The following is a 1,140,417-nucleotide window of genomic DNA, read 5'->3' on the forward strand; positions in this document are numbered from 1 at the left end:
ACTCATTTAGTTTGGATACATGACATAGCAATCCAGCACAGAACACTCCTGTAAAGGCTCCCCCCACCCCCGCCAGGGTTAGGCAGAGCAGCAGCAACAGCCAATCAGGGGTGGAGCAGGGTAGGGGCGGACCACACCTGGTGTCATCATAGAGGGGGTGACATTCAGTGCGCCACCTGCCCATGACTCCCACCTACCCTGAGCCGTCAGGGGAAGGGGGTGAGTTGTGCTGCTCTGTTGGCGGCCCTTCCCCTTCGTTTTGACAGTACCCCACTCTCCCGGGCTGCTGCGGTGGGCATGCAGGCAGACAGGGAGATGACGGGAAGGAGGCTGGCTAGCAAACAAGCAGAGAGTGGAGGGGAAGGGAGAAGCAGAAGCTCCCTCAAGTCAGGACCCAAACCCTGTCACCCCCCCAAAAAAGCTCAACATCTTTGGCCAACCCTCCTCCCCTAAAAATAGCTCAACAACGTTCGCCAACATTTTCTATTACTGGGGAATGATCAGGAGCTCACCAAGTTAGTGGCTAAATATCTCTATTTGGTTTTTTGTCATCAAAATACACTGCAGACGTCTGATCTCCCTGGAGACCAAGAGATATGACGATAGACTGCTCTGCCTCCTTTCTTTTAGCAAATGTTTTGTGCCACTGGGGAAGTGGTAATTCTGTATTGCTTTGTTTTGGGTGTTGTATGTGATGCCAAAAAAGGTTTTACGATACGATACAAACTTTGGCCAACCCTCCCCTAAAAAAAGCTCAAGAACTTTGGTCAATCCTTCCCTAAAAGAAGTTCAACAACTCCTGGCAATGACAATGGGGAGATCACAGCCAGTATTTTTATACTGTAAGTGGATCGCAGTCTCTTGGGAGTCCAACTAGATTTTAATGGGGGGGGGGGACAAGAAATTTTCCGCACCGGGTACCACCTGACCTTGCTACGCCACTGCAGCCAAGCTGCCAAATGGAGATTTGATCTGGCATAAATTTACCATGGCTTAAGTTGATCTGGCTTGCTTTACACTTGTGCCTAGGGTTGCTCTTTAAGCAGCATCAGACAAAAAAGAAAATGGAAGAGGGGAGAGAAATATAAAGCAACTCCGATAATCCTGAATATCCTTTAATTCTGTTCAATATCGATGGTATGCAACCACCAGGATGTAAGGGTGTTCTGAGAGGGGTAAAGCCAAAACAGTACTTGGTTCCAGCTACGATTCTATGCGCGCTTCCAAAATTAATGTGACAATAAATTAACAGGTCTCCATCTGGGAACCACTGCTGAAACAGATGAGAAGGGGGGAATGGAAGTGAAGAGAGCAGAGTTCAAATCTTTTGTTTAGCCATGAAGCCCACTGGGTGGCTTTGGGCCAGTTAATTCTCTCTCAGCCTGCGCTACCTCACAGGGTCGTTGTGAAGATAAAAGAAAGCAGGAGGGGATATCTTTGTAGGCCATGCCAAGCTGCTTGATGGGTTAAAATAGGATTATTTCACACTCTTCTGGTTCTTTTAGACAGCTACGTTTCTTGGAGCAGGCGCGGAGATATGAGAGGATATGTGCCTTTTGAAACCATATGGCAGAACAGCAGGAGGCCTTCTGGGCTGCTAAATGCTTCTCCAGCTCCTTCGAGCTCATTAAGCAGACCTTCATTTTCAACTGGTGATGTTTTATTTAACAGTGAGCGGGTCTTGTTTTTTCCGCTTCCCCATCAGCTGCTGCCATATTGCTGGGTGATGTCAGCCTGTCACCAACCAGAGAGGCTCAGATTGGGAAGTCAGGTCGCAATCTGCCTTATCTGGTGCTGTGCTGGGGGATTTGTCACCTGCAAGGCGAGCTGCGACAGTTTGCTTCCAGCTGAATAGGCTCCCTGGTATTGACAAGCTGACAGGAGTTTAGCCTAGTGTTAAAAATAATAGGTACAAAAATAAGAAAATGAGACTCGCCAGGGATGGGATTGAAATCTGATTTTGTTTGCAACTGATACTTGACTGAAGCGCAGTTGTGCTTCAAAATTTGCACTTCTCAGAATGTTGCGGTGCAGTTCTCCAGCCAAATAACGCGTGCAAAAATGGATGTATTAGGGGAAAGCGTGCCTAAAAATGCATATATTAGTGAAACAAACACACAAAAAGGCATTATATTAGGGGAAAATGCTAACCAAAAATTGTGTATATTTGTCAAAATGCGTGCCAAAAGTGGGAGAAATTTGCACTAAGATGCTGGTAAATTTTACAGTGATGTAAAATTTTATTTTCTCCTTGCTACAGAAATGAGGAGCCATGAATTTAAGATGGGGGAAAATGAGATGCTGAACTGACAGATTTGTTCATCCCTATACTGACCTTAAAACTCTGGCAATACTCATATATACACAATCTTCACCCCCTAAATATGTAAAAGTCCCAAAGCTGCAGTCACGTCAACCTTTTGTATTAGGTTCCACTTGAAAAGTCACCATAAAGCCAGCAAACCAAAGCTCTGACCAGGTTGCACAATGAGCAAATGCCAGACCAGCTCCAGGTTTGAAGAGGCCTCAGCACATATTTCATGGGCCACGTTGGGTTGCCTTCTGTTGGGTTACACAGCTGCCTAGCGAGAGAAGGTAAGGTAAACTGTACAAGAAATCCACACAACTGAAAACCATCAGAAATAGCAGGGTCCCAAATGGTCATAGGATGGATGAATCCCTTTCGATCATGGTCAACTGCCCTGCCCATGGAAAGAAAAAGAGAAAGTCTGCAACACTGCCTTGTGTTGCTGGAGGGGAAAAATATACAGAAATGAGAACATTAAAGGTTGAAATGTGAGTGAGCAAGGTTGAGCAAGTGAAGGTTGGAATGTGAAGGTTGTCACTGCAAGAGAAGGATGGAAAAACAGGTATGCAGGAGCTATTGCTAGAACTGTTAAGGACAAAGGAAGGAAGGAAAGATAAGAAAGCTGCTACACCTCACGGTTATAGTGGAAGGAAGCACAGCCATAAAAAGCCTAACTGCCCCTTTGCTTCCCTTTCCTTGGAAGTGTATAAAAGCGTGTGCTGTTCTCATATTTGCTGTGCTACCCTTCAACTACTTGCTGGATACAATGTTGTGTTTAAGAAAACAGACCTTCCAAGTGTCCCTATTTTCCAGGGACAGTCCAGGATTTACAGAAGCCGTCAGGTATCTGAATCCAGAAGGTCCAAATTCCTTAAAGGTAAAGGTAAAGGGACCCCCGACCATTAGGTCCTGTTGTGACCGACTCTGGGGTTATGGCACTCATCTCGCTTTATTGGCCGAGGGAGCCGGCGTACAGCTTCCGGGTCATGTGGCCAGCATGACTAAGCTGCTTCTGGTGAACCAGAGCAGCACACGGAAACGCCGTTTACCTTCCCGCCAGAGCGGTACCTATTTATCTACTTGCACTTTGAGGTACTTTCAAACTGCTAGGCTGGCAGGAGCAGGGACCGAGCAACGGGAGCTCTCCCCGTTGCAGGGATTCGAACCGCCGACCTTCTGATCGGCAAGTCCTAGGCTCTGTGGTTTAGCCCACAGCACCACCCGCATCCTTAGTATGTCCCTATTTACACACACACACACACACACACACACACACACACACACACTTTCATTTATGCATTTTACATATCTTAGTATATCAATTATACAATTGTCATTGTTTATCTTACACTCTTTGGCTCCCCCACACATCCCTCTGTGGGGGTCTTATTTAGTCCTTGTTGAGCTGCATCACCTCAATTACCACCCCTCTTCTGCTTATTTTTAACTGCTGCTCATATATCTAACCCCACTTGGAAGCTTATCTGATTGTTATGTTTCTTTTAATATTCGCCAAAGTATTCCCACTCTTCTTTTATATCCAACTCATTTCCATTTCTTATCTTTGCAGTCAGCATTGCTAGCTCAGCGCATTCTATTAACTTATTCTGCCAGTCTCCTTTTGTGGGACTATTTTTGTCCTTCCACCTTTGGGCATAAATTATTCTGGCCGCTGTTACTGCGTAGAGGAAAAGAATAAGCACTTTCATGGGTATTTCACCCTCTATTATACGTCCCTATTTTCATCAGAGAAATGTTGGAGCATATGGAGTTATGTGAACCCCAAACCAAGACGTAACTATAAAAGACATCCGAAGGCAGCCCTGTATTGGGAAGTTTTTTAAAAATGTTTTATTATGTTTTTATATATGTTTGTTGTTCAGAGTCCCTGGGGCAACCCAGTCAGATGGGTGGGGTATTTTTATTTTTATTATTATTATTATTATTATTATTATTATTATTATTATTTAGAATGTCCCTATTTTTATTGGAAAAATGTTGGAGGGTATGCAAAAATGTCCTGTTTGACTGACAACTGGTTCTCATGGGCCGTCCAGGCGGAACCCACAGGTTATTGAGTCCTGAACCCCAATACTCTAACAGCATCAATCGTCTGTTCAATTCACTCACGGATAGCCAGAGAAGCCATGGGGGTCACCAGGGGAAAGTTGCTGCCCTTTCCCATGGAAGCGATGATTCCCGCTGCTTAGATATATTGTCCACTTGCCAGCGATGCCATTGAAAGACAACAAAGGGGCCTGAAAGAAACAAGGACTGTGCGTGAGACAGAGCAGGGATAAAGGAGACTCAAAACAAAGCAAGCAAGCAAGAATGAAGACACTGCAAGTCTGCTTGCAGCAGCAATATTACGCAAGTGCAAAAGAACTGTGCTATGCATAAAATATCAGCCTTGGGAAGAAGACACATGCGCTGCATCTGACACATAGCACCACCTGTCTTAGAATATTTGCACCATAGGCTTTGCATCACTTTTGCGGGTGTGCAAAAATATTATGTGCAGCTACAAGTATATTCAGTGGGTTTGGGTGAACCAGGTTTATCTTGTCCATTTGTCTGTTGCTTGCTGTCCATCAACATGTGAAGTTGCATGCCAAAAGCTGAATCTTGCACACATACACACATGTGGTTTCTGATAACAATCACTAATTTTGCACTGCAATTTCTGCTCAGAATTAAGCTCCACTGAGTTCAATGGGAGTTACTTCCAGGTAAATAAGTGTGTAAGGCTGGGTTTCACGAAGGAAGGGGTAGCATTTTCCCAGCAACTTGTTTGAGTCTTGGGGGGAAATGTGACTTCTCTCTATCAGATTAAACAAACTGGGTAAAATATATTTGGACTCACAGTACAAAGTTCACCTCCAGCTGTGATTACTTCGCTTCCTAAACTTTGCAGTCTGCAGAGTGAAACTGTCCTCACACACAAAAAAGTTATTTGTGCCTGTGAAAATGTGATGTTGCAAATGTTATTTTTGGGTTGCTTGCTTCTAATTCTCCCCAATTCTTGCTTGCTCCCCCCCCCCAGGTGAGAAGAAGACTGCCAGTCAGTTGGGGGAGGGGATCCCCTCTTAATAATGCATGATGGAAAGGGACCAGGACAGTGGAAGGACAGCTGAAAAATTCAGAGCTATGACAAAGGGAACATGACTCTGGTTATTTGATCTCTGCTTTTCTGCTGGCTCCACCAAATCATGTGCTTGTGTAAAGTATCGGAGTTGCAGGAAAGGCTATGAAGTTGTGTCAATATGTCTAGACAGCAGATCTTTTTTTGTAAACTACCTTAAAACTCAAATTTGCACGTCCTTACGGATAAAAGATTTAGCACTGCAGTCCCATTTCAGAAAATGCACGGATCCCAGTGAACAGCTTCATGCTTACAGGATGGCAGTTCCTTGCATGCATTCCTACATTGTTTTATTGCACTCAGAATAATGGACCAGTTAAAAAAAGAGAGAGCATCTCACATGCATAAACCAGTGCAGAATGTCACATCAAAGAGGCACACCAGGAGCCCAGTGTGGATCAGGTGCACAACTGCTACCTACTCTGGCTCTCAACAAGAGGAATAATAGAATCACAGAATTGTAGAGTTGAAATGGAAGCTGAGGGTCATCTAGTCCAACGCTCTGCAATGCAGGAATCTCACCTAGGTCTTATATGATCTAACTCCTGTCTTCCACTGCCTCCCGCAGTTTGGTCTGACCAAACTGCGGGAGGCAGTGGAAGACAGGAGTGCCTGGCGTGCTCTGGTGCATGGGGTCACAAAGAGTCGGACATGACTAAACGACTAAACAACAACTGCTTAGAAACCTCCAAGGAAGGAGAGTCCACCAGCTCTTGTCACAACAGCTGTCACTGTCAGAAAAGTTCTTCCCAATGTTTAGTCAGAATCTCCTCTCTAGTAACTTGGTATGAGTCCTACCCTCCAGAGCAGGAGAAAACAAGCTTGCTCCATCTTCCAAAGTGACAGCCTTTTAGATACCGTATTTTTCGCCCTATAGGACGCACTTTTTCCCTCCAAAAATGAAGGGGAAATGTGTGTGTCCTATGGGGCGAATGCAGGCTTTCGCTGAAGCCTGGAGAGCGAGAGGGGTCGGTGCGCACCGACCCCTCTCACTCTCCAGGCTTCAGGAGAGCCCCAGCGCCACAAGGTCGGGGGACAGAGGGAGGCGGAACGCCGCCATCCCGCTGTCTCCCGAAGTGGTTTGGAGGCTGACGGCGGGGAGACCCCGCCGCCAGCCCCGCAAGCTCCGGGGACAGCGGGGAGGCGCAGCGCGTCTTCCTGCTGTTCCCGGACCTGATCTGAAGGCGGGCGGCAGGGAGAAGAGCGCTTCTCCCCGCTGCCTGCCCCACAAGCTCCGGGGACAGCTGGGAGATGCAGCGCGTCTTCCTGCTGTCCCCGGACCTGATCTGAAGGCGGGCCTGCTGGCGGCCCCACAAGCACCTGGGGGGGGGGAAATAATTTTTTTTTTCTTTATTTCCCCCCAAAAAAACTTGGTGCGTCCTATGGGCCGGTGCGTCCTATGGGGCGAAAAATACGGTATTTGAAGATGGCTTTGTGAACGAGCAGAGTCTTGTGATGCAGTTCCTCTGAAACTCCACCAGTGTGCTGGAGCCTCTCACGGACTGGCTACAGAGTCACTTTGTGGGGGAAGAATAAAAGGAGCAGTTTCTGAGGGAGAAGTTTAGACAGGGGTTTAGTTTTGAGAAGGGGCAAAGGTTCAGGTTAAGAAATATGGTTTGATTGGAGTTGGGAATTAGGGAATGAGATAAGGAGAACTGGTTTTGAGTGAAGTTCAACTTACACACTGAGGAGACTATCCATAGTGAGAGGACAGTCTTGCAGCTTGGATAGGGAGACCTGGTTGAGGGTCTGGGAATGGTATAGAGACAGGAGTGTCTGGGGAAGGCTGTGAGTGAACTGGGAAAGGTAGATCTTGTGGGAATGCAGGCTACCTGGGTGTCAGCGTAGCCAGGACGGGAGAGTTGTTCTAGGTATTGAAGACTCCTAGCCCAAGGGGTGAGGTGATCCCTGGGTCTGAGAATACCTCAGGTGTAGGATTGTTAAAAGAGTGGGTAACTGAGGAGAAGTGAATCAAAGTATTAAGCTATAAAGGAAGCAGGATAGTGTCAAAAGTATTTAATTGTAATATCTAAGTGACAGAAACAGAGTCAAGCATTTTACCAACTATTCTAGAAACCTGGTTATTTACCACCTGAAGTGTTAACACCTGTTTTTTTGTAACTGAAGTTTACGAAGAGTTGTTCCTATAGTATTGTGTTTAAGACTGAGTCATCTCATAGTTGCTTAAGGTAAATAAGTTAACTTCTACCTGAAAGAACGCATTTCTTGACTCACTTCATTTCATAAACTTCTTTTTGTTTAATAAAGCTTTTCTTTAGAGTCTAAATCACTAAGTTTTCCCTCACACAAGTCCCCACTAGATCATCTGTGGTAAATTGTAGAAATGTGTTTAGTTGGTGTACCGTAAGGTGTGTGCACTATATTTAATTGGGGGAAGTTAGTGGGAGTGGATCTGCCACATTAATTGGTGGTAATAAGTGGTGGGTCCACTGCGGCTACCATATCTCCCTTCAGTCTCTTCTTTTCCAAACTAAACACACCCAGCTCCTTCAACTGTTCCTCATCAGGCTTGGTTTCCAGACCCTTGATCATCTTGGTTGCCCTGCTCTGCACACACTCCAGCTTGTCAACATCCTTCTTAAATTGTCATACTCATAACTGGAAACAGTATTCCAGATGTGGTCTGACCAAGGCAGAATAGAGTGGTACTATGACTTCCCTTGATCTGGACACTATACTTTTGTTGATGCAGCCTAGAATTGCATTAGCTTTTTCTTCCTTTTTTTGCTGCTGCTGCATCACACTGTTGAATCATGTGAAGCTTGACCCCTAGATCCTTTTCACATGTACAGTGGTACCTTGGGTTACATACGCTTCAGGTTACAGACTCCACTAACCCAGAAATAGTACCTTGGGTTAAGCTTCAGGATGAGAACACAAATTGTGCCCTGGCAGCGTGGCAGCAGTGGGAGGCCCCATTAGCTAAAGTGGTGCTTAGGTTAAGAACAGTTTCAGGTTAAAAACAGTCCTCCGGAACGAATTAAGTATGTAACCAGAGGTACCACTGTACTATATTAGTAAGCCAGGTGTCCCTGGCTTTTGTCCTTTCACCCACATACATGTTTCATCCATAATGCTCTGGTTATCTCCCGCTTGGACTACTGCAATGCACTCTACGTGGGGCTACCTTTGAAGGTGACTCGGAAACTACAACTAATCCAGAATGCGGCAGCTAGACTGGTGACTGGGGGCGGCCGCCGAGACCATATAACACCGGTCATGAAAGACCTACATTGGCTCCCAGTACGTTTCCGAGCACAATTCAAAGTGTTGGTGCTGACCTTTAAAGCCCTAAACGGCCTCGGTCCAGTATACCTGAAGGAGCGTCTCCACCCCCATCATTCTGCCCGGACGCTGAGGTCCAGCGCCGAGGGCCTTCTGGCGGTTCCCTCATTGCGAGAAGCAAAACTACAGGGAACCAGGCAGAGGGCCTTCTCGGTAGTGGCGCCCGCCCTGTGGAACGCCCTTCCAGCAGATGTCAAAGCGATAAACAACTACCTGACATTCAGAAGACATCTTAAGGCAGCCCTGTTCAGGGAAGTTTTTAACGTGTGATATTTTACTGTATTTTTGGTTTTTATGGAAGCCGCCCAGAGTGGCTGGGGAGGCCCAGCCAGATGGGCGGGGTATAAATAATAAATTATTATTATTATTATTATTATTATTATTATTATTATTATGCTTCTCAAACCAGTTCAAATATGTTCTATCCTTTGCAGCTGGGCAGCCTATTTGCATCTTTCTACCTACTGCATTTTCCCTCCTTTTGACTTTGCTGCATGAAATGTGACTTGCGCATGACGTAGCATCTGTGCCAGCTTGCTCTTTAAACTGTGGACTTGCCACTCCAAATATTGACACAGGCCTTTATCTTTTCACCCTAGCTAGCTGGGCGATTCACTGAAATAAAACGCCTCAAGTGTGCAGACACTCATGACCGTTCATGTTATATTGACCAACTGCATAATGGAGTACAGAGTTCATAAAGGTTGTCAAATACATGGCAGAATTGGAACTCTGGGAGTTGGTTAATACAGAGACTGAAAGTCCAGTAGTAATCATTTTGGCCATATGCATAATATACATTTATAGCACTATGACACCAAACAGTTATGGCTTCCCTCAAAGAATTCTGGGAGCTGAACTTTGTTAAGGGTGCTGTCGTAGCTAAGATAGCCCGAGACAGGTTGTTACAAAGATTGAAATCCTAAACACCATTCCTGGAGTGTAGACTGCATTGAGCACAGTGGGACTTACTTCTGAGTAAACACACATATTTTCCCTACATTTATAAGCTACCTGATTGTAATCAAACTTCTAAGTCTAAGAGGTTTACCACCCCCACCCCAAAAAACCCATAGCATTGCACCCTAACCAAAATTTTATTTTGATGATGTCGATGCTGTCTTCAGTCTCAGGGTGGCGAGGAACCTGGCATAGAAAAAAAATAAGAACAGTTTCAAAATACAATGATTCAACCTCCAACATACTTTAAACAATGGTCCAGATAACTATTGGAATGCACCTATTCCTTCGGAAAGAACATAGAGACCCATACGATTTCCTGAAGGCTGATTGATTGATTAGATTGCACACAACCAAAGGTGATTGCTGGTAGGCGACTGATTGGAGTAGCCAACCTGGTGCCCTCCAGATGTTATTGGATTCCACTTCCCATCCTCACTGACTATTGGACCTGGAGCCCACCACCACCTGGAGGGCGCCACGTTGGCTACCCACCGTGGTGGATCACTGGAAACCCACGAACCCGCAGAAAATGGCACAAAGCTCTTTTTGACGCCGGTGCTCTTAGCTGCTCCCTCCTCTCCTGGAGCAACCAGAAATGGGCGTGCGCCTGTTTGGCTTTCGGGGCGCCTCCGGCTCTCCCATTTCCTCGCGCGCAGCCACGATCGAGGCGCCCCTCCCTTCCCGGATCTCGGCCCCCGCCGGGTCAGCGGGCCGGGCGCCTATTTGCATATTTTTACCTTTGTCTCCTCCGGCCAGCCAATGGGCGCGCGCGGCTGCTGCTCCTGGCCCGGCCCCCTCGAGCTTCGCATAGCTGGTGCAGCCGCCGCTTCTTCCAGCTCGCTGGGAAACAGGGGCTTCTCCGCCACCCTCGCCGTGTCTGATCCTTTCTTCCAGGAGCGTGCGATCCTCCGGCAGCTGAGGACCGCTCCTCAGATAGCCAAAGAGGGGGGTGGGGTAGAGTAGATCCACACCTCACACCCCCAGCTATTGAAATCTACTCGATCGGCAGGCGATCGCCGCAGTAGCGGCGGCCACAAGCGCAGAGGCGCGATGGTTTGCGGCGGCTTCTCCTGCTCCAAGAACTGCCTGTGCGCCCTCAACCTGCTCTATACGGTGAGTGGAGGCGCACGTCGGGGGGAGCCGGGCGGGGCGCGCCTCCCTGGCCCACGCGGGGAGCCTGGCGCGCCTCTTTTCCCTCGCCGCCCGGAGGCAATCGGCCCCACCTCTCCCTTTCTCCGGTGGGTCGGGCAAGGGCCACCTTTGAGGCCTGGGCGGTCGCCAAGCGGAGCCTCCCGAGTTGGCCTGGGAAACCCGGTAGCCAACGGCCCCTGAAAAGCCGCCCGGCCCCTTAGGCGCGCCGGCTGCACCTGTTGGGGTGAGGCGGAGGAAGGGGGCAGCTTGCAATCCGCTCCGGGAAGCGCCTCCCTTTCTCCGCCTTGACGCCGGTGTAAAGGGCTGCGTGGCCACAAGCTGGGTTTTTTTTCCCGGGGGGGGTATCCCCTTTTCCGGAAGCGAACTCCTCGCTTGTTGTTGTTTTTTTTGGGGTGGTGCTGAAATTTCCCCCATCGAGGTTGCCCACCTTGCCCCTATGCCTTTAACACGACTGCAGAGCAGGCAGTAATAATTCAGCGTGGTCTCTCCCCCTCCCAAGAGTGGGGGAAGCTTCACTTGTTGAGCTTCTGCCTGCTAGGCATCTGTTTCCAGGGACAAGCAGACACCTGCCAGGAGAAAATGGCAAAAGGGGTGCGGTGGGTCATATTGAGCTGGAAAATCTTCCATGACGTAGCCTTATATTAAAAAAAAGAACTGGGCCAGGCAGCAGGTAAACTCTAAATCTACCTTTCCCCCTTAGATCTTATCCTTTACATGCCATGTTTACTACACCTGCCAGGTGAGGAAGTCAATTCTGCCCGTGAAGCTTATAAACTCCCTAGTTTCCAAGGTGCTGCAGGATGTTAGCTGCAATCCTTTCTAGCACTTACCTGGGAGTAAATTTCACTGAACTGGATGGAACTGAGTAGACATTGTGCTGCCTGCCTTGCTTTTCCCCTTTTGTTTTGTTGTTGCAAAATAGTAACGTATCAATACTATGGAAAATGGTCTCTTACGTTTCTGATTACGTTGATATATTTTTTTGAATGCCACAGGCTTTATTAATCTCTTGAACCTATTTTTCGTATTCAATCCCTTTCACTTTAAAACACATAAAGAGAAGTAATTTCCTCCTCAGTTTAGGTGTTGTGCTTTTGTTTAGGAAGCTTGCTTATAAGCCATGTGATCACAGCTTTTATTCTTTGTTTCCCTGATGTGGCAGCAGTGAACTCTTTAATCTGTTTAAGATGCCCTGTATCTCTGTGTTTTGACTGGGACTGTAGGTTGGACAAAACTTTTGTTTGTTTTTTTAAAAACAAAACTGCTGGTATGTATCCCTAAGCACAGTTATTTGAAAGTGAGCTCCACTGAAACCAGTGGAAGCTACATCTGGCTAACTGAGCCAGAAGTAGGAACCTACGGCACTTAAGTGGGCCAGAATTACTTTAGTTTACAAAATGCTTTACAGTCTTTGCTGTTACTTCATATAGTGCCGGGGTCTCCAAGACAGTGCCCATGGGCACAACCGCCACCTCAGACACTGTTTCTTCTGTGAAATGGATATTTTGAGCTGCCAGTGGAAGTTCCTTAAGCTTCCAACTATGTCTCCAACCCCCAAAACATTGAGGACTTCTATAGTACAATGGTAATTTAGGATTGAACAGAATTAATCAGTCATAATTATTTTCTAGGAAAAAATGGTGCTGGTACTTACCACAAAGTTGTTACAGCAAGTTCCATACTTTTAACATTTGAAGAAAAAGGTGCTGGTACTACTTACCTCTGAGTATGCCCCCCCACTCCCACCCAAAAGCACTGGAATTAGGGCACAGACCATATCAAAATAGAACAGGATAAAATACTGTACAACGTGATATCCACCTGGAAGTGAAACATGTTTAAACAGTTAACCTACAGAAATTGCTGTTGCAAAATGTGACACTGGATCATACGTAGCTTAAATGACTTTAAAATGGCGTTGGACAAATTCTCTCCATAGGCGGTCAGTGGCCACAAGTCAGGATCAATATATATATCCCATTTCCAGGTTCAGAGATTAGATTGATTCTGCATACTGGTTGCTAGGGAGTGGGCAGTTGCCCTCATGACCTGCTTGTGGACTTAGAGAAGACCATCGGTTGACTACTGTGGAAGACATTCTCCTGGAGTAGATAGACTTCATATGAGCTACCTTAGAGTAATCTCACATTCCACAGACGCTTCCACAAACAGAATGGGTGGATCCCTGTGCCCACTTCTTACAGCAGTTGCTTCCCTCCCCCCAAAAAATAATCAGGGCCATCTTTAGCATATGCGCCACCGGGGCACAAAGATCCGCCCAGCACCCCCAAATTTAGTTTTGCCGCCCCAAAATTTTATTGAGCTTTTTGGAAGGAGCCAAATTTTTATTGAGCTTTTTGGAAGGAGCCAAGGTTGTTGACCTTTTTTAGGGGGGGGGCCGAACTCAAAGTTGTTGAGCTTTTTTGGGGGGGGGATCGCTCACTTGTAACAACAACAAATTGGGAAAAAATGCTTTTGTTACCTGACTCGTCGGGAATATTGGACTCTATGGAATAACAGAGCAGGGGGGAGGGGACTTTGGTTCCATTGCTTTTCACTGCCGCCAATCGAGAGGTAGGTACACATTTGGCGCCCCCCAGAATTCGGCGCCTGGGTGCCCCGCACCCTTTACACCCCTGAGTAAAGACGGCCCTGTAAATAATGATGGCTATTATAACGATATTAGTCCTGCAATGCAGTAACTTCACTTTCTGAATTGCATCCTAAAAAACCAAGCTCAAGCAATGTTACCCTAGAGAATAATACTGCTTCAAGTCTTCCCATGTGTACACTTACCAGCATCAGTCATGGTCAAGAGAGAGGTACCCCTAGACATGGAGTAATGCCAATGTTTGTAGCTTTAAAAAGAAAAAAAGAAAAACTTTAAAGGAAAAGAACTAAAAGGAAAATCCAAAAGGAACCAAACTAAAAAGGGAAAGCTGAAAGGAATCAGAAAAGTTAAGGCAGTGCATAATCCTGAGAGTCTGAGAGGAAGTATACTGACAACTGAGTTGGAGGGGGAATAGAATGAAGTGGCGGGAAAGAAAGGAGGCAAAAAAGATATGTAGAAAGAATATTTGCATAGGTCTTTCCTTGGTCCACACTGAAAAATGTCCCCAGGGACAGAACAGAGAGTTCTCCATAGACATTGACAGACATATCCAAGATTTTAATGTAACTGTGGACTTTTTTCCCCTCAGGGTAGGGGGAAGCCAAAATGGAAGACGGAGGAGACAGTCAACTAAAAATATGCCAGTGAGACTTTAGAGCAGTCTTTCTCAACCTTGAGTCCCCAGATGTCCCCTAGCTAGTAAGACCCAGTGGTCAGGAATGATGGCCGACAACATCTGGGGACCCAAGGTTGAGAAAGGCTGCCTTAGAGTGTTAAGTGGTATGAGATGCTGACTGACTGACTGACTGACTGACTGGAGGAGTAGAGGAAAGCCTGGGGCGGATACAATGGAGCAGGATCTCACCTGTGCTATTAGAAAAAGAAAAAGCTGACCATGCTGTGTCAGCCAGGGGTGTATCCCTTTCAAAGACGTTCTTCGTAATATGTCAAAAGCCACACCGTACACTACATCCTGACACAAACATGTGAAAACATCACGGATACATGTGTGTGATTTGGACACTGTGGGCAAGGATGTAACCATGGCAAAGGTGCATCTCTTGCCCCGTAATGTGTGGAACATCTCTGGGTCTGGCCATTTGTCATCTGCTAGGCATTTAATTACGGGACGTGTAAGTTACACCTGTCAGCTCAGTTTGATTACCTGCCTTTATGTACTTGGAGCAGGGAACTGGAGTAGGCGGGGGAACAAGATCAAGGAGACTGGTAAACAAGGTGTTTGAATAATGCTGGACTCTGGAGAGCTATTTAGGGATTTCCAAGGGATTACTGCAGCCATTTGAAGTTAAAATTTGATACTGGTTAAAAATCCGGATGCTTGAGTAGTTTTTGAAATTAATTAACTAGAAGAATTGCGGCATTCTTTATAGCACTCAGGGTGGGCTGCAATAATGTAAATAATAATATCAGGTTGTGCTGGAGCAGCTCTGTTGGTTAGAGCGTGGTCCTGGTAACGCCAAGGTTGCAGGTTTGAGCCCTGTGTGGGACAGCTGCATATTCCTGCATTGCAGGGGGTTGGACGATGATCGTCAGGGTCCCCTCCAACTCTAGGATTCTGTGATGAAATGCTGGGAGGAAAATAAAACAACACTACAGTTAAACAACGGAAGAGCAATAACTTTGTTATCTGCTGTACCTGTCTGCCTAGAAACAGGATGGGGTGGGTGGGTGGTATCCATCCCTTGAAAAGATCTTAACAGGGCATGTTAAATGTCTGCAGGAATACACTCCTGAGGGATTCCTGCTATCTTGGAGGGGGCACAGAGAAAGCCCTCTGCTGTGTCCAGTTGTGCAGGGGTGGGGAATCTTTGACCAAAGGACCCCTCCAGGCCTTTGAAACTGGCCCTTGGGACTCTCTGGGCCTTGCCTCCTCCCAGACCACGCTCCTCATAAACCCTCAAGTGCTTTTGCCTGGCTGGAATGTGTCCTTGAACTGCGAAGCGTATCTAGAAGCTCCTGACTTTTGCATGGGCGGAATGTAGCTTTCCGTCCAAGGGTGAGTCACATCCTTTGCTCTGCCCCTGTTTACTTTTCACCCAGCCTACTTTTGCTTCTGGCCCTGCCTGCCACACTGGCATGTCCCCCACCTCCCACTCCAACTCCCCCAGAAGGTTTTCATGGGGGATTGTGGCCCTCTGACCTAAAAATGTCAGTCCCCTCCCTGCAGTTGTGCTTCAAAAAAACAAAAAAAACCCCCACACTAGTCTGCTCAACAGCTCTTACGGAGTAAACAGGCTTGTATGGCAGAACAATCATATATAAGTAGTGTTTTACCTTCACAACACCAGGTTAGGCTCATATATACGGACTGTATGTGAGGAGCCATTGTTCAATGGGTAGAGGACCATGCTTTGCATGCTGAGAGTGGCTGGAGTGGGATGGGGGAATCAGCTAATAGGTGATGGGAAGGAATCACTAGCACAAGCATCCCCAAACTTGGCCTTCCAGATGTTATGGTACTACAGTCCCCATCATCCTTGACCACCGGTCCTGTTATGATGGGAGTTGTAGTCCCAAAACATCTGGAGGGCTGAGTTTAGGGGTGCCTGCACTAGCAGATGTTCTCCAGGGTCTCGGACTCTGTAATACTAGGCTACACGGATAACGCGCCTGACCTGAAATAGGGACCTCTCTAATTTCTGTGGTAATCTTGTGAGCTTTGTATCTGAATTGGCTGAGTATGAGTTGTATCCTTTTCAAGGCACCCCAGAATGCACCTCATGGAGAACTCCCTGCTTCATTGGTGCCCTTTGGAACATGGATGCTCTGGACAGCTGCTTTGGGTGCTTGTACCTAATTTCTAGTTCTGGTTACTTAACACCCGACTTGGGTTGGCTTTACTGCTGAGAGTCAAGCCCTTTAAAAAAGAAAGAACTGTTTATTATGACTTTACATATCAAAGAAAAACAAACGAAGAAACAAAACTCAGAGTTTATATACACCTATTTGGTTACAGCAAATGTAAGAGAAAAACAAGTAGCTGACAGAAAATGTTTCACAAATGTACAGGCCACAACACATACAAAAATAGACACTAACTGAAACAATTGGGGAACCCTCATAGAAGTACTCAACCAGCCAAACGTAAAAAGAAGAAAATTAACTCAGTCCTCCTATAATGTCAGTGCATAAAGCCCCACATAAGTTGATGAAGGAAGTCCTAAACATGCCCTTTCCCCAAAACATAATAAATTAAACTAACCATTGTACATGAACACACACAAACATTTTTTCCTCTCCTTGGATTCTTCCCCTCAGCTGGCAAGTAAGTTTTTCCATAAGGGTCAGGGTCAAGCTATTCTGATGTAGTTGCTGCACCCGCAGCCTCAGTTTGAGTGGAACATGGCATAGACCTGCTAGTTTCCTTGAGGAAGCTTCTGTTGTGCTGTAACATAATAGCCGCTCCTGCCCATGGACAGGTGGAACATTTGGCATCAATAATGGATTGAGCTAAACCAGACATGTCCAAAGTCTGTTTTGGGGCCCTAATCCTGCCCCCACGGCCCTGCACTTCATCAAATCTGGCCCTCTTTGAAAAAAGTTTGGACACTACTGAGCTAAACCATTCCTTCCTTTAGGCAAAGCGGGTAGGGGCACATTCGTGACTGGCTTGCACAACTGGATAAGTGGTTTAGGCAAATTTGTAGAGCGGGGACTGAGAATGGTTTTCAGCCAGAAGGCCACATTTCCTTCTTGGCAACCTTTCAAGGACCACATGTCAGTGAATGCCAGAGGCAAAAATGTGCTGAGAAACCAATGTAAATGTTACCTTTATACGGTAGACTAGTTTCTATCCACATTCTCACATCCCTCTCTGTCCAGGAAAGCAAGAAATCATTAGTGTTTTGGTACACATTCCAGTCACACAGGGTGTGAAGCAGAGCAGGGGGGATTTGTGGCCTGAGGAGACTTCTGAGGGTCCCATTTAGCCTCCAGCTCTGCAGTTCCCTGCTACTGCTTCAGACGGTTGCAGATTTCAGATTATGCTAGTTTATATTGCAAGAAAGATGTTTCCAATAAGTGTTTGTTGCTTATTTAGGCTGTGGTCCTATGCTTGGGAGTGTGTTGTTGAAGACAGTACCCATTTACTTGAGAGTAAGCCACCCTTGAATTCGGTGGGGTTTTCTGCATCATCAAATATGCATAGTATTGCCCTGTAAGAATCACCAAATCTCCAATTTTGTTATCAAGCGGTGAGCATTTTACTCAAGAGACTGAACGGTTCTTCTTGACTTTTATTTTGGAAGCTTGGGGACCATTTTACCAATTTTGCTTTAAAAGAATTAATTCTTGCACAGAAATCACTGGGAGCTTTCAAAGGCGATGTGACAGGCGAATGTAAAAAAATGTGACTGCTGTTCACGTGTGTATATTTAGGCTCCTAATGGAGTATAGAGCAAGAAGCCCTCATTCCTTTCTTTGGTAACACCATGATAAATGTAGGCCCCTCCCTTCATAAAAGATTTTTGACTTCATGGGATGTTTTGATATGCCAAACAATAAGTAGTTAGCAATACTTGTGCAGTCAACCAACATCTCAACCTGCTTGGCATATCTCGTAGAAGATGTGTGAGCTACACCAAAGGCCCTTATAATAACTCCTATAACTTAGAAGGTGCGTGGATGACTCAAGCCTGCTTCACAAGATGGCCCTGATGACCAATGGAAAATTACAATGGGAACAATTGGATTCTGGCTTCTTTCGAAAGTTGATGGTTCCTGTTTTTGTGAATTGCATTAGCAGACTTCCTTGTTTAGAGTACTGGAGGAAATCATTACTGGTTTGGGAAGAACCTTCTTTGAAAATCGAAACCTTGCAACTTATGTTGCAGTCCAGTCTGTTCATTTGCTAGGTGAACCTTCAAATTTCAGATACTTCTGCAAGATAAATTCTTGGCCTTCTCAGTTCACTGCTATCTAACGTTGCCTTCACTTCTCCCACATTATAGCAGAGACTTAGGTGGCTCAAACTTTACAGGTGGTACATGACACCAGTCAAGCTTGCAAAAATTTATAATTTACCTGACAATAAATGTTGGAAATGTAATGAGACTGAAGGTACATTCTTTCACCTTTGGTGGACATGCCCAAGGATTAAGACATTCTGGGAGATGATTTATAATGAAATGAAAAAGGTACTTAAATATACTTTCCTGAAGAAACCAGAGGCCTTTCTCCTGGGCATGGTCGGCCAGTTGGTGCCAAAGAAGGACAGAACTTTTTTTATGTATGCAACAACAGCAGCAAGAATACTTATTGCAAAGTATTGGAAAACACAAGATTTACCCACCCAGGAAGAATGGCAGATGAAGTTGATGGACTATATGGAACTGGTGGAAATGACTGGCAGAATCCAAGACCAGGGAGAAGAGTCGGTGGAAGAAGACTGGAAAAAAATTAAAGATTATTTACAGAAATACTGTAAAATTAATGAATGCTAGAAAAATGTTGGAATAAAGTTATATGGCTTTAGCAGAAAGGTTATAAGGAATTAAGTATAAATAGATTTTTAATGTATTAAAGGGAAAAAAATAAGGTTAAAATAAGTTAAGATAAAATACAGGACAGAAAACTGAGGAAGATGGAAAGGATTTGCTGAAACAATTAATTGAAGTGGAATACAAAAAGGGAGGTGTGAGGAAGTCGTGGAAATAAGTGAATGAAAGATAAGATACTGAAATTATGGATGTGTTTTAAATTGTGTTTGTTGTATTTTGTTAATTTAATGTTTTTATTGACATTGTTATGTAGTGTTTTTATTTTTGTATTGTATTGTATCGTATTGTTTTGTTGAATTATTTTTCTTTCTTTTATACTCCTTAAACTGTTAATAAATATTATTTTTTAAAAAAACCACTGTACTGTGGTTTACGGAAACACAGGAAAGGCAGGAGCTTCCTGCATATAAAACATGACCTTGCAAGCTGACCTAACTGAACCTAATCTTCCACTTCAAAATGTCATCCAGAACAGGAAAAACAGCTGTATCCCCAAGGTTTTCAAACTTGCTTTGATCAAATTCAGACAAGAAGGGCTTGGTGAGAGTAAAAAGCTGTCTTCCTATTAACAATATTGGATGCACTCTTCCCAGCAAATGACGTCTCTTAGGTCAAGTCTTCATCTCGCTGCCTCCTGTGTCAGCAATATAGAGAATGCTGAAGATAACACGTTGGCAGCTCAGCCTGCAGTTACGCTTCTATAGTGTGAGATTTCTCAAGCTGTTTGAACAGCCGAGGTTCACAATTAATTTCCTGTGCGACTTAATTGTTGTGAATTTAAAGCACTTCTTTTCACTTGCTCATGGGTGTCGAAACAATGCACCTAACAAATCAACAACATATTATTCATCCTTCTGGGTCATTACACAACGGCCTGATCTGACCTCCTAGTAGAATATTTCCAAGAATGTTATAGGACGGATACCTGCCCATGAGAAAAAACTCCCTACCCCTCTCCCTCGGCTATTTGTAGACACTGGTGACTTGAAAGAACTCATCCCAGTTGGCAAAAAGTCTGTTTTGGTTGGAGTAACAATCTTTTCCTGGTTGTTTTGGGACAAGTAGATGGCAGTTCATAATGGAAGCTCCATGGAAGCAAAACTTGTATAAAAGGAAAATGGGCATGAAGGCTATTTTCCTTCCATCCACCGCTCCTCCATGTGCCCCCCCCCCATTCTTCCTCTCTTTTTTAAAACACACACACCAAAACTTTCACTTAAAGTTTTCAACATGAGCTATGCAACCCAATCCTTGGCTTGATAATTTTATTCTATTTATTTATTTCATAAAAATTATATACCAATTGATTGTTAAACAACAACATCAGAGCAGGACAAAACAATGACATTATCAGTAAATTTAAAAAAAAAACAGTTAAAAGCTGCTATTTAAAACACTTTAAAAACAAGCAAACTCCACATTAAGCTAAAATCCACATTAAAGCACCTGTTATCATTCTACGTATCTGGATAGGCTTGCAAAAAAAAAAGAGGTTTTTTGCAGGCACCACAAAGAAGTGCTGTGAAGGCGCCTGCCTGCTGTCAATAGGCAGGGAGTTCCAGAGGTCAATTTTGTACAGATGCGGAGTGAGTATTACATGCCACTGTTCTGCAGTGTGGAGCAGTCGAGTGGGTATATATGGGGTGATGTGATCTTGCAGGGAAACTGGTCCCAAAATATTAAGGTCCCAAATTATATTAAAGGTAAGACCTTGAACTTAGTAGTAAGTTTCAGCGAGCTCCATGGGACTAATTGCAATGTGCATGGATTTCAGCTTTATATCTTTCTCTTTTTTGCTTTTTAGGAAATCCCAGTAATCCTTTTTTTCTCTCTCACTTTCCTTCCAGTTGGTGAGCCTGCTGCTGATTGGAATCGCAGCATGGGGCATTGGTTTTGGCCTCATCTCCAGCTTTCGGGTGGTTGGAGTAGTCATTGCTGTGGGGATATTTCTCTTCCTGATTGCTCTGGTGGGGTTGATCGGCGCCATCAAACACCACCAGGTGTTGCTCTTCTTCGTATCCTTCGACCTGGGCAGTTTTTCTAACACACAACCCATTTTCCACGGAGCTATTTGTAACCCTATTTCCCCCCTTCATCTGCCTCGACAACTCCTTGCATTGCAGTTCAGTCTAAATGCGCAGTCACCTAAAGCACAAGGAACATTGATCACATGGTTGGCCCTTGACCCAGTTATGACATTTTTATTTTTTCCCAAAAAAAAGCTGTTTCGTAAAGCAAACAGTTCTCCATCTACAAATGGGTCACAAGACGGTGGTGGTACAACTGGTTTCCTTGAAATAGTTACAGATCACCGATAAGGAATGCCAGCTTGTTTTCTGGGCTTTCTGAAGCAATTATATACCTTATGCTTCCTGCAGCAATCCTGTTTTCTTCTAGAAGGCAGCGCTGCTTATGTCATGCACAAGATTGTAGGGTGCACACTTAGAAGCCCAGCGAGAGAAGAATTCTTGTACATGGGAGACCTGCTTGCCCTTTCCCAGCTGCCTAAAAGCCCTGCTTGAATTACTTACCTAGCTGCTTCCCAGCTGGAATAGATTTATCATGTACATATACTGGCTATGGCATGATCTGTCCACTGTTAGACTTTTCAACCATGCATTTCCTCCCTACAGAAAGTGGATTTAGACTTGCAAGTGTCCAGTGTATGCCTAAAATTAACATTTAAAGCCGCCTCTGAGATAGTTTCGGAGTTAGTGACAAGGGACAGGGACTTTTTGGTTGTGACCTTCTACTTAGGGAATAATTTTTCCAGTGAAACCCACCTGGTGCCAACATTCCTATCTTTTCAGCACCAAATTAAGACACTCCTCTGCTTAGATGTGATGGGCTGTTCATTATTAACTATCAGCTTCTAATGGACTTTGGTTATTAATTATGTATTGTGCTGATATTGATTGTGCCAACCTTTATGGGGCAAAGTGTGTTTGTAGTTTGTGTCTGCATAATATGAATTAATTATTTTTGTTTTTATTGCCTTGCTCTAAATTTTGGATGTTTTATACTTTTGTAAGTTGCGATGTCTGGGGTTTTTTTTAAATCACATGAGAAATATGATGATAAATGTTAATATTAATTATATATTTTTTATTAATAACTCGCATCAGCCCCAGCCAGTATGACCAATGGTCAGGGATGATGAGCATGGTTATCCAGCAACATCTGGCAAGCTACAAATTCTCCACCCCAATGTAGGAAAAATGATTATTTATTTTTTAATTGTAAAAATATTTATATTCCACTATTGCATTAATAAAAAGGAAAGTGGTTTACAACAATAATACATAAAACCATGCAAATAAAATAAGAAATAAAAAAATCAGCTAGCTGTTATGGAAAGATATGTTCTTAATTGCCTGCATAGGCCTGGTGGAATAGAAGAGTTTTCAGCAAATGTTTAAAAGTTGAAACAGAAGGCACCTGATGAATCTCTGTTAGCACAGTATTCCCCAATATCAGGTCTAGGACATGAAGGACTCTCTTTCTTTGTCATCGTGAAATGAGCTTCCACCAATTTGGGTAACAGCCAGTGATCCTCCTTCAGATGATTCTGTAGTTGGGAAGAAAAGTGGTTACTCACTAAAATACTTCAGGTTACAATCCCAGATTCACTTACTTGGAAGTAAGTCCCATTGAACTTGCACTCAGTGGGGCTTACTTCTGAGTAGACATGCATAGAATGGCTCATCTGACTGCTGCCAGCATTTTGAGAGAATGGTGTCAGTAGAGAGTTTCCCCCATACACCATCCCACCCTTTCTTTGATAAGAAACAAAAGACCTTTTTTCTGCTTAAAAATGATTGATGGGTAATAAACCCCACCCTCCATTGCATTTGTGTCATGTGGGGGCTTAGCAAAGGCACTTCCAGTAATGAGGCTTAGGAATGCCACTTGTCAGTAGAGGTAATATGAAGAAATGATTGAACCAAGATTGATTAAAGAGCAACTTGATCCAAGGCAGGCAGACTGGCAGGCTGGTCAATCAGCCAAAACAGAGAATAGTCTAGAGTAGTTTGTTTCTGATTCTCACCCTTAATGGCACCAGAAAAAAATCCTCTTGTCTGTGCTTATTACCTTACTTTGCCTCTTGATTGGACTCCATCTCTTCCAAGCCAAGAGAGCCTAGTTTCTTGGCTAAAGAACCCCATTTTGTGCATACAGTTAACTTTGCGTTTTCATGAATGATACACATGATTTTGTTGACCTTAACTACGTAACTTCAGTATATGATTATTCTCTTGCTAGTGTTTATTATACAGTTTTCGGTCTCCTGTGCTTGTTTAACATTGAACAAGGAACAGCAGGTAAGAGATGGCTTGTGACTTCTTTGCCTAAAACCGCTCATAGCCGTGGCTAAATCTGTGTGCTGCTTTTCCGTAGAGAAGCGCCTAGAGTGTCTTGCAACAGGGCAAGAGCAGGAATATGCGTCATTGCTAGAAATAATCTTGCAACTATTCAATTCAAAACATACAGAACAATCAAAATATTTTCCTCTAGTAGCATTTAAAATTTGTTACAGAGTAGGCAAGTGCAGTCATTAAAACTCATTGTCCACCGATAAGATCAAGCTTCAATTATATAAGCCCGAGATACTGGGCAGTGGGTGGCACTGTGGTCTAAACCACTGAGCCTCTTGGGCTTGCTGATTAGAAGGTCGGCGGTTTGAATCCCTGCGACAGGTTGAGCTCCCATTGCTCTGTCCCAGCTCCTGCCAACCTAGCAGTTCGAAAGCACACCAGTGCAAGTAGATAAATAGGTACTGCTGTCGCAGGAAGGTAAACAGCTTTACTATGTGCTCTGGCTTCTGTCATGGTGTTCCGTTGTGCCAGAAGTGGCTTAGTCATGCTGGCCACATGACCTGGAAAGCTGTCTGTGGACAAATGCCGGCTTCCTCGGCCTGAAAGTGAGATGAGTGCCGCAACCCCTAGTCACCTTTGACTGAACTTAACCATCCAGGGGTCCTTTACCAATGCCCTTTATACTATACAGTGGTACCTCGGGTTACATACGCTTCAGGTTACATACGCTTCAGGTTACAGACGCCGCTAACCCAGAAATAATACCTTGGGTTAAGAACTTTGCTTCAGGATGAGAACAGAAATCATGCAGCGGTGGTGCAGCAGCAGGAGGAGGCCCCATTAGCTAAAGTGGTGCTTCAGGTTAAGAACAGTTTCAGGTTAAGAATAGACCTCTGGAACTAATTAAGTACTTAACCCAAGGTACCACCGTACTATAGTTTAGTATAGTATAAATAGGTAAAGGACCCCTGACAGTTAAGTCCAGTCATGAACAGTCATGGGGTTGTGGTGTTCATCTTGCTTTACTGGCCGAGGGAGCCAGTGTTTGTCCGCAGACAGTTTTTCTGGGTCATGTGGCTAGCATGACTGCTGCTTCTGGCAAAACCAGAGCAGCACACAGAAACGGCGTTTACTTTCCTGCCACAGTGGTATTCATCTACTTGCACTTTGACATGCTTTCGAATTGCGAGGTTGGCAGGAGCTGGGATCGAGCAACGGGAGCTCCACCCTTCGTGGGCATTCGAACCGCCAACCTACTGATCAGCAAGCCCAGGGCTCAGTGGTTTAGACCACAGCACCACCCATGCCCCTTTAGTATAGTATAGTACAGTATTATAGTCAGATTAACCAACAGTATAACCAGTTACCAGCCCCATGCAAGAGCCAAGACAGGAGCTAGTAGTTGGGTTTCTTACAGCTGTTATGGGATGATGGTTGGTCAGCTAACTACTTTGCTCTCTTGCTCTGTATGTCTTTCCTTCCTCCTGTGCTTGTGTTGTGGACATCAGGAGGCCAGCCTTAAAGCTTGCCCATTAACCCTCCTCCATTTTCCCGAGAGGGGGCATCTGCATCTGTCACTGAAGAAAAGAATGGTCCCCTTTCTCAGCAGACAGATACATAGCGTTATAGAGCTCCACAGCCACTGTCTCTCACACACATATCAACCGTCACAGCTGACACTTACTGTATTTTTCGCTCCATTGGACGCACCAGACCATAGGACGCACCGGACCATAGGAGGGGGAGAACAGGAAAAAAAATTTTTTTCTTGTTCTCCCGCTCTAAAACAAGGTACGTTCAAGGTACCTTCACCAGAGCTTGTGGGGCTGGCGGTGGGGGGAAGCGCTGCTTTCCCCCACCGCCAGCCTCAAAGATCCCTGAAGCCTTTGGAGCGCAGCACCCCGCTGCCCTGCAGAAGCTTTGCGTGCAGCCGTCCCCAAGCTAGAGCAGCAAGACGAGGCCCTCCGTCTCGCTGTTCTGGCTTGGGAACAGCCTTGCTAGCCTCTGCAGGACAGCAGGGTGAAGGCACCCCGCTGCCCTGGAGAGGCTGTGCGCGCAACCATCCCCAAACTAGAGCAGTGAGACGGAGCCCTCCATCTCGCTGTTCTGGCTTGGGAACAGCCTTGCTAGCTTCTGCAGGACAGCGGGGTGAAGACACCCCGCTGCCCTGGGGAGGCTGTGCGTGCAGCCATCCCCAAGCTAGAACAGCGAGACGGAGCGCTCCGCAGTGCTCCGTCTTCCTGTTCTGGCTTTGGGCTTAGCGGCGCAGCCTGCATTCGCTCTATAGAACGCACACACATTTCCCCTTAATTTTTGGAGGGGAAAATGTGCGTCCTATAGAACGAAAAATACGGTATTCCTCCACCCATTACCACTGACAGCTGAATGCTCTGCATGCCACTTGGAAGCTACAGAGGGTCCAGGAATTTTCAAAAGCTGCCACACACTTAGGTATGGCCCAAGCCTCACACCCATCATACCAGCCATCAAGTTAACCAATCTGACTCTTCTGTGTCAATCTGACCCTCCTTCCAGAGGAAGGATATGATTTTTGTCTTCCCTGTACGTCTCAATTTTGGGTTCCTCCACTTGCAAATTAACTGCCCCAAACAGAGATTGGGATGTGTACAACTTGGGAGAACTAAATATCTTCTGTGAAGACATGAAACTCTGTTAACCTAATATCTTTAAGGGTTTTTGCATAGAGAGCTGGAAGTGGCTTCTGCACATAGCGCTGATTATTCTTCTGGTTTTTGCCACAATGACTCAGGAAAGTGATTTTGCATTGTCATAGAAAGCTCATTGAAAAGACCAGCATGAGTGTGCTGTAGGCCAGGAAAGTAGTAATGCAAAGAATTGCCAGATAATCGTCCAAAAAGAAAATAGCCCATTTACTAGCACATGGCAGAAGTCTAAAGGTTGTTCAACAAAGGAATCCCAGTGCAACAGTTGCACTAGTGGAAGCTTGTTGCACAACAGCTCTTTTGTGCAATCTGTTGTGTGACAACCTTTGGTAGTGTGCTTGCAATTTGCTTTGCACAACAGTGTTCCACCAGTGCAACTTGTACACCATGAAGGGATTTTAACTTAGCACTACGTTGCATACAACGTAAGTCCTAGATGGTCAAAGGCATATAAAGATATGAGTGAAGGAAGATAAATAGCTGTGTCCTTCATAAAGCTACAGGGAAACATGAATTTCTTCTGTGTGGTTAGTTCACATAAAATGTCCGATCTGGAACAATGGTGATAGTGCCAACACATCTCACTATACAACCATGCTGGGGAATAAGAACTGTCATGTCAAATGGTTGACAAAGAAAGGGTACCCACCTGCTAAATAACTTCTTTATGTATTCTAGAGCAAGCTTCTAGAAGTTGGGTGGAACAACACAAACAACGCCAAGCAGGATATCGAGAGGAATCTAAACTGTTGCGGATTCAATAATGTCAGTGAAGCGGACACATGCTTGGCCGTGAGTAAACAACTCTGTTCCTGTTTTTGTTTCTTTGTTTAAAAAATTGGAAAATCTAATAAATATTCTTTTAAAAAAAAAAACAACTCTGTTCCATTTTCCACTCCAAAGCCTGTTTTTAGAAGTACTGGGCAGCTAACTCTTATCAAGTATCCACAGTTGCCTGTCTTTGAAAGAAATAATTTGTTTACCTTGCATGTGAGGTACCTGCATTTTATTGGAGTTTAATCACACCTAGAGGGTTTTTATAACTTTCATAACCTTTGGACACTAGTTGTGAATTTTGGCCATTAAATTAACAGCACCGCACGGCATTTTTTTTGAGGGGAAGGACATAAATTAGAAGTATTCTTTGTATACGGAAAACGATCTGGATGCGTAGGGATATATGACACCTTAAGTGTATTTAATCTTTGCTTCATTACAGAGCTGTGTTAAGCTACAGTCATGTCACCCATGTGCACCAATAATCAAAGAATACTCTGGGATGGTGTTAAGATTTGTAGGAGGCATTGGACTCTTCTTTAGTTTCACGGAGGTAAGAAAAACACGGCTTTTGCTTTGTAAAAAGCAACAAGGTTTTTGGGGAGAAGCCTTCAGTGCTAAATGTCTGACGTAAAATAATTGCAAGCTCTCCTCTTGAATCATAGGGCGCACCTAGTTTTTAGGGGGGGGGAAATCAAGAAAAAAATCTTATTCCCCCCCCCAGCCCCAAAGAGCAGCGTACAGGCTAAAGCAGCCATAGCCCCGTGCAGCTTCTCCCTGCCGGAGGGGTTGCGCGCGGCTATGTCACAAGCCAAGGCAGCCAGCGGGATGGATCCCGCTGGCTGTTTCGGCTTCCTCTTTAGCCCCACGCAACCTCTCCCTGCCGGGAGAGGCTGCACGGGGCTAAAGAAGCCATAGCGCCGTTCAGCCTCTCCCTGCTGGAGGAGCTGCGCAGGGCTATCCCTGAAGCCTGAAGAGTGAGAGGGGTCGGTGTGCACCAACGCCTCTCGCTCTCCAGGCTTCAGCGAAAGCAACACGAAGCCTTTGGAGCTTTTGGGAGGCTTAGCGTTGGTATCGCTGAAGCCAAGGAGCCTGCATTCGCTCCATAGGACGCACACACATTTCCCCTCAATTTTTGGAGGGGAAAAAGTGTGTCCTGTAGAGCAAAAAGTACGGTAGTTGACCATTCAACTGATTATTGGTTTCTCAAGTAAGTTACCACTTGGGAAATAATAAGGGTATGCATTTTTTTAAAAATCTGAACTGTTTCTGAGGCATTGTTCATTCGCTGCTTCCATCTGCAATTTGACTCCTGAACCATTCTGTGGAAACAAAATACAAACCACCACAACAAAACAAAGTAGGTCCATCAAGCTTGACATCTACCATTATCTGCTCTATGTGAATACTTATACCGTAGATGTGCATAGAGCTCTTTCATGCAAGAGGAGTGTGGCCCAGTCAAATGGAGCTCCCTTCACACACCAGCCAAGTACGCAGACAGGCCAACCTCAGGGATTTGCCTTCCTTGCTCACTGTTTCAACACAACCAGATGGCAGTCTGGCCCCCACCTGGCCTCCCGGGACAGCTATGTTTACTATGTTTTGGCTACTTAGGTAAAATGTGGTGGTGGTAGGATATGGAACTTGAGAACTTTATGATCCCCAACAAATGTTTTATTTCCTCTCTTCTCTTCTTTTCTCTCCCTCCCCTCCCTTTCTTCAGATCTTGGGTGTGTGGCTCACCTACAGATACAGGAACCAGAAGGATCCTCGGGCAAATCCTAGTGCATTTCTTTGACCTGGAAACTTTCTCGGGGGACTGAATATTTCTTTTCCTGTGTTTTTAACCATGAATTCTCTACCAATTGGCTGCTTTCCACATCAGCCTCGGCCTTGTGCACTTGAGATAAGATGGCCTGCCTACAGCTGCTTCTCGTCTTGGTTTTTCTTGTATTGCCCTTGGATTAGCTGGCTTGGAATGTCACCTGTGCCCCTAATCAGAATCTGGATACTTTAGGAATGTGGGGGGAGTTTTGTAGGAGCTCTTCTAATGTTACACTGTCCAACCCTGCATTCTGGTCTTTGACAATTGCTTGCTATTGCCTTCGGTGGGCAAAGAGGAGAAAAGAGATTTCTGATCTGATTCGTCTGCCAGAAATTCTTTCTGAAAGATCAGTTTTGAATGCCCAAAGCTGTGTTATGAAACCTGATGTAAATTATGATGCTGTTGTTTCCAACTTTGGTATTATGGGGTGTTTAAAAAACCCCACCACCACCACCCAATAACGTAGACGTCATGGGATGTAGAAAATCATCTCCCACCCTGTGGTCTGCTTCTCCCCTTGTTTCCATAGGCAATGTGAAAACCTGTGTACATTAGTTAGTGTTGTCCGTCTATTTCAGAATTGCCATGGAAACGTAGTGATTCCATTCCAGAGCCCTGTTTTGTCATTTCACCGCATTAATGGATTGTATGTGAGCGTCTTAATTCACTGCAACTCTGTATACATACACATGAACACACTGGATTGCAATGGCTCCTTGCCATTCAGAATGGTTAAAATTCATATTAGATTCTGCATTGACTTTAGAGTGTGGCACAAGGGTAGCCAATGTAGTGCACTTCAGATGTACTGGATTACATCTCTCACCCCTGACCAATGGCCCTGCCAACTGGGCTGGTAGAAGGTGGAATCTGACAACATCCGAAGGGCACCAGCTTGTTTACCCTTGATATAGAGTTTATCTTCAACATGCAACAAGTGATGATGAACAGGGATATGAAACTTCATTGTATTACCCAATAACTTGCATTTGAATGACCTGTGTGTAGTTTAAAGTGGCTAAAAGAGAGAATAATGTTTAGTTAGCTTGTCACACTAAGAAAAACTAGTCTTGATGCCTAGAGTTCTCATATAAATTTAATCGGTGTAGTAAGTTAATTGTGATACTGCTGTTGGTCTTGAACTAATTATGCTCAGTCATTGCTATTTAAAATACTTTTTCCGCACTCGGTATTTAAAATATTTGATCGTAAATGTGAACTAGAACATTACAGTTATGTATCTTTGTAGCACATGGATAAAAAAATAAAACTTTTTTTGGAAGTATGTTAAAAAAAACAAACAGGTAGAGTCAAGTGTCATGCACTGTAGTTGAGAGCTCCCAGTGAAGGACTGGACTGGAAAGCACTGTGCTTCCTCGTCAAAGCTGTCGTTCTAAAATGACGTGCGTGGATCGCTTAAAAAAACACACACAAAAAAACACCTTGAAGTTAGGCATTTTGCTTTTTTTTAATAGTAAAAGATCTGAGTGAATTATTTCAGGAGTAGGGAGCCTTACAAAATCCCAGAACGAAAACGAGATGTAAGGAAATAACAAAATGCAAAGCAGGAGCAGCTGGGTAAACTCATTGCAAGGAACAGACTGTGGAAAGCCTTAATGGAAGCATGCGCTTAAAACTCTGGCACAAGCTAGCATAAGATAGCATGATGGCCGCCAACGTGAGCAGCTTTAAAAGGAGCTTAGGCCAATCCTCTGAGGGAGGGGGCATGCAGCTTGGGGGCTACTTCTGGACCCATTGCTGATGCTTGAGGCTCAGGTGGCCTTGGTGGTGTGGAGTGCCTTCCATCAGCTTTAGCTGGTGGAACATCTGGACAGAGATAGCCTAACATCAGTTGTCTAGGTACTGGTAACCTCTAGGGTAGATTACTGCAGTACATTATACGTGGGGCTGCCTCTGAAGATGGTCCAGAAACTTCAGCGGGTGCAGAATTCAGTGGCCAGGTTGCTCACTTGGGGCAGGAAAGGTTGAGCATATTATGCCAATCCTGGCCCTACCACAGTGGCTGCCCATTAGTTTCCAGCCCCAATTCAAAGTGCTGCTTTTGACCTTTAAAGCCTTACATGGGCTCAGAACTACAATGCCTCAAGGACCGGCTCTGGACCCTGCCATCACCATCTGACACCCTTCTTCCTGTGCCCCTTACACAAGGAGGGTGGCAACATGTAAGCAGGAGACTCTTTCAGGTGGTTCGTAATTTAACGGAACCACCTGCGCCATCGGGGCCTGACAAGGCCCCCAAGATCTCCTGCAATGATTTTGCAAAGTCGCTCAGATTTGGAAAGAGGTGGACTCCACTGTGGGAGCAGGGCTGGGGTGGGAGAGTTCTAAAGTCCTGTCTAGTCAAGTTGCATGGGATCAATTCCAATCGGTTACCTCCAAGGATGTGGACAGGCTGCTTGGACAAGTGAAACCAACCACCTGTCTCCTTAATCCTTGCTCATCCTGGCTGATAAAAGCGAGCCGGGAAGGGCTGGGTGATGGGCTCTGCAGGGTGGTGAATGCTTCACTCTGTGAGGGAGTCTTCCCAGCCCCACTGAAAGAGGCGGTCATTAAACTGCTTCTTAAAAAAACATCTTTGGACCCAGCCTCGGCCCAGTATACCTGAAGGAGTGTCTCCACCCCCATCGTTCAGCAGCCAAGGGCCTTCTGGCGGTTCCCTCACTGCGAGAAATGAGGTTACAGGGAACCAGGCAGAGGGCCTTCTTGGTAGTGGTGCCCACCCTGTGGAAGGCCCTCCCATCAGATGTCAGGGAAATAAACAACTATCTGACTTTTAGAAGACATCTGAAAACAGCCCTGTTTAGGGAAGTTTTTAATGTTTGAAGTTTTATTCTGTTTTTAATGTTCTGTTGAAAGCCACCCAGAGTGGCTGGGGAAACCCAGCCAAATGGGTGGGGTAGAAATAACAAATTATTATTAATAATACATTTTCTGCAGTGGCTCCCATTTGTGGAATGCTCTCCCCAGGGAGGCTCAGCTGGCACCTTCGTTACATATTTGTAGTCACCAGGCAAAGTCATTCATATTTGCCCAGGCCTTTGGTTAATTAAACAACTTTGTGTATGAGGGGAGAGGTGTATTTTTTTGTTTTTTCTATGTTATGTATTTGTGTGCTTTTATGCTGTAAACTGCCCAGTGCTCCTCAGGTGAAGGGTGGTATAAACATTTTAATAATGATGATGTGTTCTTTTTCCAGAAAAAGAGGTGCCAGAACTCACCTTGAACACCCCCTCATTCTCTTAGAATGGCAGTGGTGCCCACCTGAGAGGTGCCGGAATTCAGTTCCGGCAAGTTCCAGCTGAAAGGAAGTGCTGATGATAATGCTAGCCTGTTAGACTGAGGTACAGTGAAGGATGCTGTCCCTTTGCTGGTGTGTTGAAGTAAGATTCAGGCATTTGTGTGTGTTTTGGAATGGGCAGGAGCAAGCAGAGTATGAAGATTCAGCTGTGGAATGGATGGTGGTGTTTGGTTGCCCTGTCTGCCTTTTGTGATCCTGGTCAGGCAATGTACAGCATGAATATTTAAATGCTGGTATTTATTAGGTGACCAGACTTTGGTTACAAGTTATTTATTTACACGCTCCGATGTAGAATGTGTGACATAACGAGCCAGCTAATCAAACATTAACTATTCAGCACTTTTATGTAAATTAAGACTGCCTGTGAGGTAATGGAGACTTTCCTGGCACACTGACTTGTGGGAAGCCCTCTTTCAACTCACTTAGTTATTTGACTGGTTTTCCTCCATTCAGCAGGAGTAGTTCATATGTTCCTGATGGAATGGAAACATATTTGGCAGGAATGGTTTGAGCCAGAATGAAACCATTCATTCTGGTTTGAGCCAGAATGGGCTCAGTCTGAGGACTCTTGGTCTTTATTGGTCCAATAGACAACCACAGTTGCCTTCAGTTGATAGGCCTCTGTTATTCAAGGACCCATATTTACTTTAGTGCAGGGATGGGGAAATTGTGATCCTCCAAATGCAGTTGGACACTAGTTCCCATCAGCCCCAGCTGGCATGGCCAATAGTCAGGAGTGATGGGAGTAGTAGTCCAATAACATGCAGAGGACTGTAGGTTCCCTGGCCCTGCTTTAACGTGCCAGAAGGAATCACTGAAGAATGGAGTGTGGCTGTTTTTGTGTCCCATCTGAGCCCTTGACTCATTGCAAAAACCCTTTAGCAAATCATCAGCGTTTTGGGAAAAGGGAATCTTCGTTTTCAATATTTGCATCTTGAGGCCGGCATTTTTATGTGGTGGGCAAGGGTCTTGTTGATTCTATTTTAAAATAAATAAATAAACCCAAATATTGGCTTGGTAAAGCATTAGAAAAAGAAAACACACAGGGAGAGAAATTTCACAAATGACAGAAAATAGTGAGACGCCACTGAAAGTTTCTCCATCAGGTTTCCTTAAATATAATTCATTTCTCAGGTATTGCAAAAGCTGTATAATTTTCCACTGAATTAATGCTAGGAAAGATTTTACACATTTACTCATTTCCAAACGGAATCGATTAACAGTTTCTCCATATCTTTAACCCTTGCTGAGGAGGGGATATAAGTTTGGCACACTGCAAATCTAACATTTAGCTTCCCTTTGCATGTTTCAACAATAATTTTCTCAGGTAGGGCCAGAAAAGACCCCTGTCTTAAACCTTGGTATAGATGATAGTTGAACAAGGCGAACCAGTGAGCTGACTTAGTAAAAGGCAACTACCTATGTTCCTGTGTATAGAGTTCCACCTGGCAAGAGAGGTGTGGGCCTGGAAAACACAGCTGGAGAGCCACTCTCCATTGGAGTTGAGGGATGCTAACTGTGATCTCCAGAGCCTGGTATTGCTTCAAAACTGAGCCAAACCTTTGTGCCATTTTTTTTTTTTTTTGCACCAGCTATGCTGGGACTTATAAGGATGTAACTGACACACCCAGCTAGGATCCTCACTAACACACCAAATCAAATATTGACCTTCAAAGTTTTCTGCTGTTTGCTTCACAAACCCCATGATTTCTCTTTCTCCACCAGCAGCATAGAGAGGAACAGCAATGGTGGCAGCGCCCTCACCTGTCCACCAGAGGGCACCACCACCACTGACTAGTATTTTTTTAAAAAAATATTTTATTAAGGGTTTTCTTGTTTTACAGTGTAAGTGTAATGCCTCGTATTTTTTTTCTTCCATGTAACATTTTTACAAATCGGTTTCATTTGATGAGGCATTAGGGAGAGAAGAAAAAAGAAAGAAAAAAAGAAAGGGGGGTGGAGGGAGGGGAGATGGATGGGGGTGGGGTCGGGTAGCGGTGTTTCTATTATGCTTAATGTATGTAGAGTTTGGTGTCAGCGTGCTTGTGTTGTTCACTTGTGTTCCTTTGGTGGTGAGAGAGGTTGGGGTTGGCCTAGGGTGTGATTGTTTGTTTGTGATTGTGATTGGCTGTGGTGATCACCACTGACTAGTATTAAGAGACAGAAAACCACATGAATTCACGATCACCAGCTGAGGTGTATGGCAGACAAAGCTCGGTTTATTATGTTTGTCCCCCTCTCCCTGCAGTAAAGCCTGGAAGAGCTGCTCTTCACTCATGGCTTATGGATGGTGATGGTAATAGAGAAGGTCCAGGTTCATACCTGTAAGCTATGGCTAACATTAACTGAAGTTCATAAACAAATAAGGCATCCCCACGTAGGTAGGGATGTCAGAGAATTCTGACCAAAAATGAAAATAAGCAGACCAGGCAGTTTGCTTGTTCTTCTGCAGTCATGAATGGACACCAGTCACACAAATACAACTGGCAATCACTCACATTGCTGTTGGGCAGTTTGAAGTCTGCCGTCCATTTGCTGACATTGGAAGCTGCCTTGCATTGAATCAAAACATTGGTGCATCTATCTCAGTGGCCCATGATATGTCGCTGGACTCCAGTAGCCCCAGCAAGTGTGGCCAATGCTCAGGGATGATGGGTGTTGGAATGAAACAACATCTGGGGGGGGGGGTGCAGAGTTTCCTCAGCCCTGGTCTGCACTGACTGACAGCAACTTCCCAGGAATGGAGAGGAGACTTTTCCAGCCCTGTCTGCAGATATCGGGGACTGATGGTCTGCATGGAATTAGGTTCTTGAAAATTTGTTTGCTGTGTTATTTGTGTCATTGAAGAAGAAGAAGAGTTTGGATTTGATATCCCGCTTTATCACTACCCTAAGGAGTCTCAAAGCAGCTAACATTCTCCTTTCCCTTCCTCCCCCACAACAAACACTCTGTGAGGTGAGTGGGGCTGAGAGACTTCAGAGAAGTGTGACTGGCCCAAGGTCACCCAGCAGCTGCATGTGGAGGAGCAGGGAAGCGAACCCGGTTCACCAGATTACGAGTCTACCGCTCTTAACCACTACACCACACTGTCTCTCTCATTGGAAATATTATAGATGCTTCTGTACAAGATTGCAAAATAAGACAGATTACAAAAGTGCAAACTCCATAAAGTGTTTTTCTTTTTAATCTTGATTTATAGAAAAGAGCATACAGTGTTTTTAGTCTTATTTTATAAAAGCAATCAATACATAATACCACACAGTTACAAATGAGTATTTATAACACAGTTATCCTCCTGGAAGTTATGCATACGGTGAGTTGTTGATATGCATATCCTAGGGCAGTCTACGTATTCTCTTCGGTGAGAACTATTTTTTCATACGCTGCGATAGAGGTGGAAGACCTGAGAGTGTGTCTGTTTTCTTTTTTTACAATTCAGTCTTCAACAACTTCAGAGCTTTCTGCATATTTGCATACACTAGAAAAACAAACAGATCATAAATCAGGGAGGCGGGGGGAGTTCTACAAAAAGTAATCTAGCATGTAATGCACATCAGTTTGAACTTTCTAAATTATGCAAATTGCAATAAACCAAATCTCACTTTAATTTCCCAGCATTTACAATAGCAGAAGCAGTGCATACTGTTAATGGTCCACACATCATTGACACCTCAGTTAAATTGGATACCATGGATTTAAATGGATTTACTGATGCTTTTCATGCTGAGGTTTCCATGCGGTGAGCCATTATTGTACATAGAACCCCACCATGTGGGTCATCTCGGGTCCAGAACTTGCTCTGGGAATATTTTGGCAGTGGCATGAAAACAAATTGCACCATATTGGACCATTCATGTGGATGGATTACTGGTTTCAGGTGACATTCACATGGAATCCATATTGAAAATGGCAGACTCTAAACCATTTACATAAATGGCATCAGTCATTTTCTATGTGTTGCTATGCATATTTATTCAGACTTTAGGAGGGTGAAATCTATCCATTTAGTTTTCTCTCATTTCCACATTTTCCCAGTCTTAAATTCAGTTGTCTACATTTCCACATCAGTTTGTGATTTTTTTAAAAAAAGTCATCATGAAAATTCACCAGCATTTATTACTATTTCATGCACATTTTGCAATGCTATTGTGCAACTGGAGGGAGCTCCAAAGCAGAATTTCAGACCTTCCTTTGTTCCAAATCTATGCAAAAAGCTCTGCTAGGAAATACTTACGTAATGCAATGTCTGAAGGCTCGTAAGCATAGAGGCGGTTGGAATATCTTCCAGTAATATCTGCTCTAACTGTCAGTGACGGATCTGGAGAAACAATGATCACATTAACTTTCCATCTGCAGCCGTCAAAAAACCCTCAATGAAAATGGCTTCTACTGTCCCCATGCAAAAGATGCTTAACCACATGAATGTTGTCTATAATTCTCCAGTATGGAATTATGCATAGTCACTTTTTTGCATATCTGCAGGGGAAACACTGAGGAATGTTTCCCTGCTTCTGTAGGAAGGAGCTGTCATTGCGTGCTGTTACAGTCCACTCGAATCTCCACAATTAGCGTGAGATTCCTGGGGTATATGGCATGCTTACCAAAGTCTGTGTTCCCTTTTGGGACAACAAGACACAGCTGAAACTATGATGTCCTTATGACATATGGTTTTATTTACACATATAAACATCCTGCCCCTAGATGGAGGGATTGTAGGGCATTCACATCCTATGAAGGTCTGGCTCCCCTCTTGAGCGCAGCATTGGATTCAAAGGACAGCAAAAAGCCATCCTTGGTGTCCCTTCGTTCCAGTCTGTCTTCTCCAGCTCTACTCCTCCTCCTCCATGCTGCTAACCGAGTCCAAGGACTTCCCCCAGCCTACATCATTCAGTGACATCGATGTCAACTCCACAGGGCTGAGATGTCTTCAGCCCCTTCCCCACCGCCCAAAGTTTGTTGGGACGGGGCTGAATCCCTCCTCCATCTTGAGGAGCCTGGCCTTGCAGTGGCAGCAGGCCTTGCAGGGCCTTGTGGCAGCTGTGGTGGCCCTAATAGGGCCCTGTGCCACAATGCACGTGATGTCACTCACACATGTGCACAATGGGGCCCCACAATGTTGGGCAGAACTCAGTGCCTCTGTTCCGAGTTGAAACCCAAAACCTGGCCTTTGCCCACTAGCACCCAGCCGAGAAGGGGCTCCACTCCCCCTTGCCTGGCATTCTTGCCCTTTGATGGTTTCCTTGATGGGCCATCCCTAGTCTTTCTCCTCCACTAATGGCCCATTCAGCTCGCTCTGCCAAGCTGGCTTGGCTTGTTAGCATAACTAAATCCAGGGGGTTCCCGTGTCTGGCAAAGTTTAATTCTACATCCAGGAATTATGGAGAGAATCTGGCACCCAGGCATTTAGGGAAATCTAAATTCCCCACAAGTCCATAGCAAGGCTTTATACACCAACAAAGCTTTCCTTCTCAGCTGCTTCCACTGAACAGCTGGTGGGCAGAAATGGGACTTGGTGATTTCTCCACCCCCATCCTAAATAATAACCAAGTAAAATGTAAGCTGTGGATGTTAAAGCAATGAGCAGCATCAGCCTGAGGGGGAATCTTCTTAAGATCAGTGTCATTCATTAACTCCTTGGAGCCTGTGTAAAAAATCCACCCCTTAGCCAATTTAATAAAAAGAGTGGAGCATATACTCCATTGTTTGCAGATAAGCAAGTATATTGGAAAGAAATTTTGGGCAGGTTATTGTTGCAGATGCAAATGTGAAACGTTTCATTTTACACAACTACTTTTTTTTGGCCCTTTATCAATCCCCTCTTTAAAAACAGGAGAGGGGAAAGCTACTTTAAATTACAAAAACTGGGTGGACATGTGGCAAGTGTATTGCATGTTAAGAGTGGTTTTATGGGACCCATCCTATAGGTCTTTGAGCAAAAACACCAATAACGCCAGTGGTACAGGAGATTCAGGTTTCGCTAGCAACAGCCACATTCTCCAGTTGGAATGCTTGCAAAACCCTGTTTCCCCCATATTGGAGATGCAACCTGGAGATAAATCAAACTTTCGTTCCACAGTAAATATTAACTCATCTCAGCTACAGTGGTACCTCTGGTTACAAACATAATTCATTCCGGAGGTCCGTTCTTAAGCTGAAACCGTTTTTATTCTGAGGCATGCTTTCGCTAATGACACTTCCCACTGCATCTTGGGGCAAAGTTCACAACCAGGAGCAACTACTTCTGGGTTAGCGGAGCTTGTAACCAGAAGCGTGTGTAACCAGAGGTGCCACTGTATTCAGCCTGCCATGGTCCCCCACCCTCAAAGAAAAGAACTCTTTGACCCCTTAACTACTCACCTACAAACAGGATTCTGGGAACATACTGGCCATCTGGTGAAAGATGTTTGTCTGTGGTTTCATACTTAAAGAAAAGAAAAAGAAAATACAAATACCTGTGATGCAAGCCATTTAGATCACACAGAGAAGAGTCAAAATATCTATTAAACATTGCCAGTTACGTCAATGTAATGAAAGGTTAGGTGGAATAGATGATGATGTGACAGCCATCCCATAATGTATAATATAACAGAATTGGACCACAATGAGGATTTGATGAGCATTATCATTATTTTAGCAAGCACATCCACCCACTGCATTTCACACACAGTATTTTTCCCAAAAGGAGATAATATCCACATACGAAAAATGTATATTAAAGAGTTATGTGCACAGGTATCCATTTTGTTGGGAAGCTGCTCTATACTAGGGTTGCCATGTGTCCAGTTTCCCCATGACATGTCCAGGATTCCAATGGCGAAATTTCCACCCAAGGGGGATTTTTAAAAATTGACAAAGCTTCCAGGTTTTTGCAAACAGAACCAGGAAGTGTCTGCCCCAAAGTAGGCCAACAACTTTTTGGGCGATCCCCCTCTCCCCCCAAAAAGCTCAACAACTGTTTGTCTCTGGATTTTTACTTCACGAAATATGGCAACCCTGTCTATATATTACTTTCCCAATAATCATGGCAATCTAAACACTTGCCTATTTTTCTCAAAACAGCAACCACCCTTATACAGAGTGCTTCCATTTTGGAAAGATGCCCTGTGTGAACCAGCTCTAGGTAGAATTAAATACCGGTAGATCAACTTGAAACCTGGCCGAGAGAATAATTGCTTTCTTACAAAACAGAGCACTTGGTCAAGTGTCAAAGAAAACTTACAACAAGATTGAGGAGAACAAACTTCTCAGCCAATTTCTGTATCTCTTTGTGTTCAGCAAATACCTTCTTCAGTGCTAGAATGGGAGAAGAAATTAGACTCACTATTAGAAAAAAAGAAAGAATCTGAAACATAGAAAGAACATTACGTATCTATTGTCTGTACAGATCAAATAAAAATTCATGAACGCTTAAGGCCTGAAGGCCTAATACAGATCACTGTAAAATGAAAGAGATAAGCTAAAGGCTCAAAAGTTTAGAAACAGGTCTGGGAACGAAAGGAGGTCAAGGTTATCGCAATCAATGTTTTGGGTTTTTGAAACCTGGATTCTTTTGCTTAGCAAAGGAATTCACAAGAAGCCTGAGGCTGAAATCCAAACTCCACTTACCAGGGAGTCAGCCTCACTGAATTCAGGGGGTCTTACTTCTGAGTAGACACAGGATTGCAGCTTAAGACAGGAAACTGCACTTATTGACTTACTCATGCTATGCCACTCTAGTTTGAATTATACAGTGGTACTTCTGGTTAAGAACTTAATTCGTTCTGGAGGTCCATTCTTAACCTGAAATTGTTCTTAACTTGAAGCACCACTTTAGCTAATGGGGCCTCCTGCTGCCACCATGCCGCCGGCACACAATTTCTGTTCTCATCCTGAAGCAAAGTTCTTAACCCGAGGTACTATTTCTGGGTTAGCGGAGTCTGTAACCTGAAGCGTCTGTAACCCAAGGTACCACTGTACAATTTCTAAGGAGAGAAGTGCTGGATCTAAGGCCTGCCTGAAAGCCAGTCTCTTAAGTGAACAGAAAACATATTCACAACTGTCAATGAATGCATGGAGTTTGGGCATTCACACGATGTGTGGACAGGCTATCATTATGAATAAATTTGTGAATCTCTGTTTCTGACTGTGATCATTTCTGAGAGGGGGGGGGGGAAATGTAAACAGAAATTTCTGCCTTCCATACATCTAAACCTCCCCAGTTATTAAGTACAGGATAAAAATATAGATTGCACTTTCAGTGTAAAAAGAGCCAGTTTGTTGTTGTTGTTGTTATCGGTAGCAATTGTATTTGCTTGGATGTAGACCAAAAAATTACGTGTCTTTTGGAAAGAATGGTACCTTGACTGTGAGGGCAGTCTTCTAAGTGGTGGATGATCATTATAGGTTTGTTGCTGAAAAGAAGAAAAGGTCCATTTTAGAATCTCACGGTAGCAGGCGATAAAAAGAGCAAAACTCACAATAGACAAAAATCTCAATGACTTAAGATTTAAGGTCCTGGAAAAAGTTATTGAAACATTTCTCATTTCTTAGAGTGGAAGGAGGAGACCTTCACACACCGTAGTGAAAACCATGTGGAGATAGGGGAACTTACTTTGTCCTGGCTTTATGGAGAGCTTCTTCATAAGTCTGAGTCCAGATAAGCTGATCTCCCCAGCCTGAAAGGAAATGATGAATAGAATTTAGTTTTAAAGCATATTATGATTGAGGAGGCATTAATCCCATAACCAGTTATAGGGTTGCCATATTTTGAAGAGCAAGGAAGAGGGCCCATTTGCCGACTTCTACTTTTAACTATGGATTGCTATGACAGCACACATTTTACATACGTGTCCTGGAAAAAGAGGACATATGGCAAATGAACTGAGTCCTGAACAAAGGCAACTCTAAGTGAGGCTTAGTGCTGGTCATCAGGCAATGGCTTTTCCCACCTGCCTTGCCCTACCCTCCAGCCCTAGAAGCCCTGATAAGGGAGCTATTTCCAGGGGAAGAATTGTGAGGGGAGAGAGACTTTCTGTTTGCCACCAGGGGTTGGTTGGTTTAATCTGTGCTGCCTCAATTCCAGTCCGAGGAACCTTCAGAAGGGAGTTGCAGCCATGCGCATCGTGTGTATTTGTATTTTAATGAGCTGAACAGAGTGAAAGATTATGAGTCTTCGATGCTATTTTGTTAATGTTGATATTATTTTATAGATTATAAATGCTGTAGTTGTTAATCATATAATATGACTTTTGCTTACATTGTGATGTTTGGCTTGTTTTTTAGTTGTTGTTTTGTTAGCAGTGTTTTATAGATTGCAATTGTTTCCCTGATGATTTGTGAATTATCCTATATGATTTATGCTGTGTTTGTGATGTTCTTTCATGTTTATTGTGTTCTGTCATGTTGTTATTATTTATTGTTTGTAAGATGCTTTGGGATACATTCGAATGAAAAGTGGCATAGAAATATAATAAAGCAAATAAAATAAAACAAATCACAAATTTCCAGCTATATAACCTTATGCCAGTTAGCCCAAATACCTCCTGCCAACACCATATTTTTAGGTGTTACTGTATTTACACAAATGTAATATGCACTTTTTTTGGCCAAATTATGTTGCGAAAATTAGGGTGCACCCTAGTTTTGATGGCACATTTACATGCGCCAGTGAATACTTTTTTGGTTTCAAGGTTTTGAAAATTGAGGTGCGCATTAGATTCGATGGTGCATTAGATTTGCGTAAATACGCTATCCCCCCCCCAAACCCATTGATTAATTGCAATGATTTCTTCAAATGCTGGCATTAATCTGAACTAGCACTCACTTCAAGTTCAATGTGAAATTTAGATAATTACCTGCTACGAATTACCGACTGTTGGAGAAATGTCCCCTGAGGCTTCCTTATTTAAATAATGTGCACCCCTCCTTATTGAGAAAAGACCCTCTTACACTACAATCTTATAACAACGTATAAGGGGTAAGCCTCACTGAACTCAGTGACACTCACTTCCAAGTAGATATATGTAGTGCAGTTTTGTAAGTTCTCAAAGGGCAGGATCCATCAGAACAACCCTGTGAGATAGGTTAGGTTAAGAGAGGTCACCCAGTCAGCTTCATGAGTGAATTGGAATTGGAATCCTGGTTTCCCATGTCCTAGTCCAACACTCTAATTACTACAAACCTGCTTGGGTCTGTTCTGAATCTCCCATCATTTTGCTTCATTGGATGGTCTTGGGTTCTAGTATTTTGAGAAAGGGTTAAAAAAGCAACACCACCCTGTCTTCCCACTGCACTCAGCTAGTGTTCCTTTACCTCGGGAGAGAGTCTGGGGCAGTTTGGGACGGGTTTCTTTTACATCCTTCTTTTCACTTTTCACAGTAGTGTCTTTCGCTGAAATGTACGAGACGGCGACGAGCAAAAGCAATACCGATACAAGGCTCTTCTCCATGGTTGAAGCTAGGGGGAGAAAAAAAGCATTAAGGATTTATTCAGCTGCATTACAGAACAGGAGACTATTAGGTATGGAACAATAGAGGCATGCAATCAATCTTGCTGGCTAAGTTACAAGCAATGGAATGGAATTACTCTAGTTCCAGCTTGGTCACAGTAAAAAAAAAGGAGCAACCGAATGTTAAGTGCTACATACAACATGCATGAGAAACTCGGCTTGGGACTCAGTGTATAGTATGCATAGAAGGAAGTCCTTCTGTGCTCAAGCAGGGATGGGAAACTATATGCAGTTTTATGCACCATTTACCTTGGTATATGCATATTTGTGCACATTACTTGGCTGGCGAATTGCACTGCAACATTCAGAGAAGTGTGAATTTTGAAGGATGGCTGTGTTTCATTTTGCTTACTGTTTTAGAAAGTGTGAATTAGGTAGATTTGCTTAAAAAGCAAACTGAATCCAATTTCTTCCCCATCCTATAACGAAACCTTCCATTGATGGATACATTGTGAAGACAAACAGAGCTAAATGTAACTCTACTGTGATATTCAAAGCTGATACTTTGAATTAAAAACTAACCTTTATTTCCCAGGCACTAATTTGGTGTTTACAGTGGACTTGAAGAAAATGGAGCCATGCAAAGCAAAGCAAAGTATTTTCGAGGCCCTTGCCTTGGGTTGTGAGGAGTGAAACACTTCTCTCAATGTGGTGACAACAGGGAAATATTTAGGAGACAATGAAATCAAAGTAGTTTCAAATCCCTAGGCTTGCCAAGTTGGCTATGCTCTGACAGCCAGTGTCCACTTAATGCACCCCAAAGCTGCAGTATTATGCACAGTTACCCTTGTGTAAGACCCACTGGGCACAGGGGTACTTAATTCAGAGTAAGCATTGCAGGGATTTGGACTAGATGACCCTCAGGATCCCTCCCATCTCTACAATTCTATGAGTCTACGTGTTAAGATTGTGCTGTGTGTCTTCACATATGATGCATTCCCCACCCCCCAAATGTACAGCCTGATCTTATCCATGTTTATTCAGAAGTAAGCCCCACGGTGTTCAGTTGGACTTGCTCTCTTGTAAGTGTATATATTGAGCACTGCAGCCTTGAAGTTTTCTAAGCCAATTAAAAGTCACGCAGTAAGTTTTCGAATGAAGGCATCTCAAGATGCTAATTCTGCTAGCATTTCCAATGCTCCCTGTCTTGACGGTGAACACAATTCTGAATGAATCTGATTAACCTCATTTTAGTCCAATTATAGATCTGCTGGTTTCAAAATCCTAACTTTTAAAAATAGCATCCATCGCTACGGGGGACAGACAGTTGATGCTAAGACCTGACGATTCTCATTCAATGTGGCAGACTGCAAATTTGAGAGAAGCAAAGGGTTTTCTGCAGGTCTCAGGACCAATTCAACAATGGTGGCATATTGAAGCATGGGCTGTTGCTGTTTAATCTTACGCAAAGACTGGTTAGTTTAGCTGCATGATGCACAGAGCTGGGCCCTCCATTCCAACTGAGGATTCCACCTCACTCTGCCCAATGGCAGGGCCGGCCCTGGAGTTTTGATCAGTATCTCAGTTTAGACCCCAACTGCAGGGAACAGCAGAAGTTCTATTTAAAGGCATGACTTTCCAAACACACACACACACATGAGAGAGAGAGAGAGAGAGAGAGAGAGCAGATGTCCAACTTAAGAAGAAGTAGTGATGGTGCTGAACCCTCCTCTCCACCAATATGCAGCATGTCCCTCCACATGCTCTCCACCCAGGTGAGCTTTGATGCTGGAGATGCACACAGGGCTGGGAGAAAAAGTTCTGGGATGAGGGACTGTGGGTAAGTAGCAGAGAAGGGTCTCAGCTGCACACCCCATTTGGCTCTCTAGATTGGCCCCAGGTTTCTGGGACAGCCTTGCAGAGAGTAGGTCTGCCTCCATCAAATTTGGCTGAGGAGGAATAATAACGGTACCATTTGAGATAATCAAGACCTTGCTCTGAAGATCAAGCGGGGCTGATATGGTCAGGATTAAGTCTACTATGCTCAAAAATCAGGAAATACAATTTTCAAGCATGTTACTCATCTTCCATATTTTCTTCTCAGATTTTCTACAACAATCAGGAAACAATGGTGGCCAAAATGGGCATTCTGAAGCTTCAATCCTAAGCTTCAATCCTAAACATATTAACTTGGAAGGAAGTTTGGATGATATCAAATGGGGCTGATTTTCAGGTTTTGGATCTGTGGTTTTTTTTTTTAAAAAGGACTGCAATCCTGTACACACTTACATGACAGTAAATGCCATGCAACATGTTAGGACTTACTTTGTGGAATAAATATGCACCGGATTGTTTTATTAAAGTGACAGACGTCCTTATGTCTTCATGGGAGAAATTAAAATAGGCAAGTTTTTGGAGGAGTATTTGGCTTTTTAAGAAAACAGGCAGCAAGGACATCTTGTCATCCTTTGAAACCACAGGGGCATTTAAGTAGGCCAATATGCATCTAGTGGAGTCCCTTTTTATGGCACAGCTGATGTCAATGGGGACTGTGTCAGCATCAGGGAAGCGGGAAGAAACACAACTGGGCAGGAAATAGAAGAAGTAGATGGGTGTGGGGCACGATCCTTCCAAGCAGCAGAAGATAGACAGCTGAGAAGATTCAAGACTGGTAAATGTAGTACACAGAAACCATAGCACCATAGAAGAAAACAGAGCTTTGACAAAGGCATTAGAACAGGGGTCAGCAAACTTTTTCAGCAGGGGGCCGGTCCACTGTCCCTCAGACCTTGTGGGGGGCCAGACTTTTTTTGGGGGGGAATGAACAAATTCCTATGCCCCACAAATCACCCAGAGATACATTATAAATAAAAGCACACATTGTACTCATGTAAAAACACCAGGCAGGCCCCACAAATAACCCAGAGATGCATTTTAAATAAAAGGACACTTTCTACTCATGTAAAAGCACGCTGATTCCTGGACCGTCCACGGACCGAATTTAGAAGGCGATTGGGCCAGATCAGGCCCCCGGGTCTTAGTTTGCCTACCCATGCATTAGAAAGTGCTTGCACCTGCCAAGCAGGAAATCAAACAAAGGGGTGGGGATCAGAGCTGTTAGCAGATCCAGTAGGAAAGCAATGACTGACAAAAGTTGCTTCTTCAAAAAGCAAAATAAAATCACAAAGGTTTGTGAAGCTACACACACACACACACACACACACACACACACACACACACTTGTGGTCATCAGATTGTTAGTGGAAGAAACAGCAAAACACTCTAACTGCTATTCTTAGTTAGAACTGCTGCACAGCCCTTTCACTGCCCTTTCACTGCTCCAGTCTTCCCAGCCTGTTCTTTGTTACTTGCCCATCAATAAGTAACCTGACTCACAAGCTCAGAGGACTCTGAACAGGTGCTTTGCTAAGCCCAGAGCTGATCATCTTACCTGCTCTGCCCTCCTCCTCCTTTGAGAAACTGCTAAAGTGTTCCAAGTTTCAGTGTGAACAAGGAAGGTATGGTATGCCTATTTATGCACCTGGGCACACCTCATCCCCACCCACCAAGCTGTGGCATTTGAATACTTCTGATGCAGGGGGAAACCTCTATTTTATTTTACTTTTTTAAAGAAAATAAATAAAAGACAAGACGTTTGCAAGTAATTTCTGGAACAAATAAATGCCATCAGCGTACAGTGTATCATTAGTTTTAGAAAAGTAAAATTTATAGGTGTATATGAGAGTTTGGGAAAATATATTTTCTGATGTGGGCAATAAGCCAAATCCAGGTAAGCATAAATCAAGGCTTCTGATTTGCCTGAAGGCTGATCTGGCTTTTTGTGATTGGACAGAAGCTTCGTTCTAAAGCACAGGTCTGCAATTCCTTTGAGAAGATGAAATTGGATATGAATGTAAGTGTGAATTAGATGGTCATTTTACTGAGTACAGGGCACTGATCCAGATCAAAGAACCCAAGGGAAATGCCAAATGAAAATGGAACCTGACAGTTCATCTTCCAAAGCAGGGCGCGGTGTTGGCCCACAATTCCCATCGCCTATAGGACTTGTAGCCTAACAGCAAGGTCACTGGTTCCCCACCATTGCTTTAAAGTGCCTTTTACATCACTCCAGTGTTGGAAACCATACTGAAAATATGAATCTCATCATTTAAGGAGGGAGCTGCCCAGACCCTCTGCCTTCAGTGTGAAAGGATTTTATTGGGCTGGATTCAACTAAGCCAGTATACACTAGTGGAAGCCGGTGCTGAGACTCCTGCTAGCTCAATGGGCTTGCCTCCCTCTCCTCTCTCCTGGGCGCCCCATCTCCCCCAAATCTACTCTGGAGAGTCAGGAGAACCCCCAGGACAGCAGGCAGAGGAAGGAAAGGGGAGGTCATCCCATCTGCCACTGCTTGCATTGATGGAGCACTCAAATTAGTGCACTGTTGAATCCCACCTTGTGTTCTTCTTGGAATAGTAGCTGTTTCCTAGCAACGAAAGGAATAGATGCTGAACTGAACAGATTGCTAAGTGAATTTCTATATAAGGGAGGCTTATCAATACTACCATGCATGCAATTTGATGTGGTGAACGTTGTATTTCACAAGTGCATACCCTTAATTTTGCAAGCGTTCTAGGAGTCTGTGTGTGAGTACTGAAGTGTGCACATGCCAGGGACTGCATTGAGTAGGAAGGTCTGAAGGGAGATTCTTTTATATATATATATATATACATATATATATATATATATATATATATATATATATATATATATATATATAAAGTTTTACTGAATTTAGTAGATAACAAAACATTCTTATGAATTGTATAACAAAAAATACAAGTAAAAATCACTTCATTCCTAAACAATTCATTTCACCAAACATTCTTACTCAGTTACATAAGACTTCCTATCACCACCACCCCCAATGTGTGTGCTGATTCTATTTTCCAGTTGTAGTAATAAATATTACATTATACTGTTATTATAATGTACGGGGTGAGCTCCCGTTGTTCGGTCCCTGCTCCTGCCAACCTAGCAGTTGGAAAGCATGCAGTGCAAGTAGATAAATAAGTACCGCTCTGGCAGGAATGTAAACAAGGTTTCCATGTGCTGCTTTGGTTTCACCAGAAGCAGCTCAGTCATGCTGGCCACGACCCAGAAAAACTGTCTGTGGAAGTGGACAAACTCTGGCTCCCTCAACCTTTAAAGTGAGATGAGCGCCGCAATCCCAGAGTCGTTCGCGACTGGACTTAATTGTCAGGGATCCCTTTACCTTTACCTTTAGTATTGTCTTATAATTTCCAACATCTTTTTGTATCCTTCTTATGATATTTTTGGTTACTAATTTATACAGAAATCATTCGAATTCTCCCATAGAAGGGAGATTCTTAGCAAGGTGGGCTCAAATAAAAAATGACAGAGTTTTATGACACCTTAAAGATGTATGAATATATAATGGCATAAGATGTTGTGGATTAGAGGCCACTTCACTAGATGCAAGAAGTGTTATCATCAGCAGATGCAGCTGTAGGGAAAAACATTATAAACTGTGGGGTAAAATCAGTGGTGGAGCTTCATGCTCCAGCACCGGGGGGCGGAGAGCAGGAGGGGGGGCTGGCGCATGTCCCAGAGTGGGATGCGATGGCACCCTGGGGATCACGCTGCCGGGGGCGGTGCACTCCCCCCACACTTGTCTTCCTCCGCCAGTGGGTAAAATGCCTGTGAAATGCAAAAGGCATAGTCTGTGAAAATCCAGCCAAAATTTAATTGTTGTAGAACTGTGCTCTATACATTTCACAGGCATTTGACTCCATAGTTTATGGTCCCTCCCCCGATCCACATATAACTACCATGTTTAATTGATGTTTGAAATAATCTTTGTGAAATACCTGTACAAAAATGGAACAAAAAACAAAATCTGTACAGGTTTTGATATCACAGTAATAAAAGCCTGATAGTGCAGGTAAACCCTCTGTAACACACACACACACACACACACACACACACACACACACACTTTGTGGGCCCTTCAAGATCAACATAATAATTGTAGCGTATGTTTCCATGGACTAAAGTGAGCCATACTGCCTGCTACAAGCACGCAGTCATTGGTTTGTTGTTGTTGTTTAGTCGTTTAGTCATGTCCAACTCTTCGTGACCCCATGGACCAGAGCACGCCAGGCACTCCTTTCTTCCACTGCCTCCTGCAGTTTGGTCAAACTCATGCTGGTAGCTTTGAGAACACTGTCCAACCATCTCGTCCTCTGTCGTCCCCTTCTCCTTGTGCCCTCAATCTTTCCCAGCATCAGGGTCTTTTCCAGGGAGTCTTCTCTTCTCATGAGTTTTGCTAACTATGGGGAAGGGGCATTTACACAGCTATAGAGCACCTGTTTCTAATGCAAATGCTTCCTGATTGAATTCTTGGCATTGCCAAACAGGACTGGGAATAGCCCCTCTGCAAAGCCCTGGAGAGGCACTGCCAGCCAGTGTAGACATTACTGTGCTAAATGGACCAATGGTCTGACTCAGTGGGAGGCAGTGCCCAGTGTTCCCACTTTGTGAAATGAATGAAGCATTTATCCTTGGTGGATGTATACAGAAGGCTACAGAAGTGTATGGGTGGGGAAGCAAATTTTGTAAACAGTGGGGTCCAGAGTCTGCAAAATGGAAAGGGTAGTCACAGTAGGCCTGCGGCAACCACCACCACCATTTCTTGGCTGTTTCATGCTATCTCTGCTATAATTGACATACTTTTTTTGCTGCCTTTTATTGTTTTGTTGTTGATGATTTTATTCATCCTATACAGTTGTACCTTGGTTTCTGAACAGAATGCGTTCTGGAAGTCTGTTCAACTTTTGAAACGTTCGGAAGCTGCGGAAGCCATGCCGGACATTTGGCTTCTGGGCAAAGTTCGCAGATCGGAACAGCTACTTCTGGGTTTGCGACATTCAAGTTCCAAGTTGTTCATGAACTAAGCTGTTTGAAAACCAAGGTACGACTGCATTGTATTTTACCCTTTGTTTGTAAGCCTTCCAGGGAATATTGATTAATACTAAAAATGCACATACCGTACTTAGGGCAGTATGTCAGCTCTTGTTCACAAAAGCTTATGCCATAACCAGTCTTTAACCATCGCATAAGACTCTTTGTAGTTACAATTGCCTTACAGGCATTGATTGATTAGAATCAGTAATGTCCACCTAATCTTTTCCTGGTTGGTGTGCTGTACCAAAAAATTGTAAAGACACGTGGACTTAAGGCCCAGCTGCAGATCTCACCGTCTCTCATGCCATAGCAAACATGTTTCCTAAGGTGGAGACTGTAACAGGCTACAAAGTCCAGTCATCATTATCCAGGTAAAAAAGGGTGTTCACCTTGCTTCGCTGGATGCATTCTTCTTTCCTTGCTTCTTCCTTGGCTCATAAATGCAACAGCTGCTCATTCTTTAAGAACTGGCACCCGCTAGCTTAAGAAAGGGTGGGGTGATGGAAAAAGATAAGTAGGATGGCACTACATGCAGAAAAAGACGGATCCTCCAAGTTGCCCAGATACATGTTTAGTGAAGCGAACACATTTAAATATAAATCCTCCTTTAGGGGCACTATGTACTTAAACTCGCTCCCCGCAATAATTCTTAAGCACAATCAGCTTGAGTCTTTGGTTTGAGTTGAGCAGTGTCAATGAGTGTGATCCTGACCTCTCCCTTCCATGCATTCAGTGAATGTGAAAATGGCTTCTGTGCTGTAGTGTGGAAGAAACTGAGGTATTCCTTGGGTCCGTGCAACATTTTTGTGTTGTTCTTTACTCCTTATGTTCAGAATCAGAGGTCATCTAAGGACTGCATCAACTTCTTCCTTCCTTTCAATGCAACATTCACCATTGCAAATGCAAATACTGGCCTGTGCCACAACAGCAAAAGCTCTAGGGAGCGCTTGGACTTCGCTGCAGGTTTCTAGAAACATGCAAGAATGTGTCAAGTCTGCTTCACCCAGACCGGAAATGTCATGGGATGATGTGTACCTAACTTCTAGGGCAAATCCTGCTGGGCTGAGCTATGACGCTGCACTAGCCTTGCTGAGTGTCCCATCCCTGAAAACAAACAACCACAGTGCTTTGTTAAGGTATTAAGGCCTAGTCATCACTCCAAGGCTTGACAGAATGTTATTTCTACCTGAGGATTTTTGAGGCTTGGGCCTCATCTGCACCATACATTTAAAGCACTGTTCTACCTTAGTGTCCCCTCCCTGAATAATAGGAACTGTAGTTTAAGGGTCCTGAGAGTTGTTAAAAGACCCCTATTCCCTTCACAGGGAATAGGGTGAAGAGTGGTTGCTGACTCTTAGAGAGGCATAAGTGTTTTTTTAATGCATGGTCTATATGTTAGCCTGTGCTTCTTTTCAGGATTAGTGATCTTTGAAAGTGGCCCTGAGCCCCAGGTCTGTTGTGTCAGGCCACTGACCTCTAGGCCAGCTGGCACTGCTGCTGGCTGCCTTTTCCCATTCTTCTCAGCCTGGGAATCTGCTGCTTCTGCTGGCATTGATTAGGATGAAGAGTGGGCCTGGCAGGGAGAACAGCGCATACCCTCCAACAATTCTCCAATGAAAATAGGGGCATCCCATTCCATATTAATAATTTCACTATTTGTACCCCACACATCTTACTGGGTTGCCCCAGCCACTCTGGGCAGCTTCCAGTATATATAAAAACATAACAAAACATTAAACTTTTTTTTTAAAAAAACCCCTTCCCTATACAGGATTGCCTTCAGATGGCTTGGGTGGGGGGTCTCATAATACCACATCCTCCAACATTTCTCCAATGTAAATAGGGACATCCTACGGAAAAGTGGGGCATTCTGGGATCAGATCAGAAACCGGGATGGCTTCTCTAAATAACGGATGTCCCTGGAAAACAGGGACACTTGGAGGGTCTGACAGCTCAGGAAGAAGGAAGGCAGCTTAAAGTGGTGTCTATTCAGCCTGGTTATCCACTGCCGTCGCCGACACCTCTCGGGATAGTCAGCCTGGATAAGATGGCAGCAGACCCAAGGTCTTCTCTGGCCTTCTTCCTGTGGAACTCCTTCTGCCAGGTTGACTCTTCATCTTGCTTGGCTGCAGTGGTGGCATGGGGTAGAAAGAGAAGGTCTAAGGGGTTTGTGGAGTATAGTGTGTGTTTGTTTGTTTGTTTGTTTGTCTGTCTGTTTGTGTGTGTGTCTGTTTTACAAGATCTAGGGTGGGGGGTTTTGCAAGCTGTGAGGGGGTTGGTGAAGTCTGAGGGTGGATGGGGGGTAACCAAGGTGTAGCTGGGATTTTGGTGAGGGTTTTTTGGTGAGTGAGTAGGCAGAGCTGGTGAGCAAAGGGATTGGGATGGGGATGACCATGTTGGCAAGGGTTAGCACTCCCAGAGTTCCCTGTAAAGAGGGATGGAGTGTGAAACCACCCTGGGAACTGTAGCTCTGTGAGGGGAATAAGGGTCTCCTAAAAACTCTCAGCGCTCTTAACAGACTACATTTCCCAGGATTTTCAGGGGAAAGCCATGATTGTTTCAAGTGGTATCATTGTGCTTTAAATGTATGGTGTGCTTATAAAGATAGACACCATCATTTCATTGGGCAACATCATTTCGTTAGGTATCCTGATCTCTGAGAACAACTTTGACTTCCTTTTCCACATCCACAAGGCAGAAAAACTTATTAAATTAGTGGAAAAAATATATAACCCTGAAAAATGTCTGTACAATGGTGCGGGCATATGAACAAGATCCTGGTGCAAGTTTCCAGGAACTTTGTCGCACTCAGTTCCTGCTTATTGCTTGCTTACAAAACTGATTGGCAGAATTGTACTTATTTCACGTCTGATGTTTCAACTATGGTGAAATCAATGTTGTATCTTTGCCATCTTTAGTGTGTAGTATTGGAAGCTGGACAAGGGGAGTCAGATAACAACAAGTGCTAAGCATGCTTAGTTCAGCTTGCAAATATTTCATTAAGCGATAGCAAACCAGTTCGCTACTGTTTCAAAGCCCTCTCAGAGCAGGGTGGTTACTGATTAGTCTGCATATAAGAACTTGGAATAGAAATACTTTGCTGCTCTATTTACCCAGAAACCGCTTTTTTAATATGAAATCAGCAAGGACCAGGGATGCCCCTGAACAAAAATAACAGAATGCTTCCGCCATGTTGCAGATCACATGAGATTATTCCTCAAGAGTTGCTCTGTGTTCTGCTGCTCTGGGATTTGCGAGTTATGGCTGTTTATTGTTGGTTTTACAGTTTTATGCATTTTATTTTATTATTGTAAACCATCCTGGGATCAAGTGATGAAGAGAAGTCCATAAATCTCTCACATGGATGCATACATGTACAGGTAAAGGCAAAGGACCCCTGGATGGTTAAGTCCAGTCAAAGGCAACTATGGGGTTGTGGCACTTATCTCACTTTCAGGCCGAGGGAGCCGGTGTTTCCCCACAGACAGTTTTCCGGGTCATGTTGCCAGCATGAATAAACCACTTCTGATGCAACAGGACACCGTGATGGAAACCAGAGTGCCCGGAAAAGCCATTTACCTTCCCATAGCAGCGGTACCTATTTATCCACTTGCACTGGTGTGCTTTCGGACTGCTAGGTTGGCAGGTGCTGGGACAGAGCAACAGGATCTCACATCATCATGGGGATTCGAACTGCCAACCTTCTGATTGGCAAGCCCAATAGGCTCAGTGGTTTAGACCATAGCGCTACCCGCGTCCTTTAAAACCTGCATAAGATGCACATTTAACATACGTTATTTCAAATATATGCAGCTGAAGACTAGCAAAGGGAATAACTGAAGGCGGAAGAAAGCTGGAAGCCCCAAACAAGCCTAGTGCAAAAAGAGCTTTTAAGCTGCAATCCTTTCCTTCTGGGCAAGTCATGCTTGGTGCACCCTGAAGAAGAGAAGAAGAGAAGTGTTTGGATTTGATATCCCGCTTTATCACTACCCGAAGGAGTCTCAAAGCGGCTAACATTCTCCTTTCCCTTCCTCCCCCACAACAAACACTCTGTGAGGTGAGTGGGGCTGAGAGACTTCAAGGAAGTGTGACTGGCCCAAGGTCACCCAGCAGTTGCATGTGGAGGAGCGGAGACATGAACCCGGTTCACCAGATTACGAGTCTACCACTCTTAACCACTACACCGCACTGGTCAGTGGAGCGGTGGGGGTGCTCTCGTGGGACAATCTGACTTCCAGTTATTTTCTTCCAGTAAGAAGAGCCATAACAAAAATCTGTTTTTTGTTTATTTCTTTATACCATCTAGGTTATTCACATGAAATTATGGGGAAATCACCCATGGTGATCAATTGGGCAGCTGGGATAGTTTAGCTGGTAGAGAGCATAAGACTCTTAATCTCTGGGTTGTGAGTTCTAGCCCCACCTTGAGTGAAAGATTCCCACATTGCAGGGGTTGGAGTTGATGATCCTTGTGGTCCCTCCCAACTCTACAATTCTGTATTGAGATTGAATCCTCACTTGAGCCACTTGTTGTTACGCAACAACATCATGGCCTTCCTGCTAAACTGAATGAGATTTAGAACTGTGCTGCATATTGGCCTGATCCAGATTTGGAGGCCACAAATAGTGTTTTAGAAGACTTGAATTACGTCCCTTGAAGTTGTCTATATTTGCCGTCCTCTAAATGGCAGTATTGAAGGGTGGGGTTCAACATTTGCAAATAAATGAATATTTGTCTGAAAATATTCATCATTTTCACTCTTGGGCACCATCATCTCATTTGGCATGGTATCTGCACTCAATTTTCATAGGCGAAGGAACCGAGAGCATTTCCTCCTGTGCAGGGTGGCTCTGAATACTCATACATTTGGAATCTCTGTTGACTGCAGACAATGACCTCGGTTAGGCTGCCGTGTGATAAACAGCAAGGGGCTGAGGTTTCTAAAAGCACCTGTTCCGACTCCATGGATACGCTGCAGCGCGAGAATGCAGCGTTATGTGCTGCAGCCTGCTGTAATTCCCTCCTGCAAAAAAGCTGAGAGTCTGGATGTGACCTGGACTGACAGCTGACTTTTAAACACAGTAGATGAGACGGTGTCCCCAGCTGAACCTGCAGGAAGACACCTGCCTGCCCTTTGAGGTACAGAACAGAAGGGAATGGCTGTGGGGCTCAGCTAGAAGGCTGCTGCTGCTCCTGACCTGAGTCGCTAGGAGGCGCTGTGGAGGACATAGTCAGAGGAGGAATGGGAGAAGCTTAGAGGGTCCCACCGGGTTGCAGGTCATTAATTCTGGGACACAAGAGGTTTTCTGAACCTGGGAAAGGACCCTATCACTTTCTTTTGTTATGTGGTCATAGACATGAACAAAAGGGCCCAGTGGCTTGAGCGATAGAGACCTGGACCCCGGTGATGATCCAAGTGGGTTAACAGAGGATTCTTTTATCCTTCTCCCTCCCCATCACCACCAGGAGGTGGCTAGCAGAAAGTGAGATGCTGATCCAGCTATTATCTCTCACCATGGAGATGCCCGCACCAGCACAAGTCCAGTCCACCCAGTGGCGTAGCGTGGGTTGTCAGCACCCGGGGCAAGGCAAGTAATTTGCGCCCCCTAACCCGTGGATTTTAGCACTCGAGTGCGAGCGCGCCCCCCCCCAGATGTTGCGGCCGGTGCGGCCGGCCCCCCTGCACCCCCCCACGCTACGCCACTGGGGCTGGGGGCGAGCGAAGGAGCCAAGGACCCCCCCCAAAGGCTCAGCAGGAATTTATTAAATTTATTATTTGCGGAGCCCCCACGGGCCGAGGCAGCTGAAGCCCCTTCCCCTCGGGCGCCTCCCCGCCCCCTCCTCTCCTTAGGCTGTAGGTGGAGCCCGCGCTCCGAGGCGCTTCAGATCCGAGCTTGGCGAGCGCCTCTCCTCCTCCCAGCCAGGTCCGGGGGCTTCCAGCCGCGCTCCGTCCTCCCCCCCCCCCCCCGCGGCTGAGACTTGCGCTGAGAGCCGGAGCCAGCAGCGCCCCCTTCTGCTGGGAGACCCTCGTCCGCCCGCCGGCTTCCTCTCGGAGGGTTTTGGGGAGGGCAGGGCGCGTCGAGGCCCCTCGGAGCTCTCCTCCCTTCCAGTCGGCAGAAGCAGCTGTGGCTGGGCCGAGGGGATGGCGGCGGCGGGGGTGTATGGAGGCTGCCCGTGCCCAGCCAGGCGTCGGTGGCGGCGGCGGCGCTGCTGCAGCGGCTGCTCCTCCTGCGAGCAGTGAGTGGAGCGCGGCCGCAGCGGCCGCAGGGGGCGCGCGCGCGCTAGGGCGCAAGGCTGGTGGTGGCGGCGGGGAGCCCGGCGGAGGAAGGAACTTGTCCCTTCCCTCTGGACTCGCGCCCCCCCCAGATGTTGCGCCCGGTGCGGCCGGCACCCCTGGCACCCCCCACGCTACGCCACTGAGTCCACCTGAAGATTTGCTCAATGGCTCACCCAATCTCAGGACTCCAGCCGCTTGTCATGCTAAAGGTGTGCCTGCCCACTCTTTGAAAGGAAGGTGCAGCGAGTGTGTGTTGCTTGCTGGATCAACATCTTAGCTTATGCTTATCCATGCATTTAACATCTCACGTAGCTGTGCATTCTTGTAACCTGGGATATGCTTTATGTACTGATCTAATCTGAAAATTAAAGACATGGGCAGAACTGGTGCTGTAAGCTCAAGTTCTTCATCCATCAAAGAGAGCCAGGACTATTCCCCCCCCCACCCCCACACCCAGCATCCACCACCTATAGGAACTGTCCAATGGTAGGGCCAGCCTTATGCATTAGTGGGTTAAATTGTGGATCTGCAAGTTGAACAAGTGACCATATTCTTCCTCAGAGTCTCCATATGCTTCATCTGTTGCCCACAGAGATTTAGAAAGCATTTATTGTGCACCCTGATGGTGCCTCGCTCTTTTCCAAGCAGTACCAGAAGAGATAAAAAAACTTTTAAAAAGGCAACATCAAGAATGGTTTGGCAATGTAGGTTAAAACTGCAGTAAGACTGGTTTGACAAATGAGCTCAAGATCTCAGAGGGTGCGGTGTTGTACATTCTTAAGCACAATCAATTTATAATTGAATTCTAAAAATGAAAGTTGACAGGACTAAGCTAATCGAATCTAACCATTTTCACAGGTCATTTGCCCCCCTCAGGGCATGACAAGCCACTGACTTAAATTCAGCTTGAAATTCAACAGTTTGAAACCACAACAATTAGATAAACAGATTTTAGGAAAGGGCTATAGCTCCATGTGGAGCATCTGCTGTGCTTGCAGAAGGTTCTGGGTTTAATCCCCGGCATCTCCAGGTATTCCTGGGAGTCCTGTCTGAAACCTTGGAGAGCTGCTGCCAGTCAGTGTAGGCAGTATTGAGCTCAATGGTCAGATGGTTTGAGGGCATGGTTTAAGGCATATGCCCATGTTCCTCCAAATGTGCTACTGCTCTTTACTGTCAATATAGAAATGCAAAATTTATGTGGGAAATTGCCATAGTGTATGTTTGCAGCCAGTCTGGGCATCTAGGATGTTATCAAGGGTGCCACCGCTCCATACCCTTCCTCAAATGACCGCCAGAGGGAGGAAGGAAAACCGCTTGGACCTCTGCTTAGAAAGCACAGTGTCAGGCACTGGGCAGAGGAGCAATGGTGGAGACCCGCATCCCCAGCCTGACCCTTCCAGAGAAGAGGAAGACAGTTCAGAATTACAACAGGGGTTTGAGGGAGGTCACAGCTCAGAGGAAGATGAGGGGGAAAGCTGGGAAATAATGGGAGAGGAAGAGGAGGAAGAAGAAGCAACAGGAGGGCAATAGCTGGCAGAGACAGTGTCATTAGAAAGCCTTCCAGATTCCCCCCTCTCCCAGAACCCGGCGAGCGTTGAAAGTAGGAGAGCAAAGTGCTCAGAAGCAAAGGGCCCTCAGTGCCACCCATATGGGAGAAGGTGATGAATGAAGAAGTGGGAGAAAAGGGGGTGAAGCGCCACTTGGGGCAACACCATTATTCCAAGAGGCTGCATTCCCAAGCCTCTCTCTGTAAACGTTGAATAAAAAGCAGATGGTAAGAACTTTTCCTTGTCTCATCCTCCCGTGGGGGTTGGTTCCTGTGCTGCCTGACACACACAAAAAGTAGAAAACTTATTGCACCAGTGCTTTATAGGCACAGGAAAAGCGAAGTGTGGTTCACATTCCCCCAGCACAACCCTGCAAACCATGGATTGTACTTAAGTGGCATCTTGCATAAACAGGATGGCTTCCTTTATGCAATGAGACTCCCCCCCCCTCTCGTCCCCATGTGTGCTTCCTAAATCTGTTCTGGGCCCCCCCCCATCCTTTGGAGCAGGCTTGGCTTCTTCATTGAGTTATAAGGGGACCGTTACTTGTCTCATAACACTCTTTCAAGGACTTTTGTAGCAAGCAATTGCCCCCAGTTTGCACCTATGTGAATTCTTTATTTTGCAATGGTGTTGATAATGCCTTTGTATTTTCATGCTTTGGTAGAGCATGCTGTGAGGTCATTTATGCACTCAGCCCGCTTGCTGATTCATTCTTAGAGGAGCACACATCCTGGAGATTTCCTTTTGTTGAATTAGCTTTATGCACACTAGTCCCCGGATTTTCACCTCCAAAATGAAATTGACTAGGGGTGATGCATTTATAAATAAATAATAATAAAAAAGCACCAGTAAAACAATAAACATCCTCCACAAAAAAACCACAGCCCACATATCAATAAAATACTAAAAAAAGGGGGCCACAACACAAACTACACCTTAAGAAAAGAAAAGCAGCCTTGAGTGGGGGAAAGGAAACACAAACAGCAGTTACAGTCAAGCCTTGCTGGAAAAAAAAGGAGTTTAATTAACCATTATATTGGATTTACCTAGAAGAGGCGTGAGAAATGAAGCCCCTAGAACATACCATTCTCAGACCAAGAGAAGATTGGTTCTCATTCTTCATTCTAAGGCTGCCATTTACTCCACTTCCCTGGTGTTTCCAGTTAATTTCCGCCTTATATTTGAGCATTCACACACTGTAAAAGTCTCTTCTGGAAATCTAATCTATATTTTGATTTTGTTCTGTGAACCACCCTGAGACCTCCGGGTATAGGGTGGTAAAGGTAAAGGGACTCCTGACCATTAGGTCCAGTCGTGGCCGACTCTGGGGTTGTGGCGCTCATCTCGCTTTATTGGCCAAGGGAGCCGGCATGCAGCTTCCGGGTCATGTGGCCAGCATGACTAAGCCGCTTCTGGCAAACCAGAGCAGCACATGGAAACGCCGTTTACCTTCCCGCCAGAGCAGTACCTATTTATCTACTTGCACTTTGAGGTGCTTTCGAACTGCTAGGTTGGCAGGAGCAGGGACCAAACAACGGGAGCTCACCCCGCCGCGGGGATTCGAACCGCCGACCTTCTGATCAGCAAGTCCTAGGCTCTGTGGTTTAACCCACAGCACCACCCGCATCCCTGTATAGGGCGGTACATAAATAATAATAATAACCACCATCACCAAATAAATCACAAGTTAGAGCTCACTCTGGAGTTATCTTCTTGAGAGAAAAAATCTGCTTCCAAGTCTGGAATACGTTTGCAAGCCTGGACATTTTGCACAAGGTCCAGGAGATTCAGAGTCCCTTTACTGCCTTATATTGCTGTCAAGCGGAGCAGTAGAACCTGGTTGGAGCTTCTCACCAGTCTACTGACCCTGCCGGCCTCTCTTTGTGTCCCCATCTTCCCTTCCTTGCTTGCCTTGCTGCTGAGGATGGACAAAGAGAAGCAGCTTTTCCAGTCCATCCATGCTTCTCACCAACACCGGAAGCAAGGGCATCATTCACCAGGCTTCCTGTCTGTTCTCACCTGCAAGGTCTGGGTGAGGCTCCACTTGTAGTTTTCCTAAAAGAAAGCCACTTGTTTTAAGCTGGTAGTGTACTGGGCCTCAAAGTTTTAAAATGCAGTAAAATACATAGACGCAGGTGGCGCTGTGGGTAAAACCTCAGTGCCTAGGACTTGCTGATCATAAGGTCGGTGGTTCGAATCCCCGCGGCGGGGTGAGCTCCCGTCGTTCGGTCCCTGCTCCTGCCCACCTAGCAGTTCGAAAGCACGTCAAAGTGCAAGTAGATAAATAGGTACCGCTTACTAGCGGGAAGGTAAACGGCGTTTCCGTGTGCGGCACTGGTGCTGGCTTGCCAGTTGCAGCTTCGTCATGCTGGCCACGTGACCCGGAAGTGTCTTTGGACGGCGCCGGCTCCCGGCCTCTAGAGCGAGATGAGCGCGCAACCCTAGAGTCGGTAACAACTGGCCCATACGGGCAGGGGTACCTTTACCTTTAAAATACATAGATTTTCCCATTCCTAAACAGGCTTATGAACCTACTGCTGTAATACTTAGGAAGGCCAGTTATGTCTCTCCAAAAAAAAGAGAAAAGGATTTACATAAATCTGGTATGTGAAAATTTGGAAATAATTACTGTGATTTAAATAGAGATGCAATGCATCTCATCATATTAGGGACCAAGGGACTTGTGTGCTTACTGGGTGGTAAGGGTTGACGGACAGCTTCAAGGCCTCTGCTCTCCTTTCTTTCAACCAATCACGGGCAGCTCTCTCAAACAGAGGACTGTCCTCTATAATGTAGGACATATGCCCCCTTGCAAATAATCCTATGGCAGGATTCAAACAGCTGTACAACTGGCTGGGCTAGCTCAAAGGGAATGTGGGCTTGTGTTTCTTGAAAATGAACTCTCCATGCTGTTGGCAAACCTCATTTGAAGGAATTTTATGGAAGCAGTTTGCAATATGTTACTCTGTGGGTGTGCATGTGTCTCTGATCTGCAAAACAACAACAACAACAACAACAACAACAACAACAACAACAACAACAACAACAACAACAACAACAACAGATCCCGTTGGGCATTTCCAAATGCTCAGGGGCAAACTTAACATAACTCTTTGAGCCTTGGCCTATAAATAGCATGATGTCTAAAGTGGAATTACTTGGGAATTAGAGATATTTATGTAATCATGTGGGATAGAAGTTTCATCTCCCCCTGAACCTCCTTGGAGAAAAGCAACATTCAGAATCCCTAAGTCACCTGCTGTAAGTCTTCTGTTATGATGATTGTCTCAGGCTAAAGTCCTATTTACACGGGGGTGGGGGGCAACCCAACTACCCCCCACCAAGTAAACAGAGCTAGGATTGGGCTTGAAGGATTTTAAATAGAGACGGCGTACACACCATGCAGTTAAAGCCCTCATCTCAAGAATCCTGGGAACTTAAGAGTGCTAGGAATTGTAGCTCTCTGAGGAGTAAACTAGATTCCTCAGGATTCTTGGGGAGAAGGGAGAAATGTGCTTTAATTGTATTGTACGTAGGCAGTCAGACTTAGCGTTCAGGATTTATGTCTGAAGGAACACAGCGACTTGCTACAACCAATTAAAGGAGAGCTGTGTTTCTGGATCTGACTGGTCCTCAGGTTAAGACACATCAGCATTTGGAATTTTCCTCTTCACAGGCCCTTTTTAGCAGCTTACAAGGAGGTGTAACACATAAAACAATGAAACGTAAATCAGCCCCAGAGCTCATTCATCCAGTTCATGCTTTTTCTGTCACCTAAACGCTGAGGTGTTCCAAAGCCTTTGGTCTCCATGGCAAACATTTTCTCCCTCTTTTGTTATAGCTCACAGCAAATATTTGTACAGAGTGAAATGTTCAGCCCCATATATTTATGGACCTGCCATCTGCTGAGGGGAGCCACCACCCTCCTGGTAGGAGACGGATACAGGCTAAGGACCTGTTCCGTCAGTTTTCTGCATCCCCGTCCGTGTGCAGTTCTGAAGCTGGAGGAGTTTGTTTGCTTCCTGTTCAGATTACTGGCTGCCGATAAGAGGAGGAAAGAATGCGGAGCGCGCAAATTTGCTTGGGAATCGTATCAAGGCTTATCCCACACCCCGTTCTGCACACATCATTTTCAGTCTGAAACAAGTTCTTAGCTGTGTCGTGGAAGGAAAACTGGGCACAGTGGAGGGGGCATGTCCTTTTGTAGGCATTTACAACAGCCCTCTGCAGGAGTTACAGAGAAAGTGTAAAGGAAACATGCGGTGGGTGGAACAGGGACTAGCGTGCGAACTCTGCCCTCCCTCCCATTGCCATTCCTACTACCTTACAACTCCTGGAAGGAACCTGTCTGAAGCAGGCAGCCTATTGTACTGCTGGAGACTCCACGTGCATTTTTAGAATGCACAGAAAAAAGAGTCTTTATGACTATGAGCCAGTGTGGTGTAGTGGTTAAGAGCGGTAGTCTCGTAATCTGGGGAACCGGGTTCGCGTCTCCGCTCCTCCACATGCAGCTGCTGGGTGACCTTGGGCCAGTCACACTTCTGTGAAGTCTCTCAGCCCCACTCACCTCACAGAGTGTTTGTTGTGGGGGAGGAGGGGAAAGGAGAACGTTAGCCGCTTTGAGACTCCATAGGATAGTGATAAAGTGGGATATCAAATCCAAACTCTTCTTCTTATGTGTTTCCTTTAGGTCACAACTGCACTGCACATTAACAGCACTCTTATACCATTTTAACAGTCATGGAGAATCTTGGGAACTGTAGTTTGTTGAGGGCGCTATGCATGCTGTAAGCATGCCCAGCTGATTGTTGGGTGGGCGAATGGGAAACCAGGAGGAAGGGGGAATGAAAGAGAGGCTCTTGAAAGAGAACATGGGTGATTGGCTGGGACTCTGAATAGGGCAGCTGAATTGGTAGAGCAGGAGATTCTTAATCTCGGGGTTGTGGGTTTGAGCCCCACATCGGGCAAAAAATTTCTGCATTGGAATAGATGATCATCGTGGTCCCTTCCAACGCTACAGTTCTGTGGTTCTAGGATTAGGAATGGTCCACACTGCTGCATTTTGTTGCAACAAGTCCCTCTTGTTACCTCCATTCCTGATATTCAGGGCATGAGCCGAAACAGCACCATCAAGAAAACACTGGCAGTATGAAGGTAAATTCAGCAATGTAAACAAGTTTTGATGGATGCAATAATGGAATACTGAATGGTACAGTTTTTGTAAAATATGCAGGGATTTATGATATGTAAAATGAACCATGGAAAGAGAAGAAGGGAAGTCATGGATATCTTAAGGATGTAAAATGAGTATTTTAAATGGTAAAACAGAAAACTTAATAAAATTATACACAAAATAGTACCATCAATGTTTAATAGGCATGGAAGAAGTTTCGCAAAAGTACAAAAACGCTTTAGAAAAAATATATAAATGGAAGAGATGCATGCCCCCCCCCTCAATAAAACAGGCCAGTGAGTGGCTGTGGGATCCTGACTAATGGTTATGGGGCAGGGCAGAACGGAGGCATGGAAAAGAACAGGAAGATGCCATAGTCAACCCACCTTTTGTTCCAAGCTTCAGTTGATAATTCTAATTCTTATTCTGCAGAAAGTCCGCAAGAGGGTAGAAGTGCCATCAAGTCAGTCTACAAGGGACAAACTTTAAATGTGATCAAAGAACAATAGGAACTCTCTTCCCACATCGCAGGGCAAAGGGGCAGTGGGTGCAATGAGCCAGAGTGATGAGTGATTGAGACGGCCTCTCTGTGTGGATGCAGTTTGAAAAAGAAGAAAAACATTGCTCTTGATTTGTCGCATCTATTCTAGGAAGATGAGAATCTCCAAAGAAACACACCGCTGCTTAAGCACCCTCTGAGTAGGTCCCCTGCCTGTCTTGTTTACGTCTCAAGAGATGTTGTCTTTCCCCATTATATTCACAATGACCTGTGCTGTTGACATGTCTGCTTCTTTCCTTACTCTTGTTTCTCTGGCTCCCACTGTGTGCTTCAGAATGCAGAATTGAGAAGCTTCCTTCATAAGAGCCCCATCGTCAGTTTTAGATGGATGCAGTCACTGTTGGTGCTTGAGGCTGAACGGAGAGGTTTAGAATGGCCACTTGGTCACAGAACGACTAGGTGGTGATGCGGAAGCGGAGGAAAGGATTTAGATGTTACTGAATAAGAGTAGATGGAAGGGCTTCAGAGTGGGAATGTGGTTTAACAAGTAGAATAGTTGCGCTTAAAAGGTCTGGAGCAGAGAGGTTGTTTCTTTCCGACAGTGGCTCAGTGATTTCTGCTTGGAGAAACCTCCATGTGAGTACGGTGCCCACCTGTGGCACTGATGGGGACTGCACATCCTCTGTGCCAGTGTTTCTCAAACAGCCTTGGCTCACTTTCAGGTGGGTCACAGCCTGCCCAGTGCCCCCTCCCTTGCCTGCCACACCCCAGGCTTTGCAGTTTCAGATTTGATGAAAGGTGCTTTGAACTATAGTTGGAAACGAGAGGCAGAAATCATAAAACAAACTGACAACACCAAAGAGAGGTCTGAAGGATTCGTCAGCAGTTTATTATTTTATTTTGGGGGGGGTTTCCCCATACAAAATTCAAATAATTTGAGTAATTTGTGCAGATAACACAACCAATTCCTTTGCAGAACAACTAAGGCTGTGCTCTTAAACCACCTATTAAGAAGTCAATCCCACTGAAATCAGTGGAAATGATTTTTGAATAAACTTTCCTAGGACTGTATTGTAAGAAATTGATCTTTCGCTCATTCACACTATCTTAGCAAATGCAGATTGCAATGAAATCTTCAAGATAACTCTGCACAAAAGCCTATTTCTACACAGCATTATAAAGACTGGGAGCTAACTACTGTAAATTAATGGACATAAGAAATGCAGCAGGAGATTCTCATCTAGGTAACCAGGAATACAAGAAGCATCACTGGAAAAGAGAAATACCTTTTCATCTCCAGCATGCCTATGCTAGAAGCAGCTCCTAGCTATTTAGATTGCAGAGCCTGCACTGGTTTGCACTAGTTTCTATTAATCCAGCATGGACTGATGCTTTTCTGTGCATCTTGTATGGTTGGGATGTACTGAAACAGAGCATTTTACACCCTAGGTTGAAAACTATGGGAGCTTCCAGTGTATAGCCATACATTTATGTTAATATGTTTGCATGGGCATTATATGAAATTGCCAGCTAGTGGCTTTCAGGATGGGTGAATCTGTCAATTTCCATTTCTCAGATCTTCTGTAATCTTAAATTCAGTTCTCCACATTTCCACGTATATAAAATTCACCAGCATTTTCATGCTAATTGATCCTAACAGATGCATGCTTGTGCATAATTTCCCCTACTATACACATTTCTGCAAAGCAGTTTCCCCCATCCTAGCATACTTTGTATCTTATTTTCACAAATATAAGTATTGCTATGTATGCTTTCCTCCAACTGCAGATTCTCAAGCTGTGGAATGAGACTCTGTGGGGGGGGGGGGGGTATTGTGAGATGAAGTTCCAGGAAGGGAAGGATCCTGAGGTAAAACTGTGCCTTCATTCTCACTAACTGAGGTTTGATACTGCATCCATGGCCACAACTGCTCCATACTTTGAAAGCATCATCATGCCCCTTTGAACAGTCATGGCTTCCCCCAAAGAATCCTGGGAACTGTAGTTGATTAAATTTGCTGGGAGTTGTTAGGGGGCCACCTATCCCCCTCAGAGAGCTAGGATTCCTAGAATTCTGTGGAAAGGGGGATAGACTGTTAAGCCACTCTATAGCTCTGTAGGGGGAATAGCAACTCTCAGCATCCTTAACAGACTACATTTCCCAGGATCCTTTGGGGGAAGCCATGACTATTTAAAGTGGCATGATACTGAAGATGGGGCCTACTACTACTACAGCTACCACCCTTGGAAGAGGCAAGATAGGCCTGGAATGGGATAACGGCAGGTTGGGAATAAAATTCCAGAGAGGGAAAAGAGAGATGGTCCAGATAGACAGTTCTTGATTCACATTGCTTCCCTGGGGTGTGATGATCTCACCGCTGCACTTATAGCTCAGTCTGAACAAGACGCAATGCTTTCTTCATGTTCTCTATTACTGAAAAAAAAGGAGAGAAAAAGATAGTGATGTGAATGATGATCACGGTTAAAAATAGAGAAAAGAAACTACCAAAAATCCTGCTGTTTTCCCCACCCCCCTGACCTTTGGAAGCAACAGCTGGGATCTTCTTGCACATGGAGAGCAAAACAAAAGAACCCAGAAATGCTTTGAGCTCCATCCAGTTAAGTGCAGGTGCAATACAGCCACATACCAATTAATCTCCGCCTGGGCCCAACAGACCTCTGTTTGTTCTCCCTGTCCCCAGCTCTATATAAGTATGAAGGCAGCAGAAGGGGCCAGTGCGGGGAAGGGGAGATATGTGCTTGGCTCCCCATATCTGGATCTTGGCTGACACACAATAGTAAAATGGTGGTGCGACCTTTTCATAATTGTCAGGAGCTTTCCTTGGAAGGCTCTTCAGCAACTGTGTGGCTCCGAGAGGCCATGCCTGTAGCAGTGGGAAGTGGCGGCGGCAAAGGTGCAGGGGGAGGGATTGAGTGGGTGGAGGGGACAAGCAATGGAGGCAGAGGGGAAGGTGGAGGCATGGTGCATACTGGTGCCTATTTTTCTTGGGGGAAAAACCCTCTCTCAGATCGGAAGGTCAGCGGTTGGAATCTACTTGACGGGGTGAGCTCCCGTTGCTCTGTCCCAGCTTCTGCCAACCTAGCAGTTCGAATATATATACAGTGGAACCTCTACTTACGGACGTAATTAGTTCCGGAGGTCCATCCGTATATATATATATATATATATATATATATATATATATATATATATATATATATTCGGCCCATCCGAATATATATACAATGGAACCTCTACTTACGGACGTAATCAGTTCCGGAGGTCCATCCGTAAGTTGATCTGGGTCGCTGGTAGAAGCGCCATTGTGCGCAGGTGCATTCGGTGGCAGCACGCTTCTGCGCATGTGCAGACGGCGGCAGCCACTTCTACGCGTGTGCAAATGGCTGCTTCTGCACGTGCGCGAATCGCGGCAAAACCAGCATTTACTTCTGGGTTTGCCGCAGTCACAACTTGGATTGGACCCAAGTAGAGGCGGTCGTAAGTAGAGGTTCTACTGTATATATATGCCACCAGCACAAGGATAGCAGTGCACTGCGCCCCCCCCCCGGCCAATGTCCATATGCTCAGCACATCTGAAACGGCAACCTGTGCGTGTAAGTATATAAAAGCTCCCCTTTTGGATGCTGCACTAAACATTCAGACATCAGGGCACGGGGCCAGTAAAGCATACAGACATTAGTGCTGTGCTGTCAGCTGTCCTCAAAATTCTAGAATTTCTTGCTTTAATGGAAATGCACATGTTCAGGAAGACTGCAGAGTGCAGACCACTGCTGGGATGATATGTAAGGTGAAAAAAGGAACCTCATAAACACCCCTTGGTTTCTTCAAAAGTAAGATGAGCAAGACAAAAAACCCGCACCCAACCTGTGAGAGTTTCTGTAACATTTTCTCCCCACTTTGATAATTTTTGAAAGCCATTTCTTTTCTCATTAATTAATAGAGATTTTTTTTAAAAAAAAGCACAGGAGGTAAATTTTTGGCACAGCAGGAGGTAAATTTTTGGACCTGCTTCTCACTTTGGGTATTTTGTAATCTCCTGGAGGGGTTCACCTGAGCACTCCCTGTATGGGCAGCTCAAACATAAGCTTGTTTTGAGCGATCAACTCACAGACTGGCAGGTCTTGAGGCTCATAAGTATAGAGTCGATTAGAGTATCTTCCAGTGATATCAGCCCTTACCGTAAGTGAAGGATCTGGAAAAGCAAACAAAATATCGTAGTCATCCCTGATACAACAGCATCTTACTCTTATTTCATGCCAAGAGGTAGGAATTAAGATTTTTGAGGGATGTTACTCAGTTGTCTGTAATGAAATTAATTTTAATATGGCTCAGTCTAGAGTCTGATTCCGGTTATGGTTCTCAGGGCAAGGACAAACCATAGTTTGCTGGTTTGGATGTGATGGCAAACTATGGCTTTTTGAACACCTGGACATTACTAATTAATTAGTACAGCACTCGAAGGAGATGGAAGCAGAGGAATGAGAGAGCATGTGTGTAAAATCTTGTTCCTATAGCACCGAACAATAGTTTAGCATTAAGTGTGAACCAACCCATTGCACAACAGTGATGGACGGTTGGGATGTGGGTAGGAATCTATCTTGGCTGTCTCTTAGTTGAAGACCCAGGTCATTGAGCCTGAGCTTCCACCACCGCCACCTGCCACAAACCATCAGGAGGTTTAACAAATTGAAGGACAGCGTCCTCTTTCTATGCTCCTCCCAATGGCAACATGCAGATGGAGACAGATTTACCTGCTTTAAGTCATTTACATACTGTCTTCTTTTGTATATTATTTACTACAAAGCTCGACGACTAAGCTCTTTAGCGACGAAACATCGGATTACCGGAACGTCTGAGCACTGAACCACTGGTATATCACAAGTGGACTCTTTATTTACTGTGTTTGGTATTGTTTAAGATAAAACTTGTTTGGGAAAGAAACTACCTTTGCCATTTTTATGAATGTTTAGTGTTTGTTTACAGATAGTTGTCTTGGTGATATTATCTTGTGTTGATTGCAGTAGTCATTGTATCACTACCCTGTTCATTGCAGTGGGCCTTCTCGGTAGTGGCGCCTGCCCTGTGGAACGCCCTCCCATGAGATGTCAAAGAAATAAATAGCTATCTGACTTTTAGAAGACTTCTGAAGGCAGCCCTGTTTAGGGAAGTTTTTTATGTTTGATGCTTTATCACTTTTTAAATTATTATTATTAATATTCTGTTAGGAGCCACCCAGAGTGGCTGGGGAAACCCAGTCAGATGGGCGGGGTATAAATAAAATAATTGTTGTTGTTGTTAAACAAACCACCATTGGCAAGATTGGCAGCAGCAACAGCAGATATGTACTATGCTTATGATACTACTGTATTCTCTTGTTAATTATGCTCTTTTAGATGAGTATTTTGTATCCCTTTGATTATGTTTTCTTTTGAAATCTTTCAGATAATCTTTTTTTTGTTAACTTTGTTGTGTTAAATGTGCATTCTGTAGTTGACCACCTTAGCAATGTATTGTAGAGATCTGCTGCTGCAATGTTAGGCATGTAATTATTTTAAGTTTACATTACTGCTAGGAGCAGGCGACTTTCACTTTCCCTTCACCACCCATGGACTCTCCTGCAGTGTCAACCAGCTGCTGGAAAGCCTCATGCTTCATTGAGATGAGGTTCCATTTTAGGGTCATAGTCACATCCAACACATACCTACAAACATGATTCGAGGCACATATTGTCCATCAGGTGACATGTTCTTGTCTGTTGTTTCATGCTGGCAGGGAAAAAAAAGTAAAGAATGCACACCATCTTAACCTTTAGCACTAAATCAAGCATTGTAACTACAAACAATAAGTTTAATCTGTGCATTACATGTGCGCACCATCAGATTGAGCATGATGAAGTTGTTCTGGCACATCTCTTGAATTTCTTGGTTGTCCACGAAAACCTTCTTCAGTGCTGGAGAGAGCAAAGGAAGTTCGTCATTCCAAGTGCAAAATACAACAAATGCAAAGAGAGAAGGCAAGCATTCCTCTTTATTAGAGTGTTGTGGGCCAGGAGTCAGTTGTGCCTGCTGAACAGCAGCCTGAAAGGGGAGAAGGCAGAGTCACTCCACCTGCAGCTGATCAGCCTTCAAGGACACAGAGAAGAAGAAGGCACTGATGAGAACCAGCTGGCTTCAGCCTTCTCAAGCAGAGATTACAGCAGCAGTCAGATGCTGGCAACAACTCTTGTAGCTCCTGGTCCTACCTTGATGCTTCCTGCTCGCCTTGACCCCATGATCATCAGATTCCCTGACCCCTGGACCATCTGACCACATAGATTGCTGTTTGCCCAATCCTAGGACTGGACCTGATTTTGGATGCTGACTTGCCTGACCTCCAGGCAAGTACACCTCAGAGACTCTTCTGGTTGGCTGGCTTCCCAGCTCCACTGAACTCTGCATGTTGTTGCTCTACAACGAGACTACGACATAGAACAATACAAAATAGAACCATCCATTGTGGTCATATCTTCCATGACCCCATCTTCCTCTTCACAACAGAAGACAGAACTGGCACCTCAGTCAAAGTCTTTTCCACCAAGGTAAGGGACATTGTATTTCTATTTGAATTAGAGTACGGTTACCAGATGTCCCCGTTTCCTGGGGACAGTCCTCTGATTTACAAATCAGTCCCAATACAAAATCCTATCATTCCTAGTGAAGTTGAAAAATGTCCCAGGATTCATTGAAAAAAATCTGGTAACCTTAAATTAGAGTCAAATGTGTATCCTGTTTCCTTTTTGCAGGGAATATGCAAGCAGCCACCTGAAGTGCAACACACAGTAGAATCATTTATGTTTGCAGAGAGATACAAGAAATTGTCGCTTCAAATCAAACATGCGTGATTTACCTTGACAATACGGACAATCTTCCAAATGGTGAATGACCATCAGTGGCTTATTACTTTTCCAAGGGGAGAAAATAACATATTAGGTTAAATGCAGATACATTTTTCTATCATAAATGGGATGATGGGTAAATGTTGTGGCAATGAATTAAGTAACAATCACAAAGTAAATTCAACAGGCTCAGAGAAATCCTCTGCAAAGGGACAAGAAAAGTATCATATTTTTCGCTCTATAGGACATACCCGACCATAGGATGCACCTTGTTTTAGAGGGGGAGAACAAGAAAAAAAATCTCCCCCTCTCTGCTCAGCCCCCCTTCAGCGAAGCGGCAGGAGAAACAGAGCCCCTTCCATTTCTCCTGCCGCTTCGCTGAAGGGGCGCTGCGCAGCTCTCCCTCTCTGCATAAGCCAGGAGAGTCTTGCTCTCCCGGCTTCAGCAAAAGGAACCCGAAGCCTTTGGAGCGCAGCGCGAAGTCCCGCTGTGCTCCAAAGGCTTCAGGGATAGCCACCTCCGGAGCGTGGAGGGACCGCTCCCTTTGCGCTTCGGAGGCTTCGCATTGCTATCGCTGAAGCCAAGGAGCCTGCATTCACTCCATAGGATGCACACACATTTCCCCTTAATTTTTGGAGGGGAAAAAATGCATCTTATAGAGCAAAAAATACAGTAAGCAGTGCAGGTTTGTTTACCCCGTCCCCTGTAGGATTCCCCTTCCTGACAGGCGCGGGTGAAACATGAAACCTGCAGAGCAACTATAAGAACCATATTTGAATGTCTGATACCTTCTTCCATATTTCATCTCAAGATTCCTACCTCATACATAAAGCCCATAACAATTTGGAAATGAATTATGTGAAAGATTACTTACTCCTCTATCAACCTGTAAGATCCATTAGATAACTGGGGAAAATTTTATGGCACCACACCTAACAAGCAAGGGTAGGGAGCCTTTTTGACTGTGACCCCACCCCATGGGCCAACTTTGAAACATGGGCGGGGCAACCCACCTGTCATTCACACGATGTCATCATGATGCCGCACTGTTGACAGGTGGATTATCCTGCCCACCTGCCAAAATCCCTTGTGCTGGGTTCCCAAGCTTGGGAAGCACAGCTCGAAGGGTGTTGCCAGCCCTAAGCTTTGCAAGTCTCCCCACGTTGCTCCTTTCCACCCCGGATGGAAATGGAAAGGAGCCACACGGAGCAAGTTTTCCCTTTCTGCTGCTTTTGGAAATTGAAAGGAGCAGCATGCGGCTGCTTCAGAGTGCAGCACTGGGAGGGAGAATCAGCTTCCATAGAATGGAAACTGCTTCCCCATCCTTGAGTTGTCGGAGATACAGTGGTACATCGGGTTACAGACACTTCAGGTTACAGACTCTGCTAACCAAGAAATAGTACCTCGGGTTAAGAACTTTGCTTCAGGATGAGAACAGAAATCGTGCTCTGGTGGCGCAGTGGCAGCGGGAGGCCCCATTAGCTAAAGTGGTGCTTCAGGTTAAGAACAGTTTCAGGTTAAGAACAGACCTCCAGAACAAATTAAGTACTTAACCCAAGATACTACTGTATATGCATAGTTCTTACACTGTCAGCCTGGAAGGGATGTTTTGTTAGAGCAAAATTCCTTCTCCTAAACAGCTTTAGGGATGGAATCTTACCTTTGTTTTGCCTGGTAGAGCCCTTCTTCATAAGTCTGTACCCAAGTTATATCATCTCCCCATCCTGGAACAACAGATTCAAGGTAGATCACTGTCCATTCAGTCATCCAATATATTTTTCAAAGTAATCTAAGCCAACAATGAAAATTGCAAATGTCCACCCTTTCCGTCTTTTTATAGTGGCTGATCAGTAGTTTGTACGTTATCCTCTCTGTTATTAGGCACCACTTTTCTCATGACAATTTTGGCACATACCAGGCACACATACATTTAGGTGAGAGCTTGTGGGACAGTGTTTTCACACCATTTGAAAAACCAGCCCACCACCATATTCAAGGAGAAGCCACATTCTTCTAGGGCCTTCTCGGTGGTGGTGCCCACCCTGTGGAACGCCCTCCCACCAGATGTCAAGGAAATAAACAACTACCTGACTTTTAGAAAACATCTGAAGGGAGCCCTGTTTCGGGAAGTTTTTAATGTTTGATGTTTTATCATGTTTTTAATATTCTGTTGGGAGCTGCCCAGAGTGGCTGGGGAAACCCAGCCAGATGGGTGGGGTATAAGTAATACATTATTATTATTATTATTATTATTATTATTATTATTATTATTATTAGGTTAGAGTCTGGATGATGTGATACTTTCAGGCTAGAACTAGCAAGCAATGATGTTCATCTTTCAAACCACCTTCCTGATCCAGTGGTTATTTAAATAATAATAATTTCCTTGTCTTTAAAAATTTCCATACCTCGTTAAACACCTACTTGTTTTGAATGAACTTTAAAAAGTAATCAAGATCGTGCAGGAATCCAAAGAACAGAGTGACACTACAGTACCTCTGGAGAGTGTCTGGGGAACTCTTTTTTCCTTTTTGATTGCCATTGCAAAATTGGAGGAAACAGCAATTAGCATGAAAGATAAGCCCAGCGCTGAGTGCATCTTTGTCTTCTTTCAACCCTCTTCAAGATAGACCTTGATAAATGGAAGAGAAAGTCAATGTTTTAACCTGGTATCTTCCTGAGAAGCTGTGCTTGTATGTGTTCTGATAAGATACTTTTTTTATTCTAAGAAAGAGATACGAATTTCCTTTAACAAACTACTGAAACCAAACCCACGTATTAATGAAAAAAGACAGGCAGATTACGCTGAATGATTAATAGTGATTTCAGGCTCATTTTATTTTTTGCCCATTAACACAATATCACTAAGAACAGTCCCTCTGTCTCTTATGAGCAGATGGTGACCAGGAAATGTATACTTGTCTGATATTCAAAAATCTCATTTTGTAGGGAAACGTTTGAATTTTTGAAGGGTAATTTTGCATTTTTTAAAAAAGTAGTAATTTAGTGCAACCCCCTCACTCTTGTTTTATGGAACATGAAATGTTTAACAGAACTGAAATGGCTCAGTTTGGCTCAGTCAGTAGAATGTGAGACTCTTAATCTCGGGGTTGTGGGTTTGAGCCCCATGTTGGGGCAAAAGATTCTTTCATTATAGAGGGTTGGACTAGATGATCCTCGTGGTCCCCTCAACTCCACAATTCTATGATGCTAGGCACCAAAAATGCCACAAAGCTTCTGACGATAGCTGTGATTTGAATTCAATTTTCTCCCACATCTAACCAGAAATTCAAATGCTAGGCTTGCCCAATACTAGGCAGTGTTAATAATAATAATAATAATAATAATAATAATAATAATAATAATAATAAATTAATAAACCCATAGGAACTTGGTTGACCTTCTTGCTGAATATTCAAGGGAATGTTTCCTTTCATTGCACCAGCCCATTTCATGTTAAATTATGTGGTTCCATATATGGTTCCATAAAGAAACAATTGCAAATTTCATTGAGCAACTAATCTCCGCTGTTCTTTCTTTTCTTTTTTAACAAGACCTGGACAAAATGGGCCATTTGTAAACATGGCTGGTCGCGGCACAATCTTGTAATCTCAGAAGTTGGTCTCCCTTGAGTTCAGTGGGGCTTACCCAAGGAAAGGTGGCCCTAAAATTGCAACCTGAATTCTGCTAATATTGGCAAATTCTCTCAAATGCACTTTGAAAGGGTCACAACAGATCGTAGTCGTAAATGTCTACTGAGAAGTTGTCACAAGATTGTGCTGTGGCTGCTTCATTCTCCAGAAATTCTGAAATTGTAAAAGTAATTGCTTTTGTAGACAAATTAGGATTTCATGGTATAAGTATTTTACCTTCACAGCAAAAGACTTCATTTAAGAGAACCGATGCAATTTATACATATTTACTCCGAAGTAAGTCTCCAAAGCATTTATTCCCAGACAAATTGGTATAGGATTGCAGCATTAAGCTGTAATCCTATACACTCTTAACTGGGAGTAAGTTCTATTGAGCTTAATTGGACATACTTCTGAGTAGACATGCATAGGATTGCGCCATTGACATCAGTTGTATGGAATGGCTTTTCTTCCATTTGTTCTCAGCCAAGAAATCTCTCCTGGGGACAAAAAGGTTAGCTCCAAATTCTCTACATAGTAAATTATTACGGATAAAAGGAGACCTTAAACAATCAATATTATCGCTGTCAGATGCAGAGGTTAGTAACAGCAAGCACTAAGCACACCTGTTTAAATAAGAAATTAAAGAAATTTCTTATCTATTAATTAAAGAAATTAATAAGATATTGTTGAGAAACCATTTCCAATTTGCAAAGACAAAGCTCGCGCCAACCATGGCAGACAAGATTCCTCAAAGACACACAAATCACTAGCCGCTAAACTTTATTAAAATATAATTTTCTTTTAAAAATGAAACATTTTTCTCATTGGGAAAATCTCCCGCCTTCTTCCTTAATATAAGTCATAACTGCTGCTATTGGAAACCTTTGACCCCACCCTGGATAAACACAATCCCATTGTCAGCAAGTTTTTACAACACTGTGAAATCTACTTCAAATACAGGTATTGCAGCCAAGAGATGCCCCTTAGTGAATATTTCACAGAAAATGGGTAGACCGTGTGTAACTTCTTCCTGCCCCAGTTTATTTGCTTCTTTTGTTTAAGGTAAATTTGCAATTAAAAGATGTTAAAAACTCTGGATTTTTGCTCACCGGAGCTGATCAGTTGCGCCAGCGAAAGTTCCTTGCCAAGGAAGCAAATGTTTTAAAGTGGGTGTGATTTATAGATCTGAGAACAGCTGACCTGCCTGGTCCCTTCATCCAGATTTTACAGCAGTATAGTTCCTTGAAAAAGGGATAGCAATGCCTGGCCCTGTCCCATCCCTCCCTTCCTCCTCCCTCCCTCCTTTCCCTAAACTTCTCTGCAAGTTCTCATCCTGGCATATTGAATGCTCAGATTTCTCTCCCCATCTTTGCTTGTATCAGGTGTCATTGCATTGGAACGGAGGAAAAGTAGCGTTTTTGTGTGCATCTGTGGCTTTTCCTCCCAAATGGCTACAGCCTGGCTCCAGTTCAGTGAAATAAGAAACCAGCAATGAAAGTTGGAACTGGAGGTGCTATTGTTTCCAATGAATGGCTGAGTTCACTAGGACTCTGAGATTAGGGATGAAACTAATAGGAAGATACAACAGTTAGCCTTTGTGCAGAAAAAATGTAATTAAGAAATCAAGGTAAAAAAAAAAAAGTTTAACCGAGAAGGGGAGGGGGGGAAAACCCAAAGTCCTCACCTTTCACAGAATAATGATTGAGCTATGGATGAGTAAGGAGGACGAGAGTTTTAAATGTGTTTTCCAATGCAGTTCTGCTGACTTCATTGTGCTTTCAACAGAGGGTTGTTTACTTTGGTTACACACCTATGTTATCTTTGCCCCTTTTTGTTGCTTGGAATCCACTGACAATTGGGTCACCGATCAGGTGTCAGGAAATCCTGGATATGTGGGCAGCTCTCCCAGGTGGTGAACTTTTGAATTACAGGTGCCAGCTTTGCCACAGAAGTAGACTGACTCCGCCTACCTAGGCTGCCTATTGGCTCTTCCTGGACAGGAAGGAGTATAAGAAGCCTTCCTGTTCCAGCTGACCATTGTGAATTCTTCTGTTCCTGAGCACTGATGTGTAGTTAGTTATTGCTGCTAACCGAGCCTTCTGAGGAGCAGTTGAAAGAGCTAGGTATGTTTAGCCTGGAAAGAGGAGACTGAAAGGAAATATGATAGCCATCTTCCATTACAGTGGTACCTCTGGGTGCGAACAGGATCCGTTCCAGAGCCCTATTTGCATCCTGAAGCAACCCGCGTCTGCACGTGTGCGGGTCACGATTTGCCGCTTCCGCACATGCGCGTGATGTCATCTTGAGCGTCTGCGCATGCGCGAGCAGCGAAACCCAGAAGTATCATGTTCCGTTACTTCTGGGTCGCCGCAGAGCATAACCTGTAAACGCTCAACCTGAAGCACATTTAACCCGAGGTATGACTGTATTTTTATTTTGTTTTGTTTTATTATTTAAATTTATATACCGCCCTATACCCGGGGTCTCAGGGCGGTTCACAGAATAAAATCAAGATATAAAACCACAAAATACCTAATAAAAATAAAAACAGCAAACCAATAACACCCCACTCCACAAAAAAACACATTTGAAAAGGGCATCGGATGTAAATTGGATCAACCAAAGGCCTGGTTAAAAAGGAACCTTTTTGCCTGGTGCCTAAAGGTGTGTAATGAAGGTGCCAGGCAAACTTCCCTGGGGAGAGCATTCCACAGACAGGGAGCCACTGCAGAGAAGGCTTGTCACATGGGCTGTAGCCCTGTAGCCTAGGGCTGTCACATGGAAGGGGAACCAGCTTGTTTTTTTCCTGCTACAGAGGGTAGAATTCAAACCAATGGCTTCAAGTTACAAGAAAGGAGATCCCGACTAAACATCAGGAAAAGCTTTCGGACAGTAAGAGCTGTTTGACAATGGAATGGCCTCCTTCTAGGAGGCTGTGGACTCTCCTTCCTTGGAGGTTTTTGTGCAGAGGTTGGATGGCCATCTGTCCTGGATGAATTAGTTGAGATTCCTGCATTGCAGGGGGTTGGTCTAGATGTCCCTTGGGGTCCCTTCCACCTCTACAGTTCTGATTCTACGGTCCTGACTTCTGGCTTACGCCTCCCTCCTGATTCGTCATCTATTTTATTTATTTATGAAATATTTATATACTGCTGTATCATTTTTTTAAAAAAAAATATATCAGAGTGGTTTCCAAAATTATATATACTAAAAGCACACAAAAATTTAAAATGATAGACCATCAACTAATCATTATTTCTTAATCGCCTGCATAAACCTGGTGGCATAAGAAAGTTTTCAGCAGGTATTTAAAGGTTGAAACAGAAGGCACTCACTGAATCTGTATTAGCAGAGCATTCCACAGGACTGGACCAATGCGGCTAAGAGGAAGGTTTCTTGTTGACAGATGAGACTTGCCAACACTGGAGACAACAACTGATGCTGCTCCAGATTATCTTAGTGGCTGATCTTAGATCTAAGGGCTTAGGCGATCCTAAGGTACCCTGGACCCACATTGTTCAGGGCTTTGAAAATGAGTAAGACGACCTTGAACTTCGCTTAGCAGTGGATGGGCAGCTGGTTCAGATCTTTTAACAAAAGCTGGCCAGTAATCTGGCTGCCACATTCTGCATCAGCTGGCGCTTGTGAATCTGACTTGCTTCTCTATCCTGACCCCTGGCTTGCCCTCTTTATGCATTCTTCTGTCCAGTATTTGCTGGCCTCGGAGCTCCTGATGCTTTGCTCCTGGCTCCCTTCAGACAGCTCACAGCTCAGTCTTGACATCAGGATCAGAAGAGCTCATTAAAAGGGTTCTTTCAGGCAGATAAAGATGAATAATAGAATCTTAACACTGCATGAACTCCTGAATAATAATAATAATAATAATAATAATAATAATAATAATAATTTATTATTTATACCCCGCCCATCTGGCTGGGCCTCCCCAGCCACTCTTGGCGGCTTCCATAGAAACCAAAAATACACTAAAATATCACACGTTAAAAACTTCCCTGAACAGGGCTGCCTTAAGATGTCTTCTGAATGTCAGGTAGTTGTTTATCGCTTTGACATCTGCTGGAAGGGAGTTCCACAGGGCGGGCGCCACTACCGAGAAGGCCCTCTGCCTGGTTCCCTGTAGCTTTGCTTCCCGCAATGAGGGAACCACCAGAAGGCTCTCGGCGCTGGACCTCAGCGTCCGGGCAGAACGATGGGGGTGGAGACGCTCCTTCAGGTATACTGGACCGAGGCCATTTAGGGCTTTAAAGGTCAGCACCAACACTTTGAATTGTGCTCGGAAACGTACTGGGAGCCAATGTAGGTCTTTCAAGACCGGTGTTATATGGTCTCAGCAGCCGCCCCCAGTCACCAGTCTAGCTGCCGCATTCTGGATTAGTTGTAGTTTCTGAGTCACCTTCAAAGGTAGCCCCACGTAGAGCGCATTGCAGTAGTCCAAGTGGGAGATAACCAGAGCATGCACCACTCTGGCGAGACAGTCCTCAGGCAGATAGGGTCTCAGCCTACGTACCAGATGGAGCTGGTAAACAGCTGCCCTGGACACAGATTTGACCTGTGCCTCCATGGACAGCTATGAGTCCAAAATGACTCCCAGGCTGTGCACCTGGTCCTTTAGGGGCACAGTTACCCCATTCAGGACCAGGGAATCCTCCACACCTGCCCGCCTCCTGTCCCCCCAAAACAGTACTTCTATCTTGTCAGGATTCAACCTCAATCTGTTAGCCACCATCCATCCTCCAACCGCCTCCAGACACTCATACAGGACCTTCACTGCCTTCACTGGTTCTGATTTAAAAGAGAGGTAGAGCTGGGTATCATCTGCATACTGATGAACACCCAGCCCAAACCCCCTGATGATCTCTCCCAGTGGCTGCATGTAAATGTTGAAAACCATGGGGGAGAGGACAGAACCCTGAGGCACCCCACAAGTGAGAGCCCAGGGGTCTGAACACTCATCCCCCACCACCACCTTCTGAACACGGCCCAGGAGGAAGGAGCGGAACCACTGTATGACAGTGCCCCCAGCTCCCAGCCCCTCAAGACGGTCCAGAAGGATGTTATGGTCGATGGTATCAAACGCCGCTGAGAGATCCAGCAGAACTAGGAAACAGCTCTAACCTTTGTCCCTAGCCCGCCGGAGATCATCAACCAGTGCGACCAAGGCAGTTTCAGTCCCATGATGAGGCCTGAATCCCGACTGGAAGGGATCCAAATGGTCTTCCAGGCGTGCCTGGAGTTGTTCAGCAACCACTCGCTCAATCACCTTGCCCAAGAATGGAAGATTTGAGACTGGGCGATAGTTGGCCATCGTGGCCGCATCTAAAGATGGTTTTTTAAGAAGCGGTTTAATAACCGCCTTTCAGTGGGTCTGGGAAGGCTCCCTCAAGGAGGGAAGCAATATTTCCTCTTGCAGTTCTTAGAGCAAAACCCATAGAATTTAAGACTGAATAGCTAATTGTCCATATTTGAGAGATGATACCATGGACTGTGAGAAGGTGATTGCGTATGGGAGGCAGTTTCCTGCAGCACTGGCCCCAGACAACCCCACGCATGAGGGCCCCATCTTGCCACCGCTTTCCCAGTCTGAAGCAGCTGAAATGCATTTTATCTATGTTAACCACAGCAGAGATCCCAATATTTTGCTATGAGTCCCTTTAACGAAGAAGAAGCCTTTTTAGAGCCAATGTTGTTGTGCTAGTCTTTCCATCTCTGATTGCAACTGTTGGGAGTATTTAGAATGAAGCGTCTCTTCCACACTGCTAAACTAGATAACTTTCCTGAACAACTATGGCAAGATTAAATTATTTTATTGTTTAGCTTCAATGCGGGGCAGTGAAAGTAGATGAATTCATTATTTATGCTGCAAGCGCCATCTGCTGGAACAAAAGCACCATGCAAATATTGAAATAATTCCAACAGTGTTTTTGGAGAGCTGCAAAAAAATATGATTGCAAATATTCTTATTGTGCATTTTTTAAAATGGCACTGTTTGATTCATTGTTTTAATAATCATTTAAATGCAGCTTGGAGGAAATGGACTTGTTGGGTACTCAGAAGAGTTTGAGAGTTCTGGACTGCAAGGAAGTATTTTCTGATTATTATTATTTTAACCATCTAGCATGAACACAGGAAAGGAAGCCCACTGTTGTTTCCTGTATTTGCTCATATCATTAACATCAGAAACCAGTCCAAGAAAGATTCTGGTATTTATGCTCTGGTTGAACCATAAGGCTGATCATACATGTTGCTTTAAAAGTTGGATTCGAGCAAAGCATTTGACGAAGTTCCCCATTACATTTTGGTAAGCAGAACGGATTCAGTGTGGGCTAGATGAGCATCACATGGATTCATAGCTTGTTGGAAAATACTCAAGAGTGCTTATCAGTGGTTCCCTATCAGACTAAAGGGAGGTTTCAAATGTAATGCTGCAGTTTCCAGTCCTCTTTAATACCTTTTAAAAATTGGTGCTAGATCAAGGAGTGGAGGAAATCCTTACTAAATTGGCAGCAGCATTTGAAACTCCCATTGTTGTTGGTGCATTTTGCAACAAGGAAGTCCATTAGCGTGAGCAGTTTCTGAGCTCTGGTTTTCAGATTAAAACTGCACAGCGAAAGGAAACGAGGACCTTTTTCTGCCTCCCCACTTCCTGCTACTCTCTGAAGACTGGAGAAGAGACCCTCTTAAGAATATTAGATGGGTGGGCAGGGGAAGCATGGCTTTGTTTTTTGCAGTCTTCAGATGAGGACTAGACCATGGGGAAAATGAACATAAGATTTTAGCCTGCAGTTCATTCATTTTCAGCTTTGTATTCTTGTTATTAAAAAGGACGTCTAGACATTCCGCTGTTGTGCCCATAACCTAGGATTAAGGTGCCATTTAGCTCCTAGCTTTCATATCTCAGTATCTAACACTGATTTGCAGATGACACAAAGAGGGAAGATCAGGAATAGCTACCATCACAGAATGCTAACACAACATGAAATCCAACATGTGGTGAATGGATGGCAGAACTACAGATTGCAGTTGCGAGTATCTCCAAGTTCAGGAGTGGCCCAGCTCCTCCAGGCTGGCCATGAATGGGAGCCTCCTGGAAAGCTAAGCCTTACTTCAGTTACAAGCCCTTCTTGAGCGCAGATGATTTTCTGGACATCTTTGGGTGTTGCCTGTGGCTTCATCCCACCAAGTCTCGTTTCTAGTTCCCACTTGTTCCTGGGACACTTCATTTGGTTTATTGCTCTGAGGTTGCTTCTAGATGACCTGTTAATTGAGCATTCAGGTTTGTTTGCAGGGAAGTTAGATGACCGTCTTTGGGGAAGCGGGATTGTTGCGCAAGACCTTCCAATCCAGTGTAATGGCGCCGGTATGTGATTGCCTCCCACGTCAAAGAAGCAACAATCTAGAAGCACCTTGGCTCTCATGCATGAATCCTGGCTTCCATGTGCATGGCTCTTCTCAACCTGAGCCCTAACAGTGCACCATTCTCTCAGGTCATAGAATCATAGAGTTGGAAGAGATCATCTAGTACAACTGCCTGCAATGCAGGAATATGCTTCTGCCCCATAGGGGGATTGAACTTGCAACCTTGGTGCTATCAGCACCGGGCTCTAACCAACGGAGCTATCCAGGTCCATTCCTGTCTGCAAGGTGTCCTGTGATGTAGGGGTTAGAGGAACTGGAGATGGAGATAGTGAAGAAGCTTGGAAAGTGTAATGGGAAGATTGGTTGTGTGTTGTTTAGTCATCTTAGTCATGTTCGACTCTCCGTGACCCCATGAACCACAGCATGCCTTGGAAATGCTCACTTTCTTCTCAAAGCTTCTCCTTTTTTATGTCCATGGAGTTTTCTTGGCAAAATACTGGAGTGGTTTGCCATTTCCTTCTCCACATTTAGTCTAAACTCTCGGCTATGACCTGTCCATCTTGGGTGGCCCTGCATGGCATAACTCAAAGCTTCTTGGAGTCATTCAAGCCCCTTCACTACGACAAGGCAGTGATCCATGAAGGGGGAAGATTAGATACACAGTTAAAAATACCAGCCCCAAGCTGCAACTATGATAATTTGTGAATTAATATAAGCCAGAATACAAATCCTTTCGCCCTCCAGTTGTTGGACTACAACTCCTATCTTCCCTAACCATTGGCCTTGCTAGCTGGGGTTAATAGGATTTGGGGAGTCCAACATTTGGAAGACCAGGGGGTCCCCATCCATGATATACAAATGACACAAAGAGACGATGACTCTGTCCGATAGGGTGAATCATTGCCTAGAATTTGCACACACAGATGCATCTTCGACTCATTATTATAATTTTAGAATCCTTTACTGGGTTGCAAACCACAAACAATTTTGTGTTTGGTTTTCTTGTAATTTTCCAGGAAGTAAAAAAAAACAAAATTAGTCAGGGACTCGGATCTATTTCTGGAGCAGTAGACGTGTTCAGAATAAATGCAATCAAATGTCTGTTTTTGCAGCAGATTGATCTTCATGATATCAGTATGATCCATGCATTCCATAGCTTTCCTCCTCAAGGCTTCTTGTAGTTGAAGGAGTGGCACTAATTTGACTCAAATAACTTAAGGAAAAAAGCCTTGTAAAAAAACCTGAGGCTCGTTCAAATATGGAAATGTAGTTTTTATGGGTGGGTTTTTTATGATATTTATGTATAAAATAATTTGCAGGTGATGGAGGAAAAGCCAAACCAGATTTTTAAGGTCAAGAGCCAGGAAATTAGGCTGTGCTATGAAGCCGCTGAATGTTCACAAATGAAATATTCAGAATGCCACGAGAAATGAAAAGTCACTTAATTTCCCCTGCATTTAAAGGTCCCAGTAAAGACTTCAGAAATGAGAATGCTTTCCAGAAACAGATTGGAGAACTTTGGGGCAGCTGCTAAATGAGTCAGCCAGGCATCTGCTGGAAGATTTGCTTTCGTTGCCTTTTTAAATCGACGTTTTCCTGTATTGATAACACTGTACCTCAAGCTTTTAAATGATTATACAATGGAAGCTGAGAACCAGACAGAAAAGTTGTAGAGAGCCAGGATCTGTAAGGCGGATTTCTCTCCTCTGGATATTTTTGACCTCTTTCTTAAAAGTTTGCCTATTTTATTTTATATCTCTAGTGTTGTTGTTTGAACTGATAGGGAAAGGGGAATATGGTGCTGGCAGTGTTCTATATTAAAGTACTCAGCAACAGTGTTTAAAGCCCTCGGGCTCCAAATGTCTGAAAGATTGAATTCTTCCCCACAGAGCCTCTCATGTATTAAGGTAAGCACAAGAAGGCCTCTTGGTAGCCCCACCACCCTCAGATGTTAAGAGGGTGGTGGCCCAGGAGAGGGCCTTCTCTGGGGCAGCCCCTAAGTTGTAGTATTCGCTCCCACAGAGGTGGGTCTGGTACCTTCACTTCAGGGATGGGGAACCTGCAGTGCTCCAGATGTTTTGGATTCCCAACTTCCATCACTCTGAGATAGCACAGCCAATGGTCAAAGATGAGGGCAACTGTAGTCTAACATAATGTAGAGGTTCTCATCCCTGAAGTGGGATGCATGTCCTCACAAACAGCAGAAATACTTTTCAGTGAGCTCCAATTCTGTTGCCATTTGCCATTGCTTTTAAGTCATGGTAATTTGTGAGGTTGGCTGAGAACTTTCACCTCATGAGTCCCTCCTTTCTGTCGCTGGCCATTCTTTCTGATTCAATAAGCAATGAGGTCGCTATCATCTTCCTGGGTCTACATAAGGCATGCAGAGGTCACAAGAAATTTCACAGTGGGCTGTAGGCAACAGCTTCCTAAACGAAACATTTCATCTGAACTAACCATGATATTGTTTAGAAAGACAATTCAGAGCCAAATTTCAAGGCATGCTTGCTGCAATATAAAGGTCATGTTGTTGTGTATTTTTAGCAGCGGCAGGAACAACATAATAACAAAATACTCAAAATATATTTTCAAGAGACATTCATGGCACAATGCTCTTTAAAAATGCTATTTCATATCTTGCAAGGAAGAAGAATAACTATCTCTCAGAATGTAATAGCTTTGTGAACAAGAAGCGGCAGTTGTTTGAATTAATTGATGATGGCTGACACGTAGACAAGCACATTTTTTTTTAGTACTCTGACCTTTTTGAAGGCTTCTCAAGCCGGAAGGACAGAGTATTGATAGAAACATCACATGTGCTGTGAATATCTATTCCTACCTTGGACTTGAAATAACCATTTCCTGTTTTGTTATATTTCCAGTCAAAGTTTTCCCCCACCCTTCTTGCCATTGGCCATATTCACCATTAAAAAATGGGGATAGCAAAAATAATGAAGTCAAATTCAGCCTCGTAACAGTTAGAAGTTCTACCATTCCTTATCCTTTATACAGTGTGATGGAACCACAAGCATCTCTCAATTTCATGGTATCGTTCAGTAAAATGCACATGCGTTCGAAATGAAATGAAGCTTCCCAATCCAGATTCTTTACTCATTTAACTATCTTTGGGAACGTGCTAAGAGGAAGTAGTTCATGTGACATAATAGTCTACTTCAGGTGTTTGCCGGAACATGTGAGGAATAAAAGTATGTAGAGGGGCAGGGTTGCATATGCAACTCCGCACCATCAAGGTCCCTGTGCAGGGTCCTCTTAAACCATCACACACTGAGCACAAAGATTTGAAAGCACCTTCTGCATGTGTTCAGCTGACTGTAGGTAGAAACACCTGTGAGATCAGGAATCGTGCATTTCACAGACCCTCCAAGTGTCCCTACTTTCCAGGGACAGTCTCAGATTTACAGAAGCTGTCCCGGTTTCTGATTTGATCCTAGAATGTCCCACTTTTCCTTAGGACATCCCTATTTTCGCCAGAGGAATGTTGAAGGGTATGGAGTTATGCAATCCTTGAGCCAAGGAGATTAGTAACTGAACAACCTTTAGAAGGCATCTGAAGGCAGCCCTATATAGGGAAGCTTTTGAAATGTTTAATGTTATATAAAAACATAATAAATGTTGGAAACCACCCAGAGTGGCTGGGGCAGCCCAGTTACATGGGCAGGGTATAAACAATAAAATTATTATTATTATGGAATAGGGTGTCCCTATTTTCATTGGAGAAATGTTGGAGGGTGTATTATCAGGATTCCCAACTGTGACGAGGCTCTTAACCAGGGGTCAGCAAACTTTTTCAGCAGGGGGCTGGTCCACTGTCCCTCAGATCTTGTGGGGGGGTGGACTATATTTGGGGGGGGGAATGAACGAATTCCTATGCCCCACAAATAACCCAGAGATGCATTTTAAAGACAGGGTGAGTCTTTTAAAAGAGGCCCCTTGGAACATGTGTGCTCTGTATCCATGGGCCCTCTTTTAAAGGACTCACTCTGTAAAAGCACACATTCTACTCATGTAAAAACACCAGGCAGGCCCCACAAATAACCCAGAGATGCATTTTAAAGAAAAGGACACATTCTACTCATGTAAAAACACCAGACAGGCCCCACAAATAACCCAGAGATGCATTTTAAAGAAAAGGACACATTCTACTCATGTAAAAACACGCTGATTCCCGGACCGTCCACGGGCTGGATTGAGAAGGCAATTGGGCCGGATCCGGGACCCGGGCCTTAGTTTGCCTACCCATGCTCTTAACAGTGTTCTGTTGGGCTCTCTTAGAAACCTGCTTCAGATCTTCATACTCAATGTGTGAACATCTGAGGTGAGCCTTTCATGCACACATACTGGGGGTGGGAATTAAGTGCATGCTCCTCCCCCTCTGTGCACTTCAACCCTGATGTTAATGCGATTAAGTTTAAATCTCCTTTTTATCTAGTTTGTGAATGCAGTAGACCATGATAACATACTATGGGGTTGCTCAACCATACACAAAACAAATAATAGACACAAGGTCTTTAAATAAATAGAAGGCGTTCAGTCTTTGCTTCATACCTTCCACATCTAATTAGCTGAGGCAACCCATTTCATCAGTTCCACCAAACATGTTAGGTTATTCCACCACTGTCAGATGATCTCTTTCGTCTTAATCTTGGCAGCACAACATACAGAAAGATTCTTCCGGTTAATTGCCATCTTTCTGTTCCATAGAATATCTGCACGTTAATAAGGCAACTGGTTTCAACCACACGATTACAGGAAATATACCACAGATGTTTCTGTTGGGGAAGTCAGATCTGTGTATGCATTTTGGGAAGTGTATGATAGCAAAGAGAGAGAAAGAAGAAGAGTTGATTGCAAACAATCCTCTTTCATTACTGCTGATCGCAAAAGGCTTAGATGTCAAAGCATCAAGGAGGGAACCGAGATTTAGCAGGAGATACTTAGGAAGTGCTAAAACAATAGGTTGACAAGGGACGCAGAGCAGTCAAATAAAACCAGATCCCTCTTGAAATGGTTTCGGAAGAATGGGAAATGTTTTTCACGTGTGTCGACTGGGCTAGCCAATGCTGCGGATATTTTTGAATTAATCCCCATTATTGAAAACAAATTAATTTCATTGAACCTCTATACCTATGACACTACTTAGAATCAAAGCAGGAGGATACACCTGCTCGGCTGCAGTTCAAATAACCAGCATTATTTCATAGCCTGAAACTAATGGTTTCCATCTGCTAAACCAAACATTTCTACCAGCTCTTAAGAAAAAACACTCTGCAGAACAAAGGATGGGCTTGAGATATATATATACTAGGAAAGTTGCTTTTAGGGATTCTGGCACTCTGTTGCTGTCCTGATGGGGAAATGTTTTTACAGTACAGTTGCCTATAGATTTTATTCTCCATAGGATACTAACATATCTAGGAAGCTGTCTTTCATTTCTTCTCTTTGTTTCCTATCCTAGCTAGTGTCTGAATAGAGATTTCAGTTTCAGCTTTTGCAGCACTAGCAAACTGCTGCCTCAGACATTACCATCTAAAGAACCTTCTGGCATCTTCCCTTGAATGGGAGGTATACTAGTGGCCAAAACTGTGAAAACCTTTTTGGAAAAAGTGTATTTCTGAGGTTTGATGGCTTATAACACCACTTTTTGGGGAGTAATGCCATAATTGATATATAATGATATATCAATGGAAAGATACTTTAATGAAGAATGTAATGCAACAAAGTTTGTTCAATTATTTGTATTGTATCAAAAGTTATAGCCAAATAACCAGAAAAAGGAAGCACAACTTGCTTAGGTTGATATGCAGTAGTTTTCCTTCTTTTGGATCTAGCCAATGAGCACGAGTGTTTAGAGAACCAATCAGGTGTTATGAGCCATCAGACCTCAGAAATACACTTTCCCCAAAAGCTTACCACAATTTTGGCCACTAGTGTATATTACTTGGGAGTGAGCTCCATTGAACCCAGTGGTCTTACTTCTCAGTAGACATGAGTAGATTGCACTGCAAACCTCAAATAAGGGGTCTCCAGTCTGGCAGGTGCCCTTATTTGCTGTCTCCCCCACCTTACCTGGTCTGTTATAGTCAGCAGCTGCTTCCAGCTTCTCCAAGCTTCAGGAAACCACTTCAGAGACCCAAGAACTCTTGACTGAGCCAGCTGCACCCTACTAAGGAGCAAACCTCCCTGAGCCAATCACAGCCGAGCTATTTGAGTGATGCTCTTGAAGTTTCTAATAAAGTTTCTAATAAATTTTCTTCTGTAACTGCTTGCTATCTGGTCTGTCATTACAGACTGCCCATCGTGGTCTGGGTGGTTTATTCTATCAAGCCTCCTGAAGTTAATAAGGCCCTAGTTCCCATTTACCCCTGTTGCTCTGTAATCAGAATGGAGTAAATGACAAACACTGGTTCTGATCAGTGTTTCTAAGAATGGTATTGATGATAACATGGTAGCAGCTTATTAAAGGACAAAGATGCTATTTTAAAAAAGTAAAACACCAAGCTGACCTAAAGAGAACAATGGTTGTATTGTCAGATTCTTAATGTCTGGAACCCATAGTCACAAATCTTCCAAGTGTCCCTATTTTCCAGGGACAATCCTGGATTTACAGAAGCCATTCCAGGTTCTGATTTGATCCTGGAATGTTTCACTTTTCCCATTTTCACTGGAGAAATGTTGGAGGGTGTGGAGTTATGTGACCCCTGTGCCGAGGAGATAAGTAACTATACTGTACAACCTTTAGAAGACATCTGAAGGCAGCCCTGTATGGGGACGTTTTTTAAAAATGTTTGTATTATTATGTTTTTATATATGTTGGAAGCCACTCAGAGTGACTGGGGCAACCCAGTCAGATGGACAGGGTATAAATAATAAAATTATTATTATTATGGAATAGGACAAGCCATCAGAGAATTGTTGGACGGTATGTAGACATGTTCATGGGATAGTTTAATGACCGATGTTTCTGCATGTATTTCTGCATGTATACTTCTAGACAAATGTATGACAATGCAAGAAGATTTAAAATAAAAAGGCTATAAGCCATGAACACAATGTTTATTCTTGCACAAGCCAAATATTCAACTAAAATATTTGGATATGAGAGAATGACTGATTCAGACAAAGCAATGTATTTTATATCCAAAACACACAAGAGGATTCCTGTCTGTAATTATTTTCATATTTTACTTTGTGGATTAAGCCTGCAACAGGTTACTGTGGGGAAGAACCTGGATAATACAACGCTCACTTAGCCACCTTGTGTATAAGGCAGAAATGACAGCTAATATCAGTTTTTTAACCCTTTTTCCACCTTGGTGCTCCCCTGATGTTGTTGGACTACCACTCCCATTGACCAACAACCAACTTGGCTGAGGCTGATGGGAGTTGAAGTTCAACAGCATCTGAAAGGCTCTATGTTGGGGAAGGATGCTTCTATAATACAGTATCTAAGTCAAAATTCTTTTGGTGTGAGGGAAGGATCACCGATTAACCTCACGAATTCTTTGACAACTGAAGCCCATATTATAAAATAAGCAAATCTAATATGTAATAGACAGGCTGGTTTCTATACCCATTGACATGAACGTTTATTTTTCATGCAAGAGTTGCAGTAGGAATAGGCAGAACACAGTTAATCTGGTTCATGTGACTTTTGCTGTAGACTTAATTGTAGAGTGCTCCCTGGTTGGCTTATTCCATTCCTTTGCAAACTTCAGAGATGTGTGAATGTTGAATAAGAACTGTGGTTTTGGTATAGTTTCAGAAAGTACAGGTCAGGTAGGTTCACCTTTAAATGTGAACTGAATCAAAATTCTCCCCCCCCCCATCCCTGGACAAAACCCAGTCCTTTAGCTGTAACTGCAAATTAGGCAATCTGAAGGTTATTTTCAGGCTTTTGCGCTGACATGGTCTTTGAACATGTTGCTTGGGGCATTAAAGTGAATGCTTTATGTCATGAGATGGCACATAAACATTGCCAGTTAATTAAGTATATAAATGCATTTCAGAGTGGTTTCAGCTTTCAGAGGACCTCTCTCCTTTTGAAGTCTTTTCAGATTCAGTTCTTCTTTTGTTAAGAGGTGTTTTCCAATGATCAGCCCAGTGACGGTAGTTGATGGTTCAGAAAGGAGGAAGAGAACTTAAATTTACTGTTAGATACTGTATTTTTGTAGTGAGCTTCTTTAAACATGTTCCAGATAAGGGTTAGAATAATCAGCATAATGAAAAGATTTCTAACAAGAGCTGCTATTAGATTTTTATTTTTGTTTAATGCTGTATAATAGTTTTAAGAGAACATAGAACTCAACTGTGGGACCATTTTAAATATTTTCCCCTCCTGGGGAACCTTTGTGATGGTACAGCATCTGCCAAAATTAAAATGTTCTGGCTTTTCTTCTGGAGAATATGAGCACATCTCCGCAGCTGGCTCCATAAAATGGGTGGGGCTAACGGTAATTAGTCACAAATGACATATCCAGAGATGCTTATGCAGCAGGTTTACATTAATGGTTAACACAAATGATACAATCTTTTCATGTGTTTTTAAGAAGCATCAAAAGTTTGGTTGCAAGCATTCTGGTCTTGTGCAGTCCTCTTTTTTTTGCCATAAATTTCCAGCTGGGGTGTGGGACTATATGTGAAATGTAATATTTAAGTGTCTATCGTATGTTTTTAGTGGCTGTTGATTACTCCTCTGCAGGATTATTAGGCTCCTATAAACCCAATTGCCATGTGGGGAGGGCAGGTTTGGGTGGGGGGATTGCAGCTGTGGAGGAGAGTGAATAACCCTTATTTTGCACTGCAGTTGTGTGTCCCCCCCCCATCTCCTATGTCAATAAGGCTTCAGGGAGAAAAGTTCTATCCATGCCTCATTGCCACGTGGAAAGGTTTGTAGCAGAAAGCATGAGGAAACAGAGGGAGGGAGGGAAACATACAGAGTCCCCAAGATATTTCCTCTGGGGTATGTGACCCTAGGAATAGACAAATATGTCAATTTCTGTTTTTCTCTCCATTTCTCATTTTTCCACTTTTAAGTTCAGTTCTCCACATTTCTGCATCAGTTTGCGTATTATTTTTTCAAAAGGCCCTTGTGAAAAATAATCAACATTTTATGACAATTTTTTTCTAATAGGTTTTTTTTTGGGGGGGAGGTTAACATTTGCCAGATATATACATTTGGCAATAATAGAATACATTTTAATAATGCAGCAATATGTGCATTTTTATGATCCTTTCCCCAACATACAATTTTTGTACATATTATTTGATTGAAGAACTGCACCACAATATTCAGAGAAGTGCAAATTTCATAGGATTGCTATGTTTCGTTGCAGTTTCAGAAAATGCAAATTAGATAGGTTTGCATTGAAATCCAGAATGAATTTCTACCCCGTCTTATGTGACCCTTAACATAAAAAAAGGTTCCCACTCCTGCTTTAAGTTACATGTAGCTATTATGAAAGGGTCTGTATACTGATAGCAATTGCTGATCTGCATATGGAGACCTGGATTGGACAAGATAGCTGAATATTTATGCCATTGATGGAGAGTGTGTTGGTTTGCCACCAGCTTTCGAAATGCTCCAAAACAAAGCACACGTGCATATTTCAGCATCTGAGACTCTCCTACCAGTTGAGGCTAGTTTTTTATGCCCTGCATATTAGCATGGAAGGTCAGGCAGATGGTCAGGAAAATGGTATATCCATCAGCGACTTGACTGTTAGCTGCTGGAGAGGAGCAGCCCATTGCATGCAAAGGTTTCTCCATATAAGCCCTTTCCACTAGAAGGATGGAAAAAGTAAGTGGTCAAGTTGCACACATGAAATGGTCCTTACATATAAGAGAGAACGGCTCCACACGAGTGTCACTGGTGTTTGTGCAGTATTTGTTGTGGTGTTTATCCAGTATTTGACGTGCTTATCTCCATACAGTGATGGATATAAAGGCTCTGGAAACCAAGCCTTATGAGGAACAGTTGAGGGAGTTGGGTTTGTTTAGCTTGGAGAAGACTGAGAGGTGATGTGATAGCCATCTGCAAGATATCTTGAAGGGCTGTCACATAGATGATGGAGCAAGCCTATTTTCTGTGTCTCTAGATGGTAGGACCTGAACCAGTGGATTCAGATGTCGACTAAATGACTTTCTTACGCTAAAAGCTGTTTGACAGTGGAACGGAATCCCTCGGAGGGTGGTGGACTCTCCATCCCTGGCGGTTTTTAAACAGAATTTGGATGACCATCTGGCAAGGATTCTTTAGTTGTGATTCCTGTGTTGCAGGGACTAGATGACATTTCCAACTCTACAATTCTACGGTTATATATCTGTGATGCCTGCATGCCAGAGAACTGCAATAAGCAGTAGCTTCCTTGTGCTTTTCCACTGCGTATTTCAAGATGTACTTCTTCTCCCCCTCGCTTTTTACATGTACATTCAGCAGCATGGGGTGAGCACTAGTGAAACTGCAGTAGCTTGTAAGGTGTGAGGCATCTTGTCAGTACGATGTCTATGCCACCATGCATCCAAAATGCCCTATTTAATTGTACTTCATTGCTGTGGGATCTAAGTCATGACTAACTTTCCCCATTGATTTCAGTGGGTCTATTCTTACCATGACCACATCTGAATCCAAACCCTTAATTTGCACATATTGGGTTGGATCCAGACTAAGTTAGCTGAACTTAAAAAGGTAAAGAACCCCAACAGTTAAGTCCAGTCACAGATGACTCTGGGGTTGCGACACTCATCTCGCTTTACAGGCCAAGGGAGCCGGCATTTGTCTGCAGACAGTTTTTCCAGGTCATGTGGCCAGCATGACTAAGCCGCTTCTGGCAAAACCAGAGCAGTGCACGGAAACACCGTTTACCTTCCCACCGGAGTGGTACCTATTTATCTACTTGCACTTTTTGGCGTGCTTTTGAACTGCTAGGTTGGCAGGAGCAGGGACCGAGCAACGGGAGCTCACCCCGTCGCGAGGATTCGAACCACCGACCTTCTGATCAGCAAGCCCACGAAGCTCAGTGGTTTAGACCACAGCACCACCCGCATTCCAGTAGCCACCCGCGTCCCAGTAGTTGAACTTGATTCCCAGCAAATCCAGTGGGAGAAGATAATCATTGCTTGTGTTGCATTAATTTGTGGAGATCTAATCACAATTCACTTAGTCTGGATTCCAAATCGTTATCCTTTAGGTTTGCTAGTAATTGTTCTAGTATCTTATACCTCTAGGAAAAGCGTATGCAAATCTAGTATTCTCTAGCTACCACCATTCTGGAATATTCATGAATTTCAATATTCCACAACAGTATTCGTGAATATTTATGTCCACCATAAATAAAAGATCCAAGCTTCATCCCCAAAGCATTGCTTTCTTCATATCTAATTGGTATTTCCTTTGCCATGGTGACAGCAGACCTGTTGGCTCCCTCAGGGGTTCAAGTTCTGTCTTGCTTTGACACTCCCATTTGGCACTTTCCTTCCTGTAAGCAACACCGGTCTCTCACAAAATCAAGCTTTCAAAGTGAAGTAATGGCTGAAAGGAATGACCTGGTTGGCAACAGCATCCCTTGACAAACGGACGGCCCCTAGATGTATTGGACTACAACTCCCATCAGCCCCCGCTAGTGAATAAGGAATAATAGCATTGCCCTAGAACAAAACTAGTTTTAACATAACATATGGCTAGCAGCTGTCAGGGCACATGGATTTGATCTCATGGGAGTGGTTTGTTGTGTATGGTGAATGTGCTTTCCACAGAAGGAAGGAAGTTAATTCAGTGACTATACAGCAATCCATAGCAGTTTAACACTCGTTCATAGCTTTCAGCCTGCTTAATGTAAAATGAAACTTAAATGCATCTAAAGTTCTGCAGGATAATTGGACTGTATGTTGGACTGGTTAACTTCCCTCTACAAATTTGTAATTGAAAGCAAACACTTCTAGAAATGTGGTATCATAAGGTGCCCTAAAATGGATTGCCAAGTGATTGTTTTTTGGGAACTCATTCACAAGAAACTTTATTTATCTTTGTCGTTGCTGTTCATTTGCCATGGGACTCATTACTAGGTAAGCATTGTCTGGAGGTTATAGACATTCTGAATCTAAATCCAGTTGGGACTAGCAGATTAGAGATGAGCATCTCTGTATGGGAGATCATTTTAAATGCCCATCTGCTGCAGTGTGCATCAATGAATAGATTGGCTGGCTTAGTTGTAGTTTTTGGATTCAGGTGAACCGACTTCAGATCTTCCCCATGATCAGAAACCCTGTTTTATCAGGGTTCTGGGTCGCAAGGAGTTCTTGGTCAGACCTTCCTTCTCCATGCAGACAGGTTTGGCAGAGACGATAACTTTTGAGGGGAGCCTGCATGTGCTGACTCCATTCTTTAAGCTAACATACATTTTCCCTAAACATCTGCAAAATGCTTATGATTCTTCAGGAGCTAAAAGGACAAAGTTTGGGAGCAGAGTATAATTTCTTAAGAATGCCACCTTCCCAAGAATTATAATGCCTGTGGTTTCTTGCAGGACAGGGACAAAGCTAAAACATTTAGACCAGTTTCAGTATGTATGTTGACATTTGCTCAGTGTACAGCTTTCTTCATGAATTTTGGAGACTTGCTAGGACCCTTTATATGCTGCAGACCTCAGTTTTTGCATTTTTCCATTATATTAGTGGCGCTCACTCACTCTGAATCAGCTTTTTCCTTCCCTGATAGAAATGCAAGAAGGCAGTTATGTACCTGAAAATAATATAATCATGCCTTTTAGTTTGGGACAGATAGTGCTGTTCATGATTTGATCAATAGAGGGCACCAAATGAGAATTTTGCTCGTTGAGTTTCTTCTCTTTTCTTTACTCTCTCTTTTTGGTTAAAAGCAAGATTGGGGGGGGGGGAGGAATAAAGCTCAAATTTATGCAGGCGAGGGAGTGGGAATGTTCCCATAAAGTGCAACCATTATACTAATTACTAAGAAATCTAAATGAGTCCTTTATGAGCATGTGATCTGCTTAATAACTCTTAAACAACATTAAACAATGCAATTCGTTATTTATGTCTGTGTAATTGCCAGTGGATTTCAGTGCAAACACACAGATATGCACACACCTCAATAAAAAGGATGCTCTCCTAGAGAAGGGCAAACAATTTAATAGGCAATAAAATGCTAGTTCCCCCTATAAAAACTTTTATTTGTCTGTTCTGCAGACACATGATTAATTGCATAAACTTTCCAGGGTAATTAGCTGATTAGAAGGGGTAAAAATAATAATCTGTAGAATATTTTTCAAAGCTTGTTCTCCAAAGAGGTTGCTGATACAGATGTTTGCATGCCACATTGGTTGAATCAGATGTCTCAGTCGGTAGAGCATGAGACCGTTAATCTCAAGGTTGTAGGTTCAAGGTCCACATTGGGCAAAAGATTCCGGCATTCCAGGCAGTAGGACTAGATGGCCCTCGTTGTCCCTTCCAACTCTATGATCCTTATCTCACAGTCTTCCAACAGTGTACAGGGAGCACATGGGTTATCATGCTCACATGTCTACATGGGAGACCTTAAGCCCAGTATTCAAATATGGCCCTCCAGGCCCTTGGGGCAGGGGCGTATGAAGTGGGGGGGCAGAGGGGGCAGTCCGCCCCGGGTGCCACTCTGGTGTGTGTGTGTGACAAGATGGCCTTTGCCTCCCCCCAGCTGTAGAGCGGGTGAGGGCACACACAGTCCATATGGGCACTGCTCGCGTGACGTATGTACAGGCTGCCACTCTTGCACACTTGTCCGTATGGGCTGCCTCTTGCACGGCAACCGTACCGGCTGCCGCTCTTGTGCACCGTCCATATGGGTGTCCATACGGGCTGCCTCTCGCATGGCGACCGTATGGGATGCCGCACATGTGCACTCCGTATGGGCTGCCCTGCCCGGGTGCCGGAGAGGGTTCCTCCACCACTGCCTTGGGGACTCAACCCAGACCACGCACCCTCTCCAACCATGCCCCTCTCTAACCCTGCTTTGCAGCCTTCTTGAGCACTTCTCCCAAGCAGAAATTTGTCCTTGAAACCTGAGAATGCCCCTTGCTTCCCTGACTGGAGCATAGCTAGAAGGCTGCTTGAGACTCTGCATAAGTAACAACCCTACTGCACAAAGATAAATTTTATTTTTGTTGCTCTGCCCGGTTTTGCCCAGCTCACACTGCCATGTGCCCCACCCCTGGTCTGTAGCTTGTTCTCCATGCACTGAATGCTCTTAAGTGCCCCAAATGCAAAAGCAGCACAACACGCAAACTCTGTTCACTGCATGCACTACGCTGCTGCATACACAAGTTATATTGTGTGCACAGAACAGTCAATATATGCAAATCAGAGGTAGAAACAGTGGGTGCCAGGGACGATTCTTGTCCCTATCCATGCATTCCATTTTCAAAGTTCTCCAGTTCTGTACAAATCAGTGGTGCATTAGTATAGGTTTTAGTCTTTCACTCTTATCAACTCTATGGGCACCTTAGATCTAGCATTTTGATCTAGCCAGCTCAGATCTAGAAGTCGGGCTCTATTTTCATGATGCTGGTAAAGATGAGATATGGCCTAAGGGAAGTTTTTGGGGTATCTCCACAAGCAGGTGTGAGGCATCCGTGAGAAATGTAACTACATGCAGTTCACAGCATCTGCATTTGTGATTTTGTCTAGTGCCAGCAGAGGAAGGGGGTTGTAGTGCTGTAAGTTTTGATTTCTGGCAACGCAGGCATAACAAATTGGCATTTGGTGGTTCAGGGTCCACCAGGACATGGTTGAAAAAAAAGGTGGATTGCTCCAACCAATGTTTCTGTGACAGTAGCAGCACCCCAAATGCTGTCACAATCACAGAATACAGAAATGTGTTTCTGCTGTTAAGAGTGGAAAGAGTGCTTAACACATTTCCATTGGTTCTCTTTCTTTCTCTCTCTCTCCCTCCCTCTCATGTGTGTCAAAATTGTCTGCTCTCAACTGCTTGCCCTCCTGCAGGGGGAAAAGAGATGAGTTGCACTCCTCCAAATTTGGATCACACTCTCCCTCCAGTTGCAATTCTGTAAAAGAAAGCTTTCAGGACATTGACAACTGTCTTGCCTAGCCTTGCTTTTAGATGGGTGCAGCTTTCTTGGGAATATGGTACATGCAGAACAAGTTGCTTATGTGAGCTACACTCAGTGGTTGGGTGGCCCTTTCATGGCCCGGAAATGAATCTGCAATATCATCCACAGATAGTTGTCCACCCTAGTATGTGTGTATAATAATAATAATATATTATTATTATTTATACCTCGCCCATCTGGCTGCGTTTCCCCAGCCACTCTGGGCGGCTCCCAACTGAATATTAAAAACACAATGCAGCATTAAACATTTAAAACTTTTCTAAACAGGGCTGCCTTCAGATGTCTTTTAAAAGTAATAGTTGCCTTGACATCTGCTGGGAGGGCATTCGACATGTCAGGGGCCACTACTAAGAAGGCCACCTGCCTGGTTCCCTGTAACCTCATTTCTTGCAGGGAGGGAACCACCAGAAGGCCCTTGACACTGGACCTCAGTGTCTGGGCTGAATGGTGGGGGTGGAGATGCTCCTTCAGGTATACAGGACCGAGGCCGTTTATGTGTATGTGTGTGTCGCTTCTGCCAACCTAGCAGTTAATATTCTGCTGGAAGTCGTCCAGAGTGGCTGGGGAAACCCAGCCAGATGGGCAGGGTATAAATAATAAATTATTATTATTATTATTATTATTATTATTATTATTGTCAAAAACACACTAGTGCTAGTAGATAAATAGGTACAGCTGTGGCAGGAAGGTAAACGGCATTTCTGTGCATGCTGGCTTCCATCACGGTGTTTCGTTGCACTAGAAGGGGTTTAGTCATGGTGGCCATATGACCCGGAAAGCTGTCTGTGGACAAATGCCAGCTCCCTCAGCCTGAAAGCGAGATGAGCACTACAACCCATAATCGCCTTTGACTGGACTCAACCATCCAGGGGTCATTTTCCATTACCTTTTACATATCCCACATAGCTAGAATTTCTTGCATGTTGAGATCATTAGGTGCATTCCTTTTGGTTTTGCCACAGTCCGTTGTGTGTCAGCTTTGGAGAGGGCCTTTTCTTTTGCGGTGCTGTTTATGGAATCACTTTCCTTCTGAAATCAGGCAAGCACAGACTTTGATAAGCTTTCACTGTCTGCTATAGTCTTGTTTGTTTGTCCAGGCATTTGCTGTTAGCTTTTAGTAGAAATTGGCCTGTTTGTTGCTGGCTGCTGTTTTGAGGTAATTTGTGCATATTTTAATATGTTGCCTTTTTTTTATTAGAAATGCCCATGTACTGTGCTGTGAAGCACCTTGGAATCAGTGGTGAAGAGTGCTATAGAAATGTTTTAAACAAATAAAGCTGATCTGCCTTTTACTTGTTTGCATGCTGTGGTCTGAGTTATATATACGTGTGGCATCTCTTAAGTTGGGGGTTCATCAGTGGCTTCCATTGATGATCGTGGACTCCCATTTTGTTCTTCAAAATTGGAGTGACTGACTTTTTAAGTTAGGGCATGTGTTTGGCTCTCATCCAGATGTTCTGAGACCACCCATATGTCTGTGTAGTTATCCAGTCTTCATGGTTCCAAACAGAAAGTTGACCAGACACAAAATGCTGCCTGATTGAATGGCAGAGCTTCAAAGAGGTCTTTTGTCGGTGCAGATAAAAGTCTCTTTGTCCAGTTTTGGGACAGATATCAGTCTTTTCCAAGTGGTGGACTACAGTATGAATTCTCCCTCGCTTCAATCACTGAAGTAGCATCTGGATATTGCAGGGAATTCTGTATGTTCTCCCCCCCCCCCAAGGCTGAACTCAGAGCAGATCTGCAGTTCAGCAAAACACATCTCCTGTTGAGATCACGTCGAAGCCACTATCTCTCACGCAAACATAGCAAACTCTCTGCACTCTAGTTAATTTTGCTAATAAGCTTCTGGTTTCTTGGGCCATTAGACATTAAGACCAGTTTTTGTGTGTACAAATAAGCCATTAGGAAAAGGGCATGTTGATTAGCGGATGTTCTGGTAGCCCTAGATGGAATTCGTTCACATGCATAGGCTAGTGGCCAGATGCTCTATTTAACATTTTCTAGAAATTTATTACAACTGAGCAAGCTGAGTTTAAAGATTACTGCAGGCCAACATGACTACTTAAAAGATACTTTGAATGTGGACCACTTGTATGAGTCCATTGGCAGATTGGCAACTGGAGTACATGCAAGAGACATTTTGTTAGATTTCTGATATGCTATTGCAACTAAAGAAGGTGGTAACTTACCAACTTCTTTAGTTAGGGATGAGAAAGAAATCTGATTCATTTAGCATTTAAAGGCAGATTTATCTGATTTGCAATTTTCAAAACAAGATGTGAACCGAAACACAACCACCCTTTAAAATTCACACTGCTCTGAATTTTGCAATGCAGTTCTCCAGTGAAGCAATGTGCATGAAAATGCATGTGCTAGTGTAGTGTGCAGAAAAATGCATATATTTGTGGAAATGACTTTAAAAATGCATTATAGGGAAATTGCTTTGCAAAAATGTGCACATCAAAAAATAGCATGCAAAAATGTGTGTGTTACGAGAAATTCACACTTAAATGCTAATTAATTTGCATGAAGACATTTAAGATTGGGAAAATGATAGAGAGAAACTGATATTGACACATTCTGTAGTGAATCTATCTCCTTGTGAATGACATTAATGCCTCAGATCTGCAATTCTTCCACAAAATGAGCTTCAAGTGAATATTATTTATAAATCCTTCTTTTTATCCAATTTGGCATCACATTGTTTCTTCTGAATTTAAAATACCCAAATTAACAATGTTTCCCCACAAATGTGGTTGGCAAGAGAGAAATTTGCTGCTTCTTGTTTATTTAATATATTCTTTTTATGCTTTTCAGTCCAAATGTTTCCCAGTGTGGCTAACCACTCATAATGCACTGAAGCAACCAAGTGCAATCAGAATTGACAATGTTAACTTTAAAATAGCAAAATTAGATGTTGAAAAAACAGATAAACCAGAGTTATCAAGAATAAACAGCATTTTAAAAGCTGTGGTGGACTCTTCTCCTAGCATCAAAATGATAAAGGAGATCCTCCTCTCTTAGGAGAATATTCAAAATATAGAGTCTTTTCGGTGGTGACACCCTATTTCTGGTCACTATCCATGGTAGAGGACCCTGAAAAGGACCTCAACATCCAAGCAAGTTCATTGGAGCAAGTACTGGTATATTCTTAATAAAAGCAATTGATATCTCACAATCCATCTACTTCTCTCATGTGGCCAATTGGGGTTGACTTTATAGCCCACTGTCATGAGGTTATGCCCATGTTTACATGTTAGCCATTCCTCTGAGCCACTTAGCAGGAAATAAATCCTGTAGAGTTGAGGCAGGAATGGGGAATTTATACTTCCCCTGATGATGTTGGACTCCAAATCCCATCTGCATGTGCAATGGTCAAGGATGATGGGAGCTGTAGTCCAACAACATCAATAGAATTCCTATCGGTGATAAAAGGGAACGCTATAAATTAGATTATCAGAGCTAATCTTAACTGCCCATTTGATATTTAGTCCCAGGGTTAATCTAGTCCAGGGGTCAGCAAACATTTTCAGCAGGGGGCCAGTTCACTGTCCCTCAGACCTTGTGGGGGGGCTTGACTATATTTTTTGGGGGGGAATGAATGAATTCCTATGCTTCGTAAATAACCCAGAGATGCATTTTAAATAAAAGCACACATTCTACTCATGTAAAAACACGCTGATTCCCGGACCGCCCCCAGACCAGATTTAGAAGGCAATTGGGCCAGATCTGGCCTCCGGGCCTTAGTTTGCCTACCCATGATCTAGTCCACCCATCTTTCTTCAGCTGAGGCCAGTTAGATGTACTGACAAGTCCACAGGCAGGCCATCCTTTTCAGTTGTCTGCGACTGATGGGATACGGAGTCCTTCAACATCTGAGGGGAACCAGATTGGAGAAAGCTGGTGCAAAAGGCCTAAAAGAATGGAAGCAGTTTGAGTAATATTGGAAAAGAGAGGAAGAGGGATATGACTTTGGTCAACATTTTGGATGCCTTTCTGGAGTTTTGATCCGGGACAGCAGATGCGCTGCTTGGTAGGGAGTACTAGGCTGTTCCCACCTTGTAAATAAACTCAAATATTACAGAAATGGCTAATGATCTCTCTGTTCCAGAGGAAGCCAAGCCCAAGTAAGCACTATTCCTAGGATGTATCACCACGTTGGGAAGGGCAACATGCACCATTTTATATTGTGGCTGAGCACACTGAAGCTCTTGGGAGGGACAATTTGAAGAGGAGACAAGAGGAGGGAGTGCTTAGCCCTTTCTCTACAGAATGTTTCCCCCCTATAACTTTCTCCTTTCACAATTCGTATTCGAAATGAATGTTTCCCACATTGCAAACCCTGCCGACCACATTTTAACAAGTTAAAAAGGGCTACTGCTCTTTTTGTTTTGTGGCCTGAGGCCACTCATAGCATGCTTGTTGATCAAGCAGCACTGAAAGAATTCATCGGTGATCTAAGGATTTCAAAGTATCTCCTTGTGACCTGCAGATCAGAACCTGTCTCTCTAGACCCGGCACTTTTATTGCTTACTGTTAGCTTATCTCCTTTCACATCCTCATTTCTTTTTTAACCTGAGGAAACTTAGGACAAACAGCTTTAGCAGGGATTGTAAGTAGAAGTTCAAATTCCTATCCTGTCGCCCTTCAGTTTGTACTGCAGCATACATTTACCCATGGACTTTACTGTCCTTTCCTGTCCAAAATGGGTGTGCACCAAAGATGATTCAGTTTGAGACCCCATTTTGAAAGCAGATCAGTTTGTCAGAATGTTTCAGGCACAACTTGTTTTGTTGTAGGGCTGAATCAGAACCTTGTTTTGGAAAACCAGAGGTTTCCAAAATCTCCCCATTGACTTACATGGAGAAATGGCCAGGGGTGGAGGGAGTGTATAACCATTTTGGCATAATTAGATAAAATTTGCAGCCATTGTTGCTCCTTCTATAGGGATGGTGCCTATTGAATTTCAGAAAGATAGGGGCAAGGGTAGTCTTTAAATTTCTGGGGATTAAGAAATGCATAGACACTTACCCCTCTGTGATTTCTATTTAAAATGTTGTAAATTGTTGGGGTGCAGAATTTAGGAAGTTATGAAGATTGAAAACATTCTGAGGCCTTGTTTTTTACTTAATTGACAAAACCACTGCATTAATTTATATTTAGAATAATGCCTTTATGGACCATGTCAGGTTTGCTTTTGAGTTTCTGACGTACCTGCAGGGAAGCCCCTTTACTAAAAAAATAGTTGATAAGAATAAATAAGTTTTAAAAACTTTTTATCTGGTTGTATGACTTGGGGGAAAGAATTTCACCCATCTATACCCAACTGTGTGAAAATATAAGATGTTGCCATGTGTATGTATCTAACACAATGAAGTTAGAGAGGAATTACTTTCACTTGCTTTCCTGACCAGGATCTGTATTGGTCTGTTGGACTAAAAAATAAAATTAAACTCCCCTGCCTACTTATTGGAGAGTAACACCATCAAACCCAGTGGGAGATACTTCTGAGTAGACCTGTATTGAACTGTGAATCTGAGATTCCCATGATGAAAATTGAAGAAGGGTGGTCTTTAATCAGACTAATTAATTGAGAACATCTTTGTATGCTGCAAACAAGTGACAGATAAATTTTATGAAACAAAGAAACAAATATTTGGCTCTACTCACCATTGCCTGCTGGCATGTGGCCCCTGACAGATGACTTCTGAGGGAATGTGGCCCCCGACAAAAAATTTCTCCACCCTTGCTCTATAGGAAAGCAGTAGCTTCATGCCGCAGGCCAGTTACCATGCTTAAACATATAATGTCTCCTTTGTAAAAAAAAATCTCCACGGTATATTTACAGCTTCTTTCTCCAGGGACAGGAAATAGCATTAGAATTTTGCCTCTCTGTTTAGCCCACACAGAGATTTAGGCAGAGATAATAAGAAAATGCTCTGCAATTATGCTCGCTCACACAGTATTAGCCTTTCAGATATGAAGCTGAAGCCAAAAGGAATAGCTCAGCCATTTAGGGTATATATTTCCCTGGCACACTGTTAATATTACCAAAGTCATTAGCTGGAAGTCATTTGCGCTCAGTCATTTTGCCTGTTAATGAGGCACTACTGAATCCTCCAGACATTAATTCCATTTAGGGAAACACAAAGGCAATCTGTACCTTACATCAAACGATTATGACTGCAGTGAGCGTGAGGAATTCGGCCGTTTGTAGGGGGTTGTTTTCCCCACAACAGACCCTCTGAAGGGAATTATGCTATCTTTCAGATGTTAATTTGTTAAGGAAAACTTAATAGCTAATAAAGACAATTGCCTCTGTATTGTAAATATTAGGAGCACTGTGAAACCACCACCCTGTTCTTTTTTGTTTGTTTTTGTTTTAATAACAAAAAGGAGTGAAATAACGGGTTGACAGAGACCATTTTCACAAATGACACCCACATTTGGGTTGAGCATTTTCTCATAGCTGGTAACTGAAGTGTGAGGCCTACATTTGGGCTAGAAAGTAGATTTAATTGTTAAATTGCTGTATGGTTTCATTTAGTATCTCTTTATTGCATTTATATCCCACCTTTCCTTCAAGGAGCTCAAGGCGGTGTGTGTGGTTCTATTCCTCCCCATTTTCCTCTCGCAGCAACCCTGTGAGGTAAGTAAAGCTTGTAACTTACCCAAGGTCACCTAGTGAGTTTCATGGCTGAGCAGGGATTTGAAACCTGGTGTCCCATGTCCCAACCCAACACGACACCACATTAGATTTTCCTTATTTTCTCTTCAGTCCTGCCAAGATCTGCACTGCACAACTTTGGGAAAACAAGGACAAAACCATAATGCGAAATCTAACAAACTGGTTGAAGGAGGTCCTGGACATTACAGGGGAAGAACAAAACACTATTGCATTAAGTGAAGAAAGGTCTACCTCACATTCTTTTAAGGTCTAATGGTTTTTTTCAGCAGCTTGATCCTATATGTGTCCAGTTGGGATTCCTGAAGGCTTCAACCACGCCTCCTTTCAAACAAATAGCTATAGGAGTTATAGCATGGTAGTGCACTCCTATACACGCTTACTTTCGAGTTCCATAGGGTTTACTCCCAAATAAATGGATGTAGATTTGCAACCTAAAGCTGAAATTCTATGCATATTTCCTTGAGAGCAGACCTGAATGAATTCAGTGGGACTTAGTAGAAACTGACTTCATTATGGAAGGATCAGATTCAAAATGTGTAGTTTTCTTAATGTCCAACTAGGGGGGAAATTGTGTTTTTTTGTGTTTTTTTAATGTTCTATAAGTAGCATTGGAAATGTATCAGCCAGGAATGCTCTACCAACACAACTGCTGGCCAAGAGGTTTGGTAAGTTGTTTATCTGTATGGTAAGGAAAAATCCTGCCACAGAGAACAAGGGAATATTCTCCACATCACTTGGCAAGACAATTCAGATGACCAGCTTACTGAGTGACTATGCAGGAATGGTCTCCTGTTAACCGATTCAAACAAAAAGGATGCAGGTGATTCTTACAGCTCATGGTCTTGAGGAACATGATTCTTTGAAAAATTGTGCACTGTCTATGTGTCTGCATTTGAGTATTGGGATCATTCTTGGCAATCCTGCTCAGAACCATATCCCTGTAGATACCATTTTCTCGTTTGTTGGTATTGTTTCAACTATTCAAAGAACGTAAACCTTGCCCCACAAGCACAGTTGCTTCCCTCCAATCTCCTTCAAACAAAAATAAAGGCATTTATAGTGTGTTTTCATTCCCCAGACATCACTCTCAGATTCAGCCATCGGTCATGATGCTCAGAAAGGCAGCATCTATGCTTTATCACATCCAGTGGAAACAACAGATCTGTTCACTTTTGGGAGCCACTAGGATTTGGCTTGCAGAATGATGGATGATGCTTAGATTTCATTTACTGTTGATGCGCGTGTCCATGTTTTCCTTGGCAGTAGTTCTACTTACAAACTATTTGGCAATTCAAGCAGACAGAAGATGCCAAACCAGAGATATGCCTAATTCCATTTCATTTTATTGTTGTGTAGCTCTGGGGATTCTTTGCTGACTTTAGTGGAATAGGGTTCCATGTGCACGACTGAAATTAGAATCTGAAAAGAGAGTCTAACATTCTTTATGGCTGCTGTTAGTGAATGGGCTATACCAGGTCAGCCAGAAGTTGTTGGGTTACAGCCATTTTCTGAGTTACCTAAGACATCTCGAGCTGTTAAACCACCATTACTGTTAAAACGGCCATTGCAATTCCCTCCTGTAAAATCTGCCCTTTGGCCTGTTCCTGTCAGGAATTCTCTGTTCGTTTTGCATGAGCTCCATGTTCTCTGAATTTGTTGGCATTCATGAGTCGCTGTGAAAAAGCTATGGATTGCTGAATGAAAACAGATACTTATTTGAAGGAACATAAACATTTTCCTCCATCACCCCTTCTCACAAATGCTAATTGTGGAGAGCTTTTCCTGGTATAGGTTCTGGAGTTCCAAAAACATTGTCTTTCTGTTCAAAAACTCTTTTAATGTATTTCTGTTGTCTTACTTGCTTATGTTAACAAACAGCAGAAAAGTCTCTGTAAGAATTCACATTTCAATGCAAATCTGAGGCACACCTCTATCTATTCATCTATTGAGAGGTTTAAGCCTATAAGACAATAGGCTTTTAAACCAGCACTAAGGATGTGATGTAACTTTGAGTCAACTGCCCCTGTTACACAGTGCAATAAACTTTGCAAAATATTTACATTGCCCAGATGGGTTACCTTGCTAGATCCTGTTTTGAACAAGGAATGGAATCCATGGAAGTTAACAAACTGGCACTGCTAAAACTATGTAGCACTGATATTCAGAGCCCTGCAATAAAAGTGTTAAGACCAGTTCTCCATTGCAAATATTAAAAAATCACACTACTGATTTCAGCTTGCACATAGGTAAAGGCACGGCTGTAGAAAGATAGATTGAACTGCCTGTTCCTTCCTCAATCTATCTTTCTACAGCCATGCCTTTACCTCCCCTTTATGTGATGTCACACAGGACTAGGAATGGATGGACCTGTCAGTTTTGGTTCTCTCAGCTTCGTATTTTTCAAATCTTAATTCTAGTTCTCCATAATTCCACATCAGTTCGTGTGGATCATGTCTTTCAGCCCAGACACTGAGGTCTAGCTCCGAGGGCCTTCTGGTGGTTCCCTCACTGCAAGAAGAGTTACAAGGAACCAGGCAGGCGGCCTTCTCGGTAGTGGTGCCCACCCTGTGGAACGCCCTCCCATCAGATGTCAAGGAAATAAACAACTATCTGACTTTTAGAAGACATCTGAAGGCAGGCCTGTTTAGGGAAGTTTTTAATGTCTGATGTTTTATTGTATTTTTAATATTTTGTTGGGAGCCGCCAAACCCAGTCAGATGGATGGGGTATAAATAACAAGTTGTTGTTGTTGTTGTTATTTATTAATTCCAGGGTTTCTGTTGGCAAGTTGGCTCTTGCTTTTTCTAAATGACACCCACTTTTGCAGCATCACAAAACACAATCAGATTAACAGCAGTGGTAGAGACGCCCATAGAGACTCATTTGCATGTAAGGCAAAATTATGGCGTTTTAAGCAAGTCTGGTATTTACTGCCTTTCTGAACATAACTGGGGCTTTTAGCATCTCCCAGCCTGTGCAATGTGGTTTTTCTACTGAGTCATTGTAATGCTGTGCAAAATGTCCACTTTTGACAACAGGCAGGGAAAGGGTTACTCTTCTGTCCCTGAGCAATGGAAGGACCACAGCTGCATATCCTCAGTGGACGGCCTGCCAGAGAACTGCCTAAGAGAGAAACTACACTGGACTCAGCTGCAGCGAATTCTTATTTGATCATTTCAGTCACTATATTAAAGTAATGTGCTTTGTCACTTTGCCCTTGTGCTACTTATAATATATCACCATCAATATGCACATTGTTTACAGAGCAATGTTAGCAAAACTATATACACACACAAATTAAATTTCCATAAAGGAAAGGAATGAGAATAAGATGTACAAGTTATGCTATACAGGTAGTGAGGGGCAAACAAAACATCAGGTCATTTGCCCTTTAGATCAAAAATTTGCTTTATGCTAATTTCTTCAATTAGCACTAAGCAAATTTCCCCTATTGGACAGAAAACAATTACATAGTACAGGAATACATTTTTAGAAGTCAGTATGATAAATCCTAGCCAGACATGCTCAAAAATGTTTTACATTCTTCACTAAATTAGAATAAAAGGGTGCATATGCATTTGGAACTACAAAATACACATAACAAAGCATATTAAACTGCTTTTAATTTACATTTAAATGAAGACCTCTTTAATAAATTAGGCTATCATTTTCTATGCAAGCTTGATAATATCATCATAACCCATTGCTGAATTATGATGATTCAGCTGTTAAATTTCCAAACTAAGCCAAAAATACTTGGCATTTACTCACACACAAAAATCAAGTCTTTCCTAAGGCTTCTCGGATTTGGCTTCAGAACCTAAGAACAACCTAAAACCTATGTATCTTATTTTATAAAAAGTGTGCTCACTATGCTTATTAAAGGAAGATGTGGTTTCAGCACTGAAGACTTGCCTTGTTAATTAGCTAGAAAATGCACTGCAGATTTTTATATAATATATGGGATGATCTGATGATGGTCTAATCTCCCAAGTGGTTCAGAGTTATATATCAAATGCTTTTTTGTGGCAGATTAACATGAATAGGTTTCTGCAGAAAAGCATGTTTTATGAAGCATTTTCTGTAAACTAAGCTGTTGTTTATTACAAAGAGTCGGTGACAGAGATATGAACAAGAACCATAACTCTGAAAAGGAATACTGAGAACATGGAGCACATTCAAGTCCAGCACATAGTCCAAACTGGCATTCCTATCAAAGGTGTTGCCATCAGGAATGCATAGGCACTCTGGCAGATGCTTGATCAATTCTTTTCTTGAAACCATCCAAGATGGCATGTTCCAACAGCTACCATCCAAAGATGGTATTTAGGTCTGAGAATCAGGGCAGGAAAAGTTCTATTTCAGTTCTACTTGTTATTTATATATTTTTATTTTTAATGCAGGTAATCTAAGTGAAACAGTAGATTAGACGTGGTTAATACAAAACTGTGGACATTTGCCCAGCTCTCCAGATCACGAAGACAATTTATAGGCTATATCCTCAAAAATGTTGGAAATCTCTCCCAGTTTTGTATTATCCACAAAACCGATAACTTTGCTTCTTCATCAGAGTCACTGATTAAGATAATCACCACACAAATCAACATATAATATGAATGTTTAATAATATCATCTGCAACACTCTCTACATGGGTTACCTATAGTCCATTGATGATTTGTTTCCAGAACTAATTCCAATGACTGATTATGACTTTTAAAGTCTACCTGGTTGGAACCAGGTTATCTTGAGGTATGTGGGTGGTGCTGTGGGTCTAAACCACTGAACCTCTTGGGCTTGCCAATCAGAAGGTTGGTGGCTCAAATCCCCATGATGCAGTGAGCTCCCATTGCTCTGTCCCAGCTCCTGCCTACGCCAGTGCAAGTAGATAAATAGTTACCACTGTGGAGGGAAGGTAAACAGCATTTCCATGTGCTCTGGTTTCTGTCACGGTGTTCCATTACCCCAGAAGCAGTTTAGTCATGCTGGCCACGTGACCCGGAAAGCTGCCTGGGGACAAACACTGACTCCCTTGGCCTGAAGGTGAGATGAGCACCACAACCCCATAGTCGCCTTCCACTGGGCTTAACCGTCCAGGGGTCCTTTACCTTTGCCTTTTTTTAATCTTGAGGATAACCTTTCCCAGGAGAAACCTATCTACTTGCTAGGTCATTTGTGGAGGCAGTCTTACATGTTCCAGCCATCCTGTTTGTCTGTCACAACTACGGACAGAGCCTTTGCGGCAGTTGTACCTGGTCCCTGGAACTACCAAATGAGAGAGGCTTATGTCCCTTTCACTGAATGCTGAAGATCATTCTTTGAGTAAGCTGCATGACTGAGCCTGACTGTAATGCTGAGTGCTACCTATTTATTTAAAAGCATTTATAAGCCACATAATATTTAAAAAGTCTCCAAGTGGTGTACAACATAAAAAGAAACATTATTAGAAAAATACAACATAAAACCAGTAAAATGGTTATATAAAAGCATATTAAAAACAGGAACTCAGGGAATTTATACAAATAAAAACAGAATCTGATCTCATGAGTCAGGGAAAGCCTTGAGAAGAAGATAGGTCTTTTAAAAAGACATCTAGATCAACTGTTGCTTGCTGCTCTGTGTATGTTGTTGCTGGTTGTTTTGTTTACTTATTGCTGCTCTGATGGACTCTTCCAAAAATTATTTTTTATTAGGCTTTCAAATATGTAAGAACATACAAACAAAAAAGAACAGCATATACAAAAACAAAACCCAAACAAACCTCAAGACCTTCCCAACACAGTGGTCCCTAAAAATTGTATTGGAGAGTTGGTGGATCTTTAGGAACCAGGTGGAAGTTGCCATGGTCAGATCACAACATAGACATTTCAGGGAAAAGAAGAAAAGAGGAGAAGTAAGAAGGACAAGGTCCACGTATAGGGTAGGAGAGAAAACTTAATGCAATCCCAAGTCTCTTGCCCATAACTGACATGCATTTCTGCACATCTGATGTATTGGCACATTAAATAAAGTTCCACCATATGGCACTGAATGTTTGTGGTTTCTTCTTCCCTTGCAATAGGCGTATACTGTGGGTATTTTCCTCCAATATTGCAATAGTCCAAATATTGCTGTACAAGGCTTGAAGAGACAAATGGTCCAGATTTTTTAGTTTTTATTTGACAGTTGAGTCTGGCAGTTCTTGCTAGGTTATTATTTGAAGGTCCACAAATCCAAAGAAACAAAGTGAGTGATTTGGACTAAACATTCTTGTCTGGACTTTCAAACAGCAACTATGAAAATAACTCAGTCACTTAAACTGAGATTTCCTTGTGGACCATAGTCTAGGCATTACCTCACCATTCACATTTTGCTGTTCTAATTGATTTTGTTAAAGCGTTAATTGAACTTGTACTGTTGAGTGCAATCCAGTTGGTGCTTAGAGAAGGTTTGTGGTTTTTTGATCCACAAGTTCCCTCAATTAATGGAAGATTAGGGCGATTTTTGTCTACCACATGCAGCCCCCAGTAGTCTTTGAAACTGGCCCAGAGAATTGATGGACCTCTAGAACCAGGTGGAAGTCGCCATGAAGGGGGGTTGCAGTGGGGAGGACAAAACACCAAGAATCACCCCCCACACACTCTTCCATGGGTGGAAGTGTCCACTGGATCAAAATCCTCCTGTGAATGCAATTATATTCTAATTAGACTTCACCCATTGCTTTTCCTAAATGTTGTGAGCCACCTTAGACTGTTTTTTAAAAGAAAGGTGGGATGCACTTAAAATATATATATTTATAAATAAATAACTATAATTCCGTTGATTAAACTTACTAGAAACTAATTATTTACAAATAGTTTTCATTATTTGCTTTGCTTCATTGTGCAACGTTTAGCAGTCTGTTAGAAGGTTGCAGTTTCCTGGGAGCATGTAAAACATCACTATGACTGCCAAACCTTTGAAGCTTCTAGACTGGTTCTTGCGAAACACTTCCTTTTCAACCGTTTTTTGTTTTTGAGGTTGCCAACCTGGCTGAGGAATACCGTGGACCACCTGCACTGCATCTCTGCCTCCGAGTACTTTCATTTCCCAAGAAATGTGCTCATGCCTTTAGCAACATAAAATAATCGTACATTGTGTTTAAGTGAACACCCGTATTCTGCTCCCAAAAGTAATGTGATTTAGGGCTATGGTCTTCCAATAGTCTTTTTTTTTTTTTACTTTAGTCTTTGGCAGAGAGGAGAAGGAATAAGCAGAACAGCAGACCAGTAGCAGAGCCATAGCTAAGAGCCATAGCTAAGCAAGAACCTCCCTCTCGTTGAAGTATCTGTCAATGTCTGGTTGTCGTCCCCCTCTGTTTTACCTTTTATTTTTGGATACAGGAAGGCTTTTGGAAGGATCTAAATTCCCCTTCTTTTCTGGATATTTTTATAAAAAATAATTTTTGTGGTCCTCAATAATCAGTTCATTCCTTTTTTCTTTTCTTTTTCTTTTTGGCAGAACCACAAATTTTGGTCTGAGGATTTGTGTTTTCCCCTCTGGGATTCCTTTTTTAAAATTTTTTAAAAGTCACCTTTTGGAACAAGTCTTCTCTGTCCTGTCCATTTTTTATTGTATTTGTTTTTCCCAATTTAAACTATAAAATGGTGATTTTCTTAAGTCAATATGAGAGTACCCCTAAACATTTTTTTAAAAGCAAAAAACACTGTACCTTGCTACTCCCCCTCTAGGTAAGCAGCAGCAGCAGCAATGCCACTGCCAGGAAGCTAGTGGGAGCTGGTCTGTTAGGGTAAATGGGTCACTGCCCCACCAACCTCAATCTGTCCACAGTCAGCCCGCATCTACGATGACTCTGCCTGTTATTGGCTCTGGCTCCACCTACTTTTGGTCTCTATGACTTCCACCCTACCAGCCACTATTGCAGGGGGCTACTGCTGTGACTCCACCCTGCTGGGCAAGCTGCTCCTTCTGCAAACAGATTAGCCCGGATGTTCTACAGGTGTCGATTATTACAACCCGCTGCAGCTCCTGGGTCATTCATCCACTTCACATAAATGAAGGATTTATCCATTGTTGCCTTCATGCAGTTCTACTAAATGCCTCTTGTTTCCTGGGTGTCTATGGAATCAACCAAACATCCATGACCTCCTTTATCAATTGTAGCACAAGCCCTAGAATCACCCGCAAAGTCTTCAAGCAACCCGGGTTTTCTTTTGTTTTTCCTTCTCACAAATTCATTTGGGCCTGGGCTCCAGACTGTCTGGAGTCTATGCTAGGCCAAAATAAAGCTGGATTGGTCCTTGGGTAGCTCTAGTCTTGCTAAGAGACCTCTAAATTCTTGCAAGGCATGAACTGATAGCATCACCTCAACCCACATTGTGTTCCCAACCAGTTGCTCTGTCAAAGGAAACTGAATTGTTCTAGCATGATTTGATCTTTATATAACGACAATAGTAGCTAGTAAATGCTCCATTTCCCATTAGGGTAACTTAAAAAGTCGTTTTATTCTTATTTGCTGGAATGCCATCCAACAAGGGGGGGGGGAGTGTGGAGAGGGAGAAGGCCTGCAATTCCCTAAATTACTTTTCTTCTTATAGATAGGCCTCTGTTCATCTGCCAGGGCAGTATACGACCGTTAGACGGGCAATTCTTTGATGCACTAACTTCTTCAAGATGCCTCGGGTTTATTTCCTCAGACCCCAGTGCTCATTCAGGCAGGGGGGAAAAACATTATTTGATATGCTCCATTATCCTCAGCTGCGACTTTTCCTCTTCCTTTTTTCTCGACTGCTGTTAATCCCCTCGTCATCACAAGGGCCTCCTTTTCTGAAGGCAGAAACTTAACGTTGCTGAAAACTTAACACGCAATCTTAAAACACACTATAGGGAGCAGGAGTGCCAACTTGGCCCCACAACCATGGGTACCCAGGGCTGTGGGTGCCATGCAGCGTGCATGGCCCTGGCACTGAAATTTGTGGGTGCCCGGCCCCTTCATGGGGAATTTTGTGGGTGATCAGGCACCCAAGGGCCCAGGGAGCAAGCCCTCAATGAATACAACAGGACTTCTATTGAGTGAAAATGCTTAGGATTGCAATCTCAATCCCTTTTTTATTCATCATTAGCATCTTAAGCAATGGGCCCAGTTACTCCCCCTTTGCTTCTAAGGCAGCGGTGAGGAACCTGTGGCTGTCCAGATGTGCTGGATTACTGTTCCCTTCATCCCAGACCACTGGGGCCATGCTGGAGTCCAGCATCAGGAAGTCCACCGGGTCCCAATGCCTCCTCTAAGGGTCGGTACCTCCTTTCAAACTTTTGCTGCCTTGATCTTATTCACCACACTGGTTGTACTCACCTGACAAGGCAAAATACGCATGCTTATTCAGAAGGAAGCCCTAACTGGGCTGCCTCACAAGTGCGTGTTCATGGTTGCAAGACGGATCACCTGGGTTTCCTTTCACTTCAGGGTTTCCAGACCACTAAAAAGATCTTTGGGCAGCTGTATCCATTTTGGGGGCTACTCCCTACCACCACCACCTCCACGTTCTTTTTAATCATGAGTGCCTTTCTGTCTGCACTGAGTCAGTTCAGAACTAAAGTTCTACTTTATAGAGGACAGTCTTCTATTTGCAGGTGCCCTCTATTTTGGGGCTGACTGCTCCAAGTCTAGTTTACAAATAAAGAATCCTATAAAGGAGAGCAAACTGTGATTGTGAACAGATTAGCACCTGGACAGCAGACTAAGCAAGCATTCATGCTCTTGTTCCCCATGATGGTGAGTTTGATTATATTTCTGTTTAAACTGCAGTATTCCCCCCCCCAAAAAATTGGCAGCGATGCATATATACTAACATATGGAAATCAGTATTATTCTTTTCATGGTATCATCTTTGTTCGGCAGTGCATAATTGTCCGCCTTAGCTTCCACCCACTTTTAAACCCCCTTGGAGATTTAGCTCTCTTTTCCATGGGACTCAGCTTACTAGCTTTATACAAAATAAATTACATTGCTCCTCTAAACTCCTCCTTCCTTTGTGCAGCATCTCAGGTAGCATCCTCTCTTTGGACTGCCTAGCATCCTCTTTTTGCTTCATTCTTTAATCACGGACTCTCCCTCTCTAGCTGTCCCCTGCCCCCACTGTGCAATCCTGTTTGGTTCTAATCAGAAGTAAATCCTACTGAGTCCAGTAGGGCTTACTCCCAGGTAAGAGGGTATAGGATTACAGCCTAAAGCAGTTTCTGGCTTTCCTGCTTTATTGTGGCCTTGCTCCTGTGACCCTGTCACACTGACTCACGGGCCTAAGAGATATTTCCCATGCTGACATTTTTCCTCTGGGATCCATTTTGCCCTTTTGCTGTAGGGATTTGTCAAGATGAGCTTGCCAGTATTACTCACTGTGCTGAATTAAAAGCCAGGCATTCCTGATCCATAATATAATGCTGGTGCTGGTCAACAGTGGGGAAGAGGAAATGAAGAAGTAGGCAGAGCTCTAAAAGCCACCCATTTCATTAATTAGCATAACTATTGCTTGCTTATGTTTATTACCTATCCTTTTAACCGTATAGCTGGCTGCTCCTAATAGAGAGTCTGAAGTTTTCAGAATCTTGCATATTAGGCAATCAAATCCTCCTTTAGCTGTCTATGTTAGAAAAATATGCAGCCAACTCGGTATCTGACAGGGAAATATGTAATTGGAATTAGCATTTCCATCTGGTTTATTTACTGCACGCAAATTACCCTCTGATGTATCACGAGAGCAGAAGACCTTAAACGTAAGTGGTGTTAGTTGCTTTGCTGTAAGAAAGGATTAAAGCAATTTAATGATAGGCTGTAGTATGCGCTAATGAGAGCATTTCATTGCAGTCTGGCTACTGAGGTTTATAGACATTTGTTCTAATGAAGGTGCATCACCGTCAAACATGTCTCCTTTTCTTTTAGTAAATGTCACTGTCTGGCATGGACTGAAACACAGACCTTGCTTTACACTTTCAAACTATCCCATTTCTAAGGGAAAGCCCAGACACTGGCGTCTCCTTAGAAATGTCAGCATCTAGGTAGAATCCATTTCAGTATCAGGCCATGTCTGCTCTATGCATTTAAAGCAGTATTATACCACTTTAGCAGCCGTAGCTTCCCCCAAAGAATCATGGGAGCTGTAGTTTCTTAAGGTTTTTTTTAAAAAGGTAGAGGGACCCCTGACTGTTAGGTCCAGTCGTGGACAACTCTGAGGTTGCGGCGCTCATCTCGCTTTATTGGCCGAGGGAGCCGGTGTACAGCTTCCGGGTCATGTGGCCAGCATGATAAAGCCACTTCTGGCAAACCAGAGCTGCGCACGGAAATGTTGTTTACCTTCCTGCTGGAGCGGTACCTATTTATCTACTTGCACTTTGACATGCTTTTGAACTGCTAGGTTGGCAGGAGCAGGGACCAAGCAACGGGAGCTCACCCCGTCGCAGGGATTCGAACCTCCAACCTTCTGATTAGCAAGCCTAGGCTCTGTGGTTTAGACCACAGCGCCACCTCACAGAGTTACCATTCTCAGAGTTCCCTGGGGAGAAGGATTGACTATTAAATCTCCCTGGGTATTGTAGCTCTATAGGGGAATAGGGGGGTCTCCTAACAATTCTCAGCATCCATAAAACGACAGTTCCCAGGATTTTTCTGAGGGAAGCCATGACAGTTAAAATGGTAAAAGAGTATTCTAAATGTACAACACAGAAGTGGCCTGAGTTGGTGCCATTAAATAATTTTAGTCTCTGGATTTAGTGGCCCCACAGGGCCCCCTTCAGGGCTGGCCCAAGACATTTTGGTGCCTGAAATGGAAAGAAATTAGCAACCCCTTCCCCACCCCAACCCCACATGCAAGTCAAGGCCAACCAGAGGTAGTAGATCCCACAAACATATCTTCCTGCCCCCTGACAGTAAAAATACAACAATCAATTGTCTAAAACACCCACCTCAATGTGCCTAATGACAGGGCTGGCCCTGCTTTATTTACTTTTTCAACCTCACTTGCTTGAAATTTTTTGATGCCCTGGCAATTGGAGGCCCCTCTGCTGAGTGAGGACCTGAACCTTTGCTGCAACATCATGGCTGATGGAAACACACGTCAGCACTGAGAATCCTTTAAACTCTTGATCTGGAAAAAAAGGAAGTGCATTAATGAGACTGGGACTTTCCTGAATTAAAAATCTTGTCTGCCTTTCTGCAGCCTACAAAGAAAGTTTCATGCATAGTTACTTAGGAGTAGAATCTCAAGTATCGTTTAGTTATTGTATGTACAACTGCATTCTTGGATGAAATTCTACCATCTGAATCCTATTGTTTTGTTGTGGACTGCTTTGTTTCATGTTATAGGCCATATCAAAAGTGTTGCTAAAACTGAGATATTTAGTTGTGCTGGCTAAAACGGCAACATTTTATTTGTTTAGCATTTTATCATATTACATTTTCCAAGGGAAACGAGCATTCCTTAAGGGTCATTGTTTCTACTGTGAAATAGAACATGACACATTCCCACAGGAATCAGATATAACTATAGAGCAAAGCCTTTTCATATAGGAAGCTTCCATACTGTCGCAGAGGAAAATTGGGACACTCTTCTTTTGGAGTTGTGCTCTTGCAGGAGCTGGGTGACTCTTGTGAGATCACGTCCTCCCCAAAATGGGTGTCTTTGGGGGCTACACTCTCGCAGGAACCAAAATGGGACATCCCAGGATCCAATCAGAAACTGGGATGGCTTCTGTCATTCCTGAATGTCCCGCTCAAATTGGAACAGTTGAGGGGTATGAGCTTCCTCATAGCACAACAGGCAAAATACAGTGGTCCAATATGCAGTCCAAAAGTGAAAGCAGAGAATGGAGTATGGAAGAAGTCAGATCTCAGCACACCCACAAAAACTCCATGTTGACAATGGGGATAAGTGTTCAATGACAAATGCCCTGAACCTTTATGTATACCAGGTGTGGGGAACCTTCGCCCCCCCAGATGTTGCTGAACTACAGTCCTATTATCCCTGGCCACTGCACGTGTTTGCGGGGGCTAACGGGAGTTGTTATTACCAGTGCTATTTTTCTAGAAAAAGTGGTGCCGGAACTCACCATGAACACCTCCTTCGTTCTCTTAGAATGAAAATGGCGTCCACCCGAGAGGTGCCGGAACTGAGTTCTGGCGAGTTCCCACTGATATAAATCCCTGACTATTACTTTTTTATTATTATTAAACACTTTCTAAACCAGTCTCAAGGAGATTTACATATAAGAGGAGATTTTTTCCAGGTAAGTTCAGCAACCTCTGAGCCAAAGTTTCCTCACACCTGGTATGTACCCATATTCCCTCCATCTGGTGAAAACTGGAACCACAGGTGATTCTGGAAACAGATCAAAGGCACTGAGTGAAACATCTATATCACTCCTTTATGAGTGTGTATGAAACAAATTGCCTGGAGATACTGGAGCTATCCAAGGAAGTCAAGCCTGGTACCATTACTAGGAACTTAAAAGGAATCTGGTCTTTGATGGCCTCCTGTGCTAGTTGATCTTTCTCTGCCTTAACTTTGACCTGCATAATCTGGCAAGGTCTGAGACGCCACTCTTCCTGGCCCTACTTAGGTTTGCTCTGACCTTCAGTGTCTCTACATTGGTTTAGATTATGAAAATAGCATTTTGTAAAATGTTGTGTTCTGATTAGTAAAATTATGTACGGTCACATCCATTCCATATACTTAACACATATAGCTTCCCACAAAACATCCTTAGAACTGTATTTTGTTAAGGGTGCTGGGAATTGTAGCTCTGTGAGGGGGTAATCTACAGTTCCCAATATTCTTGGGGGGAAGCCGTGTGTTTTAAATGTGTGGTGTAGATTTGACTAGTGACTTGCCCTTGCTTGTTGCTGTTTTCATTAACGAGTAAGATTACATTTACATATAAGTACTTAATGGAAGGTAAAAGTGGGATGTTTAAAAAGTAGTATTTTAGGAACTTATGTATGTTGCTGTCTAAGTTTGCTGTCTAAGTTTAGACAGCATCTTAAAAAGTAGAGACATCACCTTGCCAACAAAGGTCCGTATAGTAAAAGCTATGGTTTTCCCAGTAGTGATGTATGGAAGTGAAAGCTGGACCATAAAGAAGGCTGATCGCCGAAGAATTGATGCTTTTGAATTATGGTGCTGGAGGAGACTCTTGAGAGTCCCATGGACTGCAAGAAGATCAAACCTCTCCATTCTTAAGGAAATCAGTCCTGAGTGCTCACTGGAAGGACTGATCGTGAAGCTGAGGCTCCAATACTTTGGCCACCTCATGAGAAGAGAAGACTCCCTGGAAAAGACCCTGATGTTGGGAAAGATGGAGGGCACAAGGAGAAGGGGACGACCGAGGACGAGATGGTTGGATAGTGTTCTTGAGGCTACCAGCATGAGTTTGAGCAGACTGCGGGAGGCAGTGGAAGACAGGAGTGCCTGGCGTGCTCTGGTCCATGGGGTCACGAAGAGTCGGACACGACTAAACGACTAAACAACAACAACAACAACATGTATGTTGGAGCTCAACAAGGCCAATAACACTGCCTGCAAATAAACAGCAAATATTTCTTTTAGCTAAATTAACCTATTGGAACATATTTCCTTGTAGATACTTAGCTTTCTCCTTCTTTGCAAAATAATGGAAAAGGGCACCAACTCCTACACATTTTCTTTTAAAAGTACAAATAAAAATCATTAAATCATCTTAGCATTTCTAATTGTTTTTGTAAAAGCTCCTGGCTTTCACAAATGCAATAGAAAAGGTCAGTTTACATTCTTTTCTTTTTTTTTTACAAAGAGGATGGCAAAAGTTTGCAGTCTGGTCTTTGTAACATGAACACATCAAACACATTTCACAATTTTTCTTTTTAAGAAAAAAAGAGGAATAATTGCAAAACGTTCGCTTTGCAGATGTGTTTGTTTAGGTTGTTTAGACCATTGTCCATTCGGTTTCTACATAAAGAGCTTGCAAACCTACCGACATCCCTGTGGTGTCAAAAGAAATTAGGTGAATCTGTTGGCTGAAATTTACACTCATGCAAACAGCCATTGGAAGTTTGAACCGCAAAGTGAGAACACCAAACATTAACAAAGTTAAAATGTTGGCCACTTTAAAAAAGAAAAGAAAGAAAAAAGCTTGAGTCTGTAGCTTCTATTTGAGAATTGAGTCACCCAGGGTCATGTGGATTGAATTCAAATGGAGACAAATGCAAAGAAGATCAAGGGCCATAGCAACTGAACGGGCCAGGGAGAGCACAACACAATATTTATGAGGTCTCTCTAGAAAAGGTGCATGACTTGGATCACTTGCTACTCCGAATCTTTCAATTTCAGTTTCTATCAATTTCTCAGACTTCCAGTCTTCAGTGCAGTTCTCCACATTTCTGCAGCAATTTGAATCTTAAAATAAAAACATTCCTCCTGAAAATTCGTAAGCATTTTAATAAGCCTTTCTACTAACAGAAGTATTTTTGGACGCAGCTTTGACTTCTTTTGCAAGCAATTTCACCCTCATATTTAATGCCTTTTTGCACATTACTTTCATTAATACATTCATGGGAGGACTGCATGGCAACATCTGGAGGAGAGCGAATTTGGTGGCTGTTTGCTTATCCTTTCAAATAATGCAAATTCAGCAGGTTCTCAATTAAATGTGAACTGAATCAAATTGCCCCCTGCCCCCTCCTCCAGTCTCTAGTTGCTACTGCCAGCTCTTGGCAGCACACAACAAATATAAATTGTACATGCTAATCTGTGGAGGGATTGCAGTGGATGTGGATAGTCTTACAATGAAAGCAAGGAGTGAAGAACATCCAACCCTGCCGAACTCGGTCCCATAGTGGCAGATAAGGATATTGCTTGTCAAACAGATTCAGCTTCCTACCCTGACCTAGACCCAGCTTATTACAGGATAAGGGGATCCTATGCATCCCTCCCTTTGAACTGGAACTGGTGCCCTTAATATGTTCTGATGAGGGTGGCGCTGTGGCCTAAACCACTGCGCCTCTTGGGCTTGACAATCAGAAGGTCGGCGGTTCAAATCCCCACAACGGGGTGAGCTCCCATTGCTCTGTCCCAGCTCCTGCCAACCTCGCAGTTTGAAAACATGCCAGTGCAAATAAATAAAAAGATACTGGTGCGACGGGAAGGTAAACAGCATTTCCATGCGCTCTGGTTTCCATCAGGGTGTCCCATTGCGCCAGAAGCGGTTTAGTCATGCTGGCCACATGACCCGGAAATCTGTCTGTGGACAAACAGGTCCTTTGCCTTTACCTCTGATGGGCATGATGTGTGATGACTTTCAGATTGCTTCGGCAGCTGCTCTTAGACTACTTTGTAACCTTGCTTTAATAATTTTTTATTTCTTTTAAATGATTAATTTGATATATTTGATGTAAAAATTTTATTTTTCTTAGCCACCTTGGATGTATATTTTTTTATAGGAAGGCGAGATATAAATGTTAAATAAATGAATGAAATGGTCATCGCTACTAGAAGTGGCTCCAAGTGTTCTGTGGCTTGAACTATAGATGCCCTTTAACATTCTTTCATCTCTAATAAGTTTGTGAGGAAAAAGAACTTGGTGGTGAGGCTTTTTCATGACAATATGTTCTTTTGTTCAAGCCACTGGCCCTTACTTAGCTTTGGGAGAGAGTTTGAAATGCATTCTTCTTGATTTATTCAGCTGTAACTATTTTTTTAAAAAAAAGATTTAAGGCATAATTTTTGGGGAGGCTGATACTTTGCTTATGTTCTCCACTTCAAACTGGCATTTATTTTTGTCTCTGTGGGAAGAAACTATAAAACACAGATTTTTGACTTCTGGTGAAGGAAGGATTAGGAGCGAGATGGTTCCATTCAGCTTTTTTGTGTTCAACCCCTTCCCCCATTTGGAATAGAACATATTGCCTTCGGGGCAACTAATTTAATCTTCCCAGCTGAAATACAAGACAAGGAACTATTATTCACCCTAATTAGACCCTTTAAAAGGGGGAGAATGAGAGAAAGCAAAAGGAGGAAGTTTCATGAAGCCTTCCAAATTGTTTTTCTGGTAAATGTGATTTTGCTCTTCCCTTTTTACTGATAAATCTGAAGCTGAATTGTACGTATCCCTTACCAAGGATTGCCGTCATAGATCTATTGCAATGCAACCACAAAGGAAGTGAAATAAGACCACGTAAGGACAGAAATAAGAATGACAAAAAGAGAGAGAGAGAAATACTTTTAGTTCCTCCTGAGGCAAAAGAGAACTTGCCCTTTGTTGTCTGCTCCTATTATATCACCTTCTTTTGAACCAAACATGTGGAACATTTAACAGTGGGTTAGGATAATGAGGCTAATGATAACTGCATTTAATTGAGTTAGGAGCCAGATTCTGGCAGCAATGTTAACATGAGAGAACTGATTACATTCTGAGTTGCTTGGGGCCTTCTCAGATTTTGTCATTAGCGTCACATCTATGCCATGCATTTAGAGGACTTTCCTGACACTTTAACAGTAATGGCTGTCCCCAAAGAATCCTGGGTGCTGTAGTTTGTTAAAGGTTCTGTGAGCTTTTTAGGAGATCCCTATTCACTCACAGAGTAGCAGTTTCCAGAGTTCCCCAAGAAGAGGAATTGACTATTAAACCACCCTGAAAGCTGTAGCTCTGTGAGAGATTTTTTGCACATGTTGACTTTGTGCCTATGCAAAATACCAGCCCTTTATGTGCCTACCCTTGGAACACATGTAAGGAATCTACACCATTTAGGGGTGAAGAGAGGCAAAGAGGACCAACAACAGATATCCTCTCTCCCACTGAGGAACTGTGGATTGCCCTGATTGCAGCCTCTTTCTGCTTATGTTTGCAAGGGATGATGGGAATTTGAGGCCAATGACAATGCAAGCATAACTGAAGCTTCTAATGGAGCACAGAATAGTTCAGGCATAGGCAAACTAGGCCCTCCAGATGTTTTGGGACTACAGCTCCCATCATCCCTGACCACCGGTCCTGTTAGCTAGGGAGTTGTATTCCCAAAACATCTGGAGGGCCGAGTTTGGGGATGCCTAGGATAGTTCATCATAAGTCAGCCCTAATAATAACAAACATTTCCCACCAAAATTGATCAGCGTTGGGTTTGTTATACAGTCATAACTTGGAAGTTGAACAGAATCCATTCCGGGAGTCTGTTCGACTTCCAAAACATTCGATTTCCAAAGCACAGCATCTGATTGGCTGCAGGAAGCTCCTGTAGCCAATCGGAAGTCATGGAAGCCCTGTCAGACGTTCAGCTTCCAAAATAATGTTCAAAAACCGGAATACACACTCCCGGTTTTCGATCGTTTGGGAGCCGGAACGTTCGACTCTCAAGGCATTTGGGAGCTGAGGTACAATTGTACAATGTTATCTCAGTCCGGATGTAGAACTAGACTTTATCTTGCCAAATGCATGATCCCAGCCCCACGTTAGTTTGTTTATGGGGAGGAAGGGTTATGGAAGAGAATAGTACTTAGTCCCATCTGCAGCGGCTGTTTGATCTGCTTCACCAACCCCAGCTGATTTTTACTTCTAATTTAAGAATCTGGATGGGGAGAAATACAACAACAAAAAAACGTTTTAAATGACCAGGAGGTAGTTTCAGGGACAAATCATTGGGAAGGAGAACAGTTCAGTATCCCTTTCTACCTACTCACATATTCTACCAAGCCGATTTACCATCTACTCTTCATTTCCCTTAAGATGGGATATCTAGATCCAATCCAGAGCTCAGCTGCCATAGTGGATTGATCTTGAGCGGTTCCTCCAAAGTGTTGATGCGCAAAAATATCATTTAAGTTCTTAGCTCCTATTTGCAGCCCAGCGCTAATTTTGTTTCCCCACTTACGTTTGCAGAGGGGTTAAATCAAAACAGGAGAGCAGTATTCAGCGATTACTCACACTAATCATTCTGATATAATAGGTCAAGATGTCTGACTGGAGACAAGCTAATGGAGAAAAGGATGTCATATGTTTACAAACATTTCCGTTAACATGCTGGAATGGCAAGCTTATTCATCGCAGGCCAGAGCTCCCAGAGGTCAATTGGAGGAGAAAAAGAAAGAGGGGTGATATTAATCATACCGACGCCTGATTGTCTGATACTTTTTGACATATTGTGGAAAAACTAGCTGCAGTGAATTTTGGCAGGGATATCGGGTTTTTTTAAAATGAAATAATGTTTTTGTAAGGCATTACCTTTTATCTAGTCATTTATCTCTGGCCCATTAAAAGTTTCACATATTACAATGTCAGATTTAAAATTGTGCTTTTGAAAGAAAACTGCACCCCATAGTTCATCTCCCTGCCTCTCTCTCTCCTCTCTCTCTCTCTGTCTCTCTCCCTCCCTCTCCCTTTGACAGTTTTAGTGCATGCCTTGGCGATTCAGAATGGTGCAGGGTAAAAATTAGCACTTCAGAGGCCACAAGCTGTGAGTCATCTGGCAATGAATGGCTGGCCTGCTGTGATGTCACCGCTGATCTGTTTGGTGCAGAAGGTATGGTTCATCTAGCTCATGGCCACTGGCGGTGCCAATGCTCAGAGTGCTAAAGGAACTTGGGATGCAAATCTGTTGGTTAAACCACACAAGTCTCACCTAGGCCCTGTAGACTTTCAAGTAGCACTTTCTAGGTGCGAGTCAGTTGACTGGTTTTGAAACTTCTTAATGTTCCAGACAGGAAAGACTTTGCTGCTGTCAAGATGGTGGCACCTTGTTCCTGTCACCCCAAAACTGCTGCTAAAATCAAAACAGGAAAATATCAAGGAGAATAAATTCTTCCCATAGTAGAATAAAAGATAAGTCAAAGAGCAAGATGACTAATTCAGCAGGCCTATATTTAGACAACCCAAGATAGATCCAAAAACTCGTTTGATGAGAACCATCTCTGATGTCTGCCTTTCCTTTCACTGTCATCTGCTGACATTAAGCTCTGAAGCTGCCTCTGATGTCAGTTTTGAATTATTTGTTTCATGATTGCTGAGTGCTGATTCAAAAGTTGCCTGGAGAGGGAAGTTGTGTGTGTGTGTTTTATATATAAAAAAGGAATCATTCATATCTCTTCCTTGCCAGAAATGCTTTAGAAACAATGGAACTGTTCTAAATATTTCGTGACCTTGCCTAGCACAAGCTTTTCTGCTCCCTTCATGAATGCTCATAGTAACTACTTAAACATTCTTTGATTTCCCTCCCACCCACCCATGAAGAAATATCAGTGATCTCTTGCAGCTATAAATGTGAATAGTTGTTGCTTAGATTCAGACAATGTCTTTATACATATCAGAGGTAGTGATGGACCAATACTCTCAGGTGTGTGAGAGTTGGAATTATGAGTAACATTGGAATATTTCCTCCCTTGAGAGTAAGTCTTGCTGAACTCAGTGGGGCTTACTTCTGAGTAGATGCTTATATCATTTTGCACAGGAAATAAGGGATATACCACTTGTCTTATCTACAAGTTGTGGCTCCAAAATGGGCTTATTTTCTATGTGCTATGTATTATTAGTAAAGATGGTTTCCTCAACACTTTACATTTCATGTGAGAGAGACTGCAACAAGAACTAAAGATGATTGCTAATGAATGAACTCAAACTACCAACTGGCTTCCATGGAGCTGAAACAGATCTCCTAAATCCCTGTCCCAAGGATAGCCAAGTCTGCAAGTTACCATTTAATGGGGATAATTGTTAAACTGGCTGCAGTCAACAACTTACCTTACTTGCGTTTAGGACTTTAAAAATAAACAGATCTGGTCCAGAGTAAGTTGCCTGAATATTTGAGCTTTAATTTTCTGGTAACCTAGTACCTATTCAGTTCTTTTTGTGTGTGGCTCTGAAAAGTGAAGAAGGACAATGTTAAGCCTCTCATCTTAAGATGCATGTATCAAACACTTCCAGAAAGTCACAAATGTATCTATTTTATTACAAAGGCACACACTTGGCAAGACAGCATGTGGAGTCTTGCCGAAAATTGCATTGCAATACAATAGCCTTGTGTAATCCTTTGTAAGTGATGCTGGAACTTTATATTTGCTAGCAAACATTGTGAATCCAACAAACAGAAAGAGCAGAAATGTAAACTAATGGGAAATTCCATCTCCATATAAATTAGCAATTACGTAATGCATCATATTAAAAACAGAATAACTCAAAAGTGATTGCAAGCATAAGAATGTCACGGCATGAAAAGACATACATTTTAAAAAATAAATGAGGTGGGGTAAAACAACAAAACCAAACCTCAATGAAATGTAGAGAGATGGGTTTTTTGATCTACTAAAAAAGAAACCTGAATGGATGCTGTGATTTATTACCAGTGCTTTTTTTCCTGGGGGTACGCAGGGGTACGCATACCCCTAAACATTTTGTGAATCTAAGTTTGGCCTCATTGAGGGGCAGTATTTCAATATGAGTAGGAAAATGAGAGCACCCCTAAACATGTTTTTAGAAAAAGAAGAACTGTATATTACCAACAAATTAAGGCTGAAATCTACCTACCCCTAGAAACACCTTTGCTTGACAGGATGAACAGAGGTGACAGGATAGAAAGACCCAGGGCATCAAAGCATGCAGCAAAATTAACCTAAATCTGACCTTAATTAGTGACAGAACAGCCAAAAATATGGGGAAACGGACAATGACCGCAATTATATCGTGCTTCATAAAGTCAGACAGATTGTTTGGCAAATCCCTTCGTCAAGTCTGATTGTCTTTTTGGTTCTAGTTGTGTGATCAGGACAGGACAGGACACTGGAGCACAAATTCAGCAGAATTGGGGCGGGGGTGCAAAGCAGCAAAGGCAAATTACTAAATGTTGAAATAAGTGAACTAACACACATTGCTGCATACTATACCACTGTGTGTCCCTTGTATACTAGGGCTGTGCATCGGATCAAGCTGAATCCTGGATCCCAAAGCGAATCAGGCTGATTCAGGTCAATCTGGCTGGATCTAATTCTGCCAGATCAGACAGAGGCAACCCCAGTTATCCCCAGGTTGGATTGGGTCAACTCAGAGTGATCAGGAGAGGTCAAGAAGGTTGGTGGCCTGGTGGCCAGGAGCAGAGAAGAAGGAGACGCATTGGTATGTGCATCTCCTTTTGTCCCCACCAGCCACATGTTTAATTAGGTTAAACCCTGATTAAACATGCTGGGGGCGAGAAGGAGGCATGTGTCTCCTTTCGCCCCCGCCCTTGACCTTATGTTTAATTAGGGTTTTGATGCAAATAGTAGGAAAAGCTTTTTCTGTTGGAATCATGGCAAAGAGAGAAAGATTTAAGCTTTGCCACTCAACTTTGCCACCTCCACCTTCCTACTTCTGCTGCTCTGGTTGTCCCCAGGTTGTTCTCTGGATCTTCCTTCATCTGCTATTTGCATTTTTTAAAAATGCTATTAAATTGTGTTCATGTCTTGTATGGCCCTTACTTGCCTTTCACATTTTAAAATTCACCACTCTTGCAATTTCCTCTTTTCATTAAGCTATTCCCTTGTTTACTAGTTGAATGGTATTGTCAAATTATATCCATGTGATCATTTTCTTTTAAATCCACTTTTCTCTCCTAATTGTTCTTAATTGTGTTGGCTTCAATTCCAATAGCTACTCTGGTTTCAATCTGATTCTGTCATCTCCCCCACCCCAGGCCCTGAACAGAATAGTACCGTTCCTGTTCCTTTCTTCTTAAGACAAGGCCACGTCACTTTTGTATTTTGTTCAGAAAAGTCATGTGACGCTATCCTTGGGATTTGCTGCATTTAGTGCTGCAAGGCTTCTGAAGCCTGTTCTGAGCAGACTTTATAGAAACAGGCTCATTTTGCAAGTTTCAAGTAGGGCATCTGAATGCCCTGTGGAAGGGGGGAAAGTAGCACAGAGTTGACTGAAAAAAGATTTTCACTTATAGGTTTTGAAGAACACAATAGAAGACAGCAGATGCTTGCCACATAGAAGAGGGTAAAAATTTGTTCACTGTTCCCCTAGATCAGGGATTGCAAATTTTGTTAGGCCCTTGAGTTCATGTACACACACACACACACACACACACACACACACACACACACACACAACCACAACAACCAAGCCCATATTGCAACCTAGTCTGCTTGCTACAATAGCATGCTTCTTTTGACCCTAATTTCAGTGGGTAGATGGTGGGGAGGAGAAGATTCTTTGGGTGCCAAGAAAGGCATCTGTGGGCACATGTGTTACAACCTCTGAACTATACCTGATGGGGTTAACTTACAGGATTGTATTACTATTATTTATTAAATTTCTTCACCACCCTTCTTTATCAGCAGAGTTGCTGGGACTTTGGATCCACTCCATGATATCTTAGCTGGGAGCTTACTGCTGGCTACCAGCAATGGGAGAAGGTGATGCATTTATTTTAATTTACTTAATTAATAAAATTTATGCACCACTTGATTGTAATAATAAAAAAGCACATTGAAAGCAGTTAACAAAGAGATGAAACAAGAAAATCAAGAAAAATTACAGCCATACTTTAAAACATGCCAAAGTTAAAACACTAAAACAAATTAAAATTACCTTCATAGTCAAATCAGTTTTGAATGTTCTACCGTGGGGTTCTGCATTGAAACGAAAAGCTGGCAGGATGGCATGCAGGACGTGAGTGGGTGGACTGTGAAATCTACCCCATTCAAGTCCAAAACAAACACAACCTGCCTTGCCTGCATTTTGCCATCGTGCCAGATGTTTCTAAGTGTTTGTTGAACACACACGGCATGAGTCAGCAGGAGCAGGGGGGCAGTGCCATGACAGACAGCAGCTAAACACCAGGGCCAGAGATTTCTGTTCTTCCTCGAGTCATGGTTACCTAAGCAAACTGGGCCCAGGATTCAAGCTTAACTGTTCAAACATGAAATGGGTGGCATAACAATGCAGCCTTTACCCACAGATGACTTAATGCATCCCGAACGAAATGTTTGCTTACTAGAAGCCAACAAAAGCCTGTCATTGTAAGCTGGAGAAGAAAAAGCTCTCTCAAACACACTCCTAGAACGGGTCACAACTGATTTGCTGTTACCTTTGCGCATTTGCATTAGAATTCCCCCCCACCCCATCCTCTAAGATTACTTGTGCAATCTTGCTGAATTACCCTGGCATGTGGATGAAATGTTTATAGGCCAGTCCCATGCACATGTTTACTTGGAAGGATGTATCACTGTCTTAAAGCTATCAATGGCTACTTGCTAAGATGGGTATGTTCTGCCTCCATAATCAGAGGCAATGGTGCTTTTGAATACCAGTTGCTGGAAACGCAGGAGGGCAGAGTGGTCTTCTGTTCAGGTCCTGCTTTCTTGGCCACTGTGAGAACAGGATGCTGTACTAGATGGACCTGATCCAGCAGATTATCCTTACTCCTAAGTACAGAGGCACTGGGTTGCCCCGAAGATTGGAGGGCCCGTGGCTCGTCATGCATGTGTAATGTTGCACACACAACCTGCACATGATGCAGGAGGCCAAGAGCTCTGGAGGAGCTGGCCACTGGACCTGCATCATGCGTTGTGCACATGACATCTCGTGCGCACAACATGTGCAGGGTCGTCTGAAGATTCAGGGGACCTGGCCCCTTTAAAACAAATTCTGAGGGGGGGGGTAAAGTCCCTTTGGTCCCCTAGAGTTGGCACCACTGCCTAGGTATTTGTATCAGGAGCAAATCCCACACTCGAGTAGGACCCTGGTAGAGACACATGCCCGACTGGCATGTTCCCTCCCTCCTGGTCAATCATTCGGGAGCTTCAAAAGCTTTCTTCAGCCCGAACATCACAGCGACTGATGCCAACCGACACCAGCACACTTAGGGATCCACAGAGTTTGCGCATCAAGCGTAACAGACCTCAGCAACTCAGCATTTTGGCTAATATACTTTATTTACATATAAACACACAGAGAGCCCTGCAACATGGCTCCCTCTCTCTCTAGCATCAGAGAGCAAAGTGAAAAAGAACAAAGGACAACAGTTCCACTTCACGGAACACAGTAACACAAATATCCTGTCTTCGTCACTTCCCACTCTGTGGAGTCAAAACATATACCGTCATGTGATAGACAAAAATCCCATTACTGCAATCATGGAGCAGGAATTCTAACAATTTGTGCAAAAGACCACAGCCATGGTCGTATTCTTAACCATGGAAAATGACTGCTATTGGTAACAATGAAACCATAAAATCCAGCATTGAAACCACAAACATTCTAGCCAAAACATAAATCAAACATTGGCAAAACTACCCCAAAACTATTGGGATGGGGCAACCATGGAAGGTCTGTTTAAAAAGAAACCGCATTTTCATAATGTCAGCCATGTCAGGCTCACTTTTGTCAACGGCGACATACAAGGGTTTGTCTTTTCCATGACACAAATCTAGAATATGAAGCTGAAGCCATTGTCTGATCTGCGTAGTATTCTTGGGCATAAATCCTGCTCTAGAATCTGGACCAGTCTTACTGGAGCTATTTTTTCAGTGGTAGAGGTAACACACCAAAGATCATAATCATTCCTAAAACATTAGGTACCATGCACAAATTAAAACTAATCCATTTTAAAGCCCCAAACAGCCTGGGATCAGTTTACTTGTGGGATCACTTCCCCTCAAATATACCCACTTAACCACTATGAGCTACACTGTTAAAGGTGCCACAAAGTACTTTTAATAAATCTTTTTTTTAGTGTGGCAGCACCTACATTTTGGAACTTCCTGCCTAGTGACATCATATAGGTGTGTTCACACCTAGCAGCTCCTGCTTAAAACAGTTTTGTTTATGCAAGCCTATCCAGACAGGTAGAAGCTGCATGTGTGTGTTTTTTATCTGTTCAGTTTTATCATCTTTTGAATGCTTTTAAGTATCTGTTTTTAACTGTTTCTTCATTGAGAATTTTAACATTGCATCTTAGATTCTTGTAAACAGCTTTGAGGTTTTCCTACTCTCAAGTGAAATATAAATTTTGCTAAATAATTAAATAAATTTCAGACAGCATCAAGAGGGAATGTAAAATGAAGCTAATGTAGGGAGTGTCCCTTAGATCAGGGATGGGCAACTTGCACTCCTCCAGACATTGTACAGCTGTTCCTATCAGTCCCAGCCAGTCTAGCTATAAGTGAGGGATGGTAGAATTTGCAGATAAAGTCTGCTCACGCATAATTCTACTTTTCTGTGCCGATGAATTCTGTTCTGTTTGAAATCCAATCATTCTCATGTGCTTTACAACATTTTTGGCATCTATTTTTTGTAAATATATTTTTGCACAATTATTTATTCATTTATTGATCACTTCTGATGAGGTATCTGAAAGAGATTTACAATGCAATAAAGGCATTTACACCCCCCTTGTCTATCTAAAAGTTTATCAAAGGTGTCTAACCATCTTCCTTATAATGATGCCAAACCTTCAAAGATAGTCATAACTAGTTTGACTGTCATTGATTCCAAATGTGTCTGCTCTAGGTATGACTATGTATGGATCCCATGAAATGACTACAGTTGTCTGTTAATAAAGTCCACCAGATTTAAGCTGCAGTCCTATCAATACTTACCTGGGTGAAAGTCCCACGGACGTCATCTGTTGTATGTACCTGCCCTGGGATCTTAATTAATGAAGGGTGACTTAGAAGTTGAATAAATAAATACATAAGTGAAACATTTATCATTAGATAGGTACATGATTGCATATAAAGCATTACTTTTTATTTTTTATTGTTGATTCAATTTATATCTCTGCCTTCCTGCCAAAGAAGCCCAGGGTGGGGTGGGGGACCCAATAATAGCTTCCTTAAAATAAATAAAAAAGCATTCAAAAACAGGTAAAAACATAATTTCAACCAGTGTCTTCAGGGCTGCCAGCCTAACAGCAGGATGAAAACAGAAATATTTTTAATTCGACACATTTTTTGCAGCAGGAATAAAAGGGACATTCGTTCTTAGATATCGTAATTTTGATTGTATGTTTGGTTGTTTCTTTGTCATTAGGAATTGTTTCCTGCAGCAAGTGTTCTCATTCTAGTTTTAAATGATGAAAATGAGACTGCAATAACGTGCCCCAAAATAACATATATATTTTTCAGTCAAAGTATTTTATCTGGGAGTGAAAGCACCTAAATTGTTCTCTGTTTCCATTAACATTTAATTACCCTCCTTTGTATCATCTTGGACAAGTCTTCTCCTGTTTCTGTCTTTAAAAGTAATCGCAACCATACCCAACTTTATCATCACAGCATTTGGCTTGGATTTACAATTACGTGGCATATTTGTTATGTGTTTGGCCATTGGTTTTTGCCACATCTGTAGTCACCGTGAAGCCTCCAGCCTCCATTAACAGGAGCAAAAAAAGTCCCATTAATCAGTTATGTTTATGGGCATTGATCTTCTAGTTGGGGTGCTTATCTGACTGAGATTTCTCAAGTTTGGAAATATATGTGTAAGGATATTTGTATTTCTATTTTGTAGGTGTATGCTGGAGCTGGAGCTATTTTCCTGGCACATGCCCTGATCCACATATTTGAGGCATCGTGCATAATGAAGCCTTTCGATACCTGTAGTGGTTGTCAGTCTTCAAAGCAACTACAGGCAACTCTGCCTTGAAATCATTCCTCCTATCGCTTTCCTCATCCTGCCATTCAGGTAAAGTGCTGCTGGTGCTCACAGCCGTGCTACATCTTGTCATTTTATGCCAGAAGAAGGAAAGCATAATGGGGACAACAGCTTTATCGGTGCCTAAAGAGGAGGTAAGGACAAAGATGGATGGGAGAGCTAGTGGCTCCCTGTGGCTGCTTTGCTAAGAGGCAAGTGCATGAATCAAGGCACACATACCTGCTTATCACAGTTTGCAGCCTATGAGCAATTTCCATAGGTTTCCCCATACAGAAAGGCCTTCCATGCAAGCATGCGAAACAAAAAGTCTAACTTGCGATTCAACCTTGAACTGAAGCCTTTGTGTTTGTTCATAAACGGCTTCTCTGTACGTGTTTTATATGGGCTCGCGTATTTCCTCTCTCCAAAATAGAACATGATCCACTGGGAGTTGTGAAATACAAGACATTCTTGGTTGGATTTTACCTGCAGCATTCAACCTGCTATATCCAATGTTTGCATTAAGAGTGGGCTCCAAAGCTGGGTTTCAGCTATTGAATGCATTAATTCTGAATTCTCAAAGATCCAATAACATGGAAAGAATAGATAAATTGGAGATAACCTCCCAAAAGAGGCAATTCAACAGCTTTTAGAGCTTGTAGTCTTTGGCACAGACCTCAAAAGATCAAACAATAAAGCCTAACATCTTTTGATCTTTGTTTTACGACCCCTGCATGGTTTTCCCACCCCTCCGTCCCCACCGCCACCTAGTGAACCAGCACAGCTATTGTGCAGTTTGTCTTCTTTGGAGAATACTATATGTAGGCGTCCAGGAAAGGAATTCTATAACTGGAAGAGGAGAACAGACAAGAATCTGCTGTTTAGATCTTCTACCATAATATAAAACAGAGGTGGGGAAATGGATCTGACCCACATCCATGAGCCAAGGGGGTGTGGCTGTCCACCTGCCAATTGCCCGACATGACAATGAAATAAAAAAAAATGTGTGCAGCATTTCACAAGAGCTGACAAGAGCATCTCGCAAGAGCTGACAAACAGCTGATAGTCGGCCCTCGAGAAGCACTTCCAAGGGGCTTTGCAGAAATCACCAGTGCCTGCAAAACTCCTTTCAGCCAAGCCCAGCCTTTGCCTGTCTCACACCTGACATCATTTTCTCCCGGAAAAAAGGGAATGTGACCTAGCCGAGTCTAGGAACAGAACTCTCTGGTTTTAACTCCTTCATGCACCAACTAGCTTTCATGTATTGTTACGTTTGTCTGCAATTTCCCACACAAAGCAGTGGAGTTCAACAGGAAATTGTGGACTGTGCAAAAGTCTTCTTACATCCCTAAAAGTTACTGAGGGGTGTGGAGGGAATGATCCAAGCAGCCAACAAGGGACAGTTTGCTGATGTGTATGTTTAGATTTGAGACATGAAGTTGCTCTTGGGGAATGTAAGGTCCATCCAAGCAGGGGGACAATGAGTGAACAGAGAGCTCATGGACAGGACATGGGAACCTGGTGCCCTCCAAGAGTTATTGGACTCCATCTCCCATTATCCCTGACCACTGGCTATACTTGCTGGGGCTGATGGTTGCTGGAGTTCAACAACAGGTGGAGGGTCACAGATATCCCATTCTTGCTCCAGGGCAACAATATGCCAGACACTGTCTCTGGAACAAAGCAGTGCTGAAAAAGAGATGTATGAGCAGGTGTAACATCTATAAAAGAAGTAAACCAACATAAACAAAGCTGTAGTCAAGGATATGGCACAGGAGCTAAGACAGGAACTATCGCAAGCAGGAAAGTGAGAACAAGCTGTAACTCCTTGTGTGAAATCTTTGTCAAATGGCTTGGAACTTAGAGTCTTTAGCTTCTTTCTTTTTAAAAGGGACCAAATAATGAATATCAAATGATTTCCACCCCCCACCCCACCCCATGGTCTGTCATATGATCCAAGTTGACAGGAGGTCTAAGGAGAATAATTAGTAAATATCCCAATGGTATTGATCCATATCTGATTACTTAAGAGCGAAATACACATTTTAGCAAAGCAGTCATAAGTGTCAAGGTATCACAGTTTCACATAGTTTGGTGGATAGAAAAAGAAAGAAAGAAAAATACAAGTATTGCGATAGAAGTATTTATTAGAAAAAGTATCCTCTTGTTTGTTTGTTTTTAAAATCATAACCTTGAGGACTAGCAGCTTTTAAGCCATGCTGGCTTAATAATAATAATAATAATAATAATAATAATAATAATAATAATAATAATAATAATAATAATAATTAATTTAATTTAATTTAATTTAATTTAATTTAATTTAATTTAATTTAATTTATATCCCACCCATCTGGCTGGGTTTCCCCAGCAACTCTGGGTAGCTTACAACATATATAAAAACACAACAAAACATCAAACATTAAAAAACAAAATACCCTATATAAGCAACAAACAGTCAATAACAATAACAGTTTCCAGTTATACCCAAATTAAAATAACCGCCAACCCCAACTAAACATTTAACCAACACCAACCTGACAAAAAGGAAACAGAGGAACCAAAATTAGAACCGTTTAAAACATTTTAGCCAGTTGCCCCAACCCAAGAGTTGTTCCAGCAATGTTCCTCCGGCCTCCCAGAAGGCTTTTAGCTGCTCAAGGTGAGTCTGGGCCCCGCCCCCTAGGCCAGGTGCAAATGGGCCTTGCAGCAGAGAGCGGTTTTCCTTCCAGCACTCAGAGGGGAGACAGGCAACAGGAGTGGGATTCCACCCCTATAATACACAGGGGCTGCCTTCCTCTGGGGAAATCAAATGCTCAACTGAGGCTGGATCGTCCCCAGACTGAGTGATGTCTTCTGCTTCCATCATAGGGCAGCTTTATGATTCAGGTGATGCTGAATTATTCTGACTAGAAAGTATCCAGGTACCAGTACCTGTGCATCAAATGCCAGCTGTTGTAGCAGGTTACCAGATCTGTCAGCCCCCAGGAGAAGAGGTGACAGCGTGACTCCAATTAGGGCATCTAGACTTCTGTAGGTGGCTCATTCAAATTAGCTCAGATTCTATGCATGTACCATGCACGCTGTCCTCTGGAAAATATGCATCACCATTCTTTTCTGGTTGCATTTTTAAGAGGCAGCACAAATATTTTTTCTAAAAAGTCCACAGTAGCACATGTTATGCTGGCTCCTGGATGTCATAAAATGTGAATCATCTGTGCTTAAAATGGCATGTGCATGTAAATATAGGAGGTATTTATAATATGATCCTTCTTAATGAGGAAGGGACTGGACCGTTGATAAAAATCTCCCTGGCTGAAAGTCACATCTTAGCTGCCAGCTCATACTGATTCGTGGTGTGCTTGCAATCCTGCTCCAGCTGTGTTAGAAATCCCTGTATTAAACATAATTAAAATATTATAAATCACCATGGAAAATGGTTTACAGCAGCGATAATCCTCTGAGTCAACTGCTACTGAAGTTGGCCAGTTTGCTAAAAACCACAGGAGACTAAATATGAAAAAAAAGCAAACACTTTGCAAAAGTGTTGGTTTCGCTAGGATTATTCCTAATGTATCAGCAGCAGGACTTGTTCAGTCAAACAGAGGGCAAACTAGGTACAGTATATGGAGCAACTAAAGGGCCTAAGTTTAAGGAAGTCACGATTGATTGTTTGTTTGTTTATACATGTGTCCATTCTGTTCACGCATAAAGCAAGCCAGGAATTCTGACTTTTACATCAAATAGGGCACATGAGTGGTGAATAGCAATGGGCAAATTTAGTTTCTCTCAGTTTCAGTTTCCTAAATTTCTGCTCTCCAGATTTCCACATCACCTGTGCATTTGTGCTAAGCCATAGTTTGACTTAATGTCACATGTGAACCAGGTCACAGTGACATTAAGGTCATGGTTTGTTGTTAGCTTATGAACCTTGGGTTTATTTTAACTATGGCTTAACATTGCAGGTGCACCCAGCACCCTTTCTTAACAATGGTTTCTTTGATTATTTCCCTTCTTTTTGCCTAGTTGTGGGGCTCGTGGAAAATATGCTCCTCTGCAGTCTAAGAACAAACTGGTAGCTTCTTCCAGGGGTATAGGTGTGCATATTTTTGTGTGTGCACGCGCATGTCCCACATAAGTAAAAAAAGGAATTGCTGTCACTTGCTTTCCAGACTAGTACCTGTATTCATCAGTTGCAACTAGAAAAATATAATCTGTATACTTATTTTATAGTAACCCCATCAAATACAATGGGACTTATGTCTGAGAAGACCTGCATAGGATTCAGAATCTGAGAGTGGTATCCAGCTAAAAAGATCCAATAGGGCAAGACTGTTGGGCTGTACAAAGGAACTGCCCCTCCTCCTCTCCCCTTGCACCTTCCATGCTCTCCTAAATTTGTTCTGGAGTTTCCTCCCAACTCTCTGGAGCAGCTTTGGCGAGGGCATAGGAAGTGCACAGGGAGAAGAGAGTGAAGGGAATTTGCATGGCACACATGGAAATCCTGGTGCTAACAGATCTGTTTAGCTGGATACTGCTGCTAATCTGTGGCCATGGTGAAAACTGAAGCAGGGCAGTTAATTCAGAACACTATGGGCTCTGTCAGGGATGCAGGTGGTGCTGTGGGTTAAACCACAGAGCCTAGAACTTGCCGATCAGAAGGTTGGCGGTTCGAATCCCCTCGACGGGGTGAGCTCCCGTTGCTTGGTCCCTGCTCTTGCCAACCTAGCAGTTCGAAAGCACATCAAAGTGCAAGTAGATAAATGGGTACCGCTCCGGCGGAAAGATAAACGACTTTTCCGTGCGGTGCTCTGGTTCACCAGAAGTGGCTTAGTCATGCTGGCCACATGACCTGGAAGCTGTACGCCAGCTCCCTCGGTCAATAAACCGAGATGAGCGCCGCAATCCCAGAGTCGTCTGCGACTGAACCTAATGGTCAGGGGTTCCTTTACCTTTATGGGCTCTGTCGCCACCCAGTACTGGCTTCCAACCTCTGACAGATTACCTCCATAGGAAGGTTCGGGGCGGGATGTTGCCTACCGCTGCTGTTGCATACCCTCCAACATTTCTCTGATGAAAATAGGGATGTCAATATTCTTATTCTTATTAATAATCTGCCCATCTGACAGGGTTGTCCTAACCACTCTGTGTGTCTTCCAACATATTAAAAAAAAATCAAACATTAAAAAACTTTGCTATCCAGGGCTGCCTTCAGATGTCTTCTAAAGGTTATAGAGTTACTTATCTACTTGGCTCGGGCGTTGCATAACTCCTTACACTCCAGCATTTCTCTGAAGAAAATAGGGACGTCCTAAGGAAAAGTGGGACATTCTGGGATCAAATCAGAAACCTGAACAGCTTCTGTAAATTCAGGAATGTTTCTGGAAAACAGAGGCACTTAGAGGGTCTGGGGTCCTTGCACCATTTTGGATCCACACCTGCAAAGCACTTTCAACTTCCACTGTTTATTGTATGAATGGAGTCTCATTGCTGCATTCTGCATTGCAGATCCTGCCTTGAGGAAGGGATTGGTCTGCACGGCTTCGTCTCTCTCAGAGAACTCTACTGGGTTTAGTTTCTTCTAGGTGAGGCAGCTGTGAGCGCATATGCGCTGTTGCCTGCAACCAGATTCATTTCTCGGAAACAGCTCCTTGTCTCTCAAAAGTCATGATATGAAAACTCAGGGCCCCACACGCTGGAATCAAACAGAAACAATCAGTTTGATGACAACAGCTGCCTCTGAATCGGAGGACGTTTGACAGTGCTCCCCTCTTGAGCCATAACTTTGTCAACTTTCATGTGACGTTCAACATATTTAAACCATAAACACATGACACATCTCGAAAAAATCATTGTCGGCACGACAGATTATTTCCACTCATGTAATTGACAACAAGAATAAATAAAGCCGAGTTTGAAATGACACTTTGCGAGTCATTATCCTTTTTGTCTCCAAGGAATGAATCTATGGAATGCTTTTGCAAGAAGGGGCTCCATAAGCTATGAAACTCCCTGTGAAAACTGCTAACGGCTGGTGGGCAAGTCATACAGTTTCAGACACTGACGGATGATGGGTTTCTTTATTAGGGATGTCATAATTTAGGGTGTCATTTTATATATTGTGGTAATAATTTGCTACAGCTGAGGTGTTCAAAGAAACCTTCCATGCAAGAAGCCAATGTGTGGACGTGGTAATGGGACCAGCCCAGGCAACAACGCCCCTGTTCCTCCCAGCCCCCCAGCCTCAACTCACATGTCTGTGCATTTAGCACAACTTCTGAAAGTGCTTCTTAAATGATACTGGAAATTGCACAGGTTTAGGTTTTCCTCCTCCTGGGCCACCCTGCACAACTGGGATTCCCAGCTGGATGGAGAGATGTAAACATGTAGGCATCCTTGCACCAAACACACAGATATCAGAGGTGGGGTGGACAACTGGCCGTGGGCAAAGTCAACAGATGTGGTTCTGCTTTCAAGTGCAAATATGGAGGCAGGGTGTTTGAAGAGGGCTATAATATCAGAGTGGCAAGTGACTCGACAGCAAGGGTAACCAATATGGTGCCATCCATATGTTGTTGAACTACAGCTTCCATCACCCTAATTATTAACCATGCTGGCTGATGGGTGTTCCCATCCGATGACATCTGGAGGGACTTATATCAGCTACCCTTGCTCTAAAAGGGCTTTTTTGTATATGCATTTGCTCAACTTGAAAGGCACAAGTCAGTGTGAACTTTGCAATATTTGCTGGATTGTAGCTCAGTAGGGTTACATTAGCCCTAGAAATTTATTTCCTTTCCTTTTTTAAGTCACCAGGCTTAAGCTAAGCAAAATATAAATAGACTGGCCTTCAATGAAACATTTCTTTGCATTTTTAAAAATTCTATTTTTTGTATACTTCATCTCTGCAGATAAAAGTGAGTGTCCCCACCGGCGGGGGGGGGGGGGGGCAGCTTAATAAGAGAATGTAGTGTGAGCTTGTATTCATCAGACACTTAATATTATATGAAGGTTTTCTTATATGTTCTTTGGAATGCTTCGGACACTCATCACTTACCGCCGTCCAATTAGTCAGACATGCTGTCACATCCATGTTTATTGTTTTGAAGGAACCTTATCTTGCTATATTTAGTGAAGCTGTAGATGAAGGGCTAGTATCTGCGGTTCTGCCTATGGCCAACATCCTAATACTTGTGTCTGAATAGTTCGTGGTCAGTGTCACTTTCTGGACCCATTCCTGGACACAGATATGAACGGCTGCTGTGTCTTCTGCTGGCTTATACCTCATAGTGTTGTCACAGCCATGCCTGTATGGCACTCTAAGAAATTCCCTTGATGCAAGATTAAGCTAGAAGCATTTCTTTCTACATGGAAATATTACAAAGTTGGTAAACGTGCACTTCAGCAATGAGCTGTCAGTGCTTCTCAATGGTGCTATCAGAGCAGAAGTTTGGGGGTGAAGCCCAGGGCCGCAGAATGAGCAAGATGACCCCCAAACGCAACAGGTCTGGCTCATTGCATTTGGAAATTAGTAGATCAACCCACAGCACCATTTTGTTTTATCTTGTGCATGCTAAAAGCCAGTCCGACTCCTAGTAATGGCCTGCGTTACGAGAGTCTGCTCTCCTTAACTTAAAAACGTTGCCTCTTTTACTGGTTTCTTATCTTTGCTAGCATCACCATCAGCCTGAACAATTTTACAGGGTTCCTGTTTTGACCACATCAAGCACTTTGTCTGCATACCCTCGGCTTAGCTTTTTCTTTCTCCTTTGCTCTTTTATAATAATCCCAAACATCAGCCAGTGTAAACAAAAGACGCCTAAGATCCAGTGTGCCCCTGAAATCAGCAAAACAGATCTTTTCCCAGATGCAACAAAAAATTCTGGCAATTGCTCGATTGCCTACAGTAGTTTATTTAAGATTTACAATTAAATTTAAAATTATTTAGCACTGAGACTAAGCAAAAGAGAGAATATTTGTAAGAAAACAAATGAACCAAAAAAGAACCAGAAGGTGAGTATTTACTACATTTGTATACAACTTTGCCTCCTTCTCCTCCCATGTTATCCTCATAACAACCCTGTAAGGTGTAGCAGGTCGAGAGGCAGTGACTTTGGCGGTTTCAGGCCTTGGGCGGAATCCTTTAGTCTATCTTCCCTAAATGGGGGGGTGGGCGTGAAGCGGTGACCCCCCCCCCCCGCGGCAGCGATCCCAGGGTTCCCCGTTAAAGGGGTTGTTTTGAGGGGAGTCATTGGCCATACGCCAATAGGGTGTCAGTGGTCTCCCCTGCGTTGCAGCAAAATGGGGGCGGGGCGGGCTCTCTGCTTAAACACACGTTTTCCAGAGTCAGCCCAATCCCCACACATTTTGGATAACCCTGATGTTCCCCAGATCCCCGGCTGGGGACTGGAGAGATAAACGCCCAATGCCTAAGCCAAGGTCTCCCTACATCTGAATCTTTAATAAAGTTGTGGCCAATTTTAATCCCATAACACGTTGTCATGAGTTCCACTAGGGAGTTGCCTGGGCTTGGGGGGGTCTCTGCCTGTCCACGCAAACATTACCCAGTGAGTTTCATGGCTGAGTGGAGTTTTGCATCCTGGTCTCCCAGATCCTCGTCCACTAGGCAAAGTGGTCTTCCTGATTTGCATGCTGGAATTCTTTAGGCTCAGTTTCCCCAAACATTTTTATACAAAAAAATTGAAATGTATTCTTAAAGTAATAGTTTGATATGTAGAGAGTGCAAGAAGGTGTTGAATGCATAGATCAGAAGGTTCTATAAAAACTGGCAAAACTGAGGAAAAAAATCTTTGCCAGGTCACATTAGGACAAGTGATGGACTGCTGGGGGGTCTGCTCTCAGTGATGGAAATGGAATTTGCCTTGCCTGTAGCAAGTCTGAATTTGGTACCCTTTGCTTTAAATGTAAATATGTATCACATGGTTATAGCTAGCATGTCAGCGGCAGCTGCAATCTCTTATGTAATGACTTATCTATAGCACGTATACACTCAGAAATAGTTAGGAGCAGATCAAAGTGCATATCTGCATGTCTCCTTATCACAGATGAAACCCTTAACTCACATGCTAGACAACATAATACAAAAAGCTGTTAAAGTGCCTGTTTGACACGCATGAGTTGTTGTTGTTTGTTGCAAGGGAGATTATTAGATCTAATTCAATAAGTGGTCTGCTGTATCCTCAGTTGTTAGGAGCAGTGGAGTCTAGTTCATTATGGCAAATGGGGCACTGCCCCACCAACTTCAGTCTATCCTTAACCAACCCCCATCTGCCTGCCTTTACCCAGTCAGCAGGGTGGCACTGCCTCTCAGCTTCTTCCTCCTTAGTCTCAGCAGGGAAGACAATGGAGAATTAATTGGCTCTGCCTGTCACTGGCTCTGGCGCCACCTACTGCTAGGCTCCCTGCCTTCCGCCCAATGGGCGCCAGCCACCACTGGTTAGAATTTCCCAGACATAGCCAGTATTAGGCCCATCTTAGAAAGCAGAGACATCACCTTGCCAGCAAAGGTCCATATAGTTAAAGCTATGGTTTTCCCAGTAGTATGGAAGTGAGAGCTGGACCATAAAAAACGCTGAGCGCCAAAGAATTGATGCTTTTGAATTATGGTGCTGAAGGAGACTCTTGCGAGTCCCATGGACTGCAAGAAGATCAAACCTATCCATTCTGAAGGAAATCAGCCCTGAGTATTCAATGGAAGGACAGATCCTGAAGCTGAGGCTCCAATACTCTGGCCACCTCATGAGAAGAGAAGACTCCCTGGAAAAGACCCTGATGTTGGGAAAGATTGAGGGCACAAGGAGAAGGGGCTGACAGAGGACAAGATGGTTGGACAGTGTTCTCGAAGCTACCAGCACGAGTTTGAGCAAACTGCGGGAGGCAGTGGAAGACGGGAGTGCCTGGCATGCTCTGGTCCATGGGGTCATGAAGAGTCGGATACGACTAAACGACTAAACAACACCAAAAAGCAGCATTGTGGCAGAAATCGCTGAAATGTCCAGGAAAAGCGTGACATGTGGCAGTCCATGTCAGAAGTGTAGATTTTAGGAAATTTCATTAAAATGGCTTTTTAAAAATCCATTTTATTTCTTGAGATTTTGCAAAAAAAAGTTTATAACTTTGTCCAAATAAGCTCAACAACTTTTGTGTCTGGATTTTCACTTTTTGAAATATGGCAACCCTAGGTGAGAAGGGAGTTACAGAAACCAACCAGCTTTGATTATTGTCACATTTAGTATAATCAATCTCATCTGCTTTCTGACAAGGAATCACGGTGGCCACGATGACGTTGAATGAGACCTGTGGGACAGAAACAAGGAGAGGAAAGTGGCTTCAGTGTCACTGTCTTGGACATATAATATCTTCCTCCCACCATCTGTTTGTATCTTCTATCCTCTGTGTGGAAGATGGCGATGGATTTTATCCAACTAATTCATACTCAGAGTAGAGCCATTGAAATCACCAGGCTTAAATTAGGCTGCAGTCCTACCTACACTTACCTGCTCAACTCCCTCTCTTTTAAAGAACCTCAGCTATTCTTTAAGCTTTTTAAAACCTTGCCCTTATCTTGCATTGAATGCCCACATTAGATAGATAGATAATACTTTATTCAGCTATAAGCCCACAAGGAATGCCCACATTGAAATCAATGGGACTTACTCCCAGGTACATGTGTATAGGATCACAGCCTACCAGCACCTGGATTTTACCTGGAAACTTCTGTATGCAAAGCAGATGCTCTACTGATGAGCTTCTGCCCTTCCCCACATGTCAAACTATTAACAATTTATGCCCACACTTTCTTTTCCGCACACAGAACAGGAAAAGAACTTTAGCAGAATTACAATGGGGGGGGGGAGACACACAAATTAGCAGTGCAACAGGAAACACAAGGGAACTCAAAACAGAACATGTTCTGCTTCCAAAAAAAGTTTGAAAACTGGAACACCTACTTCCGGTTTTGCAGTGTTTGGGTTCCAAGTTGTTTGTAAACTAAGTTATTCAAAAAACGATGTACCACTGTATAGGGTGAAACAAATATTTCCAACATCTTTCGAAGCCAAAACCGAAATGTAAAGGTTCACATTTAAAACACTGGGTAGCCTGAGACTCTGTAAGCCAATATGGAGTTAAGCCAAACCACCTGATGACATTTGGAAAGATGTTGTACTATGTTCATTTGGCTCCTATTTAAGCATGGCATTGCATTTCTCTCATCACTCTGCATTGCTTCTTTCACTTGGATCTTATCCAGTTCCCTTATACATTTTGTGAATCGTGCACAAGCCTTTTGGAAGTCTATTCCTTCCTGCAGCTCAGCTGCACCATTTATGGAGGCCACCAACTCTTCCTAAAATGGGAATATCGTGGGGCGGGGGGAATGAGAACATCACACAGAAGGCCTGAAAGAGAGCAGGTGGCCCAGTAGTAAAGATCCCACACCAGTGACAGGTTAGAAAATGACAGGCATGTTATATCAAATTCCATTCTTTTGGTAACAGGGTAAGAGGACAGCTGTATGTACAGGGTGGGAACATCTCTTATGCCAGCTGGGGCTAATGGTTTTGTGTTTCAGATTTGATACTGAGAATATTGCATTAGCTGGGGTTTGAATGCTTGGCTGAATGGTCTTCTAATTCCTAAAGTAAAAATACTTGTCTTGCCTTTTGCTGAAAGGGGCTCAAGAAAAGAAGTCGAGTTTATTTACTGCTCTTGGTTGTCATCCTAAAGGCATCATCTTAATATATTTATATCTATATTATCAAGAATCTCTTGAGAGCCAATATTTCAGAGATAGTTAACTCAATGCAAAAATTCCTCACACAGTTGATTAAATGAAAGGCAGCACTAAATAACACTCTATCTATAGTACATACTTCATTCATTGCACAGACCTGGCCTGAGGCTTGTTTTAAAAAGCACCAGATGTTTCTTTGAGAAATGTATTTGTCTTTGTGTGATGACAGATGCTTTCTGAAATCACAAAGTATGTAATAGCAGAGTTTGCCATTTGCAATCAGGAAATTCAATTTGTATCCTCAAAGGCACAACTTGAAGGGCAAAACCCACGTTTTATATGTCTATGTGTGTTTAAAAATGCTATATAGATGAATGCTGTTTAACATTATGTACATTCACTGCTACAACAAAGTTAATTTCTACCGTTGTGGGGTTTTGGGGGGTTTTTCAAAGGGAAAACCAGTTTCAAAGCCACTGGTGGTGTAAAACATTCTGCATACTTTATATACTGCAAATGAATTTTTTTTATATATAAAAACCCAGCAACTATAAGTTCCATATGCTTCACCTCAGGTGACCTTATCAAGATACATTTTTCAGAAGTATCATTATTATCAATTTACGATGGGATGGAAGGTTCACAGGCTATGAAGGACTTGCTCACAAATTCATTGACAGCTGCACGCAATATTATAACCAGGAAGTGGAAGGGGCAAGCAGAATATAAAATGGAAGAATGGTATAAAGAGGTGTGGGATATAGCTATTAATGATAAATTAATATGTGCCATTAAGGTAAGATGGGGAATATGCAGGAGAAATGATTTTGAGGAGATGTGGAGAGTGTTTGTAGAATTCATACTGTTAAAATGGAAAGGGGTCAAACCATCACAAGAGGTGTTGAAATTTTGAGGTTGGGTAGTTACAATGGAATGGTTTTGGTGGTGGGGTGCACATTTTTTATTCTGATTTATTTATGATTATTACTTTGTCAAAATACAATTTTTTTAAAAAGCATTTTTAGTGGGCAAATAATGTTGCTGCTACTTAGGTCTAGCTAACTTGAGGGACCAACTTCTTCCTTCCCACTTCTCCAGTCACTGTGGTCTTCAAGAGTTGCATTTTTTACTACAGCATGTGTTCCCAAGGTCTCCTCTGTAATCACTGGGCCTTCAGCGTGCTGTACCAACTCTATGGAAATCTCTGCCTTTGGACATTTGGGAAATGCCTACCATATTATGTTTTAGGTGCTTGATCAAGACTTATCTCGCTACATAGCCTAGTTAGTCCCTCAGCATGTGTCTGCACAGCTGACAACCGTTCATTGTATATCTTGCATTTTATTTTGTATGTGCTATACTGGGTTTTAGGTTTTCAAATTGTGCACCATTTTGGTATTTATATGTTGAGTGCTATGAAATTTTGGGGAAATAAAATAAAGCAGGGGTTCCCAACCTTTCTATCTAAGAAACTGTTGTGAGTATTACAAAAGAACCCTTTCACAGAAGAAAAACTGGCGAAGCTCAGAACATCCCCAAGACTGGCAAAGCGGCTGCAGACCCCCCAAAATACAAATAAAACACAGACAAAAAGAAGAAGACAATCTGCCTCAGAATCAATGGAAAATATATAATTTAAAAGAAATCTAGGGAGAGGCAATTATCAAAGAGCTGCAGCATGGTGACCTCAGGTGCCATGTTAGAGACCCTTGAAATGTAGGGTGGGATCCAACAAAGGCATTGCAACAGGAATTTGCAATTTCTACTCCCTGCCCCCATCTGCTCTGAAGGGTTGATGGAGGCAAAGGAGGACATCATCCATCTTCTTGCCTTGGAGCAAACAGCTGGCAGAGGGGGGCAAAATTATGATGGAACAAAGGAATGTAGCTGCCTTATACCATGTCAGACCACTGGTTCATCTAACTCCATATTGTCTGCAATGACTGGCAGCGGTGGCTATCTAGGACAGGGGTAGGCAACCTAAGGCCCGGGGGCCGGATACGGCCCAATCGCCTTCTCAGTCCAGCCCACAGATAGTTCAGGAATCAGCATGCTTTACATGAGTAGAATGTGTCCTTTTATTTAAAATGCATCTCTTGGTGATTTGTGGGGCATAGGAATTCGTTCATTCCCCCCCCCCCCATATTATAGTCTGGCCCACCACATTGTCTGAGGGACAGTGGACCGGCCCATGGCTGAAAAGGGTTGCTGACCCAGGGAAATCTAGGATTTCCAGCAGGGAACATTTTCAGCCCTCTCCGGTGAGTGATGCTGAAGATTGAACCTGGTGCCTTCTGTGTGCAGAGCAAATTCTGTGTTTCTGATCAATGACCTTGACTAACCTGCAGTTCTCTAACTCTGAGGTCAGAGGGGAAAACCCCACCCTGTCCACGAGAGCTTCCTAGAGACACTTGTTGTTCAAGCTGTAGTTATGCAATCAAGAAGTCCTACCTCTGAAAGACCCTTTCTAGCTATGCTTTGCTCTGTGTTGAAGGCGAATTCCACTCTTTTCCACTAGCCAACGAGGAGCAGAGAGTTGTGTATCAGAATTAAACAGATACACATGACATTGCAGCCAGATGTCTTTGGGTATGACTTTTTTATTTTATTTTACAAGAGATAAAAACCATGCCTAGTATGGTTTCTCAGCATGACTGTTTCAATTACGTATTTTAAACAACCTTCAAATGCAGTGCAGCAAATGGATTCAGCCACAATTTGAGTTGCTTTCAATGCCAGGTATACATAACAGAGAGATGCTGAGGCTGTGTGTGGTCTGAAGCAATTGTCTTTTTTTTCTACTGCACATTTTCTCGAAAAGCAAATAGACCTTTGCTTATGCTCTGAGTCACTGCAACTGTAATGTTACCCAGTTATCTTTAAGACACAATTGGGAGTTGTGGAAAGGAAAAGAGCCACTTCAGTCAATCATGTACAGAAAGCCCCACGCCAACCGACAACAAGCACAAGATATGCAGAGTTCACAGCCTCAGCGCATGAGAAAAAGTTTTATTTACTTCTAATGGATGGATCATTTACAAAAGCAGACCTGTCTTGATCATCAGCATCTCTAAATGTGCACTGGGAACAACTTAAAAGGCTTGGGGGACACAGATTTTCATACAATATGCCAATGCTAATTTATATATAGATATGCAGCTTTTGACGGACTTCCAGAAGTCCAGACTTTGGCTCTTGGGCGGGATCTACACTGACCGGTCTAACGTTATTTCCCCCTATTAGAACAATATTAGGTATCCGTTCTAAAATGTTACAGGGCATACTTGCAAATAAACACCATTTTTGCCTTGCTTTTTTTTTTGTGTGTCAAATGTACGTAATGTCCAGCCACACCATTTTCCAAAATGCTGTTTTTTCCCCTGCTGCTGGTGGCTGGTTGCTTTGCTCCGCCCTCTGATGTCACATTTTAATTCTTCCTCCCTCCCTGAACACTGCCCCTCAAATACCATTGGAGGGGAGGTAGAGTTTGAAGGCAGAGGGAAAAGGTAGAATGTTACATAGGGACAAATGAGCAGTGTTTCACCGATATAATGGCATAAAATGATTAAACATTAAGTGATAAAAAAGACAAGGTAATAACTCATTATGAGCATAAAAGGTGGGACGTCATGTGTCCATCTACGTTATCAAAAGCATTCCTTAACCCTTCCTTAATTTGTCTCAGGGAGGGGGTGGAGATTAAGATGGTGGGGAAGTGGACCTCATTGGTATTGCTCATTGCAGCGGGTATATATATATATATATATATATATATATATATATATATATACCAGGGTTTGTCCTCATCCCCATATCACCACTCATCTAAACTGGGGGTGGGCATAACTGACCATTTCTGTTTCCCACAGTTTCTCATTTTTCCAATCTTAACTTCTGTTCTCCACATCAATTCCACACTGGTGGATCTTTGAAGGAAAAAAAAATCATGGAAATACATCAGCATGTTAAAGTGAATTTCTCCCAATAATGGCATTTTTGGGTGAAACTTTGCCTAATGTGCACTTTTTTGGCAAAGCAAGTCCCCCCTTACATAATGCATTCTTATAGGTTACTTGCACTAACGTATTCATTTTATTTACACACTGTACCTCAGTATATGCATGAGATCTAAAGTAAAGATTCAAAAAATTAATATTGATAGCAGCAACAACCCCACCACCAACAGAAAACCATAATCCTCAGCTTTTGTAGCTGGGGTCAGTCAAGGTCAGGTGGGAAAAGGTCTGCAAGGCAGGGAGCAGGTCTTCCAGGACTCACATAGGAAATAAGGCCTCTTCTCTTGCATTAGGTATCATTCCTTTCAATATTAACAAGAATACTCTAAATTCTAACCACTGTCTTTCTTTGAAGATATTGTTGTTGTTGTTATTATAATATTTTATACATGACTTTTACTGTTTACCTCTAGGAATTTCTAACATAATCATCAATAGTGGATAAAATCTCTCTTCTTCTTCTTTTTAATCACGCCTTCTGATCACTTGAGAAGGGGAAGATTCCTGGACAGACAACATTGCTGCTCTGCTGTCTAGTATGTCCACTTCCTCTATTCTTCCCATTATATATTGTGAAATGGAGATGAACTTGCCTTTTTGAAAGAAAAAAAAATGGAAGTAGTGTTCTTACTCTGAGCCACTCTGGTGTCTTTAAAAAGAAAAGAAAAGTGGGGTATAGACGATAGATAGATAGATAGATGATAGATGATAGATGATAGATAGATATATGATGATAGATAGATAGATAGATAGATAGATAGATGATAGATAGATAGATGATAGATAGATAGGTAGATGATAGATAGATAGATGATAGATAGATAGATAGATAGATAGATAGATAGATAGATAGATAGATAGATGATAGATAGATGATAGACGATAGATAGATAGATAGATGATAGATAGATAGATAGATAGATAGATAGATAGATAGATAGATAGATAGATAGATACATGATAGATTGATAGATGATAGATGATAGATGATAGATAGATAGATGATAGATAGATATAGTATATTCTCTTCATTAGCAAGAGCCATTCCTCCACTAGTGTCATGGCCCAAGATTCAGACCTCCTGCTTTTAGAGGACGGGTCTCTGGTGACCTGGAGAAGGGAACCTATGGGTTCAAGATCTAACTCAGGCAGAAGCAGATTTAACCGCCAATCCCTCTTACCAGGGAACTCTGAAGAGAATAGGGGTGTCCTAACAACTCTCAGAAAATTTAATAATCTAAAGTTCCCAGGATTCTTTGGGGAAAACCATGACAGTTTAAGGTGGTATGATTCTAATTTAAATATAGCGAGAAGATGGGGCCTTGGTCTAAAATGGTACAATTCACACACAGCATTAACACCTCATCTGTGGTTTGTGAGAACTAGGCTAACACTAGCACAATGCTCAAGGTCCTGAGCATAAATGAAGTGTATATCATGGAGGTTCTGCTCTATTTATCTGCTAGTTGAATGGTAGTAACCCAAGGAAGTCTGCCATTTTGATGTGAACTGAAGATCTTCGGTTTGCCAAAAGTCAATTTGAGGATCTTCAGTTTGCCAACCAGCCTTCCACTTTGGGAACCACAAATAAATCCTATACAGAGCTTTCTTATTCTATTAAAGTATGAAAAAATTAAGCTATGTGACCAGTTGTTAGTGCAAGCCAAAAGTGAATGAGTTTTTATTGTCTAAAAAATAAAGGAGGAAAAAACAACACACAAGTCGATCTAGGGTTCCTGTTATTTTCATTAATCAGAGTGTAAGTTGTTCCATTTTTCCACAGGAGAAGTGCACAGTGAAATCCACAGCATATCAACTTTAATCTCTTAAACCAGAAAGCCGAAGAGAAGCTAATTTGAGAAGCACAGGCGGAAACAGCCTCAAAATGCAATCCCAAGCTGGTGCTTAGATCACACTGGATGTTAAAAAGTCTGGAAAGATAAATAAATCAGCTCTGGATTTAGGGTCACGAGCAGCGGTTCCACCACACAGGGTGCCAAAAAATTGAGAAGATACATATCTGAGAAGATCCATTGGGAGAGGGGTGCCAAATTTTGGCCTTGCACAGGGTGCCATGTTACAAAAGATTAAGTCTATGCCTGGTGCAGAAAAGACAAACATCTGAGGAAAGAGAGTTCCATAGATGTCGGGTGCCTACCACAGAGATAGATAGATAGATAGATGATAGATAGATAGATAGATAGATAGATAGATAGATAGATAGATAGATAGATATAGATAGATAGATAGATGATAGATAGATAGATGATAGATAGATAGATAGATAGATAGATAATAGATAGATAAACTTTATTCGCATTAGCCAACGGCCATAGCAACACATCAGCTTCTCACGATGGGCTTTATTAAAGCAAAAAGGCTAACTGGACAGCGTCTGAAGGACTTAGAGCAACAGAACAATCTGGCCATTATAAAGAAACTCTGTCCTTGGTATGCCTACCACAGAGAATAGCTGGTCTCTCTTTATCAAGGTCCTATATTATTCTGTAGGGTCACTGTAAAGAATGCCTCCAGAGCATAGCACAACATAAGATCCTGCTGGTACGTTGCTGGTGGGACCTGGTTTCAAGTCATGCTTTAAAACTTCAATGGTAAGCTTGGGGCACTTTGAATTGTGCTTGAACCTGAACCAGCAACAGTGCAATTCTTTCAGCACTGGAGTAATATGTGCTGTTCACCCATTGGCCAGTTACAAACCTAGCAGCTGCATTTTGGATTAACTATCTTTTCTGAACAGTCATCAAAGGCAGCCCTATGTACAATGCACTGCAGTAGTCTAGCAGGAGGCTTACCAGAGCAAGGCTACCCATGGCCAGACTCTTTCTGTTTTTGATGACTGTGAATGGAAATAGAATGTGGTCAAATAGGCACCCAACTCTCATCCTGATCAAAACTAGCACGTAATTTCCCATTGGCTCAGTTGTGGTTACTTTTTCATTTACATACATTACAATACGCACACAAAAAGAAGCATGAGATGAAAAGCTGGCTAATTAAATAATGTAAAGTGCTTTCAAAAAGGAAGGAATAGAAATGGCCTTTGTTCAAGAAACCGATTCTGCGAACTTCTTCATCTCAAGTCATGTGGTAAGGCACATGGCCACATTAAAAAAAATCTTTTTTCTCTTTCACACACTTGCACTTCTGTTTCGTCTTACGGCATTGATTCAGTCATTCTCTAAAGTTCAGCTCGGTCCCAGACCCGTTGGGGGCACGACCTCTCAGTTCCTTCGTTGTGCTGAGGTTGTCATATTGACAAGCAAGTGTTAGATGTCATCTTTCTGCACCAAAAGCTGGCAAGCTCAGCTTGGAACAGCAACGCTCACATCAAAGAGACATCTTGCTGGAGACATCGCTTTCCTCTTCAGGGGGCAAACATTAGCAACATACTGTATAACCCCAAGTAACGTACATAATTTTGGCAAAGGCTCTCCCTTCAGAAGATCCTAAAGTGACTTTCCAAAGGTCGCTGAGGCTTAGGCAGAACAGCGATGCGAATGTGTACATTTGTATGACATTCCCTTGGAAAATGCTTTTATGTTTTCTCGCTAAATGCCTGCTCAATTTTGTTATTGTTTTTGGCACTTCCCCTTGGCATGAGATGATGGTTTATGTCAGGGAGATCAATGAAGCTTTTTCTTTTTCTTTTTTTTTAAACAAAAGAGTCAGTGACTCTGAATCACTCATCTCTTGTGTTATTTGTTTGTTTCCTATTTCCTATAGCTGGCTCGCCCTAGAGATGTGCTCTGTTCTATGTTCTCTGAAATTAGATGTTTTCCATGCAGCCATATGGATCTCTCTCTTTTTTCCAGGGGAGAAAGCATCATTTCAATGATACCTCTTGAAGACTGGATTTTTGACATCTTGAAATTCTACATAAATCCATGCAGATCAGCTTAGGTCATGGTGGGTGAGGGCCAGGCCAAGCTGATTGCAATTAGTTCCCATTGAAAATTAATGGCACTTAGGTCATGACTGACTTTTAACACTGATTTAAATGGGATATGCAGGTGTTTGCTTGAATGCATTGAGCCCAATGTTGCTTTGCAAGACTTGCAGGGGAACCCTGAGGAGCCCCACACTGACGACTTCTGGCAGTGGCGTGTAAATAGAGATAGGGGAAAGGAGGAGGAGTGGTGGAATTGCTAGCTTTTTGCTTCTGAGTAGGGGATAATATAAAAAGAAAAGGGGGTTCCCTGGACAGAGGGATTGACTGTTCAGCCACTCTGAGAACTGTAGCTCCATGTGGGGAATACAGGTCTCTTAACAACTGTCTCCTTAATAAATTACACTACAGTGGTACCTCTGGTTACGAACTTAATTAGTTCCGGAGGTCCTTTCTTAACCTGAAACCGTTCTTAACCTGAGGTACCGCTTTAGTTAATGGGGCCTCCCGCTGCCACAACGTGATTTCTGTTCTCATCCTGAGGTAAAGTTCTTAACCCGAGGTACTACTTCCGGGTTAGCGGAGTCTGTAACCCAAGGTGTTTGTAACCCGAGGTACCACTGTATCTGGGAGTCTTCAGGAGAAGCCAGGGCTGTTAAAAGTAGTGTGATTCAGGTTTAAATGAATAGTGCAGATGGAGCCATAATCAGTGCTTTTTTCTGGGGGTATGCAGGGGTACGCATACCCCTAAAGATTTTGTGAATCTTTGTACTTTTGTCCATTTACTGTATTTATTTTCCCCGATTTGAACTATAAAATGGTGATTTTCTTGAGTCAAAATGAGAGTACCGCTAAATATTTTTTTAGGAAAAAAAGCACTGGCCATAAGGATATCAGAACTTTGCTCTCCAGGAAACATTTACCTGAGAGAAAGCCCATTGGAAACAATGGGACTTCTAGTAGGACGAAACTTTGTAAGAATAAATAATAAATTATTAGCAATAGCAAGAATGAGTTCCTTGCCCTGTTCCTTCCCACTATAAATGTAAGTATTTAACATTTACCATAAACTAAAGGGCATTTAAATTTAGAAAATGGGGCTATGAGCTTGGAAGCCAAGATTCTTTCTTCTGTTGAACGAAATGAAGTTGCTTATAATTTTCACTCCAAACCACACCATACTCTGTAGTCTTTCTTGTTTCATAGAGTTTGATGTGTTTTACCCTCCCAGTATACTTGTGAAATGTAGAAATACCACCACCATGTTTTCTTAATAAGATGTTTTCCCCTTTTATAAGCTCTCCAACACAAAATGACACCCAACCAAAAGCATTTCAGTTAACATCTGTGTTCATCTTTATCAGAACTGATAATCAAAGAAATGGCTGCAATGTGGCTGACAAAGGGAGTTTCCGTCAGGATGAAAGTCAAATCAGGAAATAAATTGTGTGGGGGTGGGTTTTTTTAATATAAGTAAGCCACCCTGAAAATGAATATTATTATGGCACTGACTTCTGAGACATTCATTTCAGAAAAGTCTCAGAAAGCAAGCCTCTTATTTCCATTTCTGTGTGCTTTTACATGTGCTGCAATTTCCTGAGCACTGAGAATTTTCAAGGGCAGTGCTTACCTGAGCTGGCTTTTGGCTGATGGAATGGCACTTTGGAGGGTAAGGCTATCAATAGCTACTTGCATGGCAGGATAAATAAATTCACACAGATACAGATATTTTGTTTAAGGTTTTTGGGCAAAAATTTGGCCACAACTTTATTGATTACAGGAATGAGAGAGGTATTGGCTTAGGCATTGGCAAGACTATATCTGACTCCTGCCCCCTTTGCAGGAAGTCTGTAAGGGTAAACCACCCAAAGGGAAATGGCTTCGGGGGAACCCGCCTGCATCTTCCCTGGTGTACCCAGAGGCCTGGCATGGCCCTCACCCTTCAAGCGGATTTCGGACAGGAACCAGGCCCCTGCTTCCTTTAACGGAATACCCTTGAAAATGGAGGGGCAGGTGATGGCCGACCTCCCCTCCCCCATTCACCATAAGCCAATGCCTAACCGCCAAACTGCTCACTGGAAGGACAGATCCTGAAGCTGAGGCTCCAATACTTTAGCCACCTCATGAGAAGAGAAGACTCCCTGGAAAAGACCCTGATGTTGGGAAAGATGGAGGGCACAAGGAGAAGGGGACGACAGAGGACGAGATGGTTGGACTGTGTTCTCGAAGCTACCAGCATGAGTTTGACCAAACTGCAGGAGGTAGTGGAAGACAGGAGTGCCTGGCGTGCTCTGGTCCATGGGGTCACGAAGAGTCAGACACGACTAAATGACTAAACAACAACAACCACCAACCTTACAAAGTTGTGACGATTGCTAAGAGGTAGGCAAAAACCAAGTGGCCCGTGCCAATTTGCCAAATGGAAACAATTCCTACCCGGCCCCCGACTCAAGCCGGGCAACCAACCAAAGTCCAAAGCAAGGCCAAAGGATCTAAATTAAAGGGAGGGTGGGCGGGTGTTTGGAAGCACGAAGCAGGAGCCTGGCACAAGTCGCGCTGCCGCTTTTATACTTCCCCCCACTATCACCCTTGACTTGATTGGGCAATAGTTCTGGGTGATTGTGGTGCCACCCCGGCATGAGGGCGATAGCTTCACCCACACCAGGGTGGGGGGAACCAGGTTGAGAGCCTGCCCGCAACCAGGACCATCTATTAAGATGATCCCATTAACCACACTATGTTCTCCTTCCACACCCTCCAGCCCTCACAGTCAGGTCCTGTTTGTAGGCACCCCACAGGCATGAGGTTGGCCACTGTAAGAGCAGGATGCTGGACTGGATGAGCCATTAGTCTGGAGCTCTTTTTGTATTCTTACGTAATATTGGGAACAAGTTGAGCATTAGTGGAAACAGACAGCACACAAGTGGTCCTACAAAGGAAGAAATCCACTGACCCAAATCACACCAGTACCTCCAGATATTTTTAGCTAGCAGATCCTGGCTCAACTCTCACTTCTCTCAAACTTTATCCCCTTTGTCTCTATTCTTTTCACACAGAGCTCTAGCTCACTTCTTTCTAGGAAGTGTGCAAAAACTTGTGTCACCCCAGAGAAATCCCAATATCTCACCCAAAAGTGGACATTCGTGGACAATTACGGAACGTCCTGCCCCAGAACATTCTTCTGTACAACCCACATATTGTGATATAGCATAAAATCTGCCTTACTCACACTAGCAATCATATAACAGTCATAGAATCATAGTTAGTACAGTTAGAAGGGACCCCGAGGATCAACTTGTTGAATCCCCTGCAATGCATCATTAAGGTATTACAACAGCCCATAGCTGACTGCTCAGTAACTCCACTCCAGCCTCAAAAACTGAGCAAAAAATTTACTGTATTTTCTGGTGTGTAAGACTACTTTTTAACCCAGGAAAATCTTCTCAAACATTGGGGGTCGTCTTATACGCCGGCTACAGCAGCAGCTCCTGCAGCAACTCCCCACCAAAGGATAAAAAGACAGCAAATTAAATCAGAGGACACCAAGCTCTCTAGATGAAGCAGAAATATGCTTGAAAATTGGCCCCAGAAGCCCCCGGCCACTGGGAAGTGGAGCGGATTTCTGAGCCAGACTGGAGACCGTTTTTTTTAATTTTTATTTGGTGTGCGTTGAAAGAGGGGTAGTCTTACACGGCGAGTACCGGTATATCCCAAACTCTCTATTTTAACTGGAAAAGTTGGGAGGTCGTCTTATACGCCCAGTCGTCTTATACACTGGAAAATATGGTACATGGAAAATGAGTCTGAAGTAGCAGACAGGAACAATCTCTTGTTGTCTTGCATAGATCATTTTATTTGCATGCCGCCTTTCCATAGTTAAAACCATGCTCAATGCAGCTTACAACACGAAAAACAATTGCATAATTACAAACAACACAAGTAGTCATAATAAACGATAAATGAAACGTCAAAAAGCGCACAACCAAATTAATCACGTTCTGCGTAAATCTTAGTAACATCTAAAATAAATATGCACAAAACTAATATCGGTAACAGCAACAACCCCCTTCCCCACAAAAAGCCTCTAGACGTACCCCAGTGTTGCCCAGATACCATGACTGTCAAAACTATGATACTTTCTTTAGCGTCTGCTCTCCGTTTATACATATGTAATGGAACTGGAAGTCAATGGAATACATGTGTGTAAATGATAGCAGAACCAGGCCTCAAGTGTTTTCCTACAGTGTTGATGCCTTTCCAGATATTTTCATTTGCTTCCACAAATTATATAAATGTGTAGAGCTGAGATGCTCTGTCTCAATGGGCATCTGCATCTTGAAATGTGTTGTGGATCAATCAGTTCGGTGTAAGAATTTAAACAGATCTCTGAAAAAATATGGATTAAAAAAACAAAACCACACCCATCATAGATGCAGTACTGGTCATCTTCAAATTGCCTTGAGGTTTTCATGTTTAAATGTCTGATTCCCTCTTCTGTTTTGCAGACTCAAACTTTATTCATAGCTCCTTATTAAATATTATTTCCAAATCCTGTTATTGAGTTTGCTAAATTCTTTTGCCCCTTCTACACACACACACACAAACACACACACACTTATTTCTTATTCATCTGACATTCAAAGGATTGCTTTTTTCTAACCACAGCAAACATTTAAAATCCAACCTTCTAAGCTCTTAACTGGACTGCACTTCAGTTTAATGGGGAAGCACCCTTGCCGATTTGACCTCTGGTTGGATTCTGGTTGAGCGAAATAGGAAAGAGTTTCAAAGTAGACTTTCATACACAACCAGCTGCCAGTCTTTTTTCTAACTCACTGTGACTCATCCAGTCATCTATTCCCCCCACCCCCCAATATTATTATTTTTTCACAGTTATGCTTATTTGGCTGGTTCCTAATTGGAACCCTTTAGCAGAGTCCTGTCCTTAACCACTTTGAGGATGTTGAATAAATATGTCATTTATATTTTTAAAGGGTAAATTATGCATTTTAAAGGCAGAATCAGCAGGTTCTAGTCGGGGGGGTATGGTATTTCCTTGACTGTTAGCAGCAATCCTTGTGAAATATGTTAAGTCATAATACATAATACTGGTTTTCCAAAACATTGCAAATTCGAGTGAAAATTAAGTTCTCATCAATGTGCTATTTGTCATTTCAGATGTAAACCATGTGCAGCCAACATGGTGGCCTCCAGATGTTGCTGAACTACAACTCCCATCATCCCTGACCATTGCCCATGCTGACTGAGGCTCATGGGGGTTGGAGGGCTGCAGGCTCCCCACCCCTGTCACAGATTCTGTTACTTTTTGTGTGTTATGTTTTAAAGTTATTTAATTGAGTTTTGCATTTTGTAAGTCATCCTGCCAGTCTGATTGAAGGGTAAGGTGTAAATCCCTACAATCAGGCAATTTATTAAATCTGCATGTGAATAAAATGATAGTTCTGAAACAATAGGAACACCCTTCCTTTGTGCTTAGATGATGCATGTGTGCGTATTGGGAGACATCATTTTAGGAGAAGTGTTCCATCCCTTGTGAGAACAGGGAATGCCCCTTTTAGGATGGTGTTCTCCCAGTGCTATTCTTCTAGAAAAAGAGGTGCTGTTCTCCACGAACTTCACCCTTGTTCTCTTAGAATGGCAATGGTGCCCACCTGAGAGGTGCTGGAGCTAAGCTCCGGCTGGAAAAAAAATCCCTGGTGTTCTCCATTTTCACATTAGCTCATGGCAGTATATACCAGGACAGCATACCCCACAACTGCCCCATTTTAAGTGGAAAATCCCAGAATCACAGAAGCCATTCCTGGCTTCTGTTTACATCCTGGAACATCCAATTTTCTGGACCAGTGCTCTGGCACAAATCCTCGCGCCAGATCACCTAAACAAAAGACACTCACTCTGGCAATAATCATTAGGTTTGTGCCAAAACACCTTCTGGATTCTTCTGACATGTCCCAGAGTGCCAATTGGGGGGATGAAAATATTGGAGAGCATGGGACAGTGCTCTTGTAGAGCTTCCATTCAGTTCAATGGAGAATGTGCAGGGTAGATTGTTCTTTAAATATACCATAACTGCTTTCCTCCAACAGTTCTTGTTCTTAGTAAACTGATTGTGTTTGTTTTTCACAGTGATGGCTACCCAAATGAGTGTGCTTGACACATACTATCATTTTCTGAGAAATGAATTGCATCCAGAATTTATATACATTTCTTTACATCAGATACAGTGGTACCTCGGTTTTCGAACATCTTCATTGACAAACATTTTGGAACTCAATGCTGTAAACCCAGAAGTAAATGCTTCCATTTTTGAACATGCCTCGGAAGTCGAACTTCCAAGGAGGCTTTCTGTTTGAGTTTTCCATACGTTTTGAGGCTTCCGTATTGAGTTTTCGGTTTTCGAATGTTTTGGAACTCAAACGATCTTCCGGAACGGATTATGTTCGAAAACCAAGGTACCATGGTATAGGGAACTTCCAGAGGTCTCCATGTATTCCAAAGGGCCTTCTCTGGCCCACATATTTTCCTCCTAGTCTTCCCTTGTCTGATACCCGCCCCTTCAGCTGTTAGGTTTGGGGGAAAATCTTTACATTTACACCAGTGGGATGGGTGGATACGTATGAATGGATATGTGCATGTGAGAGTGGGTGTATGGAGTGCCCTTCCTATTTCTGTTTAGGTCCCACCTACTTTTTGGCTTTAGCCCCACCCATAACCTGTAAGTAGCCCCCAGAAGGTTAGACATGAATGAATATGAACCTGGGGCTGAAGAAGGTTCTCCAGTCTTGCTTTTCATTGATGCTTTCTCTACTTGTTCCTCCAGAATAAGTCATTGGCAGACCGTCACTAGTCAACCACCAGCCCTCCATTTTATTCAACACTGAGTTGCTTTAGAGACGGTGTATGTACTTTTGCAACCCCAGAAAATCTTTAATAAAAAACAATTTTAAAAAAATCCCCACTGAAGAGGACATTCTTGTTTTTCAGCTAACCACTACTATTATGTCACTGACCACATGCCATTCAGCATTATCCATTTCCTTCTGTGAAGAAGCTCTTTTGCTAATTCCCTCCCCAAGGACCAGTCTCCTCTCTGAAATACATTGCAGAAAGCGGTAACCCACAAGAAACCTCAGTGAAGTCGCAGGTATTTGGAAGTCTTCCCATCGGAAAACCATTTGAATATTGGAGTTGGCAGATTTGCACTTGTTTGGGTTATTTTTATTGCTTTGCTGTGAGTTGCTTTGAACATTTGGTTGGAAAGGTGGGATATACAATAACCTCAATTACTGGGGAATCTTAATTACTGGGGAACAGATACAGCAGTTGAGCATACGCTTTGTATGCAAATGAGCCCATCGCATCCTCCATTACGGTTGAAAATGAGCCCCATCTGAAAACAGAGATCTACCATTAGCCAGTAAAGACAATATTGAACTAAATGGACTTAAGATCTAACTTGGTATAGTGCAGCTCCCTTAGCCTTGGGACATACGAAGTAACAACAAAGGGAAGCATGGAAGCCCTCCAACCATATGCAGAAGTTTATCTCACCACTGAATAACCATAGCCAATTCCTTACATCTGACATTAGGAAAGAAGACTTCCATGTTGGAAAGCATAAGTTCCAGGCAGGTATAAACTTTGGCATTTCTCTTTAAAAAGAAAGGGGGGGATCATTTCTGGGAGCTGGGTTGCAAAACCCAGGTCATAGAATGATCAAGAGAAATAGGATCCCAAACCTGCCATGATCTGAGAGGTGGCAACTGGGGATTTAACATTTGTCCCACCACCTTACTCTGGTCAAAGTAGAGCTGCAAGGAGGTAACCCATATCAGTTGGTCATCTAATAGCATTTGAGCCTTATAAAAGCTTCTGCGTCAAAATTCTTCACTGATCTGAGCAATCAAGAGACCTGATCTCCAGACTCGTCTTTGCCCTTCTGCGCCACGCAGGAGCCAGGTTTGGTGCTCAGTGAAGGACTACGGTATATTTTGGCAATTCATCAAATGCCTGCAAACGAGGGTCATATAAACAGCCAAGCATTACAGCTGCATTTGTGATGTCATTTTGGTACCAAGCATCCTTATCAGAAGCGGTGGCATGCGGTGGAATTTTTCACAGGGGAACATATAAAATGGCTTCTGATAAAATAGCTGATGCCACACAAGTAAGGAAATGTGATTTTCTGCTGCTGCTGTCTGTTTAAAATCCGGTTACAGTTAGCTTCATGGGAGTCAAAATACTACAACTCTCATCATCCCTGGCCATTAGCTAAGCTGGCTGGAGTTTATGGAAGGCACCACAATGGCTGCCTTCAGAATAACAGAACCATTCTGCCCTGCGCTCCTGGAACAATCCAGTCACATATATCCATTAAGCATGATATTCATTCTTATAAAACCATGATGCATGGCAGCTGTGAGGCTACTGGCGAAACTAAAGCAACGCTGATGCAACTGGCTAGCTGGCACTCCCAGTGCGATGCCTCAAGAGTGTTTGCAGGCAGGTCCTATATAGACTTACTGGCTTTTGCAGCCTTTTATAGCACTGGGTCATAAGATAACACTATTGTTTTGAGCTCAGCTGTCTGAGCATTTAAAAAGCAACGACACAACAGGACGTAACCTCAGAATGAGCCCAATAGACATGTCTGCACAATTTGCTCTGAGCAGCATCTGGAGTGACAGAACACACTTTGTGAGCAGAACTGAAAAGGGAAAAGCTAACACTCCTCCACCATCTGACCTTGCCCTGGAGCGAAAATAAAAATCTCCTTAGGTTCTACTCAATGTCACCCACAAGGTTTAGACAAACAATTCCCAAGTAATTCTAGGGGAAAGGCAAATTAATACTGAGAAAAATGGTTTTCCTTTCCTTTCCTCTCTCTCTCTCTCTCTCTCTCTCTGGATCAGCAACCATTATTGTGATTTTAGTGCTGTCGCCATCTCCAGCCGTTGGGATAAACTTTGCATCTCTACTGATTCTCAAGATGTTTTGAAATGTGTGGCAGAATTGCTTTCAGTTCTGCTGTTCATCTAGCTACCTGCAAGCATTGAGAGAAAGCAAGAACTGGGAACTAGATAAATTAAAACCCTTCCTCTAGTTCTGTATAGATTAGAAAGTTCTGGCTTTCTCAAAACCACTCATCAAGCTTCCTCTAGGCTATTTGCTACCAATTCCATTCGCAGATGGGGTGATGAACTGGATAAGCCAGTTGCATGTTACAAAATGGCAAGCTTCATCTTCCTAGATGCTTGTCTGCAAGAATTCTTAGGAAGGCGACTTAAGCACAAATGCTTGAGCACAATTTTGCAGTATTGTGTGTGCTGTGTGCTGGCATCTATCATTCTCAAAAGACAATGGAGTGCGCCTGTGGGGGCGAAGTCAAACTGTGTTGTTTTGCTCCATTAGCAGCACCGAAATGACCTCTCTGGGGTACAAGACTGGGCAGTGTATATAGAGGTCTTGGGTGGACAACAAGACCCTCCCTCTCAGCCTCCCTGATGTGGTCCAAAGGAAATCAGAGCAATACATTTGGGACCAGCTTGGCTGCAGGAGTTGCCGGAAGGAGGCATACAAGATGCTAGCCAACTATAATAGGGACTCTACTCCATAGGTATGTCAGGTTTGCTTCTTAGCCTTTTCTTCTCCTGAGGAGCAGCTGATTTGCATACAGAAGGTCCCAGGTTCACAGGAATCTCCAGTTAAAAGCATCTCAGGTACCAGAGCTGTGAAAGAGCACCTCACCTGAGACGATGGAGACCCATTGGCAGTAAGAGTAGGAAGTTCTGGGCTAGATGCATCCATGATCTGATTCATTATAAAGCAGCTTGATGTGTGTTTATGAAAGCTGAAACCCAACTTATCCATGCAGGAAGGAAGCAAAGATATTTGCTGAGGTTAGAACCTTTTGGCAACAGAGCTACTACATTTGCTGTGGTGTGTGTGTGTGTGTGTGTGTGTGTGTGTGTGTACTATAACAATCCCAACCCTTTTAGAATCACATCCTGGATGATGTCCACTCTGCAGTAGCTCAGCATGTTCTATTAACACTTCAGAAAAGATAATGTTTCTTAAGAGATAATGTTGCTTAGGAGAGCCTCTTGAAAGCCGAGTCTTGTGAAAGCTTATTCTGTTTGACACTGGTAAAAGGCAAAAGCCCCAGTTAAAGTGAAGTGACAGCTGTTTACATAAGCAGACCCTGGTTACTTTAATTATTCCTTTTTGGCAGGCTAGTAAAAGTTTAATCTTCCCTAAATCCTACAGTAATGTCTGCTTGCTGGAGGGTTTCATTGCCCTGGGAAAATGAAAGAAGACTTCCTCAAGTACCTATCTTGAAATCAACTAAGTTCTGCGGGAAAACGAAAAGGAACTAATGTGAAATGACCGAAGGCCATGTGAAGTGAACATGGGTGAAATGGGCCAAAGCACAGGAGGCGAGTGGTTACTGAGGGAGGGGCTTAACCATGTGTATGCAGTAGGAAAAACATGACACCCAACTTGGGATAGAAATGGCCACAACTCTATTGATTACAGATGTAAGTCAGATTTGGCATAGGCCTTGGGTATGTAGCCTGAATCAGCCGACACATTTGCTGGCTGATAACTCCATTAGGATTGATCCTGGTGACAGGATACCCCACCACCACTATTGATGAACGTTCACAGGGTTCCTAGGTAGTTACCTATTCAGGCACTGATTAGATCCAGATCTACTTAGCTTCAGCAAGGTAGGGGATTTATGTGCCTTCGAGCCATACTCTTGGGACACCACAACGAGGTGCCATTCTGTTGATTTCAATTGGCACTGAGTGCAACTGGCTTTGTCGACATCCAACCCAATACAGTGGTACCTCAGGTTACATACGCTTCAGGTTACAGACTCCGCTAACCCAGAAATAGTGCTTCAGGTTAAGAACTTTGCTTCAGGATGAGAACAAAAATCATGCTATGGCGGCGCGGCGGCAGCAGGAGGCCCCATTAGCTAAAGTGGTGCTTCAGGTTAAGAACAGATTCAGGTTAAGTACGGACCTCCGGAATGAATTAAGTACTTAACCTGAGGTACCACTGTATACTTAACTTTGACCAGTTATTCTGAAAAGGTTCCCTATAGGAATCATAGTTAATATTGGGGAGATAATGCTGTGTGAATGAACGACACTAACCTCAGTTGCTTTATTTTGTGTAAAGGCTGAAAGTGGTGCAGCAATGTAAAACCTATGCAAGATATTTATGCAGTATGTCACCTTTTTAAAAAGTGGCTTCCCACTCCCTACTCCCTCTCCTAGTGGAAAGTCTACCCGAGCTATTCAGAATGGCAGTTAGCATTAATGCATATTTCAGAGAGTGATAGTAATAGAATCTCTCACAGCTGAATGGTACTACTGATTGATATTCAGTGTTGCATGATAAATGTGCATGGAGGCTTATGTGTTGATGTGAAACCCTGGCAAATCATGTGGGAAGTGGAGACACTGAATGTCAAGATACAAGGCAACATAGCAGCCAGCAACAGCTGTTGAGAAGAAAATACTCTTTGGCCTGTATCTGGACTGTGATAATGCAGGCTACGTAGAAAGAAAATAGTTTTGCTGATGGGTTAGCCTTTAAAAATAAGCAGGTCCACTTTTAATTTTGGGTTGTGATTTGTTTAGGAATCAAGGGCAGACTTTTGTAAAAGGTCGAAATCAAGATATTTTTAATTTGCTATGTTTTCAAGTTTTGGGGTACACAAACCAGCTGGGGATGGCGGTGTGTGAGATCATGGTTTGCCAATCCCAAATAAATCATGGTTAGAGAACTAGGTTGGATTTGGTAAACATATGAAGATGCCATCTATACATCAAACACAGAGAGAGAGGGAGAGAGAGAGGGAGAGAGAGAGAACGCAGAGAGAAAATGCATTACTAAAAAAGGTGGACCTAAAAGGGCTCCAACCTACCTAAAAATGCATGTGCATGTGAATGAGGGCATAATGGCACTTTTTGTGGTCCCCTCTGTTTTCCTGCTCATAAATGTGGCTGCCATTTTGTGCTATGTCACCCTCAAAGCAGCCATTTTGTGACTGATACTCAAACTTCCAAATGTACCTACTGTCCCCTAAAGATTGGCGACCCCTGGTCTATCTGACAATTTAGGAAGCATTTGGTGCTGAGTAAAAACTTAATTTGCTTATGAGTCAAGGGCTTTTTTAAAAGGAAAAGAATTACTTTATTCAGGCTTACAAAGTTTTTAAAAAATGAATTACCGGTATATTTCCTAAATAACTAGGGGGTTCAAGGATATAGAACTGCAGATATAGACGCTGGAATATGAAAAATATATACAATTTCTCTCATTAGACTTCAAGGCCTGAGCTTTTCCTAAAATAAGGAAACATCCTTCCGAACCTTTTACATAGCTCTGATTTTGATGCATGCTAATGTACATAGTTTCTTCCAGGGGTGGTGAAACTGTGGCCTGGCATATGTTGTTGGACCAGAACTCCCCTCATGCCTGACAATCAGCCATGAAGGCTACATCTGACAGGAGCAGGAGTCCAACAATCCCTGGAGAGCCACCGGTTCCCTATCTCTTAGTTTGCATCATGGATGTAACAACTTTACTAATACAAGGTAATATCTGTCCGTCTGCCTTTCTACCCAGTTACACAAATATCAAAAATACTCTGTGCTCTAATCCATGGAATGGAGACAGCAAACATTCCAAAGTTAAGCCCCATCTGATGAAGAGAGTCATTGGTCACAGTCCAGATGAAGCTGAGCACTTTGAAGTCCAGCTGATTTCAAAGAGAGAAGTCTAAGCATCTGCTTAACTCGCTCTCTTAGAAGTGCGCAACACAGCAAGCCTATCCTGATTAGCTGGCTTCTCAGTCTTCCTTGGTTAGAACTGCATGGAGCCATACAATCAGAAAAAAATATCTATGCCAGCATAGCAAAAGCCTTTACCGGTGGGAAGTTGTGGCTGGGGAAATCCCACCAGTGCGAGGAGAAAAAACTCAGTGAACCGAAGATGTGGCAAGGAAAAAGCAGAATTCACAAGACCCCCTTTCTCCCAGCCCAGATGATGGCATTGTCATGGCTGCAAAGAGATGTCCAAACTTAAAACATGGGATGAAGGCCATTGTTCATAGCTCAGTGGTAGAGCATGTGCTCTGCATGTTCCTCAGAATCTCCAGGGAGGATGAGGAAAGGCCCCTGTTTGAAACCCTGGAAAGTCACTGCCAGCCCATGTAGACAAAGTTGGGCTAGATAGATCAATGATCTGGCTCAGTATAAAGCAGCTTCTGACATCCACATTTTCCTAAACAAATGTGTAGTGCTATCTGACTTTGTTTTTTTTCTCCTACTTTGGTCTCTCCAGCTGGAATGGAGTTATGAAATCAATAACAGGGTGGCCATATAATAGTAAAGATGCGGTAGGAAACATTCTTTTGGCAACAAGCTAAGGGGAAGTGACACACTGTATGAATCAGTCATGAGTCATTAAGAGAGTTCTACTCTGAGTTCTCCAGGTTTGTTTGTAGTCATTTGCGTTTTTAAGGCTTTAAGCTAAACAACTGTTGGGGGCCCAGGAGCATATTTGGAAATTTAAGAAACTTTTTTTTTGTGTGGGGGTACAAAATAATACAGATTTCACAGGAAAATAGTGGTTGCCCTCAGACCACCACTGCCACAAACAACAGTGAAAACGCAGAAACTCCAAGCCGAATGAAACACAGAACAAAAGAAAAAAGAGAAGAAGAAGCAGGTAGCACAAAACCAAAAATACCTGGTAAAAAATGGGAGCGGTCGGAGCCTTAGTGTGTGCCAAGAGTTTTGTTTAGAGCATCATGTGGTGCATGTTGCAAACTTTAGCTCTGAATCATCAACAGAGACAGTGTTTTGCTATTTCATCTCCAAACCAATTTTTGCCTCCCCACATCAATTACTGCTTTCATATAGCAGTTAGAAGTAGTGTGAAATCTGAGTGTACTTAGCAGGTGAAGCCCACAGGTTCTCTGAGACCTTTGTTTTAATATAACACAATTACGGTCACAGTTTTTTTCCCCCCTGGGATGAAACCTCCTTCTTTGTTTTTTCAAGAAACGGCTGGATCTTGTCACAATGGTTTAGGTACGAGATATTGTGTCAGACATTACCTAGTTAGTAGAGTCTGCTTACTCATGAGAAGCAATTGCTTGAGGGGTCTGTGACTAATTTCTGACGTTATATGGTGTGCTGAAGCACCAAACCGAAAGGCTGGATATGGAGGGGAATAATAGGAAGAAACAAAATGACAAAAAGTCAAGTGGCACATTCCTCACAGCAACCCTCGGAGGTACAGTGGTACTTAATTCATTCCGGAGGTCCGTTCTTAACCTGAAACTGTACTTAACCTGAAGCACCACTTTAGCTAATGGGGCCTCCCGCTGCCGCCGCGCCGCCATGCAATATCTGTTCTCATCCTGAAGCAAAGTTCTTAACCCGAGGTACTATTTCTGGGTTAGCGGAGTCTGTAACCTGAAGCATCTGTAACCTGAAGCGTATGTAACCCGAGGTACCACTGTACTTTGGACTGATACATAATGATTGTCCAAGATCAGCCAGTGAGCTTTTTGGCCCAATGGTGATTTAAATCTGATTTTTCTACAGAGAAATTCTTCACTTGGCCACCACACTCGCCTAGCTCCCTATAGCAGAATGATCTAATGTACAGTGGTACCTTGGGTTACAGACCCTTCGGGTTACAAACTCCACTAACCAGGAAGTGGTTGCTCCAGGTTAAGAACTTTGCCCCAGGATAAGAACGGAAATCGCGTGCCAGTGGCACAGCAGCAGCAGAAGCCCCCATTAGCGAAAGCACGCCTCAGGTTAAGAACCATTTCAGGTTAAGAATGGACCTCTGGAATGAATTAAGCTCTTAACCCGAGGAACCACTGCATTTTAATTTAACCAATACCAAGTTCCCCTTTTGATGTTTCCATCAACTTGTGAAACACTATCTCATACAAGTTCCTTCCTGGTATTTCACAACATATTTCAGTGCTTCTGCTTATTTTGCTATGGAGCAAGAAGAATAACAATACTATCTTTTTTTTTAAAGGACTGGGGATTTGGAATTATATAGGGAAAGGAAACTTCTTCAAGAACAGGCACTTCTTCTTTCTCACAGATGTCAGCAGCAGATGGAAGACATCATGCTTTTATTTAGCCATCTGCATCATTGTGCACCATTGGAAGCAGTCAGGGCCAGCCCAAGACATTTTTCTGCCTGAGGTGAAGGACAAGATGGCGCCTTCCCTCATTCCATGTATAAAGCCAACCGGACTGGTAGTTGACATTTACTCTATCACCAGTGTCAAAATAAAACTCAACTACTAATCTAGTCAGCTTCTATATGGGGATACCATCTTGCCCTTGCCTCAGGCAGCAAAATTGCTTGGACTGGTCCTGCCTAATAGTGGCATCAATCCCGTCAACAGTTGTTTAGTGGGAAGCTTTTTGTTGCTTGTAAAAAGTTGAAGGATTTCCTTTTGTACATTGTCATGTAGGTTAAGAAATGCAGTCCTAAGCAGTTTGACTTGGAAGTAAGTTCCACTAAAAGCACGAGGCGGGGGGCAAAAACTAGATGTGGTCCTAGCACAAGTGACAACCCACCATCCAGTTCCCTCTCTTCCTGTAAAAGTTAGCTCCTGGGATGCACAATGTTGGCCTTTGCTTCCCTCATCCCGCTAGACATTATGGGCTGTTCTAGGAAGATAAGGAGAAACATCACAACATGATTTTCAGGAACTAAATGTTGTGGGAAGGAGAGGGGGAACCTGGATGAAAGACTGCAGTTTTTGGCAAACTCACATTTGGCATCACCTCCACTTCTGTTCTTCCTTCCAAATAAAAATGTTTAGGCCTGCAGAACTCTTCTTATTCTGGAAACATTTTTGCTTTTCAGCCAGCAGCTTTACCCTGGCCTTCACTTTTTTTCTTGGCACACTCTTGCCTTCAGTTATCATTGGTTGTTACGGATGGTGATCATGTGCTGTGATTTCAGGAAAAAAGTTAACTTTGTTTGCAAATGAGAGATAACAGAAAAGCCAATATTTTCTGTGCAGACGGAAGTTGTGATTCACTAGCAATGAAACAGCAGTTCTGTTACGATGAGAGCCATGTTGAAATGCATGCTCTGTTATTTACATATATTCAGGTTCTAAACCAGTAAATGCTATGGACTCAGTTTTATTAAGTTTAGGTGGGAATTACTGTAGATTACCTATCTACACCCTCAAAACCTAGAAATTACCTATCCATGTGTAACTTGTATGTAGAGCATATCCATTTTGGCAGCTAAGTGGGGCTCCATATCCATTGCACAAACCTCTGTTTACATGTAGGAGCTCTGCACAATTGGGACACATGCACTGTTTTATGTGCTGTTAATTATCATTAAGGATCAGACAGAAATACTACAAAACAAGCAACTTCCTTTAAGCAACCTTTTTTTAGCTTCTAACTCTGACTCTCCTGTGATCTCTTTATACCCGGGGTGCCAACATGAATAAAATATTGGGGGGAGGTAAGGCCCGCCATGCAAGATTGATCACATGACACAGTGTGTGTGCACACGCACGCACACACACACCATTTGAATGGCAATGCCCATTAACTCTGGGGTGGTCCAGCCCCCTCAAATATTTTTTTGGGGGGGCCAAGGGACTTGGGCCCCTAGGAGTTGGCTCCTATGCTCTAAACTTTCGGTGCTGAATTACTTCCTGGTAGCTGTTCCCTTAACCGGTGCTAACTCTCCATCTCACTAAGTTTTTATCCCTGACTGTTGTCCTAATCCTCTCTTATAAATTTGGGTGGGGGTGGTACACCCTCAAAACCTAGAAATTAATAAACCCTAGAAATAAATCTCCCTTCCCTGAGCAAGGTTCTGGAGCGAGCGGTCGCAGACCAGATCCAGACTGTTTTGGAAAAAAATGATTTTCTGGATCCATTTCAGTCAGGATTTAGGCCCAGTTTTGGCACAGAAACTGCTATGGTCACCCTGTATGATTACCTCTGTCGAGAGAAAGACAAGGGAAACATGTCCCTGTTAATTTTCCTCAACCTCTTAGTGGCTTTTGATACCATCAACCATGGTATCCTTCTGTGGCGAATGTCCGAACTAGGGGAGGGTGGCACCGCTTTGGGGTATTTCCAGTCCTACTTGGATGGTCGTTTCCAGATGGTGTTGCTTGGGGAATGATTTTCAGCCCCATGGAACCTTCAATGTGGGTTTTGCAGGGCTCAATACTATCCCCTCCGTTGTTTAACATCTACATGAAACCGCTGGGTGGCGTTATCCAGAGGTTTGGAGTACATTGTCAGCGGTATGCTGATGACACTCAGCTCTGTTTCTCCTTTACATTTGCAGATGAGGCAGTGGAAGTGCTGGACCAGTGTCTTGCCTTGGTAATGGACTGGATGACAGCCAACAAACTGAAACGCAATCCAGATTAAGACTGAGGCTCTGTTAGTGGGTGGTTCCCTGGACCGGATGGGTGGGAGATCACCTGCTCTTTATGGGGTTACACTTCTTCTGAAGGAACAGGTTCATAGCTTTGGGGTACTCCTGGATCCTTTGCTGTTGCTCGAGGCTTAGGTGGCCTCAGCGGCCCAGAGTGCCTTCCATCGGCTTCGGCTGGTGGCCCAGCTACACCCCTATCTGGACAGGGATAGCCTAACTACTGTTATCTTTGCTCTGGTAAACTCAAGGTTCAAGTACTGCAATGCATTATACAAAGGGCTACCTCTGAAGATGGTTCGGAAACTTTAGCAAGTGCAGAATTCAGCAGCCAGTCCTAGTCCGACTGAACTGGCTACCAATTAGCTTCTGGACCCAATTCAAAGTGCTGCTTTTAACCTATAAAGGCTTAAATGACTCGGGACCAGAATACCCCAAGGACCGCCTCTTTCCATATGAACCTACCTGGACCCTGAGATCATCTTCTGAGGCCCTTCTTCATTTGCCTCCTCCTTGAGAAGTCCGGAGGGTGGCAACATGAGAATGGGCCTTCTCTGCAGTGGCTCCCTGTGTGTAGACTGCTCTCCCCAGGGAAGTTCACCTGGCCCCTTCATTATACACTTTTAGGCACTAGGCAAAAATGTTCCTCTTTAACCAGGCCTTTGGTTGACATCCTATGCCCTTTTTAAATGTGGTGTGTGTGTTTTTTTTGGGGGGGGGGGTTATTGGGTTGTTGTTTATATTTTGATTATGTATTTTGTGGTTTGTTTGTTTTTTGTGAACTGCTCTGAGACCTCCGGGTATAGGGCAGTATATAAATTCAATAAATAATTATTTATTATTGTTGTTATTTGGGGTGTGAAGCAAGAAACACAAGCTGCAGGGGAATTCCTCTGCACTTTGCACGCCCAAATGAATCAAAGGAGCGATCTTGCTGCCGTTATTTTTGCATGAATGCCAAGTGGCTGTTAGGATAGCATGATAAATGGTAAAGGTAAAGGTACCCCTGCCCGTACGGGCCAGTCTTGACAGACTCTGTCTTGTCAATGGGTTGTGCGCCCATTTCACTTAAGAGGCCGAGGGCCAGCGCTGTCCGGAGACACTTCCGGGTCACGTGGCCAGCGTGACATCGCTGCTCTGGCGAGCCAGAGCCGCACACGGAAACGCCGTTTACCTTCCCGCTAGTAAGCGGTCCCTATTTATCTACTTGCACCCGGGGGTGCTTTCGAACTGCTAGGTTGGCAGGCGCTGGGACCGAACAACGGGAGCGCACCCCGCCATGGGGATTCGAACCGCCGACCTTTCGATCGGCAAGCCCTAGGCGCTGAGGCTTTTACCCACAGCGCCACCCGCGTCCCTAATAGGATAGCATGATATCTGATGCTAAAGCAGAATTGTATTCCAAAGCAACATTCTAGAATGACACCAGTCTTAGATGTAATGACATCTAAAAATAGGGTGTTTGGGAGGAGCTATTATTTATAGAATGTGTGCTCCTGTAGTCACCAGCTTAATGTTATTATTAAACACGTATCATCCAAACTGGAAGATAGGATAATGCAGAAGAAGATTTTTTACAATTATTTGATCAAACAAGTATTTGAGCTTGACCTGGGGGTGGGGGCAGGAAGGAATGTTGACAGTTATTCCCTGTTTGTCTAGGAGGACAAATCAGGACCTGACAGTTCCATTTTCTTCTTTTTTTACTTCCGCAGCTGTATTTAGAATGTGGTGGGCTCATACGATCCTTCTTCAAGGTGCAGAAGGTCAGGAATCTGGCAAGGCACTCTGCACATAGTCGACAAGTGCATTTCCTAGACACACCTGTTAAGCGGTTCAGAGGTGAAAGAGTTAACAGAATGGCAGCATTTCTGTGGTTAAAAATAGATCCAGAAGCTTCCTTTATGTCACCAGTGCTATCACAACTCATATTTTTACAGGGTTTTTTTAAAAAATATTTTATTTCCATTTATAAAATAATCTACAATGAACAATGTCAAGTAATAACAACAAAAAAATCGGCAAAACGTTCAAAAGTAGCTCATTCCAATTTATTACTTTAAGATGAATGGTGTATAACTCTAGCACCATGTCTCTGTGCTACCAATTTGGGATCTACATTGATGTTTAAAGTACTTTTATGGCAAATTAAAAATGAGGATTCAGTATATAAATATAGAACACTGGAGTTTATTATGATTATTTGGGGTAAGCTAGAAGAAGATTCTGTATTAGAAGGAAACCTTCTGTTTTAGCAAGGTTCTCTGTTGATGAAATAGACCTGGGAGACTTTTGTCCCTTCTGGGGACAACTCAGGGCTTATCTACACCTATCTTTCCTCTTCTCTTTCCAGGCACACACCACACTTTAAAGCTCAGTATCCAAGCACCGTTTCTTTCACCCTGGAGCTTTCCCTGCAAAACTCGTTCTTCAGTGCTCCATCAGAGCAAACGTCAATCTGCGGAAACCCAAATAGACATTTGCTCTGATTTTCGAGGGGGTTTTCGAGGGGGAAACTCTGGGGCAAAACAAACAAACAAACAAACATGCTCTCACTTTAAAGTGGCTTTCGAGTGACTGGGGAAACCCAGCCAGATGGGTGGGGTATAAATAATAAAATTATTAATTATTATTATTATTATTATTAAAGTGCACTGCAGACCTGTGCATGGACAGAGCAGGGGGAAAGATAAGTGTGGATAAGCCTGCTGTTGCCTTGCTGTTCTTTTTTAGGTCAATTTGCAGTTGGGTCCAAGGACATCCAAAGCAGTGGGAGATCTTTCAAGTGACTAGTTCTAGCCATGTATGACACCTGATCTCCTTTTGTTGTTAACCTGGTGATCCAATCAAGTTTCATATCATTCATAATTCCATTCTATATCATTTAATAATACTATTAAGCTTTGTATATTATTAAACAGAGCCATTTGTTTCAATTAAAGCCAGGATTCTATGGTTTTTCTCGTGTACTCCTCTGGGTTGCTACTGAGGAAAATGGAACCTCGACTGAAATCCAGTGGATTTTAGTGCCAGGATTGGCCATGGTGCACTGGTGTTGATTGGATCACCAGATTAACACATGTCTGGCACCCTTGCACATCTGTGCCATAGAACTGTGGACTTCAGGGCTTTGGGGCAGACATCCAAGGCTCTGTGCAGCAGAACAATCAGGAGGACACCAAAATGAAGCAGGGTTGGGTTCTTGTGTGTCGAAGTAAGTGTCATCTTAAAAACAGGGTTCATTTGCTCAGAATAGCTTGCTCGTGTTTTCTGTTTTATCAATAATATAGAGACTGTTTCCCTTTTTCTGCTAAATCAAATGAAGTTAATATGTAATTGGTTTATTTAAAAAGATAAAGAGAGCCCTCAACCTCTTATCCAAAGTAGATTAATACGATTCCATTTCCTGAAGATAAACTCACACAAAGTCTGATGTATTCCTGGAACTGCACATTGTATTGTGAGCCTTCTTGATCTCGCTATCTTTTGTTTCACATACTGATAGAATCATGCATAAAATAATCCTGTTTTCTCCAGCGCACACTGCATAAGACAATGCAAACCGAGAAACTTTTGTCTGTTGAAATAGTATGTACTGGATAAACGTATGTGCTCGTTGGCCATGTCTACGTGTCGTTACCCCTATGTGGTGTACAAATTCTGCTAAATAAAGTTAACAAATATATTGGCCGTTCTAAACAGAAATCTTCATGATGGGAAGTGTGAATGATTGAAACAAAAGGCCAAGTTGGCATGGGGAATCCTCCTTGCACATTTTTGCATAACGGTGATGATGTAGTAAAATCCTCCCATTTGTATGATATGTTGATATTCAGATGTAGTGAAATCAACTCTGTCCGTGATTAAGAACATGCTCACGTTCACTAGGCAGTAAAACTGTATGTTATGTACTGAGTTGAATAGGATCCAAAAGGCAGCAGTCTGATTGGTCCTAGAACAACAGGATTCAGAATGCAGCAGTCTGATTGGTCCTAGAACAATATGGTCCAGAATGCAGCAGTCTGATTGGTCCTAGAAGAAAGCAGCAGTATGATTCGACTGCAGGGGCCACCCAATCCAGCTCCAGGTGGAAGTGAATCCACAACCTGATTGGCCTACAGGAGAATCCCAGAATTAGCCAATCATGCATGGCCCATTGTGTAAATAATGTATATAAAGCAGATATTTTGGGGGAACATTCATTCCTCACTAGTATGAGCTGAATAAAGAGCATGAAATCCACACTTGACTCCGAGTATATTTCACTGTACAATGACATGTTCTGCAGAAAGCTTAGATTCTTCCAAGTATCAACATGGCCCCACTCCCTACATGATGGAGTCTGAGCAATTGCACTTCAGGCACACATCTGAAAGTTGCCTTCGTCTGATGATTTACCCTTCCCAAGGCTTCATCCTTAGTGTATCTGTTTGTATTCTTCCTCAGCACCTCTAAAGACAACATTTTATAGAACATTTGCACTGCTCTGGGCAGCAGAACATATTTTAACATTTTGTTGATTATTTTAAGCTGTGAGTTCATTCCTAAAACAATTTCTAAAATAGTTTGCTGGCTTCCCGAAGGCATCTGATTATCTATTGTGAGAAACAGGTTCCTGAAGAAGATGGACTGAACCATCAGGTATCTGCTTGTGTTTTTACCATGGGCAATAGTCAGAAGGGAAGGCTGTGTGATGGTGGCTTGTCCTCTCTCGATACTGGGATGACGCAGCAAAGGAATGACCAGCAATTTTGGTGGGCTGATGCCACTCTATATCTTAGCTAACATTATAATAAGTAGGAGCAGGAGAGTAGAAGTAACTGGTCGTTCAAGATGTGCAATCCCTCTGTGTCTCATGAAGGGTACATCAAAACAAAGGTATTTTGTCTTGATAGTGAGGGCAAGTGAGGGCAGTTCATCCTCTCAGTCACGTTGTACCCTCTGGCAAGCCCACCGGCAGAATGCTGCTCTTGTTTCGTGAGGAGAGCCCTCCCTGTGTTCCAGAGTGAAGATAGATTCCCTCTTGTTTTCAGCCATAACCTAAAGGGAGCTTTCAAAATATGGAAATAAAGCAGGAGAAGCTGATGCGAAATCACAACAGTATTTGACCTGTCTGCATGCATCAACAATCCTGATTTTAGCTACTAGCAAAAGTCGGCTGTAATCATTCTTATTTGTTTGCTTTGGTTTCTGCCCTGCAGTATGTAAAAGCAATGAAGGGGATAAATATCAGATAAGGAGGGGGGAAATGAAGGCAATGCTTTTTACTATGGAAATCCTTGCCTGTGCATTCTCCTTTTCTTTCCCCGTTTCCTGCATATAGGATGAAAAGAGACTGGCATTCTACAGTGAGGTGAAAGTCATTTGAACACACATCTTTAGCCCTAAGAAGGAATGTCTTAGAATGCAGCAAATTTTTATACCACTTCCACCACACTTGGACCACTTGTTTATGCCCATGTCTTTGTCTGTAAGGCAGGCGTGGGCAGAATCCTGATCCTCCACCCCCAGGGGCTGAGTTTGACAGTCGGGTGGTAACACCCACTTGTCAATCACCTGACATCACAATGAGATGAAGGGACCTGAGTTTTGTCCACACCTTTGATCCGCTGATCAGTGGGGCTTGCAAAACATCACACACAGAGCTTTGTGAGCCCCAACGGTCAGCAGTCAGGGCTTGCGCACTTTGTTCATTGAAGCTATGAAAGCCCCATATGCCCATTATGGCATGTTGTTTAGTCGTTTCTGACTCTTCGTGACCCCATGGACCAGAGCACGTCAGGTACTCCTGTCTTCCACTGCCTCCCGCAGTTTGGTCAAACTCATGCTGGTAGCTTCGAGAACACTGTCCAACCATCTCGTCCTCTGTCATCCCCTTCTCCTTGTGCCCTCCATCTTTCCCAACATCAGGGTCTTTTCCAGGGAGTCTTCTCTTCTCATGAGGTGGCCAAAGTATTGGAGCCTCAGCTTCACAATCTGTCCTTCCAGTGAGCTGATTTCCTTCAGAATGGAGAGGTTTGATCTCCTTTCAGTCCATGGGACTCTCAAGACTCCTCCAGCACCATAATTCAAAAACATCAATTCTTCAGCGATCAGCCTTCTTGATGGTCCAGCTCTCACTTCCATACATCACTACTGGGAAAACCATAGCTTTAACTATACGGACCTTTGTTGGTAAGGTGATGTCTCTGCTTTTTAAGATGCTGTCTAGGTTTGTCATTGCATAAAGGGCATAGCATAAAGGGCATGGCATAAAGGGGATCAATTTAACAAAAGAATTTAAGAAAACATAATTTTGGAGCCATTCGGTCCCTTGGCTTGATTACGAAATCAATACATCCTGCAGCTAAATGATCACTGCATACCAGACATTTGAACAAAGTATTCTCTCTTCTCCAGTCTATAGCACAGTGCGAAAACACTTGGTTTGCATGCAAAATGGTCCCAGGCTCATTCCCTGACATCTCCAGGTGGGTCCAAAAAGGCCCTGGTCTGAGATGTCAGAGAGGTACGGTTGGTTAAAACAGACAATGCTGAGCTACATAACTTGATCTGGCAGCTTCCTGTCCTCATTTTCTACCAGATTGCTAGATTTTTGTGTGAGAAATAAGCTGAGTGAGAAGCAGAGGACTTGGACGGTAGTTTTAATGAAAGGACTGGGCTCCTTCAGAAGGCAGGGCAGCATATAAATTGAGTAAGTAAATAAATAATGGGGGGAAAGTTGGCGATGGGGGACCTACTGCCAGCTTGTTTGAACATTATACTTTGTTGTTCTTTGTGTGCTATGCAGCAATGGACAAATCTGTCGATCTCAGTTTCTCATTTTTTCCATTCTGAAATTTTGCTTGCCACACGTTCTCTAAAAGATGCGATATTGTGCACACTTTCCTTTAATATGCATGTTGGCAAACATATATTTCGATTAAGAACTGCATCATATTCAGGAGAAGTGTGATGTTTGAAGCGTAGCTGCTTTTCAGTTCATCTATTGTTTCCAGAAGCGCAAATTTGCAGGCAACGTGAACTAAACCTAATTTCTCCCAGATCCTTAATTCTGTGCTCATGCAAGCGGTGCAAAAAGGGAAATAAATCCCAACAAACTAGAGGTGTGATAAAAAAGAGATCAAGCACAGCTGCAAACTAATGCAAAGACATATGATACATAGGAAATAATTTAGTCAGTTCTGATATGGGCCAGATAGGAATCCAAGACCACACAGTTTGAAGGTTCACTAGCCGGATTCTTTTAAGATATTTTCTCTTTTTTTCTCTAGGGGATGTGGGGAGATAGACCTGTAAATCTGAAAATAAACCACTGTATATGACATAAAAGCCCACCATTCTGAACAAAAATGTCCCTTAGAGATCTGTAACTTATGTGTTATTTTTCTCTGCAATTCCAGATTTTTTTTAATACCATAAGGATATAGGCAGATTTTTAAAAACCTTTTCCACTGTTGTGCTTTATAGAGATCCTGACAGCTGGCAACATCCATGTAATTTCTTTTTTTAATCCTTTTGGTGTCTTTTTGGTGTCTTTCTGTCCTCATATTTTGTAGGGCTAACTCAGGAGAAATTAGAATATGTTTTAATCATCTTCGCTAACTCCTGATAATTTTCATTCTATAATAAAACCATCTGTTGGCATCACCACCAAAAGTCCCTTCCTTCCCACAATCTCTCCAACAGTTTGGTGATGTATTGGAAGTAATATGAGAAAGATGATGTCATCAGTGTCAATTTTTTTAGGAACATTCCCTCACATGTGCAGGTGCTGATTTGTACCACTTTGAGTTCCAAAGTGCTTTCCAGTCCATGCCCTCTATACCTTTGTCTCCTCAATCCTGCCCACTCTTTAAGTGCCTTTTCGTCTTCACTGGGTCCAGACTGCCATGCTCTAGAACAGGGGTGTCCAACTTCCAAGAGACTGTGATCTACTCCCACTATATAAAAAAAAGTAGTTTTTTGGGGAAGCTCTTTCCTTTCCTTTTCGCTAAATCTATCAGGATCACAAGAGCGACCAGGATTGACCAGGGACACCCTGCAATCGACCAGTAGATCGCGATCGACCTGTTAGACAGGCCTGCTCTAGAACAATGTATTCCATTATTAGAAGATGTCCATGCCCTCTATACAAATATTTAGAACCTTTTCCCAAGAGGAATTTATATTATTCTAATTCTATAAATTTGGGACTTGGGTGGCGCTGTGGGTTAAACCACAGAGTCTAGGACTTGCCGATCAGAAGGTCGGCAGTTTGAATCCCCGTGACGGGGTGAGCTCCCGTTGCTCGGTCCCTGCTCCTGCCAACCTAGCAGTTCAAAAGCACCTCAAAGTGCAAGTAGATAAATAGGTACCACTCCAGCGGGAAGGTAAACGGTGTTTCCATGCGCTGCTCTCGTTCGCCAGAAGCGGCTTAGTCATGCTGGCCACCTGACCCGGAAGCTGTACGCCGGCTCCCTCGGCCAATAAAGCGAGATGAGAGCCACAACCCCAGAGTCGGTCACGATTGGACCTAATGGTCAGGGGCCCCTTTACCTTTAATTCTATAAATTAGAAGATGTCAGGTTTCAGGGAATCAGCTTCCTCCCCCTGTGGTAGTAGATAAGCAGAACAAAGGAAAAGGGGTCTTCTTACCAGTTTGAAACTTTAATAATCACAGTGAGAGAACAAAGAACACATCTCCTAGAAATGGCGGTGCTCCCAATTAAGAATCCCACCCCCTTACGTCCCTATTAATCCACATCACTGCTCCGTCTTGTAATATGAGCTTGTCGCCTTTGTGCTTTGTGTGCTTTCTGTTCTGCCACTTTCTCAGCTCTTCTTGACCTTGGGAAGAGTAGACGAATGCTTTCCAGAGACAGTGAATCTGTTAACCTTCTGTCTCCCAGTGTTTCTTCTCCTAGCTGTTCCCCATCCAGTACCGTATTTCCCAGCTTCTGTCTTCTGAACTATGTCCCACTGCAAACCACTGTTCCAAATCGATACTACTTCTCTGCTTCTGGGAAGATTCAGGATCTGAATCAGGAGCAGGCGGAGGGGGAGGGGTGGCTCCCACCATTCCTCCTCAGTACAGCCCTCCTCAGCACGGTCCCTGACAGAAGACAACCACTTCCTCACTGCATTCACTTATTCCTCTTTAAAAGATTTATATGGATTATAACAGGCATGCAAGAATTGATCTTAGATATTTTAGACATATAAACTTAAACAAATACATTTTACACACTTATGTACATGTATGTGTGTGTTTACATATATGCACATATATATGAGAAAGAATAAAATACATCCGTATTTCATTTGAGTGAGCAGAAGTGAGGCTAAGCCATTACTATATTGTTTCCAACAGGCTGTGCAGTTGAACATCATCCCACATCTCATTGCGCCAGGGCATGATGAAATTGCTCCATTGTTCGATGAATAAGTTTTCTGGTTGCTTGCACTCTCTCACACACTTACAATATTCGTCAACCTAACCACGCAGGCTGGCTCTTATCTCCATTCATCAATCTCCTGTCTATTCCAGTGTATGATTGTCTCATTCTATGTGCTTCATAATTATGACATAAGCACGCCTACACCCCAGTCTGCTTTACATTCGGCTGCAACACCATCTTCTTGAGAAAACTGGTTTTAGATTGCTGATTTTAGAATGCTTAATAATACCAGGAAATGCAAAATTCTGGCAAATGTTAGTAGTCCACCATGTCCCGTTATGAAAAATCATGACCATTTTATTGGCTTGACCACTCGGCTGCATAAACCCAGCTCAGGCGCTCTCATAATGTGTGATGGGAGGAGTGGGTAGCCCTACCTCCAATATGCCCCGTCCTGCTGCCTCTACCCTGACCTTTGTACATGCCTGAAGGAGTAATCTTTGTGTATTTGGATGACTGTGTCTTCCCATCACCAGGAACCATGAGTGATCATAGAACATTCTAACTGCATTTAGCTAGCTCCATTCAATGTCCAAAGGATTAGGGGCACAGCTAAAGGAGATGAGGATGTTGGCATGGGGTTAGTGTGTGCTATTCCACTTCTGCCCCCAATGTGTTTACCATGAGATCGTCCAGAGGACCACTGTTAGTTATCCTCTGTGTTACAGAGACCCAAGTAGCTTCCATTAGATGCCGTGCATTTAGGGTCACTAGTTCCATGCTGTGCAGTACTCTTCCAGCAGAGATTTGGCAGGCATCATCAGTACTGACTTTCAGGCATCCCTTGAAGACCATTCTGTGGCTTTGAAACTGCCAAGGAGTCCAGTTCACTTTGTTGTGCCTTTACAAAGTATCTGAAGATGCAACAAAGCGAACTGGACTCCTTGGCAGGTTTTGAATAAACATTCACAAACTTTTTATGGATAATAATCAGCTAAATAGTTTGAGGATCTATACAACTTTGTAACTTGCAGAAAACAGCAGTCTCAGAGAAACCAAAGACTGGAACTGAGGGTGGGGTGGGGGTGGGTGGGTTTTGTGTGGGAGGGGGGAGGGAGGAAAAATGGGGGGGAACAAGGATGATATGTTTTTGGATAATATGTCTTGTTATAATTTTGAATAAAATAAAAAAAGAAACTGTTTATTATCCAGACACTTTCATGATTATTTGTACTTTTTTATGGTGCTTTATGTTGTATTGCTGTGCCTAAACAAAGTTGTATACATGAAAACATTAAGGATCCTCATCAACATCAAATACTGTGGGTCAATCTACACTTAACAGTCAGTGTGTAACCTTCACCAATAGCAGCTTCCCTACACTTGCAAATGGAAACAGGGTGGGGGAGAAATTTTGTTGGGACCAAAGTGCGGGAGGGAAGAGTTAACCCACTGACTGCATGCTGCAGTTCTGATCCCCACTCCCAGCTACTAGTTTCAAAAGGGGGGGTGGAATGGGTCCACAAGTTTTAAAATGATGTGTAGTTTGGCCACATGGCATACTAAACCATTTATAAAATTGAAAAAATAGTGTTGTTTTATTTCTTAAACATTAACTAGAAATTAAACAAATGATGCAATCTTGAGCGTTTAGCTTGAAAAGAGATTTGAAAATAATAGCACATTTCACTCAGTTCCTAATAATGATTAATGGATAGCACAGACTCAGTGCCTGCCCAGCTGTGGCTGGCAACAAGACCAGAACTTCCTCCTACACCCACACACTCCCTCCCCTTGCTGGCTGGTAGTGCATTCATGGTAGTTTTCTTGCGAGGCAAATGGCTTAGGAAGTTCATCCCTTTCCAGGAGATGCAGCTGGGGATCCATGTCACCTTTGATTTGTCCTCAGCTAAGTTGGCTAAGGATGGAGGAAGAATTTGCAGTATTGCCTGAGGGCTGCAGTACTGCCTCTTGTCCTTTCGTAAAAGGTCAGCTACCGAGCTTCATAGCTGAGTGGAGGCTTGAACCTGGTTCTCCCCACTTCTCCCTAACTTGACACACTAACCACTATGCCATGCTAAATACTTGGGGTGATGGTTCTACTTCTGCCTGGAGTTCCACATTGCCACATGTGCATGTATCATATTCCCTGAATCACTGTTTAGAAACTGCTGATGCGCACAGGTACTGTCGCTTTTGGTCCAGTCTTAGGGTCAAAATTGATGAGACACCATTTATACAATGAGTGGTGGCTATTTCAAGTGCATTGTAGGTGTGGGTACAAAACTGGATCAGGACCCCAGACCCCCTAAGTGTCCAGGGACAGCCCTCCAGATTTGCAGAAGCTGTCCCAGTTTCTGATTTGATCCCAGAATGTCCCACTTTTCCTTAGGACGTCCCTGTTCTCTTTGGACAAAATGTTGGATGGTATGGACTTATGCTACCCCCAAGGCAAGAAGATAAATAACTCTACAACCTTTAGAAGAAGTCTGAAGGGAGCCATGCACAGGGAAGTTTTTTTTAATGTTTAATGTTTTATTATGTTTTATACAGTATATGTTGGAAGCTGCCCAGAGTGGCTGGGGCAACCCAGTCAGATTTGTGGGGTATAAATAATTTATTATTATGGAATAGGACATCCTTATTTTCATCAGAGAAATGTTGGAGGGTTTGGGACCCTGGGTTTAACCTTTTACCCCAATCCACATCAAGTACCTGCTATTTGCACTGGAGAGCCAAGGCTTAAGGCTGCATACTTTGCACCAGGGTGCCAATCCAGACTGCATCCCTCCACTGGCCATTGAGCTTTTAGAAGTCATTCACAGAGTTGCTAATTGCACAAATGGCATTTTGCCTAGTTTGACCCTTAGACTAGCAGCCAGCAGCCAGCCCGAGCCCCACAAAAACTGTTGAGCATGGGGGCTGAGGAAATGTTAAAAATGAAGGTTACGGCCTTCCAGAGCAAACCCAATAGCAAGCAAGGTAGGGGAGCTTCGGGGGTTAAAAGGTGCAGATATTCATAGGCCACAGTAACACAGGAAAATGAACTTCGCTTCTCAGCCTTTTGGCTAAGATCAAGTGATGTGTAGGAAAATGAACTTCAAGCAGATTTTGCCATCTTGAAAGGCAGCAGGCCCTTCTGCCATGCACCTGACAGCCATATTGAAGAGACATACAAAGAGAGGGAAGTGTTTCTTTTCTTGGTATATTCCTATCACTTTCCTAATCAGATTGACAAATATAGCAACTTCTTGTCTGGAGAGTGGTACAGTGGAACCTCGGGTTGCGAACGTGATCCATGCGGGAGGCACGTTTGCAACCTGCAGCGTTCGCAACCCACAGCGCCGTGTCTGCGCATGTGCGGGTCATGATTCGGCACTTCTGCACATGCGCAAAGTGTGATTTAGCGCTTCTGTGCATGTCCAAGCTCCAAAACCCAGAAGTAACCTGTTCTGGTACTTCCGGGTTCAGCGTGGTGCGAACCCGAAAACATGTAACCTGAAGTGTCTGTAACCCGAGGCACCACTGTATATATGTCAAATAATGATAACGTCCACATTTTGAAAGGTGGGCCTTTAGTAAAATGTCCGTATGTGCTGTTTTGATGAAAATAACTGTGCTATGTGAATTCATATTTGACTGTTATAATGATATATTAAGCCTTTGCACTCTTTGTGTGCAAAATAAGTAGTTCCAATTCATGAAGTATTCCAGTGCCTATAATACACATTCAAAACCTACCGTATCTTTTCGTGTATAAGACTATGTTTCTTGCCAACAATTTTTAGGCAGAAATTGGGGGTCATGTTTATGAATGCAGAGGGGGGAGTGATTGGCAGTGGTGGTGACTGGCTGGGTGAGAGCGATGGTGATGGTAACCTCCCCAAAAAGCTCAACAACTTGATTTCTTAATTTTGGGTTCAAAAAAATAGGGGTCGTCTTATACATGGGGGTGTTTTATATATGGAAAAATACAGCATGTGTTCTGTACAATAAACACACAGATTACTCTGTCTTCCAATATTGTGTACTGCCTGAATCTCTTGCTTGAGATCAAGGGCAGGGAAAGATTCAGCGTATACTGTGCCCTCCATATGTTGTTGGATTACAACTCCCATCATCCCTGATGATTGGATATGCATCTGGGCCCCACATTGGCTAACTCTGAGTTGGAAGACCAGCTGTGGTGCAGGGTCAGTGTCCCATGTGCTGTGCAAAATGCCTCCATCCACAAAATAAAATGAGACCTGTCTGTGTTTAAGCCCATTCTTTGTCCTCGCAGCTGTGTTGATTTTGCAGAGTTGTCTTTGGGCATTTTAAATGGCCCTGCTAACTGTCATTCCTGGTTTCTTTTCTTCAGCCGCCTTTGTGGGACATACCATGATCCACTAGGCTACATCAGCCTAGCCTTGACTATCACATGTTATACATTTTCCATAGATCCATTTCTGTTACCCGCTGCATGATCATGCTCTGCCCTGAAAACATTTAATTTAGAAGTTTCTAATGCAGTTTGTTTCATCTCTTTGCCAAAGGTATCATTCCTCCCCACACATAGGGGCTATTCATCAGCTGCCAGGTCTACAGAGCAGTTCCCAGTTGGCCTTTTCCCTTAAAATGACTAACTTCTGTGCCAGATTCATTCCTAATTTCGTGGGCTTCATAGTCACCATTTGTACTATTTCTTCAGGCTGTAGTTTCCTGGAAATGGTCCCAGAAGTCAAGCAACCAGAGTCACAATGTTATGAAGAATGTTTAGTGGAGTCTTCTGTTCTTTCGCACATTCCTCCTGTTATTACAGCCACTTCCTGCAATATCGATGGAGGAACAGGCTTGACAGGTTGGGGCACATGATGATGATGATGACGATGATGATGATGATGATGATTGTGATGCCTCTTGCAGGTACCGAATGCTAATAATGACATTTGCATGAATGCAGATCAGTAAAGTGCAACCTTTTGCCATTGCATCTTGGCTCCCAGCAACTGGATGGTTGAGGGCAAAAGGATGTCGATGCGCTGGCAAATGGCCATGCAAAAGACCCCTGTCTTCTGTTTGGCTTATTCAATAGACTTTATGTTTTATCTCCAAGAAGTTAGGGAAATGAACTGACATTCTGATCCAGCTGTTCTTAGCCTGATTTCACCCCCTAGGGTCCTTTACAGCTGCTGTGGCAATTCAAATGCATAATCAGTGGGAAGCAAAATTAAAAGTGTGGTTCTGCACAGCAATTTATATAACACGGTATTATCCACTAATGCCCGTCTCCAGATAGAGCCTTCCATAGGGTTTGCTTAGAGCCCAACTAGATGTGACATTCATTGTGTGATTGCAGTCAATGTGCCTAATTCTTTAATTTAAATAGCAAGCATGGAGGAGTGGGAAGGCAATTATGTCTTGGTGCACTGCAGTGGTGGTGATAGACTCCTGCCTTTGCCCTCTCCATGGGTCCCGTGAAAACTGTACCAGAAGCTTCTGTTCACAGTGGGAGAGAATTTTCCATTGGCACCAGAAGCTGCAGGGAGACAATTTTCATTAAGACCTCAGCATTTGGCAGGCTGGGGATTAATTTTGGGGATGGGCCTGGCAGAATGTAGTCCTACCTCCTTCGGTGCATGGCATATGCATGAAAGTGGCTATCATTCTGCATGTTTCTTTGTCCCTGCTGGTGACAGCTAATGAAGTAGAACTGAGAAACACCCAATGTGATGATGCGTAGCATGGAGAAAGCCAACCGTCACCAACTTAGTGCCCTCTGGGTATTTTGGACTACAACTCTCATGCACCCTAGCTAGAAACCAGGTTGATAGAAGCCGGAGTTAGTGGTGCTACAAGCATTAGAGAAGAAAGAAAGAATTTGACATAGTAATGCCAGTTTTAGTGGTTCTGCCTGGACTGAGTAGGCAGAGGGTTGTTCTATTGATTGCTAATTACATTACAAACGATAGAGGACCAAACAAGAAATGGTGTGAGACATCCATGATCAGATCTGCTGGTCTTGTTTTCTTCGCTTAGAAGCTGTTGAACTTCCAGCATCTAGCGGCCCTTTTATTTCAGCAGGCATAAGCCATTTCTACTTTTATAGTTAGTATTTAATTGATTATATCTCTATGCTGCTTGCTAAGCTTATTGCACACCCTTTAGAGATGATGGTAATTAAGCCAATTACATATCAATTGATGAAATAAATAAAGCATCTGTTTGCCCTCCAAAAGACTTAATGCACACTGCAATGACATTAGCAATTCATGTGCCATCTGGGGGGCGGGGAGACAGCGTTTTACACACACACACACACACACACACACAGGCACAAAACCAAACCCCTTTGCTCAGAAAACAGAGTGTCTCTGAAACAGCGGCTTGCAGTGAGAAAAGTAAAAAGTGCTCTGGAAATAAAACAATAATGTGCAAAAAAAACAACCACCACAACAACAACCACAACCCAATAACCTGACTGCATGAAAGTGAAAGAAAAGAATAAGAGACAAAGGATATGAAACTCTGTCTGTTGTGCGGACCACAGTTTTGCGGGGATGTTGCCTCTGCTTTTTTGGACTTGAGAGGGAGGGAAGAGGAAGAGGACTCACATGAAACGCTACTTTCCAAGAGCACATTACTGTACTGCCGCTTTTGAAACGTTAATCTAAACTTTTCCTCCAGAGGACTTGAGTTTGTTTGATGAGGTGTCATGGGAATGTTGCTAATACTGTGCCCACATGGAAGGCCTGCTTCTGATTTGCAGCGAGGGCCTTTTCTGAAGCCCATATGCTTTGAGCAAATCAAGTGCTGATTATAAAGGCTGGAAAGATAGATGCCTTGTCCCTATGTGAACTTGGAGGAGTGGGAGGGACCGGAGGAAGGAAGAAATCCCCCTTTCCAGTAACCCAGAATGGAGAAGGGAAAAGAGGATCTCATTATGCTGCTGGCAGCAGTGCGCACAGAGCCTCCCCGCCCCCCAAATATCAGATGCTTATTTACACAAATGCACACATCCCATCTTGTTAAAAACTGTAGGGATTGTGCTTGCGTTGTCAGTAATGAGAGGAACAGCACAGACGGCTATTAAACGTAACTATAGTCCTGTTTTCAATTTCTGTATTCTTTCTCCACCAGGGCTGTTTAGAATTTTTCCAAAATAAAGGATTCCAAAAAAGAATCTCTTTAACATTCCAACATGGTTTAAATTTGCCTTTTTTAAAAAAGAGGGGGGGAAGTATGCTAGGGTCTGAATGTCATCTGATGTATTACAGTCAGTTACACAGTTTCTTCACCACAAACATTTTGCATCAAACGTGGTCCATTTACACTGCAGTCCTAGGCACAACACTTGGGAAGTAAATGCTATAGGCGTTAATGGAATTTCCTCCCAAGTAACGGTCACGATCCAGCCAGGGTTTTCCTCTCTGCTGGCTACGGAGCAGCTTTTGCTTGCAGTGTTTTGCTCTCTTCCATAAATGACAATAGGACTTGGCTGGATCACAATCCATGTATTTAAGATTGGTGTGCTTGAACACATGCTTTAAAGGAAGTGATCAGACTGAAATGTATGAATATGATTTGTGCATTCTTGGGTATACCATGAAAACTCATGCTTCAGTTTTATTCTAAACCCATTGTTTTAATGCTCACGGTGTTATGCTTTTCTTCCTCTGGAATGCTACCTTTTGCAACCTGAGCATTTTCCTCACTTTGTCTGTGCATCTGCCCTGCCTCCTTTGCTTACTGCTCTGGACTTGGCCTCGCCTGAGCTATGTCACTGCTTCTGGTACTTTCAACGGACTGTTTGCAAGCCTGACACTGCAGGACCCTGACTAGCGACTACTGAAAATATAAGCGGACTCCAAGACTGTCTTTAGGTAAGAGACAGGTATTTCTTTTAACCATAGCGAAATCTTTCATCACTTTCTGAGGGGTGTTGATAAAAGGGCAATTTAACCTTCGCCCTACAAAGTATAACTAGCCCATGACCAATACAAGGAGGATCTCAAGCCAACATTTTCACAGAAGCTCAAGAAATCTCAATGATTTTGTGCTACAAATGTATGTATTAGAATATCAGGAAAGCTTAAAAGAGACATTTGCAATGCTTTTTGTCTAACCTTGATTGCACAGTCTTCATTGCAGCAGAAAATTTGCTTTCATATTCCACATTTTGTCTTGAAGACCACAGACCACCACAGCCAGCATGGCCCAGCTATTCCAGTACACCTTCCCTACTCAGCTGTGGGACATTCCTGAGCAAACTGGCTCCACCCCATTTCTGGCTCATCCATCCAGTTGGACTCATGTAAAATTGTGAATTTATATTACCTGCATTCCATTTTAGAAAACAATTACTCCCAGTTTTCTTGCCTTGAAAGGCTCCTCAAGAATCTTCCAGGTGATTAAAAACACAGAGTTTCCCCTCCACAAAAGGGCAACATTCACACTAACCATGACCCAGATTAGCCGTGAGCAAACTCCTGTCATTCTGCTAATATAATTTGCATGCTTATGACGCAAGCGGCCTGCAAGGTTGCTTATATAATTCAAACACCGAAATATACAATCCAAAATTTTCTCTAGTAAATGATCATGGAAAACCTTCAAAGAAACCAACAAGCAATAAAAGAGACAGTAGGCAGTAAAAGCATAGCATCAGTCAAATGCTTGGGCAAATAAAACTGTTTCCATTTTGCACCAAAATGGTAAAAATATGGGATATATGAATCTGGGAGGGTATTTAGGGTGAGAACTTAGGCATTCGTTGCCAAAAGCAGAGGGAAGGTGTCGTGGAAGGGATTATATACCTGTGTGGCAATGTGTGTATGTGAGCATGGCACTGAGATGTGTACAGATAAGAATTCTGGAAAATAGGTCTAGGATTAGACAAAATATTGTGGATGCACTCCTGATGCAAAACTACATTGAATATGGCCATACAATTTCTATTTTAATATTCATATGTAGACTTCCCCCTTAGAAATTTTTGAGTCCTTGAAGAGGGGCTCGAAGGCTGTGAGGCATACAGAGACTAACAGCAGTTTTGAAAAGGAGGTGTTCCCCATCTCCCCCACCTACAAAAGAAGACAAAATAGGGGCAACGTTTTACTAGCAACACACAGCAGGAGAAGTGCAGATCGTGCTTGGTAAATAGGGCCAAATTAGGACATACGGGGTCTTTGCAACAACTGTCTGATTTCATAATTTTATTAGAAATGGATCATATCGAAATGCATATCAAAATATATTTCAGTGAAGTAATTCAAAGTATTGCAAGACACATCTTGCTCCATCCTGTAATACGCCAGTTTTATTTAAAACAAACAAACAAACAAATTTCTTTCCAGTAGCACCTTAAAGACCAACTAAGTTAGTTCTTGGTATGAGCTTTCGTGTGCATGCACACTTCTTCAGATACACTTGAAACAGAAGTTGCCAGATCCCTCTATATAGTGAGAGGGTGGGGAGGGGTATTACTCAGAAGGGTGGTGGGAATGGGTGATAGGCAGATAGCTGTGATGAGCCTGTTGACGACTCTTAACGACTGCAATAGGTCTTACAGGAAAAAGCAAGGGGTGAGGTGAGAAGGTGAAAAATAGCTTTGTCATTTATAATGAGATAAGAATCCAATGTCTTTGTTCAGACCAGGTCTCTCCATGGTTTTAAGTTTGGTAATGAGTTGCAATTCAGCAGCTTCTCTTTCCAGTCTATTTCTGAAATTCCTTTGTAGTAAAACAGCTACTTTGAGAATTTCAGAAATAGACTGGAAAGAGAAGCTGCTGAATTGCAACTCATTACCAAACTTAAAACCATGGAGAGACCTGGTCTGAACAAAGACATTGGATTCTTATCTCATTATAAATGACAAAGCTATTTTTCACCTTCTCACCTCACCCCTTGCTTTTTCCTGTAAGACCTATTGCAGTCGTTAAGAGTCGTCAACAGGCTCATCACAGCTATCTGCCTATCACCCATTCCCACCACCCTTCTGAGTAATACCCCTCCCCACCCTCTCACTATATAGAGGGATCTGGCAACTTCTGTTTCAAGTGTATCTGAAGAAGTGTGCATGCACACGAAAGCTCATACCAAGAACTAACTTAGTTGGTCTTTAAGGTGCTACTGGAAAGAAATTTGTTTGTTTGTTTGTTTTGAGTATGGCAGACCAACACGGCTACCTTTCTGTAGCCAGTTTTATTTGTTTTAAATAAAGTCTTAATGGATATTAGCTACACCCATCATCCATGCATATTTACATATCTCATCTTGTACAAAGAATCATTCATCTTCACATCCATAGGACTATGTATAGCAGTTACATTTGTTAGTGCTATATTAAGCAGTAAGCTCATTATGCCCAGAGGAATTACATCCCATGCCAAGGCAATTTGAGTAGATGGAACAAACCCCTAATAAAAAATCTAGTCTAAAAGGAATGTTTTTAGCTGCAGCACACTTAAAAGAAAATATTGACTTAAGTAACATTCCACTTTTCTTCCTCTCCAGACTTTGTCACCTTTTGATGATCCTTGGACGAAACCTGCACTTTATTAATCCGTTAAACGTGAGTGACAAGACTGATACAACGCAAATGTTTCCTGTATTGTATTGCAATTTGCATTCCATGGAATTAAAATTATAATGCAATGAAATGACGTGAAAGAAGCAATAAAAATATAGTTTTAAATTGATGTGAATATTTAATGCAAACATGCCAGGGACCACTTGAATGAAGCTTGTGGACCAAAGGTGGTCTATGGACCCCTGTATGGGAGCTCCTGGCTTATTTCATTAAGTCATGTCATTGACTAGTTTGAAACATGAAGGCATTATAGTTGTATCTCTTTCTAAAGCTGCTTCAGGTAACATAATTCCCGGCATGACAAAGAGATTGAACATGATATTGCTGAAGTGCTATCCTTAACTGATTGTCCTTCAGGTTAAAATCCCTGCGTAATATTGTTTTGATGGATCTTAAATTCAAAGATAAAATGAATTGCTGTCTTTTACTGAGTCATCTTGCTCATTCACTTGCTGCCTACACAGACAGGCTCTCTGGGATTGCAGGTGGATAGATATCTTACCCAGTCCTTCCTAGAACAAAACAATACACTAGCCTTGAGATACTTCAAGGGTAGAGATGACCAAATTATTTGAAGAACATTCTAACATACTAAATATCTCTTAGTCTTAAAGTGATGTTGATTACATTTTTATGAAAAATTAAACAGATACCTTTGGTTGTTGTTGTTTAGTTGTTTAGTCGTGTCCGACTCTTCGTGACCCCATGGACCAAAGCACGCCAGGCACTTCTGTCTTCCACTGCCTCCCGCAGTTTGGTCAGACTCATGTTTGTAGCTTCGAAGACACTATCCAACCATCTCGTCCTCTGTCGTCCCCTTCTCCTTGTGCCCTCCATCTTTCCCAACATCAGGGTCATTTCCAGGGAGTCTTCTCTTCTCATGAGGTGGCCAAAGTATTGGAGCCTCAGCTTCAGGATCTGTCCTTCCAGTGAGCACTCAGGGCTGATTTCCTTCAGAATGGATAGGTTGGATCTTCTTGCAGTCCATGGGACTCTCAAGAGTCTCCTCCAGCACCATAATTCAAAAGCATCAATTCTTCGGCGATCAGCCTTCTTTATGGTCCAGCTCTCACTTCCATATGTCACTACTGGGAAAACCATAGCTTTTACTATACGGACCTTTGTTGGCAAGGTGATGTCTCTACTTTGGTAGACATGAATTTTTCACATGACTGAATTTTTGTGTTAATTATTCTCATAATAGCAAGTCACTTCCCTCTCACCTGTTCTTCCATGTATTTATTGTTACTTATTACTAAAGATTATTTCCCCCCTAAGAAGTAGAATCCAAACAATTTTTCGGCGGGGGGGTTGATCTCCACTTGAGGTATATCTTGTTCTTTGGATAAGATAGAGCCTTTGATCCCTCTGCAGGCAACACATGGAGAGGAAGGCGTGTGAGCTGCCTGCTATACATTGCAAGTATCAATCATTTTTGAAAGAGTGACAGCTTTCTGGCAAAGAACGTTTGGGAATAGAGTGGCATCAAAAAGATAGTTGCATGCAGCAATGAAAGAATGTAAATGCAAACTTGAGCACCAAAGAAGACTCTGTTGCAAGCTAAATCTTGTATTCCCCAGCCCTTGGACAGATTTCCTCAGAACAATTAAGGGTTTGTCTGCACACATGATTTGTTACCAGCTAACGGTTTCAAATGCCCTTGTAGTCTCAGTCAAGCATGTTTCATTGCATGTTTATGAATGAAGTAGGAATTCTAATCTGTGTGACTATAAATGTTTACTGTATGTATATATGTACCTTTCTATGATTGTTTCCCAGCAGGATAAATGAGTGTCCACTTATCAAGGCTTTTGTGTTTTAATTGTTTAATGTGTAGATCACCTTGAGATGGTGGTTTGGAAGGCAATTAATAACTGTCATAATAATACCTTTCTGTCTACTTATCTGGACCTAGGAGTATCAGACCCCACAAAGTGGTCAGGTTTCAGGGTCTGCAGGAATATTGGCTGTCAGTCTTAACAGAATATTTGTTTCTATTAATAATAATAATAATAATAATAATAATAATAACAATAATAATAATAATAATAATAAAACCTCCCTTTAAACATTTCTACATCCACAAAATAGAGGCTAACACTGAAAAGAGGTCAGATCATTTTTCTTTTCCATAGGTATATCAGCAAAAATTAATCAGCAAAATATGGTTAATGTTGCTTGTAGGCAGAAGTTGAAATAAGCTTGGAAATGCCATAGAGGTGAAAAACTGACTCTCGGGCTCACACAGCCGGTGTATAACAACAACTACTAAGACAGGCTTATCATGTTCCAGCTTATGTGTTACATATTTAGATTTCTTTCTAACTTTTCCCAAGGGCTCAGAGTGATTTGTAATATATCCCTATCTCATATTAAAGCCTCCTATACCTTTACTAGGAAGATAAGCTAAGAAATATGGCAGGTCTGGGTCTTTTGCTGAGGCATAACTAAACAGATGACACGCTTTAACAAAGCGGCAATTGCTGTAAAAATGCTGGGGGGAGTGGGTTGTCACCTTGTGGATCTAACGGTTGGGCTGAGATATTTTTTAAAAAAATAATATTTATTTAAAAAAATTAAATTATAAAAAAGAAAAAACAAAAAAAGACAAAACAGAAAAATAGAAAAAAAATACATCCATCATTCTCAAATTTTCAACTTTCATTACCTTCTTTCTTTGACCTCCTCCTCCTCCCCTTTCTTGTATCCTGGTTAATAATTATCACAGCAAATCCTTTCCATAGTTCATAATATTTTGTCCTTACATTACCTTAATCTATATTCATCTTGTCTTATAGCAAACCTTAAAACTTAAAACTTATTTTTACCAACTTCTCATAACCATATCATTAACCTAATTCTTTAAACATTTTTACTAGAACCAAGTAGTTCCATTTCCACATTTTTCTAACATTCATCAATTATTTTAAATCAGTCCTAATGATAAAAGAAAAAAAAAGACAATCCAATCTTCATCCAGCGTCCCTTCCTCCTGGTCCCGGATTTTGTCAGTCCTTTTTGTCCCATTACTCTGGCGCATTAACCTGGTATCCTTATATCCGAGGCCCTCAAGTCTCTTCCATGTCCCTTCTGCGACTCTTCTTCATATTTTCCTTTCACTCATGGGAACTCCATCTTAGTGATGTTTTTGCCCCTTTTCAGCAGATCAGCCCCATTTCCATAGTCCAGACTAAACTCCATGTAATATTTAAACACCTTTTTCAGATTCCCTCCAAAATTAAGAGCCCCCACAGCTCCAAACATCTGACGGCCCATTGCCAGACTCAGAAAGTCCAAACATCCCTGCATGGGAGGGTCAATCCAACCCCCCATTTCCAAACGAAACCAAACTTTATCTTTCCAAATCTGTTTTTTTCCAAATTCATTTATCAAGTCCGAAAGCTCATATTCCTGCAGGGCCACAACTCCCTCAATTTCTGGCACCCAGGATTCAGCAGCATCCTCTTCTCTCATCTGTGCTGTCATAGCACACTCCTGTTTTAGTTCCTGGGTAGGCTCCAAGTAGTTTCCTACTGCTTGTTCAAAAATTCTGGGGCTGAGATTTAAAAATGGACCTTCATTGTCCAAATGCTCTACCTATCATATGGCAGGAATTCTATGTTACTATGCAATTATCTATGGCAGCAGTGTCACATGTTCAAGCAATAGCTGAAGTTCTCACGTGACAGACATTAATGTGTGAACCTAGTCTTGGGCATCAACAATCCGCTTTTTGCAATCAACAGCAGCATTTCCTATACTTGAGTTACTCCTCCTTGGCAATGGAGTCAGTGAAGTCAACCAAGAGAACATAAATGCTCCTTTCACCCCAACACACACACACACACAGAGAGAGAGAGAGAGTGTCACAACAGACAAGATTCTGATTAACTCCGAAACCAACCACTGCACTGTCCCAGGAATATGATCCAAACAGGAAACACACCAATTACATCAAGACAGGTGGCATATAGCCACATCATTCTGGCCCCATATAGAAAATCAGAAGCATATCCTTAGGCAATTTGTGGTAGGAATTTTTCACAAATAACACTCAGAAGTCTTCTCAGAACATGGGTGTTATCTCTGCATTTGGGCTCAGACCTAGACACCCACAATCACTGATTTCATCTTCACGGCCTTGAGATTTGGATTTTTTCCCCAGACCTGCATACAAGCACAATGACATGTACACAATCCTTCTCCCAGAGCTAGCTTGCCTTGGGCCCCCCAAATGAAGCTGTTAATATGGGGCTTCATATGCTTTGTGATTATTTATGGAGGCTTAAATAATAACTATGATAAGAATTTAGGAATCCTAATAATGTCATATTATAGTATAATCGAAAAACACAGGCGCTCTTGTTTTTGCAAGCTTGTATCAAGCTGGGTTGTTGCAACAGACTCCTGTCTGAAATGATTCTGGTGAGCTGGAAAACTCAACTGGTTCAAGCCACAGCTTTTTGATGGCTATATAAGGCAACTAGTCCGCACTGTTCTATGTTGCCCAACCTTTTCGATACCATGTCCTTTTAAAGATCTTTATCATTATTGTCAAAGCGGGAAATGAGCAAGAGATGACCTCGTGTATCTGAAAGACTATCTTACTTCATCCCTTTGTACAGAAGCTGCGCTGGGATGCAGAAGAAGATGGAACCCAGATTCCAGCTTGTCAAGACTAGTGCCAGAGTATTCTTAGAAGTAGATTTTTGGCTGCGAAATGGAAGAATCTTTCCACTTTAAGAGGATGTTGCTAAACCAAGCCATTTTGGCACGCTTCTTCTAGGGAATTGAATTTTTAAAAATAACACTATTGGTGTTCTCTCAATGTATTTCCACACATTAGGCTTAAGTGTAAAACCTACATTAACCAGACTACTCATTCATATTATAAATACCTCTAGGCTGCATTAACAATGATCAGACATAACATAAATATGAGAGAGGCAAAGACTATTTCAGTCTTACATGAAAACACTCTGAGATATAAAGTCTATAATCTTGAAGCCATTTACTCTGCAATAGTAGTATTGAAATTTACTGGACCATTTCCATCCAAATTGGCTTGACAATCAAATATTTCAACGACTGGCTTGCAACCAGAGATATATCAGTTGACTAGCTACCTTTGAACTAAGAACGGCATAATGCTCCTTCACATCTTCTTAAAGGAATGAATTCCAGCTCTCAAAATGTATCATCACCTTGCAAGTGATCTCAGAATTGTGCGCGCTCTCTCTCTCTCTCTCTCCTTTAAGAAGTTTGCCATTTGTTTCAATGGAAGATAGTCCACATCCTTAGACCACTTACTGTGCTTCACAGAGTGATCTGAAGCACATTGATTCATAAGTAAGTCCCACTAAGTTCAATGGGATTTACTCCCAAGTAAATTTGTGTAGGATTGCAACCTTGGCCTATTTCCCCCCGCTGATAAATTGGTCTCCATCACACATTAGACTTGTTCACAAATCACAATGACCACAGGCACAAGCTGTCTCCACACATGTACAAATGTTTGTGTGAAAGGATGTACACATGTTGATTTCTACAGTCCCACTATTTGTATATGCAGATTGCTTATATGTTAAAGTGAACAACTGTTACATTCCATAGCGACTCATTCAATGTAATGCATGAGAACCCTCTTAACTGCATAAGGAGTGCTTCACTCCAATTAGTAGCAGTAATTCCACACAGCTAGAATTCTGTGCATTGGTGTGAATGTCTGCACTGATGAAGCATATAGATGGGAGTTGTTTGTGTGTATACTTCTATTAGATCATGACTTCTAATCCCATTTGGGTGCAGACCTAAACATAAACACTGTTTCCTATTAATTATATGAAGTACCCATTCAATGATAAATGGATGAAAGGAGCTACTGTACTACTGTGTTTCTATAGAGTTTGTCCAAGGAAGTTAGAGAGGGCTGTTGTGCTCAGGTTCTACTTTTGTTTGGGCTTCCCATAGGCATCTAGTTGGTCATTGTGAAAACAGTACCCTTGACTAGCTGCACCACAGGCCTGATCCAATAGGTTCAAATTATGTTCTTAGTTTTTCCAACACAGACACAAAGCTAACTGGCCTGTAATAGTGTAGTTGCTCTCTGTCCTGTTTCCACTTCCTGCCTGGTGGTCTGGTTTTCTATCCCTATCCTGGTTTCGCTTACTACCAGTCCGCAGCCCTTATTTTATCAGTATTACCTACAATGTAGGATTACCCACATCTTGGTCCTGATTTTTAACAGGTAGTTTATAAGGCACATGCAGACTCCAATGCACTTCTCAATATGGACTCTTACAAACCTAAACCCTTCCGATTTTGTTTCCTTTCACAAAGGTGTGTCTTGTATAATCTTCTGTTATTTGTCAGGAACTCTGAAGTATGTGACTAGCTATATTTGTTTTTATGATACCATACTATTGTTTTTATATTGTATTTTTGTGTACCACTTGGAGATTTTAAAATATTAAGCAGTTTAGAAATCTTTTTTTAAAATGCTTTTCTTCTGCTCTGGAGGGTAGGATTCGAACCAATGGCTTCAAGTTGCAAGAAAAGAGATTTCAACTAAACATTCGGAAAACCTTTCTGACAGTAAGAGCTGTTCGGCAGTGGAACAGGCTCCCACGAGAGGTGGTGGCCTCTCCTTCCTTGGAGGTTTTTAAAGAGAGGTTGGATGGCCATCTGTCATGGATGCTTTAGCTGAGATTGCTGCATTTCATGGGGTTGGACTAGATGACCCTTGGGTCCCCTCCAACTCTCTGATTCTATGAAATAAATTAATAAATTTATTTGTAATTATTATACTGAAAGAATCCACTTAGCTACTATATTGTGGAGTGCTGTAACCACAGAGGTTATATAACCCTATAGGTCACGAACTGTTTTGCAGTTCCTTAGATTGTGGTCTAAGCAGCTCTGGGGAATTTCTCTTTTTAAAAGGCAGGGAGTGAGAGAGAGAGAGAGCTGAGCAAATCCATTTCTAATACTGCCTGCCAGTGCAGGTGAGCCATGTGGGCGGGGAGCCACTTTCCTGCAGCAACTTCTTTCCAGCGCTCACACAACACTTCAGGCCAACCATTTCCCAGTCTGATTCGCACGTGCGCGTTCGGCAAACTGCGTGAAGAGAAAAAAAGAATCTCTCCCTCTCTCCACCCTCAATCTGATCGCGATGCTTGTTTGTTATGGTGGGGGTCTATTGTCCTCCCCGCAAGCGCGGCAAAGTTGTCCTGATGAGTGGCCACCCTTTCCTCCTGGGGCCCAGAACCCCGTGGCATCGGGGAAACCGCCGGAGGAGGAGGAGGCGGCCCTGCCGCTGCTTCGGCTTCTCCCCCATCCACCCGCCGTGCCTGCTCGCTTCCCTCGCTTGACCTTCCCAACATGGCGCCGCGCCGCCCCCTTGACGCCGACGACGCCCACAAGGGCCTCCTCTGTGGGCGGCGGCGGCGGGGCGGGCCCCGGGGGAGAGAGCGCAGGCTTGGCTGGCTGGCTGGCGGGGTGGCTTTTGAGACGGAAAGAGCCGTTGCTATAGCCCAGAGAGAGAGAGAGAGAGGGTGCGTGGAGGGAGGGGAAAACAGTAGCGAGGCCTTCTGGCCGACACTGAGGGAGGACGACGACGACGTTCGCTGAGGTGAAGCGAGGCTTCGCTTCCCGCCTCGCTCCTGAGGAGAAGGAGGAGGAGAGACGGCGACTGAGGGCAGCTGCCCGGGAAGCCGCAGCCGCCGCCTCCGCACCTGTCTCGCACTCCCGCCGGCCAGACGGAGAGAGAAAGAGGGAGGGAAGGAGGAGGAGGAGGAGGGCGGCCGTAGTGGGTGTAGCCGGCGCCGAGCACCTGGCCCCGTCCCCCGCCGCCGCCGCAGCAGCAGCCGCTCCTCCTCCTCCTGCCGCCGCCGCCTCGCCCGCCCGCCCGCCTTCCTCTCTCCCTCCGTCGGCCGCCTCTCAGGGGAGTCCGCGCCGCGGCGGCAGGAGTGGCATCAGGGCGAGCAGCAGCAGCAGCAGCACGACGAACAACAACGGTGTCAAGGCAGGCCGGGAAGCTGCGGGCGGAGCCGTTTCGCCCCGAGAGGAATATTCTCTCTCTCTCGCACACACAGACACACACAAGGTCCCTTCTTAAGCCGCCGCTGACATAGTTGCGGAGAGGTTTCTGCTTCTCAAGCCGAGGGGTGGCGGTTGTTGTTTCGGGCGGCGGTGCAGAAGTAACGAGGGGCTGCCGCTCTCTGCCGCAGGAGCCAGAGGAGAGGAGAGGCGCTGGAGCCTCGGCCAGCGGGGGCAGGATGAACCCCAGTGTCACCTACGCCAGCCGCAAGCGGCGGAAACCCGTGCAGAAAATGTAAGTGGGTCGGGTGGGTGGGGTGGGGTCGGGTGGGGTGGATGTTCCTGGAGAGCAAAAACGGGTGCCTTTTTTTCTCCATGCTGAGGTCTGGATTTCCCCTCCCCGCTCCCCTTTGCAAAGCTGTCGCCTCTTTTCTACACACACACACACACACACACACACACACACACACACACTGCACGGCTCTCCTCCTCCTCCAATTAACCCTGATGCCCTTTTCCCTGTAACCTTGTGCGTTGCTTTGCTGCGAGCGCATCGCCTCCAAACCCTCGTAGTGCCCGCACTGCAACTTTTTGTATTTTTGTTTCTCTCTCCCTCCCCCTTGTAAGGTTATGCTTTGCTATTGTGTTCCGGCAGTTTCTTCAGCTTGTCGATTAGCCTTCAGTTGTGGATCACGCCCCCCCCCCATTGTATCTATCTATCTATCCTATTATTATTATTATTCGTTCTAAACAAGGTGCCCTGGGATAACTCTTAAACATGTGCAAAGGGATTTGGTGGCCCGAGTTAACCGTTTGCGCAATCTGTGTCATCCCTCCTTACGTTGCTCTGGTAGAAACGCATTTGGTGACTCCCCTGGATGTTTGTAAATAATTTGTAAAGGTCTAAAGGAGCCTCTTGTTCTCCGCTTGAAAGGTTTAAGTCTTAAGTTTAAGGCAGTGCTCACTGTTTTATTTTGTTCATCTTGGGAAAAACTGGGCTGGGATTCGGAATGGCCTGCCATGGGGACCGTTCTGAACCTTGTTCTAAATTTGTGGTGACAGGTTGTGATTTAGGGAGGAAAAGGCACTCTGCACATGCACAGGGGCAGCTTAGGAGCTACATATATTTCAGCAGTTAGTTGTGCTATTGGAAATGGATTCCTGGGCTGAGTTGCAGTAAAATTAAGCCTTGATTCGGGGCCCTATTTTTGTCAGGCTCTGATGACCCAGTTAAATTCAAACAGCTGATTAAAATCAGAACAAGGACTGGGAGGTGGGAGGGGATGAAGGAATGATTTGAGTGTAAGGCTGCATCCCTGTGCACATTTACCTGTGAGTAAGCCCCACTGAATATAATGAGACTTGGTTCTGGGTAAACCTGCATTGGGTTGCGTTGTTGGCCAGTGTGGCTGGGCTCCCTGACCAAGGATGTCAGCAGGCATTTAAGGTGATGGTCTGGCAGTCTGTTCAATGTAAGTTTAAGATAATTATCGAAAGCTTGCGGCAATGGATGTAGCTTTTGGCTTATTTTGGCTGTGGGCTGTGACTTGTGCTGTCTTAACAGGGATTGCTGGTTAATGTATGGTGTGTGTGCAGAAAGCCACGTTGTGCTGACTGTGCTTCTGCCACTGCAGTGGGCTCGTCTGTGATTCGAAGACGATCATTTACTCATTTGCTCAGCTTGGTTTTATGATGATTATATTGTACAGTATTGTGATTTGCCGCTCTCTACCTCACCACCGTAGGCCACAATGTTGTGCAGTGTCAGTCTCCGGAGCGGCATCTTGTTGTTGTGGAGGCCAGGAGTATTGTGATACAGATGGAATAATTTAAGTGTGTCAGTAATCTGTGCACTTTTTCGTATTTATTGTAATGGTTGTAATTCTTCAAACGAGGCTTTACAAATGTAAAACTGTACAATGTACATGTTTAACAAGCTGTCAAAGCTATGTACTTTCAGATAGATTGGTTTCATCTTTAAGAGAACGATAAGCAATCGTAGAAAAAAAATGGATTTATATTTTTAATGGGTGTGTAAATTCTTATCCTAGGAATATATGAAATCAATAGTTAATTTAAAAAAAAGTTAATCATAGGTATGAAGGTTTAGCCTTAGGTGTTTGATTTAAAATTAATATTTAGTTTAAAAAAATCCTTTTTCTGTAGTGTTTATGAGTACTACTTTTCACTAATCTGTGTTTACTGGTTAAGTAGCACTGCTGATGAAATATTTATTCCCCAACACAAAGTAACCATACTGAGCTTGGTGGGATTTCCCAAAGGACTTCAAGAAAGATTAAATGGAATGGTATGGGAGCGGTCTGTGCTGTGTTAGCAATTTTAAAGTTTACTAAAGTGCATACCAATGTTTAATGTAGATTGTGGAGTCTAACTGGTTAGCCTTTTAAAATTGTTAATAGGAACAAATGCAGGAGGAAATCCTTTGGAATAATGTATACAAATTGAATTCTATAACTTTGGCAAAGCTAGTATTGTCCTCAAGGTGCTAGTGTTAACCTTGAGATGCAGGATTTTTTTAAAAAATAAAATAATCCTAGTTTATTTTTCTAATCCAGCATGAAAATGCTGGGGCAGGAGGTTGGCAGGTGTTACTGCCATGCAGTATAAATAAGGGGGGGGGTTTGCCAGTGTACTTTATGTATCTGACTTCACATTACAGTACTTGAAAGTTATCTGTGCTTATTAAGCAGCCTTAGGTACATTATGTAGTAGTTTCTGGATTCTAGAAAAGCAGCACTCTCATAAAAAGGATCGCCATTATGTCTCCAAAGTTTACTTTAGAGGTGACGGTTATGCAACACTTACTGTTAAGTAACATTGTAGTTTGTCTTGTAAACAGAAACAGGCTTCTGATGTGCAAATGCAGTAAGTTTTTAACACTGTATCCTATAGAAATATTTTTTAGCATGTATGGAATAGTCTTAAGCTGGTTGTTGCTGAAGACATCCCCTTGCTTCTAGGAAAAACACTCACTCACTTGTACTATTGTGAGATACAACTACCAGCATATCATGTGAGCAATGTGAAATCTTTGGAAGCTTGTATTTGAGCTTCCTTGTTCTCCACAGTTTCATGTCAAACAGGGTTTGTTAGCTATGTGATTGTTGACTTATGAAACAAATCAGGCTCACGACAAAGTTAATTTAGCAGGCATTCTACTTAATAGAGCACTCCTCTTGATTTACGAAGCCAATTCATGTAGGAGGGCAACACTTACACTTAATCTTTGTATAGGATTAAAGTTAAGAGAATTCCTTCCTTCCTGTGTCTACATTATGGTACACATACACTAATACTGTATATACAAGAGATACAAACTCCAAAGGAAATGTGCTGTAGTCGGTTGCAACGTAGAAATATTCTTCAGGGCTACTTTGTGGAAGTAAAAACATTCCAAACCAATGTTGTTGAAGAGTAGACAAAACACTTCCTTAGAAAACCATTTTTTTAATTCTTACACCTGTGAATAAATCTCACTGAATTCAGAGGAACTTGTTTCTGTGCTTAAGATTTCACTGCTCCCCTTTCAGAGGTCTGTGGAGCTCTTAATATTTATTTATTTTATTGCATTTATATTCTGGCTTTCTTTGAGCTTGCTTAATGGCAGGCTTTATCAGTATGGCAGGCTTTATCAGTATATTTAAGTGCTCTATTGATGTGTGGCCTACCCCCCACTGTAGTATAACATGACATGTATGTGGTGCTTTGCTCCTTCATGAATACTGATTCATTATACAAGGAGCCAATTGAAGAAAGCCCTGGCTTGATGTGGTTCATGCCTCTCCCCCCCCCCCCCGCGCCTTTTTGTTGTTGTTGTCCCATTAGGAATATGAAATAGAAAGAATATAGGTTCACATATGGCTTTCTTTCTGTATATTTTCTTTGGGCCCATTATGATACTGGGTGCAACTTTGTATTGGAAGAGCAGAACGTTCAGGATATAAGTGCTGGCTTTTATCCCTGCAACTGTTATAACATTCTGTATCTAAAAAGGGCAACTAGACTTCCCAGCCTCCTAGGCCTAGCATACAATGAAGAATGTCCTCACATTCTGATGGAGCTGATATCATTCAGGGGACAAAATGAATTGGCAGCCCACCCACACCTACCCCCCAAGTCTTGCTCTCATACTGGGACCGTGGGGCTATAGCTCGCTTGAAACTGCCATTTGTAGACTTGCTGGTTACAAGATTCTGGCATAAAAGCTGACAAGTTATTGTGTGTAGATTCAGTGGGTCATACGATTGGGTTATTTATTGGAATCTGCCAGGGGACAGTCAGATAATTCCCCCCTGTTGTTTTGCCTTCCCTTCTGTGGCTTGATGAACCTCCCTGCAGCATGGTTCTGGGAATTCCTGTCCTAACATGTTTTTGTTTTTTCCCAGGCTGTCGTTCTTGGCACCTTTCCTTGGCTAAGAACTGAAAGTGTTATGTGGCTCCTTTTCATTTCAGTACTAGTGTTTATGAATGTATTTAGGATCAGAATTAATTTTAGATGTCATTCTATGGTAACATAATATATATACTTAAAGGTTTTTTTAAAAATGAAACATTAATTAAAGAGACAGATTCAACCATTGTTACTTTTATGGACTTGGGCTAAAATGTTTCAAAAGATTTGCATTTAATTTGACTTTTCAGTGGTAAGTTGTTTTTGTTTAAGAACCATGTCATATCTTGATGTGGGAAATAGTGGAATAGTTTCATCATCATATGCTGCCTATATTCATCCAGAGGTGCACAGGGGAAAGTATTAAATTGTGAAACATATCCACCAACACTGTCAAATGCACATAAAATATTATTCCTCTACCTAAAAACATGTAATAATAATAATAATAATAATAATAATAATTTATTATTTATACCCCGCCCATCTGGCTGAGTTTCCCCAGCCACTCTGGGCGGCTCCCAATCAGTGTTAAAAACAGTACAGCGTTACATATTAAAAACTTCCCTGAACAGGGCTGCCTTAAGATGTCTTCTGAATGTCAGGTAATTATTTATCTCTTTGACATCTGATGGGAGGGCGTTCCACAGGGCGGGCGCCACTACCGAGAAGGCCCTCTGTCTGGTTCCCTGTAACCTCACTTCTCGCAATGAGGGAACCGCCAGAAGGCCCTCGGCGCTGGATCTCAGTGTCCGGGCTGAACGATGGGGGTGGAGACGCTCCTTCAGGTATACAGGACCGAGGCCGTTTAGGGCTTTAAAGGTCAACACCAACACTTTGAATCGTGCTCGGAAACGTACTGGGAGCCAATGCAGATCTCTCAGAACCGGTGTTATGTGGTCCCGGCGGCCACTCCCAGTCACCAGTCTAGCTGCCGCATTCTGGATTAATTGCAGTTTCCGGGTCACCTTCAAAGGTAGCCCCACGTAGAGCGCGTTGCAGTAGTCCAAGCGTGAGATAACTAGAGCATGCACCACTCTGGCGAGACAGTTTGCGGGCAGGTAGGGTCTTAGCCTGCGTACCAGGTGGAGCTGGTAGACAGCTGCCCTGGACACAGAGTTAACCTGCGCCTCCATGGACAGCTGTGAGTCCAAAATGACTCCCAGGCTGCGCACCTGGTCCTTCAGGGGCACAGTTACCCCATTCAAGACCAGGGAATCCCCCACACCAACCCGCTCCCTGTCCCCCAAAAACAGTACTTCTGTCTTGTCAGGATTCAACCTCAATCTGTTAGCCGCCATCCATCCTCCAACCGCCTCCAGACACTCACACAGGACCTTCACTGCCTTCACTGGTTCTGATTTAAAGGAGAGGTAGAGCTGGGTGTCATCTGCATACTGATGAACACCCAGTCCAAACCCCCTAATGATCTCTCCCAGCGGCTTCATATAGATATTAAAAAGCATGGGGGAGAGGACAGAACCCTGAGGCACCCCACAAGTGAGAGCCCAGGGGTCTGAACACTCATCCCCCACCACCACTTTCTGGACACGGCCCAGGAGGAAGGAGCGGAACCACTGTATGACAGTGCCCCCAGCTCCCAGCCCCTCTAGACGGTCCAGAAGGATGTTATGGTTGATGGTGTCAAAGGCCGCTGAGAGATCCAGCAGAACTAGGAAACAGCTCTCACCTTTGTCCCTAGCCCGCCGGAGATCATCAACCAGCGCGACCAAGGCAGTTTCAGTCCCATGGTGAGGCCTGAATCCTGATTGGAAGGGATCCAAATGGTCCGTCTCCTCCAGGCGTGCTTGGAGTTGTTCAGCAACCACCCGCTCAATCACCTTGCCCAAGAATGGCAGATTTGAGACTGGGCGATAGTTGGCCAAATTGGCCGGGTCTAAAGATGTTTTTTTAAGAAGCGGTTTAATGACCGCCTCTTTCAGCGTGTCTGGGAAGGCTCCCTCACAGAGGGAAGCATTCACCACCCCGCAGAGCCCATCGCCCAGCCCTTCCCGGCTTGCTTTTATCAGCCAGGATGGGCAAGGATCAAGGAGACAGGTGGTCGGTTTCACTTGTCCAAGCAGCCTGTCCACATCCTCGGAGGTAACAGATTGGAATTGATCCCATGTAACAGGACCAGACAGAACTCTAGCACTCTCCCGCCCTGGCCCTGCTCCCACGGTGGAGTCTATCTCCTTCTGAATCTGAGCGATTTTATCTGCAAAGAACTTGGCAAAAGCATTGCAGGAGATCTTGGGGTCCCTACCAGGCCCCGGTGGTACAGGTGGTTCCGATAGATTGCGAACCACCTGAAAAAGTCTCCTGCTGCTGTTTTCTGCAGATGCAATGGAGGCGGCGAAGAAGGCCCTCTTCGCCGTCGCCATTGCCACTTGGTAGGCTCGACGTTGAGCTCTAACCCGTGTCCGGTCTGATTCAGAATGAGTTTTCCGCCACCGGCGCTCTAGCCGTCTCAACAATTGTTTCATCACCCTCAGCTCCGGGGAAAACCACGGGGCTGTCCGGGCTCCATGCAATCGGAGAGGGCGCTTCGGAGCCAGACAGTCAATAGCCCTGGTTAACTCCGCATTCCAGCGTGCCACCAGGGAATCAGCTGAAAGGCCATCAACTTGGGATAAAGCATCCCCTACCACTCTCTGGAAGCCAATTGGATCCATTAAGTGGCGGGGGCGGACCATCCGAATCGGTCCCACCTCCCTGCAGAGGGGAAGGGTTGCGGAGAAGTCCAGTTGCACCAGGAAGTGATCTGACCATGGCACTTCTTTCGTTTCGCTTTTAGTTAGTGTCAGATCACCAACATCCATAGAGGTGAACACCAAGTCTAAGGCATGTCCACGGCTATGAGTTGGGCCAAACTTATTCAGGGACAGCCCCATGGAGGCCATGCTTTCCACGAAGTCCCGAGCGGCCCCTTGTAAGGTCGTGTCGGCATGGATGTTAAAATCCCCCAGGACAACCAAGCTAGGTGTCTCCAGGAGCATATCCGCCACGACCTGAAGCAGCTCGGGCAGGGAATCCTTGGTGCAGCGGGGAGGTCGGTACACCAGTAGGAATCCTGTACTGCCCAACAGACAACTTTATTTGCTGCTTTGTCCTTTGCTCAACTTTATTTGTGTTATTTTTAATCTAGCCTTTAGGATTGCTTTTAATTGTATTGCTTTACTGCAGGGGTCAGCAACGTGCGGCCCATGGGCTGGATGCGGCCCATGAAGACCGTTTTACCAGCCCACAAGCTGCCCCTGAACTGAGCCACCCACTTGGTGAGTCCCCGCGCCATGCTGAGCCAGTTTAGCGCATGGGGGACTCGCTGAACGGCGTCAGAGTTTGTGCTTCTGTGCAGGTGTGATTTTTGGCGTCTGGGCATGTGCAGACGCAATTTCCGGTGCCACAGACATGCACAGATGCAATTTCTGGCGTCATGCTGCGCCATTCTGGCCCACAGACAATCTCTGAGGGAGTGATCCAGCCCATGGCGGGTAACCCTTGCCAACCCCTGCTTTATTGTGAACTACTTAAGAGATTCTCAACATAGAGTAAATAAGTGGACACCTTTCACTTGCTGATCACCATAACACTGTCATGGAGTTCTATTCAATATTGAGCCAGAGCAGAACTCCAATGTATAGTTAGCAGAGTAAAAACTCATTGCAGGATTCCCAAAAAATAGACTAGAGGCAATTAATATTTCATCCAGCAGAGCGTTACTGCTATGGAAGGGAAATGAGCATAATGGTCACAAATCCAATCCATTCAGGATTGGCACTGTACATAAGAAATCGAGTTGCAGCAGATTTAACATAAACTTACAAGAACTTCTAAGAAGTCTAAAACCTTAACACAGGTTAAAAGGTATGAAGAACCTCCTAATTATTCTGGGTGCATGACCTGATGTGCAATTCTAGTCAGTACTGTATTGACCACAGCAGATCTCCAATAATAGAGAAAGAGAAGGTGAAACCCAGGCTCCTTCTGGCCTTACTTTTATAGGCACATAACATTAAAATTATTAAGCCATTTTCTTTTTGCCTTTCATCTGTTGGAGTATTTGAAAGCAGGTGATTGAGGCCTCAAACAATAGTGATAGAATGTTTAAGGATAATTTTCTTAACATTTTTGGAAATCACTTGAGTCAGTAAGAATAGAATAGGATTCTGTCCATGCATACATTAAAATGCAGGTTCCTTTAATATAACTGCTGTGTTTTACATGTGCACAGCATCTTCTGCATATCTGAACTGAATATGTATAACCTCTTCCACCCCCTCAAGTGTTGAAATACAATATTACAGAGTGGAATAAAATATTACATAAATACCAGAAAGTCTATAACAATACTTGTTTAAGCTGTGAGAATTATATGCACTTGCCTTAGAGTAAGTCTCACTACATTCAGTAGGGTTAACTTCTACATAGCATTGGACTACCTGTCTACTAGCTAAAGGAAAGCTGTAAACCTTTTACAACTGAGAAATATATTTAATTGGCTTATTTTTTTTCTGCTCTTCTGAAAATTGTCTGGTACCTATCTAAGAGTGATTTACTTAAGCAAAACACTTCTATTATAAACTGCCTATAGAACTTAAAACAGTTCAGATTTGGGGAGCTTTAAACAGTGTGCAACTGGGAATATTCCTGGAACTCTGTGTAATCTGAGAAGTGTTCTTCTGTTAAATGTCACAGTGGAATGATAAATTTTAAGTATTATTTTGGCTAAAAAAGAGAGTATATATTCTTAAAACATTTATTTTAATATTGTGTTATAGTGAAATAGGTTTAACATAATTGCTTACTCCAGAGAAGAGATGTATTCCAGTGATTAGTCCTGTGGGAAACATGGCCTTGGTTCATTTTATACTTAGATATTTAAATTTTATTTATTAAATTTGTATACCCCCCTATATCTGTAGATCTCAGGGTGGTTCACATCATAAAATTAGAATATAAAATACATAATGAAAATATAAACAATGACAACCCAATAATCCCCCCATTCTACAACACATTTTAATAGGACATTGGATGTCAATCAGCCAAAGGCTTGGTTAAAGAGGAATGTTTTCACCTGACATCTAAAAGTGTATAGTGAAGGTGTCTACCAAACGTCCCTGAGGAGAGCATTCCCCAAATGGGGAGCCACTGCAGAATAGGCCCATTCTTGGGTTGCCACCTTCCGGACCTCTCATGGGGACTCAGAGGAAGATCTCAAGGTCTGGGTAGGTGTATATGGAGAGGGGCGTCCCTTGAGGTATTGCGGTCAACCTCAAATGACTGATAAGCCAACTGTAAACCTTCTGGCCATTAACAGCCAGTCACCATCATTGGCCAACTCTTGAACCTTTATTTTCCTGTTGAGGAAAGCTGGTTTTAAATCTTGAAAGCCCCCCAAAAATATAAAGGTGACACTCCTTACTCTACACTTTGTACCATGGTATTCTGTTGGAATGCAAATTCTGGATCTCGAAAGGAGAGGGGAAATAACAGTGTTTGCATAATCTTTGCAGTAGAATATCCTTCTATTTGTTAGCAAAGAGAGTGAAAAGAACCTATTTTAATTCATTAACAAGGGATGTGTAAATTTAAAATTCAAGCACTTAACCAGAGTGGCAAACCTATTGAATTGAACAAGAAGCAAAATATTTCCATTCGTTGTTAAGGATAAGACTTCTGAAATTAGGATGAATTTCCTCTGGCCAGTTCCTACTATGATTTCTGCTTGATGATCAGTTTTCTCCCTATAGTTTTTGTCTTCTCCCTATTGTGTAGACGCTAAGAGACCCTGTTTTACGTTTTCATAATCCAACTTTGAGCAGCTTGCTTTGTATTAGGCTACTGACAGTTTTGAGTTGCACAATGTTTTAGTCATGTAATTTGGTCTGATCCAAAACTGGAAAAAGAGTAACTTTGTCAACTTTCACCGAAATTAGTACCCTCTGTGTTTAAAGTAAAGGGGGTGGGGCTGAGAGGAAAGGCAGGCAGCCACACCAGTAAACCAAGGAGGGTAAGGGGCTATGCTATTGGTGTGGTGGAAGCCAAAGCATTTCAGTAAATCTAAAGCATTTCAAGACGGCAAGGAGATGCTAAATTTGCACAGAGACTAATTTAAAAAATAGTTTTTCTTAACTAGCACTAGACACATTGATAATTATTCTTGTAACATTTCTTTGTCACAAGCAACTCCAACTATTACATGAAAATCCACGTGTTTTTCAATCTGGAACAAGGCCAAAGTATGGTTTTAAGGGTAATAATGAATAAACCAAATGCATTATTCGATAATGTAGACAAATTGTTGTAACCAGTTTTTAAACCAAGCTGAAACTGCTTGGTTGAAACTGCTGCAACTCTACTGCCTTAAATCAGAGTACTTAAGTTACATTATGTGTCTGCCCAAAGCAGATAAGTTGAGAACTAATAATTCAGGTATCAAACTATATACAAAATAGCTAACTCTTTTTTGGATATTGTTAATAATTAATCCATGTCTGGGAACAACTGTGGATTTATTTTTTGCATTGCTTCTTGATAAATGCACATAAGATCTGGTCTATATTTGCATTTTTTGCTGCATTTCCTTGTCTAAGCTGCCTAGAGTCCCATTAGGAAGATGGGAGAGTATAAATAAATAAATATAATAATTTCTTTGTCTAAAATGTTGTGTAGAATTGAATTAATGGTAATGGCAACTGGATGGAACCTTTTGCTATGTTTTGTAAAAGAGACAGTATTGAAATTATGTTATGCCATTATTTCAGGAAGGGTACCTAGAGTGACATAGTTATCAAGCTTTAATTTTAGCTTTGTCACCTGTCTTGCAACTAATCCTGGTGCATTTCTGGTGGCATATTTGCTTTCTAAACTTGTGGGATTTCTTGGCAGGCTGTTTTCAAATACTCTTTTGCTGCATAGTGATGCTTGTATGTATCTTCAAACTTGCTGCAGTTGTTTTTATTTTGTTTTGTTGTTTGTGAGGAGGTGTTGCCACACTTGTTCTGGACATTAATCTTTCTACACATCAGAAACATACTTACTAATATTCAGCCCTTCTGGAACTTGAATCAGTAGGGGGAATTTAACTCTAGTTCCATTGGAAACTTTTCTGTCTATGGACCTGGCTCTTTTCTGCTGGAGGACAGGTTTCTGTTGGTCCAGTAAAGCTAACTCAGGAATTAGCATTTCAACCACAGAAGTTTTGCAGCAGTCAAGGTAGAGCATTTCTCTCATAAGATACTTAGCAACAGAGATGAGATCAGAGGTTCCCCCTAACCAAAAATGGGTTTCTAATGAGAAAGTAAGACAAGATAATTTTGGAGACTGCCATAGAGAAAGTGAGGTGCAAGTGGGACTAAGTGCTGCTTCAGTGCTTGAGGGAGCAGGATGGAGCGAGGCTTGAAGCGAGCGGAGATTGGGAAGCTGGGGGCAGGGCAGGGCGAGGCGGGAGAGACAGTTATGCTTTTCCTTCCTTGTGATGTGCAAGAAAACATGTCAACATTAGCAGATGTCCTTAGCATCAGGGCAAATCCAAAAAGAAAAAGGCTTTCTTTAGCTGTGATAAGGCTTTAACAGTCGATGGTCATTGGATGAAGAGTGCAGAGACAGATACAGAAAACCAAGAGCTCTAGGAGACAGTTGGGATGAATTTATTTTAACAAGACAGCTCTCCTGAAATCATACTGCTTCTGAGATCTTGTCAGGTCTCCCTAAGTGCAGAAGTCTATAACCAGTTATAGGCTTAGGAAAAACAAAAGGTTAAGGCATTTACTGGAAGTAAGATTTTCTGGTGAACAAAAGAAGGATGAATGACTATCCCCATTTACAAAAGGAGTGTTTACTAAGGTAACCAAAGAGCTCTGTTCCCAGTAGCCAGTTGAATGGTGATACAGTGTTATCTTGGAGGAACACAGAAAAGGGGAGCATAGAAAAATTAGCCTTTAGCAAATCTGAGAGTTCCCAGGCGAGTGCATACATGTTGGCTTCCTTCCTTTTCCATTTCAGCAGTGTATGACAGCAGGAACAGCAAATTCATTTTGTGCTACTTATTGACCTTGTCAGCTCACCTTTACAAACAAAATGGAGATTTTTGAGCGTAGATGATAGCATAGAGACCCAAATAAGAAATAGAATGGTGCTGTTGGGCAGCAAGGGAGCTGGCATGTGAAGTAAATAGATCTAACATGTAAGAAAAAGCTAATAAAATTTTAAATGTGAAAAATTGTATGTTTACAATTAGCAAATTTTAGCATTTTTAAAGAAAAAGGGTTGCTGAACAAGCAGGGTGGAACAGTCACCAAGAAGGAAACAGTGTGATCCTTCTATTCATTTAAATCATAAAAGTATTGTTCCTTTTTTGGAATAAAAAGGAAATCCTGAAAGATTGTAGGACAGGATGTGGATTGATCTTTAAATAATCTAGGACTCACATACCTGATCCTTCTCTATGGTATTACCCACTTGACGGAAGACCCTGATAACTGAGGTTTGCTTGGCTCAGACTTTATTGAGTTAGATATGTTAAAACATGTTTACTTCAGGGGGCAGTCCTAAAATAGTGTCTGATCTAGAACTCATTAGGTAGGTTAACTGGACTTTCTGCATTGAATACATAAAATCTATGTATGGTTACATAATGTGCTCGACATTCAACAAAGCAAGTTCTTAACTAACTGGGAACAATTCAGACTACTGGTCCTGTGACCCAATTCACACATGAACCTTGCTGTGTGGGTGGCTCTTTAAAATGCAACTATTTACAGACTACCCTATTTTATAAGCTGTTTGTGTAAGTGACTTTCAGTGTAATTCTGCAGATTTCAACCTTGCAATTTCAAATGACCACAGAGCAGTATATATAAAATACTTGGAAGTTGTTAAATCCCCAAACCTTGGGGGAGTGGGTCAGAATAACATTTTCTAGCTCCCCAGTCCTTTTTCACAGCTTCCATTTGAATGGAGAGAATTTCTTTAAAAGGAAGAATGTGCTGGGGATGCATCACCTGAATGGAAGTGACAGAACTATCCAGGAAATGTGTGAATTAAAATATTGTGTGAGCCCCAATAAAAGCTTTATTAATGAGAATGTATTTAAATGTATAGTTATTTTAAAATGTGACTTTATACTATGTTCTGTTACTATGGCAGAGTGAAACCTTCACCTCCTGAAGGAGCCAAGTCTAATCCATCGAAGAGGCATAGAGATCGATTGAATGCAGAGTTGGATCGCCTGGCTAGTCTCCTGCCATTCCCTCAGGATGTTATTGCCAAGCTGGATAAACTGTCTGTGCTTAGGCTCAGCGTTAGCTACCTAAGAGCCAAAAGTTTCTTTGATGGTAAGAAATTTGAGTTTATTTTCACAACTGACTATGAAATGTGTGTACTGTAACTTTAGTCTTATGCTGCTGCTGCTTTTTTTAAAAAAAAAACTGAACTAAAGTACTGAAGGACCAAGTATGCTGGTAAGAATAATAAAAAAAGAGTTGCACTCCTTTTGAAAGACCTATTCTTAACTAAAAATTTAAAATAGTCTTAATCAGCCTGCAGAATTTTCCTCACCCCACATTTTTTCCTCATGCAAATATTTTCTGAGGCATGGTGTGTTGATCATAATTTCACTGTTACTGAATGTGACCCATGGAGCATTGTCAAATACTACATATTTGGCTGTTCATTATACATGTCCTTATTAACAAAGAAGTGAACTATCTCTCGACCCCCCCCCCCGAGGAAAAAATGGGCTGGTTGCTATTAATCCAACCATCCTATGGCTGGTAGTGTTTTCTGTTAGCTTTGTCTAGTTTAGCAGCTGTAACCATTGCTGGTTAGGAATAGTCTGGCTATGTGCTTCATGGACTGGTCATCTTTTGATTGGATTACTGTAATGTGTTGTATATGGGGCTGGCCCTGAAGGGAACTGGAAAAGTGCATATAATGCAGAATGCAGCCACTATAATTTTAACAAATAGGAATCCATGACATCAAATTCCAAGGGAGTTGGACTGGCTGTCTAGTTCCTTCTAGACTCAAGGAAATATGCAGGTTATAACACTCAAAACCTAAACTGCTTAGTACCCATTAGAGCACACATGTTAACCTCTAGAATGTAAAAGTGTTTCAGCAGCCAAACTCTGTTATAGTTATGCTGATGGGCCAATGCAAGGGTATCTGGGACCAAAGTGGATATTTTTCTCCCTTACAATTTCTCTGTGCTTTACAGTGCTCCATTAAGTATACTTAATTTAGTCATATGATAGCATAATGGATCTTGTGTTCACCACATTGCATGGTAATTAAAGAATTGAACAGTATAGGGATTGCTGCTTTGTGAAACACTTTGTGAAACATGCGAAACAGTGTTTGGACTGCCTTGGCTTTAAAATATAGGGTGAGGGATTTTTGATATTGGAGCATTTCCGCTGCAGTCCTACAAATCTTCTCCAGAGGATCTCCAACCCTAAAGGATCTTCTTCCCTGCTCTTTCTAATCATGATGTTGCCTATGTGTCAGTGGGGCTATAAGGGAAAGGAGAGGAAGGGAAGAGGAAGTCCTGGTGCCTGTTCTGTTAGCTGACAGACAGAAGTGGATATTTGTCTTTGTGCAAGTTCTCCAATCTTAGGTAGTTACCGTAATTAACTAATAAATGATAGTATACCATAATCATATCAGGGCAAAATTACAGAAAGTTAGAAATGTCATTTAACAGATAAACTTTCAAATCAGTTACTTTCCCCGCAGCTAGCAGTTTTCATCACAAGCAAGGGTCTGGAACCTGAGCGGGGAGAAAAACAATTGGTGGGCAAGAGTTGCAGGAGGAAAGAGAACAGAAATCCGGTTGCACCACAAATTACAAATTGCCAGACAAGGAAGCAGTGGCTGGGCTTTGAAAACACCAGGAATGTACAGATCCACCCATAGCACCCAAACGATATAGCAGTTTGGGGACGTAACTCTAATCTATCAATAGACACTAAGCAACTAGTAGAAAAATCCTAAACTTTTCACTGTAAACCAGAACCTGATTGTTTTCCCCTGGGGTGGCGGACATCCTCTATCTCTGGAGACATTGATCTATTAAATTATTACTTCCCTTAATTTCTCACGCACCATGCGCAGAAGTCTCTACATGTAGTTTGCATGCCTGCAGTATAAAGTCTGCTGTGCTTAAACAAGCAAACCGCTTTAGAAATGCTTATCATTTGACTTCCCACACTTTGGATATCAGAACAAAGCCATGTCTGTGTTGTGCACTTCTGGCTTCTCGTCTTTCTTCTGCACCCATCCCCACCCCATGCAGTTGTAATGCCAACTGCTTCCAGTATGTCCTGCTTCTTTAGACTACAGTGTAGTGGCAGCTTTTTTCAGAGGCAACCCGTGAGGTTAAGAAAGTGTGCACTTGCTTCCTTTGTTTGTTCTCCTCCCCTGCTCTTGCTAATCATGATGTTGCCTAAGAGAGTAAACATAGAAGAACAAGTGAAAGGAAGAGAAGTTTGTCAAAAGGATCAGGTTCTTCTAGATACAGCATGAAGTAAAAGCACTTGTTTCTTAACATATCTGCTAAATGTAGAAATGCATATTGTGATGTGGAGTTGCATCTCCTAGGCTCATGTTAACAGTTAACTGATGTGAAGGGAAATGCTAAGTGAATAACAGGATACAAATGAGGGGTGTGTGAATTCCTGAGGAAAGTAAAATATAAACGTGCAATCATATAATCGCATTTGAAAGGAAACCCAAGAATTTGCTATAACAATAGTCTCCCCCTCCAAAAGAAACACTTGCATTTTTCTGTGTTTAAATAATCCATTTTGGAAGTCGATTAGTTAGACATAACCAAAGAATTAGTCTAATGATCTTATTAAAAATGTGTAAACTCTGAAGGTATCTATTTTATATACAGTTCACATGTGGCTTGGAATATGTCACCTACTTACTGTTCATGTAAGATGTACAGTTTAAGCAGTTGTTTTTCAGGACTGAAACACTCACAATCATTGAGTCACCACTGAGGAACAGTTAAATTAAGCAGATTTGCATAAATGTCTACATTGCAGATTATTTATATTTTGTGGGGCAGAACTTCTTTTTAGTATATACATGTTAATTTTTCCTAAAATTTAGGTTTTTTTAAACCTCCAGTATACAGTATAAAGATTTAACATTCTTGTGTTGCAAGAGTGATTGCAAACTGGAGCTTGTGGCTTTACCTTAGCTTAATATATTATCTGAACTATGGCATTTAGTTATGCATAAAGTCCTACTTATACATTTCTCGCATGTAGGGCATTGCTGGGTTTAATCCGGAGCAGGGGCATGCTTTTAGCTCTGCCCCTTTCATTGTAAAGAACCCCAATGAGCAATTGGTTGCTCGTGCATTGGCTGAACACAACACAGAGTTGTTGGAAGAAGGTGATACATCGTCAGGGGTGGAGCTAAAAGCATTCTCTGGATTCAACACAATTGCCTTTACAAGTGTTAAGAATGCTGAAAAATTCCAATTCAATTTGAAATTTAAAATAAGACATTTGTCTTGCATTTCTTTTGGTTAGATCCAAAGGCTATATTCTGGTCAATGTTTCAAAATTTTCTCCAGGGCTAGAGGCACAGCATTTGCATGTGATGAATGCAAACAAAATTTTAGGAGGGATTATCATGCTTTTCAGTAAGTGAACTGTTGAGTTAAATCGTGCTTTATTTAAAAGGGTTGTGCTGCGCTTTTGGAAAATAGGCTGTATTTAAGGATACTAGGTAATCGGATATGTACTTTCTGTGAGTATGTGCTGACATTTTGTGGGAGTTCTTTTTACCTGTGCTTAGCTTTTAACTTCATGTTTAATTATCTCAGATTTCCTAAAGCTAGGGCTAGGCACATAAAACTTGTTAAAAATAGATGTTAAACCTGTCCTGTCGTGTTAGTTCAGTTGATATGTAAAATCAGTGCTAAAGATGGGGGAAAACATCATTCTTCAGTAGTCTTTGTATTGACTACTCCAAAATGAATAGCATTTCTCTGTCAGCTTTTAGATTTTTATTAGCAATTAGTTCTTCTTTAAATGATGAGCAGCCAAAAGCCTGAATTCTAGGTTTAAAGATTTTGTAAACCATTAAATGAGAGTTGGAAATCACATATTGTGTTTTAATACAAAACTTAAACTGAAAATTACAAAACAATTTATTGTAAGCTTTTAAAACTTCAAATGGCTTGTTCTCCCAAGAGAGAACTGTTTATTTGCTTTTTTGTCTATATGACATCAACATAGCTTGTAACACAATTCAAAAAGCCACAGTACCTATTCATACAGAAAACCCATCTAAAAATCTGAATAATATTATCTCTGTAATCTTATGCTTGTGTACTTTGAAGTGAGTGGCCTTGAGTTCAGTGGTGCTTCCTCTCAGATTTGGTATAGGATTGTAGTCTTAAGTATACAAGTAGAGACTGAGCAGCCTTCATTTTAAAATCTAGAGACCAATAAAGAAAATTTTAGTTTTCCTTTTCCTAAAATGCTGCTATTCTGAAAATGTGACGAATCTTTAAGATGTCACAGCACTCTGTTTTTGCTGCAAACACAGGAGGTAACAAGGCTACCCGTATTGAAATAATTTCTTAATGTCTCAGGGCTGTACATGTTTGGTAACTGTGCTTTCAACCTATACTTTGGGCAATGTATTTTCCCTTTATGATCACTGCTTCAAATGTGTGCTATATTTTTATATAGCATGAAACTCTAGTATTGCAGTGTCTTTCCAGGGGGTCTTGGTTTCAAACAATGTGTGCTTTTAGATGGCCTTGAGCAATTCAGTCTCTCAGTCTGTTCCCAACTAGAAAAGAATTCTCCTAAAGACTGAAAGAATATATTTGCGCACTTTCTGGTAACACAGGGCTGAGGTGACACCTTTGTGTTCTTTCCAATGCACTGAGAAAGCAGTTCCTAGAAATAACAGGGAGTGGATGTCATGTGCTCACTGAGGCTGCAGTTTTTCAGTTCCCTGTTTACTCAAGTGTCCAGTACAATAATTGCAAGCTTGGGATTTTCACTAGCAAAGAGTTAATGAATGCCTGTTGTCCATTTCCTTTGTAGTTAGCAGGTTGAATTCTTCTCTCCAAGAAGATAGCAGGTCAGCGGCTGTAGACTTCATATGTGGTTATTGTTACGTAGCTAAGTGCCTTTATATATATGAGGGATCTGTTCACATTTTTCCACTGGTACCTGAGTCTTGGGCTTACTTTATTCCCATCCATCCCCTTTTATGGTGAGAAAGAGGAGAATGGAGGCATTCACTCCTTTTAAATTATCCATAGTTCCCAGTTATGCCCAAATTCAGACAGCTGTAGTTTCAGAATAAGCCATATTTTGAAACCAAGACTTGGTGCCAGTATGTTATAAGTCATCTGGCCTCGCATCAAGACTTGCTTAAAGAAGGGAGATAGTTGGGCTTCAGATTGCAAAAACACAGCATCAAAATGTCTTTTTTCAAACTTAACACATCCTAGATATGTGGTATGCTAACAAGAATGGCCCAAACTTGCATTTATACAAGCTCAGTCACCTGCATGCAATTTTTTGTCACCTATGGCTTCCATGTGAGTGCTTAAATCCAAGGCTGGTGTAACATTTAATGAGCTTAATCTGTTTTTAAGAAGTGTGTTTGTATTGCTCAAAAGTACATGGGACATGAGTTTAAAGAACTAGTCTGTAGCCAATATGTCTCTGCCAAATTCTAATACAAATGAAAACATGGTTTTAGTAATTGCTGCAAGAAACATTATTTTACTGATATTCCAAATACTCTGCCTTAGTTTAAGACACCACACATCCATCAGGTAGACATTCTTTGATAAACATGAAAGACTTGTAAAGAATTTGAGTTTAATGATACTGTTAGAACACCCTTTGTGTAGCTTAAGTGAGAATTCAAGCCAAAGCATATTTTTAAGATCAGATTCTTCTGCATGACTCAGCAACTACACTTTGTTTCTCACAGTAATTCCTGTTTTCTTGTTTTGATTTCATCAGAATTCCGATAAGGAAGTAAGGCTTTCTTACATACTGGAGCTTTGTAGATGTTTACAGTTAAAGCCATTTATAACATAATATGTTTCCCCTATATAAACAAATGCTCCATTTTTGCAAAAACAAACACTGCTTTGTGAATTCTCTCATGAAGCACAAGCTGAAGAATAGTTGCTTGGTAAATAATCTTAGATGTTAAAGTAGGCATATACTGGCATTCATTCATTCAAATAAGTCATTCAGCCTCCAAAGGTGATTTGTTTGGATATGAAACAGGGTTACCCAAAAATAAGACAGTGCATTCCTCATGCTTGGACTCCCTAAGTATGCAGAACTTTATGTGTTCATAGATAAAATGAGAATCCTAGAAAGCTCAAAACAAATGGCCAGACAAAAATACCTGAATGTATTGTGTATAACCTGGATTTTTCATAAAATTATACAAGGTATATTATATATTAAGGTATTGTTATTCAGACAATTACAAATTTATGTTTAAATGTTTCAAATTCATTTATAACATAAAATAAAAAGAATTCCAGTGGCAGGACTTGTCCATGGTTCACACCAAGTCCTGAATGTCTGGGCCAAAGTTATTCTAACCCAGTGCACACTTGCTGAAGAGAGTAGTAGCCTAGATCATCTTATTCTACAGTTAGTGAAGAATAAAACTCATTGACATCAATCACTTAGGATTTCATAATGACCTTGTGGCTGCCTGAGGATTAGAGGTTACTAGCTGGTGGAAATTCTCTTGAACAAAAGAGCACTAATGTTTCCTGAGTCCCTAGCGTCTGATAGAAATGCCTTAAACAATTATGTTCTAAATCAGAGAGGGACAATAGGAGAATCAACAACATTCATAATGATGTACACTTATTTACTGAATTTTGCATGCTAATTTAATATTTGCATAAACACTTTGATCTCTAGTGAGAGCACTGTGGTGTATATTTCCCACTTTTATGCAAATCTCAAGTTCTGTAAGCATCTGGAATGAATAAAATGCATAATTATGAAACAGCTCAGTCTTTGCCACTGTGAATGTTATTTCTTCTGGCAAATTGTAAGGATCCTACTGTGTGCAACTTTTGTTTAACCTCATCTTAAAGGGGTGAGATGCATGACACTGCAGGCTTGTAGGTTCAAATTGATTTCCTTTCCAAAAATTAATAAAAGGCGCACACGTTGCATTTTGATGAAAATTTTAATCAATCTGAAAGACTCATAGTATATACATACTTCATAATCTAATGAGGTAAGTGTTGGTTATCTAAAGTACCTAAAGCTTTAAGGCTTTTTGCCAAGTAACTATTTTTTTCTGAGCTAGAAATTCACATGGATGTTGTCGATTGAATTGAACTTCACAACTGTTTTTCTTGTTCGTTTTAGCATGTTGTTTGAATTTGCCCTAATTCTCAAAATTCATAATGTCATTTTGGCACAACAAAAATTGAGCACGCTTGGACGGTAGTACATTACAAAAATGCACACATGTTATACTAGAAAAGAGACAGCTTCCTATATGACTTGCTAAAAATATGTAGAAAAAAGACAGAATGGAAAGGTTTTTATTTTTGAGCTTTTTAACGAGATGGGTAGAGTTTTATTTGCAATGCAAGTCAAATAAATCTAAGTATAATTGCTGAGTTCTTACTGTCTTAAGGATAAGGGCCAAGCAGTGCTGACTTCTGCCTAATGTATGTGAAAACTATGTTAATTCTCCCCCCCCCCAATTTGTGTGCTTTTCTAATTATGCTGTAGAGAAAAGTTAATTTTCGTTTGAGTTAAAGTACTGCAAAAGTTGCCATCAGAGGAAACTCACACATCAAAATGCAACATGTTTTTCTGAAGATCCTATTTAGATCTGAACATAATCGTGGAGAAACTTTTTACATTTACAGATGGTGTTAAATAGTGAATATTTCTAGTAGCCAGAGCCCATTTCCTGAACAGTTATCATTTTGTGGTAGATTCTGAAGGCAATTTTAAAACCTTTGATCTGCTTGCATGTATGGAAATGGTACTACTTAGTGTGTGGTTACATTTCTAGAGCAGAATTTCCAAAGCGGATGGATCTAGAAATTAAAGCCTTTAGTCACCAATATGAAATTCTTCAAAAACTCCAGTGCATAGCTTAAGAGTCCGCAATGACTTATTTCATCTTTGGAAACAACTCAGCATACTCATATTTACACTGAGCCATTATTTTTCAATTCTAATTAGTAAAATGTCCAGATCCTGGTGACTAAAGTGTGGAAAAGCAAGCCAAGTTCTCCAACAGTGTTCCTTATTTGTAGTCTGTTTTCTCTTGAACACCTTAATGGCAGGCACTGAACATCAAGTCTCTTCCTGTCTGCAGATCCTGGATTGTTCTTCTTTATCTGTTGCTAGACTGTGACAAAAGCCAGCCATCACAATATCTGCTCAGATACTGTGTCCTCCTCATTAGGAAGAGAGTAGCAGGCATTAGTCCTCCTTCAGGTCCCCATACCACGTGTGAACAACCAAACCTGAGATGCCATAGATATTTGGGCCTTTGGGCAATGCAGTCCTGTTTTCCTTGCGTGTGTGTGGAGGGTGCCTATGTGACGGAGAGACATGGAGAATTCATGGTGCAGCAACTGCCTCATTCAAAGTCCTGCTGGCTACCTGTGGCCACAGTAGGATGTGAGGATGATCTCTCCCCTGCCCTATCCCATTTGGAAGAGAATTGCATAGTTTGGGGGCATGTGGTGAGAATACAGGGGGCCTTCACCCTCTCTTGGCAGGTTCAGTGAGAAATGTGACTTCATGGTTTTTAAAAAATGTCAGCTTCCTGCATCTTTTCCCTCCACCTATCCATTAAGTAGTGAGATTGATTTTCTTTGGATGCCACTTCATGATTTAAACAGCTTTTACTTCTTCAAGCTTTCAGAGACACTGCAGTTGTGCTGTAAGATAATATAACTTTCCTGTCATGCTGGGGTGAGGCTTGAGAAACAACGACCTTCTTAACAGTGACAAAGCCTTTCCCCCTAACATGCAACTATGGATTAATAATTTATTGTCTTGTACTAAAGGAACACCTGCTAACTTGGACTACGCTATATAATTATAGCGTAGTCGAAAGGCATCTGCGTCCACACAAAAATGCTCAAAAGTGTCTGTTTAACCAATGCCCTGGAAACTAGTTTTTCCTTTCCAAACAGCAGCTATTACAGATTAAAACATTTGTACAGAATATCTGATGCACTGCACCGTAGGTGTAATCAAAAATTAAAGATCTCCTTTTTCCTTTTTTGAAATGAAATGATGGACTAAAGCCTTTTCTTGTATATTAGGTGCTGAATGTCTGTTAAATGACATTGAATCACTCATTGGAAATGCCCCTAGAAACAGATAATATTTTGGATTCTATTGTGAGCATACGTCTTATAAAGATCTTTATGAGGATTTGCTTTATTTAGGAGACTTGAAATTTGGAAGTTGCTATAATTTGCAAATGAATCATTGTTTTGCATTGTGTGAAACCTTTTCTAAGTGCCTTGTTTCCCCAAAGCCTGCTATAGTCAAGATGTTTTTCTTGTGGTGGTATTAAATGGGGGAGGGGTCCAGAATTAACTCTAGCTGTTTTCCCAAAGCATCTTTTGTATGGTGTGGCTGCCCTTCAGCCTGCCCTTCAGGTTGCCAGTTGCTAAGGTTATGAGCTTTCTTGATGAGTCTCGTACAGTCTCATTCATATTGTTGGTGGATTATTAAATATTTAGATGGTGAGTCTTAAACTCTGTTCCCAGGGTGCTTTCTCAGCCAGTATATCCTCCGCCTATTTTAAACTGAGCATATATTTGAACATTCTTATATCTTCTGTAGTGGGGGGCAGGTTCTTAATTTGAAGCTGGTTTAATTATTTTGTTTAGAAAATTGAAGTATTTCAAGACAGAATTTGTATTTTAACTTTTTTTTAATCTGTTGAAATTCTAACCATTTTTTTGAAATGATTAGATTTAAAGAGCCACATAAATACTACTCTGTCTGGATGAGGTGTGCAGGCATTGCCTGCTTGTCACATCTTGTTAAATGCCTTCTTGGTGTGGAATATATACAGTGTGTTCACCCTTAAATGCTTTCAAAAACTATTCCTTGAAGAGCAGCAAGTAGAAAACTTTGATCTTTTCTATTCTTCCTATTGTTTCTTCAGCCTGTTGTGTGTGTCCCCCACTTCATATAGAGTTCTCTTCCATAAAACAAAAATTAGTGTTGTTTAATTAGCTATGGAAAAGATCAGATTTTCAGATTAGTCTGGAAGCCAGGCCTTATGAGAAATGGTTGAGATAATTGGGTATGTTTAGCCTGGGAAAGAGGAGATTGAGAGCCGATATGGTAGCGATCTTTAAATATCTAAAGGGCTGTCACATGGAAGATAGAGCAAGTTTGTTTTCTCCTGCTCCAGAGACTAGAACCTGAATCAGGGGGTTCAAGTTATAAGAAAAAAGATTCTGAATAAACAATAACTTTATCACGATAAGAGCTGTTTGACTCCCAGAAAAGGTTATGGACTCTTCTTCCATGGAGGTTTTTCATCAGAGGTTGGATGGCCACCTGTCATGTATGATCTAATTGTGACTCCTGCATTGCAGGGGGCTGGACTAGATGACCCTTGGGACTCTTTCCAACACTACAATTCTGTGCTTATATCATATATGTGTTTTCACTGAAAGTATAATTTTAAAGCTCTTCTTTATCATGGCATGTAGTAGTTCTGACATTTCAGTGTTGTTTTGTCAGCTACCTAATCTGAAAGAGAAGTCAGTCTCCTGAAATAAACGTAAGCTGGTAAACAACCATCAACAACTTAATATTTGGTATTCTAAAATGTTTCCCACCCCTCCTTTTTACTTAACTTTTGGAAGTTCATTGCAATTTGATTATCTTCATTGTCATTTTTTGGAACAGCCATGTTATTATCGTGATTTATTTTTAAAAATATAAAAGAAGACATTTATTACTACAATTGAGAATAAGTTTCACTGAACATTGTGGGATTCACTTCTGATAATAATAATTTATTATTTATATGTCACCTATCTCACTTGGTTGCCCCAGGCACTCTAGGCTGCTTCCAACAAATTATGAAGCCAAAGTAAAACATAAAACATTAAAAACTTCCCTATACAGGGCTGCCTTCAGATATCTTCTAAACGTCAGATAGTTGTTTATTTCCTTGGCCTCTGAAGGGAGGGTGTTCCACAGGGCAGGCATGACTACTGAGAAGGCCCTCTGCCTGGTTTCCTGCAGCTTCACTTCTCGCATTAAGAGAACTGCAGAAGACCCTTGGAACTGGACCTCAGTGTCTGGGCTGAACGATGGGTGTCGAGATGCTCCTTCAGGTATACTGGGCCGAAGCTGTTTAGGGCTTTAAAGGTCAGCACCAACACTTTGAATTGTGCTTGGAAACGTACTGGGAGCCAATGTAAATATTTTTGGATTGGTGTTATACGGTCACAGCGGCTGCTCCCATCCTGGCAGCAGCTTCTAAGAAAACTGTAGCACAATTAAGGACTGTAGTTCAGTGGTAGAAGCTCAGTGTAGTTTTGGCCTCTGTGTATAACCCAACCAGACAAACCCACTCAAAGAGTCATGAATGGTGGTCCTTCAAGAGTTTGATAAACATTCTGTTGTTCCTGCCTGAGTACTACAATAAGCAGAGTGCTGTAAAGCACAGTTTGCCCCAATATATGGTTGGTGGACTGCCTTCAGCATTGTGGAACCATAAGTTGTGCAGTACTAGTTGTTATAGTGAGCAGAGTTCCACACAGTTAAAGGACCAGTCAGTTTCTGATGTTCACATATTAGGTGTGGAGGTCTGGTGGGGGATACGTACATACATAAAACAATTGTGTACCATATACAGTTTTGTATCACCAGTATTTGGAGATGAACGTATGATGAATGCCATCTGACAATGGGGAAGTTGCAAAAATGAAGTTGTGGAAACCATAGCAGCCATGAATATCAATGACAGGTTTTACCCTAAGATCTTCATCTGGATTCTCAGCAACGGCAAGAATAAGTGATCATACAATAGGGCATAGTTCAATGGTAGAACATCTGCTTTGAATGTAGAAGGACCCAGGTTCAATCCCCAGTATTTCCAAGTAGGGAAACACAGGAGACCTGCTACCAGACAGTGTAGAGAAGACTGAAGCTCTGTGTAAGACAGTTCCTGTCTTCCTTAATGTCAGACACTAGGCAACATTTCACATCCTTGGGGTTTTTTTTGTTCTATCCTAAAGCAACATGCTTGTAAGTGGCACCTCTGAAGTACAGTATGTTTGACTGGGATGGCCACTGGTCTTCGTATTGTGAACAATATTTCTACAGCTTTTGATGTATCTAATCTTCATCTGTTCTCTGTTCTTTCAGCCAGTGCTTCTTTGTACTTAATCTTGTTACTGTTCTTAAGCTTATCTCCATCAAAAGAAGTCAGCTTCAGAATGGCAAATAATATAAGGAAGGTTTAGTTTCAGTCACCAACGTGAAATATTTTATGCCAGTGTTTCCCAGAACTTCTCTTTCATTTTCTAGGACCACATTCCACCCCCCCTTAGCCCAAGTACTTTCTTTGTCAAGGAAAAAGACGGAGTGTAAAGAAATATAAAATAATAAAATAATAATAAAACATACCATTGCATTCTAAATGCTAAATAAGCACCATATATTAGAATTCACTAAAGCTGCATACTATGTACAGTTTTTGTAATTTTCATTATGAACTTTAACTTTTTTTTTTACTTCCTCCGTAAGTTTTCTGGAGTTGCATCATTCAGTCACAGTACAATATCACAGTATAATACAAGTACTTTAGTTTTCTTTAATACAGACCAAGATTAAATCATTTTCTTTCAGTCTTCAAAGCTAGAAGCTACAAAAGGAATTAGGTATGCACTCAGGTGCCCTTAACACTGAAAGCATGTCACGTTGCTTTTCAAATTTCCCTGAGTTTAAAAATCAAAGTTTGAAAAGGTATCCCACAGATGATAAAAACCATCACCTGCATGCCCAAGAGGTTTGATAAGAATCAAGTGACAAAATCTCCTGAAACCTTCAAGTATGTGTGCAGATGAGACCTTACGAAGGTGCCAAAATAGAGAAACACATGCACACTGACCACTGACACAGACCACAGTGAAGAGGAATAATTATTTGTTTTCATTTGCTTTGTGTTTACATTAAGTCCATCCTTCATTACCATACCAAGTTAATGAATGACTAGGGCATGATGGATGGTTTGAGACTACAGTATGATTGGGATTACAGTATGATTGCTGGTAGCCTTAGCCTCAGTGGTAATCAATCAGATACTTTAAATGTGAAAAAGTTATTTTGCTTGGGGTCAGTGAAGATCACTGGTGTTCTTAAACGTTTTTCAGGTACCATTTCTCAGCCTACTTAGATATCCTGCCTCCTGTATCTGCCCCTCTCGACCATGGATATTTGTATGCAGAGAAACAGATTTGAATTTAAAGTGACACAAAATGTCATTCACAGAATGTCTAAACAATTTATGACTGTTGAGGGCACATCTTTTTCCTGTGATAGAATGCTTTAAGAAAATTGCAGTTGAAAAATTCAGTGCAACTCTGTTCAGTAGATTATAATATGCCTTTGTTTGCAGTAGACTGCTATTGTTTCTTACTAACAGTGGTGGTATTCTATTAGTGTGTAGTAGAATTTAGTAAGCCTGTAAGCTATCTAAAATATTTGTGCTTGAACTGGCAGATTGGATTTAATGCGCTTGAGTTTTAATTTTTGAGAAAACCAGGCTATGTGCAGAAAATTCTTTGCCTTTTTCAATCCACTAGTGGGAGTGTGAAATGGGCTTATGATTTTTTATGTATTTTAGTTATAATTGGGTTCAAAGCCAAATATTTATCTGTAAAGCCAAGGGTGAGACCCAGAAAAACCTTTGAATGGTTGAAAGGCAAGAGTGGTATCTCCAATTTCGGCTTGTTTCCCCCATGAGAATGGGTTTTGTGGGCACATACAGCTTCAGTGGGAAGGAGGAGGCGGGGAAGTCCTGTTGCAGAAGCAGACCTCTTTTCACAGTTCTCTGAAACCTGCCCATATCATTCAGTGATACAGATATTCCAAGATGATGTGTGATCATTTTTATTTTATCCCAGCCCTCAGTTTGCATGAAACTCATGTGAATTTTGTACAATCAGGCTATGACTTTTTCTGTAAGTTGCATCTTGTAAATTTGCTGCTTTGTGAGTTGAGAAATAAACCAAATATTTGAACTGCAGCGTTGGAACACAAAATGACTTCATTTATCAACATTAAGGAACGTGGTGTATTTGGAGACTGTTTGATTAGGGGAGAGCAGGTTGCCTGATTTCTCATTTTAGTTGGGGGGGGAGAGAATTGTAGAGGGTGCTTCATTCAAAAAACTGTGTGTCCAGCAGCATATCACCAGTGACATGCTTATTCTCACTTTCAGATATGTTTTGTCTAATGGAGGTGAGAGAAGGGCAGTGGCCTGCTCATAGAGGGGTATCTACTTCATTCACAATATCTGGCTTTATTTTAGGACTGCATAGTAGGAAGCAAAGCTAGGGAAGCTGCATTCCCAAACCTGGCATTTTGGTCTCTAGGAAGCCGGAGCCTGAGCCGACTCAGACTACACACTAAGTGGAGTCCCATGACTTCGAAATTTTGCATAGTGTATTGTTTGGGGCCTTCCACCAGGAAGTTGATATGTCTTGTTTTATTTTCTTTCTGATCTTCCTCTCCACCCCACACCTCCATGTCACCTTCCTTCTATGGAGCTTGGCTTGAACAGAATAGATTTATTGTTCTGCAAACCTGCATTTGATGCTTCATTCTGGGCGGAGAACAAGAGAACACACTGCACCAAAACAACATGACCTAGTGACAAAAGCTAGAGAACTGACCCTTCTATATAAAAAAAGCATGTGCTTAAACGAAGACTGGAGCTGCCTACGGATTTCTTTTTAAGATGGTCTTAATTTATGTATTGCAAAAAATGCACATTGGAGTCAAATAAAAATCAAATATACATAATTCTTGAAAATTGTAGCTTCCTAGGCAGGAAAAATCAGGTCACAGAGCAGAAAACCACAATACTAGTTCCAGGCAGCCAGAATGAGTGTGTGAGTGTTTCTATCAGCAAATTCATGTGTTTCATGGCAGTTTGCCCTCAAAATGCAGTGAACATATCTGTAGCATGCATGCTTCCTTGACTCCCCACCCCCAGTCCCAGCCGTTCAGTGAAATTCTGCTATGTAGTCACAGCTTCTTGAGCTTTTGATCAATATTCTCCAATCAGTGTTCTTACTAGCTTCACTCTTCCTTTCATTTATATCTTAATTATTGCCAAAGCGGTTTCATATATCTTCAAAATTATAAAACCCTAAAATGAAAAACAGTTCACTTCATTTTCCCTGTTAAATATGAAATTAATAATGCAAAATGTTGAACTAGCTTCTTCAAATAATTGCAAAGTTTTTTATTTTATTTTTAAATATATATATAAGACATGCTGTGTTATCCTATTTTACAAAGACAAACTACATGAGAATTTGTAGCAATAACAACTGGAGCCAAATACAAGAATCAATTCCTTTGTGAGAAAGCTTAATCCTATCAATGTTGGAGCATTGGATAATAGCTCTTAGAATTATACTTACTCTGTTATTTTTGGAGTTTTCCATCTTAAATAAGCATTTCCAGAATATGTAGTTTTAGAAATAGTACTTTTTTGATATTTCATGTTAATCAACTCAAGTGATAATTTGTTCACAGAAATGTTACATTTTTATTTTTCTGCAGTTGCACTAAAATCATCCAGTTCTGCAAAGTCTGACAGAAATGGCATTCAAGAAAGCGGCAGAACTATTAAACCTAGAGAGACCATGCTGGAAGGAGAACTTTTACTACAGGTACTTGTGGTCATGTTGAAAGAATATTTGTGTTGGAAATAATCTTGGAACATGGGTTTAATTTGCTTCATTCATCAATAGAAGCATAAGCAAAAACTTTGCATCTATTCCAGTTACCACTTCAGGCTTTTCTTTAATCTTTTTCTAAGATCTAGAACATAATGCCTTACTATGTATAATGGGTTGAGCCAGAAAATCATTGTTTACTAGCTAAGCCTTGTAAGTAAGCCTACAAAAGTTACTAGGCTACTAAAAAAATGCACTAGTCAGCTAATGGCCTGCATTTCAGTTTTGGCTACAGAACAGGGAGAACCTTCTTCATGGAAATACAGGCTAATAAAATTATTGGCTTTAACTGGCAAAGGAGGGATGGAATGGCCCACCCCTCTTCCACTAGTCTAGTGCATTTATGTCCTGGTCACAGAGGAAAAGACTTTCCTTCCTCAACCTTTAGCACAAATACTAAGCTGACAGGCTAGGAGAAATTTGTCCATCTTCTGCCAGCCCACTCACTGGCCTGTACGGATTTCCTTGTCACCTATGACAACCAAGCAAGTTGTTAAATGCACACTATGTTGCTCATTTTGCTTATTTGCATAATTTAATTTCCTAGCTTCTTTAAAACACTGTCCAGAGTGAATGTTAGTATTTTGGGCTTAAATCAAACTAGTAAGTTGGGATCTGAATTACAGGTTTTTAGATCCTCAGCTCTGGACCGCATATGTATTTTCAAAATCCCATAATTAAAGCATTAAGCATATAACATCATAGGTGTATCTTAATCTGTAAATGTGTGCAGAATCCTTTGATGCTTTATAGTAACACTACCTGAAAGTGCCCAGTGTTGCCTGGGAATCTAAGAAACTAAAACAGATTGAGATTTTTAAGTGAATAGTATAAGTTGTTAGTTTTGAGGGCTGTACTCAGCCCCCACCCCGTGACACAGAGCCCTGATCTGACCTGGGGAACACCTGACCAGATTTGGTCCTGAATCCATTTTAGGGTGGGGCTAATGTTTAATTAGCAGGCCAGGGGAAGGAGGGACTGCATCTCCTTTCCGCCTTCTCCTGAATGCACTGCAGAGATCAGGAGAGTTGTCTCCTGCTGGTTGTTGCTTTGACAATGCATTCCGTGCAAGAAATAAACTAATGAAGCAGACCCAGTAGCTAGCAGGGCTACAGCCTTGGTGCATGATTCCTTCAGTGTTGCTGGCAGCTGGCACCCAAACGTAGACAAAAACCGACTCCTTTTTCATGGGACAGTCGTGACAAATTGGGTGACGGTATCTAGAGCTGCCCAAACCCAGGCAAAACAGCCAGCCAGATGGGTCTAATCCTCTTATCAAGAGACATAGTAGATGTTAGATTAGATGATGGACCACATTTTCCTAGATGCAATTTCTAAGGTAACATTCCTATGAAATGATCATCGAACATTAACATTATTACACAAGTGTCTTCGATTTAACTTTGGATTTAATTTTCACATCATAAAACCCTTGGACATTAGTATTGCATGCCTAATGTACTAGCAATCTCACTCTTGGGGGTTATTGTAGATTTTATGTAAATGCTTTGAAAATCAAAAACTTAGTCTTTAACATGGTTTTCTGCTGCTGATTTGCTGTTTGGTATTGGCCAGAATAATAATTGTGGCTATATTAACATTTTTCCTGTGCTTCTTGTAATATATATTAAATTACATTTTTAAATCCTCTTTTTCAACATGCAGTATCAATGTATTTTTCAAATTAAACTTGTTGCTGTTCTATCTTCAGGCATTAAACGGCTTTGTGCTGGTGGTCACGTCAGATGCACTCATATTTTATGTTTCTTCTACAATCCAGGATTACTTGGGTTTTCAGCAGGTAAGCACTTTTTCCTCTTTCAGAAAGAGTACTTTCAAAGTTTTGGGTCTGCTTCGAAAGGCAAATTTATTTGTCATGATGGCTTCTAGAGAAATCCCAGAAATGGTAGATGCAAGCAGCTCTTAAGGAAGCTGTAGAGAAACCTCTTATAAAGAAACTATGACCTATTTTAAAAACTACCTCTGTTTGAAACTTCCAGCCTTCTGTCTCATATAATTTAACTGGGGGAGATTATATGGAGAGTTGGGCTCTGTCACTTGTTGCTATCAGTAGCTCTCTTGAGGTTTCCATGTGAATGTATGTAGGTAGCACAAGGGTGTTTTGCACCAGCCCTCCACCTTCTCACTTTCGGTGCAAAGGCCTCAAGAACAATTCCAAGCACATGTGTGAAACACAGGAAGGTCAGAAGGAGAGGGGTCACCAAGTGTTGCACAAAATATGAAAATAAGTAAATAATTTTTGTAGCTCCTGTGAAAGGATTAAGAACTCCAATCATCAGCACCCTCAAAAAATAATGTTCTTACTATGAGATTTAAAGTTGATTTTAAGTCCACAGCATAAATGTGACTTTGATTAGTAGACTAGTCCCCCTTTTTTAAAAAAAGGTAATATATTTTATTATCTTGATTCCAAATTAAGCAATAGAAATGCATTACCTAACTTACATCCAGTTGTTGGAACTTTGGCTGGCACTGCATCAGTTGAATGCATACTCTAGTTAGATTTGAAATAAGCACACCAGTTTCAACCCTGTTCAAGATACACTTATATGCTTAGCACCTTTTGGATGTATTGCAAGGATATTGTGGTCTTTGTTTTGCTCCCAGTTGTACAAACAGTTTTAATAAACAATTATGAAGGATTAAAAAAAACCTGGTTTTTGCTAGATTAACTTTCCTTCTTTCATAATTCTATAGGAGTCCATTAATTGTAGTGGACTGTCTTACTTAAAAGGTGATGAATTGTAATCTTCTTTGTAGCAATCAAGCACAGGAATGTTACTTAGCATTTTCTTTGCTATCATTGTCTCTTGAATATAGTCTGATATTATACACCAGAGTGTATTTGAACTAATTCACACGGAAGACAGACCAGAATTCCAGCGCCAGCTTCACTGGGCTCTGAACCCCGTACATTCTACAGATTCTGGACAGATAATGCAAGGTTAGTATATGGTAGTAGCACTAGCAAATAATTTGTGTCTGTCTTTATGAGACATATCTATGAAGAAATGTTTATGTTTATAGGTATTGGGGAGAAAACTTCACACTGCATTCTCCCCTACTACCTGCAAAGGTGCTTATCTGTAACGGGGACTGATACTAATGGGACATGCATCACACATCTAGAGGTTTTCCAAATGGCAGATATTTATAAAGTGTGTTATGCCTTAGCGATACCTCCCACTGTCATTCTTGTTTAGAATAGTATTTGAAACCTTGGTTACAAAGGGAGTTGCCATTATCATATGAACAAATGTTTGTCTAAAAGGAAGTCTTAAATGATCTTTTCATATAGGTGATAATGGCTTTTCACAGTCAGCAACATATTATAACCCAGAGCAGCTACCTCCAGAGAATTCCTCTTTTATGGAACGAAACTTCATCTGTAGATTACGCTGTCTCTTGGATAATTCATCTGGGTTCTTGGTGAGTACAGAGTTGCATTAATGTCTGGTTCACACCTAACAGGATACTATGATTTCAGATTTTTCACTCGATTTTTAAAAGAAACAAAAAGCTATCATAGCTATTCCACTTCTGAATCCTGTATGCGTGAGTAGGACTATATTGACCTTGAATCGGAGCTAGCAAGTGCATAGCCTTAAGCCAGGCATAGACAAACTTCGCCCTCCAGCTGTTTTGGGACTACAACTCCCATCATCCCTAGCTAACAGTACCAGTGAAGTCGGTTTGTGTTCCTGCGCATGCGCAAGTGCCGAAACCCGAAAGTAACCCGTTCCGGTACTTCCAGGTTCGGCACGGTCCACAACCCAAAAACGCGCAACCCACCTCATTCGTATCCCAAGGTATGACTGTACTTTCAAAAAAATTGTTTAAACAATATAAAAAAGTAATCTGCATATTTGCATAAAAGTAACTACTTGTGAAATAACAGTAAAGGGATTCACTCTCAGTAGTGCATCATGCAATGGCTGTGCATCAAATCTCTTAATTTAAGATTCACTATCCTTTCACATGATTGGTCGTCCCATAGTAAAATTGGGTAAACTTGCTCTTTTGGATGATGTTTAAAATATACAGTGGCATAGCTTATCACAGCTATATCTAACAAAAATGAAATTGTATCTAAAAATGTGGCATGAGTTTATAACCCGTTTTCTTCTTTTAAAGGCCATGAATTTTCAAGGGAGACTAAAGTTTCTCCACGGACAGAACAAGAAAGGAAAGGATGGCGCTTCTATATCCCCCCAGTTGGCTTTGTTTGCAGTGGCTACTCCACTTCAGCCTCCATCCATTCTTGAAATACGTACCAAAAACTTCATCTTCAGAACTAAGCATAAGCTAGACTTCACACCTATAGGATGTGATGCAAAGTAAGTGCAAGGTTATCTGAGAATAATTATACACTATAGCTGAAATTCAGAAGTACAGGTTAAAGTTGTAATATATAAGTCTATGTAGCCCCGGTGGCAATTGTTCTGCATCCTTAGTCCTTACCCTTTCCATTGAAGTTCAATTAACTACCCCCTCTAAATAAGTACAGCTTCATTCATGATCTTCTTGCATCTTTAATGACCAAAATGTACATATTTCAGAGAATTACTGGTCAATAATGAATTTAAGCCACATTTTCAGGAAGCAAGATATGGGACACTTTTCTTCTATCAACATCAACATCATCATCGTTTTTTATTTGTATGCCGCCTTTCCATAGTTAAAACAGTGCTCAAGGCGGCTTACAGCATGACAAGATTTACATAATTACCAACATAACAAAAGTCATAAACAATAAACAGAGCACATCAGAAGGTACACAACAAAACGGAAAACAATTTCCACATAAATCATAAAATCTAAAACTAAAAAAATCAATAACAATTTAAAATGACATGGATAAAAAATAAAAACCATTTTAAATTTTTAAAAAACAATTTTAAAAAAGGATCCACTGATCAGTGATACTGGCCTACTGTACTTATTGTTGTTATTATTATTATTATTTTGGGCAACATTTAGCTGTTGCGAATTGCCGAGTAGTTGTTGTTTTCTGCTTGTTCAGATTTTCAGTGGGAAATTCTGATTTTATTTTGGGTTTTGTTTTATTTATTTTTCTTCAAGCTCTTGAGCTGTGAAAGGATTGCATAATATGTTTAAAATGTTTTAAATATCTTTTGCAGAGGCCGAATTGTGCTGGGTTATACTGAAGCAGAACTCTGCATGAGAGGAACAGGATACCAGTTTATCCACGCAGCTGATATGCTTTATTGTGCTGAGAATCATGTCCGAAGTAAGTGCCCTCTTCTCCTGAGCCATGTAGCAGAACAAAGTGTGCCAAAATAAATTCAGAAATGTATCCAAAATTAACCTTATTGTTTTTCTAATAAGGGCTTTTTTCTAGGCATGTCCTTCGACCAAACATGTGAGCTTATGTTGGAAGAAGCAGTGTTTAATTTTCCCATGTGGATTCCTTTAGCTTCATTCTCCATGTTCCTGTCACATCCTGCTCTTTGCACTTCCTCTTCTCTGCCTCTCTTGCTGCCAGTTCAGCAGTTTTCTCAGGCAGATGGAAAAAATCTCTTCAAAGTAGCCAAAGTCTAAATTTAGAATGTTTTCTGACCTTGATGTATTTGAATCCCTTTGTCACAAATTTTGACCATAGCTTCTGATGAAGGGGTGTACTCTTTCTTTGTCCTATATAGCATTTTATTTGAGATGCCTTCCATTCTCCTTTCCTCGCTGAAAGCTTTTTTTAAACTACAGTTTCCATTAATATGGGAAATAACTTTGTTTTCTAAAACCAGTTAAAATATTCTATATTTTTATCCTGTTTAGAGACACCCCTTCCCCCCAAAATACTGAAAAGTTTTAAATAAGTTGCAGTTGAAATCTCTTGGGTTCCATAGCTGTTATTTCTGTTTAGCTATGAAATATTGGCCATATTTGTACATAATACCGACCCATGGTTTAGCATGTTATGCACAATTTGCAATGAACTTGGGCTTGCATACTTTCTTTTACTTCTCCTATACAGCTCGGAAGATAATTTTGGAAGCTTTTATTGACAGATTTAGTTAACCGGAATTTAACACTGACTATGGTCAGTTTAAATCAAGCCAAATTCAAAACATGGTTTTCTGAAGCCAAATTGTTTAAACTAACCACAGTTTGTATTTACCACAATTTCATGGCTGTACAGTGCAGGGAAATGTGATTTGCTAGAAGCAGAACGAAAAGTTTCAAAAGTTATTCCAGCTATACAAGAGAAGTTCTATGTCCAGCACACAATCCTGAGACTTAATTATGCTTGTGCATTCTCAGCAAACCATGTTTTAGCCTGTGATGCAAATGCAGCCATTGTGTTGTTGAGAATAGAATACAGAACAGTAGGTTGGATTCAAACTTCGTCATATCTAGAGTATACCACTGAAATCAATGGGACATGAGTCAGTCATAACCAAAGGCCCATTTAAATGGATATGCATTTGATCCTGAAAATTAGCTGGACTTAACCTTTTAAGTAGTTTTGATTTGATTAGTTTGTAAGTTCTATGTAAATAGGAATGCCAAACTTTTTATTGGGCATCATTAAAGATACTTCTCTCTTTTTTCCTGCTCAATTTTTTTAGTGATGAAGACAGGAGAGAGTGGTATGACTGTGTTTCGACTTCTTACCAAAGAGAATCGATGGGCCTGGGTTCAAGCAAACGCACGCCTGGTTTACAAAAATGGGAGACCAGATTATATTATCGCTACACAGAGACCTCTTACGTAAGTAGCCACTGACTTATAGAGACTGCAGTTGGGATGATCTAAGGATATCTTATTCAAAACAGAGATATATAACAAAAAAAAGTTTGTCCTATGGGGAGAATTCTAGCCCTGTACTTCCTATCCTCCCACTAAAAGCATTATCTCCCTATGGAGCAAGTGCAGGCAGAATGCTGGTTCTGTGTTTAGTTATGAGAATCTTGACAATGCCTGCTTCCCCCTTAACCACAGTTAATCAGCGCTTCCTTTACCTGGGATCTGAAACAATGCCTTGCTTGGTTTAGGGACTTGCTTAATGTTGTTTTGTTCTTCTTTTCTCTGTGGGTAGTTTGGCCCTTTTTACAGGGCAATATGTATTTAAAACAATTATATTAAACTTTTTTAATTGTTGTGGTGTTGCTGTATGAGTTACAGTGGTACCTCGCAAGACGAAATTAATTCGTTCTGTGAGTTTTTTCGTCTTGCGAATTTTTCGTCTTGCAAAGCAAGCCCATAGGGAAATTTGTCTTGCGAAGCAACTCAAAAAATGAAAAACTCTTTCGTCTTGCGAGTTTTTCGTCTTACGAGGCATTCGTCTTGCAAGGTACCACTGTACTAGTAACCTTCAAAATGGGATACAGTGGGTTAATAATCTTATAGACTGAAACCCAAAACAAGTACATGCTAGAAGCTTGCATTAGCCCAGTGTGAAATTATTTGCTTTTATTGTCTCCGAAGAATAACTACAGTATCACAAGCTGCTTTTAACTCTACTCAGTTTGAAAAAGCTATTTCCCATACAGCAAGGGGAACTGTTATTAATCAGAAAGGTTTGATGCCCCCTGAGGTGCATAGAACTATCTTCAGTTTTTTGGATCTTCGCCTAAATACAGAAAAGTAAATCTTCTGTAACATGTTTCTGTGAATGACAAAATCATTTAAAATACTTGTGTGTCCTTTTAGTCGTTGTTCTTGATTATTAACGCTATGGAGAATATTCATCATATTATTGAGTGTTGTTTATAGATACAGGATTGATAGAATTTCTAGTCTCCATTAGCAAATAGTTTCGATGTAAAAATTGAACTTAATGACTAGGATGCAGAGTGTCCAGTCATCTCTCCCCACCCTTCCCTGTGCTTTCAAAAACATTTTGCCATGTGGAATTGGCAGAAGCTAGGGGTGTCTTTCAAAAACATGTTCAAACTTCCTGTAGGCGTAAGGAAGCTGTCATGTGGTCCTTTGGATCTAGGTCAATATGTAAATTATGTTTCTTGTCTCCCAGCCTACCATTAGTGTCTGCTTCTTATATAGGTGCACAGTTTTAGTGCTGTGCCTTTCCCCCAGTTATCATTGCTTTCTGTATCTGTTCAGGTACTGGGAGAGTCTGTTGTAGCACTAAAGTAAAATACAGTGGATGCTTGGGTTGCGAACGTGATCCATGCACGTTCACAACCCACAGCATTCAGAACCTGCGCACACGCGGGTTGCAATTCGGCGCTTCTGCGCATGTGCAAGGCGCGATTTAGCATTTCTGCACGTGCGCAACTGCCGAAACCCGGAAGTAACCTGTTCCGGTACTTCCGGGTTTCAGCGGTCCATAACCCAAAAAAGGTAACTTGACGTGTCTGTAACCCATATGACTGTATGGTTTTCCTTTCTTTCTTACAGTTCCTGCTATTAACTTGCTATTCTTGTTCTTTTGCAATTCAGAGATGAAGAAGGGGCAGAGCATTTACGGAAGCGGAACATGAAGCTGCCCTTCGTGTTCGCGACAGGTGAGGCTGTGCTCTATGAAGTGATGTTTCAGCCGCCTGGCTTAATGGATTCTTCTCAGGCAAAGGTTAAAAGCAGCATTGGGAAAGGAGCTTCTTCTAAGGCTACACTGCGCAAAGAATCTGTTGATCCCAATTCACTTCTGGGTGCAATGTTGCAGCAAGATGAATCTGTGTATCTCTGCCCACCTGCTCCAAATAAAATTTCCTTTGAGAGGAACCTTTTTGCGGACACCTGGGATGAACTGGGTAGCATGGTGGCCTGTGATTGGCAGGATAATGTTTTACCAGTGAGGAATAACAGCATTCTGAAACAGGAGCAGACTGAGTGCCCCCAGGAAAGCAACTTGATGCTTCCTGAAGACAGTGTGGGACTTTTTCAGGATAACAAAAACAGTGAACTGTACAACATCATGAAAACTCTGGGTGTTGACTTTGAAGATATAAAATGTTTTCAGCAGGATGAAGAGTTTTTTAAAAACGAACTTTCTGGGGCAGATGATATTAGAGACATAGATATAACTGATGAAATCTTGACCTATGTTCAGGAGTCTTTAAACAAGTCTGACCTCTTGTATTCGGGTTGCCAGCAGCAACAGCAGCCCATGGTTCAGAACTCTACTTGTTTAATGCAGCAGCAACTGGAGCAGCAGCAGAAACAACCAGGGGTGGAGCAGCAGCAGCAGCAGCAGCAGCTGTGTCAGAAGATGAAGCACATGCAGGTCAATGGGATGCTCGCAAACTGGAACTCTGTCAGCAGCACGCCCCTTAACCCTTCACAGCAACAGACACAGCCGTATGTCTTTTCTGGCATGCAGGAAGTAACTCAGGAGTTCCCTTACAAATCTGAAGTCAACACAGCAACATACGCATGTAGGCAGGAGTTCATTCCCTACAAGCAGCCAACCAGCATGGTGTCACAGCTTTCAGATTTTACACAGATAGACTTCCCAGTAGGAAGCTTCGACAGATCATCCTATTCAGGGTCTTCTGGTCTGGAGGATTTTCTCAGTTGTTTACAGCAAGTTCCCGAAAGCCAGCCTTGTGGAGTAAACTCTCAGCAAGTTATAGTAACTCCACAGACGTGCTATGCAGGTGCTGTGTCAATGTATCAGTGTGTATCTGAAACTCAACCAAACAGCACAGAACAAATGCAGTATAATCCTGTGGTATCTGGACAGCAAGCATTGCTAAGCAAGGTATGGCATTTCTGAAATTATTTGTTTGGCTTTTTTTAACTTGGAAATGTGCTGTGTCAGTGTTCTCAGAGTTGCTCTCTAGCTAACAATTTTAAATATGCAAATTCATTGTACAAATGAACTGTTACCATCTGATTGGTTTGCATCTTAATTTGTGCATGGAGTTTTATTCAGTGGGCCACCCTAAAGAGACCTAAGGACTTAGCTGCGTAGCATAAATTTTCTGGTACCGCTCCAATAGAATCCTTTTCTCCTGCTGCCTCATTATTGCTTAGCAATTATTTTAACTGTAACTATGAAGAAAAAAGGATCAGTCATGTCAAATGGTGAATTATTTGCTTCATTAGGGTCAGAAAACTTAATTTTGCTACATTACTGTAGGTAATTTAAGATATTTAAAGTAGTGATTAATGCACTTTTGCACGGGAAAGAAATAGATTTAAACAATATCTACATAATTTGAGTGTGTTCACATGGTCAGCATCAAATGCTCTCAGATTATTTTTGGAGTCATAAGGAACAATTATTTAAGAACCAAAATAAGTGTAGAAGGACAATATTATCTTTAATGGCTTCACATTATTGGTGAATAAATTTTGTCTGGCATTCAGAAGTTTGTGGGATAGAACACATTTATAATATCTCCTTAGGACAGCATTAGGAGAAGAAAATTGATGTGGCTGGTGATGGTTATTTGGTGTAGGTCAGGTTTAGTGATGACTCTTCCAACCCCAGCTGGCAGCTTCTCTTGGCAAACTCTCATATGGGCTGATCTGTAAGAGGATCTTGCCTTGGGACTAAAATTGGACTTTCTGATCTTTAAACCATTTTAGCCTCAGTTCTGTTAAATTTGTATACAACACACAGGAAACGAAACCCCGTTGATATATCTTAACGATTACTTTCTACTGCAGACCAGGATTTCTCGAACTTTCTACTCCCAGATTTCACTTGAGAGGGCTGAAAATTCACGAGAGCCAGAAAATGACAGAGCCAAAGGCAGAATCAGTCACAAAATGAGGCAGAGCTTGGCATAACCAGCTGGGAGTTACTGGCATTTTCTATTGACACCTACTTTCTCTTTGAAAATTGCTAATTTTTTTGCCACATAAATTTCCTTGTGGCAAGGAGGTCCATCCTTCAGCTTTTCTCAACCTAAATAGAGGCATTGGCTCTGGAGGTGTGACTCAGCATCCCCATTTTAGGTAGAATTTGCTAAACCAGGGGCTCCTTGTGGAGAAAGTGTTTTGTTTTATATTTTCTCTCCCACTCTATGTGTCTCAAGAGTCATTCCTGTCATTTATTCTTGCCTTCTCCTTTTGCACTGAATCTGTCACCTCACACCGTGAAATAACCTTATCCCTACCCCAAAAAACCAACCTGCTGACTTCCTTCACATCTCTTCTCTTTTTATATTTCCTGCTCTTATAACAACTTCCCCTCCCTTCTCTGTTCCCTGATGTTGTTGATTTTATTTATATATACATTGGTACCTCTGGTTGTGAACGGGACCCATTCTGGAGGCCCGTTCGCAACATGAAAAGAGTGCAACGCACAGCGGTGCATCTGCACACCCGCGGGTTGTGATTTGCCGCTTCTGTGCATGCGTGTGATGTCATTTTGCACTTCTGCGCATGCGTGAGCAGCGAAACCCGGAAGTAACCCTTTCTGGTACTTCCGGGTTGCCGCGGGACGTAACCTGAAAGAACGTAACATGAAGCAAACGTAACATGAGGTATGACTGCATATTGCAGTTGTAGGCACTTCTCCTTTTCGTCTCCCTCAGACTCTCTTCTTTCTCTAAACTGCTACTCAGTCTGTCCATCATCTGTTTTCCATCGCTCTATCTTTCTTTCTTTCCTCCCCTCCGACTTTGCATGCTACAACCTTGCTCTCAGAATCACCACCACATGTTCCTATGTGCCATGCTTGCAAGATGCTGCTGCGCTTGCATTGGTCAGTCCAATAGGCTACAGTATGCCCAAGCACTGGATGCCCATCTAGTCGTAGACATGGGCCCACTGATGGCCCCAGACCCTCCGCTGGCGAAGTACTGCTGTAGATGAATGGGGGGAAAAATCAAAACACTACAAGATATTAGAAGCTGGCCACTGCTTAAAGCTATGTTTTCAACTTTTAGTACAGTGTTGCGTGGCTAGAACTGTAATCCTTCCATAGCTGTAATAGTTGACATTTTTCCATCATTGTTTGAAGTGCAGCTGGGTCTGCCTTCAAGCTATTATATTTGACTCATTCAGTAGCTCTCTGACTCACCCAGCTTGAAGCTTTACTTTAGTATGCATTGAAACTTTTTTTTTTTTACTCCAGTAAGTTTGAATTCTGAGTCTGAGACCCTATAACAAAGCCCACAGCTAAATATTCATCCACAGTAGTTTTCATTAGTTGGCAATTGTCCCCAACAAGTGTTATAGAAGTATAATGTTCAAAACCAAAATAGACTTTTATGTGCCATATAGTATGTGTCAGGCAACAAATGTAAAGAAACTTTCACACAAGCCCATTGTTTGGTTTGCCATTCTCTTTGCTTAGCTTGGAGCATATATCCAGATTCCAAACTAGAGGTTTTCTAGAAGGACTCACATTCATCCTGTTAGGATTTTTTGAAAAACAGTTTATGTCTTCTTCAACTGCAGCTTTGGGATCTAGATTGATTTCTAAAATGTAGCATCCTTTGGTGTATAAAGTCCCTTGTGACAGTTCCCCCAAGATCACTTCACTGACCATACTCTCCATGTCTTGCAGCAAAAAAATTCATCTTTAAAAATCACATTGAAAACATGTGCTGTTCGGAAGCCACAGTGAATTATTCTTGTTTACACAAACTTGGCATGTAATAAACATTATGGACTGCAAGTGTAATGGCCATGGATGTGAAATTCCCATAAGCTATAACAACAACAGCAATTTGTACCTAGGCAAGAGGAAGTGTTGGATAGTTGGAAAAACTGCATGATAAGGAATGGCATGAGGCTACAGGGACCATCCCTGGCCATTAAACTAGATTATGCCAAATTTGCACATTGTCTTAATAAATATAACAGCAATCATGCTGCTCTTATTCATTTCAGTAAACATGAATTGAACAAACTATATATTTTTTAACAGCTCCATGTCTCAATAGATGCTTACAGATAATGACATATGAAATCTTATCAAATTTAAGCTTTTTTATTTGTGTAAAAAGGTAAAGGGACCCCTGACCATTAGGTCCAGTCGTTAGGTCCATCTCGCTTTATTGGCCGAGGGAGCCTGCGTACAGCTTCCGGGTCATGTGGCCAGCATGACTAAGCCGCTTCTGGCGAACCAGAGCAGTGCACGGAAACGCTCTTTACTTCCCACCAGAGCGGTACCTATTTATCTACTTGCACTTTGACATGCTTTCGAACTGCTAGGTTGGCAGGAGCAGGGACCGAGCAACGGGAGCTCACCCCGTTGGGGGATTCGAACCGCCGACCTTCTGATCGGCAAGTCCTAGCCTCTGTGGTTTAACCCACAGCACCACCCGCGTCCCTAATATCATCTCTCTTTTGATCCATTGAAATCAAAGAGGCTGACTTCCTCATACCTGGTGAAATTCAGTATAGTGTAAGTGGACTTTCTCTTTCCCAACCCAACTTTCACTTTACTCTCCTTCCCACCCCCAGAGTTCCCTGAACCTCCCTCACCTGCCTCTGAATGTCTCTTATCCCTCTGGAGCAGATTTGGGAGGGGGCTACAAATGGGAGGAGAGGCAGAAGAAGTCTTGCTGCACAAGCAAAAGGCCATTCCGCTCATGCACAGACACCAGTGAACAATCACCCATCATGTTGATGAAAAAATGTGGGGGGGGGGGTTAGAACTGTCAGGATTAAATAACATATTTGTCAGGTGTTTGCTGCTCAAAGTCAAGACCTTCAACGTGGGTTTCAAATAAAATTTTGATATTAAAGGGGAGAAAGGCACTGAAACAATAGTTTTATAATGCTTGTGTGCATCAGAATATGTGCTTTTCTAAGAGCAGTCACCTGGAAAAAAATTGTTGATAACATTGCTTTTAGATTTGACTTGTATCAATTCAATATGTTACCAGTTAATTTTATGAAACACTGCATTTCTGAAAAAGAAAACAACCCCAGCACGCAAGAGGAGGAAGGAAGCACATAAGGCTAAAGCTTGGTTTTCCTCTACTCTTGCATATAATGCCAAACCATGACATGATAAGTTGTGCATTCTACGAAACTCTTCATTAAAGCTTTGTGCTTGTAGGATTTAGATCTCTTGCTATAAAGGTCAATGACTTGGGGTAGAACATGCTCTGGCAGTTTGGAGTGTATGCTTGCACAGCCCTTGGCTGCACTTTCGTTGGCCTTAGTTGGTGCTATTGATCTTTTAGAAAACCTCCTCTGGGGCCATCCAAGTCCACTTTTTAAGAGAACATCACTAGCCTTTGCATACGCATCCACCGTGCATCCCACAAAGAGACTTTTTATTAATGCCTGTATTTATCATTATACATCCTCTCGGTGTAATTATTTGGATCATGTGATTATTCATGTCTCAACAAAAATTGCATTGTAGAACGTTGCATTTAATAGAGCTGGATTGTCTTTATGATTTATAGCCATTTCTGAGGGTGCTGATGTGTAATTTTTTGATGCACTTTATACTCATTTTAAGAAGAATTCTCTTCAGGCTTTTTGGAGCATCTCCTTTTGGCCTGAAATGAACTTGAAAACACTCTTAAGAGGAAGAGTTCAGTGAATGGAATGATTCAGACAAGAGCTAGTGGAACTTCCGTTATATAAACTAGAAAGATCTAAAGTTAGGGGTAGCCGGAAAACAGGCTCCAAAATATTCTAACTGACAGAAATATAAATTAAATTTTTGACCTGTTAAGGTGCCGAGATTTACCTGTGGTCAGATCAAGTGATACAAAATATGCTTTATCTTCCAAGTCATTGGATTTTGTTATAATTTTTCTCTACAACTGACAAAAAGATTTCAGAGCTGTCAAATGGCTCAGTATCCAAAAGTCTAAATAGGTTTCAGGAGGTTGCAGCAGTTCATAGTGGTATATATTTTAGGCTGCAGACGTGTACACATTTATGTAGGAATAAGTCCATTGAACTCATTGGGGATTATTTCTGAATAGCCATGTCTAGGATTGTACACGGCATATATAAGTTATAGTGTTAGAAATGCAGTTATTTGTATTTGATACTTGTGTATAATCTATTTGATAGAACACTTCTTCAATCAGAAGATGTTGCATATTCGGAAACCAGGCTAGATGTTTTACTTCTGCTTTTGTTGATGTTGCCTGTGTTAGAGCTTGAAACTAAAGCATTTGAAACAAAATGAAATTTAGATCTTTGTTTCAAAGACTGAAATGTGATCTTTGCTGCCTGTGAAATAATGTTTTCATGGGTAGGTGGGCGAGTGAAATTAGAGCAAAATCCAGAGGGCACTAAATAGCAGTGAATATCTGCTGCTGCCAAATGCAAAATACTCTGAGGCTGTTTAGCTAAACATGTATCAAAAGATTCAGAATTCATAAATTTTCTGAAAATTTTAAGAGCAAATTCATCACCATAATAACTTCTAATAATTTGGCATTGGAATGGAATACCCTAAAATTAGGTGGTATGTTCCACATACTTGGTAGACTGCCAAAGTATGCAGAATTATATTAGTTTGTACTTTTAAAAAGCAAATTATAAAACCTCCAATGAGCTTGCCCATGCTGCCAGCATCCAGCACCTATGGACTGTTGAGGGTATCCTCTTGAGGTGAGGTGGATGAAACAGGCCTGCTTGAGCAGATATTAGGTAGATACTGTGCTAGGAAGATGAAAACCATAAGTTGTTTTTTAAACACACACACACACCACACCACACACACCTGTATTATATGGAGAGACTTAGAAGAAGAAATGGGGGAAATGAAATCTTTTCTCTTCATTCAGCAGAAACCAATCTTTCCTGCTAGGCAAGAATCATTTCAGGTAGCTGGGAAAGAAAACAGTTGTCCTTTCCACTACCTGTTAAATGTGTCCCGTTAAGATTCTGTGTTACATATTTTACAGGTGTTGGGATAAGTTGCATTTAGTTTTCATTGAAATAACTTTTCACATTGGCTCCCAAAGGACCCGAGTGCAACTAGCTTAGCTGGGATCAAATAGTTTCTGCTTAAGCAGTGAAATTAGGATACTGCATGCAAGATCATTTATTCTGTACATGGATATAAATTAGCAGTGTTAAGAAGAAAGCAATTTATCTTTAATAAGACTTTGCCTTTTTTTTCTAGTTCCAGAATAGTTTTAATGGAGGAAATATGAATGATGCATATCCACCGCAATTAGATGTTGTCAACACCCAGCCTGGAACACATCTTCAGCCTCTTCATCATCCAGCAGAATCCAGATCTTTCTCTGATTTGGCATCCAGTGGTTTTATGTAGTTCAAGAACAAAGTCATATAGAGAAAGAGATCAGGACTGGATTATTGAATAGAAATTGAAAATCATGTGTGGTTGCACTTAAAACGCATGCATATAGGATTTGTCATCCCAAACCTAATATTCATAGGTGGAAGTTGGAGCTGTAATCGTGGCCTAAAAGTGTGCACATGTAATTTTCAGTGAGTGTGAAAACATGCACTATTGCAATATTACTGCATCACATTGTAGAACATAAGATAAGGCAAATGGTTTTATGTTTAGCAGATAAAATGGGCACTTTCGACAATCTTATTTGGAATGGTATAAGATAGTTAATCTTAGGTTATTTTAGGCCTTTTAAAAAGCCATGTTCTAAATAGAGGAGCAAGTGAAGCACTCAATTTTTTATGTCTTTTCTTCAGTTAACTTTATTTAGTAGTTTTTCAGCTTATCCTTTTACTTTACATGTCAGGTTCTAGCACTTTAGTAGACGGTTTAATACAAGGGTTTGATACACAGTTTTAGGTTTTGTACAACCAAATCCGTTGCATTCCTCCTTTACAGTTAGCCTTAAGTGCCTCACAACTTTGCTACCTTATTTCAGAAAGGAGCTTGTTAGGAAAAAGGAGATTCACTGTAAGAACAAATCATATTTACTTTGTGACTATTTAGTGATTACTTTGGTTTGTTTTTAAAAAGCTAGAGACCTATAAGCAGTGTATTCCTTCTCTATTAAATGTATATTGTTTTTCTTTAGAATTTGATATTATTCTATATGTGCAGAGTTTTTACTTTGTTAAAAGACTGGGATTTTTGATTTTGTGTTTTGTTGCTTTTCTGCATTCTTCAGGTAGAACAGGGTAAAAACAGAAACCTTTTAGGAGAAAATTGTCTCCTTGGAATTAGCTCTGAATTTCAAATACTGAAAACATGTGCCTTATCTTGTGTTACAACACTTGTCAAATGGTCTCTTAAAAAAAAAAAGTACAAGGCTGCTCTATGCAAATACTTCCATTTAAAGTGGTTATTGAGATAGGTTAATTTTAAAAAACCAGTGGAAAGCAATGTCTCAGTAGCAAATAGTACTAAAGTTTACTTTTGTAAAATAAAATTTCTACACTGAGGGTCAAATTTTGATTGGCTGCTGTTTTTCAACCGTTCCAGTGGGGAGAGGGTCTGTTCATGTTAAATATCCCTGATGATTGCACTCTAAAAAGAAAAAGCTATCTTTCTATGTGTATGTGAATTCACTTTAAATGTCTTTGTTCAAGAGATGAAAAAACTGAAAATTTATTTTAGTTCAAAATTAGAGAGAGATGATCCTTGTAACAAAAAAAAGGATATTTTAAGCTTTGTTTTTAAAAATGGAAAACATTGTATTGGATTTTTATCTGAGGATTTTTAGAACCGCATACACCAATGTTTGGTGTTTCATAGTAGTTTAAATGGGGGAGGGAGGGAGGGATGGATGTGTACATGTTCAAACAAGTGAATATCCTTACATGCTGTTAATATGTAATAAGCACCATTTAATGATGTCTTTGTAAAATATTTTACAAACAGTTAATTTTAAAGTGTTATTCCATATTATTAAAATGTCTATTGCATACATATGTATAATGTAAATGACAGTGTAGACTCTTCAAAAAAGAAAAAAATAATAAACCAACTCCCTCCAGGGTGGTGTTTAAATTTTTGATGAGAAAAGAGTTTCAGTTAAGTTTTTATATATATATATACGTATATATAACAAGAAGGAATGTTTTTAAGGGTAAGGTTGTATGGATAGCGGGAGGTGGCTACTCATTTTAATCACTTGAAAGCGGTGTTGTTGTTTTCATCTTAAATTGAGTCATGGTAAAATTTTGCTTACACAAATCATGTAAATTTGTCCTTCTAGAAAAGATAGCCAGGCAGTTTGTAGACCTTCAAATTTAGGATCTAGCGCTGCTTTTAAAAAGGAAATATTGTTTGATACTATGTTTCAATAATAGCTATGAAGCTTGGGCTATAATGCCCTTTAAGCATTGAACTTTGCTTTGGCCATCACTAAATGCATTAGATTAGTAGCCATTGATTGCTTCTTATTATCTTCTTTCCAAACAATTGCTGTAATATTTTTTGTAACAGTATCTTCTTCTTATTATTATTACAAGAGTAATGTTGACAATCAGTAGCTGTACTGTAAAATGTGAAAGGTTCAAAGGGATAATGTAGGGTTGTTTTTTTAAAGAAAAAGACCAAAACAAAAACAAAACATTAAACTCCACAACAAATTGAGACCTGCATATCATATCACTTCTGCTAAACCAAATATGATCCCGCCACTAAGTGCCAAGGCTGCAGTACAAACTGGTGTACTGCTTTATTGTAGCCTAGTTTAATTCTGTTATGTGTAATATCAACTTGTTTCTCTGCATTAGCTGCATCTATATGTAACAAACCTGTGTATTGGTGGTGCACTGTTGATCTACACCAAACTGTTCTCAAAAGTGATGAATTGCTGACTTATCACCCCACCAACCCCACACTTACCCTCCCACCTCCAAGCAAATTATTTCCTAGTTTTAATCAGTATTAGACTACCCATTTTTGTAGATTCTGTCTTGGCTTTTCCCCTTTCCGTCTGTCTCCCATCACCCTTTGTTATCTATGCTTTATGTCATGCAGTTAATTTCTTACGTGTTGGGGTATAATTTTATAGTGCTTTTAATGAGCTTCAGTCAAACTTGTAAAGCATAATATACGACAATAAAATATCACCTGACTAGAGCTAATACGTAATTTTTTCCACAGCACACCATACTTTATTCCTAGTTCTAGAAGATAATACAGACACTTGAAAGTATATTGTATAACTTGGTTTCCAGGACTGCTTGGGATGGACAACCCTCTTTCATACACAAGATCCAACATTGCTGGACCTCCCTCTCTCTAACCATCTGTTGCATACTCCCTCAGGTGTCTGTCTCTGGCAAAGGTACCAGCTGAGTTCATGTTACTCCCCAGTAACAGAAAGAATTTCAAAATGCTTTTGGTGCCTTTAAACCCCTCCTTCAAGTGCCAAACAGAACAGAGTGGAAAGGATGATAGAATTCAAAATGAGGCTTCACCTAGTTCTTGCTGCTACTTTTAAAACAATTGAGGTGGATCTAGACCAGAGCTTTCCAAACTGTGTTGCATCATGTTAGTGTGTCGGCTGCAGTGTGTAGGTGTGTTGCGTGAGTGCGCTCAGTGCTCCTCCCAGGGCTGGAAAGGCATTAGTTTAACCTCCAGTTTGCTAGTAAAACTGAATTACTGTGTCGCGAAATGATGCATGTCTAAAAAGTGTGTCACCAACATGAAAAGTTTGGAAAGCTCTGATCTAGACTTTGTTATGCTTAGGAGAAACCCATTAAAGCTAGTGGGACTTCAGTGGTAACTATATTTTAAGTTCCATTGTTGTATTGGGTCTCCTCTAAGCATAATTAAGGTCCAGATCTAAGGCCTGCGTGTGACGAGGGAGGAAGTAAAGGGGGGCGTTTTTTTGACCATAGGATTTGTTCTGACACTGACCCCCCAGTGAGAATTTCCAAATGCTAGACCTGACCTTGGATAATATTAGACAATATTTTTATTCAAACAAGATGGGTCCCACGCACAGAAGCATGTTTTTGTACAAGGCTGGTACTCTCTTCCTTTGGCTACATCTCAGCAGATAGATCTCCTCTTCAGCACTATGACAGTGGTATGTAATTCTGCTCACATTATTAGGACCGCACAGAAGAGCGGACTGGCACAAGGTTGATGCTACACAACTCCGCATGGGAACCTTTCGACTGCAACCATAATATTTCGTTTTTTTGGTTGTGGGATTTCAGAGAAATTGTCTTCGAAACACTGACAACTCCATAAAGGATAACTTTTAGCTGGGTTGAGAGCTGACATCAGAGTCCAACATACTGCTTTCTTCTCAAACTCTACCCTTATGTACCGTATTTTTCGCACCATAGGACGCACTTTTTCCCCTCCAAAAATGAAGGGGAAATGTGTGTGCGTCCTATGGTGCGAATGCAGGCTTTCGCTGAAGCCTGGAGAGCGAGAGGCATCGGTGCGCACCGACCCCTCTCGCTCTCCAGGCTTCAGGAAGCTATCCGCAAGCCTTGCAAGCCCGGCGGGAGTTCCCGCAGGCTCACAAGGCTTGCGGGCAGCAGCCTGCAGCCCCGGCAAGTGTCCGCAAGCCTTGCGTGCCGGCGGGAGGTCCCGCCAAGCGCGTGAGGCTTGGGGCGGCAGCCTGTCGCCCGGAGCACGGGGAGGCCTCCGGAGGGCTCTCCGTGCTTCGGGCGAGTGTCTGCAAGCCTTGCGCGCCCGGCGGGAGGTCCCGACGGGCGCGCGAGGCTTGGGGCGGCAGCCTGTCGCCCGAAGCACGGGGAGGCCTCCGGAGGGCTCTCCGTGCTTCGGGCGAGTGTCTGCAAGCCTTGCGCGCCCAGCGGGAGGTCCCGACGGGCGCGCGAGGCTTGGGGCGGCAGCCTGTCGCCCGAAGCACGGGGAGGCCTCCGGAGGGCTCTCCGTGCTTGGGGCGACAGGCTGCAAGCCTTGCGCGCCCGGCGGGAGGTCCCGACGGGCGCGGGAGGCTTGGGGCGGCAGCCTGTCGCCCGGAGCACGGGGAGGCCTCCGGAGGGCTCTCCGTGCTTGGGGCGACAGGCTGCAAGCCTTGCGCGCCCGGCGGGAGGTCCCGACGGGCGCGCGAGGCTTGGGGCGGCAGCCTGTCACCCGAAGCACGGGGAGCCCCCCGAGGGCTCTCCGTGCTTCAGGCGAGTGTCTGCAAGCCTTGCGCGCCCGGCGGGAGGTCCCGACGGGCGCGCGAGGCTTGGGGCGGCAGCCTGTCGCCCGAAGCACGGGGAGCCCCCCGAGGGCTCTCCGTGCTTCAGGCGAGTGTCTGCAAGCCTTGCGCGCCCGGCGGGAGGTCCCGACGGGCGCGCGAGGCTTGGGGCGGCAGCCTGTCGCCCGAAGCACGGGGAGCCCCCCGAGGGCTCTCCGTGCTTCAGGCGAGTGTCTGCAAGCCTTGCGCGCCCGGCGGGAGGTCCCGACGGGCGCGCGAGGCTTGGGGCGGCAGCCTGTCACCCGAAGCTTCGAGCGAGTGTCTGCAAGCCTTGCGCGCCCGACGGGAGCTCCCGCCGGGCGCGCAAGACTTGGGGCGGCAGCCTGCACCCCGAAGCATGCGGAGCCCTCCGGAGGGCGCCCCGTGCTTCGGGCAGGTGTGCGCAAGGCTTGGGGCGGCAGCCGCGGCTGGGGGGGGGAATAAATTTTTTTTATTCATTTCCCCCCCCAAAAAACGAGGTGCGTCCTATGGGCCGGTGCGCCCTATAGAACGAAAAATACGGTACTTTAATGTAGAATTGTTCACCTCTGTTGAATGCTTTGTGAATGTGTGACACAGATTGGGATGCTGCTGTTCCAGCTGTTTTGGTACCCTTCACATTGAAGCCTCTAGATACAGCGGTTCTCAACCTGTGGGTCCCCAGATGTTGTTGGACTACAACTCCCATCATCCCTGAGCTCTGGCCTTGCTAGCTAGGGGTGATGGGAGTTGTAGTTCAACAACATCTGGGGACCCACAGGTTGAGAAAGGCTGCTCTAGAACAAAAGCATTTTGTTTTACAGGCATACTGAGGTGAGCTTCAACTTCCCTTTCGTATATAAGACAGGAAAAATGAAAAGGTCACTTGTAGCTCTCGGCCACAAAATTTAACTCTACCCCTTAGACTTAAAAATCAGTTACCTTTAGCTGCCAGGATGAAATGCAGCATTTAACATTCTACTGGTACAAGTGGAAGACCTGCAGTGCTCCAGATGTGGCAGAACACCCATCCCAGCCAACATGGCCAGTGGTCAGGGATGGTGGGAGTCGTTATTTCCATTTAAGTACCACGTATTATCTTCAGCAACATCTGGAAGGCTGTAGGTTTTCCCCCTCTGTTGCTATGGAGTATGGCGGAAAACTAAATTTGGTTTCTATTCTTCAGTCTTGCATAAAATATCCTTGCAGACCCATTCCAGTAGACAGCCTCGTTGGAATTAGCAACCCGAAAACATGGTTTGTGTGCAAATACACATTGATCTGTTGCTGTTTGTTGTTTCAAGGGATATGTGAATACATGGTGCATTCAGTGGAGTGTCCCAGTTCCATGAGCTGTTTTTGCAGGCAGTCATCTGCATGCGCAAGGCAGCCATGCAGTATTTATGAAAGGCAGTTGCTTTCAGGTGTTAAAAGAAATCTGTCCAAGGAGTGTGCATACCAGAAAGGTTTTGTGTTCCATGGGAAAATAGCCCCTGAATTTGCAATTAGCTGTATGAAAAGAGGTGTAAAAAAAAGGGGTGTGAACTGTCACTCAGCTGCAAAATCTTTGGAATGTGGTGATGTGTGCATTTTTGTGCAGCTCGTTCACGTGTGCGTTTCTAGAATGTGTGTTCATTGTAAGCACATAGCAATTATTGCTCCCAGCTTTTTGTATTATAGCAAGAATGGAGAAGCCGTAGCCCTCTAGATGTGCTCCCAAGTCTCTTCAGCCGCAGTCAGCATGGCTTAACAGTAAGATAAGTTGTAACCCAACAAACATCTGGAAGGCCACAGATTCCCCTTCCCTGTGTGTATTTCAGAATAAATTCTCTTCTCTTCTGACATTGTGTGCTTTGTTTTCTTTGTGCTTTAATGGCCCAGTGCTTGCTCACGCTCAAAGCTAGACATATTCCTTACAACTGTGTGCTGTGTAGGTTGAGCACTGTGGAATCGAAGTTCCTCCAGTCACCTCATTTCAGAGTGTTGCAGGTGAACAGTATTTTCAGTCACTTTGAAGTGATGGCACTCACAGTTTCATTTATTTGTACTTGTGCTCCCGTTTACTGACCGTGCTTCTTGTGCTACCTCAGGGGGCAAGTCCAGTGCTATGATTCAGAACCACACCCCTTGAATGCTCAAAAGCATTTGGGGCAAGTACCAATTGAACGCAGCGACTGGGTGAAATCCCCTTATCTCAGATGCAATTTAAAAGTGTCAGGCAGCAGAGCATGAACAATACAGAATGTTAGCTACAAAAATATAAGTTCCTTGTCTCTGCCTTTTCCCTTGTGGCCATTTTTTAGGAAAAGCTCTGGAATTCTTTCTAAAGTGGTGTGTGTGTGTGTGGATATAGTTTATTTTCCCTCTGGCTTTCTGTCCTTTCATCTAGTTGTACTTTCATTACTTTGGTTCCTTGCCCTAGAGGCCCAATCACAATGCATTTAGCTCAATCTTCAGTTTTTTAAAAAATAAAAGAGCAAGCAAAACAAAACCTGGCTGTCAAAAGGTGGCAGGTGAGTTTAGAAATGGCCTACCTAGAGACATTCTTTAAAGAAAACATACTTTCCCCTTCACTGTGGGCAGCTTCTCTCCCCCTCCTCCACCTCTTGTTTTAGTACTAGGCCAAGCCCTTTTTCTGGTACCCCGGGGGGGGGGGAATCTGTCTATAGCACTCTATTTCACCCTTCTTTCCTACTGACTCATGTCCATGGTGAAGTACTTAAGATGCTTTGAAGCTGAAGGCAATTGACATCCTCCTAAGATGCTATTAAGCAAAAGAGATGGGCTGCGTAAAAACTTATTTGGTCCATTTTTAAAACAACCTACATCTTGTCTAGGTCTTTAAGCTCTTTCATTTTGACTGTACCTTTAAAGCAGCCCCACTTTCTGCAATGGAGAACCACAGGGTGTTTCCTTACATCTATTTCTGATTATGTAAAATAAGCCTGTATATTCAACACTGTGGCAAAGAAAGCAGGTTGTGGGGGAGAGAACTCTGTTTGGCTCTTCCGAAAAGTTCTCATAATAAAGTTCTATAAATACCCTTTGTGATTGCTGACTAATAAAAGAATGGAAAGAATACAAGAACGAAACCCACAGGGCATCGAAGAAAACTTGGAAGCGGCCCCACCCACCACTAAAGAGATGGAAAGCTCCTCTGTACATTTTGTGGCCCGGTGTTCCATCATCGTTCCTTGTACACAATACCTAATCAGAAGTGAGACATAAAAAGAGAGAGAACTGGAAAGCGAGTGATAAAATTGCTATCAACTGCCACATAGATCAAGGTGAATTTAACATTAATTGAATTCATTTCCTTTGTTTGCTGAACACTTCACAATGGACAAGCAAACACAAGCACACTTGTACACAACATTTGCTCTTATCTGCCTCTTTTAGATATATTTCATTGCCTCACCTGCCTGAGGGCCCTTTAATGCAGACTGCAGTTCCATATCTATTTCCACTTACCTGTGGGTAAGGTGCACTGGAAATAGTTCTAAGCAGGCATGCATAAGATTGCATCAAGAAAGCAGTTTGCATTTATTGTCTTTTATTCCTGAGACCTGATCCCTTAAGGCAGAAAGAGGGAAGCAGTGGTTCTCCAGGTATTGTTACACTCCAGTTCCCATCAGTTGGTGCCAGCACAGCCAATGGTCACAGATGATGGGAGTTGTAGTCTTGCACCTTTCTCATCCCTTCTGTAGGGATAGATTGCAAATCTCAAATAATGACGTGAAAAATAGTAGCTACTTTAAACGGATGCAGGCCATGGCAAAAGGACCTGCTCCTGTTTATTTTAGTGCTCCTGCAGTCTTTGGATGTAATAATAATTTAAAAAGAGGACCAGTTCACACCTGTGTCCCTTGATCACTGTTGCAGCTGGTTTGTGGATTTTATGTTTGAATGAGCCCTCTCCAATCTAACATCACAAGATTTCCATGTTGCAGGATGTCATTTCAAATGCAATCATTGTCAGTGCCATCTGTTGGCACATTCAACAGCAAGTCATTTAAATTATGGGAGCTTGAGTGATGTACACGTTCTGTATTGCTTGAGCACAGTAGAGTCACCCTACTTCTATCAGAGTTTTTTTCTTCTAAAAGAGGTCCCTTCCTGCTACAAATGCCTCCATTGGAGACAAAGTGGGCATCTGTTAGGTTTTACATGGCTATGATGCATCTCTTTCAGCAGGTGAGAAAAGTAAAAAGATATCTTCATGCTAGTGCACTTTTTTCCTCATCAGTTATGCTCCAAAAATGTGGCTTCTTGCTATCTGTAGTTACAGTTGGATTGCCCTGTGCCTTCCATTCTCAGAAATTTTATTTCACAGGAACAGCTCTCATCAAACTTCTTGGGTTGGTTTACTGGAAACCGGGCTTCAGAACTAAATCAACGGCAATGGATAATGTGAACTTTCCCCAAAACAAACAATTCCATGAGGCTCCACTTTACACTGAAGCTGCAAACCCTATATATATAGGGTACACTGTAAAAACAAAAGCCCTCAGTTGTTCTTGGAACATGTACTGTGAGATAATATGAAGCAGCTGTCCCCAACCCCACCCCAAAGTCTTTAAAGGTGTATCCTTAATACAGCATCAAACAAATGTTTTGGCAACATCCCACTTAAATAATTTCCCATACAAATTTAAGCTTTAACATACATGAAGCCATTTATGACTATTCCAGAATGCATGCATAGCCACAGTAATGCATAGCTTTTCAGTATCATATTTCCCATAGAGAAATTCCTACTCCAGGAATAGCCAACACAGTATTTGTCATGCATTCTAACTCCAACAGCCCCAACTGTAAAGGATGGTGGGCATTTCCATCCAAAAATATCATCCCCTCCCTCTGCCCCTTATGAAATGCTCTCCCTTAAGAAGCTCACCAGATGTCTGCATAAACATCAGTTTTCAGGCCAGCTGAAGACCTTCCTTTTATTTCAGGACTGCAAATGGTTTTAGCACTTTTGTTGCTGTTCCCAATGGGTATTTTTTAGTCTGATCCATTTTAATGCTTATGCTGGTGGTTCTCATTATTGTGACAATTATTTTTCTAGTGGTTTAGCAGACACTGCAGTGGTGTTTTTCCCCCCTATTCCTTATATTTAATTGATTGCGATTGAAATGTACTGTTGTCAGAGGCTGGACTGAGGAGGAATAGTGGGGGCCTTCTCCCAAACCTTCCCAAAAACAGGAGGACAGTATAGATATAGATTCAGCGGTTTGCAGAAGGGCATAGTTCAGAGGCTGCAGAGGGCAGAAGCTGGGAAATATTGGAAGAGGAACAGCAGGAAGAAGTAGAAACACCATGGGAGAGACAGCTGACAGACTCAGTGTCCTTGGAAAGCATTCCTGGACACACACCCCTTCTCCCAGGACCAGCATTGAGGGTAGTAAAACAGAGAGCTCAGAGGCAAAGGCTCAGATTAGCAGATGCAGGACTGACATAGAATAGGGGAGACGAAGGTTGGGGTGGGACTTTACTTGGAGCAACACCATTTCTAGAGTGGGACTGCATTTCTTTGTCTCTGGCAAGAGAAGACAGGAGTGCCTGGTGTGCTCTGGTCCACGGGGTCACGAAGAGTCGGACACGACTGAACAACAAAATTGGTAAGAACTATTCTGGACCATAAAGAAGGCTGATCGCCAAAGAATTGATGCTTTTGAATTATGATGCTGGAGGAGACTCTTGAGAGTCCCATGGACTACAAGAAGATCAAACCTATCCATTCTGAAGGAAATCGGCCCTGAGTGCTCACTGGAAGGACAGATCCTGAAGCTGATACTTTGGCCACCTCATGAGAAGAGAAGACTCCCTGGAAAAGACCCTGATGTTGGGAAAGATGGAGGGCACAAGGAGAAGGGGACCACAGAGGACGAGATGGTTGGACAGTGTTCTCGAAGCTACCAGCATGAGTTTGCCCAAACTGCGGGAGGCAGTAGAAGACAGAAGTGCCTGACGTGCTCTGGTCCATGGGGTCACAAAGAGTCGGACACGACTAAATGACTAAACAACAACAACATTCTTTCTTTCTTTTTTATCTGCTTCTTTGCTGCCACCAGGGGAGGGATCTTATTCCCCGAAGCCTGACAACTGGATTTTTTTTTAGTTAAACCAATTTGAAACTCACTGTAAGGCAGGGTGGGGGATGGGGAACGGAATTTCAAGGACTTCCTCTCTCCATATGAACTGGCCTGGAACCTGCAATCATCATCTGAGGCCCTTCTTCATGTGCCTCCTCCATGAGAGGTCTGGAGAGTGGCAACACAAGAACGGGCGTTTCTGTGGTAAATTCAATGGGGCCTACTCCCAGAGATAGGATTACAGCCTTGGTGATCTTATGGCTGAGTGATAATTCAAACTTAAATCTTCCTAGTCCTAACCCAATGCCTCTAACCACTACACCACATTAATTCTTATCCTTCCTTTGTATGACAGGCTATGCTGAAGCAAAACAGATCACATTTAATGAAAAGATTTACATACTTAATTTATTTATTTTTACTTGGGGGAGGGGATTGTTCAGAAGTGTTTAAGTACTAAGCATATGTGCTTCCATGTCCAAAGGATGTTGTTTCAGTGAACTATATGTGAATAAAGAGAGCTCTAATTGGAACCATTTTCGAAACCGAGCGATAGAAACTGTCATCATATTCAAACTGTAATAAAGTGACCCTAATGGGTATGTGGTTCACTAGTTATAAGATTGTTTGCTATAGTTATTCGTAATGTATAGAATCAAAGGATCATTATTTTCAACTGTCTCTCTCCATTAAAATTCCAGCAAGTTATGTTTATCCATGCAACACAGGCTGTTTCTTATTTCTTTTAAAGACCTTGTTGCGAGAGCACTTGAGAAAGAGAGAAGTGAGACTAGGAATTCTAGGATGAATTTTTGATTTGCCCCAAATAAATCAGTTTAACCCTCCCCCAAAAAAATACTTCTCCAAAAAATACTTTGGAGACGTGTGAATTTTAAAGGAGAGTTGTGTTTTGGTTTGTGCATTGTTTCATGAAATAGTAATTTGCGAAACCACAAAAATTGCATTTCTTGAACCAATGGTGAACCTCAACATCACGACATTTGCATTTTCCTGAATTTTGCAGTGCACTGCTTCAACCAAAGAATGGCCACAAAAATGTATATATTAGGGGAAAGTGCTCACACAAATGCATGCATTAGTGGCAATAACATACATAAATGCATTCTGTCCAAGGGGAAATTGTTTGGGAAAAAGGCATACATGCTGTGCAAAATTGCGTTTAAAATATGCAATACATGTGCCTAAGAACACATATCAATTTTCATACAGACTTTAAAACAGTTTTTCAAGAAACAAATGCAGAAATGGGGAGGACCAAGCTTAAAAATGAGAAACAGAGAGAAACAACTATGTGGATCCATTCATCCCTACTTACAAGCTTAACACATCATACTATTTTCTCCACTAACACAAAAGTATACTTACATGATAAGAAATGCCCATCTGCCCATGAAATACCTGAGAGGAAATGTAGGATTTCTGCTTTGATTGTGCTGTGCTTTTAACAGAGATGCATGGACCCAGTAGGTTCAACTCGTTTCCCCTAACCCCCTGAAGATCTGTTTTAGATTCTGGAAGCTCCTATTCTGGTGGCAAACATGTAGGAATCTAGTGGATTCCATAAGCCTCCAAGTCTTCAGCAATGCAATCTGTGCATGCCCAGAGGCATTTGGTGCCATGGTGGTACTGCTGTGTTACTGGAGCCTTCCCAATGCATTGTGGAATTCACCAGTTTCCAAGGAGTTCGAGCTTTGCTCCCTATGTTATATTTAGGCTCTCAAACTAGCAGCTCAAGAATAATTGCTGATGTGCTCTTATCAGAAGTTATTTTGAGAGAGGCCCAGAAACCATTTATTGGTTTTCTGTGCCTACAGTGTGGTTGAAATCAACTTAACTCTTCTCTGCAGGCCTAATGTAAAGCAGATGTGTGGGGGTTTTTTTTTCCTCGCAAGGAATGAACACATTAAAATCCTCACTATAATGCAACATATATAGCACTGCTAGATTAATACTCTTGCCTGCCAGATTTGTAGCTTTGATTCTTCCTGATTTTGAGTGCTTAGTGGGATTTATTTCAGTGATTCTGCCCTTGGGCCAAAATGAATCAGCTTTTATCTGAGATGATCACATTTTGGCTAAGCCCTATAGCTTTTCTTTTAATAAACATGTAACCTTAGACTACCATTACACACACAGACAATGCAAACATAAGAAATCCAATGAATTCTCCCAAAACGCTGCAGCCAAAACAGAGCCCACGAAGCTCCTGATTGAATTTGTGCCCAGGGAGATGCAAATAAGCCTCTTCATTACTGTGCCATCTTGGTTTTCCCTGCTTCACTCGAAAGCTTGCTCTTCTTTGCATTTGTAGAACATCCATTAGTCACAGACAGCAAAAGAGCATACACTGAGACTGGGCATATATTACAGACTTGGAATTTCATTCAGAGTAGGCATTTTTAATATAACATTTTGGCATCAAAAAGCATTAGATTGTAAATCAATCATAGAGCTGGAGGGAGGGGGATGTGTAGGCAATCCGGCCCAAGCCCCCATTCAATTGAGGAATTCCAGAGCTTGAGCAGTCCTAAAAGATGAATAGCCAGTTCTTGAGAGAGAGCATCCACCATCCCTCTGGGTAATTGCTTCCATTGTCAAACTGCTCTTCCCATTAATACGTTTCTCCTCATGATAGCTCAGTAGAGCAGGAGACTCTTAAGTTGTGGGGTTGAGCCTCACATTGGGCAAAAGATTCCTGCATTGCAGGGAGTAGGATTAGAGGACCCTCGTGGTCTCTTCCAACTCTGCAATTCTATGTTCACCTGAAATCTGTCCTCCTGTAACTTTGTGCCCATCGGATCTAGGCCTGGCTTTTAGCCACGAAGGTCTTAATTTACAGAAGCTAAAGCAATGGCAAAATGTTGTCCGTTCTTGTCTTGCTCATCTCCACAGGAAACTCAAGAAGAAAGTTCAGAAAGCTGAAGTCACCTATTGATTTTTGATAGCTGTGTATGGATTTGAGCACAAGTCTCCCTGAAGAAAGTCAAATGTCTTATTGACCATCGTCTCTCTCAAAGAATTACTAAGGAGAGCCATTTTTAAACGTTGTTGTTGTTATTATTTATTGAATTTATTATTCTGGTACAACTCAACAAAGCATTATATTATAGCAGACTAAGAGATCTACGCAAATAGTTTGGATTAGGTATCAGATTCTTAACAGGCCCAGCAAGAAGAACAAGTCTGGTTGAAGAATCAGCGTGGTTTCTGCAAAGGTAAGTCTGGTCTCGCTAAATTTCAAGAATTCTTTGAGAGCGTTAGTAAGCATGTGATCCAGTGCTTGGAATTTTGGAAACACTTTGGATAACGTTTATCCCCAAAGACTCTCAATCAAACTTAAAAGTCACGGAACAAGATCTGCTCAAGATATTTTGCTGCCTGAGGCAAAGGGACACCATGCTGCCTTTCCTGTTCTGTGTATAAACAGTGGCCAGTTTGGCAGCGGATTTTTCTTTAACACTAGCAGTGAGACTGAATCCATAACCACTGCGCTCAAGGGCAGCTTAGGGCACTTAGGCAGGCCATGTGGCTCATGCAGCCCTGCTCCATCTCCACATGTCAGCATTTGCCACCTCACTCAGCCTAATGATAGGGCAGGTGCCCTGCCCAATGACAGTCAAGGCCTATCCACATTGATGACTTTGGTAAGGGTGGCAATAGAGGGACTGCTGGTGGCAATCAGAATTTACTGCATGCCATGAACTGGGCATGCTGTTTTCACTTAGCTGACATTAAAAGGATTTTCTTTCTTTTTTAATCCAATGGATTTTTTGATTTTTTACTCTTTTACAAACTTCTGGTAACCACTATCCTTGGCAGAGTCAAGCCAAAGCTGTGCAGATGAAAAGAGGCATATCCCATTACCCAGCCAACAAATCCTCCAATCGTCCTCAAGAAATTCGAGTCGAAAGCTCTTCGTTTCCAATCGGGCTGCTGTTACAACTTGCTTGCTTACCCGGAGCCATGCCAGAAGTAGTGTCAGCGGGACAGAAAGCCGTTTGATCATCATGTCACTTGTAACTGGTGCATATTAAACCGCTGCACTGCAGGGAGACTCCCTTGCTTGTCGTGAATAAACCTATTGTTTTCTGTTAGGTTCGCTGAGTCTTGAGTGTTCCCTGTCATCGGCGGTTTCTCCGTGTACTAGTCAAGGATGGCTGTGACTGACAGTCAGTTTAATCCTCTGCCTAACTCAATTCCCACTCCTACCAAACAGACTGAATGAGTGGCATCTGTCTGTATTAGTAAATGTCGTGCCAGTAGAAATGCTTTTATAACTTTTGTGGCAACCTCCTGCTGCTTGAGTTTCACTTCATTATATAAAGCGGAGGCGGGGGAAGTAGGATTCCTTCAGGGATTGGTTTGGAAAGGGAGTGAATAAACACTATGGACTCTCATCTGTCAAGCCTTCCCCCCACCCCCCAAACTTTCCTGGCATGGATTCAAGACCTTTTGCTGAGGAAAGAGTTGAAGACAATATTCTGCTGTTGTCACTGGGATGGGGGGTGGGGACTGTGCTACTGAGGAATTCAAAGGCTGTACATTTCATAAAAGAGGTGATCAACATTGCTTAAAAACCAGATTGTATTATTGGAAAACAAAGCCTTGACATTATGCCCTAATTTACCATTTTTAATAATAATAATTGTAATTGTAGTAGTAGTAGTGAGCAAGTGATCAATGAGTAAATGGCCAGCAAGCACATAGACTCAAGGGCATCCTTGAGAACTTCTCCTGGCATCCACAAACCTCTGAGCACCCCCTTTCTCTCCTCACTGTTTCTTCTGTTATGAGGTGGGCAGGGACCATTTTGTTACCCTTGAAAAGTACATAGAGTTGAACTGTGTAGAGTGACACACTTTCCCACTTCCTGTTTCCATTCCATGTGGTATTCTTAGCTCAGACCAACTCCTGAGCAGTTGCATAGAATGTGGAGCCAACTGAGAGGGTAGAAGGGAAAGAACAGCAAGCTGGGAGACCGATCAGAGGGGAATGGAGGTGCTGGGGTGGGGAAAGGGAAGAGGTGGTGCCACGGGTCCAGAGGGAGATAAGATGCATACACAGAACTTACCTTTTTAGATTTAGGAAAACATATTTGAAATCGCATCCCTCCCCATGGGTTCTCACCCCAGCTACCATCAAATCACAGAACACATCTGACTCCATTGACAGAATCATAACAAATCACATAACCAGTTGGAGGCACTAATGCTTCTGAATACCAATTGCTGGAAACTATGGGGAAAACTCTTGTAATATTGGGACTCTTTCTGCATATCATTACATGTATATGTAACAGTGTTCCGTTGCACCAGAAGCGGTTTAGTCATGCTGGCCACAAGATCTGGAAAGCTGTCTGTGGACAAATGCCATCTCCCTCGGCCTGAAAGCGAGATGAGCACCGCACCCCGTAGTCGCCTTTGACTGGACTTAACCATCCAGGGGTCCTTTACCTATCTAACATATATAAGATATATACTTACTGAATTATGTAAAAGCATTCTTATGGAATTACTATACACAGACTGTAGCCAGTTTGGAAAGCCCAAATACCCTCACAGCTTATATTTTCCAAGATAGTAAAGCATTAAACAATGTGCATAGTTATCTTGCCAAAACATTTTGGCCGATTGTTTTTTTCCTTGGGTTCTCAAAAGTTTGGAAAGTATGCAAAATGAATAAACATGCAAACTTTTTATTCAGAAATGTATACAGTGTCCTGGAGATAGATAGATAGATAGATAGACAGATAAAACCACCCCCTTTTTATCCTGCAGTGAGAGAACATTCTGAGTTTATAATATGCTAAAGTAATGTTTTATAATGTAAGTGAAGCCATTGTTTTGTAAGATTTTCTTATAGCCATTTTCTTTTGAAGCTGAAATACTTTTTAAAATTTTGTATACTCAGTATGATATAATTCTTAAATAAAAAGGTGTGTGATGCATTATCTTGTTTTATTCTTCAAAGGATAATACAGTGTAAAGCGGGTCATGCTTATCAGATCATTAGGGATCCACAGCATTTTCATCACATTCTGCCCAATTGTTTGCACCACCTTCTTGGCAAAGACCCAATTCCCTTACAGCACAATCCTATACAAGTCCCATGGAGTTCAGCACGGTTTGTTTCTAGGAAAAGGTGCATGATTGCTGCCAGAATAGCATTTATATGAGTAGCACTTTCTAAAAGAAAGTTTTGAGGGTTGGCGCCATAAAAATCCAGACACAAAAGTTATTGAGCTCTTTTTTTGGAAATCAATCAATCTTTATTACGATGAAAGACCAGACAGCAGAGTTAGCAACAGCAACCTATGCCACATCTGCATCAAGAAGCGAACATAATTACAAACTCTCTATAAACTTATTTACATTAAAAATAGCACTCCTTCAGCTAACATATGTATTCCAGAGAATAAAATCAGTACTCATTCACCGGCCATCACTCTCACCACAGCCTGTCTTGTCCTCGATGCCATAAAGCAGAATTTCACAACAGGTCTGATGATATCAAGAAATCACCCAAATAGTTGTTGAGGATTTTTTGGGGGTGAGGGTGAACCTCAGAGTTGTTGAGCTTTTTAATTTGCCTCCCAAAAGGCAAAGAGTGATACTCAAACACACACTTCCTTGTTTCCTTGTTGTACACCGCTTTGAGCATTGATATATTTTTTGGGTGGGGGGCGGCAAAGCAGCATGCAAATAAACTGACTGATTGAATGGTGGTTTGTTCCATAACTGGTTGAATGAATATCACCTTCCTGAGCAGACGAGCTGAAGTTTCGATTTATTGGGAATAATTTATTCGGAGGCAACAAATCAATTAACACTGGTTATTGTTTCCTGAACTACCAATAGCAATGCATGCAGTGTGCCCTTTGATGAAGTCTTTCAGATTTTTATTTTTTATTTTTAAAGGGACATGAAGTCATCTAGCCAAGCTGCTGGTGGGCAGCCTTGCATTGAGAGATATCAGGAGAGCAGAGCTATTCCAACAACAATGCAGGATGCACAAATGGATATAGACAGTGCACTTGAATTCTTTAGCTAACCCCTCGGGCTTGAGGTGACAACCCCAGAGAAACAGATTTCCCAAAAGGGGGTCTGCACAATGTTTCCCCTCTCTGAAAGAGAAGCAAAAGTCAGGGGGAGGTCACAGTCAATGCTTGTTTATTATTTCTCCCTCTCTCTTTAGCAAGAGGGACATTAATAAGGTTGTGGAAATATCCGTCGACTCTAGTGGAAGGATGTAAACAGAGAGAAGAAATATTTAATCAGAAGACTGAAATGGATCTTGCCTGCGGTTTGAGAGAGACTGAAAATCTACAAAGAAGGATGTCATGCTGAGCCAGAAAGCATTTTCTTCTTTCCTCTCCCCACCCCCAAACTAATGTTTCCTATATTGTAAACATGCTATTAGTTCTAACTAGGGTTTCGGAAAGGTAAGCATCGAAGGCTTAGCTTTCCTTTGGCCTTTCTCTTGCTGAAATAACTTGCACAAGTCACTTATGCAGTCATATATCTTTTTTTCCTCCCTGCAAAAGGAGAGTTATTGATTTTTCATCTTCTGAAAGCAATTTGGATTCCCAGGAGGTACGCAACCTACCAAAAAGGCTGTTTTCCCTTTTAAGTAGTCTAAGTGAGATAGAGTTGCCTAATCAATGTTAAGGGGAGGGTATGGAACAGCAGAGGGTTGTGATACAAGAGGCAGCTATTATATTCTGGAAAGACTTAAAGGGCAGGACAAAATCTAACTCTCAAATAATAACAAAAAGAGATGGAGCCAGAGAGCTAGACTGCCTGGTACATGAACAGCAATGGATGACAATCGTTGCCTTAATTCATTTTATTCCTCTGGACTCATTTTTTTATATATACAGCAAAAACTTCCACCTCTGAGACTTTTTTCAAAAAGGCACAATGAAGTCAGATCAATGCTGACATTTTGATGCAGACTGATTCCTAGAATGTCGTCGTGTAAAGGAATGGCCTTGTTCTGTAGTGAAGTCCGTACTCTTCTTTAGTATGGTTTGCGATGAAGCTTTGGAATTTGTATATGTTAACGTAATCTCAAATTACAATTTCATATTGTGTCTTCTGATGGAAGGTGAATCTTAACTGAACACTGAGAGCTATTATGGTGGGGGAACATCCAAGTGAGTGGACTTGGGGGACTAGGCGAGTTTCCTAAATGTTCCCAGTACATTAAAATATTAACCTGGCACCTCCTTCCCAAAGCCCAGAAAGCTTTAGGGAGGGAGGCAGGATGCTCCCACAAGCAACGTCAAGATGTTACGATGTCACACATGCAATGTTGCCCCCCCCCCACACAATCGCCCTTGCAAGCTAGGGCCTCCAGTCCTAACTGTTCCCCTATGAACTGTTCCCACATGCCACCGATCCAGGTATTTCAACACTGTAAGGCAAAAGCAACCCCCTCTGTTGCCCGGTGAGCAAGGGACTTGGCAACCCTTGTCCCTCAGGGTGCACACTGCTTATCATAGACAACAATGATTCAGACCTTATGAGGATATTTGGACAACCTATAATTACTAGGGTTGCCATAAGTTGTTGAGCTTTTTTGGCGGGGGGCAACACACCACCATCACTTCCTTTCCTCCCCCTCTCCGCTCACCCTCCCCCCAAAAAACAGTGTCTCCAAGTTGTTTATATTGCTTGTATGACAACAAGGAGAAAGCAACAAAAATAATGTACTGTATTAGTGTAGCACCCTGCTTGTGGTTAACGCTTAGCTGGAATGAAATATTCAACGCAGCAATAGAGAAATTAAAATAATAATTTATTTGTCGGACAAATAAATAAGAGGCACAGTGGTATATGGTTACCAAGCTCTGGCCTGCCCTCCTGCCATTATGGCCAGCACTTATATTTCCTCAATCCAGCCCCCTTTCTCCTCCCTTTGGCTGCCTCTGTCCAATCAGCCTGGTTGAAATTCCTATTGGCTGTTTGCTAGAACCAATCATAAAAGATACACCCATTTCCTATTACCTTTTATGGGAGACAGAGAGCTATATTTTCTTCTATTTATAATTGGCAAATAAGTAGTCATATATCTTACATTTACCTCGACCAGGCACCTTAATTACCAGATAACCTTTGGCCCCTCTTGCCCTATTCCCTGCAAAACAGATGGCTAATGGTTCTAATTTTTATCTTAAACAGATATTTTGGGTTCACCTCCTCACACACCATCTATGAAAGATCTCCTTCTTTGGAGGTCTTTAAGCAAAGGCTCGACAACCATATGTCAGGAGTGTTCTGATGGTGTTTCCTGCTCGGCAGGGGTTTGGACTCGATGGCCCTTGTGGTCTCTTCCAACTTTATGATTCTATGATTCTATGAAATAAGAATCTAACATTTCTTACTTTCTAAATCCTTTGCATAATTACATTTAAGCCAATATATTTCATAACGTATATAGTTTTTTAGAAGAAAGGGAACTTAGTAAAAGCTAAGCTAAATTCTAAATTCTAAAGATTCAAAGCAGTTTCAGAGAGCTGCTTTGCCTAGTCTAGCTGCTGTTTATTTGCCCTTTTAACCTTATGAAAATGTGGCTCAAGTCTCTAATGGGAGGCACAATAATTATTACTATTTACCAACTCTTAATTGTGTTTTGCAACTTGATTATTCTGTAATTTGTATGGTCAGTGTGACCTTTTGCTCCTAGCCTGTAATTTCCTTTTACAACCCTGAAACACTGCTATAGATCAGGGGGGCACTTGATCAAGAAGATAAACAGCTGCCAGAGTATGGTTTCTGCCTGGCATGAGAGATACAAACATTTACAAATATATATTTTTTTAAGCTCATTTTAAAATACAATTCTTGATCAGATGCATCATTAGTAGTTAAGAAGCAGGAGTGGCAAAGTATGATGATTTGTGGTCAGTGCTATTTTTTTAGAAGCTCTGGCACCTCTTTTTCTAAAAAAAATGGCAATGGCACTCACTTGAGAGGGGCCAGAACTGAGTTCCAGAGAGTTTTGGCTGAAAAACAATGCCCTGATTGTGGTGCCCGTGTAGTTCAGGAAAATTTGAAATAGCCCGGACAGGAAACCCTCAGTGAACTGATCCAGCATGAGGAATGGGAGGCAGTTGCAATGGAAGCATGTGTATTGTTAATATTATGTTATTTTATAATATTATATGTTATATATCTTGCCCACCCCTCTACCCAAAGTTAGTATAACTGGAATATAGGATTGTTCTACCAATTTCCTAGGTTTCCTCTGTGCAAATTAACCTCCTGTCAATTTTAGCCTCTGTTCCCCCCTGGGGTTTAGATTAGCAAACGTTTTAATTGTCCCCAAGGCCACATGGATAAAATAGATTCCATATTGCATTTCAAGATTTATTTATTTTTTTAAAGAGATGACTTAACCACCCTTCGCTACAAGGTCCCAGAGCAGGCTACAGCCATATAATCATACACTATTAACACCCAAAAGAACAATTTAAAACACACCAAAGAATGCAGATTGGCAAGGGGGGGTGTCACAAAAAACACATAATCATAAACTAGCAAAAGGCCAGGATAAAGAGGTGTGTCCTCAGGCAATTATGAATTCATCATCAATAAGAGGGATGAATTATGTGAAGCTGCAACAAACTAGGTGGCCTAGATGCACTTATTTATTATTTAAAATCATCACACGCCCCCCCCCCCACTTTTGTAAGCTGGTGTGTGCCTCAGTAGACCATGATGCTGGAGCAATAGCCCACCCTTAACTAAGCAGGTACTGTGAGCCAGTTCTGTTTTGTTTGGCCTCCCCTTCCTCTTCTCCTCTCTGTGACACAGAGTGGAAACTAAGGCTGTAATGTGAAAGAGTCTTGTAGAAAGCATCACGGCCTCCTCTGAAAAGAGGATTAAAATAAAAACATGTTTGGGCTGAAGCAAAATTAAAAATAGCCTCTAAAATGAATGTGCTTTTAAAAGTTGTCTTTAGGAGGTTTCATGAAGCTTTTGCTTCTTAGAGCGTTATCTGTAATCTGCCCTGGATATAACCCAAGTTTTCTGAGCTTACTGTGGAAACAGACCATTGCTGTCGGGGGGTGGGGGTGGGGAGGAAGCTGAGAAGACATTCCCTCTTCATTCTGTTTTGCGGTCCAGTGATGGAGCCAGGCCTCATCCAAACATACACTTGATTCTTATGCTTACTTACCTAGGAGTGAACCCCATGGGAATTATTGATACTTACTCTTAAATAGATAAGAACAGGCTTGCACTGTCAGGTTTCATTCAGTTCTACTTTATTTACTGTCATTATTTTAGAGCTGCTATTTGATTGATTTCAATCAAATTACATTTTAAAATAATTAAGAATACATGTTTCACTTGGAAGGCAGAAGAAATACCAACGAAAGAACAATAGCAAGGGAAACTTATGGAATATGCAGAACTGGCAAAAACTAACAGAAAGACTACATGAAAAGGACAACAAAGACTTTAAAAGAGAATGGGAACTATTTACAACATATATGAAGAGGCAACATAAAGAAATTGACTCATTGGCAGGGTTTGAGTAAATAATCACAACTGCATACAACAAAAAATAAGACTATATGTATTGGGGAAATTTTGGGGAAAAAATACGCAGCGTGAACAATATAGAAATAAAAAAAAAGGGAGTATGAGGGAAGTCCAGGGGAGGAAGGTGGAAATATGAAAAATTATTAAGGATATATTGTTAGAAGTATACATGGAAAAATCAATAAAAAATATTTTTAAAAAGAATACATGTTTCACACATGAAACTAAGATGCCACCCTATGTCTGTCTAGTTTTACATGTATATCCCATTCTTTTATCACCAGATTAACAGCAACATATATAGGATTCTGAGGTGGTCCTTCTGTAGTTTAATAGCACACAACAACTGAAAAGTAAATCTAGGAGGCTCACACTTCCAAATAAATGTGGATTTCAGCATGAAACACCCATATTATCTTTCTTTTTTGGCTTGACTAGCTTATATGGTACCATAAGAATGGTTTGCTTCCATTAATAATATGCTTTCTTAACTAATTTTGCTGACTTCTATTGTAGCATCGCCCTCATAGGATCACAGCAACATCCATGTCACTTCATTGTTACTGGTCTGGCCATTCATGAGAATTTATTTGCTAGGCTATTAATCAAAAACTGATGCCAAAATAGGAAATCATAGCTTATTTATCTGGATTGTATCAACAAGAGACATTGCTGTCTCACAGAATATCTACACTAGCAGGAAAGCTAATCCTTATTAATGCTGGCTCTTTCTTTTGATAGTAAATAGGATCTGAGTCTGTTTATATAACCAGGGTCATCATGTTCTGTTGGGTAGATAGACATATATTGGTCTTTCTCTTTTTCTTGCATCATCCTCATGATTGCTTCTCCCAAAAGTCCTGTGACTCCACCCACCCTGTCAAGCCACTCCCACCACCAGAATCGGACAAGTCAAGAGACAGAACCTGGTGGGTTAAGGGTGGAGTTTAGTGTGCTTAGGAGGTGCAAAGCTCTGGTTATCTAAGATTGCATATAGCTTACAAGTCTTCCACCTTCAAGCAATGCCATCCACACACTGCTAGCAGGTTATCACTGATCAATCTAATCTTTAGTGCGCTTCAGACCACAACTTTGCCAACAGGAAGAAACCACAAAATAGACTGCAGGTGGAGCAGGCAACGTAAGAAAATTAGCAAATTTGCAGGCAATAGATCCCACGTTATATTCATTATATGACCAAGAAAGTAATAATTTAGACATTTGCCCATTATAGAGATGGGGAAGATAGAATCATAGAATTGTAGAGTTGGAAAGGGCCCCAAGAGTCATGTAGTACAAACCCCTGCAATGCAGGAATCTCAGCTAAAGCATCCATGACAGATGGCCACCCAACCTCTGCTTAAAAACCTTCAATGAAGTAGAGTCTGCCACCTTCTGAGGGAGTCTGTTCCACTGTAAAACAGCTCTTACCATCAGAAAGTTCTTCCTGATGTTTAGTTGGAATCTCCTGTAACCTGAATCCATTGGTCTGGGTCCTACCCTCTGGAGCAGGAGAAAACAAGCTTGCTCCATCTTCCATGGGACAGTCTTTTTTATATTTGAAGGTGACTATCATATCACCTCTCAGTCTTCTCTTCTCCAGGCTAAACATGCCCAACTCCCTCAACTGCTCCTCATAAGACTTGACTTCCAGACCCTCTAAACATTATTTAAACAGAATCCTACTGTAGATGACAAAAAGTGGAATCTTCTTTCTCTGACTTATACACAGATAGGGCTTACATAACCACATCAAACTCATGCACCTTAGGAGCTTCCATCAATGAAGTTGTGGCCTAATTCAACCCAATACCAGTCTCCCGTGTATGTTGCTTCAGTCCTCTCTACACTAGCTGTGGACATCATGTGCCCATGGCGGCAACTGCTGACACCTGGTGTGGGGGTGGGGGTGTGGGTGTTCGTTCCAGACTACAGGACCCCAGAGAGGTTACTTGTAGAACAAAAGCACACTAACAAAAACCCATTGGCCCCTTTGAAAGTAAGGTGAGCACCACTAAAACCCATAGGACTTCTCCATAATTTCCACTGGAGAGCAGTTTAAAAAGTAAGATAACTTTTCAGCACAGCACTGGAAACAAACATCCTTATGAACTACTGCTGCCATGAGTGCATTTTGACATTCTTCAACCCAAGCTAAATAAGAACATAGGTGGCCACAGATATCTGATTATCTTTTTCCTGTGTGTGTGTGTTTTTAATGCCAGCAGGGCATTCCACAGGAGAGTGTTCGGAAAACCAAACAAAAGCAGACTGCAGGGTTTGTAGGTAATTAAGTTACAGAGCTCTGAATATCATGTAAGCACTCGCTGATTACACAATGCATGCACTGTGTTCATTAGGTAATGTGATGTGTCTGCAGTAATTGCATGTTCTTGTAGATAGCTTAGAAATCCAAGGGAAGGAGGGGGCGGAATCTCTAGTTATTTGACATTGCGAGAGGCCGACAGTTCGCACTGGACTTCTTCACAATGTAAAAATGAATCTCTGTACAGCAAGTGTGAGCGCCAGTGTTCCGTACAGTAATTGTTCTAATCAGCGCAAAGGTTACCTGAAAGAGGAGAGAAATCAAGTAAGGTTATTTTTTAAAAAAATTAAAAAATGTGCACACCCACCGAGCCTCTTTCCAGTCAGAGAAAACCTCAGGCACTCTTGCCTGGAAGAAAGCTCTGAGTCACAGAACAAGCTCTGGCAGGTTCAAATGATAATAGAACAAGTTCGTTGCAGTTCAAGTGTTACGGCTGAGCGGTTTATACTGATCAGAGAAAATACATTGCGGCTGGGAGACAATAAATCATTTTAAGAAGATTTTTTCCCCTGTAGCTGAAACATGATTTTCGCCCAGTTGTCTTTTGGGGTAAACATTAATTCACTTTTCCTTTTTCTAGTGGTACCCAAGAAAAAAACTATGGTATTTAGTGCTTGCTGCATATATTGGCACCTAGTTTTTCTGTGTGTCGTGCCTAGTTTTTCTGTCTGTGTAGCTGAATCTGGCGACTTTTGAAGTCCTCAGGCAGGGAGGATTAAAATAACAACCCAAATCTTTTTAATAACTCAGTGCACAGTCCGGTAATGAGGGTGGACCCAGAAAAAATAAATTATGAAATTGCTTTGGAGTAGCTAAATTAATTAGCCATATGTCGCGTAAATGTCCAAAGAAATTGGATCCAGACTCTGGATTGTATCTGAACTAGGACCCTATCATCACCATGTGTATGGACCTAGAAGTCACAGCCCATCTCTCAGTATTCATGTTACACAGCACTCCAGTCCAGCTGCCCTCTTTTGATATTACTTCTAGAAACACCAGAAATTTCTGGTTGTTTATAGCAGCATCCCTAGTAGGATAGCTATCATCAATCAATCAATTTATTTATACCCTACTTTTTTTCCTGACAGTTCTTCAAGTGTCCTACATTGCAGAGGCAGGCCCTCTATTTTTGAAGGGCTAGCTGGCTTGAGTCTGGTTTAAAGATACAGAGTGTTAAGAAGGGCCTTGAAATTCCCTATCAACACCTGAGGAACAAATTATGCTGGCACCCATGTCACCTGGTCACACTCTTCCCTACTGTGGTCAGTTGAATTGTATTTTTCTTTAAGTAATAGCCATCATTTAACAACAACAACAACAACAACAACAACAACTTTATTATTTGTACTTTGACTGGGTTGCTCCAGCCAGTCTGGGCAGCTTCAAGCATATACAAAAACTTAATAAAACATTACACATTAACAACTTCCCTATATGTGCGCTCATAGATATAAATTTGTGTTTGCAAATGTTATGCAAATCTCTCCTCTGTGTATGTTCTAACTTATTCTCAGGCATCTTCTATATTCTTCAATGGCTGGAAATGTGTTGTGTTTGGCAAGAATCTAATCTCGTTACTGGTTTTCAGGATCAATAGTAACATTCTCTCCGTTACGTGACACAGCCTCCCCCAATTTGGTGCCCTCCAGATGTTTGGGATGACAATTCCCATCAACCTCAGCCAAGGCTGGAAGTAAGTAAGTTGGGAAAGCTGATGTAATGTATGAGTTTATGGGTGGAGCACTTAACACAAAGCCCCCAAAGAACAGGGAACATTAAAGTGTGTGCTCCGTCTACCTGTCACAAATTTTGACAATGAAATTATTTTCCTTATGAATAGGAATGCAAACCTGTTTTGTTTTTTAAACCAACCCTTGATGCAATTTGAGAGGGTCACTGAGGATGGATGAGCACATGACATTGTTGTGCTGTGCGGTTCAGATCCTGGCCTTGTCTGAACTACAATTTACACCTCAGTTACAACTGTATGCCTTAAAAGTGCTCCCTCGACGGTGCTGACTGAGAGCTTTGCACATCCTTTTTTTTTCTGAAGGAAAAAGTTTCAGCTGCCTCCAAATGCACCTGCAGCCATAGGCTATAATTATCTGCACTTCTCAAAAATGCTTTATGGGAAACACGTAGAGGGCTTTGCTGCCTTTTCCTGTCTGTTTTATGATTATAGCAAAAATATAAAGCTGTTAGACTTCCTCTAACAGATGGGTCAGCAAAGCATTTGATGACACTTTCAGATGTATCTGGGATGCAATTGGCTCTGGGCAATAGGTTTTCATGCAGTATGAGTTACCCATTTCAGGATAAAGAAAAAGATTCATCAGTAGGAAAATAAGTGTATTCCTTTTGTAATAACTGGTTAAACACTGTCTCCAATTATTGTGGGTTGGAGCAAAGACTGAACCCTTTAGCTTGTTCTTGTGGATACTTTCATTTTTCCTATCCATTGGGCATAGGAAGTGAATAACCTTGCCTTATAGTAACAGTGGTGTTAGGAAAAATCAGATGTCAGATTAATTTAATCCAGAAATAGAAGTATGGCAGGAAAAACAGAGACACTATTTCCTTGCTGATGAAATTGCTGAGGGTGACAAAAAATGCAACCTTTCTGGGTGTTTATGGCAGTAAAACCAATTCCCTTTAAAGAAGCCGAGCGCAACCACAAAACCCAGGGCATAAAAATGAGGCAGTGTTGCCAAGATCTAGTTGGACACCTATAGGCCAAGGCCAGGCATAACTGTGGTATATTTCAAATTCCACAATAGGAGGACCAATCAGGGTGCAATCTTGTGAGGTGTATAAACACATTTGGGGGCACCACACGAGATCGCAGCCCTGAAAAAGTGCTTTGGGGGGGCATGAGATCACAGCACCCAAAATGATCGCCAAGATCTCACACACAAAAAGGGTTGTCCCATTTTTTTCCAGGAACTTGGAGGATATGCATATGGCATCTTCGGTTTTCCATGGATTTTGGATTCCGCAGTAAAGAGCGGGTTTTTGCGGGGAAAGCAGAAGGGCAAAAACAAAAACCCGTCAGACACCAACCAGGAAAGCACAGACCTGTGCCCAGAAATGTGGAGCAATGGCAAGTGTGGATGAGCCCTAACTGTACAGTTCAATAATTATCCAGTAGGCATGAAAATAGATACAGGGCTTCTATTACCAAAGTCAGAGACAAGACTTACCAACAGTGTAAAGGAGGGCTGAATGAAATTACACTGGGGAAAATATCCCGGTCCTATGATCAGTAAGCATTTCAGCCATATATTAGGTGAAATGCATACAAAATGATGTTTGAGTGGAAATAACGCACAAGGATTCATATGAATATTCATACATTTTTTTAAAAAATAAAAGCTGCAGAATGATGTGGAAAAGAACTTAAATTTGGAAGAATGAGAAATCAAAATGGACAGTTTCGCCCATTCTAGTTCCTAAAGATTTGTTTGTTTTTGTTTTTCATTTTAAGACTAAATTGCTTCCATTAAACTCTTTTCCAAAATAGAGCCTGTAGGATTTCAGCCTTTCCATTGTCTGGAGCATGTTTAATTCTGAGACTGTTTCCAGAGCTTTCAATGAAGAGCCAGACAAAAAAAAAAAACGGGATGAACATGACCAAGGGAAACAAAGCTGGTTTTCCCCATGGCCATCCTGTAGGTTTGCCTCTGACAAGCTATGCTAGTTCTTCTGGTTCAACAACCTCACTGAGGTTTAAGGGGTCATACTGTCACTTTTCAGCCCTGGCAGTTGAATGCCATCTAAGAAAATAATGCACACAGCAGAGCTAGATCAAAGGCTTAAAAAAAAAATCAGTAGCAATCAGTAAAAATAAAATATGAAAATGACTCTTTGGTTACATGTAGATATATGTAACCTGTAGCATCTTCTGTTTGCTGAACAAATATTTATGTGGTTTCTCTCTCTGTGTGCGTGAATAAACTATGGAAGCAGCTCTGGGGTTTTGAAGAATATTCACCCAGTTTAAATGCACATTTCAAATATATTTAAACACACTGCCTGATTGGCTCCATTCAACTGGACAGAGACACATTTCTCATGAAGTTCCAAAACTAATTTAATTAATTAAAGCAACAAACCAGAGGGGATTCCATTGTATGCAAAACCCAGGGGTTCAGCTAACTATTTTTGCTCCAAAAACTTAGACATATAGGAAGCAGTCTTCTGCCAAGTCAGATTACTGGTCCATCTTGCCCAGGATTATCTACATGGATTAGCAGCAGCTTTCTACAGTTTACGACAGGGGTCTCTCTCAGTCATATCTAGAGATTCTGGAGTTTGAACCTGACACCTTCTACATTCAAAGCAGCTGCTCCACCACTGAACTGTATCCCTTCCTATGGATGGTTACTCTTGTCACTGCTGAGAATCCAGATGACCTTAAGGTAATATTGTCATGATCTTTGTGGCTGCTGCAATTTGTGATTTGAGGACCCAATCCCCGCTTGGGGAATGAAAACACGTGGACACAGTATATTAGGTTAATGGGCAAGAAAAAGGCCACAACTTTATTGATTACAGCATGTGAGAAGGTATTGGCTTAGGCATTGGACCACAGGAAATTTGACTCCACCCACTCGGAGAGGGGTGAGTCTGATGATGGTTAACCAGCAGTAGGGAGAGCCTGTTGATGCTAATACAACTATAAGCTCTCCCCTGATGTCACCGAGTGTTCTGCCATGGCCCCCCACCACACAGGACAATCAGGAGCGCAATGGTAGGGAGAACTGGCATGGCCGCATTTGAGCAGCTAAACCACGCCCCCCACCAGTGGGAGGCGTGGCACGCCAGCGATGACGAGGGGCACACAATCCCGCTCACAATCCCTCCCCTCCGGAAGGAGGAGAGGCTTTCCACAACTTCATTTTTACAGCTTGCCCATTGTTAGGTGGAGCTCTCAGAATCATAGAATTGTAGCGTTAGAAAGGTTACCGATGGTCATCTAGTCCAACCCCCTGCAATGCAGGAATCTTTTGCCCAACGTGGGGCTCGAACCACGTTGAGTCTCATGCTCTACCAACTGAGATATCATAAGGCATTCACCCCCCAAAACTGATGAAATACACTTGTATACCAGATACAATGTTATATGTGCCTAGGTGTCCCATGCTGGATGTCAACACATATCATAGACAGACCATCATAGACAGACTAGCCCTTTAATTGTGTGAAAACCTCTTCATTATTATAGCCGCTACATAACTTACGATCCCATTATGCTGAAGGCAATCCATATATTGTGGCAAGCTGCGCTTGACAGCCTTTTTTTTTTTTTTTTTTTTGCAGCACTCTGGCAGCAGCAACAGAATATTTATCAAACTCTTGATGGGCCGGGTGGGTTACACACAAAATCCTAAATCACTCTGAGCTTACTTAATCATTTATGTGAGACCAGCATCTAGAATAGTTTTCTAGCACAGAAAGTACTTGTTTTGCTAAGGGGAGAATGCAGGCATTTTGAATGAGCAGCTTCTTGAGAAAGTTCCTATAAATATGTTTTCCTTCTCCTAATTTGTAGTGTAAACAAGAATTCCCTGTTTCTCCTCATACGATAAGCAAACTAAATCACAAGGAGTTCAGTCATTCAAATTCCACCGTAATCTTAAATGGAACTAGAGAGAATGTTGGAAGAGTGTATCTTTTATCAAGTTTGAAAAGTTGGTTTTCATCTGGAATTTCCCCCTCTGGCAATCTTGATCTTTTTCGCTTAGCGGGTTCTGTGACCTTTCCTGGGGTAATATTTGTGTTGCTATGGCAAGGTTTGCAATATTATTAAAAGGTGCTGTCAAAGCACATGCTTCTGCAGCGAGAAACACTTCAAGGGAGAAAAACTGGCAAAATATTATACACAATGGAAGGAAAGGAATTTAGAGTTTTACCAGAATGGTAAGAAAGTAAACCAGAAGATACCCATATGCATTTTTAAAAAACCTCAAATGGTATTTTGCACCAATAAAAATAATCAAGTGCCAAACTTGGGTTAAAATTGATGACAAATCTAGCAAAATATTTGAAAAGTGAAGTCACTCATACATAATTGTTCAGCTTTATAGTTTCCTGCAATGGCTCTCAGAATAAAAAGACACGACTGAGGGCAGATGAACTGAATATTGATTTCATTTCCACTCTTGGCATCTCACTGGCTTTGTGGAAGTTGCGCAGGTAATTTCTTTTTCTAAATTTTTTTTGTTTCTTTATTGCATTTATATATTTCCTTTCCTCTAAGGAGCTCAAAATGCTGCATGTATTCCTGCTACCCATTTATCTCCACAACAACCTTGTGAGGTAGGTTAAGAGGCAGTGACTGTCCCAAAGTCGTCCAGTGAGTGGCATGTAAGGATTTGAACCGGGTGTTCCCAGGTCCTAGTCAGACACTCTGTTTGCTCCTTCTGGCACCGGAATGGTTCAGCATAAATTGTTCTATAGTTTAGCCTGAAGTCTGGTAAGATACCCATAAGAAAGGGAGATGCTCTCTTATTTTTTAACAGACAGGATCACAGCCTTGATACTGGATAATTTCTCCATTCAACCCTTAAATCAGCGAGTCCTTTATTTTGCAAATTCTGATCCCCAAATTATATGCTGTGCTCACAGTGCAACCAAGATGCAGGAGTCTGTAGACCAGCCCCCCACTCTCATTTCCCGGAAAATGCCTGGTCCCAGATAATCCACCCCAATGAGGCCTAATTAAGAGGATGCTCCATTAGAGTCCTAATAACAAAATGGTCAATTGTAAATGACTAACTGGGACCATTCTTTTCGATCACGGTCTTTAGTAACAAACCAACAAAACGATTCTTAGCACAGGATAGAGCCGTTCCTCATAGCCTAGACGTCTTCCACCTCATTCGTTTTCTGAACAGCTTAAGGGAGCTCGTATGACTAATGCAATCCTGCTATTTCCATCATTCATCAGTTTATTTCATACCTATCCTAATGGAAACAACAATTTAACTCTGATTTATGGCATAGTAAGCAGCAACGAGAGCCTTTACACTTCCTATTGTTGCAAAATCAGATTTCCTGTCCTTATCATACTAAAGAATTTACTGCCCCAAACTAGGCTAGATTCCAGATTATTTAGCACCAGTAGTAATTAGCTACATTCATTTATTAGCTAAACAACTCCTCATTTCTGTTGACAACGGTGCTTCGCCAAGGAACTACCAAGATTTGTTGGCCGTTGCTACACGGAAGCTAATAAATGTGAATAGGATCAGGCTGTATGCATACATGGGATTGTTGCCATGATCAGCTATAAAGGCTGCGATCCTGGATCCACTTATTATGCCACACAATACAGATGGAACTCCATGGGACTTAACTTCTGCATGTACATGTATAAGATTGCGCTTTTAGAGTGGTACCTCGGGTTAAGAACTTAATTCTTAATTCGTTCTGGAGGTCCGTTCTTAACCTGAAACTGTTCTTAACCTGAGGTACCACTTTAGCTAATGGGGCCTCCCACTGCCGCTGCACAATTTCTGTTCTCATCCTGAAGCAAAGTTCTTAATCCGAGGTACTATTTCTGGGTTAGCGGAGCCTGTAACCTGAAGCGTCTGTAACCTGAGGTAAAGGTAAAGGTAAAGGTACCCCTGCCCGTACGGGCCAGTCTTGACAGACTCTAGGGTTGTGCGCCCATCTCACTCAAGAGGCCGGGGGCCAGCGCTGTCCGGAGACACTTCCGGGTCACGTGGCCAGCGTGACATCGCTGCTCTGGCGAACCAGAGCCGCACACGGAAACGCTGTTTACCTTCCCGCTAGTAAGCGGTCCCTATTTATCTACTTGCACCTGGGAGTGCTTTCGAACTGCTAGGTTGGCAGGCGCTGGGACCGAACAACGGGAGCGCACCCCGCCGTGGGGATTCGAACCGCCGACCTTTCGATCGGCAAGCCCTAGGCGCTGAGGCTTTTACCCACAGCGCCACCCGCGTCCCTGTAACCTGAGGTACCACTGTACTAAAGTCTTCAGCAGTCTATGCAACTCAGATGTAGAGCGACACTGAGTAGTCACTCCTGCTGATGTCTATGTGTAAAACAGGGTGCAGCTGAGGATTTAGCTAGACCACAGCTTCCAAAAGGAAGCTCTCTCGGCTTTGGGACTGTGTACATTAATACCTGAATGCCTTAGTGAGGAGACTAGTGGTCCTCCATGTTGTAAGTAATCCTTACTAATTAGAATCAGGCGTTCTTTACACTAAGAGGAATAGAAGGTATTATATTTATATGCTAACATTTCAGCTTCACTTCACTCTAAGCTCTGTGAGAAGGTGCTCTTTTAGATGGAAGGGTGAGTTTCTCCCCACCCTTCACCCCCCCCCGAGTGCCTGTCTTTTTTAAGCAGCAATAAGAGTAGCAGTTTTAAAGTGGTCCTTGGCCCTGTTCAGGCAATTACCATTCCATAACAGCAGGGATATGCAATCCCCAGTCATCAACCTATAACTGCCTAGAATTACGGCTCCTTTTCTGGCCCAGCATACCACGCCAGCCTGCAATCACCGCTTACCTTCATCTCATTTTATATAATTACTTAAATGTTTATCATAAAACAACCATAAGTGTAGACTAGCAATATGCTGAGCGTATATCAAGTATATATGAAAACTACCTCTTTTGACAGTGAAATAGGTTTCTGAACAATATCTACGGCAGGCAGCTCCTGAAAAGGCAGGAGAAGTGCCACAGAACTGTCTTTATTGGCCTAATTAATGAGACAAAAAGCCATTCATGCAAGCTGAGTTGTGTGGTCAACAAGAAAAGGCTTTCTACAGAGCCAGAGTTCAAGTTGCTAATAGATTTGGAATGAGAAACACTTTCGTGGTCAGCAGCAGGCTCAATGGGGCAATTTTGGAAGAGTAGGCTGTGGCAGGGACTGGCCTTGACTCCTGTGTAGGGGTCATTACTCTCTGGCGGATAGTGAATACATGAAGGGACAATGCAAAGCTTGAAGAGTGACTTCTGGGTTACGTCACGAAACCAACAAACAAATTCCAAGCAAAGACAGAAATCCTGTTCAGGATTGTGTTATCAACAACAAAACAGAACACCACTTCTTCTTGGGTGTCACTGAAACACAGGAATTGGGAAGAGGTTCCAGAATAGCTTCATGAGGCTGAAGGAATATGCTTGCTGTAAACAAGGCTTCCATATAGACAGGCTTTCTCTGGAATTCAGGCATGGCTGGGGTAAAAGCTGAAGGGAGTTATGCCTTCCAGCAAGGATGAGGTGCAGTAACTGTGGCCCTCCAGATGGTGTGGGGATACAGTTCTCATCAGCTAGAACGGTCAATGGTCAACGGTCAACGGTGATAGGAGTCATAGTCCAGCAACATCTCGAGGCCATAGGTTCACCATTCACCTGTGACACAGGATCAGCTGGGTCCAAGCTTTCAAGATGCAATGAAGGATTTCCACATTCACTTCAGCTTAGGAGCCATTTTCTCCTGTACAATGGAGATACACGCATGGAGCCATTGTGGACACTCCTTGTCACACACAGAAAGTATCTGTGTGTCTTAATGTGCACTATGGGCAGCATAAAAGCACACTGGATAAAATAGCCTTCATTGTCTGCCAAAAGCCAGTGGAGATTGTTGCACAGTTTGGACACCACGGCAGAGAAGACCTGCCACCATTATGCCTACCTGCCATACCTCAGACAGCAAATGAATAGAGAGGAGAGCATCTGCACAGGAGAACCCTTTGTAATAGTCGGCACACATGTATTCAATATGTTTGCTGGTTCCCATCCACAACCATATACTGTAGTCACCTGGTTCTTGATACCCCCTTACGCTCCTCTGGTTTCCATGGCGATTTCCAAGGAGCTGCTGGAAGAAGTGGCAGTTTAATAGACTGTGTTTGCATTTGAGCAAATCTGTCTTGGCAGAAAGCCAGGAGAATGGAATGGCAACAAGTTCATGCTCCCAGGCTGGATCTAGACACATAAAAAAAAGCATTTCAGTTTAAAGTATTGTAAATTTAAACAGGGAAATCAGGTAAAGAAAAAAGGAACTCCACGTCGCCTTCTGGTGGCACAATGTTATATCATACATACAACACATATAAATTGCTGAGTCCCCAGACAGCATTCTGGGAGGTTGGAGAGGGGAGTAGTGGATAGCTGCAATAGCTGAAATCCCCAGTTATGGAGATTTGTATCCAATTTGTACTGTGAGCAGTGCAGGATTTATGTATAGGCTAAGTAGGCTGAAGCCTAGGGCCTCTAAAAATAGGGGGCTTCGCCAGCCTGCCCTCTCCCCAGTGCTGCTGTCTCCCCTCTCCCAAAATTGTAAACCCAATACTTCATGCGAGGGCAGGACAACTTGGGCCTCTAAATCTAGGGGGCCTCACCAGCCTGCCCGCTCCCCAGTGCAAGGAATCATACAAAACGAAGTGGCACTAATAGAAGAGAAGAAGAGTTTGGATTTGATATCCCGCTTTATCACTACCCGAAGGAGTCTCAAAGCAGCTAACATTCTCAATTCCCTTCCTCCCTCACAACAAACACTCTGTGAGGTGAGTGAGGCTGAGAGACTTCAGAGAAGTGTGACTAGCCCAAGGTCACCCAGCAGCTGCATGTGGAGGAGCGGAGACACGAACCCGGTTCACCAGATTACGAGTCTATCGCTCTTAACCACTACACCACACTGGCTCTCAGAAAAGTTCCAGTGTGACAACAGAAAGCAAACTAAAAATGCTTTTGCAGTTCATCAAAACTATCCAGCAATATCAAGTTATAGGAAAACTGGTGCTATTAACAGTAATCCTTCTAATTGGTTAATTGGTTCGGCAAATTCCATGCACATGACGTGTGATGCTAATTATTTCCCCCAAGAGATAAATGATGACTAATCAGAGGCAGCTACAGTTGCAAATGGCAACAAAATATCTGTGAAAGGAAGAGGAGCAGGTTTCCTGAAGTGTGTTGCAGGTAGAAATACTGTTTGTAATGAAGTAAGAGCAGAAGTTTACTTGCTTGAATTAACAAATAAGAAAGTTTTGAGAATTTAAAATCTAGATTAAAATTGATTACTTAATTGAAAAGGGGGTTGTAACAAAAACACTGGGGCCTAATTTGAATAGTAGAGTGCCTGGTATCTGGTGGGTAGACCAAAGCACTCGTCAGGAGAGCTATGAGATTCAGGGGAGGGTCAGATGCCTTGTCAATCCCAGCAGGTATATAACAGCAAGACCTGGCCTGCCCAGGCTTACAAAGTTCAGTTATCACAAAAGTTTTTCAGTGTTAATTTTATGCATTTTTTGAAATCAGCATGGTATACAATAATATCTTATGTTCTTTAAAGGAGAAATTGCAGAATTTTAAATACCCGTCATCATCCTTGGCTTCACTTAAGAGTGTTTATAACACTCTTCCATTTACTTCTAGTTGTGAGGGTGAGGGTTGGGGAGGGGCCTAGGGCCTCTCTTCATCTAAATCCGGCCCTGACTGTGAGGAAACATCTTAATTACACAACTATATGTTGATAGGCTGTGATCCCTGCTATCTTCCTCCTAATTGCCATACCTAATTGCTAGCTAGGAGAAAGGATATCCTTTCCGAGACACTCTACATAGTAACTAGGAAAGTGAGCTCATGGTTTGAAGGCACATGAGGTCATCACCTTGCTGAAGCCAAGCAGGTCTGGGTCTGATCAGCGATGGCTTGTTGCTTTGAGTTTCACAATGGGGGGAAAGCAAGATATAAATGCAAATGATTAAATAAGCGCAGTTGCAGGCTTCTTAACTAATGAAGAGTGACGTTAAAAAATTATGTGTATTTTTCAACCTGATTTTAAGTTTCATGAGCCATAGTGGTTCCACCTTAAAAGGGAGCAGGATGTTTGTATAACAGCCTGCGCATTTCCTGTCTCACAGGATGTTTCTGTTGTCTGTTCCTTTCGTTTTCTTGCTGTTTGCCTGAGCAGTCGGAGCAGACAGTCATGTCTTCTTTTGTTCTGACCTACGCTGAATAAACTGTAAATATGCTGTCCTGCTGTGCAACTTTTGCTGTGTGAATTCTGCTGAAAGAGTGTGCACAAGCCTGAGGCTTCGTGCCACTAAATTGTGATACTGCGTGACTATGGGAGGTCGATGGATCGTCTGGCGCCGAGCTTGGGGGCTCAGATGGACTTTATCTCCCTGGCAGTATCCCAACAGGGTACCTATCCTTCCAGACTGTGAAGCACTCTAGTTCCCTTCATCCCCAGCCAGCAAGGCCCATTGTCAGGAGTGATGGGCATTCTAGTCCAGTAGCATTTGGAAGGCCACAGGTTGCCCATCCTTGATTTAATACTTTGTGTCATCCCATTAGGAATCAGAAAGAGCGCAGTAGGACAGGGGTCGCCAAGCTTTTTGGCCAGTGGGCCAAAATAAAGTGCTGTGGGCACCGGTCACAAGAAACCTACATGGTTGCGTGGCATAACACAAAATAGCTTCTGTGGAAATGCAGCACAATACAAAATGGCTTCCCCATTTAAAAGGACAGGATAAGAAGTCAGGAACACAGATAACTAATCAGTCTTGATTACTTTGCCAGGCTGCTGGCCAAATGGATCTTCTGGATTTTACGTGAATGGCAATTGGCGACAACCTGGAATTTTGAAAGCAGAATTAACCTGAAACAGAGCCAAGTGACAGGAAACTAAAAGGCAATTGATTAAAACAATTAATAGCCACTAGAAGGAGTTAAAAGACCTTCATTCTGATGCCAATCAATGTGATTTTTGAATCATGACCAACATGCTTAGAACTGGCAAAGGGAATAGACTCCACTAAAAATAGGTAACATGTTTGATTTTATTGTGTGTGAGAACGTTAAAGTTTATTTTTTATCAGGAGCTTTAGAAACTCTGAGTTAATATTCACCTAAGCAAAGAGACCCAAGTTGGATAGCTTAGACTGTTTCTATTGACATCGTGCGCGATTGATTTCTATAATCTCTGCTGACTGGAAAGTCATGAGGTCAAGTGACTCTTCTTAAAGCAGGCTCCATGTGACACACAGAATAATATTTGGTGACTTTGAAGCTTGTAAATAACTGCAGGCTGGGAGAAAATGGAGTTTTTAGTAAGTAGCAAAATCCATTGAAAAGTGGATAATTTGTCAAAGGATACTGATTCCTAGTCAAGAGGAAAACTCAATTCTCCTGTTTGTTAGACCTTTGCCCCAGTCACCGGCCACACAATTTTATGCCCAAAGGGGAAAATTGGCATTGATTTGCAAATCACAATCTGTTCTATTAGCTCTCTGAATCAAAACATCACTCCCACTGTACACCAAGGGCAACTAGTGCTGCAGGATATTTGTTTGAAATGCTTCTCGTATATTGTCATCAAAGCCGATTACTGATCCCCGAACTCGTAAATATAGATGGCAGAATTTGTTTCTCAGCTACAGTGTATCAAGCCATCCATTTGTCAACATTTTATTTAAATGTCAACTTGCAGGCTACTTTTATTAGATTCTATCTGGTTTTCACATTGAATATTATTACACAGTGCCATTTCCACATCGGTTCCAGCAACACAGAATCTATATTATTAGTTATTTTTGTTTTTTATCAAATTGAAGAATACCAAAGATTCTTTCTACCTCCAAATCAGTATTCAGAATTTATGGGTTGTATGCAATGTTAATCTCACTCAGAGTAGACTCACTGAAATGAATGAACACGACAATGGGCTCATCAATACCTCCGTTTGCCCTGCCATTTTCTCCCTTGAAAACTCTGGGTTTACCGCTGAATCGGACCAAACAGAAATCAGGTTTTCTGCAAATTTCCATTTCTTCCGATTCAGCGGTACTGAACTGAGCATGCTTTCCAGGGGGAAGCTGCATGGAAACTGCAAAACTGCTCAGATCTGTGCTTTCTAGGCACAAGAAAAGTAGAAGTGTGGTGAGCCCTGAGTTAGGTCCAGTAGTTTCAATGGGTCTACTCTGGGTAGGACCTCACTGGCTATAACACTATGGATCAGAGGAAACGTCTCTGGATTGAACCCTATGTTTGGCACCATGCTTTTTCCAAATGATTCCCCGCCCCCCTCCAACCCTTCCATCAGTAAAACTGGGATTGGGGCCATCTTGACAATTGCCCCTGTAGCATCCCACCCACAAGCCACCTTTCATGCTTTTCTGAAGGGTCTCCCAACCTTCTGCAGAAGATTCTAGTGGGGTTGTGGGGTCCTGTGGAGGGCAGGAAGACCCCCTAAAGATTGCCTTGGTCCTTGTCCACTGACAGATGGCTCTGTGGCATCAAAGAGACTTCCATCAGCAAAGAGACACCAAGTGTTCCAATTAGTAGTAGAAGAAGAAGAGTTTGGACTTGATATCCCACTTTATCACTACCCAAAGGAGTCTCAAAGCGGCTAACATTCTCCTTTCCCCTCCTCCCCCACAACAAACACTCTGTGAGGTGAGTGGGGCGGAGAGACTTCAGAGAAGTGTGACTGGCCCAAGGTCACCCAGCAGCTGCATGTGGAGGAGCGGGGATGCGAACCCGGTTCACCAGATTACAAGTCCCCTGCTCTTAACCACTACACCACACTGGCTCATACTTCTGCAGTAAAGTGTGACGCTGCCTTCATTTTCAACACATATCCTTGGAAAAATGTAATTCCTCTCCAGACATAACTGAATGGTGATAGTAAACACATGATTGGGGGGTGGAGTGGGGCAGGGCAGGGATGACCATGCTAACCCTGCCTCCTCCATTGCTGTTTCTGTTACCTTCCACATCAAAGGTGACAATATGTAGCAGGGAGACTTTTGTAGCCACGGGGGGGCATGTTAGACTCCTGCACAATTCAGGTTCCAAAATGCCCCCATACATTCAAAAAATGCATTGGGTTGTATTCAATACTCGGAGCAGATCTGTTAAAATTAATAGGTATGGCTAACTTAAGTCCATTAATTTCTACTCTGGGTAGAACTTAGTTGGAGACAGACCAGTTTATTTGTTCATTTCCTTACACCTCTGCCCCACATTTCTTCCATCATGGAACCCAAGGCAGTGTACAGATGGTTCCCAGGCACTGACCAGGCCCAGACCTGTTTAGTTTCAGCAAGGTGGTGGCCTGGTTCCAACTCTTGCCTTCCATGCCATCTCACAATGGAAGATTATTATTATTATTTATTTATTGAATTTATATAACACCCTATACCCGGGGGTCTCGGGGCGGTTCACAGAATAAAATCAAGATATAAAACCACAAAATACCTAATAAAAATAAAAACAACAACCCGATAGCCCCTCCCCAAAAAAACTACACATTTTTAAAGGGCATAGGATGTAAATCGGATCAACCAAAGGTCTGGTTAAAAAGGAACGTTTTTGCCTGGCGTCTAAAGGAGTATAATGAAGGCACCAGGCGAACTTCCCTGGGGAGAGCAGTCTACAGACAGGGAGCCACTGCAGAGAAGGCCTGTTCTCGTGTTGACAGAAATGGCAACTGAGGCAGTGGACCTAGGATGCTCAGCTGCATATAACTCTCCTCAGATATTTACTGTAGCTATTTAGTAATGCCTGGAGAAAGCTGAAGAGAAGGAAGCAGCAAGACCTTCAGGTTCCTGTAGGGAAGGCCAGCAATTAATAATCACAGGTGCTTTTATTCTGTGAAGCACCCAGAGATCTTATGATGAAGGGTGGAATATAAAACTGAGTAAGAATAAGAAAGAATAAGAATAATGGACTATGTGGTTCAAACTGGCCCAGCCTCAGCACAGATCCACTGCCTCACATGTCCACTGCCTCATCAGAACTAACTTGGTCTAGTGGTCTTCTTCACCAGATCTTAGTGTATCTGGATTTGCCCTAAGGGGGCAAATTATGCCATTGCTCCCTTGGTTCCTGCCTCTGAACCACCGACACCATAGGAAACTTATTTTAATCTAAAAAGGGTAAATGGAAAGTAATAACACACAAATTGAAACCCCCTACTTTGCCATTGTGTTCTCAGAACAAAAGATGTCTTCTGAGAACAGTTCTCAATTTTCGGATCAGCCGCTCTTGTGGTTAACCAAGCTCTTTCCAGTTGTTATTACTTATTTCTGCCAGGTCCCCTCCCCCCACCCAATAGGTTATTGCCAGTTTTTGCAAAGAATTTGGAAGAGGGGAGGGGGAGAGAATCACATTTTAACAGTCCTGGAAACCAGATGTTCTGCAGCTTCAGCTCCAAAGTGGCCCAATACACAGCGAGAGCCCAGTTCTTGCACTGCATCGGATGAGGTGAGAAACATGAATGGGGAACTCGGCTGATTCAAGCGGCGAAAACTGCTCCAACAAACACTGCGGTCTCTTTTAAAGTGTTCCCTTCCCATATGAATGCCACTTTACATGAAACGAAGAGCCTAGCATGGGTGTTTTGCAACTCAAGGCACTGAGCTGAGGAAGGATTTCAAAACAGCCTTGAAACATTTGGCCACAATTATTGTGCTTGTGTTCCAACACAGAAATGTCAGCTGACACTAATCGGCGTCTCAAATATGCTGCCCGAGACGCTGTGGAACAGGCCTGTCGTAGGCTTGTTCTGAGATGCTGACACAGCAGCTGATAGGCTCAGATGGTGAGGACCCCCAACAGCACAGAAGGACGAGCCCTTTTAGTGGTACTGAGACCTGACCGCAGGCACATTAGTGCTCCTCCACAGTCAGAGGCAGTAGGCCTCTGAATACTAGCTGCGGTCCCAGTCGCAGTGCCACCCTCCCCCCCAGCAGTGGTTAAATTAAGGGGCGATAAGATTAACTCCATGAGAGTCCCATGGACTGCAAGAAGCTCAAACCTATCCATTCTTAAGGAAATCAGCCCTGAGTGCTCACTGGAAGGACAGATCGTGAAGCTGAGGCTCCAATACTTTGGCCACCTCATGAGAAGAGAAGACTCCCTGGATGTTGGGAAAGATGGAGGGCACAAGGAGAAGGGGACGACAGAGGACGAGATGGTTGGACAGTGTTCTCAAAGCTACAAACATGAATCTGACCAAACTGCGGGAGGCAGTGGAAGATAGGAGTGCCTGGCGTGCTCTGGTCCATGGGGTCACTGTTATGTACTGAAGTTCTCACCCTGGGCCAGCAGGGGGATACTGTAGATAGTTTTCACTCAGGTCCACGTCAGTTATTTTAGGCGGGAAACCCTGGGTTGTTGTTGCTACAATGTTGACAGCCGGCTGCCTATAAAAGCAGGCCGGCTGAGCTGTTTGCTGTTCAGTTCTGTTCCAGCTTACAAAATAAAGAGCTGCTTTGGAGAAATCGCTGTGTCGTCTGCTATGTCTACCCACTATTCAACAGTCACGAAGAGTCGGACACGACAAAATGACTAAACAACAAGATGAACTCAAGCAGACAATGATCTGGATTCAAAATGACCACAGCTTTATTGACTACAGGTGTAGGTGGAACTTTGGCTCAGCTGGTTCAGGACGCCCAACCAGAAAAGGGGGCAAGTGGCCATTGGTAAGAATTGTAGGAGGGGAGAGTGTTCTTGTGCTTGGATCCTGCTTCTGGGTTGTCGTCCCCCTCAGGCCTCTGTTTGGCCACTGTGAGAACAGGATGCCGGATTAGATGGGCCACACAACATAAGAACGGCCTGCTTGCTCAGGCCAATGGGCCATCTAGTCCAGAATCCTGTTTTCACAGCGGCCATCCAAAGGCCTGTGGGAAACCAGCAAGCAGGATTTGAGCGCAAGAGCCCTCTCCCCTCCCGTGGTTTCTATGCCACTGGCATTCAGAAGCATTGTTGTAGAAGCAGAGCATAGCCAATGTGGCTAGTAGCCATCAATAGCCCTCTCCTGTAATCCTGTTTTGTGGCCATCTCTGTTGGTGGCCATCACTGTCTCTTGTGGGTTGACCTGATCCAACAGACTCTCTTCCGTTCTTACGCTACAAGGAGTTTTGCTTTTCCCAGGTCCATAAAGTTTTGTTTTGTTGTCAGAGTTGGCCATGAAGGAAAGAAAGCAGGGATGACTATCACCAGATCCCGGGAGCTGTCTGAACTAGGGACGCTTGAGAAATTTTGTGGGGGTTTTGAGGTGGGTTTTGGTGACACGGGCTGCAAGCCAAGCCTTCCCCGCCTCCTGCTGGCAGGGCTTCCACAGAGCGCTGCATCCACAGCCTTGCACATAGCGGCTGGAGCAGAAAGTGTGGGGGCGGTAAGATTGCTGCATCAGCCTTGAGCTAGTCTGGCTAACAGGCCCAGATCAGGCCTGGTGTTCTCACATGGCAGCAATGAATGAGATTAGCTTGGCATCCAACAGATCCTGGGCTAGCTCAGGCCCTTTCTACTTTTCAAATGACCTATTTGCATACCCTCCAACATTTCTCCAATGAAAATAAGGATGTCCTGTTTAATAATAATAATAATAATAATAATAATAATAATAATAATAATATTTATACCCCACCCATCAGACTGGGTTGCCCCCAGCCACTCTGGGTGGCTTCCAACATAATAAAACGTTAAACAGCTTCCCTATACAGGGCTGCTTTCAGATGTCTTCTAAATGTTGTATAGTTACTTATCTCCTTAGCTTGGGGACCACACAACTGTATACCCTATAAGAGTTCTCCACTGAAAACAGGAAAAGCGGGACGTTCCAGGATAAAATCAGAAACTGGGATGGCTTCTGTAAATCCGGGACTGTCCCTGGAAAATAGGGACTCTTGAAGGGTCTGCATTTGGGGGTGTTTTGTAGGCTACTACCAGCAAGAGGCAGTTAGGAGCTCACCTACCTGCATGTTTGGTGGGCAGAAGGGGCAGAAGGCCACACATTCCTGGCTATTGCGATTCCCTCAGAGTATATGAGTATTACAAGTTCTGCTATAGCCATTCATGCATTTTCACTTACGCACTCTTGTCAAAACAAAAACCTTAGCCAGATTACCCACTAAAGCTTTGCCACAGTCACCAATAATGTATCTACCAGCGATGAAGATTAAACGTAAATGTCTTATCAAAAGTCTGGGGTTTTGAGTATACTGAAGAAGGATCAGTAAGCTTCTATTTCCTGTTTCATTGGACGATGTTTTTTATTTTTTATTATTGGGCAGACCAGAAAAGAGCAGATTCCAGATTTCCACTTTAAAAGTCTTTTGGAATGCATAGCTAATTTCCTGCAGACATGAGTTTTAGGCTTTTATGTAGTGTTGCAATAACTTGTCCAAAATATCAGTGGGAGAAACGTCTACACCAAAAGGCATGATGCAGCCAAAGTTGAGCAAAGTTTTGAAGGTCCATTGATATCAACTGGGGAGATGTGTTTTCTTTTGCCATTGAAGTTGATGGAACTAAAAGTACTTAGCTTGGATGGATGGATCTTACAGCAGATTCCCAAGAACTGACATTTCTGTGTGTTGGCACCATCAATGTATATATCGTGAAGCACCATAGAATTCAGGCTGTCAAATATAACTGAAACTGAATTCTAAGTTTAGTTTTTCTGAGCAAAGCTGTTAGGTCTAACAAGAAACATGCTATTCTCCCACCTGTTATCAGTAATTCTGAATGGCATGACTGGTATGGTCAACTATAGCTTTAAATCGACTCACACCAGGAATCAGGAAGGCAAGAGGGACAGATTTTGGCCAATCATGTGGAGAGTCCACTATCAGTAGGAAATGATTCCAGCATCCTTGATTCACCAGATTCCCAAAAGTGGCAAGAGTGAAAAATAATTGTTTTTGTGAATCGTGCAGCTCTGTAACCCCAAGGAGAGAGAAAATAGATTTTTGGAGTTCATTCCACATTACTGCAAAATTCCTTTTCTCTTATCCACCATGATAAGCTTTCAAATGATCTTGTAGTTCAGAATTATACACAGCGCTCTTGTATAACAGTGCCTCTATCAGTCAGTTTACCATCTGTTCTCTGTTTCCAAACACAGACATGTGTTCCTCTTTATCCACTATGTGTCACCAGTTTGCTACAACAAATTTAGTGAAGTGTGGAAATCAGGTCAAGGTGAAGTTTATTTTATGTGCTTACATTCCAGTTCATTTGTATAGCTTGTCACGTGACCATCAGATGTATTTAGAATGGCAGTTTTTAAAAGCATGAATCCACAGTCCAGCTTCTCAGTGATGTAATTGCTCCGTTCAGTGAATTTCATTCATCCATCTAAAAATGACTCTGGGTTATGATTCAAAGAGTCTCTTAGATGTGCACAAATGTGTTTGTACATGTTCTGAGGCTTCCCCACTTTTTTCTTTTTCTTTTCTTTTTACATACACCTCTTTGTATAGTTACACAGGTCACTCCTGAAGCTTCACTGAGTTTGGGGCATAGATGGGATTTGGTGGGTTGCAGTCAGCAAACAAGTCAGGAAACATGAGTAGGGCTCATCACACAACCTCTACTCATGGATTCCATGAACGCATCTGGGGGAGCAGAGTAGGATCACATCTATGGCCACATTGCCAGCAGCCATGAATAGTAAGGATCCCTGGACAGTTAAGTTCAGTCAAAGGTGACTATGGGGTTCCGGCACTCATCTTGCTTTCAGGCTGAGGGAGCCGGCATTTGTCCACAGACAGCTTTCTGGGTCATGCGGACAGCAGGACTAAACCACTTCTGGCACAATGGAACAGAGTGATGGAAGCCAGAGCACACGGAAATGCTGTTTACCTTTCTGCCACAGCAGTACCTATTTATCTACTTGCACGGGCATGCTTTCCAACTGCTAGGTTGGCAGGAGCTAGGACAGTGCAACGGGAGCTCACCCCATCGTGGGTATCGAACCACTGACCTTCTGATTGGCAAGGCAAGCCCAAGAGGCTCAGTGGTTTAGATCACAGCGCCACCAGCGTCCGTGGCAGCCATGAATGCAGTGTTTGTGAAAAGTGGGCCCTCTGCAAGTATAGCTTCCTGCCCAATCAGGTCTCTCAGATAGTAAAGGAACTGCGCATGTACAGCGTTTCTCGCTAGGGCTCAATGTGCAGCCATTTGGGAGGTGTGGGAAGTAGCCAAGGGATGTGACCAGTGGGCATGGTGCTCTTCCATCCTCATGTGTCCATTAAATACATGGGGTGGTTATGTGAAGATCGTTCATTGACATAGCTATTGGGAGTAGTTAAGAGCAGCCTTTCTCTGATGCATTTGGCACCCTCTCAAAATGCTATAGCTCTAAAAAAGGGTGGAATTTTGCAGTGGGCCAGTGCTCCCCACAATTTGGCATTCATCAACAGTGAATAAACAATGGTGTGCGTCTCTGTATCTTGTTTACAGAATGCAAAAAAAGTAATTATGCATATTTACCTTCTGCTTTTGATATACCGTAATTTTCACTTAAAAGGGTCCTACTTTGCCCACTCTTGGCATGAGACTCCTGGAAGGCTGCCCATGAGGGAAGTTGCCACTTCTGGGTTAGAGACATTGCTTTTAGCAGATCCTTGCCTGCAGCATTTTTTAATGTCTGGATTGCCAAGGCACCATAAAGCACATCAAGGCCCCCTGCTTCAACTTGTGCCACTTCATACAGTTCCCGCTTTTCATCTGATGAGCCAAAAATCTTTCTGAGGCAACCCGCTTCCCTCACTGGGATTCAGGATTCATCAGAATATGTTGCACCTCTCTGGTTCTTGAAAAACATATCCCATCACACAGTTGGGCTGGCAGGTGGAATAAATGTTATTCTTGCTAAGTAACTAGGATGGCCAGTTAAAGGTAAAGGGACCCCTGACCATTAGGTCCAGTCGTGGCTGACTCTGGGGTTGCGGCGCTCATCTCGCTTTACTGGCCGAGGGAGCCGGCGTACAGCTTCCGGGTCATGTGGCCAGCATGACTAAGCTGCTTCTGGCGAACCAGAGCAGCACACGGAAACGCCGTTTACCTTCCTGCCGGAGCGGTACCTATTTATCTACTTGCACTTTGACGTGCTTTTGAACTGCTAGGTTGGCAGGAGCAGGGACCGAGCAATGGGAGCTCACCCCGTCATAGGGATTCAAACCGCCAACCTTCTGATCAGCAAGTCCTAGACTCTGCGGTTTAACCCACAGCGCCACCCGCGTCCCTTGGGATGGCCAGTTACACTGCACCAAAAAAGAGGACAGAAGACAGATTTGTCTAAAATTTGAAAACAATTTAGAAATAATGGCTATAATATATCTAACATTGTGATGAATCTCACCACACTGTGTTCTTTGTCTTTAATTTGGACTTGACAGTCCTTTGAATAGAAAATGCCTTAAAAGAGAGGGCTCAATACCTCAACCACCTGTGTCTTTCCTGAGGAACCAACAGCCCCCCTTTCTGATGAGGGCCATTTCCATGGCCAGGCTCCATGGTTAGGTCATAGAAAATTTACTCCAGCTGTCCTGATCACAGATAATGTTTAAAGACCAAGTGAGACTTGGAGATTTGTTGGGTAACTAATATTAGTGCTACCATAGAACAGAACCAGAATTGTGGGGTAACAATGATGGTGATAGCAAGTCACATGCCCACTCCTGGGTTTGTTTTGGTTGGTAGGAGGACTAGAGTAGAGAAATAAGAATCTGTGAAACGAAGGGGCAAAAATATTTTCTTTTTGTTTGGTCAAGGAGGCAGGCAGCAGTGGGTTGGATCTTAGTGAGTTAGCTTCCAACCCTGTTAGGGCATTTCCACAGGCCACAAGAGCAAACCAAAATGGAAGCCATTTCACAATAGTGGGGATGATATTTCTATCCAAAGAAATTATCAAACCAAAATAATATTTCATAATTATATAAATAAAATGGATCTATTGTTGAACTAAAAAGATCATTGTCATTGCCGTTTTTGTGGGAAAAAATTAATCCTTATGGTAAAGCAATTAGCTTGAGAGAGGGAAATTCAGTTACTGGATTACGCTAAGTAGCTGACATTCTGTAAGGCTGCCAAAGGCCAACCTAAACTCTCATTATTTTCTCTGTCAAAACTGTTCAACTGTGTAAATTTCTGGACCACCAGAAATACCTTTGGCATTTTAATTTAAAACAAAAAAACAAAAACAACTAATATGAGTATTGGGGCTTTGAATGGTGAGGTTATTTCTACTCACTTTCTGCATATGTACTACATCTTAAAAGCAGTCCAATTTTTGTATTTGTTTAATTGCCAGCTTAATGCTTGTTTGTTTAAGGAATTGATTTGCTGTGCTTCAGATCATCAGCTAACATGGTTGATGCATTCAAGCAACAAATTAAAAGCCAGCAGAAAATAGCAGCAGTGGAAAAATTAGCAATCTGGACTATAACATAGATTAAAATTCAGAATCTAAAAGGTCCTGGCAAGTAAGAAAATCCTGGTTGTAAAAAAAAAAAGACCTGATATTTGGAACTAGACAAGCCTTCCTAGGGAGAGCATTCCCAATCTGGGTGCCACAACTAAAAGGCCACTTTTTGCCTTAACTTTGTCCACTGATTCTCATATGAAAATACCCTCCCATTATGCTTTTAGCCCATTTTCACCGCAAAATGGGCTTCCAAAATAGGTCAGCCAGCCCACTGGGGTCATGACTTCAAGACAGGAAGCAGGCTTACATAGGCTTCAGTCTGCTTCTTCTGATTTCTCAAAAAATTAAATAAAATAATGCTTCTATATGTGTCCTTAGCTTTGTTATGTTCACAAGTCTGGATTCCTATACCTGAATTGTACGCATCTGCAGTTATAGATTTCTCCTTTTTTGAACTGATCCATTTATTCCTCAGTAACGAAGCTATAATTAAAATGGCATATGGTTAAAAGATGGGCTTTTCTCCATATGCCATTTCAATTATGGCGTGTGGCATATGGCTGGTGTTTTGCTTGTCAACCCCATGTTGTAGGGATTTTATGGATGTGCATTGCTGAGCACCCCAACTTTTTATGTGAGCAAGAACCTAGCTGCTCCGCACACAAAGCAGCTTGTGCTGATCATGTGTTGTGAATTCCTGCCAAGTGGGGAAATCCATGTCCCATGTGCTTACTGTCAACTTGTTTGCAATACATTTTAGAAGTTACAGCCAAACGTTTAGGCACATAAAATTGGGCCAACACAGCTGGCTCAAGGCTGGTGAGACTGCCACGTAGGCAAAACAGTCCAAACTCATCCCTGTCTCATGCCCTCTTTTCTCCATTCTGGGCTGAGGAATGGAGTACCAGTTGTGAGCAACTAAGGCCACATTCACGCCACACATTTATAACACTATGATTCCGCTTTAAATAGTGTTGGCTTCTCACAAAGATTCTTGGGATGCTGATGCATCCAGATTGGCCCATGTTGGACCAAGGCAAATAATTTCTGCACAATGCAGCTGCATCACTCCTGCACACCCTTCAAATGTCCCAATTTTCCTGGGACATTCCCAGAATCACCAAAGCCATTCCAGCTTCTGATTTGACCCCACTACCTCTGTCCTGCAATACTTGCTCATCTTGTACATTTGCAAATATGTAAAATACCAAAGACCATTATATTCCTTCAAAGAAAATGGAGTCCCCTAGGTTTTCCCTCAATGCCCCACTTAACTGAGGAAAGGGGATTGCAAAGCAATGAAATCACCTCAGTGGCCATCTTTCTTTTCCTATTGGGTGGTTTACAATTTGAGAGAGAGAAGCAAGGCTCACATTAAAATTAAAATTAAAAACAGAGACATGTGGCAAACCTGTATACAACCCAAAAAAGAAGACGAAAAGTGCTAGGAACACTTCTGAATCTGCTCTACTATAGTAAGAGAGACTCTAGTAAACACCACTGTAATGGAAGTGTTGGCAATCTGCTTTTGTTTTTGACAGTCTATGGGTTGTTTTGCTCATTATAGATTGTGGCCATGAGCTATATATATAAAGAAGACTAAACAAATGCTTCATGCAAATATTTGTATTTGTTCCATGGACTCCAATAACTGTTCCTCTTTCCAGTTCCTGTGGTTGCAGTATCAGAATGGCGAATGTTCAGGCCTGCTGTGAAATATATAACAGAGTCCACATCTGCCTGCTCGCCTTAATATTTCCCTAGTTTTGTAGATAAATTTGGCTAGATCTTGATCCTTGAATGTAACCACTACCCTTGCCCTATAGCCATCATGGTACAAACAATCTATGGAGATAATATCATCTGGCCTCATTGCTCCTGGTAGAATATAATTTAGAATATGTTATGCATTCTGTCCAGGAGAGAATTGGACTAATTTGCGATAACTAATTTTTGTGGAATTATCACCAGGTTTCACTTTTTTTTTCTAGTGAGGGTCTCTCTGGGCCTCTGGGTAATCAGATAATGGGTCAAGTTCAGTTTTATAAATAGTGTCCTCTCTATTTGCATGCCCGTCAACTGTTCCGATTTGACTGGCGAACCAGAGCAGTGCACAGAAACGCCGTTTACCTTCCCACCAGAGCGGTACCTATTTATCTACTTGCACTTGACGTGCTTTCGAACTGCTAGGTTGGCAGGAGCAGGGACCGAGCAATAGGAGCTCACCCCGTCGCGGGGATTTGAACCGCCGACCTTCTTGATCAGCAAGCCCTAGGCTCAGTGGTTTAGACCACAGTGCCACCATAAAACATCCATATATAAAATGTTAAAATATATGCAAATAAACATATGTAAAATATGTAATAATGAGGATTTTCCTTGGAGTTTCTTCCCACTAAATACTATTGATAAAAACTCAGCCACCCTTGCAGTTACTTCTGGGTTAATGTCAGACAGAATCTGATTAATTCCAAAGACTAATATCCAAGTGCCAAGCGTACCCCATTAAGAATATGAGTGAATGTACATTATAGTCTGACAAAAAACGCCGAAGACCTGGAGGCAGGGCAAACTTCACTGTCTCTCTTCCAATATGTTTTGTTTACAAAAATGAAGATAAGAATCTCAGTGTATCTTTCCTCCAACCACCACTGCTGTCGCAGCCACCTTCGATTCAAAGTTGACTTGGAGCCATGTTTTGCTAGATGGGAGGTCTTGGGTTTATCTAACTTAACTTAATTGCAAACATTCTTTAAAGAACTTGGGAGAAAGATGGCAAGAAAGGCTTTTGTCTAAAAAGCTTTCAGTTAGCATTGCAGGCTCAGAATGTCCTGTAGCATATAAGACAGAGGGATGCAAAAAGGCCTTCGCGATGGTTTTTGTTAATAGTCTAATAGGTTTAATCCATGGTCCCCATCAATTCCAAAGCCCCAAACACTTCTGCAATTTGCTCTTTTTGTGGGATGCTGCAGTCCTAACTAGCTAAGTACAGCCTGTCTGCAGTGAAGCTCGTTGTTACGTATACAATGACTATAAATTATTCATTGGGTCAATAGTTATAACGAAAAGGTTTCTGCACAATAGCCTTTTACACCTATACAATGTGAAATGTATGCAAATTTCTTTTGCAAGGAAATGAAAAGCAATACAAACAAGCTCCATTTGTTTTTGTGTTTTCATTTTCACACAAAAAACCAAGGAAAAGCAAAACAAAATCCCATTTGCTTCATTGCTTCCAGTTGCTGAAGACACTGTTTTTCATTGTATACATACTTTGGAACACAATGTACAGTTCACAGCAAGGTGATAGTGAGGGGTGGAGGTGAGGGAGTGGGAAAATGGACAAACTAGAAACTCTATTTTTAGTTCAAATAGTAGGTTACATCTGTGTGCCTTTCTAAACTGTACATAAAATGGGGACACTTTGTCCAATCTATCTGAAATTTGTCAGATCTGATGCTTGTAAATTTAATGCTAATTGGATGTAAAAAAAAAGCAAACAAACAGATTTTATAAACAGAAGAAGGGCAACTGGGTTTCCCATTTAAAGTAATAGGAGGCTTCTAAATTGCTTCTAAAACCGAGCCTCATTGTCCAACCTCTCCAAAACTTGGCAGGACTAATGGCGTGGTGCAGCAGTGTGGCAAGTGTGGCACAGCAGAAGGCCTGCAAATTCCACGCCACTGGAATTGAAAACACCAGAGTTATAAATGAAACAGAAATTTAAAAAATGAATGAAGTAATAATGAATGAAAAAAAGGAATCAATACAATTCAAACCACTGGAAAACAAAACGAATGGGAAAGCTACAGAGAGAGGTTTTGCAGTGATCAGAACTTGATCCCCTCTCCCTTCCTCCAGATTATTCATTTTCATAGTCATATTAAACTTCATCAGTCTGCCTTATTAAAATTTAAAAAATAACAGCATCAATGCAGTGGCAGACCTTAGTGCCTCAGATTCTGTGGTGCCCTGGGCAACACCCAAATCTGGTGCCCCTCTCACCTATTGCATTCCATTGGACCTCTTAGTCATGGCTAATGTTGGGGTGCCCCCAAGGCTCAGTGCCCAGTGCAACAGGACCGGCCATGCCCCCTACATCCGCCTTTGATCAATGCTTCTGGTTACTGAGCCATTTATGTGACTATGGTTTTGTTGTTGTTCTGTTCCTGTTGAAGTACTCATCCTTTGTTTTGGACCAACGTAGCCCATGTGGTCCCCTCCAGGTTTTACTGGGCTATAACTCCCATCATTCCTGATCATTGGCCTTGCTGGCTGGGCCTGATAGAAGCTAGAGACTAACAACATCTCACAGGCACCAGGTCACCTACCTCTGTTTTGAACTGTGGTGTAGTGATTCAGGTTCAGCTTAATTTCAGAGTATAACTCGGGCCTGACTTTCCATTCTGGTTTGATGTAATTCTCTGATTAAAGGAAGTGTCTATTTTGATACTGATGCCTATAAGCAAATAGGATGAACCATTTTCCTTTTCACAAAAGGAGAAAAAAAATCTTGTCATGTGCCAATTTAAAAATGCCATTAAAAATAAATAAATACTTAAATTCAGTTTATTTCAATGGGATTGAACCACATTTATTTCTCTCTGGATTGCAACTGTTACTCCTAAATAATTCCATCACCACTTGGCACTCCCATCATAAATACATTGACTGGGATAGACATTTCACAGATCTAAGGTGCTTCCAAGTGAGGATCATGGTTTTAAGCAGTCTTACAGCTCAGTCCAGAATGTAGTTAAATCAAACTATTTGGAACAGAATCAGAGGCTGAGATCCAAGGGGCTGCTTGGGATCACAGAAAGGTTTTACATTAGCCAAATGGAATTTATTTCCTTTTGTTATTTGGATAGTTGATTTCCCTCTCCCTTTAGGGAACGGCTATAACTCAGTGGTAGAGCATCTGCTTTTCATGCAGAAGATTTCAGGTGTTCCATTTCCAACATCTCCCAATAGGGCTGAAACCCAGGAGAGCAGCTGTCGATCAGTACAGAACTTGGGTAGCCAATGTGGTCCCCTCCCATCACCGCTGACCATTAGCCATGGGCTCACAGAACTATTTTCATAGTTTTGGGGATCCTAGCCAAGCCGACTTTCATTGAGTTCAGAAAGAACAAACCTGAATGAATTGACTTAACTAGATAAGTTGATGTGTCAGCCAGACTACCCAATGAGTGAGGACCTGCTTCTTGAAAAATAAGGAAAGTATTACCGGAGCAGAGTTCGTATTGGTCTGAGTTCATAAAAAATCACCGCCTCTGTGTTTATTACAACCATCATCTTTTTCGGCTGCTGCCATCGAACCTATCTAAAATTAAAGAACACGTCAGCTGGAAACGCCTCCTCAATTTCCAATGCATATTTTAAATGCTTTAACCACAGATCACAGACACACAGGACCCAAATGTAAGGAAGCAATTAAATCTTTGTTAAAGCGCAGAAGAAGCACTCCATTTTTTGCGTTCGGCAGTATATCTTCCAGGGACAACGGAAAGAAACAAAACCGCCTTTCTAAGTGAAATGCCTGTCCCCTTGCCCGGGGCTTGGGCTGACTTTCAAAGGAAAAAGCCAAATATTAGATAAGCATAACTTGGCAGCGTTTGTAGAGTTTGCTGCCAGACGGGTTACAGAACTCAGGAGAGTCACAGAAGAAGAAGAATCATTTTATAATGACAGTGCCTTGGGATTCGAGAATGAAAACCTTCTCCTTGGTGGTACATTTCTTTTGTAATTAAACTCTTCCACATTCTTTGAGAGATTATGTAATTATGTGATGGTGTGTTTTTTTTATTCCTGCATCTGCGTACTTCAACCATAACTGTGATCTGTTAAGTTTTGTTTTGACAGACACCATCTATCTCTATTCTCTTTCTGGAAACAATGGACAGTCAGAGAGTGACCCCACCCCTTAGGAATTTGTGAAGATGAACCGTGTGGAGGGTCAAACTAAATGTTACTTTAATTGCACAGCTAACAACCACATTGGGAGATTTTAAAATTTATTTTTAATGTAATACTAGGCAGAGGAAGGCAGTGTCCAGTAGGACCACAGCACATGGGGAGGGAAAGTTTAACCATTCCTAGTCATGATCCTAACAGGAATCACTCCTCTGGCAGTAATTAGCCTTAGGGGCAAAAAGCTCCCATTGGCACCCATGGGAGCTTTTACAGATAAAGCTAATTGTTAGGCAGGGTAGCAATTTGGGTGCAATTCTGGTGCAACTGAATCCCCGTGGCAGGGATTTGAACCGCCAACCTTCTGATTGGCAAGCCCAAGAGGCTCAGTGGTTTAGACCACAGCACCACCCGCGTCCCTATTTGGCAACCTAAAGAGATTAATGGTCATGTAGGATTTTTAAACCTAGCTCAGCTACACCACACTGGCTCACAGTCCTGGCTAGTTATGGTATTATGGACCATTGTAGAGATTATTCTTCCTCCCTGAAAAATCTTCTCATTGAAGAAGACACTAATTAATACCTTGGCTTTCCTCAGTCTGGTGTTCTCCTAACACTGTTGGATTCCAACTCCCATTGACCTCAGCCAGCCTGGACAATTGTCAAAGGCAGTGGTGGCTGTAGTTCAGCCACATATGGAAAGAGCCATGTTGGCTATCTGTGTTCCAGGGAAAGAGGTGAGAATGGGCAAATGAGAACTGAAATACCTGCCCGCACGAGGGATTCTGCGTCTCTAGACACAAAACAAATGTATTATTTGGGGAAAGGGAAGCAGGAAGGTCTTTGCCTCACTTCAGTAAAGCTGCAATTGATTTGCAATCCTTGGTTTAAAAATACACATGTGTTTATCCTCTATGGAGAGTTCAGCTCTTGAATGTGTGATTCAGTATATAAAGATATATAACATTCTGGCTGCAGGTACTCAGTGGCTGGCAAACATGTGAAGAAAAGAGCTTGGAAGTTGCAGATGTTGTCCTTCGACTCATGAGAGAAAGATTCATGGTTTTAGTTTTGTAGGTCTATGGTTCTGGACACATTGGCAACTGGATGGTAGCATGAGATCATCGCTCACATTACATAATGGCCAGCCCCCTTATATTTAGTAGCATCCAACCCCTTAAAATTACTATTTTTGGAAAACAAGAATAAGGCAGGGGATTAGTTGATAGGATTTGTGGTTCACATTAAGGGCTGCCTACCTCCCAGTAGAATATGAATTGTGAACCTATGGCCCTCCAGATATTTTTGGACTACAGTTCCCATTATACCTGACTGTTCACCATGATACCTAGGGTGGATGGAAGCTTGGAGTCCAAAAGCATCTGAAGTCCCACTTGGTTCTCCATCCCTGATTTGGAACATGTTAAGTAGGCCAACTGCAAAGGTTGCCATGAGATTATAATTAGCGATGCCATTAGGTCACAACCTAAAAACAGTTTTATTTAGTTAGTTAGTCCTGCAGCCATGAAAGACTTTGGCCATGGTTTGGCCTGTCCCATTTCACCTTTGGTCCCATCACCCATCTTCTACCCTAACAGTTCTGGGACAAAACAAGATGGGTGGTGGGATCAGAAGGCTAGACACTAGAATTTGTGGACATTCAATGAAGCTGGAAGTTGGAAGACTCAGGACTTTAGAAGATGATCTCAGGGTCAAGAAAGGTTCATATGGAAAGAGGCAGTCCTTGGGGTATTGCAGTCCTGAGCCCTTTAAGGCTTTATAGGCCAAAACTAGCAGTTTGAATTGGGCCCGGAAACTAATTGGTAGCCAGTGCAGTCAGACCAGGATCGGTATAATATGCTGAAATGGACTAGATGTGCCATTGGCCCAGTCCAGCAGACTCTTCTTAACTTCTTATGAGAAACATGGCAGGAAGGCTCACAGCTTCATCCTCCTTTCCATATGTTCGGCTGTTGAAGATACAGCTGGCTCCATAGGGTTGTAGCAGGGATGCTAACTTGAATAAAATATTGGAGGTGGGGGTGGAAGGTAAGCCCTGCCCCACATAATCGATCACAAGACGTGGTGTGCAATCACCATGGGGCCCTTGCTTAGAAATATCAAAAGGGCTAGAGTCTTAACATGGGATGGGTGGAACTAAATATGAGCATGGATACTTTCCGTTTCCATTTTTATCTTTGGGTGTGTTTTTATTCTTGCTGGAAGAACTCAAAATGTATTGGCAATTGAGCCGGGCCAAAAAAAATCAGTACTCGTATGTTCAGAAATGTAATTGAGCAATCCTAGGCTCCTAGAAAGCTTACACTGAGCTTGAGAAAGAGCTCTTGATGGGAAGAAAAACAGTTCCTCATGAAAATGGCCGTGCTTCTGTTTCTGCTTTGGCAACAAATGCCAAAATGCGAGTCCTGAAGCTGGCACTATTAGTTACGTCGGGAGCCAAGTAGGTATAAGAGAGGATGCGAGAGAGATGGATGGGCTGTTTCCATTGCCTTCTGTCAAAACATCCGCGCCTGCCTGCCTGCCTATCGTGGTGTTTGATGCAGAGATTACACCACACTGTGTTTCCTGTAGGGATGAGTGCTGAAACCAAACAGGAGCTGAGTTCCCCAACTGTTTCCACACTTCTCCCAAGCACCTGCTGTGTGTGAAAAAGTGCAAAATACCCACAAAGTGTGTTTGGGAGGGGAGAATGGATCCCTGTTGCCAAAGGAAAAGCAACAGTAAACTAGTGCACCAAGACAAGAGACACCCATACTACCAAGGTAGCAGATTTAATCCAGCAATGGTGACGTTCCTTCTCTCTCTCCTGCCCCAACTGAGGGTAAGGGGTTGTCTTCATTTGCCCTCAGTGATATCATCTCCTGACTGTGTTGTCACTCTTTCTGTGTGATACCTGATTGGCTAGGATTCCTCCAGGGAAGAAGAAAGAGGCCTTATCATGGTGCCAAACCAGTAGCAGAGAGGCTGAATATTTGGGAGTGGGGAGGGGGAATGTAAAAGGCACAATAGTAGTATTTTTGTGGGGTGGTTTTTTGTATCCCTTGAAAGCCCGCTTTTTGCCTTAAGTGCAGAAATCCTCTGGGGGCCACATGACAATGGTGGGAAGGGCCAGAGGCAAAAGAGACAAGAAAATTGATACTTTTCAGCCATATAAAAACCAGAGATTTATATGTAACACACTCACCCACATCTCTCCATCCAAACAAGCAATGAGGTCTTATTGTGGTTCAAGGACAAAGTCCAGTCAGGCAAAAGCACCAGAGGAGGCATGGAGCAAGGGCTGTTAGGAGAGTGGCCTAATGAAAGGGGTGTCTTGAGATGGTGTGTTTTGGGGGGTTTCTAAAAAAGGCTGAACAGTTTCATTAGTTTCCTTTAAAAAAGCTCACATTTTGGGGGCCTTCCCCCAAAAGCTCAACAACTTCTGGGGTGTCCTGGCTTTTACTTTTGAGGAAGTTTTCTAGTGCTGTTTCTAAATTTGCTCTTAAAATGTCATCTGGAGAGATGTTTTGGCTCAGCCTCAGTGTTCCCTTCTGTCTTCCTCACAAGAAGATGTTACACTTAAAAATAAGCCAGATCTTTTGTTCTGAAAAAAGCCACAAACCAAATTCAAGCACATTCCAAAAGAACCCCTGGGGTGAGCAACCCACAACAGAAAACTCTCACCCACAAAATGATTTCTGGATGTCTGTACACTTTTCCGTTTTTGTTCAACATGACAGATAGAGATCCCCCCCCCCCAAAGGCTGGGTGCATTTAACATACTTCAGAACAGAGAAAGTGGTGTGTACCTTAGCCAGAAAATAAAATGACACTAGCCTACAAACCTTAATGCTCATTGACAAGCTGACACAGAAATGTTCTGAAACGGAAGTTGGGAGTATGGTAAAGTTACCGGCAGTGTGCGTATAAATTTTTTCCAGGACAATGAACATATGAAAGAGTTGCTTGATTTGGTAAATGTTGCCCTCTATAGCAGTGAAATGCCTACAGGGCCCTATGGAGACTATTTCAAACACACCAGTCAGTTTTAGGGCACGTTTTGTTGGCATCAGGTGAGATTCAGGCATGTGTGCTTAGATGCTTATTGTCTTAAAAGTCCTGTCCTGGAAATGAGTGCTTTTAATTCTTGCTGTTTTAATAACCTTCTCCAGCCAGTTACCATTCCGTGCTGCCTGGACACTGAGGTCCAGCGTCGAGGGCCTTCTGGCGGTTCCTTCGCTATGAGAAGCCAAGTTACAGGGAACCAGGCAGAGGGCCTTCTCGGTAGTGGCACCCGCCCTGTGGATCGCCCTCCCATCAGATGTCAAAGAGAAAAATAACTACCAAACTTTTAGAAGACATCTGAAGGCAGCCCTGTTTAAGGAAGCTTTTAATGTTTAGTAGATTATTGTATTTTAGTGTTTTGTTGGAAGCCGCCCAGAGTGGCTGGGGAAACCCAGCCAGATGGGCGGGGTATAAATAATAAATTATTATTATTATTATTATTATTATTATTATTATTATTATTAAATAAATATTATTGTAAAGCAAAGCTATATATTATTCCCACTTAGCTCATCCAAGGCAGTTTTGTCTTGGGATCTCAGGTGCTAATTGCGACCCTTGCCTTATGTCACTCCTCCATTAACCCATAGAGGGCAAGGTCCCTTTGCCCCCCCCCATAAAATATTTGAGGAGGCCACCCCCACCCCCAGTTGATGGGCACTGCCATTCAAATGGTGTGTGTGCACCACGTATTGTGGTCAGTTATGTGGGACAGGGCTTACCTGGACCCTTCCCCCAATATTGCCATCCCTGCATTCAACCAGCTTGCACAGGGTGGTTTGCATAAGCCAGCCCAGGGATTCCTTGTCTGGCACAGTACAGTGGCTTGCATTTTGCCTTCTTGTCCCCAAATATTAGCTAGATTCTGACATTCATTAATTTATTTGGTTTAGGAGAGTCTCTCCGCTCCCAAAGATTCAATCACTGCATCCTCTGTAAAGCCTAGGCTTAACTGTGTGAACAATTAGTTGAATCTAAGCCTGTTGATTTCAGTGAGCATAAAGTGCGTAGCTATGCATAGGACTGGACTGGCATTTTCTTCAGCTTTGAATCATTTTCTCTGAAATCTTCAAGCACCGCTAAACTATTATTTAAAGAGCTGAATCGCCTAAACTTTCACATAGGCACATTATTTTTCTGATTGCCTGGATCTTTACGGAAGGGGGATAAACAGGAAAAAGCACCAAATAATTTTGTGGATGTGCTTGAATTTTGCTTATTAGCTGATAGATTTGTTGGCAGATAGGTTTGTTTTTAAAGTTTTCAAACTCTTTCTTACCCGATAGATTTAGAATTCAGAGCCTGGCTAGCCTACAGCTGTCTTTCCATGAAGGAATCAAAATCTGGTTTAGATCTAGACTTAGTGTGGATCTAAACACAGGGGGGAAATGCTATAAATAACTCAGAAATTAAATCATTACAGGAAAAGGACAAAAAATCTCTATGGAAAATTGTGTTTTAAAATTTCCTGCTCTCCGGCACCATCTGATGTTGCATGTTTATAGCTCATTCAAATCGCTGTTTCTTTACTAATGCAGTTATCCTTAGGTGCCATTGAAGTCACTGAGGTACATTCGTGACACTGTAACTTAGTTCCCATTGAAATCAATGGGAGTTAAGGTCAACTTAAGTGTGAACAAGCAATGACAATCCCCATGTGATGTTTCCCCAAAAGCTTAATTTAGAAATACATTGAGTTAGACATCCTGATAATATTAGCTTTGGCCTTGCTTTTGATAATACCAAGTTATCAAGATTCAACACCAAGTTTAAACTTGTCAAGCTGAAAGCATAGCTATAAACTCTGTGCAAAGAGCGGATCTTCACATCTTTACAGCACTTGGCTACACATGAGATCCAAGAAATAAATTTGCTGGTGTTCATTGGCTGTGAATTAATACTGATATCCAAAGCAAACATGTTCAAAATGTGTAGACAGGCTGCAGGGTGGGAAAAGAGCAAACTTTGTCACAATGCCCTCTGTTTACTGCCATTCAACGTTCAGATAAAGGACCATTTCTCAGACGATGGGGAATGCAAGAGGAATTCTTGAATTTATTATATTTAAATGCATCTTGGCAGCACAGAGCTATCCCACATCCTGTTGACAAGTGTAATATAAGATATAAGAAAACAAGGAGAGTGTCTGAGTCACCAATCCCAGATCTGTATCGCTCCGTACTGTAGAGCACATACTTGGGTAGCTTGAAATGTTATGAAAATAATGTTCAACGTCTGATTAGGTTTCTATAATACACATGGAAAGGAAATTTAGAATTAACACTGAAACTCCATCCTTCACACACAGAGCTGTGCTTATTGGCTGGTCTTAAAAACTTGGGACTCGGAAATCTTTGGGCCTGGTTGAGAACAGGGGTTCCTCCTTATCGCTGAATCTTTTGCTTTGTTACTCTTTCTCCTAGACCCTTGAAATTACATAATCCTTAATGCATGCCACTTTCTTTCACATCAAACATTTGCAAATTGGCTACCACTACCATGCTAGACCTTGGAGACTAGTGGTGGCTAGGACTGGGCTTCACATACCCCTAAACTTTTTTCTTTCCAGCATGTTTGAGCCAAAACTGGCAAGCAAAAGCCATGAAGAGAGTATCAGATATTTGGCTGCTTCCTCAAATAATTTTCTAAATGTATAACATTAGAATTTCCCAGGAAAGGCTAGCTGAGAACTTCCTCCTCAACATCCTAAGGACTTGTTTATGTTGCTGGAGAACATCTATTCCGTTTAAAAATGATTCCACTTTCCTCCTGTAGAACCCAAAGCAGCAAGCGGCAACCAATTAACCGCAATGTCAGTAAATAAAAGGGGGGCTACCAGCATCACAGCACTGCCTGGACAACAACAGCTTCACATAGCGGCAAAAGTCATAGCATAGTCATTGTGGTATAATAATTCCAACAGTGGAGGTTGAGCATAGGCATGAGGGTTCTCCACCTTTGCTTCAGGGCAGAGTGGTCCAACTTTTCATACCAACTGAGCCGCAAGAGTACTTCAAAATGGAACCTGTGGGCCACACACTGCCATGTTTTGTGGGGAGGGAGGGAGGCCAAAATGTGATGTGCCTCTCCCCAGCCCTCCTGTTGCCTTCCCAATGCTAGCTAAGCAAGGTGCCAGGCTTTGTGAAGGAGTCAGGAGGCTCTGTCAGGGCCCTAAAGCCATCCCACCTCTTTCTCAAAGCTGGGAAAGTGCTAACTAAGTTTTGGGAAGGAGGCAGAAGGATTCTAGGACCCTGTCAGAGCCCCAGCACCAAAGCCTTGTTTACCTGGCTTTAAGAAGGCAGTGCAAAGGCATCAAATGTTGCCAAGGGCCACCAAAAAAGGTCTCATGGGCCACATGTGGCGCTCAGGCCACGTGTTGGACTGCCCTGCTGGAGAGCAAGCAAAACGCTTTCAACATTCAGACATTCAGTACCACAGGCGACCTGAAATGGTGAAGCTCAGCAACATATACATCCCACAGGGCTTCTGCTTTTCTGTTTTCGCTCTGAGAAGAGCCCAGATGAACGTGACCTTGCAACTAGTGTTTCTTTAAAATAAAATGAAAAACCACCCTGAGCCTAATTTATATTTGTAAGTAACACAGTGAGTGGCAATTCCTCTTAGAGGTGTAGCAATGGGGTGAGAAAGATTCAGGGAATTACCACTCTGACTCGTTGGCATGTGAGCGTGCGCATACACACACACACACACACACACACACACACACACACACACACACATTTTATTGCCAAGTCATCCCGCAAATCTCTAATTTGGTCACTGAAGGCTTTATTCCCCTTCTTCCCTGGGTGATCAAAGCATTCATCAAAACTAAATAGCTTATGTCAAATTGGATTGAAAAGCAATCCAAATTCCAAAAGAAAACAAACTCCAGAAACTAAGTATACAGTGCAGTAGCTCTGGGAGTTTGCTGGTTGAGTGAGCTCGTGGCAACCCAGTAGATGTATCGAACCTGACACTGCTGTGTTGAACTTGCAGGCTTATTACTGGGAAACAATGGGATTTGGCATCATAATGGTCCCATTTGTCCTCTCATCTCTCGTTGGAATAAATCAGCAGCAACCATTCCACCTCTCCGGTTTTAGGCAGAGCAGCCCCAAAGGAAGATGAAAGATGTCACCATTTTGCTTGTCAATCCAGATGCAAAAGATTGTCAGGGTAGGAAATCACTCTGTGACTGTTTGTTTTAAAATAACTTCACACTTAACTAATGTGGAGTGACCTATGAGGGGGAAAGTACAGTTAAACACAGGAAGCATTGTTGAAAAGTATTGTCTGATTGGCTTATTTGATGTTACAGGACTTCACTCTACCAAAAAGAATGTCCGTCCAAGAATTCACTGCCTTCTTATATTCAGCTATCATGCTATGCTATTAGCATGAGATCATCATTATGGAATCACGGTGAACAAAAGAAATATGAGGAAATAACTGAAATCTGTGAAAATGGAAAATATTAGGCGCGAGAAGAAAAGCAGATAAATTATCGTCAACAGTACAAGGATCGCAGGCTGTTTGGGAAAGGAGGAAAGAAACTACCCAAGTACAATGTTTGAGATTATGCCAAAATAACCAAGGATCTCTCCAGTGCAGAACTAGAAGGCGTAACACAAAAGGAAAAAGAGTCGGGAGGGAGAAGGAAATAAGCAAACTTGGGTACTAGTTCTTAGTTACAAGTTCTTCTAATGACCAGCTGGGATAGAAACAGATTGTAGGAGAGGAGGAGCCACTGGACTGGGCCTGCATAGCATTTGAAACTATAAAATTGAACGTCAATTAAAATGCCTGATGGGGTAACGAAAGGCTTTAAGTAGAGAAGTGGCCTGTCTCACCTCAACTAGAATAGAGTTTTAAAAAATTAACACATGGTTCCTGGTAGATAGATACATCTGAATAATTGGGGGATCGCTAACAATTTAACCTCTGCCCAGGACTTCCAGGATTAGGCAGGGATGTGAGGGACTGAGCAGTCCTTGAGGCACCCTGGACTCAAATTGTTACAGTTCTTGTGAATTAATAAAAAGAACGTTAAACTGGCCTGGTAGCATATGGGCAGCCAGTGCACATTTGAGCATGGGAGTTATGTTCTCCCCATCAATGGTCTGTCCCCTTCAATGGTCTAACCACAGAATTTTGCAGCAGGCCCACCTGTTACCAAGCCCAATTCAAGGTACTAACTGTAACAGATAAAGCCCTATATGACTTGACAGGAACACCTTGTGTCCATACCAACCCCATGTCCCAAGCCATGAGATGGGCAGAGGGAGCCCTGCTGCTGTGCCTGCCAATGAGTGTTGCTCATTGTGCAGTGACCCAGAAGAGGGCCTTCTCAGTGGTGGTGCCCCAGTTATGCAATTCTTTCCCAGTGGAAGAATCAATGGCCACAAGATTCATGGGCTTTCGCAGGTTCGTGAAAACAAAATGGCTTTCAAACACCTTTGGAGACTGCCTGTGCTTTTCTTTTCGTCGGCTCTTTCTCGCAATGTTGTTAACCAAAATTATATTTTTTACGAATTACAGTATTATGCATGCTTTGCATTTTATGATGTTTTATTGATTTTGTTTTTATTATTGTGTGCTTTGATGTAAACCGTTTTGAGGTCTGCATGATATAAAGCGGTGCATAAGAATTTTAAATAAAGAAAACATACAATGGGCCGCAGTCTAAATGTTGCATGGTAAACTAGCCTACATAGGAATGCAGTCTTGGTTTCACATGGGAAATTGTGGTGAGTTAATAGGCAAGGATTGCACTGCATGCGATAAATAATAATAACAATGTGTATCATCTTAAGAAGCTGGCCAATTCCAAACTTTTTGAAAAAGCCACACCCAATTCCTTGGTTAAGCACATTGCAGTGATCAGCCCAAATTAATTCCCTCCATAGAATTTATTTCTGCAATGCCACCTTTACCTTACACTTCCTTCTGGTGGTAAGAGAAACCTTTCAGAGCAACAGTTCTGGTGCTTGTGGTCTAATGCTACAGCTTGGAAACACAAATTGCCAAATCCTTGGACCTAGTAAATAAGCATTCCTTCCAAGTATTGCATAATTCAATTATGAGCTTTGTTTAATGATTCGGTGTGAGCTTTAGATCATTTTTCCAACGAGCTCTTTAACAAAATAATCGCCATTCTCTTTTTAATGGGATTAAGAGATATGGAGTCATTTACTTAAATTACAAGAGAATTAGTTCAACTAATCATTTGAAGAGATTCAGTACGGAATAGGTGGAAGTAATTTGAATGCCAAGACTAATTTCCTTAATATCACAAAAGAATGTGTTCTTCTGATATTAATTACCATGCAGTAAAAGATTGTCAAGACTATAGTTGCCAAGCTATTCTTTTCAAGTTGGTTTCTAGGGATTGTAAAATTAAATGTTCCAAAGCAAGCTCCAGAGTTACTGGAACATCAACAATGGCACAAATCCTGACTAATATTTAGATTGCTCAGCTCTCCTGTTACAGAGGATATTGACACTCATTTGCCAATGTCCTGGTACCATTTTGTCAGTGTCTGCAGAAACTTTATCTCAAGGTCTACAATCTCATTTTCCGACTAGCTTGATGGATACCCAAACTGTGTTGATAATCAGGGTTACCACAGTACTGAATTTATATGGGGGACAATGAATGTGTTTTAGGTCAGTTTAGAAATGATCCCCACAATATAGCTGGGACACTGGTGGCGCTGTAGTCTAAACCACTGAGCCTTTTGGGCTTGCTGATCAGAAGGTTGGAGGTTTGAATCCCCGTGATGGGGTGAGCTCCCACTGCTCTGTCCCAGCTCCTGCCAAGCTTGCAGTTTGAAAGCACGCCAGTGCAAGTAGATAAATGGGTAGTACTGCAGCGGGAAAGTAAATGGCGTTTCCATGTGCTCTGGCTTCCATCATGGTGTTCCGTTGCTCCAGAAGCAGTTTAGTCATGCTGGGCACATGACCCAGAAAGCTGTCTGTGGACAAACGCTGGCTCCCTCGGCCTCAAAAGCGAGATGAGCGCCGCAACCCCATGGTCGCCTTTGACTGGACTTAAGCATCCAGGGGTCCTTTACCTTTTTAACCACATGGACAGCAAACAGCATAGTTTAGCCCAGGAGTTTTAATTTGTATATTGCTATACAGAATTGTTAGATGAATAGAGGCAGATCTAGGCATATATATATATATATATATATATATATATATATATATATACACACACACACACACACACACACACACACACACACACAGTGGTATCTCGGGTTCCATACGCTTCAGGTTACATATGCTTCAGGTTACAGACTCCGCTAACCCAGATATAGTGCTTCAGGTTAAGAACTTTGCTTCAGGATAAGAACAGAAATCGTGCTCCGGCGGCGCGGCAGCAGCAGGAAGCCCCATGAGCTAAAGTGGTGCTTCAGGTTAAGAACAGTTTCAGGTTAAGAACGGACCTCCGGAATGAATTAAGTACTTAACCCAAGGTACCACTGGAGAGAGAGAGAGAGAGAGAGAGAGAGAGAGAATTGTTTGGAGACTTTGTAGTGTAAAGTGATATACAAGTTGCTCTGGTTGTTAGCATTGGGCATCAAGAAAATTCTGATGCTGATGCCAGCTGGTGCCAGCACTGCTCATAGACATGATGGGGGGTTGGGGTTGGGAGCTTGAACGAAGGACCGCCTCTCATTGTATGAATGAAGAAGAAGAAGAGTTTGGATTTGATATCCCGCTGTATCACTACCCGAAGGAGTCTCAAAGCAGCTAACATTCTCCTTTCCCCTCCTCCCCCACAACAAACACTCTGTGAGGTGAGTGGGGCTGAGAGACTTCAAAGAAGTGTGACTAGCCCAAGGTCACCCAGCAGTGGAGTGCATGCGGAGGAGCGGAGACGCGAACCCGGTTCACCAGATTACGAGTCTACCGCTCTTAACCACTACACCACACTGGCAGCAGATGTGTTTGTTTGTTTTTTAGCACATCCACCACATGTCACTCAATGAACACAATAGCATTTGAAATGAAGATATGCATTTCATAACTCCATAAATGGAGAATGGCTAGGGTTCCTAGGTATATTTCTTCAAAGATGTGCATTGCCCCTTTAAATATCACATTTCTCACCATCTCTGACACACACGCACACACACACACACACACACACACACACGCTATGAAGCCTTCAAAATTGCAAGATTGTTCCAGGCTGGGCATGCCAGCCGCATTCAGCCTGCGAAATGGAAATGATAGTGACTTAACCCACACAGCCCCTATGAGAATAAAACTATAAAACTAGACCTTGGCATTCCGAGAACAAAAGGTTGCATCACAATTCAAGACAATAAACTAAAAAGGACAGAAAGAAATCCGTTTTACTGGAGCATTCCAAGGGGTAGGTCAGTTCTCATTTCGTTCAAGCCAATTCTATTTTGAGCCCCGTAATCCAATTGTGTACATTAATAAATAGCTATCGAGAGAAAGTGGATTTGCAAGTGCTCTTTTTATTTAATTTCTAGTTAGTGGATATTGTTAAGTGAGCCAGATGGTTGTAAGGAAGCTAAACACTTAGAAGGATTTGAAAGCAGAAACCATTAGGACAGCAGTTAAAAACAAGAAAGGGGAGGGAGGGGAAAGAAGTGTTTGGTATTTTAATGCAGCTTTAAGGAAGGCCTCCATCTGCACTGCACACTTAAAGCAGTATTATACCACTTCTAACAGTCATGGATCCCAGGGAGCTAAATTTTCCTGAGTGGATTTGCAATGAATTCCTCTTCATAGGAACTATTGGGAAAGCATGCAGTCTTGTTTTCTTCATTCATGAATCCTGTTTCTACTACTTTCATTCTTTTTAGGGGTTGCCATGATCAGGGCCATCTTTAGCATACGCGCCACCGGAGGGCAAAGATCTGCCCAGCGCCCTCAAATTTAGTTTAGCTGCCCCCAAATTAACTTTTATTGAGCTTTTTTGGGGAGGAGGAAGCCAAAGTTGTTGATCTTTTTGGGGGAGGGCGAACTCAAAGTTGTTCAGCCTTTTTTGGGGGGGAGTGCTCACTTGTAACAACAACACATCAGAAAAAAAACTGCTTTTGTTTCCTGACTCATCGGGAATATTTGATGCTACAAAGTAACAGAGTGACAGGAGGGGGGTGGGGACTTTTGCTTCATTGCTTTTCACTGCCGCCAATCAATAGGGACCAATATACAGTAGGTATACATTTGGCACCCCCAAGAATTGGGCACCCAGGTGCCCCGCACCCCTTGCACCCCCCCCATAAAGAAGGCCCTGCCCATGATGTTATCTGTTGTTCTTTCATATCCTTCGGGACCTTCTCCTTTGTCTTTACCCCCAAATTTCCCAACAACCACTCCCAATGGTTTCATATAGATGTTAAACAGCCTTGGGGACAAGGTGGTACCATGCAGCAGCTCCCCACAAAACAACTACCTGAAAAACGATCACCCAACACTCTTCTCTGAAACCGACCCCAGAGATAGGATTGCAGCCACTGTAAAATAGTGTCTCCAGTACCCATCCTACTAAGTCGGGTCAGAAGAATACCACTGTGAAGGTTTAAAAAGCCAGTGGAGATAATATTCCCTGCTGCAGACATTATTCTCAACATGAGGACCGCAATGGGATGGGCAGGAGCAACACTGCAACTTTGAGAAAACACAAGCGCCTTTCAAAACGCTTCCCCCTACAGACTGTTTCATTGACTCGCTACTTAACTAGAAAGAAGTTGCATGAGTACTTGGCAGAAGATCTATTTACCAAACACGAGCATAATTGGAAAACCAAAATATCTCACTGGCGCACCCCCAACACCATTTTACACAAGAGTTTATTTTTAGCCAAGGCCTCTTTTTGTGTGTGTCTGTCTATAATTTAGGCTACATGGTTATCTGCACAAGGAAGCACATCTAGGCACTGACAGGATGCATGCATTCAAAAAGCAGGTGATCAAACTGTTCTGTGCCACGTGCTCAAAAGCCTCTTTTGGCATTCAACAGTATATAAATTAATTAATTTTATTAGTTTATTATTTTAACGTACATGTCCATTAAACAAATGGAAAATCAGAAGCTAGATTCTCGCCTGTTATTTCAACACAGTGTTCTCAGGCAGCCATAATAAATGCAAGCTATGGAGGAACTTTGATGCTCCAGAGATGTTCCTCTTCTCCCTTGACCAGCATATTCCATTTTTTCCCTCTGTACTTACGTAGCATTAGGTTATAGCCATTGCCAAAGCAAGGTCATAATGTCAAGCGAATGTTCCAGTCCTTAATTTCCTATCACTTCCACTGCCTTATAGTGACACTTGCTGGTAGAAGATGGGACTAGAATGAAAACCACAACGTCCCCTCCAAGCAATATCAATACTAAAATAACCAGAGCAGGGGTCCCAGATGTGGCTGGATTTGAGGTCCCATCAGTCCTCCAGTTAATGGCCAGGGCTGATAGATCACCAAATCTGATGGGCTACAGGGATGGCTCTGACCTGAAGTTAAATGGTTAAACCTGGCTTATAACCAGAACCCCATTTTTGTGTCATTATTGTGGGATTTCTTTTAAAACATGAACTAGAATTTTAAGAAGATGGTGAAAACTACCTCAAGTATGGTAGTTGAAGGATAAATAACATATTGATTCAACAAAGCTTTCATTTATGGTGGTTTTACTGGTAATTTAAACTGATAGTGCTTCAAGAGCAGTTTCACTTAAAAAGTAGAAAATGCATTTTAGACATAAATTGACCCCCTATAATAGCCAAGGGCTTATGGGAGGTAGCTCTACAAGACTACAGTTTAATACTGCTAGCTGGAGGACATCTATTTAAGTATTTGCTTTGAGAAATGTCACAGTCATAAACAGACCAGCAGGCTTACTTTTATTTACCGGTAGTTCCAAATCTTAATTAATAGGCAAAGGAGCATTTTCACCTGTTGCCTGTGAGCAGCAATTGACTGGGTTTTTGTAATGTCACGGAATTGTCACAAACATTCCAACTGCTAAGGAAAGGTCAGTTGAGAAAACAATAACATACATGTGAGAGCAGCAAAAGGTCAGTTTGGGGTGGAACATACATTTCATGGCCTACGGACAGTAAAACCTCAGTGGTATTTGTGGGAAGAGGGACTAGAGAAGGAGGATGACTTGGAAGCAAGGAAGTTGAGCAATGCTCAAGGAAGCTGAATAAGAGGCAGTGAAGGAAGGAAAAGAAGACTCAGAAAGCAGAGGGACTGAGGCATTGACACTACTGAGAAGGTAGCTGGAGGAAGCAGAGGGGTGAGAGGTGTGGAGGAGGCAGGGATTTGAGGAAAGGACTGTTCAGTGAGAAAATGGCACATAAGAAAACAAATATACTGAAGTGTAGGCAAGATATAATGATAACAGCAAGAACCTTTATTGAACTAACAGAACTGGACAACAGGGTCAAAGCAACTGCTTATATACATTTCTGAAGGCCTGGGCCACTCCGACTCCCAACGTGACTAGCTGTCTAAACTTCCAGGCTGCGAATCATAAGTCAGAGTTTAAGGGCCAACGGCAGAGGTCTAAATCCTGAAATGTTCTGTGATTGGATATCATGTATCGAATCAGAACACAGGGGCTCAGAATCCTTAGTCCAGACTCAAGCTCAGGCAACACAGACCACTGAATACTATGAATATAATATGTATACTGTTATGTTCTGAGTATATTTCATATACTATACTGAATACTGAATATACTATGTAGCAGTTATGAATAAGAGTGACTCTACACTATTGGTGAGCAAGATGGACAGAAACAGAAGCCATTATGAGTCAGTGAACAAGGGAAGTGGAGTGTAATGAAATATTACAATTTAGAAATACTTTCTTATATGGGAATAATAGTCAGCAACACTGACATTGAAATGTTTTGGGCAAGCCTTAATACCACCCGGGGCCGTGAAAGCAGAGGAAGACTTAAAGCTGTTGCATCCACTCTAGGGTCAACTTTGCAAATTAAAGGTGTTCCGTGGCAGCCCTCACACCTGTCTCTATCAATGCTCCAAGGCAGAGAGCCCAAAGGCACAGGGACTGGAGTGGAAGTATTTAAAGAGCCAGCCAGATTTTTGGCTTTAGGACCTGACGGCCCAATATTGGTGCATCCTCTAAATAAACAGGAAGTTAGTGAAATGCAGGAAAAGCAAAAGCTGAGGACAGGAAATGGTGATATATTGGAAAATAATGAAATTTCTCTTTGTGTGCAGTGTTCAAATGGTTTGGGCCCAGACCAGCACAAGCCGGTTGCAGAGCTGCAGGAACTGGTTAGAGGGAGTCTCTGGCTAAGTTCCGTCCAGTGGGGCTCCTCCTATTAAAGTTCCCCGCCCCGGCTACTGCCCCACTTCTCTAGCTGTCTGCTCATTCCCCTGGCCTCGGATTTACCTAGGAACAATGGAGAGGCCTGGGGAGCCAACTGCCATTTTGATTTTCCCATAATGCTCCAGCTCAGCATCGAGCATTGTGTGAAAATTGAAATGCCAAAAGATCAATGTCCAAGGAAACTCTAGAGGGGCCAAACAACAACCCCAGTGGGTCCTGCAGGGGTGGCTTCGCCTCTGGCAGGCCTTCCTGGGTATTGCCACAGGTTTTGCTGGATTTGACATAAGACGTTAATTATAGTCCATCTGGGACCACCTATAAAGGGAGCTATCCCACTTCACAGGCTACATGGCCAGTGAGCTGCATACAGCCACTTGCCTCATTGGCCTGTCCTTTACCTTTCCTCCCTATTGATCTTTGCCAAATATGACAATCTAGTCCAAAGTGCAACTTGAGCATGAAAACGTAGAAGAGAAACGCTTCCTCCAGGACCAAAGCCAAGTTAGTATTTGGTTTCGGTATTAGTTCTTCTATGAACACAAACAAAGAAGTCTTGTCACATGCATACTTCCCTTCAACAACAGCAAAAACACTGGGCATGAATGCCTAGCATTGCATGGCAAACTAAGACCCTTATATGTCAGCTGTTGCTAAATAACTGTGTGTGTGTGTGTTTGTGTGTGTGTGTGTGTTTATAAAAAGAGAAAGCTTGGTAGAGAAGTCCAGCTGTGTCTCATAGAGGGGGAGGCACAGAGAAAGGTCCCTTCATTTATCATTTTATTCCATTTCTGTTATTTTATTCCTATTCTGTATTTCTTCCACAGGAGTCAGCCAGGTGGTCTCTCATCCAGAAGTGGACCAGACTCAGGGCTGCTTAGCTTCAAGACATTGGCTTCAAGACCACATGCCTCTGGGAACTCTAATCAGTGGACAGAAGAGGGAATTTGTGCAGGTACAGCTAGTTTTACCGCAAAGCTGGGGAACCTCAGGCCCAGGGCCAGATGTGGCCCTTCAGTCCTCTCTCTTTCACCCTCTCAGCTTCTGGACAGCCTTCTGAGCCAGCTGGTTTTCACCCCCCTTGAGTCCCCCCCCCATGACTGCAATGTGTCCTTCAATTCTGGTAATGCCTCTTGCCTGTATGGATGGAGAATGGAGAGGATTTGCAAGTGTGAAGAAACTAGCCTACTGTACCAATGTCAAATTTACACTCATTTATCCACCCGCATTTGCCTCTGGCCCTGCTAAGCCAAGGACATGTGGTTCCCCCAGCAGGTTGTCCAGGAGGGAATGTGGTTCTAGGGCTGTGATGCAGGGATGCTTCTCCATCTGTCTGGCCAATTATTAAATATAGCGACAACCCTTAACTGAGCCAGAGTTATTATACCCATAAGGAGCTGTGGCGCTGTGGTTTAACCACAGAGCCTAGAACTTGCTGACCAGAAGGTCGGCGGTTCGGATCGCCATGACGGGGTGAGCTCCCGTTTCTCGGTCCCTGCTCCAGCCAACCTAGCAGTTCGAAAGCTAAATAGGTACCGCTCCGGTGGGAAGGTAAACGACGTTTCTGTGCGCTGCTCTGGTCCGCCAGAAGTGGCTTAGTCATGCTGGCCACATGACCCGGAAGCTGTATGCCGGCTCCCTTGGCCAATAAAGCGAGATAAGCGCCACAACCCCAGAGTTGGTCATGACTGGACCTAATGGTCAGGGGTACCTTTACCTTTACCTTTAAAGGAGAGGAGCAGAGCAGTACTTTTAGGGGGTTTTATGTTCTTCCAATTTTCTTGGTGTTTTCTGGACATGGTTGCTACCTGCCAACACATCTTAAGGGTGGGATATTCACAGTCTAAAGAAAGAAAGACATCTGCAGGCATATAAGCCCCTTCAGATGCTATTCCACAACACCTCAGAGACCACGTGGCCTCAGTGGAGGCTGGTCCCTTAGGGCAAATGGGGCACTGCCCCACCAACCTCAGCCAATGCCTACCTGATTGCCCTTTTACAACCAATCAGGCCATGGCTCTGCTGCCACCTACTTCCAAGCTCCTTAGTTTCTGCCCTACTGATCCCATTGGGCTACAGTTCCCAGGGTTTTTTGGGGGGGAGCCATGATTGTTGTCATGACCACAGTGGTACCTCAGTTCCTGAACATAATCAGTTCCAGAAGACCATTCAAGTTCCAAAACGTTCGAAAACCGAGGTGCAAAGGACTGTCTACAAATTCAGTTGAGAAAATTGAAAAACACACAGTGGAAGCCATTTGAATTCCGAGGCACATTTGAAAACGGAAGCATTTACTTCTGGGTTTTCAGCATTCGGGTTCCAAAACGTTCGTCAACGGAGACGTTTTGAAACCGAGGTACCACTGTATATACAATGTACATAGTATTGCTGGGGCCTACGTTTAATGTATTCAGTAGGTCTCTCTCTCTCTCTCTCTCTCTCTCTCTCTCTCACACACACACACACACACACACAGCCAGAAACAGTTTCCAACAGTTTCATTGGCTTTGGAAGTAACCATTAAAAAGTCCTCTTTTGTCCCCAAATTGTTACCATACTAATCTACAACAACAGGGGATCAAATTGCAGTTTTTTGTTTTGTTTCTTGCCATAAAGCATTAGATGGAAACTGTGGCCTTGATGTAAACAGTCAAATTCCGGCAAATGGTATTAGTCATCCCTTTGTATGCCCAGCATTCAGTTCCAAATAGCAAAGCCGGGAGTTACAGATAACGTCCAGAGCTGCCAAAGGGATCCAAAAGCTTTCTTCAGAAAAACAGCCCTGGCGAGGATGAGTAAGACTTGACATTTTCAAGTTTGGAATTTTCGTAAATGTCCCCCTCCCAGAGGATAACTAGATTTCCAAATATTTGGTTCATTGTGGTGCGTCTCTTTTGATGCTGGAGCCATAAAATCCATTGGAGGAGCACGCTGAGTAGGAAAACAATTTATTTAACTCTTTGATGATTAGGCATGTTGAACACAGTTGTTTAAAATGACCAAACTAGCAGGGAGTTTTGGAGACAGAGAGCATGGTGAATAAGTTAACAGGACAGTGTGCTGTGGTGGTTGGAGAGTTGGATGAGGACCTGGGAGACCAGGGTTCAAATCGCCACTCATCCATGAAGCTCATCGGGTGACCGTGGTCTCTTAACCTAACCTACCTCACAGGGTGGGTGAGAAGATAAAACATTGAGGTGGGAGAAGCATCTGCACCACTTTGAGTAGCCTGGATGAAAGGTGGGCTGCGGATGTAACACAATAATAAAAAACAAACAAAATAATCAGAATGGTTATTTGAGTGGCACCTGCAATGATGCATTGCTAATGTGATCCACCGTGCATTGGGTTTGATGAAGTGTTGTATTTGTGATTGATGTTCCTTGTGTACAGAGCAAGTGCTGAAGAATCCTTCCTTGCCCCAGAGGCAAAATGTGAAAGCTTTTCAAAGAGGCTGTTGAGGAGGCTCAATAAGAATTCACCTGTATAATGAACTTATAGTACAATGGTATTTATAGCAAGTCCCTTGGTGTTTAATGATGCTGTGCTCTCCAGATACCACTACAGCTCCCATTATCCCTGCCATTACTCACACTGGCTGGGGCTGATGGGATTTGGAGTTCAACTTGTGGAGGACCACAAATTCTCCATTCCTAGTTTTCAGAACTAGGAATGTGGTACCTTGGTTCTCAAACTTAATCCATTCTGGAAGTCTATTCCAAAACCAAAGCGTTCCAAAACCAAGGCACGCTTTCCCATAGAAAGTAATGCAAAATGGATTAATCCGTTCCAGACTTTTAAAAACAACCCCTAAAACAGCAATTTAACATGAATTTTACTGTTTAACAAGACCATTGATCCATGAAATGAAAGCAATAATCAATATACTGTACTATAAAATAAATAAGACAGTATTGTAGATGATAAAAATTAAATATATATTTTTTTCTTACCTGCACTAATGATATTCATTGTTTGGATGGGGGCTTTTATCCATTTCTGCAGTCACACAGTCAATCAGTCAGTCAATCAATCAATCAATCAATCAATCAATCAATCAGTAGCTGGGTTCCACACAGTCACAAAAACAAATTAGCCGGAAAAGCTTCAAAAACAAAAATGCAAAATAAATAGCAAAAACAAAAGCGCCAAACTTAATCCACTCCGGATGTCCATTTTACTTCCGAAATGTTTGAAAACCAAGGCACAGCTTCTGATTGGTGCAGGCACCCCAGAAACAATAGCCGACAACCGCATTGGACATTTGGCTTCCAAAAAACATTTGAAAACCAGAACACTTACTTCTGGGTTTTTGGCATTTGAGTACCAAGGTACCACTGTATCTAACTTGTGCTGTAGTCAATTGTTCTCCTGACACACAAACATCAAGAGTACACATCCCTAGTCAGGAGGATTGTGGCCATGCCCTCTTTCAGGCGTGACCTAATAATTAGATCCCATAGAAATGCCTCACCTGTATTTTCCCTAACAAAAGAAATGTGTCTGGAAGCTTTTCCATGGACTATCAAAAAGAGTAATCTTAGTCATTCTTTGGCCCCATTAACTCTCTCTTTACACATATTAGCTAGGTTTCAAAACTGATTCCACTGTATAAAAATCATGGCTGTGGTTTTCTGACACTTTTAAAGTTATTTTAGATGCAAAGATTATGCCCTTTCCTGAGAAAACCATCTTCCAGCATTTATAACATAAGCAATTGCATTTGAAAGGTTGCTGGCGACCACATGCATTTTTGCATAAAGGCATCATCTAGACTAAACAAGGTCAACTTGATGAGGGATTCAGTGAGTCCACCTAGGAACAATTTCCTTTTAACATTTAAAGCTCATCCCCACACCCAAGTATTTCAGGAATTCTGCTGCATCATAGGAAAAAAATAGCGCATATACACCCTCAAGCTGAAAACCTCAGCGCATAAACAGAGGTAGCCTTAAGTGGAAATCTGGCTTGGAAGTGAGAAGTGTTGTAAATGGTCTCTATGTTTCTAATTCAGGCAATAAATTAAAGATGTTCTCCCCCCACGCCCCATAATAACAAAAGTCCATTAGTAATATCTTTAGACCATTACCCGTAAAGTTAACTATTTTTCATCCACCCACCCTGAATCTCAGCACACTCAGGCTTTGCAAAAGGGGCAGCCAAAAGGGTGCCATCCCATAAGCTCCAACCTACTTGGCCAGTGGTCAGAGAGGATAGGAATTGAAGTCCACAGCATCTGGAGGGCACCGTGTTGGCAACCATTGCTACAACACTTGAGAGTTGTGAGGGCTGTGTGTGTGTGTGTTTGTGTGTGTGAGAGAGGGGGGGGGTAAAGGGACCCCTGACCATTAGGTCCAGTCATGACCGACTCTGGGGTTGTGGCGCTCATCTTGCTTTACTGGCCGAGGGAGCCGGTGTACAGCTTCCAGGTCATGTGGCCAGCATGACTAAGCCGCTTCTGGCGAACCAGAGCAGCGCATGGAAATGCTGTTTACCTTCCCGCTGGAGCGGTACCTATTTATCTACTTGCACTTTGACGTGCTTTCGAACTGCTAGGTTGGCAGAAGCTCACCCCGTCACGGGGATTCGAACCGCCGACCTTTTGATCGGCAAGTCCTAGGCTCTGTGGCCACCCACATCCCTTGAGAGAGAGAGAGAGAATAAAAAAGCAACAACACTTGGCTCCAGAGCAATGGTTCCCAACCAGCCAAGTACTGCAGACCCCTACTTTTTAAAAGCCAAGCCATGGACCCACCTACTTTTGAAAAGGTTTGTATCTCTGTGGAAGCTTTGGTTACGTGAATGGTGCCACTATACCCTCCAACATGTCCCAGAGCAAAGCTAGGCCATGTTCCTGCATGAGTCACATAACCCACGGGAGAGCACGATGCCTCAAAACACATTTTGGGGGGCACCGCAATCTTGCACAAGACACAGCACAATCTCACACATTTTGGGGGCTTCCTCAAAATGGGATGTTCCAGACAGTTAATGGGTATGTGCCATGGACCCCCTGAGTGGGCTACATAGGCCCCCTGGGGCTCACAGACCACCAATTGCTAACCACTGCTCTGGGGCAAACATATCTACAAAAATGGGGCCCTTCAACAAAACATTGCAGGGTGGAGCAGGAGTGGGAGAAACTGTCAAGTTTGGTGCTCTCAGGTTATCTTTCCAACCTTAAATTCAGTTCTCCACATGCATGCAGCAATTTGTCCCTTCCTATTTAATTTATTTTTATCAGATTTGCCAGATCACCTTCAAAAAATAGAATCACATGCCCCTAAACTTAATCAGAAACCAGTTTCTCTATTATTATACGCAGACGATGCTGTTCTACTATCATTAACGAGCTTGGGTCTGAAACGCCTTATATCTTCTCTGATCCTTTACTGCGAATGTAACAAGCTCTCTATAAATTACGAGAAGACAAAAATTTTGGTCTTCTCGAATGGTTGGAAATTAGAGAAATGGAAAATAAGAGGGCAGGAAATTCAACAAGTGAAAATCTATAGGTATCTGGGAATCTTATTCCAGAGCAATTTAGGGTGGGCAAATCATTGCACAAATGCCATAAAACAGGCAAAGTGCACCTCATCAGCTGTTGCCCGTTTTTATTATCAGAAAGGCAATCAATTTATTCCTGCGGCCAATCAGATATTCCAAACAAAAGTGCAATCCCAGATACTCTATGGAATCCCGCTATGGGTCCAAGCATATAATAGTGATCTAAAAAAGATTCACTCCAGCTTTCTGAGACGTATTCTTGGACTCCCAGCTGTGATCAAATATGAAACAATGTGTGCAGAAATAGGCATACACACAATGGAATATTGGGCCTGGTCCACCTCAATAAAGTACTGGTTACGCTGCCATTTTCGCTGCCCTCCATCAAGTCTGCTCGCTGATTTGCTCAAAGACTCCTACAAATCAAGATGGTATCAGTACCTCGAAAAAAAGATTGAATCTTTAGGCATCGAGCTGGAGCCCCTGTACAATTCTAATGAGCAATACATTTTCCATAATATCCTAACTAGACTAAAGGATGTCGAGAGGCAAAATATTATGGCAGCTGTAAACAAAATTTGTTCGCCCATATTCTATGATTTAAATATCTTAGATAGCAGAGCCAATTACGTCACCAAATTAATAATTCCAGCCCAACGTAGGGCTTTTATGCTGGCCCGTTTGAATGTTTTTCCCTCAGCATTTGTCAGGGGAAGATATCAAAACATCCCTAGAAATAAGAGATTCTGCAGATGTTCTATGAATGTCCCGGACACGGTAGAGCACATTCTCTTTCAGTGCCCATTGTACAGTACGCTCCGTCAACGCGTGCTGTCCCCTCTTCTGGGTGGTCTGGAGCCCCAACAAGGTGAATGTGTGGGATTCTGCCTATCCGACGTTGACCAAAGGGTAACGGCGGGGGTAGCCGAGTTTTTGGTAGCAGTCCTCCAAGGAGCAGGTTAACAAGGAAAACCACTGATTTTATATGTATATATATATATATGTATGTAGCCAACTGCTGCCTTTCTGTTTATATCTCAAGGCTTTTATATGTTTCTTTCTCTTTTATCGTTTTATTTGTATAATGCCTAATAAAGGTTTGAATAAGCAGCAATTTGTGTGTATGGTTTTTTTTTAAGCCTCATGAGAACTCTTTAGCATTTTGGTGTGAGTTTCTCCCTAATGAACTCAGGCAGATTTGACACTCTCACACATTTTTGCAAGCAATTTTCCCTCATAAAATGAACTTCGGTGTGTAATATTCTATGCACACTTCCCCCTAATGTATGTATTTTGCAAACTTGGGTTGGAGAACAGAATCCAAAATTCAGATGCCGGTAAGTGAATTTTGAAGGGTGGCTGTGTTTCAGTTCTCATATTCTTTCAGACACCGGCATAGCAACCCCACCTGGCACCAGGAGTGGGGGAGGGTGTACACGCACATGTACCCCCCACGCCATGGGGCAGGGCATCCAATTGGGCAAAAGCAACCGGCGTGCACCAGCACAACGCTGTGGGAAAAAACATTGTGGGGTGCGCCACTGGGAGGGCACCTGGGACTCGGGAGGCAAACTTGCAGGCCAGTGCATGCCAGCTGCACCCCTCCTGGGTGTCCCTTCCAGGTGCCCTTCTGGCATCGCACCCCACACTTTTTCGGGCAGCACTGGTTCTACTGGAGGGCAGCTGCTGCCAGGAGGGAAGTAGCAGCTGGGGTGCCCTGCGAGCAGAGCTGGATTTAGGTTTGATGAGGCCCTAAGCTATTGAAGGTAATGGGGCCCTTTATATGTCTAGCTGTCCTTTGTCAACAACAAATTGTCTCTGTTTTTGTGTGTTGAATATATGCTATATGGTAATTTATGGACCTAAAAGGTATTTAAAGCCATTTGCACATAACAAATAGGAGCCTACACAACACAAAACACTGTTGCCGTATGTAGGTTTTATTTTATTTGTTTTTTTATCTTATATTTTGGAAATGTACATCCAGCTTTTTTTTCTTTAATTTTTTTGGGGGGCCCCCAAGAGAGTGGGGCCCTAAGCTATAGCTTGTTTAGCTTATACGTAAATCTGGCACTGCCTGCGGGCCTCGGGCCACCTATGGCACACCCCATGCTATGTTCTCAGGCAGCACTGGGCTCGCCTGCTAAAGGGTGCCCTGCAGCCTGTGCCCCCCCTTCCTTTGCTACTGCTTTCAGAAAGTGCACCTTTGGGAGATTGGGTTTAAAATATGAACTGAAATGAATTTCTTCCCCAAATTGTAGTGTGGACTGCTTCAGTTCAGGATTCCAGCTGCTCCATTTCCCCTCACAATAGTCAGTTGACCTTCTGCAGCCACTATACATGTTCAGTCCCCATTGTGGGCACCTTGGCTTTTGGAGATAGTACTTTTCCACCTATAAGACACCCCCATGTATAAGACACCCCCTATTTTGGGGGACTGAATTTTCAGAAATGGGGGGAGATGGCCAATCAACAACACCCGTTGACACAGCATAGCCACACAATAGCCACTGACAGCCACGGCAACAACCAATCAAACGTCCACCCCATGCACTATCCATGTATAAGACGACCCCCACTTTTTAGCATGATTTTTAAGGAGAAAAACCTCGTCTTATACATGGAAAAGTATGGTATTTGTGTGCTTGTCAAATCAAGAATAGATTTGTCCATTCTTGTAGCGCTCACCAGGTGGCAGCAGAAGCCTAAAATGTTTCTGCAGTAAACTATCAAATAACTCCTTGCAGCTGTATAAAAACCCTGAAAGGGTATGTAATAGAATGGTTAATTCCAAAATGGACTTGGTTTTCCTCTCTGTTTGTGTTTATCAGAAGACTGAGTGGAAAAGATGGAAGAGCATGTAAAAAGAACTGATACAGTATCACAAAAAATAGTTTCAAAAATATATCAAAATGTAAGAATTACATAAAAATAATAATAGAAAAGGACCAAGATATCCTGACATTACTATTCATCTGAATGTTAGATTGTTCATATGTGTTATAATATTTAATAGACCTTTATAGCTATTCCTAATAATATATGTTGCTTTGTTAAATCCCTGTCTGCCTTTTGAAATTGATGAAGACTTAATTATTCACATGCCATTAATGTACAAACATACACACAATTTTATTTGTGTGCTGCCATTCCACTGTTCAAACCATGCTCAAGACGGCTTACAAAATGGCAAATATACATAACTACAACGTAACAGAAGTAGTCATACACAAAAAGTAAAGCATTAAAAATACATAGCCAAACTGAACAATTTCCACACAAATCACAACAAAATCTAAAATAAAAATATAAGAAAAATATAAGAAACCAACAGCAACAACAGTAACTACCCCACTCATGGCTTATGAAGGTGTATCTATAGGGGGTTGTCATGATGAGTACCTGCACTTCAGAATTTACCCCTACAGCCACCTGAGGTATCACATATTTATATTTCTTATTATTGAAGCAGGCTCAAAACCAGGAGGGGTAGGGTGGAAGTATTTGAATTAAACAACATGGTTTACAATGATAAAAATATGAATCAAAAGTTTAAAACCAAGCATTCCATCTCTCTCCTCCAATCAGGCGCTTATCTTCCTTTCCCCATATCTACCTCCCAACCCTGTCTCCTCTGCTCAAACCTCACAGGATTTTCCCTCAAAAGTTGTCGGTGACAACTAGGCCTTGATCAAGTTTCAGCTAAGCCTGGAGTCTTCATCAAAGCCTGATTTGAGACTCAGGTTTGCATCTCAGACAACAGCAGAAAATAAATCTTATTTCTCTTCCCTGTATGGGCACAGGGTGGAGCTAGAGAACAAGTCTTTCAGGAAATCATTTGTATGGCAGTTGAACACATCACCTGCAAAAGGAAAATGAAAGGAGTAAAAACTGCTATAGCAATAATGCTAAAAAGAGGCAGAGAAAGAGGCAGGATCCAATAATAAAACTGCTCCTGGGAGGGAAATAGAGGAAACCCTGGAATCAGCTAAATAAATGTCGTTTTAAAATCTGTGGTTAAAATTAGTGCATTATCTTGATTCAAAATGGCCTCCAATTGCATCTGAAAAGCCTGCCTCTTCATCTCAGGAGCCATCATGCAAAAGAGCAGTTCTGCCAATGGAGGAATGTAGAAAAGGGAATCCCTCAAGGATCGTTAGTGGTACCTGTGCTTTTAAACTTGTTCATACACCACATAGAGTTGGGATGAGCAGCGAGGTAGACAAGCTTGCTGGTGATACTAAATTGTTCAAGGACAGCATATTAAAAAGCAGAAACATCACCTTGCCGACAAAGGTCCGTATAGTTAAAGCTATGGTTTTCCCAGTAGTGATGTATAGAAGTGAGAGCTGGACCATAAAGAAGGCTGATCGCCGAAGAATTGATGCTTTTGAATTATGGTGCTGGAGGAGACTCTTGAGAGTCCCATGGACTGCAAGAAGATCAAACCTCTCCATTCTGAAGGAAATCAGCCCTGAGTGCTCACTGGAAGGACAGATCCTGAAGCTGAGGCTCCAATACTTTGGCCACCTCATGAGAAGAGAAGACTCCCTGGAAAAGACCCTGATGTTGGGAAAGTTGAAATGCCAAAAGAATTGTATTTGTATCTGATATCAGCCATTTTATTTTCAATTCCTTTCCTAATGATTCCTAGCATTAGGAAAGGAATTGAAAAGATATCTGATTTGTATCTGATATCAGATACAAAAACAAATCTACAGCAAGCCCACAATTCAAATGCTGAGCACAGCTCTCGACAAGGAGGATATTGTAGAGTTGGAAAAGGTTCAGAAAAGGACAACGAAAATCATCAAGGGGATGGGGCAAGTCCCCGCGAAGGAAGGTTACAATATTTTGGGCCTTTTTACTTCAGAGAGAGGGAGAGTAAGAGGCAAACATGATGCAAGTGAATAAAATAATACACAGTACAGAGAAAGGGGATAGATAAGACACAACAAAACACAAGAACTCAGAGGCATCCAATGAAACAGAGCGATGGGACATTCAGGACAGGCAAAAGGAAGTATTTCCTACACGCAGTGCAGTCAAGCTATGGAATTGGCCTCAACAAGAGAAAATGGTGGCCACCAACGTGGATGGCTTTGAAGGAGGATTGGAAAAATTCACAAAGGCTTATCAAAGGCTACTAATCCTGATGGCCATGTTCTACCTCCACTGCCAGAGGCAGTATGTTTCTGAATACCAGTTGCTGGAATCCCCCAAAGGGGAGACTGCTGTTGTGTTTAGGTCCTGCGTCCCAAAGGCATTTGGCTGGCCACAGGATGCTGTATGGGTTGAGCCACTGGCCTGATCCAGCAGGCTATTCTTAAATAGCTTGGGGCCCGTTTACTTGATGGAACATACCGTATTTTTCGCTCTATAACACGCACCTGACCATAACACGCACATAGTTTTTAGAGGAGGAAAACAAGAAAAAAATATTCTAAACGAAACAGTGGATGTATGATTTTTGTGGTTCATGCTGTGGCCACAGACATGTGATCTGACGGTGAGTTTGGGGTAGCCCAATGCAAAAATCCTGAGGATCCATGTGGATCCATGCTTTGTAACCACGTTTTTGCGCCATTGCGGCCCCATGAAACAGTGGGTGCGTGTGTTTTTTGGTGCAGGCTGTAGCCATGGATATGCTATGTGATCTGATGGTGAATTTGGGGTGACCTAGTGCAAAAATCCTGAGGATCCATGTGGATCCGTGCTTTGTAACCACGTTTTAAGTGGGGAGGGAAGGAAAAGAACTCAAGGGACAAGGAGCACGCGTGGGGTGTGTGGAGAAGGATGCTGCTAATAATGCAGGAGAGGCTCCTCTCTGGCTTTGCTCCTTTAGAACAAGCAGGCTCTGCGTCTCTCCCTCCTCCCCGGCAAGGAAACCATGATAGTAACCACTCTGAGACAAATCAAGAAAAATTGCGACCAACACTCTCCCCCAATAAGCGCAGTGAGGTCAAAGCACACACACACACGCAGAGAGAGAACTGGCCCTAAAGTCGCAGGGGTGCTGGGGGAGTGAACGGGAAGCAAGAGAAGGAGAAGGAGCCCTCACACACAGAGAGACACACAGAGTGTCATTCTAAAGTCGCAGGGGCGCAGGGAGAGTGAACGGAAGCAAGAGAAGGAGAAGGAGCCCTCACACAAGACACAGACACACAGAGTGTCAATTCTAAAGTCGCAGGGGCGCAGGGAGAGCGCAGGGGCGCAGGGAGAGTGAACGGGAAGCAAGAGAAGGAGAAGGAGCCCTCTCTCACACACACAGACACACAGAGTGTCAATTCTAAAGGCGCAGGGGCGCAGGGGCGCAGGGAGAGTGAACTGAAGCAAGAGAAGGAGGAGCCCTCTCACACACACACAGACACACAGAGTGTCAATTCTAAAGTCGCAGGGGCGCAGGGAGAGTGAACGGGAAGCAAGAGAAGGAGAAGGAGCCCTCTCTCACACACACAGACACACAGAGTGTCAATCCTAAAGTCGGAGGGAGAGCGCAGGGGCGCAGGGAGAGTGAACGGGAAGCAGGAGGAGGAGAACGATAGCTCAAGCACACACACACACACAGCCCCTACAGTGGCTAATCCAAAATCGGACAGCAAAAAACTGCAGGCAGGGACAGAGAGCACGGGGTTGTTTTAAAGCAGCCAACCCCGCTCTGCTTCTCTCCCTCCTCCCGGCTAGGCTGGCTGAAAAGCTTTGCTGCTACTTAGCAGCTCAGTGGGGAGGAGAGAGGAACATAGAGGACGGGGTTGTTTTAAAGCAGCCAACCCCGCTCTGCTTCTCTCCCTCCTCCCCGGCTCTGCTAGCTGACAGGAGCCGCTTACTGTTTCAAAGCGAGCCACGGACTGCTCACAACTGCAGCAGATTCCCCCGCCATCTGTAGGCATTCACTCCATAACACGCACAGACATTTCCCCTTACTTTCTAGGAGGAAAAATCTGCGTGTTATGGAGCGAAATTTACGGTACTTCCTAATATTTGCTTGAGGACCCGGTCCTGCATCCCACTGGTGGGAGTTGTATGTTATGTTAAGACATGGGAGAGGGCTTTCTCCACTATGGTGCCCAAGCCATAGAGCACTCTCCCCTTGGAGGCTTGAGTGGTGCCAACACTGATGGCACTCTGGCCCCAAGTAAAGACCCAGCTGTTTATTCAAGCATTTGGGGTTGCTGATTGCAATTTAGCATCATCTGCTCACTGCCTGATGATTATTGCTGATTATCTAATGAATTGTGGATTTAATTGATGTGTACCTGGTGCCCGAGATATAGGGCAGGTTAGGGTTTGGGTTTTTTTGTAATTATAATTTATTAAGTATCAACATTTTTAACATATACAGTCAAAATTTCGTCTTTTCTCTTATTTTTATCGACTTCCCACCCCTTTTTTCATGGAGTTGCTGTTCTTCCCGTTCTGCTGCACCCTATCTTCTATCAAATCACAACCACAATATTATAATCTATTTACTTCTGTTGCTCATAGCTCTAGTCCTGCTTGCGAGTTCATCATACTATATTTCTTTAGTCCACAAAAGGCATCCATTCTTCTATAAAACACTCATCGTTATTTTTGCTGTTAATTTTGCCAGTTCAGCATAGTCCATTATCTGACATATCCCTTCTTCTTAAGTTGGAACAACTTCTTCCTTCCATTTCTGTGCGTATAGATTCCTAGCTGCTGCTGTTACATACAACTTTAACATTTATTATTATTATTATTATTATTATTATTATTATTATTATTATTATTTTCTGTCCCTATAATCCCTAACGGGTTAGAACTATTTTAATTAACAAGTGAACTATGGTACCCAAGATTCCTTTTGCAAACTAGGATTGCCAGCTTCTTGCCTAGAAACGGTGTACATGCTCCTAACCACCAATCAGGACTGCAGACACCATTTTCCCACAAGTCCCGAGGTCTGTGTTCGTCCGCTGCTTGTGATGGGACAGAGTAGTGAGAGTGCCCCTAGCATCATTAAACCCTGCCAATCACTAACTTGCCAGGAATTCTCTCTTTTTTAACCATTACCACACCTGAGCAGGACAGCGTGTAACATGTAAAGGGCAACTTTGTGCCAATGAAGAATGAATCAAAAGCTTGCACCCATCTCAACTAACTGACGCCAAAATGCAGTGATCCTTTGCTGCTGACCTCAACGTTTCAGATCAATCTTGGTGCTGCTTCTCGCTTACCATCTCATATAGTACAGCCGGCTCTCACTTGACAACATAAAAAGTTCACTTCAAACAAGTCGCTCGACCTTTAGCAGGTGCTCTCTGGGAAAAGGTGCTACCGGGCAGAGTCAGCTGCTGGAATTCACATTTCGGAGCTGCTCTTCCCATTAGATGGGTGTATTGGATGATCAAAGCAAAACTTCGAGGTCACACCTCCATCTGCTGTGTCTCATAATAGGATTATTATTTGTGTTGTACCCATGAAATGGAAACCAAATAGCTCTTCAGCTTTCAGAGCAAGCATGCATAGGATCTGGCTGTTAGGAGTAATGTAGAAGCATTGTCGCCATCTGCAAAACCAGTGTACTCTGGTTTGCACCCTAAAGGTTTTCTTTATTATTATTATTTTTAAGAAATATTGTATAGTTGGGGTGGGAAAAGATTCCGAGGCACGTTAAAACTGTGCCTACTCTGTTTCAGAGCTGAGAATTGAATTACCCTCATGGAGCGAGATAAGATGCCGAGAAAGCAGAAGGGCTACAGGTTCAGCGCAGCCCTGTTAATTTGCTTGGCTCAGTGGCTGGGGCCTGTTAAGCCCTTGATAACACAAATGGAATGTGTGTTGTATAACCCCGGACAGCTGGAAGGAGAAAAAGGCCAGTCACAAATTAAATTAAGAGGTGTAAAATGCCGTGAGAAGAAAAACAAATTGAGATGGCGAAAACAGGTGCCAACTGACATTTATTCCATATTCAGTCACACTTTCTTTTCTCACTGTGTGATTAGCAGCTAAGCTGAATTAGGGCAGATTTCATGCTTCCGTGACCTCCATGAGCACCCGTAAAGAAAAGGGAAAAACACCTGCAGGTAGATGTTTTTCCAAAGAGCTAAAACAGTAAAATCCCCAACTACTGTTGAACTGGCTTGGTGAAATGCTACCCGGAGTGAAAGGGCAACACTGCGTTCACATGGAGAGATTCAGTCGCTGGCTTAAAACACTTACATACTTTAGTAGGAGTTCTTGAAAGATCGTTTTTGGTGTGCACAAAATATAGAGAACTATTTTCTTGCTTCTTTCACTTGCTCTTGAATTACTTCAAGTGAATCATGAGCTCTCAGAAATGGTTTATTTAGGTTCATTGCTGATATGGAGTGTCCAGGTTAACACTGGATGGTACAGAGAGGAAGCTGGTTCTCATATTCAGAAAAGAAGCACAAAGTTTTTCATAAAATTAAGTTTAATTGTCATGCTGTATAAGATAGGGAACTCCGGATCACTCATATCCACCAGCTTGTATTCATAATAATTTCTTAATGATCACTGATCTCTCACATATGCTATGCTTATGATCCAATGTACTCTGTAATCTAAACACATAGGATAACCATCCTCAAAGTAGGTGCACTGATTTCAGCAAGTCTGCTCTAAGTATAAGTAAAGTTGGATGTCATCCATACTTGTCCCGTCCCCCCCAATGAATTTACTTCTTTCTCAGGATACCTGGGTAAGAAAAGAGCAACAAGAAACATTTTTCAAGGGGACAAACAAGTGACATTTCAGAAACTTGGTACTGTGGAGTTGGTAGGATTAATGTGAAACAGCTGGAATTTTTTTACATATAAAGTAGAACAATAGTTCTTGCATGTAGGTCCAGCTGTTGTGAAAATAAAACCTAAGGGGGGAAACCCCTATCGGAAATTGTTGCACTAAAGATACACAATACTTTGCGGAAGGTCTGCTATTATGTATAGCTAATGTGGTTGCATTGCGGGTGCACTGAAGTTTGAAGTTCATTAAGTTTTCTTATGATACATTTCTTCTAAATCAATTGCTATTACACATATACTTCATTCAGTCCAATAACTTTTTTCTTTAATCTCCTTTGTTTTGTTCTCCTAAACATGAGATCACCATTGCAAAGATCTCACCGCAGCAAATCTGCTATTTCACATGGGGTATAGTCAAATTAAGCAAATAAGACAAATTCAAAGTTTTCTTGTTAATACTTTTATTAGTGTACTTTTCTGAACTTCTCTATTGGACAAACATAATGCAAACTCCAAATAAAAACTTAGAGTTCTTAGCCATCAGAAAGAGAGACCATGGCATTCCAAATTTGTTTTCATTCTTCATTAAAGAAAAAGGGGGAGATATTGAAAGAACCATTAGGCACACAGTTGACACATACTGTACAATGATATGCACAAGTCATTTATTTAACAGCTATATTCAGATGTGCTCTTTAGATTTTGCTCCTTGCAATGTAAGAACCATGCTCATTCGAGCACAGAGAAGTAGGGATTTACAAGGAGTGACAAACCAGACTTTTAAAACAAGTCCTTAGATAAGCCAACACAGCAGCAATAACAGAATATACATTGTTGGTTAAGACAGTATACCTTTGATCTCAAAACCTTAAAAACTTTCTCTCTTTTTTTAAACAGTTATTCAAATACACATGCGTTACAGGAAAATATTGCACTAAATTAAAACTGAGGTTGTGGAATTCGTATTTTACTTTTAAAAATTATTACACATTCTGGTAGCATTTAAAATTAATTGTTTAGTCATAGCAAACACCAGAGGCAGAAGCTTGAGGGTGAACCATATGAAATATTCCACCTTACTGTTCATTCTCTCTCAATTAAGGCTAAAATTAAGTGCATTTTGCTGGACAATGGCACATATATTTTCAGAGGCTGGTCACAGCATTCTCAGACCAGGTCATACCTGGCTAAGTATTTGCTGCATTTACACAATCAATTCCGGGGCGCTTTTAAATAACACAGGGGCTACAGTCGAGATAATGTGAATGGACAACAAGGGAACAATGCATAATAACTAATCAGGAAGAGATGTACAAATTGACTGCTCCTGTCTACAGGCACGCTCTGAAATTAAATATAGATGGAAAAAACCCTTTGTGCAATATTTGCATTCAAAGAAACAACACACCTTTGTTTCATTCACACATTTTCTGGATATGTAATCAATTTTAAAATTCAACAATTGAACATAATTCTGAAATCTAATGTAGATGGCCCAGGGGTAAGAGATACCACATACTATATTGATTGCTACTCATTTCCACTTTGAAGTATTGAAAATTAGACTCAAGTCATATATTGAGGGTGTATTACGACCTGTATTGAGGCCTGCCTTTTCTCCTATTATCCAGTGTTTCGCATGGATTATAGCATTCTACTGTTTTAGAAGTCAAACGGGGCAGGAATAAAGGTCATTAAGAGCTGGCATAGGCCTACGTTTTCATTGAGTAGTATACCTGTGTAGATCATTCAACTTCAAATTGCAGGTGATGCCTGTACACTGAAAACGAACTTTACAGGGAAAGATCAATAAGCTTATTTCGTCCCAACATGACGGGTTTCTGTTGTACCTGCAGAGCTCTTTTTTAAAATTAATCGTGCAACCCCCCCCTGCAATTTAAAGTAATAGCATCCAGACAGTTCTACTACCTCAGTTAGAATTAGGCCACAGACTGAGGAACAAATCTTAAGATATATTTTTTTTAAGTGTGTGTATATATGAGAGAGATTCATGTCAATTGCCACCTATATTTAAAAGCATTGAGGAGGCTACAGAAAGAATACTTCATACATGTTATCTTAAGCTGTTCTGATTCTGGTAAAAGGGAATCACACGTATAGTATGGATCTGTAGAGATGGGGGAGAACAATTGCACTTGAAGACATGCATACTGTAACGAAGATGTAAAAATCTTTTTTTTTTTTACAGCTTTGCCATTACTGAGTAGGCTTCATAGAAAGAATGGAATCCAAATAAGGATAGTGGGTAGGGGAAGGGCTGTAGACTTCCTTGTTCATGCCTTAAAAACACATGTATTTCTTGGATACCCTCCCAATGAATATTTCTTTTTCTCTTTCGAGGTTAAAGCCATTTTCTCTTGATTTTTTTTCCTACATGGGAGGACCTGTTTTGCAAGATCCTTAGGTAATGCATTTACACCCAAACCTGAAACACATTGTTTTTAAGTCAGCCCCGTTGAGTAAAATCAAATGTGTTTAGTGTCAGAGCATTAAATGACTACTATTTGGGATATTTTCTTGGGATCTTAAACAAACTATATAGTAAAATATTAAGGGGATTATACCTAATGCTTTGAAATTCCTTGATCATGGGAGGTGTTCATCAAGGAGATTCGAGAAAAGGAGATTCCAAGATAAATTAAGGCTCAGCAAAAGTAGTAAATTATTACTTCATTCTCAATTAGACATTATGTCTGGAAGTAAAGAGGATAGACAGGGGGCTTTTTGTGTAGAAGAAGTTTATTTATTAAAATTTTACATTATGCAAAAAATAAAAAAGATTGTTATTTAAAAAAATATTGTTGTTGTGTCTCTTATTTTCATATATACACTGTGGTGCATTCAGGAATTTGCAATTGTTTGCATATGACTGTTCAATGAAGTCCAGAAGACTTATGTCAGTAAGAAACCAAGTCATTTCAGCAATTTTCCTCTTGAGGTGAACACACTTAAATAAAGCTAAGGGTGACAATTAATGGCAAAAAGTAGAACCATTCTGATAATTTCTTAATGTTGAGAACGTTGTATTTTAATTTGCTTCTGTTTCCTAGCCCCCCAAACTCCTAATAAATAAATAAATGTGATAAACCCCTTTTTTAAACATCTGTCCTTCCCTTCACTAAGTGCTATTATGAGCCTTTCTTCTTTAAAAATTATATGCAGAATACAAGAACTGTTATTGAAGAGCAAAACAAGACCACTAAGCAGGCTAATTCAAACCAAGATGTTTTTCTTATGTGTACCCATCCTGACTAAGTAATAAAACCAACGAATATAATTTACTTAGTTATTTATTATTATTATCATTCTGGAAAGTGACGCTAACGCGGCTTTCGCACATATTACTTCAACCTTTAGTTAGCAAATGTAGTTTGGGAAAATCATAAAATTTCTCAGAACCATCTGTTCAAAAGACTTCTTTCATGCTAGCTCAACCACTTCAGAGTCACTCAGCGAGACCTACAAGGCCTCAACAGTCATAATGCAAATCAAATTGCACCTGATTTTCACATTGCACAATCTCCCAGTTCCGAGCAAAGCAGCCAAGTCCTCCATTGCTATCACCACAGTTGTGCTTTACTTATAACTCAACTGACACAGTCTAGCACTTTTCATTGCTGGCAATCATAGATTCCGTCAAGAGTGGAAGGAACAGACATTCTTACAGAGCGGGCTAATATTCTTCTCAATGTTGCATGAAGATACACCAAATCATTTAGACACATGAACCCAGTTCATGGTAGTGGTTGCATAAGAGAAGGAGGATGAGAGGAACGATTATCTCTTATGGATGCATTAATAATCTAATATGTGACACTAAAAGACCGGTGCAGAAATAACAGCATTAGAGTTTTAAGCCCCAGAGAACCTGCCCAAGTCCTGGGCAAATGGACACCAACATAAAAATCTGGAGTGTCACCTTTTCTGTAAAGAAGGCGCTTGTGTAGATTGCAGTCTCTGCTTATATCGCTGCATCTGCTTTGAGGGTGAATGCAGTTTTTTGAAGAGTTCAGGGAATTCATTTGCTGGAAATAAAGTTTCCAAGAAGCCCTCCAGAAAGACGTATACCATCCTCTTATTCAGCTGAGTATGCTGAAACATTTCAAAGACTCTGAGAATGCCTTTCCTTGTTGTCTCAGCACCTAGGATATGCTTCAATTCATCTAGACAAATCACAAAATGATGTGACAGTTCAGTAACAATTCAATCTTCATGTTTATTTGCTGTAAAAGTACAAATTCTTAAAATGTTCAAGAAAATAACTATCATTCCCTAAATAGCCCTAGCACTAAATGCAAGGTTGCATACTTCCTTAGAGAACTAGTTTCTCAACACTGTTCACATGCAGGCAAACAAGACTCTGCTTCTTTAAAACCTATGTGACACATACAAGGACATTTTCCACTTTGGATCAAGGAGAAATAATTTCACACACCTGGCATCATCCCCAGTAATTTTGTTTTTCCAGCAATTCTCGTTCGCATTCTAATGGCATTGTCTCTGCGGGGAACAGTCTCAGCTAAAATGCCATTGGGCCAAAAGGCATCTCTGCAAGCAGACAAGTTTACAGGTTAAAATAAAAACCAGGTTATAGTTCTCCTTTGAAAACTCAAAACACATCTTGCACATGCAAATCTTAGGTACTATATTAAGACCTCAATATTAAAGTGGCTTCTCTAGATTAGCTGGTGTGTTTCTTCATATCCTGGTTATACAACAGGGATGATAAACCTGGATCATTGACCGCACTGGCTGTGGCTAATGAGAACTGGAGTCCAACAACATTTAGAGAGCCACACTACCTACCCTGGCTGTGCACGATTGATCACAGCCAGTGATAATTAGCCTAGACAAATGACTGAAGCCCGCCAATACTCACCAGCTCCAGCCAGCAAATCCAATCCACAGGGATGATAGGAACTATGGTCCAACAACATCTAGAAGGCAATAGCTTAGCCACTGTTGCTGTAGACTTTTCAGGTGCTTACTAGCCTGACCAGAGCAGAATTAATTAGGAGGAATAGCACTATGCTGGAGGCCCAGTGCCAACTAGGCTGGATGTGACATGCAAAGACAGCTAAAGCTATCTCAACAAATCAAGATATTAAAAGCCACTAGTGCAAAGGAGAGTAATGTAGAAAACTCCTAATGCTGTCAGTTTAAACTTTCTATGGGAAAGAGAAGTTAAACTAACTGCTACAAAACAAAGCTGGAAAACATACAGGATATAGGTATTATTCACTGTATAATTTTGCCTTGATTTCCCCTGTAAGCAGGAAGGCTGATAGTAAGATTGCACATTAATTAGGCAGATTTTTTTTTTTTTTGGTTGGGTCAAAGAATGTACATCTATTTTTCAAGTAACTTTACATATTTGCAAAGGAGGCTTTCTACACAGTCCGACTATCTAGAAAAGGTCAATTATCTCTTTAAACCTAGCAGAGAAAGTGGTTCTCGTGAAAAGTAAGAATAGTTGTCAGCTAACATTGTATAGATGTGAACAACAGTAAATATAGGCAGGAAACATAAATTGCTTTGGGTACAGCATGTGTTAAAAGGACATACCTGAAACGTTTAACTGCATCTGCTACTTGTTCAGGAGATGTCATCCAATCAACATGATCTACTATTTTTCTGAAATTAAGATGGGCATATTGCTTTAATATATTGTATTCTTTAAAACTGAATGCAAGAAATAAGGGACAAATCTCATGTCCAACATTCATTGATACAGCAGCGCCTGAAAGGGTTGGTAGGACCTGTATCTCTGCAACACTTACACCTGCCAAATACGTTTGTGGGGCTGTAAGGAAAGGAGAGCACACAATTTCTCTAAACAAATTTGCTGCTGTTTTAAATGCTTCTATACCTTCATGCAAAGGTGCCTACAGCAAGCTGAGCTTTAAGGGGCAGACTCCAGAATCTTCATTTCCCCCCTACATATTTCAGAAAAGTAATTATATTTAACATATTACTATCCAAAGAAAAGCTGGATAGTTGCAAAGGATACAGTACCAGTTGCAACCTCACAGGAATAGTCCTAAGGGACTGCTAAGGCTGTTTTGCATGACACGGTAAGCCAAACTTAGTAAGATTTGTTTTTGGCTACAGCTCATGGTTGGTGAGGAGAGAGCTTAGCCATGACTTCTGGTCTGGATGACATGCTAAGCCAATCTATGGCTTAATCTACCACAGGACAGCAATAAAAAGGTCAATGCAGAAGCACAATGACTGCAAGTTCCTCTCTGACAGATAGCCTGCACTAAGACATAGTTTCACTTACAGTGTCATGCAACCAGGGCTGCGACTAACTCAATGCCAAATATCCAGCTGAGCAGGAAATTGATCCAAGGTGTTCACCACATAAATGCAGCATTCAATCCATTACCCTACCCTATCTAAGATACCTGAGAGTAGGGTGGGAAAGGAATTGTAATTTTACTAGGTAAATATTGGTAATCTCCCACAAAGGGACACTGGACCCAGGTGATATGCTCAAAAGCTGACCATGACTACCTGGGTCCAGTACGCCATCATGCAGAAGCACCCTTCAGATGAGTCTAATGGATCTGTTTTATAAGATAGCTGGATAAGAAAACAAGACAGACAGCAAACACTGTCTGGAGGAGGAGGAGGAGGAGGAGGAGTGAGAGAGCCATTTATTGCGCCCCAACAAAAATTAAATCACATCACATTTTGCCTCCAAAATGAGTGCTTTAAAGACAAAAGTTTTTCACATGTACTTTACAGAATAAATAGGTTTTTTATAATTATAAAGAAGGAAGGCAGTACTTATTTATTGTATATCCATGCATTGCTCTAATAAGCTGCTGAAGCAAGTTTTTGATATTTCGTCGTAGCCATTGATTTCTCTCCTTTAGATCAAAGATTTCATCCATGAGTAGCAGCATGATTTTAAGAGGAACATTGTCCTCCACCTATAAAATGGGGTGAGAAGGTTATTACTTTTTGGCAAGTGAATGAATCTTCCTCATTTCAGTAATGCATATCAGAACTCTGAAGAGCTTGCTTTGCTCAAAAGTATGAAACTATTGGAACATTTCAGCTCAAGCAAATACACAAGGTTGGATCTAACACAGTCCTTCTTCAAATGAAAAGAGTCCTGCTCACGAAAATGGTTTGATCCAGCAGATGCTTCCACAAACACAAAGGGACAATTTTCATGGAGTCTCCCTGCACCATCTCCTGCACTGTTCTTGAGGGTTCTCAAATCCAATGAAGCAGATTTTGAGAGAACAAGAGATCTCAGGATCCCATTGTAACCAATTCATGGTATAATTACATTAAACACGAAAGCAATCTGGTATTTACATATTACAGATTCTAGCCCCTTAGATACCCTAGCATTGAACTTTTTGAGACGTATTTTTCAAGGTTAATATCAATACTTGGAATAGGACCCAGAGAGAGACTGGAAGCCATCACAAAAGACAAAGTAATGAAATAATGTGTTTGTATCTCTCAGTCCTCATCAGTAATTTGTCAACAAAGTATGCAAATTTAGCTCATGGGGCTTCATTTCAAATTCCTGTTTTTGAAAGTTATAGCCTAGAAACATTAAATCATATTTAGCAACACTTTTTTCTATGAAGGACAACCAATAGAGATCAAAATCGAAAGGAAAAAGATGCTCTATGAACTACTGGCCCCTTGGAATTTTTGACTTTTTTTTCAATGAACAGCATGTTACAAACTGAATTTCCATTATCAGTTTCAGAAATCTTTTGCCACTCAGCATGGGAGGTTGTTGTTTGAAGACAAACAAGTCTGAAGCACTCCCGAGTGTGTGGAATCAGCTGAATGGCCCTTGGGATGCTGCAGTGTCTTGGTAGCTCTTAATTTCAAACAAAACTTTGTGGACCACTGATACACCCACTGTGTATCTGAATATTACAAACTGACTAACACATTCTTCTGTGACATGAAAAAACGGAAAGATGCAAATCCAACCATATTTAGAATTTTGGAAAAAAATATTTTGCTTGTACATGCATATGTAGAATCTTCACACTCCATTACTAGCAGGATGCACCATAAATCGAAATCAGTAACACCAACGAAAGAGAACTGAATATAAGCTCTTTCTGTGATGATCAAAACAATGAAAACATAAAACATGTAATGCTCCTAAAGAAGGGGGAGATTTGCTAAAATCATAGCAGCAGACAGCATTCAGATATACAGAGTGGAATGCTTTGATGTGGCAAGAAAAAGATGTGAAGTGTAGAACAGGTGCAGATTTATGACCATGACAAATCTGCATATAATCAGTGGTAATCTTATGGTCCTTCTGTCATCATTAAAGATAAAAGATTTTTTTGAACTGATCTTCACATATTTAATCAGTGTTTCAACCAAATCTAGTTTATGAGAACATCAGGAACCTAACCTTTTAATCTTCACCTTCATATTCTTACATACAGTCACTTTGGAGCACTTAATAAGAAAGTCAACTACATCTATGACCAAAGAAGTTGTTTAATGTTTTGAGGTCAGGGAACTATAACAAACTCTTATGAAAATGCATTAAAGGAAGCTATCCTTTTTTTTATATATAGAACTGACACAGAATTTGTTGATCATTTGAATATTGTAGGAGTAGGGGGAAAACATACATACATACATACATACATACATACATATGTAACACGTTTTATAATGAAGTTTTATTGGGATCCATAGAACTATTCAAGTAGCTTTGCATGCCTAATGGGATTCAGGGTCACGTTCCTTTAACAGGAATCCCCCACGTGACACGGCAATCAGGCTTCAAAACTGAGATTCCCTATACATTTTAAATAAGGCGTGAAGGTTGCTGTCAAAGGGTGGTGGGAATGCCATGAAGCATGCTGCCTTTCAACTTGCCTATAGTTGTTCTTGGGACCTCAACTAGAGGACTTTACATATTTAGGCACCACTGATTCACAGTAATACCATGGGTAAACTCTAGTGTGCACACATGCACATGTGTGTGTGTATCAATCATGCACATATAGACACACATGTATACATTTCATTTATAAGCAAAAGTGAGGTTAGTTTAAAAGCAACTATCAAACTCACATTGTCTTCAACTTGTGCTGCAACACGGCAGTGCTTAGGATCAACGTATGTCTTCTGCATTAAAGGAGGATCCTAAATCCCAAAGAGAAATTATTGAAAGCGAGAAATAGTGATGAAAAAAAATATCCTTTATAAAGCCATAGAATTCTGAAACTCAATTCAAAACCAATACTTTTATGAACTTTAGTTCATAAAACACTTTTAACTGCTTGATAGAAAATCTGCTAAGGCACAGCACTGCGGAAGTGCTTTAATAAAAATCCAAAACAAGTATTGGAACAAATTAAGCAGCATTTTGAGTCTCTAATAGTCACATGACAAAAAGTCTAACTAGCCTGCATTCTCACACTTTTTCTTTGGGATTTGTTCATATCAATTTATAAAATATAATGGAAAATAATACTTGCTTTTGCTTAAATCTCATATAACATAAATAATTTATGCTTCTAAAATGCCTTATTCCAAAGGCATAAACTACTGCTTAATCTGCATTTTCAAATTTTACTTTAGTCCCAAGTAAAGCAAAGCAAAGGTTCCAATATTGTTTATTACTATGCAGGTGCATTTTGTTAAAGGTTAGTAAGGCCCTACATTGCTGACCTTAGAACAGGGGTGGGGAAACCTGTGGCCTGTCGGAAATTGGCCAAGCTATCTGAAACTGATGGGAATTTGAACCCAGCAGCTTCTGGAATACCACAGGCTTAGCTGCCCCAGCTCTACAGCAATATTTATGCAATACAACAAAAAGGAGAAAAGGGGAAAGGGAGATAAAATACTCATCTTGCATGGTTTTATTTTAACTTTACACACTTGAAATATTCCGTTTTGGGAAAGATGCATTAATGTGTGACACAGCAGAAGTGTTGGGTTAGCAATGACAAGGCTAAATGGAATAAATATATTTTATTCAAGGGTGGGGAAGGGGACTGATGGAAAGCAAGGTCTGTGGGGGGGAAATGGGAGGAAAAATTGCTTCAGACATTTGTCTCCCCTCTCCAGCATCTCTGGTATACGAACGGAGCTCTTGATGCACACATGATGCTTGATGCAAGCCAGAACATTCCCTAGCATGGAAACTCTGCTTAGGCAGAGCATCGTGTGAGCACTGAAGCACTGAAAAGCTCTGGGCTGCAGCCAATAAGTGGGAATGTGGGGAGGAAAACTTATGTTAAAATAAGCCTAGGTGTTCTGGTAACTTAGTAAGGGTTGCAAAGTTGGCAGTATTTGAGGAAAGTGCTGGAGCACAGACAGTGTTCTGAAATTAAGAACGGGAGTGTGCATTTTCAGTAGTGGCCCACCCTAAATTAACTAACATCAACATCAGGGAGCTTTACATGTCTTTGAAACAAAACTACCCTATCCAGTGATGTAACTGCATATTCAGCAGTGTATTGGTAAGGCAAAAATGATTAAAGGAAATGAGAGGGTGCACCATTTATGAAGATGGCCCACGGTTGCCAAACACTCTGTTTAAGAGAATGTTTGGCAACTTAACAATCAAGCTTCTCAACTGATGGTAGCAGCTGTATTAATCTACATATCTGAACCCACAGACGTTTCACTCACTCTGCCCTATTTTACAGTGCTGGCTTGCAAGTATCACTAAGCCATGGTTTAGCATTACGTGTATAAGGTGAAATGACTCCAAGCAAGATTTGGGCTTGCACAGGGTCCATGTGTCCAGAAGGACTTTGGCAGGATTATGTTCTTATGTACTCCTTCCTAGGTTATTTTTTTTCATTCTTCCAAATAAAAAGAAAGGCAACACTATTAAGCATAACTGTTACCTCACACTTTGCCTAGTCTGATCATGTTTAAATGAGGCGGCTCAAAATGGAACCAAGTCTAATGTGCGTTACTTCAATGCATTCTTACCTTGAAAAATGATTGCTTTATGTCTTGTCCCAATCTTTCTGACATTTTGCCCATGTTGTCTGACATTTTAGTCATCCCCTCTGCGAAGCTGTCAGGGAAGGACTTGACAGCATTTGAAACATTTCTCATAGAGTTACGCAGTGGGTTTACAAATGTGTCCATCTGAAGAGGAAAACATTTACCACGATTGCATAAATCTATGAGGATATGACTCGTCATCCAATAATGTGTGTTGAAAACATCACACTGTTTTGGAGAGCAGTAATACAAAGCCATTACTACGAAAAAAATATTACTGTGTTAATTTCAGGCATCAGTAAGGCTAATTTTGTAAAATACATGCCCTGACTTTGAAAACAATCAAAACTGAGAGAAATGTCATCCACAGACAGCAAGTTTCTTGGGCAAGGGATTTGCTTTTGTAACATTACTATGCAAAGTACCATGTTTACTGGTGCTGAATAATATTAATGGAATGGAAGCTAGAGAGCTCCTGCTCAAACAGAAGACATCTCCACCCACACAGGGGGAGGTCTCAGATTTTCCCCTCCAGTTGTATCTCCCCAATCCAAAGTTCATACTGTTCCAAAAAGTCCCGACACCCTTAAGAGCAGCTTTTTGGGAAGCTGCAACAAAAAGAAAATGAGAAAATAAAAGGGAGAGGAGAGAGAGAAAGAGCGAGAAAGCGCACACTAAATTAAAGTGTTCATCCATTGAAGTGTACACACCAGATACTGGGGATAATAGACCCTTGCCCTTGAAGCAGAAAAATGTTATCCTGTGTGCATTTATTTGTTATTTTGAAAGAGTAAGATTGTGTGGCGTTAGTAAAAATCTATTAAGAATTTAAATGACGGCTACACATTCCAATTAACAAAGCACTGCTGCTGAAGATGGCAGCCGTATGTGGTCTTCCTCCACCTCTGTAATGCATCAAAGAACTAAAAAGAACTAATCTAAGTTTTAATACTACACATCAGCCAGCCCCATCAGCCTATAATATTGGGGGGGCAGGGGGGCAATAATTCTGTACATCAAAACATAGATTATTTTCTACTATACATAATACAGGTAAATAATGTGAAATGGGCACATTGTTTCTGATAGATCTTAATGTGTGATTCTATATTACTAGTTTACTTATAATGTAAACTATACAGTTGTTCTAAGCATTATTATCCACACTCCTAGAGTATGTTCCCTGCCAAGCTAGAGTCCCTGTTTTGGTCCAAGAATCTAAAAAAAGAAAAGAAAAAAAGTTTTGTTTTTTTTAAATGAGAACTATGTTATTTGCTGATTTCTGTTGCTTGCATATATCTAAAATCCATTACAACTCAAAATATATATAGTAATGTGCCTCACCCAAGACTTGTAATACAGTGGGCATGTTTCCGAAGTGGTCATGAGCTGTTTGTAAATCAACTGTTTGGGAGGAGGCAAGGACAAATGCCTGTGTCCAAGAGTTTTTCCAAGTGAGCAAATATAATTGATGGGACACTTAAGAACCTAGAAAAATGTAGCATCAAGCCTATTCACACCTCTAAAGCCAGCCAATTACAGCCTGGTGTGAAATTAGACTTCCCTTTCCAGATGGATGCTCAAGTATTCTCTAGAGCGTTTGGCTGATTGGCCAGGTATGGCTTTTCTTGCAACGAAACTCCACTGACAGCCTCAATTGTTGCGGCTGCCTCTAAAGACTGCTTGGAAACTACAACTGGGGGAAAATATAGCTGCTAGATGGTCAATTGGTTCTAACATGAGAGAACAGAGAACAGTTAAAGAACAGTGTCAAAAGGCAAATGAATTGATATTGATTTATATATAATTTTGTCTTTATCTAACATTTTTATATGTAACAGTGTGTTTTTCTTTAGGTTGTTTGTTGTTGCTTCATTTTTTTGCACACCACTTAGAGATATTTTTATATATTAAACTGTATAGAAATTAAATAACCAATCTATCTCGATTGGCTACTTATTTGTTTCTAGGCACAATTTTAAGTGCTGTTTCTGACAGTCAAAGCCCTAAGTAGTCTGGGACTAAAAAGCATGACATCTACCCCAACACCTTTTTCTGAGGACTCGGTCTGAGTGTTTCTGCTTCTTGAGGTGTTGGCAGTGGCTAGAGAGAGGGGCTTTTTATTACCCCTAATCTGTGGAATGTCCTACGTTTGCTTGCCTGCCAGAAAATGGGTAGGAATGTTTTTTTTCCCTTAGTTTTTATTAGAGTTTGATGCTTGCTGTTGGTACCCAACAAAATTTGCCTGGTGTTTTTTTTAATCCATTAACATTTTGTTGTGGTTTTGTCAATATGTTGTTGTGTCCCTGTTGTATGTTAGCTATCTTAAGAATCCTTGTGGGATAAATGTGTAAAATACATTACTTTCACTCTCTTACCATGTCCATATGACCCTTGTGTAATATCTATAATGGAATTGCAATGCAGGATCATGCAAAATACAGAAACTTCTTTCAGATATAATTATGCATTTGGATTTAAAGCCCGCCATCTTTTTAAGGCAGAAGCACTGCGATTCCTGAAGAGACAACATGGTCTTCAGTCTAGCCCTCAAGGGTTTCTGGGCAAAGGCTCTTTCTTTTTGGCCAAACAAGAAAACCACATATTTTAAAGTGGCATGCAAATGAGCTGATAGGAACTGTACAAACCATGGCACAATATGAATATACACTAATTTAACTGTTCCGTTCAAATGAAAAAGTTTAAGAACAACAAGGATTCAGTCTCCAGGAAGTTACAGAAGCTTGAATCACTTTAGACACATGTATTTTAGTTCAACCTCTACTTAAATTTAATTTTTTTAGAATGGCACAGAAAGCTGTGCCTAATTTATAGAAAGGAATTGTGAGGGCAAAAGGGCTAAGTAAGCATGTAAAATCTGCAAGTTGATCTACTTCAAGCACAATTACTAAATGATCAACTTTGACAAAGTGCTGCATTTTAAAATTTGGTGCTTAGCTCCTTTTGCTTTTTGATGTGAAACAGCCTCAGAAACCAGTTTTAGAGGGAGACATGCATTCTCTCTTTTGAGCAGGTGGTTGGAGTCATGAAGCATGTGGTGCCTGGAATGGGCAGAGGATTTTAGGGTAAATAAAAGGGAAGGGATATTTACATCTTTCAACACTAGGTGCATCTCAGGCTTGATAGCAAACTTATAAACAATACAGAAACTTTTTGCATTACAACCATTCTCTTATGCAAGTTTGGCTTCTTTGCCGATAAATAAATGCTTCTGTTTCAAAAAACAACAACAACCCCTTATTTGCATACTGCATTTATACCACGTGTCCATTCATATATAAATCACGTAATACAAGCTAAACAACAAAGGGCATACAATATGAACAACAGATTATGTTGATTGATTGTGCACAATGTTGTAGGACGACAGCCATCACTGAGCCCTGCTAGACAACAGATAATATTCTTACCTTCCGAGCAATCTCTCCCTTTCCTTTACTGTATGCCTTGTTTTCCAAGAAGTCATACACACAGTGTATTAAAGCTGGATAACATTTCATCACTTCAGGAGTTAACAACAGCTAAGAAGTAAAGGAGGCAGGTAATTTTGGAAGGTGAGCATTTTGGTTCTGAATGATAAAACACGTTACAGCACAGCAGAAATAAGATGTTTTAAATGCTTTTGCATAGCTCCTGCTTCCTAAAAGAACTAGTAGTCCTTGTCCTAAGCAGAATTGGCTAGTTCAGTCTTTCCCCCATTCAAAAAAACCCAAACCCTCTCACGTTAGAAAGTACCTGTCAAATCTTATCAGTTTTGTCTGACATTTTGTGGGCTTTGTGCCCTCAGAACAACCTAGTATGTCTGTACATTTATTCCAATTCCGTCTAAAAATATAAAGGTTACAGGCGTACCATTACTCTCACATTTTAAAGGCATCTTCCATAAAAGCAATTGAAACTGTGCCTAAAAGTAGAATTGGCCCTGACCTCTATGGTGTCATGGGGTCACTCGATTGGGCTGCAACTCGACTTTGATCACGAGGCAGGACCAAAGACTCTTGGGGAAGTGGGTGGCTCCCAAACAGTTTTATGGGCTCCCAAACAGTTTTATGGACTCGCCAAGCTCAAACCCTCATTGGAGTTTCAGGTAGTAAGGAAATAAAAGATGCCCACTTTCCCCTTAAACAACAGGGCATAGAACATGTAAGAAAATGAAGAGGCACATTGCAGTCCATATTAGGGAGTGGCCCTACTGACCCCATGACATCACAGAGACCTACACTTCAGGTCAGTACCAATTGTACTATCTTCTACTAGTATCTTTTTGTCTTTCTTTGAAGGATAGTGAATGGAAAGGAAATAAGATAAAAGGTCTCACAAAGTTATGAAGGAATTGTAGAAAGAGGAAAAAATAGCTTGAGGAAATGTAAGAAAAACAGGAGCTTAAGGCGATGTGATGGCTTTTATCAAGCAGCAGCAAAAAAACTGAATGGGAGCCGCCCACTTTCCCAGAATCTTTGCTCTTGTGTCGTGATCACGGTGGAGTCAGAGCCCAATGCAGTGACATCATGATGCTAGTAGAAGATTGTGACATGTTTCATACCATCAAAAAGAACTACTATGCCTGAAAACACTTTCAATTGTAACATATCAAGTTATCGATCAGCCCGGACACTGAGGTGCAGCTCCGAGGGCCTTCTGGCGGTTCCTTCACTGTGAGAAGTGAAGTTACAGGGAATCAGGCAGAGGGACTTCTTGGTAGTGGCGCCCACCCTGTGGAATGCCCTCCTGTCAAATGCCAAGGAAATAAACAACTACCTGACTTTTAGAAAATATCTGAAGGCAGCCCTGAACTTTGCTGCAAATTTTCAAGAGATCAAATTAGGGAAAAAATTATTAATGCACACATAATGAAAAATTTGAATATAACAACATACCTGCAAATATGCATTTAAATCATTCTTCCTTTTTTCTAAGAAGTCTCTGTCCATGTTGTTGAATGTTTTTTTACCAGGAAGCTTTAACATACTTCCTAGATTTTCAAACTAGAAAAGAACCCATAAATTTTTATTTTAAATATATACCTAACATCCACATCCAAACTGAATTACTATGTATTCATTTCATAAATACATTCCGGGTCCATTTCTGATACAACACTTCCAATCTATTTACTTTGTTTAAGAAATCAGGAAGAAGCTCCCTCACTCACCCCCAGAACTAACTGTGATGGGAAACATCTGGAATGTTACATCTGCACCAATGCTAAGAATGTTTAGTGTCAACTGGACAAGTGAACAACTTGTTTTAGACTGTACCACTTCGGGCTAACAATGTGGGTTCATGCAACTGAATGCTCAACCATGCAGAATAAAGGACCATTAGTCTTATCCATTTATCTGTGTACACAAGATACCCTTTACATACAGGAAATGAAAATGTCAAGGATAGATTTAGCTTAGGTTTCTGCCCGACACATTCTTTTTCCATATGTGTGTGAGCATACAAGATACTTCTCTGAACAGTAATGTGATCCTAAATATCAATTCTGTAGTAGTATGAGAACCTAGGAAACTGCCTGATACCAAGTCAAACCATTGGTCCATTTGGATCAAGGGTAGCCAATATGATGCCCTCCAAATGTTTGTACTACATCATCTTTGACTACTGGCCATGCTGACTGAGGCTGATAGGAGTTGTAGTTCAAAACCTTTGGAGGGCAGCATGACTCTTAACTGGCAACAGCTCTAAAGCAGGCATGGCCAAACTTGGCCCTCCAGCTGTTTTGGGACTACAAGTCCCATAATCCCTAGCTAACAGGACCAGTGGTCAGGGATGATGGGAATTGTAGTCCCAAAACAGCTGGAGGGCCAAGTTTGGCCATGCCTGCTCTAAAGGATTTCAGATGGGGGTCTTTCCCACCCATACCTGGAATTACTAGGGACAGAATCTGAGACCAAAACATAAATTACCACTGAACTAAAATTTAAATTAGCGATGCAGCTGAAGTTTGGAACAGGATTGTTTGGGATATTAACTTACTTTATTCTGAGGTCACTACAAGCCAAACCATAACTTCTCCTAAGTTTGGACTTAGCTTATAGTTAGTTGATCCCAGCTCCAGTAGATTATCAGGAGCACAGACCAGCTAAGCTCACTGAACCTCTTTCATCACTAATTTAAATTAATTGAGGAAGCCACCTGCTCTTTCCAGAAACACATTTTAACTGCAAATATTACCTGCTCAGTAATCCTCATGTGGAAGTCGTGGAAGTCACTGTAGCGACGATATGTTTTCCATACTTCGTCACCATTTGGGGTTCGACGACGAACACTGATAGCGTATAGCGCGTATGTCTTGCCGTGGTCATTGCAAACTCCTGCCACAGTATATGGGTCATAATCAGCATAAACTAGCAATTTAAAACAAAAAACGAAGGAAGAAGAAAGGAACACAAAAGAGGAAGGCGAAAGGGCAGAAGAGACATGAAATGAAGAGATGTTGGAAATGACAAGGAAGTGGAGACAAAATGGGAATGCAAACTGAGGAAGAAAACAAACTGCCTTGCTCTGTGTATGAAATCATAGCATCCTATAATCAAGCGATACTTCAGCAAAATGTTCTTGTCTAGATCAGGGCAGTCCAACCAGAAACCGGGGGACTGCATGCAGCCTTCAAAGCCTTTTGGGGCAGCGCTTGACAACATTTGACACCCCTTTCAACCCTTGTGCTGCCTTCCCAAAGTTGGGTGAGCTAGGTGGTGAGCTATGGGAAGGAGGCGTGGTGGCTCTAACAGGGTCCTAGAGTCCTCCATTCTCCTCCCCAAAGTCTAATTAGCACCTTCCCAGCTTTGGGAAGGAGGTGGGAGGGCTCTATTTGTACAATCAAATGCTGTATACCAGAGTAACAGTATATGATGCAGCTGCATACAAGTTATTTCATTCATTTCTGGCAGTGAAGTCACATAAGATTTACTGAATGGACACAGGCATGCTAGTCTCAGGTCATTTGTTTCTTCTGACTCCTATGATGTACCTGGGCAGGTACCTGAAAAGGGGTACCAACAACAGGAGGTTGATCCCACTACTCCATTGTTGGTTTAGGTTGTATCTGTAGCTACTTAGGAACTGGATATGTCAAACTAACTGAAGCTGTATGTGGTAAATATATGAGATTTGAAAGCTAGAGAGGAACAACTGTCATATATAGAATATAAACTTTTTTGGGGCGAGGGGAACACACACCAAATGAAGAATTCCTGACTCCTAGGATCACAGAAGTTGGTTGTCTCTGTAAAGCTGTCATATTCAGTGGTTATTACCAATAACAGAATATGAAGTGTAGTGATAGATGCAGCCCTGATCTGAAAGCAGCCCTGTTTAGGGAAGTTTTTAATATTTAAAGCTGTATTATTTTTAACACTCGATTGGGAGCTGCCCAGAGTGGCTGGGGAAACTCAGCACGATGGGCGGGGTATAAATAATAATAATTATTATTATTTAGCAACTATAGGCATCTTCCCACTTGTGTACAACCAGCACGAGTACCCCCGCTGACACACCCACTCTTTTCAGTGCCAAAAAGGGGGCAGAAGAGGAGAACCCCCACTCTCAGCAGCCAGGAAGGGAACCCCCACGTAAGTAGTGATTCCCCTGTAACATCAGGCCATTTAACTTACAGGCATGTTTCAGTTTCAATTTTAGGCATATTTTCATTTCCAGCTCTTTTTATATTGGAATCCAACTTACTGCTAAGGCAATCGTTCCATCAATAATTTCTGCTTGTGAAATTTGTCCTTCCATGCACCCCAAAATCTGTTTGAGAGGTTCCTCCAAACTTCTGGAGCAGATCTGGGGATGGGGGGCAGGAGTCCTACTGTGTAAGTGGACATCCTTGTTACTGGAATACCACAAATAGATTCAACACTTTAAAGAGAGTTTCAAATCACAACTGAAAAATTGGCTGCTAGTATTCATGCCTGGAATGAAAAGAGCTGTTCCCCCATCAAGATAGATCTGAAGACCTCTTTATTGTTTAAGAAAAATATCTGAGTGTGCTATAATAATACAGATGTTTGCTTAATGTAAATAGAAGGTGAATGTTAGATGTGAACAAATGAAATTATGGTGCAATACATGCAATTTAATGGTGACATTATTGTGCATTAAATGAAAATGAAACAAACAGTCTTATATTGAATAGTCTAAGACATTCATGGAATTTCAACACAACTAAATGACATTTTAATAATACAGGGAAAAAATCCAAAATTAGAATGGCTTAGGAGCCAAGGAACTCCACGTAATTCCATAACCCCCAAGAAGCCTATAGGCTTGCCTGGAAAACTGCTTTGAAACTAAGGAAAGTTTCAAAAGGTTTGAATGAGTGGTGTGGCAGATGCTCAAGAAAAAATAAGCTTTTAAAATCTATGGGGATACATCAAGCCCCTGCATGAGCCTTAAGCACTTCTTTGTTCTTGGGGTTTGTGAATACCAATAACCACACCAAGCAAGCAGAGATCATGAGGACAAAAAGGTTATGGCGGAAAGTAATTAGGTTTAAAAGAGGTACATGACGGCAGAGTTAATCAAGGTTTATGAAGAAAAGGAACACAACAGCCATGATAGTACGAACAAATATTGAAAGAAAGCATCACTACTGAACTCACCGGTATCTGAAATATATGCATGTAATTGTATTGACTCATCGGCAGGCACATTTGAAAGATCATCCAATGACTAGAAGAAGAATAGCCAGAGTCACAATTTTAGCAAGAATGACAAACTGCTTTGACAGACCAGGAGCCAATATTGTGCAGCATTTTATTCCTGAAAGCCTACAGTGGATGCCTCTACAACTTTGCAAGTAAAGATCAAAAATGGAAGTCAAACTCCATGATTGTCCTTGGCACCCAGTATGCAGATGTATATTTTCCCTGGATATGGAGGTTCCACTTAGGTATCACAGCTACATGTAGCCAATAGACCTATCCTTGAACAATTCCTTCTTAAGGTTGGTATCTAAATTGTATCTACACAATCCTGAGAACGAGGTCTTCATTTGGAATGCTATCACTTGAGATTGTAGAGGGAAAACCATATTTCTGGATGCTTTCTAAGTAAAAACAGAATGTCCTCCAGGCAGTAAACTAGCTTGCCTGAAAGAAAGGTTACCATATCCCTCTCCTTGATATGTTAATAAACTAGCTTCAAAATAAATCACTAGAAATAAAAATTTAAAAACCCCACCAATTAAGTACCACCAGCATCAATTAAATTTGCTTTTCATTAATTAAATAAGTAAAGCTTTAATTACATAATCTCCCAATTAAACAATTACAGGTGTCCCCCACTTACATGGGGATTACATTCCAGGTCCCCGTGGGCATAGGTGACATCACATAAAGTGGGGAGCACCCCACTTTAATAGGGAGGGTGAATGGGGATGAGAGTGAGAGGATGAGGGAGAGGGAGGGGGAGAGAGGCAGATCACCCGGGGCCACTGCCCAGCATGTCCCGAGCCTGCAAGCTTGCCTGCCTGCCTCTGTGTGAGCCTGTATGTGTGGTAGCAGCGGACAGCCATGGAGGCTGAGGACTGAGAAGGGCGCCAAGCAGAACTGGTGCCAGGATGGGGGCACAGATGGGCAGCAGAGGTAGGGAGAAGGTGCCTCCTGCTCTGCTTCTAGTCGATCAATGACAGCAGTCCTGAGCAAGAGAAGGCCTGTTTATTTACTTATATATTTTGCAGTGCCCTGCGTAAACGCGGTCACGTATGTGTGGGATGTGGGAGTGTGTCTGTAGTTTGAAATGACAATAGAAAATTCTACCAAAAATATGTTGCTACTTTTCCCTGCAACTATCCTTATCTTTGGCAGAAGCCCAATGTAAATTTGGGTGGGTGAAATTTGGGTGAAATGTAAATTTGGGTGGGTGAAATTTTCCTGGCCCAGATAAAAGTTGTAAGAAAGCTTCAACTAATTTCTGTTAAGAGTCAGGAGCAGGGTCAGAAAAGGAGATGCCATAGGATGCAGTTGTCACAGCAATGATCTTTCTCTTATTGATATCCTCACTACTTTTTGTTACTGAATGACTGAAAGCACCTGTATGTTTCCCCCTGTCAGATAAAGAGCTGTTGACGGTGATAGTTATCTGGAAGATAGCATAAGGAAAGAGTCCTGTTCCCCCTACCCAACCCTGCCACTGCTGCCAACATTACAGTTGAAAAAACACACTTACCAAATTAATGCTGCCAGTAGGAGAACCATTGAATGATTCTGTCAAAATAAGAGACAGAACTGTATGTCAAAACGTAAAAGTTTAAGCAAGTTAACATGTAAAGTGTTAAATATCAGAATTTCTTCCTGAGTAGAAAGTGTAAACTAAGATCTAATTACAAAACAGTACTGATATCCACATAGTTTAACTTAATGATGAATTTTAGGCTAATCTGAAAGTTGCATGCATCACAGTATTCCTAATAAGATTAGAACAAATACGGTAAACTCTATTAGCAGGCATACAAGTGTGGCCCTAATTTTAAAACTTAAAGGTATTACTAATCTATACCACTAGGTGGCAGCAAAGCACACTTGTTATTTGTCTACTACTATCATATAATATTGCCCTATTTCAAATATTAATAAAATCAGGAATGGTTATGGTAAAAAGTTTAATGACTTTCATGCAGGAGACGTCTCGGGTTGCAGGTACACAACCCATCAGAGGAAGGCATATAAGCTGGAGGAGGGAAGAGGCCCTGTTCTACTGTTCTAGACCTATAGACAGCTGCCTAGAGGCTATAAGCATGTGATCATCAGAGCACTGTGGAACTTGCTGCAAATGCTTCTCTTGCCAATAGAGTTAACTATCAGATGTATGTCTTCCTTATCTGGGATGGGCCACGACAATACAGCAGAACTTAGTATGACAAAGCGTGGGGGAGAGGGGAGAAATTGTAGAATCACACTTGAGTTTTCTTTTATTGAGCAAGCTACAGACTTTTTGCTAGACTTGAAAACTTTGCAAGAAAGTTTGATTTTCAGTTTACTAAGGGGCTGCTTGTAACATGTCATAAATACCAGGATGAAAGAGATTGGATATAGATCATAATTATATTTTGTGATGTTTATATATTTATCTTCCATACCATAAAGTGTACAGTTTATCCAAAGGAAACTGTTCTCTATTCATGCACGATGCAAGCTCAATTCAGAATGACTGCATGTTTTTAAAGTCCTATGGGTATGGCGCACAATTAACCCAACAGTGAAACTTCCTTCTGCTAAGACATATTAGTACCTGTCATCTTAAACACATGCACATGAACATGCACACAATGTGGGCTCCCTTTTGGAAACTGGAATTGAGTAATCAGGTTGGGATTTAATGTACTTTGGTCTCATTTTACTGGACTTATATACACCTTGGTTCTTAAATTGGTACTGGGCATACAGGATGAGATGGGGCAAACATTTAAACAGATTAAAAAAACATCACACAGTAAATCTGATGCTGCAATGATATCACACATAAGCATAAAACATAACTATTAAAGTCTGGAATAAACTTTATTTTTATTTTATTTATTAAATCTGTATATAGCCCGTCATCCAAATATCACAGGGTGGTTCACAACATAAACTTACCCCCTTCACCATCATCTGATCCTCTGAAGCTAGGGTCCTTTAGCATATCTAGCTCCGCAAGCATTCGGACGTAGAGGACATGCAGTCTGAATGAAGGATAGAAGCGTTCGTCCCGGAGCATCATATCATACACCTTATGGAATGGAAAGTTCAGTATTACTCACAATTATGGAATCAAGCAGATTAGACTTTCAAAGGTCTCCTAAATTGTGGCAGAGCACCCAAGGAAGAATGGCAGGCCTTAACAGGTTGAACAACATTGCTTTCCCAATTATAAACCTGAGTATCTCAATTCAGAACACAGCTCATCTTTAGGTGCATGAGTCATGGCAAGCCTTCGGCTCACAAACTTCCCACCTCCCCTTCCCTTTCTCCTTCATAAACACTGTAAAGCTTTTGTTTCCAATTTGTAGTGAATCCATTTCCCCTTTCGTCCACCAGGGGCCGGCAAGGTTTACCTCGCCTGGGCCGGTTCACTCCAGCAGAGGGCCAGATTGCACGTGTGCCCGTGATTTCTAGCATCTGCGTCTACACAGATGCGATTTTCGGCATCTGCACGTGTAGACACAATTTCTGGCACCACAGAAGCGAGTTCCTGCGCTGCGCTGCACCGGTTTAGCGCAGCACACAGGGACACGCCAAGTGGGCAGCTCAGTTCGGGGGTGGCTCGGGGGCTGGTTAAATGACCGCGGTGGGCCACTTGTGGCCCATGGGCCTTAGGTTGCTTACCCCTGGTCCAAACCATAGTTAATTAACTAATGAAGGTCTAAAGCAGTTAACTAATGAAGGTCTAAAGAAGAGCTTTCCAAACTTTCCATGTTGGTGACATACTTTTTAGACATGCATCATTTTGCGACACAGTAATTAAGTTTTACTAGCAAACCAGAGGTTAAACCAACCCCTTTCCAGCCCCGGGAGGAGCGTGGAGAGTGCTTGTGCAACACACCAACACACTAACGTGTCATGACACAGTTTGGAAAGCTCTGGTCTAAAAACTGGGTCAATAATTAAACCAACCAACCAATTTCTCTGCCATGCTGTTAATAAAGCAGTGTTATCCACGCAAAATTGCCCCCAGAACAATTTTGCTGTGCTGCTGATGAATTTATTGCTGTGCATTTTGGAACTGAGAAGCTGGGCACGCCCCAATTAAAGCTTAGTCCAGTTATGATCAAATTCAGAGCAAACTCAACATGGCACCCTAGTTAACTCTGAAAAAAAGGAAGCGAGGGAGAATTCATATGTGGGAGCACTCCATTTTTTAGAAGTTTGGTACTTTTACATCTGCCACAAGCCACAGAAAGCAAGCTATGAGTTGCATGTAATGGAAATGCTGCAATATTTCTGGGATAACTTTGAATTTTCATTGAAAATCAACAAAATCAGTTATTAGCAACCAACTTCCACCACTACATATGAAAAGGAGAATTAGCATACTATACCTTTCTCTGAATCTCATCAAATATTTCGGGAGTTGGATCCTCATTATTCAGTTTCTCTGCCAGTTTTGCAACCAAGGTATCATCAATATTGACTCTTGGTGATGCCTGCCATAGAGAACTCAATAAATTTGTGCACCACGACCTTATTTTAATTTGTAAAAAATAAAACTCAAATTATTATTGCAGAGGGGAAAAATAAAGCTAGAGATAGACACCTAACAAGTAAAGACTGCAAGTTATTTTCATCAAACTAAGATCACTAGTCAAGGGAGAAACATGCTGAGTTATAAGTAGATTCTAGAAATGCTAGTCAGGACCTACCATTTCGTATCTGAAGAAAATATATTTCTTAAAATGTATCTAAAATGCATGTGTGTTAAGTCTTGTCTCTTCAAGAGAAATTTAAAAAGGTACCAAACAACTAAGGACTTTGTCACATTTGGTCTGAATCCCCAAATTCAAATTGACTTGCTCAAAGCCAAACATAAAGAATAAAAATGAAGGACATTATTCTGAGCAAAAAGTAAAGACGGATCCTCTGTAGTTCAATTTTATTAAGTTCATCAGAGCCTCTGCATCTTCAAATATTGGACTGAGGTTCAGCAGCTTGATCTTAAGGTGCCTATGCAACCTTTAGAATACAGCTATCATATAGCTTAATTTTCCTTTAAAACCCATTCTTACCTTCTCTGACAAATATTGATCATAAATTCCAACTGCAGCTGACTTTAATAGGCCTTTGGTTTCTGTAGTCTGATGCCTTCCATCTTTCTGAAGACTCAATAGCACTTCCAGCTGCTGCTGTGCTGTAACCCTGTATCCTTCTACGGTCATCCAGAAAAAGAGATGTGCTTGGCCGCCCATCTGCTGCATGTAATCTGCAAATAATAATTCAGTCACATCTATTAGGATACAAATATCCTACCCAAATAATTTACCCTGAAGAACTACGGTAGATAAAAAAATTAAATTAGCAAAGTGATGCTGATTTTGGATCAGAATAATTATAATCAAAATTATATGCTCAACATACTTACTAACAAATTGCTCTGAACTTTGGTGTTTACATGCTGCTCCCTAAGTCCTATCTACTGCTTCCTTGCTGCTCTGGAAGGAATCATGCTACTTTAAAAATGGCAGAGTTGACAATACATTGCAGCTCTTTAGCCTTGGAATCAAGTGAGCCATTCACATTTAAAAAAAAAAAGAAGGTTCTGCTCATTTGTGTTAGATAGTATGGACAGCAAGGTTTGGTAGTGAAGTGGATATGGCCATTAATTAATTTCTTCTCTCTTTATAATTCATTTGTGCCTACTGCAGGCTATGATGGTATTTCATAGTTTTAAAAACACACAACTACTGTTCTCTTACCCATAAAAAATTGTAGTGCAACATTGTTAATAAGAATGGTGTCCAGAGGGACTGTGCAAAGTTTTCCGAAGTTTGCAGCCAGTTTCACAGTATCTATTTCCTGGATAAAGACCACATCATGTTAATAGGTTCCTAGATTAAAATCAATATACAATCACAACGTAAAACCATTTTAGTAGCATCATGCATGTTTTCCTCCCAAGAAGAAAACTCTCTCTTTTGTCATAGCAACATTTCCAGTAATATGGAAAGTCTGCTGCCCACGAGGTCCTTCAGCTAATCGGGGTGGGGAACCTGCAGCGCTCCACATTTTGTTGAAATCCAACTTCCATTATACCTGGTCACTGGCCATACTGCCTGGGGCTGATGGGAGCTGGAGTCAAACAACATTTTGAGGGCTATAAGTTTCCCTTCACCCAAACTAGGTACAACTGGGAAACAATGCAGGGACGGTGCAACATTCTATGGTTTGTTAAAGGCATTAGGAATAGATTCACTGGGCTGAGGAAGTCATTCAAACATGATGATGCCTATGAAACTGCCAAAAGCAGTTCAGCAGTGCTTCCAATACCAAGCTGGTATATAATGGGCTTTGATACTAACTAGGCTTCGTGGAGGGGGGGGCTGGAAGGGACTACAGAGGGCACCAGCAACCATCACCTCTGCTCTCTTCCTCTAACAAGAGCATTACATGAATGGAACTCCCACCATGTCAGTGTGGGGCAGAGGCAGGGGACCAGGAGAGGGGACCAGTGATGTTATAGATCAGGGACACCCAACATCCAAGAGACTGTGATTTACTTGCACGATTAAAATCTGTCAGTGATCTACCCCTTTGGGGGGGGTTTCAGGTCAAAAATATGAAAAGAAGTGCTCATCAAGAGATCACTAATGAGCCAGCCTCGCTAAGAAAACTCCGTCTTCTGTTCTAGCGACCTAAAGGATGGGGCAAGGGGGCGGGGCCAGAGGGAGGAGCCAAAGATCGGCTGTGACCTACCAAAACCTACTAGGGATCAACCAGTCGATCCCAATCGACCTGTTGGACATCCCTGTTATAGATTATACGTATATACCTGGGTTGATTTTAACACATTCTAGCAGAGAAAACACACTTACTTTTCCTGACTGCAGCCTCAGTATTCTTGAATCACATACTTTCTTCACAAACAATAAGCTATTTATCTGATTTTTTATAGTGTTGATATCTGAAAACAAACACACTAAGAAGTAAGACTCAAAAAGATGGGAAGTATTTGAAGTGTTACAATATAAGTATTGCTTAAAGCTGTCTGTACAGAAAAAAGATGACCAAGAGACACTGAAGCAGTGACTTCACAAATGGAGAAATATATTGATTATTATTTTTAAAGCCAAGGAAATTGTCATTGGTTTCACTAACTTAAATAAATACTAAAAATGCAAAGTGAGGGATATAACATCAAGCCACTCTTGCCTTTGGATTCTGTTTGCCAGCTTTTAGAAATATTTTTAGAAAGTGATAACATAAACATTTTAAAACAAATGGCACAAAAATTAAATGAGCATTAAAAACTCGTTTGGTTTTTAAAAAACTATACTTTTTAAAAACTATAGTTTAGGATACAAATGCAGTTCTGTAACTTTATATGCACTTAGCCCCACAATCAAGGTTGCATGTATTATCTGATGCTGTGACAACCATGATTGCACAATATTTTCTACTGAGGTACAGAATTACTCCATCCTGGTTTTATTTTTACATATAGCGTTTACAGATGCAAATATACACTTTCATGCCTACAGTCTATGCCTTATGAAATCTCACAAGCCAGGTCTAGGATGAACAGGATTTCTAATTCATTGTTTGGGGGCTAGTCCCTTGCCTAGCCCCTTTCCCTGTCCAATGCTAAGTAGAATAAGCTGGCCAAAATAAGTAAATATACAGAATACACATTGCAGTAATATGTGACTGTTTTGGAAAACAATGTATATGCACCATAACCAATAATGGCCACTATTCTGAAATACTAAAAGTATATAGGTGAGATTTGCAAATTTTCTGGATAAACTTTTAAGTCACTAAGAACTATAAACCAATCTGCAATAATACCTTTTACACAAGAATGATAAACTTATTAAGTGCTTGAACCAGGCACAATCCAATTTAAACCAAAGGTCATTTGTATATTCATAATAGACCCTCTTTCCTGAACTGCTTAAGTAACCAATTTTAAATGAGACAATCTGTCAGTCTAGCACTAGAAATGTAGCTCTATGGTGCAGAATTATTGAGAACTACAGGTGGGCAAGAATGAATAGATATAGCTTCTAGATAGACAAAAGTTCCAGACTTGGAAAATCATTATTCTGAAATTCCATCCCATCCCTCCGATTAGGAAATCCACTATCTATCTTCTGTTGTCCATTTAAAAGTGGAGTCTTGGAACTGAGTGAGTAAGGTTCAAAAACCTGTTCATCTATGAACTTAATGCATAGCTTTCTGCAGATCACCAGCAACCTTAGTTACCCTATGGTAATACAAGTAGCCTACTGCATAGGTTGTTGCAGAGAAAACAAGGCAATGATTTTAGGTAAATAAATGCTACCAAAGTGTCCTCATCATTTCTAGCATGGTAAGAATTACCTCAAACAAAAAAAGGTGCTTTTGCATTCCTTGTCTGTGCCTTCTAATCCAGTACACCTCTTAACAGAACAAATGTTATCAAAAGTCACCCTATTTAGCTCAGTGTTTGCCTAGCCATTCAATGGGGGGGATTACATTTTATGAAAACACACTTGGGCTGACTTCCAGATATTACAAATCTTTGAAAGAGTGGCTATTACAACCTTTGAAGGAAGTCGGCAATGAAATTTTGGAAGGGAAAAGGGCACCAGAGTCGTGGAAAGAGGCCTATATTACACTAATACCAAAAACAGAGACTGAAAAGACTCAACTTAGGAACTACCGTCCCATATCCTTATTAAATGTGGATTACAAAATTTTTGCTGACATTTTGGCTAAGAGACTGAAAAAAGTATTGATCGAAGAGATTCATAAGGACCAAGCGGGCTTTCTCCCGGGAAGACACCTATCTGACAACCTGAGGAACATAATTGACATTTTGGAAAAGTTAGAAGTGAATATAAACACTAAAGCAGTTCTGATATTTGTGGATGCGGAGAAAGCTTCTGACAACATCTCTTGGAGTTTTATGAAAAAGAACTTACAGGGTATGGGGGTAGGCCAAGGTTTTGAAAATGGTATAGGTGCAATATACTCTGAACAAAAGGCTAAATTAATTGTAAATAACGTGGTTATGGAAGAATTTAAGATAGAAAAAGGGACACGACAGGGGTGCCCAATTTCCCCATTGCTTTTTATATCGGTCCTGGAGGTCCTGCTGAACATGATTAGAAGGGTTAAAGGTATACCGGTCGGAGCCAAACAGTATAAATTGAGAGCATTTGCAGATGACTTAGTCTTGACGTTACAGGAGCCAGAATCTAGTACTAAAAGGGTTTTAGAACTAATTCAAGAGTTTGGTCAGGTGGCAGGATTCAAATTGAACAAGTCAAAAACTAAGGTTTTAGAGAAAAACTTAACATTGACTGAAAGAGAGAGGTTTCAGAATGAAACAGGTTTGACTGTGGTTAAGAAAGTGAAATACCTGGGGATTAATATGACAGCTAAAAATGGGAATTTGTTTAAAGATAACTATGAAAAATGTTGGACGGAAGTGAAAAAAGATTTAGAAATTTGGTCAAATTTGAAGCTTTCCTTGTTGGGTCGAATTGCAGTCATAAAGATGAATGTATTGCCTAGAATGTTGTTTTTGTTTCAAACATTGCAAATTGTGGACAAGATGGACTGTTTCAAGAAGTGGCAGAAAGATATTTCTAGATTTGTCTGGCAGGGCAAGAAGCCCAGAATAAAATTTAAGATATTAACTGATGTAAAGGAAAGGGGTGGATTTGCCCTGCCAGATTTTGAACTTTATTATGAATCAGCAGCATTCTGCTGGTTGAAAGACTGGCTGCTTCTTGAGAACACAGACATTTTGGATTTAGAAGGTTTTAACAACGTTTTTGGGTGGCATGCATATTTGTGGTATGACAAGGTTAAAGCACATAAAGCATTTAAAAACCATATTGTCAGGAAAGCATTGTTTAATGTTTGGATTAGATATAAGGATTTATTGGAAAATAAAACCCCAAGGTGGTTGTCACCAATGGAAGCGAAAGCTCAGAAAAAGCTCAATATGGAGGCCAAATGGCCAAAATATTGGGAAATTTTGGAACAAGAAGGAGATAGACTGAAACTGCAGTGTTTTGAGAAACTAAAAAACAAAGTGCGAGATTGGCTTCATTATTATCAGATAATGGAGGCATATAATTTGGATAAGAAAATCGGCTTCCAGGTGGAAAAATCAAAATTGGAAACAGAACTGTTAGAACCTAAAACGAAGATTTTGTCAAAGATGTATAACTTGCTGTTGAAATGGAACACTCAGGATGAGACGGTTAAATCTGCTATGATTAAATGGGCACAAGATGTTGGACATAACATTATGTTTGCTGACTGGGAACAGTTGTGGACCACAGGTATAAAATTTACGGCATGTAATGCCTTAAGAGAGAATATTATGAAAATGATATACAGGTGGTACATGACCCTAGTCAAGCTTGCAAAAATTTATCATTTGCCCGACAATAAATGTTGGAAATGCAAAGAAAATGAAGGTACATTCTTTCATCTTTGGTGGACGTGCCCTAAGATTAAGGCTTTCTGGGAAATGATTTATAATGAATTGAAAAAGGTATTTAAATATACCTTCCTGAAGAAACCAGAGGCCTTTCTTCTGGGCATAGTCGGCCAATTGGTGTCAAAGAAGGATAGAACTTTTTTTATGTATGCTACAACTGCAGCAAGAATACTTATCGCAAAGTACTGGAAGACACAGGATTTACCCACCCTGGAAGAATGGCAGATGAAGATGATTGACTACATGGGATTGGCAGAAATGACTGGCAGAATCCGTGACCAGGGAGAAGAGTCAGCGGAAGAAGATTGGAAGAAATTTAAGGACTTTTTACAGAAATATTGTAAAATTAATGAATGTTAGAATGATGTCGGATAGAAATTAAGTGGTTTCCAGCTGTAATGTTTTGAGTGATATGGAAAAAAAAGGTGCAGAAATAGGTTAAAAATTACTGATAAGGATTTGCTGAACTAACAATTTGAACTGGAATACAAAAAAGGGAGGCATGAGGAGGTCGGGGAAATATGTTAATGAAAAATAAGTATTGTGAACTTTATGTGTTTTTAAACTTTTTTGTATTTTTCTATTTTTTGTTATTTTTTCTTTTTGATTCTTTTTTATTGTATTAACTTTGAAAACTCTAATAAATATCTTTTTAAAAAAATGAAAACACACTTGCAAATATGGTTTTTCCTCCATGCATCAGCTCTCAAACTATAAAATTCTCAGTCCTTTACATATTTAAACCAAGTATGTTATTGATGCTTTAATTTGCAAATGTAATTTAAATACTAACCATCTCCAGCTGTATCTAAAGATCGAAGATACTGTAGTTCTTCTGCTGCTTTATCCCTTACTGCTTCCAACTCCCCTACTTTGTCACTTACTTTAATAATGTTCATAAAGGCCTCATAGTTGCAAATTGAATCACGAATCTAATGAACATGGAAAAAAATAATACATGTTAATCTACTGTTTCTCAAGCAGGCTAGACTGATATATCAAGACATAGTTCCTTTTAATGCATTACAGTCCAACCTTCCTTTTTAAGTTCCCCTCAACTGGGTGTTCGTTAAATCTTCATATTGGACCTTCTAAGCAATAATCTTCACTCTCCTGTTATTAACATCGAATAATTCTCCTAATTTCAAGCTATGTTCCACTCCTACTAATGCTGCTTCAAAAAATTAGGAAGTATTACCTTGAAAAAGATTAACAGCACTGGGTGTTTTTTTAAATGATTGCACTGTCAACTTCTACAATATATCTGTTGTTATTTAAGTATATTAAAAAGTGAGAACATAGTGGCTTGGGTCCCTTCTCAGTTTTAACCAGTTATGCTTAACTATGTTTTACAGGTGAACACACAGTATGATGCTGTATCGAGCAAAGATTGCAGCTGCTGCAACCCTGCTAACAGCTACGTCATGGTTGAGATTAGTGTTACGTCTAAACCCAGACAAACCATGTGAGGTAAACTAACAACAAACCCTAACTGTAAGTTTTTTTTGGGGGGGGGGGTTGGAGTGGGACAGACTACAAGCCGGGGGTCGGATGCAAGCACTAAGCCCAAACATTGCTTAGCTCCTTGCAGTGTGCCAGGAATGGAGGAGAAGCAAAGTGGGTGTATCATCATCAAGCTTTGCATGCAGCTTTAATTCCTAGTTTAACTCTGGTTTGAAGTGACATGTGTGTAGTCCTATGTGCGTAGACAAACATTCTAAAGATACTGTTCAAGTGTAAAAAGCTTACCATCCATATGAAATACTGATTAATATAATCAGGATCACTGAGCTGATTTATTAATGGAAGAAGAATTCCTCGAGCAAGGATTTCCTGAAAAATAAAGAACAATAAATTGGCCACTCCTAAACTAAAACAAAAACTAATGCAAAACAAGCTGAATAAAAAGAAAATTAAACAAGAAATAAAATTCTCTATCAACATTTTCCAGAAAAAAATATTCCAGAAAGCCACTTTTTGAAGCCTTGTCAGCTTCAAAGAGGCAGGTTCGTAAACCTATACTGTCATACCTTGGTTTTCAAATTTAATCCATTCGAAAACCAAGGTGCAGCTTCCAACTGGCTGCAGGAGTGTCCTGTGGCCAATAAGAAGCCGCGCCGGATGTTTGGCTTCCGGAAATCGTTTGAAAACTGGAAGAATCACTTCCGGTTTTCAATCGTTCAGGAGCCGAAACGTTCGAGTTCAAAGGTGTTTGGCTTCCAAGGTTCTACTGTATTTATATCCAAACTCAAACTGACATAAAAGCACCCAAATAGAGCAGGCTCATCTTCCCTTGATTCAGAGACTGCCAGTAAGGCCAAGCTCCTTTTACTCCATGCAATCATAATAATGGGGGCGGAAGGCGGGGAGAGACAGAAAGACACACACACAGAGAGAGAGAGAGAACAGGGCTGTGTCAGTTCCATCCCGACTCCATCAGCCCAGCAGCAACCCACCCACCCCCGCTCCACTATCGAAATATTAGTAAAGAAAGGTGAATCCTGCTGAAGGCATGCAGAAGCTCATCATGATCTGGAATGCTCAATGATCACATGGAGTGCCTACATGTGTTCAGCAGGCTTTTCTATTGCAGACATCTCAACACATAGATAGGGAAGGGAGAAGGGGAAGCATTGCTGGTGGTGAAGGGGCAACAGGCACAGCCTTGTTCTCTGCCTTATTGCAATCGCAAAAGGGCTCACGTTTAGCAAGGTAATCTTACAAATGTCTTGTCAGGGGTAAGAAGCAGCTGAGCTGCTCAAACAGGAGATAAGGGTTTAATTGTCATAGCTGGCGACTCTGCAGAGCTGGAGAATCCTAGTCTTATTAGCAAGTTCTGCTTTGTACTTAATGGGATACAATAGAAGATGCGACCTCCCTCTATAGCACAGGGAGAAAGGTTCTCAAATAAACCAATATTTGCAGAACCTTCTGACTGATTCTCCAGTGCAACCTACCAACCAATATAAATTCCTTCCTCCCCCAATTTATGATGTGACTGACAAGCAAGAACTCTAGGGCTTAGGCGTCTTGAAAGGCTTGCCACCACAATTCCAGCTCCATCTTCAAGTCAAAACATAACTAAATATGTAAGTTAAAGATGGAATTCCTTTCTGATCTGTATTCAAACACGAGGGAGCGAGAAAAGAATAAAGAGGCAAGGTTGAAAATAGTACTGAAAAGTGTAAGGAATTCTAATAAAACAATAAATTGCTGAATGCATTTCAGCAGCAACCTTCCTCAGGGGAAATAAATAAATTACATAAATTATGTAATTTATTTTATTTATTTATTTAATTTATTTGCGTAATTTACGTAAATAAATTAAAATAGTGCAGTTCTATACATGTCTATTTAGAAGTTTAGAAACATTAATTCAATGGAACTTATTTTGATCAAGGATTATATTAATTTAAAAATATTACCATACAGCAGTTCTTATGTGGTTTGCTGAATGCACATGTAATTAATTTTAAGATTAAGGATTAATTTTATTAATTTGCTTACTTTTAAAGATAGGTTTAATATAACTAATGACTATGAATACCATATACATGTTGCATTGTTAACATTTTAACATTGTTTAAATTACGATGGTTCATTCATTGCCCAAGGAAGGTTTCCACAGTCTACTGGGCAAATTAATATTCTGTTAAAGCTTTTCAGTACTATTTTCAGGCTTGCCTTTTCTTCTTCTTTTACGCTTCTATATTTAGAGTTAACTGACTGTTTGGAATTAGAAGTTATTTCTCTCTTAAAATATCCTCTTTCTTCTGCTCCTCCAAAAGGTAAAATACTGTATGCACCCTTTGTATAACAGGCGTGATCTAGCTCACCATGAGTGAAGCAGCTCCACCCATATGTCCAAATGCCCTTCCTGCCCTGGTATGTGTATTAGAATACATATGGAAAGGCAACATAAGTAGTAATAACTTCATCTAGCCTCCTCTTGGACATGACCGGCTGGCCATCTCTTAACAGCAAACACACTGTGAGTGAACATGAGCATTTACAAGTGATAAGTATACATGTCTGGTGGTAGTGGTGGCAAGGAGGAAACTGGGCTTTAGTTGTGGGAACATTCCTTGCTTGGGTACCCAGTGGTGGACTGAATCATGCCATTTCATTTTTAATGGTCTTTTTAATCATGCCATTTCATTTTTAGTTGTTTTACACACCACATTCATATTTAACAGAGCAACACTATATGGCCTACTCAGAAGTGAGTCTCAGAAATGAGGTAAGTAGATACAGGATAGCAACCTAAGTCATTTATACCTTAAAAACAGATTGACTGAAATTAAACAGAATTGCAAAAGCTTTAATTACCAGACAGATCTAGATATAAAAATCTAATGGTGCCTGATTATATAAACATCATGCAATTCCTAGGCTAAGGAGTATTGGACACTCCTGGAGTAGGGTAGGAAACTAAATTTACCCTGACAAAATATCTCATGATCTTGTTCTGGAAGTCTCCAGGAGGTAGCAATAAATACAGTAAAACTTCACACAGATCCCTTAGGAATCCTAAAGGTACAAGATATAAAAGAAAACAGTGGATAACAAAATCTAATATTGTGTTAAACATATTCCTTTCAAATATTTTAAGCAATAATAGAAATCATTATATACTCCAATAAATGCCACCACCACATTTTCTATGGTAATAATCCAGAAAATCACTTCTTGGTAATAATTTTCTAGGAATACAATATTAGGTTGCAATATATAATGTACAGCCACAAGTCTCACTTCTAAACTAATAGAAAAGCATTTTATTTTTCTGTTACAAATACATTATTCCTACTTCTAATTAATAACAAAATTCAATGTCAAAACTATGCAGCAGAAGTACACTTAATTGAATACGAGGGATTAACAATGATCCACTTAGAAATCTCAGTTTATTTCTAGGAGACTGGTTGCTGCTCTAATTTAGTCACAACGTAACTGAAGAAAGCAAGGGGGGAAACCTTCTTCATCTTTGGGAGATGTGCAGACGAGATCACGACAGACTCTCTTTTCCGTTTCAACTTCAACTTCAAAAAATGTATTTACAAGGTCTTCTGCCCCATCTAAATAGAATTGGAAAATTTGAGCACATCAGCTGCACTGAGATTCTTTTTCCAAATGAACCTCTATGAGAAACCTCTTAACTATTTAAATATAATTCTGCTTAGCAATTTAATTTTCTTTTCTCATCTGTGACAGGATATGTATTTCACAATGAGGAAAATCTTAAAGCTCAGTTCAGTGACTACATTGTGTGCACTTCCACTACAGTCAAAACAGAACTCAAGAGTTCCAAGCCAGGAAATGGCCACAGCAGGGACTCTGGTCCTTGTGTTTGGTAGCATACACAAAGAATAATCACAACTGCTTTCCTTGAAAATGGAAGTCTGTGTGACAGGAAGCAACTGCTCTCTCAACCATTAGAGTACAGGCTGTACTGTAATTTGTATTTCTGATACCATAAGTTTCCAGTTTAAGTACTTAGTTCTTTCAATAGGGAAAATCACCAGAAGACCAAATCTATTGCATCCAAAACCAGTGAATCACCTAATCTGCCTTTTCAAGCAGACTTATGTTAGCTACCAGTCAGAATACATTTATCTAGACAGAGAAAAGAAAGCTTCTACTGCGGAGGAGCATCTATCTTGCCCAATGACTTCTGTTAAGACAGAAGAAGGCTGGCATACAATACTGAGCCCCCACAAAGATAATTTCCTGTTCCCTTTGCTTCCCTGAAAAACCCTTCCTGGGGAGCAAGAGAATAGGAAATCAGTAAGGAAGATGAGTGGAGACAACTTGCACTCTTGTGTCAAACAATGGAACCCATAATGTTTAAACCTGATATTTATTTATCACTAGTAGATACATATTTAATGCCAAACTAAGGCACTTGTGGCAATTAAAACCACTGTAAAAGAAGATATTGCACACACTAAGCTCTTATCTGTAAGATAACAGCAACTGAATGCATTGAGAAATAGCTGTAGGCTACCTTTTACACAACTCAATTAATTACAAATTTTAACACAACATATGAAAGTTGTAGGCATTACCTTTAATCTGATCCTCTTTCTCTGTTATCCTTTGCTGAGCTTTTCTGAATACTCTTAGATGAGTGGTAAAGTCATCTACGAGCCGGGTGGTAAAATAAGGCTGCCAATCTACTTCTTTTGACCTTTCAAAATAAAGAAATACTACATAGACATAATGTTATAAAGCAGACAGACAATGCAATTCTAAACATGTTTTCTCAACAGTAAACTACATCGTGCTCAATGTAGTTTACTCCCTAGTAGCTTAAAGTTTGTTTGGAGAAGGTTTTTGTCTGTTTTGTTTTACAGTGAACTGTTTTAGGAGAGAGGAATTATGATTAGCATGTAATATTAGCATGTTGTTGGTTACAAAAAATGAATCCAAATAATAACAATTCCTTCCAGTACTTAAGTTGCACATAGTAGAATACAACAGTAGGTGGCAACCTTACATAAAAATGCTGTTCAAGACCTCTCAAGCACATGGATGAGGGAGGAAGGAATCTAGAAAGCTGTGATCCTAAAGTAGACAGCTTTGATCAAATTGGCCAGGAGGATCAATGCAGAGATCAGAGCAGGGGCTTGCTCCAAAACTGTGCTTTGCTGAATTCCCATTCTCTTACGGATTTCTATGTAAGGTGGTCTGAACGTTGCCTGTCTGTTTCTTTTACAAGTTATTTCAGCCACCTAAGAGCCAGTACAAAGTGTGCTGGTCTCCAGCCATCACGTGTAGAAATCAAAATAGCAAACGTCATTGGGTCTTGATGGTGTGATGTTACTCTCAGGGAAACCTTGCATACATTTCATGCATTTTACACTCAATTGCCCCTAAAACTAAGGGGATGTCCAATTACTCATAAATATGTAAAATGTACATTAAAATTCCTTATAGTGCAACAGCATGTCATCCAGACCCATCACTCTCAGAAAGACTTGCTGCAATGATTTCAACTCATGTGACGGCAGAAATCTCACATATAATCAAACAACTCATAAGCATCTGGAATTACTTTTTAAATACATTGAAATATGACAGAGATGCAGCCCTTGGACCACTTCATGTTCTTTTCTAAATTTTTATTTCATAAACGTCTGGATTTTAAAGGAAACATATAGTTTTGTCTTTGAAAACCCATGCAGAAACATCATGGAATGGAACTTTGTCCTATCCCATGACAAACTGGCCCAATATTTTTTTTCCTGGAACCATCCCTATTCCAGAGAAACAAAACAAAACAAAAACCAATCCAAAATGTATGACATAATGATCTGTAAGTATTAGTAACACCTGGTGAACAATCTAACCATTCAACAACAGAAGGTTATTATGTTAAAACTGTTTTGTGTAACACAATAAAATGTGTACAGTTATGTGAAATAAAGTATCTGAAGACGTACTGGATCTAAATAAAGACTCCCACCTAAAGAAACTTGCATTTAATGCCTAAAGGGAGATCAAGGAAGTTTGATATTGGGTTAGAAGCAGATTAATCTAGTTATACTCCTACTGAAACCAAAAGGATTTAAATCATGACAAATGATTCACATTTATTTCAATGAGAACTAAGTACAACTAACCTACTGTGGCTCCAACCTATCTTTACATTTTTAATAAATGCTGAAAATATGAGCTGGAAAAAGATGTCCAACTTCTTCCTGCTTGTGAGAACAAGCAGTGAAACCACTTATTATATTTCAGTGAGCAGAAGTGAGTAATGTTAACAACTTCCAGGATATGAAGGGTCATATTTCACAGTATAAAGATGGTAATATTTGGCTGAATTTCACAAGTTACACAGCACCTTATTGCCACTTAAATACTTTCTCATTATGAGATGAAAAAGTGGTTTCTTTGATCAGTAAACTGAAACAACAAAATAAGTTCATAAGTTTCTCCTACCATTTGAGATTCCAACAGTTGTTGATCATCATATGAAATGTCAATTACTTGTATACATCCAGGGATATCTCAGTTGGTAGAGCATGAAACTCTTAATCTCAGGGTTTTGAGTTTAAGCTCCATGTTCGATAAAATATTCCTGCACTGCAGAGGGTTAGACTAGACAACCTTTGTGGTCCCTTCCTATTCTACAATTCTATAATTCTAGGTCGGAACCTATGAAATATTCCCCTCTTTAAAAAAGCCAAGTTGTCCTTGTAAGCAAGCAGCTGTAACACAAACTCACAAAACATGATATATGTGTGCAACCTTTTGTGATACCATCTGTTTTTATTGCATGCAACTTACTGATATATTTCAAGGAAGCATTATGAACCATTTTTAATCTACTTTGTAAGCTACTGGGATAATTTTAGGGAAAGCTTTTGTGATTTGTTTGAAAAACAAAAGTAATTCTTACCTAGAAGAAAACTGAATTAGTGCATTTTGGAGAGCTTGCCTGATTTCAAGAAGAAAAGATTCATCGTCACTTAGTGTGTAATACCAATACTGGACATAGTCACGCAAGGAAAACTGGATAACCTAAAATTGTATCAAATTAGATAAATAAAATATTAAAACATTCATGTGTGTAATTGTTTCTACATTAAACAAATAATGCTTATAAGGGCTAAAGTTGTGATACTGGCCTGGTTCACACAACACAGTAAACCAAAGTTCACGCAACTTTGTGGTGTGTTTCCCTCCTTCCTGCTAGCATTTGGAGAAAAAGAACTACGATCCTTGGCTTAGCATTATATCTGAATTAGGATTCATGGTTTGCTTTGCTCCTAGCAAACCTCAATCTGTAGCCAAGGTTTGTTCTTCGGTTGCTGACCATAGATTGTTAGGAGCAAAAGAACCCTCGATGCTTCATGAACAAGCAGTTAGAACCAAAAGCCCCATCTTAGGTGTCATTACTAGAACTTATCAACCGTGGTTCATCATAGCATGCAAATGAAGCCATTACTGTGCAACACAATTGTCGTTCAGAATGTGAGAAATTCGGAACACTAACATGAATCACAATTCTGGGTGTGCTCATGATCACAAGCACACTGCAGAGCTCTCCTGCTGCTGGTCACTGAACACATTGGCTCAAGAGTACTTTACCTTTCGTGTTCTGGATCATAGCCACTTGCTTAAATAAAGGCTCAGACCTTAATTAGGCTTATCAGAGTGAGGGGTTTTTTGGCCATTATCTTGATTTACTTAAAATCAGGTTGGTTACAGTTGCATTTATACAGCGACTCTTGGTAGAGTACATCAAGGGAGAAGGAATGTTTGTGCAGGAGAGAGAAGGAACATGTATTGCATGATTTCACAAGTCCACTCTCCAAATGTCTAGTTTATTCTACATCTCTGTTACATGACAATACTGAAAAGCTTTTTCTGACTAAAGTAGCAGTCAGTGCATTTTTAAACATGGCATACTTCACAATTCCTTTCCCCAAACCTACAGTGAACTGTGGCCACAGGTGCCTATGATGTAAAACTGCCATCAATAGTGTTTTCCAAATCTTACAAATAGCACCACAAGGCTTACTTTGCTTTTGATTTTAATTCCACAAATCTTAGAATTAAGCACTTACATAAAGGGGTTATGTTCTCATTAACAACAACAATATATAAAAGCTTGTTGTTGTTAATGAGAGCTTAAACGCCTTATGTATTTTGCAACAGTAGAGAATAATACAGGGGGAGGATCAAAGCTTGAAATGTTAAGACAAAACAGCAAACAGTAAATTATGCTTTAAATCTCCAGATATCCAAACTAATCTCAGTATTTGTCTAGGAATGATGTCAAGGACTCAGAGACACCAGATCATGAAATCCACCCAGTGCTAAGGCAAATTTACCACCCCTCTACAAAAACATACAAACCACACCCACACACCCCCACACACACTATGCAGAAGTTTCCCCTTAGCTAATGAGTACAAAAAGTACTAAAGTATGTTTCCCTCAGTAATCATGCTGCTTGCAAGCTTTGTAAGACTTTGAAAAAACCAGCAAAACTATTTTGCATTTTGAGTATGACCCAGGGCAAGCCTTGCATACATGTCCTCTTTCCTTCTCTTACTTAAAGTGGAAATAAAGGAGATTAGAAATCTCCATATCTGTTTGCAGCAAATGATAGTTTACAGCTTGGTCTGGGATCCTAGTTTTCTTTAACCATAGTTTGTTGAGTTTGGATTAAAGAGCAAACTGTGGTTTGCTGCAAAAAAAAAAAGGAATGGAAGCTTCTAATCCCCTCCCCTCATAAATGGAGAAGGGATAAGCAGAGTAGGGAGTATGCAAATTAAAAATTCATGCCTGTTCCTATCACTGCATTTTATAATTGATTGGAATGGTTAACATATATTTTAGCCCTGATAAAGAGTTCTGCTCAAAATTCATAGAGCATTTGACTCTTTTTGGAGGGGGTGGGGAACCATTTATTAAATATTTATGTCCTCCTTTACATCCACAAGTGCATTTCCTCAAGGGTGCAGCACATGTCCTTTCAAAGTATGAATTTACATTAAATATAATGTAAATATAATACAGTGTCAGAAAGACTTTAATTTCTCAAGTTCTAAAAACCAGGGAGCAAGCAAGAGTAGTGATATATGTTCCTTAATTGAGGAAACCACAATTCAATTCTAGATCTTGCTTGATGCTTCTGCAGTTCTGTGCCAGTTCTGTGCTATCTGTTTCTGGTTACATACATCAACCATGTCTGGGGCAAAGACCATAAGTCAAACAGTAATCATCGTCTGCCCCTTCCCCTCACCCTCCACTTCAACCAGAACAACCAAAGTCTACCTGGTGATAATTCAGAGCATAATCTAAGCATGTAGAATGACTGAATATAAACCATACATATTTTATAGTTGGCTTGTTTAGCAACTAACAACTGCTTTAGACCATAGTTTAGCATTACAGGTAAACCAGCTCTTTTAGTAAGACCTTTTGAAGTGGACCCACAACAAGGAATGCAAAAACAATCCGGACAAGGTATTATTTAGCCAGTTTATTCTCTTACATTTTAAACCCAGTTTTCTTCCATCTTGCATGCCACCTTGGGCTCCATGTGGTACTTTGGCAGACACCGATTCAGGGGCTAGCCAGAAACAGACCACCTTAGCTTCAGTAAGATGGTAGCTTTAGGCACCTTCAGGTTATACTCATGTACTTATGGGGGAAATGTGTTGTATTGGCTATCTACAACTTCAACACATATGTCAATAAATATATGAGACAGATGTGATCTAATGAAAACACTAATAAGTCCTTCAGTTCCTTGGGATAACAGTCAGAAAATCCAAGCCACTTCAAAAGGGGCTAACCACATTTAGGACATGATTTCTATCACCAGAAATAATGTGAAGTGTAAACTGGTCAGAGACATACCATATTCAAATAAATGTGATACAGCCCAGTATGCTCATTATTTCAGCCCCAAGGAGACAAGGAATAAGAACATATGTGTACTCAATACATACTAGCTTGAAAGTTCTCCTATTTCAGCATCCCACAAAATATAGCAAATGTCACAGAATATCATGGCTATAGTCTGGTTTACAATTAAATTATTTTTCAAAACTTACTTGTTGCAAAGGTTCATCAATTATATAGGCTCCAGTCAACCTCCTATCAATCTTAATAGGCTTGCTTTCCTGTTTCATTTCTTCTATGCACTTTGGGAGAGAATGGACACTTAAGTCAATTCATAAAAAAATTAAATTCTGACACATGCTTATGGTTTACAATGCAAAAAGGATTCAGCAAAGGACACACCTACTGGATTTTGTGCTTCTGCTTTGTCTATCAGCAACCCTTTGTGTGAGGATACCATATTTAAAAACCACATGGAAGTGCTGTTAAGGATAGCCATGATCAAAATCCACTGAGATTACAGAGCTTGTAGCAGATCCAGTGTTAAACAGTGCATTAATGTAGTATAGTTTTCATCAATACATTCAGACAGACACAAAAACAGATATATATCTAAGCATATTTTAATCAAACTGCAGGAGGACCCGACATTCAAGATTAAGTTTTAGGCAACAGCTTCTAGTTAATCCACTAAAGAGAGCTTCGTTGTTCATACCTTGTCTATCTTAGCAACTTAGAATCTAAACCAAAGGCGGCAAGCTTCCTGCATGTACTACAAGCACAAACTTTACTTCGTTTTTCAGTCTAAGACTATGAAAGTCCAATTAAGTCAGCTGAAGAAGCAGATGTATCAACTTAAAAAGGATGAAAGGTCTGGAATGGTGATCCTGCCAGGACAGACAGCAAAAACCACTTTGGGGCTAATTTGCAGAAAATATACATAAAACACAATATTAGAAAAAGAGAGAAAGCTAAACTAAGTGATATGCAAGATGTAATCCTGCATTTAATGTATCTGGGTTTGTGCGTTGCTTTAAAAATAGCAGCTGTACCGCTCTCCAATCTGGATTAGACCAGATTGAAATAAAGCACTAAACTCCTCTCTACATGCCCCACAGTCCCAAACCTGATCTACCCTGACAGAAATGCTATCACGCATTTCATGCATCATCTTGTTGAAGTTTCAGAGAGAAATCACATGAGAGAAAAAGTCATTTGGGAGTTCACACACATCATCATGTTATTCTGTTTATAAAGTACTTCACGATTCTTACTTTATTTATGACTTCATTTTCAGTATAACCAAAATTGATATATCAACCATCAGCAGAAGTTGTTTAATAACAAAGGTTGGGGGGTGTTCTTTAAATTGCCTATAATACCTTTTCTTTGGTTGCTAACTTGAAAAGGAAATGTGGCAGATAGCATGAGCACAATAAAGTTTGACTTGTGGAGAATAAATTGCGAAAAATAATGCCAGTATATTTTGCTTACCTTAGTAATACCAAACGATGTTGGTGGAAGATAGGAGTGTTCACACCGTTCAAGGTACGTCTCTGAGTTGTTTTTCCCAAACAAGAGTGTTACCACAAAGCCCCTAGAAGAATGAAACTATATTGTAAGTTTCAAACAGTGAGATAAGCTACTAACTTTCTAAATAAAAAATAGCCAAAACTTGTTCCCCAAGCCTCCACCTACTCAGTGCTAAATGAATGTTGTTTAAATACTGCAAAAATATTTGTATTAAACAAACTTATTTTTTGGAACACAAATCCTGCTTAACATCTTTGAATTAACTTCATTCTTGTGAATTTACCAATTCATCCATAGCAAAAGTTAATACAATATGGTATTAACTTATGGTAAGTTATTCACATTTACGTTTTGCTCCTCTCTTTCCAGGCACACCTCTGTGCTTAAAAGCTCTAAAGCAGCCCCCCCCCCCCCCCCGCCTGGAGTTTCCCCTGTGAAAACCTGCTCTTTAGAGCTCAATTGGAGCAAACATCAATTTGGGTTTTCTGCAGATTGACATTTGCTCCGACTGAATTTAAAGATTGGATTTTGCAGACAAAGCTCTGGAGCAGCAGCAACAACAAAAAGGGCGCTTGGATACAGAGCTTTTAAGTGAAGACTGTGCCTGGAAGGAATGGAAGTGTGGATAAGCCCTAAGTTGAGTTGCAGCATTCACAGAAAGAAATGGGTTTATAGGAATAGATGAAAATAAAACAGAGAAATTATTTATGCATTTAAAGTGATTTCACTTTAACCTGTCTTGAAGTAAGCCTTGGGTGAATATGGGTTGTACATTTTCATAATAGTTAATTTGTCCTTGACTGACCTCTTCAATTGAGGCCTCCATACAGTCAAGGTCTGGTTGAATTTTATCTCATAATGGGTATAACAATGTGCTATCAAAAAACGTGCAGGTACAGTGAAGTAATTTACTTAAATATGCCTGATTATCTTGAAAAGAAGCAGAAAGGATGAATAATACTGCCAAACAGATGAATAATAATAACAAGGTTCTTTATCAATGTTCTGTCTTTGCAGACATCAAGAAGCTGGGAACCTATTTAAGTAACTTGTCTTGCTGACTATAATCTCTTTTTGTTTGATCCTTCTTAAAGGGAACATATTTATCAAAATAGTTCTAATTACACTGCATCGTTCTTAAGTACAATGCTTTCTTTACATATATCAAACACACACAAAATAGCATACTTACCCACCCACGAAGCAGAGAATATAAAATGCAAAGTAAAATATAGCGAATGGTCCAAATGTTATTAGAAAAAGCACGACGCCAAGGCTTCCCCATCCCCATATGGAAAGACTGGTCTGGAATACAATAAGGCACAAAACAAGCAATGTTTACATTTTGTATCGGAAACAGTAATAGCCAAATCTCTCCTTACACTTTTGCTACTTAACAAAACAATGTTTTCTTTCTACTGAAATATATAGATGACAGATAGAGGAAGCCAATTTAGAATAGCTAGGCTTACTTTAACAAGGTCTAGCAGCAGTTATACATAGCTAGTACTGAGAATGAGGGGGAAGGGGAAGGGTGCATGTTACAGTAGCTTCCTCCCAAACCCTAAATTCCATTTTTTTTAGGGGTGAGTTGAGTCAGACACACATGGAACAGAAAGGCATGTTGGCCCCAGACTTCTTCTAATGCACATTTTAAGCACACACACCCCTCAGACAAACATGTGGCTTTACACAGAAATAAATTCTCTTGAAATTATTGAGACTTCAGTTCCAAGTTATGTTTCAGGAGCAAGGTAGAACACATTCATATGAACGGAATGTATTTTTATTTTAATAACTACAATATGGTTTGCTTTTATGACGAAGAACTGATGATCACTGAGATTCACTGAGAAACAATTAACTCAGATACATTAATGCCGAATAAGGTAATCCACAAATGGATATGCAGCCCCTAAGCCTGCCATAGGAGGTGGTCTGAAAAAAAGCTGACCGAATCGCCCCAGAACAACCAATCACACAGTCGTGATATTTGTCAACAGCTTTCAGCCAGGGGGGTACCATGGGCACAATTATGTTGCTTCTTAAAGGGAAACAAAATTTATTGTGGCCACAACTTACTTTTAAACTATTCTTAACATCCAAAATTTGCAACCATGGTGAGAAGTCAGTTGTGGTTTGCAAAAAATCAAAATCAAAACCCAAACCCAGGACTGGTGACCTAAACAATAAATATTGCTAGCTTCCAAACTGAACGTGAAAAAGAAATGCCTTTGTAAGAAAGAAAGAAGGGTGAAGAAAGGAAAAAGGAAGAGAAAGAGAGAGAGCGGGCGCCAGGCAGGCAGATGGCCAGACGGGAGGGGGAACAATACAAGTCCATGAGATGCTCCTGTGATCTTCCCTAAAGGGGTAGGCCTTATTTTTCTTTTTATTATTTATATTGTACAGTCTATAGACACAGAGCTTTATAAAGACAGGTTTGACTGGTCTCTACCTTAGAAGAAAGACAGAAGGGAAACATCAGAGGAACCAGGGGAAAAGAGAGGGAATGGTAAATGGGAAGAATGTGTGATTACTTCAGTTACACATACTTTAGCTTAGGGCCAAACCAGATGTGACATTAACTGTGTGAAAGGAATCAATGTGCACACTTTGTATTAGGTACTTGGCAGCAGTGGCTTAAACACTCTCTCCTCACTCTCCGAGTCTCCACCATCCCAAACCAGCCCAGGCTCCGCTCAGCAAGTGCTGTTTACACTATGCAGCATATGCACTTTGGCTGTAATATCACATCAAGTTTGACCCTCATTTAGAGCAAGGTACTTGGACCAGGAGAATGTTCAAAAATATTATACTAGGGAAGGGGGTTAAATTGTTCATTCTTGAGGAATCAGGAACTAGCCAGAGATATAACATTACTGGTGCAAAAAACCTAGTTCTAGAATATAGTTGACCAGTTGTGCACACAGGGTAGTGCTTGTTAAACCTTTTTCAGCCCAAGGGGCCATTCCTTCATGGACAACCTTCTGGGGGCCACATGCCAGTGAAGGGTGTGGCCACAGACAATGGATGTGACTTTTACCTGTATATAAGAATCCCAAGGGCTAGAAGGCCTGGATACTCTCATTTGGTCCCCTGGCCAGATGTTCCCTACTCTGTGCTAAAGGTTGAACTTGGTCAGGTCAGTTGAACTTGGTTAGAGTATCATTAAATGCTAGTTAATTCTTCCACCAATATCATTGGGCTCAAAGACCTTTAATTTGGCACCGTTATTTCATTAGTGTGTGAGAAAATGCTGCAATATAAAACATAGTTATGACTGCTATACAGAATTCTGTACAGACTTCTCTTCCCTTCTCCTTCCCTCTTTTCAAATGCAATCCCTGAGGGGAAGGGGGTGGGGTGAAAGCAAAACTGCAAGTCTTTTGATGCATCAGAGGTTTATCTAGGTTAGTTATGTCGCTTAAGAGTTAGGATGCCAGCAGCAGCACAGCCTTTACTGTAAGAGATGTTTATGCTGCCAGTGTGCTTACTTAGCCTTAATATCATTTTGCAAGGATTTGTAAGATATACATCTTACAATATCCCAAAGCAAACAGATTCCTCAGAACTGTGGTGTGCATGAAAACCATATCTCTCTCTCTTTTTCTTTTTCTTTTTTAAGAAAATGGGAATATGAGCACCTAGAGACTTCAGTACACTTTAATGCTTACTAATTAAAATAATTACCGTACGTTCACTGGTAAATGTCAACACTACCTTCTCTACACAAGGTGCTTGTGGGCAGTATGGTTGTTTTTCTTACTTTTTAAAAAATAGCCCTTTTAACAGCAAGAGAGAACCCGGCTCTGCATTAAACAGAATCATAGAATCAAAGAGTTTGAAGGGACCCTAGGACTAATCTAGTCTAACCCACTGCAATGTGCACACACAGCAAAATTCCAAGACTGGGGGCAATGCAGAAAGGATCCGGGATAATCTCATAATGTTTGAGAATAAGGAAAGAGAAACAAACTTCTGCTGGAACTTCTGGGCAAATTTCACCATGCTATTTCACTGAATAGTGCCTGGCTTCCCCAGTAGCAAACATAGGATCAAGTTGCTTCTAGAAAGAAAGCTAGAGCAATCAGTCTTTATTTCTGCAAGACAGATAACTGAACTGTGAGTGATAGAGCTTATTTAGATGGAGGCAGCTCACTAAAAATAGAGCACACGAATCTATAAATAATTTCATGCAAAGCACAACAGAAACCATTAATTGTGCTACTGTAGGATGTGAAACTTGCCACATATGAAAATGAAGAGGAAAGATGTTCTATATAGTTTTAGTAACACATAAATGGGGGTGGGAGATATCTACAGCAGAATTGTCTTCCTCATGATTGACTTTATTTCAACCACTAGGTGCCCAGGCTACTGCTGCTTTTCATTTTTCCAGGGACACTGTCAACTTGTGGAACTCACTACCCGTTGCCTAAATTGCTTCATTATGTAAGAAAGACAGCATTGCTTATCAAAGGGTGATGATCCCAACCTCATAGGATAGCCTAGGCCCTAGCCTCTTTCCCTCAAATATAGAGCCTCAGGGTCTGGATTCAGTTATTTCAGGCTACAGTACGCAAATGCATTTTCACTGCACACAGCATATGAAGGAGAAGATATATTCTGACTATGATTTTGCTCCCCATGCTCAGGAGATATATATGAGAAAGAAACAGTCAAGCACTAATTCTACCATCTTAGCTGAAATAGTACAGTGAAACAAAAGCAACATAGCACGATATGTACTTCTGCTCCCAATATGCACACATTAGCTTCAGGCACTGAGACAATCCTGAAGGTCTGGTCACTAGACTGAATGCACAACATAAACACAGCAGCATCTGTCATCCCTGCTATACCAGATCTTACCACATAGCCATAAATCAAATTGGACCACAGAAAAAGCAAAGAGAAAAGGTTAGTGCGTACATACTCTTGCGAAGACCACAACAGAGAACATTTGAACTTAGACTAATCCTTTTCATTTCCAAGCCAAGAGATAAAGATCACTCAGGTGCAGTTTATTGGTTAAGTAGATTATTTCTATTTTGAGTTTTACTAGTGTCACATTACTAAAAGTGTGGTTTCAAAACACACGTCACAATGCTACCAAAGTTAAGTACCTTATATCTACACTGAAAAACATGCTGAACTCTCCTGTTGAAATTACTGGAGCTTACAAATGGTTCATTCATAGATATAGATATATAGCTATAATATCACCATTCAGCTATAATCCCAGGACAGTTTATAAAACCTCCTGAAAGTTAAAATCAGCTAAAAGCCATAACATTATAAAAGCAACATCATTAAAAGTGCCGCTTAAAAGCTCAGGAAAATGAAAATTACTTTTCCTGGTGCTAAAAGAATAATAAAGTGAGAGTCAGTGCATTCAGTATAGCAAAGCATAATGCAATCATAATCCCCAATCCCCGTTAATAATGTGACAGCTTTTTTTTATGAACAAACTGTAGTTTCCAAACAGTATTCAAAAGTAGCCTCAGGTTTAGAACATTATACTGGTCTAACCTGCAAGTTATCAGAGCATGGATAACTGTGGCCAGGCAATCTCTGATCACATAGGCTGGTCCCTTACCTTTCCCGCCCCGACCTGGCCACAGTGATCCATGCAACGGTCACCTCCAGGCTTGATCACTGTAATTCGCTCTATGCAGGGCTGCCCTTGAAGCTGTCCCAGAAACTCCAGCGGGTGCAGAATGCTGCAGCGAGGCTCCCCATCTGCCATGGAAGCATATTCACCCAGTGCTTTTCCAGCTGCACTGGCTCCCGGTGGAGTACAGGGTCAGGTTTAAGGTGCTGGTTTTGACCTTTAAAGCCCTTCACGGCCTAGGACCCTCATACCTACGGGACCTCCTCTCCCGGTATGCCCCACGGAGAGCCTCAAGGTCCATAAATAGCAACACCCTAGTGGTCCCGGGCCCTAAGGAAGTTAGATTGGCTTCAACCAGAGCCAGGACCTTTTCAATTCTGGCTCCGGCCTGGTGGAACGCTCTGCCTCATGAGACCAGGGCCCTGCAGGATCTGATTTCTTTCCGCATGGCCTGTAAGACAGAGTTGTTCCGCCTGGCCTTTGGTTTGGAGCCAATTTGATTCCCTTCCCCTCTTTCTTTTTTCTTTACCTTTCTCCTCCTGCGATGAGGCTACATTTTAATATTTTAATGTTTCAATATTTTAATGTTGTATTTTAATTTTGTTTTTAAATTGTATTCATTCAACTTATTTTTATTATTGCTTGTTAGCCTTGAGCCCGGCCTTGGCTGGGGAGGGTGGGGTATAAATAAAAATTATTATTATTATTATTATTATTATTATTATTATTATTAATCTAGCTGCGGCCCTAAACTGGTAAAAGACAGGCCTTGCTCTTTAAAAGCAGAGCAGGAGGGGCATGTCAAGTGTTGGGACAATGCCTTTGCTTAGAACTTTGCTTAAGAACTGTTGCGCTGTATATCCTGTACTTGGTGGTGATACTGTTTGCTGATGTTATCAATAAAGCTTTTGGGATTTGCTTAGCCAAGCATCTTTCGTCTGAGGGTGGGAGCCTGGACATTAACAATCCTGTTTGTTAAATTCATTTGTATTGACTCTAGAAGCAATTTGTTCTAAATCTTGCAAGCTTTTCTTCATTCTGGTAGAGAAGACTACTGTAGGAGCAATATTTACCAACAGCCTACTGTAGAGATCAGAGCTAATCTAGGCCCATGACCACTAGCTGACCCCTCATAATTCTAGACTAGAAGCAGAAGAAATGGGTGGTCATAACAATGGCTCTTTCTGCAGACCACTTGGGAGAGTTGGGTATCTTTCATTCTTTACTAAAACACATAATCAAGTAAAATCAGTTGCTAAACCACTAACTTCTTCAAGTTTATACATAAGATAATGGGAACTTAACTGTGGCAATCAATCAGTTCCTCTTAATATTATAACAATATTTGCTATCATTACCTCTTAGTCTGCTGGGGACAGGGAGCAAGAGAACACTTCCTCCCTTTGACCAAAGATCCTGGAATAACATCTGGAGACAAAATGCACCTCATTTCCACAGTCCAAACTACAATATACACTTTATAAGTGCTCAACTTTCTCCATCTAGATTGCAAGCAACTCCAAAAACATATTTTAAAACCCCATGTTTCATAATCATTCATAAAGTAATTTGGAAACAGTACTAAAACAAAAAATCTTAATGAGGAACTAGCCTATTCAATTTTAAGATCTTATTCTTTGTTATAGGTTATCTTTGTTATCTTCCCTTTATTCAAAAAGAAAAGGCAACAAGTGAAGGAGTACTTTGGAATCCATGTATGGTTTACCATTTAAATTGATTATTCTCAGAGGGAAGTAAAATCTGTTTATCAACAATAAACGGGAGATAGTACACTATAGGGAACTAAGGGATATTTTGGGGAAATGCTAACACATTTTGTCCAAGGCTGGAAATGACAGATGGATCTTGAACAAGCTGGGACTCCAGCAAGAGTAAAATACTCAGAAAACAGGACATTTTTCAATGTTGGTCTAGAACTGAACATAAAAAGAATAGCCCTGTTGGATCTGGCCAATGGCTCTTCCTAGTCCAGCATCCCTGTTCTCACAGTGGCCAACCAGATGCCCATAGGAGGCCTGCAAGCAGAACTTGAGCACAAAGGCACTCTCCCCATCTGCCATTTCCAAAAACTGGCATTAAAAGTGATGTATGCCTCTCAGTAACATGTCACTTTGTTTTATGCCCTGCAGCTGCAGAAAAATAATTTTGTTTCCTGGTAGATTCTTCTCACCTTCCCACAGAGTATACTATGCAGGTATGACGTGGGCCCAAATAGATTACTTTTTACTAGCTGGCTGAAGAAGGAACCAGTGTTTTCTTAAACTTGTAGGCACAGAACACAAACATCTTATTCCCAAAACCATGGTAACAATGTTGACCATTGACTTTTGCACATAACCTGCATTCCAATTAAACTTTTTATCAGAAAAAGTTTCTATCTCATTCTCCTTCCATCTCAAGAATTACTGAAGTGCTTGTAAGTCACCGAGTCAAACATATCCAGATTAATGGTTTAAGGTGGCTTCTTACAACATAGCATTCTTCGACACAGAAATGCTTCTAGAAAATTCCCACAGAAGCAGTTCATTTGGGGGAAAAAACCTTTTGTTAGAATTGGACATCTCCATAGATCCACCTCCTCCCCAAAAGATTGAGAGATCCAGAATACTAATCTTGCATTCTATTTTTAAATCTGTCTTTCACAGAAAACAGCATGGCTGATTAATTTTAACAACTTGCATGTTGGGTTGTACTCTTTCCTGCTGACATGGGAACAGTATCAGGAGATATTTAAAACATCTGAAGGTGCAAATATATATGACAAAACTGGTTGTGACATGTACAATGAGTTATATGTCTCAAGAGATGTGCTAAAATTATGAACAACTTTTGAACTTATAATAAACACAGACACTAAGGCACATGCCTGCATATTTCAAGGATCACCAGTACTGCATAAATGTATTTGACTCTTAAAGCCCTGTAATAGAACTTTAATCCCTAGAGAATTCGCAAATAAGGCCAGTAGAGCTAGAGATAAATATTCATCTTTCTCTTTTCCTCCTCCTGTCCGTAGCCAAGATAAGGAAATACATTAAAAACCAAGGGCATGATTCAAACAAATAAAAGCACTTTTAATTCCCATTGATTTCAACATACTATCAATTGGCTTAAAATCTCCCACTGAATTACGGGAATTCAAATGTGCTTACTTTTTGGTTGCATTGAGTCCTATCTGCCAAGTTCCCTGCATTTCTTCTATTAGACTGCTAACATACCTTTTTATAACAACCTTAAAAAGAAATTCCACAATATTGCCATTTTCCTAGCATTAAACAGGTGCATCATTAAAAAGTACTTCATTATTCAGCTGTCTTCATAATCTCTCACTTCTCTAACTAAGAACTGGTGATTATGGGCTGGCAGGCAACAAGTTCATTGTTTATTATGACAATTGGAATTGCCTTGTTCTGTTCCTGTAAGAATCTCATTGTTACAATGTAAACAGTTCAGGTCAAGGACGATTATGATCTATTAAAATAAGAGGAAGAAATAATAGTGGCTTTGAAATCTTTCACCTTCAAGGAACACTGAACACTGACTGCCAAATAAGCCATGAATGTCAGACACTGTCAGCATTGCACGTGGCAGAGGATCCTACAGCATAATCAGCTTATTTAGAGTAGTGGCCATGTTTTCCCTGTAGCTTCACATGAATGTATTTTATTGCATACCCAGCACTCCTTCTGCAACTGTACTTCAGAAAAGCTTGTCTGTCATTATTATTCTCCCATTGAGGGACACCTGACAAGCCTTTAAGGAATCTTAAAACATAGATTGATTGAATGTGCGTGCGTGCGTGCGTGCGTGCGTGCACACGCAGGGGTAAATATATTACCACGGCAAGTAGTTCATGTCATGTTGCTTCCAATACTGTATCATGCAAAGTGGCATCCACAAACAATCTCACTCACCAAGGGGGAAAGCCCCTGGTCTTCTTGCAAAGTCCTTCAGCAGTTCCCAAGTACAGTTTGAAGAACAGAATGAACAGCAGGATTTTCCACCTCTGTACACTTACCAGAGGGACTGAGAAAGGAAGAGTTTCCTCTCAATACATGCAGCAGTTTGGAGAAGATAAGAAACATCAGGGAGAAAAAAGAAAGGGCAGTCGACAAATTGTGTTTGAAGGTGGGGAAGAGGACTATGCTGGACTGCATTAAGGTGCCTCTTCTCATTCTATGAACAAGTAAGCAAAACTATCTGGATCCAATAGAAATCCATGAATGGAAATTTGTTAGTACATACCTACTTGTGAATTCCCCTCCACAGTACATGCTGAGATATTTTAACTCAAAATCCTGATCGAAGTTTTACAGACTAAGTCCTGCTGAACACAATGGATTTTCAAGAACTGTGTTTAGAACCAGGATGGAAAACAGCACATCAGATTACAGTAGTATGATATAGTTCAGAGCAATGGGCATAGACGAGGAAGACCCCATAGTTGTTTTAAAAAAGGATGGTAATGTATTTCATTGCTGAGTTGCTGAAAAAAATTACCATACACCAAGGACCAGCCTGTGAAATAGTGATGATTTATTCATTACTAATTATCATCTATTTTTACAACCATGTCTTGCTTTTAATTACTGGTTAACTTCATATGCTGTAATTATATAAAGGTCTTGTTTTATTTCTTTGCATTCAAACTTCCTTAACATAGTAATTACTTGATTTTAAAATTCTATGAAATTCTGATTAAGCATAGTGTTCAAATAAAAGCTGAATTTTCAGTTATTTGCTCAAATTATTTTTCCTTCAGGCTGAATTGTAGTATTGAATTTTCTGTTTGACATTTACATTAAAACAAAGATAAATAATTAAAAGAAAAATATTTTCAATTTTGGTGTGATGATTAGGGGTTCCACCAATTCTGCTCTTTGTGAAATAACAAGAGGACAATAGCATTTCGACTGACAACCTAGTCTGATGTATATTAATTAGGCTGCAATCATTGTATAAACACTTGAACACTAGGACTTACTTCTAGTAAACATGTGTTACATTATTGGAAACAATACATGAAGGTGGTACCCTGGGTTAGGTTTTGCAAAAGTACAAGATATTCTATAAAAATAAAAATAATGGCTTCATGAAGTCTAACATCTTCACTTCATGTTAACTATGTTTAAAAACGTTTCTTTGAATGTATAAATAATGTGTTTTAACTGTCTTGTTCAATGCTGACCAAGATGAGAACAGAAGAACTCCAACAGTATCAGTGAGTCAGTGACAAGAGAGAAAGAACAACACTGCCGTAACATGCAGCCCACCTGCTTTTTCCACCAACTGCTGCTGTTTCATCAGCAAACTGACATGAAGTGCAGCCAGACTGGGACTGATTAGAAGCTAAAACCAAACACCTTCCAGGTGGAGCTCACTAAAACTGATCTGGCTGTGGGAGGCAACTTGTGGGCTGAACCTGTTGAGGAAACAGCAAAGGGAGTTAACCCTTTACGGAGTCATTTGGGGGATATCATTGGGACAGGGCACACCCCCTATTCTCCACAAGCTGGTGGATGGTTTACTAGAGTAGCTCATAGTGGGACTCGGAGAACTATATAGTGCTTCATTCAATGATAGTGCAAGTGAACATACTTCAGTTCTTTCTGGTGAGTGGCAGGGTTGAACTTATGTGAGACATAAATTAAGATATTCACAAAATATTTAAGATGAATTATAAACTGCAGTTGTGTACTATAGGCAGTGCTTTTTTCTGGGGCGATGCAGACCCCTAAACGTTTTGTGAATCTAAGTTTGGCCTCATTGAGGGACAGTATTTCAACATCTTAAAAAGTAGAGACATCACCTTGCTAACAAAGGTCCGTATAGTAAAAGCTATGGTTTTCCCAGTAGTGATGTATGGAAGTGAGAGCTGGACCATAAAGAAGGCTGATCGCCAAAGAATTGATGCTTTTGAATTATGGTGCTGGAGGAGACTCTTGAGAGTCCCATGGACTGCAAGAAGATCAAACCTCTCCATTCTTAAGGAAATCAGCCCTGGGTGCTCACTGGAAGGACAGATCCTGAAGCTGAGGCTCCAATACTTTGGCCACCTCATGAGAAGAGAAGACTCCCTAGAAAAGACCCTGATGTTGGGAAAGATGGAGGGCACAAGAAGAAGGGGACAACAGAGGACGAGGTGGCTGGATGGTGTTCTCGAAGCTACCAGCTTGAGTTTGACCAAACTGCAGGAGGCAGTGGAGGACAGAAGTGCCTGGTGTGCTCTGGTCCATGGGGTCACGAAGAGTCGGACACGACTAAACGACTAAACAACAACAACATTTCAACATGAGTAGGAAAATGAGAGTACCCATAAACATTATTTTTTAGGAAAAAAAGCACTGATTATAGGTATAGTACACTTTTGAAGGTATAAATGTTTTTACTAGCTCAAAAGTTTATTACACTATTTAAAAGTTTACTACACTATTTATTATTTTGGTTATTAAAACTGTTTTCTGCAACTATTACTATTGTTTTGCATATATAGTCATACCTCTGCTTACATATCCCTTTGGATACGTAAACTTCGGGTTGCGAATGCGGCAAACCCGGAAGTGTATACTTCCCGGTTTCACTGCGCACATGCACAGAAGCCTTCTGCACATGTGTGCAGAAGCGCTGAATTGTGCTGTGTGTGTGCACAGAAGGGTACCTGCAGTTACGAAGTTTTTGGGATGCAGCTGGGCCTCCGGAACAGATCCCGTTCGTAACCAGAGATACCACTGTATTGATGCTGAGCACTTTAAGTACCTTGCTCATATGACACAATTTAATAATTCTATTTGCATTATTTATATGTACCAATGTGATTCACTGCATTATAGCTTTTTTTGTTAATTGCATATTTAGTATTATGTGCCTGCATGAGCTGAAACTGAGACTAGGGTGTGTTTACTGGTAGTGAATAGGAGGTATTTCACAGTATGGTATTGGGAAACTCTGGACAAATTAAGAAAAGGGATGGCAGAAGTAGCATCTGCTTCCGTGACCAGGCTGCCCCCCCCCATCATCTTTGTTTTGCATGTTTAGATGCCAGTTGAATATATTTTTGTTTATGCAGACTTTTACAAACTGAGGTTAGTTTGCTTTAATACAGCTGAAGATAGTGGTATGTTGTGTTTAATGGTTCTGAGTTTTGCTGATGTTACAGTATATTGGTTATTGCTAGGTTTTATTTGGTATACTTATTCCCCACCCCCTGTTTTATTGTACATTGCCCTGGGCTCCCTTGGGAGGAAGGGAAATCTAGAAATCTAATAAATAATCCATCCCTGGGATCACTGGGTGATTATGTCAACCAGGTTTATTGATACCTGAACCCAAATGTCTTTTAAACATCTCCAGGTAGGACTATGAAAGTCACTGCTTCGCAGGGTAGACAACATTAAGCTAGATGGACCAGTAGTGAGACTTAGCATAAGCCTATGTTCCTATGACTGCAGACTGACCTGGAATAAATTACCAAGACCTAAATTGATGAACTGCCCTACTGTGACCCAGCTGTATCTATCTGGCTATCTGGTATAACACCAGTCTAGACCAGAAGGGCGAGGAGAGGATCAATAAGAGTTGTTGGGCAAAAAATCCTCGTGGTCCCTTCCAACTCTATGATTCGATTCAATTTGATTCTCTCTCTCTCTAATATGATGAATTCCTCTTGGGGTGAATTCTTCTCCCAATAGAGATTAAGCATGCTCAGTGTTGACAGAATGCAGAATCTGTCCTGGGCTGCTCTGAGGAATTCCCTATCCCTGAAGGCAGCCTTCCCAAGCTGCTTCCCTGACTGTTGCACCTGCTAACTGCAACTGATAGGAGTTGAAGTCCAACAACATCTGGAGGACACCAGCTTGAGGAAGGCTGCTTCCTTTGGGTTTTTTCCTACAGATTTTACAGAATCACTGTGTTTTAATTGAGGGTGCTAGCTGTGGTGCTGCCACAATACTACCTTTTCTCTTCCATAAGAAAACAATCTGCATTAGCAAATTAGGAATTAGGGTGGGTATTTATAGGTGGCTAAGATTTTCTGCACACTGTCAGGAAGAAAGCAATTTAAATCATATGCATACATAGTAAAGTACATATTAAAGCTCAATTCATAAATTCCACTTCCTGTGATCTGAGCAAGGGGAGACAATGAATTATGACACATGCAACATACCTCAGATTCAAAAACAGGGATTCAGCCAACTGTATCCCATAGTTACTTCCAAATCAAGGGTCATGGAAATTCTACATTCCAACTCCAAAATACATCAAGCAAAGAGATTCAAGTTCCAAAACTAAATGTGTGCTTAAGATTCTAGGTTTAGACTACAAACCTGTGCATAGGTCCTACTTATTTGGCAGTACCACTGAACTCACCAACAACTACTTTGGAAAGCACATACTGAGAACTGCACTTTTAGCATGTCAGCTAAGCTCACCCTTGATGTCTGGGATAAAGGAGAGCTCAAGATTACAAAACCTTATATTGTTTCTATGTAGCTGCTTTTCAGTTATGATCTAATTCCACCTATGCCCACAACATAGAATTAATTAAACTTCAAACCTGTTGTCTTCCAAATATAGACATCTGAGTCAAACTAAATTTAAGCAATTAACAGAAAGACATGAGTGAACAGTGCTATGTATAACAAAGCATTATATTGCTCCAAATGATACTGACCTTCATCTAAACACTACATTACCATTTATGTTGTCTATTATGGCATTTACCTTGTGACATCAACCTTCTATTATTTTAATACTATACCATTAGATGAAATAGTGCTGTTGCTATCATAGACAAGTGAAATAGCAACATAAAGCTAATGTTGAAACAACTCCTACTAGGCAAGTAAGAAATACAGGACCTCAAACTGGTTACTAGGTATTAAACCCATGGGTGATTAGTGTTATCATGATACTCTATTATTTAGAAATAATTTCAGCAATATAGGTTACTTACTCCCATGATGTACCTGCAGTAATATACAAACAGGTTCAATATACAGGGGTTCCTCAGGATGAGAACGGGATCCGTTCCAGAGCCCCATTCGCATCCTGAATAGAACGTAAGATGCGACAGCGCATCTGCGGGTCGCATTTCGCCACTTCCGTGCATGTGCATTGTACAGAATTACCTGGTCATCTTGTGATCAGCTGTTTAAAAGTTCACTTGACCTGATAGCATTTAATAATGTATTGTGACTATTGAGGAAATACTGTTTTGAGAAGTTCTTTTCTCAGGATTGATGTACATTTTTGGTACATGTCAGACAGTGAGAAGGTTTCATGGAAGGGCCCCATCCCTCCTCCAGCAGCCCACTTTGTCTCTGTACCACCTGAAGAATGGAAGTCTACTCTTTTACAGTCCGAAGCAGACTCGCAGATCACTCATCCCTCCTCCACTAGCCCACTTGTTATAAGGCTTTTTATTTGCCTGCTAAGAGGCTTAACCTCCTTAAGGGCCAGCATGGAAAAGCAGGCTGCTAATTTCTTAGCAAACTAGTAAGAAAAGGGACTGCAGTCTAGTAATTATTCCGAGCTTATTTACAAGGCTGCAGTATAGTACCTTTCAACAATGCACATGACATTACACATGATGATACTTTAAGACTATTAACAATGCACGTGACAATACTTCAAATCCAGTGGCAGCCTACACGAGAATAGTAAAATTATAAGTGGCTTATAACTAGCAACTAAGATTGATATCAAGAAGTTTTTACCACTTAATGCCCTAATTCTAAGTATCTGCATATTTGCCTGCAATACTGCATGCTTTGCAATTATATGCTTACTTGGTCATAGCAGCAGCTACACACAATCCTAACGACTTATATATCACCACTCAAGTTCCTGTGTCAAGCCATCAGTTTTACAAAGAAGGGCCAATGCCCCTGTGCTCAAAAGCCCAAAGAGTAACCCATGCATTCTAAGATTAGATATTTTCAGCCAAGCATTTGCAGCAGCAGAAGTGTGAAGTCAGGAACTTTTTCTTCCTGGGTGTGGTAGTCATGGGTTATGCTGCTAGTGAGCAACTGCTACCAGAGTACAGGCAGCACCAGTGGCATAGTGTGCATGGAATTCTGTGTGCAACTGCAACCAGCCATGACCAATGCAAGCTGGTGTCCACTGGGGTAGGTTGAACAGTGGGAAGGGCAGTTAACAGCAGGCAGAGCCAGGGCTAGGAATAGGCAGGGCTGAAGGTAGGCAAAGCACTTGTACATGTACTCCAATGACTGCAAGTCTAAATGAACTCACAAGGGAGTTTCTTTGAGGGAAATGCATATGTTTGTGTTAGAAATCACATTATAATAAATAATTACATATAGTGCTACCATATTATTCCTACAGAGAAGTCAGAAAATATTACCTTCAGAAACGAATTTATTTTACCACACCAAGTCCAATCCAATGCATGTTTACTTGTGCCATCCAATGATGCTTATGGTTCCCATGCCACTACTCTTTCCACCATCTGCCCCCAAAAGTGCAACTGGTTGATAGTTTTTCCAGTCCAAGGTGTCCAGGACTAGTTTCTTTAAGAGTGATTGCATCATTACAGGAACCACTGCCTTACGCAATGAAATATTCACCACACTCTGAACCCAACCAGTCAACACCCGCTCCCCGCTAGATTTAATATGCCTTGAAGGCACATGGTCGGATGTGATGGCCACCAGCCCCTTAGCCACATCAGCTGACTGCATGAACTTAAATAATCCCACAACATGTGGGAGGGACTTTGGTGTTTGTCTTTCTTTTTCTGGAGGGTTATGGGGGTATATACCCAGGCAGTTGTGATGCAGACTCCAAGCAAGTAGACATAACATGGGGAAAAGGTTAAAGAAGAGTGCCTCTGGCTCTGGGTTGCAAGAGTGGCAGAGTACTGTCCTCTTTGCCCTTATAGGCCAACCACTCAGTGGGCACTTGGAAGAGGGTTGCTAAATACCAAATGCCAAAGTTTTCTGTGTGCATGATCACATATTATCTCATATTGTATCCTCTGCTTGACGTAACAAGCAGGATGACAATGTGGTCCTAATGCAAAGGCCTGGAGAGCAAATAACAAGGTGTCACCCAGCTTGTTTTCACAGTCAGCTCTTAAAATCTATAATAGAAGTATGACTCAGTTATGGTGTTTCACAATTGTGCTTGTCTATGCAGTTATAAATCACATAATGAGAAAGGCCTATAGTGTTTGAACTTTTCGCTTATACTTTATAAATATACTAGAATTTTCTTTAGTCTGCAAAATTGTAATTGTTTTATTTAAAATCAGTGTTAGACACAATTGTCTATCTCTGTGGATATATAAACATCAGAACTACTACTTAGATAAGTTCTTCAACAAAGGAAAAAATATGCTCTTCAAAAAATATTTGCACTAGGTAGGATAAAATAAAATAAAAGCTACAGCTGATGGTACAAAAATACTGAGAAACTCCCATATTCTGCATTAGGGAAAATGTGTTATTTAAATACATTGTGCCAGTTCAAATTTGCACAAGTTTAGATGGTAAGCATAAATTAATGCTTGGATGGCTGGGAAATCAAGCATGGATGGCTGGGAAATCAATAACCATAAGCATAGAGCCAAGGCAGTGGTGGACCTCAGCATCTCAAATTTCAGCGGCGCCCTGTGAGATGTCAAAAGCCAGCCCTGCCCCCACCCTCCTGTCTCTCACCTTTCATTGGCGTAAAAGTGGTGGTGACTATTCCAGCACCCCAGAACAGAAGCTCCTTGCCTGATGCAATCACACCAGTCATGCTCCCCTACAGCTGCCTCTGGGCGAGGTACACTTGGAAGTAAGGAGGAAATTGTATGTATCACCTGGAAACTATATAGTACCCTTTCTTTGACTATTACACACCCTGTCTAGAGCACTTCTAGCATCCAAACATCTATCCAAAAAACCGGATCCTGGTGTTGTGAAACCTAGTACATAGCAGTCCATAAAGTTCTGATCAGTTGACTGTGGGATCTGCTAAGCACTGTGACCATGGTTTTGTAAACTCCAACTATCAGCAAATTATCAGGGCTTGCAAAACTCCAAGCATGGGCCTTCACGTATCCTCACTGTGCCTTTATCTACAAATTTTGATTTCAGTGTCATTGTGGCATCAGTTGATTGCAGAAATAGTGAGGGAGGTAACAACACAGCCTGCTGGCAAAATCCAATTTCCTACCCATTATAGTGGGTGATACTTAGTAAGTCAGTAGACATACTGAAGTCAACAGACTAACGTCAATGGAGCCATTCAGGGTATGACTAATGTTGAATATAACCCAATAGCTTTAGTTATTTAAAACTAGCCATTTCTGACTTTTGTACTTTTTTACCAACTTAATTTTATGACTGATATAGGCAGGATGTGTGCATGTAATTGCTTTGATTTATTCATCATAGTTTGTCCTACCCCAAGCAAGACTGCAAAGATGCAGTTTGCATATATAAATTCTAGTAGAGATAAAACAATCATTGTTATTGGTACTCATATCTATTAACATGGTGTGAATGATAGCAATAGAATGATAGAACTATTCAGCTTTATCTAATAAAGTTATTTTAACAATTTATAGCTTATTTTCAAAAGTAGAGTCTGGCTCCCCTCAAGAAATGTAGACAGTCAGCAATTCTCCTATTCCCAGAAATAATATGTCCTAATTTTAGTTCTATTATGTCATTAATCTGAACCTCAAAAATGTGTAGGCTGTGGACCATGTGATAAGCAGACTGATGTTTCTAACTGTGTTTTTGCTTCTTTCCACTTTTAAGCTCGGAAAATCTAGAAGAAGAAGAGGAGGAGGAGGAGGAGGAGTTTGGATTTGATATCCTGCTTTATCATTACCCTAAGGAGTCTCAAAGCAGCTAACATTCTCCTTTCCCTTCCACCCCCACAACAAAAACTCTGTGAGGTGAATGAGGCTGAGAGACTTCAAAGAAGTGTGACCAAAGTTATAGTAACATGATTAATGGGCAGCCCATCAGCCTTAGAAAAGACTGGGTCATCAAACGTTGTATTTCTTATAATACAGGTGTGAATGCCCACATCTCATAGATAACCTTTTGATTCAAAAGAGCAAACTACAACAAGAGAGCAGTGAGCTCCAAGACCCTTATTGTTGTTCAGTTGTTTAGTCGTGTCCAACTCTTCATGACCCTATGGACCAGAGCACACCAAGCACTCCTGTCTTCCACTGCCTCCTGCAGTTTGATCAAACTCATTTTAGTAGCTTCGAGAACACTGTCCAACCAACTTGTCCTCTGTCATCTCCTTCTCCTTGTGCCCTCAATCTTTCCTCACACACCACATAAGGATCCCACAGCTATACAAATTCTGGAGCTGACAATCAATAGTAACAAGTTTTTTGGTGGTGGGAGAAGAAAACCAGAGCAGGTGAAAGATGTCCACCCTCTCCTGCCCCGGCTGCAGTGAGCTGGCAAAGGCATAGGAAACGGTTGTAACTCCACCATGGAATCTTCACGAACACATGCATTGCTTTGCAATCCTCCCCTCCCACTATAGACCCCCTACAAATATTAGCAAAACAAATGCCTAGTAGACAAATATCAATCTTATATTTGAGAATGATGAATATTTGTGTTTCATTAATCAACTAGAAGTTGTGAACTTTGCCAGTGTGGATAGCATACCACTTGTAAGTTAAGAGTGAGTTCAGGGAGGGAAACTTTGTAACTATAAGAAATGTTGGTACTGGTGATCCCCTTTTCCTGGAAATTTGCTGAGTGTGTTTCTTTGTTTAATTTTAAGTTGCACAGGCTTCCATTGCAGGCATTTCAGGTATAAGATATTCCACTCAAGGTAGAACTAGGCAATCTATTTGGTTCTCTCCAATGTTATGAACTTTTAAAAAAATAGCAGGGAGGGGGAAATTTCTATAAAAAAGCATGGGGGGATTAGTACTAAAATATCAGCAAGGAAACCTAGGACTGACTGAATATGTTCAGTCAAACATGCACAACTACTATCCAATGAAAGCACCAGTAAAACTGTGTTACAATACTTATTAAACAAGTATTGATACTCAAAAGCTATTTTAGGACTGTAGTCCTACACATTAGGGACTAAGCCTCAATGAACAGAGCAGGACACACTTTCAAACAAACATGTTTAGGGCAGTGCTGTAAGCAATTTAAAGATGACATATGTGTAATACTTCATGCTCACACTTTTCTGATTTCCCCCAAGCTAGATCTTTTAATCAAAATGAGTTGCAAGGCTGATATAGAGGTTGGGTGCCAGTGCTGCTTTTAAGTTCCTTTCATTTTACATAGATAGCAGTATTAGTCAAGTGCTCACTGTGCAAGGCATCTCCGTCTCCAGCTCTTATGCTGATAGAAATCCACTAGCACCACCCTGCACCTTTCATTCTGGAATGTACATATCTGAACAAAATGAAAGAGACAGATCAAAATAGAAAGTTCCTGTCTGACACGTACCAACAATGTACATAAATCCTGAGAAAAGAACTTCTCAAAACAGTACTTCTTCAATAGTCACAATAAATGCTATCAGGTCAAGTGAACTTTTAAACAGCTGATCACAGGATGAACAGGAAATGTAAATAAAAACCATATTTTACTGCATAGTTAACAAGTATGCATCTGCCTCACAATGATTAGGTGCAGCCTTAGGCGAATCATTATATATTAGCCTCAGCCAATATGCAATGTGGAAATAATAAGAGTGAATTTCCATACAGGGCTATTGCAAGCATTATCAAGGCATATATATGAAGCACTTTAGAGCACTCAAAGCACTACATAAATACTATCTGTTACTATCTGCTAATAATTTTTTTCTACACCACTTCAGAGAATAATATGTTTGCATCTACACTGTCAGAGGCATTATGCCTCTGAATACCAGTTGCTGGGAACTGCAATGACTACTGTTGCTCTCATGTCCTGTTTGCTGGCTTCTCGCAGGCATCTGGCTGCTAATGTGAGAACAGGATGCAGGACAAGATGGGCCACTGACCTGATGCAGCAGTTTCTTCTTATGTCATCATTTCTGTTGGTGAAAAAGCATGCAAGCTTCCAAATTACATGGAAATGTCTAATGCCGGCAGCAGTAACCATGTTATTTCATTGTCACGTATAGTTACTGAATTCATATACTGTACATAGTCCTCAGATTCATACATTACAGTTTGAAATGACATGAAAGCAGCAGTAAGGTATCTTATTAATCATTTCTTTTGCAGAATTTAATGACAAGAGCACATCAATTGCTTTGCAACCAGGAACCCCAGTTGCACTTATCAATTAAAAGAATTTAGGGGAGCAGGGTTGAGAAAACCCACTGTCCTGGACTCCACAAAGCTGGTCCCACTTAGGAATAGGCAATACTAATGGTCTCAGAGTATGAAGGAGCTTCATATGTTCAGTATGGTCCAAGCCAATACCTTTAGGGTCATGGCACTGGTGAGCGACTTGAGTTATCACAAGGTATTCAATGTATTATTCAACAATACCTTTGACCCATTAACCACCAGCAGCTTGACCACTTAAGTATCCAGAAAAATACAACAGCAAAGAATTAGCAGCTTTGAGCACTTCTGTGTAACTTAAAAGCTTGCTGAGACTTTTGCAGAAAACATAGCAAGGTGGCAATCCTATGCACACCTACCTGGGAATAGTCCCACTGAACACAATAGGACTTACTTCTGAGTCACTATATGGTACATAGGTCTGCACTAAAAGAGTGTTTGCTCCTTAACCTGGAAGAACACAGCTAGCACACTTTATACCAAAAGCATAACACTAGCATTCAATCAAGTTGCTGCTGCTATTATTTACTTAGTACAGGAAGTCATTTTTATTCCTCCCCCCCAATAAAAAGTCTCAGAGCAGCTTGACTAAAATAAAAAACAAATAAAAACCAGACAACATTTAAAAACACAGAGAGGACAAAACACATGAAATGCTTTTCCAGCAACACATTTGTAAGGGCCCCAAGTCCTACCCACTCCACCAAAAGATGAGCACAGGAGGCAACACTCACAAACCACAATTCTAATTACAGTACCCTAAAAAGTTTAAGCCATTAAGTCTAAGCAGCAGGGAGTCCTGAGAAAACAAGACTTGAGTTCCTGTCCCATCACCCCCCCCAAAACCACCCTCAAAAAAATAAAATAATTCGGGGTTGCTTCTTTTACACTGAGAAAGTTCCGTAACATTACCACCGCCAAGAACAATACTATCAACAACTCGCTTCGCTTTCCCTTTACGAGATATGCTGCAGGGTCACATGAGTGAAACTGAGGGAGATAAGGAAAGTGCCGAGCTGGTGGCCGCCTCGCTCTCGGCTCGGGGTAATAAAGCTGCCCCGGTGCTCGTCAGTTAACCGAGGGAGGGGAGACCCCGAGAAGGGATGGAGAAGGAAATCCAGGTGCGGACCTGCATCCGGAGGCCAACGCCTCCCGAAGGAGGCCTACCGGGAGCAGCCGGGCATTCAGCTTCACCACACCGACGTCCTTATGAAACGACCCAAAGCCACCCTCGGCCGGTTTGCTGAGGGGCGGCAGCAGCACCCACAGGGGCCCGCGGGGGGAAAAACAACAACTATCCAGGGACCCAACGGCCCTCGCCGCCGTGGAAACGGGGCCCGAGGAGTTTCTCGCCGGCGGCTGGCCGCTGTCACGGAGGCAGGACCCCTCGGAGCGCCGCGCAGGGCGAGCGGCCTGCAGCCTCCGGGCCCCTTTTTCTTCTCCTCCGCCGCTGCCCGGTCCGTCTCGCCTGAGGCTCTCTTACCTCAGCTAACATCCTTGCTCGCGGTGGGAGCCTCCGGCTCTAGCCCCGCCGCATGGTGCTGCAGCTCGCAACGTCTGCCCGGGGCCGCCGCCGCCGCCGCAGGGGGAACGGCGCCAGCCGGCTGCCACCCTCCTCAGCGGTGCCTCCGTAACGCCAAGCCCACAGCAGCCGACGCCGCCTCCGCAGGTCGCTCAGGAGAGGCGGCCATCTTGAGGAGGCTGCGCGAGACGCCGCCGACGCTGCTGCCGCTGCTACTCTCGCCGGCGCGGCCGCCCATTGGGGCGGCGAGACACTGCTGGGCAGGCCTCTCTCTGGCCCGACCGCCTTGCTGCCTCCCTCCTCCGCCCACAACCGCTTCCCCTCACGCAGGCACGGGCTGAGGGCGGGCTCGCTGCCTCTCTCTCGACTCGCCCCCCAAGCGACGCGGGTCTGGAGCGGCGGAACGTGAGGAAAGGGGCACAGAGCGGGACAGGCGAGTCAGTATGTGGCGCGCTGTGAGAGACTTGAGGAGAGCTGGGCTCACGTTCACAAAAGCTTGCCGAGGTTGTTGTGAGGAGTTCCTTGGAATTTGGACTGGTGGCAAAAAGTCAGTCATCATTGGAGGCGGGAGAGAGAAATGGCTCTGGGACAAGTTGGAGGCACAAACCTCCTCTGGACGCGCTTTCTATGGAGTATGGCCCACTGTGTGAATGCAAGTGGGGTCCAGCTTCTGCTTAGGAATCTGCTGCCCGTCCGAATTCCAAAGGAATCTGTTCCTTTCTTAATAATAATAATAATAATAATAATAATAATTTTTATTTATATCCCACCCTCCCCGGCCAAAACCGGGCTCACAGTGGCTCACATCAAATGTATAACACATTAACATAAAATCAGACAATTAAAATACATATGATCACGCCTCCCCCCAGACAGGGCCTTTTTCTCACACCCTTTTCAGCACTTGCTTATGGGTGTCGTCTTCTTTGGGGATCACTCGTAGCCAAGTAAGATTGTCTTCCATGAACATGATCTTAACAGTGAGTCCATAAGTGACTGTGGAGGCCAATTCTGGATCCACACGTCCTTCCACAGTGGGGACATAGGTTTCCGGTCAGGCGGGAGTTGATCACGGTGAGTGTTTGCCAAGCGTGCCTTCCTCTTAGCACATTTCTCCCTTTTGTCCTGAGTTTGAGCGTCTTCAAAGCCCACAACACCTTTGGTAAAGGTTGTTCTCCAATTGGAGCGCTCGCAGGCAAGTGTTTCCCAGTTGTCGGTGTTTATACTACATTTTTTTTACATTTGCCTTAAGAGAATCTTTGAACCTCTTGTTGACCACCAGCATTACGCTTTCCATTCTTAAGTTGGGAATAGAGTAGTTGTTTAGGAAGACAATAATCAGGCATCTGCACAACATGACCAGCCCAACAAAGTTGATGTTGAAGAATCATTCCTTCGACACTGGTGATATTTGCTTCTTCCAGTACACTGGGTGTCATCTAGTGTTGGTTTTAAAACACGACCCTGACTATGTATGGAAAGGGAATGAATGAACACCTGACTGTAGCCTTGTTGATTTGGTGTGAGGTAGGGATGTCAGAGTAGAGTATGAGAGCTTTTGGACTGGAATATCAAGCAAGGTTCATGATGAGTCCAGAAACCATCGGTTGGGCAGCATTAAGATATGATAATGCACAAGGCCAGAGTAGCAGGCAAATAGTGACTGCTGTTCATTGCTGCTCACTTGCTTTTGTTTTGTTTTGTACGGCATTTTGGTAAAAAGAGTTGAGGGGAGCAGAGTAGAGAGAGAAGCAGGCCGGAGCACTCGAGGTTAGGGAAATGATGATAAGTGGTCCAATTAGCAGTGGAAGCAAGAAGCTAACGTGGATAACAGAAGCAATGCTCAGACAAAGCAGTGGACACATCTGGAATAACTTGGAAACAAGACGAATGAACAGGCAGATAATAGGATGACGGTGTTTAGAGAGGACTTTCAGTGATTGTGCATTGAATGATGAAGTGTGAGATGGCTTGACCGCAGCTGGAGTAAAGATGCAACATTTCCAGATATGTTGAAGTTGTCAGGAAAATATGTCTCTCCCACACCACTTTTTGTGATGGGGTGAGAGTTTGTGAGAAAATTGAGATATATTCAACAAGTACTATCTGTGACAAAGTGCTGCAGTGTGGAGTGGTACCATTCAGGGCTCCCTATCAGCTAGCCATGCCCTTTCCAGGGTACTCCATTCCATCTCACTACCCCAAAGTTCACCACCCCCCTTTCCCCCCGAAATGTGCTCAGTTATCATGTAGCTGTTTTGGGTTTAAGAACTTTTGCACACGAAGCTGGTGCTTTTTCACTGAGCTAGCCCCCCTTTAAGTGTACATAAGTCTGATTACTTGCATAAAATAACACGCGGATTTGTAGATGGTGTGACATATAGGCATGTATGCACTTGCCTCTTTGCAGAAATCATGCAGTTCTGATATGGTGCTATTAAAATAGTACTTAAAATAGTTACAAAACTAGAGTGGGTAAATCACAGTATTCAAGATTCTTCATTTCAGATATTGCATTACAATCTGACTTCCGTCTTCCAACTGCCACCACAAATTAATATGGCAACTGAAAGTATATTCTAACTTCAGAGAAATATGGAGGGGAAAAATCATTCCAATATCTCAATTTTCAAGGGATGTATTACATTGTGATGAGGGAAAAGAAGATCAAATATGAATGTGATGTCCTGAAGATGAATGCCAACTTTCATTCCAGTATTTGAAAGGTTGCATTATGATACCTGTCAGAACAGAAATCTAAGGTGACTGAAAAAGGGGAGAAGTAGAACTGATATTCAGAGTTGAAATGCTGAACTGTCCTTAAATGTATGTACAAAATCTCATTCTGGTATATCAGTTTTCAAGAGAGTTATTGAACTGCAAACAAGCAGAATACCAAACAGACAAGTTAAAGGCTTTGTATTGTTTGTGCAACAAAGTTTCTGAATTAAAGCAAAACAGGATTGTGAACATCAATGGTGGTCATGTTTAACAACAAATCCTTTGAGTGATACATATGTTGTGTGCAACATGTTCTGTGGAAGAATCAAGAAAAGAGTGTGAGAAATCCTTTGCCTTATCAACAGGGTGACCACTTATTAGGGATGGGGGAGAAATTTGATTTAATTTACATTTTAATGTGAACCCAACCTAAACCTTCTCAAAAAAAGTATACAAACTGAAACACAGCCATCCTTCAGAAATTGTTCTTCTCATAATTTTCTGTGCAATTCTCCAACCATAAAATACATATAAAAGGTGTATTTGTGTAATGTGTTCATAAAAGAAGCATGCATTAGTAAAAATAGCACCGAATAATGCATTTTGTTAGGTAAAATCCTTGGGAAAACCTTATTTATTTGGCACAGTTGCAAACAAATATATATAAATCATGAGGTGCATTTTAGATTGGAAAGGTAAGGAACTGAAATTGATTTGTCCATCCCCACCATGTGTGCTGTGCCAAAGAAAAGAGAGGAAATGCATGGCTAAAAAGAGAAAACACAGATTACCATAAAATTTGCATGTGCTAATATGTATAGATGCAAATGTATAAGTAATTACTAAAATTTAAAATACAAATACCATAGTAGGGAATGCTGCTGTCCAAGAGCTAAACCATTGGCAGGCAATTTCAAGGCCCTTGCTCTCCCTTCCTATGGTTCTTTATTTTTAATCAGGGCTTGGATAGGACAGCTGGTCTCTGTGAAGTGGAATACATGGCCACCATATTCCTCAGTTGCCATGTTTGCACTTGGTGATAGCCACTTGGGCTCTTATTTCTAACCTTGCACTTACATTGCTAAGAAAGCTCCCTGGCTGAGTAGTCCATTAATCCACCCGGTGCACCAGGTGGAGGAAGCAGTGTTCCTATGAAACTGTGAGGTCTAGCAAAATGTCCTCAAGGATAAATAGTGTTGTACATCGTTTCTGAAACAGCACCTGCCGTTTCTGATGCATCAGCATTTGCCTAATCCACAGATCTTGGTATTTTCGTTCTCTTCCGTTCTTTCCTTCTCTTATTTTCTGCTCACCTTCCTCCCTCCCCACCCTCTTTGCAGCTTAAAATGTATTCCTTCATTATCAGCTTATTTCTGTGATCTCTCTTGAGAGTTTCAGAATTGCCATGGTTGTGGCTGTTTGTTTCTGCTGTATTGTTCTCTTCATTCACACCTGGGTTAAAATATTAGATGTTAAGCCAAAACAGTTACCCAAGAAACAAGAAGCTCCTTTAAGACAGCACTGAATTTTTTATTTTTTATTAGAGAATGTGAGGCCACACAAGCAAGCAATGAAGTGATGTTTTATGGGCAGCATTCTTTCCACCAAATTGAGCATGAATGCCTGCATTCCTACACATCCAAAGTGACACTTGTTTGTTTTGGTGAAATTACGTTTACCCCGCTTGTCTGTCACAAGCTCAGAGCAGACATCCAAGGTGTCTTCAGTTTTCAGATAAAGTCAAGGTTTTACTGCCACCAGAGGAGACACAGAACAGGGTTTCTGACAGTTTACATGAGAGTTTGAATAGACAATTATGGAAGGGGAGTCCTTGAAGTTGAGGGGGGGACTGCAGCCCTCTTGGTGTTGCTGAACGCCAACTCCCATCAGACCCAGCCAGTGGCCAATGGTCAGCGCAGTGGGAGTTGTAGTCCAGTAACATCTGGAGATCCACAGGTCTCCCAACCCTTTTTTAAAGTATCCTGTCCCCAGACCACTTAGGGCTTTAAAAGCTAGCCCCCCAAAACAAATTGGTAACCAGTGACACTGAAACAAAACTGGAGCTGACGTATTTGATTCAAAACATTCCATAATGTGTTTTCATTATCACTAATTGTCTTCTGCCAATTATTCTCAGCCGTTCACACTATTAGTGGAATGGAAGCAACATCAAAGGAGCATTACTAAACTATGTTGACACACCATTCTGAACCAAGAGAGATTAGAGGAAGAGCCACATACTTTAGGTTGGGCAGAAACGAGATTCAAAATACCTCCTGCCCACACTATGATGGTTTTAGGGATAGGGAGCAGGTGTCAGGGTTGAGTTTTTATTTCTGTCTTCTGGTTAATGGGAATATTGATTTGTTTTTTGTTACCATGCTGCCAAAGTTTTCTATTACTGTTATGGGGGTGGGCTGGTTATTAATGTGTTATATGATCCCCCTTTTATTCTGTTGTTGTGTGTGTGTGTGCGTGTTCAGTCTAAGTCACTTCGGAACCTTTTGAGTTACAAATGACTAATAAGTTTAATAAATAATAATAATAATAATAATAATAATAATAATAATAATAATGCAATAGCCACAGTTCATTTTCTAAGTACCAACCTAGGACAAGCCTGCTAATGGAAAGAAAGCAATAAAGAGCAGAAGCAGAATAAGTGAATTTGAAGTGATTTCCCAGTGACAGTAGCTGGAACCTAGAACTGAAAGAGGAAGTGTTGAGCAGTGCTGCAAATAGCACTGTTAGGGGAACTTCTGGAGCTGATTTTTGGCAGGAAAATGATGTCTGGGAGGAAGGGTTAAGGCTAAAAACTTTTCTGCTGGGGCAACACAGCTGCATTTTGCTCAAGAAGAGGTGTGTCTGGTCCTAAGCATTTAATTTGAATATGCTGCTAACTATTACCAACATATTTCTTTTTTCCTACTCCATCTCTCCAAATCTAGGATGACTAATGTGTAGCTTGACCCTTAGCTGCAACACTGGGTAAACGCTATTCGAAAGATTAGGGGCAGGGGGCACATGCCAGTTATGGCTGTGGCCAGAGAGAAAAACAGGCAAAGCATCTAATGTGACTTTTAGCTTTGTACAGTAGACTGCATTCCAGACATATTTGGAAGTTTCTTAAACACTCAAATACACCTCTCTCCATCCTCAATCCAGGCAAACAAGAGGAATGATCACAGTTGAAGGACACATTCCAGCCAGGCAAAACATTTGAGGAACATGTGGAACAGGGCCAGGGAAGGGAGTTTCCTGGGGAGAGTCTCAAGGGCCAGAAAGAGGTGTATTGAGACCCACAGTGGGGACCCAGGCCTGTAGTTTCCCAATCCTGGATGGAATAGATGAGTTTCTTCTGTGCATTGTCTTGTTTCATAAAAAGAGAAAGCTGAAACTTGGTTTGTACTTTTCTGACAAGCAGACTTGACAATGGACAATGGTATCTCACCTTGAATGGATTTGGAGTAACTTATGTTAAGCACTTGGGACGCGGGTGGCACTGTGGGTAAAACCTCAGCGCCTAGGGCTTGCCGATCGCATGGTCGGCGGTTCGAATCCCCGCGGCGGGGTGAGCTCCCGTCTTTGGTCCCAGCTCCTGCCCACCTAGCAGTTCGAAAGCACCTCTAAGTGCAAGTAGATAAATAGGTACCGCTTTATAGCGGGAAGGTAAACGGCGTTTCCGTGTGCTGCGCTGGTGCTGGCTCACCAGAGCAGCTTTGTCACGCTGGCCACGTGACCCGGAAGTGTCTCCGGACAGCGCTGGCCCCCGGCCTCTTAAGTGAGATGGGCGCACAACCCTAGAGTCGGACACGACTGGCCCGTACGGGCAGAGGTACCTTTACCTTTACCTTTACCTATGTTAAGCACAGTGGTGCCATGGTCCAGGGTTGCAGAGGGTTGAAGACCCATTACCAGTGCCTTTTTTTCCTAAAAAAAATGTTTAGGGATACTCTCATTTTCCTATTTATATTGAAATACTGCCCCTCAATGAGGCCAAACTTAGATTCACAAAATGTTTAGGGGTATGCATACTCCCAGAAAAAAGCACTGCCCATTACTATTTATGCAGCAGAATTCCTCCAGTGTCCCCAAACTGCCCAATCAGCATGTAGGGGGAGCTTTTTGCCCACCGTATGCTCCAAAGGTAAACATTTAGGAATACAGAAAACACGAGTTTCAAGAGAACGGTGTGCAAATTCTGCTACACTGGAACTTAACAGAAAACATAATTTAAGCCAGGCTGAAAGAAGACATTGCAGCACTCCAAATAATTTCCCATGTATGTGCACAGGAAATAGTAGATCAAGCTGAAAGGCAACACATGGAGATCTGCGTTGGTTACTGCAACACATCCCATAATTGTTATGACGCTATAATTATAAGATTATTGTATAAACTTAGACGCTTGTGAAGGGGTGTGATTGTGACTATCACGGTTATGCACTGTATAATGACAATTCCATTCCCTGCACTGAACATGCTTCTACCACATCTGCAACCCAAATCCTATGTGCAATTACTTGGCAGCAAGTCAGCTCCACTTAATCCATTAGGGCTTACTCCAAATCTGTACATAGCTTGTATCATTAGAAATCGAATGATCAGCCAAGTTTGGCTTCTAGCAGGAATCCAGCATGCTGTCACGGCAGGCTGGGGAATCACCTGCAAAACATCAGCTCCACAGTCACTGGGAATAGATTGGTTAACCAAATTGCTTGGAGTGGCAATTACAGATTGGAGGTGGAAGTGGGGAGGAAAGAGAAATAGGTATGGGGAACAAAGTAAGGAGCAAAGAGGCTGTCAACTTCCTTCTGGGAGCCCAAACATTTGTATGGTTGTAGTGAGCCGTAGTTTGGCTTACTATGACATGTGAACGAGACCAAAGTGTTATGCCTTAACTATAGCTATCCTGTTGCAGTTCAACCAACTAGAAACTACATTTTGCCCATGTTGAAGTCACTTTTGTTTCAACAAGGTTGAATAAATATAGGACACTCCCTTGGGCAGGGGTGCCAACTTGAATAAGATATTGGGGGACCCAGGTAAGCACCACCCTGCATAATTGATCACATGATAGAGTGTGCACACACTATTTGAATGGCAATGCCCATCAACTTTGGGGGGGCCCAGACCCCTCAAATATTTTATCAGGGGGTGAAGACCCCTCAGCCCCTAGGAGTTGGCTCCTATGTCCTTGGGTGTTAATTTGTTATCATTTTAAAACCTATTTTTAGTTCCTGTTGTAAGGTTATAAAGGGCCTTCAGACATTTGTGAAAAGTGATTCATAAACTAATAATAATAATAATAATAATAATAATAATAATAATAATAATTCTATTATTTCCATTCCTGCAACTGTATAAAGCAGAATCACCATAGGTCATTTTGTCCTATACAAGACAGTATACCTACTTAAGTACCTGATATAGTTCCTTTTTTGCCTTTTCTAGGTTTTTAGTACCAGCTGTTGTTTCAGTTTCCTTCTTAACTTCTCTCTTTGCAACTTGTACAATAATCTGTCTGAATTTCCCTTCTTACACACATTGTCTATCGTCTTTCTGTGTAAGCCCTTGGTTTATTATTTCCTCTGGAGCTGAACCTACTTTCAGTCTTTAGTTTGAGAAGTGACTACAGGTTTTTTTTTCTTTTAAAAAAACCCTATACCACTAAATGAGGAAGCTGGTGGTAGGGTAATGAATTTCTAAAATTATTTCAAGGTAGTCAACCCACACCAAATGAAGTTACCATCTGTCATACAGACAACAGTAAGTAAATAACACAATTACTATGTACATTTTAGGCTGAGTATGTTCAGTCATTGTTTTCCCTACTTTGAATGTAAGTTTCCTTGGCAAAAACAAGAGACTGAATATTGCTGCATTGGTTCAATTCACATATAAACACCAAAACAATCTGGCACGTGGGATCATTTATATAAGCTCACATATTTTCTGTTTTCTCACTCACTGTAGTTTGCCATGATATCCCAATTGGGAAAATATGGTTAGTTCTAACTTCATAATAATGGTTTGCATACTATGAATTCAAATTAGGCTTTGGAGCAGTATTTTCAGTTAAGACATCACACAAAACTGCTGTGGTCTAACAAACAAACAAACAGAAAATGAGAGAGTTAATGAATAAAGACTGATGGAATGAAGAGAGTCTTCAGGGGCACAGCCAGGCATAACATATGAATTAAATAATTAGGTAAAATAGAATAATCTCCTATATTTATAATAAATACTATTATTGTTTATAGGTCATCTTTTTGGGCATAGCCCATCCAAAGTCAGCTTGCATTTCATTAAAACATCCAAGAACTAACCATTTTAAAGCAATGTGAAAAGGAAACTATATGCTGACCTTTATGTTCATTACAGTGGTACCTTGGTTCTCAAATGCCTTGGTTCTCAAACACTCTGGTTCTCAAACTCCAAAAACCCGGAAGTAAGTGTTCCGGTTTTTGAACATTTTTCGGAAGCCGAACATCCGATATGGCTGTCGGCTATTGTACATGTTCACCATGCTTCTTGACAACCACACAATTAGCATCAATGTGAAAAGGACCTATGTGTGTACAGTTCCTCCATGCATACATGAAGGCCAGCCAATCAGGGTTGCTGTTTGCATATCAGACCCTATCACTGCCACCATCTTCAGGGACCCAGGCACCCACCAGACTTTTGCTGTGGGTGCCTAGCCTCCACCCCCACGCACCCCCCCCCCACGGCACCACCTCTCCAGATGTTGGGAACTTTTCCCATAGGGGAGTTTCTCCATTGTCTTTTTTTTAATCTGGGTTTCCATTTTCGGAACCATACAAACCACCTGATTCAATCTTCTCCTTCTTCCTCCTCATCCTTCACCTTGCCAACTCCAGCCTGAGCCCGATGGCATCTCAAGGCAGATATTCAGTCCCAAAACATTGTGCTGTATGACAAACTTGCTGCCACAAGTATCAACCTAATCTAGACCTTAGAAGGTGCTACCAGATTAGCACCCAAAAAACTATGGGTTAAAAGCATAGGCTGGGGTCTTTAGCCATGGCGTAGCAGCTAATGAGGCTTCTCTCGATAATAGCACCATCCCAAAACACATCTGCCAGAGGACATTGATTGCACTACAAAACAGGAGCCTCCAAGGCCACATTCTCCCCAGAAGTCTGCTGGGCCCCTTCCTGGATAGGGGCCATGTATATGATACCAGTGGTGTGTGGTTTTCAGAGAATTTCTCCTTGCATTGGCTGATACCAAGAAGAGGGACATTATATACCATGTGACACTAACCTTTTGTGCCAAGCAGTTCCCCCAAGTCTGTTTTCTGTGCTATTTTGAGACCCATCTCAATTATTTGTAGAGAGATGGAAGAACAGATTATAAATTTTTAGAGATCAGCCCTTTGCAGCCGATCACATTTCTGAATGCATGAGCTCATCCCAATGGGCTTCTTCCCTTACAAGGGTTATATCAACTAGCAGAGAAACTGATAGCTGTTCAGCTCTTGCAACCCATATTAAATTGTCAGTAGCATTATTTAAGAATACCTGAAGAATGGAGTAGGAATTTTGTCGGGGTTTTTTTAGTGCTGTACTGAAACCTATGGGGCAGAAGGGCTGCAGGAAAAAAGAGAGCAGGAGAATTGCTCCACATCCAAGCCCATTGCTTTGCAAGCCATTGATTCGATCGATGGCATCTTCAGACAGAAACTGTCAGGTAGCAAGTGAGCAGCTTGTTTTGCTCCAGGTGGGCATAATGCAATTTGTTATATTGCCCCCTAGTTTCTGCATGTAGAACTGTTTTGATTTTTCTGTTGTTGGTCTGGTAGCAGCTGATCAAGCCTTAGAATCTGTTATCATGCCATGCTTGGTTTTCCTGTGTCATATATCTAACCATGCTCAGACTTCAGAAGGGGGGGAAAGCCTCCCTCTTGCATTGTTCTCTGCAGCCTGGGGACCTGGCCTCTCCGTTATATTTGCACATCACATCATCCATAACCATTTCATGTGGCGTACACCATACATTACTACAGTGGTACCTCGGGTTAAGTACTTAATTCGTTCCGGAGGTCCGTTCTTAACCTGAAACTGTTCTTAACCTGAAGCACCACTTTAGCTAATGGGGCCTCCTGCTGCCGCTGCGCCGCCGGAGCATGATTTCTGTTCTCATCCTGAAGCAAAGTTCTTAACCTGAAGCACTATTTCTGGGTTAGCGGAGTCTGTAACATGAAGCATATGTAACCTGAAGCGTATGTAACCTGAGGTACCACTGTATACATAATAAACATGTTATATTATACATTATATAACACCATACTTTTAAAGCACACACACACCTCAAAAAAGAGCTCTGGGAACCGTAGTTTGTTAAAGGTAGATTTGTTAAAGATAAACTGCAGTTCCTAGGATTCTTGGTGGGGGGTTAATTTATGGTGTGTATGCAGCAATGATTAGATTCACCCATTATTAATTGTTTTTTTACACCTTCAATCAGATGTTTACCATTCAAGTTGTGCCAAAGTGATCAACAAAGTTGAAAGTGTGGATTTGGGTGTGAGTCTAGCTGACCAGATAGATGCACAGCCTAACCTGCATCGAGGCCAGGTTGCTTCTGCCACCAGTAGAGTAAACGATACTTGTTTGCAGTAGTCTAACTTTGATACAAGGCAGCTTCTGACTTGATATCTAGACAGCTATTTGAGTAGCTGTAAAACCTAAAAAGGTCACCCAGATAAATTATTATTATTTATTGTTATTAGGGAAGTTTTTAATATTTGATGTTTTATTGTATTTTTAATATTCTGTTGGGAGCCGCCCAGAGTGGCTGGGGAAACCCGGCCAGATGGGTGAGGTATAAATAAATTATTATTACTATTATTATTATTTAAATTTATATAAATCAGGCACCATAAACTGGGACATTCTGTCATTATTTAATAAATGTACCACTCCACCTTTCTTTACATATAGGTAAGCTAAAAAATAATTTTTGACCTATAAAACCCCATTAGTATAAAAACATAAAAAGACCATGTTGAAAAAGGCCAGCTATCACCAGGATAAAACAGCCTTTGAAAGTCAGGAGGTGTTGGCTTCCTTACAAAACGTCTGCAATATCAGAGTGGTAAGGCTTCCTTAGCAGTTAAACCTATGGGGGGGGGGGAGATATATGACATAAAAGATCCATAGGTTGGGTCAGGGTCCCACACAATGTTCTAGAGCAGGGGGTCAGCAACCTTTTTCAGTCGTGGGCCAGTCCACCGTCCCTCAGACCATGTGGTGGGCCAGACTATTCGGGGGGGGGGGTTAACAAATTCCTATGCCCCACAAATAACCCAGAGATGCATTTTAAATACAAGCACACATTCTACTCATGTAAAACACGCTGATTCCCGAACCATCCGCGGGCAGAATTGAGAAGGCAATTGGGCCACATCTGGCCCCCAGGCCTTAAGTTGCCTATCCCTGCTCCAGGGATCATCATATATTTAAAGTACTATGTTACCACTTTAAACAAACATGGCTTCCCCAAAGCATCCTGGGAAGTGTAGTTTGTTAAGGGTGGTGAGCGTTGCTAGAAGACCCTTATTCCCCTTAAAGAGCTACAATTCCCAGAGTTCCCTGTAAAGTGGGATTGATTGTGAAAACTCTCTGGAAAATGTAGTTCTGGAAGGGGAATAGAGGCCTCCTAAAAGCTGCCACCACCTTTAACAAACTACTGCTCCCATAATTCCTTAGTGGAAGCCATGACTGTTTCAAGTGCTATTATATGGTTAAATAGAACAGAGCATTCAAAGCTTATTCAGTTCTTGAGCTTCAATAGAACTATAAATCCCTCTGCTGGCCAGTTTATTGCACTGCATGTGTTAATCCATGCAAGCAGCAAGTTAAAAAAAGTTAAATGAAGGAAAATGCTTTCATTCAATAAGGCATGTGGCTTGCATATGCAAAAACCCATTGGGAATTGTAGGCTGAACAGGGCTGGTGGAGTTGGTGAAAAAACTGGATATTTCAGCAAGGCAACATTTTGAACAATATTCTGGATACTCAAAAACTGCATTTGGCTAGCGTTCTGCTATATTATTATTTTATTTATTGAATTTATATACCGCCCTATATCCAGGGGTCTCAGGACCCCTCAGAAATAAAATCATGCTAATAATAGCAGCAGGATTAACAATACAGTATAACTTAGATGGAAACATAGCATGTCAAGATTTTTGAAACCTGAAAAGGTATATAAATGATTTTAAATAAGTCCAGCAACAGTTCAATGCAGCCAATGTAAGTGACATTTCTAGTTGCCAGAGACTTTGTGAGGTGGCAGATATTGCTCAACAATTGCTTCTGAGGCAATAGTGTAAAGGAGAAACATACTTTTAATGGTACAAAATAAGGAATATTTTTCAATTTCCCAATAAATAAATAAATAGATGTATGTCAAAGGTGCCTGTACAGACTTGTTGAATTTCATTTTCGATTTACAGCTTTGTAAACTCAAGCTCATATCATGTTAAAAACTGTGCTGGTATTCTCTTTTTTAAAAATGTAATGTAGAGAGCATCCCAGAATTCCATACACTTACTTCACTAGAAAGGGTACTTATTCACATAATACATAATGAATTCGTGGAATTTGTTGTCACACACTGCTGGCTGCTAGTTTAGGTGGTTTCCAAAAAGATTAGACAAATTCCCATCTATTCATTTTGATGGCCATATGCAACATCTGATTTCAGAGGCAGTGCATCTTTGATGAGCAACAATGGGAGAGATCTTTTTCATCATTCCCAGCTTGCAGGTTTCCCAAAAGTGTCTGGTTGACCACTGGGGAAAACAGGATGTTGGACTTGATGGACTTTTGGTCTGACCCAGAAGATGAAGAACTTATAGCTAGGGATTGGTGAATAAGTTAGTTTCACTTTCTGTCCACTTTCCATTTTTCCAATTTTGAATTCAGTTCTCTATGTTTCAATATTACCTTGAGAATTTTTTTTAAAGGTCCTCTTAAAAATTCATCAGCATTTTAATGAAAAAGTTTTATTTTGGACTGTACCACTTCAGGTTCCAAATGTGTGTGTACATTTTAATGTCCCCTTTGAAGGCAAAATTCCATATAGAAATGTAGCACATTTAGGCTGAGTCCTTTTCAAAGACATGGCAGTTTTGTAGGTCATAGAATCATAGAACCATAGGATTTTAGCATTGGAAGGGACTCCAAGGGTCATCTAGTCCAACTCCCTGCAATGCAGGAATCTCAACAAAGCATCCATGAAAGATGTCCATCCTGCTTTTAAAGCTCCAAGGAAGGAGAGACCACAACCTCTCAGTGGAGCCTGTTCCACTGGCAAAAAGCTCTTCCTGATGTTTAGTCGGAATCTCCTCTCTTGTAATCTCTCAAATCTATTGGTTCGGGTCCTACCCTCCAGGGCAGGAGAAAACAAGCTTGCTCCATCTTCCATGTGACAGCTCTTTAGATATTTGAAGATGGCGATCATATTTCCTCTCAATCTCCTCTCTTCCAGGCTAAACATACCCAGCTCCCTCAACGATTCCTCATAAGGCTTCGCTCCCAGACCATTTCTCATCTTGGTCACCCTTCTCTGCTTATGTTGCAGCTTGTCAATATCCTTCTTAAATTGAGGTGCCCTGAGAAGTCAAATATGTGATCTGCCCCTTATATCCTAAAGCAGTACAACAGACACAACAAATTACGTACCTAGTCCTGATGAACAGCTCCTGTGTTGCAGAAATATTGAAAGCTACCTTTGTTATTGCATCTATTGCAGTGATGCGGGATATATAAATCTCACCATACAGCAAAGATGTCATCCAGTAGGGTGGCATGTCTTCAGTCTTGTTTGTAATTGGCGTCATACCCCTCTCGAGTCATGCTTCAAAACAATGCTATCTAACCACAAGTACTATCTCTGAGCAATAAGTAAAATATAGCCATAATATCAAGCCAGTTCTCAAACTCTAGGTGGCAGCTTATTCCATCATTTTTTCTCAGATGAAAGCATCAGTATGAAAGCAGTAGTATACTATAGTTTATGCTTCTGACTGTTTATGAAAAAGTAAAACTATGGGAAATGGCATGGGAGTCTGAGTTACAAGCATCAGTTTAATTTGTACACATTGTGGGTGGTAAACACTACAAGTGCTACTTCAGGGTGGGTTAGAACAAGGCTTTTGGCACAATATATTTACTGTGAACCTAAGATTTTAGATCTGGTGTGAACAAGGTCGATGAGGATCTGTTGGTAATTCTTTGAGCAATTCCCCACCCACTAGACCTCCAAATCAGGTTGCTAAAATGCAGAAAGCTGGGGAGAAAATGACTGTACTTGCAATGTAGAAAGACAGTGAACTGTGCTCAGGGAGGGGCCATATCTCAGTGGAAAAGCATCTGCCTTGCAGGTGGAAGGTTACAGGTTCAACCCATGGCATCTCTAGGTAGTGCTGGCATTGTCTGAAGCCCTGGTGAGTCATGGCCAGTCAGTGCAGATAATATAGTGCAAGATGGACCAATGGACTGACTCAGTACAAGGCAGTTTTCTATATTCAGATACTGAAAACAAATCCTGATCGGACCTTGTACTCCGGCACATTCTGTTCAGGAAAACTAACACAATATTCCCGACATCTGAACGTGCCCCATAGAGCTCATCACAATTCCTGTTTCAGCTTCCCTGCTGTTTGATGAAATATATGGCACTGTGGTCTAAATCACTGAGCCTCTTGGGCTTGCTGATCGGAAGGTCGGCAGTTCGAATCCCCACGATGGAGTGAGCTCCCATTGCTCTGTCCCAGCTCCTGCCAACCTAGCAGTTCAAAAGCACACCAGTGCAAGTAGATAAATAGGTACTGCTGTGGTGGGAAGGTAAACGGTGTTTCCGTGCGCTCTGGTTTCCGTCACAGTGTTCCATTGTGCCAGAAACAGTTTATTCATGCTGGCCACATGACCTAGAAAACTGTAGACAAACGCCGGCTCCCTCGGCCTGAAAGCGAGATGAGCGCTGCAACCCCACAGTCACTTTTGAATGGACTTCACCGTCCAGGAGTCCTTTACCTTTTTACCTTTACCTTAGTACCTATAGTGTTGAAAATACCTCACAGAGTACTTTGCAAAAAACCAAACTTTTCTTCTTTTCTGTTGCTTCATGAGCGGAGCGAGGCTCATAGCATTAGTTGCTACTGCTTATTCCCTATGTGAGGTCATAATCCTTGCTTTTCAAATATCTTAATCTTTTTTCCATTGCTACCAGCTGGAATGTCAAAAACAAAGGATTACATTTCCACTAATGGAAGGCTTGCTCCCTTTCTCACAGTATTCAACGGGAGCTGTGAATATTTGGTGCCACTGATATTACAGTGAAAGTTGCCCAGGAATATCTAGTGGGATTCAATGGCTAGGATCAGAATAGTCTAGCCTAACACATTGTGGATTGGGCTGGCTCCTGACAACCACACTTGCCTGGGACTTGATGATCTCAATAGGTTATATCCAGCATAAGTCTTACTTAGAGTAGGTGCACTGGGATTAATGCATAGGACAAATTTTGTTCGAGTAATTCAAAGTATACTCTGGGTGTACTCTGAGTTGGTTACAACCTAGTACGTGTGTGTGCGCGTTTAAAGATGTAAATATTTTCACTGACTTCTAACTTGAAGGTTCTCACTTTGACGTTTAGGCTTACAAGACTTAGGAGCAAGTGAAGGACTATCTGCTCCCATATGAGCCTGTATCAGATGCCCTGTTCCAGGTACCACCTTCTGGGTCGTAAGGTAGGTTATGACCAGCAGTACAGCCTTTGCAGTGGTGGTGCCCTGGTTCTGGAATGTTATCCTCAGGAATATTCAGCTGGCATCAGTGCTGTTACCTTTCAAGCACTTAGTGAATACATTCTTATGTCCTAAGCTTTTAATGATTAATTTTATTCCTGTCATTTTCCTTTTTGTTGTTTTTATCAATGTTTATGTGGGTTTTTTGTGCTGCTTTCATCTTCAGCTTTGTTGCAATCTTTGATTTTTATATGTTCTGGACTGCCTCATTTTGCTAATCATCTTCAGCTGAAAGTCCGTCTAAAAAACTCTTAAATAAATAAAATAATTATATGAAGAAAACGTTATGAAATAATACCAGCAATATTCAGTTTGCTTTCATCTGAAAGAAGCCAAATCTGGGTAGCAGAACCTAGAACATTTCGTTGATCTAGAGAAAAAAAGGGAGCATGCAACATTCTTATCACTCAAGTACTGTTATTATCAGTAGCCCCTTAGTCATGTTGTTCTGATTCAGAATAAGCCATTATGGCTTAATAAGCTTAAAATTTTGAAAACAAACGTAGAAAGGGTGTATAAACAGGATAAAGATCTCAAGGAAAAAGTGAGGCAAAGCTTGTAAGCATAACAGGAAGTGGATGTGACACACTGGAACTTGACACTAAGGCTGTTGCCTATAAAAAGCTACATTTATTTCATAATTCTCATGTCACTCAGCAAGTGTTTCCTCTTTACTCCAGAGTATTATGAAACTTTCTATGGATTTGGATGTGGCATTCATACAGCTCTTTCCCGAAACCACATGCAGCACACAATGTATTCTTTGAGACAAAAGATTGCTAATAAAAGATTGCTCAAATAAATGCCTGCTATAAAATCAGTAAGTTGGTCCAAGAACCCACTGAGACCACAATCATAGCACCTTGTTCCTTGTGCACAGTTCTGGTTGTTGTTTTTTACCGTGGTTTAAGCTTTAATTAATTCAGCTCAATTGCAAGAGCTGATAATGAGCAACAACTCTGAGACTTGACACTTTTTGAGAAACTCCAAGAGCAAGAACTGATTGGAAAGAAGCATGCATGCTTACTACTGTCCTGGCTCTCAATGGATGAAGAACTCAAACTTGGATTGTGGTTTCTGACAAAATCTTTAATGCTCAAATCAGAGCAGTGCATAGGCAAGGCAAAGGTTAGAGGCCCAGCATAGCCCAGCTTTAGCGAGGCAAGGGAGAAGCATATTTGGACTGGGCAAGCAAACAGGCACTTCTTCCAGTGTGCTGGGCCTGAGCCATCTGCTCAGAGTGGCATCTCCATGTCTTAGGTGACAGGGGAGGGGACAACACAGTTTCAGAGCCAGACTTGTACCCCAGCACCTCCTATGCAGGTGGAGACTCGCTGTTAGGGAAAGGTGGTTGGGAGAGTTCTTGTGGAGCCAACTGATCATGGCTGATGCCTAACCCACCTTCTTCTCCCAAAATCTTTCTGAGTCCCTCTCTGGAGTCTGATTCTGTGCCCCCATCTTCCTTCCCATACTACTCTGAAACCTCCTGAGGACCAGGCGAGGTCTGGCTCAACCTACTAAGTCTCTCCCCGGGTTCATCCAAGTCCAACTCCTTGAGCATCATCCTGATCTGACCAGCCTCTCCAGGACATTCTCATGAGGCTCATGACAACTACCCACTCTAGATTTTATCTTAGCATAATTTTAGTTAGGTCAGTAACCCTGAAAAAAATGACCATGGTGTCTTGTTGTCTTAAAGTTCAGGCAAGAAACTGGAGACTAAAAATTCAATATTTTCTTTTGCAAGTGTTTTCTTACTACAAGACTTTTCACTGTGTTTAAACTTGCTCAGTGTCAAAACACAGTTTGTTCCACTTGTTCTCTTTGCTATAGAAACAAAGCAAACGAAGAACTATTGTCTGTCCTTTAAATTGAATTATTTTACAGCCTTTGGGATCTTTCACATGATTTCTTTGTATAATCTATTACAGTGTGATAGTTACGCTTTTTAATTCATGTATCATTTTCCCTTGTTTCCTTGAGTCTTTAAAGTCCACTCCATGCACAGATGTTGCAATGCATTTTTAATTGGTAGGGATATGTGTCTTCGAATTCCAGGAGGACCAGCTTTTTAAATATTGAAGGCCACCCATGCTATGTACACACAGTAATTACTGGAAGCCATTCAGGTGATATTGCTGAAGGTAGACTAACTTAAACTGGTTTTGCAAGGACTTATAGCAATCTAAGCTGTATCCCACAGGAGCATTATCAACACTGCCGCAATGGATGCACAATTGTCAAAACAAATCCACAACCGATTGGATATTGCCCATAAAAACCAACACCTACACACAGTGTTCCATGCACACTTTTAGGAACGTATTGCTTCTGGGTGAAAGTGACTTGAGTGGAATCTGATAGTAAATTACAGTCTTGATTATCCATGGAGCAGTGTTAGATAAAATGTACTAGGCAGTTACAGCAATAATATGTTATTATTTATATCCTGGTCTTCTGCAGTTGCACTTGGAAGGGCTTATAAGAAAATCTACATAGGCATACATAAAATCCAATTAAAAACAGTAATTTAAAAGCAGTTAGTCAAATACCGTATTTTTCGCCCTATAGGACACACTTTTCCCCCTCCAAAAATGAAGGGGAAATGTGTGTGCGTCCTATGGGGCGAATACAGGCTTTCACTGAAGCCTGGAGAATGAGAGGGGTCGGTGCGCACCGACCCCTCTCGCTCTCCAGGCTTCAGGAAGCTCTGCGCAGCCCTTGGGAGCCTGGTGCGAAGCCGTGCTGGGCTCCGGAGGGTTGCGCAGAGCTGCCTGCGCTCCCGGGCTCCGCACAGCTCTGCGCAACCCTCGGGACCCCGGCGCCAAGCCGCGCCGGGCTCCCAAAGGTTCCGCAGAGGTGCCTGCATTCCGAAGCCTCGGGCGCGCTGAAGAGCGCTCCCAGGCCTCGCGCAGCTCTCTGCAAGCCTGGGGAGACCGGCGCGGCTCCCTAGGCTTGCAGATAGCAGGCTCTTCTGGGGGCTGGTGTCGGGGGAAGCTTGGGCTTCCCCCGCGCCAGCCCCGTGCCTGGGGGGAAAATAATTTTTTTTTCTTTATTCCCCCCCCCCAAAAAACTAGGTGCGTCCTATAGGACGGTGCGTCCTATGGGGTGAAAAATACGGTACATTATGGCTGCAACATGCTTACCTGGGAGTACAGTGGTAGCTTGGAAGTTAAACGGTATCCGTTCTGGAAGTCCGTTCAATTTCCAAAACATTTGGAAACCAAGGCATGGCTTCCGATTGGCTGCAGGAAGCTTCTGCAGCCAATCAGAAGCCACGTCGGACATTCGGGTTCCAAAGAACATTCGCAAACTGGAACACTCACTTCTGGGTTTGCAGTGTTCAGGAACCAAAACATTTGACTTGCAAGGTGTTTGGGAGCCAAGGTACGACTGTAAATTGTTTAACATAGCTGCAACTGAGGCAACAGCCAATTTCATATGTCAAGTATTGAAAGTCTCTCAAAACATTTTCAACTTCCATGAAAAAGTGCTTAGAGAGTGGAACTGATGCAAGTTATCTGGAAGGACATGGTGCCACCACAGAAAAGGCCTCTTACTCATGCACTGAGAGAAAGGCTTCATACGTAGGTCCTTTTTGAAGCCCATCCAGCTCTGCCTTGGGACCAAGTGTTCCTTAAGATAGTCCTAAGCCACTAAGGGCTGCCATGTTAAACCTAATACTTAGCACAGTTGTTGTTTAAGGCACATGCAATGGACCTGTAATGAACCATACTACATGTAATTATAGTAAGTGTACATATCTGCCTTGCTCCAGCAATCCTTTTTCCAGCCTGCAAGGCATCTTCCATTCAGTAGATGAAACAAATTTGTGCAGGGAGAATTATTCCCAGTTACTCTTAGCCAAAAAAGGCTTGAAGAGTTAAATACTGTCTCATCTTCTCTCATATCCACCTGGCCAGTCTTTAGTCACGGAGGTGAAACCTAATCAGGACAGAGATCACGTAGCTTGTGGAAACTCCGCTTTAAATTACTAGGCAATGTTACTTGCTTTCTTTTCAGAGCTGAGCCAAAGGGAAGGTGAGATTCATCAGGTGTGAAAAGCCAGTCTCCTTCTGGTGAATGGCTGGGCTGGGGAGAGAAGTCCTGTATAAGGGGATAAATTCTTCTCCTAGAGCAAGAGTGGGCAACCTTTTAGCCTGCAAAGACTATATTCAATGGTGAGAGGTGCTCAGGGACTGCATGCCAGTGGCGTACATCTGCTCACAAACATTCACCTAAGTACATGGCTTGATGGGGAGGAGAAGGGCAGACCAATCTCAACCCCAGAGGGAGGGCAGAAGCCAGACCAGTCCTTGCTGTCAAACGTGAGGAAGGGTAGACCTCTCTATTTGAAATGCAGGCATTGTGCTTGCGATAGCTGAGAGCTTCCAAGAGGAAGCATCACAGTCCTTATCCATGCCCCTCTTGAATAGGACACCTCAGGAACAGCCCATCCCATTTTACTGTCTGGGGTGAAGTCTGGAGTCTACCAGATCCTCACTTACTGGAGTTGCACAGCAGTAGTGACTTCCAGCGAGATCTCACGAGCTCTCATGCAAGCTCTGCAAGATCTCATGAGAGTTCTCGTTCTCCTGTGGGATTTCTCCACCCGAGGCAGCTGCTTCAGTCTGCCTCATAGGCAGCCCAGTCCTGAGACTGGGTTCATTTATGGCAGGATATGGAGCCAAGGGTGGCAGAGGCGGCAGGGAGCAAAGAGCAGCAGCAGAATCCTCCGACAGCTAACAATCCTGCTCTGTTTATTTTTTTAATATGTGTGTGTTTCATATGGAAAAGGAAATGCATTTTCAGACCATTTTTATAAACAAAGCAAAAAATGAAAAGGCAGAAATATAACAACAGTAGCATGGTAAGAAAAATACAGAGTCATTCTAGATCTTAATTTTTTTAAAAAAAAAAACCTTTGATTTTGGCAAAGAAGTAAACATGCTAATGCAGTATCTCAGATCACTGATTTGTCTGTCTGACAAATGGGTTGGCTGACCTGGCCTGTTCTAGATGGGTTTGTAGAGATGCAGAGCCTACAGTCCTTCAGATGTTCCTAGACTCCCATACAATGTATATTGCATTCCCTTTCATGTGGAGATTTGCCTGGCTCCTTCCCTGCTGACAGAAATTGAAAACGTTTTCCTTGAAAAAGGCTTTTAAGATCCAGCTCTGCTGCTATTTTTAATTATTTCAATTGCTGCTTTTTATGGCTGCGCTATTGCATCCATAATGCAAGGGTAGGGAACCTGTGGCTCTCTAGATGTTGCTGGACTCCGGCTTCCAGCATTCTTGGCCATTAGCCTTGATGGCTGAGGTTCATGGACATTTGTTGTTGTTGTTTAGTCATTTAGTCATGTCCGGTTCTTCGTGACCCCATGGACCAGAGCACGCCAGGCACTTCTGTCTTCCACTGCCTCCCGCAGTTTGGTCAAACTCATGTTGGTAGCTTCAAGAACACTGTCCAACCATATTGTACTCTGTCGTCCCCTTCTTCTTGTGCCCTCAATCTTTCCCAACATCAGGGTCTTTTCCAGAGAGTCTTCTCTTCTCATGAAGTGGCCAAAGCATCATGGACATTAGCATCCAACAAAATCAGGAAGGCCCAAGTGAACCACCCCAGTCTTAAAGGAACAGATCCACAGTTTTAGGACACTCCTAGAACTAAGGGAGGTACAAGGGGCTTCTGTCATAGAATGCCAGCTGCAGTCGCTCTAGACAGAGACAGTCTAGCAATTCTTTTCCATAATCTTGCAACCTTCAGATTAGAGTGCTCTGATGCTTTGAAGACAGTTCAGAGACTGCAAGAATAGCAAGATCATGATGAGATGCTTCTCCTTCAGGTGTTTTTGCCATCTGAGGAGAGATGAGTAGTGCCCACTCTGGTTTTATTATTTTTATTTATTAAAACATTTATATACCATCCTTTATCCAGTTTGGGTCTCAAGGCAGTGTGCAACATAAATTAATGCATTTTTAGAATTAGGCAATCAACAGTTTTTAAAAGGCACAACAACAACACAGGCCTTTTATCTATGTTGCTTCTATCTGCCTTTAAAAAATCAGTCTTCTATTCCGACCATATATTTTGATGGGGTGTTGTCGTTCTTGGGTTGTTTGTTTGGAATAAGCCCTGAAAATATTTGCCTATTTGTATTAAATGCACATAAATCACTCTTGCCTGTTTTATTGTATTTTAAACATGTTGTAATCCAACTTGGGAATTCCAGTTAGTAGGAGTGCAAATAATCCAAATGCATAAAATAATGCAAACCCCTTCACTCTTTCTCTTCTTTTTGGGCATACTTAGAGGAGAGCAAATGTGCTCTGGTTACCTGTGTCACCACCAGTCTATAAAGCAGTGACCTTATTCTGACTGGTTATGCTTGCCTACAGTGACACCAACAGACTCACTACATAGAATCATAGATTATAGAGTTGTAAGGTACCTTGAGGATCTAGTTCAACCCCCTGCAATGCAGGAATATTCACCTGTCTCATACGGGGATCACACCTGCAACCTTGGAACTATCAGCAAGGTTGGACTAGCATGAGGAGAGAGAGAACATTGTGCATTTGTGTGTGCAGAATTGTACCAAAGCAACAACCTGTAGAATACTGACCGTGGACAGCTGGGTACAGTATTTTTAAAAAGGGTAGAAGCAAGGGCTGCTCTAAAAAGTCAGCACAGCCAAGATCAGGGATGAAGAACCTCTGGCCTTTTCAGATGTTGATGGATATCTTCCATCATCCCTGACCATAGGCTGTGCTGGCTGGGCCTTGCATATTATCAGTTCTCAACCAAGTCCATCAAAAACAGTGGGACATCTTTGACCTCATACTTTCTTGTCTTTCTTGATAGTGCAAAAAAATAACAGTAGGGCATTACTAATGGGTGGTAATGAATGTTGCCAATAACAGATCACGGTAATGAGGGATTATGAAACAAGTTTGCAGGAAGATGTGGTGCAAGCCCCTTCTGCATTCTCCTACAACTTGAGGAACTCTGCAGGTTATCGTCTTGTGCACTAGTTCATTATGTTGTACCATTTGTTTTTAACCTTGGCTTGTCCCTAAGACATCTGCTCTGCTGTGATTAATAATGCTGATAGAAATAAATTGTTGAAGGGCAGTGCTGCATTGCATGACTAATTACCCTCCTAAATTATGTGTTCATAAATGGGCTTTTTTAATATTAAAAAACACACACATACACAGAGAGATAAATGAAACCTTGCTAAACTGCCCAAATTCAGAGCAGCAGCAGCAGCAGCACGCTTGCCGAGGTGACTTTACAATGGGAGTCCTTCACTTTTGCCCACATACACTTTTTTTAACCATACACTGCCTTAACTGCCCTTCATTCAGCCTGGGTATTATTCCCTATCTTCCAAAGTGAAAAAGAGTACCTTCATAATCAGAATGAGAAAGAATAGGTGGAACGCAATTTTGTATTGTTTCACGTTCCTGCCAGGAGGTGTTTTGTTGAGCAAAGCTAGGCTACCAATTTTAATGGACAGAAATTGGGGGACCCAGAGGAGTGTGTGTAAATAAATAATTGATAAATTCTTCCATAAAGCATAAGACCTCTGAGTTCCAGGGTTAGAGGAATACGTTCCTATGCTCCTAGCCTTGAATCTCAGCACGTCAGCGCTACCTTTGTCCTGTAGCAGAAGCCTTCAATGTTTCCAGACCCAGGACACACTTTTAGACATGCATTTGGTGCCCCCACAGGAGGCAATGATGGTCACCAACCTACAGCAGATGACTTTAGAAGAGGATTAGGCAAATTCATGGAGGATAGGACTACTGATGGCTACTGGCCATGAGAGCTACGCTCTGCCTCCACAGCTGGAAGCAACAATGCTTCTGAAAACTAATCGCTGGAAACCACAGGAGGGGAAAGTGCTCTTGCGTTTGAATCCTGCTTGCCTGGTTGGCCACTGTGATAACAGGCTGCTGGTTTGATGGGCCACTGGCCTGAGCCAGGCTCTTCTTTTGTTGAAGTCGTGCCACAGAAGTTACCAACGAGTGGCGCTGTGGTCTAAACTATTGAGCCTCTTGGGCTTGCTGATCAGAAGGTTGGCGGTTCGAATCCTTGCGACGGGGTGAGCTTCCGTTGCTCTGTCCTAGCACCTGCCAACCTAGCAGTTCGAAAGCACACCAATGCGAGTAGATAAATAGGTACCACTGTGGTGGGAAGGTAAACGAATGTTCCGTGCGCTCTGGTTTCTGTCACAGTGCTCCGTTGCACCAGAAGCAGTTTAGTCATGCTGGCCACATGACCTGGAAAGCTGTATGTGGACAAACGCCGGCTCCCTCGGCCTGAAAGCGAGATGATTCTGCAACCCCATAGTCACCTTTGACAGACTTAATCGTCCAGGGGTACTTTACCTTTTACCTTACCAACAAAACACTCCCAGTAAAATTTATCATCTGACTAGTGGGCCACTAAGAATTGTTTTGTAGGCCTCATCTAGCTCATGGGGCATGGTTTAGTCCTCTCCTTTTTAGAGGTATAAACTTTGCAAAATGTGAAAACCTGGAATTTAAAACTTAGAATGAACAGTGTAATCACCAGATATATTGGTAGTTCTTTCTTCCTTTTAAAGAGTTTTAGATATAGCATCACAAGTCGACAACAGATTGGGTAGTACACTTACTCAAAGACAGAGGGCAACTTGGCCATTGTAAAATGTCTTTCATTTTCCGAGAAATAGTTCAAAGATTCAGTGCCACTTCAAAGTACCACTCTGGCAATGAACTGCCAAATTGGAAACAACTTATTGCATGGAATCTTGAGGTTACCAAGGCATAAAGAGAAATACTCGAGGATCTGTGTCAGACAGAAGATAAACATTTCTGAAACACAACTCAACTATAGAGGGCTAAGAAAAGGAAAGGAATTTAGAAGGTGATTCAGAATACCAAAGGAAAACCAGTGTATGTTGGCAATGCTGCTGTCATGACCGACTTTAGAAAAGGCTGCAACCCAGTTGTGGATCCTGGACTGTCCGCTGAAGTCCAGTGCCCCATCGCACTAAGTGGAAACACATCACACACAAAAAAGAGGAAAGAGGAGGTTTGCATAAAATTGGCATCTGCTAATTCATAGGCTATAGATGAAAATTGTGAAATCATTGTTCTAATTTACAAAGAAATGCAACATATCTCACCATAGTGGGGGGAACTTAGACCAGGTGACCCATATGCTTGCTGAGTCTGCTGCACAGAGGCTAACTATCAGTGAATCAACTTCAAGATCACTGATCTCCTTTGTCTTTAAAATGTACTTGGATGAGTAGCCTTTTCATCAGAGGACTGCCCTCCGTAAAGTAGGCCACCTGGCTGCTGAGGCTTGGGGTTAGATGAGTGTTAAGCCCAAGATCTGAGTGTATGGGATATATATTTTGAGTGGTGTTGGGAATGGAGTCAGAGACCCCTCATAAACTGAAGGCTGAATATGAACAAAGAAGAAATAACACTCCAAACTAAGCAGTAAAGCTCAGTGGGTGTCAGTCTATTTGGGTAGTTTTGGGGCCCTGCCCCACCAACTCCAGTCTGCCAGCAGCCTGCCCCACCTGCCTGCCTTCTGACTTACGACAGCCTGTCAGCTTCCTCCTCCTTAGCCTCAGGCGATGTAGTCGGTGGCAGCTTGAAATGCAGAGGCCGTTTCCCCTGCTGTTCTGTTTTTGTACACAACATTGTTTTTGTATCAGCAATTCCTGTTACTATTTTGATTGTTGATTTTATATATATATATATATATATATATATATATATATAGTTACGTTTCTTCAAGATATCTTATGGGAAGCAGTTCATAAAGGGAAATAAATAAATAGAATCCCATTTGGCTCCACCCAACTTTTGCCTCAGAATCCGCCCACCCCCTGGAATATGGCTGCTGGAATCCAGTTGCCCATAAAAGAATGCAAGCCTTTGGGTGGAAAAATGTTTCCCTCAGCCCGATTCTACTCTGTCAACTGTTTTTATTTTCTTGGGAACAGACTGCCCTGCGGTCAGCATTTCAAAAACAGGACAGGCTATTTGTGCAACAATCTGTTTTCTAAAGATCACAGTAAGCATCACCGCCATGTGGCCTGGCAGATTGTGCGCTCCATGGGGCATGTTGGGTTCTTCACATGCATGCATGTGCATTTCCTTGTTTGTGCATTAGAGATGAAACGCAATTGCCTCGCTCAGGCTGTGTACACCCTGTAGCTTCAAAGCACATTCGAAACATATTCTTTTCCTCAAAGAATTCTGGGCACTGAACGTTACCCTTCACAAAGTTACAGTTCCTAGCAACCCTTAAGAAATCACAGCCCCAGAATTCTTTGAGGGTGGGGGAATGTGCTTTAAACTTATAGTGTGTACACAGCCTCAAAGACTTAATTTCTAGAGATGCTGGAGAAGGAACTGAACTTTGAGGAATGGCCATTCTAGCCATGATGGCTAAGAGCATTGGGATAAGCATCCTCAAAATGGAAAATTGGAGTTGTTGACGGGAGACGGCCCCTGCAAAGGAGGGAGGGCCAATTGGTGGAAATGTTCAGTTTGACATCCTTGCTGATTCCAAGAAGCAGAATATGTGAACTGCAGACCTGCATTGTTTAAAAGGAGGTGAGTATCCAAGTGGACAATCCACCCTGCTTTGTCTTCTAGCCCCAAATATTCTTGCTTAAGCAAATTGAAAGAGAACAGGAGCTCGTAACCGCAAGCACTGGCGGAGGAAGAGGAGTGCAGGGGGAGTGCACCGCCCCCGGCAGCGTGATCCTGGTGGGGTGCCATCACAGCTGCCCCCCTGCCCGCACTGGGCACCACGCCCCCAGGATGCGTGGCATGCCAGGCCCCGGGACCCGCGCCACCCCTGCCCCCACCTGCTCTCCGTTCCCTGGTGCCGGAGCATGAAGCTCCACCACTGACCCCAAGCCAAGCTTTCAAAAAACAACTTGGATTTCTCTTCCCAGCGAACAGCTGTACATAATCAATAAACAACCTTCAACCTTTTCAGTCTTTGGGCCCACGTTCAATCCCAACCTGCCGCATGGTACCCATTTCTAACTGTGTAAAAAATCTTCCCCTGTCTGCATCTCCCGTTTGCTGCCCTCTCTCTTTAGCCATATGCAGTTGTTTTTAATTCTTATGCATGTGAGGGGCGTGGCAGCACTTATGCCCCTCTATCCCCCCAGTCTTCCCACATTGAACAGGAAGGTCTGATTGCTGCCTTTCTCCAGATTTCAGCCATAAACTGATTGGCCAGGACAATGCTGGCATCTGCTGTTCCTATTGCAGTTGCTGCTGGTTTTCTGCTACCTGGAGAGTCCACCTCTCTTAGCCCTTCTGGTCCTTGTGGCTGTGCTGATGGGAGTGTGACGGGCCGGCCCCACCTTGGTAGGTTGGTTTGCCTCTTTGGGATGAGGGGTTGGGTGGGGTTGGACAGTGCATTGTAGATGGAAAGAAGATGAGGAAGAAAAAGGGAATCCCTATAGGCATTTGTTATTAGTAGTGCTGTATTTCATTGTGGGCTGGGGAAATTTTAGCTGAGCACTGTAGCTGTTGACAATTGCTGCTTTGCTACTTTTTGTGCTCTCGTAGTAGGAGACTCCTGAAAACCCATCTAGCTTTTATTGATCTGCTGCTTTTCATCTCCGGGTAACTTGTTTCTTGGAGTCTGTAATGCTGACACAGATAGATGATTCTACTATAATTAGAACTACTGAATGAGATACTCCTTTCCCACCCACACCCCCACTTTGGCACTAAATCCAAGAGAGAGAGAGGAAACTCCTGCTAGCCCCTCCACCTCATTTAAACCAGATGGGGTGATTGTAAGAAATCCAGCCTTTCTTTAAATCGCTGAGATTTGATTACGCCGAGGACGAGAACCGAAATTCAGATCTTTCAACATACATTGGGAAGCTCTGCTGTTAGGCTTTTATCTGCGGCAGATCGGAGCTTCGGGGCCAAGTAGCTTAAGAAAAATGGCAGGTTGGAAGGAAAAAAGGGAGAATGACAATGACATCCCTCCGTATCCTAATCCCAAACTGAGGAATTGCTTTCCTGGAATTCAAACATTCCATTAAAATTTAATATTAAGATAGACACCTGGTTGGGGGGGCGCTTTTTGTATCAGTGGGGTATCCATTGGAGCACTCAGTATTTTTTCTAGAAAAAACACATTTTAAAATTATTATTTATTTGCTTTTGGTTTTTTCAATGGCCACATTTTATGGGGGAGGTGTTAGGGGGTCACAAGACATCATAGTATCACAGTGGGGGACCTAAGGGAACAGTCAGTCTGTATATTTGAATGACACTGTTGTGCTCAAATTCATTAGTAACTCAGAAACTGTGGAACTATGCCTCAGTTGTCAATGGGAGTGGTTATTTAATATTTTATTTATAAGCCCAGCTTTCGTCCCAGAAACTCAGGGAAGTGTGCATAGTTCCCCGCTCCTCATTTGATCCTCACAACATCCCTGAGTAAGGGTTTGAACCTAGGATTCCCGAATCCTAGCCTGATATTCTGATCACTGCACCATGCAGAAAACACACTACTGAAAATAATTGCCTTTATTTAAGTGTTTATTTACTCTGTTCATCTTGCTATGCCTCGTGCATATTCAGGATTGAAGCGGGGAAAACTATTTTCTGGGTTATTTCCTAGATTCTCACATATTCTCCTACGATAGCATAGCAAAAATACTAGACACTATCCAGAGGTCATTTCTTACCACCCTGATAATGAGAAGTGTCTACAGTAATCAAAACATTCATAAACATCCTGGTCTTATTGCAACTGAATTAATATTGGCTTCCCTTATGTGTTCCTGGCTTACACTGAAAGGTCCCTATGTCTCCGACTGGCAAAATGTTACTAAGGAGGTGAAAAAATGAGTTTCAAATGCTAATGAGCAAATAAAAGTTCTGTCAACTCTTTCAGGAAGGAAACAAAATTAAAGCTTTCCCTAAACACGATCGCAGTTGACAAAATGCTGGATGTTTAGGTGCCAATTATAGCTCTTTCAGAAACTCTCAACTCTTGTCATAACACATGCCATAAACAAGGACAGATTTAGAGGTTCTTCATGACAGTTATGTGTAGGATGTTGACAGTTGACTGTTAAATTTCAAGTGCAGGGGAAAATTTCCCTCCCTATAGATCTTCGCTTGTTTATTATGCAGGGTGTTTTCTTTGCGAGTTCAATCATACATTCGCTGCCTCACGTTCTCAGCGCTTGACATTTCCATTTAACTCCCCCCCCCACCCCATGACAATCACTGAAGTGGAGATGGAGGTAAATGCAACCTCCAGTATACTCAAGAGGTATGAGAATTTCAAAACTTCAGGGTGTTTTCTTCACTTTTCCTTTCGAATATTTAGATTTGTTATTCCCCCTCCCTTTTTTATATAAAAATATACCCAATTATATATGGGTGGTTACATCAGAAGAAAGCAAATATATGTATTTGACATCATAATGAAGGGAAGAAGCTTTGTGAGGAATCTGAAGCTGGGATAATAGACTAGTTCTTTGGGGGTGTTTTAAGACCTCCAACTATACTTATCATCATCATTTTAATAATTATTATTAACAACTAATGAACCATTAGTAACTTCAACAGATAATGCCTTTAGAGATGAACAGGGAGTGCCCCCCCCCGCACAAAATGTTCACAGTGTGTGTGTGTGTGTGTGTGTGTGTGTGTGTGTAAGGTTTATTACGGAGGCATAAGGACCAACAAATTACTCCTTCTTGGTTCATCCCTGAAAGTCTTGCTTCAATCCCTGGATCTTCCTGTATACCACATCGCCTTTTCTGTGGAGATTTGTCTGGCACTCTCCTGAAAAAATAGAAAGCATTTTTATTTTTTAAAAGGCATTTAATGTCCAGCTCTCCTACTGTTTTTAATTATTTTACTATCTGCTTTTTTAAGGTTGGCTGGTTTTTTTTTTAAGGTTTTTTTACAGTATTGTATATTTATTTCCTGAATGCAGGAATGGTAATGCAACACTTCTCCAAATGTTGTTGGACTACAATTGCCTACCAACCAGCCTGGGGCTGATGGGAGTTGAAGTTCAATACAGTTGAGAGCAGGGATGAGGAACATGTCACCCTCCAGATGTTGTTGGACTCCAATTCCTATTAGCCCTAACCAGCATGGCCAGTGGTCAGAGATGATGGGAGTTGTAGTCTTAATGACATCTAGAAATCCTCAGGTTCACCATCCCTGATTGAGAGGTCCTCAGGTTCCACATCCCTACCTAATCATATAATTGCTTTTAAATCCTTTTTTGTAAGATGCTAAGGGTACTTATCGATAGAAGAGCAGTGTTCATAGGTGTGGGTATGCAACAACAATAATTAGAAATACCTCCATTAATGCCTTCAGATCTGTCTTCATAATAGATAGTACGATCCAAATACACATACACTTGGTGCTCCTGAGAACAGACGTGTGTGAGTGAGTGTGTGTGTGTGTGTGTGTGTGTGTGTGTGTAAATCAACAAGAGAAGTGGGGGACACACACCAAATAAAGGTGAATAATTTCTCATAGGCTTTCTAAACAGCAGGGAACAGGTGGACAAAGCAATCTTCAAGGAGGTATCAAGGACATCTAAAGCTCATAAACACAGGACCCTGGGATATAACTACACAGATGTTTGTTGAGCTAAGAACATAGCTAAATATAGAATATACATAAAGTTACTGACCTGTATAGAGGACATTTAGCACACAAAAACTAGGGAAGTGACTGGTATGTGTTTTAGTAATCTTTACTCAAAATGTTTTGAGACTGGGCAGGATAAGAGATGATATACATTAGGGATGTGTTTTGGCCCCAAGGGGGTGAATTAGGGTGATTTGGGGTATTTTTTCATGTTACTTAGTTAGATTGCACTGTTAACAAGGCATGTCAAGGAGAGTCACAGAGTGCCCAAACTTCTTAATAGCTCTGTTGACTCAGTTTTTCGCATAAGTGAAGCACAAGATCACTGCCTTGCTGCTTTTTATTTTCTGAGAAATGAAACCAAGCTGAGTGTGGAAAGTCTGCCCTTATGGGAGAACCACCGAGCCTGTGTTTCTAAAATGTGAGTCTTCCCAATCAGGCTCAAAATACTTGGCATTTGGGAAAGTAAAACACACGAATTGGAACTACATGGCACAGTGCACACATTTTTTGTTACTTTCTAATTGAGTGGCCCAGAACACATTATATAACAAGCAAAAGGGATGCACTTCCCCTGAGCATAAAAGATCATGAAATATTCAGTAATATTTATGAAGTTCTGGTTCAATTCTGTCAAGTCCCTGAATTTTGAATGGAGCAGTTAGCATTTTTGGTTATGTTTTAACCAGTTCACAATGGCACAGAGCAGCTTCCTTTCTTATATTAACAACCCTGTACTTAGGGCTATTAACTCACCAAGAAACTTGCCTGGCTCTTTCAGCAATGGAATCCTTGCGGGATCCAGGAATTAGAAGGGACTCAGGCATACAGCCTAACCCTCCATCCCCAACAAACAATGCTATGCATTCAAACTCTTTGCTCTAACCATGCCAGCCACCCCTCTCTCCCCCCCCCCAAATCCTCTGCAAGCAGCCTGCATGGAGAAATGGCCATATGCTTTACTTTACTTTCTTTGTAGGGCTGTCAGGTGTCTGGTCCAAGTCCAGTTGAAAGATAAAGAATCCTAATCAAGCAGGAGCCTAGAATTTGTCCACCAACAGTTAAGCGGCTGGAGAACAGACTGACCAGGGGCACACTGGTCACTGTCTTCTGCACTATGGTGAGATGCACTGTATTTCTGTTTTGATCATGGGTAGGCAAACTAAGGCCCAGGGGCCGGATCTGGCCCAATCGCCTTCTAAATCTGGCCCGTGGACGGTCTGGGAATCAGCGTGTTTTTACATAAGTAGAATGTGTGCTTTTATTTAAAATGCATCTCTGGGTTATTTGTGGGGCCTGCCTGGTGCTTTTACATGAGTAGAATGTGTGCTTTTATTTAAAATGCATCTCTGGGTTATTTGTGGGGCAAAAGAATTCATTCAATTTTCCCCCCTTCAAAATATAGTCTGGCCCCCTCAAGGTCTGAGGGACAGTGGACCGGCCCCCTGCTGAAAAAATTTGCTGACCCCTGATTTAGATGATAGTAATTGTTTCTAAGTGTTATTTATCTAGACAGTGTCATTTCTCTAGAGAGATAAATGAGAGTATGCAAATTGGTAACATTTTTTCCTTTTTGTGATGTGCAAAGGGCCACTTTTCATGCAGGTTCTCAGCAGTTACTTCTCCTATTGCCCCAAACTGATAGTGTGTGCAAACTTCCTAGGCCAAATTGGCTTGTAGCAGCAGTGGGACCATCTCATCTGCAAGCTGCCTTTGTGAAGGCAAGGTGGTGTCCCCCTTCCAGTGCACTGCAATTCTGGATCATCCCTCAAAATTGGCCACACTGGCTGTGGATGATGGGAACTAGAGTCCAATAACGTCTGGAAGGCACAAGATTGGATATCCCAATCTTGGAACTGAGTAGGTCACTCTATGAGCTTCATCTGTGAAATGACTGACAGGTAGAACCTCTGGGTGCTGCCTTGTTAGGAAATTTTTCAGCTTTTGGGGGAATGGGTACGATGGGTAAACATAGCTTCCCTCCCCCAGCTTTGCCCAGCCATTTCTGTTTCTGGTATACACACAGTCATCTCACATGCCGGGTAAATTGTGTGCCAGCATCTTAGGCTAACCTCTTCAGATAGACACCCTAGACATCTGCAGAGATGGTTGACGTGTCTGTAAGTGTATAGATCAGAGAAGAAATATAGTTGAAAGCTCATATGGCGACAAGGTTTGCGCTAAGGTGAAAAGGAGGAGGAATCTGCTCCACAAACTTATATAATGGGAAAATATGATCATAGCACTGGAAACAAAAAGCTGCTTTTAGCACAGGTTTCTGAATTGGCTGAAGAAGAGAGATATAGTTCTTGAAAATCTTGAGAATCCAATTGCATTTCACATCCCATTTAGTCCAGAATAGGCAATAGGCTCACAGCTAACAGCGAAAATAGTCACCTAGAAAGAGCTTTATGTTTTCATATATTTTTACTATTGCTTTTGCGTGGAATGGAAGGAGTTTAAAGTTTTCAAGGTTCAAAAATCACCAGTCTGTATTCCCTCCCGCTTCATCTAACACAGAAATAGCATTCTTTTTCTTTTTCTATGTTTGGTTGTTGATGAAGTCGCATTACAGCCAAGTGATGCAATACACAGCTGTATAAAATAACATCAAAATATGTTCTTAACCTGCAGGATGTAGCATAACATTTGTACCATGCTTTAGCACAAGCAATGAGATAATTTTACTGCCTATAATACCAGCAATCAAATGGTAGTTTTTGATCCAGTTTAACAGAACCTACATGTTATCTGCAGCATTCAATGCATCTCGTGAAAATCTCACAGAAACGGGAGGCGTTCAGCCCATCCAACATATGCAGCATCTGTGTATCAGTGTTAATTTTATTGTAGAAGAAGATGCTACCTATTGATTAAAGCTGAATGGGAGCTCTGTGACCGGGAACATTCAATGAATTGGAAAAATGGCCTCAGGTGGAAGATATAATTTATTATGGGTGAGCCATAAAGGCCACCTCGCTTGTTACTCCCAGGGAGGAATGAAATAAAAAAGACTTTAGTAACTGCTCACCCAGCACAATAGATACTGGCAGCACTGCAGCAATTTAGACTTCCTACTTTGCTGTTCATCAGGATAATTGCCGGGAGCTGTCAAGGCTGGAACTGAGGACCCATGGGCTCTATATGCATGGCCATGTGCTGAGCGAACAGGGCTACAAGCTGGAGCATCTTGCTAGGCAGTGGAGATTGCAACACTTGGGGCTTCATAGCTTAGGGAAATAGCTGACGGAGGAGGCAACAGAAGTATGTAAGGTTATGCGTGGCAATGATGTAATGAGTCCCATGGAGCTGTTATGGAGGAGGTGGGAACATCCCAAAGTAGTGGATTCAGAGATCAGGGCATTGGAGGTAGACGACCTAAGGGAGATGAGAGTTGTGGGATGAGAAATGTGGCACTGGTGCCTCAAGAAGGGTTGGTGCTGGTAGAGGGGGCCTGTGAACAGGAGGGTCAGGAGCTGGATTCAGGGAAGGTTCAAGCGGGTTGTCAGAGAGCTGCTTTGGCCCTGTGATCTCAGACACTTCTGCTGCTGCCACTGGACTGTCCTGTCTGTCATTCCTGCCAATAAGGTCCTCAGAAGACATCTCAGAGCAGATGTTAAGAGGAGAAATGATTGTGGGCAGGGATACAATACTGGGATATGAGGCAAGGCATGGAGAAATTTTAAGGTTAGGACAAGAAAATTGTTCTGGATATCAGAGGAGGCAAGGAGCCAGACAGGAGATTCAGGGCAGGCTGATGAGTATATAATAAGGTCAGTTGCTTATTTCGTGATCCTTCTGGAAAGGGAGCTGCAGTACCTCCTCGGGTCATCCACAAGTGGTGGCACTGCAGAGTAGCAGAGGTTTTCTGGGTTTTCTGTTCCTACAAGCTGTTTGATATCTGCTGCTCACTTAAATATCAGAAGACACCAACCCATTTAAGGTTTTGACTTTGTCAAGCATGCAGCTTGATCCTATGCATGCTTATGCAATGGAACTTATTTTCAAGTAAGAATGTGAACAGGATTGCTGCCACAGACTATGTCATTGAATACAGTGCAGCCATCTGAATTCAGTGCATGTTATATGTGTAAATAACTTTCTCTATCTCTCAGTTTACAGGCTAACAGGAGTTTTTCTTGGCTGATCAATTTTTGACAATTAGAAGTTAATGCCGCCAAGAGAACTCTGAAAGAGCAGCAGAAGCTTTGAAAGCAATTGTACAAGCTGAAAGAATGGCATTGCAAAAGCCTGAAATTCTGATGCAGCCTTTTAATTCTCATTTGATTTCACTGTCATGGGTGCTGAGCACCTCATACAATCCTGGCCACGTATTTTGCAAACCTACAGATATGCCAAGTCTTTTGCGGTGTGATGAGTAACCTGATTTTCCAGTATCGTTGTGCGAAAACAGAGCTGTATACTTACCGTATTTTTTGCACCATAACACTCACTTTTTTCCTCCTAGAAAGTAAGGGGAAATGTCTGTGCGTGTTATGGAGCGAATGCCTGCGGGTGGCGGGGGGGGGATCTGCTGCAGTCGTGAGCAGAGGATCCATGGTTCCCCTTCCTTCCCTCCTCCGTGGTTACAAAGCATGGATCCACATGGATCCTCAGGATTTTTGCATTGGGCTACTCCAAACTCACTGTCAGATCACATGTCTGTGGCCACAGCATGAACCACAAAAATCATATATCCACTATTTCGTTTAGAATATTTTTTTTTCTTGTTTTCCTCCTCTAAAAACTACGTGCGTGTTATGGTCTGGTGCGTGTTATAGAGCGAAAAATATGGTATATCAAGAGAACATATGCATGCTGTATTTTGCTGCCGTGCTTGTGTGTGTGTGTGTGTGTGTGTGTAAAACAGGAAATAATAAATACCTGTGAGGTTGTCAATACAAAACAAATATGACAGTTCCTTTCTTTGCTCATATTCAATTCAATTTCCGCAATGAAAGTTTATTTAGGGGAAATAGGTAAATGTTACTAGTCTTGCTTAAAATCAGTAAATTAGCTTGCTATGCATCCGTCCTCCTCCCCCAAGGGTGGCCATTTATCTTACCTAACAGCAGGGGCAGATTTTGGTAATATGGCACTCTGAGCAAGGACAAAATTTGGTCCCTCTCTTTCCCACCCTTGCCTTCCATTCTGCAAATGCTCTCAAGTGCACCACATCATAGTTGCGGCAATTCTGACCAGAGGCCTGACTTTGAGTAGGTAAGCATATAAATATAGGTATTATTATTATTTTATATTATTATTATTTTGTGTTCCTCTCAGCTTGACGCCCAGGGGTGGGGGCTGGGAACAGCCCGCACCACCTAAAATTTGGTGCTGCTCACAGTACTGCCAAGAGGACAAATCCTCTTTTTGAAGGTGTGCTCTAATTGGAGGGCTGGCTGGTCCAAGCCTGGTTTAAAGATAAGGAACCATCAAAAGGGAGAGCAGGAGCCTCAAAATTGACTGAGCAGGCACACAATTCACCTGATGTCTTCCCCTACTGTGGTGAGATGCATTGCATTTCTACTTCAATTACAGTAGTTATTTCTAAATGTACACCTGTGCACAAAAATTATGATATGTCAATTTTATGCAAATTGAAATTATCTTTTGTCCTTTTTTCTTTGTGCAACTTCTCTTTTTTGGCAATGCATAACTGGCCACCCTACCTACCTGCCTGCCCCCATCTCTTCATTCTCCATCCAGCAAAGAAAGAGGCATTATTATTGTTTAATATTAATATATACCAGGGTGGCAGACACTTGAGGAAGGCACAGAGCTAGACTGGTGAGCCAGGCCTTGGGAAAGAACTGGATATTGGGAGTAAATTTAATTCTTATATCTGAGAAAACAAAAATGGGCTTACATGGTCAGCTGCTACACAGCTCTCCAGTCTCACTAGATTCAATGGGTTTTACCCCTAAGCGTGCACAGGATTACACCTTACTGTCCATTGCTATTCATATATATTTTGACACATATATACATGTGTCCAATGGGACTTACTCCCTAGTGTGTTTTGGATTGCAACCTTAAACACAAACCTTGATACTGATAAAGAAACAGGATATTTTAATATCTTACTCAGTTTTTAAAAAAAATGTTACAAAAGTGACAGGAAGAAAAACAAATGATTGTATTTTGTTGCTTCGTCATTTCCTGTAGGACTACTCCAGTCCAGGTCAGAAAAAAACTTGGAAGTCTTCAGAGGGCAAGTTCAACCGACATGTCACATTCATGCTGCTTAACCTTTTACGAAGCTTTCCTATTTCAGTGTGTCCTTCATAAAAGGTCATAGGAGCTAATTGTTTACAATCTTTTCTCCTCGCTGTAATATTTACATTTCCATAATGAAATGCCAGCACTGTTGTTGATGCCTTTCAGAAGGATTATTTCTACCACAGACTGTTAGTTTATAAAACAAAACAATATTTATTCCATTATTTGCACCAAAAGCAGGAATTGGTGTTCTAAAATGAGTTGGGGTTGCATTCAAACACCACTACCTTGTCTTGGCTCACTGCTCATTTTACATCAGGTAGAGCACATGCATTGCATTCAGATGACCTCAAGTGCACTCCTCAGCATCTCCAATTAATGGACAACTAGCAGATGATCTGCTGGAGGTTCAGACAGCTGTTGCTATTCAGGATAGATGGATCAATAGTTTGGTTTAGTAAAAGGCAACTTCCTATCTCACAGGTACATAGGATGCTGCCTTATAGGGAATCACACCACTGGTCCATCTAGCAGATGGACAGGGTATTAATACCAACAACTAGTTTTGTCTTCATTGACTTGCAGCGGCTCTCCAGAGATTCAGATGAGACTTTCCCAGACCTGCCTTTAGATCATGGGTAGGCAAACTAAGGCCCGGGGGCCAGATCCAGCCCAGTCGCCTTCTAAATCTGGCCTGCGGACAGTCCGGGAATCAGTGTGTTTTTACATGAGTAGAATGTGTCCTTTTATTTAAATTGCATCTCTGGGTTATTTGTGGGGCATAGGAATTTGTTCTTTCCCCCCCAAAATATAGTCCGCCCCCCCACAAGGTCTGAGGAACAGTGGACTGGCCCCCTGCTCAACAAGTTTGCTGACCCCTGCTTTAGATCTAGGTGAATTAACTTTTGACCTTCTACATGCAAAGAAGATACTCTACCACTGAATTGCAACCTTATGAATGTATGGGCGTAATCCACATCTGCCCATGCAATGTCACCTGCCTATAAATTTTACAGATGCTTGCGCAAGAACAGATTTGGGTGCATTGGACCAAAGTTCCTGAAAAGGGCCACAGAAGCAAAAACAAGACAGTGCCCTTGGACATTAAGTCAGCTGTCAGAAAATGTCTAACACAGGCATCCCTGGCCTGTGTGTAAAATCCACCATTTGGAATGGCATGGGTAAACTACTGCAGGGTTGGCTGTGGAGGATCCTGCCTGCTTCAACCATGGCACAGATGGAACCCTTCCAGCTCTACCCCTGTATAATTTGAAGAAATTCTCCACTTTCCGGGGCGTGGGTGGTGCTGTGGGTTAAACCACAGAGCCTAGGGCTTGCTGATCAGAAGGTTGGCAGTCAAATCCCTGTGATGGGGTGAGCTCCTGTTGCTCAGTCCCTGTTCCTGCCCACCTAGCAGTTCAAAAGTATGTCAAAGTGCAAGTAGATAAATAGGTACCGCTCCGGCGGGAAGGTAAACAGTGTTTCTGTGCACTGCTTTGGTTTGCCAGAAGCGGCTTAGTCATGCTGGCCCCATGACCCAGAAAAACTGCGGACAAACGCCGGCTCTCTCGGCCAGTAAAGCGAGATGAGCACTGCAACCCCAGAGTCGTCCACGACTGGACCTAACGGTCAGGGGTCCCTTTACCTTTACCCCACTTTCCAAACACACACCTATATTTTAGCAGGAATTATTTATATAGATAAGAATGGTCCTTATGAAGAACTTGTTGCTCAGCAAAGCAAAGCGAAAAAACCTAACAGCTTGCCTGTGTTCTGTAGTCTGTGTCTTGAAAGCAACTGTGCTTTGTCAAATAAAGGTATTTGAATGTCATCTTTCATTCAAATTTCTGAAGACAGTATTTTCATACTATCATTTTTTCTTGGAGAAATTAAAGCATAAAAACAACTGTTTTCTAGGTTGAGAACACCCAGAAAAGAATTCTCTGGGCAACCCAAGAACAAAGAAATGTGATTGCTCTGAAAGAGCTTTAGAGAGAGATGGAGTGGACTATTGTCTGCTTGAAGATATTTAATATTCTACTTCTGACTGAAATGATGGGATATAAGAAAAGAATACATCAAAGTAATATAAAGCAAAAATGCATGTTGATCCTGTGGATGTTTAAGTAGAAGTAAATTCCACAGAGCTCAGTAGGTCTTACTCTTCAGTAGTGTATGTAGGATTTGCAGCTTTAGTTGAAGAGTAAAGTGAAGGTCACACACTTAAAGCTGATGTTTCATATTTTCTGGCATGTAATAGGAAAGGAACAGTGGGAGCTAGATCCAAGGGTGTAACTTACGGTTATGTATTTTGCTACAGACTTGAAGTTTTTCATTGTTGTAACATTGTCATGCAAGCAAAGGGAGTTTTATTTTAGTGTGATACATGTTACTGTGCATAAGTGCATTTCAGAGGATGGAATACAGTATTACAGTGAATGAATATATTGATGAAGCAGTCCTGCTGCCAAGATAAAGATGTCAGAGAGAAAGAAAAGAAAGAAGAGGGGGGTGGTTTGAGGGCAGATGGATACCTGGCCAACCATTCAGACAGGGCAGTAAAATCTGCTCCATGCACAGGTCCTACAGCAAAGGTGCAAAGGGCACAAGGGAAATTCTTCACTTGTCATACATTTGAATGGATTAACATATGCAAATGAGTTTTGGACTCTTCAGAAAACGCCTCCTGGTAGTACAGGTGGTAATCCAGAATGAACATTTGGAAGCAAGCTACATTATCTCTAGTTTTATAGCATACATATGCAAACTAACAAACTAACCACAATAACGATATTTAACAGACTTTAGGCTGCAATCTTGTACTCACTTATGTAGATACACACAATATTTTGCTATCTGATCACTGTAAAATTGGTGGAAATAGGGAGTCAACTTTCTCCAATTCTCTCTCCCTGCAGCTTCCCCACAGTTCCAGGGGATCCCAACTCTCGGGAATGGAGGGCGATGCAAGGGGGGAATTGGCAAAAGTCACCTCCTTCCTTCTATGGGTGGGATTGTCCCAACAATGGAACTTATGGAATGCTCCCACCAGCTGCAGTCACTAAAAACTGGTAACAACATTTTCTTGCCTTCTCTTTTTCAATACATGTTTTCTGAAAGTAAAGCAGAAATTTGAGTTTATGTGATTAATTGTGAATTTGCTGGTTATTCCTGGTTATTTGTATTATTATGTACAGTAATATTTTATACCTTTCAATACTTCAAACTCATTAAAATATATATCTATGAAAATATACCTATGTGGTGCAAAAAGTCTCAATTAAAATAAAATCAAAGCAAAATATATTAAAGAAACAGAAGTATAGAATGGCTCGTCTGACAAGGTTATAGAAACAGTAAGTCATTTTCAGTAGACAATTTAATTAAACACTGAATATGAAGGCTGTGATCTACTATATAACTTCAGGAGTGTAAGCAACAAAGAACCTTCCAGCACCTTAAAGGCTGGCATCCATCTGCTCTGGAGACAATGGAAGAGTGTGCTTTTGGGGGTGAAGTCAAACCATTGGAGAGTTACAGCGCCTGCTGTGGCTGTAGAGACTGATATGGGAGAGACATGTTTTGTTGCAGCTGGGGCAGATGAAGGTGTCCAGTTGTGCTGATGCAGGTGTACCATGATGTTTTTTATTTCTGCACTCCTCCCAGCGGTCATTCCTCCTCTGGTCACTGCTGTAAGACTTAACAAATTTAGTACAACCCACTTGGTCAGATGCATGAAGTGAGGCCCTGAATCGCAGGTGGATGGGGGTTTTATATGTTCCTGCATCTCAGGTTCACTCTCCATGTGTCTGATGAAGTAGACAGTTAGCAAAGCAGTGGAAGACAGGCGTGCCTGGCGTGCTCTGGTCCATGGGGTCACGAAGAGTCGGACACGACTAAACGGCTAAACAACAACAACATGTCATAATAAGATGCATTAACCTTTAAGGTGCCACAAAACTATTTGCTCTTTTTGATGCAATTTCCCTCTGGAAATTCATGAATGTGGCTATACTACAAATATACCTTGATTCTATACAAGTTTAGCTGATTTGGGCTCCATCAGGGTTATTTAATGTAAGTCACTTTGAGTTGCCTTTATAAGAAAAGCAACTAACATATATAATCATTTATTTATATAAATATGCACTATACATTTAAAGCAGTATCGTGCCACTTTAAACAGTCATGGCTTCCCCTAAAGAATCCTGGGAACTGTAGTTGCACAGCTACAACTTGCAGAGTGGTTTAACATCGCGTCCCGATTCCCAGGACATTCAGAGAACTGTAGGTTTGTGAAGGGAATTAGGGTCTCTGTGGCTAGCACCCTTAACAAACTAAATTCCCCAGGATTCTTTGGGGGAACCACAACTGTTTAAAGTGGCATGAGTCTGTTTTAAATGTACAGTGGTACCTCAGGTTAAGTACTTAATTCGTTCTGGAGGTCCGTACTTAACCTGAAACTGTTCTTAACCTGAAGCACCACTTTAGCTAATGGGGCCTCCTGCTGCTGCCGCGCCGCTGGAGCATGATTTCTGTTCTCATCCTGAAGCAAAGTTCTTAACCTGAAGCACTATTTCTGGGTTAGCGGAGTCTGTAATCTGAAGCGTATGTAACCTGAAGCGTATGTAACCCGAGGTACCACTGTATAGTGTGGATGAGACTCCAATTTCCTCAAAACCCAAGGGTTGCCGTATGGTGATAGTGTTGAGGGCCAAACAAGTCAGATTCGATGGGACCATTGTTCATGTGTCCTCCCTGTTCACGTTATAAAACAGATGTGCATGCATCATGAAACAACAAACACTGGAAGTTTGAAGAGAGGTGCCAAAGCATCTCCCCAGCCTGTGTCTTATTCATTTTATCCACATCCCACCTTTCCTCCAAGGAGAGCTCAGAAATGGACCCAGTTCTCTCCCCCAACCTCATTTCATCCTCAAAACAAATCATCCAAAGCACATTTTCTTGGGAACTGTAGTTTACCCCTCACGGAGCTACAATTCTGGGAGCAAACAAGAGCCAAAATGTGCTTCAAATGAGCAGAGATTCGAATGCGAGTCTTCCTGTTTACAGGAGAAGCATCTAACTCCTTTTTGGATCCACAAGAAGATATCTCTCCCCCCCCAATATTTTGTCAGTGATAGCAATTAATAATAGGCTTTTTATTTTTTTAATTTTAAGTAGACCGTGCTACGTAGCGAGAGGGTGAAATCAGCCCGCCCTGCGCCTTGCTAGGGATGCCCATCTGCCGCTGAGGAGGGGGCTCGGCGATGTTCTCTGCAGGTGCAGTTGCCCTGTGCGCGTGAATGGAACACCCCCCTCCGCGGTCCCGCCTCACGATTGAAGCGGCCCTCAGCTCCCCCCCCCCAAAAAAAAACACCGGTCAGCCCCGCCCCCCTGCTTTGGGGCTTTAACTTTGTCCTGTGCCACGAAACAACCCGGAGCCTGGCGAAACGGCTTCGTGCCCAGGCGGTTCCCAAACGCAGCCCCCTCGACAACACACAGCACAACTCTAACCTGGAAGGTTCCCACACACCGCCAACCTCCTTCCCTGTCTCCCAAGGGAGGGAGAGGCCGCCGCGCCTGAAGGGAAAGACCTCCTTGAAGCGAAGAAGCAGCACCCTCTCCCGCCCGAGCGCCCAAAGTTACCTCACGGCGCCTTCGAAAGGCGCTTCACCCCCCCCCCAAAAAAAAACCCCTTCACAATTGCCTTGTTTCTCTCTCTGAGGGAATGAGCTCGCCCTCTCCCTGACAAGAGGCCGCTTCGACGGCCTTCCTTCCCGCTGCCCCACTTCGCCCCCTTGCGCGGCTTCCTCCCCAGCCCGTCGCCAACTCTGGGCGTGTTGGCTGAGGCGGCCTCTCCGCTTCCCGCGCCCGCCCGGTTCCTCTCCCCCCCCCCTCGCCCGCCCCTTATCGACTGCTATTTTTAGTAAATCCTCCTCGAGCCACCACCGCCACCGGCGGCGGCGGCGGGAGCGGCGCTCAGCCCTTCGCTGCTGCTGCTCCTTCCCTCCCTCCCTTATCTCCGCCTCCTTTCCTCCTCTTCCTCTCCCGGCGAGAGGCTTGCTCCGCCGCCTGCCGGGGCCAGGCTCACATGAAGCCCCCTTGCCCACAGCAGCAGCAGCGGCACTAGCAGCGGCGGCAGGTAACTTTCTTTTGCCCCCCACTTTCCTCGCCCTCCCACCCGCCCCATAGTCCCTTCGCTTCGGCGCCTCCAGCAGAAGATGGCAGTGGGGGGCACGCCTGCCAGTCGCCGCCCGGCCGGAGCAAAGAGATAAAGAGGAGGAGGGAAGGAAGGAAGGGAGCAGCTGCTGAACAGCAGCATCTCGCACACAGGTGAGTGGCGTGGCAGATGCGAACATCCCTCCCATGCAACTGAATGGGCTCCTTTGGAGGAGCAAGGGGTGTGTGTGTGGACCAGAAGTTCAGATTTGGGTCTCTCTCGAGATGCCTTGGGAATTTTTATATATTTTTTTACCCCCTGAGGGATTTCGTTGGGAGGGAAGCTGCAGCTCTGCTACTTTGCCATTGCTTTTTTTTTTTTTTTTTGATGCTGGCACTTAGGGTTGGAAGGGGAATCCTACACACATACACGCACCAAACTCTCTTTCTGTGCCTGTGTGTATATCGCCTACTTTGGCGTTCCTCTCATCCAGCCATGATTTGAACGAGGCGGCTGGGTTTATTCTTGGGAAGCTGGCAAAAGAGAGAGAGAGAGAGAGGAATCCGCTGGTAGGAACGCGCTCCATGGGATACACTTGAACCAGGTAACGAGAGAGGTTTAACGAGATGAGCGCTAGGGAATGTTTCCTGGGTATCAAACAGGTGGGATGGACTCCCATCTTCGCGTGGAGCCATCGGGAGGGTTGCCTTCAGTGCCTCTTGGTATGGACTGGGATTGGTGTAAATGCTAGAAATGCGTTCGTTGCAGCCGATCGGTTTGTTTGATTCTCCCCCCCCTCCCTCTGGAAGAAGGAAGGCTGCCGTCCTGTGCACGTTTTCTTGCACCCTTCCTTGGAGGCAAGTCCCATTGAACAGCGTGGGTTTTACTTCCAAATCAGAGCGCATGGGATTGGTCTGCAGGTGCTGTGTGCTTGTGAGGCATATCCGGATTTTAGAGCTGGGGGAGTAAGTATTGTTGCAACTGATTCATGTGTTTGGGCTCTTTCAGGACATAGTTGTAGAGAGATGGGGCTGTTCTGGGATTTTGTGCCTAACAGTCATGTATTTCCACAAAGCAAACTTCCACGATGAATAACTCTGGATCCCGTAACTATGGAAATAGCTGCTGTGGGTTTTGTTTTTTGTTTTGAAAGGGGAGTAAAGTCTGTACAATGGTTAGAAATGACTCTTTGGGGGCGGGAACCCCCAACTATTTTAATATTCAAATTATTTTATAAAATACTTAAAATCCATATGTAGATATGAGTTTAGAAATGAATAAAGTAACATGATGTGTGCTTACTGCAATAAGCAACTAGGCTATATTTTTACTGGAGGAAAAATATATCTGCCTCTAAAATGCTGAAATGTATTCTGGTGGAGTGCAATCCTAAATATGTCTACTCAGAATAATTGAGCTGAATGGGATTTACTCTCAGGTAAGCCTTGAAAGTGTAGTGATCACCAGAATTTTAAAGTAGTGTTAAAATGTACACGTTATGGAGAAAATAGGGAAAATAAAATAATATTTATAAAATAATTATGCATATAGATCTAAAATGAAGGGAGAACTAAGGAGGTACATAATAGTTACATTTTGAAAAAGTCTATGTCATTCTCAAAGACACAATAATAATAAATTACTGTACATATTTTATATTTTAAATCAATTTTAGGTGTATGAAACTCATTTTTTTCTGAAATGATTGGGAGGAATTCCTACTGCGATATGGCATTGCTACAATTGTTTATTATGTTTACACTTGTAATAGCATTAAATCCCCAGAATATCATTTTGATGTGCATAGCGTTTGTCTTTTAATGGATCATTTATATGTCCATATAAATCAAGTATATATCAATGTTTTCCTCAACCCAGTGACTTTATTCAGCTGACAGAGGCCCTCCTTGATCATCCTGACATCTACTCTAGCAATTCTCTCATATGTTTAATTGGAAGTAATTTTTAGTGTGTTCAGTGCGGCTTGCATTAAGGTTGCATTCTTGACAGTGCAAACGTATCATTTACTTAGGGCAGAACTGGTTCCAGCTTTGAGGGTGGCCTGGGCAAAGGGCCATAAGCCAGTGTTAGAGCATTTGCTTTGCACGCACAAGTTCCAAGGTTTAATTTTTGGCATCTCCCAGTAGGGCTGGGGATGTCCCCTGCCTGAAATCCTGGGATGCCAGTCAGTGTGGACAGTGCTGAGCTATGTGGACCAATGGTCTGACTCCTTTGTTCCTAAGTGCTCTTTGGTGGGCTGCCTTCTCTCTTGCCGGGCTTACCAGGAGGCAAAGAAGGCAACAGTTCTTCATGCGTTGGTGGGTCATACCTACAGTTTCAATTTCTCACATTGCTCCCTGTTTTGGGGCATTGTGGAAAATTAAAATAGCAATTGGACCCAGGGCCGTCTTAAGCATATCCAGCGCCATGGTGCAAAGCTCCCTCCGCACCCCCCCATTTCTCAGAGTTTTTTTTAGGGAGGACAGCGCTGCTGGCAGGGCTGGAAGAGGCAGGCAGCAGCTAGAGGGTGGTTCCTCCAGCGGGGAAGAGGCGGAGGCTGGCCGCGGCACTTCCCGGCTCAGTTGGCCACTTCGTGCCGCAGTGGCCATGGCAGACGGAGGCTCTGGGCATGGCATTGCTTTGGCATGGCATGGCAGAGGTGGTCGAGGGCGGTGAGGTGATGCCAGGAGGTGCCACATCCAGCCTCTGCCTCTTCCCTGGCGCCCTCCAGAACTAGGCTCCCTGGTGTCCCACGCCACTAGCCTCTATGGGTAAGATGCCCCTGACTGGACCCCATTATCCAGAGCTGCTTAGAGTACCAGGCTGGGGGGGGGGAGTCTTGCACATGCCCTGGTTAACTGCTGGGGCCCATGCAACTGCCCAAGGTTGCTCTGACTCTGATGCCCCACTCAGCTCAGTGAGGCAGTAAGTAAGTATGTTCAGAATAACACATTAAGGTATCTTATCTCCTTAGTAAGTACCGTATTTTTCGCTCTATAACATGCACCCAACCATAACACGCACGTAGCTTTTAGAGGAGGAAAATCCGTAGGCATGCCACCCGTAGGCATTTCCTCCATAACACGCACAGACATTTCCCCTTACTTTCTAGGAGGAAAAAAGTGAGTGTTATGGTGCAAAAAATACGGTATGTTCAGAATAGCACATTAAGGTATCTTTTCCTGGAATTCGTGTGTGTGTGTGCGTGTGTGTGTGTGTGCGCGAGAGAGAGAGAGAGAGGTCCTCAGTGTGGAACAGTGTGCAGAAATTTATTTATTTTAATTACCTTTTAATCCCACCCTTCTCTTCCAAAGAGTTCATTTTCACAACTCTGTGAGGTAGGTTAGATTGAGAGAGAATAGCTGATTCAGGAGAGCTTTGTGGCTCACTGGGGAATTATTTATTTAAGCATTTATTTCGTACATGGTGGTGTACAACAATATATACAATAAAACTATAAATATATACAATGAAACTATAAATATATACAATAAATATTTACTATAAAATATAAAACACCAAAAAAAACAGGACAAAATGACCATTCTAATGAACCAATCCCCCCAACCCAGTTGCATTAGCTTGTTTGCATAGATTGGTCTTTAAGAGATGCCTGAAAATCGGATGGGAGGGTGCCTGCTGAATTTTTGTTCCATAGTATGGGACTGGTGACCCTATATGCCCAACCCCACCCCCATTGACTAACACTTCCATTACATCACATTGGATCATGGACATCTGGTGTCTATGTCTGTCCTCTGTCATGGTATCATGGTGTGGCCTTGGCCAAGTATGTTAGCCTTAGTTTCACTTCTTTAAAAAGCTAAAAGAAAAAGAAAAAATACATCCTGACCTCAGATGTAAGTATCTTGAAATCAGATACAATGAACAGTGACCACAATCACTTTCTTCACACAACTGTCCTAAGGGTAAATGCAACAAGGGTAATTCTTGTAATGCTAAACTAGCAGATAGATTATGTTGTTTTGAGTACACTTGTATGCATATTGATGTGCCTTTTAAAAATGATATTTCATAGATTCAAGTAATGGTTTATATGCATATGCTTTTCTGTTGTCTGTTTTATACTTTTCCACAAATAGGTTTCTGGTTTTAATGAACTTGTGATGAACGTTGAGTAATTCCTGGAGTTAGTGTTTAGGACTTTTCAGTACTTTTATTAGTTTTTAGGACTTTCCACCAATTTCCTGGCCTTTTTCTTTTCGTACGGGTAACTTTATATAAGTTAGCTTAACTTCTGAAATCTTGTGTAGTTTTATTTTAGAAATGTTGAATACAAGCATCCCTCACTGGAGTATATTGAGATACGATTTCAAATTTCTGAAAGGTTTATGAACAAAAAAGACGTGTTAAGATTCCTAAGGTACATAATTTGTGAAATATGTGCAACTTTAGAAAGAAACAACAATAATTTTTATCATATAGCGTTGTTAAGAAGTAGACTAAACCATGTTGTGTTGCATATAACAATATTTTTCCTTGCTTTCAGTAGGCTGATATATTTATTTTTTTAATTTTGGAAAAATGCTAACATCACTGTTAGATGTTAATGTCTTTGAAACGTTTCAGGCCTCACCTTTATTTCTACATAAATAATACGATGATGGTACAGTGTGGTGTAGCTAGGACCCTTGCTGTACACATGATATTAAGTTGGCTGCATGTATTGAGGTTTGATGATGTCTGTATGGCTGGAGAAATTTTGATGATCGATAGCACAATCCTATACATGTCTACTCAGAAGCAAGTCCAGTTAAGTCCAATAGGTCTTATTCGCAGCCAAGGTGACAATCCTAACCATGTCTATTCAGAAGTTAAGTCCCATTGAATTCAGTAGGGCTTCCTCCCCTACATTGGGGGTTAAGATTACAGCTAAGTGGGAAGGATGCCAGCCTAAATGCCTTAGACAGGCCATATTGCTAATTTGCTGCTGTCCCTGGTCAGTCTGTATTACTAAGGTGATCGTATGACAATAATTGCAGGCAATTTGCTATAGATCAGTGACAGAACTATAGTGTTTAAATTCTGTAGGCAGTTGCTGCCTTAAAATATTCCCACATCAGTCTACCAATAAAATCTTTGTAGCATCTGTGAAGGATACCTTTGCAGGGATTTATTCATTTTACTGATTTCTCAGTGATGATTCAGAAAGCCAAACTGCAGTGAGATCACATCCCCTCATTGGAATTAAAACTGGATAATTTCCCCCTAACTGTTTTAACATTGTGGTAAAAACCTGGGACTGTAATCATAAGTATTCTTATTGCAAGTGAATTATACTAAAATCATTGGAACTTCCTTTTAAGTAAGCACAGGCTGTAAGTTTGCAAGAGAAACATTTCATCTGAAAGGTCCAATAAATATTTATGAAAATGTTTCTATTTTGGTATGAGTTTTAAAAACTAAATTAAAATACAATCCATATACTTTAACATTAAAGGTTTATAGCCAATTAGGAAATAATTAACTACTGTACATGTAAAATAAGAAATAATGGTTTTGTTTTGTGTTTGGTTTAAACACATTATGCATATTTTCTTGGTGATGTTTTAGTTTAGATGTATTGAGAGTGATTAGCATATACTTTAATAAAAGGTTACCCGCATTGTAAATCTTCTTACATAGTTCTTATGCAAACAGAAGTCATTAGGGTCTTGAAATGAATATAGCTTCTTCTCCTTAGCGGAACTGAAATCATATTGGAAGAGAGAAAATAAGATTTTAATATGTTCATGTAGAATTCTTGCTTAAAACTCATCTTTTGAGTTTACATATGGACATTTGCCATCCAGTCAATGCCTTTTTCTAAGTTCACAATTTAGTACTTAGCTTTAAAGTCTAAGGTTGCAACTCCTTGCACATTTACTAAATTTAGGGGAGCTTCCCTACAAACAGGATAAAGTTGTAAGTTACTTTTAAGTTGTTGTTGTTGTTGTTTTAATTGCTTATGGAGGTTATGTTTGTATCACAATTTTTAGTGATGAGATTTGGGTTTTATCTATGCAAGTTTTATATCCACAAAACTGACTTAACTACATCTGTGATATGAGGCCAGTGAAGGGACGTCTCACTGGTACAGTAAGAAAATAGACCTGCCCAGATAGGCATGACAGCCCATATCGGAAGTATTGATTTTTTGCCGATTTCCCTACAAGATACCCTAAAAACTTCATTTTTGGGGGAGATTTTGCAAAATCTTTTTGAAATATGGCAACTTTAATTTACAACATCTGGTGAAGTGAATTCTGATCCATCAAAGCTTATGCTATAATACGTTTGTTAGTCTTTAAGATGCCAAAAGACTGTTGTTTTTGCTGCAACAGACTAACACAGTCTGGAAATCATTGCACATATTTAGGATCAGTATAACAATAAAATACAGGATGTAGTGAAAAACTATAAAGGAGGTGAAAGACCCCTGAATGGTTAAGCCCAGTTGAATTTGACTATGGGGTGCAGCATTCATCTCCACTTTCAGGCCGAGGGAGCCAGCATTTGTCCACAGACAGCTTTTCAGGGCCATGTGGCCAGCATGATCAAACCGCTTCTGGTGCAATGGGACACTGTGACAAATGCCAGAGTGCACAGAAACACTGTTTACCTTCCTACTGCAGTGGTACCTATTTATCTACTTGTGCTGGTATGCTTTCGAACTGCTAGGTTGTCAGGAGCTGGGACAAAGCAACGGGAGCTCACCCCGTTGCACGGATTCAAAGTGCCAACCTTATGATTGGTTTAGACCACAGTGCCACCCGCGTCCCTGAAAAACTATAGAACCTTTGTATTCACAACCCTTGACAATAGTGATGTATAAATTCAGATTTAAATATTTCTACATATATGCCCTGATCTAGAAAGAGTTGTATCTGTTTGGAAATGTGGCATCTGTATTAATCTTCTGTATCTGGTAAACGGTGCTGTGTTGGAAGAAATTCCATATCTACCCTCTTTTGTGCTGTCAATTCTAAAAGGCCTTGTTTATTTACTACATTTATTGCCTGCCTTTACTCTGAAGAACTCAAGATTCAAACCTGGTTTCTGAGGTCCTAATCTGATACACTAACTCCTATACCAAACTGACTCTCATAATGCCTATCTATTTCATGGACAAATCATGTTGAGCTTCTTGTCACTGTACACAAAGATCTCTGGATCAGGATCACTACTCTAATAAAACCTGAAAGCATAATATGTTTTTACAATGGGGAAAGTCGTAAACCTTTCCCCTCAAGGATATATGAGATGTTGTGTAACAGGAATTCTCTTTCATTATTCCAAACTTTTACCTAGTCCAACATGGGAAAGTTGTATAACACATACATTCTGTTAAGTCTTGTTTTTTTTTAATTGGACAAAATCCTAATGATACATTTTTGACATCTATCATTAGGTCTCTAGGAGGCAAAGCTGTTAAATTCTGGCTTTGCTTTCAAAAGAGGTGGATTAGCTCGAGGCAAGAGTATAAGATATTCAAGAAAGAGAAGGCATAAATCCCAGATGAAAAAAGTGAAGTTTGAAGCTAAGTGAATGTGGTTTGTGTAACATGCATTAATTTGTTAGGAAGTATATTCGGAGTGGCATATTATTTGTTTGATTGGACTCTGAAAACTGTTGGTGGCATATTCTTACCAAAATAAAAACCCTCTCAAAATATTTTTCTTCTTCTTAAAAGTATTCACCTGGTTCCAAAACTTGTATTTTACTTGTACAAATAAACTATTATTTAACAATTTCTAGAGTACATAAACTACTAATATACTGTTGATATGACTGACCCCTTTTACATAAAATTATTCGTGTTCTTGCAACTACCTGGAAATCTGTGAGCTTTAGATTTAAAGTTAGAACTAGTTATTATGTGATAAAATCATAGACTATGCATGCACTGTGCACTTTACCTGTTTTAAAACTGTTTTACTAATATTTAGCGCTTTAATTACGGTAGAAAGATGCCTTTGGTAAATCGGCAGACTTGAATAAAATATTGGCAGGGCCCTGTCTTGCATAAGATATAGTACATGGACACCATTTGAATGACAATGCCCATCAACTTTGGGGAGGCCCAGCCCCCTCAAATATTTTATTGAGGGTGGAGAAGGGACCTCAGCACCTAGGAGTTGGTTCCAATGACACCAATCCTGACCCAACTGCATGAGCCCAATTCGAAGTGCTGGTTTTGATCTTAAATGGCTCAGGACTTCAATACCTCAAGGATTGCCTCTGTATATGTGAACCTACCTGCCCCCTGAGATAATCACCTTCTTTGTGTATATTTGTTATATTTCTAACTGTTGCTTATTTTATGACGTTTTGAAAACTATTCTGGGATTACTATGCCATCCTAGTTTTGATTTCAAGAAAGGGTGTATTATGAAAAATATGCTCTCTTAGAAAATGCATTGTAGTGAGAAAGGTAATAAAAAGATATTTTCCCTTTTTTGGAGGGAGATAGGGAGGCTAGCAGCACATTCCTTTACATGTCTACTCAGAAGTAAGTTCCACTGAGTTCAGTTTCTCCCAGATAAGTGCGCATAGCATCATAGGGTGACTTCCCCTGTTAGTTGTGCTTATTTGATGTGCTGGTGTTGATCAGAGAAATACATCAGAGCAAATGTGCAGTCAGAAAAGTAGAAACTTCATATATAAGGTGTAAGATTGAAAGCGTTGCCACTGAATACAGGGGGGGAAATCACGTTATTCACTGCTTACTGGATGATGTGGAAGAAGAATAAATACTGTGGAAGCATTTATGTAATAATTCCAGTATAATGTTTGGCTATGGTACAGAAATAGGTTTAGCCTTTAAAATTGGCTAGATATTCACGAATCCTTTAGAAAAGAGATGGGAAGGAGTAGAGTCACAAACTCTCTCTAGCCTCTCCTTTCCATTCCATCTGGTGACCTGTAGTTGCTCTCATTCATGTCTTTTTCCGGTTTGGTCCCACTCCAGTCAGCACTGACCACATCATCCAGATGTGCAAGCTTGGGTTTGAAAGTTGAGGATAAGTGATAGCAGAATGTGGATTTAGATTGAATAACTGACAGTGGGGGGGAAGTTGTCTCTTACTGTAAAATCCCCTCTATGTAAAGTTAGTTCAGGGACTGAGCAGTTTGTGTCAATAAAGGAAAATTCAGCAAAATGGTTTTTGTTTTGCCATTGTAATAAAATGAGAGCTAAGAGCACTCTAGCTATTTTAATTTGGGTGTAAAATATTAATAATGGAACAAAGCTCTCTTTTATAATTGAATGCTAACATTTATTGAAGAAATTTAGTAAAAGCATTTTGCCAATTATGCCTTTTCTTTTATTCCACACTACTCAAGGTTGTAATTATAAGGACAACTTGTTTTATCTTGCCATTGCTTAAGTTTTCCATTGAAATTAATTAATTAATCAAATGCCGCTCCCACGAGCCTGCAAGAGATGGCTTACAAAGGGATAAACAAACAATCTATTAAAGTATTGCCATTAAAACGAGCCTGAAAAACAATTCTAAAAATGCAGCAGCGGGCAGAAGACAGCCTCCTACCAGCCAACGCTGATGCAGGGACAAAAGCATCACTTCTCCAGTGAAGATCTTCCCCTGTTGGTTGCTGAATGTGCAAGTTTGTAGGAATAGCCCTGACGGGGTCACTGCTAGTGACAGCTAGTGCAAGACCTCAAAACAGGCCATTCTAAGAATGTGTCAAATAACAAGAGATCCAAAGCTTGCCTTGTAGCCATCAGATGATGGCGCTCGACTTGGTCTGCGCTGATTGCTGTGCCATCTCCTGGCTGGCCCTGCAGCTACCTGTCTGCCTCTCCTGCCTATGTGCAGCAGGGTGGTAGATGTCATGTTTGCCCTGCTGCTCAATGCCCTGCAGCCCCACTAGGCAGCAGCCTGGGTTAGGATCGCTCCTTAAAACATCTAGCCTGTAGACAATCTTCAGTAAAATGCTGAATTAATTCAATCAAATGTTTTTTAAAGTCTGTTTGAATGTTGCTATTGAATGTTGCTATTGTGTACTTCCCAGGGGAGAGGACCCCACAGCTGAGAGGCCACACAAATGGTGCTGCATTTGTGTGGTCCTGGATGCTGCTTCTGTATCTGGGACGACTTTTATCATCCTTTTCGAGTCAAGCAAATGCATTCAAACACAAAATGTTTGGAGGATCAACATAAACTTCACCTGGCTGTTGATTACCAGTCAATGTTTTTCCATAATGCGTCTTTCTGTTGCTTTATCAAATCCCGTCCTTTTCCTTCCATTTCCTTTTGAAACTGGCAAAGGAATGTATCTCTGTTCTGCAAAGTGGTCAGTGAAATGCTGGCATAAAAAATTTACAATAGTGTCTGGCAAAGCAGGCTGTAGTCCACAAAAGCTTGTGCCACAAAACATTTGACTGTCTGTGCCACGGGACTCTTATATTGTTTTGCTGGAGCCGACTAACATAGCTAACTCTGGCTTTTAAATGGCAGTAACAGCCCAAATTCACTTCAAAGGATTTCCCCAGAGTTGCATGCTGAAATGTGCTTGAGGTTAGACATGCTCTTTGGCCTTACAGATTGAACTGTTTTAGTTGGTTTCTTAACATGCTGTGTAAGGAAAGCTGCACAGTGTACTGTTCTAGGCTTCTCTTCCCTAGGCAGAGGGAACTTAAGGACAATCTCTTACAGGGTCAGTTTGTTTTGGAGGAGAGAGTGCTGAAGCCTTATGGCACCTGTAATTATCTCTTTTATTTACTACAGGCAGAACAGGTGTTTTGCAGGCAGAGAAACAAGCACACACAGGCAGATGGTGCCAGAATTCACAGCAACAATATGGGACAGTATCACCCCTGAAACCCCCAAATTCTTCCCTTGCAGCCCCCCAGCTACCAATCAAAACTATTCCTGTCATTATTCTTAGCCCCAGCGCTGAGACTGAATAAAGCAGACTGTTGCTTTCTTCCTCCATGCAGCTAAAATCACTGTCAAGAAAGGCATGTTGATCTAATACAAACTTCCATGTTACTTAGCATCTGTTGATAGTGACCAAGTCTTATCGAAATGAAAGGCATTGCTCTCTCCATCCCTTCCTCCCATAATTGGCTTAATGGGGGTTGATTCTTTTGTGCGTGTGATGTTACTCACCAGTATGGAGTGTACCTCTTTTTTTTGACCTGTGGGAGCCATTTTGTTCTGGCACCCAAAGGACTTGAAAATAAAGAGCAGGGGTCGATAGCTCTGTCGGGAGAGTATGAGGCTCTTAATCTCAGAGTTGTGAGTTTGAGCCCCATGTTGGACCAAAGATTCCTGCATTGCAGAGAGTTGGACTAGATGACCCTCAGGGTCCCTTCCAACTCTACAGTTTTGTGGGTGCTGGCACCCTTTTTTTTAACCGAAAAAGTGTAACTATTGGAAACCAGTAACATTTGATTCTAGATCCAGCTCTTGATATGCACAGGTCCCTTTGAAGCTAATGATTCCCCAACCTATCTGTATTTTTTTTTTTTTTGCAAAAAACAAAATGAAGGAAAAAGCTTAAAACATAGAGCGAGATACTATCTGGGAGGACCTGTTGCTACTGCACCACTGAATGGAATCAGGTGGGTATAATCAGTCCTCCAGGTGGAAGTCCAAAGGGTGCCCCGTGAGATATATAATAAAATGTGTGTGTTTTTTAAAAAGCGAACTATAGACGATTCTAGTATCCATAGATTTAGAATCTTGAAAGAGGATTGGTTTTTCTTTTGAAGCAGTCTCACGCTGACATCTAATTACCCTCAAAGGAGTTCAACAACAACAACAGCCCCCACATAGTCTGTCCCTGTGCTATTTCAGTCAGCAGTAATGCACAGATTGCACTTGATGTTCCATTTTCTTGAATTAATTTTTTTTAACAGAATAGTCACAGTTCAACTTCCTTCTAATTTTCCAGTCCAGTGCCTATGGCCATCAAGCTGCACAATGATAAGAAACATCAAGATTTTCAGGTGAAAAATTCCATCTGGCATATATCATGGGCTCAATGATGTGCGGTATTGTCTGCCTGATCTTCAGTGTGATGGTTATACTGATTGCACTTGAGGAATTGTTTGCTGTTATGTATATGTGTTGCAGTAGCAACTGGAGATGCTGGTGAAGCCAGTTCTTCCAGGATTTGGATATGAGTTTTCAGGCTTGCAATGCTTCCCTCAAAGAAATGTTAAATATTGGGAGACCCAGATTCTTCTTGGGCTTGGATTACTCCAAACCAAAGAAGAATTCCTATTGAAACCTCTGCTCACCAGCCTAGCCCTCGGCCCTCCTTCCCTTTCTATCATCTGATCCCTGTCTTATTCTTGATTCCCTTTGAACCCTACGTACCTGACTGGCATTGCCAGCAGCGGGAAGTGGCTTCAAATAGAAGAAAGGAGGAAGATTGCCTTCTTCCTCCCCTTCAATCTGGTTCCAGGATGAAACGTCCAATAACCCATGGGAATAGTTTTCCCAAGGGCTGCTAACAAAGTCAGTAGCTCTTGGGAATACAGGATTTCCCAGGGGCTCCTGGGGCATTGTCTTCCTTCCTTCCCGCTTCCAGTAGTGCTCCTGCCAGTGAAGGCAGTGTAATATACTGGCATAATTGTTTTTTAAATAGCTCATCACTGATCACAGGGGAAACTTCACCTCAAAACTGTGATACAATTTAGTATGGAAATGATGCAATTTATTAGGATTAGGTTGTTTGCTGTTTAGAATCAGGCAATGCAGTGTGTGTTTGGCCTCTATAATTTTGTGGTCTAATTTGCAATGAAATTTCATGCTAAAAGACCAAAAAACTAGACAAAGAGTTGTAGCAACATTCGTCATACTCAGAGTACAGTGGTACCTTGGGTTACATACGCTTCAGGTTACATACGCTTCAGGCTACAGACTCCGCTAAACCAGAAATAGTGCTTCAGGATAAGAACAGAAATTGGGCTCCGGCGGTGTGGCAGCAGCAGGAGGCCCCATTAGCTAAAGTGGTGCTTCAGGTTAAGAACAGTTTCAGGTTAAGATCGGACCTCCAGAATGAATTAAGTACTTAACCTGAGGTACCACTGTAGTCATGTTTGTTAATTTCAGTGGTTTTGTCCTGAGTATGATCAATGTTAGATACAACACAGTGGCCATAGTTTATATGGTGCACCAAGACACAAGCTGTCTATCTTTAGACACTGTTACTTCTCCTGGAATCATACGGCGAGCATTTCGTGATACCAGCACCTCATTTTCTAATCAGTATTGCCTTCTTCTGAACTGTCCTGTTTAACTATAGATTTAGCATAATGTACATATAATTAAGAATCTGCTCTGAAAAAATACAACTCAGTTAAATGCATCACAACTATTTCCTTTTCTCAGATGCAACAGTGAACAATCTTGGTTTGGTAGCTTAGCTTTTTTTTAACAAATCATGGTTTGAACAAACCCTGTTCTGCTGAGTATGGAACAGCATGAAACCTTGTAATTGTTTTGCTAACTAGTAGCAGAGTTTTAAAGTGCCTTGTGGCCCATTTGTAATGGATTATCTGCTCGTTTGTGTCTAAACTGGGCCATAGTGGCATTCTATGCTAACTCAGTTTGCAAGACCACTCTTTCTTATTAATAGATGGAGTTGGAGTGAGGCTCTCCTGGCCTCCATGGAGCTGATGGTACAATGTAGCCTATATACATAATTGAATGGGCATAGATGGGCACTGGTGCAACTAGTTCTTGCATGTGTTTTCCCCCCTTTTAATATCACAGTACTTCTGCCTGTGAGGGGCTAATGTGATTTATCCTTTAATCTTCCAAACTACATTTACCAGCTGAAATGGAGAAACGTAAATGATTTCCTTTTCAGTTCCATGAATGTAAAAACTTAATATAGAATGTCAGCTTTGCCAGGGAAAAACTACCATTCAACAGGCTTCATTTAGTACCAGCCAAAATGCTGCCATTTTCAAAATTGGAATTGGCTGTAAATGTTATAGCTGGAAAAGTGACTAAAAGTATATACTGTTTTAACTGGCTACAGTGTCAAAGGAAAACATCACTGCACAGTGACGACTCTGAAACTTTTCTCGGAACAGTGAGAATGTACACAGAGACACTGGACCATTTTGTCCAGCTCTCTTCTCCTGTCAATCACTCAGTGTTCCGTGTGGGCAAAATGGTTATTTTCAGTAACTTCTCTTGTTCAGTTACGAGTTGTAGGAAATCCAGTGCTGTATTTTTTTTGTGAGATGTTGTAAGCTTAATGGACAACTGCATCAAAATGATAGATGTAGTTTTAGCAACTAATGTTCAGGTGACAGTTTTGCATTTTGGGTTTATGGTTTATTTCATTTAATGAAGATCTTAGATGTAGGCTGGAGATATGCAGCTGGCAGCCTGTGGGCTCAGTTTGGTTTTCAGGACCTTTCTGTTTGCCTTCAGCTCCTCTGTTGCATGCTCAAGGAAGCAAGATTTTAGTGGGAAGATACAAAGGAGATTCTAACATTTCTAAATTCTGTGTATTTCCTGGTGAAAGACCACATTCTTCTAGTGATGGACCACATTATTTGTATGCAAAAGGTCCTAGGCTCACTCTATGGCATCTCCAGGTAGAGAAAATCCTGGAGAGATGCTGTCAGTCAGTGTAGGTGATACTGAGCTAAATGCCTTGACTTTGTATAAGATGGCTTCCTGTGTTCTATTCTTTATGTGTCTGAGTTAATGTTCTAGATTCACTTTAGAGGCTAGAAGTCTAACCTTTGAGTTGAGAGCAATGCACTTCTTTCACTCTTGGAAGGGGACTGGGTGCTGGGAAGAGTGAAAGAAGAGTTGTATCAAATTGTGCTCATGACAACAGAAATATACTGTAATCACTGTGACTCTTCTTTTGTTTACTGCCTTTTCAATAGCATTTATCCTCTAGAAGTTCCTCAAGGCCAGTGGAGACCATTGACCTGGTCTAAAGGGTAGCAATGCAATACAGTGGTACCTCGGGTTAAGAACTTAATTCGTTCTGTATGTCTGTTCTTAACCTGAAACTGTTCTTAACCTGAAGCACCACTTTAGCTAATGGGGCCTCCTGCTGCTGTTGCGCCGCTGGCATGCGATTTCTGTTCTTATCCTGAAGCAAAGTTCTTAACCCGAGGTAATATTTCTGGGTTAGCAGAGTCTGTAACCTGAAGCGTATGTAACCTGAAGCGTATGTAACTCAAGGTACCACAGTAGTAATCAAAAAGCAAAACTGAACAGAGGTTGAAAGGTTAGGTAGTTTTGTGACTTCCGTTAAATCAATAGGATTAGTTGAGGCTCTGTGAAGTTTGTTGTTGTTGTTTAGTCATTTAGTCGTGTCCGACTCTTCGTGACGCCATGGACCAGAGCACACCAGGCACTTCTGTCCTCCACTGCCTCCCACAGTTTGGTCAAACTCATGCTAGTAGCTTCGAGAACACCATCCAACCATCTCGTCCTCTGTCGTCCCCTTCTCCTTGTGCCCTCCATCTTTCCCAACATCAGGGTCTTTTCCAGGGAGTCTTCTCTTCTCATGAGGTGGCCAAAGTATTGGAGCCTCAGCTTCAGGATCTGTCCTTCCAGTGAGCACTCAGGGCTGATTTCCTTAAGAATGGATAGGTTTTACCTTCTTGAAGTCCATGGGACTTTCAAGAGTCTCCTCCAACACCATAATTCAAAAGCATCAATTCTTCGGCGATCAGCCTTCTTTATGGTCCAGCTCTCACTTCCATACATCACTACTGGGAAAACCATAGCTTTTACTATACAGACCTTTGTTGGCAAGGTGATGTCTCTACTTTTTAAGATGCTGTCTAGGTTTGTGAAGTTTAAGACCCACCAAACCAATTGCCCACCTGCTGTGGATTTTTTATTTATTGTAAATGGTTGTATATCAGATATCTATATCTATCTACACACACCTACACCCCATATTTCCCCATCTATATGATGCCCCCATGTAAAAGACACCCCCTATTTGGGGAGAAACAACCAATTGCCAGTCCACCCTCGGCACTATCCTTATATAAGACGCCCCCTAATTCTTGACATTATTTTTTAGGGGGGGAACCTAGTCTTGTACACAGAAAAATACTGTGTGTGTGTGTTAGTGTAAAATATGTACCAAAAAAACAGCACTTTCAAAAGATCAGTGGATTAAAAAAACCCCAACCCAACTCCAGTAACTAGAAACTGGTCATGCCATAAACATGCTAGGAAAAGTAGACCAAAAAGAATTCCTTGATGTCAAAAGCACCATTAAGGCAAGGGTTAATCTCCCGGGCCAGTGAGTTCCATAGCATGGGGTTACACTCAAAAAGCGAATCTGTTTCTCCAAAGAGAATGCAATACTTCCACAAGACTACAGATCTCATCTCTGTTCCTTAAATCACTTCTGTTTGCTCTGCATTAAATCTCTGCTTGTTAGTTCATAGCAGGTCCATCAGTGACTTCAGGTGCTGGTTCAGAATTTCACTGTCTTTTTTGAGGTGGGATGGAAGGGAGAGATAGAGTTGGGAGCCATCAGCTTGTTGAAGATCATTCGCTGAAGTTATCTGTGGCTTGCCGTGTGCTGCAATAATCCCCAAAGTCCCATTTTTTGACGACCAAAGATCACTGTTGTTTTTGAGCTCCTAATGGACTGCTAAACATGACTGGGAAGTTGTGTATAGCTTGGTAGGTTACAAGTTGTACAGACTTAGTGTTTTGCCTCTTGACTTGCAAATGACCGAATACACAACCACAGACTGTATCAGAGTATTATATTTGGCCAATAGCAACTTTGCTATTAGACTGTATCAACAGTGTTAAAGTTGCAAATGGCCAAATGTGATACTGTCAATACAGCTTATGATAGCAAAGTTGTCGTCAAACATGGTGCGGTGAAACAGAATGGCCAAGGAGAATATTTTTCTTTTGCTGGGAAAGGATTTCTTCCCCGCAGGCAAACCAGTCATGCTTTTTGGAAGGTCTGGCAGGTCCTTAATTGATAAGATGGAAATGAAGGGGAATTTTCTGGGTGGATATAGCATTAAATCTGGGCACAGTCCAATATTTCACCCTGGAAGGCATAGCCATAAAGATTCAGGAGTGTATTTGTAACTGAACACACAAAAACCTAATCAACACGCGCAGTGTCAGCAGCATCAGTTCTGTTGATTTGTACTCTTCCGTTCATCTGCAAATAACAGGCTGAATGGACAAAACCAGGACACGGCAAGATAAATGCTTGACAAACATATGGGAAAGGCAGCATGCTGCTAACACAGCAAGAAGGAATCAAAGTACACTGCAGCACAAGCAAAAAATGGCTTGTAACATGGAAAGAAAGAGAAAAGTGAAATAAATGCAATGCTTTTAGGAGAATGCTCAGGTTAAAGACACATTTAATGTGTCTTGTTTTTACCTTTCAACTTGGCGTGGGGAGACGGGAACAGGACTAGGACTATGATTTGCAGGATTGTTAATGTTACAGTCCCACCTGAAATTCATATACCTCTAAGCTGCAGTTTGCCCCAGGAGGGAATTTTTTGTTGAGAATGTAGCAAAGGGGGAAAGTGCTAACTTTCTCTTTCCATGGTGCAGTCTCCACTGCAGATTTTTTTTTAAAAAAAAGAAAAAGCAAGACACATTAAATTCACTTATTTAATTAAAGCATGTATACATTTAATGTATCTTCTAGTTTGAACCTGATGAAGTTGAAAATAGTTTGGGAGAAATTTTGCTTCCCTAAGTAGGTAAAACCTTTCTTTTATCCCACTGTCCACTGTGGTTAAACAAATTTTGCAGGTTTTTGAAACAATCCTTCAAAACCTCTTTAGCAGATGTAAAAAAATGTAATGGGTTTATATCTCTTCCCTGTTGAATTTATGATGCCTCATGTCTGGTTGCCTCTCACAGAGATATCTTATTTATTAGATTCGAAGTACCTAGAAAAGGTATTTTTTTTTCAGAGGACTTTTCCTCAGAAGAGAATTAGTCAAAGTACAATAGTTCCAAATTGCTGCCTAAGGAATAAAATTCAACTAAATTCAGGAAGAACAGTTTTCATGACAGTGTCTTAAGTGTCTGAACAGCCCGCTAGGATATTTTAGAAGGTGCTGAACAGTCTTAAAAATGTTGCTGATTATGTGTTAAACCAAAGAGGGTGTGGGAAAGATATATAGTCAGAATTTGGGTTACATACGACTATTTTCTGCTTGGTGGACTAAGCACTTTTACTTCATTTATTTCAGCTCATCTTCATTCCACAAGGGAGATGGGAAATCCACACCCTCAGGATCTAGGAGGCACCAAAAGAGATACCATAACCACTGGCATTATGATAAGCTTTTAGCTCTCCTATCTCCCATGTTTTCATGCAGTAGAGGGCAGACTTTCCAGGAGGAGAGCCTTAACATTCGGCCTGTATTAGTAGCATGAGTACATCAGTGCAGCACATTTGGTTTGCTCAAAGCTATTGCTTGATGGGTAGGGATTCAAATCGAAAAGAAGTAATGTGTTAGACTGGAGACAGACATAGCTTTTAAATAAAGCTTAAAATGATTTAGGAGAGGTATTTCTCCCTCTGGTACAGTACACAACATTTTCCTTCTCACCTGAAACAGATTTTAAAGGCTTTTTTGTAAAAAACAATGCCAAAAACCTGTTTAGTAGAGGTGCAAGCGAGGCATATATATGCCACAAAAAGCCGCTGTTCCTTCAGATCCAGCCCAAGAACATTTGCTCCCTGAGGCAAAGGATAAGGTGGTGCCTGCCTCTCCCACAGACAGAATAGGACCAGAGTGACAGCTGAATCTTGGTTTGACCCTGGCAATTTTATTTTTTTATTTATCAAAGTATTTATATACCAATATTGCATGTGAAATATCAAGGTTGTGTACAATGAGATATATACCAATACAATAAAATGTGAAGTACCATAAAAATGCTATGGAATAATCATTCAGATGACTTGGCTAATCTTATCAGAATTTAAACTTGAACAGGCCTGTTGGCATAAAACATTCTCTGAGACGCTCATGAAAATTAACAGTCAATTGAATTGCTCCTGGAGAAAAATTCCATAGGGATGTGTCTAAATCCTTCACCATTCCTGAGGGGAACAGGCTAGCTTTGCGGGGAGGTACAGAGGTGACAAGGGACAAGGGACGCGGGTGGTGCTGTGGGTTAAACCACAGAGCCTAGGGCTTGCCGATCAGAAGGTCGGCAGTTCGAATCTCCGCAACAGGGTGAGCTCCCGTTGCTCGGTCCCTGCTCCTGCCAACTTAGCAGTTCGAAAGCATTTCAAAGTGCAAGTAGATAAATAGGTACCGCTCCGGCGGGAAGGTAAATGGCGTTTCCGTGCACTGCTCTGTTTTGCCAGAAGTGGCTTAGTCATGCTGGCCACATGACCTGGAAGCTGTACGCCGGCTCCCTCGGCCAATAAAGCGAGATGAGCGCCGCAACCCCAGAGTCGGTCACGACTGGACCTAATGGTCAGGGGACCCTTTACCTTTTTACAGAGGGGACACGCTTAGGAGATTCATGGAGAATGTGGGTTTGGTTTCCACCCCATGGTATTCGCTGCCCGAAGCAGCTGCCTCACCCTGCGTAATGGTAAAGTCAGCCCCCTCTCAATCTACGGTCTTGTTAAGAAAAGTGTATTTTCTGTTACTTGTGAAATCCCCTTTGCTAGCTGCTCACCAATGCTGCTTCTGTCTCCTTCCATAGGATGTGCCTTAAATATGTGGGATGTGACTGCAAGTTAGCAACATGCTCCTGTGAATTGTTTGCTGATGAATCCAGATTTATTTATTTACTTTTGGTCTCTGTACTGAGACAAAACATCTTGCAAACTGCACATGGGAGAACAGGCTCACTGAAGGTGGTAAAAATTTCTTAAAAAAAAAAAAAAAGAAACAGTGAATGGAAGGGAATGTAATGTAAATCTTTGATGTCTGCCAGGGTAATATCGGCTTTTCACATAGCTTGGATGAAAGTTTGAGGGATTTTTTTAAAATTTTATTTTTAAAAAGCCAGTCTGCTCTTTCCCCTTCTTCATCCATAATTCTTGACAGGCTGAATTATCTATAAATAACACATGTAGACAAGATTATTTAGTTAAAAACACATACCTCCAGAATTTGTCAGCTAAAGTATGATTAGTTAAAGGTTATACTACCTTGTCATAACACCAAGAGTACATGGTGAAAAAAATGCATGCTGCAATTTCTTCTCTTTAATATGTGCCTCTTAAGAAGCAGATTTTCCAGCCTACAGGTGATATCCAATGCAAGTCACACTCAGCCTCTCAGTGGGATTACTCTGAGTAGGACTAACATTGCTGTAAACATTATATGCGTGTTCAATGGTTAACTGAGAAGGGAAATGAGTTTGTGAGCTCCCTTAATATTGTGGCTGCAAATGAAGGCTTTGTTTTGCAAGGAGAAATCTTGTACAAATTAAATAATTATTGATTATTACGGTTGGTTTTTTTTGACAAAAATATATAATCTGCCGTTTAGAACAGCGCTCCCACATGGCATGTGTATGTATGTATTGATGTGATTTAAAATATTAAAGTATTTTGAATATGCCTTTATCACAGGGCAGGGTACAGTAACCCCCCCCCCCAAAAAAACCAACAACCAGAAACTACAGTTTCAGTTCAAGGGAACCAGCAAGGGGAAAACACCCAAGTGCAGTTTGAAGCAAGGCTAGTAAGGGATGTACCCTAGATGCATTTGGTCCTTGGACCAAATTTGGTTGCCCACCCCGATGTAAAAAGATGGGCTATGGGGGGGTGTACCAAATTGTAGCAGATGGTGGGGTGTAGGGCTGAAGAGCATTCTTGCCTGCAGCTTCCTCCTTCTCCCCCACTATTCTGGAAGATTTTATCTTTGAAACTTTGACATCTCAGCCAAGTGAAAAATGCATGGGCAAAGGGCTTGTGGCTTATAAGGGTTATGGATACAGGCTGAGGATTTAGATCATGGGTAGGCAAACTAAGGCCCAGGGTCTGGATCTGGCCCAATCGCCTTCTAAATCCAACCCGTGGATGGTCTGGGAATCAGTGTGTTTTTACATGAGTAGAATGTGTCCTTTTATTTAAAAAAGATCTCTGGGTTATTTGTGGGGCATAGGAATTCACTCATTTCCCCCCCTTCAAAATATAGTCCGGCCCCCCACAAGGTCTGAGGGACAGTGGACTGACCCCCTGCTGAAAAAGTTTGCTGACCCCTGATTTAGCACCTCATTTCCATTTCTTGAAGTTTAGAATTGGTGATGCTTCTGAGTCCTATCTACATTATATTCTGCCTCTGTACCTAAACACTTGCTATTTCGATAAGAGTGTATTTCTTATAGTCTAGAATTGAATAACACATTTGACAATTGTAGCTGTTAGTGGAAGAGACACAAACTGGTGTCTGAAACGGAGGGGATTGTGTTGAAATGTTTCGCAGCTGTTAACAGCTAATTTACCAGGGTTCTGACTTCTAAGCCTAGGCACCACATTTGCCACCTACCTTGCTTCGCCTTCTATCAAAATATTCCATTTTTTTGGCATGGACGTTAACCTGGATTAATGTTGTAAAATATTATACTACCCTCTAATGATGAAATGTTGTAAACGGTCAAAATATTATGTGTTAATTAGTATTAAAAACAGAGGCAGTGGGAAAAAATCCAACGGAAGGTGTCAAAATGAGAAATGAAATCCATATGTTAATCACTTTAAGGGTGATAGATTTGAGTGTGTGCTTTGGAATGCAGAGTTCTTGCTTCAGCTAGCTGTGTTTGGCTGTATCTTGTTTGTGTGTTTAGTAGGTTATTTTAGATATGTTGTTTCTGTAAAATGCAAAACAGGAAAAGTGAAATGTAGTACAGTGGTACCTCGGGTTAAGTACTTAATTCGTTCCGGAGGTCCATTCTTAACCTGAAACTGTTCTTAACCTGAAGCACCACTTTAGCTAATGGGGCCTTCTGCTGCTGCCATGCCACCGGAGCACGATTTCTGTTCTCATCCTGAAGCAAAGTTCTTAACCTGAAGCACTATTTCTGGGTTAGCGGAGTCTGTAACCTGAAGCGTACGTAACCTGAACAGTATGTAACCCGAGGTACCACTGTAATTGGGAGGTTACTTCTGTTGTATGTGTGTGTCTACATAACATAATCTGTTGAGTTGAGCAGTTAATGTACCGTATTTTTCGCCCTATAGGATGCACTTTTCCCCCTCCAAAAATGAAGGGGAAATGTGTGTGCATCCTATGGGGCGAATGCAGGCTTTCGCTGAAGTCTGGAGAGCGAGAGGGGTCAGTGCGCACCAGCCCTTCTCGCTCTCCAGGCTTCAGGAAGCTATCCGCAAGCCTTGGGAGCCCGGCGGGAGTTCCCACCGGGCTCCCAAGGCTTGCGGACAGCAGCCTGCAGCCTGAAACCCGGGGAGTGCTCCGTAGTGCACCCCGGGCTTCGGGCAGATGTCTGCAAGCCTTGGGAGCCCGGCGTGAGTTCCTGCCGGGCTCCCAAGGCTTGCGGGCAGCAGCCTGCAGCCCGAAGCCAGGGGTGCGCTCCGCAGCGCAGAGTTGGGCTCCCCGGGCTTTGGGCAACTATCTGCAAGCCTTCTGAGCGCGGTGGGAGTTCCCGCCGGGCTCCAAAGGCTTGCGGATAGCAGCCTGTTTTGGCGGCTGGGGTGGGAAATAATTTTTTTTCTTTATTTCCCCCCCAAAAAACTAGGTGCGCCCTATGGGCCAGTGCGCCCTATAGGGCGAAAAATACGGTATATAACAACCAGCCATTGTGTGCATACACCACAGCTCATGGAGAATGTGCACATAATCTGTCTCTGAAGAGGGATTTGCGCACATTTCCCACTGTACAATCTCCCAACAGGTCTTGGGGAATGTGAATGCATTGATAGGATTTTGTACATTAACCGGACATTTTGCACACTCTCAGGGTGTGCTGGTGGGAGGGAACACAAGAAGCTGTATAAAATTAGATTGTTGCCTGCTGGATTGCCAACCTCTGAACTAGAGTTAGGAAAATAAAGGCATATATGCTGGAGAGTATGCATATTGATGAGTATTTTATTCAGAAATCTAAAAACACCTCTTCTAGGTGTAAACAGAAATAAGAGAAGTTGATATTCAACTTGTTGTAGCCTCTTAATTGGTACAAGACTATGTATTGGCTAATATGGAAAAATAAAATCCTCCATCGTTAACTGAATGGATAAGAAAAACATTGGAAATTGCATTGTTAATCAACATGACATATCAACCAAGGGCCAAAAATAACTCGCAAAGTCAAGTTTATAGATAGATGAGTTTTATTTCATCTATCCATCCATCTATCTTCTTAGTCCCCCCCCATATTTATTATATACTTTCTTTACTTTATTTTTTTTTCTTATTATCCTTGTGCATATGTTATGAACTTATTTTTAGATTATTATTTTTTACAATACTGAATTGGTGCACCTGCAGAGCTGTTCTAACAAACATTCATGCATGTTATATATGCATGTTAATGGCACAGTATGTTTCTAACATTAAAATACCTACCAGGCTGTATATAGGTATGCAGCTCTTGAGCATCTGCAACAGTTGTGCTGCTGTTGATTCCATTGTTATAATTTTATAATTCATTATTTTGATACTAATTTAAGGTTTGTGGAAATCACTTGAGTCTTTATTACGAAAAAGAAGAAAATATCATGATATGAATACATAATTTTTACTTGTGACTATTGTGATAACTTTATTTCTTTAACTTCTCAGATAGCTTCTGAAACAATGGTGGCCCATTTCATTTGTCACTTAACATGATTTCCTTTGTCTTAATATATAAATTCATTTCCATTTCCATTATTTCTACCCATTTACTTATTTCCAGAGGGGTAGGCATGTTAAGTCTGTTGCAGCAAATAACAGAGAGTCTTACAGCACCTTTGAATAACAAATTATTATAGCATAAGCTTTTATAGACTGGAATCCACTTCATCAGATTTTTTTTTTTTTTTGTGTGTGTGTGTGTGTGTGTGTCTCATCTTCATGGATAACTATGGATTTCATTTTGTCAACCTCTTTCTGGAAGCTAATTTGTCAGTTTATCAGACTGCATTGTAAGTCACACTCTGGAGATCATCATTATCTTTGGCTGCACAATGAAAGCTGTTCATCAGACTGAAGCATGGTTTTGTTTCCCTTTCTTCCTCCCCCAGTGCCAGCATCATGCCTGGCTCCTAATAGTAATCTAAACAATAACAGAAATTAGATATAATTTGAGACAGGTCTGTTTTGGCTGTATCATGTAAGGCAATAGGTGGAGGCCCGATTCACTGAATATCCCCTCCAAACAAAACAATCTACTCCACGTAGACAAGATGTAGAGATTTGAGGATAAAAGACTGCAATTACACGAAGGCCATTACCATGCCTCCCTCTTGGGGAGGCGATTGTGGTTGCCTTGCTTTTCCTTGGTTGTTCTGCTGTTGCCCTGTGAAAGCTCTGAGCCATAAACCAAGAACAAACCTTAGCTAAAGCTCATGGTTAGTCTGTGGGGAGATAAACCATGAGCCTGGTTTCAGATGACATGCTAAGCTGGGCGTGGTTTAGCTCAGCACAGCAGTAGAAATCCTGGAGAAGAGCTAAGTGACACTGATCTTACCAGCAGGATTGTGTGTGTTGCCCCTAAGGACTCATCTGCTTGCCCCACTGCTTCCCCCCTTGAAAATCTGTGGTTTACCATTGAATTGGAGCAAATGGGCATTGGGTTTTTTGTGGATTGCTGTTTGTTCCAATTCAGCAGTTAAGAACATGCTTTCTAGGGGAAGGTTGCAGGACAAATGCAATGCGCTCTATGTGGGGCTACCTTTGAAGGTGACTCGGAAACTACAACTGGTCCAGAATGCGGCAGCTAGACTGGTGACTGGGGGCGGCCGCCGAGACCATGTAACACCGGTCTTGAAAGACCTACATTGGCTCCCAGTACGTTTCCGAGCACAATTCAAAGTGTTGGTGCTGACCTTTAAAGCCCTAAACGGCCTCGGTCCAGTATACCTGAAGGAGCGTCTCCACCCCCATCATTCTGCCCGGACGCTGAGGTCCAGCGCCGAGGGCCTTCTGGCAGTTCCCTCATTGCGAGAAGCAAAGCTACAGGGAACCAGGCAGAGGGCCTTCTCGGTAGTGGCGCCCGCCCTGTGGAACGCCCTTCCAGCAGATGTCAAAGAGATAAACAACTACCTGACATTCAGAAGACATCTTAAGGCAGCCCTGTTCAGGGAAGTTTTTAACGTGTGATATTTTACTGTATTTTTGGTTTTTATGGAAGCCGCCCAGAGTGGCTGGGGAGGCCCAGCCAGATGGGCGGGGTATAAATAATAAATTATTATTATTATTATTATTATTATTATTATTATTATTATTACTTGTACCCATGCCTAGAAACCACAGGACAAACAGAAGTGTGGACAAGCCCTAAGCTATGGTTTAGCTTAGCATGGCATGCAAACCAGGCTGCTACCTGAGCATCCAGCAGAACTTGTAGACCAGAATGGACAATGATTTTCTATAGGTGCATACTGTAGTGGGACGTGTGTAAGCTCTATGAGAAAACTGGCTTGCTAGGCTTCTTCCCATGATATGGCAGTTCTTTACGTGGAAGGATTTTGTTTCATATGGAGGGAAATCCAATTATGTGATCCACCGGATGTGCAGTTTGAGATGGGACAGTCCAGATATGAGTTTGCATCCTGAGTGAGAAGAAGGCCATAACCAGCTTTGCAAACTAGAGGGCGTCTGAGCTGATGAAGTGTATCTGCCTCTGCAGAGATCAAGGGCAGGGTCATGGCTCAGTGGTGCAACATCTGCTTTGCTTGCGGAAGATCCCAGGTTCAATCCCTGGTAGGGCTGGGAAAGACCCTGCCTGAAATCCTAGAGAGCCACTGACAGTGTAGACAATACTGACCACAGTGGTCCAATGGACTGAGTCAATATAAGGCAGCTTCCTATGCTCCATGTTCCTGCGCCAATACAACTTGTAGGTGCATAGGCTCTCTCTACATGGTTTGGTATTCTGCTTTTTCAGGATACCTAACTGTGCAGAGAGAGCATGTGTACCCCTTATAAGTGAAACACATTTGAATGGGAGTGTTGGGGTCAACTGGAAGGCCAGCAGACATGACTCTTTTCCATCTGTGCATCAGTGGTTCTAAAAACTTCCTACCTTTAGAGATAATTTTTCACATTGATTGGCATGCCAAGAAACCCTACCCATTGTAGAAGACCATAAGAAACATGTGAGGCTTCTTCTCCTGTGTCTAGGATGCCTGACCCACTGCTGATTGACCACCTCCTCTTTGCAAAAGTAAGGGTTTGTTTTGAAAACTTGGGAAGTAGGGAGTTGCAGGAGAGAGGAGGCATGCATTCTTTTTGCAATGTTTCGGTCACTCAGCAACTTAAAGCAAGTTTGCTAGACATATGAAGAAAATATCATTGGAAATGTTTTGCTTCTTTTCAAGCCAGTTAATTAAGGCTGTAATCCTAATGTCATTTACTAGGGAGTAAGCCGCATTGAATTCAGTCAGGCTTATTTTTGGGTAGACATGGTTTGGATTGAGTTCTATGTCATGTTTAAACCATAATGTATAAAAAAAGAAGGTTTTCTTGAAAGCATGACAATATGAAACAACAACAACAACAACAAAAACTGTTAGCATATAATTATGTTCAGAAAGCGTTCACTTCCCCCCCTAGGGTTTAATTTTCATTGTGAACAAATGGAGGAGGAGGAATTACACTTTGTTTTTAGAAATTTATCTCCCCGCCATATGTCACTGTCTGTATGAAGGCTCTAGTTTTATGTCTAAGAGTCTAGTACATTTTTAGTAAATAAGTTTCAGCAATACAGTAGTGCATTCTTGATTTATTTTGATGTGACAACCACTAAACAAATTTTTGTTTCAATATTCTGCTTTCTAAGATATGCCAAGTCTAAGAAGCTTTCAAAAAGTAAAGATGTTACAACAGTGAGATCAATTGGGATGCATGTATAAAATCTGCTAAATGTGGCAGAATGAAGTCTTCAAAATACCCATGAAAATATTATTCTTGTTCAATTTCAGTGCAATTTGATATGCCTCAATCTTTGATTTATTAAAAAAAGAAAGTTCCACACAGTATGAAATGAATAATTGCGAGTATATCATCTCTCTTTGGGCATATTTCTAGTTGTAATTTCACAAAATGTATTAGTAACAGCATAAAGAATTGATAAAAGACTCTTGCAAGTACTCTGCAAAGCTTGCAGCTGAATTCTTGGATGCGTTGGAATTATACTAAGCAGAGATAACCTCTATAATATATTCTGTAAGGGCCAGAATTTTCAAAATGTGAGATGTGCTTATGGACATTCAAGCAGACCATTATCATCATGTGCTTTGCTAGCATTTAACTTGCCTCGTGTTGGAAGAGTTCACATTTTATTTTATCCTAGTAGCTACCAAGTTGCTTTTAGTTTTCTAGGCCTAATTTTTGATACATTATTATTATTATTATTAATTTAGTATGTGTATATGCAGGTGACCCCCTATTTATGTGGGGGTTATGTTCCCGGATACTGCCATATATGTTAAATCACATATACTGGGGAAAACCATCTAAAAAGCCAGGTCGGCAGTTCAAATCCCTGCGACGGAGTGAGCTCCCATTGCTTGGTCCCAGCTTCTGCCCACCTAGCAGTTCAAAAGCACGTCAAAGTGCAAGTAGATAAATAGGTACCACTCCGGCAGGAAGGTAAATGGCGTTTCTGTGTGCTGCTCTGGTTTCACCAGAAGTGGCTTAGTCAAGGCCAACCACATGACACGGAAAAACTCTCTGCAGACAAACGTTGGCTCCTTTGGCCAGTGAGATGAGCGCCACAACCCCAGAGTCAGGGGTACCTAAAAAAAACCCCTAAAAAACCTCTGGAAACCCTTAAAAAACTCTTTTAAAAATCAGCACCACTTACCAGACTGGCATGAATGGTGGCTCTCAGTCTTCCTTGTTGGTGGAAGACGATGTGGAAACAATGACAAGGGGGTAGACTGGCCATCCATGCCTCGGGGTGTTCCATAACTCGGGCAGCACTACGGTTCTAGAGGTGTTTGGTCCTTCACCTCCTTCATCTCCATCCTCATCCTGCCTGAACTGACACTCCGTTAATGTCCTCTCCATCTTGTGTTCTGATTGCTTACCCTTGGATGAGAGCAGGGCCGGATTTAGATTTGATGAGGCCTAAGCTACTGAAGCCAATGGGGTCCTTTATATGTCCAGCTGTCCTTGTCAACAACAGTCTGCCACTGTTTTTTGTGTTGAATATATGCTATATGGTAATTTATGGACCTAATAGGTATCTAAAGCCATTTGCACATAACAAAATATGTATTTTTATAGAAATGAGCAAACCAGTGATATTTTAGGAAGCAGGCAAGCAGGTGGGGCCCATTATTTACATCACAGGAGCCTACACAACACAAAACACTCTTGCTATATGTAGGTTTTATTTTATTTGTTTTTTATCTTATATTTTGGAAATGTACATCCAGTTGTTTTTCCTTTAAATTTTTTTGGGGCCCCCAAGAGAGTGGGGCCCTAAGTTATAGCTTGTTTAGCTTATACATGAATCCGGCACTGGATGAGAGCCCTTTGGCTTGCACCAGTGTGGTGTAGTGGTTAAGAGTGGTAGACTCGTAATCTGGTCAACCGGGTTCGCGTCCCCGCTCCTCCACATGCAGCTGCTGGGTAACCTTGGGCTAGTCACACTTCTTTGAAGTCTCTCAGCCCCACTCACCTCACAGAGTGTTTGTTGTGGGGGAGGAAGGGAAAGGAGAATGTTAGCCACTTTGAGACTCCTTAGGGTAGTGATAAAGCGGGATATCAAATCCAAACTCTTCTTCTTCTTCACCCTTCAGATTGCCCCAAGGGCTTGTGCTTTTGCAAGTTACCAGCTTTTATATATTCCATGCATCCAGGTGAGAGAAGAATTAAATATGGACAGGTTCTTTATAAGTCTCTTCAACCCAACCACTAACATCAGAGAGATGCGGAGCTTTCCAAATTCCACCCCTCAGTTTCACTATCATAGTTTTTTCACATCTCTAGGATGGTGTTACAATTAGCATGGCAGCTTGTCCAGCTCTGAAGTCAATGTGGACCTCTTGTAATTTGTTCAATGGGGTTGGTGGATCAGGGCTCTATTGTCTCATTCCACAAGATTATTATTATTATTATTCCATTCATATACTGCCCTTTATCCAAAGATCCCAGGATGATTAAAGATAGCTTTCACAAGTATGGATAATATGTTTTACATGATTTTTCCCCCCATTAATAGGTTGAAATCACAGAGTTGCATCAACTTGGATGAGCTTATAGAAAACCAAACTACAGTTGCTGTGATTTGAGCTCTTCGTGTCAAATGTTCATCTCTCCATCAACAACAATGAGTTCCACAACACAACCAGGTCAGTCTCTCTTTGTTTAACCTCCTGCTGATGTACAGGATCAATATTTGTCCCTTGTTGACAAAGAAGAAGGAAGCGGCACACAAACATACAAACAGAACATAATTTTTCTGTGTATTTGAATAACCCAAGTTTCACATCTTGTTAATCTGTATTTTCTCATCTATGACATTTTCTTGTGACCTATTTATCAGTCAGAGCAGAGAAGTCTGATTGGATTAACCAATCCACATGTTAAATTGGGATACAATACACCTGTGATAACATGAAGTATATACTGCTTGTTTTTTGTGAGTGTGTGAACCCTCATGGAAAGTTACAATTCATTTACTTCTCTCTACGGAAATAAACACTGCAATATCAAAGATGCTTAGGTCTGACTTTCTTACTGAGATGATATTAAAATTAAAGTACTCCCAAAACATTCTGGAAGCTGAAATTCAGTACATACTATCATTACAAAAAACCCCTCTACTAGTAAACAATTAATTTTTTTTGTCGCTTTGCCTTGAAAATCAGGACATGGAGGTCTGCTTCTTAACAGCATCTAACACCTTAGCACTGAGTAATCATAAGAAACATTGGCGTACTGGAGTTCCTCTGCTCTTTGGCAAGCTTGAAACATCCTCAGGTGGACATGTAGGAAGGAGTGGGGAAAAGAACACAAGTTTTAAAGTGTGGGAAAGCAAGCAAACCTGTTGGGTTTTCTCTATCACAGCTTTAGCAATCCCCGTTGTGGACAGTGGAGAATTCCAGTAGTTGCCAAAAATGCATACTTATTTGTAGAATGCAAGCTTCTTTTACTAGAATGGAATATGCCTGCTCACCTGTTAGAAGAAATTGTCTATACCTCTCAATTCAGGAGCGGGGAAGCTGTGTCTCTCCAGGTGTTGGACAACAACTCTGCTTGTCCCTGTCCATTGGCCATGCTCTTTGGGGAAATTGAAGTCCAGCAACATCTGGAAGGGCAGTGGTTCCCAATCCTTGCTTTAATGTGTGCATGTTTTCACAATGTGGTGTTGATAAAATAGTTTTTTTAAGGCTTGTCTATTTAAGCAAACAGTTGGAATCTAGAAGTCAGCAAAGAAAGTGTAATATTTTAATATCAGTTTAAGAACAAATAGCAAGAGAAGTGTAATTGAAGTTTTTGCTTCACCTCCGTTTGTTTAATTTAGGAACGTTCTGCAGCTGAGGTTTGCCAGAGTAATCTTCTTGCCAAACACATTGTGCTGCAATTGCTTATATAATTATGCTTAGAAAAAGAACAGCAAAGAATAATCGGAGTTCAAAACTTTGCATATTTACCTCCACATTATTTTCCTGCAGTAAGCTTGGGAGAGGAAGGGAATTTGTGGTAGTTACAAAATAGGTGGGGAGCATTAAAAGCATACACACTGGTTCATGTGATCTGGGACTGTATGAAATAAAAGAAACCTGAATGTTTATGGGTCTAGCTGACCTATTTTCCTCTAAGTTCCCGAGGAGCCTTGCAAGCTGTTTGGTTTATGAATTTGTGTAGGTGTTGTTAAAATATCAATAATTAGCTGCAATTTCATGATGTTAAATTTCAGTCACATTTCCAAAACCTCAGGAATAGGCTGTCCTTTCAGAGAAGGAGCCCACAACCATCTCACTTCTATATTCTTAACCTGGGGCTGAGGAGGGAAAAAAGAAAGAGGGAGAGTTTTAGAGTATGAGTGGTATGTGAGAGAGAGAGAGAGAGGGAGAAAGAAAGAAAGAAAGAAAGAAAGAAAGGGACAACTGCATCTTGTTCCTGTTATAGAACCTTTCACGTGAACAAATTCTACATTACTCTTCTGAAAGCTTTTAGTATGTCTGCAATCATGTTTGTCAACTCAAATGAATTCTGAGAAGATCTCTATGTTGCTGCTTTATGCAGCATATGGGCTGGAAGTGGGGTGAATAAAAAAGCAAATTGTCTCTTCAGCTAGATGTGCACATGAGGTTCCTGAAATGTGGGCCACAGCTGTAGCACAGCAGCCTGCTGCAATGTACCAAACAAAGATTTTACAGAGAGCAGGATGTCAGAGCTAGGGAGTTTCGAGAAATGGAGAAAAGCAGCATAGGAGGTGAAAGAAATAAATCAACACACCCACACTCACACTGTTTTGTGTGTGGCTTCAGGACAGGAGGGCCTGCAGAAAAGGGTAAATTGAAATAGTGAGGGCAATTAAATTGTGGGCCACAATGCCAAGGGAATGCTGGGTGGCAAACAGTGGTTAAATGTGATCTGTTGATGTGAACTAACTAAATAGTTCATTCTGCTTTCCTTAGGAAGATACTGGGCTTGCCACCTATTGTAGGGAATTCATTAGGAAGTGTGTATTCAATCACTTGAATATAAAGCTTGGGCTGATGCCCTGAAACAGTGGCTAAGTTTGCATTTTTCTGCAGCTCCTGCCAGTTATATCTCCTTATTGCCCTCAGATAGTTAGTCAATTGATGACAGAGATGGAGAAGGAGGCATTTCGTTTGGGCAATTACAGGTTAACATTTTGGACAATTACGAGTTAAACAGGACTCAACTCCTTGTTGTTCAAAGATTAATGATTTAGTTCTACACTTTGTGAGAACTGCAGCTAACAAGTCCTGTCCCCATTACTCCTTAATAACCCTATAAATTATGGAATCCGCTCAGCTTCATTCCCATATACACTAACTGTCTCTGAGAACAGGAGAGAACTTATCCTTGCTCATTTTAATGTGCTGCTTTCTGCACGGTTGAGTGGATGATTTAAGGCGGCCATGGTTAATGAATGGTTGTATTTGTGTAGGGCTGGAGCAATATAATCTGTTGATCATGTTCTTCTTCACCATAATGTGCAGAATGCATGTATAGAAAGGTTGGTTCTCCCAGTGTCAAGAACTCTTCTAGGAAGATCTCCTAAAAAGTTGGTTAAGGGAAGTTGTCTCTTATGTTACTAAGAGGGTTAATTACCGTATTTTTTGCACCATAACACTCACTTTTTTCCTCCTAAAAAGTAAGGGGAAATGTCTGTGCGTGTTATGGAGGGAATGCCTACGGGTGGCATGCCTACGGATTTTCCTCCTCTAAAAACTACGTGCGTGTTATGGTCGGGTGCGTGTTATAGAGTGAAAAATACGGTAATTCTGACTTCAATGCAGATAAGTTGAAATTCTATGCTGGCTTCTTGAGAGAGAGAAATAAGTATATTTATATGTATCTGTTTTTAACTGTTTAAACCAGCTTTATGTTTCATTTGGGTATCTAATCTGATGAGTCTCTGTAATAAACTGTGCATTCATGGATGCATGAACTCAGGCCTGGGAGTAGAATGTGGCCTCCAGGTACCCCCATCCAGCCCTTGGGACACTCCCCAGGCCACACCTCCACTCCAGGAAAACACTTCTCTTTGGCCCTGCTCCCGACACTCTCCTTGAGTGCTTTTGCTTGGCTAGAATATGTCCTTGAATGGTGACAATGCCTCTAGTTGGTCTGGATGCAGGATGTGTGGGTATAGAACTCTTTGGCTTACGCACAGCTAAAATGGTAGCCTGCTGGCCAGGGCCTTCTTCTCCTGCTTCTCCTGCTTGTGGGATTCCTGAAGGTTGTGTCCGGCCACTATGGGAAGCAGGATGATGCACTGGGTGGACATTCCGTTTAATCCAGCAGGCCTTTAATCCAGGAAGAAGTGATGGCAGTTCTAAATCAAGAGTAGCCAATGTCATGGTGCCCTCCAGTTCTTGTGCTCCCATCAGCTCCAGCTGACATGGCCAACCATCAGGGATGTTGGGTGATGTGGAATCCAGCAACAATTTGGGGGAACACCACGTTGGCTGCTACTGCTTTAAACTCAAACAATAAGAAGTGGTTTGAAACGTGACCTGAGCAGTACTACCACTGGTGCTTGGAGCTTCTGCTTATAACCATGTTCTTTTAAACTGATGAAGAGTGCATGCTGGTTGCCTGTAAAATTATCTTTTTTAGAAGATGCAGGTTCAATCTGCATGAAGTGTGGTTTAACTTCTGTTAATTCCACCTGCAGGTACATGGCTTTTTATAGCGAGGAATGGAGGCTATTAGACCTCCCTCAGTTCGGATTCTTAATAAAGCATGAATATATTGAAACAACCTCTTTGCTTATAGACGGTGAGAAGCATTCCATGTCTGTTCCAGCAATGAGGAACATCCTGGAAAGTTACTATAAATAGACACATTAAACTGTTCAGGGGAAATACCTTTCTTTCAGGTGTAATAAAAAAAAGGTTGGCATGCTTAGACTGCCAAGAGGCTGAGAAAAGGATGAACCTATATTCTTCACATTTTCAGGCCTCTCATTATTGTAGCCTCTGAGTTCACTGCAATATTTGGTGTAATCATCTATGTAAACACTCTGGGGATCTAGAGCACAGGGAAAGCAATTGACTCTGCTGACGTCACTCAGGGTTCTGCAGTAGCAGACTGAGGTTCTGATGTGAGTCTTCCCATTTTTTTATTGCGCTAATCCAGTCGTTTCTTGGAGCTCAGTCAGGCACTCCCCAACCCCTCAAAAGGAGTGGTATAGAAGCTCTAGAAACACACTATCAGTGAAAACATGGCTATCCATCAAAAGCCTGTGGAAAATATATGTATTTACCTGGCACTGTAAATACATCGGTGAAAGTACCACACAGACCTTAGTGGAGAGTGTGTTCCACAGATGCGGAGCCACATCTGAAAAGGCTCCCATCCCTTGTCATCCCCCTCCAAGCCTCCCTCTAGCAAGGGATCCAGAGAATGTTCTCAAATAAAGTTCTGGGGACCCGGCTTGAGACTTTCCAGAATATATTGGGGTTGTTAGCTGTAAACTGCGTTGTAGATTTAAACCAGCACTTTGAGTTGGTCTCAGAAGTATACAGGCAGCCTGTTTAGTTATTACAGAATTGCTTTAAATGATCTATTCGCCTTTTAACTTGTCAACAGTTGAGCAACCGCATTCTCTGCCAACTGGAGGTTTTGAAACGGTTTTTGAAGGCAGCCCTATGTGAAGCAGATATTAACAGTTAGGGAGACATAAGGGGGGAGTATAAACTGTTGCATGAATGCAGCCTCACTTAGGTCTATCAGTTTCAGTGGGTCTACTCTTGAGCAAAACTTAGCTGGCTGCAATCTTGTGTTAAGACGGCAAATCAGTGTTTACACAGTGTTGGAAGCTAATAAATGTTAAGTAGAGCAAGATAATATTTTCAGGTATTTGGTATTTGTATTGCTTCAGTATCTTTCTATATAAAAGAGAGTCTCTCTTGGATGTTAATGCAAGCAAGTTATATACACTGGTTGATTAAGTGGAAAGAGTGGTGTTTGCTTCAATGAAACTATTTCATATTTCAAAAGAACTGGGAAGTGTGGGAAGTATTTCTTTCTGGCCCACTTGATAGAAGGTATAATTATTTTATGTGGCCGTCTTTGAACACAGATGAACATTCAGTTGTGCCTTTTTAAATGTCTTTTTCTTTCACACTGAGAGGTGCAAGCTGTATATGACACATCTGCTTTCCCCTTTCAGACTTTTCACGGAAAGTATCAAAAGCAGCAAGTTACTTGCGTATCCACCCCTGACTGACGCTTTTATCCATAGCTATTGGAAGCAAAAACATCTTAAGAGAGAACTGTTGTCTTTCAAAGAGCTACATTTGAGCAACTTCCATACCGTTCAGTGGTGCACAATAGGATGGGTTCCTTTTATTCTTCCTGTTTTATTTTCTGAAGTAGCAAAACTTCCATAGATTTCAGTGGTTTGCAACCAACCTTAGCAAACTGACAGTTAGAAAGAGTGAGTCTCAAATGAAGCAAAAGGTATGTCTGTTACTCAGATGATCTCGAAGGACACTGCTTGAGTATTTTTTCTGTGCACCATTAAATAAGTGTTTCCTTCGATTGCATGATGCAACAAACAGGCCTCCTGTGTAGTAACATTTACTTACAACAACACCAGAACCGATTTAATTGAACACAGCTCTGTGAGCCTTTAGGGACTAGGCCTTGTCTAAATGAATGGCTAATTCCTGCAGCTATAAAGCAAATGCCAAATCCCACTGGGAGGAGGTAAATGCTTGTGTTTTGTTGTTTGCTTTGCTTGTTCTAAACTATGCTATCATTAAGGAAATGTTTACATCCTGTTTCTGTTACATGTTCTTAACTATTCGGTGTGCATAAGATGTAAGGATCAAAATAAGTTGTTTTTTTAAATGCAATAAATAAAGCTCTGTTTGCTTTTGGAGGGGTGGATTATCAGGCATTGTTTGTAATGGTTTCAAAAACCTTTTCACATTTGCCTTTTTGAAAATGAATAAATAGGTTCAAGTCCTCAGGTGGATTTGCATAGGTGGAAATGCTTGGGAACAAAGGATGCTTGGAGGTATATTTTTCTTATGCCTATTCATCAGCCAGGATCTAGCATTCACTTGTTAATTCATAGTTTTTATTCATCTTTGTTACCAGCAGATACGTAATATGCCAGTTTGTGGTAATGCTACAATTTACCAGGCACACACACAACCATTTCTCCCTGAATGTCAGCAGAGGCTGTGAAGAAATGTTGGTGATAGTGAAAAGATCACTTCAGGTATCTTCAGAGAATTATCTTCCGTGCAGTGAAACTAACCAATATTTTTTTCATAAAGAAATAATGAGGGTACTCATACTGAAAGTGTGTGGTGCATATATTCATTAAGCAGGTATGTGTAGGGGAAAGTGCTCTCTAATCCTTCCTAAACAATACCAAGAAAGCAAAATGGCTTTTCTTTATGCAGCAGGTTCTGAACCCACCCAACTTTCAAAATTGGTCAGTGAGGCAGAACCTGATAAAAGAGTTGACCTATGGGACCAAAAAGGTTTCTCACCCCGATGTAGATAATAAACATGTTGGGAAATGTTAAGAGTTTTTATTTTAATTTGTTTTGCAAATGATCTCAATATTTATGGGAGGGGGCAGAGTCTGAGGGCCTCTCTGCATTTGCTCTTTATTGTGGTGTAGTTGCCGTTTGATCCAATGTTTTTAGGCGCGAGTTTGTCGTTGATTGTCTGCACCTGTCACGTGTCACAGTTATTACAGAGACTGTGTGGGGTTTTTCTTTCCACACTAATGGAGGATTGCTCCCAAATTGATAAAACTTCCATGACTGTAGTCACACCCCTTACGTATCCTCATTTTCCTCCAACCAGTGAACACACAACTTTTTTGTGTTGTTTTTTTTTGTGGGGGGGGGGAATGCCTAGTTTTATAAAGTTTGAATGTTGTGGGAATAACAGATTTGTAACAGGAACTATGTGTTTGCCTGAGGTATGGCTAACTTGGTTATTGTGATAAAAAAATTCCTGCAGCTAATGATTGTTTTCTTGGGTAGTATTTTGACTCAGTACCATCGTCTCTGTTTGCCATACTCAACTCCCATCAGCCCCAGCTATCATGGCCAATGGACAGGGACGTGAAACTTAGGGAAAATGCCCAGCAGTTTTTGTTGCATTAACTTGTGGTCAGACACATGTTTTGACTTGTTGAAGTTGAAGTGCCAGTTGGGTAAGTCTTACAGAGACTTGCTTCTATTGCTCTCTATATCCTTCATTGCCTTGGGTCCCATTCCTTTTTTTTTAAACGTATCTCATAGGCCACATTCACACCATACCTTTAAAACACTGATGGCTTCCCCCAAAGAATTATTTTATTGTTATTATAAAGACCATTATTAGTTTCAGTAAGAACAACAAGCCCTTGGTATGATGTACGAACTAAAAGAACAGGGCAACAGATAAATTTCTGCTGTGTGATGCATTATATCTAGTGAAAAAGAAGAAAAATGTAAAAATAAGCACTTCATAAAGTTTTATCTATTGTATGTATAACCTCTCCACATTTTTGTCTAGAGGGCAAGGAGCAGACAGTGTAGTCATACACAGGCTGGAGGTGAAATGTCAGGTTGGTTGGTTGGATAGATGAGAGGAAGTCAGGTGACCCAGGTGAGGGCTGATAACAGGTAAGATGAGACAAGGGGAAGCAAGGCAGGTAGATAGGTGAGGAAAGGAATGAGTGTGTGTGTGTGTTTTGTTGCTTGCTAGAGTAGCCAAGAAAGAAGGGCCTCATCAGTGTGCCTCCAATGTCATTTCTCTGACTCACCTATCCAAATGGCAACTAGCTTCACCTGGTGGTGGGGATGGTGTTGGATTTAGGGAAAAGCAGGTTCACATATTGTATTTATGTCTTTTCTTCCATGGAGCTAGTAGCCATTAAGGGTGAGGACACTGCATAGCTGGAAATGGTAAAGGATTCTGGTGCTGTTCTTTTGATCAAATCAGCTGTGCGGTGGGGCTGCTATGAAGTGCAAAAACAATCTGCTCCTGTATCTCAAATTCTACATCATGCTCATGGATATGTGCAACAGGAGGGATGAACTTAAGGTACTATTTTGATAGAATAGCTCAGCATGGGCTTTGTGGTTGTCTGGATAGTAGCTGATTTAGTGTTAGTGATGAGGAACCAGCTGCCCTCCTAGTAGTGTTGGACTCCATCTTACATCATCCCTGACCCTTGGCCATTGCAGTTGAATGGTGTCTGGAGGGCCTCAGGTTTTCCACCTGGTTTATGTGGAACTTTATTGCTAGTCCTTTTTAATATATTGACTGTATTCATGTGGACAAAGTAGTTTTTTTAAGGGCAGTAGTCCAAAACATTTGCACACAAATACTGACTTAGGCAACAGTCCCCAAACTTCTTCATGTACACATGCACAATGTTCTTTCCATTGGGCAGAAAAATGCACATGTAACTCTGAGTATTCCCCCCCCTAAAATAAACTTGTTTACTAACCCCCCCCAAAGCAGTAAGTTGCAAGATGACGGTCACTACATCTTTCTGTGCTTCACAATATTTCTTCCCTTACATTAACCTCTCTCTTCTTATATGTTTTGCATGGCATAGTATCTGTTGGATTATTTAGAGCCATAATCCGGAAGAAGAAATGCACAGATTGGGAATTTCTTTCCACCTTCACCTTGATGCAATTCCTTTTTATATATAGTACAGTGCTATAGAGAGAATAGATTGAATCCAGAGTGAGTGAATAGCACTTTGTTAATTTTGAAGTCGATGGGATTAAAGTCATGTCCTATTTATATCAATGGAGACTCGATGCAGCCTGTATCCAACTCATTGACTTGAGTCACGTAGATCCTCCATACAACTTTTCTGTTTAATTTTAAGTTTTTATAAATATGAAATCAAAAGTACAATCAAGAAAAAAACATAATGCAACCTGTTTATTGAGCACTCATCCCGAATTGATTTGCACAAGGCATATATTATATTTGGTCTTTATTGAGCATTCACTCTGATTTGTTTACAGGAAGGGTATTCACCAACAAGCATTCTTCCCGATTTTCTTGTGGGGTGTTTATGCATCTTCCTGTTAATCAGTCATTCATTTCACACTTTTCAACATATTTCTCCATCACTTTCCTAACTGCAAAAAAGGCAGTTTCTTTTTAAAGTGGATTTATACAGAGCACTTCCATCCACTTTAATTGTGTAAGCCTTAATTCTGTGGCTTGAATCCTTCTGCAAAACACTGACTGCCTGGAGAGGGGGCCCTAGGTGAGCCACTGATTGTTATATTGCTTCCACGAGGCAGCTGTAACCTATGCATCAAACCTAAAAAAAATTGCTTCTTTTACAAAGCAACTTTTAGAAACAATTAGAAATACATAAAAGGGACTATTATATCACCTTGGATTTTTCATTAGTTGCTGAGTTAATTGGATTCACTGCCTTAAATATTGGAGTAATAATTAGAATAAGAAATTATTTTGAACACCCAAAGAAAGCATGTTTGACAACTTTTAATTTTCCCCCACCCACTCTCTGCTTTTTCATTTGTCTCTTTAGCAGCCCAGATGTGCTTTTTTATGCAGCAGAGCTTACCTCCAATGAATCTGAGAAAGCATTAAAAAGGTAATTTGCAGATTGGTTATTTTATGAGTAGCGGGGACATAGCACGCCAAAGAGGGAGAGGGTGGAAGTTCCATGAAGCACTTGAACAAGAGTGCAGAGTGCCTTTGAAAACCTGTCTTGCAGAAAGGAGCATTTTGCTTGCCCAGTGTTTGATGCCAGCCTCTTTCTCACTGTTCGCCCCCCCTCCACCTCGACCTCTGAAATGCTTAAAGATCTGAGGACAAAAAAAAGGTGGAACATCCAAATAGAGAAAGGAGGAAGCAGCTCTGAAGCATGAAAACTTAACTGTGAGAAGGACTAGGTGAGGAGTGGGGATCCTTGATCAGCCAGAGGGCCCCATTCGTTTCTGAGCAACCTTTGGGGACCATATTCCATGGGTGGACAATGATGATGATAAAAATAAAAGGAACAAAGGAACAACCAGAAAAGGAGAAATGGTAGAGGTAAGGGTGGCAAAGAGTGGATACTAGCAAATGCACTTGCACAGCCTTATGTGTGTTATTAGTATTAAGCACAGGCTTATGTGTGTTATTAGTATTAAAAAGGTTGTTTTCTGTCCCTAATACATAGAAATCATAAATGTCTTGCATAGTTAATCCAAGCCTTCCAGGGTACATAAAACCCTGAAAATGAGCCAATTGTATCTCTCTCTCTCTTGATTATTTCCCCCTGAGCTTGAGGTGTGGCTATCATCACTCAGGGCTTTTAAGCACTTTGAATTGAATGTCTGTTTTGAACTGAAAACAGATTGGAATTTACACCCCAGTGCCGCCTGAAGTACTAAATGATTAAGTTCAGTTTTACTGCTTATCACAAACTGGAAAGGAATAAATCATAATTACACATGCCCATTTGCTTTGCTTACTCTTCCATCACATACTTTATCCTCCAGTGCTACAAACTAATTTCCTCCTGTGAAAATAACCACTTGCATGGATCAAATAGCATCATGTATATTAGTCTGTGTGTCAAGTTGTTTATTTGCCTGGTGTTTTGATTTATTTCCATATTGTTTGTTAATTGCATTATATGCACCTTTGTTTTTTCAAAACAGAATTCCACAGTCAGCTTCTATAGGGTGGTGTCTTACGTTAAAAACAAGCAAACAACAAAAACCTTAAGACAGCTTTTTCCATGGATATTTCTTGTGCATGAAATCTGGAACTGGCTGTTGGTGGTCAGAAAAGAGAAGGCCTGGTCTTAAAAGAATCCAGGTTCGGATATTGCACTCTTCTTGTTGCATTTTCTTCGGAGTAAATTTAGTTTACCCTTTCTCTCCAAGGTGTGCTAGGGTTAGTATTTACACCAGAGGTAGCAACCCATTTTCAGCCTGAGAGCCACATTCCCTAGTGGACACCCTTTCAGGGCCCACGTGCCAATGGCAGGTGGGTCAAACAATGCAACTCTTATCTTTGTACACTAGGTTACAGTCCAGACATGCAAAGACCGGAGATTCCTACATGAACATCTCTCATTCTGGGCCAGCAAGAGGCAATATTACTGTGTAAGCACACATTCCATTCCAGTTGAGAAGGAGATGGAGCAGGGCTGGTGAGAGGTGTGGCCTGCGCAGAGTCCTGAGAGCCAAACAGAGAGGCTTGGAGGGTTGCATTTGACACCCCCCACCCAACCCGAAATTCCATATCACTGACTATTACAATCCTGGATTCTACTACCAATATGTTTGCCAGTTGACCAAAATAGCACCTCTGCAGAAATCAGCTGCTGAAGGTTTCCCCCCACCGTGGAAACAAAGGCACACAGGAAGTTAAAAGTTGGCAACCCTGTTTACAAACTCAGGGGAGTTTCGTGTCAGCTTCCAAGCAGCTGAAGATTAATCAGCAATTCTCCAGCTAAGACCTGGTTGTGCCTGCAGCAAAATGAGGTGGGAATGAGGCTCTTAGGATTGCATATATTTTTTGAAATTGGCTCTTACACGTGAAAAACTTACTGCAAGCAGAAGAGTAACACAACTAATAAATGACCTGGTTAGCGTCCTGAGCACACCCAGCCCAAGGAGGACAAACAGCCGGTAGTTTAATATTTATTGACAAAGCACACAGTTACAGTATCTTCTAAGGTACACACATACACACTTCTGGCAGCTAAGTGGCTGGCATCCCCTCTGCAGGCTTGTGCTCTGAGCTGGACTGTTGGAGCAGCTGTGCACCCCTGCCTCCACCTGAACTTCAGTACCCTTGCCTGATGGGGCGTGCACAAGCAACCTGTGACTTCTACAGGGAAGTTACCACTGTGCCTGCCTCTTCAAGCCCCTCCTGGTCCTGGGAGACAGAGGGGAAGGGGATGGAGGGGATTCTATTGCCCCTCTCAAGAACAGTCTCTTCCTCCACTTCTGACACGTCCTGCACATCCTCCCCTGTCTCCGGCTGCTCCAACTATTCCCCTTCCTCCAGCCCCGGCTCCTGCCTCACAAGTGGCACAAAGCTTCATAAATCACTGACCTCCTCCTCTGGATAAGTCTTGAGGGTCCCGCTGCCTCTGCCGCACACTCCTCAGAGCCCTGTCAGTCCCTGACGGATAGAACCATTCACCACAACATGCCTTTCTTTTCTTTTCACTTCGGGGGGGAAGCATTCAACAGCTTGTAGCGGTACAGTCCCACTCGTGTTATTGCAGGATTCCATACTGGGGGTCACCAACATGGTGCCTTTGGGCACACATCACCCACAGTGCGGACAAACAAGGCTGCACATGTTCACAGCCGGCAGTGAATGAAAACAACAGCATTCTGCTTTTACAGTGGGAAGCCTGCAAGCAACACCACACCTGTGATTCCCAGCAGCTGAGATTCAAAGGCACAATGCCTCCAGCATTAGCAGGTAATAGAATCCAACATTGGCCTTTCTTGGTATCATCAGTTAAAAATCCCCACAAACATTCCTCCTTGTGATCTCATGCCCATGAATTCTGGGAAGAATTGTACAGAGACGGGTGGGAAAAAAAGCTTAGGTGCACTGATGTATGGAACTAACTCTTAGTTACTGTGAACAGGCACTGCCTGTCAATTGTTCTGAATTATACAGTGGCAGTTAGCTTGGTCTTTTGGCATCCTGTGGAGACTTGGAAGGGACCACCAAGCCTATTTTGACTATATGAACAGAGGATTCCGGGGGGAAGGGGGGACAGAAAAAGCCATTACATAGCATGCAATCTAGGCTCAGTTTTTCGTGAGGATTTTTATTCTTCTTCATTTCCTGCAGTGTCCAGATCTCTAAGGAGCTTCCTTTCCATGCATCTGTTTCAGGGGTGGGGTGTGTGGCATGTTTGTGTTGGAGAAACCTTTTTTTAAAATAAAAAAACAACAGGGCAGAACCTATTTTTCCCAGGCTTCCCTCTGTCCCTCTTGCCTGATGGCAAGTCTGCCATCAGAATCACACAAACCCTTTCTTAACTGTAGGTGGTTGTTCATTTATTAATGTAAACACCATGCGCCTTGGATGTGCGAGCACTAAAAATAAACTTGCAAAGATAAAAATAGATTTCTGTGAGCGGTTTTTTTTTAAAGATGCTGCTTAATCAGAACCAGCTGCAAGCTGTCTAGAAAATGTAAGTTATATGAGCCAGATGGCTTTTGCCCCTCCTTTATTTTTGCTTTAGACAGCATGTAATTTGGGTGACTGCAGCTTCAATAATGTATTTTACCAGTCAAACTGTTTTGATAAACATATTTGTTTTAGAGCAGACACTTTTAATTAGGAAGCTAGTAAAAATGTTAATTTCTTTTAATCCTTCCCTTCAGGGGTAAGTCAAAAGAGGTTTTCAGCATGGCACGGAATTCTTGAAGGCATACGACCTAATCCCAAAGCCAACATGTAAACATGTAGTTAACTTGTTTTTCCATTGGGCTGTGGTGTTGGTAAGAGCTGGACCTATATTTGTTCACGGACAACCTGTATTCTTAAGAGGAAATGTGTAACACACACACTTTCTCTTGATGTCAGACAATAAAAGGCTGTGTAAATCATTGGTAGCAATTGAGACTTGACTAGGAGGGCAGGACTGGCTTAAGAACACAGCCTTACCACTGCTTCTGCTCAATGGTGCTCATATCTCTGGGCTGCCCAGCTGCCCACAGCGGTGGCTAGGAGAGACTTGGCAGTGGGGAGTGGAGTGACCTGGCGCTAGCACTGATCTGGGACTATTTGTCTTAACTGGATGGTGCTGGCATCTTTAAATCCACCAGCTCTGCTCATGAGAACATAAGAAGAGCTTGCTGGATCAGGCCAAACACCCATCTATTCCAGTATCCTCCTGGTCATACAGTGAACAACCAGATGCCTGTAGGAAAACTGCAAGCAGGACCTGAGTGCACTACACTCTCTAAAATTGTGATTCCCAGCAACTATTATTCAGAGGCATGTTGCCTCTGACAATGGAGGAAGAACATAACCATCACTTTTAGCCATGGATAGTCTTGTTCAGAGATGTCAGATAATTCTGTTGCAAATGCAGGTGGCAATCGCAACTCCCCACCTGCCGCCCCCGTCCCAAGTCTGGAACAGAAATCAATCCAGATAATACGATTGATGTCAGTCATGTTGGAGAATACTATAAAGCCTTTAAAGTAGAATTATCACTATGGCTAACTAAACTCTTTAACTCAGTGCTAGAGGGAGGACATATCTCTCTAACTTTGCACATGTCAAAATTAACTTTGATATTGAAGCCCAAGAAAGACTCCACAAAACCTGATTCATATAGGCCAATTTCTTTAATAAATGTGGACACGGAACTATTCACAGCTGTGATGGTTAAGAGATTAGATGTTTTCATAGGTCAATACATCACCACAGATAAAACAGGATTTATACCCTCAAGGAATATAGCAGACTCTATAAGGAGAGTTCTCAATGTAATCTATGACTTGCAGCTACGAAATGCTCCAAGGGCATTAATTTCACTTGATGCTTTTAAAGCATTTGATAGAGTTGAATGGTCATATTTAAAACTCTTACTTTCTAAATTATAATTTGGGGGGAAATTCTACATGATTCAACAAATTTATTCAAAATATTCAGCTATAATTACGGTAAATGGATATGATGCTGCTGCAATAAACCTCAGCAGGGGTACCCACCAAGGATGCCCTCTGTCGCCACTGTTGTTTGCAGTGGCAATAGAGATCTTAGCTATACAACTACATGCAGATGCCTCTGTGAAATAAGAAATGTTGTACATAAAGTTAATATGTTTGTGGATGACATATTGATAATGGTGCAAGATCCAATTGTTGCGCTTCAATCTTTGAAAGAACATTTAGAAAGTTTTCATCAAGTTGCAGGATTGCAAATTCATTTTGCAAAATAAAAAATACTAGATATAGGAATAAAGGGGGTTTAGGAATACTGAATCTTGAACTATACTATGCAGCTTTCTGAATTAAATCATTGATACCTCTCATTAAAGGCAAAGTGGATATTCCATGGATACAGATAGAAAGTGCCCACACAAGACCATCAGTACGCACTTTGCCCTTCATGAAGCTGTCTCACATGGAATGATAAAATGTGGACAACCCATTTTTAAAAGTATCATTAATGGCATGGTGGAAGTGGAACTCGGTATTGGCTCCTAGGCCTTCACCACTGATGCCTCTGCTAGATCACCCCTCATTTAAACATGCAGACAAATATAACCAATTCAGAGATCTTTAAACAAATGTTTTCTATAGAATTAGAGATCTGTTTGTAAAAGGTAGAGCAATTTCAAAAGAGGACCTGGTGGCAAAGGTGAAAGGCATAAAATGGTCCTGGCTACATCTGTATCAACTATGCACTTTTGCAAAACATCTGGAACAAAGGGGTGAGGGCTTCAGACCCTTGACACCTTTTGAATCACTATGTAACAGACATGGGCATGACAAAAAAGGGGCCGTCTCAATGATATATGTATGATATTAGCCAGCTTTGCAGGAAATGTGGAAGATATTCAAATGAGATGGGAAACTGACAGGAATTTCAATAATTGATAGGAATTTCAATAAGTGGAAAAGCATAGGAATCAATATGGCAAAATTCATCTTTAAAAACAATTTTGGCTTGCCTCCAGAAAATTCCCTTAAAATTTTCTTTTGGTGGCATTGGATCCCCACATGCCTTGCCAACATAAATCCTTTAAGCTCACCATTATGTTGGAAAGGTTGTGGAGAACGAGGTTCCTATTTCATGTTTGGTGGGAGTGTACCATGGTCCCTACCTTTTGGGAAAAAGCATTTAGTCTGACCTCCAAAATCACTAAACAATATATCCCTCCTAATTTGGCCTTATTATCATTAAATTTGACCCCAAATTCTACCCTTAAATCTAAAGAATAAATTTCCTTCCTGTTCGCAGCAGCTAGACTAGTTATTGCTCAAAGATAGAAGGAAACTTCTAAAATACAAATAGAGGCTTGGGTTAATAACATCTGGAGCATTGCTCTATCAGAATGCCTCACATACCATAGGTGACTAATCAAAGGCAACTCCCAAAAAAATACATTTGACACAATCTGGTCTCTCTTTTTCTCTTTTATTGAAGAAGAACCCAATCTTTTAATGCCACCAACATCATAGAGGTGTCTGTGGAGGGGATATATTGATTGAAAATGTATTGTATTGTAACTGTATTGTAACTATACACACACACACACATATATACATACATATATATATATATAATGATTGGTGTCAGTTCAGTAAATATGGTCTGTTTTCACTCAAACTTTCTTGTTTGCTTTTTAAGCAAGAGAGATACACTTATCCCTCCAGACCATTATTATTCAAGTGAGTGGGACGCTGTCCCAAAGCCTATCCTTTCGTCTTATAGCCTCACTTACAAAGATGGGTTCTGAGCATATCTCATGTGCTAAGAAGGGCTAGGAACTGCTTGTTTCTGAGACCCTGGAGAGGTGTTGTTGGGCAGAGTAAGCAATGCTGGGCTAAATTAATGTTTCGGGTAGCTTCTACATTTTTCCAGACTCTGCTTGCAAGGTGACTTTCCTGCTTTGAGCAGCAGAGCTCACAGAAGACGAGAAAGTCAGAGTTCAGGGGTGATCGTTAGAACCATGATAGTTGAGGAATACATTTCATTATGATTTATGCAAGTAGATACAGAAAGATTATGCAGATTCCAGAGGTTGGGAGAAGCTGGAAGGTGAGATAAGAGACTTGCAGGACCATGGATAGGTCACTGGGTGCATAAAGCTTGGTCTGATGACATCCCAGCTGCATTTGAGAATCCTCACATGGCCGTTTCTCCATATTTGAGTTCTGGTTGCTGCCCAGGACCAGATAAATGCAGTCACAAACTTATCTCACGAAATAAAATAAAAAATGGTCCAGTAGCACCTATTTTTGGTCATCTGCAAACTATCCCTTGCTTTTTCCTGTAGGGCTAATTGCAGTCATTAACAGTCGTAAACAGGTTTACCATACGCATTGAGTCAATCACCCATCTCCTACTACCCTCCTGAGAAAAACCACACCCCTCCCTCCCACTATATATAAGGGTCTGGTGACTTCTGTTTCAGCACACAAAAGCTTATACCCAGAACAAACTTAATTGGTCTCTAAGGTGCTACTGGACAATTTTTTAATTTATTTTGACCGTGTCAGACCACCACGGCTACTTACCTGACTCTTATCTCACTGGTGTGTCACTAACCACTGTGATGGGGGGGGGCGCTTGCTCTCCCCATCTTCCCTCCTCCCAGATACATCTCCCCCCCCCCAATAAAAATAAACAACAACAACAGCAAGACACCCACATGAATCAAAAACAGTAAAAATAGTTAAATAAAATATAATAAAAGTAGTATCAGTTCAAGATATTCTCAGCATCAAATAACTAAAAAGGCACCCCATATCCCACATCCCTCTTTTGTTTCTGTTTCTTTCCTTTAAAAAAAACCTTCCTATCAAGCTTTCTCATTAAAAACTTCTATTTATTATTTCAACATTTTTGATAATCGTTAAAACTGTTGCTGCTGGTAATCTTTGATTCAGAGGCAGCACGACCCCTGTGTAAGTAGTTATCTGATGAACTGCAGGCTTTGAATGGTTTTCTTAAGCCTTCATGCTAATACTTTTCTCAATTTTTTCCTTGTGTCACAATAATTATATTTTAAGTCTCATGGCAGTCTTCTGTGCTCAGAATGTGCTTAAAAGATCTTATTTGCATCTCCATCCTGAATAAATTAAAATAATGCTGTCAGAAACAGCTTCATAGGAATTGAGTTTCCATATCTTTCAATTCCTGTTCAAGTTTTCTAATCTGGTGAAAATGTTTAACAATTCAGATGCAAAAGAAATGCAAATACCTTTGATAGATGCATTCAGCAAGTTGTCTGGGTGCTCAGAGAGATAAGATTAATAATTAAATTTCTGAGAATTTACTAATGTTCCTAATCACAGCTGCAAGTTTTGGATTGTTGTTGCTTTCTTTTATCTTTAACGGGAACAGGGAACATTTTAAAGTGGCAGTAGATCTTGCTGTCAGAGCAAGCTACAGTAGTAACGCATATTGCATAATGATGTATGTAAGAAAATACTGAAGTGTTTTGATTTCTTTGAAAATAGAATAGCAGATCTGCTGCACTACTTGAAAACCTACAATCACAGCCTGATTATTTTACCTATTTAAATACGTTGCATGGAATTTCTGAATCTTTCTTTCAGTATTCTTTCAGGGCGACCCTATGCATATCTGCTTAGAAGTAAATCCCCTTGAGTTCAATAGGACTTAAATCTGAGCAGACACTGTTAGGAGAATCAACCACCAAAGTATTAAAATGCTGTTTGGGTCTTTTTTTATGCCAACACAAAGTGGGTGCTACAGTCTTAAAGAGAGTTATGCATGAGCAACTGTGACTAAATTCTATAGAATTTACTTCCATGTAACCTACTTCATTTGCCTGTTATCCCAACTGCACTTTTACACAAAATAATGAAATGTGCTTTGTTTATTTTGTGAGATTGTGAGATTGTCCTACTGACTAAAGTCTTCTTCACATGTTATTCAGATATAGAGTGCAAACATGGTGAAAGAGCCTCTGGGGCAGCACATTTAGCATGCTCATTAACCCATGTCCCTGCTCATGCTCCTGCCATTGCCACATTGCCTCCATCTACCGTGAAGGTAGTGATGGTGCACCCCTTCCTTAAGATGACCTCCCTGGACCCAGAAGTATCAAACAATTACCACCCAGTGGCAAATATCCCCTTTCTTGGCAAGATGCTTGTGAAGATGGTGGATGTCCAGCTTCAGGCATGCTTGGAGGAAGCTGATTCCTTGTATCCATTACAGTCTGGCTTCAAGCCTTGTCATGGCAACAAAAGTTGGTCACCTTTGTTGGTGACATTAATCAGGAGAGAGATAGAGTGAGACCTTGCATGTTCTCCTTTTCGAAACTACTGACCACAATATCCTTCCAGAGTATTATTGGTGGTTGGGGAAACTGTACTTCAGTAGTTCCACTCTTGCCTCCAAGGCCATTTCCAGAAAATAGTCATGCGACACCGCTGTTCAGTGCCATAGGAGTTGTCCTGTGGTGTTCCGCAGAGCTCCATCTTGTCCCCCATGCTATTTAACATCTATATGAAGCCTCTGGGAGCTGTCATTAGGAGGTTTGGAGTGAAGTGTGATCCATTTGCAGGTTACACCCAGCTCTGTTTCTCTGTTCCAACTGCATTAGGAGAGGCAGTTGAGGAACCAGTGCTTGGAGGCAGTGATGAGTTGAATATTGTTTAATCAACTGAAGCTGAGTCCTGAAAAGACAGAGGTGTTCTGTATCCTAAGTTCTCATAACTGGGAAGTGGGGAAACTGTTAGATCTGGATGGGACTGCACTCCCCTGGAAACTGCAACTTGCTGTTTGGATATGCTCCTGGATTCAACACTGTCACTGGCCTCAGTGCCTTTTTTCCACCTCTGGCTGGTTCTCCAGCTATAGCCCAATTTGGGCAGAGATGACTTGGCCACTGTACTTCATGCTGGGGCAACTTCCAGATTGGATTATTGTAATGCGCTCTACATGGGGTTGCCCTTGTAGAAGATTTGGAAACTTCGGTTGGATGGAAAAAAATGCTGGCTGGGTTTCCCTTCAGATCTTGTATAACCCCTGTTTTTAAATAGCTGCACTGGTTGCTAGTTCATTTATGGGCTTAATTCAAGGTCCTCACATTAATGTTTAAAAGCAGTAAACGATTTGGGTCCCAAATACCTGAAAGGCTGCTTCCTTCATCTTGGGTGCTCTCTAGGTAGTTCCTCTGCCCTCAGAAGCTTGAAGTGTGTTGGCCCAGGAACAGTAGAGTAGCTAGCCAGGGGCAGGGCGGGGTGGTCTGCACTGGGCAGGGGGGCTGTAGGGCACCACGGGGGTCTGTAGGGTGGCACAGTGGCTGCTGTGCATCGGGGGTGGGATTCTGGGCAGCAAAAGAGCTTGAGGTTGGCACGTTAGATTTCCTAACTCAGCAATTTTGGTCCACCCCAGGTGCCATCGGGGGTTGCTACACCGCTGCCCAGGAGAGGCAGAATACCAAATACACATCTCTTCACCCTGGCTTTTGACACTTGAGATGTATATTTTTAGGACCCACCTTCTTTCTGTAATTTTAACTTGTTTAAACCATTTTTTAACATTGCATTTTAATATTAATGTTGTGCTTTAATTGCTGTAACCCTCCCTGGGAGCTTCATGTGAAGGGCAGGTAACAAACTGTAATAGAAGTGGCATAATTAATGAATTAATAATTATTTTGCGGGGGTAGAAATCTTTTGAGAAACTGGCGGACCAGTTTCAGCACAGCGCTAGCTTGTATCTCTAAAGTTACTGACTGGCTGGAGATGCATGTTATGTTGGATATGGTGGAGCAAATCCAGTGTTCACTTTCAGCACTCCACGTTGCTTATGATACTTCAACAAGGTCTGGCCTAATTCCCACCAAAGGCAGGATTTAGGGATTTCATTATAACACGGGGTGCCTTTCAGAATTTCAGTTCTAGAGGTGCAGAACAAAGGGAAAAAAATTAGGATGTGACTAATTCTTCGCTTACCATTAACTTGCCTTTAATGGTGCGGTTAAAGGACAAAGAAGAATAGATGGTAGAACTAATTAAAAATACCACCAGGAAACCTGGATTAAGTATAGATTTGGATGAATAGCCTGAGAAATCCACTCTAAGCTCAATGGGGATGTTTTTGCATTGAAATGATGTCCATTATAATTGGAAGCAATTGGAATGAATTAATCTGTTAACTAATTGTTTTACCCTCCAGAACTGTTAGAGGAATGTGGGAGCATCTCCTAGGATAGCTTAGTGGCTTCTTTGCAGCTCAGGAACATCCCTGTGAGTAGACAGTATTTTGTACTTCTTCTCTCTAAGTTCTTTTTAAGTGGATGAGCTAGATTAGCTGTTTAAAACTTTTAGTTACAGAAATATTTCCCTCATGTGCTGTAGTGTCCTGTTGCACTTCATATTTGTATAATAGTAGATTGTTTCACTAGAGGAGGAAATTGCAATGGTAGCCACATGCATTGCCTTTCACATTATTGTTGTTATGTGGCTGGGATGCCTCCTTGTCAGTTTAATTTGAGCAACTTCAGGGACTGAACTGGGTATTTAGTCAAGTGAGCTTCCACGTACCATGTGGGCTCAGACCTTGGAGCCTTCTTTAAAGATGTACAGGGAATAGGAGTGTGCAGCATCAGCAAGCAATACAAAGCCTGTTGTCAGGGAGCCGACAGGCAGAGCAGTTCACACACACACACACACACACACACACACACAGAGAGAGAGGGGTAGCTTGGCAGTTAGTTTCTTTATTAAGGAAAACAAAAGAAAGAACACACATAGACTTCTAAAGGGTAATCCTGTCTTAATGAAGCAGTTGTTTGAACTGGTGTGTAGCCCGTCCTTCACACCCTAGCCCTCTGTGTCAGGCCTCTTCCTCTGTGCTCCTCTGTTGTGACAAGCTCCAAGGGACTCCCTCTATGTCTGCTTGGCTTGCTACTCAGCAACATGCAATAAGCGCCTCTTTCTAGGGGTGTGGGGGCTGTCAGAGTGGCTCTGTCATCACTGTTGGTACCTCCTGGAAACCTCCTTACCCTGTCCTGTTCTAGCACTGCTTCTCGCACTCCCCAGCTCATCCCCTCCTCTGAGGTGTGGCCAGTGTCCCACCACCAATCCCCAGGCTTGCAATCCTCTTCCTCTGTGTCTTCTGGGGTGGGGGGGGCTCTTGGTTGGGCAGATTCCATCACTCTTCCTCATCCAGTCAGTCCTGTGGGTTGTTTGTGCTCAATACTGATGGTTGTAGAAACCTGTTGCTTGGCCACAGCATCTGAGCTGAGCTAGGGTCTTATTGCCCCATGTCTTATCATTTATCCAATACCCTATTTGACCACACACACTCTACAAAGCAGGACTAAAATAAATACTGTTGTACGTCGTATGCTACTTGTACATTATTTGCCTTTATTTATGATCTTTTGCCACTTTATTGTTTGTGTGTGTGTTTTAAGTTTTGTTCTCAGCTAGAGTAGACTTGCATGAGTAACAATAGAAATGAACAGTTCTCAGAGGCTTGTGCTTTTAACTTGTGATTACATTGAGCACTGGTGAAAATGGAAGATGCTAATTTCACAGCGTGGGATGAGAGATTCAGCAAGATAGAAGAGCAAAGACTATTTAGGATTAGAAGTAACAGTATGGCTGTGAGTGAAGTAATGACGATGATTATGTGATAATGGCACAGTTGCAATGCTTTATGAGGCAGTAATCTGGCTCCCCACTGGACAGTCTCGGCTTGCACCCTCATACTTTATCTCAATAAGGGGAATGGATTGTTTCTGAGTAGCGCAGCAGGACGACAACAACATTGCTTTCATTTTACAAGCCAGTGCTTCGGCAAAATGTGCAACACGCCAGAATGGGATGAAGTGAGAATGGAGGCAAAAAAATGGAGAACCAGTACTTGTGGCCCTTGGGGACACTTATATGTTAGTTGAATGAATATGAGATATTTCAGAAGTCTAGGCAGCCAACTAATTAAAGTTAATTTGCTCTTTTACTTCTAAACAATCACCCTGATTAATTGTCTTCTAACATAACTCCAAAGGTAGGAAAGGAGACTTCTAGGTTCAGCTCTTGGTAGTTCTGTCAACTTCGGAACAGCAGGAAATGGCATTGTGGGAGAGGACTTTCTGTTGGAGGTGCAGCAGCAAGGATCATTCACTTTGTAACTTAAAGGGTTAATTCTGTTTTCAGTGTTAATCAACTACTCAAGATGGGTGTGTGGAGGTGATACTTAGCATGATCTTCACTAACATGTGCCTTGATCATCTTGTTCAGAGGGACTTTTTTGGCATATGTTTTCCCTGCTATGTAAAAGGCTTGAAACTAGGAAAGACAAAAATCTTACTGATTTATTTGTATTTATAGTTTTGGACTATAGTTCCTATCATCTCTGACCATTGGTCATGCTGGCTGGGGCTAATGGTAGTTCAAAACATTAGGAAGACATCAGGTTGGAGAAGGCTGATCTAGTTCATCATTCTGTTTCCAGGGGTGTCCAAAGTGACCAACTAAATACCTCTGGGAAGGCACAATAGTGATCACCTGAGTCTCCAGCACTGGAAATATATTGCTCCTGTAAGTGATGTGTTTATTCCTAGGATATTTAATATGTACAGAGCATAATGACCTTTAATCCATCTGAAAAACTCATGGCATCCCCATGCTACCTAAGAGTGAGCTGTCACAACATGCACAATATACATTATATTAGTGATTCAGTATATATTAATTACTTGATAACATGTGTAACTGCCTGCATTAATGAGTGTTAATACTAAGTGGCTGTATAGATAGCATCTGTTGATTAGAGCTTCTTACAGAACATTTTAAACTGGGAACAAACATTACAAAAGTGATATGATGGCTAGGTTCTACCTCCACTGCCAGAGGCAGTATTCCTTTGATGTGAGTTTCTTGGGTATCACAAGTGGGGAGAGCGCTGTTGCAACATGCTTGCAGGCCTCCTATAGGCATCTAGTTGACTACTGTGAGACCCGGATAATAACAAGCCTTTGGCTTGATTCAGCAGGTTCTTACTACTTTAGAGGACCCTTTTTCTTTCTGTCCACCCCCCCCAGCAGCCTGTTCGCCCCCCAACACTTTTCTCTACTGCTAAGCTATGGCATCAGAAGAACCTTTGGAGAGAAGGTCTGTGGAGAGGTAGGGGTTGGGGGTTGAGAGGGTGCTCTGCATTCCTTATCCTCACAACCCTTTAGCTGCTTAAGATAGATGCTGTCCCCCACCCCTCTTTCTATGTAATTGGGGCCGCTCCATGTTTAAACACACAGACTGCCTGTGAACATAATATCTGGCACTGGTATGGAGCTACAAGTTTGAATGTATGAACTTACTCTAGATAGGGCTGGTTACTCTCCACTCAGTGAGCATGCATAGACAATCACTGTACCACTCGTTGGTAATAGGAGTATGCCCCCCATAAATAAGTAAATAAAAACCATTACCACTTGATACATATGCTTGACTAACCTACCCTAAGCTCAGAGAGCTCATCACAGCATAGTTCATTGTATGGGTTGGCAATTCAGAGTAATGTTTATTGGTGCCTACCAGTAAAGGAAGGAAGAGAATTAGCAGGTAACTATTTTGATACCCAGGCCAGGAAGGGTTATAGTATTAACTGGGGTAAGGAGGGCATAGGAGCAGAGAACACAATAAACATTTCACACCCTTTGCTTGAAATCCCTTCTCTACCCTGACGTGGAGCACAGACAACTGGTTGCAAATACTTAGTGCCAGATTTTCCAGGAAGTATTGTTTAAGCAAGGTTTTACTAGAATAATTGGTTTGGCCAGAATAATTATGTGAGAAAGTTATTCAGAAACCCTCCAGATATTTCGTAAAATAGACATGCAATTTAGATGGTGATTGTTGTTGTTGTTGTGATTGTTATTGTTATTAGTATCTTTGTTGTAGTTCACTGATGGATGTACTAGGGGGAGAAGGAACCATTTTAGATAAACATCTCCTTATGGTGAAAGAGGTTTGAAATTATGTGCAAACTAGGGAAAATAGATTTAAATTTAACTACAGCAACACTTTCAACTTGGTAGATGAATAATGGTACAAAAATAGCAAGGGATTCTGAGGAAGAGCATATGTTCTTCAGCAAATGAGAAGTGTATGCATAAAAAAGAAATTATATAGATAAACATAACTTTCAGACGGGAAGGTATTTCTCTGACAAATCAACAGAAGATGGACATAGCAGTGATGCCAAACTAGGATGATCAAATAATGATTCATCCTTTCATTAAAGGCTGAATTGGGACCCCTACACCTCTGGCTTTCTAATATTAGAAGTATCTCACAGGGACTTGACTCCCAAAGAAGCCCCAGGCAGCAGTAAAGCAATAAACAATACAATTTTAAAAGAGTATTTAAAATCATGTATCTTCACAGCTATATCATTTCAGTGTTTCCAGGAACGTTATATTTCAGCCATCAAATGCCCAGATGAACAGAAATGTTTTGAATTCCATAAATGAAGGACCACTACTAAGGAGACCCTGTCATGAGTCACATAAGCCTGTTTTGTTTTTTCAATAATTATAGCATTCACCTGTTGTCCACCAGTTTTATTGCCTGCCTATCCATTCCCAGATCCAATTTAAGGTGCTGTTTTTAAAGCCCTAAATGGTTTGGGACCAGACTAGCTGAAGGGTTGCATTTGTACCAGACTGCCCAGGCATTGAGATCAAGATTTAAAGCCCTCCTCTCTGATCTACCCATGAGAGCTGTGGAATTAGCAAGTACCAGGAATGGGTTCTTTTCTATGGTGGCTCCACATCTTTGAAGTATACTTCTCCCAAGAAGTATATTGCGTGTCGAGGTCCCCAAGCCACCCCCCAAATAACTCACAACGCACACTTAATTTTTGTTTAAGGTTTTTGGCATAATTTTGGCCACAACTTTATTTAAATACAAAACCGTGAGTGGTTGTTTAGGCATTGGTTAAGACTATCTGTCCCCCCGCCTGGGGACAGAACTGACTTCCAGGCACCACAGAAAGACAGTGCGGGGGAAAGCAAGTCGGGGAGAAATGGAGCTGAGTCACAGACCTTCAATTCTCATCCGCATGCTCCCCGAAGGCTTGCCGGCCCTAATCCCATTCCAGGGATTGGACGAAAAGATGGCAAGCCCCAGGATTCCTTTAACGGAATTCCCTTTCTGCAGCAACCATGGAGGGGCAGGCCCAGCCTATCCTAACCCCTCCTCCACCAATTTATAACCAATGCCTAACCGCAACCTTACAAGTTGTGACGATTTGCTACGCAGTAGGCAAAAACCAAATGGCCCAGCCAATCAGCCAGATGGACAAAATTCCTACCAAGCCCCTGCCCCAACGGCAGATGACCCCATGACAGGCATAGCAAGGTCAATGCAACAACCCCTTACTCAAGGGCGGGTGGGCGGGTGATCCGTTGCACACAGCAAAGAGAAAGCTCCAGGCTGTGTGCAGAGTATTTAAACATTTTACCCCTCCCACCAAAATTGCAACATAACTTTTACCCCAGCAACCCAGTGAACCAATCACTGCCCCAGGCCATCTTTAGAGACCCTGCCTGGTAACAGAGGGGTGGCTCAGCAGACCCCACCGCAACACGTGCTCTCCATGAAGGAGAACATGCTTTGTATGCCCCTCTTTTTGCTGGCCTTTTGGAGGATTTTAAAGACCTATTTATTGTAGTCTGCAGTTGGTTAATTTGGGTGTGCTGTGTTTTCAGTTGTGGTTTAATCTCATGCTTGATACCTTATTTGTTAGTTTAATGATTCATGTGTTGACTACATATAGTTCTTTTTTGGATTGATTATTTACTATAATAGCATACTTTATTTACTATACTTTAAAGCTTGTTGTAATCTGCATTGTACTGGGTTTTCTTTGACTCAGAAAAGTACGCTAGAAATCTATTAAATAAATAAATATTACTGCTACTACTGATAATAATATTTGGCACAATTTAAGATTGCAGCTAGGAAATGCAAAATAAGGAGAACAGTTACTTTGCATGCCTGTGGAGGTATTTTGATTCTGTCTCTTTCCACTTTTGGCACTTCTTTCTTTTCAGCTGACCAGAATGCTCATCTCTTCTTTGCAATCATTTTTCATAGGAGAACATTTGCAATTGTGTGCTTTTTTTTAAGTAAAATAATTATCCACAGATGTCAGTGATTAGCCTTTCTCCTCCCATGCTGAGAATGTGAGAGATACTGAGGATCCAATCTAAATGGCACATGAACAAGAAAGAGCCCCTTGCAAAAGGTCACATTATTTCATTCTCAGATACTGGTAGAAAACTTACAGCTCTTTTTCTCTTTGTTATTTAAGCTCTTTGGTAAATGAGACATCAAACACAGGGGGCAGGATCCTATTAAGCACTTGCCATCAGTGCTCCAACCCTCATGCATGAGTTGCTGATACGCATGGATACAACTATGAGGTTTAATTTATTGGAGGAAGAATGAACGAGGATTCATGTCTTCACTCTGTGTTTCATTTCAAAAGTTTTATTGAAATGTGCAGCTCTTCTGTAGCAGTTTTATCACCTGGCACTCCACTCATCTTTTGCCATTCTCACCAAGTGCATGGTGTATGAGGTCAGATCATGCTGTGAGAAAAAAAGGAGATGTACGCTAACGAGAAACAATATTATCAAAGAAAAAGGCTTCACTTTAAGGAAGGAAAAATGGGGGAATTATGAAAAGCACAGCAAGTTCTGGGACTTACCCAACACTATGAGAGTAGCAATTACATTATCATGACATAGAACAAGTTGGGAACTAAAAGGGACTCCCATAATAATAACAAATTTAATTTTGCCATCGAAAACTCTTGTGGTTCGCTTTGGGATGGGGACTGACAGTGCTTCAAGGACCTAAGAAGAACCTGTTGGATCAGGCTAAAAGTCCCACCTACTCTAGCATCATGCCAATAGGAAAACAGGACTAGAGTACAAAACCGAACCACCCCACTTGGGCATACTGCATCTGACAGAGGAGGTAGAACATAGCCATCATGGCTAGTAGCAATCAATAGCCTTATCATCCATAAATTTGTCATCATTGTCAAATTTTTGATTGTCACTCCCTTTGGGCATAAGCTATTTTTCTACGTGAAGGAAATAAAAGGAAATTCATTGCCACAGGGCTGGAGATGGAGGGAAAAGGCTCTAGATGCAGACAAACCCCTTATGTCCAAGCCTGACTCCACAGGGGACTTTAAAGGGGGCAACCTCCCCGCTCCAAATTGCTTTTGCAGTAAAGCATCAATGCGGAAGTGTAAATATTAAATAACTATATAATAAAGTTAAATAATAATAAAGTTAAATAACTATATAATAAACTATATAATAAAAAATTATTTATAATAAATAAAATAACTATATAATAAAGTTGGTTAGCAAACTTTGAGAATACACGAAGAAGGCTCAAGAAGCTGTCTTACACAAAACAGTCCTTGCCTCAAACACTTTTGGATTCAGAATTCATTTAGAATGCTGTACTGAATAAATTCGCATTCACCATCAAAGCCCTTTCCTATTGGGCACAATACAACATTATTCTCTTGGTTTGGGACCAAAGCTGTAAACTGAAAAATGTTTTGGAGCTAATCACAGACCATTTTGCTTACATTCTCAGCTGTTCAGGACTAAGTAATTGTGAGAATGAATAATTGATTTTATTTGCATTTTTTTGTTCATTTTTTTTGGTGTTAACATATACATCCTTAGAGCTTCTTGGACAACCACTTCTTGAGTTAGGCAGATTGCTAGTTAACAGCCTAGTGTGGTTAATTGATGATTCCTCATGGGAGGTAATGGTTATGAGATGATCTCTTGAGATGACCACTGGGTTGGTTTTCATGCAGTGTTCAGCCAAATCACCTGCTGCTGTGCTATAAACCCAAGAACAAGCTAAAGTTACATCTCATGGTTTGTCTTGAGTGAGACAAACCATAAATCTGGCCTTGGGTGGCACACCAAACCAGAACATGGCTATGGCACCATAATAACAATTATAATGAACAACTATCATCATCATAATCATGTAAAGAAAGCAAAGCTTGCAATACTATGCACACTTACCTAGGAGTAAGCCCCGTTAAAAGGAATGGAACTTATTTCTGAGTAAATATGCATAAGCATACATTGTAAATCTGGTTGCAATACAGCCGTATCTTCTCACTTCTGGGTGAAAGAGTGTATGTGTGTAACAATAAGTTGCCTGCTCTGAGCCTATATGATATGTTGGTGGGATGAGAGCTTCTTGCAGTCAGAGCAAATCAGTTGTCTTTTAAAGAAAACAAAAAACAAACCTGCAGCATATGTTTTATGAGAATCTGCCACCAAAGCGTCTGAGATAAGAGCATATGGATGAGATTTCTTTCCTTGTCACTTATTTTTTGTCACCCATTACTGACAGCACCCAGCAAAATATTGTTTCTTGTGGTTTCTAAATGAGGCCAGGGAACAAATTCATGTGAAATGGCAACTGTGTTGTGTGCGGATAATGTTATAAAAAGTGGCTTGTCTCTGTCCCACAAAGACTCACACTCTGCATCAAGGACACCCCAGATTCTGGGCTCAAAATGAGATATGCAGATCATGTTTTGTGTGTGTGCATAAAATTCCTTAATTGGCGCAGTGCTCAGACTTCAATATTTACATGGTGCTGTGTAGCATCTCTTTTAAATATTAACATCACAACAGACAGTGCTAGTATGCTTTGAACTTTTCCTTGCAACCATGAGGGGGAGACACTTGCAATTGTGTGGTGTTTTTTTAAAGCAAGCAAGCAAGCAAGCAAGCAAGCAAGCAAGCAGAGAGGAACTCTTGGATTCTGCAATTGAATATATGGTTCAATCAAATACATGGCTTAGGCTGAAATCCTCTGCACACTTAACTGGGAGTAAACTCTAGTGAATGTAGTTGGACTTTGCATTCTAGTGAACACATAGGACTCTGACGTTAGCCTCTTACTCCTCATTCCCAGATGTAAGCTCTGATAGTAATTGGTCTTCTTTTCTCTCTTTGTCTATCTCAGATTGTAAGCTTCATGGGACAGGGACCTGTAAACCTTGCCCAGGTGAAGTGTCAAGTACATGGACAGGGTTGAATAAAATTAGCAACAAATGAGATTTTAAAAAAACTGCTGTACTTTTTTGTTGCTTTCTGGCAATTGAAGGAAGAAATAGCTTATGAGCCCTTCTTTTTATCCAGCATTTGAAAAAGCCAAGCCATCGGGTCATAAAGGCTGAGCTGTGAACTCAGCATTCCACCCTATTAATTGTTCCTGTGATGCTTCCCTAGTGTTGTTGCATTATTGCTGTCTGGAAGGGTACTATAGTGCAATGCAAGCAGGTCAAAAAAAAGAAACTGAAACATTTATGTATAGAAAGTTTTGGGATTTTATCAGGAAGTTACAGGACATGAACTAATTGGAAATGAAGCAATATATCTTTGCTGAAAAATTTGCAGACCCAACCAGCATAGTGGCATCATGTATATCCAGCCCAATGCCATTGTGAGACAAGCCATCATGAATGTGCAATGAAAGGGACATTTGGAGGGGCCCAAATTGGAATCAGGGGCATACTTCCCTGTGAGAATGCATCCAGACACAGGAGTATTGCATTAGTTTCCCTGATAATGATGCTAGGCTTCAGTCCCATTTCCTGATGTTCCTTTCACACTACAGTACCTGTAGTGCTTTGGAACTGTGGAGTTTTGACTTGTATACCAGCACATTGTGCTGAATTTCATTGACACCAGTGGGCATAGTGTGGCACGACAACAATTGCCATTGGACAATGTCACTACCCCCCCAGCCTTTCTGCACATACGTGCTTCTATCCCCTAGGATTCGCCCTTGAAAATAGCAGGAAAGAACTGTATACCACCCCCAAATTATGTTAATTTGCCCCTGCAATTTTCCAGGTTGGAAATAGTTGAGTGTTTTTTAATCAACATAGAAATGAGCACTGAACATGCACTATATTAAAAGAAAGCACTTCTTCACACTCACTCCCACAGGAACTTGCTCCCACTGGAGTCAGTGATGTGCACCAACCTAGATGGTCATTCATTCATTCAGCCTTATTGGCATAATAACATAGGTGGTTTTAAAAGAGTGGACAAATTATTGGAGGAGAGGGCTATCAAAGTCAGGAAGCAGGTGCTAGTTGCTGGAGACCACAGGAGGGGAAACTGTTGGTCAAAACCAACAATTTTAAGGAACACCCTGGGCCTGTAGGGCTCATATATCTCCTTGTTCAGCTCTTGGGACTACAGGGGCAGGATCTCCTCTTGGTGACAGCCACAACAGTAGGACTTAGAATAGCTGTCACATGGCTCAAGTTAGCTTCTGTGTTAATGACCTGGGAAGTGGCAACAAAAGACCTGAAATGGGTGATAGTAAGGTTTAGGGACAGAGAGGATGCCAAGGCAGGCAGAGCCAGAAGTCTGTGATATGTTAAGAGTGTCCCAGTGTACATAGCAGAGGGCTATCTATGTCCAGACATGTGTGAGGTTTCTGTTTGCCTCTGCTGAAGAAATGACTGTATTTTTTTTTCTTTTGGCGGAGGGAGAAGGACAGGAATTAGAAGGTAGAGTAAATTTAGAAGGGGCCCCAAGATCAAAATGTTTGAGGAATGTTTCAAAGGTCATTTGAAAATGTCAATTTGTTTCCTGTCACCATGGATTTTGTTCTTTAGGGAGAAAGAAAAGAAAAATCTGTGGGCACACACATTTGAAAGAAATAGCTAGGGGAAATGAAACAGCACGTCCAAACTTCTAAAAGTTACACTTCCTCAAGGAATGACAGTAATGCATGACGACAAATCGGACTGAAAATGAGTTTTGGAACGTTGGTGGTATTTTTGTTGCCTTTGTTTTTAACGGTTTTTTTAAAGAACAGTTTCTCGAGAGAGCCATTATAGGCATTCTTGATCTTTGGCATGAAGTGAAAGCATTCTACCCCTAATCTGATTTCAGTTTTCTGAATATAGGATGCAGTTATTTGCCTGTTCTCCCCCCCAAAAAACCCCCTCATCAGAACAGATTTGGGAAGGGAAGGTTCTATTGTGCAAATGCAAATCTATGTCATAGCAGATCTGTTTAGCTGGATACTGCCCTATGATTCTGCACCTGACAATGTAATAGTGGGGTGCTTCGAGGCATTATTTTATCCCCAAAGCTATTTAACATCTACATGTAGCTGTTGGGAACAGTCATCAGGAGTTTGGGGGCATGCTGTTATCAGTATGGTGACTGACACCCAGCTCTATTCCTCCATTAAATCTGTGCCAGGAGAGAGCATGCACAAGCCAAAGCAGCACATGGATGCAGTGATGGGCTGGATGAAGCCCAGCAGTTGAATCATATTAATGCAGTGATGCTGCAGGTAAGCAGTTCCCAGGTCCGGAATTGGGAATCTTGCCTGTTCCAGATGGGCTTGCACTCCCTCTGAAGAAACAGGTTGCCGCTCTTGAAGCCTTCTTTATACATGAAGGCAAAGGTGGTGTTTGTGATGAAGAGTGTCTACCACTTGCTTTGACTGTTGCATCAACTGCACCTTTTCTTTGACAAGGGAAGCTTGGCCACTCATGCCCTAGTGACCTCATGTTTAGACTACGGTAATGTGCTCTGTGTGGGGCTTCCCTTACAGTTGGTTGGAGATTGCAGTTTTAGTCTGGGTGGTGAGTGGTGCCAATTACTGGGGCCAAGGAAACTGCACTGGTTGCCTGTTAGCCACCAAGCCAGGTTTAAGGTCTTGTTACCTACATATAAAGCCCTAAGTAGCTCTGGATCTTCTTACCTAAAAGACCAACTTCCCTTCCATTACCCAGTAAGGGCATTAAGATCTGCAGATGGTACCTAGGTAGTCTTACCATGGTCTGATGATTATTGGCTTGTGATAATGTGGAGGTGGGCATTTTCACTGGTGGCCACAGTGCTGAGGAATGCCCTTCCTGCTGAAATATGAGAAGACCATCTGTATTGGCATTTAACCAGATTTTGAATATGCACCTGTTTACACGTGCAATACCTTGATCTCTCAACCTGTGTCACCTGCTTCAATTGCTGTGATGTTTTAAGTGCTTTGTTTTATGTTTGAATTGTGTAATTTATATTTTAGTGTTTCAGTGGGAATGCTTTACTGTGCATTTTAACTATGATGTATTTTTATTTCTCTATTTTACAAATATTGTGGGAAAAAATTATGTTTTGCTAAGAACATAGAAGCCATACTGGCATTAAGGAGTGTGTGCATAAATAAATACATTAAGCAAGGTGAAGTAAAATTAACATTTTTTCTCTTGATTTTTTTAAAAGAATAAATAAATAGGCATCTGTTGTGCTATGTTGTTTCAGTGTAGAATAATAAAGTATTCTTTATTACGCAGAAGGCTCTGTGGGTTAAACCACAGAGCCTAGGGCTTGCCGATCAGAAGGTCAGCGGTTCGAATCCCCACAACGGGGTGAGCTCCCATTGCTCAGACCCTGCTCCTGCCAACCTAGCAGTTTGAAAGCACCCTAAAAAGTGCAAGTAGATAAACAGGTACTGCTCTGATGGGAAGGTAAACGGCGTTTCCGTGCGCTGCTCTGGTTCGCCAGAAGCGGCTTAGTCTTGCTGGCCACATGACCCGGAAGCTGTACACCGGCTCCCTCGGCCAGTAAAGCGAGATAGCGCTGCAACCCCAGAGTCGGTCACAACTAGACCTAATGGTCAGGGGTCCCTTTACCTTTTTACTGATGAGCAGGATTATGTTACTGATAGATGAAGGATTGTCTATGTGACACACATTCCTTAGTAGAAAAAGTGTGGAAAGAATAAGTGGCGACTAAACTTTCCAGGATATGTGGAACTTGTCCTTGAGGTGCAGAGCTCTGGCAGAGGACCCAGAGTGAAACAGTACATACCATAGGTGTATCTGCCATAGCCACAGCTTGGGTTTTTTTGTCAGGAAAGGTAGAAAATTCCATGTCTGCACTCAAGTTTATCTTCAAGACATTGTGCTTAAAGAGCTGTGCAGGGCCGTCTTTAGCATATGCGCCGCCAGGGTGCAAAGATACGCCCAGTGCCCCCAAATTTAGTTTAGCCGCCCCCAAATTAACTTTTATTTAGCTTTTTTGGGGAGGCGGCCAAACTCGAAGTTGTTGGGGGGAATCACTCACCTGTAACAATGACACAGCGGTAAAGACGGCCCTGGAGCTGTGCTTCAAGACTTAGCCTGGGAGAAAGAATCTGGGTTGGATTCCCTTGAGCTTTCACTTCAGCCTCTCTCATGTTGCACCTGCCTACAATTAGAGGAGGGGAAAGGAATGCAACAGCAGCTCTTGAGAAAACGAGACATTCAGAGAGCCAGTCTGCCACAACATCACCCCATCTGCCCTCCCTCAAGACATTGCACTGTTTTAGGAACTTGTTTTAAAGTGTTTTAAATATTGTACTGGGAGCTTGTGGTCAAGGGTGGATAATAAATTAAATAAATAATGGGTGGTATGCAGTGAAGTACAGTCGTACCTCAGAAGTCAAACGGAATCCGTTCCGGAAGTCCGTTTGACTTCCAAAATGTTTGGAAAGCAAGGCCCGGCTTCCGATTGGCTGCAGGAAGCTCCTGTAGCCAATTGGAAGCTGCAGAACCAGCGTCAGACGTTCAGGTTCCAAAGAAGGTTTGCAAACCAGAACACTCACTTCTGGGTTTGTGGTGGTTTGAGAGCCAAAACATTCGACTCACAAGGTGTTTGGCTTCTGAGGTACGACTGTACTTCTGCTAGCACAAAAACTTCCACTTGTGCAACAGAAATTCCCTTCTTCTCTGTTGTGTAACCAATAATCCTTGCATTAACAGAACTACTTTGTTGGATACCACCTAATAATATTAATAAATGATGGTGATGATGTTACTTAGCCGTTCTACTATAAGATTTCCTGCAATCAGATGGTTTCCTTTAAGTTAGGAAAGAAACAAACATACCCAAATAAATCAGGGCCTTGTTTAAATGTAACCATAGTTTATCACTATGTGAACAAGTCTAACCTTGATTTAGGCCAGGCATGTCCAAAGTCCGTTTCAGGTTTGGGGTAAAATCATAACAAAGTTAGCAACTTCGATCCTAAAAAAAAGGTCAACAACTTTGGTCAGCCCTTTGGTCGGCCCTCACTGCCCTTCACTTCATCAAATCGGGCCCTCTTTGGACACCATTAGGCTAATCCTGAGTTCACACACCCTCCTCCCTCCATTCTTCTCCTGTGCAGCCAGGAGGAGGAGAAGTTTGAAAGTGTTTGCTTAACTGTTTGTAGTTTCTTTTGAACCGGTGACCTTGCTAGTTGAAACCAAGGCCAACTTCAGATAATGGTCTATGAAGCTAGTTTGTTGAACTGGTGGCACAAAGATGATGGAACTTCCTTGGGATGTCTGGTTACGTTCCCTGCCCCAGCTTACAGGCGAAGGGCAAATACCATTTTGCTTCATTAGATCTTTATATTATTTTAAGTAATTGTTTTTTCTTGTAGCCATTCTTAATCTACTTAAATAAAGAAGGGTTAAAGACACACTATATTGAGTCAGGGGCTCCCAGTCTTTTGTAAATAGGAACTGTAAATGAATACAGAAATTCAGTTAATTAAAATTCAGTTGGTTATTAAAAACTGGATTAAAATGACAGTGAAAGAACAGCCTCAGGTGTGTGACTGTGCATTTTTAAAGCGCTACATTTAACATTTATGCAGAAGTCTTTTTTGTATTTTAAAAAGTGATTAACACCTTGGCTGTACATCTCTCCTGTAACACTGCATAAGATTTCAAGATTTTGCTTCAAAATCTGACCTACTTAGGAAATAAAGTTCTGATTAACCCAATATAATATTGTCCTTCTCTTTTCAAATGCCTCTGGGTAGTGTGTTGGAGAGGAAAGTAATCTCATCAAAAAACGTAAATGCACCTATCACGTTGTAAGGAAGAATGATCTCTCCCTCCCCTTGTTCATATACTTAATACAGGCTCCAGAATCCTATGTTTAATTATATGATCTTATAAACTGGGATACTTATTCTTTGCATACAAGTTAGTTTTGTTTTGATCATACATTTTTTTTGCATACAACTTAGTTTTGTATTGATCATACAGTCTAGTTGTTTTTCCCATTGAAAAAGAATACATGGATCTTAAATGCCTCTACATTGTGAGAAATTCCTATGTTTTGTTTCTGGGGCTGCCTCTGAATCCTTTAAATTTGCATAAGTGAGAAATTAGCTTGCCCTGAAGTAGCCTCAGCAGCAGCTGGACTCATTTAAACAGCTTTTAAACAGAAATGTATAGACAGGTGTACCTGCACTGGAATTGGAATCATCCGACTATTTTCCAGGTGCTATTTTACTTTAAAATGTGACAGGAAATGTCATGGCAAATGCCTTGCATCAAACTGGAATTTCAAAATAGAAAATAGAACGGCATTTCAGAATATTATCTTTCTGCTGTTGCATGTAACCAAAATAATGATGTTCCTGCTTTCAGCTACATGCTGTAGTCTATTTTTATAACTTACCTCCAGCAGTGTGTTTATTGTGGGCTTTGGGGAGACCACTAGGTTTTAAAAAGAAAACACACAATTCTTTGAAGGGAAGTTAAATGTCATATGAAAATTCAGGTGGAGAAATCCAGCTATATATGAAATTGAGTTTCCTGTTTTTGACTAACAGCTTTTCATAGCTTGTGCCGAGACTGATAGATTTATTTTAGATGAGCATTTAGCTCAAACTTGAGGCCTCCAACGAAATATTAGTCTGGACAGTATCACTTTCCTTTTAATCCTTACCCCCTTTTCCCTTCCTTCTCTTCTCTTTAGATACTCAACCCACTGGTGACTGACTTCCATATTTTCTGCCCTGGACATTCCACTCTTGCCATATACACTGTTCCTCTGGTTAATTGCAATATAATTCAGCTTATATTGTGTGAGCAAACATCTTCTATGAACTGGACTTTCAATCACTTAATCCCCTCAGTTCTGAGACTACAAGTTCTTATAATGGTGTTTTATTTAAAAAAAATGGGTTTTGGGGTCCCCCCAACCCCCCCAAGGTGCACCTACATTTTCATTTGGCTACAGATTGTTTTCCACCTCCAAGCTATTACAGTTTTGAAAACTGAGCATGCACATTAAACACAAATGATGTGCAAGGACATCAAAGCATATTTTTATACCTTTCCCTTTATGGGTGAGGAAGCTTAGGCACAGGGCGTAAATGTGGAGCTCTGGGACTCTCCATCTGGTCCTCCGCATTTGAACTCCAATAATACCTCTTGCTAGTCTTGATGGAGGATAGAGAGGGGTGTGTAGAAACAGACCTATTGTGCAAAGATAAAATTTGCATTTGTTGCTCCTCCCGTTTTCCCCTCCATCCTTGCCCACCACTGGATACAGCCCTTGGATGCTTGCCTAGAAGGGAATGTGAAGAACGGTTCTCCATTCCTGCTTTACATCCAGCTCTGAAATATCTACAAACCCTCAGTCTGGGCAGGACAATGGGGTTATGCTGAGTCCATCCATATCAACAAGCCAGTGAGTAAGGATCAAGCCTTTAGTTGGTAGAAGAAACAAACTGGAGCATATGGAGGCTCTGAATATACTTCATCTCCTCAAAGCCACCTCTTCCTTGTTTTAATTTTGATCCATAAAACATTATTGATAAGTACCTGATTATCCTGGAGCCACCAGGAAGCAGAGTAATCACCATCTAATTACTTATTCTCCATTTCTTTCACCACCCTTCCAGTCATTTTTAAACTCTCATTATAGATGTCATGAATTTCTACAGACTTCTCTGCAGTTGTTTTGTTTCTTTGACAGTGTATTCACTTCAAACAGTTTGATGGAGCTGCTTGCTTAATGATATAGGCTCTCTGCAATTAAATATTGTGACATAGCACCAGATTTAGGCAACTTGGAAATATTTTGACAGATGATAAACCTTTTCAGATTCATTTGGAAAGTAGCTAGATTCAGTCTTCACAAGTGGAATAATGGGGAAGTGGTACATTAAATGCTGTTTTCAAGAAAAGTATCTTATGTTCCATTATTACAATTTGGATACTTACCTGGCAGGGGAGACACCTTGATCATTATTACAATTTGGAACAAACTGGAATAAAAGTGGTTGGGTTATCCACACCCTTCTATGTGCTTTGTATTTTAACAAGAAACCTATGAGTCATAAGGGTTGTTATTATTGGGTATTAAATGAACAGTTCTTTTTTGTGAACCTCTCCTTTATGTATAGGCAATGATTATTCTTTAGGGATAGATATCCTCTTGGCCTTATAAAATGAAGATGCAAGGACTGTTTCATTCTTCCCCCTTTTAACTAGGGCTGTGTATGCCCCATGTATTTAAAGCACACACACACACAGCCCAAGATTCCTGGGAATTGTAGCTCTATGAAGGGTTAACTACAGTTCCAAGGATTTTTTGGTGGGAAATGTGCTTCAGATATATGATGTGCATGCAGTCACATCAACTTCAGTAACAAAGAGGGATTTCCTCCAGACATCCCCTTGCATGTACCTGGAGAGATCCAAATAGAAGGGAGTTGATAAAAGATCCCAAGATCAGCAACAAAAAGAATGAGGCATGAAACAACTACATTTTTAAGCATTTTAAAGTCTTGGTGATAGTTAAATTTTTATGTTATTTTTTAACTATGAGGTGGGTAAGGAATGTTTAAAAATGCCAGAAGGAGTGATACATATTACCAGTGAAGCTATTTTGGTCTCAAATCAACATTTATTTAAAGAGGAAATTCATCTACCCCGTCATCACTGATGTGTTGAAGAAAAACTTGGAAGACATGTAAACAGTTAGTTGCCCTTGAATAACCTTTTTCTGTTTCTTCACATTCATGCCACAACTGATGAATCCAACTTCCTCTTTAACTAAAACAGAACCTGCCTTGCATGAATGTGAATTAAGGAATTGAGATATAATTTAAAATAATGTCGGTCGTATCTTGAGATGTTTGTGAATGAAGTGGATAAACTGACTTCTTGAAATGTTTTCTAAAAGGAAAATAATGTTCATTGACTCCAGAGTCCAGTCATCAGACACTGTTGGTATTTCTCAAAAATGTGAGTACATATAGTATGTTAGTATGTGTGGGCATGCACATGAGAATGGAGGGAGATTGCAGAAGGGGGAAAAATGCATTGCTTAAATTGCAGCACAAAAAGGATTCTAGATGTGATTATGTGATCGTTTTAATCACTGTGTCCTAATGCACACTTGTAACTAGCAGAGAGGAAGAGAAGAATAAGACGTGAATGGAGAATTGTAGGAAAACTGAACATGTGTGGCAATTAGAACAATGCCTAAAATTAATTTTGTGGGTTTTTTTAATGGAAAAATGTTTGCTACTTTGCAAACAAGTTCGAGTATCTGGAACTACAAAATTTTGTGGAAAATTTGATGCAGAGAAATTTGTGAGGGTCACTAGCTGTGTAGAATATCTCTAGAGCCAGAATACTACTACTATGACAACCACCGTAGCCCTCAGTAATAGTTCTGATAGTTCCATTTCCAATAATTGTATGAATGAACTTGGTTGGTACAATAAACTGTTGCATTGCTTCCTGACTCACTTGTCCATTGCCCACTGCCTATTTCACTTTTCCAGTGGTTTTAGTGACATTATGTGGTTCAGGACCCTAATATTTTTTGGAGTGCCTCTCCCAGTCCAAACCTACTTGGACCTCTTGATCTTAATCAGAGGGCCTTTGACAGGTGCCCCCTCCAATGCAGGTTCAGAGGGTTGTAACAAGGGAGCTGGCATTTTCATGTGTGACTGCCTACCTGTGGAATGCACTCCCCAGTGCCATTCAACACCAGATAAAAACATATCTATTCTCCCATTCATTTGACTGATTAGGATAATGATGATTTTACTGTTGAACGATATGGTTTTCTGCTGAGGTTATTCTGCTGTTTTGTTCATGTTTCTTTTATATTTCTTTATTGCATGGGTTTTTTTATTGCAACGTGTTGTGCTTTTTCTGGTTTCATGACATCCTTAAGCTTTAAAGTTTTGTAAATTGCTTAAAGTGACTAATAAATTGAAATTATAATTAACACTTATAAGTATATGATTGCACTTAGCCTTTTCCTGAAGGCAGATTTTAGAAATTTTAGAAAACTCCAGCTACTGATATTTGCAGTGCATAGAAATTATGATTTTATAGATGCTTCCAACCCATGCATATAACAGAACCTGCTGGCCCTTGCCCTATAGGTACATTCCTGGTTGTGCTGCTGACCTCCATGCATTCAGTGGAGGGTTAGAAAAGGTTGGCTATAATGTACCTGTCTAGACTTTCCAAGCCAGCAAGACCCCTGCATGATTGAGATTCCCACTAGTCTGGACAGCTCTTGTATGTGTAGGTATCCCTTCCCAGTGGTCCACTGTGGCTGGAGCAGGGTCAGGAGGCATGCCCCCTTCCCCCTTCATGTGTTAGGTGTGTGCGCATGAGCATATGAACTGTTGATGCAAGAACATATGAGCCGTGCTGAATGAGGCCAAATACCTATCTAGCCCAGCATTCTCTTCTTGCAGTAGCCAACCAGATGCCTTTCGGAAGCAGACCTAAGTGCAATAGCAATCCCCCATTTGTGATCTCCAAACTGGTATGAGCCTAATGCATCTGATGCTAGAGATAATATAGCTATCCTGACTGACAGTCATTGATTCCCTTATCTTTCATGAATTTGTCTAATTCAAAGCCATCCAGATTAGTGGGCAGATCTACATATTGCCTGAGCGAGTTTGCTATTTTAACTGTTCCCCATTTGAAGAAATACTTTCTTTTGTCTGATGTTCCTATCGTTGCACTTTATTGCCACTGAAAGAAGAAGAAGAAGAGGAGGAGTTTGGACTTGATATCCTGCCTTTCACTCCCCCTAAGGAGTCTCAAAGCAGCTAACAATTGCCTTTCCCCTCCTCCCCCACAACAAACACTCTGTGAGGTGAGTGAGGTTGAGAGACTTCAGAGAAGTGTGACTAGCCGAAGGTCACCCAGCAGCTGCATGTGGAGGAGTGGGGCAGCGAACCCGGTTCGCCAGATTACGAGCCCACCGCTCTTAACCACCACACCAGGCTGGCCCCTGATGTACAAACCATTATAGTTAAGTGCTTTTAATTGCAATTAATTTCTCTAAGAGTTAAGCTTAAAATCACTCCTGCTGAAATGAAGGGGACTTAAAGGTGCTTATTTTGGATAAGATTGTGCTGATGAAAATTTGAGATTTACTGATGAAAATCCTTTAAAACCAATAAAAACCATTAAAAAAACCTTTTAAATGGGAGGGAAACAAGTAATATAAATAGGTGTTTAGATGTGTTTGCATATTGACACTTCTGACATCAGCTGTGATGAGCTGAGTCAACATGGATCAATGGTTTCCATTTGGGGCATTTGCCTACAATGGTGCAAGGGAGTCATCAGTGGTGATTCATCATGTAGTGACTAATGCCAGTAGCTTCACACCTTCAAGGCACTTACTAGTGTAACATGTAAGTGTTATCACTATCTTTCTCTGCCAGTTGCAATTCATAAATATTTTCAAGCTATCGTCATAGTCCTTGTAAAGGTTTTCCAGTGTGCCTTCTTGCAAAATGCTGGTATCGCTACAGACACAGATGAACTAAGAGAAGAAAAGAAAGACTCGGTGTTCTCTTTTACTTGCTTTTAAGTTATCATTACATTCATTGACTCCTTATATCAATCACTGTAGTTGTTTTGCATCCTGACTAATGACTCAGTTTCTGGGCCAGGCCTGCTTTACCTCCTTATTCTGCTGCTCCCTCCCATATTGTTGCCCCAACATGTGCTGGTTCAGGTCCCAGCTGTCCCCATGACCGTCGCCACCACTTCCTCTTCCCAGTTGTCACTTACACAGCTGCCTGCTACTCATAGGAATCGGCCTTCTGAGCTGAACCCAGCTCACTTGCCACCCACAACTGACTCCATCAATTCAGCTGTTTAGCCCACCATCGTAATTCAAATTGGTGTTTGGACCAAAATTCACACCTCAATTTCAGGGCCTGTCTTACCAAAGTGGACAATGATATCTTCCAAGGCATCCAAATTGGTGTAGTTTGGAATGGTGTGATCCACCATCTTGATTCAAAAGGCATCCACCTGTTTCTAAACATAGACCAAAACCCACTCCTTGATCTTGAGAACTATCATGCCAAATTGAGCAGTGGTATCTCCAGAGGTGTCCAAATCAGCACAATTTGGAATGATTTAGTCCGGCATCTGGACTCAAAACAGTGTCTGATGGTATCCAAATGTAAGCCAGAACTCACTTCTCTGTCTTGGGAATTTTCATGCCAAGTTGACCGATGATATCTTGAGAAGCTTCTAAACTGGTATTGTTTGGAACATCTTGGTCTGTTGTCTTGATTCAAAATGGCATCCAAAGGTGTCCAAAAATTACAAAAGTGGCTTATCCACATGGGGAGCAGTCATGCCAATTTGGGTGGTGATATCTCAAGAGGCTCCCAGATTCATAGAGAACAGAGAGACAGAAAATCACTTTCCAAAATATGTAATAGAAGTAGATTATACCTCCAGAAAGAAAGTAATTTCATAATATATACAATAGCTGGAGTAATTCAATCTTTGGCATTAACCCGTAAAATGGAATAGGTGAGTATCCAGTACTTTGTATTACAGTTAGTGGTATACTGTTGGTAGTAATGCTACTACTGTGTGTAAGGTGGAGTCTTTTCTTTACTGGCATATCTGACCAATAAAAACCACCATCACCAATGTTAGTCTAAGTTCCCAGTAGTATTTTCTTGTGTCTGTGGGCATCTCAAACATAGTTATCTGGAAGTGAGAGGAACATGAGTTATATATATCTTCTTTCGGTCTCTCTGTCATGGTTTGGCTTTGACTACTGCTTTATTTGAGAGATAAAATGCTTCTTTCTTTTTAGAGAATGAAAGTACTGTTTCATAACCAGTGTTTGGTGGAATTCCCCAGCCTTCTAATGAGGACTTTGGCACTGCAGTTTTATAACTATGGGAAGAACTGCCAATTTGCTGGAAACCTTGCTGCCTTAATGGCATATAGAGAATTGGACTTAAATATGCAATTTTTCCAGATGGTTGACTTCCCTCCTAGATAATCACTCTGATTTATTTGTAAAAAAATTATAGTGGAATATCACACTTACTCTGCATATGTTAAGTACATAAAGTGATATCTTTTACTGAACTAGTTTTTGCTGTTTGAGGAACAAAGTCTTTTACTAGCTTTGTCTGGTTCAACAGCTGTGGCTGCTTCTTGACAGAGACAGCCTGACCAGTAGTCCACTGCTGGATTAGTGCAATGTATTCTGTGTCATTAACAAGACAGAAGAGGTCGGTGAATTCCTTAACTGTTGAAATCAAAACTTCCACTGATTAGACTAGGAACAAAAGAAGAGAAGGAAGCCTTGACTAATTGAAGGGCAGTTTTGCGTGCTGCTATTCCTGACAGGTAGCTAGGCTACAATCTTATCCACACTTAGGTCTAAACCCCAATGAAAACAACTTAGGTATAAACCCCAATGAAAACCCCAGTATTTCTAAGCGAATATGCACAAGATTAGCAGGTACAACCCTGAAAGTTATTCATCCATTGGAAGGAATAGATAGCAGAATAGTTCCATGAGGCCACTAGGAATAGCACCCAGGGTACTAGCTGGCATGATTCCAAGCCTGTAAGAAATGGTGCTAAAACAGATAAAACTTGAAAGCAGCCAATTCTTCCTGTGATAACTCAAGAAGCAGTAATTTAAGGCAACTTCATATGTAATGAATTCCTACCCAAAGTTCATGTCATTAAGGAAAACATCTCACAGACCACATTTATGCCATCTGTGCCCATTTGTTAATTTGTGTTTGTGTAGAAGGTATGATTGTCTGGGGATTTTCAATTCATGTTCTTTATGTGTATGCACATATGACATAGTTGATGTTTGTGTGCCATCACAAGTGATGCAGTATATTTGATTTACACATGGTTTCCCAACAGCGAAGTATTCTCCCTATAGCAAGTATTATCCATGTTGTAAAGTGGTGCCTAGGCTCAAGTTCAAGCCTTGAATATGGGATGGGTTCCATATTTTCAAAATTTGCTTCACATTTCTTTTAAAATATGGTCTGTTTCTGTCTTATGGGTTGCATAAAAACATGTTTCTGTGCTGAATGCAAGGCCTCTTGAGTTGCAGCTACTGTATGGGTGATCCATCACTAGCCACTTGTTGAGCCTGCCAGACCTCATATGTGTTTCCATTCTTTCTTGATGTTAAGGGGTAGGATGAAAATCAATATTGTCTTCAATAAAGGAAGGGAATTGTTGGCAATCCTACAGAAACACAGAAGAATGTATATTTCTTGGCTGTTCAAGACTTTTAATTTCTTGTTGTGAAATTTGGAAAAAGGAAGATGAGGATCACTTGCATGTTTGACCACTAATGGAAATGTTTCTTCTGGCAAGGCTGAACACTGTTATTTTAAGTCAATCCCACACCCCACCCTCAACACTCTCACTTTTGCCATAGCTGTAAATGAGCAAAATAATGGTAGTGTGTCTTGCTAGCGTTGGATCTGTTTTTCTCAGGTAGCAGCTGTGACAAAGCACACACTTAAAAATGCTGTTGAGAAGAAGCAAAAGACTTAGTTTATTTGGGGAACTGCTGTGAAAGAAAGAGAGTGAACCTCTTGCCTTGTGAAAGGTGGGATAGCCATCCTTTATCTGAGAACTGGATGGTCTAGCTATTGCTTCACTGCTCTTATTTCTACAGCCTGCAGGCTGTACATAATTGATGCTTTAAATCAGATTTATCCGCTAAGGAACCCATGAAGGTGAGTTATTGTTGTTTCTTTGTCCACTGGGGAGAAAGGCCCATTCGTGCAGCATGATTTACTTGCTGCATAGGGATGCACTATCAATCCACTTACCAATTGATGAATTCTTCATGCAGGATATTAGTACAGTCCCTAAGATTCAAAGCAAAGCTCATTAAAGTGAAAGTTTGATACCTTACTGCAACGCCTTATATTTTGGACCAGACCACCAGTGCTTTAGAATGAGACTGATGAATCTACAGGTGATTGGGTCACTTGAATTCTAAAGAAAGAAAATGCTCCATTTAGTAGCTTGACCAAATTGTTGCATTTGTCTTCTGGCACATATTTTGGCTCCCATGGTAGCATGCACTAGTCAGATTGGGGTGGAGTGAGGTCAGAGGAGGAAGTCAACATTGGCAACCCTGCAGGTGCAGGCAGGCATATAGGACCACCACCAACCAGGAACTCTCATGACCTTACCATCGCTTCTTTCCACCCCATCCTAACAAGCAGAGCACCATCATCATTGAGAGGACACTGTCTCTGCTCCCTCTGCCCCAACCACTGCTGAACACTGGTTTGAGTCCACTGCCACAGGACACACTGATTTTGCTCCTCATGCTGGCCAAACAGATAGCTGGCTGAATCGACACTGACAAGGGCTAGACTGGATTGAGCCCTGCCCAAACAGGTGGTGGGTGCTCACAAAGCTGAGCATGCTAAGCCCACCATGCCATGACGATGTGCATGTCTTTTTGTAACTGCAGAAGCTAAGACAGCTGAGAAAGTGTCTGGCAAAGCTCTGCTTCTGCAGCTGATTACTATTTTTGGATCAAGGTGTTGTGGCTTTCAAAAGGTGCTTCTAGTGACAGGACATGAGGTTGTCATAATCGGAATTCACTATGGTAACAAGCCACATGGGCAAAACCTATTGAAGCACTATTAAAATGTGTTCAGAGCATTCCACAGAACTGAACCAAAATGTAATGAGGTGCCTGATTTTAAGGGTGGGGGAGAGAGCTACTCCTGTTATTTCAGAGTGCAGTCTTTTCCTTAACTATCATATGAGAGTTTTATTTTGGTTCCATTTTGATTATTCCTGTACCTCTGGGTTTAAGCAAGTCCCCCAGTTCTAAGTTAATGCCATTTGTAAATGAAAATAAACACCGAGAAGTCAGAATTAGATTATTTCCTTTGTCATTATCTCTGGCTTATGATGATGATTTATGAAGCAGAATAAACACAGCTGGGTTTTGTTCATCTACATTAAGCCTGAGTTGCTGAGAATAGCAGAAATATTTCTCTGTGCTCAAATTGGGTCGACTGTGCTAGAAATATTCATAGCAGAAGCTAGATGTCTTCAAGGCGACACTTTTTATTTAGTACACATGGATGACTGGTTTGTGGTACTGAGAGGTCAATGGCACATTTACAATAACTTCAGTTATCTTAATTCCTCTACACTTCAAACAGTGCAAGTTATTGTGATAATAATACGTGCAGCATCTTGCCACACTATTTATTATCTACATGCAATTTTCTCTTTTTCCAGACAGTCATGTAGAAAAATTGATTGTTGTCAGCTCTCCCACCTACGCATAGCTTATATGTGTCTTGCGGTGACATAAATGTTGAAGCTGGTGTGTGTGTGTGTGTGTGTGTGTGTGTGTGTGTGTATATATATATATATATATATATATACACACACACACACACACACACATATATATATACACACACACATACCCAGTTTTCAGGGGTGGTAAAAGGACCCGATAAAGTGTATGTACTTTCATGTAAATATCCCTGACCCATTCTTTTCTGGGTATTACTGAAAGAGTAAAGGCACAAGTTGCACCGTGGCTGGACAGCAGCATGGCTCAATGGAGCAGCAAAGTCACTACTGCCTGCACAGTCCTGTTGATTACACTGGCTAGGAAAAGCAAGCTGTTTTGCTATACCAGCACCAGGATGGGTGTGGCTAATAGGCCTGGATCAGCCCACTACTGCAACTTGTGGTTGCTGGGCCAGCTCACGATCCTTCCCTCTGAAATGACCTGCTTCAGAGCTTTATGCTGGCTACCAGCAGTAGTAATACCACCAGCAGTAGCTTCAGCCCTCCTGAGCTTTTGGTGGATGGGCTGGGGTGTCTCCCTGCTGACACAGCTCAGCACAGCTGGGCAGAGGAACGCCTCCACCCCATCCAAATCTCTTTGAGTATGGTGGGTCAGGGGTTGGATTGCTCAGTAAGTTTGATCAATTTCCTTATAAAGTAAAGGCAAAAATAATTGCACCCAGGTAAGGACTGTCATATTGCCTTGGTTATATTCTCTGAAAGGACAAGTAACACATTTCAGGTTCCACCCAAATTCTGTTCAGCTAGCAGACAAAGAGTAGATGAACAAGCATGGGAAGATCCTGGTTTCGGGTGGGGGGCAGTCCCCATGGGTGAGAAATGGTTAAACATTTGCTAGCTTCCCTAAACATTTACTACATGCAAATGAAGTGCTAACTCACTTTCTTAAAGTTATTAGAATATCCGGGGGGGGGGGGGGAATACTAGTCGCTTCTGAAGCCTTGATTCACTTTCAGTTGAGTTTTACATACATTTACCTGGAAGCAGACTTCTCAGTTTCAGTGGAACAAATTTCCTGGGGATCCCTTTCAACTCAACAATTCTATGATTCTAAGTAACAGCACAATCCTATACAGCTCTAACCAGAAGTAAACCTCCTGGTCTTTATTTCTAGGTAATGTCAGAGAATTGTAGCTTTTGAGTGTTTAGATAGGATTAGCACACTTAAAATATGTTGTCAGTCCTATGGCTAGCTGCTGCAACAGACAAATGTTTCATGTAAAAGTATATGTGTTTTCATTCACCAAACCATGGTTAAGAATAACCATGGTTTGGCCAGGTTTCAGTGTAACAAGTAACCATGGTTAGTGCTCCTTGGTTTCCTTTTAGCATCAATTAAAGTATTTGCCCTGCCACATACAGAGAATCTCGGAATCTCAAGTCTCCAAGGACATGCAGAGTGATGTGTAGAGTGGAACAGAGATTAGAGATGCCCATACACAGTTTGAGACTGCTTGGGAAACATCTGGCAGAGGAGGAACCTTAGAAGGGGTTGAAGGCAGGGACCATCCATCCTGGCAACTGCTCTGTGGGGACAAGACTTACTGGGAAGTGTTGCCGAGTTGTGTGTCATTTCTTTGAATAAACAGTTAACTTCTCTGCATCTCGCATAAGCCAGAATAGAAAGTGCTCACTTTGCTGCAAACCAAAATGTGAACTGGGCAAATAACAGAATGTATGTGTGTGCATAAATCAAATAATGAAACTGAAATACAACACCATATAATAAAATAATCTTTAAAAAGGCAAAAATAAAAATAGCAACACACTTTAAGAACATCTTAAAGATCAAGGAAAACCTGTCAAAGCAGATGAGTCTTCAGTTGCCATTTGAAGTGCATGGTATTTGGTGCCTCCTGTTCTGCAAAAGGGAAGGCATGTTATGCCTATGATTTTCTCTCGAGCATTAGGTAATCCTAAAGTAGTTAACAACAAATGTATAAATTACCCAGCCCTTAAACAGTTATCAGCTTGCTTTTACAGAAATTGCAGTGTAATCAAGTGACTGAGTAATAGCACCGCGGTAATTTCTGACTACCAGTTGCATAGTGCAGTTGGAAATTATAGGCATATGGAAATTTGCAGATCACTCAGAAGACATATCTCAAACAGCCCAGAAAGCATATGTAACACCCACTGAGGTAAATGGGACTGCCCATGAATGAACCTGTGGGAAACCCCCTGCCCCGTTCAAACTTGGAATATTCTTCAAACAAAACTTTCCAAAGCAACAGCTTGCATCAGCTAGACAGATTCTCATAAAATATAGATTTAGAGGTGTCAGAAGAACTGATCTGGAAAATAACACGTTCTCATATGCATCTCAAGTCTTCATGAGGATAAAATTAGGCCAGAAGGTGTGCTGCTTTTGATGGGGAGGCCCAAAGTGCCAACCACAAGCTCCTTTGACCCTTGATCTTTTTGACCCTTGACTCTTTCCTGTCACGGCTTGATGTCAGGATTGATAGATTACTTTCATTGTTAATGTGAGCTGGCAATGTTATTTTCTTCAAGATTTAAATTCACCTGTTTTGATCTTTGAATATGTGAGGTGGCTACACAGCATCCTCTCCTCCCTCCCGGTTCCCTAGGTGTACACTGGGGAGGTAGCATCCTGCTCTGTATTTTCATGGTGTCTATGTTTTGTATATAATGTGTCTATGGAAAAGATTTATTTCACTTTTGCAGTTTTAATATCCAAAATATGTAATAATCCTGCCCAATCTGAAAAAGGCAGAAAGTTCATTTCATGTTGAGATTCATTTTCTTAATACCTCAGTCTGCCAATATATATAAAACACACCCTCTTGATTAAGTGAGCCCAATAGGGTGGGTTGATGAAAGAGTGAGTTTTAGCAGAACCTTTGTGGCTCATGTTTCTTCTCTCCAAACCTCTGGAGTTATTTTAACCTATTTTAATGGTAACTTTTCACCTTTGTGTGTGTGTGAAGGAAGTTGAAACAATGCAGTGAAAACATTCTGGCACAGAGGTGTGAGTGTTGAGACAACATTTTGGATGGATTAGAGCCATACATATAGCATGTGTGCATAACTATTATTATAATGGAATTACTATTTTCTTTTAAAAAAATACTTTCACTGTGCGTATTTGCTTTTCAGGCTGCCAACTGAATCTAGCTTTGCCTGATTAGTTCCATTCATTTCCCCTTATTCTCATTTTCGCTTCCCAGTTCTAATAAAAAGACAATTATGTTTGTTTCCAGGATTGCATGTATTTCTGTTTACCATTACATTTCCCAGTGTTGTTCCTGAGGGCATTAGTTTGTTTCTTTGAATTGATGCTGTGGATTGCAAAGTTCATCCCCAAGTTTCTTACCTGTATATCTATTTGGGACTTTCATTTTAGGTCCTAGCATAAACCTGTTCCCCAAAACTTTGTTTTTGGTGTCCAGAGATCCCAAAAATGATTTCCATGTAATGTACCACCAAAAGCAAGGCACATGATGGTATGATCTGAAGAGTATGAGGTGCATGCTTGTAATATTTGCTGCTGCAACCTTTGTAAAATGATATCACAGGAGACAAGTGTGGAACAAATGAACTTTGCCCAACACTCCTAGCACTGCAGAACTCAGAATAACTGCTGCTTGAAGTTTCACTTCTCTGCTAGGGTTTCCCAGCATGGCATCTATCCTTGCACCAACCTACAGAACACTTTGGTTCTTGCTGTCTTTATACTATTTCTGACCAGCTTGCAAAGTTCCAAAGACTTTACATTACTTGAAACATCTATTCTTATTCTTAGGCCTGTATTGTTTGTGACCTAATGCAACCCATCACCCAACCAATGGGGCCTGGGAAGTGGTTGAGAATTCCACCATTTTTGCAGTCCTAGAAAGGCAGTAGATTCATTTAGCCTTAGAAATTGATTGAGCCTAAATGGGGTGCTGCTTATGGCTTACTACAGTTATGTGAAAACTCTGGCTGGGGGCCTCAACATCTGGCCCTCGGAAATCTTTCATTTGACCTGCTTCACACCCTCAGTATTTTATGCCTAGCTAGAATAAATCCCTGAACTCTGACCATGCCTCTTGTTGGAGAACAGTTTGCGGTGTGCGTATGTGCGGCAATTAGCAAATTGTACAAATGCAATAATTTATGAGCAGCCCCACCATTGACATGTGGCCCTCAAAAGAGTGCCCAGAATGGAATGCAGCCCTTCAGCTGAAAAAAAGATTTCTACCCCTGGGTTAGTGGTTCACATATTGTGCAGGCTTTGTTTGTATCAGATACCCACATAGAAAATAAGGACCACATTCCCATGAAACTCTTTATATGAGCCACCCCCAGTGCCCACGTTCTTGAAATACAACTTGGCAATGCTAGTTTGCCCCAGGATGCAAATTTCATTCCTTTTATACTATCAGAACAACATGGACTAAACTCACATATTTCGAGACAGGCCACAGTCCCATGGTAATAACACACATTTTACATATATAAGAAGTAGAAGGGTTCAGAAATACCTCCCTTCTAGGGGACCTTTTGAAATGTTGCCTCAGCACCATGATTCTACCTAGGGTGATGTTCATTGGGAATCTCATATTCCACCTTCTACTTATTAAATCTTAAACAGAAGGTAACAACTGCACTAGCAGTCAGAACCAAGAATCTTGGGTTGGAAGTGTGGTTGCCATCTCTGGTGAGCTTTCGGAATTCCCACCCAGGCTCGCTTTGGGTCCACCAGGACAGAAAGAGCTATAAAAGGCTTCTAGTTAGACTGGGACCTTCCCTGAACAACAGAGTCTCCCTGGCTCTGCTTTGTTTCTCCACACTCCTCTGCTCTGCTTCCCTGGCTTATCTCTATCTATGATTTCTCTAGGATGCTTGGCAGCTCTGTTACTAGCATTAGCAAGCCATGTGCCACCAGTAGCCACATCCACCACAAAATGTTCTGTTCCACGGGCATGGCTTCTTCACAACGGCTTTGTTCAGTCACAAACCCTCTGCTCAGGCCGTGCTATTTTTTTTTCTAAACACAGGAGCTTATTTTCAATTTCTTTTTGTACTCTCCCATGGCGCTCAGACACACATGTCTTCCTAGCTATATGAAGCTGGCAACATCAAAAGCAAAACTCTGAGTATAGAAAATGTTCCAGAAACTATCAGCTCTTATTTTCATTCTACGTTCCTTGAGTATTAAAAATAATAATAAAAAAATGGCAAATACAGTTTCCTTCCCAACATTTTCTAAAATATTTTTTTGCTGAGTTTGATATATTTTTGTTTCCAAAACGTGGCCTGGAGCACTTTTGTTTCAGAAAATTCTGCAGAATGTCACCACCACGGTTAAAGGCAGCTTTCATTAGCAGATGTCTTATTAAGAAACCCATCCCACAAGAGACCCTTGGAGGGGGCAACAGGAAGCCTTGAGAATGTAAAGACAACCAGGCTGGATCAGGCCAAAGGCCCATCTAGCCCAACATCACCCTTCCCACTTGCAGTTCCCAGAAGCTGGTGGCAATGAACATAGCTCCTGTTCTAACAATCCCAAATGGAGCCCGTCTTTGTGTTCACTGGTGTCCCTCTACCAGTTGCAATGCAACCTCTGTCTTTTTCCGAGCGGCCTGGGAAAGGAGATTTCAGATGTGCCTTCCGGAAAGACATCTTGCTGCTTGAGGCAGAGCATCAAATGCTACCTTCCTCTCCTTCAAGACACATAGCGCAAGACGAGTCAAGCAGAAGTGGCTGGATATGGGCTTAGCAGTTCCTCTACTGCTCACTTATTGTGTGAAAGTGTGACAAACAATCTTGACAGGAATTGCAAGAGAAATTTAGATCAAAGCCTAAACATGAGCAAAAACAAATGATCCTGCTTGTGTTGACTAATTAACAGTGTGCTCCATTTATGCCTTGCAATCACACATACCACATACAAAGCAAGATGGAATGTCTTTGTAAACAAGAGCAAAAAATGCACTTAGGGCAAGTACTTATCTTTGTCCTGTGCTTTTTAAAAAATAAAAAAATGTTCCTTCATTACTATTATTTCTCATCAGTCATATTCAGATTAGTTACCTAATTTTAGTCAGGCAACCAAGTGTGTAATAAATGGATGAATTTAGTTGAGTTTAAATCTCCCCATTTAATTATCCTCTGCATTTGTTATTAATCTTAGATGTTTGAAGTATGATGGCAATTTCTTTTCCCCCATGGCAATTAAGGCGGTAGTGGAATTAAGGAGTTAGTGGAATGGTGAAGAACTTCAATCTATCACAGTTTGCTTCAGTGACATATAGAAGCTGCTGGCTTTAAATGTGATGAGATCCGAGGAGCAAGAATTTGTGTTTTCTGAATGGATAGAAGAAAAGTTGTCTTCTGCTCTTTGGTCCATTTGCCCTTTGCTGGGTGAGTTTGTCTTCTTCTCTTTGAAAATTCAGCAGTACATTTCAGCAGTGCTGGAAGTCTCCTCGTTTCCTTTTGGGAGTAATAACTGCAGCCCCTCATAATAAGCAGGATGGAGGATGGTCCATTAGAGCATGTGGGCCACTGCCCCCCCAGTCTGCCCTTAGGCAGCACCTACCTGCCTGCCCCCTTACTTAAGACCAGTCAAAGAAGTAGCAATGGCTGTCAGCTTCTTCCTTAGAGCTGCCTTTGTGGAATTCAGCAGGGAAGAGAATGGGAACATAACCAGAATTAGTTGGCTCCACCTATCCTTGACTTGATTCTATTAATTTTGGGCCCCTGGCTTCTCTCCTACTAGTCACAACTGGCACCAGCTTTTACTGATCCTATGATACAAGTTACAGAGTTCTTTCCAGAAGAGAGGTTCTGAGTTACAACATCTTTCAGATTCTGTTTAGATGTTTCCAGTAAGGCAAGACTGAGAGCGACATCTCAGTATTTATGGGAATCTGAGACCTGCAAAAGTCCCTTAGTAGAAATAGATTGTTGTTGGGCCTTTTAATGAGATCTGTTCCATTCTGAGTATCTGTAGAGAATCAGAAAGTTGCATAGAGGTTAGCTCCAATTTCCTAATGACTCTGAACTTTTAAACTTCAAAAGAAGTTTACATTTTTGCCAGTTTGGACCTGTTGAGTCATTGTATAGGAAGGCTTTACTTTAAGACTTGCATTCAAAAAGAATGTAAAGAATAGTTGTTTATTCAGAGTTCACTGGGGTATATGTGTGTGTAAAATCCCAGAAATTCCAGTTGGCACTGTTGAGCTCCATCATAATATAGGAGTTCGTAACAGGATCCTTAGGTAGGGTGATTAAGATCCTGGACCAGGCTGCGCATACCATTCTCAGTCAACCACTGGTGGCACTTTTAAATAAATAAAAGTCAATCTGTGGCTGCCTCTTTAGTGAATATTTGAAGTTACCCTGTACTGAGTTAGATTGCTGGTCCATCTTTCCTAATATTGACTATTTTGTTTGGCGGTGGCTTTGGGGGTCTTGTGCAGGGGTGTCTCCCAGCATCTCCTACAACTGGAGATGTTAGGGGTTGAACCTGTGACCTTTTGTATGCAAAGCATTTGCTCTACCAATGTGCCATGCCTCCCTCACCTCTCCATCCCATGTTGTGACACTTGGGAGTGCATGATGTACCTTCACATGGTCTCAAAGTGTGAAATATGGTGTGGGGGACTGATGCCAGATGGGGGAGTCAATGGAAATTGGGGACCATCCTTTCATGACCAAAAGTGTCTTCAACTTGTGCTCTGATGTGTGGTGATGGGAGGGAGGACAAGTATAGTGAAACCAGCTGGGTCTCATACATCCCTTTTCAACACTTCTGTATTTTTATTAATAGCAAAATACAATGGTCCTTTTTTCATCTGTGGTCACAGAGGATGTTTGTTTTTGGAAACAAGCAAAAAGCATTTAGGAACAAGTCTTAGGTGGGGGCTGGGGGATGCCTCTAGCTACCAGGAGGTTTGCATAGGCTTCCACTAGCACACTGGCTTAATTGAATCTGGGCCTAGGCTGCATAACCTAATTGGAACCAAGTGTCTTTTTATTTTTTTGCTATGTCTCTGTGTGTCTAATTCATGGTTTTAAAACTGATTGGAAACTGGTAGTGGACAGGTTGTTGGTTTTTTTGCAATTAATTTATCCCTTCTTCTCCCAGATATTTGATTACATGAGATATATCTTAATTATTGAACTGCTGATCATGCTTTTTGTAATATTACAATGTTGTTGTCGTTGCTTTAAAATTTAATATGGTTTAAAATTGTTGTGAGTTGCCCAGAGACCATTTGGTATTGTGGCAACTAACAACTTTAATTAATTAGTCTTATAAATAATGACATTTGCCGTATTTAACAATCACAAGGAGAAAGATAAAGAATTGCTGTTGCATTTAAATAAAGGAGTTGGATTTGTTCTGAGGACCTCAGGTGCTGAACAAGCTTCTGGTAAATCTAATGCTCTCATATAATATGCTTTGGATTTAATAAAGTCATAACAAGGAAAGTCTCCCTATTTCATGATGATACTCACACTGATGCAGTTCAGGGATACATCTTCATGGATTGAAGTAGCAAATCCTTTGAGAAGGGTGTTCATTTTTCAAAAAGCGATTCAAGCTCTTTTTTCTGATTTCTTTCATATGCACTTAACTTCCCTCCATCCTATTGGCTGTTGCAGGAATGTGCTGCAAAACATTTTAACAGTGGCATTCCCTAAGCCTCTTAAGAATGAGCTAAATGATGTTTACCAGTCAGACTCGTGCTGCCTTAGCTTAACTTTAAACCATGGGTGCAGTGTAATCAAGTATTTCCTTTCTTTTTTGATATGGTAAACCAAACAGCTGCCTTTTCTTCTTATTTTTCCTCCTGAGAAATTTCACATTAATTTATCCCTTGAAAAGTAGCTTTTTTTTTTGCTTGCATCCTATTTAAATTCTGATTCTATCCCAAATGACTGCTGTGGAGATAAGCACGTTCTGTATCCCACATTGTTTTGTTTAAAAAAGCTCTCTCTCTCTCTCTCTCTCTCTCTCTCTCTCTCTCTCTCTGTGTGTGTGTGTGTGTGTGTGAAACCAACCCAGCTTTTCTAGAAGGCTTTTTTAAATGTCTTCAAATCCCTTTGTGAAATAAAGTCATAATGTGGTAGCAATAATTTCAAAAAGTCCCTCCTTTGTGGCACTGAATTTGTTCAAGCATATTTACATTTGAAACTGCTTGCTGCATGAACGTGGCATTGAAAGTAAAATTATGAACACAGAGGCCTTTTTCCAATCACGTTGCTGAAACCTGCAGTTCCTTATGGCAGCTTTCCTCACTCTCTTTTTAAAAAGCAGATACATATCTTTTTAGCTTGGGAAATAATATGCTCCCTCAAAGCAGTACACCCCTAGGTTATTGCCAAGGTAATCGTGTTTCCCAGGCTACCTCCCAACCCAATTTCATGTGGTTTTTCTCCCCCCTGAAGAGATGCCTTTTTGTATTGTAATATTTGAAGCACACACATGGAGACATACAATGTGACTGTGATCAGTGCGGTACATACTGCAGGAAAATTCGTTTTTAAAAATGCATAATACTCCCTTAAAAAAAAAAGAGAGAGTGAGAGTTTACTTTAGTTGATGGAATGAATGCCTTCTTCCCTGTTTTGTGAACATCTATGGTCTTAGCAGTGCACCATTTTTGCCGCATTGAAACACACAGCATCCAGGTTCTCCTGGGCTTGTAGCATCATCTCCTGCATTAGAAAATTTGAAACTAATTGTTCTATGCATTGAATATGAATGGTGTAAGTTGGTGTCACTGTGGAATTCCTATATGGGGGAAAAGTCTATCTGAGTGCCTTGGAAAAGCTGCCTGACTCTAAGGCTCCATCCTGCAGTATACACTTAAAACAGTATCAATAGTTATGGCTTCCCCAGAGCCCCCCAGATTTATTGTTAAACTACTCTGGGAACTGCATCTTTGTGAGGGGGGTGGAAATCTCTGACAACTCGCAGCACTTTTAACAAATTGCAGCTCCCAGGATTCTTTGGCGGAAGCCATGACTGTTTAAAGGGGTATATTGCCACTTTAACTGTGTGGTGCAGAAGGGACCTAAGATGATTATACTGTATACAACACTAAGTTCTCGCATCGAATGCAACTGATATATAGAAAAGACTCTACGACATGAAAAAAATAGACAATGCATGTACTTCCGTAAGCAAGGAAAACCTTTAATAAAAAATGTTTTTTTTAAAAAAGGGAAGAAAATATATTAGCATGCAGTACAGAGACATCACCTTGCCAACAAAGGTCCGTATAGTTAAAGCTATGGTTTTCCCAGTAGTGATGTATGGAAGTGAGAGCTGGACCATAAAGAAGGCTGATTGCCGAAGAATTGATGCTTTTGAATTATGGTGCTGGAGGAGACTCTTGAGGGTCCCATGGACTGCAAGAAGAACAAACCTATCCATTCTTAAGGAAATCAGCCCTGAGTGCTCACTGGAAGGACAGATCATGAAGCTGAGGCGCCAATACTTTGGCCACCTCATGAGAAGAGAAGACTCCCTGGAAAAGACCCTGATGTTGGGAAAGGGCACAAGGAGAAGGGGACGACAGAGGACGAGATGGTTGGATAGTGTTCTTGAAGCTACCAGCATGAGTTTGACCAAACTGCGGGAGGCAATGGAAGACAGGAGTGCCTGGCGTGCTCTGGCCCATGGGGTCATGAAGAGTCGGACATGACTAAATGACTAAACAACAACAACAACCTTGGGGCAGTTTGTAGCTTGACCCTAGATGGTTGCTACCAGTCAAAGTAGACAGTACTGTGCTAGGTGGACAAGTAGTTTGACTTGGTATAAAAAGTGCTATTTTTCTAGAAAAAGAGGTCCAGAACTCACAATGAATACCTTCCCTGTTCTCTTATAATGGCAATGGCTCCCACCTGAGAAGGGCTGGAACTGAGTTCAGGTGAGTTCTGGCTGAAAAAAAGCCCTGGGCATATGGCAGCTTCCTGCACTCCTGACTTTTTTCTGGAACTTGCAAGGTTGTTCAGTGACATAACAAAATTGTACATAGGCCCTTTCCCAGGAATGTTGGGGCACTGAGACCCGTGGCTTTAGTATATCAGAATGTCAGAGCTCATAAAACCAATTGACTTGTTTTGGGCTATAAGCTGCACAGCTACACGTACATAATGCTAGTGAAAGACAAGAAAACCTGTAGCTGTTCCATTTGTTTCTCTGGAACAAGCCCTAGAGTGCTTCAATTGTCTGGCAGATTTGTAACTTCTAATCCATTGATCAAAGAGGCTGACCGTTATATTAAGTAAATGATAAAGAACTAGCTTGCCAACTTCCAAAGGTAATGATTTTAGGCTTTAAGAAATCTGTAGCATAAAAAGCTTGGGGATTAGCCAATCCTGAAATGCCATTCATTGCACCCACCCACACCAGTCCCCTTAGCCCCACTTTCAGTCATATTCCTAGGGCAGTTTACAAAAATATCCCCTCTCATACTGCCTCATTTTAGAACATCCTGCTATATTTCCTGGCTCAGCAGGCTGCATGTTGCTAATTGTGTGCAACATTTAGAATGTGTGTCATTATCTCCCTATCACATTTTTTAAAATTCTAGAGGTCAAGCTGGAAAAGTCAAGTGCTCTTTTCTTATAGTTGCATGAAGACAGGGCATAGTCACCTGCCCATCCATATATCCCCTCTGTCAGAATGCATGCATATATCTCACTCTGATTATCCAGGCATTGCAAGCAATATATACAACACGACTTTGCTTAAATCAGAGGTGGAGAACCTCAGGCTCAGGGACAAAATGTGACCCCCCCCCAGCTTCTCTCTCAGATCCTCAGAACTCCCCCTCGTGACACCTCCCCCAACCCCAGGCTATGCCTCTCATGGATACGCCTTGCACCCCAGGTGTGTTTACCTAACTGGAATATGTCCTCGAATTGTGGTAATTTCTCTCATTTGCCTAAGTGGAGGATAGAGAGGTATGTAGGTGTGTGTAGAAACTAGCCTACTACACTGTGGTAAAATTTGCTTTTTTTGCCTCCACCAACATTTGCCTCTTGCGCTGCCCACTACAGGGTCATGGCCTTTGGAAGACTGCCTAGAAAAGAATACTGAAAAAGGTTCTTCTTTATATCCAGCACTGGAATGACAATGGGTTATGCTGAATCTACCCACATGAACAAGCCAGCAGGAAAGGATGGCGCCTTTAGCTGGGAGCAGAAACAACCTGAAGCGTACAGAGGCTCTGAGTTATTGGAAGGCTTTCCGGAAAGGAATGCAGCCCTCAGGCTTAAAAAAAAAGTTTCCTATCCCTGGCTTACACCTTATTGCCTACCAGATTTCTTCCCTCCATCCCCACATTCATAACTTGTGTTGCGTTTGTTTCATGATACGTCTTTTCAGGTTGCACCCCGTGGCGACCCGGAAGTACCGCAAAGGGTTACTTCAGGGTTTTGCCACTCGCACATGCACAGATGTGCAAAATGACATCACACGCATGTGCAGACGCAGCAAATCATGACACGCACAGACGTGGGTTGCATTCTGCTCATGTTGCGAATGGGACTCCGGAACGGATCCCGTTCGCAACCAGAGGTACCACTGTACTTGCAACGTCCTTCAGAAACACTGCTAGCTATTCCCTCCCTGCCATAGCACAAGGGGAAAGTCCCTGACGAAGCCAGTTCCTCTCTTCCCTCAGGAACACCCCAGCTAAGTTCTCTTCCCTTGCGTTATGCAGACAACCACACTTTGCTCCTTGTCAGGCACCACAACCACTAAGTTGACTCTTAAGACAGGCAGGGACCAAGAATGGCGAAAACCAACGGCAGCTTCTCTCAGCAGGATGGCCAGAGTGCCCGGTGTCGTGTCTGCTTTGGCAGCCTACCAGCTATCTGGCTACCCTTTCCAGGAATGTGCAGTATTGGTAAGTGTCTACTGACTCCCCGTTCCTCCTTCCCAGCGCCCACAAGCTGGTTGTTTTTGGTATGCACCGTGAGCAGACTCGGTGGCAGGGCTCCAGCTGCCTCTGCTGATGCAGACATGGTGCCAGATGCCAGCCATGTGGTCATGGATGGGTGCGGAGGGGGTGGGGTGGGGACAGATTGGTTGTGAACTGTGGCAAATCTTGAAACACGGAGATGTCGCACTGATTTCATGATGCTTCTGTAGCCTTTAGCAAACATCTGGGTGACTCTTGAGCTAATTATGAAAGGGGAACAAGGAGCCTCGTTCCCTTTCACCCCCCCCCCGGTTTCTCCATAACAAAATATCTTGCACATAATTAGACCAAAAATGAGAAGCTAGTGGCAGAGAGAAAAGGGAAGAGAATGTAGATACTATTTTTGTCCCCTTTCTTTGATACACTGTGTCCCCTTCCCCAACTGAACCCAAACCTAAGTGCTGTAATTTCTCTCAGTCACCCCTTGTCTCATTTGCCTCTCCCTTTACTTCTTTCCATATATTGTTACCCCCCACCACTGGCATTTAGATTGAACTATCCTCTAGGGAAGGACTTTTACTTTTGATGCTTATGTTAATGAAAGGACTTGACCTGAATTGGCAGAGTAGACAAAGAACTATTCTTATTCTAAGTCAATCAGAGTCATATTGGGTCCAGGGCACAACAGGCTGATCCTCCCACCACTGGTACTACTGGTACCCTTCTCAAGGTACTTGACCGCTGCTGTTTATATGGCAAAATAGCATTTTCCAGTTCTTCATGTCTCTGATGCAGTGTAGATCATCATCTTCTGTAGCCAGATAAGCAGAATACGTGGGAGATTTGGAGACCTGCTGGTAGCTGTGAGGAGGGAGAGAATGAGTTGAGTTTTTATTGGGCTTAGATTCAGATCACTGGAGATAAACCCTGGGGTCCTAAGGCCTCCCTTCGTATAAAGGGTGAGCATTAAGAGCCACCAAAGTTTCTATTCTGAGCTCAGGAGACAGCTATCAGAAGTGGGGAGCTATAAAACCCTGTTGAAAAATCCCCTGTGCCTGTGGGTGGAATGCTGTGCACAACACATTCCCCAAACAAGTTTCCAACCCCTTTTTTGTCCTACTGTAGGGATTAGAACAGATTTGGGGAGGTGATGGGAGGAGAAGGGCATGTTGTTCTGCTGCACAAGGAGAAATCCATGCATTGATAGAAGGATCCGCTAAGCGCTACATTGGATACAACTCTTTATGTCTATTTTTTTCTTGCATCTCTGGGCAAGCCATGTGTACTCAATAATATTTGTCCTGGTGGCTTTGGGAGATGGAGAAATCAACCCATTGTCACCATAGCTGCCTCACACCTGCACAAGGTTTTGTTGTATTGCAACAGTTGTAGTGACTTTCTAGTCAGCAAAGGAGAAGTTAAAGGAGAGGCAAGGGTGGTTGGAAGGCCCCTTTGCCAGGTTGTGTCTAGAATCGGGTGTCATTCTGAGGAATAGTTGGCGGAGGGGGTTGGCAGGATAGTGACCACCATTACAGAGTGATTGATGAACATTTGGAAAAACTTCTTCAAAGTGGAATTCCTTTTCCTGGGAGAGCAGGGTGTGAGAAAAAGAAAAGGGAACCTTAGAAACTTCCCCAGAAAAAAAGCGTCCTCAGCGCTATTTAACAGTAGGTTGCAAAATAAATCTCTGTTGCCGTTTTAGAAAATTGAACTGGGTGGTTAACTATCTGCGTTCATAAATGCAGAGTTGTATCTCTCTGCTCTTTCAAAGGTTCCCATTGCCACACTTTTATTTTGGTGTTACATCCCCCCCTGCCGGCCACACCATGTCAGAATCATGTTGCTGCTGTGCTCAGCGTTTCCCGTGCTCAGCGGCTTCGCTGCAAGTGCAAAGAGCAGCCCCCTGAGACAAATCATTTGCATTACAGATGCAATAAGAGTAAATTCAAAAATGTAATTGCACTTTGCAGTGTGGTTATACATTCAAATGGTTTCAGTATTTGCGCTTGCTGTGGGAGCTCTTTTGTTGATTTAAAAAAAGCAAAAGCAAATGATAGTTCTGACAGAAGTGCTGAGACCTAGAAGTTATTGTTTGCGTTCAGATAGCTTCGGAGCCTTAATTTAAATACTTTGTGAGCAAGACCTCAAGGGAAGACTTCTCTATTTTTTTCTCCTAAAAAGCTGGATAGTTTTTACATAACCCACATGCAGTATACTTACAGAAACAAATAACAAGTGTTGTTTTATTTTACGTGTGTTGTTTTACCTACGGTATAGTGTAGCATCAAGTTTAGCTAGGAGTTCTCAAGTAATAAGGTTAAAGAAATAAACAGATAAATCTGGTTCCCCATCTGGTGCCTCCTGCTACTTCTCTGCATCTAGCAAGTCCATTACATTAGGGAATGATGCTTCCTTGGGCTTCCTTCCAGAGCTGCTTTGGGACGTGAGTTTTCAGCAGGATTGTGGCATGGAAGGAAATAATTAAACCCTGTCTTCAGGTGCCACAGCTCCAATCCTGATGACCCTCCCCGCCTTCCCATGGCAGAAGTTTACAGTAAAAAGAGTCCCACTTCCAGTGATCTCTCACCGCAGTTTCAACCATAGCTGGTTCCAATATTATCCTTAGGTAGAAAGTCTGGTTTAACCCTATACAGTTGTACCTCGGCTTCCGAACGCCTTGGGAGTAGAATGTTCTGGCTCCCGAACGATCGAAACCCGGGAATGTTCCAGTTTTCAAACGTTCTTTTGGAATGTGAACATCTGACAGGGCTTCCGATTGGCTGCAAGAGCTTCCTGAAGCCAATCTGAAGCCGCACTTTGGTTTCCTAACGTTTCGGAAGTCAAATGGACTTCTGGAACGGATTCCGTTTGACTTCCGAGGTACGACTGTACACATATTTCTTACAGTAACATAACTTGGTCAGAAAGTAGTAAACACACAGTGTTTTGAAACTGAATAGAACTGGGAAGTCTGACACATTTTCAAATGTTGCCTGGTTTGAACAGAGCAACTGCCCCAAAGTATCTTGGGATCAGACCCTGCATATTTCTCTTTGAATGTCAGACTTTATTCCCATTTCTTCAGAAATGCTTTGTGAATGTAGAGAACCTTGATTTTCTGCTTACACAAGGAGGCAGGTAGCCGTGTCTGGAATGGTTCAGCTCCCACAATAAACTGTGGTGTTTTCCCCAACCACCCTGTGTCAAAGGACCCTGAGAGTTATTTTATTTGTTTTCCCAAAGACTGTGATTTATGCAGGTTATTAACCAATGTCATAACACACAACTTTGCAGGTGCAGCCATGCTCTCCTGACCGGTCGCTAATCTCAACAGAAGCTGTGTGTGCGCCACGGTTTTCAGTTTCAGAGCTGAAGGGGAGTAGATTCAAAGCTGCTTTGGGAGGGATTGGGTTTCCTCCAAGGCTTCTCATTTATATTTAAAAGATTGACTTAAGTTGTATCCACTTCCCATTAAATTGTGTATGAACTATTTATCACTCGTGATCAAATGGCCGTCTTGATAAATGTAACTTGTCCCTTCTCATAGTAGAGGGAATGCTCAGTGGTTCTGTTATGTAACAGGATATTGGCTATTTGCTTAAAACTCTGTACAGCTTGCTTTGGTGCTCTCTGTATTGCCCAGTGTGAAGAGGTAGTTTGGACAGAAGCCCAAACAAGCTGGAATAGTCATTCCCCCTTAATGATGGAGAGAGCCAAGGGAAGTAAGTGCCTAGCTTGCTGCTAGCCTGAGTCAAAATTTATGTGTTAGGGTCTTTAACAACTCTAGAACCAGTACAAAATCTGCAGTTGGCAGAATAGCAATTCAGGTAAGATGTTTCAGAAAATCATAGGAATCGGATGTTACAAATGATTTATCTGATTTCTTTTCAAAGAGTCTGAGATTAAGGAAGGCTCACTTTTCTCATAGAGATGGGGGAGAATGTCAGTGTTATTAATGAGAAACTACTACCTAATTTGCACTTCTTAAACCAATAAATCAAAACACAGCTATTCCTCAAAATATTCTCTGAATTTTGCAATGCAGTTCTCCAATCAATGTGTACAAAAATGCATATGTGAAGCTTGACTCTGCATTAGTACTATCAAAAGCCCCACTTCCAGGGATTTTCTCCCACTCTTTATAGGCTTCCAACAGTCATGGAATGTGACTCTAATCAAGAAAGCAAGTTTCATGAAGAAAATGCACAGGTTTAATGGTGTGTCCTTTGCATGCAGATAATAATCATATACTGCTAGGAAGTTCTAAATTGTCCTGCTCCACAAACCATATTTTTTTAATGCCATTTGCACTGTCATTTACAATGCAATCTTAACTATGTCTACTCAGTAGTAAGTTCCGTTGAATTCAGTAGGAATTACTCCCAAGTGAGGTTAGGATTACAGCCTGAATATCTGAGAATCTGACACATTTCAACTGTGCAATTTCCCCCCGTTACTTTGTTTAGTTCTCAGACTTGCTTTGATGTGGAACATTTTTATTTCTTGCTGTGAGTCTGAAGCAAGCAGTGAAGCAGCTTTTGGTTGTTGAACTGTGTTTGTGTGTAGATGCACCTTATTTAGATTGCGTGTGTTGATTTGTCATTTTAAATTTTGATTGTGGGTTTGGGCCCCAAATGTTGGAAGTGGCCTGGGCCCATCTGGACCTCTGAGAGGTCCTTCTGGCAGCACTTCTGTAGAAAGCCTTGCCTTGCCCTTATTCTTTCAGCTGACATCAAATCCTCTGTGTTTTACACATTGGTTAAGAACTGTTCTGCTTTCCTTTGGTTTTAATGCTCCCTAGCACGGCTTTGATTTTTCTGCAGCTTTTAATCTGCTTCTGGAACAAAGAGATTTCCATTTATATGAATCACAAAATGTATTTCTCAATTATGGGTTGTGAAATAGCAAGGTAGAAAATTTTGCAGATTCGCTCTCAAAACAACGAACAAACCTGATTTACTGCTAAAGGAAACACCTCTAGAGGGCGGTGTAGCATTGCTGTTTTGTGATCTTGGTTTTACATCTCAGTTTAGTGGTAAATAACCATATAAAATCTTCTAGGGTGGTATTTGTCATAGTGCTCTAACTAATGACTGTAAGGACCAATGAGAAATTTGTTTTAGTTATACCAACAAGTGTGGTGATTGTTTCCATAGTTCGAAAACACCTGAAGTCTTTCAAGGAACCTTCATGAAAAAGCATATTTTAATATAACTATTAAATGCCCATTTATTCCAGATCAGTCCCATTATACTCAGTGAGATCTGCTCCAGGATATGTGGATTGTATGTTGGAACATTTTATCATATGTCAGCTCATAAAAATGTATGAACTGGAGTCAGGAAGACAGGACAAAATTACTTTGTTGGAGGGAAATGTCATAGCAAAGTGGTAAAACTACATATTGGCTCTCTCCCCCACTGCCCCAGCCCTTGTTCAAGGTGCATGCCCACATTTCTAGGGGCTAACTTTTAAATCTCCCATTGCTGTATTCTCTTGGTAGTATCCAACTATGCTATATTCAGAGTAGACTCATTAAAACCAATGGCCCTTCGTTGGTCACGTCCATTATTTCCAGTGAATCTACTCAGAATAGGACTAGCATTTGGTACAGTGGGTGATGTCTGATGTTAGTCATACTCAAGAGTCCATTAATTTTGATGGGTCTACTTCTTTGTACAGTGGTACCTTGCAAGACGAAATTAATTCGTTCTGCGAGTTTTTTCATCTTGTGAATTTTTCGTCTTGCGAAGCACGGATTCCCATAGGAATGCATTGAAAATCAATGCATTCAACAAACTTGCAAGACGTTTTCGTCTTGCGAAGCAAGCCCATAGGGAAATTCGTCTTGCGAAGCAACTCAAAAAATGAAAAACTCTTTCGTCTTGCGAAGCAACTCAAAAAATGAAAAACTCTTTCGTCTTGCGAGTTTTTCGTCTTACGAGGCATTCGTCTTGCGAGGTACCACTGTATATCTTAGTTGGATATCAGTTAACATATTTATTTATTAAAAATAAATAGCCTCACTTTTCTTCTTCTTCAAAAAATGAAATAGAGGTGGGGGTTTTTATAAAAAATAAAACATCATACAGTGCACACTCTCACACACATGAACTAAGAGCAAAACAACAATTAATAAAACAGCACCCATGGAGACAACATCATTAATGGTACCCCACAGGGATGTGTGCTAAGTCCCTACCTGTGCTCATTGTACACATATGACTGCATATCATCAGATCCATCCACAGTAATTATTAAGTTTCAATATGATACTACCATAATGGGCCTAATTGCAGGCGGAGATGAAACAACATACGGGGGAAGCTTCAAAAAGTATCTACATGGTGCTCAGAGAATAACTTCCACCTAACTTAGTAAGACAAAGGAGATGGTGTTGGACTTCCAGAGGAAGAGAGGGGAACCTGCCCCGTTGTATATTGGGGGGGGCTGTATGGAGAGAGTCTCCTCATTTAAATTCCTGGGAGTTTACCTTAGTGAGGACATCACTTGGAAAATCACCATAACCCAGGTGGTCAGAAAGGCCCAACAGAGACTCCATTTCCTCAGGGTCTTGCGAAAGAATAACGTTAAACAACAATTGATGAACTCTTTTCATGCACAATAGAAAGTGTCCTTTCATATTGTATTACAGTGTGGTATGCTGGCTTGACAGCCATGGACAAAAAATCTCTACAGAGGGTGGTGAATATAGCACATGATATCATGGGCTGTCCATTGAGTCCGCTAGATGATGTCGCAAGGGATCGTTGCCTTAGGAAAGAGAGAAAAATTCTCAGGGATGACTCACACCCCGGCCATCACCTCTTTAATCTTCTACCCTCAGGCAGGAGATATAGAAGTATAATCGGCTGTACCAACAGGCTAAAAAATAGCTTCTATCCGTGGGCTGTTAGGCTGTCGAACGGAAAATAACATAGCAAAATTGACTTGCGAGGTGGTGTGTTGTTCGATAAGCACACAAAGTACAACGAGATTGAGTGTTTGGTGGGGGGAGGGAGGCTCGTTTAATTTCATTGTACACAGGTACAATAACAATAAAGGTATTATTATTAAAATTATAACAAGCTGAGGGAGTACTCAGTTGGGTTTCAACAAAATGTCTAAATTAAGAAAGTGCTAGTGCCTGAGAGGATCTCATTTGATAGAACATTTTACAAGATGGCTGCCGTATTGTTTTATTAGGAACGCCTCCACCACCCAGGGCATTTGTAGTTTTTCTTTTGAAACGCAACCTATGACTTTCTCCTCCAGAAGCCAGCACAGTGTCACAAGATTCTTCTATAGCTGGTGTTACAGACAGATGTGTCAAGTCCAATGTGTCGTTCTCCAGTAACTGTAAGTTTTTAATCCAGAGTTTGAAAATTCTCGGTACAGAAACGTTCTGAAGGGAGATGGCTATCTTGGAGCTTTTCAGCACGACAACACGTTTATGAGGGCTCTCAGATCTCATAACTCCAGAAGCGCTTCAGAAACGAGCAGGTTATGAAAGGTTTCTCTCGCGAGCAAAATAAATGTGCTATTCAGCGATAAATCATGACAGGCTCCTGTTATACCACATAGAGCTAAAGAATGCTAAGCAAATGACTCCCCTCCCCTTCCCACCATGTGCTTCTGAGCCTCGTTATGAATGCTGGATTCCATTGCTGAGTGATACAAAAGCTACTGTTGCAACCTTTTATTCCCTGGGTGCCCATGAACCCTTTGTGAAGTAATTGAAGGAAATTGATGACATAATTGGGTATATCTTGGGTATCAAGAAGGCTGCAAGGGAAAACCAGAGCATAAAAGTAACCAGCTTTCCAAACCACTTTTACATGCAAGTTTCCGTTTCAACGAGGATTGCTCTTGAAACAGTTCATTGTGCAGGAAGCAATGTTCTTTGGAATGCTACAGTTCATAAGTTCTGGCCAATGCTGTGTGGGAACAAACATTAATCCCCATGGCTAAGAGCTATTAGGTCTAAGCGGCTGGTTATGGTTTTCGACTCTTGTGCGAGATGGAAATAAAGCACCATTTTCTTCAAGCCTTGAGATTGTCTTTGACAAGAGTTCCAAGAATGGTTTGAAACAAATAAACATTGAAAAGTGAGTGCCTTCAAGTATAGCTTGAAGTGTGCTACCAGTCCTAAAAACTGTGTACTGGTGGCTACCAGACACAAATCAATATATTTATGTTAGCATGTAAAGAAAGCCCTGAATGGCTTGGAACCCGAATACCTAGCAAGGCACTTCCCCAGTGTTAACCATCTTGGACCCTATAATGACAGATGAAGCTTTGGTGCTGGTGCTGTCACTGGGGGTGCCCTGTTAACATTAACTTGTGTCAGGGCCTTCTCAGTGGTAGTTCCCCTTTTGTAGAATGCCTAACCTCATGAGGTGCACCTTTTCCTGTAATTAATTTTTGGGGATCATATATAAATGGCATACATAAGGAGGTGCTGCTGCCATAAAGAAAAAGCAGAATGGCTGTGTGTGACCAAGGGCAAGATTTTCTGAGAACTTTTCTTGGCATAGGAAACATTTATTGCAAATGCCACCCTTTGGTGATAATTAGAGTTGGCACCAAAGTGAAGTTTTGAGGACAGAACTTGTTACATATTTCCAAAGATTGGGGCGTTTCTGTGGAAGATGCGAGAGGTAAAAAAGAAAAGAAAAAGGAATTGGAAAATTAAAAGCTTGCTTAGGATTTTATTTATTTGCTACATTCTTATTGTTGATAATTCTTTTGGTTAGTTACATTTTGATGCCTATGCAGAGATTTTGATAGTAACAAACTACTGTAGTTTTCTTTGTAAATAAAAATGTTTAAGCTTTCAATTATTACAATGAAACTATTGGTTAAAAATAAATCTATCTGCAGTTTCCTCTGCAAGTGCTGATCACCTTGTCTTGACCCTCAGTGTTTATGTGTAAAGGTAACAATTATGCAACAGCTGAACTATGTAGACTGGACCTTATTTCCCAGAAAGAACTGCTGTCTTATGTAGTCTGAATTAGCACACTTCTTTGTTTATGAAGCTTCACTTCATAGCTTTACAAAGTGGGAGGGAAGTCCTGATGGTAGCCAAAAATACAGACTTTCGAACATGAGGATGCCAGATGTCATTTCCATCTACTTTGCTGGAACTGTCACTGGTTCTCTGTTAAAACTCCACAGCATGTTATGCGGTGAAATTCCTTGCCACGTTGTAAACTTATGCTTAAAAAGAATTCTAAGGAATAGTTTCCTTAGGATGTGTGCGTGTCAGCTGTTTCAACCCAGAAATTCCTCCATTGTGTCTGCTTTGGATGGATACTAAACCCTATTGCATCGCTGACTCATCCTGTGTAGTAATCTCATTCCAAGGCTAAATAAATATATACAAGTGGGGCCTTGCAACAAAACGTTGCAGTGTGGAGTGCTTCTGTTGTGGGTTCCAGCCTCTTCTTTCCTTCTCTCTCGTTTTCCTTCTCCCATAAGCATCAGTTGACACCCCATGCCCACTGAGCAGGCTCCGTCTATTTTGGGTTTATCGCTCCCTTTGTTTCCCCTCCGCCTAAAGGGGGGTTTAATGGAGGCTGGGGTGGACACTCTGGTGTCTGGTCAAACTAAAATAAATTATTTCATTTTTCCATTGATGTTTATGGACAGTTCTGTCTTCTGTCATTAGAACACTGAAAAAATAGCTTCTCGATATGAACTAGGAAGCAACTTATTCTGACTTATTCCTACTGTATTGTCTTGGGTATAGTAAAATAGAAAGGCAGTATATAAATTAAATATGAAATGAAATGGTCCATTCTAATATAATATCATATAATATTCTCCTGTTCTTCCCCCGCTTACCCAATCTTACTTCTCCCTGTACCCACTCATCAGGTTCATCCCCTGACCCATTAACGCAACATCCCATGCCGTTAAATAGGGCTGTTTTTGCCTCTAGATTTTTCTTTTCATGTGTGTGCATACCTTGAAGTTGCCCCAGATTTACTGAAACTTCCCTGTTGATCATTAGTGGTGTGGCTTTGGCTACAAGACCTTCTCCACAGTCACCATCATTTCAGGAGTAGCTGCAGTGCACAGGTAGGCTCATGTTGGAGGAGTTTGGATTTGATATCCCGCTTTATCACAACCCTAAGGAGTCTCAAAGCGGCTAACATTCTCCTCTCCCTTCCTCCCCCACAACAAACACTCTGTGAGGTGATTGAGGCTGAAAGACTTCAGAGAGAAGTGTGACTAGCCCAAAGTCACCCAGCAGCTGCATGTGGAGGAGCGGGGAATCGAACCTGGTTCACCAGATTACGAGTCCACTGCTCTTAACCACTACACCACACTGGCTCTCAGTCCTGCAGGTACCCCAGGGCCAAACCATACAGGACTTGACTCATACAGTGTATTTGAAAAGAGGCTTCAAGCTACCGGAGCTGTTGAAGATATATTTCAATTCGCCAGGCCCAGTCGGCAGCCACCTAACAACCACTCTCTAAACAAATTACAGTTTCCAAACATCCATCAAAGAGAGCCTCATATATCACACATCACAGTAGTCTATCTTGGAGGTTAGCAAGAGCATGCATAACCGTGGCTAAGCTATCCACCCAGAAAAATAGTGTGAAATGCTCTGTCATATAAATCCCTGTCTTCCAAAACAGTCCTATTAAAAGTTAGTGAAATGGCTTGGAAGGAAGTAGGCTGAAGATCACAAGACACACACCTATGTTTATATTTCGTTAAGCTATTAAGGATGAAACTGAAGTTTTCATTTATATGATATGTTTATATCCTATTCTCCTCGTTGGCCACAGTTTGACACAGAGTCAAATATATTAAGCCCATTCATTTTAGTGCGCTTACCCTCACTTAACTCTGTGCTGGATTGTGGCCAGAATGTCCTAGAAACAAATGTAAGCACATATGTTTTGATTTACCGCTCCCCTGCACCATGAAGTGCCCTTAAACTTCACAGTATGAGGCTGCAGTCCTAAGCACGCCTACTAGGAAGTAAGCTGCATTAAAAACAATGGAATTTACTTCTGAGTAAACATGCATTGGATTTCACTGTAAAATTGAGCCTCATCTACACAAGTGCTGATTCTGAATTGTAAAATTGTTGTTTTATTGTTGGTTTATTACCATTTTCGGGAACATTCTGAAACCTATAGTCCAAATAATTTTCAGGTTCATATGAGAAACTCAAAATGTAATCATAAAAGAAAGGATTCATTGAAATTTCAATCACTATGCTGAACATTGTGCTCCAAAATTTGATTTGTGATGTGAAATTCAAATTTGAGTTTTCAAGAGAGAGGGGGGAAACCAAGTGTAGAAACTGGCTATTCGATAATTTCAAATTTGATTCTTCCATACTACAATCAACCACACTTTGAATATAGAACTTGCCTTGTTCTGGCTGTGGTGTTTGTAAACTTTCACACCACTAAAAGATGAGACACTTTCACATTAGAATGAAAAACAGCTATCAGTCTTGGAACACCTTAAAGACTAACAAGTTTGTTACTGCCACAGGTTTTTGTAGACCAGGTTCTGCACTGTGAAATGCATGAATTGAAATTCTACATTTATTGGGATATTGGAACAGTAGCTTTTACATTCACTTCAAATAATAATAATAATAATAATAATAATAATAATAATAATTTATTTGTACCCCGCCCATCTGGGTAGCTTCCAAAAAAGATTAAAAATGCATTAAAATGCCACATTAAAAACTTCCCTAAACAGGGCTGCCTTCAGATGTGTTCTAAATGTCAGGTAGTTGTTTATCTCTTTGACATCTGATGGGAGGGCGTCCAAGTGCAGAGGCTTTTGGCATTCATCAGCTCTCAAAGTTAACCTGCCAAAGGTCGACAGGAAACTAAGGGACTTGCACTGTCCCTGCCTCCACCTGGCTCTCTGCTTCCCCCTGTTATCTTCCTCCTGAGTCTATCCTTCCAAGTAGACCCTTCCTTCTTTTCCTGCTTCTGGAACCATCTGGCAGCCAAACAGGTGCTTCTTCTGAGACTTCGGCTCCCAGCCTGGTCTGCCACCGCTGTTGGTCTTGAAGCTGGGGTGTGGGGATTGTAGTGGAAGAACTGGCCATCAAGGTAGGACTTAGGAGTCCTTTGCAAACCCAGGTGAAGCATGAGATCAACAGGTGCCATATGAGCAATGTGGGTTTCCCCATGTATGTGGGTTTCTCCGTAGCAGGGTGCTCTCAACCCTCTTCCTCTGAAGATATCTCTCCATGGCCTGGGTCAGCTGGGATTCTGACAAACATCCAGTTGTTGTGGGAGGGCATGCCACTTACGGTTGGGGTAGTCTATATGACCCCATGACCTCTCAAGTCAAGTCATCTGAATCCTTCCCCACAACATCTTCCTGGGTCTGGGGATTTTCCTGTGCATTCCCATAGCTCTGACCCCTGACTTTGTTCCTCAGATCTGACTCTCTGGCCCAACTCTTTCCTTCCGGTTCCTAGCATCTGGCTTATTTATGACAAGGCTCTTGAAGAATTGACACTTCCATGTCCCTTGCTGATCTTCACCCTCTCTGTGATTTTCTCTTAATTCCCAGGTAGATTTCAATCACAGAGAAGACTCTTCATCTGTACTCATGTGATCCCTTAAGCCTCTATCCCCTCAGTGCGCTGACAATTAAGTCATTGCAATATTGCTGATTTCTGCAGGTGTGCAGAAGTGGTGTCATGCAGGGACTCCAGTTTAAAAATAACAACCCACTAACCATTGGCAAACTATATTTAGGACATTATGTAGTGATTAGATTGCTCACAGCCAAGAAGAAAGTTCAGTAAACTTGCTTTCCCCCCATTACTTCGCTAAAATACTGCAGCTTGGAAGAAAGCGTCAAGCAGAGACTTGGCATCACACTTTGGACTCGCCAGTGAAATAAGATGTATTGAGAATACAGTGATTTGCAGTAACCTTAAATATGATGGCTATAGTCTGTAACGTTCCTGTAGGTGCATGGATGGCTTTCCAATTTCCCCAATTTCTAACAGCAACTTCTCATGCTGTGTCAGAGTCAGCTGCTGTGAACTCCTTCCCCTCCAAAAAAAAGCCAGCAGTTACTGTAGGGTTCTGTTATAGGCCATTACATGTACAACAAAGATATATCTTGGAAGTCCAGCTGCCCACGTAAACATCATCATGCTGTCCTCTGGCAAGAGTAGCCAGTGTGGTGTCCTCATTGTTGTTGTGCTACAGCCCCTAAGGCATCTAGAGGGCACCAGGTGGGCCAATGCTCCTTTAAAGCTAGAGGAAAGGTCCCCCAGGCTCCATAGCTCTTCTGGCTGTAGAGAACTGCCTGACTTGCTAGGCTGTTTTGAGTGATCTAATATTGTAAGCTTCGCTACGTGGTGTCAAAGGGAATGTGAGCCTTTTTCACACATGGCAGAGGCATAAATGCTTGCGAGTCACAAGGCAGCAAATGAAACTGAAATGCTAGTTTGTGATGATCCCGGTTTGGGTATATTGTTTACATCAAGCAAGAATGAAGGCTGCATCATCTGCTTCATTCTGTAAGTACTAATTGTCTAGGTTATCCAGAGAATCAAAGAGATATGAGAACCTGACTGCAGCTCTCAAACCTGACTGGTTTTAGCCCTTCGTTAGAGGACCGGTGGTTCCTGGGAGCTCCCTCTTCCTCTCTCCTAGGAAGAACTCCACAATTACTGTAAGTTTGTGAAATCTTATAAGTGACATGGTGCTCCTCCAGATGTTGGTGGGTTACAACTCTGATCACCTCTGACCATGGGCCACAGTGGCTGAGGCTGATAGGGAATTTTAGTCTAACATCTGGGTGGCACCATGCTGGCTACCCAGCATGAAAGATTAAACAATTTATTGTGGTATAAGCCTTCATGAGCCACAGCCTACTTCATATGGTATATCTGACTGAGTGAAGGCCATGAAAGCTTAGGCAATAATAAACTGGTTAGTCTTTAAGATGCAACAAGACTCTTGGGTTTGTTTGTGTGGTCTTTTGTTTTAACTACCCGTTTGGAATTTGTTGGTTGCTCTGTGGCTACAGAAAAAGGCAGACAGTGTAATCAGAGCTTCTGGGAGCTGGGTTCCCTCCCTCCAAGCAAGACACCTCTCTTTGAGGCACTGGCTATTCGGAGGGGCATTTAGAAAAAAGTTGTTCTTTGGCTTGTTTCTTTTACTTTCCTCAAGGCACCAAGAGGCTTAGGAACAGTGTGGAATGTATCCGCCTGTTGAAATATCTTCTTTATAATAGTGAAACCTGGGTCCAGTGTTGTACTCATTCAACTGACATAGCACAGCTAGGAAGGTCATGGCAGCGTCACCCACATGGAGGTAGGGGATAGATCTTTGCTTTCTCTAAGGGATAGTGTGTTCAGTAGTGCAGGTACAGTTGCAAACCCCTATTGCATAAAACGAGTCTATAAAATAGTGTGATTTTTTTAAAAATGGCAATTGCCCTCTAAGCATTGTCATGTAGTCATCAGATAGCTAGAGAACCTTACTCGCCATGGAGACTACAAGTTTTATTACTCAGGTAGCAGAACAGTCTTGGAACATATCCTTAGTCTCTCAGGAGGTTACCTAAGTTACCTTGATATATTTGGAAATGGGTTTAGATTTCTTTCATTGCTGGTTTCAACAGAAGATGCAGCTTGTGCTATTGGCATGAACCAAAAGGAGATTTTCCCTGTTCCTGATAATCATCCAGCTCCAGCATAAGGGTGCTGGCTGGGGTTGATGGGAGATGTCTGTTGGCATCTGTCTGTCTCAAGAGATAATGGAAGACTGCATCATTGGGGGAGGGGTACAGTTAAACCGCAGGACCAGATCCAGACACTTTTGGAATAAACTGATTTTCTTGATCCATTTCAATAGAGGTTTAGGCCCGGTATTGACAAAGAAACTGCTTTGGCCGCCCTGTATGATGACCTCTGTCAAGAGAGAGACAAGGGAAACATGTCCCTGTTAATTCTCTGTGACCTCTTAGCACGGGAAGGTCAAGGAAAGAACATGGAGGGAAGAAAGTTGCATGGAGGAAGTGGTGGCTGTGGTTAGACTTGTCATTTCACATTGGGGCCCAGGATGGATCAATGAGACCTGATTCACTACTCTCCATAATTTCATCTCCTCAAAAGTAAAATAATTTCATCTCCTCAACTGTAAAAGTAGTTGATGACATGATTGCCGTTCACAGTAAGCTTTTGCTGTCATGTTTGTTCAGATGTCCTCTGTAAAGAGTGGTAGGTAAGCTGTGTTTTCCTGAACTGGAGGTATGTTAAATGCATTGAAGCACATGGAGACGTTTGTGTGTGTGTGTGTGTGTGTGTGTGTGTGTGTAACAACCATTCTACTTGGATTCTTTTTTCTAGCATTGCTAATCACAAAGTTGCAAAGTTATGACTTGGAGATGATGTTATTGCTTTGAGAAGATTTTTTTTTAAAAGTTTAAAGAGGTTTCTTTAATTAGAGCCTTCACAAGTTCATTCAGGTCAGCTTTTGAAGTCTTTTATCGCAAACATTCGATTAGCCTCTTTTCTGAGGGGGAAAAGTTGACATTTATACTTTTTATTACAAGTTTCAAAATTTCACCATAATACTCACCATAAAATTACAGAATTTTGTAACAAAGGGGAGATTCTACCTTGGAAATATGTAGCTATTTCTGAGAAGGCAACTCAAGTCAAAACACCTGCAAGAAAGTTAATGAAATCATATATTCCTCCTCCTATTTCCAAAATCCCTGTATCCCAGCACTGTAGGAGTTGCCAGACTCATATAGTCAGCTTTCCGTTCTCTAAATATCAGCAAGTCTTGAGGGTGCAGCTAGTTAAAATTAGGACTGAGTTTAAATTGGGATGGGGAGTGTGTTTTTCATGAAAGCTTTCCCAAGACTAAAAAAAAAAGTTTTCCCCCCATGGCAGCGCCTATTCAGAATGAGGATAACACTATCTGCCCTCCTGAGTTGTCTTCAAGAACTCACATTGATGACATTGATGTTGTCAGTTTAAATATGTGGTTCCTACTTGGCTAGCATTGTTGTCCAGAAGGAGATTATGAGCTGAGTTCAAACTTCAGAAAGGTTTGGACACTGCTGGTAATTAGCTTGGAAGTTCTGAACTAGGGGAGCTCATACAGTGAACCCTCCAGTTCTGAATTTTGGCTGCATCATTAGCTAGAGTCAATTCACAAATGTGTAGGAAAACCTCTGACCAAGTCCTTGCACCCCACCCCATAAAAGCTTTTCTGAATTTTGTGTTTTTGCAACTCCTTGAATGTTATATTTAGCATTGAGGCCTGCCAGTACAGAAACCGATTGAGCCAGAATACCGTATTTTTCGCTCTATAAGATGCACCAGACCACAAGACGCACCTAGTTTTTGTAGGAGGAAAACAAGAAAAAAAATATTCTGAATCTCAGAAGCCAGAACAGCAAGAGGGATCGCTGCGCAGTGAAAGCAGCAATCCCTCTTGCTGTTCTGGCTTCTGGGATAGCTGTGCAGCCTGCATTCTCTCCATAAGACGCACACACTTTCCCCCTTACTTTTTAGGATGTATATAGTGATAATTGTCTCTGCCAGATCCTGTTTGTATTTCACCTTCGTTTTTTCCCCAATGCATTCAGATATGAATTGAGAAACTGTGTTTCATCCATAAAATTTTGTCTAAAGAGCTCTTTGTATGGGCTGAATTACATTTAACTGCTACAAGGTCATAATAAGATGTCAGGTGAAACGCACTGATTGGCACTGATGAACGGGCTTGTTGAAATACTGGAGAAGCTCTTATATGGAGGCATGGCTGCAGAAACATTGTTTAGAGCTTCTTCTCACTTAAGGGCCCTGGCTGTAATTACATAAACAGAACCACTTCAGCCATCCCAACATGTCATCGTGAATTTTCCAGCTAATCCGTCCATTCATCTTAATGGCCCAGAACTCACACTTTATGTCATCTCCGCCCCCCAGTCTTTGTACCCTTCTTTGATCTCTTGAAATGTCTGTCACAGGGAACGCGTTTATCTTGAATTATGTGGGGAGGAAGGGTTAGGGAGCACACTTCTGAACCCTCGGCATGAAATTCCTAAGCAAACCTTTCTAGTTTCTCTGTAAAATAAATAAATAAATATAATGTTAATATTTTTTGGAATTGGTTTTGAAATCAACGGCAAAATAGACACCAAGCAAATGAATCCTACTGAATAACTTGTGGCATTCTCCTTAGTACTACTAAGTGAGAAGCCCTTCTTAACAAAAAAGTATCATCATCATCATTGTTATATCATTTATGAATTGCTTCCTCTGAAGCATCTCAGAGCAATTTTACAATACAATAAAAACCATACACAAAACAATTGGATATGTAAAATAGTTAAAACAACTGTGTATACCTTAGAACAGGGGTGGCCAACTCCCAAGAGACTGTGATCTACTCATAGAGTTAAAAACTGGCAGTGATCTACCCCCTTTTGGGGGGTTCAGGTCAAAGTTGTTGAACTTTTTTTAGGAAGGAAAGCCCTGTTCTTTGGGGTTCAGTGATCTACCAGTGATCTGCTGGTAGATCACAATCTACCTGTTGGACGTGCCTGCCTTAGAAGGTTTGTTGAAGGAAGAAATTATAACTAAGCATTAGAATTTTCTCCATTTCCCAGTTTTGTGCTGGCTGAGCCATTTGCTTGGGTTTTGTTGCAGTTGAATGGCAGGAAAGAATAGCTCTTTTGTACATTGTGTGTGTGTTCTGTTGGAAAAATGCTTGTATCAATTGCTATATAAACACATAATAAAAAGAGATGTGCAAGGAAGGTGCTAAGGATAAAAAGATACTTGAGGGGCAAACATGCAAGAAGCAGTTGAGCAGGAAGGCCTTGAATCCGGAGTGATTCAGAGCTAATTTGGGGATGGATAGTAGGTCTATTTGCAGTCCATGGCAATGTTGCGGGTCTTCAATCAAAAGAGTGTTCTGTTCTGTATCCACATTAATCTGCAAATTTATTTTTTTAAACCCACACAAGAATTCTATTCAAATGTGCATTAAATATGAACATATTTTCTCTCGAAATGCACTTTTTAAAGTGCCTATTATCCTAAAAGATGCATTCTCTCTCTCTCTCTCTCTCTCTCTCTCTCTCTCTCTCTCTCTCTCTCACACACACACACACACACACACACACACACACATACACACACACACACACACACACACACAGCTCTGAATATAGGAACAAACATACAATCAATTACAGTTCCCCACATTGCCCACCCTCAGAACAACCTCAACTATGTTCATTTGTATTAGTAATAATAAAATAAAACATTAATTCAATAGCTGTCATTCCACAGGTTCCCATATGTCTCGGGTGGTTTATATGCACAATCTTTCTTTGTTGCAAATAAAATAAAAGTGGGCCATGTTTTATAAAAGTTTTGTAGATTGTTATTATGTTTTCTTTCTTCTTGTCCCCTTTCTGTCAACTTTCCCATCAAGATTAAGTTCCAAACATAAGCATACCAAGCTCCATATAAGTTTGCATTTAACGTCCTCAAGAGCCTAGCAACAGCAAGATGTGCTGCAATTATAAGATGCATAATTAAGTCTCTGTCCCTAAGATGCATTCTTAATACATATGGTATGGGTGGGGTGTTTTTTGAGCTGAGAACCATATCACAAAAAATTGAGTAGTGTGAAATTTGATGACTAACGATGGCTCAATGCTTACCCTAGTCCAGAGTGTGTGGATTAGGTCAGCTTGCTTCAGGATTCACAGAAACTGAGGCTGTGTACAGATTACTGCTTCCTCCAGCTTCAGCATTCTCCCATGGCTGGTGTTTGAAGTCGAGTACACGCGACGTTAGCCACAATCCATAGGGCTCCTGTAGCTTAGTGAGAAATACTCCAGCTTGATGCGCTTTCCCTCAAACCAGCCTCCATCCAATTAGAAAACGGAATCTGAGGATTAGCTGAAGTGTGTGCATTTCAGGCAGTCATTGCGCATGCCCAGATGATGGCGCATGCACAGACAAGAGCTTCAGTGTGCTGGAATTTGGCATTCTACATCCATAATCATAGCAATCCTTTCAAGAGCCTTGCAATAATTATAGTAACTTATGTTATGATTATTATCATCCCCAAAGTGGGACCTGCAATAAATATGTGCTGTGTCTTCTACCTGTAAAAGGAGTGCTCTTGCTCATGGCTCCACTGGGCCTGAAGTAAGAGCCTTACAATGGTTTTGGGGTGGGACCTTATCTGTTAAAAACAACAACAGATAATAATGCAAATTTGGTAACAACAGGGCCTCATATTTTGGGTAAGAGAAAGTCTGGGCAAAATGATGTATCTTTGCAAGATGTTTGAAACAACTGATGAATGATGTTTCATGTATGGCAGAAAGAAAAACATTCCAGAGTCCAGGGGTGATACTGGAAAATGTCCATTTTCAGGTCACCACCTTGTGATATTCTATAGGGTGCCACAAGTAAAAAAATTCCCAGATGATCTAAGGATCTATAGAGGAGCAGGTGGCCCTTCAGTTAACCTGGTCATCTCTCTGATCCTGTGTTAACTTCCTTACTCGGCAAGCCTTAGCTGATTCCTCAGCCCCATCAGCCTACCTAGCTGCTTCCTTTCTCTATGTCTGCCTTACCTACCTGTAACTAAACTCAGCTTGCCTCTCCAAATCATGGATTGCATAGTCAGCTAAGTTATACTCAAAATAGGTCCACTGAAATTAATAAACATGACTTGTTTAGCTCCATGAATTTCAATGGGTCTATTCTGAATTGAACTTAGTTTTGCCTTGACTCTTGGCAAGATGCCTCCGTTTGACCATCTTGGCTTAGATCTGGAGCCCAAGGCCTTCTCCTCCTCCGCCAGTGCATGGCACTGGAGCAAGACCATTTTCACCATATCAAACTTTGCTGGGATCGAAATGTAAGTAACTGAAGCGAACACAAGGTCTCAAAGAGTCATGCGCTTAATGCTATCCCCTCCCTTTGAACCTGTGAGGCAAACTCTCTTTATTGATCATTAACATTCCTCAGCTGTTCCTTGAAATCCCCGTTTTCTACGGACAAAGTTATGATGATATATATGTGTGTTCTGCTTTTAGGATCATGACAGTTCTTGTAAGGGACTTTAAAGAATTGCTAACAGATTTACTCCCTTGCTGTTCCTGCTCAGTGAGCCAACCTGCCATTTTCCTGCTTTTTGTTGCCGCTTTCATTGCTTCTCTATGAAATTTAACTCTTTGGAGATTTAAGCTCTCTCCTATTTTATTTTATTGGAATCAAGTCTGCTTCCAGGATTTACATTTTTTTAAAACCCAGCTGTATGAATATGCTGTTCTCCATCTCTGGGCAAGCTCCATTGATGGATGGAGGCTGTACAACAGCAGGGCTTGATGGATTTTGCCCTATGTTAACAGACACACATCTAAAGTGAGGCTACATGCTTATTTAATCATCTGAGGAATGCCGCGTACTATCCTTGGAGCAGCCATCTACTAGTAAAGAGGAAATCATGTTTGCTTTCATAATAATACATCAATCAGGCTCAGGGACATTCTTTCTTCTAAGTCACCTGCTAGTTACTTTAATATATTAGGCATATCAAAAATAAACTGTCTCTGACTGTATTGTTTCATTTATAAATCCCCTCACTTCCTGTGGGGTGAAGAACCAGCCACCAAATAAACAATGCCAAACCTACAGACATCTCCCCAGTGTAACCCTCACTTTCGGTCATGCCGAACATTTAAAGAACATTTGGCGGACTGTAGTTTGTTAAGGGTGTTGGGAATTGTAGCTCTGTCAGGGGTAGACTACAGCTCCTGGGATATTTTGAGGGAAGCTATGTGCTTTAAATGTATGGTGTGGATACGAATCGTGTTTATTGGAGGCAGATTAGATTGCTCCACATAGTAGTCATTATCATATAATGCAGGGGTGATGTTGTGATAAGTTGTGATGATGGGACCTTGAGATGCAGGATGAAGTCCAGGTTTGTACAGCAACGTTGTTGTTGTTGTTGTTGTTGTTGTTGTTGTTGTTGTTGTACATTGTATTTATATTCTGCCTTGGGATTCAGGGTGGCTGAATGAAACTTGCTTATGTTGAGTACAACTACGGTGAGCTGTAGCCTAAGTTTGATGCAGCCCTTGGTGAAGTGGGGAAAGAGGAGCAGAGTAGACTTTGGGACTACCAAGACGACAAGGGTCTGGAGAGTTATGACTAGGTGTTGGTGAGGGGCTACTTTGGGACACTGGTATATTTAATGGGTGAGGATTCCCATACAGGCAAGAGCAGCAGAAGTAAATGCTGCTACCAGCCATTTGTCATAACCACAATTCTACAGGTGGTTATGCAATATGAACCCTATCATCTGTGTTACGTGGAACAAAACATCTTCCCTGTTCAAACTAACTGTGTATCCTCTCTTTGAAGCACCATCTTATCATAGCCCTGTGTGAACAGTGTTGTCTAAATACCTAAATTGTTGGGATTTTCCTTGGTCCATTGTAATCCATAAAATGGCACATCAGGTGCCATGCAGTTGAGAAACCTGGGCTTCAGACAACCTTCTCCATTGAAGTTTGAAGGGCTTGTGATTATGCCCCGATGCCAAAGGCAATTTCAGTGCCTCACTTTATTAGCTGATTAATGCCAATTCTACCAGCGTCTAATTCTACCACTTACATTTCCTAGCCTCCCTTTTTTTTTAATTGAATATTTATTAGTTTTTCACAAATTATAAAAACACAAATCACAACAAAAACATACACACACACAAAACACCAAAAAACACCACATGTATAATTTCAAACCCTATTTTCATAAACGATTTTCCCGACCTCCTCATACCTCCCCTTACTGCATTCCAATCTCTAATTAATTTTGATCAACAAATCCTTCCCTAATTTCTAATAAATAAATTTTAACCTTTCTTTTCATTTTACATAATGGTTACAGCATTCAACCTCATATTTTCCAAATCCACAACGTCTCAACATTCCACAATTTTACAATGTTTCTTAAGATAGTCTTTAAATTTCCTCCATTCTTCTTCCGCTGTCTCTTTTCCCTGGTCTCGGATTCTGCCAGTCATCTCTGCCAGTCTCATATAGTCTATAACTTTCATCTGCCATTCTTCCACGGTGGGTAGTTCTTCTGTCTTCCAATACTTCGCGATCAGTATTCTTGCTGCTGATGTAGCATACATAAAGAATATCCTATCCTTCTTTAACACCAACTGGTCGACCATCCCCAAGAGAAAGGCCTCTGGTTTCTTCGGAAAGGTATATTTAAATACCTTTTTTATTTCATTATAAATCTTCTCCCAGAAAGCCTTAATCTTTGGGCACGTCCACCAGAGGTGAAAGAATGTACCTTCATTCTCTTTACATTTCCAACACTTATTGTCAGACAAGTGGTAAATCTTAGCAAGTTTGACTGGGGTCATGTACCACCTATAAATCATTTTCATAATATTTTCTTTTAAGACGTTACACGCCGTGAACTTTATACCGGTGGTCCACAACCATTCCCAGTCTTCAAACATAATGTTATGACCAATGTCTTGTGCCCACTTGATCATAGCTGATTTAACTATTTCATCCTGTGTATTCCATTTCAGCAGCAAGTTATACATTTTTGACAAGTTCTTAGTTTTGGACTCTAACAGTTCTGTCTCAAGTTTTGATTTTTCCACCTGGAAGCCGTTTTTCCTGTCTGACTTAAAGACCTCCATTATTTGATAATAATGAAGCCAGTCACGCACTTTATCTTTTAATTTCTCATAACTCTGCAATTTCCATTTGTCCCCCTCTCGTTCCACAATTTCCCAATATTTCGGCCATTTCAGCCCCATATTAAGCTTTTTCACGGCCTTCGCCATTTCCTAGCCTCCCAATGGGATGAATATGTTCGTGGCACATGTATTCAGTCCACAGACACATTTTACACACACTTGCAAGGCCCAGATGCTCTGGACTTGAAGTTTGGCGTTTTGATTGCTCTAATAATAGAGCAGCAACAAACCTTTAGGCCAATTCTATTCTCAGTTCTGTGCACTTAGATCCCACTGAAGTTAATGCCAACCTTATGTACTAAGCCAAGGACAGATTTTGTCCTTCATTTTCATCCAGTGTTGGATGATCAGCTTGGGAAATGGGCTTCTAAAGCATACTTATTTTTTTATTGTTAACTTGGTAGCAGCTCCTTACTACCTGTTGAAACATAATACGGCAAAGAGCTGTTTTACTGCATTTTAGTCACTCTTAAAAGTTCTGAAGTATGGAATTGTGTACGTCTTTAGAGACACTGCCATTGCTGGAAGAAAAGAAAAATCTCACTTTATTATTTGAAACCATTTTACTATAGAACAACAACAAAAAACCTATCTGTGCTTCCTTTTGACCTTCTTTCGAATTTACTAGGGCAGGTTTGGATTTGAGTTGTGTCCATCTGGAGAAACAATTTGTCCAGATGTACAAACCTTTCACTATGCAATTGGATGAGGTTGACTGTATAAATGGTTGTGGATCCCTGGGGAGTAGACTAGCTTATCTAATCAGTCCTTACAAAGCTAGGCATCCGAGTATGCAGAAATTGACTAATAGGAAGAGCAGTGTTTTATATACCGCTCCGTGTTAACACAGCCACTACCCACTTGGGCATGCATGCTCACAGATGTATACACAACACACACTATTATCCCTTTAAATGTAGCTTTTACAAAGTAAAGTGACAGGCGTCTTTGACTTGGAATGCTAGCGGCAGAACCCAGGTCCTTACTCACTTTGCAACCATGGCAGTATGCCAAAGGAAACGGCTAACTTGCTGCTTTGTGCTGTGTTGCAGTGCCACCACAGTAGATTGGTGAAGCACGATATTGCAGATCTGAATCAGAAGGGATCAGGTGACCCAGTGAGCCAGTAGGGCTCCATTTGTTCCTATAAAGCTGTTGGCTGGTCTGGCTCCATAATCTGGTCAATATTTTCCTCAGACACAGCTTTGAGTTTCTCATGGACCTTCATTCTGTGGCTCTAGACTGCATAGATAGATGATAGATAGATAGATAGATAGATAGATAGATAGATAGATAGATAGATAGATGATAGATAGATTTTGTGTGTGTGTGTGTGTGTTTTGGCCTCTTGAAATTTTTATCCAGAAATGGCAGGCACTTTGCCACCATTGTGCTCCTAAGGAAGTCTACCCCATGGAAAGAATTAATAATAGAGAAACCTACACAGTAAGGACGTCTCTCACCAGGATTCGGGCAAACAAAATGCTGCTACTTTCTTAGGGTCATGTTTTATACATCAAACTGTGCTCAGCCATGAGTTTTGTCAAGATCCCTAGTATCTAAAGCCATTCTATGGAAAAAAAATTAGTGCTCAAACATTGCTTTAAACAACAACAACAAATCCACTTGAAAAAGGGAAAATAAAAGTACTGATAAAAAGCCAAGGAAAAACAATCACATATCCTGTACATGTAGAATGTTGTGTTCAAAACATTTCTTTGCCTGTAAATTTGTTTGGTTAATAGAGGTTTGGACTAACCAACCAGGTTGAAAATGTGATGTTTCTCCTGCATTATAAATGATGCTAGTAGGTTATGTTTATGTGTCTCTCACACACAAACCCATGTAGATTTTTGCAACAGTGGTAACAGGAATATGTATGTATCTGGCATAAAAAATATCAGGTCGATTCTGCTATTCACGTTCCTCCTCTTTTTTGGATGAAAAATATGACAGCAGGAATGGTTCTAGGTATGCACATGTAAGGGTCTCTAGCAAAGAGCGAGGACCTGCTGGAGTTTGGCTATGTGAAAATGTTCCTTTCTTGGGTCTGAAGGTCTTCACAGCTCAGAACATGTTTGCAGTCGTCATGCTATGAAATCATTTTCTTACAGCTGTGGGGAAATTTGAAATACTGATAGCCTGTCCAATATTTACTATGTATAGCTTGTAGCGATGCTATTCAACTTCATTTTGTTTACATTTTAAAGTGAGCCAATCTATTTCATGCTGTCCGGACTAATAAGTGTGTTAGAACACTATTTATCATTCGGTTTGCGTACTTGAATTTTGCAATGTAATTCTTGTTTTAAAAAATATAGTTAAATGTGTATTTTATTGAAAGTTGCATACAAAAAATGCATTGGAAATGCATATTTTGGAGGCAAATGCATGGAAAAGACATATGTAATGTATATTTTAAGGGAAATGCATACAATATGAATGCCAACTTGTGTGCTGTTTTTATTTTTAAATTCACGTCCTTTGGCATAGAACTGATTTATGATTGAACACATTTGAGACTAAGACAGATCAGAAATGGACGGATAACTGAAAAAATTGAGATGTACTAAAGAAAAAGTAAAATGAGGGGCTGTTACTATTCAATGAAAAGTAATGAGGCAATGTCCCACCATGTAATCCAAACAGAGCCCTGAAAAGTAATCTTAACATGTTGCTAACTGTATCCATAATAAACAGACAAAACAGTAAAGTTATGCACAAGTTTTTAAGCTGCTGATTTTTTCTTGGTACTACCTCTCTTATTCCTGTAGAGGGAGCTGTAGTAGAAGACTCACCTTTCCATAATTAATACTGTATTACTTTTATCAACTGGTGAAAAGAGTACAGCTGAAGCCTTTTCTGTTTCTTGCAGATAGTCTTTTGCAGATAGCCTTTCTTCGCCTGGCCCACAAACTTGTAAATCATCTCAAGACACAGTTGCCAACTGCATTAGTGTTTAAAATAATAATAAAGGAAATGACTATATTTTTTGCAGCAGACATCCTGGAGCCCTCTGTTTTAGACGTTATAGGCATCATACTGCATCGTACTGACTAAATAGTGTGTGTGTGTGTGTGTGTGTGTGTGTGTGTGTGTGTGTAATCAAAATAAATTAAGGACAGGGAAAGTTTCAAGAAATTAGCTGAGTGTGTTACACTCAGTGCTTTTTTGATTAAAAACAAAACAAAAAAGGGGGCTGGTGCTCTGTACCCCGACATAAAACAAAACCCAAATCCCTCTCTCTTTCTCTCTCCCCACCTCTCTTTCCTTGTGGCTTCCTCATCACTCCTTTAATGTAATAGCCGGTTTCTTTTCTTCTTCTTTTAAGACCTGCACGCAGATATTTATGAGACATTCTTAAAATACGTGCTTGGTTTTCAGTTCAGGTTTATTTAGAATCATAGAATCATAGAATCATAGAGTTGGAAGAGACCACAAGGGCCATCAAGTCCAACCCCCTGCCAAGCAGGAAACACCATCAGAGCACTCCTGACATATGGTCGTCAAGCCTCTGCTTAAAGACCTCCGAAGAAGGAGACTCCACCACACTCCTTGGCAGCAAATTCCACTGTCGAACAGCTCTTACTTTCAGGAAGTTCTTCCTAATGTTTAGGTGGAATCTTCTTTCTTGTAGTTTGGAACCATTGCTCCATGTCCGCTTCTCTAGAGCAGCAGAAAACAACCTTTCTCCCTCCTCTATGTGACATCCTTTTATATATTTGAACATAGCTATCATATCACCCCTTAACCTCCTCTTCTCCAGGCTAAACATGCCCAGCTCCCTTAGCCGTTCCTCATAAGGCATCGTTTCCAGGCCTTTGACCATTTTGGTTGCCCTCCTCTGGACACGTTCCAGTTTGTCAGTGTCCTTCTTGAACTGTGGCGCCCAGAACTGGACACAGTACTCCAGGTGAGGTCTGACCAGAGCAGAATACAGTGGCACTATTACTTCCCTTGATCTAGATGCTATACTCCTATTGATGCAGCCCAGAATTGCATTGGCTTTTTTAGCTGCCGCGTCACACTGTTGGCTCATGTCAAGTTTGTGGTCAACCAAGGCTCCTAGATCCTTTTCACATGTACTGCTCTCAAGCCAGGTGTCACCCATCTTGTATTTGTGCCTCTCATTTTTTTTTGCCCAAGTGCAATACTTTACATTTCTCCCTGTTAAAATTCATCTTGTTTGTTTTGGCCCAGTTCTCTAATCTGTCAAGGTCGTTTTGAAGTGTGATCCTGTCCTCTGGGGTGGTAGCCACCCCTCCCAGTTTGGTGTCATCTGCAAATTTGATCAGGATGCCCTTGAGTCCATCATCCAAGTCGTTGATAAAGATGTTGAATAAGACCGGGCCCAAGACAGAACCCTGTGGCACCCCACTAGTCACTCTTCTCCAGGATGAAGAGGAACCATTGATGAGCACCCTTTGGGTTCGGTCAGTCAGCCAGTTACAAATCCACTAAGTGGTAGCATAGTCAAGACCGCATTTTACCAGCTTCTTTACAAGAATATCATGGGGCACCTTGTCAAATGCCTTGCTGAAATCAAGGTAGGCTACATCTACTGCGTTCCCTTCATCTATCAGGCTTGTAATTCTGTCAAAAAATGAGATTAGGTTAGTTTGACATGACTTATTTTTCAGAAATCCATGCTGACTATTGGTGATCACAGCATTCCTTTCTAGGTGCTCACAGACTGTTTGCTTAATGATCTGCTCCAGAATCTTCCCTGGTATTGATGTCAGACTGACTGGGCGGTAATTATTTGGGTCCTCTCTTTTCCCCTTTTTGAAAATAGGGACAACATTTGCCCTCCTCCAGTCTGCCGGGACTTCGCCTGTTCTCCAGGAATTCTCAAAGATGACTGCCAGTGGTTCTGAGATCACATCTGCCAGTTCTTTTAATACTCTTGGATGCAGTTCATCTGGCCCTGGAGACTTGAATACATCTAAACTAGCCAAGTATTCTTGTACTATCTCCTTAGTTATTCTGGGCTGTGTTTCCTCTGCTGAATCATTTGCTCCAAATTCTTCAGGTCAGGCATTGTTTTCTTTATCGGAGAAGACTGAGGCAAAGAAGGCATTGAGGAGTTCAGCCCTTTCTGTGTCCCCTGTTTGCATTTCACCATCTTCTCCTCTGAGTGACCCCACTGTTTCTTTGTTCTTCCTTTTGCTACGAACATACCCATAAAAGCCTTTTTTGTTGCTTTTAACCTCTCTAGCAAGCCTGAGTTCATTCTGTGCTTTAGCTTTTCTGACTTTGTGTCTACACGTGCTGGCTATTTGTTTGAATTCCTCTTTGGTGGTTTCCCCCCTTTTCCATTTTTTGTACACATCCTTTTTTAATCTTAGCTCAGTTAAAAGTTCTTTAGATAGCCACCCTGGCTTCTTTAGGCACCTTCCATGTTTCCGTCTCATTGGTATTGCCTGAAGTTGTGCTTTTACTATCTCCCTCTTAACAAACTCCCGGCCATCATGAACTCCCTTTCCTTTTAGTATTACTGTCCATGGGATCTCACCCAGCACTTCCCTAAGTTTTATGAAGTCGGCTTTCTTAAAGTAAGAAAGTCGGCTTTCTTAAAGTTTCCTCCATTAGCCAGAATAAATGGTTATGGTTGATGTTGGAAGTATGAAGCGAGTGACTCCTGAAGGAAGCAGCTGCAGTTTTCCCCAGGAGGATACTAGTCCAGATGGGGGTGCCAACTAGAATAAAATAGGGGGGCAGGTTGCACCCCATTTGAATGGCAGTGCTCATCAACTTTGGGGGTCTGACCCCCTCAAATATCTTAAAGGGGGTGTTGGCAGGACCTCAGCTCCTAGGATTTGGCTCCTATGGGCCCAGATACTGTACTCTGAATGAATTGAAATGGGATGTTTTCAAAAAGTGTCCTAGCGCAGCCTGCTTTGACAGTGATGCTCACCTGATAAAGGGAGGAAGTGGGAGGCAGGATCTGAATTGAGACATTCCCACAGGTGATTTCCGCTGTCAAATTTGACTACACTGAGCATCTTTAAGTGGGAGCAGGTGAGGAGTCTTACCCAGCAATGGGTCTCTGTGTGGAGACAATTTACCGGAACTGCCCACTGTTGTTGTTGACGTTGTATAATTCCTGCTCCAGAGGTTTAGAGAGATACAACATCAAACCCTTGCTCACATTGTTCAAATTCTTCACATTATCCTTTGGTAGAGCTGCTCAGGGAGATCTACCAAAATTTTGTTCTCCCTGATTTTATCCATTTGGGGCAGCTTGTATCAAAATGTTCTTGCTGGATTGCACCTAGACTGTAAGGAAGGAAAAACGCAAATGAGGGAAGTAAAATCTGTCCCGAGGAATTTTTAGTACTAATACACTGCAGATAAGATGGGTTTGGAAATGCCTAATTGCTTTGTGACAATTAAACACTTGGGATTATATATGCCTCCATTGCTGTTTTTAAAAAGAATATTCTGTTTTATTAATTAGGCAGACTAAGACCAGTAATTTGCGAAGAGGAAACCCGAGCTTTTACAAAGCTGACACTGACATTAAAGCACAATATCACTTTCACTTACAATAATATTTCCATTTGCCACTTTCCACTGACATGTTCCTTATGGAAACTCTTCCGTTTTGTATCAATCTCGTTTCTTTTGTGGAGTGTTATAAGCCAGCCAAAGTGAGGATATTGTGATGCTTTTAAATGCCAGTTTAGAGTAATCCTTTATGTGCATTTTGAAAAAAATGAGAATTTCTGTCCCTTTTCAGAAAATGAAAGCGCAGATAACTCATTTGAAACTTGCATGTGAAGGCCGTGCTGATATTTTTACTTCTTATAACATGTTTCTCTCAAACCCAAATTATCCCACAGACAGTGGGAGACAATCTGTTAATTGAAACCTAGACTTCTTTCCTCCCTTTCTGAAGGCCTAATTTAGACTAGTTCTCAAAAACTAAATAAACAGCAGTCTGCCTGCCTATTAAAAAATGAGTGTGTCAGGTTTCTGTGTATTTAAGTCCTCAAGTAAATCTCCATTTAGCGTCTCACAAGGGGCCTTGAAATATTAGAAAGAACCCTGAAACTCATATAGTGCCTACTAAGTGAAGGATGGGTATGAGATACCTCGTCATGGGAGACATAGAAGAATATGGTTAAAGCATGCACACACTTCCAATTTCCAAATGCATTATTAGGGGATGGTCCCAGGGACCCCCAGACCCTACAAGCCCCTGTCCTTTTGTGCTGGGCCTTTCCCCTCCCTTTTCCAAAACTTTTAAAAAGTTTTATTTAGCTGAGCGCACTGCAAAGTGCAGGGCTGGTGATTCCTCAGCTACCTGGTATATTAAGTTGCCCAGAGGCACACATAAACATATAAATCAGCAACTGTAGTAATAAAAATAGGTCGGTGAAAGTACTTCTTTTTTATTGTGAATTTGTATATGTTCCTGTCTCTGAATCAAGATTATGTTTTTTTTTTTAAAAAAATATTTATTGGTATTTTCAGCATACATCAAAAACAAAAATAAACAAAGTAAAAACAACACAAAAATACAAAAAATTCAAAAATTAACAACAATTAAGAACACATAAAATTTCAATTACTTATTTTCTTTAACCTTATTTCTCAGACCTCCTCACACCTCCCCTTCTTGTATTCCAATTTAGATTGTCAGTTCAGCAAATCCTTAACTTATTTCTCCACTTTAACTTAAAAATTTGTTCTAACATGCTGTTATTTTACTTTTCTTCTTTCTTCCATTTCCTCAATTTATTTTTACAAACCTTATTTCTATTTATTTTAAAAACCAATTTTACCTTATCCAAATTTACACATCAATACTTATACCTCATTAATTATTCTTAAACCTTTTTCCTAAAGTCGACCAAAATTTCCCTTCCACGATTTTCCCAATTTCCATACAACTAGCAAAAATATAAAAGCAAAGCAGATTATATTTGTATACCCTTTGGATTCCCAAACTCCACCCACCCTTTTCCCGGTTCCAGTCCCCAACCAATATCCATCAGTCTTTATGTTATTTAGCCTGGAGATCTCACGTCCGAGGCCCTTATATCTTTCTCAGTTCCTTTCTGCCGGTCTTTTTGATAGTCTTTGGTATTAAACCCCAAATCTCGGAGAGGCTCCGGCCCAACAGGATCCATATTGCTTCCAGCCAGACCTCCATACTTAAAAACAAAGCCTGTGGGGTACTCCAACTCTTGTTTCATACTCCTTTCAAATCCAAATGTCCCCAAAGCTCCAACTTTCACCTTCAGCAAATTTGTAATCCTCAGGTCTTCAGATCTCCAGCAAAGGAGATCTCTCCATTTTTCAGTCTCCAATTCAGGCCGGGCTTTCCACATCAAATTTTTATTTTCCTTTTTTGTCATCATGTCAGGCCTCAAATTGCAACTCTCCTTTGGCTTCTGCAGAATTCCAGCTCCTCCTTCATTTTCTTCTAAAGCAACATATTGCTCCATCTTGTCAAAACTTTCAGTTTCATCTATTTGTTCAGTTAAATGGGCTTCCTGTTTCAAGTCCTTATCAGGTTCAACACTGTTATTCACTGTCAAGCATAGTACTGAAACCTCTGTAGCCAAAACATTGAATTGATCTTGTAACTTTCCCAAGAGAACAAATGCTCTGTCCAACTCTGCTTGGATTTTCCGTCCTCCAGCCATTCTTGTAATGTAATGTCACTAAAACCCCTCTAGGGGGATTTATTTCCTTAATATTCCTTTCAGCTCAAAACCAAAAGTCCAGTTATTTTGTATCAGCCCTTCCTTATTTTCAGCAAATTATAACAAATAAACCAGCAGAAGCAACAAAAACAAAGTTCTCTTTTTCTGGCTGACAACTAACTGTCTGACAGCTAACTTGACAGCTGTCAAACTCTTCAGTGTTTCATCAGCAGGCTTTCTCGTGGGATGCTCCCGGGTCTAGGGGAGGGTGAAATTTCAACTCCCAAAATTTATCTTTTATCCTCCAGTAAATCTTCTTATAATGTCAGAACCGTGAAGTTAAAAACTTATACTAAAAAGCAAAAACAAATTCTCTCGACCTTAGCTAACCGGTCCTTTGCTTTAGATTGTTTACAAGGGGGGGGTGGACTTCCTTTTTAACCCTTCCCCGCTCGTTCCTGATCCAAAAAAGAAATTTTAAGGTCCCAATCTCCGTATTACTCATGGGTTGATGTTTTAAAGTCCAATTGATCCAAGGAAAAAGTCAGCGCTCTCCGTCAATGGCTTGCAGCTTCACTCCGTAGACGAGGGAGTACTCTCAGCACCGCGCCTCACCCAGTCCCTGTTCCGAAGCCTTTAAAAAGGCTCCTTCACGGACGGGGGGGGGGCGCAAATGATGCCCGCCGAGTCTCTGTGTTCACAGGCTTTCGCGCCTGTGATTTTAGGGGTCCCCGCTTCGCCGCAGCGGCCAGACCCAAACTCTACGGAGCCGATTCCCTCCGGAGCTCGGAGGGAATCCGCCATTAAGCGATGGCGCCAACCCGGAAGTCCTGAATCAAGATTATGTTAGAACAATTCTGTTGAGCCTGATGCCCTCAGTGTTGTTTTGGATCTCCCTTGATCTCCCTGCCCCCAACCAGAACAGAGGGAACCAGATCAGTGAAGGTTAGGAGCATTTAGGAGCAGGGTAATAATAATAATAATAAGGGACATGGGTGGCACTGTGAGTTAAACCACAGAGCCTAGGAGTTGCCGATCAGAAGGTCGGCAGTTTGAATCCCTGCGACGGGGTGAGCTCCCGTTGCTCGGTCCCTGCTTCTGCCAACCTAGCAGTTGGAAAGCACGCCAGTGCAAGTAGATAAATAGGTACCACTCCAGTGGGAAGGTAAATGGCATTTCCTTGCGCTGCTCTGGTTCGCCAGAAGCGGCTTAGTCATGCTGGCCACATGACCTGGAAGCTGTACACTGGCTCCCTCAGCCAGTAAAGTGAGATGAGCACCGCAACCCCAGAGTTGGCCACGACTGGACCTAATGGTCATGGGTACCTTTACCTTTTAATAATAATAATAAATAATAATAAATAATGTTGAAGTGTCCCATAGAGGTATTTGTAGCTGTCTGACTGCACACCAGGATATTACAAAAAAACCACAAAAACTGGACTCTTTTGTACCTTCTTATTTTAATTCTGCATACCCAGAGCTGAGGATTCTCATGTAATATTTTGAGTCTGGCTTAGTTTTTATGTCTAAATAATGACCCTCTGGAAATGGTTTTTGATTTTTTTTATAAGGGAAACTGCAACTTAAGCTGAACCGGGGCAGCACCTTACAATAACACATTTTTTTGGAAACACCACAATCCCTTTGGTCTCAAGGGTGCAGTCATAGTGAGAAAGTTGTATAATATAGTTTAATTTACCATAAATACATAACGTATTTCATAATGATTTGAACATGCTGAAAAATTTGCCATATATATTTTAATAAATACTAGTAAACGTATTGCTCTTTGCTTCCCTCACCCCTTCTTCCCAGTGGTCTTATGGGGTAAAGCGTGGAGTTTAAAAAGAAAAAGAAAATAAAAATATGTTGAACATTTATTTCTTTATTTCCTCTCCTTTCGACTTGTTCATGAAGCTGATAAATGGCTAGTCTGGCAGCTCATTAAAGGTAAAGGTAAAGGGACCCCTGACCGTTAGGTCCAGTCGCAGATGACTCTGGGGTTGCGGCGCTCATCTCGCTTTATTGGCCGAGGGAGCCGGCGTACAGCTTCTGGGTCATGTGGCCAGCATGACTAAGCTGCTCCTGGCGAACCAGAGCAGTGCACGGAAAGGCTGTTTACCTTCCCGCCATATAAATTACCTATTTATCTATTTGTGCTTTGTGCTTTCAAATTGCTAGGATGGCAGGAGCAGGGACCCGGCAACGGGAGCTCACCTCGACACGGGTATTCGAACCGCCGACCTTCTGATCGGCAAGCCCTAGGCTCAGTGGTTTAACCCACAGCGCCACCCGCATCCCTGGTAGCTCATTAAAAAGGTAAAGGTACCCTTGCCTGTAAGGGCCAGTCGTGTCCAACTCTAGGGTTGTGCGCCCATCTCACTTAAGAGGCCGGGAGCCAGCGCTGTCCGGAGACACTTCCAGGTCACGTGGCCAGCGTGACGAAGCTGCTCTGGCGAGCCAGCACCAGCGCAGCACACGGAAACGCCATTTACCTTCCCGCTATAAAGCGGTACCTATTTATCTACTTGCACTTAGGGGTGCTTTCGAACTGCTAGGTGGGCAGGAGCTGGGACCGAAAGACGGGAGCTCACCCCGCCGCGGGGATTCGAACTGCCGACCATGTGATCGGCAAGCCCTAGGCGCTGAGGTTTTACCCACAGCGCCACCCACGTCCCGGTAGCTCATTAGTGTGCAACAAATGTAATCTCTACAGTCCTTGATGTGGTATTGAGTCGAGCAATATGGTAAGACACTCAACCCCTCTCCATCAAATATAACAAGTGTTCAAGCCTTCCTAAAGAAAAAGGCAGATTCTCCATTACTTTGCAAACAAATCTGGTAGGTTGATTGGCCGCTGATGTGGTTGTCACACGGCTGTTCTCAGGGTGTAGCATTCCTTCCCTTGACAAGATCTTTTAAAATTGCTGCTAAGCTTGCTTTTGCAAAACATACTATTGCACATAAACATACAGTGGTACCTTGGGTTAAGAACATAATTCGTTCTGGAGGTCTGTTCTTAACCTGAAACTGTTCTTAACCTGAAGCACCACTTTAGCTAATGGGGCCTCCTGCTGCCGCTGCACCGCCACTGCACAATTTCTGTTCTCATCCTGAAACAAAGTTCTTAACCTGAGGTATTATTTCTGGGTTAGCGGAGTCTGTAACCTGAAGCATCTGTAACCTGAAGCGTATGTAACCCAAGGTACCACTGTACTAGGGCCATGATTATTATTATTATAATAATTTATTATTTATACCCTGCCCATCTGCCTGGGTTTCCCCAGCCACTCTGGGTGGCTCCCAACAGAATAATAATAATAATAATAGTGACAAAAGATCAAACATCAAAAACTTCCCTAAACAGGGCTGCCTTCAGATGTCTATGTTGCATTCTGACAAATTACTAAAAATGCAAGGGGGAGGAGGAGAATACCAAATTATAACATAATATAGTATATAGCATGGGTAGGCAAACTAAGGCTCGGGGGCCGGATCTGGCCAAATTGCCTTTGCATTAGCATGACCATTCTGTACTATTAAGCAGAGTGGATGGGAGCCAATCAGATCAAGTTACAGGGAACCAGGCAGAGGGCTTCTCAGTAGTGGCACCCACCCTGTGGAACTCCCTCCAATCAGATATCAAAGCGAAAAACAGCTAACAGACCTTTAGAAGACATCTCAAGGCAGCCCTGTTTAGGGAAGCTTTTAATGTTTGACCGACTATTGTATCTTAATATTCTGTTGGAAGCCGCCCAGAGTGGCTGGGGAAACCCAGCCAGATGGGTGGGGTATAAATAATAACTACTTCTTATCATCATCATCATCATCATCATCATCATCATCACAGGAAAAACTGGGGCAGGGGGAAGTTGACCTTTTTCTTGCCTTCCATGCTGGCTAACTTGTTGAGGCTTCTGTCTTAGAAACGAAACAAAACACATTTTATTAGAAATTCATGAATATTTTTTTTGCAGCTTAATACAGAGATCACATACCCTTTTTCCCCTCTGAAAAAGAAATAAAAAGAAAATAATTTGGATAATATGCTTGCCATTAGGGATTCAATATGCTTTTGTCACCTGCAAATGAAAATAATTCTAACATAGACATTACTTTTTATGGTAGTTTGCCATTTTTACACTGAGACTGCTTTTTCTTTTTCTTCAGTTCCCTTCCCCACCCTCCTAGTTTTCAGGCCTATAAATCACATCAAAAGTATGACGGAAGGCTTGAATGAAATATTTTCTGCAGTTTGTGGGCCATCTAAATAGTGCATGCTCTGGAACTTTACCTAGTTGTTAATTGGCAGGTTAAACTTTTATGGGTTTCTGGTACCCTGGTGATACACGACTATTAAAAATTGCAGGTGGTTCATGGGGGAGGGAGAAGCAAGTTCCTGTGCTAGCAATATATCATAAAACTGTATATTTCATGTGCCTCTTGTGAAAGTGGAGACGTTAATACTCTCGTACAATGCAAGTCAATTAAGGAATCTTTATTGATCTCATTAAAGTATCCCCCACCCCCTGGAAATACTGAAAAGAGCCCTGCTTTTGGAGAGGAAAAAAACACAGGAAAAAATAATTAGCCGGAGTATTCTCTCCTTTGAATTAAGAAACACAGCGGGGCATTTAAATGCACCATTCAGTCCTGAGCTCAAATGTTTGTTATGTAAAAAATTCTGCCTGTGGTTTGAAAGGTTCCCTTTTGATTTTCCTGCCATCAGATCAAGCCCAACTGCATGAGAGGCTGTTGCATCTGCCCCATCACACAAGGAAGCCTCTCTGTAAGTGCTTCCCGTATTTCAGGATTTACAAGTCGTTGGAAACTCTGTTCTGCGAGTCTGCTGGTTTCTGAATTTATGGGTGTGCAAGCCTAAGATACTCCATTGGGTTTCCTTTTGCAGACATATGTGATCATATTGCAAGTTCACCAAATTTTTGTCTCAAAAACCAGTGTTCCTAATTTCCCCTTAGGAGAAATAGTCGCACTGTTACTATGCCAGTTTAAAATCAAACTCTAAAAGAAACTCGATATTTCACACAAATATGTTTCATAGATGTATTCAGTCTTTTTCTTCCATATTATTGTTTTATTATTATTATTATTATTATTATTATTATTATTATTAAATTTGTATACTGCCCTATACCCGTAGGTTTCAGGGTGGATAAAATCACAATATATTGCTTATTGTAGTGGACATTGTTCATTGCCTAGATTCAAACTTAGCACTCTGCTTAATTTGCTCCCTATGACTTTAATGAGGCTGTTAGCTGAATTCAGTGTTGCTGAGTCCCAATCAGGAGTGTAACATTATAAAATCAGAGGTAGACATTTCCAGAAGGTCTGCCATGTTACTCTCAACAAAAACAGTGAAGAGTCTTCCAGCGCCTGAAAAACTGACTTTTTTTTTAATGGCTTAAGCTTTTGTGGACTCCAACCACTCCAACCACTAACTGAATGATGAGTTATCCTGAGTTACAGACATATCTACATATGGTTAGGGGGGCATGAATGAGGACTGTAAATCATTAATTCAGAAGAAGATGAAATGCAGAGAGTGCAGTTTATTGTAATTATGTTATTAATAATGGCCATTCACAAAATGTAGTTGATGATGAGACAGATATCCTGGCGGTGGTAAACCAATTAGCAAATGCAGTGTGGTAAAAGCATTCAGTTCACAGGACAACCTCTTGATTAATTGTAACCTAGCAGTTTCACATGGCAGTCTCCCTTAAAATTTCCCTTATTCAAATACGGTGACTTTAATGTCAGTTACGCACTGTTATGGGAAGCTGAAATGTTCCCCAACTGGTTTTTGGATGCTCCCATTTCTGATGTCCAATTTATACCCATCTGTTGTCTTGCATAGTGACTGGCCTGTTACTTCTATGTAGAATGTAGAATGGTATGGCTGGCAGATAATGGGCAGTGGAGAGGGGAAGGGCAAAGTGTAAGGATGGCAGCAAGAGCAGCAGGTTAGCTCTGCTGCTGTGCACACACTGTGCTGGGCTCCTTCCTCCTTTTCCTTTCAAGAACTGGCAGTGATGATTGGTGTTAAGAAGGCAGGTGAGCAATGCCCACCCCACCTGTGCCACCCTGTTGACCACTGTTGATGATGGCATGTAACACATTGGAAGATGAGCTGGTGAACGTACCCCTGATGGTTGTGAATAACAATATAGCGTTATAGTACAGTCGTACCAAAGGGACGTGGGTGGCGCTGTGGGTTAAACCACAGAGCCTAAGGCTTGCCGATCAGAAGGTCGGCAGTTCGAATCTCCATGGTGGGTTGAGCTCCCGTTGTTCGGTCCCAGATCCTGCCAATCTAGCAGTTCGAAAGCACGCAGTGCAAGTAGATAAATAGGTACTGCTCCGGCAGGAAGGTAAATGGCATTTCCGTGCGCTGCTCTGGTTTGCCAAATGACCTGGAAGTTGTACGCCTGCTCCCTCGGCCAGTAAAGCAAGATGAGTGCCGCAACCCCAGAGTCGTCCGCGACTGGACCTAATGGTCAGGGGTCCCTTTACCCTTTACAGTCATACCTTGGAAGTCTGTTCAACTTCCAAAACGTTCAAAAACCAAGGCACAGCTTTTGATTGCCTGCAGGAAGCTCCTGCAGCCAATTGGAAGCCACGTAAGCCATGTCAGACATTTGGGTTCCAAAGAACGTTAAAAAACCAGAACACTCACTTCTGGGTTTGCGGCGTTCAGGAGCCAAAACGTTTGACTTGCAAGGCGTTTGTCAACCAAGGTATGACTGTATGCCTAGAATAGACATGGGGGGCAGAATATCTGGGTTTGCTGCTTGGTTTGGTCCCTGTGGCTATATCTTTTTATAAAGCTCATCACTCTATTGCTTCCTTCCTTCAGTCTTTTCTCCTGTCTTCTGTGGGACATGGAGACCTGCTTGGGAAAGGTCAAAGCACCTGCTTTGCATGCAGGAAGGTTTCAGGTTCAGTCACCAGCCTCTGCAGGGCTGGGAAAGACCCCTGCCAAAAATCCTGGAGAGCTGTTGTCAACGTAGACAATGCTCATCTAGATGGACTGATGGTCTGACTCTGCGTAAGGCAGACTTCTGTGTTCCCAACAGGAAGAAGTGGAGTTTGAAGTCTCTTACAATAGTGGGAGGAGTCACCGCAGTGTGATCTGCTGCTCCCTCCAAGCATTTAAAAGGGATGAGCAAAAGTTTCTGTGAAAATCCATTTACATTTCTTATAGCCATAGAGAGGAAGACAACTGGTGACAGAACTGCAGAGTTTTACTTGACCCCAACACTGAAGGCTTCAGATGTGATCTGTGCCTACCAGGCTAGAAAGAAGACTACGTTCCATCCAGTTCCTTACCCTCACCAGCAATGTTGGTTTCAGGTTTTGGATACATTTTGGGTGAGACAGATGGATGGCAATAGTTGAAAATTATACACGGCTTGAAGACCTCTTTGATTCAGTGGTTTCTAGAAACAAATGAATGAATGAATTGAATGGGCTTCACTCAAAAAGGGCAGTATCTCATTGGTAGGACAGGCGCTTTGCATGCAAAAGGTCCCAAATTCAATCACTGGTATCTCCAGGTACGGCTGGGAAAGACTTCGGTCTGGAACCCTAGACAGCTGCTGTTAGTTGATGAACCACTATACACCATTATAAATCTGCATGCGTAAGTAACAGCTTTCATGAATATCTTTGTCTGTGCAGTTAAAACCAGCATTCATTGGTCATGATCTAAAGGCAGAATGCAATAGCTAAAACAACAATGAATACCATCAAACCATATAAACATTAATCAAAATGTTAAAAAATCCATCTCACAACTGTGAAAGCACGATTTGTCTGCCTGACCCTGAGCCACATCAAACCCTTCCAAAGGCTTAAGTGATATGTTAATGGTCAGCCATACAAATATGGTAAATAAAACAAATAAATAAAATTTGCTTGCTCTTGATTTCTAAGATTGTAATCCTAACCCCCATTTACTTGGGAGAAAGCACCACTGAATTCAGTAGGATTTCCATCAGAGAAGACTTGGTTTTGATTGCACTATGATAGTCTTGTCATGTTATTTTGGTGTCCTCAGAATTGTTCAGTACTTACAGTACGTTCTACAGTAGGGAATAGGTCAAATAAATGATGTACAGTAGAATTTGAAACTCCCAAATTCATTATTTTTATGTCAAAGTAGCTTTACAACAAGACACTATCAAGTTGGTGGACTGTATGTTTCTAAATTACAGCAAGTTTAACCTTGTGGAACATTTTTATTAATACTCATATTTGTTTTTACAATCCAATTACCTCAGAACACAGCAGTTTATTCAAAACAGGTATCTTGGATTTCATTTCTAAAAATATTTTGATAGATTTTTATGAACTTTTAAAACCCCAAAGCTGTGTGTGTTAAAAACAGAACCTAGAAACTTTATGACTTTATGAGGGGTTTTTTTTTGGTCCTACATTAAGAGTCAACTTGCTGTGCCAGACACCTGAATGAAGGTGGCTCTGGTAAGGAACATAAGAATTAAATAGGCCTATATTGGCAGTGTGTAGTCTTGGTGCACCAGGCTCACCAGGGACAGCTTCTTAAGCCAGTGTATGTGAAACGGACATAGCTGTGTTATTACCTTGCTTTTCCTGTGGGCTAAACTAATGCAACATTTGTCACATAGTTTGTCCTTGCCGAGTTTTTTCTTTTCTTTTGCAAATAGCTGGCATGGGGGTGGGGGTGGGAAACCAAGCTAGATCAGAATGCTGTTGTATTGAGTGATCCCTTTAATCCTTTACCTCTGTCATGGTCCTGACTAGAATTGCCTACACCCATGATTTGCAACAAGGACCTCTTGTTCACAGAAGGTGTCTTGGCCCAATTTTCTATGGTCTCCCCCTTCCTCTCTGTTCCAGTGCCCTATCCAATCCCATTCAGCATGGTTTCCTGTCCTTTGACAGAGAATTTGGGGGTGGGAGATTTGGGGCTTCAGGGAAGAGGAAGGAAGAAGAACGTTTCTTTTTGCCTACTATGTCCTTCCATGGGTTCTACGAATGCAACCCTATCCATTTCTTTCTTGCGTAGAGTCTTTCATCTTAGCATTAGAGCCACAGCAGCTATTGAACTGAAATCTATTGGCCTTGATGGCCCACTGTGAGAAATGATATTAATTGTTGTTTTGTATTGAAACATATCATGCAAGTGTAGATATTGCTTGGGGCTTTTCGTTTCTCATACACGCTTGTGTGCATTTATTAATATTCCACTTTTTTACTCACAGAACACCTATCATAAAATTAAAGAGAAGAAACAAATAATGGCACATTTTTATTTGTAAACTGCTTCGCAGAACAATGTAGAAGATGATAAATTATCCCCAAAGTCTCAAACAAATGCCCCAGCCATTAGTGATAATTTTATTGTTTTATGTTATTGTTTACCTCAATGACTGCCTCTTTCCATATGACCTGACCTGGACCCTGTGATCATCATCTGAGGCTCTTTCTTGTGAGGTCTGGAGGGTGGCGACACAAGAATGGGCCTTTTCTACAATGGCTCCCCATTTGGGGAATGCTCTCCTCAGGGAGGCTTGCCTGGTGCCTTCATTATATCTCTTTAGGCACCAGGAGAAAATATTTCTCTTTAACAAGCCCTTTGGCTGAATAATGTTCTATGTCCTTTAAAATGTATTTGTGGGAGGGGTTATTGGATTGTTTTGTTCTTTGCTTTTATTATGTATTTTGTGTTCTCATTTTTATATTGTGACCTGCCCTGTCATCTTCGGATGAAGGGCAGTACAGTGGTACCTCGGGTTAAGAACTTAATTCGTTCTGGAGGTCCGTTCTTAACCTGAAACTGTTCTTAACCTGAGGTACCACTTTAGCTAATGGGGCCTCCTGCTGCTGCCGCGCCGCCGGAACACGATTTCTCTTCTCATCCTGAAGCAAAGTTCGTAACCTGAGGTACTATTTCTGTGTCAGTGGAGTCTGTAACCTGAAGCGTCTGTAACCCGAGGTACCACTGTATACAAATTTAATAAATATATATATATATTTGTATTTTTATGCAAACAAACAAACAAACAAACAAACACATCATTTGTGGGAGTTCTTAAAGCACACAGAACTTCTGTTCTGCCAGAAGCTGCCCTCTTTGCCATGTGCCTCAGGCAAGGAGGATATGCTGCCAACTGAGCCAGGTTTGTTCTGACTTACGAACATGGTGAGGTCCCAAAAGATCTCATTTTTTTATTTGATGACGTATGCAGCCCACAACATGATTTTCCAAGTTATTCCTATTAAAGTTTGTGGGATTATGTTGGCATAAGTAGCTTACGGGTTGCAGACAAAATGTTTTTAAGTAAGTTTGTGATGTGGAATGTTGGCGGTAAGGAAAATAATCCTCCTGTTGCTTTTATTTGCCGCTATGCCTTTTATTTACGTATGGTTTATGAATCCACAAATTATTGCCTTTTATTGAAATGGCTATGCGTTATTCAAGATTACTTGTAAACTTTGCTCAGTCTTTCTTAGCAAAGGAAACAGGAAATGCCAGAGAACATTAGACTCAGTAAACCTATAAAATTTGAGAATGCAAACCTATTATTTCTACCAACTTTTCACATAACACTTGGGGAAGCAATGACTAATTAGTTTTTGGCTTTAACAATAACGGTTTCAGGGGCTTTTGTGTTTTGTTTTTATGACTTTCATATTAGGTAGAAGAGGGGAAAGTGGCTCTGAGTGATGAAATATTGGCAGGGCATACACTTGCTTCTCAGTTGGAGCCCAGCTCTTTGATCCCCAATACAATTATATGTGTTGCCCAGGCTTTATTGCCGTCCCAAAGAGCTAACAAGCAGCTGCTATATTCGCTGCCCCATCCTAATAGACCTTTGCTCAAGAGCCAGTCAAATACGTCAGATCAACATGAGAGATTCTCTACATTTTGGGCAACAGCTAAAGAGTCACCAAGAACGGACCACAATAACAATAAGTTGTGCCACAGCAAGCTGATTGTCGCTGCATCACAAAGTTGCCTTTCCTTATTTTCTGTAAATATTGCATCTGAAATGTTCCTAGTACGCAGGGCTCCCCCCCCCCCCAGCCAGAACTCACTTCTGGCACCTCTCAGGTGGGCACCATTATAAGAGAACAAGGGAGGCGTTCATGGTGAGTTCCAACACCTCTGTTTCTAGAAAAATAGCACTGGTAATATGCATTCGTGCAATGGGGGTAGGTTTGGGGGTGCAGGTTCACTCGGTGCACATCTGCCCCTCCCCTCCTCAAAGGTTGTGGTAAGAATTGCACCATTACGCAAATACTAATTCGTAGCAAAAGAGGGAATCGCTGTAGTTGCTCAGTAGTCGAGCAGTGTAATGTAGATAATACTGATCTAGACCCTTGTTGGGTTCAGTATAAGACAGCTTCCTCTGTTTCTCTGTAAGGCTTGTTACTGTAAAATCTTTTAAGTTAGCCTTCCCAAACCTGATGCTTTGCAGCAACTCTCATCCTCAAGCATGGACCATGTTGGCTGGGACTGATGGGAGTTGTAGTCCACCAACAGCTGGAGAGTGCCATCTTGCAGAAGTCTCCTTGCAGAAATCTGGTCAGGATAAGGGTTGACCTGGTCATTCCCACGTAGGCAGAAGGGGCAAAGGCAGTGGGGTAGTCTCCAGCATACCCTCCTTGCTGCTTCTCATCTTTCTCTTGTAAAAAGCAAGGCTTTATTTTCATTTACTTGGGAGGGAAGTGGGAGAAAGCGAGCGGGTGGGGAATGGCAAACCTGGATTCAAGCTAGATATGGGGGAGAATTTTGATGCACTTTGCATTTAAAGGCAAACTTACTAGATTTGCACTTTCTTGAAACAGTATGTGGACGGAAACACAGCTGTGCTTTTCCAAATTTTGCAATGCTTCGGCCAAATAATGCCTATAAAAATGCATTAAGTAGGGTAAACTGCATAAAGATGCATATATTGGTGAAAGGAATGAATAGCATTCAGGGAAATTGCATAAAAATGAGCATATTAGGAGAGGTTTGCAGTCAAATGCTGATGAAGTTTCATGACTTTAAAAAAGGGAAAGTGATGTGGAAATGAGAAACTGCAGGAACCCAAAATTGACACCACTGGTGGAGGAAGCAACCGGTGGTGGGAAGGGCTGAGACATCTTCTGTCTCTAGCAAGCCCTCCCTGCTGCTTGCTATCTTCCTCTTCTCAAAGGTAAGCTTTAAAAATAATAATGTTTCTTTGAATGGCAACTGGGAGGAAGTGACAAGGAAAGATGGCAAAGCTCAGTTCAAACTGAACCTGGATTTCAAAGATTTCTAGGTTCCATTTTTTTAATGGAATGAGGCTTTTTAAATGGGAGGATTTTGTATTTGCTCACCAGTTGTTAGCTTGAACTAGCTTTCGAGTAGCTAGTTATTACCTTGAAGACTCAATGTAGTGATGCATTGTAGAGTGCCCACAGTAGGTTCTGTGCAGATCTTCCATTAACAGTGGTTGGAGCTGCACAGTCAGTGCAGACAGAGCCTGAAAGTCTACTGTTCTATTTGTAGGTCCTGTTTATTTGGGTCCCACTGAAAATAATACCAGAGCAGAGAGCTTTTTGAAATTCCATCTGTCCTGATAATGAACGGCCGTGCTGAATTTAGCTAAAATGATGGTGTTGCTGTTGGATGGCTGCAAATCTTGATTTTAGATATGTGGGTATTTACTTTCTAAAAGGCAACAGCAATAATGTTTGCGTCAACATAATATTTTGTCGTGATACCTGCTATGTATAAGAAGTGGCAAGAGGAGTCCTTTTTTGGACAGGTGGGGGCTGAGAGGTAAGGTTGTTGCACCGGAAATAACAGACTGCAGTCCTGAAATTCTACACTAGATTGAGCTAATTCACTAGTGGATGTGCCTAAACACATTAATAAGGTTAAAATAGTCAGAGGGACAAAATGACGCAAGCTGGGCTGGGGATAATGGAATAGTAGAGGGCTTTACTGAGGATCCGCTCCGCTGGGAACAGAGACTTTATATCCTAATTAAAGCCCTGTAAACCCCCATTTAGCTCTGGAAATCCAGTATCAAGTGTACTGAGCTGATTTTAATTAAAGCTGATGTTAGCCCCAATTTCATTTGGATTCCTGGCTAAAATAATCTTTTGGTAAGTAAGCTGTTCTATAAAAGAGGATGTATATATCTGATTGCCTCTGATGTGGAATGTATATTTGTGTGGGTGTTTGCATGTGGCTGTACGCTTTTGCCATCATCACATTTTATTTATTCCTTCATTTCTATAATAAGCATTCAGGAAAAAACTGATTTAGTAATACAATAGCATTTTATATCTACCAGCTCTCCTTTTTAAAAACAAATAAACAATATTCATAAATTATATACAAATAAGGAGAGAAACACCTATTTTCCACTATATATTGAACCTCACCAGAGACCTACTGATAATAGAAAATGCTCATATTTATATATGATAGTTGAAAAATTGGATTACAGCAGCTTCTGTGCATCCATGTGTCAGGATTGCTGCAAATGGAACTGTTTCCGAAATATTCCTGCTTCATGGAGGAACTAGATGGGGCTGCCCATTATCTCCAGCATTACAGCCTCTATTTCCCCACCGGGAATCTTGCTGTGTCATAACATAGCTTCGTTGTCTGGCTTAGGGGAATTAAACATCATAGCTGACAGCATTGACAAGCTGGTAAGTTTCATGCTGTCTACCCTCATATTTCCTATACACCCCAAAACTAATTGAAATGCCCGCTTTCTCACTCTGCAGATGGGGACATAAAGGTGGGATGGGGCTTTTTGTCCAACGTTCTTAACACTGCGAAAGGCAAGGGAAGCTTATAGTCATGAAACTTCACTCCAGGAGGTACAAATGAGAAGTCAGTCCCACATCAATCCATCCCTGGCATTAGCAGTGATCTTTATAAAGAAGCCAGTCAGTATTTATTTTGCTTACAGTTGAACTCAAGGCTTCTGTGCAGCTTCTTTAGCAAGACTGCTGTAACTGCCAATAATTGGGTTTGTGTGTTGTGGTGTTGGTGGTGAAGACTGCCAGGCAAGAGATGACAAGCCAGTAAGCTCCACAGGCTATTTGGAATGCTGATGACACAAAGAAGCCATCAGAATTCCATCAGAGGAGGACTTCTGTCTCTATGGTGGCATTAACTGGGCCTTGATGAGTAGCCATTTGCTATATTAGTATTGCCAGGCATTTGAGTTAGTAAATATGTACCCAGTCAAAGCAAGAGGAATAATTTCCTGACCTCTGAGGACCAAAAGACAATGCAACTTTGCAAGCTAATGCAACTAAGTGCTTTTTATTTGCCAAGCATTAAAATAAACCAGCTCCCATAATGACATACAGTCATAGACACTATGGTAGGATCCTAGAACTGTAGAGTTGGAAGGGACCCCAAGGGTCATCTAGTCCAACCCCCTGCAATGCAGGAATCTCAGCTTGATCATACATGACAGATGGCCATCCAACCTCTGCACAAAAACCTCCAAGGAAGGAGAGTCCACCACCTCTCGTGGTGGTCAAACAGTTCTTGCTGTCAGAAAGTTCTCCCTGATGTTTAGCCAGAATCTTCTTTCTTGTAACTTGAATCTATTCAATCAGGTCCTAGCCTCCAGAGAAGGACAAAACAAGCTTCCTCCTTTCTCCACGTGACAGCCCTTTGGATATTTGAAGATGTACTGAGTCTGATTAGAATTTATGCATGTACATTGCTTGCATATTTCAGTGCTCCACCAGATGGCAGGAAGTTATGAGATTCTTGAGGTACAAGAAAATTCTTCACTAGAGCAAAATAATAATAATATTGGAAGACTCTCCTTAAATGCTTTAGAGCATGTCATTTATTTGAGGAGATCCCAAAGAGAATAAACAACCATACTCTTGGAATATATTTTCCTGGAGAGGAGAATAGGTGTGATGTCAGAGCACTCTTCCATTTTCTATCCTCTTGCTCCCTTTTTGGCTAGTATTACCTTTGTCATTTATACACCTGTGCTGGGTCAGCCTGAACCAAGTTCTTCTTCAAAGTGTGCACTGGAGAAAATAAAAGAGAAACTCCTGATGACATTAAATTCCTGAATACTTGATCTGAAAAAGTACTTGAATGTGTGAGCTAATGAGCCCTTTCCGTGCTGTTGTTCAAAATTTCATTCTGTATACTTTGGAAAATTCATAAATGTTGTCCCTTCAGTTTGTATGGAATAGCATTTAGGTTGAGAAAGCCATATAGAACTTCTAGTATTAAGGCATGTTTAAGAGAGCTATGTACTGCAATTGTTCTCCATATCTTCATAGAATCATAGGGACACCAACATGCTAATATATCATTTCTGATAGATAATCATCTACCCTGGTTGGGTATATAACAGTAACACAAGTTTACTGGTAACCGTATCCCCATTTGTTCACTACAGTAGTATTTATTGTGGGTTAGAGAGATGTCTTTTTTCTCTGCAAATCTCAATGGCAAAATTCCTACTGAGCTTTTATATAATTATTGAGGTGAATGTTGCAAATACTCAAGAACAGCCTCCCAGAAATCGCCACTGAAGCCTGCTTTTGTAAAGACCTTTTGTGGGTTTGACCTGGATAATTTAAGTCTAATGGTGAAATGATTTCTCATATGGACCCAACCAGCATGTCCAATGGCCAGGGATGATAAGGAGTTGCTCTATCTTGCATTAGCTGTTGTTTGGCCAAGCCTGATATAAAACGAGGAGCCCTTTTTGTGGCCTTTACTTGGTCAGCGCTGCATTTCTTTTTGCTTGATGCACTTTGGCTCAAGCCATTGACTTCAGGGGTGATGAGTTGGAGAGCAAATCTTCCTTGCTCTCACAACCTCCAATCTTGAGGCTTCCTCCACTTTCTAAGTTCTCTCAGCATGTTGTTGGAAGAAACAATGAGTAGAGGTGGGAAATCTCTGTTGTGCTTCTAAAGGACTCTTCCTTCTGTTTCTGTTCATTTTCACCTATTTGAACAGCCCATGAGCCACACTGCCCAGTCGCAAACCTCTCTTGGGCTTTTATTGCATAATACTGTACTATTGTTTCCTGCATAGGCATATATGCTGAAATACACGAGTGCTTTATTCCTGGGCTTTTCATGTTGAATGGCACAATAATGCCACTGGTGTTTGAAAATTGGCAAACAGTTTGCATATTCTCTGAAAACTGGCAGACTGATTCTGATTGTATTCTCCTTATAACAAAAGGCTTAATCAATGGGACAGTACTTCATCATGCAAAGATACGTTAGTTGCTGGGTAGCAGACCAGTATCAGTCAAGATCTTAAGGGAGAAATTTACAGTTGCAACAAAAACCACAGTGACCCCTCCCCAATAAAATAACAATCACGTCTCAGCCAACAGATTACCTGCTTAATCAAGCATAATCAGCTTTCACTAATCACGGAAGGTAAATTTAGTTATTAGTGTCAGGACACAACTTTCTTTAAGTAGCACAGCCAATCTAATTACAGTAAGTTATTCTAAACCTGCCGTTTAATTCTGCATTGTTGTTCACAGAAGACTCTGTAGAGCTAGGGGCTATTTATAGATAGAAGGATAAATTATTCTTTTCTGCCTTTGCATTTTCCCTCACTGAAAAGAACAGAAAGGTCAGTGTTTCTGCATAAACGAATAGCCTTATAAATAATATATCAGAACATATTTTGGAGTGGTGGAAATTCTCCATTGAAAATCAGGTCATACATAAATATGCCTACCCCCAACCCCCCACAGCAGCACAATCTTTTATGTGTTCCCTATGCAATTGCATACATGGGAGTGAGGAATCTCAGGCCTAGGATGATGGGGAGGGGACAAATATGGCCTTCAGGACCCTGCTCAACCCCTTGGAAGGCTTGAGGGGGTGTGACCCCCTGGCTAAAAAAGGTCCCCCACTCTGATGTACTCCAAGTTTTCTGGATTGCCAACAGAACCTTCCAGAGGCTTTCCTTCCCCTTCTTCTCAGATAATGTTTCAGCACCAATCACCTCAGGAAACGGGAAGACAGTTGCTCAGTTCCTTTTCGAACAAGGAACAATTAACTTTTCTTTCTCAGTCTGGAGTGTTTTTGTTTTCATTAATGTTCTTGAATTGGATTTGCTTTCATTAAAACTACTGTCACTCCCCCAAAGAGTGATTCTTCTAACATTTGGCTAGATTTTGTGGCACAAAGAGGACTTTTCAAAATGTGTGAAAAGTGTAGAAATAAGGTTTATTCAATAGACTGGCACCACTGTGCCTCTGGGAAGAGCACAGTGTGGCAACATGGGCTCACCCACACTTTGCTTCTCCCATGCCTAGGAAGCACGGCTCTGAGAAGTTTTCCACTTCTCCTTGTTTTCTAGGCATGGCTCCAAGCAGTTTTCCATTTTCTCCACCGCTTTCTCTGGGAAAACCCGCTCTTTACCTCCAAATCAGAGCGAATGTCGATCCATGGAAAACCCAATAGACATTTACTCTGATTCAGCTGTGAAGAGCAGGCTTCCCTGGGGAAAGTGGGGAGGAAAATGGAAGTGTGGATGAGCCCCATGTATAGTCTGTCAATAGGACATTAGATAGGTACAATCTGTGAGCTAATCAAGGCTCTAGATTGTCCTGGGGGAGAAGGCATTGGCCACCCAAAACACACACGTACACACTGTTATAGATGAGGAGGATGGTTATGATTATCAGTGCTTTTTTCTGAGGGTACTAAAGGGTACAGTTTCCAGTGCAGTTTGCTCACTAAGGTTGTGTACACACTATATCTTTAAAGTGTGTGTGTGTGCGTGCGTGCACACACACACACAATTCTGGGCACTGTGGTTTGTTAAGAGTTGCTGGGAATTGTAACTCTCTGAGGGGTAAAGTACAGTGTCCAGAATTCTTTGAGGGAAAGACTGTGCCTTAAATGTACTTTAAAGGTATAGTGTGTAAGCAGCCTGTCTACCAATCTATTTTTAATCCTTGGTGTGGGTCAAAAAGGTTACTTGGCACCCATTGAACCAAGCCATGCTGGGAAATCTCTGCTAAAGAACATTAAAGAGAAGACCAAAGAACATGAGTAGAGTTGAGGTCTCCGGATGTGGAGTTGGAATCTGGAACGCAGTCTTGTTGGTGGACTGTGTTTCTTTATCACTCCGTAGCCAACTAAGATCTGTATTTCTTGCTTTTAACTGTAGTTTTTAATCATTAGAAAGGAGCATACTGTTTCAGGGCTATTAAAAAAAGAACACCAATTTCCTCTTTGATCCGCGCTCAGATTTACTGAATTATTATTGAGAAAGAAAAACTTGCAGTGTTGTTTTACGTGCCGATGTCTGCATTTTGCAAGAACATTTCACTGAATTGTTGCCAATGCTTGGGTTTATGGGAATATGCTGTTGTTGTTCCACTTACTTTCTACCTCTGTTTATTCTCATCCTAGTTCTTTTTCTAGTAGTGAAGGTGCTATGAAAAGGGGGGGGGGAGGCAATAAAACAATCCCTACCATTATTTTCTAAATGACATAATGCGCCACCATAATGTTGTGACTGTGTTTTCATTGTTGCCTATTTTTACCTGTTGCCTGTTTTCTCAAGTCTACTCTTAATTACTCCAGGATGCACTAAATGCTATGTTGCGCTATGTATGGCAATCTGTTACTACAGAGCAATCTCACATTATGATAATAAGTGGTGGACGTTATAGTGCCCAGCAGTACAGCAGGGCCTTTTGCTAAAAGGAATTTTAACTAGATGAACTCAAAAGGGAACTTTAAAAAATCATACAAAATGGCATTTTAATCTTCCTTTTACATAATCAAATATGTATTTTAATAGGAAAATTTAAAGAAACTTAGCATTTAAAATTTAACTAAAAGTGTCCAGCATGTGTGTTTGTGTGTGTCTATTTATCTGTAAATAACAAAAACCTGCTTAACATAAACATCCCGAATGACTGACATTGTCTCCTGCCTCTGATTGAAAGAAAGCAAACAACAGCAGGCCAGGGATCATAACAAGCTGTGCCAATCGCATTCAGAGCTGCTTTGCTGTGCGTTAACTGTGTTGTCATAGCTGTTTCTGTGCCATCCACTATAACAGAGATGGGAAGCCCTTTTGACTTTGTGGGTCAAATGCTGAACCTGGCCCCATCTTCACAGGCCAACTTTGACAGTGGATTGTCCTGCCCATCGGTCTATCACAGGATGTCGTTAGGATACTGGTTGAGAGACAGGTTGGGTATCCTCCCTCTGTTCTGTTCCATTCTGTTCTGGCAGATTCATTAGCAGGAAAATCGTTCTGATTTCCATTTGTTATCTTCTATTTGTTTGCTGACAGTCTGAATGCCAAACATTCATCAAACATTTTTCTAGTTCTTTTTAGTTCTATGGCATTGATGCACTCTAGATTTGCCTGTAATATATAGGATCTCTATAGTGTAGACCAGAAGCTTCAGGGTTACTACCACTGAGGGGAACATACACAAACACAATGGCAGAATCTGCTCACTTTTTCCTGTCACTAGATGAGGAACATGACAATAGAGAAGTTCTCTATTCTGCGTCAGAAGGAGAAAATGGAGTTGGAAAGGTAAATCCACCCTGTCCTTTAGGATCTACTCATCCTCTTCCCATCTCTCCAGTCAGGTCTCAGAAGAGTTCATGACAACACGGCAAGAAACATTGGGAGTCTTGCTCATAATGGTTTGAGAGTTTTCGTTAGTAAACAGAAAAGCAATTGAATTTCTCCTCATGCCCTTTCTTTTCTCTTTCATAGATATACTTTTATGTAGTTATTTTATTATTTTTAAAAGGATTCATATTACACTATTCTGTCAAATACAGTGGTACCTTGGTTTAAGAACACCTTAGTTTATGAAAAACTTGGATTAAGAACGCTGCAAACCTGGAAGCAGGTGTTTTGGTTTGTGAACTTTGCCTTGGAAGCAGAACATGTTTCGCTTCCTGTTGAGTGTGTTCCATTTGTAAATTGAGTCCCCCGCTGCTATGGGAATGCACACCTTGGTTTAAGAACGCTTTGATTTAAGAATGGACTTCTGGAACGGATTAAGTTCGTAAACCAAGGTACCACTGTATCTGGCTTTTCAAGGTGGCTAAAAGCAATCAGAGATCAATACAGCGACTGAAAAGCCAAACAACGTTGCCCTTAACTATTTGATCACATTTTCCAAAGCCTTCCTAAAAAGCTGGGTTTTGATCATGAGCTGGAACACAGAAAAATATTGTACTAAACTGACTTTCCGGGGTGTGAGTGGGTGTCTGTGGATGTATGACATTTCACTGCTGAGACACAGTGACCAAGGAGGCCCTATATATCATGAAGCCAACCATCAGACCTGAGGTGGTGGTGGGACATGGAGCGAAGTTGTTGGTATGTATGAGACAAGGTGATTCTTCAAGCTCTTTTCATTTCAAAAACTCAGGAGAGCAAGAGTCCATTTTGTTGTTGTTGTTTAGTCGTTTAGTCGTGTCCGGCTCTTCGTGACCCCATGGACCAGAGCACGCCAGGCACTCCTGTCTTCCACTGCCTCCTGCAGTTTGGTCAGACTCATGCTGGTAGCTTTGAGAACACTATCCAACCATCTCAATCTCTGTCTTCCCCTTCTCCTTGTGCCCTCCATCTTTCCCAACATCAGGGTCTTTTCCAGGGAGTCTTCTCTTCTCATGAGGTGGCCAAAGTATTGGAGTCTCACCTTCAGGGTCCATTACTGCCTTAATATTCTTCTCAAGAACATCCAGTAGTGTCTTTTCCTTACTACTGAGTAACAACATCCAAATTGTTTTGTGGCACCTTGAAGGTGCATGTGATTAAGTGGACTCAAATCCACAAAGACTTTGTTGTTTTTGCTGCAAAAGGCTAAAATGGCTACTCTGAAAACTGTTAGAGGAAAGTTATGCTTTTACTGAAAGACCCTCTCCACATTTGAACCCCCACATTTCAAGATAAAGCCCTAACTGCAGAGAGGCTTCTATACAGATGCCCTTGCAGCGATGATACTATGAGCAGAATCATCTAAATATTTTCTGAGCAGCCATACAAATGCACTCAACAGAAACCAGAATTTTTTTCATTTATCCTCATTTTTCATTTGTTTTTCATGTAAAGAAACCTATTAAAATAACTCCATAACTTGACTCACGCAGGCGAGCCTGTCATTAACAATCCTTCCTAAGCACTTGAAATCCATCCTTTGAAAATGCAGCCCTTGGTATACACAACAGTGTTTCTCTCTGTGATGAACTTCGTAAATATTTACTTTCAAATCCCCTCGGGTACTTTTCTGAGTACTTTCATACGCAATGGAACCGTCTCTACATTTAGTAACAGTAAACAATTGCATATACACATGAAAAGTTATCCTTTGACCTGTAAATGCAGATGTTCGTTTGCTTTCTAAGCAATTAACTAAAGCTCAAAATCCTACAGCTCTCTTTGGCCGAAATGAGAGAGTATCTTGTTTCTTTCCAATGATGTGCTAATAGAACATGGGAAGCTGGGGTCAGAGCAGTGGTCTCTCTAGTCTATGCTCTCCAGCAGCTCTCCATGGTTTCAGGCAGCAGACCTTTCCAAGCCTTACCTGTAGATGCCAGGAATTAAAGCTGGGTTCTCCTTCATGCAAACCATGGGCTGTGCTACTGATCTGTGGCTGCTACCTACCCAGAAAGTGTATGAAGGAGCCAGGAATGGTATGTGCCTAAGGGTGGCTATTCGGCTCACCAAATAATGTCTAGGTTACATTAGAAGGATGCCTTTGCATTAAGTCATTTTAAACCCCCCTCCCCATATATCTCTAAATAATTTTACTCTGTGCTTTATTTTCCTTAGGTTCAGGGTGGACAATAGAAGCCAAAGGATGTTGGTGATGGTTATTATTATTTATTAATTTTATGTACTGCCCTTTATCTGATCATCACAGGGTGGTTTCTGGTATAAAAACACCAAAATACATAACATAATAACAAACGAAACAGTAACCCCCCCCCACAATATTTTTAAAGGCTATAGATTGTTTGGGACGTGAGTGGCGCTGGGGGTTAAACCATAGAGCCTAGAACTTGCCGATCAGAAGGTCGGCGGTTCGAATCCCCGTGATGGGGTGAGTTCCCGTTGCTCAGTCCCTGCTCCTGCCAACCTAGCAGTTTGAAAGCACGTCAAAGTGCAAGTAGATAAATAGGTACCGCTCCAGCGGGAAGGTAAATGGCGTTTCCGTGTGCTGCTCTGGTTCGCCAGAAGCGGCTTTGTCATGCTGGCCACATGACCCGGAAGCTGTCTGCGGACAAATGCCGGCTCCCTCGGCCAATAAAGTGAGATGAGCGCCGCAACCCCAGAGTCGGTCACGACTGGACCTAATGGTCAGGGGTCCCTTTACCTTTATAGATTGTTTAATTAGCCAAGGGCCTGGGGGAAGAGGAATGTTTTCACTCGACACCTAAAGATATGTAATGAAGGCACTAGGCAACCTCCCTGGAGAGAGCATTCAATAATAATAATAATAATAATAATTTTTCATTTATATCCCACCCATCTGGCTGGGTTTCCACTCTGGGTGGCTACCAACAAAATATTCAATACACAAGGTGAGGAGCCACCACAGGAAAGGCCTCCTAGCGACTCAGCTACATTAGTAAAAAATAGTGTTTTATATGCATTATAACACCGTGACACAACATGGCACAGTAGACTTCCATCTTTTGTTAATGTGATTTCCCACTTTGAGGTTTACAACGCGTTTTTCTGAAACACTTTTTTTATGTGTCTCGATCCAGCCCAGGATAGTTATGATGAAGAGGGGAAACTATGTGAAACATCTGCTTTTCTCACTGCCTGTGTAGTGTCCAAAGGAAGAATTTCCCCCATCTTTCTCCCCTACTTCCATCCTAAGACATGTAAGTGTTGCATGTGGAACTTCCACATGTCTTCAGAGGGGAGATATGGAAGCTACTGCTTTGTGTGCGCTCTGGATATGCACAACACCATTTTGGGCTACTCTGATGTATGATAAGCTACAACATTTATTTATCTTAACATGTGTACATCACTTTTCTGAGATCAGTCATAGAGCAAAACACTGTTCCCCAGCATCATTAATATTGCAGACTCAAGCTAGATTGTGTTAAAATTCCCATATGTCAAAAAAAGCAGTGCTTATATATAATGCTAAAAGCCATGGATTCATACTTATAGCTCTGACTACAATTATTACTGAAAGAGATAAGAAAATGGCTATAAAGGGACATGGCTTATAGGAAAAATCTGAAAGAAATATCTTGTTTTTGAACTTGAAATTGCACGTGACTCATTTTTATACAGCTTGAGAGGGATGTTTTTTGTTTGTTTGTTTTCGTTTTTGTCCCTAAAGTTGTCAACAGGGACCTTTTAAAGTCAGTTTGTACCAGGTGAAGGTATTTTAGCTACTAGGCAACTGCAAATCCAGGCTAAATTTTGAATATAATAATCATTCCTCGGAGGGGAACATAACTTCAGAGCTCATTTTCACAGTGATATAATAAGGACATAATTTTTCCTTGGGGATCAAGCAAGTTTGACGTAAATGTTTATTCCTACTCAGTTGTGTTGTGCATTGATTTTTTAATTCCTTGTTTATTAAGTGTAGCATTTCCTTTAATTTGAAATTTGGCTTAATCACAAATAATTGTATGTGTCACAGAAGGGTGCCAGCCTGTGAACAGGTCTCCTTTAGCAGTTTTAGTATCAGTGCTACTTGATGCCAGAATTAGTTGAAGGCCCTTAGGCAGTGATGCTGGGGTATACGAAGCACAAAAACTGCTGACCCTTTTGCTCTTCAAACTCTGTGATTTCTGCCCCCAACACAATTGTTAAAACCCGTGATATCAAGCAAATTTCATTTCATCTTTTGTTTTTGTTGTTTTTTTGTAATTGCATTCATTTTTTACCTTTGTTTTGCCATTGATTTCAAAGGAGCCCTATCCTGTCTTCTGTTGCCTGCAACTTCAGTGTTTTGCATCCAAATGGTGTGGGATTTCGAAACTTTGCACCCCTTCCTCAGGCAGACTGGACAAAGATGAATGTGAAAAATTAACACCAATGACCCTCCCCACAATTTTTCACAATCGCTTTTATTTTTACATTTAGCTTTAAGTTAAAATAAATGATGGCAAATAATAATAATAATAATAATAATAATAATAATAATAATAATAATAATAATTTATTTATACGCCGCCCATCTGGCTGAGTCTCCCCAGCCACTCTGGGCGACTCCCAATCAAATGTTAAAAACAGTACAGCATTAAATATTAAAAACTTCCCTGAACAGGGCTGCCTTCATTTCCTCTTTCATTCATTTCCTCTTTCATTTGCTTTTAAAAGAAATTTACACTGGTGAGTCTTCCCTAACAGCAAGCATTGCCTCCTTTGCCAGGAATTAGAGGATGTAGCAGTTTCCTGTACTTCAAAACAGTAATATTAATAAACTCCATGTCAATTAAAAAGTAACTATTTTTGTATGTACCTCACTCTTTCTATCCTAGCCAACATGTCCCCACAATCACATGGCCAAGAAAGGAGTATTTATTGTTGTTATTATTATTTGGCCCTAGAGGTTTTCTGCAGCACAAAAGCTTTGAAGTTGCAATTTAAACTGCCGTGGCTGGGAAAGTATGACTGCTCTGATAACACATTTCCTAAAAATGTTGGTTCTAGACGCTATAAAAGGCAGAATACCTGGCTAGAGAAATCAGCCCATTCCTGTGCCATGCATTTTCAAATGCTCTATATCTTTATCAGTCATTCCAGTTCATATTACCTAGCTTTGCCCACCTTTTAAAATCTAGACAGTATAATAAAAGAAAGAATTTCATTGTTGTTGTTGGTAGCAGACTTCCTAGGTTTGCGTTCAGCTCAGGGAATTGCTGTCTGCACTGGCTTCCAGTTTGCAGAATTATGGCCCCCCAGAGCTTTTAAGGTTGTGCCATTTAGAAGAGCCTTACAAGGTGTTCTTCCACAAAGGGTTTAGCTAGAGTGAAACACTTCAGATATGTATATTTATAACGGGACAGTTTTATGAGAGGCATGGCATCATACATGTCTCCTGAAACAGGGATGCTTATTTCTACTCAACAGCTGTCCCATGCTAATCTCTAGTGCTTGCAAATAAAGTAAGTTTTTAATAAATAAGTAAAGAAAAGAAAAAAGGAAAATAAAGGGTTGTAAAAAAAAAATGAAACAAAAACCCTGAAATATAAGATTTTATTTATTGCATGCATATACTGCCCATCTATCAAAGTCCAAAATTAGCAGTGCTCTTCTGTCAGCAGGAGGTGAGTCTTTTCCAAATAAAATTGTTAGAATAGTTAAGGGAGGAGGACTGAGCAATGCATCAGCACAAGATTTGTCATTTTTGAATGAACAGAGTATTCTGCCTCCAAGTGGCCAAAAATAATGTCCCTGAAATGTTTACAGCCAGGAGAAGATAGTGCCATGGATCCATTGTGCCCCTCGAATTTGGATACCAGAGGTATATTGCTCCTTAAACATAGACACTACTATCAGTTAATTATGTCAATGTGAGGCCAACAAGCTGCATCCTACTTGATTTTTTTTTGAATCTCAGCTGTGTTTTAAAGTCATACCTTGTGTTTGCAAATGCAAATTTGACAATACGATGGCAAAACTGTTCAATATATGTTGTACACGTATTTGCAATAATGTCCACATTCAGGGTACCTACAAAAGTGTTGGCATGCAGAAGGCCGGGAGGCCAGCTGGCAAGCTCCAGCTGGGCCATTTCCTTCCAGCCGTCCCGCTGCGAAGACCATCGGCCTCTGCTCCGACATAAATCAGCGACCCGGGCTTCAGAGCCAGGGCATACTATCAGCAGAGCGAATTGCATACACAGAATAGGTGTGAGGCTTGTGGAAGCATACTACAACTACAGATTTATTAATCATAAATCAGGACAAAGAAACATGTCATCTCTCTCTCACACACACACTCTCTCTCTCTCATCTTCTCAGGGAGAACGGAAAAAGCAAAAGCTATACACACAGCAGAAGTTCCCAGCAAGCTATGCTGGAATGTAAACAGACATGTGACGTGCAACAGTTCCACACATCTGCTCCTTAAGGTGGAATAGAAATCTCAACAAAGTTGTCATCAGAGCTATAAGTATGAATCCATGGCTTTGGGCTTTCTGTACCTTATCCATTAAAGTGAACAATGAAAAGGAAACCACAATGAGATTGCATGAGTAGAAGGAAGTTAAAACAACTAGCACTTCCTCTCTCCTGTGCACCCCCTAAACCCTCTCTACAGGGTTGGGGCTCATGAACTACAGGGCACTGCAGGAGTGGGAATTTGCACCAAAGCAGGTGGAGACATCTCATGCAAGGTGTCTCTGCTAGACATTGGAGGGTTTCCCCTTCCTCCATCATTCCCCCACAGGCTGTTCTGGAAGACACCCTGACTCTCCACAGAGGTTATGGGGGGACACAGGGACTGAAAGGGAAGGAGAGAAATAACCAATAGATCCTATTTAAATCAGGTTTAGTTTACTGCTGAGCACCACAATAACAAAGCCCTTAGAGGTGTAGTTTGCATAGATCTGGGACAGGAGGGTTCATTCGCTAAAATAATCATGAACAGTGCCATATCTTCTCAGGAGCAAGGAAATGACAGGGTGCATGCCGTCTCAATCCCACTCACTTGGGAGTAGGCCCCACTGAATTCAATAGGACTTACTTCTGAGTAGACACGGTTAGAATTTCACTGTTAGACGTGAGTGCATTCTGTCGGATCGTGCCCCTTGATGTTTACTATACCTGCCTTTAAAATTGTGTGCATAGACAAATATTAGCAAAGCAAAACATTGTGAACCCACGATGTTCATTCGTGAGTGTTTGCTAGTAATAAAAGAAGCTATTCTACACTGCTAATACATTGGTTTTGCTGAAAAGTTCCATGAGCAATGAATTCCTGCCGTGACACTATTACAATAAAATTTGCCTTCAGAGGCTTCATTAGCACTTGAAGCAGCAATAAGCTGTGCACCAGCTCTGCATAATAGACCTCTTTATTGTGGTAGATTTAGAAGGAAACTAACAATTACCTTGTCAGCTCTTGTCTCCAGGTGGCACAATAAAACACTTGGATCTTGTAGCTTTACTATTCAGGGATATTTATTTATAACCCCTTTCACAAAAGAATTAATATTTATTTCTATCCTCACATATAAATATATTTTCAGCCAGTCTAACTTGCCCTGTGGAATGAGTTTTATTGCAGTTTTGAAACTAGCTTATAGTTGGGCTATATATATATTCCTATGAGTTACATAGAAGCAGTCTGCATTTTCAGAATACAAGTCCTGCTACAGAGAATGATGGGAAATAGAGAAATAAAAATTCTGGGTTTGGGAGTGGGGCAGTGGGCAGCAGTGGCCTATTAATTTCCTACTGTACGACCCCCTGTGCAAGCACAGCAACTTTGTGCCCAGTATTCCCAGTTCTAGAGGACTATCTGTAGTGCCCAGCTTTTATCACAGGTGAAGGAGGGCAGCGAAGTTGTGTCAAAGTGTGGATTTAGGTAAGATGGAACAAAGCATTCCAGGAGCGCAGGAGACCCCCTTAAAATGTGTTCTGCGTTTTATAGCTTATGCCAGGTAGGGCAATCACTGACTCAGAGGTTGGCCACCTTTGGGGGCCAATGGGCAGATTTGGAATGTTGAGAAAGTGTTGTGGGCACAGAAAGGGGCAAGGCCTAACAAAATAGCTACTGGGTGTGTTTGTTCAATAGCACGAAATGGCTGCCACATATTACAGAGCAGAAAGAGAGACAGGAACACAAAATGGCGCAGTTATCAGAGAGCCAGTGTGGTGTAGTGGTTAAGAGCGGTAGTCTCGTAATCTGGGTAACCGGGTTCGCGTCTCCGTTCCTCCACATGCAGCTGCTGGGTGACCTTGGGCCAGTCACACTTCTCTGAAGTCTCTCAGCCCCACTCACCTCACAGAGTGTTTGTTGTGGGGGAGGAAGGGAAAGGAGAATGTTAGCCGCTTTGAGACTCCTTAAAGGGAGTGAAAGGCGGGATATCAAATCCAAACTCTTCTTCTTCTTATGCCCCTCATCAGTCATGTCACTGGAAAGAAACCAATAAATCAGCCACCACCCTGTTCGTTCACAAAGAGAAGTGGTAAAGACTGTAGGACCAGGTTCAGACAATTTAAAGAAACACCTTCATCTGTATGAGCCTGCACCAAAACCTTCCTTCTGCAGTCCTGCTTTGGGCCCTTTCACCATCAGAAATGGGGTAGGTAGATAGCTGAGACACAGCCTTTTCAGGTGTGGTGTCCCAAGATCTGGAAGTGACTCTGAAGCTTCCCTGCCTGGCTACATTAGTGCTCACTTTTGGTGGTGCAGCAAATGCCGTTTTATTTTAGGGAGTTTTTTGGAGCCCCCACCCCACAAAAGCACTCCCTTCTGTTGTGAGGTTGTCATACTACAACCCATTTTTGTAAATAGATCATTATCAAATTTTCAAAACTGCAAGTGCCAACATTTGGACTTACTGATGTTCCCCCTCTAGCCATCATATTTTACAGTGTATGATCAGTTGTGGCAAAAAGCTCTTTACTCCCTTCCCAGGTAGCTAAAGTTGTAGAGTTCAAGTTTCAGTCTGCAGTGGGCTTTCTATAACCTTGGAACCTTGGCATTTTCTTTAAATCAGATGAGGAGGAAATTGCAGCACTATTTATCACATGTGGAAAGGAAAACATTTGGAGAGATTCCTGAGATGCGATGTAATGCTTCTTGCCAGCATTCTTCTCCACATCCTGAGCAGCATGCCTGTAGAGCTCAGCACGGGAGTAGCTGGAGCTGAAAGCAATAATATGCTAGGTGTCACTTGCATACCTCTTCCATGATGCCACAATGCTCATCTTTTTATATAACCTACCAATTTCTTGATTGTTTTTTTTCCCTTCTTCAGTGAACTGGCTTGGCCACAGTGCGCCTATAAGCATTAACCACTGCATATCCAGCTGGCTTCATGGGCCTCACACGTTTATTGTTGTTGCCTTAGCTATAAATGCAGGGTGAGCTGTAGGACCCAGGCTGTTAAATTCTGGGCAAAGACTGATTCAGTTCAGAGTTGTTAGGTTTTCTTGTTGCTGGAGCGTGTGGGAAATGGCAAGCTCTTTTGTTGGTCCATAAAGAGCATTACTCCAATCAATGAGAGAATCAAGCACAAAATCATGAATAAGCAAGGAGAAAACAGTTCCCAGAAACTTGACCACAACTCTAAAAAGCCCAGAGAAATGGACTGTGTCTCATCTGAGCTAGGAAGGAAGCATCCAATGTGGCCAAGCAATGGAGGAGCCAAGAGGCCTCTCAGATGGCACCCTGATCTGTTATTTCTCACAGTGGGGTGGGAGGCCCAAGGAAGAAGCAACATTTGCTATTTGTTTACACTTTGGTGGAGCATAAGAAGGGTCCTGCTGGATCAGGCCAGTGGCCCATCTAGCCCAACATCCCGTTCTCACAGTGACCAACCAGAGGCCATGTGGGAAACTAGCAAGCAGGACAGTAATATTCTCCTTCTGCAATATCCAGAAGCTTACTGCATCCAATTGTGGAGGCAAGAACAACCGTGTCTGAGTTGCCAGTCTAACTTGAGTAACTAACTAACCATGCTCCAGTTAGTTAGTTCAGGGATGAGGAAACTGAAGCGCTTTCCATGCTGGACTCCAATTCCCCATCATCCTTGACCATTGGCCACACAGAGGCTCATGAGAGTTGAAGTCCCAACGAAATCTGGAAGGCCACAGCTCCTCCACATCCTTGAGCTAGCATGTAAGTTGTTCAATGGGACTAATCTTGAGGAAGAGGAGAAGCAGTTTCTTTGTGTTCAAAGCCACCTCAACCTAATTGTCACTGCTAGGAAATCAGCCTGCTAGGAAAAGCAGGATTCCATAACCAGAGGGAGTATAGCTCCATCGTATTGTATGACGGCCATCTTCAAATATCACATGGAAGATGGAGCAAGCTTGTTTTCTCCTGCTCTGGAGTGCACAACCCAAACCAATGGATGCAAGTTACAAAAAAGGAGATTCCAGCTAAACGTCAGGAAGAACTTTCTAACAGTAAGAGCTCTCTGATGGTGGGACAGGCTCCCATGAGAGAGAGTTTGGATAGCCGTCTGTCATAGATGCTTTAGTTGAGATTCCTGCATTGCAGAGGGTTGGACTAGATGGCCCTCAGGGTTCCTTCCAACTCTACAATTCTATGATCGCTGCTCTTACTAGGGATTGGCATATTTTTGGTTTATTTTTTATTTATTGAATTTATATACCGCCCTGTATCCGGAGGTCTCAGGGCAATTTCTTTCAGTTTCTCATTTTTTCTCAATCCTAAATTCAGTTTTCCATATTTCCACAACAATTTCTGTGTTGTTGTTGTTTAAACAAACAACCCTCGTGCAAATATGGCTACATGTCTCTGAATTAACACATACTGGTATGCAGTTTTGACTACATATATGTATTTTTGCAAACAATGGTTTTCTGTATGTTATTTTCACAAATACATACCTATTGTGCGCATTTTCATCTACTATATGCATTTCTGTACATGTTGGTTGGTTGAAGAACTGCATCACAAAATTCAGAGAAGTGCAGATTTCAAAGGATATCCAGTACGTGGTGGAGCTGCAGCACTCACCAGACCTCCTTCTGCCTACATTTCTGCTGCATCATGGGACAGAGAGGGGGAGTGGTGCGAATGTGCCAAGAGGAGTGCCAGATTGGCTCCACTGGCATGTTTGCAGTGTGCTGACCTCACCACTGCCTTTCCCTCCTCCTTTTCTGTACCAGCATGTAGCAGTGATGCTGCTGAAAAGAGGTCAGGTGAGCAGCACAATCCCACCAAGCCATCGGCTAATGGGGACAGCTCTTCCTTGGTTTGTGTGTCGATACAAAAAACTATGAATAAGGTAGCTTCTCTTGCAAAGAAGGTTCAGAGATAGGTATGTCCTCTGGGACCTTTCCTGTCCCCACACTGCTGTCAAACTCGTTGTGTGCATTCCTGCACTTCACCTGTTAGGAAAAAAAGTGCAAGGTAGCTTTGCTCGCCACTCAAACTCTGTACTGTTCTATTATTTTTGCACCATGTTATTTTCCCTTGCAGAGCAAATGAATCATGCAAACTAGCCACAAATTCCCCAAAGATAAAAATACCTTGAAGTATTTCAGTGTGAAAAGGGGAGGTATTAACAGCAGGTTAGTAATTATCCTAGCAGGTCAAATGATGCAGAAAATCTCACACGCTCAAATATCCTTAGGAGACACAGCTAGTCTCAGAGCTGTTTAAGACTGTCTTTCCCCCACACCTCTCTCCCCAATCCTCTAATTCAGGTTTGATTACTCTAGTCTGCCATGCCAAGGTTATTGAATGATTTGTAATTTCAGTTGCTTACATGTCTTATATTTCTTATACAGAGCAGGCTACAATTTAGGCTTAGTTTATCCTTAAAATAACTCCATGATAAGCTGAAAGGTGAGATGAATTGCCTAAAGCTACCCAATAAGCTTCATGGATGAGCGGAGGTTTGAAAGTTACTTGAAAGTCAAAGTCTGGTGAAAAATAATCTTACAGAAATCAGTGTTGAGACCATATGTTATGTTCATGAATAAGCATGTATAAAATGTTACTGAAAGCTTTTCAGTATCAGATACACAGTTTGCTAGCTTATCAAGTATGCAACAAATCTGGAAAACAAATCATGAGGCCAATAATTTTTGTAGAGGATAGACATCCAATTCAATGCTCTAGAATTTGTGGTTCAATTTACCATTCAGTTCCCACCTGCAGGCATGTATGCCTCCTTTGGAGCAGGCCTCTGCTACCTGACTGTGCTTCGAAAAGGATGAGAGCTGAGTAAAGCTGAGAGATTGGTACCAACTTGAGCTGCCACCTGAAGGCTCACACCCCCAAGACACCAGACCTGACCCATTTTTCTGGTTTGTTAGCCTGCTAATAGTTTAAAGTTGGCTGCCAAAGGACAGTAGTATCTAACATGGGGTACAACGATGTTTTTAGGCCCATGGACGCAACCTAAATTTGTGAGCAAGTGCTATGGGCATCACACTTTCCATTTACTTCTCTCCCCTCTCCCCCATCCCACAGATCAGCCCTCGCCACAGAGAGAGACACACAGAGAACCCACACATAAACATTTTCTTTTCCAGGAGTCCTGGGATCCAGTAGAATTAATCCGAGGCTTGAAAATGACATAGAGCTGAAATAAGTGGGAAAGAGTGTCACTTTTCCAGCTTCCTTCCTCAGGTCTATGTACTTTTCAAGGGAGAAAAGGGTAAGCACCCTCACTACTTACAGATCCTCCAAAAGCGCCCCTATTTTCATCGGAGAAATGTTGGAGGGTATGCACTTATGGCCTAGGGACCTAAAGACCCAGTGAGCACCAGGGAAAGACCTCAAGAGTGCTCTTGCACTCATGGGCACCACATTAATGACATTTGGCAGTTAGAGGGTAACAGAGTAGCATAACCTGGTTTTGGAAGTAACAATGAGTTTTGAAACAGTGCTGCCTCTATTTTGAGTTGATTGTTAGTTACCTGAACCTTTTGTCATGGTGGGAGACAGCAATTAAGGAAAATAAATAAAGCTAGCTTTCCCTTTGCTAGTTTACCTTCATTTCCTGCAAATCCAAATGCACAGCCCATTGAGAAGATCTTCTGAATAGGTTCCACTTAAATTAATGGGTGCAGCACAAAGACACTCCTAGATTTTCATTTCTGTCAGTGGGGGATATAGATAAGCTCCTGCTGAATTGTTCCTGCTATGGATAGCCATGCTCTGTAATTTTCCTGTGTTCCACATTAGAATATAGAGATTAGTGCCACTCACACCCAGTGAGAGGACACAGTGACATTTTAGATTGTCTTGACGTCACTAGAAAGAATGATCCATACAGTTTGGTCACTTTGCTTTGCTTCATATTGATTTGTGAGCAACCACGCATGAGAAGAAACTAGTACACAAGAGAGCTTTATTTATTCAAGTCTGCCCCACTAATTTTTGTTAAATAATGGTGATTTCAGGCAAAATTTAAAAAGGGTTGGTTTAAGATGCATTTGTGGAGAGTGATTACATGTCTCTCGCATTTTGACCAGGTATTCTTTTCTACATTATTTGCAACACATTGTAGGATTGAAAAACGCACTAGTGAAAAACCCACCCATGTACCAAAAGGCATAACTATGGATATTGTTAAATCAGGCACCTACCATGTAAGCAGGGCTACAGTTCCCTATATTGTGCTTAGGATAGCTGCCTTCATGCACCTACAATTTCCCCTGGTCTTTCAGCCCTAGTCCTCTTCCTTTGCTGTCCATTCAGCAGTGGCGCTGGGTTTTGCTCATGTTTTCACCCATAATTACTTCACTCTTGATTCTCTCTCACTCTCTCTTTGATATTATTATGGTTATTATTATTGCTTGTAATTTGTTTGGAAGAAACAAATTATGAAAACTGATTTGCACATAATGCTATGCCGACACGGTAGTTTGTTCTTTCCCGCCATGGGAAAGGGGAGAAGCAGAGCAGACATGATTTGAACAGCATGCACATGCTGCCCAATTGTAGTAAACCATGGTTTGCTTCCGTTCTGTGCATACAAGGCCATTATCTCATTACATCCAATATATGGAAAGCTACATGGTGAATTTATTTGTCTTTCATTGGCTGGCTCCTTTGCTAAGTGAGGCACCACTGGCCCTCTTCGTGTAAAGCATTATTGTGCCACTATAAACAGTCATAGCTTCCCCCAAAGCATCCTGGGAGCTGTATTTTGCTAAGGGTGCTGAAAATTGCTTAGCAGACCCCAATTCCCCTCACAGAGCTGCAATTCCTGCAGTGGCTTAATCAATCCCTCTCCCTAAGGAATGATGACTGTTCAAAGTGGTATGATACTGCTTTAAATGTGTAGTGTAGATGAGGCCTGAGTCTACGATAGGAATGGGAGACTCTCCAGATGATATTGCAATTAGCTCTCATTCACTCCAACCAGGAGGCCTGGTGGTCAGGGAATTGTAGCCCAACAACATATGGAGAAACCATCCATCGTGGACTGAGTTTGGGAACTGTTGCCTGGCAACTGGCAACTGGCATCAAAGGGAAGTCTGCTTCCATCATGGCTGAGGAGGATCCAAGAGCTCACCCCACTCCTGTGAGAGATGCTGTCTGGTATGCTGTCACAAAGAACAAAGACAAGAGCCTGAATAATCCTGGTTCTATATAGACATCCTGTGTGATTTTTATTTTTTTTGGTTGTCATTCCTTTCCCAGAATTGAGTAGGGTTTTGTTTTGAGGACCTTGCATAAGCTACTTTGAGAAGCTCTCGGAGGTATAAAGCAAGAAAGAAATACTCCAGATAAATGAATAAAGTACTGAATGATACCTTTGTGACCATTCTTGAGTGTGTATGCATCAAACTGGAATACAATTGTTTGACATGAGGAAAGGGCTGTGGAGAGCAAGAGATACGGGAACCGTGGCTTTCCTCTCGATGCTCAGTTGGCACCATTGACTGCAGGCTGGACTGCACCCAGCTTTATCCAAATGTGTAGGCAGGTGCACAAAAAATGTAAGCAGGGAACCAGCTCCTTTCTAAGTATAAGTAGATGCCAAAGCCAAAAAGCATATTGTCACACACATTCAGAATGAAGGCAATGAGACTTGGAGTGATGCACGTGACAACAACACACTTGCTTTTGTTATCTGCTGCTTCACATTTGCTTAGAGATGGTCTGGTATCCCCACTTGGCTTCTGTGCCTCTCCCTGCAGTGTAAACCATGAGTAGCTCTGAAAGACAGGATGAGGCGTGCCAGTGTGTATACCTTTAAACATTGCTATGCGACTCTGGAAGCAGCTATTTTAAGACAACACTTCCTTTTATATTTAGAGCGCTCTGCAGTATAAATTGTTTAGCACTTCCCTCCTCTCAGATGGAGGGGTATTGTAGCTTGCAGCGCTTAACACGCTGTGCTGCAGCTGAAAACTGATGTTAAGGGGAACAATCTATTCAGAAATCAAAGTACAATTCCTTGTTGGATGTGCTTTCCCTTCCCTGGGGAGTGGGGCGCGGCAGGGAGGGTGGGTGCGATGGCTTTCAGCTGGCTTATTGTCTTTATTTTTTTGGTTCTTTCTTTGTTGTCAGTTGCCTGTACATCCTGCAACTGAGCGGCGAGATCGTAAGGCTCCAGCCAACTCTCTGCAACACAGCCAGAGAGGCAGGCAGCAAAAATAGGTTTGCTACGCGTGGGAGAAGCAGAAGCCACATTATGAGCAGAAGCTTCCACGGTATTATTTTAGACCCAGCACGGACCTGTTCCCCTTTTGCTCTCTTGTCAAAAGATGACACATTTGATGCGAGGGCATCAAAAATACAATCGAAACGCAGGTCTCTCTCCATCACACATAAACACGCAGGGAGGCACAGTAACATAAACATATAATACAGACAGAGGCAGGTTTGGCATTAGGACAAGGTAATCGCTTTGGAGGGGATCGCGCTAGAGACCTGCAGCTTTTTTGCTTTTTTTAAAGACAGGGACTGGCCAGCTGGGTGAGCTGAGGTATTTTTAAATGCATTCATGCAGGCTCCAATCATCTGGCCATGCTTGACCTATTTTTGGCTCAGGCCAGCCATTGTTCTATTTCTGTTGCCTGTGGGCCAGGCTGTTGTTGATCCGTATGCAAATGAGCTCTCACAAGCTCCGGCCAACTTTGCACAGAGAGAGAGAGGCAGGCAGGCAGGCAGGCAATCAAAGAGGAGGAGGAGGAAGAGGACCCAGAGACAGAATCACTTGCCAGGGTTGGGAGTAATTGAAACTTAAACCCCTAGGGAGTCAAGTCCCTAGAAACTGTGCTTGCTTGTTTTTGTTTTTAAGTGGTTTTATTTCTCTCACTCGACTCCCAAGAATAACCTGAGGGAGAAATATATCCCTCCTCCACCTGCTCTTGGCTTCCAGAGCACAGCTAACACAACTAGAGAGGTGCATAATAATCAACAGTTTTATTTTCTTTTTTAAAAATAATAATAAGACCTGTGTATCATTGTGCCTTAAGCTTCTGCGGCAGAGTAAATGGTTTTTAAACTGGATTGCTGTCATAGTTGATGCTTAAGAAAACCCTGTGTATAGAAATATTTCATTTATACGTATACATATGCACATGTTGGTAATTTAGTGCCATTTAGTATTGTTTTTGGTTCGGTTTTTTTAAACCCCACTCATCCTGGGGAGGAGGAAGCAGGAGCAGAAGGGGTCGTTTCCAACGCCTCTGAACGGTTGATGATGAATCTTTCATGTAGCAGAAGTGCAGTCTGATTGGAATATGCTGCAGACAATTTACGAGAGTGAATCGTGTTTTTCCTCAGATGGAGTTTCGGGACGTGACCAGCTCTTGGCTCAGCAAAGAATGCACAGCATGATCAGCTCAGGTAAGAAGCTCTTTGCTGACTCAGCTTCTCAATCTGATAGATAGTTGCATATGTGTGTGTGACAGTGTGTGTCTCCATATATAATATATGTATGCATGTATTATATACCCACATACACAGAACCTGTCAAGAATTTGTTGCTGAGTTCTGCATCTGCATCTTTCGTTTATATCCAGATCCTTGTTCAGCTAAGAGCTCTGCCACAGTATTACTTCCAAGATATTCCTCTGTTGCTGTTTTGTGGCTTGTGTTTTCTTGCCCCTCTGGGAATGCTAGTTTCCAAGCAAAAGAAAGTAATTTTCTTTTCTTTTGCATTTTCCTGTCTTGCTTACAGTGGGCTTGAGGGGTGGTTGTATTATGAAGCATTTTTGTTTGGAAGTAAGCCTGCACTCCTAACCACACTAAGATAGCCATCTGAACCAGTGGGGCTTAGGGTTTTGGTAGCTGTTTGCAATCCTAAAAATTGATTTCCTGTACAGGCTCAGACCTCTATTGCAGTTGCTAGGGCTACTCAGGTTTTCTCAGCTTTTTTTTGGGGGGGGGGAGTGGAATTTACCAGTGGACAACAGCTAAGAACTGGAAGATGTAACTCATCCTATCTGGTGCAAATAGGCTTAAAGCTGTCTTCTGTAATATTATCTCTGAAAATCACAGACACTGAAAGATTTCTGCTAGCATGCTTTTCTGATTCCCTAGTGGTGCCTTGTAAGCTTAGTTCTAAAGTGCATCTGTTTGTACCAGATTTGTAGTTCCTTTCCAAGGTTTGAAACATTTTTGGGAACATTGAAGTGAAAGTTGGATGCAATGACTCGCTGAAAGTATCTAGTGAACAGGTGTTTTAAAGATGCAGTTACCAAATTGTTGAAACCACCCCCCTTTCCAGGTTTAGAAGCTCTCCTGGCTTCTGTAACCACCTGTTTGCAATGCATGGCATGTAAAAATCACAGAAGCTGATGAGGCCATAGGAAAAGTATTATTGTTTTTGGACACACATTTTAATAAATTGAGAAATACATAAATGCTCCCGAATACAAGACACAGTACTTGCTTGGCACTGTGTGGTGCTACAGTGGTACAGTACTGATTCTTAAATCACAATGAAGTTTTTCGTTTTCATGCCGTAACTCCTTTCATTCATTTTAAATTGTGTAAGGCTTGCTCATCTGAAATGTCTGATCAGTTGCATAATCTTATTCAAGCCTTCAAGTGGCTGCAACCATAATTAATGGAGAGGAAACAAATGTTTGGTTGACAGCCTGCCCATTACAATGTCCATACTCCCAGGGCACCTGTTGATCTCTATGGGATTTTATGATATAGGATATGTGATAATCTGTTGCCCTTCCTGTTTTATAAGTAAAACTAAGCATAGTGATGGAATCTCATGGGTATGCTCAGCTGGGCAGTTTGAATAAGAACTGTAGGAAGCATGCTGTAGTGAGAACCCTGAAAAGCACTTTTATTTCCTAATTACTCCCACCTTATTTTTGTAGGTTCAAATTATGGTTTGTGCCATGTGCATTTTTAAAGTACCCTTTTCTGTACCTTTAATGCATAGCAGGTAGAAACCAGTAGCTGAAGCTTTATCCATCACTGTATCCCCATGCTAGGGAAAGGTTATACCTGTTGAGTTCTGCCTGTTGGGCTTCTGTTGAAGCACCAGGACCTTTCTCCATGTGAAGGTGAGCACAATGCAGTGTATGCCCTCCATTGGCCCTACAATTGTCGCTGTGTATTATGTAGGTGCACCTGGATTGCTGAGGGTGCAGGTTTGCTGGGTGCACAGCTGCCCATCTCCTCTTCAAAGGTTGTGGTGAGAATTGTTGTGCGGATAGTAGTTCATAGCAAAAAGAGGGGAGTGCCTGTCATTGCAGAGTGGCAGAGTGTCTGCTTTGCATGCAGGAAGTGCCAGGTTCAATCCCTGACATCTCTGGGTAGGGCTGGGGAAGACTCCTGCCTGGAACCAGGAGAAGCTGCTGCCTGTCCGTGTAAACAGTACTGAGCTTGATGTGCCAGTGCGCTGACAGTATAGGGAGCAATGTTTCTATATTTAATTGGGGATGGGGTGAGTTGGCATTTTGAAAACTAAATTGGGTACACGGGCATTTTGGGACCCTGCGGGACTTATGGATTTGTTGGTGTGTCTTGGTTTATCATAGGCTAAGAAAAGTGAGGAAAGTTGGACAGAGTTCTCCCTTAGGGACGAGCAAGTTTCAACATTAAGACTGTGCTCCTATACCTACAGGGGCGCCAGCTCCTTGGGGCCCCAGTCTATTGGGGGTGGGGGCTGCCCCCATGTCCAAAAAGTGCAGAGGCAGAGCCGAGCGCAGAGTGGCTATAGTGGCCAGCTCCCCCTGCTCCTGCCACGGAGGGGAAGGAGTGTTGATGCAGCCTCCCACCAGTGGCAGTGCCAGGAGGAGGTGGAGTAGAAGCCATTGAAGCTGTGCAGCTGCTAGGTTTGGCTCTACCTCTGGCTTCTCCCGACATTGTGGACGGCACGTCCCCCATCCCCCATCGCCCTCACAAGCTGGCGCCTTTGTATACCCACTTACCTGAGAGCAAGTCCCACTGAACACTGTGGAACTTGCTCCTGAGCAGACATGATTAGGATTACATTGTTGGGTTCCTATACCAAACAGATGTATGGAAAAGGGACTTTGGGCAGGTGTAGCTTTTCAAACTCCTGGAGGCCTGTGACACAAGAATCATCATCTGCCAAAATCATCTCTTCTGTACAACAGATAAAGTTGCATGATCCCTAAATGTTTGACCAGTGCTCTTCTACGTATTGCCATCTGTTGGAACGGCTTGACAGGATAATAAAGTTTCTAGGTCTTTATAGCCAGCCCTTCTCTCCCTCTTGCAATAAATCTTTTAAGGGTGTGTCCATTGTGGGGTTAGAATCATAGAATCGTCAGATTGTAGAGTTGGAAGGGACCCTGATGATCACCTAGTCCAACCACCTGCAATGCAGAAAGATTTCACCCAACGTGGGGCTCAGACCCACAACCCTGAGATTAAGAGTCTCATGCTCTACTGACTGAGCTATCCTCAAGGTCTTTGTGTCCACTTGAATAGTGCTTTTTTAAAGAGTACTTATGTCACTTGGAGAAGAAAGGAGAGTTAGGAAGGGCCATAGCTCTGTGGTAGAACAACTGGTTCAATCCCTGGCATCTCCAGGTAGAGCTAGACTAAAACCCCTGAAGAGCTACTGCCAGTCCGTGTTGACGTTAGGTAGACCTGAAGGGGAAACACGTCAACAGACCAGGAGGGCCTAAGAAAGAGAGGTCCTGATGGGCATGCAGTGGTGGAGCTGGCACAGCAGGGATTTCAGGAAGGTAGATCTGGTGAAGCAAAGGGGACCAAACAGCAAGGAGGCACTAAGGAAGCAGTGGTGTGAAAACAACAAGGCCACCAGCTAGAAGAGCATGAACCTAGAGTAGGTCCCAGGGTATTCTTACTATTGGCTGCTGCTATCAATTCTGCTTACACAGCTGATCAAGAACCTTCAGCTCTCATCTGGAGGAGGTCGGGGCAGGAGAAAGCATGTAGAGAAGGTTGCCTGGCAACTGCCAAAATGCTTGCCTGCTGTTTCTGGGTAACCGCATGCTTCTGCTTTCCCTGTCTGTCCTGGAAGAGACCCAGGCAGACATGGCGCTGAGGGCTCCAGTCTGCTCAGTGTAGAGCTCATGGATTGGGTATGTGCATCCCATCTGGTCACAAGGAATTTCAAGGGACTTGGCATATTGCCTGTGCTTTTTTGACCACAGGTGCCAGCCGTTAGATCCCGCTTTAAAAAAAAATCTTGTGAGCAACCTAATGAATTTTTTCATGTAACACAGACTTAAAATTCCACATGCTTCTTTACCTTCATGATGTACAGTTTGGATACCTGGATGAGAAAGCATTGGAGTGAATCCTTTTTCCCTGACCTTGATTGTGTGAGTCTCTGGATAACAATATCCGGGCCCCACAGCAGTTCCTCTCACTTTATCTCCATGGTGACTTCCTGCCTGCCAGGCTGCTTTAAAACTTAAGTCATTTGAACCAGGCCAGTGAAAAGTTGGCAGCTTTGATGGTGAATCCATCAACCATCAAATGCTAGGATTTACTTGGTTCATCTTGTTTACCTTATGTGATGATTATATGCGCACTTGGTTCAAAACTAAGTTCCGTTGAAATTGGTGAGCCTTGCTTCTGTATGGATGTGTGTTAAAAAAATGAGCTGGTTTTCTTTTTCACATGAATGGCTGTGCACTGCACTCTTTGGGGGACGATATAATTGCTTACATTGCTCTGTAGCTTGTCATGTACTAAGGATGTGGGAAGGGACCACAGCACAATGGTGGTGCATATGATTTGCAGGTAAAAAGCCCCAGGTTCCATCTCTGCCCTCTCTAGGTTTGGCTGAGGAAACCCCTCAAACCCTGGAGAGCTGTTATTCAGTGTAGACAGTCCTGAGCTAGATGGACTAGTGTTCGGATTGCATAAGGAAGGTTCTCTCCTGTGCATTAATTGTGGTGGATAAACAGTTCCTTTAGCCAGAAACGCAACATGGCATATTTACACCACCTACCATCAGCCACGAAAAACAATTAGGAATTTGCACAAATGAAGTGCATACTAAATGGGTTCTGTTTCAGTCACAAAGCCTTAAATAAATTGTACAAGCATTCCTCAGCTCAGACGACTCAATCTTAAAAAATAAAATGGAATGGGTTGGCACTGGATACACATTCACAAACTAAACTGTCACAGGAGTTTCTGAGGCTACGAGGCTCGTGAAATATTGCTGTCATTTGAAGCAGCAGTTCTAGAATTCCCTTAATTACTGCTTCCTCCATTTGCCTCCCTCTCTGTCTGCAGCGCCTATTATGAATGGGATGAACCGGAGAGGTAGCAATCAGAAATCAGGTTATGAATAAGGCATTCTAGAAGGGTGCTAAATAAAGGCACTTGCATGTTACTGTGTGATAATAATGGCATGACCATTATTATTTTGTTTTTGTTTTTTTAAATCAGGTGGTAAATTTCTTCAGTAAAAAGAAAAGAAAAGCTAGAGAGTAACAGCTTCCAACACCCACTAGCTCAAGGATCAGAAAATGAATTTCCACCAAGATAGAGAGAGATACTAGTTTCTTTTTAAAATGTTTATTTCAAAAAGCTGCTGTGATGCACCCAGTTCTCCCTTAGCTCTCTCTGTCACTCACATGAATGTGTGGGATCTAAGTATAGATAGCTAGGCTCAGGACTGTTGCATCAGTGTATAACTTAAAGTAAGTTAGCAAGACCAAACAGCAGAGAAAAGGGTGTGGTGGCTTGCAGCACTGTAGGAAGATGAAGTTGGCGTCCATGGCTGATATTTGTTTATTTACTGCATTGATACCCCAGTGATCTTCCAAGGACTTCAAGGTGGGGCACGTGGTTTTCCTTTCCTCATGTTATCATCACAACAACCCTGTGAGGTGGGCTATTCTGAGACATTATTCAAACAAATCGCAGAAGAGTTGGAGCGTGACCAGAGTATGTGCAGATGGTTGGGTCACCAAATCAGTAGTGCACCTAGGTAATTTTGGATGCTGAACTTACGGCCTTCTTAACTTACCGTACTTCAGTTGTAAAGCACCCAATTAACATTTATCTCCCCCACGCACACTGCCGTTCCATGCTTTATAGTCATTCTTACCTTCCTGATATGTCAGAACAAAAGCATTTGGCTAACCCGAATTAAAAGAGGCAGAAAAGAAAGTCTCTGAGCACATGCAGTTTTACATTTTGAACTCGCTTCAGTCATAGCACCACTTATGGAGTATAAGAGTAAAATGTTGTTTTTCTTCCTTGCTGCTAAGCACATCTACCTGGGAAGAAGCCCTATTTTGTTGTAGAAAAGGATGATAAATTTTTAAAAGCAAAAAATAATAACATATATGTAGCCATATATTTGCCTGGCTGGCCACTGCCCCCTGATGATAAAGCATTTAGAAAATTAATAAATAGAGGGTGCTGTGGCAATCAGTGTCAGCTCATAGGGTGGGGCTGGTGACTGGCATGCTGACACCAGGTTTGTTTGCCATTGCCCCTGTCTTCTGATGGTCTTGAGGAGCAGTGGTGAGGGGTCTGGAGACCTGAGGGCCAGCCCTAGCTGTGCTACTCGACCAGACTGATTTAGCAATCCAACCGCAGTTGCCACACTGCAGAAAAGCAAATTGCTCAAGTGGAGGAGCCAAGCTATTGAAAATATGTCCTCCTCTGCAATTGTCTTCACTCCATTTGACCAAACAGAAGGCACCTTTCAAATTTGGCCAGGCTTATGAGAAACCCATCCACCTGCTTTTCGGCTGCACAGTTTTGTGTTTCTTATTGAGGTACAGTATTTTTCCTGTCACTATTCTGCTGTGGCAACTCTTGCCTGGTATTGCTGCATATAGGCATCCAGAAATGCTGTTTTGCTTCTGCTGTTTGCAAGTTAAGTACATACTTATTTGTCCTCTTCCTCACATTTCATTGTGCCAAGGTATTATTCCAGCCTCTTTTTCAACAGGTTGGTAAACTGCTGAGCGCATATCCTTTATTCAGCTTTATTCCTTGGGTCTCAAAACTGCACATACGTTGCACATCAGGGCTGGTTCCAGAGGTTGGCAAAGACCTGCAAGGGGCCCATTGGCCTAATAGTGCTACCCTTTTTACTTTGCACAGAATATCCAAGAAGGTCAAATAGTTCTCAGATTGCATGTATTTTTCTCTTCCAGGTTAGGGCCCCCCAGTGAGGATGCCATAACCGAGGACCATTAAAACCCTATAGGATGTGCTTCCAAACTTGGTGCATTATCCAAGGCTGCACACACAGACCACTTGTGAGACAATCTGGAGTTGTTGTTTTTCAACCCAAGCCATTTGGAGAAAGTCCCAAATGCACATGCTCCCATCATACATATTTCCAGGCATGTGCCATTGAAACTATCCCCATTCAAGCTAAGCAGCAGTGTTTATGAATGAGCATCATGTGTCCTCTCTTTCCTCACTTACAAAAATGGTAGAAAATGTTGCTGATACAAAACACTGGGGAGTGGTAGATCCCTTAATAATGGTCAGAACTGAATACAATCTCTTTTATTGTTAACTCTATTAGCAGGAAAACTCATATTGAAATAAAGGAAAATTTCAAGAAGAGTTTGCTTTAACATTTTATTCCTCCCCCAAATTTCCCCCCCCCAAACAGGATGTGATCATTTGTTCACTGCTATAGCTTGCTACACATATATCACAAGGCCTCTCATTGGAGAAAGTCATCTGTCTATTAATGGAACCAGGAAAAAAAGGGTGCTGGAAGATGTGTTAAGGCATAGGGTTGATAGCAGATAACTACTTTCTCCCATAGTGGTTGCCTAGGAATATGCTCGGTTTTGTGACTCATATTTTTGAATTTTATGTCGAGGAGATGAGCTGTTTGTTTGTTTGTTTGTTTGTTTCTATGCTTTCTGTTATCTGGGATCCAGCCTAGGATAAACTGACTTGATGGGAACTTGATATGGCAAGTGCTAGAGGAGAGTTCATGCATTCTTCCCTTGCAACCACTTTGTTCTGCAGCAACTCATCTTGCTCAGCCTACCTGGGACCGTGCGGCCATCGGCTTGATGGATTCACTAGCCCCTTTCCGGTTCATTCATTCAAAGTTTTATTTATCTATTTAGCCATAGCACAGTATATAAAAATAAATAAATAAATAAATACAAGAATTGGGAATGATTACACAAGCTAAATGGCGTGTCATCTGTGTGTGGATAAGAACTGGGCTAACCTTCCATGGCATGGGAGATGGCCATTTTTAGCCTGGCTAAGTGTATATTCCTGGCCAGGACTCATGCAGAGGCACAGTGAGCAACTCTCCCTTCCCCTGACCCTCACCCTCACCCTCACTCTCCCACACCCTACACCCCCAGCAAGAAAAAGCCTGAATGAAACAGAAAAGAAGAAACCTTTGCAAAATAACGTGTTTTGATTGCCATAGCATATGTGCTTCCTGTAGACTGCTGCATAGATCACAGGCTGGAGAACCCATGACCCTCCAGATGTGGCCTGTATCCCTTCAGCCCAGCAAGCATGACCCATGGGCATGAGTGATGGGAAGTTTGGTCCAGCAACATTCCCATCCCTGCTACAGGTGATTGGATTTTAGTTGAGGGCCAAAGCACATTCTGGAGCTGTGATGAGCCATGAGAGGGCGGGGAGAATATCACCCCCCCAAAAAAAACCCTGTTTCTGTGTTTCAGTTACAGATAGGTAGCCGTGTTGGTCTGCCATAGTCAAAACAAAAAATTTTTTTCCTTCCAGTTTCCTTCCTTGCCTGTTTCTCTGTGTGTTTTTCCTTCAAAGGCTAATAGCAACTCCCTGCTCCCCCAACCCTTGGTGATATTTAAGTGATGGAACTGGTGTGGAGGGAAATCTGCAGCTGTGATCGAAATTAGTCCTTGCTTTTCAAAGAAGAAAATTATGTTGGGAATTCCAAACATGGAACTTCGTTAAAATCTGTAGTTAGGCCCCAAGAAGCCTGTATTCCTCAGGTATGTACACTTTAAGCAGGATGCTACCCCTCAGCATATTAAGCAGCAGTGCTGTGCACTTCAGTTCACAGGCATAAGCGGGGCTGAGGGGCCTATAGCAGAGCACAGGAATGCTGTTTTGCTTCCCCTGCCTGTGAAATGGGAATACAGTGGTACCTTGGTTCTCAAACACCTTGGTACTCAAACGTCTTGATTCTCAAACGCCAAAAACCTGGAAGTAAGTGTTCCGGTTTTCAAATGTTTTTCGGAAGCCGAATGTTCGATGTGGTTGTCGGCTATTGTTTCCAGGGTGCCTGCACCAATCAGAAGCTGCACCTTTGTTTTCAAACATTTTGAAAGTCAAATGGACTTCCAGAACAGAAGTTTGGTGCTCCTGTTTTTGCTATTTATTTTGTTTGTTTTTTGAGGCCTTTTCGGTTAATTTGTGTTTGTGACTGTGTGGAACCCAGTTCAGCTACTGATTGATTGTGTGACTGCAGAATCGATAAACAATGATTATCATCAGTGCAGGTAAGAAAAAAATAATAATTTAATTTTTATCACAATATTGTCTTATTTATTTTATAGTACAGTACATTGATTATTGCTTTCATTTTATGGCTCAATAGTCTCGTTAGATAGTAAAATTCATGTTAAATTGCTGTTTTAGGGGTTGTTTTTAAAAGTCTAGAATGCATGAATCCGCTTTGCATTACTTGCTATGGGAAAGCTTACCTTGGTTTTGGAACGCTTTGGTTTTGGAACAGACATCTGGAACAGATTAAGTTTGAGAACCAAGGTACCACTGCAGTAAAAACAGTAGCCTATCTCACAGGAATGATGTGTGGAAAAGCAAAGTACGACAGTGCTATTCCTGAGCATTACTCCTATCCTTTGAACATAATCTGTAATCCATTAGTCCTTCCTTTTCTTCTGTTTTGTATCACGTTAAGGGGGGAATGAGGGAAATCACTTGCTTATTATAAATGGGTATTGAGTAGCTGTGCATGTCATGGATACAAATGCACATACATTGATATTTATTACTGTACAAATACCATTGAAGCGGTATACCAAATTATAGAAAGTGTTAGTTATGCAGTTACATTGCATGTTCTTCAACTGCTTGGCTGGTCCCTAATAATAAAACACCTCAGTTTAACTGGTCAGGGATAGTTGCATTTATTATCTGGATTTTTTCTCCATGTCTTTACATGCTCACATTGTTTTCTTTAAAGGAAAACAGAGAGAGGGAGGGAGGGAGGGAGGGAGAGACGCCCTGATGAAATAAGTTGACAGGAATTATTCTATACTGGATGCTGATCTACAGAGTAGTCCTCTAGAACAGCCTGACTCCTCTGGGTCAGTTATTCTTAGCTTCGTTTATTTATATCTTATGGCATTACAGGTCTAAGATTAGTTGGTTAGGCGTTATCATACCATCTGAGTTACCTCCTAATATAACTCTACACCGGAATGATTATTTATAGAGGGAGCATTCTGTCATTTTTGAGTTATTTCTAGTAGTTTAAATAGAGAAGAGTAACAGTCAAGAAAAACCACAGATTCCTTCCTGCTGCCAGAGCAGCGCAAAGATAACTGCTTCTTGAGGGGACAGCGATATTGTTCCAAAACGTGTGTTGGTTGCAGATGCGACAACCCTTTTATCCCCACTGCTTTAGAGTAAAATGAGATGCCCGAGGGTATACCTCACTCCTGCTTGGGCAGAGGAAGAAGACCAAATTGAAATGCCCTGTCAGAAAGAACACAATATCCTGACTGATGATGACAATGTATAAGGATTTGTAAGCAGGTCTCTCTCATATATATATATATATATATATATATATATATATATATAGTCCTATGAAGCCTCTAAAAGTGATTTCATAGTATAAGAAACGTATATGTTAAAGCAGTTGCCTGTATATATATATATATATCTATTGATCTATCTGCATAATTTCTTTTTTATCTACATACCACCTGACTGTAGAAAAAAACCTCAGAGCTTTACGAAAAAGGTAAAATAATAAAATGATCACTTGAAAATTTATATTCATAATTTAAAACATACAGGAGGGTAAGACTGCAATAAAGTAGACTAAAACAATTGAAAACCCCTGCAAACTTTCTAAACATCCAGGTAAAGGTAAAGGGACCCCTGACTGTTAGGTCCAGTCGTGGCCGACTCTGGGGTTGTGGTGCTCATCTTACTTTATTGGCCTAGGAAGCTGCCGTACAGCTTCCGGGTCATGTGGCCAGCATGACTAAGCCGCTTCTGGTGAAACAGAGCAGCGCACGGAAACACCGTTCACCTTCCCGCCGGAGTGGTACCTATTTATCTACTTGCATTTTGATGTGCTTTCAAACTGCTAGGTTGGCAGGAGCAGGGACCGAGCAACGGGAGCTCACCCCATTGCGGGGATTCGAACCGCCGACCTTCTGATCGGCAAGTCCTAGGCTCTGTGGTTTAACCCACAGCGCCACCCGCTTCTCTTTAAACATCCAGGTAGGCTTGTCTAAATAAGAATGTCTTCAGCAGGCACCGAAAGGAATACAGTGAAGGCCTGATATCAATAGGCAGGGAGTTCCAAAGTGTCTCATTAAACTATTGAGTTCTTACAGATGTGGTGCTGGGTATTATGTGGTATGCATAAGAGCACCCATTCCGCTGATTGAGGCAGTCGAGTGGGCACATACTGGGCAAGGCAGTCTCACGGGTAAACTGGTTCCAGCTTTATATGTTGGCATGCATTTAAATTTTTATCACCCACCCTTTTTCAACACTGATAGCAGGGCGCTACAGAACATAAAATAAAATGAAAACAAGTAACCACACCACACCACAAAATAAACAATGCGTACTGAAATATACCAGCTGTTCAACTCCCATTTGGGTAGAGGAAGAAGACCAAATTGAAATATGCTGTCAGAAAGAACACATTATCCTGGCTAACGTTGATGACTAGGGATATGTCCATTGCCTATTTTTAGGGGACACCTTGGTTGACTTCTGCATCCAGCCTAAGCAATGTTACACACACACAGCTCCCCCCCTCCCAATTCCTAGCATAGACCTTTCTAGTGGAAATTCACTAACCCCAAGAGCAAAAAGTTAGCATTTCACGTAGTGTTCGGTTTTACAGTTTTTATTTTTTACTAGGTTTTCTTGTTGTTGTCCCATTTTCTATAGATTGCTTTTTTATGTGCTCTGTCTAGAAATGCCAATAATTAAGTGATATTCAGCTACCTTAAACTAACAAATAAATAAAAACATCTAGCTGCCTTATAAGGGAAAGTGTCATTAGGTGTGCATTGTAATCAGGGCTTTTTTTCAGCCAGAACTCTGTTCTGGCACCTCTCAGGTAGGCGCCATTGCCATTCTAAAAAAACAAGGGAAGTGCTCATGGTGAGTTCTGGCACCTCTTTTTCTAGAAAAACAGTGCTGACTATAATTGGATTTATTTGCTTATTTCAAATGTTTATAAAGTGGTCCTTAGACCCAAAATAGATTAGCCAACCAAGCGATGGGGTGGGGTAAAAATACAGTGCTCAATACTGCCAAGAATAGAAACTAAAAAGATAATGAATGTTGGCTTTAATATGTATATTAAGGTGTTAAAAGGCCTGAGTGAACAAAAAGGTCTTCGCTTAACACCAAAATATGTTACTGTCGGCGCCTGGTAGGCCTTTCTGAGGAAAGTCTTCTGGGACATGGGGGCACACCTTTTCCCTTATGTTTGGCTTTATGTCATAGATGTCATTCCTAGTAGAAACTAAGTACGTAATCACTACTTTTTTCTGGGGGGATGCAAGGGTAAGCATACCCCTAAACATTTTGTAAATCTAAGTTTGGTGTCATTGAGGGGCAGTATTTCAATATAAGTAGGAAAATGAGTGTACTCCCTAAACATATTTTTTTAAAGAAAAAAAGCACTGTACATAATATTGTATTCATCCCATTGCTTTAACATCTCTCTTACCCACAGTCTATTAGTGGCATTATTGAGGAATGGAGGAATGTTTTCCCTTTCCCACAGTAAACATTTTAAAATAAGATAAAATATAACCTCTATTGAAATACATATGTCGGAATACATATTTCAATGCACAAATGTTGGGTGGGAGAGAGAGTTTGAGCTGTATTTTAACTTATGTAGCAGTGGCCAGTGCAGTGCTGGATTTACGTATAGGCTAAACAAGCTATAGCTTCGGGCCCCACTCTCTTGGGGGCCCCCCAAAAAAATTAAAGGAAAAAAACCCTGGATGTACATTTCCAAAATATAAGATAAAAAAAACAATAAAATATAACCTACATACAGCAACAGTGTTTTGTGTTGTGAAAGCTCCTATTTGTTATGTGCAAATGGCTTTAGATATCTATTAAGTCCATAAATTACCATATAGCATATATTCAACACAAATAACAGCGACAATTTGTTGTTGACAAAGGACAGCTGGGCATATAAAGGGCCCCTTCACCTTCAGTAGCTTAGGGCCTCATCAAACCTAAATCCGACCCTGGGCCAGTGGGATGGGATAGAGCTGCCCCCTCTTCACTGGTACCTGGTAGGGAGTGGGTGAAGGGGAAGGAGGTGGAGGACACAATGGGATGGATTGGTTCCAGTAGTGCGTCTGTGCAGCCCCAACCTCATCATTGCCATGTCCCACCCCAGCCCTTTTCCCATCCATGGTAACCAGCAGCAACTCCAGTGTCAGAAGAGCAGCTGTGCACCACCACACTGGCCGCTACCACACTTACATACTCCTTCAGTACCTGAATGGTATTTTAAAATTTCCACAAATATGAAATAATAATTCTGTGACATATTATGTCTCACCACAGACGTAAGGTGGTGATGATTTACATTCCAACTTGTACCCATCGCAACCAATGCCGTTTCTGTTCTGCTGCAGTTCGGTTTCCACCAAATACTACATAATTCATCTGGCTGTCCACTATTTAACATAAGGTACATAACTATTTGCATATCTTACATTCATTTCATTGCACAGGAAACATCAAAACTATGCAAAAAATAGTCATTAAATACTTATATGTTTTGCAGACTTAAAAGCAATGTTGTGAATCAATGCTGATTATATTTCCTTGGCTGGTTTATTTTCCTGACCACAGACAAACACGTACACTGCAGCAACTTCTGCTTAGTTTTCAATTTCCATCAGAATTCTTCAGCATCCGTGTCTCGCCCCTTCTGAAAAACGCTGAAAAGTTCCCAATGGCCACATCATCCAAGTGAAATTTGTTTTTCCTTTCCAGTTTCTGATCCCTCTCTCAGTTGCTCCCTCTACCATCAATAATTTAATTGCAAACCTCACAGGAAAGAAAAATATCTCCCCCCCATACCGTTCTGCAAAGTACCAAGTACGCAGATGGTATAGTGTAAATATTATTATTAATAGCAACAGCTTGCTACATTGCTTTTAAGAAAAGCTATATCTCTGACCCTCCACCGCCACATCTGTAATATGAATATTGTAAATATGACCCTAATTTGCAGGATTGTTGTAGTGTTACTGAGACACTGTTAGAAGCATTTGGAAATTTTAGGAGAGCATCTTTTGCCAATAAAGAAAATAGGAGCACGTTTGTTTGATATTTGTAGCTGTTGTAATATGTATAAGAATATTTATAAATCACCATCTGATTAAAAAAGTGTACATTAAAACATATTAAAATGATAAAATAACAAAATACAGAGCATATTATGCAAACTACCTATGAAAACAACATAAAACTTCAACAACATTGGCATTTTGCTAATAATATGGGTGGCACTTGGTTGCTTCTGTTGCTACCTGCACTGTTTTCTTAGTCAAAAATATAATCAAATTGAATTCAAAGAGGGGAGGAGCAGGTAAGCAGGCAGATACTTCTGGAAAACCAGTCAGGGTCCAATAATAATAATAATAATAATAATAATAATAATAATAATAATAATATTTATTATTTATGCCCCGCCCATCTGGCTGGATTTCCCCAGCCATTTTGGGCAGCTTCCAACCAAATATTAAAAACAATACAGCATCAAACATTAAAAACTTCCCTCAACAGGGACGCCTTCAGTTGTATTTTTAAAAGTAAAATAGTTGCTTAATAATAATAATAATGTTGCCAGAATTGGTCCTTTTGCCCAAGTTCAACTGATCATAGGACCAGGCTTTCAGCTTTCTACAAGCCTGTTTCATCCTTACTTTCGCTTTATGCAACCTGATCTTACTACTAAGCAATCATGAACACAGACACGAGCCCTGCTATTTTGACAGCCCTATACAAAATTGTAAAAAAATTACTTGGGAGCTGCGTAAAATGCATGCAATTGTATTCAAATTACAAGAGTAGCAAACACAAGATTCCTCTAAATACAAGCTTTCTTGAATTTGTGCTGTGATGAATAATTTAATGGCAACATTCATACCTTGGCACACAAGTGATGGAGGAGAGAATGGAAATTACCACAGTGAGACTTCATGAATATAAACAGCAAAAAAGAATTATAGGTAATGTATATTTATTTAGGTAACGTATACCTAAAGGATGGATTCATTACCGTATTTTTCGCTCTATAAGATGCACCAGACCACAAGACGCACCTAGTTTTTGGAGGAGGAAAACAAGAAAAAAAATATTCTGAATCTCAGATGCCAGAACAGCAAGAGGGATCGCTGCGCAGTGAAAGCAGCAATCCATCTTGCTGTTCTGGCTTCTGGGATAGCTGCGCAGCCTGCATTCGCTCCATAAGACGCACACACATTTCCCCTTACTTTTTAGGAGGGAAAAAATGAGTCTTATAGAGCAAAAAATACAGTACTTGCTGTCATTGTTTTCTTCAAGGCATTTCCTCACTGTTGCATTTTCAGATTAACAAAAAGTACTGACTTTTTTTTTGTTAAAAAAGGAAAAAAAGACTATTGAGGATAGCTGCATATTTGTTCTCAGGGTTATATCTGTATTTAATGATGCCATATCATATGAATTGCAGCTCTTGATGGAAACAAATGAGAGGAAAGATTAAGAAACCAGGTTCCAAAATGCAAAATTATAACAAATCAAAAGAAAGCAATTTGCTATTGTGAGGCTTGAAGTTGAGAATAAAGGGAGACAAGTTGAGAAATAAGAAATTAAGAATGTGTGTAGGTCCAAGAGCTATGAATAAAAATTATAAGAGAACATTATTCCCCTGCCTGATGTAGAAGATATTCTCAACAAGTTAACAGGAAAAGGACTTTTTATTTCCCCCCCCTGTTTTTATATGCTAGTATCATAGAATTGTAGAGTTGGGATAACAAGGATCATCTAGTCCAACTATTTATTTGCACAACTTATATACCACTTACATTTCATCAAAACTCTTCAGTGCTTTACAACATTGGTTAAAATATCTTAAATAAACAACAGATACAACAACAAAAAGAACCCATGGAATTCCTTCATTCTATAAAACAAAATAAACACTAGACATAATCAGTTACAAAAATACAAGGAAAATTCAAAACTAAACAAAAGTGCCACTAAACATCAGAAAGTAAAATATTGCAAATGAAAATCAATTATATAACATAACTGACAATTGGGCAAAAAATAAATAAATCAACTCTTCCTAACCATCGTATAATCAATCATACAATTAAACAAACCAGTCAGATTAAATTTTTAGCACCCTATACCGCAATAGACGCAAATATTCAACTACAGCATATACCATTCACTTCCACTCAAGCAGAAGTATATACAGTCCTAATTCAAGGTAACTCAAATTTGGGCAAATTGACCAATAAGAGGACATTCTAGGAAAGGAGCAAGGAAATACAGGGAAAACTGCCAAATCCCAGGGAGGGGAATCTCATAAACCTGCTGGGTCCAGCTGTGAAGACTCATATATGGATCCTTTCTGATGCTTTTCCATTCTTCACCTGCCTCCAGTTTCAACTAGGGATGGGCAAATATGACCATTTTGCCATTTCCCCCATCTTAAATTCGGTTCCCCATGCTTCCACAACAGTTTGCGGATTTTTTATTTCAAAAAAAGCCCTCATGAAAATTCACCAGCATTTCAGTGCAAAGTTGTCATAATATACATACCTTTATATGCATCTTTTTACCAATACACTCATTTTTGCAGAGTGATTTTCTCCAATATAGTGCATTATTTTCACTAATATGCACACTTCACTCTAGTTATATGCATTACTTGGCTGGAGGACTGCATTGCAAAATCCAGAGAAGCGCAAGTATCAAAGGATGTTGGCAATGATGTTGATGGCTTATTGTTTTTATTTGTAGCTTTTTACACAGTAGTGTCACACAGAAGAAAAAAACAAATAACAAGAAACTTTAAAACCAAATATAAAACAGCAATAAAACGAGACCTAAAACTATATATGGAACAAATCCTATCTAGCCGACTTAGGGATGGCTGTGGTTTGGTTTGCATATTGTTTTGGAAGGTGCAAATTAGGTTAAGTTCACCTTAAAATGTGAGCTCAATCACATTTCTACCACATTCCTTAATTTCAACATAATGGCCATAGATATTGCTTAGAAATATTATCTGCTCTAGTAGGACATTCTAGCCAGAACCTGACTTAGCAAGCTAATTCTTCTCTCCACCAATCTGTTCCTACTTACCTTTGTACCTTCTCAGCCTGCTGCTCAGGTACAACTTCAAGGTCAATTCTCTCCCTTATGGTTCTTTACTATTAAACCGGACTTGAATCAGGCAACCCTTCAGAAAGAGGCCTGTCCTTTGTAAAGGAGGACAGATGGTCACTGTACCAACACCCCAGACAGAAACAAATGCCGCAAAGATATACAGCATGGGCAGAGATCTGTTTTAGTGTGACATCAGCCATAGCATAAAATCCTGTTCAACAGGATTGGGGAAAGAGTGCCAAAAATGTGGCACATTTAATCATTTTGCTAAAATATGTAAAACTAGGAACAGGAAAATCTCCAGCCAGAGATATGTTCACGGTGACAGGAACAGGTGAAACCCCACACAGTTTCTTCAGTGCTGCACTGAATTTCTCAGTTCTGGGAGGCAAGTGTTATGTGGATCTTCTCATAAATGATTAGAAAACAATGGGTTTTAAAATAGAGCCTATTAAAAGTGTGCAAAGCACTGAAGGCGAATGACTTCAGCAGCAAACTACAGTATTTGTAGCATACTCTGGTAAAAAAACCCCACTTCAAATGTAATACGGATTTGAGGTTTATTAGGTTTTGGTATATGAACTAAACTACATCTTAAATTTAAATTTAAATTTGATGACAATACAGTACATAATTTAATAGAAATAAAACCACAAAATCAAGGGGATGCTGATAGATTGCAAAGACGTATTTCAAGACCTAGGTCGCTTACAAGACCGGTAACCCATAAAAATAATTCTATAATCATCTGTAGGGTCCCATCTGCAAGAGGCACCAGGTTGAACCCAAGATTGGGAAGGCCCAGCACATGTTGTGTGCACATGACATCACACGTGCAGCAAGCATCATGCGTGTGTGATGCCATGCGAGCAATGCGCGCACAATATGTCATCTAGAGAAGGCTGCGTACCCTGGAGGAGCTGGCCACTGAAGCCACAACATGTGAGATGCACACCAGGCGCCTTCACATTGAGGTGCCCCGGCCCCTTTCCCACAGAGATTGACAGGGCCGGAGACACGTCGGCCTCCAAGAGTTGGCACACCTGCCACCAGCACTATGCATTTAAACCTGTATCATACCAGTCTAGACAGTCATGAGCCACAGTTTATTATGGGTACTAAGAGTTGTTAGGAGACCCCCCCTTCTCCTCACAGAACTACAGTTCCCAGAGTTCATTGGAAGGAGGAGTTGATTGTTAAACTACTCTGAGAATTGTACCTCTGTTTAGGAAATAAGGGTTTTCTAAATAAATATAACGGTTATTCCAAATACTTGATCTATTCTGTCCTGGCAGATTCCAGGGTAATATAACTCACTCCTTGTTCTTGCCTCTTATCGGCACAGTTTTGCATATTTAAGGAGGGTCCTACTGCAGTATATAGTTCAGTGGGTGGTGACAGCAGTTTGTCTTGGATAAATGACCCAGTGGAGAGACGGGGTTATCGCATGACAATCTGTTTTGGATTACCCATTGACTGGGGTTTTGTATGGGTCCTCATAGAAGTCACAATTAAGCATTATTATTTTTACAAAATCTGCAGTGGTCATCATTATAGGAAGAGCTGCTTGTGGTCATTATGGTTGACTCTCCATCCCGCCCCCCCCAAAAGAACTACCTTAGTTTCCATATCATTTCAATTCATTTTTACAGTAAGCAATGCAAAAAAAATGACACCTGTATTCATTCTTTCCTTCAATTCTTCCTATCAACGAGTGAAATGGATTACTGTTTTTTAATGTGATAAATTGCAGATTTTAAAAAGCCACTATTGAACCATTGAAACTTCTCTCTCTGGTTATGAGAAGTACAAAGACTAGTTTCATTCAGTATTTCTTAAATGTCAATCAGATTAAAATAAGCCAAGTGTAAATGAGGTTGCTTCAGCTGTTGCTGACTTATGCAGAAGAGTGTGTGGGCGACGTGTATCTCTTTATTCATAACACTTGCAAAAATGGTCACATAAATTTTCCTAGAAAAGTGTTGCTTTTTCATGCCAATAGAGCTTTGTTTCCCATGAGAGTTTTAAGATAGAACTTTTAACTTTTAAATGAGCACACGTATAATGCATTTGTACATATCATTTGTGAGGATTCTTCCTTTTCTGCCCTCAGTTTTGAATGTAACTCTGCAGGGCAGAGATCTTTCCCTTTTGTGTTTGTTAGTCTGTAGAGCAACAAGTAAATTCTATTACTACTGCAGTTATGGGTTGAATCCGGAAGTGGTCATACTCAGGGTAGATCCATTGAAATTAATGGGTATGACTAACTTAGACCCAAGTCTTTTCTGTGTATGACTTAGTTGGAGCTCACCTTAATATTGCTGAGTGAGATCCTGTGTGGAATGAGAAGGTTCTGTTGCACAAAAGGAGCATCATCTCTAGATGGTTGGTGGCCCCTTAGGAGTTGATTGGGGGGAGATACAGGGGGCTGGAGGTAGAGAAGAGAAACTAATAGTCCAGTGAATTTCTGTTGCACAAGCAGATGGACAACACAGGATGCGACCCACTAGTATAGGTCAGTGTGTTGTGGATGTTCTCCCTCTTTTTCTGGAAGAGGAGCAATCCTATTGGAGAACCAACTGTTCATCATTAAACTGAAAGAGAACGATTCATTTTATATCCGGAATACCAGGAAAAATCATTTGCAATGATACCTTCATGGATATAAAGAACACTCTGCTTTTGTTGTTGTTTTGTTTTCCTGTGCTATAGAGATATTTGTTTCGGGGCTAAAAAATAATATTTCTGCAGAAGCTCCAGGTACTTTTATAAGGATGAAGAAAAATCATTGAAAATGCAGAAGAGAGTTGCAAAATGACAGGAGGATAAAGCATGTGCATGGGGATTAAGGGATCTCTATTTATAGTCTCTAAATGAAAAAGCTGGTGGTTGGAGGAGAAAGCATAATCATATGCTATAAATAACTTCAAGGTAACAATATAAATGAAGGGTAAAAATATTGGTTCTCTCAAAAGATGGTGTGAGATGGAAGGCAGGCCGAAAGCTGGTTGTTAAGGCTTTTTTTTTGTAATGGCAATGAAAGCTAGCAAAAGTGTAGCACATCACACTTAAGGCCACACAATCCAAATGCAGAACACAACAAGGATCACATAAGCACTGCTGCTTTCAGTGGATTGTGTACAGCTATAATTCCCAAATATTGGGTTTAGAGGTTGCATGTTTAATTGTTTTGAAGCTAACCAATAAGCAATACAAAAAGGTTTTAACAACCGTAACAAAGAGAGCAAGAAATTAACTGTCATCTCCCCAGATAGCAACAAATGATTAGTATGCTAAGGCTTACTTTCATCATTAAATTATTCCTGAATATTATAAACATCCCTAAGAATGTATGTGGATGAATATTTCCTTTGCATTGTATTGCTCAAGTATATTACAAACACACTCTGTTTCTCAACTGGTGCTTACCATTACTATGTTAGTTAATTCTCCCTTATTCACTGACTCCCAGACCCTCAAACCAGATACTTTTTTTCCATTTAAGACAAATTCTCACATGTTCCTTTGTTAATAGATTGCCATTTCTATATCATCTAGCCATGTTTCCAATCATTTTTGTTTGCAAAATGTTTATGTAGACATCAGCTCTCTGCCTGTGCACCATGTGCAAAACCTCTGGTTGTAACTATAGATGGTGCACACCACTGTGCCAATACGTGGTAAGGAACTGCTGTGGTGGTATTGAAACAATATAGCAGGAAGACTAGAGCTACTTCGCCAAGTTCTGCTGTGGTACGTTGGCACAGGATGCCTTATTTTCTAATTAAAGCTATTCCATCTTCTAGGATTATGGGACTGTTTTCTGTGCCTCACTTCGCTGGGTGGTGAGAAGCTCCAGGGGCACAGTGCTCACCTGGGCTTAGTTTCCTTTAGAAGGAGGGATGGCTGGAGGTTTATGGTGTTTTGGCAATATTTGAGCTTATTTTCAGATCCGCAGGTTGAGCATAACTGAAGCCCAGACTGGGAAGCTAGTGGCCCTCTGTGTGTTACTGGACCCCTACTCCCATCTGCCCCAGTGGTCACTCCTGGTGTGTTGATGCATAGAAATGGAGGCCAATCCAGTTGCACCAATCATGGCAGCATAGCAGGTGTGGAGAAATATCACTACAAGGATGTAATTTTTAGAAGCACCCAAGGCAATGTGTCTTCTGCTCAAAGACACAGACACAATTGAAAGCTCTGAACCTTTCCATATAGGAGTTATGTGCAAGTAGGGCAGGTGTGAGGGACGCGGATGGCGCTGTGGGTTAAACAACAGAGCCTAGGGCTTGCCGATCAGAAGGTCGGCGGTTCGAATCCCCGCGATGGGGTGAGCTCCCGTTGCTCGGTCCCTTCTCCTGCCAACCTAGCAGTTCGAAAGCACACCAAAGTGCAAGTAGATAAATAGGTACCGCTCCGGTGGGAAGGTAAACGGTGTTTCCGTGCGCTGCTCTGGTTCGCCAGAAGCGGCTTAGTCATGCTGGCCCCATGACCCAGAAGCTGTACCCAGAAGCTCCCTCAGCCAATAAACCAAGATGCGCGCCGCAACCCCAGAGTTGGCCATGACTGGACCTAATGGTCAGGGGTCCCTTTACCTTTACCTTTACCTTGGGCAGGTGTGAGGGATCTGTGGCTTTCCAGATGTTGCTGAACTGCAACTCCCATGGTCATTGAACATGCCTGCTAGGGCTGATGGGAGTTGTAGTTCAGGAACATCTGGAGGGCCAAAGCTTTCCCCACACGTTTATGTAGGGACTCTTCTATACTCTCCTATTCTCTCCTGTATTGGGAGAACATCTGTACAAACTATTGGAAACCAAGGAGCATTCCCATTCTGGAATCAAGCATTTTATTTATTTTTACCTTGTGGAAGTTTAGAAGATGTTTCAGGATGTGCTGTGCAAAAGAAAGGTACTGTGCAAAAAGAAAGATACAGTTATTAGCATCTCTGTCCTCAAACTTAAGGAACTCAAGAAGAGAATGACTATTATATGCTTTAATATTCTGGTATCATAATAATCAGATACAATATTAAACAAATATTCAGGGTGCTTTCAGATGGGGTCTTAATATTGTAGATGAACATTGAAATATTGCAAATTGGTCATGGGTGACAGGTACTTTTAACATCAGATTTTCCTGGAAGGAGTCAGTCTGGATTGAAGAGGGGCTAGCATTTTGAGGACAGTGATGTCGTGTGGACACTGCACACACATAAAAGTGAATGCATTATTACCATCGATCCCATTGTAATGAAAGCACCTCATAGTTGGTTTACTGTAGAATTCCTCTCCCAAGAATTAGCTGCACAATTGAATTTATGCCATAATGATGTATTGCTCTGTTAACATTTTCAGATTTGTTTTCTCCCATATTTCTATTTTGCTTAAGAGTGAGTGGCAAATACACACCTTCATTCTGACAGATTTCACAAAACGAAGGTGGCCAGGGTATGAAAATCCAGTTATCTTGCATACTGCTTGGCATATAGCAATGTTCTAATGCTTATTACGTTTTGAATGAGCCATCCAGAATTGTTTTCCCATTGTCTTGACACCAAGAGGCAGCTGTCATTTTCTGTAAAGTCTTTATCATTCTGTTTACTCATTTCATGTTTGTGATTGGCAGAAACCTTGTCTTTATATAAGTTCACATTTTCTTCTTATTCTCCCTGACAGTTTTCTCTATAGTTGCAAAAAACAATTATAATGAGGTTTCGAATGCCTGGATTTTGTTGTGTTTATTTTGTGGGAAAGATTTTATTCGCATGAGTTATTTTATTTTATTTTAAATTCATTCCATGCGACATAGACATGGATATAAATGTGTGGATATAAATGAGGAGAGCAAAGGAATGGGATCATGAGCATTGGCCCTGCTGCTTACCTCAATGCATTCTGAAAGAGAGAGAGAGAGAGAGAGAGAGAGAGAGAGAGAGAGAGAGAGAGAGAGTGTACACAGCAGTAGATGGTCAGGGATGTTGCCTTTTGCAGGGGTCCTGATCATGTGGGAAGAGGCTGCACATGCACATGTAAATACTATTCAGACCTTTAGCTGAACACACCAAGGTCAGGGATGGGGCCAGTGAGTTGTGGTCTGCTATCAAAAAATAACAGTATCATAAAATAAAAGCTACCGTAAAATAACAGCATCTGACCAACATGATAGCTAATCAATTTTTATGTGGTCCCCTAAGTGGTTTGACAAATGCTCTACTTCCCATAGCATTTTGAATTCTTAAGGCATTGCCAACCAATTCTATTGTTGTCTAGACAACTCCTGAATGCCTAGAACTAGTGGCTTCCAGAGTTCAACCCTATACCCACTTACCAGAGTGTAAGCCCACGGAACGAATTGAGGCTTATATCTGAGGAGACATGCATAGGAGTGTAAAACTGAAAGGAAGCATTTTACCGTTAGATACAATAAGTCCCATCTAGCAAGCTGTGTGTACAGCTTGGTCTCACTGTCGCCTGCAAAATATAAAGAACCATGAGCTGAAGATGTTTGCTAGGCAAGGCACAATCAGCACCTTGGAGAGAGGTATAGGGTGTGGGTCTGTGTGTGTGTGTGTGTGTGTGTGTGTGTGTGTGAGAGAGAGAGAGAGAGAGAGAGAGAGAGAGAGAGAGAGAGGTTGTTTTCCAATATACCTAGGTGTGGGTTTTAAGACAATGGTTGTCTCAGCAGGGTCCTCAGGGTCTTGGACCACCTGGCAGATCTTTATAACCAGGACTAAGTATTCATTGGCTAGGCCTTCCTCTTAATGCTGTATCTGGCCACTTATGCTGCTGCCTTTCTCTGCAGCTGCTGGCGTCCTCTAGGTGTTCAGGTCTCAAGTTATGTGAATATCTCCTTGGGGCTCTCCTTGTCCTCTGAGAAATCTATGAACCAGTTATTGGACCCTGGTGGCCAAGATGTATCCTTGGCGTTCAGGGGAGGAGATATGGGCTCTGGTGCCTGTGATTCTGCATGTGACAGACTAGGCAGTGGATCCCTCTGCTCCTTGGAACTGCTGTCATCAGAGGGCTCCGAGGATTCATAGTCTTCATCTATGGCAAGATGCTTGCAGTCATCCAGCAAAGTGAAATAACAGTACTTGGATAGCATTAGACTTTTAGAAGACATCTGAAGGCAGCCCTGTTTAGGGAAGCTTTTAATGTTTGATGTATTACAGTATTTTAATATTTTTTTTTGGAAGCCGCCCAGAGTGGCTGGGGAAGCCCAGCCAGATGGGCGGGGTATAAATAAATTATTATTATTATTATTATTATTATTATTATTATTATTATTATTATTATTACTACTACTACTACTACTACTATTACTATTACTACTACTGCAGATCACAACTGTGTGGTTGTTGCTTTCTAGGGACACTAGAAGATAGGAGGGGTGCCTACTCTTGCCACCATTTTTCATATATATATTTATCTGGTACATTAAGATACTACTTAATCACTTTCTTCTTTCATCTCGTTACTATTTAGTACCATTTAGGCATGGCAAATTTCTGCTGTGTTTCATTCTATGTCAGGAAATGTATTGCGTCTGTAGAACGTTCCGCAACTTAGAAGGAAACAAGCAGTTCCCTTCTCATGTTGAACCCCAGGTGTCCAAAGCCTATGAACTTTGAATCTAAGACATTCTGTGACCAGAAATATATTTTAAAATTAACATGGCCATATGCTGGTGTGCATATATTACATTTATCCAGTTATCAAATGACAGTAAGCCATAGTTAACAGTTTGCTGTGAATGCACACCAGAGAGCGATTTTGCTCCTTGCTGCTAGCACTGAAGGCAAACAAACTATCGTTTCTGGCTTCCTGTTAATCTTACTGTGGCTTGTTTGATTCATAGGCCAGATTAGTTCTTGGCTTAAGGATAAGCGTTTGTTGGAGTAAAAATACCATAATTTGGATGTAATGTGAAATCAGAGATCATCCTTTGTTTTCTTTGAACAAATGAGGAAGAGAGAAAGAACTCCCTTAGGTATGATAATGGTAAACTATTAATATGAAATAGTATCTAGAAATTCATTTTCTAGCCATATATATATGGAAATGTGGTGAATACCATGTATTAATAACATAGACAACCGCTAGGTTTACAAAACAGATATAACTTCAGTGGAAGTCAGACCCCAAGACATTATCTCCCTGTAAACTAAACATAAAATACTCATTTTAACTTGAATTAAAATAGTTTAATTAAAAATGTTGCCTTCCAGAAAGCCAGTGGCAGTTTGTGGAAATGTTATTGCTCCCTGCAGAAAATGATGTTAAGTTTATGTATATTTCCCCCTGTGAAATGCTATAAGATGGATTTTAAAACTCATTACTATTTTTCTAATCATCTTTGTGATGCTTATTAAGAACAAAAGTGATGTGAGATTTGTTACTTTGGGGGTCACACTGGAAGAGTTTAAATGCAAGTCAATATTAGACAAGCACTTGTAGAAGGAAGATGAGATATAGGCCATATTCACACCACACATTTAAAGTGCTGTGATGTCACTTTAAACAGTCATGGCTTCCACCAAAACATTATGGGAGATTTAGTTCATTTAGGGTACTGAGTGCTGTAACAATCAATCCCTTTTTCAGAGTAAATACGTTGAACAAGCTACTACTGTACATTTAGTTGACAGACAGAGAATCAGAAGTCTTTTCATCTTTTTCATTTCTTCTTTCTCTCTTTTTCTCTTTTCTCTTTTTTTCTCATTCAGAAGTGCTTTTTATTTGTTGGCTTCTCTTTGAACTATTTGGTATGCAAATAGTGGTTCAAAAGTACCAATCCTCAAACATTTAATGTGAAACTAAGAAGTCTGTAATATACGCAAAGGAACATGTAGTATGCATCTGTATTTTACAGTGATTTTAAATTGGAAAACCAGGAACAATGGCAAACTATGAAACTCAAGACTATGGCAAAATGTATTGCAAAGTGAGAATTCCAGTCTGTGCCAACTCTCCCTCACTACCTGGTTGACCACACCCTTTGCTTTCCAGATTGGACACTGTTGACACTTGAGGAAGGAGGACAACCAGTTTAGATTTCTAGACCATTCTTCCTTGTCTTCCAGTTCCTATCACTGTCTTCTCTAGATAGTCTTCTTGACAATGACCCTGGCTTCTCTTCTGTAGACATCCATTGATGAACAACAATGTTTCATTTATAAAATAAGTGCATCACTATGACTCATTTCTGGCAAGCCTTGCCCTTACTCCAGCAGGACTGTTTGCCAACCTGTTGTCAGGCCAGCCATAACTTGGGGGCAATTCCACCTGCATGCTGGTGAGATACTCTAGGATTCATCCCCGAGAGACACATCTCGAACAGAGCAGTGGGACACTTTCGGAATCCCGCTCAGGAGTCCCACCAAATACCAAAAGATCTAGAAGGAAAGAGTTAATTAAATTATACGCTTGATTTGGGGAAACAAATCAGAAGTGACACTTTTGCTTTAAGGTCTAGTATAAGCTGCTGCAAAGTAGTGAAGTACTATCTGCATTCTATTTTTTCCACAGCCTTGAGAAAACCTGAAAGCTGCAGTGTCACAGCTAATTTGTTCTTACATTTTGTGCTGTTTGAGTTCTCTCCCCCCCTTGAACTCCTTTGAAATGTTTCCTTCTTATGCACGGTGCACTTGGCTTACAAGGAGAATAGTACCTGCTCTGAAGTGATGCATGATGTATGTTTTATTATGTACACCATGAATAAGTGTAAAAGCATTACGCCAATCTAACGCCATCACTTACAATTAATTAAAGAGCAACATTTCTGACATAGTATAGGTAACAGAAAGCACATGATAGTCCTGTTCAGATGTGCATAAGGTGTGCAGGGGAAACACCCTCAGCCCCAGTGTCTTAGTACACACCAACTCCACCCACTCCACATTGAGTGGGAAGGTCTGAAGAGGGTCTCTGAGCAGCTTCAGCTGAGCACAGTTAGAAGCCTCCCTGCAACTGGGGACCATGTCTCAGACCTTCTCACTAAACTGGAGCAAAATGAAGGATGAGCTGAAATACATACAGCATAACCACAAATCATACAAAACAAGTCAGCAAAACAGATCAAAACTCACCAGTAGAAGGAACCAAACTTGTCTACATTGCCCTCCTGAAGACCAGTAAAGATGGATTCAGGCTAACCTCCCAATGGAGGATTTTCCAAAGAATCAGTGCCATGATGAACAATGGTTTACAGTTCTAAGGGTGCATCTGGATCTTAGTGGGATTATTAGCCAAGCGCCCAAGCTGCTAGTTAAGGCTCTGGGCATCTAGCTCAAAGTATTCTCGGGATTCCAGAGCATAAGCCATATCACATTCCAGTTCACTGAGAACTGAAATAAAAGAAGTTTTGTAAAATAAGTTAAGTATGACCTTAAGGATGTGTGATTTCTATATGAGACATGGCTAGATGTCCTGTTCCCTCTGGTATATGGATTAGAAATTGATGCTAGCCCTGCTTGGATATTCTGTTCCACGTGGTTAGCATCACATAGCTTGTGAGAGTAGGCCTTGCTTCTGTTGCCATCTCCCCTTTTTTTTTTTTTTTTTTTTTATTACGTTTCTTTCCAAATTTTATACATTACAAACAAATAAGGAGTTTACAAGAAACCATTTTTTTTTTTTTTTTAACAAAAATCCCAACTTGGACTTCCCCACCCCTTCCGATTCTGCGTTCTTTATATTAACAATGTCAGCAATTTGTTACCTTATGTCATACCTTATTGTAACTTTACATGTTATGTATCTATATTCAATGTATTATGTCACAATTTTTATACCTTTAAAATAAACGTAACATGTTCAATTTCATATTATCTCCTTTTCTCTTTTATCACTTAGTTTACTATTTACTTAATCATAATTGCTAAAGCGTATCATTTCCAAATCATGCACCGTCTTAAGATTCATACAGTTTGTAATACTTTTGCAAGTAGTCTTTAAACTTTTTCCAGTCCACCTCAATTGTTTCTACATCCAAATCTCGGATTCTGCCGGTCAGTTCAGCTATCTCCATGTAGTCCATCAACTGCATCTGCCATTCCTCCAGCGTGGGTAAATCTTGTGTCTTCCAGTTCTTTGCGATGAGTATTCTTGCTGCTGTACTAGCATACATAAACAAAGTTCTGTCCTTCTTTAACACTTTCTGGTCTACCATGCCCAACAGGAAGGCCTCTGGTTTCTTGGGAAAGGTATACCTAAATACCTTTTTCAACTCATTGTAAATCATTTCCCAGAAAGCCTTAACCTTTGGGCATGTCCACCAGAGGTGAAAGAAAGTCCCCTCTGCTTCCTTACACTTCCAACATTTATTGTCAGACAGGTGATGTATCTTAGCTAACTTGACTGGGGTCATGTACCACCGGTATATCATTTTCATAATGTTTTCCTTCAAGGCCGTACTGGCCGTGAATTTCATTCCGGTGTTCCATAACCTTTCCCAGTCTTCAAACATAATGTTGTGTCCAACATCCTGTGCCCATTTAATCATAGCAGATTTAACTGTCTCATCCTGTAAATTCCACATAAGCAGCAAGTTATACATTCTAGATAACAGCTTTGTCTTTGGTTCTAACAATTCTGTCTCTAGTTTCGACTTTTCCACCTGGAAACCAACTTTTTTGTCCATTTTGAAAACCTCTTGAATTTGAGCATAATGTAGCCAATCTCGCACCTTATTTTTTAGTTTGTCCTGGCTCTGCAACTTCCAATTGTCTCCAATTTTTTCAGTCAATTCCCAATATTTCGGCCAATAGGCCTCCATATTGGGTCTTTTTCGGGCCTTGGCCTCCACTGGTGATAGCCACCTCGGAGTTTTACTCTCTAGTAAGTCTTTATATTTCATCCAGACTGCGAAAATTGCTTTTCTGACAATGTGGCTTTTAAACAATTTATGTGCTTTAACCTTGTCGTACCATAGGTATGCGTGCCATCCAAAAGCATTATTAAAACCTTCCAGATCTAGGACATCGGTGTTTTCCAACAAAAACCAATCTTTCAGCCAGCAGAAGGCTGCAGCTTCATAATACAACCTCAAGTCCGGCAGGGCAAACCCCCCTCTTTCTTTCGAATCTGTTAATATTTTAAACTTTATTCGGGGCTTTTTGCCCTGCCAGATAAATCTAGATATATCCTTCTGCCATTTTCCAAAGCAATCCACTCTGTCCACGATCTGTAAGGTTTGAAACAAAAATAACATTTTCGGCAACACATTCATTTTTATAGCTGCAATTCTTCCCAACAAGGAAAGTTTCAATCTTGACCAAATTTCTAAATCCTTTTTAACTTCCAACCAACATTTCTCATAATTATCCTTAAATAAATTCAAATTCTTGGAGGACAAATAGATCCCAAGGTATTTCACTTTTTTAACCACATTCAGTTCTGTTTCTCTCTGAAACCCCTCTGTTTCTGTAATTGTTAAATTTTTGGTCAGAACCTTAGTTTTTTGTTTATTCAACCTAAATCCCGCCACCCGACCAAATTCAGATATAAGTTCGAGAACTCTTTTTGTACTGGATTCTGGCTCCTGCAGTGTCAAAACTAGGTCATCTGCAAAAGCTTTCAGTTTATATTGTTTCACTCCGACCTCTATCCCTTGTACCAACCGGTCCTCTCTGATCATATTCAATAGCACCTCCAGGACTGAAATAAATAACAGAGGGGATAGAGGGCACCCTTGTCGTGTCCCTTTTTCAATTTTAAATTCCTCCGTCACCACATTGTTCACTATTAATTTAGCTTTTTGTTCTGAATAGATTGCATGTAATCCATTCTCAAACCCCCGTCCCACTCCCATCCCTTCCAAGTTCTTCTTCATAAACATCCAAGATATGTTGTCAAATGCTTTCTCCGCATCAATAAAGATTAACACCGCCCTTGTGTTCCTGTTAGTCTGCAAAAGTTCTAAAATGTCAATGATGTTTCTAGTGTTCTCATATAAATGTCTACCAGGGAGAAAGCCAGCTTGGTCTTTATGAATTACTTCATTTAAGACTTTTTTAAGTCTATTTGCCAAAATGTCTGCAAATATTTTGTAATCCACATTTAGGAGTGAGATGGGACGGTAGTTTTTAAGCTGAGTCTTTTCAGATTCTGACTTAGGTATCAATGTGATGAAGGCTTCTTTCCACGTTTCTGGTGCCCTCTTCCCATCCATAATCTGGTTACATACCTCCAACAAAGGTTGTATCAAATAGTCCTTCAGAACCTTGTAATATTTGGAGGTAAGTCCATCCGGGCCTGGAGATTTGCCTAGTTGCATATTCTGAATGGCACCTTCAATTTCCTGTGAGGTTATTGTAGAGTTCAAGATTGATCTTTTATCTTGAGTTATTTTTGATAGTCCATTTATCTTTAAAAATTGATCTATCTCTGATTCTTTCTGGGGCCCCTGTGCATACAGTTCTTTGAAGTATCTGTGGAAGCACCTCCTAATTTCTTCTGGTTTCTGTACGATCCTTCCATCAATCTCTAGATTTGTTATCGTGTTTAGCTTTTGTCTTTTTTTTCAGCTGCCAAGCTAGCAGCTTTCCACATTTATTTGCTGATTCAAAAGATCTTTGCTTCATCTGTTTTATTTTCCATTCAATCTCCTGATTAATCAATTTTGAGTATTCTGCTTGGTGGAATTTAATTTCTCTCAGCACCTCCTTGGACTTTGGTTTGGTTCTCAGTTTTTTTTCTCCTTGGTGTATTTTCTCCAATATTTTGTCCTTCTTTCCGTTCCAGAGTTTTTTCTTGATTGAATTCTGTTGTATCAGAAACCCTCTCATAAGAGCTTTGCTTGCGTCCCAGATCGTTCTTTTTTCAACTGTAGTATTCAGATTTATCTCAAAATAGTCCTTTAATGTTTTTTGGGCCTTTTTCACAATCTCTTGATCTCTTAGTAGTGTGTCATTCATTCTCCATCTGAAGGAACCGGGTTGAGTTAATCTAAGTTCTATTTTCAAGGCGTTGTGGTCGGAGCATGTTTTTGGGCAGATTTCCACCTTTTTAGTCTTGGGTGCCAGCCCCCTGGAGGTCCAGATTTGGTCGATCCTTGACCAAGACAGGTGGGCCTCAGAGAAAAAAGTTCCTTCTTTACCTAGGGGGTTCTTTGTCCTCCATATGTCGATCAAATCCAGATTGTCAGTCAGTTCGAAAAAAGTTTTGGGCAGTCTGCCGTCTGATGTTAAGTTTTGGTTGTAAGACTTATCCATATGTGTAGACACCACTCCATTCATATCTCCCATCATTATGATGTTAGCATAATCCAGATAGTCCAGCAACGTCTCATGCAGCTTCTTGAAAAATTCTGATTTCCCGTCATTTGGGGCATAAATTCCTAATATCAATATTTTTTCTCCTTGGGTTTGAATTTCAATTGCCAAAATTCTTCCTTGTTCATCCTTAAATAGAAATTTGGGTATCAGGCTCTCCTTAGCGTAGATCACCACTCCTCTTTTCTTTACTTTGTCAGACGAAATAAATTCTTGGCCTAATCTTTTATTTACCAAAACCTTCCTGTGGAGCCTGGTCACATGGGTTTCTTGTAGGCAAATAATGTCCAATTGTTCTTTCTTCAATATGTGAAATAACCTCCTTCTTTTCTCCGGGGAATTTCCGCCATTTATATTCCAACTGAGTAGCCGCAGAGACATCCTGAACTATTCTGCTACACCTAGAGCGGTGTATCTTCTTTCTCCTCTGGTTCCGAAGGTGCAGGTATTGCTCCACCTGGGTTGGGTATAGGCCAATTAGCTGCTGCTTCTTTTTGGAGGTCTTCTCCGTGATCGTGCTGGAACTTTTGTAAGTCCTCTGGTGATCTTATTTTAACCTTCTTCTGTTTGTAAGTGAATGATAGCCCTTGTGGGAACTCCCACCTGTAAGGAATTGTGTTGAGTCTCAGCAACTTAGCCAAATCTGAGTAGGTGGCTCTCAAGTCCAATAACTGTTTAGGAATATCTCGGTAGATTTCCACCCTTTTCTCTTGTATCACAATTGAGTTTTTGAAGTGTAGGCCTAGTATTTTGTCTCTCTCCTCCCTTGATCTCAAAGCTATTAAGCAGTCTCTGGATCTATCTTTTCTTACTAATCTTCCCAACCGAAAAGCCGATACAATTTTGAAATCAATTTCTTCTTTTAAGTCCCAGAACTTTGTAAACTCTGTTGTCAAAAGTCCTTTCAAATCTTCTTGTTCAATTTCTGGGACTGCCCTTAGTCTGAGGTTGGTCTCGCGATTTTTCAATTCCACCAACGAGAGATAGGTTTGTTGGTCCCCTATCTGTTTATGAAGAGGCTTGACTTCCGCTTTAACTTCCTCGACTTCTTTTTTAGCTGATGTTGCAATTTGAACGGCTTCCCCTGCCAGTTTACGATTCTCTTCTGTTGCTCCTTGCAATTTTTCAATTGCTTGGGTATGTTGGGAAACCTGATCTGTCAATTTCTGGATCGAGGATGTTGCTTGGTCAATTTTTGTTGATTGGTTATCAATTTTTTGATTTATTGCTGACAATTGTTCCAAAACTTGTTTCAGTACTGCCTCAGCTCCTCCTGCTGCCATATCTTCCTCTTCAGATTGTTGCCATCTCCCCTTTGGCCCTGTACCTCATCATCTATATATAAAGGGCAAAGTTAGAAGAGGTGAACCCGCTCTACACCTGTATGCTCATCCCACCATTTAGAATCCTGATCACATGGGATTCTAAATCACAGGGTGAGCCCTATGCACATAGATCAGGCTAGCTTCTCCATACCTCCTCCTAAATGCATTAATTGTAATGATGAGACCCAATGGGGACGCAGGAGTGGAGCTTGCAGGGGCAGTCCTGCCCCACATCATGCAAATTATATGGAGCAGAATTCCTGGATTGAGCTGTTCTAATTCAGTCTGCTGTCAGTATAACCAAATTTTTCTCTAGCGTTAAAGAAGTCAGTGGTTCAATAACCCAGTGAGACCTTTCATTGTTGCTCTGCTGTGTGTCAGTGAAATCAGCCTCTGTCATGCAGTAGGCATGCATGGAGATGGTAGGATCTGAAAATCTTTGGGTCACTTGTTGGCCTTGCAAATTTACGACCCATTAAGCACGGGTGGCTGTTTATTCAAAAACACGGAAATATGTGGTGTAATTATTGCACATGCATAGTAAGTATACAGGAACCAGTGACTATATGATTCTCAGTGCGCTCCAAGAATAGATAGTAGCCAGTATGGGACATTTGCAAGGGAACTGAGTCTAATAGTAGTGTTATGCTTTATGTAAGGAGATACCTTATAAAACTGGAGCACTGCTTTGCTGCATTGACATATCTGGAGCTCAGAATAAAGCGGAGGTTCCTGCTTTAGCTATAGCCAGATCCTAAAATAACCCAAAGAAATTATAGCTCTGATTACATAGAAAGTAAAGGACTTTGAGCATTTTCTTAATAAAGATGCAGGAAGACACAAGTCTTTGGTTATTTGTGGTATTTTTGTAGCAAGCATTTCAGAGTAAAAAGCAGAACCTTAAAATTGAGTTATTTAATTTGCAATCAAGCCTAATCATGTAAAGGACTCTACAAACCTCCTAGCTTTTTTCTTTTAAAAAAAGTTTTATAATCCAATTTGGAAGCAACAGGGCTGTAGCATTTCTTTGTAGTCTTTTTCAGATATTTTAAAATTTGTGAATTCTTTATAGGTTCTATTTTCTACTTATATAAAATAAGCTTATAATTAAACCAGCTCATTCCCATTCTTTCCTGACACTCTCTCCAAAATACCTACCTTCCTACATTCAGCTCCATAGCCCATTAATGTTCTACGATTTGAAGAGTTGCAGCACTACATTGAGTAGGTTCAGAATGAGAAAGCAGAGTGAATCTCTATTCATATTTATGAAGGAAAAGTACTTGTTCTTATTTGCCTGATGAGATGGAGGAGTTCTCCATGTTATCATGCACTCTCTCTGTAAGATTCAAGAGGTTCACGTAACATTTTTAGAAACATGCCAGGGCCTTCATAGTTTCTTTTTTATTCATTCATTTATTTAAACAGTGGTTCTGAATTAGCCAAGTACCACAGACCCCTTGTGGTTTTTGTTTTTTTAAAAACTACTTTTGCAAATTTTGATATAACTATGGTACTTTTTGTTACGTGAATGGTGCCACAGATCCCCTGGGTGGATTACATGAACCTCCTGGGGTCCCCAGACCACCCATTGGGAGCCACTGATTTAAAGCATTCATAAATATCTCTAAGTGGTGTACAACATAAATGCAGTGGTGTGGGGGGAGTAAGTAATACAAAAATGTAACGTAAGACCAGTAAAACGGTGGCATGAAAGTATATACAAACAAAAGCAGGAATTCATATAGATAAGAACAGGTCTGATCTTATAGGTCAAGGAAAGCCTGGGCAAGAAGAGATGTATTTGCAAGATGTCTTAAGCAGCTGATGGTTGCTGATTTACATATGGCAAAAGTGGAAATAGTGGGGGGAAAGCGGTTGTGGGAAAAGAGGCAATAGTGGACAGAGGCCAACTTTGGGTCTCTACTCTACAACAATCTATGATGAGTAGAATTTCCCAGATAATCTCAGTGATGTTACAGGTCTGTACAGGGACAGTAACCTTTCAGGTAATTTGGTCTTGAGTGTAGTGTTTATGTACATTATGGTGCTTTTCTCAGTAAATTCTTTTATTTTCTAAATTTATTTTCTTCTTCTGTTTGTCAAGTGATCTTACGTTGCACATGACTGTGAAGGTAGACTTTGCATTTCTGAAAAATCTGGGTGAGCGTCAACCTCCTAATAGTATCTGTCTGCAGCAAAGCTATAACAAAATTAGCCAGTGCAACTATTCCCGGGGCCAGACTTCACCCTGCGACAATGCAGTGAATGCTGAGAAGAAGATGATAAGTATTGCTAAGGAGGTGTCTTGTGTTTTCAGCTGAGAAAAGCATTCATCTCTCACCCGCCTGCACCACAGGTTGTTTTTTTTTCATTCCACATTTCATGAAATTTGGGCCCAGGAGCTGCTGAACTGGGACAATTGAGACTGATTTCATTAGGCGAGCAAAGTGCTTGGTGCATGCTTTATAGTGCAGTGTTAACATGTTACACCTGCCGAGGGAGACGCCAGTGTTACACCTGTCTTCTTCATAGCATGTGGGGAAGTAACATATGCTCTGGGAACCCTGGCAGGCAGTGTTTAGCATGGCTCTTAGATGCTTATAATTATATTGCAGTGAAACAAGCTTTCATTGCAATTTCTTGCTGTTTTACAACACAAAAATATTCTCTAGGAATATTGTTGTCTTATGTGGAACCTGAGATAATTTAAGTTGCCATCATTTCTTTTTGTTATAAAGCTGTTGTTTCAGGCTCCCAGAGTAGCTGGCTAAATTCAGCATCAGGGAAGCCTTCAATTAAATGTTTTGCTTCTATTTCTGGTTGCAGAGCTTATGAGCAAACGGTAGAGCAAAGACGAAGGGAGGCTGAACAGAAAAGCTGCATGTTCCAGAAACACCCAGTAGATCACTGAATGTCATTAGTTAGAGACAGTGGGTGCATTTGGATTGTGGGAAAGGCCTTCAGAGAATATTGGGCTTGTGTGCTTGTCCCTCCCCTCTTCTCTAACATAGCTGCTTCTGCTTCTATTTTGGATTAACATTTTGGTGTGTCATCCTAATGCAAACTTAACAATGGTTTGTTGAAGCAAGCCAGGTTCATAAACTAGGAATGAAATGTGGCATGCTTCAACAAAGCAGTTTAATCATTCATTCCATTTATTTAATCAAAACGTATATTTCAATAATGTATAAGAAATTAGGAAATAGAAATTAGGCAATTGAATAACAATGAAACTTAAAACAAGGGGACTACAAATTTGGGTTGATGCATTCATAGTCCTTGGGAAGAGTAATAATTAGTCATACTGTAGGGTAAGTTAACAAACCATAGTTATGTTTAACCATGGTTTGGCCCAATTCACATATCTGTTGAATGTGAATGCACGGTGTGCCAGTCCCTGCTGTGGACATGTTTCCTCTCCAGTCCTGCTGTTGCTGTGCCACCAGAAATGCAACTGTGACATACGAACCTGAGCTTGTGGTTTGTTTCCCTCAGGCAAACCACAAGCACAGTGAAGAGGAGTTTGAAAGCTTGAGGTAGAGTGTCAGACCATAGGAGTGATGAGCAGCTGACAGTACAGGGATCACTACCACCTGAAAAGAAAGGAGGAATGCTGGAAGTGAATGAGCTGGCAACATTAGGAGCGCTCTCCCTTCTTATGTACAACCACAGCCAAATGATTCAAAGATTCCTGAGATGGGAGGCGACATCAACCAAAGCGTGTCAATGCATTCTAGCACATTCTGCTTACTGCCTGGGCCGTGACCTGTATGGATGTATATACCACGAGAGAAGAATAATGGCTACTGTAGGTCAGGGATAGAGAACCTTTGGTCCTCCAGATAGTCCTTGTCTCCTACTTCCATAAGCCGTGGCCAGTGGCCAGATATGGTGGGCATTATAGTCTAGCAACATCTGGAGAGCTGCAGCTTCTCTATGCCTGCTTTAGGTGCTGGCACAACACATTTTGCTGCCTGAAGCAGCCAAATACCCAACTAGGGCTGACACTTTAAAAAGATGTGCTATACAATTGAGACACCGATTTCAAGCTCAGCGGTATGCTTTGCATGCAGAAGGTCCAAGGTTCAATCTCCAGGTAGGGCAAAGAGACAACCATGTCTCTGAAACCCAGCAGAGCTGCTGCCAGTCAACAAGGACAATACTATTTTTTTTTATAAAATATTTATTAAGATTTTACAGAAAACAAAGGTTTACAGAATAAAAAGAAAGCATATAAAAAGGAAGAAATAAGAAAAAATACATAAAATACAAAAATACATAGAAAAGGAAAAATAAAAAATACAAAATACAAAAAGCAAATAGGTAAGAAAAAATTAAAAACAAATCCATTTTTTGATATCTTTAAACTCATTTGCTTGTTTCCTTGACCTCCTCACACCTCCCCTTTTTATATTCCCATTTACATAATCAATTCAGCAAATCCTTACCCTCTTTCATTTATCTTAACTCTATATCTTAACATATTATAACTATATATTTTCATCCATTATCAATCCATTTTTGCATATTCTTATTAACTTTTTTGCTAATGCCACTTATTTTCAATCCAGCATCATTTTAACATTCATTAATTTTACAATATTTCTGCAAATAGTCTTTAAATTTCTTCCAATCTTCTTCCACCAACTCTTCACCCAGGTCTTGGATTCTGCCAGTCATTTCTGCCAATTCCATATAGTCCATCACCTTCATCTGCCACTCTTCCAGGGTGGGTAAATCTTGTGTCTTCCAATACTTTGCAATAAGTATTCTTGCTGCTGTTGTTGCATACATGAAGAAAGTTCTATCCTTCTTTGGCACCAATTGGCCGACTATGCCCAGGAGAAAGGCCTCTGGTTTCTTCAGGAAGGTATATTTAAATACCTTTTTCATTTCATTATAGATCATCTCCCAGAAAGCCTTAATCTTTGGGCACGTCCACCAAAGGTGAAAGAATGTACCTTCATTTTCTTTACATTTCCAACATTTATTATCGGGCAGATGATATATTTTTGCAAGCTTGACTGGTGTCATGTACCACCTGTATATCATTTTCATAATATTCTCTCTTAAGGCATTACATGCCGTAAATTTCATACCAGTGGTCCACAACTGTTCCCAGTCAGCACACATAATGTTATGTCCAACGTCCTGTGCCCATTTAATCATAGCAGATTTAACCGTTTCATCCTGCGTATTCCATTTTAACAGCAACTTATACATTCTTGAAAGTATCTTAGTTTTGGGATCTAACAGTTCTGTTTCCAATTTTGATTTTTCCACCTGGAAGCCATTTTTTTTGTCCAAATTATAGGCCTCTCTTATTTGATAATAATGAAGCCAGTCTCGCACTTTATCTTTTAATTTCTCAACAAGGACAATACTAAAGTAGCTGGACCAATTGTGTGATTCATTGTAAGGCAGCTTCCTATGTTTCTGTATTCATTTCTGCTGTCCGTCTCATTATGCCACCTGAAACAAGTTGCTTCATCCTGCTGCATGGCAGGGCCGGCCCTGGAAGTGGTGATGACTTCATATATAAATCTAACAATGGGATGCTCTGCCCTAACCCTTTATAGTGCATCACTCTGCCTGTTTGCTCAGAAGTAAGTTCCATTGAATGCAATGCAGCTTACTTTCAAGGAAGTGAATATTGGATTGTGGCCTACACCTTTCCTTGCCACTGAAAGCAGTCCTTATTTTTTTGTTACAATACATGTAGTGGCTTTACTTGGGGGTAAATTGAACATGTGCCAGGACCCAGTGCAAGAATAAAAGCAAATGTTGTGAATATTTGCGAGGCTAGGATGGGGGAGAGGAGTTCTAGTTAATCTACCTGACCTGAGCTGCTTTTGTCTTCAGTCTCTCACTCCAAAGTCTGATTGTTTTATGGTAGCACTGAAACTCAACACTTCTGCCACTTTAACTCAGAGCTGTGTTTATTTGCTTGTGGCAGGTTTTATTATAAAATAAAAAACTTAAAGAATCCTGCTTTCAGGATGTTTCACCCCCCAAAAAAAGATTATAGTCGCTCTGAAGAGTAAATGGCTGCATTTTAATGGCACACAAAAAAGATGCTGTGGAATATAAATCAAGGTAATTGTACATTTCAAGAAGAAACATTCAGTGGGTACATTTTTATGGCAACACAAACTGCAGTCTCCAAAATGCCCAGTAAAACCATTAGGAACATACCATGCTGGAGAATACAGGTATTTTGACCCATTAATCATTTTACCCAGCAGTTGCGGTAATGTGCTGACACTTGCGTGACTCAGGAGACTGTGGCTTAGAGTCTTTGGTTTCCGTGGCAGAGTTGGGCCTTGGGGCTGCTGCAGTTCAGCAGAAATTGTTTGCTGGTATTCAGCATATGTTTCGAACATTGCATTGCCCCACTACAAAAAGAAAGAAAAGAAGGGAAATCACAGAGGAATAAAATGGGAAAGGTGGTACTGCAATTTCACCGTTAGACCACCTAGAGAGCCTATTGTGATCCAAGAGAGGAATTTTTATTTTATTTTATTTTATTCCCCATATATCCTACCTTTCCTCCAAGGACCTGAAGGTGGTGAACATAGTTATCCTCTTCTCCTTTTTATCCTCGCAATAACCCTGTGAGGTAGATTAGTCCACATAGTAACCTTTCACATTGATTCTTGCTCCATTTTCAGCTTTCGTGTGTGTGTGTATCTTATTTTCTTCCCTGAATATCTTCTTCAAGTGGCACTTCAAAAAGTCAAGATGTGGGAGCTCCAGTGTCCCATTCAGTAACATTAGGGTGAACTTTATTATTTACTTCTAAATATGATAAATGTCTCTCAAAATGATGAATGCGAAAGAGATGAAGATATGCTACATAGGTGTAGTAATGTATCGTTGAAAGATTGGAGCTTGGACAGCAACTGGAACTGGAACTGTTCTGGAGGGTTATTGGAACTGGAGGCAGCTGCCTTAATAATTTTTGAATGGAACAGGTGGTTTTGTATTGTTTCATTCCACTGTGTTTCAATTACTCCCCTTCAGACAAGAGAAATTGTGAGGGTATTTATATATCAAGGACATTGTTTTCTAAAACGACAAAGAATGATCGAGCAGCATGAACCATAAGGAATTACTTATTAGGTCACAATGACATCAAAATTAATTATTGCTACAACTGTTCTCAGTAGTGATTATTATGGAAAAACTGAAGAGGAATATGATTTGGCCAAAACTGTGTAACAAAGTACAAAAAGTCATCTGTGGAGACAGAGTTTACTAATTAACAAACTTAATGTCACAGTGGCAAATACTGTATCAGAGATGTTGGCTGGGTTGGTAACTTTATCGTCTCATTCTAAGAAAGAGTTTCAAAGCCCCGACACCAATGGGTCTTGCTACCTTTCACAGAAGATAATTAAGAGGATTGTAGGAGAATCTGTTTAGAAGACTGAAAGCCATAAAGAAGTTGCACTGTGTTCAATATGTCTCCCAAATGCACCCTGAATTAGCAGTTCCATTGCATATTATATAGCAACTTGGAATACTACTCCCAAACATTAAAGTGGATGGTGTGGCAACAGGCTGAAATAGAGCTGTGTCTGTGCACCAAACCCCCTGCAAACCCTTTTTACAGTTCATACATGGTGCTTACTGGCTCATAATATTCTCACAAAAGCCCTATGAGAGGTATGTCATGTTGAGGGATGGTGACTGGTCCAAGCTCTATGGCTGAGTGAAGATTTGAGCCTGGGTCTCCCTGAACTTAGACAAGCACTCAAACCACTACACCACACTGGGTTACAAAGAGCAGGCATAACATTTACATTAGATAAAACTGAAAATCTAGTAATTGAAGAGTTAAGGACGAAAACGAATATCTTTACCCAAGGCAAGAAAATGCAAAACTAGGTTGTTGCTACCTTTGGTGGCCACTGGTGCTAATGTAGTATATTTTACAGTGGTTTTCTTGTGGATATATTCTGCAACATGCCATTGATGAAATAATAGTTCATTTGTGTTGGATTTACACTGGACTGCCTTCATGTCATTCTGTTTTATTAGTTCTGCAATGCTTCCCCGGTGTCATCGCAGAAGTATCTGTCCTGCAAGAAATGGTTCATGACATGTGCAATAAGTAAAAGCACGGCAGAGAATCTTCCTGTACATTATAAAGATCCTGGAGCCTAGTGATAGCAAAGGTCATTAAAGGCAAAGAGATTCTTATATTTGGTTTTCATTATTGAATCTGGCTTGTTTTGCTATAGCGTGCAGGCTTGCCAAATTGCCTAGCCGTGAAATCTGTGGAAATAAAAATGCTCTGGGGGTGAGGGAAGGCTCTTATTGAAAACAACAGAAGTGCCACTTTAGGCCATGTTTGTCAAACAAATATGCAACGTCTCCAAGGATCATCTTGGCAGCAGGAGGCAGGGGTGGGAATGGCACCCCTCAGTCTGCAAATGCTATTGGAAATTATTGCTTGCATGTCAAGGTCCCCAAGCCACCCCAATAAAACACAATTCACACAGAATTTTTGTTCAAGGTTTTTGGCATAATTTTGGCCACAACTTTATTAAAATACAAAAAAATGTGAGTGGTTGCTTAGGCATTGGTTGTAACTATCTGACCCTGCACGGGGACAGACTGACATTCGCACACCCGCGAAAGTTAGAAAGGGAAAACATTTTGGGGAGAAAGATGGAGCTGGGTACCATGCCCTCACCTCTCCCCAAATGCTCCCAGGGGCTCTTGTGTGGCCCTAGCCCCCTGAAAGGGTTTGGACAAAAGCATGGCGAGCCGCTGGATTCTTTTACCGGAATACCCTTGCAGCATCGGAGGGGCAGGCACAGCCAATCCATGCCCCTCCACCAACCAATTCATAAAACCAATGCCTAACTGCAACCTTACAAGTTGTGACAATTTGCTACGCAGTAGGCAAAAACCAAATGGCACCAGCCAATCAGCCAAAGGGACAAAATTCCTACCGGGCCCCTGCCCCAAAAGCAGACAACTCCATGACAGGCATAGCAAGATCAATGTGAACAACCCTAAATATAGGGAGGGTGGGTGGGTGATCCGATGCGCACAGCAAAAAGAGGAAGCTCAATGCAGGGAATTTAAGAGTTCTGGCTGTCAATCACAAAATGGCAACATCAACTTCTCCCCAACGACAAGAGGAGCCCAATCGCAGCAGTGGCCAGCTACCTTCACCCGCCCAGCAACAGTGGGATGTCTTGATAGACCCCACCGCAACACGTGCTCTCCATGAAGGAGAACACGCTTTGTCAAAATGATAGGGGATAGGTTTAGGTAACAGTTCTTCCTCTTCCTATACTATCAAGTTGATGTGGGATGAGCTGAGGAAGACAGGAGAAGTGGAGGGGTGAGGTGGAGTTGGTGAACAGAATGAGCAGGGGTGACAACCCCTAGTGTGAATATATGTTCGATTCCCACAATCACCTGACTTTTGCTTTTCCACCGAGGACCAAACTTTCTTGCCCATGCGGCTGCAAGGCAGGGTTGGCCAATTTATATTCCAAATTTTGTGGGGCAGGGCTTTTTCCTTGGCTCCAATATGGTACAGGAGGCAGCACTGAGAAAATGCCTAATGCAGTATATTGTAGCAAAGATAACATGGCAAGGGGGCAGGTTTTGCTCCCTTTTGTGTACCAGATTAACAACCACCCCGTATTTCAACTGAATAGCAACGCTTGTGTTTAATAAATATATGAACTCTGTGGTCATCCGTGAGATGTGGTTCAGCCCTGCTCAGACACCCCAAACTCAATGTCTCCTCAAATGAGAAAGAGGAGCTGGGCACTACAGGAGATCTTCACACTGCCAGTGATCATGAGGAGCTATGCGATCTGGAAATCCCTGCTAGGAATGAGTGGATTGGATTCAGTTTCTCACTTTTCCAATCTTAAGCACCACAATTTCTCCTTCTACAAGCATATCATTGCAAAGCAGTTTGCCTCATATGATGCATTTTGTATGTTACTTTCACCGATTTATCTATTTATATGCACACTTGACCACTGCATATGCATTTTTGTACACATTTCTTTGCTGAAGGACTGTTTTTCAGATCCCAGAGAAGTTCGAACTTCAAAGGGTAGGAAAGCTGTGTTTTAATTTGCATATTGTTTTGGAAAACGTGAATCTGGTAAGTTCACATGTAAATGTGAATTGAATCAAATTTCTGACCCAGGGACTGGAGGTCCCCATAGCAGTTTCCAGGTGTCCTAGCTGATTCTCAGAGCCTGATTCTCCCCCTGTTGCCATCTTCTCCAGGCCAAAAGATCAAATGAGATGGTAAGACAGGCAGGATATTTTTGCATATATTCCCACTTTATATAATGCAGTTTTGCATGTTATTTTCACTAATACATATTATGGACACAGGGTGAACATTTGTTGAATATTGGAATATACATTTCCAGGAAAATATCACAAATGGCATTTTAAATTATTTAAATCCTTCGTATAATTATTGTAATCTGGTAATTATTGTTGGTTGGGTTATTTTATGTATAATTATGTATACTGTGTAATCATTTATGTATAATAATTATGGAACAATTCATTGAAATATATCCAAAATAGAACATTAGTTTTGCTGAGAAGTAAGAAACAAATTATGGGAATTAATTTCTTTTCCACTGATACAATGCCCTTTTCTTTGTGATGTTTTCTGTTTCTCAGATAGGTCCAAAAATGCTGTGCATAATAAAACTAGCAGTCTGTGCTTCCGATTAGTCAGTTAAATGACCTTTTGGAAGGTTGTCACACATTCAGAATTATGTTTATTCCCAAGTTCTTCATCTAGTGGGGGATCTGTTTAATTTGTCTTTTAATTAAAATATACGAAGATAAATCATGAAGGGCAAGGCTATCAATGGCTACTAGCCACGATGACAATCTTCCATCTCCTCTGAATGCCAGTTGCTGGGAATCACAGATGGACAGAGTACTGCTGTTGTGTCCATGTCAGGCTTCCCACGGGCATCTGGTTGGCCACTGTGAGAAAAAGATGCTGGACAAGATAGGCCATTGGCTTAATCCAGCAGGCTCTTCTTGTGCCTGCCCTCTGATCATCCCCCAAAGCCATAATTCACATAACACATGCACAAATGACAGAGATTGGAAGTAGACTGGTCTGTCAATTTCTAATTGAAAGCATTCTGGATTGTACTTGCAAACACACACGTCCCCAAGTCCACCATGGATCAGGAAGAGGTTCCTTACTTGATCTGGCAGCCGTACAGTATTTCACAGGCAGTAGCTAAATCCATAGCTTGCACTACCAAAGCATCTCCTTGTGAAGCAAAAGAGATAAAAAATATAGGGAGCTCTTAGAATCTGGAATGAAGAATAGTTTGGATTTGATATCCCGCTTTATCACTACCCTAAGGAGTCTCAAAGCGGCTAACATTCTCCTTTCCCTTCCTCCCCCACAACAAACACTCTGTGAGGTGAGTGGGGCTGGGAGACTTCAAAGAAGTTTGACTAGCCCAAGGTCACCCAGCAGCTGCATGTGGAGGAGCGGGGAAGCGAACCTGGTTCCCCAGATTACGAGTCTACCGCTCTTAACCACTACACCACACTGGCTCTCAATGAACTGAAACTTAGGAAGTTGCCTTATACCAAACCAGATCATTGGTCTATCTAGTGGTGTATTGTCCACGCTGGTAGCGGCTCTCTATGGTTTCAGACAGAGCATGTTCCCAGCCCTACCTGGAGATGCCTAGGATTGAACTGGGGACTTTATGCGTGCAAAGCAGATGTTCTTGCACTGAACTACGGCACTCTCATAACTGCGAATGCATGCTAGGTCAGTTCTCTCAGCTACACTCCTCCTTCCTGCTCGGCAAGATGGGGGCCGCCGAGGCACCACACTGGTGTTCGTGATGGGTTCTGTAAACAAAATGGCATGCCATGTTCGGCTTGCAATGATGTGGCTATGTGACATGCTTCCTGGAATCAAACTGACAAAGAAAATAACAAATCTGTTCTCTGTGGGTACGTGGTTGAAAATCTGTGGACTTTGGCAAATTGCAAATAGATTTGTAAAATGTGGTGGGTGGGAACTTTGGCTCAGCTATACTTCGCAACTCATTCACTCTGAGTATCCCCTATTAATGTCAGTTGAACTGCTCTAAAACAAATGATGGTTGCAGCAGATGATTGTTGTGATGTACTTAAGGAGCTGAAAGCTTTTCAGAGCTATTCAAACTGTTAATTGCTTCATACTTCAACCCCAAGTGACCCCCCCTGAGAACTGATTCTCATCATGGCGGTTTTCATCATCAGTACATACTGGCTTAGTTGTAAACAGAACAGACTGCATTAAACTAGCATGGCTGCATTGCAAGAAGTGCAGAGTGCACACTTTGCATCTGGGAAGTCCCAAGTCTAGTTCTTGGCATCTTCATGTAGGGAATGGCAATATTCCTGCCTGAACTCCTGGAGAGCAGCTGCTAGTCAGTGTAAGCAAGAGGGAGATAGATTGGCCTATGTTCTGACTGAGGCTGTGCACGCTCCCCAAAGAAGCCTGGGAACTGTAGTTTCTTAAGGATGCTGGGAATTGTAGCTGTGTGAGTGGTAATCTAGAGTTCCCAGGATTATCAGCGGTATTCGTGTGTATGCTTGAAATGTATGGTTCATATGCTACCTCAGTACAAGGCCACTTCCTATGTACAATTTGCTACATTACTTGATTTTTGTGTGATGGGAAAGTCCTTACCGGTTGCCTTTTTGAAAGTAGGCACAAGATTGAATGTGCTTCTGAAATAACCCCCCAAATGAAAAGATAATAATAATAACAACTTATTATTTATACCCTGCCCATTTGGCTGGGTTTCCCCAGCCACTCTGGGCAGCTTCCAACAAAAGATTAAAAGTACATTAAAACATCAGTCATTAACAACTTCCCTAAACAGGGCTGCCTTCAGATATCTTCTAAACATCAGATGGTTGTTTATTTCTTTGACGTCTAATGGGAGGGCGTTCCACAGGGTGGGGACCACTACTGAGAAGGCCCTCTGCCTGGTTCCCTGTAATTTTGCTTCTCGCAGTGAGGGAACCCTCAGAAGGCCCTCGGTGCTGAAGCTCATAAGTTGCTGCACCCTCGACAATGGAGGAGTGAAAAGCACATCCCTAAGGGAGTTGCTTCTTTCCCCTTCCAGGGGTGTCCCCTCGGCACCTGCTCCAGAGTGTTCCCCACCCTTGGTGGAGTAGCTTCTCAGGGGATTAGAAAAATCTCTAGCATAACTTGTGGTGTTTATTTTTCTATATTTTTAAACAAAGTTGCAGCTAGTGGTGCATGGTTCTTTCAAAAGGACATTCTTCTGTGAATATGGAAGAGCAGCATAACATTAGGAACACAGGAAGCTGCCTTATGCAGAGTCAGGGCGTTGGTCCATCTATCTCAGTATTGTTTACATGGTCTGCCATCAGCTCTCCAGGGTTTAAGGCAGCAGCCTTCCCCCAGCCGTACCTGGAGATTCCAGGGACTGAACGTGGAGCCTGAAGAGCCACAGCCCTTCCCTAAAAGTAGAAATTTGCCTGTACTTATCTTGTGCATTCAGAAGTTTTCTTGTTAGTTTTTTTTTTAATGCTTACAGTAAATTATGTTAATTTGCATTTGGCAAACTAGCAATATCTCAACACAGGGAAAACCTATATGCTTCTACATGGAGGGGTGCAATGTCTCATCTGCTGTGTATATAATGACATGTGGAAAAGCGGGCACTTCAAGATGCTCACGTGCACATAAGCTGAATCAATGTGACTCGGGAGAAGGAAGAACTGTACTAATCTGGCCTCCGTGAGCAGAAGCCTCCATATGGAGCTGGCTCCTCAGAACCTTTTTTGTTATGTGCATCGTGGATGGGAGGCAACCCCGGCCACTTCCCCACAAGGAGGACCACTACCTGGGAAATGTATTCGCAAGACCATACGGAGACGTCATTACTGAATCTTCTTAACTGCGTTGCCAGCAAATAATTGTGTAGGCTTGGGAACAGGGACTGCTTTGGCAGCGCATTGCCACAGCATGTGGTGTTGTACTGGCATCACCATGCAACTCAGGATGTGGCACTAAGATGGCTTGATATTTTATATATATATATATATATATATATATATATATATATATACACACATCCCCACCTGGAGGCATCTTAGCATACATGATTTTGCTTGCCAGCTCGCTGGCATAATCATGGCAATCTCGTCTTTAAAGCACTCGAGTAAATTCAAAGGTTAAAACCCACATTTATTTCTGGACTATTTTTATCTCACCCTTAGCAGAAGTTGGCTGTATGAAAGATGCTCAGATTCCTTGTAAGGAAAAAAAAGAAGCCTTTTTTGAAAAATGAGGGTTGCTTGATTACTTGGCAGGAAGCTGCATGCAGGGAAGCTTTAAAGGCTCTGCTGAAATATATATATATATATACTGAGAAGCTGAGATATATTTCAGGTATTCTCCTGTTGACATATTTTTGCAGTTTGTCATGAGTTACTTAATTTGTTTCATCAGGCCCCCCAGGTCCCCTGCTGGCAAATAGCAAGAGGCTGGCTTGAACCTCTAAGACAGCAGGCAGATACAGCCTCCCTTCCTAAGTGCTCGCTAAGCGATGGAACTCTGTAATGCAACAATTAGGAACTTGTCACATGTTTGGAATTAGGGGGCCGTTCATGGTTATGCTTGGGTTTGTTTGCATATTTCCAAAGAGCAAGACGGATTTTAGAGAATCAGTGAAATAAAGCCATTAGTTTTCAAGCAGCTTGCCCGCTAGCTCTTTTTAACTTCAACAGCTACAGTTTCAACATCAGTGATGGTTTACTTGTGTGGGGTTGTCTGTGCTTCCCTTTCAGGCGGTTGGAAGGAGGAGGGGAAGAGTTTTGCATATCAAAACTCTGGTAACTGTCTACAGTTGTTTTAATTCTAATTTGTTGGCATGCATGCATTTGAAAGAAAGTGTAATAGTAATAATAATAGTGGACAGGGACCAATGTGGTGTCCATGGAGATGTGCTTTTAGTCCTGCCCTCCGCCTGGTGGAAACAGCATAGGAACCAACTCCTATGAGCTGAGAGGTCTTCAGCCCCCCAATAAGATATTTGAGGGGTCTGGCCCCCCCTAAAGTTGATGGGCATTGCCATTCAAATGGTGTGTGTGCACTGTATCATGTGATTGATTGTGCGAGGCAGGGCTTATCTTCACACACACACACCCAATATTTTACGCAAGTTAACACCCCTGGCAAACACCCAGTATTGTTCCCTTATTTATTAACCCAAACATTCCACATCTGGGATGGTTAGGAAAAGGACTAGAAATGAAACTGCTATGCAAATCTATGGCATGACTGCGCTTGGAACATTATGTCCAGTTCTGGTTGCCACCCCTCAAAAAGAATATGGTAGAGGTGGACAAGGTAGAGGTATGGTAGACAAGGTATGGTAGAGGTGGACAAGTAAGGGACAGTCAAAATTATCAGGAGGATAATTAGCTAATTAGCTAAAGTGGTGCTTCAGGTTAAGAACAGTTTCAGGTTAAGAACAGACCTCCAGAACAAATTAAGTTCTTAACCTGAGGTACCACTGTATTTCTTTACACAGCATATAGTTATATTGTAGAGGGAACCATATGTATGTGTCCTACACTGACAAATCTGCACAGAAGGATACACCCATAGACCTCTGAAGCAGCAGAGGGCAATTGAAGTCAACCCTTTCTAACATTCTGCAGGCACCTCTTGACTCAATGTGCCCCAGAGATGGTTGTAAAAGTGAGGATCTCATTCCTGACCTCTCCAGACAGAAAGCTGCCCTGTATTATATTTCTGTGTATAGCCATCTCACCTTTCTGGTGTTTTCTTTATCCATCCTGTAATGGATTTTCTGCCCAAAATACGGGCACTTGCTTATCACCATAGGTCAGTAGTAGAGCATCTTCCTTGCATGTTCAATTCCCACCATCTCCTTGTAGACCCGGGAGAGATCCCTGTCCGAAACCCTGGAGAGCAGCTGCCAATCACTGGAGACAATACTGAGCTAGATGGACCAATCATCTGACTCTCTATAAGGCAGTTTCCTACATTCCTAAGTATGTAGACACCAAGGGCGTTGGCTGTTTGGGACTTGTGGTGTTAGAAACAAGCCCATAAAACATTGGTCCTAGAATAAGAAGGAACAAGGCCAAATAAATGCTACTACACTTTGCAGTCGTCATGTGACAGTTTTGTTTTGTTTTTAAAGAGATCCATTGTAGCTCCATGGAAATATGTGGCCTGCCTTTGTGGCAGGATTTGTTCCCCATGCTCACAGGTGTTTGTCTGTATTCTATTTTGGGCTTGAATATTTTTTCCTGTTGTCAATATTGGGAACGTTTCAACCTGCGCAGACTGCAGGCAGTCCCGGAGAGCAGGGTTTTTGCTCGGTTCTGGCATCTTTTATTGTCCCCAGTGAGGCTTATTATGTGGCACAATGGATAGAAGAAAATCCATCTCTCCACTTTAAACATGATAAGCCTTTGTCACCTACAATGCAATTAATGCTAAAAATAGACAAGCGCCTGTGATAAGGCAGTGGCTTGAAGGGGATGAGCCACTGCCAAATAACAAAGACTTATCTGGAGGGCCTGAGGAGTCAGCCTCCACTGAGCTGTCAGTTTGCTGATTGCCATTTCTCTGTGAGTTTGATGAAATATTCATGCCTTTGCTCCGCTCGCTCTCCAAGCACTATTGATTTCTTGTATAAACGCTGCTATATTTAGTCTAGACAAATGGAATGTGGGTTGCTGCAGAATAAATTGGATGAAAGGGCTGGGATCTCGCTGTCCGCTTTTCTCTTGGTCTGGGACAATTATTTATAATCAAGGGTAGTTTTTGTAACTTAAGGGTGATTTCTTTTCTCCTTCTTTGCAATTTTGCCTCAGAACAAAAGCCAGGAGTTGGGCAATATCCTTCTGGCAGGTTTAAAAATGCTTGGTACATAAGCTATGCCTTGAGCTTCATGATAGCTGTTTCTGAAAGTTGAAAAAGAGAGAAAACCGATAACTATGCTTGATAATTGTTTGTTGATAGAAAAATGTAAGAGAGACTCAGCATCTTCTATCATCCATATGTTCTTCCCTTAGGCTAGAACATTCCCAAGTGGTTTAAGGGGCTAAAAATATGTATGCAAGCATTTTTATTTTAAAAAAGAGCCTTGCATTTATGCTGCACGCTCCTTTTTGAAGAGCCAGAGCACTAATATTATGTTTATATAGTGCTCCGTTTTCCTTGTATTGAACTGTGGCAGTGAAAGAAAAGTGAGTGAAACAAAGAAAGGGGATGTTGATTTTAAGAGATAGGATATTCTTCCAATGCCCATATGCACATACTTCTGATATACGGATCTGGGCAAAGAGACTAACTCATAGTTTTGTTTTCTAAAACACTGTCTGGTATAGTTGGCTGCTCCTGCCCTCTACTGGATCTACTGTGCACCATGGGCCTTATTCTGCTCACAAGAGAAGAGTTCATCTTTGTGAAAACAATGCATAAAATTCTAAAGAGTAGATATGTGATATGAATTCATATGTTTTCCAGCTGCCAGGAGAAAGTGTCAATAACTTTGGAGGATTCCGGAACTGCAGTCTGTAAAGCAATGGACATTTGTTATGTTCTGTGACTCTGGTGCTGTTAGATTAAATGGCATTTTAGGGGACTCTTAAGGGCTACCTCAAAATACCCCATATATTGGCTTTCCCACTGGTTTTATAATGGTTGTCAGAGCTCCCAGTTCCCACACCATAACCCTATGAGAGGACCCTGCTGTCAACCACACATAAAGATGGGAGTATATGGGAGTTCCAATTGCCTTCTAGAAACAAAAGGTGATACTGACAAGGAGTCTTAAATTTCCTGTTTCCTTCTTCTTTCAGTTTTGTGGACATACTCTGGACTGCAGGAAAACCTGTAGGAAGAAGTTTGGCAGGAATGCCAAAAGTTGGGTGGGTGGGAATGAAAGGCGAATATTTCAACTTCATTTAGTCTTGGAAGCCATGCTGAAATTCTTATTCTGACAAGAAATCCCTTCTCTGCCACTGGAAATACAGCACCAAATTCTGAAATTCAGAAATGAATTAATCCTGACAAGCATGGGTTTATGCCTTGTAAATGTTTTCTCATTTCTCTTCTCATTATTGCCTCCAGAGGTGCCAAGGAGTATTACAGCAGCAATCCCAAACAGTGCTGCGAGAGAACACCCCATAAAAACATAGCAAGCTGCCTTATCTAGACTCAGGCCATTGATGAGTCTTGTCAACACTGATAGGAGCAGTTTCAGCCTCCCAGGGCTTGAAGCTGGGATGTTTGGTGTGCAAAGCATGAGCAAAGCACTGAGCTGCGAATGAAAAGCACCCAGGAGCCCACAGAGATCCCTATCCACCAAGAAGGATGTCCCCTGTAGCCACCCAGACTGGCTGGGGCAACCCAATCAGATGGGCTGGGACAAATAATAAAATTATTATTATTATTATTATTATTATTATTATTATTATTATTATTATTATAAATTTATTCTGTATGATTTACTTTTCTGGCCTTACCTTCTTCTAGTCAGTCTCTGGCTGGGACTGGTAATTCTTCCCTATCTCTGCAATTGTTATCATTAATCATTCAATCATTCCACATTCAGAAATGGAGTAGGAGATCATTCCTGTTGCATCTCTGCATGTGTCACCGCTTGGGGTGGCTGAGCACTTGTCTGTTCGCCTTGCAGCAACCATCACAGGAAGGATCTGTGGCTCAGTAGTCCAGTGCATGCAGAAGGTTCATGCTATCCTTCTCATCACCAGGCATGGCAGAGAAAGACCCCTGCTTGAAACTCTGCAGAATCACTTTCAGAATGGACAATATTGAGCCAGATGGACTAAAGGCCAGCTTGCTATAAGTAGCTTCCTATGTTAAATAGCAACCTATATTCTTCTTAAAACCATTGGTGATTTGTGACCATGCCTTGTTAGTGCTCACAAAGGATGCTCACAAATCCTCAGTGAGTCATCCCTTGCCCTCTCCAAGCTGGCCATGGAAATAAATGCTGACGTCCTCTTTCTGTTGCTGCCAAAAGGTAACATTCAACAGGCTGTATGACTGACAATAGCTGGTGAATGGCAAATATCATGATTTAATAAAACTCCTATCTGATCTTTCCCCTCCCCCTACCCTTTCTCTTCCCCACCCCCCTTGTATATCAGTGGATGTGAAGTCAGAAGTTCCTGTGGGATTAGAACCTATCACGCCATTAGACCTGCGGACAGATCTCAGGATGATGGTTCCCATGGTGGACCCAATGATACGTGAAAAGCAGCTACAGCAGGAACTGCTCCTGATCCAGCAGCAGCAGCAAATTCAGAAACAGCTCCTTATAGCAGAATTTCAAAAGCAGCACGAGAACCTGACGCGACAGCACCAAGCTCAGATCCAGGAACACATAAAGGTAGCAACATGTTTCTTCTCTTCCCAGATTGCACCACAGCAAGCTAAGTGTTCATAGACTTCAGGGCATTGTCTCTTGGGATGCCATACAGCAGAATGAAGCTTCAGCTATATGAGCGGCGCATGCGGTGAACACACACATTTGTTAGCATGTGGTTTCCCCCAACTGTGTTTATAAAAATGTTTGCAGGGGTGCACAACAGAGGGAGCCACCTGAAATTCATGTATTTTGCAGAAATGCATAGTATTCCTAATTGGAATGTTCTGAAAACTTTCCAGCCAATTAGTGAACACATTGAGAGCTGTATCAATCTGCTTTAGAAGTGCCTTGTTTCCTTCTCTTTGCTTATGTATGGGGTCACAGATTGATTCAGACAGGTATGCACAGAAGACCTTCTTTAAGACACATGGCCATATTTTGCACAGTACTATCTGTATGCAGAAATTCGGCCAGATTTGTAAAAGGTACAACTCCAAAAAAGAGAAAAGGTGAGATCTTCAGAAGAGTCACCAAAGGCATCCAGTTGTGTTTAGCCCCTAATTATGTTAGCTTTGGCGAGTCTCTTTGTAAAATGCTTGTTAGCTTTGGACTGACTCTGTGCCTGTTAAAATGGAAACAGTTAATGTGACCTTTTTAAGTTAGCTCTGCTGAAGAGAATGAAAAATTAAATAAGGGCTTTTGCTTAAGCAATGCAAGAAAGTCCAAGATGGGCTTTTGCCTCTCATGCTTATAGCTCATGGTGCTTCAGAGCTGTGATTAGTTGGGCATGAAATAATTGCTCTTTGCTTGGTGTGTGAGAAGAGCAACCAGAGCCTTTGGTCACGATGGCAAATGTGCAAAAATAGCACAAAAAAATGTGCTTACAAAAGAAAAAAATTGGTTATATGGAGATTAAAACATTAAGATAACAATAATTATAGAGCTGTGTCACATTTTATGGCACTTTTCTGGAAAAGAGAAAAATCAGAACACTGGACTGGAAGAGCAAAAGAAATCTGAAGGCAAAGAAGGAAATTACTTTTCTTTTGGCCCTGATCCAGCTGAAGGGGTGCAGCAATCATGTCCCATAATCTGTGATGCTGGCAGATGTTAAGATTCAGCAGAGATGACTCCACTGCAGTTTGGTGGGTTCTGCAGCTGTGGGAGCTCCTGCTGAGCTCACCGAAGGCTTGGTGGGGCACACACTACTGCTGGCAGTATCTCCCATTAATGGTAGCTGTCATATGGCCCTGAAATGGGATATGGTGGGTGTGCAGCAGAGCAGGACTGATGGCAGATCCACTGGATCCAACGTCAGACCATTTCCTAGCAAGGGGCCCAGTGAAGACCCTCTACTGCACCAGCCTGAGAGTTGGTACAGCAAGAATAAATAATCTGCTCACCACCACCACCTTCCACCCAGGCCATCAGGAACCACCACCACATTTAGGAGTGCTCGCTTAACAATGATATATACTGCCATCAAGTGTATTCTTGATTTACTTGGGAGTAAGTCCTGGTGAAATTGGCTGAGTGCTTCTGAGTCAGCACAGATACAATCCAACTATGAATTCACTTGAAATCAGTGGGACAAGTTAGTCCCGGAGAAAGTAATTCCTGTAGCTTTCAAAGGGACTAATGCACAGATGATTTTGTTTGCTGTAGGACCATGGACTGCAAGTGGGGTGGTGGCTGGGCATGACCACCTCCGGCCTTAAGACTATACTTTCTTATGACTATGTCTTCTTTGCAAGTTACAACAGGAACTCTTAGCCATCAAGCAACAGCAAGAACTCATTGAGAAAGAGCAGAAACTGGAGCAACAAAGGCAAGAACAGGAACTGGAAAGGCACCACAGGGAGCAGCTTCCTCCACTCAGAAGCAAAGAAAGAAGCCGCGAAAGTAAGATCTGTTCAGCCAAGGTCCGGTTGAAAAACGCTATCTAACTTCTATTGGCTTGCTCACTACTGCTTCCTCCACCACCACTGCCCCTCCAGTAAATGACTACATATATAAAAATATGGTCTGGCAATATAATTCCGTTCAGTTCCAGGGCACTTCCAAGTGATTTGTTTATTCAGCGTTTATCATGATTTGTTTGCAGGGAGATTAGACAATGCTGGCTAATTAATGAGCATTCATTCCAATTTGTTTGTGGGGAAGCTAGAGGATGTTATGCCAAAGCAAGTGTTATTCCATACTTCCCAGTGCATTTTTCCATCATGTTTCTTAATTCTAAAAGTCTAATCTCTCGTGGGTTTGTTGTGCAGGACCTCTCAAACAATTATAAATGTGCAACCTAAATTTGCCACAATTTGATTGAATCCCACCCAAAAATAGCAACAGTTTGGAACTGCCCGCATTGTGTGTTCCATTAAAATCCAAAATCATCCCTATTAATTGCATTGCTAATATTTGTATGGAAATGTAGATAGATAGGGCACGATGATTTTAATTGACAGTCTTCTATTACTGTGGCTTCTAGGCAAATAAATTCAAAAAAAGAAACGGCATTACTGGAATGTGATACTCACTAGGGGGAGGCAGATACATATAATTCCCCTTGCAAATGGAATGGGAGTGAAAACTAAGCTGTTTCAGTGCTTCAAAAATATTATTTACATGGGGTAACAATTTATAAACACCAAATGTATTCATTATCCCCCTGGAATTTCTCATTGATAATAAAGTGTGTACTAATATTTATCAAAATAGAGAATGTTGTGACATTCTTTAAATATGCTTTTAGCTTATAAGGGAAATTATATAAATTTAGCAGTAGCATAATGCCGTGTTCAAAGTTTTGAAACAAGGTTCTCAGAGACCTGTATTACTTCAGTGATCACAATGACACACGTTTCAGAGTGTGTCCCCCTAGTTTATACTGTGCTTTCAAAAACTATCCATAATATTTTTTTAAGTACCCAGGCTCTCATTTTTCTCTAATGACTGCAGTATTTGACATCTTCTCTAAAGAAAGGAAATCAGGGGAAAGGCATTATTTGATACAACTATTGTCTGACACTCATATTTACATTTTTTTCTAGCAAAACTGTTGCTTTTGTATGTGCATCTGTTTTGGTTTTTTTAATGAATTCTGGACACTCTATACAATTAGAAACATGGGAAACAAACCTATTTCTTTTAGGAGCAGTGGCCAGTACAGAAGTGAAGCAGAAACTTCAAGAGTTTTTATTGAGCAAATCTGCAACGAAAGACTCTCCAGCCAATGGGAAGAACCATTCCGTTAGCCGGCACCCCAAGCTCTGGTACACGTATGTTTAGCCTTCTGCTATCTTAAACCCTCCCCATCCCATAAAGTGGAAAAGCAAGTTTTAAAGTTCCAGATTCCAAAATGATAGCAAACTGAGAAAGTTGCTGCATATCATCATCTTTGCATCCTAAGAGCTAATGTACCTCTGCTGGATATTGACTTTACTTATAAAAACCTAACATGTAGATCCACCAGATGCCTTGTTTACTTAGCATTCATCCTGATTTGCTTGCAAGGTGTTACCTCTCTTCCCCATCAAATGTTCATTCTTCCTACACTTTTCAGAGTACAGTGGTACCTCGGGTTACATTCGCTTCAGGTTACATACGCTTCAGGTTACAGACTCTGTTAACCCAGAAATAGTGCTTCAGGTTAAGCACTTTGCTTCAGGATGAGAACAGAAATTGTGCTCCGGCGGCGCGGCAGCAGCAGGAGGCCCCATTAGCTAAAGTGGTGCTTCAGGTTAAGAACAGTTTCAGGTTAAGTACGGACCTCCGGAACGAATTAAGTACTTAACCTGAGGTACCACTGTATATTCCCATCACATTCCCAACCACAAAAAGTCTGTTTAAGTGGATTTGTTGCAGTAGGGCAACAGAGTGCTCTAGTCCACTTGGATTGGACAAAACTAAATTTCTGGTTTGTGATTGAATACTGTACTTCCCACAAAATAGTGACAGCCTAAAGGGCCCCCTCCCCTTTTAGCTTATTAGAAGTATTTAATTTGTGGAAGTATCATTAGTATAGAATAGGGCTTGATAAAAGCAATAGGGAGACATATTTCCCTATTGAATTTCACATATGCCAACACTCTTTAGTTTTGTAACCAATGTAAACAGCTGTGTTTAACCAAAATGACCACATTCAGGATCAAATTACACAATTTACCACTTGTTCCCATCAACAGGCCTGAGATTCACTATTTTTGCTCAGATATCCTTGAGCAATCTTGAGGCTTTGAATTTGCTTTCAGCTTATGCCATTTTTCTGAATAGTTCATTACAATAGTCAGATGATTTTTTGTTGTTGTTCAAAATGCCAAGCAAGGCATTCAGATTGATATTCTTGTGCAGATTCTTGAGAAAAATGAAAACGGGTGTTTTATTCTACACCTTAATAGGATAAATGGAATAGAATTTGGGGAAAAATGGTTCTCATTTCAACTATAAATGAGTTTCTTGATTAATCTTTGACTGAAGACCAGAATAAATTAGGCTGCTCCTTGACTCTAAAATGTCTTCACTGCCTTTTTCACTTAAAGAAAAATTTGAGTTAGATTGGTGGGATACTAAGTAGGTAAAGGTAAAAACCCTGGATGGTTAAGTCTAGTCAAAGGCAACTCATCTCACTTCAAGCCGAGGGAACCAACATTTTTACTAAGTAGGGCATCAGGTTTGGTACATAGAGAATGTCAGTAAGTTTTATTATTTTTTATTTGATGCTCAGTTGTCAAAAAGAGGTTTCTCATAAGCAGATATTTCACACCAAATAGGGGACCCGGACTTTTTTTTCTTCGTAAGAATTTGTTTTGTCCCTAGACTAAAGGAAAACAATACTTTATTTTTAAATAAATAAATAAATTTGTATACAACCCTTCATTTGAAGATCACAGGGCAGTTCACAACATAAAATGAGAATATGAAATATATAATAAGAACAACAAGAAAAACAAAACAAACCACTATGCCACTCCAACAAACACATTTAATGTTAATCAGCCGAAGGTCTTGTTTTTGCTGATGTTTTTGAGAGAGAGATGTTTTTGCACGGTGCCCAAATATACGTAATGAAGGTGCCAGGTGAAAATCTTGATATATGCATGCAGCATACATGAGTCAGTCCCTATTAATGATATTGAAATGACTAGTCCAGTGGCAAATTTTATCTGCACTGCCATGACACTTCTCTTGTGTGCATTTTATGAATTACCCAGAGAAAAATGATTGTGAAGTCTGAGTAGTCCATAACTTACTGTGTGTGCCCCTTAGCTACGTGTGCCCCATAACTATGTGTGCCCCATAGGCTTTTTGCACACTTGGAAGAATCAAGCTGCATCTATAGCTTTAACATTTTCTGTAACTTGCATGTATAAATTGTTAATTCACATAACGTCAGACATTGCATTGACCATCTGTGTCTTCTGTAGGGCTGCCCACCATACCTCTTTGGATCAAAGTTCTCCTCCCCTTAGTGGAACGTCCCCTTCCTACAAATACACGTTACCAGGAGCACAAGAGGCCAGGGATGATTTCCCGCTTCGAAAAACCGGTGAGTATAATAAACTTACCTTAAATTCCAGCTCGGTTCTGCGTCAAACATTTTTTAACCAATACGAAGCTTAATTTGACCTTTGGATACAATGTGAACGTAAAGGAACATCCAATATCAAAGTTATCTGGGATATATTCACTGACAAAGCTAAAATTTAAACCACCTTCTAATGAAAATATTGCATACCACTAATTTCATGTTTGTATTCTGTTGCATATTTGCATTAGGAGGGCTGATAAACTTTGAATGAGTAGCTCAAAAAAGCTTGTAATGTCCAGGTGCAACCCAAGGTGAGCTCCATTGCCCCATAAATGTTCTTCTGTTCATAAATTTAAGTATTGCAACCATGTGCTTCAATATTGTGCGTGCATGGTATGAATTACTCACACTAAATGCTCAAAGGCAGTTGTTGCTTGTGTTTCAAATGCATAGAAGAGATTAGCAAGACCAGGGGTCAGCAAACTTTTTCAGCCATGGGCCGGTCCACCGTCCCTCAGACCATGTGGTGGGCTGGACTATATTTTGAAGAAAAAAATGAACGAATTCCTATGCCCCACAAATAACCCAGAGATGCATTTTAAATAAAAGCACACATTCTACTCATGTAAAAACACGCTGATTCCCAGACCATCCGTGGGCCAGATTGAGAAGACGATTGGGCCGCATCCTGCCCCCGGGCCTTAGGTTGCCTACCCCTGAGCAAGACTTTCTGATCTGTCATCTTTTTTTCCCTTTTTCTTTTTGGTCTAGCAATGAAGAAAAATGGGGCAAAAGTAGCAGTTCTGCACTGGACGTAACCTACATATCCAGTATTTTGGTAGCTGGTGTGGTGGAGTATGCAGCTTCCTGGATATGGTTGGGGTGGAGCAAGGGGGTCGGGGTTGTGTATACACAAGGGCAGAGCCAATTCCACTAGTGTGCCTGTGCAGCCCTGATTTTGTCACTACCCTGCCCCAAATGCAGAAATATTTCAAAATTCACACTTCTATGAATTTTGCAATGCAGTTCATCAAACAAACAGTTTATACAAAAATGCATATTTGTGGGGAGGGGAGAGGTGCGCAAAACACGTATATTGGGGAAAACATACAAAAATGCTTTTTTTTGAGAATATTGTTTGTGAAATGTGTTTATTATTCAATATACATAAAAGAATGTGTTTATTAGGAGAAATTGACACTAAAATGCTGATTACGTATATAAAAATGAAGGGGTTCAGCCCGAAGAATGCTATTTCAATTATCTTTTCTCCAGTCTCAACATAATATATAAACATATTATTCCTGCCTGGATTATACTACAGTTTGAACATTTAAATTGCCCCCTCCACCCTTTTAAAAAAATGTATTTCTCTTTTTAAAAAAGCATTATTGATATTTATGAGGTGTAAAATTGTTGATTGGTAAGGCCAAACATTTTCAAACATTTTAACAGTATTGTTCTGGTGCAGCTGTTAATACTTTTACATCTCTGTGGGGGTTTATAAATATTCCTTAATTCAATTCTCATTGTCTGCATAAGAGGGCTACAATATAATTAAAGCCAGATGTTTTCTATACATTATTCCAAATATTTGGGCACGCCATACGTCAGCTATAGAGAAAATGCACAACTACGAGGCTCTTTTTGAAACACAACATATGACATACACAGATGAATAATGAGCTGATCTCATTTTTGGTCACTTCTGTTCTTCTGTTTATGTGACAGGTTTTCAAACTAAAAAAAGAAAGCATAGGCAGAACATCAGTACAGTGAGCTATGTGTTAGGAAAATTCCCATTTTGTTTTACTGCATCTCTTAAGAATTGGTTCGTGTATTGTATGTATCCTGTTTAAGTAAGCAACGTGGGGCCCCTAATTGAAGTGGTCCTAATTTCTGCCCTCAGCTACATATTCACAAAGCTCCCAATGATTGCCTAACAGTTTTAGAGGAAAAAGCAACAGGAACCAGGATGACACGAGTGAAATGACCCTAAACTGATCAGGATGGCTATGGGGCCATCCCTTAGGCAAAAGGGACATTCTGGAGCCTACGACATCCTCCTGGGACCATACCAGACAAAGCTGTCCCATGAACCACTCATATGTATAGACAGGTTCTTTGCCCGCAAATGTTTGACCTTTGTCACAAGAAGTGGTCTTTCCTCTCCCTCCTTTCCCTGTTCTTGGGCTATGAATGGTCAGAGATACTCGTTCTTAGCCAGCAGGTTTGTTGATGCTGACCGTGTGATGTTTTAATCTAATTTTGAGGCTGCTGCTTCATAGGCATTAGCTTTTGTTTTGTCTGTAGGCTTGGGGCGGGAGGGGGGGGGACAGGGATTCTTACCTATCACAACTGTTAAATTAAACATTAACACACAACTGTCAAACTGTGTGGTTCTGAGTTCACAGCTGTATATTTGGATTGAAAAAAGCTGATTATTTAGGAAGTCTGGTTAAGGACTCCATCCAGTTGCTTTCTACAGCTGAATATATATATATATTATCACACAAACTGTAAGAGAGGAGATGGGATGGGTAGGTTAGCAATATTTTGACTCAGTCTGGCCTGCGTATGCAATCACAGTAAAAAGTATTGCTCTGTTTATGAGAAGAAGAGGGAGTTAGGTAGGGAGACAAATAGTTAGTGGATTGTATAGTGGGGCAGAGCTTTCCCAGCCCCAACATAACTACCACTTACTCAGATGGAGATGATGGAGATGGAGATGGAGTGGGGAGGAGAGCTAGACATACTGTTGGGAGCAGAGTTGGCTCTGCTGATGTGTGTGCACAGTCCTTACCTAACCAACCCCTTGCTCTCTGTCCCAGTCATGTCCAGGCAAGCAAAGCCAGTGCCAGGAGGACAGCTCCATAGCACAGCAGCAGCTGCTGCTGCAACTAATTATGCTGACTAGGCCTGTTTCAGAACTACTCTAGAGCACATACAGGAGTGCTTCTGGTTGGGCTGAGTGTATCAAGTGAATCAAGGGTACCCATCTGAATATGGTTTTGAGGCTAAGAAAGATACTTGGGGACCAGATGTAGGGGTCAGCTACAGGTCCAGGTCCAGTAAACATGACCAATGGCCGGGGTGATGGGAGTTGTAGTTCAGCAAAATCTGGAGGGCTAAAGCTTCCCCACACTTGGTGTATGTGGTTGGAGTTCAAAATGGGCACTGGAATCCAGAAAGGATATAATTGTATTGCTAACATCTCCCACAGATAAAAAGTACTTAGCGTTATATCAGAACTGGCTCTCAGTCTGTACAGTACAAAGCTCGCTTACATCATAGGTAGCATTCCCATTGTATAAAATGACAAATTCCCATTGTATAAAATGCCGAAAGTACTGATTGTTTAGAAACAAAGTGTAACTTGAGATTGATTTTTATATGGTTGGAATAGTGGCGGTCATAATTAGAAGGCATTTTCTGAAAATATTGAACTCTCTTCTCAAGTGCCTGGTGAAATATTGCAGAGTTGAGAATCAGATTTATACATTTGCCTTAGCTTTCTTCTTCCCAGGCAGTTTCTAATAATTAGTCTCTCTTTTTTTGGAAACTCAAACAACTTTACATATTTTTGGCATGTGGAATACATACTTGTTCTGCATTTTTTCCCCATTCCTGTTCTGCTGATCAAACTGCACCCATTGGTAGCACATATTCCCACATGTTGCAAGGCAGCCTTCCACAGCCTTATGCCCTCCAAAGGTTTTCAACTACAATTCCCATAATTCCTGACCATTGGCCATGACGGCTCAGGCTGATGGGGGTTGTAGTCCAAAACCTCTGGAAAGAACCAGGTTGGGAGAGGCTGTTGTAGGTTCTTCAGTTACTTCCTCATGATACTACTAGCATTAGTGAACAATAGTGATTCCTCCAATGTGAGGCCAGCATGCAGCTTGATAATTACTCTTCACTGGGTCAGGTGGGGAAATGATCAACTTCCTCCTCCTTTCAGGAAATTGCATAATTTGAGGTTCTGATGAACCACTATGACAGATCTGCAAAAAGAAAGGTAGATTCAGGACTAGTGAACTGTGCAACCCCAAATCTCCATAAAGCTACATGAGAACCAGGAGAATCTCATTTTACTTATACAAACTGGCCCATGAAGGAGCATTCCCACTCTACAATAAGAACTCCCACCATACTGAGAGTGCAGGAAGCCCTAGGACTTCATAGTTGTGGCCGTAGTAGTCAAGACCTCTAAAACAGATTAGGTTATTGAACAAAGATGCATTTGAAGTTACAAAGAAGCACACTTAACATTGGATATGTGATCAGACCTGTGATTAGAGGTTCTTGCTGCCAAGTAGCATGTCTTGGCTAAAGCCGAAAGCTCTAAGTATTTCAGAGCTATTTATGAATAACAGCACAAGCTTTATAGTTCTCTCTTGATTTTCTCATGGGAAAGTAATATAAATGAGAGTGATTCCTCCCAGTTGGATTTCACTGTTAGCAATGCAAATCATGCCGAAATTGTACATAATTCCCTTCCAAAGGAAAGGAAATAGCATTTCAATGGTTTTCCTCAGTGTCTCATTGACTTATGGTGGTATACAATTAATTCTGCTAAATTACTCTACCAGATGGAAGGTTTTACATTGTGTATGAAGCTAATTAAGTTTTGCTGTTGTTATAACTCCAGATAGAAAGGACCAAATCTTAACGTGAGCTTATTTTAATCAACTTTCTTAGTGAGGCAAATCCTCAGGTACTATGAAGAGGTAGCATTTTTCCTTTCCCCCACAGCCTTTCTTATATTTAACACACTTATGCCCCACCTTTATCTACAAGGAGCCAAAGACAACATACCTCCCTCAATTTAGCCTGTTAACCTTGTGAGGTAGGTTGTGCTGTCCTGACCCAGGGTCACCAGAGAAGCTTCATGGCTGAGTGGGCATTTGAGCCTAGCCTCATTATGCCATAATGGGTCTCATTATGCAGATAACAGTGTTGCACTTTCCAAACAAAATAAACAACAACAGGCAACTTTTATTTTTATTTTGTACAGCAGTTGTGGTTTTCCCCCCTCCCTCTCTGGATGTACCACAAAGTACTCATATCACCTTTCTTAAATATATTGTCACAAATTATGGTATCATTGAGAAATTGGGGCATCTCACAATAAAAAGCGCCATGGCCAAATTTAGTAATTTGGACCTTTATGATCCTATTTTTTAAGTACAGCCTACAGGCTAAATGTTTCATTTATAATATCATTTTAAGTAATGACAAAAGGTTGTTTTCCAAAACTCTAGTTTCTTAAATATGAGCGTATGGCCTGGAGATAAAGGACTTGCTCACTATGACTAGATATATTCAGAGCACAATCTGTACCCTCAAAGAATCCAGGGAGTTGTAGTTTCTCCCTCATAGAGCTAAAATTCTCCACACCCTTAATTAACTACAGTTTGCAAGATTCTTTTTTGTACACCAATTAAATAGTATACCTTCTCATGCTTCCTGATGAGGTTCATTAAGTAATGATCTGCAATTCAAGCAAATCATAGTGATACAAAGAACTGTTTTGTTGCTGGGATCTTTTGAGAATGATAGTCTGTTATCTGTCAGAATCTAATCTTTATAAAGCATTTCCCAGCACAAATAAGAGAAATCCCTGCTTCAGTCTCCCAGCCTTTTACACATACCAGACAATGGAGAGGACAAAATTGGTGACAAAGATATTTCTGGGCCTCTATTGTCAGTTTCTAAAGGGACACGGGTGGCGATGTGGTCTAAACCACAGAGCCTAGGGCTTGCCAATCAGAAGGTCGGCGGTTCGAATCCCTGCAATGGGGTGAGCTCCCGTTGTTCGGTCCCAGCTCCTGCCAACCTAGCAGTTCGAAAGCATGTCAAAGTGCAAGTAGATAAATAGGTGCCGCTCCGGCGGGAAGGTAAACGGCGTTTCCATGTGCTGTTCTGGTTCATGCTGGCCACATGACCCGGAAGCTGTACGCCGGCTCCCTCGGCCAGTAAAGCAAGATGAGCACAGCAACCCCAGAGTCATCTGCGACTGGACCTAACGGACAGGGGTCCCTTTACCTTTACCTTACTGTCAGTTTCTCCATGCTGCAGATGCCCTCCTCCCCAAATCAAGGTCATGGATAGGTTCAAGGTGATGGTTTTGATGTATGAAGCCCAATACAGATTTGAAGCAGGATACTTGAAAGTTTATCTCACCCCTTCTATACCCAATCACTGTGCAGTTGAGGGCCACCTGCAGATGCCATCTTATTGGGAGGTCCATTCCACACAGCATAGGAATTGGTGCTTAGCATTGTGGCACCTCCCGTTGCATATTAGACATGAGCTATTTCTGTTGTCTTTTCAGCATCTGTTGATGACCTTCCTCATTTCAACAAGCATTTTAAATTGAGATTCTTCCCAGTCTGCCTCTGTACTGGAATTGTTTTAAAGGGATATATATATATATATAAATAATCATTTGTTGTCTGCCTCCCTGCAAGATAGGCATTCAATAAATAAACAAAAACCAAGGTACTGTTTGAAACAGTCATGCTACATTCTAGTCCAGTTGTCCTAGGTATATTGAGAACATATTCAGGATAGGGGTAGGCAACATTCAGTCCTCCAGATGTTCTGGACTTTCATTATCCCCAGCCAACATGGCTAATGGTGAGGATTACAGTCTAAAAACATCTGTGGGTGGGGGCACCATGTTGCTTACTCCTATTCTAGCTGTTTGGTAAAGTTTTTAATTTCTTTCCTTTCTTCCAGCAAGGGGTGAGGTAGGCATCTGATTTCTACCCCTGTTGTGAAATCGTTTTCATTTAAATCACGATGCTTCATCTTTAATGGAAGTAGTTTATCTTTTCCACTGGAGCATAAATTCAGTCCTCCACAGAAAGGCGGTCTTGTGTTTATGCTATTGATTGAAATGCAGAGTGCGATGGGGAGGTGGTTAAAAATAGAAAGGCAATCAAAGCAGCTGGGCATGAAAACACATTCAGAGGCAAGTGGGACTTCTCCCTAGTGAAATGGTGAGGAGCTTTTTCTTTGGGCCCTGAAGAGTACATCCCATCATTCAGGCACCAATATGGAAAACTTCAGCAGGAACATGGAGACCTATAAATAGAATATAACCCTACAAGTAAATTGAGTCGAAGCCAGAGATGACTTCACTGCAAATTGTAATTATTGTCAGGTGGGATTATAGGTTGAAAGAGAGAAAAACAACTTGGTGATAGTGCAGTGCTTTTGCATGCTGATAGGGCAGGTTTTCTTAGGGAGCAGGTATTTGTTTTGAAAACATTAAAAACAGAACTGCTTTAAAGTCACTGGTGAAATGAAGCACTTTTAACAGGTCATTTCTGTTGAAAGGTGATGAACTAGGTGTTATGTGGGAGATGTCTGATCAGACTGCCAATATTGTTTTCTGTCCTTACAAGGAGCTGTGGGGAAGAGAGTTGGCACTGGTCTCTTGTCCCGGTTAACAACTCCCTTGCTGTTTCTTCAATTGAAATCCTCCCTGAAGTTAGCATTAACCATGGGAGGGTGGAAGAAAAGTACTCACATTGTATTTAAGAACATAAGAAGAGCTTACTGGATCAGGCCAATAGCCACTGAGTCCTGGATCCCCTTTCCACAGTGGCCAACCAGATGCCTCTGGGAAGCCTGCGAGCAGGACGCAAGCAGGAGAGCCCTCTCCCCTTCTGCTGTCTCTAGCAATTGGTATTCAGAACCACACTGCCCCTGACTGTGGAGGCACAGCGTAGCCATCATTGCCAGTAGCCACCACCAATTGCCTTTTCCTCTTCTCCCCCATCTACACAGTTAATAGCAGGGGGTAATGGTGGGCAGGGATATGCAATGTGTCAGGGAAATGGTTATGTTGGGGGAGGATTACAGTGGTAGCTCAGGTTACATATGCTTCAGGTTACATATGCTTCAAGTTACATATGCTTCAGGTTACAGACTCTGCTAACCCAGAAATAGTACCTCGGGTTAAGAACTTTGCTTCAGGCAGCAGCAGGAGGCCCCATTAGCTAAAGTGGTACCTCAGGTTAAGAACAGTTTCAGGTTAAGAACAAACCTCCGGAACGAATTAAGTACCTAACCTGAGGTACCACTGTAAACTCCAGTTACCTGGGACCAGAAATGAGAGCCAGATCTCTATCTTGCAAATGCTTTAGCCCAAAGAAAAACACATCAAGAGAAATTATTGTAGACCCCCTATTTACCCATTAGCTTTCCCCTTAGAGCAGGGATGGAGAACCTGTGCCCTCCAGATGTTGCTGGACTCCCATCTTCCCCAACCATGGGGCATACTGGCTAGAGCTGGTGGGAGTTCAGCAACAGCTGGAGGGGCACAGGCTGCCCATCCCTGCCTTACAACCCTGGAATGGTGCTTACGGAAACACCAGGAGCAGTATGTAGGACAAGTGCAGGGCTACCTAGGATTTAAAATAATAAACATCTTGTTAGCATTTTGTAAGATGAGAAGCTGCTTTGAGATTACAGGAATCTCTCATGATGTTAGCTGGCATATAGCACTGTGTCTGATGAAGGGCTATTACTTGAAATGCATCAGGCATTTTGAAAATAAATCATTATTTAGCATCTTGGAGTTTGACCCCCCCCCTTTCTTTTTGTTCATATGTGACCTCTGACATCAATTTAGTACCTGGCCTCTAGTCAAGCCCAAGACTCTATCCATTAAATAATATTGCTCTGCCTTACAGGATGTTGTGAAGGTGAATACAGTTAAAAAAAAGTTGGAGAGTAAAACATGCTTATGAATAAAAACTATTTATAACTGATATCCTACTGTGCTGTTGACTTGCCTACTTGCTTATGATTTAAGAGGGAGAAAAACTATTTATTCCCACTTCCTGACCTCTAGCTTTCTGTATCATAAAGATGTATTTTGTTGTCTCCATTCCCAGCCTCTGAGCCCAACTTAAAAGTTCGCTCCAGATTAAAACAAAAGGTGACGGAAAGGAGAAGCAGCCCTTTACTCAGGAGAAAGGATGGAACCGTTGTCTGCTCCTTCAAGAAAAGATTGTTTGAGGTGACAGGTAATGAAAGACTGAACCGGAGAGATCCTGTTCGCATTTGGGGAGAAATATCATCCTTATAAATGAGCATGTTTATCAAGTCCATACTAGAGTAATATCTTTACTGAGACAACCAAAGTGCCACAGAGTAGTGTGCAAGCTTTTGAGTTCACCAGAACTCTTCATCAGGCTATATGTTGAAACTTGTAGAGGGAGCGGTTGGTGTGATGGGCCATGGATCTACTTCCTGGGATGGTGCAGGGGTGAGGCCACTGCCCTTTTCTCTTCCCTCACTGTCCCAGGAAGCCACAATGACACTGTTGTTGGAAGAGCAGTTTCACACCACCACACTGGCCACTCCTGGCAAAAAAATGGTTTTGGGTGTTTGTCAAACCAGCCATGTCTGCATCTGGTAAGTTTAAACATCTAGCCTGGTAAAGGGTTCTGGGGAACTCAAAACCTTGCGTACTATTTACGTTTTGGTGGACCCCACAAAGATATTGCCCTAATAAGGACTTTCAGATTTTTCTTCCAGGCTACCATGGCTACCTTTACTCTTTGCCCTATGTTGTGTAAATTAAATCAGATGATGCCGATAATTTACAAAAGTCAGTCCAAATGATACATATCTTAAAGCTGATGCTGAGGAGAACTCTATGTATTCAATTCTTCTGATGTTAATGAAAATCTTTTTCTTCTTTTTTTGCAAAATCAGTGTTTGCACAAAACTAGGTGGTAGAAGGAAGCATCCTTTTATTAGGAAAATGGCCAACAATCTTTCAGTAGTTATCACCAGTTTATAGTTGTTATTGTTTTTTGAGCTCTGTGTTCTTTTCTAAAGGTTTTTTTTCTAAAGGTTCTAGTGTTAACTGAAATGTGTGACATCTCAGACAGATGGACAAAATAAACAGTGGTCATCTTTGTTCTTTATTCCTCTGGAAAAATTAACACTACATCCCATAAGATACACAGTCAGGGTTGTTGAGTTTGATGAGGGGAAGTGAACTATTTTAAATCAAAGGATTTAATCCTTTGTATAGTTCAGAAAATTTTCAAATCAGTTTTTTTTTAAAAAAATCCTTCCTTTGTATGAAATGCTGGGGTTCACTGTAATATGATTTTAAAATGTGTAAATTTCACAGATGTACTACAACTGAAGGTACAAATGTTGTGGGTTTTTTAAGGGGGGGGGCTGCACTACCCCTAAAGTGTTAGGAATAGGCATGAAAGAGAGAGAGATAAAATGGGCAATAATAAATTAGTAGAAAATGAGCTGGTCTTTTTACTTGCTTTTCAGTATAAAGTTTGCATTAAAATTGATAGTAAGGGTGATATTTTTACTGACTGACCACATGGATCTAAGTTCAGCAACTGTTGTTTTCCTCAGCTGCAATAAGGACCTCACATCTTTAAACAATTGTGTGATATATTAGTGAAAACTGCCCTTTATTCTTTAGAAAGCATGCAGAAATGTACTGCATCAAAACAAAATAAGATATAACCATGAAAACGCCACGTTAAGATGTTTTAAGCTTCATGCTTTCCCCCAGAGTTTACTGACAGAGATGCACTACCAATGAGGTATTGTTTTTTATTAGTTACTCATATAAAGGCTGGTTCACAACTGAAGTCCTCCAGGGGTTTATCCAAACAGCCTAGGAATGGCAGTAGGCCTCATGAATTGATGACATGTTATTATGACCTTTGAGTGTCCAGTATCTCTGTCATGCTGATCTCTCACAGAGGCAGCAGAGAATGCAGCCAAAGGTACTTCCTTTTCCTTTACTCATTAGTAACTCCCTTTCAGTATTTTCCTGCCGCTGAGTAACTTGCTATGTCTGAGGCAGCAGTGAGAGGGGGTAGAATTGCCCGAGTTATAAATTGTGCCCTTTGTCTATTGGAAGAATCATGGAATTGATTCTGAGAGTGAATAAAAAAATACATTGCAAATAGAACTTAGTTGTCTTATATGCCACCCTTATATTATATTCCTTTGAGAGGAAGAGCAGGAAGTAGTAGTAGTTTGCTGTAGCTGATATTTCCGAAATACTATGTGTACTTATTTTTATTTCTTCTTTCCACCCCCAGAATCATCAGTCAGTAGCAGTTCACCAGTTTCAGGTCCCAGTTCACCAAGTAATGCCCCTGCTGGGAATACAGAGAACGACACCTCAGTGCTGCCAATGAATTCCCAAGCGGAGGTAAGACCAGAAACCCTTCATTGGCCTGGGAATCATTTCACCAGCTTTGGGAGGTAACATTATGCCAACTGGAACACAGCCATACTTCAAAATTTGCACTTCCATGAATTTTACAATGCAAGTAACGTGTACAGAAGTGCATTTATTGGGGTAAAATGTGCATTAAAATGCATATATTAGTGAAAACAGCATACAAAATGTTTGCATTAGATTAGTAAGAATTGCTTTGCAAAACTATACATTAAGAAAAATATCAGGAGCAGTTCACACTAAAATGGTAATGAATTTTCATGGGGACTTTACAAAAGATCACAGACTGATGTGGAAATATGGAGAACTGAAGAGACTGGAATCTGAAACTGACATATTTCTCTTCCTTAGTTGTGATGCATAGCAGTAAAATATTTCTGATATAAATGTGAGCCTCCAATTGAGCAGAACACTAAATGAAGAATATAGAAATATTTCTTAATACGGCTGCCTTGGGGGCACACAAGCTTTTAGTGTGTGGAGAACAACAGAAAGCCTAGATTTGGAGCATGCAACTAAAAAATATATATACAATAACTGACACATAGCCAGAGCTGCATACAACCCATTTAGCCCAAATTACTTGGATTTCAGCCAGTTTAGTACTTTGACTTTACTGAGTTGTGGTTCATGTTGGTAATTTCCTGTCTAGATTAAACGTATTGTTTGTTATCCTGCAGTACATACTGAAAAGCAGTAAAATAATTTGTCTGGTTACTCTCTGGAAGTTTATTGTAGCAAGTGTTCTGTTTTTAAGTATAAATGTACTATACTTTAGTAATCTTATTACAGAACATCTATAAAGAGGGGGGCATTTGCATCACAGTCATCACTAGCTGGTAGTGAGAAAGTTTCTCTTTTACTTACTTAGAGGAATGTACATGTTCAAATGTGTGCCCTTTAAAATAGAGTTAAAGCATACTTTCCCCCAAACACTATAATTGTTCTTGCATGCAATTTTTGTATGTATATACCTGCAGCCTTCAAATAAGTTCTTAATACTTGCTTTGTTCATTTATTTCAAGTATGGATAACCCAAACTTCACCCACCCACCCTGTGGTGGGTGGGGGCTGCAACAGATGCCCCAGCTTCATCATAGTGGGTGGTAGTAGTATAACTCCTACATAAGATGTTAGTGGCTTTCCCCCAAAGTGGCATATCAAAGACAAAACCCAAAGCAATCCCACCTTCTGCATTAGCCAGCAGCACTTGGGATATAGCAGTAGATGTGCCATGTTGTTCCTCTATGTCCCCTCGTTAGGACTGCCTTGTTAAGCAGACAAACAAGATCTTAACCTAGCACCAATTATTTGCTTTACTGAATGTTTTAATTCTGGATGTATTTAATGCTATGATGGGACTGCTGTATTCTGTATTTTAATTATGCGTGGCTATCTTAAAATTGATTTTATGCTTGTCAGCTGCTTAGAAGCCACTTTGGCATGCCATCAGTATATTAATTAATTAGTTAATTGTAACGGGAAAGTGTGTTAAATTGCTGTTCTCATGTCTGACAGCATCAGCTGCTTACTAGATCTGTTCTTCCCCTCCAGTTGTATCTAGTTCCGTAATCTCTTTGTAGAGATACATAGCTTTGTTTATTGTAAAATAGCAACAGCTTGAATAGATGCCTCTTCCACTGAAATCTTCACACTTTTCCTTACTGTAGATGTACAGAGGCAAGTGGGTGACACAACCTTCCCCAACCTGGTATTCTACAAATATTTTGAACTACAGTTCCCATCACCCCAGGCTGAGGTGACCAGGGCTGGTGGGAACTGTAGCTCAAAACACCAGGTTCGGGAATATAATATAATAATAAGGGTGAGATAGTGGAACAAATCTAGGTTTGGGGGCAAACAGTAAGTACGCAGACTTCAGTCTTTAAACCCTCTGAGAACCATATTGATTAATTCCATTAAAACAACCAATTCAGAGGAAGGTTTTGCTCTATCCCCCAGTTTTTCCCCCCTGGTTCTTCACCGCTTTTCTCAAAGTCCCATGCTTTTTATCACCCCACATATGAGCATGAGAGGTTGGTTAAAAGGTTTTAATAGGTGTGAGTACCACACAAAAGAGTGGGTGTCTTAAATATATACGAAGAGCTTCACACCTTCTTAGAGAATTACTAGAAGGAGGAATATTTCATTATGAGAAAATGTAGGTTCCTAGCTCTCATAGATTGGTCATTACAGACTTGATAATAGGCGGACATACCTTGATGTTTTCACTTAGAAAATGCCTGCTTGATGCCATAGCATGTTATAGCTACTGTTGTTATTACTTCTGCTGCTGCTACTACCACCACTGCTACTTTTTAATATTAATTTATTGCTAACAGGAAAAGGACTATTGCACTATTAATATAGCATAACTACGTGAGGTTTTTAACGGCCATAATATCTTTAATCGATAACACGGAACATGCAGGAAATGATTGCCATCTGCAGCTTCAAACTTGCATCAAAATCTGGGCACCTTAAAGACTTAACACATTTATTATGACATCAGCATGTAATTACGTGGTACCGTATTGCATTGCATTAATCCTATTAATTGCATGGAAACTATGTGTGGATATTCTGATTTTAAAAAAAGAACATAAGGGAAAGTAATTTGTCAAATATAAGGCTAATGGGATAATTTCTTCAGGTCACTGCCAGGACAGTAACCCCTGAAGACTGAAAAGCCCAGTTCAATCTCCAACAGTGACTTTCCCTAATAATGAATTAATTGTGTGTGTGAACTCTGATCCAAGGGGCAGGCGTGTGACCTCTTCACACTGATAAGTAGCTTTTCTTTGGCCCAGAACAACCCCGTTCCCTAAAAGACTACATTGATAGCAAACATGTGGGGGTTTGACTCATAATCCTCTGTGCAGGATTCCAGGAAGTTCAGACTGTGTAGAGTTTCAAAACAGGGTGGCTAATCCATACTTCGATGTTGTCAGCTCACAAAGTTTGTGTCAGGCTATAAAATAATGCTACGGTGTCATATGAACCATCTTGGACACTAAGGTCTTCAGGGGAAACTCTGCTCAGCGATCTAGCATTTTGAGCAGAAGAAGGGAGTATAGCAAGGGTAGCCAACATAGTGATCTCCAGATGTTCTGGACAACAACTCCCATCATCTTCAATCAGCCTGGTCAATGCTCAGGGGTGATAGTTATAATCCACAACATCTGGAGGGTACCACAGTGGCTGCATCTGGAGTAGGGCTTTCCCACAATGCTGTCAGAATTAGGGAACTCCCTCATCAGCGTTCTCACTAGACCAGGAGGAGTCAACATGCTGCCCCCCCCAAATGTTGCTGGAGTACAGTTTCCAGCATCCCTGAGCATTGACTATAGTGCTAGCTGGGGTTCATGCGAGTTGGACTCCCAACAGCATCTGAAGGGTATCACATTGGCCAGCCCTGCACAAGTTTTAAGTAACCTGTTAAAATCCTATATATGATGGGCTTAGAATAGGCTTCTAAAAATGATGCTGTCATAGGACACTTACAAAACAACTCCTCCTTTACCATTGCTTTGTATTACACAGTACTGTTTTTTAAGTGTCATTTTCATGCTTGGTTGTTTCAAAGCTATACATTGCCATGAGTAATAGCTAAAAAAGCAGCCAGCACATTTAGCTCAGTAGCAGCAGCAGTTTGTTGTGCTAGAAATAAGATCAAACTGCACTAAATGACTTGAAAAGTAGTCCAGTGATGTTAACAGCATAGTTAGCATACTTCTCAGCATTTTTAACCATAGACACTTCAGTTCTCAAACAATAATTTATTACTGAGAAACTCTCAGGTGATGTTATCGGCTTCAGTGCAATTTCAGTGAGATGGAAATAGGGCGAATGTGTGTGAGGATAGCAGACAGCACATGATAGTGGCAATAGTTTTGGTGCTCTCATGTCCCCAGTTTCTTTACCCACAACCACATTTGAAATTGTTGTGGTGACCCTGCATCTGAGATGTACCATTCCCACTATCTCGTTACTTGATGGTTAGGAGATGGACTTGCAGCAGAAAATGGTCTTGGGCAATGGTACCTGCTCACCTCTAAACCTTGGTTTATTACCCCTCTTAAGGCTCCCAAACTATTTGAATTCCTTAACTTCTTCGGCTCATAGATATGCCTTTGTAAAGGCAAGATTCAACACCTTCCCATCGAACGTGTTGAGAAATAGATTCTCCAATGGACAGATATCGCTCTTATGTGATTGTAATTGTGGGGCACCGGAATCGTTGCATCACATAATTTTTGATTGTGCATTTCAGTCATCGGCCAGGAGCAAGTTTCTTGCTCAATATCTTTTTTTTATTATTATTAAATATTTATTAGCATTTTCAAATAACACAGAACAAGCAAAAACAAAAAATAAACAAAACAAAAAACACAAAAATACATAACATTCAAACCTAAACAAAAAAAGAATAGAAAAAAAACACATAAAGTTTCTAATACTTATTATTCTTAACCTTATTTCTCAGACTTCCTCACACCTCCCTTCTTGTATTCCAATTTAAATTGTCAGTTCAGCAAGTCCTTAACTTATTTCTTTACCTTAGCTTAAACATTTGTTCTAACATACTATTGCTTTCCTTTACTTCTTTTTTCCATTTCTTCAATTTATTTTTAACAACCTTATTTTCAATTAATTTAAAAAGAAAAGAAACCAATTTTACCGTTTCTTGCTCAATATCTAAAGGGAATTGCCGATGATACGAATGAAGCCAACTGAGATATCTATTAAATGATGATGACCCCCTAAGATCACTCATGGTTGCCAGATTCTTGATCAGCGTTCTATCCCTAAAGAAGAGAAACGGACTCCTGTGCGGCTCGGATAATCCCTTTAAACTATGATCTATGTTTTAGGATGTAATTAGGTGATATCACCATTGATGTCTTCTACTAATTTATGAGTAGAGGGTGATGTTTATGTTACAAATTTACTGTAATGTATGATGTTGGTCTTTTGTTTTTGTTTTGTTTTGGTTCTTGTCTGTTTTTTGTAAGTTTTGGCGGTTTTAAATTTGGAGGTTTAAGTACATTATGTTGGTATGGGAAACTGTCGTGTGATGGGCCAATGGCCGTAATAAAGTTCAATACAATACAATACAATACAATACTTGATGGTTAGTGTTGTGGTCCTGTGGGCTGAAACACTTTTCCAAGGGACAGTATGATTGATTTGAGCTGGGGCTCTTTTGATTATTTAAGAGTAACCAAACAATGAAGAATGTTCAAGTTGTACATTGATTGCTGGCTGCTGGCTCACAAAGGTTAGCTATCAAATCAATTCTTCATCAGACACAGAAGAAACATTTCTAACAATAGGTTTAAATAGTTTATTTATAATAATAAAAAACACCACCATGCTATTGAGTCCTCCCCACCTCATGATCCAGCCCAATTCATGTTCTTCTTGTTGTGTAATGTTGGGACATTCTGCACAGAGCGTCACTTTCACAATGAGCAACATAATATTCAGTTGCTCATTGTTAGCATTACAAAGATGTTACGTATTCTGTATGCCTAAAATTTGGAGGTGCACAATGTTCTAAAGCATAAGAGAAGAATTTGTCACTTGGGGTGGGGCAGAAATGGATTCAGCTTGCATTTAAAGGTGAGCATCTAGAATTCCATCTTTCGAAACAGTAAGAAACTGAAACAGCCATCATTTGAAAGCCACACATATCCAGATTTTGCAATGCAGTTCTCCAGCCAAGTAATACCGTATGTTCAAAAATTTACATATGCTAGGGTAAAATGTGCATACAGATGCATATAATGGTGGAAATAACTTCCAAAATGTGTGCAAAAATATGCATTTTAGGATAAATTCACACTAAGATGCTTATTAATTTTCATGGAGACTTTAAAAAAATATAAATAAATAAATTTACGGGGAAATCTGGAGAATTTAAGACTAGAAAAATGAGAGAAAATGAAATTGATAGATCTGCCTATCCCTATATACCACCATTTTTACAATGTTAATTCATCCTTGTTTCTCCACAAGGTCAACTCCAAAGCAACAAGTATATGTAGATGGCGTAATAGAGCTTGGAAGTTTTCACCATCCATACAAAGCCCTTAACTAGTATCTCACAGTAGGCTTCTTCTTTTACAAAAAAATAAAATCGCACAAACATGATTGAAAACATTTAATGTTGTTGGCTGCTTTCAGGGCAATTCCAGGTTAACAGGACATCAGGAAAATGTAAAAAGCAGCTCTTTGTGTAACAAAAATATCAAATCTTTATTTTTGCGTGATTCTCATTCAGTTTACTACAATGCTGGGGCAGGAAAGGAATGACATATATAGACTATTCTGTTATTATGTCAGCGATAGGTTTAGTCTCCAAACAAACTGTATGGGGAAGGTTATGTTTTGGAATAACATCCTGTGTTTTCACGCTGCCCAGCTCTTTAGTGACAGTCTGAGGTTGCATTGTATTAACCCAAGGCATTTTCCAACGTTAATTGATATCCCAGGTTTGTCCAGAGGAAAATCTACAGCTCCCCACAACATGCTTGACAAGTTATTATATTTATTTTGGTCAAAGCCTCGGTGCACAGGATCCCTCGTGGAGGTGGTCTATTATTGGAGTCCCATATGCTTTTTGTTTGGGAAGAAAGCAGTCACTGTGTCATACTGTTACAGAGGGTATTCTTTTTCAAGGATGTTGTTCCCTTGAGGACTATATCATGCCAGAGTTCCAAAGTCTAATAAGACCTTTTGTAGCTCTTATTGTGCAAAGGGTCTGGGAGGGAGGCAGGAGTTAAACAACAAGAAAAAAGAGAGGTAATTTAAGTAACGATAGCAGACCACATGTTGAAGAATGTGAACATCAGAGAAGAAAAGGCTAAAAGTGAACCTGCTGTTCTTTTTAAACTACTATCAATGCAAGGATATGATCTCTCACAATGCCACACATACCTGTACATTTTATTAAATGGTTAATAAACAGTGAAAGACATTTTTAATACGAAAAGGTTAATTTTCTAGTTCTTAGCAGCCTCTGAAATAAGTGAAACGTTCAGAGTACTGGAGAAACTGGAGAGCCATTTGTATGATTCCTGGAGGCCTGCAGTAACTTTAAAGCAGAGGGAAAGGGTACTTTTTAAGCTCAGGGGCTATTCTCATTTGTGGCTAATCTTCTGGGGGCCACGTGGTAGTAGTGGGCAGGGCCAATGCAAAAACCTCACTAGAATCCACAGACACCCAGTGAAGCTGAAAGATTCACAACTATGGCACTTGCTCCAAGAGCAGGTGACAATAGTCACTAACTTGGGCAATTTCCTCTACTATTAGAGCTTTAGCAGGATACGTTAGTTGACGATGCATGACTATAAAGGATACGTGACTAACACAAAGGAGAAATACTTTCCTTTTGCTTCCATGGCACAATTGTGGAAATAAACTTGGCTAGTCAACATGTGACCTTTTTTCTTTTTAACCCCACCCCACAGCATTTGGTTCCACCACAACGCATTTGCATCAGTGAAGAATCAATGAACCTTTTGAGTCTCTACACATCCCCTTCTTTGCCCAACATCACTTTGGGACTTCCAGCCGTGCAACCACAACTCAGTGTAAGTAATCAATTTAGGGGGTATTTTCATTGGCTTTGGCTATGGATCACTCAAGTTATATCAGTTCTTTTAGATTGTATAACATTCTCTCAGGATGTTATTTCAAGACAGTGTTGGACTGGTTCTAGGCAATGCTACTGTTAAATTTTGTACCAGATAGGGAGGTCCTTTGTCTTTACTGATGGCAACCCTCTCTTTGAAGGGCTGTGAGAGGTCAGTCTTCTGCTTGAAGGACTGTCTGGTCCAAGTCCAGTTTAAAGACAAAGAAGCATAAGAAAGAACAGGGACCCATCAAGAGTTAGACAGCAGACTGGGCAGACACACAGATAGTCTGGTGAAAGTATTCCTCACTGTGGTGAGTAGGGATAGAGAAGTTCAATTTTTTCTCAGCAGACCAACTCAACCTGATGCTTCTGAACTTGCTTACGGATTGGAATGCAACTTCCACTTGGATTATACATTTATTTATACCACCAATTACACACACACACACACACACACACACACACACTCTAGAAATAGCAAATTCATAAATCGATAAATGTATATTTTACATTAAAAGTGTGTCATTTAAGTGTGGGCTATTCATGCATTCTTTAAAAATCCATACAAAGTTTTCATTCTGTCACACCTGGAATATTCAACATGATGCGGTTGGATTCCAGCTCCCATTAAGTCCAGCCAGCAAGACCAATGGGCAAGGATGATGGGAGTTTTAGCCCAACAACATCTGGGAGCAACCATGTTGGCTACTTCCATGTTATACTCCAAACTAAATCCTCAAGGACACAACAGACCAACAGGTCTCCCTGTTCTCCTTCATGTTTCTCCTCCCACTGCTTTTCTCTAAGCTGAGCTTTTCAGACATGGTTGTCCACCTGGGAGATAAGTGGCTGTTATAAGAGAAGAGCACAAAAGAGAAATGGCAGCTTGCAAGGAGGGTTAAGCAACCCTTACCCAAATCATTCCAAATCATGCCCTGCCTCATAGGCACATCACTTCTTAAATGCTTCCTGGAGACCAGGGTCTCAACTGACCTCCAACCTTAGTTTGTGCTGTGGAAATAGTGAGTTACTCTCAACTAATTTGATACTGGTTCATCAGCCTTTATTCTCTGGACTTTTTTTGTTTGTTTAACTATCATTTTCATTGATACAGGCATCAGCGCCATTCAAAGAAAAACAGAAGTGTGAGACCCAGACAATCAGGCAAGGAGTAGTTTTGCCAGGACAGTACAGAGGAAGCATCTCTTCACCTTCTGCCCCTCAGCCAATTGTCCTAGAAGGAAAGCCTAACAGTAGCCACCAAGCTCTCCTCCAGCATTTATTACTGAAGGAACAAATGAGGCAGCAGAAACTCCTGGCTCCAGGTAATTAGCAGTGACTATTTCTGGGCAGATTCTTCCTTTTTGAGAATGAACATGTTATAAAGGAATATAAGGAGCTCCTTTAGACCAAAGCCAGACTACTTGTCCATCTAGTCCAATTAGTCAAATCTGACCCACAGCAGCCTTTCAGGGTCTCAGCCAAAGGTCTGGTTACTTGGTCCCTTTAACTGGAAATGCCAGGGATTGAATCTTCTGCACAAAGGCATATATAGAGGTTCACAAAACCAGCCCTGTCAGAGCAGGGCACACAAAATCACGTGTGGGTTGCCATACGTCCGGGTTTCCCCAGATGTTTTAGTGATTTTAGGAATTCCGCCCAAACACTATTTCCAACGGACAAATCCCAGACATATATCAGCCCTAATATTACACATACGTGTGTGGCAACACACCGCCACTATCCTGGCAAGATCAAATATGGGAGAAGCTTCCCATCCTTTTCACATCATGGTACAAAGGCGTGCATATATATTTTTCGCCCTTCTGCCTCCCCTCACTCTCCCCTCAGACACTTCGAGTACTTGGGTCACATAAAACATAGTAATATTGCGGTGATTTTTTCCTGATGTGTGTGTGCATGCTGATACAGCTGCTTGCCAAGGGTGTAAGGCAGGGGCGAAACTAGGCTTTATTTCACCTGGGTCAAAGAACCAATTTGGCACACCCACCCACGCACATTTGCCTACACACACAGGCTGGAAGCCTCAACGGCGCCCCTCTGGAAACTTCACCCGGGGCAAAAAAATTTAGCTAACCCCTCTCCCATAGCAGTGGTATTGTGTAAGGGACCCTACGTACACCTCCACTTCTGCATGTGCTCCGATCCTCCTTAGCTATTGGTTCATCCACTGTTTCCTCACTGCCAATTCCCCTAAGGAGGGGAAAAAAATTGTCCATTGTGATTCTGCTTTCAAGTCAAAGCTGTTCTGCTCTTTTATTTTCTGGCCCCATGATTTACAAAGCCCATTAGTTTGTATCTGCTGGTTAAAAATATATATATTAGGGGGATGGGTTAAGAATATGTAAGTATGGCTGTCACTGCATTAGTTATTACTCTTATTTGTGATTGTTGTTGTCGTTGTTTTAAAAAAAGACATATGGAAGAGCATTCCTTATAGTGTGATAATTCAAGGGCTCCCACACTTGAGTTCCTAAGCTTCTCCAGTCCACATGTTCCTTCATGTTTGGTTTGGTTTTCAATGGAGCATCTTAAGAAGACTCCTCAATGTTATTGATGGGCATATTTGAATATTGGAATGTTGTTGGCTTGTAGGAGGGGTGCCTCTTCATCCTCAGTCTCCACTGGCAACAAAAGAAAGAGTCTCACCTGGCTTAAGAGTTGCACATAAGTTACCTAGACACAGGCCACTAAATCGGACCCAATCCGCTCCGCTTCCTCAGAGCACCTTGGCACAACTTGTTATTCAGCAACAGCATCAGCAATTTCTGGAGAAGCAAAAACAGTATCAGCAACAGATCCACATGAACAAAGTAAGTATGCCATTCAAAACCCTAACACACAATGAATACGGTACTTGTATAGTGTACATGCCATTGAAGAAAACGGGAAAGCCCTGTATGCCAGTTTACAGTAAGGTTTGCTTATATTAAAAGTGGTTTGATAAAAAAATGTTTGCCAAACCAACTCCCAGAGAAGGTCTCTTGCATCAAACTGCAAGTACATGCTATTTTTCATTATGTCATTGAAATAAGTATTGTTTTGTATACCCAGATTGTTCCTTTTAATGACCTCTTTGTAAACGTTAGGCTTTTGGTAAATTGCTCAAGTTACCAAGACTTCTAAACAGCCATTGTTCATTCACATTTGAACTTTTCATTCCGTTATCACAGATAAAATTATGAAGCTTTCACTGCAAACTGACCGAGCAGAGCTAACTGCTTTTACTTTCAAGGTTATAGGTCAGTTTTGAGCATCACAGTTTAGTAAACTGAGACATGAAGACTATTACCTCCAAACACAAACCCTTTTTGCTGCTTTCCCACTGCCTGCATGAATGCAGTGTAGAGGTTGTCAATGAAATATAGTTTATTGTTTCATCCGAACCAGAAAATGGGAAACTTTGTTTAATTGAAGACTTCTAGTGGCATTCAAGCATGCTGAGAGGAACGAGAATGCATGCATGGATAGAAAGATCATTCACCTCTCATCTTATTAAGATATAAGCCATATCTCATCTTACTAAAAACACACACATAAACAATAGCCATTTTAATTTTCAATATTTCCTACCAAACAGCTTCAAATTAGTCGCATAAGATCTTGTTCTCAAATTTTGGAAGTAAATTTTTATGTAGAGACAAACCAACGATAAACATTAGCTGGGACTAAGAATGTATATAACTGCCAATGTTTAGTTGGCCTATGTCATAGTTTACTGTGGTGACAGACTATTCTGTCAGGTATTTTATATATCTCCTTAGTGATTTCAACATCTGCTATGCCTATTCCCATAGGCAAGTTATTTAAGAAATTTCTAGGGCTTTGACACAGAATCTCTTCATTATGGCAGTGGATGTGATAGGCAATCACATGAAAGGAAACATAATGAAAAATAAAAAGTATAGGGGCACCAATCTTGCTAAGGAACACTTCCCCCAATGGGTGCTGATTTCTTGGAATCTCTTAAGAATTCCCAACCAAATTAAAAACACAACCTTGAGTTTAAGTACATAGTTTGTACAGTGGTTTGATTATTAAATCTCATCTTAATTAGGAAAAATGAAAACTAGAGAACTTCAAAGTTCAGAGCTGATCCTTGCATGTTAACCCCTCTCAACTTGGGTGTTTTGATTACTCAACTTGGACTCCACTTGGCTTTTCATTTACTATGTGTTCCATATGTTTAATCAAGATGCCATAGGTACATCTTGGTTTTCAAAATATTTCACCTTCCTGCAATTGTCTGAACAAAAGCAAGCTTTTATTACTGATTGAAAGACAGAAGCTGTGTGATTTTTTTCCCCAAGGGTGTCCAAAATAAATAGCGATTAGCTACCTTCTAGGTTTTTTCTCTCTCAGAAAGAATTAAACCACCATTTAATCTTGCATTTTTCCCTGAGCTTTTTTTGCACAGGGTTGTTTGTTTTACAGACCCACTAATAAGCCAAACATAATCCACCAGGTATGCATTATGGTCTGTCAAGTGCTACACAACATCCCTTGATTTTTGCAACTCAGGTCAGGCAGATTAGTAATGCCCCCGGTGGGCTGCCATACATAGCATGGTGCAAATTTGGTTTGATGGGTCACAAGTTGTGCAGGGTTGTGTTATATGCCTGGATCCTTAAAAGCTACTTTGAAGATTCTACTTTGGACTGAAAAAATTGAATATAAATGTTAATAAATAAGATGGATCTGTATTCATTTTCAACTTTTAACAAACTTTTTTTTATTAAAAATTGTTGTATACCACCATTCATTATCAAATTCCAGGGCAGTTTGTATGATACATTAAAATCATAAATACAACAAACCCCAGCAGAAAAAAGTGTAACGTTTCACTAGGTATTAACATTGTTTTGCTAAATAAATAGGTTTTTCATATGCACCAAAAGATACAACTAAGGCCTTTCACATGTCAGGCACCAACCTTACATCTATCACGAACTGAAATAGGTCCAGATGTCATTTTGACTGCAAATGGTGTGGGGAGATAATTTTTTTCTCACTTGAAACGAATATAGTTCTTTAAAAACCAAACAATACTGTAATTTCAGCAACCAGCTATGTTGCAGTATACACATTATTTCTATTGAGTTATCCCATTCAATATAAAAAGTTGGTTGCTCCAGAACAGCCTTTCTCAACCTTGGGTCACCAGATGTTGGTAGACTACAACTCCCATCATCCCCAGCTAGCAGGACCAGTGGTCATGGATGAATTTACCACACAATCATAATAAACGGAAACGATTGAAATAACAGTATATTCATAGCTCAGGGAAATGAAAACCTCCTTGCTGATTGCAAAAATAATAATATTGCGCTGAGTGATTTTCTTTTGGAGGAAATTACACAAGCAGGATGCCACCACCAAGAAGGCCTCTTCCTTGGTTGCTACCCACCTTACTTTGTTTGGGGAACACTTGACGGAGGTAACAGTGGAACTGGGAAAACTCCCGGTCTGAAAAGTTGCCATGTGATACTGTATGAAGAGATGCCCACCTGGATCAACACATTTTAGCAACATCAGGAAAACCACTTAAACATTAAGGATGATCCGGCATCTGCATGAATTGTTTCACGCTGTGACAAGTTGTGACTTGTCCCTCGATGCCAATCTGTAAAGTGAATAATAATGACAGCAACAACAAGTTGCTTTGGAAAACAAATTACCCCATGGGTAAGAATGAAAAGTCCTTGTTTGTGCCATGAGTAGTTTTTGCTCACTTTTAGCATAATTGCAATGCCATGTAAAGACTTTGGAAGTCTTTTACAGTTTTACAGATCACCTCTGCGTTAGCACAAGCTCTGATCTATAAGAAGACCTTTGGAGTGTTTAGCCTTGCAGGAATCAATCGAGTTCTTTTCTTTGATAAAGTTAATAAATCCCAGCTATAAGCCAGCACGGTGACTGGGGTGATAACTAGCAAAAGCTAACACAGGCCAAAGGTAAAGTCCCCCCCCCCCGAATTGTTTCTGCTATAAAAAGAATAAAACAATCAACTGGACCAAAAAGTTTGCCTTACTTCCTTATAGCAGGAGAAGATCCCCCATGGTGTCTTCTGTCATTTGTCAGAGACCATGTGTTTGAAGTGGGAAACAGTATACCTCTTCATTGGAGTCTGAAGTTTATACCTAAGGGATGCAATACACTGACCTTCTCAAAACATTTTAGCTGAAATGCAAATTTTGACATCTCATCCAGAAGTCAGTGGAGAGTCTTGCCCTTGCTTTTGAAAAATGAACGTGTGGAAACCTGAACTGGGCTTTCCCTTTTAAGGATAGTCTTTGCTGTTGCCAGATTTAATATACTTCTGTCTAGATGACAGCTTGTTTCCTCGTAGAGTCCTTTGATCACAATTTTTAGAACTCCATTCTGCCCAATAAACGGGATAGTATGTCTGGCAGCTCCAGTTAAACTAATTGTCATAGGTACCAAAAGACTGGCTCTACAACAGAACTCTTACTGTTTTGACTCCTGTTCCTGTCTTTGCAAATAACTTAAAAGATGCAATTTCTACTCGCACCATTGGCACCGGGTTATTGGCATGCATCTAAAAACATTAGAACTGCAGGGAAAGCAAGATAGCGGATATTTTCACGAGCCCTGGAAAGCAATTAATAGAGAGTGTCTTCAGAACTGTATCCAAACTTACTGCATCATATTATGAACCCTGTGATCACGTTGTATCGTGTGATGAATACACACTCAGATTTGCAATTACTGTACGCTTCAATAAATATCCTAAATATTTTGAAAAGTGGTTTTCCTTAAATGCTTGATGTGTTTCCCCGAAATCATTTTAGTAATCATTACAAAAAAACAGACCTGTAAGGTAGAATGAGTCTATCATTCTCACATTACAGAGAAAAAAGTCTCAGCTTGAGGTGTCTGGGCTTTCCTAAAGTGGGCTAATGATGCAATCTGCTTACTTTCCCTTCTCCAAGTGCTGCTCAGCTACAACCCCAGCCACATCAATAAATTGTAAAAATAAAATAAAAAAGAATTGTCAATTAATGGCTACTCCAGCTTGTACTGGTCTTAGGATAAAAAATTGCCAGAACTTAGAAACATGTCACAACTAGGAAAACTTGAATATTTTATCCTTTCTTTGTTTGTTTGCTATGGATGCTTACGAAAAGCATTAATTTTCAATTAGTAGAGATATTTTCTCTCAAAGGTTTGAAGTTGAATGGGAGTGCGACGGTATGTTTTCGTTGGATATGCAAGCCTCTGCTTACTGCCACAAGTGGTTAGGTGCGTGGACAGATTTGTGCATAATATTGGTTTTAGCTCAACTGACTAGTATAAATGATGCCCCTTAGGCATTTGTGTCATGCTTTTTGGATTAGTTTTCAGGCAGCACACAGGGCAGCTCATCTCTGCACAGTCCTTTATGCTGCTGCTCCTGTTCGTAGGTACACTCAGGGCACTTTGTTCTTTGAATGTCTGTGCAGCGATTTCATTGAAAGGGTTTCAGGAAATTATGGATTTTATGAAAGCTTACACTTGGGGAAGAATACATGAAAAGACTTGCTGTAAGCAAAATATATAATATATTTATATGGCTTGTGTTCTGCGGCTAGGTTATTTACTTACCATATTTTCATGTGGAGTGAACCAGGTACAGCTGCCTTTTGAAGTCCTTTCTTCGTTAGACTAATTTCTCAAAACGCTTCCTCTGGTGCTGCTGCTGTTTACTTTGGCTTATACGTGTTCCTGACAGTTTAATTTCCTGCAAACAAAAGAAACGAAATGGTCCAGGTTCCATTTGCTGGAAGCTGTTCCACAAAGTAACTTTCTCGGTTTGGATCAATTGCCAATACAGTGGTACCTCGGGTTACATACGCTTCAGGTTACATACGCTTCAGGTTACAGACTCCGCTAACCCAGAAATAGTAACTCGGGTTAAGAACTTTGCTTCAGGATGAGAACAGAAATTGTGCTCTGGCGGCACGGCGGCAGCAGGAGGCCCCATTAGCTAAAGTGGTGCTTCAGGTTAAGAACAGTTTCAGGTTAAGAACGGACCTCCGGAACGAATTAAGTACTTCACCTGAGGTACCACTGTACTGCTTTTGAGAACTGCACTTGGTACATGTCAGGGAACTGCCATCGGAGCCTAGAGTGGAGGTAAGGCTCCCCAACGATGCAGGAGAAGGGACCAGAAGGGAGAGAGAGAACACTTCCTTTGAGGAAGGAAATAGGAGTGACACCAGGAAGCAAGGGGGAACTGCGGAGAGAGGGCTCCAAGACTCTTCCACAGAGACCAGCGGGGAGAGCCCAGGACCTCCGTTGGGCACGCCCACTTTGCGCAGGAGGCTTCCACGCAGGGAGGCTAGGCGGAGACTTGGCGTCAAAGAGCTTCTAGGTTGGAAGAAGTTCAGGAAACGCCCACTGACGGATTCTGCCAGCGACTGACACAGCCATGGAGAAAGGGCTGTCCAGCCAGGGAAAGGTTCAGCCAGGCAACGTTGCCTAGAGCGGCAGCACCCTTTACGCACAAGCAACCCCCAATTCCCTTCACAGTACAGTTAGCCCAAACGTGGCTGAATGGTGATTATTAAAGTGCAGTACTGTCTTTCTAGATCTGTTTGTTTTGTTTTGTGCAGCACTTCATATATTTTAGATTATATATATAAATAAAACAGTACATCTTAATGATTGCCTCCTTCGAATACCAGTTAAGGGTCCTATTTCCACCAAAATATGAGGGTAGATTACCTTTCATGTTGAGTGTTAGAATTCTGTGGGCTTCATGCAGCCAAAGTTACCATAACAGGGTTCAAATCAGCCATGAAGATCCCTGGGTGATCTTGGTCCAGACAACATCTCTTAGCCTAACCTAACCTCACAGGGTTGTTGTGGGGATAAAGTGAGGAGGAGGAAAACCATGTACACCACCTTGAGCTACTTGGAAGATAAAGCTGGTGTATAAGTGTAATAAATAAATATTGTGCCAATAACAGTACTTTAACCAAGCACGGAAATCATCCCTCTTGCTCTTTTTACACCTCTGTGCCGAGGCATCTAGCCTTCTCTTGCTACACTGCAGCCTTGTTCTGGCTACTCCAGGTCCCCCAAGCCCAATTCCTCTTCCCTGTCCAAACTTGACTTCCCACTTGCTAGGCCACAAACAATTTCATGCTGTTTCACCCCAGTGCTTTTGTGTGCCTCTGTTCAAATGCAACCCTAGCTCTGATAGATCTCTCCAGCTTTCTCCTTTGTGCTGGCTTTGAAGCGGACAGGTTCACAGTTCTTCACAGCTGCTAGGAGACAAATAAATGCATCCCTAGGTCCAAGCCTCACTCCTGTGAAAACAGGGTTGGTTTCCAGACTCCCCCCCCATCACAACCATGTGTGTCTCTCCCCTTGATATTCTGATCTGGAGTTGATCTGTGGCAACTGCTTGGGAAGGAAGTGCTCAGTTACAATTGGGGAAGCTCAAAGGCTGTCTTAAAATTTAAACTTGGGATACTTTAACCGGATCCTCGCCTGAATTTCAGCACACTGACTCACAGCCGTATGATCTTGGAAAAATGTTGCTGTCACGTTTGTGAAACAGGGACATTCATGCTTGTTGATGTTTTTAAAAAAGTTACATCAGTGCACCTGTATGCATACATTTACTTTTCTGCAACTTTACAAAAAAGCCTTGGAATTCATTTAATATATTAATGGTAAAGTTGCTCCAAGGGTGCTCTTTCCATGAACTACCCCGTATGTCACACGAGGGTTGCAACATCCGCCTTATCAGGTCTGCAGGAATGGTGCTATAATGCATCACAAAAGAGAAAGATATCCCCACTTTGAACTTGAAAGCATGCAGAAGGAGTACAGTGAGGGAATAAATATGTTTCCTAACTGGGCGGCAGTCTGGATCTCATTCTCTCTCAGATTCTCTTTAAGGCTAACCCACCTGATGCCGAGGAACTGGCATATGGAATGTTTTACAGATGGCCCAGCATCAGTGACTCATATAGCTGTAGATGATTATCTGTCACACAGATGTTTCAGCCTGTACTTTTCTGCTAGCCCCATTCAGCAGTCAGCCGCTCCTGGTGGCTCAGCAACAGATGTTTCCAATGCCAGTATCTCTTGCCCATTCTGAATATAAGTGGCTGGTATCTTTGCATACTTGGTCATCTTCACCCATTTTGATTGCAACCGGAGAGTGCTTGTGTGCTATAGAATGAGGGGCTGTTGTCTCGATCTCCTGTTTTGCATCATTAGCTGCAGAAATATCTATTATCAGTAAGTATGTCAATGAAGATAACATATTTTGAGTGATAGTTGAACCTAAGAAAGTAATTAATATAATTGGTGATATGGACAGCATTCAACAGGGTTAATTGATCGATCCAGCCCACTGATTTAAACTCTGACCAATGTGTTCTCCATTTCAAGGTAGCCACAATTCGTTAATGTATAAATCAATTTACACAGATACTGGTAATACCCAAGGCTCTGATGCTGTTCTTTATGGGTGGGGAGGATAGTTCAGCTACAGGAGGTTCTGAGGTGGTCTTCTCCAGTGTCCCTCCTAGCATGTCAGTTGGTGGTAGATGACCACATAGAGAAGTGGATAGCTTACCTGGAGCTGCCTCTGAGGTAGTCTGTGCTTGCCTGTTGCTCTTTCCTGAAGTGGAGACAACTGGGGGTGGTTAGACTGTGGTCTTTCTGCCCCACCACCTCTTTGGCATACAAATTTTGTAATGTACACTGAAATATACTCAGAGTCGAGAGTGGATTTCATGCTCTTTATTCAGCTCATAGTGGTGAGGAGGGAATGGAAGTCCCCTCAAAGTATCTGCTTTATATACATTATTTACACAATGGGCTGCACGTGATTGGCTAATTCCAGAATTCTCCTGTAGGCCAATCAGGTTGTGGATTCACTTCTATCTGGAGCTGGATTGGGTGGCTCCTGCCGACCAATCACACTGCTGCATTGTTCTAGGACCAATCAGACTGCTGCATTCTGAATCCTATTGTTCTAGGACCAATCAGACTGCTGCATTCTGAATCCTATTGTTCTAGGACCAATCAGACTGCTGCAGTTTGGATCCTATTCAACTCAGTACAAAACATACACAGTCTTCATTACACCATTCAGAGTTGTTGTTTTTGCAATTCTTCAGTTCACTGTGACTTCCACTAATCGCGCGTTGAAGTTCTCTGATATCTACATTTTGGGCCTCTGTAAATAATCAGAGCTATTTCATCTTTTATTTCTGTTTTCTGCCCCCACCCAATCCTCTTTCTTTGTTTCAGATACTTTCTAAATCTATTGAACAGTTAAAACAGCCCGGCAGCCTTGAAGAAGCCGAGGAAGAGCTTCATGGAGAACATTTGATGCAGGAAGAAAGAGCGCCCTCTCTTGGTAGCAGCATTAGGGATGACAGCAGTAGCATTTCTTCGGACGACAGACTGGGGCAGCCTTTAGGGGCTGTGAAGGTGAAAGAGGAACCACGGGACAGTGATGATGATATTCAAAGTCAGCAAATGGAATCTGGGGAGAAAGCTGCTTTTGTGCAACAGGTAATAGGCAAAGATTTAGCTCCAGGCTTCGTAATTAAAGTGATTATCTGAATACTCTTATAATAAGCATTTCTGAATCCTTGGTGAACAACATGTGTTTTTCTTCCCCCATCCACAGGGTTCAATTGAATTGCGTGTTTTTAGCAATCAGCAAATCTAACAACGCCAGATATGTTCACACCTTAAGCATAGCGAGAAGGTTCTTGTTAGATCGGGAAACTCTTATTGCCGTGTGAGCTTTTGGGTAATTTGTAGACTTGGTATTCGCTCCAATGGATTCTACCACATTAGTTCTAGTGAAATGGAACTCATTGTTGTGTGAACTTTCTGATCAGGCTACTGCTGATCAGACCTCGGAATTTCTCTTCTCTTTTGGTTTCGCTCCATTTCTAAACTTCTTTGACATCTCAATGTATACTTTTGTCAATTTGTATATAATGTACCATACTGTAGTCCTAAACACTGTTAAAAAGAAGGGGGTTTACCCCTTCCTTGGTACTACCAGCCCAAATACCAGTGATCTGAGCTTTGTATATAGAATGTAACCTGGAGAAAATGAGTTGGAAGGCAAATGAAGACCGGCATAGAACGCACTTTTAAAAACTAAATTGGTTTTCCCTATGTGCTACTTAATTTTACGCCCCATCTTTTATCACTATCTTCATCTGTCTCCTTTGAGGATATTCCCCATGTGCAACATTATGCATGATATACCTGTATTTGTGTTGAAATGGTGGTGGCAAGGAACCAAATTACTGTATGACGGTGATTGCCAATTTATTTATTCAGCAAAAGCTAAGTATCACAATAGCACACAGCCTAGCACGGAGGTTTACATGCTTATACCAGTAGCAGGGGAACACATTTGTGTTTCCAGCACCCATCTTGGGGCCAACTTTTCCCAGTACCCTCCTCTCCTAGTTGGAAAATAAGTCAGCTGTTCATCCCAGAGTGCCCAGTCAAAGCCATTGAGCCTTAGTGTACTTGGTTTACCCAGACCCCTGGCCAGCTACTCTGTGTGTCAAGTAAAGGGGAATGTCTAGGTCTGATTCTCTTGGGAAATTTGTCCAAGGATGTCTAAAAACAGAGCAGGTTGGCAAATACTTTTCAGTAATACTGTAAGTATTATTTACTAAGGCACACATGCAGTTATAGGTAGTTGCAGCTCCAGAAGGACCATAGTCCTTTTGAATGCTCTAAAATCAGAACAGTTCAGTATGTAGCAAAAGCTGCCGTTTACTTAAGCCATTGCTGTGTCAGGTCCCTGCTGTTCTCCTGCAGAAAAGTAATTGTGTGAAGGTGGACAGGAAATGCCTTATAGAAACAGGAAGTCCAAGTGATTCATGCACTGTGGAATGTAAGAGGGGGCAAAGGGAAGCAGAGGATAGGGTTTTATTCTCTGTTTTCTAAAGGGCACTCTATGAAATGATTTATTGTCAAAGAAAATAACAAAGCAAGTAGGGAAATTGTTAAGGAAGCTTTCCAGTGAAACATTTCCTTTATATTCCCTTTTGATATGTTTACTTTGTTGTAGAGGTTTACTTTTGTTAAGCTAAAGATGCATTGTATTAAGGCCCCCTTTAATATGGATAATCCAAAACTGACCTGGAATCCTTGTTTATTTATATTTCTAAGGTATTTTAAGGTGCAGTATCTTTTTCAAAAAGAGAGCGCTGTTTTGCCAAATGGAAAAGTTGTTCTAATAAAAGCACGCGGTGTTTACATTTTTATTTTCTAGAATCCCATATAAAATGCTGCAAAGATACATTATCCTACCCACAACCTTTGTATCACAAAGAGACTTGCTAACAGATCCTTCATGCTTGCTGCACCAGTAAATATGATTTGTGCCACAGTTGACCATTTTCCTATTGATATATCATTTCAGTGTAGAAAGACATTTGTACACAAGAGACACACTGTCTTGAGTGACAGGTGTATACACCAGGGGTCAGTGAACTTTTTCAGCAGGGGGCCGGTCCATTGTCCCTCAGACCTTGTTGGGGAGGTGGACTATATTTTTTTAGTGAGGGAAATGAACGAATTCCTATGCCCCACAAATAACCCAGAGATGCATTTTAAATAAAAGGACACATTCTACTCATGTAAAAACACACTGATTCCCGGACCGTTCGTGGGCCAGATTTAGAAGGCGTTTGAGCCGGAGCCGGCCCCCGGGCCTTAGTTTGCCTACCCATGGTATACACCTATTCCACTCCCTGTGCATTTTATGACAGCAGTAGCTCATTGCATCTTTCCGTCATGTATGCACACATACAAACAGACATGTGAGTGCTTGTCACATGTGGTGGTGTACATTCCTCCCCCACACTTTCACAGAAAAAATTCTAAAGGTAAGAATGTGGTGCTGTGTGAAGCAATTCTGACTCTTTCAAGATATTGCTTCAACACAGCGGTAGGGCTGGGCGATATATTGCTATATCGTCCCAAACGGGTTTGAAGTCCATATCGCGATATCAGCTGCATTGTGACCTAGCAATGATATTGCAAATCATGGGATGTGTGTGTGTGCTAGGCAGAAATCACAATGTGGGGGAAACCATGAAGCTAGCCAATGCTTCTCTCGATTCCTGCAGCCCCTCTTAACTTTGCTGGCTCAGCTCTTCCCTGCCTCTTGCAGGGCGCAGCGAATCACAAGAGCAGCTGCTGGCAAAAATCACCATGCTGGAAAAAACATGAAGCCCGCCAATGCTTCTACATAGCTCCATCCTTATTTCAGACATCATGATATATCAGTAAATTGCAATGTTTAACTGGTGATCTATCACAATGTTGAAAATCAGATATTGCCCAGCCTTAGACCGCAGTTGTCCAGACAGGTCATATTTTAGGAACTGGTTACATTTTCCCATCATTTGTATTCCCTGGAGTCCAGCTGAGTAAGTTGCTCAGCTGGTACTATTTCCCTCTGATTTTAAAAAGTACCTGTGATAATTAGTCTAGGAAGAAAGGCCCCTATGCCATAATCCTGCTTATGTGCAGCGTAGCTCAAGCAGAAATATAGAAATCCACTGTTCAGACAAGCTCTTAAATGAATGCAGCCCATTTTCTTGTGTGTGTGGTGGCAGTGCAGAATGTCATGCCAATGTTTAGGAGCAAAATGCTAATTTCAATAGAGGGCCAGCGAAAAATGTTTCCATCAGCTTTATTAGAAGATGCATGAACACCGACTTCCAGATTTAAGGGCTTTAGTGTAAACAGAGAGATCATCTTCCTTCTTGAAGAAAAGTAAGAAATCTGATATTTAGATCCATAAAGTAGACATTTGTGAAAATATATTTTCCTATCTTGTACATTCTTTTTCACAGTCTGATCTTAGCCCACTCAACAAAGGATAGAGCATCTTTTAAAATACATTTTATTTGGGTGGATACCTGAATATAAGCAAACTTTTGTACAAAAATATTTCAAAAATGTGTAACTGTAAAGATATTTTTTATAAAGAATTGAGGAGAGTTTCCCCAGTATAGCCAGTGGACTTTCATGCCACTCATTTTTTTTTTAAAGAGAGGAGTTACCTGGAACCAGTGAAAAAGGAAAACTGGGTTTACGCAACCATCTTTCTAATTGCTAATTGTCACATTTTAAATCTATTGTATTTATTATAATTTACACCTTTGGTGATCTCTTGTTTTGTGTTGTAAATATATTCTGTTTGTATGTTCCCTATTTTGCCTTCTGATACAAGTCTATATATTCCTTTCTCAAATAAAGTTTTTTTCTCAAAAGATTCCCTTTCACATACTTGGCTTTGTGTAAACTTGATAATTCTAAGGCACTGCTTTCTCTTTGATATAGGCAAATATATTTGCTTAGTATTGTGGAAGGAACAGATTTAGGAGCATGCTTTTTATTCCATTACACAAAGTCTGTTTTTGACCTGTTACTTGATCCCACTTCAGCCATTACACATCGTACAAAAATGGAAGTATCTGTGCATGTTCATTTTATCCTCATCACATTTGTCTTGAACATGTGGGTCAACCATTGCATCATCCAAAAACTGCAATAACGCAAGTAAATACCAGTTTTCTGGTTATCCAGAATTTTGATAGCTAGCAATTGTTACTCCAAAGCCCCCCCCCCAAAAAAAAATCTTAAGTGATTTATTTGCCTATGAAAAGATACAGAAGTTTTAAGTGATGCCGATGACTGCAGATCTGGGGTCTTTATATCTATATATAAAATGACAGTGCTAAAACATCACAGGTAAGGACCTTTCCTTTGAAGATGGCTTCCTATAAGCTAGTGGCCTCAGTCTGGAACAAACTGGTTACATTTAAGTTTCAGCGAAATCAATGGGACACGTGGCCCTGGAGGCATATATAGAGTGATATAAGGCCCCTGTTTCTGAGCAGCATTCAGAACCCCTGTAAAAACTTTATATTCAGTCTGGTATGGGATGTGCTGCGCTTCACTATCTGTGGGCAAATGGGTTGCCTAGACACTGATCCCCACTCTTTGTGGTCTTCAGATATCTTTGCATGTGTGCAATAGGTACCACAACTGGTGGTGGACTGGATAGGAAGGAACCAGAGAGCACCTCACCTTCAGTTCAAGCAAGAGTAAAATCTGAGCCAAGGGAGCTCAGGGAAGAGATTGCACTACCTTTGGAAGTCAGCCATGCCTCCTTGGGGTGATCACCCCATTGAGGACAAGGTGGCTTTTAAAGGTGCTTCATGGAACTAGAATACTTCCATGACATTGTTATGGTCTGCATCTTGTGGAAATGCATTGCTGGCATACAACTTTTAAGAAAGAGAGATCTAAAAACAGGCAAAATGTTCATAACTGGCCGACTGGACTCTGCATCTGGATATGCAAACCATATTCTGTGGGTTTTAGCTGTTTTATAAATGGCGCTCATTTTTGCAGATGCCGCTACAAATGCTGCCATGATTCTTGGATCTTCAAGATGTTCCCTGCCATTAACTAATGTAGGCGGAGCAATGCAATTTCATTCATTGGCAACACAGTCCTGCAATCCAATCATTCCCACCGAAGTCCTCACTGAAATAAATTCAGTCTCTTTTCAATGCAACTATGCTGTTCTTGCCATCTTCATTTCCATCCTTGAGTAAAGGATGGAGTTGTATTGAATTAATGGCAAAGTCTCAACTGATTTCAATGTAACTAAATTTCACTCAACATCTTCCATTTCCATCATTGTCTGAAATCTTAGCTGCAGTGAATGAAATGGCAAATCTTTGTTGACCAATTTCTCTGCAACTAGATATCACACACCATGTTCAAAATTTGTAATTCCAAGCTCTAGTTTCCCTGTTTTATCTTCACTGGCATCCTGAGGTACTTTCAGATAGATGTAGGAGATTCCATTCTCCACTCAGGAACTGACAAAGATATATTTTTCTCTCTCCTATGTATTAGATTTAATTTTTTAATACTCCAAATTAACATTTGAAATTATTTGTCCCTGTAATTTTATTGAGATACTTAGGGACCCTACCAACAGTGATGACTAATTCTCTATCAGACTGTATTAAGGCCCTGTATAGCATGGATTGTGAGGCGGGTGGCACTGTGGTCTAAACCACTGAGCCTTGGGCTTGCCGATCAAAAGGTTGGCCGTTTGAATCCCCACAACAGGGTAAGCTCCCGTTGCTCGGTCCCAGCTCCTGCCAACCTAGCAGTTTGAAAGCACGCCAAAAAGTGCAAGTAGATTAATAGGTACCACTCTGGCAGAAAGGTAAACAGCATTTCCGTGCACTGATCTGGTTTCACCAGAAGTGGCTTAGTCATGCTGGCTACATGACCCGGAAAAACTGTCTGCGGACAAACATTGGCTCCCTTGGCCTGTAAAGCGAGATGAGCGCTGCAACCCCAGTCGTTCGCAACTGGACTTAACTGTCAGGGGTCCCTTTAACTTTATAGTATGGATTAAATTTTTACTCCACTAATAAAGGTCTTTACTGTATGTTCACTTCCATGAACTAGTGTTTTCTGGGGGGGGGGGGGGTCACCCCTGCCTACTAGCACACTTGTTGCTTAGTTGTTTATTTTTTAAAAATTAAATGGTCACTTCAATAGCCAAGTTTTGCGTGGGGCCAAGATCCAAAGAAGTGATGTGCATGCAAGGTTAGATGTGAGGAGAGAGAATGACACGAGTAGGTAGCCAGAGTGTCATCTCTTGCTTTGTCTGTGCTCATTACTGTTTTGCTGTTGCTAAAGAGAGGTCTGTGTTTAGATTCAAAAGTAGTTTGCTCATCTAGTTTGTGGGAACGGTTGCATGGAAAGAAACAAAAGAAGTCTCAGCTGTGCTTGAGTGTCCTGAACCCATGGCCTACCTGGCAGCAAGTCAGTATGCCAAGTCCAAAGACCAGGGGTCAACCCACACAAGCAAAGTCTGAAGGTCAGGAAACAAAGTCTATGGTCAATCCAACTAAATCAAGTCCAACAGTCAGGATACAGTCCAGAGTCATACCCCAAGCACAGTCCCGTAGAGGCCCAGAAGCATCCAAGCCAAGATCCATCAACATGGGCAGTTGAGCAGACACAGCACCTCAGCTCTGCTTCCCTTTGTACTTTGCATGCTGATTGCAGAATCTGGGCTTGATGAGGCAAGTGACCCTCACCTGTTCCAAGCCTCCTCCAGCTGAGGAATCACACACCTCCTCCCAGAGCTAGCGAGCCCCACCTGGCCAGCTAGGGAGCTGGGCTGTGGGCCCTTGCTTGCCTCAGCCTCCTAGAGCGTCCCTCCTGTTGCTCCCTATACATCAAAGCCCACTATGATCATGGAGACAGGGGCCCCTCTGGCTCTGGTGATGGGTCCTGCTGCTCTGGTTCCTGTGCACTGACTCCCATCCTCTGTCACCTTGTGAGTACTTCTCCATTCCCTGCTTGCCCAGGTGTGTCCCAGTCACAGCTACACCCCTTGCCAAGATCCTCTTCCTCCTTCCCATTTTCCTGCCAGTTTATGACAATGAGCTTCTCCCTCATGGGTCCATAACAGTTATTCAGATTCCAGCCTCCAGTACCTAGAGGAAGGTACTTTAGATTTTTGCAGTACAGTAGGTAATCATTAAAAAACCCAACTTCAAGCTCAAGCCCAAGACTTGCCTCTCTCACTGTTTTCTTTTAAGATGTTTCCAAGAAGTATAATCCTGTAAAACACTGGGCTTACTTCAGTCGGTCTACTTCCCTGTGAACAGCTATAATACTGTTCTTTAAATATTCCTTATTCTGAGGTGGTCTATAGCTGGGTGATTTTGTCCTAACCTGGCTTCACACTGGGAGAGTCCTGTTGATGGACACAGGGCTGCATCATGGAACATCAGTGCTGTTATTCAGAACAGGCCCTACCATTAGTCAAGTGGGGTGGCTGACTCGGATCACAGATGCTGGAGAGTGGGGAGCGGCACTGAGATTTTAGGGGGTGGTGTAGCTGTGTGGCCTGTCCACTGTTAGCCCTAAAGCTAGCTTGCACCCTTCAGATATAGTGGAGCATGCTGTTCCATTACCAAACTTGAAGTAAGATTCAACACCTGGTCTTGTGTGAGTTTCTTGTGGCTGATTAGCTGCTTTCTCTGTGCAAAGGTCAGAGGGGGCAGGGCTTCTGTTGAGGTAGGGGATTAGCTGTGGGAGGAGCTTGTCAGAGCTTGTAGGGCAGCGGCTGAAGAAGGAACAAAAAGGGTTTTCTTGTGTGAGTTTCTTGTGGCTGATTAGCTGCTTTCTCTGTGCAAAGGTCAGAGGGGGCAGGGCTTCTGTTGAGGTAGGGGATTAGCTGTGGGAGGAGCTTGTCAGAGCTTGTAGGGCAGCGGCTGAAGAAGGAACAAAAAGGGTTTTCTTGTGTGAGTTTCTTGTGGCTGATTAGCTGCTTTCTCTGTGCAAAGGTCAGAGGGGGCAGGGCTTCTGTTGAGGTAGGGGATTAGCTGTGGGAGGAGCTTGTCAGAGCTTGTAGGGCAGCGGCTGAAGAAGGAACAAAAAGGGTTTTCTTGTGTGAGTTTCTTGTGGCTGATTAGCTGCTTTCTCTGTGCAAAGGTCAGAGGGGGCAGGGCTTCTGTTGAGGTAGGGGATTAGCTGTGGGAGGAGCTTGTCAGAGCTTGTAGGGCAGCGGCTGAAGAAGGAACAAAAAGGGTTTTCTTGTGTGAGTTTCTTGTGGCTGATTAGCTGCTTTCTCTGTGCAAAGGTCAGAGGGGGCAGGGCTTCTGTTGAGGTAGGGGATTAGCTGTGGGAGGAGCTTGTCAGAGCTTGTAGGGCAGCGGCGCGCGCCTAGCGGCGCGCGCAGTTTGATCCATCTTTTAGATTTAGGGGAGCTAGTCTCAAACGTTTGTTGGGGGAGATATAGGTTCATTTGGGGGGATTTATTTGTCCTGTCTTCACGCTTTTTATGATGGAGGACCGCTGTAGTCACCCCCAACGACACCTTCTCAAGATGGAGGGTGAGGGAACAGCTGCAGTCGCCTGTGGTTCCTGCACAATGTTTGCCATCTTGCCAAAGGTTGCAGGCAGCTTTACCTGCAGCAATTGCATGTTGATTGCCCTCTTAAAAGACAAAGTCCAGCAACTGGAGGAACGTGTAGCTACGCTCCAAAGAATTAGAGAGCTGGAGCTCTTCTTGGAAGCAACAGAGCACACCGTCTCCACCAAGGAGGAGACAGGGGACTCCCCTGAGAAGGAGGCTAGTTCACCAACACAGGAGCCAGATATATGGAGAAACGTGACTCAAAGAAGTAGGAGGCCCAGGGTTCGCTCTGATTGTTTAGAAATACGCAATCGCTTTGAGGTCCTTTCCCCTAGCATGGAAGACGAAGAGCAGACTCCATTTGAGGATCTCTCCCTCATTACAGTCGATCAGGTATATGAAGACGAGCAGCAAAGGCAGTCTTCAGGGAATGTGCAGGCGACCTTGGAACAGACAGCTCACGGAAGAACCCCGACCAGACCTAAGAGGAGGCGTGTAGTGGTGATAGGGGATTCCCTACTGAGGGGAACAGAAGCAGTGATCTGTGGGCCTGACAAGATGTCTCGGGAAGTGTGCTGTCTCCCCGGGGCTAAGATCCAAGATGTAACTGAACGACTGCAAGGAATCATAAAACCCACTGACAAATACCCCTTCCTCTTGGTTCATGTGGGAACCAATGACACTGCAAGCAATAGCCTCCAGAAGATCAAAAGAGATTACGAGGCTCTGGGCAGGAAATTGAAGCAATTAAATGCACAAATTGTCATCTCATCTGTCCTCCCAGTTGAACGACGTGGCCCAGGGAGAGAGGGAAAAATAGTGGAAGTGAACAACTGGCTTCGCAAATGGTGTAAACAGGAACGGTTTGGATTCTTAGATCACGGAATGCAGTTTCTTGAAGATGGACTTCTGGCAAGCGATGGGCTGCACCTCACAACGGTTGGTAGGAATGTTTTTGCAAAAAATCTCAGAAACCTCATCAGGAGGGCTTTAAACTGACTAATGTGGGGGAGGGAGACAGTGCTCCTGAAGGTAGGAGTCTATCAATTGATGAAGATGATCATCCAAATGTCATAGACCGAATGGAGCAAACAGCACGCAGACCTAGTGGTGGGAGGAAAAAATCCTTAAATAAGAGACACGGGGGAATGATTAATGGACTTCAATGTCTGTACACTAATGCGCAAAGTATGGGAAATAAACAAGATGAGCTTGAGCTCTTGGTACAGCAAACTAAATATGACATAATAGGCATCACTGAAACCTGGTGGGATAAGTCCCACGATTGGAATGTAATAATGGAGGGATACAATCTATTTCAGAGAAACAGACCAGACAAGAAAGGAGGAGGAGTGGCGTTATATGTCAGGGATGTGTATACCTGTGAAGAGATCCAAGATTTAGAACCTCAAAGCCAAAGTGAGAGCATTTGGGTCAAAATTAAGGGAGAGAAGAATAACAGTGACCTCATTGTGGGAGTTTACTATAGATCCCCAAGCCAAACGGAGGACATAGATGATGCCTTCCTGGAACAGATGGCCAAGCATGCAAAAGGAAGGGAGATAGTAGTAATGGGGGACTTCAATTACCCGGATATTTGTTGGATGTCAAACTCAGCCAAGAGCATAAGGTCAAACAGATTCCTCACTGGCCTTGCAGACAACTTCATTGTCCAGAAAGTGGGAGAAGCTACAAGAGGAACAGCCATTTTAGATCTGGTCCTAACCAATGTTGATGACCTGGTTAGTGGGGTAGAAGTGGAAGGATCATTAGGCGCGAGTGATCATGCTCTTCTGAAGTTTACTATACAGCGGAAAGGAGCAGCCAAGCATACTAGGACTCAATTTCTCGACTTTAAGAAAGCCGACTTCATAAAACTTAGGGAAGTGCTGGGTGAGATCCCATGGACAGTAATACTAAAAGGAAAGGGAGTTCATGATGGCTGGGAGTTTGTTAAGAGGGAGATAGTAAAAGCACAACTTCAGGCAATACCAATGAGACGGAAACATGGAAGGTGCCTAAAGAAGCCAGGGTGGCTATCTAAAGAACTTTTAACTGAGTTAAGATTAAAAAAGGATGTGTACAAAAAATGGAAAAGGGGGGAAACCACCAAAGAGGAATTCAAACAAATAGCCAGCACGTGTAGACACAAAGTCAGAAAAGCTAAAGCACAGAATGAACTCAGGCTTGCTAGAGAGGTTAAAAGCAACAAAAAAGGCTTTTATGGGTATGTTCGTAGCAAAAGGAAGAACAAAGAAACAGTGGGGTCACTCAGAGGAGAAGATGGTGAAATGCAAACAGGGGACACAGAAAGGGCTGAACTCCTCAATGCCTTCTTTGCCTCAGTCTTCTCCGATAAAGAAAACAATGCCCGACCTGAAGAATTTGGAGCAAATGATTCAGCAGAGGAAACACAGCCCAGAATAACTAAGGAGATAGTACAAGAATACTTGGCTAGTCTAGATGTATTCAAGTCTCCAGGGCCAGATGAACTGCATCCAAGAGTATTAAAAGAACTGGCAGATGTGATTTCAGAACCACTGGCAGTCATCTTTGAGAATTCCTGGAGAACAGGCGAAGTCCCGGCAGACTGGAGGAGGGCAAATGTTGTCCCTATTTTCAAAAAGGGGAAAAGAGAGGACCCAAATAATTACCGCCCAGTCAGTCTGACATCAATACCAGGGAAGATTCTGGAGCAGATCATTAAGCAAACAGTCTGTGAGCACCTGGAAAGGAATGCTGTGATCACCAATAGTCAGCATGGATTTCTGAAAAATAAGTCATGTCAGACTAACCTGATCTCGTTTTTTGACAGAATTACAAGCCTGGTAGATGAAGGGAACGCAGTGGATGTAGCCTACCTTGATTTCAGCAAGGCATTTGACAAGGTGCCCCATGATATTCTTGTAAAGAAGCTGGTAAAATGCGGTCTTGACTATGCTACCACTCAGTGGATTTGTAACTGGCTGACTGACCGAACCCAAAGGGTGCTCATCAATGGTTCCTCTTCATCCTGGAGAAGAGTGACTAGTGGGGTGCCACAGGGTTCTGTCTTGGGCCCGGTCTTATTCAACATCTTTATCAACGACTTGGATGATGGACTCAAGGGCATCCTGATCAAATTTGCAGATGACACCAAACTGGGAGGGGTGGCTAACACCCCAGAGGACAGGAACACACTTCAAAACGACCTTGACAGATTAGAGAACTGGGCCAAAACAAACAAGATGAATTTTAACAGGGAGAAATGTAAAGTATTGCACTTGGGCAAAAAAAATGAGAGGCACAAATACAAGATGGGTGACACCTGGCTTGAGAGCACTACATGTGAAAAGGATCTAGGAGTCTTGGTTGACCACAAACTTGACATGAGCCAACAGTGTGACGCGGCAGCTAAAAAAGCCAATGCAATTCTGGGCTGCATCAATAGGAGTATAGCATCTAGATCAAGGGAAGTAATAGTGCCACTGTATTCTGCTCTGGTCAGACCTCACCTGGAGTACTGTGTCCAGTTCTGGGCACCACAGTTCAAGAAGGACATTGACAAACTGGAACGTGTCCAGAGGAGGGCAACCAAAATGGTCAAAGGCCTGGAAACGATGCCTTATGAGGAACGGCTAAGGGAGCTGGGCATGTTTAGCCTGGAGAAGAGGAGGTTAAGGGGTGATATGATAGCCATGTTCAAATATATAAAAGGATGTCACATAGAGGAGGGAGAAAGGTTGTTTTCTGCTGCTCCAGAGAAGCGGACACGGAGCAATGGATCCAAACTACAAGAAAGAAGATTCCACCTAAACATTAGGAAGAACTTCCTGACAGTAAGAGCTGTTCGACAGTGGAATTTGCTGCCAAGGAGTGTGGTGGAGTCTCCTTCTTTGGAGGTCTTTAAGCAGAGGCTTGACAACCATATGTCAGGAGTGCTCTGATGGTGTTTCCTGCTTGGCAGGGGGTTGGACTCGATGGCCCTTGTGGTCTCTTCCAACTCTATGATTCTATGATTCTATGATTCTATGATTCTATGATTGGCTTTGGTACGTGGAGTTGGACTTGTGGACTTTGTTCTTTGCCTCAGGCAACACAATATCTTGGTCTCACAGTGACTACTACTTCTGGATTTCAGGGTGTTCATTACAAGTTTTGTGTTCCGTTGGTATGGTGCATTTAAAAAGAAACGACATATATTTGGCGCATTTGTGCAAGTTGCGTGCATTTCTTATTAAATGAAGTGAAATAAGTACTTAGTTTAGTGCTTTGCCAAAAGGTTATTGGGCAAACAACAGTCTTAGTGTGCCAAGCCGGGTTTTCTTTCCAAAATACATACTTCTTTATGTTGAAACTCATTTTAAAATGATGGCTGAGGTTTATCATATATGAGAAATTTTCTAGACATCTCTTTTTTCAAAATAGTAGTGATTAATCTATTCTACCACCATGACAATCATTGATGAGGTGCTTCTTCCAAATAGGCTAGTAATCTTGGCGGATGGATCCTCTAAGCTTTACCGGTGATCTAATCTGGCACCCGCGTCTGCTGAGCAGCTGAGCTAGGAGTTCTTTACCAGCACACATTTGAGCTAGTTGTGATCATCCTCTGCCAAACAAAGCCAATGGTGACAGATTAGTTCAGCCTGCCAATGGCAATTCCACTGGAAACATCAGAAAGTGCTGATAAATCTACTACGTAGCTAAGAGCCAATATACACATCAAGAAGAAGGCATATTGTACAGCCTTCCTGGGACTCGGCTCCTTAACAATGCAAATGGGCCATTATATGATGGAATATCTTCTCAGTTGGGAATAGGAAACCTGTAGCCCTCCAAATGTTGGACTCAGCTCACATCATCCCTAGCCACTGGCCAGGTTGGCTGAGAACTGGAGTCCAGCAACATCTGAAGGACCACAGGCTCCCATCTCTGTCCCAGCTTTCTTAAATAATGTCTGTGTGTAGAAAACCAGCAAGTTAGGAAGAAGACAAAGTATCTACCTGACATGCTTACTTCCCATAGGCAAGAGGCATCATCCAACCACCTGTAATTGAAGGAGCGCAGCAGCTTTGAGGAGGTTGCACCATGTACTTTCCACCACCACCACCACCCGCCCCCGAATGTGCAGGTCACCTAAAATGCAGTGGAACTACCTTGAACCTGCATAGAGTTTTGCATTTCAGTGCCAGACTGGAAGTTGGGGGAAGACATCCTCATAGAAAGTATCATAGAATCATAGACTTGTAGGGTTGGAAAGGGCCACGAGGGTCCTCTAATCCAACCCTCTGCAATGCAGGAATCTTTTACCCAACTGTTTGAAGGTTGTAGAGACCGATGGAGGAGAGACATGTTTTGTTGCAGCTGGGGCACCCAGTTGTGCTGCTTCAGATGCGCCATGGCATTTCTTCTCTCTGTGCTCCTCCCACTTGTTGGGGGAGCAATAAGAGGAGAGGATGATGGCCTTGATGCCCTGCTCAAGAGCTTTTCAGAGGTATCTAGCTGGTTGGGCTATATGGATCTTTTGCCTAATCCAGCAGGACTCTTCGTATTTCTCAGAGGAGAAAGTTGTGTGAATCTCTTTTAACAATGTGTGCATCTGCACAGTTTTGACAGGGGCAGGCTACACTGATTCAAAATGGTTCTTGAAAACACGAAACTTGAGCGTTACCGATTCCCTAAACTGTTGGATCTTGCCAATTTGACCTGGCAGCCTTCCAAATACACATATATCCACGCAGGCCATTTGGGCACAATGGCAGGGAGTTGATGAAGGGTCTTTATTATTCTTAACTTTAACTTTTCTTTTTGTGAGCATCTTACATTTCTCAAACGATTACGCTTTTCCCAGCACTGGCCTAGCATAAAAGATTTACTGTTACAGTTTGTGTGTGGCCAGGCAGTGGCATATGGAAAACATGTTTCCTGCTATTTAATTTAATTACTCCAATCACGTGCCAGCCCCGGGCATGTCATGCTGGACCTGTGAGGCTCATTGTCTGTCAAAGAGATGGACAATATCTTGGCTTTGTTTAGTTGCTCTGCAGGCTGCAGATAAAAAAAACCCTGAAATGCCGACTGTTTGTTTAACCAAACTTTGCATTTTTTACCATTTGGCTTTGATTTCTTTTTTTGCTTTGCAAAAGAGAGAGAGAGAGAATGACATTTTGGCCCTGTTGAGCTGAAAGAGAAACATTAAGGATCGGAAGATGAACTGTCACATTCTGAGGTTTCCTATATGAAAAAGTTTTCTGGTTTAGAAATGAGCTTTGTTAGCAGAAATTAAAGAGACATGAATCACAGTTTATTTTAGACTTTGCTGCTAGCGTGGCACAATGTGGGGAGGGGTGGGGGGTGGGGAGGAAGGCCCCGGCTGTGTTTATTTCATTATAATGAATTTAATTTTGATTTAGCTTTTGGTGGTCTGGCAGTACCACTTTGTTTTTAATTTGCCTTCATTTTTAATGCATCAAGCACCAAACGACTGCTTCCTTTTGAAGTAATTCGCAGGGGTGTAGGAAGTGGTCTCTCTAGCTTACACTGGCAGGCAGCTGCTCATGGATTCAGGTAGAGATTTCGTTGAACGCGAGACTTTCCACCAAGGATGAGATCCTGAGACCTTCTGCACAAAGCAGATGCCCTACCACTGAGCTATAGCCCTTCATAGTCTACACACCGTTTTTGTGTGTGAAGATTTTTAAAATTTCGTTCCATAAGGTATATAAAGCAGAGATAACAACTGATGGAAAACAAAGCTGTAAAATGGGCACATAGGAGTAAGTAAAGGTAAATATGGGTTAAATAACAAAGTCCAAGTGCTGGAAACATAGCTGTCAACGTTTCCCTTTTTTAAAGGGAAAATCCCTTATTCCAAATAGGATTCCTTGCAAGAAAAGGGAAAAGTTGACAGCTATGATTGGAAGGTCTTCTGTTGGTAGGTCAGGATCTGCTGCTGGGTGGGCTGATCTGAGGTGAGCTGCAACATCAGCACTGCCACCCATACAAATATAGGGTTGTTGTTGTTGTTGTTGTTGTTGTTGTTGTTGTTGTTGTTGTTGTTATTTACACATACATACATATCCTGCCCACCTGCCCACTCTGGGTGACTCCCAATAAAATATTAAAAACACAATAAAGCATCAACCATTAAAAACTTCCCCATACAGAGCTGCCTTCAGGTGTCTTTAAAAAGTTGTATAGTTCTTTATGTCCTTGTCATCTGACAGGAGAGCGTTCCACAGGGCTGGTGCCACTACCAAGAAGGCCCTCTGCCTGGTTCCCTGTAACCTCACTTATCGCAGTGAAGTAACTGCAATAAGACCCTCAGTGGACCTCAGTGCCTGGGCTGAATGATGGGGGTGGAGACACTCCTTCAGGAATACTGGGCTGAGGCCATTTAAATAAAATAAATGGATCTCCAGGTGCAACCTTTTCAGTTAAAGGTGGGTCTGATTCTGAAAAGGTTGGAGATTACCAAGTCTGACTGTAGCTCTGCAGAGTTTCAGACAGGATCCATTTCTCAGCAAAACCTGGAGATGCCAGGGACTGAATCGGGGGCCATTTGATGTGCATTTTACTCTTCAGAAGACGGTCTTCTATTTGGAGGGCTGCCTGGTCCATGTCTGGTTTAAAGACAAAGAAGGGAGAGCAAGCAGAGCCCTTGAAGTTGTCCACCACTGGTCACCAGCTCACAATATTTTCTTCCCCCACCTCATGGTTAGATGCATTGCATTTCTGTGCAAATCACAGCAGTTATTTCTGTTTGCAGAGTGGTTTATTATTTCTGTAAATCAGCATGGGTGGATCTAAACACAGGAATACAACCATGTTCAATTTTATTATGCAAATCGGTGCCCAATTTTTGGGTGGTGCTTAAGTGGCTGCCCTGTGTGTTCTGCCCCTGAGGTAGGATCCTCCACTAACACAATGGGGGCGGGGCGGAGAGAGACACCAGAGTTATTTGGAAATATGGGATGTCTTGTCTGCATATCTGTGCAGGAATAGCCTGGCCATTAGAAAAACCTTGCCAGCTGCCAATGTAGAGATCACACCTGTCACCTTCAAAGCTCTGAATCTTGGGGGGCAGGAACGCAGCTATGACAACAAGCCACCACTCTTTGTGACTTGCTCACAAAAAACTTTTACTACCTTACCTGCCCATACATACCTGTCCTCCATTTGTGGTACAGAGATGGCAGAAGGAAACTCTCCTTCAGTTTATCAAGTTTTGCCTGGTTGCCTAGATATTATTTTGAATTGCCACAGGTGATTAGGCGTATAGCTATTTACAAGCTGGTCTTCAGGGTCCTGATTGTCCAGGCTGGAGGTCCACACCAATGGTACGATTATCAAAGAAAGCTGTACAGGATCCAGTGCGGTCCTGGAGCACCTCCACAAATGGAGCAGCTCTACAAATTCAGGTGGAATTTGGCTGCAGTTAGGAGATGTGTGTGTAAACGAAGAGCAGTTTTTTTCCTGTGGGATCTCCATCTTAATATTTACCCAGCTGGTTGACGAAGTGCCTGAAAGACAAATTGACCACTGATTATTCTTCTGTTGGGAAGCCAGCTTGTAATACCACAGATAACTGCTACCACTCGGAAGGGGGAAATGGCATTTATCTCAATAAACACAGTCGTGAGGCCAGTAATGATTTAAACATAGTTTGAGAACAAATTTCTGTGTACAGCAAATTGAGCCAAAACCAAAAAATGTATAGAACGCATTCAGCCCCAATTTATTAAAGGCACTCTGTATGTTTATGTATATAAGCAAATGCAATCTCCCATCAGGAAGAAGGAGCTCAGTGGGAACAGGAACCAACTCTAAACCAATTACTCCAAATAACCTATCGCATGGCCAATTCCCCGGGTGATTCCCATGTACCAGGCCGCAGCAAAAGTGCTAAAATTAATGACTCTAGAATAAACTCTTTGAGCCCAGACCAGGTAAAGTTAGTTGTGATTCAGGCTCACCAAAACCAATGGAACGAGTTAGCAGTGGCTGACTGAAGTGCAACTTTGTCAAACTGAACTTTCAGGAAGATTCACGTTGTTGACGTCAGGGAGAAAGGTGGCAAAACTGGGTTACATTGAAATCGATGGCTCTTACACCCCCGTTTAACTCCCGTTGATTTTAATAGGGCTTCAGCATGTCTGTCTCTGGATTACACCCTCATTTTCTTCCGTAGATTCAGTTAGATATGAATGGGAAATAAACAATAATTCAGTTACCTATGAGCACAGCCCAAGAGGTGTTATAGATGCAGAAGCTCTCAGGTTCAATCTCCAGAATCTGTAGGTTACAGCTGGAGAAAGGCTCCTGTTTAAAGGAGATATGCTGCCAGTCAGTGTACACAGTACTGAGCTAGATGGCTCAATGGTTTCACTCATTATAAGGCTGTGTTCTTTTGATCCAGTTTCTAAACCAGCAGGACCCACCATGCTGCTTAGATGGAAACAGCACTGCTTGCCAGCAGAGGTGTGTGATACCCGGTCATGACCTGGATAGGATGTCCCAATTTTCATCAGAGAAATGTTGGAGGGTATGGATAATCTGGGTGGATAATGGGGTGCAGGTTTACTAAAAAGGAGGTCTTGTGGACTCTGTTAACCATCTACTGAGGTCCAGCTCCAAGGGCCTTCTGGCGGTTCCCTCACTGCGAGAAGTGAGGTTACAGGGAACCAGGTAGAGGGCCTTCTCGGTGGTGGCGCCCACCCTGTGGAAGGCCTTCCCATCAGATGTCAAGGAAATAAACAACTATCTGACTTTTAGAAGACATCTGAAGGCAACCCTGTTTAGGGAAGTTTTTAATGTTTGATGTTTTATTGTGTTTTTAATATACTGTTGGGAGCCACCCAGAGTGGCTGGGGAAACCCAGCCAGATGGGTAGGGCATAAACTATTATTATTATTGTTGTTGTTGTTGTTGTTATATCCAACTCTCCAAATCCCATCAGTCCCAGCCAGCATGGCTAATAGTGGGGACTGATGGGAGCTGCTCTGAATCCTCACTACCTTAGTCCACAAAGTAAAAATGGAACTGGAAAGAATATAGGAAAATGACATAAAGACAGAGGTGAAGAAGCCTGGGGGGCTGACTACAGCCCTCCAAGCAGCACTGCCAGGCCCTTGAGGGAATTTCCATCACTTGCTCCCCGCCCCCCCCACAGTGCTTTTGACTGGCTGGGATGTGCCCTTGAACTCCTACAATGCCTCTTGCTTGTTGGACAGAGGATAGAGAGGCATGAGCTTGTGTAGAAACTGGCCTATAGCACAGAGGGATTTAACAACCAGTCCCTCTTCCCAAGGAACTCTGGGAACTGCAGTTCTTTAAGGGGAACAGGCAGCTCCTAAGAACTCTCAACACCCCTAGTTCCCAGAATTCTTGGGGGGTGGGGGTGGAGCCATGACTGTTGAAAGCAGTATCACAGTACTTGAAGGCTATGTTGCGAATGTGGCTTTAATGAAATTTGCCCCGCATCCTGTTTCAATGTGATCACAGCTTTCAGTCATAGCAGAATAAATGGAGGGAGTAAGAGGGCACAGGTGATCAGCATAACACAGGCAAATGAACTACAGGCAAGGAAGCCATTGCTGGTTTTGAGTCCAAGAAAACAATAACCTTCCCTCACTCATCCCTGTTCCCAGTAGCCGCTTTTGGTACTCTTTTGGCTGTAGAATATACCTAACAAACTGGTGACTCTGCGAGGAGTTTCTGGAAATCTTTTTCTGCGGCTAACACAGAAGGTCTCTGCACGTTGCTCTCTTGCCGTTCCAGCTTCCAACGTTTTTTAAATGATCTGTGATTGAACCTTCCTTTGAAGATAATTTATGGAGGGAGCAGCTCCCTACCTTCTTTGTGGTTCACCACAACTTCTAGAAAGGTTAGTGGGAGTGCACTAAAATAATAGGACAGGCTTGGGCTCAGCCTAGCCTTGGCTCCTGCGAAACTGCTGCACACGTGTTTCTGTGGTTTCTCTGCGTAATAGGTACAAATGCAAACACAGCTATCCCAAGGATGTGTGTGTCTGGGCGAAGAGACAGACAAGGTTGTGCATTTACCTTGCAAATACAGATTTTAGCAGTGTTAAGTTGAGGTCTGGATGTCAAACTTCCTTAGAGCTAAAAACCAAAACCCCATAACCTTGTGGAATGTAAGCAGAAAAGTAGTCCTGTTATCTTAGGTGCCACCTAGTAGCATTGTTAGAGTTCAGTGGCAATGCTGTCAAAATATTTTGGAAATGGCAAATGGTTTTTTCATCAATCCAGGTGGTTTTTCTTTTCTTTTCATGAGGGGGTGAGGAACACTCATTTGTCACCAGTAGTTCAAAGGCCACGTTAAATTCCATGTTCAATGGAAACAAATCTCTGACCACAACCCTCCAGGAAATATTATTCAAGGGGGACTATTATTTAACGGGATTTATAGATTGCTTAATCACCCACAACCTCTAAGGGGTTTTCATAGAATGTAAAATGTTCATTAAATCCCCCCAACCCCTGGTAAAATCAAAGGTTGAAAGCAAGGTAACCTAAAATTAAGCAAAATATAAGAAAAGTATAAAATATAATTATATAATAAAATTGTACGTCTTGATTGGCTTTTTTTTAGCAGGTGCCTAAAAACAATATAGCAAAGGTGTTTGCCTAGCACAGGTGACAGAGAATGCAGGTGATATAGCTAAGAGATGCTGCCACACTGACGACATGCTGAAGGTGCCATGTTCAGTCCCTGGCTTTGTTATTTAAAAGTTATTGAGGTAAAGGATATCAGTGGCTACCAGCCTTAATGGCTCTGCTCTGCCTTCATGGTCAGAGACTGTATGTTTCTGAATACCAGTTGCTGGAAACCTCAAGAGAGGAGAATCCTCTTGTGTTCAGGTCCTGCTTGCCCTGCTTGCCCAGGCCAGTGACCCATCTAGTCCAGCATACTCTTGCCTTCTTACTTTCTTAAGTATGACATTTCAGATGATGGGAAAGATAACGGCATGAAATGGTGAAGAAATCACTGTTAGGATAGACAGGGCTGGACTAGATGGGCCTATGGTCTGAGCTGGCTGAGAGAACTTCCTATGTCAAATATCTTTGCATTACCACATGATGATAAGTGATGGCATGGATTTGTGTGCTGACATCTTGATTGGCAAAGGGGGCGAATTCTGTAAGGTGGTGCCTCCTTGCTACAGCTGTATTTTGAGCATAATGCCTAGTTCCATTCTCAGGAAGGAAGGTCTTTTGGTGGCCCCATGGAGGTTGCAATCTCCAAGTCTATCCTACCTCCCAAAGGTAAATAATAATAATAATAATAATAATAATAATAATAATAATAATAATAATAATAATAATTTATTTATACCCCGCCCATCTGGCTGGGTTTCCCCAGCCACTCTGTGCAGCTTCCAACACAATATTAAAATACAGTAATGCATCAAACATTAAAAGCTTCCCTAAGCAGGGCTGCCTTCAGATGTTGTCTAAAAGTCTGGTAGTTGTTGTTCTCTTTGACATCTGGTGGGAGGGCGTTCCACAGGGAGGGTGCCACTACCGAGAAGGCCTTCTGCCTGGTTCCCTGTAACTTGGCTTCTCGTAGTGAGGGAACTGCCAGAAGGCCCTCAGTGCTGGACCTCAGTGTCCGGGTAGACAGTCCTTCAGATATATTGGACTGAGGCCATTTAGGGCTTTAAAGGTCAACACCAACACTTTGAATTGTGCTCAGAAACGTACTGGGAGCCAATGTAGGTCTTTCAAGACCAGTGTTATGTGGTCTCGGCAGCCGCTCCCAGTCACCAGTCTAGCTGCCGCATTCTGGATTAGTTGTAGCTTCCGGGTCACTTTCAAAGGTAGCCCCACACAGAGCACATTGCAGTAGTCCAATGTAGGACAGGTATGTTGGTCTGATCTTCTTAAAACACACACAGAGACAAGCCAATGTGTCAAATGCTTCTTGCATCTCTAATTCTGTTTTGGAATAAATCACTTAGTTTAAGGAATATGATACTAATGTTTTCTAGGGATGGGAGAGAAATTAGTTCGGTTTATGTTTGGGGGGGGGAGCAAACAGCTGTGGAAATGGCGTGAACTGAAGAGATTAGAAAATGGAGAGAAACTGAAAGTGACCAAGCCGTTCAATTCTTCCATTACACTCTAGCCAAAAATTTGGTTCCAGATCCACCTGGTTAAAAAACCAATGAGAGCAGGAGGTGCAAGCACTATGTTTTATCCGCAGTCTTATACATTGTGTGTACTTAAATCCTGCCAAAAACAGTGGTTCAGTGTGCAAAATGCAAAAAGAGCCCTGATGGATCAGGTCTAAGCCTCATCTGGTCCAACATCCTCTTCTCACAGTGGCCAGGCAGATACCTTCCATAACCGAGGGCAGGATTGTAGGACTCGAAAGCAAAGCAGCCTGTTTTTTACTGGTCTAAGCCAGAAATGTGAAAGGTGGGTGGGCCAAGCTTATGAAATACAATTCAAGATGTTTTGAAAGAAGAGGGCCTAGGAGCTGCACCTACAGCATGTTCTCGTGGCAACCGACCCCTTTGCGGAAACCATTGTAATATCTGGGCTTAGGCACTGGAGGTAGTGAGTGATGTCCAAGATGAGAGATTTATAGCATATGCTGAGCATAACGGTATGAGCAGGTTTGGCTGCCAAATGGGACTGTGATTTAAAGAGGGCATTTGAAGAGGGCGCCTTTGGTCTGATAGGTGGTGTATTTGTTCGGTGGCTAGAATTCACTCAAGGAAGGGTGGTTTATTATTATCGTTGTATTTGATGCCCTAGCCAACAATAACTGGGGAAATGGAGAGATCCAAATTGTCCAGCTCTTGGTGAGAGGACGGAATGAAATACTTGGCTACGGAGGGGATGGGGAGCCAAATTTCATGGCGCTGTGGAGTGGCTCGGTTCAGAGAGCACTTATGTGGTTTATCACCTTTCAAGAAAGAACCAACGAGCCCAAATCGTGGCAATTTGAAGTAGAAAGCAGTGTTCTTTTCCTTTGAGGGAAGGCTGCCTAAAACGGAGGAGACAGCGATTTTGGAACACATCCCTGAACTTTTACCAAAAAATGTGTGTGGGGGGCTCTTACTACTAGCTTGGCTTCACTTTTGAGATCACTGCCTACTTTTAAATCCTTTCAGCAAGACCTCACTCCGTTCGGGTGACCCGCATGAATCACTGCGGAGGAAATCAATGCACTCTCCCTTTACACACACACACAGACACACACACACACACAACCGCTCCCCCATTCCCAATCTGGTTTGGATTTGATTTTTAGCATCAGAAATATAAACAGAAGCAAAACGTTTCATAAGATCACAGGATACGGCTGCAATTCAGCTTAATACAGCTGCGAGAGTACCTTGAGCTGGAAAGCGCTTGTAATTCTTAGAAAGAAAAGATGTGTCTGCTATGACCCAGAACTGCATCTTTGAACTTTGACTGGGACTCTCGGTTTGCCCAGGAGAACAAAGTTATGCCTTTAACATCTTAGCCTAGTAAATCATCGGCTTAATGGGTTCGCCTTTTCGGACTCCCCTTTATAGCTGATGCTAGTCTTTAGCGATAATGTCTGTATTCCTTCTCTCTCACGTAGCATTCTCCTGAGCAGGCTCTTTGGAGTGGGGCTTTAGAACTGGCAAATATCTTAGCAACTCATACTAAGCTTTAATGATGACAACGCACAAAGGCATCTGAGGCCTTTGGGTAGGAAGTTTAGGCAAAAGGGAGGCCCGCAGGGTGTTTGCCATGAAAGAAAGAATAAACCAAATCCTTGGTTTTTCTCTCCGGTTTCAAAACATTCTATACTGTTTGCGACAGAATTCCCTAAGATTAAAATTTCAATGATGATAATAATAACAATAGAAAGAAAGCGTTGTGCATTTTGGTAAACACCCAGACTGATATATGAGCTTCTCTTTGTATAATGCCCAGTTCATAGCAAGAACGTTCCAAAAATTGTTTCTACACAGTCTCCCACATTGCAGGAAGTTGGTATTGAAAATGTATTGAATGTATTGAAAAACAGATACAGGAAAGGATAGAAACCCATCCCTGGCTTTATTAATTTATTTATTTTCAAAAAACCCCACCAATTTCAAGATGTGTGCAGTTTCCCTGCACGACCATTTAATGCTTAAATGAAACCTACAAATGGGCTTTACTAGTTCACCCACTGCTGACTTTCCTACCTGCCCATGCATATGTGGGTCACTTCAGAGACACTCCAGCGTGAATTGCAAATGCCTCTTGTACCATGAAATGAAAACACCCGTGTATTGACTTAAATGCTTACACACACGCATGAGTTGAGTTTTATGTGCAAATAGGGCCCGTATAACTAGGGGTGGTGAGACAAAAGCAATGCTATATCGCCTTTGTGAGAAGGAGGCGCGGCCAAATGTACAACAATTTTTTGGGACGGGGTGACTCTTAAACTGACTCTGCCCTCCTCTTTCAAGAAGTGTTTTCTCAAAGAGAAGGAAATACAGTGGTACCTCAGGTTAAGTACTTAATTTGTTCCAGAGGCCCGTACTTAACCTGAAACTGTTCTTAACCTGAAGCACCACTTTAGCTAATGGGGCCTCCTGCTGCTGCCACGCCGCCGCACGATTTCTGTTCTCATCCTGAAGTTCTTAACCTGAAGCACTATTTCTGGGTTAGCGGAGTCTGTAACCTGAAGTGTATGTAACCTGAAGCGTATGTAACCCGAGGTACCACTGTACTTGAAAGTACCTTCAGAACTACTGGAAGTGTTCCGAGGTTTGCACATGTCAGTAGCAGCCACGTGCTAAGTATATCTTACTCAGGAGCAAGACCCATTCATTTCAGTTCTTCCAAGAAACTCTATTCAATTGCTTTTTCTTGCATGTCAGTCGGTTCAGGCATTAAAAACATACTGGCTAGGTGCAGCAAGCAGCATAATATACGGTTATGTTATTTTTTCCATGGGCTATTAATATCTTGTTACTGTGGGACTCTGCTGGTTGGTGGTTTCTGGTTTGTGGTATTTGGCTTCAAGGTAAAAGGGATGAGGGAAAAAACTTAAGACCACCTCCAATATGAATATTTACCTCCAACTGCTACTTAACATAAATTACCATTCGTTATTTCCATACTTACATTTCGACAGAGAGGGAGCTTTTGATGTCTTCCCAGCCAAATGGCATGCAGATCTTCAGCAGCATGCAGTGCGCTCCCCGAGACCCTCATTAATTCCAACACACATATTAAATGCTCAACATCCTATACACTGCGGCTTGACCAATATTAACAATGACAATGTGTAAGGGCCGTGGTGATGTCTCCAAGCAGGTCCACGAGACAATAGGAATAAATGGTGAGGCATTGAACCAAGTGAGTCCCCTCAGGGCTCTGCCTCTTAACATTTCGTTTCCATCCCGGGTTTTTCAGATGGGCTGCAGTCTAATGCAGCATGTCCTGGGCTCACATGTGTGTGGTGGACAGCTTTCTGACAGGGCATCAACCCACTTGTAATGAATCCAGGCCCATTCTGAATAAAGTGACACAGTTTCTACTTTGCAGCTGGTGGAGAACCAACATAGCCTAACAAACAAGTTGACAAAATAGGGCTGGGAGATATATTGATATATCATCCAAAACTGGTTTGAAGTCAAATGTATATTGCAAATCATGGTGTGTGGGGGTGTGCTATGCAAAAATCACAATGTGGGAGAAACTGTAAAGCCGGCCAATGCTTCTCTCGATTCCTGCAGCCCCTGTTAACTTGGCTGGTTCAGCTCTCTACACTGGTTCAGCCAGTGCCTTTACATAGCTCCATCCTCCATCATGATATATGAATGTATTGATATATTGCAATGTATAGTTGCACTGTGTGTGTGTGTGTGTGTGTGTAAATATATATGGCCTGTAAATCATACCAGCCACACTGGCTTTCACCGTCCCTTGGATCAATATCCCTGATTGTATGGTGCTAACCACCTGATCCTCTTTTTATCCAATGTGCAAAGATGTCTGGGCCTGATAGAGCAGGTCACAAAGCACAAACTTCTCTGCTAACTCACAAGAGAGCCTTTTCTCTGTGGGTCTTAGACAGCCAAGGATTCTTATATCCTGTTCACAGGCACATTCAGTCCTGACACAGAAAATGCATGGATTTTTTATTTTATTTTTATGAATTGCTCATTAGTACCCTTTCTTTAACCAAGGATCCTTCTGAAAATCAAAGCAACTGAGCCACAGTTATTAAATCTGACATCTGCCTTCTTAAGTAGAGAGAGAATATCTATTTATGCAGGAAGAAGAAGAAAGCTTGGACCCGCACATTCCTCATGTGCCAAACATTTTGTTAAAAGAGAAATATAAATAAGAGAGCTGACTCTAAGGGCTCTACATAGCTGTCCTAAAACTAGTCATCATGCAGATTTGGCAAACCCATGCCCAAGCAGCTACAAAATATATATTTCCAAAGAATCTGCAAATTTAAGGCCTTTTCTTATAGTCATGGTTTGCCACATGAAACCTGTATATGGGAGATGACGTACGTAAATTATACATGTGGGGTTTTTTTTAAATGCACACGCAGCAAGAGTGCCATACACCTGCTCATAAGTCTTGGCTGCATGCATTCTGATTTGTTTTCTTAAACTGCATCCAGATAATCAGTATACTGGGCTAGTAATCACCATCAGAAAATACAAAAAGTTTTGCAGGATCTGGCCAATGGCTCATCTAGTCACAGAATCATAGAACTGCAGAGGGTCCTATAGTCTGGTGGTTTTCAACCAGTGCGCCGTGGCACACTGGGGTGCCTTAAAGCAGCCTTTCTCAACCTGTGGATCGCCAGATGTTGCTGAACTACAACTCCCATCACCCCTAGCTAGCAAGGCCAGAGCTCATGGATGATGGGAGTTGTAGTCCAACAACATCTGGGGACCCACAGGTTGAGAACCGCTGCCTTAAAGGATGGCCAGGGGTGCCACAAGCAACACTGGCCTCTGTCCCTCTTTCCTTCCCTCCCTCTTCTGAGGCCGTCTTGCATCTCTGCCTTCCAAAGGCTTGAGTAGCTGTTGCAGCAGCCTTGGCTACAAGCTCCCCAGTCGAATGGCTCCTCTGGAACTGGCCAGGGGTTGCTTCCCAGGCCCCTGTGGGGCAGTGTGATGAGGCACCTCTCTTTGGGGCATGGGGTAGCTCTGAGACCAGGGGTGGGTGGCAGAAGTGGCTGCCCAGAAGACTCCCAAGGATAGGGAAGAGGAGAGGAGGCTGAGGGAACACTCCACAAGGGTGTTTGAAAAAGGGTGAGAAGCTGCCAGCTCTGCAGGCAAGGGGTGATGTAACTGGTCCCTGAGCCCCACAGGGGTGCCGCAGAAAGAATGTAGTTGGTCAAGGGAGGCGTGGACCCAAAAAGGTTGAAAACCTCTGATCTAGTCCAAAGCCCTGCAATGCAGGAATATGCAACTGTCCCATACAGGAATTGAACTTGCAACCTTGGCATTATCAGCACCACACTGTAACCAACTGAGCTATCCAACATTCTGTTCTCACAATGGCCAACCAGCTGCCTGTAGGAAGCCCATAAGCAGGACATGAGTGCAACAGTGCTGTCCCTACTTGAGATTCACAGCAACTGATGTTGAGAGGCAATGTGCTTCTGGCAGTGGAGATAGAAAATAGTTGTTGTGGCTACTAGCCACTGGTAGCTTTAACTTCTTCTTGTTCTTCTTCCTCCTCCTCCATCACCATCTTTCTTTTGTGAGTGGTATATTATGCAAATAGAATAACGACAGTTCTGCATACGGAAAATTCAGTGGTATGGAAGCAGGAACCTATGCAAGCTCTGCATCCAACTGCCAGGAATTATTCATCCAGCTTTCTGAAATACACATTGCCCATCATCTCTTGAGCACATCTTTGCTGTTGAGAGGCCTAGAAACTTGCTTTTTAAGAAAAAGCGAACATCAAGATGTTTAGGAAGCTGAACTCTGAACCTAATATTACATTTGGTGGGTTTTCCTTCTCTTGATGAAACCCGTGCAGACCTGCTCTTGGTAGCTGAGGTGTATTACAAATTCTGTGCCAAGAAGCAGCTGTTGTGGGCAGAGAGAGGGAAAGAAAAAGGCTATATTGGAGATTTAATAGATTTGGATTAATAGACAAGATGCAGGCAGAAAAGTTAACCTAAGGACCTACAAAGGAGAGGAGGGAAATCCAGGAGATTCTTTGGAATTCTCTTTCTATGTAGGTTGTTTGATAATTGTTCATAAATTTCAAAATCTGAAAAAAACTAAACAAAATAAAGAAAAAGAAAAAGAAGAGCAGCAACCACAAAGAGGATGATCATGGGCTCCCAGCCCCAGTCCTGGTTAACTGAATGCAAATGTACATATACACCCTGAACTGTTGGGTATAAAGGAAAATACCTTTATGAGTTAAGGTTATGAGACTTGGGCCAATGCTCCTCATGGAATGGAAGCTTCTGAAACCATGAGATGCATTTTGAAACAAAAACAGCCAAGGAATGGATTATCTCATTTCTTTCTTTTGTGGTGTCCCAAAGGACAAGGCTAGGCACAGCATCCCGTAGTGTCCAGCAGGTGTTGCTGTAAGAGCAGCAGAGTCCTGCAATCTCTTCCAAGAGCATCAAATTCAATCACAGCCTGGGACTCCCAGTTCCACTATAAAATGCAGGCATCTCACTTGGCAATGCAAGAGGCTACTGCTGTGCTACTGGAGTGACCCTACTTCTCAGGCGCACCGTGCCAAAAAGCTTGCAGCAGACAAAAGAGAGAGAGAGGAGAAAAAGAAGTGAAATTCATGGCCATGAAAGAGCCTTTAGGTTTGGGACTCCTTAACATCCTCCTGGCCTTTTGAAAACACACCCTGGTCCAAAAATGAAAAAAATGCAGCATGGGTCAAGAGAACGGGATGATGCACCACTGTGCTTCTCCACCACCCCATGCAAAATCAAAAGCGTCATTAAATAGTTTTAAAATGCAAATTTGCAGAATGAAATTTCAGAGCCCTGCAAAGCGGCCAATGAAAGCAAGAGCAGCTGGAATGCTGGTGACCGATTACGAGCCCAGCATCCAAGCAAAACATCTTGAATTGCTGGTACAGTAATAAATTACAGTTTTCACTTTCCTATTTTGCAAGTGAAAACAGCACTACATCAAACTCGGAGGAGCGGAGACAAAATGATGACCTTTTCCTTTGGCCTTTCTCGGCTTCTAGATGAGTCGCCGAACTACTGCTGCTTGCTTGCGTTGCACTGAAGAGTTAAATGCAGGCACCGAGTAGACGGAGCCATGAAATGAGGACCTGGTTGCTGAAGGGAAATGTTCAGGTAGCAATAGATGAAAGCCTAAAAGGCCTATAAGATGGTCTGCTCCAGTGGCTGTCCACTCATTTTCTCCCCAGGATTAACTATAGTGAGATAAAAGTCTGAGGGCAAGAGGTGGCCCTGGAGTGTTCAAAGGGCAAGAAGTGGCCAAGAGCTGGCTTATCTCAGTCTTCGATTAGCCCGTTTGAGAGCTGATACATGGCAACCTGCTTGATCTAATGAATGAGGGGTTCCCCCAGAGGTGAATGAATGGGAAATGCCGCCTCCCCCAGCCTAGGGAACAAATCAGGACAGCCCTCTTCATAAAAAGGGTATCTACGTTCTTTATGGTGACAATGATTTATATTCCGATTTTGTCCTGGACTATCTCTGTTTTGATGGACTCCCTTGATCTTGACACAACTAACTTGGTTTTCAGACAGAGGGTGAAACTATAAGATAAAGGAGGAGACACCAGAGAGGTCCTTAGAGTTTATTGTAAACAGAATGTTATCTTCAAAGGCAAAGCATCTTGAAGCGACAATGGACAATTATGCTCCGTCACAATGCCTCTGTTCGTTTGGGGAACCTGGGGCCATCTAGATGATGTTGGAGTCCAAATCCCATCAGCCCCAGCCAGCATGGTCAATGGTCAGGGATGATGGGAGTTGTAGTTCATCAGCTTCTGGGTGGCTGCAGGGTTCTCCATCCCGAGAGTACATATATAGATACCCTCAGGGTTGAGCTATTCCTGAAATTGCAAGTTACAAGTAACCAGGCTGTGACTCTCAGATAATTTTCAGCCACACCAATATATGCTGGAAGCTACAAGCGAAATGACAAGGCAATAACCCAAAGCTTGAAGTTTTCAGAAAGCTCAACATTTTTTTGGGGGGGGGGGATAACAAGATAGGATGAATATTGTGCTCTATTTGTAAACTTCCCTGCATTATCTGCCATTGGTTGCTAGACCGAAGGCTGCTTAGTGCTGTGCTAGTAACTCTCTTTCAATCTATTGAAATTGTTCTTACCCCATGAAAGAGGCTTCTGTTTTCCTGCCTCATTTGCAGGGCACTTTAGAATTGCTTTATAATTTTGGTGGGTGTGAAGTTGACCTTACCTTATTGCTGTGAGGCAACTGAGGGTTTTCTTGCATATGTTTTCCTGCAGCCTCCCCAGCTGCCTGCACCTGATCTGAAAAAAAAACAATCCATCAGAGGAGTTACCTCATGAAGTCTTCCCCTGGGCTGTGACTGAATCATATTTAAATTGAATCAAAGAAAGCCAAAGAGGCTGGCTAGTGAGTGCCTGAGATTGACACACTTGCTGGTTTTCTTTGAAAGGAGAAATCCTTGCTTTTAGATTTAGAAAGTTTCTGCTCTGATTTCTTAAAAAATAAATAAATAAATAAAGACTTCATTTTAAAAACAAACAATTAACAGCTGTCCAGGGTATAACAGGCAGCCTTCTCAGCTTCTCAAAACTTAGATGAAAGTTCAGTCGAAGACATCCATTGGATATGTCAGAAACATGGTCACCCAGGAAGGCTGCAGAATGCAGACCACCAGATACATGGTTTGTAGAATGAAGGAAAGGGCACTCAAAAACCCTGCCACATTCGAAGCAAGGTAAGCACACATACAAAAACAACCCTGTACCATCTCCTCAATGAGAATTTCACTGGTATTTTCTCCCCCAGTTACTAATTTCCAAATGCCATTACATGCCTCTTTAACTGATGGATCATCAAAATCTTACATGAACCACATCCATTTCAGGAAGGGGAAGTGGTTTAAGTTGATTTGTATTGTATCAACAAGTGCCCACACAATGCCCCTTTTGGGAGAGTTCTGCCAACATAGCGCCAGCTGAGCTGGGTTGAGGATCTTAGGGCTGGTATATTCCTGGCGCAACCAGGATGTGGGAATTACATGGGCAGAGTCTGAAATCAGCCAGGAACTGCCCAAGTTCCACCTCTTCCGAATGTGCTTGTCCCAGCAGACCTGGGGTTTGGGTTGTACTGAGGAACAGTTATGGAAGAGAGACAAAAACGTTGGAGGAGAAAAAGTATATGAGAATCTGAGCAAGTGAGATGTGTAGAAGTTTAGGAAAGATGGGGAAATAATGCAAACCATTGCAACAAGGGTCTCTGTACTCCACTAACACCCTCCCCACTCCTCTGAAAGTCTTTCCACAGACTTGAGCAGATGTTTGATCCAATCATGAGGTATATAACTTCAGTATATAACTTTGTGGCAAAGGAAAGCTTGAACATATTAATTAGACTAACATTTATCCTAGAAGTGACCTCTGAGGAATAAGCTTTGTGCAATTAGGCTCTCCACAACGGTTCCTGCCAGATTCTTCCTGTACCCCAGAAGAGCAGCAGCTTCGGAAATGAGAGGAGCATGGCTTGAATATAGACGCCATGAACTCCTAGCACTTGGGCCCTGAGGCGGCCATCGCTTGCCATCCTGCCAATTACCACAGCCAGGCAAAACTATGTAAAAGGCAGAAAATGTTGCAGGGCACTGATTTTAAAGATCTCCAGCAGATCCCAGTGCCCCTTAGAGACAGCCGTTTCCAAAGCAACAGGGATTTCATCTCTATACATTTCCCTTGGCTCCTGGCCAGCATATTTAGTTGCCATCCAAAATAGCCGGGCTGTTGAGCAATGAAAGCGTTTCTGAGTCGCTTTATCATCTGTCTTTCAGTTGATTAAATCAATCAAACTGAATACATTTCAATATATTTGCATTTTCAGAAACCTCACTGCAGATGCCTTTTTTGAGATACCATAAGGAATAAGAGATAGTTTAACAACCGAATAAAGAAAAGCTACTTTCTTGGAAGAAGGTTGGGGTTCTAAAAAAAACAAAAAACCCAACAGCATAAATGTGTCTCTAATTCACAGTCCCAGTGATTAAAATTTTACTGTGGTCCAACAGAAATACAGATGGAATGCTATTTACAATAGCTGCAGCAAATGGAAATTTTTCCTATTTTGAATCTGCATATCTAGGCACATTTAGGTACCAACAGTGAAGTAATGATTTGAGTCAGCCCTGCAGGATCATTTCAGCAGAAGCCCTAGGAGGAATGGGTATGAACAGCAGTGGAGCCGATTGGGTGGCAGGGGTGGCATGTGTGCCCTGCGCCCAAGGGCAAGGCCAGCCATCCGCGGGGCGAGTTGGGGCAAGACGCTCCAAGGAGTCTGCCTGCCTCCTCCCACTCAGCCACCCTACAGCTGAGGGGGAGACAGCGGGCAGACTGTTTGGGGCAGCGCAGAGCCTGCGGGCACCCAAGCCACCATGTCACTCCCAGGAGAGACGTGTGGCTCGGGCGCACTGCAAGCCCCACAGTAAGTGCTGCCCGGTATTTTGTCACCCCCCTCAGTGGTGACACCCGGTGGACCGCCCCCACCGCCCTCCCCTTTCTCCACCCCTGGGTATGAAAGCAAAGGATGCATATCAGCAACAGCAGGCAGTATCACAGTGGGAGAATGCTGGGAAGTATAGCTCTGAGAGCCAGTGTGGTGTAGTGGTTAAGAGCAGTGGACTCGTAATCTGGTGAACTGTGTTCACTTCCCCGCTCCTCCACATGCAGCTGCTGGGTGACCTTGGGCCAGTCACACTTCTCTGAAGTCTCTCAGCCTCACTCACCTCACAGAGTATTTGTTGTGGGGAAGGAAGGGAAAGGAGAATGTTAGCGCTTTGAGACTCCTTCGGGTAGTGATAAAGCGGGATAGCAAATCCAAACTCTTCCTCTTCTTCTTCTTATTCAGAGCAGGTATGATCATGGTATCTGCTGGTGTGCCAAGTTTGATGATGATGTTGATGATGATGATAAATATAGTTGCTTTACTCACAAAAGTGATCTGAAGTGCCTTACAAACAACAGAAATACCAAGACTAATTACAATAAACACAACCAATAAAGCCCTAAAGAGCACCAAAGGATGGCCTTTCCTTGCTCTGGCAAGTGAATGAGGTGATAATGAGGCTTTCAAGTTTCTTTGTGTGACACAGTAGCATACAGGAAGCCAGAGAATGAGGAAAAGCAGAATACGCCTTTCCTTTCCTCCAGTGTGCTACCAATATAAATGATAGCATTTCTTCGAAAGATTGTTTGAATTTTTTGTTGAAAGTTAAAGGTTGGCTGAAAATCATTTGTTAAAAACCAGTGGGTTTTACAAGTTGAAACTATTTTATGGAGGTATCTTATTTTTAAAAAATTTCCATTATGGGTCTCTCTCTCTCTCTCTCTCTCTCTCTCTTTCTCTCTCTCTCTCTCTCTCTCTCTCTCTCTCTGTGTGTGTGTGTGTGTGTGTGTGTGTGTAAGTATGTGTGTTTGCTTGTGTGATTGCATTCAATGCATTCTTTAGTTTAGAACAATGGACCATAGTGGCATCTTAAAGGAGCTTTTCAATATTCATAGGCTGAGGGGAGCTTCCATTTGGGGGAAAATATGAAGATTAAAATATAATGAAGTATGTGAGGGAGAAGAAAACAACAGTACGCCATTCTATAAGATTACTATTTCCAAAAGAGGGCTGAGAATTGCAGGATCTCCGAAACAGCAATTTGCTATTACAACCGTTTGCAACAGAATGTCAATGTTGCACTCTAACACAGTTTTTTCCCCAAATCACATGCTTTGTGAATCTTGCAAAGCGTCAGCTCCTGATCTTCCTGCTGGCTACTGGCCTGTCCAAATGCTGCAAAATTGGTATGTTAAGGGCCTGAATATCTGGCTGCACAGATTATGATGGTTGGATATATACGTAGGCAGGAAGAGAAGGACCTAGGCATGTTACCAAGGTTTGTAATTACCAGGTTTGGCGCATGGATTTGCCCAGCTCCTAATGCTTGGCTGCATTATGAATTGAACCTTATTTTGGACCGGAATGTCTTCTCTGGCTCAGAATGGAAAATAAGATTTTGCACATACATGGCTGATGTTTAGGCTGTCCAGGTAGCTTTGCAGCTGCTTTGTAATCAAATGCACCAAGCATCTTCAATCTTAGCCCTTTTCTCCTGGTGAAGCTCTTGCTGATTGCAGTGAAATGACGAGGCTTTTATTTATTTACCGTTCAAGCATTCAGCAGAAACATAGACATTTCCTTAAAGCTAACCCCTTACTGATAATAAAACTCTTGCTGTGTGCTGCGATTGTGAACTATATGACCAGATCACCCAACAAAAACTCCTTTGCTTGTGAGAACCTACTCTCTAGAGGGCCAGCTCCCTAATTTGTACATGGTTGTCGCCCCTGATCCAAAATCTTTCTTATTTCATGGTATATTTGTTTTTGTAGAGGTGGGGTTGCATTTCCAAGTGGCCCTAATGCACAAGGGCTACTTGAAAGTGGCACTTGCCCTGTGGAAGGCCCTCCCATCAGATGTCAAGGAAATAAACAACTATCTGACTTTTAGAAGACATCTGAAGACAGCCCTGTGTAGGGAAGTTTTTAATGTTTGATGTTTTATCTTTTTTTTTAAGATTCTGTTGGGAGCCACTCAGAGTGGCTGGGGAAACCCAGCCAGATGGGTGGGGTATAAATAATAAATTATTATTATTATTATTATTATTATTATTATTATTATTATTATTATTAAATTAATAATGTTGCTGAGTTGCTGAGTTAATTTGCACACATGTGCACACTCACGCATGCACTCACATTGTTGCAGGAATGAGGGAGTCTGGACATGAAGGGTTTAAAAAACTCAGGAGCCTGGGCAAAGTTGGCAAGTGTCTCTTTTGTTAGGGAACTTACAGGCGATTTGTCTCCATGGGAAATCATGCTTAGACATCTTTCTTATGTCTTCTGAAAGGGACAAAAGCAACAATGCCCACCTTCACTTTCAACTAAGGATGAGATCGTGTAGGTATCTGTGAATGAAACAAAGAGGGGAGGCGGCAGCTTTTAAACGGGATTAAGACAAATGAGAAAGAGGCAGAGAGTGAAATTTAGGCTCTGTAAACTAACAGCATTCTGGGGTGCTGGCTGATTCTCTCTGGTCATGGCCTTGCTGTCATCATCTCCTACACCTAACCTTAAAGTGTAGGCTGGGATCATTTGCTCTTTGTCTTTGGGCATTGGAAGGTAATGAGATTCTTCCCGGGGGGTGTGTGTTTCTGTCTGTTAAGTTATGCTTCCAAAGGGATAAGCCATTAAAAGGCACCCTACTCACTTCCACATTACGATTGTCCAACTGAATAGTCTAGCTGTGATTTTGTGTGTTCACACACACATACAATATATATATACAGACATTTATTTATTTTTAAAATGCCACTGCATGTACGCCTTCCCCTTGTTTCTTTTTGAACAGCCAAAGTAACTAGATAGGGGCTTATTTGCCCCCAAGTTGAAAGTATCCTATGAAAATTCCTTCGTCTCGATGCTCTTTAAAAATGCACGGCTTCGGAAAATCAAATTACAAAAAATTTATCTGTTTGGGATCAGTCTTGTTTCCTCTTTCCCTTTGTGTTTACTTTCCTGCAGTAGCTCACATCAAAATGTTTTCTGGAATGCCAGGGCTAAATAAGTTATGCTTAACTCAATATCTAATACAAATAGCTTCTGGGAAGCCTTTGCCACACCATCATAGAAGCTGCCTTTTCTTTTAATAGCTCACCACACTTTGCTGATATAGTATTTCTCTAATCACCAATCTTGATGTGCCTTCCTGACCTTGCCGCTCTCTGCCCAAATAACTGTGTGGGTATCAAAGGTCCATGTCATTGCAAGAGTGAATGGCTTTCATTTTCCCCCTTCTTGAAACTTCCGGTCCCTGCCATCTGCAAAGAATTATTCCAATGAGGGTTTTTGCTGCCTTGCGGCAAGTGCCCTGTAGTGGCCTGTTGGCTGGATGGAGGCAGCCCTTGCCAAAACAGTTCTTGTGGTCAGCAAATAGATAGACGCTGCTGTTGTGTTTTTAGCGTGGAAGAGGCTGGTTTGCTTACTTAAGCAATTCTCTTTTGGCTTTTAGTTGTCTTGATGGCATCACAGTGTTTGGGGTGATGGCAGGATAGAAGTTCCTTTGTTTTTCCCGCCCTGGAGAAGGAATAAATATCCTCCCCTCCTCCCCTCGTCTTCTAAGTCGGTCAGTTGCATCACAGCAAAGCAACAGAGAGATAGCTCAGTGGAAAGATTTCACCATTTTTGTAGCAAGTTGATCTTTTGGCAGGATGCCTATGGAAGCATTCTTCAGAGTTTTGTTATAAAATACACAGAAGCTCCAAAAAGCTGGGCACTGATGAACCAATGTGTCTAACTGAATGTTAAATATAATATATTTAAAATTGCACAATAACTTTCCAAGAGTAGAAGGGAGCAAGCAAATTAGATGGTGGGGTGGGAGGGGGGAAGTTGAATGTCTTCCATTTCAGGCAGCCAAATGTTTTGAAATATGTGGGTTTTTAAAAAATATCTATATACAAAAATAAAGCTTGGGTATCGGAAAATCTCCGCATCCATACAAAGTTAAAAGGAGAATTTCCAAGTCTGATAAAAACAGACCGTAATTACATTACAGGCTCGATCATCTGCAGGGCTTTTGCCAAGTTTACATTCAAATATGTTTTGAGACCAGAGGCTCTTAACCTTCTGCTGCGTACACATCCTTGTGCTTCATGCTAATTAAATTTAGAATAAATACCACTCTCCATCATTCTCTTAATCTACTAACACAGATTAGAATCCCCACTCTGCCCATAAGCATTCCTTGAAGGGATTGGAATAAATCCATCCCATTAAACCAGCAGGGAGGATAAACTGGTGTTAACAGATAGCTAATCCATGTCTTGACCTTGAAAATAATTGTTAGATGTAATGCTGGTGATGGATGCGTTCCGAGTCTAGCCAGTATGTCAAAGCCCATGGAACTAGTCCATCTGAGGAAAGGGAGAACTCTGGAATGAACTAGTGAGGTTGGCTGTTGCAGAGCATGTGATCAAATAATGCAGATGGGCAGGCTGTCAGCAATAAAATTATTATTATTAAATTATTAAAATTATTGTTATTGAGCTTTCCAAGTGCATGTTTGCTTTCTGAAGCATCACATTCAGTGCCTGCTATTTCTCATGTTCCCAGTCTATAGGAACCTAGAACCTTGTTTGGTATTTATTCAGACACCAATTGGAGAATATGCATGGATGGCAGCAATTAACCCCTTAATGCCTCGATTTTCCTTTCTAGAATCTCCTCCCTTTCTTCCATTGCTGTACATCCTGCTGAGAATTTGTAGGTCCCTCTCATGCATCTAAACGCAACCAAAAGGGTTGTAACTCCAAACATTGTGGTCCGGAATGAGGACTTATCCATTTACAGAAGAAGGGTGAATATAGCTGTTTTCTAGAAAAGCTATGTTCAAGGGATGGAGGATGATTATGTTTGGCCCACATAATGTGCACCTCTGAGACTAATGTGCAGATCAGAACAGAATTAGCCTTCAGGATTCACACTTCTCTGAATTTTGCAATACAATTCTTGGCTCTATAAGCATGCCAAAATGCATGGAAAGGGGTGTGTTTGGGGGTAAAATAGTTTTGGAATTGCATTTACAGTGGTACCTCGGGTTACATATGCTTCAGGTTACAGACTCCGCTAACCCAGAAATAGTACCTCGGGTTAAGAACTTTGCTTCAGGATGAGAACAGAAATCGTGCTCCGGCGGTGCAGCGGCAGCAGGAAGCCCCCTTAGCTAAAGTGGTGCTTCAGGTTAAGAACTGACCTCCAGAACGAATTAAGTACGTAACCAGAGGTACCACTGTATTGGGATAAAATGTGGATTTAAATAGGTATCTTGTGAAAAAGTACATATGTGGGTATGCATTTTAAAACACACATTTAAGTACATATTTAAATAAGAATGTTGTATGGTTTTTCTTTTCTTTAGAAATATGCAGATTAATGTGGGAATGGAATTTAGGAATAAACACATGTGAAATGGACGCAGCCCAGAAAGAGAGTGCTCCATCCATCCCTACCAGGATCTGAGGCAGGAAGGGGGCTTTCCCATCTTAGCTAGAGTTGTCAGGGACTGAGTGAGCTCAGGAACATCTCGTCTTCATACAAAGCATGTGGTCTCCCGCAGAGCTATGCTCAAACAGCAGCTGACTGGCATCTTAAGGCTTCCAGTTAATTTGGGGAAAGTATGTAAGTCCTCGTGTTGTAGAAGAAAAGTTTCTGGGAAATATCTGGTCTGCATCTATTGCCGTCTCCGCTTCTAAAACGTTTCGGCTGGGTTTTAAGAGTCTAGAGGCCACTCTTTTATATTCATTTGCCTTTACTGCCCTTGTGTTTCAATATCCACAAACTTCCCTTTCTACAGGATGTGGCTTTTTCTAATCACGGAAGATGAGACATATTCTTCATTAAGTCACACTGCTCCCATGAATAGGCAGACCTCTAGCTAGCAGCAACAGTTACTGTATTTTTCTGTCTATAAAATGCCCCCATATATAAGATGCCCCCTATTTTGGGGGACTCAGATTTAAGAAAATGGGGGGAGATGGCCCCGTGTATAAGACACCCCCTAATTTTTGACATTCTTTTTTAGAAAAAACAACAACCCTAGACTTATACACGGAAAAATACGGTAGTTACCTGCAGTAACATCTGTGCTGTCTTTGTGATTTCCATCATAAAGCAAAAATGGAGAACTTGTGATGACGCTGGACTACAACTCTCATAATCTCTCTGACTATTGGTTACACTGGCTGGGGCTGATGGGAGTTGGAGTCCAACAACAGCAGTGCCAAAAGTGTTCTTTCATTAGTGTTCTTTGATCCAACTGAGTCCAACAGAATCACAGACACTGCAAAGTTTTAATTATGACTTAATTAAAATTAAATTAATTACAGTGAAATCACGTATATTTGAAACACCATTGAAAAAGCCTGCAAACACCCCATTCTGCCCCCTTCCTGCTCTGTTCTGCCATTTTTGTGACATTTTCGGGTTACTTCTAGTTTTGATGTGATGGATGTGCCTGAAATGATCACTGCCTGTCTGGTTTATTTATGAATTTAATTAATTAATTATTCTTTTAAAAAATTGTTCTGACATTTATTTTTTATTGGTTTCTTGGCCAAAACCTCTACAGGCTCCTAAATATGCCAAGGCCACAATTCCAACCTCTATTTAAGAACCTGTAAATGTCTGCAAGTTTGCCTCAACTCCTTGTCATTTAACCCACTTCATGCCTCGTCATCTCCATCTTGCAGTTGTACAAATATTTGTTGCAGTGTACAAATATTTCTGACTAGAGGGTGCCATTCCTGCTTGCTCCACTTGCCAACCCTGCCTGCCCCATTGGTCTTCCCCCACACCTGACCAACCCCCTCCCTTTACACCTTACCAACTCCCTTGCCTATTCCCCCCACAGCTCGCTGCAGGCACATTTATTTGAGGGGGAGGTGCTCCACACAGTGGTTTGCTAAATCTCTGTGAAACACCCCACCTCTGTTAAATGGCCTGCTTATCGTTCCTCATGCTGCCATTGGCACAGCTGCACACAAACTGCAGAGTGTGACGATAGCATACATTTTTATTTATATAGGAAGACAAAATAAATGCACTTTAACTCAATAATTTTTTTTAGTCCATATTGTATATTCCTTTTGTGGGGAAGGGGGGATTTTAGAAACAGCACCAGGGCCCTCAATCCTTTTAATGCCACCTTGACAAAGACTCAACTCTCCTTACCACTCTGATGACTTATTGTAAGAATCCTGCCAAGCTGCAGTTAGCTGGCCATATAGTCAAGAAGAGCAACAGTTGGGAAGGGCACTTAAGGAGAGGCCAAGGAAAACCAGCTGTTCCTGTCCTGCAGCTGAGCTGTCGACTCCCAAATCTCCTCAACTTCTTTGCCAGCTTGAAACCTGCCCTCTCGCTGTTAGCTAGGAAACAAAGTAAAGGAATAAGCCATTCTCTACAACAAATAAACACGAAAACAAACAGCCCCAGGACTTCCTATTCATTCTTCCATCATCTCTCCATCCATCTTTTCCTCAGCAAAGTCCCTTTTATTAGTACAACAGAGACCACCTGCTTCTGTATCTGCCTGGGTCAGAGGCCACTGCTGTGCTTCTCCCTTTTCCATGCTCAGAATAGAAGGGAAGGAGAAACTGTGTCCGGCAAAACTCCTGCTGATTTATCTTTCTGTCATCATCTATGGTGAAGGAATTTGCACCACCTAATGATGATGATGATGATGATGATGATGCTTTGACTCTCTGCATAAATGTGTGCATGGGTTCCTTAAGATCCCAAAAGTCACAGAGCACTCAGCCACTCATTTGTACAATATTTCCTATCTTATTCCTGTGATGAGCCCAACCTGGTCTCCAGGCCTGGCTCCATCCCTCAACTCTGATCTTCTGGAGAACTTCCTGGCTCCCAGTTCCTCTTGTTTCTCTGTTTGTTTGTTTGTTTGTTTATAATCCTGTATATCAAGGAATGTCATACAACATCCAAAATCATAATAAATCATAATAAAATCAGTTAACACATCCACAAAACATTATTAAATTGTCAAAACATTATTAAAATTGTCAATAATTGGACCATTGTGCTGATACTCTCTGAAATGTTTGGCTGGGAGGAACTGGCATATGCACTGCACTCAAACTCTGAACCTTGTTTCACCACCACCACCCAAAAATGGCAAAGCTTATCTCATTCAAGGTGCCTTGAGTATTGTGCACTTGAACATTTATGATATAAACTGTTTCTTCTTTGTGGGTGCCTCTGAATGTTTCTGCTGGTATTCATCAGTCCCGTGTGCCAAAAGCCAAAAGAATGGAAGGCATGTTGCCAAAATTCATGCCACTCATGCCAGTTGGGAGTTAGTGGTTGAACGAGCTGGTGAGATATACATGATGAATGTACAGAATGCCAAGGGTCTTCATTCCTCTTTGGAATGACAAAAGAACTACTTGCGGACCGTTCCCTGATTCAACTGCATAACAGACACGCAACACGGATAATCAATCCCAGTGAATCCACCCTTTCCACTCATGGGGATTTTTGTCGACATTGTGTGCCTTGATCAACCACACTGGAAACAGACCCTTAGGCAATTGGCCTGATCTCCTGTCCTTCCCTTAATTTGAGCAGGCAAAGGCCCGGGGACTGCAATCAGGAATGCTGGCGATTCTCAAAGACACCGGGCTGCATAATTATCTACAAGGTCAACCTGGCTTAAATCTCAAAGGAACAAGGTTTTCAAAGTAGCTAATTGTCCGTTGCTTCAAACTAGTTCTCCAAAAATTATAGTTGTTCATGATGGGACAAATCTTAAGTCCCTTATTTGTGTCAAGTGGAGAAACCGAGGAGTTTTATGTGCTATATAGCTGAAGATGTTCCTTGCTTGCTGGACCTCTTCAGACAACCCAGGTCTACTTGATTCCTGTTATTTGGGAATGGCAAATGTTGAGAAGCATATCTGAATCACCTTATGAATACTATTGTGCACTAGTGATAGCCAGGGAGGTAGTTTGCTAGTTAGCAGCTGAGTGGAGAAGGACATCTCTGCAATTTTTGGATGACTATCTTGATCCCTTGAGGTGGAGTAGAGGGCACCTCTGCTAGCACTTTGTAGCTACCCTTGCTCATGGTCGTACCAGTGCTTGCATGGCACTGGTTGAGATACTCCCTGCCTCCATCACCACCCCTGACTCAGATAACAATTCACTCTCCCCGGCAGTTATAGCTAGCAAACTGACTCAGCAGCACTTACTGGCTGAGAACGTCTCTGTTATCTTGGAGGATTTAAATGAAGCCAATGACGTTCTACCAGGACATAGGGACCAGCAGGCGCTGTACATAGGAAAGAAAGTGAGGACACTGAGGCAAAAAGGTTCCATACAAAAGCAATGCAGGTTGAGGGCAGCATTAGGCTTCTGGGTAAATACTACCAAGTGAGGCAACTTAGGAAAATCACCCAGGAGAACATCTCTGGTGTGCTTGAAAGTAACTGGTGGCACAAAGCATGTCGTGGATAGATCCAGGAAGATTTCATTTTGCTACAACATGTCGTAAGTCTGTCACAAACCTACACTGCTCTTGTGCTTTCCATGTTTCCACATGGAAAGGGTGAATTTCAATGTCTCTCTTTTTAAAAGGGAACTCTTATTATGAAGGTTGAAATTGAGCTCTCTCTGTGTGTAGATTTAAACCTGTATCTAGCTAGATAACCAATAGCAATATAGATAAAGCTATAGGAAGAAAACTCAAGGCTGTTGAAATACAGAGCTGTCAATAGGAGAGAATCTAGAGCAATTACAGAGTCTGAGGAACAGAGAGGCTCTGTGGTCAGCCATTTTAGGTCTTGAGTCTATGAACTGGACTCATTATTCTGAATGATATGTATCACTCGGAGGGCACTTGCAAATATCCCACTATGGTGTACCATACATAGCAATTAAACTCCTCATGTGGTAGACGTTCTAGGCATTTTAAATTGCTCCCGCTTTCCTGTCATATGATAAGCAAACATGAGGGGGGCTTGAAAGGGTGAACCATTGATTCACACCCCACACAATGCTCTCTGGTGGTTAAACCACTTTAGGAATCCCAGTTGTGGCTTATATTGCCTAACCACGAATCCAGCATTGACTGTTTCCTCAGCAGCCGTTTAATCAGTTGTGCAGATCCCAGTTTTACCTTCTGGGTACATAACACAGAACAATGAAATATGATACCAGTCCCAGTGGGTAGTCCCTCCCAGAAGAAGAGTCCTGCTGGAGAGGACCAAAGGACCATATTCTCCTCTTCTCACAGTGGCCAACCAGATGCCCGTAGGAAGCCCTCGAGCAGCACTTGAGAGCAACAACTTACTTCCTCCATTGTGAGTCCCAGCAAGGGGTTTTGAGAGGCATTCTATGGCCATGAAACATTCTTTCAGCTATGGAGGGAGTACTTATAACTGCCAGTTTGCACTAATATAAAATGGTTTCATTTTCAAACAAGGCTCTTTCATCAAATAGGACAGCATCTTAAACCTCATCTTTGTTTGAGGCATCCTCAAGCCCGAACAAAAACAAATGCCTTATTTATTTTGAACGTAGTCCTCACTCAAATCATTTTGGGTTGGTTGTTTCATAAGTGGCTCATCTCTTGCTTTTTGGGTATTTTTGTTAATGATGTTGTTTTTACAGTGCCTTTGCCTTTTTAATTGTAGATCACTTCGATTTTTCTTTGGAAAAGCAGGGTGCAAATATTTTAATACAGCAAATAAAAGAGGCATTATTAAAAATGGCAGCATTCAGAAACTAGTGGGGAAACATTTCAGTCTCCCGGGTCACTCCCTTGTTGACCCCAAAGTCTCCAATAAAGAGAGCTGAAGCTGCTGACCTAGATTGTCTTAGCAAATTTAATTCTGTGCAAGGCAGACCTAACTGGAAAAGCAGATTTAGCTCCACCTACAATCTAAATTAGCATAGCATAGCTAAAAAGACACTATCATCACCAATGACTAGTGTTGTGTATAGATCACTGTTCTTATCTAGTTCTTGTATACTACCTGTGACCCTCTGGGTACTGTTGCAGTTTCTATCATCAAGTTATGGATCAGTGAAAAATCTGTTGGTAGCAAAAAAAATTAAAATGCATGGTTGCCTTTCAGTGAGGTTTTATTTTTACATATCGAAATGCTGGATAATTTAGTTTGTCACTCATCCCGAATGAGAACTCTCAGGGACAACGGCAGTATTTCATTGAGTGAACACAGGGCCAAGATAATTAGGAATAAAGAGGTGAGCTTCAAGAAGAGTCATCTGTGTAACTTCACTTGCTAAAAGAGAGGGTGGCAGGTAGGAAATCTGTAAAATACCAAGCTTGTCACAAGCCAAGGCCAGCTAAACAGAACAATTAGAATCAACATTTTGCACGATCTGGGATTTCAGGTCTTCGTACTCTTACCATGTATAGTTAAAATTTATTTTGAAAAATTAATCACACTCGCATGATCCATTGAACACGCATGGGCAAGATGGAAGAGCATCTGTAATAATTAGATCTCGTTCCATACCCAGATTTGGTTTTGATAAAACACAGCACAGATCCCCTCAACAAGTAAATATTGTTGTATGTATGGTATGGTATGTATTTCAGCTTAAAAAAAATAGTAACACCATCAGATGCATGCCTGCTCAGAAGTAAACCCCAGGGAGCTCAACTGATCTTTCTCCTAAGGAAATGTTCATAGGAGTCTAGTTTAACAGCATACTCATGTGAATGTATACTCAGAAGCATGTCTGGCTGACTTCAGTCGACTTACCCCTAGATCAGTGAATAGAGGATTGCAGGTTAATGGTACAATCCTATACAGTCATAGCTTGGTTTTCAAACAGCATAGTTCTCAAATATTTTGGCTTCCGAATGCCATATACCTGGAAGTGACTGTTCCAGTTTGCAAACTATTTTTGGAAGCTGAATGTCCGACAAGGCTTCTGCAGCTTCCGATCAGAAGCTGCGCTTTGGTTTTTGAAAGTTTTGGAAGTCGAACGGACTTCTGGAACGGATTCCGTTCGACTTCCAAGGTACGACTGTATATGCCTTCTCAGAAAACCCCACTGAGTTAAATGGGAGTTACTCCCTAGTAACTGACTCCAGGATTACAGCCTGTAATCTAAGTTCTCACATCCTCAGAAAAGAACTAAGGTAGTGTTGCTTAACTCCCCTCTTCGGAATACTTTAACTAAGACAATTTCTTACAGAAATGCCACTTCTATGTAGGAAGAGCACATTGTGCGCCAGAATGTGCGGCAGACTCATATGTGTCTATTTCATGACTATCTCCTGCATGGTTTCCCACCACATTTACACATGGCATGTATGTTTGCAACAAATTGTGGCTTTCCTCAAGAGTGTGGTGTGTGCTTAGGAAACTGTGTCGTGGTGTGTTACATGATCTGAAACTGCACAACGAAACAATTGATTTGTGATTCTCTCTCACTGAATGATGAAAAAATAAATAAATTCTGGAGCAGCTTTAATTTTGGGAAGAGTGAATGCTAGAAAAGCTGGATGTAATGAAAACTGGTTTATTTAGTAGTGCAATGGAATTGCTCTTGTGGGGGTACAGAAACAGGCCCCAGTGCCAAAGTGCCAGCAGAAGTCCTTGATCTACTTATGGTTTGATTTTTAAGATAGTGCAGCAGTCATTACACACACACACACACAGAGAGAGAGAGAGAGAGAGAGAGAGAGAGAGAGAGAGGACAAAAACCAATTTCATAACGTCTTCCTGATGCTCCAAATGGGAGAATTGATTTAATGCTTTGATCGCTCACTAATTTGCATTTGCCTTTGTGGCCAATCACAAGCTAAAGAAACCAAAGAAAGAGAAGGCAGTACCAATAACAGGGAAATAAGTAGGGGGGGAATGAAACCCCATGGGGTGCACAAAAATAAATATTTTATTTATTCAAAGTGCACTTTGAATTAAAATTCTTCGGGGGTACTTTGAAAGCATGTCATTATGTGGTGTAATTCTGTTAGGACAACAAGAGAACGCAGCGGTGAGCTTTTAAAATGTGCATTGGGCCAATAAAATCTCTCTTTCCTTGTGCACCCTTGGGATTTCATCTCCCTCCCCGCTCCCCCCCCCCCAAGTCTTGCTAATGCCAGAATATCCATTAACATTTACTGGGGCTTTCCTGTACATCCACATAATTCCACTGGTCTCAGTTGCTATGATTACTTTAAAATGTATTCTGCTTTCCTTGGTCCAAAATCAGTTGGAGACATCAGAAGCTGGAAACTCTGCTGTGCTGCACAGCCTGTAATATAGTATGTGCTAACACAGCCCTAATTTTATTTTCCACATTTTGATCCTCTCGTTCTACCTAGCTCAGCAAATATAGACACCCCCACTCCTCCCTGCCCAACCCGAAATTAACTCACTCTGGCAATGAGTGATCTCACATTAAATACAGCAATGCCCCAAAGATTCCACTCCCTGAGAAATGGCGAACACATTAAAAGCACCTCCATAGCTTCCAAGATCACTTCAGGAGAGTTGCGAGTTGCTTTGGGCAGAGATGGCAGTGAGAGAGGGTCAGATGCATTTAGGGTGGCCCTTTACAGATAGTTCTCTATTGGAAAAGCATTTCTTTGAAAACAAAGCAGAATAAGAAGGGTGAAAAGGGACCTTGAGGTTGGTCATCAACAGTGATCACCCGGCCACAGTCTTTCCCACGATGGTGGGATGTACAGAATTTCTGTTTAAATTATAGTGATTCTCAGTTTGCATCTATACACATTTTGTGCACATCTGTGCTCAAGAAGGGGACGCGGGTGGCGCTGTGGGTTAAACTACAGAGCCTAGGACTTGCCGATCAGAAGGTCGGCGGTTCGAATCCCCACGACGGGGTGAGCTCCCGTTGCTCGGTCCCTGCTCCTGCCAACCTAGCAGTTCAAAAGCACATCAAAGTACAAGTAAATAAATAGGTACCGCTTCAGCGGGAAGGTAAACGGTGTCTCTATGCAGTGCTCTGGTTCGCCAGAAGCAGCTTAGTCATGCTGGCCACATGACCCAGAAGCTGTACGCCGGCTCCCTCAGCCAATAAAGCGAGATGAGCGCCGCAACTCCAGAGTCGGTCACGACTGGACCTAATGGTCAGGGGTCCCTTTACCTTTATGCTCAAGAAAAGTACAAAATTAGCACTGCAATTCTCAGAGTGGTTAACAGTCAGTCCCTCTTCCTGGGGGACTCTGGGAATTGTAGCGAAGGCAATAAGGGTATCCAAATGACTCTAAGCACTCTTAACAAACTACAGTTCCCAGGATTCTTTGGGAGAAGTCGTTACTGTTTAAAGTGTCAGGATAAGACCTGAGATAGCTCTGTTGGTAGAGCGTGAGATTCTTAATTCCAGTGTCATGAGTTCATCCCCCACTTTGGACGATTCTATGATTTTTATATATAGTGCAATTGGGGCTTGTGTGTGAAGGAAATATTCCCACATTATTAGTGTGTGTGACTGGATGTGGTTTTTGCAGGGGTGCTGGGTGGGGTTATGCGGAATATTTTGTGTCTATTTTGTATTTCTAGTCATCGGGATTTCCCCCTCCCCAAGCAAAGCATCCCCCCACTTTCAGCTGCCTGTTGCGTAAGCACCCTAATAATTCGGAAAGCCCAAGCAAGGAATTGAATAAGCAGGCCTAAGCACAATGATATTATTCACACCCTGTTGAGAAAGCATATGATTTATTAGGAGACCACTTTACTGGGTAAAATCATGTGTTCTATTATTCCAAAATAGAGTTTTCCCATGTAAAGTCCTTGAACACAGAAGAGTTGTTTTGTTAAATCCACGTTAGTGTGACAGTTATTAGATGTAAGGCTTGGGTCCCTTTTCACATGGTGAAGGACTTCTTAAATAACTGGGAACGGAGCCAAGGGGTCATTGGTGATGTGGAAATAATACTCCATTCACTTCAATGGGAGACGTAGATCTCAATGAACCTTTCTCTTTCTAAGGACCTGCTCCCTTCATTGAAATATATATGACACCCTGCATGCACAAGAGCTACACTTGTGTGTGTCAAAGCCCATGTGGAGCTCTGGAATGGAGCATCAGAATTGTACTGGAGCATTAGGAAAACTGATATGAGTCATACCTAAGGGCTGAGTCACTGTGAAAATAATTTTATTATTTGTTGCTTGAATCAATAAGCATTCCTGAAGCGTCCACCTTATCTGATCATCTCTCTGAAGCTGTATTGGGTGATCTCTTCTGTTTACATCATGTGGCCTCATTTGAGATCTTGTTACTGAATCCCTTTCTTTCCAGTCTCTGTATTCCCCTAATGGGAGCTTTCTTCTGCAGCTACTTGGTGGAGAATGCAGAACTTATTCTGGGCCTGGCAAGAGATGCAGCCTCTGACATACCCTTCAACATTTCTCCAATGAAAATAGGGAACCTCCTATTCCAACCTATATAAAAACATAATAAAACATTTAAAAACTTCCCTATACAGTGGCACCTCAGGTTACATACGCTTCAGGTTACAGACTCCACTAACCCAGAAATAGTACCTTGGATTAAGAACTTTGCTTCAGGATAAGAACAGAAATCGTGGTCCGGTGGCAGCAGGAGGCCCCATTAGCTAAAGTGGTGCTTCAGGTTAAGAACGGTGTCAGGTTAAGAACAGACCTCCGGAACAAATTAAATACTTAACCTGAGGTACCACTGTACAGGGTTACCTTCAGAAGTCTCCTAAAGGCTCTATAGTTACTTATCTCCTTGGCTCGAGGTGTGTGGGAGGGTTCCACATAGCTCCATATCCTCCAACATTTCTCTGATGACAATAGAGACATCCTAAGGAAAAGCAGCACATTCTGGGATCAAATCATAAACTGGGGCGGCTTCTGTAACTCTAGGGCTGTCTCTGGAAAATAGGGGCACTTGGAGAGGTTCAGTGTGAACACATCTATTGGGCAGATTTATTGAGTAGCTCTCAGGTGGGCCTTTGCCCACCCTTGTTTACTTTGCACACATTTCCCTCCAGTCTTTCGCTTGATCCCTCCTCACATTTCTTTCCATTGTGCTTCTTTCCTGACAACAGCAGATCCTGGAGCGCCGGCGAATCCAGCAGTTGCAAATGTACCAGGCTCAGATGGCTGCAGTTGGCATGGCGCAATTGGACAGACGCCAGCCCATTGCCAGGACACAGTCTTCCCCAGCGACTCCTGCATTACCTCACCCAGCGGTGGATCAGCCTGTAGCTCATAGCTTCATGACTGGTAGGACTCCCTGAAGGCTCTGCTTAACAGGCGGAGTAAATGCACGCTTCATGTAGGATCAATCGATTTAAATGCCACGAATGCCTCTTGTAGCCGTAGCAATGCACTCATTTCTAACCTCAATCCTACTGGACTTTATGATGCTTTATTGGCTGCCAGTCAACGAGTGCAGCTGATAAGAGATAATATTCACACACTCATAAATTAATACCGTTGACTTGGCTCCATAACTTGAGCAACAGGTGCATTTCGGTTCCCTCCCCAACTCATTTCATTTCCTCCCCCCCCTTTCATTTCTTTCTCCCTCCCTCCATGTTGCCTCTTTTTTGCCTCTGTTGAGACCACCACCATGTTGAAACAAGACCCTTACGGAATTGCATGACTGGGGTATATAGAATGCTGAGGCTCGTCGTTCGCCTCCAGCAGGAATGCCACTCGCTGATACAGGAGGTGTTGTTCTTCACTGCAACAAGCAAAGCCACAATTGAGACACAAATGACCTGATCAGTTACGGGGAAGGGATACCTGCTTTCAGCAAAGGCTGATTGGCTTGTGCTTGTGGTATTTGTAGGTGCTTACTGACGCATGTGCTCTTTGAATTACAGAGAGATCAGAAGGGGGCTTCAGGGTTTGCGGGTGGCTTCCCCCCCCCCCACAACATCCCACACTCTCCATTTTATCCAAAGGTATCAGAGATTAAAGTCAACTAAATTTCAGCCATAATAGAAAGCTGATATTTTTGCAAACAAAAAAAGTACAATTTCCATAATGAGGAATGATATGTGAAATGTATTTGGGTTGCATTGGGCTATAATTATTGTTACAGGTTTGTTTTGGTTTTAGCTGTTCATTTTGTGCTTTTATCCTTTATTTTTATCTTGTGAACTGCCCTGAGATCTTCAGACGAAGGACGTCATATAAATTTAACGAATAATAATTATAATTACAAAATAGCAATGTTTACTGGGTTTGATCTCATTTTAAAGCCTGCTTGATTCTTTTCTTGACTTTCTTCACATCCCACTGTGGGTTCACTTTAATGGACCTGATATTGAGCTTTTTGAAATCTCTTAATCCTCCCGTTAAGGCTTTCAACTAAGGCCATACAGACACGCTCTCCATGCTCCAAATGTCAACACTGAGTCACTGACAGCAAAGGCAGAGGAATTTGTGTTGCTTGCGCCCGGCTTGTGGGACTTCCCTTTCACAGAGTCTCATGCAAATCCAAGGGGTGATTATTTGTTTTCTTATTTATTTATTAAATATATATCCCACCCTTCCTCCCAGCGGAGCCCGGGGTATGCAGGGACTAACAGGACAATGATGAGTGTGTACCAGGGACTGGAGTCTGACCTGTACCCACCAGATGGAAAGAATAGAGGCAGGGGAAGCTTCACAGCTGGGTGAAGAGAAGGAAGAAGATGCAGGCCAGGCCAGTGAATGGCCGGGTGCTGCCCTACCTCCCCTGCCCCACTGTCTCCCTGAAACAGGAAAGAATTGAAGCAGAAAGCACAGAGGCAACTTCCACTCAGGTGCAGTCTCAGGCTACATGTGCACAACCCCTCAGGGGAAGGTGCATAAATAGATGAATGGTCCCCTACAATTGCTTCACAGAGCACAAATCTGGGAATAGCTGTCTAGATGCCAGATTGGTGTGTGCAGGTCTCCAGAGCTGTAGAAACGAGTGTAAGTTTTATCTTTCATAAGTTAACTCTCTGCTGTGTGTGTTCCTTTGGCAGGGTGGCAAACACGTCTGTTGTTTAAAAAATACAATTAAAAATGAGGCAAAAGCATATTGTGAGCATTTAGAAATTGTTAGAAGCACCTAAAAACAACGCATTAAAAACAGATAGGTGTGCTCTAGACAGGGCTGCTGAAGCAGAGGGGATTTGGTGGGCATCTGAAAGAGTTAAGTGAGGTCGCAGGGAGTTCTGAAGCACAAATGCTGCCACGCTAAAGAACTTTGTGTGACAGTAGTAGACGTGCAAGTTTCGCAGATCAAAGTGATTGAATTGGCAGGAATGGGGCCAAGGCCTTATGTGAACCGGTCGCAAGCTGTTAAGGGCTTTATATACAGACAACCCTCAATTTGCATTCCGGGTCATCACATGTGAATGATGGAGCACACATAAGCCCATTCCACCCCCTGTTCTGGCCACTTCTGGGTCGCCACAATGCCACAAGTCAAGGTGAGCAGTACCCAAGGCAAGTCAAATTATTTTGGTAACCGAGAAAGAAAATTCTGCAAGCACCTCTCCCACACATTGGCAGTAAAAATGCAACAGTAATACATTGAGTAGCTAGGAGCAGAGGAAACTCAGCCTTATCAGTCAGACCCATTGGCCATCTAGCTCAGTATTGTCTACACTGATTGGCTGTGGATCTCCAGGGTTTCAGACTGGAGTCCTGTGGGATGTGATACATAAGTAGCAGTCAAGTACAACATTCCTTGTTTTCCTAGAGTGGACATGCAAGGGGATGTTTGGACCAGCCAGTTGAAAACTTCCTGTTTCCTCCTGGGCTGGGACATACTTCCTCTTGCATGTGATTAGAGGTGGGCGTGGCCTTACCTGTTCAGGTAACAAAAGCAGAAGGCCCGCAGCCCTCCTCCCTTCTTCTCCATCTTCCTTTCGTTGTGTGAGCTGCAGTGACTGCCAGTCTGCAGTCACTGGGATTAACCCCCCATATGGGGTAGATCCACATGTATGTATGTGTGTGTGTGTGTGTGTGTGTATATATATATATATATATATATATATATATATATATATATATATGTAACTAAGTCTGCCTTCAAGGATCCAACTGTGAACTGATGATGTGAGTAAACTACTTCTATATATCTTAAATAAGATTGTGGCATGTTTACTCTTTTAAGAGGGAACTAAGGGATCTTACTAGGAATCTATATTGAGAAGCTTAAATAAGCTTGCAACCAGCTACCCACTGTGCGTTTAAAGGGGAATGTTAAAACTCTGCTAAGGTGTAGAACTTGCTAGTGCAAGTTAGGAAGGATATTAATAAACAATATATTCTCTCCTGCCTCCCTGAACATTCCCACAAGTCTCTCCCAGCCCTACCTTGAGATGCTGGGGACTGAACCCAGGACGTTCCGCATGAGCTACAGCCCCTCTGCTGCCTTTTCATGGCACCCATTTCACAGCAGATAGTCTGACCACTTTCTGAGACTGATGCCCAGCTTTTCACTCGGGCAGGCAAGGGAGAAGTTTGGGATCCTTCCCTGCTCTATATTTCATTGCACCGTTCAGTGAACGTTCATAAAGGTTGTGACCCACTGCGAGCCTTAAGGATAATAAAAAGTGATGCATTTGAAATACATGTATATTTCTCTCTGGAGGTCAATTTCCACCCTGACATCTGCGGAGGCAAGTTCGCGATTTACAGGACTGCAATTAGATGAGCATCTGACTCAAAGCAGGAGCAGGGTTTTGCAGAAAGAGGAAAAGAGCAAGTGAAAATATTGGATCTTCTGATTTCAGTGGGGAATTTTGCCACTGGCTTCAATGAAGACAACATTCCAGGCCGAATAATTATCTCCCACTAACATTCCACAGCAGCTAGCAATTGAAAACATTTGTCTCTTCTCTCTTTACTTTGGGGGTGGGAGCCGTAGCCTTGGCTGGATTGTGTTAGGGAATCCTACTGTCTATTTTTAGAAGGCAACTCTGTTGCTGTGTTGTGGTACTGTAGCACACGTGCTGCGTGACCCGCAGCTGCAGAAGTGAATTATTTGCACATCCTAAATCAATTTAGATGTTTGAAGTGAATGAAGAAGGAAAGGGGGGGGGACCCATTCAGATTTCATTTTTTGAAACCAAGAAACTCTTCATCAGACATGATGCAGTTAGAAGGGCAAATATATTACTGTCAAACAGTCTGAACTGAACGTTTCTGACAAAGGCCAAAAAATGCAGCATTTTTTATTTTATTTTTACTGGATTCAAACAGAATTAATGATCCTTTGAGGCTAAAGATTTATGCGATCTGAAGAGAAACCAGAGTTAAGTCGGGAGAGTCCTCAGAACGGCCTAAGATTGAATTGCACCCTAAGAGACTGGGAAGGGTTTGTGAAACTTTGTTGCCACATGTAGTTGGCCCTCTGTTGCTTACTGAAAAGGCAAATGGTTAGGCATTTGTTTGTTTGTGTGTTTGTTTTGTGTTTTTATATACTTCTCTTCATCATAAAATCTCAGGGAAGTTCACAAGATAAAAATGCAAGGTAAATGCACAAATAAATAGTTAAAACCAAAATGATAACACCCTCTTCCCACAAATAAATTTCAAAGGCTGTAGAACGTTAATCAGTCTAAGGCCTGGTTGAAGAGAAATGTTTTTGCCTGGCACCTAAAGATATATCATGAAGGCGCCAGACAAACCTCCCTGGGGAGAGCATTCCACAAATGGGGAGCCACTGCAGAAAAGGCCTGCTCTTGCGCTGCCAGCCTCTAAACCTCTCATGGAGCTGGCACATGAAGAAGGGCTTCAGAAGAGGAACACAGAGTCTGGGTAGGTTCATATAGGGAGAGGTGGTCCTTGAGAATGTACTTATCATTTCTTGTTATCTTGCCTTTATGCTGAAGGTGTTGCGTACGACACGCTAATGTTGAAGCACCAGTGCATGTGTGGAAATTACAGCAACCACCCTGAGCACGCTGGGAGAATACAAAGCATCTGGTCGAGGCTGCAAGAAAGTGGCTTGCTAAACAAGTGTGAGGTAATCAAAAACATGGCCACACAGATAGGTTTGATGTTAAGAGACGCAATATTATTAGTGTGTGTTTCTATTCCTTCTGTAAGCACCAAGCAGCTAGCCCTGTAAATATCCCTTGTGCTTCATGATATAAAATAAATAAACTATGGACTCATAGTGGATTCATGTGTGGATCATAATATCCACATACAAAAAATGACAGATTAAGTTATTTTTCCCCTTTTGTGACTCCATCCACGATGTACAGCTTCCATTTGAACTCTGAGGCATACATATCTTATTTGTGGGGGCACCACTAGAAGTGTTTGAACAATCATATTTCAGCATAAAATTATTTGGGGGGGACATAGGTTTTAATAATAACAATTACAATTACAATAACAATAATAAACAACTTCTCTCTTTCCTTTGCACAAGTGAGTGAACAAGTGCATATACACCACAAATTGAAAATGCAAATCTTCCTCAAAGATATAATTCCCAGCACCCTTTAATGAACTACAGTTCCCATGATTATTTGGGGGAAAGTAACATGCTTTACATGTATTGCGTAACTGTAGCTTTTTGTTATGTCAAAAATGGGACATTATGGTGAATTGTTTCCAAACAAGATGTGATATGAACTCATGGTTTAAAGTTGGCTACCCTTGGCTTGTTTGGAGCCATTAACCATAGTCCCCCACCAGTTTAATCACAATGGCAAGTTGTACTTCAGTGCTTTCTGACTTGTTTCCCAGTTCACACGAAGGGAAGAGCAAAGCAGCTGCATGTGGGGTGTATGAGGCTCATTCATAACTTGGCCAGGATGTATCATCTAAATGCTGCCATTGTGAATCGATGGAGCTGATCCTTTCCTGATGTAAGAATGAGGAACCAGCAGGCCTCTAATGTGCTGCTAGATCGAGGTGCTGCTGGATTGGGGTCTCATTCTATAGAACTCCCAGACACTTAACCCAATAGCTGTGCAAAATGTCTATAGATTAGCAAAATGTCTATAGTGGGTGACTATAGGAAGGAAATAATCTTTAGGTAAAGGTAAAGGGACCCCTGACCGTTAGGTCCATTCGCGGACGACTCTGGGATTGCAGCGCTCATCTTGCTTTACTGGCCAAGGGAGCTTCCGGGTCATGTGGCCAGCATGACTAAGCCGCTTCTGGCGAACCAGAGCAGCGCATGGAAATGCCATTTACCTTCCCGCCGGAGTGGTACCTATTTATCCACTTGCACTTTGACGTGCTTTCGAACTGCTAGGTTGGCAGGAGCAGGGGCTGAGCAACAGAAGCTCCAACCTTCTGATCAGCAAGCCCTAGGCTCTGTGGTTTAGACCGCAGCAGATAACAAATTGATTGATTGATTGAGGTTTATGTGCCTTTTTTCCACAATGAGTTGTGCCGCAAACATTCAAAACATCAAAATACAAATTTATGAAAACGCAGAGCATGCCATTAAATTCAAAAATGACAGAAACCAAAAATTTAACAAACACAGAATAAATTCAGTTATATATATATATTTTAAAGAAGTACATAAATATTTAAGTACATAAGTACAAAGTATTTAAGTGCATATATACAAAGCAAATGGAAGGTTTGACAATCAAGTGTCTGGTATTGGTTTTTCTGCCCTCTATTGAGTCTGGCTTAAATACAGTTCAGAGGGGAGGGGTCCTCTCACCAGACTGGAAGACATACAGCTGACTCCCATATCCTGACTCCAGAGAAGGCTGGCAGCAACAAAAGGCAAATGTTGAGGAGGTCAGTGGCGATCAGTCTCTTCCCCAGCTTCCAGGAAGTACCAACTGCTGGCACAGGTCTCATTGCATCTAAAAGGGTGGTGCATTGGCTTCTATGGATGCAACTCCTTTGTATAATGTTTTTCCTCCAGGAGTGTTACATTTTGTATAAGTCATTCATTTTATCGTTTGGGATAAATAACTATAAGTAAACTGTTGCTGCAGTTCATGGTGCTGCTGCCTAAATTCAACCAGACTAGGTTAGATTTGACAGAAGCTAAAGAAAGGACTGTGATTATTCAGACAGAGATAAAAAAAGAAGGATTGTGTTTCCACTTAGAATCCACTGAACAATTGGACAACCTCAAACAATCTAGGAGCGCTGTTCTCATCACCGGATAAACGCTGTGAACTGAAAATATTCTGATTCTCTCTTAAGTCAATCATCAGGCTGTCATAAAGGTCATACTCAGTTCCCATAAGAAATGTATTGGCAGTAAAATAATGATATGATGGATATTGGGTGAAGCAAGCCAAGCTTTATGATGCCACATTCTTTACATGCAATCCAAGTTACATTTATTCTGAGCATTATTTTGACGTCTGTGCTGATCAAAGCTTGATCATACATTTGCATCTGATTGAGCTGGTAGAACTTTCCATCCAACTTTTTGAAGCCTTGGGAAAAAATGACAGAGAGCTGGTTTTTCCAGGTGCTAGATCTATGGGTTCACTACGCTTTTATTTATGGGGCTCATAAACAATGAGTGCTGGGCTTGGCTTTCCGACATCGTGAAACACAAGGCAGGAGCCTAGGATTTGAGCAACCTTGTGAAAATAGGAGACTGGCGCAATCACACACACACATTTGATCTTGGTGGCTCCTGTGTTTAGCAGTGCAAGTAGTAATCCTCTGCCTTCTGCTCCTCGGTGAAGCTTGAACCCATTCACAGATAGCTACCTATGTGTATCCTCTCAGCTTTTTTGACTGTTCCATCCACCACCTCCACCACCCCAATTCCCTCAGCAACCTGGTCCCACCAGCTACACCAATCTTCATCTTGTGGCCTCTACATGGAAGCTGTTCCAAATGCTTCCATTTGATATTGTGGGCATGTGGTGTATACCTCTACTTGCTGAAGATCTGTGGTTTAAAATCACCATGCCAGTCCTATGGATGTGTGATAAAAGTGTGGAAAATGCCCAACACAATGTCAAGGTGGAATGTGGTTAAATGACGTCTTCTGGAGAATCCACCACATGGAGATAGTTTTTGACACTCTACATAGGGGCCATGATGTTTAGATCAGCAGAGGAGCCTGGGACCAATGGGCTACTGCTTCTTCCCTGCTCATGCTCATCTTCATGTCCTGGCCTCTCGCTTTCCTTTGTTTCTTTATGAAACTTTTATTGTTTCACTATTCCCTGCTACTTCTGTGGCCTACAAGAACATGCACTGGGAAAGAAAGGGCCCATTTTCTGTTCTGTGCAGCTAAAGGGTAGCCCCTACACAGAGTTGCTCTGTGATCATCTAGAGGTGTTTCTCTGCTGTATCACTTACCGTAAGACCAACTGTTCATATATGTGCAGACAGTATATGTATTGCAGATATTAATATTGCACAGTTTGAAGTGTCTGGATGCATAAAATCTGATTCCTTCTGGAAATGAAGCATTGCCCAGACCAAGTAAATATTATTCAAAACTTTACTTGCAGAACTTTCTTCATAACAAAATTAAAACATCAAATGATACATCCAAACAGTTCCATAAGACATACGCCAGTAAAATGCACAAGCTCAGCATCTTACAAAATATGAAATAATTCCAAACAGTTCCTAGAAGCAAAGGTCTGCATTCCAGCCTGCATCAGGCTGCTTACCTGTAGAGATTCACTTACATCCTTCTTCCACAAAGTCTAGGAACAAAGACACTCTTCCAAGATGGTGATTTTGAATTCAATAGCCTTCCATGTGATCTAAAGTTTAACACTCAAGTGTTAGCTACTAGAGAATGACAACAGTTAATTATCCACTTAGTTAAAGCTCAGAGAGCCCATCCTTGGCCCGAATATAGCCCCATGGAAAATCACCATGTTAAAGCCTTCATTAATGCACATAGCCATTCACCATTTCAGTGTCAAATAATTATACTTAGCAAAATGCACTAGAAAGCACAAGCACACATGCAACAAGCACACAACTTGCTCCCTGTGCCTTGTCACATATCCCTACGTATTAGGATGTGACGAGATGTATTTTTGGTTAGCCTGGACTTTCAATGGGATAGGCGCTGCAGTGAGCCATCCTTAAAATATACAATGTGAAAACCATGATGCTCTTGTGAGCATTAAAAAAGAATTAGATGAGGGTTGCAGTCCCTAAGCATATTTAGCAGGAAGCAAATCCCCCTGAACTCAGTGGGACTTTGGTCTGGGTAAACATGTTGAGGATTGGACTGCAAATCATTCAAAAGGTCTTTTAAAATTTAAAACAACAGTCTAGCTGTTGTTCTTATCTCCTTAAGTACAGTGAGGTTTATGGTACTTCAGTGTGTCTGGACTAATAGACAAAAGTGCTACAATGACTAATAATTACCCCAGCCTCTTAAATATTTTAATTAGCTTTCTTATAGAATACACAACCCTCAGTGGAAATGGAAGGGGTCTTCCACAGTACTGGCCACCTGGGGTTTCTTCGTTGATTTGCTATGCAGTCATCTGAAGCCCATTCCAGGAAAAACATTTATATTATACCACATCCCCTTTGCCTTCCTTCAAGAAAATACATACATACAACTTTTAGGAGAGCAAGAGAACGTTATCAATCACCTGACGTATGAAGAACACTGTAGCTTTGTTTGTTATTTAAGCAGCCCCAGAAGAACCATTTATTGTCTTCACAAAGTAACATTGTGTTCTCGACTTTAGGCAACTGTGCCTCAGACATCTTTCCTCAGCTGTGAGTTCTCTTAGAGTTCTGGGAGAGGTGGAGAAATCAGTTATTTAAAACCCCATTGTGAAGTTCTTTAGACTGTGAAGCTAAAGTACCGTATTAAGTTGGAAAGAAATTTCACTGAAATGAGAGTCTATGCTAACATTTCAACCAAAGCATATTTTGAAGTAAACTGAGGGGTGCTGGAGTGGGAAGAGAAAAACTCTTCAGTCATGGTGCTGCAAACTAGTTTGTCCATGGAAATTTGATGGAAGCTGAAATGGTTTGAAGATTAGCAAGATAAAGGGAGAAAATATTATACCTTCCCTAACTGAAATAAGTTACTTCTAAATAAAGGTGTTTCAGAGACGTCTTTGGATAGCAAAATCCCCCTGAATTATTGGGTACGTTTCAGTTTCAAATTGTAGAAATAAAATAGAGGCTTCCACTACTACATTTGGAGACTGTTTTGTGACTTAACTCAAAGTTTTAGGGAACATAGTCCATTTTTTTTAGGCAAAGGCAAGGCTAAATCCTAGATTCAGTCTATTATATCAAGTCCTGTTGACAGTCGCAGAAAATACCCTCTTCCCTTAAATGTTTATTGGCCTTTGAAAACAAGCAATGTTTGCATTGGAATACTAGTAAGGAGTATAAATCTTTTGTGCAGTTTCTTTCTGGCTCCTGCTGCAGAAACAACATTCAAAGTTTGGTTACCAGAAATTTCTTTCAAATGCTCTTGATTTCTTACTAGGCAAAGCCCTGTTACGTCTCCGGTAAGCAATTGTGAAGAAAATCCAAACATGCCATTAGCAGGGCAAGAAAATGATGTCTCCGGAGGAGGCAACTTTGTAACTGAAACAAGACAGAGAGAGAGGAACAGCAGATTAATACAACGTGATCAAAGGCATGTGAAAATATTGACTATATTTTATCAGTATAAAGAAAAATAGATCCCTGAATTTTAACAGTGCTAGATTCCAGAAAGGCAGCTTCCTATGTTACCTACACCAAATGTTTATCAGTATAAAATCATTTTGCCTCTAAAGAAGTCTGATTTAAACACATTGGGAATAGCATTTTTCCTGATAAATTTATCAGTTCTGACCGCAATTTGTGTTGACTTGCTCTATTTCATCTTAGCAAAGACCTGCAAGGGGCCAGAAGCAGTTACTTTAACTTCCCATGTGGCTGGCACCACTGGCCAATGTTAGGGATGGAGGAGAAATTCAGTTCAGGTCACATTTAAATGTAAATCTGGGCTTCTTGGCTCCTTGCTTGCCTGCCTTCTCTGGGATGCTTGTCCATTCTCCCTCCTGTCTGCCTCCCTGCCTCCATCCACGGGCGGAGGAAGAGGAGTGTGGAGGGAGTGCACTGCCCCTGGCAGTGCAATCTCGGCAGGTTGCCATCCCAGCTGCCCCCCTGCTCCCATTGGGCACCCCGCCCCCACAGGCGGCATGCCCCACCCCAGGATGCATGCCACATCCCTGTGGGCGGCACCCCCACCCCCAGGATGTGCATTAGCCCCGCCTGCTCTCCACCCCCCCAGTGCTGGAGCATGAAGCTCCGCCTCTGCCTCCATCTTCTCCTCCAGTGCAGCTGTGATGGACCACCCGAAGATGAGCCACTCTCAGAATTCTGCCATCATTTTGTAGTTTGCAGCACCATCTGTTGGCAGCCACACGAACAACTGCTGCATGACGACACTCTTACATTCTTATTATATCAAAGAGAAAAGAGAAGTTTGCACTACAATGGTGGTGAATTTTCATGAGGGCTTTAAATAATAATAATCACAAAGTTAATAATAATCACTAAATTGAAGACTGTAAAAATGAGAAGCAGAGAAACCAGAATCAATAGATTAATCCATCCCTACTGACCATAAATGTGGTTTCGTGAATAACTGCACTCACAATCAGATCCCCTTCTCCCTTCTCCCCTACTGTGCCCCTTGACTGTCCACATCTACATTGATTAAAAAAATATGTGAAACTGATTGATGAAGAGTTATATTATTCATCTAGTCTACTATTGTCTGTTCCAACTGAAAGCAGCTATCCGGCATCTCAGCCTTGGTACTTGAGATCCCCTTGTCAGTGGAGATTCCAGGGATTGCAAAGCATGACCTACTATGGCCACTGTACTTAAAAGAAGGCACATTTTCTAGGAATGGAATTCAAACTCACCTCTCCTGTTTCCTGTTACATTGTTCTTTCCCACTGAGCTGCCAGTGGGAACTGTGTCCTTGAACTCTTGCTTCCTGGATGAAGAATGGACAGGTGTGTGTGTAGAAATCCTCTGACTTTTGTGTGGCTGCACAATGATAAGAGTCACCTTTATTGCCCTGCCTACATCTTTGCCTCTGGACCTGCCCATGAAACTATACAGGCCCTATAAGGACAGCCATGAGAGAATGTGGTCCTCAAGCTGAAAATTGTTGCCCACTCCTGTTCTAGATAAACAAGACTGACCATCGACCATTCTACAAGAATGATAAACCATTTCAGCTTCCATTAAATTTCCATGGACAAACTCTTTGCAGACAAACTCTGTGCATCAGATATTGTGAATATATGACTCTCCAATGCAAATATCCTAAAAACATATTAATTAGAAAACATGTTGTTGATTTTGGATTAACTTAGGGCAGGAGTAGTCCACCTGATGCTCTCCACATGTCATTGGACTACAATTCCCATCTTTTGTTGTCGGGGATCAGGGATAATGGGAGTTGTAGTCCAACAACATCCGGAAGGCACCATACTGACTACCCCTGCCTTGGGACAAAACTAAATGTAACCTCATTCACACTATGAACAATTGTTTGAATGGGCTTCTAAAGTGTAAACAGCAGACATGGAGGTTCTGACCAAGACCCTGGTGGGGTACGGAGAAGGCTTTAAACCTTTGGTCCTTGCCGCAATCCCACTCTGGATCAGGGCCTTTGGTGCTAACTAATCGTAGAGTTGTACGGTACCCACAAGCATCATCTAGTCCAAAACCCCTGCAATGCAGGAATCTCACTAAAGCATCCATGACAGATGACCATCCAACTTGTGCTTCAAAACCTCCAATGAAGGAGAGTCCACAACATCTCAAGGGAGACCATCCCATTGTTGAACAGCTCCTATTGTCAGAAAGCTTTTCCTGATGTTTAGTCAGAATCTCATTTCTTGTAACTTGAAGCCATTGGCAATCATGTGACTGGTGTCCCTGTGGTTTTGCATGGAAGGGGAGGGGAAACCTGTCTGGGGGCGGGACATTTATTTTTTGCATGCAAAGTACTGTGCTATTCTAACATGTTTGATTTACCACGGGACCAATGCATTTGTTAAAACCATCCTTCCTTTTCCTTTCTTGAAGAATATTAAACAAAACCAGTCTCGCATTCTCATATGATGCAATTGCTGCCCATGATTAATCCTATTTAATGTTATTTTGGATTTGCTCCCCCCCCCCACTCCCTGTCTTCCTTATATTATCGGTGGAATATTGTAGACCTCTGCTGCTTTCTTTCAGCGGATCCGAGGTCGAAAAGCCAGTCTGGAAGAAATACAGCTGGTTCACTCTGAACATCATTCACTGCTGTATGGCACCAGCCCCCTGAACAGACAGAAGCTGGACCCCAGGAAAATCCTAGGTCTGTAAAGGGCTCTATTCTACTGAGAACAGCACATTCCAGCACTGTCATTAGTCATAGCTGGTGTCAGTTTAAAATACTTGGCAAGCAGTATAACAAAAAAAAAAGTATCACTTTTTCCAAATGCATTGCATTGTAGAAAGAGAATGTTGCAGCAGCAGCCAACGCAGATTAGGAAAAGGTCCTTGCCGGAAAGTAGAGATCTTTCTCTTTCTATCTCTTTGTCTCTGCTTTCTTATCCTCTGGACATTAACCCTTTTGTGGCAATGATATTTAAATTGCATGGGCAAATAGAACCCTGAACATAAGGCTGTTTGACTTATTTCACAGGACTCTTCCTTGCCATGCAGCCAGTGGCAGAGCTTCATGCTCCAGCACTGGGGGGGGGCAGAGAGCAGGTGCCATATTCCTAATTATGGCACCCCACCAGGATTGCGCTGCTGGGGGCGGTGTGCTCCCCCCACACAAGACATTTTAAAGTGTTAGTCCTAGGAGAAGGAGCATGTTGCATGTATGAAAATTTCTTTGACTAGCACATGCTGAATACACCTGAGAACACAACATGCAGTAATGCTTAGTTCTGTCAGCCCAATACATTTTGTTGGCCAAATGGTCCAACTTCCTTGCTAGAACCAACATAACAAAGACTATTGCTTGACTATTTGGACACAAAGAACCTAAGAACAAACTAAGTGCCCAGCCAGATCAGACTCAAGGTCCATCTAGCCCAGCACTTGTGTGCTCATAGTAGCCAACTGGATCCTTATGGATCCCAAAAAAAGTTGAACTCTAGTAGATAGTGAAAGAACATTCATATTGTACAAGACTCTGCTATGTGGTTTTAAAAAATGCCACTACCATAAAAGCAAAACACCCAGGTTTTACAAAAGATTAGTAAAGAAAGGTTCAAAGAGGAGTTAAAAAGAGACTTACAGAAAATAGATTTTGAGCCTGATTTAGCAATGTAAATAAATGCTTTTTCGTGAACTTTACATTAAGAAGTAAATTCAAAAACACTACAGCAGAAATTAGAAGATGGTTAAGTATGTGTTCATATCCTGGTGTCATTTAACTGAGCATCTACTTAAGAGGTTTCCTAAACCAAATGTAACTTTAAAAAATCCTTTAACATGCTGCCTTTGACAACTTATAGTTCATTACAATGTGCCATACAACATTACATCTTGATGTGATGTAAATTATCATGATTTTCAAATTGGCACCATACCATGTTCCTTTAATAAGCACAATTCAGAACAATTGCCCATTTTCAGTTTCCATTCCTCCCCCACCGCCACCCTGACGAACATAGTATTTCTAAAAACCAACTATTCCTAATTATGGCAAATTTATAAATGCCAAAATTATGTGTCAGGCCATCACAGTGGCTAATGCTTCATTTTAAGCAGAGCTGACATTCTAAAGAATCTGGACAGTATGTGTGAATATATTACAGCTTTGAAGCAAGTTTTTCATGCTCTTACCAGAGTCACCACTGGCCTGAAGTGATGATAATGAAAACCACTAAGGACCTCCAGACCTCTCCTGGTTTCTATTAACTTGCAACCAATGGCAGATATTCCCATACACAAACACTGGCACGTGACCACCAAACCATCAGCTTTCAACAGAAGTGAGCCTCCAAAGATTGCAAATTCAGCCACAGAAATAATTCGATAATGAGACTTTACGCAATACAGTACTGCTTTCCTGGAACCAAGGTAGACAAACCAGGGTTCCAGTTGCTGCTTTAACTGCTTTGGAAGTTTCCTAAATGTCAATATTTTTGACTCTTATCGAAGAGTATTTGTAAATCTGCCACTGTATATCTGTGCATTGCACAAAATTTTATCCCGTTACAAACGTGCTGACTGGGGCTGATAGGAATTGTCATCCAAAACATGAAGTACTATCTTAATTCTTACTGTTTTCCCCTCTTTTTTTATATAGGTAGTGTGCCTCAGAAACTATTTTCGTTGTTGCCCTGCGGAGGCCTTGGGGTAAGTAGGTTTCGCTTTGGTGTGGTAAGGTAGCATAAAGAAGCTTTCTGCTGGGTAACTCAATGGTGTATATATACTGTATACTCTGGTCACACATTTTGGGAGCTAGATGCAAAATTGATTGGGATCATGATGCTAAGCTTCACAATATGTGGATGGTTTCGCCATATCGTTCTAGCCAAGTTACAACTGTCACAGTTCTAGCACTCCATACAATGCCCTGGTGTGCAAATGCAAAGGAATACACGACAGGCACACATTTGTCTTCAAGGTATTGCAAACTTCATTGGGGATACATTAATAATAAACAATGTAGCTTGGCGGAGGAAATGTGATCATGCTGCCTTGTGTATCTAAACTCAAGCTACTGGAATACGATCAATGTCGCCTTTGCATTAGTGCCAGGTTCAATCATTGGGATTCCTTAATCATAGAATCACAGAATTGCAGAGTAGGAAGGGACCACGAGGGTCATCTAGTCCAGCCCCCTACAATGCAGGAATCTTTTTCCCGACATGGGTCTTGAATCCACTGCCCTGAGATTAAGATTCTCATGCTCTGCTGATATGTGGCTGTATGGATAGATTGTAACTCAGTGTATGCCAAACTCAATGAAACATATATTATTGATATATAAACACCTCAGTGGGCAAGAATGGACAATTCTCTGCCTCCAGAAACCTACAATTAAAATAAGGTGGGACTTATAAGTGTGGCAGGTCCTGCCCTGTGGAACTCACTGCCAGTGGAAGTTTGGCAGGATTCACCCCTGCCTTCTTTTAGATAACATCTTAAAATGATTTTAATTAGACAGGCCTTTGAAATGTGAATTTTTTTTAACCAACTGGTATTTGTAGATTTTTAAAATGCTTTGTACTTTTTAAGGTGTTTTTATTGCTGTTGTAAGAGGGACGCAGGTGGCGCTGTGGGTTAAACCACAGAGCCTAGGACTTGCCGATCAGAAGGTCGGCGGTTCGAATCCCCGCGACGGGGTGAGCTCCTGTTGCTCGGTTCCTGCTCTTGCCAACCTAGCAGTTCAAAAGCATGTCAAAATGCAAATAGATAAATAGGTACTGCTCCGGCGGGAAGGTAAACGGCATTTCCGTGTGCTGCTCTGGTTCACCAGAAGCGGCTTGGTCATGCTGGCCACATGACCCGGAAGCTGTACGCCAGCTCCCTCGGCCAATAAAGCGAGATGAGTGCCGCAACCCCAGAGTTGGTCACGACTGGACCTAATGGTCAGGGGTCCCTTTACCTTTACCTTAACTTTGGTATGGTGTGTTGATGCTATGGAAATGATAAATAATGCAACAGCAGGAGTAATGGTCAAATATCAGTACAAGCTAAATCAAATTCATATATCTATATGTATACATATTGATATATATGTGTGCATGCACACATTTGTGTGTAGTGATATAGATCTATCTGCCATCTATCAATGATTTATTAATAGGAAATAAAGAAAGAAAGAAGAACAGGGCCTCTGATAGCATAATCAGATTCCAGCTTCAAAACTTCTGTGGCATTTGAGTTGTTGTCATTTATAACTTGGAAGTGAACCTGCCCAAAATTCCCTGGATACACACAGAGAAATTGATAACAGACTGCCTCTTTTATGACTCCAAGGAGGCCACACCAATCACATCACTATTGGCAGTCAATATGATTTTTGACATGCTGTAAAAAAAAAAAAAAGCAAGCAAGCAAGCAAGCATAAAAGGTCTTACGGCATTTGTTTAGATGAAGAATGGGCTTTCAAGCTGTGCCGGGGCAAAGTTTGGGTTTCAGTCCTGGTACCCCAGGGATTGTACTGCAGACAAAAGAGAATTCCACATTTATCTTATAAAACGAGGCAGCTGCCCAATCCAACCATGCTTAAAAAATAAAGAAGGGAGGAGGAGGCCGGGAGGAGCAAGCAGAAAGGGAAAGGTCAATGCGCAGTGTCAGACTTCCAAGCTGAATGATCTCAGGAAGTGCCAATGTAACACCTTGCAGGAATTCAGGCAGGCAGGGCAGAAGTGTTAAATTAGGCTTAGCTGCAGACTTCAATGTGCCAAACGCTGTATCCCCTTGGAGTCAGCCAAGCTCCTTTCAGCAGATCAGAATGATTTGATGTTTGTGCTGCAAAAGTACCTCTCGTGGAGGGGGGTGGGGAGTGAAGGTGCATCAACCCTTCTGATTTAGGGAAAAAATCTTTTTAGGAAAGGACCAAGCAACATATTTTGTGCAGGATACACTGATTATATATCGTGAGCCAGAAAGTTGTGGCTCTTTTGCGTGGTTTAGTTGCATGTAATTGACATTAGCTGCTTATGATTTCCATGAACATGGTGGATGCCAACATCAATGGGCACATGTTTAGAACTCCTTGGAGAAGAATATTTTTTCTTCTGATATTCTTATCCTCAGTGTTTGATAAAGCACTGGCTATGTAAGAACGGGGTGGGGGGTGGGGAGAACCACCATTGGAATCCCGAAAATTGCACTATTAAAAGTTTTGCTCTTTATGTGCCTCCTTTTTCTACTACTTTATGGTTTTGTTTTTTGGCATAAGATTTCCCCTTGCATTTCATGAAATGGCCAGAAATACTTCCCATTTCTTTTTCAAATTTTTTTGAAAGTTTTAGTGCAAATAGGATAGGAAGAGAAAGTGTGTTTGGGTGTGTGATAGCACAATGCTCTGGAGGCATAGCTTGACCACTCCTGATTTAGGACAAGTTCACAGTGCACCTGGTTTTGAGTACCGGTATTTCTTTTATGATTCTCATGCAGAGGTGAAGCCACTGCCCTTCTCCATTGATCCTCAGCATTCAGGAGCGATAGTGATGAATAAATATATTAGTTCATGCCGTGCTTTGGCAACAGCCCTACTTATCTGTTTTCACGTACTTAGGGATACAGAATGAGGTCTTCCATTTCAGGTCCACATCCCAGGTGACAGGTAAAGGATCAAATGGGTGGACTGCATCTTTGTGGAGAGCACATGGGAGTTGAAGACTTTCCTTCAGTTGCAGTTGTCTGAGTACCAGGGCTCCATCCCAAGTCACAATCTGGCAATCCTGTTTCATAATAGGATATTAGCACCAGAAGAACCAAGTGCTAGAGCATCTTCCTTCTGAAGTATCTTATATATTACTGTGTGAAGTTTGGGCAGGGTAGTGGGGACTGTCTTGCCGATGACAAGTAACATTTTTTTTTTACCTCTTCATAGGCTGACAGCCACATATGCAGTGCTGGATTTACGTATAAGCTAAACAAGCTATAGCTTAGGGCCCCACTCTCTTGGGGGCCCCCAAAAAAATTAAAGAAAAAAACCTGGATGTACATGTCCAAAATATAAGATAAAAAAATGAATAAAATAAACCTACATACAGCAACAGTGTTTTGTATTGTGTAGGCGCCTTTGATGTAAGTAATGGGCCCCGCCTGCTAGCCTGCTCCCTAAAATATCACTGGTTTGCTCATCTCTATATATAGGGTGCCTACATTCTGCTATTTATAATTATTAGTAGTTTGCATCATATATTTACACCTATTATTATTTCATGTTATAGCAAGTTTCTAGAGACTAGATTATGACTCTTTGTAAATTGTGTTTCTAGAGGAACTTTTGTTATTGCCAAATGCCAATGTGTTTGCATTATTAAGTTTGTCATGAATAAAAAATCATTTTAAGTTAGAGCTTAATAATTAAAAAGGTAAAGGTACCCCTGCCCGTACGGGCTCTTGGATGAAGTGAATCAGCAATCTGATTGGCCTGCAGGAGCAGCCAATCAGGCTTCTGAATGAAGTGAATCCGCAACCTGATTGGCCTACAGGAGCAATCAGGAATTAGCCAATCACGTGGGGTCCATTGTGTAAATAATGTGTATATAGCTAGACATTTGGGGGAAAGTTCATTCATTGCTACTATGAGCTGAATAAAGAGCATGAAATTCACGCTCGACTCCGAGTATATTTCACCTAGACTCATGGACTTCTGCCAACAAGGCCTGGGAATGGCAGGTTCTGTGATGACACTTGGATCTTAATGGCACACAGAGTTCTTAAAGGCAGGAACACTTTGGAAAAGGGATGGATTTCGTTTCTACTTGCTTGCCACTAAAGAGCAACGGGGTTGGGGTGGGGGGTGAGTTGGAGGCAATGTATTTTCTCTGGAAGCAAACGGCAAAGTGTGAGCCTCTAAAAGCTTTTGTACCTACGGAGACACATGGATTCAGTAAAGAAGGCATAAATCACCAGATGACATGGCAAATCTGTGGCTTCCAGAATGACTTCTCATTCTCGCTGTGGATGATACCTGCAGATCCCTTCCCAAACCTGCAACCCTGTATCTGTGAGTTCAGAATCTTTAAGAGGAAACCTGCCCAGCCATTTCCTTTGTTAGGGCATTGACCTCAGCTGACTAGTTAAGTACTTCCATGTACTTTAAAAAGAAGTCACCCTGTCACCAGTGAGGCAAATGGGGTAAGCTCCCTCACCTGGCTGACCATGAGATCACTGTGTATGGAAGAAGAAGAAGAAGAAGAAGAAGAAGAAGAAGAAGAAGAAGAAGAAGCAGCGGCGGCGGAGGAGGCTGAGTTTGGCTGATGCTGGAAGTTGGAGACACAGAGGCTCATATTTGCTCTTGACTAAAGCTGTGGCTCTTGACTAAAGCTGGAAACCCTATGAGGAAGCAAGGCCATCTGTCCTATGCTCAGTTTGTATACATGTGCAAATGAAACCATATACAGTGGTACCTCTGGTTACAGACACTTCAGGTTACTTCAGGTTTCAGACTCTGCTAACCCAGAAATAGTACCTTGGGTTAAGAACTTTGCTTCAGTATGAGAACAGAAATCACGTGGCAGCGGCACGGCAGCAGTGGGAGACCCCATTAGCTTAAGTGGTACCTCAGGTTAAGAACAGTTTCAGGTTAAGAACGGACCTCCAGAACGAATTAAGTTCTTAACCCGAGGTACCACTGTATCCCAGGGACACCATAGTCTCCGATGACCTTCATTCCAAGGAAACCTAACCCTGGCTAAGCACTGGAACCCCTGGAGTCTCTTGCCACTCGGAGACTGGGGTGTGTGTGTGTGTGTGTGAAACACTAGCTTTCACCCCACACTTCCAGAGCACAAGAATGCTGCTGAGAGTGTAGAGGAGAATAACTCATCTTCCTTTCAAAACATATTACATGGGCCTATTATTTCTGCAAAAGTTGCAGGTGGGGGGAGGCACACTTATGCAGGCTGTAGGTAAAAATCCAGTAGCTTTCACATGGGATAGATGTAAATTAATTTTTATTTAAGCCATTCAGCCTTTTTGAATAAATCCACACACACACACACTTCTGGGACAGGTAGTTTAATTTCTATCATCTGGGGCTTTCCTATGGTCTAGCTTTGTTACACATGCCAGTGATTGAGCTACGCTGGATATATTTGGAAAAGCTCGAAACGACTATATTCATTCAGGAAATTCTGAATGAAGTAAATCCATATGTGCCTTAAGAGTCTTAGACTTCAGAGTGGGACGGCATATTCTGGCTTGTAACATTGTCATGAATAATTCTGCCTGTTTGAAGTGTTGCTGAAATATGAACAATGTTGATGCCTTAAATTTTAGTGTAGTTGTATTTCAAAACTTAAGTGTTGGCGCTCATTTTCCCTTGGATATAGATTACCTATAGTGTTCCATTATCATTTAGATGGTGCAATGTTGGTTCAGGCTGGTGGACATATGGACATATGGCTTTTTCAATGGGGGCCCCCACATTTTGGAGCCCACATTTAGGATTCAACCATCTCCATCATTGAACTGAAAACATATTTGTTTACCTTTTCAAAATCGTAAGGATTTTAGTTGTGCTGTCGTTATATTGCTGTTTTATCTTGCTATCACTGGCTTTATAGTGCTGACCACTGTTTTAATGTTACCTCTGGCTGCCTCTGTTCAATTTTGTTGTGATAGTTTCCTTTTAGTATTAATGATGATGTGTTTATAGTGACATCAACAAATTTATATTTGTTTAATATATTGGGTTTTTGTATAAACCAATTTATATATAAACCAATATATAAATTTGTTTAATTTATATATTACTGCAAGTTGCCCTGGAAAACTGCCCCCCCCCAAAAGAGGGAATATAAATTTAATAAAAATAAAATAAATTCTAAGGGACAGAGAAGACTAGTAATCATTAAGCTATTACTGATGGCCTTCCGTCTCTGATCCGATTGGCCTAGGCCCACTTTTGCTCTGCTCCAATAAGTGCTGAGCAGCTGTCCTTCTTAATTACTTTTGAGTAATGTTACAGGGCTTTGGAGAACCATGGGAAATCACAATGGTAGCCACTGGAAGAATACAGCTAGCACTATCACCCTTGTCCTTATCGATGCTAGGATATCTGTGCTATCCATGGCAGTTTCTTGAAAATGGTTCCCTGCCCTACCAACAGCTCTTAATAGTCATCTCAGCAATTCTGCTGTTGCAGAACATTAAAAGCGCATCTGTTTAATGCATCTTTAAGCTTTATTGATCACTTACTGTAATGGTTGTATCCAATTGCCATTCAACCTCCTTAGCATATTCTCCTTTATATGCCTGCCAGCTAAGATTTCGTTTCATGTATGTGACGGAATGAGCTTGAGTCCGCAAAAGAGGTTTGTTTTTGTGGTACCAAATGTCTTTTTGGTTGTTTCTGCTGCTCCCATGAGTGAAACGTTAATCCCTGAGGAAGATGATGCCCGTGGAGACCCCCCCCCCTATTTGTACAACTATCCCCCCCATCTGACCATCTAGATGACACAGCTATCACCTTTGTTAGCTGGCAGTGGGAGCAAAGAGAGGAGACCATTTGCTCTGGACATCGGTAGGGTCCTCTCACAGTCATACCCCACAAATTTGACCTGCCTTCCCTGCCTGCTCACAGGTGCTAAATTGCAGACCCTTTCCTGATTCATGTTGGCAGCGACTTTGAAATGCCTCTTATTTTAGGAATATGAACCATAGTTGCCTCCCTCCAATACACTAAAAAAAAGAAAGGTGTTTGCTACAGCTTGAGTTCATTATAACAGAGCTTTCCTGTAAGCACATGCCATTTCATTGAAGCTTTTGTTCTGGCTTTTGCAAAAGCAAATTCTTTTCTTAGAAGTAAGGCCACTCTGAGCGTATGCTGCATCTATTACCGCGGCCTGGTGTCTAACGGGCCTGTTAGCTAGGGCCAGCTCTGGCCTATGTAATGCTGTTTGTAATGAGAAATCTAAACAGGGAATGGCAGTGAGGCATGACAGGAATGTGTTTCCATTGGAGAAGTTGGTGTAGAGAAAAAGTATAAGCAAAGCCATGTCCAGAAGGCCTTTTCAGCTGGCCAAGTCGGAAGACTAATGTTATTGTACATTGGCTGTCACCCTGCCAGCCCTCCCTCACTGATTTGTTTTCTCTTAAACTCTCTCTCTCTCTCTCTCTTCTTTCCCTCCCCCACCCCCTCTGCTAACTGTTTGCTCAGGTGGACAGTGACACCATTTGGAATGAGCTGCATTCGTCCGGTGCTGCACGCATGGCTGTTGGCTGTGTCATCGAATTGGCTTCCAAAGTGGCCTCAGGAGAGCTGAAGGTGAGGTCTGGGTTGCATTGTGTGTGGGAAAAGTGGGGCGGGGGGAGAGCTGAAAGCGATGTTGTTGTTCTGGGGTTGAAGGAAGGGGAGAGGAGACCGGAGAATGGGGAAGATGGCGGGTCACTAAGGTGTGGTAATCTAAATAGCCTCGCTTGGCAATCAGCAGATCGTTTTATTACTCGAAGCCTTCCAATTCACTAGAGAGAGTTTTGCTTGCCAGCGTACTACAGTATTATTGCAGTCTCTCTCTCTTTTTTGTTTTCCCCGCCCCGGAGTCAATTGCACAACCGTTGTCCGAGTTAGAAATGACTCAGAGGATGTACAGATCTGGCACGCCATTCTGAAATTCCCTTTTGAAATGAATTTTAAATAAATTATTATCGGGTTGAAAGCATGGCCTCAAAAATGCCACCCAAGGCGAAGAAAAGTAAATAATGGACCTGTGGGCTTTGAAGAAAGAAGGAAACTGTTGATTGGAAGGGTAATGGTGCAGGCTATGCCTTTCCATCAAACAATCGCAAATTCAAAGCACTTCCCCAACCCAAACTCGGTTTTTGAGCTTCCTTTCTACACGATCTGAAAAGAATGAGATACAAAACCCAAATTATCCCCAGTCTAAACAATTTATAAAACCTGCATGCTTGACAGACGTTGACATTTTGTTTGATGTTATAACAACCCGGTTTTAAAGGTAGGCCCTGTACAGCCCAAATGGTTAGATACCCCAATAAACTTTCTTGGACGTGACACGCCATCAATACAATTGATGTTAGGTAAAATAGCAATGGATTTCACCCAGTGACCAAAGTCTACTGTTACGGTTCAGATCTGACGGCAAATGGAATTAAATGAAAAGTATGTAACTTTCTTTCACATGCTTACAGTTTCATGGTGATTTGGGGCTTTTTTGTTTTTCCTCCATTGGGGCAAATGCAGTGTGGGGTTGGGTGAATTGGAAGTGAAGGAGAGGGGGAAATGGCTTTGAGGGACCTCCTAGGAGATGGGGCACTTCCTGATACCTGCCCATCTATGCTAAACAGCTTGGGGGGGGTAAGGATAGGAGATTGAAAGAATGAGAAACTGCGAGAACTGAAATGGACAGGTTCTTTTGTTCCTAGCCGTGGCTACCATAGCCTTGGGATACCATCCCGCAAAACCTGAACTGTAATGAACAGCTTACTTAAATCCCAGTGATTTCAGTAGGATATAAGCATGGTTCCATTAGCAGGTTATATTTACATGCTTACTGAGGAAGTCACTACACCTCAGATTCAATCACCTATCTGTAAAATGTGAAGAACAATGAAGACACTAAAGTACAGAGATCAAAAGCACCTTATTTATATGGTGTACAGGGATTTATATTGTAACCCATCTGAACATTTGCAAAATGGTGGCCTCTTGAGGACATATTGCATGGCGATGCTCTGGCTGTGCAGAAGGCTAATCATCTGAAGCCACCAGCTAAAAGGAATAGGCTTCATCACTGCGACCTCTATTCTCCAGTTTTCCCAGTTGTTGCAGATACATGGTAACTATTCCTTCACTGGGTACAGGTCCATGAAAGTTTAACTATGGATACGTGGAATAATGTTCTACAGAGGCTCTGAATATGTCCTACTTTCTGCACTTTTCAAGCCAACCATGCTGCAAGTTTCCCAAAGAAGCCACGGCCAATACATGTTTGCTTTATGTATCATTTATTTATTTATTTAGATAGCTTGCTTCCTGCTGTTCAGTTTAAATTTTTCAATGAATCCCTCAAAGCTAAAAATAAGCATAAAATCCAAATAAAATAACAAAACAGTAAATAGCTTGGGTTCTCTCTGAGATAGTCATACTCTGAGTAAACCCGGATGAAATCGATGGACATTGACTATGAGTTTGACACTGAAACAACCCATTAAAAACCAGCATAGAATACGAAACATTGCGATGAAGCATAAAAGCAGTAGTAAACATTAAAATCATTACTTAGTTTAAAGTAGGGGCAAATAATTCAGTTTTGTACAGGTGTTGAAAGCTTAACATGAGAACAGCCTTCCATTATGTAGGTGCCACCACTGAGAAGGCCCTGTTGCTGATAGACTGTCTACCCTGCAAAGAAAGCCACCCACACAATTGCCTTTGTGGAAGTTTGCAACATGAATCACAAATTCATACGGGTACAATCAGTCCCTTACATATTCATGCCCAAAGCCATAAAAAAACCCAACACACCAGCATATTAATTTTTGTCTGGAAACACACAAGAACCTCATGGAGCCATTTTAATGCAGGTGAACACGGCTTCCTGTGGCTAGTTCCAGGCAATGACCTAGCTGCCAGATTTTATAGCAATTTATAGGAAATGCCTTGTATTAACTGACTTGGGCTATGTACAGACTTGGGCTATGCACATGATTTCCACCAAAGAAGCCTAGGAACTGAAGTGTGTTAAGGGTGCTGGGAAATGTAGCTCCATGAGGGGAAAACTATAGTTTCCAGGATTCTTTGAGGCAAGTCATGCGCTATAAATGAAAGATGTGTATGCAGACGTACATGCTCAAAAATAATAATTTAGACTTCCATTTTTTCCTGCTTAGAAAGTATAATTGGGATGATGAATATATCAGAATTTAAAAGCTGGCCTAGATAAGAATAATCAGACATGCTTTATGTGCAGTTGACACAACCAGGATTTGCTGCAGGACCTTTATTGCTTATCTCCCAGGATTTATGGGGTCTTTCACATCGTGGATTTACTCTTCACTGTTTATCTCTGTGTAATGAAGAGCTTTAAAAACAAAGTTGTCAATCAATCTATTTTTTCAATGGCCACTGAAGTAGCTGCAGTAAAGCAACAAATACTTTCATGGGTTGGGGGGGGAGCCCTCGCGGTTTCCCCTCACCCATATTTATTTGCAGTTTATTTTAAGAAGAAGATTTAAAAGATTTCCAAATGGAATGTTTGTCTGGAACTGAATCCTGCAGATCAAGGTCACGCACACAGTGTTACAGCAGAATACCAACTGCATTACAATTTGAGAACACAGTGTTGTTAAAATACTATGGGACTCAGGGACTATAAATCACTCTTTTATTTGCCTTCAGAGGCACCAGGGAAGGTCAGCAGAGGATAGCCACAGGATGACACACTTTTATCCCAAATTAACATATTCATTTAGAATAACTATCACCCTCTGGTCCTGTCCTCACAGTCACTAATACAGATCCATCAGCTTACACCTAATGTCCTCCTTCAGACATCCATCTCGTTGCCACTCCTAATACCTTGGGTGTATGAAAAACACACACCAGGAATCAAATGGGGATTAGCTTGTGTGGTGAACAAGCACGCACAGTGCAGATTTTTTATGAAGCCTGTTCAAATGTTCTTGCCTCTCATTTCCTCTGTTGTTCTCCTTGCTCCATTCACCAGCTATCATCTCCTCTTGTAACCTTGCAGTATTCATGCTTTGGGCTTATGCTATGCCTACAACCAGAACAACAAAGAGCCTTGTGGCACCTTAAATAGGCTTACTATGGCATATGCATGAAGTGTCATTCTTGGTTGAAGGTCTCCATGGACATGGGGGGTGAGGGACCGTAGACACTGAAGCGGAAGAGCCAGAGCTCAGTGGTAGAGAACTGCTTCACATGCAAAAAGATCCCAGGATCAATCCTCACCATTCCCAAATCATAGAACCATGGAATCATAGAAATGGAAGGGACCCTGTCAGTCCTCTAGTCCAACTCTCTGCAATGCAGGAATCTCAACTAATGCATCCGTGACAGGTGGCCATCCAACCTCTGCTTGAAGACCACCAGTGAAGGAGAGTCCAGATAGGGCTGGGAATGTCCCCAGCAGAAATCTGGAGATAATTGGGTATAGGATTGCTGCCGTCAAAGTAGACACTAGGGTAGCAATCTTCTGCCCGTTTACTTGGTTATACATTCATACAGAAGAGTTCACAACTGATTGATTTTAACCAGCAGTCTATTATGGATTTGTGTACATGAACCTGTACATATTTTTAAAATGAAAGGAGGAAGGAATCAGCTATGATTTCACTATTTTGTCCACTTAGGCTTCATTTTTAGGCATATCTGGTAGTAAGTCCCATTGATTTAAATGGGACATATTTCTGAGTAGGCATGTGTAGGATTCCACTGCTAATATATGGAGACTTCCCTATGGTCACATAACATGCCTGTGGTGTAGCTGAACAGTGAGCCAATTTATCAAAATCTAGGCTATTCCCACCACTGGACTCCTTGTACAGATATGCCAGATTCTATACTATGACCTGGAAATACATTTAATTTTTTGAACGAAATGAATCCTTTGTGTCCTCTCCTCCCATCTTACGTTAAGTCTCAGATCAGCAACGTAACTTGATAACTGACCAAAAAGCAGGGGAATCTGATTGAAACCCCAAATCCGTAGCTATAATAAACATCTCTCCATTCCATTTGAAATCCCTTGTGAACTATTTGGTCTTTTTTATTGTTCCTGGCTAATGGACAGAATACCAGCTGTGAAACTGTAAAACAATACAGCCTACTTGAATCCCACTTTAAGGAGAGATAGTAAATGGCTTCTTTGGGTTAGGAGAATGTTGCCTCTACCTGTGGAATCTGAACAAGAATATTTTCCCACATATAAAAGTGGGTGAAATCATCCATCAAAACCAAGCTTTTTCTATTGTTATGTGGGTGTAGTTCAGGGATATTTGGCATATCACTCTACCTTTTAAGCAGGACCCTAGATCACTAGTGTGTAAGCATATCATAAATGATGAGATATCCAATGATCTCGCTTTCATTCAATTCTCACCTTGTATCTACTTAACTTTTTATACACGGTTGCTTCTAAGACATGAAACCTAGAGGAGATAGTCAGATTCCCTTCTCCTGGAGAGCTTTAGCACTCCATTAACTCACCTGCCCCCACCCTGAATTTCAGTCATTTGGAACCTTAAAAGTGAATTTTCTCTGGGCTTGCATTGGGATTTGGCAGATTGATTGGTGTGCTTTCGTGTGCTTGCATATCTCATGTATCAAGATCACATGGCAGTTTGGGGGCTTTAGTGCTTAAGAATGATAGATCCACTATACCTGTATCTTAAAAGTATATCTCTTTGAAGCGCATCATTCATACTGCTCACAAGAGGTGATTTGGCATAAATGGGTTGAGACTTTGCTATAAATGCAGCAGGAACAAACATCGTGGTGGCTCCTGTATTTCCAGTGTGCCCATCTCACTGCCATCTCACGCCACCCCTGTACCTCCAAGTAAGCAGCAGTGATACAACCAACCAGAGGGCAGGTAAGCAGCAGTGCCCCACCAGGTTGGTCACTAAGGCCCATATTATAATGCACAACGCTCGTAGTTGAGAAGCCCAAAAGTATTCAAAACCTCATTGTTTATCATGTAACTGACTGCATGGTGGATTAACCAAAAGCACGAAAGATTTAGGCCATGATGCCAGAAATGTCAAGGCAGTGCTCTGAATTAGCAGAATCAAAGTTAAATATTGAAAATTTTCAGTGGCGGTGCTCATGAGAAAGACATGTTGCTGTAGAAATTCGCACCACTAAATGTGGTGTCATGAACTGCAGGATATATATGTAATAGGATCTATCAAATGAATAGCCAATTCCAGTGAGTTTTGGAGTAGCTATTTCCACCAGATCTGGTGACTTGCATGCTCTCTTGATCACCTAACATCCATATAGATCTCTTGACATTAAGGCTCAACTATTCCTTTAGATACAAAATCTACAGTAGATTTATCAGACTGCCAACTCTCTCTCTCTCTCTCTCTCTCTCTCTCTCTCTCTCTCTCTCTCTCTTGCTTAATATCTAGCCTGATGAAGAATTCTGAAGAACTTGAAAAGCTTGCTTGCTATTTGTCACATTTTGATTGCTTCTAACATTTTTGTACACCCCCCACCGGTACTCATATCTTGATAAAAGTGTTGTGGCTGCCAAAACAAAATGGCTGCCACCAGCATCCCCAAAAGTGATGGTTGTACTCCATACTGGTGAGTACCATCACACACAAAAAACCACTGTTCAGCACAACCGCTTTAATTTAAAAATATGTTTAATTGAAATAAGTTTTCCTATAAATTTCAAAATGTTCTTCTAAAATTCAACTAGCTAAGAACAAAACCACTGGAACAGGTTGGTGTGGGAGGGGTGATCCATCTCAGGATGATGCATTCTGACATTATCTTGCACATCCATTTGCACTGAAGCAAAACAAGCACGAGTCCCTTGAAACCCCTCTTCAGATGGAGTGTATGGAATTGGCCTCTTGGTAGTCAGGGATCATTTAACAGAATTAAAATAGTTTGAAATGAATATCCTTGGAAACTAAAACTGTAGGCTTTCCTGGGATGGTTCCTTTTGATATGTCAAGACTGATCAGTATCAGAACGATTTTTGCTGTATCCAGTCACTATTACGCTGCTGCCTGTTTGCTATTTCTGGGTAACATGAAGGAAACATAAAATTGCTATTTCAAATAAGTTTATATGTTTGATGTTACCCAAGGCCTTTGCCATAAAAGTCAAATACACAGGGCAGAGGTCTCAAAATATCCATCAGCCTTAAAGGCTTCCAGAATAAGGGGCAAAAATGTTTTTTTTTTCCTTATTCAGTCAATACAATTGACTGAAAACAATTGCCCTTACTCCAATCCCAGAACACATAGATACAATAATTGGGATTAACTATGAGCCACAACTTTATTTGTAAATAAAGAAAGTGGGATGTACACTCAACTGGTCAAGTCAAAATCCACCTTTTCAGTTTGGACATGCTATCTACCAAGATGATGGCCAGGAATTTCCACTTCCCCTGCTTACCTTGGACAGGTGATGTCACCCTGGTCCCAAACATTGGATGAAACTGACCTTTGCCCTTTCTAGCCCCCCCCCACTTGTTTATTTCAGTGTCATCAGCTCTTCTCCACTTACAGAGGGCTGGTGTGGCTACCTGCCTCCAAGCGAGACAGGATATGGGGCAGAATTCCTTTCATGTTTTCTTGTTTTCACATGGTAAAATATGTTTGAGAAAGGGATGAGAACAGCCCATTTTGGTTTAGCCATTGTGGGGGAAAAGAACTGAGAATTGCTACAGAATAAGGGCCAGGGGCAGAGGTATGTGACTTTCCCTTGCCACAGAGGAATCAACGGAACATCACATTAAAGATAAAGTCTGGATGACAGAGACAGGCAGCTCTGGGCTGAGGCGTTGCCGGCTGAAAATCTAGGGACCACAGACCACAAATTTTCCATGTCTCTGAATCTTATCTTAAACCTGGCAGATGGTGTTTTTAAGATGCTGTGAATCACTCTTCCTTGTCAGTCTGTAAAGCATGTATCATAAACTCTGTGAGGTGGAAAGACTTGCCAAACCATTTCTGTGCTATTTCCGACAATGTTTAACTGGGGCACCAGCTGATTTGCACAGGGAAATTTTTGCGTAATAATGTTATTGCTTCATTAACATAAAATAATCCAGTTCATGATTGTACTTCTCTGAGATGACTGTTTTGTTTCAGGTTCATTGGGGGATTTTCAGAGTATCTCTCCCACATGCATAACAATGCCAACAAGGAATGCCAAATTGAGAATCTGTATAGTAAGAGACAAAGAATAACGACTGTGTGACTAAAAAGTTAAGGCACTTAAACGAAGCAGTATGGTCATTGATGCTCAATAACTAGCACAGGCTAACAAGCTTACACTTAAAATAATATAAACATAGTAGTGGGATTATCTGGGCCAGCTCACTAAAGTAATAGATTTCTCTAGTCTTACATCAATTTGCACCAGATTCTTCTTTAAAACTGTCACTGACAGTCAATTTGTTTCCTTGACTAACTGTGATTAGAAGCCATGTCCTAGTATTCAACCTAAAGCTGACTTGCAGCTTGAGCCAACTGCTTCTTTCCTCTCCTTGGTTTCCTTGGTGATCCAATATGGTTCCCAGCAAAAAAATTTCAACTTCACTAGTTGGCCAAGTGATTGCAAGAAACCAATCATGGCTTCTATCAGGCCCCTGAAGTGTGTTCTGAAGGCTTCTATTTTCATTATCTGAAAATTCCTGAACTGCATTCCAGTGAGGAAAACGAAGATGGTGTATGGGATTCATTCTGTTTGGAAAATAAACAGTATGCCACATATTTAGCACGTAACTGAGTGATACTTTATAAATGAGGAGACTGGGCTTTCATTGTCCTTTCCAATAGGCCAGTGATATGAGATGAAAGAGTGATTCCTCTCCACTCAGACTTTGATATACTGCTGATTTGTCATTCCTGTTTTAAGCATTTCTAGACTTTAGACCAAGTTTGATGCATTTCTACTCCACCATATCCTGAAGTTTAAAACACACAAAAATCAGGCTTATAATGACAAAGACATGAATCTCTCCTCTAATGTGCATTTCTGTCAGTCAGTTTAACCTTCTGTTGACGTATAATGGTGTCTGTATCCTAGTATAAACAAGCGTCTGTGTAAAAATGCTTTGAATTTATGTGTGTTGGCTACATTTTCAACATATCGCTCCATGTTAGACTGTCTATCTCTGGAGTATATTTTTACGTTTCTGTCTGACCTTCACCCACTGTTCTGAGATCACTGTCTGGTATTTAGTATTGCCCAAATAAATGAATTCACATTCCCTCCTGCTAATATGGGACAATGTTGTGAAGAACTAGTAGCCACAGACGTGTGAAGACTTTTGGGAGAAATGGAGAACTGCTGATCAGCAAAGTCTGGCATAAGTGCTTAAGATTGATTAGTCATTGCTGTGGGGAGAAATATCATGCCCTCAAAGTAATTTAGTACCAGGGTCATACTATAGCCCACCCCCACCACCACAAAAACTATTACAATGATCTTGAGATAGCCTAAGATCTCCTTTGGAAAGCAGCCAAAGGGAGGAAATGTAATGTAAAAACTAGGGTTGAATGAAGAACGGGTCTCCCGAAATTCTACATACTTTTGTGGATGACATATTACAGGAGTGACAGATGCTCTACTCAGCCTCTGGTCCAAGGTTTGGCCAACACACATTAACATACACAATACAGACAATAGCGTGTCATAGGCCAAGAGAGCCTAAACTGTAATAGGTTGAGTCAAGCAAGTAACCAGCCCATTTGCTTCAGTCACAGTGGCTTGAAGAACTCACAGGAAACTTGAGAAAAACAAATGCTATCCCCGTTCCCCAATCAAATGACAATGAGTCAGACTCTGAGCAAAACCCACACCACTCTGAAAGTTGTTTTGTATTAACTGCCACCTATCAAATTCCCATTCACTCTATGGGATGAAGAGGCAGCCCATAATTTGATGGGTGATTTGGCTGGCTGGGTTCAGAAGGTAGCAAATTCCTCATTAAGAAGAGGAGTGGCCCCAGTCTTCTTAAAGGAGGCAGGAATGTGGCCACTCCTGAAAAACACCTCCTCTGGATCTGGAATATCTTAACAACTCCAGTTCAGTAACCAACATTCCCTTCCTGGGCAAGGTGCTTAAGAAAGAGTCAATCAACTCATTGTTGATGGGTGAAACTGATTTTCTAGATCTGTTTTCAGCTGAGTTTTCATCTGGGCACTGAAACTACCTTACTGCCCTGCTAGAGACAAGGCAAGTATGACTCTATTGATTATTCTGGACCTCTCATGGGGTTTTGTACCATCAACAGTGGCATTCTTCTGGCTGAACTGTTTCCAATTGTTCCTGGGGTATCTTTGCTCTGGCATTTCTACTTTTGGGTCCTCTAGGATTCTATTCTGTCCCCCGTGCTGCAGTTCCTACATGAAATCACTGAGTGAGGTCATCCTGGGATTTAGTGCCACCCATGTGCTGATGACATGTAGTTCCATTTCTCTTTTTCATAAAGCCAGCTGAGGTGGCGGAGGTGTTAAATCAGCGCTTGGCTGAGGAGGATGGCTTGGATGAGTGCCAATCAATCCAGACAAAGAACAGTCTGGAAAGTTCAGTTGATGCAAAATACGGTGAGAAGAGCATTAAGTGGGACTGATGAGCATTATGAACATATGAAGCCAGTCCTGTATTATCTTCACTGGTTTACCATCTCTTACTACACCTGATTCACCACATCGCCCTCTCTGCTGCTTTACCCCTCTTGGTTTCAGTAAGTACAGCAGTTTGGCTGATGGGAGGCCAGATGCATGGTGGTCCTTGCTGGCCACCCTTCCTTGCTGGTTTCCTCCGGTTGACTATACCAACTTTTGTCACTTGGGACCATATCTAAAGGATTTGTTCTTCCCTTACATACTAAAGCCCTTCTCCATGTGCCGCCACCAACTGAGATGTGGTGGGTGGCTGAGAGAATCATAGAATCATAGAATTGTGGACCTAGAAGGAACCACAAGGGTCATTTTGTCCAAGAGAAGGGATCTTTTCTGCTGTGACGTCCTCAGCTGTGGAACTAAAATATCTTCTCTCCCACAATAACCCACCTGGCATCTACTTTAATGTCTTCTTGTCTTATTTTCCCAGGCCTTTTAAACTTTACTATGTGTTTTTATTTTTAAAAACTGTGAGAAGTTTGTTCTTTTTTGGCTCTCTGTTCTAGTTGATCACTGCTGCAGTATTTTAATCCCTTGAACCCTGTTTTAAAGTGATTTTTTCTTCTTATTTCAGCCTTATTTCCTGCTGCTTGTTTTTTTGTTTGTTTAAGAGTTATGGTTTTTAATTACGGTAGTTTTTATTTTGTACATCGTCCAAGGGAACTGTTGTTATTAGGTGACAGATACATGGTATAGATAAATACATACAAAAACTAAAGATATCAAGCATCTCTCAATGCCTTCCTAAACAGAAAAGAATAAACAAGCATCAGCACCCCCATCCTTCAGCCCGGACACTGAGATCCAGCACCAAGGGGCTTCTGGTGGTTCCCTCACTGCAAGAAGTGAGGTTGCAGAGAACCAGGCAGAGGGCCTTCTTGGTAGTGGCACCCATCCTGTTGAAGGCCCTCCCATCAGATGTCAAAGAAATAAATGTGTTTTTAATATTATGTTGGGAGCCCCCCAGAGTGGCTGGGGAAACCCAGCCAGATGGGTGGAGTATAAATAGATTATTATTATTTTCAGTTACCTCCTGAAAGAATAGCATGAACTCCAAAAGCAACATTATATGTTTGTGTAAGCTTCATGGATGTTTTCTCTAGCCCAGGAACATAGAAAGCTGCCTTATACTGAGTCAGGCTACTCGTCTATCAAGCTCAGTATTGTCTGCATTGACTGCAGTGGCTTTCCAAGGTTTCAGGCAGGAGATATTTCCAGCCCTACCTGGAACCACCAGGGATTGAACCTGGGACCATACTTTACCACTGAGCTATGACCCTGTGCTGTGAGATCCCCTGGTGTAGATGGACTGCAACCTCCATCTCCCCAGCTAACATGGCCAGCCTAATGGTCAGAGAAGATGGAAGTTCTGGTTGAACAACATCTGTAGACCCAAGGTTTCTGCAGCATGAAACCAAATGCCCCAGTCCCCACTTCCCAGTTCCATTACTTTAAAAATGCAGCTTAGTGAATAATAGAGTGTATACATTCAGCCATTGCCATATTCCTTATGAGTGTGAGAAAGAAAATGAAAATAACTTAACCTGAAGCTTTCTTTTCATTTGTATAATGTTGACTCTTCCACTGCATCTGTATGAACCTGAGAGAGTGAACTCTAGCATCTGGGTTTGGAGCTATGATGTCAAACACACACAGAGAGAAATAAGTTGCACTTGCAGTTACTGTCTCATAGAAACAAAAAATAATTCACCCTCATTCATTTGGAGATGTATAATCAGGTGTTGGTTAACAGTAAGCTCCTTATCAGCAAAGAATGTTTGCATATCTGCTACGTACCCTGGGTTTGGGGGGCAGTCATCATTTAGCAAAGATTTATAGGTCTTTGCTTCATGGTGTTCTGGGAGGGAACGGAGGGTCATTGTAAGTGGTGCATTGCAGTGAAGCAGTAGCTTAAGGTATTCCTAGAAAATCAAAACTTTTGATGGCTGCTCTGTATGAAAACCTCCTATAAAATGTCCAGAATGTGTGTTATAAACTGACTTAGGAAATCCAATAAAGTTGCAAGCTTTGGCAGGCTTCTAGATGAGATTTATAGACTACTGAAATATGGAATTTCCATCATCCTTTTTCTCATATCCACAACAACCCCTTTTTTTGTTGTTATGTGAGACCTCATCATCCTTGTCACACAAAAAGGAAAATTCAGTGTTTTTGAAGCAATTTGATGTAAACGAAAATGAGTTAAAATAGTTTTGAATTGGTTTGTATGTTGAGCAATTTACGTTTCCCTTATTTATTTATTTTAATGTAGAGCTGCGTGGAAAATTTCTCCTGTGGGTCCCCCCCCCACAAGCATTCTTAACTTAATATGAAAAGAAATTGCATTTGAAAAAGGAAGAGAAATTCAGTGAAATTCTCATGGGTGAGGTGCAGGGCTTTGGATGTGCTGAACTTCCTTTTTCAGGTGACCAAAAGATGTTGCTAAGTACCCTTCCCTTCAGTCTACAAATTCTCTCACAATGGTCTGTGTTTTGCAGCCTTGGTGTATAGCTGTGCTTGAATTAAAGCCTGGGGGAATACTTCATGAGTGGGGGGGGGGGATAGGGGGAATAGGATTATCATGGGGCCTTTCCAGATCAGGAAGTGCAGTCAGTCAGGAAGGTTGCAGAGCGCTGGAGAAATGTTCAGTGGGGCAGAGGGTGGTGTGGGGCAAGCTCCCAGGCAAACACCCCTTAGTTACATTGCAACAATAAGGTAAGCTCAGCCCCACACCTGCTGAAATTGTAAAGTGCCCCAAGAGTAAGGCAGACAAACGTGAACCTCTTGCTCAGAGAAAGAAGACTTTAAATTGAATTAGATAACACATTTTAGCACATCACAATTCAATATGGTTCTGTGGTTTTTCTAGCCTCCTTGTCATATGTGCCTTCTGGATATAACAGGTTGTTTGTGCTGCTCCCTTGCGATGCATGGCTTATCTTGATTTAATGTGTTTCTTCCATTAATGTTGCCTGCAGTTTCTGCATGGGCACAGCTAGGAATCAGTGAAACCACAGGGCTCCCATGCTGACATAGCCTTGCTGGATTGAACAATGGTTGAATCATACCATTTTCCTTCTAGCACAAGAAACACAACGCTGACCAAAATCTCGTATTATATCTGGGCTCTGCCACCAAGACACTTGCCCCATTTCATACCCTCCTACACGACACAACCCAAATCTGGGACTCTATCTTCTGGGTCCAAAATTCAGCACGAGATCACAGACCTGGAAAAAGTGTTTTTTTTGGGGGGGTGAGATCTCCACCCAAAATCACGAGAGAGCAAGGCGCCCAAAATGGCTGCCATACTCTCAATGGAAAAAACAGGATGTCCCGGTTTTTCTGAGGCAGTTGATGGGAATGCCATTTTCCTGTCATGTCTGCCTATTTGAGCATATTTTCTATGCAGTTTCTTATTTTTCTCTCCTCTTCCGTGATCAGTGCATAACTGGAGAACATAAATGAATGTTTCCAGCCCTGCCAAAAGACATCTCTTATACTCTAGCATAACCAAAGCTAGACACAAGGAAAAGAGAAAATATTTATTCTATAGGGGATCAATGGGTAGAAGCAGACAGTGCAAACAGCTGTACGCAACTAAGAGTAAAGGTGCACAAAAACAAAAAAGGGTTATCTTCTGGTATGAGCAACACTTGGAGGTTGGCAGAAAATATTAAATCAGCTGCACTGAGCAACACAGTAGAGTTTCAGCAGCTTAACTGAGTCCTCTGACGCCCCTAATTCTCACTGAATGTGGCAACAAATGCACATTGGGTTGGATACAGCTTAGTCATGCTTTCAGTAGGCCCACTGAAATCACTGGGACTTAGGTTAGCCATGTCGAAGTCCCATTGATTTCAGGTATGACTTAGGCTGCAATCCAATCCCAAGCCACATTTATGCTAGGCGGTATCCCTCTGCTGGCTTCTGTCAGCTCAACCAGCCCCCTGCCTCTGACCCTACCAGAGTGGCACAAGCATCAGTCCATCCTTGCAGACTTCCCCCTTCCGCCCACTAAACAGGCAGAAGGACCACCTGGTGGTATCCTCATGGGTGGAACTCCCCTAAATGGGGCCTTTTGAGGATGGGGAGGGGCAGAGACAGCCCAGAATCTGCTGGAAATAGACTGGGGCAGTCCATTATAATTCCTATCTACAAAAAAGGCCCGCCCGGTGACCCAGGGAATTATCGGAATATCAGTCTGCTAACGTCCATTGGGAAAATATATGCCCGTTTTTTGCTGGCAAGGTTGATGAAGTGGTCAGTTGAGGCTGACCTGATTGGACATGAGCAAGCTGGATTTAGATTAAATCGATCCACAACAGACCAGGCAATTATTCTTTATCACTTAGCCCGGAAATACTCGACACCTCGACGGGGCCAACTTTGCGCAGCTTTCATAGATTTGAAAGCTGCGTTTGATAGTATTCCGAGGAAATTACTATGGGATAAACTTGCCTGTTGGGGAATAGATAGAAGGCTCCTGTGGCTTATCTCCCAACTTCATGCCGGGTCCGTGGCCAGGGTGAGATTATCCCCTGCTGGAGACCTGACTAACCCAGTGCCAGTAAATAAGGGTGTACGCCAGGGTTGTATTTTAGCGCCTCTTCTTTTTAACTTATTTATCAGTGATATGAGGAACCCATTAGCCGTCTCACAAAAATTTATCCACACCCTCGTATAGCAGATTACCGTTGTCCTTTACTTCTCTACGCAGAGTGGGTTTAAGGAGAGCACTAAAGATTTTCGCGACATATTGCCATTCTAATCATCTGTCTATCAACCACACCAAGTCTAAAGTACTGATATTTTCAAGGAGTCGAAAACTTTATTCATGGAAACTGGAGGGCACGAAAATCGAACAAGTACATAAATTTAAATATTTAGGAATTTATTTTCAATATAATTTAGGGTGGAAAGCGCACGTTGAATATCTTCAAAACAAGACAAAAGCCCTATCACACTCCCTCCTCCGTTTTTTCTACTCTGAGGGGGCCTTATTCATCCCTGCGGCCTTGAAAGTGTATAGCATCAAAGTGATGGCCACAATGGCCTATGCTGCACCTTTATGGGCTGCCTTTGCAAACCTCTCACCTTTAGAGTCACTTCAAAGCCAATTCTTACGCCGACTTCTAAAATTACCAACATGCGTAAGTAATGCGGCTATTCGCTTAGAAATGAAGATCCCCTCAGTGGAGCTAGTTATATGGAGGAGAGTTTTGATTTATTGGATATCCCTATGGCATAAACTCCCGAACCACTATCTCATTCAATGCATGTGGTGAGATGACTTCACAAATTTGTGGTCAGGAAAAATCCATGCCAAATTGCTGTCCTATGAGATCTCTCCCTCTGAATTGCTCAAACTGGATCTAAATGTGGCAAAAAGGTGTACAAATCAAAGGCTGGATGATGTGGAGCTATACCAAAATTTCGTAGCTGGTGGTGGAGCCTGCTCGCCGTTAAATTTCGGCATAACCCCTATTTACCGCGCTCCGTCCTACTTAACTTCGCTTATGGCCGCGTCTCACCGATATGCCTTCATTAGAGCTAGGTTCAATGTCTTTCCAACAAACGTGCTGAGACATAGATTCACTAAGGGCCAAGTCCCTTCTATGTGTGCTTGTGAAATGAAAACATCTGAATCACTACATCATGTCATGTTTATCTGCCCTTTGTACAGTTCAGCCCGTGCTAGTATACTAAACTCCATAATCCAGCCTATGGCTGACAAACCAGTAGACCTACAGCTTGCCTGGGTTCTTCAAGATGTGGATCCTTATATTACCCTACAGATTGCTAAATTCCTAACAGCCGTTGTCTCGTACAAGAAACGGAATGGAATGTTAGCTGATTATTGATAGTTATAAGAATTTTCTATAATGATATCAGATATTGATTTTAGTGTAGTGCCTAAAATTTTTAATCTTAATCTTAAACTTTTTTTTATGAACGGCTAATATCTGTCCTTGTGAGTTGTGAACTGTGTTATACTACTTGTGGTTTGTACAAGTCCGCTGTTTTATTTGATTTGTTTTGTTGTGTTGTGTTTCATGATGGGCGTAAAGCCGAATAAACATTTTGATTTTGACTGGGGCAGATGGGCATTGGGCTCACTATGGGCCTGATCTTTGCACCAGCCTGGAGCTGGCACAAGGACTGGGGTTGATCTGCCTGCTCCCACTTCTATTACTGCAGCCACCGTGAGTGGCCAGGCTGTGGAAGCAACAGTAGAACTCCAGCAGCAGAGAGTTTGGATTGCTGGGTCAGTCTCAGTCCAAACACATCCCTGACATGAAAAAGAATGGGCAACCTCTGCTGGTGCAGTTCTGCGTCCACATAATAATCATGCGGAATTTTAGGTTGCGGAATCAGTCTATCCAATGGCCACATGTCATGAGGCAAAGTGGAAGCTCCATCAGTGGCGTAGCGTGGGTTGTCAGCACCCGGGGCAAGGCAAGTAATTTGCGCCCCCTAACCCGTGGATTTTAGTAGGGGCAGAGAGCTGCGAGTGTAAGCCCCCCCCCAGATGTTGCGCCCGGTGCGGCCGGCCCCCCTGCACCCCCCACGCTACGCCACTGAGCTCCATGTTCAGAAATAGCATGTTAAGTAAGCTCTCTCTGTTTTATCCTTTGCACTTACTCAAAATGTTATTTTTGAGCCGGGCTGCCCCTGCAGCACGACTAGCTTTTGCATTACAGTGGTACCTCGTGTTACGTACTTAATCCGTTCTGGAGGTCCGTTTGTAACAGGAAACCGCTTGTAACATGAAGCACGCTTTTTCTAATGGCGGCTCCCACTTCTGCCACGCCGCCGGAGTGCAACTTCCGCTTGCATGCTGGGGCAAAGGTCGCAACAAGGGGCATCTACTTCCGGGTTAGCGGAGCGCGTAACCAGCAGCATTCGTAAGGAGGGCAGTACATAACATGAGGTACCACTGAATTGTTCTCAAAGTTTTGAATTTTTATACTGACTTGCATGGTTTTATTGCTCCCTGCTTAGAAAAATTCTCTTGGTATGAGATATGTTGGAGGGTATGTTAACATGCCCTGCTTGTGAGCTTCTGGGGTGAGCTATCTAGCTAGCCTGGAATCCTTGACACACGACCTATTTTTTAAAAACCACTCAGCTGAGATCCTTTGCATTTGCCCCACTTATTCTATGAAAGGGTAATGAGTGCTGGGGTGGGGATGCGTTTAGTAGCTTTTAATACATTCCAAACCTGTTTACTTGCTGCTCTTTGCTCCACAGAGAAGAGAAGAGATCACTCCCCTTCTTCTTTTAAAATCTGGTAATTGAAAACCTATCTTGTTCTTACAGAATGGTTTTGCTGTTGTAAGGCCCCCAGGCCATCATGCTGAAGAATCAACAGCCATGTAAGTACCAGGGAATATTGCCCATCTTGGAGCGCTAGGGTTACTGGCAATCACCTGCATTGTGCATGTCTCTGGGGAGCTCTAATTGTTAGCAGATGACCGAAAAGGTTTTCGAGGTACTCACAGAAGCAGATTTATGGTCTTAGAGATCATATAGTGGGGGTTTTTTAAAACACACACACATACACACACGCATGCCCTGAACATTATTTATAACTGTTTTCCTGACTGATGTGTTTTGTAAAATTTCTGTTCTTCTCTATTCCACAGGGGGTTCTGCTTTTTTAATTCGGTTGCAATTACTGCCAAATACTTGAGAGACAAGCTAAATATAGGCAAGATATTGATTGTAGATCTGGTATGTATTCTTGGCAAGCATCATCATTTGGGTGGATCCAGATAAAAATGGTTCGGGGAGGGGTGGAAGGAAAGGGGGAGGGAAAAGGGGGGGTTGCGTTTTTCTTTTATATGTTAGGCTTTCCTGCCTTTAATACTTAGGAGTAATAAAGGTGTGTGTTTTTCCTCTGAATTTGGGAACTCATTAAATCCAGGATGGCAGGACTGAAACCATAAACATGTATGTTTCACTTTAATGGTGTTAACTGCAATTTTAATGAGAAGAAGGCGCAGATCAGGGTGACTTTTATGGTCCTTAAATGAATTGATACTTCCACTGTTAAAATGACCCAACAAGTACCAACGTTTACTTTTCCCTGCAGAATATAAATTTGAAATAGTTAAATTGCGTGGCTTTGGTTTGGTAACCAGTTTGGCTTCCCTCCTTAAGCTGACAATAGCTTAGCTTAGCTGTGCAATGCGAACATTATTGAAACAAAGGAACAAGGCCTTTGTCTCTCCCCAGCCCACCCTCGCTCGGTTCCAAATCACGTGTGCCAGTATGGGATGCCTTCCATGCAGGAAATCTAATTTAATAACAACAAAGAGCCAGCCTTTGTGGCTTAGATTAATCTTTTGCTGCATAGTACAGTTTCAAACAAATGGTTAGTTCAAATGCGGTTGTCACTGGGTAAGTTTTCTATCCATTCTGCTTGTGAATAATGAATTGAGCTTTGCCTCCTACTTAAGGACCAACTTCATGCATAGCCTGAAGGAAAAGCCGGGGGTTGATTTATGAGCACCATTTTTGTTTTGCCTACACTTTGGGAGGAGGTGTAATAAGTTGTCTGAAAAAGCATAGACAGGAAATGAACCCTGGCATCCAAACCTAACCTGTTACATCTGCATTTAATTAATTTTTGCAGGTGATAAAAGATTTAAAGACAAAATGCGTTAAAGATTCCACCCCACCCCCCAAGCTACGGAATTAATAGTTTAAATCTTATTCATATCAGCGCTCATAATTAAATCTCCTTGTGACGTTGCCCCAGTGGAGGATGGTGCAAAGAAAACAGGGCTTGTGGTTTAGTTATGAAAAACAATTGTTTTCTAATATATTTAATCATGTGATATGAAATGCACAATTAAGCAGGAAAAACAATGAAGATGGTTCCGTACACTTCTGGGCAAGTGACGGGAAGAGTCCTGTTCTACTCAGAAGCCTCTATGGCTGCAGTCCTATGCTAAATCAGCAGCAGATATTGCACCACAAAAATAGCAGCAGTGCAGCAAAATGCACCCACAGCAGTAACCCTGCCATTGCTCACCATCCAGGAAGAAGCTTGCCATCAACACTCCCACACTAGCTGTGCAGGGAAAGGCAAGAATTAGCATATAGACATGGCAGAACAAGCACTTGTTGTCACTACGGATGGGCCAGAAATTTGATTCAGTTCACATTTAAGGGTGGGCCTACCTAATACGAACTTTCTGTAACAATGTGCGAAGTGTATCCTTTGAAATTTGCACCTCTCCAAATTCTGCAATGCAGGTCTCCTGCTACATAACGTGTACAAAAATGCACAGTGGGACAAGGTGTTCACAAAAATACATATGAGTAAAAATAACATACCAAAATCCATTATATTACAGAAAATGCTTTGCAAAAATGTGTGCATTAGACAAAAATTGCATTCAAAGATGTGTGCATTAGGGATTTTCTCCCCTACCCACCATGCCTGGGATTTGGTGTTTGTTTGTTTTTTTGCAGTCACAAACAAGCTCTGGTTTCCTTTGTAGCTGTTTCAGAGTTGACGTTAAGAGTTGCCTTACAGAAACAGGGGGGGGGGGCAGGAATATGACAAATGTGATAGGTAAAGGGGAGCAACTGGAACCGGTGACTGGGTGTTCATATGTTGAGAATCTCTGCTGCTCTTTCATTCCACATATCTGGCCCAGCTCCCCAATATGCCAGTGATGTCTTTGTTTTAGGATAAAATTATGAATGCTTGGCAAGCATTGAGAATCAGTGCAATAGCAGGTTTGGTGCTCATTGACAAAAGTACCTGTGCATCCCATTGTTGCCACCGAGAGCTTACTTGCATTTGGGAGTTCGCGGCAAACAGAAGCTCCCTTTCTGCATACTTACCATGTATTCTACCATTTAGGAGATACTGCTACAGTCTGTGTATGAACGGAGGGCCTTTAACCTAGCTAACACAGTCATACCTTGGTTTTTGAACAGCTTGGTTCCTGAACATTTTGGCTCCCAAACGCCGGAAACCCAGAAGTGACTGTTTCGTTTTGTGAACTATTTTTGGAAGCCGGATGTCCGACGGGGCTTCCACAGCTTCCAATTGGCTGCAGGAGCTTCCTGCAGCCAATCAGAAGCCGCGCTTTGGTTTTTGAATGTTTTGGAAGTCTGGAACTGATTCGGTTCGACTTCCAAGGTACATGGTTTCATAGGGAGGATGGGGATGCTTTCTCTGGCTACTATGTTTGAATACCCTGTACGCCGGAGGTGGCCAAGAGCAGTGATAGATGTTGTTTGGGTGTTCCACTTGGAGGTATGGGAATTCCCCTCCCTGATTTGGACTCTCCTTCATTGGGCGGTGTTAAACAGAGGTTGGGTGGCCATCTATCAGGGATTATTTACCTGTGATTACAGGGAAATGGACTAGAGGACTTTTCCAACCCTACAATTCTACGATTTACTTGCATCAGGGAACCCTGATGGGTGTTTGTATCTGAGTTCTAAATAGGGTTCTGAGAAGACTCGCTTGCATGTTTGTTCTGTGCTTTGTATCAGCCCAGCCACCCTGTATGCAATGATGTTAAAGATTGTGTTTAAAATAGGAAGCAGCACACCTGGAGCCAGCATAGAAACCTCTTTTTATGTGTGATGCTCCTTCAAGTGGGGCTATGGAAAAATGGTGATAATTTGTTTGTGTGCTCAGATGATCAAACACAGATCAGGATTCCCACTTTATCCATAAACTGGCAATTCAGCAAGTCTGCCTCCCTTTAGGATGTCTCCTTCGGCAGGACTAAGTAAAGTACAGTGGTACCTCGGTTTAAGAACAGCCCTGTTTACGAACTATTCAGTTTACGAACTCCACAAAACCGGAAGTAGTGTCCCTGTTTGAGAACTTTACCTCGGTCTAAGAACAGAAGTCAAGCACCGGCAGTGGGAGGCCTCATTAGGGAAAGCGCGCCTCGGCTTAAGAACAGACTTCCGGAACGGATTAAGTTCATAAACTGAGGTACCACTGTACGTGTGTGCATGCTCGAAATCCCACATTCTGTAAATCATGGACTGAGGTGTAGGTCCAGAACAAAGAGTAGCTCAAAAAAGGGATAACTTATTTTTGACACTGAGGGTGACTTCAGAAAGGTATAATGAATTATATGGCAGTGGGTAATTTGCATCAATTAGTTCCCCGCAATATACATATTGAAAGAAAGATGGCAGGTGCCAAGCTGCAGCTGGTGGATGTGTTGTGCTCACACTACAGTATTTTTATATCTGAAATTTCTGCCGACACATATTAAACATTTGACTCAGCCCTGGAAACTGCTTTTGTCCTGGATTTGGGGATTATGTGCATTGAAAAAAATATAATGAAGCCAGATTGTTTCAACTAACTTCCCTCCTTCTGATCCTTGGAGCTTTTACCATTCCTTTTAAAGATTTAAATCTGCAATCCTGAAAGGATTTTCAGTGTTTACATGCTGAAAAATAGGAATGGCATAGGAAGAATTTTCTCATAGTTACCGAATAGTTCGTGAAGGAGACTGTCCCATGTGTGGCACACAGCTCCCGAACCAAATGCCCTAAATGGGACTGCCCTGCTTTTGTGTGAAGTTCATGAGGCTGTATAATATAATATATTATCTCCATCTTCTCTACTCAACAGTAGATAATACCCCCATCCCCATTCAAAGCTTTATGTATACTGCATGTTCACACCGAATTCCTATAAATTCAGCAGTGAATCAGTAAATGCTTAAAAAAAAGAAAAAAGGCAGGTGAGTTTTGTGTATCCACCCTGAATCTAGAAGGTTTGGCTGGATCAGAGTAAACATACTGCTTGCCATCAGGGCTGAAGATACTCATCTTCTTTCATGCTGCCTCCTTTTTCTCAATGGAATCAAGTATCCAACAGACCTCTAAACATTTTTCCATATATATATATATATATATATATATATATATATATATATAATCAGAACCTAAAACCATTTTTTGTGCACTGGTAGTTTGAGACAGTAACTTCCACATGTTGGATCTGAGAAGGTTCTCCTTGATGGGAAGAGAAGTATCATTACTACATGTCGGAAATAATTTGTGGAAGTACCCCACAAAAATGCAGAATGGATGTTAGAAAAAGTATCAAAAATGTTATCGTTTCTTTAGCTTTGCCCTTGGATAGAATTGTGAATGGAACCAAAAGGTTTGGTGTTTCAACTATGCACTGTGCAACAAATATGTCCCCATTTATCCTGCTATCAGCAACTATGCTGGAACTATTTCCTTTATTTCTGTTGAGGTAACTATTTCTCAGACAAAAAAATTACTTGCCCTCTTTCTTTGTCTATCAGCGCTACTACTCATGTTATGTTGAAAAATATCGTGTATTCCATTTTTATCCCATACAAAATATATGGAGAGAAAATGCACCAGTATTTACAATAATTAGTTAAAATTAATTGTGGCCACTGGAGATGCAAGCAGGCAAAAATTTCCACTCTGTCCTGTGTTTGCTGCATTCAGCATCATTTCTGTTCCACTACAGTTCAGCTTCTGTTGAAACCTACCTTGTTCATCTCACTATCTGATATGGATGAAACTAATGTAATTAATTACATAATTAACTTCAGTGTGTTTCAATGGAAGGAAAACCATGAGAACAATGCAGACTATAATGTCATTTATGCAGGGTTTGTAATCTAAAAAACAAAAAACCACTCATTTGCTTGCATGATTTTCATTCCTGACCTCACACAAATGTGCAAATTGTCACAGTTTCTACTCCCGTTTCTGTTTCTGATGGAATTATTCAACATCCTTAATGGCAGCATCTGTTTCCAAGGAACAAATAATATATTTGGCTTACACATGTCAACTCAGAAGAAAGCCTCATTGTCTTCCATAGGATTTGTTTCCAGACAAGTATGTGTAGCAGTGTAGCCTTTGTGGCAATATTAGAAATAGCATACACAAAGTTAACGTATACAGAAAAAATAGCATGCACAAGAGGCTTACCGCCCATCTTTTGCTGTCTCAGCAATAGTTTATTTGGACAGATAAATGGAAGAGTAACATCCATATACTGTGAAAACAATGTTTACAATATCATATAAGTTAGACCACTGGTCTAACTCAGTATTTTCTATACATTGACTGCAGTGGCTCTCCATGGTCTCTGCTAGCACTGCCTGGAGATTTCAAAGATTTAATGCAAAATGTGATGTACAATGGAGCCACAGCCTTCCCTGCCCTGCCCTTTAGTTTCTGGAGAGAAAATAAATGTCATTGTACATCTCAGAAATATCAAATTAGGAATGCATATTCTGGAGACAGCATCAGTGCTGAGAACTCGAATGGCATGTATTATTATAGAAGTTATCTCTGGTGGCTCACGAGCTCATATCTTGGGCTCACGCATTGGCAGAAAGAGACCTTTCGCCATGATGGGGAGGGCAGGAGAGCCTGCAAATCATGCTGCCGAAGCTCTGCACCCAAAATTCCCTTTTGGGCTTCTTGTGCTTTCCCCAATACCCTCTCAATGATTGAGCTTTCCCTGGAGGTTAAAGCACTCACTCTATCTCCGTTAGCGGACACCTAAGAAAAGCTTAGCAAGAATAGTGGGAATGTGCCTGAAGCAGGGGAAAGTTCTCAAGAGCTAAACTAGTGAGTAGTGTTACTGTTAAGTGGCATCTAGGTCATTTCTGTTGCAGCCCTGAGCCACCATTATATTGTGTTCTGCAAGATTGTGACGCGGGTGGCGCTGTGGGTTAAACCACAGAGCCTAGGACTTGCTGATTAGAAGGTTGGCGGTTCGAATCCCTGCGATGGGGTGAGCTCCCGTTGCTCGGTTCCTGCTCCTGCCAACCTAGCAGTTCAAAAGCACGTCAAAGTGCAAGAAGATAAATAGGTACCGCTTCGGCGGGAAGTTAAACAGCGTTTCCGTGCGCTGCTCTGGTTTGCCAGAAGTGGCTTAGTCATGCTGGCCACATGACCCGGGAGCTTGTACGCCGGCTCCCTCGGCCAATAAAGAGAGATGAGCGCCGCAACCCCAGAGTCAGTCACAATGGTCAGGGGTCCCTTTACCTTTACGCCCTTTAGGCTGATGTTCTAGCATTATTGAAAGACTTTCTGGGCCTATGTGGCTTAGAAATTGCGTCTAAATTTAAATAACTAGAGCTGAGGTGAAAATGCCAATGAAATGTTTTTCAATTAAACCCTCCTGAAAGATGATGGGAAAGGAAGAATTTCTCTCAGTTTTTCAGAAGGAGGTTTCTGCTTGCATTACCTAATCTTACAAGTTGGTCATGGTTCCCCACCACCACCACCACCCATCCCTCTTTGTTTGGTTTTAAGCAATAGTTCTTGTGTTACTCAAAAGTGTCCTGCAATATTGGCAGTGGCGCAGGGCTCTTCCCCCAGGAATGTACTGGGACTGATGTCACATCACGTCATATTGTCTCACTCCCAAGGCACTCTGCAAAGCTCAACCATTTCTGAGACATTTCTATCTGAGATGTTTTTCTCTGCCCCAAGAAAGCAGCAGAAAATCACTGCCCCTCATTATTATTATTATTATTATTATTATTATTATTATTATTATTATTAACTAATAGGAAACTGTGAGGGAATTTTGGTTGAGTCTTAGTTAGAATTGACATTTTAAAGAGTTGGCAACACACATGTCTTTAGCAGCAACTGCAACTAGACTACATTTGGCTTCATTATACTTGGAAATCTTTGAATGGCGTACTGTGATATATTGTGATGATTACCTGCACAATAAGCCATTACGGCTCCTTGGGAACAGGTTTTGCTGAACATACTAATGAGCTCACCATGAATTTTAAAATTCCTTAAACTATGTTTTGCGGTTTTCATTTCCCCAGGAGCTATTTTCCTTAATGAAATAACACAATCCCATTTCAACATTAATTTGAATGTATCAATAATAGCTTAATAATATTATGGATTCATAAAACATCCTGCAGGATTACTGTGTAACTCCAACTCCAACTCTGCATTACCCCAAAATAACTGAAACTAAACCTCAGCTTGCATAGAGAATAGATAGCCAGTATGCTCAAATTTCATTATTTTGGAAGATTCGTATCCCCACTGGAGCTGAATGCATTTAATGACATGGAGAGGCAGATCCAAGATTTGTAGGTCACCCACTCTCCTTTTTTTTACTTGATGTGTGGCCTTGTGAAATCCATAGTGGTCACAGAGCCAAGTGCAAAAGAGAAGCACAAATAGGTTGTTCAGCAACCTAATTAAATTGTAGTTCTATGCTTCAGTTTGGGGAAATTATCTTGAGCACAGATTTGACTGACTTGTTTATTTAGTGCATTTTTATCCTGCCTTCCTTTCATCACAGAGCTCCATGTTGTGCATATGGAATTTCCATAGAGTCTCCCTTCCATGGCTAGCCAGACCATATTTGCTTTTTGTATGGTGGCTGTAGAATCTGCCCCGAGACCAAGTTCCAATACGTCTGGCATGTGTTCTTCCTTATTTGTCACATTATAATTTAAACACTTTAACCTGTGTTCCTCTATCAGTTTCAACTAGGACCCCTCCAGGTCAAAGCCAGCATTAATAATCTGTTCCACAGAAGAGTGTACAAAAGCGGACACTCGTGGATAGATACAAGCTGATCTGCAAGGATCTGTAGGCTGGCTTTTTAATTCCAATATTAGAAGCAGATCTCTCTTCCCTAAAACCATGCCCAAGGAAACCTCATAAGAACAAAATAGCAGAGGCCCTTTCTTCCTAAATCACATTGAGATGATTGGGTACATACACACAAATCCAAAGAAACCAAAACTTTTTGTAGGTTCCCCATCAGAGAAGCATTTGAACCATGAGACTCTGTTGGAGAAGAAAGCAGCATCTGCCTCAGGATCCTAACCTTCTCTGAAACTTCATGCCCCCCCTCCAAATCTTCCATACCCCCAAAAGGGAACAGTTCCACGGTGTGAGAACTACTGACCTAAGCAATCATAAGTCTTTCCTTATGACTGCCAGTCCTGTAATTGCATCTCACTGCCAAGTCAGGAAATAGGAATATTCTCAGTTTAAACAATCAACTTTTTCACCAGTATGAAATGGCAAACAGCGATGCTTGTAGCAGTTTAACAGAAACTTTGTGAGACTGGACAGTTCTCCTAATGCATTCGACAACTTCAAAAAACACACAACCCGTCCCCCAAACCAAAATGGGCACGTAGGCTTTTCTAACCAGTCTCACACCAAGTTCGCTGCCCTAGTACACAGACATGTTTTGCCCACTCCTCCTGGCTTTCCCACTTGGGCTCCATGCACCCAATAGGTACATTTCAGTTCCTTACAGTCCCTTACAAGATGCATGGACTGCATTCTCCATTAGCTAACCATCAGGTACCTGCTAGTTCAGTGATAGATGATATGAGATAGCGTGATCTAAGATGCAAGGTTATGGAAGACACCAGTGAAGGGTTGCTGAGGAATTGGCATAGGGTGGCTGGGCAGGTGACTCTCTCCCTTTGTTGCTCTGACCAAAAGAGTGCTCCTAGCTTGGCCTCAGCCCTTCTTAAAAGGGTCACGGGACTTCCTCTGGCTCAGACTTCACCAACTTGATGTCTTTCAGATGCTATGGATGGCAATTCCATTCAGCTGATGGGCACTGTGGTCCAAAACACCTGGAGGGCACCAGGTTGGCAAAAGCGACTCTGGTCTGGGTGGCTGTTATTCGTTTGGCTGCTCTCCTTGTAATTTCATCTGCCCAGTGGGAATGGACTGGGCAGAGGAAAGCCCTCACAAGACTGTTGTGATTATGAACAAATTCAGTCTCGAAAAGCTATTTTGCACACCAACATCCTAAGCGTATTTCCTTGGAAGCAAGTTCCATGGATTTTCAGTGGCAATTATTTCCAAGCATGCATGTTTAGCACCGCAGCTTAAAATGTGATCATAGCTGCTAATAATTGTTGCTAGTAAATTATTGCTACCAATGATTCGTATGCGTGTAGCTGCATTGTATTGATGGAATATGCAGATCTTTTATGCTGTCCTTTGTCAGAGGATTTGCAATTCATTCTTCAAAGTGGCCTGCCAGCAAATAGCGTAGAGGATGAATGGCACTTGTGGCCTTTTGAGGATCAGGCTGCTCCAAGCTAATGAGATCATATTCTTACATCGTCAACTGCAGCCGTCATGATTTTATGAACATAAAGTATGAAGTCCTTTCTGCATCTGGGTTCCCTTTTGATGTGGATCTCGCTGCGGAGGGACTGCTAACTGAACTGAACATTTCAAGGAAGCCAATTTACTCAGCTGGTTGCAAACCCTTTGACCTCAATAGTGGAACTTGGCAAATCAACGAATACCCGAATATTTAGTGCTCTTTCAAGAATTGCAAAAATGCTCCATAGCCCATAGATCCTCCTGCAGAAATCTAGTTTGTATTTTAAACATTAGTCTTTCTTCTTCTTTCTTTTTTAGGCCAATGAGACTAGTTAATTAAGCCTGAGGGGTTATGAACTGTTGGCAGTTAATAAGTCATAAAATTCCTCCATAAAACAGGATGCTAGATTCCATCACTGAGACAAGGAGTACAAAGAGCCGGTGTATAATATCTAATTGTACAAAAGGACTGGGATTTCTCAATGACTGCTCATCTGGAGTCTCAAGGGCATGCTCACTGTGGTTTCCTGATTTTTAGAAGCCGGTTTAAAAAATGAGTGTATTAAAGAGTAATTTGCCTGAAAGTTCAGGAAGTTTGGGGTGGTGAAGGGCGGGTGGAAAGGGGGGAGAGAGAGAGAGAGAAGAGGAAGGAAGGAAAAAGAAAGAAAGAGGGAGAAACACAAAGAGAGGGAGAGAAAAAAGAGGAGGAGAAGAGAAAGCAAAAGGGCTCTCGGCACACTGGCTTGGACATGATTGTGTTTGTCATCTGTTTTCTTTCCCCTTTAGGATGTTCACCATGGCAACGGTACACAGCAGGCTTTTTATGCTGACCCCAGCATCCTGTATGTCTCTCTCCATCGCTATGATGAAGGCAACTTCTTCCCTGGCAGCGGAGCCCCAAATGAGGTTAGGTTTATTTCTTTAGAGCCCCAATTTTATTTGTATCTTTTCGGGTAATTGCGTTGCATGATTGCCCCTAATTTTCTCATCCTCGACTGGTGCTTTAAATTGCACTAGATTACCAAATAGTCCACTGGGGCCAAGGGACCAGCACAGAACAAGTGCATAACCCAGAACAGTCCTTGTCAAATGGGGGCCAGGTTGATTTGACATGCCTTTTGATGTTTGTTTCAAAAGGACGTTTTTTGGATGTTTTCTTATTTTGATTCACTCCTGGCCTTTCCTCTCTCCCACCCCCCCTTCCTCTGGCACTTCTCCCCCCCTCCCACTTCTCCTTTCAGGTTGGAAGTGGCCCTGGCGAAGGTTATAATATAAATATTGCTTGGACAGGTGGCTTGGATCCCCCCATGGGAGACGCAGAGTACCTCACAGCATACAGGTTGGTTCTTGTTTCCTTCTGAAAGTGCCAAACAGAAGTAACCGAGCTTGAAACGTACAAGAGTTAGAATTGCAGCAATCTTGAAAGCCATAAACGTGACCCGTGGTGGAACCTGGCTTCAAGTTTTTGAAAAAAAGAAGAAAGATCTGTTATTATGTAGTGTTTGGAGACTTCGCTGAATTTCATAAAGAGTCAATGTTAATATTGCTGGCCACCCACGAGAGAAACACACACACCACTTCATGCCTGAAGCAATTGTGAAGTAGCCTAGATTGCTGGATTGTTTGGGTTTTTTGCCCCCACCCTGTAAACTGGTTCAAATTAAAAGCCTTTTCAAAGGTAAAAAATATAATGAAAATCCTGAGTAAAGTGTTGGCATCATGATCTAACCAGGATCACGCTCAGTTCCTATTCATTCCCTGGAACTTCCTGGTATATGGAAACTCACCGTTACACCCTGACCAAACATATACAGAACTAAGACCTTCTGTTGGCAATGACATTCATAATCTTCCATGTAAGATGTTTAAGAATGGGGGTGTCAATTAATGGGAATGCAAGTTGAGTGGTTAATGGGCATCAAAACCAGCCATTGTGCACATTCCCCTGGCCTCATGGAGAATATGGACACAATCCATTCGTGAAGAGGGAATTGTGCATCTTCCCGAGTCAATATAGCAGACTTTGGGGGATGTCCCTATCTCGGCTGAATTTTGTACATTCTCTGGGCAGTATGCACAATCTCTGGTCAGTATGCACAACCTCCATGATATATGCCTTATTCTTTCTGCGTCTCATTCAGAAATGTGAGCCCCTTCCTGGCTGCTTCTGGACCACGGCCTAATCTTAAATAGCCCACAACATACCATTCAAGCCAAGAGGACTCCAGAAAAATATTAACTTTCTTCTAATGTTCAACCTCCTTTACACCACTCTCGGTTGTTCCCCAGTCAGCTGAGCTACACAAGGGGGATTGCACATGTGTATTGTGGTCAACAAATGAATATTCATTGAGAGAGAGAGAAAAGTAGAGTTTTCACGTCTTAAAGAAAAGTTAGACTGAAATCTTATAAATATTTAGCTGGGAGTATGCCTCATTGATTCAGCGGGGCTTACTTCTGAGTAGATCCACACAGGATTGGGTTATTAGTTGACCATTTCAGCCAATTAATTAATTATATGTACATAGATTTTCATATGGTTAAATATTATTTCTGCAGAGAGAAAAAGTATGCTCTGTTTTTATACTATGTGTGTACTGTGTTCTATGTGTGTCACCATCCTAGAAGAGACATTTCAGTCTGAGTTTGGGGAAAAGGGGGAGTGCTTCTTCTTGGATGGCTAAAATTTTTGCAAGTTTTTATATTTAAAATAACGGAGGGAGAATCTGCTGCCAGATTCATCGGTGGCATTCTTTAGCAAATTGCAATATTTTTAGTCGGTCAATTGTTTGTTTGCTGTGTATTATTCATGCCCTGCATTGCTTTACAATTAAAATAGTCAAAAGGCAGAATATAGTCAAAAGGACCACAAGAGTCATCTAGTCCAACTCCCTGCAATGCAGGAATCTTTCACCCCATGTGGGGCTCGAACCCTGAGATTAAGAGTCTCATGCTCTAGGGACTAAGCCATCCAGCCTGTGGGGCTAATTAGCCCCCCTACCCCAGCATCGTCATTTGGCCAACAAGGTCATTTCAGTCAAGGCACACTGACCTGGTGGGATAGGCTAACTTCTGGACGCAAAGAGCACCAAATTCAAAAGGAAGAATGCTCCTGATTCCTCCTTTCCTCCTGTAGCTCGAATTTTGTGCTTTTAAAATTTGATACCTTTTTCTATCATCCTGCACAGCACCTCATCTTGAGAAAAAGCACCAAATTTCAGCTGGGCCTAAAGAAACTTCCTTTGCAGCCTCAGCTTGAATTCAAAGGGGGAAATGGGGGAGTGCACCTGAGTCACATCCATACCTTTACATTTAGAGTGCCTGGCTTTCCCCAAAGAATCCTGGGAACCGTAGTTTTTTTAAGGGTGCTGGAAATTGTAGCTCTGTAAAGCATAAACTACAGCTCCCAGGATTCTTTGGGGGAAGCCATGACTTATCAAAGTGCTCTAAATGTATGGTAGGATGTGGCCTTAGAGTGAACTCCCCATTTTCCCTTTGTACTGGTAGAAGGAAGTTAAAACCACCTGACACCATGTGACACATTCAGTGATTGATTGATAGGTAGGCAGCCCAACCAACATGTCAAAGCGGCTCATGGAGGCTTGGCCAGTCTTGGATCCAGCTCTTTGTTGCATCCAGTTCCCTACCCATAGAAGTGTGTTCGACAGATTTTTCTTGTGCCTGACAGCTGGTGTCATCATATTCCAGGTTCCATTCTGTTTCTTCTGGAGGGAGTGGGCAGAAGTTACTGCTGTTGGATTCACAGGTTCGGGGATAGCAAAGATGCCAACACACTAAAACAGCCCTTTGGTCCCTGGCTGTTGATACCACAGTTTAACCAATTAATCAAATAAATGTGGCATCTCTCGCCGATCTGCTCCTTTAAGATATCAAACCTGCCTTTCACACCCAAATTCAGATGTATTAATAAGGCAGCCAAATACAGGTTGTTGCCAAACAGCAGCATATAAATTTAAAATGTAGCTAAGAATTATACATATAAATAAAAAAACACCATGATTATGCAATAAATAAAACACACATGAAAGAACAGAATCTTAAATCTCATCTACCTAGTCTATGTTGCGCAGCCTTCACTGTGAGTTTAGCTATATTAAGCATTACAAACTTGTATGAACCAGACAACAGATATTTAATATTATCCATGTCACTGACTGTAGCAGCCAGTGCTAAAGATTTCGCCTTATATTTTAGCCTAGGTGTTTCAGACAGTTTAATGTGTAGTGTATTGTGTACTCTACCCAGGGGCTACCGCATACGCAAAAGTACTTTCATGTCCAGTTTTCTGCTATTGCAGCTGCACGGCTCATTTTTTTCTCTCCTCCCTCTTACGGTGAAATTGCTTGATGAAGTAATGCATGTCAGGACTGGGCAAACAGTTGGCATTGGGTCAAGAATGCCAGGTCAAGTTTGCAAAAGCTAGTTCAGAACTTTACCAGCTGACAACGAAACCACTAATTTCTGCTCTGACCAATGTCAGAACTTATAATTTCAAATGTTATATCTGCTGCATACCTTCGCTGCACTGCAAATATACCACAAAATCTATAAAACCTGCCTTTCCTCTACCCCCCAGGACTCTTGGGTGGTCCAGGAAAGCACTGCGCTGAGGTGGTTTTATATTCAGACATAACACACCTGACATCGACCCCAAACACACAAGCAACATAAAATCACAGCCTCGCACTGTTTCTGTGAAATGGGTTTTGATTTCATATACATAATTTGCCTATCGTGGAAAACACCTTGTCAAAGATTCAATTACTTTTAAGGTACGCCGTCCAAGTTGGTGAACCTCAGATGGTACCCACTTCTATATTTTCATTAATTCTTTGCTGAGGTCAATCAAAAAGTTGGACAAAAAATAGGGTGTTTAGATGGCACAAGGGTTCGGTGCTGGAGTTCAGCTTCTCTCACCTCCTAAAAGCTTGGTTCACATTAAACCCCAGTTAGTGAATAAGGGTAGAATACTAGAAGCTGAGCCAAGCACATTTGGTGTTTAGTTCAACCGCATGGCTATCAGAAAAATTACCACAGTTGGACCGATGGTATCTCATCTGAAAGGGCAGAGGGAATGCACCCTGAGGTAACTTAGCACATGTGTCAGTCATTGAAACTAAACCCAGTCTTTTACAGTCAGAATCAAGGAGCATTTGGGACCTGCAGTGTGAAGTGAATTGTGCCGTGCTCCCGCTCTCCAAATGGCTTCTGATGCTGTGGAGGTTTGCTTGTGGTCAAGGAAAGTGGCTACCTTGCCATATCCACATGCTTTGATTTCGCTTCCTTTCGTGTATGAAAGAGCAATTTAGCCCATTTAACTGAACAGTTTACTTAGGCAGTTAGCCTGGGCTGAATGCCCTTGTAGTAAAATAAGAGGCCTAGCCCTGTGTGGGACATAAACTGAACATCCTACTCCATGGCTGCTATGCCTTCTTGACTATCGTAGTCATGACTCCCCACACCCACCCAGTGGTGACTGGTGTCCTTAGGGACCGGATGGGCAGAAGGTAGGAAGACCAACAGTATGTGGCACCAGAGCCAATGACAGCCAGAGCCAATTTATTCTAGCTTTGTCCCGATCCTTTCCCCTGCTAGGATTATGCTGAGGCAATACTGAGACTAAGGAGGAGGAGAACCACCCCAGACTCGTTGTAAGGAAAAAGGCAAGCAGGTAATAGCTGGCTGGTGGCAGACTGAGCAGTGCTCATTTCACTCTAATGAATTAGCTCCCACATCCTCTTTCTTTCTATTTTTCTTTATGGGTCAGGGATTTTCTGTTACATACGCTCTCCATAATTTTTACAGTTGCTGTGCCCGTGTCCTAAAATGTACAGAAGGGAATTCAAAGGAAGTGGACTCCCAAATTACAGGACAGACCCCGTAGTTACACAGGGGGTACTGTGCAAGCAAGGAAGCAGAAAAAATTGATTTGACTGTAAGTGGTCAAAACTCTTATTGATATGAAATCATTGTTTATCCAGATAGATTAAAGGAAGAGTTAGACACTGGTTTTGGCCAGGTAGGGCAGAGGAGGAAACGCCCAGTGATTGGGATGCAAAAAATGGGGGCACGCCTAGACTTGGGGGGATAATTTAAACTAGTTACTTTGAAAATGAACAAAAATGCAATGCAAAACAAAAATGGTGGCTCTGTTGAAATAGAAAATGTTTCAAAACATTGGCAAAAAAACCCATCAAAATCTGAATTGCTGTTGCTTCAAATCTGCCACCTCTTTATCCAAGAAAAGGTTGTTATTTTCAGGTTGGATTCTTGAAATCTCTTCCTTCTTGAATAATTCTAACTCTTTCCATACCAAACCACTTTTTTAAGATTTCCAAAACCTGTGGCAACTTCTTTGAGCCAATATCCTTTTCAAACTGGGAAAGTTTATTTCCCAGTTTTCTTGAATTATGGTTTGCTGCTACGACCTTTGCTTTGCAATAGCGCCATAGGCTTGGTACGTGTTAATGAGAATGGTTAATGGTTTAGCATTATGTAGCCTTAAAGATGCGTAAATATATAAACATGCTCATCAGAATATATCTTGTTTGAGGGGCCAATGCACAAGGGAAGATAGATGGTGAAAGGAGAGCAGGGAGCATGCAGTGTGGAACAAAATCATGCTTATAATCTCACGGTCATGGGTTTGAGCCCCATATTGGGCAAAAGATTCCTGTATTGCAGGAAGTTGGCCTAGATGACACTCGTTGTTCCAGCTCTACAGTTCTAAGATTTGAAGATTCTATGACACAGCCTGCTTGCTCTTGTAATGCATTGTCATGGGTTTTAGAGTTATGTCTGAATCTTTCCAGTGTGGCTGTGAGCAAAAATGCTCATGCCGAAATATCTGTGGGTCTGAATTAGAAAGAACAATTGCAAAAGCAGTGAAGGACGGAGACCCAAGTGGAATTTTGCTTTGGGCAATGGATTTTCCGCATATATCTGTCTGGGGGAGGCAGGAAAACAGAATTACCAATGGAATTTATTCCCTTAGTGGGCTTCACACACACCCCTCATTTAAACCCTTTAAATGCACAAAGGAAACAAAGCAAAATGAATGCAAGAAATATCTCCCACAAGCTCACTTTACAAAAGAAAATGAATGGGGCGGGCGTTCTTTTTAGGGGTCCGGCAATGATGACAGCTGCAAACATTTGATTTTTAGACGCTGCCTTCCCAAGATGGGGCATAGGAATGGAGGCAGGGGAGCCAGAATGGAAACTGGTGAATTAAAAATGGAGCCAGTGGAGAATCTGACAGGTCAGAGAAGGAGCTCAGTAGAAAATAGTCGATTACAGGCAATTGAGATTCACAGGGCTTCCATAGTTTGGCCTGGGAAGTGCTTTGGCCTGAGTGCTCAGTTCAGGCCTCCCCATTTGGCCCATGAGGCTGTTTTGGCCACACCCACCTGCTCTACACCTAGCATCATCTATGGCATCGGGTGGGGAGAAGGCTGAGATAAATGGGGGGAGGGGACTGGTGGAACCTGCAAGGGCCAATACACACCATGTGAAGTTTCTGCAGGGATTGACAGTCAGTTGATCAGCTTGCACAGCTCAGAGAGGACAAATGGACACAAATAGCCCCAGCCATACCCTCTGCTACCATGACTTTCCTTTTGCAGGATCCTAAAATAAGTTCTTGGTCTTGGGAGGGGGGAGAGAGAAGGCGGCAGAAGTGGAGGAAGGTGTAAGATCAGGGGGAACACAAGCAATCTCACTCAAGTATTTGAACAAAAGCTCTTGAATGCTCCCTGCCTAACAGAATCCTGCAATTCAAAGATAAAGGAAAGTTAGGACAAAATCTTATGTGTCTGGTGGGACATGAATTGGGGGGGGGGGAGTTAGGGGGAGCATTGCGCATATCTATTTATATATCTCTATCTCTATCTCTATATCTTTACTCACCTGGCTTTGACATTAGCTGACTTTTCATATTCTAATATTCTTTACCTATCAAAATGCAATTTTACTGGTTGGGAAGTTTTAGTAGTAGCTGACGGGCAACCTTAAGTAATGATAATGCCAAAAACTTTTCCCCTTTTAAACTGGGCCATTTTAAAAACTAGCATGAGCACTGTCCCATAAGGTTTATCTGAAAAGCAGCTTGGGGTGGTTGAACACCTGTCCTTTTAGCATCATTTTAGCAAAGACTAACATTTTTATAACTCCAAAAACGTGTAGGTGAACAGTGTCTACCCATTTCCTCCAAGATTGGCCTTTGTTCCCCATATGTCCCCCTGCTTCTCAAGGGGGGCATTTTCTAATGCTTAAGTGAATGGCTCACCTTCTTCTCTTTTGCTCACTGTGTACACAAGAATGATGCAGAGATTGGGGGGGCTGTTTTGTGCCATGTTTCATTCTGGGAAAAACAAGTTTTCCCAGGGATTGTTTCATCCTTGTATGGGCCTCCAAAATAGCCCATTTTCTTGTAGATATGTAACAGAATACCCTTGAGTAGATTGCCAGTGGAGGGAACTGAAGCTGAGTGCTACTTTTACAACCACAGCCTTCTCCTGTGTGAGATAAAAGTTCCAGGCCTGCTAGTTTGGAGTCAGCAGGGAGCTCCGAAATGATAGCTCCAGCAAGAGTATCCCAAGGGCTATTTATTTAAAAGCAAAGGAGCCAAGTTCATTCCCTACCTTTGTACTCGCCTTTAAGGTTTCTTGCGGCAATTATGCAAAACCTCAATGATTCCACATTTCAAACCTCAGTGTTTCTACATTTCACGTTCATGGGGCGTTTTTAGCTGCTCATGGTATGGTTGTGAAGGTTGTGTTGTAGGGTTGGTCTATTCATGGATGCTTTTTTTAAAAAAAGAAGAAAAGAAAAAAAGTTTGACTTATTTAGTTATTTTAGCCAGGGCTTTTTTTCAGTTGCAACTCAGTTCTGGCACCTCTCAGGTGGGCACCATTGCCATTCTGAGAGAACAAGGGAGGTGTTTGTGGTGAGTTCTGGAACCTCTTTTTCTTGAAAAATAGCCCTGATTTTAGGACACGTAGCTCTTTCAGAACCTGCAGCTTGTTTTCAGTTCTTTGGTTCAGCATCGAGCAACCCAACAAAGCCTGTTACTATTCTTCCCATTTTGCAGTTGGGCAAATAGGGGTCAGCAGAGCCTGAGGTGAAGGATGCAATGGTGCTACCTATTCAAAACCAACTGGGCTGGCAGCTGAATCTTCAGTATCTGTGATGGGACAGCATTGTGCATCACACTTGAGAGGAGCAGGCTGGGTTAAGAAGAGCAGTGTAGGGTGCCTAGTTCTAACCAACAACACCTTGCCATTGCTCACTGCACCCATCCAGAAGTAGTTATGGGGGGGCACTTCTGCAGCATCCAAGAAAAGAGCAAATACACCACTACTTCTACCCCCCAAAAGAGGAAGACACCAACTTGCATAAAATGTGCATGGGCTATTTCTACACATGCAAATTTATAAATAAGAATTTATGCATTTATTAATTACATTTATATTCAGCCTTTTCCTCCAAGGATCACAGGGTGATGCACTTGGTTTTCCGCTCCCCATTTTATCCTCACAACTACCCTGTGAGGTTGAGAGACAGTGGTAGGCCCAATTTCACCCAGTGAGCTTTATGGCTGAGTAGGGATTCGAAACTTGGTCTCTCAGGCCAAAGCCCAACACTCTTGACCATTACAACACACTTGTAATTGAAACAGAGAGACCAAACATAGTGGGGAAGACTGTGACCAGGTGCCGTTTGTAGTTGCTCGGTCTGCTGTCGAGTTGATAGGCAACTTCAAGACCTCTGCTGTCTCTGCTTGTGGTTTGTTGCATTTAAACTGGACTTGGGCTGGACAGCTCTTCAAGAAGAGGACTCCATCAATTGGAGGATTGTACAGTGGTACCTCTGGTTGTGAACGGGATCTGTTCCAGATGCCCGTTCGCAACATGAATAGAATGCAACCCACAGTGGGGCGTCCGTGCACACGCAGGTTGCAATTTGCTGCTTCTGCGCATGCGCGTTATGTCATTTTGCGCGTCTGCACATACACAAGCGGCGAAACTCAGAAATAACCCTTTCCGGTACTTCCGGCTCACCACGGGACGCAACCTGAAAAAATGTATCATGAAGCAAACGTAACATGAGGTATGGCTATACTCTGTAAAGCAGGCCACACAGTCAAACCGACTGACAGACTGCTTCCTAGATTTCTCACAGGGCTGTTCTTGGAGATTCAGACGTCTGGCTTCTACCCTTCTGAGACTCACACGTGTTTCTCCACATTTAACATCTCATGGCGGCGGGGGCGGGGAGGGGGGAAGCTGCAGGGAAAAGAACAGTCTGTGAAAGGCTTAAGTGCTCCTCTGCTCCTGTTCACCCCCTTGGGAACCAGCTCTTCCACATTTCAGGGGCCAATGGGGCTACAGCTACGCAAGTCTGTAATGTATAGTTTGTCTAAAGCAGTGGGCCACACTGGCTCTAAACCACCATTAATCCTCAAGAAAGAGGTGGACATAATTTCAGAAGGATTTTTTAGTTTAATGTAAAGCAAAGAACATTTTCTGTTGTGTTTTTTTAATGATATTTTATTCAAATTTCAAAAACGGATTACAAAAATAATAAGATAATAAAGAAAAAAACAAACAATAAAAAATACAGAGTAGAAAAAAAAGGAAAGTAGAAAAAACAGTAAAAAAAGTCCATCTTTCGATTTCTTACTTTTCATTCACTTGTTTCCCTGACCTCCTCACACCTCCCTTTTTTGTATTCCATTTCAAATGCTTAATTCAGCAAATCCTTTCCCTCTTTGTTTTTATCTTAGTTCTTTATCTTAACCTATTATCGCCTTATATTTTCATCTATTAACAAGCCCTTTTTACATACTCCTTTTTAACATTGTTACTAAAACCGCTTCATTTCATTCCTACATCATTTTAACATTCATTAATTTTACAATGTTTCTGTAGATAGTCCTTAAATTTCTTCCAGTCTTCTTCCACCGACTCTTCTCCCTGGTCTCGGATTCTGCCAGTCGTTTCCGCCAATTCCATATAGTCCATCACTTTCATCTGCTATTCTTCCAGAGTGGGTAAATCTTGTGTCTTCCAATACTTTGCAATAAGTATTCTTGCTGCTGTTGTGGCGTACATAAAAAAAGTTCTATCCTTCTTTAACACCAATTGGCCGACCATGCCCAGGAGAAAGGCCTCTGGTTTCTTCAAGAAGGTATATTTAAATACCTTTTTCATTTCATTATATATCATCTCCCAGAAAGCCTTAATCCTTGGGCACGTCCACCAAAGGTGAAAGAATGTACCTTCGGTCTCTTTACATTTCCAACATTTATTATCGGGCAAATGATAGATTTTTGCAAGCTTGACTGGTGTCATGTACCACCTGTATATCATTTTCATAATATTCTCTCTTAAGGCATTACATGCCGTAAATTTCATACCTGTGGTCCACAACTGTTCCCAGTCAGCAAATATAATGTTATGTCCAACATCTTGTGCCCATTTAATCATAGCAGATTTAACCGTTTCATCCTGAGTGTTCCATTTCAGCAGCAAGTTATACATTCTTGAAAGTATCTTAGTTTTGGTATCTAATAGTTCTGTTTCCAATTTTGATTTTTCCACCTGGAAGCCAATTTTTTTGTCCAAATTGTAAGCCTCCCTTATTTGATAATAATGAAGCCAATCTCGCACTTTATCTTTTAGTTTCTCAAAACTCTGCAATTTCAATTTATCTCCTTCTTGTTCCAGAATTTCCCAATATTTCGGCCATTTGGCCTCCATATTGAGTTTTTTCTGAGCCTTTGCTTCCATCAGTGACAACCACCTTGGGGTTTTATTTTCAAATAGGTCCTTATATCTTATCCAGACATTAAACAGTGCTTTTCGGACAATATGGTTTTTGAATGCTTTGTGTGCTTTAACCTTGTCATACCACAAATATGCATGCCACCCAAAAACGTTATTGAAACCTTCTAAATCCAAATTGTCTGTGTTCTCAAGAAGCAGCCATTCTTTCAGCCAGCAGAATGCTGCTGATTCATAATAGAGTTTAAGGTCTGGCAGGGCAAATCCACCTCTTTCCTTTACATCAGTTAATATTTTAAATTTTATTCTGGGCTTCTTGCCCTGCCAGACAAATCTGGAAAAGTCTCTCTGCCACTTCTTGAAACAGTCCATTTTGTCCAAAATTTGCAATGATTGAAACAGAAATAACATTCTTGGCAATACGTTCATCTTTATAACAGCAATTCGGCCTAACAAGGAAAGCTTCAAATTTGACCATATTTCTAGATCTTTTTTCACTTCTGACCAACATTTCTCATAATTGTCTTTAAATAAATTTAAGTTCTTAGCGGTCATGTTAACCCCTAGATATTTTACTTTCTTAACCGATGTAAAACCTGTCTCCTTCTGAAACCTCTCTTTCTCAATCAGTGTTAATTTTTTTTCAAGAACCTTAGTCTTTAACTTGTTCAACTTAAATCCTGCCACATGACCAAATTCTTGTATCAGTTCCAATACTCTTTTAGTACTAGATTCTGGCTCCTGTAACGTCAGTACTAAGTCATCTGCAAAAGCTTTCAATTTGTACTGTTTGGCTCCGACCTGTATACCTTTAATCAAATGGTCCCTTCTGATCATATTTAGCAAAACCTCCAGGACCGAAATAAAGAGCAACGGGGAAATTGGGCATCCTTGTCGTGTCCCTTTCTCTATCTTAAATTCCTCTGTCACCACATTGTTAACAATTAGTTTAGCCTTTTGTTCTGAGTAAATTGCACCTATACCATTTTCAAAACCTTGACCAACCCCCATCCCCTGAAGATTTTTCTTCATAAAACTCCAAGAAATATTGTCGAAAGCTTTCTCCGCATCTACAAATATTAAGACTGCTTTAGTGTTTATATTCACTTGCAATTTCTCCAAAATGTTAATTATGTTTCTCGTATTGTCAGACAAGAGCAAAGAACATTTTCTGAAGGTGGAGGTAATCACTATAGCACCCTGTTCAATAGTGAAATGGGAATATTTTCAGGATGACAAGTGAGAAATAGACTAACTGGTGTCTTCATGGCTAGAGTGACAATAGCGAGAAAGAAAGCATCGACCGGGGTGGGGGCGGGGTGGGGAGAGAACTATATGAGAGCTGCATACTGTGCTTGAAAATGAACAGAACTCAGGAATTGCCAGAAAACATTTCCCAGAGCTCCACAATCATCACATTCCCTCCAAGCTTGTCCTTGTTTCCAAGTTTGTTCTCATATGGTGTAATCAGGGTGAAAAGTGATGAGGCGAGATAAAACTCACTATCCGTGGGCTCGCTTGCTTTCCACTTTATTCCTGTTATATGTTTGGTTTGCCTGAATTAAGGTCTGTAGTGTCACCGTTTTTTAATTTTTTAAAAAGCAACTTGCAGAGAGGGTTGACCTTACATCGCACCACAAAGCAATAAATGTTAGGTGGACTCCTGAAAGGGGGGGGGGATTGCCTCTTGCATTTTCACTTCCGAGAACAGTCTAGTCTTGCAGCTTGTCTGAACAGCACCAGCTGCTTTTGTAGGGTAATGGTGAGAAACCCTAAGAAGGGGTCCTTGATAAGAATTAATTTCTCCAGAAAAGTACAAGGATTTATGTGGCACTTCCATAATAATTATTGGTTTATTTAATTCTGTTGAGCAAGAGTTGATTTTCTTGACAGTCTGAGTTGTTGCACACTATGCCTTAATTCTTGGCATCTTTAATGTCAATGTCCAAGGGACATTGTTTGGAGTAAGGAATGGAAAAAGGTTTGTTAGGGGAACGAGAGAGAAAATGCAACACCTAGAGGTCTTCTGACTGGCTTCTTATACTTCAAAGTTTACAATAAAGCTATACCAGCAACCCTGCTTTTATTTTGTGACACACAATCTCCTTTTTTCTTTCTTTCTTTTCCTTTTTTTATTTGGGAACTCCAACTTCTTCTCGCCAAAACACCTCTGACTCCCTTTGCTATTCCCCCTGAAACCAGCTTTTGAAAACAGCAGATGAAGCTCATTTAATCCACTGGAGAGCCAGAGCAAAACCTTTTCATTGCACAAATTAATTACTGCAACTCAACTTTCTTACGGATGCACAATTCCTTTTATTGGCACGTCTGCATAGGGGGCAGGCAAGAGAGAGGATAATAAACAGTGCATGCATCCACTTTTATGTGATTTGAGTTGAAAACTGATTAAAGTCCTAGCCTCTAGATGTTTTCCAAGAATGGTTCAGGCTTTATCATAAGTGTCTCTAACATTTACAAAAAATGGTGAAATGAAATATTGCAAGTGTGTGGGTGATAAATCATGTTCCCCATTTTATATACAAATGTTCTGTATAAACTGGCAATGAAATGAGAAAAATCATCTGCAAGATCCTTGAAAAAAAGAAAACAAATTATTATGATTTTTATTTATTGAATTTATATACCTCCCTATACCTGGAGGTCTCAGAGTGGAACCCCAAGTTTCTGTGGGTACATTCATCAATATTTTAAACTATTCTCCCCATACATTGAATTGTATGGATACCTGCAAGCTGTAACTAACCAAAGCTGTTTCCAGGTTAGTTAGAAGGAGCAATATAATTCACTGATTGACCCTGAGACATCCTGACACAACTATGGCTAGTAGGGGCTTATAGAATGATGAGTTTTCAATAGTAATGGGGGACAAATTCAGATTTTTTTGCACCTGATTATCACTTCCTGAAACAATACGTGAACCGAAATGCAGGCCACCTTTGAAATTTGCACTTTTTCCGAATTTGTGATACAGTTCCTCAACCAAAAAAAATGTGTACATGAATAGGTATATGGTGCTCAAAATGCATAAATTAATGAATATAAAGTTCAAAATGCATTCTGCTATGGGGAACTGCTTGTAGAAATGTGTCAGTTAGGCAAAAATCACATGCAAACATGGGCATGTTTGGTGAAATCCACAGTAAAGTCCTGACACACTTCGGTGAGGGCTTAAAAATAGTATAAAATTTCAGACTGATGCTTTTATTTATGCTGGAAGCTGCCCTGAGTTGCTGGGACGGCCCAGTGAATGGGCAGGGTACAAATAATAAAATTATTATTAATAATAATAAAAGTGGAGAAGTAAACTTAAGGTTGTAAAAATGACAGGTTGAGAGAAGCTGAAATGGACAGTTTAGTTGGAGAAATTCGTCAGTGTATAGAATCAGACTGAAACTCTTGATTATCTGTACTGGGGTTGCTGAAAATAATATCTAGAATTGGCACACTTTCCTGTGCCAGTCCCCAGTATGTTTTAGTTGTCCAGCCCAGTTCTAATGTAAAATTGTGTAAGCATTTGGGTCTTTGTTGCAACCCTTCTAGAAGTTAACATCATTACAGCATTTGCACCCTGGTGCTTTATATGTATTGTTTAACTGCTTTCCTTTGGTGGATATTTTATTAAGGTCTCATTTTCCAGAATGAGAAGGAAGGGTCATTTCCAAAGTAGCAGAAACCAGGTTAGCCACATGCTTCTTTTAAATATCTGTTTTATGTAGCTTAGCTAATGAGACCACCTCTGCCTATTCTTTTTGTTTGTTTTCTTAAAATAAAAATTTTAAAATGTAACAGTGTGGATGCAGCTGTATAAATGTGTTTCTGCCTATTAATATGTAAACACACCCTATCTGGACAAAGTAGAGGTCCTGTTAGCAGGTCTGTCTGCCTGCCTGTGGCTGCAGACTGTTTAGGAGGAGATAATGCTCATCTTAAAGTTTCAGGTGCCCAGGCAGCTGCCCTTGAATCCCGCACAGTACAGTGGTACCTCAGGTTAAGTACTTAATTCATTCCAGAGGTCCGTACTTAACTTGAAACTGTTCTTAGCCTGAAGCACCACTTTAGCTAATGGGGCCTCCTCTTGCTGCCGCGCCGCTGGAGCACAATTTCTGTTCTCATCCTGAAGCAAAGTTCTTAACCTGAAGCACTATTTCTGGGTTAGCAGAGTCTGTAACCTGAAGCGTATGTAACCTGAAGCGTATGTAACCCGAGGTACCACTGTAACTAGAAGAGGGTCGAGTAGCCTGGTCAGTGACTCAGTGCTTGTCCAGGTAGGGCTCAGAAACACTCCTTTCTGAAATGACGGACAGCTGCTGCTAGTTAGCATATATGATGCGTAAGATCCTAAGAACAGCCTGGCTGTTTTACACCCATTTAGCTAAGCAGATGCTTCCGCGAAGCCCAAAAGCAGGACATGAGCACAATAGCACTCACCCTACTTGTAATTTCCAGCAGCAGCAGAGTGCATAGTGCTTCTCGCACTGCAGGGCCATTGGTCTGACTCAGCACAAGGCAGCATTCATATGTTTCTAAAGGGGACACGCGTGGCACTGTGGTCTAAACCACTGGGCTTCTTGGGCTTGCCAATCGGAAGGTCAGTGGTTCAAATCCCCGCAACAGTCACCGTGTCCCGTTGCGCCAGAAGCGGTTTAGTCATGCTGGCCACATGACCCGGAAAGCAGTCTGTGGACAAACGCCGGCTCCCTCAGCCTGAAAGTGAGATGAGCGCCACAACTCCATAGTCACCTTTGACTGGACTTAACCGTCCAGGGGTCCTTTACCTTTTTACCTATGTTTCTAACCTTACAGCACCTCGGTTTTTCACTCTCCCTCCTTACCTGCCTCAGAACTCCCCCTTCTTCTCCAACGTCCTCTGAATATTCAGCCTTCCCTTGGGAAGGCAATCTCTTTTCAAACCTCAGTTCAAATTATAGCTACTGCATTGGATTAAGGCATGGCACGCTGCCCATAGGGGTGTGGCACGCATTCTGGGGGTGTGGTGCGCCGCCTGCAGGGGCATGGCACGCATCCTGGGGGCATGGCAGGCTGCCTGAGGGGACATGGCACCCAGCGCGGGTGGAGGGGCAGCTGCCATAGCACCCCACCGGGATCGCACTGCCGGGGGCGGTGTGCTCCCCTTGCACTCCTCTTCCTCCGCCAGTGCTTGGAAGGAAAGGTAGAATATAAATGGATAAATAAATAAATTCATAATCATAAATGTGTGGAACACTAGAAGAGGTTTAAACAAAACAAGTTTAAGAGAGCTACCATTGAACTGGCTAATCCTAAATTAGGAGAAGGCAACATAGTTGCTGGATCCCAGCTTCCACCATCGCTGATCATTGGCTGATGAGACCTCTCGTTTTAGCTCAGTCTGTATCTGTGTTGGATTTCAAATTGTTTTTATTCATGACATTGTTTTCATTGTTGATGTTTTAATAGTTAAATTGCTTCAATATGTTTTCTGGGAAGCAATTAATAAATGAAATGAAAAAACTTCTGGAAGGTACTCCATTGGCTACCCTGTCTGAAGCCAAACCAATGGGACCAGCGCACTTCTTTAAATGACAAATTTAAGGGGGTTTGGAGGAGGAACAAAAAACTGTGCCGTCTAACATGAGTTCCATATGTGATACCAAATAGGTGGCACAGTTTTACACAGCTGCATGGAAAATGATTGGGGAACTTATTCATTCATTCATTTTATTTGCATGAGGCTTTTACACACACACAAAAACCATGCTCAAAGCAACTTGCAACAAAGAAACAGGGACACATTTCAAACAAACACTACGAAAAGAGTTTCATAATAATGTAGCAAAACAATGACGTAATATCGATTTCATAGTGGCATAGTCAAACAACAAGATAGTAACCATTTCATAAGAACACAGCAAAACAAAGACAGAATAACATCCATAAACCACATTTCCATATTTTAAATATCACAAGATTTCTTAAACAACATGCAGCATCCAACAGCAAAAATAACAAGGGAGCTTCAGAGTTTTACCTCAGTCCTAAAATGTCCCTCCCATGACGTTCCTCAAATTCTTGAAGCAAAACCATAAAAAGGAAAACTTCATGTGATGCTTAAAACAGATTATGGATTAGGTTGTTTTGCCTTCTTCAGTGGTAGAGGGATTTTGTTCCACTTAGGTGGAATCTACATATATGTTAAAAATGTTGTGAAAATGCTTTTTATATATATATATATATATAAATTGTTTTGAAAAATGCATTGAATTTGCTATAGCTCACAGTCTCTGTCTAGTGTCACAATTGTATATTGCACTTTACAACACATTCAAAATGGTTTATTTGTATAGCTGTGTCCTACTACTGTGGTACTTCATTTGGTTTGTTGTTTCAAGCAACTGTGGAAGACAAAACAACTGAATGTGTTGGGCACACTATTATTTCACAATAATTTCATTTTGAGGCTTGGCTTTCACTTTCACACACAATTCTTTGGTTTCCAGACCTCATGGTGCTGCCCTGAATTTTTTTCTCCTTGAACAAGTACTTCCCAAACCGTGTTTCCTATGGTGCCACATCCCTCAGTGACATAAGATTAAAGCACATATAATTTAGAATCCATTCTAGAGCTGGTATGATTTCATTACTCTCCAGAGCTGGGTTATGTTGGAAATTCACAGCATTAAAGAAGTTCATGAAAACTATTATGCAATAAATCAATTCAAACTTAAAATGACATCAGATATTCATTACAATAAGGAACTGGCAGATAAATGGGAATTAGGAAATTTACAAATTTGGGGAGATTACGGTCTAATTGAGACCAGAAATTTATTGGGAAATGGTCTAACAAAGATCTGCAGGCAAATTATTGGTGATGGTGAAACATGCATTTCCCATATTCCTTTTCCCCAGTATTTACATAGTGTCTTCTATAATGGCTAAGCATAGTTCATTGAGGGACTGCACACAATTTGAGATGATACTGACTGGTAAACCAGTTAAAAGAATCCTGAGTCAACTATATAAAATTCTAGCTTATCTAGATACCAGGATAATGAGAAAATGAGATGAATACCAACATCTCACAAACAAGACGGAAATGGAAACATTTCCAACATTCTACAGAGACAAAAAGAAGTTGATTTTCTGGTGGTGTTTAATACCACAGACATTAAGATGGATATACGTCAACGGGAAAGTCAGCTGTTAGACATGGGATGCAGCTTGTGCTTATCTTATTTCATATAAGGTCCTATCCCCAAAACGATTGGGTTTTGATAGTGTCAGGGAACTGACATCGGAGCGAGAGGCGGAGGCAAGGCTCCCAAGCGATGCTGGAGAAGGGCCCAGCAGGGAGAGAGGCAACTCATCGGCTGGGGAAGGAAATCAACGTAACACCAGGGATAAAGGGGGGCAGATGGGGGAATCGGCGAGGGGGCTCCAGGACTCCTCGCCGGAGACCAGCGGGGAGAGCACGGGTCCTCCGCTACCCACACCCACCCTGCGCAGAAGACTTCCGCGCAGGGAAAGTAGGCGTAGACTTGGCGTCAAAGAACTTCTTTGCTGGAAGAAGTTCAAGAAATGCCCACTGACGGATTCTGCTAGCGACTGAAACAGCCACAAAGTGAAGGGCTGTCCAGACAGAAAAGGTTTAACCAGGCAACCTAGCCAGGAGTGGCGGCAACTTACACACGAGCAACCCCTATAACCATTACAGATAGTAAATGAAATTATCCCTGGCTATGAGCTGCCTGTGGATCTCTAGGTTATGTGGAAGTGTAAAACCTTCGGTTATAGGGTAATGGCTGCACATTTACTGATGAATCTGTCAACCACTGAGGATTGGTTTTATATGGTTAAACTTGTGAATATTAAAAGAGTAAGAGGAGGAACACAGCAAAATGACTCATTTATGCAGAAGTGCAGCTTGTTTGTCCGTTATTGGAGTGATAAGGTCCAGAACACAGTTTTGTTACATGTTGTGATAGGTACAATCTGATTAATATTTTCCTTCCTTCCTTCCTTCCTTCCTTCCTTCCTTCCTTCCTTCCTTCCTTCCCTGCCCCACCCCTTTCTTCCTTGGTTTTTCTTTTCCATGCTCCTTGGTCTTTTTATCTGGAGAATGTAAATAAATAAAATAGGCACCCCTTATTTAGTTATCTATCAGTTCTGGAGAACCTAAAATAATGGATCTGATGTAGGTTGTTTGTTTGTTTATTTAAAATACTATTGATCTACTCCTTTCCTTTTGTTGAATTAAGATACCCTGCATATTTCTTTATTATTTTTTTTATTTGTTACATTCCCATGCCACATTTCCTCCAGTGACCTCATAGATGTGGAATCCTTGGCCTGATTTCAAAATAAAAATATTATTGGGGGCGTGGGGGGAAGAAAACTATATAAGACTTCCTATGCACGTTTTGCTAATGCGTCAAACAACACTTTCAGAAGTACAATCCGAATGTTGGTGTGTGTATGTTTCTCCTTTCCCCTCCCTTTCTATTATAGCCTTATTTCCAGCGGTATTTTCTTGACAAGCTCAGTAAATTGCTGGGTGTATTGGACCTTTGAGGCTTGGGGCAAAGAATGGGAAAATTATTTACAAAAGCTTGAAAATATTTAATCACAAGAGGCAGGGGGCAACAATGTTTTAATTATCAGTACCTTAGGCCATTGGCTGGCTGGAGGCTTTCTCAAACAACCAAATGCACTGAATAGCTGTTTGCCAGCCTTAGGGTCAGGCCTGAGATGAAACAGATAAGATAATTGGCTCTAATGAAATCCAGAAGGCCTTGGCTTTCTTGTTTGAGCTTGGATTTGAAAAGTGCGTGTGGAAGTGAGGCTTAATTCAAACCAGTCCTGAACTAGGCCCATTTCTCAATGACTTTGATATTGTTTGAAGTTCTAAAAGTGTTCGCCACACCACTGGCCTGCTGGGCCGGGCCTCCCCGGTCACCTTAATTACTAAGCTTTATTGCTGACTTTACTACACAGGAAAGGAGCCATTATATGTTCCATCAACATCAGCTCTCCTCAGATTGGAGGAAAGGGCAGGGTGAAAGGCCACTGTAGGAAGGCAAAAACTTCACTTTGAGGTAGTCGGATCATTTACCAGTGTTGAATTTCACTGTGCTATGTGTGGACATTCCTTACAACACAGAAGTCAGATTTCTACTTTAAAAAACATTTTTAAAAAACCCTCCCACACAAAAAAACCCCAAGTGATTAGTTTTCAAAACATTTTGTTTGTGCTTGATTTGTGAAGGAAGCCTTTCCATTTTTTTTGAGGTTGGGATTCTCACAAAAAAGGGCTATTTAATCACCTTTCCCTTCAGAAAGACACCAAAGTTTAAGGTGTGTTGCAAATAGAATGGATTCTTAAAGCTTCTTTGAAGTGCAAATTAAAGAGGAAACCCTTAGAGTGAGGCCTAACGCCCTAAAGCGTTGGTTCTCCTATATCTGGTTTAATATCTTAGTTTAGGAAAATACGAGTGAATGCAAGGTGTTCTGGAAACATAGGAGGAGTTCCTGTGAGGAGTCCCTGCAGTGGAGGTAGATTGTATCTACCCTACTTTTAAAAAGTGGATTATTGTGCCGTTTCCACCAAACAAGCATTACTGTGTTTTAGTTCCGAAACCGGTTGGCTTTATAATGTGCCAACTGCTACTTCCGCTTTCACTGTTGCTTTAATAAGCATTTGCAAACAAAGGAGTGGGGCAATCTCAAAGGTGCATAAGAAACACTGAAGTTTATAAGACTTTTCCTTGGGGAACAAACACTGAGGGTGTCACCAGTCATGGCAATTTAGCTGTTCTAATCATTCTGCTTCATGCTGAAAACAGAACAGCAACTCTGCTTCCAGGGCTCTAGAATCCAAATGGTTCTCACTAACAAGGAGGACATCTCCCCTTTGCCCAGACTCAAACATAGGCTGAGATTGGGGTGTTTGGCAGCACCATGGCATGGCAGGATAGGGTTAAACACGCCCTCACCCCTCACTGCAGTTTGAGCCTTGATTGTGCTCCTCTCCCTGTGGCTGCAAATTAAAGGGTAGGGGAGAAATGGATGTCGTTGGGTTTTATTTTGTTGGTTTTTTTGCAAAAGGGAAGGTTTAAGCCAGGCATGGCCAAACTAGGCCCTCCAGATTTTTGGGACTACAATTCCCATCATCCCTGACCACTGGTCCTGTTAGCTAGGGGTGATGGGAGTTGTAGTTTGTAGTTGTAGTGATGATGGGAGTTCCCGAGTTTGGCCATGCCTGGTTTAAGCAAAATATATCTAGAGGGGAGGGACAGATCATAAGGAAGGAAGTAACTAGAGCAATCTGTACCAGCCATGATCGGCTGAGAAAGCTATTGAGCAGCTGTGTGGGATGGCTCATCTACACCTGCGGAGATTGCACAGCTTTTCCATTGTGTTTTTAAGAAGTCAGATTTTTCTTCTTCTAAGCTTAGGGGTGAAACACGCTGGAGGGGGGAACACATGGGAAGGAGGACAGTTTTCTCATGGCGTCATGGGGATGCCTCGTAAAAAGTGAGCGAACAAAGCTTAGCTTTTCCAGAATAAATGTTCAGTGGTTCATGACGGCACGGAACTGCTTGCGCTTGTTTGCTCACCAATCAGCAAATGAAATAGGTATGAAACCGTCCAAGCCATTCTTTTCAGGGAGTCGTTTTACTTGCCGCTGAGGAAATCTCAGTTTCATTGGGTCTTTTGCACCATTGAGGGTCATTCCATGCCATGCTCCTCGGGTTAATCCATCCCTCTCTTTTGCCTTACACTTACCTGCATAAGTAAATCTTTTTTTGTAGTGTGCATCCAGCATAAAAAATGCTTTTGTGTCAACTTATGGAAATGAAGACATGGCCATACCAACCTTAAACACATTGCCCATGATCCAGCCATTCAGCTGGAATGGGTGGAAATAGAACACTCCCATCTCCTGCTATTATGGAGGAAATCACCTGCCAAAAGGAGACAAATAAGATACTGGATTGCATACATTTGAGTTGATCTGAGGCACTATATGGCTTCCAGTGCACAAACTGCATATCTGCATGTGTGTGCTGCTCTTTTCAGCCAAGGGAAAAGCTCTATGGGTGTTAAAGTGTTGTGCATGTGAAAAGATGTTTCCTTTGCTGAAGTAGGCAATAGGGGGGCACTTGCAAGCTGAGAGGCTTGTTGCGTGAACTGGATCCCCAACTCCACAGTGAATCTCCTGGATAGGGTATGGGCAAAAGAGCCACTTATAAATATGGGGACCGGTATCTAGGTTGTGATCCAGAGAGCCCCTTTCTAGGCAAGGACATCATAATTTCTCCTACAATATTCTGCAGCAGCAACTCCTGTGGCATTAGAGGTTTCTGTGGCACGTTTTGGCTTCAGCTTGTTGGACAGCTGTCAGGATATTGTGGCTTGGAAACACTGTGGTATGCAAGGGGGTTTAGCATGCCTCCCTCGCTGTGGGTAAGGGCTGGCATTTTTTTGTTTCTGCAGCCAATCTCGGGATCAGCCTGTTCAAGATCAAGAAGAAAATGAGGGAACCACGAAACGAGGTTCTCTCAAAGAAGGTAGATTAAATTAGGCTGCCTATATACCATAGATTGAAAGCGCAATCCACCAAAGAACCCTGAGGACTGTAGCTTACCCTTCGCAGAGCTATAATTTCCAGCACCATCCACAAACAACAGTTCCCAGCATTCTTTGCAGGGGGGTGTACTCAAAATGTGCTTTAAATGTATGGTGTAAATGTAGCATTAGTCTTTTTCCACTCTGGAATTCATTCAGCATTAGCAGATAGAGAACATTTCATTTCTGAAAAGCTGAACATAGGATCTCCTAGTAAAACAATAATTTGGAAGTATTGGGATTAAAAAAGAAAATCATTCATAGACTGAACTCTCAAAGATTACTAGAGGTGTGTGCACAGGGGGTGACAGAGGAGATAAAAGAAAAGTATTTATTATAATTTTTGCTGTCCTGATTGAAATGAGCATGAAAGAGCAAAAAGGGGTTAAGGGGGAATCTCTCAGAAAACAAATGGTAGCTAATGTGGCTCAAAGGCAAAATAGCTAATAGAAGCAGAACTGGCCCTAGCACACGTCTTTCTTTATTTGGCTTTCCGTGTGAAGACGCACACGTACTTGTTAACAAGGTCAAAACTACCAGTAAGGGGAGCCATCTTCTACAGCACATCATGCTCCTAGTTGCAGCTTTGTTCCTGTGAAACTGAACTGTTCTAATTTAAATCATATGGATGTGATTTCATAGTAAGAGCAAGGATGAAAGCAAGCAGAAGGTGGGGGGGGGAGCATGAAAATCAAAGGGGAAGTTAGGGAAAGTAAGATTCAGAACCAAATATGAAATAAAACCTAATAGGATATTGCTTGCATACTTTATATGACAATTGGGAAGGAATAATTTCTTCCTTTCTTTTTTCCTTTCTTATATTATATACGCACCTAGTAAAGAACTCACCTCCCCCCCCCACAAAAAAATCTGTAATCAAGATTAAAACAGGCACCACAGATTCCTTATAAATTAAATGATTGCACACAAGAGAAGAGTGAAGTAAAAGATACAAAGACTAAAGTCACGCAAGCACTGCAGAACATTCACTGACATTGTTAGGGCTGTTCTGAAATCTCCTCTCCAAAATATCCAAAGCGTTCTTTGGATGGTGGTCAGCGGATTGAGGGTGAATCCCCAAAAGACAGGAGGACTGTTTCTGGAGGAAAGGTGGTGGACAGGTGGAGGGGATTCCCTGGTCCTGAATAGGGTAAATGTGCCCTAAAGGACCAGGTGCACAGCATGGGAGCAACAATAGAGCAACAATTTAAGAGGGATATGGGCAAGCTGGAACATGCGCAGAGGAGGGCAACCAAGATTAACAAGAATCTATAAACCAACCCTTATGAGGAACAGTTGAGTGAGCTGGATATGTTTAGCCTGGATAAGAGGAGACTGAGAAGAGCTGTGACAGCCATCTTCAAATATCAAAAGGGCTGTCACATGGAATGGCTTCAAGTTACAATAAAGATTCCAACTAAACATCAGAAAGAACTTTCTGACATGACAGGAAGAACTGTTTTGACAGTGAAACGGGCTCCCACGGAAGGTGGTAGACAGTCCTTCACTGGAGGTTTCTAAGCAGAGGTTGGGTGGCCATCTGTCATGGATACTACTGCCCCTTTATATAGGGAGAGCTTTTCGTGTGGATAAGGTTTATTATCATTGGAAGAACCATTTTGGATGTTTCTGCCTTGGATTCCAGAATGTTTTGAACCATCTCCAAGGCTGTGCAAAATCTTGACATTGTATTATTTGTGCAAAATCACCTTGTTTTATATTTCCACATAGAAAAGGTCTCTTGGACATCAGGTGTTCTAGCTTTGGAGGAACTTCTGGGACAAAGGGCTGGCCTACATATTACGTTGTTCCTGGCCCAGGCAATTCTTCAGGGTGGTTCTCTTTGCCCTACTGTGATGTCTCGCAAGCATGAGAAAGGTTCCTTTACCAACAGTGAAATGTCCCGGAGCTTCCTATCAATGACAAGGGAATTTTCTATATAAGCAGGAGCTGTCCAAAGTAAACACACACAATATAAGCAGAGGACATGAAGCTGAATCAAGCCTCCAAATTACTTTAGTCAACTATACGTTGTGTATTTTGTGTTCTCATTTTGTATTTTTATGCTGTGAATCACCCTGTGATCTTTGGATGAAGATCACAACTAACTTGTAATATTGAGGATGCTCGGCCAGTCAGAAGGTAGGCAGCTTCTGAAACGAAGGCTGCAGTTCCGTCCAGAACTCCCTCTAAGATCTAAAAGAGTCTCTTATGTTTATTTGTTTGTTTGTGTGTTCATTTAGGATACTGCAAGGTCCTGGTTGTACATACAAATCTTTGCACACATACAATTTGAACTTTTCATTTCAGGCATTACCTTGATGATTGATTAATTAATTAATTAATTTTGTCACAAAGCTCTTAATGAAAGCAAGTTTCAGTTATACTAAAAAGACACATATAATGTCTAGAGTTATCCCAGAGTTCCTGAAAGATTGAAGTCTGGAACGGCTGCTGTATCTCTTTATAATACCCTGACGAATTCAGCACATCAGCTCTACTGGCACTTGGAGTATTATGAAATTCACATTGTCTGTGGTCTGTTCTTAACTAGTGTCTAAAGTCCTGCTGGCCCTTTTAAATAGATGTTTTGAAAAGAATGTACCAATTTAATGTTTTTGTCTTGGGAAAAATGTGTCATCGTTTCAGTGAGGAGTTCACAGCTCTGCTGAGACTCGGGAGGGCCAACAGTACTGGATGCTGCTGCCATCTCTAATGTCAACATCGTCCTGACTTAGATCAGAGAGATTCCTTTATAAATGGAAAGAAATTTCCATGTCATTATTTTCAGCTTCTTCATTTTTCTACTTAGCCTTTTCCAGAAGAAAAAGGACAGCCACAAAACATTGATTCGTAGAAGGAATCAATCCATGATGCAACTTTCAAATTCTTTCCAGTTGAAAGATTATTGAGCAATGGGAAAGACTAGTTATGAAAGCTCTGCAGTGAGAATGATTAAAAACCAGGCAGTCAAATGAACAACCAAAGATACTTTTAGAAACTCATTTCAACTCTGTCTTTGAGATTGGTGAGCTCTGATAAGGTGTGCGGGCAACTCAAATATCCCAAAGGCAAGATTTCAGCATCTATGGTATGGAGAAGAAGAGATCTTAAGCTTAAACAATATTGTTTTTGTCCAGCCAAGTTACATTTCTTTTGGTTAATGCTGGAAGTAATTTTGCAGAATAGACTGTCAAATATAGCAAGCTGGTATACTAGTTTTGTGAGTGCTGGTGGAGTAAAATAATATTAAGTTAGAAGACATGAACTATAAGAGAGAATAATTTTTGAAGTGAACTTCTTGCCATGAAAATGGATTCAGTACCATAACCATTAAGTTTCTTCTTTTCTGAAAAATGTGTATCTCAATGCCAAACTAAAATGCATGATCAGATCATCCCATTGTCTTTCCCCTTTTAAACAGATATGCATTATTCAGCTTGGCAAAACTTTAATTCCAGGTTTGGCTAATTTGCTTTGGTCCATCAGGTATAAACTGTGATTCAGCCCCCCCCCCCATTTTCCAAACTGAAGTCATATATTGTGGATTATTCTTTTACTGAAATTAATATGTAGATGATTCATGTACATGCTGCTTTATGGAGTTACATAAACAAAAGACAAGCTTTTTTCACAAGAAGCTGACACCAAATTATCAATAGTGAGAAACACAAGAAGGGAGGCAAGCACTGAAGACCCATTTCCAACGTTGTGCAGAAGGGACCTCTTTATGAGATGGTATCCTGCAGAGCACAGTAATCAGTTGGGTATATAAAGGGCAAGATGCTGCTTTAAGTATTCTGGTCCCAAGCTGTACAGGACTCTGTAGACTAGTACCAGCACCTTGAACTTAGTTCAGTAGCTAATTGATAGCCAGCACAAATGTTTCAACAGCACCATAATATGATGGTGATCTTCTGGTCCAGTGATCAGTCAAGTCTTGGTATTCTGCACTAGCTGCAGTTACTGGATCAACCTCAGGGGCAGCCCCATATAGAGCACTTTACTGTAATCCTATCTGAAGGCTACCAGCACATGGATGACAGTGGTCAGGTTAACCCCATCCAGAAATAGCCATAGTTGAAGCTGGTAAAAACACTCCTAGCCACTGAGGTCACCTGGGAATCTAGTGACCAAGATGGATCCAGGAGCACCCCTAGACAATGAACTTGCTCCTTAAGTAGGAGCATGACCCCATCCAATTGTTGAGTCTTGGCAAAACACCTCAGTTTTGCTGGGGTCAAGGCCAGTTTTTTGCCCCTCATCTAGCCTCCCCATTTACAGGTCACTCCTTCCTCCATCTAAAGCAAACACCAAGCCTTGACCCGTGTGACAACTTGAGACAGCCCCATGGAGACAATGAAGTCCTCAACACAGATGTTGAAGGCATTCTCATTCTGGTTTCCCCCAACACCAGACTTGAGGCCAGCCAACTCAGTCAAAGAAGCTGCTGGGAAGCAGGTTGGATGGTACACCAGCAACAAGCTTAGTTTACTTGGCCCGGCACCAAGTGCAGGCCTTGGCAGCCAGCTTCAAAACAGAGGGGCTTCCTGGTGAAGGAGATGAACCACAGCAAATCCCCCTCCATCTCTGCAGCCTGTACCAAGTATCTGGGCGAGCACAGCTGGGTCAGATTATTTCCTCCCAGTTTGCCCACCCAGGTCTTAGTAATACACACCAGATCAACACCCTCATCCAAAATCAAATCACGGATGAGTGAAATCTTATTGCATACTGATTTGGCATTAAACAACAGCATTCATAGACTGGTGGATGAGCAACCAGGAACCTGGCCAAGGGAGGGGTGGGAGCCAGGGACTAGCTGTAAATAGCCTCTCCCTTACCTTCCGTGAAGATATATCTCCTCCTCATGACTGTGTCCCCCTCTATGCATGTTCACTGAAATTGGGGCAGCATCACCCCGATTTTCAGTTCACAGGCATCCCTGCTCCATGTGCTGTAAAACCCATACAAGATAAATGAGAGTAATTCAGAATGGTGAGGGAAGTTCCATGGTTGTTGGGTTTTTGTTTATAACCCTCTCTCGCTGCCTGAATGACTTGCATCTGACATTCATAGTGTTAGAAGGAAGGATCGCGTGCTAGATGGTTTAACAATGGCTGGAAACCATCCTGTGACTTCTTTACAGACAGCAGAATGCACCAGATTGAATATATTAGGACTCAGGGGAAAGTTTCTTTTGTGAATCTCTCCAGACTCCCAAGAACATGTTGTTGAGCAAGAAGTTTGGAATACAGGAAGAGATACTTTGCTTGGAAAGGAGGAAACTGTTCCAGAAGGCCTATGCAACTCTATGGCAGGGATGGGGAACTTATGGTCCATGATCCAGAAGTGGCTTGTAACTGTCTGTTGATGAGCAATGGTGTTTAAATAACATCTGAAATATATCAGCTCTCATAAGGAGTATGGGGCTACTTTCCTGCGTCATTAGTGCCACCAGAAGATCTAGGATTCAGACAGTCCTGTCCTATGTGGCTTCTTAGGCTGCAGAGCTGGCATTCTGCAGTCAGTTCCATGCAGGTGCAATCTGAATTTGTCATATATCCTAATTTGCAGAGGACCAGGGACATAGCTAGCTGCTCTGGGACCCAGAGCGGCGGGGGCGGGGCGAGCCCCCCATGGGGGCGTGGTGCGACGATCCGCTCAGGGGGTGGCGCAGTGATCCGCCCAGGTGGGCAGCATGGCGAGCTGCCCACAGAGTCCACCTGGCAGACAGAAGCCCCACGCTGCCATTTTGGGCAGCGCTGGGCCCCAAGCCACCGCGTCACTCCCAGGAGACACACCTGCCTCGGGTGCACTGCAGGCCAGGCCCCACGGTAAGTGCCGCCCCCGCGGTGTGCCATTTTGTTACCCCCCTCAAGGATGACACCTGGGGCGGACCGCAACCCCCGCATTCCCCTTCATACGCCCCTGCATAGGACAGTCTTCTAACTGAAGTATGTTGCTGACAGTCCTCTGTTTGAAGGGCTGTCTGGTCCAAGTCCTGGGAATGGAGAGCCAGAGCCTTGAGGCAGCCCATCAACAGTTATAGCAGACTGAGTCTTACAGGCTGCTTGGCCACAGTGTTTCCACTATAGTGCGACCTTATAGAGTATTTCTATTTGGAGAATAGTACTTATGTAAAAATTTGCATTTATACATGAATCAACATATGCACATTTTCTGCAAATATGTGTCCTTTTTTGTTGCTGTTGAGGCATCCCTCTTTTTTGGGGTGACTTGTAAGTGACCACCCTGCTGAATTACTAAATATGTCGTTGAATTTTCAAGACACTGAGGGCTAGACTCTTGAAATACCAATGTGAAGATTTCTGGTTTAGACAAGCCTTCACCTTGACACTGACAAACTGATTCCAAATTCTTGCCAACCTAAGACGTTTTGCTGCCAAATGACACCTCTTTCCTTTTGCTATGGCCAACACTTTAAAAATAGGCTTGTCTCCCCATTCAGAAATCAGTTTCCCCTTAATTCCACTGCCCAAAGTGAACTGCTTCACCTAACCCTTGTAGGGCTGGCCCGAAATGAAGAGGCTGATATAAAACACTGGATAAGAAGGAGTTAATAAGTTGAGAATCGAAAAGCCTTGAAGTTTCTTCCTGAAACCAGCAGGGGGTGCTTTTCCTGATTTGTGGTAGCCAAATTCCTACCAGCCATGACCTCAGAAAATGCCTGACAGCGGGGCCTGAATTTGATTATGGGAATTTGTATGTGTCCCCACCCCACCCTTTCTACAAGAGTTACCTCCCCCCCCCCCCCCATCTTGACAAACATTTTAAAATGTTAAGAGGATGGGGATAAGTTTAAAAAGCAAACATTTTCCCCCAAAGAAATTTATCGTTCAAATTTACACCAAGTTCTCACTCACTGGAGCAATGCAGGTTTCCACTGAGACTTCAGAGTTCTCTTTGTAATCCATTAGTCACTTCCCTCGAAGAGTCAGCCTTTATAGGCAGAAGGGTAAAACAGGCCCAGATGTGGGTGTAACGTTAGAAGCTCTCGCATGTACCTGCAAATTATGGGGGTCTTTTTATAATAATAATATTAAAAATCCGCAGAAAGTAGGGAGAGAGAAAATGAACATGGAAGTAAACTTTGAGGGAGATGAGCTAGATGACAGCTAATTATGGTATCATGCTAATCAGTGCGTTTTAAATGAAGCCTCTTGTTCATAACCGTTTGCCTATTCTTTGTCTTCAGGACTGTGATTATGCCCATCGCCTCTGAGTTCGAGCCCGACTTTGTCTTAGTATCGGCTGGCTTTGATGCCGTGGAAGGCCACGACCCTCCTCTAGGCGGGTACAAACTGACAGCTAAATGTACGTACGCATTTTTAAAAGTCTCTGTCTCTCCCCCAAGGAAATTATTCTAGGTGGTGCCAAAATTTTGCCTGATATGCTCCTGTAACCATTTTGCAGCAGTTAGCAAGGTGCGAAGTCAACGCGCAAGTCGACAGGCAGTAGTGTCTGATATTCACACATCCCATGACGAGGTCATAAGCAACATTCTGGCTATTGTAGCACCACATAAGTTTTGTTGGGGGGTGTTCATTTGACCTGGTTTGTTTTTGTTTTTGAGTCTGGCAGTCAGAGATCATAGCAGGAATAGTCTTTGTTCCATGGGGAGACTCACTACTAAGGGTTTGACGCAAAGGTCCAGTTAATGGCCCAACAACATTAGCATGGATGCGGGTGGCGCTGTGATCTAAACCACAGAGCCTAGGGCTTGCCAATCAGAAGGTTGGCGGTTCGAATCACCGCAACGGGGTGAGCTCCCGTTGTTCGGTTCCTGATCCTGCCAACCTAGCCGTTCAAAAGCACGTCAAAGTGCAAGTAGATAAATAGGTACCGCTCCGGCAGGAAGGTAAACGGCGTTTCCATGTGCCAGAAGTGGCTTAGTCATGCTGGCCACATGACCCGGAAGCTGTACGCCAGCTCCCTCAGCCAGTAAAGCGAGATGAGTGCCGCAACCCCAGAGTTGTCCACAACTGGACTTAACGGTCAGGGGTCCCTTTACCTTTACTACATTAGCACAATTGTTCTGGGGAGCTCACCCTGTGTTTCTGCCTTGTCTAAGTAAATAAACTCAGCTGGATATTGCTATACTTAGAAAGAAAGAAAAGCCATCACACACACACACACACACACACACACACACACACACAAACTTTTTTCTCGTTTCATAATGGTGCATAAACTGGATCATATGTTGCTGCTTCAGATCCTATATTGACTTTTAGTGCAACACCCCATAAAGGGTCTCCCAAAGGCCCCAGATTAAGACCATATATACTGTCTTTGATCTTCATACGCAGCAGTTGTTGATATCAATGGAAATGTTTGGTGCAGCTCAAGATCCAGATATTCCCCTTTGCCATATTATAGCCCCGCTCAATAATTTCAGCATTTCCTTTCCACTGCTAAAATGTTATTAAAATTTTAATAAGACAACCTGTAATATCAGCATGGCTCACAATGCATTATGGATATTCATTGTATAAAACGATAAAGGAGAAAAAGAGGAGAGCCATATCAACAGTGAAATATTAAAAGATTGCCATGATAATGCCCAATGGCTTCCCATCCAGCAGGATATGCCAGGGGGTAGGTACTCTCATCCATACATAGAGCTCCTCCACCCATTCACTTTAATGGACAGAAAAATGATACCTGTGCATTCCATTGGACATGTGAAGCTTCGTCCTCTGAAAGGAAGAGTCTGCTTATGCAAGGACTCCACATATGGGCTTGATCTATGGCAGGGGTCAGCAAACTTTTTTCAGCAGCGGGCAGGTCCACTGTCCCTTGTGGGGGGCTGGACTATATTGTGGTGTTTTTTTTTTGCGGGGGGATGAACGAATTCCTATGCCGCACAAATAACTCAGAGATGCATTTTAAATAAAAGCACATATTCTACTCATGTAAAAACACGCTGATTCCTGGGCTGTCCGCAGGCCAGATTTAGAAGGCGTTTGGGCTGCATCCGGCCCCCGGGCCTTAGGTTACCTACCCCTGGTCTATGGGCAACAGAGAGCATATGGTTGGTATGTTCTGTATTTCTGCATTACAGTTTCATCCCTACACATTAAATTAAACCAAATTCTCATGCTGTACTATTGTTTGATTGTTGTCAGGCAGACTTTTTAACCCTGAGTAGATTTAGTTACCTGTGGTGCTATGTTGAATTCTGTTGATGAGTTTTTATTTTCATGTTACGTCATTGTGTTACTGTTCTTGCTTTGATTTGTGGTTCTCTGGTTTGAGGATCTTCTGACTGGGGACTGTACATTTTTGTAAATAAACAATAATAATGGGAGGAGCAGTCCCATGGAGGTCAAGGTGGGGAGAGTTCATGGCAGAGGAGGTGCCACTTCCTCTCTGAGGAAGGAAAGCTCCACAGTATCCTATGTCTCCCAGGAGGCCCTCTCAGGGACCATAGGATTGCACCCAAAATGTCCATCCATTGCTTCATCCATCCAACCAACCAACCAACCAACCACCATCTCTATAAATTGCATTTATATCCCAGCCATACTCCAAGAAACTCAGGGCAGAATATATGACAGTTCCTCATTTTTGCCCTCATTAAAACTCTGTGAGCTGGTGAGTGACCGAGATCCAATACTCCAACCTGCTAACTGGTGTGCAAGACCAGACGTGCATTTGCCATTGCATCCATGAAAAAATGATATGTTCTTCCTTAGTTCATATTTATTAATATTCTGTTGGGAGCCTCCCAGAGTGAACGGGGAAACCCAGCCAGATGGGTGGGGTATAAATAATATATCATCATCATCATATTTCTATACTTTAAAGTTTTTTCTCTGCGTGCATCTTGTAATTTTAATAATAATAGAAAAATAACATATGCCTTCTTGTCTGTCTTGAATAAAGAACTGTATGCAAAATATTTTCACTGTGATCCAGCTCGAACAAAGCAGTTTTAAACCCCGTTGATTTAAAGGAGTGGCTTAAGCATATGCTTAAGTGTCTCCCACAGAAACTGGTGGGATGTGAAAACAAAAACAGAAAACACTTAACCTTAGCTGGTTTGTGCCCTTTGTATTTGCTTTATCATAAAATGCTTGGGGAGAAAAATGTTGTGCCTAAAGTTCTTGATGCTGCCTTATCACCCGGTGCAGTAATTGAACCATTAAATGGGAACTATCTCAAAGATAGTAAACAGTAAAGTGTCAAACAAAGCGCTGGGTGACTTTTTTCATGGGGAGAGAGGGGTAAGGGGAGCTTCTGCCTTTCCCAGAAAGGCCGGACTTAGTGACTTTCTAGAACTTGACTCTTGCTTCTTCTCTGTTATCTCAAAGAAAACATTTGGCACCATGGGGCAAAGTGGAATGACAATTAGCAGTAGTTTAACAAAAGATGCCCTCAAATCATATATTTAGAAGGCACATCAGTCAATGTGAGATTGGATATCTACTTGCTGCTGAGCCCAATTATTGGAGTCACTAATGTTTACAGTACGGCATGATAAAATGAATTTTCAAGTATATGCAGTACTGGCAAACTATGCCAAACTCCTGTTCCTCTCTGTGTGTAGAGATTTGTCCGTGTTTTGAAGAGGTGAAATTACATTTCAGAGAAAATTGCTGAGATTTTTTAAATTTTCCCGCCCCAGAAGTCACTCTATTTCACAATATTTCTCTGAATATTCTCCACAATTTCCCCCCCAGCAAGGCCTGCCATTAATCAAGTGTAGTATCGGTTCTTACCATTTAATATCAAATATGCCCTTTATTTGAGGACTGTATATTAAATATGTTTTTGTTGATTCCTGCATTTGCACGGGGGGGTGTTGGACCAGATTTTTATTTTTAATTAATTAATTAATTAATTAAATTTATAGACTACCCTATACCTGCAGATCCTAGGGCATTTCACAAGACCTTTGGGTCCCTTCCAACTCTATGATTCTATTGTTTCTAACGCCCCAGAGTGATGTTAGGTCTGGGGCATTGTGGAAAATGCAGAACGTTGCCCAGGCTACCAACACAGTTGCAGACACCTCAGGGGAAGAAAAAATAAGTTTGTCTACTGCCAGTACTAATTGAGAGTCCAACCCCAAAGACACTGTCCCTGAAGCAATTGCGTGGAATGTTCTCCTACTTCCCATTCTTCTACCCTGAAATAGGGTGGGAAATTTCACAAAACCATTTGTGCCCCGTTGTAACTACCATATGAGTACAGTGATACCTCGGGTACAGACGCTTCAGGTTACAGACGCTTCAGGTTACAGACTCCGCTAACCCAGAAATAGTACCTCAGGTTAAGAACTTTACCTCAGGATGAGAACAGAAATGGTGCAGTGGCAGCGGGAGGCCCCATTAGCTAAAGTGGTACCTCAGGTTAAGAATGGACCTCCAGAACTAATTAAGTTCTTAACCTGAGGTACCACTGTAATTATTATTGCATTATATCCCAATTTTCCTCTAAGGAGCTCAGGTGTGTGTGTACACTGCTCCTTATTATCTTCCTAACAAGCCTGCAAAGCAGACTTGCCTAATAATTAGTGAGTTGTCCAAGGTCACCCAGTGAACTTCATGGCTGAGTGGGACTTTGTCTGCCATGTCTTAGTCCAGCACTATAACCACTATATCACACTGCATTCTCAGGACTTTATTCATAAGAATTTTTGAGATTTTCTCGGATTAGGGTTTTTTTAATCAAAATTTCACCCCCTTGCTATTCAAGGCAGACTTAAAAGGAATGTTTGGTGCCCCTAATATTTAGAAGGGTTTTTTGTTGTTGTTGTTTGGCACAAGGCAAATATCTTCTTATTTGCACAGGCTTTTTGGATTACTTTTGGAACTTTGACCTGGTCTGCACTTCCGCTTTAGGTTTTTTAGGGTTTTTATTTGGTCATTTGCTTTCTTGCATTTTGTTGTGTTTACCTTTTGTTATGTTTTAAAATTGTATTTAAGATGAGTTGCGTGAAGTGGTTTAACCACACTTTGGTAAAACGCCCTGGAATCTTTAGATGCAGGGCAGTGGAGAAGCATTTTTTAAAATAAAGTATAGCAAGTCTGTGACATAATTTCAATGGATCTTTATACGTGAGATCAGCAAGTAAATAGCGATGGCATTTATTTATTTATGGAGAGTAGCCCTGAAACCAACAGGGAACCGGGAGACATTAGCTGGAGCTCATAGGTCCCTGCTGGACTGTTAAGGGCTCCACGGATTGTTACCTCAAGTATTTTACAAAGCAAACACCTCTTATCTGAGGCAATATTCTCTCCCTGGCCCCTTGGCCATGGACTTCAAAAGCTGAGCACAGGGAAAGCCAGAGAGGCAATAACCTTTAATCTGACAGAGAGGCCATCCTGGTAGGGACAGACAAGTTAAGGAGTCTCTAAAAAGTCTGCTGTGGTGTTTTAACCCCATCAAGCAATTAAAGGCCATTTGTTTCATGGTCTGCACCTTTTCTACACTCCCCAACTGACACACACACACATATATATTTTAAAAAAAAACTAGCTTCAGTATTTGGGATCCTTCCTTCATTAGTCCACCAATGCATTTCTCTTTATCTCAAGCAAATGCCCAAGTTGTTGTTGTTTCTAAGCAAACAGCACATTCTGTGTATTGAATTATTTTTCAAGCTATTATGAGTAGAGTACGGGTGGAGCTCTGCAGCCACCCGGTGTGATTCAGAGCAGACCCCTTCCTCCTCCCCTGTTGCGGCCTTTGATTCAACCCCCATGCTCTCACAGTGTGGATCTTCACTCCTTACTTGTTCCCAATGTAAATGTAAAGGCCCCTAGTCGGTTAAGTCCAGTCAAACGTGACTATGGGGTTGCGGCGCTCATCTCGCTTTCAGGCCGAGTGAGCCGGCGTTTGCCCACAGACAGCTTTCCGGGTCATGTGGCCAGAATGACTATACCGCTTCTGGCACAACAGAACACAGTGACAGAATCCAGAGCGCACGGAAACGCCATTTACCTTCCCACCACAGCGGTACCTATTTATCTACTTGCACTAGCATGCTTTTGAACTGCTAGGTTGGCAGGAGCTGGGACAGAGCAGTGGGAGCTCACCCCGTTGCGGGGATTTGAACTGCCGACCTTCTGATCGGCAGTCCCAAGAGGCTCGGTGGTTTAGACCACAGTGCCACCAGCGTCCTGCTCCCAATGTAGATCTGTATTCACCCCCTTGTTCCTGATGTAGGTCTTCACTCACCCTTTCTTCCCTGACGGGGTGGGGCTGCCATTTTGTGGTTCGTCCCAGGTGCCAAAATGTCTTGGGCCATCCCTGTATGGAGGGCCACAGGTTCCTTACCCACCGATGAAGCAAAGAATGGTGTCACAGCAGGACATAGCTGTGGCGACAGCCTCACAAGCGCAATTCATAGACCAGCTCTCATCCCCATCGATGAGAACAAGGAGCTTGGAGTCCTAGGCTGTGTGTGCACTGTAACTTTACAGCATATTTGAAGCACCGTCTTTTCCTCAAAGAATTATGGGCCCTGTAGTTTACCCCTCACAGAGTTAGAGTTTCCAGCAATTCATAGCAAACAGCAGTGCCCAGAATCCTTTGAGGGAAATGATGTGCTTTGAATATGCTTTAAAAGTGCTGTGTGTATACAGTCCTAGTGCAAAATTAACTTACATTGCACAAACTGAGGGGTGTACTGTGAGTCCTTCACATTCCAATTCCAAACACTTATAATGATTCCAGTGGCCTGAAGGTAACACCAGTGATCAAAGAAACAAAACAGAAAAGTGTGGTTGTAGAAAGCCAACTAGGGCAGATTTTGTTGTTATTTCTGGGTTGAGAGGGACCGGAAAAGAAATGTTCCCCTTGCGGCAAATTATTCTGGCTTTTTGTGCCTTTCTGACAATATTTTGGACTATAAATCAGGAAATGAAGTGCTATAAATAGGGACTTTCAAGTATGGCCTTGGAACGCACTAATGTGTAACCTAAGCACAAAAAGCTAGCATGTCAACCTTCCTTCTTTATTCAAGGTCTAAGTGGGATATACAGTGAATACTGAAAAAAAAGTGGGTTCATATATTCAGTCCCTGATTTGACCTTCTGTAAAAAGCCTTTGTTTAATCTATCAGCATAGGCTTGTTGGTTTACTTTGTCTTTAGGAAATTGCAGTTCATCTGTGCTTGCAATTTGTCTTGTACCGAACTCATGTCAATAACTCTGTGATCAAAACTGGCTTCAGTATGAGGCTGTCCCAGTTTAGGCAGGAACCGGCCTTCCCATTGATCATACTGCACCAGAAGTCTATTTTCAACTTTTCTCAGTGCCTAGTATGCAGGCCTTCCAAGTGTCTCTGTTCTCCAGGGACAGTCCCAGTTTTAAAGAAGCCGTCCCAGTTTCTGACTTGATCCCAGAATGTCCCACTTTTCCTTGGGACGTCCCTATTTTCTTCGGGGAAATGTTGGAGGCTATGTGTGTGCTGTTTGCAGATGGAACACATTTCAGGAAAATAAATCTCAAGTCAAGTATCCTCAGTTGAATTTGCTGATTGTAAAGAAATCCCCTCAGTGGCTGACTTTGGGCTCTTGGATTTCAGAGTCACTGGCGGAGGAAGGAGGGTGCGGTGGGTGTGGCTCACCCCGGGTGACATCCCTGGGGGGGGTGACATTGACGCCCCGCCCCCCAGATGCTCACGCCTCCCCCAGGTGCACAGCATGTGCACTGCTCTGGGTGCCACAGCAGCTAGCTCTGCCTCTGCCCTGTGCAACACTAAAAATTGGTGCCCCTGTGCCTCTCACACTCTGTTCTACATTGTTGTTGTGGCGCCCCCTATGGCAGTACCCTAAAACTGCCTCTGATCCCCTTTTCTTTGGCTTATTTTAAAATGCCTTTTTAAAAAAAACTCAGAATTCTGAGTACAGTGTTCACAGAAGATAAATGTTCCATTAACTAGTTTCCTTTTGCCACCTGTGCAAGGTGGTATCCAGATCACTGTGACTGTGCAGAAATTAACACCTCCACCCTCTAGTGCTGGGAAATAGGGCCCTCCACACTGCTAGCATGCATATATATAGTCAAACCTTCGAGAGAGGAACAATCAAAACTCCCATAAGATACAGCAGGGCTCTCAAGAAAGAATTGCAAAACAAATGAAGATTTTAATAATGAAAATGTAGGATTGGAAAGGCGAATAAGGAGAGACCTCTTTCCCCCCCTTACACACCCCCTACAGAGAAATGGGTTGGGCTGGCAAAGGGAGGTGGGCAGCAGGAGTTGGGGAAGGAAGGCCAGGAGAAAACTAAATACCAATTGGAGGGGGGTGGGGAGGAACTGACCTTACATAACAGCCTCATTGCACCCCCAGAAATAATGGTTTGATGGAAATGGTTGCTTTTTCTTTTCCGAGGCTCTGGGGACTCAAATGCCTTTCCAGAACCAAAATAGCCTTATGTAAATTAAGAGCACAAAAGCCCAGTTTTATGATTTGGGTTGCAGTTTAATTCCTTTCTATCTTTCTTGCCATTGTTTAAAAAAGCAGCTCAAAACATCAAAGGAAAATGGCATGTGTTCTAAATCAGGGCTCCAGCACTGAAGTATGACAGCACAAAAATTAAAGCTAAATAAATGTGCTGTTTTAGCTCTCATATTTTCCCCAGAATTGCGTCTTACGAAATCAGCTCCTTTAAAGATGTGGAGGTTTGGTTGCTTGATTGTTGGATTTGTTCTTTTTTTTCTTCTTTCTAAATTCCTTTATTTTGTTTGATCTAACTCTGATGTTGGTGCCGTGGCAAAAGATCACTCCACTCTCCTCCCCCCCGAGAAGTACAATAATAAAATAGGTAGTTGTCACAATACGTTTGAACACCGGATCCTGGCTTCTTAGTTCCTCAAGCATGCATGGAATAAAATGAAACATTCAAAAGTGTGCTGTGGTGTGGCTTGACAGGCAAGTATGATTTTTACCAAACAGCCAACCTGCCTCAATAGGCAAGGGGGATATTAAAAGCAACCATGGAAGTGTACTACATGCCAAAGGGTTCTGGGTTACAGTAAATTGCATTTTCTGTAAATTGCTTTCCTCCTTGTCCTGCAAATGCTTATTCGTAGGTTCCTCTTTTTGCTTGTTTTTGTGTGTATGTGTACACACACACACACACACACACACACACAGAGAGAGAGAGAGAGAGGGGGGGGGACTGTCAACTCATAAAATATTAGGATGGGATATAATAAAAAATAAAGTCCCATTCAAAGCAGTACAAAATAATCATTAAATGACTGGCTAATCAAAAAAGCTTTTTAACAGCTGCATAGGTCTGTCAGTATTAAAAGGTCTTCAAAAATAATTGATAAGGAGGATGCCTGCTAAATCTCTGCTGGAAAGGTATTTCACAGCAGGGGACCATCAACATTAAATACCTGGTGTCTACTTCAGACCAGTCAGGCCTCTGTAACACAGGGGACAACTAACAGCAGTCCTCCAGATTATCTCAGTGACTTGAGTTGGGAAATAAGGGCTCCGGCGGTCCTTAAGGTATCCCAGACCCAAGTTGTTCAGGGCTTTGTATATCAGCACAAGAGAATTATCTATATATTCTTGTGATGGCAGCAAACATGAGGTTTGCTCTTCTTTAGCAGGATAGACCAGTAAAATTCACAAATATACAGTTTCATACATTGGAGCAGGAGCGCCAATTTGTCCCCGTGACCATGGGTGCCCGGTGTCATGGGTGCCATGCAGCTTGCATGGCCCTGGCTCCAAAACTTGTGGGTGCCTGGCCCCTTCATGGGGAATTTTGTGGGTGCTCAGGCACTCAGGGCCCCAGGGAGTTGGCACCTATGCATTGGGGGGCTAAACAGCCCTGCATCTGGAAATTTTTAATGTTTGATGTTTTTACAATTTTTTATATGCTGTAAGCCGCCCAGAGTGGCTAGGGAAACTCAGCAAGAGGGGTGGGGTATACATATTATTATTATTATTATTATTATTATTATTATTATTCATAATTAAGTATAAGATCCAGGGTTGTGTGCTACCATAAATCAAGCATCCAGCATTTCATCCAGCAAGACCCAACAACTGCTACTTGATTTGATACTAGAGTTGCCATATTTCAAAAAGTCAAAACCAGGACACCCCAAAAGTTGTTGAGCTTCTTTTAGGAAAACTCAAAATTGTTGAGCCTTTCTTAAATAAAAACATGCATTGGCTCGTTAATAATCTGAAATGCTTTATTTCTATGGGCTTATCCTGATTTTAAGCAAGTGGATTACGTATCTCAAACACAATGCAGAATATTTGACTTCAGTTGCTTCTGGGGCTAGCATTTCCTGGGTAGCAGCCCAGGTTGCATTAGGCAAAATGTTGGGCGACAGGAAGCAGTGTAATTCTACTTGATGGAGTGCAGTGCAATTGTCCCGATGAGGAATGGCTTGTTCTTTTCCATTCTGGCTGGAATCTTGCTTTCCGAAGTTTGTCTTCCAATATTCCCGATATCCTTCAACAACATAGAAGAGCATCCAGACTCCACAAACTGCAATCCAGTAGAGTTCTTTGTAGGCTGTTACCTCTGCACTTTCACCCCATGGATTCATTTCTGGGCAGCAAAGCCACAGGACTGTATTATGGTCACATTTGCAGAAAGTCCTGAAGGCATTTGACAAAGATATAGGATTTATGTGATACCCCAATGAGGAATTGGCATTCCCCTACTGCAGATTATATAAGAGCAGGAGGCAAATCTATCTATATCTATCTATCTATCATCTATCTATCTATCTATCTATCTATCATCTATCTATCTATCTATCTATCTATCTATCTATCTATCTATCATCTATCTATCTATCATCTATCTATCATCTATCTATCTATCATCTATCTATCATCTATCTATCTATCATCTATCTATCTATCTATCTATCATCTCTCTCTCTCTCTCTCTCTCTCTCTCTCTCTCTCTCAACACACACACACACACACAAGCTCTTTCCATTTACAGTGGTACCTCGGGTTAAGAACTGGAGGTCCATTGTATTTCTGTTGTAGAAGCTCACCAATGCATGATTTATTCTTAAACCTTTACGGTTTCACCTTCCAGGTTTCATGATAGCTTCACAAACATAGTTCCTGACCCTTATTACGCCCTTACACATACATCTGACATGTGTGCCCATTGCTTAGCTTACTCCCTCTGAGTGCAATACTTTCTGCCCTTTCACTCTGCTCCTTTGGCCAATGGTTCAAACATGCACATGATGGACTCTGGTGCACACTTGGGATTCTGGCATGAACAAGAATTGTCCAATTCACTTTAGTGTTTGGGGTGTCTGTGGCTTGCTGTACAATCAGCATTTTATGAAACACTGTTGTTGGCATCTGTCTGTTTCGGAAGGCAATGGAGGAGTGCACCTTTGAGGGTGGAGTCAGACGGTTGGAAGATTACAGCGCCTGCTGTGGCTGTAGAGACTAATATGGGAGAGACATGCTTTGTTGCAGCTGGGGCAGATGAAGGCATCTGCCTTTCCTGCTGCAAATATACCATGGCATTTCTTCTGTCTGAGCTCCTCCCAGTGGTTGTTCCTCCTTTGGTCACAGCTATGAATGCACGACCTGTTTCCAGGCCCTGTAGTTGTCTGCAAGGGGCAGTGTTGTGTAACCATTAATGCTTATGGTACCAGCCCTTCTGCATGAGCCTGGTATAAATGCAGAACTTGTCCTCAAATGGCTTATCAAATTGTTTTGAAATACACTGCTTAGAGCAGATTTGTACATTAAATAATAGTAAGGGGAATGAATGTACAATTCTCTGCCATAGTGAGATGTATATGGGTGGTAGGCATTGGAATTGCCAGCCTCCCCCCAACCTACTGGTGTTTTGCACTACAACTGACATCAGCCCCAGCCAGCACAGCCAATGATCAGGTATGATGGGAGTTGTAGTTCAAAACATCCAGAGGGCACCAGGTCAAGGATGGCTGGTATAACCTAGGTATCTCTCCATGAAAGAGATGCATGAGTTGCCTCGTGGACATTCCTTCTGAAGCACAAAAACAGATGCACAAGCCCCTATGAACTGCATTTCCCACTTCTTTATAATGTCCAGGATTGCTCCACATTTTAAAAGATAAAAAATGCAATTTGCTGATTTGTGAACTGCAAACTGGAAAAGAAGCCTGAGAACATGCTATATGCACTCATTGTGCCCTTTTCTGGATAATATCCAATGTGTGTAGGACCAGGATATTTGATATATCAAGCCTTTTCTCTCACACACTCACAATATCTCTTTGGCTCCAGTGTGCATAATCTGTTTCATTCGCTGTCTTAGTCATTCACTGACACACCACAGATCGTTTATTCTCTTGCTGACACACCCTGAGCAAATCTTCTTTCAATTGCCAATATCCGCCCACATATATACTCACTTAGGAACTATATCAGGATAAGAGGGAGGATTCATTTGTGAAGTTTGGATCTAAGCACATTCTGGAGTTTGGATTTGGAATGTAGGGTCATTTTGTGTCTTATTGCAATAACTATATTTAGATATCCAGCATTAAGAATGAGAGATTCTTTTCATCTGCGTGGAGTGATAAAGCTACCATTAACATTTTTGTATGCAGTTATGCTCCCTATTAAGCTGGCAGTTTAACTCTGCTCACACCCCAGTGAAAAGCTGAAAGCTTGCTGTGAAATATTCTTTGCAAAATAAGGTTACTGGGCGGAACAATCCAACTTCTCCTTATACCTGGCTGGGGTTGTTGCAGTTGGAATGCCCAGGTCTCCCAGTTAAGCCAGCACCTTGCTGGCTGATGCTGCCGGAGCAAGGGAAGCATCATTTGTTTGGCACTGACCTCCCACTTCCATGTGCCAATCATGTGGGTGGGCTGGCTGCTGACAAGACCTTTGCCAGCAGTTACCAGTGGGAAAACCCCAAATGGGGCATTGCAAGGGAAAGCAGGAGTAGGGCTGAGTCAGGCTTGGGATTACTGGTATGGGGAGCACACCAGATCCTGGTTGGTGCACTGAACGTACTGCCCTCCCTCCAATCTTCTCCCTGGCCACCATGAATGGGAGAACTATGGGTGTGGTGGTGGTCTTGCCACTTGCCACCTTACCCAAGGTGGCTTCACAGTTTACATTTGTAAGTTGCAGGAGTGGTTTCTATCTAAAAATGTAACACGGGGGAATCTATGTGTTTTTCTACTTCTTGAAATGCTGGCCTACAAAGCTTCCCCCACATTATTGCCCTGAATAGAGTTTGTTAGAAAATAAGAAGAGCCCTGCTGGCTTAGACCAAAGACCTCTCTAGTCCAGCATCCTGCTCCCCACTGTGATTAACTAGAGACGTCTATGGTAATTTATAGATTCCACAGCCTTATTTCCTTCCTCTCGCCCCCACATACATGCACCAGGGGTGTACCTTGGGATTGGGCAGGTTGGTCTCCAACAAAGGTGCAGGCCTGCCCTCCCCCCCCCCCGGCAAAAATCACACTTCTTCACTCTGGCTTAGAGTTGCTCATCTACATGCTCCCTGGGGCGCTCTAGGAGGCCAGGCCAGGCATGCAGGCTACTTTGGATGCCTTGGCAGAGGAATCTGGGTGTCACTGGCATTGGCCATGGCAGCAGCCCTGTGGGGCCAGCTTCCCAGTTGGCTATTAGAAGTATGAGTGGAGCCTGGAGCGAAGAAAGATGGAGAGAACAGGTAAAAGTTGCAGGAGGAAGCAAAAGGAAGGAAGGAAGGAAGGAAGGAAGGAAGGAAGGAAGGAAGGAAGGAAGGAAGGGAGGGAGGGGAGGGAAAAGCAGTGAGCGGAGGGAGGAGGCAGGAAGGCAGATGGATGGATGGATTGAAAGAGGAGGGGAGGTGGAGCAGAGCAGACCCAACCCTGATGGCCGCGGAGGAAGTCACTGGTGGAGCATAAAAGGAAGCAAACCTTTTGAGTTTCTGGTCTGTGGCCTCTCCTGGCTTCAGAGGCACCAATACAGCTCCTTGCCAAGGGTGCATGGGAGCCTAGGTATGCCTCCACTCCAAACAAATTATTGCCCCACCCCCCTGCCATGGCTTAAAAGTCAAGAAGTCAGTCATGGACCTCTGACATGTCATTTACCTTTAAGATCATGAGCATGGAGAAATCCTGGATTCAAATGTTAACAATTAACTAGGTGGCCATAGAGAAGCTACTGTCTCTCACCTTCCTAACACTACTCACCTCCAGTCTGCAACATGGGAGTAATATCATTCTGGCCTCAAGCTGGCTGATATAATGTAAATGATGTGATGTAAACATTCCCAAAGTGCTGTATGCTGTCTGACAGCTTTTGCTGCAACATTATACACATTGTGGGGAGTTGAGAGATGTGATGATGATGATGATGATGATGATGATGATGATGATTAAAGTGTGCCTTTCCCCTCCCTCCTCCCCCCAAATATGCATCCCTAGCATGCCTTTTTTTTTATTAAATATTTATTAGCATTTTCAAATAACACACAACAAACAAAAACAAAAAATAAACGAAACAAAAAACACAAAAATACATAACATTCAAAACTAAACAAAAAAAAATAGAAAAAACACATAAAGTTTCTAATACTTATTATTCTTAACCTTATTTCTCAGACTTCCTCACACCTCCCCTTCTTGTATTCCAATTTAAATTGTCAGTTCAGCAAGTCCTTAACTTATTTCTTTACCTTAGCTTAAACATTTGTTCCAACATACTATTGCTTTACTTTACTTCTTTTTTCCATTTCTTCAATTTATTTTTAACAGCCTTATTTTCAATTAATTTAAAAAGAAAAGAAACCAATTTTACCTTATTAAAATTACACATCAATACTTATACCTCATTGATTATTCTTAAACCTTTTTCCTAAAGTCGACCAAAATTTCCCTTCCACGATTTACCCAATTTCCTTACCACTAACAAAACATATAAAAAGCAAATTATCCTTATGTACCCTTTGGATTCCCAACCTCCACCCACCCTTTTCCCGGTTCCAGTCCCCAACCAATATCCATCAGTCTTTATATTATTTTTTTTTAGCCTGGAGATCTCACATCCGAGGCCCTTATATCTCTCTCAGTTCCTTTCTGCCGGTCTCTTTGATAGTCCTTGATGTTAAACCCCAAGTCTCGGAGGGGCTCCGGCCCAACAGAATCCATGTCGCTTCCAGCCAGTCCTCCATACTTAAAGGCAAAGCCTATGGGGTGCTCCAACTCTTGTTTCAAATTTCTTTCAAATCCAGATGTCCCCAAAGCTCCAGCTTTCACCAACACATTTGTAATCCTCAGGTCTTCAGATCTCCTCCAAAAGGGATCTCTCCATTTTCCAGACTCCCATTCAGACCAGGCTTTCCACATCCACTTTTTATTATCCTTTTTTATCATCATGTCAGGCCTCATATTGTAACTCTCCTTTGACTCCTGCAAATCTCCTGCTCCTCCTTCATTTTCTTCAAAAACAACATATTGCTCCATCGTATCTACACTTTCAGTTTCATTTATTTGTTCAGTTGAATGGGCTTCCTGTTTCAAGTCCTTATCAGGCTCAAAACTGTTGTTTACTGTCCAGTGTAGTAGTGATACCTTTGTAGACAAAGCATTGTACTCATCTTGCAAGTTTCCCAAGAGAACGAGTGCTCTGTCCAATTCTGCTTGGATTTTACATACTCCAGCCATTTTTGTGATGTAATGTCCCTATTACCCCTCTAGGGGGATTTTAGTTCCTTGTTGTTCCTTTCAGCTCAAAACCAAAAGTCCAGTTATTTTGTATCAGCCCTCCTTATTTTCAACAAGTTATACCAAGTAAACCAGCAAAAACAGCAGAAACAATGTTCTCTTTTTCCAGCTGACAGCTAGCTGACTAGCAGCTCACTTGACAGCTGTCAAAATCTTCAATGCAACAGGCTTTCTCATAGGACGTTCCCGGGTCTCGGGGGGGGGGTGAAATTTCAGCTCCCAAAATTCTTTTTATCCTCCAGTAAATCTTCTTATAGTATCAAAACCGTGAAGTCAGGATCTTTCATTAAAAAACAAAAAACAGATTCTCTCGACCTTAGCTGCCCAGTCCTTTGCTTTAGATTGTTTACAAAGAGGGGGGGGGTGAACTTCCTTTTTAGCCCCTTCCCGCTCGTTCCAAATCCAAAATTAAAAATTTTTAAAGTTCCAATCTCCGTATTACTCACGGGTTTATATTTTAGAGTCCAATCGGTCTTGGAAGAAGTTGGCGCTCTCTGTCAATGGCTTGCGGCTTCACTCCGTAGGCGAGGGAGTACTCTCAGCACCACGCCTCACCCTGCCTCCGTTCCGAAGCCTTTAAAAAGGCTCCGTCGCGGATTGGGGGGGCGCAAATGGTGCCCGCCGAGTCTCTGTGTTCACAGGCATCCGCGCCTGTGATTTTAAGGGTCCCCGCTTCGCCGCAGCGGCCAGACCCAGACGCTACGGAGCCGATTCCCTCCGGAGCTCGGAGGGAATCCGCCATTAAACAATGGCGCCAACCCGGAAGTCCGCATCCCTAGCATGCCTTAAGAACCCTCTCTCCAAACAACTTTGAGTTATCAGCAATCAGCAGCCATGAGAGCAGACTGGACAAGACATATGTCAATTTGCCCTTTTAATCGGTTAGAGAGAGAGAGAGAGAGAGAGATTAAATCAGCTGGGAGATGCTTAGAGTACGACTATGATTCCTCCTTGTCTCTTGGAAGAGACACATTGCCTGCTTCTTTTTAGAAACCACATTCCTAGGTTTCCTAGGGTAGTTCCAATAACTCATTTCTTAACAGGAAAATGTTCTGGTTTAGGAAGGATTACTCTGAAAAGTTTTGACAATAAAATTTCAGCAACTTCTAAATTGTCCGTGTTTCCTAAATACCCAGCCACTTGGGGATCTGCCTCTAGTCTTCTGAAGCCTGGGCTGATTGATAACAGGACTCTATCACACTGTCCAATGGAGGGGGGAATTCAATGTGGTAGAACCAGCAATGTCGTCTGTATATCAGCCATAGTTTAGGTGCCTCGGGGGAAATTGTAACAAGTAATCCAGGCATTGAAACAGCTTCTCAGTACCTCTGGCCGGGCTCCAATGGGCTATACAGTGTTGGCAAGAACTTCCAAGTTTCGCTTGACACATCTTTGTAATAGAACGTAGCAGAAAGTTGCTCAAGATGTTTTATTTGGAAATTACAATTAATCAGGAGGCTTTGAGGGGCCAAAACTCAATTTCAACACAAGTTTCCTCTGTTTTGCTGAATTTCATCCATTACCTCTGCAATAAAGAATGACAGGCGGTGCATTTCTGGCTGATTATGGCATGTGTCAGGTGGATCGAGGAGGCAGGAAGCCAAAAGGAAAGTGACTAACTACCCAAGATGTGCAGTAATCCCTTAGAAATGCACTGTGCTTCAGAGTCCCTCTGCTACGATGAAATGGAATTGATTAAACACAGTGGCCCGCATCCAGAAGGTGCTGAGCACTTTCGACACTCAGTGAAAGGGTAGGTGCTAATCAGTGCCAGGAGATTTAGCCCGATCCCCCGAGGCCATTTACTAACACAAAACTCATTCCTGTTGTACTACTGTGGCTTTTGGAAGGGGTGGATTATTCATACACAGGATCTCGATGAGGTCTACTCATTAGGACCTTTGCCTGGGGTTCAGGGGACTTCAGGGTTCTCTGTTTCATCCAACCACAAATGTTCATTGGGATGCTACAAGAGAAATCAGATTGCCTAAAAAGCACTCTTTCAGCCCAAATGGTCAAATACTGTCATCAGTGATATTTGGAAGCTGCTCTGGGAGCCTTTATCAGCTGCAGAATAGGATAAAAAATGGAAGTGGCACTCCTACAGGTACCATACAATACCCATTCTACATTTGTAAGAAATTGATCGAGGGAACTCCTTGACTATTAACACCAGGCAGGAAACTTCGCCGTACCAATTGCTGGGAAACGCAGGTGTGCAGAGTGCTATTGTGCGCATCTCCAGCTTTCAGGTTTCTGATGAAATAGGGTGCTGAACTAGACGGACCATTGGCTTGATCCATCAGGCTCGTATTCTGTTCCAAGCATGCCATCTGTCAGCCATGGTAGAAAGCTGGTACTTGGTCATGGGTGGAAAACCTGTAGCCCTCCTGCTGTTGCTGTGGTCTAAGATTCCTATCTTCTCTGACCATTTGTCTTACTCTCTGGACCTGATGAGTGCTGGAGTGTAACAGCATCCCGATCGTCACAGTTTCCTCACCCCTGCACTAGACTATACTGGTCGTTGCTATGACACAGCCTATCCTTTTATACACAGTCCTAGCGCATTTGAAGTGGGGAGCATTTTTAATAATCAGATTTTAATTTATTATTTTAGTTTCATATTTTTTCCAGTGTAAATGGCTGTTTGACATCATTTTTAGCAGTAGCAATGTGATGGTGCAATGCTTAACATGGTTATCCTATGCACGCTTACTTGATAGCAAGGCCAAGAGAAAATCTGTGGCATTTATGTCTGAGTAAGCGCTGTGGTCTAAACCACAGAGCCTAGGGCTTGCCGATCAGAAGGTTGGCGATTCGAATCCCCGCGACGAGGTGAGCTCCTGTTGCTCGGTCCTTGCTCCTGCCAACCTAGCAGTTCGAAAGCACGAAGTGCAAGTAGATAAATAGGTAGCACTCTGGCGGGAAGGTAAACGGCGTTTCTGTGCACTGCTCTGGTTCGCCAGAAGCAGCTTAGTCATTCTGGCCACATGACCTGGAAGCTGTACGCCAGCTCCCTTGGCCAATAAAGCGAGATGAGCGCCGCAACCCCAGATTCATCCACGACTGGACCTAATGGTCATGGGTACCTTTGCCTTTACCTTTACCTTTAAACATGAAAAGGCTGAACATGGATTTGTGTACTTTCATGTATCCAAGTGCCAGTGAAAACACACTATTTGTTCACTATTTGTATGGTTGGAAGCACATGCAAGGAGATAACAGGTTCAGTCCTTGGCATTTCATGGTAGGAGTAGGAAAGAAGCTTGTCTGAACCCTGGAGAGTCAGTGTACAATACTGAGCCAGATGAACTAATGGTCCGATCCTATGGTGCTGCTTACTAGAATATGGCTGTGCAAATGACAAACAGTAAGTTGGCAAAATACAACTGAAAAGTTTGAGGTAACCAAAGTTTAGAAAATGAGGGCTCTGCTCTGCTTTCTATGGACTTGTTAAAATAGGTTATTATTTAGCAATCAAAGATTAATTGTTGAAAACAAATTACTGCAGAACCAACAGCCACATAATGAAATGATCTATTATATAAATCGCGTCTTCCTGCAAAGTGTGTTTTAAAACCGCCGATATTTGTTTAACATACAATTACTGTCTAACACAATCAAAATTAAAAGCCAGTAAGGAACAAACCATTTAAATGATTGCTGAGCGCTCTCTCTCTCTCTCTTTTACTTAAAAGCTGTCCATCCTGCCCTCACCCCCCCAAAAAAATTAGGAAACACTAGTTACTACCAAAGGTCAAAGGTCTATCTTTCATAATGAGGTATTTTAGGATTAGGATTAATGGCTGTGGAATGTCTACATGTGTTTATGTATATATGACACATGGGTCCTTCTTATGGCACCGATCCTATTGGGGATATTGTGTTCATGAAGCAATTGATCCAACCGCTATGGGAGGTTGGTAGCAGAGCATGTGTTTTGCATTCAAAATGGCCCAGGTTCAATTGTTGGCATCTTCAGGTAGGGCTAAAAAAGAATTCTGTTGGAAATCCTGGAGAGCCACTGTCAGTCATATAAACCAAGGTTTTCCAAACTTGGGCCTCTGGTTATTTTTGGATTTCCTCCTCCTCCTCCTCCTCCTCCTCCTCCTCCTCCTCCTCCTCCTCCTCCTCCTCCTCCTCTTCTTCTTCTTCTTCTTCTTCTTCTTCTTCTTCTTCTTCTTCTCCTTCTTCTCCTTCTTCTCCTTCTTCTTCTTCTTCTCCTTCTTCTTCATAGCCTGCCCATCTGGCTGGGTTTACCCAGCCACTCTGGGCAGCTTACAGCATATCTAAAAATATAATAAAAACATCAGGCATTAAAAACCTCCTAATACAGGACTGCCTTCAGATGTATTCTGAAAGTTGGGAGATGTTCCACAGGGAGGATGCCACTACTGAGAAGGCCCTTGTTACCAGGACCAGTGGTCAGGGATGATGGGAACTGCAGTCCAAAAGCAGCTGGAGCTCCAATTTTGTGTAGACAGCACTGAGGTAAGTCACATCTACACTGTACAATTAAAGCACGTGGCTTCTCCCAAAGAACCATGGAAATTGTTGTTTAGCCCTTGAAGAGCTTCAGTTCCCAGCACCCATAACAAATTGCAGCTCCCCAGATTCCTTGGAAGAAGCCATACATTTTAAATGTGCATTAAATGTGCTTGAAATGTATAGTGTGGATGTGACCCTTAGATTAACCAATGATCTGACTTGGTATAAGGCAGCTTCCTGCCTTCTACTTATTTGTCGTGGCAGCAAGCCTTAAGTTAATGGTTTTCTTACTTCCAAGAACCCCATACATTGGCCCATTTGGCAAGGGACCACTGAACATCTGCCATGGAAACCCAGTGGGAGAGCCTGTTTCATGATGTAAGATGCACCTTCAGCTCACGTATGGCCTTGACCAGACCTGCTGGGTCTCACCACTGGCCCTCATGAACTAACAGCACTGGTGGGCAAGGTGTCTTTCAGTACACCTGTACTACTCTTTTTATTGAGGAACCCCTGAGAAGCTTCCAATGGATTCTAGGGTTCCTTGAATGCCACTGCTATAGAAAAATGTGAGGTTGCTGGAAGAGTAGAAAGAGGGCGGTCTCTGAACTGAAGGCATATGCCCCAGCAACATCACTGCAGCTAAGCAGGCCTGGGTCTAAAGAATGCCTGAATAAGAGCCCATCTTGGAACCACCTGGATGCCAAATAGAGTTCCGCAATGGAACAGAGGCAATATAAAAATGGGCTCAATAAATACTATAATAATAATAATAATAATAATAATAATAATAATAATAATAATAATTTATTATTTATACCCCACCCATCTGGCTGGGTTTCCCCAGCCACTCTGGGCGGCTCCCAACAGAATATTAAAAACATGATAAAACATCAAACATAAAAAACTTCCCTGGACCTCCGTGTCTGAGCTGAACGATGCCTATGTCTTACGTTAGAGAGGACAATTCTCTATCTGTGGGGTGATGGTTCTGCATTTGAAAGAGTCCTTTCTTTGAAGGGTTGACTGATCCGAGGCCAGTGTAAAGATAAAGAAGGCTAAGAAGGAAGTGGAGAGGTCATAAAGTTCCACACCAACAGTTAACTCCTGAACAGTAGACTGACCGGCCACATTGGTCACCTGGTCACTCACTGTGTTAGGATAGATTGTATTTCTATTTCAGTAATAGTAATTATTTTTAAAATAGCATCCCTCTATATATATTAGCATATGCAACTTTTAATGCAAAACTCTTTTTTGGTGATGCATCGCCTCTCTTTTTTATTTTTTAGCGATGCTATGCTAGGAGAGAAATACAGCAGCCCTCTAAACTAGCACATTGTTTTCTTTAGTTCTCACTAGCTCCAGCCCGTTGCTGGAAGGGTGAACTATCATTTCATGCTTGTATGGATGTATTTATTTAGGACACAGAGCCTGATGACTCAGGAAGTTATGTAAAAAAAAAAAAGACATGACCCAGTTAATTTTAGATGCTATTGTTGGAAGCATATCAATGAAAATTAATCAAACGGTCATGAAAGAACCGCAAGGATAAAGTGCAGAACATTGGTGGGTGGGAAGGCTCTTGGCAGCGGCCACTACAAAGGTTTTAATGAGAGGAAAACACATTCTCAAGCAAATTAGAGAGTAATGGTATGATTAAATGGTAAATAATGGTTAAGTGCATGACTAAAAGACAAGGACAGTGGAGATCCAAAGTTGCAGGAGTGGTGTGTCCTCAGTGTGCTCCTTTGAATAGCCAATTCCTTTCCTAGGAATTCAGCATGGATTTCAAGGAGGATGAGGGGAGTGTAGGGGCTGTGCCATAGGAGGCAGGAGGATCTGGCGTCCATTGGGACTGGTAGGGCAGAAGGCTGGGAGCCAAGCAGTAGGTGGCGCCAGATCCAATGACAGACAGAGACAACTAATTCCATCTTCGTCCCCACCTTCCTCCTTTCTGAGTTCTACAAGACACTTAAGACGAGGCAGCAGCAGAAAGCTCCTGGACTGGTTATAAGTTAAGAAGGCAGGTAGGTGTGAGCTGGCCAAGGCAGACTACCCCAGTGGGTAGGATAAGCGTTTTAGAGTAATTGCCTGTGAAACAAAAAAAATTGAGAAATTCCAGGACAAGAGTAAGGCTCTTTGCACAAGCGTGAGAAGGAAGACCTGGTGGCACCCTGTGAGTGTTAGCTTAATGATCAACTTCCTGATGAATTAATGGACTGAAATTATAATTGTTGCTGACGATCTAAAAAAGACGTCAGGTGGTTCCATGCACTTAAAGGGGGCTTTGGTCTTATATATATATATATCAGGGATGAGATCAAGGGTAGTGAAAGTTAAAGGGCACTCCCCACAAAAAAGCCTTCCTTACCTCATTTGCCCCTTCAGCTTTCAGGCACAGTGTATGATGTAATTAATTTTTAGAGCTGTACCTAGGGTCCCTTGCACCCTTGGCAAGGAGCTGTATCCCTGCTCCCAAAAAAGAATTATTATTATTATTATTATTATTAGTGCTTTTTTCTGGGGGGGGACACAGGGGTACGCATACCTGTAAACATTTTGTGGATCTTTGTACTTTTGTCCATTTACTGTATTTATTTTTCCTGATTTGAACTACAAAATGGTGATTGAGGCCCCCAGGCAGGACCCAGTTTCGCCAACCCCTGGGTATGCCTCTGTCCACAGTGAAATCTTTGCTCACTGAATAATGGTCATTATCACCCCAAACTAGTTTTTTCGGAGTCTCCACTTGAAGACTTTGGAAAGTTGCCTTATACTGAGTCAGATCATCGGTCCACGCACAGTGGTACTGTCTGCACTGACAGGAGTGGATCCCTAGGAGTGGATCCCTAGGGCAGCCAGTTGGTGTTGGACTATGTCTCCCATCAGCCCTCTCCACCGCAGCAAAAGATCAGGGATGGTGGGACTTGTAGTACAATAGCAGCTGGAGGGCAACATCTGGAGGGGAAGTCTTCTCTAGGGTTTCAGACACACCTGTTTCCCCAACCTACATGCAACTCCAGTGATTAAATCTGGGACCTTTCGAATGCAAAGCATGTGTTATGCCACTGAGCTACCACACTTCTCCAGCAGAGGGACTCAGAAGAGTGAATTCATAGGTGTAGTTTACCTGCTCAGCTTCCGTTGTTCTGGAGTGGATCATTGAAATGGGTGGGACTGATCTAACATAGCTGCTGCCTGATACGCAACAATGATGTGGGATGGATTGGGCTGGCAAATATTGGCACCCACCAAACTGGTGGTTCTGAAAGGGGTTTCTATTTAAGGCTCGACTGGAAACCTGATTTTCCAGTTGAAAAAGAATTTCCATTCTAAATGTTTTCCCCAAACTGTCACAGTTCGTAGAAGAGGCCATTTTACTATAAATCTTACAAACCCACCTCCTTTGTAGTACGGTATGCCCAAATGGAAATGGGATTTGTGAAGCCACTTTCACAATTGGCACAAAGTGTCCATGGTCTCATCTGGAAGGCCAGGGCCAGGATCTGCTCCTGGTTTCTGAGGTTTTGTGTGACTCAGAAGACGTGGGAAGAAAGCAAAATGTCCTCGCTGACCTCTCCCTTGTCCTACCTCCTCATCTGACAGGAGTTTGGAAGGTTGATTGTCCTGGTTGTGTTTTGAGGAGAACAGCTTGCTTCTCCAAGTTCTTGTGACTATGTTGGTTTTTGCTTTGGGGTTTTTCTTAATCGTTTGGCATGAACCAAAGCCCATCAAAAGGCAAGTCTGGGATTTCTATTCCACTGTTTTGCTCCTCTCGCACTGCAGGGGGATTTCCTTTAGGAAGCTAATGTCTTTTGAAGGTTTTTGGAACGTGCAGGATCCAAGCCTGCCTTAAGATTTTCCACAGGCTGCCGTGGGGCTCTTGGGCAAAGTCATTTCCACTCCATGCAGCAAAGTCACCTGGGTGGTTGTGGGTTTTTTTTACCACGTATTATTAAGCCAAAGAAAAGCCCCAATTCCCAATTGTTATTCTGGTAACTTTGAACATTGATAAATGGCATTTTTCTTCTTCTTCTGGGAGATTGTAAACCAAAAGTGCAGTTGTTTGCATAGGTGTTTTCTGGGGCTTAATCTGAGCTTGGGCTCACTATGCTTATCCCAGACCCTAATAATTCATTTATTTAGTTTCTTACATTAATACGAACACCTTCGTTACATTTCAGAACCCAAGGCAGCATACCTGTGCTTCCTAACTAGCCACTCAACACACCCAGCCTCAGCAAGATGGCTGCCTCATGTGCTTTCAGACTGTACACTGAAGTGCAATAATTTCAAATGCGCTGAAAAATGTGAAGAAGACGTTGTCTGTGAGCATGGTCAGAGTGTCTTTCCCTTACCACTGAATATGCTCAGGCCATCCCTTATTATGAGGCTGGCCTTCCCCTTCAGATATGGTAGCTTCAAGAAGACTCGAGTCCTGGCAGCTGTCCTTGCAAAATAAACATCTGGCATTGTCTCCAGAGACATCAACAAATATTCCACACCGATATTTCCTGGAAGCATCAGCAAGTAGATTGCCTTCCATTAACATGAAAGAAAAGAAAAATCAAATTGTTTGCTTACATTCTGTGGTTTGTCCCAGGGAATTCATAATTTGTGGTACCTTTTACAGGGAATATTTTTCACTGGTCTTCCTGGGAATATATTATAATAATTATTTTTTAACCACAGCTGCCTGAGACATAATTCCTCAATGTCTTCTTCCATTGATGTCACCAGTAAAAATTGTGGTAGAGAGTGGGCAGAAATAAGCCTTGAAGCACACTGTAAGTCTCCACGGCAGCTAACAGACTCCCCAGGGTAGGTGTGCTGGTCAGTTATAGCAAAGAATACACCAAAGTAGTCTCATGGCCCCTTAAATTTTTTCACAGATTTATTGCGGCAGAAACTTATCTGGACTAAAATTCACTTCATCAGATAGATCAGGGGTCAGCAATCTTTCAGCCGTGGGACGGTCCACTGTCCCTCAGACCATGTGGTGGGCCGGACTATTTTTTTTTGGGGGGGGATGAACGAATTCCTATGCCCCACAAATAGCCCAGAGATGCATTTTAAATAAAAGGACACATTCTACTCATGTAAAAACACACTGATTCCCAGACCGTCTGCTGGCCGGATTGAGAAGGCGATTAGGCTGGATCCGGCCCCTGGGCCTTAGGTTGCCTACCCCTGAGATAGATGATAGATAGATAGATGATAGATAGATAGATAGATAGATAGATAGATAGATAGATAGATAGATAGATCGATCGATCGATCAGGATATCGGTGAACACAGCAAAGCACATCATAAATGTGCAACAGTACATGCTAAAATACATCATAAAACAGCATAGCTCAACAGACTGAAACTGACACGGGGACAAATAGAAGATGCTTTCACTCCAGTATGGCTCCCCTTTATTACATACACAGCCCAACAGGACAACAAGAACCCACCAGCATTCCTTCCCCTGCACATGCAAGCAAATCTTACTGCAGCCAACTGAGGACAACCAACCACGCCCTGCCCTCCCAACCTCTCTCATTACCAAGGTAATATAATAAATGAATAGAAAGAGAACCTACCCAAGTGGCACTGACACACACACACTAAGTGAAAGAATATAAATGTTACCACCCCTCTCCCCTCACTCTCCCTTTTTCTGCTTCTTCACCATACTTATTCTGTATACAACACTAATGTCCTATATCAAATGTAACTGATCTGTAGAAAGACTCTACAACCTGAAATAAGAGACAATGCACGTGCTTTTGTAAACCAAGAAAATATTTAATAAATTAAATCATAATCATAATCATAATCAATCAGCATAGCTCAAACAGCAGAGCAGATGGTCTTTTATTCCCCTCTGGCCATTTCTGCTTTTGATGATGAATGCCCACTTCATTAACCCAATAGATTAGGCTTTATTTCTGCCCACCAAGTTCATATATGTTGGTGGTTGTATAGGAGAGCAAGGTAACAGCTTTACCAGGTATGGGGAACCTGTGGTCCTCCAGTGGTTCCTGGTCAATACTCCCATCATCCTTGATGGGGTGAGGAGGAGCTTGAAAAGGGTTGGTTGCCTCATTTTTGGCAATCAGTGTTTACATAGGTTATATACTGGAATGAAACATGGTTATTATGCTCACCAGGTTAGTTTTCTGTTATCCAATTGCATGTTCCTGAGAGGTAGGAGTCTTAGTCACTTACACGAAAAGCTGAGAGAAGTCTTGACGTACCTATGAGACCAAGTTTGTTGCACAAATCCTACTTGTGGGTTTCCCACAGACATCTGTTCGGACACTGTGAGAACAGGATGCTAGTTCCACTTCTGAAACATCCAGTTTGGGGAGTATGGACTAGCTCCTGCTGTCAGTAGCCTCCACCAAAGGGTGAATAAACCTGTCAATTTCAGTTTCTCTCAGTTCCTCTTTTTCGCAGTCTTAAATTCATTTCTCCACGTGTCCAAAGCAACTTGCGAAAATTCTCAGGAAGATTGCTCAGCCTTTGAGTGTGACTCTCTCGTAAAACACACATTTTTGCATGCAGTTCTAAGATATATATTTTGACATGCATTTTCTCCTGCTATAGTGGATTTTTGAAATAATAATTTTCACAAACATATGCATTCCTTTTCACCCTTTCCCCTAACATGTGCATTCTTGTACACATTCTTTGATTGAAAAACTGGTTTGCAAAATTCAGAGATATGCAAATTTCAAAGGATAATTGCATTTCAGTTCATGTACTGGATTGAGAAGTGCAAATTAGGTAGCTACTCATTAAAATGCAGACAAGATCAAAATTCTCCTCCACCCCCCCCATTAGTTTAAGTGAGCACAAAGGTGACAGGGGCCCCCTGCTGGCATAGCCCAACACAGCCAGGCAAATCTGGGCAGAGGAACATCTCCCCATCCAACCCCACTCCAGTATGGCAGATCAGTGTTTCGGTTGCTTTGCCAATCTGGAGCTAGCCCTAAAGCTATAATCCTGTATCCACATCTCTGTGAGGAAGCCCCAGTGAATGCAGGACTTCTGAGGAGACAAGTTTAAGGATGCACTCTTATTGTGCCATAAGCTTTTACAAACAAGAGCCCACCTCATCAAATTCATCTTGAGAGTCTTGTTTGGTGGGTCAAAATGAAACAATTTCAGAAGATATTACAAAATCAGCAGGAAACTTTCCCCCAAAGTTTTAGAAAATCACATTACTACAATAAAATGTTTCTGGTCTCATATGTATGATTTAATACAGTTTCAGAATGCAAACAAGATATTGGACTAAGATGAAGTTTTCATTCTTAACAGAAGCAGTTAAAAAAGAGAGAATTGAGTTTCTTGCACAGTTAAACAGTCTATGGAAGTAAGTTGCCCATTAGTCATTAATTTCCTGTAATACAACAAAGACGATTCACTGCCCCCTGCACTGCCTTGATATTCTGCATCTGAAGATTGTATGTATAACATACAGATGGAAATAGAGATCCTTAAGGTAAAACAGAAAGTGACAAGTGGCAAAACATCAAAGTTTACCCACATCCCATTCCTTCCTTGCTTTTTATTATCCTGTCTAAATTTAGTCTTTTATAGAAGTATCCCCACCCCTCCAGTTTTCTCCACCAAGGAAAGCTGAGATTAAATTGCAGAATTAAGTTTTGTTTTTTAACCTATGTATAATTTGAAAGCAGCATGGTAAAAGAGCAAACCTGGAAAGATGAATTTTCTAACAACTCACACCCTAGAGCAAAGATAGGGAAGCTGTGGCCCTCTGTTGGACTCCAACTCCCATCAGGCCCGGCAAATGATCGTGGATGATGGGAGTTGTAATCAACATATGCAATCAGCATCTAAAGGGCCACAGATTCCCCATCCATATTCTAGAGATCTCTGATAAAGATTGACAAAGGTGGTGTTACAAACATTGAAAACACCCTGAAAACACACAAATATTCATCTGCGGGCACAATGGCAGTGGTAGAATTAGAAAGAGGTCATTATGTGGGTTAAGTCAGTGGTGGCACACAACCAGTTTGGGTTTGTGGCCAAATGTTCCTCTGATCACTATGTGTTATTGCATAACATACTCTTGTTGTTGTCATTTAGTCGTTTAGTCGTGTCCGACTCTTCGTGACCTCATGAACCAGAGCACGCTAAGTACTCCTGTCTTCCACTGCCTCCTGCAGCTTGGTCAAACTCATGTTGGTAGCTTCGAGAACACTGTCCAACCATCTCGTCCTCTGTTGTCCCCTTCTCCTTGTGCCCTCAATCTTTCCCAGCATCAGGGTCTTTTCCAGGGAGTCTTCTCTTCTCATGAGGTGGCCAAAGTATTGGAGCCTCAGCTTCAGGATCTGTCCTTCCAGTGAGCACTCAGGGCTGATTTCCTTCAGAATGGATAGGTTTGGTCTTCTTGCAGTCCATGGGACTCTCAAGAGTCTCCTCCAGCACCATAATTCAAAAGCATCAATTCTTCAGCAATCAGCCTTCTTTATGGTCCAGCTTTCACTTCCATACATCACTACTGGGAAAACCATAGCTTTAACTGTACGGACCTTTGTTGGCAAGGTGATGTCTCTGCTTTTTAAGATGCTGTCTAGGTTTGTCATTGCTTTTCTCCCAAGATGCATACTCCAGTTGTTGTTAATGTGTGCTTGTTCTCCTGTAATGATTTGCATGGTTGTTGTTTTTCTATATGCTAGGTTTCGGTCACCTCATCCAACAGTTGTTGACGCTCGCAGGTGGTCGCATGGTACTGGTCTTGGAGGGAGGACATGACCTTACTGCCATCTGTGATGCCTCAGAAGCCTGTCTAAATGCCCTACTCGGAAATGAGGTAATCAAAAGGCCAAAATGCTGACAAACAATGCATGCTTCCTGGATATTTTGCTGTGCCATGGTGGACTAATAGTATGTGATATCAGGGTGACAGGATGGTAGGGTGGGTTTGCCCTAAATGTAGAATGAAAATGTCACCCAGGTATGTTTGTGGACAGAACTTGACATAGTGGCAGCAAAGCCCAGATCTCCAAATGTGGATTGCAATGAGTAGCTTGTAAAACAGTGGCGGTGAACATTTTTCAGCCTAAGGGCCACATTATCATTTTGGAGAACCTTCTGGGGAGACTGCATGCTGGTGGTAGGTGTTGCCAGAGACAAAAGTGGGTGGAGTAAGGGATGTAAATGTTACCTTTGTGCAGTAGGCTAGTTTTTACACACGTTCATGCACCACTCTCTATCCTTCATCCAGACAAGCAAGAAGCATTAGAAGAGTTTGAGGGTGTATTCCAGGCAGGCATAAACACTCAAGCAGGGCCGGTGTTCTGAGGGGGGTCTCCTGTGGACCAGATAGAGAGACCAGAAGTTTTCTACCTCCATTGTAAAGATGTGGGATGGCAAGTGGAAAGTGAGCAGCAAGTGGGAAGAGGAGCCAAACTCCATTTATAAATGGATTTATTATCAGAACACAAGATCGCTGTTCCCAAAATGTGCTTTTTTTTCAGGGCAAAATTGTGGCCCCAGAACATGTGAGATCATGGCAGCCACATGGATGGCAACCTTTGCCCCTATCATCCCCCTTAAAAAAAACTGATCTCTCCACCATTTTCACCAGATAGCCATGGAGCAGTGAGAATGAAGGATATTGGAGGGACACACACATGTAAAACAGCCCTTCTGTAAGTAGAAGGCACCATAATCAATATCCTGCAAACCACTTTGAAGCCTTGTATTCAAATGGAGCAGTGCTAGACTGACTGCTTACACATTACATCACAAAGAGAGGACACAGATTCACATTAAAAATGCATTTCTATGTGTGTGCGTGCGTGTGCATGTGCAAATTTAGAAATCATTACTATAATTGAAACCGAAATGAAATCCATCTTAGCATAGTTGGGAAGGCTGTCACCAGGTGACCTCTTCAGGGGCTAATGGTTGGTGGGTGACATCAAGGACCCCTCTGCTTTCCCTTCTTAATCTTTAAAATGGACATGGACCAGAGATTCCTTACAAGAGAAGATTGTCCTCTGAGAGCCCTCCCAATGCACACCCTAAGATAGGTTAATTTTTTTAATAGCTAAAAGCCCAGTATATTAGGAATATGACTGGTCATCCACTAACTTTCATGGCCAGCAGAAAAGTATGTTTCAAACAACAACAACAATAACAACAACAGTCGTTAAATTGAGCCACGCATTATCATAATTAGAAGATGCCGTTCTCTGCAGGTGCTTAACTGGGTAATTAGAACTCATTTCCCAGCAATTCCCTTCTGCAAACAGTGCTAGCGGAGCACTAGCCGTAGTTCAGAAAACACTGGCAAGGCCAGTGCTGCCTTCTCAACACAGCACACGCAATTGAGCTTAAATTAGGAAGGTCAGGAAAGGCCTTTTTAAGGCACTCTGCAGTTTGTCAGACGTATTTATTCATGTGCTGAGGATTAGAATTCATAAACATGAATGCAGGGGGCTTTGGAATACTTTTGCTTTGCCTTTGTTGTTCTTGGCTGGGACTCGTCAATGCAGCAGTATGCGGCTCTGTCCACGCTACTATCAGCACACACACACACCCCACATGCACACCCGTACACACACACAAATCTACAAAACAAGCAACTGTCAAATGAGCAGGGACCTTCCAGCATTCATGGGGAGCCAGGCAGACATGCAGATGTAATGTCCCAGACTCAGCAGCAAGAAGGGCTTGTTTGAATTAATTTTGTCTCAGAATCTCTGGAAGGAAAACATCCTGAATCCCAACAATGTGGAAGAAATGAATAAATGGAGGACCGGGCTGGAGAAGAAGAATTGCTTTCTGTATTGTGACTTGCACAAATTTGATCAATTTAAGAAGATAGCATTGTCTCCCACTTAAGAAATGGATGAAAATTAGAGAAGGAAGAAATGATTGGGGGAGGGGGGAAAGCGTTCAGAAAAATTCTTCTGACAATAGCGTAGAAATAAAACAGGAATTAAGATGAATTGGTTGGAGTTGATGGATTATGGAGAATCACCTTCATCTCTCGTGGCTCAAGCAGATTAAGGCAACTCTTGCTGGCCAGGGGCTGTGTGAAGATCCATTGGATGCAGGGGAAAGGGAGATCCACCAGTGGAGTGGTACTTCCACCACTGGATCGCAAAAGCCAATGGTTTGCAATAACTTGGAGCAGGGCCTTGTTTGTTTGCTCCTGATCCATGGAATAGCACTCCTGTCAAGATATGACAGCCACCTGCTAACATGCGCTTTTTGGAAACAGTTGAATATATTTTCGTTCCAGCTTTCCCAGATGGATAAATGGGTCCATTCTGTACTGTTTTAATTTTCTAAGAAATATATTGCTATTTTTGCATTTTCAACTGTTTCCTGCTGGTTTTTATTGTACATCCCCTTTGAGATGACTGTGCAGAAGCTGATTAATACATTGATGAAGATGATAAGAAGAAGAAGAACAACAATAATCATTGGATTCCCCTACTCTGTGATGCCTGTGGAACAATCTATGGATGTAGATGTAGGCCTCTCTGGGGGGGAGGTCCAAAGCCTAGGCCAGGCACCCCCAAACTCGTCCCTCCAGCTGTTTTGGGACTACAGTTCCCATCATCCCTGATCACTGGTCCTGTTAGCTAGGGATGATGGGAGTTGTAGTCCCAAAACAGCTGGTGGGCCGAGTTTGGGGATGCCTGGCCTAGGCACAGAGCCGCAGAAAAAGCTGTCTTCCCAGCCCTAATCCAACACACCCGCAAGAGGGGTTCTGTTGCTGATTCCAACAAGTAGACAAGCTTGTAGAGGAGAAATCACAGCAAGTAGGAACGAAGGGCTTGTCCACACTTCCTCTTGACCTGCCACTTTCCCCCAGGGAAAACTGCTCTTTAGCGTTCAATCGGAGGAAACAGCAAATGGCTTTTCCGCAGATGGTTGCTAGTGCTGAAGAGAGGGTTTTCCCTGAGATTGGAACACGGCAAGAGGGAAACCGCTTGGACCCATGCATTCTAGGCACAGGACAAGTTGTAAGTGTGATGAGCCCTAAGTAGCTTGACCAGGCAAGCTTCTTGGGGACAGGAAATTCATATATGCACTGTCAAGCTAAAGCTAACCCAAAATTTTGTTGTGCAAGGCATGATACATACTCCAGTTGCTCTTCAGGGCCTGCATTTTTGCTCCAGAGCCAGCCCCAAACTTCCTACCAGACTAAGATTAGCAGGCACCCCCAACATCATCCCAAAATGCTACCCAGAACTGCAGAAGATGCAGTGATCCACCCCTGTTCCCTTAAGAAGATCAGCCATGCTGGGGGAAAAAACAACAGACCACGTGCCACTTTGGCCTGACGGCTGCCCCCCTTCAATTTTGCTGCCACAGGCGACTGCCTGGATGGTCAAAACCAACCCTGCTTCCCCTTGAATATTATGCCTCAGCTCTAAATACATTTGACTTGGAAGGGAGTCCCATTAATTTCAGTGTATTTGCTTTCCAAGTATGTGTTCTTTGGGTTGCAGCCCAAATTTGGAAAATACACAGAAACCTAACTTGGATCCAAATCACACTTACTTGCATTCCAGGGAAACCAGTGGGACCTACTTCTAAGTGCAAATTTTATTTTTTTTTAGGTTTCAGTATACCTTTGAGTATCCATGGGCTTCCTCCCAGAGGGATCTATATCAGTTTATAAAGACAAACAATGGGGAAATTAATTAAGAATGTGAGGGTACCCAAAGTCCAGATTTGTGAGTTGTATCAGTGGACAGGAACCAATGGCTATTAAAAAGAAGAAGAAGGAAATATTAATCAGAAGCCTCTTTCCCACTTCCCACCATAGGTTGCCTCTTAGGAGGAAACCCTCTTGAGAGGTGTGAAAAGATTAAGCAATTGGATCCCCCTGAACTCTGAAATAAAAATACTGAAATCCTTAATTCAGGTATCGAAAGGAAGGGGGAGATTAAGCTGCTGCAAAATACACCCCCCAAGCCTTCAGTTAGCACTTTTTAGGACACATCCATTATACTGGCATCTGTCAAAACAAAAGGAACGGGTGGTTTCAGCTAATTGGGGGGGGGGAGTGGATTGCAAAGGAACAAGTTCTTCAGAGGGCTATATAGCTTTAGACTGCAATTTGAGACCCTGGTTTGGCAGAATGGGGGGTTTCCTCCACAGCATCTTAATTAGTCAACCAAAATTTATTATTCATACACACACACACACACCTTTTTTTTTTAAGAAAGAAATACAACTGGACTGAAGTGACCTTTTGTTAGGGCAAATGTAATATAAATCTGGAAGGCTGGATGGAATCTGAGTGATTTTTTCAAAGGTCAATGCCAGGAATCCTTCCGATGCAGAAGTGCTCTCCCCGAGGCCAGTTTTAAGCTATAATAATAATAATAATAATAATAATAATAATAATAATGCAACCTCTTATTTTCTCCAGTTGAAGGTCTTTGAAGCCTAAATGCAGTGCTGGTGGAAGGGAGGACATTGGCTGGATAGGGATGCCACATCTGTCCCACCGGCCAATCATTTATTATTACAATCATTATTTATCAAATTTGAATACCATCCTTCGAGGATCATGTGGCAGCTTACAATATAAAAACAAAAAACACATAACATAATAACAAACAAAACAGCAAACACACACCCACACCCCTATACATTTCTTTTTCCTTACCCCTGTGCTACAGGCTAAAATCAGCTAAAAACTGGTGTGGGCTTTTGGCTGCTTAATATTGATTTCATGATAGTTTTGTGCTGGTGTGTGACGATTTTATGTTGGCAGCATGCTGGTAGAATGGCATAAATACATACTTCCCCTAAACTTTGCATCTATGTGCATGCAGGTAAAATCATTTTAATCAAATCATTAAGAAGTAAATTTGCCTTAAGGAAGCTAATTTAATTGAAGCAATCCAGCCTGTTTCTAAGAAGAAAATGGGCTCCGGATGAAACGACGCAGCTGGTATATATGTGGCTACTCACATGATCAGATCTCAAGTGATGGGAATTGGAAAGAAACCTCTTGAGTGCCAGAAAAATGGTATTGGCAGTACTGGATTGATGGACCAATGCCTGCTTACACACAGGAAGCTGCCCTTTACCAAGTCAAACCATTGGTCTATCTAGCTATATGGTTCCTCCAATGGCAGGGGCTGTATAGCTCTATGAACCAGTTGCTGTTGCACTGAACTCCTGCTTGTAGGCTTCCCATCGATAACTGGTTGGACAATGTGGCTGTTCTTATATATTGTATGCACTGATTGGCAGCAGCTCATTAGGGTTTCAGACAGGGAGTCTTTCTAAACCAAAGATTCTGGGGCTTGAACCAAGTCCTTACCTTCTGTCCTGAAAGCAGAATTTCTACGTCCAAATTCTATCTCTTCCTTAAGTTGAAGGAAGAAGTTGCCTTATAGATTCTATTTGGTATAATGCACCTCCTTCCTTCTCTGTCTCTAACCATGTATCTCACCTCGCCCATTTCCCTTCTGGTCCAAGAATTTTACAACTCCATAATACAGCTTAGCTCACATCTGCTTGTAAAGACATGGCGGTGAAGCACTGGCAGACTTCACCTGGCTTGCACCGGGATGCCATTTCTTTGAAGGCCCTTTCGCCCTGCATACCGACTTATCTGGAAGCAAGTACAAGAAAGCATGCAACAGGCCAATTGGGCTGGCTTCAAACCCTTTGAAAAAAATATCCCTGGGTGTATCTTTTTCAAGCAGATCCATCAAATGGCTTTGTTGCTCCTGCGCTGACCTTAGTCAGTTGTTTATGCAAAATTCTTTTATAAAGATGTATTTCCACTTCTTTTTGCAGTCCCCCCCACCCCTTCACTCTTTGGCTCCAGAGCTTATAAAATGCCAAGTGTAGGAGTGAAGGTGACACTGCTATGTCTGTCAGCTGCAGAGTGATTCCTTTTGTTCATTGCTGGGTCTTGTGATATTTTCCAGGGACACCTTCTTGTCTACTTAGTTTAATGATTATTTTTATTTCAAAAATGGATCGCTGCCATCTGAAATTATTCTTGATGCAGACAGTCTCCCTTTTTTCTTCAAAAGGACATATCTTACTATAATCCGCTGGCTTTTATTTTTTAGTGGTGTTTTCGTAACAATGGTGCATCTATCTGGGTCAAATAGGGTGTGAGATCCTACCTCCGAAGGCTGATGAGGTTTTACTGACATGGAGCAGAAACTGACAAGAGAATAGAGGCCATCTCATGAATGAGCTGTTAACTATGTTGCAGGAGGAACTTTTAAACAGAATCTGGGAGCTCCAGATCTGCTTCCTTATCATAAAGTGGGGTCCTTTCTGCCTTTCTCTACATTCACCCCTTTTCACACCAACGGACAGCATCCAGATTATCATATACAGTACAGGGAAGAGGAAGGTCCAGAACTGATGCTGACACAGACCCTATGCTAATAATAGGCAATAGAATGAAAGAACAATACCCTATCTCTCTCCCCCCCTCTCCCCCCATATGCAAGATGTCTATGACAAAAATGTCTCTCACTAAATGTAAACAAACTGTGAAAAAGACTATGAACTGCGAGTGGAGACAATAGACGTACCTTTCCCTGTTTATCTGTTTGCTTTGTACCAAAAAAATCTTTGATTAAAAGCAATTCTTTATTTAATTTATTAAAAGGTCCCAAAAGCTTCATGCAAACAATTCCTTCACGGTAGCCTTTTTCTTTGAGCTCTAGAGACCATTTGCTATTAAGTACTGTTTCCCTTGTGTATGTTCATCATGCCGTGGCAACTTTAGGGTTCCCGTATTTCGAAGAGCAAAAAAAGAGGACACATTTGCCGACTTCAACTTTTAACTATGCATCTCTATGACGACTCTCATTTTACATGCCCATGAAAAAGAGGACATGTCCTGGAAAAAGAGGACATATGGCAACCCTAATGCTTGCAGGTGTGAATAACCACCATAGGTCTAATGCCATAGATAGAAATTCTCAAACATCATTTCAGAAGTTTGAGGAAGGGATGAAGCTCAGTGGTAGAACCACCTGAATTGGCCCAATCTGCAGCATCTTCTGATAGGGCTAGGAGAGGGTCCTGCCTGGAGCCCTGGAGATCTCCTGCCAGTTACAGCAAACATTACTGAGCTAGACAGATAAATGGTTTCACTTGCTATAAGGCAGCCTCCTTTATTCCAAGAAAGCACAATGGACCCAAACCAACTGTGTGTTTCTATCCATAGCAGCGCAAGCTGTGTTTACAGTGCCTGCCTCCAAAAGCCAGTCATCGCACCATTCATTTAAGCCAGGAGGAGAAATGGGAGGGACTAAATATACATCTTATGGAGTGTATTGGTTCTATAGAACTGATCGGAACATTTGTACATGGTGTACATGCAGTAAGTAACTCATGTACACCAATAAAATGCTGCATTTGTGCTCCTAAAGCCATCGAAGCCTGTTCTGCATAACTAGGTTCCAGTGGGATGTCAATGGTCCTTATTTAATGAATGAATGGGAATTGCTGCGCGCCACAAAATCACATCTTCACTTAGGCAAGAATGTGCAAAGGATGGTAAATTGATCTTGGCCCAAGATGTCAGCTATATAATAACATACAGAAATGAAGAGAACATCAGGAGAAATTTATGTGTGTGGTCAATTTATGTATATATATAATTTATCTGAAAGATTTATATATACTTAACTTCAATAACCTCTAAGCGGTGTACAAGATTTTTATTTTTGTTTGAAAAAAATGTAAAAATCAGTTAAAACTATAAAATCAGACTTCCATTAAAAGGACTGATTTAATTATTTCTTATTCCATTTATTTGAACATTCGAAAAATGTTTGCACATTTTTATGTCTGTGAACAGATATTTTATAGTACTTGTTTTGAAGTATGGAATTCTCTGCGCATAAAATAAATTTCTGGTGTTTTCCCTTTTATGAATTATGGGGAGAAGGGGATAAGAAGAAGGAAAAGAACAATGGCATGCCCCCTCAAGTTCTAAGGCAACTTCAACAATGTTTTGTTTCAGCATACAGCTGGACATAGGGCCCACTGGAATTTGATTTGTGAGGAGCCTACAAAAAAATTGCCCAGATAACTAGCATTTTTAAATGACTAATGCGCAGCCATGCACCTGCTTGAGAGGCTTCGTGGATTAGTCTTGCAGTCACTGGAAAGCCCCCCTGGAATTCAATTACATGGCTGAAAAACAGAAAGCAAAACTGAGCCCCTGTTCATTTGGTGGGAGGAATCCCCGCAACATGTTAGCTACTTCTTTGGCTGAGATTTTCACAAGGCTTAAGCGTTTTCAGCGAGCCTTACTTCCGTGCAGCTAACTGCAGATTCTTACCATTTTGCACTTGATTTGTTCCTGTCTTGCAGCTGGAGCCCCTGTCCGAGGACATCCTCCACCGAACCCCAAACTTAAACGCTATGGCTTCTTTGCAAAAGATCACCAAAATTCATAGTAAGTTGCAAGGTTTGTTCATTCTTCTTTTTTAAAAGTTACTAGCTCTTACTAACTGAGCAGTGCTGGAAGATACATGGACATCCCAAAATGTACACGCTTCACTTTCCCACCATGGGCAGATCAATGCACAGGACTTTCCTGACACTGTCTCCCTCCCTCCACCGGCAGACCTCTCATAGGTGTGCAGCTGCGCTCAGGAGACAGCTGCCTATCATAGCTGTCAACGTTTCCCTTTTTTTAAGGGAAATCCCCTTATTCCGAATAGGATTCCTCGCAAGAAAAGGGGAAAGTTGACAGCTATGCTGCCCATACCTAAGGGGGCACATAAGGGACCAACTGGACCAGTCTCTAAGAAGATTCAGGAGCTTGATGCTCCCAGAAAATGTAATTGTGATAGTGTATTGCAGGTATTAGGGACGCGGGTGGCGCTGTGGGTTAAACCAAAGAGCCTAGGACTTGCCGATCAGAAGGTTGGCGGTTCGAATCCCCGCGATGGGGTGAGCTCCTGTTGCTCGGTTCCTGCTCCTGCCAACCCAGCAGTTCGAAAGCACATCAAAGTGCAAGTAGATAAATAGGTACCGCTCTGGCGGGAAGGTAAATGGCGTTTCCGTGCGCTGCTCTGGTCCGCCAGAAGCGGCTTAGTCATGCTGGTCACATGACCTGGAAGCTGTACGCCGGCTCCCTCGGCCAGTAAAGCGAGATGAGCGCCGCAACCCCAGAGTCGGCCACGGCTGGACCTAATGGTCAGGGGTCCCTTTACCTTTACTATTGCAGCTATTAATATTGTCAGCATGAAGCAATTGGATGCATAAAAGCTGACTCCATTTGGAAGAAACATTGTCCAGCCTGGTTTGCACCCATCTCCCCCCCCCCCCCCAGATTCTGCACCTGGGGCCATCACTCCCCCCCCCCCCGGTCCTCCCCTGCCACGCCACTGTCTTTTCTCCCCAAGTCTCTCTAACACATGGGTCCCCCTGTAGTGTTTTGGCCTCTTTGAATTGCTTTCCTGTCCCCTCCGCTTCCGTTGTCTAGTTCTGCCCCTCCTCCCTCTGGAAAAGCATGAACATTTTCACCTTTATCCCTTGGGAATGACCCATCCCAAACCAGATACTCCTCAGCTCCTGTAGGCTTTCCGCTGGGTATCAGCTGAAAAGCTACTCTCTTCTTTTTTTATTGTGAGTGCCAGCAGTCTGACCCCACTCTGGTTCAATTTTGGCACCCAGTTCAGTTTGCAATTAATCAGCTGCTTAACTCTGTTGGGTTTGGAGTGGGGTGGGAGTCACAATCAAAAAGAAGAGAGTCAAAAGTTGGTTTTACTTTATTTTATTCATTCCCTTGCAAAAACTCCAGTGGTGAACATGGGTTCATTTCTTTTATGACAGAGCAGGGTATTATTCCCATGCCAACAGATCTGGTTTTCTTGCACATCTGTTTTTCTAGCAAAGAACTGCCCCCACCCTGAAACCCATAAATAATGGAGTTTGAATTGCTTGTTCATTGCAAACTAACTGCTGCGTGAATGTTCTGTGGGAACATTGTGGAATGCCCATATAACTTTTTTATTAATTTTTTTTTGTTTTAATGAATAGAGATTATAGTCTCTAAATGCACCATTAATAGAGAATGTTTCTGTCTTGCTTTTTTTAAATGGAATTTGCCAGACCCAGTGATTGTTCGGTGCTTTATATACACCATTTTTAAAGTGATGGATTTTACACTATTGGAGAAAAGCCAAGTTTCTATCACTTGGATCTTTTTTATTTTAAGATACATAATATGCTGCAGTTTTAATCCCCTTAAATTTTTCTGTTTTGTAAGGATCCTGCTAGCAACTCAAATGGTCATGAGGCTTCATGTCCAAGAAACCATCTTTCTATCATGTTACCGGTTGATTAAACAGATTGCCCTTTTCCTGCTGCTTGGCTCCCACTGATGTCCCCTCTTCTGTTTGTGAATGAAGGAGATACAATCTCCTGAAAGGATTCAAGCTTTGCTACATCATAAATAAACGAGAATTCCATCCAGTTCAGCTCTAAACCCTCATACTACCTGTTGAACTCCTTCAACCCCGTATCTCAGGGTTACAGCACCTTTTGCATGCAAAAGGTCTCAAGTTCAATCCTTGGGCTCGGATGATGCCCTGGAAAGCTGATGCCAGTCAGACAGTAACAAGCTTCAGAGACCAATGGTGCAACTCAGTATTGGGAAAGAACTGTAACTCAGTGGTAGAGCATATGTCTTGCATGCAGAAAGTCCCAGGTACAATCTCTGATGTCTCCAGGTAGTCTGGGAAAAGCTACTGCCTGACAACCTGGACAGCTGCTGCCAATCAGTGTAGACAGTACTGAGTCAAATGGACAAACATTTACATTGAAGTATAATCAAGTCATCTGGTTGCTATAGCATAGATCTCCTATTTTATTATCACAAGCTTACGTCAAGGTCTCCCGGATAGGATGCTGTAATTTTCCAGGACTATCAGAGATTTGGTATCTCTGGATTATTCTTGGTATGGCAAACTGCTTGACAGAGCTACCCAGCTCAGCATCTGAAGGCTCACACCAAGGCCTAAGGTGTCTTTACCACATCAGTTTTATGAGACACATATAGTCATACCTCGGAAGTCGAACGGAATCTATTCTGGAAGTCCGTTAGACTTCCAAAATGTTCGAAAACCAAGGCACAGCTTCCAACTGGCTGCAGGAAGCTCCTGCAGCCAGTCGGAAGCCATGTTGGACGTTCGGGTACCAAAGAACGTTCGCAAACTGGAGCTTCCAGGTTTGAGGTGTTCAGGAGCCAAATCGTTCAAGTCACAAGGCATTCGTCAACCAAGGTACAATTGTATTGGATTTGAATACATCCCTGATATTTAGCATATATGGGGAATTAAAAAACAACCAGCCAACAACATTGAGCTCACCCTGACATAGGAAACCCCAAACTCTGCCACATGAGATTGTATTCATAAATATAAAAGCCAAGCTTGACAATTTATTTGTCCAAATTTGAATTCTTAAACTATAGGAAATATTTGTGCCGATTTTCTAGCTCCTTTCTCCTCTTGTTGCTATAGGCTGGCTTCTTGAACTTTGAAAAGGTACCAATTTTTCAAAGGAGTTAATGGGTTTTGGGAGTTCCTCCAAGGAAGATGTTCTCCAACCTGAGGCCATCTGTTAGTTTCTGGGTGTATACACAGAACTGATCTGGGCTCCAGCTACTGCAGTGTGTTTGCTCACCCTGGAATAAATAGGCTGCAGCACCTATTTTCTGAAACTCCCTGCCTATTAATAGTAACCAGGAGCCTTCATTGTGCCCTTTTTGACACATATTTAAACTGTTTTTGTTTAAGGAAGCCAATCCAGACACTTATTATGTTCATTTGCTCTTTTAAACCGTTGGCATTATCTAAATTTTGGTAACTTTCGACATGGCTACTTTTTAAAAGCCTGTTTTTATTGCTATTTTTAATGGATATTTTATACCATTTTATGTAAGCTGCTTGGAGATATCCATTAAATGTTATATACACCTTGCTGAATAAAAATAAATAAGTATGTGCCATGGATAATGTACCATTTATGAGCTATTGTTCTTCATTCGCCTGGATAATTTGCTTCAGAGACTTTTTGATGTTGCAATAAGCAGGAGGTTTGAAAACTCAGGGTTGGTTTTTGGGTTGGTTTGCTTTTTAATTCCACACATTATATAATGTACCAATATTCCCTTGCCTGCCTTATTCTAAGCTACCCTATAATATATCGCAGTGCTCCCATAGCAGCCAGCACATATATTAACATTTTAAATAAATTATTGTTCTAGTGCACGCCCTGAGGTTAGAGGCAAAAGAACATCCAGGACTAACAAACCTGATTGTTCTGGCAACACAGATGCGTAGTGCCTTCTGGCATACCAAACTTCTGTTCTAGTTGCTGTCGTCTCTGATTTTTTTCTCCCACTGCCTGCTGTTTACGGTTGCATTAAATGTACCTGCCATTTCACAAATCTCCGATTTTGCAAATGCCGAAATGCTCACACTGTTAGAAGTAGCCCACCAACGGCTCCAGCTTCCCAGATACTAAGAGTTCATTAAACTGTGTGCTGTTCTTTCACTTTATTGCTTTCTTAGGAAGGGCTGTGACACAGACCTTGGAAAAGAGAGCACTTTCCAACTTGGCACTGTGGGATCCAGAATCATAACTTCATCACAGCCGTTTGAAATTCCCTGTTGCAACCACTCCACACACTTATAAGCACTCTGCGTTGGACCTAAGCAATTACTAGGGTTATACCACCATGCTAGCTAAATTTCCCATAAATTATGGGACTGCACAGTTATTATGGTATATTTTCTTTAGGCAAGTACTGGAAGTCTGTGGAGCCTTACGTTGTGCCAGTTAGTTGTAAGCTGGCTGAGACTCAGAAACAAGAAACAGAGGAGACAGAGGCAGTCTCAGCTATGGCCTTACTCTCGGTGGATGTGGACCAGCCTTTTTCACATGAACATGCCAGGTACGTGCAAAATCTTAGAACGGCAAGCGACAAGTGTTTGCGTACTTCTGTTGTGTGACTGAAGGAACGTGTTTTAAGTCCTTTTTTTTAATAATCCAGACTCTTTTTTTTTGCATGCTTTAACTTCTTGTTGTTTTCCTTGACAATGTTGGAACAACCAGAGACAGAGAAGCATTTTATGGTTGCCATGGATTGTTTGGTTTTCGGGAAACTGGGCTGCTCTAGATGTTATTTTTTATTGTGCATTTTTTATTTTATTTATTATTATTATTATTATTATTATTATTATTATTATTATTATTATGAGTTTATATACCACCCTATACCCAGAGGTCTCAGGGCAGTTTACAGGAAAGATCACAACATATATAATCAGAATAAAAACAACAACCCAATAACACCTGCCCCCCCCCTAGAAAAGAGCCACATTTTAAAAGGGTATAGAATGTCAAACAGATCAGCCAAAGGCCTGGTTAAAAAAGGAACGTTTTTGCCTGGCGCCTAAAGGTGTGGAATGAAGGCGCCAGGCAAACTTCCCTGGCAAGAGCATTCCACAGGCAGGGAGCCACTGCAGAGAAGGCCCGTTCTTGTGTTGCCACCCTCCACACATCTCGAGGAGAAGGCAGACGAAGGAGGGCCTCAGAAGATCATCACAGGGTCTGGGTGGGTTCATATGGAAAGAGGTGGTCCTTGAGGTATTGCGGTCCTGAGCCGTTTAAGGCTTTATAGGTCAAAACCAGCACTTATGGTATTGGAATGGTTATATACAGTCCCAGTTTCAATCCTGTTTGCTGCTGCTGCTGCTGCTGCTGTTCATTTTTCCTGGTTTTGCTGTGCTATAAACCTCAAGAGTTCCCCTTTGGTTGGCAATAATGTGGCAACACTGGGAAAGCATTGCAGAACAACTAATAAATTGGAATGAGGTGTGGATGGTCCAGTATGAATCCACCACTAATGCACTATTATTGCATCAATGACATGTTTCAGAATCAACACACATGCACACAATCCAAACAAACACCAGTTTGGAGGGCCCCCCATATCTAGTGGCCACAATATTCTATCGTTTTGTACTGCTTGAAAGTTATCTTCGTGAACTTTGTTGTCACACCTACAAAACTCTGACCACTCTTGTCAGCAAGCCCAACAAAACTTTTATCAACAAGCCCAACAAGGCTAAAATGGTGGAGGGAAAGGTTGAGGGCCCTAATGAACGCCACAATCCCCAGACCCTGACTCCAGATTTTAGTCACATCATGCCCTCTGCCATAGCTTTCTGAGGGAACCATCACAAAAAGGGGGTTCAAGCACTGGTGCCCACGCTACAGAATTAAGTTGTAACATTTCTCTGGATCACCAAGCAGTATTTACTCAGTAAGAAGCTCTGAGCCAGGTGACAAAAGGACAAATTTATTTCCAAGACTGGCTTAGCCATTTTACTCAATTACCTGTCATCCCAGACCAATTGGACTGTATGCTAGAGTGCCATTATCTAGGACCTGTGTTCTTTGAAGCTGATTTGCATCACCCTGCAATATATGGCAAAGCCCATGCCATGTTTTCTACCCTTGTGTATTCTTCCAGTGCGTTATTCCTAGATTGTATTCTTCATTCCCCATGGGAATTGGATATTCAAGGGGAAATGCCTTGCTTCAAAATGTTGTCAATTTCACCTGATGGAGCGTTGAAATTGACAAGACCCCTTTCTTTATTCAGGGGAGGTGCCAGCCTACACAAGAGGCAAAGTGCACAGCCTTCACAAATTAACATGAACAGGTCAGTGAAATGGGCAGGGGCTTTGTGGCAGGCAGTGAGTTAGGGGCTGGCTGCGAAAGCACATGATGCAGGAACCTTGCTAAAGTCAAGCAGATCAAGACCTTGTCAATAGCTGTGTGGAAGATCATCTGGAAAACCCATGTATATCTCCTTGAGTTTCATGATGGAGGAAATGTGTGATAAAATAATGATTTGGTTGGTATCTGCCACTATTTTAGCTGCCTCTCTACATGTTTTTTAAAATGTGAGTGGGGAAATGTGTTTCTCTGTGTTGGCACTGACAGAGAAGAGAATGCGTTCCATGGATCACAGCTGGTAGCAAATGTTTCTGCAGGGAGCCCACCTATGCCATGTCCCCAGTTGCAATATTTGAATAGTAATGTTTATGAAATGAAAGGAAAGCCTGATTGAATAGAAACTTGTATATTTTGAATTTTAAATTGGTATCACCTAGATATAAAAAGGATAGGCCCAGATTTCCTCTGTTGTCAAACAACAGCTTTGCTAACGGAAATATATTTCCATAGATCTGCTTGGCCAAAATTAGGAGTTGTCCTCTGATGAACAAGGCGAACCACTCCTTGTTTCCTATGGGGAAGTCTTGGTGATCGGTCTGTTCTCCATGGGTTTGGGTGCCTCTTGAGAGATCGTCATCCAATTTAGCATGGCAGTTCCTGGGCTGGGTGTGCCAGTTTTTCTCTGGGTTTAGACATCTTTGGATACCATTTTGAATCAAGATAGTGGGCCAAAATATTCCAAAATGCATCTCTGTCTCCAGAGATATCATTGGCCAATGGTTCTTGAAATTAAGTGGGTTTGGCCTACATTTAGATAACTTCAGGCACAATTTTGAGTCTATATAATGGACCCAACTGTTCCAAACTGTGCTAGTTTGGATGGCTTTGAATAGACTGTTTATAGTTTGGTATGACAGTTCCTGAAATGATGGAGTGGGGTTTGGTCTGTATTTGGACACCTCCTGCATCCATTTGGAATCAGGGTGGTGAGCTGAACAGCTGGTGCAGGAGTCAGTTGGAGACAGCAAATGAGGTGGGACCAGCTCAGGTGACCACTTCCTACAATGTAGCAGCCGTTGCAGGAGGGTAACTGGTAGCTACAGTGTGGGAGGAGGCAGCACTGTTGTTGATAGTGGCCGCAGAACAGCTGGGACCTGAACCACACCAAACCGAGGCATGTTGGTGGTCAACTATTGGGGATGGCAGAATGAGGAGGCAAGACATGCCTGGCACAGCAGCTGAGCACGTGAAGCAGCAAAGCAGGAAACATGTCTCAAAGGTGCAGTCCCACTGGCTGCAGAGGACTGCTTCACCAGCAGGTTTCTCACAAGCATAGGAGCCAACTCCTAGGGGCTGAGGTCAATATAATATTTGATAGGGCAGCAGCTCCCAAAAGTTGGTGGGCATTGCCATTCAAATGGTGTGCATGCATGCTGCATACTGTGATTGATTATGTGGTGTGGGGCTTACCTGGCTGCCGCCCCCCCAATATTTTATTCAAGTTGGTACCCCTGCTTTCAAGGGATGCTCTGACAAAGCAATGCCCAGCAGGATACAACCCTCCTGCTCTCTGAGGTGCAGTCAGGAGGGGAGGAGGAAAAAAGATGCAGCAACTCCTTCATCGCCACCCCCTCCTCACCATGCCCTCCAGATGTTTTGGCACTACAACTCCCATCATCCCTAGCTAACAGGACTAGTGTTCAGGGATGATGGGAGCTGTAGTCCCAAAGCATCTGGAGGGCCGAGGTTGCCTATGCCTGAGATAAGGTTTTAAAAAAACAAATTACCGTATTTGTCGCCCTATAGGACGCACTTTTTCCCCTCCAAAAATTAAGGGGAAATGTGTGTGCGTCCTATGGGGCGAATGCAGGCTTTCTCTGAAGCTCTCCAGGCTTCACGCAGCTCTCCGCAAGCCGTGGGAGCCCGGCGCTGGGGTCCCACGGCTTGCGGAGAGTTGCCTGCATGCTGAAGCCTGGGCGCGCTGAGCTCAGTGCGTCCAGGCTTCGCGCAGCTCTCCGCAAGGCGCGGGAGCCCGGCACCGGGCTCCCACGGCTTGCAGAGAGCTGCCTGTTCTGGGGGCTGGGGTTGGGGGAAGCTCGGGCTTCCCCCGCCCCAGCCCCGCGCCTGGGGGAGAAATATTTTTTTCCCTTTATTTCCCCCCCAAAAAACTAGGTGCGCCTTATGGGACGGTGCGTCCTATAGTGCGAAAAATATGGTAAACATCATTCCCCACCAAAAAAACACAACTGGATTCAAGTGATGCCATGGCCATGTCAGAGAGAATGGAAATGGGGTAATAAACAGCCCTAAAACTAACAAATTGCACGAGCCACTTAAAAATCTCAATTTTTATTTTGTTTTTTTGTTTCTTTGAATTCCTGGGCAACACTGGGCACTTTCAGCTAGTCAATGAATAAGGATGGGAGTGTTCCTTTTCCCTGCCTGCCAGCTGTTGTTTCACACTGACCTAACACGACTGACTTGGACCTGAATTTAACAATTCCGTAAAATGAAAGAACAACTGCCAATGCGCTTCACCGATCAAGTATTTCAATATGATGTGTGAATAGTTCCATGCGCAGAACAGCATATTGTCAGAAAAGCGACTCTGTAAAAAAGGATGTTATAGAGTTCTTTGCGTTTATTCATGCCAAATGCTTCTTGGCACTTCTGCACAGCAAAGGAGAGTCCAAATGTAGCGGAACTGGTCTGAATCCATTAAGTGGAAGAAAGGGGAAAGGGAGAGGAGAACCAAATCCCATAGAGATGAACTTCTTTGGATGTTGCGAGTGAAGCTGGATACACTATTGAAAGAAGGAGTCTGAGACATTTGGTGTAGCCCAGTGTTCATCCACCATGGGTCCCTGTATATTGCTGGACTATGACTCTCAACATCCATGATAATTTGCTATCAATAATTGGCTGGGGATTATGGGAGCTGTAGTCTACTCAGAAGTAAACCCCATGAAGTTCAGTGGGGCTTCTTCTTGGGTCAGTGAGGGTTCAGGATTACAGCTTAATTTCATGGGGATTTTAGGTGTGGGGAGGCAGAATTTAGTTCATTGGTTTTAGTGCCGATCCTGACTTATCTTGGGAGCCAGATGTAAAAGAACTGCTGAGTTCTTTTTATCAGCCAAAGATGTAAACATGAAACATCTTTTACCAATGTGAAGAGATTTGAAGCAAAATGCAAGCCATAATTTAAGTCTGAGTGAACCTAATTTTTATGGTGAAATAAAGCCAAGTTTTCGGCTAATGAAAACGAAGCGTAATTAGTTTGGCATATCAAATTACAGAGTTTAAACTAATTAGCAGCTAATTGTCATATTTTGAGAGTGTGCTAATTTGAAACCACTGCCACTTAGCAGTAATTGATTTGCTAGGAGCTTAAATAAAGCCACCTTCTCCTCTTCTAACAATGCATTTGCTTCTGCAAATATCAAGCCACCAGAGGATCACATGTGGTCATTTCAGCCTCCAAGCCTTTTTTAAAAAAAAGAAAGAAAGGAAAACAACCACACAAATTGAAATGAAGACTGGAGTTGAAGAAAATGAGAGAAATAAAGACACAAGGGCACATCATCACATGAATTCAGTAGTTCAGTTTCCAGATTCATCTCATCTCATCAGTCTGTACAGTGGTACCTCGGGTTAAGTACTTAATTCGTTCCGGAGGTCCGTTCTTAACCTGAAACTGTTCTTAACCTGAAGCACCACTTTAGCTAATGGGGCCTCCTGCTGCCGCTGCGCTGCCAGAGCCCGATTTCTGTTCTCATCCTGAAGCAAAGTTCTTAACCCAAGGTAATATTTCTGGGTTAGCGGAGTCTGTAACCTGAAGCGTATGTAACCTGAAGCGTATGTAACCCGAGGTACCACTGTACTGAAATCAGTAGACATTCATCATCTTGAACTGTAAAAGGATTCACTTTCTCCCCTAATCCCACTTAAGGTAATATTTTTCTTTGGCCAAAATCCATACAAGTTTCATATTTTTTAGGTGGGGAGTGAGGGTGTGTTGCCTCATGCTTTTTCCTGTCTTAACATAATTCGGAGGCGATTGAGTGGTGTGTATTAATGCCTCAATGCTATTTTAACTTTCACCGTCACTCCAGCCTTACAAGCTTTCTTTTTTATATTTTTTTTAATTAATTTTTCAGTTTATACACCTCAAAATAAACATTTTACATAATACCATGTAACAATTGACTTCCCTCCTTTCCTTTCATGGTTCATTTTACTTATATCATTCCTGCATATTTTACTATAAAAAGGTAAAGGACCCCTGACCGTTAAGTTCAATTGCGAATGACTCTGGGGTTGCGGCGCTCAACTCACTTTACTGGCCGAGGGGCCAATCTAATTGTTTCTGCATTTTACATCCTTCAAATATTTACCATACTGTTGAATTTATCTAAATGCTACCAGTGTTTTCAATTGTACACAATTATTTTCTAAATATTCAGCAAAAAAATTCCACCCCATTTTGAATAAAGATTCTTCTTGCTTTCTTATTCTGTAAGTTAAACCTGATGCTTCCGCAAATTCTATCATCTTAAGTCACCAGTCTTCCTTACTAGGGATCATACTCACTTTCCATCTTTGGGCTAGCAAAATTCAAGCTGCTGTGGTTGCGTACATAAATATTTTTTTTCTGACAACCAGGAACTTCAGACTGAAGTATTCCTAACAAAAAGGCCTCGGGTTTTTGGAGAACGTTGTTTTAAACATTTTTTTAAACTCATTGTAGATTATTTCCCAATAGCCTTTAACCATTTTACATGTCCACCACATGTGAAAAATGTTCCTTCTGTTTCCCTGCATTTCCAACACAGATCTGATCCAACTTTGTACATCTAAACCAACCTACTTGGGGTTAAATACCATCTGTGCATCATTTTCATATAATTTCAAAGTATAACATGCAGTAAATTCCAAATCATTCTTCCAGAGTTATGCCCTGTATCCATTGTTATTCCTATGTTATGCCCTGTATCCATTGCCCCAGCCTTACAAGCTTCCAATGGGCCTTACAGTGCGTGACTGTCCAAATGTTGCCTGTGGAGTTCCGAAGAGCTGTGAGTTTTTGTTGCCGTGGTAAAATCAGAGCAATATGTGATTTTTTTTTTATTTTAAAAAAACACTTAACTTTTAAAAATATCCTCCACTGCTGTGCATCATCATCATCACCACTATCATCATCACCATCATGTAGCGCTGTTTAGTGCTCCACAAGGAACTTTTGGACAGCCTCATTTCTTGCAAAATGGAAAACTGCACCTAGGCAAGCACAGAGATATTGGAAAGCATAGAGCGAAAAAGGTACAGCAGCAGACAAAAGCAACAAAGCAACATAAGGCTTTGTGGGGGCCCTGATCTGACTCTTGGGGGGGGGTTATTGGCATTGCACTGGGGGCTGGAAGAGAAAGGACCCCAAATTGCTGTGCTTCACGTCGTCATTCAGTCTTCACAAAGAACCCATCATAGTGCAACTAGATAGAAGGCACATTCCAATGATAGACAACAGCATTCTCCCATTTCCTCCAGGGTTCCTCTCAGTTAAGAACTGTCAGCAAGGCATCCCATGATGTTCAGTGTTATTCGCCAGCACACAAAAAACACTCACTTCAAACAGGAAAACCCAGCCCTGTGTTCTGATTGATTAGTTGACATCTGTTATCCAGAACGTGGTCTTGGGTTGTGTATGTGCGTGTGTGTGTTTGGTAAGAAAAACATTCTCCTTGCAAAAGACTTGCCAATTATATTGGAGGTTATATTGGTGCGCTGAGTAGCATGATTCATTTCCATTTCAGAGTTTGAACAAAGCATCTCTTTCCCTGGCCAACTAATATCTGACTCATTTACCACCAAGAGAAGAAAGAGAATGGTTTGGCTGAGCACCTCTCTCTCTCCCTCTCTCTCTCTCTCTCTCTCTCCCTCTCCCTCTCTCTCTCTCTCTCTCTCTCTCTCCCTCTTGTTCTTCCTTTTTGCTAAAGTGACATCATCGAGTAAACAGTTATTTCATTTTGATTTGTTCTGACATGCCAAATGGAGCAGGCTTCAGGGGGAAGCTGTGATTTTCTGGGTGTTTTAACGTTTTGTTTGGTAAAGCAGCGCTTTCTATGTTCGTGAGAGCTCTCTACGTTCGGAACTTAATTGAAATTGTCAAGAGAGGGGGGAGGGAAAAGGGAAGAGAGATGGGGTTGGTTCAAGATGAAAGAAAAGGGCTGAAAATGAGGCTACGATTGATTTAAATGAAAAGATTGATCCGTAAACAGCAGCCATGGCCCTGTAATGCCCTGCGCATCGTATGTGCTGATAAGTACCCATTCCTTTTTGGAAATGAGATTACACCAGACTGATTAGACCCTTGCGTCGGACCAAGAGCTATATCCAAATAATCACTGACTTTGGAAACAGTATGGGAGCTTGCCTTTGCATGCTTTCCAATTTAGGCTATTCTGGGGGCAGATGAAGTGATACAACATAAAAATCCTACCCAAATATATAAATATATCTCAGGGATGAAGAACCTGGGCCCTCCAGATGTTGCTAGACTACATCTCCCATCAGTCCCAGCCAACATGGCCAGGGGCCAAGGCTGATGTGAGCTACAGTCCAGGAACAACTAGAGGGACCCAAGTTACTCATCCCTGATATATAAATAAAACTGCTTTATGGTCTTTACTGCCTCCAATATATTTTGTTGCCTGTGGCAAAAGACAGGATGATTCCCTCTCCCATTCCATGTGCAGAAGAGAAGTGGGCATGCAGCTGAATCTTACTTCAACACTAGTGACAGAACATTGTAGGGATGGCCCCATCTCCATTTTGTTGTTGCTCACAATACCAAGGGAGCACATGAACATAGTCTACCAACATGAGTCTGACCAAACTGCGGGAGGCAGTGGAAGACAGGAGTGCCTGGCATGCTCTGGTCCATGGGGTCACAAAGAGTTGGACACGACTGAACTACTAAACAACAACAACAACAACAACAACAACAACAAGAACAACCCTATGCTAGGGGCAACAGGAAGGGAGGGGTGGCCATCAGCTGAATTTACATAGTCATCCAGTTGACAACTATTGGAAAGAAAATGGTGGTTTAGATCACTCCAGCAAGGCAATCCTTTTCTTTCTATGTTAAGGGAAGCTGCTCTTACTTCCATTTTACAGATGCAGAACCAGCTTTGAGATGTTGCAATTTGTCCAAGTGAATCTTAGCTGGAATTTGAATGGACATTTCCAAGATCCAAGTCCAACAATTTATCTACAGAACCCAGGATACCAAGAAAAATACAAGGATAGGCTTAGCTTTATAATGAGAAAGTGTTATGCTGCAAATGAGCTATGCATTTTCTCCAAAACAAGTGCCAAAAAATGAACAACATTCGGTGCTGTGCTGTATTATGCTGAACAGCTGTTATAGAAATTTCACCGTTGTGTTTATATTTCACATGCCTGCAAAGTCAGGCACTATAGGTTTTGATCACATCACTTGGTTTTCAAGGGAAGTTAGGTACCATCGGGCGTTGCTAGCTTCTGCTCTCATTGAGAATAGATCTAGATATACCAATGCTGCTGTGGAGACAGAATGGTAGCGCTGATATTGTCTGTCACAGCACCAGAGTAATTTGATGGACTGTCCTTGCTCCAACAATTGAATAAGATAATAATAAGACTTTGAAGTTTGTTTGTAACAGTTTAGCGTAGAGGAAGAGGTTCTGACTCTTTGAAGTTTCAATAGAAACTTCTTCCCTTTTTTTGCATTATTTGTTTGCAAAAGGTAAAAGGTAAAGGACCCCTGGATGGTTAAGTCCAGTCAAGGTGACTATGGGGTTGTGGCGCTTATCTCGCTTCAGGCCGAGGGAGATGGCATTTGTCCACAGACAGCTTTCCAGGTCATGTGGCCAGCATGACTAAACCGCTTCTGGTGCAATGGAACACTGTGACGGAAACCAGAGCACACGGAAATGCTGTTTACCTTCCTGCCGCAGCAGTACCTATTTATCTACTTGCCCTGATGTGCTTTCAAACTGCTAGGTTGGTAGAAGCTGGAACAGAGCAACGGGAGCTCACTCTGTCACGGGGATTCAAACCACCAACCTTCTGATCAGCAAGCCTATTTGCATTTCTGAGTAAAAGCTAGAGGTTGCATTTCAGCTGGTTGAATATTTCCTTTGAAAACGCAGTTTGTTTTATTTGAACCTATGCAGTCAGAAGGATGCAGCACTGTGCTCATCGGACCTGACACTCAGGTAGCTATGCATAATACTGGTATCATGATGGACCTAATATATTGTATATTATGCAAAGCACTGGAGGAGGGCTGTTTGTATAGACAGATGATAAATAGACATCTATAACTAAAATAATGGATCAACACATCTACCTACTTACCCAGTCAAGGCCGCCTTTTCCTAACAGTACTGCTGGCTTTGAGACTGTTTTTCATAAACCTGTTTTTAGGGATGTAAGGAGGCAGGGATTTCCATTCCAACTGATATTATTATTACTACTGTATTATTAATTGATTATTATTACTGTATTATTAATTGATTATTATTACTGTATTATTAATTGATTACCTGCCTTTCAACAGCAGGTTCCAGGATGGATTAGAACAATTTAAAATTCAGAATTAAGTACAGTTAAAACAGATTACAGTCACAGGAAAGCAGGCCCTGAAAACACACATCTCAGGTGGCAAGGGAAATTTGAGGGAACCCCACAGAAAATGCCCTCTCCCAGGCCACACAACCCAAAAATTCTAAGGGAAGTGGAACTATCAAGAAGGGCCCCCCTGCTTTTCTGTGAGGGTCATTCTGTGAGCATCTGTAGAGATGGAAGTAGTCTCTCAGATATTTGGGGCTTAAATCATTTTAGGGCTTTAAACACTAACATGAGCACCTTGAATTGAGCCCAGGAACAAACTGGCAGTCAATTAGTCACATTCAGCCCTGTTTCTATTCCATTGCAGTTCAGTTTCCTGTAAATAATATGTTATTGACCTTGCTGTCCACTGTTTAATGTAAGTTACGTATGTTAGGTAGCTATTTGCACTCCTTAACGTATCTTACATTCATGTAAAGGAAACATCAAACCAATGTAAAAAAAAAGTCATTCTGTATCACTTGCAGACATAAAAACAAGGCTCCCTTGTGTGAGTCCCTCAATATTATTCCTAGCAGAGTAGGGCTATCTGCCATTAGTCAAACTTGTGTGAGGACTGTGACACATCATGCACAACATGAAAGAATCACCATTGCACCAGGCACATGCTTGTCCATGAGAGGGGGGAAACACCCTAGTTTCCTTCTTGCAGCAATTCAAGGAACACAAAGCAAGCTACAATGGTAAATATTTTGGATGTTAATAAATTCCCCCATGGTATTTGCAATTTCCCTGGAAATGGGCATCCAGCAGTAACAATCTCTCTCTCTCTCTCTCTCTCTCTCTCTCTCTCTCTCTCTCTCTCTCTTTGTGTGTGTGTGTGTGTGCTTGTTCTCAAGCATTGCTGTAGGATTAGATTCACATATTATCTGATTTCTCATTCTGTCGGCAATGTAGTTTTTAAAAATAATCTCTCATTCTTTACTCTCCAGAGCAATCAGGAGGGGGCGGGGGGAGAAATACTTTGTCTTCTCTGTTTTTACATTCCCAACAGCCAATTTAGTTCAGCCTGTTGGCTGTCTCCCAGGTGATTCCTAATAAAGACGATGTACATAATCAGATTATTTATTATTATTAGATACCTGCTTTATGGCAGCAGTCTGCTAATCAAATTCAGAATTGGAGCTCGGAAGTTTTAGGCAGGCAAGCAGCCAACAGGGTCTTGAAAGAGAAGCAGCGCGACCAAGATGACTTGGAAATTCTGCTACATTCTTTATGCGTTACCTGATTTTGAAGAGGGTATTCTCTGTCGTTAAATTGGATAAATTAGAGGGAAAGAAGGAGAGATGGTGGGCTTGCACCTTTCCCTCCATTTAAATTTTCTGATTTTGCTGACACAAAGCATGTGCATTTCTGAACCTAAAGTTATAAAATATTCTGACAATTTTAATATAAACAGGAACCTTTTGCAGTGATTGCTTGGAACAAAAATGTTTTTCCACTTGACATTTGTTTATACTTCCTAGGAAAGAAATTTTTATTTATGGATAGCTGAAGAATACAAATAAACATGGGGGAGAGCTGAAAAATCAGCTTTGATTATGCATGAAAATCTACAATGTCATTGTGTACTCTGGTTCCATATTCTGATTGCCTGTTTATTTTTCTAGAGCTGCCGGCGAGCCTATGGAAGAAGAGCCAGCCTTGTGAAATGCCAAGTTCTCTCTGATATTTCCTGTGTGTGACATCATTGTGTATTTCCCCCTCCTCTTACCCCAAAAAAGCACCCTTAGACATGTCTTGTCTGCTGCTTGGGTGGCAGAGATCAGATGGAGCATAAACACTGGGCACAGAATTCTGAACAGCAGCTTCACTTGTTCGTTGGATGGACTTAAAAGGCTCTTCCGAGACTCCTTCGATGTAACCGCTGCCATTCTAAAGTTACAGGGAACCAGAGCTTGCAAAGCGAGCCTGAGCCTAGAGCCTGCTTTCGTGTGCTGTGTGATCCACTTGCCGACCTAAATGGTAGAATAGAAACATTAAAGCAATTCTACATTCTCAGCTATGGTTGCTGAGGGAAATTGAAAGCAGCCTGAGAAACATCAAGGGGAGGAACAAAATAGTGTCACAAATCCCACCGCTTCTGACATTTTGAACATGTCTTACTGGATCGGGTTTTGTTTTTCTTCACATTGTCAAAAGAGTCGATAGGATTGGTTTAATGCTCCCGGTGTAATGAAACAGTGGGCCGTTCCTCTGTAGTGCCATTTTTTAAATGCTGAGTCAGGAGGACTCAGCCGAAAGAGAGCTCTGCTCCACTGCTTTTCAGCTGTCCCCTAATGAAATGTGCAACATTGCTCTTTTGAGTTAGCCCACTGCTTTTCAGCTGTCCCCTAATGAAATGTGCAACATTGCTCTTTTAAGTTAGCCCCATTCCTCTCTTTTTTGGGGGGGGGGTTATTTTGCTTTCTGTTCTCTCACTTTTCATGTGGCATTTTATAAACCCGTGCAACAAAATGCTCTCCGCAAGGAGAGAGCGAGCGGTGGTTTGACTCCGGGAGAATGCTGCTCAGTTTGGAGCTGATATCAGCTAGTCAGTATATGATTGCAAATATTCCAGTTAGCTCACACACAAAAATCCCCTGCCTTTACCTTGCTTTAAGCTGTCGCTGTGCTCCAGCTTCAAGGCAAGCAAGCAGAAGGGACCTTCCTGCATTTCCCTCAAGGTTTGGATGCTTCCACAGATTCCTTGTTTTTAAACCTGACCAGAGCATCAGATGTTCTTTTCTTTTTGAGGCTTTTCAAGGGTTGGATCCTAGTACTAAAAAAAAGAAAAGAAAAAGAAAACAACCCAAGAGGTGTCTCCTGTTATTTATTTTTCTCCTTCCAGTATAGTGGGTAACTGTGGATGCATGACGAACTGTGCCTTTTGCTGATAATGAAAGTTTAAAACTTTCACACATGTTGCCTTATTGTCACAGAAAGGGAAATAGCACTTATTCAGAATCGGAGAATTTTTAAGGGATGCAAATAGTGATAGAGGAGTTACAGTAGCTGTTTGTACCCTCTCCCCCCTGACACACACACACACACACATCTAAAGAACACAGTGCATTATTCTCTACCTTCCATCATTCCATTTTTCAGTATCCGAGAGACTCCCTTTGTTTGAACGACAAGTGATGCTCTTCTTCTATATATTTTCCAAGCTCAAAGGATACATTAAAGCCATAAATGAACACTGTCATGCTTTTTATTCAGAAATCTGAAAGGGACCTTAATTAGAACAAGATTTTAGGGAAAGCTGTGGTATGAAAGATATGGAACAAATGTGGTTTGAGTTACAGCAGACTCAAACCTGTAAATCAAAGATGAAAGATTTCACTCAAATGGAATTATATAATTCTCTTTTGTTATATAGGCGGCCTGCACTCTCTCCCCATCTTCACCCCCGCAATGTGTTTAGGTTTGTTTACAATTAACATTTTAATTTGAAAGACTGTTTCCTTCTTATATGGAAACTGTTTGATATAACTTGGAAATTTGAGACGGTGCTTGAAATAGGAAGTTGGAGGAGAATTCAGCCCGGTTGAACATGCCTTTATGAAAGTGTTATGATAAGATGGGCATTTACAACTCATTATTTGAAAAATCAAACCCTCCTCAAAGCTTTATCATCCAACTCCAGTTTTCCTGACTATTGCAGGTAATCTGAAGAACTTTAAACTATCTGGAAATGGATACTGACTCTAGTGCTTTGATTCCAATAGGATTACATTTGTAAGGCAGTATGTTCTAACTGCTTCTCTGAATGATCGTACTTGACAAATTACTCCAATTGTCTAATAGTCGTCCTATAAACAATGCTTCATGAAAAATCAACCACCATGCCTAATGGTGTTTATTATTTGACTTTCATGGTTTAAACTTGTGGCATCATATTTTACACGGAAGTGCTGCAAACCTCCACTTAATAGTTATTAAAATCCATTCTTTTCCTTTTGAAGCCTAATCTGAAATTAATGGGATAAAATAGGAACAATTAAGATTTGCCCATTTAGCTTTAATTTTCTAGTGTGGAAATGTGCCTGTTTTAGCTGCAGAGCACTCGGCTTATTACAGATACTTTGCGAAACTGTGCCAAAACAAAGCAGGAGTAAGTTCTGTTGAATGCAGGAGGAATTCCTTCCGAGTAAACATGCGTTTATTATCTGACTGTAAGCCAGACTCCTCTTTCGATTTCACACATGGCTGTGTGTAACACATCCTCATTTTGCCATGCTAAAACTAAGTTGAACAGCAGCGTCAAAGCCACAGTCTAGGAACACTAGCTGCTGCAACACTGCTTCAGCTAAACAAGTTAAGAGCACAGGAAAGTGCCTTGTATTCAGTCTCTGGGTTAGTTCACCTAGCTCAGTATTGCGTAAAATGTCTTGGCAGTGGCTCACTAGGTCTTTAGGAAAAGGTCTTCCCCAGCCCTACCAGGTGATGATGTACCTGGGACCTTCCTGCAGGCAAAGCAGAGACTGAGCTACTGCCCTTCGCCTTGATATGGGCCAGGGATTCATGGTCATCAAGCTCCATGTGATATCAGGATGTGCTTGCGATAAGGAAACCGTTTAAATACAGCAAGCAAAAGAAAACACCAGCCAACGAATCCCCTCTTATTATTTTTGAAGCCCCAAACGTTGCACATACAGAAATGCTTTGGGCTGCCTCCAAGTTGTATTCTGAACCTTTCGGAGGAGAAAAGTTCATGCACGTAGTTCTGGTGCCTGTTGATATGCTTGTTTGATGTTGAAACTTTATGGAGGCAGAAGCATTAGAGAATTCAAAGTAATGGATTGACTTCCATGCATAGGATCAGGCTATGCCCCTTTAAAACTATGTTGGTCACAAGTAACTCAGTTGCAAGGACATAGCAAACTTCAGCTGGATCAGTTCTAGGTGGGAGAGAGAGGGATATCGTTGTTGTCTCTTGAATAAACTACTGTATGTGGTTCTAAGTTAGCCAGCTATAACAGAGAAGCACTTTCAGACAATAAAGAAAAAGCAGTACATAAGAATGCAAAATATTGCACCATTAATTGCAAGAAGAATAAATGCCCATAATAAGTACAGAAGTTTTCACTTACACCATACACTTATGCGGGGTGTGTGTGTGTATGTGTGTGTGTAAAACTCTCTTAAAGTACCGTACTGATGCAACATTAAGGCTGCAAAATCCTCTTCACGCTTACTAGGGAGTAAGTCCCCACAGAGGCAAGTCCCCACTGAAGTCAGTGGGGCTCGCTTCTGAATATACGTACATTTGATTTGGCAGCAAATTCTCCTAGGAAAGCACACAGATCATGCTTTTAATTTTTCAAGGTCTTCCCAACGGTATTTATTACATTCCAGGCTGGCGTGCGCATCTGCAGTAAGCGAGTGACACGCAGCCAGATCCAAATGTAGCTGACGCCAGCTAGAGCTTGGAGACAGACAACAGTTTTTTTAAAAGGCAGTTGAAAGGAACTGTAGTGTGTCCACAGGTTTTTTTCATTGTGCAGTTCCTTCTGATCAAACAGCCTTTGCAGGTGTTTTCTTTTGGGGGGAGGACCCCGAAAAGGGGGAACAAAAAGGATGAGTGCACAGACCATGAACAGTGATCCCTATTCAAACTACTTCCGACACACCTATTGCAGACTTTCAAGACAGGATGAAAACAGACGAGAGTGATCTGGGTTCCCATTGTTTTCAACTTAGAAGTAGTTACAGAGCTTCTCCTAGAAATGGAGTTGGGAGACTACAGGGCTGGGTGTAGGGCATTATATTTATCCACATGTGAGTCCCAACTGGAGAGGGTGGGGCACAGTTTTTAAGGCAGCTTGAAAGGGGCCTAGTTTAGATTGGCGCAAGGTCAGGGAAAGAGCTCCCTCAGATCCCCTCCGGCAATCCAATTTGGGGTGGTCCCACAGCTGTGCTTTGTTCATATTAAAACACCAGGCAATCCAATCACTGATCCCCCACATCTCATCTGGTCTGGTCCTCAAGTGTCTCATGATATTGACTGGGCTGCGATGAATAGGATTCATATGAGTGAGTTAAACTTAAGTGCTTGAATTCTGGAAGAGCTGAGTTTAAGATGCAAAGCAGAAGTGACAATTTAGATACACAGCAGCCCTTTCTATCCCCGAAAACTTTCCATAGACTTTGATGAACTTTTTTAATCACTATTTTAAAAAAGAATAATCCATCTCTCTCATTATTTTTTCTGTTGCAAACTATTTTAAAATATGATGCCATTTTTTTTAAAAAAAGCATCTGCTTACTATAAGATCACTTGATATGGAAAAGTAAAGTCAATATTGACTCCCTAATTCACCCCCGCCTCCCACAACTTCCACTATAAGGTAAACCTAGGTGGGGAGGGAGTATATTTTGCCTACTATTCAAGGGCCAAACCAGATGAGACTTTAAAAATAACAGCCATGGAGGCTCCCAATCAGGGACAGGGACACAACACATAGGTTTCTTCCTGCACAACAGACCCAATTAAAATCTCCCCCTTACCTAATGGTTATCTTCCTTCAGATTGGGGTTGCCATTGACACCGGTGAAAGTTCCCTCCACTCTAGGGATGGAAGGATCTGTCAGTGCTCTCCCACTGATGTTCTATTCTGGAATTCCAGCTCCACAAACCACCTCGGGTCACCCAAGGAACAAAATCCTTAGGTGTCCCAAGTTGGTCTGTGGGGGTGAGGAAAGGTCCTGATACTGGGGCCACTTCATTGTCATTGTTGGTTCTTTCTGTTTCTCGTTTTTCATGTCTTATATTCAGTTCTCCACATTTTGCAACAACTTGTATTTTTAAAAAACAACAAAACAAAACAAAAACACACAAATCCTCATGAAAATTCATCGGCGTTTTAGTGCGAATGTCTCTTAACAAACACATTTTTATATGCTGTATTGACTAATGCACACACTTTTGCAAACAGCCTCTCTGATATGTGTTTTTGAATTCATTTTTATGCACACCTCCCCCAAAATAATCCATTTTTGTAAACAATGTTTGGTTGGAGAATTGCATCGCAAAATTCAGATAAGTGTGAACTTGGAAGAATAGTGGTGTTGTGGTTCTCATACTGTTTTGGAAAGTGTGAATTTGATAGAGTCAGCTGAAATGCACACGGAATCAATTTTCTCCTCTATCCCTACTCCCCACCCACACACTGCAGTCCCAGTCTTGGTCAGGCCCTACCACAGATATCATTTTGTGAGTTAAAAAACAACCATGCAAAACTCATATGTGCATTTAACACCTCATCAGATAAGGCACAAAGGCTTCACTGCCACTGGGAATGTTTTAACTGAGCAAAGCTCATCTAGGGTACTATAAAAGGCACTAAAAGGAATCATCTTGGTATGACAAGGAGGAACCTGTGGAGCATTATTCTCATTATTATTCCTGATACGTTTTTGTATCTGAGAGCATCCAGTGAATAACTGAAAGTCATATTGTGCTCCAAATCTTTGTCTGTTGTAAATATGTAGGCTTTGGGATTGCTTGATGTAGTCTTCAATCAGGCTGAAAGCGCGGGGGGGGGGTTTCCTTTGGTCTTGTGTTTTGTATAATTATTTGGCTATACTCTCATTCTTGTGCGCATTAAAAAAAACCCTGTTTGAAATAAGAACATTTGATGTTTGTCTCTCCTTTTTTAATATATAAATATATTAAGAATCCACTTGAAGGGGGGGGGGACCTGGATGAAATAGAAGTTTCGGAAGTAGCATCTGATCTTGCCACCCTTGTTGAATTGTTGGGATTTAGCTCCTAAAATATAATGTCTCTGAGCACCATCAAGCTGGAGTGCATAAAAAAAAAGAACCGCGAGCATTAATCTGAAACTAATGATACTTGTCAGCCTAAAAAACCACAGAAAGAAAAAGAAAACTATGCAGATCTAAAGACGGCAACTTTGAGCTCCGATTCTATGCTTAGTTCGGTTTCTTTTGCCGCTGTGTCAGGGCCCAACCGGACTTCCTTTCTCTCCATTTGAAAAATGGTGTCTCGTCAAGAACCAGTGGTGGCAGCACAAAAAAATTTGGGGAGAAGGAGAAGGGGCAAAGGATATTTCTAGATGGGTGAGTTGTGTCTCACATGTTAATAACAAGAGCCCAACAATGTGAGGGCAAGGGGAAGCAAGTTTTTGGGCAGGAGGGAACTTCCCTCCTTCACACACACACCCCTGGCACTGCCCATGCTAAGAACATCTTGCTTGCACACAGTGTTTGATTTCTACACCTTGAGGTGTGTAACTGCAAAACTTTGAAAAAGTTTGACCTCTTCATCTGGCAGAACTTCCCTCTCATGTGAGATGTTGGTGACTTGTGGATCTTTTGGTGGAAAAATGCTCCATACATACTTAGATATATTCATCAAAATCCCATTCAAGGGCTGACATCTGGAACACCAGATCTTTAAAAGAAAACCCACACACATTAATGAATTTGAATTATTTGATTTCATATGTTTTGTTGATTTGTTCCTGCATTTGTGCACAGTCAAAATGATCTCCTCTGAGTTTACTGGAGGTTGTTCTGAAAATGAGATAGGTCTAATAAACAAGGACATGGCAGGATATGATTCATTAAAAAGAAACTCACATTTTGTTCTCTACAAGCATTCTTCTATGAGAAGCCATATAAAAGTTGCTAGCTAGCTAGTTATCCCCAGTAAATAGGGAACTGCATCATCATACATCCTGTTGCATGGAATGTAGGAAGAAAATGCTAGAAGTCTAGTAATGTGGGCAGCATATCTAACTATAGCTATAGCTATATACACATGGTACATATATACCCTTAACATGCTCCTGTTTTCCTATACAAACATTTGGGATGGGATGGCTGAAACAGCCCATAAAAAAATAAGGAAACATGAGACTGTAGCATGCTATTCAAACATCACCACCATTTGCAATGGAATTGTGAAGTAACGGCCCATAATTTTAAATGGAATATGGCATTATGAAAACTCTAGGCATGAACAGCATGAATCAACACTAGGGATTGCATTTTCACTGCTGCAGCAATGGAAAGTCAATACATTGGTACCTTGGGTTACAGATGCTTCAGGTTACAGACGCTTCAGGTTACAGACTCCAGCGTCTAACCCAGAAATAGTACCTCTGGTTAAGAACTTTACTTCAGGATGAGAAAAGAAATCACGCGCCGGCAGTGGGAGGCCCCATTAGTTAAAGTGGTACCTCAGGTTAAGAACAGTTTCAGGTTAAGAACGGACCTCCAGAACAAATTAAGTTCTTAACCCAAGAACTTACTAAGCTGCTTTGGTTGTTACAAAAGGCAGCAACAGGAAGCAGAAGTGACCTACACTTCCTGCTTTCTCTTTGTATTATGTGTCAACCACACATCTCCACCATTATAAAATCTGTGGCTTCTGCCCCCCATAATAAGGAGTTTGTCTATCAATAGTTAAACTATGATGAACCATTATATGGGAGGGATTATGTTCCTTCGCATCAGATCCATGTGGGGCTGGGCAGTTTCCCAGGGCTTCAGATACTACCATTCTGCTTTCTAGCTCAGAGGCAGCCAACATGGAGCCTTCCAGATGTTTGGGAGTGCAACTTCTATCCATCCTCAGCCAACATGGTCAATGACCAAGGATGATGGGAGTAGTACTCCAAAGCATCTGTAGGCACCACATTATCTACTCCTCTTCTAGCAGGTGCATGCCTCAGGATATCTCCTTGCCATTCATCAGAGGGCACTGACTTGATTTGTGGAATGCTGGGAAATATTGATGTTGAGATTGGAGTAACCGAGCTCTTCCTAAGGAAGCTCTGCAGTATTAAAGACAAACCAGGCCTCTTGCTAAATCTCCTGCTGTGTAGAGATGGGTGGGATCTACAGCAGGTGTGGAGGACCTTTGGCCTTCCAGATGTTGCTGAACTAGAACTCCCATCATCCCTGGCCATTGATGGGACTTGCTGATGAGAGTTGTAGTTCAGCAACATCTGGAGGGCCAAAGGTTTGCTGCACAAAGGAAGTGTGCTGTCTCTGACCAAATCATGGCTATTGAAGGAGGAAGACCTCTGTGACTGCTAATTAACTCAGCCCAGTGTTGTGTTTCTGTGCCCGTGACATGCAATTGACTTGAGTCTATAGCAGTCTGTGCTTTTTTCTTTTAAAAAAAGGTTTGGTGTACTCTCATTTTCCTACTCATATTGAAATACTGCCCCTTAATGAGGCCAAATTTAGATTCACAAAATGTTTAGGGGTATGCGTACCCCCGTGTCCCTCCAGAAAAAAAACACTGCCACAGTTGATATATGTTTCTTGCATTGTAAATAACCTAGAGATGATCAGTATAAGGTAATGAATAAGCTTACTAATTAATAATATATTTAAAATAGAATAATTATTATTTATCACATTTTCACTGAGTGTATGCAAATGCACATTTGTGGTATGAAAGGGAGATTGAGCTGAGATGGGGTCTGAAATATTTCCCTCTCCCCAAACACAAATCTTACCTTTCCACATTTTTGTGTGTGTATGATCCGTGTCCCACTCATCAGCTGTTATGAGCCTGTCATTTTAAATCATTGACATTGTTTGGTTGACTGTATAATAGCAGCCAACCAGAGCTCATCTGCAATGAAACTATAGCATCATGTAGCCAATCAGATCTGGCTGTGCAGTCACATGGCAAAGCAAATTCAGAGAGCAATGCTTTCTGCCCTCAACAACCCTTTGAGACAGCTTAGTCTAAATGATGATGAGGACGCATGGGCACCCAGTGGTTTTCACATGCTTGAACGACTACTCAGCACCTTGTCAAAATATGCATTGATGCCATGTTAAATGGGATAGAAAGGAAGGCACACCAGATCCCAAAGATGTCAGCTTGATCTTTATACAACATTATGGTGTGATTTCATTTGGCCCTGTTATCACTGATAAGAAACAGGGATAAGGGAGAGAAAGAAAGAAAGAAACCATTAGCTGCATTTCATATGATAAGAGGCTGTTCATCAGATGCCACGCTAATATTTCAGTTCCTTTAAAAAAAAAAGTTGCCTAAAATAGAGCCATATGAGAAAAGACGTTCCATATGTCCCAAGAGGTCACACGAAAATCTTATGAAGTCAACGGAAGACATCATTTAACAATCAAATTCTCTTTAACTTCAAACTGAGGTTAAGAGTGAGAACCAGCTTGGCTGATTGAAATTTGTTTTCCCCTTACCCTGCCGTTGCTTATTCCCATCTGATTTTATTTAGTTTCCACTACAAATATTGGCTCCCTTTGAACTATTGTTTCCCACCCCGCCCTCTCCCAAATGTATGGAAAGCCATAGGAAGACGTGCGTGGAAAAAAACGCAGGCACAGAGCACGGCGCCTTCATTTCATCCTCCGTAGCCCAAGCTACAAAGTGGTTGTTTAAGATGTCAGAATTCAGTGTTACAAAAGGCCTCAGATTGTGATGCAAAAATCAGAAGTGGGTGAGAAATCTTCAATGGGAAGCTAGCATTTACCAGGAAAGGGGTGGGTGGGGAGTGCAGAGGCTTCCTTCTGCGAAATTACATCAAGTGATATTTTTTTAGCAAGTAGTTACGCAAAGAGAATTGAAACCAGGGCTACGTGGCAAAAACTGGGAAGGCAATGAGGGGAAGCTCTGCTTATTGTTAGGGGGTAGTGGACTGGTATTATTTATTTATTTTTGTTCCTGTGGGGGGGCGTGATAAGGATGATGTGCCCCCAACTTTCTTCATCTTCAATAGAAACATATGGGATTTGGTGTTGGTGTGATATTACTATCTTGGGAATCATAGCAATGGAATGGGCAAACTTCTGGGCTGCAGCTCAGTACGCACTCAGAACATATGTGATTGGGAAGGAAACACTGGAGCAGTTACTCAAAGGTGGAAGACTGTGGCATCCTCTATCCACTCTCTCCATGCCATTCATTATTTTGTTAACTTCTATCATGTCACCTTTTACAGTGGTACCTCAGTTTAAGTACTTAATTCGTTCTGGAGGTCTGTTCCTAACCTGAAACTGTTCTTAGCCTGAAGCACCACTTTAGCTAATGGGGCCTCCCGCTGCTGCCATGCTGCTGGAGCACGATTTCTGTTCTCATCCTGAAGCAAAGTTCTTAACCCGAGGTACTATTTCTGGGTTAGCGGAGTCTGTAACCTGAAGCGTATGTAACCTGAAGCGTATGTAACCTGAGGTACCACTGTACTCACCTTTTCTCCAAACTAGGAATTCCTGAAAGCCGCAACCTTTCCTCACAGAAGAGTCTCTCCAGCCCTTTGATCATTTTGGTTGTTTGGTAAAAGAGAGAGTTAAACGAGAAATTAAACCCAAGATGGACAATAGATCCTGATCCCATATAGGCTCAACCTTGGCAGAAGTCCAGTTGCTGCTGAGTAGACCAATGACAATATGGGGAATGCACTCTCCAAGGATGGACAACTTAATAGGAATGCACTGGAGACAAAAGTGTTGCAGCCCACATTGCAGAAATACAGTAAGTGATGGAGATTACCTCTGGGTGATAATATTATATTCTGGGTTCCTGTTATCCAGTGTCTTTTGTTGTGCCCAACAGCAGAATTTGGTTATTATTTAAAAGAGTTATGTCTCATCCTTCCTCTGTAGTGAGGGGCAGCTATAAAATAGGTTCTTAAAAAAGCAATCAGTGAAGCAGAATCCATAAAAAAGGCAAATAACGGCACCCAAAAACACCTACAGAGAGCAGAAGACTATTACTCAGGTAATAGTTGGAAGTTCTTTGCAGAACCAGTAAGATGAGGTAAGGAAACCTCCTGGATGGACAGATTGGTCTCACTGAATTTCTGAGCAAGCTTGTCTCTGGTTTCTCTGCCATCACAAAAACAGTTACCGGTAAATATTTCATTCTGAAAAGAAAATTGAACAGAAGTTAACACTGTTTTGATAACTAAATATATATGGCATTACAGTCACACCACAGTTCCCAAATGCCTCTGTTTTAGAACGTTTCAGCTCCTGAATACCGAAAACCCAGAAGTCAGTGTTCTGGTTTTCAAACATTTTTTGGAAGCCAAACGTATGACGTGGCTTCCGTTTGAGTGCAGGACGCCCCTGCAACCAAAGCCACAGCAGCTCTCTAGCTTTTCAGGCAGAAGCCCTTTTCAACCTTACCTGGAGATGACAGAGTTTGAATCTGGGACCAAAGCAGGTGCTCAACTGCTGAGCAACATCCCTTCCCAAAGTGCTTTTTATGTCATTTTGAATAACTCCTTAGCAGATCAGTTTGGGGGCTTCGTTTGCCGCAGCCTACATGTTTATAAAACACTACGAGCGAACTCTCTTGGGCTATGTCCTACACACTGTGCCTTCTGTTTCTTGTGCAAACTGAGGGGAGTGTTGCTGCCATTCACGTCCAGGGCCATCAGAGCAGGCCAGAAAAGTATTACAGTTTTACATATGGAGCTTGTTTGCTGATGCAACCTTTACTAATTGGATTTGGCAAGTGGGAACTTAATGTTATTGCCTTAAGATGAATCAGCAAGATTTTTGACACATATCCATCTAAGATAAAGTCCAAAGGGGGAGGGGGAAACCTAGATATTGTCCATGTTATAGACATATATTATATGGCAGAGGAGTGTGGAATACTTTTGTTGAGGGCTCCCTTTTCCAGGATACTTCATTCCACCCCCCAGCTTTCTGTTTCTTCCCTCCAACAGTCAGTCAGCATTCCACATCTACGGAGCATGCTCAGTCCCCACTGAGCTAAGCCTGTGCTTTTCCCTTCTTCAGATTATTTTTCTGTTTTTTCTACTTGTTTTGTTTCTAAAAAGTATGTGTATACTGCTATTCATTAGAAAAACATAGTGGTTTACAGTAATTGTACACAAAACCATACAGTAAAAAAAACCTTACAAAAAAGTTAAAATCAGAAATCAGCTAATTATTGTGGAACGATGTACTGTATTCATTATTGCCTGGATAGGCCTGACAGAATAGAAAAGTTCCCATCAGGTGTTTAGCTCTGAGGGCCTTCAGGTGGTTCCCTCACTGTGAGAAGTGAGATTACAGAGAACCAGGCAGAGGGCCTTCTCGGTAGTGGCACCTGCCCTGTGGAACGCCCTCCCATCAGATGACAAGGAGATAAAGAACTATACAACTTTTAGAAGACATCTGAAGGCAGCCCTGTATAGGGAAGCTTTTAATGTTGCTGCTTTATGTTTTTGTATATGCTGGAAGCCACCGAGAGTGACTGGGGCAACCCAGTTAGATGGGCGTGGTACAAATAATAACATTATTAATTATTATTATTATTATGGAATTTTCTGCCAGAAGATGTGGGGATGACCATTAATAAAAAAGCTCACCAACCTGGGAAGGGTTTTTTTCAGGGGGCGTTTTCAGTCGGAACTCACCAGAACTCAGTTCCAGCACCTCTCAGGTGGGCACCATTGCCATTATAAGAGAACAAGGGTGGCGCTCATGGGGAGTTCTGGCACCCTCTTTTTCTAGAAAAACAGCACTGGGAATAACCAATTATATTCCTGCAGATGATCTCAGCGACCGAGCTGGGATAGAAGGGTTCAAGTGGTGCCTGAGGTACCCTGGACCTAAGGTATTCAGGGTATAGTAAATTAATAAATTTTAAGTTCTGTAAAACATAGGACTACCCCAAGGCTGCTGATACCAGCCCCTTGGGCAAGGATGAAGCCAAACTGGCTATGTAAGGCTCCACACTCAGACAATGTTTCGTATCTAAAATGCATAGGGTTTTGGGGAGGGGAGGGCGTGTTGTTGTTGTTTTACTTCTGAAAGGTTACAAGAGTTTGTTGTGCCACTGCACAGTTTAGTTGGGAAGAGCTAGTAGCTATTGCTTCCATTTTGAAAGGGACAGGCAAGTTTCAAAGCTTGCAGCATATTAATGAAGAAGCCTGAGCACTATGATGATCTCCAACTCTAGCAGATGTCCTGGATCAGGATTCTTGAGCATCCTGACTTTTAGGTAAAGGTAAAGGGACCCTTGACCATTAGGTCCAGTCGCAGACAACTCTAGGGTTGTGGCGCTCATCTCGCTTTAATGGCCGAGGGAGCCGGCGTACAGCTTCCAGGTCATGTGGCCAGCATGACTAAGCTGCTTCTGGTGAACCAGAGCAGTGCACGGAAACACCGTTTACCTTCTTGCCGGAGCGGTACCTATTTATCTACTTGCACTGTGATGTGCTTTCAAACTGCTAGATTGGCAGGAGCAGGGACCAAGCAACGGGAGCTCACCCTGTTGCAGGGATTCGAACTGCCAACCTTCTGATCGGCAAGTCCTAGGCTCTGTGGTTTAACCCACAGCGCCACCCGCGTCCCATCAATCTTGACTTTTAGGGCTCATAGAATATTAGAACACAGGCAGCTCAGCAGTGTCTGCAATGACTTGCAGTGGCTCTCCATAATTTTGGACAGGAATCTTTCCCAGCCCTGGATATGCCTGGGATTGAACCTGGAACCTTCTGCATGCAAAGCAAATGCTCTACCTTCTGAGCTACAGCCCTTCCAAGGAATCCTGTACCAGTGCTTCCATTTATTGCAACACCTCTGAGGATTCTTCCCACGACAGAGGTCCACGCTGCTAAGAGGGAATAGCAAAGGACCATTCAGGGCTGCAAAAGTGATATGGCTGGCATCCCACATCCATCAGGGAAGTCTGGTGGTTGTTTTCTGTCCACAACACTTCCTATGTTTCATGTTGTGTGCCACAGCACCACAAATGACTAGCATTTAGGTCATGGTTACTCTCATTCTACTCATCCGTATGGGTCTGAATGTGGGAATCTTACACTGGAAACTCATCAGAGGGACGGCTTTCTTTCTGTTTTATTGTTTTGAAAACTGAAATGGAAAGACTGTTTCGTGCAAAAGAGAGCATGTTCTACCAGGGCTTTCAGTTTGAATTATGCACTTCAAAAGGGACTTTGACCTCCCATTGAAAAGAACCCTGAATTTATATACTTGGCTTGGCTAACTTTGGCCTTTCCTTTTGAATCCGGATACGAGCAGTCTAGTGTGGTGGAAGACTTTTGTTCCTGTCTCAGATTTTAACCTCTGTAGATATATATATTCAGGAATACGTTCGGAGGGGAAAGTATATGTAATGTGTTCAGTTGGATACCTTCCATCACTTTTAAGTCATTAGTGACCCCTCTGTGCGATCTACTCCCTCTTTCTCTGTGCAGCTTTCTAGCTTCAAGGAATGTGGGCCACGTTGACAAAAGCAGGATGCTGAATAAGTCATATGGTTTTCGGTCAAATGAGATAATTAAAACCCGGACTCTTCCCACCCCCCCTTTAATACAGCTAATTTAGGCATTGCAGGACTGATCTTTGAAATACAAGGATCTCAGTTTTCTAGCTGAGCTCTAGTCCAGACTCAGAAGCAAGTAGCTTCATGATGGTTGAATATCTCTTAAAACATGTATGTATGTATGTGAATGAATAATATTCAGGCCAGAGGTCACCAACCTTATTGTGCACATTTACAAACCGGAAAACACAACACCCTCTGCACACCGCAAGCACACACCACAACCTAATCCATTGGCTACAACAGAATGCTTCTTTCTTTCTTTTCCATAAGATTTTATTAAAACTTTTTTAATATAATACAATAAGATAAAAGAAACTAATCTAAAGTTTAATTTAGAGATGAGACACTGAGGGCACCAGGGAAATAATATTATACACAGAGAGAGAGGGGGGGAGAGAGCACCCTTGTCAGATAGCACATCTTTGTCATGTACAACATTTCCAAGCAGCATCATTTATCACTTTCTCACTGCATTTGTTTTCTCATTTGAAACTGAAATGAGGGCACAGCATCTCCGCAAGCCGAGCAGCTCATTCTCTGCCAGCTTTTGCCTCCACATCTGTTGCCTCTGCTTAATCCCCTAAATTATTAGCTGAAGTTCAACAGCATCCACAAGTTTTCCCAATTAATCCATCAGTTAGCAATTCCTAATGGGTGATCCCATTGGGTGATCCCTGATCCTCTGAGGATGGGGGGGGGGGGAAACAAGTCCTTTAGAACGAAGGGGAGTGGTGATTTATATTTATTTCTAATACTCCATTAACCCTCTTTGGCTGTGAATGCTGATCATCTTGTATTACATCAGGGAACATTTTGCTGTTATACACAAGCAAGTTTGCTAAAATAAAATTAAAAACCCGGAGAGGCAGAGATGGGCTTTCATGTTTCTGTCAAGTACTCCAAGTTCACAATTAATGCTCTATCCTTCCCTTCGCCATTACCTATTTAGCATGGAATAATGTCCATTACATCCTTGAATCCTCATGTGGCCCTTGATTGCCTTGTAGAAGAACATGATCAAAAGGCTCCTCTCGAAGGCACATGATTGGGCTGCCTGGTCTCCTCAATGGCAATTTATTTAAATATGATACTCTGCAGGGGAAGCCCATTCAAAGTGGAGGCACACCAAGCCGTTTATCATTTCCATGCGAGGTATTTAAGATTGTGCCATCTTGAAAGCTTTACAAAAGAGGAGGGTGGAGAGAGGGGGAGAATTAAAAGCAAAGAGAGGAGGGGGTTAAAAAAGTGATGTAATCTCCAAAGGCTGTTATCTATAAGATGCAGCAGTTAAAACCCAGACGTCTGACAGCAAGTGCATCTGTAACGCAGATCAGCTTCCAACCTGGAAAAAGGGGTGCCAGAGTGTGCCTTTATTATAGCCCATATTGGAGCATGCTGCCCCAATGGACCAATGTTATCCAGGGAAGGGGAGTGTGAAGATTGGCTTTGTAGAGGATCAAAATCAAAACGTAGCCTTAGACATGGGTGTAGCCATGATTTTTGCTGGGGGTACAGGCATTTATTTATTTTTTAGGAAGGAAGGCTGTTGTTAGGGGGGCAAAACCTCAGATTTGTATTGATTTTGCTTGATTTAGAGGGGAGCAGCTGCCCCCTGCCCCCCCCCCGGCTACACTCATGGCCTTAGACATATTGACTTCAAGGCACACAGAGAGTGAGGTGTGCTGAAATTCCACTGGAATTAGTCCCATTCATTTCAAAGGTATGGAGACGCTGTTTATTTTATTCATCGCACGTATATCCCAGCTTTCCTCCAAGGAGCTCAGTGTGGCATACGTTGTTCTCTTCCTCCCCATTTTACCTCACAACAACCCTGTGAGGTAGGTTAGGCTGAGAGACTGTGACTGGCCCAAGGTCACTGTGGCATTTGCCCTCCTAGGTGGGTCATAAGGAAAGGGTTAAATGTGTGTGAAGTGATTGGCCAGTGGGAACCCAAGGGGAGGAGTTAGAGTTAGAGTTGAAGTTGTTGGGAAGTCAGTTGGGAGTTGGAGAAGGGAGAGTGAGGATAAGTCTGTGGGTTGGGATAGTTTGATGTGAGAGAGTGAGAGAATCTGTTAATAGGAGTCAGATAGACAGTTGGGATAATCAGTTAGAAGTTATTATAAAGGTATACGCTGATAAAGAAACTAAGATTAAGAAACTGACAAGAAAAATTATCTGAAACCATAAACTTGTTAAGGCTTATAAAATAAACTTGTTTATTTGGTTTAATGTTAACAACTGTCTGGACTCCGTGTGTACCCAAGAGAAATAGGTTGGTGGCAGCAGGGAAGCATTCACAGTGGTGGCACAGGGATCAATAGACCGTCAAACGTCCGGGGATCCTGTGTGATCGCCACAGTCACCCAGTGAGTTTCATGGCTAGGCAGGGATTTGAACCATGGTCTCTGGTTGTCCTAGTCCAACATTCTAACCTCTACATGTCATACTAGCCAGCAAAGGACTGCAATCAAACATGGTGAGTTTACACCAATCTGGCTGTAATGTCTGAAGTGCCCACTGCATGGTGCAGCAGATGAGGGTTGACACTCAGAAGTGGGGGATATTAATGGGACATTTAGCTGGGAAAGATTTTGTTTCCCTTACAAGTGATTGTTATGGCATGAAAAGAAGGTGTCTGTGAATCAGCCCTTTGCATTTTTCTCTGGGTGTGGGAGGAGACCAGAAATTAGCTTTGGGGCCAATATCCATGTGACTCGTCCTGAGAAGAAGCTCAGGACATGTATCCCAAAATACCTTTCATCTTCAAGCCTGAGAAGTCCAACCAAACTATTCCAAGGTGAATTTTGGATGGAGTGTCAGCCCTGAATTTTAGCTTTAACTCTCCATTCCTGGCTCTTTGAGGGTTTTAGGCAGACCCTTCACGTTACTTTAATGTCTTTTTTGTGGTTTAATATTTCCAAGGGCAGTAAATTATTTCCAGCATTTTTTTAAAAGACAAATTTCTCCTGTGGTTAGTGACCACAAAACAAAACAAGAAACAGAAATACACGAGAGAACCTTTCACAAGAAAAGGTTACAAGGCTTCAGACCTCAGCTTTGATGTATCGAGGAAGGGAAGGGAAGTTCAGCTCGAACCTGATGACTAATTCCTTTCTTAAGCAAAGTAGCAAATAAACAGGACCATATCCATCATCTTTTGCAAACCCTAGCACAACTAATCAAACCAAATGCTTTCCTCCCACCACAATAAAAATGAACTGCTGAAGCACAAATCTATCTGGATTAATGAGCCTAAGAACTATTACTGTCAAAATATGAGGAACAAGATAAGGACAAGCGGATCTCCTCAGCTTCCTACTTCAGCACACAGGCACCAAAAATCTGACCAAATGCTACACTTCTCTATGGCACTTGTCACTTGATGGACATCTGTCGTGCTTGTGGGGCGGCTTATGTTCTTCATCCCCACCACTCACTGACTTGCAAGTGTCACCAACATAGCTTATGGTGGAGACTATTCACAGTGATCCCATCAACAGTCGCTAAAATCCATCTGCGGAAGAATGCTGAGAGAGGAGTAGATTCCTGAAATATTCTCCTGTGATGAGGAGGTTTTGGACAGATGTTATAACACTAGAACATACTGTGGGCCGTCAAGAGTCAACAGTGGCTTCCCACAGAGCTAGCCCATAACCAATAATGTTATGATGAGGGGGGCCTGCTGGGGCTTGAGAGTCGTTGCAGAAGGGTCAGGACATAAATAAAGAGTGCACCAGGCAGGTGCAGGTTGAATCCCTCTGTGACTTCTAGTAAAATGTTTTCACCCTATGAAAATGGAAAGGTGGATTTCCTGAGAGGGGCTTGCTGCCTGCTGGGTCCTGCCATGTTACGCTCATCCATAAAGGGACATAACTTCGCTACCAGCTGAAGTTGGTAGAAGGCACTCAATGCCACAGAGGCAACTTGGGCTTCCAGTGACAGTAGTAGATCCAGGTGTATCCCCAAAGCTATCAGCCTGATCCCTCGGGGAAATGTGCTCCCATCTATAACTGGTATAATCTATCATTTATCTAGGCCAAGGAACCAACCACACACAGCATGTCTCGTCTAGATTGAGCTTCAGTTTGTTAGCCCTAATCCAGTCCATTGCCACAGCACAGGTGCCAATGAAAAGGAGATAACAAATCACTTTGAAACACTTTGAAGAGTGGACAAGGTTTTGACCAGCAAATATGAAAGTGTAGTGTTCACCTTCCTCTCAATATCAATATTGCGAATTTCTTCTTCTTCGTCTTCTTCTTCTTCGTCTTCTTCTTCGTCTTCTAAGTGTTCCCATATGTTTCAGAAATAATTAAATTTTTAACTGACATTTTAGCCTCACTCCTAAAAGCGAATATCCTTCTCAGCTGCTAAACATTTGATAGGCTTGAAGTTTGGGGAAGCATCACTTTTAAAATTCTCTCCAAAATGTTCATGAAACAGGAAAAAAGTTACCCATACCTTTTGATCTGCTTGGTGATCATCAGGAAGCCAAGCGGGAGAGGGAGGGGTTAAAGAAAATGATTTTGTTTCTTTGTTTTTTTAATTTTATTTTTAAAGGTCAGAGTTGCCATTTTCAAAGAAACCAACATGGACAGGATCACATAGTTGGGTATTATGTCATTTCAGCACCATCCGGTAAAAATCTGATTTGATGGATTCGTCAGCATTCTTGCAATCCCAGCCAACCTGGTCTACTGAACAAGTAATGTTTATTTAGCCAAGAGCAAGTGATTTCAAATACTGGATGGGCTGCTAATGAGTTTGACCTCTCAACTCTAGGGTAACCATTGCTGTTGAGACATACAGTCAAGATAGATACACTGTTTTTTAAAAAGGTATATTCCTGCACATACATTGTGTCTCTGTTGTTTTATAATATTGTCTTATATCGAGGTGGGGAACAGTTTTTCAGCCTAAGCGTCACATTCCCTTCTCAGAAATGTTTTGGGGGCCACATGGCAGTGGTGGGCAGGGCCAGAGTCCAAAGTGGGTGGAGCAATGGAAGTACATTATTCCTTTGTTCAGTGGGTTTATTTACTCTTCTCTGTCTTCCAAACAGGAAATCAAGATGTATCATCATCTATTGTCTACATGTCAAAATGGCTTCTAGGCAGTTTACAGGTATAAAGTCAATTTTTAAAAGCATACAAATGCACAATTTAAATAAAAAATAAAACACACAATAAAACTATTTCATTAAGGCTATTAAAAGCACCCACAATTTTAAAATGTAATAAAACAAGCTAGTCAAATAGCATAACAATGACAACAATTAAAAAGCAATCAGAATAATTTTATTTATAAGATTCTTGCTGGGAATCTTTTTTTTTGTAATTTTTAAAAAATGATTTCCAACCCACTTTCAAAATAAATATGATTCCCAATGGAGAAGCAGAACAAGTTCACAAGGCTTATTCACAGAGGATCTGACTGTATGAACCACACAGGAATTGCATATCTCCTTTCTCCCATATTTTTATTCTCCCAGGCTTTTCAAGTACTGGAAGCATTTTTAAAATCTTCTTGGCCACTCTGCCAATTGTTATTGTGGTTGTTTTCATAAATTTGGTTTATGGTATAGGACCCACCTGATTCTTGTGATTGGTTTAAAGTTCTGTTTTCAATTGTTGCGGTCTGTCTTGGGACCTTTGAGTGAAGGGTGAATAATTGGGAATAATAATAATAATAATAATTTGTTATTATGAAATTGAAACCAAATTTGGTTTAAATGGTATTTTAAATACAATAAAATAAATCTTACGGAGATCCTTGGAAACTGTCTACTTCTCCCTGTCCTCAAACGGATGGGCCATATAACACCTGGAGGGAGTTCCTTGAGGGAGAGAACCCTGAAGTATGTCTACAGGTTGAGGGAAGAGGAATCTAGATCCACAGACTAGGTTTTTCTGAGGTGAGGGAGAATTGCTCGCCAGTCACACCATTCTCTTGCCCTGTAGTGGGGCACTAAGAAACAGCTACTGCTTTGTTCTAGTGATGGCTTCCTGTGAATATCATGGTATCAAAGATCCTGTTATGTTCTTTTTCTAAAGTTAGATCAATGCCCACAGACCCTCTTCGTGTTCATCTGATGGGCTCGTGCACTCAGAGGAATGCAAGAGATCGCTGCATGGTCATCTGCAGAACATATGGTTGATTTTGGTTCAGGCACTGCAAGGATTCCATGTGTTTAGAAAGGAAAGAGGAGCATTTCCCTACCAAAGATGAGTGACTTGTGGTCCTCAGGATGTTGCTGGCCTCTGACGCCCATCAGTCCCATACAGTGTGACCAATGATCAGGGATGATGGGAGTTGTAGTCCAACAACACTTGAAGGATTTTCTGAAAAATATCGATGTGCTTATCTGCACAGTTCCCTCCTTATAGAATAACAGAATTGTAGTGTTGGAAGGGACCTTGAGGATCATCTAGTACAACCCCCTGCAAAATTAGGATAGGCCATTGCCCCATACGGTGATCAAACTTGCAACCTTGGCATTATCAGCACCATGCTCTAACCAATTGAGCTATCCTGGCTCTCATTCCTTGATAAGAAGGGAGGCTACCTCTCCTTCTGCTATGAATATGGACAAATCATGCATATTATATACTTTGTCATACATATGATATTATCTGCATATATACTCCAATTTTTCAAAAGTGGCCAACACATAAACAGCTAAATGAAACTATGCATATAACTGTATAATTCCTTATGCATTGATATAAAATTACTGAAATACAATTGCAAAAGTACAATACAGCATGGGGCATTACTCTTTTATACATATTATCTCTATCTTATGCATCTGATTGTTTTGGGTGCATATTTTTGCATGTAATTAGTTGGACTTTTTTAATTAAAAAAAAAAGTAACCCAGCAATGCACAAGCAGCTTGAACATAAGTAGGCATATGAGTCTGAATAATGCAAAAATCCAATTTGAAATGGATTCCTCTTCCACCTCCAATGACCAACGCAGCTATGACTATATCATGTCTTTTAATGTGTTAATCAGCCTCCAGCCAAAATGAGTTTCCACAGAATTAATTCAAATACTGTGTCTGCTCTATTAGCCAAATTCCTTTTGATTTCATTTTGGAAAGGATCCTATTCCAGATGCTAATTTAAAATTCATTGTTGTAGCCACAGATTAATGGATTTGTCCTTGGGATCCCGCATCCTGGCCAAATGCACACATGCCCCTGGCACCACTGCTACTAGTCTTGTTTTTTAAACCCCGCTTGGATCCTTGCTCCTTTCCCTTCTCCTATCCCAGGCTGGGCAAAGATGAAAAAGTGATCACATTTGACGTTGCATGCCATCCGAAATTACAGCTGTTGCCACTATCTTCGCATGAACAGGCGGAGTCCCCCAAAACCCTGGGCAGCCCCCGTGTGGAATAACGACAAAGTGCTATGGGATTAAGATTGGCCACAACTTTATTATGTTTCAGGTGTGGGTAGACCCTGGCTCAGGCATTGAGCATTTATCCCTCCCAGTCCCCCGCTGGGGATCTGGGGAACATCAGGATTATCCAGAGTGTGTAGGGATTGGGCTGGCTCTGGAGAACATATGTTCAAGCACAGAGCCCGCCCCCGTTATGCTGCCATTGCAGGGGAGAGCAATGGCAACCTCTCAGTGTATGCCCAAAGCCTCCCCTCAAAACAACCCCTTTAACGGGGAACCCTGGTATCACTGCCCCAAATAGAAGGGGGGCATGAGTCACTACTACACGCCCACCCCCAATTTAGGGAAGACAGACTAAAGGATTCTGCCCAAGGCCTGAAACTGCCAAAGTTGTGACGTTTTGCTATGGGAAAGGCAAACCTGCCAATGCAGGAGAATTCCTTTCTGGCCCTTCAACAGCAACCTTGACGTAGCAGTGCCCGCGTACCTGTGGAGAAAAGAAGTCTTAACTGAGGGTGGGTAGGGTGGGAGAAGCTCTGGAGCCAACTGAAGATTCCCAGGTAAGATCCTCCCCCTATTGTGTGGGCAGAGTGGTCCCTCCCCCTACCTGGCCTGATCACCTTGGCAACGCCTCCCCAGGCGGGATTGGGCAACTGGCTGAGGTAGACAGAGACCTCCAAGTATCCCACCTGGGGAAGGTGAAGCCAAGCCTGTGTTAATGGTGCTGCATAGGGTCCAGGGGGCTGCTACACAAAGGGTGCCCCCCATTTAATGTGGGGAGCGGTCATTCCCATTCCAGGCTCCCTCCTTCTGCAGAGTAGGAAGAAACTGGTGTGAATCATTCATATGGAGGCTCTTGACCCACATATTAGAACCTGGGCAGCAGTTGTAAGGGGCTCACAGCCATTTTTTTGCTTTTTAATTTGAGGGACCTGGGAGTGATCCCCTCCTCCAGAGAAACAGGCAGCAGCTCGCACATCTTCCTCAAACCCTGGAAGCAGCACCCAACGGATGAAATTTCTCAGTCACTTCCTGTTGTTGAGGTTAAGGCCTAGAGCGTCCAGGTGGGTCCTGTTGCCAGGCAGGAGAAGGAGGATGACAGGGCTGTGGGGAGAAGAGGTCGGTGCTTCTCCTGCTTATCTTCCTCCGCTTCAGTCTTCACATTCTCAAATGTAGCAGCAGGATAGATGTTGCTGTGATCTCTCTTTCTTCCTCTCCTTCACACATGCCAAATACCCTCCCCAGACTCACCTGCCAAACAGATGGTTGAAAACCAAGCTGGAAAGGTCCAGGAAGGCACAGTTAAGAAGGCGAGGGGGAGTGCAAGTTCAAAAAGATGGAGAACACTAAATTCATACATAGTGTCATCATCCCATATCCTGTTGCTTCATTCATTCCACCACTCAACTTGTGGTTCTGGTTTAACTTGGGTCTCAAGTAATCTTTTAAGCTTTTTTAATTCTTTTCACACTGCCCATGGAGGTCACTTTGGTGCTGCTAAACTAGCCTTTTGACTTCGCCCCGAGAGGCGCACTCCATTGTCTCTCGAGATAGGCGGATGCCAGCAACAACATCTGACAGCTGTAAATTGACTATGGGCATTTCTGTTGATGAGACCTGTGATTCTCAGACTTCTTTTACATGGGAAACTACCTTATACTCTCTAGCTTGGTATTGTGTACTCCAAAGGTTCTCAGACTTCCTACCCCTAAGGTCCACTTGAGGTAGCTGAAAAATATTGGGACCCACCACAAAAGACATAGCCTCCAATGGGCTGTGGCATCGCTAGGAGCTATGGTAGGCAAGTGAAGAGGCACTGGGCAGCCTGTGGCACTGATGCCCCCTCAAAGTGGTTCTGGAACCACTACTGGGTCCCAGCCAACACTTTGATAAACACATGTAGAATTGACACTGAGGAGCCTAGGATTGAACCTGGGACCTTCTGCATGCAAAGTGCAAGTTCTACCATTAACCTATGACCTCCCTCCAAGTGGCCCTTTGTTGAGGCTTCATTCATCACTGTGTTTTGGAAGGGAATGGTTGTGAAGCATTGTCTGGACTTACTCCCAGGAAAGTGTACATAGGAACCTGAAACAAGTATGCATTAAATCAATTAAGCAGTATTTGGATGGGTGATAGGAAACATGGACTGCCATTTCATTGATTCACTTCCAATGTACAATGGCAAAGAAAATCCTAGAAGTGGCTGTGAATTTGGCCCACAATTAAAGAGAGAGCTGTTTATGAGGTTTGGTTAACCTTAACGGTAGAGTTCCGTCAGTTCAATCCTCTGCATACAGAGACGGTATACACACAGGGCATAGATAACATTGTGTGGACTGGAAAACTAACTATGGATAGTGTGCAGGTGAACAGTGAGAACTGGTGCAGGGTAATGCAGTGGCTGAGAGTGTGAAATGGGAAATCCCCTGGTCTTTAACCAATGTAAACTATCCCCTCTGCATCTGAAACATCTGTTGTGTTCCATGGTCTGTTAAGAACAGCTGGAGCAGGAATTTTACTGATTCCACGTGCATGGATTCAATCTTCGCATTGTTTCACATCTCCCAATATCTGTAACCCTCAAACTATTGAGAAGCTAACAGTGTAACATTTTACAAGTGATTTAGCTTCAAAGTCCAGTACAGCTTGGGATCTGAAGGATCAGCAGCCATCAGCCTGTCCATTCATTCAAATCAGGGATGGAGAACATGTAGCTGTCCAGGTGTTTCTGGACTACAACTCCCATCAGCCTCAGAGTCAGCATGTCTAATGGTCAGAGATTATGGGAATTGGAGTCCAACAATTTCTGGAGGGCCACAGGCTCAACATCCCTAATGGAAATCTTCCTCAGAGGCCATCCTTTGGGAGCCCACACCCTCTGAGGTGTTAGGACTCCTCATTTTTTCAGTGGTGTCATCCCGGCTTGAGGAATGCTCTCCTTGGTATGGTTTGCCTGGGCCCTTCTTTGTATTCATCTCTATTTAGTTTTAAAATGCCTGTCCTGCTTTTGAAAAGCAGCTCATGGCATAAACTGAAAACAATAAAATTCACAGTACTAGTTCACTTTGGAACAGCAGGGAAAATGTGAGATAAATTAGACATCCCAGCAGAGCAAGTTCCATCAAACAGCTGCAAAAAGTAACCCAACAACACCCCACCCACCCCCGGATAATTAACAATCAGATTAAAACCAAGCTGAGTATGTGACCTATCCAGAAGCCTTTATAAAAAGCAAGGTCTTTGCTATATGGGGAGAAGGTGAGACCAACTTCTTTTTAGGAGGCACTTTTTAGGAGGAAAATCTGAGAAGATTCTCCACAGTCAGAGATAGCAGTGCTGCTGAACACCAGTTTCTGGAGGCCACAGGATGGAAGAGGGTTCTTGTGCCTAGGTCCTGTTTGCCAGTTTCCCATAGGAATCTGGTTAGCCACTGTGAGAACAGGATGCTTGATGAGATGGTGAAGCAATCTTATATTGATATGTTATCTCTCTCTGCTAGTTCCATTATGATGGACCATTAGTATTGATGGAGCACTTAGCAAGGGAGCATGTTCATACAGGAAAGGATAACCTGATCCCAACCCCATAAGAGCTTCCAAGGTCATCACCAGCATCTTGAGTCAAGTCTGTCCCAGAATACAGCTGTTTAGACAGGTGAGTTTACATGCTCCCAATAGGCAGCTCCACTCAACTGCTACATTCAGGGACAGCTGAAGTTTCTGGACACTTTTCAAGAGCTGTTCCAATTGAGCATTCTGTAGTAGTCTACACATGATGTAATAAATGTCTTCAGATCTTCAGAATCCAGGAATAGGCATTGTTGGCACACCAGCCTCATCTGGACAAAAGCACATTTGACCACCCATGTCACCTGAGCATTCAGGGATAGCACCAACCTCAGACTATGACCCTGTTGTGCAATCCTATCCAACCATGGTTCCCAGCCATGTCCATTCTGTAAGGGGCCTACACAGAAAGAGGGAAGGGTTTGCATCTCCGTGGAGGGAGTCCCTGTGCATGTATGCAAATATGTGTCAGCTGGGATGAGAATGACTGCCATGCAAGCCAGCATTTGGCAGGAAGAGCAACCCGGGTACTAGAGAGGCCATCTTCATGCCATCTTAACCACGGGTACCAAATGACTGAACCAGGGATGCTACAGAGATCATACAATGTAAGGCTCATTTGTAATCAAGAGGAAATCCAAACCAAACAGCCCAAACCCTTGGAAACTATGTGACATTTCTTTGTTTCAAAAATAACAGGTGCTGAGGCACAGAAGTCTGCCTCCAAATTGTTCCCTCTGACCTGGAAGTTCGGCTTCCTAATCCCAGATCTGTGGGAGTCATCTTACAGATGAGGCTCCCACCACTTGGAGACTGGGATGCAGGCAACAATATTTTTTGCTCCAACAGGGTGCTAATTGTGGTCTAGAGCTCAGGAATGTCAATGTTCCAGAGTACAAGCTAGGTTACCAAAGCAGCAGAGATCTTTGGATTTAAGATCTTTTTGGATTTAAGAGGAGATCTTTGGATCTTATCTTCCTTTTGTTATTAATCCATAACGGGAGGCAATCTTAGGTAACTTACTAGGCAGCAATTCCATCACCACACTGGGACATGTGCCTGAGTACACATGCATAGGTTTCCACGGCATGGTATATTTTCAGGAATAAGCAAAACCAGGCTGGTGTGGAATCAAGCTCAGAGCCCCTTCCCTCCCCCTTCCTCTTTGCTTTCTGCAGGGTAAGAGGTTCTACATCTGGCGATGTCAGAAAGAAGCCTTTGCTCATAAATCAAAGCCAAACGGCGCTCCCATCGCCCCCAGTGCCTTGGGACCCCTCGCAGGTTTCACCCTCCCGGGTCCTGAGATCAAAAGGCTGTTCCTCAAGCCTTAAACACCTAGGAAAGGCAAAGGGTGATTTGTCAAGAGGATGCACCTTGATCAGGAGGGGGAAAGTGTGGGGGGAGAAGAAGGGGGGCTGGGTTTTCCTCTCTGAGACCTCCACACCACCCCCCAACAGGTTGTCTCACAGTTCTATCAGGCAAAAACCAACAACAGCAAACCCCTTGAATTACATTAACAGAAAGCATTGCCCTTTTCTTTCCGTATTTTAATCAACCTGCTTACAAGTCTCCCCACCCCTTCTCTCTGCAACACAAATGTGGGGGAGCTGTGGCCCTCCAGATGTTCTCAAACTCCAGGTGAAGGTTTTATCTCCTTTATCTCTCAGACCAGGCATAGGAGGAGGGCAGAATAGGATGGCAAGTACAAAGGCTGAGATCTCCATGGTCAAAAGCTGGTGTGCCTTCCGAACAGATCAGCCATGAAATGAGACCAGGCTGTTGCAAGAGAGCCAGGGCAATGTAGAGATTAAATGGTGCTGCCTGCGGAGATCAAGGTTCAAATGCTTGCTCAGCCATGAAACTCAGGCACTTTATCTCAGACTAACCTACCTCACAGGGTTGCTGGGAGGATAAAATGTGTGCATGCTGGGGAGAACCGTGTAGGTCACCTTAAGAGACATGGCTAAAAGATTAGATATAAATTAAAGAAAGAATGTTGCCTGCACACACACACGCACCTGTCCCATCTTACCCACTTATGACAAGAACACGTTTGCTTTTCACACCTCCCATCAACATATATGCACCTCTAGCACAATGTCAAAAGTGTCTGCACTCCTGGAATAAAACAATCTGTACCTGGTCTGTGTAAGTAACCTCAAAAGTTCATCCCACTTGGATTGGGGGTGGCGGAGGAGAGAGAACTGGTACAGTATAGCATAAAATCTGGGGAAGAGGAACCTTCAGGTGCTGTTGTACCAGTGTACTGATTTTTCCTGATTCATTCTCCATGCTGTGTTTTATAATTCTGTGTTGTAGACCACTTTAGATCTTTAAAAATATTAAGTGGCAAATAAATATTTTTAACAGCAGGAACCATATGCAAGAGTGTATGGAGTAGCCAGAAACAGTCATCTTCACATTGTATTCCACTTTGCATCCACGGTGTTCAGGGCAGCATATGGTATGTTTGTGCCTAATGACATTTTAGCTCCACAAGAGCCCTGTAAGAGGGGCTAAAACAGCCTTCCCCAACCTGGTACCTTCCCAGTGCAGTTGGACTCCAACTCCCATCAGCCCCAACCAGCACGGGCAATGGTCAGGGAGGTTGTAAGTTGGAGCTAGAGACATCTGAAAGGCCACAGGTTCCCTGTCCTGGCCCTAGACCATCCCCATTGCTTTATCAGCCATTAGAGTACACTGGCTCTTCATTCACAATGTGCCCTACAGAGAACCCTTGGTTAGTAACTAACACACACACACACACTTTAAAAAGCTAACACTCTCCACTGTCTCAAGATTTGGCTTGGTTCATGCCTCACCTTTGCCAGGGATACAGCATGTGGCTATTCCAATTTGTGAAATAGGGGTGATCATCACCAATTATGAAAAGGACTGTAATGCACTTTGCAGGTTAAAAGCTAGACTTTAAATTGCTTGGCAATCTGATGAGCTCACTTTCCTTTCTGCATTTGAACCTCTTGCCTTATCAATCTTGCCAATCTTCAATCTTTTTTGATATCCATATGGACTGTTTTTACTAATGTATATGTTTAAGGCAGGATCGATGGATTATTTCTTATTGTTAATGTGATCTGACAATGTTTCGATGTTTTCTTTTTGCTATTTCTGCTAATTAAATTGCAGCAGCAGCAGCAACAGCAACAAATGTGCTTACCTAAAGGCTTTTTAGGGTTTTTAGGTCCCATTGATTTCAAATTCCAGAAGTGTCACCTTGTTGGTTTGCTGTATCAGAAACAGCAAACCATCTTGTGGTGCCTCACAGATTTGTTCTGGCGTAAACCAGGGAACTGCTGCATGAGAACAGGATTTCATTTCTTAATTTGTACATGGATATCCGGACTTTTTTCCAAGCAGTCCCAACCTCCTCTTCCTCCCCCTCCCCATCTTATCCTTACAACCACCCAGTGAGGTAGATTAAACTGACTGGCCTGTGGTCACCCATTTTGACTGAATTGTATACATTTTAATTAAAATATGTGCAGAAAGGTCCTACTGACTTTAGTGAAACAGAATTGCAGGTAACTTGTAGTTTATTACATTATTATTATTATTATTATTATTATTATTATTATTATTTGGAGACATTTCCTAACAAGAAATTGTTGCTGACCTTTTTCTGTTTACACGGAGTCAGCGGGACTCAGATCCTATGAAACTTCTGGGAAAGGACATTGATGCTCAGGCATAAAACATCTGCATATATTCAGGAGGACATAGGTTGCTGTGGAAATTTGCTTTCAGGTAATTTGTGAGATCAGCTTTTCCCCCCGGATCCCATTGATTCAAGGAAGAGAGTTTCCAGCTCAATCCTAAACATACTTAATAGTGCAGATGTGTATATCCTATTCCGTTCAAGGGTGTGATACTTACAGGTAAGTGTGCATTGGAATCATATCCACAATGTCACTGATCAGATGTGTGTGTGTCGAGCTGCCACAATTTTTTTTAATAGATGAATTCAACTCCACTAAAGCATGAAAAATCACAGAGAGGATGAGCCGATTGCAAGTCAGGGGTGGCAACACAGGAAAGGGAAATTTAGCAGCTATGTGGACACAACAAACTGGTCAGAGGCAGGTCAAAATGAATAATGAGGAGATGGGTGGGGATAGAGTGAAATGATTTTTTTTTCAGCACAGGAACTTCAAAGTGAGATTCCAGCATGTGAGTCTCAGCAGCCTTTGATTCCATGTGTTTAGGACTCAATCCAGACCAGGGTTTTCTCTCCCACAGCAGGTGTAATGTTAGCATATAAAAGCTAGGGTGGTTTTGTTCTCACCAGCTGCTACTGCTGTTGTGGATGGTTCGGTACATTACCTTGTATATTCTGAGCTTTGCGTCAAAAACAATTATTATCACAGATCTTTCCTATTATGCAAATGGAAGTAAGATGTGTGTGTGTGTGTCATGCATGAGATGAAGTGGGCTGTGATCCATAGAAATTTCATAATAATTAATCTGTTAATCCTGTAAATAATGACAAACATATTTCATTTAAAGCATACTTAAAGCACATTGCTGCAACCCCCCCCAAAAAAAAAACACCAAACACCTGGAAGCTGTAGTTTAAAGGTGCTGGGAATTGTAGTTCTGTGATGGGTAAACAAAAGTTCTCACGGTTCTTTTTTGGGGAGTTATTAAATGTGATTTAAATGTATGGTGCATGTCCCAGGCACAAGCAACAATTTCTGTGAAATAACAATGTGTTTGTTTTACACCAAGTTGGACCAGCTGCATCTCATGACAGAAAATAGGATAAATAGGACAATTGTTGATATTTATTTATTTTATATATATTAAAAAAACTCATGGCCCTTAGAAATTGTGCAGGGTCTTAGAGCTGAGCTGACATTTCATTTATTTCTCTTCATTTTTATTTTTCCTTTTGTGGGGGGATGGGGAGGCGGGGAATCAAAATCAAAGACCCAGGAATTGTCTTCCTCCCTCTCCCTCCTTCCCTAACTCAACTGTTTAAAAAGGAAAAGGAAAAAGAAAAGGGGGAAAAACCCTGTCATTATCCCCATTTCCAGATTCCTGTTTGAAATTCGCGATTCAAGCCGGAGGACATTTAATAGCTGGCTGGATTAAATATAGCAGACTCCAGCCTCGACTGCCTTTGAAAAGACAGGTCTCGGGGTTGCGCCTAAATTCGCAGGATGAAAACTGATCTATGATATATGTTTTAAGTTTAGATCTGAAGGGAGAGAGTGAGGTGGGGCGGCGGCGGAGCGGGGAGGAAAAGCCGCCCGGCTCTGGATCTGGTTTATATTGATGCAAAGCCCTTGAAGTTGAAAGGTGCTCCGCGAACAGAAGAAACTGGCGGGGGGGCGGGGGGGGGGCAGCCGCGGCATAACTGGAATATTTGATTATGTTACATTTCCACGTGGCTCCAATGTTTGCCTTCTCCCCAGCGTCAGAAGGAAAACGCAAGGCAATGGTAATTGATGGTGATGATAGGTTAATAATAGGTCAATAATAGGTTAATAATGATTATGATGGCTAATAATAATAATAAAATTTATTATTATTGTTGTTGTTGGTATTGTTGGTTAATATAACAACAATATGATTGATGGTAATTGATGATGATAGGTTAATAATAGGTCAATAATAGGTTAATGATTATTATGATGGTTAATAATAATAATAATAAAATTTGTTGTTGTTATGATTATTATTGCTTAATATAACAACAATAGGATTGATATGATTAATAATGACAAAATGTGGCTAAAAGTTGCATGGGATAAGAAGGCTGCAGTCCTTTACAGCCATACCTGGAAGTACCGGTAAGTCCTATTGACTACAATGGGGTTTACGTCTGAATAGACCTCCGGTTCCGAGTTCACACTGCTTGAGGTCCACGTCAGCAGCATTAGGTCGGGTACTCCTCCTTCTCGCTTAATCGCTGGTGGGGGAAAGGCACCACTGTTCGTCTGAATCCTACAATTAGTAGAGTTGGAAGGGATTCCCCGGGTCATCTAGTCCAACCCGCTGCGATGCAGGAAACTCAACTCGAGCCGAACATACCTGACGGGTGCTTTTTTTAAGGAGGGCCCACCTCCTCTCGTGGAACAGCTCTTACTACTGTCAGAAAGTTATCCGGACAGAAGGCAAGATGCAATTCCTCCTCCTCATACTATTACACACACACACGTGTGATTCTGTGTTATATTTCCCCTTCCTCCTAAGGAAGGCGCCACACGTCGTTCTCTCGCTGCCTCGTTCAGTCTCACAACAACCCTGCAAGGTAGAGCACTGACCCTAAAAGGTTCCAGTCAATCCAACTGCGGAGCCAGAGACCTGGTCTGAATCTGTTAAAGTCCGTGGCAAAATTGGCGGCTGCTTAATATCGTGTGAAATGGGAAGCGGGGGTGGAGTGGGGGGCTAAAGGTGTGTCGCTGGCCAGTAACTTGAGTCAGACCATTTAGCTCAATAACTAACTTAGTTGGTCTCTAAGGTGCTACTGGAAGGAATGTGTGTGTGTAATTTTATTTTATTTATTTTATTTTCTTGTCTACATTGGCAGCGACTCTCCAGGGTTTCGGGGAGGGCGTGGCCCCAGCCCCAGAAATGCCACGAATTGAACCCGGGTGCTTCTGCTTGCCCAGCTATTGCTCTCCCACTGAGTCACGGCCCGAAGTGCCACCCTAACGAGGGACAGCCCAGCGGCTGTTTTATTCCACCACCATGCCCCACAATTGAATTTCTTTCGCTCCTGTTCACAAGATCAGAGGCGAAGCGCAACACGACGACTTTTGGAAGGCGGGGCGCTTTTCACAGAGCAATCTTATAGCTGCTCTGTCAGACGTGAGTCCCTTTCAGTTCGGTGAGGCTTCTTGCCCGTTAAATGGGCAGCGACTGCAGCTGTTCTGTAAGTCGCTGCTCAGAAGTAGGTCCCATTGAATCCAGTGGGGCTAACTCCCAGGTTTAAAAGGGGACGAGACTGCAGCCTTAACAGGTCTTTACTCAGAAAGGCTGAACTCGATAGGAAAATCGGGTTTATAGGTAGGATTTGCGTTAGAATTGCAGCCCTGGTCTGTTACAGCACATAAACTCTCACGCACGTGGTCAGGATCGTGTGGCCATTTAAAGACTAACAGGCTGGTTAAGTTTTCCCGGGTTGTTATTTAATAAAAATGGACTCAAATTCAGAAAAGCTTCTGCCCGGAGAAAACTGAAGTAACGGAACACTTCCCCTAGGCCTACTGAACTCAGTGAGTCTTACTTCCGAGTAGACATGCCTGAAGTTGCATTTGTTAGTCTTGGTGCTACGAGACGCTCGTATTTGTTTGTGTATGTGGGTGATACCCCCCTTTTTTTAAGCAATAAAAATAAGATCTAATGCTAGAGCGATTATGATAAAAACGCTCCGAGAGGAAAGCGAAGGGGTGACTCCTCGTTCCGCTCGTTATCCTAATTTAATTCGGTTCATTTTATCTATCAATCTATCTATCTATCTCCTGGAGGGCGAGAAGAGTATGTCTCAGGGTCGTGCTAACTCAGACTCTGTAAAAGGGACGAAACACCGTGAATTTCTAACGCTCCGTGTCTCTTGGGCTACGGCTCTTGCATTGCAGGAATCGATTTCCTGCGTAAACCCGAAAACCGAGCCGCGCTCCCGAAACCGGGTGTGCGGAAAAGGTGCGTTTAGAGTCCGCTGCCTCCAACCAGCGGCCGAAATCCCGACAGCTCGACCGTGAGGATGTTGAGTCGGAAGTTTAAAGTCCTCGTGTGATCGGCTAACTTTAGCATAAGTCAGTGCGGCCCGAATCTGAGCGAGCTGCGCAGTGGCATCGATAATTCAAGTCCCGCTTGGAATAATAATCGTGACAGAGGGCCCGATTCACGGAGAAGTCATTGAAAGGAACAGAAGCTGGGAGCGCTGCCCGTCTTCTCGTTCAGTTCAATGGGATTCGTGGCAGGGTGAGTCTCTTTCGATGGTAACTCAAGCACAATCCCGTCGCGCCCTACGCAACCAACCTTCCAGCTGGTTTGATGCGCGCCCATCTTCGGGCGTTCAAGAGCGTTGCGGTGTGACTCCGGTGTGACTCCGATTCTGTATGGCTGAAATACACTGCGGGTGCGAGATGCTCATTTATGGGGTCGAGAGGAAGGGAACAAGCAGGACTCTACCATGAAGCAGCTAAGCAGAGCTTCAGTACTCAGCCTTTCTCCATCTTCCACCCCTTTGCCCAATCCTGTGAGCAGGATTCCTGCAAGGACTAGATGACCATCTGGGTCCCTTTCAATTCTATAATTCTATGATTTATTACAACGTGTAAGAGCCTCGGGGCGGGGGCCTGGCGGAGTCTTTTGTTCGCAAAACCACCTCCCACACTTGAAGGCGTGACCCAAACCAGTCAGAAGCAGCCCGACTGTCGTGGCGAGAGGTTTTTACAGATCGTGTCTGTAGATGTAATAATAATAATAATAATAATAATAATAATAATAATAATAATAATAATACTGTCCGGTCGAAACTGAAACTAGTGGGGCTCAGTGGGGCTCTGGCCTTAGATTTTCTAAAAAATTACACACCGGGTATAAAAGGTCCCTACAAGAGCTGGGAAACCTCCTTTCTAATCCTAGCAGGGCTCATTGGTAGAGCGTCTGCTTTTCACGTAGAAGGTCATAGAATGATAGAATTGGAAGGGACCACGAGGGTCATTTAGTCCAACCCCTTGCAATGCAGGCATATTTTGCCCATCAAGGGGCTTGAACACGCGGCCCTGAGATGAAGCGTCTCATGCTCTATATTGGCTGAGCTTTACCTTCTCGGTTCAATCCCCGGCATCTCCGGGTAGGGTTTGCAGTACCTCCAGTCATGAACCTTGGAGAGCAGCTGCCGGTCCGTGTAGACAGCAGTGAGGTACATGGACCAAAGGACAGAAGGCAACCTCCATTGTAGCAACGGTGTCCCCAGACATATGGGCCCAGAGAGCGTCCTCTTTAATTCAGATTTCTGAAACAGAAATGCCACGTTAACGATCCCACCCTATATTCTCTGGAAGGGATCCTTTTTGTTTCGAGGAGGTTAACTTCCAGCTTCGAATCCATTCCTGGTTTGTAGATGAAAAGTACACTTCCTCCAGGGAACTCCCGGACTATGGGTGGCGGCCGGGTTCGCCTGCCCCACCCCCACCCCTATTAATCCTAGACGTGCAGGTTGCGCTGGGCATTTTCAAGGAAGTGATTTGCACGCGTGAGGGGAAAAGCTGTGGGTGTTATTCACGTTCTTAAGGAAGCACTCTCCAAAACAAAGGAGCAGCCATTTACTAAGAAGGGTCGAAAACGGCTTACATCGAGTATTTTCCATGTGTTTTTTCTCAAACTCCCAACAACCACTCAGCCAGATCATTGTGAGGCACATCGGCTTAAGATGTTGCCTCCAAGGTCACCCGCCGCTGGATTTCTGGAGAAACACCTGAACTGGGATTGTCATAGCCAAGGCCCCATCGTGTGATCGCTGCGCACACTCCTCGTTTTCCTCCAGGTATTCAATAAGGCACACCTGTTTTAAGGGACTTCAGCGCTCAGTTCCTACCAAAAAAAGGTATTGAAGTGTGGGGTTTTGTTTTTAGTGGGGTACAACGTTCTGCCTTCTTCTGTAGCCCTTTATTAAATTCATCTCGGCCATCCAAGCCATGAACACACGAGGGAAGTTGTTCGATTTGGTTCCATTTTACAGAATAGTAAAATAGATGGAAGATACCTCATACCGGACGTGACCAATGGAGATGGGGAGACCAGCGTTGTGTTAAGGCGGTGTATAAGTCAGCTCTGTCCCACACAAATTCAACTCAGCATCCTTCAGCATGGAGGATTCTCCTAATCCAAATTGCGGTGTTTTTTTTGGGGGGAGGGGGGTTGGTGAGGAGGAAATATATATGCGCAGGTCAATACATAACTCCTGGTGAGTTGCTCCCAAGTCAGTGTGTATAGGATTGGAGCCTGCTAATTTAGTCGTGATCTGTAGTGCAAGCCTATCCATTTTTACTCGGAAGTAAGACCTACCTTGCACAATGGGGCTTCCCACAAGCAGAAGATTGCCCTGCAAAATGTATTCAGAAAGTAACTTTCCAAAGAGCCCCCGTACCAGTGAAATTCTGCAGCCTCCATAGCTGCGATGGCTTGCAAGTCCATCTCTCGGATTTGGACAGCTCTTTCTTTCAGATGAGCCAGCTAAGGATAGCAGATTGACACACCTCAAGCCAAAGATATCGACGGGTCTTGCATCCAGCATAGGGCACCATCAATTCTAATCCCTTTAATTTCTGTTCAGAGGGGTAGCGAACATGGTGCCCTTGACACATGGTTGGACTACAACTCCCATCAGTCCCAGTCGATATGACCAATGGTCAAGGAAGATGGGAGTTGTATTCTAACAGTATTTGGAGAGCGCCATGTTATAACAGGCACTTAATTCATCTTGGGTCCGTGGTGGCTCCCTTAAGGACCAGCCCAGTGAAGACAAGGAGTAAGGGGTACAGAGGGGTTCACCACCTGTCCGCCGCTGTCTATTGTAGAAGGCATTCCAGAGGGGAGGGAACAAAGGTGCGTATTCCCTCTCAGGGATGTGTCTCTTACAAGTCCCCCCACAGTGTTGGCGAGGGAAAAGAATAGTGACAAGCGTTATCCAAGGGAAAAATATTGCTGGAATTCCCACCATCCCTGTCTGTGGACTATGCTGCCTGGGACTGATGGAAGTTGTGGTCCAACAACATCTGGAGGGGGAGCAATGGCTGCCTGTCCCAGGTTGAAGACTGTTATAGAAGCGAGTCGCAGGCGGGTTAGATGACTCTCATGGCCCCTTCCAACTCCATGATTCTATCAAAAAGCTTGAAGAGTAGAACAACTCCACTATGACTAAGCCTTTGAGGACTGGAGTGCTTGGAAGCGGATACAAATGTATATCCGTCTTTCCGAATCATTGCCACAACTATCCTGGCTCCCCTTCTGGAAATGGACAAAAGGTCCGCCTGCTACATTCGTCTATACATGTTTAGACCACCTTTTCTCATAGGAACAAGATCCCTGTCATCCTCACAAGAACCCAGTGCGGTAGGCTAGACAAGGAGAGAGTGACTTGCAAGTAAGCCCGGCTGAACTGAATGTTCCACGTTAAAGCGCTGCCCTCATCTGGGACCACTGAAACTCAGTGGGAACTCTGCATATAAGAACACAGCAAGCTGCCCTGCCTCAGGTCAGAGACCCCGCCCAGCCTAGTATCACGTGCTCTGGCTGGCAGCTGCTATTCTCCAGGGTTTAAGGTAGGAAGAAGCTTTTCCCCATCACTGGCTGCTTTTAACTAGCTATGCCAGGAACTTCAACATGGGACCTTCGGTGTGTCAGGCCCAGGTGTGGGCTCTAGCACTGGGCTAGGACTCGCTTACATGGATGGGCTGCTCGCGTCTTTTAGACTGGACTCCAAGCCTCGTTGGAACCGACGGGATCCTCTGTCAGCTAAAGACTCTCAAGAATTGGGTCGCATACTCAGAAACTCACCTAATAGTTCAGCCAGGTATCCCACCCACGTTCGACCACGGGGAATGAGGCGCCTGTGGGTGTCTTTGAACTCCATTTCCCGTCAGCCCCAGCCAGCATGGCCATTGGCCATGGAACCTAATAACACCTGGAGGGGCGGGGCCTACCAACTCTGTTCTGCGACCCGCAGGATGACGTCTCCCCAGGTTCCAAGGTTCCAAGGTTAAGGCTCAGCACTCAGAGATGACATTGGAAAGCTCAGTCGGTAGAGCATGAGACCCTTAATCATGGGTTCGAGCCCCATGTTGGGCAAAACCATAGGACAAGAGCGGTGGAGGTCTCTCTCTCTGTGTGTGTACTATGTCAAAGGCATGGCAATGGGAAAAGAGAAGGCTCTTGGCTCAGCGGTAGAGCATCTGTCTTGTATACAGAAGATTCCGAGTTCAATCCCCGGCATCTCTAGGTAGGACCTGGAAGAGAATCCTGCACACCTTCTGCCACTCAGCGTTGTCAATACTGAGCTAGACGCGCGAGCAGTCTAACTCCGGATAAGGCAGCTTCCTGCGTTCCTACCTTCTTTGCAAGGCAAAGTCTTTACAAGCAATAAAAAAATGGGGCATTGTGGGGAGCGGAGGGTTGTTTCCTCGATTTAAACTTCAACTTCCTTTCTTCCAAGCCTGGCTCTGGCTGTCCACTGGCAAGAAGACGGGGAGGGGGGAGGGGGGAGCGCCCGGCTGGCAATTTCCACATCTGTTCGCTTCACGTGACAATCCCTCCACCCTCAGTTCCAACATCTGGCCAAAATCAAGCTCCTTCAGGTACCTGCTTAGCTGTGAAGCGCCCCTTTTTCAGTGCTGGCAGTAGGATCGCCCCCCGCCCACTCTAAATTATGTGTCCGTCCTCACAAAATCACAGAAAACATAATTTGGAACAAAATCAGCAGCTGCGGGGGCTGGCGGTGAGCAAAAGCTGTGACACTTAAGGCTGCAATCCTATGCAGTTATTTTGGACCCAACACTTGCGAATTATACTTTCGTGTAAACATGCGCGTAAGATCAATCTGCCATCCGATGCGCCCCTTTGCGTACATTCGACCGGATGCGGCCAGTTCCTCTGCAAAGTTAAAGGGTGCGGAGTGCTGTGGAATTCTCTCGGACTTACTCCCGAGTAAACACGCATCGGATCGGGCCGTGCAAAGTGAAAGAAAGTCGCATTGACCTCCCTTCACCCTGCTGCCATTCCGCAGCCTATTTCCTTTGCAAGAGAACTTTCCGTTCCAAATGCAGAATCGTCAAGGCTTCCTTTTAGGGGAGGAAGATTCGGATCGGTCGGTGTTTGGTGGGTGTTTCCGCTCGAATTCGAATCGAGAGACCCTTACCTGTTTTATATTCCTTTCTCGGCAGGTGCGGGTGACAACCGAGAAGGAGTCAAGCTTCTGTCCTCCTCAGCTCTGAAGCTTTGACGTGACAACAAGCGCGTTTTCGGCGCAGCCTCGACAGTTCGAGGCCACGACAGGCAGATGTCAACCCGATTTGACTGCCGATTAGGTTACAACAAGACTGACGTCCGTTGTGAAGGCAAAGCGGCAGACGCGACTGACATCTCTCTTTGGGAAGACTGACACCTCTCCAAAGAAAATACGAAAGCCTGGACGCTGCCCTCAAGATCCGTGCCTTTTACAAGGCTGACTTCGGGAGTCCCATTGCCTTGAATGGGACTCTCTCCTTGACCAAAGAAAATGCCACCAGCTGCCGCCGGCGCATTCAGCTTCTGCAGGGAAAGATTTCCTCTTCGTCAACAAAAACCGGGCGCATGAAAAATCAGACATTTTGAGCACTTTCAAAGGGGGTCGAGTTTTTTCCTACTTCCTTGAACTTTTTATTCTAGGGTTTTGTCACCGCAAAGAGGCTTGCGGCATTTGGAGAGAGCAGCAGAGCAATGCAATACGTGCCCACCCTGAAGCAAAGTCCCATTTAGTTCCATGGCGTTTATTCCCAAGAAAGGGAGGCTGGCAGCATCACAAATCTCTGAGGGCATCAGCTTTCGTCCGCTGCCCAAGGAAGGTTCTGTGCCAATTTACCTGGGAGTAAGGTCCCAATAAGTAAGTAAGATCGTGAAGCTGAGGCTCCAATACTTTGGCCACCTCATGAGAAGAGAAGACTCCCTGGAAAAGACCCTGATGTTGGGAAAGATGGAGGGCACAAGGAGAAGGGGACGACAGAGGACGAGATGGTTGGACAGTGTTCTCGAAGCTACAAACATGAGTTTGACCAAGCTGTGAGAGGCAGTGGAAGACAGAAGTGCCTGGCGTGCTCTGGTCCATGGGGTCACGAAGAGTCGCCCTTTACTTACTTCTGAGTAGATACCAGATTGCACTGTTAAGTCTTTTAAGATGCCGCTCCTTTCTTGAACGGCGTGTTTCCACCCTTTCAAATCGAATTGCAAAAAAGAGAGCTTACCATGTACGTATGTGTAAGAAAGACCATTTCATACACAGCTGCGGCAAAAAGACGCATCTGAGACTAATCAAAAGCAGGAAGTCATATTGGCCATTAGAACAAAATTCAAACAGAGACAGTAAAAGAAGACCTTTATTGGGATCAAGCAAGGTTCAGAAATGTGCCAGCTTCCCAGTAACTCAGGACTCTTCAACAGAGTAAATTCTGAAATGGAATAGTTCCTTCTTCGCAACCTTCTAAGAGGTTTCAATAACAAAAAACTACTTTTTGATCAACGCCGACATCATGGGTTTAATATCAAGCCAAATTTCTCACCTCCACCCCTCCCGCTTGGCTTAATATCGATGATATCTCCTGGACTCTGAAGCTTGATCACTTTCTCCTAACATTTTGGTTGGTCAGTATAAAAAGAGGAATTTGTATTTCCACCTTCAAAAGAAAAATGGCCGTTCTGCATTGTAATCTAACCTGTATTTAACCACTTTAGCCTATTCGGAGAGTATCTACCTGGGGAAAAAAGCTTACTTGTTTAGGAGGCAGACCTGCCCCCCGGAAATGACACTAGTGTCCCTGATGTGAAGAACACCATTCCTCCTCAAAGCTGGCAATTTAAGAAAGAAGGGGAAACGAGGTGGAGATATTCTGTATTCAGAGAAACGCCTCTCCTCCCCTCCCCCAACAAGCGTCATGAGGAAGAGTGCTGTATCACACAAAAGCTGGCACACCACACCATGAACGTCGGTCGATTTCATGAAGATATTTTTTCTCTCCCTCTCTTATATTAAAACCTCGTGATCTAGAGAGATGACATTTTCGGAGGAAAGAGTAACCGGGTGGTTTTCTTTGGGTTTCTAAATTGAGGGTTGGATTTTATGATTCAGAACCACTTCCAGGGATTCTAGCTGATGAAGGACTCCTTTAACCGGTCAAATCGACGTGGGTATGTCGAAGCACTGTTTAGGAAAGAGAGAGAAAAGCCACTCCCCAATACGAAACACGTTTACTGGGAAGCGAAATGCAACTCATTTGGATGAGATTTATTCCCAAGTAAATTAGTTCAAGGGCTGAGATCTTCCCATTCCAATGTTGCTTCTTTTTAGCTGTCTGCTCTAAAGCACGTGATTTTTATGTAGTCGAAGCTCAGATTGGGGGGGCGGGGAAGGATGCGACTGCTTAAACTAACCTCTTTCTCGGCGTCTTTTAAATCCAATATTGATTATTCCCAAGCAAGGCAACCCTTTCTGGATTCGCCGATCACGTGTTCAGTTGCTTCTAAAGTGGAAACAGGGTCTGCTGTTCAGAAGAGGGCGGGGGATGTGGAGGGGGGCAGCCTGTGCGAGTGATTTTAACCTGCTCCACCTTGAAGTGACCTGCCAAATGCACTTTCTTATTTTATAGACATCTGGGAATTCCATACATGCCTTAAACGCCAATTACACACCTTCTTCAAAGGACACGTGCTTTGATTTGCCAAGAACATTTAAAGTCGGCCGAAGTTTGAAAGAAAAAAGAAAAAGCACTACTGCAAAAGAAAGAGGGGGAAAGAAAACGCATGTGTTGTTGTTTTTTAAAAATGGTGGGGGATCCTGTACAATGTTCTCTGCCTGGAGAAAGGGGAAGCGGGGAGATTATGTTGTTTTGTGAACGAATCGATCCGGTTTGGGGCCGAAAGCTTCTAATTTTCCAGGGTCTTCCAGACTGGAGCGGGGCCTGACCTCATTTATTTCGCTAAACCTAGAGGCTTTCTCTTTCTTTCTTTCTTTCTTTCTTTCTTTCCTTCCTTCCTCCCTTCCGATGGCATTGCTTAAAGAAAATGGACCAAGCCTGCGATTCTATGCACTCTCCCATGAGCAGCACGTGCATTAGGATTGCAACTCCATGCACAGTTACTCTGGAGTAAGCACTACTGAGCCGCAACCCGAGGCCTGGGATGCGCAGATAACCTACCTGACTCCCTTTGCTCTATTACCGAAACAAAAGCTGTTACGCTAACTGCAAATGCACAATCCCGAATCGGAATCGAAACCAATAAAAGGGGAATAATAATAATCATCATCATCATCATCATCACAATAACCGCAAGAAGAAGGCGAATCGCGATCACTTATTGCTATTACCCGTCCTTCAAAATGCACGCAACGATCGAGATAAGGCTGAATCTGGAGGCGAGGGGTCGTGCTCTTGTGTGGTGCCAAGACCCGCTGGAGGTGCTCATCGCCTATCTCTGGTGCTCAGTCTCACGGTCTCGGGTGGCTTTGTGGGATTCTCTTCCCATGCCTCTCTGAGGTTCCTCCTCCTGACCTGAATCTGGTCTGTTGTACCAACTGGCACCCAAGAGTCCTTGGAAGGCTTTCAACGGAGCCTCCTCGGCGAGGAGGAATTAAGGGTCACGGATCCGCATCATGGATGGGGAGGGAGACTGCGGCTCCTCCAGCTTTTGCTGGACTCCGACTCCCATCAGCCCCAGTCGATGGGAATTGGAGTCCAGTAGCAACCAGGAAACTCACCCCGAAACGGTTTTCCAGGCAGTACTCGAATGAGAGGGTTCTTTCCCACGAGTTTCTCACTGAACCCAAAGCCGCAGGAACAGCCTCAGTCAAGAGCTGAGATTTACAAGTCTCAGTTGCACCCCACAAATAAAACGTGAGCTATCCCCAAATCATACCTCTCTATGGTCTGACTCAGGGTAAGGTGCCTTTCAGGTTTACAACCTGACTCTCAGTTTACAACCTCAGTCAAGCACACAGGGGCGGCGTAAGCACATAGATGTGTTAAAAGCACCCACCCACCCAAGAATCCTGGGCACTGAAATTTGTTAAGGGTGCTGCAAATTACAGTGCTGCGATGGGCAAACTACAGTCGCCAGGATTCCTGGGAGTGCGCTTTACATGTGCTTTTAATGTATGGTGTGTTACACAGCCACGGTAATCATATTTATATTGACAAGGAAAGTAGGTCTCCTTGCTTAAATATTGAACACATATTACTTCCAAATATGTTTCCTTGACTGCCCTGGGATTTTCTTTCACCTCTGCTTGGACGACACTCCAGCTGCGATCCCCACCCCATTGCTCTACCAGAAGGCTTCTATGTATGTAGTTCCTCAAAAGTAAGTATCATAGGATTTAGTGGGATTTACTCTCCAGTAAGTGTACTTACTGGTGGCGCTGTGGGTTAAACCACAGAGCCTAGGGCTTGCCCATCAGAAGGTAGACGGGGTGAGCTCCCGTTGTTCGGTCCCTGCTCCTGCCAACCTAGCAGTTGGAAAGCACGCAGTGCAAGTAGATAAATAGGTACCGCTCCGGAGGGAAGGTAAACGGCGTTTCCGTGTGCTGCTCTGCCTCGCCAGAAGCGGCTTAGTCATGCTGGCCACATGACCCAGAAGCTGTACGCCGGCTCCCTCGGCCAATAAAGCGAGATGAGCGCCGCAACCCCAGAGTCCTCCACGACTGGACCTAATGCTCAGAGGTCCCTTTACCTTTTAAGTGTACCCTAAGATGAATCCAGGTGAATAATAGGACACTTTTGAGTTAACACAATAATGCATAATTTATGTAAACCGCTTAGAGGTTATGAGGATTGTGTGGTATATGAATCCGGTTAAATAAATATGATATAAATTGATGAGGGTTGTTTCCCCCCCCCCCGCCCTAATATTTGCATGCTAACGGATTGCATCGTTTGATATAACGTAATTGCTTCGGTTTGGGTGTTTTAGGTAGGATCTCCTGCCGTTCATCATATACCCCATTACATGCTTAAGATCCAAAACGCGTCTTCTCGAAGCCGTAGCATTTCTCAACCTAGATACCCGCCTAAACCAAAACCCACCCACTTATTTACTCGGAATATTCCATCCATTTCCTGAATCTGTTCCCAAGCAGAGCTGCGGTCCAGCACCCCTTTACTTCGAGGTAAGCTCTACTCCACGATTATGCCATAACGAATTTGTCACTGCTCCACAAGACTCATAACTGTTTGTGTTTCAACAGACGAATACATCCCCTCCGGAAATGAAAATTAAAGGTATCCCGGTGGACCCGGCCCTCCAGACTGGTTTGTGTGTGGGTGTGTATTCTGCAACGTGTCATCGTTGACACAATAATACTGAATTACTGGTGGAGTTCCACTGGTCCATCCACACAGTATTCCGGTTTATTCGTTGTTCTGCAGCGTCTTCCCACGTTACAGAATTAGCGCGGTCTGCAGGGACGCTCTTCCGCTATAGCTGAACAAAAGAGGCACACAAACCCGGAATATTTGGGGCATAAAAAGTTACGAGACATGCACCAATTGGAAACGCAGCATGCATACCCTGAAACGTTTGCAGGAGCAAAAAGTATTGAAAGCACGACCACCGTGATAAGTACTAACGATAAGGGTAGTGAAAAGACGTCTGCAGGGCCCCCCTTGTCTTTAAAGTATCTGTGCACCCTTACATTCGAGTAAGCCCTGCTGATCTCAAGGAGGCTGACTTCTGAGTAGACCTGCCTAGGATCGTCCTTTAAAACAGCAATCCTCGCAGCCCTTTACTTTGCAGCAAGCCCCATGGAAATCAGAAGGGCTTACTCGCGAGTAAACATGCCCAGGACAGCGCCACCCAGCCCAAAGCCCCGTCACTGCATGGGACGAAGTTAAGACTTAGGCACAAACACTACCACCAACGCCACCCTTCCTCCAATTTTCATTGGATCTGCTTGGATTTCCCTAACATTTGTTGTTTCCCCGCACATTTAAGTTTGTTTTTCATCTCCCCTCGCCCCTCAAAAAACAACAAAAAAAACTTTTTTAAAAAAAGATTACAGATGCAGGGAAAAACCGCCTGACATCATGAGAGCGGGGACAAACGCTCACTTTGAAAGATTCCTGGGCAGGACTTCAAGTGAAATCGTATGCCTGAGAAGAATTTGATACTGGACTAGAGAAAATAACTAGATCGGCGTTTGCCAAACCGTGGAATGTGCAAGAAGGCTCCGCGGGCGCTCTCTCTCGCTCTCTCTCCAGCGCGCGCGAGGGCCAAGTTGCAGCAAAAGGTGGCCTTGCTTCTAGGGCAGTAGCAACAGCCCCAGCGCCGCACACTCCATTCCCTGCACCAGGCCACCGGCAGCCGGAGCCCTCGCTCTCTCCCCCTTTGATTGGCAAAAAGAAAAGAAAAAGTCCCAGGAGCCTTTGCAAAATTAAGGGGGAGGTATGTGTGTGTGTGTGTGTGAAGTGGGTTGCTGGGGGGGGGGGGTATCCCATAATTCATTTGTCTTCTTCCAGGTTTCTGAGTGGTCCAAGTCCTCTCGCCAGTCATCAGAGCCCTGTTTCGCAAGAGGATGAACACCATGGCAACCAAACATGGCCGGCTTCCTTATGGGGAAGCAGATCAGTGGGTGAGGAACGTACAAGGCTTGGGGGGGCGGGGAGGGGGAGAGAGAGAAGTCAGAAAAGTTTGGCTGCTCCAAATGCAGCTTTGACTCTCCCCCCCAATTGTCAGCGAGTTTCTCAATACTCAGAAAACTATAGCCATCCTTGTTTTTTATGTTACACACAGATCTATCGATCGATCGATCGATCATCTATCGATCACATTTCCTCCAATTTATCCTCACAATAACCCTGCAAGGTAGGTGAAACTGAGAGACAGTGAATAGGCCTAAGTCACCCAGTGGACATCACCATTGAGGGGGGCAGGGGTGCCAGCTTGAATAAAAAATGGGGGGGAGGTAAGCCCCGCCTCACATAATCACAAGACAGGGAACACACACACCGTTGCTCATCAACTTTGAGGAGGTCAGAGTCCTTAAATATTTTATTTGGGGTGGGGTGGGCGAAGGGACCTCGGCACCTAGGAGTTGGTTCCTGTGGGGTGCGAACTTGAACCCTGGTCTCTCAGGTACTGACTGGTAGGCCAGCAGTCTGCACCGGCCCCCAAAATACCCAAAGCAGGAGGCGAGCTGGAGAATGCGAGAATCCATCCTATGGCTCTTTCGTATACCAAGCGAACGCCTTCCTGCTTCAGCTAATCCCACAATGTCCTAAATCCCAAACATTTCCCTAAAGGGCCATCTCGACTGAGACGGCAGCATCCTCTCCCTTCCTCCCAGGGGTGCCAACTTGAATAAAATATTAGGGTGGGGTCAGGTAAACCCTGCCCCACATAATCAATCACAAGACTCGGCGTATGTACACCATCTGAATGGCAATGGCCATCAACTTTGAGGGGGCCATGCCCCCCTCAAATATTTTATTGGGCTGAGGGGACCTTGGCGCCCAGGAGTTGCCTCCTATATTCCCCCACCCTCCTCCCCTCTCTGAAAGGAACAAGGGGTGAAATAAAAAAACCAGATATCTACAGTTCTATGATCCTTTACTAAGGAAGGATACCAATGCCACCAGCTAGCCAGCATAAAGAGGGTGGAAGAGAAAGGTGCCTCTGGCCCCTGTTCTGAAAGGGGAGGGGGGACGGTGGCCTTCCGGACGCTGTTGGACTTCATCTCCCATCAGTCCCAGCCATCGTGGCCAATGGTCAGGGGTGATCGGAGCTGGAGTCCAAACAATATTCTGGAAGGTCACCAGTTCTCCACTCTTTGCCCTAGTTGGAAACCCTCTCCAGGCGTGACGGACGTTCTCCCCACCCTCCAGCGCAACGAATAACATCTCAAGGCTCCCATCCCAGTGAAAGTCGCCTGTATTTTCAAGCACGCCCAATGAAACCGAAGCAGGCACTCGGACGCCTTTTACCTGGAAGCGAATCCCACTGGTGTTTGCCCTCACTTCCGCACAGAAGTATGCGAAGAATGACATCGGATCTCCTTTCAGCGCCAGAGCCTAAGGCAGCCTTTGGAAACGAGAGTACTTGGAAATCAGTTCCGCGGGAAATCAGCGGGCCTTACTTCCGAGTAAGCATTGTCCAGTTCTGGCTGTAAGGCTGAGATAATTCTGTGCATCTTTACTTGGCTCAAAGGGGCTCAGCTCCCCAGGAAGTGCATTTTAGCCTTGGAGCCCTAAACAGCAATCCTGAACATACTTTCTTAGAAGAAAGTTAGGCTAGGGGAAAAACAGGAAGGCGGGTAGGCCTAAAAGTTTGCTCAGAAGTACGTCCCACTGGATTCACAAAGGGTTAGTCCCATGTGTAGGGACCCAGGATACAGTACTAAACAGCCTGATCCTGTGCACATTTACCCCCACTGAATCCAAGGAGAAGACTTACTCCTCGCAAGCGCCTGCAGTCCGAAGAACCGAACTGAAACCAATTCCTCTCGGAGTAGGTGAATGAATTCGAATTTCAGGCGTAGGGCGTGAGCGTCAGATTTACATGGAGATCCATAGATTTAGAAACAGGCTTCCTGAAAAACCAATGGCAACTACCGCACACCATCTCCACCGATAAATTCGGAGATGCCAATCGGGGACAACTTTTAGGATCAAGTCCATTCAAGAGGGAGAGTAGACAAAGGTTTTTGTACCTTACCTTTTTCAACAGCACAGACCATGCTCTGATTCCTGCTCTCTGCTTTCTAGCTCTCCTCCAGGTCGGAACTGGCCCCCCAGATCTTCTGCAATCTCAGGCCACTTCATTTGGGGAAATCCGGTCGATTCCAGAGCTTGCTGGGCGACACTGCCGAGGGTACCCTTCCTCCTTCTGACGGGGGGCGGGGGATGGACCTCCGCAAGCCTCAAATCCAGTTTTGTCAAAGTCCTGGCTAATCCCCTTAAACACAAATAAACTTTGCCGTTTATCTATCTATTTTAAAAATTCTGTCAACAGCGCTCACCGGCCCCAGACACGGCCGATGGTGAGAACCGTGAGGAGCCGGGGAAGGCGGCGAGAGGTGGCCTAAGGATGGCCAGGGAAAGGTAAACAAGGCATCCGGAAACGTCAACCCGAACCTGAGCAAAACAAACAGGGATGGTTGGGATGAGGGAGACCAGCCCGGCTTATTTATACGACCAGAGTAATCAGACATGGATAAGGCAGAGCAAACTGGCATCTGCTACCTCCCAGATGCTTCCATTTCAACACAAATGCGGATCAAGGACCTCAAGGACCGCTTTGCATGGCAGGCAGCTCGCTTCCTCGAGTGTAAACCCGCGCGGATCTGAACCGCAGGTCGGCGTCAGAAGGCGCTTTGGATTTTGCAGCTCAACCCAAACGAGCCGATCCGAATGGTTTGGGGCGGGGGGCGGGAGAGATGTGCTGCCGGATCTTATTGCACGTTTACACGAAAGGAAGCCCAGTTGCCTCTGGCTTGAGAAATGCTGGAGGCGCCAACGGGTTTCTGTCTAATGGGCACCGCGGGGAGGATCGCGTCGCACCCAACCGTGTCAGTTAGATCGGGAGTGCCTCTACTTCGGCTTATATAAAGTGGAATGAAGGGGCTGGGGGGGCGTCACTTGGGAAGGGATAAGGCGAGCCCAGGGGTTGCCCGACGTGCCATTTGTTCGCCTGGTGTGAAACAACAACATAAAAACTGATCCTTAAAAAAAAGAAAAGCAGTGAAATAGGAGACCTTGGTTTTCCCTACTCCTGGAGTAAGCCGCTCGCCTCCGAGCCACCGTTTTGATCACCGCTGGGCTGTTGCTATAGCCGGACACGCTGCTTGGAAGCAAAGCTCCCTCCGAATGAATGGGGGCTTCTTTGCTTGCAAGGCGTTGAGTTGGACGCGGGCTGTTTTCCTGCATGGACATTCGTCGTCGAGTTCCTTCTGCGGCAGTACCGTCTATTTGTCTGATCGATGGCAACAAAACAATCGGGGGGTAAGGGGACACACACACACAGTCTGAAGACCTCAAGTCTGAGGCTCAAACTTTCGGTCATCTATCTGCAACGCCGCGCACGTCAAGGGTTCACCACTTCTCACTGGAAAGCCAGCGTGCCTGATCCGAGGAAGTCAGTCCCAGCAAAAATCAGTGCGATCTCTCTCTCCCCCCCCCCCCGGCTGACTTTCGAACACACGTTTCTGGAGGCAGGTGTGAAAAACCACCACCCACTCCCTGCTCCCGACTTAATTCGTTACAAAAACAAAACTCTGGATGCATTTGGCTTATGGATGGACTTCAATCAACCTCCACTCCGCCCCAAACCCTCAACAAACACAAATAGCTACGCGACCGCTGAGCACCTTTATCTGCCCCCCCCCCGCCCGAGATAACAAGAAACACAGCGGTGGAGAAATTGCATGCAGACCGATGGGTGGTTCTTAATTTAGATCGAAGGATGATGATGATGATGATGATAATAATAATAATACACTACACTTTACCATTATAAAATTCGCTATTTTGATTAAAAGGGGCAGAGAATCCGAAGTCCTGCAAAACCTTCAAGCAGAATCATAAAGCTGTCTCGATAATTAACACTCATGTGTCTGTCAGTAGCTAGTTTATTTGCGTTCTTCTCTCGTTTGTTTATATTCCCTCCCCCCCCCCGACCCTGGCCCCTTACTCTCCTGGGTAATTTCAGATCTACGCGATCGAGCATTATTTACCTTCAATTTCAATCCCGCTTTCCTCCGTACAGACCAAACTTTAAAATTCTTTTAACATTTCAATTTATTTATTGCAAGGGAAAAAAATATACAATGATATTTACAAAACAATCATAAAAATAGGAATGCATTTAGACACCGGATCTATTTGCATTTTTTTTAACATGGGTCATCAATAAATAAATAGAATGTTTCATTTATTTTCTCGCTCTCCCCCCACCCCATTTCCCCCTCCTTTTTTTCTTGCAGGAAAAATAAAATATAAATGAAAGAGGAGCAGGATATAAGAGTTTTGGAGCCCATAATGCATAGCTACCCTAAACATATTTTCTTTAAAAATATATTTTCCTTTCGCACTCGTTCTAAACGGGTTTTTTTTCTTTCCGGGTTTCTCTGTCATTAGATCTGTTCCAAAAAGAGAGCGAGGGGAATTGGGGGAGTCCACAGTAACGTATTTCCTTTCATGAGTGGCTCATAAACTCTCTTGGGAATGCATGCATGCAAGAACAAAAAAAAAAGGAAGTAAAGAGGAAAAAAAGTTAAATTCCAACATTCTTCGTCAAAATAGAAAAATAAAAATAAAACCGGTTCAGATTTTTGATCAGAATGCAGAGATGTCTGGTAGGGCTCTTTGGCCGCCTCTGGATCAGCCGCCTCACCATCCGAGGAGCCGCCCCCCCCCCGGTCTCTCGCCTCTCCTGGTCTCCCAACGCCCTGCTCCTTGCAACGTGGGCCAAGAACGCCGCTCAATTTCCAAGAAAATCCTTGGCGTTATATATTGTCTTAGAGGGAACAAAGGGGGGGAGAGAAAAACAAAGGAGGGGAGCCGAGTCCAAGTGCAGAGTCTCTCTCTAGATTGTCCGTTTTCTCTCCTTCTTTGGGAACAAATGTCATCTGCAAAAACCCAGAGACAGAAAGAGAAAGAGAAGAAGGGAATGTTGGTTACTGGAAATGGAAAATGAAATATATTGCGCACATATATTAAAAGAAAGAGGCATATTTTTAAATTATTTTTAAAAATGAAACACCTCCTTCTCTCGGTTCTGTTACTTTCTATCTCTGTACATGTCCGTTGTTTTTATATACAGTACGATTGAAGGGCGGCATAAAAATACGCGTCACAATTCCAGCAAATAACACCGCTGCAAATGTTTGATTCTAGCCTGCTCTACACAATGTGCTTCTGTGTGTCCACGGGGGTGGGGGGAAGGAGGAATTAAAGCACAAAGGAAGGAGGGGGGAGGGCCCTGCTGGAGAGGCATGAAATTAGGAAACGCGCAGAGGGGAGTGTTACGGATATCTAGGAGAATCTAGTGCATGGGGGGGGGGACCGCTTCCCCCTGGTGCTCTTAAGATCAGCTACTTGGAAGCAGGTCCCCTCAGATCTGGGGGTAGCTTGCTTTCAAGAAAGCCTGTTCAGCAACCCGAGGTGGATCCTTTCCCAGTCGCTTCAAGGAATCATAGTAATAATAATGGTTCATGAGTTGTCCCCACCTAATTTCCCTGTGTGCGCTGTAAGCACTGCTAGGAGACTGAGGCACAAATGTAAAACAAAACAAATATATTTTTGGGGGTGGAGGGGAAGCAGAGCCTGGTCGTGGGTCTCTGCCCATCCCGAGAGAGGCGGGAGGAGGCTGGCGGGCAGGCTGCGGATTGCGGTTCGATTGCAAGCTGCGATCCCCGTGACAGTTAAGCTGCTTTGTTTAACCTGACCAGGTAGGCGCTCTGGTCTGGGCCCTCAACCTCCGGCCTAGCTCAGCAGTCGCCTGATGCTACTGGAGGAGAAAATGCTGGGCGGCCCTTGGCTTCGCGTAATGCTCCAATCCCGATCATGTTTACTTGGAAGCAAACCCCAAATGCCTTCAAAAGGGAGTTGTGGTGGCGAGGAACCCTGGCTGCCCGGATAGTCTCATTTGCACCCCAATTCATCCCCGCTGCTGAGCCGATGGGACTTTTTGCTCCGGGGGAAGCGTGTACAGTATAGGATTGCAGCTCTACAGCACCCGGGTGCTGCGCGCGTTTCCCCTGGGGAATGTCATATGCAGCTCTGAGTAGGGTTGGTACTTTAAGTACGTTTGCACAAGACTAGACCTTAAGCTGCGCTCCTGGGTGGGTCTGACTTCCCAGTAAACATGCATGGGATCGGGAGTTGCGGTGCTTCCTTCTCTCCCAAATTCCCACGCCACCCTAAGCGTTTCCTGAAGATTCCACGGACAGGAACGTGTAGTACATTCCCACGTGTCTGTCCTCCTCAAAGCCGCAAGCCAGGAGACTTACAGCCTCGTTCTATATATTTACTCGGAAGTCAGTTAATGGAGCTGCAGCCCCAATAGGGGACTCTGCGACCATCTCTCAGGCCAGGCTCCCCCTTGAACATCTTATTATACTCCACATTTTGTTAGAATACTGAGAATTAGGTTGCCTACACGCCACTCATTTCAAACTCATGACTTCGCCCAAAGAACCCCGGGAACTGTAGTTCCTTAAGGGCGCTGGGAATTGCAGCTCTGTGAGAGGTTAAAAACTACAAACGTTTGGGAGCGGAGTGTCTCTTTGAGTTCTCCCGCAGCTTTACGTGGTTGAGTAACCCTCAGCAGAGTAAGGCTCCATCCCATCACCATTTCGATCAGTATTGATATGTACTACTGATAAAGGTTCGAATTAAGGCTTCAAATCCATTTAGCTTCCAAGAAAGCAGATTTAACAGCTCGATCCTATCCATGCTTGCTCCTTAGGTTTTCTCCCTAGGTGTTGTGTGCAGAGGATCGCAGCATCAGGATGGAGGTACAAATGTACTTGAGATTCTTCCATGGTGGCGCCACCAGTCTCTCGGCTGGGACAAGTCAATGCTTGGCTACCAGCTCGACCGGACTCCGTGGGACCTACCTCCGAGTAAACATGCACAGAAGCCGCCTGCTGACCTAAGCATATTAATTTGGCAGCAAGGACTGACTGGGTTCCGTGGGACTTACTCATGGAAAGAGGCTGCAACAGTCAGTCATAATAAGGACCTGTTTGATTATGGGGTCTCATCTTAAATGAAGCGGCGTGCGCTGACTCTGAGACTCTAACCCAACATAGAACGCTTTGCAAACCTTAAATAAGAAGTCACCACTACGCCCAAACCAGTTTAGTTGCGTAATTTGAGAGATTATGTTTAGGGCAGCCGATCCAACTTGCCTAAGAATCCCAGCGAGAATCAGTCAACGTCCCATCAGACCTTCGGGACCCCGATGCCATAAGCATACAGGAATTTTTTTCGCGAGAAAAGGCAAAGGCGCATTTAAGACTCCCCACAACCCGCGATCTGCTTCCAACAACCCTTTCCTTGGGAAGGAGCTCCCTCGGAATCAACGCATTTGGAAACTCCGCAAGATTTTTTGGGTGTGGCTAACTAAACAAAACATTAAACTTCACGCCACAGCCACGGTCCAACGCAGGGCACATGCTCTTTAAAGGAGACGCTTCTGTGGACTGCGTGTTATTTCTGGCCGGCTCCACGGCCAGTTAACCAGCCTTGAAGTCAAGAGAGGACCTCCGCAAGAATGCGTGTGTCTAGGATCTAGCGGTGGGTTTGTGGGTCGGCGTTAGGAAATGCGATACCCTTCCTACTCAAGAATTTACTTCTTCCTTTTCAAGCCGAAGTGGCCTCCAAGGAAACTTTCTTGGGATGGGATCACCCGGATCTCCCCCGAAGTGGAGGGCGACTCGAATACAGTAAATGCCGAAGTGGAAGCTTTTCTGCTTTGGGTTGGCGAATCTAGCGAGTTCGCTGATTGTTTGCGAGAGGGGTGCCTGCGTGCATGGAGGCAATTGGAATTTTAAATAAAGGCTTTCCCCTTTTCCTGATTTTTGGCCTAACTCCCTTCTCAGGCTGCAGGCCCGGAAGTCCCGTTTCAACCTTGCCCCACCACCAAGGAATTTGGCTCGGGCAGAGACGATCCGGGGTGCACCCCGGTAGGGCACGTGTTCAGAAGGGGAGGGAGATGGATGCCTTAACAATACAGTTCAGGGGTGGACCCCGCTCTCTGCCATCCAGGGCGACTTGCTACCCTCGCTTTTTCGCTTGCTGCTATTGGTCTAGCCTGACTTTCCTTCATCCCGCACGCGGAAATCCATCCCGCCTAAGCCGGGCTGCTAAGGCCTACGCGCGCTGCTTTGGAAAGGCAGCCTTCCATCTTTGAAAGCTGGGGGAAGGCAGGGCGTGTTACTCGAATGCTTTTTTTCCACCCCAGAAAAAAACGTTAGTCCGCTCTGGAGTCCAGAGGGACTTACTCAGGAGGATGCGGGAAGTTAAGGAGGCGTCAGAGTGGCGGGCGAGCCTCAGCATCTCCGAAACCGGGAGGGAGCGTCCTAGAGGCCCTCTTTCTCCCGTCTCCAAGAAAGAGAGAGAGAGAGAGAGAGGCTTTCTCCCTATGGATATTTGCAAGTACCAGCGGTCTTGGACGGATTCTTAACTAGCACTTAAGTGAGGATTCAAAGGGAATGGGGGATAACACTCTCTCTCTCTCTCTCTCTCTCTCTCTCTCTTAAGCAAAGGATCGAGAGGAGGGGAGAGAGGTTGTGAGACGGGAGTGCTTCCTCACAAGGAAGCCTAGCCCAGCTTGGCCTGCAGGCAAAAGGGCCCGATTTTCCTGGGAACTTGGCCGCTCCACCCGGATGCATGTCCGGGGTCCCGAGATCGTGCGCAAAGCGAGTTCCTTTCGCAGTCTAGGCGAGGCTGCAGTCCAGCTGCGCCCGCCCGTCTCAGAGGGATTCCTCGAGAGTCAGGCTGCTCCAGCAGGCCCACGGCGAAGGCCAAGTCTGAGCGCGGGCCCCCTCCTCCTTCCCAGATCCCAGATCTCTCTCTCTCCTGCCCGTCCCGTCGCGTCCCTTTCCCGCTTACCTCGGTCTCCGGCCGGGCCAGTCGGCGCGGGAGGCTAGTGAGAGGCAGACATGGACCAGGCTCCCTCCATGCGCCAGACGGAGAAGGCGTAGCTGAGGCGCTCGTGGGCCACATAGCTGCAGCTGGCCATCTTGGAGTCGAGCTCGTCGCTCTGCAGGACCTGGTAGAGGAAGTCGATGTAGCGCGCGGCCAGCTTGAGCGTCTGGATCTTGCTCAGCTTGTCCGACGGCAGCGTCGGGATGATCTTGCGCAGCGCCGCGAACGCTTCGTTCAGCGACTGCGTGCGCTGCCGCTCGCGCACGTTGGCCATCACCCGCTGCGTCTGGAGCTCCTCGTAAGATTGCGGGCTGCCCCCTCCGCTGCTGCTCCCGCCTCCGCCGCCGCCGCTGCTCCCGCCGCCGCCTCCGCCGGATTTCTTGCCCCGCTTGCCTTGCGCCGGGCTGCACGGCTCCTCGGTCGCCGAACCGATCCCCCCGCCGGCTCCTCCTCCTCCGCCTCCTGCGCCTCCGCCTCCTCCGCCGACCCCGGCGGCGCTCCTTCGACTCGATCGCCTCTTGCGTCCCCCTCGCTTGCCGGAGCCCTGAAGCTGCTGCTGCTGCCGGTCGGGCTCCTCCTCGCTGTTGCTCAGGCTGTCGTCGGCGGGCGAGACTGGAGAGTTCGACTCGTCCTGCTGCATCATCTCGGGGGCCAACCCGCAGCGCGCTGAGCAGCCCTTTTTAGGGGGCGAGGGAGGAGGGGAGAGGAGAGGGGGGAGGAGGAGAGGGTGCCTAGCCAGCCAGCTCCCCCTGACTGGATCCTGGGCCTGCGGAAGAAAAGGAGGAGGAGGACCAGGGTGTGGGTGGGTGGGGGCTTGGGGGAGGGCCTCAGTTGGGTGGGTGGGGGGAGGCCATCGGGAGCCGGGGGGAAAAAGAGAAAGAGTGAGACAGAAAGAGAAAGAGAGAGGACGACGAGGACGGTGGAAATCTCCCTGGCGGTGTCAGCTCCCCTCCCGATGGCTCCTTGGAGCTGGCTGGGAGTTGGGCGAAAGTTGCAGCCAGGGACGCTCTTATAGCTCCTGCTGGCGGAAAGTTCGGGGGCAGCGGTGTCATTGGCTTGACGTGGAGAGGAGGGACTTTGCCGAGGTTGAGAGGAAAGTTTCCGCTTCCCCCCCGCACCCTCCCCTCCCAAACGGTTCCCAGACCGTTAGCCAGAGATCGAGTGGAGGAGCCCCCGCTTCCAAAAACCCCGGGTTCCCCTCGTTTGAAGTAGGTCTCGGAGCAGATTGCTCTCCGCCTTTCGGAAAAAGAGCTTTTGTTAAGTATAGCAAAAGAGAACCCCGATTCCCCCTCTGACGGCCTCCTAAACTCAGCAAGCCGTTTCCTTCCGAGATTGCGCTATTAAACACACTCCCTCAGCAAAGTTGTTTTTTGCTCAGATCAAAATAAATACCTTCGCATCCCACCCCGTTTCCTTGAAAGTAGGGCCCGTGGGCTTCCATAGGCTTGGCTTCCGAGACCCTCATTCGCATGTATATTTCAGCAGGTCTGGGATCGCTGCAGCCATTGGTTCGCAACTGCAATAAGCCTTCCAGATCAATGGGTTGGGGATCAAATTGTGGCCGCGGGGTGGGGGAGAATCCCCGCAACAATCCAGCTAAAGCAAATCGCCACCAGTCTCCTTTCCGTTCCGATCCCCAACGCATTTCCTTGGAAGGGCTGCGATCCTAAAGGTAGGCACAAGTTCTGGAAGTAAATCCCCGTGAAGAATCCACGGGACTTCCTTCCGGGTGAAGATGGCTAAGAGGGGGACCGGAGTTCTGCAGAGCTGGCGGATTCAAATTTTAAACCAGCTCCCAATCCGCAGTGCTTCTTACTTAAGCCTCTAATCCAGTTTCGCTCCGCAGTGCAATTAGCGTGTGAACTCAGCTGCCAGCCCCCCACCGCTTTAGCGGGGAAGTGAAACCCTCAGATCATCAAGGGGCGACCTTGCATTCCAGTAGCCCGGCTTAAGGGCTCTGGGGATCGCTCCGGGAGGACGGCGGCTGTACCCTCCACCGCAGCGCCTATGGCAGTTCGGGGAACTTGATCGCTTTGCGCCTCGCTCGGCGGTTTCCCCTCCTTAGTTGCGGCTTTTCGAGGCGAGGAGGTGAAATTGACAAGCGACCTGGAGAGGCTCCCCTTTCCTTAAGCGCTTCTGCGCCCGCTCAGCGCAGCCCGCCCAGGCAAAACATCTCTCTGCTTCTCGGGCAGTGGGTCAGCAAGCCGGGTGATGTCACTCGCGGGGGAAAGAAAGGCTGTGTCCACAATACGAATCAGATCTGAAGCGAATCCTCTTCCGTGGGTTGCAGCAGTCCTGAGCTGGCTGGCTGGGAAGGGAACCCCGCTGGGACCGGCTTCCAAAGGCGGGAGGGCTCGTTTGGGACAGGCATGCCCGCTATTTTTCAGTAGATGCAACAATCCTGGGAAAGGTTAAAAAGGAGAAGAAAGATTCAGACCCGGTCACCTCACACCCACTTCCATCCCGAAGAACACAAACCTCGGCTGAGTTGAGACTCGTCGTCAAACTGGATTTAGAACTGGAGGTGTTGTGGCAATCCTCAGCGTCAACTGGGCATCAGATTCCCCAGCGGGCCAGGGGTTGAGGATTGCCCCGAGGAGAGCACCTAATCTGAAGGCCATTGGCTTAGAAAAGGAGCCATGTGGATCTGAATGGCTCCACATCCAGGCGATTAAAATCGCCAAGGTGTTTGAGGGAAATGGAAGATGATACTGCTGGGCCCATTTTGAGGACATGTTATTTTCTGAAAGTAAAAGCGGTTCAGATGTATCTACTTGCTTGGCTGTCAGAAACACACCACACATACCCTGCTTTTCTCCCCAGTGAAATTCCATAGGCACATATTCCTAAAACAGCGTGTGTGGAAGCGAAGCCTTACACAGAAAGGAGTCGTTCTGAAATCTAGGAGATTTCTTATATCAGACTTTCTGTTTCCGTTTATTTTATTTTATTTGAAGGGAGGTGTCTTGTTGTTCTGGAGCATACTCGATTTTATATTGTCATTTGGCTATCTTCCTACCTGATTCTAGCATTCCCCTTTGCTTCCTCCATTTCAGAACAGGTGGTTTTCTTGCTTGGTTGTTTCCCCTTCCCCCCAAAAGTAAGTAAGTAAGTAAGCAGCCCATGGAGGGGAATGTACCGCCATAAAGTGGTAAATGCGGTTTTCTTTTTAATTTTTTTTTAAAAATCAGGTCATTTCAATACGAAAAGAGTTTGCATACAGTATTTCTAAAAGGTTTGTTGAGTCTCCATCTATCTCAAAAAATAAAAATAAAAAACAGAATCAAGATCTACAATATTTCCCCCCCCCCTTTACATTATATTCCTCTAATTTTAAACAAACAAAGGAAAAATAGTTTGCTGTCTATCTGAAAAAGATATCCCAGCCCTCGTCCCTTTAAAAAATATTTTTATCCAGCCTGACTTGATCTTATTTCATTTCCTTAAAATTCGGGATGTTTTGTTAACGGAGGCACAACTGGTAAGGCCCACGATATTTGGATGTGCGGAGAAACTGTGTCTCCGTTGCAGAGAAACCTGCATCGAGTTCCCTGAGAAAATTCTGCTTGTTTTTTCCAAGACAGGGACCCTCTTGTTCTACAAGGACGGAAGTGTGTAATCTCACCGTTAAGCGTGCAGAACTGAATGCAAAGCATGTGCCGCCCACCGCATTCCTTTTTGCAAATAACATAAAAAGCGTACAGGTGGGCCTTTCAAAGGCACCCTCCTAGCCCCACCCTAGACGTAAGGAAACCCGCAGACGCCTCGCATGTTCTGCAGTACACTCGTGTGGTTACCCGCAGGATTGATTTCCCGGCTGCTGATCGATCGAAGTCATTCCCAAAGGGCGGGAAGGGGAAGAATGCTGTCTAGGGACTCCAGCGGACGTCCAGACGGGGAGACTGTTGGGCGCCTCGGACGCACAAGCCACGCCTACGCCACCCCTAAACTATTGAAAGGGGCCAAGCGCATTGCTGTCAATGGTGCGCGTGGAGGGCAGGTGTCAGGCGACTCTATTTATGTGGACCACTTTCTTGAATTAGGGTAATGAATGAGCGAATTACTGGAGGACATCTCAGGATGCGAGGATGGGAACCCCAGAAGAGGCGAGGAGAGGCTTCACCTGCACCTTGCAAAACGAAGACATCATCCTCACCGTGGTAAACAACTTCCCTTTTCCACACATGACATGGCATAGTAACATCTCCACAATCGGGAGGAACTGGCGTGCGAGCGCTGCAACTGGAGAACAGCCTTTATCAAAGGTGTCGTAGACTTTGAAGACGATCGAACTCAGGGTGAAAGGGAGAAGCGTGCTAAGAGGAAGACACGCTTGGCAAACCCTCACCTTAATCAACTCCCGCCCGGAAACATTTGTCCCCACTGTGGAAGGACGTGTGGATCCAGAATTGGCCTCCACAGTCACTTAAGGACTCACTGTTGACCCGTGTTCATGGAAGACAATCTTACTAGGCTACTAGTGATCGCCAAAGAAAGAAAAATAAGCCCATTTTCTTCATTTGCTATCTTTTCGATCGTCTGTCACCCTGAACCCAAGCCTATGAAGAGACTCTTAAGACCTGGAAAAGATCTTGTAGTCCAACTCCGCTGTTCCATGTAGGGAAGCCAGAGCTAGGTGGCTGCGTGAAGTCCTCAAGCGAGGAAGAGCCCATCACTTCTCTAGGAAACTGGTTCCACTGTCAGACCTGAGGACAGGAAGTGAATCCCAATGTTCAGCCAAAACCTCCTGTAACTTACGCTCATTCCATCTAGCTACTACAGAGTTTCCCAAACTAGGGTATCCAGCTGTTGTTGGACTACAACTCCCATCACCCCTAGCTAGCAGGACCCAGTGGTCAGGGATGAGGGGAGTTGTAGTCCAACAACAGCTGGATACCCTAGTTTTGGGAAATCTGATCTAGTAACTGGTTCTTTCCTCAAGGGTAGCCCGGATTAATGTCTCATTGGAACATTGGAAGGGTGCTAGCATTGCTCTTCCAGGCTTTCCTTCTACATGTCCAGTTCCTTGGACCTCACAAGTCAAAGTGAATGGTTTCCAATGCAGCTGATTCTCTTTCTTTAAAGCTCGGTGAGCAGTATCCAGACCCCTCAAAGTGCTTGATTTTGGGATTCTTCAGCTCTTAAGAAGAAGGCCACATTGAAAAGGACTTTCTTGAGGGTAATTCAGGGGAGATCTTTGACCCAAGGATGGGTAACCTGTGGTTCTCCAGATGTTGCTGGATTCAGCTCTCGCCCCAAGAAGGGCCAATGATCAGGGCTAGTAGGAGCTGTTGTTCAGCAACATCTGCAGAGCCACATCCCTGGGCCAAAGATCTCCTCAACGGAGCCACTTCCAAAGTGGCCTTCTTAGGAGCTGAAGGATCCGAAAGCCAAGCACTTTGTGCTGTATGCAGGCTGCTCAAGCGAGCGGTATAGAAAGAGAAACAGCTGCATTGGCCTGGGAGGTTTCCTGGGCAGCATTTGAAGGTCGGCGGATCAGAATTTCCGTGGTCCTCTGTGCTTTGCTTTTCTGAGTATGGAGGGGAAAGTAACATGTACGGTCTTTACGGTGAGGTGAAAAGGGTGGGAGGGGGAAGGGAGAAAAACAAAACGTTAGCCTATTCTGCGTATAGTCTATTCTATGTACGGCTATATAATTTGTATTCTGCAACTGGTGACTTTGCTGGGCAGGCTTGGGTATTCAGTGCTATTCAGTAAAACCACGGACTAGCGCCTTACTGCAGGCCACGCGTAGTAAAATCCCAAGCGTTGCTTTTCCTAGCAGCCTTTCTCAACCTGTGGGTCCCCAGATGTTGCTGAACTACAACTCCCATCACCCCTAGCTAGCAAGGCCAGAGCTCAGGGATGATGGGAGTTGTAGTCCAACAACATCTGGGGACCCACAGGTTGAGAACCGCTGGAAGGGGAAGGGTGGGCGGAGATGAAAGGCTGTCTCTCAACCTCACCCCGCCCACCGTTCCTCCGCCCTAGGTCTCTCCCAATTCCCTATTGCGCTGCTGCGAGCGCCTGTTTCCTTCGGTTTTGACATTTAGTTCGGGAATACATTCCATTGTAGCTGAAGGCCACGGAGCACTTACTTGACCTCGTTCCACTGAACTCAACCAGGCTTGCTTCAAAGAAAAGGAAGTTAGGATCGGAGTGGCGGCCTGACATCTGAAGCACACACCGTTTGGGACCCAGGTCCCTTTTGAGGCGAGTTGCTCCAGTCCTTCGGAAGTCTTATGTAAGCACACCCGAGGAAGAAGTTTGAAAATAAGGGTTCGGTATCCTGATTCCAAGCGTTCTTCCGGTTCAGGCGTTACAAAAGTCTTCCGCGTTAGCCGGTTCACACGTTCGGGCACATCGCTGATTTCGCTCGACTTGATTAGTTAATATTTAATGTCTAGAGACTGAATGTAGGTCAGCGCTGTGTCTTAGGAAAGAGGCAAGCGGTGTCCTTTTCACAGGGCCTTCACATGTGCACATATGATTAGCACGTATGTGTGAACTAGCAGGCCCTGGAAAGAGAATCTTTGCTCAGAAAGGTTGCTTACGATGTAGCTTGTTGTCTCACTTGTCTCAGGGCTGTTGTTATACCTCTTATAATTTTGCAAAAAACCCCACTGAAACAGAAAGCAATAATCATTTGGATTTCTACCCGGTTGCTCTTCCAGGAACACAAAGCGACGTATATTCCACCCCCATTTCCCTTTTTATCCTCCCAACATGCGAGGTAGGTTAAGCCTGCGGGAAATAGCGTGTGTTGATGTGTGAACAGCCACTGAGTTTCCTGCCTGTGCTGAACTGTGAATGTCGTAAACCGCCTTGTGTATTGCAATATAGAAAGGCGGTGTACAGATTAAAAATGAAATGAAATGAAAGAGTGGAAATTCCGAGCTCTTCCCACTACAACATGCTGGGATGTTGACCAGAAATTGCTGGACTACAGCCCCCATCATCCTGAATGGCTGCGGCTAATGGGAGCTGGAGGCCACCAAAATTCCGAAGGCCACGAGTCCCCCCCCCCCCACCAGAGGAATGTTGGCCAGGCGGTATCGAAAGGCCGCTTTGCTATCGAGCGGAAACTGAGAGTTCTTCGAAGCGAACTTTCCCTTTCTTCCCGGGCGGTCCATGAAATCGACCTAAGAGCGTCCTGAATCAAATCAAGGCTAATCTCTATCTTCTCCGCTGGAGCAACCCACGGGGCAACCTTCGCCCGGCCGAAGCAGCTGGCAGCGAAAACAAAAAAAAAGTGTTCAAGGAAACCCACCATTCTTCCGAAGCAGGAGGGTTGCCCGAGTGTGCCAAGTTTATTTATTTCCCTCTCGCATCTCGAGTCGAAATGCCCCGTTTGCTTAACAGCACCAGATATAAAGTTTTATTATTATTATTTTGCAGCCAAGGCGATTGCGTTATCTGGAACTTGCCACTCCAATCTAATATAACCACCCAACAAAAACGCACGAGATGCAGCTTGGTTTTTTTTTTTTAATAAGCCACAAGTCAGTTGCTGGAAAAAAGGAATAAACGGAACCCCTTCAAGTGCTGCCAACGAGAGAGAGAGAGAAAAAGAAATCTTGGAAACTTAACAGACCCCCCTTCTCCCCCTTCTTCCTGCACGTGAATACAATTGCCAGCGTCCTGGAAGAGAGGCTCTAGTTAAAACCTTAAAAAAGCGAGGCCTGCCTTAAACCCCTCCCAGCTGCTTTTGAGCTTAAATTTGGTGGATAATTACTAAAAAGAGTGAGGGTTTAGCCTCTCAGGCAGTTAACGGAAAGCGAAGGGCCACTTTACACGGGCCTTGGGGCGTTTTCACACGTGACAGGAAAGGTGTTTCCACACCGGAGGCTGTGTGTGTGTGTTTTTTTTCTTTTCTTAAATCCGTCAGCAATAAGAGTTTAATATCTAGGCTTACTAGATGGTGCCCAGTTTACTAGACTGCACGCTGCATTTGCAGAGGGTTCTGTTCTTTCAAACCTGCAACAAAAACATTAGCAACAGATAAGCAAGATCTTATTAGGCTGCTGCAATTGAGACAGGCTCATGTCTTGGGGCACCTTAAAGACAATCGCATTTCTAAGCTTTCATGGACCAGAGAGTCCACTGCTGCGGCCCAGGGAAGCTTGGGCCATAATGAAGCCTAAACCAAATAATGGATTTGATGTTGCTGTTTTTGCTGAGAAAAAGAAGGACATGTAAATTGCTCTACCAGTGCAATCCTAACCGTGTCTATCCAGAAGGAATTCAGTGGTGCTTACCTCCTGGAAAGTGATGTTTTTGCCCTATTAGCCCCCATTAGTCTCCACCTAGTTCAGCAACCCCCTGTCAGAAGCTGCCTAGATGCCTCTCTGAAGCAGGGCATCAGTCATCTCTCTTTTCTTTACCACCCCACTATCCAGTATGTTTCCTTATTTAGATGATTTCTGTATTGCTTTCCATTTCCACCCAGCACACCAAACCGTCCCTTACCTTAAATGCACTTTTAATATGATGAACATAGTGAAGACTGCAGTTTTCCCCACCCAAATTATTAGGACTCTGCAACTGATCAGGCTGAATTCCAAACCAAATTGAGCCTGGAAACTAATCAGCAGCTCATTCAATTGGGCCAGGCTCAGTGTTACATATTCAGACCTCTTGGTCTCAGTCAACAATATGGCCACTGAATTCTGCATCAGCTGCAGTTTCTGAACTATCTTCAAAGGCAGACCCATGAGTAATACATTGTAGTGAAGAACAAACAAACCAATATTTATTTAATAACTTGAAACATGGGTTGGATTATCACATCCTGAAATCAGCAGCACAATAAAAGGAGTATAAGGGCTCCTTCCATACACACACACACACACACACACACACACACACACACATATATCTCACACCAGGCACACTGTAGGACACACTTAACACAGAAGTCCCATTGAAATCAAATTCAAGTAGGGACCAATCAATGGAAATCTATCAAATCAACAGAAGCATTGTGGCTATTTATACAGCACGCCTGGGTCATCAATCCCTAGATCTCCTTGGTCTACAAAACATGGAAACTGAGGCTGAGAGAATCACAAACCACAAGTATTTCCATGTATGATCAGGAATCAGTGGTCTACACTGTTTCTTTCAGTAGAGTATAGAGATTGCTCCAATATTCGTACAGAATCATGGATGTTGTTTCAGTTTAGAGATGTGGCAATTCCATCCTCCAACAGCCATGCTGGAATCAGGTGAACACTATTGGTCCTACAAAGGGCCCATTTTCACAGTGGAGAGGGAGAGACCGAAGTCATTCTGGCAGGCCTTTAGAGCCCTGGACCTTGTCCAGAGTGAGAGATAGACCTGCACAGCATAGAATCCCCCCATCACTGACCCTTTCTGTAGATAGTTATCTGGATCTTTGTTAACAAAGTCATAAAATGAAGATCAGCAAGTTAAACATCCATGACATCAAATGCTTTTAAAAAATTAAAATGAGTTGTTTTGGGGGTGGGTAGGAAGGGGCTTGGTCAGCCATGACAATAAAAAGAGGCAATAACCAGCTGTCTCTAATGAACAGAGGCAAGCTTTGACCTTGGTCAGCTTGACCTGGGTTGAATTTCTCTTTGCTAACTCCCAAGGCCAGGCTCAGCCAAGACTTGGACGGAGGCCCTTGAAAATGAAAGGATCTGCAGAGGTCCAGCATCACATATATGGCAACGGAACTGGAACCTCGCCAGATGGCAAAATGGTGCCTCTTACTTTTTGCTCGGTTTTTGGGAGGGTAGGTTAGATTGACTTCGTTAACTATCACTGGGATTTAAAAAGTATTTGTAATGTCAAGACAACTGATTCCAAACTTTTTTTTAAAAAAAGAAAGTCCTGTTCCTAGATATACAGATTGTCTCAAGCTGGGGGAACCCATAGCTCTCTAGATATCCCTGGACTAAAAGTCCCATCACCTGTGACAGTTAACCTTACTGGTTGGGGCTGATGGGAGTTGGAGTCCAACAACATCTGGAGTTGTCCATCCCTGACATATGCGTGGTCAAATCCTATGCATCTTTACTTAGAAGTAAGAGTCTGAGATCAATTGGGTTTCTTGTAAGTGGCTAGAATTGCTGTTTTGAGCTGAAATCTGATACACACTTACCTGGGAGTAAGTCCCAATGAACATGTCTGAGTAGACAAGTATAGGATTGCAACTTCAGACTCTGAAGAGAGAGCTGGTATGAGAGAGCTCTGAAGAGAGGTTGGTATGATAACTGAAAGTTGGATATTAAGGATTCTAATTCACAATAGGATAGTCAGAATCTCGTTTCTTGTAACTTGAATCCACTGGTTCGAGTCCTACCCTCCAAAGCAGGAGAAAACAAGCTTGTTACATCTTCCATCTGACAGCCCTTCAGATATTTAAAGCTATCACATCTCTCAGTTTCCTCTTTTCCAGGCTAAACATGCCCAACTCCTTCAACTGCTCCTAATGCTTGGTTTCCAGACCTGTGATCACAGGGTTGCCATATTTCAAAAAGTGAAAAACCGGGCACAAAAAATTGCTGTACTTGAGCTATTTTTAAAGGAAAATTGGCAAAAACGACACTGCTGACATGGCTTGCCATATGTCCAGATTTTCCTGGATATTTTCTTTTTGCCCGATTTCTGCCTGGATACTGCTTTCGACTACAGTATTCTGGGTATGTCTGGCAAATTCTGGATGTATGGCAACCCTACATGATCATCTTGGTTGCCCTCCTCTGCACATGTTCCAGCTTGTCAACATCCTTCCTAAACTGTGGTGGCCAGAACTGGACACAGTATTCCAGATGTGGCCTGACCAAAGCAGAATAGAGTGGTACTATTACTTTCCTTGATCTGGACAATATCTTTCTGTTGAAGTATATTGTAAAAATATAGGCTTTGGTATAAACATAAAGAAGTGCCTTCATCCCTTTTCCCTTCAGAGAATAAGACCAATCACTACACACACAGGATGAATAATGATGATGATGATGATGATGATAATGTGGGATATAAAGCTGTCAGTCAAGTCCAACATTCCGTGAGAGGAGAGGACTAACTGCCTCTAATAATAATACAGTAGTACCTCAAGTTAAGAACTTAATTCGTTCCAGAGGTCTGTTTTTAACCTGAAACTGTTCTTAACCTGAAGTACCACTTTACCTAATGGGGTCTCCTGCTGCCGCTGCGCCTCATGATTTCTGTTCTCATCCTGAAGCAACATTCTTAACCCCAAGGTACTATTTCTGGCGGAGTCTGTAATCTGAAGCGTCTGTAACCCGAGGTACCACTGTAATAATAATAATAATAATAATAATAATAATAATAATAATAATAATAATTTATTTTTTCTACCCTGCCCATCTGGTTGGGTTTCCCCAGCCACTCTGGGCGGCTTCCAACAAGAGATTAAAAATAGATTAAAACACCAGTCATTAAAAACTTCCCTAAATAGGGCTGCCTTCAGATGTCTTCTAAGTGTCAGATAGTTGCTTATTTCTTTGACATCTGATGGGAGGGTGTTCCACATATATTTGAATGGTAAAGTTATGTAGCTCCACAGGCACATCAGAGAAAATATGTGGCTCAGGCTTGGAGAAATCTTATGGATATGCCACGAAGTCTCAGGTCAATGCAGTCCTATACACAGTGCTGTGCTGATTACTCAGAGACTGGGTTACTCAGAGAATGAGGTTGCTCATTCAGACAAATAACAATGTTCTGTATATTTTTACACATTAAAATCAAACTTCCTCTTGACAAATTGGTACTTCGAAATTCTAAGAACCATATCTGGTCCTTAGAACCACAAATAGAAATGTAAAAGATGGAGAGTCATTTTACTTGTTCCCATTCGTTTTTTTAAAATGTACATTTTTAAAAAATCCATCATAATATTGATTAGCAAGGCGAAAGTATATCAGTATATAATAACATGGGAATAAAATTTTAATCTCAAATGAGAACGCTATTTTGATGTAAACCAAATGACAGCAATATCTTCTTTAATTCAAACTTCTGTACACTTTGGATCCTTGTTCAGGAGGTGTGAAAGGGAGTGTGTTGTATTACTAATGGCCACAAGAGGATGCAATTTCCCAGAGAACCCCATTTTAATTAAAGAAAAATACTTCAGGAAGAAGACCAGAAGCCTATCAGCTAAGTAAACTGTATCAGTTCAACTCTCATTTTCTACGTAATACTTTGGTATAAACAAGTATATTGCGTACAGGGTTCTCAGTAGAAAATCCAGGACCACTCTTTAAACCTCTGTGGAATTATTTAGGATTAATCCTGGTGGTTTTGGCAGTTCCATTTGTTGTTCCCTGCACGTTAACATTAATATTTTCATTAGCTTTCAGGACAGAAGAATTTCAACAGAATAACAGTAAATATTTTTTGTATTGCAGCTCCTGCAGTAGCCATGGGGATACTAGTTCTGTCACACTTGCTACAGCTCAGTCATGTGCCAATTTGCAAATACTATATGGTGTAGGTGACTACTATGAGCTTTTAAAATGTAAACAAGGTGAAATATTTGGTTGAAATCCTGCGCCAGTTATGAAATCCTGTTTACAGATGAGGCAGGGGAACCAGCAACCCCTCCAGATGTTGTTGGACTCCCATCAGCCTCAGCCAGCATAGTCAATGGTTAGGGAAGATGGGATCTGTGGACCAGCACCCTCTCAGCATCACAGCTTTTCCTTTTCTAGCTTGCAATACCATCCTGTGCATGTTTGCTCCAAGAAATCCTACTGAATTCAGTGGAATTTACTCTCAAGCATGGAAGCTTTATTATTTATTGAAAGCAGGGCTGGAGAGCCCTTTCCAGGCTGAGGTCACCTTTCCTGCGGGGGAACCATCCAGGGTGTGCCTGGCAGAAGTAGGCAGAGTCAGAAGCAAAAGTGTCAGATCAATCAATGTGACTCTCACCTATTGTAGGCAAAATTCCATCCCTGCAGAATGTATCTACAAATACATTCTGTCTCCCTCCAGGCCAGCAAGAGGACAGATTCCCACCAGGCAACAGCATTCAAGCAAAGCATAGCTGATAAGGGTTGTGATGTGAGGAGAATCTCAAGAGCTGGTCAGGGAGGTCTGAAGGACTGTCTCTGCTCCGAGGGATGGAGGTTCTCCACCACAATTTAAAGTAGCTTAAACCATTTTTTTAGACATCAGTCCTCAAAGAGCAATGTATGAAGAAAGAGTCTCAGCAGACAGATGTACAGACAGATAAGCAGTGCTGTTTTTTCCTTGAAAAAGAGGTGCTGGAGCTCACTGTGACATAGGTGCCAACTCGCTGGGGCCCTGGGTGCCCAAGCACCTGCACCATGAACACCTCTCTTGTTCTCTTATAATGGCAATGGCACCCACCTGAGAGGTTCTGGAATTGAGTTCCGGTGAGATCTGGCTGAAAAAAAGCCCTGGATACATGAAGCTGGTTTGACTCTGGAGACAGTATCAGATGATGGTGGAGGTCTGCAAGGACTTCCTATATATCAGTCTTGGACATGTAAGGAGCAAATTAAGTGAAATGGAGTTTCATAGTCATTGTGGTTTAATGAGCAGAGTGTTAGAACCAAGGCAATCCAGGTTTGTATTCCTGGTCAGCCACAAAGTTCACTTGGAAATGTTTAACTAGTATTTCTTAGCTCAATCTACTTCACAGAATTGTGAGGACAAAAAATGGGTTTGAGAACATCATATAGTGCCCCGAGTTCCTAAAGTACATTCCTGAAAATTAACACAAAGATTGGCTTGGTGCAACATTATGAGATATTGGAGAGTGAGTGCTTAGCATTGTTCTCATGTGAGAACTGGTGGCTTTATCATGTGAAATGACTTGAAAAGGCCTTTAGACCAGGACTTATACGAGGCAACTAATGGCTGAATAGGCATCTGAGCTCAGGTTTGAATCACAACTTTCTGTGATGGAACGTACTGGCTGTACAAAGCTTCTTCGCTAAAAGAATGGAATTCATACCCATGAGGACCAAAGTGGCCATCATCTTCCTTACAACAGTGAACAGGTGTGTGTGTACCTGAAGAAGGAAAGGGCAGAGTAAATCTTCTTTCTTACTAGAAGCAGGCTGTATTCAGTGGCTGGTGTGAGTGAAAAGAAACAGAAGCTTGTTGTCCCAATATGCACGTATATGCCCTTATGGGTACTTGGAAATATTTTCCAGCCAGCCTAACTGATTGGAAGCCAATGCTGGAGCTGTTCCAACTCCTCCTCCCTCCCAATGCAGCTAAGGACCACACAAGCAGATCAGCTTGGGCTAATGAATTGGGGAATGGCATCTACCTAGGGAAATTTAAAGCTCATGTAAATGAAGGCTGATTTCATACCTTTTGCAATTATCATGGTTCCTCTCTAGACCTGGGCAGTGCAGTAAGTCATGCCAGGATGTACTTTCTGGCTATTAACCAGAGGGTTGGAAGTTCGAGCCCACCCAAGGACAGCTGTTGGCAGGATTCCTGTATTGCAGAGGGTTGACCCTGGGGGTCCCGTCCAGCTCTATGATTCTATGATTTCTGTGTGATCATGTCTGAAAGGGGACAATGCATCAAAAGGGAAGTGAGGACGATGATATCTCTTTCTGGAATATCACTGGTTTAGGCTTCAGATTGTGTAGATTTGAAATTAGTTATAAGTTTTTGCCAGCACTCAATTTCTCACTCAAATCTGAGCAATTTCTTACTGTCACACCTAAGTTCCACATACATTGGAGTTAATCCCCAAATGACAAATTTGCTCAGCATTCAAGATCCAATTTCAAAACCTATATCCTGAGTGGTTTTTTGTGTGTGTTTTGTTTTGCATGAAGAACCAATGATCTGAATCCCTATGAATTACTTCAGCTCCAGTTATTGGCTTTTATAGCAGGAATGTTCACAGATGCATCCCCTTCTACCCCGCTACCTGCATGCGTGATGTACATGGGAAGAGGCCCTATGTACATATCAATGCATAAAACACCTCCATGGGAGCAGGGAGGGGTCCAGGGCCAATGAGGATCTCTCCTTGCATGAAGATGCTCTATGTGCGTATGTTCACACATGCACAAGGCTCCTTCTCATGCACACGGAAAGTGTTAGTGTGTGTGGCTGTCAGGTGCACCAGTGGTTGTGGGCAGGGTTAGCCCACAGTTGAACTCCCCTGGTAAGATGTGGCTTCAGTAGCTACATGGCTATTTGGCCATTGGGACATGCCTTGAGGTCCTGACAATACCCAGACTCCTTTCCCCAGTGATGTTCTGTTCCTATTGAACAGTGAGCAGGTCTTGTGCATTTTGTGGGAAGCATTAGCACTGTGCTGCTGCCTTTCACAGATTCCTTCAACGAAAGCCGCTCAATGTATGCACAACGTGTAGCAGATGAAACCAGTTTCATTCTTCTTTTTGGACAGTTACCACCTTATGAGAAAAGCTCTGTTCTGAATAATAGCATATAGTGCTGTTTGCCATCTGGACCACCAGGGATGAGGAACACATGGTCGTGCCAATATTATTGGAATCCAACTCCCATCAGTCCCAGTCAGTGTGACCAATGGCCAGGGACAATAGGAAATGTGCCCCAACAATGCCTAGAGGGCTAAAGATCTCTGATCCCATCCATGTTCATATCTTAGTCATCCAGAGCTCCTAGCAAAACACCATAGATTCAGATTTATCAGACTACCAAAGTACTATATCAACATACAGGGAGAGGTTTAGGTTATTAGCACAGTAGGCTATGGGAACTGAGCTTGCTTTCATATTAACTTACAGTGCTGAAGACACGACATTTGAATGAACAATCCCATTGTGTCAATGGGGTGTCAAACATATCACTGTGTAAAAATATACCAGTGATGTACATCAGGCTTGTTTGTTGCTACACTGTAGCCTTGGGAAGCATAGAGTATATTTTGTTTTAATAGCTTAGTACTGCTATAGGGTGTTAGACGTTGAACTGTCTGTTGGATCTCACCCACAAATTTCTCCCCCTCCTATAATATTGTAAGAAGCCAAGGGAACGTTGCTTGGCTAACGTTTAATTCTACACCCGCCCATGATTAACAGTTGTGTTCTGTGTATGAAGAAGATATCATCTTAAGAGGAGCTAAAATATCAGCTTAATGATCATTTGGAAAAGTTTCCAGAGATCTGATAAGATTTTGTGGAAATTCAAAACCAACTCCAATGCAGAATAAAATTAATTCCATACAAAAGGAATTTTACCAAAAACAAACAAACCATTATTTCTGCCCTCTTATAAAGTCTTTAGTCTTCAGTTTCTTACAGATCTGATTATTCTCCTCAGACTTAAGAAGTGAACAAATCAAACAATCCACTCAGATCTGCTGCTTTTTAAGATGTAAGACACAGTGCCCACCCCCCAAATAGTATTGAGTTGGAAGAGAGAGGGAGAGAGAGAGGGAGAGCACACTCAGTTTACTGCTCAGTTTCAAGAGATAAAAGGATCCATGAAGGAAGAAGAAGAAGAAGGAGAGGAGGAGGAGGAATTATTTGGATTTGATATCCCGTTTTATCACTACCCTAAGGAGTCTCAAAGCAGCTAACAATCTCCTTTCCCTTCCTTCCCCACAGCAAACACTCTGTGAGGTGAGTGAGGCTGAGAGAAGTGTGACTAGCCCAAGGTCACCCAGCAGCTGCATGTGAAGGAGCGGAGAATCAAACCCAGTTCACCAGATTACGACTCCACCGCTCTTAACCACTACACCACGCTGGCTCTCAGTGCAACAATCCTTTTAACTGTGGTAGTGAAGTGTAAAGGAGACACATCTCTAAAAGTCTGTGTAGAAAATGGGTTTTCAGCAGGTGTAGCTTGCAAGGCATACTATGCCTGCTGAAATCTCCATGTCTATACAGCTATTCAGGAATAGACAAAGACATTTCACTGCCTGATATGTACATAGGACTTCTTCTCATGTACATTAAGCGTGTGGGTATGGAAGCCATGTTTGTTTAAAGTGATATCACTGTGCTTTAAATGTATAGTGTGAATGTGGCCTTAGAATAAATTAATAAATGAAATCATTGATGATGATGATGATGATGATGATGATGATAGCTATATACAAAACCCAAGTGGTCTTGTAGTTGCATCTTCAACACTGGTGATGGGAGAGGGTCCTTTTCTGCACTTGAAAGTAGCGGTATAGCTTAGCACTTAAAGGTAAAGGTAAAGGGACCCCTGACCATTAGGTTCAGTCGTGACCGACTCTGAGGTTGCTGCACTCATCTCGCTTTATTGGCCGAAGGAGCCGGCATACAGCTTCCAGGTCATGTGGCCAGCATGACTAAGCCGCTTCTGGTGAACCAGAGCAGTGCACGAAAATGCCGTTTACCTTCCTGCAGGAGCGGTACCTATTTATCTACTTCCACTTTGACATGCTTTCAAACTGCTAGGTGGGCAGGAGCAGGGACCGAGCAACGGGAGCTCGCCCCGTTGCGGGGATTCGAACCACTGACCTTCTGATCGGCAAGTCCTAGGCTCTGTGGTTTAACCCACAGCACCACCCGCGCCCCAGTTTAGCATTTACAACTCTGTTAATCAGCCGTTGTGATAGATCAGGGTTTCCCCAACTCGAGCCTCCAGCTGTTTTTCGACTACAACTCCCAGAATCCCTAACTAGTGAGAGCAGTGGCCAGGGATAATGGGTATTGTAGTCCAAAAACAGCTGGAGACTTGAGTTTGGGGAACCCTGTGATAGATCGTGAAACTGGGTCTTCTGTAGCCAAAATACCTACCAGAACACCAAGCAGAAGACAACTCTCATGCACTCAGGGTAGGTGGGGAATGGGGAAGGAGAATATTATATTGCAGTCTATGGGGGTTAATTACACCCATCTGTCACCCAATTTCCACTTTGACATAGGTTTGCCATGTGACACATACACCCAAAGTACATCCAAAAACTACTGGAAGATTCAGGACATCCAAAATAAAGTATGTCTTTACAGAGTGCATAGTTAAACTTTGAAAATCGCTCCCACAAGAAGTAGCAATGGCCACCAACTTGGATGACTTTAAAAGAGGACTAGTGAAATTCATGGAGTGTAAGGCCCTCCATGGATACTAGCCATGATGACTATTTAACTATTGGGGGCAGAATTCCTTTGAAGACCATTTGCTGGGCATTACAGGAGTGAAGAGGACTCCCTCACTTAGATTCTGCTTTGGGCTTCCCATAGGCATCTGGTTTGCCTCTGTAAGAACAGATGGCTAAACTCAATGGGTCCTTGGCCTGATCCAGGAGGGCTCTCCTTATGTTCTTAAGCACAACATTAGTGATTAAGTAACCATCTGTTAGGAGCATTTATTTTTGGCTGCTCATTGGGCATATCTCCATTCAAAATCTAAACCAGTTCCAGATCTGTTTAAATCAAGACTGCCAGCTAAGGAACTCTGGGACTATAGTTTTAGAATCAAAAGTCTCTAATAAAAAATTTCAAAAGCCCTCAGAAAAAAGACAATTCCCAGGTTTCTTTGAAGGAATCTATGCTAGGAATGTGGAATTTGTATTGCATTTTTTAATATGATTTCTTTTTTTTTATTTGGATGTGTAAACCACTTAGATGTTACTGTTGAAATACAAAATGGTATATAAGTTAAATTAAAAATGTCCCATGCTGATTGGGAAACACTGCCCTAACTGATTAAAAAAAGAAAAAGGCAGGTGAATAAGATGCACCTGCTGAATATTCCCAAGAAATTCTGAACCAGAAACTAAGGTCATAATTATTTCCTGGGTGGTTTCTTATGATATGTTTTGTACTCTGGTTCTGATAGCTAAATAAAACCAACCAACCAACGCACAATCACTTCAGTTATAAAGTGTGTTTACCTAATTTGGTGTTTCTCCATCATATTTGTATGTGAGAGGTAACCAATGTGATGCCCTCTAGAGAATGGGCTCCAGTGTGCATCAGTCCCAGCCTGCAAAGCCAATAATCAGGGATAATGGGAGCTGTAGTCTATGAACATCTGGAAGACACCATTTTCGCTACACCTGTGATCAGCAGCAGCCCGAGAAGGACCAAGTCTCCACTTCTGAGTATTTTGAAGGGAAAAACCACAAATTACTTGCACTCTTCACCAATGAGCTATTTATATGTTCTCACCTATCAGAAGCAGGATCCAAAAGAGGGTGATCTAATGTGGATATGGGTTTTCCTCCAGGCTTGGAATTCCTGTGGGAACATTCAGCAAATCATCACATCCATTTGATGTATGTGTAGAACAGACCACAGAGGACACACATTTCCAATGCCTGTATTTAATCCAGAACATCTCCTAGTCAGATAATCAAATTCTGTCTTCCAAAGATTATATTGGGTATCAGAAGCTCAGTTGCTACATGGTTAAACTATTCACATGCTTTTAACAGATATTTATATTTTCTGTGTGTGTCTGGCTATGGTTGATACCTGGCACGACACCCTTGCTCCACTATAAAGTTCTGCTATAGTAAAGTCATAATAACTAATTGTTTGAATACTATAAGGACCATGAATTTGGGGGTGAAGCATGAACAGAATTTTTTTCCTGGCTTTTAATTTTTTTCATTGTAGAAAAACGCAATTTAGTCATGTTCGAGTGTTTTAACATTAAGCCAAGAAGGGGAAAGTAACAACATTTGTATTATTTGGCAGAGATGTGCTTAATTATGAAGAGTTCCACTTAAAGTAGTGATAGCATTTTAATTTTATCAAAGCACACTAGGTGGAAAGCAGAGTTGTGTAATGAACACAGTATTTATTTTATGAAACCAAAACATCAGGGAACTTCTGAATACTTTTAATGAACTTGTCTGTGTCTGACATTGTCCACAGTGACAGAGTGAAATATAATCTGATCACAAATATCCTGGTATGTGAAATCCACCAGTTATACAATGAACTCCAGGCCAGTCTCTGTAGGAAAAGACATCCAGTTAACTCTGAGATAAATGATGAAGTCTAGGGAGCCATTTTAACAAACACACAAAATACTACAGTATACTGTATATCATAATCTAGATCATTTCCAGTTTATTGAGCATTATACTAATTAGTTTGTAGGGCGCTTATACAACACCAGCTATTTATAACACATGCATTCTGAAATGCTTGTGGGAAGGTTATACAAGGTTGCATCAAGCAATTGTTGTCCCCACACTTTCCAGTGCAGTTTCCCCATCGCCACAATAAGCCCTGTTCTTTCTCAAGCAGGTTTTGTTGCACAAAACAGCCACTGTAACTGGATAGCCTGAATTTGCGGATATGCACTTGAATCCCACCTGCAAAAAAGTGAGAGTCTGGAAGCCACCTAAGACAATATAATATCAGTAAAAAGAATATTTGGAGGCAAATTTCAACTGCGATAGATATATTGTCAGAAATACAAAGGAGTGCCTTTCTGGCATAGTTCCAGACTTTTACAAAGGCAACAATGGCATCTAATGCAAATTGTGAATGCCGTTACAGTTTGCCCTTACATTTCACTGGAGTCAAATAGAAAAGACAGAAGCAACAAACACTACATTGAACCTGGATGGATATATTAAAGTTAAAGACAATCCAGTTCAGCCAAAGTTCTTGGAAGCACAAATACCACTTCACATGATATCTTATATGATCCAGAAATTAAACTCTACGTCAGGGGAAAGATGTTCACCTTGGAACATGCGATGGAAGCATCTTCTCCTTCTTTGCTGGGGGGGGGGGGACGACGACGACGTGAGTGTGGATTTGATGCCAAAGTGCCCCCTGGCACATGTACCAAAGATGGTGGCGGTGGGAGCAAGAAGCCATCCACCTATGTCTTCATTCATACATTACAACGTATTTGACTTTGCTTAGTGGTTAAAACCATATGGCTTGTGGATTGAGCAGACTGTGTGTGTGTGTGTGTGTGTGGTCGTTGCTCTCTCAGCCCCCACCTTCCTGAAAATTCAACAGCTTCCCCACCCCACCAGCATTTCAGTTCCTTGATGGAACAGGTGACTATGTATGAAGGAGAGAAGGAAGATCATTAAAACATAATCGTTCAGTTTGTCAAAACGAAGATTACATCCGATCACTTTGTGGTAGTAAAAAACCCATCGCTGGGAGGAGGGGTGGGTGATTGGGGCGTTAATTAGAAAATGGAAAAGGGAACTGTGAACAAATCTGGGCCAACTGACAGCCACCCAGCACTCTGGGGATCCACAAGTTCCTCTGTATTCCGCTACACTCACTTTGCCCCCAAGAAGCCTTTCCTCAAGAATTGTCTTGCCTTCCTTCCCTTGCCGAGATGGAAAAGCAAGGAAATGGAAACAGGTGCATCGCAACCCCTATTCTGAAAGAGGGCGAGAGAGAGGCGCGGGAGGCATGGGCGTAGCCAGGATTTTTTTTTTGGGGGGGGGCAGGACTTTATTAAGAGAGGCAGGGCTTTTGTTAAGGGGGCCGAACCAACGTGTTTGGTCAGTTAGTTAAGTATTTTTATTGTTTTACTTGATCTAGGGGGGCAGTGGCTCTCCTCCCCCCCCCCCGCTACGCCCGTGACTGGAAATGCCTTTGCCCCCCCATCGGCTCATCTCCACTCTCTTCTTCCGACAGCCATTACATCCCCTAAACTCAATCAAAAACCCTTTTCAGCTTCCCATTAATGTTCCAAGCTACCTGCTGATTTCACATCCCGTAGCATTTCCCCTCTCTCTCCTCTTCTACCTCGCCTGGATTTTATTCCATGTCTTTCCAACTTTCGTCCAGTGCGCCCTTCCTTGCCTGGAACCGCACCCCCAGTTGGGCGGCGCCAGAGGGGCGAAACCCCACAAACAAGGAGCTAATCCCCATTTGTCCCCCATTTCTGCACTTCTATAATTAAAAGGCTGCTAAATTTTCCTTTCTCACCCACCTAGAAATATACTTTGCCCCTTCTGTGCCAACCCCTCAGAATTTTTTTTTCTGGCTCCCTCCTTTGAAAACAAATGGCCCTGGGATCCCAACTCTCGGGAAGAAAGCGTGTCAGGTCGCCCACTGGGGGTCCAAACGACCCCTTTCCCTTGTCAGTTGCAGCATCATCCCATCAGATCTCCTCTCCCGTCCAAAAGAAGCGGCAGAGGAGTCCTTAGTTGCAAGTCAGCCGTGATAACTGAAGAGTGCCAGTTATATGGCCTCGACGTGCGCCCGCTCCTTAGCTTCTCTAGAGAAGACCGACTCAGGAGCTGCCTTCAGCCTGAAGGAAATGTCTCCTTGCGTCTTCTCTCCCGCCTTCCAGCCTGCCTTGGGAGCGCGCAGCTATGGGCTTCTGAGTGCTCTCCATCCTTGGATGGACGGCGCCCCCGCCTCGCCCTAGCTGCTCCCGCGGCCCTCCAGCAGCTCGGTCATGAAGGAGATGTAGACGATAGCCAAGCGCAGCGTCTCGATCCTGGAGAGGCGCTTCTCGTAGGCGAAGGTGGGCACCTTCCTGCGCAGCTGGTCGAAGGCTTCGTTGAGGTTGAACATCCTCTTCCTCTCCCGCACGTTGGCCGCCTGGCGCTGGGTGTGCGTGATGAGGCGCTTGCGCTTGGGTCTGCCCAGGAAAGCGGCCCTCCTCAGCCCTCCATCTGCCCCCCGTTCTCTTTCCTCCTCCCCCTCCTCCCCCTCGTCTTCTTCTTCCACCTCGGGGTCTTCCTCACCCATGCGGAGCAGTCCTCCGGAGGCAGTAGAAGACCTTTGGCCAAAGGGAGCTCCGGAGGGGAATGCGTAGAGATCCAAAGGGGCCGCCGCCAGTCGGGGAAGCCCTTCGGTGCTTAGATCGGCCAACAGGTCCAGCATGGATGGGGTCCCCAGCCTTCCTTCGTGGTGGTGGTGAGGGGGCCATTCGCTGGAGGTGGAGGATGTGCTGGGACTAGTGGTGGCGGAGGTCATAGTGACTTGAGCCGTCCTCTGACGCTTATAGCCCCGACGGGAAGGCGCTGCTGGTGGTGATGATGCTCGTGGTGGGCATTAATATTTATAACCCCGGAGGATCACCGGATTAAGGGCTTGGAGGAGGCTGGCCAAAGGGGCGAGGCTGATGCGAAGTGACAGGCGAGGCTGTCGGAGACACAGGAGCCTTGCCAGAGGCGAGTTGCCGCCGGGGACGAAGCAGCCCTTGCCCCAGAGATGAGGCCGCCAGTTCCTTCTTGGCAACAGCCCCTCTTAGCCACCTGGGGAGAGACCCTTTTCATCCCCATGTGCAGCCGCGACCAAAGGATTTTCACTCTGGAAAGAGCTGGGGAGGGGTGGCGGAGGGAGGGAAGGAGGGACACTGGGCCTGTAGAGTGTGTGTGTGTGTGTGTGTGTGTGTGTGTGTGTGTGTGTGTAGAACCAAGGAGGGGGGTGGGGAGAAGAAGCCCTTTCAATGGATGTCACAGACAAGCGCAGGGATGCTTTTAATGATGCCCTGAAGAGCGAACCTGCCTGCCAAGGGTCACGGGGGAATGTTTGCCCCGTATCCCAGCGCAATGGCAGATGAATGGGAAGGCCTCCATTAGCCTAAGTAAGCATAGTTGGGGAGGTGGTGGTGAGGGGAGAGAGGGAGGGAGGAGACCCTCCATTGCATTCCCAGGGGTAACTCTGGGACTCGTTCCTCAAATATCCCACCCCTTTCCTGGCATAAGTGTGCAAACAGCTCTCTGCTTAGCAGGGCTTATAAAGGCGGGAGGGGGGGAGACACCCGAGAGAGTCTCCAGGGGTCCCCGAACACGTTTTAGGTGCCTTTTAGCAGCAGTCTCGGCTGAGAAATTGAGACATAATAATAAATCATAATAGGGACTGCCCTCCGCTTGTTAGAGGCTATTCTTCAGGGACATCCATATTTCTTGTGAGGAAGCATTTTATTTGTTTGTATTGTATTTACACCCCATCTTTTCCCCCAAGGAGCTCACGGTGGTGGACATGCTTCTGCCCCGCCCCATTTAATCCTGCGCACCAACCTTGTGAGGAAGGTTAGATTGAGAAGCAGTGAATGGCTGAAGGACACCCAGGGAGGACCTGAACTCTGGTCTCCCAGGTCTCAGTCTGACTGTCTAACCATTACAGCATATTAACTCGACTGCAGGAAATGCACTAAAAAGACACTGGAGGGTTTCGATGATTTTTTTGTATTTTCTCCTTCCTCATTTCGTTTTGCAAATATCTAGCAGTAAGTACCTTACGCGACTCTCCCTCCACACCTTAAATCTTTATAGCACTTATTAGAGTCATGGCTTTCCCCAAATAAGCTTGGGAACAGTAATTTTCCAAGGGGGCTGAGAGTTGTTAGGTGACTCCTCACAGAGCTACATTCCCAGCGTCTTTCACAAACTACAGTTCCCAGGATTCTTTTTTTTTGGGGGGGGAGGAATGGAACCACCATGGTTAAAGTACTATTAAGAGAGCTTTATATGTATGGGGCGGATGTGACCTCTGCGACCAACCCCTCCCGAAACTTGAAATAGCACCCCTGATGAGCTGTGAGCTTTTCATTTCCTATTCCAGAACAAAACCTGGGCTTTATTGCTTTTAGCAGCGGCCGCGGGGTGCTGTGGTTATTAGCAAGCAAATACTAGTTTGTTGCCCTCCTACAGCCCAGTACGTTCCCATGGAACGGGCATTAGATCTTAAATGCGACCCCAGCGAAAGCTTACTTCTCTGTCAGGTGCGCGCTCACCCTTCCAATACCACCTGGCTGCCGATGTCTAAACTGGCCTTCTGTTTTTTTCTCCTCAATCCCTTCTTCAGCTGTAATGTTATTGCCTAACTCACCCAAAGGCTATTATTTGTTCCTCCTACTACAGGTACTTTAATTTAAACGAATGTTTTGGCTCTCCTTGAGCCCAGGACGAATGAAGATGACCACAATAATAATAATAACAACAACAATAACAGCCCTTCGCTTTGGAAGATTTTCTTTCAACTATCCTCAAACAAAGAGCATCGCTTTTGTTTGACTCCAGGTCAGTAAACATTCCCCACCGAGCACAAAAATCGACCCTGTTTGTTGCAGGCTGAGCAGCAGCTGCTGCGATTAAACCAGCCTTTGCAGCGGGGAAAGGAGGGGAGAAAGATTAGTCCTCCTTGACTCCTTTTCAAGGCGAGGCAAACAGATCTGCCCTTCTTCGCTTCCCTTAACGTCTTGAAAATGAACAATCTGGTCCATCTCGGATGCAGGCAATCCCTGGAGAATGATATTACAGCTTAGCTCGGAGAGAACATCCTTCTGACGGAGACTGTGGATACAAAGGTCCTGCTAAGTACATTGGACAGCTCCCGGAACTCAGCGTCTTCCAAGGCGGATGCAACAGGTAAACAACATTTGCCTACCGCACAGTCGGGTTATCTTGCTCTCCTTCCCCACTTCTTCAAACGATTCCTTAATCATATAGACCCAGACACGGTTAGTTTGTCCTTGGGCAACATCTTGTTAAGCTAGGTATAAACATGAATAATTTCATCAGAGAATTTCATCAGTTTACTACAGGATTTTTTTTGTTTGTTTGAGGTGGCATTCGAGCTTGATTCTGCTTGTGAGAGTGTTAAGCGTTTCATCAAAAATAAATACATCTTAATGCCATTTATTTTGTATGATTAATTTCTAGTGATCAGTATTCTGACATTTTTGAGTACCATATATTGGGGTGGGATTAGACAGGTATGCAACAGAGTAAAACCAAGGCTTGTTAACAATTGTTGAATAACAATACAATGGTACCTCAGCTTACAGACGCTTCAGGTTACAGAGTCCGCTAACCCAGAAATAGTACCTCAGGTTAAGAACTTTGCTTCAGGATGAGAACAGAAATTGTGTAGCGGCGGCGCAGCAGCAGCAGCAGCAGCAGCAGTGGGAGGCCCCATAAGCTAAAGTGGTACCTCAGGTTAAGAACAGTTTCAGGTTAAGAACTGACCTCCAGAATGAATTAAGTTCTTAATCCGAGTTACCACTGTAAAGAATTATAAATGTCTGGACTGCTTTATTTTAGGAAAAAGTGGAGCAATTGGTGATATTTTGTTTAAACTATCTCACATGTATTTGCTTTGGACCTCTTTAAATAATATATATATATATATATATATATATATATATATATATATATATATATATACACTCCTAAAAGCATAGAAGTGTAAACTGGCCTAATGGAATTTATGACCGTACACAATTATTTCTCAATATGTGTTTACTTGGCAACACTATAACAACAGGTTGTGATAAAGGAGTGGTTATAGAGCGTGTTAAGAGCTTCACTTTCACTGGAAACTTACTTTGATCAGAAGCAGTGACAAGTGATAAGGTTGTAAGGTTGAAATAGAGACCAGAGAAGCTGCCATTCACTATGGGTTAGTTACATTGTTCCTTAGGAACACAGAAAGCTGTTTGATACTAAAACAGACCATTGGTTCCCTCTGTGTTGTTTGCATTGACCAGCAGTGACTCTACCCCTAAACGGTGATCACTTTATCCCAAGCATTGGCTTTGTATGTGGGCCAAATAATGAGGTGAATCAAGGTGATTCAACGGTCTTCCCCCCCTTTTGGGTAAAAGTACAATGTCAATACATACCAGTAAGAAGTAACTATTCTGAATGACAAAACAGTGGGGCAGTGCAACAAAAAGTAGGTTAATTAATTTCAGCTAAATGAATACTGGGGCCATATTGGGCAGGGGCTAAAAAGTGAAGTTTAGTGGTTTCCTGGTTATCAAACAGGCTTCCTAGACAGGTTCACCTGGCACCATATGGAAGGCCAGGTGAATATCTTCTTGTTTATTCAGTCCCGTTGAATAACTTAAGTAGTCTGGGCACCCAGCCTGCCTGGGTGTCTATGGTTCAATTAAAGCCTAGCAGAAGACATCATGAGTAGTGATTGCTATTCAGAGCTTGGAAATTTGGTGTCAACCATTTCCACTTGCATTTGCAAGAAGTTAATCCAGTTCTGACAACAAGTCAATATGTGAACAGCAGCAATTTCTGTCTCCCTTTCTGTTTTGATGTGAATTCCACAACATCCCTAATCGCAACGTGAAGCAACTTCTTCCATGGGACTTCTTCAAACCAGAAAGCTCAGGCAGCCAGGGAGGCTGTAGAGTGCTGGAAGAAAATGTCTGCTAGAAAGAAAATCACATAGACCACACACATCCCCCTTGGTCACTTTGCAATGGTAAATTAAGCTCAGAAGCCGCCACTCACTCACCTAAATTTCAAAGCAACTTTAATTTGGCAAAATAATGAAATGAAATAAATGGAAGCTTCTTTCAGAGAGGAAGAAAACTTCTGAGAAACTGGAGGCCAAGATTTTGGCACAGCACTCCTCTTCCCTGGTGTCTAGCAGATAAAGTCTTTCTGGTTGCATTAATCTTGCAGAGCAGACAGATGGGGAAATCTGTTGCAGAGTGTACCACAGATCATCCTTTTCAACATGAATAAGGTGCAACATGGATCCATTCTGGTCTATCATGTTGCCACAATCATAACTGCATTAGCCCTTTGTAAACACTGGGGCTGCAGGCTGCGTCTCTAGCCAGTGCTTTCAAACTTGAGTGAGCAGGTGCAGGCCTGTCCGCGGCTGAGACTCTCAGCGGACTCAACCTTGGAGTCTTGAGCAAAGGGCTTCATTTCACTGCTTCAGAGGCTGCAGATGCGACCTTGTCATTGCCATTTGTCACACATTTTTGGCTGCTCTTTTATCTTACTGTAGCCTCATCTCCCAGCCGGTTGCACTAGATGGAGAGCCCAGGAACAAAGCTCAGTGTCAATCTGCAATAAGCAGAGGTGAAGTCCCACAGGGAAAATCATACATGCATTTAAATACTCCGACAAGCTAACTCTTCTCAGCTGCGCAAGAGTTATGCTGTTTGGGAAAGCTGACAGTGTACTATTGCCAAAATTTCTGCTACATCCGTCTTGGCCTTATCTTTAGGTGGCTGTGCTAATTGTCATAAATCCAGAGAGAGAGAGGGAAAATGAAACACACAGACACGTTCAGTGCCTAAGTACTGAGATGCTGTTTATTAGCAGCAATTAGATCTTAGGAACATTTAGCTGAGAAATGCTTCCCTCCCCTTTATTCAACACTATGAATTTCACTTTTTTTGTGAAATTAATAACCTGGAAGCAAGGAAGCAAATAAAAATGTTAAGTACGTTTAGATGCACATTCTGGGCAAAATGCATTTAATTTTCATGTCTAATGTTACATAAATTAAAACTAAATTTAACTACCAAAGCTAAACCGCAAACAAAACCGGCATTATATATATATATATATATATATATATATATATATATATATATAAAATTCTTACAGATTTTTAGGTAGCATCAGAGGGTTTTGAAACTCATTTTCTGCATTCAGAGACATAGTCACCTAACGAAATGAAGATTCTGCTGTGTTTTCAAAGATGCTAAGGTTCTAAACCTACTCCAAAGGTTCCTGTACTATATTTTCAAAGCTACTCTGTGAAGCGCCCTGATATTCTGTGAACTGCCCTGAGACCTCCGGATATAGGGCGGTATATAAATAATATAAGGGACACGGGTGGCGCTGTGGGTAAAAGCCTCAGCGCCTAGGGCTTGCTGATCGAAAGGTCGGCGGTTCGAATCCCCGCGGCGGGGTGCGCTCCCGTTGCTCGGTCCCAGCGCCTGCCAACCTAGCAGTTCGAAAGCACCCCCAGGTGCAAGTAGATAAATAGGGACCGCTTACTGGCGGGAAGGTAAACGGCGTTTCCGTGTGCTGCGCTGGCTCGCCAGATGCAGCTTTGTCACGCTGGCCACGTGACCCGGAAGTGTCTTCGGACAGCGCTGGCCCCCGGCCTCTTGAGTGAGATGGGCGCACAACCCTAGAGTCTGTCAAGACTGGCCCGTCCGGGCAGGAGTACCTTTACCTTTACCTATAAATAATAATAATAATAATAATAATAATAATAATAATAATAATAATAATATAATAATAATAATAATAATAATAATAATACTTAGGTTCCAGTCCAAAGATGCTAAGGTTACAGTTGAATATATATTAATTTAGGAGTAAACCTACCAGGGTACCCACCAGCAAGGTTGGGTCTGGGAAGATACGGAAGTTGTGAACATGAGCTTCAAGCAGAAGTGTGACCCCATGAAACATCAAACATCACTTTCCTGAGCAGTGCCCAAGAAATGTGCCTGGGGCCATCGCCCCGACAGCTTCCCCATGCTATGCCACTCTCTGTGGGGGCATCACCCCCTGGAATTCTGCCATCCAAGGCTCTGATTGCTGACAGATCCTGCGCATGGATGCTATTATATTGGGAAAGTATTGATTTTAAGAGGAGGACTTAAGATTGAGGCATTTGGCTCCTCACTTCTTGCACACAAATTGCACGCATGATTTTATGATTGTACTTTTGCAATACAGAGTTTATTGGAAGTCATTTTCATGTTCCTGGTTTTCCCCTCCCTTTGTTTTTATTGTTGTTTTCATTCTTGGCCCATTGCTGCAGATATGGTTCAGAAACCAGAATTGTGCCCAGTCCAATGGAGTAGATTTGGGGGAAGCTTCCCACCATGGGATCTCTGTAGGCCACATCAGTTGTTAAGTCTGCATAATTCCTGATTGCACCTGTTAACTTTCTCCCTATGTATGCTGATCTCCCTCAGATGACTTGCTTGGAACCAGGTATAATGGATTTCAGTCCAAACACAATTCAGTAATAGCAATTATTATTATTATTATTATTATTATTATTATTATTATTATTATTATTTATACCCCGCCCATCTGGCTGGGCCTCCCCAGCCACTCTGGGCGACTTCCATAGAAACAAAAAATACACTAAAATATCACACGTTAAAAACTTCCCTGATCATACTTGGGATCATAGCCTAAGGCAGAGAAACCTTCACATTTATTATTATTTTTATAGGGCTATCGTACCTTTATCTCAAAGGGTTTGTAATAACCTTTTGAGAAGATTTATGCATCTGTGATTCTTCTGAATGCATAATTCTTTTCTTGTTTTACATTATGTAACAACAAATAAAATCAAACACGAGACTCTATTTCATTCCCTTTAGCTTGCCAGTATGATGCAAAGCAACCAAAAGTTAGATAAGAATCATCCATATGTGTGTTTGTGTATGTAAAAAGGGAGAGTGCAAAGATGTGGTTGTCATCCTTCTGTTGGGTCTTTACTCCAGTCTTGGTACAAAACAGGACACTCATTGTATAAAGAGGTCATTGTCTCAAAATGAATGATAATGACATAATGGTGAGTTGGTATAAGAGAATAAAATATATTTAGACCCGAGGACAGCTTTCTCTTCATCTCGCTATCATTTGCAATCTATCAATACAAAAATTCCGTATCTAGCCATACATCCAGATGGTTGACGTTATATGTGATTGGATGAAAGCTCCGATATAAAATGCCTATGGTTTACTGGATTACCCTTTGGCCACATGTTTTAAATTATATATATATATATATATATATATATATATATATATATATATATGAACCATTGCAATCTTGCAACAAAAGAACAAGACTTTATTGTATAACAGGGTTGCAGATGTGGAAAGGTGCTCCTAATAAAGTCAAAATATTTTTTACTCATTGTGCATCTGGAATGCCAAAAGATCTCTGAAGTCACCAGAAACTAATGCTAGACAATCTTCGGTTTGTGATTAATTTAATATTCAGAAAAAAATATAAATTTCTTTCAAAACTCTGTGCCATTCATCATCATATTGTTGTCCCATCGTAGGTAATCCCAAAATGATTTACAAATCTGGATCCCTCCCCCCTAATTTCTGAAACAATGTTGAGACATCAAAGAGTTTCAGATGAAAACATCAAAAGGGCAGTCCAAATCAGAGATTGCTGGCTAAGACAGTTTAGTTCATTTAATATCCTCTAGTTCTCTCAGGATTAAGTTACAGCATATAAAATTCTTGGAATCTAGTTAAGGAAGGAGTACTGTATGTTTATTATTTATTGCAATAAGGTTCTTTTGTGGGGCAGAAGACTTTTTGGCAGAGAGGAAGTCATCCCTGACCTCCTCCCCACCCACTGCTGCAAAAACTCAGGTCCTAAATTGAATTTCTATGGACATCTAAGATTCAGTGGTATTGTCATATAGGGAAATCCAGATATGTTACAACACAGGAAATATTTGGATATAAGCAGGAGATAAAATTCAGTGGATAACACTTCAGTCAACCTTTTTGGACCAAAACACGCGATGCTCATTTCACTTCTGTGGCACCTGAGTGGCTTCACCTATTTGTGAATGAGCCCGATGGATGATTATTTAGGGTTGCTGGAGAACTCAGGTGCTCCAGAGAACCTGGACCTTCCAACAATGATGCTTAGGCACTAGATATCTAAAATGGGCCCCAAAAGCATGCTCCTGAAGACATCATTGGGCAGGCGCTTTCCTCTGGTGTAGATTGGAGCCTCCCTACCCCTTGATTAATTTTGTGTGGCATATCTGGAAAGGCTAGTGCATTCCAGAAGAGCTTCAACAAATTCAGAGGGTTCAAAGGTCCAGGGGTAGGAGATCCAGAATTATTTCAGGCAGATCAGATTAATTATTGCTGGGCTTAAAGTGCTTTACAAAGCCTGGGTCTCCTAAATCTGGCCTAAAAATCCAATTGGAGTTTGCTGGCAACTCAATAAGAATGGTTGGGGAGAAGGAAATGTATCTGACTATTTTCTTACGCAGTTTCCTAGCTAGTTTTTGAATTCTGGTTAAGACCGAGAATTAGCTATACTGAAATAGTTCTGTGGAAGTTCTCATTTAAGCCTATTAACAGCATTTATGACTAACCCTAAGTATTGAGCTGTTACCATTATGCCTTATCCCTCATTGGTCGCTTGTTAAATAAAGTACAGTGGTACCTCTGGTTGCGAACAGGATCCGTTCTGGAGGCCCATTCGCAACATGAGGAGAACGCAACCTGCGTCTGCGTGTCTGTGCATGCACAGGTCGCAATTCACAATTCGCTGCTTCTGCACATGTGCGTGATGTCATTTTGCGCATCTGCGCATGCGCGAGCAGCGAAACCCGGAAGTAACCCTTTCCGATACTTTCGGGTCGCAACCTGAATACGCTCAACCTGAAGCAAACGTAACATGAGATATGACTGTACAGTTTCATTCCCAAAGTTCCTCAGCTTAATTTTTTACCCAGAACTGGAAATAAGTTGCCTAAGGAACTCCAACACTAAGAGTCCTTGATTCATGGTGTACGCTACTACTCATACAGCCTTCTTCTTGTATTGCCTTTCATCTGAAGATCACAGGATGGCACACAACCTAAAGATATAAAATGAGAACACAACATACATAATAAAACAGAAACAAACCCACAAGCACATTTAAAAGGCCATGAAATGTTTAATCACCCAAAGACTTGGTTATAGAGAAACATTTTCTCCTGGCACCTAAAGATATGTAATGAAGGCACCTGGTAAGCCTCCCTGGGGAGAGCATTCCACAAATGGGGAGCCACCACACAAAAAAGTGCCCATCATTGTGTTGCCACCCTCTAAATCTCTTATGGAGGGAGCATATGAATAAGGGTCTCAGATGATGATTGCAGAGTCTGGGTCGGTTCATATGGGGAGAGGCAGTCCTTGAGGTAATGTGCTCTGAGCCATTTAGGGCTTTATAGGTCAAAGCCAGCACTTTGAATCGGGCCCAGTAACTAATTGACAGCCAGTGCTGTCAGGTCAGGATTGGTGTACTATGCTCCCGTGAGCAACCTGGCCACTGAATTCTGCACCAGCTGAAGTTTCTGAACCATTTTCATCTCTGAATTCACACTTGATCTATACAGGGAGTGACCAAGGATATAGCTCCCCAGTCTTGGTCATATTACCTTGCTCCCATCTTCACTGAGGAAGTTTGTAGCAGACGCCTTCCTGATAAAACAAAGAAATAATAATAAAAAAAAACATTGGTGAAAAGTTCATGCGTTTTGTTTACAACAACACAGAATTTGAATTTAGTTCATTGATGACAACTTAAAACAGGGTTGGGGAAATTGTGGCCCTCCAGAAGTTGTGGGCTCCATCTCCCATCCGCTCCAGTCAGCATGGCCAATGGTCAGGGATGATGGGAGTTGTAGTCCAGTAACCTCTGGAGAGCCACAAGTTTCCTCATTCCTGACAAAAAAAATTTCTTATTTAAATGAGTGTTTTCCAAACTTGGGTCTGCAGCTGTTTTGGGATTACAACTCCCATCATCCCTAGCTAGCAGGACCAGTGGTCGGGGATGAGAGGAATTTCAGTTCAAAAACAGCTGGAGACCTAAGTTTGGGAAACACTGAATTAAATTAACCGGCCCATCAGAACTATCTCTTTAAGATTTTTTATTTATTTTTACAACTTTGGCAACTACAGCAAATACCAGAGGCTGACCATCACTCCTCCTCCTCCTAATTTCTGTCATTTGAAAAAAGATTATCACCCTCCAAATGATGGATATGCGTGATGATAAGTTTCATATTTCAAGAGAGAGGGTGCTCACTCTTCCTCTCCCAAAAGTCCTGGGAATTAAAACCTAACCACTGCAAGACACACACACTTAACTTCTGGACTTTCCTTTCAGATCATGTATCATGTAAGTACAGACTTCATTATATCACTTGTAGAACTGGTGCCAAATCGAAAACCTTCTAACATACAGCGAAGCTTTACCAATGCTTTCCACTTCTATTATCTGCTTGTCTCAACGACTCTGTGGGGATTGCTGTGGTCTCATTATTTGCGAGACGTGATACACTTTGGGACATGATTAAAAAAAAAAAAGACTTTAAAGAGCCTCTTGACAATTGTCCAAGGCAGCACCATCAGCCTGTCAGACAGTTATCTGGTAAATGTGTTTATGTGAGCTCACTCTGGCCCTATAAATCTCATGCCTTGTACTGCAGGGGTCTTAAAGGTGTTTCAGACTAGCTTGTTTGCCACGACAATTATGTCATTATATATGTGGAGATAAAAATGGTTTTTTAAAGGATGCTGGCAAAAACGATGCTGGCTCACGAATGGAGGAAGACCACAGCAAAGACACAGTCTTCCAACTAGAACATAAAGTGTGGCTATTCATAGCCCTCAGCCAAAGAGGCAATTTTCAATGGCACAGCTCATAAAGTGGATTTACAGCAGTAGCAACATCTAAGCTGTTTCAAGATATCACAAGACAAGGATGGTTATTTCTCGCTCATGCTTTTTGGCTTGCATAAACTGGAACTAACAATATGGAGAGATGCACACACATTAAAGATATATATTCATTAGAAGAGACTGTAAATCTGTCATAATACAAATGAATCTGAAGAAATGAGCTCATAGTTGGAATTTAGGAAGCCCAAATAGGGCCTCAGTATGTGCTGTAAATGGTAGCAAGCGTGGGGGAACACCCTTTCCAAAACAGGGGATCTCCAATCTAAGTTTCATAATGCCAAGGAATGAAAAATGCAATCAGGATAATTTCTGAAGAAGCCCACAATTTTCCAGTTGTGTTCCTTTACTTTATTCCTAAATGGCTATTTAAACCTCCGCCTTTCTGCTGCCTGTGTCACTCAAGGCAGGTGACAACAATCAAAATTACAGGCTTGTAATGGACACTGTACCAGTAAAGTACAATAGAGTTGGGTATGGCATAAAAAAAAATCTACTCAAATCAAAACATTGTCTACTTGGTAAGGCAAAAAGCCTGCTGGATTATGCAGGCCTTTGCTAGCCAGAGCAAAATAATGCAAGGGGTGGGCAGTTGAACCATCTCTCTCTGGTCACCACCAACTGCACTTGCACATAGGCAACTGGCAGAGAAGGGCATCTCCATCAGATCTGAGGCAATGGGCATGAGAGGAAATGCTGCTGTAATACCACATGACATACTTCCCTATACCTTGCTCATCTTTGTGCAGAGTTGGGGTGATGCACACCCCTGTGGGACTCTCCTTCTTGACTGATTGCCCAACCGATTGTCTAAGACCTCAGGAGGAGAAAGGGATGTTGGTTACTATCACCCTTGGGGTGGACCAAAGCTCGGTGGAAGAGCATGCGCTTTGCATTCAGAATGTCCTAGGTTCAATCCCCAGCATCTCCAGGTTGGGCTGGGGGTGCATCTGAAACCCGGGAGACATGCTGCACCATCATAGACAGTACGTAGTACTCTTCTCCACCAGGGTGCGCCAATGATTGTATCAAGCAGGCTGCATCTTGGTAGCAGCAGCCCTCTGTGTGGGAATGTTAAGGGTGGCAAGAGAGGATGTACTGATTATTAATATCCTTCCTAAATTGTGCTAGCAAGTTCCTTTACTTAGCAGAGTTTACATTCCCCTTTTACATGCACATACATACAGATAGCTGGTTGCAGGCTTGTGTAAGCCTCTCACAATTATACAACTCAATCTATCTTAGATTGAATTGTACATTCCTGGTAAGTTCCATTGAATCCCTCTTAAAAGAATAAAGACACCACAATCTTATTCAAAGTCAATAAAATAAGTTTACTTACATCAGTTCACAGTTGGATCCCTGAAGGCATACTTAGTTACAAATATGTACATGTGGATCTACCCCATGGGGGGGCGTAATCCCAGTGCTTCTGCTAGCTGAGAGCTAGCAGAGCAGTCTTAGCTGAAAGCTGGTCAAACATAGAAGGAAGTGAAAAAGAGAGAGGTGTGCTGCGTGACTCGTCCTTTTGTTACCTGGACAGGTAAGGTCATGCCAACCTTCAGTCACATGCAAAGGAAGGATGCTCCAGCTGGGATCAACAGGAAGTTTTGACTGGCTGGACCAAACATTCCCCCGCATGTCCACTCTAGCATTACAAGGAGTGTTGTACTTGACTGCTCCCAGTGGACTACATCCCACACTCTGAACCATAGCCGCTCTATGACCAGGTTCACATGACATGGTAAGTGCAAATATGGGTTATCATGACCACTCAAACATGTGAACTCTCAGAGAGGAGCTTGCAGTCATTATGCCACTTTGAGCTACATCAAGGTTTGGCTTAGGGTTGCTCAGACCAGAACCTGTGGTGAATCTCTTTCCTCACAAACCATGACTTGTATAGGTTTCTTCTTAGCTACAACTTGTGGTTAGTTAGGAGAGAGCTCAGCAATGTGTGGCAGTAAAAAAGGGCTGGGGAGGATCAAAGTGTTTGTGAGCTCCTCTTGGGGACCTCACATATTCACGTGGTCACAATAATTCATAGTTCAGCGTACCATTTTGTGTGAAACAGGTCTATATGCCTTACTTTTTTGAAAACTTGGAACTACACAAATAAAGAAATGTAGCTCTCAGGAGAGATACAATATTATTAGGAAGTAGAATGGAGTAAATATCAGGAAATTCAGTGATAAGATTTCCTCTCTTTTTGATATTTTCTTCTCTTTTGCTTCTTCTCATCCCCTCTGTTTTTTTTGATAAGTGATGTTTGCTTTCATATTTCATTTGCCAGATCCTTATCTTGGATCCTTTGTGAACATGTGTTCAGATTGTGCTATCTGACTAAGGGTTTCTCAGATTACAGTTTGCTGTCCAAATATGTACTGAAATTAATGTAGGAAGCAGGTTTCTCTGTTTTAGGCTAGCTGACGAAGATTTGTAAAGTTGGTCTTTGCCCAACATATATCCAGTAAAGTTATATCAAAAGGCAAAGGAAACAGTTTGGCTGCGTTAAGCCTTTGACTGGAAAACAACTAGCGCATATCCCACCAGGATCCAAACTAGAGGTATAGCTGCAGCCGTTCTCATTGTGACAAAGAGGCAAGCCACTCTTTGGTTTTAAAAGTTGCTTGTCTTTTTGGCAGTGGGAAATGGTGCTGCAAAATCAGAAAGCAAAGCACTCTCCTTGTGAATGCTCCATCTTTGATTCTCAGACTAGATTGGCAAATATGCTTAGAGCACAGTTACAAGCTGGCATCTTTCTGGCACAGCTGTAGGCATCATAGGTAGTTAAGCCTAACACATGATACGTTTATTATAGAATTCACCCAGAGTTTTCTTATCCACCTAACTTAGTAGTTGATAGAGTTTCCCAGATTTATTTGTTGGCATGAATAAGAAAGAAACCAGTTTAGCAGGGTGGTTACAGAACCTTCTTTGGCATACCATTCTTTGCAATCTCAGAATGTAAATGTCGGAAAATTTAAAAGCCCCACAGTGCCAGATTTAGTTACAGTTACTGAAATTTCTGCTGCACCCATATTGTCTAAATGCAACCACACAGGCACCGGGCAAGCAATAATATGTAACTTACCTTCACAGCTGGCAGTGCACTGAGGATTGGTAGTGCATCATCAACAGTGGTGATGGTTACTGCAAACAGGGTAGCTGCCTGTCTTTTGAAGATTCTGCCACAAAACACAGGGACCCCCCTCTGAAATTTGTAGTTGCAACGGCATTCGTATAATCCAGTTACTGTCTGCAACCAGAATAACTGAAAACCATGTTTTTAAAGACAATTCACTGTTTCCCCAACACTTTCCAGTGGAAAAGAAGAGAATATCATCTAAGCAATGTTGACAGTAAAAACAAAAAAGCTGGTTATTCCTCTGATCTGCAAACTACAGGAAAAAGAATAATGTGAATGTTTTAAAATTTCTCTGGATTTTTGTGCATGGTTCCTATAAACTGTTTTTAATCTGTTGCTACTTTCCCTTTTTAAAAAACAACAAAACGTGGTTGTTCTTCATCATGTTGGTGTTATTCCCCTTGGGTGCCCCAGTTAAAGGATATAAAAGCAGCAGGCTACAAATATTTTTTTTAACAGAGAAACAAACCCACCAAATGAATCAAGTTCATTACAGTGCCAAATTGCTCCAACAATCTACTGACCTACATGTTTCCTGCATAACTGAAAGAGAGGATTTTGGGAGTGGTAGCTTAGTGGCAGAACATCTGTTTTAGACACAGAAGGTTCCAGGTTCAACCCTGGGCAGCTCAGGTGGGGCTGGAAGACATCCTAGTCTGAAACTCTGGAAAGCCACTACCAGTCCGAGTAGGCAGGGCTGAGCTAGATGGACCAGTGGTCTGACTACAGCAGCTTACCATAGACTCTTACCCACTACCTTGCGGAACATCTTCAGGAGAAGAAAAGGCTAAGGAGTAAGCCCTACACATATTCAGAGTGGCGTCCCCAAGACAGTTAGATGGTCTCTTGTACACCTCCTGCAACTCCTGCAGCCAAGTTGGTGTCAAATGAATTGCTCTCCTTTCCTTTAGACCATACTAGTGAGGCCGAGAGGAAGGTCTTATTGTCTGGCCAGCCCTGGACCTCCATGCACACTGTCTAGGCTTGCACCTTGGAGAGTCTCTATGGTGCTGCTAAGGTAGCAAAAACAAAACGGGAGGCAGCAGTTGCAAGTTACTGGCCTCTGCAGCGACAGAAGGCCCTGTGATTCTGTAGCAGTTTGACTTCACCCCAGAGCCACACTCCATTGTCTCCTGAGACAGATGGATGCCAGCAGCAACTATGGACTCAACTACAAATGGGCTTTCCCCCTTTCTCCCCAGATTTTTTTTCCTTGGAAAAAGGGGCATATATATTAATAGATTTTTGGCTCGCTTGACCACACACCCTCAGAAATTTGAATCCTTGGGAGGTTTATTGATTTGCACTCATATGCCTAAGGCCTCCAGCCATTTTTCAAAGGTTTGGCTTCTGTGGTTTCCTATACAGTTCTGGCAAACATTGCTTAATTAGGATAACTTTGATAAACAGAGCTGAATATGCAAAGCTCAATGGCATTTGGGCTAGATTGGGCACCGTAGGTGACTTACGTGCCTCTCAGTTGTAGATTTATCTCTCTCACAACATAGCCATGTTAATGCAAAGCTAGACTCTTTATTGCAATAGTGCAGAAAGGCATTCCCCGCAGCCCGTCTCCTGGTGGAGCTGGCTACTTTAGTTTTACTTATTTTCTTAGCAGAAAGGGAAACACAATGCTTACATTCCAGACATTGCTATGGTGACAGCAAGAAAGTGCAGCTGTAGACCTGAAGCAAAAAAACTGAGGTAATTTTGAGCCCTGGAGACTCAGTAAATATTAACTATGTTGAAGAAAGCTAAGAAGAGCAGCCAAAAATATACTCCCTTAATATTGATGAGTCAGGTTTTTTTTTTAAGGGCTGGAAAAAAATACTATCTTGAGATTAGCTGTGACTTTTAAGTAATTTTTATGGGTGTTTCAAAATTTGACATGATGGCAGGCCTTTTTGTGTGTGCCAGTGTTCAAATATTTGGCTTCGGCTCTGGTTTTGCTGGAAGTCCAATCTTTCAGATTTCTCCTCAGTGCCAAAAGAATTATGGCTGGGACACTCTTTTCAAGCAGTTTTGCACTTTTTATTACACCTCCTAGTACCAAATGGATGATTCCTTCATCAAATGTGAACTATTTCCAAGGAAGATCATGGGGAAGGCTAAACATTCTTGCTGTGGCTTGAGTCAGGAGGCACTGAAGAGAAGCCTTCACTCTTTTAGTGAATAAACTAATGCTCAGATAGTGGAAATGCAACCCTTTAGCGAAGATATATTCCATTGTCAACTGGGTAGCCCAGGACCTCCATGCACACTGCCCAGGCCTGGCCCCTGGAGGTCACTTTGGTGCTGCTAATACAGAAGTTTGACTTCACCCTGGAGGTGCACTCCATTGTCTCTTGAGACAGGTAGATGCCAACAGCAACAACAATTATCATTGTCATCATCATCAAAACCCAGCCATTCTCCATAGGAAGGAAACTGTCCTGAGACCTGATGGTACCAGTAACAGGTACTCTCCTTCATTAGAGATATTTAAGCAGATGTAGGGTTATCTCCTAACAGACATGTTGGTGCAGCAGCACATTTCCTGCATCTACTTTCCTGCGATCTTAACAAAGTTAAAGACTGGCAGTGATCTACCCCCAGGGTAGAAAAATCTGGAAGATTTTTTTGGGATTTTTGGGTCGAAGTTGTTGAGCTTTTTTTAAGGAAGGAAATCCCTGTTTTTAGGGGTTCAGGGGTCCAAATTGCTGAGCTTTTTTTAGAGGAGCCAAGTTTATTGGTTGGACGTGCCTGGATTAGGTGATCTTCAAGGTACCATGATTCTATAAGAAGGGGAGGATTTCATTCTCAGTAACAGATTCCGATCCTATCTTCCCTCTTTCCCTTCCTCTGCACATGATCGCAGTCACTCTGATCATTTCACATCCTCCAGAGTTGTGCTCTGAAGTTCCAAATAAGTTCTCATATGGGACCCTAGGAGGAAGCCCTGGCTCAGGACTGGACTAGGCATGACCCCAAGTGCATCATTGGCAATCAGTTGACAAAGGAAGATTAATACCTAGTGCAGATCCCATCCATCCCAGAATTTGGGGTGGTAGTCATCTGAGAGAGGACATTTTCTGTGCAGTCCCAAAGTTGTGGAATATCCTCTTTACAGAGGAGCACATGGCTTTTTCACTATACAACTTTGAGTGAATCATGCAGATGCACCTCTTTATCCTGTCTTTGACACCTAAGACGTGTATTTTTAGGGCACACTCTGTTCTTGTGATTGCAATCACAATTTTTACAATTTTTAATTCTAAAGTATTGTAACCTGCCTTGGTATCTGCTGGTGAAGAATGGGTAATAAATTTGATTTAAAAAAAACAAAAAAACCACTTTTTATTGAAAAAATTCAACATAAGGTACAATAAAAGCCAAATTAATCTAGAAAAAGAAAAAGAAAGAGATAAAGAAGAGCTGAAGTAAGAGAGAATTTAAAAAAAAGCAAGAGAGAGAAGGGAAAAAAACAGATACAAAAGCCCTCTATCACAATTGTAACATATCCTTTATCCATATACAGAAAAGTAGATTGAGGAAAAAAGGGAGACAGAGTATGAGTGGCTGAAGGTCGCCCGGCGAGATAAATGACTGAGTAGGTATTAGAACCCTGGTCTCCCAGGTCCTAGTCTGACACTCTAACCACTATGTCACATTGGCTCGTTGGAATTTGTAAGCAACTACTCATACACTGGTTGCCCTACAACAAACTGCCATGCTCATTTTCATGTCTTCTTTTGGGGGATGCTTTCAGATGTGTGTGTGTGTGTAATTGCTTGATTGGGATCAAAGGATTTGCCCATTTTGGTTCTCTCTGTTTCTCATATTGTTTTGGAAAGTGTGAATTTGATAGATCCACCTTTAAATGCAAACAGAATCTACCCCTCCCCATCCACACTATGTATGATGAGTGCAAATCCTAGAAAGAATGGGAGGGAAGTGTAAGAACCACCTGAAAAAAGCCACCATAACAATGGGTTGCTGGTGTCTACAGTTCCAGAGAACAGGTGGTGCAACAGGACTGTTGCCAACATTAAGAATACTAGGTGCAAGAGTCTGTAAATCTTGGGTTCTGGGGCTGCCAGGGAGAATGGGGACTTTTAAAGGGCTATGCTGCTCAAGGCCGTTAAAGGACCAGCTGGTAAGAGTTTTGTGATGGTGAGACCCAAAGGGGCTGTATTGCAGAGTGTTGATCACGTTTTCATCTGTGAGTACTGGTGGGGAGAGGGGAAGATTTAAATACAATGAACAGAAGAAGAAAAACCAAGCCAAAAAGAAAAAAAGGATAGCAAGGAAATCTGCGAATGAGCCATAGGAGAAAACGCATACCTTTTTATTGGCCCAAATGTGCTGTCACTGATAGGTGCAGGAATGAACCATTGCTACCTTGCTAGTGAAAGGTTACGTCAAACAGCATTTCTAGTGCTCAGAGATCATGACCACACCGAGAAAAGTGTGGAATGCAGACATTTTTCTGCCTGAGGCAAAGTACAAGGTACTCAGATCCCAAGTTCAGACAGCAAACAGAGTGGTAGTTGAGTCGAAATTCACCACACCTCTGGGCAGCAGGCTAGCATAAGGGCATGCAAGGCAGCCATCAAAACCAGCAACAAGCAAGCTTTGCTATCACTGAAGGTGATGATGCAGAAACTTTTGAGGACCTCAAGAGGACTTGTTGGGGACGGGGGTGGGTTTCTGCTGCTGTCCCTAGGGATGTAAGAAGGCATTGTTTTCCATTTTGCTCTGTATTCCTCACAGGCAGCACTGTTTCCATTCCACTGCAGTTCACCTTCCACCAAAAGCGACGTAACTCAACTCATTGTCTGCTGCGGCGAAATTCAGCAACGTTCACAATCGATGCAATTAATCACGTAAATTACACACGTTATATTGTCATTACATTTCCCCAATCTGTTTATTTCAATGTAAGTGAGATTGAATGCCAGAGAGAGTGTACTTGCAACGGTTATTTTGAAACTGGCTGTATAGTAATATAAAGTTCTATTTAAAAAATACTCAAATTCCCCACAGGTTTGGTGTGGCCCTCGTTATAGAATTTTACAATTCTGCTGTCGTTGCACAGTAACCCTTCTTTCACCTTCTTTCGTGTGTGTGTGTGTGTGTGTGCAAACACACGCACAAGGGCACACTCCCCATTTCAACCACATACACAGCATGTAGTTAGATTTTCCACCCAGCCCCAATCTTCTCCTTTCATAACAAGGCTGGGAAATACTGTATTACACAGAAATTTTTTGCTCCTCATAAAAGTAACTCCTTCTGAGCCAGCCTCCCGTGCAGGTTCTGGACCACCAGGTCTTTTTCTTAATGAATTTCCACACTGTTGTAATGAAACACCCCTGTCCAGGGAGAGGGGAGGGGGGAGATTTTTAGCAACAGGCTCCCCAAAGTGCAGCACGCTATGTGCCACTGTGATATATTGAGCATTTTGAGAAGCTCTTACCCTGGTGAAGCCCCAAACTGCTGTGCATGTCACCTTGCCTCTCGACAAGCTTCTTCTCAGCAGCAGAGCCATGATAATCCCTTTCTCAGGACTCAGCTGTAAAGCCCATCTTGCATGTAATTTCCCTCTTGCTTGCATTCTGTCTGGCAGCATATTGGAAGCCCAAGGTGCCAAGCAGTGTGATAGAAAGACTTAAAAAGTTGATCCTGCAACAAAACGCTGGAGTGTGGAGTTCTCCTTTCCAGGTGTGCTGGTTCCGAGGGCTAACCGAGAGGCGAGGTCCAAGTCCAGTCCGAGGTCGATGGTGCAATATGAAGGCAGTCCGTAGAAGCTGAAGCTGGGTGCAGGGCAGGGCGTCGGGTGAGGTCAGGAGCTCCAGCAGGGAAGCAGGTCGGGGATCAGGCTGGAACTGACAACCAATGATGTTGCTCCCGCAACTTGGGACTGGGGCTGGCTGGTTTTTATCTCCCCCGAGGCATAGGGCGGCCCCAATCCTCAGGTGACTCGCCTCTCCTGGCCTGGAGGCGAGCACTCCTACTGCAGGAACTTAGTTCCCTCCGCCTCTCTGTCCTAAGCCTCTGCAGCTCAGGAGAGGCTGGAGGGTGACCAGACCCAGAGGCAACCTCAGCCTCCTCTGACGGGGCTGAGGGTGGAGCACCTGCAGGCAATGGGTCCTCCATCCCCTCAGGAGCCAGAGCAGACTCAGCTGGTGCCTGCAACTGAGGATCCAGCACAGGTGTGGACCCTTCAGGCTCATGCCCCAGCCCCGGCTCAACTGGTTCTGGAGGTGGGGAATCCTGTGCAGGCTGGGATTCCTCAGGTTCAGCATCCAAATCCGATTCCCAGGCCATCACACCAGGGCTCCAGCCAGCCATGCCCGCCTCCAAGAGACTCCATTCCACCCCACACTTTTTCTTCTGTCTCATCAACTCAGCATCTGTAGCCACTAAGCATGTATTGCTCTTAACAATACAAGAAGAGCTTTCTGAATCAGGCCAATAGCCCATCTTGCCCAGCCTACAAGCAGAGATTGAGCACAAGCACACTCTCCCCTCTTGCCATTCCCAGCAATTGGTATTCAGAGGAAAATTGCCTCTTACAGGAGGGGATGGGAAGGTTGACATGGTGCGACTGTACCAGCAGAGCCAATCCAGTGTTCCTGCCAGTGCATTTGCACTGTGCCAGCTTTGTTGGAGCTTCAGCCTTCCTCCTCCTGGTAAGCAACAGCAACCTGCATGGTGGGAACTAATGTCACGGTTCCACGTCACTCTTCTGACAAAACTTTTACATGAACTAGGAGATGGGAGTTCAGCTGCAGTATGTGTGTTTGCAGGACCCACTGTATTCTTGGAATGTCATATGTTTAAATCTGAATTTTAAAGGGTTGTAACCTGCCCTGCTGGTGAAGGGTGGGTAATTACTAATAGTAATAATAGCAATCATGAAGATGATGAAGACAGTGATGATATATTTCTCCTTTTTTTATTTCAAAAAAGCACTTTTTAATATTAGTTCTCTGACATTAAAAAAAAATATTGGGAGGAAATCTAAAGTAAAGACTTGCAGCCTTCCACACCTACACTCCTATTCTCCCCCCTCCCTCTCTGTATATATATATAGAGAGAGAGATGCTGGATATCAAATTGGCTCTTTTCTGTTATTGGAAAAGCAGCTCGTAAAGGCCTCTTTAATTAGAGAAAAGTACCAGAGAAAAGCTGGTAGTGCACAATAAAGGCTGGGATTTTCTTTGGAAGATGGCTTGGGATGAAATTGTAGTTTGGCACGCAGTCCGAAACCACATCACTCAGTTGTTAGCTGTGATCAATTGGCCGTTTTTGTCTCTCAAAAGAAAACTGTCCTCTTTATGCAAAATATACCACATGCATTGCAAACACTGCAATTGCTTGGGCTCCATGTGTCCTGCAGAGGAATGTAGCTGCTGGGAAAGGAGCCTTTGTGAAAGAATTGCTGTCTGTCAGGGATCACAACAGCAAGCTGGACAGACCAGTGGTCTGGCTCAGTATGTGACAGCTTCCTAACAGTTCCTGTTCCTGTTTTAAATGTGGCAGAGGATGCTCAGGGACCTCTTATCACAGAAGCGGCAAATTGGCAGTTGCACTTCACCCGAGATACCCTTCAACCCTCCTAGAAAACAAGCAATCAATGCTGCACTACGCACAGTTTCCTTGATCCTCTCTACTAGCTGAGTCATAGGTTGTTCCAGCTCATGCCAGTCATCTTCTAATGATTTTTCCCTTGGCACAGGACCGGAGGAGTTTTCAATTCCTGGCAGTTAAATGCAGCTGAGCTTCACTGACCTGAATGAACTGAACTGGTTGAAAGTGCCACCGAGGAGATACACAGTAGAGAAGACAATCCACCGTGTTCTTATAATTATATACAACGGAAAGCTCCACCAGGTTTCCACCTTCAAAACTTTTACAGACCTAGCTAAGGGAGCCTGCTACCATCTCTCCCTTTGTATAGCTTTCACTGCTTAACTTTACAAGTTGTTGTTGATTTATGACACAATCTGATCTATGACTTCTGATCCATGGCTGATGTGTGGCATCATGTGATAGGGGAGGTACTGTAGTGGTGAAATGCAGGATCTGCTGCCAATCTAGGTGCCTCAGTTGTGCATATGAGAACTTTCTCCGATGGTACAATGACTAAAACAGGGTGGAGCCATGGGTGGGATGCAGCAAGCATAGAGGATGAGCAAACCTATGCCATATCTTCCACCCGTCCATTAATGGGCCCCAAACTTGGTGCAATGATTTTCCCTCTCATGTAATTCAATTGATTGATTTTTCCTTAAAAAAAACATACACAAAAACCACCCAAAAGCTTAACACCTTCTATGCATCCAGGTCCAGTGATATTTGTTTTTGCTTCTGGATTTTCTTTTTACTCTCTGTATTTTCACTTGCTCCCCAAAGGCAGCTGCTACAGGACCCACAATACACTGCAAAGGAGGCTCACCCCATAAGCAGCAGTAACTAGGATGCTCCCAGCTGAGCTTCCATGGGGTATGACCAACTCACTGTTCCCAGCAGTCTCCTGCACCCATTCAAGCTCTTTTTGCAGTTAGCTCTGGAAGTGGTGGTGTTTTTCCAGCCTAGTGCCATCAGGACCACTGCACCTGCCACATCGCAGTTGGGCAAGCCACTATCAAAAGCACAAGAGCCCTGCTGCAGCAACTGGTTGCCAACCCCAAATGCGTGTCTTTCATTTTCAGGACTTCCTCTCCTCCCAGGTGAGGATCAATAAAGGCCAGATCTTCCCATAAGAAGGTAATGCTTAGCAACAGGCCAAACTTGTTTCTTCCATCAGCAATTAGTTCTCAAGCTTTCACCCTGATTTCAGCTGGAGAGGCCATTCCCCTAACTATTCTTCAGAGGAAGACGGAAATTCTCCCAACATTTCAGGAGGAGCTTGACTAAGAAAATTTCCCAAAATTTCTCGGAAAATTCTTCCCTGAGACATTTCAGCTTGCTTGAACTGCCCTGTTTTCTTTGGCTCCAGATACTCAGCAGTTTCTATAAAAGGAAGCAGGAAGAGGTTTCTTGATGGCTGGTCGACAGCTCATCACATTTGGAGGAGCTCCTTGGCTCTAGTCCCTTTGGTTAGCTGCTTTTCTAAAGCCTCTTCTTTGATTTTCGTCAAAGAAGCCATGCTTGCCTGCCTGGTTACAATGCTGGCCAAATCGACAGACTTTCCTCTGACCCAACCCTGCCACCCATCTCCCAGTCAAGCCATGTCAAGTTGCTTTTAGTGGAAGATTCAGATATTTTTGTAAGTTGCTGCAAACCCCCCCCCAACCTGGTGCCTTTCAGATGGTTTGGACTACAAATCCCATTGTCCTCTGCCATTGCTCATGCTGGATGGAAGTGATGGAAGATGTAGTCTGAAACATCTGGAAGGAGGAAGGCTGGGTGACAGGGAAACTTATTAATAGGAGTACATGAGAGTCCAGAGCAACAAACAAATCCTTTTGCAGCACAGTCCTATGGATGTCTACTTAGAAGCCCCACTGAATTTACTTAAGCTTCATTTAGAATCCCTGGTAAGTGTGTATAGGAATGCAGCCTTAATTTTTTCAACAGAATTTAGGTAGACTTTGGATCTTGGAGTCTAAGATCCACCTTTGCATTTAAGAGCTTTTTCTTTTCTTTTCTATTATTTTCTTTTCTGAAGGAAGGGAAATAAAACCATTTTCTTTGGTGTGCTCCATTGATTCCTTTGACTCTGATCCAGCTGTTACCTTTCTTCAGCCTACCAGGAATTCAATTTCTGTTCAGTCTCACTGTGTAGCACTAGAAAGGCTATCAGAAAGTAAATTCTAGATATTGTCAGAAGCACAGCACACAGAGATTCTGGAGAAGGCTTACCCAGGCCAGAGCAGTCAGTGTTGTCAAAACAAATTTGCTGCCCATAATTATATGCATACTATACAATAATGGACTGGCCATCTTATTTAGGAAGCCACTGCTGGCTGGATCATCATTCAGGTGGTCAGCTTCTGAAATAGCAGACGTACAAATGAGAGGTACTTTGCTTTATTTATGAGGCTGAAAATGCATTTTAGGATTCTGTGCTGTAAATTGGTTGCCACAAATGGTACATCTCTTAAGACATGGCAATGAAGATCTGGCTCTAAAGCATTTTTCACTGCCAAAGAAGATTCCACAAAAACCTATATCCTTAAATAAAGACTCCAGAATGCCAGCTAGCTTGCGCTTGCTGTGCTCCTAAACTCTGTGAACTAAGTCAAAGTGGCTGCTGTGTCTTGCTGTTACAAGACTGGGTGCTAATAATTAAAATGCCGTGTCTTAGACATTGCAGCAAGGAATCATGGGGTTGTTGAATGAGGGCGAACATCATGTTACTAGATAATGGAAACACACTGTGGATGTAGACCTTGTCCGTATGGAAATAAGGGTTTGGTTGGCACACCATGCTAAGTCAAGCCACGACTTAAAGAAAACATGTAAGCATGCAGGCCCCGTGAGAGAAGATTGCAATGGTAAGTGAAGCAAAACCATGGTCTAGCTTAGTGTGTCATCCAAACCATGGACTCATGGTTTAGCTCTATTCATACTGGCGATAAGCCATAACCAAGGTTTATCCTATGGTTTATGGCTCACAACTTGTACAGGAGAGCTGGGTTTGGAGAATGTATTAAGCAAAGCCATGTATTAGGGTTTATTCACACTTCCTCTTGCACCACTGCTTTCCCCCTGGGGAAAACCATTCTCAAGTGCTCAGTCAGTGCAAACAGTAATTTGGGTTTTCTGCGGATTGCTGTTTGTTCCGATTTAGAGCTAAGGAGTGGGTTTTCCCTGGGAAAGGAGAGGGGCAAGGAGAACACCACTAGGACCTGTGCCAAACACAGCAACAGAATCACAGAATTGCACAGTTGGAAGGGACCACAAGGGTCATCTAGTCCAACTCCCTGCAATGCAGGAATCTTTTGCCCAACACGGGGCTCTAACCCACAACCCAGAGATTAAGAGTCTCACGCTCTACCGACTGAGCTACCAAGAGCAACCAGGAAGGAACAGAGATGTTGTAAGCCTCTCTCCCAAAGCCTGCACACCCATGTACTTAAGATTTGCCTTAGTGAGATGAGCAAACCAGGCCAATGTGGATGACAACTGCCCGCGTCACCTGTCTTAACAGTATCTTAGATCCTAATGGTGCAGCCATACTTTGTTGTTGCTTGGAAGTTGCTCTAGACCCAGGATGGGAATCCTGAGACTCTCCAGATGTTGTTGGACTCCAAGTCCCATCAGCCCCAGCTCCACCATGGCCAATGATCAGAGATGATGGGTGTCCAACATAATCTAGAGGACCACAGGTTTCCATGGTGCTAAATTTGGGGCCCTCTGAAAAAAACAAGACACATTCTAGTACTTCCTGGCTTCTTTAAAATATTTGGGATCTCCACATTCATTTTGACACTGCATTCTGAATTTCTAGCGCAAATGATTGAATTTTATTCACAAAGAAGCCTGACATTCAGAGTACAGTAGCAAACTTGGGGTTTCTCTCTCGCACATAATTATGTATAAGCATGTACAATTAGGATTGTACTATTTGGACTCATGCAGGAGGTTTTAATACTGGCGACTCTGAATTGAATATTTCTAACCCTATCCCCCCTTTCTGGGTTGCAATTTTCTTGTGTTTAACATTTGTCTTTGTTCTTGAAAGATTCTCAGAAAAGTCACTGACTGGGCAATCCTATATGTGTTTACTAAGAAGTAAGTCTCACTGAGTTCAAAGGAGTGCATTCTCAGCTAAGGGGATATAAGATTGCAGCCTTCATGTCACAGAGTTCTTGATTCACATCACATTCCATAGTTTTGATGGTTGAGAATTGTCCCCTAAAGCCAGGGCCTATAACATTATGAAATGATAGTAATTTACCATCTCCCCTTCTCCAAGACTAAATGTGTTTCCGCCTGCAAAAATGGAATTTCATAAAAAGGTGTAGGCTAGTTTCAAACATCCAAACTCTTCCCCTCACCATCCAGTAGTCTCCAAAACTCCTCTTCCATGTCTTTAAAATGGATGGTAATTTGTATCTGTGTGTTGTGGTACATAGAATGTTTGACTTGCCCTGGAAAGAATTGGACAGACTTACCTGGGAATAAGCCCTATCAAAAATGGAAAGGATTGCACTGTTATTCATTATGCTTATGCAGCCCATAGCCCATGGAACTCGCTCCCACAGGGGACAGTGGTGACCACCAACTTAGATGACTTTAAAAGAGGATTAGACAAAATCATGTAGGAAAAGGCTTTTGATGGTTACTAGTCATGATGGCTACTAGTCATAATGGTTGGAGGCAGTAGTGCTTCTGAATACCAGTTGCTGGAAACCTCAGGAAGGGAGATTGCTGTCTCCTTGGGTCCTGCTTGCAGTTTCTCCACGTGCATCTGGTCCTGAATGGTGTAACTGTGCCCCCTGAAGGACCAGGTGTGCAGCCTGGGAGTCATTTTGGACTCACAGCTGTCCATGGAGGCGCAGGTTAATTCTGTGTCCAGGGCGGCTGTCTACCAGCTCCATCTGGTACGCAGGCTGAGACCCTACCTGCCTGCGGACTGTCTTGCCAGAGTGGTGCATGCTCTAGTTATCTCCCGCTTGGACTACTGCAATGCGCTCTACGTGGGGCTACCTTTGAAGGTGACCTGGAAACTGCAATTAATCCAGAATGCGGCAGCTAGACTGGTGACTGGGACTGGCCGCCAGGACCACATAACACCGGTCCTGAGAGATCTGCATTGGCTCCCAGTACGTTTCCGAGCACAATTCAAAGTGTTGGTGCTGACCTTTAAAGCCCTAAATGGCCTTGGTCCTGTATGCCTGAAGGAGCATCTCCACCCCCATCGTTCTGCCCGGACATTGAGATCCAGCACCGAGGGCCTTATGGTGGTTCCCTCATTGCGAGAAGTGAGGTTACAGGGAACCAGACAGAGGGCCTTCTCGGTAGTGGCGCCCGCCCTGTGGAACGCCCTCCCTTCAGATGTGAAGGAAATAAGCAGCTACGGTATCTTCTTTTTAAAAGACATCTGAAGGCAGCCCTGTTTAGGGAAGTTTTTAAAATTTAATACTGTATTGTTTTTAACACTTGATTGGAAGCCGCCCAGAGTGGCTGGGGAAACTCAGCCAGATGGGTGGGGTATAAATAATAAATTATTATTATTATTATTATTATTATTATTATTATTATTATTAGGCACCGTGAAACAAGCTGCTGGACTAGATGTGTCATCGGCCTGATCCAGCAGGCTGTTCTTTCATTCTTAAGACAACTGCTTAACTTTGGGTCAAGTATTAAGCCATAAGTTGCAATCCTAGCTATGCTTAATCAGGAGTAAGTTCCTCTGCATTCAGTGGGCCTTACTCCCATGTAATTAGGTTTGGGATTAGGATTGCAGCCTAAACTATTCATAAATTTGTTCTGAGGATGAAATGGAGTATCACTTCCAGGAATATTAACTTATTGAAGGAAGTAGGATTGTTTTGAAATTCCAGTTTCATAATAGAGAATTTGGTTTCTTTTCAATGATAGTGGGAGACGCATATTTGTGATGGCGGCCCAGTGCTCTTTCTCATTCCTACACAACTTTTATTCCCTTTCCTACTTTTCTCCACATGAATACAAATGTTCTTTGTCATTCTTGTACAAAATCACCATGCTGCAATTAAATATGGAAGAGTATTAAAAACACACACAACACAACCCAAAATGGTTAGGTTTGGCCAATGCTTGTTTTGAGGCTCAGACTTCCTAGACAAAGTTAGTTGGCATTTTTATTTATTTTTTTGCTTTATAAGGATGTGTGTTTTGCTGAGCGATATTATTCAGCCAGAGGCTGCCCAATCACGTGGTCCGACACTATGCTGACACGTGTGATATCTGGCATTTTGGAATGCAACAGAAAAGACTTTCAAACAAAATCCTTTCTGTCAGTGGTTGTCTATAAACATCCTTTACTGGGAGTCACAGCTGGAAAATTGGAACGCAGTCAAAAGCACATCGAGTAAGCTCATTCCATAGACTTAAAATGTGCCTCCAAACTCAGCCACAGAAACTCTTAAGTTTTAGTGATGACTTGGTGTCTTATAACAGTCAGCTATGAAGTATTATTTCCCAGCTAAAGAAAACAAATCAGATTTTTCAGGCAACACTATTTATTTGCCTTTCCATATAAAGCTGCAACAAGCAATATTTGAGACCTGGCTTTGCAACAGAAAAGCAACATGCATTTTGCATCAGTAGCTGAGCACAAGCGATTTCATGTCTAAGCGAGAACAGAATGGGTAATAATGGAGAGAAAAGCAGAGCTATGGCTTGCAGCAAGAGCACCTCACTATTATTAATTGTGAATCATGTGATCTGGCCGCACTTTGATATGCCAGCATAGTCCACTCCCTTGTAAATCCCACTTGGCGTTCCCATACATTATTATGTGGATTTCATACAACCACTTCCCTTTCTGATTTTTCCAGAGACAGCGTATAAAGTTCCCCCAAATGCCAATAAAATGCGAAATGCAATCCCGTTCCTTAGGTTTCCTTTGTGTAGTCATCTTCTAAAATAAGCACCAACAACGGTTTTAAAACATGGCCCTTTTCTATTTTTACATTCATTCAACAGTCACTATTCTTCATAAACCTCACAGTTATTGTTTTAGCATTTGTACAGCTAAAAATAAAACAAACCCCTTTGACATTAACATCGAGGACTTTCCCCCCTCTGTTCTCTAGATTTTTTTTAAAAAAATGTTGTTGTTGTTTAGTCATTTAGTCGTGTCCGACTCTTCGTGACCCCATGGACAGAGCACGTCAGGCACTCCTGTCTTCCACTGCCTCCCGCAGTTTGGTCAAATTCATGCTGGTAGCTTCGAGAACAGTGTCCAACCATCTCGTCCTCTGTCGTCCCCTTCTCCTTGTGCCTTCCATCTTTCCCAACATCAGGGTCTTTTCCAGGGAGTCTTCTCTTCTCATGAGGTGGCCAAGGAGAAGGGGACGACAGAGGACGAGATGGTTGGACAGTGTTCTTGAAGCTACCAGCATGAATTTGACCAAACTGCGGGAGGCAGTGGAAGACAGGAGTGCCTGACGTGCTCTGGTTCATGGGGTCACGAAGAGTCGGACACGACTAAACGACTAAACGACAACAACATTTATTCTGAAATTTTAATATAGTTATAGCTTGAATTGATCTTAGTTGGCGGGAAACTAGAAGCAACAGCTAAGCTTAAATGTGACAAAATATCATTTAAAAATGCAAAAGAAAGTAAAGTAAATGTGGGGTGTGCATAGCTCTCCTCCCCTTTCTGCTTTAGTCCAAGGAAAAATACATTCAGGTAAGGAATTATTTATTTATCTTTCTGTGAATAGTGAACCGTGCAGGTGCACTGAGGAGAATAGGAAATTGACTAATGACATGTGATTAGTTGATTTATGCTTGGGAGGCTAAAAGCCTAGGGCTGTGGCACAATCCACCAGGATGTTCTGCCACATGAGCGCCATTGAAGTAATGGGACCTGCACAACAGGCAGATCTCACTCCTAAGGCACAGCATTAAGAGAGCTGAAAAACTATATGAGAGAAGAAGAAAGTCTATGTAGCCCACATAAAAGAGCTTTAAGGAATTTCATAAATGAAATTAATGACTTTGCAGTATGTACACAATAATGTACATGAATTAATGTACACAATAATGAAATAAAAGCATGTTTTTAGAGTATCTACCTACCTACCTACCTATCTATCTATCCATCTATCAAACATAGATATGCATTCCAAATTGTGTGCTCCTCCAGATATTGGAAAAAACAGCTCCTGCCCAAATATTTCATAATAAGAATTCATAGCTAATGTGATAATTAAATGTCACATTTTATCTTTAACGATTTTATCTTTCCTTACGCTACAAACATTACATTAGCATACAATACAATCCCTAATTCACAGGGTACTTCGGGTTGCAAACACTTCGGGTTACAGACTCCACTAACCCAGAAGTAGTACATTGGGTTAAGAACTTTACCTCAGGATGAGAACAGAAATCGTGCTGTGGCAGTGGGAGGGCCCAGTAGCTAAAGTGGTACCTCAGGTTAAGAACAGTTTCAGGTTAAGAACAGACCTCTGGAATGAATTAAGTTCTTAACCTGAGGTACCACTGTATTGCACAACTGGCTTCCAGTCATTCACACTTGTCTTACACTTACCATGTTTTTTTCACATTATTGTCAGTTTAACAATTGCCAATTGTTCCCCAAAGTTTTTAATGACTGATGTTTTAATGTATTTTTAATCTTTTGTTAGAAGCCGCCCAGAGTGGCTGGGGAAACCTAGCCAGAGGGTGGGGTATAAATAATAAATTATTATTATTATTATTATTAGTAGTAGTAGTAGTAGTAGTAGTAATAGTACCTAACTATGGCTACCTTTCCAAGTCTTTCCAAAGGAGACAATTGGTAATGAGTACAAAAGATAGCCCTAATTTCACTTTTAGGGACATTATATAATATGTATGAGGGATGCGGGTGGCGCTGTGGGTTAAACAATAGAGCCTAGGACTTGTCAATCAGAAGGTCGGTGGTTTGAATCCCCCAACGGGGTGAGTTCCCGTTGCTCGGTCCCTGCTCCTGCCAACCTAGCAGTTCGAAAGCACATCAAAGTGCAAGTAGATAAATAGGTGCCGCTCCAGCGGGAAGGTCAACAGCGTTTCCGTGCGCTGCTCTGGTTCGCCAGAAGCGACTTAGTCATGCTGGCCACATGACCCGGAAGCTGTACGCCGGCTCCTTTGGCCAATAAAGCGAGATGAGCGGCGCAACCCCAGAGTAGGTCATGACTGGACCTAATGGTCAGGGGTCCTTTATAATATGTATATTGTATGGGTTTTAGCTGACAAACCTAAATTTTTAATGCTTCCATAGTTTTCATAGTTATTAAGTCAGGAATAATTGTGTTTATTTTGTCTGTCAGGTCTGATGTTCAGCTTTAATCTCTTCCACAATTCTGTGTGTGTGTGTGTGGTCACAGAGGTATATAGGATAAAATGATACCAAATGAGTCTTTTACCTGCCTCGGTCTGAATTTAGGCATTTCCAGGAAACTCTTGTCCAAATGCCTGCTCAAAACAGGGAAAGAAGTTAAGGAGTAACATTGAATCTGGGGACAACGACAATGACTTGCAACAGGGAAAGTTCAATTCACAAAGGCATTTGCTGAAAATTGAGGATGCTTATGTAAATATTAGTAAACTTACGAAAGAACAAAGCATGCCATGAAATGAGCTTTAAATTAGGGCCACACAGCTTTATACAGCTGGCTTACTGCTAATTGAAAATTAGGCAGAACTGTGGTTAGTTTAATGACAAGGCAAGTGACTGCATCTTGGGCTGATGGCAAAGAGAGCTAAATCTAAAGATAGACAAGCTTTGCTTGATTATAGTGATTACATCATGCTCATTAGAATTTAAACTAACTAACCCAAACACAGACATCATATCTTTATTTGATAGCTGCAGTCTAGTAAATAGTGGGAAAGGATGTTATGTATGGATTTAGGCTTGATGAAATAAAACCAGACATTCTTTTTGAACCTGTCTGGCACTGAAAATGAAAACTTCAAAATCAGGCAGTAAAGTTAACTTGTAAAGACAGAGGCCTTTGATTGAGAAGCATCTGCACAGTGTTTTTTAGCCAGGCTTTGTTTTACAGGAAAACCACCTCAGCAACTGGGTATGAGACATCCGTACACATTTCTGAACTTGCATAAGGCGTCTGTGGGAACGCAGGGATACGAACAATGTTCTCCTTTCTGCTGCATGGCAAAAAAAAAATGTGCTCCTCTCTGCTTGATGACTCACTGATATGTCCTCCTTAGCCCTGCCTAGACTAACAGTGATAAAACTGAAATTAAGAAATCCAGCAAACTTGAATTCATTTCAATCCACTTTTAACACTTGTTTGATTGATTGATTTTTTTATTTAAAAAACCCCACAATATTTATATTATGTAACCATAGCACTTAGCCAGTGGCAAGTATTCTAACAACTTTCTATTCTAGGGCTGCAGTACTAGTCACAGTTAAGCAGGGTACCCAGTGTAACAATTTAAGAACCTGTATTCCAATACAGTCATACCTTGGTTCGTGAACGCCTTGCAAGTTGAATGTTTTGGCTCCCAAACGCCACAAATCCAGAAGTGACTGTTCCGGTTTGCAAACGTTCTTTGGAATCTGAGCATCTGACATGGCTTCCATGGTTTCTGCAGCCAATCGGAAGCTGCGCCTTGGTTTCCGAAAGTTTTGGAAGACAAACGGACTCTTCGACTTCTGAGGTATGACTGTATTCCAATACTTTTATTCACATGGGAAGTTGTGGACTACAGATCCCATCATCCCCAGCTAGCGTAGCCAGGGATGATGGTAATTGCAGTTCACAGCATCTAGATGACACCATATTCCCTGCCCCTGTACTAGAGATGAGGGTGGACAGATCAGTCTGTTTCCAGTTTGTGTCACTTACACCCTGGTTCACTCATGAGTTTTCTCTGCCACTTCTCTGCCATTTCTGCATTAATCTGCTTTGTGGGTGGGTGGGTGGGTGGGTGGGTGGAGCAGACAAAAATTCACTTGTATTACTATGCATATTTATGAACGTGTTTTCTCTTAAAACATGCATTTCTAAAGGTAATTGATAAGATAATGTGCATTTATAAACACATTCCTAAAACTGCTTCCAAATATTTTTGGAAGTGCCAAGTCTGATGGATAGCAATGTCCTGATCTTCACGTTTGTTTGAGAGGTATAGATCAGGTCAGCTTGTATGCCAAAGACTGTATTCTAGACTAGACTGGAGACTAGTATTCAACTAGTGGGAAGTATTCAACTGAATTCTTGCACTTCAGCAAAGATTCCTCTTTCCAACTGCATGCCACACCTAAATCTGTTCTGGAATGTTGGGAGTATCCCCAGAACAGATTTAGGAAGGAGAGGGGGAGAATATTCTATTGTGCAAGAAAAAATTATTGCACTGATGTAAAGTTCATCATATTGCAACATTGAATACAACTCAGTGGGACTATTGAGCTCAGTGGTATTTACCTCCAAAGTAAACATGGTCAAGATTATATTTTACCCTTACCAACACCTGCGTCTAAGTTTCAGGGTTTGTCCACACTGTTACTGTGCGTTCGCAACTGTTTGTGTTTAAAAATCCATTCAATTAATATTCATCAATATTCATAATCTAGCCAAGCCTCATATTTTTTTGACCAGCAGTGATCTTCAAACAAAACTGGAAGTCTTGTTGAATGAAACAGAAAATCTAGAGGACTTTCCTGAATTGGCTTCTGCAACAACTATTGTGTGTGATCACATTTTTTTAAAAAGCAAACCCAATGTGTGTATTTTTAATGGTTTGTGGAGTTTAGTTTATATAGCCCCACCACAAAGTTGTCATAAATCAGATTATTCATTGGGTTTTACAACACAGACATAACGTTAGGCAGTGACTAAACACAGAGATTAAAATATATCCCAATACGTGGGAAGTAGCCTTTGAGGATGTGATTCACAACACAGTGACAAAGTGGTGTAAAAGAATTAATTCTTCTCTATCTATAAACATTAAACCAATCCAGCATAAAGCAGGAAACAATGTTTACATATTGGCAAAATTAGCAAACCTCTCATTGAAATCCTTCATTGTGCCCATCTTCCTTCACTGTTGTTGTTTTTTAAATGATTTTCCACCTTAAAATAACAATACATAGAAGACCATAGGCTGGATATACAGAGTGTCACTTACATGCCCAGAAGGGCTGCTGCAAATTGTGGAAGGGACTGAGATCTGACAGGGGCTCCCCCTGGTGGGTAGGAGGGGAGGTGATTTCTGCCTCCCACCTGCGGCCCCTCCTCATGGCACCTTCCACACTGTTCCAGAGAATTTCCTCAGCTTTCCAAGGAGTGCTGGGGGAATTGGTGAACTGCAATCTTATATGTGCTTCCACGAGTCCTGCTGGGCTCAGTGAGTAGAGCATAGGCTTACACTGTGAATGCATCTTTGATTAATACTTTCAAATCACGTCAATAAGCTTTTGCCTGAAGCAAACATAAGCAAGGGGTATTTATTTTTAAAATATTGACTGCAACATGTTCTTTTCTTTCGTTTTTGATCTTTAATGTATTTTCATTAAAGATTTCTTGGTTTACAAAAGTATGTGCAATGTCTCTTTTTTCAAGTTACATTTTCTACAAGTCAGTTTCATTTGTTGAGACATTAGTGTTACATTAGGAAGAAAGGGGGGAAAGGGTGGAGGGAGGAATGGTGAGTGGGGGTGGGGTGGGGTGGCGTGGCAATGTTTCTATTTTGCTTAATACATGAGTGGGGTTTTGTGTCAGTGTCGCTTGTGCAGGTTCTCTTTGCTATTCGCTTGTGTTCTTTTGGTGGTGAGAGAGGTTGGGGTTGGCCTAGGGTGTGGTTGTTCGTTTGTGCTTGGCTGTGATGAACTTTGTTTTCATGTGTGAGTGGGGTGGGTGGGTGTGTTTTGGATCAGGTTAGCCATATTGATTCATATGCTGTTGGTGGATTCTTGTCATTGAATTGTTGTGGCACCAGAATTGAGCAGTGAATAAGGCACTAAGTCAGAGGCTGAAGAGTTATCTGCTATGGAAACAAACTGGGTTCCTGACTCTGATGCTGATGTTGGGGAGGGGGTACTAATCCCAAGGCTGGAATGCAGTACCTCCCTGGGCTAGATACCACAGTGCCAGGCCCCATATTGTTGAGACCCACATGGGTGCCCTCCCTTGGGCTGGAGGAGCCAAGTGTACCCCAACTTACTTTTGTCATTCTATCAGCTCAGAAAGTGGGAGTCCAGAGAGTGCAGGAAAAGTACCTGGCTGCAGGCCAGATGGCTGGCCCTTTAAGGGTGGTAGTTCTCAAAAAGGAGGAGGCAGCTAAGAGGCAGACAGGAGGTAGTGCCACTCATGCACCTCAGAGGATGGCTAACAGCAATTAAAAAGCAACCATCATGTACACTATAATTCCAAAAATGCAATATAGTGAAGAGAAAGGTGCATCAGAAAATGGAATAAAGCAGCTGGGATCCTGAACAGTAGAGCTCAATGCTACGATCATTTGTTGCAGCATCACTTGAAATTCGTTGCAGTGAGAGCATATCTACAATAATCTAGTAAATCTTTCTGATTGAAGTCCAGCACTAGTGCACCCTGAAAAATCATTACAAAGCAATCAGAACCAGGTTTGAAAAGAAGATCCATCTTAATACTGTGGTTTTCATAGTAGACAAACATCTCTGGTGGGCAGCATAGCTGAACTTGGGGGTGGTCTAAGTCTGAGCCAGCTGCAGAAATCACGGTATATAAGTGGAATGGGTCTACAATGAACTTCTGTGATTTATTATTATAGAATATTTCAATCCTTCCCACCCAGTGCCAGTGCTTTAGATAATGGGTGTGAATTTCTGTTTTCTTTCCAAAACCTATTAAATTCTCTTAATTCAAGATGGCAGGTTGGGAGTATTACTTCTTTTTGCAGTCGGGGTATTCTGCACTTTTCTGATCTTATTTAGAAAGCTTTTAAAAAATTATACACAGTTCCTTTGGAAGAAAATACTTTTTATTATTATTTACTAATTTAGTTAAATGCATAATTTACAATGTCCCACAGACTTTGGGCAAGTATTGACATTAAAAAAACTAGTAACCTCAATAACATTTAAATCACACTGCCAGCCTAGTCTTAAACATATTTCCCACTGAAATATAATAGTGTGAACCAAGTGTGGGGAAAATACTGTTTATGGAATGATCCAGTCAACAGCTAGATTTGGACTGGTCTGCGTAGCAGGGTAGATAAAAATGGATGATTTTTTAAATCTGATTTTTTAAAAAATATTTTACTTCAGAAAATAAATAAAGCTAAATCCCAAATTTCTCTAGCAGAATTACTAGGTTAATAGCAAATATAAGGACTGCTTAGATCCTTATATCCCAGTCTAACATCATCTGCAGGAGCATCAATGGTTGACCCTGAGTTGGTGAGGTTTATCTGAAAGCAACAAGAAACAGAGCCTTTAGTGACATTGACCTACTCCTGGGGAATGTTCTGCCCACAGGGATTCAGCAAGTGCCCTCTGTTTCAACCTTTAAATGCCTGCTGAGAATATCTCTATAATGACTTTTCTATGGCTTTATAATGGGATTAAAGAAGTTGCTGGAATCACAAGTGGGAAGAGTGCTGTTGTGCTCAAGTTCTTCTTCAGGGCTCCTCATGGGCTATGACTGCCCACTGTGAGAATAGGATACTGGGTTTGTGGGACAGTGGCCCATTTGCCCTAATGGGCCACCTAAGTTAGCACATCTCGCAAGTGTCCTAGAAAAAAACAGGACATCCCGTTTTCTTGTGTGAGAGCATGGCAGCCATTTTGGGTGCCACAATTTTGTGCTGAAATCTCACCCCAAAATAAGTGCAAGCATTGCCCTGAAGAAAGTATGTCTTTGGGGCTTTGTGATATCACGCCGGTAATGGGATTCACACGGGAACACGGGCAGCAAGACATGCATCCCAGTTTTGGTACTCAAGATATTAGCTGAGCCCCTGGCTGGGAATCTGGCAAATGCTCCAATCAGATTCTGTACCAGCAATGCATTCTTTCATAGACTCCTGCAAGGATACCACCCCCTTTTTGTGGAATGGAGGGTTTCTGAATTGTACATTTCAAAGTAAGATTCACAGTGTTTGATGTGGCTCTAGAATTATGCTTGAGAATGCCTCTATTTTTGTCCTTGATGTATATGTCCTTGAAGTGATCTTGTTTAAAGCACAGTGCGTAATAACGGAGAGGTGGGATCTAAAGAACTGGAAATGTGCTTCTGCTGGGGCTTCTGAGGTCTCCATTTTAAAGTACAGTGGTACCTCGGGTTAAGTACTTAATTCGTTCTGGAGGTCCGTTCTTAACCTGAAGCACCACTTTAGCTAATGGGGCCTCCAGCTGCCGCCGCGCCACCAGAGCGCGATTTCTGTTCTCATCCTGAAGCAAAGTTCTTAACCCGAGGTACTATTTTTGGGTTAGTGGAGTCTGTAACCTGAAGCGTATGTAACCCGAGGTACCACTGTATAACCTCTCAATATCCCAACACCGTTTCAGAAGGTGTTGAACTCAAGTTACAGTGGCCTCTTGGTGAATAGGAGACGTTGCTGGTTTCCTCCCCCTCCTCGTTCCTAATGTAGGTCTTCACTCACCACTGCATTCCTGGCTGAGGGGGCACCATTTTATGGTTCACCTCAGATGCCAAAATGTCAAGGGCCAGCCTTGGCCCCAGATGTTGCTGGATTATAACTCCCATCAATCCTGTTGGCCATGCTAGCTGGGGGCTCATGCGAGCTGGAGTCCAACAACATCAGAAGGCTCATAAGTTTCCCAATCTTGCATTATAGCCTTCCTTAGTGCACAGAGTGAGAGTGTGTACACACTATACCTTTAAATCACATTGGAAGCACCCCCCCCCAAGAATCATGGGCCTTGTAGTTTACCTCTCAAAGAGTTGCAATTCCCAGCAATCCTTTACAAACTACAGTGCCCAGAATTCTTTGAGGGATAGTGGTTTGTATGCAGCCTGAGCCGGAGAGTACAGTGTGTTTTTCCAGAACTTAAAATGTTCAAGCACTTCAGATGTCCTTGATTTAGCTGCTGGTTTTCTTATTCCATTGCCTATATCAGTCAGTTACCTGTCAAAAAACAGCAGGCCACTTTCAAGAGCACTTTCACCTTTATAAATGCCTTTTACCCATTCAGAGCAGTACTGATTGAAAAAAAGAAAAACAGATTAGATTTTTTGATAATATAGGAAGGAAATATTATTATCACTGCTCAAAATCTTTTAACGAGGACTCCTAAATGGGGTAAACATGAAAGTCAAATAGGAATTCAATTACAGGAAGATTTTTAACTTGTCAAAATAATTGCATTAATGTCAGCAATCCTAAAAAAAGTCTTAAACAGAGTAACCATTGTAAAATGTCACTACAGGAGAGAAAACGAAAAATACCAAAACAGTTGTATGGTGTAGCTGTAGTCAAATAAGGCTCCCTTTTTAGTTGTTTTAAAGTCTGAGACCAAAGTAAAAAAGATAAATAATAAATAAATAAATGTCCCTTGACAGGTTTTACTTCATATGTATACCAGGAAATACTTACTACAATAAATCATTAAGTTATTTCAAAAAGTGAACTGGAATTAGAAATAGCGTGGCATAGATTAAGATGGATAAAATTAAGTTAGGAGTGAAATGATTTGCCTCCTGGTTGAAAGCTTTCTGTTGTTAATGCATTAGTTGCTTTGAATTGGACACTAGACCTTTGATGACAGATGGATAAGAGCTCTTGTTAATGGCCATTGATTAAAACCATAGAGTTTGTTGACTTTGTGCTTCTTATCAGATCTAACTTTTGCTCCAAACTGTGGTGTATGCCCAGCTGCCTTCTATGAACATTCATTTCCAGTGGCCTGACTGGGTGATCACAAACAATAGTTTATTATGTTGGGAATGACTGTTGGAGTCCATTGCTACGCCCTCTCCCCTTGCATCCAGCATTAGTCATATTCAGAGTAGTCTCATTGAAATTAATGGGGATGGCTAATATAGATACATTGGTTTGAAAGGGGGGAATCTGAGTAGAACTTAGATGGATACAAACCCACACCTATTCCTCTGAAGTGGTTGAGAAAAGGAACACACACGTCCGCTGGTCATTCAACTGCCAATTACATGTTGATCAAGATCAAATCGACAAAATTCTGAAAGAAAAGTTAGGGTCGTTAACCACAAATTCCTATGAAAGTGCAAATACTGTGAGTTTTCCACATAAACAGGTTCTGTTTGTATATTGACATGAAGTCTGGTGCTCATTCAAATCAGTCAGACAAATCTACCTTGATCATTGAAAACACAGGGTATGCTTTGATATGAAAACATGCCGCATTAAAGAGGAATGATTGTTCTTCCATGGAATTAATATTGTATTTTTGGTCTGGAAGCTATAACCTTCATAGGCACAGGGAAACTGTCCAGTAATTCTGCATGTGTGAAAACAGGCATTGGGAGCATATGTTTTCTTACTGGTGTACAAGATAATATGTGATGCAGGTGATGTGTGAAGATGTTCTGTTGTGAAATCTCTGTCACTGTAGCTGAATTCTAAATGGTACCATCCAAGGGACATTGTAAGGAAATGGGCCCACACAGGCCACCTCTCATGTCCTTGGGAAGGGACAGCATGTCATCACACTGACGTTTTCTCCCCTTACGGCTTTGATCTATAGGCTACCACTAAAATGAGGCTGCATTTTAAGCTGCATATTAAACTGTATTCTAACTTATATTTTAATCAACCAGTTTTTAAAATGTTTTTACTGTTTTTACTGTTTTTATATTCAGTGTTAGCCGCCCTGAGCCCGGTCTTGGCCGGGGAGGGCGGGGTATAAATAAAATTATCATCATCATCATCACTATCACATCCCATTGCTCCCAGAGGTATTTGCAGTCACATTTTGAATGTGCATGGCAGCAGAAGTGGCAGTTGCTTGGCCACTTGGTTGGCTATTACCTGTAGAATAAAAATAAAAAGGATTTTGAAGAAATCATCAAGAGGGAGCTCTTGAACCACCTTGTAAAATGGGTTCAAGCGTCAACTGCAAAAGAAAACCTGTTCTGGGATATGTGGAATCATCAGGTAATCATCAGAAACTAAATGAATTCTGAAAAAATCTCTACAAGTACCGTATGCAGAAACTCCCAGGATTAATTTCCAGGCTACATAAGTATCTGGTAGCAGAAATTATTCATGCCAGTCAGAGGCCACATTCATGCTATACCTTTGCCCAGGCAGGCACATTATGCGACCCATGAGAACAAAGCACGATGACACCAATTTAAACAGTCATGGCTTTTCCCAAAGAATTCTGGGAGCTGCAGTTTGTTAAGGGTCCTGATAATTGTCAGGAGACCCCTATTGCCCTCAGAGAGGTGCAATTCCCAGAGTGATGTAACAACCAATACCTCTCCATAGGGAATTCTGAGAATTGTAGCTCTGTGAGGGGAAGAGGGGTCTCCTAACAACTCTCAGCACTGAACAGACTACAGCTCCCAGAATTCTTTGGAGCAAGCCATAACTGTTTAAAGTGGTATCACAGTGCTTTAAATGTATGGCGTGAAAATGGCCAGAGTTAGCAATACTGGGCTAAATGGACAACTCGACAAATGCCAGGTTCTGATTGGTCATGTCTTGACTTCATATGCTTTAAGCCCTGTGCTTTTTTTTTTTTTTGGTACTTCAGTTATGGCTTTGTTTTTTAAGCTAACACAAAATTTGACATTTCTCAGGTTTTGACAAGCATTTAAGGAGCTTCTCAGCAAGCAGTTCAGGCTGAGTTTAAACCTCTAATTAGAAAATAAAAACTGGAAGTGATACAAAGACGCCCAAGCCAGTTAACGGAACATGTGCATCTTAATCCCATGATTGTATGGCTATTTTATGACTGCAGGACAACAAGCCATATTGCTGGTTTTGTTCTAGAAAAGCGGATGTTGGTGAGATGCACTCTGTACTTTTGAGTGAGCTGCGGATGGAACAGATTTGTCAAGAGTCTTGTGCCTTCCCACAGGGTAAGGGAGTACCTCAAGTTCATTACTTGATTTTCAGAATTATGATAATTGTATGGAGCACATATATTTATTTTTTATAAAAAAGATCCCTTCCTAACAATTTCAAATTTACAGCTGCGGCTTACCTAGTAGCCCAGCAGCTCACATATGGCTTATGTCAATGGCAGAAACCATGTTATTTTCTAAATCACATTGATTTGTTATGTGGTACTGAAAGATCTTAAACAGAATCATTGGCTATAAATTAGAGGATCTAGTCCTCGACATTCTTATCTGTGCTTCAGATTCGTCAAAACGAGTCAAGTCTTCTGTGTACACAATGCTACCAGTCAAAGAGTAAGAACTAAGACTGTTCAATTTCCTCCCTTTTGGGACCAGGGCCAGGCTGACATTTTCCTTTCTGTTAGTTTTGGCAAGGAGGAGAGAGGGGGGGACTTTACTGCTCTGTTACCGATATTATTTTTTTATTTTGTTTTTATTAAAAACGTTGAAACATGGGCTCTCTGTCAAAATTATTGTATTATTGAAGACTGGGTGGGGTGAATGAATGAACTGGCAGCTGTTCAGAAAGCCATTAACGGCACTGATAATGGCGACTCCTTTTCAGGCACAAGAGTGTAGCAACCCTTAATTGCAATAAATTTCCCCACAGTCTGGTGACTGATGTGCATAGTTAATGAATCGGTACAGCCTCAAAGGTTAATCTTCTGGGAGGTAACGAGTTCTGCCCATCTGATATCGAAACCAAAATATGATATTTATTAGTTACATGATGATATATTTTGGGCATGGAACAAAAAAAAAAGAAAAGAAAAGAAAAAGAAAAAAAAGAACGAGTTTTTATTGGCTGCAGATTTGTTAGGCTTCTAAGACCAAAATATTGAACAAAGCGACAACCCTGATAGTGATACTTGAACCGAGTACAAAAACTGAAATATATTAGAGGTGAAATGCGACCCGCCGAATAAAATATATTGTTGAACATCAAAGGAGTCGCATGAGAAAGAGAGTGTTGCATGAAGGACAGCTCATATGTGTGTCAAAAAGTCCTTGTGCCACAAGCAACTTTCCTCACTGTCAAAACTTGAGCTATTTATGAATAAAAAGGGGGGGGGGAGGCAGATTTTTTTTTGCCTTGGGACTGAAGAGGCAAAGGGGTTCCAACAACCTGAATCCCAATACTAAGAGCAATCCCTTCCTGTCCATCATGAACGATTGGTTGTGCATGCCGCGTTTGCCAACAATTGTGTGTGGCAGTGGTAAGAGAAGCTCAGTCACGGACCACTGGAGGTCCCTGGCTAATTTCTGGTAGAGCATCTAGTTGTTGGGATTCCTGTAACCTCTTAACCCAGATTAGTTATGCCTTAAGATGCCCCAAGTATGCTTTCCTGTTTTGTACATTTGAAACACATTGAATGGGCTGTGGTGATTCTGGTAATGAAAGAAAAAGGAGGAAACCGACTATGCAAGATTGAAGCCAACCCACCTGGGGTATGCAGGAACTGCATTCTCCCATTGTGGCTAAGCTTCCCATTCTGCTCAGGTCTATCTCCAGCTTTGGACATTTTACTTTGACCCTGTATTGAAAACTAGAAGGTTAGCAATGGGAGAACTGGCATTAAAACTGTCGCCTTCTGCAGTCCAGCTTCCACCAGTCCCAGCCAGTGTGCCCAATAGTCAAAGGTGATGGGTGCTGTAGTCCAATTATTATATGGAGGACCACAGTTTCTCCATCCCTACTGTTAAGAGTTAGGTGCTGGGGAGGTCCAGTGTTATCTGCTCGCTTCTCTCAGCTCCTGGTGGCCTGCCGCTTATGCTATCCTGCAGTTTGATTATATTCCCTGTACATTTATGGTACCATTAAGATAATTGTTAATGAATTGTTAACAAAAGCCATGTGCAGGCCATTCATCGCATACTGTATCCAACCTATCCTTCATTCCCTTTATGCCAATAATTTTGTATCCCATTCTGTTACTTTTTACCTTACACCTATTACACAAGAATCATAAAATAAATTACAAGGAAAGGGATCTGGGGATCACTGATTATGCTGAAAAATGTTGAATAGCAGTTGTAAATGGACCAGGTAGGCCAATCTTCTGCCTCAGTCCCACACACAACAATACATACAAACCTCACCCTGGTGGGGCAGGGTTGGGCAACCTTCCCCCCTCCTATTGAGGGCTGCATTTCCTTGAGGGTAATCTGTCAGGGGTACATGCTGATTGTGAACAAGAGGGCACCCCAGTGCAAAAAGTGTCCCCCCTATCAAATTGTTGCCTCTGTCCCTCTCCCTCCTTCTCTCTCCCTCTCCCTTTCTCTTTCTGCAACCTTCTTCCTTCTCTTTCTTATAGGGTAGCCATGTGTTCTGCTTTCAGAAGTCAGCCCTCTATTTTAAAGGGTTGCCAGACATCATGATGATCAGTGGCTTACTAAAAAGTCCATTCAGCATGCCTGACCAGCGGTGCTTTTTTAAAAAGGCAAAGGTTGCCCACACACATTGTGGAGTTGGCTCCATGCGAAAGTGGGATCCAGCTCAGAAGGAAACCATGGAAACATGGAGGTCATTAATTCAGCATGGGATAAGTCTGTGGGTGCAAAATGGCTACCAGTGTTGCTAGGAGTGTTCCTATTCTCCTCAGAGAGCTATAATTCCCATAGTTCCTTGGGAAGAGGGATTAATTATAGGGGTCTCCTAACAACTCCCAACATGCTAAAAAACCTAGAGTTCCCAGGATTCCTTGAGGGAAGCCATGCCTGTTTAAAGTACAGTGGTACCTTGGGTTACAGACGCTTCAGGTTACAGACACTTCAGGTTACAGACTCTGCTAACCCAGAAATAGTACCTCAGGTTAAGAACTTTGCTTCAGGATGAGAACAGAAATCACACGGTGGTGGCACAGTGGCAGTGGGAGGCCCCATTAGCTAAAGTGGTACCTCAGGTTAAGAACAGTTTCAGGTTAAGAACGGACCTCCAGAACGAATTAAGTTCTTAACCTGAGGTACCACTGTAGTATGAAACTGCTTTACATGTATAGTGCAGAAGGAGCCCAGGGTTGGAAGATTTTGCATGCAATAGCTACTAGCAACTAGAATTTTCATTTATGGTGAATGATAAATGTTTTCTCTGTTTGTAGTGCTGTTGTTTTTGTCAAGCTCCTGCTAGTTCTCTTGGGCCCATTCACAGCAGATAGGGTTACAGTAACCAAGATGGCCAGCTCACAACCTTGACGTTTTCATTCATCGCCTTTTCAGGCCAAATTTGAGCAAGGGCATGCAAGCTGTTAAAGCAACATGACCAAATCTGGCGATGCGCATTACGTTGAAATTATCTCATTTTATCACACTTTCGCCCATGGCAATCTGAAAGCAGGGCAAAGAGTAGTGAGGAGAGGACGTCTTTATCACATTGCGACACTGATGTGAAACCTGCTTATCCAGCATAATAATGTTCCTACTGTCTACGGAACTTCAGAGAAATTGGTATATCCTTAGCATGGCCTTTGAAGTCACCAAGACAGTATTGCCTGTGATAAAAAGAGTTTATTTATAACTTGCTTAGTTTATGTCTTTTCCCATTGAATCAGCAGGCTCTCTAAGATTTGGGGATATAATTTCAAGGGCCGTTAAACCTCTGTCAACGTTTTGCAGGCCCCCTATAGAGCTGAACTATCCAACATTCTGTTTGCTATGACAGAGTTTCATGTGAAGGCATTCAGAAAACTGACAGCTTCAAGTGCTAGTTTTTGTAACTCCAAGTGGCATTTAATCTGGAAAAATAACATTACCGAAATCAGCATATAATTGGTTTTCTATTTCCTGTCCTTCCTGGTGTTGCTATCCTGTGAAATAAGTCAGCACACAATTCTATTCTTTCCTGATGTCTTTGAAATAAATGTTTTTTACATACCCGAGGGTTGGGGATGGGGAAAAGCAACTGAGAGCTTTGAGGGGGAGAGATCTCCAAAAGGTATATTAGAATAATCATCCTGTAAGCACAGTGAAGACATTACTCTTACAAAACTAACAGGAATATCTGTGTTAATTTTTATGATCAGAGTGGCAGAGCATTTAAGAACAAGATGGGGAAGTAAGTACATTATAAAATCCATATTATGCCACAATGTGTTAATTCAAACTCTTTCATTTTAAACGAAGTCAGTTTAAAATGCATTACATGGAAGTGGCACAAAGGCCGTGCAACACATTGCTTCATGACAATGAGGTCTAGAGACTTGTTGTCTCTGTTCACCCTTAGCTACAATACTTTATATTTCTTCTAAAAGATTCTATGTATCTTCAGCAACTATTGCATGAAATATTCTTTGCTCAAACAATGAGATGGTAACAACACAACTTTCTAGTGTTTTCTTTCTGTTAACACCTGAAACCTCTGAAAACTGGATGTTCAGACAGCAGTGCTGGGCTGTTTGAAAGCCCTTTTGCAAACAGCCCTGCTGCACTTCAGTTTTAGAATCAGAAGTTTACAATTTAAAGAGGCTTAAAGAGCATTGCAGGGCTGTTTGCAACAGGGCTTTCAAACAGTCCAGTTTGAAATCCTGACAATCAGGATTTCAAAGCACATCATAATAATGTCAGGTGAATGACAGGTGGCTGGTTCCACCCATTTGTCAGATTTGACCCACCAGGAGTGTGGAGATAAGACTCCGTTGAGGGAAAGTCTGGTGTTAATCCAAATACATTGCCGTGCACTAATTATCCCCACTGCACATTCAAGTGACTGCAGTAGGGGGAATTCTTTTCATTAAGCAGTCCAGATTGCACATTTGTTTTAGGCCATCACAGAGAGCATACTCTCAGCTCTGCTTTGGGAGGCAGTTCTCTTGGAAGTGTTTAGAAGAACAGGCCCTTCCTTCCGCCTTGGCAGGAAAGGGGAGGGGAAATAACCAGATCAGGATAATGATTTGCATCTCCCTAGGTTCAAAATAGTGTACTATAAAAGAAATGTCCTCACTATGGCTGCATCGACTTTCCGAGTGCATCTGTTCTACAGAGGGTCGCTCTTGCAATGTGTTTGCACCCATGGAGCCCATGGGTAACGACAGCTTTGAAAGCCCATTCATATCTGAATCAGGAAATGAGTCAGTATATTTGAAATCTTTCTTCAAAGCTCATTCCTTCACAGTTTGTTAAAAATGATATCATGTCTTCAGAATGTTAAATTAAACAATTCCACTGAAGGCAGTGCTTGAATCTGCTTCTACATTCTACCAATTTGATGGAAAGTGGATTTATACCACACACACACACACACACACACACACACACACACATATATATAAAACCGCCTCCCATGTTGGTATTGGTTAGAGCTTTGAAATTAGGAATTTGCACGATGCGTGTATTTCCCAGTTCTGCGACACCTCTGGCAACAATGCATATCAAGTTCCTTTACATTGCAACATGTACAGTTCTCTCAAAGTGTCTTAGAATTAACAGAATTACAGTGGTACCTCGGGTTAAGTACTTATGAATCTCCTGACGCTAAGCCTCATTCTAATTTTACCAGTAACTGAATGCCTTCAAGCAAAAGCAGCAATAAAATAACCCAAGCCAGCCAAACGGAATAATTTGTGCAAATGACCAAACAACAGGGAAGTATTTTGACACAGCAACACTGATGTAGCCCAGAACCAATGCAAATGTAATTCTTGCAGCAGGTTGGAGGGGTGTGTGTGTGTGTTGGTAAGTTTCTTGTTGACTTGGTGGAGTCATCTTTTATGGAACATCTTCAAATAAAGGCCATGGCTGGATTGTTTCTGTTGGACAATTATTTATTCAATTTGTTAGTGACTTGCCATATAAGGAGACTTGGAGCAACTTGCAAAATTTTATGACTGTGAAGCATAACATAAAATTTTAAAACAATAGTAAACTAAAGCCCATACAACTACCCATAAACCAAACCCAACAAAGCAGCAGCAAAAACATGTAATCAATAAACAGCAAAGCCAACATGAAGAGCACTGAATTGCTTTCTGTGTGGGAAGTAAAACTTGCCTCCATAATCCCTAAGGTGTTTGTTTCTTACTTACCTTCAAATAATTAGGAGGTGGTCGTGTATTTGTGCTTCTACATTTTGTATTTATTTTTAATCACAGTTTTTCTTTCTGGTAGTTGTGCCCTTCCACCTCCCCTTTTATTTTTATACTTGGGCATGGGACTATGAACTAATACACTTAAAATTCTAGATTTATGCATTCTTTTTGAGAAGGAGGCTTCTTTGTTTTCTTTTTATAGTCTCTGAAGATGCCCCCTTTAACACCTACACTCGCATACCTCTTCTTGCATTTTCAAGTGGTTTTCTGACACATCGCAGCCAAGTAGTGATAGTCCCAGTCTTCACTCCCTGGATTCACAGTGAAATCTGGAGTGGGCCAGTGAGAGATGGCATGTCATCACATTCTTATGAATGGCCAACACATGGTGGCTTCATGGACTCATTTTACCATTTGCCTGTGCCTTAGCGTCAGTTCAAATACTATGGCTGCCATGTAGTGGTTGCTGGAATGGAAACACATATCTATAGCAGAGGCTTCATACAGGGGTCATGGCATCAGAAAGGAACTTTCTGTATGGATTGATCTGATTGGGGAGACACAGTTGCCACTGGGCTGTTCCTCATGGTACATTGCTTACAAACATGATTGGTCTACATATAAGACCACCTCCATAGAGAAGCATTTCCATTGGCCTCTGGTTGTTGGTCAGCACGTTTGGATTGGTCCTGAAAGTAGATTTTGCAATATCAGCTTATGATTGGCCACATCTATTGCTTTCATTAGACAGTGCTCCAGACCATAGTGTCATGCTAGGGTTGCCGATATGTAACCCCATGGAAGAATATTTAGAAGCAGAAAGGTGTATTCAGCTAAAAAGCACCTACAACTCCTCCCACCCAGTAATTTGAGGCCTCTTCTTTCAGTAAGTTATAGATCAGGCATAGGCAAACTTGGCCCTCCAGATATTTTGGGACTACAACTCCCATCATCCCTAGCTAACAGGACCAGTGGTCAGGGATGATGGGAGTTGTAGTTCCAAAAACACCTGGAGGGCCGAGTTTGCCTATGCCGGATATAGATTGACCACACACTCACTAGCATACTATGTTGGAAAAGAAATCGAACATTTCCTCTTAATGACATCATGACTTGGCCTAAAGTCCACAGAAGAGTCAGAATTGCCATTGAAAGAATAAATAATTTGAAGATTTTGAGTGCTGAAACATTTGCAAGGAATGAAAGTGTTTCCTCCAAATCTGCAATATATATATATTAAAAAATCAAATGTAAAAGATTATATGACCTGTATTGGGGGCAAAAAGAAAGACCCTAAGCATGTTTACTCAGGAGCAAATCCTACTTTGTCCAATGAGGGTGAATCCCAGGTAAATGTGCATAGGACTGTAGCTTTCAACCTTATATGAGACATCTGCAAATAAAATTTAAAAATACAATATTTAATAGCACTTAAAAGTCTTGTGACAGACTATTTAATATTAAATTGACAGAGTATTCGGCATCTAGATATTCACAGAATATAAGTCTTAGCTAAATAACATGAACTGATTTTGTTTAATAAAAAAGTACTATCAACATCAACAACACAATCATTAGATTATGATAGAGATGACCAAAGTTGGTGGGAAAATTTTCACTTGGCCTTAGTGTATTGCCTTGCTTTCTTCTGTTATGGAACTCAAGGGGGTGTAAATGAGTTACTCAAATGGATTCCCATCTAGGCGCTGACTAAGCACGCCCCTTCTTAGCTTCTGCAAGCTGACTGCATCATGCAGCCTCAGATCATGTCCTGGTACATGAACAATGGCTGGGTTTCTTATAGCTATAACATTATACAGCGGTACCTTGGTTTACAAACTTAATCCGTTCCGGAAGTCCGTTCTGAAACCAAAGCCATTCTTAAACCGAGGTGTGCTTTCCCTAATGAGGCCTCCTGTCGACGATGCCCTTCCACCGTTGGCTTCCATTCATAGACTGAGGCAAAGTTCACTAACCGGAACACTACTTCCAGTTTTGTGGCGTTCTTATACCAAATAATTCATAAACAGGGCTGTTCTTAAACCGAGGTACCACTGTAATATAATACAGGGGGGGGGATTCTGGTTATATCTCATTCCAGAGGTCATTTGAAACATCAGTTAAACGCAAAGATGTCCACTGATCATCTACTGAAGGAGGAGAAAGGAAGTTCCAGAGTATTCCAGTATTGACAGCGCCAATCATGTTGTATTAGATTGTGCAGATGATCTGATTGCAGAGAAATAGGTTTCCTTGTAGAGATATCATATTTGCTGAATTGGGGAAATTATATTCAGACTGTGTTTTGCTCTACATCAATTCTGCCAAGCACTGTTACCAACAAGTTCCAAAAATTTGCCTTGATCGTATGAAGAAGCATCTGCCACGTGGGTTAGTGAGTGGTGAGTGTCACGTGCCCAGCCCACATGGCTGAATTGTCACACACAGACTGAGCATGTGGCTCTGGTTATTTAGGCTGGACTGTACAATTAGTGCTAATCAGATGGTTGGCGTTATCTGCTTTGACAATGCCCAGCACCTGTTCATGTAGGGAGGGCATTGCCCAAGTCTTCTCTCCTGACCACCTTCCATTGTCAGTTTTGATCAGCACTGGTGAGTAGACATGTGGATATATTTATAAACAGCAGCGGATATGCAGGCCACTGCTGGGCTTACACAAACTGTGGTTAGAATCTTTAAGCCATCAAAAATAATCCCTAGTTCAATTTCTTTTAAAAGTCCCATGATACTCTGTTATAGGTAACAGATTTCGGTATTTTAGCCACCGACATCTATTTAATGAACTTTTAGACAACATCAAACAAAAATGCATTCTATACATTCCAAATGCTTACAACCTTATCCAGTAAACCGGTCCCACTGATTTACGTCAATGTAGGGTTACTGATGTCATTTTCTTGAATTAGAGACTTCTATGCTTTAACTATGCTTTAACTAGTTTGTGAGTTACAGCTGTAGTATTTTATTCACTTGATGAAGAATCCTAGCGAGCTGATTCATCCTTCAACAGTCCTTTTATGTATGCATGTGAGGAGTGGGGTGGGGTGGCCAACATAAGGAACACATGTGGGAAGAAAATAAAGGGGTTGCTGAATGATGTAATGGCTCACTAGGATGTTTCATCCGAAAAGGGAGGGGGGAGAAAAAGAAGGTGTCATACTTAAAAGAGAGAGAGATGAAACCCCAAAGGATTAGAGGACTGATACCCAAACTCACCTGTTTATCTTTGATTTAAAATTTGGATCTCTCTTCTGAGATCAAGCATGTCTTGAACATTGCTGAGTTCTTCAGTCTTTCAGCACGTTGAGAGTGACCTTTCAAATTGCGGCTGTGCTTAATTCCAGCTGCAACTAGGAAAAGCACTTCTATGCTAAAGTTTTGATAATCTTTGAACATGTGTGCAGAAACTGGATATATACCGTTGGACCCAAATCTATCCTATGATCTCTTCTTTGAATGGAGAGAGTCTAGTTCATATGATATTTCTGTTTGATAATACGGTTAACTCCTTTTGAGGATGCTTCCGTCAAAAAACTTCCCAAATATTTTTTTAAAGAAATAACAACAACAACAATTTATTATTTATACCCTGCCCATCTGACTGGGTTTCCTCAGCCACTCTGGGCGGCTTCCAACTGAATATTTAAAAAAATACAGCACCAGACATTAAAAACTTCCCTAAACAGAGCCCCCTTCAGTTGCCTTTTAAAAGTAAAATAGTTGTTTATTGCCTTGACATCTGCTGGGAGGGCATTCCATAGGGCAGGCGCCACTACTGAGAAGGCCCTCTGACTGGTTCCCTGTACCCTCACTTCTTGCAGCGAGGGAACTGCCGGAAGGCCCTCGGCGCTGGACCTTAGTGTCCAGACTGGATGATGGGGGTGGAGATGCTCCTTCAGGTATACAGGACCGAGGCCATTTAGGGCTTTAAAGGTCAGCACCAACACTTTGAATTGTGCTCAGAAATGTACTGGGAGCTGATGAAGATCTGGGAGCCAAAGACAATTGTATACTGTAATGTCTCAGTATTACCTTAGTTTAGTCTTGGGTAAGTCTTCAAATTCACCATTAATACTTGCATCAATGATATACCAGGAGAAACACATTAATAATAAGAACTTTTTGTCTGAGGTCTGCTCAAAATGTTCTAAAATTCTCTTCTGGCCTAACAGAGTCATTTCAGTCCATTGGTGGTTTTGAAATTAGTGCATTAGGTGATCTAACCCATTGCTCTCTTTTCTATAAGTGTCATGTGAACACAGTATTGTCACTACCTCGGAACTTTTTAATTTTGTACCAAAAAGAATATCTTAATTCCAAATAGACATGAATATCAAGTCTTTTTAAAAAGTGAACTTTAGTGTAATAGCAGTTCATTACATTGACAGTTACATAAATCCAGTGCTTTTTTATTGGGGGGCGGGGCTACGCATACCCCTAAACATTTTGTGAATCTAAGTTTGGCCTCATTGAGGGGCAGTATTTCAGTATGAGTAGGAAAATGAGAGTATTCTGTCAGGGAACTGCCATCGGAACTAGAGGAGGAGGCGAGGCTCCACAGCGATGCTGGAGAGGGGCCAAGCAGGGAGAGAGGCAGGTCTCCGGTTGGGGAAGAAAATCAGCGCAACACCAGGGATAGAGGGGGGCCGATGGGGGAAGCAGAGAGCAGGCTCCAGGACTCTTCACAGGAGACCAGCGAGGAGAGCACAGGTCCTCCGCTGCCCACACCCACCCTGCGCAGAAGACTTCCGCGCAGGGAAAGTAGGCGGCGACTTGGCGTCAAAGAACTTCTTTGCTGGAAGAGGTTCAAGAAACGCCCACTGACGGATACTGCTAGCGACTGAACAGCCATGGAGTGGATGGCTGTCCAGAGAGAAACGGTTTAACCAGGCAACCTAGCCCAGAGCGGCGGTAACTTACGCACAAGCAACCCCTAAAGCCATTACATATCCCTAAACATTTTTTTAAAGAAAAAAGCACTGCATAAATCATTGACCCAGGGCCTTGCATTGATGTAGATGCTAAACTGGACTGTGTTTCGGGTTAATATTAGTAATAACAGTTTTGAGCTGTACTAACATGTCTGCCCATTGCCCCAAATTAGCCAGTGTTTTGTAGTGGTTAGAACATTGGACTAGAACTTGGGAGACCAGGGTTCAAATCTGCATTCAGACACGAAGCTTCCTGGATGACCTTGGGCTAGTCACTATCTCTCAGCCCAGCCAAACTCACAGGGTTGTTGTGAAGATAAAAAGGAAACGGGGGAAACCATGTGCCTCACCTGGAACTCCTTGGAGGAAAGGTAGACCATAAATGTCATCGTCATCATCTGCAGCTTGAGTTTGGCCTCAGCTGCATCGAAAAGTTGCTTTTATAGTTACTGCGTTGCTCATTCTCGACACAACAAGCTGATAAAAAAAATATGTATATACATCGCTTCCAAATGGTCCGGATTAAAATTTCAGTTGGGGGGGGGAGTTGGAATTGCTTTAAAGACAAAAAAAGGAATTCTCATATTGTTTCCTGATTCAGCATTTTTATGTGCAGCCGTTACATTCCTACTTGTGTCTGTTCTGTCAGATTATGGCTGGGAAATATTTACAGCCAGACTGTTGTGAGGCATATTCTCAGCTCTTCTCCAGACAGTTTATATGCCACCATCAGCACAAAGCTGGGAGTTCTCCTGGTTGAATATATTCCTGGAGAATGTAAAACTGCTATAGCAATACGTGTGCCACTTCCATGGTGATGAGGCTGGGGGGAAAGGGAATGAAGGGTATTGCTAAGGAGGGTCAAGTGATGGCAGTCGTGGGTTGTAGAAGTCATCTTCACCACAGGCCTGGAGGCCAATGCAACCCTTCAGGCTTCTCTACCTGACTCTTGGAAATCTCCCCAAGCTATATCCCCTCATCCCAGCCCAGATCCCTCACCTTCTTGAGTGTTATTGCCTACACTCAAATGTGTCCTTGAACACAATGCCTCTTGCTTATCTGAATGGAAGACAGAGAGGAGTGTGTAGAAACTAGCCTAATGTACCTGGGTGCAATTTACCTTCATAACTGTACCTATTTATGCCTCTGGTTCCACCTACTGGCATGTGGCCCTCAGGAGGTGGGCCAAGAAGCAATGTGGCCCTCAACATGGAAAAGGTTCCCCGATCCTGTTTTCGATGAACTAACAGGTTGATCTCATTGGAACAAGCAGCATTCACCTGCACAAGAGTGATAGGGATAAATCTTTCCCCCCCAACAAAGGGATAACTCTTTAGGCTGTAGCTCAGGACAAGAGTCTGAAGGGACATGCAGCGTGTTAAAACATTTATCCACCATGTATGGGACAATCCATTGTCCCACTTCCTTGTCCAGGATTACCACTACTATGGGTTCTGCTTCAAAACATTTGGACAGTGGTAGACGATTGTACATTGCAGTCTGAAGATTTTTAGTTGGAAGCATCACATGATGCTTTGGTGTACCTCTGGAAGATCTTCTGGGAGTTAGTGAGCATCAGGTGTGCTGGTAATTGCATCCAATAGCCTACAGGATGAGATTCTGTTGGTTGAGAAGGGCTCCATCTCCTTAGGGGAGAGGTGGAGAGAGGGTATCTGCATTGCTCCAGGTGAGAGAAATGTGGGGTGGGACTTCCGGAGGCGGCGCGAAACAGCAATGGCGGTCCTCTTCAGTTGTTGAAGAGGGGCTCCGCGGAAAAGGGTCGTGCGCTGCGGCACAGCGACGACCCGTTTAGGAAAACCACGGGTAGAGTGAGCCCGTGGCCGTGGGATTCGGCGGGCACCAGGAGCGACCTCGGATACGCAGAAGGGACCCCGTAAGGGGCTCCGGAACGTGGAGGGGGTAGCGGTGCTGTGAATCCATCGCTCTTTCCGCGGAAGCGAAGCCGCGCGGCTGCTGCTGATGAGCGCTGACCTTTCTTCTTTGAACATTTGATTGGAAACAACAAACTCGTGAGTAAGAAATTTGAGGCTTTATTTGGACATCAAATTGGTGAATTTCGGCTGAAAGCGGGAGACGCTAAAAAGGAAGTCAGTCTTCCGTCCCTGTTTAAAGTACTGAGCAAAGTTTTTTTAAAGCGGAAGCGTTGAAAGGAGTTTAAAAGAAGTTGGAACTTACCCTGCAAGTTTGGATTTGATTGTGAGACTGTGCTATACCTCTCTATATTTTGTGGATTATAAAGTTATAAGCCCCAGCTCACGGGCTGCCTGGATACAAAGTAACATCAGACTGTGGCAACTGTGTATAGAGACATAAAGTTACATTGGGCTACTTTGCAGTTACAAAAAAGGAACTGTTGTTCACACCTTCGCAAAGAACCTTTATCATCTGCAGTTTAAAGTGAATTTAGAGGGTTTCCCCCCCTTATTTTGGATTTTACCATATTTGGGAATTAAATGGTGGAAACTTTTGGGGAGCTCCCCCTGCTGGATTGTGGAAATATAAACCTCTGAGAACTGCTGGTTGTTTTGGAAATCTTTTTGCCTGGATGATTGCTTTTCCCATGGGATTTACAATTTGACCTTGAAACCTAGACAGTTGTGGAATGAGTGTGGCAGGAAAAACAAGGGCTGCCAAGAAAGCAAAACAAACTGAACTATTGCAATCAACTTTGCCTGTGCAGCCACGTAGATCATCTGTTCCAATTGTGATAGGTCTGCAAGAAGGACAATTTAAACAGCCAGTTTTGGAGGATATGGCTGCAGGAGGATTAGACCCTATTTCTAAAGAAATATTGGATCAACTGGCAGCATTAAATAAGAAAGCTGATGAACAAGCGGCTAAATTTGACCAGGTTACAGCAACGATTAATAAGTTGACAGACCAAGTTGCTCAAAACACACAGGCGATAGGAAATTTTGAAAAGACTATATCAGAGAACCGAAAATTAGCTGAGGACGCAAACACGAAAGCAGACCAAAACAAAAAAAGGATTGAGGAATTAAGAGGGGAAGTAAGACCACTGAGTAGACAGGTCACTGAACAACAGGCCTATCTGTCTATGGCGGAGCTGAAAAACCGGGAAAGTAATCTTAGGATTAGAAATATTCCAGAACTAGAAAAGGAAGATTTGGCTGGCTTTTTGACTGCAGAAATATCCAAGTTCTGGGGTTTGGCAGAAGAGAAAGACTTCAAAATCGTCACCGCTTTTAGATTGGGAAGAGTGGCCAAGAAAGATAAACCAAGGGATTGCTTGATCATATTGAGATACAAGCAAGAAAAAGACAACATACTTGGCCTACATTTTAAAAACCCATTGGTGATACAGGGAAAGACAGCAGAAATCTTCAGAGACATACCAAAACAATTGTTGGACTTAAGAACTACATACAAGGATCTGGCAAGATTATTAAGAAACAACACAATCCCTTACAGGTGGGAATTCCCCCAAGGATTATCTTTTAATTTGAAAGGGAAGAAGGTGAGAATCAGAACAGCAGAAGAGCAAGAAAAATTCCTAAACGATCACGGGGAGGACCTTCGAAAAGGGACAGCAGGTACCTGGCCACCCCCCACGCCTGGTACAAAAGATCCACCTCCAGACATAGACGAGAAGGGAGACAACCCCATCGGCTAACAAGCTGATCCAGGATGTCTCTGCAGCTTTTTAGTTGGAATATCCATGGGGCAAATTCCCCTGAAAAAAGGAAAAGGATTTTTCACATTTTGAGGAAAGAACAACTAGACGTCATTTGTCTCCAGGAAACCCATGTGACTAGGCTCCACAGAAGAGTGCTAATAAACAAGCGACTAGGCCAAGAATTTATTTCATCAGCTAAAGAAAAGAAAAGGGGAGTCGTGATATATGCAAAGGAGAGCCTAGCACCAAAATTTGTGTTCAAAGATGAACAAGGAAGAATTTTGGCGATCGAAATACAATCACAAGGAGAAAAATTTTTGATAATTGGAATTTATGCACCAAATGAGGGGAAATCTGAATTTTATGGGAAGCTGCATGAGACAATGCTGGACCATATGGACTATAATAACATCATTCTGATGGGAGATATGAATGGGGTTGTCTCCACACACATGGATAAGTCACAAAATCAAAATGTGACTAAAGATGGCAGACTACCAAAGACTTTTTTTGAACTCACAGACAATATGGACTTGATTGATATCTGGAGGACAAAGAACCCCCTAGGTAGAGAGGGAACATTCTTTTCTGAGGCCCACCTATCCTGGACAAGAATCGACCAAATCTGGATATCTAGAGGACTGGCACCCAAGACCAAAAAAGTAGAGATCTGCCCTAAAACTTGCTCCGACCATAACCCCTTGAAAATGGACTTGAGACTTACACCAGCTGGATCCTTCAGATGGAGAATGAATGATGCATTGTTTAGAGACCAGGAGATAGTGAAGAAGGCCCAAAAGACGATGAAAGACTACTTTGAACTAAATTTGAACACTTCGGTGGAAAAAAAAACAATCTGGGACGCAAGCAAAGCTGTTATGAGAGGGTTTCTGATACAGCAGAATTCTATTAAGAAAAAACTCTGGAACGGTAAAAAGGACAAGATCTTGGAAAGGATAAAAGACGGAGAGAAAAAGTTGAGACTAAATCCAAAATCAAAAGAAGTTTTGAGAGAAATAAAATTCCATCAAGCACAATATGCAAAACTGATAAATCAAGAAGTTGAATGGAAAATCAAACAGATGAAACAAAGATCATTTGAATCGGCAAATAAATGTGGGAAGCTGCTATCATGGCAGCTGAAAAAGAGACAAAAACTGAACTTTGTTACCAATCTAGAGGTTGAAGGAGAATGTATTCAGAAACCAGAGGAAATTAGAAAGTGTTTCCAGAGATATTTTAAAAAATTGTTTTCCCAAGGACCCCAAGTGGAGACTGAAATAAATAAATTTTTAAAAAGCTATGGCCTACAAAAACTAACACAAGACAAACAAACTGACCTGAATTATAAAATAACCCAACAGGAAATCGAAAATGCCATTCAGAACATGCAACTAGGCAAATCCCCGGGCCCAGATGGACTTACCTCCAAATACTATAAGATATTGAAGGAATACCTGACTCAGCCATTGATGGAGGTATGTAATCAAATTATGGAAGGGAAGGGGGCACCAGAATCGTGGAAAGAGGCATTCATCACTTTGATACCAAAATTGGAATCTGAAAAGACTCAACTTAAGAACTACCGTCCCATCTCACTCCTAAACGTGGATTACAAGATTTTTGCTGACATTTTGGCAAATAGATTGAAAAAAGTCTTAAATGGAGTTATTCATAAAGACCAAGCAGGCTTTCTCCCTGGCAGGCATTTGTCAGATAATACTAGGAACATTGTTGACGTTCTGGAACTTCTACAGACAAATTTGAATACAAAAGCAGTTTTGATATTTATAGACGCGGAGAAGGCCTTTGACAATATATCTTGGAAATTTATGAAGAAGAATTTGGAAGGGATGGGAGTGGGAAGGGCGTTCCAAAATGGCATAGATGCAATATATTCAGAACAAAAGGCTAAATTGATAGTAAACAATGTGGTGACAGAAGAGTTTAAAATTGAAAAAGGAACACGACAGGGGTGCCCCCTATCACCCTTGCTATTTATTTCTGTCCTTGAGGTTTTGCTAAATTTGATCAGGAAGGATCAGCAGGTGGAAGGAATACAGGTCGGAGGAAAACAATATAAACTGAAGGCCTTTGCAGATGACTTGGTTTTGACATTACAGGAGCCGGTGTCCAGCACAAAAAGAGTATTGGAATTAATTTCTGAGTTTGGTCGGGTGGCGGGATTCAAGTTAAACAAACAAAAAACTAAGGTTTTGGCAAAAAACTTGACACCTTTAGAAATAGATGGGTTTCAGAAGGAAACAGAACTAAACGTTGTTAATAAAGTGAAATACCTGGGGGTCAACTTGACTGGGAAAAATTTGAATCTGTTTAAAGATAATTATGAAAAATGTTGGTCTGAAATTAAAAAGGATCTAGAAATCTGGTCAAGATTGAAACTTTCCTTGTTGGGAAGAATTGTAGCAGTAAAGATGAATGTATTGCCAAAAATGCTGTTTCTGTTCCAGACCCTACAGATCGTGGACAGAGTGGAATGTTTTGGAAAGTGGCAGAGGGACATTATGAAGTTTGTCTGGCAGGGCAAAAAGCCCCGAATAAAATTTAAAATATTAACAGATGCAAAGGAAAGAGGGGGTTTTGCCCTGCCGGACTTAAGGTTGTATTATGAAGCTGCATCCCTCTGCTGGCTGAAAGATTGGTTTTTGCTAGAAAACACTGATGTCCTAGATCTGGAAGGGTTCAACAATGCTTTTGGGTGGCATGCATATTTGTGGTACGACAAGGTAAAGTCTCATAAGTTGTTTAAAAACCATATTGTAAGGAAATCTCTGTTTTCTGTCTGGACTAAATACAAGGACTTATTTGAAAACAAGACTCCGAGGTGGTTATCACCGATGGAGGCTAAAGCCACAAAAATACTTAATATGGGGGGTGGCTGGGCAAAATACTGTGAAATAATAGAAAGAGTGGGTGACACTTGGAGGTTGCAGAGCTTTGAAAAATTGAAAGGGAAGGTGCGAGACTGGTTTCACTATGCCCAAATTTTAGAGATCTTTAAAAAAGATAAAAAAATTGGTTTCCAGGTGGAAAAATCAAAATTAGAACTAGAATTACTTGAACCTAAGACGAAAGTGCTTTCAAGAATGTACAACTTGCTGCTTAAATGGAATACTCAAGATGAGACAGTCAAATCAGCCATGATAAAATGGGCACAAGATATTGGATACAACATTATGTTTGAGGACTGGGAAAGGTTATGGACCACCGGTATAAAATTTACGGCATGTAGTGCCTTAAAGGAAAATATTATGAAAATGATGTACAGGTGGTACATGACCCCAGTCAAACTTGCAAAGATATACCATTTGTCTGATAATAAATGTTGGAAATGTAAGGAGGCTGAAGGAACTTTTTACCACCTCTGGTGGACATGCCCGAGGGTGAAGGCCTTCTGGGAAATGATTTATAACGAGTTGAAAAAGGTATTTAAGTATACCTTTCAGAAGAAACCAGAGGCCTTCCTCTTGGGCATTGTGGGCCAGAGGATACCTAAGAAAGACAGAACCTTCTTTCTATATGCAACGACTGCAGCAAGAATTCTCATAGCTAAATACTGGAAGGCACAGGAGCTACCCACACTGGAAGAATGGCACACACAACTGATGGACTATATGCAACTAGCCGAAATGACTGGCAGAATCCGAGACCTGGGAGAAGAGGCTGCGGAAGAGGATTGGAAAAAATTTAAGGACTATTTACAAAAACATTATAAGATATATGAATGTTAAAAATTTGCTAAGGTTTGAGGTAAATATGCTTCAGTATTGAAATTCGGAGTTGATAGAAACAAAGTTAATGATTGAGAAAAGTTTTAATTTCAGAGTGAATAATTAGATGAAAATACAAAAACACAGGAAACAAGGTATTAATTTGCTGTTTATATTTATTATAAAGAATGCAGGGATGGAGGAGATGGGGAAGTCCAGTGGATGATGAAAAAAAAAAAAAAAGACTTCGAAAAATGAATTTTTTCTTGTTTAATTTCTTTTTCTTTCTGTAAAACCGCTTTTGTTGTGTTATTGATGATGGATTTAGATTCTGGAAAAAAGCAATAAAAAAATTTATAAAAAAAAAAAGAGAGAAATGTGGGGTGGCGGATATTGGCTATTTCTGATGTTACTCATTTTCCTGATTTGGAACAGATACTTTTCTGTACATGATTATTGGTTAGATGAACAAATGAGTGCTTCATTGAAGGAAGGAGAGATGTGGTGGGTATAAGAAGATTATGACTGTTGAGTGATTGTGTATGTGGGTGGGGGTGTTAGATTAGTTATGTGTAATGTGAACGTGTATATGAATGATTTGGATTATCGGAAAACTATATCTGCTGCTTTCATGAGATTTTCATGATGATATGTACAGCAATTGTGTTGCATTCTGATGCTGTACTTTGGTGTACTTTGATGTATTTTGGTAATGTTTTATATATGACTCACCTGGACAGTTTTATCCTAAAGTATCTCTTACTATGTTTCATTAACACTCTTGTGTTCTGATCCATGTATGTGATGCACTTTTTCTATGCCAATAAAGGAGATTGATTGATTGATTGATTGATTGATTGATTGATTGATATATGACTTGCTTTTTAGGTTCTTAGTTGTTTTACTTATGTCCACAGTTTAGAAATATTTCTTGTTGTTGAACTATGTAACAAAATATGGAATTATGATTTGTGATTCTGACTGCTAATCAATATATTGATTCTTTTTATACTTATATTTTAGTAATAATGCATTTGTTGATGTTGCTTCTTCTCATTAGCCACTTTGAATAATCTCCAAAATAAGCATTAATGGAAATAAATACCGTAAAAAGAAATAAAATATACATAGAAAATTAGAAGATGGAAGAAAAGGAGAAGAGAGTCAGAGGTTGTGAAAGGGTAAATCCTACACTTAGATACATGTAACTTGAACCTCAAAATTGTTTGTCTTTCTAAAAAGGAAAAGCAACCATACAGAAGGCAACTGAAAGCAAAGCAATGGTGAGTGAAAGAGGTTCAATCCTTTCCTCACTTAGTATTTATTTACTTTGCAAATGGTGTGACCTCCAAAAATATTCCAAAAAACCCTGTTTTTCTCTAGGAATTATGAAATGACTAGGAACATAGCCATTTTAAATATAATATGGACTTAGAACTGTGACCATTGCTTGGTAGCATTGATCACAGATTGTGGTTGGGCCCACAATTAACGGCCCTGAAGAAATACAGTTGACAGGGCTCTATCAAATGTATTGTGCATGTATCATCCGTTAGTTTGCATTGGTACATTTTATACAGCACTCACAGGATTACAGAGCTAGTGAAGTATACTCTACAAATGTCAGCATCAGAAAAATGCTGCCGCAATGCCCTTTCCAGATGTTAAAATCAGGCATTGGCTTTCTGGTTTCCGCACTTCTATGAACTCAAGGTTTCCAATTGTTCATCTCTTTTATCTAGCTGTTTTGGATCTTCTGATGCATACATACCCTATAGGGAAGAATCCTACAGAACTTTGCGGTCTAAAGTCTGCGGTCTAAAGAACTGAAAGCATTAGTCACTGATTTGTCAAGCTTCTAAGGGATGAAATATGCTCAACTTTTGAAGTGGGTCTACAGATGAACATTGGTTTTTTTAAAAAGAAGTGTACACTGTCAACAGTGTAGCTGACATAAGTAGCGTACTGTTTCAATGACCATCTAAAGGCCAGAGCTACAGACTACATTAGGCCAGAAGCGTTAGTTATGTCTGCAGCGTTTATCTGAAAGTTCCAAGCAAATTTTGAAAAATGGCAGATCATTCTGAAATAGAAAAGGCAGATCTTCATTTCACCGTTTTAAGCTATTAAAACTGTACTGGACACTGATCGATTGAAGGCTGCTTTCCTTAAATCATTGTAAATTAATTAATATTTAGTTTACTGCTGCCAAGCAAAATTCCATCAGTAAAGAAGTAGATTTAATTTCTCATTAATTCTGATGCCATTAATCTGTGTTTCCTTGACAAAGCTTACCAAAGCATTCTCAATACCAGATCTGTAACCACCTCCTCAATTTGTCTCCATCTACAGTAATTGATTCCACATGGAACCAATTAAAACAAATTTTTCATTGCACTCAACCATCTTTGGGAGGGCATCTGATGGGAGCCAGAGCCTAGAGTGTAACATATAAATGTGAGGTACCACAGGAATCGTCTACTCCTGTCTATCTGGTTTTGGGTAAAAAGCACTATCATCTTGTTGTTGCACACTTTTATTTCATCCACCCCCCCCCCAACATACCTTGTGAAATTCTGGAAATGACTGTGTCGCTCTGTAGTATTTATTTAAACATCTCCGCACAAAAGTAGTTTTGCAGAATCACCTTTTACAAAATAGCAGTAAGCTGAAAGAAGAAAAAGGAACTTCTAGGAAAGGTTGGAGGCACAAGTGATGGGTCTGTGGCCTTTCATGTTGTTGGACTACAACTCCCATCATCCCTGACCCTGACATTGGCCATGCTGGCTGAGGCTGATGGGAACTGGAATATAAACATATTGTAATTATTTAAATTACCTGTGTGCAGGGCCGAAGAAAACAAACAAAACACATGCTATCTAGCATACGAGCATCATGTTCTTCAGCCCTAGATGACTACGTATCCTAAATTTATCCAGATTGAAAAATCACTAGTAGGTATTGAACCAGGAACCAGACATTTTAGAATAATTTCATTTTATGAACTTGTAAAATATACTGAAAAAAGAATGTGGATGAGCTGTTTGAAAATGCATAATGCAAGAGAAATTAACCTCACAAAACTATCCTGAAGGACAAGGTCACTTTCACCAAAGCTTCAGTGTAAGAGCTTTTTGACCTTGTGTGATTACTGAGAAATTTTGGGAGAATGCTCAAGGGGGAAATTACACCTTAGCATCTACTGTACCACCACAGGGAGGATGTGAACAAGGCTGCAGATTGAATCATGGGTACAATCCATCTTCTGAAAAACAGCTATTATCTATCTGTGATATCTCATTAATGTTCTCAGCTTAATTCCACTTTCAGTGAGTACATAGGGCTTTCAGAGACTACAAAATGGCCAATTCTGTTCCAGAAATCTTACTTTCTTCTGGAAAATCAAAGAGTAACTAAGTTTTATGGCAGAAAAGGAGCTGATTTGAATGGGAGTCCATATAATCTGGACTGTGGAAGCTTTAGTAGGGACCATTACCACCCTGATCTAGTTTATCCAAAAACAAATTTCATTGCATTTCTATGAATCTGGATATTTTGTTTTATACAGTCATTAAAAATATATATTTCCCAGCACTGAGGAAGAAAATCTGTAAAGCATCAATAGAAATTCCAAAATTGGAAGGTATGAAAAACCCTGCTGGATCAGTCCACCAAATCCAGCATCCCCCTTTTCACAGTCAGCTGCCTCTGTGAATCTCACTAGCTGAGCATGAAGGGAAAAGGAAACAGTCTTCTGCTGCTATTCCTTTCCAGCCACTGAGGCCTATACACTCCGAACCTGAGCATTCCATGCAGCCCTCCTGAGAAACAGCCATCGAACAGTCCTAACCTGTTTGGATTTGTGAAATCTCCTCTTAAAGCAGGGATAGGGAACTTTTTCAGCTTGAGGGACACATTCCCTTCTAAGCAACCTTTCATGGGCCACACAGCAGTGATTGGCTAGAAGCAAAAGTGGGCAGAGCAATGGAAGCAGATTTCACCTTTGTACTAGGCTAGTTATTACACCCATCCCTGTATATCCTCTTCCTAGGTGTTATCAGAGTTCGATACATCCAGCCAGGCAAAGATACTCAAGATGGTGTAAAGCAGTGATGTGGTCTTGGGAGAGGAGTATAGCTGGGGAGGCATGTGTGTGGCTGGGGAGAGAGACTCCAGAGGGCCATTTTTGACCCCCAGGTCTGAGGTTTCTGATCCCTCTTTTCAGGATCTCTGTGCTATTAGCTTTCACAATATCTTGCGGTAGAAATTTCATGAATTGTTATCTTTTGCTTTGCTTTAAAAAATGACAGTTTGATGTGCTTGGAAGGTAAAAACATATGCCTAAGAAATATTATTCATTAGCTAGAAGCATATATAAATGCACACACATACATAGGAATTAACTGAATTCACATGTGCAAATAAGGCATTGTTTATCCAGATAATCTGCTTACTATACCACCATATTGCCAACCTTCCCAATCAAAAGTATTGCTTTAGGTTCTCATCTTTTTATGAGAATTCTGAATGGTCTCAGGTAGCCTGGCCATACAGAAACATCAAAGAAGACAGGAGATTAACAGTGCAGACAGGCACACAGATCTCAGGCAGAACTCAAGATACTCAAGATGGTGTAAAGCAGTGATGTGGTCTTGGGAGAGGAGTATAGCTGGGGAGGCATGTGTGTGGCTGGGGAGAGAGACTCCAGAGGGCCATTTTTGACCCCCAGGTCTGAGGTTTCTGATCCCTCTTTTCAGGATCTCTGTGCTATTAGCTTTCACAATATCTTGCGGTAGAAATTTCATGAATTGTTATCTTTTGCTTTGCTTTAAAAAATGACAGTTTGATGTGCTTGGAAGGTAAAAACATATGCCTAAGAAATATTATTCATTAGCTAGAAGCATATATAAATGCACACACATACATAGGAATTAACTGAATTCACATGTGCAAATAAGGCATTGTTTATCCAGATAATCTGCTTACTATACCACCATATTGCCAACCTTCCCAATCAAAAGTATTGCTTTAGGTTCTCATCTTTTTATGAGAATTCTGAATGGTCTCAGGTAGCCTGGCCATACAGAAACATCAAAGAAGACAGGAGATTAACAGTGCAGACAGGCACACAGATCTCAGGCAGAACTTCAAACACTTGGAGTCAAGCTAAAGTTCCCCAAGAAAAACATTGCTTCTTTTATGAAACTTGACCCTTGGAAAAAAAATGTTAATATATATTTAACACAATCACTTCATGTTCTGTTGTCCTATAGCACTTCTAGAGGTTTACTTGTCATTTCTATAAACATACTAGCTTCCTGTCTTGAGTTCATTGGTTCGAGGACGAAGCAATATTTGTTAATGTCTGTGGAATGAGGAACAGTCATTTGGAGAGAAATTTGTTCTTTTGTCAAGTCATTAGGAAACGAAGCTGCCATGCTTTGTCATTCATTTGAAACAGACATTATCAACCCAAGCAGGGTTGGTTTTTTTTAAACATCAAATTAAAAGTAATCCAAACTTACAGAAGGGTGATATGAAAAGCTCTCATCAGGATTGTGAAATATTCCTTGACGCATCTTCAAACATTTCCATGAACATTTCCCATGGAGCATTCCAGCGGCTTCAGTTTCTAAAAGGAATGGATATGTCCCCACTCAGATCTAAAAAACAAATCCTTTTTTTTCTCCAAATAATCTTTATTAAAGTTTCAAAGATATTACAAAATAGAAAAAAGGGGGGGAAAAGACAAAAAGAAACAAAAAACATACAAAATACAGAACAATTAAAAAAAAACAATTCAAAAACAAATCCTTGTCAAAGTTATGAATGGATTGGTCCGTTAGACCCCAGGGTAAGCATTTAGAAATGGTGCCAACCTCTTTCTATTATTATGGAAAATGAAAGTGGGCAACACTATTGTGCTTCAGCTAATGGAACAGATCAATGGTAGCCAATGTTGCTGGATCAACTCTTATGAGCCGAGCAAACATGGCCAAGGGTTCAGGAATGATGGGAACTGGAGTGCAAAGACATCTAGAGAGCACCACATTGGATACTCATGACACAGATTGTTCAAACACCTTAGACAAGTTTTGGCATAGGTTAAATTCTTGATTGAGTTTGAGAAGGGTGGTGTGGGGGGGGGAGAAGCATGTAGAGTGCCTTGCAAGAAAGGTGTGATATAAGTGTAACACATGTTAACAAAAGAAAGTTATGCCATCACCAATCTTAACATATGCCGGTATTTGTGGATCATCTATCTAAGCGCTGATCAGAGCTGTTGAATCAACTTCACATACCTTCCAATGGAGCCTTGTTCTGATTCTGAACCCTCGAATATTCTCACAGAGCAGGTATGAAGCATACCCTTGTGGACCGACCTCTGCTATTCACTGAGTGCATATTCTTGGTATCCTGACTTAACCATCTTTTGGATTCACATCTGTACAAAGGAAAGAAACGCAACAGTGTTGTTATAGATTCCCCAACTACTCCTACCTCTGCTACAGGCAATGACCAGATCTGGAGTTGGCTCAGATGAGGTACCTCCCTTTCTTAAAATGCTTTTGGAACAAATCATCTTTAAGCACCACTAGGCTGGCTTGTTCTCCACAAGCTGCGACGGCAGCAGCAGGGTCAGAAGGGGATTAGCACCTCCCCATAATTGGCGGGTTTTGATCATTTACGGGAGTGACGTTACTCCCTTTGCTCTCATCGACTTTGTTTCATAAATCCCAGGTGTGAAATTACTCTCATGTATTTGGAAGGCTTGTTACGGGGTGCAAGAGAGGGCGCAGGCAACAAAGACGACATGCTTCGCTCGGTGTTTCATGCTCCGATCCATGTGTTTTATTTTAGTGCTCTCCGGGCTTAAGCCACCTGACTTTCATTTTAAGCCCGGCATGTTTCATGTCCCATTACTTTGTTTCACTTCTATTGTTTTTTTACCGTGTTGCTCTGCTTTCTAAGCTATAACTCCACCGTGTGTTTGGAGGTGCTGGGATTCGGTTTTAAAAGAGGTCACACAGAGTTCAGAAATGTTTGGGAAAGAGGTGGAAAGTAGGGGAGGGGAGGGGAGGAATCTGAGAAAGTTCTTTTTTGGAAGGGATTCTGATGGCAGCTCTGCGATCTCCAGAATAGCTGATGTTCAAAGGATGCTCTTTCAGGACACTCAGCTGAGCCTTTCTGATACGTCCCCTGTGACTAATGAAGATGCCTTTCCACAATACTAGAGTACAATGGAAAACTAGTAGTCTCCTGCAGGAAGATTCCACATCAGCTGCTGCAAGGATCTCCTTCCAATAACTGTAACTGTTCTAGGTTAAAGCTTTTTTCTTTTCTTTTTTTAAGTATATAGTAAAATAACCAACAACTAAAAAACACCCCTAAATCAAAGGCCTTAAAACTGGCCTTTAAAAAAAGCAGTTCATTCAAAACCAACATTGTCCTCATCAATGAAAGCCTTTGTAAACAAAAGATATTTAAGTTTATGTGGAAAATCTGTAGTTCTAGTGCTAATGGGTTTCCTAATGGAGTTCCATAATTATTGGACTCTTTTCAATGCACCCCTCTTGCTTTCAGACATTATTTGAACATGGGGGGGGGATATAATTGAGTGTGCCCCACCTCCACATGTTCATTTTAAGGTCTATAAGTATTGTTACAAGATTGGAAGGTTCCAGTGGCAACTTCGCTTCCAGGGTGATTTTTTTGTTTGTTTGGAGGGAGGTGATTTCCATTGGGACCACATCATGTTTTTAAAATCTGATCATTTCATCTATCTTTGATCATTTTGTTATGTTTACTATTTTAAGGTTCGCTATTGGTAGAGCACCCTATGCAAATATTGGGTTAGAGACATCTTGTGGTATTTAAGTTCTACAAAGAGCAGATCCATTCAAATTAAGGAGCACGACTAAGGTACATTAAGTTAGATGGTCCTACTCTGAGTAAAACTTAATTGAATACCAGCCATTGGGTTTCATCCAATACTAACCACGCTTAGAGCAGACCCACTGAAATTAATGTATGGAAAGTGGGAGATAACACTTGCTTTGACACGACATCATCTAACCTCTCCACAAACAAATCAGACCAAATGCCCGTTAAGTAGCCAACACCATCTAATTTCCCTGCAGGCAATTCAGGATGAATGTTCAATAAACAGGTGGTCTGGAAGTGCCCTTATATTACCTGGGTCAAGCTGTTCAGTGTATCAGGATGCTGTCAGCGGCTCCCAGCTGGTTGCCCAGGAAAGTATAAAGACAAGGAAAAGTTTCTTACTGTCCTTTCAATCTTTACAGGCTATAAGATTTCAATCTTTACAGGCTATAGAACCCAGCCTCTTGGATAATGGCGTTGTCCCAAGTGAATCTCTACTCCCAGCACCTCCCACTTCTTCATTTGTCATTTCTACAGGTGCTGCTACATGCCCTCTGAGCTCTTTGCTCCCCTACTTTTAAGACTCGCCAGGTTCTGGGAGATGGAGGGTCTGGAATGCTTTCTAATGACAACGTGTCAGCTGGGTGTTGTCCCAGCTCTCCCATGATTTCCCAGCTTTTCCCCTCGTCTGCCTCTGAGCTGCCACCTCCCTCAAACCCCTGTTGTAAATCTACACTGTCTTCCTCTTCCTGCTCCCAGGAAGGGTCAGGATGGGGAGGCGGTCTCCACCATTTCTCCTCTGCCCAGTTCCTGACATTCAGCATATTTAGTAGCATTCTTCCAAGAGACCATTAGAATATCCCTCTTACCCTCTGGGTTGTCTATTGGGAAACGGGCCTGCAGCTTAACTCACAAGGTGTGCAGAGCTCAAACCAGCCACAAAAAAAGAATGGCCCCACTAAGCATGCGCAACCAGGGTCTCCACAAGAGCACCCACTAAAATAGAGTTCCTATTCAGGCAAATTCTCTGCCCGCACTCCTTTTTAACCACGGATACATCGCACAAATTGAGTCTTCATCTGCAGAACACAGCAACACAGGAAACAGTCTTATACTGAGTCAAACCATTTGTCCATCTAACTCAGTATAACCTACACTGACCGGCTGTGGCTCTCCAGGGTATATACTGTTTTATTTTGACCATAAGCAGCTTTGATGGTGACAGTTATATTCCACCTTTCCTCTAGGGAGCTCAAGGCATCCTGCATGTTTTTCTCCTTCCAGGCCTGGGAGGTGGGTTAGGCCGAGAGTCCGTGATTGCATGAGCTTCACTGCTGAGTTGGGAGTTGAATCTTTTCTGTGTTCCAATAAATAAGTGCTAGAAAATGTAATGAGAAAAGAAAGGGAAGTTGCCTTCAGTCCCCAGAAACAAGTGCTGCCTTTGTATATGATACAAACCAAATCAGTGAATTAGTAAGGACGGAATCTGTCAATTTCATGTTCTCTCAATTTTACAATCTTCAGTGTTCCACCTTTCCACATCAGTTTGCAATTCTTCCCTCCGACAAGTCCTCGTGAAAATTCATCAGCGTTTGATTAAGAATTTCTCCTAATACACACATTTTTGTGTGTGATTTTGCCTAATATACACATTTTTTGCAATATCCCCTAAAATAATTTGGGTTTTGTACATTATGTATGTGCTTATATGCACACTTTACCCTAGCATAAGCATTTTTTTGCTCATTTAGAGAACTGCCTTGCAGAATTCAGAGATGTGCAAATCTGAGAGATGACTGCATCTTGGTTTGTTTCAGAAAGTGCAAATCGCATCTGTTCACTTTTCAATGCAAACTGAAATCCTCTCCCATTCCTACAGTGAGCACAAGCAACCATGGCAAAGATCACTGGTTTTAAGGCAGGCTTGAGGCGTCCCAGGACTGCCTTCGTAGAAATTAACTTACTCACCATCTACGATATGCATCTGCCCTTTTGCACAGAGCTGCTTTCACCTGCCATGCCTCATATTGCTGGATCCCTACCAAGTACCATAATTGTTAATCCAGCTCTGCCCTCCCCAGTCCGTTTAATTTATGTTGTAGCCTTTAAAACCTCCAAAATTCATTTGAAGGACTCACTGAGTTATTAGTTCCTCTCCCCTTCTCCTCCCCTTCCACTGGCAGGTAATCAAGCCTTCGCCACTGAGTCATTGCAAGCACCTACATATATTAACTTCAGAAATTATCTGGCTAATAAGACACCCTCTCCCTTTCTCCTTTTCCTTTTAATTTCTCTCTCTCTTTTTTTGTAAGAGGAGGAAACGTATGGGGCATTGGCTGAGCTTAAAACATTTGCGCATAACTCCTGGCTTTTGCTCAGGTACGGCTTTTGCAAGGGGTTTAATAGGTCAGATAGGCTCAATAGCTTCAGCCTCTGTTGCCCACCCGACTTTAACAAAGCCCTTCCCTATGTTTGTACAGCTGTGCTTATAGTGGTGGGAGTTCCACCGATCTCGCATGCTTTCAGTCCCTCTGCCTCCCCTCTGCTGCTTACCAGCGCAACGGCGTGCACAGATCTGAAACTATAGAAAAGCTGCCTGACTAGCAGCTTAAAAGGCCCGAGAATCCAAACCCTGTTTATTTTCTTTCCTTGATTTCCTGCTGCTACAGTAAGTAAATGGCATTTTTCGCCTTTTCTACTGATTTTGCAATTCCACTGTCCGGATGAGAATGGAAGAAGCCATCCGTTTCAGCATTTCTTCTAGGACTTCAAGTAACCTCCGCTGTTTATGTTCAGCTCTAGGTTTTCTGGTTTTTTGCTCTAGGATTTTCTGATTTTGTTTTATTTCGCAAGTGGGAAGAGGGAAGAGACTGGCCATCGACGCAGGTAGATCTACTGTGACTTCACACAGAGGGAGAGAGGTTCTTTTGAATTAATATGAAAGCCAAGAAGACCAATAAATACATGTTACTCAGTGGCAGAATAGCAGCTCATATTCCTTTTGAATCACTGCCATGAATTACAAAGCTTAACATCTGGGGAGGCACTGCATCTGAAATTTTATGGAATGAAGGAATCAAGACACACAGCTTTAAAGTGCACACACCAATTCCAGATGATCTTTTGTTCATTTTCCTCCCCATTTTTTCAAATGGTGAAAGAAACTCCCCCCCCCCGCAACATTATTAATCTGTTAAACTAGCAAAGGCCAGGCATATTAGTATTAAAATTAATTTGGCATAGTGAGTGATTTCAGAAGAGGTCTTATTTACCTTTCATGCAGTATCCTCAGAGGCAGAACTCTTAAAAGGAAAATCAGAAAAACGTTCATCACAGTGATCTGAAATGAAATGTTATAGTTTTCCAATAAGGGTATCATTAATTAACTGTTTGCAGGCTATTCTAATTAGAAAACTGATGATTGGGAACTTAACGATGACTTTCCCCCCCATTTATGAGCATTTCCCTTGGTATTTATATAATGCCTCCAGAACTGTCATGAAAAGCCATTCCAATGGCAATATGTATATGGCGAAACCACGTCACCAATGTGTGCCAGAGGTTCTTCCAGGCCTATCATCAAAATAGAAAATGGCCACCCAAAACTCAATAATAATAAAGTTTTGTAACTTATCCTAAGTATCTTGCACCGAGGAAGAAATTTGGATTTTCAAACTTCTGAAAGTAGTGTCCAAAATCTCATTGCAACAAGATCTGTGGACTCCAAAGGCCATCTTAGTACACAGGTGAGAGCTATGATGTAATATCATCATTTCTGATCCTATCAGTGTGTGGCAGCTTTAGACTTCAGTCCATCTGTGCTTATTTCCAGTTGTGCTAAAACTGCACCGCTATGCTTGACACATGTAATGCCAAATGTATGAGCAGAATTCAGTAGCCTGATTCATTCATGGTTTCTGGTTATGAGAATGAGCTATAGCAGGTCTCAGACTTCCATTCTTCCCCTGCCCCATACACATCAGAGGATGAGATCAGACACTTTTGATTCTGACTTTTAACAAACCCCAGTTCATCATAGCACCCAAACTGGGGGAATCATGGTTGTTTGTTTTTTTAAAAAAAAAACAGTGGGAAACAATGACCTAGATGGGTGGTGGACTCTCCCTTGTTGGAGTTCTTCAAGCAGTCAGTACAAAATTTGTTGGGGACACTCTAGCACTGGATTTCCAGCAACAAACATCAGGTTGGACTAGATGGCCCTCCAGCTCTATGATTCTATGAACTTCATAGGCGTGTAGTGCTTGATTCTACTTATAGGTGTCACTATTGAGCATGAGAGTTGTAATTGGGAAGAAGTTTCCTCTAATTCAGGGCTGGGAAACCTGTGGACCTCTGCATGTTGCTGGACTACAACTCCCATCAGTCCTGATCATTGGCCAGGGTGGTTGTGGCTGATAGGAAGTGGTGCTCAAAAACATCTGGAGGGTCACAGGTTCCTCAACCCTGCTCTACTCTTTAATCTTTTTAGTCTGCTTCCTGTTTCAGCTGCAGATTGTTCTGCTTTTTTTCTTGATTTTTGATATTGTATTTATATGTTGCATGAATAGTTTTCCCCACCACCACCTTTGTATACCACGTTGGAATGCTTTTGATGAAGGACAGTGAATAAATAAACATATAAAGATAAAAAAGATAAATGAATAGATACAGTGTGTTTCTGGAAACGCAAAAGCAAACAACAACAACAATGCAAGCAATATGAGAAGAAGTGTAGCTAGGGTAAGATACAAATGTTTCCTGGAGGTATGGAGAAAATTTCATTTTTTTCTATTGTAGATAAGGAAGAATGATGATGATTTGCTGAAATGAAACAGCCTAAAGAGAAGGCTATGAATAGTGGAAGCTGGAGGGGCAGCCCTACTACAACCCACACATTAAATGGCATTTGGAAGAAGATCTGTAGGTATATTGAATAGAATCTTCTCCCCCCCCCCTTCAGTTTTCCATGTATTTGGTTTGTGTCGTACCGAAGCGCTGAAATAAGACATGGGTATAATACAAATTCCTCTGGTGTGACAGAAGATGCCGCCTCCTATGTTAATCAAAACAATACAGGCACATTGAGTTGCATGAACAGTAGTAATCTTGCTAAAAGGAAAGATTATGGCAAAGGCCTGGCTTTGAAGTGGGCATGGAATGGGAGAAAGAGCAAATGCCGGCAGAACTAAACAAACATGCGAGAGGGGGAAGAAACATTAAAGGGCTCTTTGTTCAAGACACAAAAGTTAAGTACCCAAGGTTAAAAAAACCAAAACACCCTCCTCCCCTTATTCTTCACAAAGCTCAGGCGAAGACACTTTCTGAGATCTGCTACTGCAGAACCTAGAGGCCCTTTGATGGAATTCTAAACTTCACGCACGAGCAACACCACGCAAAAGAATCTATGTCACCAAACGGAAAAGGAAAGAGGGGAGCGGTCGAGAGAAGCAATATATGTGTAGGCAAGATGAATAAGTAGGGCTCTGTGTTTGTTTCAGGAGGAACGAAAAAGGCAATGAACAGGACAGCTTTTTGTTTTTTAAAAAAGCGTTCACCACGAGTTGAACACCAGAGACGGAAATGATTCTCAAGCAGGGAAGTGCTTAAACTGGTACCTCAGGTTAAGAACTTAATTCGTTCCGGAGGTCCATTCCTAACCTGAAACTGCTCTTAACCTGAGGTACCACCCTAGCTAATGGGGCCTCCCGCTGCCACTGCACCACTGCTGTGCGCTTTCTGTTCTCATCCTGAGGCAAAGTTCTTAACCTGAGGTACTATTTCTGGGTTAGTGGAGTCTGTAACCTGAAGTGTCTGTAACCTGAAGTGTCTGTAACCCAAGGTACCACTGTATTAATCCTGCTTTCTTTCGGTGGCGGCACACCTTGGTCTTTCAGATTTCAGTGGCGCCCTATGTGAGGCTCAAATTCAGCACCCCCTGCCTACTGCCTTGCACTCTGCCCAACTCACTACATCATAGTTGCGGTGCCCTGTGGCACCCCCTAGGCTTGGCACCCAGTGTGGAGGAACCGGTTGCATTGCACTAAATCTGCTTTGGGGGATGTTTGGGTTATTTCATCAAGGTGGGACATGTTTCAGGTGGGATTAGTTAAATTCGTCACTGAGCAGAAGTAATAGAAAAGAAAGAAGTTCATTTAAACTAACTTGCATTCAACTCCTAACGCTCTCTGTCTCCTTACTGAGTCACTTCCTAGTAGCTGTTTCCCTTAATTCTGTCTGTAAAAACTTCTGTCCGTGACTGCAGTCCTAACTCTCTTACTTACAGTGCACGACTTGGTCTGAAAAGGTGGGAAGTGGAGCAGCAGGGAGAAAAGAAAAAGGAAGCAGGAGGAACAGGTCTCAATCCAGTCCATGTATAATATCTGGTGGATGAGCACAAGAGGTTAGGGTCTTGGTAGTAATGCCACAGTTGTAGAACTCCCTTCTGATGCAGATTTACCAGGCTCCCTCTGTTTCCATCTTTCAATATATGATAATTATTTTCCTAAAAATCAGGCTCCTCTGGTCACACCAGGATCCTGATCGCATAAAGTAACAATGCACTAAGGGTAGAAGAATCCATTGCTTTCAGTTTCTCGAAGTCCAGTTTTAGGTTCCATTTGCCATATTACCACATCAGTATGTGATTTGCAGCCACACAGAGAAATAAAGAGGCAAGACACAAAGGGTTGGGTGAACTGGGCCACATTTATTTATTCAAATAGCTATATCCCAAACAGATCAGCATAGGGGGTGCTCCAAATGAATTACTTCCCGACCAGCACCAACCAAATCCCAGTGTGATATTTACAAATGCACCCACCAATTATCTGTACTTTAATTTCACAAATACATATGTAGAGGGAAGGAGGAGACCCCCTCCCCTCCTCCAAGTCCTGTGTCCTGTGTACAAATGGGCTTGGGGCAGATGTCAACCAATTCTCTCACTTTCTGCTGGACTTTGCAGACTTGAGAATGAGGTAAGAATCCTCCTCCCAGCTTTCAGATGCCTTTAAATTGCAGCGCATAGTTTAACCACTCACTTCACCCTGTGCTTGGGAGCAGAGAATGGGGTTCTGATCACTCTGCAGATCTCACTACAAAGTGAGAGAAAGGGATGGACAAATATGCAAATCTCAGTTTCTCATTTTTCCAATTTTAAGTTCAGTTCTCTATGTTTCCATATCGTTTTGCAGTTTTGATTTTTTTTTATTCCTCATGAAAATTTATCAACACTTTAGTGTGTATTTGTTTTAATACACACATTTTACAGGCATTTTTGTGTGCTGTTGTCATGAATATGTGCATACTTTACTCTAATGCATGCATTTTTGTACATATATTGCAAAATGCAGAGGAGCATGAATTGTGAAGAATGGCTGTGTTTCAGTTTGCACGTTGTTTCAGAAAGTGTGAATTAGATGGGTTTGCCTTTCAATGGAAACTGAATCAAATATCTTCACAGTCTCTAGTGAAAGAATAACTTGAGACTGACAAAGTGTTCACTCACTTTCAAAGAAGGAAGGGAGCCAGGCATTTCAAAGGAGCAATTATATGATATGGTGACCATCTTCAGGAGCAAAGAACTTTCATGTGTTTTACTCTGGGGCATCATGAAAACAACTTTATCAGAGGGATGCAGTTTCAAAAAAGCATTTTGTCTCACATTTTGTCAAGGAGATGAGAGGTCAAGAGCGACCACAAATAAGGCCAGTTTGAATATGTGGATCCCTGAGATTAACCCAAAGTCTTGATAGAAATCACAGGTTTACTTTTGATGAGGCAATTAAGCTATGAGAGAGAGGTGTTACCATGTAGTATTCTGGAACAAAGTTTCTAGTACAGTGGTACCCCTGGTTAAGAACTTAATTCGATCCAGAGGTCCGTTCTTAACCTGAAACCGTTCTTAACCTGAGGTACCACTTTAGCTAATGGGGCCTCCCGCTGCCACTGCGCCGCCCCCGCACAATTTCTGTTCTTATCCTGAGGTAAAGTTCTTTACCTGAGGCACTACTTCCAGGTTAGCAGAGTCTGTAACCTGAAGCATTTGTAACCCAAAGCGTTTGTAACCCGAGGTACCACTGTACTGAGGACAGCAAGGGTAAATGAGCAACCAAGATAACTACTTCCTCATAATAAATTTATTCTTCTCACAGACAAAACTATGCACAATATATGTTCACCTTCTTCATCTTCATCATAATTGCAATTAATCTCACACTTCCTTTACAGACACATAACTCACTGCAATCTGAATTGGGGCATGTCAGCACTTAATATTTTCCATGAACATCGCATCTGGAGATGTTCAGAAGTTAACCACATAACTGAGGGCAACCCTTAATCATTCTGCAACTGCTTGAAGGAAGTGGTAATACATCATAGCATCTTTTTTTGCCTCTATAGCACTCTTTCATACACATTGCAGCAATGTCACTGTTTAATAGCTAGTTGTAATTCTTTGAGCCTGTGATAGGGAAAGGGAGGAGATGATTTCCATCAGCCATCTGAAGCAGAACCTCCAAGTGGAACTGGCCCTGTCATGGCTTGCTCCAAATAATTCTCGGAGCTGTAGTTTGTTAAGGGTGCTGAGAGTTGTTAGGAAGTCTCTATTCCCTTCACAGAGCTACAATTCTCAAGAGTTCCCTGTGAAGAGGCATTGACTGTTAAACCATGCTGGAAACTAGCTCTGAGAGGGGAAAAGAGGCCCCCTAACAACTCTGTACACCCTACATGACCCACTGCTCCCAGAATTATTTGGGGAAGCTACGGATGTTGGAAGTGGTATCATAGTGCTTTAAATGTGTGACATGAATGTGGTCTCAATGTGGGTAGCTCTGTGGTCTAAACCACCAAGCCTTTTGGGCTTGCCGATCATAAGGTTGGCAGTTCAAATCTGCACGATGGGGTGAGCTCTCATTGCTCTGTCCCAGCTCCTGCCAAGTCATGATGTCATTAAGAGGAAATTTGTGATTTCCTTTCCAGCATAGTATGCTAGTGAGTGTGTGGTCAATCTACAGTATATCATAGCTTACTGAAAGAAGAGGTCTCAATTTACTGGGTGAGAGTTGTAGGTGCTTTCAAGCTGAACACAACTTTCTGCTTCTAAATATTTTTCCGTGGGGTTATATATCTGCAATCCTAGCATGACATTATGGTCTGGAGCACAGTCGAATTACAGCAATAGGTATGGCCAATCATAATCTGATATTGCAAAATCTACTTTGAGGACCAAACAAACGTGTTGACTGACAACTAGGGGCCAATGGAAATGCTTCACTATGGAGATGGAGGTGGTTTTATATGTAGACAAGAGGGACGCGGGTGGCACTGTGGTCCAAACCACTGAGCCTCTTGGGCTTGCTGATCAGAAGTTTGGCAGTCCGAATCACATGATGGGGTGAGCTCCCGCTGCTCTGTCCCATTTCCTGCCAACCTAGCAGTTTGAAAGCATACCAGGGTGAGTAGATAAATAGGTACCACTGCAGCAGGAAGGTAAACCAAGTTTCCATGCGCTCTGGCACTCATCACAGTGTTCTGTGCACCAGAAGTGGTTACGTCATGCTGGCCCCATGACCTGGAAAGCTGACTGAAGACAAATGCCAGCTCCCTTGGCCTGAAAGCAGAGATGAGCATTGCACCCCATAGTCGAATTTGACTGCACTTAACCGTCAGTTCTCCATCTCATATTTAGAGTGTCTGAATTGATTCAACTTATGTGGGTGTTTGTGGTTTGTTTGTTTTTACTTTTACTTTTAATTTTAAAACTGTTTTCTTAAGTTCCTTAATGTCATCTTCATTTATATACTGTATGCTTATTTTCATTGGAACAGAGGAAACTGCCCTACACTGCATCAGTCCACTCATTCATCTAGTGCAGCAGCAATTCCCCAGGGTTCAAAACCTACATGCAAATGATGGGGATTGAACCTGGAACCATTTGCATGCCAAGTAGGTGCCCTTCCGAAGAGCCCTAAAAAATTAGTTGTCTCTTTCCATGCTCCTTCCTCTGTCTCCTTCTGATCCTTGATTTCTGCTCTCGAACACGGTCCCTGTCTATTACGGACCATGCATTTTCTTCTGGCCTATTGGGATGAATAGTCAGCATCCTAGATCCTGGTACCCAATCTTCTTGTGGTGTTCACCGACCCGTGGGCCTAATTAAGCCCAGCACAGGTCTCAGTTTGACCTGCGAGGCTTTTGCCCACAAAGTACACCCACATGGCCTATACTTGATGTCACATGTGACATCAGCTGTGGAGCAGGTATGAAGACAGCTATGAAGGAACAATTGGAAGCCTAAGGTGACTTTCCAATTCTTCCTTTGCAAACAGGGCTTCTTGTCAGCACCAATGAGCTGATCAGTGTTGGAAGGAAGTCTAGTGATGATGATGATGATGATGATGATGAAAAAAAATTATTTATACATACATACATACATACATACATACATACATACATACATACCCCGCCCATCTAGCTGGGTTTCCCCAACCACTCTGGGCGGCTCCCAACAGAATATTCAAAACACGATGAAACACCAGACATTTAAAAACTTCCCTAAACAGGGCTGCCTTCAGATGTCTTCTGAAAGTCAGATAGTTATTTATTTCCTTGACATCTGATGGGAGGGCATTCCACAGCGCAGGCGCCACTACCGAGAAGGCCCTCTGCTTGGTTCCCTGTAACCTCACTTCTCACAGGGAGGGAACCGCCAGAAGGCCCTCAGCACTGAACCTCAGTGTCCTGGCAGAATGATGGCGGTGGAGACGCTCCTTCGGGTATTCTGCTGGGTGCAGAACTTCAAAGACGCTTAATGTAACCACTGAACAGCTGATTCCAGTAGATTGTATGTAGGACCTAACAGGTATTAAAGGACTTGCCCTGGAATGGATTCTGTGTTTCTTGACCAATGGCGTAAAAATGAGTACTGATGAGGCATGGAGGATATGCCTCCACCTTTACTGAGAGTTTTGTGCAATCATAAAACATCTATATGAAGCTTCTGGGTGTGTCATGAATATACTAATGCCACCTGACCCAACACTACTATTTTCTTTCAGCTCACCCAGCAGCTGTTGCAAAAGGAACATGCTGGGAAGCAACTTGCAAAAATGGGCGCACTTTCAATTATCCTGATTTTGACATTACTATGTTTAAATGCATGGAAATTAACGTTCCGCAGCAACGTAGTTTCATGTGACCCTTGCGGCTCATATATATTTTTTAAAAGTTGCCAGCAAAATAATATCTTTGGATGCCGAAAGAATTCAGGGCAAATTAATTGTTTTGTCGCTTTTCACTGCCCTAGAATAAACAGTAGGTGAAATATTTCAAGGATGGTTTGTCATGGGAGTATTTATGTAGGTGTGCAGTTGGCTCTTGCATTGTTCCTTTCCTTTCAGTCTGAAAGCATGACTGGCTTTTCCCGAAACCGTCTGTTTCCAGTCTTCACTTCTTTAATCATGGCAAATTCTAAAAATAACAACAAAAAATGTCCCATTGAGTGATTTGTCTAAAACAAACCTCAACAATTATTTATTGAAATTGGCTTGATTACAGCAGAAGCAATAGATGTGTGCCAATATGCCCATTACAAGTTTTCCCTCTCTCAGATCTCTCCTAGGCTGAGAACTGAGTTCACTAAATAAGACTTCTTTGAAAATTAGCTATTATTTGGGGAAATAGAACGGCTCATATGTTTAACCTTTGTGCTCAGACTGATGGTTTGCATCCAGCTCAGATTGGTAACAATTGTAGGGGTACTCTAGAACAGGGGTCAGCAAGGTTTACTTCGCCTGGGCTGGTTCACTCCAGCAGAGTGTTGAGAATTTCCATTCCACCTTAAGGAGCAGACATGGGATTGTTACGTGTCACATGTCTGTTTACATACCAGCACACTTTTGCTTTTCTCTCTCTCGCTGAGAAGACAAAAAGAGAGATGATGTTTCTTTGTCCTGATTTATGATTAATAAATCCGCAGTTGTAGTATGCTTCCACAAGCCTCACGCCTATTCTGTGTGCGTAGTTTGCTCTGCTGATATAGTGTGCCCTGGCTTTGAAGCCCGGGTCGCTGATTTACATCAGAGCAGAGGCCGATGGGTCTTCGCAGTGGGACAGCTGGAAGGAGACGACCCCTCCGTGGGCCAGATCACACACGTGCCCGCAATTTGAGGCATCTGCGTCTGTGCAGACATGATTTTCGGCATCTGCATCTGTGCAGACACAATTTTTGGTGCTGTGGAAGTGAGTCCCTGCACCATGCTTCACTGGTTTAGTGCAGTAGGCAGGGACTCACCGAGTGGGTGGCTTGGTTCAGGGGTGGTTCATGGGCTGGTTAAACAACCCCCATGGGCTGCTTGTGGCCCATGGGCCTTAGGTTTCTGACCCCTCCTCTAGAAGATGATTTCATTGCGTAGGGAATGTATAGTTGTTTCACAGTTGTTATGTGGTATCCTGCAAGATGAAATCACTTCTAATAGTTCCAGTTCTCTACACACACACACACCATTTTGGTAGGCAGAAGCATCCCAAGCTGAAGTGGATCCAATCATCAGGGATCTAAAAGATAATGGTGGATTCTGTCTTGTAACATCCCCTGCATAGAGACAAGATGGTCAGAAGGGATAAGTTCTGTGTGGAGTATGTTGGTGTTGTGGTCCCAAGGGATGAGGCCATGAACTCTGAGGAGGTGCTGGAATGGGAGAGGAATCCGCTTAGAAGCAAGCTTGGGAAAGCCCACATCCCAAAAGCCCCAGTGCATGAGAATCCCATTTCCCTGACCTGAGGAGGTTGAACTGCTGTACTCAGAATATGACATTTGGAAAGCTGGTGCAAGTTTTCATTTGCTTTTGGACTATTGTTATGCTAACTTTTCAAAAGTCTTAAATTATTGTTAATTTTAATGAGTTTTTTTAAAAATAAACTGCACTGAGGTTGCTGGTTTTTTTAAAAAAAAGACAACCAAGTGGTGTATAAATATTATGCAACAAACAAGCAAACAAACAAACAAACAAACAAACAAACAAACAAACAGTACAATAATGCTTCTTGTTAGTACCACAAAGTACTCAGCAAGATTTTAAGGGTAAGAGGACATGGGACATGGTGGAAAGTCTGCCCTTTTAAAGAGTGGCCAGAAAATGAGAATTGTTAGTAAAAAGCCTTGGGCATGCCACTCTCCCTCAGTCTTTCTGCTGCAATATGAGGATCTGCCTTACAGGAAGTTGCAAACAATTGCAACAGCATGCATAGGATGCACTTTAAATGAAGCGCTTTCCAAATGTAGTATTCTGTTATTGCATCTGCTTTTATTGCTCCAGAAACCAGACCGTGGTGGCAAATTTATACTTGTGATCCTTTAACATTAGGGCCACATTAATCTTCAGATCTTTTCCTCCTAGAAATTGGGTTTTCTTGTGTGGCAATTCTAGAACCAAGTCTGTTTGCATTGCAGCTTCTGAGCCCTCAACTGATACCAAAGTTTTTCTATTCTCAGAATTTCTTCTGTTTTTGCAGATACGCTGACGGGTAGAAAAATATACCCAGGGACCTGACAAGAGAGTAGGATTGAAATGTGAGCCATACCCTTCTCTCACAGCTTCAGCATGCAAAAATAAACAGTGGAATGTATGCATTCATTACAGATTCATGTGAAGCCTCCCCCATTCTCTTTTTTTCTACTCTGTGCTTCAAAAACCAACACGATTTGTCAGCCAAAGGCTCACCTCCACATGTTGATACCACCAACAATGCAAGTAAGCCATGTTCCAATAACCATTGAACTCAATGGGGCTCATTTCTGAATAAATATATATGACTGCACTGCAGATTTCTTGGTAGAAACTGTTGGGTGAAATTCTTGAGCACAGAGTTCTTTTCAGCTGTCCCATCAAAGTTTTGGATTTGATGTAGAATCTACAGCTGACCTCTGGGGCAGTTGAAAGAGCCTCAAGGGACTCTTGCAGGTGCAAGGATGCTATAGGGGAGGGATAAGATGCAGGGAGACTGAGTCGTTTATCTTGTTTTCAAAGCTAGATTCCTTCATATAACTTGGACTAGGAAAAAAAGATGGCATCTCTTCAGATATCCTACTTAGACACCGTTCTTTACAGTAATGCTAAATTGAATCTTTTCTGTATTTCTGTTAAGTACTGGCATATTTATTTATAAGAACTTTCATGTTATTGTTGTTTATTACTTACCGGTACATGTAGTTAAAAATAAGAATAAACTCAATCAAGGACAAACTTCTAGTGACATCTATTTACAAGCATGGAGTTAATGGCTTGGTTATGGTCATTTCACACTCTTCTGCTGTCACAAAGAAAGCTTAATTCAGTTTTGGGGAAATGGCAATAAATTTTCCCGCTGCAAAGCAGGCAGTTTCACTTGGAAATGCTGCAACAAGGATTGGAAGAAATCTGCCAAAGTCCTCCCTCATAACTAGAAGAAAATGATTTGACTACAGTATTAGAAAAATGGTACATGGTAGAAGATGCAAAGTTTGAGAGGGACAAAAAGTAAAACACTACATATGTGTTCTTCAACATAAGTTAATTGTAATAGATAGAACTTCACAAATACATGCAGGATAATTGTTCAGCCTGTTAAAAAAAAGTGAGGTAATTTAAAAGGACTCCATACTTTGATGAAAAAATTCAGAACAAAGTGATCTTTCTGATTTATTTTTTGTCTGTGTGTAACTTTATGCCTACTCTCCATTTGTACCTTTTCTGTTAACTGTGCCAAATCAACACTATCACAAATATGAGGCATTGTTCCAAATTAGCACAATTATGGGAAAGAAATATATTGGCATGTTTAGGAATCTGTATTTCATAGAGATTTCACACTTCATTTCCACCCTTTTATCTATCACTGCCTTCAAGCTTGTATTATAATTTGGGGCGGGGGGGGGGAAATTACAGTTACATGAAAAGTTAAATGTAGTTAGGCTCTAAGCTATCTTTTATGGATAAAGCCTATCTCTGCAATCTGTGAGAGAAGACAAGTGTCTATGGCAATTCTAGGCAGATGACCACCAGTGGAACTATGCTGTTATTCCAGTCATCTCCCCCTATATTTCATTGACCTGGTTCTCACATAATACTAATAAACCATGGCTTGTTTGATCATCTGAACTCTGCCCAGTGGCATAACTATGGCTTATTTACTGACAACAAACTATGATTTGAAGCCATGGCTTGCTATTTGCTTACAAACCTTGGTTTAACTATGCCTTGGTGTAATGTGCAAACCTGACACCCATCTTTAGCCATGGTTTTGTTTCTTTGACCATCCTTATTCACAAATGCATGAGGCAAGAGAAGCTGCAAGACAAACCAAACTCTGAAGAAACAAACCATGCTTTTGTTTGATCATCTGTGGGACGACTCATGATTTGTTAAAAAACCATGGCTATGCAAGCAAGACCACTGAATGCCCATTACATTAGAAGCACTCTTTGCAAGATACGTTGAAAATGGCAGTTGTGAGAAGAGAGAGTAAAAAAAACCAAATCATTCAAATAATCTCCCCTTCTTTGATACGTGAGGACCATTTTTCAAATGATAGACGTGTTACAAAGGTAGTGGGAAGAAAGACTCCAGAGGTTGTGTTCAGAGTTAAATATTTCTTTCCCAATTATTCCAGATAAGGTCCGCCTGTCTCTGTGTGCTCAAGGCCCAAATGGTCATTTGCTCTCACCAGCTGTTGTTAATGGCATTTCTTACCATCACAGCTCAGCCATAAGCTTGAACAACATGCTAGCAACTTGCTAAGTTTTTCGAAGCACGGCTTTAAGGCCATGCCACAATTTGTGAATTTTGTATAGTGTTTTAAAGAAGAAAACCCAACCCATACAATGAATCATGTTGGCGGTTTTTTTTTTTTTCAAAAAGGTCTACGGCAACCTTTGTTTTTACTTCATTGCTAGTCAGTGGGAAACTTCAGATTTTGAGTTATTTGAATGAGTCAGCGTGTGCAAATGAGAAATGGACCTATTTCCCCCTCTCAAAGTCTTGACATCCTTACTGAGCCACCCTGGTCCCATTCCTTTGCAAGTTTCCATAGTGTGCAATGACCTTTCCCTGCAATGTCCGGAGAAAGCCAACGTCCCCTCTGCAAGCCAATCAGAGGGGCATGATCCTGCCTGTGTTTATATTTCATAAACTGGAGAGGGAACAATACCTCTGTTCAACACCAGCTGTGTAATTTTAGATAGCACTCAATATCCAATTGAGCGAGATTAATTCCAATCTGTCAGTGTTGTATGCTCTGCTCCACAGCAGAAAGTGTTGTTTTTGGAACCATATTGAGCAGCCATTGCCATTTTACTGTCTACTGACAGAAATTAATAGTGAAGGCCTTATAGAGCAATTTATCAACAGTCATTTGAATTCACACTTTCCCAAGTCTCATATCTCCAGACTAGGGAGCGCTTGCCTGCCTATTTATGTCAAAATGTCAGTGGATGGTAGAAATTGACCAGGGAAGACTCCTGGGAGTAACTGATCTTAGCGATGCAGAGTTTGGTTAAACTCCTGGAGGACTAGCTTTGAAAGGAGCTGAAAGGCCCCAGAGCAGGCCTCTGACTGATCACAGAAGATATGTAAACACAGATGCAGCCGGCAAAAGGAGTACCAAAGACATTGTAATTAGCACGTTGTGAGAAAAGTGCCAGGACAGGCTTTTGGAAGTAAACAGTCTCTCTTAAAACTAAACTATACAATACAAGGGGCAAAATGAGGGGAAAACAAGAGGGGAAGTTCACTTTAACTCTTGCAAAAATGTGCATTCCAGCGTGGAGAAGAAAGGGACTATTGGTCATCAAATTCATTTTCTACCGCATTGTCTATAAATTATTATTTACTTCAAGATTTCCATCCCATTCTTGAGCCAGAAAAGCTCCCAGACTGGCTTACAAAAGGCAGCAGGATAGTCGCTGCACTAAAAGGCATAGCACCCAAGGAAAAAAGGATGTGAAAGGAGAAGGGAAAGGCAAGCTCTGGCAACGGTTCTTCAAGTTACAGCTGATAAAAGGGCCAGCTGGAACAGAAACGACTCAGGCAGTCTGATGGAATGGTTGCCACTCAGTGAGAGGGGGCAACTCTGTTCTTCAACCTGATGGAACGGCGATTGCTAAGTGAAAGGAAGAAAGCCTACGAAGATACTACAAATGACCCTTGTAGTGAATCAATTTATCTCCCGGAGTCAGAAATGGATCCCATTGCCCATGATGACTCACTAGTCCCTGCCTCCTAGTATCAATCCCAAATAATAACATAGCACAAGACACATATGCCATGTGTGTGGTTTCATAAAGAGTGAAGAGGTTGGTGGGGCTGTTTACAAATGGTGGAATTATCCTGAAGACAGAAGAGAGACCATTGCTTGAACCAATCCCTGATTATTCTGTTCAGTGCAAAAGTTGGGCTGATTTAAGTGATCATTTCAGAACAATGAGATGAGCTATGTAACATCTGTTTGGCCTTTTATTTTTACAGTCTTGGCCTGGCAACCCTCCTCCCCTTCCTCCCCACTTTACAGCACAATCCAATCCGTGTTTATTCATGGGCAACCTACTTGTGATGTTATTCACATGGTGTGACCTGACGTGCATGATTTTACACAAAAATTGCTGCAGCAGCAAGGGAAGCAGGATCTGAACTGTGGTAGGGGCAAAGGATTAAATCTACCCAGCCACCCCACGCCACAGCCCCAATTTACCATGTGTAGGAAGTTTAGGTAAACAAACAAACTCAGGCACTCCCAGGCAAAACCAGTATTAGAATTAACTAGTCCAGTTGAAAGGGGTGGGGGGAATTGCTGAACTACACCTGAAAGGAGTTCCTATAGTTGCTGACTGAACTAAAGGTGAATTAACTTCACTTTGGGGTAGAGCTGTGAATGATTTCTGATTCGTCTTCACATTCACTACTTCCCCCAAAGCAGGACTGAACTCTAAGCTTTCATGATTATTATTCTTAAAGTAAGTCAATGGGGCACCTTTAAAGTTAGAAAGCAAAAGGTGGAGGCAATATTACAAAATGAAATACAAATTTAATAAATGGATAAAATACGCCTCCAATGGTCTACCTGCTTGTTTTCTAAGAATACGGCACTTACCATTTACGCAATAGGTCTAGATATTGTACAAAAGTTGACATTTAAAAGAAAAATGAAAATAAAAGTACTCCTTCCAATACCCAAAGCTGAACACTGCTCAGTAAAATATAATAAAAACTGCAGTGAGTTTTATAGGCACATATGGGGTGGTGAGTTAAATAACAGTAATACACCGACGCAAAAGCCATAGAAGTTTTATCTTGAGACAAACGTATTCATATTGCTTATTTCATGATCAAGTGCCTCTTTTTTTCCAGGAGAAAGATTTTTACAGCCATGTGGAAACTTTTAAAGTACATTTTCCAGTAGCAAGCTTTATTTTCAGACATTTATCTTGTGCTACTTCCTTTCTTTGAATGTAACTTTTGATGCTGTTTGTGTGAGGGATAATAGCAAACTGACTGGAAGGAACTCAGATAGAAGGCAGGGGAGCGGGGAGAGGCTGGAAAGAACCTGCTGCTTTGTGTGACAGATATATTTCTAGTTCCTTCTTGCAAGACATTGAAGTTTATAGGCTAAAATTAGTGGGGTCTTCACTTCCTGGCAATTCCTACCACAAACTGCATTTTCGGATCTCCACCATAGCACCAAAAGTATGTGGGGGGTACAGTATAATACAGTGGTACCTCAGGTTACAGACGCTTCAGGTTACAGACTTCGCTAACCCAGAAATAGTACCTCGGGTTAAGAACTTTGCTTCAGGATCAGAACCCAAATCACGCGGCAGCAGTGGGAGGCCCCATTAGCTAAAGTGGTACCTCAGGTTAAGAACAGTTTCAGGTTAAGAACAGACCTCCAGAATGAATTAAGTTCTTAACCCAAGGTACCACTGTATATAGATATTTAAAAAAAATCACCTCTTCTCTCCACACACCCTCCCCTGAGAAATTCATTAAAAAGCATTAGACAAATTCACAGAGGACAGGACAATAGATTACTAGTCATGGATACTCGTCATGATAACTAAATTACCTCCAATATTAAGTGCACACCAGTTGCTGGGAATAATCAGCAAGACAGGTTTGTTGCATTCGTGTCCTGTTGGTATGTTTCCCATAGGCACCTACTTAACGACAGTGACAACAAAATTCTGGATCAGATAGACCCATGGTCAGATCCACCAAGTTCTTCTTGTGCAGGGATAGGGCCAGTGGGCACAACACCTGGAATGCTGACAAAGTGCTGTGTGCATCTGTCACAAAATGGCTGCGGTGGGGATGCAATATAGCACAAAATGGCTGCTGTGGCGGCATGTAGGAGAGGAGGGTCAAATCAAATACAATACCTTGTTACGCAGATGCAATAGTTACAAGTTACCAGACACTGAGCCAGCCTGCCTGGGTCTGCTACCTATGCTAGCCCACCTCATCAGCTGTATTGTCTGTGACATTCCGGGGACCTTTCCTTAACCACATTCGAGGCGTCTGTAATATATGAACTCAAACAAGAAAGTATTAAGAAAGGAAGAAATATATCTGCATTGGATTTAATTAAATAGATTATATACCTTGTTTAAGGATTGTATATGCTGTACATCCTGCACTTGATTCGTACGTTAGGAAGTAACTAGTAGTGTAAAGAAATTTGTTACAAACATTACCATTGAGCCTGTTGCGCTCTATATGTTGTAACTGTAAGAGAGGAGGAGCCAATGTAAATAGGACTGAGCAGGTACAGTCACTCATGCCTTGCGGATTTTTGAGGGAATGTTTTACTGAGATTTTCATGTGCCACAGGAAGTACCAGCGGGCAAACTAATATCAATGGGCACTGTTGGCAACCCCAATAATCTTGCGCTTTAGGTCAGAACTAGGCTAGCCCTTCTGAAAGGACAGGAATGGGTTTGATATTTTGTTATGGCGGTTGTATTTTGACTGCCAGACGGGGGAGAGGCATTTGTCGGATTTTCTACCTGGGTTGCCAAAATAACCTGGACACTCAACTTGGATGGGAACTTTGTCTCAGGCAGCAAAAAATCTTGGTCTAGCCCTGGATGAAAGGTGTGTGTGTGTGTGTGTGTGTGTGTGTGTGTGTGTGTGTAATCTCCAAGTAAATAAATACTTCCAGAATTAAACTTTTGCTTAAGGACAGACTGCAATCCTAAGCATTAAGCTTCCTTTGAAATCATAGATGTTGCCATAACTGAAAACCACGAGGTCCCAGATCGCCTGCTTTGTTGTTCATTTGAGTCTCCTTTTCTCCACTGAATGAGGAAAATGGCCAAAAGTAATGTCTGGAATATATCCTTTACTTGGATATATTCACCCTTAAAACCAGTGGAACAATTTCTACGAACAAGGACTGAAGTGCAAACGGATTAATTTACTGGAAGAACTGTGCAGATTGTACAGGTGAATGCAGTAATGTTTACTTAAATCTCTTGGTAGACCTAAAAATAATATGCTCAAAATGGAGACGGGGAGTTCAAGCCTTTGTAATCACTTAAGCATGCAAGTCATATTGTTACGCAAATCCTAGGTAAGAACCCTCGTCGAAAAATACAAAATTTAACAGCTCTGTGACACTTTCTCACCTTTTAGCGCTGCTTTGGTACTTCTTGTAATTTACTATGGAGCGAGTAGTGCTGTAGACCAAACCAGTGAAGTAAAGGCACAAATGAGTTTCAAATTAAAGCCAGCCATTTTTGCATTGTGCCTAGAGGGCAATGGAAATAGTTCAGCACCAGAATTGTTTGCTTTTGGTAGTTCACGCTTGTCACAAGGTGAGCTTCTTGCTACATCTAGTGAAAAAAAGGGTATTCTCCAATATTTTCCTTATGCATGAATAGGGCTGCTGTTGCTTTTCATCAAGTACAGTTGCAGTTGCTGAAAAATGCTTATAGGCACAGCTCTCCACCACCAATTCATGCTAAAGAAAGATCTAATAAGATCAATACGCTATACTTATCCCATCCTCCTCCCTTTCTTATACAGAAAACAACACCCAGCAATTTTCTGAAGACTATGGCTTTTTCAGAATTTCTGTTCCACTATCATCTTTGGTCACACCCATTTTTGTAGTCCCCTCTCGGCAAAATATATTTCACCAGACAGAAGAATAAGACAAGGGGAATTTGATATGATGACTCTATCGTGCTTTCAGCTCTCTTAAAAACTATTGCCTGTTTCCAGCTTTGGTCAGCATTGATCCAACTCTCAATGGACAAAATGATTTAGCTAGCTAGCACAAGACTCTATAATTTGGTATTCCAGAGTTAAAAGAAATGTCTAAGAAAGATACATTATTTTATTACCCACTTATGCTTCCATCTTGTAGAGAGCTATGAAAATCTGGATGATCTCTATTAACTGTTTTTGAGCAATTGATAACCTTCCAACAACTACAGGTCAATGAGTTCCATAATAGTAAATGACACCCCCCCTCCAAAAAAATATATATTTTCATTCATTGGTTTTCAACATGCTGGTTTCTATTGCAGACACTCTGCAGTAAACCTATGGTGTATCAGGAAGTGCCTTTTTCGTTTCACTTTTTCTGAGTTGACTTGAAGCAGCACACTTAGGGTTATGTTTGCTTTAACTCACAACTAAACTGATTTTTCCCTGAAAATTTTCTCCTGCATAAAAATTCTCTGCTTGGTGAACTTTTCACCCTAACTAGGAATGAAAATAAATCTCAAAACACTGTAGTACTTTATAGACGAGAGTTTCCATTTTGCAACCTGCTCTGCTCAGTTATTGATTTGGCATCCGATGGTTGCTACTGGTTTCGAGAAGTAGAAAGAGAATGATGGGCTCATTAAATCAAACTTTATTAACACACCAGAGGAATCTCCTTTTTGGGTGGAGTTCCAAAGAATTGTGTGACAACCATTATACTATAACTTTACATCCCATGCCTGACTAAGAAGGGTATTGTATAACTTGCTTCTGTGTTCTGCATTATTTGACCAAGGGAGCAATAAATAATGCATTTAATACTAGTCTAGCCCATCTGAAGCCAATAGGCAAAGTTCTTCACACTATACATCCAAAACTGTAAAAGATCCATATTCTGTCCCCAAAAAGAAATGTTTTGTGTTCAAAATCAACTATGTAAACCCACAGAAGTCATGTGCAGATTTTACATAGATGTATCAGTTAGTACTCTCTACTTTGAGCCTTTACTTTGGAAAGGAATAGTGTGGCGATACAAGGAGAGAGCATTATTAACTTACAGTGCAATCCTAGACATGACTCTAATCAGAAGCAAGCCCCACTGAGTTCAATGGGACTTTTCTACAGAGAAGTGTGCATAGGATTGCAGCCTTGCAGCCTATGTGTCTGTAGGCCAATATGAGTAACTTGTGGTGCTCAAGTCAATTCCACATTTTTCTGTAGTCAGAACTGCCCCTGCCATTGGGCAGAGTGAGGTAACTGCCTCAGATGTTGGAGGACATGCCTATGTTTGCCAGACGCCTGCCCTGTGCCACCTAAACTAGTCTCTTGCCCTCTGATACAGTGGAGGACACCACCAGAGTTCAAGTAACACCCAGCTGTCAGTCCAATAGGTGTTGCGTACATAAAGTGGAGTAGAGGCACCATCATGTCCTTTGCTTCAGGCAACAAAATGTCTAGGGCCAGCCCTGTTGGCACTAATAGGAAGTTAATTCCTCCCTCTCCCTCTCCCTCTCCCTTTCCCTGCTACTCTGTCTCTCTTTCACACACACAGTTTTTGTCCTGATAAGCAACCCAGTCATATGGGCAGATGATGATGATGATGGCCCTATACTGATTTCTAGAAGAATAACTGTTAATTTGTTGCAACAACAAGAACAAGCCTTATAACACCTTCAAGACTATCTATTTATTGCGGCATATGCCTTCCTGGATCTACCAAAGTGGACTGTGGCCCTTTAAAGATTATGCTTACACATGTTTGTCTTTAAAGTGGCACGTGGCTCTTAGATTCTCTTACCCATACAATGAGTTAGACTGTTGGTCTATCTAAGCTAGCAATGTCTATTTTAACCTGTGGTGGCTTTTCAGGCCTCCTGGAACCTTTCCAGATATACCAATGGTCTTCTAGCTGAAGCTGATCAGGACGGAAGCTGGACCGTTCTGCAGAGCATACAAGACATGTGCTCTATCACTGAGCTATGGCTGAAATTTCTGTTGCATGACAGAAAGAAAGAAAATGGCCTCTTACTGCGCCACCCTTACAGCATTCCCTAATGTTGTCAGTGGAGATAACAGAGTTTGGATTCTCATTACAGTGCTGATTGAACAGATCAGATCCAGATTGTCAATCCTGAGAGTAATCTGAGGGTTGGTGATACAGCAAATTGGCAAATGGTATTGGCCATGTTTGATCATGTGTGTGTGAGAGACAGAGAGACTGCTTTGAATATATGGCAATGTATCATATAAGTCAGAAGATTTGTCTGCCTATGATTTAGGAAAGGAAATTGCCTTCTGATATCTTTTAAATAATATTTAGCCTGCATGAAAGGATTTTGTGCAGACGACTGACATTGCAAAGCACTAAATGGCTCACAGCACTGATCTGCTCCATATTTGCTCAGAAGCGAGTCCCAATAATTTCTATGGGACACTCCCAAGTAACTATGAATAGAATTGGAGCATTGGTTAGTGAGTGCTGCCGATCCACTACAGTTCACCTATATAGTAGTAGCTGCTACCGATATGCACTTGCAGTTCTGAATGAATTTATGAATGAAAGAAAAGACACCTGTTCCACTGGAAACAGTGAATGCCGTTCGGAAGCTGGCATGCTAAACATAAATATTAGCAACTTTTCTTTAAACAACCGTACACACATTTAGCGGGTGTGGTTAAATTACCAAGAGCTCCCATTACAGTTTGTGGATACTGGCCATATTATTCAACAATGACTGAACAGAATAGAGTAGCTAGTAAAATCAGGTTAATGAACAGAACTGTATAGATATTTTTTTCTTTTTAAAAAAAAAAAGTCCAGTAGCACCTTAGACACCAACTAAGTTTGTTCTGGGTATAAGCTTTCGTTTGCATGCACACTTCTTCAGATACACTGAAACAGAAGTCACCAGACCCTTATATACAGTGGGAGGGTGGGGTTTTTCTCAGAAGGGTAGTGGGAGATGGGTGATTGACTCAATGGGTATGGTAAACCTTTTGACAACAGTTAACGACTGCAATTAGTCCTACAGAAAAAAGCAAGGGATAGTATGCAGATGACAAGATAGTATGCAAATGTTTTCCTACTGCCCTTCAGCTCTCTATATTGGACAAGCAGGCCAAATCCCACGCCAAAGGATAAATGGACATAAATCTGACATCAGGAACTACAAGACAGAGAAGCCAGTTGGAGAACACTTCAATCTCCCAGGACATTCAATACAGGATCTCAAAGCTTAGTCTTAGTCCAAAAGAATTTCAGAAATAGACTTGAAAGAGAAGTTGCTGAATTACAACTTATTACTAAACTGAAAACTATGGAGAGACCTGGTCTGTACAGAGGTACTGCATTCTTGTCTCATTACATATGCTAAGGCTATTTTTGGTCATCTGCATACTATCCCTTGCTTTTTCCTGTAGGACTAATTGCAGTCGTTAACAGTCGTCAATAGGTTTACCATACCCATTGAGTCAACCACCCATCTCCTACTTCTGAGAAAAACCCCATCGCACCCTCCCATATATAAGGGTTTGGTGACTTCTGTTTCAGTGTATCTGAAGAAGTGTGAATGCAAACAAAATCATATACCCAGAACAAACTTAGTTGGTCTCTAAGGTGCTACTGGACAATTTTTTAATTTATTTCGACTGCGTCAGACCAACACAGCTACCTACCTGAATCTAGAACTGTATAGAACTGTCATTGGTGTGTAGCCAACGTAGCGTTGTTAGATGACAACTCCCACAATCTGTGATCATTGACCATGTTGGCTTGGGCTGATGGGAATTAGATGGGAATTGGAGTCCAACATTGGCTAGCCACGTTTTCTGAACAATGCCCAAAATATCAGACTTTTTTTCACATAGTGCTGACTAAGTGCACCATTCAATGCTATAGATTTTGCGTTAACCAGTGTTTTGTAGCAATCAGAGTGGTGGCTTTGAAACGGAGAGTTCTGGGTTTAAGTTGCTGCTCAGCAGTGATGTTCACTGGCTGATCTCAGGGTGGACCCCATTTATCTCAGAAACACAGACTTGTAGAGTTGGAAGGGCCCACAAGGGTCATCTAGTTCAACTCGCTGCAATGCCGAAATCTTTCACCCCACATTGGTGATCAAACCCATGACCCCAAGGGTAAGAGTCTCATGCTCTACTGACTAAGCTATCCCTCTGGTTCATAGGAGAAAAGAAGGTATAATCACATGTGTTGTTCTCAGAGAAAAAGCAGCATATAAATGAAATTTCACTTGATCGTACAATAAAGTTGTTGCTCAATGATAAATCCTTCAGTTGTGCATATAGCTACAGAGGCATGTGGTATCCAAAGTTATTATCACCCTACCAAGACTTAAAAAATGGTCCTTGACCAGCCAGGATGATGATAATATTTTATTGCCTGCTCTTCACCCTATAAGGTCTCAGGGTGAGTCACAATATTAAAAGCAACTTACAATGGTGATCTTGGGTGGAAATTTTGCTACACTTCCATGTTGCATAGATTTTTTTAATTTAAAAAAATCACTCCTCATTTTGGGTGGATAGCCTCACTTCTTGTCATTCCAAGTTATCTTTGTTTGTTTCCACCAACCCACACACAAATGATACTTTTTTTGCATTATATTTTGAACATTCCTTATCTGAGATGTGCTTGCCAAGATTAGCCCTAAGGCATTATGGATGGGCAAGAAAGGAATAATGCCCAGGGCTGCATCTTCCATTTACCCTGCTTAAGTTTGTGTGAAATCCTTTGACGACATGGCACTGGGATTTGGATGTTTCCGTGTGTGCGTCTGTTTCTTTTTCCCCTGAAGGATCAAATAAAAGAAATAAATAAGCATGCAGTATCTGCTTCCCAGGTTATTCTGGTTTCAAAACCCTGCTGTCTCCTGCTGCCCTGGCTTTTCCTTTTGCTTTGGTGTAACTTCAGAGTGTACCGGCGGCTGACCTCTGTGCACTTGCTTCAAATGAGTGTAAATAGAAGATGATATTACTTGTCTGAATGAAGTGGACTATCCCATGGAGGAGAATAATAGCTGTCGCCTAGCACCAGGCCTCTTTCCCCCCTCTGAAAAAGCGAGGGAGAACTTAAAAGTCAAGGAGACCCAAAGACGAGGGTGAAAGTTGATTACTTTAAGGATTAAACTGTTACCCTGGTGAAGTCAGCAAATACTGTTTCTAAGCAGTGATTTCAGTGTCTCTTGAGCGCTATGAATCTCGGCTTGGTGATTAGGAATGTAATGTTTTAAAGATATAAATATCATTTTATGAGACCTTAAAAATGTTATTTGGTGTTTTGACTAAAAAAGAAAAAAAATTACATTCGACAGCAACGTATGACACAAGGGAATTTCACGGTCATGTGTGTTTGAAGGCTATGTTAATGCAACATAAAATAATCCTTTTGAAATATTGTAAAACTCTCAATTTGTGGTGCAATATGAAGAGTGGCAGCACTTTTAATAAATATATTGGCACCATGCACTGATTTCTTCCCACTTCTGGTTAATTGAATTTCCATAAGCAGCGGTGACTGCGGAATATCAAGCCCTGCCGTTCTCGTTGGAATTTAGCTGCTTCTCGGTAAAGTTTTGGATTGTTATTTCATTAAGAAACGAGGTAGGTATTAAAGCTCAACCAGATGGTTTATATATTATAATAATCTTCTTCATAGAAATTCTCACAAAGAAAATAATTAAGCATAAACAGACTCTGATCCTCAAAAAAGCACCGTGTATTTTAACTTGAAATCCCGTAATGGTTATGACCTTTAACCCCAATGTAACCATTTCTATCCGGGCTACTCATGGAACGACACCAAATAATACAAGTGAATGCAAAGGTTAACAAAGTTAGTGGACCAAACAAACTTGATACTGAGAATGAACTTTCACATGCAGCAAGTAAACAAACACATCTATCCCAGGCCGATCTACACAGGAGGAGGTTGAGATACCAAAATATTAAATGTTATTAACTGCATAATCTCTATTTTTACAGATCAGTGTTTACTCAAAGAGCTAGTATCCTTTCAAACTGATAACATGTCATTTCTATAAAGAGTTCATGCACCAGGGGTGTTCCAAATGAGGTTGTTTTAGAGTTGCTTTTCCCCAAAGGCATTCCTAATGATGAGAGAAGCTGTTGTCTTCTAATAGACGAATAATATTTTTTAAAAAGGGAGAAGAAAAAACACACACAAATTCGCAATGGCAAAGCAGAATAGCAAGCTATATTCAAAACCAGCTCGTTTTATTTTATTTTCAGAAAGCTGTGCAAGAAATCTGAGCTCCCCAACATGCTCAGGAGCTTGATTTCTTAAAAGGGAGTTATATTTTTGTTTTAATGTTTTCCATTTCTTCCAAGTAGCTTTACTACACCACTGATGCTCTTTTAGCATTAGGTAATGCTTTGCTAACTGAGTTCAGCAGTGCAAACCATTCCTATTTCTAAGTGCTACGCTTATTCCTCCGTAATGAAGCCAGCCACAGGCTGAAGAATGGAAGCTCCAATTCTATTCGGACCAGATGAACTGTATTGAGCATGAATCCTGATTTGCTTGCACAAAGCTTGCAGGAGGGTTAGACAACATCAGTTATTTATCGAGCATTTGTTCTGATTAGTTTGCGGAGAGATTAGATGGCGTTGTGTTAAGTAATTGTTATTCCACACTTTCTGGTGCATTTTGCCATCACTTTATCTTTTGGGCTGGGCAGTTAGGGGAAGGGGGTTACTGCAAAAGAGCATTAATCAGTTGTCATTGCACAACCTGAATGTGCAGGTGTGTGTTTGACTATCATGTGGTCCTCTAGATGTTTTTGGGCTCCAACTGCCACCAGCCCCTGCCAGTCACAGTTAAGAGAAACAGATTCAAAAAAGCTGGAAGCCACCAGGTTGGCTAACTGATCCTAACTGAATTGCACTCTAAGTACGAATATTGGCATAACCTAGTCACACTAGCAATACAGATCACAAGAGTTTAGATTTCTCAAAGTTTTTATATTTACAGGGAGAAAAATTCATCTCCACCCCTATATAAGCTAAACTTTGACAGCTGTGGAGGTCATTTCCTTAGCCTACAAGCTATTAAGGTAGACCAAAAAGAGTTCCTTATTCTACATGTTTCCTGATTTTAAACAGCATAAGATCTCTTTTCTTAAGCTCAGGATTCTTCTTTGAAGATCCAGAAGCTGTTACTCCTATTTGGGAAAAGGTTATTGAATAATTCCTGCCTGTTATGAAACTCAATATTCTCCAGATGGCTCTTTTATATACTATTTTAAAACAGGTTTAAAAATATCCTGTATTGTGATTGACTCAACAAGTCACAGCTGCTGTGTACAGTTTTCGAACGACTTTCATTTGGTATCCATTTTAAGATTAAAGCAATGAGGCAGGAATAAAGACACAGCTTTTTGAAATTCCAGTTCTGTGGTACTGTTCTGATATTCATGCTAGAAGAATGGAAAGGAAGGAACAGTAATATGGATTCTACCGGCTGCTGTTTATTCCAGCCAGTCATGGTCAGGGGAACCCGAGGCCCTCCAAATGTTGTTGGATTATGACTCCCATCAGCCCCAGCTAGCATGCCCAGTGGTCAGGGAGAATGGAAACTGTAGTCCCCCAACATTTAGAGCGTGACAAGTTCACCTTCTTATCTATAAAATTCTATACACTGTGAACCCAGCATATACTAAAGAACATCCCTGCAATGCGCCCCATGTGGGGCTACCTTTGAAGGTGACCCGGAAACTACAACTAATTCAGAATGCGGCAGCTAGACTGGTGACTGGGAGTGGCCGCTGAGACCAGTCCTAAAGGATCATCACTGTCTCCCAGTACGTTTCCAAGCACAATTCAAAGTGTTGGTGCTGATCTTTAAAGCCCTAAACGGCCTCGTCCCAGTATACCTGAAGGAGCATCTCCACCCCCATCATTTAGCCCGGACACTGAGGTCCAGCTCCGAGGGCCTTCTGGTAGTTCCCTCACTGCGAGAAGTGAGGTTACAGGGAACCAGGCAGAGGGCCTTCTCGGTAGTGGCACCTGCCCTATAGAATGCCCTTCCATCAGATGTCAAGGAAATAAAAAATGATCTGACTTTTAGAAGATATCTGAAGGCAGCCCTGTTTAGGGAAGTTTTTAATGTTTGACTTTTTATTGCCTTCTTCTTCTTCTTCTTCTTCTTCTTATTATTATTATTATTATTATTATGTTGGTTGCTGCCCAGAGTGGCTGGGGAAACCCAGCCAGATGGGTGGGGTATAAATTATACCAGATGAGTGTCTTCTCCATGACATGGATAATTTTATAAATGACTATCAAGTCACCTCTTACTCCCCATTTTTTCTGAACCAAATTTCACTCCCATTGCTGCAACCTTTATTTGCAGGGGAGTTGCGCCACACACCCCCTCCCAATCATTGTGGTTGTGCATTTCTGAACCTTTTCTAGCTTTCCAAATCTATGGATTTTACATTTAGATCTGTAAAATTCTGCTGCAGCAGACAGAGACGTGAATGATGCTGTTTTTGTTGGAAGTTGAACTACAGCAGAACAAACACAGCACTGCGTGCGATGAATAATAAGATATGGAGATAACCTTTCTCTGTAGTCAGATTGTAACAATACCACTTGCTACTTGTGGGAAGTCATCATGCCCTGGAAAAGGAGGGAGTGGGGTGGGAGAGCTGGAAAAAGAAAATTCACATCTGGCATTCCAGTGTGTCCCTTTGGTTTTAGATAGTACATGGGTAGACGAGTCTAAAAAGGCCGGGACACAAATTTTAATGGCCCTCTAGCGGCTATGGTGGCTCATTTACCAGAAGTCATGTATTTAGTGTTAACTCTGGAAGTGTATACTCAAGTATGACCAAACTAAGCCTCCTAGAGCAAAATATACATCGGGAGGCTTAGTTTGGTCAGAATCAATAAATGAGCAACCATAGCTGCTAGAGGGCCATGAAATTTTGTGTCCTGGGCTTTTTAGATTCATTTACCCATGTAACGGGACGCGGGTGGCGCTGTGGTCTAAACCACAGAGCCTAGGGCTTGCCGATCAGAAGGTCGGTGGTTCGAATCCCTGTGACGGGATGAGCTCCCGTTCCTCGGTCCCTGCTCCTGCCAACCTAGCAGTTCAAAAGCACCTCAAAGTGCAAGTAGATAAATAGGTATCGACCCGGCGGGAAGGTAAACAGTGTTTCCATGCATTGCTCTGGTTTGCCAGAAGCAGCTTAGTCATGCTGGCCACATGACCCGGAAGCTGTCTGTGGACAAACTCCGGCTCTCTCGGCCAGTAAAGCGAGATGAGCGCCGCAAACCCAGAGTCATCCGCGACTAGACTTAACTGTCAGGGGTCCTTTACCTTTACCTTTTTACCCATGTACTATCTGAAATCAAATGGACCCATTGGTTGCCAGATGTGAGATATATTGGCATTCTTTTCAGCTCTCCTCTCCCACTGAGGGAAATGCCAGCACATCCAGTCATACTTTCTTTGTTAGGTCTAGTTAGAGCAAGACAGGGTTGGGCTGGGGATATGGTGCCACAAATATACTTCCTTGCTTTGGTGCAGAGTAAGGAACATTTACATTCATCACGGCATTGACCTTTTATTCTGATGGGCTAAATAAAGTTATGGGGTCGTTTTCCTCCCTTTTTTGTCTTAAACAAAGGAGCACTGTTCCTCAACCCCCACCCCAATGCACCTGTTTTTATCTGCATTATAGTAATATTAAAATGGTCGCTCTACTGTGCTTGAAATGGGGCGAAAGCAGGACCACCTTAAAAGGTCTTGAATTATTGTATCAGTCACCAAGAGACATTATTTATTGCTGTACTTTTTCCTCCAACCAAATAGCTTGCCTGTGTTCCATAGTTTCAATTTAATATTGCTAATAGTTTTCTGAAAAACCTCCAGGATTAACAACGTATTTGAACACCTGCAAACTTCATTTGATGATGGGAATTGCAAATGCTGCAAATTTTAAAATATATTTAGCATATTTGCCGTTTAAATACTAACTCGCAGCTGCTTTAATGCTGTGGCTTAAGCACCTCGCCGTGTACATATTTTATACATCCCAAGGAATAGGTCTGATTGATTGCTCCTTCATGTCAACCGTTTTGATTTGCTGGAAGACACGACCAGAGTTATGGCGTCGCTCGGTGAATTTTGGGATCGCCGCCTAGCCAGCAAATGTTTTAGTAAGGAAGGGGGCCTGCATGTTTGACAGATTTCTCTGCCTTAATTGAAGTCCCCCAAGAATGGGTGAGAGAATAAATTAATTAAGTTAGAGAAAGGAAGGGATAAATGGTTCATTAGTGTACAGCGTTTATCCCTATGGATTGCCCTATGGTTGACCTCAGGGGTCAATAAGGCATGGCTCATATACACAGCTGTGCACATGTGACATGCAGGTATTTCAGTATCCGCTGCCAAATCTTTGTGTGGATCATTCACAAATCTTGCAGAGGGACAGAAATCTCTCCAGTCACTGGCATCAATAACATTTTTCCACTGTGCTCAGCCATTGGCCCAGAGCCACTGCACACACCTCTTGGAAAATTCTATGGACCTCATTCTTCTCTCTCAGCCAGTGATACATCCACAGTTCTCCAGTGGCTTCAGCAATGTTACAGTCCAGCAGGCATAGCCTTTGAGGCCTTGAAAAACAATTTGACTTTGTCCTCTTAATGGTCTCTCCCACCCAGCTGAGCTCAGCCCTCTTTTGTCATCGATCTCCGCCTTGGTTTCCTTCTCGCTCTCTCTAAGCAGTTCTGCTTCCCAAGTATTTATGGTGACTCCACATGGTTCTCAGAACCCAAATCCCTAGGAATGACCATCGTTGAGTCATGCACCTGAGCTGCAACTAAAGTCCAAGCATAGTTTAGTTTTATAAGCAAAACATGCACAACAATTGCTGCCTTAGGAACACAACGTAAGCTGCCCTGAATGGTCTACAAAATGTAGTGGTGAGACTGCTAACTGGAGCAATCTACCACGATCACATAACATCCACTGTTGAAAGTCCAGCCTGTTTGCTACCAGGCCAAATTTAAGGTTATGCTGCTGACTTATAAGGCTCTGAACAACCTGGGATCTGGTTCACTGAAAGAAAGCTTTCACCTACATGATGAGACCAGCCATTAAGATCTCAGGTTGAGGGCCCTTTTTTGTATTGCAAACATCTGACATAATCAAGGGAGGGATTTTTGTGTGTCTGCAGAGCCATCTCCCCCCGAATGAAGGTTGAATTTGCAGTAACTCCTGAAAATATATTTATTCCTCTAGACTTTATGGGTTATTGATACCAAGCCTTGAGAGATTGCCTGGCATGGTTATTGTTGCCTCTGTGGTTCTTTATGCATTTGAATACAAATTCACAGGCTCACAGGAGGGGAGAGTGCTATAGTGCTCATGTTCTGGCCAAGGACATCTTGTCCACCACTGTGAGGATGTTGGGCCTGTGGCCTTATCCATCAGGCCTCTTCTTCTGTTGTATCTTAGTCTGCTTATTTAATGTCTTTTTTAAAAGTTACCATTGACTGTTCTAAACTGCCTTGAGATTTGCCTGGAGGCTGGTATAATATTTAAATAAAAAATATTAAATAACTCATGCATTTACAATGGAAGGAAGTCTCATTGATTTCAGTGGTTCTACTCTGACTAACCTCCCATTGTCTCTCATTCACTTTTAGGGATAGAAAGGTCTATCAATTTTGCTTCTCTCACCTTATTATTTTTTCGTATCTTAAATTCAGTTCTCCACATTTCTGCAACAATCTGAAAATTCTACAGCATGAAAATTCTGCTGCATGAAAATTCTACAGCATGATAATTCTACAGCATTTTTGTGAAAATTTATCTAAATAAACACATTTTGTATGCAGTTATTAGCACTGTACACCTTTTCACAAGCAATGTCATCTAACATGATGCTTTTTTTTACCACTAATATATCCATTTTTATGCACAATTTTTCCTAATACATGCATTTTTGTTAATAGTGTTTGGTTGGCTAACTGCATTGCAAAATTCAGATAACCGCGAATTTGGAAGGATGGCTGTGCTTCATTTTTCATGTTGTTTTGGAAAATGCAAATATAAAAGATTTGACTTTAAATGTGAACGGAATCAAATTTCTCCCCTGTTCACTTAATTTCAAAATTTAAAGAAAGGCTTGAAGCTGAACACTGAAGGACATTCAGTATCTTGCTAGCTCATGATGGTCACACTTGTTTGCCTAGTCACTCATCTGTCCTATGATACTTTAAGGAGAAAGAGGCAGGGATCAGACCCCTTGTTCGGCCAGATTAGAGAGCTCGCTAGTAGTACTTTCCTATATACATAAGAATAGCCCTGCTGGATCAAGTCAATGAACCATCTAGTCAAGCATCCTGTTTTCACAGTGGCCAAGCAGATACTTATCAGAAGCCCAGAAGCCCTCTTCCCACTGGTGGCATTCAGAAGTAGTTTGCCTCCAACAGTGGCAGTTGGGGCTAGTAGTCATTGATAGCCTTGTGCTTCTTATCTCTCATGATCTCCCCAATGTCCTCCTCCCTGCTCTCAGGAAATCCTTTAGCTCTCTAAAATGCCTCAGGCTTCAAAGTCAGAGAGAGCACAGAGATGGTTGTGATGGTTGATTATTTTATTAAAGCAGTATATCTCAGTTGAGAGCACTTACTTGTTGGTTACAAAAACAAATTTGACAAACTAGCAAAACACAGAACAAACAAGCATCAGTAGGCAGCTGAACCCACAGGCCAGGGAGAAAAGATGCATGATTGTATTCTCTCTTGGTTCTCACTAGGATAACAAAAAAGAAGGCCTCTTGTGGACGAAAAACAGATAACAAAACAAAGAAAGGGCACTTGGAATTGTAATATATAATTGGAAAGATCACAAATAAAGATGAAAAAGTAATAGTGCATAATAACATATTGTACAATGTTCTAAAAATAATAACCTATACACAATAATGCTGATCACTTTACAAAAAGCTTATAATTTCACATGTTGGCTATAATTGTTTTACGGATAGCATGATGCATTTCAATTAGGTCTTCATCACTAACCATTCAGGTACTGTGAAAGCAATGGAAACCCAATTCTCATACGAAAGGAAACATCACCGAGTCACCGTGCCTTTCCATGAAATCATATGTGAAAACCATTTCTGCAATTTTTTAAAAAACTGTGCAGAAAACTCTCTCATTAGTTCAACAATGCGGACTCAAAATGTAAGCACTTCTCATGCACTCTAGAACAGCTCAGAGTATCTTTCCTATTCTGAAGTGAGTTGGGTGAGGACAGAGCAGCATGGACTTTTCAGTTGTGGCCCCTCAAGTCTAGAATGATCTTCCACCATCAATTCATCAGGTTCCTTCTCTGCCAAATTTCTGAAAGACTTTGAAGATGCTACTGTGTCTCGCCCCTTCCCCTTAAAGTAGTCTGCTGCTGTGTTTAATCTCCCCACCTCCACCCCCAATTGGTTTCTCTGCATGATTTTTAAGTTTTATTGGAATTTTATGTTTGTCAGATGCTGTGTGTGCTCTTGAGATTAAGGAATGGGGTATAAATATTTTACCTAAGTTAACGAAATCAACACACAACAGAGTTTGCAGCTCCACCTTCTACACATTGATCCTACATGTGGAGGGAAAATGTGGCGCTTCAGCTGACACAGAAAAACACACACATACAGTTGATTTTAGCCAAATTATAGCCAATTGATAATGTATGTTATGAACAATTATTGTCTGAATCTAAAGCATTAGGTCTCTTTGATTTTTTTCAGGCCAAGGTGATTACTTGTAATTTTTGGTCACTAGTATAAAGGATTATATGCAAAGTGTTGTAGCTAAGTGGCATTGGTAGAACATTTGCTTTGGATGCCGAAAGATAAAAACATGAGAGCCCCATCTCTGAAACCCTGGGGAGCTGCTGCCACTCAATGTAGACAATATTGAGCTAGGTGGACAAATGATCTGGGTCAGTATTACGTGGGTTCCTATGTTGTTCCTAGTCAAGGGACGCGGGTGGTGCTGTGGGTTAAACCACAGAGCCTAGGACTTGCTGATCAGAAGGTCGGCGGTTCGAATCCCCGCAACGGGGTGAGCTCCCGTTGCTTGGTCCCTGCTCCTGCCAAACTAGCAGTTCGAAAGCACGTCAAAGTGCAAGTAGATAAATGGGTACCACTCCGGCGGGAAGGTAAACGACGTTTCTGTGCGCTGCTCTGGTTTGCCAGAAGCAGCTTAGTCATGCTGGCCACATGACCTGGAAGCTGTATGCCGGCTCCCTCAGCCAATAAAGCGAGATGAGTGCCGCAACCCCAGAGTCGGTCACGACTGGACCTAATAGTCAGAGGTCCATATATATATATATATATATATATATATATATATATATATATACTGGCATTCAAGGAGATACATACCGTCACTTAGAGAAGATATAGACAGGGTCTGTCCATGTGCATTTAGATGAATGAAGCTCCAGTCTTAATCTCTCCAGCCTTTGTTTCATGTGATGCATATTTGACATTGGACGGCATTAGGTACAAGTCGTTGCACTCCAAATGCTATGTGCCAGAGGCTCGGATATGATTTAACCCAGGCAACGATAGGATCAACTCTCAATCTCTAGCTGGAAGGAGTTCTGCAGGATAGGTAAGCAATGCAGCCTGCTGAATCGGAGAGTGCTGCGCTCCAATTTTACATTTGAATCCCAGCAGAACTAATTAAAAGTTGCCAAGACTCTGAGGAAAGCCATTCCAACTGAAAATTGCTCGCTCTGTTTTGTTTCATTAAGGGGGCGAAACCTCAGAGAAGGGCCTTGCTCGTTATGGCGCAAACATTCATTATTTTTGCAGCCTATCAGGCACGCATCTTCATCCCACTCAAACTTATTTTTTAGTCTTAGCATTTCCATTTTGACATTAGAAAAATATACACCCCAAATCTATAAGACTTTGATTAAATGTTGATACAGCTGATTTCGACACAGCCAAAGCCAGTGACCATACATGGAATCTAAACAACAGCTAGTAATTACAATGTCAAAGGCATGTATACACTGTGTGTTATGTTTCATTGTCTGGCATGCAAATATAGCTTTGGTTTCCTTTGCACTATTTCCAAAGTATAAAGAAAGCTAACCAGAGAGTTCTGTTTCATTTACACAAAAGAACAAGGTTCAATCATGTTTGATAAGTTGCAAATTACTGGTAATACCGCAAGTGTTGTTACAGCTGCTCAGAGTGGCCAGGAGGATGTGCAAAATACAGCAACGGCATGAATCAAAAGAAAAAGTCTAAACAATTTTGAATGATAGTATATAGTATGTGCTAACTTTAGCCTGGCTTTGGGGCCTATCTCCAGCATCTTTAAGGCAGTGTGAGATATGCAGAATAAGTTCCTATGCTCATTAGGTTTTAGGAAAATAACCATATTTTATTAGCTCTTACCGTTGTTGAAATACACAAAAGGAAGCAGAAATGTACCCTGTGAAGTGGAATTTATGGAGGAAAGGGGTGTGTGGATTGTGAATTCTCTGTACAAGCATACAGAACTTAAAAAATAATAAAAATCCTTGACTTTAAATTAGCCAACGGTGAGCCATTGGTAGCCTGAAATTTAGCTGATAACCACATGTGCATGAAATATATTCAATCCATGGCTTATTTGTAGCTGTCAGACTTGAATCTCCTGCGAGGAGTCTATGGTGGCTTTACATGGGTTGTCTAATTTTATCCTCACAGCATGCCTGGTTAGATTGAAAAACAATGGTGGGAAGAGGGTGATGAGTCCAAGGCCGTCTACAGATGAGTAGTGATTTTTTTTCCCTTTAAAAAAAGATGCATTACTTATTTATCTACCACTTAATGTCAAAATAGGCTTCTAAGCAGTTTACAAGTATAAAAACCAATTCCGCAAGCTATCCACAATAGAATAAGGCATTCCCATTAAAATAAAATAGCCCAAATAGAAAATAGGGAATAAAGCAATCCTAATAAAACATTAAAATGGAATCAGCCAAAATTAAAATATGCAATAAAACATTCCAATTAAAGTATCTCCTTAATCTCAGTCCAACTCTCTACCTATTCTGGCTCTCAAAAAAAAGAAGAAGAAAAAGAGTCAATTATTTAGTTACAAATAGAGGAACCTACCTTATACTGAGTCAGACCATTGGTCAATCTAGCTCAGTATTGTCTGCACTGATTGGTTATCTAGGCTTTTGGATGGGGACCTCTCCCAGTCCAAGCTGGAGAGGTCAAGGATTGAGCCTGGGACCCTCTGCATGAAAAGCAAGTGATTTGCCATACTTACCTGGCAGGGGAGACACCTTGATCATGAAAAGCAAGTGCTTTGCCACAGAACTGAAGTCCTTCCATATCACACTGAAGATCAGAGCAGCTTAAATGGAGCTCCAATCCAGCACTGACCGAGCAGGTGAGATTTAGCCATGGAAAAGTTTCACATCTTCTTAGACCATTCCCCGGGGCCAGGAGATATAATTTCAGAGCACCAATTGACTTCCCTCCAAAAGGTTGGATGAGTTAACCATACATATCTCATTGTGTCTTGTTGCCAGATAGCTTTACACAGGACAGTAGTAAGCAGATATATGACACACCCCTCACTGTCATACCCCACTGTTAAAATTAGTCCCACAAACTATGCGTGGGTAAAAAAGTTGTACAGGCATCTCCTCACTTACGTGGGGATTATGTTTCCAGGTACCGCACACATACATGAAATCACGTATAGCAGGGAACAAACACCATCTAAAAAGACTATAAACACCCTCTAAACTTTGGGAAAACCCTTGAAAACCCCTTAAAAAACCAGCAGCACTTACCAGAATGGCATGAATGGTAGCAATGGTGGCTCTCAGGCTTCCTCTTCACTGGAGGATGATGTGGAAACAATGACAAGACGGGTGGACCAATTCCCTGAAGTGCTATACTATGCCAAAAATTGGTCAAACTCCACCACAATTGCTTCCTCCAAACCTCCTTTCTCAAATTCAAAGTCTCCACAGGCCTCAAAGGTCATTAACTAAGGCTCCTGGGATTGCAGTTGTAAAGGCTCCTGGGACTACTATCTGTTTTCTAACTCTTTTTGTGTGGTTTTTGCAGTTTTCCCCACTCTTTTCAGTCCATTTTTGCCCTTTTCGCACCTTTTTGCAGTTTTAGTCAATTTATTAAAAAAATTTCTGGCACCGTGCACATCCACAGCTGCGCGTGAATCGAGCACACACAAGTGGGGAGCCACCAGTATATAAATGAGAAGCAGCAGCAACTGAGGCTCACCCTAATCCTGTGGACATGTGAACCTGGAAAAGAACACAGATTAGTGTAGTAGCCATGATAGTGTTCATGGTTATGTGAGACAACCGAGCCCAACTTGCCCAACTATGCTGCACACGATCGTAACAGCTTATGGCCACATTACAGACATGTAGTTTCCCATTGATACAACTGGGTTGTTGACATCGAGAAAGCCCTTGGGTTGGTGCAGAGATGCAGCTTCCCTTGTCTTGTCTTTGCCATCGCCCATCTGCACAAACTGCATGGCAAATATGTTTGTGATGTTTGGTATCAACATCTGGTGATGATGACAGTGCCGGATGCACCTGCCTACAGATACTGTGGCCTTGGTTTGATGTCCTAAATCAGGCTTTCTCAAGCTCGGCCCTCCAGTTGTTTTGAGACTACAATTCCCATCATCCCTGACCACTGGTCCTGCTAGTTAGGGATCATGGGAGTTGTAGGCCAAAAACATCTGGAGGGCTGAGTTTGAGGAAGCCTGTCCTAAGTCATGAATCCAGAGCAACGTCACAACTGGCTGGTGTAATGCTGCTCGTGAAAGTTATTTCCTACGTAATCAGTTACTTGTGCATTTCGGAGCCAGTTAACAACAGACAAACAGCAACTTCTTGCATAAATCACAATGTGAAAATGTGAATCTATTAAGCAACCCATTTTTATCATTCTTACTTGGATTTCCACTAGCTTTGGGATGACCCTGAGAGGCGGACTAGGCTAAGAGAGAAAGAGGGAACTTCTCAAGGCCACCCAGCGAGCTTCATGGCTGAGAGAGATTTGAACTTGTCCAAGTCGAGTACCATCTCGGCCCCAGCCCTCATACTCTGATCCGTTCCTGCTCCCCTGTAGCCTTTTCGTTCCGGCTACAGTCCAAGTAGAACAGCTTGCACCGGGTTAGCCCCTTGGGAAAGTTCTAATTTACAAAACCCTGTTTAGAAAAATCAGATATATTTAAAGGCATTACAGTATAAACATAAACTCCCTAATGAGCTGTAGTGAAATGGCTCAGGGCTATAACTTGTGAAGTTCAAATGATTTTGCCTTTTTCTCTCTCTGCCATGTATTATTTTCATTTAATCTGCATCACAAGGACTGTAAAGAGGCCAGCTGTTCACAGTGAGTCTTAGCAATCCCAGCCAAGGGCTGAGGCCTCTCTGATGGTCCCCTACTTTACAGTGTTTGGTTAAAGTCTTATTAATTGATAGATCAAATGGCTCAGATGTATAAAATGCCAAGGCAGGCATTTGACTTCACCAGAAAGGAATACAGGCACTTTTGGGGGGGAAATGGGCGCATTTCAATGTGAATTTTCTAGGCGGGAAGAAAACTATTACTCTGGGTGTCCTTGCATACTAATAGCAGAAGACATACTCACACAGAGCATATAACCCTAGCTTGCCTCCACTGTCAATGGGATTCCCCTACCATCACAAAACAAGAACAATTTGTCTTATGATTAAGTTTTGCATTGCTCTTAAGGGTTGAAGGTCAAAACAGAACCAGCAGACTCATAGAATAAATGGAGAACTTCCACAAATCTAGCTCTCCACACAATGCATGGGGAGTGTGACCCTCTTATTCTTACTTGGTGTCTCAACAAGTTTGATACCGCTGACCATGGCATCCTTCTGAACTGACTCTGAACATTGGTGGGGAAGTACACACTTCTTCCATGGTTCTGGACCCATCCCCAGGGCTGGTTTCAGAGAATAGCACCAGGTGATTATCTCTCAACCCTCTAGCAGCTGTGCTGTGGGGTGCCGCAGGGTATCACATCTACATGAAGCTGTTGGGAGCAGATATTTCAAGGCACTAGGCTGATGGTTGGCTGGACAGTGTTCTCGAAGCCACAAACATGAGTCTGACCAAACTGCGGGAGGCAGGGAAGACAGAAGTGCCTGGCGTGCTCTGGTCCATGGGGTCACGAAGAGTCGTACATGACTAAACGACTAAACGACAACAGGTTGATGGTTGATGAAGGCTGAGCTAAAGACACACTACTAAAATCTTTTACTATGTAGATTGAATTGTAATGGGTACCCCCTTTCTAGAAATTACTACCCCGAAGGATAGGTGGGGATCCTCTGGTCCTTCAGATATTGTTGGACTACAACTCCCACAGAAAGCTGTGTTGGCCCTATTCTCAGGAACACACACACACTGTCAAGCTGAACGGGCTTGAGCCTTCCATTCACCAGCTAGTGAGCAGAAGGTGCAATCCTGATAGCTGCAAGGGAGTTTTGGATTATTTGGGGTTTTTTTTTTTGAGATTTGGTATGTGGTACCACCAGTACACTGATGACATCCAGCTCTATTTTTCTTTAACATCTGAATCAAGAGGTCATGCAAGTCCTGGACTTGGTGGTGGGCTGGATGAGGACCAAAACACTGAGTCTGAATCCGGGCATTATGGAGGTGATGTAGATGGGCAGTCCCTAAGTTCAGTTAATTGGTGACTTGCCTGCTTTGGATGGCGTCATATTCCCCCAGAAGGAGCCGGTCCATAGTCTGGAGTGGTCCTGTATCCATCTCTGTTGCTAGAGGTCCATGTGACCTCAGTGGATAGGAGACCTAAAAGACCTGCATAAAAGACACAGCCAATCACTGCACTCTGCAAGAGAGGGCAACAGTGACCTCACGTTGTCAGACTCAGGCCTTTAGTAAAGCAGCACCTACAGGGATGATGGAAACATGCTTCACAAGCATGTTGCCTGCAGGCAGTGGCGTAGCGTGGGTTGTCAGCACCCGGGGCAAGACAAGTAATTTGCGCCCCCTAACCCGTGGATTTGCGCTCCCTAACCCTAACCCCCAGATGTTGCGCCCGGTGCGGCCGGGGCCCCCCCTGCACCCCCCACGCTACGCCACTGCCTGCAGGTAACAGGATTGAAAAGAGGGTGGCCAACTACAGTGGTTTCAAAGCAAGAAGAGGAGACCTAACCCCAAAAACAGGGAGGTGGGGTGGAGAGAAGAACCAGCTACGATCTGGTTGAATCATATGCCAGCATGTCAATGTTCTTTAATTCACAAGGATTGTTTTCTATGAAGTCTCCACTGAGACAACCTCTTTGTGCGAAAGGATAAATGGACATAAATCTGACATCAGGAATCACAAGACAGAGAAACCATTTGGAGAACACTTCAATCTCCCAGGACATTCTATACAAGATCTCAAAGTAGCTGTCATATTACAATAGAATTTCAGAAATAGACTGGAAAGAGAAGTTGCTGAATTGCAACTTATTACCAAACTTAAAACCATGGAGATACCTGAATAGAGACATTGGATTCTTATCTCATTATACATGATATTTTTATCCATCTCACCCCTTGCTTTTTCATGTAAGACCAATTGCAGTCGTTTACAGTCATCAACAGGTTTACCACACCTATCAGCCAATCACCCATTCCCACCACCCTTCTGAGTAATACCCCTCCCCACCCTCTCACTATATATAAGGGTCTGGTGACTTCTGTTTCAGTGTACAGTGGTACCTCGGGTTAAGTACTTAATTTGTTCCGGAGGTCCGTACTTAACCTGAAACTGTTCTTAACCTGAAGCACCACTTTAGCTAATGGGGCCTCCTGCTGCTGCCGCACCACCGGAGCACAATTTCTGTTCTCATCCTGAAGCAAAGTTCTTAACCTGAAGCACTGTTTTTGGGTTAGCAGAGTCTGTAACCTGAAGCCTATGTAACCTGAAGCGTATGTAACCTGAGGTACCACTGTATCTGAAGAAGTGTGCATGCACACGAAAGCTCATACCAGTAACAAATTTAGCTGGTCTCTAAGGTGCTACTGGAAGGAATTTTTTTTATTTTGTTTTGACGACAGCAGACCAACACAGCTACCTACCTGTAACTAGAACTCTTTGTGTAGTTCACAAGTCCCTTGCATTTCATTGGGATGTCATTCCTGGTTCACCGTGTTCATTCCAGCCTCACTGTGCCCACCAATGAGCAGCTCACCTAATTAGGAAATGAAATGAATCTTCATTTAATGGTGAAACGAAACATCACAATAATAACATAGTAACTATATTAATAGTTCAGTCATTTATATGAGTACAGTGGACGCTCAGGTTGTGAACATGATCCATGCGGGATGCACGTTCGCAACCCGCAGCATTTGCAACCCGCGTATGCGCACACGCGGGTTGCAATTTGGCACTTCTGCGCATGCGCAAAGCGCAATTTAGTGCTTCTGCACATGCGCGACCACCGAAACCCGGAAGTAACCCTTTCCAGTACTTCCGGGTTTTGGCAGTCCGCAACCCAAAAAAACGCAACCTGAAGTGTCTGTAACCCAAGGTATGACTGTAAATGCACATGTAGATAAGGGTGCTGCCTGCTGGTCCCAGGGGCCTCGGGTCTTCCAAATTGCCAAGGGTTCTATCTGAACCATGCCTGAATGCACAGCACACATGCAGGACCCATGCCCTGCATTTCTGCACCGCACTACATGTGCATAGAAGAACCTATGTGCATTCAGGTGAATGCATGGAGGAAGGCTGTAGACCAATGGCACCCCAGGACACATGGAAGTCAACACATATGGATATCTGGGCAGGGCTAAGGATTTCTCAACTGAAAACTAATGCAAAGGGATCCTTCAGCAGAAAGGGGACACGGAAGTACTTTCTCTCCCCCCCCCCTCAACTGTTCACAACAACATTACCAATGAAAAGAAGTTGCATTAGAAAAAGAAAATCTTGAATAGTCACAGTGCACTTTGGGCAGTGTAAGGGAGCAGTAACAATAAGCCACTGAGGTTTTGAAATACGGACAGCTGAGAGGTCTCAGAAACAGCAATTACAAGACTAGAGGGTGGGGAGAAACATCTCTTTCCCTGCATAATGAACTGTTTTGACACAGTCCACCAACAAACTCTCCTGTGGGGGCCTAATTTAAATGAATGGGAACGCCACTTTTCGGTGTAATGGGGCATGCACAGGAAAACATCCCAGTGGATCTCTCCCTGTGGGGTCTAGTTCTCACACGACTGAACGTGACTCCACACAAAGTGTATGTCAGCATGTCAAGCAGACAGCTAGGCGCTCCTCTCTAATACCAATACAGCTGTGCTGGTTGGGGCTGATGTGAGTTGCAGTCCCAAACATCAGGAGGGCAGCAGGTTGGGGAAGGCTTACCTAGTGCCTTATGCAGAGGGACTTTTGAGGGAAATGGAAGGGTATTCCATCGTGTGATTCCTGCCCACCCGCCCCGCAGTCTGAAGTGGTACAGTCCAGACAGAGCTTTACCACCTTATTGAGTAGCAGACCTCGGATTAGCCTGCACCCTGTGTTTTGGCATCATTACGTCTTGCTGCTTTCAGCAAGGGAAGAGATTATACCACTGCAGATTTCATTCTTTAATCTATTTTTCCCCCTAATGACTTAACTCAATTGAAAGATGTATGAGGTAAATGAAGATTATGGTTAACCAAGGCAGTATTCATTACAGTACTACTGTATAAATTAGCAATGGTAGAATCAGAAGGGGTTCTGGTCCTGATTAAGCTTTGGTCTTGGCCAAAAGCTTTCAGTGTGCATTTCTATTTGAATGAAAGCCAGCACCTGTTAGAAGATAATAGAGCAGAGTAAAACCACATTTTAAAACTCTTTAATCAGGAAACAAACTAGCAAAAAAAAAAAAAAAGCACATTGATTTTCCCCACCCCCAACAATCCTGTAAGAATATTTACTACTAGAAAAGCAGAACTGGAATCTGTACATTATTGCTTTGCAAAGAAGACAAAAACAGCCCATTATAACCTGCTTCTACTTAAAAGATATGGCACAAGTGTTTATATTGCAGCAGTTTCCCGATATTAGCATTATGTTGGCAGTATTGTTATATCAGCCTTCTCTCCCCCCCACACACTTGTTGTGGTGCAGACATTTTTGACTACTACTCTCATCATCTGTGACCACTGGCTGTGGTGCCGGGTGCTAATGGGAGTTGTAGTTCAGAAAACCCAGAGGGCTCCAAGCCGATGAAATCTGTGTTATATTACAACAGGGTAAATATAGGTCATTTTCATCATATGGTTCCCGAGAAAGTGGAACGGTCTTCAATTCTGCCACTGGGAAATTAAAACCCTTCTTAATTACGATATAAATAAGTGACATTCATCTTTCAGTCTCATGAGTATAGCAATAGTTGGCCGCTGACACTGGACAGGGAATGGAACTGCTAATTAATTTGATTTGGGCTTATAAACATCCACTTGGCCTCATTCGTTTGGTTTTAGTTCAAGTGACACAAAAGAAAGCAGATTGCCTACCAATATTGAGTAGTGTAAATATGATTTCCCTCCCTTCCCCATCCTTGGTCACATTAATTTTGGAAAGAGAAAGTAAAATAAAATACTACTTCAGGCTTGATTTTAATTATTTTCTTACATGTCGTTTTTCAAATGTGACTTTCTAGACGGGTGACAGAAATGAACTGCATTTGGTTCCCAGCTGCAATATACATATATTTAGGGTTTAATTGATGTATTCTCTCAACATGCTGCTGCAGTAAAGCGCTACAAAATTCAGAACGATAGTTTGTGCACTGAAGGAATCAATGGAAACTGACTGCATGGTGCAGAATTTCACTCATTTAGAACCATTTTCAATTCCAGGGTCCCATTCCCTTCTGGACAACCTTCCATAGGCCAAATACCTGAGATGGGTCGGGGCCAGAGGCAAAAACAAGCAGAGCATCAAATGTCTGCATTTGCCCAGTGGATTACTTTCTACGCATCCTCTCAGTATTCCATCCGTACAATGAAGATACATCATCAGAGTTCAAGGCCGCATCCAAACCAGGCAGAAACACTTGGGATTCGAAGCAGGGCAAATGAGGGGTGTGGCCTGGGGAGAGGGGCGTGGTCTGGGAAAGTTCCAAGGCCCAAACAGAGAACCTTAGTGTGCCAGCAGCAAGGATACCAGCTTGAATAATATATTGGGAGGGGCCCAGGTAAACCCCGCCCCACATAATCAATCACATAATGTGGTGCATGAACAACAATTGAATGGCAATGCCCATCAACTGGGGGGGCTTAAATATTGGGGAGCAGAGCCCCCTTGGCCCCTAGGAATTGGCTCTGTGCTGGTCCCGTGGGTTAACCGTGAGGCAAGGTCCGAGTCCACTCCGAGGTCGAGGGTGCAGGATGGAGGCAGTCCATCAAAGCTGAAGCTGGGTGCAAGGCAGGGAGGTGGAGGTCAGGAGCTCTGGCAGGAAAGCAGGACAGGGTTCGGGCAGGATCTGGTTACCAACAATGTTGCTCCCACAACTTGGGACTGGGGCTGGCTGTCTTTTATCTGCCCCGAGGCATAGGGCGGCCCCGGTCCACAGGTGACTTGCCTCTCCTGGCCTGGAGGCGAGCACTCCTCCTGTGGGAATTTACTTCCCTCCACTTCTCTGCCCTGAGCCTCTGCAGCTCAGGAGAGGCTGGAGGGTTACCGGACCCAGAGGCAACCTCAGCTTCCCCTGACGGGGCTGAGAGTGGAGCACCTGCAGGCAATGGGTCCTCCATCCCCTCAGGAGCCAGAGCAGACTCAGCTGATGCCTGCACCTGAGGATCCAGCACAGGTGAGGACCCTTCAGGCTCAAGCCCCAGCCCTGGCTCAGCTGGTTCTGGAGATGGGGAATCCTGTGCAGGCTGGGATTCCTCAGGTTCAGCATCCGAGTCTGCATCCCAGGCCATCACAGGCTCCTATGGCCAGCAACCTTTGCCTGGGTAAACCACTCACCTTTTCAGGAGGCGGAGATGCAGGCTGGCCATGAGCACCCCCCAGGTACAGCGGGAGGCGTGGCGATGCTGCCCGCATCATTGGGAGTCCCGGCTGCATCACACCCTATGGCCAACCAATCGGGTCAACCATGGGGTGTGGCTTACTGGATTTAAACCTTGGTGTGGCCAGGGCCCATTCTCCTTCTGTATCGGATCTCCCGCCCTATTCATCATCTTGGCCTTGCTATGGCCTATGGTTGGTCACCTGTTGAGGGGGCCAGGTAGGAAATTTCCCACTTGGCAAATTGGCACCAGCCATGTGGTTTTCACCTGCCTCGTAGCAATCGTCACAACTTTGTAAGGCTTGGCAGTTAGACACTGGTAAACCTGGTTTATGGGAGGGGAGGTTGTGGCCTTCACCTCCCCCTCCTCTTTAAGGGTATTCCATTAAAGGGATGCACGGGTGTGGATCCTCTTCGAAGCCCAGGTATGGGCTAGGACCATGCCACAACCCCATCAGGGACCCTGAGGGAGTTTGCAGTTGATGTACATCATGGTTGGCAAACTAAGGCCCGGGGGCTGAATCCGGCCCAATCGCCTTCTAAATCCGGCCCATGGACGGTCCGGGAATTAGCGTGTTTTTACATGAGTAGAATTTGTCCATTTATTTAAAATGCATCTCTGGGTTATTTGTGGGGCATAGGAATTCATTCATGTTTTCCCCAAAAAATATAGTCTGACCCTCCACAAGGTCTGAGGGACAGTGGACCGGCCCCCTGCTGAAAAAGTTTGCTGACCCCTGATGTACATCAACAGGGCTCCCCCTACTGGTGGTTGACCCTTATGAGACTACCTGAATGATGGGCAGGAGTCAGTATAGTCGGTTCAGTTCCAATGCCTAAGCCAACACCGCTCACATCTGTAACCAATAAAGTTGTGGCCTTATTAATCCCATTAACCCAAAATATTGGTGCCCATGTGTTTCATTATCTAAGAAATGGGGTGGTGCTTGGGGCCTTGCCATGCAACATCTGGAGACTTCCCCAGCCCCATAATGCTGCCTCTCCATTTCTGGCCCATCTTGTTCACTTTCATATTTGTCCAAGCACAGAGACATTCTCCCAACGAGGGGTTTTGCTCTATATTCCAAGGCTGAACTCTATTCACATTGGGAAACGTTACTGTAAGCTTTAGAATTGTGAAAATGGAAAGATCTTCCAAAATCATACTGGCAAAATTCTGTCCCTCTCTCCTGATATTTTTGACGTTATTTCACAATTTCCACATCATCTTCCAATGGCCCTGATATAACCAAAGGGTATCAAAATATCCCGATTGGAACATTTTGAGGAATGAAATACGATGCTTGCACCATATTTGGAGAACTCCCCATTTGTTAGTATTTCCAATTACAAGATCAGAGCATGCCAGAAACAAATGGAAAATTAATGTAATGAGATCTTGCATGATTGTACTAGAACCTCCACAAATAGCATAATGAGATATGAAATTTCCTTAAGTCTGCAAAGTGTTGAGAGCTAAATGGAAAGAGCAGGATCACACAAGTTCAAGCAGGAGCTGATGAAATACGAAATCTTTCTCTACTGCACTGAACTAATGAGGAGGCGGCAATTATATATAAATTGATGTAAAAGGAAGTCAAGAACTTTCTTTTTTAAAAAGGAAAGGCCACCAAACTAATTTTTAAAAGCGAAAACTTGTTAATTGCTATGAGACCTGTTTCTCCAAGGGTAATCAGTAAGGGTGAGCCTCTGTTTGGGGTTTTAGGGGGTATACAATGGAGAGCTTACCATTGGCTTGCAAAGAGGAAGACTGCATAGGGAAATTTATTTATTTAGAAAACATATATAAACTGCTTCACATGTTGTTGTTGTTGTTGTTGTTTAGTCGTTTAGTCATGTCCGACTCTTCGTGACCCCATGGACCAGAGCACGCCAGGCACTCCTGTCTTCCACTGCCTCCCGCAGTTTGGTCAAACTCATGCTGGTAGCTTTGAGAACACTGTCCAACCATCTCGTCCTCTGTCGTCCCCTTCTCCTTGTGCCCTCCATCTTTCCCAACATCAGGTTCTTTTCCAGGGAGTCTTCTCTTCTCATGAGGTGGCCAAAGTATTGGAGCCTCAGCTTCAGGATGTGTCCTTCCAGTGAGCACTCAGGGCTGATTTCGTTAAGAATGGAGAGGTTTGATCTTCTTGCAGTCCATGGGACTCTCAAGAGTCTCCTCCAGCACCATAATTCAAAAGCATCAATTCTTCGGCGATCAGCCTTCTTTATGGTCCAGCTTTCACTTCCATACATCACTACTGGGAAAACGATAGCTTTTACTATACGGACCTTTGTTGGCAAGCTGATGTCTCTACTTTTTAAGATGCTGTCTAGGTTTGTCATTGCTTTTCTCCCAAGAAGCAGGCGTCTTTTAATTTCGTGGCTGCTGTCACCATCTGCAGTTATCATGGAGCCCAAGAAAGTAAAATCTCTCACTGCCTCCATTTCTTCCCCTTCCATTTGCCAGGAGGTGATGGGACCAGTGGCTATGATCTTCACATACCCCCCCCCCAAAAAAATTCTAAGTATACAACAATATAAAAGATATAAATAATATATGGATAAAATCAGCAAAATTTAGAAGCAAATACTAACTTATATAAGTGGAGAGTTTTGTTTAAATAAAAAGAGTAGACATCTTTTAAAAAGTATAATGTGGATGCCTGTCTAATGTTAACAGCATGCCTCTAATGCTTAGGGTGAGATTTTAAAAAGTAGCCAAAACAAATGTTCTTTGAAATATATTAATTTATTATCTGCAATTTGAATTTATCTGGAAACAGGTCTCTAAACCTTATTGAAAACCCTGGCCCATCCCGAAAATCTGAAATACCATAATACTCCTAGTATGTGAAGATGAACTCCCTCCCTGCCCCCCTGCCCCCCCACCAGGTTGAGAGATTATTTTCAATTTGTCTTGATGTTTACTGATTAGGTTTTTATTCTACCTAGTTTCCCTGGTGGTGGAGGAGGGTTTGAGGACGGTGGGTTATGGCCCCAAATATCATGGTTTTGGCTTTACTTACCCCAACAAAGAGAAGAACCTTATTTTTCACCAGTTAAATGCTCCAAGTAAAAAAGAGAAAACTGTGCATATCCTTCTTGCAGTCAAGAAAAATAAAATAATTCAAATCAGAGGGCTTTAGAAGCCATGCTGCTTGTCCTAATTTTATGTTCAAGACAGCATTCCTTTGTAGTATCTCTACAGTTAGTTCTAAATGATGTATGAAATGAATAATCCTTGCCTAGAGAATACAGCTAGTTCATGCAATCACAAACTGGCTGTGAAATGTAGTATAATATTATGTTTTTAAAAGCCTACTCAGATGTTTTCCAGGTGAGCTCTGGTCTTTTCTAAATCCCTATATACTTCCATTTCTTAAATCCAAGTTCCAAGATCCTATGCATTGCATTCAAACTAAAAGGTATCGCACAATGCGTTAATACTTATGGCAAATGCAATGGGCTAAACTGGGAAGGAAGAAATGCCTAAGAAGTCCTAAGCTTAAGAACACAAGAAGCTCCAACTCCTATTTACACCAGCCAGTATGGCTAATGCTCTCAGGAATGATTGGAGTTGTAGTCTAGCAACATCTAGAAGTCTGCAGGTTCATCATCACCTCTGTTATAAGTTTTCAGGAACCCCCTTTACAGACAAATTGTAAAAATGGTGGGTCTCTCAACTCTTATTTTTCTCCCTCCCTATTTTTTACCTGTTCCTGTTCTACAGCAGTTTCATAATATAAAGAATGCTCTCCTGGTCAGTAACATTAGGAATTGTCCAGATGTTTTCAGGGTTTACCGAACGAATTCTTAAAATAATACTTTGACAGTGTAATCATGAACCACCACTGTTCCAAGAGAAGTATTTTTATGAAGATGTGATAAAATTTCCACAGAGGTTACGCTTTAGTGTTTCCTTGAAAATTAATTTTTAAAAGACTTTCCAAGCCATTGATAATGTTCTCACGTTTCACATAATTGGGTCCTTGGGTCGAAATGTACACACATTATATATACAACAGAGCACACACCAGCTTAATGGCTTCCATTCTTTGCCTATGGAAAATACTGTCATTCCATGCATGCTAAAAAGCTGGCTACAGTTTTCCTCTACAATTGGGAGAACTTTATAAACACCCATGAAATAAGGGATAATATGTAGAAGGGGCAAGTAATCAAGTGTCCAATAGCCTGCTTGACTAGTATGCCTATAGTAGGGTGCTTTGTCCTGGATCTTAGACAAGTCAATCAGAATATCTCTCAAGCCTTGGTTTCCATCAATAAAGCCATGACGAAGCAACCAGAATTTCATTTAGCAGAGCCATTATTAAAAGCTGTAACTGCTATTATTTAGTATGCTGGGCTTGAGCATGACTGAATTTATTGACTTTGGTATTGGGAAGGTATTCTAGAATAGCACCGGTTGGATATTATAGTAGGCATGTGCATGCATCCTACTTTACATACAACAGACCTCTATTTGAAGGTGTCCTCTAGTTTATTTATTAACTTTATATCCCACCTTTCCTCCAAAGGAGCCCAAGGCAGCAAACAAATAATAAAAAAATAAAAAACATCTTAAGAGCAAGCATTTGGGTCATTAGGTTCCCGATATGATAAGGTATATTGGATTTATTTTAAATTACACCCTATGGGGTGGAAGTGGATATCTATGTTCTATTTTTCAAAACTCATTGATCATATTTAACCATTACTTTTTTATGGAATTGCATTGCATTCCAAAGATTTTCAAAAACTTGTGTGGTGTGGCTTAATTTCTAAATAAGAAGTATGTAGTCAAACTTGGTCCTCTTACATGGAAGCCTTGTCCTGTTCATAGATGTGCACAGAATAATTTCTTTCTTTCTTTAGAGAACAGAGGAGATGACGGCACTCTGCACATGTGCAACGGTGCACTTTCCTAAATAAGTGTTGAACAAGTCCTATTGTGACAAAAACAGCATGGTTAAAAACTGCAGCCCTACCAAATCAAAATGTTACCACTGCCAGTGCTTGGATGATATCTCTTAGAGGCCCTTTTCTTCTAAGTGTAGAGGGCATGTTTGAACTTGTATCTTCTGGATAGAGGGATAATGTACTTAACTACATAATGTTTTATTGGATCTTAGATCGCTTCCTCTGGCTGCTGTTGTTTAAACTGCATTTGCTGTGTTTTTATCAATTTACGATTTCTCATATCACAAACGGCTTTGGGTATTTTAAGAAAGAAGTGGCATATAAAAGTTTTAAATAAATAAACAGGAGCTGTTCCTTTCCAGCATAGTGTATGCCTATATTAAGCCAATATTAAATGACTGAACTCAGAGGGAATCCAATAAACCTGCTTGAAGCAACATTTAGAAACCAATATGTAATTCAAAAGCGGGGCTAATTACTGACAGCTCTTGTAAAACAGCTTCTTGTTTTACTTTGCTCTAGTATCAACACGTTGCCCAATGAAAACCCGCCATTTTGACCTCCGTTGTATTTTCTTTGTGAGCATGTGTTGACTACTTGGTGAGAGAAAGGGAGTCAAGAGTCCTGGATTTTGGAAGGCAAGCTACCTGAGCCTTGGAAAAACAATTGCAGTCTGTAGGGCCCTTTGCAGGGGAGGCATCTCTTTGGGGCAAAGCGGGGCATAGCCTTGCCAAGATTCTGAACCCTCCAAAACATCCAAATACCATGATCCAGTACAGGGGTCCCCAAATTAAGGCGCGGCTGCCCACTTCCAGGTCGGTGGAGCACCAGAAATAGCTTGGGCGCAAGCACAAGCATTATTTCCGGTGCACATCTGGGTCGGAGGAGGCCCGTGCACATGCACACAAGCTCTTTCCAGTGCTCCTCCGACCCGGAAGTACGCTGGAAATAGCGTGCGCACATGCATATGGGCACGCACTCCCCCACCCTCTGGCACTGGAGACACCGGCGCTGGAGACACCAGCCCGAGGCACAGTAAGTTTGCTGACCCCTGATCCAGTATTTCTCCTGTCACAATAATATCAAGGATAAGAGAAGTGGGATCCTCCAGACAAGCAAGTGTGACAGCAAGGGCCCATTCTGAACTAAGCTCGGACACTTTCGGGTGCCAATAATTTGTTCAGCTGTGCTGCCGTTGCAAAGGTATCTCACAAGGAGGCACCACCCCACCCGTGGGACCTCCTAGGTGCTCCACCAGGTCTAGGTGCCATCAGCCTCCACTGCATTTCTGGCAGTGATTTACGATTACCAGTCTGGTGAGCACCAGCTTGGAAATTTTCCCTGGCTCTAGTTTGGCACTTAAATGGTCAGCAGTGACCATTTAAGTGCCAAACTTAAATGGCACTTAACAATATCAAATGAATGGACCTCAGGTGGTACAGGAGAACCCCAAGATCGACATTGCCACCTGTATCATGAAATCTTCATCAATATCCCACAGGCATGCTGCAGAAGAAGCATTCAGTGGCAGCACTGATCCTGACTTCTGCATGGTGCCCCCCGTAGGGAAGCCACTTGCAATTGACTAGGATCGTTGTCTCCACTGAACAGCTGGAGGCACCAATCCTGCCTAGTGAAGGGTGCTCCTTTGCAAGAGGTTTCTCAGAAGTAATCCCCGTGCTCTTGGTCAGGGGGAGAGCAACATCTCCTGGGCTTCTCTCAGCCCTATCAGAGATGCCTGAGGTTCATCCTGGACCTTCTGTATTCTAAGCTCTAACACCAAACATGGCCGGGTCCTCATAGGTCCCGGCCATGGAGGACATGCACCCTAATGCAGGAGCTGCTGAAGCTGGTGAATCAGAATGAGTTGATTGGGGTGAGGGGGCGGCTCTCTTTGAAGTCCCGTCATTGCAATAAGGCCTCCTCAACCAATCACAGTAAGGATAAGGTTACCAGACATCCCCATTTCCCGAGGACAGTCCCTGGATTTACAAATCAGTCCCCACACAGTTGAAAAGTGTCCCCCCACAGTTGAAAAGTGTCCCCGGATTCATTGAAAAACACCTGGTAACCTTAAGTAAGGATGTTTCCTGTCACAAAAATTGACTGTTTGTTTTGAACGCTGATCCGCAAGGCTGGGAAAGTGTGACTATTTCTGGTTCTTAACGTTGATGCTTATTTTGTGGTATTATGGTGGTTTCATGTTTTAATTTAAAAACAAAACTGTAAGCTATCTTTCTGGGCATCCATTAAATAAAAAGAGATGCATTAAATAAAAAAAATATGTACCCCCAAATGTGCCAGTGGCATAGTGTAGTGGGGGAGGGGCCACAGGGGCGGTTGCCCCGGGCACCAAATTGTTAAGGGGGGGGGATTTTCAACGCCCTTGGCAAGGGGCTGTGTCGGCACCCCTCCCCCTGAATAACTCACTTTACTGCAATAGCTACATTAGAAATTACTACATTTTACATGAGCCATGTACTTGAAGCATCTGAGTGAGGGCAAGGAGAGGAGAAAGGGAGGAGGGAGTGCACATCTTTCTGCCGTAGTGCTAGAAGGATGGGAAGCTTCTTCCATGTTGGATCTCACCATGATAGTGGCAGCGCAATGCTGGACACATATGCACTATACACTCCATAGTCTCCAGCAGTCTTTCTTCATACTGCCATTTCTCCTGCTGCCCAGATCCCAGCTCTTGTCAAAGCTCACGACATTATACAGATAATGGATTACAAATTTCCAGGGTGATTTTTTTTGGGGGGGCTGGGCCTGCACCCCTGGTGGCATCTGGCTTCACCAACCCTTAGGTACATCTCAAGTCAAGGAAGGGATTTTTTCCCCCAGTGGAAATGTCTTGCACATGTGACTCTCTTCCTACTGGCCTCATCTCTTCATAGCTTCAGGAGGTTGGTTAAGATGAAGCCTGTTCTTGGAAGAACATTTGGAGGAAGAGGGAACTTATTGCTGCTGCAAAGACTACATCTTGTCATTTACTTAAACCCTAAATGGCTTTGGCCCAGTATACCTGAAGGAACGTCTCCACCCCCATCATTCAGCCCAGACACTGAGGTCCACTGTGAGAAGCGAAGTTACAGGGAGCCAGGCAGAGGGCCTTCTCGGTAGTGGAACGCCCTCCCATCAGATGTCCAGGAAATGAGCAACTATCAGACTTTTAGAAGACATTTAAAGGCAGCCCTGTTCTGGGAAGTTTGTAAAGTTTGATGTCGTATTGAGTTTTAATTTGCTGGAAGCTGCCCAGAGTGGCAGGGGTAACCCAGTAAGAGGGGTGGTGTATAATTATTATTATTAGTATTATTATTAATAATAATAATAATAATACCCTAGTTTTGTGTGAGATGCTTAATATCTCTGAAAAGGAAAGGAAAGGAAAGAAAAAACAAATAAAGCAAAGGCTTAACAGTAAAGATGTTTTACTTAAGAGGCATTGGGGGGGACTTGTCAAATCCTCCAAGGCTGAAATACTGTAACTGCCAACCCCTTTTTAAAAGCGACTTTAAGTATATTTCACAGAACCACAAATATGATCAAAGGGAGAACTTTGGTAGGAGGCTATTACTTTATGAAAAAAGTAAAGCATAGGCATTCATTAGCACTTTGACTGAAAACCATTTTATCTCCCATTTTATCTTTTCTAATTATTATTATTTATTTATTGCTGTTTCCCCTGCAGTTGTCCTTGCTATCACACTTTGTCACATCATCCATCATTTGGCTACTGAAGCCAACTCCTTGCAGGAGAGAGAGAGAGAGAGAGAGAGAGAGAGAGAGAGAGAGAGAGGTTTGTGAGTTTATATTGCTGCCATAAATTTTTGGACAATAAAGTTCTTTGCAAACAACTCCATAACTCCTGGACACACTGCACAAACTTAGTTCATCAAATAAGCTCCGTGCTGGGATTTGTGGAATGTTCCATCTTCTGTCAGAGCTGAAGACTTTATATATATATATATATATATATATATATATATATATATATATATATATATATATAAAATAAATAAATCCAATAAAATATAGTGGAAGGATCACACAATTTCACTACTGGTCGAACAGGGAAAAGTCCACCTGCTAGAGGGAAGTGGGGAAACAGACTTTCCTTCTTCTTCAAAATCCTCCCAGTGAAATCCTCCCAAGTTCACTGAGCACGAGAGCCAAGAAAAACGTTAATTAGAGGCAATGAAGAAAACGACGTATTTGCAAATGGTCTTTGGGGGCTTGCAACACTTGATGAAATCAAGCTTGGAAACAAGCGCTTATTTGAGGCACTTCCACTTTGTCTGCTTTGACCCCCTCGACTGACTCCTGCATTCCCTCTTGCAGGTCTTACTTTAAAGATTGTGAAAAGGCTGAGAATCCTTTGCTTAGGGTTAGGCGGTGTCACTAATTGCAAACGTCATCCACAATTCCAGTCAGCCTGGATAGCTCAGTTGGTTAGAACTTGGTGCTGATATTGCCAAGGTTGCAGGTTCAATCCTCAAAAGGAATTGCTGCATATTTTTGAGATAACAACAACAACAACAATAATAATAATAATAATTTATACCCCGCCCATCTGGCTGGATGATCCTTAGGGTCTCTTCCAACTCTACAAGACTATGTTTCTACGTGTTCCTAAACGCACATTTTCCAAAAGGCAAGACTGTCAAAGACAAAAGTGTTTCGGGTTTATGAAGTCGCATTTTGCTCATAATTTCCAAAGAAATGAGTTCTGAGGCTTCTTGGTTGTTGTTTTATTGAAATACAACTTTGGGTTATCAGGTGCAGCTGAGCTCAATTTAAATCAGGAATTAGAGGGGGGGTTGGGGGAGTGGGAGTTCCAAGGGATGAGTGTTACACCCTCAGCTGTTTACAGCTAAAAATTATATTTATTGGAACTAACCAGGGTCGTGCACAGCGAAACATAAATAAGCCCTGGGAACCGGTTGTGGAGATGCAGATACATAGCAGAAACCCCTTTATAAATATCTTCTATTAAATGCAAGGAAGGGTATTTCAAAGCAAAAATGAAAGCGCTCTTTAAAAATATTTTTTATGAGGCAGGGATTAAGCTAATCAGTGCTGAGGACAGTTTGCAGAACCCACAAAAAGAGGCTCAGCTCGACAACAAAGGCCAGCTCCCCTTTCTGCAAGTCAAATAATTTTTGTTTCAGCAACACCGGTAACAAAATTATACTGTGTTCAAAAGGTCAGTGGAAATCTCAAGTGACCTCACCAAGCAGAGGTTGGAAAAGACAGGGAGGAATTTAGGGCACAGTCCAGCTAGAGATAAGTATTTTTACAACCCAATCTTATGGGTGTTTACTTAGAAGAAAGTCCCACTCTGTTCAGTGGGGCTCATCTCCAAGAAACTGAACGCATAGGATTGCAGCCTTAATGTCTGTTGATTTTAATGGGAGAGATTTAAGCGTATGCTTAAAAGTCATTCAAACTCTTCCATACCCTCCAATATTTATCCGGTGAAAATAGAGATGTATTATTATTATACCCTGCCCATCTGACTGGCTTGTCCCAGCCACTCTGGGCAACTTCCAACATATATAAAAACATGATAAAACATTAAACATTAAAAAATCTTCCTATACAGCAGGTGTAGGCAAACTCGGCCCTCCAGATGTTTTGGGACTACAACTCCCATGAACCCTAGCTAACAGGACCAATGGTCAGGAATGATGGGAATTGTAGTCCCAAAACATCTGAAGGGCCGAGTTTGCCTATGCCTGCTATACTTCAGGTGTCTTCTAAAGGTTGAACAGTTACTTATCTCCTTGGTTCAGGGGTCACATAATTCCATATCCCCCAACATTTCTCCAATGAAAATAGGAACGTCCTAAGGAAGAGCGGGACATTGCAGGGTCAAATCAGAAACCGGGATGGCTTTTGTAAATCTGGGACTGTCCCTGGAAAATAGGGACACTTGGAGGGTCTGCTCTTCTGTTCATGAATCTAAAGAAAACATCCTGTGTCAAGAGTGAGCAGCTTCAGCCCTGAGGGTCAAATGTGGGCCTCCAGGCCTCTCTGCCTGTTCTCTCCCAAGACCCCATTCCTCTCCAGCCTTGCTTCACATGCTCCTCCTGAGTTGTGAGTGTATGTAGAAACTTGCCTACTGTGTAAAATCTAAATCTATTGCTCCATCTATATTCACCTTTAATGCCACCCACTAATGTGGCCCCTGGAAGGCTGCCTCAAAGGGAATGTGGCCCTTAGGCAGAAAAAGGTTCTCTACCTCTGTTTTATATTTTTGGAGCCTGCAAATATATACTAGTCCAAAATTGTTGACTTGATGCTATCCATAGTTGGAAGGTTGCTGTGCATTCCACTGCGCAGCATTACAGTTTGCTTATACAACCTTTGGGAATTCAGCTGTGCTAGTAAATTACACTTTAAGAATGCTTGCCATTTAATTTAAAAAGAAGTTAGTCATGCAACGGAGAACTTTGTGAAATGCAGCGTATTTGCTAAATAACATATTTTCCTGCATCTTGATGACTAAAAAATAAACCCCGAGTGTTTCCTGATTCAGTTCTAACCCCTTAAAAAGTATTGGAATTTGTCCTTATAAGTAGTTTGGCTGCAATCAAGATCTGTTCACACATATATCATCTGACTTTCCCAGTACTTAAATAACACGGGTTGTCTGGTTCAATAACCCGCTTCTCTGTAAAACCAGTATTTGAGCCGGATTTAAATTTCCTATATTTTATGATTCAGCACGACTTAAAATAATAGCTGTTGCAATTTAAAAGCGACTATGATTAATTGGCAGTGATGGGTAAAAGAACACACAGGCACAAGGAGAGTGGTGAGTGGTGGCGACTAACAAAATATTTTTTAAAAACGATACCTGCGGAAGAAATGCAGTTGAAAGTTAGCAAAACTTTGCAATAAAATAAATAAATTAATAGGCAATAAATTTGAGTGCCTTCCACGTAGCAAAATCAATTGCATCCTGGGGAAAAAACAGTGGTCTCTTTCAATCGACAGTTTCACACACAACTCTTCTTTGGGGAATTGTGCTGTTGTCGTTGTGTAAAATGCATTTGCATTGAAATTCACATCCTTGGGCGAGGATCATGTTCTGCACGGCTTGAGATGCTAGAATCAGAGGGAAGAAACTGCAGATGTTGCTAGACTCCCCCCACCCTACCCCCAATCAACATCAGCCAATGGTCAAAGGCAATGGAAACTATAGCACAGCAACATCTTGAAGGTGAAAGGTTGTCTATCCCTGTGCTTGGGAATCCATGGAAGTAATTCTGTTCAGAGATTGTCAGAAGTCACTCCACTAAGAAAAATGGTGAGATACTCTGCTCCATTGCCACTCCAACTTCTGGCCTACTGACACAGTAGCAGGAACATGGTTAGCTACCCACCCCCCAAGAACCAGGGCTCAATCCTCCATCACCAAAAATTAGTGTTTGTATTGTCCTGCTTCATAAGGCAGTTGTAAACGGGGATTAAACAAAACAGAGGGCACAGTAGTGTTTTGAGAATACTGACTTAACTACCCAACATTACACTGCATTGACCACATTCCTGAGACTGACGTCTTCCCTTTGTTGAGAGCATGTGAAATTATAAACGGCCTTGCACACCATCTGACTTAGTGTAGGACTGCATACAGACCATATATAGTCATACCTTGGGTTACAGACGCTTCAGGTTGTGCGTTTTTGGGTTGCACATCACGCCAAACCTGGAAGTACCAGAATGGGTTACTTCTGGGTTTCGGCACTCGCGCATGCGCAGAAGTGCTAAATTGTGCTTTGCGCATGCGCAGAAGTGCCAAATCGCGACTCACTCATGCACAGACACAGTGCTGTGGGTTGCGAATGCTGCAGGTTGCAAATGTGCCTCCCGCACGGATCATGTTTGCAACCCGAGCGTCCACTGTATCTAAAACACCTGATCTCTCCCCTCCATATCCTAAGAACTATAGTTTACCCCTCACTGAGCTAAAAGTTTCAAACTAAAGGATCCCCAGGATTCTTTTGTGGAACTAAAGTGCTTTAAATGTCTTTGAAGGTAAAAGGTAAAGAGATAAAAGACCCCTGGACAGTTAAGTCCGGTCAAATTCAACTATGGGGGTGTGGCACTCATCTCCGCTTTCAGGCCGAGGGAGCTGGCATTTGTCCACAGACAGCTTTCTGGGTCATGTGGTCAACATGACTAAACTGCTTCTGGCACACAGAACACCGTGACGGGTGCCAGAGCGCATAGAAATGCCATTTACCTTCCCACAGCAGTGGTACCTATTTATCTACTTGTGCTTTTGAACTGCTAGGTTGGCAGGAGCTGGGACAAAGCAATGGGAGCTCACCCTGTCACACGGATTTGAACTGCCGGCCTTAAGATCAGCAAGCCCAAGAGGCTCAGTGGTTTAGACCACAGCGGCGCTTGCATCCGCATTTAATGTGCTTTAAACATGTGGTGTGTTCATAGCCCAAGGCAGCTTCCACCTTGAATGTAAGGTAATCGTGACCAAAAGCACTGCACTCCACCCACAAGAATTTTGCCAAAAATTATCTTCCATTTCCTTTTCAAACGTACTGTATTTTTCGCCCCATATGACGCACCGGCCCATAGGACGCACCTAGTTTTTTGGGGGGGAAATAAAGAAAAAAATTTATTTCCCCCCCAGGTGCAGGGCTGGGGCGGGGGAAGCCCGAGCTTCCCCCGACCCCAGCCCCCAGAACAGGCTGCTATCCACTAGCCGTAGGAGAGCCGTGCGACTTCCCACAGCTAGCGGAGCACTGTGCGAAGCCCGAAGCTTGGGGCGTGCTGAGCTCAGCGCGCCCCAAACTTCTGGGTGCTGGCAAGGTCTCTGCTGGGAGAGCCGCGTGACTTCCCACGGCTAGCGGAGCGCTGCGCGAAGCCCCAAGCTTGGGGCGTGCTGAGCTCAGCGCGCCCCAAGCTTCTGGGTGCTGGCAAGGTCTCCGCTAGCCGTGGGAGAGCTGTGTCTCCCACGGCTAGCGGATAGCTTCCTGAAGCCTGGAGAGCGAGAGGGGTCGGTGCACACTGACCCCCCTCGCTCTCCAGGCTTCAGCGAAAGCCTGCATTTGCCCCATAGGATGTACACACATTTCCCCTTCATTTTTGGAGGGGGAAAAGTGCGTCCTATAGGGCGAAAAATACGGTAATCTCTTTTCTCCTAAATGAAATGAATGGAGAATGGTTGGGAGAGGGGAGCACAGTTGAACATTTGGGCACAGCCGTATGGGGGAGCATTCCACAATTGGGGTGCCACCCATTGGCGCCCACTCATCTCACCTGCAGAAAACCCTCTGCTGAAGATTTTAACGTACAGTGGTACCTCGGGTTAAGTACTTAATTCATTCTGGAGGTCCGTACTAAACCTGAAACTGTTCTTAACCTGAAGCACCACTTTAGCTAATGGGCCCTCCTGCTGCTGCCGCTGCGCCGCTGGAGCACGATTTCTGTTCTCATCCTGAAGCAAAGTTCTTAGCCTGAAGCATTATTTCGGGGTTAGCGGAGTCTGTAACCTGAAGCGTATGTAATCTGAAGCGTATGTAACCCGAGGTACAGGTAAGCACCACTGTAAAACCACCCAGAGAACTTTCTGTAGCCCAGAAACTAAGTATCACAAATAAACAAATGAAATGAAGACAAGTTGTCCTCCAGGCTAAATGGAAACTTTTCTGCTCAATATGTCTCTGAGCTGAGAATCCAGGTTAAATCACTTTGGGGCATCAGTTTGGGGAAGCCCCCTGTTGCCTGCAGATGACTCCTAACTTCAGTGTGGAGTGAGAGAATGCAGGAATACCACAGTCTATGTCATCTGAGTTTCTGGATTCATGAGGTTAAGTCTGCAAACATAATTAACGACTTTTAAATATTGTTTTGATGTTTCTTTTCCATTGAAATGAATGCCAGTTAAGTAAGCTATGTAAATAGTTTCATCAGTTAGGTAACTTGTATTAATTGTACATGGCGAGATGAATATTGAAGTATTTGCTGGAAAGCAAACTGCAGCAGAATGGAAATTGTGCTGGTTGCAATGAATACAGAGAATCATAAAATTGTAGAGTCTAGTCTAGCCCCCTGCAAAGCAGGGAAGTTTTGCCCAATGTGGGGCTCAAACACATGCCGCTGAGATTAAGAGTGTTATGCTGTACTGACTGACCTATCCTAGAAATAAATGTTGGAATAGAAATTGCTGCCTTCTTCCTCCTGCACAAGTTTCTAGATTATATATGGACCTGGAGTTCACTGGGGAAGGGGGAATAGGCCTTGGCATTGATGTCTGGAGGAGAGGCAGAGATACATGACATTTCAAACAATCCCCATGTCTCGTATCAATTCTCAGTGAGCTTCCTTCCAAGAGACCATTTCAACACTTGCCACTCAAAAATGCTGCGCTTAGAGGAGCATCAAACATTTTTTTAAAAAAAATTGCAATTCTGTTGTCACGAATTCCAATACCAATTGCCTGTTATCTGCAGCTCCTGGACTTACCGGTATATACCGTATGTGGATCAGAACTTAGCTATCCACTGGCTTTTGAACTTCCTGAATGTTCTGACAGAGTTTGCAGCTCCAAAATATTATCAAAATGCATTTCGAAATGTGTTGAAATAAAATATGGGGGCAGAGCAGGGCAACCTTCCCAAGTGCCTATACTTTAGGTTGCTCTGGCAAACTTTTTGAAACATGCATTTGGGGCAAATCCAGAAAACAGGCAGATACGAAGTCCTTTGTGGGGTCAAAACAACCCAGTGCAAGTAAAATGCCAGATGAGCCACAGAAAAATTGCAAGTTAGGCTACATATTCATGCATGGCTGCTGTTGCATTATAAACATGCAAGCTTTTGGCCATTTTCTGGCAACTTTTCAGCTGTGCAACATCATCTTACAAGAGATCCTCTGTTATCTTCCCTTTTCCCGTTTGATGTTCTCAGCAAAAAACCAACTTCCCTGAATTTCAAAGAGGAAATAGAGCGCCATCTAGCCACCACTTTTCAGAAGCACTTTCCCCCTGATACTTGAGGGTTTCCCCCTTTGCAATGTAGACTTAAGTGTATGAAGCAGTAAACCTGCCCTTGAAACCTCAGTAATAAGTCTACTGCATAGCAATTGGGTTTCTAATTTTTCAGAACAAAGGGGGAAACAAATTGTCCAGGATACACAATGCTACACAGACACACACAACATATGGTGAGGGATCAACCTTTAATTGATTAATTGGTGTAGTTGATGAAATAAATTAAAGAATATTAACCAAATTAATTATTAGCCTGTTCAAATGAGATTACTAATCAAGCAAAAGTTCTCTAAGTAGTGAGCAGCCTTGATGGAAGATGGAGATTTTAAAATGCACACACCATAATATCAGGTTTTCCATTTTCCTTTCTATGGTACTCTTTGAAGAACAGCTGGAGTGAAAAAATGTTGTTGTTTGTCTTATATGTATTTTACAGCATTAACGTTTTTATGTAATTTTTTAAAGTCACCCTTCTTCACCGAATGTCTAATATCGCTTTCATCCTGGTAATACATCTACTTTGAATACTAGGCAACAAGTCGACACATTCCAAGTTATATAGAAACGATTCACCAGTTTGTAGCTGCACTAACAGATTTAAAAACACAATACAGTGGTATCTTGGTTGTCGAATGCTTCAGAAGCCAAACGTTTTGGTTTCTGAACGCCGAAAACCCGGAAGTGAATGCTTCTGTTTTCAAATGCGCCTCAAAAGTTGAACAGCTTCCGAGGTGCATTTCTCCATTTTCTCAATGGAATTTGCCAACCACCCATTGCACCTCAGTTGTTGAATGTTTTGGAAGTCAAACGGTCTTCCGGAACGGATTACGTTCAACAACCAAGGTACCACTGTATATGGATGATGGAGTCCCACGGAGATAATAGCAAACCTGTGGTTGGTAGCCTATTTTGCCATTCTGCAATATATTGATTAACTCATTAATTCCCCCAAGTGCATGCTGAAGCCTGTGATAAGTTGTAGCATTTGGAAGCTGTCCATGAAAGAGTCTTTTTGCTACCCCTAACTAGTGGAAGCAAGAGTCAGCCATTAAACCAAACAGACCAATGTTCCGTTAGCCAGGGAAGCAAACGGAGCAAGCTATTTTCTTCCTGTCTTTGGTTGCATGACCTCTTTTTCTCATATGTTTTATTTAACCTGTGTTACGCTGTGGTCTAAACCACTGAGCCTAGGGCTTGCCAATCGGAAGGTCGGCGGTTCAAATCCCCATGACGGGGTGAGCTCCCGTTGTTCGGTTCCAACTCCTGCCAACCTAGCAGTTCAAAAGCATGTCAGAGTGCAAGTAGATCAATAGGTACCGCTCTGGCGGGAAGGTAAACGGCATTTCCGTGTGCTGCTCTGGTTTCGCCAGAAGCGGCTTAGTCATGCTGGCCACATGACCTGGAAAAAATGTCTGTGAACAAATGTCGGCTCCTTCGGCCAGTAAATTGAGATGAGCTCCGCAACCCCAGTGTCATTCACGACTGGACTTAACTGTCAGGGGTCCTTTACCTTTACCTTTTACTTGCACCTGTGTAATTTAACCTGTGTTACTTCTACCCAGTACTTTTTTTTCTAAAGAAATGTTTAGGGGGTACTTTTCCTACTCATATTGAAATACTGCCCCTCAATGAGGCCAAACTTAGATTCACAAAATGTTTAGGGGTATGTGTATCCCTGCGTCCTCCCAGGGAAAAAAGCACTGCTTCTACTCACCCTTCACATAGGATTTTGCGGGGGATTTGTTCAATAAACACAGTCATTTTCACTAATATATGCAACTATATACATAGTTTACACTAATTTATGCATTTTGGTGCACATTACTTGGCTGGAGAAATGCCTTGCCGAATTCAGAGAAGCGGGGGGAGGGAATTAATGGATGGCTGTGTTTTGCTTTGCATCTTGTTTCAGAAAGTGTGAATTAGGTAAGTTTTGTGCCACAAATTATGCAGCCAGGTTTCCCACATTTGGAGAAATCTCAGGGGTCAGCACACTTCGGAATGCAGCGGATGGACCTCACCCTGGGAAAACCTCCTTCATGACCAAGGTATCTCCCTTGCCAACTGAAGCAAACTGAAGCAAATTTCTCCCCCATCCCTAGTAAGTCAAAGCTGAACCGGTAGCTCCAAACCTCAGTGATAACAAGTCTTCCTGTTTTGCTACTGGCTTTTGTGGGGAAGGCGAACATCTGGATGCACAGTTACAGTGCAGTCTCTTCAGGTTTAAAAACGAGGGTTGGTTAGAGGCTCCAGAGGATTCTGGGAGTTTTGCCTTAGGAAAGTGCTGGCTTCATCACCTTTGCTCATAGTCAATCATCTGTTGAAGCTACACACACACACACACACACACACACACACACACACACCCTGTGTCCAGTCCACAGCTTTCATATCCAGACTGCCAATTTTCTCCAGCTTGCCTTGTGCAGTAACCCTGACATATTTGAGTGTTGTGGGCTGATTGATGTGGATGAGTTTGCAGGTGCCTTTTCTCTCTCCTGGCAGAAAAGCCAAAGGAGCAACATTTAAAATAGCTACCAAGGAAATCTCGGCTCAGGGAGAAAACTGCCATGTCGCTGAGCCATCAAAGTAACTGTGACCTCAGCACAGTGTATTCAGCTTCAAACTCTTTGCTGGTAATAAGCATTCTAAGCCAACCCCCTCCCACAAAAAAATTTTTTTACAACCTTTAAATAAGTAGGTGCCAGTGGTTAGTTTTGAAATGGTAACTTGTTTTACAGCATTTTGACCCAGGTTTCCAAACTATCACTCTGATCTTGGAACTCTGCACCACAAACACCAAAGAGCGCTCCTCGCTTGCACGTAATGGTAAGCTGATGTCTTGTTATTGCATAGCAAGAGTCAACACATGATGTTACACCATTGTTCAGCACATAAGAAGCCATGTCCACTGTGTCAGCTTCCTAATCAAATGGAAACTAAGTGGTAGAAAGCAACTACATACCTTCCAACATTTCCCCAATGAAAATAGGGATGTCCAATTCGATAATGATAATATTAGTATTTATACCTCACACATTTTTGGGGGGTTGCCCAAACACTCTGGGCAGCTTCCAACGTATATAAAAACATAATAAAACATTAAACATTTAACAGGATTGCCTTCAGGCAGCTCGGGGGTTGGATAACTCCATATCCTCCAACATTTCTCCAATGAAAATAGGGACATCCTAAGGAAAAGCGGGACATTCCAAGATCAAATCAGAAACCGGGACAGCTTCTCTAAATCAGGGACATCCCTGGAAAATAGGGACACTTGGAGGATCTGCAACTAAGTCATACTCCGAGGAGGTCCATTGAAAGGATTAGGAATGACTAACTTAAGTCTGTTGATTTCAATGGGTCTACTCTGACTTAGTTTGATACAGCTCATTATCTTCTAACTCTCATATCCTGGAAATACTGACATCTCCACATTAGCAGGAAGTCAGGCTTGAGAAGTGTACTCAAGTAACTAACTGAAGGCTCTTGTGAGGCCAAAGTAACCACACACAAGGCTCTCTGCTCTGGTCTTATCTCCTTCCAGGATAGTCACGCAGTGGGAGGAGGCTTGGCAGGGTCCATCACAGCTGTGGGTAGGCCCCATGGGGCCCGCCATAGGTGCGGAAAGGTCCTCCAGAGCCTGCAGCAGGCTACAGAATATTGAGGGGGCCTGGCCTCTCCTTGAAAATTTTGTGGAGACCCTCATCTCCATCACACTACTGCCTTCCAGCCAGAATCTTAAGATTTTTTCCTAATCTCTTGATGTGGGTGTAATCAGAGAATTCTGCTGAGACATTGCTGCCCTTGCTGCTGTTGTTTATTAAATTTGTTCAGCACGATGGCTACAAATATTCACACAGTTGTTCAAGAGTAATTTTGCATCCTTTATCAAATATGTGAGAAAGAGACAATTACTTGCAAAGTGCCATGAAAACTTCCAAACTACCTAAAATAAAGTGAACTTGCAATATCAGATTTTACTAGATTCTTATACATTCTTAACTCAGTTTTTAGTTTTTTTCTTGTTTTTTACATAAGTTCAAGAAAATTCAAGAAAAAGGTAAGTTCAGCATTGTTCCCGGTAGCTTTGAGGTGCTGATGAACCAGCAGATGAAGTTATAAAGAAGGCAGGGTGCCAGCGTTCTATCCCTGTTTTGCCATAATAATAATAATAATAATAATAATAATAATAATAATAATAATAATATTTTATTTATATCCCACCCTCCCCAGCTGAAGCTAGGCTCAGAGCGGCTAACAACAGTAAAATAATACAACATTCTAAAATCATTTCATTATACAGTGGTACCTCGGGTTAAGTACTTAATTCGTTCCGGAGGTCCGTACTTAACCTGAAACTGTTCTTAACCTGAAGCACCACTTTAGCTAATGGGGCCTTCTGCTGCTGCCGTGCCACCGGGTCCGATTTCTGTTCTCATCCTGAATCAAAGTTCTTAACCCGAGGTACTATTTCTGGGTTAGCGGAGTCTGTAACCTGAAGCGTATGTAACCCAAGGTACCACTGTATAGCAGTCTTTATCAACTATCTTTATCAATGGCACAGGTTGCATTTTTCTAGCGTTGTTTATTAAATTGGCATACCACCCTTTATCTGAATATCGCAGGGTGACTCACAATAAAAAAATATATACAAAATGAGAACACGAAATTGGGATACCATGTATCCGGACATTTCCCGGACACTTTGCCAATTTCTGACTGTAGTATTCTGGGTATGTCTGGGAAATTCTGGACATATGGCAATCCTAACAAAATGAAGCTCAGTGAAACAGCCTCTACTCTGAATGCAGAAGGTCCCTGGTTCAACCATCAGCATCTCCAGCCAGGGCTTGTGATGTCTTCTGCTTGAAATACTGGAGAGCTGTGACCAATCAGTGAAGGCGATACTGAGCTAGATGGACCAATGGTCTGGCTCCATTTAAGGCAGCTTCCCTCGTGACTTGTTTTGCACACTCTAAAAAATAGCCCAGGAGTAAGAATAAAGTGTTTCTCCAATTTGAATTGAGAATCAGCTATCAGAAATCCGGGGAACGTTGCCCCTGATGCACACAAAAATTATTATAAAATTAGAAATGGCAGCAACTGGAAATAATTTCCAATTGACAGGGACTCTCTGTTAGTGCTACTGAGTCAGGCGTGTGAAGCTAAGATGATATATGCTGCTTTCAACATTTTTGCAAAGGGACTTCCAGCCATCTTATGCTGTGCCAAGATCAGATCTTCTTTTGTTTCCAAGATCTCACACAAGCAGAGAGCAGGGATTGAAACAAGCCAAAAAATATATACCAGACCAAATAAAATCAAATGCAATATGAATCTCAAACGAGTCCATCACGTGCCTGTCCCAAGTGACAAGAAGTGGTCTGGAAACAGCCACTTCTGTAGAGTTTTTTTAAAAAAAAATCATTTTGTTTAAACAAAAAACTTTCCTGGGAAGCTTTCATGCTTCAAAAAGAAGTTGAGTTTATATTCCTGATAAAGGTACCCCAAAGACTTAAAAGACTGTGTGGAAAGGAAACCACAAGTGGGAAAAAGGGGGAAATGAATGAGAATGAAACTTTTAAAAAGAACAAAAAGAAATACCCAATAACTCCTTGAGAAATTGTTCCTTCTACACATTGTTCCTATCACACTAAAGAAGTTGTGGCATCCTAAATTCTTAATAAAGAGCTGACTTCTGTGACATGGGAATGCTGTAAGAATTAGGTCTCATTCCATGCTAGGCCTTTGATATTATTATATCCTAATGTACAGGCCAAGACAGAAGCAAAGCTTTTGAAGGCAACCATGGAGCTAGCTTCACTGCTGGAATACTTAACTTTTATTGCCTTTACCACTAAAATTAGACAAGACTGCCGGCCTAGTTCACAAAAGACAGCTCCAACGTCCATTATTTTATGAAGTGAAATACAAGCAATACTTTCAGATGAGCAGCAAAGCATTGCCCGCTACAGATTCCAATAAATACCTCTTCCTTTCATGTTCAAGGTTCAAAGCTTTGCAGGTCTGGAAAGCTTGATGGAGGACTGAGGGCAAGCCAGATTCAATTAATTAAGACACATCTTAGCTCGTGGCTTGTGAAATATGTGCTCAAACACCCTGCAGAAGATGATAACTTCGCCATGCAAAGGCTACAGACAAAAGATTTTACTATGTGCCGAACCTGTGACGTGGCAGCCAGATAATGTGGCATTGTCCTTTCCTCAGAAAACCTAGGTGAGAGAGTAAAATGGAGGAGGGAATTCATTCATAATCTTGGAGTCCAACCAACAAGGTTTTTAATCAGTCATCAGAGGTATTGTAGAAGGAAGGAAGGAAATTCATCTGCAAGTTTTCATTGCATAAAGTTGTACACATGAGGACAAAAAAAGATGGAGAGAGAGAGTACAATACCTACTATAAAACTATTCATGCAATTAATAGTCCAATCCTATATATGTCTACCCCAAAGTAAGTCCCAGATTAATTGATATAGGATTGCAGCCTAGATTAATTCTCATTGTTTTTATAGATAATTTTCAACATTAACATCACAATAATCAAAAGAAATAAACAAAGAAAAAGACAACAGAAATTACAAATACCCATGAACACAGGGATTACATTTCAGAGCAGGAGCAAAATGGAAAGAAAAACCCACTGTACAAAATAATACAATGATAGGACGGGGTGCATGAGGATAATAAAAACTTAATACAGTGGAACCTTGGTTGCTGAATGTAATCCATTCCAGAAGACCATTCGACTTCTGAAATGTTCGACAACCGAGGCACAAAGGGCTGTCAGCAATTTCAATGGTGAAAATGGAAAAACATGCCACAGAAGCTGTTTGACTTCCAAGGTGCATTGGAAAATGGAAGCAATTACTTTTGGGTTTTCAGTGTTCAGGTTCTAAAACGTTCAGCTTCTGAGATGCTTGAAAACTGAGGTTCCACTGTATCTGGGAATACAGTCTGACCAAAAAGTAACATGGTTGTTTGGTGGACATTTACGTAGTATATCCAGGCTGGATTAAAAGGGTTAGAAAAGGCCACCAAGTTTTCTCAAATTCATCCTTTTTTATTGCACCCTTGCTAAGCCTTTTTCTAGGTTACTTTCTCTTTCAGAACCAATTTCCAAACTTTACACCACCAGCCTTCTAACATAAAAGTAGATGCTCTGTCTGAAAAACTAGGAAGGAGAGAGAAGCATCTTAGGGTAAAACCCCCAGAGAAGGTAAAATATTCTCCAGCAGCCAATGAGAGAGGGAGAGAGGTGTATATTAAATATATATCTAGCAGGTTGTTCTAAGGTTTGTTTTCTTCACCATTGCTAAAATGCCTGAAGTATTTTGAACTAACAGGTGTGGGGAATAACATTATAGTATGCACTTGCGTACTCAGAAAGCATGCATTTTGATTGTTAAAGCGGTTATCCATCTGTTTATATTCTCTCTCTCTCTCTCTCTCTCTCTCTCTCTCACACACACACACACACACACACACACACACACACTTGATGTCCCTCCATGTAAGAAACAGAAATACCAGTTCAGAAGTAGGAAAGGGTTCTGGTTTTTGTCCTATCACAGCCAGGCATTTAAGTGAGTTTGCTTGTCAGCTTTGTTTCACTTACTTTGTCTCCCCTATGCCTTGCTTATGACTATCCAATGAAACTCTTTGTGACCCCTATGGATTTCAGAGTGGCTTCATGGTACTCGGATTCCAGTTTACGGAAGGACCTTAGTTGGTGGTTCAAATGTATGCATCACTCGTCTCACCTGGCATATGCCAGGCAATATCTTATGGTATGTTGTAGAAAGGCAAGGACTGACAGTTAGATACATACATAAAGAAAGATAGCAAATCAGTGTTATTACCCACACATTGCATACAGATGGAGACAGTTCAGAGACCGAGAGATGAAGGCTTGCTCGCAGCTACCCAGAGAGTTGGGTATTGCGAGCCGAAGTCACGCGCTGGCAGCACAGTAGCAGAGGGAGGCCTCATTAGCGAAAGCGCACCTCATGTTAAGAATGGTTTCAGCTTAGGAATGGACCTCCGGAATGAATTAAGTTTGTAACCGGAGGTACCACTGTACTAGGAACTTACACATCTCAGTTTATGCTCCGAGGCCTTCTTCTCACCTTCATTCTCATATCATAAACTGACTTATGCAGAATCAGACCAGTGGTCCATCTAGCTCAGGGGTAGGCAACCTAAGGTCCGTGGACCGGATGCGGCCCAATCGCCTTCTCAATCTGGCTCATGGACAGTCTGGGAATCAGTGTGTCTTTACATGAGTAGAATGTGTGCTTTTATTTAAAATGCATCTCTGGGTTATTTGTGGGGCATAGGTGTTATGTACTGAAGTTCTCACCCTGGGCCAGCAGGAGGATACTGTAGATAGTTATGCAAATAAGGGATCGAAAGTAACGTTCAGTGATTGGATAGTTTTAGAAAATTGTTACAGTTACGTTGCACTGGAGCTCTGTATAAGCAGGCTGACTGAAACCTTCAGTTCAGTTCTGTTCTGGCCTGTGAATAAACAAGAGCTGTTTGAAGAATCGCTGTGTCATCTGATATGTTCACCCACAACTTAACAATAGGAATTTGTTCACCACCACCACCACCCCGCCAAAAAATATATAGACCAGCCCACCACATGGTCTGAAGGACGGTGGACCGGCCCACGGCTGGAAAAGGTTTCTGACCCCTGGTCTAGCTCAATATTGCCTACAATGCATGGAGGCAGCTCTCCAGGATTCCGACAGGGGGCATTCCCAGTCCTACCTGGAGGTGTCAGTGATTGAAACTGGGACCACTATGCTATGGAGCTCCCCAACACAGGGTGGGAGAGCAGCAGCATCTTTGCTGACCAGAGTCAGCACAAAGCTTGAGGGCCCCCTTCACAGATTACCCACTGCTGGGCTTACCTGGAAGTGGTAGTGTTCCTCTTACTGGCACTGGGCAGCCACCATTTGTATGTTTCCCAGGTTTCTTTGTGCCCTGGCTTGAGAGCACAGCACCCAAAAATGCCTGTTTTGGGGTGCCATGCAAAATTGTGGCCCCTGAAAAACATGGGGTTCCCCCCCCCAGGGCGAGATCTTGGTTTAAAATTGTGTGAGATCACAGCACCCAAAATGCACAACTGTGCTCTTGCACAAAAAGAAAAGGGATGTCCCAGTTTTTCTGGTACATTTTGAAGGTATGCAGACATTATTATACTCAGATTCTCAATTGCCCCAGCCAGCATGGCTAGGGATCAGGGATGATGGGAGTCAAAGTTCAACAACTTCTGGAGCACTGCCAGTTCCCCTCATCTTACTGGAAACAGCCTTCAAGTAAGGACTAAGTTCATATCCATACATTGAAAGCACTCTTATTCCACTTTAAAAGCAATGTCTTTCCTCCAAAAATAATCCAGACAATTGCAGCTTGTCATGGGTGCTAAGAGTTCTTGGGAGGCCTCTTAGAGTTACAGTTCCCAGTCCCCTTAATAAACTACAGTTTGCAGGATTCTTAGGAGGGGGGAGCCATGTCTGTTATAGTAAGATAAAACTGCTTTAAATGTATGGTGTGGATGTGACCTAAATAACATTCGAGCAGTACAATCCTAGGCATGTCTACTCAGAAGTAAGTCCCATTGAGTTGTATTTTTGTTCTTGTTTTTATCATGTATTTTGTGTTTCTATACTGTCTTTTTATGTTGCAAGCCGCCCTGAGATCTACGGATGAAGGGCGGTATACAAATTTAATAAATTTTATTAATAAATGAAACCTGGGTGACAGTGTATAAGATGGTGGCCTGAACTATCCTTTCAAGTACTAGATTTGATCTGCAATGTTTTAATAGATTTAAAAAGAAATGCTCTTGAGAGTAGTCGCACAATACAAAAGCAAGTGTTTCTTAACAAGGAGCTTCTTTCAGACAGTTATTATTAATTATAGAAACCGGGCTTAGATCTTCTGGAGCTCTGTCAAGTTGCTCAGTACGCAAAGGCCGGAGAGAAGCCCTGCTGTGTGGGTAAACTGATGACTCACTTTTAATATCAGACCGAGCCAGGATCTTGGGTCCTGCCAAGTTTGCTCAACAGGGATCCCCGCTCCAGCCCACTCACATTTCCTCAGAACAGCACTCTTTTTCAGCAAACGGTGCTTAAGTGAGGCCCTTTGCTTTGTAAACAGAAGTGCTATGTGAAATACTGTCTCTCTCTCTGCGGATGGCAAGAGGAAATTATAAGACAATGAGGTCCAAAGGCTTGGCCTTATCCAGGACTAGGAAGCTACTGCCTCGATTTGATTACCTAAATATAAGAACACGTCTTTTTTTCAGTCTTCCTACATTTGGCCCCAAGGTCTCAGGACAGCTTATTCTGCATTTTTTTCTCCCCTCGTTGGAAGGAGGGGGGAAGGGGGTAGACTTCATTTTTGCTGCTTGAAAAAGCAGTGGTTCTACTGAGATTTAATTTGCAGTGCGGGAGCCAAAAAATCATGCAGCACAGCCTATGTGGTTCTGTATTTTGACATTAGGACTTAAGTCATCATGCTAGTTGGAATTTTTTATGGGTTTGTTAGACATATTTATTGGAAATCCCCCAGTCTCAGCTTGGCAAAATTTAGGATGTGGAGAAGTCTTCCAGGGGCATGGGCTCACCTCTGGAAGATTTGTGTCTCATTCCATTCCAGCACAAAACGACAACTCATATATTTGTTGCCACACAGATCAAAAGATACATGTTGATTGTCCTGACAGGCACAGCTGAATATATGGGGCTGCCTAAGTAGTGCCTTAGGTTTCCTGTTAGAGAAGACAAAATGCTTTCTGTTCAGGCCTACAGACGTCCCTCTTAAGAGAGATCTCTGTTTAGTTATGAGAGTCCAGTGCCAAACTGATTGCAAACTGAGAAGCACATTCTGAAATGTTTGACAAATCTCTAGCAACAGGGTTTAACTTTCCCTATTGTAACAGCCACAATGAAGCCTTTCTCTGACAAAGGGGATGGGGTGTCTTCAGCTTTTGCAACACCGTAACATCCCTGGGGGAAAACACTTGATAAGAGAAGGAGGTATTATGGTGAGGTGCAGTTGGTGATCTGCAACACCCAACCAGCTTACGGCCACTGTGAGGTTAATACCAGAACCTCAATCTTCATTTGTGCTATGGTTAAGTAGAGGTATGCCTCCCAGTCTTCAAATTGTCAGAACTGTGGGATGGAAAGCCAGCTGGCTTAGCCCTTGGTCCCTTTTCAGCCTTGCCGCTGAGAAGATCCATCAGCCATCCTCCTCCGACGTGCGTCTGCGACTCAAGCTATTTAGCAGGAGTGCACATTTCCTCAGCAGGGTAAACACACAACAGATCAGGCTCAAGGCATGGATACTATACTAAACTACGCATTTATTACACATAAATCTGGACAAAGAAAAACATGGCCTCTCTCCTTGCCGTTCTTCTTGGAGAGAGAGAAAACAAAAGCAATACAGAGCGGATGTTCCTCTCACGGGAATCTGTGCTGGAATGTAAACAGACATGTGACATGTAACAATCACACATATCTGCAGCAAAGGGTGGAATGGAATTCCCAACACAAATGAGAGGATTTCCCCCATACTTTATTGAGAATCTGACAGAGATAGGATGAGGAAATAATGTACATCCTGCCTGGAATCAGAGATGGGATATGTGGAATGTAGATATGAAATTCACAGCATGTTATACATTGGAAGAAAACTGTTTGAACATGATGTACAGATGGTATCCAACACCAGGTAAGTTAGCAAAAATGTATGAATCAAAATCAAATACGTGCTGGAAATGTAAAGAGAAAGAAGGTACTATGTAACTATATGTGGTGGTCTTGTCAGAGGGTAAAAGCTTTCTGGGAATGATTTATAATGAATTGAAGAAAATGTTTAAAATAACTTTTACTAAAAAAAATAAAAATAGAAGCTTTCCTTTTAGGGATAATTGGTACAGAGATAGCATAAACAACAACAACAAACCTGTTTATGTATGCTACAACCGCAGCCAGGATGATTTATGCTCAGAAATGGAAAGAAGATTCTGTACCAGTCAAGGAGGAGTGGCAAACTAAATTAACGGGCTATGCTGAAATGGCAAAACTTATGGGAGCAATAAGGAACTGGGGAGTGATCATGGAGCCCAAGAAAGTAAAATCTCTCACTTCTTCCCCTTCTATTTGCCAGGAGGTGATGGGCCCAGTGGTCATGATCTTCGTTTTTTTGATGTTGAGCTTCAGACTATATTTTGCGCTCTCTTCTTTCACCCTCATTATATATGTGTGTGTGTGTGTGTGTGTGTGTGTGTGTGTGTGTGTGTGTGTTGGAAAACATTGGATTGTATTTATGTCAAAATATTATTGCAAAATTGAATATATATATAAGAGAGAGAGATGGTCCTCAGAGGTCATTGCCACTTCTCGGGACGTAGGAACCTGCCATCTGACTGCACTTCCAGGATATCAGACTTCTCTCCCAGTCCTACCTGGAGATTTTGGGGGCTGAACCTGGGACCATCTGCATGGAGGACTCTTCCACTGAGCCATGGCTCTTCTCCTTCCTCTAACCTGAATTGTAATTGGATTCAAGAGAAAGGAAATATTCAGTCATGTCCCTGGAAAGATTCCCCTGGCACCTTCTTAGTGCTCTTTTCAGTGACAAGTGAAGATCCTTTTTTATTTTCACAGGCTTTTAAAATGATGAACTTTTGAATCCACTGATCTGCTATATATATATTTTAGAGGCAATGGGTATTTTTCTACGCAGTTTTTCTTGCTGATGTTGAAATGTGCATGCAGGATGTTCATGTTGAAATTTGTATTCTTCGTGTGTGTGTGTGTGTGACAGAGAGAGAGAGAGAGAGAGATCTGAATGCTTTGATTGCCTGTAAACTACCCAGAGAATACTACTATTGAGCATCATATAAATTTTGTAAAAAAAATAATTAATTAAAATGTTCTCTATCTGAGCCCTTGACTCTTTAGTTTCTAATAAATAAAATTGAATGCTCCAGGTTGACCAAGAAAGCAAGTAGGGGACATCCACACTAGTGACGGTTTTTGTATTTATAATAATTATTATCATTATCCCACCTTCCCTCCAAGGAGTTCAGTATGGCATGCATAGTTCTCTCATTTTATCCTTACAACAATCGAATGAAGCAGGTTAAGCCAAAAGATAGTGACTGAGCCATGCTCACTCAGTGATCTTTGTGACTAGGTGGGGATTTGAACCCTGGTCTCCCAGGTCCTAGTCCAACCCACTAACCACTACACTGTTTCGTCTCTGGGCTGTCATGCAGCAGATATGCCTAACTGAACATTCCCTGCATGTCTGCATTCTTTAGCCAATGCCTTCTCTCTCAGGAAATGACAAATTGCTCAGTCAATGGGACATTTTGTACTCGAGTCGAAACCGGGCATTCTCTGTTGCTGATGGAGTACTTGAAATGCCAGATGGAGCCTGTGAAATCAGTAGCTTAAGAACCATTTCCACTTTGGATATTTATATGTGGGTGTGCCATAAATGAAATACCTGCATCTTTCACGTGATATATGAGCGGTTAACTTACAGCTACAACCTCGCTGATTAAATTTTGTTGTTGTTAAGCAACCAAGCTTAAGAAAATGGGACCCTCTAAATAAAAAAAAATGTATAGAATGGTCCCACACACATGGCTCTGAAAGCTGAAAACAAATTATATTTTTTAAGCAGGGCAACTACTTCCCTGTTGATTTTCTCTCTTTCTCCCAGGAGTCACAAGTTTCATTTGGAAACCACACAGATGCAAGTGATATACAGGATCTATAATCATACTTGCATAGTTTTCTTTCTTTCTTTTTTTAATGTTCCATTAATAGCCTTTCCCCCCATGAAGCCAGCAACTTCGTTGAAATAGGAAATGTATTAACTTTTCTAAACAAATGAAACAAAATGACCATAACAGAGATCCTGAAAGGGCTTTGCAATTATTTCAGACCATGGAATCCTTTGTATCTTAAATGCCACACAAGTAGTGAATGTGGATTTCAGTTCAACAAGCATGAACATTGGAAAATGGAGCTACTCTAGTGAGCAGTTCCAGGGGTCTCTTAGCTAGATGCTCCATAGGTTCTGATCCATGAATGAAAGGAGTGTCCGTCCATAGAAGGAGAAGACTCATTCTGTTCACAAACCATAATAGGTCTTTTTCAGCTCTGTATTGTGGCTTATTTGCCTCTTTGTCACAGTAATCACTGTTCATATTCCATTCCTTCCTTTGTGAATGGAAGCTTCTTTATGAGATGGAAGCCTTGAATCCATCCCAGGCACCCAACTTCAACTGACTCATGTCATCCATCAAAACTAACAAACTTTGATTTGATTTTTTATATTAGAAAGTTAGACATTGGGTGCCCAAAGAATTGGAGAAGTCACTGCAAGTTGAGTTCTGAACATGCCAAGTTTATAGTGATAGGTAGTGGTGTACCAAATCCTGCCCTCAAATTTCTAGGACCAGGTGTGGAGCATGGGAGTCATTTTGGACTCAGAGCTGTCCATGGAGGCGCAGGTCAATTATGTGTCCAGGGCTCCATCTGGTATCCAAGCTGAGACCCTACCTGCCCACAGGCTGTCTGGCCAGAGTGGTGCACACTCTGGTTATCTCCCACTTAGATTACTGCAATGCGCTCTACGTGGGGCTACCTTTGAAGGTGCCCAGGAAACTACAACTAATCAAAAATGTGGCAGCTAGACTGGTGACTGGGAGTGGCCGCTGAGACCAGTCCTGGCTCCCAGTACATTTCCAAGCACAATTCAAAGTGTTGGTGCTGACCTTTAAAACGCTAAATGGCCTCGGCCCAGTATACCTGAAGGAGCGTCTCCACCCCCGTCATTCAGCCCAGACACTGAGGTCCACTTCTGAGGGTCTTCTGGTGGTTCCCTCAATGCAAGAAGTAAAGTTACAGGGAACCAGGCAGAGTGCCTTTTCGGCAGTGGCACCCTCCCTGTGGAACGTCCTCCCATCAGATGTCAGGGAGATAAAGAATTACACTTTTAGAAAACATCTGAAAGCAGCCCTGTTCAGGGAAATTTTTAATGTCTGACATGTTATTATTTTTTATATTTTGCTGGAAGCTGCCCAGAGTTGCTGGGGAAACCCAGCCAGATGGGTGGAGTATAAACAACGATATTATTATTATTATTATTATTATTATTATTATTATTATTATTTCAACCAGTGTGCCGTGACACCCTGGGGTGCCTTGAAAAATGGTCGGGGTGCCGCAGGCAACACTTGCCTCAGTCCCTCTTTACTTCCCTCCCTCCTCTGATGCCCTCTTGCATCTCTGCCTCCCAAAGTATTGCACAGCTGTTTGTTGCAGCAGCCCTGGCTACAAACTCTCCAGGTGAATGGTTCCTCTGGGGCTGGCCATGGGGTGCTTCCTGGGCCCCTATGGGGCAGTGTAAGGAGGCACCTCTCTTTGGGGCACAGGGGAGCAGCTCAGAGACCAGGGGCAGCAGCTGTGGCTGCCCAGAGGACTCCCAAGGAGAGGGGAGAGGGGAGGAGGCTGAGGGAACACTCCACAAGGGAGGGTGTTCGAAAAAGGGTGAGAATCTGCCAGCTCTGCAGGCAAGGGGTGACATAACTGGGCTCCTGAGCCCCACGCGGGTACCACAGAAAGAATGTAGTTGGTCAAGTAAGCTGTGGACTCAAAAAATGTTCACAACCTCTGTTATAGGTAATATTTGCCTTGTGCAAAAGGAGATTGCCCCCCCCCCCGTTTCTTTTTCCCAGAGCTTGATTAATTCTTTTATATTTTAATTTTAATAGCATTCACACTTACTTTACTTACAAGGTGGCTGAGGGGTGTGTGGACGAGTGTCCTCTTCTATTGCACAATGATCACTCAACAATCTGAGGAGGCTGAAAGGTGAATTGTAGAATGAAAGAAAATACACTCTCACACACCCCTTGGTGACCTCAAAAGTAAGGTAAATGTAAAAACAATTACCCCTCTTAGCCATAAGGGTAACAGAAATATGCCTTTTGATATTTTTCTTTTTTTGAAAAGAATGAACTAAGAAGCCTGCAAATTTCATCCAATTCTGCCAAAAATGGTATAGATGGTTCTTTTCTAGGCATAGGAGCAAACTCCTAGGGACTGAGGTCCCTTTGGGACCCCGAATAAAATGCTTGAGGGGATTGCACACACACACACACACACACACCCCAAAAAGGTTAATGGGCATTGCCATTCAAATGCTGAGCTTGCACCACATCTTGTGATTGACTATGCAGGGTGGGGCTTACCTGCCCCCCATATTTTATTCAAGTTGGCACCCCTGTTTCTGGGGAATCTCTGTCACCCAACAGACAACAAACTCTACAGTGTGTCATCGAAAGTGTAACAGAAGTTTTCCATTTCTTAGCAATCTCTATTTTAGCAGCTGTTAACAAATTACTAACCATTTCTTAATTCCTTTTCCTTATGGCATGATACCCTAAAAGAGCCTCAGATATTGAAAACTTAAAAATTCTTCCCTTCATCTGGATTATTTGTCTCCATACCTGAAAGACAGACACATCTTCCAGCAAAGTAGCTGGGAGTAACATCCCACAGTCCCCAAAGTATCAGCAATATTACATATATTTGATTTTTTAATTATCTTTTTAAAAAAAAAAAATCACCAGCACAGCTCTACTTTGTTTTAGAATGGTTTTATTTTAGATTTGAAGACAGAAACCCCAGAGAACCATTTGAAAAGCTACCCCTTGTCTTCAACTACTTTGCTTTTCCCTACAATTTAATTCACATTTATGTCTTAGAATTTGTACTGCCTAGAAAATGCCCCGCTACTTGCATTTTCTCACTAAACCATTCTTGGTTGTCACTATCATAGTGAAAACAATGCAAGAATAACAGGGCTATTTCATTTTATTTTTATTATTTCTAAAAGCCCGTGTCTGGTACTTTCTTGGCTCTTTCATAAATGCTATTATTATTGGACTTTTTACAATTCTGTGGAATCCAGTGAAACCCTACAATTTCCCCGGGTGTTGGGTTTCTTCTTCTCCTGCATTTCCATGCCACAGAAAGCGGAGTTTCAAACGAGTGCCCTCCACCCTTCTCTCCATACAGGAACTGTAACAGCCTCAGCATATTCCTAATCTAATTAACATCCATAACACTTAGACAATAAATTGACTTCAGCGGCTCTTGAAGCTCCATGCCACCTCGTTAAGTTGCTTTCCAATGCAGCTGTAAATCAAAGGGGAGAGACGAAGGTCACAGCACATGTTTGCTGTATGTTTCAGGGAGAGACGCTGATGGCTTTACCAACTGCTCATTTGGCTTGATTTTGTAGACCCGGGGAAAGGAACACTTTTCACAGCCACCCGTTTCTCAGTCCCACTTCTTCATGCTCACCTCCAGCACAGCAGCAAATTAAAGAAGAATGCCCAATTAAATATAAAATAAAAGTGTCAGGAACAAGACCATGGGCCAGGGGGAGAGGCAAGGAAGAGAGAAGAAAAACTAGATGGGACTTATTGTGAGATAAAAAAAGGTAAAGGTAAAGGATCCCTGGACGGTTAAATCCAGTCAAAGTCAACTATGGGGTTGCTGCGCTCATCTCACTTTCAGGCCGAGGGAGCCAGTGTTTGTCCACAGACAGCTTTCTGGGTCATGCGGCCAGCATGACTAAACTGCTTCTGGCACAATGGAACACCCTGACAGAAACCAGAGCACACGGAAATGCTGTTTACCTTCCTGCCATGGCTGTACCTATTTATCTACTTGTACTGGCATGCTTTCGAACTGCTAGGGTGGCAGGAGCTGGGACAGAGCAACAGAAGCTCACCTTGTTGCAGGGATTCAAACTCCCAACCTTCCGAGCGGCAACCCCAAGAGGCTCGGTGGTTTAGACCAGAGCGCCACCTGTGTCCCTGGTAAATGTGTACAGGACTACAGCATTTCTATCATACATTTAAACCACTGTGATTCCACTTTAAACAGCCATGGTTTGCCCCAAAGAGCTATGGTCTGCTAAGGGTACTGCGAGTTGTTAAGAGGCCCCATTGCCCCTCCCAGAACTACAATTCCCAGAATGCCCTGTGAAGAGGAATTGATTGATAAACCACTCTGGGAACTGTAGCTCACAGACCCAAAGTCAAATGTTTCAGAAGGCCAATACCTGTAAATTAACCTTGTAAGCAAGCCAAATGAACAAAGGTAGTTTTCATCAGCAATATAAAAACATGGAAAGTGAATGAGAACGCTGGTCCATCTAGCTCGTTATCAACTCCACCCACTGGAAGCGGCTCTCCAGTGTTTCTTTTTTTTTTTATAATATTTTTTATTAAACAATTTTTATATTAACACAAACAAAACATACATAAACAAGCAACAAACAATAACAGAACAAAAAACAAGTACCATTTCATGTCCTAATTTCTTAAACCTTACTTCCTCGACTTCCTCTTGCTTCCCGTTTCTGTATTCCAAGTTCTTACAATTATTCAGCGAATCTTCCCTTATTTTACTATAAATTTATGTTAATCATCCTTATTCTCTTTATCTTAACCATTACTAATAGTAACCATTTATTTTATTTTAAACCCAACATCATTCTAACTGTCATTAATTTTATAGTATTTCTTTAAGTAGTCCTTAAACTTCTTCCATTCCTCTTCCGCCGCTTCTCTTCCCTGGTTTCGGATTCTGCTCGTCATTTCTGCCAAACCCATGTAGTCCATCACCTTCATCTGCCATTCTTCCAGTGTGGGTAGATCCTGTGTCTTCCAGTACTTTGCGATAAGTATTCTAGCTGCTGTTGTAGCATACATAAAAAAAATTGTATCTGTCTTTAACACCCCCTGGCCGACAATACCCAAGAGAAAGGCCTCTGGTTTCTTGGGGAAAGTATATTTAAATACCTTTTTCAGTTCATTGTAAATCATTTCCCAGAATGCCTTAATCTTCGGGCACGTCCACCAGAGGTGAAAAAATGTACCTTCCTTTTCTTTACATTTCCAACATTTATTATCAGGCAAGTGGTAAATCTTTGCAAGCTTGACTGGGGTTATGTACCACCTATAAATCATTTTCATTATATTTTCTCTTAAGGCGTTACACGCCGTAAACTTCAACCCGGTGGTCCACAACTTTTCCCAATCAGCAAACATGATGTTATGACCAATGTCCTGAGCCCATTTAATCATACTTGATTTTACCATTTCATCTTGTGTATTCCATTTCAGCAGCAGATCATACATTTTTGACAAATTCTTAGTACTGGATTCTAACAGTTCAGTCTCTAATTTTGATTTTTCCACCTGGAAGCCTATTTTACTGTCTAATTTAAACACTTCATTTATTTGATGATAATGTAACCAATCTCTCACCTTCCCTTTTAGTTTTTCAAAACTCTGCAATCTCCATTTGTCCCCTTCCTTTTCCAAAATTTCCCAATATCTTGGCCATTTCGACTCCATATTTAGTTTTTTAACTGCCTTAGCTTCCATTGGTGATAACCATCTTGGAGTCTTATTTTCCAGCAAGTCCTTATATCTAACCCAGACATTTAATAGTGCTTTCCTGACAATATGATTTTTGAAACTTTTATGCGCTTTAACCTTGTCATACCACAAATATGCATGCCACCCAAAAATATTGTTAAATCCTTCCAAATCCAAAATGTCTGTGTTTTCAAGAAGCAGCCATTCTTTAAGCCAGCAGAAAGCTGCCGCTTCATAGTACAATTTAAAGTCTGGCAGGGCAAACCCCCCTCTTTCCTTTGAATCCGTTAATATCTTAAATTTTATTCTGGGCTTCTTGCCCTGCCAGACAAATTTAGATATATCTTTCTGCCACTTCTTGAAACAATCCATTTTGTCCATAATTTGTAGTGCTTGAAACAGAAACAACATTCTTGGCAATACATTCATTTTTATAACTGCAATTCGACCTAACAAGGAAAGCTTCAGATTTGACCAGATCTCCAGATCTTTTTTCACTTCTGTCCAAGTTTTTTCATAATTATCTTTAAATAGGTTCACATTCTTAGCTGTCATATTCACACCCAGATATTTCACTTTTTTGACCACAGTCAACCCCGTCTCATTCTGAAACCTTTCTTTTTCAATCTGTGTTAAATTTTTCTCCAATACCTTAGTCTTTAACTTATTCAATTTAAATCCTGCCAATTGACCAAACTCTTGAATTATTTCCAAAACTCTTTTCGTGCTAGCTTCTGGCTCTTGCAATGTAAGTACTAGGTCATCTGCAAATGCTCTCAGTTTGTATTGTTTAGCTCCGACCTGAATCCCTTTAACCAACTGGTCCCTCCTGATCATATTAAGCAAAACCTCCAGGACCGATATAAAAAGTAATGGGGAGATAGGGCACCCCTGTCGTGTCCCTTTTTCAATCTTAAACTCTTCTGTTACCACATTATTTACAATTAATTTTGCTTTCTGTTCAGAATATATTGCACCTATACCATTTTCAAACCCTTGGCCTACCCCCATCCCCCGGAGGTTCTTCAACATGAAGCTCCAAGAAATATTGTCAAAGGCTTTCTCGGCGTCCACAAATATCAAAACAGCCTTAGTGTTTATGTTCACTTCCAACTTCTCCAAAATGTCAATTATATTCCTTACATTGTCCGACAAATGCCTTTTCGGGAGAAAGCCCGCCTGGTCTCCATGAATCTCCTCCATCAAAACTCTTTTCAGTCTCTTTGCTAAAACATCAGCAAAGATTTTGTAATCCACATTTAGTAAGGAGATGGGTCGGTAGTTCTTAAGTTGTGTCTTTTCAGTCTCTGTCTTTGGTATAAGTGTAATGTAGGCCTCTCTCCACGTATCGGGTGCCCTTTTCCCCTCCATGATCTCGTTGCAGACTTCCTTCAAAGGTTGTATAAGCCCTTCCTTCAAAACTTTGTAGTATTTGGAAGTCAATCCATCCGGTCCAGGTGATTTGCCCAACGTCATGTTTTGAATGGCATCTTGGGTGAGATCCCATGGACAGTAATACTAAAAGGAAAGGGAGTTCATGATGGCTGGGAGTTTGTTAAGAGGGAGATAGTAAAAGCACAACTTCAGGCAATACCAATGAGACGGAAACATGGAAGGTGCCTAAAGAAGCCAGGGTGGCTATCTAAAGAACTTTTAACTGAGTTAAGATTAAAAAAGGATGTGTACAAAAAATGGAAAAGGGGGGAAACCACCAAAGAGGAATTCAAACAAATAGCCAGCACGTGTAGACACAAAGTCAGAAAAGCTAAAGCACAGAATGAACTCAGGCTTGCTAGAGAGGTTAAAAGCAACAAAAAAGGCTTTTATGGGTATGTTCGTAGCAAAAGGAAGAACAAAGAAACAGTGGGGTCACTCAGAGGAGAAGATGGTGAAATGCAAACAGGGGACACAGAAAGGGCTGAACTCCTCAATGCCTTCTTTGCCTCAGTCTTCTCCGATAAAGAAAACAATGCCCGACCTGAAGAATTTGGAGCAAATGATTCAGCAGAGGAAACACAGCCCAGAATAACTAAGGAGATAGTACAAGAATACTTGGCTAGTCTAGATGTATTCAAGTCTCCAGGGCCAGATGAACTGCATCCAAGAGTATTAAAAGAACTGGCAGATGTGATTTCAGAACCACTGGCAGTCATCTTTGAGAATTCCTGGAGAACAGGCGAAGTCCCGGCAGACTGGAGGAGGGCAAATGTTGTCCCTATTTTCAAAAAGGGGAAAAGAGAGGACCCAAATAATTACCGCCCAGTCAGTCTGACATCAATACCAGGGAAGATTCTGGAGCAGATCATTAAGCAAACAGTCTGTGAGCACCTGGAAAGGAATGCTGTGATCACCAATAGTCAGCATGGATTTCTGAAAAATAAGTCATGTCAGACTAACCTGATCTCGTTTTTTGACAGAATTACAAGCCTGGTAGATGAAGGGAACGCAGTGGATGTAGCCTACCTTGATTTCAGCAAGGCATTTGACAAGGTGCCCCATGATATTCTTGTAAAGAAGCTGGTAAAATGCGGTCTTGACTATGCTACCACTCAGTGGATTTGTAACTGGCTGACTGACCGAACCCAAAGGGTGCTCATCAATGGTTCCTCTTCATCCTGGAGAAGAGTGACTAGTGGGGTGCCACAGGGTTCTGTCTTGGGCCCGGTCTTATTCAACATCTTTATCAACGACTTGGATGATGGACTCAAGGGCATCCTGATCAAATTTGCAGATGACACCAAACTGGGAGGGGTGGCTAACACCCCAGAGGACAGGAACACACTTCAAAACGACCTTGACAGATTAGAGAACTGGGCCAAAACAAACAAGATGAATTTTAACAGGGAGAAATGTAAAGTATTGCACTTGGGCAAAAAAAATGAGAGGCACAAATACAAGATGGGTGACACCTGGCTTGAGAGCACTACATGTGAAAAGGATCTAGGAGTCTTGGTTGACCACAAACTTGACATGAGCCAACAGTGTGACGCGGCAGCTAAAAAAGCCAATGCAATTCTGGGCTGCATCAATAGGAGTATAGCATCTAGATCAAGGGAAGTAATAGTGCCACTGTATTCTGCTCTGGTCAGACCTCACCTGGAGTACTGTGTCCAGTTCTGGGCACCACAGTTCAAGAAGGACATTGACAAACTGGAACGTGTCCAGAGGAGGGCAACCAAAATGGTCAAAGGCCTGGAAACGATGCCTTATGAGGAACGGCTAAGGGAGCTGGGCATGTTTAGCCTGGAGAAGAGGAGGTTAAGGGGTGATATGATAGCCATGTTCAAATATATAAAAGGATGTCACATAGAGGAGGGAGAAAGGTTGTTTTCTGCTGCTCCAGAGAAGCGGACACGGAGCAATGGATCCAAACTACAAGAAAGAAGATTCCACCTAAACATTAGGAAGAACTTCCTGACAGTAAGAGCTGTTCGACAGTGGAATTTGCTGCCAAGGAGTGTGGTGGAGTCTCCTTCTTTGGAGGTCTTTAAGCAGAGGCTTGACAACCATATGTCAGGAGTGCTCTGATGGTGTTTCCTGCTTGGCAGGGGGTTGGACTCGATGGCCCTTGTGGTCTCTTCCAACTCTATGATTCTATGATTCTATGATTCTATGATTCTATTTCCTGTGCTGATATCTCCTGGTTCAAAATTGTCTTACTTTCCTGGGAAATCTTTTTCAGCCCATTTTCCTCGAGGAATTGTTGTATGTCTTTATCTTTCTGCGGCCCTTGTGTATACAATTGTCTAAAGTAGCTCTGGAAACAGTTCCTAATTTCCACTGGGTTGCATATGTTCTTTCCCTCCACTTCTAAATTTGTTACCGTGTTGAGTTTTTGTCTCTTCTTTATTTGCCAAGCCAGTAACTTGCCACATTTGTCTGCAGATTCAAAGGTCTTTTGAAAATTTGTTTAATTTTCCATTCTATTTCTTGATTCATCAGTTCCATATATTGTGTTTGGTACAGTTTAATTTCTCTTAAAACCACTTGCGATTTTGGCTTCAGTCTTAGTTTCCTTTCCCCTTCCTTTATCTTTTCCAGAATTTTCTCTTTCCTCTCATTTTGCTTTCTTTTCTTTAATGTATTTTGTTGTATCAAAAACCCTCTCATCACGGCTTTACTTGCGTCCCATATTATTCTTTTTTCTACTTTAGTTCTTAGATTAATTTCAAAATAATCCTTCAAAGTTTTTTGGGCCTTTTTGCAGATCTCCTCGTCTCTGAATAAGGTGTCATTCATTCTCCATCTGAAGGAACCAGTTGTTGTTTGCTTCATCACCATCTTTACTGCGTTATGGTCGGAGAGAGTTTTGGGGCAGATTTCCACTTTCCTTATGTTCGACGCCATGTTGCTAGTCACCCAAATTTGGTCGATCCGAGTCCATGTCATTTTGGCTTCAGAAAAGAAGGTTCCCTCTCTCTCTAATGGGTGTTTTGTTCTCCAGATGTCTATCAAATCCATATTGTCAGTCATTTCAAAAAAAGTTTTTGGTAGTCTTCCATCTTTTGTGACTACCTGTCTTTGTGCTTTATCCATATTTGTTGAAACTACTCCATTCATGTCTCCCATCATAATCAGTTTATAATCCATATAGTCCATTAAAGTCTCATGCAACTTCTTAAAAAATTCTGCTTTCCCTTCATTTGGTGCATATATCCCCACTATCAAAAATTTTTCTCCTTGAGATTGAATTTCAATTGCCAGATATCTTCCTTGGTCATCTTTAAAAATTTGTTTCGGCTGCAAATTTTCCTTTGCGTAGATCACCACTCCTCTTTTTTTTACTTTGTCTGAAGATATAAATTCTTGTCCCAATCTCTTATTTATTAACAGTTTTCTATGTGCTCTTGTCACGTGGGTCTCTTGTAAACAAATCAAGTCCAATTGGTCTTTCTTTAAAGCATGAAATATATTTTTCCTTTTTCGGGGATTGTTTAGACCATTACAATTCCAAGTTAGAAGTTGCAAAGCCATGATGGGGTTATTTAGTTCCTCCTACAGCTCCCAATTGTTGTTCGTCCTTTGTCGGTGGTTCTGTGTCCGTATCTAGTCTTGAAGGATGTCCTTCTCCTGGATAGGTCTCTTTCTGTAGGTCTTCTTCGTGTTCTCCCAGGAACTTGTCTTTATCACTCACTGTTTTTATTCTTCTTTTCTTCCCCTTGTATTTAAAAGACAGGCCTTGGGGAAACTCCCACCTGAATAGTATGTAGTTCCTCTTCAGTAGTGTCACCAGATCCTTGTAAGGACCTCTTGCATCCAAGATACTTTTAGGGATATCTTTAAAGATCTCAATATGGAAATCCTCGATTCGAAGGGTTGTTTGGTAATGCAGGTTCAATATTTTATCTCTCTCTTCTTTGGATCTTAGAGTTATCAAGCAATCTCTGGGTCTATTCTTCCTCTGCCTTATTCCCAACCTGAATGCACTCTCTATTTTGAACTCTTCTTCTTTCAAATCTTGCTTCCAGAAGTCAGAAAACTCTTTTGTCAAATAATCCACCAAGTTGTCTCCTTCCTTTTCCGGCACAAGTCTGATCCTTAGGTTTTTCTCCTTGCGTTGCATATCCTGCATAGAAAGTGTCAGTTCATACTCATCCAGTTTCCTGTACACCGGTGGAAGTTTCCCTTCAACAGCAGTAGCAATTTCCTTGGCTTCTTCAGCTATCTTTCGCGTTGTAGATGAATCTTCCAGTAGTTTCCCAATTGCTTCTGCGTTAGAGTTCACTTTATTCCCAAGGTCAGTTATACTTTTAGTATTTAAATCAATTTTCCCAGAAATTTCTTCAATTTTCTTATTTGTTTCAGCACCTTGCTTCTTTAATTCCTCTAAAGAATCACTTATTTTTCCCAAGGCCTTTGTAAACGCTTCTTCCGAAGACATTGTTTTCACTCTTGCCTTTGTGACAGCTGCAGTTCCCGAGGCCCCTGATACAGAGGCCCTTCTTTGCATAGAAGAGTCCACTTTGTATTGTCTACCAGATCTCAAAGTTGTTTCTTGTGAATCTTCTTTCTGTTTACCATCTGCCATAACAAAGTCTTTCGTTCAAGGTCATTCCCACACTCTTAAGCTGTCAATAGAGAAAAGTTCTCAGGTTTTAAATTCCACTTGGTTGCTGAAACTGTCCAAATCCTCTAGAGGGCGTAAAGTCAGTTCCTAAACTTTAAATTGTTCCCACACTTCCAAAAAGCAAAAGCCCTCCAAGTCCCTTTCTTTGTAAAAGATCCAAATCAATAGTGTCCTGCTAGTAACTTACTATGTAACCAAATACGATGTTTCAAGTTGAGAGTAACCAAAGTCTATATATCAGTTACTTTCTAACCTTTTTTGTAACGACCGTCCTTAGCCGGTTCCTTCCTCCGGCAGTCCGACCCCCAGGTAGATAAGCAGCGGTAAACAGTTCAATCTCCCTTAAAACAGGCAGGGAATCCCTTTAAAATCTTCTTCCCCCCCTCTCCTGCCTTCTGGGGGGGGAGTTCTTTACTTGGTGTTGGGTTTCTTGGCTCATAAACTCTCCTGTCAAAAGTTACAGCTTAGCTGTCTTTCGCTTTAATCTTGCTGCAGGACGGAAAGCAGACTTCCTTTTTAATGCTTATCCGTCTCGGTGCCCAAATTCCTTAATTTTAGTGTCCAATTTTTAATGCAAGCTCAATCCTACTCACGGAAAGTTGCTTTTTTTTAATCCAAAATCTTCGGAAGAAGTCAGCGCTCTCCGCTAATGGCGACGCGGCTTCGCTTCGCAGGCTGGGTGAAAGCGACTCTCAGCACCGCTCCACGCACCCTCCGCTGATCTATAGCCTTTAAAAAGGCTATTTCACAACGTCGGGGGGGGGCAAAGGTGCCCGCCGAGTCTCCAGTTCACAGGCTGCGCGCCTGTGACTTTTGAGGGTCCTTGCTCCGCCGTGAGCTACGGGACCCGAACCCGCGAAGCAGATTCCTCCCGGAGCTCCGGGAGAAATCCGCCATTCAGCGCTGGCGCTAACCCGGAAGTCCCGGCTCTCCAGTGTTTCTGATAGGAGTTCTTCACAGCCATCCCTAGATATGTCAATGACTAAATCCTGGACTTGTTGTTTGTGAAATCCCCACCTGGTGGACTTACTCAATTGTGGCCATCTTTTGACCAGCAACTCATGGCCACCATTTTAAATTCCTCTCAATTCCACAGATCATTAGTTCTCCACATAGCATAACTCTAGGGCATTAGGGGACATCGGCTGGCTGATCCATAACTTGACCCAGGTGACATTGCCCTAAATGAAACTCAAAGGTGAGTTTCAACACCAACTGAATACTTCAGCCTGCATTGCTTCACATGTTGTCGTTTGCTCAATGCAGATTTAATTTAATGGCCCTTAATTCCATTTACTGTTTAGTGTCTGCATCCACGTGTCAGGTGGGAAAGAAGATCAGGGCATCCTGATCAAATTTGCAGATGACACCAAACTGGGAGGGGTGGCTAACACCCCAGAGGACAGGAACACACTTCAAAACGACCTTGACAGATTAGAGAACTGGGCCAAAACAAACAAGATGAATTTTAACAGGGAGAAATGTAAAGTATTGCACTTGGGCAAAAAAAATGAGAGGCACAAATACAAGATGGGTGACACCTGGCTTGAGAGCACTACATGTGAAAAGGATCTAGGAGTCTTGGTTGACCACAAACTTGACATGAGCCAACAGTGTGACGCGGCAGCTAAAAAAGCCAATGCAATTCTGGGCTGCATCAATAGGAGTATAGCATCTAGATCAAGGGAAGTAATAGTGCCACTGTATTCTGCTCTGGTCAGACCTCACCTGGAGTACTGTGTCCAGTTCTGGGCACCACAGTTCAAGAAGGACATTGACAAACTGGAACGTGTCCAGAGGAGGGCAACCAAAATGGTCAAAGGCCTGGAAACGATGCCTTATGAGGAACGGCTAAGGGAGCTGGGCATGTTTAGCCTGGAGAAGAGGAGGTTAAGGGGTGATATGATAGCCATGTTCAAATATATAAAAGGATGTCACATAGAGGAGGGAGAAAGGTTGTTTTCTGCTGCTCCAGAGAAGCGGACACGGAGCAATGGATCCAAACTACAAGAAAGAAGATTCCACCTAAACATTAGGAAGAACTTCCTGACAGTAAGAGCTGTTCGACAGTGGAATTTGCTGCCAAGGAGTGTGGTGGAGTCTCCTTCTTTGGAGGTCTTTAAGCAGAGGCTTGACAACCATATGTCAGGAGTGCTCTGATGGTGTTTCCTGCTTGGCAGGGGGTTGGACTCGATGGCCCTTGTGGTCTCTTCCAACTCTATGATTCTATGATTCTAAGAGGAAGTTATGGAGCTGACAGAGTGTTGAATGAGAATGCAGTGGAAATATCTGAAGACGGAGGCGAGCTATATCTCAAGAGGGGAAGGACTCTTGAGAGAGGACTGGGCAATTTCAGATGCTGGCAAGAGGTGTGAGATCTAAAAGAGCAAGCTGGAAAAAAAGAGAAAAACCCTTCAGTGTATCCAATAGCATTTTTTTACGGATACAATGTATATCTCATAATAATGACCATAAAGATGTGGAATAGTCACAGGTGGTCTAAAGAAGGGGGATGCCGACCTCTGGACTGAGGGAGAGATTGAGGTTTTGGGGGGCCAGGAAAGGTTGATGAGAGAAAATTCAGCAAATGGCATTTGAGGCGAATACTTGTTGTTGAGAAACATCTCTTCCAACACCCCCCTTCCCCGCTTCTCGGGTTCTACTCCTGGGTAAAACAAGCATGTGAATGGGAAAGGTGGGGATGAGCACCAAGCTCTCTGATTTCACTGTCGCTCTCATCTTCTGTGAGTTGGAAGGGGAAGATCCGACACAGGAAGCCTCCTGTGTATTTACTTATGTGAAATACAACCCTGCAGAGTTCACAACGATCAGAGGCTCCCTGGAGTTTGCCCTCCAGCTTAGGAAGGATGATGGCAACAGGGACAAAGCTTGGCATGCTCTTCCCCACTCATATATTAACTATACATGTTAGTAGGATGCCTGGAGAAGGCTCAGGTGAACATATGAAGCTGTCTTACACTGAATTAGATCACTGATCCATCTTCTCCGGTATTTAGGGTATCCATATGAACCATAAGAAGGGAAGGCCGAGGCCCTGAAATTACCCACCACGGTTAGGACCTCAACAGCAGACTAAGGAGGCATACAGGCAACCTCTTCACTATGATGGGATGCATTGTATTTCTATTTAAATTACAGTGATTCTTTCTGAATTTGAACCAATACTATAAATTAGCACATACAAATTTAATGTCAATCTTTTTTTGGTGGTAGTTTTCCTTTTCTTCTGGCAATGTGTAAATGCCCTACTTGTGTACCCTACCTGTGTTGTCTGTAATGGCTAACAATAGATGTCTAAGGTCTCAGCCCTGGCTGCAACTTCAGACTGAAATATCAATAATTGAATGTAGAACTGTCTGCATAGAAAGCATTGTTCTGGTACGGAACTATCATGTTTAGACTGTCTAGCAATGGAGGGTGGTCCATTTGGGGAAATGGGGCACTGTCCCACCAACCTAAATCAACTGGATGCCATTACAGACCTAAGACATACTTTCAGTCTATAATAAATAGATTTCTTCAATCTACTTTCCCCACTTCACTCTTCCTCAAATATTGATGGAACTTCTCATGTCTAAGGAAAGGGCAAAGTCAGCAAAAGATCTATTACAGAGAAACTCAGCTGAAGAGAGGAGGGAGAAAATCCTCTTTCTAAATTCTAGAAAATTGCTAACCCAATATTTACTGTCAGAGGGTGAGATCATAAGCAACAATATTTGAAGTATGTCATATAAAAATGCTATGCCATTTTTTAGTCAGATTTGGATGAAAAACTATTTTGGAAGATTAAAGTCAGAAACACTGTGGTCTGGGGTGTTCTAGTTTAACCATCTCCTTATAGGCCCTATCTGTGATTTCTGATACTTTTATATAAATATAAATTTGTTTTCTTGGTTTATTGTTTTAAGCATGGCATTGCTGCATGCCTGGTGGAAAAAAATTCCATTACATTTGAAATGAAGGGATCATATTGTGTTTGACCACAAAATATTGTTATTGCTACTGCATTACAAATAAATATTTTAATAAGGAAAAGTTGAAGTAGTCATGGAAAAACGCATCTCATCATTGGCTCACACAAATTGGGTATCTGTACATATGGGCCTAATTTCAAAAGCATATGTATGTCCTCAGCTTTCAACAGCAAGATAGCTCCATAGATATAGGCCTACGCAGTTTTGTGTCTGGCAAATAATCTGCCAGCCCTTGAAGTGAAATTATATCCTTCACTGGTCCAGCGTTTTGTTGCCGAAGTCTTGAATCAAACAGATATTTTCATCAAGCATATGCAAATTCTACCAGACTAAGGCCTCATTCACACCACACATATAAAGCACTACAATACCACTTTAAACTGTCATGGCTTCCCCCAAAGATTTCTGGGAGCTGTAGTTTGTTAAGAGTGCTGAGAGTTGTTAGGAGATCTCTATTCCCAACCCAAAGTTTTTTTTAGCAATCAATGTCTCTTCCCTAGGATCTCTGAGAATTGTAGCTCTATGAGGAGAATGGGGATCTCCTAACAACTCCCAGCACCCTGAACCAACTACAGAACCCAGAATTAATTGAAGGAAGCCATTACTGTTTGGAGTGGTACCATAGTACAGTGCTAAAATCACAGTCTAGGGAGGAAGCCCCCTTGAACAGACCAAGGAGACTAAGACACTGAGATGAAATCTGACAGCCATCTACAAATCTCTCAGGAGGTGTCACATGGAAGAGGAAACAAGCTTGTTGTTGTTAGGAGAACCCTATTCCCTCACAGAGCTACAAGTTTCAGAGTGGTTGAACAGTCAGTCATGGTTCCCACAGAACCCTGAGAATTGTGCTTCAGATGCAAAGTAAAGATGGGTGCCTAGTCTGCCCTGGCAAATCACTCTAGATTTTGCATCTCGCAATGTTTCTTGTGCCTCCTTCAGATGACTCCATTGCACCTGTTTCAGAGTAAGTAGCCAAGTAGCGTAGCCCAGGTTATATGGGCAATGCACTTATAACCCTACAGCACACTCTTATGCAAAGTAATATAGGAATGGATCCAATGTAAATTTCATTGAAATTAGGTTAGGTTAGGTTGATTGAAAACCCCAATCAACCTAACTCTCCATGATCTTAATTGGGCCTAAGTGCCGTGTGTGTGTGTGTGTGTGTGTGTGTGTGTGTTGGCATATGCAAACTTCATGTAAACCTCTGTCCTGTTTGGTTGAAGTACATAAATGCACACAGAGCACAGCATGTGAATGTACACTCACACACCCCTAGAAAAGGACCTGGAAGGTGAATTACAGGAACCAGGTCACAGTTTGGGAGATTTGATGGGTAGGATGGAGAACACCTTGAAAGACTAACTCTGAGAAAGCTTTAGGTACATTTGTGGAATTAATTATGGAATTATCCTGGCCCAGATATTTCCCTGATTGTATCTAGTGTATCGTTCTTTACAGACACCACCCTTTGACTTCATTGCTGAAGATGGAATCCTCCATTCTCTCCTAAGACAGATGGATGCCTGTATATAAATTCTAGGGCAGATATGAAACTTTGAGCACTGTATATCATAACTTCTGTTAAAGTGGGAAGCTGTTTTATGGCCACTGTAGATGACAGTTTAGTTACAAACTATTTCCTCGGATACATAACAGAACTGGCTATAGTTAAATGTGGAAAAATAAAACGGAGGGCAAAAAGTCACCTAAAATATTAAGATAAACAAAGTCCTCTCCCATTTAAAACTCTCACTTAAGAATAGCCGTCTGAAATCCAAACTTCAAAACCAGTTTCTGGAAGTGATGGTTATTTCAGAACAACCATCCATATAAACGTCAGTGCATGTAAAATATGGGATAGATCAAATGGAGGTATTTCGGTATTAAAAGCTATTAATTTTGTTGAACATAAGTTTGAATTACAATATTATTGCATTTCGTTAAGCTAAAATGATATATTTAGCTCAGACCACAGTGTGCTAATTTCACAGTCCTCCCCAATCTGTTCTTGCAGAGGTGTTAGGGATAATTAACTGCCATTTATTTTCAGTGATTCAGGATCTGCAATTAATCAAATTGTAAGGCCTGGGTGATTGTAGAAAACAGTAACACTTAGTTTATTATGTATCACATTCTCATTCTTCTTGGTTTATGGGGAGATTGGCTAAAAAAGGGGGGGAAATCCCAACAATTTATTAAGCATACCCTTCCGCCAATTAGTTTTTCTCACTTTATTCAAACTTTAAAAGTGATGACTTTGTTATATGCTTATTTGTAAGCCTGTTTGTCAGTGACATTGATCAGAAGTACATATGTTTTAGCAATCAGGTTTTACGAAGCTTGCATTGTCCCCCAAATTGCAGTTTCTTATTTTCAAAACAATTGGAATTCTTTTTTCATCCTTGAGAATTGTTGCAAAACACCCCAGAACAAAACCAGAGTCTATGGACGACAGTGAACTGTTTCTAAAAAGCATCCGCCATCAAAATGCTAAACCCATATGGGTCAGCACCAAACTAAAGGTAAAGGGACCCCTGACCATTAGGTCCAGTTGTGACCAACTCTGGGGTTGCAGCGCTCATCTTGCTTTATTGGCCGAGGGAGCCGGCATTCAGCTTCCAGGTCATGTGGCCAGCATGACTAAGCCGCTTCTGGATAACCAGAGCAGTGCACTGAAACGCCGTTTACCTTCCCGCCAGAGCGGTACCTATTTATCTACTTGCACTTTGACATGCTTTCAAACTGCTAGGTTGGCAGGAGCAGGGACCGAGCAACAGGAGCTCACCCTGTCACGGGGATTCGAACCGCCGACCTTCTGATCGGCAAGTCCTAGGCTCTGTGGTTTAACCCACAGCGCCACCCGCATCCCTAGCACCAAACTAGATATGGCATTATTCATGCCATTATCCCTTGCATGATTTTTAAAATTTATGTATCAGACATGGAGGGACCTAATCCTGATCAGGACCCTAATGTGCGAGGGTGGGTTTTTTTCTGATCTTGGTCCCAATGGGTATTACAGACTCTCCAAGTGTCCCTTTTTTCCAGGGACAGTCCTGGATTTACAGAAGCTGTTCCAGTTCACTGCTGGACATCCCTATTTTCATCGGAGAAATGTTGGAGGGTACAGAGTTATGCAACTCTTGAGTCAAGGAGATAAGTAACTATACAACCTTTAGAACACATCTGAAGGCTTAGGGAAGGGGTGTTTTTTGTTAATTTTTAATGTTTTATTATGTTTTTATATATATTAGAAGCCACCCAGAGTGGCTGGGACAACCCAGTCAGATGAGCGGGTGGTGCTGTGGTCTAAACCACTGAGCCTCTTGGGCTTGCCGATCAGAAGGTCAGCAGTTCGAATCCCTGCAATGGAGTGAGCTCCCATTGCTCTGTCCCAGCTCCTGCCAACCTAGCAGTTCGAAAGCACACCAGTGCAAGTAGATAAATAGGCACCACTATGGCGGGAAGGTAAACAGTGTTTCTGTGCACTCTGGTTTCCGTCACAGTGTCCCGTTGCACCAGAAGTGGGAGAAGCGGTTTAGTTATGCTGGCCACATGACCTGGAAAGCTGTCTGTGGACAAACGCCAGCTCCCTCGGCCTGAAAGCAAGATGAGGGCCGCAACCCCATAGCCACCTTTGACTGGACTTAACCGTCCAAGGGTCCTTTACCTTTACCTAAATAACAAAACAATGATGGTGATGGGATATGACTTCCCTATTTTCATCAGAGAAATGTTGGAGGATATGGCATTGTGCTTTCCTCATGCTATTTACATTGAAGGTCCTTCTTCTATTCCAGATACAAATCCTTAGGGGCCCAGTTCTGACTGAGACTGCAGCAATGACAAAGACGTAAAGGCCCCTCTTCCCTGTCCCCAATCACTCCCCCCCCCATGCCTGCTTTATTTTTAGAAGGCTAACAATGTGAACAACACCACATCTGGTCTTTAACGCATTGATCACAGGGTGTGAAAGCTCCTTTGTGTATATAAAACTCCATTTAAGAAGACACTGCATCTCTTCAGGAATGTATTTATTTGTGTATGTTTATCTTATACAATTATTTGTTTGCCACTTTCCCAAAGTGGCTCACATAAAAACACATGGGAATATAGTAAAAAAAAAACCTGTTAAAAATTCAATATTAGGAACAGAAAATAGAACTAAAGCATTATCAGTTCACACTATTTAAAACACCAAAGCTCAATCTGATTAGATAGGAAGTGGGAGACTTCTTGATCCACAAAGCTAAATATGCATTTCTACCAACTTTTGGTTTAATGAAGACAAATTCCACAAGAATCAAATTGGTTTAGGGCTAGTGTGATAATCTGGATTTTCATTTTCAATTATTAACCAGATAAAATACAATCACAGTGAGATGTTCTTTGGTATAAAAGTAATAAAAGTATTGGGGTGAGTAGTGAAGTCGAGTAGTGATTTCATGCTCTTTATTTCAGCTCATAGGACCAGTGATTGAATCCCCCCCTCCCAAAAAAACCCTCTGGCTTTATATACATTATTTACACAATGGGTCCCGCATGATTGGTTGATTCTGCTCCCCTCCTGGAGCCTGACTGGGCTGCTCTTGCAGGCCATGGATGCTGCATTCTGGTATCCTACCTGTCTATTGTTCAAGTGATAGGCTGATTCACTTCCTATTGTGGCCTGATTGGGCAGCTTCTAGGATCCTACCTGCCTATTGCTCTAGGATCCAAGCTCAGTACAAAACAATAAGTGTAGCTCTTCCTTTCCTTGTCAACAGTGTAGCCAGCTTGACACCTATCACAAAATACAAAGCAGCAGTTTATGGCTGACTGATAGAACTTTCCATCTGTGTCTCTTAGGATCAAAATTCTGTCTGGGGGCTCGTCCAGAAATTGTTGCCACTGTCGTTTTGTCTTAGCCCTTTTAACTGCTTGCTTCTGTAAGTGACCAAATGGCAAAGCTCTTTTCACTGGAAGCAGGGTGCTATTTAGAAAGCCAGCAGTACAAACAATATTTTTAAACAACATGGGGATAAATCTCCAACTTGAACATGCAAAAGTAAATGCTCTCCACAAGATGTTAAGTATGTGCATGCCCACATGTGCGTGCGCGTGCGCACACACACACACACACACACACACACACCCCTTCTCTGACATCTGGCTATTGTACTAGATGCAGATGGTAATGCTACTCAAACGTTTGATGGAAGAGCATGAGCAGAAACACACACCTAAAATATGCTCTGAAATATGAAGTATTTTCAAAGATCCTCCTTGGCTGGCTGATTTAATGGAGTGTAAATTAGCTGACTCTGGCACAAATCTTGCACGTTTAGAGAGAGTTTTCAGGTGCTGAGGAAATATGGCTAAAGACTATAGACATGGGAGACCACCGTGGCTCACTGAACAAAGGCTTGACCCTGGGTTGGTTAGATGCCTTGGATGGGAGATTACTTCTCACCCACCTTTCCCCATCTATAAAAGACAAACAGCAGTTCTTCCTTGGGATTGCTGCAAGAATGAGGAAATGTTGCACAGTCTGAGGCCTTTTTGGCCTGGAATAGAGGCAAGAAACCAGCGTGGACATAAATAAGAGGGGTTTGTAAAAATGTGCATGGTGCAGAAAGCATAGATAGGGAAACATTATTCTCTGTTGCATAATGCTAGAATCCAGGGTACTCCAATTAAGCTGATTACTGTAGGTAGATTAGGGACTCATTAGGCAAGAAAAACCATTTTGAATGTGTTATAAACATGCAACACCAGATGGCGCCAGAGAGCAAAGAAATTCTAAGCAATTTTCTATAACGGTTTTTTCCTTTTGTTATAACGATTTAATTTCTGATTTATTTATAGCACTGTTTTTTTCCTGTGTGTAGATCCATGCTTAGAAGAGACAAAAGAAAGCACTTCTTCCCACAGTGCACAGTTGAACAATGGAATTTGTTCCCACAAGGAGGATAAGGTTATCAAGGGTTACTAGTCCTTATGTCTATGTATTCAGAATCGGAGGCAGTATGCCTCAGAATACCAGATGAAGCAGGGTATAAACAGGAGAGCAGTAATGTTATCCTTCTTTGGGCTTCTCCTAGACATCTGATTGTCCATGGTAGGAATTGAATCCTGGGCAAGATGGAGCTTTAGTCTGATCCACTAGGGCTCTTCTTTTGGAATGTTCTTATATTATGAACCAAAATTACAACCATGGAATATTTTGCTATAGTATACAAGAATTGGCTTTTTCCGTAGTGGCTCCATTTGTGGAATGCTCTCCCCAGCGTGATTAGCCTGGTGCCTTCATTATACACCTTTAGGCACCAGGCAAAAACGTTTCTCTTCAACCAGGCCTTTGTCTGATTAACATCCAATACCCTTTTAAATATCTTAGGGTGGGTGGATGTGTTATTGGTTTGCTCTTGTTTTTATTAGGTATTTCCTGGGGGGGTTTTATCTCACATTTTTGTGCTGTGAACTGCCCTGGGATCTACAGATGAAGGGTGCGATACAAATTATAATAATTATAACAAATACATAATGTGCCCATTGGTGCAAATGTGGAAGTCAGAGCAAAAGGAAGGTTTGTGTGTGTGTGCATTATAGCAAAGTTGCAGGCAGACCTACTATACTCTGCGGGGGGGGGGGTGTTTTAAAAAAACCTGAGGACAATTTCTGTGACTGTCAGGGCTAAGAAATTGGGTCAGCAATCAGTAGAATTAAATCCACGCTGAACCCACACACAATAGCTGCATGTGCACATCACACAAAGCCAACTATTGTTTAGTATGAACAAACTGGCTTCCAAAGAGGAGATCACAGTCTCTTTGCTTCTCACCACCACAGGCTTTTTAGGCCAATGCAACATGGCAGTGAAGCAAAGTTTCGGCTTAGCTGCTAGTCTGAACCAGGGATCATGGTTAAGATGTCTCCTCCATACAACCACGATCTTCAGCCAAGGTTTGCCCAACAGGATATGGTTAATGAAGATGGGTTTTAATCACAATCCCAGGTTTGGATGACATGCCAAGTCAAACCTTGGCTTAGCTGGCATCCTGCATTTACCTAAAAAAAACCCAAGGAGAAGCAAAGCGGGTGTAAACTCCTCTCTGGCAGTCAGCAAGTTTGCAGGGTCATACTTTGGCTACACTGAGGTTTCAGTGTAGATCTTCACTTCATGAACACAGTACAGGGGTATCTCGGGTTAAGAACTTAATTCATTCTGGAGGTCCGTTCTTAACCTGAAACTGTTCTTAACCTGAGGTACCACTTTAGCTAATGGGGCCTCCCGCTGTTGCCTTGCTGACAGAGCATGATTTCTGTTCTCATCCTGAAGCAAAGTTCTTAACCCAAGGTACTATTTCTGGGTTAGCGGAGTCGGTAACCTGAAGCATCTGTAACCTGAAGCGTCTGTAACCCAAGGTACCACTGTATTGCAAGGTATCACTATATGCTATGATTTGAGCACAAATCTGTGGGAAATGTGGCATATAAATCAACTGTCTAACCGAACTATGAAGAAGGCATGTCACATAACCTTAGTTAACAGGACTTAAAGATTGAGATCTAAATGCATTCACAATGGGGGAGTTGGTTTACACCAATGTTGTGGCTACATCATGGCCACGGGGTCTGATCTATATTGCAGAAGGGCAAAGTGTTGAGTACAGGTTTAGGTTAGGCTTTGCATCTGTTCACACAACCATGAGGGCATGTTGGGAATATGGATAGAGCACAGATTGCTTCATAGCACAACTAGCTGGCACTTCCATCCACATCCATCATATATAGAATAACTGAAAAAGAAGCAATCACAGACCATTGCAAGATGGTGCCTTCAAACTGTAGTCAAAACACTTCCATTTGGTCATGTGAACTGGCGTTTAGTTGCATAGATCTTGACTACATGCACATTTACTAGGAAATAGCTATCTTGGGACGCGGGACGCGGGTGGCGCTGTGGGTAAAACCTCAGTGCCTAGGACTTGCTGATTGTATGGTCGGTGGTTCGAATCCCCGCGGCGGGGTGAGCTCCCGTCTTTCGGTCCCAGCTCCTGCCCACCTAGCAGTTCGAAAGCACACTTAAGTGCAAGTAGATAAATAGGTACCGCTTTATAGCGGGAAGGTAAACGGTGTTTCCGTGTGCTGCGCTGGTGCTGGCTCGCCAGAGCAGCTTCGTCACACTGGCCACGTGACCCGGAAGTGTCTCCGGACAGCGCTGGCCTCCGGCCTCTTAAGTGAGATGGGCGCACAACCCTAGAGTCGGACACGACTGGCCCGTACGGGCAGGGGTACCTTTACCTTTAGCTATCTTGGAAAGCATAGAAGTGCAGCCTTGCATACTAGTCCTATTCATGTTCACACATGTAAGTCTTATTCAGTTCAATGAGATTTACTCCCAAGTAACCTTAAGGTTGCAGTCTTATACCTGCTTCCCCAGGAATAAGCCACCTCGATGGGGTTACTTATAGGATCACAGCTGTAGGATCACTTAGCATGATTCCTCTGTTATAGTGACATCCACCCTACTTAGAGTAGACCCAGGAAAATTAATGTACATTTATTTCACTGGGCGAGTCTACTCTTGAGTATGATTAACACTGGTTATCCCCATGACTAAACTTCCCAACAACTATTTCTGTAGAAAACACTTTTAAGACATTTTAAACCCTTACAAAAAAAAATCACTTAATCATAATTCTTGTTTACTATTATTTGAGTGGTTTGCTGGTTACAAGGTAATAAACCTTCATATCCTCTGCATAGAGAGGGCTGGGTTTTTTTTTAAGGACTTGTCAGATTGGTTTTTTTTCTTTTTCTTTTTTATTTGCTACAGTCTGTTCAGTATCACTGTGTTCGAACAGCAACGTGGCTCCAGCTTCCAGGCCTGGGAAGCTGTACATCAGGCACACTTTAGCAGATTTATGTCATCAGCCCCCACACAGTATCAATCATTCTTCAAGGTCAATTCTTAGCTACCAGAGCAAGTGCTGTATTGAAATCGCCAAGGCAGACTTCGAGCTAAGCTAGCTGCAAGCTTTCAGGTGCTGCATAGGCAAAGGGGCCACCTTAAAGCAGCCTTTTCCCCAACCTGCCAGCTATGCGCGGATGGAAGTTGTGGTGCAAAACATCTGGTTAGTACCAGGTTGGGGAAGGCTGTGTTAAAGAATTCTTGGCAATGTGTCTCAAAAAGTTTGTGATCTGGAAGGGAGAGGGATGTTGTTGCCATCAGCACAAATGCAAGATGTCTGTGTTTTAAAAAAACCAGGGCACATTTTTTGAGACAAATAAACAGAGATTTATCAGTTTCTGGCTGCAGTTTTACGAAGTGCAGCACTGAGAGGTCTCTTCTGCCTCTTTCAGACCTCAACAAATTAAATGGGATGCATCCAGTGATCAGCAGAAAGAGCCAGGATCATGTCAAATAAATATTGCCCACGTTTGATGCTGTTTCATGTTGTTTTCTACAGTTTATCATTCTCAAAAGCCCCAAACTCCATTGATATAGAATTCTTTCACATTTATTACTGGTTCCAGTTTCTAAAGATTTACAATACAGAGGTTGGGGGTGGGGGAGACTTGGTGTCCCGCCCCCCGTCCCCCGCCCCCCCCTTCTTGCTCAGGAAGTCTCAGCAATATTCCATTTTATAACTATTTGGCTAGATGCTTTGTGAATTTGCTTCCCTATTAAGGAGATCTCATTAAAAGCTCCCCCCCCCCCTTTTGATCCACAGCAGGAAAACTTCAAATGGACATGAAAGCAATGTAGGGGGGGGGGGATCTAAAGGTTCCTTACCACTACGTGCTTCAAAAATTTTGATTAAGGTTTCCAGACACTGGCCTGCTTCACAGATCACATTAAGTCAAACCATGACTTAACAAGAATTCACAGGCAGGCTTCCTAGAGAAAAGGTCAGAGCTCCTTTGCTCTTCCCTGCTTTTTCTACTGAACCATGATTTGGCTTAGCATGTCATCCACATCTGGGCTCCTGGTTTAACTCTCCCAGACAAATCACAAGCCATAAACCATAGCACAAACCTTGGTTACAGCTCATGGTGGTTGTTTCCCCCCTCCCTGGAGACAAACCCCAAGCCCAGGTTTAGATGGCGTGCTAAGCCAAACCGTGGCTTGGCACACCATAGCAGCAAAATAGCCAAGGAAGAGCAGAGTGGCCGTGATCTCCTTTCCAGAGAAGTCCATGCATTTTTGCTAAACCATGGTTTGCTTTAGGGTGGCATGCAAACCAGGCCACTATTGTTGTGATCTAGAACAATACACAATACATGTCCATTGGGGTCAATTTCCAGCTAAGGCGTATGAAACTCAAGAAGTGTATCGTACACTCTGCTTTTAGGGAGAGTGAGGTAGCTGCCCAGCAGGAACCTAATTTTGAGTATCATGAACAAGCAACAAATTATTTATTTCATTGTATTTTTACTGCCAGTAAAAGGTGCATGCAGAATTTCCCACCTTGGGTGCCAAAATAAACTGACCAGTTTCATGGGACTCTGACCATGATTCTGATGGTCCAACTCATGCAGAAAAATGTCTTGGGCCACCTCTGAGGGTGCAGCAACTAGATCTCTAGGCGATAAGCAAGGAGACCGGGGACTCAGCTACACTGGTCAATTATATTGTTAGAATTGTGGTATAAACATACGACACCAGATAGCACTGTAAAGCTATGATTCATCACCAATGGGGTTTTCCATTAAGAGCTTTTATAATGCGATTTTCTGTGGCAATTTTTTAATGTGTATAGATCCAGCCTGGGTTACAAAATGGGTAAAATCAAAAGTGACAAATCACAATATGAGATGCATGCAAATCTCCATTTGGCCCATTGCCCCCCTCCTACAAATCTAATGTCTGAGCCCTGAAAATAGTGGCAGGGGAAGTGATGCAGCAACTAAGCCTGTTTAGCATTGTTGAATACGTATCCCCTATACATTGACAACCAATCAATTGAAAGGTGGGGTGGACTATGAGGTGTATTTTGTTTACCTCTTTAAAAAAACATATTCTTGTTCTTCGTGTGGTAATGACTTCTATAAAGCTTTGAAAATCAATAAAACACATTGGGGGCGTGGAGAGAAGCTGAGCAGCTGAATAGGAAATACCGACATCCTGTTACACTTCTGTAGTCCCATTTCTGTTGTTCATGGCTATCATTTCAACATATTTACAATTATAAAATAATATTGTTTGGTGGAGCTTTAAGTAAAGGCTGGCTCCGGCTCTGAGGAGCCTCCAGCAAAATGACCCCTCATGGGCTCCCTTCTATCTTTGGGGGCCTGGGAGGTGGCAGCAGCCATCTAAATCAGTCTTAGGTGTCAGATCAGGGGGATTGTGGGAAATTTAAGTAGCGGCACCCAGCACTGATTGTAGCAGGTATCATCAGTGGTCTTCCTGGAGTGTCAGGGACTCCTGGCATCTACCCAAGGATGGTGACGCTAGGCCTGCTTTTTGTAACTTCTCTGGAAGGAAGAGCATAGAAATTGGACTGCGTCATCAGGGCCTAGAAGAGACTGTCACACCACCTCCACACACCAGGCCCTGTCCCTCACAAGGCACCATTCTATAGATTGCAATTACAAACCACTTTCGGAATCAATCTGCACTGAAGTGCAGAGACAGTGGAACCTCGGTTGTTGAACGTAATCCATTCCGAGAGACCGTTTGACAACCGAAGACGTTTGACAACCGAGGCACAATTGCCAGTCAGCAAAATCCATTGAAAAAATGGAGAGAGAAATGGAAAAACACGCCTCGGAAGCAGCTTGACGTCCGAAAATCATTCAAAAACAGAGGCATTCACTTCTGGGTTGTCAGCATTTGAGTCCCGAATTGTTCGGCTTCTGAAGCGTTCGACAACCGAGGTTCTACTGTATAAGGACTCAGCTACATTAGTAATGAAAAACCGTTTTATATGCGTTATAACACTGTGACACCAGATGACACTGTGGAGTCTCATTTTTCCTCAAGGTGATTTCCCTTTAGGAAGTTTACAACACGTTTAACTGAAACACTTCTTTGATGTGTCTAGATCCAGCCTGAATGTAACGTATTTAGTGATGGAGAAAAATTTATGCGGTCTGTATTTTAGGGCAAACCAACATGACTTACTAGTCCCAGGCATATATGTAGATCAGAGCACAGCTATCAATTGGATGACATTCTCTGGATTTTGCAATACAGTTCAAAAAATGCACATAAAGATTTGTATGCAAATTCATATTTTAGGGGAAGAATGCATGCAGAGTGTGAAGTTTAAGGGAAGTGCATACAAATAAAATAAAATTTGGGTTTTTTTATGCAAAAAAACAAACAACAACCACTCATGGCTGTTCATCCCTAATTGTATTGTAATGACTCCAATGAATGTCATTCTATGTTCCTTAGATAAAAGGTGGGATAAATTTATGATAATTATCATTCTACAAGATGGTTCCAAAAGGCAATGCTTAACATCCCAGTTCCATATGAGGGTCTTTTTAGATCTTTTTAGATCTGAATGCACGAATCTTTTACAAGTGCTCGTTCTCACCTGCTGAAAGTCTAGCCGTTTTTTTATTTACTTTAGGAAAGTTTAACCACTTCAACAGCTTATACACCCAAAGAAAGGAGGATAAAAAATAGGACTAATTAATTGGGGGTGTTCTGCAAGTAGGCAGCGATCTCCAGCATCAGATCCCAGATGGTTCAAATGTCTCCAAGCCTTGCTTTGTTAGGTGGCATTTGGCGTGTGGGGGTGGGGAAGAGAACCTTGAATTAATTATATATATGGTCTTCAGAGGAATGGTTGCAACCAATTTTTTTTTTTAAAAAAAAAAACATCTTAATGTTTGCTTAAATGTTTGGGGAAGTCATTAATCAAGACTAGCTGCCATCAATCTTGAAACTTGTAAAAGTCAACCGAAGGAGGCAGGAATACTTTAAAAAATGTGTTAAGCTAAAGGAATCATATGGAACTTTTTAACGGAATGTATCAAGGGAATTTGCAAACTCTAACCCCATACAACTACAGGAAAGGCTACTGAGGCTTCTATCCTAGGGAGTAAGCATCGATGAATGCAGCAGGTCTTACTTCCAAAGAAAGAGGCATCAGACGGCATCGTGAAAGTGTGAATTAATTTAACACAGAATAATTCACCCTTGGTTGTTCCTAAGAAAGGGCAGGCATGCTGGGGAGGTGCGGAGAGCAGAGTGGCGTGCAAAATTATAAATCTGAGCAAGAGAGACAGACAGACAGACAGAAGGCACACTTGAAAAAAAAAGTTAGGCATCATTTTAAAATATGCTAGACACGATGATTGATTTCCCATAGGGGGATTCTAAAAGATGTGCCAAGGGGGAGGAGGAGGAGCAGGAGAGGAAGAGCCTATCATTTTCAAAAGGTCATGAGAAGAACCAGAGCAGAAAAGAGCATTTGATCAAAGCCAAGCTGTCAAATCAGTGTGCTGAAATGCAGGCAGCCAAAGTTAAAAGATGCTTCAGATCCCGAGCACTGCAAAGAAGGGGACTGGCTTGCTCTGAGCATTGCTGAAAACTCGAGCTTTTCGAAAGGGATCAAAGTTTGTTCCTATTTGGGTTGGCACTCTTCGGACAATACATTAGGTCTGTTCAACACACACACACACACACACACACACACACACCACACCCTTCCTCTTCTGCCGTTCTTCCAGCCAAAACTGCTGATTGACGGATTTACAGGGCAGTCTGCATATGGATCCTGCATTTTTATTTATTTATTTGTATTTAGAAACTTGCTTCCAGCCAAGATTGGATGCCTAAGCAGGCTGCAATTAAAAATCCACCAGAAGATGGAATGCAAGTCAATAGGTTGATGTACATATGGTGGAGAGAGGAGGAAGGGTCAGGGCTGGCTGAACACATTTTGCTGCTGAAAGCAGATCCCAAATTGACTCCCATCTGCCACTAAGGCCAATGCTTTAACCATCAGTGCTGACTCCTATGGGCCAAGGCACTTTTGGGGCCCCCAATGCATCTCTTGCCATTTTAAGAGAAAGAGGGAGGTGTTAGTGGTGAGTTACGGCACCTCTTTTTCCTAGAAAATTTGCTCTTCAGGATGGTTCCAGTAACTACTGAAGTACAGCAACCCTACATACTGATCTACTTCAACCTGGTGCCTTTCATATGTTTTGGACATTCATGTCATTTTTAACAGTTGACCATGCTGGCTGGGGCACCATATTGGGAAAGCCTTTTATATGCACTTACTTGGGAGTAAGACCCCATTGAATAAGACTTATTCTGAGCTGGCATGCATAAGATTGTGCCGCAATTAAATGAAATTTAAGGGATGGCGAAAATGTCATACTTAAGAGTAAATAGAAAACAATTGATTTGATCAGATAAATAAAATGCTTATTAATAAGTAGTGATTTCAGCTGCTAGAGTTCTAAGGTATAATGCAAAGAATAAGGTAGAATATTTAGAATGCCCCTATTTGGCCACAACTAGATAGTATCTGTCTATTGCAATTGCTTGCTTTGGAAATTTTATTAATACATAAGAATGCTTGCAAAATCCTCTAGTAATTTTTCTCCCATGCAAGCACACACACAGCCTGTTTATTTCAATGGAGAAATTCCCCAAAGTTTGTGTCCGAAACCTTTTGATTACTTTTAGCATGGCATGGCCGATCTATATGTAAAGCAATACTCCGCCATGTGGCATTTTGCAAAAACAAAGCAGTGTTTTAGAAAGCTTCAGCAACAGAAGTCACAAGTGTTCTTTAAAAACACTGGATTAGAGACAGGGGTAGCTTTTCTTCCTGTGGAAACATCTTCTGAGAAAAATGTATAGAGGATAGATTGGTATCTCCATCACATTTCAAATTTAAGCATGCACACGAAAGCTCATACCAATAACTAACTAACTTGGTCTCTAAGGTGCTACTGGAAGGGTTTTTTTTATTTTTCATTTTATTTATTTTGTTTTGTTTAAACAAATAATAGAAAGCCAGAGAAATTTAACCAAACCACATGGAAGTAAATGCTTCACATACAGAAGATACCAACTTCCATCCTTGTCATCTCCAATCAGGGTAGTTCAAGACCTTTTACTTTCTGAGGCAGAAGCTGGGACGGGAGCAACGGGAGCTCACCCCATCGTGCAGATTCAAACTGCCAATCGGCAAGCCCAAGAGGCTCAGTGGTTGACCACAACTGCCAATCTAGCAGTTTGAAAGCATACCAGTGCAAGTAGATAAATAGGTACTGCTGTGGCGGAAAGGTAAATGGCATTTCCAGGAGCTATGGCATGGGTTTTTAAGCAGAGGTTAGATGGCCATCTGTCATGGATGCTTTAGCTGAGATTCCTGCATTGCAGGATGTTGAGCTAGATGACCCTTGGGGTCCCTTCCAACGCTACAATTTTATGATTCAATGAAAACTCATGAGCCTCAGTTTTAAGAAGCAAGTATAATTTTAAAAATAAGAAATGGATGTTCTCTTTTACAGCTCTTAACTAAGACGCCTGCATTTTGACTGGGTCTCGAAAAGGCACATATACTCTGTGTTCTCCACAGTAATGCAAGAGTTCTGCTGAGTAGCAAAGGGTTACTTGGGATGCAGTTTTGAAGTTTATTAATATCAATGGGAACTTTGCCACTGACTTCAAGAGCTGTGGGCTGTACCTTTAACAGCTTTTTTTTTTAGGGGTGTAAACGATTTAAGCAATGGAACAGACATCACTTCCATTTGGAAAACTATCATTCCCATAGATCTCAGATTACCTTCTGCGGCTTTTAGTCTTTTTTTTATCCATTTAACTACTTTTTCTTTTTTACGTCTTTGATCGTGTTTTACTCATTTCCTGCAGCATGCTAACATCTCTTGGCTATCTTCTCCATTAAGAGCTAGTTTTATCCTGCAGTGTTCAAATGGTTTAGAATCAGAAGTGTAACATGTGTTTCATGTGATATGTGTGTGTCTGTTTTATATATGTATAAAAGCTGCAGTTCAAAAAGGTCTTTTAGCCATGTGAGACTTTTTTATTTGAATGGCAGTGCATTGCGATAAGCTTTTGAAAGCCCCAAATTTCATAAGCCCACTGTCTTCCACCCCCTCCCATACCTGGGGTTTGCTGTTCAAAAGAAGCAAACTGAGAAACCCAACTGTGCTTAAGTCCATTGATTTCAGTGGACCTACTTGGAGTGTGTTGCAGCTGGATCTCAGTCATAATTCCATAATTCTGTTTGGGATTGTGGCACAAGCCTATTGGGAAAAAAATTCTCATTTATTTAGGTTTGGCTATTTATATACTATCAAGCCTATCCATTCTTAAGGAAATCAGCCCTGAGTGCTCACTGGAAGGACAGATCCTGAAGCTGAGGCTCCAATACTTTGGCCACCTCATGAGAAGAGAAGACTCCCTGGAAAAGACCCTGATGCTGGGAAAGATGGAGGGCACAAGGAGAAGGGGACGACAGAGGACAAGATGGTTGGACAGTGTTCTCGAAGCTACCAGCATGAGTTTGACCAAACTGCGGGAGGCAGTGGAGGACAGGAGTGCCTGACGTGCTCTGGTCCACGGGGTCACGAAGAGTCGGACACGACTAAATGACTAAACAAAAATAACAATTTATATACTGGCCAAGTTAGTCATGTCCACTGAGCAGTTCACAAGTTAAAATCAATAGAGCATAAATACAATTAAAACAATAGCTGCACTAGGATAAAGGTTGGCATGATGTAATATGAAGCAACTTTTGTCATTTTTGGGAAGTCAATTTTTTTTGGGGGGGGGGTAGGAGGGAACAGTAAGGGCGAAAACATAATCGTTCTAATTTTGAGGCCCTGAAGAACACAAAGGTTTTTGTCTGGTGCCCAAAAGTTCCTCCCATATGCATTTGGGCAAGCCTCTCTGAGGACATTTCATAAATGGGGTTCCACCACTGAGAAGGCCACTTGCAGTAACCACTGGCCTCACCTCATTAGGCAAGATAACCTGCAGCAGTGAAGATCCAAGCAGGTTTATATGGGAGGAAGAGATCCTGCGTGTTGGATGACATCACTTGGAAAACAGAGTCACAGCATTAACAACAAATTAACAAAGGGTGCATGCTGCCAGCCTTTAGCCAACATTGCTTACCTTAGAACCGAGAAATCATGATTTCAGAATGGACCATGACTAGTTACACAGTCAAACATAATGGAATTAACGGATTCAAACTGCTAAGCTTGATGCAAGTGTTTCCATGGACCCTGTGCGCTTTTACTGTAAAGGTCTCAAACACCTGCAAGGAATTCCATTATATTCTTATCCTTTAAATCCACAATGAAAATGCAATAGGCTAAGCTTCAGGTTCCTTCTAGACATCACCTAACTGTGTCCTTTTGGCAGGGAAATGTCTATAATACATGCTAAATGTTTTAATATAAGTCACAAATCATGACAGCGAATGAGGCATTTTTAGGCATATGGAAAGCAGTGTCTGAAGTCACTAGGAAACTCTGAAGTTGCCTTTTTAACACATTATAAATCTTTATTAAAATGATTCATAAGCACAATACTGGCAGCATGAACACAAATGTTGCCATATTTTATCCTTCGGTCACATAATAGACATGGCTTCAAATTGATTTTAAAAATGGTGATGGGTGAATTTATTTTCACTCGATTCAGAACCAGCATAGTAATTATGAGCTTTCTCCGTGAACGTTCAGGGAGGGAAATCTGTTTCAGAGCTTTCTTATGGCTCATAATGTTGCCATATGCAGTGATGTCATTGGACAAAAACCCTTTGCTGCATAGCACGCTGGGAACTGTAGTTCCCACCACCAGCCATAGAGGAGCTCCATAATCCAGGAACAAGGATGTGTTCTAGACCATACAAAACCATTGGCAAGAAACAATCAAAAGCAGTTCCCAAATAGGGTAGTTACTTACCACCACCAGTACCCCCCCCCCAAAAAAAGATGTCTGTTTGGGTGTATGCCTCTGGATAAAGATGAGTACACTAGTTCTGCCTTTCTATCCCCTTCACCTTCACGAGTTGGAGGGCAACAGCCTGCAATGGCCACCAGCTTAGTTTTGAGAGGGACTTAGACAAATTCAGGGACGCGGGTGGTGCTGTGGGTTAAACCACAGAGCCTAGGACTTGCAGATCAGAAGGTCGGCAGTTCGAATCCCTGCGACGGGGTGAGCTCCTGTTGCTCGGTCCCTGCTCCTGCTAACCTAGCAGTTCGAAAGCATGAAGTGCAAGTAGATCAATAGGTACCGCTCCAGCGGGAATATAAACAGCGTTTCCGTGTGCTGCTCTGGTTCGCCAGAAGCAGCTTAGTCATGCTGGCCACATGACCCAGAAGCTGTACGCCGGCTCCCTTGGCCAATAAAGCGAGATGAGTGCCGCAGCCCGAGTCGGCCATGACTGGACCTAATGATCAGGGGTCCCTTTACCTTTACCCTTAGACAAATTCTAAGGCTATCAGTAAAGCTATCAGTGTTTACTAGTTGTGACAGCCATGCTCCACTGTCAAGAGGCAAAATGCCATTGAATGCCAGTTGCTGGAAACAGCATGAGGGGCGAGTGCTATTGCACTCAGGTCTTGTTTGTGGGCTTCTTGCAGACAGCTGGTTGAGAACAGGATGCTGAACCACCGATCTCATTTTCAGGATCTCCTTCCACATTCCAAGCTGGAAAAGCATTTAACTGGGGCTCAATTTTTAATGCAGCCAAGCCTCACAACCTGGACATACAGTGGTACCTCAGGTTAAGAACTTAATTCGTTCCGGAGGTCTGTTCTTAACCTGAAACTGTTCTTAACCTGAGGTACCACTTTAGTTAATGGGGCCTCCCACTGCCGCCGCCGCCGCACGATTTCTGTTCTCATCCTGAAGCAAAGTTCTTAACCCAAGGTACTATTTCTGGGTTAGCAGAGTCTGTACCCTGAATCTGTAACCTGAAGCGTCTGTAACCTGAGGTACCACTGCATTTGTTTTAGGAAACAAGTATTTACAAAGTTTAGCATGATCACTTTTAGTGTATCTCTACTGAACTAACCATTTCTGGTATGCTTTGAAAACTATACTTCACTTCCAAACCTTCCCCACCTCACTCCCTCACCTACCACATAGTTTAGGTTCCAGTCAAGGACTATCAAGTAGCATTCACACACAAGCACCTTTGGAAAGCAAAGAACAGAAGCTGCTTTTAGAAATGAGGGTCTAAGACCCTCAAGAGATCACCTCTTCCTAAAGATGGGATCGCTCAGAATTAGCTCAAGGTGGGACAGCTTCACAACAGTTTCAGTATAATTATTTTTTCAAATGACTCCTACAGGTTAAGAGTCAGGTGCGGATAAACGCTGGGCAAATCTCTGGAGCAATCCTCACATCTTTCCAGCCTCTCATAATCATTCAGCAAGATAGTAAAGAAATAAAACCAGCAGCCTAAGTTAGCTATCCCAAACACAAAGTTCAATTTTATCTGCATTCACAGGTGTGACATAACCAGAATGCAAACAGTTTAGATGGGCCTTAACATTTTGGACATTTCCAGTGACATCCCACCGTCTTTGAACTGCAAACCTAGGGTAGCGAAAAATATCAAAGGAAGTTACAATGTGCATAAAATTTGTATATATAAATGCCAATTTAGAAAGGATAACTTTAATTTAAATAGAAATATAATGCACCTCATTATAGTGCAGAAGACTGTCTGAGTGGCACAAGTGGCTGGCTGCTTAGTTTGCTGTCCAAGTACTAACTGGGCAACTTCAAGATCCCCTGGTGTTTGACTATGTGGTGTTTTGGTCGTGTTTTTAGGAAATTTTATTGTTGCATTTTTAATTGCTTTTATTAGTACAGCATAAGCACTAAAAACAATCCATTGATATCCTATCACACGCTGCTTTGGAATCCTCTTGGTTTCAAGAGACTGCCATGGGGCATGGGAGAATGCGATAGCAAAGTCTAAAGGACCATCAAGCATACACAGTGAAAGATGCGAATTTCTACACTCGAAGTCTTCCATCTACAGGCAATAGCTAACCAGACCCCTGGCATATAAAATTCACTGCCTTTTAGGTGTGGCCTATTTCGTTGATTGAAAAGTTTTCTATCATACACAGTGCAGTCAACCAGTCATTCAGAGGAAATGGGGGCATGAATGAATAGCTTGTGAAAGTAAGGATTGATTGCCAGTCTGGAGTACGATGAAACCAAACTGGCAAGTTTGTGATGGGGAACTCCAGATTTGGAGGCTTTATCCGGAGAACAGCAATGGACAGGTGAGCTGTAGCTTTCATGGCCTCATTGTAGGCTTCCAGATTGCATGAGGCTGGCCACTGTTTAAAAATGATTTAGATGGGCCTTGGACCTGGATACAGCAGACCTGGATAGCTCAGTTGGTTAGAACATGGTGCTGATAACGCCAAGACTGCAGGTTTGATCCTTGTACAGGATAGCTTCATATTCCTGCATTGCAGGGGGTTGGACACGCTAGAACAGGGTGTCCAACCGGTCGAACGTGATCAACAGGTCGATCCCCGGATGATCGTGGTCGATTGTGGGATAATTATTGCGCACGTTGTTTAGAATCATGTCTCTGCCCCCTCCCCCCTTGGTCTTTCCTTGGTTTAGTGTCTGCTGTAGCACTGCACCCGTGTGTTAGCAGCTGTGTTGTTGGTGAGCGATTTATTTAAGTTCTGCACACTCACTGTTTAAAAAAAGCTCAACGATTTTGACCTGCCCCCCTAAAAAAAGCTCAGCCCCCCAATGGATAGATCACTGCCACCCCCCCCCCCCGGGAGTGGATCGCAATCTCTTGGGACTTGGACGTCCTTACACTAGATGATTGTCAGGATCCCTTCCAACTCTACGATTCTGACTCCTCACATTATTAAAAGCAGTAAGTCACCAGAATTTTGCCTGCTTTGCTTTATTGTATTATTTTTAGATCTTATTTAACTACTGAAAAACATCAGGAGCAAGGCCTGTGAATATCTCTGGCTATCCAGCAGGGGGAAAGAAAACCCCACTGAGAAATGGTCATTGGAGCTGATGGGAGTTTCAGCCCAATATCTGACGCTATCCCACCTTTGCTATACAGTGGTACCTTGGTTTACGAATTTAATCAGTTCCGGAAGTCCGTTCTTAAACCAAGGCGTACTTTCCCATAGCAGTGGGGGACTCAATTTACAAATGGAACACACTCAACAGGAAGAAACATGTTCTTATTCCAAGGCAAAGTTCACAAACCAAACACCTACTGGGTTTGCAGTGGTCTTAATCCAAATTGTTCATAAACTAAGCTGTTCTTAAACCAAGGTACCCCTGTACTGTCCATACACACCAGGTCTAAAGATTACACTGCTTTTATTGGTGCTTCAAATTCCTGCTTCTTGAGATTCCAAGGTGACCATTGAGAAGAATTCCCACCCCTGAACACTTGCTACCTAGGCAATTAAGGCCACCAAGCACACAATATATTGGCTGTTCCAACAAAACCATAGAGTATTTTTTTTAATGTATTGCACAAGATAACTGTTTCATAAATGTAAAGGGCCCATTTTTTGCTCAGTCGTCTTGCAGTTTTCACATAGGCCTTCTCTAAGTCTCCTTGTACCAACAAACCCCAACTTGATTTCGGGGGGGGACACCCCCCAAATTATCTGTAGTTGGAGGACTCGTCAGCACAGCTAGTTGCTGTCACTTGGTTCTTTGCTTTAGCAGTAGACCAAATCAATACAGCCCAAAGGAATGGAGAACTTGAGAGACAGCACAAGCTTGTCCCCAATTCAATTAGCTGAGTAAAACTGCAGTCAGTCAGTTTCACCTCTCTATCTGTAAAAGCAATTTATTTAAAATTTCCCCCAATTTTAAGCTTGTAATCCCAACTGCTACAAGAATTTTTAAAAAAGAATATTCTGTTTATTTGCTTTTTGACTGCATTTATTCCCTGAAAAAGATACCATGACGGGACTCCAGCTGTAAACAAAAACAAATCACACCAAAAAGGCTCCAGGCATTACATCACCTTTGTAAATTTATAAAAATAGTTATTCATCACAAATAATTAAGAGACATGTTTTAGAGACTTCAATTTCTAGATGTAACTAAATGCCAGATTTAGTCCATTAAAATATAAGTTATGGATGTTCAGAAGCAATTTCTCACTAAGTTCTTTTATTTTGAGAAGAAGGATACAGCATGACTCCCCAAAATTCTTCATAATACTTGAAAGAATACTGACTGCTCTGGGGATGTCAAGGCAAAGGTGGTTTCTGACAGCCTTCAGTCTAAACATAGTACAATATTCCCAACTTGTCCTGGGAAGACAGGGCAAATGACCAATTTTTGTCTCCCCCGGCCCCCCGCAATCCAATCTGCATCTCAGGAGAACAGCCTCTCAGCAAAAGAAAACTTTTAACTGAGAAGTTATCAATCCCTGGATCAGAAGACTTATTGGAGCACATTCCCCAAATTGTTGAGAAAACCTTTCCCAAGGACTAATTGGGAGAAGTCTGAAACAGACTTAATGGTGAAAAAGGAACCTTTGTTCCATTATTGTTCATTGTCGTTATGTGCATTAAAAGTATATTTTTGTATTTGTGGGTCTTAGTGCTGACTGGATCAAACACAATCCATACATACTTGCACCATTCAAGAAGCAACCCTCTAGATATTGATGGATTTCAGTTCCCATTCCTCCCTGTCTGTGCCAGCAGGCAGAAGAAAAGATACGTAATAATAGAGGGAGGACTGGATTTTTAGTTTGTTTGTTGGTAATGGATTTCATAAAATACAGTCTTTGGCAGCTAAAAACCTAAGTTCTTTTCTTATATTGTTTCATATTATTTTATTCATCTTTCCTGTGTGTGTAGATAATCTACAACAGCATTCCTTCTCCAACTACACCTGATGGAAGAGTTCTAGGTTCAGGTTAAGGCACTTGGTATTATCCATACTATTTCTCATTGCTTTTTCTTCTTTTTAGCTTTGGGATTTAATAATCCAGGAAGTACACCTTCTTCCTCGCCAAGTTTTCTCTTCTTTTTCTTAGATTTGCTGTGATCACTATGGTAGCCACTTGAGTCACTTGCATGCAGTCCCAGGTCTGCTCTGTGTTGCCCATTCCCTTGATCTGACATATCAAACATTCCATTATCCCCGTCGTTGTTTCTCATCTCTTCAACACCAGCTGTCGCTATGTCCATCTCCATCTCCTCTGTGCCGTTCTGCACATCATGGGGCTTTTCATGTTTTCCCTTGTGCTTTTCCTTGAACTCTTCTCCAATGCTGCTTTGGAAAAAAAGTGAAAGGGGGGCAGTAGATGAGCTTTCAAACGATATATGAGAATAAGAGAAGCTACCATTTTTAGCCCTCAGAATTAAAGCTGTTCATTCTATTTCTTATTCTATTCCATTTTCAATTTGACTGGGTTTCCTTCCCATACTGTCTGTCATTTTCTTACTTTTCATGCAAAGGTCAATCCCCGCCACCACCAGCTCACTAAATTTAAAGTGCAGTCAAATACAGCGGAGCTCATCAAAACCTGAGTATACTTTACAACCTTCACTTTCAGTATTATCCTTGCTAACAAGACAGGCATTACTCTTCAGTCTAAATATAGGTGAAGCTCCAACAACACATGGAATTGTGGAAGAGAAACTATTTGCCACCCTCATCTTCACATCTTTCAACTTCTGATATTTCATCCAAATCTGTTCTCCAACTAAATTCAACATGTGATCACTCTGAGAAGACTTTGCTCCCTTATATGCTGGAAGTAAACATTCTTCTGAAGTACTTTGCAAAAAGACACATTACTGTACCTCTTTCTACAGAGTTTTCCTTTGATGCAGAACACTCCAGCAGCATCTGAATCAAAACACAATACTTTAAATATCAGTCTGTTGCCTATTTGGAAGCCAAGGTCTTTCCATTCATCGGTTGACATGTGATCAGGTTTGGGGATGGAAGCATTGAAACAGCCATGTACCAGACAGCCTATGTGACTAGGTGCCATTTTATTGATTGTACCCTGGAAATAGACAGACAAATTAAAAAAGGTATGCTATGTAGCCTCTAATTTCTCACAAATGCAAGCAGTTGTTTCTCTTACTAGCCTCTTCTATGTTCAATATGGACAATACAATAAGACATTAAGAGACATCATCACTATCTTAAAGCAGAGATCAGTGTCACAGGTGTGCACAGAAGATTTAGTCTGCCAATGAACATGATAATGATTGACTTGAACACTTAAGGTGGGGTATATGTGTTAGGTTTAATGCTCACCACAGGATATGGCCCAATCTTTAGTAGCACTGCATAAATTTGAAGAAAAGCTCCTTGTATTACAGCTACAAAAAGCAGGTATGGAACTTTGGTGTATGCTATAACACTAAGAAAATTAAATACAAACAGAAACATATATTCTTTCTATTTTTAGGAACTCTGTTATCCTTTCGGATTTTCAAAACCTTATCCTATATCTGCTCAGTTGACATACATTGCAGATACCTTAAATACTGTTGCTATAACAGCTGAACTGGCAAGGTCTTAGGAACCTAACTTTTAATTAAAGCATCCAAGAGCTTGATGTGTGACATTTCTGAAGCCCTATGTCCATCTGATGCTTGTGAAAGGCTTCAAGAGCAATTGTATTATCTTGTTTACAAATAATTGACACACACACACACACACCATGCACCTGTAGTTGTTGGCACTGCTGCAATACTAGTTATTACTAGAAAGCAATTAAAGAGCACCACACTCTCACACACATATACAACAAAAAAAGAAGACCACAGGTTTTGCATTTAGGCACATCTAAAACCATTAATTTCAGGGGACCAACATGCAGAATACTGCATACAATCAGGCTGTAAAAGGTAATTACACCCTGGAGCACTGTAACAAGTCAACTCAAGTACTTTGTGTTTAGATTTCCCACAGAATACTTGTACCATGTACCGGAAAGATACAAAGGTCCTGTTTTAAGCATTAAAAGCAATTGTAAATAAGAAGCATTTATTTACATACCACAAGTTTTTTCCCTTCTTTAGGCTGGAACACGACAAAATCTGCCTCAATGTCCAGATGGACAGCTCCAATGTCATCAATTATATCTCCCACTTCCTTTGTTATTTTAATATCATCATAAGCCACAGGAACACCTTGAAAGCTGCAAGATAAAAGAAGCCACTGGGTAATGACACATATCAAGGAGAGCAACTAAGAACTATGAACGGTTTTAAGGCTAGAATATACCCAATGTCAGCCGCAACCAAGATTGTTCAAGTACATCTTCCTAGTATTACCCTGAACAAGCAAGTGGAAGTAGTAAAATCTTCTAGATATACAGCTTATGTGGAAGCTGCCACATATACTTCCATTTCAAAAGTGGAAAGGTAGGATACCGAAGCCTATACAGTGGTACCTCGGGTTAAGAACTTAATTCGTTCTGGAGGTCTGTTCTTAACCTGAAACTGTTCTTAATATGAGGTACCACTTTAGCTAAAGGGGCCTCCCACTGCCACTGCACGATTTCTGTTCTGGACCTGAAGCAAAGTACTATTTCTGGGTTAGCGGAGTCTGTAACCTGAAGCATCTGTAACCCGAGGTACCACTGTACCAATTATAAGGAAGAATGCAATCGAAGGGGCCCTCATAACAGTTCAATTTTGGGGGAGCCCAAAATGCAGGTGCTACATTTTGCCCACCCCAAAAAACCTGAACTGTTCTGAGGGCCCCTTCGATTGTATTCTTCCTTATAACTGGTATACAACAAAAATTTAATCAGTTTGAGCCGCCAAACTCAAGTTGCGTCTACTAGACCCTTAAAAAAAACACCAACCCAATGTGGACTGAATCACTTTTGGAGCCCCCCTGGGATCAATGGCCCTGAAGTTTAAGCTTTATTAGTTTCGTAGTAGATCTGCCCCTGGGGAAAAATATGCCCTTGTGCAGGTTTCCCACGTGCAACTGGTAGAATGCCGGACTAGAGGGGCCACTGGCCTGATCCAGCGCAGGCTTCGCTTAATGTTCTTGGCTGCCACGGGGCTCTCCCCGCTTTCGATCCGCAGAACACAGCCTTTATCCTCCGGGAGTTTGCGTCACCCATCCTCTTTCAAGCCCCGACCACGCGCCGTGTGAAGAAGCGGCGGAGGCTGGGCAGGGCGTCCCTCCGGCCTCCCCCCCCCCCCGGAGCTCCGCAGCCTCTCGCTACCTCTCCGAGAAGCGGCGCAGCTCGGCGTCCAGCTGCGCGCGGATGCCCGTCCTCTTGCGGTGCAGGAAGCGCGGCGGCAGGGCGACGTGCCTCCGCTGCGGAGTCACCACCAGGCACGAGTAGCGGTTCTCCGTCAGCGCCCGGGCCGCCTCGAAGGAAGGCAGCTCTACGCAGGGCGGCAGGGCGGACGCCGGGGGAGCCGCTACGGCGGCCGGAAGCTTCTCCTCAGCCTCCTCCATGGCGCTACACGAGGCAACGTCTTCTCCTCGCTGTCGCCCAGCGATTACGTCTTCGCGACTCGCCTCGAATGGCGCGCCGAGAGGAAGAGACGGCGGGGAGGAAATGACTCCTCTTCTGTTTCCGGTGCTAGTTTGGCAGCCATCTAAGGTGTGGCGTCTCTCATCCGGGTCTTTTGGAATGCGCTTTCTTTTTTTTAAGGCAAGAGCTTGGAGAACGGTTGGCTCGCCGGCTAAGCCCGTCAGCCTATAACGTCATCAGCCCAGCTGGAAGCTCCTCCCACGTGCTAATGATTAGCCAATACTTGCTCCCCAGTTGTTTATGTTTCACCGTGAGCCGCTAAAGTCGTTTTGCTTTGCTTTTTGGCATCACGTGCGCCTGTTATTTGAGTTTACATAATTCACTTTCTGGATTTTCTGAATGCGCGATCGTGATCTCTCTGATACTATTTTTTTTCTTATGATATTTGTTAGTAGCTGCATTGGCTGCCCTGAAATTGTGCTTTGTTTTTATGTCTATTGAAATATACTCAGAGTCGCAAAGTGATTTCATGCTCTTTATTCAGCTCATAGTGGTGAGGAGGAATGAATGAATGTCCCCTCAAAGTATCTGCTTTATATACATTATTTACACAACGGGCTGCACATGATTGGCTAATTCCGGAATTCTACTGTAAGCCAATCAGGTTGTGGATTCACTTCTATCTGGAGCATGATTGGGTGGTTCCTGCCAACCAATCATACTGCTGCCTTGTTCTAGGACCAATCAGACTGCTGCATTCTGAATCCTATTGTTCTAGGACCAATCAGACTGCTGCCTTTTGGATCCTATTGTTCTAGGACCAATCAGACTGCTGCAGTTTGGATCCTATTCAACTCAGTACATAACATCTATATATAATTTTGCGTAGCAAATTGTAGTTACAACCACACAGTTCTTTAACTTGAGCAAAAAGAAGAAGAAGAAGAAAAGGGGGGGGCGGAATCTAAGTGTCTCCTACGACTGGGAGCACCGATTAGTTTTCTTACTGCTTTTTCTGTCGTATTAACACGTAGGGAATTTCTTCCTCAAATAATACACTGCCAACGAAAAGCACCCTATTTTCACAGTGGCATGGACTGCATGTGTGTAGTACGAATATAGGTCGAAGTGTGGGGCTTGGTGGCAGAACGGAATCCTGGTTAGGATTCCTAGAGATCTGGTTTGCCCTCACAAAATGTAATACAGCAGAGTTTTCAGAAATGTGAAAACCCTGGAACAGCCAAACACAGAAGGATAGTACCTACCTACCTTTTGCAAAAAAAAGAAAGATATATGGCTGATGGGGGTGTTCATTTCTGTTGCTCACATAGCCACACTGCCTACTTGTAAGAAAAATGGTGGGATTAAATCAAAGTTAAATTAGAGACTAGAAGAATTAGGCGGCCTTGCAAGTGAAATTAAAGTCCTTTGTCTTCAGCAGTGTCATATGGAAAGTCATACCAATATCTTTTTGTTTTCCATTCAGATGAAAGCATTATACACTCGATGAATCCTTGCAGGGAAGAATCAAAAACATCTCTTGTTACTGATGTAAAAGAAGATTAGATAAGAACCAAAATTTTAGAGTTGGAAGGGATCCCAAGGGTCATCTAGTCCAACCCCCTGCAATGCAGGAATCTCAGCTAAAGCATCCATGACAGATGGCCATCCAACCTCTGCTTCAAAACTTCCCAAGGAAGGAGAGTCCACAACCTCTCAAGGGAGACCATTCCATGTTGAACGGCTCTCACTATCTGAAAATTTTTCTGTATGTTTAGTCGGAATCCTCTTTCTTGTAACTTAAAGTCATTGTTGTGAGTCCTACCCTCCAGAGCAGGAGAAAACAAGCTTGAGATACTTAAAGAGGGTTGTCATATCTCCTCTCACTCTCCTCTTTTCCAGGCTAAACATACACTATTTCAGTGGGTCCATTCTGAGTAAAACTTAGTAGAATACCACCAATTGCTTGCATGAAAGAATAATAAAATATGCTCCTCTTCAGTTCTGAAGTTTCCATCTCTTTTGGCTAAATCTGAACTTGCACATTATTTGAAGTATGTACTGCAAGACGTTTAAGTGGGTGCACACATGCATTGCTTTTTGTGTAAGTCACTTGAGCCTCATTTCTTGGGGAGGGCAGCTAATAGTAATAATTAGATCTAGCCCTTTTTGTAAATGTTAGCACGATTTGTACATCTGAATTTTTCATCTCCCCCCCCAAAAAAACACACACACCATATTGTCAACTTCTCTATGTCTTTGTGGAGAGGGTGAGTACATACAAAAGAAAAATCAGCGATGATAAAAGGAATGTAGTTTAGGAAGGAGTCGCCAGATGGCACAATTGAGCCTCGAATTGCTTTTTGCAAATTCTGTTTTTAACCCCTCTGAAATCAATAGAAGCTTTCCCCATCAAAGGTTGAAGAATAATATTCTGCAAAATATTACTGAAATCTGAACCTGAACTTGTTCCTATAGCTTTTGCAGTGCTCAGTGCTGCAGTCTTAACTGTGATGGAAACTCTTTCATAGGAAATGGTAAAGGTAACACAACAGTGGTTATCTCGCATTTCCTTCTTGTTCTTCACGGTAGCATTTGAACGGTGATGGCAGTTAGATGGCAGATATTCAAGGATGGCAGATATTCAACTACATTTAAGTCACTTTCTGAAATCAAAGGTAGAAAAAATATTGCGTACATAAACATGCCCAAAGATGTACAGTGGTACCTCGGGTTAAGAATTTAATTCATTCTGGAGGTCCGTTCTTAACCTGAAACTGTTCTTAACCTGAGGTACCACTTTAGCTAATGGGGCCTCCCGCTGCCACTGCACCGTCGTCATGCGATTTCTGTTCTCATCCTGAAGCAAAGTTCTTAACCCGAGGTACTACTTCCGGGTTAGCGGAGTCTGTAACCTGAGGCGTCTGTAACCCAAGGTACCACTGTATTTTGTAACCTGAAGATTGGTTTTCTCAATATGTTTGTAATTGATTCAAGACTTTCAACAACTGTCCTAGGGTAATTGTACTTATCAGACTTGCGGTCAGATTGTAACACATGCATAAAAATAAATCCAATTGATTACTGCTGGTCTCCCAGGTTTCCACCTTGCTTGGGCAGCATGCCCAAGTAAAGAAGATTCTTCTACATTGCAGATTGTGGATAAAATGGATTGTTTCAAGAGGTGGCAAAAAGATATATCTAGATTTGTCTGGCAGGGCAAAAAGCCCAGAATAAAATTTAAGATACTAACTGACGCAAAAGAAAGAGGGGGGTTTGCCCTGCCAGACTTAAAACTGTATTATGAATCAGCGGCTTTTTGCTGGCTGAAAGACTGGCTACTTCTTGAGAACACAGACATTTTGGACTTGGAAGGGTTTAATAATAGGTTTGGTTGGCATGCATATATATGGTATGACAAGGTTAAGATTCACCAAGGTTTCAAAAATCATATTGTTAGAAAAGCCCTATATAATGTATGGATTAGATATAAAGACCTGTTGGAAAACAAAACACCCAGGTGGTTGTCACCGATGGAAGCTAAGGAAGTGAAAAAATTAAACATGGAATCTAAATGGCCGAAATATTGGGAAATTATAGAGTATGAGGAGGGAAAAGTTAAATTGCAAAGTTATGAGAAATTGAAGTCCAAAGTAAGAGATTGGCTCCATTATTACCAGATAAACGAAGTTTTTAAACAGGACAGGAAAATCGGCTTTCAGGTGGAAAGGTCGAAATTAGAAACAGAGCTTTTGGAATCCAGTACTAAGAATTTGTCAAGAATGTATAACTTGCTGTTGAAATGGAATACACAGGATGAGATGGTTAAATCAGCTATGATTAAATGGGCACAGGACATTGGACATGACATTATGTTTGCAGACTGGGAACAGTTATGGACCACTGGTATAAAGTTTACGGCATGTAATGCCTTAAGAGAGAATATTATGAAAATGATTTATAGGTGGTACATGACCCCAGTCAAGCTTGCTAAAATTTACCATTTGCCCAATAACAAATGCTGGAAATGTAATGAAACTGAAGGTACTTTTTATCACCTTTGGTGGACATGCCCTAAGATTAAGGCTTTCTGGGAAAGGATCTATAATGAAATGAAAAAGGTGCTTAAATGCACTTTTGCGAAGAAACCAGAGGCCTTTCTCTTGGGCATGGTAGGCCAATTGGTGTCAAAGAAAGATAGGATGTTTTTTATGTATGCGACAACAGCAGCAAGAGTACTTTTAGCAAAGTACTGGAAGACACAAGAACTACCCACACTGGAAGAATGGCAGACGAAGGTGATTGACTATATGGGATTGGCTGAGATGACTGGCAGAATCCGAGACCAAGGGAAAGAGACGGTGGAAGAAGACTGGAAGAAATTTAAAGTCTACCTTAAGAACTGTTGTAAAATTAATGAGTGCTAAAATGTTTTGAGTAATGTAAAATAGAATTGCAGCGATAAACAATTGGACATGGGAATAAGGATTTAAAGGAAGTGCCATAAGTAAATAAAATTAGAGGTTGCTGGAAAAATTTTAAAACAAGGATGCAGAAAAAGGAGGTATGGGGAAGTCGCTGAAAGAAGGTTTAAGGAAAAGAAGGTTAAGAAACTATACATGTTTATATGTGTGTTTGTTTTTGTATTGTTTTGTATTGTTATTTAATATGTGTTGGAAAATCAATAAAAATTTATTTTAAAAAAAAAAAAGATTCTTCTACTGCTGAAGGAGATGCCTTAGGGGGGATGCCTTAACACACACACACCCTGCACATATTTCAGGGGCACAATTACGCATGCGTCACGTTACTCAGGCAGGAGCATCGCTCTGGAAGATGTGTGTCCCAATTTTCCCCCTTGATATGGTGGATGGTAGGGAAATGCCACATTAAAATTTGAGTTCCAGCAATTATTGTGATATGATCATTATTCAGGAATCTTAGAGATGATTAAATGCTGTGCAAGAGAACGTGTAGAGGCAGGGAGTTGGCCAGTATCAATATAAATGCTGTGCACATTTATTTAAAGGTAATTCTTGATTTAGGATTTGTCTGCACTATACTGAGCTGAGCTGAACTTGTTTTAGCCAGCATCTGGCTCAAATATATTTGGGAATGGATACAGATGCTGTCAGCAGCTACCTATGTGAAGTTTGCATTGTACTGCTAAGAAGATGAATATATTTGCAGGGATGGGGAACCTGTGGCCTCCAAATTTTGATGGACTCCAACTCCCATCAGCCCCAGTCCAGCCAGCGTGGCCAATGAGAGCTGCAGTCTAACAACATCTGGAAGGCCAGCAGTTTCCTACTGCTCTCCTAAACTGTCAAACAACTGTACACATATAGTCACTGTTCAGATGTCACAGGGCCAAGGACTGAAACTAATCCCTGGAGTGAACTTGCAGATCATTTAGCATTCTCGCTTATGATTTTAGAATATTTGAATTAGCTGTTTAAATTTCCTTTGGCAGTGTCAATTATCCATGACTTTGCTTTGAGCCCAAAACATAGTTACTGGGATACAGAGCAAGTGAGATTATTCCATTGCTCCATTAAACCAGCTAGAGACCTCTTGAGATTTCTCACACTTCCTGATCCGCCTTACAAATGCAAAGACAAAGAGAAGTTTATTCCAAATCAGATATGGGAACATCTTTCTGTCAATTGCAGTTTTCCTAATACCTTCAAGGGAGGAGATTATAAGAGAGCAAGCAATACATTTTGCTCACACAGTGGAGAAGAGGAACTGCAAAGGCAGCACCGGAAAACTAGGATAGACCCATTCAGTTCATCTTTTCAACCACTTAATTTCACAGAGAAAAGGCCTCTGGTTTTCACACTACTTGCTCTGGATAGTTCAGGGTATCAACATCAGTTGTATAACTTACATAAGTGAAACTGAAGCGTAACATAAAGATATATACAGTGATGAAATATCCATTCAGTTGAGCAACTCACGGGAATCAATGTTGGAGGACAACTTTAAGGATCAAAATCAGGCAGACAAATGAATAAGGTCTTAATAATAATAATAATAATAATAATAATAATAATAATAATAATAAATTTTATTTATATCCCGCCCTCCCCAGCCGAAGCCGGGCTCAGGGCGGCTAACAACAATAAAACAATACAAAAGTACAACACAAACAACACTCTAAAATCATTCATTATAAAATTAATTATAATTTAAAGGTTGCAATCCTATACCTGGGGAATATGTTGATGGACTCCATCTCCCATCATCTCCAGCAAGTAGGGTCCATGGCCAGGGATGATGGGAGCTGATGTGCAGCAACATCCGGCAGGCCATAATTCCCCCATCCCTGCTGCACGTGATTACTTGGGAGTAAGTCCCGTTAAATTCAGTGGTGCTTAGTTCTGCACAGACATGCGCAGGAGCATGCACAGTTATCTCCCACTTGGGACTGCTGTAATGTGCTCTACGTGGGGCCACCTTTGAAGGTGACCTAGAAACTACAATTAATCCAGAATGCGGCAGCTAGACTGGTGACTGGGAGTGGCCACCAAGACCATATAACACCAGTCCTGAAAGACCTACATTGGCTCCAAGTACGTTTCCGAGCACAATTCGAAGTGTTGGTGCTGACCTTTAAAGCCCTAAATGACCTCAGCCCAGTATACCTGAAGGAGCGTCTCCGCCTCATCGTTCAGCTTGGACTCTGAGGTCCAGCGCCGAGGGCCTTCTGGCAGTTCCCTCACTGTGAGAACTGAGGTTACAGGAAACCAGGCAGAGGGCCTTCTCAGTAGTGGCACCTGCCCTGTGGAAGGCCCTCCCATCAGATGTCAAGGAAATAAACAACTACCTGACTTTTAGAATACATCTGAAGGCACCCCTGTTTAGGGACGTTTGATGTTTTATTATGTCTTTAATATTCTGTTGGGAGCTGTCCAGAGTGGCTGGGGAAACCCAGTCAAATGGGCGGGGTATAAATAATAAGTTGTTGTTGTTACTTTTAACTTGGTTTTCTTCAGTCAGAGGCAACTAAATCAGCTTAAGTGCAAGTAAGCTTCTTTCAGCGCCTTGTAAATCACACCAGTCAACTCCTTATAATCATATCAGTGGAAACCCTTTTGGAATCGGCTTGTGATGACTACGAATAATGCACCGCAATGAAAGTGGCATGATCTGGGCCAAGCAGGATTTATTGCATCTCTTTTTTCTCCCCTTGCACCGAGTAAAACCGCTGACTGCTGGTAACTCTCCTTTTCTTCTTGGTGCTGCTTAAAGATTTAGCTCTGAACAAGGCTCCGTATATGCTTATGCTGCAAAGTTTCTCTGGGTTGAACTTCTGAGTCAAACATTTGCAATGCCAGAGCCAATATTTTGTGAACTCAGCCAGGCTCCATTTATCCTCCACTAGTTTTTCTCCATTTTTTTTTTAATTTCAGACTTGTAGGGAAAACTGAAGCCTCTTTAGCCCTGAAGGAATGGAAAAGCCCCGCTGAGAATCCGCTGGTGTGTGCTTCAGTGTTGCATTAACCTCAGTGTTGTTTTGAAGGCTTCTTCTCTTCCCCTCCTTCCCACTCAGCTTAAGATTTAACTTGGCAGCTCTTTAGGTTCTCAGTGTAACGGGTTTGACTGTTTACCATCCTATTCATCCACCCACATGTGAAAAATACAGTGAAATCCCAAGATGTCAAAAGTCAATGATGTATTTTTTATGGGTTTAAAAAAAAATAGAAAAGCAAAGCACAAGAAACATGGAATATCTGAGAACTGTAGCAGAAATCTAGCCTTAGTTGTTAGCCCACGTATTTGTAAGAATGTTGAAGCAAATGCTCTGAAGACTAGATATTTCTCTTCAGTGGCGTAGCGTGGGTTGTCAGCACCCGGGGCAAGGCAAGTAATTTGCGCCCCCTAACCCGTGGATTTTAGCACTCGAGTGCGAGCGCGCCCCCCCAAGATGTTGCGCCCGCCCCCCCTGCACCCCCACGCTACGCCACTGCTTCAGGCCCCCCAATAAAACATTTGAGGGGGCCAGTCCCCCAGTTGATGGGCATTGCCAATGTGATCAACTATGCAGGGCGGGGCTTACCTGCCTCCCCCCCCCAATATCATACTGTATTCACGTTGGCACCCCTGATGAACTCAGCGGGGCTTACTTCTGCCCCGCAAGCCTTTGCACCTCCTTGTCTCCTTTCCTCTCTATATGTAAGAGGGTGAAGGTCAGGCTGGCAGCGCAAATAAGGGCCCTGCTGCTAAAGGCCTCGCCCGCCATGACCTCCTGGTCCACGGGCAGGGCAAGAAAGTGCCTTTTCCTTGGGGGGGGGGGAGTCTTAAATTTCAAACCATTATTATTATTATTATTATTATTATTAATATCTAATGTGCGTGGTTTCTCTACCTCCACCGACGACTCGCCACGTGCGAGGAGGAAGGCGGGCTCCCTTCACCTCCCCGTCCCCTCAAGGGAAAGGGAAAACGACGTGAGGAAAAGCGACGCAGGACAGCGAGCGAAGTTCTTCTCAGAGCCTTTTCCTGCCGCCCCCTCGCAAGACAGCCCTGAAGCCGAGCGCGGAGTGAGGGGCGGGGCCCGGCGGAGTCTCGCTGCCCCCCAACGCCTCTCGAGGCGGCATGAGGGGCGCCGCGTCAAGGGCGCCCGCGTGCGCAGTGGCGGCTCCTGTCAGGGCACGAGGCGGGCCCGGCGCCTCTCCCCCACCCACCCCGTCCGCCCACCCATATCCCGCTCAGGAGGGGCTGGTGGGCTGGCAAGCGCCTCACAGCAGCAGCACCAGAGAGGGAAAGAAGTCCGCCTCCCGCCACCGCCGCCTCTTCATCCCCAGCAGCAACTTCCCTGCCCGGCTCCCCGCCGCCACCGCCTCCTTCTCTCCCTGTTTTGCAGTAGCAGCCGCCGCCACTGCTCCTCCTCTCCTCCCGGGGACGATGCTCTGGCTCCTCAGCGGCAGCTCCCGAGCCGTGTCCCCGCGACGCCTCCGCTCCCCGGGCTCCCCTTCGCCGCCTGGCTCCTGCTGCACCACCTGGGGGCAGCGCCCATGGCCGGGGCTTCCTCCTTCCCGAGACATGGGGCTCTGCTATAGCCTGCGCCCGAGGCTCTTCGGCGACTCCGGAGGCGGCCAGCGCGCCCCCCCAGATGTTGCGCCCGGTGCGGCCAGCCCCCCCTGCACCCCCCACGCTACGCCACTGTTTCTCTTTCTTCTTTCTTTTTTACCAAGCTATAACATTCAAGCCATTTGAGAGGATGGTTGCTTCACCGTTGCTGTGACTACAATCTGTTTTCAATGTGGAATCAATCACACACGTCTTTCATGTGTATCCAAATGAAAAATGAATTAAATTAGTTAGTACGTGCAAAATAACGGGCTGCTCTGGGCAAAATTAAGCACTTTTAAGTTCTGTTGATTTCAGCTGGTTGGAGGCTTGAACCTCTCCCAATGGCTTCTTCCATGTTTCTCAGTGGCTTTTCATCCACGCAATGCCTCAGGGTTCCATCTTGTCCACTGTGTTCTTGAACATGAAAACCACTGGGAGAGGTCATCCAGGGATTTGGACTCAGGCGTGCTCACTGTGCGAATCATGGTCTGCGAAGGGCCCTAGCTCAGTGGTAGAGCATCTTCTCTGCTTGCTGAAGGTCCCTGTTTCAAGCCCTGACATCTCCAGACAGAACAGGGAAAGTCCCCTGTCTCAAATCACTGCCCATCCATGTAAATAATCCTGGGCTAAATGGATCAAATAGCAGACTCCATATGTACCCTGCATCCTTCCTCTGGTTTCCACAAACTTGTTCTGATGCAGATGAGAGTTGAGGTGTGTCTTGGGGAAAACCTGGAAAATTGGGGGAGACATTCCCTCCCATTCCCACTCATGGGCATAGCCAGGGGGGCAGAGGGGGCAGTTGCCTCCCTAAATCAAGTCAATAAATAGAAATACTTTACTAACTGACCAATCATGTTGCAGATGGCTCGGTTCTGCTCCCCAAACATAAATCCTGGCTATGCCCATGTTCCTACCGCCATCTTTTTGGAAACAAATTGGAGGGAAATCAGAAAGATTGGGGGAAAATTGGCCATCCTCCATTTTTTTCCATTCCACCCCAGGCCTTCACATCTCGAGGTGAGCGTGAACAAACCAGAACTTGGTCTAGATAAAATGGAGATGCTGGTCTGTGAACAGATTTCATAGGTGCCAGCTCCTAGGGGCTGAAGCACTTTCACACACACACACACACACACACACCAATGTTTTTTGAGGGGGGCAGGACCCCTCAGTGTTCAGAGGGCATTTGGCCCTGCCCCCAGCTCCTGGCAACGTGTGTGTGATGTCAGGACGTCACATCAGACCCCCTCAATCACCTTGAGAAACTGGCGCCTCTGATGGAGTTTAAGTCAACATGCGAGGAGGGGAGAGGGGACATGAGCGCACCAGCTCCACCCAGCCTCCTCCCTGCCCAAAGATATTCCCAGGTGATACTTAGCAGAGGGGAAGCTTCCTCTGATATTCAAGTTAGCTGCCTGATTAGGGTCACTATTGAATGGGAGCTTTGCTAATCTGGTCAGGGGTATGCATCCTGTTTTCATGGCATTGCACTCTGCTTGTAAAATCCAGTTTGCTGCTTAGGGATCCCTGTAGCCTCAATATTTATGCACATTCATATGTAGCAACACGCGCAAGGGTGTACAAGGGTGTCCTACCCACCTTTCCTGCATTTATTCACATGTAGGTATCCCAGGCTAGCTGCCTAGTGAAACCAGAGAGATAGAGAGATTCTGCTTGTTATTTTATTTAAACCAACAGAATACACAGAGAGACCATGGCTTATGTTCCCCTTGGTCTTGAGACGTTGCTCAGAGTGCCCTTTCCACCCCCCTTGCATACTTCCTAGCTTCCAAACCCCTCCTTACTGCCTACGGGGCCCAGCAACAAATCTTTCTGTCTCTGTTTGGCCATCTGCTGTAAGATAGGAAGGAATCGCCTGGTTCTTGGAGAAGGAGGAGGTTCTACCAGGCTTTCAAGTGATGTAGTGTCCACTGTTATGCTGTGCTGTATCTCCCACTTCTGAGTCCTGTCTCTGTTCAAGACAAAAACATCTGTTAGCTTGCCCATGTTTCTCATCCTCCATTATTCCCCAGCTCTTTGCTTCTTCTTCTTCTTCTTCTGGAGTGAGCTCTGTTTGCCACCACCATAAATCTGGGTCCATACTATCAGCGGCGGAGGAAGCCGCTTGGGTGCCCAGGGGCAGGGTGGGCCATCCATAGGGGTGGGGCACACCGCAGGGCCTCCAGAGTCTGCCTACCTCCCACTCAGCTGTCCTACAGCTGGGGGGGGGAGGCAGCAGGTGAACTATTTGGGCAGCACAAAGCCTGCATGTGCCCAAGCCATTGCGTCTCTCCCAGGAGAGATGTGTGGCTCTGGCGCGCTGCAGGCCCCGCGGCGAGTGTCACCCGGCATTTTGTCACCCCCCTCAGTGTTGACACCCAGGGTAGCCTGCACCCACCACACACCCCTTCCTCCACTCCTGCATACTATCACCATCTTTCTCTTGCCTGGACAGCTTTTGAGGTGGAGGTCTCTGCCAGTCCTCCCCATCTGCCTAGTCCCTGACATCAGGGTACCGACATTGCATCCCTATTGCTGGGGTTTGCTGCTCAGACCTCCAGGCTCAACTTGCAAAGATCAGGGGTGTGCTGCAAAGTCGTTACATTACACACGAGTAAAGGCATGAATAGGGCTCACAGGAAAGCATACGGCAATTTCAAGAGTTCCAATGTCCTTCATGTCCATTTGTTAGTTTAAATCAGCCTTTCTCAGCCTGTGGGTCCCCAGATGTTGTTGGACTACAATGCCCATCACCCCTAGCTAGCAAGGCCAGAGCTCAGGAATGATGGGAGTTGTAGTCCAACAACATCTGGGGACCCACAGGTTGAGAAACGCTGGTTTAAATCCTTACAACGACCCTAGCAGTTAATGCACACACAATAAAAATGATTGCAGATGCAGGGTCTGAACTGACATCCACACCATACCTTTAAAGCACATGCCTCCCTGCAAAGAATCCTGGGAGCTATAGTTTACCCCTCACTTGGCTACAGTTCTAAGCACCTTTAGCAGACTACAGTTCCCAGGATTCCTTGAGGGAAGCCATGTGCTTTAAAGGTACGGTGTGGATGTGAGCTGAGTCTCAGAGAGAGCGACTAGCCTACGGCTACCTAGTGAGATCATGGCAAAGGGGAAATTCAAACTGGGGGCTTCTAGATTCATAGCCACTATGTTACACTAGCTTCTGACAATCATTTTGTTAGATTAAGTCTCAACATTTCGTCATAATCACAGATGGATACACACAATGTGCACGTTTTGTTTTTGGTGTGCACGTTTTTGTGTGGGTGGAAAGATTAAAATGTATTGAAATAATATATTATTTCCTGCATTACGTTGCCAAAATACGCAGTTGAACCATTTGCACATTTTGCATGAGAAACAGACCAAAAAATGGCTTTCCCTGAGGGCTGCAGTTACTCAGAGTATGCTGTTACTAATAATGGAATAATGGCGTGTGGGTTTCTGAGGTCATTATTAACCAATAAATATGGGATTAATGGTTGGTTAGAGGATTTAACAACTTCTTTAAACAAATAGAAGCAAAGCCTTGCTAAGGGCACTCTCTTCTTCTCAGTTCTTCTCTGTCTTCAGGGAGATTTGCAGTAGAATTCTTTACATGTCAACTCAGAAGTAAGTCCCATTAAGTTCAATGATGCTTAATCCTTAAGTATGTGAATATAGGATTTCTTCTTTAGCTTCCAAAGTACCGAGTAATATAATAATGATTTCTATTTTTTAAAAAGAAACTCAGACAAATATAATATTTCAGTATTATTTTGCCAAGATAACTTGGATTTCTTTCAAACTCTTTCTG

The 1,140,417-nt window shown here is 42.3% G+C and overlaps 9 protein-coding genes and 1 pseudogene across 24 annotated transcripts; 3 read left to right on the forward strand and 7 right to left on the reverse strand.

Annotated features, from left to right (window-relative positions):
* Positions 1-10,558: 10,558 nt before the first annotated feature.
* TSPAN13 (tetraspanin 13) lies at positions 10,559-29,903 on the forward strand. The gene is made up of 6 exons (XM_053409929.1): positions 10,559-10,832; positions 20,849-21,016; positions 23,243-23,323; positions 26,680-26,793; positions 27,221-27,331; positions 28,505-29,903. Exons 1-6 carry the CDS (start codon positions 10,770-10,772, stop codon positions 28,577-28,579), a joined length of 612 nt encoding a protein of 203 aa, XP_053265904.1. The 5' UTR covers positions 10,559-10,769; the 3' UTR covers positions 28,580-29,903.
* Positions 29,904-35,091: 5,188 nt separating this feature from the next.
* Positions 35,092-45,875, reverse strand: AGR2 (anterior gradient 2, protein disulphide isomerase family member). The gene is made up of 8 exons (XM_053410472.1): positions 45,803-45,875; positions 42,216-42,359; positions 40,516-40,579; positions 40,263-40,315; positions 39,145-39,218; positions 38,283-38,346; positions 36,160-36,243; positions 35,092-35,403 (listed from the first exon to the last, which is right to left on the reverse strand). The coding sequence occupies exons 2-8, from the start codon at positions 42,349-42,351 to the stop codon at positions 35,354-35,356; spliced, it is 525 nt and encodes a 174-aa protein (XP_053266447.1). The 5' UTR covers positions 42,352-42,359; positions 45,803-45,875; the 3' UTR covers positions 35,092-35,353.
* Positions 45,876-63,706: 17,831 nt separating this feature from the next.
* On the reverse strand, positions 63,707-74,637 carry AGR3 (anterior gradient 3, protein disulphide isomerase family member). 2 transcript variants are annotated; one of them, XM_053409538.1, is made up of 8 exons: positions 74,478-74,637; positions 72,230-72,365; positions 71,394-71,457; positions 69,745-69,797; positions 68,733-68,809; positions 68,561-68,624; positions 66,968-67,051; positions 63,707-65,271 (listed from the first exon to the last, which is right to left on the reverse strand). In XM_053409538.1, exons 2-8 carry the CDS (start codon positions 72,330-72,332, stop codon positions 65,222-65,224), a joined length of 495 nt encoding a protein of 164 aa, XP_053265513.1. In that variant the 5' UTR covers positions 72,333-72,365; positions 74,478-74,637; the 3' UTR covers positions 63,707-65,221. The 2 variants fall into 2 exon arrangements, with proteins under 2 accessions (XP_053265513.1, XP_053265514.1); XM_053409539.1 differs by lacking the exon at positions 74,478-74,637 and adding an exon at positions 73,382-73,534.
* Positions 74,638-195,205: 120,568 nt separating this feature from the next.
* Positions 195,206-243,689, forward strand: AHR (aryl hydrocarbon receptor). Of its 2 annotated transcripts, XM_053409536.1 has the most exons (11): positions 195,206-195,627; positions 208,897-209,084; positions 224,598-224,707; positions 226,485-226,574; positions 227,615-227,738; positions 228,093-228,223; positions 228,929-229,131; positions 229,936-230,045; positions 231,385-231,526; positions 233,219-234,479; positions 240,786-243,689. In XM_053409536.1, exons 1-11 carry the CDS (start codon positions 195,572-195,574, stop codon positions 240,936-240,938), a joined length of 2,568 nt encoding a protein of 855 aa, XP_053265511.1. In that variant the 5' UTR covers positions 195,206-195,571; the 3' UTR covers positions 240,939-243,689. The 2 variants fall into 2 exon arrangements, with proteins under 2 accessions (XP_053265511.1, XP_053265512.1); XM_053409537.1 differs by lacking the exon at positions 208,897-209,084.
* Positions 243,690-327,951: 84,262 nt separating this feature from the next.
* Positions 327,952-393,088, reverse strand: SNX13 (sorting nexin 13). Of its 4 annotated transcripts, none has more exons than XM_053359146.1 (26): positions 392,974-393,088; positions 371,759-371,871; positions 370,528-370,630; positions 369,246-369,335; positions 366,074-366,195; positions 363,735-363,856; positions 362,643-362,744; positions 362,108-362,196; positions 359,416-359,499; positions 358,460-358,598; positions 354,041-354,129; positions 352,925-353,024; positions 352,238-352,431; positions 351,554-351,658; positions 350,112-350,244; positions 348,703-348,740; positions 347,136-347,205; positions 344,707-344,846; positions 343,404-343,511; positions 341,937-342,047; positions 338,488-338,649; positions 336,613-336,684; positions 334,321-334,466; positions 333,094-333,162; positions 331,964-332,076; positions 327,952-331,691 (listed from the first exon to the last, which is right to left on the reverse strand). In XM_053359146.1, exons 1-26 carry the CDS (start codon positions 392,983-392,985, stop codon positions 331,444-331,446), a joined length of 2,874 nt encoding a protein of 957 aa, XP_053215121.1. In that variant the 5' UTR covers positions 392,986-393,088; the 3' UTR covers positions 327,952-331,443. The 4 variants fall into 4 exon arrangements, with proteins under 4 accessions (XP_053215121.1, XP_053215119.1, XP_053215120.1 ...); XM_053359144.1 differs by having other exon boundaries at positions 344,707-344,879; XM_053359145.1 differs by lacking the exon at positions 392,974-393,088 and adding an exon at positions 392,620-392,709 and having other exon boundaries at positions 344,707-344,879.
* A 274-nt stretch (positions 393,089-393,362) lies between these two features.
* On the forward strand, positions 393,363-865,575 carry HDAC9 (histone deacetylase 9). 10 transcript variants are annotated; one of them, XM_053359136.1, is made up of 28 exons: positions 393,363-393,453; positions 425,244-425,384; positions 465,989-466,118; positions 593,521-593,583; positions 645,631-645,872; positions 647,606-647,753; positions 649,000-649,126; positions 651,272-651,393; positions 660,291-660,422; positions 662,490-662,602; positions 670,108-670,230; positions 671,389-671,599; positions 672,891-673,108; positions 681,573-681,839; positions 730,153-730,330; positions 734,932-735,065; positions 743,249-743,369; positions 745,320-745,369; positions 752,865-752,972; positions 770,393-770,448; positions 770,719-770,806; positions 780,986-781,105; positions 781,441-781,538; positions 810,853-810,971; positions 839,543-839,676; positions 848,205-848,289; positions 852,648-852,801; positions 864,878-865,575. In XM_053359136.1, exons 3-28 carry the CDS (start codon positions 466,073-466,075, stop codon positions 864,915-864,917), a joined length of 3,297 nt encoding a protein of 1,098 aa, XP_053215111.1. In that variant the 5' UTR covers positions 393,363-393,453; positions 425,244-425,384; positions 465,989-466,072; the 3' UTR covers positions 864,918-865,575. The 10 variants fall into 10 exon arrangements, with proteins under 10 accessions (XP_053215111.1, XP_053215108.1, XP_053215115.1 ...); XM_053359133.1 differs by lacking the exon at positions 393,363-393,453 and adding an exon at positions 393,474-393,559; XM_053359140.1 differs by lacking the exon at positions 393,363-393,453 and adding an exon at positions 393,474-393,559 and having other exon boundaries at positions 730,156-730,330.
* A 48,480-nt stretch (positions 865,576-914,055) lies between these two features.
* TWIST1 (twist family bHLH transcription factor 1) lies at positions 914,056-919,998 on the reverse strand. The gene is made up of 2 exons (XM_053410033.1): positions 918,895-919,998; positions 914,056-914,903 (listed from the first exon to the last, which is right to left on the reverse strand). Exon 1 carries the CDS (start codon positions 919,571-919,573, stop codon positions 918,929-918,931), a length of 645 nt encoding a protein of 214 aa, XP_053266008.1. The 5' UTR covers positions 919,574-919,998; the 3' UTR covers positions 914,056-914,903; positions 918,895-918,928.
* A 20,314-nt stretch (positions 919,999-940,312) lies between these two features.
* FERD3L (Fer3 like bHLH transcription factor) lies at positions 940,313-942,145 on the reverse strand. Its single transcript, XM_053410470.1, has one exon. It carries the CDS (start codon positions 941,802-941,804, stop codon positions 941,247-941,249), a length of 558 nt encoding a protein of 185 aa, XP_053266445.1. The 5' UTR covers positions 941,805-942,145; the 3' UTR covers positions 940,313-941,246.
* Positions 942,146-1,073,415: 131,270 nt separating this feature from the next.
* Positions 1,073,416-1,073,553, reverse strand: LOC128398599 (uncharacterized; annotated as a pseudogene).
* Positions 1,073,554-1,122,866: 49,313 nt separating this feature from the next.
* On the reverse strand, positions 1,122,867-1,127,745 carry POLR1F (RNA polymerase I subunit F). 2 transcript variants are annotated; one of them, XM_053410075.1, is made up of 4 exons: positions 1,127,262-1,127,745; positions 1,126,076-1,126,217; positions 1,124,863-1,125,071; positions 1,122,867-1,124,326 (listed from the first exon to the last, which is right to left on the reverse strand). In XM_053410075.1, the coding sequence occupies exons 1-4, from the start codon at positions 1,127,498-1,127,500 to the stop codon at positions 1,124,002-1,124,004; spliced, it is 915 nt and encodes a 304-aa protein (XP_053266050.1). In that variant the 5' UTR covers positions 1,127,501-1,127,745; the 3' UTR covers positions 1,122,867-1,124,001. The 2 variants fall into 2 exon arrangements, with proteins under 2 accessions (XP_053266050.1, XP_053266049.1); XM_053410074.1 differs by having other exon boundaries at positions 1,122,867-1,124,329; positions 1,127,262-1,127,563.
* Positions 1,127,746-1,140,417: the final 12,672 nt, after the last annotated feature.

The sequence above is a fragment of the Podarcis raffonei genome, chromosome 12, assembly GCF_027172205.1.
Source record: "Podarcis raffonei isolate rPodRaf1 chromosome 12, rPodRaf1.pri, whole genome shotgun sequence".
NCBI classification, from domain to species: domain Eukaryota; kingdom Metazoa; phylum Chordata; class Lepidosauria; order Squamata; family Lacertidae; genus Podarcis; species Podarcis raffonei.

Coding starts and splice junctions, on each gene's coding strand:
- TSPAN13 (XM_053409929.1), top strand. CDS start 10,770: ATGGTTTGCGGCGGCTTCTCCTGCTCCAAGAACTGCCTGTGCGCCCTC. Junction 21,017..23,242: donor ACCAGGTGTTGCTCTTCTTC/GTATCCTTCGAC, acceptor ACGTAACTTCAG/TATATGATTATTCTCTTGCT. Junction 26,794..27,220: donor AAGCGGACACATGCTTGGCC/GTGAGTAAACAA, acceptor GCTTCATTACAG/AGCTGTGTTAAGCTACAGTC.
- AGR2 (XM_053410472.1), bottom strand. CDS start 42,351: ATGGAGAAGAGCCTTGTATCGGTATTGCTTTTGCTCGTCGCCGTCTCG. Junction 39,219..40,262: donor AGACTGCCCTCACAGTCAAG/GTACCATTCTTT, acceptor CTCCCATTCTAG/CACTGAAGAAGGTATTTGCT. Junction 35,404..36,159: donor GCCTTCAGACATTGCATTAC/GTAAGTATTTCC, acceptor TTGTTTTTCTAG/TGTATGCAAATATGCAGAAA.
- AGR3 (XM_053409538.1), bottom strand. CDS start 72,332: ATGCACTCAGCGCTGGGCTTATCTTTCATGCTAATTGCTGTTTCCTCC. Junction 71,458..72,229: donor TCCCCAGACACTCTCCAGAG/GTACTGTAGTGT, acceptor CTGTTGTTCCAG/GATGGGGAGATGATATAACT. Junction 68,625..68,732: donor TCATCATGCTCAATCTGATG/GTGCGCACATGT, acceptor TTTCCCTGCCAG/CATGAAACAACAGACAAGAA.
- AHR (XM_053409536.1), top strand. CDS start 195,572: ATGAACCCCAGTGTCACCTACGCCAGCCGCAAGCGGCGGAAACCCGTG. Junction 209,085..224,597: donor AGCCAAAAGTTTCTTTGATG/GTAAGAAATTTG, acceptor ATTTTTCTGCAG/TTGCACTAAAATCATCCAGT. Junction 230,046..231,384: donor TGCTGAGAATCATGTCCGAA/GTAAGTGCCCTC, acceptor CAATTTTTTTAG/TGATGAAGACAGGAGAGAGT.
- SNX13 (XM_053359144.1), bottom strand. Junction 370,631..371,758: donor ATTCTCTGCTTCGTGGGTGG/GTAAGTATGCTA, acceptor TCATTCTTCTAG/GGGCTTTGTGGTAACACTCT. Junction 342,048..343,403: donor ATTTAAATGCATATTTGCAG/GTATGTTGTTAT, acceptor TTTACTTCTTAG/CTGTTGTTAACTCCTGAAGT.
- HDAC9 (XM_053359136.1), top strand. CDS start 466,073: ATGTTCATCTCTCCATCAACAACAATGAGTTCCACAACACAACCAG. Junction 651,394..660,290: donor TTTCCCGCTTCGAAAAACCG/GTGAGTATAATA, acceptor CTCCATTCCCAG/CCTCTGAGCCCAACTTAAAA. Junction 662,603..670,107: donor CAATGAATTCCCAAGCGGAG/GTAAGACCAGAA, acceptor CCCACCCCACAG/CATTTGGTTCCACCACAACG.
- TWIST1 (XM_053410033.1), bottom strand. CDS start 919,573: ATGATGCAGCAGGACGAGTCGAACTCTCCAGTCTCGCCCGCCGACGAC.
- FERD3L (XM_053410470.1), bottom strand. CDS start 941,804: ATGACCTCCGCCACCACTAGTCCCAGCACATCCTCCACCTCCAGCGAA.
- POLR1F (XM_053410074.1), bottom strand. CDS start 1,127,500: ATGGAGGAGGCTGAGGAGAAGCTTCCGGCCGCCGTAGCGGCTCCCCCG. Junction 1,126,218..1,127,261: donor CTGCGCCGCTTCTCGGAGAG/GTAGCGAGAGGC, acceptor TTTATCTTGCAG/CTTTCAAGGTGTTCCTGTGG. Junction 1,125,072..1,126,075: donor AAGAAGGGAAAAAACTTGTG/GTATGTAAATAA, acceptor GTCTATTTCCAG/GGTACAATCAATAAAATGGC.